This window comes from Gorilla gorilla, chromosome 6, assembly GCF_029281585.2.
Source record: "Gorilla gorilla gorilla isolate KB3781 chromosome 6, NHGRI_mGorGor1-v2.1_pri, whole genome shotgun sequence".
Taxonomy (NCBI): Eukaryota; Metazoa; Chordata; class Mammalia; order Primates; family Hominidae; genus Gorilla; species Gorilla gorilla.
The window spans coordinates 100,446,362-101,578,511 of NC_073230.2; the positions used below are offsets into that span (position 1 = coordinate 100,446,362).

At 37.6% G+C, this 1,132,150-nt stretch overlaps 9 protein-coding genes, 1 long non-coding RNA gene, 1 other non-coding gene and 2 pseudogenes across 53 annotated transcripts; 6 read left to right on the top strand and 7 right to left on the bottom strand.

The window, feature by feature from the left end:
* Positions 1–2,267: 2,267 nt before the first annotated feature.
* LOC109027779 (uncharacterized) lies at positions 2,268–97,109 on the bottom strand. Its single transcript, XR_010134713.1, has 3 exons — positions 96,724–97,109; positions 34,654–34,715; positions 2,268–2,384 (listed from the first exon to the last, which is right to left on the bottom strand). It is a non-coding gene; the product is annotated as an uncharacterized lncRNA (long non-coding RNA).
* On the top strand, positions 61,605–96,725 carry STEAP4 (STEAP4 metalloreductase). Its single transcript, XM_004045697.5, has 5 exons — positions 61,605–61,822; positions 84,329–84,786; positions 85,432–85,959; positions 87,519–87,683; positions 88,966–96,725. The coding sequence occupies exons 2-5, from the start codon at positions 84,331–84,333 to the stop codon at positions 89,194–89,196; spliced, it is 1,380 nt and encodes a 459-aa protein (XP_004045745.1). The 5' UTR covers positions 61,605–61,822; positions 84,329–84,330; the 3' UTR covers positions 89,197–96,725.
* Positions 97,110–145,099: 47,990 nt separating the features above from the next.
* On the top strand, positions 145,100–160,087 carry SRI (sorcin). The gene is made up of 8 exons (XM_004045694.5): positions 145,100–145,234; positions 146,256–146,339; positions 148,012–148,081; positions 154,275–154,318; positions 155,070–155,217; positions 155,750–155,863; positions 156,637–156,695; positions 158,691–160,087. The coding sequence occupies exons 1-8, from the start codon at positions 145,184–145,186 to the stop codon at positions 158,715–158,717; spliced, it is 597 nt and encodes a 198-aa protein (XP_004045742.2). The 5' UTR covers positions 145,100–145,183; the 3' UTR covers positions 158,718–160,087.
* A 2,216-nt stretch (positions 160,088–162,303) lies between these two features.
* Positions 162,304–429,920, bottom strand: ADAM22 (ADAM metallopeptidase domain 22). Of its 23 annotated transcripts, XM_055346834.2 has the most exons (33): positions 429,598–429,920; positions 428,961–429,121; positions 399,445–399,495; positions 385,672–385,748; positions 289,912–289,978; positions 257,356–257,438; positions 250,456–250,519; positions 248,284–248,353; positions 239,451–239,521; positions 236,436–236,510; positions 234,658–234,729; positions 233,682–233,848; positions 232,160–232,244; positions 230,688–230,778; positions 229,091–229,142; positions 221,994–222,093; positions 219,924–219,995; positions 219,613–219,705; positions 216,063–216,143; positions 214,096–214,146; positions 213,807–213,870; positions 211,817–211,922; positions 209,144–209,263; positions 201,984–202,152; positions 199,223–199,337; positions 196,940–197,030; positions 193,606–193,623; positions 183,619–183,719; positions 183,200–183,266; positions 180,801–180,911; positions 178,503–178,589; positions 171,979–172,102; positions 162,304–168,753 (listed from the first exon to the last, which is right to left on the bottom strand). In XM_055346834.2, exons 1-33 carry the CDS (start codon positions 429,680–429,682, stop codon positions 168,733–168,735), a joined length of 2,862 nt encoding a protein of 953 aa, XP_055202809.1. In that variant the 5' UTR covers positions 429,683–429,920; the 3' UTR covers positions 162,304–168,732. The 23 variants fall into 23 exon arrangements, with proteins under 23 accessions (XP_055202809.1, XP_018886764.1, XP_018886766.1 ...); XM_019031219.4 differs by lacking the exons at positions 180,801–180,911; positions 399,445–399,495 and adding an exon at positions 186,041–186,235 and having other exon boundaries at positions 428,961–429,118; XM_019031221.4 differs by lacking the exons at positions 178,503–178,589; positions 399,445–399,495 and adding an exon at positions 186,128–186,235.
* Positions 429,921–430,247: 327 nt separating this feature from the next.
* On the top strand, positions 430,248–529,899 carry SLC25A40 (solute carrier family 25 member 40). Of its 6 annotated transcripts, XM_055346851.2 has the most exons (15): positions 430,248–430,435; positions 437,468–437,590; positions 450,171–450,263; positions 475,816–475,906; positions 503,494–503,562; positions 505,394–505,514; positions 507,794–507,853; positions 509,829–509,935; positions 514,139–514,206; positions 516,119–516,243; positions 516,974–517,147; positions 520,562–520,671; positions 522,711–522,792; positions 527,590–527,670; positions 528,039–529,899. In XM_055346851.2, exons 6-15 carry the CDS (start codon positions 505,418–505,420, stop codon positions 528,149–528,151), a joined length of 1,017 nt encoding a protein of 338 aa, XP_055202826.1. In that variant the 5' UTR covers positions 430,248–430,435; positions 437,468–437,590; positions 450,171–450,263; positions 475,816–475,906; positions 503,494–503,562; positions 505,394–505,417; the 3' UTR covers positions 528,152–529,899. The 6 variants fall into 6 exon arrangements, with proteins under 6 accessions (XP_055202826.1, XP_063564717.1, XP_004045741.1 ...); XM_063708647.1 differs by lacking the exon at positions 437,468–437,590; XM_055346850.2 differs by lacking the exons at positions 430,248–430,435; positions 437,468–437,590; positions 450,171–450,263; positions 475,816–475,906 and adding exons at positions 487,746–487,996; positions 498,051–498,172.
* On the bottom strand, positions 455,795–487,592 carry DBF4 (DBF4-CDC7 kinase regulatory subunit). Of its 4 annotated transcripts, none has more exons than XM_031013220.3 (12): positions 487,314–487,592; positions 485,871–486,043; positions 478,968–479,147; positions 477,242–477,292; positions 476,735–476,804; positions 476,078–476,154; positions 467,636–467,672; positions 466,804–466,849; positions 463,796–463,924; positions 463,267–463,381; positions 459,739–459,863; positions 455,795–456,984 (listed from the first exon to the last, which is right to left on the bottom strand). In XM_031013220.3, the coding sequence occupies exons 1-12, from the start codon at positions 487,357–487,359 to the stop codon at positions 456,009–456,011; spliced, it is 2,025 nt and encodes a 674-aa protein (XP_030869080.1). In that variant the 5' UTR covers positions 487,360–487,592; the 3' UTR covers positions 455,795–456,008. The 4 variants fall into 4 exon arrangements, with proteins under 4 accessions (XP_030869080.1, XP_030869081.1, XP_063564715.1 ...); XM_031013221.3 differs by having other exon boundaries at positions 466,804–466,846; positions 487,314–487,442; XM_063708645.1 differs by lacking the exon at positions 487,314–487,592 and having other exon boundaries at positions 485,963–486,043.
* Positions 529,900–532,075: 2,176 nt separating the features above from the next.
* Positions 532,076–726,805, bottom strand: RUNDC3B (RUN domain containing 3B). 6 transcript variants are annotated; one of them, XM_055346845.2, is made up of 12 exons: positions 726,242–726,784; positions 703,228–703,343; positions 659,938–659,988; positions 653,334–653,467; positions 643,480–643,565; positions 616,518–616,607; positions 614,826–614,906; positions 581,049–581,217; positions 573,858–574,015; positions 556,887–557,027; positions 548,109–548,230; positions 532,076–534,484 (listed from the first exon to the last, which is right to left on the bottom strand). In XM_055346845.2, the coding sequence occupies exons 1-12, from the start codon at positions 726,361–726,363 to the stop codon at positions 534,339–534,341; spliced, it is 1,416 nt and encodes a 471-aa protein (XP_055202820.1). In that variant the 5' UTR covers positions 726,364–726,784; the 3' UTR covers positions 532,076–534,338. The 6 variants fall into 6 exon arrangements, with proteins under 6 accessions (XP_055202820.1, XP_018887176.1, XP_055202821.1 ...); XM_019031631.4 differs by having other exon boundaries at positions 556,881–557,027; positions 726,242–726,783; XM_055346846.1 differs by lacking the exon at positions 659,938–659,988 and having other exon boundaries at positions 726,242–726,793.
* On the top strand, positions 640,799–849,230 carry ABCB1 (ATP binding cassette subfamily B member 1). Of its 2 annotated transcripts, none has more exons than XM_055346829.2 (28): positions 640,799–640,954; positions 753,182–753,255; positions 757,560–757,608; positions 767,692–767,860; positions 782,844–782,895; positions 786,083–786,274; positions 786,818–786,989; positions 791,667–791,791; positions 799,128–799,299; positions 802,226–802,339; positions 802,486–802,596; positions 802,771–802,896; positions 803,014–803,217; positions 803,550–803,720; positions 806,926–807,087; positions 807,969–808,145; positions 808,693–808,839; positions 811,530–811,637; positions 813,635–813,712; positions 816,440–816,523; positions 821,563–821,766; positions 832,199–832,299; positions 833,611–833,751; positions 836,415–836,571; positions 837,640–837,837; positions 843,590–843,796; positions 847,039–847,185; positions 848,639–849,230. In XM_055346829.2, the coding sequence occupies exons 2-28, from the start codon at positions 753,188–753,190 to the stop codon at positions 848,840–848,842; spliced, it is 3,840 nt and encodes a 1,279-aa protein (XP_055202804.1). In that variant the 5' UTR covers positions 640,799–640,954; positions 753,182–753,187; the 3' UTR covers positions 848,843–849,230. The 2 variants fall into 2 exon arrangements, with proteins under 2 accessions (XP_055202804.1, XP_063564712.1); XM_063708642.1 differs by lacking the exon at positions 640,799–640,954 and adding an exon at positions 752,353–752,617.
* Positions 666,341–672,273, top strand: LOC129523701 (tigger transposable element-derived protein 1-like; annotated as a pseudogene).
* On the bottom strand, positions 730,264–730,365 carry LOC115935503 (small nucleolar RNA U13). Its single transcript, XR_004071124.1, has one exon. It is a non-coding gene; the product is annotated as a small nucleolar RNA U13 (small nucleolar RNA).
* Positions 830,328–831,858, bottom strand: LOC109027829 (heterogeneous nuclear ribonucleoprotein A1-like; annotated as a pseudogene).
* A 27,970-nt stretch (positions 849,231–877,200) lies between the features above and the next one.
* ABCB4 (ATP binding cassette subfamily B member 4) lies at positions 877,201–951,021 on the top strand. Of its 6 annotated transcripts, none has more exons than XM_063708648.1 (28): positions 877,201–877,342; positions 877,633–877,718; positions 880,435–880,489; positions 890,162–890,312; positions 898,479–898,536; positions 899,939–900,130; positions 901,275–901,446; positions 902,974–903,098; positions 905,861–906,032; positions 908,094–908,207; positions 909,296–909,406; positions 909,625–909,750; positions 912,664–912,867; positions 913,229–913,399; positions 921,525–921,686; positions 926,168–926,338; positions 929,030–929,176; positions 930,854–930,958; positions 933,002–933,079; positions 934,445–934,528; positions 935,552–935,755; positions 939,350–939,450; positions 941,038–941,178; positions 943,679–943,835; positions 944,835–945,032; positions 946,579–946,785; positions 949,784–949,930; positions 950,763–951,021. In XM_063708648.1, the coding sequence occupies exons 2-28, from the start codon at positions 877,639–877,641 to the stop codon at positions 950,967–950,969; spliced, it is 3,840 nt and encodes a 1,279-aa protein (XP_063564718.1). In that variant the 5' UTR covers positions 877,201–877,342; positions 877,633–877,638; the 3' UTR covers positions 950,970–951,021. The 6 variants fall into 6 exon arrangements, with proteins under 6 accessions (XP_063564718.1, XP_063564721.1, XP_018885846.1 ...); XM_019030301.3 differs by having other exon boundaries at positions 877,238–877,470; XM_063708649.1 differs by lacking the exon at positions 908,094–908,207 and having other exon boundaries at positions 877,244–877,470.
* A 2,250-nt stretch (positions 951,022–953,271) lies between these two features.
* Positions 953,272–1,008,561, bottom strand: CROT (carnitine O-octanoyltransferase). 2 transcript variants are annotated; one of them, XM_004045687.4, is made up of 18 exons: positions 1,006,277–1,008,561; positions 1,005,594–1,005,684; positions 1,002,845–1,002,980; positions 993,790–993,914; positions 991,542–991,723; positions 991,261–991,385; positions 983,635–983,743; positions 977,382–977,475; positions 977,154–977,279; positions 975,659–975,760; positions 971,098–971,181; positions 970,910–971,017; positions 970,548–970,678; positions 961,345–961,468; positions 960,408–960,486; positions 960,229–960,322; positions 959,985–960,104; positions 953,272–954,537 (listed from the first exon to the last, which is right to left on the bottom strand). In XM_004045687.4, the coding sequence occupies exons 3-18, from the start codon at positions 1,002,957–1,002,959 to the stop codon at positions 954,417–954,419; spliced, it is 1,839 nt and encodes a 612-aa protein (XP_004045735.1). In that variant the 5' UTR covers positions 1,002,960–1,002,980; positions 1,005,594–1,005,684; positions 1,006,277–1,008,561; the 3' UTR covers positions 953,272–954,416. The 2 variants fall into 2 exon arrangements, with proteins under 2 accessions (XP_004045735.1, XP_055202832.1); XM_055346857.2 differs by lacking the exon at positions 953,272–954,537 and adding an exon at positions 956,037–957,137 and having other exon boundaries at positions 1,006,277–1,006,400.
* Positions 1,008,562–1,132,150: the final 123,589 nt, after the last annotated feature.

Below are 1,132,150 nucleotides of genomic sequence, written 5' to 3' on the forward strand. Positions count from 1 at the left end.
AGCAGTTTAGAAAATATCTTTAGTTGTAAAGGGAAAACCTTCAAAGCCATCTAGTAAACAGGAAAAACAAGTTTTCAAAAATATTTAGATGTGATAGTTAATGTATTTAAAATGCGTATTCAATTAATCCTGACCTCATTTCAAAAGAACAACTTTTTTGAAATTTTTGTTAGTCTAGTTATTTTTCTGTATGAGCTTTGAAAAAACAAGATATCATTTTCTAAAAAGTCATAATGAAAACTTTCTGCTGATTCAGATTTATTCACTAGCCCTTGACCTAAAAAAAAGGCATTTTCCTTATAATCTGTGTGCTCTGACATTTGATGATTCTATTATTTTTCTAGATCAGTGAGGTCAGTTTTACATTGATTATACATACCTACAATGAGTCTTCATCTTCTGCACAATGATCGCTTTCTCTTTGTCTTTAGCCCCTGTTTGGGGTTGATTTTAGAGATATTTTCTCCTACTCCTTTTCCTCCTCCCTTTTCTCTTCCTTCTTTCTAAATTTGAGATTAGATCTAAAAGTGCATATCCATTTTATTGGTAGTTTTAAAATAAGAATCTACAAGTTTTGAATTCAATACTTTTATTGAATTGATATTGTAATACCAATAGTTATGGGATTAATTCATATTAATAAAAACCACTTTCTTTCAATAGACACATACCTCATATGTCATCACAACAATCCAAAAAGGTAGGTGGTATTCTTATCTCCTCACTCTAACGGTGAGAAATATGAGATTGGCATAGGAAGTTTAAAAAATTTGTTCTAGGCTTTCCAACTAGGAAGTAGAAGAACTGCCATAGGTTACAACAGTCATGTATTTAACCATTAAACCATTCAGCCTCTGGCAGATACAGGACGTGGGCATTAAAGGAATGCCTGACCCCAGTGCTTCATTAACATTCCTCCTACTAAGGAGATCATCATGATTTTATCTCCTCTTAACATATTACTTACAAGGTTGTTTAAATCCTTTAAAATATTAAATATTTAATTAGTCCTATTACAGCATCTCCCTGAGGCAAATAGTTAGACTGTATAATTGTTATGTTGGTTAAAAAGAAGAGCAAAAGGAAGCTTGAGCATAAATTAACAATAATAAAACAGATCATTACATTTCATGCCTGGAGAATAACATGGATAACTCCCTTCAAGTAAAATTGTAAGGAGATCATTAAAATCAGTCTTTACAGATGACCTTAGTCATTACACTTTAACTGGGTGTCCACACAATCAAAATGACCAGTCGATCCATTAAATATAAGGTTACCATTCTCATCCATTATTTCTCAAAGTGTCCACAAAGACTCCTGTATATAAGTCACCTGGAAGTTTTGTTTAAAATAGAGATTTTAGTATTTATATGAATTATTTTCTGTTTTTTAGCAAGCATTGCCAAGTGATTTTGGGGCAAAAGATCAACCAAATTTTTAAGGCTTTGTTCTTATTCATAATGAATATATATAAAACATTATTTCTGCTGAAATAATAGTTCAGAGTTTTATTCCCTGACCATCTGCAAACACATTGAGAGTTGAGACTCCATGCTTTAATCAGTAATTATTCCACTGTCTGGGAAAGAAACAAACAACACTGGGCCTCAAAATCGTTTAATGCCTAATGACCTTGTAGCTATAATCTTTAATCATCCTTAGCAATGCTAGGAAAGATACTTGAGATTTACGTTTTTTTTTTAGAGGGCTTAAGACTAAGTCATGTGCTCTCAAAATCTGGTCTCCTCCATTATCTAATCAGAAGAGGTTTGCAACAGTGAGAGTTCCACTAAGAAGAGAAAAATGCTTTTCACAGTGGGATGTCAACATTCCTGCCAACATCCCTAATATTCTAAGCATCTTTGAACCAATGGCAGAACATTTTATTACTTTAACACTCATCTGAAAATTCAAACTTACGGAGATCTAGCACTAGCCAAAAAAGCCCACTTCAAGTATATCTAATGCAAGAGGGAGGCTCAGCCTAAGCAAAATATTAAATTACACATATAGACAAGACTCTCAAACTCTTTTCACTGTATTTTGTTTTTGAGCATCAAAAAATAATATACTCCATCAAATTATTTTCTTTCCCCCCAAAACCATTACATAAAATCTAAATTCAGTTATGACCTTAGCATTTATGGAAGACTGGCATGAGAAAGGTATATTTTTGTAACACTTTTCATTTTCTTTGCAAAAAAGCACTATATTATGTGTTATGCTACCTTATGAACTTTTAGAAAAAGAGACTTCTAATATACTTCTCTTAGTATTCAGTCACAGGAAAACGTGTTTCTCTCCAGATGAACATGAATGATTCTATTCATCCCACTCTGAGAACTCGGCAGCCTCTTACATTTTCCTTTTGACTTCACAGCCTAGAAGATGAAAATTAAATTCGGTTTTCAACTGCAGCAACTAATTCATTTCATATGCATGATGTAAGTATGTTTCACCTTCTTAAACTTGTTTCTATAATTTTTCTTTTTATCTTGTCTGTTTTAAGTGAGCTTTATCACTGGAAGTCACTTCTAACGTTTTGAAAGAGCAGACAAGGAGAAAGTCAAAAAAAAATTTTAAGAATTAAGCAAGCAAAGGTAAATTTGGAGGAAAATGTGACAAGAAGATTACTCAGATACACGGAGAGATCAAACAGTTAGGACAGAATCAATTTTTCTTGTTTTATAACCACAAGGCTATTTAAACTGACAATAATACCACCAAAACAGATCACTAAGAAATGTCACAGAAGACAGCATCCGATATGACTCTTGTTAGACTAGCTCAAAGCCGATGTGAAAGCAGAACAGCTGAAGGATAATGAAATACAGTCTAGCTTGTAATTAAGTAAAAATCATAAAGGCCCAGAGACCAAAAAGCATCTCAAATGGAATTTTTTCAGTACCTTGTATTTAACTGCCTGAAACTATTTTTTAAGAACCATACTTGCAGTCTTAAACTTTAATGTGCATGTAAGTCACCTGGGGAGCTCCTTAAAATGCAGATTCAATTTGGATCCCATAGTACTGGGGCTTGGGATTCTGCATTTTAGGTGACATGAGGCAGCTAGTTCAGGATAGCACTGTGGAGTGGCACCTTCAGAGCTAGATATGACCAAATCAAATCCCAGCTTTACTACTTAAAAGCTGTATGTCATTGGCCGAGTCCCTTAACATCTCAGACCTGCAGTTACCTTGTGGCAGGCCAGGTCTCACTAACAACTGTTTCAGTACTGACTGAGTGCTTAAGTTAAATATTAAAAGCCAGTGACCTTATACAAAGGCTGAGATGTAACAAAAGCTCATCAAGAGTTTTGCCTAGGCCTTTCCCGGGCCTTATATCATGACAAAATAACAAAAGAATTCTTAACAGGACCCATTTAGGATGAAACAAGTTTTATTGTGAGTCTGAAGAAACTCCCCAGGCTTCCACAAACAGGTTTATTGGGGGTCTGAAGGAACTCCTCAAACCTACATGATTTAGCAAGAGACAAGATAAGGGTAATCACCCCAGCACCTCGACCCATTTAGATTAAATAAATTTACTGAGCCTCCAGAGGAAGGTCTTCAGAAATCAGACCTTAGTTATAGATTAAAAGAAGTTAATCACTTACATCTTTAGATGAACGCACAACTACACGTAGACGTATAGCTTAGAAGGTATATAAGCTCTGGAAAACTGTAATTTTGAGTTGATCTGGTATAATTTCCAGGCCTTCTCCCTATAACAAGTTACAGAAATAAAAACTCTCTTCCTCCCCAGTTCATCTGCATCTCGTTATTGGGCCACAAGAAATAGCAGCCCGACCCTCAGTTTGGTCCAGGAACAACCTCATCATTTGAATGACAATGACAGTATCTACCCTGCACAGTCCTTGGAAGGACTTAAAAACCTCCTAAGGTTTTTGACCATGATGAGAGCATGGTCAAATAATGCCCTACATAAATATTCTTTGTTTTGGCTGTCTTTGTTATAACAGAACATTGCCTTTGGATTTGGAATGTTATAATTTGGATGTAAGTAGAAAAATAAGCGAAATGAAAACCCAGATTATATGAAATGAATTTTAATGTTAAAGTCTGATGTGGATGTTTTTGTTTGTGCACATGTATGCATGTGTAAGTGAAGCTACACTTAAAAGTTTCACACCCTTTGTACTGATTACTATATAACCAAAATCTGGGATATTTTCCCTCATTTTTATCTAATAACCAAGAATCTTTATGTAAGGTAAAATGATCAAGGCCTGGAGAATAAATGAGAAAAAAAGGGGTTCACATTTGAAAGAAAAGACAGGCAGCAGAGGTAAGCAATCAAACAGTATTTTCAAACCTCTGGTTACTTTGCATGGCTGTTGAATCTAAATTCTCATCTTTAGTCTTAAAAAAAAAGAGTAGTGGAAAACTAGCATAAAATGGGGCTTGTCACCTCAAATTCTTTGTAGGATCAGGGAAAGTGTAAACATTATATAAATAAATAAAATTTCTAAAATTCCACAAAAGTATATTAATAGTTTAGGCAACTTAATTAAGAAATTTATTAGTAATAACCAGAAAGCTGTTATGAAAAAAAGCTTTCTCACAGAACTCATGACAAATTTTTACTGGTTTTTCAATTGATTTTTGACATCAGGTTATATTCAGGGTCTAGGAAAACCTTCTTTTCTGTTTTAAAAAAATCAAGCCTTAGCCTAAAGTATAAAGAAACCTTGGAGAGTTTCATTCTAGTATGCAGAAATGGTGGTATTTTGCTATACCTAAACTATGATGAAATCTCTGAAACTGCATAGCCAGAAGCAAAACCTTCAGGAGACTAATAACACTTTAACATTTCCAGTTCACATGTGAATGTTAATTCCACTCTCTGAAGAGTACCACCAAAATGGCATTCATTAAGATTAAAGCCATACTACTATAGAATGGGAAATTTATATGTACGCTTCCTATAAAATGCAAATATTACCAAAGAATGGGTCTCCACTGAGTTCTCTCTATATCTATTCCTTTGCAAAGTTAAATCACACTGGTGAAGCTCTTTCATGAAGGCAATATAAAATTCTTAAGTAGCAGGCACTTGCCGCTCTGGTGCCAAGGTAGCCCCTTAGGTTGTCGACAATTACCTGTACCCCTGATGAATGCCCACTCTTAAAGCAAGAACAAGGCCCTGGTAATAGGGGAAGCCAGGAGATGTTTTAGAATTTCAGAGCCTGGAAAAATGGAAGCGGCTTCTGCAAAACGAAACTTCTGATTGGGGTTGTCTTGCCCTTGGATCAAACGTCTTACCTGGTTAAGTCCCTTGAAGAATGTGATTTGCAATGGCTTTTTTCCATGATTTGAGAGAAAAAAAAAGTGTTACATAAAAACCAGAAAATGATAGAGCTGTATTTTTCTCACTGTTTTTTAAAATAATATTTGTAACCGGTTTTCTGATAAACTACTGTACAAGAAAAATAATTTTTTTTTCCTCTGTACTCTCACAATACTTCTGACACCAAATATGTGGGGTTTTTTTCCACACCAAGCAATTCTCTAACTACCCAAACGTCAGCTGGGTGTCCTGCAATTCAATTCAGTACTGACACTATCTACTTGGAGTTAGCATCAAATCCCACATTAAAGGCTCAGTTGCACAAGACTGCCTCCCACTTCGGATACCAAATGCAAGTTCAGGCCTCTAGCACTTCTGACCAACTGGCTATAAATCAGGGGTTACCATGACCACCCTCCTCAGGTTTGATCATTTGTTAGGACTCACAGAATTCAGAGAAACACTTGTTCATGCTTACTTGTGAGACAGACAGGTGGGAAGGGCTTCCTGGAAAAACTGCAGCTGGCCTGCACACTAGGCTGGAACCACGGAAGTTAGTGCCCTTTTCATAGGGGAGGAGCCTGGCCCCTCCTCTTCCTGTGTGGAATCTGGGATTCAACCTGCGAGGCTGGAAGCCCACAGGCAGGAAGCACACTCTCACTTTGCTAAGAGTCTGTTTTCCTTTTTTGCCCAATAAATCCCATTTTTCTCACTCTTCAAATCATCTGTGAGCCTAAATTTTCGTGGCCGTGTGATAACGACCCCCATCTTTAGCTGAACTAAGGAAAAGCCCTGCAACATTTATTATATAATAAAGGATATGATAAAGGGTACAACCAGCCACATGAATAGTTACATAGGATGAGTTACTACTGCAGGGGTTTCTGTCCCCATGGAGTTGGGGTGCATCCACCTCCCAGCACATGAATGTGTTAATTAACCCAGAGGCTCTCCAAACCTTGTCTTTAAGGGATTGTTATGGAGGCTTGAACACATAGGCACAATCTGTCATTAACTCAATCTCCAGCCCCCATCTCCTTTCTGGAGAATGTGAAAGTGGGGCTGAAAGTTCCCAGCTTCTAATCATAGCTTGGTCTTTCTGGTGACCAACCCCAACCCTGAAGCTATCTAGGAACCCACCAAGAGTCACCTCACTAGAACAAAAGACACTTCTATCACCCAGAAAATTCCACAGGATTTAGGAATTCTGAATCAGGAACTGGGGTCAAAGACCAAATATTAGAACAAAAGATGCTCTTAACACTCCTATCTCTTAGGAAATTACAAGGGTTTCATGAACTCTGTGCCAGGAAATGGGGACAAAGACCAAATTTAAATTTCTTATATCACAATATTGCAACTACAATATTCAAGTTTTACACATGAGGAAACTGAGGCACAAGGTAGCTGAAGAGCCTCCATGAGGCCTTACAATGCAATTTGATTCCAGTCTGACTGCTGAGACACTTCTCTCAAACACTACACTCTACTGCCTCTCATTCACTATAGTATTCCTCAGTGTCTGTCACATATCAGTGCTCAATAAATACAAGTGAAATGAATGAGACATTTCATAACCCCTGTAGCCGTCACCTACTAGAAGTGAGGTCTTTGAGGGGAGAAACTGTCTTATTCATTTTGTCCTAATCCCCAGTACCTAGCATAATGCCATAGGGTGGATGCTCAAAAGTTGTTTGATGGATGAGAAATGAATAAATGTGTAAATACAGACTCAGATAGCTATAGGTAATATAAACCAGAAGTGGACAAATCACACGGTAAAATAGGAAAGAGTGGGTATAGTTCTCCATCTTCTCGCAATTCCATGTAGTGGTCTAGAATAATGAACGCAATGATCAATTGTATTATTTAGTTTCTCTTATCAAGCTGTTAGTAGTATACAGAATAGAATTGTGAATTCTTGTTTGCAAAAAATCCCCCATTTTTATGATGTATGTAATAATGGGTCCCAGAAGAAGAGCTATATTAAAAAACAAAATGAAGACAAGAAAATAACCATATCAAAGATGAATAAAAACTTAGATACACAAGCAGTGCTTCTGTCCAGTAAAGTAGTCTTGGTAGCAGAGGAAAGTAAATACTTTCCCCTGGAGCATAGCAAAAAGCAGCCTGCCACAGCACAAAATTTCATGGAGGTCTCTTTTTTTAATCTTAAAAATTCATCTTTATTTTCATTCTGAGGTATCTCAATTTTTGATTTACCACAAAAATAATGTTTGATTACTTACCATTATGTAAAATGAAAAGACCACCATCTTTTCCTTTAGCATTCAGTACTGTGGAATATGTTAGCCTATTTGAGAAATCAGGGACCATAGCATCTGGCAAAGACTTTCATTTAGAGGCCTAAATATTTAGAATCACATTACAAATTCATTAAGTGAGATATAGAGAACCCAAATAAGCATAATGAAATTAGGTTAATTTGGCATGAGAAATAGTATCTGTGCATTCAGCAAATATACTTCCTTAATAACCATACTGAACAACCATATATAAAGGTAAACAAATACTAAAGCTAGCTATGATAGCTATTACTCAGGCTCAGAAATATTTGTTTCTCCTATGCAACATGGGTAGATTAAACTTCCCTGGGTCCCTGAATCTGGCCATGGTGTGTTATTTGTGAGGTGAATAGAATGTTACTGGAAGTCACCTGTGTCAATTCCATGTGAAAGCATTAGAGTTAACATGCAACTTACCATGTTGTCTTTTCCCCACCACACTGACTAATAAGGCCATCTGTTCCAAAAAGTGCAGTTCCAGGATAATGCCACCTTCCCCAGCTGGATTTCTGAGTTGTCACACAGAGGCAGTTGTATGGGAGAGTTACTCTGAAGAAGAAATAAACTTTTGCTATGTTAAAGCCACTGAGATGTTGTTACTGCAGCAGAACCTAACCTATCCTGGCTAACACCATCCCAGGTGTTAAACTCAAATAGACCAAGCTACATAAACATTAGATATCCCTATCTTATTTGTGCTTTATTAGTCCAGAGCTACAAGCAACATTCTATAGGCAATATGGTTATTTGTACTCTCTGCCTAACAGTTTTGGCTAAATTTATTCATGAACTGTTCTTTAAAAAAATAAATCTGCCAAAGTGGTTATTCAGCAGTATGTAAACAGTCAATTGGTGCTTTTCTTTTAAAACCGCTTTCACTGGTTGTAAAGAGAAAAACCCGTAGCAGACTATAAAGTTCTCTACTGACATAGATAATATTGGTGAATATGCTACATTAAACACTAAAACTATCAGCAAATTACACCATGAAGCAAATACAAACCACCAAAAAATTCACAATAAATTCTTTTAGTTATTAACTTTTAAAATTCTGATGTCGTATTATTTAACATCTCAACCAATTTTGGAAGTTATACAAACTTTTTTTTTTTTTTTTTTTACTAGGCTCTATCCATCTGTGCCAGGGTTTCTTAACCTTTGCACTATTAACATTTCAGACTTGATGGTTTTCACTGTAGTAAGGGACTGTCCTGTGCAACCTTGCCCTCTGTACACTAGATGTCAGTAGCACTTTTGCAATTGTGACAATCAAAAATATATCCAAACATTGACAAATGTCTAGTGGGGAGGGAGGACGTATCACAAAATTACCCCCAATTGAAAACTACTAACCTATTCCAGAGGTCCACAAAAAATAAAATATGAATTTCATCTGACAGCTCTATTGCTGCCTTACTGAAGTGATTTACAATAGTACATAGACATGATATAACAGGACTTTACTTTCATTATTGCACAAAGAAAACAGAGTAAGTATCAAAACTTAGATAATAAAAATTTGCAAAACTAACAAAATAATTACTAGAAATCCCATCTCGATTAGCATGTTTATAGGCATGTCTTTCTGGATTCATTCATTTAACAGCTAGTTATTGAATAACTGCTTCATGTTGGGCACTGTATATATACCAGAGATAAGAGTGTTAAGCCAGACAGACAAGATTTCAGCCTTCCTGGAGCTTACAGCCTCATGGGAGAAACAGATTCAGAGCCTTAAATATCAATTGCAAATGAAGATGTGTCATAAAGAAAAGTGCAGGTGCCTATGATACCACAGCACTGGGACTGGTTTAAGTGTGGCATCTTTGAAGAACTGTCGTCTTAATTGAATAGAAAGCTATGTCTAACTAGTTGGCACTCAAGTAGTACTTACTAACCACCAGGCATTTTTCTCACATTCTATTTTTTAAAACTCATTTAATCCTCTCAACAACTGCATGAGATAACTATAATTATTACTAAAATAATTAATTTAGTAATTATTTCTGAAATAAAATAACTGAAAATGAATACAGAGAGACCAGGTGCCTTTTCCTAGATCACAAAACTAGTGTGTGGAAGAGGCAAAATTTGAACTAGTTCATGTTCCTAAGGACTAACCCATCAGCCTTCCACCCCCAACGTGAGCCAAGCCCAGCAGAAGGAGGCAGTGTTGTCCTGTCCCGTTCACTTTGTCCACAGGCTGGCAGAGACTGTGTTTCTCTGTCTCCCTGGCAAGGAGGAGTGACCTTCCAGTCACCGAAGAGAGAGTACTGAAATCCACCTCATTATATATTTATGGTAGTTTCCTAGTTAAATGCAGCCTCCTTAAATTCTTTCTTGGGAGGAGATGAGGTATGCATTATTTATAAATTATTTAATTATTGTGGGAATTAAGCAACAGAACACTCTGACACTATAATTGAAGAGAGGTAGAAGGTTCCAAAAGGCTGAATTCACAACAGCAAATTGTTCAAATACATATTTTTGATTAGTCAGGAGGTTCGACAGAATTTCCAGGCTAACAAGCTAATATGCTCTCATCTGAAAGGAATACTTTCATTCAGCATCTATATGTTGTACGTGTGTGTTTGCAATGAGCTGGAGTGAAATCTCCTCACGAGAATTATTTCTAATATCCTAAATTATCTAAGTCACACACTAGCTATGGTGATGATGATTAATCATATAAGTCTTACACATAATATAAGTATGATAAAAAAGGATTTCAATACTTCTGAATATGTTCTTTTTATTGCTGTTCTTTTTGTGAGGTACTGTTGGTTTGATTTTTAAGTGACCACATTATATAGAAATTCTAAATGTTTCTAAAGGGAATAATGAAGTGACTTTTGATTTTTAACTCACTTCCTATAAGGATGATGCCTCTTTTCAGAATTTATGATGTATATAATTATCTCAGTTGGTTAGAATGGCTTTGATCCACATGTCACTTTGCCCTGTGGACATAGCTGCTTTGGGTCCCTCAACATAATCTATTATCAAATTTTTAAAAAGACCCAAAGACATTAGGGACTAACAATTTTATCTTCTTATGTGATGCACCTTTCAGACAGCAAAATCACAGGGAGTGGGGTACTCTGATTAATTCCATATTCTAGATAATTGACAATTATCTAGGAAAGCCTTAGCCTCTCATTTCTATAGGTGAAAATATTTGCAACATGTATCTGTACATGTTCGTGTTTTTGTAAGTAATACTTAAATGTCCGTGTGTGATGGTTAATTTTACACATATGTGTCAACTTGACTGGGCCACAGGATGCCAGATATCTGATTAAATATTATCTCTGGATGTATCTGTGAAGGTGTTTCAGAAAGATTCGCATTTGGATAGGTGGACTAAGCAAAGCAGATGACCCTCCCTAACGTGGGAGGGCTTCATCCCATCCATCCAGGTGTTGAGTAGAACAAAAAGGAGGAGAAAGGTTGGATTTGCTCTCTCTGCCTAGCTTTTGAGCTGGGACATCAATCTTCTCCTGCCTTCAACACTCTTGGTTCTCAAACCTTGAGACTGGGAATAATATCTACACCATTGGTTCTCTGGCTCTCAGGTCTTTGAATTACATCACAGGCTTTCTTGGGTCTCCAGTTTGTAGACAGCAGATCTGGAACTACTTGACCTCCATAATTCACAAGAGGCAATACCCTATAATAAATGTCTTTATATGTGGTGTGTGTGTGTGTAAAGGTTCTGGAGAATGGTGACTAATATACCATGTGGGAATGGATGATGGATGTCCCCATGATATGGGGACAAAGGGTCATAGCATGGAAATTTAAGATAATTTTACAATATTGCAAATGGAAGTGTCAGAATAGCACAAGATTGAGTTGAATGTGTACACATCTCAGGATATTCACTGACAATTGCTTTAAAAAATACTAATGTCAATTTATTCTATTATCACTTGCCTCATTAATCAAAAAGTGAACTGCAAAAGAAAATGGGCTTGATTCTGTTCAATGTTATGGCATGATGAACAACTGGGAGGCACAAAAAGAATTTGTTGGATAATTTAATTCCCATGATAGTTTTTTTTTTTATTTCCCCCAACCAGAAAAAAAACTTTACTTTCTATTGCTATTGTTGTAATTATCAGCTGTTTTGAAAATCACACAATAATATCTACTATAATTCTAATATTGTCTAAGTGTATTATTGGTGATTTATCAGCCAATTAAGAAGAAGCAATACATTAGATTAAAAAGTGGTGTATGTGTATGTGTTCGTATTTTTAAACCACCTCACATGTGCTGCTTAAACCTAAGTCTTTTTGAAATTTTTGACAGGATTCTCTCTTGCCTTTATCCTTCTGAGTATTGTTTTCCTTTTTAAAGAAAAGATATTGAGTAATTTTCCTGTAACTAACAAAAAATGTTAGTTCCCTTTTTACTATTGTTTTGTAACCATTTCCTACCTACATATTACAGAAGTGACTTTCCAACTCAAAGGGCATTGTCATGTTTATAATTACCCCCTTAATTCATAAAATACGATGTAGGCATTACATATTCTTTAGCCCAGTGGTTCTTAAAGTCTTGCCCCAGACTGCCAGCATCAGCACCACCTAAGAACTTGTTAAAGTACACATTTTCAGGCCCCATCCCATCCTGCTAATTCAGAAACTCTGGGGATGGAGCCCAGCAATGTGCTACACCAAGTCCTCCAGGTGATTCTGATGCATCCTCAATTTTGAGAACCTCTGCTTTAGACTGAAGAATATTTTGAAAGTAAGGGGACTTACCCAAAGTTTTTCTTAGGTTGAGAGCTACCTTAAGACAGGTGCTCCCCACTTTCAATGTCCAGTTTCTACAGACTAACTGTCTGTTTTCTACTTTTTGAAACAACAGCATTGACCTCCCACCAATAAAATGGTCAGTGATTCCATTTAGTTTTATATTAAAACATTATAAATTCCTTCTAATTTCATACAGAAGGGATACCCAGATATTATCCAGAGTACCTGCTCTTATGGTGTGAATTTTCTCCGATAATCCTGGGATAACTTGGTCATTCCCCCACAGGTATATTCCCCGCAACTAACTCACTGTGGATGCCTCTGCTAGAACCACAGAAGGGTAGTGCTTCTGCCATACCTCAACCTGAGTTTCCTGGTTTAATCAGATTATTTTTAAATACTGCAAACTCATACATGTATTTTTCTCAAAAAGAAATACTAACATTTTACATTGCTTTATGCAAATAATATTGTTATTTCTTGAAAAAGGCAACTGATTTTCCTAACAAAATCGAGAAAGAGCAAAATGCTTTTTTGTATAAAATGAGCTGGAAATTGAGTCAGAAAAGAATTTCTGAAGGTTGCCATTTCAATAAATGTCAAATACTCAGAGTTATAAGCCAGCCGGCTAAGGGTTTTCCTTTCTTAACTGTTCTCCTCTTGCTTGCTAGTTGGAGAGACAGTGGAGGTGGGGAGAAGATGAACAGGCAGGATTCTAGCACTACTGAGAAGGAAAGGCATGAAATCAGGTGGATTTGGGAACTAGAAGGAGATTTATTAATGGCGAAGGGTTCATTATAAGACCAGAAGTAGGCAGGGACTTATCATGAAGGGCAAAGTGAGGATTAGGTCCTAAAAGTGGTCAGACGCCATTAAAAGATTGTTAAGTCACTGAAATGATCACTTCAGCATTATAGAATGATCACTTTGCCAAGAAGTGATAGAAGGTTGGATTCTAGAGAGAAAATGCTGAAAAACAACTGCCACAAGGAGAAAGGCGATAAGGACCAAAACTAAATAGCAGTGCTGGTGGAAACAGAAGAAAATGGATTCAATAGCTACATTGGAGGTAGAATAAACAGATCATCCTTTCTACTACATAGGAGGTAGAATAAACAGATCTTCCATTCTACTATAGAACGCTACTTAAGAAATAACAACCATGTTGCCTTACAGCCTGCTGTCAAGAGTCTCTGCACTAAAAAATTAAAAATGCTTAAATTTTTAATTAAATCACTCCTGAACCACACGCACACACACACACACACACACACACACACACACACACACACAAATATATGCTTGGGAGGAAAGGGTACACTAACCCACTGTCAAACAAAACCAGACTGTGAAACCCAGTTTATACTCAACTAAAGAAGCACCACTCATTGTAGATTCTGGATATTAGCCCTTTGTCAGATGAGTAGGTTGCAAAAATTTTCTCCCATTTTGTAGGTTGCCTGTTCGCTCTGATGGTAGTTTCTTTTGATGTGCAGAAGCTCTTTAGTTTAATTAGATCCCATTTGTCAATTTTGTCTTTTGTTGCCATTGCTTTTGGTGTTTTGGACATGAAGTCCTTGCCCATGCCTATGTCCTGAATGGTAAAGCCTAGGTTTTCTTCTAGGGTTTTTATTGTTTTAGGTCTAACGTTTAAATCTTTAATCCATCTTGAATTGATTTTTGTATAAGGTGTAAGGAAGGGATCCAGTTTCAGCTTCCTACATATGGCTAGCCAGTTTTCCCAGCACCATTTATTAAATAGGGCTAATATCCAGAATCTACAATGAACTCAAACAAATTTACAAGAAAAAAACAAACAACCCCATCAACAAGTGGGCAAAGGACATGAACAGACACTTCTCAAAAGAAGACATTTATGGAGCCAAAAAACACATGAAAAAATGCTCATCATCACTGGCCATCAGAGAAATGCAAATCAAAACCACTATGAGATACCATCTCATGCCAGTTAGAATGGCAATCATTAAAAAGTCAGGAAACAACAGGTGCTGGAGAGGATGTGGAGAAATAGGAACACTTTTACACTGTTGGTCGGACTGTAAACTAGTTCAACCATTGTGGAAGTCAGTGTGGCGATTCCTCAGGGATCTAGAACTAGAAATACCATTTGACCCAGCCATCCCAGTACTGGGTATATACCCAAATGACTATAAATCATGCTGCTATAAAGACACATGCACACGTATGTTTATTGCGGCATTATTCACAATAGCAAAGACTTGGAACCAACCCAAATGTCCAACAATGATAGACTGGATTAAGAAAATGTGGCACATATACACCATGGAATACTATGCAGCCATAAAAAATGATGAGTTCATGTCCTTTGTAGGGACATGGATGAAATTGGAAATCATCATTCTCAGTAAATTATCGCAAGAACAAAAAACCAAACACCGAATATTCTCACTCATAGGTGGGAATTGAACAATGAGATCACATGGACACAGGAAGGGGAATATCACACTCTGGGGACTGTGGTGGGGTGGGGGGAGGGGGGAGGGATAGCATTAGGAGATATACCTAATGCTAGATGACGAGTTAGTGGGTGCAGCGCACCAGCATGGCACATGTATACATATGTAACTAACCTGCACAATGTGCACATGTACCCTAAAACTTACAGTATAATAAAAAAAAAAAGAAAAAAAAAAGAAGCACCACTCTGCACACAAATGCATGTGCATGTGCACACATACACACACACACACATACACATACACGCATACACATACACACACATCATTAGAATGTGGCCTTAAAATTGAGTCTGTGCACACTGTGGTTTTGTCATTCTCTCTCATCCCCCAACCCCTACTTCCAATCTAGTCCATTCTATAGGTGATCTACTAGAATTGCTTTCTAAATTGCCCATGCCACCACAGCAAGCATAGATTTTCCAATTCCTTCCAATTTAACTTGAAAAATTCCATTATTACTTTGAGGCAAAGAACCTTCAGTGGACACCTTGTTTTTTCAATCCCTTTGGCTCTTGTCTCCACCCAAGGTTATGTCCTCCATCTTTCCAACTTTTCCATGTCTCCATTCTTCATCTAGCTGTTTGGAGGTTCCCTAGGTGAGGATGGGGCAGTTTCTCTCTATTTGTATTACTGTTCTACACTCCAATTTCTGAGTACTATTTGGGCAGCACTGATAATTGGTTTCTAAGGCATGGTTACCATAGTAACACCATTAGATAGTATTATTTAAAAAACAGCAACAAATTAAAAGCCTTCTGTAAGAGAAACAGTGAAAAAAATAGGCAGAGTCCAGTCAAGAACCCAGTTTCTTTGCTGAGTAATTCCCCTCTCCTAAGGACACAATATATTTTAAAAAGCAAGCATTTTCCAAGAGAACATTTCACTGGTTTATTTACTTACTTCATTATGTATTTTTTAGCAGGAAAGGTTTCTGATTTTTTCCATCATTAGACTTTGGTGTGGAAGGAATTGTGTCTGCTCCCCATAATGTTGTTGCTAATCTCTCTGAGCATTCCATTGAGGTCAGCATTGAATTTTGCAGTCCTCAAATCTCTCAGAGAAATTTGTTGAGATTTTCACTATTTTACCTACTCTCTCAGGACCTCATGTACAGATATCCCACTGTGGTAAAAATAATGAAACCCATCAGTCCCCTGGTAGCTGATACTAGTAGCCAGGCTTATGCAAAACTAATTTCTTAAGTTGAAATTGTTTTACTATATGAGTTATGGTATTATATAATGTAATATTTCTGTCTGGTTTCGATAAAAAATTGTTCCTATTCTTGGCAATTAAAAAAGTTTTATATTAAATTATGGAATTTTCATGGCTTTCAATTTCCTGCTTGCCAATGTTACAGAAAGCCCAATTTAAAATATAAATAGAGAGTGTTGCATTTTGTACAAGTAGATATTCAGTAATGATCTGAACCTTTTTTCCTTTTAACGTGTATGTCTTTTAAATGCACATGTGATGGATAGCTCCTGCATTTTCATAACATCTAGATTCCGAAGTTCTAAGCAGCAATCAAGGCTGCAGGAGCTGACCTACTGCAATTTTACTACCATGGCAAAATCAGCCCCCTTATTCTAAGCCACACATTTTCAAACGCAGTCTCAGCAGTATACCCTTTTTATGACTCCAGTTTATGCAACTTTTACTTAGGACCTTAGTTCATCCATATATCTGAGATTCCTAAATTCAGCAAGCTATCAAGTAACAGCATTGCTTTCTTTTTCATCAGTAAAGTATGACTATAGAACAGACCATGAGGAATAAATTGGGGTCACAGAGACATGCCAGTCATGTATCCTCTATGACCGCCATTCAGAAGTTGTGAAAATGTGGAAGCAGACACTTGTACATTTAGAGATATGTACATTTAAAATGAAAAGGAAAAAGAACAGTTCAAATCATTGCCAAACTAGGGTTCTTTGTGAGTGAAGGGCAAGTGGCCCTAATGAATGCCACAGACCAGGAGCTCACGTTTCACTGCAGAAATTAATAATGAGCCATTTCTAAACAGCACCTCCAAAGGGAATGATTCAAAAGAAGAAAACAAGACTGTATGCATTCTTTTACTCCTGCCAGAAACCCTGAGTCTTATAAATACACCGAGACTTCCAACGAGAACACAACTGAGATTCTCCCACTTAGAGAAAAATCAAACATGGCTATGTGGAAAGGATGAGAGAGAGCCTCCTAATCAGGAATCATAGCACTAGACAGGACTATTCAGGAGTAGAGACAAAGACTATTTTTCAAAAATGTCTTCCTTTGAGCAATTGTGTATTATCTCGGTTGTTATGTTGCCTGGAGCTATAAAACTAATGCACACCAACAAAAATCCTACATATATTGTGAGACTTTTGCATTTCTATCTTTATCCTTGACTAAACATTCAGCAGCAAGTGTCTGAGTAGAACACTGGGAATATGAGCAGAAGCCCATGATGCATGGTCTAGGGAACAGAAATGTACAGAAGAATTTAATTTAGTCCTTAACGCCAAATAGTTCCCCACCTCCCACATGAAGAACTCTCTGCTAAAATGTGGTTCGTGGGATACCATGGAGGGTTTCAAGGTAAAGGAGTTACTTATCAAACAGACAAGACAAGAATCCATTCAACCCAGTAATGTGAGAGCCTGGCTATTCGCGAGAGCAAGTAACTCAATGTGTCATAATTTTCAAGGAGCTTATAAAATTCAATTCCATCTTTTGTCAAAGTGTAGTTATTAATGCTTGTCACCTAGATGGCCTACAGATGTGTCTTAAGGATTAAAAAGTCACTGAATTTAATTTACATATTTCTCTAAAAACAAGAACTCCTTCTGAAATTAACAGAGAATATAGCTTACTGAAAAAAAGTAAGAGTTTTTCAGATACAGATAAATGTTAATCACATTAGCAAACCAAAGGAATTATTTATCTATTTAAGTTAAAATATCTGCCTTGGCCTCAATTTCATAGCACACATAGATATATAATTGGTTGGAATTTTTGATAGAGTAATTCAAATAATTGCTTCAGTTACCTACTATCTTTTATTGCTCATTTGCCCTAAAGACTGGGAAGAACTTTAAAAATAATATAGCTACCTTTTAATTATTCATGGAAAAAATGTTAACAATGTGACAATCTTTTTTACTTTCAGACTTTTACTGTCATGATTAAATAGAGAAATTAACAGAATAATTTGCCCACTACTCTTCTGCTGTATTTGTATTTGTGTTCTTTTGTTTATCATTTTAAACCAAAATATTGTATTACCCACTCCTACCTGATGAAATCGGTAGAGTTTGCCTTACAAATTTAGAAATTTGTATTTCTCTAAGAAATTACATTATCAAATTCCAGCATGAATTGGGAAGTATCTTAATGCTTGTCATCTAGATGGCCTACACATGTGTTTTATCCTACAGGATAAAAAAGGTACTGAATTTAATTTACATCTTTCTCTGAAAATGAGAGAGATCCTTCTGAAATTAACAGATATTATAGCTGAGTTGGTTTTCAGTTGGATGACCAGATTACTGTGTATAAAGTTTTGAATTCCCACACATTTTGTTAAAGTCACTGATAACCAAATAAACTTCTAAACACACATTAAGATGCCAGAAAAAATACCTGTGGGTTATCCATGCAAATGCTACTTTTCCTCAGGGAAGACAATCCAAAATTGACTTAACTGTGTATGGATTGAATACATACTCTGCATGAAAGTCTAATACACTAAATGCTAAAACTTGTTTCCCATTTGAAATCTTTCTGGAAGAAGTAAATCATTGACTTACTCTGCACGAATAGAAAATTGAGTAGACTAAACGCTTATATTAGTCCCATTACCTTTCTTCAACTAGAAGACTTCTGCTTAATTTCATGAAACTATCCCACCTGACTCAACTATGGTTATAGTTTTGATAAATTGTGTTGTCATATTGCAATGAAAGGTTTATAATCAACAATTTTTTTTACTCTTAAAAAAATGAAGATTTTTATTCCATATTTGTAGTAGCAGGTATGTATGTTTGCATCTGAGAACAAAAACTGAGCCAAATAAATAAATTTCCAGAATTGACAAATTAAATGATACATCTGTCCAGACATGGAAACAAATTGTTGAAAACAGTGTTATTTACTACAAAACCACATGCCTCATTTTGCAATGTCTGTACTTGAAGAAGAAAGAAAAAAATGGATGTATTAATTATACATAATGAATGACCTGACACTTTCTGGGTGTTATGATGAAGATGAAGTTTTGAAAGGTTTTCCTGGAGGTTTGCTTCATGCTTCAGATAAATGTGTATTTCTTCATATTTTAGAATTTTTTTAACTTTTAAGAAGCAGATATAGTTTCCATTATGTGTAACTTGCCCAGGTGCACTGAGAAGGCCTCACTGAGCTGGGCAAGAGTCTGAACTTCTGGTTCTCAGGAAGGGATCCCCAGTTCAGGTCCACAAGGCAGAAATACATTATGGCACATATGAATACATTTTGGCACATATGAATACACACACATGCACATACATACATATAAAGTGTGTATTCCTAACGTGTATTCCTACCTGTGTGTGTGTGTGTGTGTGTGTGTGTGTGTGTGTGTATGCATTTGTGTTGCTTTCAACATCCAAAAGTCAACTTCCGGATTTATGCAAACAAAAACAGATATTCCCCATTTATTCATGTATACCTATGGTAACCTAATGATTCTGTTTCTGCTTATATTCTAGATAGTAGCTTGTGTCTTGTCAGTGTTTGATATTTCATTCAGAATAACATGAATAACACATTGCAATAATGTTAATGTGTACAGTAAAATTTTGACTACCTATGAGAAGGTGGATGGAAAAACCAATAACTTCACATTTGAAAATGGCATTATCCTAAAAGCCCACTTCCAAACATTTTATCAATATTGACCTTTATTTTAAGATGCTTTGGGAATAGCAGCATTAAAAGACAATTACACCTATTTGTACATCTGCTGTTTTCAAGGCTGTAAATTCAAACTATTACAAAGCTTTTTCAATAATCATACATACCAGGTATTTATACAATAAACCAGGCAATCTAAAATCCTTAAATCCTAAGCAATTTCCTTCTTCCTCCTTCTAGTTAAATAGAGAAATGAAAATACTATCTCCTTCCTTGGGGTCTTGTCTCAAATTTCGGTAAGCACATCTTAACTATAGTGATGGGTGTTCCAGACAGAGATACAGCAACTGACAAAGACAAAGTAATCATTCTGAGTTATCATGGATACTGCAGATTGCCCCCAACATCCTGAAAGTAATTCACTAATAAAGTACATTATAATATACAAGACCCAACTCCCCCCCTTTTTTTTGCTGAAGTGGTTGTTCTGTTATATGTAATGCTAAAATAATCTTGATGTAAACTATGAGGTTGAGATTTCTTCCTTTTTCTTCCCTTAACCCAGAACACCACCTGCACAATTAATTTATCACCAATCACTACAGCTCTCAAAGAGAATGGCTCCAGGAAAACAGTAGGCCAATCATATACCAGGTGCGCAGGCAGTATATTAACTTCTTTCTTTTGGCCCATCTCTCTCTCATTAATGTCTGAGAGCAGGAACCATGTCTTTCTTTGTTTTATATCTGTAGTATCCAGCAGGGCAGCTGGCACCAAATTGGCATAAAATAACTGCAATTTCAATGAATGAATTTAAATCACTATTTATAGTAATATCTATTGAAACCTATGTAATATCTCAAGTCTTCAAAACTTAAGGAAACAGATATAGTTTCCATTATGTGTAACTTGCCCAGGTGCACTGAGAAGGCCTCATTGAGCTGGGCAAGAGTCAGAACTTCTGGTTCTCAGGAAGGGGTCCCCAGTTCAGGTCCACAAGACACTGATCCTTTCACCAAGATGGGGAGAGGGCTAGAGGGGGAGGGCAGAAGCCAGTCAGCAGTGTGGCTAATTAGAGAAAAGGAGTCAGGCTGGCAGGACCAAGGGGAAGCAAATAGAAAAAGCAGATAAGCTATAAATCTGCCTTTCTTCATGGTTCAGGACACCTGGCCCTCCTGCACAAATAAGTCAAAATCTACCTGTGCCCAACTTACCACCAGACCCTCAGCTGATAGAAAAATGCATGTTAGCTCACTGCAACCTTAACATTATCAGTACCGCACATAGCCCTCTCCAGCACCAGCACCATCCTATAAATCCCCTTGCTTTTGCCTCCTTGCAGTCAGCTCCTCTCTTGCTGACTGTATCCTTAAAATGTATTTTTGTACTTTCTCCAATAAATCTGCCTTTCTTTACCTACAACTGTCTTGGTAAATTCCTTTACCGCCCACACCACTGGTCCTAGCTAGTTACTATCCACAACTATTGTACAGTGCAAAGAGGAACAGGACATTCCGCCAAGTACAGCTGGCCCAGGAGAGGCTCTTGATCTGGAAAGTCCCACACCTAACCCAAGACGTGCCTATAACTATGTCACTTGGAGACTGAGCAGAGAAGAAAGCCCAGGTTTTTGTTTCTTCACTCCCCTGGGCACAGGGAACAGGGTCCAAGTTATATATTGATTTTTAGATCTGCTGCCCTTTCTGGGTAAGAATCAGAAGTGTATACGTTTTTTCTATTCTTTATCAGGTAAAAAGGTGAGTACCTAGGAAAAATACGTAAAGCTCTACTTTATTTGTCTTCTAACATCACTATCCATGTGTCTCCCAGTTAGTTTATGAGTGAAAGTTCATTGAGAATGAAAAAATTTGCCCAAAATATAAAAAGATGAGGATGGTGGGATTTACAAAAAAGAAAAAATTCACTTCTCAACGCTTACTGCAATTATACTGGTTTAACATGTCATATTGTTCCCAAGAGGCCTGCATTTACATAACTAAAACACACTTCCTTTCAATTTGTTACAAACAAAATACTCAAAATATCACTTTCTTTGACATCTCTATGATTCCTTTGGTAGGTACATGTTTAGGTCACCAATTTTAACCAGAATCTGGTAGCATAAGGCTCTGTCCCAGGCATCAGAAAAAAACACATCTTTTATCTTCTCTTTGAAAATCAACTATTGACAAGATTGTTTATGCTTTTAAAAGCACTAGAATCTGCTGAGGAGCTGTGCCACAAGGGTGTGCATAAATGACACCCCTGAGCTTCCTGCCTGTCACAACTTAGTAATCTCCTCCTCCTGCCCCGCCACTCCCATGCATTTTGCCAGAAAGAGACAGAGAATCAGGTACAGTCTCTCATTTAAACAGCAAGGTATAAAAAGCTCTTAGGAGGCCAGGCACGGTGGCTCACTCCTGTAATCCCAGCACTTTGGGATGCTAAAGCAGGAGGATCACTTGAGGCCAGGAGTTTGAGGCCAGGAGTTTGAGACCAGGGTGGTCAACATAGGGAGACCTTGTCTCTAAAATAAATAAATAAATAAACAAACAAAATGAATTTTTTAAAAAAATTAGCCAGGCATTGTGGTGCCACTTGTGGTCTCAGCTACTTGGGAAGTTGAGGCAGGAGAATCACTGGAGGCTGCAGTAAGCTATGATCAAACCACTGCACCCCAAGCCTGTGCAACAGAGTGAGACCTTGTCTTGAGAAAATAAAAAGCTCTTAGGATGCCTGCTCACTCCCCCGGATTCTAGTGATGTCTCACATTCCCACAACCTATGTTGTTCCACCTGAATAAGACAACCTAATTTGTATTAGTTCCTCATCAGGCTCAAAACCCGCCATTTAGGGGTACTTAGGAGCTCTGTGCCAAATGCTTTACCTAAACTTGATTTTCTAATCTTTACAACCACTTAATGAAGTAGGCGCTGTCGCTGTCGTTATCTCCAGACCATACAAACCTAAACTCAGAGAGCGTGTGCATCTTGCCCAAGGACACACGGTAAGCGAGAGAGCTGGGATTCAAACCCAGAACGTTATGAGCTTTCATCTGGACTGCAACCACTCTGCTCTCAGGCTGCTCCCTGACGCTCTCTCCACCCCCAAATAAAATCATTGCTTCAAAAACGCTGAAAGGCCAATCTCACAAGAATGCTTTTCTTTTTAAAAATTGATTTGCTGTATTACACACTACTACGTGCTCTCTTATATTTAAGCAGTTATGTGTTTTTTTAAAGGGTACACACTGGATTAAAAATATGAGTTAGGCATTTATGTTGAGAGCATAATTAATAACTTCAGTTAATTGGTATTGCAACGCTGACTACTCCGTCTGAGGGCTATTAAATCACCAGAGGTCTGAACTGCATCCTTGGGAAGTCTGCGCCCCTCCCCGCAGCGTTCCTCCGCCATCTAGAGGCGCGGCTCTGAAGCGAAGTGTTCAGCGCTGAGCTCTGAAATGCATCCCCGAGCCACTAACCAGTTCTGAGGTTTTCAGTCTTCTTTTCTCTTCCTTTAAAAACAAAGTTGCTTTCTTCATAAATCTTCAAACAATGCTATCAAAGACCAGTTGTATTAAATAAAATATGATGTTGGCATTTTTATGGTAATAAGTTTGAGAATGGCAATCATGAGAAAAAATAGCTCATTAAAGACCTCTATTGTTGGCATTTTAGGAATACCTGCGTACTGTCTACACACAGCGATCAATCACCAGATTATGAGAGCAGTGATTCATCTCTCCTTGAATTTGTCCAATATTTGAATATTCATCATATAAGTTGTTGATGTTCTCAAACAGCAATAAGAAATAAATATTTCTCAAATACCAGTAAGAAAGTGAAACAGCAAGATCTAATTTCCTAATCTTTGCCTTATAAAAAAAACAGAGGAAAAATTGCTAGTGGCATGTTATGTTATCTGATTGCTCATCATAATAATAATGATAAGACAACTAATGTTTATTGAGTTTCTACTGTGTTTCTATAATCTTATGTATTCATACATTATTTCTAATCTCATAACAATTTAAAAATTATTAAAATCAGTATGTGAGAAATAAACTGAGGCTCGGACAAATGATAAAATGATAAATTGTAAGCGGTAACCGATGAAGCTGGCATTTAAAACAAAAACTTCAAATACCCGTTCTCTTTTCACTATTTCATGTTAGTTTGAAAATAATGAAGAGCTACTTATTTATCCAATGTGGCAAGTAGTAAGTTAATATTCATCTGAATATTTTGCATTACAGATAACCAGTGAAATTATTTAACTGGTTTAAAATCTGTTTGAAAGTCATTGAGGCCGGGTGCAGTGACTCATGCATGTAATCCCAGCATTTTGAGAGACCAAGGCAGGTGGATTACTTGAGGTCAGGAGTTACACACCAGCCTGGCCAATATGGTGAAACCCCCCCTCTACTAAAAATGCGAAGAATTGGCCAGGCACGGTGGCTCATGCCTGTAATCCCAGCACTTTGCGATGCCGAGGCGGGTGGATTGCCTGAAATCAGAAGTTCAAGACCAACCTGGGCAACACGGTGAAACCCCGTCTCTACTAAAAAAATACAAAAAATTAGCCGGTTGTGGCAGTGTGTACCTGTAATCCCAGCTACTCAGGAAGCTGAGGCAGGAGAATTGCTAGAAGCCAGGAGGCAGAGGTTGCAGTGAGCCGAGATCGAGCCACTGCACTCCAGCCTGGGTGATACAGTGAGACTCCATCTCAAAAAATAATAATAATAAAAATAAAAAGGCAAAGAATTAGCTGGGCATGGTGATGCCCATCTGTAATTCCAGCTACTCAGGAGGCTGAGACAGGAGAATCACTCAAGCCCCAAAAGGTGGAGGTTGCAGTGAGCCAAGATGGCACCTCTGCCCTCCAGCCTGGGCAACAGAGCAAGCCTCCATCAAAAAATAAGAAACAAGAGAAGAAAAGAAAAGAGAGTTATTGAAAGAGGATAATTTTAAAACTGAGTTTACAATTTGACCTACTGCTATGACAGATGAAATTATTCAACCTGAAGAATACCCAAGGGTGAAGATAATAGAGAAGGATAATAAAAGAAGGATATGGACAAAGCAGAGGTAAGCATGACTTGATAACATAATTTTGTAGGAGATTCTTAAGCATGTTTCAAAAAAATTCACCACCTCCAAGTTCGTAGGCAGGTAACCTGGTTCTAGATAAAGAGTTAAACCTGCATGCCAGTGGTTATGACCCTTCTTGGAGGAGCTCAATGGTCCTAAACAACATAGGCCAACATTGTAATGTCTTCTTCTAATCCATTCTCTAGCTATTTTTGGCTTCTCCAGAATCTGTCTATTGTTCAGGCTTTCTACTGAGGTTTATATTTGGTGACATTTTATTCACTTAGATATATTTGAACAGAAATATGTCATAAATGTTGAATATTTAATGTCCTGGAAGATTTTTAATGCAAATGCTTACAAATTGTTATAATATATTCCTGTAGAAAATATATATACTGCTACCTCAAGACAGAAAAAGGAATGATTATGAATACTTGGTGGGGTAGGCACAGAAGAGAGAAGACACAGTTGCCTGCCACATGTAAGTGTGGATTCTGGGGTGTTTTTTTAATTGTAAAAGTAGCATATGGGCATTGTGTTCTTAGAATGTTAAAACTAGATGGGATGTAAATATCATCTATTCTAGTCAACATTATATTTTTCACAGATGAGAAAGCTGAGGCCCGTAGAGATGAAAGGATTTGCTCAATACTCACAGCAAGATAATGACAGACCCAAGAATAGAACCACGTGTCCCAATTGCCAGTCTTGATCTTTAGTTGCACGATACGTGCTATACGTGCATATTTCTTCCTACTCACACACAATGTAGGTAAATCTGATGAATATCCAAATATGTGTCTTTGCTGGCTGTAGCAGAAATAGTTAGGTGCCTAGAGCAGTGCCTGGCACATAGTTGACACTCAGTGAATATTGCTTAAATGTTGAATGTCTACATGAACACATTCACTTGTTGACATCTACTCTAGCCATTACTGTAGAAGAGAAGGCAGTGGAGAGAATGATACTCAGAGGACAATTTTTGGCATAAATATCTTCCATTTTTTGTTTTTCATGTGATGGAAATTGAGAGAGAATTTCAGGTGTGCCATATGGAAAAGCATTATCCTTTAGTCATAATTCCAAAGAACTTAACACAGGAAAGAGAAAACATTTGGCACCATAAATAAAGACAAATGATGTAATAAGACAGGTAGTCTTCGAATACGTAAATTATCAAAATACAAATTAGTAGTTTATAAAATTTAGTCATGCAATAGATAATTATTAGGCTCATTCTAAGAGAAATATAATAACATAGGTTAAGTACATTCTCTGAGCTGTGTCAACCTTGACATCTAGAGAGTCAGTAGTAGCTAGAGCGTCTTATGTGGGGTCTTACCTCCTGAACAGCCCCCATATAACTTCATACTGCCTAAAATTATGAATGTTCAAGGAGCACATCTAACAGGAATTCAAAAGGCCCATTCAAAATTCAACCATAAATCTCAGCCTCATCCATAAAAAGAGAAATGTGAATTAAAACCATACCATTTTTCCCCATTACACTGTGAGAATTTAAAATTGTGTTAACACTCTGTTGTCCACGCTGTGGGGAAATAGACATTCTTATATGCTGCTGCTCAGATTACACATATGGACTGTATTTTTTCAATACCTATCAAAATGACAACTGCATCTACCCCTTGACCCTACAGTTTCACTTCTGTGAGTTTATCCTACATACATACTTGCACTCATGTAAAAAATAATAGTTAAATGTTTCTCATTGCTGATTGTTTATGATAATGAAAGAGTGGAAACAACTCAAGTGTCCATCTACAGGGGAATGGTTAAATAAATTATTGTACATTCGTATAATTGAATGTCTATAAAAAAGAATAAGCCAGCTTCCTGTGGGCTACTCTGGAAAGATCCCCCAAGAAAAATTGCTAAGTGAAAAAAAGCCACGTGTCGTACATGATGTACAACGCATTCCCTTTTGTATAGGAAAGAGAAGAAAACAATATATCAGTATTTGTTTGTATATGCACGTTTTTAATTCTGGAAGGGCACATAAAACACTGACAGCAGTGGTTAACTGTGGCTGGAGGAGGATAGGAAATGGGCAGATGCAGGACAAGAATGGGATGCAGGATTTTTCACTATGTAGCTTTTATTTCCACTGAATTTTGAAAAATTTGAATTCTCTTCAGCTTTAAAGGAGGAGGAGGGTGTGGTAACATACTAATAGAGATTTTGCCCGGGTGCTCAGAGTTAACGTGGGGCAGTTCCACAGAGAGTCCTGGGCAGGCAAGTGGCTGTAAGTGTGAATGGGTGTCCTGGAGGCCAGAGCAGCACAAAGAGAGGAGAGGCAGCAGCTATCCAAGTCAGACTGCTGCATTCACGGCTGAACCCGAGATTGACAGGAGAGAGGAAGATGACTGGAAATTGTAATTTTTGGATCCTCTGACTTCTAAAATGCATTTTGATATAGAATCCGGTTCTGGCTGAATTAAAACTCAACAGATCTTGAAAATATTTTTGCTTTTAATGGACTGCATACCTGCCCTAGGCAGATGACATGGTGGGGAGGTGCTTGTAAATACACACAAGAACTAAGGCAAACGGGTGTCTTCCCAAGAGCCAATGCACACATACTTTCATATATGCATAAAAGTTATAAATCCTAAGGCTAATATATTGTGAATTCACTTTTATTTAACTCTCGAGAAATAGAAATAGAAATAACCTTACCAAAAACAAAAAATGAAAAATAAAACAGGATACATGATGATTTGTTGACAGGAGCATATTAACAATAATGATACTCTCAATGCTACACTTGGATACTATAAATAAGAAAATATGTGGACAAAAGGATGAATACATGATTCTCCACTGCAGCATTATTGTGCAGAGGCGTAATTTTACTCCCAAGCTCTTTGGCATAAATATTTAGGTACACCTAGAGATTTCCCAAAGCTATTGACAACCTGTTGCTCTCTAAATCTAAATGTTATTTTCCTGTTTGAGATGAAGTTAGTATGAGAATTACTCAGTTTATACTTTCGTTACTTTAACAATAATTTTAAAGATATGCCATTGAATTCTGTCACCCTGAAAACAGAAAGGCTTTATAATCCCTGCTCCTCTAAATGTATCTGAATCATAGGCCTAGAAAGTTTACAAGAAGACATTTTTTCTGGCCACTATCTATCAGAGAGATGTATAGATATATAATATAGTCCTATTTGGGGGGAAATTTTCCCAGCAAAGAGATTTTTCCTACATTTTCCATAGGTGAATTCTGCCTTTAAAATTTAATAATGAATTAAACTGTGAAACCCAGGAAAGCTAGCCATGCACTGGTTCTCCACTGAGGACAATCTTGCCCCTCCCTTCACACCTGGATGTTTGGCAATGTCTGGGGATATTTTCAGTTATCACAGCTGGTAAAGTATGGAGGTTGGTAGTGCTATAGGCATCTCGTGGACAGAGGTCAAGGATGCTTCTGAACATCCCACAGAGCACAGGACAGCACCCACAACAGAGAGTTATCCAGCCCAAAATGTCAATAATGCCGAGGTTGAGAAGCTTGATCCTGTGTTATAAGATAGATAATTGTATTTACATTTCTCAGATTAAGTTTGGAATTCTGGCTAGAGCACACACATAAAGGATGCTTCTGTTATCAGGTCCATTCCTAAGGTTAACTACTGTTTATATACTTAAGAAAGTGAAAATGAGTTGCATTTTTTTAATGTGCTTGATATAATGTGGTTTGCATTTTACACTAGAAAGCACTTTCATTTGTTTACAATTCTGAGTCAAAGGATAATAATAGTCTTGGGAACAAAAAGGGAAAATAAAAACATGTTCAAAATTCACTAATTATTAATTAGTAAAATTATTAAGATTTATGAATTTTTTCTCTGCTACAAACTACAACCAGAATTGTCTTTAGTTGTGACATGTATATCAGAATTGCTTTACAATTTGATGTATTATGCCAGACCACATCCAAAACGTTAGCCAGGTCTATACATCCAAAGCATAATTAAATGAGTCAGTCATTTACATCCACAGTGGCTCACAGAATGATAAGAATCACAGGCCTAATTGACACATTTTCATACCATGGTTGGAGCCAAGCAGTGAAACTGTGATTAAACAAACTAATCAAATCTTTTGGACTCCAATCTCTCCACAATTACATAGGTAGAAATTTTAGATTCATTTTAACCATCACCAAAATGTTACAGCTCCTTTTCAGATAATTTCTCTTACCAAAAAACCTTGACTTTTTAATCTAGGTCAAGTGGAGATAAAAAGTAAACACACCAGTGACATGAGAATCCATTGACCTCTATTGCAGTGTACACTGGGGAATCTGGAATTTACTAAATGAATCCAGACTGGGGAAATAAATATGGGAAAACCTAGAACTTTAGACCTAATGTTTATGGAGCAATACTTTTGACCAAATAGTACACTCTAATAACAGCATTTGATTATTTTCCAGAAAGAAGAGAAAGTAAAAATTCCATCTCAACATGCAATTTTCTAGCAAGGTAACTATACGATGAGTAAAAGTAGGCTTTCACAATAATGTGGAGACAGCCTATTTCAACTTAAATTTAAATGTGCTGTTGAGTTTGCATTAAGTTTCATGAATATGAATCATTTACAAAGTGACTTAAAATATGTCTGTGATCATGTGTGGGTTCAAAACAACTTTGTGTCCTTTGGATTTTGTGTGTCATATAAAATACTTTCATGCCTTTGGAAAAAGAAACCTTACATATACAGACAGTCTTTTCAAATTGGTAGAGACAACACAGACTCATTATTTTCCATTACTTCTTCAACTTTTAAAAATTGGTCCTGAGGGCCAGGCACAGTGGCTTAGGCCTGTAATCCCAGCACTTTGGGAGGCTGAGGTGGGCGGATCACTAGAGGTCAGGAGTTCGAGAGCAACCTGGCCAACATTGTGAAACCCCATCTCTACTAAAAACACAAAAATTAGCCAGGCATGGTGACAGGTGCCTATAGTCACAGCTACTCAGGAGGCTGAGGCACGAGAATCGCTTGAGTGAGACTGTCTCAAAAAAAAAAAAAAAGATCCTGAGAATCAAAGCACATAAAGTTCAAAAACTAACTGGACATCTGTGCTGTAAGTCAACTGACAATTTAAGCATCGGCCTCCAAGCAATGCTGGTGTTGCAAGGTTCTTGAAATGTCCCTCTCCTTCCAGTATGTGGAGTTCTGTCACTGTCACCAATTGGTATTATTTTTATCCCTGAAAAACAAAATTTCTTTCATGTCCTTCCCCTACAGCACAGACCTCATAAACTGCAGCTCAGAATATGTGAGCTGAATTTTTTAAGCTCTCAAAGAGTGAAGTGGAAGGGTCCAAATGTCAATTAAAGGGTCCAGTTGGAAACAGCATGATGCCCTGTGCCTTTTAGAGGTTGGCTGACAGAGATTTTCCAGGACCCCAGGTAAACTTTCCCTCACCTTTACAAGATTGATTAAACCATACACATTTATTATTGACGGAAAAAAGCAATTTTGAAGAACACTTATATTGACTCACTTTTTTTCCTGCAACTTATAATTTACAAATATCTTTCATTCAATCCTCCTAACAACCATATAAATTAAACATTATTTGTCATTACCAATATTAGTATTACTAATGTTATTTCTGTTGCTGAGAGGAGGCTTTAGCAAATTGACCAAAATAAGGACTTAATTTCAAAAGATCTGGAGCTGCACTTTCTATATGATTTTTTCCATATGAATTCAAGCAAACTGCTTTCACCTCTTTGAGGATCTGCCTCCTTATCCATAAAGTTGGCCTAAAACAGACATGCCACAGAGTTACAGGAAGAACTAAACAATATACCATAAGTGAAAGTGTCCTCAACAGTGCTCACAACACTGTTTATGTAATCCTATTTTTAAAATGAGGTTAGTTGGTTTGGTTTGGTTCATAGTTTTTGAATGAGGCCATGATGACTCACAGAAAGGATTTGCCCAAGGTCTCACAGGCTAGTATGGTACAGCAGAATGGAATCTAAGTTTTTGGAATAGGTGCTATATGAAGACCAACCAGACCCTTCCTATCCCTACCCTGCCCATCATGAGCAAAGCACTCATTCTTTCAGCTGCTGGTGGGATGGGTGACAGACAGCTCACAGATGCAGCCCTCTCTGGGCATTGCCTTAGGCCTCAGGGAGCTGCATCCCCCAGAGTTGTGCATCCTCCCCAGGGTTGGGTGCTATCCCCCAACTAGTCAGTCACTGTAAGATACAGAGGCCTGCCTCCTTGCCTCAACTCTAGGTAATATTGAAAGGCCTTCCTAGTTCCAGAGATCCCTATAGGATCAGCTGAAGCATCTGTTGTAGTTGCATCATAGTTCAGTTTCTCCTTCTGCCCAGTCTTGCTTCCCTTACCTCTTGTAGGTGCCGATCCCCAGACCAATCCCCAGTAAACATCCTGCTCACAAATCTCCATCTCAGGGTTGCCCAGGAACCATACTTAAGACAGTCTCCTGACTCTAAATTCCATGTTCTTGGCACAACAGTACGTGTGAAAGCAGGGAAACATTTCTTGGTAATAAAACTATATCTGCCTGCCGACTTGTCAACCGATCTTTTAAGAATATAAAATAGAACCTTCCATTTTAGATCATTGCAGGACAGCTTCAGGATCATGAAGGATCACAGAGTACAAAGCAAAATTAAACACCAAAAATATGTTCTGCTGTTTATTTTGTGGGAGAAAATACAAAATGGGATAAAACTGCCCCCTGCTATCAAGGAGAGGAAAATCAAAATGCCTAGGATATCAACTCTCTATAGAGAAAGAGAGCAGAGAGACAAGGCAGCTGCATAGACACCGCTGCATTAGGGGTCTTAACTCCATCAAAGTGTACACACAAAGAATATTAGTTATTGGCCACAGAGTAGTCATGAGCCATCCCTAGAAGGTTGTCTGTACGTGATGTGTCTTGTTGTCGGGAACCACACCTCACCCACAGAGGTCTTCTCAGAACAGTCGTGTTTCTACTATCATTGCCTTCTTAAGGATGTTTGGGTTAAACTGAGCCAATCACATTCTTTCTGTCAACAATTTGGACTTTTAAATCAAAAGACCTAGAGATTGCTGGTCTCAATAATGAGAACTGCAGAAAAGGGACCACAACTGGCTGCTGCTGCAGCCCCAGAGCAACCCTGTCTCCCAAGACCTAGAAGCACCTCTTCCTTGGATTCTAAAAGACATACAATTTTCCAAGGAGTTTGGTAAATCAATCTGAATTGGGATTCTCTTACTTGAAGTCCGAAGAAACTTAACTACTCCAAGTTCTCTGTGAAGTTTTGTATAAAGCCCCAGAAATCTTAATTATGCCTTTGGCAGAGAGAGAATGTCTGCCTATGTAAACTGTTTCCCACATGCTAATGTTGCTAAAAGCAAAAGAAAGCTTGAAAAACCAACACCTGTCTCGATGCTGCAGGATAGGATGACAAAGGCAGAAATGGAAAAAAAATCTACTTTAGCAACAGAAGGTTCTTAATAGGTCATGTCATTTCTTTCTTAAAAGCCTCCAATAGCTTCAAATCACATTTTAAATAAAATCTAGTCTTTACATTGGCAGAACCCTATATTACTTACCTTAGCTAACTCTTGGTCATCTCTGACCTCATCTCCTTCTACTCTCCTCTTCATTTACTCCATCCAGACACACTGGTCTCTTTATTCTTCTCAAGCACACTCCCACCTCAGGGCCTTTGCACTTACCGTTTCTTGATCCAGACATCAATATGTCCTACAGATACCTGCACGGCTTATTCTCTCTCGTCCTTCAGGTCTCTCTGCTCAAATGCCATCTTCTCGGAAAGGCCTTCCCTGACCTGTCATCTAGAAAACTAGCCCTGCTCTCTCTCTCTCTTTCACTCTCTCTCTCTCTTTATTCTCATATTCTTCTTAATTTTTCTTCATAGTACTTGTCACTACCTAACGTTACACATTATAACATGGGTTATATGTTACACCTAATATACATAGAAAACTTGCATATTTGCTAATTATCTATTCCTACTAGATTGTAATCTCCATTATGTTCATGAATTGGTATATTTTTGTTCATTGTAAAGTGACTAGCACATAGAAAGTTCTTAAATGATATTTATTAATTAGATGAATAAACAAATGATTAAAATCTAAGCACTTAGATATTTCATTTGGAGGGAGAGTATCAAGAGTGTGTGTTGAGGATTGTGGATGACTTTCTTTCACCCCTCATGTCCCTCAAGTTGAACAATAACAGCAGGCATAGCCCCCCAGGAGAAGAGTCGTGGTAGGCTAAAGCCCACAAAGGGAGCAGCTCTTCCTTCTGATGTCATTTTAGCACGCATGTGCCATAGGACCAGGTAGTGAGCACCTTGAGCCTTTAAGAACAGGGAAAGTCTCTGAAAGATAGAAAGTCAGGTGGTTTTAATGGCTACAACCAGAGTAATGAGTTCTGGCAAGGGCAGTCTCAGGCTGGGGTGCGGGAGGGAGACGAGACTCGGGAAGGAGGGAAAGATAGCAGGCTTGCTAGCTCTATTGAAGCATCTGCCCTGAAAATGCAAATAGGTATGACTTCCTCAAGAGAAAAATATATCAAAAGTCTCAAAAATGTAGTACTTTTTGATGTAGTAATTTTATTTATGGGAATTTAAGACAATAATAATAGATGACTAGAAAGATTTCATTACAAGGATGTCGGCATTGTGTGTAATCATAATCATGAAAATTTGGAAACGACATATACGTCTAGTAATAGGGGCTGAGTAAAACAAGTCATGAACATCCATGCAGGGAGATACAATGAAACCATTAACATGATGTTAAAATATTTAGAGGTTTGAAAAGTAATTACAGTCCAGTTTTAAGTTTAAAATGTATTCTATCTTTTAAATATGGTATAATGCCAGTTAAGTTTAAAATAAATGTACATATTTACTTTAAAAATTTTGGAAGGAAATTTAGTTATTATTTAGTTATTAAGTTGCCCTTAACTATTTGAAATACATATAGTTTTGATTATTGCTGTTATACCTTTACTCCAGAATCAGCTATAATGAATGCATATTATGTTTTAATAAAAATACTATATATTTTGAAACTATATGCCAAAGAAAATGTACTTTGTGTGCCCCAGAAGATTGAAAAGAAAGCAACTATTCATCGCAATGACAGAGAATAATTTGTGTGATACTTCTTAGAGATATTGTCCTATCTTGCCACCTTGAAATGATAATAAATAACAACCACTCTTACAATGAAGCAGTGTCAGAGGGCTACAATGGGAAGCCAAAGTAATATTAATAGTCCCAAAGTCGTACATCAAGCAAATGCGAAAGTTCTCTAGAGAAAGATGCTGGTAGAATAAATAATCAAGAACAGGAGACTGTACCTCTGGTAAATAGTGCTCTTTGTGAAGTGGCATAAACAGAACAGGTTTTAGAAGCATTGATAATTTTAATCCCTACACTAATTTTTTATGTATGGTAATAAATATTTTAAGAGTTACATTATTAGGTTCATATAATCACCACATAGTTTGTGAAAAAAACAAAGATTTGGAAAAATTTGATTCACATAACCACATTTAAAATTATTTTGCTTGTATTAAAGGATTTATAAAATCAATATATCTGCAAGTTAATGAATATATCTGTCCTATAAGTGTATCTTCCTTTCTTTTATTTCTCACTATCCCAAGCTTTCCTGCTCCCCAATACACACACACACACGCACACACACGATGATATCAAAAACAACTAGTATTTCTTTGCAACTTTACCTGGTAAATTTTCTGCTTTCTGGCAATCTAGTTACAATAACTCTGTCTTCTGTTTTGGCTACCTAGAAAAAATCCAAAGGAAATTGTCTTTCATTGATTCATAAAACCACTAAGCTTATAAACTTCTCTTTAAATTTCTCTCTAAATTTCTCTTTTTTTCATTCAAATCACACTGAACATAAATTGGTTAAAGAAGAAGGGAATCATAGTGAAGCTTCATGGGAGTAGCCACCTTTTCCTCATTCATTGCAAATAGGAATGTGATCAAATCTGCACTTTCACTTAAGCCTAGGAAGACAAATTTTCCCAGATCTAATGGCTTATAAAGGATTTTTACTATTGTGCTGGAGAAGAACAAAAGGCATACATTACACTCTGATTTAGGGGAATTAGAGAGTATGACATTCTAGGAGAGAACATTCCAACCTGTGAGCTCGTCAAAGTTGACCACTGCAGAGTTGTTCAAAGAGGAAGCCTGTTTTTGCTCTATTTCTTGTTCAGTGTCTCTTAACAGCTCACAATTTCTACTGAGAATTCTTAAGGAAAAAGACTTCAGTGAGTATAAAAAATAATTAAAGACTATTTTAGCTTTAAGAAACAGATCCTGAGGCAAGGATTTAAGTGAACATTTATTTGGGAGGTTCAGGAAACTCCAGTAGCAGAGTAGGAAAGAGATACAGGGAAAGAAAGGCAACCAATGGGGAGTAAGCTGGCAAGCAAATGTGTTGGTTAGTTTCTGCTGCATAACAAACCACTCCATCACTTACTGACTTTAAAAACAAACATGTATAGTCTCTCTCACTTCTGTGAGTCATCCAGGTGGTTCTTCCTACCTGGACTGTCTCAGCTGATATCTACATTCAGCTGGACACTCTACCAGGTCTACCTGTCTTCAATGGCCAGGAGCATGTCTAATGGTTGGTCTAGGTGGCTTTAGTTGGAATAGCTGGTCTCTCAGTCTCCATCTCTCATCCTCCAACAGGCTAGCTTGGACTCCTTTAGGGGGCATTCTCAGGTTCCAGAAAACTAGCCCCAACATGCAAGCACTTTTCAAGCCTCTGATTGGGTCATGTTTGCTAATCTCCCAATGAACAAAGCAAGTCCATTTGGATTCAAGATTGAGGAAATGGACTCTATGTTTTGATGGGGCATCTGCAATATCATATGACAGGCAAGAGGAGAATTTGTGGTTAGTTTATAATTCACCACAACCACCTGCCATACTGGGTTATTGGAATTTAATCTGGCAGGGAAATTATAAATTATATTTCAGAATTAATCCATCTAATCCTAGGAATGAGGAAACTGAGATATTTATATATGAGTCTTATTAGTGATTGAAGGACGGTTTCAAGATTGTTAACACCTGAGCAATTCTGGCCAACTGCACAGGAGCAGCCAGAGTGGTTCAGGAACAGACCTCAGGCACACCGATGCAGACATTGGCAGTTGGAAGTCTTCTGGAGCAACAAGAAATAACAAGTCCTGAGGATAATAATGAGGCCTTGTTTGCAAATGATACAACATTTACTATTCAAAATAATTCAGCCATCTAAGGCAGATCGCTTCAAATAGTTCATGTTTAATTCTAACTCTACTTTGTTTGATTTTTTAAGTCTTAAGTCAGTAAAATGCCAGAAAAGTGGCATGCAATACCCCTTACCTGTTTTGTGGTTGAAAGAATGGCATAGTCACTCTCTGGACCCCAATATGCAGAGACTTGCCAATAGAAAACATCTAACTGAGACTTCAAACGAAAAATTAGCTTGTTTAATACACACTATTCAATGTTCATGGATACTGTTTCTCTTCACATCCAGGAAAATGAACTATAAGCTAGCCTAACTTTAGACAGTGGTCACACTGCATCTTTTTACCACACTGATGATTAAGGAACAAGGCAAATATTTTCTAAAATGGAATTATCAGAAAAGGACAGTGATAACATTATTTCAATCACTTGAACCAGATGTTACCAAAGACTCAAGTCTATAGTGTGATATTATAAATATAAAATTTTTTTGTTTACAAAATACTTCTGTTTAGTATAGTGAAAGGTGGCGTAGTGTAGTGGTCAAGGTCATGAACTCTGAAGTCAGATGCTTCGGTTGGAATCCCATCTGGCCACTTACCAGTTATGTCAACTTGGATAATTTACTTAAGATCTCAAGGCCTCCATTTTTCCATCTGTAAAATGGGGATGATAATGTTTCCTATCCCAAAGAATTGTAGTAAGGATCAATACATATAATACTCATAGAACAAAACTGGGCAATATGGTAAATACTAGCTATTTTTAGTAGTGAATTACCATTCCCACATACTGGCTCATGCTCTATTATTAGCTTGAGTTAACAAGAATTATTTGTAACCAGAAGTATGCTGAGAAAAAAGTATACAGATATACTTTAATTACATCCAGATGTTAGTTAATACCTTGGGGAAATTAGACTCCGTAAAAATTAGAAGCAAGTGGTTCCTGACCTCAGTGGATTTAAAGTTTTTTCTCAGTGACTCTTGGTAAAAAATAAATGTTCCATTGCACACAAACACCCACTTACAATACCCATATCCACACCCACACATACATACAACTAAGAAAGTTTCATGAAGCAGTACTCATGATATTTTCTACTCTCTTCTATTTCAGTTTGTTAAAATGTTTGCAGTAATCTATTATTAATTTCACCATCATGACCTACAATTTTGAAAATACTATATAACCAATTCTTACAATGAGACAATTACTTGGGGGAAAACATCTGCTCTTCTCATTTCCAGCCAATCTTAAGCTCAGTTCTGCCCTGTAGCACTAGCATCAAACTGTTACTGGATCTCTGGAGTGTCGAGTGTTGATTTTTCTAGCTGGAAACTTCTGTGTAGCCATGGTGCCTTTGCCCAAGTTCTTGTCCTGTGTGCAGGAAGAATGAAGTACACAGACAAGTGAAGGGTGAAGAAGACAGTTTTATTTAGTGTTAGAACAGCTCAGAGGAATGGGTAGCTCCTCTCTGTAGACAGGTTGTCCAGTAGAGTGTTCAGCTCTCTGCAGATAGGTGGCCCTGGAGGGTAGCTCCTCTCTGCAGGCAGGTCGCCTCTGCTAGTCCTCCCATCCTCTCTAGCTATCAGGAGAGAAGGCACTCCTCTCTGCACCTGGTCATCCTGTCCTGTCCTTTCTCTGCCGTCTTCATCCTCTGGCCATCCTCTGCCCTGCTCTGGCTGAGCCCAGTGCTTTTATGGGCCTCAGAGGGGAGGAAGTGGTCGGATTGCTCCATGAGTGGCCACAGGTGGGCCCAGAAGAGGCACCAGGAGTCCCCACTCTAGTCTGCAGGACTGGCAGCCTGGCTCCCAGCCTTCAGGCCCTCCCTAGCCTGAAGGTGGGGCCTTACTAGGGACCTGCCCCCTTCCAGCCAGGAATCAACCTGCCTCCTGCTGTCATTCATGGCCCCTGACATTGGCCCTGACTCCCGCTCCAAGATCGGAGCAGGTGCCTGGGGAGTGGAGAGAGGCCAGGCAGTAGGAGTAGACACCCTCAAGCTTGCAAGAAGTTGAGGGCCCTTCCTGGGGTCCCCGAGGGTGCAGGATGCAGGCTGCAGGCTGCAGCTGCACCCAGGAGCTCCTGCCCAGCCAACTTGGAAGGGGCAGTGCTCCCGAGCTTGTCCCAGACTCCTGCCTGCTTCCTGGAGTGGGAGGCCCAGGTCTGCAGCCACAGGTGAGGCGGCTGCAGCTGCACCAGGGAAGGCAGATCCTGCCTGTTCCCAACTCCCACAAGAGCACAGGGAGGCTCGATCCTCAGCTGCAGTCCCTCCTGGGTGGAGCTACTGCTTGCTCCCTAGAGCAGGAGGCCTGGGTCTGCAGCTGCAGTTTGGGTGGCTGCAGAAGCATGGGGAGCTCCCATCCCAATTCAGAAGGGGCAGGGCTCTCACTGGCTCCATGGAGTGTGCAGCCCCATCCATGATTCCCTGCCGCAGCCCATGGGCATCATGGCAGCAGCCACTGCCATCAAAACTCTGGCTTGGTATGAAGGGAAACAGAGACTCTTCCAGACCTTCTTGCATATTTCCAACTTCATTAGACTACCCTGATCTGTAATCCTGGTGTCAACTATTCACCATTCTCAGCACTTCTCTGACCATGCAGAACATGGGAAAGTAAAGGCCTCTCTATGACCTAAAGTTCTTCTGCCTATTATGGACATGGGAGGCATGAGGTTATAGCAAGAAGGGGTCATTAAACCTCTGGGAGCTAAGAAGAGCCGAGCCCCAGAACAGAAATAACAACCCCTGCCCTTTTATCCAATTTGTGGCCAAAGCAGCACACAGCACAGCATCTGATTTAATCCTTGACAATTAAACATATTCCAAGGTTTTAGGCGTTGACATTTTGTACGGACATCAGATGCCAGGCCAGATTAAGTGTATTTGTATATAAATAGTACTTATAGCATGAAATCACTTGAAATATGGTGGACCTGCCTGTTCATCTTTTTCTACTCATGCCAAATGTATGTCTGTAAGTTCTACCTTTAGTCATGATTCCCATTTCTTATATTCCTTAAGGTAGCTCTACTCTTTGATTTTCATAATTGGTGGGTAGGACTTTCACCTCAAAAAACAGTATTAAATAAGAGTTCTGGAGATGGATGGTGGTGAAGGTTGTACAATAATGTGCGTGAATTTACTGCCATTCATCTGTACACACAAAAACAATTAAAATGGTAAATTTGTTATGTGTATTTTGCCACAATTTAAAAACAAATTTTAAAAAGGTATTAAATAGAAGTTCTTTTGAATTCATACCTTCTCATTCTTCATCTGAACTTTTGGTTCATAAGCAAGTACCATATTTTATAGTTTGTTAAGTCAAGTAAAATTTAGTTAGTTATTTAGATCTTTGAATCTGTTATTCATCACCACTTCCTGATTTTTGTGGTCACAGGGAATAACCAGAGAAAACAGAAATACCCTCTCAATCTCTTACTCAATGAAAGTTTCCATACACCCTATCACCTTACCACTGGTAAAGTTCTCCATAATGAACATGTATCCATAAACAGACTGATATTTTTACTAATTCCAGAGTTGACATATTAAATTTTGTGGCAAAAATCTACCCATCTACTCAAATTGGGTAGTTAAAAGTAATTTTAAAATATCTTTTAGGGGAACAGCAGATACTGGGGCCTACTCGAGGGTGGAGGGCGGAAGGAAGTAGAGGATCAGAAAAAAATATACCTATTGGGTACTATGCTTAATATTAATACCTGGGTGGTAAAATAATCTGTACATCAAACACCCACGACACAAGTTTACCTATATAACAAACCTGAACATGTACCCCTGAACCTAAAATAAAACTTAAAAGAAACAATATATCCCTTAAAATAATTAAATAAATACACTATTCCAGAAAATATGAAAATGAAAGATTTGCTCAACAATTTCTGCTTGGATATTCTGAAAAAACTAAAGAAAACAAGGACATTTGATTTGGGTGCCTCTGTTAAATGAGGCATAGTTTGTAAGCAGGGCCTTGAAGAAAACCAGGAGAGCAGTTCATTTAAAATGTGTCTCACATTGACCTTGTGAGCCATCCCTTCAGCATCTTTAATAAAAGAACACTGTAAATAAGTATGCTCCCGTACCCTTGAGTTTTGATGGCCTTAGAAGCCACTCAAGCTTCACCTTTGAGGCTAATGTGTCATCAGAATCCATTTCCAGTCATGTGTGGATAGTTTTGTTGCAGCTTCCAATTACCATAGTATATATGCTTCTCTCTCATGTTCATCTTATTCCCCAAAGCAAACACTCTACTTACTAAGCACAAAGTTACTTCATGTAAGATTTACTTTAATTTTTTTTTTAACTTTAGGCTTTTTTCCCAGTGCTTGAATAATGCATTTAGCATATCAGTCTTAATTCCAGACTTGAAATCTACTTCATCCAAACATAATCGCATGATAGCCACCCTTGTATTCTACCTCAGCCCTCTTGATTTCCCAAATAATTGATTATATAGGAAACACAGTATTACTTAAGGGATGAGGAAACACACTAAAAATTTAGGCTAACTACGTGAATACCTGTTTTTGTAATGAACTAACCTGGTTAAGCTAAAGGCACTAAAGAGGGCATATTTTGGCACTGTCCTCTTCTAGTAACAAAATGAATTTCTAGAGAAAAATGGCAAAAAAAAAAGTTTCAAGAATTCTGTAGTTCTGGTCTATAGTATACAATGACTGTACTACAAGTAGTTAAAGAGAGACAGTCAAATATACCTAGAATTTCAAGGACAAAGCAATGCAAACAGCCCTGCCTACATCATATTTTATGTAACTACCAATGATCAAATTACAATCAACACAAAGAAGTTAAAATTTTGCCAAAAGAGATTTTAGGATTAACATAAAAATCAAAAGATGAAGAAGATTTATGGCTGCACACCTCGAAGTGTAAACCTTTTTATAAATAAGGGAATCTCAGCTTTGGAGCCCTGGATTCTTTCATCTAGCTTTAGTTGGCTTCCCTTAGCTAAGGAAGTATAGCTTATCCAAAATGTTAGTGGCATTTTATTTGCTTTAAGTAAAGAATGATGAAATAGCCAACAAGGGTAAAAGATATCAAATGTATTTCATCTCTTGGCCAATTCATATTCCTTTAATTTTTGGATACTCCTCCTGAAACCTTTTAGGCCCACATCCAGGAATCCTTTCCAAATGACTCCTATATATCAAAATCTTATTATTACTGTAGTCTACTCTGCTTAATCTAGTGACTTCCAAGAACGATTGCTTTTTCAACTTCCAATTCTGACACTGATTATCACTAACACCTCCTCCCACTCAGTTTAAGAGGAAGAAATAGAACAGGATTAGAAAAGTAAGAAGAGGAAGGGAAAGGTAAAAACGTGAGGAAACTAATGGAAGGAAAAAATAAGTAAAGGCATTCTTAAAATGAGGCAAAATACCTGATTCCATTCTTTTCTTTTTCCCCAATTTACTAAATTCAGTAGCCATGTACTGAAAAGTTCTCTAATAATAATTGCCAACATCTACTGGGAACCTTAAAAATATTATCTCATTTAGTACAACTCTGTGATATATTAATATTCCATTTTACAGTCAAAGAAACTGAGGCACAGAGAAGCTAAGTAACTTACCCCAGTCACACAGCTAGTAAGTAGCAGATCCAGAATTCAATCCAGCTAATGTAGTTCTGGAGCCCATATTTTTACCCACTGTTATGTTGCTTTTCTACATAAGAGGACATACTAATCACACCGCTGTAGGTTCCATTACAATACCACGCACTCATGGGAAAGGGAGCACCTAGGGACTCATTCCTTAAATAAGCACTTATGATGAACAGTCTCAATGCCATGCCCTACTTGTCACCACTGGAAAGGACCACAAAAATGAATAAATCATGGTCCAAGCCTTAGATACATTCACAGTCTGGTGGAGAACATATTATTCCAACACAGTCCTTGTAAAGCTGTGTCTAAAGTGCCATTGAGGATACGGTGGGAGAGGGTGATGACTAGCTTCTTGCAGAATGTCAGGAAGATGTCACACACAAGGTGACAAATGATCTAAGTTTTTAAAGAACAAGTAGGAGTCTTCAGAAAACAGGAAAGGCAAAAGGATTATGTAGGTATCCATGTTTTAGATATTAATAATGAAGATTTATTTGTTAACAATTTTTGTTTTTATAGCTATACACAAGGCTTTATGCTGGGCATATGGAAGATTTAAAAATAAATAAAGTATAATCTCTTCTTTCCATAAATTTATAATCTATGAGGGAAATAGCACACCAATGAATATTACAAGGCTCTATGTTTTTGTTAAAGTGCTTTAAGAATTCTAGGGGAATATCTTTTAGATGGTTTAAGAGTTTCTTAGTGTGAATCCAAAGAATTCTGGGATACTGATGCCTATTCTGCTTCTACAGCCCTGAGTTCAAGAATGTGGTTGGATCAGCTGAATTAGTCTCAAGAGTCTCAGAGTAATGAATGAATGTACTGCCACAATTGTGTTGTTTCATCAAATAATGCTGAGGTTGAAGAGGTATACCTGGACCAAGTGAAAAAGTACCAAGCACATATACAGACTAGACAATGTATAAGACTTCTCTAGCCTTATACATAAGCGTTGGGCATGGAAGGGGACAAGTTACACTTTCAGAAGGACTTGTAATCTGTGCTCACAATTGTGAAACTCCTGGCTAGATAAAGTCATAGGAAGTTTGAATATTTGTCTCAGATGATGCTGCTGATCTTGCTATCATTTATCAAAACATTGTTTTCTACTGCATTCTTACTACGAGTAAAATGCATTTTATGTACTCAAAGGGTATTTATGTCTTGTCTTTCTGTCAATCCAAGCCTGCTAATGACATTTTTTTTAGTATGACAGTTGCACATGGAGTTTAACAAATTACATAGGAGTTCAGAAACAGAGTCTACTGTTGGTTAAATAATCAGAGAGTTCTTGAAGGAAGTAGTATTGGAGTTATGATTGATTGAATCTATCATCAATCAAGATTTCAGTCTGACTCACCCCCTTTCTGATTGGTACATTCACTTATTAGATAAGTTAAAATATTCAAAAATAATAGAGGTCAGTCTTGCTGGCCTAGAAGACTTTCTGCCCTTCACAAGGACTAATTTTACAATTTATCTATAAAGAGAAAATTCTTAATTCCCTCATTCCCATGTTCTTAGAGGTATCTTACCAGACTGACCAAGTATGTCAATAATAACAATAAACATCTATTGCATAGTTCTCTTCCATTTACATAGTATATTTTCATAATATAATCTCATTTGATTCCTCCAGTAATCACGTGAAGTATTAGTCAAGTTTAGTGACTTGCCCCAAGCCACATAGCTAGTAAGTAGGGGAGTCAGTTTTTCTCTGTTACCCCACCATGAAGCCTGTATTCATCTGTTCTCACATTGCTATAAAGAAATACCTGAAACTGGGTAATTTATAAAGAAAAGAGGTTTAAGTGACTCATAGTTCTGTAGGTTGTGCAGCGTGCATAGTGGCTTCTGCTCAACCTCTGGGGAGGCATCAGGAAACTTTCAATCATGGCAGAAGGTGAAGGGGAAGCAGATACATCTTACAGGGCCAGAGCAGGAGCAAGAGAGAGTGGGAGAGGTACCACACACTTTTAAACAACCAGATTTCATGAGAACTCACAAATGTGACAACAGCACCAAGGTGGGATGGTGTTATACCATGAGAAACCATCCCCATAATCCAATCACCTCCCACCAGGCCCCATTTCCAACATTGAGGATTACATTTCAACATGAGATTTAGGTGGAGACACAGATCTAAACCATATCAGAGCCCCAGTTTTGAATGAACCTATTTTGGAAACTCCTCTCAACTCACAAACTACTAGCCTCCTCTCCTTTCACTGAAAATCACCCTCCCCCTTATCTTTCAGGGATGCCCAGCCTGGGAAGCCATGTTGTACCACATAACATCTCCACTCAGGCCTCTGGTAATTGGGCCTCAAGTATACACTGAACCAAGATAAAAGAAAAAAATCAGATTTTCTAAAGGAAGACTTTGGGAATTGGTACTGAGATATGGAGAGTTTGTCTCTCCATATGCCAGGAAATAAAGCTTGTGAATTTAGGAGCTATGGATGGCTACATTGCACCCTAAGAACAAATGTTAGAGAAAGAGTCCACAGAGAGAAGGGTGAAGCAGAAACACAAGAAAATCAAGGAGCAAACACAAGAAGAGTACTCAATGACTTTGCAGTCCCTGTTCCCATCCCTTGATATGTAACTACATTCTTAGCACTGTGTCTCATTTCCTTTCATCTAGCTTTAGTTGGTTTCCCTTAGTTAAAGCCAGGGTCTTAAATACTAATATTTTAGAATCTGTATAGGACCAGTTAATATTAGCCCATTCACTAGGATACAGTGGCCAAAAGGAAAAAAAAAGTGAAAGAGGAAGGGAGGAAGTTAGAGGAGGTTATTTTCTATACCTGTTGCTGTTGTCGATAGCTGCAAACCCTCAAAACTCCTCCCCATTCTGCTCCACTGGAGGAAAGAGAGTAGTTTCAAGGCCTGGGTTTCAAATGAGGTATGCATGTGCTTGGTACAGGAACAGTAGATTTGTTGGAAGTTTTGTTTGTTTGTTTGTTGTTTGTTTTTCTAGACTAGTCTTAACAGTGCTTTTGGAAAATAAACCAGGGAGTAGTGTACAGCATAGAATGGGATTGGAAGGGAACAGGGAGAGGACAGATAAGAGGAATCAGGAATGAGAATGAGGCTTGACAAAGAAAAGGCTGTACAATTAGAAAGAGAAAACAGAATGGAAAATGCTGAGAAGGTAGACTGGATAAACTCAGTGAACAATTATGTGAGATAGTGGGAGAAAGAGTCAAAGATAATTGTCCCAAGTCTGGGGCCTGATGACTAGAAGCATGATAAGACCAGTAACTAAAACCTGAAATTAGGAGGAGGACTGGTATAAATAAGGAGGCATCTGCCTAGCATTGGTGAAAATGTCTATCAGCCCAGGAGGAAAGAACACTGGAAGTACAGATATGGGATTTGTTCAACGGGCTGACAGGTGACATGAGCTTAAGTCTGTACCAAGAGAGGGTAAGAAAGACAAAAACAAACCCTTGAGGAGGGTCCACATTTAGGAATAAATAGATGGGGGAAATACGACTAAAAACCCACACAAAAAGCAGAGGAGATCAGGACAGCACACACTGGTGATGTTAAGGAGTTATACGGAGAGTGTGGTCACTGTTTTAAGCACCTCAGAGAGGTCGGAAAATTAAGTTTGAGAATAGTCACCAAAATTCACAATTGAAAAATGACTGAGCATTTTCAGTGGCTTGATGAGAGAGAATATCAGATTAGAAAGGAGAAGTCTTTCAAGTAAATTAAAAGAAGAAAAGCAGAAAAGAGAGGACTGACCATGAGCTTTTTTGCTTTTTTCTTTTTCCTTTTTTTGGTATTGGAGATCTGATTGTGGCAATAGGGGGTTTCAGGAGAAAGGACCAGTGAACCCAGAATTTGAAAATGCTTAAAAGAGAGTAAAATTGGTAGAAACAGGATTCTGGAACGGGATCTGAGGAGGAAAGTGATCCTGAGGAGAAAAATCTGATTTGGAGAAGAACATAGTTGACAGCACGATGTCTTCCAGCCTCTCTGTAAAGTTACAAAAGGGGTCTATTGAGAAGGCTGATGGTGTTAGCTTGTAAACCAAGTCCACAGCACAGCCCTAGCAGATAGTCAGCACTTAACAAATGTTGTTGAATGAACATGATTCTGCTACTCAAACATTCATATGTAAATATGTACATAGATTTTGTTACTGGTAGTTTTTAAAAACCAGTTCAGAAAAGAAAGAGCATTCTGCAGCCATTAGCCCTAAAGAGAGGCAAAAATAATCAGCTCTGCTTGCCTTGAACATCAGAGGAGTGCAATTACATGACATATCAGAGTTAATCCAGCCACACCTATACACTCAGAAAGCCATTCCATCAGCAGAATCATTTGCCATTATGAAAAGCACAGCAATAGAAATACAGAGCACTTTCATTTCTGTAAAGGAAATTCCATGACACCCTTTCTACATGACCTTCCTTCCTCTATTGCCTCTCTTGTCTTATGAAATGACTTTGTGCCTTCCAGCACTAACATTCTGAGGGTAGCATGCTTCTTTTCATTTCCAGTGACAAATCAAATACAGTAGGTCAATATATGAGAAAGGCAGAGTAAAGATTTTCACACATGCAAAACCAAAATTGAGAGTTGCCAATGATTGATGATTATAACCTAGTGCACCCTTTGGAAGAAAAGCTAATAAGTTTTGTTCAATGTGATAGCAAAAGAGTTGTTACATATAATACAAATAAAATGTAAAGTAATTTAAAAAAAAACAAAAGCTTGGATCATTTTGGAAAATGGAAACATTACTTATTGTCATTCACCTATGCCCTTAAAAGGAAATGTGCTAAATAACCCAGTCTTCTAAAGGAGTAAATGATTTACTGCCCTCAGATCTTAGTTGTCTTTCTAAGAACTAAGGCAAAAGTTCTTAAATTTTTCTGTGCCATAAACCTCTTTGGCAGTCTGGTGAAGCCTATGGAGTCCTCGGAATAATGCTTAGAAATGCATAAAATAGGTTTACAAAAGCAACAAAATAGTTAATTTAAATTGTAATTGAAAAGCAATTTAAATACAGCTATCAGAGTCTTAAAAGAAAGTTTTCTTATATAATAATATGCAAATTATTTGTTAATATATTAAATAACTACTATAATTTCAGTGTGCTAATTAGCATGTATAATATTTCAAGACAACTATACCATGTGAGGAAATTTTAAAAATCAGTAGAGGTTTCTAGTGTGACAGTCACAGGTATATACTAATACAATGTAGTACTCCATGGCTCTGTGGTTTAGAGCCTACTTTTATAGTTGGAAGAAATTCTCATTTTCAGTTTGAGCTTAATAAATATTCCCCTCCCCCCACATCTGAATACACAGAATCCAGATTAAGAACTCTTGGTTGTACCTTTTAGAAAAACTACAACTATAATTACTGTTCACCAACTGTGATTACTGACTACATGAACACAAGCTTTCACTTTTTAGAACTATTAAGACCACCGAGAATTCAGAGAGCACAGAAATAGAACTGTGGCTGCAGCTGACAAGGGGAAGATTAAAGTCCATGAATGTGAAGAATCTCTGATACACTCTGAGAAGTAACATCCAATAAATTCACCATAAAACTGGCTCCCAGAAGGGCCCTGGAGAAGAACGGGTGTAGGGTAGTTCCTTCAGTTATCCCAACACAACATGGTTTTCTCTCTGCGTCCTGAAAACCCATAATGTACAAATGGCAATCTCAGGTCTCTAAGATCATGTTGCTAAGCATGTTTTCTCTCTGCACTATTTTCATTAAAACTTCTCTAGAAGGCTCCAGATTTTCCAAAAAAAAAAAAAAAAAAAAGATTTTAGTTCTACCAAAATCCTAAGTTGGTCACTGTTTATTAAAATATTACTAAACATATGATAACAATAGGAATTTTGTAGTAAGTGTATATGTAAAGCACACATGGAGTATTTAAAAAGCTAAACCACAGAAGTGCAGATTAGTCTTTATTTAGTTAGTTGGTACTGAGTTGTTTTTACTATAAAGGGTGGGAGAAATAATCCTTAACACAGCCAAAGTGTACATTTTGTCATGCATGTCCGTGTGAAGAGAGTCCACCAAACAGGCTTTGTGTGAGCAACAAGGCTGTTTATTTCATCTGGGTGCAGGCGGGCTGAGTCCGAAAAAGGAGTCAGCAAAGGGTGGTGGGATTATCATTAGTTCTTATAGGTTTGGGATAGGCATACAAAGTACATTCTCAAGGGCGGGGAGAATAGTACAAAGTACCTTCTTAAGGGTGGGGGGGCACAGAATATATCATATCAGTTACGGTGGGGCAGGAACAAATCACAATGGTGGAATGTCATCAGTTAAGGCTATTTGCACTTCTTTTGTGGATCTTCAGTTGCTTCAGGCCATCTGGATATATACATGCAGGTTACAGGGGATATGATGGCTTAGCTTGGGCTCAGAGGCCTGACACATTTGATGATATATGACAGAAAATAACCATGAAGGATGCAATGCTCAGTAACAGGAGAGCATCTTCATGGCATTACTCAAGCCGGAGCTTGTTATTTCCTCACCTATAACCAGGTATATTCACTTCCTAAAGCTACTGTAACAAATTACAGTAACAAAATTGGTAACAAAATTGGTAAAATTGTAACAAAATTGGTGGCTTAAAACAACAAAAATTTATTCTCTTACAGTTTTAGAGGCCAGAAGTCCAAAATCAAGATGCCTGCAGGGTTGGTTCCCTCTGGAAGCTTGGAGGGGCAATCTCTCCCATGCCCCACTCCTACCTTCCAGTGTCTGCCAGCAACCCTTGACATTCTTTGCCTTAGGGCTACAAACATCTAACCTCTGACTCTGTCTTCACATGGCCTTTTCTCTATGTCTCTGTATCTCAAATTTCCCTCTCCTTTCTCTTATAAGGACACCACTTATTGGATTTAGGGCCACTTTACATACAGAATTATCTCATCTCAAGATCCTTAACTAGTAACATCTGCAAAGACCCTGTTTCCAAATCAGGTTACATTCACAGGTACCAGGGGTTAGTGCTTAGACATTTCTTTTTGAGGGACACAATTTAACCTACTGTAACAAAGATTCCTAAACTCCCACATATTCTAGCTACAGAAACTTTACTAAAAGATGATCCAACACAAAGCACAAAGCACTTATTTTTCTTACAGCCAGTGTAAAAGGGAAATAAATCTTGGGACCCCAAACTCATTAACCCAAAGGGAAAAGTCAGCTGGGAACTGGGTCATGCAAAACTGCCTCCCCTTTTTGGTTCCCAAATAAGATGGCTACAAGATGAAAAACTACACACCTCCCTCATATTTTGCCCACAAGGAAATTCCTAATGAGCTCCAAGATATTTACCCTGAAGCATTTCTGTTAAAATTCACCAAGGCAATGTAAACTGATAGCTTATCTTTACAAATGCATTTACCCTTCTGCCCACCTGGCACAAATGCATATCTGATTGTTCCCCTGCCCCATTTTTGTTTGTTATCTTACTTAAAAATGCAGATTCCCTGAACCCTGTCCTATCTATGTTATCTTATGTAAAAATGCAGATTCACGGAACCAGACAAAGCCATGAATGACTATTTTTCCCCTACTCATCTCCTACATGAAAAAATGTGTACTTCTTGGCTAGGCACAGTGGCTCATGCCTGTAATCTCAGCACTTTAGGAGACCAAGGCGGGCAGATCATATGAGCCCAGGAGTTAGAGACCAGCCTGGCCAACATGGCAAAACCCTGTCTCTACTAAAAATACAAAAATTAGCCCGGCATGGTGGTGCACATCTGTCATCCCAGCTACTTAGCAGGCTGAGGCATGAGAATCACTTGAACCCGGGAGGTGGAGGTTTCAGTAAGCCAAGATCACACCACTGCACTCTAGGCTGGGCGTCAGAGTAAGACGGAGTAAGACTCTATCTCAAAGAAAAGAAAAAAGAAAATTGTGTACTTCCCAATATCCCTCCCTTACCTCTTTAAATTTAAAGCCCACAAAATCATCTTCGGAGAAAGGCATAGACCTGTCTCCCGGGCGTGTCCTTAACTTTGGCAAATAAATCTCCTAAAATGATTAAGACTTGTCTCATTATTTTTCTCAATTGACCACACTATTAGTAGATAATACTATTTTTAAAAACTGCACATAATCACTGACATTTGTAGATCTGTACAAAAATCATAGGGAACATATGTAGCTACAGAATAAAAATGGAGTTGGTATAATCTGTAGCTAAGACAGAAAGTTAAAGTATTTTAGGGGTTTAACTCTGAGAAATTATAGACACAAACCAGGAGTTCCCAGCAATTACCTCTGAAATCAGATGTGTCTAGACTAGCACCGAAGGGCGTGGGTCACTACAGGGTATAAAAACAAGATAAATACAGACGTCCCCTTAGTCACAACTGCCTAAGGGTGTTGCCAATTCTCTAGTGAAATAGGCTAAGTATCACCCAACCCATACTGGAGATATTACTGAAGGGTTTAAAATATGTTGTCTATATTTATGCTTAAATTAACTCTTTGTGTTTAAAATAATTTATAGTTCATCTACTGGCATGTAGCTAATTCTTCTAAACGAATGTTTTTATGTTTACAATTAACCTAAAATAATTGGAGAAAAGATTTAATGTAACACAAAGGAAAAAATGGCATCTGAACTAGGAATAGCCACTAATACTGGCAGTCACATTCTTCAGAAAGGGCAGACCACATGATGCCCAAATATGGATATTCATTTTTTGATCCAACACTTTTCACATATCTTAAGATTTTTAAAGCTAGGGGCCAATGTATGATAGTGTGGCCTTTATCCACACATCCAACTTCATAAATATTTCCATGTCTTCAAAATAGAAAGCATATTGTCATCTAAAAATCAGAAGTATGCATGCAAAGGTGTAAATATTTTATCAATCTATCTGTTCATTGTATTTAGTGATATTATGCAGTGCTTTATAGATGTATAGTCCTTCTGAGATGTACTATTATACATAGAAGAATACTATGTCTTTCTAGGAAGGATTCTGTTTTAATCTTCTTAGGTAGCTCCCACAATGCCTATCACAGTTCTTGGTAAATCCGCAATCAATGGTAGTGCCCAGATTTCCTAATACTTCCTATAAATAGTGGTTCCTTCTTGTGGAAAGTACCACTTACACATGAGAGGCTGCTGAAGGAATTCCTGTAAGATAAACATGACTCAATATTTTTTGCATTTATAATCATACCTGCTTCACAAGGCTGTTGCTTAAATAAATTAATATTTATAAAGTGTTCAGAAGAGTGTCTGGCATACAGGAAGTTCTATATAAGCACTTTTATTAGTAGTAGTGTTGTATTATAATTATTCACCACCCTTATAGAAATAGGTTTGTCTGAAGGAGTAAATACAATAATTACAATAATACATATTCTATTCAGCATTGTTGGGGAACAAAATCTTCCAAATTATTTTATTTTATTTTATTTTTTATTTTTTTTAGACAGAGTCTCACTCTGTTGCCCAGGCTGGAGTGCAGTGGCACGATCTCAGCTCACTGCAACCTCTGCCTCTCAGGTTCAAGCAATTCTCCTGCCTCAGCCTCCCTAGCAGCTGGGACTATAGGCACCCACCACCATGCTGGGATAATTTTTGTATTTTTAGTAGAGACGGGGTTTCACCATGTTGGCCAGGCTGGTCTTGAACTCCTGACCTCAAGTGATCAGCCCACCTCAGCCTCCCAAAGTGCTGGGATTACAGGTGTGAGCCACCATGCCTAGCCTAAATCTTCCAAATCATTGACATTACTACCTTTAAATAGTCAATCCATCGGTCTATTAATATTTATTAAATATCTATTATTGTATGCCAGGCATGTTCTACAATAATAAAGAAGAGACAGTCCCTACTATCAAGAAGCTTATACTCAAGTGAAAAATGAAACAAAACAAAACATGAACACATCAATAAAAAATAAGATACTTTCATAATATGAAAAAAAAATAAAATTGTGTAATGTGACATATAGGGCCTGCTTGAAAAGTGGTGGAGGAAAGAGCTACTTTGAACTAAGAAGATCAATAAAGGCCACTAGCAGGGAAGTTTAGCTGAAACCAGAACAATGAGGTAGTCACTAGTAGATCTGAGCAAAGAGCTTTCCAAGCAGAAGCAATAGCAACTGCAACAGGCAAACATCCTATGATAGAATGTTCAAGGTTGGTGCATTAAGTCACTGTGGCACAATGTTGGATATGGCCCAGTGGAAAGAAATGAACTGACAACTGAAAAAGTGAGGGAAATTGGAGGAATGAATTGTTGTTGTTGTTGTTGTTGTTGTTGTTGTTGTTGTTGTTGTTGTTTAGACAGAGTCTCTCTCTGTCACCCAGCCTGGAGCAGTGGCACAATCTCCAGTCACTGCAGCCTCCACCTCCCAGGTTCAAGCAATTCTACTGCCTCAGCCTCCCAAGTAGCTGGGATCACAGGTATACGCCACCACGCCCGGCTAATTTTTGTATTTTTAGTGGAGACAAGGTTTCACCATGTTGGCCAGGCTGGTCTAGAAATCCTAACCTCAAGTGACCCACCCACCTCCGTGTCCCAAAGTGCTAGGATCACAAGCATGAGCCACTGCATCTGGCCTGGAGGAGTGAATTCTTTATGATGGTATGGGGTGGGAATCCAAAGCACATCAGGAGGGAATAGCCTTATAGCAATGTGAGTTGGAAGAGGATGTGGGCATGAATATAGTGAGCTGGTAGAACTAGAGGTGGGAAAATTAGATTATGGTGGGATCATAACCTGTGAGTGAGTGAGTGAGTGAGTGAGTGAGTGAGTGAGTGAGTGAGTGAGTGAGTAAAGGAACTAGAAGAGGTTTAAGAAATCATCCTAGAGAGTTAGAAATGGAATATGGCTCCACAGGTATAGTAGGATGCCACTAAGTGTAATATGCCCTGACATTTGTGGTCATGGTTTTGAAATAACTAAAGCTAGCAACAATTATTTTATTTTCTCCAGTAACATTTAGCTGCTTGGGTGAAGATGCAAAGTAGGCAGTCACTTCAATATAACTAGTGTTGAAATTTTGCCAGGCAAGGAAGTGGCAAAGAGATGGCCAAGGTAATCAAGAAACATCTGTAAGAAAATCGTCATAACAGTATGTGAAATCACAGCTGGTAAGAAGGAAGTGAAAGATAGAGAATGTGATGAATATGATGAATATAAAAATAAATAACAAAGGCAGGGGATCAGAAGACTTTATAAGGTTGATAACTTGCAAGAGTGGGATAAGCAGGGTAAGTGAGCTGGATGGATAAGAGAGAATGATCAGAAAATGAGACGTTTGAAATGAAAATGTGGCGGCTGTTAGTAAGGAAAAGGTGGATGCTGTGAGCATATGAGTAGCATCTAGGTAAGAAGGAAGGTGGATAGAAAAGATCAGTATCAAAAACTGACATAAGATTTTTTATTACTTTACAATCATTTGAGATCAAAATGCTATTAAGATTATTTTTACACCATTTCTTATATTATTGATGTAGACTAAACATTTTTGGTTTTTTCTGGTCATAAATGGTGATCAACATAAAAATTAATTCTGGTATGATATATATGGTAATTTCCTCAGTATTTCCTGATTGTTTTGCCCATACAGTAAGTTATCCTAGACAATTGTATTTGGAGTCCTTGAATCTGCTTTTCAGAGTTTACCTGTCTTTTTCCTCTGTTCCTTTCAGGCACAGGAGGCTGAAAACTAGACTTCTTGGAATTCACTAACGCATTTCTTAGTTAGATACTTGAGGGCATACCTAGATTGAAGTCCATGAACTTGACTGAATCTGTTTGGATTTCTCGTGTCCTTTCCTTGGCTTCCTTCCCTCTAGACAAGTGAAGCTTTACTCTTTGAGGAGGAAAAGGGGGTACCAGGGCTGACAGAAGTCAACCACTGACACTAATAATCCTTTATTTCTAGCCAATGGATTTTGACAAGATTTGACAAATTTCTGTATTTAAATTTCTAGTGTTCAATTAAGATACTTCTCTTGCTTATGAACAATCTTCTTGTGGAATAATCATAAAGTTATGAATGGCCCAGGATTTAATTTCAATGTTAAAAGAGTTCTGATTTGGGGTTTTAATTAATTCACATTTGAATAAAAATTTATAACCTACCTCCCCTGCTTCTAAAGATTCTTTCCTGTGTGGCCTTTCTCATATGTAAAATCTATGATATAATCACTGCTATACAAAATGCAAGAAAGCACAAATTAAGACTATTCCCAAACAGCCAACAGCCCAACCAAAGCAGATATCTAAAGAGGACTGGTAGAATAGCCATTTATTTTGTTTTTCTTCACTTCCTTTTTTTACTGTTAAATTTTTTTTTTACTTAACACTAATTGATAGTACATGTCCACATCCTCTTTCCTGTAGTCATTACACACGCAAAATAAGATGACAGGTCTGAGGCATCAAAACTCTTTCGGCAGCTGCTGTACGGTTCTGTTATGTGAAGAGGGAAGCCTCCACTTCCTTCTATACAATGAATGCTGCACATTCTTCCACAGACTGTTTATAACAGCTGACTCCTGGGACCTAGTAAGCAATATCTTACTACAGAGATCCTTTCCAAAAAAAAAAGGGCTTAGGAACTCTATTATATTTTCACAGAATGCTATTACAGACATAGGAGATATGGAGTTGGGAAAGAAGTAATTAAATGAAAACGTTATAGATTAAAAAGGAGTCTGAAAAAAAAAGCAGAACCCTGGGAATAGCAAGAGATAAAGTAGCTGGAGGCATCTGGCCTTTTCTGAGCAAATTTAAGCACAAACTGGCAATCAGTAGAGACAGTTACTTGAGCATTCTGCTTTAGCTAGGGAAGCACTGGTTTAACCTCACCAATACATTTTTGACATGAATGGTTTCATAGATCTTATATATCTGCATACTTATTTTATACATTTCTACCAGTCCATCATTTTCCCTTCAAACCATTCATTCACTCATTCAACATATTTATTGAGACCCTATGTGCCAGTCACCATTGTAAGTGGTACATATACAGTAGGGCGAAAATTACCCCAAAATATCTTCGTGCTCATGGCTCTTGAGTTCCAGAGGAAAGAAAAACACTAAATGTAATAAATAAATAAAGGACAGTATGTCGGAAAGTAATGAGTGCCGTGGAAATAACGGACAGCAGAGTAAAGGGGAGCAAGTGAAGGAGGTGGGCATGGGTGCGTGCAGTTTGATATAGGACTGCCTTGACCACTCTGTTGGGAATGATCTCTAAGTTACAGTGTTCAGTGAAAAGAAGGAAGGTGTAGAAGAATGTGACTAGTAGGCCTCCACTTATATTTTTGTTGCTGTTGTTGTTTTTGAGACTGGGTCTTGCTCTGTCACCCAGGCTTGAGTGCAGTGGCACGAATATGGCTCACTGCAGCCTCGACCTCCCAGACTCAAGTGATCCTCCCACCTCTTCCTCCTGAGTAACTGGGACTACAGGCATGGGCCATCACACCTGGCTAGTTTTTGTGTTTTTTGTAGAGACAGGGTCTCACCATGTTGCCCAGGCTTTTCTCGAACTCTGGGCTAAAGCGATTTGCTCACCTTGGCCTCCCAGAGTGCTAGGATTACAGACATAAGCCACCTTGCCTGGCCACCATTTGTAATTTTTAAGAACAAATATATATGCTTTTATATGCATAGTCTGTCTATGAAAGGAGCCCAATAAATCATCAACGTGGTTGCCTCCAGACAAAGGAGCTCAATGTCTGCAGAAAACAGCTTTTCGACATACCCCATTTATATCTTGAATTTTGCATTAATTCTTTAAATATTTTAGTTAATTATTTAAACTAAAGTGTTATATAATGTAAAACAATCTATAGTAACTAAATAAATTGTTTAGCAAACACTCTGTGAACATAAATCATCTGTATTTGGTACTACAGAATCATCTATAGTTAATACTACCAGCATAAAAATAATATATATAATTATCTTTAAAGAAACCCCAAAAAAGAAAATAACTTTTAGCAAGTAATTGATCTTTACAGTTAGAAAATGAAGAAAAAAAAACAGCCTCATATTTTCAGTATTCTTCTCTTTTGCTTTTCCTCCTGTGATTGGTTTTATACTATTTTCCCTGCTAATTCTATTTGAAAGTGAACAGGACCTCATTCACTCTAATATTTTTAAATTTATTTTTGTCTCCTCTTTAGCATGTGAAAAATCTAACTAACCTTCCTTTACTGGCACTAGGCACAAATTGCCTGGACTGGAATTGCTGTTGCCAATAATACTTCCAGTACTAACAGTAACTACCAATCAACTATTGATTCATAGCTCTGCTAGCAGCTTCATATATCATGGCGTGTACCAGCAGGCTGGGGTGAAAGCAGATGACACATCTTCAGTTTTTGAATTACAGAAAGAACATCTCTATTAATGCCAGCTGCATTTATCAAAAAATTAACTCAAATATTTCTCCATCTCTTCAAACTATTTTGCACATCTTGTTCTTTGGTAACATCGTACTTAAGTGACCTCTTCTGAGGTCAGCAGGTGTGGTCTTGGGCCGCCTCCAGATTCCTATTGGTGATAGTCAGTCCATAGCCCTGCCAGTGCCTTAGAAGCTTCCAAAATTAACACAGACCTTGTGACCCAGGGAATCAGAGACCCAGATAAAGAGAAAAGGGTTTCCTTGCCTATTTTCAATTCCCAGAAGTAGCTGCAACTGTCTGTCACTTCTAGGCTTTGTCAGTGATGTTTTAAAATATTATTATTCACTTAACCCACATACTCAACTCTTCTCTTCAACCTTCTCTTGAACCTAAAGTCAAGTTCTTTAGGTCTTATTTTTAAGTTCTTTATTGTCATTCCTGACATTATCCCTAGTCCAGACTCTAATACTGTCAGTGTCTGACGTATTTTCCCATCAGTACTTTTTTTGGGTGCAGGTGGGCAGTAAAATGTTGTTTGGTTTTGCTTCCTGGTCTGTGTTGGCAGGAGTCCTAGAAATTGGTTAAAACCAGGTCAATGGCCTGGCTTCTTCACTATACCCTTTGCAGTTTCAGGAAAAAGGAGGAGAAGGATTCTATCTGTCCACCCCCACTAGAATAGGAAAGGAGTAGAAAAAAAGTTTTCTGAGACAGGAAAATGATTTCTGAATATAACAGGAAGTATCTGAAAAACTTCAGTCACAGAAATTGATTATGTATCCAAGTCCCAAAGCTACTACAAGAAAACTCAGAAATGCTTTTGTTTTGCTTTTTTTTAACAACACATGCCCTCTTCATTCTGACCACATGTTGTGATGAAGCCACCTCAGTAGGCATTACGGTCACAGAAGTCTGACTGAGCAGGTGCCTTTCTCATCCTACCCAATCCCATTTTATACAAATAACAGACATTCAATTACTGACTCATGTCACTAAAAAGCCCAGAGTATACAGCTTTCTTCAGATATGGCACTCTAACAATTGCAGAAATCTGTCTCTTCTCATCTCTTTGCTCTCTTTTCCCCTGAAGTGGCCTCTTTCTCAGGCTGACTTTCTCCTCACAGTGACCCAGGCTTGCTTTTTAGCAGTTCGACAACCCTCTGTAAAGAGTGTGCTGCTTCCCAGGTTGTTCCAGGAAAGATTCCTATTGGCCCAACTCAGGTCACATGCCATCACTGGACCAATCACTGTGGACAAGGCTTTGTGCTTTGAATGGCCAGGTCTAAGTCAGGTGCCTGATCCTGGAACCCCAGCGCCCTTGGTTCAACTTGAACCACGTGGATCAAGATTGTGCAAGGGCGTTTATCAAACGAAAATGAAGATATAATTAGCAAAGAGAAATGGATGTTGCAGGACCAGGACTAGAGCAGGCAAGGAAGGCACCAAAGGAAAAACATTTAAGAAGTCATTTATTTTCAGGTTCGTGCAGACTGGGTTTTGAGAGTGAGCACCTCCACAGATTTGGTGCCCTAGCCTCCTCATTCACCTCACTTAGTCCTGGTCCTGGATGCTAGGTAAGCAAAAGACAAAATATTCCTTACACCAATATTCAAATATATCTCCCAGAGCGCCTGAAATCCCTGCCATAGAGATTCATTTTTGGGGGTTAGACAGAGACATCTCTAGGAGTCCTTCAAAAAAAAATTTTTTTTTCAAAAACAGCTAGAGGGCAAATCTTTAAGTCAATAAGAGATTCGTATACACATGCTAATTATAGACTATCAATTCAGTCACCTCCTGGTCCAGCACCTGTTGAAAGCTCCACCCCACCCCATAAGAAGGTGTGGAACACTGTAAGGAGAGGACTTGGGGAAGAGGGATAAATGCCCAAGACACAAGATAGTGCAGAGGGGAGCCCCAGAAAAGGAGAAAAATGGCATTGAAAGGGAGATATGAAATGTTAAGGGTAACTTTTATTCAATCACTTAATAACATTTAATGAACACTGGCTCTAGGCCTACTTCATCAGTTTGCCTAAATTCTGCCATTTGGGGCCTTTGACATAGTAGGATGAGGATCTCTCATAGCAGGAAAGACTCAGGGGCACAGTAAATGTGGAAATCCCTAAATAAGAACGCTTTGGTGGTGCACAACATCTGGGAAGGTTTATCTGGAGCTCTGAGTATAAAACTACAGGAAGAAAGATGAATCCTGCCCACAGGAAGTCCTTGGGTACTCAGGTTGCTGGCATCTTTGGGAAGCTTAATTTTCCCCTATGGCAAGGGTTTACGGAAAGACTAGGAGAGTTATGAATTGTGTGTCCCTCCTAGGCCCAAGGGGAAAATCAATCTTTAAACCACAAGATAAATGCATCAAATGCCTCTTAAGTTTTGCACTAATAAAGGCATTTTTTTTCCATCCTTCATATCCCAGTAATTTAATCCTCCTTTTCTAGGACTCCAGTTGCCTTTGGCAAAGAAAAGAACTTACATAACTGAAATATATCTGCCTCTCATAAAAATCACATTTCAAAATTTTTTATCTACCTAATAATAATAAGTTTATAAAGCAATGATTCTGTTATTACTCAGAGGATGCATTTGAGAATATGGTTGCCCATTATGTCAACTCATAATGGATCCAAACACCACCTAGAAACCAGAGTGACCTGGTCCATAGACCCCAGCTTCTGCTTCTAAATGGCATGCATCGATGTAGCTACTTTCTTAACCAGATGTCAGTAAACCTTGGAATTTTATAACTCACTCCTCTGTTTATCCAGCAGCCTTCTGCATATAAAATAGCTTCCACAGGATATGTCTACATGGAGAGAATGTGATGGCCATAATGTCTGGTGCCCTTAGCAACTGTATTTTTACAATAACTATTTGCTTTATATTCCATTAACAACTAACAAGTCACCATTTTCGTTGTTTCAGGCTCAGTGTGCTTATCAAGTTTCTGCGCCCATCAAGGCTTAAAACCAAATGGTAGACAAAGGGAAAGTCTCCAAAACTGTGTTGACCATCTATGAAGACTTTTAGGGACACGCAGCGGACCTTCTTCCATGGGTGCACACCCCTCTCTTGCCTATTAGTCTGCAAACTGGGAAAATCAGATGCTATAAAATCAATGAATATTTTAAGTTCTTCCCTGGCCAAAGAATACTATCGGATCAATTTTTTGCAAAATATAATAATTGGCAGTAGATTTATTAATTAATGAGTGCAATAAATATTCAGTACCAATTACACTCACGCACCACCTAACAATGTTTCGGTCAATAATGGAGCTGAAAAATTCCTCTTGCCTAGGGACACTGTAGCTGTCGTAACATCACAGAGCAATACATTACTCACATTTGTGGTGATGCTGGTGTAAAGAAACCTACTAGGCTGCCAGTCATATAGAAGTATAGCACGTACAATTATGTACAGTATATAATACTTGATAATGATAATAAATAGCTATGTTACTGGCTTATGTATTTATTGTATGTACCTTTTAAATTACTTTTGAGTGTACTCCTTCTACTTGTATTTTTTAAAAAGTTAACTGTAAAACAGCCTCAGGAAGGTCTTTCAGCAGATATTCCAGAAAAAGGCATTGCTATCACAGAAGACAGCTCCATGCATGTTACTGCCCCTGAGGACCTTTCAGTAACAAAAGACATACAGGTGGAAGACAGTGATATCACATATCTTGATTCTGTGTAGGTCTATGCTAATATGTGTGTTTGTGTCTTCATTTTTAGCAAAAAAATTAAAACTTTTAAAAACGGGACAAAAGCTTATCGAATAAGGATATAAAGACAAAAACTATTTGTACACACTGTACAATATGTGTTTTAAGCTGCGTTATTACAAAACAGTCAAAAAGTTTTTTAAAACTTAGAAGTTTAAAAAGTAAAAATGTTACAGAAAGCTAAGGGTAATTTACTATTGAAGAAAGAAAAATATTTCTTATAATAGCATAGCCTAAATGTAGTGTTTATAAAGTCTACAGTAATGTATAGTAATATCCTAGGCCTTCACACTCTCTCACTTACTCACCCAGAGCAACTTCCAGTCCTGCAAGCTCCATTCATGGTAAGTGTTCCATACAGGTATACCATTTTTTATCTTTTATACCACATTTTTACTATACCTTTTCTATGCTTAGATACACAAATACTTACCATTGTGTTACAACTGACTACAGTATTCAGAAAAGTAGCATACTGAACAGGTTTGTAGACTAGGAGCAATCGGCTATATACCATCTAGCCTAGGCCTGTAGTAGGTGATACCATCTAGGTTTGTGTAAGTGCACTCTATGATGTTCACACAATGACGAAATTGCTTGATGAGACATTCCTCAGAATATATTTAATAAATTGCTTAATGAGGCATTCCTCAGAATAAATCCCCATTGTTAAGTAATGCATTTTGCTAGGTGTTATGGAAAATTCCAGACTGAAAAAACTAGGGTGTCATCCCTCGAAGACTGCAGTCCCGGACAAGACACACACACATGATAATAACTCTTTTGAAAGGCAAATTGTCTTAATTGCTGTGCTAAAAGTATAAACTACTGTATAAGAGAAAGAAAATATTAATTGCAACTAATGGCTAAGAAAAGACCTCTTGAAAGACATGGGGTCTGACCAACCCCACAAGAAGCTGTGAGGAGAGTTGCAATCCAGACAAAGGGAAGGTTGACTCAACAACCCCTTTCCATGGGAGGAACAGGCCTCCCATATGACCGGGCCTCTGGAGCTTGGCAAGCGTATGCTGTGGAATTTAAGACCCATGGCTGGGTGGAGATCATTGGGAAGACTCTGGGATTTAGATTACAGAGTTCGGGAGTGTATGGATGCTTTGCCCCATAGTTTATCAGGATTATTTGAATCTTAAACAACCATGGCTGTGGTTTTTGACCTTCTCTGTAGAAAGACACACCAATCCATTTGCATATGTATCATAAGGTATCCCAATCCCTCTTTCATTTGTTTTATTTCTTTAATCTACCTAAATTAAGACCTGAAAACTCAAGATCTTCCCAGTTATGAGCCCCATAAGAACCCATGGCTTCCAGGCGGAGGGGAAAGATACCACCTTTTCTATAAAGTGAGACAAGATGGCAAAAGAATTGCCTAGAAGCCTAGTCCAGGTGCTGTTTTCTCAGCTACTCAAAGAGATCCTTCTTGCTCCTTTAGGAAAGGGGGATTCCTAGACCTCTCCAAACCTCAATCACCCTGGGATGCACAGATGCCAAGGGCTCGGGTGAAACCCTTAAAATCCCCGCTTCCCAGGGGTCAGCGGCACCATCAGCAGCACCGCAGTATAGAAGTTCCGGTCCTTCCAGCTGCTGGGATTCTCAGCTTGAACTCTTCCAGGAAACAAGTTCTTTTCCGCTTCTCTTGCGAAATCTCCAGACCGTCCCGCCCTTCTCTGGCTTCTTATAGCAGCGAGAGCCACAAGCCGCAGCACTGAGCTGCAGGCGCGGCGAAACTTCGCTCTACCCGCCCGGCCCGCGGCGCGCACCGTTTGCGCTGGACGCTTCCTCCTTGGAAGCGCCTCTCCCACAGGTGGGTCACTTTTCGCCACAAGGCTCCCGTCCCTTATCTGCCTCAGCTCACCTCCAGTCCCTGCTGCTAGGACCCCACTCCCCAGCCCACTCGCACTGAAGAACAGGTGCTTGCAAACTCCCCGCCGCGCCCCGGCATCACTTTAGAGGAAAGTTACCTGAGGCTGCTCCGCGATTCAGCAAGCTTCTAACTTCCTGGAGTTTAAGGCTCATCCCTACCCCAGGATGCAGAGAAGCCCAAAGGGGGAAAATTAAGGGGTTAGATTCTTCTCTGCATCTTACTTCTGGATTGGCGCACTCTTGGGGCGCCCATCAAAAAGTAGGCTGGAAGAATGTGGCTTTAGCAGTCTCCAAGGTCTCAGATCCGAGGCTGCCTCTTGACCAGGCACTAAAAATTTGTCCTGATACCTGCAACCACTTCCATTTTTTATCTTGATTTAAATTTCCTCTTGCAATTTAAAGGTTATTTTTCTGGAGGAAGATTGTTCAGAATATAATTTATTGTGAAGAGTAAATAAAGCCTCAGTTCCGTTTGTTTGTCCAGAGACAGAATTTTATTATTCTTTTTCCCACCTCTAGATGGTAATTTAGGAACTTTCTTTAAAAGATTGGTGTACTGAGGCTGGGTACGGTGGCTCAAGCCTGTAATCCCAACACTTTGGGAGGCCAAGGCCGGTGGATCACTTGAGGTCAGGAGTTCGAGACCAGCCTGGCCAACATAGTGCAACCCAGTCTCTACTAAAAATACAAAAATTAGTCAGGCGTGGTGGCAGGTGCCTGTAATCCCAGCTACACAGGAGGCTGAGACAGGAAAATCACTTGAACCTGGGAGGTGGAGGTTGCAGTGAGCTGAGAAAGTGAATTGGATAGAGAATGGGGGAGGGGAGGAAGACTACTATTCCTAGTTCTATAATAACTAGAACCTCATTATCTCAGCCTCAGTTTCCACAGATGTAAAATAAAAGGCTGGCTACTGGGCCAGATGATCCAGAAAGTTCAACTCTAACAAGGTGAAAAGCCGTGACTAAAGATGCCTGCAAGTTTGAAATATATAGAAAATCTCCTTAATGCTACAACTATAATTCAGTGGTTACTTTTTTCATAATAATGCACATTCCATTTTTATAAGGAAACTCTCCAGTTGTGGGGGGAAGAGTCTCTTCCCACAGGAGCATTTTAAAGTTCTGCCACATTTATCATTCAGAGAATACTCTCAGCTTTCAAAACCATTCTTCAGCCTTGCTATGTGAGAATGTCCTATTCCCTACAAATGGCAGTCATATAAATGTCACTCACATGAGAGAACATTTTTCTTTCTGATACAGTAGGCATAATTTTGTAAAATGGCAAATTTATTTGAAGCAGTAACTTTTCTGAGATATGGCCTTTTGCAAGGTCCCAAGTTTTTCAGCATGCTGTGATTTAGCACAATATGAGATTTGACCTGCACGTATATTCTACCTGCATGGCAAACACTGCCAACCCAGAAAACGGGATGAGACACTTCCTATTTATCAGGCTCCAAGGCTGTAAAGTAAATGGTACATGTGTACAGAGAAATTGGGTCATAGCAGTTTTTCTATTTGGTAACGTTTACGGTTCCACTGTGGTTCACGTTGTTCACATCGTTGAAGTTCACATTGTTCAGAAACCAGGTGTACAAGGCCTGGCCCCTAGCTGAAGAACAATTTCCAGACTTCTGCCTTACTAAAGCTTGCTAACTGTTGTTTAGAAGGAACTAAACAGACTTTTTAAGCTTGTTAATAAATTAAAAACCCCAGGCCTTGCACTATGTGTGAACAATTTTAAGAAAAATAAGGTCATTTGTTATGGAATTTTATATTCAAAGAAACTTGGAGTGGTCACTCTGCATTACTTTGTCTCTTGAAGGACTTCCCCTGAATCGCCCTACTATTATTAATACTGTTATTAAAAGGATATAAATTCTCCTTTTAAAGGCTGGGTAGCTGATTCTGTTGTCACTCTCAGGAACACATTCCACTGTTTTAGGATCCTTACCACCTAGTTCTCTTCATAATTAATTTAGACAGTTTATCAAATGCTACTTAAAAATCTTTCTTTTTCGGAAAATCTTAGGAAAACTGATAAGTTGCTAGCACACACACACACACACACACACACACACACACACAACAGCAGCAACACAGTAGTCCTTCAAAACCTGAAGATTGGGCACTTTGCTAGGGCACTTTGTAGCTAGTTTTCTCCAGGTTGTCCTCTGAGAAGGTAATTTGCTAGTGCCTGCAGCTACATCTACCAATAATTCTTACTATAACAATGGAGAATAGGATGGGGATAGTGAAGTTTTCTGGGTGGGATTTTGTTTGTTTGTTTGTTTGTTTGTTGTAAGTTTATGCCAGATAATAATAATGTAAGGTTTACAGAGATAAGATCTCTGAAGTTACCTGTCTCTGTTCTTCACAGATTGTTTTTTTTTGAATTATTATACTTTAAGTTTTAGGGTACATGTGCACAATGTGCAGGTTAGTTACACATGTATACATGTGCCATGCTGGTGCGCTGCACCCACTAACTCGTCATCTAGCATTAGGTATATCTCCCAATGCTATCCCTCCCCCTCCCCCCACCCCACAACAGTCCCCAGAGTGTGATGTTCCCCTTCCTGTGTCCATGTGATCTCATTGTTCAATTCCCACCTATGAGTGAGAATATGCGGTGTTTGGATTTTGTTCTTGCGATAGTTTACTGAGAATGATGATTTCCAATTTCATCCATGTCCCTACAAAGGACATGAAAAGAGACTGGTTTACTAATTAGGAAAACTTCCTGAACAGTTCTATATACTGTGTTAACTCCACTCAAGATATTTCTGATGACTTTTAGTTCATTTCCAAAGTGATTTGAATTAGTATTTGTCCTTTTGTTAAGAAGAAATCAGTCCTGGAAGGAATCAAACTAAATAAATAACTAAAGAATAATTAATGCATAAAACAAGGCATGCTAAGAAAACATACTTGGCCTACATACATTAACAATTTGTTCTTCCCAAATCATTAAGGAATAGAAAACAATGAATCCTTGTGCTGTTTAAAGATCCTCTTTCAGAAACATATCATTGCAAAAGAACACACTATTCTACTAAAGGAAGTATGTACACTCTAATTAACTAGGCAGGACATTGACATCCCAATCTAAATTCTTCTCCACAATGTTCTGTAAGAGTTTATTCAGCCATGTGTGGAGAGGTCTTACTGTACTGTACTTTGGCAGTCACATATTTCTGAAAAGCTATTTTGGGAGGATTTTTTTTTTTTTTTTTTTTTTTTTTTGAGACTGAGTCTCGCTCTGTCACCCAGGCTGGAGTGCAGTGGCAGGATCTTGCCTCACTGCAACCTCCGCTCCTTGGGTTCAAGCAATTCTCCTGCCTCAGCCTCCTGAGTAGCTGGGATTATAGGTGCCCACCACAATGCCCAGCTAATTTTTTTATGTTTAGTAGAGACGGGGTTTCGCCGTGTTGGCCAGGCTCGTCTGGAACTCTGGTCCTCAGGTGATCCATCCGCCCTGGCCTACCAAAGTGCTAGGACTACAGGTGTGAGCCACCGCGCCCGGTCGGACTTTTTTTTTTTTTTTTTAATGCAGATTATATGATCAATCCTAACATCAGGATAAAGTTCCCTTTTCATCTTAAAAGGAAGGAAAATGTGTGCAAAGAGTAATTTTGAAAAGTTAGGAGCTATAATTATAAATAAAAAGGCTAAAAGATAATAAAACTATATAGCACAGCTCTTGGAAGATTATTAGTAGAATACAAGCTAGTCAATTTGGCCTCAGCACCCAATTTTTTTTTTTTTTTTTTAGACAGTCTCACTCCTTCACTCAGGCTGGAGTACAGTAGCGTGATGTCAGCTCACTGCAACCTCCATCTCCTGGGCTCAAGCAATTCTCCTGCCTCAGCCTCCTGAGTAGCTAGAATTAAAGGCATGCACCACCAAGCCCACCTAATTTTTGCATTTTTAGTAGAGATGGGGTTTCGCCATTTTTGCCAGGCTGGTCTTCAACTCCTGACCTCAAGTGATCTGCCTGTCTTGGCCTCCCGAAGTGCTGGGATTACAGGCATGAGTGACCGCGCCTGGCCAGCACCCAATATTAAAGAAAATAAAATGCATTAAGAACAGAGCCAGGGCTCAGAGAGCTGATGGCACCAGCACTGTGGAGCGTAGAAATAGGAAGGGATAATTAATGGTCATCGCTGATTGTTCATCTTTCATCTATACCTGCTCTTTTTACAGGGTGTGAAAACAGTTTTGAGCTCAAGTTAAATTGTGGCTGCAAAACTTTTGCACAGACTTTGGAAAACTTACTTGTTCCGCTTCCTGGCAGATTCAAGTCCCTCCTAGCCTGTAGGCGCCCATCCTCTCTACACATTCGTCTGCTCTGGCCATTACACTATGCATTGCAACAATTTGATTATATGCTTCATCTTTCCCAAGACCAAATCTCCTTGAGGACAGGGTCCATCTCGTTTCTCACTTTATCCCTCTTAGTGTGGCTATTCAATAAATCTCTGTTGAAAGCAAGGCGTTGCTAATAACACTGATTTTTATTTTTGGAAGATACTTACCTTATGGACATAGTACATAATGAGTATGGATGCTGCCTGCACAATATTAGTTAACAGGGTCAAAGTGCAGTGGCAAAGTCCACATTTTAACTTCCTACCATTCAGGGAGAGGCATGAGGTTGCTTTGAACTGTATAGCACATATAAAGTGAACAGTTGAAATTATTATAACATTTTATTTAAAGTAGAAGAAACTGTAGGAACCTTGGTATTTCCTGATTTAGTGTCCCTATTATGTTGCTATACTGTATTGTAGTTACAAATTTATTTGTAATATTTTGTAGTCTAATTCGTTTTAAAGAGTGATATGGGGCCAAACACGGTGGCTCACGCCTGTAATCCCAGCACTGTGGGAGGCTGAGGCGGGCGGCTCGCCTGAGCTCAGGAGTTCAAGTCCAGCCTGGCCAACATGGTGAAACCACATCTCTACCAAAAATACAAAAATTAGCTGGGTGTGGGGGTGCACGCCTGTAGTCCCTGCTACCTGGGAGGCTGAGGTGGGAGAATAGTTTGAACCCAGGAGGCTGAGGTGGGAGAATAATTTGAGCCCAGGAGGTAGAGGATGGCACCACTGCACTCCAGCTGTCTGGAAAAAAAAAAGTGATATGGGGCCAGGTGCAGTGGCTCACACCTATAATCCCAGCACTTTAGGAGGCTGAGGTAGGAGAATCACTTGAGACCAGGAGTTCAAGACTAGCCTGGGCAATGGTAAGACCCCATCTCTACAAAAAATAAAAATTAAAACGTTAGCTAGGTGTAGTAGTGCATACATGTAGTCTCAGCTACTTGGGAGGCGGAAGTGGGAAGATCTCTTGAGCCTGGGAGGTCAAGGCTGCATGAGCCATGATCATGCCACTGCACTCCTGCCTGGGTGACAGAGCAAGACCCTGTCTAAGAATGATATGCTCTTCTCCAGTACCAAAGTACTAAAGTGATTTATTCATCCTATTCAATTCCCTGACATAAGTGGCACAAGAAATGGGAGGAGATTGAGGAGAAAGCAATTAGCTGGTTGGTAAATGGTTCACTGCAGTCAATAATGAAAGTGTGCCAGTTGCCTCTGGTTTTCATAGTTGAGATCCTAAACTGCACTTACCCTAGTTCTGAGGTGTGTCTGAATAACTTTAAAATACGTGCTGGGGATGGTGGTACACAGATGGGTCCCTGTATCTATCTCCCTTAGGGAACCAAGAGTCTAAAGCTATCAGGTTTATAGCTAAAATTGTGTTGATGCCATGTGTGAGGTAGAGAGGGTCTGGAACCTTTGTTGGGGTAGGAAAACCACATGGATTCTGTTTTCGTAAAGAACTTAGGAGCCTTGTAAGAAGGTGAGGCCATAAGAAAATAGATTTATGCTCAGATTCAGCCAGGACTGGGAAAATGGTATTATCCCATCAGCCCAATTATTTTCCCATTTTTGTGGTCACATTCCAGAGTGTTGGGGAAAAGGGTAAAAGAGGCAGGGGAAGAGCCAGTGGTATGTTGGTAAATGCCTCTCTAAGGAAAAAAAAAGTCCTGATTTGTAGCACTTGGTGATTGTCATAAGGTAAAAACTCCTACCGTGACTGATTTCAAGCTCCCAGCTGGCAAGCTGGCCACAGCCACATCACTGAAAGGCTGAGATTAAAAACCTGAAAACTAGGCCAGGCACAGTGGCTCATACCTGTAATTCTAGCGCTTTGAGAGGCCAAAGGTGGGCAAGGTGGCATAGGGGATGTGGAGGGAGGGGCTGATTACTTGAGGCCAGGAGTTTGAAACCAGCCTGGCCAACATGGTGAAACCCAGTCTCTACTAAAAATACAAAAAAAAAAATGAGCTGGACATGGCGGCATGCACCTGTGATCCCAGCTACTCAGGAAGCTGAGGCATGAGAATCGCTTGAACCCAGGAAGCAGAGGTTGCAGTGAGCTGAGATCACACCGCTGCACTCCCGCTTCGGCGACAGAGCAAGAGTATGTCTCAAAAACTAAAATAAAATAAAAACCTTGAAACTAAAAAGAAAGAGCTGTTTATTTTAAAATATTTTTCAACTAGCAATGCTCTCAAGCTTGTATATCAGAATATTACAAAAGGTTAGAGGAGGGAATTTCAAGAGCACTTTCTCCCCTGAGGTCAGAAATGGAGCAACTGCAAGGCCAGATTACACCCAGCAGCTCCATCTGATGGGTCTCAGCAAACATCAGAGGCACTGGGGCCATGGGGAGTCCTTGCCTCTGAGTGCCATACTAGAAGTTACCCAAAAGAAGATGAAGTAGGCTATATTCATAAGCATTGCGGACTGCCCCCAGAGATTTCTAAAAATGATTGGGAGATACCTTAAAGCAGAATGGAGTTCCTCCAACAGCAAGGAATGGGGTGGGGTCAAGATCCACAACAAAACTGCTTTCTCCAAGCTAACTGGCAGTTATTGGTATTTAGATAATTCCTATTGGCCTTAATCTAAAGATAAATGCCCATTCTTAAGAAATTTTATTTGAACAAAGTTAATTCAAAATTGAAATTACAAATTACTTCCCAAATATCTCTGACCACAATAGACCTAGAAAAGCAAAACCCACTAATGAACACTAAATATTAGGGGAGTTGATGCAGATCATCAGATTAAGCAAATGCTTACGTAGTATGTACAAGCCAAATGCCACCAAAGCCATGAGATAGCGCTGTTTTTCTGATAGTGGCAATCCACTGGTCCCAGTCATGACCAGATGCCTAATCTTTGGTGACCCACAGATTTGTAAGAAGTTGTTCAGGATTTAAAATGTAAATGGAAGTCAAGGTAAATTAACCCAGAGACACGACTGAATCCCTGACCTTGTTGTCATGAGTCCTGGGCTTTAATCAGATAAACTAACCAGCTTGGACAGCAGATAATGAACCTACCTGATGAAATTCTTGGCCAGAGAATTATAAAATAATCTTAATTTATCTTGACAGATACTGCTGAGATCGAAATCTGGCAACATGTATTAATGAGATTTTTAATTGAACTAGAATTTCGACAAAGAACCTAAATTTAAGATAAATAAGTTTATCCTAAAATACAATTAAAATAGTTAACATAGATCTCTATTACCTCACTTTCCTCATAATTTATAGAGTGTTAGTAAAATATTACTAACAATCACTTTAGTTGCCACATATGACATAGTTAGTTCATAGCTAGTTGTTAGCAATTCATGTAGGATACATCTCTATAGAACATTAATGTAAAGATTGCCTTTAGTTATGCTCTTGTGACTTGATGAAACTGTGTAAGTTAAGATTACTGTGTTTTTGTGTGCCATTCTATTGTCTAGCATAAAAACTAATCAGCAAATTCAGTTGCTATGGGATACAAAACATTTTCTCACAAAACAATTGAAATAATCAGTTTTTTAGCAACCAACCTGAAGTAGTTTCTTTATGTAGAAAAAGAGCTTTAAATGATATATTTATATTAATCTATAGCAATTAGTAACTTAAGTAGTTACTAGAACTTATTTTGGAAATCACAAGTTGATGATTTATCATGCTACAGGATTGCTCTAGTTTTTACTTAAACTGATAGTAAGAGAATGGGCAGCAATATGAACTTATGAGAAGTGCACATGTCTAAGAAATTAGATGTAGGTTCTGAAAATTAGTTTGGACAAGCTTTTGCTCTCTTTAACTCAAGTTCCTCTCCCCCTGGAGTAAAAGGTGTGTGTGTGTGTGTGTGTGTGTGTGTGTGTGTGTGCGTGCGTGTTTACAAGAACCAGTTTGATGTAATTGGAATTTAAATTTCTAATCAAATTATATTTTAATATCAGAAGAGTTTATCTTAGTTCTGGTTGACATTCAATTAAAAAGCGATAGTAATACACAAGCTTGAAGTTTCTTTCCAGTGGACCCTGTTCCTCTGACCACATTCTCCAATTCTCACTCAGTTAAAAAGAGCTACAAATATATAAAAGCATTTCATAATCTTTCATTTCATATGACCCAGCTATTAAATTATCTTTAAATGTCAGTAATAGGTTCTTTACAATCTAGTTGCAAATTAGGCTATTTTAAATGGAGTACAGATTGTCCCCAACTTATGTAAGTTAATGTTTCAACTTAAGATTTTTTTACTTGACAATGGCACGACAGCAGTATGCACTCAGGAGAAACCATACTTTGAGTACCCAAGCAAACAATCTGTTTTTCACTTTCAATACAGTATTCAATAAATTACCTGAGATAATCAACACTTTCTTATAAAATAGGCTTCATGTTAGATGATTTTGCCCGACTGTAAGCTAATTAAGTATTCTGAACATATTTAAGGTAGGCTTGGCCAAGCTAAAATGTGGGCAGTTTAGGTGTATAAATTGCATTTCTGTCACAATGTTTTCAACTTATTATGAGCTTATTGGGATGTAACCCCATCATAAATTGAGGAGCATCTGTATTTTTGTAAGGGTTGCCCTTTGCTACCACAGTTAGTTCATACATATGCACTCACTTTCCCCGCTGCCTGGAAAACTCACCTGCAAACTCCTTCTTGCCTGTCAGGTCTCAGCTTGATTTAAGGTTGCCAGATAAAATACATGATGCCCACTCAAACTTGAATTTCATATTAAAACACATTTGTGTTTTTAGTACAAATGTGTCCCAAATATTGCAGGGGATATATTTACACTAAAAAAGTATTCATTGTTTATCTGACATGTGAGTTTCATTGGCATTATGTATTTTTATTTGCTAAATCTGGCAACCCTCACTTGACTGGCACCTCCTTGGAGAGATTTATGCTAAACAGTTCTCAAAACTAGTCTCCCTCTCTGTCTCCTCCCAACATTTTCTATTCCATCACTCCGCTCTGAATTCTTGTGAACACTTACTACCATCTGAAATCATCTTATTTTTATGTGTGTGTTGTCCAACTTTCTTATAATAATATACACACACACTGTTTTTGAAGCACACAAATTCGGAGATCAGGCTTAGCACTTTGTAAGGAGATAACATTTCCAAACTCTATATGAGATCTGTATTCTTCACCTCTTTACCCTCAACCTATAGAATAGCATGTCGTACACAATAGGTGATCAATAAATATCTGATGAAGGAATGTGTTAATGTGTATATTAAAAGAAAGAATTTGAAAATTATACATAAATATCACCAGGAAGAAGTTGCCCTTGCAAATAGCACTACTTCTAACTACAAAGCTAAATTTTAAAATATACATTTATATTTTCAAATGACTTATATATGGCTTAAAGATTGAACTGTCCAAAAAATGTTAGAAAAAGCCATTTATTATGGGCATTTTTTTAATAAACTGTAATCAGTGATCTTTTTAAACCAAGTTCTACTGATTTTGCTACAGTAATACATACCTGCCGATAAAAGAATATGTAGTTAGAATGTGAATGTTTGTTATCCCTAGGGAGCCTTGATCTCACTAAATACAGAAATAGCTCAGTGAATAAATTGGATACGTTTGTGTTTTCATGGAAGGTTTTTATTTTTTTAATATTTTTTGCTTTCTAATTGTCCCTGGGATATATTAAAACAAATGCTGTGAATCACAAGAAGACTGATATAGTTGCAGAACCCCCTCCTGCCCTTTTGCCTTGTGATAAAAGGAAACATTTGATTGATGGATTTCGGCTCATTACAAATATGTTATCAAGTCATCAAGGGCTTTTGGGTTGAAATTCAGAAAGAATAATAAAACAGAAGGAAGGACTTAAAAAAAACCCTCTTATTTACAGCTGTTAAATTAAAAAATCCTGTCACATCTTAAACAGTTTGAAGGTGTTATTTGCATTCCAACTCTCTGGAAGGTGCCAAGCCAGATCTCTGATTTGTGTGCTACACTAGTGGTTGTATGTGTCCAGAGGGGATAATGTCTGAGGAATTCAGATGTTTGGATGAATGATTATTTCAGAATTCAAAGCTGAATTCTCAAAAAGAGAAAGAGGCAGAATGATTTTATTAATGGCTTCACCCAACTGATTAGTAACACGTTATCACATTATGCTATACTATGTGATAGTTGCTATTAGGGGTACCGAGTAGATGTATAAGTAGATCTGATCAAATTATAATTTCATGGCTCTTGGAAGACAACTCTTTAAGGTTTCCTTGAGAGAGTTATGGAACAAACCTTACCTACAGTTTGACAAGTCTTGAATCTGGCATACCTTGAACTCTCTCTTTTCCGAGGCCTGCACACTCAAAACATACTCATTTTGCCTCCGGTTCTCAAAAAGAGAGGAATTCTAGCTTCTCAGCCAAAGAAGACTTAGAGGAAAAAATTGTAAGGAAGGTGAAGTTTCTGCAGCTCCTTACAACCTTAACATCCTGTTCTTCCTCTTATCTTTCCTCTCCCTACCACACCTCTCCAAAATAAAAAGGAAAAGAAAAAGATAACTTTACCTTTTTCCACCTCCAGTGGTTCTCCAAAACGGATGCTCTTCAGAATCGCTTAAGTTTGTTTTAGTTTGGTTTTTAAAATACAGATGCCTGGGCTCTACCTCAGATCAATTGATTCAGAATCTCAGGAGGTGGTTCCCTAGCATTTTAACGGCTCCTCAGCTGATTCTAATGTGTTACCAGGAAGAAGAACCGCAGTAGCAGGCCATTAAGTGAAAGCTAACATAAAAGCTGATAAAAGCTTTAAGGCAATGGTTCTCAAGCTTGGCTGTACATTTGAATCACCTGGGGGAGCTTAAAAAAATGCCCAGGCTCTACCCTAGACCAGTTGATTCAGACTCTCCAATAGTCTGGGCCTTCAGGCTCTCTACCTGATTCTCATGTGCACCAGGGTTGAGAACCACTGGTTTCTAGTGTAACCCTTTGCAGAGGTATTTGCATTTTCATAAGCCTTAGTGTAGCCCTTTGCAGAGGTATTTGTATTTTCATAAGCAACTAAGAAGTTGCTTCAATGATTAAAGACAGGAAAGGGTGCTAGGAAAACATCTGTCTGTCTGTACCACCACCATGTCCTCTCTCTTTCTGAACCCTTCCAAACCAATCTTTGTAGATAGGTTCTTCTATGCCTACTTATCTAATGACGGATCCCAGCATGCTATTCTCTGTTACTAAATATTATGTTGTGATGATTGAAACTGATGAAAGACTGTTGTCTTTACACTTGTTTTTATAATGATTACCTCCAAAATTTTCATATAAAACTTTTTTACATTTTAAATTTGTATATTTTTGTAAAATTAGGTGAGCTAAGAAACAAGTTAGACTCCAAATGGTGTGCATAAACAATGGTTGAGTCTTTGCATAAAGAAATCTATCTTCATTTGTATACTTAGTGTGTTTTTTTAAAATAAAAGAAATCAGAGGGATTCATGGAGGCTAATTTTCCCTTCCAGGCCTATCTGTACCAAAGAAAGGGGAAGATTTTCTTGCCTTTTCTTTTTCTACAAATGGCATTATATGCGTAGGTATTTATATATTTTTATCTGTATGAAATTTCAGGGGGAAACAATTGGCCCATTTTCCAAGCGTAAGAAAAGAAAGTACCACCATTTAGAAGAGATATGGTTAGGTTGCTGATCTTTGTTCTTATTACTAAAAGAAATGAGAAACAGGATCTATTCCAGGGAATGGGAGGGACAAAGGGACCATTTGGCCCCAGGCTGCTTACACACAAAGACCTTCAAAATTGATTTTTACTTATTATTTAAATGAGATCTATGCATATAGTCCATCATATAACTTTAAACTTGTGCCCATTTATTAGATACAGGTTGAGTATCCCACAACCGAAATGCTTGGGACCAGAAATGTTTTGGATTTCAGATTTTTTTTTTTCATTTTAAGATACTTGCATATACATAATGAGATATCTTGAGAATGAGACCCAAGTCTAAAGACAAAATTTATGTTTCATATACACCTTATACACATAACCTAAAGGTAATTTTATACAAACCGTTTAATAGGTTTGTGCATAAAACAGAGTTTTGACTGCTTTTGACTGCAACCAGTCACATAAAGTCAGGTGTGGAATTATCCAATGGTGGTATCATGTCTGAAAGTTTTGGATTTTAGAGCATTTCTGATTTTATATTTTTGGGTTAGGGATGCTTAACCTGTATCTACACACTGCTATTATGCTTTTGTATGAATTAATTTTTTAGCACAGTCATCTATATTTTTCTCCTGAAACATGAACTGCTTTGCATTGAAGTTTTGGAATATTTTTAAGCATTTTTTTAATTTAAGCATTTAAAGTACATTTTTTAAAATTTATGACAAGATTATTCTAAAATTTATAGGACTGAAAAGGAACTAGAGTAGCTATAATAGTTTTCAAAAAAAAACATAGTGGGAAGAATCACTGTACCCAATTTTAAGACTTATTATACAGCTACAGCCATCAACATTGTTGATATTGGCAGAGGGATAGACACATAGATCAATGGAACAGAATAGAGAATGCAGAAATAGACCCACACCTCTATGTATAACTGATGTTTGACAAAAATGTGAAAGCAATTCAGCAAAACATAAGGATAGTCTTTTCAACAAATGGTAGAAGAGTAGTTATGTATTCATAGGTCAAAAAATAAACCTTGTCCTAAACCTTACACTATGTATGAAAATTACTTAAAATGGATCATAGACTTATAAGTAAAACTTTTAGAAGAAAACATTCAGGACCTAGGGCTTTGTGAAGAGTTTTTGGGTAAGATACTGAAAGCGCAATCCTTGAAAGAAAAAAAATTAAATAAATTGGACATCATCAAATTAAAAAATGTTTGTTTTATGACTTTGGATGTGTTAAGACATGAAAAAAACTAGCTATAGGCTGGCAGAAAATGCTTGCAAATCACATATCTGACAAAAGACTCATATGTAGAATATATAAAGATTGTCAAACTCAACAGTAAATAAACCCAAACAGTCCAATTAGAAAATAAGCAAAATACATGAAGAGACTTCTCACCAAAGAGGACACACAGAGAGCAAATAAACACATTAAAAGATATGCAACATAATTAACCATTAGACAAATGCAAATTTAAACCACAATGAAATTTCAGAATGGCTAAAATAAAAAATCATGACTCATAAATACCTGGTAAGGGGTAAATTAGTACACATTCGAAGTCAGTATAGCCAAGTCTTAGAATGCTAAACAAACACCATATGACCCAGAATTTGTATCCCGGGGTCTTTATCACAGAGAAATGAAAACTTATTTTCACACAAAAACCTGTAGGTGAATACTCATAGAAGCTTTATTTGTAATAGCCAAAACTGGAAACAACCAAAATGTCCTACCTTAGATGAAGAGTTAAACTTTAGTATATCTATACTGTAGAATACCACTCGGCAATAAAATGGAAGAATTATTGATGGATCTTAAGTATGTTATGCTGAGTGAAAAAATGCTAGTCTCAAAAGGCTTACATTACTGTGTGATTTTATTCATTCTCAAAATGACCAAATTGTAGTGATAAAGAACAGATTAATGACCTCCAGGGGTTAGGGTTGGTAGTTCAGAGGGCAGCATGAGGGATGGTCTAGTCTCTAACCTGATTGAAGTGATGGGTACATGAGCATACACATGAGATAAAATGACATGGAAATATACATGCATGTGGCTCCAATGTCAATGTCCTGGTTTGGATATTGTACTGTAGTGGCATAAAACTGGAGGAAACTGGGTGAAAGATGCACAGGGACCTCCTGTACTATCTTTACAACTTCCTTGGAATCTATAATTATATCAAACAAAAGTTTGATTGGTTTATTTTTTTAATAAGCATTGACTTGTTAAGTATAAGAACTTAAAATAGATTATTTTTGTAATTCTCTTTGGACCTTTTTATGTTTCTACTATGCTGGGATCCTCAAAAGCTGGAAGGGCCTGAGCCTCTCAGACCTCTTACCTCTGAGAGGTGAGAGAAGTAAAATTCACCAGCCAGGCTGGCCCTAACATCCTCATGGGAAGCCTAGTTGGAAACATCCCAGAAGAATACTGCCTCAGGTTTCCAAGGCCTGTGGGGTGAGATCTGCAAAGAGAGGGATGATAAGCAGGACTCCTCCTGACCCACACTTGGTCCCTCATATGACACACACACTCACATACACATACACACACACACGCGCGCGCGCACACACATGGTTTCTCAAAGTCAGCTGCTACCATGGCCTTCATTGTCGTCTTTGCCACCTTTGTATCTGCGTCACTGATTGCTAATTCCTAATCTATGTAAACACCCTTGTGACATCACTTTACCCATCTTGGCTGTCATCTCTGGGAAATGATTCCATAAGAGGCAAAACCAGTCCTGCAGATTTTCCAAACCCAGAAATATTTCTGTTGTATTTCCTGTTACATAACTGAGGTTTGTGGAGAGCCCATGAGACTGAAGGAAGGACAGGAAACCCCTATGTTGTATTTTAACTATTTTAACCCACGTTTCCCTTAATAACTCTTCTTCCTGTTTACTACCTTTTTTATTATTTTCTTTATTACTTCTATCCTGGATATAAGAGTAAAGTAGGACTAAAAAACTTTTTTAAGTCTTTGAACAAGGAACCTCCATGAACGTATATTTACACACAGCTATTTTGAGTTTCAAGATGCCTGAAAAGGGTGTAGCAGCATTCTTTATATAGTACTTAATGCAAAATGCACCCTCAACTTGATCTCCCTTGTGGTTGAGAGTATGCATATATCTATTTCTTTTCTTTTTTTTTTTTCTTTTTTCTTTTTGAGATGGAGTCTTGCTCTGTTGCCCAGGCTGGAGTGCAGCAGTGCGATCTCAGCTCACTAAAGCCTCCACCTCCCAGGTTCAAGCGATCTTTCCCCTTCAGCCTCTCCAATAGCTGGAATTACAAGTGTGTTCCACCACGCCTGGCTAATTTTTTTTGTATTTTTAGTAGAGGCGGGGTGTCACCATGTTGGCCAAGCTGGTCTCGAACTCCTGACCTCAAGTGATCCTCAAACGCCATTTTATATAGAGTTTTATTTATAAGAAATAAGTGGGACAAGTAGGAGATTCTTAAGAATCGTTGCACTCTAGTTCAGATATTTTTTGTGTATTTATAATAATCATAGTTATATAAGCATAATTAACCCTTAATTTGTAAAGTTTATATAAAGGCTACATTAATTAGATACTTGATTCAATAACTAATAGATTACCAATCTATTTAAAATAGCCATTTTCTTAAACACTTATTAGGTCTCAAGAACTGTTTTGAGATGCAGGAATTCATCTAATTTTCACTGCCGGGCGAGGTGTGAGAGCCCTAGCATCTGAAAGTGGTCAACTTGTGAGTTGGTAAGAAGAATTTAATAACAACAGAATAGGTTTGAAAAAGGAAAGTTTTAGTAGAAAGAAAGAACACTGCAGAAGAGTGCAGCAGGGTGCCTTAGCAAGATAGAACTGAGTGGGCCATGGTGGATTCTCCTTGGGAGCATTTATGGACCTTAAGACAGAAGCTTGAGGGTAATTTGGACCATATTAGCCAGACAGGTCATGATAAATGATGACATTTATAGTCATTTTGGTGCCTTTGTGTCAGCAAGGGTTGCACAATGAGTTTCAGCATAGCGTTCTGGAGATGTATAGAAATTTTAGTTACTTAGAAATTTTTTTGAAAGAGGCCTGGAACCAGATGCCTATTTAGATACTAGAGAATTTTAAATACTTCTAAATTCCCTTGATACGGAGTTTTGCCTCTGATGGCCTAGTTGATGGTCACCAGGTGGTCTTTGCTCCCTTCATGATACTTCTAAATTCCTCAGATATGGAGTTTTTTGTCTCCAGTACCTGTTCGTGGTCATTAGCTGATTTTTGCTGTCCTCACTCACAGTATCTTTCAAGTAGGTACTAGCAATCCCTCATTTTACAGATGATGAAACTGAGACACAGAGTTTGAGTAACTTGCTCAAGGTGACATTGCTGGTAAGAGGCAAAGCAAAAAATAGGACCATGCAGTCAATATCTTCATTAAAAAATTTATGAAAGATTATAATAAATGAATGTAGTGACCAAATAGTCAAAATAGTCTGGAATCACTCTCTCTTTGCAATGATCAAGATAATCCAAATGAGAATATTTCAGTTAACAAAATCCGTCTCATTACAGGATACTGGCAACTGCATCAAATCTACATTTTGCTTGCAAATGTTCATCCAGTATGAAAGAGAGAATAAAAATATTAGGATAAAATAATTTTTTTAAGTGAGGAGATAGGCAGTCACACCTTCTTTTGTGACACAAACCAGTTCTACAGTAGAATAATGAAGGCATTGTTCAGCAGTTTGAAGGTTTGATTTATAAAACTAGGTGTTAACTGATTGGCAATCAACCAATAGAAGGTAAATTGCTAAGCTAGTCTGCATGTGCAGATGCTAGTAAGAAATTTTCAAAGGCACAGCTGCACTTTTATACAAAGGTCCCTGATCATCTACAGGTACTTCCCCACATGTGGTCATGACCTTTGATGACACCCATTCAGGATATCAGTCACCAGTTTGTTTATAAAATTATTCAGATGTACTTAATTAGATTATTCAGAGTTTCTGTGGGAGTGCAGGAATGTCCTGTATTTCTTGTCCCTTTCTCCCATAACTTCTACCTCCCTACAAAGACCTAAATGCTCTGCTTTTGATGGAGGCGTGCAACTTCAGATAAGCTCAGGTAAGAATATAGGTGTTTTTGATAGGCTAAAATGGAAAGCACAAATTTCTGAAACCCCAGGAAAAAGGTGCAAACTCTACATACACTGTGCAATCTGCATGAAATCCACCATAGGAGAATTGAGTAGTGATTAAACGGTTTGAAAATTCTGCATCAAATTCACAGAGTTTTACTTTCAACCCGTTTGGGTGAAAGAAATAATGTCCTTACAACATCTCTTCCACTTCTTTCCTTGTTTCTTACTCTTCTCCATTGGTTACTCTTTAATCATTCAGCATCTTCCTTTTTATTTATCTCACACTGTGCCTGGGACACAGAGTAAACTTTTCTACTTCCAGCCCCTTCATCCCACCCTTTTAATATCGTTCAACGAATATTTATAAATTTCCTAGACTGTGGTAGTTAGTGCTTTTCTGAGCACTGAAGATACATCATTGAACAATAGACACACACAAACACACACACATACACACACACACACACACGCATACGTGCATGCATGCACCAAAAAAAATAAAAGATTAACTGAAAGCTTAAACTAAATATTGGAAAAGAAACATTTTTGAGAAAAATTCAGTACTGAAAGAAAAGATATTCTTCAAAAGTATAAAAAGCAACCTAGATTATTGCAGGAGATCATACAAACTGGTTTGTTTTTTATTTAAATTCTACAGTCACATGGTTCATAACAGTATTTCAGTTTAGTTTTAACTTGCATTTTTTTTTTTAGTTTTGGGTAATATTAAGAATATTTTACTGTGTTTAGAAGTCTTTTATATATTTCCTTAGGATAAACTATCAGCTCATATTCTTTGCCCAATTTTCTAATGGGCAATTTTTTTTCTCATTGATTTATATGAGTTGAAAAATATTTTTTCCAGTTTGTTGATTATCTTCATTATGACATTGCTTAGCTTAGCGGTTTTGCATTGCAGAAGTTATTTATTTTTATGCAATCACATTTGTCCAACTATTTGTTAATGGTTTAATGATGCAGGAAAAGGACCTTCCCCTCTAAGATTATAAAAGAATGTTCCGTGGTTTCTTCTAGTTCTGTTCTAGTTTCATTTTTCTAAAAATAAATCTTTAGCTGGGCGCAGTGGCTCATGCCTGTAATCCCAGGACTTTGGGAGGCTGAGGTGGGCGGATCACCTGACGTCAGGAGTTCGAGACCAGCCTGACCAACATGGAGAAACCCCGTCTCTACTAAAAATACAAAATTAGCCAGGCATGGTGGCGCATGCCTATAATCCCAGCTACTCGGGAGGCTGAGGCAGGAGAATCACTTGAACCCGGGAGGCGGAGGTTGCAGTGAGCCAAGATCACAGCATTGCACTCCAGCCTGGGCAACGAGAACGAAACTCTGTCTCACAAAATAAATAAATAAAATAAATCTTTAATTTATTTTGAATTTACCTTGGGGTGGAGTATAAGGTATAAATTTATTTTTTTCTTTCAGGTAACTCTTGAGTTGCCCCAACATTGGAACCACCTTTGCAAAAATTCTAACTGAAGAAATTATGACAGTGAAAGAGATCAGAACTAACTGACTCCATCTGGCTTCTAACGTTTAAGCTGTCCTTGTTCATTCCTGGGTGCAGGCAGAACTAACCTTGGGAAGGAATTTAGTTTATGGTTTGACTCTGAAACAAAATTGATAATGTCCCTTTTCCCAAAAAGACCCACTTCTTGCCTGGGGACCAGTCTGCCTTTGTAGGACTAACAGATTAACTACAGGATTAGATATTACATTTGAGGGGTCATGCAGCCTCTGGCTACAAGAGTCTGACCTTCCCCAGATTGCTCCTATGGATAGCATTACTATTGTAAAACCTAAGATCAGTGCTTGAGATATTTTGCAGACCCTGCACTGGATGGATCAGCTGACACCACCCAGATTGGTAATCTGGCTTAACCACTTCTGCGATCCCCTCTATAATTCTATCTCCAATCTGACCAGTCAGCACTTCCCACTTTCGAGCTCCTACTTTAATTTAAATTATCTTTAAGAACTCTGATCTTCGTGCTCCGGGAAACTGATTTGTGTAATAATAATACTTGTGTCTCCCATACAGCCAGCTCTGCCTGAATTACTCCTTCTCCATTGCAATCCGCCTGTCATGATAAATTGGCTCTGTCTAGGCAGCAGGCAAGGTGAATCCACTGGGCAGTTACAAATTTGGGGGCTCGACCAGGATTGCCTTTGTTGTTACCTGCTCTGTAGCCCACCTCTGGTGATGGATCTGGAGGCCAACCCAAGTGGCCACCTAGTTCTCTTGGACTAGGGGCTGACTCTGGCACTCTCTGCCAGTGGGGTGCTGCTGACCCAATGTGCATGGATTCAATTGCAGTGGAGAAGTAATGCCAGGGAGATATCCCATAACTGTAGCCTCATCACTGGGTGTCTGCAGCTGTAGCCTCAATGCAAGGTGTCTGATTTGGTGAGTATTCCAGGCAGCTACCAACAGCCCCTTCCTTCTCCTGATTTATTGGCCTCTCTGGAGGTGCTGCTGTCTCTTAGTAACCTCCCAGGGTGTCTATCTGTAGCCCTATCACAAGGTATCTGCCTGTAGCTCCATTACAAGGTGTCTGTAGCTGTAGCCCCATTACAGAGTGTCTGTCTGTAGCCCCATTAGGGGGTGTCTAATTGGATGGAGAATAAGGAACTTGTTTGGAGGACTACTCTTGGTTTGAGACTGGGTCTGGAATCTGTGTCTTGAAGGCCTTCTGTTCATCTTACATTGTGTGTGTGTGTGTGTGTGTGTGTGTGTGTGTTTATATGTATAGAGGGCCCTGAAGGAATTGCTCACAGCAATTTTCTGGGGGCAGGGGACAGAGTCTCACTCTGTTGCCCAGGCTGGAGTGCAGTGGTGCAATCTCGGCTCACTGCAACCTCCACCTCCCAAGTTCAAGCAATTCTCATGCCTCAGCCTCAGAGTAGCTGGGACTATAGGCGTGTGCCTCCATGCCCAACCCTGAGTTATCATTTTGAGTAAATGAATGACTTATGGTGACATGGGACTCTATTTTGTGATATCCAGTGTTTTAAATCTTTGATATTTGACAAACCTTCCAAGATCAAATTATAAGTATAAAAAAAATTAGATATCCTGAAGTTCAAAAAGATATATTAGGCTTATTTAATGTATTAAAATCATGCAGGAAACATTGTCAAGTATAAAATGGTGTTTAACTTTCTTTGAGTTATACTCATATAAATATGTTATTAGTATGTGTTATAAAATTGTATAAGATTTCTATAATTCTAATATGCCTCAGTATATGTTATCAGTAATAATTATAATTGTTATGTTGAATTTTTGTGTGCCGCAGAGGTAACAAATTTCCTTGTCAATTTCTTTGACTGCGGCTTCCCTAAAACATTTCTGTCATCTGCAGACAATTGTTGTCTTGATTTGGTCCTCTTTAGGAGATGGTTTTATAATCAGCTATAAAACTTTGACAGGTGCTCTTGAATGCAAGTTTCTGATAACCTTGGAGATTATGACATTAAAATAAAGGAAAAAACCTTTGGGACTCTCATAAAGAGCTGAAATGTTCTTTCATATGAAGAAATCAGCTCTGTCTAGGTAGCAGGCAAGGCAAACCTGTTGGGTCATTACAACATTAGCTATTAAATAATCTGTTTTCTCATTGACCTGAGATGCTATTTTTATCATATGTGTTTGGGTCCATTTCTGAATTTTTTTAAAACTTATTCATTAAAATTTGTCTACTTTTCTTTTTTCTTTTCTTTCTTTTTTTTTTTTTTTTTTTTTTTGAGACAAAGTCTCTCTCTGTCGCCCAGGCTGGAGTGCAGTGGCCTCCTGAGTAGCTGGGATTACAGGCGCATGTCAACACACCCAGCTAATTTTTGTATTTTTAGTAGAGATGGGATTTCACTATGTTGGCCAGGCTGGTTTCAAACTCCTGGCCTCAAGTGATCCACCTGCCTTGGCCTCCCGAAGTGCTGGGATTACAGGCATAAGCCACTGTGCCTGGCCAGAACTTTATCCATTTCTTTGATAGTACCACATTATTTAATTATTTTAGCTTTCTAAAAATTTTAATATTTAATATGACTAGCATCCCATTTATTAACCTACTTTTCAGAATTTATAGATTAAATTAGGGAAAACTGACGTCGTGTGAGCCTTGCCATCCAAGAACATGCTGTACATTTTCATTTATATAAGTTCTCTTCTCCTGATTCTTAAGAGCATTTAAAATATTTTTCATATATATGTTGCACATATCTTGCTATCTTGTTACATATTGTCTTTATTTTGTTGCAGCTATAAGTAGGATCCTTTCATGGATTAAATCTTCTTACTGGTTTCTTTTTTAATATATGAAGAATATTTATTTTAATCGAGTTCCCAGCCTAGATGTTGAATTGTTTTTGTATGTATGATACTTTTTTGGTTGATTTTCCCAGTTTTTAAAGGTTGATCTAGTTCGATCATCTGGAATCCCTTTTGAATTTCTGTACCTCTGATTTCTTTCTCTGATCTAGTTATGTTAGAGCTTTCAGAACAATAACTAAAGTGGTCATAGCAGATGTATTTGTCTGGTTCCTGACTTTGTTGGAAATGTTTCTACTAATGTTTTTAGGCATAATGCTGAATTTTAGGTTAAGATCAACAATTTTTATATGTTAAGGAAATATCTATGTATTTCTCTTTCACTATGAATCAAGAATAAATGTTGAATTTTAACAGATGTCCTTTTAACATACACAGATATGACAGACTTTTTCCTTAAATCTTTTAATATAAAATTAAATTTTAATCTTTTAAGTTATATTAATGAAGTTTCAAAAATTGAATTTATAGAACTAATCTTCACATTTGTAGAATAATCCCCATTTGATCAGCATATACCTTCTATTAACAAGCTGCTGGATTGTGTTTGCTAATGTTTTATTTAGTTTTTTTTTGTATCACTAAACAAGTGAATTTATCTATAATTTATTGGAGCATATTTTTTGTCAGATTTTGCCCTGTATCCTTTTATCAAACAGAAGCTTTTCACCAGTGATTTTGTTAAATAAGACACATATAAAAATATATATGACAATTTTTACTCCTTCCAAATTTGGGGGGAAATATATATGACAATTTTTACTCCTTCCAAATTTGGGGGTAAATATAGTTAAGATAATTAGATTACAACAAGTCAATTACATTACTTCATGAATATAGCTCTCTTTAATTTTCCAGGCACAGAGCATTTATATTTTGTTGGTCATTTGTGTTATTATTTTTCAGTTATGGAGAAAACTTGCATAGATGCACTTCCTCTTACTGTGAATTCTTCAGAAAAGCAAGAGACTGTATGTATTTTTGGAACTGGTGATTTTGGAAGATCACTGGGATTGAAAATGCTCCAGTGTGGTTATTCTGTTGTTTTTGGAAGTCGAAACCCCCAGAAGACCACCCTACTGCCCAGTGGTGCAGAAGTCTTGAGCTATTCAGAAGCAGCCAAGAAGTCTGACATCATAATCATAGCAATCCACAGAGAGCATTATGATTTTCTCACAGAATTAACTGAGGTTCTCAATGGAAAAATATTGGTAGACATCAGCAACAACCTCAAAATCAATCAATATCCAGAATCTAATGCAGAGTACCTTGCTCATTTGGTGCCAGGAGCCCACGTGGTAAAAGCATTTAACACCATCTCAGCCTGGGCTCTCCAGTCAGGAGCACTGGATGCAAGTCGGCAGGTAAGATTAAACAAATTTACACTCAATCTTTAAAACATGAATCATTAAATGTGCACTTGCCTCAAAGATTCCAAAATATAATTCCAAGATGAAATGCCCACTAAATATTACATTTTGCTAATACGTGCTGTGAATAATTTTCTTGAGCTTGACCAAATAAGGTGGTCAACTGTTATATCTCCCATTGTCTGCACCCTCAGATTTTAGTTTGATGGAACCCCATGGTGTCAGCCTCTGGAGGCTTCTTGTCAGTACTAGAAACTAATACTTGGTGAATATCCTTTTCTGCTTCCATTACCTTGTATGAAACTGGTTCCATTTATACACTGAGATTAGAAGCATTCATAAGTGATGCGGCACCACAAACACAGAAGATCAAACTACTCACAGTGTGGAGAACCATGTCTTATATAAGTGTGATGTGCCTAAAACCATCATCAACTAAAAACCCTGGTACTTACCTATCTAAGACACCACATACAAGTTTAAAACATCTTGTTACATATGTTAATTCTACATCCTTATTTTAAAATCGGTTCACTGTTGTATGTCATCATTTGGCATGGTGCTGTTGTAGCCTTTCAAAATAATTATTAAATAAGGAAAAGGAGTAAATACAGAATTAATTAACTGTTTTTAAACTAGGTGTTTGTGTGTGGAAATGACAGCAAAGCCAAGCAAAGAGTGATGGATATTGTTCGTAATCTTGGACTTACTCCAATGGATCAAGGATCACTCATGGCAGCCAAAGAAATTGAAAAGTACCCCCTGCAACTATTTCCAATGTGGAGGTTCCCCTTCTATTTGTCTGCTGTGCTGTGTGTCTTCTTGTTTTTCTATTGTGTTATAAGAGATGTTATCTACCCTTATGTTTATGAAAAGAAAGATAATACATTTCGTATGGCTATTTCCATTCCAAATCGTATCTTTCCAATAACAGCACTTACACTGCTTGCTTTGGTTTACCTCCCTGGTGTTATTGCTGCCATTCTACAACTGTACCGAGGCACAAAATACCGTCGATTCCCAGACTGGCTTGACCACTGGATGCTTTGCCGAAAGCAGCTTGGCTTGGTAGCTCTGGGATTTGCCTTCCTTCATGTCCTCTACACACTTGTGATTCCTATTCGATATTATGTACGATGGAGATTGGGAAACTTAACCGTTACCCAGGTAAATCTCTTCTTATATATTTTCCTCTGCTCCTGAAATCAGAGACTATTGCTACATCATATTCCATTTCATAATTATAGAAAGTCACTCTTCTAAGCATCTTCTTTTTTAAAGTAACTAGAATTAGAAATGTCATGTCAGTTTTTTAAAATGAATCCAGTTTAGATCTCATACAACTATTAAGAATAAAAGTTTGCCGGGGACTGTGGCTCACTCCCATAATCCCAGCACTTTGGGATGCCGAGGCAGGTGAATCATGTGGTCAAGGGATCAAGACCATCCTGGCCAACATAGTGAAACCCCATCTCTACTAAAAATACAAAAATTAGCTGGGCATGGTGGCGGGCACCTCTAATCCCAGCTACCCAGGAGGCTGAGGCAGGAGAATCGCTTGAACCCAGGAGGCAGAGGTGGTTGCAGTGAGCCGAAATCGTGCCACTGCACTCCAGCCTGGGTGACAGAGCAAGACTCCATCTCAAAAAAAAAAAAAAAAAAGAAAAAAGAAAAAAATGATAATACTAGTTTACTTTCCAGGTTCGCTTGGGTCCAGATCTGTATTCCCAGGGCTCGTAGAGATATTGGCAAACTGACAGATTTCATGGCTCAAGAAACCTAAAGACACCTACTTGAATTCCTTTGGTTGGCATTCAAATGTTAACTAATGTGTTTTCAAGCTTCTATTCTTAGGCATGTTACTTCCTTTTGGAAGTCAAAACCAACCGTCTTTTAAGTAAGAGGGCTAACCAAACATGTGCCACACTAAATCAAACAAATTCACAAAAGAGCGCTTATAATTCCCTTAATGTTTGACTTGGGGGAAGTTGACCTCAATAACTAGAAAACCAAATAATTCTGAGCAAATATCAAATATTGTCTTATGCATAATCAAAAGATTCAGTGAGAATCAGCTGAAGGAGTTTTAAGACATTCTCAGAGGAAGTGCTATAAGTCAGTTCTAGTTTAGAAATAGCTAGTTTTGATAGATCTTACTTCAGTCTCAAAAATTATTAGTTAGTCATTAATGATGCTTCTATGGGTTTCTCTACATTATTTTCCCAACAAATACATGTAAGTTTCCTGGGTAAGAGTCACACTACAAGTGTCTGATTCCTCTCAACCTGTGGTGCAAGACTGATGTATTATATTATGACATAATAAACATGAAAGAACCCACTTTGAGAGTGTGAGTAATCCACATATAAAGCAGAAAAACAGAATTCTGATGTAATTGTTTGAGAACATCAAGTTTTGCTTGGGGAACAAAATGCAGATGGTAATGAAGGTTTAAGTGAGTGTTTACTGTCTTTTAGAATTTACAGGGAAAATCAAAACTTTCTACACAACTCCTAGAATCAAGTCCAAACAGAACCAATTACTTTTTTTGCCAAAAATGTAATTTCTAAGTGTATTTTTCACTAAAGTTATTTTAAAATAATTTTTAAGAAATGCCATACAATTTGCTTTCAGCAAATAATTTGTGCCCACTGTCAAAGTGTGGGCAGTTTGTAAAATGTAGTTTGTAAAAATGTAGTTTTGTAATTGCTTATAATTTTTCTTAGGCAATACTCAAGAAGGAGAATCCATTTAGCACCTCCTCAGCCTGGCTCAGTGATTCATATGTGGCTTTGGGAATACTTGGGTTTTTTCTGTTTGTACTCTTGGGAATCACTTCTTTGCCATCTGTTAGCAATGCAGTCAACTGGAGAGAGTTCCGATTTGTCCAGGTAAGAACTTCAAGATCTTTCCTAACTTTTCATTTTGCTCCATCACTTCCCTAGCAATCATATTTAAAAATTCAAATTAGAAAATGTTGAACCCAGGTACAAAAGGCAGAATCCATAATGATTTGATTTCTTAATACTCGCCAAGATTCCTGACTGCCTCCATATCTACAGCTAAGACTATAGGGTGAAAAGTACTAAGAACTATTACAATTTATGTGTGGAGATGTACTAGGTACAAGGCGAAAAGAAACCCCAAGACAAAATTTCACCATCTAGAAATTAACCTTACAACATGGACATATAGATATGGAAAACCAGATGTTGAGATAAAGTTTAAAATCTTCACAGCAAGATTTGATAGATGTCATCACACCGGAAGACTTAATGCTCTTCTGTAAGAGGGAAAATTGTTTTCTTCCACATGTCAAGCACCAACCAACCCCACTTTAAAGGAAGTTAGTAACTACACATTCTTGTAGACCAGTGGTCCTCAAAGTATGGCACCAGGACCAGCAGCATCTGCATCACCTGGAAACTTGTTAGATACATGAAGTCCCAGGCCATGCCCAGGCCTACTGAATCACAAACTCTGAACCTGTGGCCCAGAAATTTAATGAGCCTTCAAGATGATTCTGATGCATGCTTATTATGAGTATAATAGAAAAGAGCATTAGTCTTTAAAATTAGGTTAGAATTTTATAGAACTATTGGAATCTTAAGTCTTGCAATTTCTCCCAGGGACCAAAGGCAGTCAACATGTTCTCTTTAACACTTTTGTTCAAGGTATTAAGGCAGAAATAAACAATAAGCTTTAAAATGTAGGCTGAAACAAGATTGGCTATTGCTCTTTATTGTGATAGAAATGAGCTAGGATCTGGTTTTAGTCAGTAACATATACTAGATGGTGCTTCTTGAGGTCATACTGTGTCATATTCATCTCTGACCTCTAGAAAAGATGATAAATAAAAGAGTTTCACCTTTGGGAACCAAGAGAAGCTACATTGTTTATTCTAACTTGGAAGAGTTTACTCCTGGGAAACTTCCATCCAGCTAGGTTAAGGTGAAGCTACTATGTCATTTGTAAGAAATAATCTTGTTTTAAATGAAGTATTTACCATCCTGAAGAAGGGTTAGTGCTTTTTTTCAGTACTTGGCAAAGTGTCCTAAACATTATAGGTCTCAAATGTTTGTGGTTGTTGACAAATATCTGTCACTGGCTTAGAGTGTTTCACTTTAAGATGTAAATAATGTTAACTTACATATTTTTGTTTCTTGTTTATAGTCCAAACTGGGTTATTTGACCCTGATCTTGTGTACAGCCCACACCCTGGTGTATGGTGGGAAGAGATTCCTCAGCCCTTCAAATCTCAGGTGGTATCTTCCTGCAGCCTACGTGTTAGGGCTTATCATTCCTTGCACAGTGCTGGTGATCAAGTTTGTCCTAATCATGCCATGTGTAGACAACACCCTTACAAGGATCCGCCAGGGTTGGGAAAGGAACTCAAAACACTAGAAAAAGCATTGAATGGAAAATCAGATATTTAAAACAAAGTTCAATTTAGCTGGAGTTCTGAACTATGGTTTTGAATGTTTAAAGAAGAATGATGGGTACAGTTAGGAAAGCTTTTTTCTTACACCGTGACTGAGGGAAACATTGCTTGTCTTTGAGAAATTGACTGACATACTGGAAGAAAACACCATTTTATCTCAGGTTAGTGAAGAATCAGTGCAGGTCCCTGACTCTTATTTTCCCAGAGGCCATGGGGCTGAGATTGAGACTAGCCTTGTGGTTTCACACTAAAGAGTTTCCTTGTTATGGGCAACATGCATGACCTAATATCTTGCAAAATCCAATAGAAGTATTGCAGCTTCCTTCTCTGGCTCAAGGGCTGAGTTAAGTGAAAGGAAAAACAGCACAATGGTGACCACTGATAAAGGCTTTATTAGGTATATCTGAAGAAGTGGGTCACATGAAATGTAAAAAGGGAATGAGTTTTTTTGTTGTTTTTTGGAAGTAAAGGCAAACATAAATATTACCATGATGAATTCTAATGAAATGACCCCTTGACTTTGCTTTTCTCAATACAGATATTTACTGAGAGGAACTATTTTTATAACACAAGAAAAATTTACAATTGATTAAAAGTATCCATGTCTTGGATACATACATATCTATAGAGCTGGCATGTAATTCTTCCTCTATAAAGAATAGGTATAGGAAAGATTGAATAAAAATGGAGGGATATCCCCTTGGATTTCACTTGCATTGTGCAATAAGCAAAGAAGGGTTGATAAAAGATCAAAAAGTTCAAAGAAACCAGAATTTTAGACAGCAAGCTAAATAAATATTGTAAAATTGCACTATATTAGGTTAAGTATTATTTAGGTATTATAATATGCTTTGTAAATTTTATATTCCAAATATTGCTCAATATTTGTCATCTATTAAATTAATTTCTAGTATAAATAAGTAGCTTCTATATCTGTCTTAGTCTATTATAATTGTAAGGAGTAAAATTAAATGAATAGTCTGCAGGTATAAATTTGAACAATGCATAGATGATCGAAAATTACGGAAAGTCATAGGGCAGAGAAGTGTGAAGATTCATCATTATGTGAAATTTGGATCTTTCTCAAATCCTTGCTGAAATTTAGGATGGTTCTCACTGTTTTTCTGTGCTGATGGTACCCTTTCCAAGGTGACCTTCAGGGGGATTAACCTTCCTAGCTCAAGCAAGGAGCTAAAAGGAGCCTTATGCATGATCTTCCCACATATCAAAATAACTAAAAGGCACTGAGTTTGGCATTTTTCTGCCTGCTCTGCTAAGACCTTTTTTTTTTTACTTTCATTATAACATATTATACATGACATTATACAAAAATGATTAAAATATATTAAAACAACATCAACAATCCAGGATATTTTTCTATAAAACTTTTTAAAAATAATTGTATCTACATTATATATTCAATTTTACATCCTTTTTTAAAGGCTTTGTTTTTCTAAAGGCTTTGTTTTCCTTTTTATTTTTTTTTCTTTTTTATTTTTTTGAGACAGTCTTGCTTTGTTGCTCAGGCTGGAGTGCAGTGGCATGATCTCAGCTCACTGCAACCTCCTCCTCCCAGGTTCAAGTGATTCTTGTTCATCAGCCTCCCGAGTAGCTGGGACTACAGGCATGTGCCACTATGCCCAGCTAATTTTTGTACTTTTAGTAGAGACAGGGTTTCGCCACATTGGTCAGGCTGGTCTTGAACTGCTGGCATCAAGTGATCTGCCTGCCTCCGCCTCACAAAGCACTGGGATTACAGGCATGAATCTGGCCTTACGTGATATATTTTCTTAATGGCTGCATAATATCACATCAAATAGGCATTTTTCAAACCTCTTTCCTTATTAAACATGTAGACTATATCCATTTTTTACTAAAATAAATAACATTTCAGATAATATCTTTGCACTGATAATGTTGCCAAGCCATTTCTAAAGTGACCTTATCAATTTAATTACCATTGGATGAGGGTGTTGCTTTCATCGCACCATTGTAGATTGTCTTTTTTATTTCAATTTGCGTTTATTTATAACTGGTTGCAAAGGTACACAGAACACATGCTCCTTCAACTTATCTTTGATAAACCCAAGCAAGGATACAAAAAGTTGGACGACATTGAGTAGAGTCATGGTATATGGTGCTGACCCTACGGTATCAGTGGAAAAGATAAGGAAAATGTCACTACTCACCTATGTTATGCAAAACAGTTAGGTGTGCTGGGGCTGGATACTGCTCTTTTACTTGAGCATTGGTTGATTAAAGTTTAAGTACCATCCAGGCTGGTCTAGAGAAGTCTTTGGAGTTAACCATGCTCTTTTTGTTAAAGAAGGGAGTAATGTGTTTATCCTGGCTCATAGTCCGTCACCGAAAATAGAAAATGCCATCCATAGGTAAAATGCTGACCTATAGAAAAAAATGAACTCTCCTTTCATAGCCTAGTAAAAATGCTCTACCTGAGTAGTTAAAAGCAATTCATGAAGCCTGAAGCTAAAGAGCACTCTGGTGGTTTTGGCATAATAGCTGCATTGCCACACCTGACCTTTGGCCCCAACCACAAGTGCTCCAAGCCCTACCAGCTGACCAAAGAAAGCCCAAGTTCTCCTTCTGTCCTTCCCACAACCTCCCTCCTCCCAAAACTATGAAATTAATTTGACCATATTAACACAGCTGACTCCTCCAGTTTACTTAAGGTAGAAAGAATGAGTTTACAACAGATGAAAATAGGTGCTTTGGGCAAACTGTATTCCTTTTAACAGATCCAAACTATTTTACATTTAAGAAAAAAGTTAAACTAAACTTCTTTACTGCTGATATGTTTCCTGTATTCTACAAAAATTTTTATACTTTCATATTATTTTTGTACACTTTCCCCATGTTAAGGGATGATGGCTTTTATAAATGTGTATTCATTAAATGTTACTTTAAAAATATTTCCTAGTTTTGTTTAATTCTGGTTTTAACTCATCAGCATTCCAAATAAAGTTACTAAAAGGTTTTGAATCACAGTAGTTCCAGCATCTAGGACTAAAAATACTTCCCTTCAGGGATAAGCAAAAGAGAAGGCAGTGCATGGGTTTGAAAGTGCATTAACAGATCTGCAGCTTCTTGCAGTGTAAGCTTGAGCTCAGCGGGGTGGCACAGTCCAGTATGCTGTGTGTGCTTCAGTATTACCCTCAGAGAGGGGAAAGCATCAGATGGCTAAATGGGGAGGACTGCACTATCCCACGCTGGATTTTTGTGAGAATTAGGAGGTAAAAAAGGCTTTCCTTCTCCATGCAGACGCCACAGGGATAAGGCTAATGGCTTGACAAGCAGACTTCAGGTTGGATTCAGACTGCGTGACTGGGCATTAAATGCCTTGCACAACTGGACTGCTGCAGCTCTGATGGGTGTTATCCTGCTTTCAAAAATAGTATTAAAACTTACAAATAAAGAGAGGACTGACAACCTGGAGGAAGCTAGAAGCAAATGGAAAGCCCCTACTGAAAAAGCCATTTCAATTAGAAATTCATTCAGGAGCTCTTCATTCATCTATTGTTCAGGGATCACAAAAGAGCCATGATAATAATAAATGTATATTATGCATTTCACCTCTGAGAGCATAAAAGCTTCTGGAACTCTGTTCCAAAATTAATGTGTAATGGCAGTCATGGTACTGCACACAGTAGTTGCAATTTTCATTCTCCATCATCACAACCATCATCTTCACTACCACTTCTCCAACACACACACACACACACACACACACACCCCACGAGAACCCATAGATAGCCTTACAGGATCCTACTTCAATTTTCTATAATGAATTAGGTTTACATTCTAGAAAAATCCTTCACTCTTCTAAAGGTTTGTTCAGTAGAATTTGGGAAAAGAGTATAAGTTACTCTTCAATGTATCAGAAGCATTTGAACCAGGTGATTCCGTCTTCAATAGAGGCTGAGTAAAATAAGGCTGAGACTGGCCGGGCGCAGTGACTCACACCTGTAATCCCAGCACTTTGGGAGGCCAAGGCAGGTGGATCACCTGAGGTCAGGAGTTTGAGACCAGCCTGGCCAACATGGTGAAACCCCATCTCTACTAAAAATATAAAAAATTAGCCAGCATGGTGGCACATGCCTGTAATCCCAGCTACTCTGGAGGCTGAGGCAGGAGAAGTGCTTGAATCCAGGAAGCAGAGGTTACAATGAGCCAAGATCGCGCCATTGCACTCCAGCCTGGGTGACAAGAGTGAAACTCCGTCTCAAAATAAATAAATAAATAAATAAATAAATAAGACTGAGACCTACTGGGCTGCATTCCCAGGACAGCAGGTGTTCTTAGTCACAGGATGAGATAGGAGTAAGCACAAGGTACAGGTCACAAAGACCTTGCTGATAAAACAGGATGCAATAAAGAAGCCGTCCAAAACCTACCAAAACCAAGATGGCAATGAAAGTGATCTTTGGCTGTCTCAGCTGTTCATTATATGCTGATTATAATATATTAGCAGCCTAAAATACACTCCCACTAGCACCATGACAGTTTACAAATTCCATGGCCACATCCAGAAGTTACCCTATATGTTCTAAAAGCAGGAGGAGCCCTCAGTTCTGGGAATCATCTGCCCCTTTCCTGAACATCTCATGAATAATCCGTCCCTTGTTTAGCATATAATCAAGAAATAACTATAACTATACTCAGCCAGGCAGCCCATGCCACTGCTCTGCCTATGAAATAGCCCTTTTATTCGTTTACAGTCTTAATAAACTTGCTTTCATTTTATGGATTCACCTCAAATTCTTTCTTGTGCAAGATCCAAGAACTCTCTCTTGGGGTCTGGATTGAACTCCCTTTCTAGTAACATATGCATTACCTCTCCTCAAGCTCGAGGCAAAGTCCTAAAGTTTCGGATAAGACCCATATGAGGGAGGTGAAGGATGAAGGGATTGAGAGCAAAGGGACTGAGAAAAGGGGAGTGTGGAAGAGCAAGACAGTGCTCTTGCCATTACCCAGCAAAAGCCAAAGGGATCCAGTACTACTTGCTTTCTGCTGTAAGGGAATTTTGGAAGGCTTTTAATGATACTTACAGCAGAATGCCATGAGTAAAGCCTATGCTAACAATTTCACATGCATTATCTTATTTAATCCTCATAACAGTTCTCTAAGGTTCTCTTCTTATCCTTATTTATCACGAGGAAACTGAGCTTTGAAATCTCAGTACTTTGACTAAGTTCACACAACTAATAAGAGGCAGAGCTGGGATCTAGGCAGTCTGACTCCAGGGCCATCTCCTTTTAACACAACGACATAATAGGGGACACCTATGCTGTCCTCTTAAATGTCCCTTTGAATCCACAAAATAGACTAAGTGAACGAAACCACTGCAACTCTTCTTAAAAACATTTTTAAAGACAAGAAGCTTATTGGCATTTTAAATATTCCTGATTGCCCAGTCCTCAATACTCCAGGTTTATCTATGCTGATTTCAATTCGTCCTCTAAGGTTGTAGAAACATAGGATCTGTGGTTCCCGCATTAAGTTCAATCCCATTGCAATTGCCATTTTAATCTTCCCACTCTAGTCTGGCCACGAGGTTTCCTAAACTCTAAAGGGAGCTTTGTTCTGGTGGAGGTAGGTAAAATCCCCAGACCTGAGGACTCGAAGGGGCAGTCAAGGAGAGGATAGCTCTTCTCCAGAGCTTAAAGGCAAATATTTTCTTTTTCCCTGGTTTCTCACCTTATTGCTTTGTGTACTGAGTGAACTTATTTGTTTTTGAGATCCAGTAACCCATGCAAGAAATTTCATAACACTTCTCATTTAGTAGTTTAATACTAGTTGAAGAATCTAGGGTTACACACACACACACACATACACACACACACCAGGCTTAGTTCCATTACCTATGGCTGTAAAAATGAGATATTTTTCTCAGTTTTGTAAAAATGAAAGGCTGCTGGACTGGAACTCACAGTATTTTATATCAAAAAGTATCAGATTGTGATAAAATAGAAAACCAGAATTAAACTTGGCCTTATGATTTTTAGAAAGTCAACAGATTTTGAAGGAGCCCACCCAGTGTATTCATTTCATTTTTACTAATCCTTCCTTTCATGCTAAGATAGAGATGAAAAAGAATGACAGAGTTCCTGTTCTCATTTCATTACAGCAAAATAAATAAGTTTTAGTGTTCCATAGCTCTGTAGGATGACTATAGTTAACAATAACATATAATTTCAAATAGCCAGGAGGACATTGACTGTTCCCAACACAAAGAAATGATAAATGTTTGCAATGATGGATATGCTAATTACACTGATCTGATCACTATACATTGTACATACATAAACATGACTATGTACCTCATGAATATGTACAACTGTTATTTGTCAGTTTTAGAAAATAAAAAAGTGGAAGAGATCTGCTACCAAATGCAGGAATTTTCTAGAGTCTGTTATAGCTAGCCTTCTACAGGCTTAACTCTTCTCATGATGGAGTATTGACCATCACCAACAGGAAATCTTTTGTTTTAGGCACTCCAGGAAATTATCAGGGAGTTCTCTCTGTAGATAACCAAAGTTTCCCTAGTTGTACTTCTACCCATTTTTCTTAGTGTGATCATTTAAAGCAGTGCCTCACCAACTATCAGAGATGAGGGCCAGTAATTTTTGTTTCATTTTTTTCCAGTTCATTACAAATCAATGCACATGTCTGTAAAACACAAAATCACACCCTTAAATATGATGGCGACATAAAATTGCCATAAAAGTTTCTAAACTTTTCACCCCAATTTCTGAATTTATCACAGACTGGTAAAAAACAGCTCACAAGCCAGCACCACGGGCAGACCACACTTTGCACAGTGTTCAAACATAGGCCTAACAACCTGGCTTAGCTTGGCACTTCTAAAAACCGATCCTGAGGCAAGGCTTCTTGTAAAAGAGTTTATACTGGAAGTTAAAAATCATCAAATTATTAAATACTGGGAATGGAGTAGTAAAGTAGACAGAGCAGGGAAGGAATAAAGGATGAATTTTCAAGCTGGTTACCCATCTGGGCAACTGGAGCTCAATTTTGCTGGGAAAGTCTGGAAGACAGTGTCAGATATAACTAAGAGTTATTCCCATCAAGGGGAAAGGAAACTGTGCTTTTCATGCACCAAATCCTTGCTTAACATTGGAATACAGATGCTTCCAAGACATTAACTTTGTGGCACTTTTGGCTTTTCCTACACACTTATTGTGTATGCCACCATGTCTGGGGGGAAAAAGGCCCACAGGCAAAGAGGTACCAGCATTCATACCACCAGCTTTCAGCTTGTAGAGATGGCTGCCAAGAGGAACTTGTAGTTGGCAGTGCCAACTACAACTGCTACACCATCCAGTTGGAAACTATACAAAGAGTATGAACAAAGTTCACAGGAGAAACAAGGCTCTGCAACATACGAAAATATATTCTACTTCATTCATAATGAGACGTGTGAAAATTGTAACTGTATCAATACCATTTCTCACCTAGTAGATGGGCAAAAATCCAAATGTTTGAGCACACATTCTGTGGGTGAGGCTGTGGAAACGTAGGTTCACATGCATTGCTCTTGGATATGCAGATTAGGACCACTCCTGTGGAGAGCAATTAGGGAATATCTTTCAAAATTAAAAAATGCAGAGTTAAGTTTTGATCCAGGAGTCTCACTCCTGAGAATTTATGCTATAGATATGCCTACAAGCATTTGAGATGAAAAAGAAGCATTGCTATTTGTTTTTCTTGTTTTTCATGAATAACATTGTAAAAGTAGAATATGGGCAGTGACTCAAGCATTCATCTTTGGGACTGGTTAAGGAAACTATGATGCTTTCACAGAATGGAATTGTATGCAGCTGTTTAAAACAAACCAAGACACCTTCTTTCACATATATGGAAAGATGTCCAAAATATACTGTTACGTTTTTAAAAAGGTACAAAATAACATATATAGTATGATTCCTTTTGCATATGTGTATTTGCTTTTAATTGCCTAAAGAAACTCTCAGAAGGATTCAAAAGATCCATACCAAACAAGACAGGAGAACAGAGGAGTAGTGACAGGAGTAGAAGCACTGTAGACCTTTTCATATCATTTTGGTTTTTAAATTACATGAGTAGGTTACCTAATTATTAAAATAAATTTAATTTAAAAGGTAATGGGGGATAGGAAGAAATTTGTTAAAAGATACAAAATTACAGCTAGATAGGAAGATTAAGTTGTAGTGTTCTATAGCTCTGTAGGATGACTATAGTTAACAATAATATATATTTTAAATAGCTAGAAGGAGGATATTGAATGTTCTCAACAGAAAGAAATGATAAATGCTTAAGATGATGGATATGCTAATTACCCTGATCTGATCACTATATATTTTATGTATTGCAATGTCACTATGTACCCCATAAATATGTATAATTATCATGTGTCAATTAAAAGTTTTTAATTAAAAAATTATAAATAAAAAATTTTTTTAAGTAATTGATTGCATATCCCTGCTAAATCTTATCTTACGCTAAACATCTCCAGCACATTCATTGTTTTCTCTTGTATAAAAATTTCTAAATCTTTCATCTTTCTGGTGCCTCTTGTTCAGATCTACAAACATTTCGATGTTCCTTTTAAAACACAGTTCCCTAAACCAAAAACATGATATTTTTCCCTTCTTTCAAATTCTGTAATTAAAATAGTATTTAAATTCCTAGTAGACATTTTAGGAATATTCAACAACAAAAAGTTGTCCATTATTTCATCTGTATTGGCATTTTTCCCCATATGAAAAAGACTTAAAATACTTTAATATGAAATAAATTTTCAATAAAAATAGTTTTTATAAAACTGGCTAAAAATAGCAAGTAGGCATCAAAAATATAACTCCAGATGAGGTGCAGGTTTAGAGTATAACGTGATTGTTGCTTCTGTTATTCTAACTTGTGAGTCTCTATTAATTTAGTGTACATGTTCACTGTAAATTTTTATAGTCGCAAAATTTCAGGATCGCATCAAATAATATGCCTAATTTCTTTTCACATAAAGCATTAATTCCAGTCTCTCCATAGTCTGCCCCTCTAGCCCCATCTCTGCCCCCTTCCACCACCAAACCATCCACCTTACACTGATTACCATTAATATTTTTAAACCTAAGTGCAAAGCAAAAATATCTTGCACTATCTGCACTGTCTTTGCAATAATGCTATAAATCTAAAATTATTTTAAAATACTATGACCCTAAAATTGTTCTAAAATAAAAGGTTTACTTAAAAAAAGCACTCACCATATTCTTATTAAAGTTTATCTCATATAAATTAACCTATCCTTCAGCATAGAAAATTGTTTTAAATATTAATTCTGTTTTCCAAAAGATATGCTCTACACATATTTCCTAAACATGGCCTCCATGTCTTTATTTTAGTTTTTGATAGGAAATACAGAAACGTTATCCATAACCTCCAACTCCAACTATAGTGTTTTTTAGACTACATGAAGCCTAGAGATTATCTAATAGTATACATTCATTTCACAGATGTGGAAACTGAACCCAAGAGGGTGAAGTAATTTCTGCAAGGTCACATAGCTACATTGCAACAAAGCAGAATTAGACCACAGATGACTGATTTTCAGGCTAGGGTTTTTTCTGATCCTTTTGAAATCAGGTGATTAAGTTGAAAACAAGCTGGTTGTAGATCCAAAAAAAAAATGGGGGTCAAAAGGGCTGATCCGAAACAGGTATATCCAGTGACAATTTTGGACTTTTCAGTCTGTGATGAGTACTTTGCCTTTAAAAAACATGACAGAGACTAAAGAAACAGAATTATCTAGTGGTATATTTAGGCTGACTGTGATTATTGGAATTCTAAAGAATGATACACAACATTTTCCCCTTCTTTAACGTTCTCTCATTAAAATAATATTTAAAGTCTTAGTAAACATTTTAGGAATATTCAACAACAAAAAGTTGTCCATTATTTCATCTCTGTTGGAATTCTTCCCCATATGAAGAAGACTGTTAAAACTGCTTTAATATAAAATAATTTTACAATAAAAATAGTTTTTATAAAACTGGCTAAAAATAGCAAGTAGACATCAGTGGCAGTCATGGAAGATGACCTACTCAGATGTTCCTTCAAGAGAACCTGCTGCAAGGAAACATAACAAATAAACAACTTTCAACTGGCCCACATTATTGATAAGCACCACGTTATTCACATGATCCACATTGCCCTTGGGCTGCTCCCAGGCAATGACCATGCATAACAGAGATACTAGAACAAAGCCATCATTGCCTCAAAAGAGCTTCCTCTAATGGATCGTTGCCTCATATGAGCTTCCTCTAATGGATCATTGCCTCATATGAGCTTCCTCTAATGGGCAGCATTTGCTTGGATGTTCCCACTGGGCCAGCCAAGACCTTTTCACATCTGCACTATGATCTGGATCTCCTCCTATCCAATGTTTCCCTTGCCTTCATCTTTTGCACGTGTAAGACCAGCATTGCAATATGAAGGCTCCCTCCTCCTTTATCCTTTAAGTCATTTCTTCCAATAAATCTCCCATCCTATCTTGGTATCTGCTTCTTGGAGAACCTAACTGACAAAGCATCACAGGCAGAAAAGCAGCAAAATAAATAACTTTTGTTAATAACATTAGATAATAATTATGACATTTATTAACCCTTTCACTCAAATATAATCCTCAACAGATAGTTTCGCCAATTGTTATGTCCTAAGATGTTAAGCATAAATAAGTGACAAATGTACATCACAGAGTGTGTTAGGGAAGCATATCTCTTTTTCCAAGTTCCAATCCCCTACCTATGAAAGAGAAGAAAACATGTGATTCTCAAGGTCTAAAAATACATATGAAAGAAAAAAATGTATTTCTGTTTCACTGAACATTATGAAGCTGCTAGTCTCAGAGAAGGGCTAAATGTGGTAAAGAGGTAGTGAAGAAAAGATGCCTGGGGGGCAAAAGTTGAAAATGGCTGAATCTGAGAAAAAGGTGTGGATTTAATCCCTCCACCACCCTGAATCTGAGGCTGAGGAATGAGGATTGCAGAATGAAGTATCCCAAATGCTGAGAGATGACTCACTACTTTAGTAAGACACAAAGCTTTTAGTAAGAATCTTCAGTCAATACAGTAAAGTTCTCTGAGAAACACTTCAAAGGCCATGCAAAGCAAAGTGACTACATCGACCCAACTCTTAACAGCAGTATCATGTGACCAGAAGAGCCAGAATAAAGATGTCAACCACCACAGGCACAGACCAGAACCCTCCCCCACCTTCTAGCCCTAATCAATTTCTGGACCCTGATTTGAGAGAAGGATGAGAGAAAAAAAGACACAAAAATTAACTTAAATTGAATGTGATATTGGCTAGGTGCACAGTGGCTCCACAAAAAGTTATTCTGACTTACAAAATTAAAAAATTGTAGCATTCCTTATACCTAGGAGTTGTGCCACAAGTTTATAGAAGAAAAGAAAATAAGAATTCAGAAATGCCAAGAAAGAATTAGGAGGGTCAAAGAGCAAACAATAAGAAATAAGAACTATACTTAAGGAAACACACAAATAGATGCCACAAGTGCAGAGTAAGGAAAATGGAGAATGGAAGATGGAGAGTAGTAAGTAATGAAGAATGGAAGATGGAGAATAGTAAGTAATGGAAAATGGAGAATAGTAAGGAAAACGGAGAATGGAAGATGGAGAATAGTAAGTAATGGAAAATGGAGAATGGTAAGGAAAATGGAGAACGGAAGATGGAGAATAGTAAGTAATGGAAAATGGAGAGTAGTAAGGAAAATGGAGAATAGTAAGTAATGGAAAACGAAGAATAGTAAGGAAAATGGAGAAGGGAAGAAAAAGGGTACATGAAAAGTAGAATAGATATCAGATATTAGCTTCCCACCTATATCTTTTAAGATAATTGATGAAAAAAATGTAAGCTAAGGATATCACTTGAAGCTGATAAACCAAATAGCATTCTGAGTAGACTTAAGAGTATAAAGATTAAAATGAAGGCAAAACTGTCAGAACTGTTTGAACCAGAGCAACTTCATCTTGATTAGGGGCTGGATAAAATAAGGCTAAGACATGTGGGCTGCATTCCCAGACGGTTAAGGCATTCTAAGTCACAGGATGAGATAGGAGGTTGGCACAAGATACAGGTCATGAAGACCTTGCTGATAAACAGGCAGTAAAGTAAATAAGCCCGCTAAACCCCACCAAAACCAAGATGGCCACAAGAGTGACTTCTGGTCGTCCTCACTGCTACACTCCCACCAGCGCCATGACAGTTTACTAATCCCGTGGCAACATCAGGAAGTTACCCTATACGGTCTAAAAAGGGGAAGCATGAATAACCCACCCCTTGTTTAGCATATCATCAAGAAATAACCATTAAAAAGGGCAACCAGCAACCCTCCAGGGCTACTCTGACTGTGGAGTAGCCATTCTTTTATTCCTTTACTTTCCTAATAAACTTGCCCTGAATTCTTTCTTGCGTGAGATCTAAGAACCCTCTCTTGGGGTCTGAATAGGGACCCCTTCCTTTCCTGTAGCGAAACTACTTAATAAAATTGAATGGTAGGGGAAAAAGAGAAAGCAGTAGGTAGCTATTTTAAGCGTTGATTCTCATAGGAAATCAACAGACAATAAAAAACGAGAAGATTAAGAGTATTATTACAATTTTTTTTTTTTTTTTTTGAGACAGGGTCTCTCCCTGTTGCCCAGGCTGGAGTGCAGTGGCACAATCTTGGCTCACTGCAACCTCCACCCCCCGGGCTCAAGCGATTCTCCTGCCTCAGCCTCCTGAGTAGCTGGGATTACAGGTGTGCACCACCATGCCCAGCTAATTTTTGTGTATTTTGTAGAGATGGGGTTTAGCCATGCTGGCCAGGCTGGTCTCAAACTCCTGAGCTCAACTGATCCACCTACCTCGGCCTCCCAAAGTGCTTGGATTACAGGCGTGAGCCACAGCACCAGACCAGGAGTAACAGTTAGAATAAAAATGGGCTGGATGTGAAGGCTTAGTCTTTGACTCAGCAAAGTCAAAAGACGAATGATAAACTGAGAAAATATATTTGCAATTAAATGGCTAATATTCTTAATATATCAAGATTTCTTACAAATTGAGAAAAAACTAAAATCTGATAGAAAAGTGGCAAAATATATAAGCAGACATTTCAAAGAAGAAATGGCACTAAATGCATGAAATAATGCTCAACCTCACTCTTACTAAGGGAAATGCAAGTAAAAAGTGCAACAAGTTACAATTTCTCATTTATTAGATTGGCAAACATCCAAAAGTCTGACAACATGCTCTATCAGCAAGGTTTTAGAAGACAGCTGATGGGAATACAAAGTGGTACAACTGTTAGGCAAAGAAATTTGATAATGTCTAGGGAAAAAAATGTGCAAGCAATCTGTATAGCAATCTCACTTCTACGAACCTACTCCAAAGTATTCTGGTTAAAAGTACAAAATGATTTATACAAAATACTTTTTTTTCCAATGGCAAGATGCAGAGCAGTATACATAGCATGATACCACTTAGATAAGAAAAGTGATTATTAATATATACATGAATGTGTTTTATTTGTAAAAAGAAAAACTAATAAAAAATGGATTACTAGATCAGTGGTTCTCAAACTTTAGTGTACATAAAAATTATCTTTAGGGCCTGATTCTCAAAGCTTCTGACCTAGAAGAAAATCAAGAACCTGAGAATTTATATTTTTAACAAGTTTTCAGGTGATACTGAAGCAACTGTTTTGGAGATCACACTTTGCTAAACTAAAAACAAATGAAAACAGTTGAAACTATTACTATATCAAATTAATTATATACAGATAATAGATTTGTTTTAAATGACTTTTGAGTATTTCGAGTGTACATCTTAAGTAGAAAGAGTTCCCATTGTAAACAGAGCTTAAGATGAATCTTAAACTTAATTGAGAAACTACTACTAATATTGATATTATTAATTTGAAACTAGTTTGTATGCAAATACATACACACATTTGTGCATGAAGATAAATCAAATAGGTTATATTGTCAATGTTGTTAAGAACCAAAATTGTCAGTATAAGAGAAAAGAGTTTCAAGTTAAGTTAAATGAAAATTCTATAATGTCAAATTTTGATCGGAAATATCAGTATTGTTTCAAGATTTTGCTTTTCTTTCAACATTACGTTCCTTAGCAATATAATTGCAAAAATATGGAGGACAATGACCATCCAAAAACAAGATTGCTCCTATTGCCCATATTTTGCTCTCTGATTAGGATTTCCCACAAAAAGCAACCAGAGTTCTATGGCAGAATTCTGATTCCAGATTCGGGTCAGAAAATACATGAAATGGGTCTGTGACGAATTGTTGTGCCAGAAAGCAAGGAGGGTAATTAACGACTAATGGGAGGCAGAGTATGGTGGCTCACGCCTGTAATTTTAATGCTTTGGGAGGCTGGGGCAGGAGGACTGCTTGAGGCCAGAAGTTCGAAACCAGACTGAGCAACATAGTGAAACCATGTCTCTACAAAAATTAAAATAGTTATGCATGGTGGCATGTGCCTATAGTCATAGCTGCTCAAGTGGCTGAGGTGGGAGGATTGCTTGAGCTCAAGAGTTCAAGGTTACAGTGAGCTATGATTACACCAATGCACTCCAGCCTGGGCAACAGCACAAGACTCCATTCTTAAAAAAATAAAATGAAAAACTAACAGGACATGTCCAAAGGCCATAGGAGCAAATAAATATGCAGGAGGAATCCATTGGCCAAATATAAGAATAATGAAAAGAATAATGGCTGCAATTAATTTGTTTTAATCCATCAGTTCATTTCATCACTAAAAAGCAAAACACACACACACAAATTTAGTTGGTCACCATTATAAGTATTTAAACATTTCCTTACTTTAGACATTGGCAGTAGAAAGAAAAGAATTAAGCATTCATCCGGCATTTTCTGTACTGCAGAGTGACTAAATAGTCCTAGTTGACAGTGAAAAGTTGTCTACAGAAAAATTCCAGTTAATAAAAGTGAAAAGAAAGTGAAAATTAGAAAATTGTCACTTTGCATTTTGTAACAAAATGATACAGGCAGCTTTTATCAGTAGATGAAATTACTACATGAAAAGCTGTTAGGAAATTGTATCCTGTTAGCATCACAAAAGTAGAATGACTGGACAGTAACACTATGTACATTTAATGAAGCACACAGCACCACAAGTGTGTGCCAATAAAGTTGAACCTGAATCTCATCTAACCTTGAATGCTAACTCCAATTATCAGGGATAATTGGGGATATAAGGGATAGAGTAACAAGTTAAATGTAACCAAGAGGAAACATATAGATTGATCCAGAGTTTGTGACATTCTACAGAATAAGTAACCCAATTTTTTTCAATAAGTCAACAACATTGATATAGAAGAGCTCTAGATTAAAAGAGGTTTAACGAAATGCAGTATATGGACCTTGTGTGAGTTCCTTAATTGAACAAACCAAAAGTAAAAAGTTTTTTGAGACATTCAAGAAAGTGTAAGCATTGAATGTATTAGATTATAGCAAGGAATTGTTCATTTTATTAGGGGTGATGATAGTTTCATAATTTTTTTTTTCTTTTTTGAGACGGAGTCTTGCTCTGTCGCCCAGGCTAGAGTGCAGTGGTGCAATCTCAGCTCACTGCAAACTCTGCCTCCCGGGTTCATGCCATTCTCCGGCCTCAGCCTCCCAAGTAGGTGGAACTACAGGCACCTGCCACCACGCCCCGCTTATTTTTTGTATTTTTAGTAGAGACTGGGTTTCACCATGCTAGCCAGGATGGTCTCAATCTCCTGACCTCGTGATCTGCCCACCTCAGCCTCCCAAAGTGCTGGGATAGTTTCACAATTTTTTGAGTCTACTTTTTAGCTTACTGAAACATGTCACAGGAGAATAATACAATGTTTTGGATTTAAAATATTTCAGCAAAAAATGAAGAAGAAAGGAACAGAGGAGATAACAAGTGAGATAAAATGATGATTATTGAATCTGTCATATGAACGTTTATTATACTATCCTTTCTATTTTATGTATATTTAAAATTCAAAACATATTTAAAAGGTAGAAGTTGGCTCAAAGAAAAACTCTGTCAAATCTTTTTAAAAGCATTTCATGTTACTTTTCAAGAAATAGAATGGAAGATTCCAGATTACTGGTAGTTATATTTTTCAATAATTTGAGACTTTAATCTAAACCCCAGAGTAATAGAAAGTGTCCTAGAATACAAATCCAGTAGGAAACCTGGGGCCAGGCCAGGTTTTGGACAAAACCTTTTGAATTTGGGCAAATCATTTAATCTTTTCAGATCTCATCATGTGTAAATTAGAGACTTAGTCCAGATGACTTTATGTCTTATCTTCACCTCTAATCACTAGAAAGTAATATGAATGCACTTTTGCTGGTAAGCAAAGGGCACAGAATTGAGTAACAACAACAAAAAAAGCATGAAAGAGCAGCTTAATCGGAATAACTTCCTTGAGGTTACTCACATATGTGAAATATGTGGATTAGATTAACTTATCTTTAAGATGTTCCCTATCCCTAAAATTCTATGAAATGCAATAGCTGTAGTCATAGGCCAGACAAATAATTGTTTTACATCAAATTCTAATTGCTGATGTTATCTCTCAGTTTCAGCAAGGCTATTGTATCTGTACTCTAGAAAGACAACATACTTATTAAACAATAAGATAGAAAAACCTAGGTAGACCAGGTGTTCTCCAACCTTCTTATCCCTGGATATAATCTATGACCTGTATTAAGAAAGAGCCTATTAATAATGGAGAGGGAGCAAGTTAAGTTTTTTTCAGTGTTGTATTGCAATATCTCAAGAGACACTTAATGCTGTAACCCCAGATGAGTGTCCTTTAGTATAAGCTCTCAGGAAAAAAAAGTTATCATTAAGACAGTAATTGATATTGAGCTGGAGAGTGTAGAGTGTCTACAATTTAAAAGGAAGACAAGGATTTAAAGCAACCTTGGTAAATGACCTTAAAATATTATATTTGATTAGTTGTCATAGTAGGTGGAGGGAAGTAAGGGGAAGCAGCTGACTAGGATCAACAGGTAAAAGTTATAGTGAACCATTTTTCACCAAACATGGACTCCTATGAAACGTACTTCATAAGGGCTACTGCAGTCTGAAGAAGGGATAGAATGAATCATTTTGAGAGTGAGGTCACTACACTGGAGATTATTTCACCAGAGGTTACTGTGCATTTTTTAAAGGGCTTTCAAGCCTTAGGCATGACAAAATTTACACAATTTTAAAATTACAGAATAAAGGAAGTGGGACTCAAATAAGCCACTCCATCAATTTTTTAAATGTATGTTATGATACTGTCACAAAAGTATGATGAAGAGCTCTAAATTACTAGTAATTACTGTTTTCTATTTATCTGAGAAAATTTCAACTCCCAAGTAATGGAATTTATAACTGGAAATTCAAGTTTGGCTATTCTGTATATGAAATAAGGAGAATGGTTATAAATATTTGTTAAATGAACAAGTACATAAGAACTCACAATTGTGAAATTTAGGAAGAAAATGCAATTCATTCATTCATTCACCAAATAGATTTTGAAAGCCATCTCTGTGCCAGAAGTTGGCAAAATTCCTGCATTCATGGTGCTTTTATTCCAGCTGGAGGAGACAGATAATAAACAATAAAAAATAAATAAACATCAGGTGGTAAGCTTTATGAAGTAAATAGTAAAGCAAATTAAGTGAACAGAATGGAGAAGCTACCGTTTAGATTGGGTTTCCAGGAAAGTATCTCTAATATGATAACATTCGAGCAAAGAGGCCTGAAAGAATTAAGAAAGTGGCCAGGCACAGTGGTTCACGCCTGTAATCCCAGCACTTTGGGAAGCCAAGGCAGGTGGATCACCTGAGGTCAGGAGTTCAAGACCAGCCTGGCCAACATGGTGAAACCCTGTCTCAACTAAAAATACAAAAAAATTAGCTGGGTGTGGTGGTGGGCACCTGTAATCCCAGCTACTTCGGGAGGCTGAGACAGGAGAATCACTTGAACCCATGATGTGGAGGTTGCCGTGAGCCAAGATCACACCACTGTACTCCAGCCTAGGTGACAAGAGCGAAACTCCATCTAAAAAATAAAAATAAAAAAAGAAGAAAGTGAACCATATGGATACCTGATGGAAGAGCAAGTGCAACGACCTCCAAGGCAGGATAGAGTCTGGTGCTCAAAATAGAGCCAAGAGGCAAGTATGGCAGGAGTAGAATGAGCATGAAGAAAAACAGGTAGTGACAGATTAGGTAGGTAGCAGGGCCACTCAGCCTTTGAGCCCCGTTAGACTAGGGTAAGGACTTGGGCTTTTGTGTCTCTACAAAGGGAAGTCATTGTAAGATTTTAAATGGTGGAGTAACATGTTTCGTTTCATTTCTTTTCTTTTTTCTATTTTTTTTTTTTGACAAGATCTCACTCTGTCGCCCAAGCTGGAGTACAGTGACACAATCTCAGCTCACTGCAACCTCTGCCTCACGAGTTCAAACAATCCTCACACCTCAGCCTTCCTCGTAGCTGGTACTGCAGGTGCATGCCACCACGCCCAGCTAATTGTGTGTGTGTGTGTGTGTGTGTGTGTGTGTGTTTGACAGAGTCTCACTCTGTCTGCCAGGCTGGAGTGTAGTGGCAAGATCTAGGCTCACTGCAACCTCCACCTCCTGGGCTCAAGCAATTCTCCTGCCTCAGCCTCCCGAGTAGCTGGGATTACAGGCATGTGCCATCACGCTTGGCTAATTTTTGTATTTTTAGTAAAGACAAGGTTTCACCATGTTGGCTAGGCTGGAAGTGACATGTTTCAAAAGGACTGCTCACTTTGCTGAATATAGAATAGACTGTGTAGGGGCAAGAGGAGTAAGAATGGGGAAATTAGAAGACAATGATCCAGGAATGAAAATGCAGTACTTTGGATTGGTGTTTTAGCAGTATAAATCGTAAAACATGATCCAAGGTTTTGAGGAAACAGTTTTGAGGTGAGAAAATTTCATATTGGACAGGTCAAATGTAAGAAGTCTATTAGACATATGGGTGGAAATGTCAAGTACATAGGCAGATATATATGCATGAGAACCAGGCTGGAGATGTAAATTTGGGAGTCCTCAATACACAGATCTGTATTTGAAGCCATGGGATTGAACAAATCATCTGAGACATGAGTATAGATAGAGAATAAATCAGATCTAATGACTGAAACACAGAGCAGCCTAACCTTAAAGAGCAGAAAGATGAGGAAGATCTAGCAAAGGAGATGAGAAGAAGTGACCAGCGAGGAAGTAAGGGAACCTGGAAAGAGTGGTGACCTACAGGTCATATGAAGACAGTCAAGCAGGAAGGAATGAGGGCTTCCAATATGCCCAGTAAGATAAAGGCTGAAAGTTGACCACTGAATTTGGCAACATGGAACACACAGGTGATTCTAATAACACCCCTTTCAGCAGAATAGTGGGGATGAAAGCTTGATTGCTGTGGGTTCAAGACAGAATGAGAGGAGAGAAAATGGTGAGAGTGAGTATGAACAAATTTGAGAAAACTTTTTATGAAGGAAAGAAAACAGCTGAGTAGTACCTGGCAGTGGGGATGTAGATGATTGAAAGAGGAGGGGAGGCAGATATTATGCCTACGCTAAAGCCTAGGAGTGTTAGGAATGGTGAAAGCAAATGGTCTAGAAGTGATAGTGTGGACTGAAGAGGACACCTATCCATCCTCCAGGTTTAGACATGTGGAATATTTCAGAAAAAACAGCCGCCATCCAAAAGTACGGCAGAAAAAGCTGTGGTCTTAGGCGACCATCAAGATACAATGAACAAAAAGATCAAGGGAAAGTACAGAGAACAAATTGCATAGGAGGGGGATAAGATGTAAGTTCTTGAAGGCACAGTGGAAAAGTGGAGTAGAGACAGGTATGAGATAGAATTAGTTTCAGCAAAATGCACAGCCTCATGAAAGATTCTCTTCAGGATCCTGGGATTTCATTGTGAAGTAGTCAAGTAGGATGAAATGCGATTCCTTAAAAGAAAGCCTCAGGGGGAAAGTTTAATAAATGGAAATTATATAGGCATTCTATAGACCAGTCTTTCAGTGATTAAAGTGATTAAAAGAAGGAGCAGAGAGCACAGGAAAAAATGTTTGTGAAGAAACAAACTTTGCAAACCTAATAGGAGAAAATCACCTTCCTGTAAACATCCAAACATAAACTGAGGCTGAGTCATGCCTAGTTGGGGATACTTTTGAGAGGTAGAGAAGTTAGGCAACAAGTAGACCAGTGAACAGAGTTTCTCTTCACTAGATGTAGACACATTTGAACTCTCATACATTGCTGGAATATAAAATGGTGCAGCTGCTTTGGAAAATAGTTTGGCAGTTCCTCAGGTGGTTAAATATAGAGTTTCCATATAATCCAGCAATTCTACTCCTACAGTTGAAAACATATGTCTACACAAAACCTCTTAAATGAATATACATAGCAGCATTATTTATGATAATCAAAAGATGAAAACAACCCAAATGTCTACCTATTGATAAATGGATAAACAAAATGTAGTATATCCACAAAATGGAATACTTTTCTTCCATTAAAGGAAAGAAGTGCTGATATAGGATACAACACGGTTGAACCTTGAAAACATTATGCTAAGTGAAAGAAGCCAGATGTGAAAAGCCAGATATCGTACCATCCCATTTACATGAAATTTCCAAAATAAGCAAATCTATAGAGGGATGGAAAGTGGATTAGTGGTTGCCAGGGACAGAGGTGGGGGGGAAATAGAGAGTGACTGTAATGGGTTTGGTTTCTTTTTTGAGATGATGAAAATGTTTTTAAATCAAGTAGCAGAAATGTTGCATAGATCTGTAAATATGCTAGAAATCAATTAATTGTATACTTTAAGAGGATGCATCTCATGGTCTATGAATTATATCTCAGTAAAGCTGTTACCAAAAACAAAATGAAAGAAAAAGAAGATATATTCTAGGTGTTTAATTACTGAAATAATTAACTTTGTTTTCAATCCAAAAATCAAAAAAAGAAAGTACCAGTAGGCAGAGCAGGATAGCTGACTAGAGGAGCATAATACTAGTACACCCTACAAGACAGGATCAAAGCAATGAATGAAAATTACATTGGACTGGGGTGTTTGAGGGAGAACACTGCAGTACAGCAGGGAAGAGAGAAAACCTGTGGAGCAAGGAGACCTTTAGGGAGGGCCACATACAGAAGAGACAGAAACACCCTGCCTCCACCACGTGATCTTCTCAGCTGGAATTATCTAGGAACAAGAAGGCACTTGTTGGACAAAGGTATGTAGGAGGCCTGTAGCACCCCCCATTAATGTGATGAACACCTGCAGTCTTCGCTTCCAGAGAAATCTTCAGTCCTCACAGTCCTTGAGCCCAGTTTGGGGAGGGGCTTGGTATCCATATAGCTGCACTGCCCCCAGAAAAGAAGCCCACACTGTGTGCCCTCTGACTCACACAACCCAATCTGCAGCTATATAGGACCCATCTTGAAACTGGAACAACAGATAGAGTGCACCTTGCTCCAGGAACTGCATCTTTTCATCTCTGAGGCTAAAATGCCATTATACCACCTTCACACAAAGAAGTGCACCATTCCATCACCAAATTGCTACAGATCCCCACACCCTGGGAACAAGTTGCCTAGGAGCAATCTCTGCCTTTCGCATCTTAGTGACTGTAGCACCCTGACCCCAGCCTGTTGGAACCTAGGTCCAGCAACCTGGCCCCAGAGCCCATGAAGCTTACTGCCCCCAAAGTAATAGATAATTCTGCCCAGCAGAGAAACCTAGTCTGGGTCAGCCATATGCACAGTCAACACAATCACCAGCCAGGCATACTACTTCCAAGAGAGCCCTGCCTCGAGCCAGTGGACTGGTCCTTGCATATCCCAATGCACTCACCAGCCAGATACACCAATTCCAGGGGTGTCCTGCCACAAGCCAGTGAACCAGGCCCCCACAGACCATCTGCACATTCACCAGCCAAGCATGCTGTCTTGAGGGAGGCCCACCCTGAGCTGGCAAATCAGCCCCCATGCACCAGTAGAGTGCTCACCAGAAAAGTGCACTGCTTACAGGGAGGCCCTCCTCTGAGTCAGCAAAGTGTGGTCCCCATGTACCCTGGCATGATCACCAGCTGGGCATGCCACTTCCATAGAAACCCTGTCCAGAGCTGATAAGATGGCCTCTGTGTGCCACTGGCAAGCTCAAAAGCTAGGCATGTTGATTCCAAAGGGGCCCTGCCTCAAGCTGTGAGTCAGGCCCACAATCACCACCCAGGTACTCCACTTCTAAGGGAGAGCCACTATAAGTCAGCAAACCTATCCACACATACTGCCAGCACACTCATCAGGCAGGCATGCTGCTCCTAAGGAAGCTCCACCCCAAACCAGCAGACTGCCCCTCGCATGCCACCAGTCCACTCACCAGCCAAGTACTGTTCTCCCAGAAAGACTCCACCCTGAGTTGATGGACCAAGCCCTTCACTCACCAGGCAGGCATGTTGCTCCCAGAGGAGACCCACCCCTATCTGGCAGCCTAGCCACACAAACTCCTGCAGCCTATGCCACCAAGGCACTCAGGCATTACTAAAGTTGACTACAGCTGAAGAAACTGCATGGAGACCCCTACTGTGCCCACCCAGAACCAAAGCCAATACACATGCTACCCAACTGACACCCTCATACACATCTGTAGGTGAAAGTCTGTCTATAAAATACAAATGCCACTCCATAAAATTGGAAGAGGCAACTATTTTACCAGATGCACATATATCAACACAGGAGCACAAGAAACATGAAAAAGCAAGGAAACTTAACATCACCAAAGGAGCACAATGATGCTCTAGTAACTGACCCTAAAGAAATGGAAACATATAGGTTGCCTAAAAAGGAATTCAAATAATAATTCTAAGGAAACTTAGTGAGATGCAAGGGAATACAGGTAGACAATTCAATGAAATCAGAAAAATAATTCATGGCCTGAATGAGAAATTCAACAAGGAGACAAATATAAAAAAAGAACCAAACAGAAATCTTAGAACTGAAGAACTCAATGAATGAGATAAAAATATAACAGGGAGCTTCAACCTCAGATGAGATCAAACAGAAGAACATTTCTGAACTTGAAGACATCTCTTTTGAAATAACAGAGGAAAAATGGGGAAAGAAGAATGGAAAAGAACCAATAAGGCCTAGAGGATTTATGGGACACAATTAAATGAACAAATATTTACAATAAGAGAGTTAAAGACAGGGAAGAGATAAAGTCACAGAAAAACATTTTAAACAAAATAATAGCTGAAAACTTCTCAAGTATTGGGAGATTTGTGGACATCCAGTTCCATTAAACTCAGAGAATCTCATATAGATTCAACTCAAAGGGGTCTTTTCTGAGGCACATTATAATCTAACGGTCAAAAGTCAAAGACAAAGAGAGATTTCTAAAAGCAGCAAGAGAAAAATGTCAACATATAAGGGAAGCCCCGTTAGACTATCAGCAGATTTCTTAGCAGAAACTGCAGGCTAGGAGAGAGTGTAACGTATGTAATGTTATATTCAAACTCATAAAAGAAAAAATAGTTTCACCAGGAATACTACACCCAGCAAACCACCCTTTCAAAATGAAGAAGAAATAAATTCTTTCTCAGACAAGCAAAAGCTGAGGGAATTTGTCACCACAAGACTGACCTTACAAAAAATGCTTAAAGAAGTGCTTCAAGCAGAAGTGAAAAAGATAATAACTAATAACATGAAAACATATTAAAAAGTGTAAACTTCATTGGAAGAGGTAAATTCATAATAAGTTCAGAATATTACATTAGTGTGCTGGTACTATATAATTTTCAAATCTTCAGTATGAAGGTTAAAAGTCAAAATGGCCAACAATAATTATATCTATAATGAGTTGTTAAGAAAGTTACAATACAAAGATATCTAAATTAAGGCAACAAAAGTATAAATTGTGGTGAGAGGAAAAGTTGGAGTATTTGTATCCAACCAGAGTTAAGCTGTGGCTCAGATCTGTAATGTCAGCACTTTGGAAGACCGAGGCGGGTGGATCACTTGAGCTCAGGGGTTTGAGACCAGCCTGGGCAACATGGCAAAACCCTGTCTCTAAAAATAATACAAAAATTAGCCGGTTACAGTGGTGCACACCTGTAGTCCCAGCTACTCAGGAGGCTGAGGCAGGAGAATTGCTTGAGCTCAGGAGGCAGAAGTCATGGTGAGCTGAGATCACGCCATTGCCCTCCAGCCTGGGCAACAGAGACCCCGTCTCAAAAATAAATATATAAATAACAATTTTTAAAAATGATCTAGAAAACAACAAAATGGCAAGAGTAAGTTGTTATAGATCAGTAATCATCTTGAGCAGGCATGGTGGCTCGTGCCTCTAATCCCAAACGTTTGGGAGGTCAAAGCAGGAGGATTGCTTGAGCCCAGGAGTTTGAGACCAGCCTGGGCAACATAGAAAGACTCTGTCTCTACAAAAAAAAATTTAAAAAGTTACCCAGGCCTGATGGTGTGTATCTGTAGTCCCAGCTACTTGGGAGGCTGTCATAGGAAGATCACTTGAGTCTGAAAGATCAAGACTGTAGTGAGCCAGGATTACACCACTGCACTGCAGTCTGGGTGACAGAATGAGACCCTGTCTCTTAAGTAAATAAATAAACAATCAAAGTTAAAAAATAATAACATTAAATGAGATGGATTAAATTCTTCATTTAAAACATATACAGTGATACTTTTCAACATAATACTGGAAGCCCCAGCTAGAACAATTGGGCAAGAGAAAGAAATAAAGGGCATCCAAATTGGAAAGGAAAACGTCAAATTATACTTGTTTGCAGATGATATAATCTTATATTCAGAAAAACATAAAGACTCTACCTTTGTTTATAAGCTCTAATACCAAAAAACTATTAGATTATATTAGAACTTATAAACAAATTCAGTACATTGCAAGATACAAAATCAATATATAAAAATCTGTAGCATTCTATATGCAAACAGTGAAAAATCTGAAAAAGAAATAAAAGCATAACCCCATTTACAATAGCCACAAATAAAATTAAATACCTAGGAATTAACAACCAAAGAAGTGAACAATCTCTACAATGAAAACGATATAATATTGATTAAAGAAATTGAAGAGGACACCAAAAAAATCCAAAGATATTCCATGTTCATGGATTAGAAAAATCAATATTGTTAAAATGTTCATACTACCCAAAGCAATCTACACATTCAATACAATCCTTATCAAAATACCAATGACATTATTTACAGAAATAGAAAAAAAAATTCTAAAATTTATATGGAAATATAAAAGACACAGAATAGTCAAAGCTGTCCCAAGCAAAAAGAACAAAACTGGAGGAATCATATTACCTGACTTCAGATTATGCCTCAGAGCTACAGTGACCAAAACAGCATAGTACTGGCATGAAAATAGACACATAGGCCAATGGAACAAAATAGAGAATCCAGAAGCAAATTCATACACCTACAGTAAATATACTTTCAACAAAGGTGCCAAAAACATACATTGGAGAAAAGATAGCCTCTTCAATAAATGGTGCTAGGAAAACTGGATATGCATATGCAGAAGAATGAAACTAGACCCCTATCCCTTGCCATATACAAAAATCAAGTCAAACTGGATTAAAGACTTAAATCTAAGACCTCAATTTATTAAACTATTACAAGCAAACACTGGGGGAACTCTCCAGGACATTGGTCTAGGAAAAAATTTCTTACCCCACAAACACAAGCAGAAATGGATAAATGGGATCATGTCAAGTTAAAAAATACTTCAGCACAGCAACAGAAATCATCAGCAAAGGGAAGACACAACCCACAAAATGGGAGAAAGTATTTGCAAACTGCCCATCTGATAAGGCATTAGTAACCAGAATACATAAATAGCTCTAACTTTATAGGAAAAACTCTAATAATGTGATTTAAAAATGGGCAAAAGACTTGAATAGCTATTTCTCAAAATAAGACATGCAAATGGCAAACAGGCATACGAAAATGTGCTCAACATCATTGGTCATCAGAGAAATGTGAATCAAAGCCACAGTGAGGTATCATCTCACCCCAGTTAAAATGGCTTTTATCCAAAAGACAGGCAGTAACAAATGCTGGCAAGGAAGTAGTGAAAAGGAAACCCCCGTACACTGTTGGTGGAAATACAAATTAGTACAACCACTATGGAGAATCATTTGGAGATTCCTCAAAAAACTAAAAATAGAGCTACCATATGATCCAGTAATCTCACTGCTGGGTATACACTCCCAAAAAGGGAAATCAGTATATTGAAGAGATATGTGTACTCCTATGTTTGTTGCAACAATGTTCACAATAACCAAGATTTGGAAGCAACCTCAGTGTCCATCTAAAGATGAATGGATGAATGGATAAGGAAAAGAAAATGTGGTACTTTTACATAATGGGGGACTATGTAGCCATAAAAATGAATGAGATCCTGTCTTTGTTTGTTTGTTTGTTTGTTTGTTTGTTTGAGGGTCTTGTGCTATCACCCAGCCTGGAGTGCAGTGGCATGCTCACGGCTCTCTGCATCCTCCACCTCCTGGGCCCAAGGGATCTTCCCACCTCAGTCTCCCTTGTTGCTGGGGCTACAGTCATGCACCACCACATCCAGATCTTTTGTGGGGGGGAATGGGGAGATGGCGTCTCGCTCTGTCACCAGGCTGGAGTGCAGTAGCGCAATATCGGCTCACTGCAACCTCCGCCTTCCGGATTTAAGAGATTCTCCTGCCTCAGCCTCCTGAGTAGCCAGGACTACAGGCGCATGCCACCTCGTCCAGCTAATTTTTGTACTTTTAGTAGAGACGGCATTTCACCATGTTGATTAGGATGGTCTCGATCTCTTGACCTCATGATCTGCCTGCCTCAGCCTCCCAAAGTGCTGGGATTACAGGTGTGAGCCACTGTGCCTGGCCAATTTTTGTGTTTGTTTGTTTTTTTTATAGAGACAAGGCTTTACCATGTTGCCCAGGCTGGTCTAGAACTCCTGGGCTCTAGCAATCTGCCTAACATGGCCTCCCAAAGTGCTGGGATTTTAGGCATAAGCTACTGTGCCCAGCCTAATCCTGTCATTTTAAACAACGTAGATGGAACTAGAGGTCATTATGTTAAGTGAAATAAGCCAGGCACCAAAAGACAAACATCACTTGTTCCACTTATTTGTGTGAGATAAAAATTAAAGCAATTGGACTCGTGGAGATAGAGAGTAGAAGGATGGTTACCAGAAGCTGAGAAGGGTAGTGGAGGTTGGGGGGTAGAAGAGTAGGGATGGTTAATGGGTTCAAAAAGTACTTAGAAAGAATGAATAAGACCTAGTATTTCATAGCACAACAAGGTAGCCATAGTTGATAATAATTTAATTGTACATTTTAAAATAACTAAAATAGTATAATTGGATTATTTGTAATACAATGGATAAATTCTTGAGGTGATGGATACCCCATTTACCATGATGTGATTATTATGCATTGCATGCCTGTACCAAAGTAGCTCATATACCCCATAAATATATACACCTACTAGTACCCATCAAAAATGTTTTTAAAATTTAAAAAATATATACACCTACTAGTACCCATCAAAATTTTTTATCCATTGTGGCCCAATGGATAAAAAAACAATATCAGACACCAGGGATGTTTTCAACAGGGAAAAATCATGAGAGGACACAGCAAGAAGGCAGCCATCTGCAAACCAAGGAGAGAGGCTTCAGAATGAAGGCAGTCCCAAAGATATCCTGATCTTTGATTTCTAGACTTCAGAATTGTGAGAAAATAAATTTATATTATTCAATCCTCCTTCTCTATCCACACCACAGAGTAAATTAATAAATAACAAGACCCAACTTTACACAGCCTACAGAGAACCCACTTTACCTATAAGGACACACATATACTGAAAGTGAAGGAATGGAAAATGATATTCCATGCAAATGGAAACAAAAGAGAGCAAGAGTAGTTATGCTCATATTAGATTAAATAGACTTTAAGTCAAAACTGCAAAAAGAGACAAAGATGGTCTTTATATAATGAGAAAGATGTCAATTTAACAAGATTAAATAATAATTGTAGATATGTATGCATATAACACTGGAACACCCAAATATATAAAGCAATTGTTTTTTAGATCTAAATGGAGAGATAGACTGCAATGCAATAATAGTAGGAACCTTCAACAGCCCACTCTCACTAATGGACAGATTATCAAGACAAAAAATAAACAAAGAAACATCAGATCTAAACCTCACTTTAGACCAAATGGGCCTAATAGAGATTTACAGAACATTCCCCCCAACAGCTGTGGAATACACATTTTTTCCAATAGCATGTGGAGCGTTCACCAGAATAGATCATGCATTAGGCCACTAAACAACCCTTAGTAAATTTAAGAAGATCACAATAATTTCGAGTGTGTTTTCTGACCACAATGTTATAAAACCAAAAATCAATAACAGGAGCAAATTCAGAAAATTCACAAGTACATGAAAATTAAATAATGTGCTTGTAAACAATCAATGTTTCAGTGGAAAAATTAAAATTTAAAAATTTCTTGAGACAGGGCAGGGCATGGTGGCTCACACCTGTGATACTAGTATTTTAGAAGCCTAAATGAGAGAATTGCTTGAGGCCAAGAATTCAAGACCAGCCTGGGCAACATACTGAAACCCCATCTCAACAAAATAAAAATAATAAATAGATAAATAAATAATTTTTGAGACAAACGGAAATGAAAACAACATATCAGAACCTTTGAGATACAGCAAAAGAAGTTGTAAGTGGGAAGTTTACACCAATAAATTCCTACATCAAAAAAGAAGAAAGATCACAAACAACCTAATGATGTACCTTAAGGAACTAAAAAAAAAAAAAAAAACCAAGAACAAAATAAACCCCAAATTCATAGAAAAAAGGAAATAATAGACCAGAGCAGAAATTATTGAACTAGAGACTTAAAAATACGAAAGATCAATGGAACCAAGAGTTGGTTTTATAGAAAGATAAACCTTGAGCTAGACCAAGGAAAAAAATAGAGAAGACTCAAATAAATAAATTCATAGATGAAAAATGGGGCATAACAACTGATACCACAGAAACACAAAAGATCAATTGCTGGTGAACAATTATACACCAACAAATTGGAGAACATAGATAAATAACGAGATAAGTTTCTGGACACATAGAACCTACCAAGATTGAATAATGAAGAAATAGAAAATCTGAGCAGAATAATAAAAAGTGAGGAAATTGAATAAGTTGTAAAACGTCTTCCATCAAAGAAAAACCCATGAGCTGGATAGCTTTTTTTGTTGCTGAAATCTACCAATCATTTAAGGAGGAACTAATACCAAATTATCGTCAGACTACTCAAGAAAATTGAAGGAGATGACTCAATTCCTAATTCATTCTACAAGGCCAGAATTACCCTGATACCAAAATCAGAGCAAAACACAACACAAAAAGAACACTACAGCTCTGATGAACATAGATGCAAAACTCCTCAACAAAATACTTGCAAACTGAATTTAACAGCACATTAAAAAGATTACCTATGATGGTCAAGTGGGATTTATCCCAGTGATGCAAAGATGGTTCAATATACGCAAGTCAATAAATGTGATATATATCACATCAACAGAATGAAAGACCAAAACCATACGATCATTTCAATAAATGAAGAAAAAGCATTAAATGAAATTAAACATTACTTCTTGATTAAAAAAAATCAACAACTTAGGATTAGAAGGTACCTACTATACAAGGACCATGTATGATAAACCCACAGTTAACATGATACTAAATGAGAAAAAGTTGAAAGTTTTTTCTCTAAGTTCTAGAACAAGACAGGGATGCTGATTTTCACCACTTCTATTCAACATAGTATTGGAAGTCTTAGCCATAGCAATTAGTCAAGAGAAGCAAATAAAGGGTATCCAAATTGGAAAATAAGAATTCAAACTGTCCTCATTTGCAGATGACATGACTGTATATGTAGACAACCCTAAAGACTCCACCAGAAACCATTAGCACTCTTAAACAAATTCAGTGAAGTTGTAGGATACAAAATCAACATACCCAAATTAGTAGCATTTCTATATACCAGTAATAAACTATCTTAAAGAGAAATCAAGAAAACAATACCATTCAAGTAACTATTAATACAAAAAAGTACTTAGAAATAAATTTTAAAAGAAGGTGAAAGATCTCTACACTGAAAACTATAAAACATAAGTAAAAGAAGTTAAACAGAACACAAATAAATGGAAAGATATCCCATGTTCATGGATTGGAGTAGTTAATATTATTAAAATGTCCATACTACCCAAAGGGATCTACAGAGTCAATGTAACTCCTATCAAAATATCAATGACATTCTTCACAGAAATATAAAAAAAATCTTACAATGTGTATAGAACAACAAAATACACCAAATTTTTCTTTAGCAGAAAAAAAATAAAACAAGCTGGTGGCATCATAACAGAACAGCGTATCATAGGGATAACCCTGTCACAACCAAAACACAACACAACCAAAACAGGATGATATAAGGATTAAAAACAGACATACAGACCAATGGAAAGGAATAAAGACCACAGAAATAAATTCATGTAACTGCAGCCAACTGATTTTCAACAAAGATGCCCATATTGGGGAAAAGAGCAGTCTCTTCAATAAATGGTGCTGGGAAAAATTAGATATCCATACACAGAAGATTGAAACTACATCCCTATCATTCACCACGTATAAAAATCACCTCCAAATGGATTAAAGACTTAAACATGAGACCTGACATTATGAAACTACTGGAAGAAAAACTTGGAGAAACATTTCAGGACAATGGCCTGGGAAATAATTTGCTGGATATGACTCCAAAAATTCTGGCAATAATATAAAAAAATGGACAAAGGGAACAATCAAGAGAGAAGAGATAACCTACAGAATGGGAGACAAATGTTTGCAAACTATACCTATGACAAGGGGTTAATATCCAGAATATCTAAAAAACTAGAACAACTCAATAGCAAAACAAACAAATAATATGATTTAAAAATGGGCAAAACACCATAATAGACATTTCTCAAAAGGAGGCATACACATGACCAGAAAGCATAGGAAAAGATGTTCAAATTACTAATCATAAGTGAAATGCAAACTAAAACCACAAGATATCACCTCATGCCTGTTAGAATGGCTATTATCAAAAACAAAAGATAACAAGTATTGGAGAGGATATGGAGAAAAGAGAACCCTTGTAACCTTTGGTGGGAATGTAAATTATTATGGCCATTATGGAAAACAGTATGGAGGTTCCTCAAAAATATAAAAATAGAGCTACCATATTAGGACTAGAAGGTACATAGTACACAACAAAGAGATATCTGCATTTCCACGTTCATTGCAGCACTGTTCACAATAGTCAAGATATAAAATCAATTTATGTGTTAATCCATGGATGAATGGATAAAGAAAATGTGGTATATAAACATAATGGAATACTATTCATCTATAAAAAAGAATAAAATCCTGTCTTATAAGACAACATGAAAGAGATTATGTTACTTGAAATAAACCAGACACTGAAAGACAAATGATCTCACTTATAAGTAGAATCTAAAAAGTTCATCTCATAAAAGCAGTGAATAGACCAGTGGTGACCAGCAAGTGGTGAAAGGAGAAAGTGGAGGGGAAATAGGGAGGATTGGTCAATGGGTATAAAGTTACAATTAGATAGGAAGAATGAGTTCTGTTGTCTTATTCCACAGTAGAGTGAATATAGTTAACAATAATGTATGGAATATTTCAAAATAGCTAGAAAGAACATTTTGAATGTTCTTACTACAAAAAAATGATAAATGTTTGTGATGATGGATATGCTAATTACCCTGATTTGATCATCACACAATGTATATGTGTATCAAAACATCGCATAGTACCAAATATGTACACATATTTATGTACATATTTGTATCTTATGTACACAAATATGTACAATTATTTTGTGTCAATTGTTTTTTTAAAAAACACCAAATGTATATTAATTACATTACTAATGATAGGATGTCTTCATGACAGGAATACAGAAACAAACTACACATGTATGTATAATAGATGGAAATATTTAGAGCTATAAAGGGGCCTAAAGAGTTAAAAGGATACCTAAAAATATATGGAAGAACATACAAAATAAATGAAGGTACACAGTGAACAATAACTTTGTCTTGTCTATCCTATGCCCTCCCTGTACCTCTAAGACTATTCTACACACAGTCCGTGCTTGTAAATATTTGTTGAATAAAGAAATAAATGTAGATATATGCATGTGTGTATATACAAGGGTATACACACATACACATACACAAACACACACATAACATAATTCTGAAGTCTTTATAGAATTCAGTCATTGATCTGCTTTGAAATACAGGATAAAATAAGTTGTTTCTCTGATTTAGGAGGACAAACGTACAAAGGAAATAAAATCTATACTAACAGGTTACCCAAATGTTAGAAATATACAAATGAAATTCTTCACATATGATTTAAAATAATTTTTAATGCTAACTATGTTTATGTAGTTGAATAATTTTTTCCATTAGAAAATAAAAATAAAAAGTCATAAATAGCCTGCGGGAGGAAATTGCATATATGACTAACATAAAAGCATTAGCTTCTGAGAGATAGCTACAGAAAGGCTTTGCTGCTTGCAGGATGTCTAATCAATCAGATATCTCAGGATAGACTTTCCAAGTACCTGCTTGGAAATTTGATTATTTTTTCAGGTCTGTTCCTGTGGTTTTAATTAAGCTAAAGATCATATCAATGTTTATACTTGACATAAATGATTCCATTTCCAACTGCTTTCCAGATTTCTAAATAGCATGTGCATCAAGGATAGAAGACACTAAAGGTTACATATCATTTCACACAGAGACTATCCTTTCCCCATTATACATTCTTGGCATCTTTGTTGAAAATCAACTAACTGTAAATGTGTGGATTTAATTCTAGGTTCTCTATCTCGTTCCATTGGTTCATATGTCTTTTTAATTTTTATGCTTGTATTATGTTGTTTTGATAAATCAAATCTATTTTAACTGGAAAGTTCAATCCATTTAAATTGATTGTGATTACTAATATATTTGGATTTATTTCACATATCTCATTTTATTCATTTTATGTTGCTTTATAATAATAATTTCCCCTTTCTTGCCTTTTCTTGGATTAATGGACTATTTCCCCTCATCCCATTTTTGTTTCCTGTTTCTGCTTTGAAAGTTTATTTTGGTCTTTATAGTAGGTACCCCAGAGACTGTAATATGCATATTTAACTTTTTTGAATTTTAAAGAGAATCAACATTTTTACTCTCCTTCTAAATAATACAAGGATTCCAACCACCATCCCCTTCTACTTACATGGGGTATTGTTGCTTGACATATTTCTGCTGCCTATTTACTTACTATCTCTCAGCTACAATCCTACTCTGTTCTACTCTGCTCTGTGCTGGGACTCTGCGGAATATCTTTCCCAGACTCCCTTGCCCACTAACTGCCTATTGTGTTTTGTTACTAGGGTTACATAATGGGAGTGAAAGGTGAGAAAAGAGGAAAACAACATTCCTTCCAATTGTTCCAGTTCTGGTCAGTGTTGCCCATCAGTAGCTTCATTGGTCCAGCCTTCAGCTTTTTTCAAAACTCCTCTAGCCTTGGCAATTTCCCTCAGAGCAACTAGCATCCTCCAGTGGCACCCACTGTGAAATGTCCAAGTTGAAGCTTACTGTAAATGCGAAAACAAATGAGTGAAAAATGCAAGAAAGGTTTCAAACCAAATATAATGTTATAATGACACCTTGTGGATATGGGCAGTATACCACTGACCAAGCTTCAGTGAAATGCAACATTAGCTGTAAAATCACCAAACATAAAATACTACACATTTTGAAACTAAAAATAAAAAATAAAAAAAGCTACTTAATGTAGAAAAAAATGAATAACAAATAAACATAGAGTAATAGAAACTACAAGTTGGTGATCTCTTTTCCATATTCCTGTGAGACACAGCACTAGATCACTCCTTAAAGACTCGTTTTCTTCCATTCAATTTACTGCCATTTTAATTTTCCTGAGTTTAAGCCCTCCTTTTTCTTTTCTTATAAATCAGTGTTTTTCATCCTTTTCTGAGAATTAAATTTTTTAATGTTCATTATATATATTTTTTCTAGTAGTGTCTTGCAGAAGTCTACATTAAAAATTTCAATTTGTCAAAAAAAAAAAACCCTGAGGTTTTAGCAACCTATCTTTGTAAATTAACTGTTTTTGTGTGAAGTAATGAAATTAGCCCTGATATAATCACAGTGTATTCACGACTTTTTCTAATTTTTCTATATTTTGCCTTTTGCTAATAACTTGTTTTTTAATAACAACCTATTACTTTTTATGATGTTTGTGTCAGTTACCACTTAAGCAGAATCTAATCGCTTTCGTGTTCTATAATTAAATTAATGTGGAAATTTAGTACACTATATAATATTATTAGAAAACAAGAGATTTGGTTTGAGAAGACCTAAATTCAAATCTAACTTGGCTATTTATTAGTGAAACCAGGGGCAAGTTACTTTGACTTAAATTAACCTGGTTATAATCATCTGTAAAACAAAGATTATAAACATGACTAACAAATTTTAAAATATCCAGCAGTAAAATGTATATGAAACATTTATATACTGTAAAGCATTACACAGATACAAGTAGTTAAAATAGCATGTATGCATTACATTCAATATTTTATTCATAAGAGTCTACTTTAGAATTTTATGTGAAATTTAAAGTAGCTCATTCCATGCATCTGGCAAACAAAATCATCCCATGATTTCTGAGGATCTGTTTTTTACAAGATACTGTAAGAGACATAGAGGCAAATGTTACCAGTGACTGCCCTGAAAGTTTTATAATTTTATTGAGGATTCATGTATACTTGATAAGTTGTTGCAAAAAGAGATTTAATTCACCAAGACGTGATAAGAGCTGTAGTCTTGGGTGACATCACAGAAGAAGTATTCAGCTGGGTATGGAATAGAACACAGATGAGGAAGGACATTTAATGATGAAAATACAGCGTGAACAAAGGAATTATTTGGTTTTTCCTTTTCTTAGCACTGCTATAGTATTTCCTGTTAATACAACTCACTTTGTCTCCTAACTATAACTTGTATTGATAGTATTAGTATATGTGTATTACATGTGTAGATGTCATGTTTCTCTGTATAAACTATATGTTTACAAAGTATACAGATGTCTAATATAAGTCACTTATTTTACCAGGTGCTGGAGATTTACCATATATGGGTGATTAACCCATTAACGTGTATGAAAAAGCTGTACCAGAGCATGTACAAAGTACTTCAGGGTCCCAGAGGAGAGGTGATTAATTCTAAGCTTCAGAACAGCACAAACTAATTTTTGCATTTTGTTCATATCACCCCAGAGCACCAAGCTTTACATTAGCTTTATAATAGGTACTCAAAACGTTAATAAACAGATGAACTAATGAACAAACAAAAAATGCAGACAAGAACAAGCTGACAATCCCATGGGAATTACCCAGACTTGTTGGAAGGAAAAAAGTGGGAAAGTAAATTGGTGCCCAATTTTTGGAGACACGGAATCTTGGATGAAAAAGATTAGACTTCGGCCAGGCACAGTGGCTCATGCCTGTAATCCCTGCATTTTGGGAGGCCCAGGAGGGCAGATAACTTGAGGCTAGGAGTTCAAGGCCAGCCTGGACAACATGGCGAAATCCCGTCCCTACTAAAAATACAAAAAAAAAAAAAAAAAAAAATGAGCCAGACATGGTGGTGCGCGCCTGTAATCCCAGCTACTCAGGAAGCTGAAGCATGAGAATTGCTTGAAACCAGGAGGCAGAGGTTGCAGTGAGCCGAGATCACGCCGCTGCAATCCAGCCTGGGCAACAGAGCAGAATCCACCTCAAAAAAAAAAAAAAAAAAAAAAGGATTAGACTTGAAGTTCTTCAAAGTGTATGGTAAACACAACTCACTTTTATGTACTTCAGGGGAAACAAGAAGTGAAAACTGTACATGATTCCAAAGAACTATCCCTTGTGGAATTTAACTTTTTAACAGCCCAACACTCTGTGCCTGCCATGGAAAAGACGGCCAGTGTGTATTCGTTTTAATTAATTAGTGCATGGATGGATGCATGGATGGATGGATGGATGGATGGATGGATGGATGGGAGTAGCTTAGGCAACTAATAATCCCAATTAATAGGTCACTTAACAGAACTTCTGCCTTTGAAAGGAAGACTTCAATTTACCAGGGATGGTGTCACCTGTTTTTTTTTTTTAAATTGGTAACAACTGCTTCATTTTGTAAAAGATCTAAGTATTTGATTCCATGGAGCAATGTTATTTAAGATTAAATGACTGTACTCTTGAAGAAAGGTAACATTCATATAACCAAGACTATGTGCAATTTACATCCTTTTGTTTGTTTGTTTTGTTTTGTTTCGACAGGAAGTCTCGCTCTGTCACCCAGGCTGGAGTGCAATGAGTCAATCTCGGCTCATCGGCTCACTGCAGCCTCTATCTCCCAGGTTCAAGAGATTCTCCTGCCTCAGCCTCCCAAGTAGCTGGAATTACAGGCACCCACCACCACACCTGGCTAATTTTTTGTGTGTTTTTAGTACAGAAAGGGTTCTATGTGATGTATTTTTTTATTTTGGCTGCTATTAGTGATACCTTAGGTTCTAATAATGTGTGTACAGTTTGAAGTGGACTAAGTTGTATTCAGTAGAATTAGAATATAAAGTACATTACAACTTCATAGATATCGTTAACCAAAATAGGTAGAACATCTTATTTTTTGAAATTTCCTGATAATATTATAACTGTTAGAGATGGGGTGCAATTTGTGGTTCATATCTTATGTATTATCTTGACTTCTCTCTTAATAAATGTAAGGTTAGTATTTTTTCACCTGTAAAAATTAATTGTAAGTAGTTTTTCTCCCTATAATTCTTGTAAGGTTTATGGATCTTCTATTCACGTCTCTATGGATTTTTTAAATTATTTTTTGAAATGCAAGCTTATACTGCTACATTATAGTTTATTTAGGAAGTAAAAACAAACACTCTTAATTGCCTGAACTTTACTCAATCATTATCCTTTTGACATATTTCTTTTCAATCTTTTTTCTGCCTATGCATGCATTTTTCACACAAGTGTAATCATAGTATGAATATTATTTTGTATACTGCTTTTTTTGCTTTTAAGTATTGTAACAAGTTCTTATGGTGCTACTTAGGTTTCATAACCATGTACTAGTGGTTGCCTAATATTCCACTAAATAAATGTACAGTGCATTTAATACCATTTATTTAATCATACTCTTAATAGTTAGCATTAGATTGTTTTTGATTTTTGCTTATGTAAACAATACTTTAATGAACGTCTTCCTCTGTGGCTTCTAGGTATGTATGTGATCACCAAACAAGACGTGGGACCTCCCACAAAGTGGACCAGCTAAACAATATTCTTATGGGATTTATATTTCCATGACATATAATTGAGGCCCAGTTTTCCTTCAAGACCTCAGGGCCCCACTAATTATCTTTTCTTCCCCCACCTCCCAGTATAACTTATACTTATCCCAGTATAAACTTACAGACAAACCATTACTTCATGAAGTACACTCATTTTCAGCTTTACCAAATATGGGCAAATTGCTTTACAAAGAGGTTGTAACAAACTATAATCTCACCAGTGTCAAACGGAAGTTGTAGGCCAAGTGCAGTGGCTCACGCCTGTAATTCCAGCACTTTAGGAGGCAAGGCAGGCAGATCACCTGAGGCCAGGATTTCTAGACCAGCCTGGTCAACATGGCGAAAGCACATCTCTACCAAAAATACAAAAATTAGCTGGGTGTGATGGTGGGCACCTGTAATCCCAGCTACTCAGGAGGCTGAAGCAGAAGAATCACTCGAACCCAGGAGGCGGAGGTTGCAGTGAGTCAAGATTATGCCACTGCACTCCAGCCTAGGCGACAGAGTGAGACTCCGTCTCAAAACAAAAATAATAATAATAATTGTTTCCCCACATCTCTCCAACACTTGGTATTACCCAATTGATTATTTTTGACCTATCTGATGGCATAAAATAATTAATTTTTTGAATTAGTGTTTCTTTGATTTCTAATAAGATTAAATATTTTGTATTATTGTCCATTTGTAGTCCCTCTACTGTGAAAATCCCTAGTTAGATGTTGTACACATTTTATTAGGTTAGTTTCTTCTCTGTCAATGGTTTATACAAGTTTTAAAAAATATATTCTAGACACTATTATATATGTTGAAAATATTTTTCACAGTTTGGCATTTTTGTTTAATTTTGTTCATGGCATCATCTACCAGAGAAAAGTGCCATCCTTGCACTTGTCACGGTCGTTCTTTCAGTTCACTGCTGGATTTGATTTGCTACTATTTAGGATTTCTGGGTGTAGGTACCTTAAGCTTGATCAATGATTTTCTTTTCTCTTTCTGTTCTAGTCTGGCATTGCTACCAATGTTATGCTACCTTTTTAAAAAAATGAATTGGATCATTTCTCACCATTTTTCCTGTTCTGTAATTGTTTATATAGGACAAGAATAATCTGTCTTTTTGAAGACATAGTAGAACATGTCATTTGGTGGTGGCAGAACTTGGCATTAATTTTTCTTTTGTGTTAATTTATTTGTTCAGATTTTCTACTTCTTCTTGGGACTATTTTGCCAAAATATTTTTCAGAAAAATTATGTGCATATTCTGTTTTTTCCAGTGTGTTGGTAACATAGTGTGCTAGTCAGCATAGCCACAATAATGCTGTGTAGTAAACCACCCCAAACTAAGTGTAAAGCAACATTTAATCCAGTTTATACATCTGCAAGACAGTTGGGCTTTGGCGGATCTATGCTGGGCTTGGCTGGGCTTGGCTGGCCTTGGTTCCACATCTGAAAATGTCAGATCCTTTTTGGATCAATTGGCTACCAGAGACACATTCTTCTCCTGGGGATGGAAGAAGTACAAGAGGGATAAGTGGACATATGTGATACCCTTAAGGCCTAGATTCAGAACTGGCACTGGCACTTCTGCCAAAGTAAATCACACAGTCCAGCACAATATTATGAATGGAGGTGGATATATTTTACCATTACCAGGAGGAATTGCGAATTTACATAACAAAGGACATGAATACAGGGAGATGCAAAGTATTGTGAACAACTACGCATTCTGCCATAGATTGTATTGTATTAAAACATACTTTTAAATTTACTGTGTCCTTTTCCTTTTGCTCTCTTCTCCTTCATCTATCAGGCCAAAGATGTTTCTATAGTATTAGACATCTTAAAAGAACTAGCTTTGAATTTTGTTAATAAGCTCAAATTGATTTTTTTTTTGTTTTATTTTTCTTCAATATTTATTTCTCAAATCTCTTCATTCTACTTTATTTGGGTTTATTATGTTGTTTATTTCCCCAGCTTCTTTGCTCATTTATACTCAATCTTTCTTTGCTAAAGCAAACATTTAAGAAAAATATAGGCTGGGCATGGTGGCTCATGGCTAATCCCAGCACTTTGGGAGGCTGAGGCGGGTGGATCACCGGAGGTCGGGAGCTCTTGACCAGCCTGGCCAATATGGTGAAACCCTGTCTCTACTAAAAATACAAAAATTAACTGAGCGTGGTGGCACGTGCCTATAATCCCAGCTACCCAGGAGGCTGAGGCAGGAGAATCGCTTGAACCTGGGAGGCGGAGTTTGCACTGAGCCAAGATTGCACCTTTACAGTCCAGCTTGGGCGACAAAAGCGAAACTCCGTCTCAAAAAAAAAAAAAAAGAAAAGAAAAAAGAAAAATGTAAATTTTCCACTGAACACTACTTTGGATGATTAATAATGTACTACTTTCATTATCTTATTTCCAATTTTTTTTTTTCAAGACAGAGTCTTGCTGTCGCCAAGGCTAGAGTACAGTGGCACGATCTCGGCTCACTGCAACCTCTGCCTCTCGGATTCAAGCAATTCTCTCTGCCTCAGCCTTCCAAGTAGCTGGGATTACAGGTGCCCGCCACCATGCCTGGTTAATTTTTGTATATTTAGTAGAGACGGGGTTTCACCATGTTGGCCAGGCTGGTCTCGAACTCCTAACTTCAGGTAATCTGCCTACATTGGCCTCCCAAATTGCTGGGATTAAAGGCGTGAGCCACCACACCCGGTCTATTTCCAAATTTTTATAGTTTAGTTTTATAGGCCTTGTTTAACGAAAAAGTTATTTAAACCCATATTTTAACATTTTCAGCTATCTGTAGAACACTTTAAAATTTTTTTTTGTTGAATCTTTTTCAATTCTATTGTGGAATTCAACAGGTATGTTCAGTGTTCAGTGAACAAGGTGTGTCATGTACGTATGTATTTGTTTTCCAGGATTTGTGAGCAACTTCCTTTGTGGTCTCTTACATGGTAAATTTTCAGAGATATTCTATATGAAAGAACGTGCATTTCCTTTTTGGTTGGGTGCACAGTTGTATGCGTATGTTAGATCCTACTTGCTAATTGTGCTATATTAGTCTTCTGTATTCTTGTTTTCTGCCTAATTGATCTTTTGGTATCTAAAAGAGATGTGTAAAATTCCTCCAGAAAGATTGTAGATTAATCCATTTTTCCTCATATTTCTATCACTTTTCATAAAGTTTGAGACTGTGCTATTTTGGCATAAAAGCTAATGACTATTATGACTTCTTGATAATCTGTTTATTTTCAATATGAAATTTCTTTTATTTTGGGAAATAAGTGCCCATAAGCATTGAATTGAAAGCTCTGCAGGAAGGGTAGGGAGCACTAGGAAATGACAAATAGTGGCCTGGAAAATCAAGTGGAAGAAACCTTTCAAAGCACAGAGAAAAAAAGATGCAATTCATGAGGAAAAAATATTAGAGAATTAGAAGACAAACACATATATCCACACACAATAAACCCCAAAGTAACATTCTAGAAATTCCTGAACTCCAAGGATAAAGAGAAAACCTTATGAGCATTCAGACAAAAGACACAATTTGCCTATTAGTGAGATTGGCAACAAGTGTCTCATCTGCAATAGTAGAAGATAGAGTGGCATCCACAGATTAGCAAGAGAAAAGACCTGTAGCCCAACTCTCCTATAACAACCATAGATTTGTGCATATGCATGAATTCAGAAAATATATCTGATTTAAGGAAAAACTCAAGAAAAGATATCCAACAATAAATGAATGTGAACAGAGTACTCAAAATAAGGGTCTATGAAGAAAAGAGGAGAAGAGTAATGAGCAATTAACTTTGAAAAGTAAATGTATTTACATTTAAATTGATAATGACAAACTGTCTGGGGCTATGGAGAATAAGTAAAAATAAGGAACATCGCAATAGAAGAGACATAATGCCAGAGATACTCTAATAACAGTCCTAAACAAAAAGAACTAAAGGTGCTTAGCAATTCCTAGGAGCAGGGGGTTGAGGATAAGAACAAAGTAAAAACATTTCAAAGGCAATGAGAGGAGGCCAGGAGAGGAGCAGGGATGAAGAAATATTTTAAAGATCTTATCTTATTGGGAATAAAGAGTGAGGAAATTAAGCATTCAGAAGGGAGAAAGATTGGGCACCATATTTTTGAGAAACAGAGGTCTAAGTGCTAAAAATTGAAAAATATTGTGGGACTTACAAATTAATTAGCAGTAAAGAAACTGTGAACAACCAAGTAAAAATGAATAATATAGTACTATGGAAGGAATATCAAGAATATGGTCAGTATATAATACTCCTACAAGTACGTTCATGAAAGACTCACCTTCAGATTCAACTGAAACAAAACCCAGATATATACTGTCTACAAGAAGAACAGGAAAAAGAGCAAAGGAAGGCCAAGAAATGAAAGAATGGACCAAAAAATGCCAGAAAATACAAATGTTATCAAAACAAGAGAAGGAAAAATTAAATCTGAAAAAAGTGACAGAGTGGTGGCAATATGCATGTAGGATAAATACAGATAAGCTTTTACAAATTGTAAGAACAAATTTCTCATAGAAAAATGTCAAAGAGCAGAAGCAAAAAATTTCACAGAGAAGAAAATGGAAATAGGCTACAATCATTAAACAATGTACAGGCTCCACTAGTTGGGGAAATACAAATTAAACCACCAATGAGACACGAATTTACTCTCATCAGACTGGCAAACATTAAATGGAGCAATAACACTTATTTCTATCGGGGATACATAGAAAGGGGTTTTGTGTCATTGTTGTTTTAACAATAATATAAATAGAAATGGAAACCACTATAGTTTTTCCAGAAAACTGTGTGGCAAATCTGTTAGAATTAGAAATATCCTTTGACCCAGTAATCCTGCTTCTTGGAACATCTCCCACAGGAAAGAGAACTCTAGAAGGTAAGGATATATGTGCAGAGATGTTTATTCCAATAAAGCATGTTGAGGCAAAGAAAGATAATAGGGAAATGGCATATAAAATACAGTATATTCACTATATATAACAGGCAATATTACACCGTTATTAAGAAGAACAAATTATAGCTGTACTATTTTGTTGAAGATATTTCCAGGTAGTATTGTTGGCTGAGAAAGGCAAAAACAGAAAAGTGCACAAAATACCATCCCATTAAAACACATGCACATTCAATCCTATAAATGTGTCTTAAGAATATCATCGTATGATATGGCTATATATGTATGGGAGAATTGGAAGTAGCAAACAGAAAAAGAATTTCAAGTCTAGAGAGTTAGACTGGACACAGGTCACAAGGATGGCTTCCCAGAACCTACAAGAAAGATGCACCTAGAATCATTGGTCAGGTCATTTGCAATGTTAAGAAAAAGGGGCAGGGGTGAGGGGTGAAGAAGGGGGATCTCCAAAAAGGGACAGTCTGGAAGCAATTCCTCAGCATTTTAAGTCCTCTGCTATAAAAACAGGAGAATCAACTTGCTTTTGCTTTACAACAGCAACAGAAAATAAGATTATGAATTTCAAATGTGTGAGTTGTGAGGGCACTTACCTCTAGGTCAGATGCCTGATTTTGGTGATTTTGCCCCCTTGAGTGATTTTGCCCCCCAGGGACATTTGACACTATCTGGAGACACTTTTGATTGTGACAACTGGGAGTGGACCCACCTAGTGGGTAGAGGTCACAAATGATGCAATCTTCCTACAATGCACGTAACAGTCCCCCACAACAAAGAATGTCAATAGTTCCTAGGTTGAGAAATGTTGCTAGGGTGACCAACCATCCTGGTTTGCCCAGGACTGCAGAGTTTCCTGGGACTGGAGACTTTCAGCACAAAAACCAGGACAGTTCTGGGTTATTGCAAATAAAAATGATAAACAAAAAAATATGGTTGTGGACAGAGCACTTTCTGGCACTCAAGATACCGATCTAGGCTGTGCACGGTGGCTCACACCTGTAATCCCAGCACTTTGGGAGGCCAAGGTGGGCGGATCACTTGAGGTTAGGAGTTCAAGACCAGCCTTAGGAGTTCAAGACCAGCCTGCCCAACATGGTGAAACCCTGTCTCTACTAAAAATACAAAAATTACCCAGGCGTGGTGGCTGGTGCCTGTAATCCCAGCAACTCTGGAGGCTGAGGCAGGAGCATCACTTGAACCCGGGAGGTGGAGGTAGCAATGAGCCAAGTTCGTACCACTGCACTCCAGCCTGGGCAACAGAGCGAGACTCTGTCTCTAAAAAAAAAAAAATACTGATCTAAATAGAACTCTTATCTCTATGTCTACAGATGTCTTCACAGCTCCTTTAGAAATTAAAGTGGTGCCACCTATTTTAAAAGAGTTTACCCCATTTGGAGAGAACTTTCCTTAAATTAAAACTGCAGTTATGATAGTTTCTTCATAATTATTTACTTGGTAAATGAGCATAAAGACTTATCCATAAAGAAATATGCATTTGCCAAAATCAAACTGTATATTTAAAGGAGGGAGATTGCTGAATATAAATTATACCTCAATAAACCTGACTTTAAATGTTCTCCCTATATTTTTAAAATAAGTAATCCCAATTCATAAATTAATCCTAGGTCTAATGTAGGTTTATTTTTTAAATAGACATATAGTTTAGATCACTTACCAGAATACCTAAAGAATAAAAATTATGCTTTAAAAGTTGTATCTGTTTTTCAGGGAAAGTGTTTCTGTGCTGCAGGTAACAAAACACTCAGCTAGATTAATAAGGAGATCTACGTCTCAGAAGTATTGCAACTTCAGTGCAGCAAGTCAGTAGTCTGGTTTGTTCCTGTGAATCTCTTGTGTGTTCATCCTCGGATTGGTAAGAAAATATATGTAACAGTTCCAGGCAATCATTTCTAAAATCACTTTCTTATGAGCAAGCAAAGATTTCCTAGCCCCCAACTGACTTCCCTTCCAATTTTACTCGTCAGAATTAGGCCAGATGCTCATTCTTTTTTGTTACTGTTATTTAATGTGGTAAAAACACATAACATAACTTTATCTTCTTAACAATTTTTTTTTTTTCTGAGACAGGGTCTTGCTGTTGCCCAGGCTGAAACGCAGTGGCGAGATCATAGCTTACGGTAACCTGGAACTGCTGGGCTCAAGGGATCCTCCCAACTCAGCCTCTCAAGTAGCTGGGACTACAGGCATTTGCCACCATGCCTGGCTATTTTTTATTTATATATTTATTTATTTTTAGTAAAAATGAAGTATTGCTGTGTTGCCCAGGTTGGTCTCCAACTCCTGGGCTCAAGCGATCCTCCCACCTTGGCCCCCCAAAGTGCTGGATTACAGGGGTGAGCCACTGTGCCTGGCCCTCTTAACATTTTTTAGTGTACAGTTCAGTAATGTTAGTGATATGCACATTGTTGTACAACGGATCTCTAGAATGTTTTCCGCACGCATGACTGAAACTCTATACCCATTGAACAACATGGTGTTTTCCCCTCCCCCAGCCCCTGGTAACCACTATTCTACTTTCATTTCCATGAGTTTTATTACTTCAGATACCTCACATAAGTAGGATCATCCAGCACTCATCTTTTTGTGATTGGCTCATTTCACTTACCTTAAGGTCCTCAAGGTTCACCCATGCTGTAGCATATGACAGGAATTCTTTCTTTTTTAGGCTAAGATTCCATTGTATGTACATACCACATTTCTTTATCTATTCATTCACTGATGGACATTTGAATCACCTCTACGTCTTGGCTGTTGTGAATAATGCTGCATGAACATAGGAGAGCAGATACCTTTTCAAGATCCTGCTTTCAATTCTTTTGGATATATATGCAGTAGGAGATGATTGGATCATATGGGAATTCTAATTTCAGTTTTTTTAGGAACCTCCATACTATTTTCCATAGTGGCTGCCCATTTTATAATCCCATCAACAGTGTGCAGGTGTTTCCTTACCAACACTTATTTTCTGTTTTTTTTGAAAGTAGCCATCCTAACATCGTACGGGGTCTGAAATGATATCTCACTGTGCTATTGTGGTTTTGATTTGCATTTCCCTTGATGATTAGCGATGTTGGGCATCTTTTCACATGTGTGGTGGCCATCTTCATTGGAGAAATGTCTATTTAAATTCTGTGTCCATTTTTAGATTGGGGTGTTTTTGTTATCAAGTTGTAGGAATTCTTTATATATTCTGGATATTACTTTCGTCTCTGGTATATGGTTTCATATTTTCTCCCATTCTGAGTAGGTTGCCTTTTCAATCTGTTTGTTGATTGTCATGCTCGTTACTAAGTTAATCACCAGCAAGGGGGATGGGATTATTAGTTCTGGGAAAAAAAATCTTCTGGGTGGAATGGTTGTCAGGAAATCCATCACTTTGGCAATAACGGACCCATGTGCCTCAATCTGGTATTTCACCTCAATTTTATATTAAGAGAAGAGTTCAGGTTGTTTCAAATAGACGTATGTAGACAGCTGTGATGTGAATGACAGAACATTGGACAGAGCTTCAGATACCTGTGTTCTTTTTAGGACTCTTAGAAACAGCTAGCAGTGTGACCTTGTTCAATTATTTAACCTTTTGAAACTTTATCTGTAAAATCAAATAGCAGTTTACTAATTCCAGCCTAAATCATGATGGTTTTTAAAAGTAGGGTTTATGAACCTTTCTAAAGTGTGGCATCAAACCGCTGGTTAGGTAGTTGTGGTCAGGTATGAATATGCGTGGATATAGGTTTGTAGGCGAGGGTGGGTATATATGGGTGAAGGTGTGCATGTATATGCAGGATTGTAGAAGGGGGTAGGTGAGGGTGGGTAGGGCAGAGGTGTCTCTGTGTGCGTGCATGTGTGTGGGACTATAGATAAAGGTTGGTATGGGCGTGTGAGGGTAAGGCTCAGTGTGGGAATGCAGAAGTATAAGAAGAATGAGTACTGAGGGCAGGTTGTACACGTGAATGTGGGTGGATACCAGATTGTAGGTGATGGTGGATGCGGGTAGGGCAAGAGGGAAAGGGTGTGTGTGTGTGTGTGTGTGTGTGTGTGTGTTTTGGGTTATAAGTGAGAGGGTGGTGGGGCAAAGCACAGAGTAGGCCAATGACAGGATTATTCTATCAAAAACACTCTCCATTTTACTGATTTATATTTTACATGTAAGATATAAACCCACTGTTAGAGATGTTGCAAATATTTTTTCTAGTCTGTCATTTATCTTTTAATTGTGTTAAGGGCAGAACTGTGTTAATGTAACAAATCTTATTTATTTGTTTCAATTAATAGTACTCCTCTTTTAATGTTCAATGTAAAAAATACTAGAAATTACACATAAGGAATAATAAAGAAAAATTGCACATAAACTCAAAACCCAGTGATAATCTTAACAACTCAGTCTACAATTCAGGTCTATAGAGGAAGATACATGCAACGATGTCATTGCACATAACTGTGTACCTCTCTATGTATGGACCTAAATGCTCTAATATTCTACTGATGATAGGATAAATCAGTTACTAACTTCCTGGGAGGCGATTTGCAATAGCTATCCATAATTTCTCAAAAACGTTGTCCCAGTAAATCTAGTTTTAAGAATATGTCTAAGAAAGCAATTCAAGATGTGAGCAAAATTTAAACTATGATGTTTTTATTTCAGCATTGTGTGTAATAATAAAAATTTAGTTAAAATCTAAATAATTTGGCATTGATTAACTAAAGTGTAAAAGGCTCATATGATTGAATACTCTGCAGCCATAAAAATAGTATGGGCAAAGAATATATAATGAAATTAAAATATGCTTACATTTTGCAGTATTTATGTTTTAATCAAATTACTTTCAGTAATAAGCAGTCTTCTGCACCCAGTGAATAGGAGTTTTAATGAGGCATGATGGTGATATTAAAGCTCAAGGGCTTTTCAAAGAAAGCTGAACTGGAAACAGGGACTTTGGACAGTCACAGAGGCACAGGAGGAACATTTAAGCACTTGCGATAGCTGCTTCCAGAACCTGGAAGATAGGAGCATGTGAAGGGCCTAAAGATTACCTTTTGAAATTTTTCCTAAATTACCTTTTGAAATATTTCCTAGATGTGCTTGAAAATCTCTATCCACAGCCTGAAGCCAAGATATATTTCCCTAAGTCACTGAGTTCAAATGACACTTTCTTGCCCTTTAGTGGTGTGCTGGTAAATGTTTAACAAGTAGCTTTCCAAGATGGGGCAGGGTGGGACCTTATATGTACGTATATATGTACGTAAGGTTATTGTAAATTTAACTGACATAAAGGGTGTTGTCTTAGTTCAGGCTGCTATAATAAAATGCCATAAACCAGGTGGCTTATACACAACAGAAATTTATTTCTCAAAGTCTGAAAGCTGCAGAATCCAAGATCAAGGCAGATTCAGTGTCAGGTGAAGACCCACTTTCTGGTTCATAGATGGCATCTTCTAGCTGTGTCCTCATATGATGAAAGGACAAGGCTGCTCTCTGGGGCACTAGTCCATTCGTGAGAACTCCACTAATTTACATTTCCCTGATGATTAGTGATGTTGAGCATTTTAAACTATACCCGTTTGGCCATTTGTATGTCTTCTTTCGAGAAGTGTCTATTCATGTCTTTTGCCTACTTTTTAATGAGATTATTTGCTTTTCTCTTGTTGAATAGTTTGAGTTCCTTGTATATTCTGGATATTAGTCCCATGTTGGATGAATAATTTTTGTAAATATTTTCTCCCATTCAACAAGTTGTCTCATTACTCTGTTGATTGTTTCCTTTGCTGAAAGTTTGACTATAACATGTCATGAAGAAGATTTTCTTGAATTGTATCTATTTGGGGATTTCTGAACTTTTTGTATCTGGATATCTAAATCTGTTGCTAGACTTGGGAAGTTTTCAGCTATTATTTCATTAAATAGGTTTTCTATTCCTTTGGTCCTCTCTTCACCTTCTGGAACACTGAAAACTTGAATATTTGATCACTTTATGGTGTCCCTTATGCTTTGTTCATTCTTTTTATTTTTTTATTTATTTTTGTCTGACTGGATTATTTCAAAAGATCTGTTTTCAAGTTCTGAAGGTCTTTTTTCTGCTTGATATAATCCATTGTTGAAGCTCTTGAATGTACTTTTTACTTCATTCAATAAAATAAAATCCAGGATTTCTGTTTGGTTACCATGATATCTCTCTTTGGTAAACTTTTCACTCATATCCCTAATTATTTCTCTGATTTCATTATATTGTTTATTTGTGTCCTCTTATGTCTCACTGAACTTCTCTAGTATCATTATTTTGAATTATTTTTCAGGGATTTTTATAAATTTCTTTCTCATTGAAATCTGTTGCTGGATAATTAGTGTGTTTCTTTGTAGATGTCATATTTCTGGGAGAATATTTCCTTAACTGTTCATGCAATTCACAATGTAAGGGCTGTAGATACAACACACTTTTTTTAATTTTTTATTTTTTGAGATGGAGTCTTGCTCTGCCGCCCGGGCTGGAGTGCAGTGGCGCAATCTTGACTCACTGCAACCTCTGCCTCCCGGGTTCATGCCATTCTCCTGCCTCAGCCTCCCAAGTAGCTGGGACTACAGGCGCCCGCCACCATGCCCAGCTAATTTTTTGTATTTTTAGTAGAGATGGGATTTCACCGTGTTAGCCAGGATGGTCTTGATCTCCTGACCTCGTGATCCGCCCGTCTCAGCTTCCCAAAGTGCTGGGATTACAGGTGTGAGCCACCGCGCCCGGCCACAACACACTTTTAACTTTAAACCTTATTAACATATTCTCCAAAATGCCACCTCCAAATCTAGAGTACACAACTAAAAAATAATAATAAAAAAATAAATAAATAAAAATAAATGAGTCTTTTGTTTGTAGTGCAAACTGATTTCCAGGGTGTAAATATTCCCAACATGGTGGAATAAACTACTAACTTTTCACAAATTCAAACTACTAACATGGTATGACTGAGTCTGGAATTGAGAATTAACATCCAACAGCACAAAATTACATACTACCCATATAGAAAAATCATTAAAAATTGATGCATTTGGAGTATTTATTATCTTGATTTTCAGTAGGTTAAAAAATTTCTAATTATACTATTGGCAGTGTTTAAAAATAGGCTGGAAAAGGCCGGGCACCGTGGCTCACGCTTGTAATCCAAGCACTTTGGGAGGCCGAGGTGGGTGGATCATGAGGTCAGGAGTTCAAGACCAGCCTGGCCAAGATGGTGAAACCCTGTCTCTACTAAAAACACAAAAATTAGCTGGGCGTGGTGGGAGGTGCCTGTAATCCCAGCTACTCAGGAGGCTGAGGCAGAGAATTGCCTGAACTGGGGAGGCAGAGGTCGCAGTGAGCTGAGATTGTGCCATTGCACTCCAGCCTAGGAGACAGGGCGAGACTCTTTCTCAAAAAAAAAAAAAAAAAAAGGCTGGAAAAATGCCTGAAAATAGGCTCACTGGCCAGTATGAGCCAGCTCCCACATATGACTGTTCCAACACAAAGACCTGCAGGTCTTCAGAATTCTCAGACAGAGATAATAACCCTGAAGGAATGTCAAATATTTACCTGTACGTGTGTTTAATACTGTTGTTATTGGTTCCTAGCTGCCTTAGATAGGTCATTCTTTGTAACAATGAAATAAACATATTTCATAGAGGGCCTCTATAGGGCCAATTGGAAATCTGCCTACACTGTTGAGTATGTTTATAGTTGGTTACTGATTTCCAGAGGTCAAGAGGGCAATGTGATTCATCTGCTATTACAGTTCATACTTCTTGATTCTTCTATTTGGCCACTCTGCAAGAAGGCAATCCTCTAAGGATCACCAGCTTCTACCTATAAGACTTCAACTCAAGATGCAGGCAAGTAAATGATATGTATATAATATTAGACTATTCCATGCAGCTCCAATGTTCTAATTCTACTAATCAGGAATAAGAAAGTTCCTAATCTTTGTAGTTCTACTGATCCATGGGATTCCAAGCTGAGAATCAATTAATCCAGGTTCCTTTCTCAGCTTTGCCACTGATTTCCCAGCTATGGAAAAGAGGCAAGTAACTACTGAAAAATAATGATACAAAGTAAGAGATATCTTATTTTAATTAAGAAGCTCCCAATTTACATGTAGCTGACTTATATATAAGCTTCACGGAATTTTGGCATTCTGGAAATATCTACTGTACCTAGGCACCTAGGACTCAAGAACAGTCATTCTTCCTTCCCCAGAGCTGCAATATGAATAATTTGGAATTTTTCTTCCCAAATTCCCTCCTCTCCCATGTTTATTGAACAGATGGAGATTGTATTATCTTCCCCTCCTTTCTCCACAAGTCTGGCTTCTCTATTTATCTCTGGTTCTGTGTAAACTTTGCGACATCAAGATTGGCTGGATAAAGGGACTGAGATGCGAATGGGGATGGGCAATAACCAAGCCCTAGCTGCTCTTGGGTCCCTACCCTGCTCTACCCTGGCTCCAGGACTGCTTCTCTTTCGGAGAACACTGAAGGCTTTAAAGAACTTTCGAGGGCTTGCCTGAGAACCAGTCATAAAGTGACCTTTATGAAAAAATAGACCTAGGTTGCAAAAATTAGCTTTTAGAATTAACACCCCCATAATATACTAGTCCAAAGTTCTTAGGAAGAGTCATCCTAAGAGAACACTGGTGCTGAACACAGGTGATTTTCTACCTGAGCATACAGGTTCAGTATTCAATATTCTGCTTTCTATGTGGTCCCAGACATGGTAATGGTCACAAGTAAAAGATGTAGAGACTTGATAATCAGTACAAGCCTCAGGCAAAAACTAATTACAGCCAGTTCTTGCATTCATTTCTTGACCTCCCTTTAGCTACCCCTTTAGCCATGCATATTTACATCTTGTTCATCAAAAAATAATTATCTGCACTAAAATGAACTCTTATCATTGATAGTAATAGCATTACCTAGATGTACATTATTTTAGACAATTGCTTTACATTTAATATTCTGATTTCTGAAACACATTCTGTTCAGGAAAAGAAAAAACAATGTCTCCAAATTCTTGATCCAATAGAAATTGCATAATCTTAAAAGGAAGAGTCCTGAGAGAATAGCGTGAGGTTGAGAAAAGATCTGAAGTGACAAGATAAGCAATTAATACTGGAATTGCTATTAGTCTGGTAACCTTCAGCAAGTCAGAGTCTCAGTTTCCTCATCTTGTAAAGTAGAAATAATCTAACTGGCATGGCTGCGTAAAGTTTAAGTAGGCCATCAGAAAATACTTTGTAGTCCATAGAGCATTATCTCATCCAGGCCCCTACTCAAAGTACAAAACTGCCCTTTAGCATCACTGACAGCCTCTTCTTGATCACTTCTAGTGATGGGGAACTCATCTTTGGAAGGTCATTTTTGACAGCCCTAATGATAAGAAAGTATATATATAAAGTGTGTGTGTGTTTGTAAAAATACACACATATATTTACATATGTACAATGATATACATACATACACATATATGTATATAGGCATATATATTTAGCCATAATAAATTCCTCCAACATCAGCTTCCTGGTTAATCCTGATCATCAACTCCAGCTCAGAGCTTCATTAAGGGAAGGAACAGGTCAGTGAGAATCTATTCTGTAGGAACAGGAACATGGGAACGTTCGTCACAGAGCTGATGACTGCCCTTGCTGTGTTTTGTTAATAACTGATTTATCTTGCTTATCATGCCTATTCCAGGCAAGTAGAATGAGTTTGCTTTCTCTGAGTTCCAGGGAGGAGGAAGCCAACACAGATGAAAGGGTCCCTGCGCTGTTCAAGAGGGTAGCACTAGCCACACAGCCATTCCATTTTAAATTAAACTAAATTAAAATTTTAGTTCCTCATTTCACAGGCTCAATAGCCATATGTGATTAGTTATTGTGTGGCATAGTTATCAAACATTTCTATTGTAGCAGAAGTTGTTTGAAGAGCTGTGGTTGATGATTCATTACCATCTACAATATGCCAGGGACCAGTTAAACTCTACATGCAAGCACTAAAACATCAATAGTGGAAGTTTTCTATCCCTTGAAAAAATTACATAATAGCATGATTAACTGAGCTCTTACTCCGGACAGTTCAAGAAAAAGGGTGGCTTTTATTCCCAAATGAACATCATAGGCTTCGCACTCTTTCCCAACAATCTTAAGAAAGTGGAGATACTATTAATTGGTTACCTATGTTGTTATCAAATGCTCATTTCCACTTACATTTGGAGATGTGAGCTTCTCTCTAAGGCAGAGGTCTTTAAATCATGAGGAGCCATGCCCAGATCAGAACTAAACAAAAGTTGAAACTTTAAATTGGCAAATGTCATTGCTCATTTCTTCCTAACAAGTGAAGACCTATGGTTAATTCAACTGCAGGTATGGTGAAATAACTACAGTTACTTAGTTACACTATTTCTTTCACCACTTATCTGAGCGAAGAAGTCCAGGTTGGATACTATATGTAGAGCTTTATATTAACTTTTCTCCAGGAATAAGAAAGTGTCCACACTGCCTTTTGTCTTGAAAACATAATTAGGGAAGGTGTACCACAAAAGAATGGGATTCTCTCTGAGAGCATGTTTAGCTACTGTCACAGCTTTAATTGGGAAAGGTGAAATATCTACATCTGGCTAGGTCTGCCCTTCAAGAGCTGGGGCCAGATATTTGCCATCTCTCAGCCTTGGTCTTTTCTTCTGTAAACAGCAGGATTGGAGTATATGATCAGAAAGGTTTCTGTAATTCCAATGACTTCCCAAAATAACCATGACCTGCATCCTATCTATAAACCTCACATAGTTCTCTCCCTAACCCATGCTGTTGTCACAACCCTCCTACAGTCTTTTTTTTAGGACTTAGTAAATCGTTCCGACAAATAACTGTATTCTACCCATAGGCTTTATCTTACAGTCAGCAAATCATTTGCTAAAGTGCTAAACTGCCAGAGTCATAAGCCCGCATTCTGGAGGGGCTTCCAGCAGTGGTTGGTAAACTACTGCCCAAAGGCCAAATCTGACCCACCTCCTATTTCTGTACATCCAAGAGCTCAGAATAATATTTACATTTTTAAATGGTTGGAAAAATAAAATTAAGCATAATATTTCATGTCATATGAAATTCAAATTTCAGTGTCTATAAATAAAGTTGCATTGGAACCCAGCGACATCCATTCATTTATCTATTGTCTATGGATACTTGTGGCCTACACAGCAGAGTTGAGTGGTATTTGGCCATACCACTATGACTACATAGTCTACATACCACTATGTATGTAGACTTTCTCATACAGAGACTGTATGGCCCACAGGCCTAAAATATTTACTACCTGGCCCTTTACCTGCCCCTGGGTGTAGAGCACAGACTCTAGAGTCAGATGGCTTGGCAGCATAGCTCAGCTCTGTTCTGTTCCTTCCCCTTCCTCAACTGTATAATAGGAATGACAATAGTACCTATCCCATGGGTTTTTATTAAGATTAAGCAAATAAGTAAAATGCGATGAGGATCTGGCATATTTTTATTACTATATGTATGTCTGATGGTATTATAAGTTGCCACAATTTTTTCCAGCAAACTAAAGTATTAGCAGCTGACCAATTTGTTAGCAATAATTGTAAGAATTGAATTTGCAACACTCCATTAAAATTCAATTCTTTAGCAGTAAAGCAGTAGGAAGATGTCTAAGGACAACTGATATGCCGATTCGTATAGCCGTTTACCCACGAAGCTAATTCTGCAGTACTTAAAAATATTTTATATGCTTTATACTTCTTTCAAACTTGAGTCTTGAGCTTGTACTCAACATTGAGTTCAGCCCTGACATCTACTCTTTATAGTTGGTTACCTCTTTCTGAAGAAACAGGCTTCCAAAGAGAGACCAGGGGACTCATTAGATGTCTCATCTACCTTGATGATTGCTACCTTGATGATTGAAAACAGTAACCTGCTTCCTGAATCAAACACAAAACAGGCAACATGCAGTGTCTTTGCTATGCCACAACAGGGACTATTAGAATTTTTCTCACAATTCGGACTTTGGTTTTCAAAAGGGCTTGCGAGGGAAGTTACACACAAGATGGAAAACAATGAACCGAATGAGGACAATAGCCCACGAATTTAGAATGGAGGAAGCCCGTCCACCACAGCGAAAAAGCACAGTACCACATTGGCGGGTGCTCCAATATTTGTGAAATGTTGATGACCCTTTAAATGTTTCTGTGCAACCTCCACAACAAATACTGTGAATCTTGCTTATTAATGCGTTTCTCAATATGTTAAAATTCAGGAAATCATTAAGTCTAGTCCTTAACAGTGAAGGGCAAGCAATTTTCTGTCATTGAAATTACACAAAACAAAACAAAAAGCTCACGCCTGAATTGCTTCGGACTATTCAACTGGGAGATAGAAAAATATATGAAGTAAAGAAGAATAACCTACATCGAAGTTCCTATCTCTTATCTTCCTGAATACTTAACAGCACACTATTAGTTTGTTCTAAACTTTTCTTATATAAAAAGTAGCTGAATACTTTTAGGGAAATGGATTGTTTTGTCTGAATCATCCAGATAATTCAAACAATACATTTTCCTAATAACGATATGGGTGAGTCTGTCCTGCCCGGAAAATGCCCTCTGTCCTACTCAGGACACAAGCCACGCTCAGCTTAAACAGGCAAGGAATTGTCCCCTAGGAAGGAAATACGCCGTTGTCGTTCAATGAACTTTGCAACCAACAGCAAGCCAAACTCTCCCTTGCACACAGTTCGTCAAGTTAATTCTTATTTTCCAAAGGCGCTTTCGTATTTCCATCTTTCAACGACTCCTTCACCCACTGGCACCTAAGGCTTGCCCTAATGCATCCAGCCCCTGCCTCGCGATGGTGCGCTCCGCTTATAATAGCTCCGTCCTGTCCAATAAAGTTGTTTAAAATAAGAAATGTGCCAGATAATAGCCAAGTCCGAAGGAAAAAAAAAAAAAAAAGAATTCCTGGGGTGGTGTATTGGTGTTGGAATGTGCCATTAGTTTTGGAGGGAGGAAAGTCCTTGGTGTGAATTGCCTCGCAGGTCGTAGGCCACCACTGGACCTTCAGTCGTGCACTGCATTAGCGCCGTAATGGCAAAAATACGAAGAAGCGCGCAGGCAGGGGAGCCACGGCCGCGCGCACAGGCAAGAGCTGGAGACGGCTGCGGAGCGCGTCCCCCACGCCCGCGTGGTGCGCTCTGGGGCGGCCCCCTAGCGGCAGGTCGGGGCGGGGCAGGCGGCGGAGAGGCCTGGCGCGCAGGGCGAGGGCGGCTGCGGCGCAGTCTGCAGCATGGCGTACCCGGGGCATCCTGGCGCCGGCGGCGGGTACTACCCAGGCGGGGTAAGTGCTGACTGCGCGGGATCGCGGCCCAGGCGGCTCCGGGGCGCTAAGAGGCCACCTTGGAGATGCTGCGGCCAGCGGGGTGAGGCGCTGCTGGGCGGCTGCCCGGGCTCCTTCCGCCCTCGGCTTCTCCCTGCGCTCGCGGCCTCGCCCTAGGCCCCTGGGGTTCGGCCTCTTCCCACGTTTCCCCCGTCCCTTCTCCTGGATGGCTCTGCGGGGCCAAGGTGAGGGTGGATTGGGACCCTAGAAGCCCACCCTGCGGCTTCTCGGATACGCGGCGTGAAATCGTGTTAATTGGGTGTTGGCCGACCCCCACTCCACCGCACCCCCGCCTTCTTGGTTGCCTCCCAGAGCAACAACAGTCATTTTATTCTAGAATGATATACCTTCCTCCCTTTAAAAAACAAACAAACAAACAAACAAAAACGAGTGAGAAGGGGGATGGAAAAAAGGGGAAAACCTGCTGAAGTAAAAGACCTGTAGGAAGGCAGCCTCGCCGGGCGTCTGGGATGCGCGTTGTCTTGGGAACTGTTTCCGAGACAGGCAGTGTTCCCTCGCCACCCACGAGATACAGCCCGGCCAGACACCTTACCCTTCCCTAGGCTACACCCGTCTCAGAATGTTACCAACTCCAGCCTTCCATCGTTCATAAAACGCTCTTAAAATACCATAAATGCTGTAACAACAAAAGGAGAATTCGAAGCCCTGCCATTCATTGGCTTACCTAGTTTGCACTCACCTCAGTGACCTTCAGGTTAATAGGGATTTTAAAAGTTGCTTTACATATGTAGACATCACTTTCACAGCAACTCTTTATGGTCTAAGTCGCCAGTTTTTAAATTACGGGGTGTGAATGGAAGAGAGGGGTGGAGTGTTGGCAGAGTGTGCCCGGTGGTGGGGAGGTGAGCCTTGTGAAGGGCGGGCAGGCGGGCAGTTGTCTGGCCTTGCACAAAAGCCCTCAGTGGTGAAAGAAGAAAACTTCATTCGGCAGAATGACGTGTATGTGTTTCCTGTTTCACAGTATGGAGGGGCTCCCGGAGGGCCTGCGTTTCCCGGACAAACTCAGGATCCGCTGTATGGTTACTTTGCTGCTGTAGCTGGACAGGTTAGCTTTTCCCTTTAATATTAAAGAGCCGTTATTGTCTGCATTTGTGGTAGCTTTTGATATAGTGACACAGAAAAGTGAACTTCCTGTGCTACTGAGTCCCTTTGCTTCTGCAAAAGAAAAAAAAGTTATTTGTTTCTTATTTTAGTTTTTTATTTCTGAATGTTCAGAATAAATGAGGACAAAGTGTTACTCGTATTTATGTGAGTTCAGTTCGAAAGCAAACTTGTGGTTGAATTAAAGGGTCCAGGATGGTTTCAAGCGAAGAAATTCAAGATCTGGTAAATATAAACCCTTGTTTGTACAACTTAAAGACATATATTAGTAATTACATAGCTGGATTCTAATGGGCACTTTCTTTGGGTTGAACTTGATTGCTAATCATTCACCCCCTTAGGAAATATGGTAAAAACCCACCAGCTTCTAAATAAGGAAGTTACTGTTCCCTTCTTAGTATCAGGAAGTTAATCTTGTGAACAATGTAGTTTCTCTTTGATGCAGATGCTGTTACTAGGTCAGCCCCTCCATGTCCTTATTAGGTGTTATGGCCTGTTGACCCAGAGAAGCAATTAAGGTCAGCTCCCCAAGACCTTTCACTTGTCTGCATTCTGAGTTGTATGACAGGTGCTATCTTACATTGACAGGTACTATCTTACATTGAGAGAGGACACTTCCCTAGTTCATGAGGTCACTGTGTGCAGTAAATATACTGTTGGTATAACCCAGACATGTCCAGAGGGGATGTTTGTTCTTATGAATTCAACCTAGTCTTGTTTTGACCAAAAGCTAGAAATAGCAAAATCTTAATGTGAAAACTGTAGAATATTATGGGATAAAAAACCTAAGACCACTTTTTATGGTGGTACTCTAAGAAATACAGCTTAAGAAATTGAATGGAAAATATAGTCTAAAACTGGAAGACCTTCCCCTTAAGTATCTACTTAAACTGTTAATGATCCGTATCTTTGAAACCACAAGACATGGCAAACCTCAAGACTAGCATTCTTAGATTGCCAGTGCCTCCAGCATGTAAGTGACCCCACCTGCTTAGCTTTCAGCAGCCCTGGCCTGTATTCAGCATACCCATTGTCTTTCAAATTGCTAATCTTGCTCCTCATTTATAACTTATAATACCCAGTGACTTGAAGATTTAGGTATTTTATTTTAAAGTCCCTAAAAATCACATATATCTAGTTCTTTCCCAGTTCAGCCAGTGAATGGGCACTGGGAACCTAATGTGAATCTTCCAGATGTATTTGTGCTCTGAAAAAAATGATTCACTGTATCATAAGAAAAAGTGACCAAGGAGGCCTTTTTCTGTTTGAACCAAGCCTTCTATTTATTGATGTCTGCTTTGTACCTTGCTCTCTCCACCCCCCTCAAAAAAAAATATTTTAAAATGTTTAGCTGTAGCAGTTTGCTAGCTCAGATTGAGAGAAGAGTAGTTGCCAAGACAGACTCTTTCTTTCATCATTAAATTACTTTTGGAAGTGGGTTAAGGAAAAGAATGCCCACTTTTGGAAGGCATTCCTTTTAATAAAAAAAAAGGCATTCCTTTTAAATAAAAAAAAGATACTGATTTTCTTTGTTGTTATTGCTTCATTGAATGCTGAAGGTAAACAACTTGAAAGTACAAATCACTATTATGATTCCTCTAATTTTTTTTCAAAAGGATGGGCAGATAGATGCTGATGAATTGCAGAGATGTTTGACACAGTCTGGCATTGCTGGAGGATACAAACGTAAGTTGACAGTCCCAAAGTTTGTCTAAATGTACTCTTGTGTTTCCTATCTTAGCTGTTACTTGTGATTACAGCCTTCAAGAAAACTGAGCTTGTCGGATCTAGCAAAGTTTAGAATTCCGAAAGCTAAAATACAGTACTATTTCAAAATGTTGATTTGAAAACAGTTTGTAAATCACTCCAGGCTGGGCACAGTGGCTCACACCTGTAATCCCAGTACTTCAGAGGCCCAGGCAGGAGGATTGCTTGAAGCCAAGAGTTTTTGGCTGCAGTAATCTATGATTGTACCACTGCACTCCAGCCTGAGCAACAGAGCAAGACCTTGTCTTTAAAATAATAATAATAATAAATTATTCCATCCTACCTGCCAGTTTAGTGGATTTCTCAGATTTGGGTTTTGTGTACCTAGAACCAGTGAGACAGTTTGGGTGGCCTCCTTCACAGAGGACAAGGTAGGGTGCTGAAATGGAATCTGCCAGGTCGGGTCATTAACTGACATTAGGAACTGATATTTACTGTTATTTGCTAAGAGCCTACTCTGCCCTGACCTGGTGGCACTTAGGGCTTTGAGTTGCTGCCCTGCACCCCTGGTCCCTGAGTGGCCTATCCTGCACTCCTGGTCTCTGAGCTTTGGGCATGCTCCTGCTAACATAAGTGGTTGCCATGACATCCCTCAGGTCTTTCCTCTTCCACTTCATAGAATGTATTCAGGCTAAGTGGGACGTGGCCTTTCTACTTACTGGACCTGCTGCTCCATAATTCAGCCCTTACCCTACCCCTGCCTTTTGAACACTCTGCCATGAGCTGAGAGTAGTAAAATACTGCAAAGATGCTCCATCCCTGGCAGGGCACAGTGGCTCACACCTGTAATCCCAGCACTTTAGGAGGCTGAGGTGGGAGGATTGCTTGAGCCCGGGAGTTCAAGACTAGCCTGGGCAACATAGTGAAACCTTGTCTCTGCAAAAAATTTAAAAATTAGCCAGGCATGGTGGCATGCACCTGTGGTCCCAGCTACTCAGGAGGATGAGGTGGAAGGATTATACGAGCCCAGGAGGCGGAGGTTGCAGTGAGCCAAGATTGTGCCACTGCACTCCAGCCTGGGTGACAGCCTGTCTCAAAAAATCCAAAAAATTGCTGCATCCCAACCAGGGGCTTCTCATCATCCAACACATATGAAGTGGTTCCTCTTGAAATTAGATCTTGAACATGATAGATTTCCAGGGTAGAGAATAATGTCTTAGTTCAAATACATTACCTGCCAACTTCTTTGCCAGTTGTTAATTGAGACAAAACATCAAATTGAAGACCCAATTTCATGGTTAGCTGTGGATTAAAATGTTCAAACTAGAATTCACAGCTGTGAATTTATAGTGGCCTTTTTTTAAAAACTATTTGACATGGCATGTATTAGATGGCTGTCTTTGAAGTCTTTGCATTTGTTTTCATTATCCTTTGTTTTATGTGACTTTAGTATCCTATTACTCTTTCCTAATTGGAGGAATAAATACAAACGAAGAACCTTTCAAGTTCCTGTTATTTAATCTAGTCCTAAACAAAATAAGCACTTTTTGGATTAGGGGATGTTTTTCTTTACTGTGTAGGCAGTACATTTAAATTGTTAATTGTTACGCAATTGAGCTGGTAAACAAGGTAGGCCTGCCTATTAGCAGGGTTTATCAAAGTGCAGTGAGATCACAGCATGGCCTGTTATTCTACATCCTTTCAGTAGATGAAGTGTGGCAGATTTTAGAATCTGACTAACAAAATGGGTTGTATATTCTTAGAGAGCAGTCCTTTTAAAATTTCATTGAGAAAGCCACATTTAGTGATGGCCTTAGATCAATGCATTAAAGAGAAAGCATTTCCTGAATCATGGGGCCTATGTGATTGAATCCATTTGCCTACTCTCTGGTGGCTGTACTGAACCACAGAACCATCCTGCCTATGAGGTGTCAGTGTTTTGTAATGCAGATATTATATGGCCATTAGTCTTTTAAACCCAACTTCCAAACCAAAAAGCACAGATCCGAATTGGATGAGCAGGTGGGATACTCCAGCTCAGAGCCTATGGGCCCTTCTTAACCAGTTTAAAAGGAAGCAGTCATACCTAGAGGTGGAGTTGGTGAGAGAAGTTGTGTTCCAGTCAGTAAGATTGTAATTCAGCTTCTCTTTTTTCCCTGAATTTAGTTGTTCGTCTGTGGTAAGGTTGAGAGAAACAGCTGGAGGTAGGGCTTTCCTTCTAGGTCCATTATATTGTATGTTTCTGTGAGAAGAAAAGATGTTTGAGGCATTCTAGTAGAATGAACAGAAGAGAAGAAAAAGAGTAAAGGTAAATTACAGCAGAGATTCTTTGGAAATTATTAAAATTAACATTTAATTTAAATAATTTCAAAATGTTGAATTAATAATTTTAATTATAATTTATAGTTATAATTATATGTAGTTACATTTACGTAACTAATATATAATACTTATAATTTTAATTAATTTTAAATAATTATTTAAGAATCAACACTAATAAAAGCTACATTATTAACAAAATTGAGAAAGAGTTTTCCTTACCAAAACTTATTGGACATCAGCGTTCTAGTTCATTGGAACTGTCTAGAATGGTGTATTTTTTGTTCATTCACTTTTGTTCACTGCCATCTCACTGCCCTTTCAGATCCTTCTCACAAAAGATGACCAGATTCCTGATCTTCCTGATCTGTCCCTCTCCTCCTCAGTCTTTACTAACAGCTTAGAAGGAATTCAAGGTCCTCTGTAATGCACCCTCCCCTGACCAAACATATTTTCTCCCACTCCTTTTGTACTCTTTGAAAGTCATATTGAGCTATTCACTTACGCTTTGCCTGTCCTAGGCCTTCTACTTCTTTGCTTATGCTGGTCCTTAGCTGTCACCAAATGCCCCCATCATTCTTGTCATTCAAGGCTTGGCTTAAATTCTATGTCTTCTACAAAGTCTTTCTTGATTCTCTTACTGGGAAGGAGCCTCTCACTTCTCAATCCCTTCTGGTACTTTCTGGCCCCTCCATTATAATTCAGCACTCTACCATGATTAGGGTTGTATGTGTATGTGACTTATCTTTTCCTTAGACTGTCAGCTAGGACAGTATGCAGTTTCACAACTGTATCTGCAAAGTTCCTGTTACCCTGAGCCCTGAACATAATAAGTACTTAACAGTGGCTGTTGAGTTAATGAATATGGAAAATTTTCTATGTCAGAAAAATTATAGCCCTGTAGCCTCATTGGCTTTTTGATTTAAGATTATACATTAATTTTTGAGCATTAGTAAAGATCAGAAAATTTTATTCAAAAAACATTCCTTCTTAGACGATCTAAGAAAGTTGTACATATAAAGTGCAGGGCTCTACAGCTTCCTGCGTGGGGGTGAGAATTTGGTGCCATCCATCCATACCAGTGCATTTTTAGTGAATACTTCCTATGAGCTAGGTGCTGGCTCTGTAGCCACAATCAATGCCTGGGTGTTGGGAAAAGCACTGGGATAAGTAAAGAGAGAGGCTGTGGAATCACATAGAATGGGCACATAACCCAGACAGGAGTCAGGAAAGTTTTCGTTGCAGAATTGATACCTAAGCTGAGCAGAAATGAGGCTGACCATGAAGTGAGTGGGATGGGGAAGTTGTGTCCTAGGTTGTTAGAACAGCATGTGCAGAAGACCCAGAAATAGCGTGGTTCAGTCAAGAAATTGAGAAATTCTCCATGAAGATAGTGTACGGGGTTGAACAAGAGTAAGAGATGAGCCTGACTCACAAAATAAGTGTGTTACCTTATGTGCCCGTTAAGGTGCTTGGACTTTATCCTGAGAGCAGTAGATCACTAATACTGGGTTTTGCATAGGAGAGCACATACTACCCCTGACTGTAAAGACTAATAAATTGGGGGACATGGAAGTAAAACAAGAGTCAGAGATGCCCATTAGGGAGCTGCTGGAGTCATACAGGTGAGAGAAATGCTAACTAAGGAGACAGTGGGGCTGGAAATGGGCTCTACAGCTGTTTAGAAGGTGATTGATTATTGGTGGAGAGGGAATTGAGGAGGCTCCCAGGTTTCTGGCTTGGGTTACTGCTGAGTGGATGGGGGTGCCATTCATTAACAGAGACAGAGAAGCTGTCTGCCTCATAGCCCCTTCAATACCTTCATGTGAGCCCAACACAGTTGGCTCTGCGCTGTGGTCGTCAGGCCGTCCAGAGCAGTTCTTAAACTTGAGCAGCATTGGCATCACCTGGAAAGCTTACAAAAACCAGATTGCTGGGTCATGCCCTAGAGTTTCTCATTCAGAGGTCTGGAGTGAGTCCTGAGAATTTCACCTCTAACAGGTTTCCATGTGATGCTGGTTCAGGTTGAACCAGCTTCTTTAACATGAATATATATCACCTGCACGTTTGCTAAAATTCAGCTTCTGATTTTATTGGTGTAGGGTAAGGGCTGAGATTCTGCAGTTGTTCAAGCTCCTGGGTGATGCTAATATGGCTGGTCCAGGAATCACACTTTGAGTAGAATGGTGGTCTCAACCTTGGCTGCTCACTAGAATAATCTGAAAAGCTTTTTAAAAATACAAATACCTGGGTCCCACACTCAGAGTTCCTGATTTAATTGTTCTATGGTGCAGCCCAGGTATCAGAATCTTTTAAAGCTTTGATTCTGATAAGCACAAGTGTGGAGAACTACAGCTCCAAATTAGAGGGACTTCATACCTCCACACAACTTAAAAGTCAGAATGAAGAATCTACCAGCTCTTTCCCAAACTGTAAAAAGTGCTTCCTCCTCCTCTCACCTCAGAGAATATTATCTGTGGATCAAATGGAGATTGAAGGACCAAAATAGAAATAGTCACTAGTCTTTTATTTCCAGTAAAGCATATACCAAACACAGGAATCTATTAAATGTGTAAAACCTATAGTTTGCACTGTTGGGAGACATTACAGTAATGAGCGCAGTTGTGTTTTAATTTCAGTTTGGTCTGAGAAAAAATATGAAGCTAGAAAGAGCTGTTAAAAATGTTAGTTCTGTGTGTTAACAAGCTTGCAGAATTTATACCAGCTTTTCCCACGTGACCCTTGTCACTTCTGCCATTTAGCATTATACCTTCTTTGTACCTATACAATTTTTTCAGTCATTGATTCCCATTAATTCAATGTAAGAGGTTGTTTTTAATTTCCTAATGCTTAGATTACCAGTAACCACACCCATTGCATGTGCTCTGGTTTGGTTACATAAGTGAGGTACCAAAATGCCCTCATAATACTCCTAAACTGTAGGTAAATTAAAAAGGCTTCTGAATAGTGGCCACCACTGAATTGGTCATGGGGTCTTATCTAGAGTACTCTTATTTAACACATAATTCTAACAACCATATTTATCTGGTTTCATATATAAGCTAAGAGGTCATAGACTATTTGAGGTAGTCTATGCTCAGTACCTGACATTGAAGGGAAAATAGAAAAACAAGTAATCAGACACAAAATTAGCAAAACCAGCAATTTATAGTCATTTATGAGTAGGAACAAAGCAACCCTGACTTCCCACCCACCATGTTGGATATAATACATTATGATTCGTTATGGTGACTTGAACTCGCTATATTACAGTTTCAAAGCAAGAAAGTATGAACAGTACTATGTAATACTTTTTTTTTTTTGAGATGGAGTCTTGCCCTGTCACCCAGGCTGGAGTGCAGTGGCATGATCTCAGCTCACTGTAACCGCCTCCTCCCAGGTGCAAGCAATTCTCTTGCCTCAACCTCCTGAGTAGCTAAGATTACAGGTGTGTGCCACCAGGCCTGGCTAATTTTTGTATTTTTAGTAGAGACGAGTTTTTGCCATGTTGGCCAGGCTGGTCTCAAACTCCTGACCTCAGGTGATCCGCCTGTCCCGGCACCCCCCAAAAGTGCTGGGATTACAGGCGTGAGCCACCATACCCGGACTATGTAATACTTTTTAAAAGGAATTCTGTCAAAGTTATTTAAATCAAATTTGGGTTCCTAGCAAAAAATCTTCTTTATGGAGAAAAGGCTACTTTGAAGTTCCGTATGATTAGTCACACGTAAATTGATAGCATATAAAAATAAAAGTGTATAATAACCATATTTCTAATTAATTTGAATGTATCCAGTGTAATGTGAATTTTTGGATTTGTGTTAATATATATGTACTTTTCTTGATTTAACAGCTTTTAACCTGGAGACTTGCCGGCTTATGGTTTCAATGCTGGATGTATCCTTTACCTTGATTGTTGTCTAGAATAATTTTTTCTAAAATTCTAAAGGAATTCATCTTAGAAGTAATATCTAGTAAACACAAAGTAATAAATGATCACTAAAAAGCTTTCTGAAATAATTAGCTTCTATTATAGGGTGGAATTTGGTGTGAATAAAGGAAGAAAAGAAATTTAGTAAACAGAATGTTGTTCAGGAATTCAAGGAAACATCAGAGTATTATAGAACAAGTACAGAGTCCAGAGTGTCAGGACAGCTTTTTTTCTTTAACATTGATTCCTCTGCAAGTGTTGGGATTTTTCACATCCCAGTTGTTGGACTGAGTTTAGGTAGTGCTGACTATCCAGTGCATTCCATCCCACCTCATTTGTCTGAGGGGACTAAACAAGGGAATATTAGTACCAGAGATGATGCTAGGACAGAAGGGCAAACAGCATAGCCTGAAGCACCCACAAAGTACAGCCTAGTTCCAGTAACAAGACCGCTTTTTATAAGTGGTTCACAACGGCAACGCTATTTCCTTATAATCAAGTCATGTAAGTTATCTTTTCCCCACAGTAAAAATAGGCACTTGAGCTTTTCCTCCATAGCCCCTTACTATTTTTAAATCATTAATTTTACATCATACCAAGAATAATCTACAATAACTTTTTTAGCCATTGAATATTGAATTCCCCTTATCCTTGATCTTTCATTTAATCCTTAGAAAATATCGCAAAATACAGCTCTAATCCTTGATTACAGTTCAGAGAGATATGTCTGGCACAATGGGTTTCAATGAATTTAAAGAACTCTGGGCTGTACTGAATGGCTGGAGACAACACTTTATCAGTTTTGACACTGACAGGAATGGAACAGTAGATCCACAAGAATTGCAGAAGGCCCTGACAACAATGGGTAGGTATGGCTTACTAGAACTCTCCATTCATTGGTAGAATTAAGTTGATTTTTATTTTTGAAACTAGGCTGGGTACAGTGGCTCACACCTGTAATCCCAGCACTTTGGGAGGCCAAGGAGGGTGGATTGCCTGAGCTCGGGAGTTCGAGACCAGCCTGGGCAACACAGTAAAACCCCGACTCTACTAAAATACAAAAACATTAGCTGGGCGTGGTGGCATGCACCTGCAGTCCCAGCTACTCGGGAGGCTGAGACAGGAGAATCACTTGAACACAGGAGGCAGAGGTTGCTGTGAGCCGAGATCACACCACTGCACTCCAGCCTGGGCGACAGAGTGAGACTCCCTCTCGTAAATAAATAAATAAATAAATAATTGCTACCTGAAGGCAGTTTCTGTTTTCTTAGAAATTGTGTGTGTTCATAATTAATATGAGTCTGCAGTCTTAAAAAATAAAATAGTGCTTGATTATTTTATTTTTTAATGAGCTTCTGCAATCCTTTAACCTTTTTACTGGATGGCTTTTCTTTTAGGATTTAGGTTGAGTCCCCAGGCTGTGAATTCAATTGCAAAACGATACAGCACCAATGGAAAGATCACCTTCGACGACTACATCGCCTGCTGCGTCAAACTGAGGGCTCTTACAGGTGAGTTCTATAAGGTCGTGTCATCACCACAAGCCAAGACACAGTTTTTATTACATTTCATCTCTCAGTGCTTCTCAACTGTTATTCTTCCCAAATTTTTTCTTGCTTTAGTAGTTTTTTTCAGATTACTATTAAGCATATCTGGCAAAATAATTTTTTGGTTTTTTTTCCAGAATTTATTTTAGATTAGTAAGTAATCTGCCATTAAAATAAACAATTAAATTTTACTAAAATGTTCTAAAACACAATCAGCTAACTTGTGCATTTTTGATCAGATAATAATGAATTTTTCCCCAGAATGTGAAATATTTGGAAAGAGTGAAATTAAAATAAAATCCTTTTCTATAGGGCAGAGCTGAAATGGTAGAGAAACTGATTACAGCCCATTTGTTATATTGGGGACTCTTTATCTGTTTCTTAAGCAGTATCTTTGTTATTAAGAAGCTAGAAATTCGGTGCTTTTATCACAATGAGGTAATGGCCATGGAAGTTGCACAGCTTTTACTGACTTTGGGTAAGGTATTTTCTCCAGATGTAAAAAAGCAAAAAAACAAAAAACACAGCTGGCCAACTTCTGCCTGTTACTTTGTTGCATATTAAATCTTTTACTATTCATATAGTTGGCTTCTTTGCTTTGGTCTTTTGTTTATGTTAATTGGTTGCACAATTTAAATGTTACTGCAATGTGAATTCAATGCCAAAATAACTAACTTTTATGATTTTAGAAAAACCATTTAAAGAAAAACCATACATTTTACTGTGTTGTTTTACAGACAGCTTTCGAAGACGGGATACTGCTCAGCAAGGTGTTGTGAATTTCCCATATGATGATGTAAGTCTTAGAAATTAAGAGATATAGTAGATGAAAAGGATGTACACCAGATGGGTATCCCTTTGAAATTAGCTGTTAAGAATATCTTAAGGATGCCAGAGACATAAGGGATTCAAAAGTTAGAAAGAGTTTTCATCCAGAATTTATTATTTTCATGTATTAGTCTTAACTATAGTGAGACCATGGTTTGATTTGCATTCAGAGACCTGGGTTCAAGACCCAGCTTGTTGTATTTATTAGCTGGGTCACTTAAGCAGGTTTCTTAATTGCTGTGACACTATATGAATAAAGAAGATATAGTAGTAATGGCTTTTTCACTGAGCCATTGTAAGATTTCTATTAGAAATGCCCTTGAAAAACACTATGCAGATATACTATCTGCTTTTGTCTTCTGTAAACAAATCATGTCAGTCACTGAGAATAGGTAACAGCTCAATAGCTTTGCATACCTATGTTCTTCATTGAGGGCATAAGGCAGGCACCAACTTAAATCACAATTTTTTTTTTTTGAGACGGAGTCTCGCTCTGTTGCCCAGGTTGGAGTGCAGTGGCGCAATCTCAGCTCACTGCAACCTCCACGTCTCGGGTTCTAGCGATTCTCCTGCCTCAGCCTCCTGAGTAGCTGGGACTATAGGCATGTGCCACCACACCTGGTTAAGTTTTTTTGTATTTTTAGTAGAGACGGGGTTTCACTGTGTTAGCCAGGATGGTCTCGATCTCCTGTCCTTGTGATCTGTCCGCTTAGGCCTCCCAAAGTGCTGGGATTACAGGCGTGAGCCACTGCTCCCGGCCAAATCACAATTTAAAACAAGTTATTTACTAAACAGCCACACTAAACAAGGGTAGGGTAAGGCCATGTAATCAGTGTGAACATAACCTAGTGCCATCTTTGATGGCATTAGCTGGATGTATATAACAAAGCTAGAGAGATTGGTTACTTGTTTCTTCAGTTTTTGCTCAGCCATTGATTTAAAAACAAAAAACAAAACAAAACAAAAACTTGTAGAATTGACTGTAATCACTGAATATTCCATTCTCCATTACAAAATATAAGATGCATGTATTTTTGGTTTAGCAGCTGCTGCAGTTATAAGTACACTTTTAAAAGCTTAGTATGTGTGTGTGAATATGCTTATTTTACCTGCTTAAGGGTAACATGCGTTACCTTTAACATGCGTTAACTTCTTAGTTGACAGTCCCCTTGCTGTTTCCAAAGATCAGAAGGCTGCCTGGGGAATGGAAAGAAAGACCATGGGCTTTGACTTCAGATGGGGCTACTTAAAAGATTTCTAAACATCCTGATCCTTATTTTCCTTTTCTCTAAAATAGGGATAATCACCTTGACCTTGCAATAGAGCTGCAAGGGTTAGCAGTGCACAATACCTTAGTAGTGTAGGGAACACTGATAGAGCAGAATCTATTGCTTTATGTTTAGCGGGGAAGCCAACATTTCACAGCAAATACTGGTATTTCTAATCTCAGGTATCTGAAGGGTTAGCTGTTCTGTTTCTGTGCATACATACGCTTGCATGCTACAATTTATTTTAATAAAGTAGATTTTAAGGCAATAAACTGTTTAAGGTGTTCCATTAGAGTAATGGGGTAATACTGTGCGGTTTGGAAATCCCCACGTGATAACAACAGTATAAACTCCAGTTGTTTGTGTTTGTGGTAAGTGTCTTTGACCACGGCCATTTCTAGTCTTAGATATTATTTGGAATTTAAATAATTATTCAAATAGTTATTTAAATTATCCATTGAAGTTATATCTGCTTTCTCTAAGAAGTTTTGATGTGAGAAACCCTATGGATTTTATATTAGACTGCTTCCCTAAAAAAAGGAAACTTTTCCATCTATCATTTACTCATATCTTAGAAAGTTGTAGGGGTTGTTTTACCCATGTTCAAATTAGAAAACCAAATGTAAGCTGCCAGAAATAGGCTGTGCCGTATAAGTGCTTTGAGGTCTGTCATATAACGCTGCTTTTTCTTTCAGTTCATTCAATGTGTCATGAGTGTTTAAATCAAGAGGAAGCTGCATGAATGTAATCAACATTCCAACTGGAGCTCTCCTTTGCTTGTCCTCTTTGCCTTCCGTAATATGTATAAACTTACATCACGACTTTCTCTCAACAGCTGTTGTAAAGTTTATTACTTTATGTACAACTGAAGTTTTGTTTTAGTTTTGATAATAAATTCTTTGGAACTTTAATAAGATCTAGTCTGTTACACCATTTAGAACTTTCCTGAGCCATTATCAGTCATGCCTTATTTTCTTGCTAAAACTCTATGTAAATTTAAGTATGCAAAATGTTTAAGTCACATTATTTATTTTTCATTGTGAGACACTAAAAACTGTTCATCAGACTACAGCTGTTATCTTTCCTCTCCTACAAAGAATACTCCACACATAAAAACTTAGGTAAATGACATAGACACACTTGGGTGAAATAAAACAACAAAAAAGGTAATCCAGTAATCCATGTCAGGATTCACCTTAGTAGAAGTTTAGCACAGGCCCTTCAAAACCTGTTGAATAATTTGATTGGCAAATACTATCTGTCACCAAGTCCCTTTTTGTCATCTATTTAAACCTTTGTTAACTCTCCTTAAAAATCTTGTACATTATAAGCTTAACTATATAAAAAGAAAATTGATAGAAAAAGACTAAGGGAATATATGAAAATATTAACAATGTTTATTTTGGATTAATGGAATTCTAGATGACTTTAATTTTCTTTATATATTTCAGTATTTTTCAGATTTTCTATATGCTTTCCTTTTAAAATCAGATTTTAGTTTTTAAAATACTGATACATCCATTTTGATATACCATGTATTCACACTTTAAAAAATATACATAGCAGAGTATTGGAAAGTATGTACCAAAACATTGATCTGGCTACCACTGGGAGTCAGGATTATGAGTTCATCTTCTTCCTTCTTACTGCTTTTCCAAACATTCTCCAGTAAGCAGGTACTACATTTCTAATGGAAGGAATTTTTTAAAAAATTTTAAGCTGTACACTTTCAAGTAAGATCTGAATTCTAATGCTGGCTTGTGCCTCTTCCTATGTGGTTTGGTCATTATAGATAATGCCAAGTTTCAGTTTCCCCATCTTTGAAAAGGAGATAATATGTTATCTCTTGGGAGTAGTTCTGAATATGAAGTGTGTTGATACAAGAAGCACTGACAATGTTTCTGTTTCTTAAATTTAAAACTGGCCTGGTTTGCCTTTTTTATCAAGAGAGCTTAACAGATAAAAAATGAAATTAGTCTATTTTCTACTTGCCAGCAGAGTATCTGTCTTATTTTAGGATGCAGTGTGAAACTTACCATTCAACTGAACAACTAGTTGTCAACTAATGAAAATAAAACATTTTCTCTAAGCATCTTTAGCCTCATTTCACTATTAATTTTTTAAAATATTGTTAAAATATATATTATTCAAACCTAACATATAACTATGGCAAGTAAGTTAGCCCAGGTTACATATCAGAATGTGAAGCAGCCTGCTATATATTACACAGTGACTATAGATTGCATCTCCATATATTGTCTGTGAGTCCCTAAAGCTCTGCTTGAGTCTGGGCTATCTAGAAAAGGGCCAAAAAGGGGCTCAGAGGATTAGGAGGCAGGGAGCTCACCTTCAGTGTCCTAGCACCTGCTGTTTGGTTTCAACTCACCAGGGTCCTCTGAGGAAATCATAGTTTAAGGAAATGGTAATTTCCTGGTTGAGGATAAGCAGTAGAGAAGGCCCTTGCTGAAGGATATGGGCCGTATTTGAACAAGTCCCAAGGTGTGCTGCATCAGTTGTGGTTCTGAATTGGCTTTGGGTTGAATACAAAAGCATCCCTCTGACATTATATTAGTTTGTTCGCACACTGCTATAAAGATATTACCCAAGACTGGGTAATTTATGAAGGAAAGAGGTTTGACTCACAGTTCCACATGGCTGGGGAGGCCTCAGGAAACTGATAATTATGGCGGGAGGGGAAGCAGGCACCTTCTTCACAAGGCGGCAGGAGATGGAAATGCAAGCAGGGAAGTGCCAGATGCTTATAAAGTCATCAGATCTCATGAGAACTCACTATCACAAGAACATCATGGGGGAAACCGCCCCCATGATCCAATCCCTTCCCTCCCTCGATGTAAGGCTTACAGGTCCCCTCCCTGGACACATGGGGATTACAATTCGAGATGAGATTTGGGTGGGGACACAGAGCCAAACCATATCAGACATCATTCAGTTAATTCCGTTTTAATTATTGATACCTCAAAACGAATCTCTTTATCTCCTCCCCTTCTACTTTCACCCATTCTTTCCAAAAGCATGGAGCATAGTTTTCAGTATGTCCCTGCAGTTGGAAAAAGTTTCCTTCCCGTTGACAAATTTGATGTATTCATCTCCTTTAATTACAGCCAGTCTTCATTACAAGTGAAATCTCCTGTTGCCTTATTTCTATTTTATGTTGGGTTGTGTTTAATTCATTGTATACTTCTAGTGTAGCCTCACCCACTACTTTAAAATTATTTCCTGGTCTGTTTACTTTTTCTTAAAGAATCTAGTTGGAGCGTGGTAAAGCTGTGAGCTCAAGCTTGAATACTGCAACTATTTGGAGAATTAAGCTCCTCAAATCACCCTCATTAGGATTTAATTTTATTTTGGAGATGTGTGCTTTACTCATGTGTTTCAAGAGATCCATGATTTATGAAGTACTTTTAACACATTGCGTGCACTTCCATAGGAATGTGGCTGCTAGAGACCTGGTGCTTCCTGGGGATAGTTGGCGTAGATTTGCACCACAGCAGTCATATTAAATTAAAGCTCTTGCTTCTACTGAGCCAAATTGGAGTTTAGACTGTCCTTCAGCATGATGTTCCAGGTGGTACCATCAAGTCCGTGAGCTGGCTGCCATCTGTGAACTAGACTTTGCTTTGGCTCAGCCGAGTTACTGTTTCAGTGTTCATCTAAATGACTTATTATATGACTAAAATATTATAAATGCAAGAAATGGAGCTATATGTAATCACCATAAACTTTTAAAATCTCATACTAAATGTACAAACCCTTCATCAGTGACTTCCTTCTCTTTTTCTCACATTAAAACAATACCTTGACTACTTATAACTTATTAACTATGCAGCCTATGAGCAGATGGCAAGAACCCCGCAAATGCCAGAATAATGACGGGTAGGTAAAATGCCTGCCTGGAAGATGAAAAAGCCAGGGTGGAACAGTTTTTAGGCAGTGAACTCATGAGCCCATCCTAGGCTCAGTGCTTTAGAATGCAGCACAGGTGACCTTATTAACTAAGCACCACTGCCTGGTCTATAGGACAGGATATAGGAAATTGATCCTCATTAGGGTGAGAGAGGAAGTGCTTACGAGGAGAGGCAAATAGATAAATAAGTAAACTACCTCTGCCATCCAGATGAGGAAACTGCAAAAATCGAGCACTCAGGCTTTGCTAAAGGGTTGTATTTCTCATCATGTTAGTGACCCCTTCTGGGACACCAGTGAACAGGAAAGAAACAATCCCTTGACTGTACCCCTAACAAAGCTTCTGAAAGAGAAACTAGCTGGGAGAAAAAGAAGAGTCGTGCATCAAAATAACATAAATCTTTTATTGAAAGTCACTTTACTAATGTTACAATGGGAGTAACATAGAAAACCATGGTATCTTATTAGCTTCCGAAGTGAATACTAATAAAACTGTGCCAGAAACTTGAACCTTAAGTTACAGTGACCTTTAAAAACATCAAGATTTTGTTTACCTACAATGTAAGAACAATTTTATAACTTGAACAGCCATAAAACAAATCACACTTGCTCAGGAAAGCAGTTGCCATATACATTTCCATTGGTGTTTGCCATAACCCCAGTAATTATTAAAATAGCTTAACGAACCTGAAGTGCAGAGTAGCAGAGAAATGTTAAAATAATGCGAATCTAAGTATATACACATGATTACCTGATTATCAAAAGTGAAACCATGCTGCTATTAACACCTCCCCATGGGGTGGCTTCCACTATCTATAGATGCACATCACCTGTCAAAGGTGATAACCATGGAAAACACTAGTGCCGACCTACTGCTGGCTAACATGTAAGCTACTATGTTTAGGTAAAACACCCCGTTTCTGAAAGAAGTTGTCTTTTGGGGGTGCTAGTTTGGAGGGGCAAGTCTTCCAGCAAGTTAAAAAAGGAGTACATGCTTATCTATCCTGAATAAGCCTTTTTTTAAAGCACTTTTGCAGTTAGTGTAAAAAAAAAAAAAGTTTTCCATACAAAACAAAGGTGTTGAGTCATTTTTGCCCTTTAAAAAGACTGGTTGTAGAATCAGAGTTTGATTTTGTGCTGGATTAGAAAAGAAAAGTGGGGTTTCTAGTCAGGCAGTGATACACATATATAATTTAGCAGGAACTTTTGTATTATTACTAAGTATTCATATCAGCATTTTCTGTATTGTGTTACTTGTTCAACTTAGCACCGCTATATTTAAAGATTGGGGCTATTTGCATTATTTTAGAGCTTAACCATCCAACACAAATCACAGCCTGAAAATTCATAAAATAAGAGGCTAAGCCCTAAGGTGAATGCAGATCAGCATATTATATATATATATAACATATTTTTTACAAGAAAGGAAAATACCTTTTCTTCATAAACTCTTTGAAACTTTATTGATGATTCTGTATGTGCATTATCTTAAGAATTCGTCTCATTGTATGCCTTTTTGTAAAACAAAACCAAAAACACACATATTGCCTGGTTTTGATTTCAAGGATACGTAGGAACATGGAATGATGATTACTTGATGAAAAGCCTGCCAGCCTTGAAGCTTCCCCATATGATACAGGTTCTATGAACAGTGCAACAGGGATGCATCAGGCAGGAGTGACTGGCCTATTATGGACTGGACCACAAAGTATTCACAGAGTCAACACTCAGTCAATCTGCCAATCACAGAAGTCTGTCTTAGGCATCCAGCACCTCTCTTCCCACCACACCCCTTGTGACAGTGTGTGCTCTCCTGCATATCTGGCCTCAGGAATCTTCCTGTGAATATCCATTCTGTGTCTATGCCAGGACTAAATGCCCCACGGTCTCCCAAAGTTCTCTGCTTCTTATCTCCTCCCCATCCTGAAATTCACGCTTTTAGGACTCATCTCCCAGTGACTTCCTAAGTTGCATAAGCTGCTAATGTGCCAGTGGGCGAAGATGCCTGCCACCTCTACTCCCTAGGGCATCCTAGGGATATAAAGGACAAAAGTACTAATTAGGTTTTTGGTTTTGAATGTTTTGTTTTTCTGCTTACAAACAACCAGAAGTTGCTCCATTTGCGGGACTAACAAAGCAATGAATAAAATGTCAGTAGAAACACTCCTGTTTTCTAAAGTCCTGCTGCATCTTTGCTCTGCATCTGCAGATGTGGGAGAAAAGCTCCTCTTGGAATTAAAAGCACCTCCCCCCCCCCCCCCCCCCCCACAGAGCATAAGCTATGAGCATGTGCCAACAATTCCCAGCAGGTGAACTTTTAACAGCAGGGCTACTCACACACAGCTGGGATGGGCTGCTGCCGCTCAGCCAATTTTCACAAGAGCAGACTGGGCCCCTCGTTATATTATACTATCAATGGGAAACTGTTTATCAAAGTCCTTAGTTCTTCCATGCCAGGAGAAAAGTTGCTGCATCCAAAACCAGAGTAGTCTTATCCATTCAAAAACATCTCAGGAGGAAAAAAACCAAAACATTTGAGCCCCAAATTAAGCCCTATTCCACGGAAGTGTTTACTTCTTATACATCTTAAACTGTAGAGCAAGAATGAGAAATTTATCTTGACTCCATACATTTAACGGAGTGGAAAGGTATTTAGGTGGCAGTTTTAGAAAAAAAAAACCAAAAAAGTGAAAGGAAAAATATAATTAGGTGCATAAAAAGTAGATATGATGCTGCAAATCGGAGTCAAGTGTTTCATGGAAAATTCATGCCAACTTACCAACTGGTAGGGTGATATTTACAACACGCTGCCCATGTGGGCATCCAGTGGCAGCAGCCAGATGTGTCCTATCAGACTGTGCAGGCAGCTGTCTTGTCCCTCCTCGCTCCTGCCAGTTCCTAACTTGGCTCTCCCCTTCCATGTACTCTACAAGCTACTCAATATCCTGCCAATAAATTCTCTTTCCTTTAAGTAAAATAAAGTAAAATAATCTTTTCTTTAGATAAGAATTTATTATTGTGTTAAATAATAACATAAGAAAATATTTAAAGTACTATATATATGGTTAGAACTATACGACAATAGGAAATGAATGGATAAAATGAATAAATGAACAAACCTTATTTTAAAACACTGAAAAAAGTGAATAAAAATACCATATATCTTCTGGTCCAAAGGTAACTGTAAAACATAAAGAACAAAATCCCAAAAAAGGTAACAGGTAAAGTAGCCACAAGAGATCTGGGACAATAGACAGGATTAAATTATGTAGATATGCAAGGGAATCAATAGAAAAGAAATGTAAGCCTGTTATGAAATTCAAACATAAATAGTCCTTCTCTGAAAGTGCAGAGAATATTCAATTTTGTCTTTCTGACAACTTCTTTAGAAACCCTATTAATGTTACTTTCAGAAATTCTATGCCAGACTGACCTTATATACAAACACAATTTTAAAATTCTTTTTAAAGTAACAGGGAAGAGAGAGAGAAACTATGGTATCACTTAATAAAGCACCAATATCAAAGTGAAAAATAAGTTGGCATTTTAAACCCACATTTGCTTTATTCATCAACATTTTTTAAAGGAACAACTCTAATGATAGGTTATTCCTAATCGAAGCTCCAGGTGTCTTGTTAAAAATACAGCAACCACAGCAAATTGAAAGCCCTCACCATGTTGCACTGTCCGATGTATTCCTTTCCACAGATTGCATGTGCCCTGGGGATCATTTCCAGCCTGCAGCATTCAGAGGACCATGCCACTTCCCATCTAAATAAAGAGTGGCTGGAGGACAGTTCATGTGGCCAGTCCACTCCATAAGGACTCTCTGCTATCCCATGCCTTCCTGTTGACACTTACTGGAGAGATTTAAATGTTCCTTTAAATCAGGGTTTACTGCACTGCAACGACTATGAATAAATGGAACTTCTCAGGCAGCAGGGTGCCAATCTGTAGTCTTATCAATGCATAAAACTAGGAAGAGGGGAAAAAGGCATACAATGGAACATAAAGGCCAAATAACTGCTCTCTTCTGCTTAGCAATGATTTTGTAGTGGATTGGGAAATATAAATATTAGTTGCATGATATAAACTGTGATACGGCCTCAAAGTTTCTCTCCAAAATAGATATTTAAAGAGAAATAATGCTGTGCTTGTATATTTAATGCTACCTACCTCGGTGGATGAAAAGTCATAAATATTTAGATGTAATGCCTCTAGAACCCCAACCATGAGTATACATATAGATACTTCTTGAAACTCTCCCTTGAGACTATAAATTTGTCAATGAATCCCACAAATGGCTCTAAGAATGTTTAAACATGGGAGATAGAGTAGATTCCAAGAATAGAACATTAAAGTTACTGTATACCTAAAATCATAATCTCTACAAATAAAACAGAAAAATTTTTATTCAGTTCCACAGGAAGGTTATTACCAAGGAGGGTAATTACAAACTATATACCTCTAGAGCAACCATGTCTCCCAAAAGGCACATGATCATGATTTTCATTTGAAATAATAATTTCATGTAAAAATAACTGAGGTGAGGGAAGAAAGACACACAGACGAATGACAGACAGAGATCTGTTAACTTCTCAGCTAGCCATTTGTGGATTCTTTCAAATTAGAGTTTGTGTACCTGTAACTAGGAAGCATATTTACATGAGGCACCTTATATTCAAATCTATAAACTCTTTTATAGTCAAAATAAACCTTATAGCATTAGCCTTTTGTACACTCAGTACCAGGAAACATTCAGTGCACGTTACAGTGATCTTGGTAAAAAGTCACTTTATTTGCTACATCTTTCAATCTGTCTGCCCTTCTGTTCTTGGCTTGAGCTATGTGGCAACACTGCCCAACACTCACCCAAACCTTGGCCTGATGGATCGCTTTATGGTCATATCAACAATCACATCCCTTCCTGTCATGAAAAATGCTGTTTTACATTATGTAATTTTGGATCATTAAATTGCTTTCCAAACATTTCAAAGACTTTCAAAAGAGAGGTCCATTACAGAAGACATAAACACACAGTATAAAATGCTGCCTTCTAACTCAGCCCTTCAGTTTGGGCATGATATGTAATCAAATTGATTACATATGAAGATGATATGGATTTTGTCCATGGATACTATGGGAGAGGATCAAATTTAGAGAGTATATCTGAAAACCTGTCTGCAGATTCCATTCCTCTTAAGAACACATAGCAAATGAGGAAATCAGAAGTATACTTCAGAGCAGACAATGTGATTGAGCCCATCAATCTCCAGCCTCACTAGGGTAGCTAGCTTTCTTTTGGAATGACAGATCTGCCATTATAACAGCTATCGAACTTTGGTTTTAAAGAAGGGTCTTTTAAAATAGAATCTTATTTTCCTATGGATTAAAAAATATATGTTTCAAAGCATCAGATTCTTTCCCCTGCCAGCTGTTAGTGTAACTTCGCATTTGCTGCATCTCTGTGGTTTAGATCTAACTTAACCCTTTATGAATGGTTGAAGCTGCTCAACTCAAACAGTAGAATCTTCCGTCATCTTGCTTCAGAGTCAGTGCAGAATGACTTGTTGGGATTCACATCCCAGTGATGACAAATATTCTTAATCAACAGTGTCAAAGTTGTTTTTGTTAAAACAAGTCATTCATTTCACAGATAAGGGTGACTAAAAAGTTTTGCCAAGGAACAAAACTTCAGGCCACAAAGGGTTAGAGTATTGGCAAACCAGAAGCTACCAGCTCACTGGCAGTACGTTGTCTCATGTGTCTTTGGTGCACTTGCTTAATCTCAGCAGCACACACTGCTGAGGGGCTGGCTCACTGGGATGAGATGGGATGGATGGATGGGATAGATGATTTCCAGGGAGCAGCCCATCGGCAGCAGAGTGGGCTCCTGCATCAGCAAACTGTGGAGGCCAGAAGTTTTGCTGGGCATTTTGTTCTCTCACTCAATTACTCACTCAATAAAACTGCCTCCAGACTGTGCACAGGTTAAAGGGATATCACATGTTTTGGACAAATACCAATTATGGAGAGACACATTTACAGCATTGACCACTATATTTACATTACCTGCTTATAGTCTTTGAAGATCACTGGATGGATGACGATGATGTGATTGTGATGGAATTTTTAGGCATTTGGCAAAATACACTTGTGTGTAACAGCTGCATTTTTTTAAAATTTTAAAAATGTTACATATATACAATTGTCCTTGTATGCTAATATAAATATGAAAAGTAAAAAACAAAACAAAAATAAAAATACATGTTTAAAGTTAGCCTATGGGATATTGGCCTTTCAAAGCTTTAAAGTCCTGCAGAAAAATCCTATATGCCTTAGCCCTGCATGCTCATTTCTATTATGGGATGTTGTTTCCTTAAATATGGAAAACAATAAACAGAAGCTTCATGCATATAGCATTACTGTTTACAGTGAGGATGTGCCTCAGAACGTCAAGTTCTGAATCCACTATTGTACCTTAGGAAACTTGCTACATTTGGGTCATGTGAGTTAACTTTATGAATATTTCTACGTATTATCTGTCATGCGGATTATCCATTAACATACCAGTAATGTTCCATGTTATAGTGTAACATTTCAGTAGTTCTTTTCATGGTTCAGTTAAATCCTAAGCCAATGACAAAAAGAAAATGGTAACCAGATGTGAAACTCCGCTTCCTCTCCTCTGTAGCATCTCAGAGGGTCTTCGTATTGTCTGAAGAGCAGATAGATTTGCAGTGATTCCATGAGCCTGGGTTTCTATAAAAGTTGAAGTAAAGTTTTCGATGTATCACATGTAAACAGTTGATCTTAAATGGATGTCTCCCATAGCTGCACAACAGAAAAGAGCAAAATTGCACATTGTGAAAGCAGGAAGCAGATGTATTCTGAATAGGAGATGAAAAAGATTCAGTGATTCCATCCATATATATGTGATTGTGGATGCACACTCTTGCAAAGTCTAAAAAGTGGATAGAATAAACACTCCAACTTTTAGCTCTCTGTTTCCTCAAAACCTGTGTCTCAGCCTTTTTAACAACAGCCATCTTTTGATACAAAAACCATCACATCCTCATTTAATGTTACTAAACATTTTGAATAGAGTCAATACTGTGTCTCAAATGAAATAAAAGAATTTAAAATATTATTTTTTAAGCTACACATGCCCTTCCTTTCCCCAGGATTCTGAGACAGCCAGCTAGAGCAGTGGTTCTCAACCTCAGCTGCACATTACATTAACCTGGGGAGGTTTCTACAATTCCACTTCCCAGGCACCACACCAGACCAACTAAATCAAAATCTCTCTGGGTGGGACTCAGGCGTAAGAATATTTTAAAAGCTTTGCAGATGATTCCCTTGTGCAGCCACGACAGAAAACCACTGAAATCAGGGAAGTGTGATTCCATCAATTCCACCATCACCCACTTGAAAATCACTGCCATACACTCCACTTCTATCACTACCTCCTTAAAAAATGGCTCTCTCAGCCGGGCGTGGTGGCTCACGCCTGTAATCCCAGCACTTTGGGAGGCCGAGATGGGCAGATCACGAGGTCAGGAGATCGAGACCATCCTGCATAACACGGTGAAACCCTGTCTCTACTAAAAATACAAAAAAAATTAGCCGGGCGTGGTGGCGGGCGCCTGTAGTCCCAGCTACTCGGGAGGCTGAGGCAGGAGAATGGCGTGAACCCGGGAGGCGGAGCTTGCAGTGAGCCGAGATTGCGACATTGCACTATAGCCTGGGCGACTGAGCGAGACTCCATCTCAAAAAAATAAAATAAAATAAATAAAAGGTTCTCTCTCACAAGCTGAGGTATCACAGTGGAAGGATACATTCAAGGCAGGATGTCCCTTCATTCATTCTGTCCCTCTTACCCTCTCCTTGCTTTTGCCATGAGCTCTTTATATTGGCCCTGTTCCGGTCAAATTTCTACAATGTTCAGCAATCACCTTAATGGACTAATAACAAGTGTGGCATGATCAGATATGAATGCAACTCAGTTCACCAGAAAAGGAAGACCAATTTAAAAAGAAGATCAAGCTGATGAAATATGTTTCCAGGCAATATAATTTAGATATAATTATTATAAACATAAACAAAGCCTATGAACAGAGTGACTTAGGTTGTATCCAATTCCATCCAAATTCCATTTTTACTGGACATTTGGTACATGTCGCTGTATATATAATGAGTTTCTGGGAAAGAAAAAGGAGAAAAAGCCAAGTGAGTAAGTAGATGTTTCTATATAGGTTCCCTTAATATGTTCTCCCAAATCTTCGTGGAAATCTTGTTCTGAATGCCCATGTCTGCCTATTCCACAGGACTGTGGTAAAGCCACCATGCTATCTACCTTAGGTCATTTTATATGCCCTTTTTATTGAAAAGACACCAACCCCTTGTAAACCACAGGAATATCTGAACTGTGAGGATCTTCGTGAATGGGTGACACTGGAGGTGGAGAGGAGTTAAATGGGGCTTGTGGCGGGTCTGGAGCAAAGACGATCTGAATTGATGCTCAGATAATGGTCTGGAGGGCTAAAGGGATTAGACTCTGGCCTCAGAGAGCTGAAGTTTCCTCAATATTGTTTTATAAAGATTAAAAATAATATGTGACAGGAGAAAGAAGGGAGGGACAAATGAATAACACTGGGAAAAACCTGAATGTCATGATTACTCCAGTGAGAAAAAATGAGCAATTGCCAAACATCACTTTCAGCACTAGGCATGCCTTGGCCCACATCTATGTGGTGGTAACAGAGGGGCTGCTGATAGGAAGATATGCTTGTTCCACTCTCCACAGCCCACAGAGACAGCCCAGAGACAGGGGCTGTGTATTTGGTAGGATTCTGCCACATGCTTATGTGGCTGTTCCACAGTGCATAGAACAAATCAGACTTTTCAGGTAACAATCCCAGCAGCCAGAGCCTTTGTGGTCACCTGCTTAGCCCAGGGCCCGTCATTTTTTCTAGGGAGCTATCATTTTTACAGGCTGTTGTGTGGTAACATCTCCAATAACCCAAACTCTGACATGACAACAGCTGAGGGAATGTCCCTAACTTGATGGAACAAAACAGGGATGCAGACAATTTAGCAGAAAGTGGGGTGCTACACTTAGACAATTATTTGAGGAGGGCAGGAATGACATCAGTCTCAGATTTCATTATTACACATGACATCATGAACAACTAGGTATCTATCAAGAAGTCTTTTGTTAATTCAGAAAGCTGAGTGCTGGGAATCTGAATTGTCTTGTTATCTTTTACCATTTCTCATATTAACATATAATGGTAATTTTTTATGATTAACAAAACACTGCTGGTAGTTTTTAAAGACTTTTGGATTATACTGATCTACACAGCTTTTAATTATTTGTGCCTTCTTACTGACTCTGAGTTAAATTAAAATTTGAATGATCCACGTTTACCTTGAATCACATAATTTAGGTTTGGGATCAAAGAGATTCCGAAACATCTCTGAAGACCAAAAAGTCTAACCAGCAGCTAAAGCTGCTGAGGCTTATAAGCTTTATTTTATTTTTTTGCAACATTATTTCTAAGATCAACATTACAGTGTAAATGACCACAACAGAGCCTGGACATCAATAAAGGTAATTATTCTTTGGTTACATCTTTCACTTAAGTCTCTGAGGACCAGTCTGCCTCTCTAAACTCCACTGTATCTCGAATTTCACATACTGATATGTTTCAGGAATGTTGTGAGACAGTGGCAGTGTGATTAAAATGTAAAAGGTGATATAGCAAAATACACTGTTTTGTTTACTGTAGGTTTTAATATATTAGCTACAATAATAAAATATATAAATATATAGCAATTAATTACACAAAATGTACCTAGACTGTATCAATGCAGATTAAACTATTTGCAAATATAAATCTGAAGCCAAAAGTCTCAAGAATCTCCTTATTTTCAAGTTTGATTTTTTCATTTTCTTAGGAACAAGGGAGGAAAAATGGTTCTCTCTTTTAAAATATAAACTCATAGATAAATGATAATGACTGAGCATGTACGCACATGGAAGAGGTTTCCACATACCCTGGCACTTTGTCGGTTCACTTTCTTGTCCTCATCAGGAAGTGGAGGCATTGGGTAAGGGTATTTTCTGCTGGAGGCAATAGACCCAGTTGATGAAGAAGGAGACTTGGCAGGAGATAAAGTCCTGAGATGTTGAGAACATGAATTAAGTATCATGTGATTGCCTAACATTTTTCAAATATCTGAAAAGTGGGTTCAGAACAAACCCTCTGACTTCTAACTTTCATATGCCACTACTGCAAAGATTTAACTACTGGGAAGATATTCTGTCATTCTCAACAGTGAAATGCTGCAATTTTATCTTCCTAATTTCATGACTGCAATGGATTATTTAAATGTTAGAACATAGAATGATACTTTTCAACTACAAGCCACTAAAAATGTATCCTATAGAATAGATAAAAAGCTAAAATGGAGAAGGGATGAAATTATTCTAAGAGCTTATAATGGTAAATTATGTGTATAAAATATTAATATTGTGCCTTATTTTTAACCACTTAATGTAAAAATGTTTAAGTACAATAATTCCAATTTTCTTTTAAGATCTTAAAATCCATTACAATTGATATATTTATTAGTTGCTAAATCACACACCAGTTTACACAACACTCATGCATTCAGAGGCCAGTGTGTTAGTTGTGAAGGAACAAAGGCAAATACAGTGCTTTTAATAAATTAGTAAACATGCAAGCAGTAAGGAGTGCAGAGTTCCAGCCAAACAAAGTCTGATGAGAACACACAAAAATGGTCTAATTAGTCCCTACAATCAGCATTTCTATGTAAGCTGCTGGTGTATTATGCTGTACTTGATTGATTTTGCATGTGTAGTGGCAATTTGTGACTAAGCTGAACATACTAGACGAGCCCCTATCTATTGCTAATTTGTCTTTAAAGTGAAAAAAGAAAACAGCTGAGTAAAAAATGTCTGCTCATAAGATATCAATGAAAAACAGATGTGATAACTGTAGTAGCTATTCCATTCACAAACGTTACCACTACACATCCACTGCTCCTTAATCCATGGTGCAAGGTGGTAAAAACCCACATTGAACTGGTTACACTGCCACCTTATAGCAAAAGTGTTTATTTCAGTAGAATGTACCTCATCTGCTGTGACTGATCCAGCCTGGGAATGTTAGTGGGAGGGGCAGGGGTAGCACTAGGTAGGTCAAGATCTACTGCCTACACTGCATTCAATAGCATAAAGGTGTCTTTTTTCCTTCCTTGTTTTAAATTTTGGTTTGCATGCATATAATATCCTTTGCTCTGGTTCTGCCATAGTTTTCATACTAATTTCCATTTTATGGACACTGAATTCAAGCTAAAGTTTGAAAATAATTTTTCCCACACACCCTAAGATAGTAGTAGTGAACATTCTTGATAGATTTTAAGAATGAAGAATGGTACAATTCACTTTTAATCTGTAACTCCTATTTTTGAAAAATGGCTAGGACCACTCCTTTGCATGAACGTTTAGATCACAGCAGCTGTTTGATTTCTCCTATGTTAATGCTCTTCATTGCCGAGCGGATGGGTGTAACTAATACTAGTACTTCAAATTCTCTAAAGTTCTATTAAAGCAATGTACTTCATATTTTTTTAATTAAGAAATTATTTTATTTTAGAAAAACACTTTAAATAGGACTATGATCTTTAAGAAACAAATTTGGTACATGTAAGATAATGGCAAACTTCTGCATTTAGATATTTAAATGCATCTTTCTAAAATGAGGACTATTAACCTGGCGTCAGCTTTTTAGCCTAATCACTACTGATAAAATATCCAACTTTAGGAAAGCTAGTAAGGTACACAAACAAATAATTAAATCTTGTTTACTTTAGGGGATCATGCAAAACAAGGCATCTTTTTAATCTGCTGCAGCATGTGTGTCCACACCATTAGCTATTAGCTTTTAGCTTCACAGTCATTCCAGCTTTAACTTGGCCATGGGTCCAAATGGCCAGCCTGGTACATGGACAAAGCCATTCCAATGAGGGGTGCTGAAGGTCCAGTCTTCCCCTCAAATATCTTTCTATGGGCAAAGCCAATTAAGTTAGAACAAAAACAGGAGGTTTTCTCCAGAACCCCAAAGAAATTGCACATATACTACTTCTTAAAATAACACGCTAGTTACGCTAGTTAATTGATACCTTGGACCTTGAGGGGAAGAAGAGAAGCTGAGCAGGAAAGTTTTAGCAGGGGCAAGGGTCCTGGAGGCTGGTATAAAACTGATTATCTTGGGGGGATGAGAGCACCAGAGCAGGAGTCAAAATAGAAGTAAAGAATAATAACACGCTTGTTAATTGACATCTTGGACCCTGAGGGGAAGAGAAGCCCAGCAGGAAAGTTTTAGCAGGGGAAAGGGTCCTGGAGGCTGGGTGGTATGTGACAGCATAAAAGTGATTATTTTGGGAGGATGGAGAGCACCAGAGCAGGAGTCAAAATAGGAGTAGAGACCACGGTACGGTAAAACACTTTAGGGAAAATAAACTCAAAATTTCTCACAAATGTCTAAGGAAAACATTTCTTCAAAACCATCTCCAGGCTCTTTTCTGACCTTTATTGACTACTTGCCCGGCAGTTCCAGCCTGGCTTTCACTTAAAGCCAGGCACCAGCCCAGCTCATTCACTTAAAAAGTGAAGTGCATCATTGGATACAAGTCAACCATTATTATTACTGCATTTTATTTTATTTTATTTTTTGAGATGGAGTCTCACTCTGTCACCTAGTCTGAAGTGCATTTGGTGTGATCTCAGCTCACCGCAGCCTCTGCCTCCTGGGTTCAAGCGATTCTCCTGCCTCAGCCTCCCGAGTAGCTGGGACTATAGGAATGCGCCACCACCCCCAGCTAATTTTTCTATTTTCAGGAGAGACAGGGTCTCACCATGATGGCCAGGCTGGTCTCAAACTCCTGACCTCAAATGATCCACCCATCTCGGCCTCCCAAAGTGCTGGAATTACAGGCATGAGGCACCCCACCCAGCCCATTACTGTATTTTTAAAAACTATAATTACCATAATGGATACCCTATTAGAATTACACAATAAAAGGTATGTTTGTGTGCCAATGGATTGTGGTGCCTCTTGGGGCTACATCAAACTTCCTGGGATTACCTTCTGTATATATGCCTGTAAGGCCAACCTCAGTTCAGTTCTGCACCCAAGGACAGGCTAAAAACCAGGCCAGTCACATGGAGAGGGACACAAGTCCACCTCTTATTCACTTGTGTTCATATGTGAGTTTTATAGTAGGTTGATCCAGGAGAATTTGTTATTTTATTTTTATTTATTTTTTTGAGACAGAGTCTCACTCTGTCGCCAGGCTGGAGTACAGTGGTGTGATCTCGGCTCACTACAACCTCCGCCTCCCAGGTTCAAGCGATTCTCCCGCCTCAGCCTCCCAAGTAGCTGGGATTACAAGCGCACACCACCATACCCAGCTAATTTTTGTATTTTTAGTAGAGATGGGGTTTCACCATGTTGGCCAGGATGGTCTTAATCTCCTGACCTCATGATCCGCCCACCTTGGCCTCCCAAAGTGCTGGGATTACAGGCTTGAGCCACTGCGCCTGGCCTAGATCCAGGAGAATTTGTTAAGTGTACTAAGAGAGGATTCAAGTCATCAGTATCCACTCTGCTACTTTTAATTAAGGTGAAATGGAAAAGGTACAGATTTTGGATTCAGAGTCAGGCTCTAGTTCTGGTTCTGACACTTACTAGCTGTGCCACCTTGAATTACTCTTTCTACCTCAGTTTCCTCCATCTACAGAAAGGTAATAAGAATGCTTACACCCTAGGATGTGAGGAATAAAGGTATATCATAGGCACTGGATACATGATAGTTGTAATTTTTCGTTTCTTTTCAGAGTCACCAAAAATTCCATAGAATCATGGAAGTGGACTCGAAAACCCTGATGAAGTGAGGAATCAATGGGATAATACCCGAGAGTAAGGATACCTTCTGAGAGCTTATAACAGAACTGCATCCAGGATCTGGGTGTGGTGAGATAATGCTCTTGTCCTGATCTCACTTGCTCCTTCCTGGTGGCCTGAATTCATGCAGAGCAACCACCATCATATCGAAACTGGATAAGGGGGCACAGCAGAGGCACTCTGATCACTCGATATCTATTTAGGCATTTGCCTTGCTCTCTCTAGCAGTGTGGCCACTATATTTTAAATGCTAGACTATATTTTGAACCAGTTTGCTGCAGATTGCATTTTGATAAGGATGCCACAAAGCCAACACCACAGGGGTGTAATCCCAGCACTCTGGGAGGCTGAGGCAGGTGGATTGCTTGAGCCCAGGAGTTTGAGACCAGCTTGAGCAACATGGTGAGATCCCGTCTCTACAAAAAACAATAAGGTGACCTTTACCCTCACTGGTGGTTTTGACAGGAAGGGTAATCCTGAATGACCTGGCCACAGATGAAGCAGATCTGAGCCTAAGCATAGGGTTGGCAAGGCACAAGCCAAGGTGTGGATGCACTTTGGGTCTCCTATGTGAGGCTTGGCTTGGATAGAGGGTGGATGAAATTCTCCCTTGCATTAGAATCACTGTGTTAAACGATCTGGGCCATCTCAATTATTTACCACCACCACAGAAATTCTGTATTGAATTTCAAATCTTATCACCCTTATTAACTCAAAAATGTCAATTAAATTATAACTGTCCACAGAACTTTGTCTAACCTTTAAACATAAATATGATTTTAACAATTAATTCTTAATTTCACTATCTACTGTAGGAACCAACATCTCATATTAGAAGAGAAAACAAAGGAACCCTCTAAAATTGTCCTTGCAGTTTTGCACGTGCAATCAGGGGTGCTGAAGCATTTCCCCATCCAAATTGCATTTAGTCATGCAGCTTCTGGGCAGACCTGGGTGCTGATTTTAAGAAACATGACCTCTTTCTCTGAGAGCCACATAAACTACTCAGCTCACCCAGGGGAGGTGAATCAACTCTTCCGGGGTACCATTTCACAAATTATTGCTGCAAAAATGCTAAATCCATTTGGGAATAAAAGCCCTAACCCATATAGGATGAAAGTCATTCTGTTTTGGTTCCATGGCTGGTACAAATTACAATCTGCCCACAAGCCTGAGGAAAACAGAAAGGAGAAATAGGACTGCAGGTGAGCCAAGATTCCAAATAACAGTCAAAATCATCTTACCTGTCTTCCTGGTGTTGGCCATCTTGGGAGCTACAGATGAGGGTGGGATGTTTGAATGTGAGTGTATGTGTATGAGGTTCAGTGTGGGAAAGTGTGGGACAAGCAGAGGGACAGGGCAGGAGGGAAAGATGGGGTATAAAAGCAGGATATATTTTTGTGAGCAGGCAGGAGTTACGCTTTCCTTGGGGTATATGCAAATGTTATGGATCAAATTAAAAGGCAGGTAGGTCTAATCATTTTCTCAAACTATACATAACTAAACTAAATGGTACACTGGAAGAGAGAGTCCACCTTATACGGGTGCTGAGAGTTAAAAACACATACATATTTTGATATCTGTTCAATGTTGACCCAAGTCATGGCAATCAGTAACATGAAAGTTTATTGTAAAATTGTGTTCAGAAGAGGTAGTAATTGAGTACATATTTCTCCTTTACCTTAGTTGTCCACAAAGTAGTGAGATATAAAGTGGACATTTACCTCTAGGAAATCACTTTGATATTATAAAGGGTAAAAAATGCCATTACGAACTCTTGGAAATTCTTTCTGACCTGTAATGTTACACAGAGCTGCAGTGAACTGAGTAAATTTGATAGTTTCTAAAATGTAGTGATATTCTTCTATTTTGTGAGTCAAGAATATATTTTCAGCTGCTTCCTGTTCTATTTGAAGTATTAGATAACATTTTTATAAGCATAAAAAATTTCTTACATGCTTTGTTGAGAATCTATATAACACTTCTCAGCACAGCCTTTCTCTGGTAGGAAATGGTTATATTGAACAAATAAAACCTAAACTCATTCCACATACTCCCATGTAGTCAATGTTGTCTCAGTAATTTTCCAGTTAGACCAAATCATTGTTTCTACTCCAAGTAAAATCCCATCACATTTCACTTAGTTTCTTTATACGTTTTTCCTTGAGTTTTTGTACGCACTATGCACTCTTAGGCAGTAAGTAGGAAAAATGCATTATGAAACTGCTAGATTCTAGAAACTAAATTGTTCAGGTTAATAGTGCTTCTTTATTAGTGGAAAGTATGTTTCATGCCCATAGAACACTACATAGCATAAAATGAAGAGAAAGCTACTAAAAAGCTTAAGATGGTGATAGGGACATGCACTAAAAGACAACCCTTTCAAATGGCTTTATTTGAAACATTCAGAAAAGAACCAGACTTGCTCACGAAGCAAAAACAGAGTCAAAAGGCAGCAAATAAACAAGGACCCCTTTCCACCTATAGGAACTTGTATTGGGAGATACAAGATACAGAGCCAGTCACACTACAGTATTTGTATGTGCTGGGAGAGTTTGAGAAGGATATAAAAATTAATTTATAAAATACCTAAAGTATGGTCCTTCAGTGTTTTTATTCACATCTTCTACCCACTTAGCTACATTATAGTCTCTTTTGAACCATGGGTTTAAATACCTGCAGAAAGCAATGGAAGGAACAAAGAAAGCAGAACAAGATAGAAAATCTGAAAATACACAGCACAAGCTTAGCAAGGATGTCTTCACCCTCCAAATGCAAGTGACCATGGCAAATAAACCAGAATGGATGTTGGGTGATTATGAGGCAGTCTATACAATGACATGAGAATAATCTCAGCTACAACAAGGCTCAATCAAGGCATTCTACAATATATTCAACATTTCTGGGAAAGCCTTTTCCAGTGGCTTCCCAAAGTGAATTAGAAGCTCCCTTTCAATCACAGTACAGTCAGCAGTCCCATTCACCCACCTCTAAAGTGGCTTTTTCCAGGCCACCTCTCATTTGGCTCTTTGGTTTTCAAATGATAATGATGCTTTTTGAAAATACTCAGATGGCTGCAATTCCAATCTGGCATTTGGGCATACAACACCCTAAGAACAATTAAAAGGAACAAAGTTCTCTTTCCAATATAAGAAGGCTTTTACGTGACCACTGTCTTACACCCTATAGAGGGTCTCAAGCTGGAGTCAACATGAAAGTATGTTCCAGTTGGCTCTGCAAGGAGCAGATAGGGTCCCACTCTTCTGATCCTGGAGCCTCAATGCACATTGTGTGGTCTAAATAGGCCTCCATGATCTTGAAGCTGGGTTTAGTAATTTAGTTGCAGCTGCAGTGTTCCTTCCTCTTCTTTGTGCACTCCAGAATAAAGTGCTCATGTTTCCATTAGGAACCAACCCTCAGAGGTTGCCTTCCAAGTGTCTGACCATGAATTGTGTGAATGACTGCCAGAGAATAATAATGACCTTAGTTAGCATTTCCCTGATGGATCTGGCGATGTTTCCACCAGAATTACTGTGCAAATTTTAAAGGTAAAAAAATTGGAGGGAGGTCTAAGTTGTTGGTTTTCCCCAGAGTTTCCTTTGATTTTTACCCTGGGAGCCAAGCAAAAATACATCCCCTTCAGAGTTTGCCCTTGTAAAATAATGTAGATTTAACAAATTCCATACTGGAAGAATTTGGAAGTTTTACTTTTCATTTTTTTTTCATTTAAAAAGTAACTTCTAGGGCTACTATAGACAATAAAGATTCAAGCTCTATAAAACATAAGTTATTTGTAAACAAACCAGGGGAAATTATAAAATACATTATTTATTTTTGGTTACATTTTCCTTCTTTCTCCCATATTTAGTTATTGAGCTCTTCATAAACATGGAAGACTACATTTCCAATTATATAAAAATATCAGGTTATTTTTTCCACAGCCCTTTCCCTCATTTTTAGCCATAATCGAGGTACTATACAAAATAACATTGTGAAATTCCCTTCTGAAAGAAGGGTTCAGTTGCTTTTTCTGCTTATAAGACCATTTTTGGTAAGATAGTATCTCCTGACTCAGAAACAACTCACACTAGTTTTGCCTTTAGCCACAATCATTGCCAACTTGTGCTTTCACAGATAGCCAATTAAAACTTGCATAAAGATTTCCACTGAGACTCTCAACAAAAAGAAAAAGTCAAAAAGCCAAGTGCAGCCACAAATGAAGGCTACTGAATGCTCCGGCCTGGGGAAAACCGTAGAAAAAGCCCATGCAGCTGTAATCAGGTGAAACATAGCCACACAGCGAAGTGAGTCACCCACAGGCAGACGGCCACTTCCAGGAGGAGACATTTGTTCCTTTCACTGACAATCTTAGAAACTCAAAGTACTGGTGCCACAGCTATTCCATGAATGCTACAACAACATGGCTTGACTTGCACTTGCTGGACTTTTTCCTCTGTTTCAGGGAGCATTTCAGAAGGCTGTGGTCACTTCACCAGAGAGTTCTTCACTGAAAAGAACTCTCAATTTTTGGTTCTTTCTGGGGATCTGCCCATGAAAATGTCTTCATGGTGAGCTTCCTGATATCTCAAGGTCATGGTGGCTGGAGTGATGGGATTTTATCATATTGCAGTAAATCTACCTATGTGGCTTGACTTGGCATATAGCGCAACATGCAAAAAAAATGGCGTTAGATGGGATAGGGGAGCTCTTTGTGTTTTCCAGGATGGAAAGGCAAAGGAAAATTAGCTGGTGCTGGCTGGACCAGGAGCACCTCTGAGCAAACATGAGGGCTCGCTCAAAGATCAAATGACCCTGTTCTCAGCCAAGGAAAGGACTTGGAAGGAGATTAAGTGGCAGCCCAGAATGAAGGGGCAGGTGGAGACTGACCTGTGATCCAGACTCCCTGTCTGGGGGCTGTCAGAGCCCCCTGGGCTTATGCCTTGGGATGGGACTGTCTGGGCGAGGGAGTGCCCAGGCTCAGGTGCTTGGGGCTCCCTCCTGTAAAAACACAATATATAATACAAAGTCTAAGCCAAAAAATGTTTTTACATCATGTACAACAATGAGGAAGATGCAAAAGTTTTGACTGGAAAAACAATACAATATATGAGGACATTTTATTTTGTTAATTAGCAGAGCATGCCTTTATGGTGCATGTTTTAATTCATGTCCCAATTTTTCATCATCTTTTGGAATAATGAGGTACTAAAGGGAATTTTGAGTAATGGACCTGAAACACCTCTTATTTGAAAAAAATAAAAGATATATTTGTCTGTGGTAATTCTGCTCCTCTTGTAGTCACACAAATGGTATTATACTATCAGAAGCAAATGGGATTACTTAAATATGGAAAGTATTAAAAGTCTGCAAACATAATTCTTGATATGCTACCTATTAGGAATCCTTGTAAGAAAATATATACGTGTGTGTGTGTATGTATAAATATATATATATGTATATATACATATGTATATAGAGAGAGACAGTTCCTATACAAGAAGGTATGTGAGGATTATGGTCAGCTTTACAGACTTGGATCCATTTAATTAACATGAGTCATGTAACCAAAAGCAGAAAAGTCTGAAAAATCTGAGGAAGTCCTTAATACTTCTCCCTCATAAAGATGATCCTATTATAATGTCATATTAAATATTATAATTTAATTATCTCAGGCAAGATTTCTCAAAGGCCACCTGTACTATTACAATTTTAATCATACTATGTGAGTGGAAATTATACATAACATTTAAAAAAATAAGTAACTGCTCTAGAAAACACTGTATGAATATTGTTAAACACCAAATGTGCGTTAGGTCCTAAGCTCATAGCTTTAACATAACACTGATTTTTTTTTAACTTAGGAGTTTTTGAAGTCTTGTTATAGGAAATGCTGTTAGAACACTAAACAGTACACAAGGAAGTTCTAAAGAACATTTTGCAATTTTATCTGTACACCTGTGAGCAACTAAAATAAGTTAAGGAGCTCTTACTAGGTGACCTCATGCAAAACAAATCAAACAACATTCCAAGAAGAGTTTATCAACAATGAGCCCTAAAGCATCCAAGCGCTTTGGGAATGTATAAGATAAACTCTAACACATTAGTTATTTATGATGGAATTCTATGATGCCATTCTGGACCATGCAATGGTATCACTTGAAATTGTCTACTGTATCTATAAAGTATCCATGTTGACAAGCCACTTACAAGACAATACCATTCAGGTGGAAGGTCCAAATTTCAGAGCAATGTTATTATTCCTGGACTGAAAAAGGCAGGGTATATGACGGAAAAGCTAACATAAGTTTTTGACAAGCAGTTAACAAATACCTGCTATTCAGACTTTCCAAATATTAAGGCATGAAGAAGCAATAGAGATCCTGGAAATAATAACTATCACTAGAGTGAGAAATAAGTAAAAAATTTTAGGAAGGATAAAATAGAATGGGTAAAAAAAGTCAGGTGGCAAGTTCAGTCCAAAAGGATACTAAGGATGTGTTTTATTCCATGAAGGGAGATAAAGATTTGAGGAGGTTTTGTTTTGCTTGTACTTTCTTAAGTAGAGAAACAAACAAAACAAATACATTATTTACTTCATTATAAATGACTTTAAATGTGACTTCTAAACCCACCCCCCTTAAAAAAAAAAGTAAATGCATGGCTATCATTTAAAACGGATAATGTTGCATTTAGTGACAATGATTTAGTTAAAGAGCAAGTTTAGGAAAATGCCCTTTTAAATGTTCTCAGATAGAAAATTTAAAAGGGAAACTTATTCCATTAGTCTGAGAGAATGCTTAGATTGCAGACCTCATACTATGCAGACCTCACCACTATGAAGACCTCATAGTGGTGGTTTTAGATCATGAGCAGTATCATGCTCTAGTGCAATGGGAATTTTTCCCCAATGCTTACAAGGCTGTGTGAGTATTGGGGAGAGGAAAGGTGACCCTTTGAAATGGTTGAATCCCAGATGATGAGAAGAAAGGAATGTTATCAAATTCCCTTCATACAGAACCAAGACCCCACAATGGCAGGTGACTGGAGGAAAAAGCCTGCAGGTGAGACCCCCACTATCAATGAATATTGGTATGGGCACAGTTGTGGAGATGCCTATGTAAAAGAGAAAAGCCATGGTTAATTTTTAAAGGGCAAAAAAGAATTTAAAAGACAAAACCAAGACCGGAGACATGGTTTACAGTTCTTTGACTATCTGCTTAATTTACTTTTGACACTATTTGCACAAGACCTTGGAGTGCCTTTTTCCATTAGAGGTTCAGACTTACTCAGTTGAATTAGAACGAGGTCTAAATCTTTTGCCTCTGATTTTCTTTTTGTTGCCTCCCAGGTTACCTGAAAAAGATGGTTTAGAGCTAGATTTCCATGTAAATAAGTGATTGCCCTATGTCTAATTACGAGGCATTTCAAGTGGGTGTAATTGATAAGCAGCACCACTGTGGAACACCGGGTTTTTCACACTGTGCAGCTTTCTCAAATTAAATTTCACAAAGTGTCTAGTGTCCTGGTGCTGCCGAATCCCATCATTTCCCATCCAGAAAAAAACTAGGCTCTCATTCTATATATTATCCTCTCTGTTGGGAGAAGAGCTAAAGAGCTTCCAAGAAATAAAAGTCTTTACAACCAGGGGCCACAGAATATAGAACTTGATTGCGTGGACAGACAGATTCAGAATGCCAGCCTCTACCTTGCCAAGAGTTACTTCGAGGTCGCCCATTTTCACAGATGTCTGAAATATGTTTTGTGTCTGGAATCCTTTCACTCCAAGAATGAGAGAGCCCATTTGACCTGAAATTGAAAATATTGATAAATTGTTCAAAAATGTAACCAAATGAATGTTTTGAGATCAGTAAGCAAAACTAAGCATTACTGTGCATTAAATAAAATAAATCAAGAAAGAAAAAATCTGAAATGAAAGAATGAAGAGAACATGAAAGTCTTCATGAAGAAGGCAGAATTACACAACATCCAATTTAAGAAAAGTCAAATACAATGGAACCCCATTACAATAGTATATAAATGAAAAGTATCAAGACACAATGCAAGCCAATTTACATTCCCCAGGACACAGCAACCACAGAGCAAATTCACTATGTATTTCAGCATCACCCCAGCAGCAGTTATAATGGGGTCCCACCATAGATGTTTCTTAATTGTAAAGCAATGGTTTCCACTCAAATATTATGAGAACATGGACTTCCAAGAGATTACATAAAGATTTGCTCAAGTGAACCTGGTTAACATTTATCAAAGCATTATTTAGATTTTCTTAAGTAATAAAATTATTTTCTAAGAATTGGCATTTTTCTCCACAAATATGGTCCAAAAAAGTGTAGTACATGTTGGCTAACTGTTCAATAACTGAACTGAATCAGATGTTTATCATGACAGTGCCTCTCACAAAGCCCATGTACCATTGAGCCTACCTGCTATTTGTGTCCTACCATCTTTAAATGAATTATCTAAAAGAAGCAAAATTTACACACCTACCTTGTACCACACAAGAATTTTAACAAGCTACATATACTTCAGAGAAATCTTAAGAACTTTTAACTGCTTAAGAATCATAACCCACTGAGATTTTTCTAAAATCTGGGAATTATTCAAATGGATATTTTAAACTCTTTTATAGGAACTTTAGAAAATAGCACTACACTTAAAAATCTTTTCCACATATTATTCTGGTTAATGGTTAATACTTTCTATTTCAAAAAAAGCCTTCTACTGATCAGTGAAAATAAATGGAACTCAGCACAACTACTCCATATGAATTCCCTAGGTTGGAATTTCTCAACATCATTTGCTACTCACGGAATGACTCATATTTTGTACAAAAGAACAACAGAAATTCTGCTGGAAACCATTAATTTCTCCACTAATTTACCATGTTGTTTAATTTAAAATTTAATATTCTATCAAGAAAATATTTGTATCAGAGAATTCAAGTAGAACCCTAGTCTTCTCTTAGCCAACAAGCCCTCCATAAATTAAAAGAATACATTTTTTAAAACATTATTCTGTAGAAACATACTCCTTTGGCAACAACTAGTGTTTCTACTTTTGCTGGAAGCTACGTTATCTAAGTGAAAACTATCCTTCATGCTTAAGAAAGTTCCACATAAAGTAGAGTTCCCAGGTCTCACTAATTCCTTCTATTCTCCTTCCTGATTAACATTTACAAAGACTGAGAGACATTGCAGAATATTTACAGATGATCCACTCTATACAGAACTCCGGAACAGGTCATGTTTCCTCCCAATAAACTAGCAACTTCCCCTTCACTCTGAAAATTAGCTAATGTGCCCAAAGGCATGAGCAGGGCTACCAGACCTTTTTTCCTGTCCATTATACTCTTATCGGCAACTTTAAATAAATAAATTCTCCCACGAGAATATTTTTGCTTCCTTCAATGTGAATATAGGTCTCATTTCCTAAAACATGCCAACTATTTATTTCTTCTTTTTATTTATTTTATTAAGCAGTTACAAAGCATGCAGAATTTTAAATGGTGTCATACACCTTAAGATGCTAGAATAAGAATATAGCATCAGTGTCTAAGACATATAAATAATATATTAATCCCACCTGTACTATTATAAAACTCAGGCAAAATTAAGCACACTTAATTTGTCAACTAAGTTGTAACTTATAAAGTCTAGAAATAATCACCCCCCAAAAAAGGCAAAATCATAATACTCAAATATATGATTCACAGAGAAGCAATCTTTGTTTCATAGCGAGCTTAGCTTTGATATATATAAAATTAAAAAATACTCAATGCAGCACTTATATCACCAATTTATTTAACAGTTGCTTTTATTGAAGCATGACAGTAACCTTTTTCTTTGACTACCAAACATGACATAAAGCTCACCATTTAAATATTATTAAATACTATGTATAGTTTCTTAAGCCATATAAAGCAAGACTGAAAAACCCTGAGGTTTCTATATAGATTCGGAGTTATTGTTTGGTTTGCTTTGTTTTGATTTTGTGGCCTGATTTGTATAATGAGTGGTTCTGAGCATATGGCATTTTGAAGTACAGTAATCAAAGAACAAAGGATACTATTTTTTAACATTCAAGAAAGAAGGAAGAAGTAATCAAACCTGCTGCAAAATAATGAAATGTTCTGACTAATGGAATAATGTGTGATGGAACAGGTAGAAATCTGAAAATGCGACAGAAAAGCAGACCTCTTCTTAGAACTAGATGCTGAGTTTGTGCTGACTCCGGGAGGAATGTCGCTATAAAAAGAGTCACCATCTCCAGGCTTTTTTACATAATCTCCCTGGGGTAACTGTCTAAGGCATAATAAACATTTCAGAGTCAGAAAACAAGACACACACATGAACACAGACATATACAAATATTATTTCAGGAAAAAAGAGAGGTAGGGATAATGATCTACATGAATCAAATCTATCACAACACATAAAATTATCAATAAATGAGACAAGTTAAAGTCATTCTAACTGTAGAGGCCAGAAATGCAATTACAAAAGTCTTTTATCATTTGGATGAATAAAGCCTTGCTTTGGGGAAAAATATGAAAATATGAGTGTTTTCATGGTAACTTCATTATACTTGAAAATGTTAAGTGCATTTTTGTCTTTTTTTAAAAAAAAAAATTATGTCGAAGGTGTGTTAAGACAGATAGTCCCTACCCAGATTAAGCATAGCTTTCTTTTTCTTTGTGGTGAATAAACTATTTATAATTTCTAAACATCACATAATGCAACCTGGATTTGGTCTGAAAAGAACTGATTGACTTTTAAACTATTCTAGAATTTCATCCAAATAAATCACTATTAGAGTTTGATGTTCAATTTAGAGCTTCATTATTCATTTAACAGAAATACGAAGAAATGGAAAGATTCAAAGTTAAATCAAAAAGGTAATTTTGTAACTGTTCAGTGGAATATGTGAAGGAAGATAATTTAGCAAGAGCAAGAAAAGGTTGAAAAAAATAACTGAATTTTTGTTGAAACTATAGAAGTATATTTATAGGTAGTTGGTGGGTGACCTTAGTTCTCTCTCTCTACTGTAGTAGGATTGCCCAAGTGAAAATGTATTTAATCTGCACTGTTATTGACCCAAGTCATCTGATTTTCAATAAATTAAGATTGGAACAGATTTTTATTACTTCTCCTAACATAATCAGACAGAAAATTTTAGATAAGGCCCCCAATTAACCTTCCTGCAATAGCTAATCTGGTCATTTGTCAGTGGTGTAGCCTCCAAATAGCCAACTGCACCTAAAACTTGATTCTTTTCTATTCAGTACTATTGTTGGAGGTGCCACAAACTAGTGCTGGACTCAGAATTTTTAACAAAGCTATGCTTAATTAAATCTCTAGCAAAAGCACAAATTTGCTAACTTTTCTTTTTCTTATTTGGTTTCTCCTTATTTACCATTATAATTTTGATTATTTGCTGATGCTGAATTTAATCCCCCCAAAATGCCATTTTCAGGTGTTTGCTTGTTTAAATTATTGCCATATTGTTGTAAATGTTTAAAATACTTGGTCATTCATTCTCTTGAATGATTGAATGCTCTCATATTATTTTAATGCTATTAGTTACACACGTCTGTGAATCTGAAAAAGATTTTTCAATTAGTATGAAGCACATATTTTAACTTGTGTGATTTAATCTACTCTCTTTTATGTTTACTAAAGAAAGTAGAATTTCTCATGAAATTAGTAATGTAGGATTAATTCCACCTATAACTTTTTGATATGATTCCTCCAAAATATTTTTAATTCTGTAAATGACTTCAGCTCATAATAGTTATTTTCTTTTCCCCAGTATATAAAACATTAATTTTATAGGATAATAATATGAAACTTCATATTTATATTGTTACATGACACCTGCTATATCTTCCCCTGTAAGAGATCTTTATTAATATTTTCTATTTTACTTTGTATCAGTAAAATATTCCATTAATGCTTGAAAAAAAAATGCTGTCAATAAAATCAGAGTTCTAGTTTTTGCCTTGGGGAGAAAATTTCCCTTTTGTATTACATTAATATTTGTAAAAGAATCCCATGAACACATTTCCAATAACAATATCTATGGTTAACAAATCCCATTTATCACTACTATCTTTACTGATAATCTTTATAAACTGATGAGATGTGCCTCACCAAATTGAAGTCAATTAAAGACCAGGCTGGGTGTGGTGGCTCACGCCTGTAATCCCAGCACTATGGGAGGCCGAAGCGGGCAGATCACTTGAGGTCGGGAGTTGGAGACTAGCCTGGCCAACATGGTAAAACTCCATCTCTACAATAAATACAAAAATTAGCTGGGTGTGGTGGCACACACCTGTAATCCCAGCTACTCAGGTGGCTGAGGTACAAGAAGTGCTTGAACTTGGGAGGCAGAGGTTGCAGTGAGCCGAGATCGCACCATTGCACTCCAGCCTGGGCAACACAGCAAGACTCTGTCTCAAAAAATAAATAAAATAAATAAAAAATGAAGACAAGCTATTATACAAGAGCACTGAACTACACTTGACCATTCCCAGTATTCTATCCCACAAATCACCTTCTCTTTAACATTTAAATTTAAACATTAAGTAAGGCCTCACTTAGCTGACACTGAGGATGTAGATGGACTATGTTTCACAATGGATGGGGCCCAGTTTTGTTTTGTGTTTTTAACTGAACACGTTTTATTATCCCTTCAATGTAACTTCTCTGAAGTCCATGGTCATCTTTTACACAGTGCCCAAACACCCTAAATGCTAAATACATCATAAACTGTGGGTTTCAGTCAGTTTCAGTTCAATGTACTTCTGGAGCACCACCTTGTTTTCATTAGGTTGAGCAGATTAGATTCTTATCTATCACACTGCAAAGTCTCCAAAAGATGGAAATTCACTGGCTTTTCCCTAAAATTCCATAAGGAATGCATGTAACTTTCTTCACATGGTAAATGTCAGTGATAGGTTATGCATTTCATTAAAGATCTCTTAAGAATAATGTTTTTGGAAGGCTGAGGTGGGCGGATCACGAGGTCAGGAATTTGAGACCAGCCTGACCAACATGGTGAAACCCCATCTCTACTAAAAATACAAAAAAATTAGCCAGGTGTGGTGGCATGCACTTGTAATGCCAGCTACTCAGGAGGCTGAGGCAGGAGAATTGCCTGAACTTGGGAGGCGGAGTTTGCAGTGCGCCGAGATCGCGCCACTGCACTCCAGCTTGGGTGACAGAGCGAGACTCCATCTCAAAAAAATAATAATAACAATACTACTACTAATAATAATGTTTAACATCCTTCATTGTCTAGAAATTTGTCTTTTTTACAATTATTAATTACATATCATAACAAAGCTAATTATTCTTGCTTTAATAGAGAATATCAAGCCCCCATGGTAAATAAAATAACTTTTCATCATTTGTTGTCATAAATGACTAAGTAAATGATCCTTTTAAAATTTTAAATCAAACTTCTTTTTCCAGTCCTTTATTATCTTTACGGCTTTCTTCCTAAATCCTGAGTGCTTTCTTATTTCATCAAATTTTGGAAACTAAAAGTGATCACCACAGTAGGTGGCCTGATTAGTGCTAAATTTTATAATGGGAAAATTACCTCAAATTTCTCATATTACAAGCAAATATTTTAGACATGTATGATTTTTAGTGAACAATAGCCAAAATATAATAAACACTTATGTAACTAGTTTTCTTCCCCCTCAAAACGTATCTCTCCCCACATTAATTACATGTTGTCTTTTTCTTCTCTGTACAACTTTGGCATTTCATTTTGTGTTTTGAATCGATACATCCCATTAAATAACATTCTTTTGAAGGTACTTCCTATTCTCTAGGTAAGGATCAACCCCTGTAACTTAATGACTCTGGGGGAGCTAATTTATACAATTATTTCTCTCCAGGTCTACAATACTATGCTTATTGCTTGCTTATTCTTATTCCACTTCAGAAGACAACTCTTAATGTGTTCATAATTATAAATCATCTAGTTGTTATGTTAGCATTCTAAATTTAAACATTAAGTAAGACTGTTTCTTGATCACCCCAAAACCTTTAGGCTAATGGTCCTGTTATGAGAGAAGTCTAATCTTTCCTAAAAGCATCAATTGAATTATATTTATCTTAATAATTCTTATACATACTTAAAATGTTGGAGGAAAAACCATTTAACCAACTCTTAACTTTAGTGCTGAAGGAGGCATTTCTCCAATGCTTGGTTGGCATCTGGGCTGTCTCTTATTAAATTGTTACTTTACTGTTTTAAGAAATACTGTATAATGTGTACCAAGTAACACTGACAGATGCAGGAATATCACCGAAATAATAATAATAATATAAAAACAAAGTAAGAAAGGTTTGGAAAAAAGATGAGAAGTTCACAAGTAGAAAATAAAGTGGCTGAAACAGGTGAGAGAGAAAAGAAATGGGGAAGGGGAGGGCATTCTGCTTAACGTGAAACCATAGATCAAAAAGATATAATCGAGTTATTTTTTATATTTCTCATCAATCATAATGGTGTGTGTTCATCTCAGACAAAGGAAGAGAATAAGATTTCAGCTAAATATGAATGTTTTATGTATCTAAGTTCAGTTACTGTTTCTTATTCTATTGCTATTTGCAAACTTACCCTAAAAACTAAAATCCACTTATAATTCTCATTACAAGTCATATAGCTTCTAAGACCTAAAGCAATTGTGCTATAATATAAACAATAATATCAACTGAAAAAATTGGGGAAGTTTTCCTTCCTGAATATTTTAAATGAAAGGATAAATATAACCATCATTCTAATTACCTAATGTCTAAGGCTATGGCTCCTTTGTTCCACAATTCTGCCCATCATAAGACACTGGCAGATTTAAAGTGATGCTGCACATATGTGGAGTTCTGCCTTCACTATGCCCCAGAATGGAGCTTCCGGTTTCTTTCTATTACAAAGTTTGGGAACAAAAAGAAAAAAAAAAATGGGTCTGCTTCACATCTGTTTGTCAAACTTGCAAGAAAACACAGAATATAATCCTTCTCTATACTGAAAACCTTGAGGACTCATTCTCAGAAGAGAAAATTTATCTGGTTATCAAATTCACTCACAGAACTACTTGCCTGTCCTCTCCAGGAATTGGAAAGTTATGCCCAGTTTGGTACTTCTGAGCCATTACAACAGTATTAAGAATCTGATAACAGGCTATTATACTTATTATGTTTTGCATTTAGTGTTAAAGCAAAAGTTTACATTCACCAACATTTCCACCACCTCAACCAGTATGTGTGAGCCTCACTCATGCCAATGAATGCTGCCTTCCTCTTTGAGAACAACTACATTCACCTCTTTCATTCAAAGATCAGAGAAATACAGTCTTCCAAGACCACATGCTAATAACTTCCCATCACCATAATGCTTTACAGATTACAAAGAACTTTACTTGATTTCAGAGTTGAGGAAAGTTTGATTTTCCAATACCACATACTAGTAGATTTCTGATTCCTTGTGGACTGGTCTCCCTACCATGGAACCTCAAAGAAAAACCTAATTTAAAATCAATAACAACTCAAAATCCTTAATTTCACTTCCGGTATATTTTGGAATTGGGAAGATCTTTACTTGAATGTCTATAGATATTTTTATAAGATTGAATATTTTTTAATGCATGCTTTGGTCTGTTGGCCTTACCACTTTGTCTATAATCACTAACATATATTCTCAAAAAGGAAACTCATTTAGAAAACACTTATACATTCACAACTTCCTGATCTAAAGTCTATTCTTTGCCATTTCTCCACTTTGAGACCTACTGTACAAACCTAATATTCATTAGTTATGGGCAAGGACAAAAAAAAGGTTGTGTTGATATATATCAAAATATATAAAATAAATATCCACTGAAGATGTGACAACTCTCAAAATATGATGGACTAGATTCCAAAAGAGTAGCCAGATCAATGAAATGATGACTCAGTAACACCAGGAGACATGAAATTATATCAGGCACATAAAGGAGATTCTTCATGTGAAAATGTTCTTAACAATCTCTCTCTACATATTGAGTTAGAACAAGAAATTTGTGCATACTTTTCAATATTAATCATTTTTTTAAAGTGTGGGCAATTCCCTTATTCTGGATAGAATCCCTAATGAGAACACATCTTAGAGCACTGTGCTAGCTTTGCTTATGTTGCCTATGAGACATTTCACTTTCATTTTCATATATTCAGCAATATTAAATTACATTATAGCCTTAGTTCCTGTGGAAATGAAGCTGAATCATTAACTTTTTAATCTTATTTGCCTAATTCTATTTTCCACTAAAGAAACTCACCAAACTTAGATTTCTAATACGATCAATCAACCTCTACCCAACAGAAAGCCTAAACGGCGGCTCCTGCTCTACTCAAGCGCTTTTGGACACAAGAGTTTAAAACACATCATGAAGAAATCTGGTTGTTCTTAAATTGTAATTTTGTCCCAGTTTTACTTTTTCCATTGATGATGAGTTAGTCACTCTAGAGAAAGGTCAATATTTTCTGTTGTCTACACAAACTGACCAGGATTTCAAATGGTAACCCATGGGCACTATATATTTATACAGATTCTACAGATACCTATGGTTAAAGCCTTATGGGAATTTTAATTTATTTAAAAAAGAGTAAAGTTTAAACTTTTGATTTGTGAAAAAAATGAAAGTTGTGATGGAGCATGACAAATTACCACATTTATACACCTTATTCATAACCTGTCACAAGCATGCAACTCAACAATGGAAAAGGTTAAGTAAATAGGAATCTGCATAAATACCATGAGTATAGAACTAAATACCATTATCATGTGGAAGACCTGGTCTAGGTTATCAGTTTCCAGGATAATATTTTAATATTTTTTATCAATAGCTAACAGCACTAGTAACTTTTTAAGTGGGAAAAGTGAAGAGTGCATTCCAATATTATGTGCTAATTTAGATTCAGATAAAATAGGCAATTGTTATAGAACAACATGAACATTTTGTATCTCTTTTTATGCTGTTGGTTAAACATAGATTTTTACGGTTATGCTATACAGGGTGTCTGACTTTCTCAAGAATATAGGCATTTTTATTATTCCAACTATGCAAATTCTTTCTTTAAATGTGCAGTTACCTAATCAATACAAAAAAATTCCTTATGCAGAGATAAACAGGCTCACGAAATGCTAGAACATTCCCAACAGCAACATTGCCCAAATAAACTTTGTCACTTAGGAATGGATATTATTAATATAAAAACAGTAATAAATAAATTCCCTCAGAAAGTATTAGGCAATAAGAGTGTTACAAACATGAAGAAAAGCTAATATTAATGTAAACAAATGGGACACCTTAACACAGAGGAAGTTTGTTTTAGATGGAAAAAATCAATTTCTATATATATTACTAATAAAAAATAAGCAAGACTCTACTAATTGTAGTATCGTTGGATAAAAGATCCATTAAAATTAAATGACAGATCTATTTTAAATTGCTATATTTCACGGCACCATCATTAAAATTATCTCAAGATAATGAAAAATCGATTAGTGTATGATTATTATACATAAAAACAAAGTGAACTTAATTATAATTGCATGTATGAATTCCAACAATGCTAATATGAGTCAAACCTTTCAGTTTTATCTTCACATTATTTGTATTACATACCTCTGTTCTCGATAGTTTCTTTTCATGGACAAGAAGAGAAAGAGGGAGAAACATAAGAGTTAGTTACCTCTGGAAGGACATCAAGAGGGAGCTCTAAACATAAAAGCTCTAGCTTTCATTGAAAAGTCTTCACTAGAGGATTCTGAATTACAGAATTAAAATGGGAATGCACACACAAAAATGTCACCTCATCATCAGGAGAAGCAACAAAGAGTCAGTGACGATATTGTCAAATAATTGTCCATTTTTAAAAACATAAATATGCTGCAGTCATTAAAGAGTAATTGTTTTCTCAACATCAATCACTGCTCTAAAGTAAATCTTATTTCAAATACAGGTCTTCAAACATACATTGACTTAAATAATGAAATTAATGAATCAAGTTACTTATATAAATAACTTTTTACAGAAATAAAATTATAATTCATTCCTAATGGAATATAAACCCCAAACTATAGTTATTCCTAAGAATTTCAAATAGGGGAATATAAATGAATACCAGAACATTTTATTTCATCAGGTATGATAAATAGGAGTGAGTCAATTCATGACTGTTAAGGATCTCCTAAGTGATTACTACTTACTCGCTGAAGCTTCACATTGGAAATACTTGTTCAATGTTTAGTCTCTGTGTTTATTTAACCATAAGCTAAAATCGACTTAAATGAGTTTCCAACTAAGTGGATCTTATTAAAAAATTGCTCTACAGGGTGTGGTAGTACAGTACCAGTGACTTTTCAAGAGTTCACTGCTAACTTTCTATCTTGACATAATTAAGTGTTAATATTTTGGAGACACGTTAGAAAGGTCATGCAACTGAGTAGTTTTGGGCTGCTTCCTCTAAGATCAAGGATAATGTTTTCATATGGATTTCATTGGTAACATCTTTACTTGCCAGTCTATATCATCCACATTATACATATCACGTTTGATAACGGGCACATGACGGCAAAGGTGCCAATTTGTTATTATTTTTCATCCTGGAAACTATCAGATGGGGGAAAAATAAGCCTGGTATTTTTCTATTCAACATGTTTTACTTTTTATTCCTTCAGTCTGATTTCCTGAGCCATACAGTTCCAAATGAGCATTCTACTTTATTTTTTTTTTTAATTCCTGCTATTCTCCACCCCAAGGCTTGGAGAAGGGGTAGAAAGTTTAACTGGAAAAACTAATGAGAAAATGAGTTCTCAGGTTCTAAATGTGGTTTTAAATTGCAAATAGAATAAGTAAAACATCATATTCATGAATTTAATTCCTCTATTAAAATATCTACATTCCCACTATATTCCTAAACATATTCTGAATAATTTTAGAAACATTAAAACTTTAGCTATTTGGGCTAGTTACTTATAAAGAAGATACTGTAGTATGCACAAGGTTTGTCTTTTTCCTTAAGCTAAAATCAACTTAAATCAGTTTCCAGCTAAGTGGATCTTATTAAAGTTGCAAAGTGTATATATTCAGGAATGAACAGATCTCAAAAGAATGCCATAAAAATAAGAAGTCACCTGCAGAAAAAAAGTGATTTTCATTCTAATCAATAAAGGCAAATAGACACATAATTTAATAAGTAATATGAGCGTTTAGGTTTCTAAAAGGTAGGTTTTTCCAAGATTGTAAAAATGAAATATCCACTTCCATCACTAGGTGGCAGAAAATCACACATTCCAGAAGGAACAATTTTTTCTTTCCATTTTCACACAGCCAAATGAAACAACTGAGCTACTTCAACACAATAATGCTTGTGATGACAATTACTACTTAAATCATGCATTAAGTTGGAGAAATGGTGTGATTCCAATACAGAGCTAATTTGCTTCTGGTGTGAGGAGAAATCAAATGACAAAAAGAAAAGCCTTCCTATCAGATATATGATTTGATAACTCCAAATGTTATGCTGAGGTGAAATACACCCAGTAACCTGCGCACCAAAGAGGCCCATAGGTTTTAAGCATCTGCTATGAACTTATTATTATCACCTAAAATGGTCTTAAACCAACTGCACCAAAGGTAACACCTTTGTAAGTATATATGGCAATTGCTTGTGAGGTCAAAATTATGAAAGAGTTTATTTAGCTGAAAAGGGAGAGCAATTAGTTTACTGCCAGGATAAGTTTTGTATGCTACAAGCATTAATGATACAAGAATTTGTGGAAGACTACATGGTACAGGGCTAGATGCTCATTTAATCAGGGAAAAGCTTACTACTGTGCTGTACTCTCCTTCACTATGACATGCCATGTCAACTATGTTTTGCCAAACTGTAATATGCTCTCTGTGCTACTCATTAATATATAGTCTTCCACAAATGCCTGTATTATTAATGCTTGCAGCATACAAAGCTTATCCTGCCAGTAAACTAACTGCTCTCCCTTTTTAGCCAAAGAAACTCTTTGATGGTTTTGACCTCACAAGCAATTACCATGTACACTATAAAGATGTTTCCTTTGGTGCAATTGGTTTAAGACCATGTTAAGTGATAATAATAATAGCAAACAATTACATAGTGCTTACTGTGGGCCAGGTACTACTTTGAGTGTTTGACATATATTAACTTATGGAACAAAGGCGAGTCCATTAAAAGGCATGGGGTAAAAGTCTAAAATTTTGATTCTAATTCCCAAAACTTTGAGTTACCTAACTTTGATCCATGAGGAAAAATGTGCTATGAAATGAGGTAATGCCCAGAATGCCTAGCACAAGCTGCAGGCCTTCCAAATGGAGAAAAACCCCAGGCCTGTGGACTGGAACATCATCATCAAGGATCAGCAGAATATGATTTTAAGTTGAAATATTAAAGAAAATTTAAGGTTTACTATATTTACATTTTAACTTATTAAACTTAAATTAGTTACTTAAATACAAAGAAATTTTTCACATCATAAGATTAAAGCACTTAAAAAGGAAATTGAATACTCTGGTTTCTTTTCAGATTATATAAATCATGAAAAGAAAATTTGAACACATTAGATAGATAAATAAGTTTACAATGTTTGAAGGCATTTACTGAGCAAAATGTTTAAGGTTATCAAATTCTCTTCAAAAGTTACAACTTACCAGTTTTTACAAATTTAGACTGGCTTCAATTCACTTCAAGGATTTTTAAATAATACTCAGTTCTTTACAATAGAAGGAAGTTGTCTCAAAATCTAAAAAATGATATTATCACTTCTCGCCATGCCAAGAATAAGCATTGACTGGCTGCTGAGCCAAGCTGATTTTCATTGCAAGTATATTCAACCAATGATACAAAACTTTCTAGATGTTTTCATGTAATCAAAATGTTTAGAAGTATATTTCAATAGTAACAAGACTGAGACATTTCACTTACTTATAACCCCACGCAGTTATTCCTAATATGAGGGCCAGCACTAAAATGGTGCCAGCAATTATGCCTATTATGATATTGGTGCCAGCAACACCTGAGAGGAAAAAAAAGAAAGAAGGAAGATCAGTAGTATAAAATCCTTTCAGAAACTTTATTGTTCAGTTTTGTAATCATCACACTAACAACACTGTTTGTTTTCAAAAATGAGTATTTTTCAAAGGAAAGAAAAAATCAACCATAATTCAGCAATCCACATCAGTTGTTTTAAAAATAATGTTTGGTAAATGTCCTTTTTAATTCTTGTCCAAGTGCATTTTGCACAGTTGTATTTTCTAGAAACCATGATGTCATTAAACTAAAAGAGGGAAGAGTAATGAAACTTAGGGAGGAACTTGTAGAAAATCTGTGTTCCTTTTGATCCTTACCTCTTTCTCAGAAATTCTAGAAATGTTATTGTGCATATCACTCCATTTTGACAACTAACACAAGGTCCTTACTGCTCTCGGTTTTGTGTGTGTGTTATATTTTGTCTCTCTCAAAGTGAATACAAGCTTCTTAAGGGAGAAAACATGTCCACAGACTTCTGTGATTACTGCCCAGGTGATGTAGGTGATAGAAACACTGGGCTTGTAATTCCCCGTCTGGGCAACGATGGCTGTGGCATTCTAGAGAAGGAAACCCCAGAGGAAAAAGAGTTGAGTGAGCTGGAGGACTGGAGCTGATGTGGCAGGAGAGGCAGCACCACCCTGGCAGAGAGACAGGCAGGCAGAATCCAGGGCGGGATTGAAGCTCAGAACACAGTGATGGCATTGTTGTGCCAGTATCCATTGTCAGGCAGGCTGAGATATAATCTTTAAGGGGATCATCACAGCAGAATGGCACCATGAATCAAAGGCTTGGTCAATAAGCTCAAATGAGGGCTCAAAGGCAGAAAAGGCTGATCTGAATGAGGCCTGGCTCTGACACCAGAAGGCCTGTTTTGCTGATAATGATTTGTGCCACATGGTTAACTGCAGAGCTTTCATCCAGAGTAGCTTAGATCCATCTTTGCCTGCTCCACTCCTGAGGCATCCTTCTACACATCAGAGGTCAGGAGTCATGGGCTACTTGAGAAGATTTCAATTCTCAATGATAGTAGTGGCAGTCTCTCTGTCTGGGAGCCCTAGAATTCATGTCAGACAGCAGGGCTAGGTCATCTGAGCAGACTAGTGGACTCCAACCTGCCAGGTCCTCTGTGGGATGCACAGATGCAGATGCCAGAGGATTCCTTGGGTCACTAGGATTTTCTTACTCCAAGACCTAGCATGTCTGCCCCCCCTTCCTTTTTTTCCAGGGACTTAGCAGGGATCAGTAAACTTAGATGTTAGTCTTGTTTATTTCTAAGTAATGGTATGGCTTTTGACACGTCATTTAAATCCATCTATCTAAATATTATTGTCTTTGAATTAACTACTGGAACAAGCTCCACACTACCACTGCTAAGACTGGGGACTCTAAAATCTTAATCATACTATGATTTTCTTTATAAAAGTCATATTAGCTAAAACTGTTTACCCTTTCTGGACTATTAGAATGAACATATTCCTTTTTTCTCATCCTTTGAAAGTGAATGAACTTTAGGATTTGAGCATTATCTTGTATAAAAGAATACTCAATAATGAAATGATGAAATATTTTAAAGGGGGACATTTGCCTCCAATGTATAAGTTCTTTCAACTATCTGCATTTGATTTCTATACCCCCATTTGGGCCACCCTAGCTTTTAGGACTGCACCTGTTATTTCTTATCCATGTTCTTAAAGCCCCACCAGGAACCTTGGCCAGGATTACTAACTGTAGCCAGTTCAGGCTACAGAACTGGGGTTGAACAACAATGAGATTCTATAATAAAGAATATTAAAATATTTTAAAACCAATTCTTTAACTGTTTCTTCTTTATTCAGTTCAAAAATATAAAATTCTTCTTCTAAATGCACACAATTAAGACTTATGACTACTTTCTACATTTGAAAGAAATGTTAGGGTTAATTGACAGCCTCAGAAAAATCTCATAATGAAGTAGGACAAGATAAGGCTAAATCAAATAGACTAAGTTATACATAATATTACATATCATTACAATTTAATGGACATAATCAGTTTCATAAAATGGACCCCAGTTGTATAATTCATTATTATGAGAATGTATTTCTGATTATCATAAAAATAACTCAAATAAAAGTTTTCAGAGAGCAGTTTTCTCTTTGTGTATAAAGACTACATAATGTTACCAAATTAAGTACTTACCATTGCCAGACAGAGTGATACCAGTCTTTGCATCATCATTGTGAGGGAAGTAAGTGTTGCAATCAGAACCTATCCAGTGTCTGTTACACACACACTTCAGCTCATTACTGCAAACCTGAGATCCAAAATCAAGCTAGAGTAAATGTCAACTCTCTGGTACAGAAGCATGAAAAATAAACACTAATTTCTTATTATTATATGCTTAGAATTTGGTAATTCCAAAAATTATTAGTATGTTCTTCTTAACACTAATTACATTATTTCTCCCTCCAGTACCTCAAGCAAATGTTTCCTAGAGACCAACAAGTGACCCAAAGGGAACGATGAATTTTAACAGAGAAATTGATCTACATCTAAAAATAAAAAATCAAAGAAATTATTGTTTTGACTTTCATTAACTTAAATTTTATGAGGAAGATTTAAAAAGCTAAGCAGAAATATAATCATCTGTCAATTATCTAATACAAAGGTTTCCTTCCTTCCATAGTAAGGGTCTTCATGCAAAAATGTTATTCATTTTTTAGGAAGCAAAACGAAATAAAAGTCTGATGAAGAGGGGAGACCTGATGTTTTGCAGTGGACTGAGAAGAAAGTTCCACAAGGCTATACAACCTTGGCACTTCAACCCATGCTGTAGATACTAGCTATGTCAGGGTCAGGGGAACTAAGAACTCCCACGAATTGAGTATAGAAAAAAGATTCATATAAAATTGACACCATTTTTTTTATATTATAGGAAAATAATCTCTTTTCATTAGTCCACTCAGGAAACAGAATATACACCTAAATCTAATTCAAAACAACCTTGAATAGAGAAGCAGGAGAGAGTTAAGTTAGGTTGAAGATCAGCAAAGTTCCTCCTGAGACAGGTTTTTACTACAGGGGTTTCTGTCTTGTCTGATCTAATTTTCAGGAACATAACATACATCCACATCTAAATGTAACTAAAACACAGCCTCAATCAGAGCTACAGATTAACAAATATGCAGAACAAAAAAGGTTTAGGCTTAAAATCAAAAGGCCTGGATTTGATTCACCGTATCACTCCTGTCTTACTAAGGGACCTTAATCAGGTCGCCTGGCTTCTTCAAGCATCAGTTGCTATATCATATGTCAGGTATCAGCGATATAGTGACAAGAACAGACAATGATGCCCAGTATACAGTAATCATAATAAATAGCATAGCTTACATTTATTGAACACTTGCCATATCCGTCTTGTTTTAAGTGTTTTACAAGTTAACTCCTTCCTAGCACAATTCTTTAAAGTGGGCACTATTATTATCTCCATTTTACAGAGGAAGAAATTGAGTCACAAAGGCGAAGAAATTTGCCCAATGTTACCCAGCTAATAAAAAGCAGAGTTGGGATTCAAACCCAGGCTATATGATTGCAAGCCCACACTCTTAACTACATGATATATAGTACAAAAATAATATTTACTTGTATTAATTTTTCTCATATTAATTTTTTGACACAAATAGAGTTGCTGTAAGTTAAAATTACCCCAAATATAATTATGCATAATTACTGTGAATACATAATTATATTATGCATAATTATTGTAAATTATCTGGATGTTGATTTGCCATCTTATTTGCATTGATTATTCTTTTACTAATTAATTAAACAAATGTTTACCAAGCACAACTATGTTTGGTCTCTTGTGTTTTGTTTCAGAATCTTAAGATGGATAAGACATGCTTATTCATTAGCATGGATGATCAAGAAAAATTCCATTATTCTTTTCCTCTTATCCCCTAACATCCTCTTAGATTAAGAAAAGAAGACTTGGAAGACTCCTTCATAGGAGCAGAGCTACTTAGTACATGTCTGCTCTACTCTTATATGCCATGAGAATTCCTATGCTTTGGCAAGAAGTAACAATTAGTTACTTCCCTAAATAAATTCTTGGAATATCCCTGAGGACAAGCATGGAAAGACCAGGAATGAAGGCTTACAATTCCAAAACAGGGATCCTTTATCTTAACTGGATAATACAACAGTTCAAGCAAAGAATCTGGAACAAAAATAAAAAGAATGCCATAGCACATGCTGAAAGAAATAGAACAAACTCTTTTTTGGTGGTATAGGAATTCCTAATTGAAACTGACAAAACTTTATCCCTAGTAGAGGATGAATATTTAACCTGTAAACTTACCTGTACAGGATACACATTATCTGATATATAACTGAAAGAATATATAACTGAAAGAATAGAATTAAAAGTCTTTCAAATGTCATTTTTTTTCTACTCATCTGTAAGAAACATTTCCCTAAGTTATTCTCTTTTTATTTCTAGGACTTATCCTCAGCTTGTACACGCTGGTGTGGCTACAGCAGCGTGTGCAATCTGACAAGTCTGTTCAGATTTGTCAGTGCCCAGACCACATTGTTTTTAAATACTGTGGCCATCACATCCAATTCTTATTCTCTTTCTTAAAATCCCATTATAGTTTGTTAAAATTTATCTCCTAGTTCACTTGTAAAAAGTTGGCATTATATTATATGAGATCATAGTAACACAGAAAAGAAGGATGGGAGAATTTGGTTAGAAAGATGATTCATTTCCTTATTCCCAGGCTTTCTCAGATTATACAACAGAAATATTCAAATAACTATAATTGAATTAGTATTTATATACCAAATAGAAATATGAAAAATCATTTTTTTCCATAATTAAGAAAAATAAATAGTTTAGGGTCCTATCTATTTCTGTGATATAAAAGAAATAGATTCTGACAAGGTACTGGATACTTACTCCATTTCCTGAGCAAATAGTGCCTTCTTTACTGCTCAAGCAAGTACTAAAGTTGAAAGAAGCCACAGGAAGACACCTGTGTTCTAAGCACATCATTTGGGGACCACAAGGTGTCCCATCTTCCACATAGCCAAGATCTACGTCTTCTTCAAGCTTAACATGCCCACCACTAAAAACAAATTGAGAGCAAAAAATGAGTCTATTAATTCACCTTCATTTTGAAAATATGCTCAAAAACTTAAAAGCAGGCAATATTGCTTCCTCTATTCTATTTATTACTTACTAAAGACCAGTAGCATAAGCCAGTTCAATCTCAGAGAAAGCTATTGAATCTTTTGATCTAATTCCTTTTGGAGAAATTGATAAAGTTTAGGATTTGAATGTAATTACTATAAATGGGGCCTGAATTAAAACAGGTTTATCATTTCACCTGGGCTACCAAGCAAAAGGTAAGTAAGGCATTATTACTAGTATGTAATTTGATAAGTTGGCTGACCCAAAAAGATTGCATATGTACCAATTACATTTGAGAATGACTAAACTATTGTATATCACTATTCAATATAGCAAACCTGCATATATTATTTAGAAATGTTTTTTAAAACCTCGGTAAGCATTGAAAATATATATTCACAATTTATTCATATGGGGCCATGTCAATGCTACTATAAAAGTCACCATTTTTTAAACTTTTATTTTATGTTCAGGGTTACATGTGCAGGATTGTAATATAGGTAAACTCATGTCATGAGGGTTTGTTGTGCAGAATATTTCATCATCCAGCTACTAAGCCTAGTACTCAATAGTTATTTTTTCTCATCCACTCCCTCCTCCTCATCACATCCCTTAAATAGGTCCCAGTGTCTGTTGCTCCCTTCTTTGTGTCCATGTGTTCTCATCATTTAGCTCCCACTTATATGTGAGAACATGTGGTATTTGGTTTTCTGTTCCTGTGTTAGTTTACTAAGGATGATGGCCTCCAGCTCCATCCATGTCCCTGTGAAGGACATGATCTTGTTCTTTTTTATGGCTGCATAGTATTCCATGGTGTGTGTGTGTGTGTGTGTGTGTGTGTGTGTGTTACACATTTTCTTTATCCAGTCTGCCACTGATGGGCATTTAGGTTGATTCCTTGTCTTTGAGACTGTGAACAGCGCTGCAATGAACATACGTGTGCCTGTGTCTTTATGGTAGAATGATTTATATTCCTTTGGGTTTATACCCAGTAATAGGATTGCTGGGTCGAATAGTATTTGTTTTTAGGTCTTTGAAGAATCGCCACACTGCCTTCCACAATGGTTAAACTAATTTACACTCCCACCAAAGGTGTGTAAATGTTCCCCTTTGTCTGCGACCTTGCCAGCATGTTATTTTTTGACGTTTTAATAATAATCATTCTGACTGGTGTGAGATGGTATCTTATGGTGGTTTTTATTTGAATTTCTCTAATGATCAGTGATATCGATCTTTTTTCACATGCTCTTTGACCAAATGGATGTCTTCTTTTGAAAAGTGTCTGTTCATGTCCTTTGCCCACTTCTTAATGGGGTTGTTTTTTCTCGTAAATTTAAGTTCCTCATAGATGCTGGATATTAGACCTTTGTCAACTGTAGTTTACAAAAGAATTTTCCCATTCTGTAGGTTGTCTGTTTACTCTGTTGATAGTTACTTTTGCTGTGCAGAAGCACTTTAGTTTAATTAGATTCCATTTGTCAATTTTTGCTTGTTATGATTGCTTCTGGTGTCTTCATAATGAAATCTTTGACTATTCTTATGTCCAAAACAGTATTGCCTAAGTTGTCTTCCAGGGTTTTTATACTTTTGAGCTTTATATTTAAGTCTTCAATCTATCTTGAGTTTATTTTTGTATATGGTGTAAGAAAGGGGTCCAGTTTCAATCTTCTGCATATGGCTAGCCAGTTATCCCAGCACCATTTATTGAATAGGGAGTCCTTTCCCCATTACTTGTTTTTTTTCCAAATATGTTGAATTTATTTGAGAATTAGAAATGAAGTGATTTTTTTGGGGGGGGGTTGGTTTTTTATTATATTATTATACTTTAAGTTCTAGGGTACATGTGCACAATGTGCAGGTTTGTTACATATATATATATGCACCATGCTGGTGTGCTGCACCCAGTAACTCGTCATTTACATTAGGTATATCTCCTAATGCTATCCCTCCCCCTTCCCCCTGCCCCATGACAGGCCCCGGTGTGTGATGTTCCCCTTCCTGTGTCCAAGTGTTCTCATTGTTCAATTCCCACCTATGAGTGAGAACACACGGTGTTTGGTTTTTGTCCTTGTGGTAGTTTGCTGAGAATGATGGTTTCCAGCTTCATCCATGTCCCTACAAAGGACATGAGCTCATCATTTTTTATGGCTGCATAGTATTCCATGGTGTATATGTGCCACATTTTCTTAATCCAGTCTATCATTGATGGACATTTGGGTTGGTTCCAAGTCTTTGCTATTGTGAATAGTGCCACAATAAACATACATGGGCATGTGTCTTTATAGCAGCATGATTTATAATCTTTTGGGTACATACCCAGTACTCCATTACTTGTTTTTGTCAGCTTCATCGAAGATCAGATGGTTGCAGGTGTGCGACTTTATTTCTGGGCTCTCTATTCTGCTCCATTGGTCTATGTATCTGTTTTTGTACCAGTACCATGCTGTTTTGGTTACTGTAGCCCTGTACTATAGTTTGAAGTTGAGCAACGTGATACCTCCAGCTTTTTAGTTCCCTGTGAATTTTAAGAGCTTTTTCTAGTTCTGTGAAGAATGTCATCGATAGTTTGATAGCAATAGCATTTAATCTGTAAATTGCTTTGGCAGTATGGCCATTTGAATAATATTTATTCTTCTGATTCACAACCATGGAATGTTTTTCCTTTTGTTTGTGGCATCTCTGACTTCTTTGAGCAGTGTTTTGTAATTCCCATTGCAGAGATTTTTTACCTCCCTGACTAGCTGTATTCCTGGGTACTTTATTATTTTTATGGCAATTGTGAATGGAATTGCATTCCTGATTTGACCCTCAGCTTGGCTATTGTTGGTGCATGAGAATGCTAGTGATTTTTGTATGCTGATTTTGTATCCTAAAACTTTGCTGAAGTTGTTTATCAGCTGAAAGAGCTTTTAGGTCAAGACTATGGAGTTTTCTAGATATAGAATCACGTCATCAGCAAAGAGCAATAGTTTGACTTCCTCTCTTCTTATTTGGATTTCCCTTATTTTTTACTCTTGCCTAATTGCTCTGGCCAGGACTTCCAATACTATGTTGAATAGGAGTGGTGAGAGAGGACATCTCTGTCCTGTGTAAGTTTTCAAGGAGAATGCTTCCAGCTTTTGCCTATTCAGTATGACGTTGGCTGTGGGTTTGTCATAGATGGCTCTTATTTTGAGGTATGTTCCTTTAATACCTAGTTTACTGAGAGTTTTTAACATGAAAGGATGTTGGATTTTATCAAAACCCTTTTTTGCATCTATTGAGATAATCATGTGGTTTTTGTCTTTAGTTCTGTTTATGTGATAAATCACATTTACTAATTTGCGTATGTTGAACCAAACTTGGAACCCGGGAACAAAGCCTACCTGATTATGGTGGATATGATTTTTGATGTGCTACTCAATTTGGTTTGCAAGTATTTTGTTGAGGATTTTTGAATCAATGTTCATCAAGGATATTGGGCTGAAATTTTCTTTTTTTGTAGAGTCTCTGCCATGTTTTTGTATGAGGATGATACTGGCCTCATAGAATGAAATAGGGAGGAGTCACTCCTCCTCAATTTTTTTGAATAGTTTCAGTAGGAATGGTGCCAGCTCTTCTTCGTACATCTGGTAGAATTCGGCTGTGAGTCTGTCTGGTCCTGGCCTTTTTTTTGGTTGGTAGGCTATTTATTACTGGTTCAATTTTGGAGCTTGTTATTGGTCTGTTCAGGAAATCAATTTCTTCCTGATTCAGTCTTGGGAACGTATACACATGTCCAGGCATTTATCCATCTCTTCTAGATTTTCTAGTTTGTGTGCCAGAGGTGTTCATAGTAGTCTCTGATGATTGTTTGTATTTCTGTGGGGTGAGTCGTAACATCCCCTTTGTCGTTTCTGATGTATTAATTTGGATCTTCTCTCTTTTCTTCTTTATTAGTCTATCTAGTGACCTATCTTATTAATTTTTCCAAAAAATAAACTCCTAGATTTGTTGATATTTTACCTGGCTTTTCATGTCTCAGTCTCTTTCAGGTCAGCTCTGATTTTGGTTATTTCTTGTCTTCTGCTAGCTTTGGGGTTGGTTTGTTCTTGCTTCTCTAGTTCTTTTAGTTGTGATGTTAGATTGTTAATTTGAGAGCTTTCTAACTTTTTGATGAGGGCATTTAGGGCTATAAATTGCCCTCTTCACACTGCCTTAGCTGTGTCCCAGAGATTCTTGTATTTTGTATCTTTTTTCTCATTAGTTTCAAAGAACTTCTTGATTTCTGCCTTAATTTCATTATTTACCTAAAAGTCATTTCAGGACCAGGTTGCTTAATTTCCACATAATTGCATGGTTTTGAAAAAAAATGTTAAGTCTCGATTTCTATTTGTATTGTGCTGTGGTCCAAGAGTGGGTTTGGTATGATTTCAGTGCTCTAGCTAGCATTTGCTGAGGATTGTTTTATGTCCAATTGTGTGGTCAATTTTAGAGTATGGGCCATGTGATGATTAGAAGAATATATACTGTGTTGTTTCTAGGTGGAGAGTTCTGTAGAGGTCTATCAGATCCATTTGATCCAATATTGACTTCAGGTCCTGAATATCTTTGTTAATTTTCTGCCTTGATGATCTATCTAATACTATCAGTGAAGTGTTGAAGTCTCCTACTGTTATCGTGAGGGAGTTTAAGTCTCTTTGTAGGTCTCTAAGAACTTGCTTGATGAAGCTGGGTGCTCCTGTGTTGGGTGCATATATATTTAGGGTAGTTAGCTCTTCTTGTTGAATTGAACCCTCTACCATTACATAATGCTCTTCTTTGTCTTTCTGTATCTTTGTTGGCTTAAAGTCTGTTTTGTCTGAAATTAGGATTGCAACCCTGCTTTTTTTCTGATTTCCATTTGCTTGCTAGATTTTCCCACATCCTTTCATTTTGAGTCTATAGATGTCACTGCATATGAGATGGCTCTCTTGAAGACAGCACACCTTGGGGTCTTATTTTTCTCCAACTTGTCACTCTGGTGCCTTTTAAATGGGGTATTTAGGCCATTTACATTCAATCCCCATTCACTTCATTTATTTTTATCAAAATTACATATGCATATAGTTTAAAGAATCAACAGATAAATTGTTTTTAAACACAATAAAGCAGTTCTCTGCCTCTCTAGATATTCTTCCAGATACTCATCCTAGAAGAAAACCATTTTCTACTCTTAATTCATTCTTTTGTTATTTATGAAGGTCTCCTGGAGTTTCTGGCCTGCTGTTGTCTGTGCTGACTGTCCACATGTGCCGGTTTCATAGCACTGTAAATCTTGACTTTCGCCTCACTATCAACTTGGGGATTGCCCGGTCTCTCTTTGTGGTATGTTGTTTCCTATATTCCCTGTCTTTCTCTTTCTTGGTTTACTTTGTTTTGGTGGAGTGCAATTTCTAGTACTTTCCTGAGAAATTTGTAGCATAACTAAACATGTCTTTGTTTTCTACCCTCATACTTGTTTGATATTTTGCCAGAGTACAAAATCCTAGTTTGGAAATAATTTTCTCTATTGTCTTCTGACTCCCAGGGCTCCTGTTGCCAAATTCTAAACCATTTTAATTCTTAAGTCTTTGATTTTTTTCTCCTCTCTGGAAACTTCCAGAATTCTTTGCTTTGTTCTAAGGTTCTAAAATTTCATAATGATATGTTTAGATGTACCTCTAATTCCACTCATTGTATTCAGCACTTGGTGAGCCTGTTAATATGGAAACTCAAGTCCTTTATTTCTAGACAATTCTCTTGAGTTACTCATTGAAAATTTCCTCCCTGCTGTTTCCTCTGTTATTATTGCTATCCTAATGTGTAAGATTTTCTCTATGTTCCATTTCTTTGCCTTTTTACCCTACTTTCTGGAAGATAATTTCAACTACTAAATTTTTTCTTTCTGAATGTTCCCTGTTTAAAAAAACAGCACCCTATTTTCTTGTTTCATGATAGAAGTCTCTTATCTCTCATAAATATTGATAAGTGGTTTTGTTTTTTTCCCCTTCATTGTCTCATTGTTTTTGTCTTTTTTTTTTCACGTTACAGACTTTTTTTCACATCTCTGATAATCTGCTCATATTTGAATTAGGAGACCAAATAGATGACTGGAAATCGGTACCATTGAGGTTGGACTACTTCCATACAACCCTTATACAAATATTGCTTGCTGTCCTCCAGCTTAGAAACCTCCTCTTTTATTCTCTATAGAGTATAAAGCTCCAATCTTCCATGGGAGGTTGGGAAATCCCGTTTAGCTGAGTTGGGGAAGTAATCTGAGTATCTAACTGCTTTTTTAACAGCCTTTCATCTATTTTCTGTATTTCAGCCCCTTCCCTCCACTCCTTCCCTCCCTCTTCCTAAAGTAGATGATGCTGCCAATTTCTGAGCCTGTGGGGAAGTAAGAGTATATCTTGGATTGATTCTCAGTTTTCCTCATTACTGACTTAGGAATTCAGCTTTCTCAGCTTTGATAAGTAATGTGCCACACATCCATTTGCTTTATACATAACAAAATATTGTTGCTATTATCTCTTCTCTCTTTCTATGCCTCCCTGCGGATATATGAACTCTAAAAAAAGATCCATTTGGTATCATTTTAGTGAGATTCCATAAGGGAGCAAAAGTAGATGCATATATTTAATACACTGATTTACCTAGAAGTCCTCATTCATTTTCCAAACTCTGTAAGTTTGGAAACCAAACTCTGTAAGACTTTACTGACCAATCTAAACCTAACTCTAGTAATCACACAATATTCTTCATTCAACTATTTTTTATCTTCTTTTTATCTCTTCTCTGTTAGGATTTACTCAATCGTCTCTATAGACTAGATTATATTTCGACCTACTAACATGTACGTTAATTGAAAACGGAAGGAATCCTAAACTGCATTCCTGAGAAATAAGATGACTCAGATTCTTACAGAATGGTTAGATAATTACCTGCAGTTTAATGTTCTTCCTTGCTGCACAACTAAAGTAGATGTGATTTCACCATCGAGTTCTCCAAGTCTTGGGATATTGCCAATATTGGTACACAAAAGGTAACCACAAAGCACATCCCTGTATCAAAAGATTACCAATTACTTCTTTTCCCAAATATATAGCAAACCATGTACAGTTAGAATAATCTCTCATTTTAGCATTTGGTTTTCATCAAGTATATTATCTACTCATATGCCAAGTGAAATAAAATAAGTCCAAATTAGTGTGCCACCTGCTCTAAAAAGTGTCTTCACTGAAACTCTTACTGATGTACCAAAATCTCAATTGTTTTCTAGCTTTTTCTTTACTGTCCATTAGTTCAGGTATTTAAAGAATCCATCAAATTGGCTTCTTTTATATTGAAATCTCTTTTCCCATAACACAATACTGGATATACTAATCTATTTCTTCTTCTTCTTCTTTTTTTTTTTTTCTTAGAGTCAGGGTCTTACTCTGTTGTCCAAGTTGGAGTGTAGTGGTGTGATCATGGCTCACTGCAGCCTCAAACTCCTGATTCAAGTGGTCCTCCTGCCTCAGCCTCCCAGGTAGCTGGAACTACAGGTGTATGCTACCAGACCCAACTAACTTTTAAATTTTTCACAGAGACAGGGTCTCACTATGTTGCCCAGGCTGGCCTTGAATTCCTGACCCCAAGCAACCTCCCTCCTCACCCTCCCAAAGCACTGGGATTACAAGCGTGAGATGCTGTGCCCAGCCAATTTTTTTTTTTTAATTGGTAATTGAATGATATTTGGATGAGCATTCTTTTGGAATACAGATGTTTTTTTCAACCTGTTGCCCTAGAATTAAAGAAGAAATTATAGGTTGCATTTATTTTACAGACTGCCAACTACAAAGGCTCATTATCCTTTCTTCAATATATTTCACTACTTCCCCAACTATTACATATGATTCTAACTTAACTTATAAAATATCTTTACTGTTGTTAATACTATCTTACATATTATTTATATCCAACACATTTTAATTATTAGTAGAGATAACAATAAACATATTTTTAAAATATCTTGTGAAGAGTAATTAGTAAGTTAGCAAGATTATATACAAAAGTATCAGACTTTACCACATGGAGAAAAAAGAAAAATTAGAACCTGTATTTTTCACCAACATAGAAAAGAATGTATTACTTTATTCTTTAAAAATACTTTTTAAAATTATGTTATCATTTTACTGTATCTATCATAAACAAAAATGCTTTCTCAACAGAGAAGAGATATTCATTCAAAACTTTTTTGAATGTCATTTATGTATATGAACCTATGTAATCAGAATATATAAAGACAATTAGATATGATCTTTATTCACAAGAAAATTATACTCTAAATAAGAAGATAAATCACACACATAAACAACTTATAAAACAAAATTACGGACAAATAAGTAGAAAGGGCTGTGGAAGTTCAAAGAAGAGAGATAATTTATTTCTAGAGTAAATCATAAAGAAATTTATATATAGAAAGTGTTTTCCAAGCTGGGCTTTGAAGAATAGGTATATTTTTGGCTGATGATGGTATGAGTTAAAGGGTGCTTCTGGAGGATTATAGAGCATAAATGTAGGCATGGAGGTAGGGACATATTAGGAATGGTAAGGTTTGCTAGATTTGGAAGAATATAAATGAAATGACAAAAAGTGTAGGTTGGGGACAATTGTTGAATAGGTGCAGTGCCAAGCTAAGGTTCCATTTAATTTGTTAACAAGACTATGACATTCAGCAAAGTGGTGAAGAGAGAGTTCTGAAATCATACTCTCCAAATTCTAATTCTGCTTATTATTACATCCCATATACACGACTTCAGACAAATTAACTGTGTCTCAGTTTCCTCCTCCATATAATGGGAGGACTGCCATGAAGATTAAATGGCATAGCTTATGTAAAGTGTGATACAGTGCTTAGCACACAGTGTTCACTCAATCAGTGCTGGGTACTGTTCTCACTATTAATTAGTCATGTGGAACCAGTGAACTTTCAACAAAGAATTGACAGTAAAAAAGATCCAAAAGATTATTCTGATAGTAGTACACTAGGGAATGCTGGCACAGAAAACTGTTAAAAGAATTTTGTAATAGTTGAAGGATTAATATAGGTCTTAGTTCAGGTAATGGTAATAGGAACGTAAGTGAATACATGAATTAAAGACAAATGGTGGCAAAGCAAAGGGAAGAATGGATGTAATTTGGCATTTGGACAACGTGTAGAGGGAAGGATCACTTTAAGGCTTCTAGACAGAAGGACAGTGAAATATTGAGACCTTTGGCAAAAAGGGGGTGGTTTGGGAAAGCTAGAGCCAGTTAATTCAATTCAATAGCACTCGGTGCATATTCTTGTGGCTTTAAGTTCTTTTGCCTTTGAGATGCTAAAAGGTGTCTTCTAGGTAAGAAAATCCTGAGGTGGGGGCAAGTATGACCTGGGCCTTAGGAGAGAGGCGAGCACACATGTCAAGATTTGGAAGCCCTCTGCATAGGTGATGCTGGAACACTGGGAAGAGATGAGGTTAAGGAGGCAAGAGCACACTTTGTATGATGCAGAAAGCAGAAACTTCCTAGTCACTCAAAAAAGTACACTTGTAATTGACCAAGGGATGAATTCTGGGCTGACGTCTCCACCTCACCGTTTGTTGCACTGTATCCATGTGTCTTTGTCTTTCCCACAGTTACCCTTCTCCGTCCCTTCAATATTCAGTTTCTCATAGCAATATTTGTCTGATGCTGTCACCTCTAAGGCAGAAAAAAATTTTCTATCAGTGAGGGAAGTACGATTTGGCTGCTCAAAAGCTTTGCAGAAAAGAAAAATTGTAATATAAGGACTCTTTATCACTATAGTGTTATCAATTCCAAAACTGTTACCAATGGTTCACAGTTTTACCATGGATCATATATATCCATGACTCAGATAGGTTTTCATTAAAGCTCATTTGAAAACAAATGTATTTAGTTCTCTGTTGGGACTCAGGCTGTAGGCTACAAAAACAAACACTCCTTAGAATTTGGCCAATAATTCGGGCAGATCATGAGGTCAGGAGATCGAGACCACCCTGGCCAACATGGTGAAACCCCGTCTCTACTAAAATACAAAAAAATTAGCCGGGTGTGGTGGTGTGCACCTGTAGTCCCAGCTACTTGGGAGGCTGAGGCAGGGAAATCGCTTGAACCCGGGAGGCAGAGGGTGCAGTGAGCTGAGATCACATCACTGCACTCCAGCCTGGCAACAAAGCAAGACTCCATCTCAACAACAACAACAACAACAAAAAAGAATTTGGCCAATAATTAGGGAAGGCAATAACAAATATTTCCTTGAATATATACTCCATTCTTTAATCTCAGTGCTAAATATAATACATGAATTTCTCATTCAGCATATTTTGTTAATCATAAAGACAAGTTTATTATAATAGTTATATCCTGTAGTTAGATTCAAGAGACAGTGGTACAATTTCTACCTTGCTCACCACTTCTTAGCAGCTATCAAAAGCAATTTCACTTTGCTTTAAGACAAGCTTGAATTCATGCTAAATCTCTGGAAGTCAAATAACATTTTAAGGTACATCAGTATCTTTTTCAGGCTTTTATCTTTTCTAAAACCAGGGAAAGTTGATAGAGTTATCTAAGAATTAGGACAAAATGCAAACTAATCAAAGGATAATTGTTGGTATATTAAAAAAAACAATAGTTATGTCGGTAGTTATGTTTCCTACTTCTTGTTGTCAGCTACTATTTTTGCTCAAGTGGATAAAACAAAAATGATATCTTTTTTCGGAGTACAAACCTGCCTGACTAAATGTTTTCCCATCCCAGTGTTTCCAATTGCTTAAAGAGAGCATACACTTCCCCTCCTAAAAGGACTGTGGCACCTACTTATAACTATTAAGAATTATCATTATTTTTATAGCCTTTTTCCTACTACAAATTGTCTCCTGAAACAGTTTAAAACAAAAACTGCTTCCAAAAGTTTGGGCTAGTAGTACTTCTAGGAAACAATATATTACTCAACATTTAAATAAACATTTAAATAGAGTATAATTTAAATCTAAATATTATATATTTTCCTTTGAAAATCTGACAGACTTTAAAGGCTAAACATTAACATTTCTTTCCGATACAGCAAAGCCACTTCAGCAGAAGTGCATAACTAGGAAAGCCAACTAGAGTTTAAGAAAAATATCCAAGGAGGAAAAAAATGACTCTAGATAAAATGCTGCTGTTCTAAGTTAAGGACGCCCTGTCCAGGGTCCACATCCATCCCATATGGTTGTGAAGGTTTAGCTTCAGGGCACTCAGCTGAGAAGAGTACACATGGAGCTGAAATCCAGGTTTGCTCTATTCTCCAAGCTGTGCACCCTGGCATGGGCTCCATCTGCCTGGCAGCAAAGGCACTTTCTGTCTCGTCCACAGGCACTGCCAACTAGCCAAGATGTGTGGGGCTGTCTTCTCAAAGGGGTGCCTTACTCTAATTTCCAGAAACATGCCCCTGCTAAGACCTGTGGTAGCTTTGAGAATTCCCCAGTCATAAAGTAGTCAAAAATTTACTTCCAGCACACATGTCCTTGAGAAGTCCGCCTGATATCATGCTTTAACAATGATCAAGCCACACTATTTACTTACTTTGCCCCCAAATGTATTTGCATTGTCTATCTCTGGTTTTGCATCTTCCTCCAAAGCAAATTCCCTAAAACGGAAAAGCAAATACCCATTAGCGATGCAATATCTGCTTATGTCAGATAACTGAAAAAGAAACTATGATTGGGAAAAATAATAGACGAATAGTAGAGAGGCCTTTTATCTTCAGAATTGATTACAAACATTTAAATTGATCTTCCTATTTTGATAAGATTTCAGTATTCCTTTCACGCTAGTACATGTGAAAAACATAGGTAAAAATGAAGTGACCTACCTGAACACCATCACATGAATATCCATCCATTTTATGAATGTTAGGGGCACACTAGGAAAAAGAGAACAACTATGAATGAAATGCAGTGCAAAATATAAGGCTGAGCTAAACCCTTTAATGTTTTCACTTTTAAAAACATATTTGTTAATATGGCTAGTCCCTTATACCATCTATAAAACAAAATGCAAAGGAGGTCAAGAGCAAGTGGATGTCCTTGAAGTCTGGGTATTTGGTAAAAAATAAATTAAAAAAATAAAAGGGAAAGCAAGAGGAAAAACAATGGGTACACTTGCCCCTGAAAATATGAATCTACCAGAGGCAAAAACAGTTGATTACATAGCAGCAAATAAAAAGAACTGACTACAATAGGCTCAATTAATGATACATTTAAAAGCATCTTGATTCATACAGATATACTATTTTTCAGAGCAAGAAAGAGAAGGGGACAATAAAAAAATAAAGAGTAAGTCTGCATAAATGGAGCAATAACTAGTTTCCTTTCTTTTGCCATGAGAAGAAACATAGACCTTATACTAAAAATAATGACTTTCAAGCCAAAGTCCACTTTAAGAATGTCAGAAAAGGACACACTTTATAATCCTACTTTTTTCCTTGCAGCAATTATGAAAAATTATAAGGCATTATTGAATGAGTATAAACAGAGAGCAAAGCATGCAATTATGTTGCCTCTTTGTCTTCTGATGATATCATGTGCCATTTTGCAAAAACGGAATACCAAGAGAGGAAACTGGCCAACAGAGATGAAAGTGCAGCAAAGAAAAGTGATGACACCAGAAGTGAAATGCAAATTGAACTTGTAAATGGAGTTACAGAAAAAAATTGCTGACTGTGGGAATGTCAATACTGCTGTTCAAGAGCCTCTAGACATGCAACCAGAGGAACTTGCTGAAGGAGGACTTAATGACATCGGTGAATAAGGTGATTGTGACATATAGGTGACGATGTCCCAGAGGGGGTAATGCCAGCAAGAAACTTCACATTCACATCTTCACATCTCTCAGGGATATCTCATGACATTGAAAGCACAAAGAATAAAATGTTGAAAGCTGATCCAAACTTAGAAAAGGGTGTGACAGTTCAACAAGGCATAGAAAACATGCTCACTCTATATCATAAAGCTTATAAGAAGGCAAGCTCTATTCAAACTACTCCTAAGGTTTTTACAAAGAAATAAAATCCTTTAATTCTCAATGTTTCTCTTTTAATATACAGTATGCTAAATAAATACTATTCTTTCACCTCCCTATCCATTTAAAACCAATAGTAAGAGAGTTTTTAATAATCTGACAGCATTTTTTGAAGACTGCAAAACAAGTGCAATATTTTCCTTTGATTATTAAAATGACTTTGCATGGTCTCAGCTTGCATGGTCATTTTTATGGTTTGGCACTACCCTTCAAAGTGAGGACCATCTGTATGTACAGTGACCATTCTGAAATCTGTGAACTCCCACCAAAGTTTATTCAATTTCTCTAGCTTGTCTATCTATAACTAAGTGCTATAAAATTCAAGAGCAGCTATTAATGGCTGAGGCGATGCAAGCTGTCATAGATAAGAGTCAAGAGAAAGAAAAGGGTCCTTTCTAAGAATCCAGTGTGTTTGTGAGTCCCTGCCTCCACTGACTTCCTGTTCAATCAGCTGAAGAGAGTTTGTTTCTTCCTTTACTAAGTAGATGAAAAGAAAATGCCTTGTACTACCTACTTAATACAAAAACAAAATAGTTAAGGCATGCACGCAGTCTGAGGTTAGTTCAACGTTAAGACAAAATTATGTTTGACATCTGCTCAAGCTTCAATCACTGAAACTTAAATTCCTAAAAAAAATGGAGAAATGATGTGAAAGAGACATGAGCATCTTGTTCATTTATGTTTCTCTTTGAGGGTCAGTGCACTAAAGATACCCCCACTTTTTCCCATAAGTTTTAGAGCAGTTATTTTGTAAATTACCTGGCTTGAATTTCCTGAGCACGTTTCACGAATATCACAATCATTTACTGCTTCTCGGCACACAGTGCCCATAGGCTGAAACTAAAATGAAAAAAAATCAACGTGTGAAAATGTAGGGAGAAAAAAAAATCTTACAATATCATCTAAAAAAAAACAAAATGAAAATTGTTTGGCTAGAAATCCCTTATACTACTGTAAGATGGTAATCTGTCAAAACCACAGTTACTGAAAAAAATTTTATTTTAATAGTTTTAAGAAACAGTTTCTTGTGTATGATGTAATTTCCATAGTCATTACACATAAGCCTTATATTATACTGCTAAATTCCACAAGACAGGCCAGTTAGTCCAGGTTCTAGTAATTTTTCTGTACTAACAGCTTTTGAATTTACCCTTTACTCTTCATTCTCACCGACACTTTTATCACATTATCCTTTTCTGCCTTATCTACCAGGAATTAAAAAATTACATTTTGGGTTGAACCACAAAAATTAGATTTTCTGACAAAGCTATTTCCTCCCATGTTTCTTCTACCCTTCTTTTCCCCTGCCTCATTTTTACATGGATTTAGATCTTGGTCTTTTATTATTTTCTAGTGTTTCTATTATTTAAGTCTTCGTATAGGCGTTTTTGTTTTTCTGTTTTCCATCATCTCAAATACTTCTTGCAAGTGTGAGAGTTATACAAATAAATGTTTAATTTCATTAGGTTAAAAATGTGAATTGCAGGAGTACTCATTAAAATGAAACAGACCTGAGATATATAGTTAAAGTACTTCCCCTTCCCTTCTCAATCCTTCTCTTTTTCTCTCTCCAAAATGCTAGCATTCAGGGCTGTATCCTTACATGCTTTGTGTCTGCTCACACAAAGGCACATGTTATTCTGCTTCCCTCACTTTCTAGATAAGCTTTATCTTCTCTAGCTGCTCAGAACCCTACAGGCATTTGAGTCTCCTGCTGTTCCTAGAACATGCACTGCCCACTATAAACTCCAATCTGGATTTCAACAAGTATTTTTTTTTAGAAGACCCAAACAAAATATGTATTCATTCATCCATTCATCAAATATTTAATAATGTGCCAAGCACTGTTCTAACTACTGGGAACTCAATGGAGAACAAAACACAAGAACCCTGCTCATCAGGAACTTGCATCTTAATGTGGGTTAAAAATAAGGAAATAAGAAAATTTAATTTCACGTTTCTCTTCTTCCTTGGGACTAAGACAAGCCAACATTTTAGAATATCTAGGGTAGAAATATGAGCAAATTTGGGGTAGTTTAGAGGAATGCATAATGTTCAAGAAGTTCCAGGAAACTTCTAAAAGAAAGAATAGGGAGGGAGGATTTGCACTAAGTGCTAGGATACAGCAGTATATAAATCAACCAAAATCCTTGCCCTACTGGAACTTGTATTATAATGGGAGAAAAAAAGTAATAAACAAGTAAACAAGCACTCTTTAACAGCAGTGGTCTGCAAACTGTGGCCCATGGGTCAAACTTCACTGATTGCCTACCTTTATAAATAAAGTTTTATTGGAACACAGCTATGCCCATTTGTTTCTGTATTTTCAATGGCTGCTTTCAAAGGCAGAGCTGAGCTGCAACAGAAACTTTATGATCACAAAGCCTAAACTATTTACTATCTGGCTCTTTATAGAAAAAGCATGCCAATGCTGGCTTATAGATACACTATTATAAATACATGTAGAAAAAAACAGAGATACACACGGTTTCTTATCTTTTTCTTCTATTCTCCCTCCTCCATTCACTGTCCTGCCTCTGGCTGCCCCAGGAGTCTAGGGTGGCAGGTGAGAGTTCGGGAGGATGGTAAAGAAAGTGGCAAAAAAGATCTCACTTGACTCTTGACTGGTACAGCTATAACTTACTTTGAGGGATGGCAGTCATGCCATTTTATTTTATGTATTTTAATAGTATTATTTTCTACTTGTTCCTTGAAATAATTATATCACAGGGAGCCTAGTTGTATAAATCAAAGGGAAAACAGTGTAATTAAATGCATTTTATAGATGGGCAGACTTAAAACATTGAGGATTAAGATAAATGATTCAGGATGTCTTATTACGGCAGTGGAAAAAGCTGACAGAATAAACAGGGGTGGTAGCCAAAATCAAAGAATGTCTTTCACATTTGGTTTAATCTTCTTTTTAACAGAGTGCTTTCAGAGATCTCTGCCAGTGCCTGCTTGTCTTAAAAAGCTGCCAGGAGACACAGTGGTAGAGTGGAAACAACAGAAACTGCTGCCAGCAGATCTGGGGCATAACTGTACATCTATTCCTTACTGGCTAAGTGAGCCTGTATAGAGGTTATTTAACTTCCTTGAGATTGAGTTTGCTTAACTGTAAAAATCAAGATAATAATGCCCATCCCAAAAGTGTGCTTGTGAGCATTATCTCAGAGAGTGGTCTCCACCAGGGGTGATTTTACCCGCAAGGGAACATTTGGCAGTGTCTGGGGACATTTTTGGCTGTCCCATCTAGGAGGGGTGCTGCTGGCACCTAATGGGTGGAATGCAGAGATACTGCTAAATATTCTACAATGCACAAGACATACCCTTACAACAAAGGATTATCCAGCCAAAAATGTCAATAGTGCCAGAGTTGAGAAATTCAGATATAAGATGATACAAAAGTCCTTAGCATAATCTCTGGCACACAGTAGATACTTACTATGATAGTTTCATATCCCATCCTCCTTTAACTCATTAAAGTTACTCAATCAGCAAATTATCACTAAGAGAGTGCATATTTATTCATTAACTCAACAAATACTTACTGAGAATGTATACCAATTACTGTCTAAGTGCCTGGCTCTGCTCCATGAAATGTACAGAGTAAAGTGAGAGACAGATAGAAATAACGTAGACTATTACACCAGATTTTGTATGAGAAAACAAGAATTAGATTTCTTTAGGGGAAGTAAGCCTCAAATGTTAGTCTTGATGTAAAGGCTTAAATATTTGGAGATAGGTATGAGGATGCTGCTGGGAGGATGAAAACATAAAGTGTGTAAAGATGCATTCTAAACTTGCAGGACCAATAACATACGCATGGTATTATCATGTCTCAAAGTACTCCCTTGCTTCCTCAGCAGCTAATGCAAGAGATACACCAAGCTGAGCAACAAGAAAAGATCTACTGAAAGTCTCCTTGGCTTTACCAAGAAAGGTAAACATCATTTAAACATTAGTAACACCTGGTTTCATTTAATGTGCATGCTCCACAGAAAGTATGGAAAGGACAGCCTCTGAAGATTAACAGGGTTCAGGCCCTAGTTCCCCAACTTACTTGGTGTAAGACCTTGGGCAAACTACTTTACCACTACAAGCCTTAGTATTCTCATCTGTTAGATGGGAATAATAATAAGCAACTACACCACACAAGATTTTGTGAAGATCCTATAAAGCACCTGGCACTTACTCATTTAATATATGTTAGATACTATTTTTGCTATTAGATTATATTTACCCAGCCTTAATGATTTAATCAAGTATGTCCTTTTTTTCTGTCAAACGGTCATTAATGTTTATTTACCTTGCACTTTTTACAGCAAAGACCGTCACTGCATTGAGAGTCTTGAGTCAAGGTGCATTTCTTACAACACTCTGCTCCTTCAAGGACACATTCCTAAGGAATATAAACATTTTCAAAACATCAGAAAATGGTGTCACTTTCCTGAAAGTAACAGGATATTTTCTAAAATAAATGTACAAACTCACAATAATTTTTCTTCCACAAATCCTATAAAATTCCAGGCATGACATTTGCTCCATACATCTCAGTGTGTGGACCTGGAATGACCCTGAATTACCTAGAAAATATCATCAAAACAACCAGAGACTTACGGCCGGGGTTCCACAATCACACTCCTCTCCAGTTTCAATGAAGCCATTGCCACACTCAGGAGGATCAAGAAGCTGTGAGGAAAACCAAAAAGTGAACTAAAATATAGAAAAATCAACATCAAAGACTTTGAGAGACCATAAGTGCCATACCCAAATATACCTGCCCTGCCAGTCATTCTAAAATATAGTTTTATTTTCCTAAACTAGAAAGCATGAGCTCAGAACTTGGAACTTTAAAACAGAAGTGTCTACTTCTGTTTCCTTTTCATATTTAATATAGATAGTAAATAGTTTACCTATATATTTATATATATAACATACATACCACATAGGGTCTGGTAAATGTCATCAAAATTAAAGATGATCTAACCATTCACTAAAATCAAGTCAGAGTCTCTCCTGAAAATTCATTTCAAACTGGAAGCAGGGGAATTTGGAGTCAGATGTCTAGATTAAAATCTTGGCTCAAGTACTTACGTTGGGTAAACTATTTAATATCTCAGAGAACTTAATATCTAAAACAGGAATAATAATAATAATAGTTGTCCATCCACATCAGAAAATTGTTGAGGATTAAGTTTAGTCATCTGTGAAAAAACCCTTTTTTACTATATCTCCTTCTGATACAGGAAACTATTTCATAGACAATGAGAAAAGCATCAAAAAATTAGTATACCCATTGATCGACTTAATATAAAATACAGCTCCTCCTATTAAGATAGTTTTGCAGCGAACTAAAATTAAATTTTCTCCAGAGATTGAAGCAAATTTTGGCCTGTCCAAGAGTATGTTTTAGGTCTGTTTTATTGTTTAGCTCTTCATCAACTTTGTTCTCTTTTGAATATAATGTATCCTATGGTGACAGGCAAAATTAGTAAATAATTGTTATATGCCAGATACCTAATATTCATTCAAAAGCTAATCAAAGTTTACGTATTATAGAATGAAAATGTACACACACCAGTAAACAGATGGATACACACGTGCACACATACACTTTCATAACTAATTAGAAGAAAAAAACAACAAAATAAAGAATATATACAACAACAACAAAACCCACTTGATTTTAAATATTCTCTCTTCTACAAATGAGTCAACTTTTGTCTATATTTCACTTTTGGTCGAAACTGATCATAACAAATAAAAAACAGCAAAAATGGAAACTTATCCAAATGATAACCACACTTATTCTCTTACTCTGGGTTTATAATAATCAATTATTTTGGTAAAAAGACTTGAACTGCTTAGTATTTATGGCAGCAGTGATACAGTTCAAATGTTCTTTCCAATCTTTTGAAGAGTCTTAAAATTGTCAATTTGCTTTGCAATTCAGTATGATACATTTTCTAAATTACACTGTAGTGAACAGAACATTAAACCAGGTAAATTAAATGATTACAAAGGCAATGGTGCATATCCCTGTGGTGCACAGAAGCATTTCACAGTTCACATAATTCGCAAGGACAAAGCATTCTTTTTTAACATGCAAAGTCTTCAAAATGCAGGAGGAAGACCTTCTTTCTAGTCAGTAACCAGAGGATGCGCTGCAAGTTGTAAAAGCCTGTGACAAAGTCCAAGACTTTCTCCATTTCTGCTTTAAGAAGACTTGTTTTTCATACTGAGAAATACTTGTAATTTTAACATACTGCTCATTCAGAAAGGCAGTGGTAGGGAGTGATGAGGGTAGATATGCCCCCACCTTCTACCTGTATGAGTTGTGATTAGGTAACCAAAAAAAATAAACATCAAGAAAATAAAAAAGAAAAGTAATAAAACCATTTTTGTAAACTAACTCTGAATCATCACTCGGCTATATAAAAAGAAAGAGGAAAATTTTCAGACAGCAAACACTGTTATTTCTACCTGCTTTCTATTCCCATCAGAATAGCCCAAAATGCCCAACATTAAAGCTGACTTTGAATATGCAGATATATAGCATATCTAGAATATGTACATACAGGGCAAGTTGAAAAGCTCTCTAAGATTCAATAGCTGAAAATGCGTATTTATAATATTTTAGAAAGGTTGATAATTAATATTATAAACCTTATTAACCACACTTATTACCTTAGAAGGTTTGTTGAAAAGGCAGGCACCACCTCCACTATTCAGGAAATCATGATACTCTTCAATATTACACTGGGTGAACTTTTTAGGAAGATAATAGCTATAAAAGAGAAGAAAATCAATAGCTGGGTTCAACTCATCTTTCTCATTTGTGAATGTCTGAAAACTGAACACTTAAAATTGTATATTACTCTTTAAAATGAGGGAATAAAGTCTACTTATCTATGACATTTATATTCAATCTATAAGAGTTTTGTTCAGTCAATATTATTTCTTTTTTTTTTTTTTTTTTTGAGACGGAGTCTAGCTCTGTCGCCCAGGCTGGAGTGCAGTGGCACAATCTTGGCTCACTGCAAGCTCCACCTCCCGGGTTCACGCCATTCTCCTGCCTCAGCCTCCCGAGTAGCTGGGACTACAGGCACCCGCCACCATGCCCAGCTAATTTTTTGTATTTTTAGTAGAGACAGGGTTTCATCATGTTAGCCAGGATGGTCTCGATCTCCTGACTTTGTGATCCGCCCGCCTCGGCCTCCCAAAGTGCTGGGATTACAGGCGTGAGCCACCACACCTGGCCAATCAATATTATTTTTAAATTCCTCATTTGGTGACTAATAGTTACTGTGGGTTTTTCATTATTTGCATGTGCCTTCAAGTTCAATCAAGGAGAGTTGGGAAAAATTTATTTTATAATGAGTCTTCCCTAAATATTAAAACTGAGCTAGAATCCAAACTGCAGAGCATTCCACAAAATAACTGACCTATAATATAAATGTGTCAGGTCTTAAAAGTCAAAGAAAGAGGAACTGTTCCAGACTGAAAGAAGCTAAAGAGACACAAAAACCAAATGTGATTCCTTTTGCTACAAATGACAGTATTGAAACCTGGGACAATCCTGAATGACGGCTAAGAATTAGATAATTTTACTGGTTGTATAGTGGTTATGTAGGAGGATGTACTTCTTTGTAGAAAATGCAAAGTAAGGTATTTAGGAGTAATGGCATACTAAGCAATTTATGATCCACCGGACAAAAAGTTTCTTTGTTATTAATCTTGCAACTCTTCTTCAGGTTTGAGGTTATTTTTTAAAAAATGTATTCTTAAAAAAACTAATAAGGTCAATAGAAAAAAGATCTTGATTAGAGAATAATTTGGCAACATGCATTAAGAATCTTCAAAAAGAGCACACCTTTGGATCTAGTAATTCTACTTTTAGAAATTTTTCTTGAGGAAATGATTGGCTATGTGCACAAAGATGTACGAACAAAGATATTTGTGGTGGCACAATTTATAACAGGATATAACAAAAGCATAACCTAAATGTTCAACAGTAAGAACTGTTAACTAAACTGTGATATATATATAACTAAACTGTGATATATATTAATAAAACAGAATACCATGTAGTTATTAATGATCACAGTGTTGAAGAACAGACTCAGAAAAATGCTGACTATACAGTGTTACATACTGAATTAAAATACAGCAGTATTTTAATATCAACCATGGTTATTACTGGAGAAAAGCCACCAAGATTTTATTTTCTATATTTTTTAAACATTGTTTTACATTGAGCTTTGATAAAAAAGGAAAAAAAAAACAGGTAAGAATGAGTAGTTTTTATAAAGTTTCCCAGTAGCCTGCAAAAACTGTCCATTTATATCCCTACTTCTTCTAAACACAGTAGTTAATACTTTGTTATCAATTAATGGAATTTATAATGATTATTTACCCTAAACTCATTTTTAAAGTGCTTCATGCCAAACTCTCCAAATAAAGCTGTCTTGGGTTTAAGTTGTCTGAACTCCTTTACTTCCTTCACCTCCACTTCCTCTAAGCAGACAAGGAGGGTTTCCAGATACTACAGGAATTTAATCAACTTGAGCAATCAGCCTGTTTTACAGCCTCCTGCCTTGCAGCCTGCTCTTTCCCACACTTTGTGTGGAATGTGGTCACCCAGTCAGCTGGAACCAGCTCCTGACAAACACTGACAATTTATACATGAACCCAAGTAAACTTTCCTCATTACCATGCTAAAGTCTCCACCACGGGAGGAACCATAGCTTCATTACTATAACTTGAAACCTATGTGCTGGCATAATGATTCACTGCATCTGCACCACTGGGATCCCTCCTCTGCATGCAATGACACACCCTCTCCCCCCTCCACCTCCCCATAAAACCCTCCTGTTGCTTTCCCTCAGGAAGACACTCATCTAGAGAATACTCTCAGAGCTCTCTTTACTTGTGACTAGTAATAAAACTCTCACTGATCAAAACCTGCATTTTCTTTTTTCAGGCAGGGGTCTCACTCTGTTGCCCAGGCTGGAGTGCAGTGGTGTGATCTCCGCTCACTGCAGCCTGGACCTCCTGCGGTCAAGTGATTCTCCCACCTCAGCCTCCCGAGGAGCCGGGACTACAGGCATGTGCCACCATGCCCAGCTAATTTTTAAGTTTGTACAAAGTTTCCCCACATTGCCCAGGCTGGTCTCGAACTCCTGGGCTCAAGCGATCCTCCCAAATTTCTGGGATTATAGGCATGAGCCACTGGGCCAGCCAAAACTTGCATTCCTGTGAAGAGTTGTTTGTTCTTGCCAGGCAAAGGAACCAGGTTTTTTTCAAGTAACAAATCCTGACAAGACAAACTTTATTCTTCATTTGAAAGTTTCTTACACACATTGTAGCTGCATCAGACCAATCTGGTTCAACTTTTATGTAATAATGTTATGAATTGTTTTTCAGTTGCCGTGGACCCTTAGGTCACATAGTCTGACCATGCTCAGATGAACCAATGGTGCAACCACAGGAGGAACCTAAGTGCTCAGTTGAGAAGCAGGGACTGAATTAAGCAGCAGATACGATGGTAAAGTTTGGATGTTTGTCCCCTCAAAATCTCATGTTAAAATATGACCCCAATGTTGAGAGTGGGGTCTAATGAGAGAGTCCTCCCGAGAATGGCTTAGTGCCCTCCAAGAGGAAATGGCTGGTAGTAAGTTTACACAAGATTCGGTTGTTAAAAAGAGCCTAGCACCCCCTCCCTTCTCCCCTGCTCCCTCTCTTGCCATGTGACACACCTGCTTCCCCTTGCCTTCTACCATGAGTAAAAGCTTCCTGAGATCTCACCAGAAGCCAAGCAGATGCTGGTGCCATGCTTGTACAGCCTGCAGAACTGTGAGCCAAGTAAGCCTCTTTTCTTTATAAATTACCCAATCTCAGGTGTTCATTTATAACAATGAAAAACAAACTAATATACACTGAATGACAGGATCCAGTATCCAATCAGATTGAGCTCTGGCATCCAGTCCGATCATGCCTCCCGGCACCACCTCATTGCAAGATCCAATCAGATCACACCTCATTACCCTAGGCTTATAAAACCTGACACAGCCTCCAGCTCAGGGATACACTGCTTTGGGAACTATCCATGGTATTCTACTTGCTTGTTAAAAGTAATAAAATCCCTTTCATTTAATATTCCTTGGTTATGATAAAGTTGATACCCAGTAAGTGACCAACCAAGCCATCTGTTTTATGGTAACAATATTACTTCCTTTTTTCCTTGCAATGCTTTTACTCCAGCCAATGTTTTTATCACCTTTTCCTCTAATCTATCCAACATATCTCTGCCAGAGTTATCAAATTTAAATAGGTCTTTTTTCAAAGCCCCTCCTTTTATTTATTTATTTATTTATTTATTTATTTATTTATTTAGAGATGGAGTCTCACTCTTGTCGCCCAGGCTGGAGTGCAGTGGCATGATCTTGGCTCATTGCAACCTCTGCCTCCTGGGTTCAAGCAATTTTCCTGCCTCAGCCTCCTTAATAGCTGGGATTACAGGCACCTGCCATCATATCCGGCTAATTTTTGTACTTTTAGTAGAGACGGGGTTTCGCCATGTTGGCCAGGCTGGTCTCGAACTCCTGACCTCAGAGGATCCGCCCACCTCGGCCTCCCAAAGTGCTGGGATTACAGGCGTGAGCCACCATGCCCAGCCCCAAAGTCCCTCTTTATCCTACTGGTCAAAACCTGAGTTGGATCCATACTGCCAAAGTAAAAAGTCACTAACTCTTAGTGTAGGACTCTTAGAAGTCAAAGTCTAGTTAAGCCTCTTACAAAGAGGCCTCTCTGTAAAAGCACCCTCAGGGGTCACAGCCAAGCCCACCCTCCTGCCCACTGCAGAGCTGGGAGGAACCTCAGTCTGTTCTCCAACACTTGGCAGTGACAGTAAACTCCCCAACAGGGAAGCTTTTAAAATATATGAACAGTTGAAAATTTGTGGATTGTTCTTACCTTTATTTTGCCACATCTGACTTCTAACTTCTGAACAGTTCTGTATTCTTAACTATGTAAAGTCTTATTCCTCTGCCTTAACATAGCCCCTTCAAATATCTGAAGGCAGATATCATGTCTCTCTCCTGCCTCTGTCTCCACAACTTCTGTTTCACAGAATAATATAGCTATTGTATTCAGTGCATTCTTCAAATTTTAATTTTTATACCTTTAAATAGGACTGAAGGTATTCATTTCAACCCTGCTTTCTAATATTTAGCTGTACAGAACTTCAGAAAGTAGAAATGGTAGGGAATGTACCCATGGGAACAAATGTCCATAATTACTGCTGTTTGGTGATATTTGGCGTAATCAAATTATAGCGTCATATCCCATAGTTTTATACAAACGGCTTTTCTCTTGCTTGCATCTCTTTAAGAAGAATTCCAATGTACACAGCTGTACCTATCTGAAGGTAGCCATTTGACTTCACTGTATATTATGCTTAGTGCTATGCAGATTATCTATTAAACATTTTAATAATCAGGATAATCAAATATACTATGTAGGATTTAAAAGACAAGAATCTCTAGTATGAAATTTCGTAATTGTTGAAACTGCAGCTATAGAACTTTTATCATTTCCTCTCATTACTAAACAAAAAGTCCAAAGATTTTTGGAGAAATATTTTACTTTATTATTATTTGAGACAGGATCTCACTCTGTCACCCATGCTGGCATTCAGTGGCACAATCATGGCTCACCGCAGCCTCAACCTCCCTGGAATCAGGCAATCCTCCCACCTCAGCCTCCCGAGTAGCTGGGACTACAGGTGTGTGCCACCACGACTGGTTAATTTTTGTATTTTTTGTAGAGATGTGGTTTCGCCATGTTGCTCAGGTTGGTCTCAAACTCTTGGGCTCAAGTGATCTGCCTGCCTCAGCCTCTCAAAGTGATGGGATTCAGCCATGAGCCACCATGCCTGGCTGGAAAAATATTTTAAACAGATGTTTGCATATATATTCCCTCTTATCATTTATTTTCCTTGTTATACATATCCTGCGAGTTCAAAATTCAAACACAATCAAGAAATATTTGTTGAAAATCAAGTTTGTACAAAGGACTATGATGTGAGGTCTGAAATATGTGTTAGTATAATAAGTAATCCCTCAAAAATTTATAACTAATTTGGGAAAGGAAGCATAAGTACACATGATTAAATTCTAAAGCAGGGGTTAAAATTACAACAAATCTCAGATGGTTAGAAATGTGGTTAGATAGAGAAAAAAGGGAAATGCATTCCAGATAAATAGAATATATTGAGGAAATCAAATGAAGTTGGTAATTAATGTACAATTATGGTGAGCAAGTATTTAAGAAGCTGAAAATCTATGTAGTATTATGGTTAGCAAACTGAAAAAACTAGAAACTCCTGTACAATTATGGTAAGCAAACCAATCATGAATAGTAGGGGAAAAGGAGATTGCAAATGAAAATGAAGAAAGATTATGCGCATCTAAATAATGAAGTTAAGATTATGAACCACATTCTTTAGACATCAGAGACTCACAAAATTTCTCAGCAGGAGAATGGCATTTAATGAACAAGAATTGTATATTAACAGGATGGATAAATCTCGCAAACATCATATTGATAAAAAACAGCAAGTCACAGAAGAATACATACAGCATGATGTATTTCACATAAACTAAAAACATGCAAACCAAATGCTATGTTTTACTCCAACACACATACATACTATACAGTAAAAGTATAAAGAATGACTTGAGAATGATAGGAACCAAACTTAGATGGTGGTTACCTTGGCTGGGGCTGGGAATTAATAATGGAGGAAACAAGGGAGATTTAACCACAAATGCAGTATTTTACTTTTTAAAAGCTGGATAATGGGTGTATAAGTATCCACTGTTTTATTTTTCATACATTTTTAATGATGATGATTCCAAGCTTATCATTATTGTCCTAGTTTAAACTTTTACCATCTTTTGCTGTTATTATTTTAGTAACATTCCAAATTTTTTTATTTCCAAAGATTTTGGGGGAACAGGTGGTATTTGGTTACAAGAGTAAGTTCTTTAGCGGCGTTTTGTCAGATTTTGGTGCGCCCATCACCCAAGCACTGAACCCAATTTATACTCAGTATTTGAAATGTTATTAAAATAATAACAGCAAAAGATGGTCAAAGTTTAAACTAGGGCAGTAATGATAAGCTTGGAATAAAAGGAATAACTGTAAAATTTATTTACAAGAATAAAAGACAAGCATTGATGACTGAGCGTGTGAAAGGGAGGACAGTATAAAAATGAAAACCTTTCTCAGGAGAGCAGATTGTACATTTCTCTTCCCAACTCCCTTTTCAGTGATACCACATTATGAAGCCATCAGTGATGGCTTGAAGTCAGCTATTGTGGGACTATTTACACCTCAGAAATGTGAGAAAGCTACAAATCCAGGCTGTTTTCTAATTTTTTTTTCAAGAGTTAACTTACCAGCACACTACTGTTTATAAACCATTTAATTAGAATTGAAGGAAATAAAAGGAAAGGGAATTAGCAGGTAAGCCATCAAAAACAAAGTTGTCCCTCATTTCTTACGTTTATAGCCTAGATGTAAGGCTAAAGAAAAAAAAATCTCTGAGGTCTACCAACTTAATTGACATCAATTGTTTTTATAAATAAGAGGTTATTTTGCAAAAATATTTTATAAGTGCTAGATTCCATGCACTAAGTTATTGAGTGTCATATTCCTAAGAAGTCAACAGCACAGCAGGGAATGTAAGACTGAGTTATTTTCAAATACAAGTGGCTCACCCAGTGTCTCCCATTATGCACCCGGACCACGTGTCCTCGCATTTACATTCACCTAAGAGAAAATTAATACACATGCCTTGTTATAAAGTGAACACAGTTGCATTAAAGCAGTTTCTGTTTTAAAATAATTATCTCCACTTTATTCCTTAAAATACCTTTTAAAAAGTAGTCACTTCTTTCTAATTCATCTTACAATAATTTTTTTATGTAATATGCAACAAAAATATACTTTGACCCTATCAAGATTATATAATTTTTGCCCCAAAAAAACCCTTGTATTTTAACAAATGGCCATATTTAAACCATTTATTTAAAATGGCTTAAATGAAAGGCAATCAAATACCAACGGAAGAATGAAGAACTTTATGGCACTATTACAGGATCTCAGTTTCACAGGCCTTTATGAGAACTATTATAATTTCTTGACCATTTTTGAAAGTCTCTGCACACACCAAGGTTTCTGGTAGAAGGCAGTGTAATATATTATTGGTTATGCAGAAGGGTTTCAGAATCAGAAATACTAGGGTTCAAAACCTGAGTTTGCCATCTGATATATGTGTAATCTTAGAGACATTATACTTGTAAGATCTAGTCACTTCATCTGTAAAATGGGGCTAAAAATGGGTGTCCTGTAGAATTACCTGGAGAATTAAATGAGTATCTAAATGGAAGTAATACTAGCACTCAATCATCTGGCATATAATAGGTACTCTATACATGGTAATAGCTTTTTTTTTTTTTTTTGAGATGGAGTCTCGCTCTGTGGCCCAGGCTGAAGTGCAATGGTGCGATCTTGGCTCACCGCAACCTCCGCCTCCTGGGTTCAAGTGATTCTCCTGCCTCAGCCTCCCAAGTAGCTGGTACTACAAGAGCCTGCCACCACACCCAGCTAATTTTTCTATTTTTAGTATAGACAGGGTTTCACCATGTTGGCAAAGCTGGTCTCGAACTCCTGACCTCAGGTGATCCACCCGCCTCAGCCTCCCAAAGAGCTGGGATTCCAGATTATAAAAATAATATTTATGATGTTTGTTACTGAAATAAAAATGGAAATAATCAAAATTTTAAGGTAAATACATAGTATTTGACCATTCAGGGTAAAGGGATTTTACCTACTTGAGAAAAGACATTCTTCATAGATACCAAACCTGGCATATTTTACTAGGTCCATATATTAACTAAGCTTTTTATCAGGTCTGATCCTGACAGGGAAACTCTACCTCTGTGGCCATGTTCAGAGATGTTTTAAATAAAACATAAAAAAAAAGTACGTCTGAAACCTATATTCCTAGAATTCTCTACTAAACCATTAATGATGAAAAAACTGGGCTAATTTTGTCCCTTATAAGGTTAAATTCAGCTTGAATTTATTATCACATGGCTTTAAAGTTTATTATAGTCATAGAAATTTCCACCTATAATGTAAATATTTCTTTGTATTACCTTGGAAAACAACAGTTTGTGCGCTGGATGTTTATCTTTTACTATCGTTCAAATTCTTTTCATCAAGCAACTAAATCAAAAAATTTTACTCTCCAAAATATTTCACAAATAGTCTATTTTAAATACAACTAACCATACATGTACTAAAACTTACCACTTGCTAACTTTCTTTTGTCTGAGATAATACCAATATTATGGGCTAATGACTGGGCAAGTGTAACAGCCATTAAATCAGTTTTCCCAAACTGAAAAACAAAAACAAAAATAAAATATATGTAAATCCAAATTGTCACTGACAAAGAACCAGAGAAAAATGTCACAATATCGCTGAAAATAAGTAATTTCTAAGCAATTTCTTTAGAAGAGGCTGAACACACTGTAGCCAGCACTGAATATGCATTTGGGAAAAAGTAGTAAGACACAAAAATCCACGTTTGATTAGGTCTTACAGGAAATACTAGAAGTCAGGAAATAATCACAGCTTTTGGGTTTTGGAAATGTATATCTGAGTCCAAATTTCACCAGTGACATTCTTGAAAAATTCAATATTGGTATATTATTAAATCCGTCTTTTGGATAATACAAAATAAAATTAAATCTGTAAATTTTTTTAGAACTTGTTCATCTTCGTATCCAGTTGTAATCCTGAAATTCCCTTCAAGTGGAATAGAATGTAGCTTCAGAAAACAAATGAAATGAGTAACAGGAGGTAGTGATGATCTTTGGCCAATAGAAACTTAAGAAGAACTGAGGATATATTTTTCAATTTGCAGCCTCTTAAAAATGCAAGTATTTTCTTTTTGATCATCTCTAGTAGGTTTAGTGCCTTAGGAGTAAAAGAAACCCTTTGGAAAACCTACTCTATTTTTCTTATCCCCAAATCTGTTAAATACTAAGGAAAAAATATCCAGTTGGGTTGTTAGGTGACAACCTGATGCTTCAGGGAATTATTCAATTCCCTGGAAAATCATTCAAAGTGATAAATAGGGCCTTATTTTCAATGAAGGTAAAGGTAAAGATTCTCTCAATTTAATCTGTAAGTAGCTTAATCTGGAAATTATTCCAAGTATAACATGAATATATAATAATTATCCCATATTATCTGCCATTATTTCCCCAGTCTGTCCTCTGGTCACTTACAGTAACCATATTAGTTTTTTATATTTTTTATTTTATTTATTTATTTATTTATTTATTTATTTATTTATTTATTTAGAGACACGGTCTCACTCTGTTGCCCAGGCTGGAGTGCAGTGGTGCAATCTGGGCTCAATACAACTTCTGCCTCCCAGGCTTAAGCCATCCTCCCACTTCAGCCTCCCCAGTAGCTGGGGCTACAGGCACACGCTACCACACCCAGCCTATTTTTGTATTTTTGATAAAGACGGGATTTTGCCATGTTACCCAGGCTTGTCTCAAACTCCTCATCTCAAGCAATTTGTCCACCTCAGCCTCCCAAAGTGCTGGAATTACAGAAATAAGCCATTGTGCCAGGCCACCATACTGATTTGTAATATAGCAATCTAACATCTGGAGTATGTGAATACTGAGAAATTATCTCTTAAGTATGAGGAAAACATTTTCAGCCATCATACCACTTTGTATTGTACAGATGTTCACACCTACTTCATTCACGCCTCCTCCTTTCAGCAACGAGCAAATCCCACCAATATAAGCTGCCCCGCTCCGGCTACTCTCAAATTGACTTCCCCTTTTAGAAAAGGAAATGAAAAATGCTTACTGTTCACAGTTCAAACATCATAGCACCTCTCATTATTAGTTTACTACATTTATTTTCTCTATACATAAGATTTCTATACAATATATTCACATTGCAAGGGAAGAATGTGAAAATTGTTTATATATGTAACCAAAGAAAAAGGTTTATGAGGGATGTTTTCTTGCAAGATTAATAAATATCTTAAATTGAAGTATATCTATTAAAAATAATTGGTTGATATGATGTACTCTGAGAAAGACACTAAATCACTTCTCTGGTATTTCTGCCAAAAATACATATCTTAACATCAGGCATTCCCATAATGAGGAACAGTCAATAAAATAATTGGCCTATACTCTTCAAAAGTATTAAACTCAAAATAGACAAAGGAAAGCTGAGGAAATCTTTCAGATTAAAGGAGACTAAAGAGACATGATGATTAAATGCAATGTGTGATCCTGGATTGGATCTGGATGGGGAAAATTAGCTTTAAAAGACATTATTGAGGTAAGTGGTGAAATCTGAATATAGACCATGGGTTACATAAAAGTATTATGTTTGTGTTAAATTTTCTGGTTTTAATAATTTACTGTGGTTATATAAGAGAATGTCTTTTTACTCTTAGAGAATATATACTATTTAATAATAAATCCCCAGTAAGTGTCTTCAACTTACTTTCAAGAGGTTCAGGAAAAAAAAACAAAAACAAACAAACAAAAAACTGAAGGATGGATGAATGGAAAGAAGGGAGGGAGAGTGGAAGAAAATTATGAAACAAATGGGGAAAATGTGAATAACTGATGAATCTGAATAGAGGGCATATGCAATTTCCTTGTAGTATTCTTGCAACTTTTCTCTAAATTTGAAATTATAAAGTTACCCCAAAATACATCTTTTCTTCCTTTTATAACTTTCTTCAACAGCTCTGACTTTAGATGATAGATTTTTAAAATTCTACTATATATAATTTGCTATTACGTCAAATATGCATGCTATTTAAAAAAAGAACATAAGAGTGAGAAAAAATTAAAAATAAATTCCAGAAATACTAAGCTCTCATCTTAGAACCAAAAATAGAGAAAACATTAACATTTAAAAGACAGTAACTTTAAAGAATATAATTTATCTGCAGGTAAGAATATTATATATGAGTATTAGCAGTATTTTTACTCAGTAAATGCTCTATTTAAATATCTTGAAAAATTAAATAAAACAAACATTAAATAATAAAATAACTCAAAATTAAAACTTCTACATTTTCATGGCAATTTTAAGCAATCTATACTTGAAAACTTTTTCCAAATCTATCTGCCATCTGCCATGTCAAATCCTAATTGTGTTATGTAGCAGAAAGGATACATTTCAGTCACAATAAAGCATTTAACATGAAATCAAAAAAAGTAATACATCATTACAGAAGTTACGTACGAAAAAAGGTGAACTGCGTCACTTTTCTCTTTGATAAAATCCCTCCTGTATTTCATAAACTCACGTAGGGTGATCAATGGATTTTCAGATATGGCAAACTTGTTGTCAGTCGCCCAGGTTTCCATAGCAACCAATACTATCCTGGTCTTAAGTTGGTCTTTATATATCTAGTATATTAATAAAATGAACACATCAGCTGTACATGTGGTAAAATCAAATAGTTTATGAACAGGACTACAAAACTCCTTTCATGGAAACTTCTTTGAGTTTTAGTTAAAGGGAGATAACTTTCTAATTTACATGCATTTCCCTTGAGTAACAGAGAATGAAATTGTTGACTAATACCCAAAGAACAGAGCACTTTTTGGAAACAAAAGATCCCTTTTTGACAAATACCTGCACCCTATTCAAGGTTCCACCTGAATCTGTTTTCTGGTATCCTGGAAAAAGAATTCATGCATGCCTGAGTTCCCCTAGCCAAAAATGGAGCAATGAAGACTCTCCAAAGAAATAATTTCTATACAAGCTGACTGGCTCTGATTAGACTTGTGAAGAAGGTACTAGCGCAGCCTCATCAAGGGAAGATTTGGGAAGTATGGAGGTATAGTGGAATTATTTAGTTGCATCACTGCCACAGCACCAGGCACTCTTAAAGGCACAACTGTTGTACTGTTTCTCCATCGTTATAAGTCACTGTGAATACCTTTGTTAGGGGTATGACACAACCTTTGTTTTTACAGTGTGAAAAACATAGGATGGAATTTCAAGCATATCTATGGATAACTTCGACCAGTTCCTCTTCCCAGCCAGACATCAAAGTCAATAAAGTCTATTGCAAGGTCACCCGGGACTTACTAGACACCTTGGCTGAAGTGCAACATAGAGCAGTAAAACTATAAGAATCATATTATCCATTCTATTAGCAATTAGGAAATAAGAATCTTCTAGGGCAATAATGAATGGGGTTGATACTTACTAAATCTGCCATGTTCACCACAGATTTCGCATAGGTATTGGTATGTACAACGGAAAGCCGATGTTTTTTAAACTGAAAGCAAAAGAAAACAAATGAAGGTCTTGCAAAGTGATCAGAAAACAATCATCTCATCAGAGAAAACATGGTGCAATTGAAAGATCCCTAAAAATGTAAAAAAAAAAAAATCTTTTCTGTAAAAATGTGTTGTCTGTAAAACAATGTCAGAGTCAGAGCTGAGATCAAGTTCTTTATCTGCTGTGTTGCCTGAGACAAGTCTCTTAAAGGATTGAGGCCTCAATTTATTCATCTGGGAGATGAAGTAAAAAATACCCAATCCATCCATTTCATAAGTTTATTTTTATTGGGATTATTATTCAAAATGCTAAAACATATGAAAGTTGTCTACAAATTGCAAGACATACAAATCTAAGTAGGGGTATAGACAGTAAAGTGGATGTGAACGCTGCTAAAAGCATACAAATTTAAAAGTTCTGCAAGACTTATTCAGCAAGAAGAAACCTCTAAGATAAAGGTCACAACGAGGTGGCATACAGGGCAGATGTGGATCACATATATCTTTGGTTGGTCTCAATCGTGTTTTAAAAATCAGGAAATATCATGTAAAATCCAATTTCTGGCTTCAGTTAAAATTAGCATTCTCACCTGGTAATAACTGGCAAACACTGAGAGGCAGTTGCTCCCCTTAGACAGGCCATGCACCATTCATTTCACCACAGGCCTTACCCACCTAATACTGTCTTATATCTGGTTAATTTCACATACGTTATATGTCTACTGATGTCTATGGATATCTGAATTTGTGACAATCTAAAATGCACAAAATATATGTTGTTATAACTTATTTTATAAAAATCCTAGGGAACAGAAACATTCACTGGATTCAAATAGGTGGAAAGATAAAACTTAGACCTAGCTTGAACAAGGAAGCAGCACTCAATCCTGTGTTGTTATTATTATTATTAGCAACTGTAATAATTAAGATCTAAATTATGTGTTTAATCATACATAAATAAATGATCATTTTTTCCTCAAATAAGTAGTTCAAAGTAAATTAAAATGCAGTTGTACCTGAACTTAAGTAAAATTCAGCAATATGCATCATTAAACATTTTTAGTTTAAAACTTTGGTTACATAGAACAATTAGCATTATAACTCATTGCTGTGCTATGAATGTAGTCATACTGCCTGCAGTATGCCCATTAACTGAATATAAACACTATGGGTCAAAATAATTTGATTCAACAACATGAAAGTTTTGTCAAGTTCTTATCCTAAGAAACTTCATCCTAAGCTAAATGGTTAGCTATGTAAGCATTTCCATAGGATTTCTGCACAGTAAGACCAAAATAGAAAAGCTGCTTTTCTTTTATTAAGATAAAGGTGTACCCCGCGAACTAAAATGTCTCATAATTGGTGCCTCACTTTTTCAATATATAATGGAATTTCCATTTTTTTAAACCTTGTCATTTTATTAAGTGGAGATTCAAATATTAGTACCTCTACTAATCAAGCAAACTCAAAAGTTGATACTATGAGTCACAAAGTATTTTTGAAAACTCAAAAGTTACTGCTAGTTATTTCTACCTATGAATATTTCCTAATTGCAGGTTGTTGCTAGTTAACAAATATATTTGATTATACAAATACCTTCTCCAGGTTACAACTTGATGGGCTTCTTGTTTTTTCTAAACATATTTTTGCACTCATCAGTTTTACCCTAGGCACAAACAGGCTTAAAAACAACAGCAAATCCTACCATAAGGTGATCATTCACAATCATCAGTTCAATGTATTTGGTTTCTTCTTCTACATTACGAGGATATCGACGAAGCTGTAACACAGGAAAGGAAACAGCACCTAATTCAGCCCTCTAAACTTGGCTGCGAAAAGCTAAAAAATATGGAAGAAACTGACAAAACAATTTTCCCTTTTTATTCCTTCAGCATTTAAAAAAATTTTCATCAATTTGCTTAGTTTCTGACTTGGTAATAAATGTACATGACTCAGAAAATTTAAAAAGTATAAAAGGGCAGAAGATGAATGTCTTCCTCTCACCTCTATTCTCCACCTACTCAGTTCCTAGTCCTTCCCCCACAATGGATATAGCAAGTTACTGGTTCCTTCCAAAAATACTTTTGCACATAAAACTAAATGTGAATATGTCCTTTATTTTGTACTTCCGTTTATTTCACTCCTTTCTGCATCCAGCGATTTTCATTTAACAGTCTATCTTGAAAATAGTAACATATGAAGAGCATTCTTTTGGGTTTAATTTCAGGTCCTCTGAGGATCTCCAAGAGGGTACAGGGTCTGGAGTGATTGGCACTTTTATTATTTAATCTCCAAACTGGGAGTGAGTCATGTGCCTTCATCTAGGATGTTTCAGGGGATCCCCAAATGACATGGGGTCTTTGTTAGAATAGCTTTGAGAACTCCCAGGCAGTCTTGAGTTATCTATTACAGCTAGCTTTCTCTGCTCACCAACAAGTTTTCTCCTCTTTCGAAATAATGACCAATGAAAGTTACAGGGAAAAGCCACTAAGGAAAAGCCACTAAGGCAGCTATTCTCTTTGTTCTCTACAGTTAGCCTATAATATAATCATTAACAAGGTTTGTAAAGCTAGCTTTTTCCTTTATGCCATAGTTCAATATAAACTTTTCCAGAAAACGTTTTGCTCACTTGCCCAAGGTCCATTTTTGCGATAAGGGTATACAATCAAACTTAAATCAATACATATATGTTTGTTTTGAGTGTTGCAGTTAAAACCAACTTTAAAAATGCTCCCACATGGATTCTGTCATTGCTAACTGCATTCCTAAACTTAAAAACTTAAAAAAAAAAACTATTATAACACCAAGGTGATAGGGAATAATAGACACAATTCTGAGGTTGGAAACCAAAGAATAACACTAAAGTGCATCCAATGACGAGAGTCTTTTTTTCTTTTTTAAGGGAGGGGGGTGTTTTTAGGGCAATAGGAGCTGCTTTGCTACTTGTGAGAGACTAGTTAATACAGTAAACTTTTCAACAAATCCCAACATTTTGTTAATGTCAAAGAGTTGCCATATTAGCCACACAGTTTTATAGTACTTCACCTCTATGGGTCCATGGCTTTCTCAGAAAGAGAAATCAAGGTTTTGTCTACTTAGCAAATGATTAGATGTTGAGATGTTTATGAGGAACTTCAGGGTACATGTCAAAAGAATACTGTCCTATTCTTTCAGTCTATAATTCAAAAAAATACTGTTTCACATTAAATCCTGATGGTAATTATTTTATCTAACTGGGCCTCAAGATACGTATGTCTCTGCCTATTCATATATATATATATACACACATATGTTTATATATGAGTATATATATATATAAACATTCACAACACTTACAAAGGTCACAGTAGTAATTCATGGGACACATGGGTCTGAGAGGCAATATATGGCGTATATGCGGTTATAAGCACCTCTCTGAGACCAGGCTTCCTAGGTCCGAATCCCAGCTCCACCACAGAGTTACCTTATGTGGCTTTGGGAAAGTTTCTTGATCCTCTTATGCTCAATGTCCTTATCAGTAAAATGAGGATATTATAGGTTAAGTATCTCTCATCTGAAAATCCAAAATCCCAAATGCTCCAGAATGAAAAACTTTTTGAGCACCAATATGACACTCAAAAGAAATGCTCACTGGAGCATTTCAGATTTCTAATTTTTGAATTAGGGATGCTGAAACACTAAGTATAATGTAAATATTCTGAAATCCTCCCCCTGCCAAAAAATAAATCAAAATGTGCAAAACTTCTGGTCCCAAGCATTTTGGAAAAGGGATACTTAACCTGTGATAATACCTTCCTCTTAAGGTTTTTGAGGGTTAAATGTGTTAATATAGTTAAAATTCTTATAATAGGGTCAGGTACAAGGTAAGTATTCAATAAAATTTAGCAATAATTATTCACAATAAAAATCTGTCTGTAAACATATATTTTATTTCAAGGTAATAAAAAGAAGATACCTGGTTCCTTCAACTTCTTGATCTTACTAGAGATCTATTCCCTTCATCTTGTGTTTTTAATAACCATCTCTCCTGCCCACACCACCACAGTGGTGATATCTTGATTCTGATGGCCACAACTCTTAATTTTGTCTAAACTATTTACCAGCTCTATGATTCGAGTAAGTCATTTTCACATGTCATAGAGTCATCATTTTTCTTTCAGTGAAAGGGGAATAATAGTACTGACTTCATTTGGTTTAAAGCATCATATCAACAGTTATTATTACCCAGTCCAAGATCCAGTCGAACAATCATAAAGTCCATGACCTAATTTTATATCCTGGACTCCAAAGTTTTGCCCAAGTGAGACAAAAGCATTTTGTGGCTTCACAACCTGATTGATTCATTCCTAAGGGGTTATCTTCCAGGGAATAAATACAAGGATATAAACCATACAAGTGGATTCCACGATGTGGTACATATCTGGGCAAGGAAAGAAGCCTATGGTAGAAAGAACCCAAGGTGCCACAAGCAGGAGCCTCATAACCCATAATATGATGAAGAAACATATTATCACCACTATCTTGAATCCTTTTTGCATCTGTGAAACAACATGGCCCCCTTTCTACTGCTTCTTCAGATCCGTCACCCTTACGGTTTATCACACCCTGACAAATTCCCAAACTAATACTCACCCTCTCACACAGACTTAACTGTAGATTCAAATGACTGGCAGTTGACAATTGTTTTAAAATAACACGACACACCACTGTGAATACATACCTGCCGTTTACTCCTTTTTGGTCTTGGCTTCAAAATAAATTTTGGTGGAGTAATGTTTACTTGTTGAAATTCTAAAAGGAAATTAAATTTAATTTAACTTAGTGCATTTGTCAGATTTCTTCAATACAGGGCAAAGTTTTACCTGCCCTTTCTTCTTATGAATTTTATAATACATAATGTTGCACTTAATGATCACACAAAACATTAAGTTACTGTAGCATATTAATACTAAATAAACATATAAAGGATGAATATAATTTGCAAAATCTAGAACATTATTTCTGTTCTAATTTATCTGGAAAAATTTTCATATTTCTCTTATAAATATCATTACTTTATTTACTAGAAATCTTCCAAAAAGCCAACTTGACTTTCACCTCCATTACTAACCTTCTAGAGGCAGCAAAATAAAGAAGAGGAGCAATGAGAAGTAGAATAAATAATCACACATTCCCAAGTTCATAATTTATTAAGAAATTGTTATAGGACACAAAAGTTTTGAGCTAATTTTTTCCAATTAATTTATATTCTTCTTTGCCCATAACCAAATTGATCTCAGGATTTATCTGCTCTTGGTAGCAGATGTGAAAATTATACATCAACTGTTTATGCATATAGATTCATCTCCGAATATAAGATTAGGTTATTTATAAGGGAGGATTTGTCTACAAAGTGAAAGGAAAGCTGCAATCTTTCCACAGGGTACAGATTTCCTAAAACTTTGATGATTGAACAACCTGAAGGGGCTTATCATACGAATAATACTATAAAACACTCAAGGTGAACCATTATCATTATTTTTGGATACTGTTCATAAAGGAGAAATAATCATGGTCAGAGAAATTTGTGACCAAGAAGCTGAATAATAAAATCGGGTAAGGAAATTAGTATTCTCTCTTTATTTCATGTTCAAATATTCTCCCATCATGTCGTTTTTCAGAATGCTATGGCCTGGGCATACAAGGGATTTGTTGAGAAAGGGAATAAGTTCTCTTTTATAATTAACTAATAGGACAAACAGAAAAACAAGATTACAAAAGTTACCCATCTCATATCAATAATTACATTAAATGCAAATAGACTAAATGTTGTGCCTAGAAGGCAAAGATTGCCAGACTGGATTTTTTTTTTTAATGCAAGACTTAACTGCATGCTGTTTAGAAGAGGGGCACTTTAAATTTAAAGTATGGAAGAAGATACACCTTACAAACATTAATCACAAGAGAACTGTGAAGGAAATATTAATATCAGACAATGTAACTTCAGGACAATAAGTATCTGAGAGAAAGGAAACTATTTCCTAATTATAAATGGGATGATTCATCAAAAAGACACAACGCTCCTAAATGTTTATTCACCTAATAACAGAGTTTTAAAATACATAAAGTAAAAAGTGACAGACCTGAAAGGAGAAATAGACAAATTCAAAGTTATAGTTAAGGATTTCAACAATCCTCCCTCAGTAATTGAAAGAAAAAAAAAGTAAACAGAATCATATGGATATAGAAGACTTAACACTATCAACCAATTTAACTAAGTTGGCATTTTTAACACTTTACCCAATAATTGAAGAATACATATCCTTTTCAAGAATACCTGAAACATTCACCAAGACAGACATTATGATAGATCATAAAACAAGTCCCAATAAATTTTATTTAAAGAAAATGAAATGACACAGAGTATTTTCTCTTATTGCAATTCTATTAAATTAAAAAATCTATAATAAAAAGGTGCTTGGAAAAAAATAACCAAGTATTTCGATACTGAGCTCTACATTTCTAAATAATCCATGGTACAAAGAAGAAATCACATGGTAATTTAGAAAATGTTTTGACCTAAAGTAAATAAAAATATGACAAGGCAAAATACAAGGGATGCAGGTAAGGCATTTAGTGCTTGAAGGGAAATGCATAGCTTTAAGTGGTTATGTTAGAAAAGAAAAAAGAAGTTTAAATGATGATCTAATCTTCCACCTTAAAAGCCCAGAAAAATAAGAGCAAACTAAACACAAATCAAATAGAAAAAAGTGAGACTCAAAACTTAAAAACAAAAATCAATAAAATTGATCAGTAGGGCTTGACCAATAAAGAAAGCAAATCACTACAGATTCTATAGATATTAAAAAGATATTACCAGGATATTATGAGGAGCTTTATGCCAATAAATTTGTTAATTTAGATGAAATTCCTTGAACATGTGTATATATAGAAAATCTGAATAATCCTGTATCTATTAAATAACTTTAATTCTTAATTAAACTTTCCAAGAAAACCACAAGGCCAGATGGCTTCACTGATGAATTCTACCAAAGATTTAAGGAAGAAATAATACCACTTCTACACCAACTTAGAAAAAAAAAAGAGTTGGAAACTTTTCCTAACACATCTTATAAGACCAGTAAAACCCTGGTACTAAAACCGGAAAAGAAAACTACAGTCCAATATGCTTTCTGAACCTGTATTTTAAAAATGCTTAACAAAACATAGGCAAATCAAACCCAGTAATACACACAAATATAATCTACCATAACCAATTGGGGCCCATTTAAGAATGCAAATTAGTTTCATATTCAAAACATCAATTTATACAATTCATCACATTAACAGATTAAAGAAGAAAATTATATGATCACCTTAATAGACATAGAAAAGCATTTGACAAAATTCAACACCTATTCTTGATAAAAACTCTTAGCAAACTAGAATAGCAGACTGATAAAACTACTCAGCTGCAAATATGCGCTACCTTTCATGGAAAAGGAAGGATGAGCAGAATTAAGAACTGAGAACACAGAGCCAAGAGTCATGGAGAATTATTTCCAGGCCTTGAAACCCAATCAAGAAAGGGTCAACATTTGCCCAGCAGAATTTCAGAACTGCAATGTCAGTGTCTTTCTTGTTTCTCGAATTTTCCCTCTTTTGTAAGGGAATGTCTATAGCTGGCCCATTACTGGATCCTGGGACTACATAGGGCAGATAACTTGTCTCTTTAGTTTTACACACAGAAGGACTAAGAGAAATTACACCCAAAGACCCTCATCCACACCTGGACCTGATTTACATAATGAGATTCCAGACTTTGAGCAGATGCTATAACGGGATGAAATGCTTAGAGACCTAGGGAGGAAGAGAATGTATTTTGCAGGTAAAAGGGACAGGAATTACTGGGGGCCAAAGAGAAGAATTTGACAGACTTTAAGATGACCTCTAATAGTCTCCACCTCCTGGTACTCACGCCCTTTTGTAATGCCCTCTCTCTGAGTATGAGTAAAACCTGTAACTTGCTTCCAACCAATGGAATACAGCAAAGGTGATGAACTGTCATTTCTCAAGATAACATCATATAAGATTGTAACTCATCTTGCTAGAGACTCTCTTCCTTACTGGCTTTCATTACATGAGCACTAGTGTTGTGAGCTTCCCTATGGAGAGGCCTATGTGAGAAAGAGAGCAACCATCAGCCAAAAGCCAGCAAGAAACCAAGGCCCTTGGTCTAAGAGGCTAAGAAGAACTGAATTCTGCCAACGACAACTGCATATCCTTCCACAGTTGAGCCTTGAGATGAGATGCAGTCCTAGAAAACACCTTGACTGCAGCCTGTAAGGGACTCTGAAACAGAGAACCCATCTAAGCCATCCTTGGACTCCTGATCCACAGAAACTGTGAGATAATAAGTGTGTATTGTCTTAAGAGGTGCATTTTGTGGTAATTTATTACTCAGCTACTTTCTAATTTTTCTGTACATAATAAAAATGAATTCCTCAGCAATAGATAACTAATACAATGACACTGTATAATCTCATTCCCTTGAGAGACGGCTGGACTCTGTGACTCATTTCTAATAAATACTATACAGCAAAAGTGATCAGATGTTACTTTTGAGATCAGGTTAACAAAAAGACTGTGGCTTCCGTCTTAGGCATACTGTCTCATTCTCTCTTCTCTTGGTCTCTCACTGTCTCCTGGAACAAGTTAGCTACCAGGTTGGTGGGGGGCAGCCCTGTGGAGAGGCCCACGTGGTGAGGTACTGAGGCCTGACAACAATTATATGAGTGAGCTCAGAAGCTAATCCTTCCCAGTTGAGCCTTCAAATGAAACTGTAGTCCCAGCTGACAGTTTACGCTACAAACTCATGACACCATGGGCCACAGGCACCCAGCTAAACCACACCCAGGTTCCTGATTCTCAGAAATTATGAGATAATAAATGTTTGTTTATTAAAGCCACTAAGTTTTAGAGTAATTTGTTATACAGCAATAGATAATGCAATATCTACACTAAAAATTACCAAACACTGAAAGAAATTTTAGTCTCACTACTAATAATATGCTGTTTTCCCCCATTAACCCATACTTTTAATACAATTCTAATAAAAATCCCAGAATTATAGAAATTGACAAGCAGGTTCTAAAATCTGTAGGGAAATGTGAAGGGCCCAGAATAGCCAAAAATTTTTGGAAAAAACAGAATTGGAGGATTTACGTTATTTGATTTCAAAACTTATATAAAGCCACAGTAAGCAAAACAAAGTGTGATAAGGGTAGCCAAATAAAATAAGAGTCAAGAAATAGACTCATATTCATACTTTTAATACTTTTTGACAAAGACATCAAAACAATTCATTGATGAAAGGAAACTCTTTTCAACAAATGGTATTAAAATAATTGTGTATCCACATACAAAATAATAAAATAAAACTTAACCCCTACTTTTCACCATGCACAAAAAGTAATTTGAAGAGGATCCTAGATCTAAACATAAAAAATAAAACTATAGAGTTTTTAGAAGAAAACACTAGAGAATATCTTCAAAAGTTGGGAGCTAGCAAAAATTACTTAGCATAGAGAAAGCAATAATGATAAAAACTAATGTTAAACTTCACGAAATTTAAAACATCTGTTCATCACAAGATGCCATTAAGTAAATGAGCAAGCCAAAGACTGGGAAAAATATATTCATAAGGCATATTTGGCAAAGGCCTTCTATCTAGAATATGTAAGTACTCCTACAACTTAACAACAAAAAGACAGAAATTCTGATTAGTGGCGCATAAGTATATACTACACATCATTAATCACAAGAAAAATGCAAATTTCAACCAAAGTGAGATACCACCACATACATTAGAATAGCTAAAATTAAAGAATGACAGAGCAAATGTTGGTCAAGATGTGGAACAATTAAAACTCTCATAGAGTGCTGACACAAATATAAAAGAGTGTACCCACTTTGGAAAAAGGGTTCAGCAATTTCTCATAAAACAGTGGTTCCCACTTGGACACAGGAAGGGGAACATCACACACCAGGGCCTGTTGTGGGGTGGGGGAAGGGGGGAGGGATAGCATTAGGAGATATACCTAATGTAAATGACGAGTTAATGGGTGCAGCACACCAACATGGCACATGTATACATATGTAACAAACCTGCACATTGTACACATGTACCCTAGAACTTAAAGTATAATAAAAAATATATATATATATTAAAACAAAAAAGCAGTGGTTCTCAAAGTGTGATTCCAGCACCAGCAGCATTAGCGTCACCTGGAAAGCACTGGAAATACAAATTCTCCAAACCCACCCAAGATATACTGAATTAAAACTCTCAAGATGGGGCCAGCAATCTGTGGTTACCAGTCCTCCAGATGATTCTGATGCATGCTAAAGTTTGAGGACACTGTCAACACAGTTAAACATGTACCTACCCTATGGCCCAGCAATTTTATTCCTAGGTATTTACTGGAAGAAATGAAAATATGTGCCCACAGAAAAGACTTGTACAATAACGTGCATAGTTGCTTTTCTCATAATAGTCAAAAACCGGAAACAACCCAAATGTCCATCAACTTAATAAGTTAAAAATTGTGGTATAGGCCGGGTGCAGTGGCTCATGCCAGTAATCCCAGCACTCTGGGAGGCCAAGGCGGGTGGATCACTTGAGGTCAGGAATTTGAGACCAGCCTGACCAACATGGTGAAACGCTGTCTCTACTAAAAACACAAAAATTAGCCAGGCATGATAGTGCATGCCTGTAGTCCCAGCTACTCGGGAGCCTGAGGCAGGAGAACTGCTTGAACCCAGGGGGCAGAGGCTGCAGTGAACCGAGATCACACTATTGCACTCCAGCCTGGGCAACACAGCAAGACCCCATCCCCCACCCCCGAAAAAAGTGGTATATTCATAGGACGCAACATATTCAATAATTTAAAAGAATGAACTATTGCTACTCGACAACATAAACCTCACAGGCATGTGCTAAACAAAAGAAGCTGCACATAGTACATGATTCCATCTGTATAAAGTTCCACAACAGACAAAAGGAATGGCAGAGATGGGAGGCACTGACTACAAAGGGTACAAAGGAAGTTATTGGGGTAACGGACATGCTCTATCTCTCAATAAGAGTGTAGGTATGTAAAAATTCATTGAATGGTACACAAGACTTTTATATTTCATTGCATATTTTTTTAACTGGGTGCATAAGTGTCCACAGGAAATAAGATTTTCCCAGAATATGTTCTCAGAAACACTAGTCCTGAGACAGGTACATGCCATGTAAAGCAAATGTTCCACAGTCCAGCAAGTTTGGGGAACAGCTGATCCTATGTCTATCGCTGGGAAATATATAAAACATAACAAGATGATGATGTTGATAATCTATAACCCTGTTAAACTTTATGCAATCTAAAATAATTAAACTTACTTTTGAAATTATTTCACAGAAATTGCAGTTTTGACATTTATTTGTCCATTTCTTGTTTTCTTCTAATTTATCACAGTAAATCATAAGTAATGTTGGGAGACAAACTCTCTCAAAATTGACAGTGCCAACTTCTGATGAGAAAAGGAAACTAGAAACTGATTGAAACAGACCTGAGTTTTTAAAGAATGTGTCTAAAAATCATTTTAATAACAGCAAAACTGCCAAGTCACCATCAAAGTTTCTGCTGGAAAGAAACCCTGAACGATTTTCTCAAAAAAAAAAAAAGATATATATATATATAAGGTTATATCCTAGCAAGCCTACAATCAAGTCTTTAGGGGAAAATCTTTATTTATTACTTTAAATATTAATTAATGTTGACTGCTCCCAGTAATACCCATTAAATTATAGCTTTATTCCCACACAGCTAGCCATGACTTATTTTCTTATCAGAATAGGGATTGTAAAAAGTTTTATAAGATCACTGAAAGAATAGTCTAAAAAGTCTGTGAGAGGTAAGAGCATCTATATTCCCGTTTGAAGATTTTTCAAAATAGTAAATTCTATTAAATCTTCTATCCCTCTGGCAGCAGGAGAGAAGGGGAGAGAATGTTCATTTCTCTTTAGGGAAATCACAGGAGGACAAGGAGTTACAAACTTAATTTAGAGAGAAAGGAACATTAGGAAACACTTATTTTATTTTCTGATGAAGAGACAAGGTAAACTTCTAAGTGATCATCTAAGCATTAGTTTAGGATTACTCCATTTCCCTCTGTGCTTCTCTACCACAGTGTCATAATTCAAAACTCAACTTTAACCCTTGCTAGCTGTGGGACCCTGGAAAAGACAAACTAACTGAGCTCTGTTTCTTCATCTACAAACTGGGAATAACATTAATCTTACAGGGCTGCTGCAAAGATTAAAACGAGATTAAAAATTAAAATAATCAGGCCGGGCACAGTGGCTCACACCTGTAAACCCAGCACTTTCGGAGGCCGAGGCAGGTGGATCACAAGGTCAGGAGTTCGAGACCAGCCTACCCAATATGGCGAAACCCCTGTCTCTACTAAAAATACAAAAATTAGCCAGGCGTAGTGGTGTGTGCCTGTGGTCCCAGCTACTTGGGAGGCTGAGGCAGAAGAATTGCCTGAACCCAGGAGGCGGAGGTTGCAGTGAGCTGAGGTCGCATCACTGCATTCCAGCCTGGGCGATAAAGCAAGACTTTGTCTCAAAAAAAAAAAAAAAAAAATTAAAATAAGGCTCACTAAATAGGGGAGGAAGCATCTCCATACCAGATATCCAGACATCTTCTGAATAAAGATATTCAGAGTGCTGTCTGTCTTCAGAAGAAAATAAATGAGTCCAGCACAGCCAAAGACAAACGCTAACTCACCCTGCATAATCACTGCTCCACTAAGGAGGGCAAAGTATGCACGCACTGCCCTTCCTGTCATGTGAAGACTTGGAAGCAACTCTCAAAGCAACATAGGTTGCTAGGTCCATTTATTCAACCTAAAATAAATTAGCTTACTTTTGAAAATATTTCACTAAATTTGTATTTTTGACATTTGTCTATTTCTTGTTTTCTTCTAACTTATTATAGTAAATCATAAGTAATCTTAGGAGACAAACACTCTTAAAATTAACCTAGATCCATTTAGGTATAGATGAGAAGAAACGACTAATTTCACAAATAGCACATAATGATAATAAAAGTTAACCTATAATAGTTCTTTCTTAAAATGCTAGAGCAAAAAAGAGACAAGGAAAACAATAAATAGGGAAATGATTAAGAGTTCATCCCTATGTTTACAAGACCAGTATTTCACAAAGAGTGAATCTGTATGTACTTTGTCTCACAGACCAATTCTTGCTCTAATCTTGTTTCTCCTTTAGTGCCTTATTTTTAATTTTAAAATTTTTTAAAGTTTTCCTCCACATCTTTCCAAACTCATCTGTGAGGACAGTTTGCATTTTATTCTCCCTCTTGACATGACTTGGCTCTCCCTCTAAAAATGTCAAAAGCAGATGTGGGCTAATGATATTCCAAATATAGATTAGTTCTAAGGCATTAAATAAATTACTGAAGTTGTCTTTTAGATAAAAAGTCACTATATGAACATCATACCAGATGGAAGATCATCCAAGGAAAATTCAAACAGTCTGGATTTGTAAACTGAATGAAAATGGAAATCCTCCTGAAATGACACAAGCAACAGTGATTAAGCATGTACAACAGGATTATCTCCAGCCTTAGGCAAACATAGCTGGAGACCCTTAAAAGAACCACAGCTTGCCTATGCATTCTCCTGGGTTTAGAGAGGTGATGAACCATTGCCCAACCCCTCCTATTCACTCCTGTATTCTCTCAGCACCAGAGCAATATCCAATGATAAGAAAAATGCCTTCACAGAGAAGCCAAAGCCTACAGTAATGGAAAACAAATGAATGAATCTATTCCCCCAAGGACAAATAAGACATTTGGCAAAATGACTTAATGTTTTTTATTACTGATTCCTTTCACGGATCCCTGCACCCTTTTAAAAGTCAGAGAGCTTTGCTAGGCAGACTACAGAGCTAACAATCTTCATAGTACTGGGGAGCAGGATGCCTGGTATAAGTAAATGTCCAAAGTGGACCCTGTTCTGAAATTCAAGTGTCATACAAGCTATATGAAAAAGCAAGAGATAAAAAGTCACATTTTTCTTCTAAAAAGTTAATAAACACTCAAATATAATTTCATCTGGCTTCATCCAATTACTAAAAAAAAAAATTAGAATGTCATAGTCCGGTTTCATATTATCTTAAAAAAATCATACTGTCAAGCAAAGTGACAAGACAGGCAGCAGTGGGTACCCATAAAATAATACACAATACAGAGAATTTCCCAAACAAGATGGTTTATGGGTGACAAAGCCATGTATGTTTCTTGGAAGAATTTGCCTCTCTGCTTAAGTAATGTTGTGTAATACGAGGAAGAACATCTGTATGTACAGAGCTAGAATGAAAGTGTATTATGTTTCTGTGTAGTCTATAATATTAATTCAACTTCTTCTAATTTGTGGGAAATGAATGTTTCAGCTAAAGTGAGAGAGAGGATTAAGATGACTCAGGTTTCTCTAAACTTCATCAGCATAGAGCCTTAAAAGCAATAGACAACAGAGAAAAATCTGGAATCTAGAAAAGAGAGGAGGGGTGAAAAATCACAGATCTGTGGATTTGATTTGTTATGGACTGAATGTGTGTGTGTCCCCAGACTTCTCATATTGAGGCCCTGGCACCCAGGGTAACTTTGTCTGGAGATAAGGCCTGTGAGGAAGTGATAAATGTTAAATGAGGTCATAAGGGTGAGATCCTTATTCAGTATAGCTGGTACCCTTATAACAAGTGGAGACAACCAGAGTTCTCTCTCTCTCTCTCTCTCTCTCTGCCATGTGAGAACACAGTGAGAAGGCAGCCATCTGCAACTCAAGCAAAGAGCCCTCACCAGATGTCAACCCTGATGGCACCTTGGACCTTCAGTGCCCAGAACTGAGATAAAGTTTCTGTTGTTTAAGCAACCCAGTCTACAGTATTTTGTTATGGTAGCCAAGTCAACCTAAGACAGATCATAACACATTAGGGTTGAGATGGAAATAGAGATTTCAGAACACCTCAAAGGGAAAGTATTATATTTCCAACATAAAAGAGAAAGAAACAAAAGAAATTTTTTGTTTGTTTGTTTGTTTGTTTTGGAGACGGAGTCATTCTGTCACCCAGGCTGGAGTGCAGTGGCAGGAGGTTCAAGCAATACTTCTTCCTTAACTTCCCAAGTAGCTGGGATTACAGGCGCATGCCACCACACCTGGCTAATCTTTGTATTTTAGTAGAGACGGGGTTTCACCAAGTTGGCCAGGCTGGTCTCTAACTCCTGACCTCATGCCCGCCTCAGCCTCCAGCAGTGCTGGGATTACAGGCATGAGCCACCACACCTGGCAAGAAACTTTTTAAAAAACACTTGTGGTTTTGACTTACTCAATATTTAGTTTAAAATATACAGACAGTCCCCAACATACATGTTTTTTGACTTTATGATGCATTTATCAGGGTATTAAATACATTTTTTACTTATAATATTTTAACTTACGATAGGTTTATCAGGACATAGACCCATCATAAGTTGAGGAGCATCTGTACATATGTTTACTATCTTAACCCAAAAAAATATGAAAATGAAATAAAGTAGAGATAAAAAAGGAGAGGAAAAAAGCTCTCAGCATAAACATTTCCATTTGCCACAACAAACAGAAGGAGCACTTACTTGAGTAGTGTCATTTTCTTCTGGCTCAATGAGATATGTGTGGTTCCCGTCATAGAACATCCCACTGCCAATGACAAAAAAATAATTAGGCATGGCCATCGACTCTCATCCCAGAACAAGATCATTTTAAAATCAGCAGCAGCCAGAGGGCCCATTTGCTTCTCAATGCCCATTTCCCAGTCCCATCCATCACCTCCAGACACATCACACACACCACTGACAGGGAAGGCCCCTCCTTCTGATTCCTTATAGGTAGAGTCACCTCATCCTCACCTGACCTCATGCTCAGGATTGCCATGCTCTAGCTGTTGCCCATCACTCCTTCCTCTAACATAGAATTCCAAGATTTTCATATGCAAAAAAGTCATCTGGAGAGCTAGTAAAAACGCAGCTCTTTCAGGACTCTTCTCAGATTTCTGGACTGGAACCCAGGAAATTGCATTTTAAATAAGCTCCAGGTGATCCTGATGTAGGTTTTCAGGGACTATACTGAGAACGCCCGACCTACCATAAACATGGAAGATGCTCTAGTAACAAGAGCTAACACATTTGAACAACTTGCCACAAGCTAAATACTTTACATTCATTTAATCTTTTCCACAAATCTACAAGAGAAGTACAATGACTATCCTTATTTTGTAAGTAAGGAAACTGAAACCCAAAGAGATAAAGTAACTTGCCAAATTATTTAACCAGTAAGAGCAGAAATAGGAACAGAGCCCAGACAGATGGGACCACGAACTGCCCATTTGCAACCTGCTACCTACCTCCATTCATGCATTCCTTCATTCAATCAGCGTGTTTACAGAGCACCTACAATGCACTGTTCTAGGTGCTGGGGATACAACAGCAAACAAAACAGACCAATTCTCTGTCCTTGTGGTGCTCATAAGTATTCTAGGACATACTATATATATTATTTATTTATTTATTTATGATATATATTACATATATATACACACATATAGATACATATGACAGTGATAAATTCTAGGGAAGAAAATAATCAGGTGAAGGGCAATAAATGGTGCCAGAGGGTCGTGGGGGCCATACTAGGTGGGCACTTCCTAGGGCCTTGGCTTTTACTCTAAGAGAGATGAAGAGCCACTGCAAAGTTCTAAGCAGATGGGAAATACAATCTTTCTTAAGTTTTATAATGATCATGCCAGATACCATGTTACAATAATTTTTAGCACAGCAAGGATAGAAGCAGGGAAGTTACTGCAATAATCCAGGGGAAAGAAGATGCTGGCTTAGATCAGAGCAGTAATAGTAGAGGTGGTGAGAATTGGTCAAATTCCAGATATATTTTGAAGGTACAACCAGTAGGATTTATTGGTGGATTTGAAACAAAGTACGTAAAACAGAGAAGAGTTAGTGAAGACTCCAAGTTTTGACCTGAGCAACTGGTAAAATGGACATGTCATTTAACAAGATAAAAAAAGATGTAATGGAGTGAGACCCTGTCTCAAAAAAAAAAAAAAAAAAAAGAGGGCAGGCAGGGGGGATGCAGAAAGAACTTTTTGGGATGGGCCTAGGGAAGCAGGAAGCAGAGGGAAGGATGCAAATCCTTTAAGAATTCAGTTTTGAGCTGGGCATGGGGCTCACATCTGGAATCCCAACACTTTGGAAGGCCAAGGCGGGGGGAATCACATGAGGCCAGGAGTTTGAGACCAGCCTGGGCAACGTAGTGAGTGGCAAGACTCTCTCTCTACAAAAAAATTTTAAAAAGTTAGCTGGGCCTGGTGATGCACACACCTGTAGTCCCAGCTACATGGGAGGCTGAGGTGGGAGGATCACCTGAGCCCAAGAGTTCAAGGCTGCAGTGATTGATGATTGTGCCACTGTACTCCAGCCTGGGTGACAGAGCAAGACCCTATATTTCTTTAAAAATAAAAAATTCCATTTTGGACCTCATAGGCTGGGGGTGGCTACCAGCCATCTGAGAAATCCTCTGGAGAGCACTTAAATATACAAATGGCCTCAGCTCCCACTCAGACAGATTCTGATAGCTGCTGCTTTTAGAAGAACATGATCCTTTTACTGAGATCAGGCCCTTTATGACGTTAAAGAAACTTGTCTTATCATTCAGGCATCTGAGGGTAGCAAAGCTATGAGCTGTAGTAATTTTTTAGTTTTTGGTAGAAATGACTATATGACAGCCAAGCTCCTAAACATAAACTAGTATTTGTCTTTCACTGAAGATTTAGTGAAATTGGTGAAATTCCATGAGCTATAATTATAATGGCCTCCAAGTTCTGCCTCTATCCAAATTCTTTCATTCCTGCTATAACATCTTCCAAATGTCCTCAACTTCTATATACTCACAGAATGATTATTCTCACAGCTGCACTGTTTTCAGCCACATGTACTTTCTGTATTTGGATGACATTCTATTTGGAATTTAAAGATAAACAGATGCAGTTTGTAAGACATTACTGACAATATGTGCCCAAGGAGTCAGAGGGGGAGCCTTTCAAAAACGTAGACCAAATATGGCAGGGAGTATCTCTCTACCCTTGCTGAGAACTAGCCATATCCATCCAGAAAGTCATATGAAACCATCATAGTTTGCCAAAATTCACGTGGCAACACCAACAAAGTAGCAAGCAGATTATTTTCTTAAAATAGTACTGAGTGTTATTTATCCTTATACTAGGTTAATGTCCAATGGGAAAGTCATTTCTTTTCATTGGACTTAAACATCATGTAGGCAATATGAAGACAACACATTCTGACACTATCTGTATCTCAGAAGACTCTAGATTGCTATATGATAATATGCCATTATTAATTCCTTAATAATGAAAAAACACATGTGTTTTATATGCTTTGAGAACTGAAATATTTTTGTTTTACTTATATAAATCCTAATTTTTATATTGAGTCCATAACAGTATACTTGATAAAAACCTATAGCTAAGACCAAGTCGTCACAGACCAATTGAGCTAAAATTTCAAAAGGTTGTATCAAAATAAGATTTTGAAACGAAAAAGCCATTCTTACAAATTTCCACAAGAGGGCAATAAACTCAAACTTAACTCCATTCTTTAAGGTTCCCATAGTAACAAGATTTTTGCATTAACACCAAACACCAAGATCAAAACATTGCCTATTAGTCCTTTGACTCCAAACAAATGTGACCTTGCAGGTTCTTTATGGGAAAGATATACGAATCTGATTTTCCCTTATTTATATTATTGAACTGAATTTAATAAATCAAAAATGAAAAAAAACCAATACGCACTTGGTAATTTATAAAGGATGAGTCATGGATGACATAATATATCTCATATCTAAACCACTGTAATTGGGACAACATACATTATTCAATATTTCATAACATCCCCCCAAAATATTTCTTCCAGAAATTTTTGTTCAGAAGGTAAAGTCAAGATGAGAAGCAATAATTACTAAATAACAAGATGATACAAGGGTATATTTATCCTATGTGCTCATAAAAGTCTAAGAAAGCCTAAAATGGTCATACACAATTCTGACAATGTTCCAAGACGCACGATAGGTTTTCTGTTTATTTTTATTTAGTTTTAAATAAAAACATTCTTAAAAGGAGACATAAAATTTACTTAATTAAAATAACCCTATAATCTCAGCACTTTGGGAGGCTGAGGTGGGCGGATCATGAGGTCAGGAGTTCGAGACCAACCTGGCCAACACGGCAAAACCCCGTCTCTACTGAAAATACAAAAATTAGATGGGCATGCTGGCAGCCACCTGTAATCCCAGCTACTCAGGAGGCTGAGGCGCAAGAATGGCTTGAACCTGGGAGGTGGAGGTTGCAGTGAGCTGAGATCGTGCCACTACACTCCAACTTGGCGACAGAACAAGACTCCATCTCAAAAATAAAATACAATAAAAATAAAAATACATAACTAAGGCAGGATTCTGAGTTCTATTCCTGATCCAGTTACTATGCAATCTCCTAAAAGTTATTTTTCCTTGGTGTTTTTTTTTTTTTTTTTTTTTTGACACGGAGTCTTGCTCTGTCGCCCAGGCTGGAGTACAATGGCATGATCTCAGCTCACTGCAACCTCTGCCTCCTGGGCTTAAGTGATTCTCCTGCCTCAGCCTCCCAAGTAGCTGGGATTACAGGCACCCGCCACCACGCCCAGCTAATTTTTGTATTTTTAGTAGAGACAGGGTTTCATCAGGTTGGCCAGGCTGGTCTCAAACTCCAGATCTCAGGTGATCCACCCGCCTCAGCCTCCCAAAGTGAAATACAAAATTAGCCAGCCATGGTGGCAGATGCCTATAATCCCAGCTACTTGGGAGGCTGAGGCAGGAGAATCACTTGAGCCTGGGAGGCGGAGGCTGCAGTGAGCTGAGATCATACCACTGCACTCCAGCCTGTGGGACAGAGTGAGACTCTGACAGAAAAGAATGAACAAAAGAAAGAATGAATGAACGAACGAACAAATGAACGAACGAATGAAAGAACAAAAGAAAAGAAAAAGAAAAAAGAGAAGAGAAAAGAAAAAAAAAGAAAAGAAAAGAAAAGAAAAAAGAAAAGTGGGCATGGTGGCTCATGCCTGGGATTACAGGGGTGAGCCACCGTGCCCGGCCTAAAAGTTATTTTTCAATCCTTCTTTACATGACTATAGTAGGATTAGTAACAGGTATCATTCTTAGGTTCTCAGGTCCATTTATAGCCCTTAGAAGGCACCAATATCTTCTCTCTGATTCTCACAACATTGAGTCCATTTGGAAAACCAGAAGGCAGACTGGAACGAGTACTGAGAAAGATGCTGACACTACGACTTTGGATTGAGATTTTAAGAGAGAGAAAAGGGGAAAAAAAAACTTCATTTTTTACCCTCCAATATACACTTGCTGTCACAAATGTGGACAGGTCTCATTATACTATTCCTAGGTGACAGATGTACTTGTCTTGAGCTCAGATGTAACAATTTTACTGCTGAAAAGGACTTCAATGTTTCTTTTTCCTAATAAGAAAACAGAGACTGTCTGATATTAACCATGGATTCCATGTTTGTAAAAACCTCTTTCTTCAAATAATGTATTTAAAGTAAATAAATGTACACCTTTATTCACAGTAGTCTTTTAGCACAAACAAGGAAATGGAAGGCTTCCATGCTCTCAGACACATGGCCTCCTGTCTCTGGTTATTTAACTTACCCTTATATTCTTTCCTTTCTGCCTAATATGCTTATTCCCAGATCCTGACCAGAGGTGTCACTCAGGAAGACTAGCTAGATTTTCTGGCCGTGTCCATTAGCTCTCTTTCCTAGATTTAAGATCTGTCAGTGTAACCCTCTCCCTTGGATCGGCTATTCCAACCTATTGCACTCCACTGTCTTCAGGTGGCATGTTTCCGGAGCCCTTAGGTGCCACCTGTTCTTTGGTGACAATGCTTAGCTTGCATTTTTCCCAGTTTTGTTTTGTTTTTCTCTCTCTCTCTCTCTCTCAAAAAAAAAGCAAATATACCTATCATGTTCCACATCAGGAAATGGGCTAGATTTGGCCTCCTCATGAGACTGTGAGCTCCCAGGACTTGTGTTTCAATCGCCTTAATATTCCTAGGGCTGGCACACAGGAGACACCCAGTAACTGCTTGTTAGATGAAAAGCCACATCTCTAAGATGGTAACAAAAAGGAATTATTTTAAAGTTTCTCAACGAAAATTTAACAAAATTAAAGTGCTGGATTGTTCTGTGCCAAAAAGTAAAACAAACAAGAAGGAAATGAAACGATTTAGTTAAAAGAGAATGCTGAGGAATGACACGGTAGCTTTATAAGGGGTTACAAAACAAGTAAGAAACAACCACCTGTGCATTATCATTATCGACAGGATGGAAGAAGTGGATGTATTCCCATGTTAAACATCAGCAAACATTATTTGATAGAGAAGGTTATGAGAAAGGAAGCAAGGCCTTGAGGAAGGATGAACTTTGTTCCTTGGAGATCTCTGACAAACGACAGACCCTCCCACAGATTTGCTATGAATTAGGTGGGATTCAGGCTGAAAAAAAGGGGCAAAGACATATGAGCTCTTGAGATCACTAGCAGCCTTTTCTCTTTGTGTAAGGAGTCAAGCGTTTCCATTTACTGAAACTGCTATTATTTTACAAAAATATAAAAACTAATATAAAGAAGGAGTAGGGAAGAATATTAAGGGGCTAAACATCCACAGAAACAGACACCGAAGTTAACCCAAATCACTCCTGTCTGAATTTGGATGAAACTAGAAAAATGCTTCAAATGTCATTTTAAGGTATCATTGTGAAATTCAAAAGCCTCTGTTTTCTGCAGCGCTAATTTTATTTAATTTTTTTGAGATGGAGTCTAGCATCTCCTTAAAGTATGCTTGTCTTTTTTCTTGACAATATATATTTTTTCTTTCTTTTGCAAAATGTAGGACTTTTCTTTCTTTCTTTCTTTATTTTTTTTGAATCAGAGTCTCGCTCTATCCCACAGGCTGGAAGTGCAGTGGCATGGTCTCGGCTCACTGCAACCTTCACCTCGCAGGTTCAAGTGATTCTCCTGCCTCAGCCTTCCGAGTAGCTGGGATTACAGGTACCTGACACCATGCCCAGCTAATTTTTGTATTTTTAGTAGAGACAGGGTTTCACCATGTTGGCTGGGCTGGTCTCGAACTCCTGACCTCAGGTGATCTGCCTGCCTAGACTCCCCCAAAGTGCTGGGATTATAGGCATGAGCCACCACGCCCGACCATTTGCAACCCTAATTTTAAAATCTGCTTGGTTTATAAAATACAAAAGAGAAAAAAAAATCAGATCCATCACCAATTTAAAGTCATTTCTTGACACAAAATAGGGATATCTACTATAGTGCATTCATAATAAAGAAAATAAATTATTGAAAAAACAAACAGTAAAAATAACTTTTTGAACACTTACTGAAGTCCGTGGCATGTTGACAATGCAACAAATGAGTCAGGGTTTCCTCGGATATGGCCCTGGTAGTAACAGTGCTCTCCTCCCTGAAAACAGAAATAAAGAATGTAAGTCTTTGAATCACAAGGAGAATCAGCTGCTTCATTTCACGGGAGGTTTCTACTCACAATGCACCTCCACATCTAGAACTCTGCATGATATTTCATTATTCAGATTAGCATTATCAAATCTTTTCTAACAGAATTATTCATAAACACTCCGAGTGAGCTGACTCCAAATCAAAATTCAGGGAAATAAAAGTTGACTTGACCTTTCTTCTATGTAGGTGATATTAGAGGAACAAAGAAACAGATATTGAAATACACATGGGGAGTCAGGCACAGTGTCTCAAGTCTACAATTTCAATGCTTTCAGAGGCGAGGCAGGAGCATCACTTAAGGCCAGAAGTTCAAGACCAGCCTAAGCAACATAGCAAGACCCTGTCTCTACAAAAAAAAAAAAAAAAAATGAAATTAGCTGGATGTGGTGGCATGCACCTGTATTCCTAGCCTCTTGGGAGGTTAAGGCAGGAGGATCATTTGAACCCAGGAGTTCGAGGCTGCAGCGAGCTGTGATTGTGCTACTGCACTCCAGCCTGGACAAAAAGAGTGAAATTCTGTCTCAAAAGAAAAAATGACAAAAAAAGAAAAGAAAGGAAATACATATGTGACCCTTGCACCAAAGTTTAATCATCTGCTTTCCTAGTTATAAGAAATTCAACCATGGGCCAGGTGCAGTGGCTCATGCCTCTAATCCCAGCACTTTGGGAGACTGAGGTGGGTGGATCCCTTGAGGTCAGGAGTTCCAAACCAGCCCAGCCAATATGGTGAAACCCTGTCTCTTCTAAAAATACAAAAATTAGCTGGATGTGGTAGTGCATGCCTGTAATCCCAGTTACTCGGAAGGCTGAGGCAGGAGAATCGCTTGAACCAGGGAAGTGGAGGTCGCAGTGAGCTGAGATGGCACCACTGTACTCCAGCCTGGGCGATAGAGACCCTGTCTCAAAAAAAAAAAAAAAAAAAAAAGAAACTCAATCATGAGCAGCAGCAAAGCAATACTCTTTTACATAAAACTAAGTAAAAATGAATATAAATCATTTGAGAGTCACTAAATTATATTGATGGAGGAAATGCTTGTTTTTACAGTGTTTATATTGATTACCAGATAAACAGGTTCATACTATTCTTTTCTGAAACCAGCAATGGCTTTAACTGGTAAGCAGTTTATGGGCGGGGTTTTAAATTGTGAAGTTTTTCTTAGCATCCAATTGCATTAATAAAATTCTACTAAGAGAGATTCATTTATTTGGATTCAATGTGCCTGGAAAGGTAAGAAGGTAAATCTTCTGCCATCTTAGGATGTCACCTTTAAATACTTACTACTCAGAGTGCAGTTCAGAGACAAGCAGATTGACATCACTAGGAGGTTGTTAAAAATGCAGAATCTCAGGCCCCACCCCCAACCTACTGTAGAGAATCTGTATTTTAACAAGTCCCTAGATTATTCATATGCACATTAAAGTTCGAGAAGCTCTTCTCTAAATGACCTCTTTCCATTCTGTCACTAATCTTCTATTTCTTCAGTAGCTGAAAGCTTCTAATTAAATTGACTCACTGAGATATGAAAGAGTGAAACAGAAAGGACCGATAGGATGGGTGGTTTAAAGAGGCAAATGTTACCTACTTCACAGTATGACTTAAGGACTGACACTACTTAAAATGTTCAGTGTTTCACAAATGGAGGAGAGAGAACAAGATGACATGGAGATGTAACAGACTGAAGACATTTTCTTCACCGAAATTCCAAGGAAACCAGCCTAGCCTGAGACTACTGCTCCTTGTGAGATAATCCCACAGAAGCTGGTAACTCTCAGCTTTGGGGAGGGGGTGGAGAGCAGGTAAAATGGTACACAATGCAATCCCTGACTTTAAACCACCTCCAAATTCCCGGGGGAGCCACTGACCATCATGAACTGAGGGTTGCGGTTGCATTTAATGGAGAAGATAGGGTGGTACTTCACATCTGGGTTGTACAGGGAATGGAACCCAGAAGGCCACAGAGTCTTGGGGGCTGAAACAAGTCCTAGACACTAGAACATGGGGCACTGACTTCACGTGGAGCACCAGTGTAGTGTAGATGTTAACAACGTGAGCTATTGGCTCCTTCCCTTACCAGCTGTGTAATCTTAAGTAAATTACAGAGACTGCCCATGCCTCCGTTTTCTCATCTGTCAATTGGAGATAATTATCTCATAGGGCTGTTACCAGGATTACATGAGCTAATAGACATAAAGAGTTTAGAGTAATGCTTGGCTCATAGGAAGTACTCAACAAGTGTTTGCTGCTATTATAATTACTGTGTCTGTTACTGTTCTACTCAATTTACATACACAATCACACTAAATCTTCATATCAATCCTACAAAGAAATATTCCTATCCCTCTTCTACATAGGAACCACAATCTCTGAGATTATGGTTGTCTACCTGGGGAGTTGCCAAGTAGGGATGAAAACTTTATGTGGATACAAGGCCTGTGTCCTATCCCCAATGTTGAACCTCGAACCTGTGAGTTATGCAAGGCAAATCTAAACTTTCCCCTAGGCTGGTTTATTCTTTTATTCTGTTGTGTTATATTCTACTTTGTCATCAGGGCTAAGAGTAAATTTAACAAAAGTTACAATAATGTGTGTTGGGCTGTTGGACTGGTGAACAGTCCACAGATCAGATTCTGAGTGTATGAGAGGATGTTATCACTTAGATGCCCGTGATTTCCTGGATACATCTGATTGGATCAGAGATCAAAGTTCTAGCTTTGTGTTGGCTAGGCATAAAAGGTCAACAGTCAACAGATGACCTGATAAAGACAGAACTCTGTCTATAAGTGTTTCTTTATATTGGACAGTGACTAACCAAATCAGACCCTCTTCTCTTAGAAGTCTGAGCCTCATAGTGAACAGTAACACATGAAGATAGTAGAAACAAAGATAAATAAAGAGAAGTAGAAACAAAAAAAATTCTCGAGAATTATGGTATCAGACTAGAAAACAATGGAAATTGATAGTCATGAGAATACATGTCAATGTCAAAGCATACTATTTTATAAATTACTACAGTTTTCTTCAAAAACGCAACTCTGGAAACATGTTATATTAAATCATAAAAAGGACAAATAATTCATTTTTTAAAAGCATTCCTCCATTATATTGGGGAGAGTTATATAGATGATTCAATAATGGAAAACAATATTTCACTAATCTCTGATTTGAAAAAAATAGGAGTCAAGCCAAAAATAGCAGATGATCAGGACGCATCTGCACAAAAGCCTAACGTGGCAAATGAAGCAAAGAGCTCAATATGGTTGAATCATTATTAAATGTTTCCATGACACTTCAGCAGAGGCATAAACACCCGGGGAAAAAAAAGATCTCAATTTGCATTACTACAATTCAAATCTTGAGGTCTCAACTGGTGGTATATGTAATTATTAGCAATAATGGTGAAAGTTCATTTTTGTGCTGTAATATCTTTCAGGGACTATTAATCATAAGTCAATAATTATTTAAACTAAGAAGTAATGAAGCTTTTATTTCCTTTAACATGCCTAGAAATGTTTTTTAGTCCAAGAGTTAGGCTGTTAAAGGGCTTTCTTAATTTACATAAACTGTATTATTAAATATAAATTTAATATTTTATTTTGTAAATAATTATTTGATGTGTTATTTTAAAATAATACACATGTGGTGCAAAAATTCTAAGAATTGAAAGGGTACGTAGTGAAGAATAAAAATACTCCCTTCACATATACTATTCAAGCTGTAGATGCCTTCTAAATGGTAAGCATTTTTGACACATTTTGTGTACCATGCCAAGAATAGTCTATGTACATTCAAGTAGATGCATACATACACACATACACATATATCCATATATCCTTTTCACTTCACAAATAGTTTTATACTATGTACACTGTTCAGCCACTTGACTTTCTTTTTCTTAAGGTAAGCTTGGCATCCTTCTACATCAATACAGTATTTTTTCCAGTGATGGCATACTATTCCACTACGGGGGTGAACTAGAATTCATTTAAACAGTCCTGTACTAATGGACATTTAGATAATCTCCTTTTTTGCTGTCATAATGTTGCAACAAACATCCTTTCATATATTCCTGCGCACTTCTATCAGTATATATGCAGGATAGAGTACTAGACATGGACCTGGGAGGTCAAAGAATAGGTGTATTTTAAATTTTAATAACCAATGGGACAGATATAATTGTATTTTTTGCACTTACATGTTTTAGAATATGCACTGCATTTGAAAATCATAAACTGCATTTTACTTAAAAATTATCTATTTCAGTAAAGACCACTAACAAACCAACTTTCTCAAATCTTATCAATTATAAAGGTTCTCCATGTCTTCATATGACTTTTGAAGAAAAGTCAAAAGTATGCTATATGGAAGTAAGTATTATATACAATAATCTGAGACAGATGTTGCAGGAAAAGAGAAAAGCCTTTTGGGCTTTTCCTAACAGAGTTGGGCTCTTTATCAGACTGCCAGTCATAGCTTTATTCCTTATTGTCTCTTTTGTTCCAGAAATAAATCCATTGTCCTTGAAACTTTCTTCATACTCCTTGATCTAATAACATAGCCATAAAAGTACAAACGTTTATTTTTAGCTAGATAGTTATAGCTAAAAAAAAATCTACCTCTATAAAAATGAAGACGATAGTTTATATGTCTATTATTGGTTTATCTTCCTAACGGGAGAAAAATTTATTGTAATTTTTTATTCTAGGAACATCAAAATAATCATTTATTTATAAAATTCAAAGACATACCACATTTTTATTAAACAGATAGCAAAATCTCAAAGGAAAAATAGAATTTATTATAAATATGACAAGATGATAACACAAAGGAAGTTACACAGCCTGGGCCATAAAATGAGGAAAACCTAATAAAGAGAAACAATTGGAGCACAGCTGTAAGGCCGTAGTCACGTGCCCTCTATCAAGCTCCTCAAAGGAAACTAGACTTTGACAGCTCTAAAATGGGCCAGAACCACCTCCTCCAAATAGCCTTCTCAAATTCCCTTCTCATAAATGACTTCCTGCTAACCCCTCCTTCTCTGAATTTTCATAGTATTTTTCAACCATACTGCAATCTCTTCCTACCTGAATGCCTGTTTCTGTGTTACTTCTCCAATAGACTATTGTCTCCTTTCAGAGAAGCACATTTGCCTGATTTATGTTTATATACCCACACGTGCTACTGGAGAGAAAACCTCCCTGAATATCCAATTCCTCACCAATTAACTAGAGATAACATCTACTCCAGCTATCTCATAAGGATATGCAGGAGATTCCATGAGATAACAATGTAAAGTACACTGTAAAGTGCTATATAAACAGGTGAGGGAGGTGTAGTCAGGCAATATTTAGGGATGCTATAATGTCCCTTGAGCTGTGATTCTCAAACTTTGTTAAGAATAACAATTCAAGACATCAATTTATAATGCAGATACTGTCTCTTGCCCAGAGAGTTTGTGCAGGCAGCTCTGAGGTAAGACCTAAGAATCTGCATTCTAACAAATACTCCGTGTTTTTCTTGTTCCAGGAATACCCTAGAGGGGAGGTTCTCAACCTTGGTTGCACTTCAGAATCACCCGGGAGCTTTTAAATTCCAATGCCCATGACTTACTCCCAACCATCTAAATCACAATCTCTGGGGTCCAGGCATCAGCATCTTTTAAAATCCTCCAAATGACTGAATACAAATTCAGTGCTTGAGAACCCTTGTACAAGAGAAATGCTCCTCAAAATAGCAGTTCCCAGAACTGACTCTCAGAAGTACCATGGTAGGCTTTCTAAACCAACTGATGCCCGGGCCTTCCCTCAGGCCTGCTGAATCAGAATCTCCAAGGAGGTAGGGCCCCAGGTTTCTTATAGTTGTAAAAAGTTCCTCTACATGATTTTGATGATCAAATCTGGAATTGTTAACTCTAAAAATATTCAATACCAAACTGTCCCCGTGCAAAGGATACGGAAAGATCTTTCAGAGAATGGAAGTATCTACCATATCCTGGACATCCTTTTTAGTGAATTATGTGATAGTTCATGATGACTGATGAGGTGAGTATTATTTCCCCCCTTTTACAAGTGAGAAACCATAGACTGAGAGAGATCATCCACACCCAGGTATGCCTGCTACAAAGTCAAGGTTATTTACACCAGTGGTTCTCAAAGAGTGGTTTTCAGACCAACAGCATCAGCTTGTTAGAAATGCAAATTTCTCAAGCCTCGCTATAGACTTCCTCAGAAGCTCGGAGGATGCAGCCTACCCACTTGTGATTCAGCCAAACCTTCAGGTGATTTTACTGCACTCTAAAGTTTGAGAACAACTGCTTTATACTACTCCTGTTTCTGATTCTGAAGCTCCTCACTGCTAAGCTCACTGAAATCTTACACTAGTTCCTGAGCTGACCCTTCCTGATACAGAATGTAGTACTCCACTCTGTTTCTTGTTTCCCAAAAAAGAGTTGGCTTTATCAGAAACATAATGGAAGGTAAGAGGTGAGATAAGAATATCAAGGAAGGGCAGAGCTGTATTTTTGTTGGTGCTGGTCATAGGATATCATGCAGGATGCTTTGGCCTGGATCAAAGGGGCTAGAATAACCAAACTTCCAGTTTGCCTGGGACAAAGGGGTTTCCCAGGATACTGGTATTTCAGTGCTACATCTATGAAAGTCACAGGCAGATAGAAATGGTTTGGTCATGCTAAAAGGGTCAGGGCCAGTGTAGGCACCTCCAGATCCAAACACCCGCCCCTCCAACTCTTGTTCTCCTGCTCTGTTCACTGAATCATAGCCTTCTCCCCCTCCATGGGCACTGGTCCTAGAACCAGCCTTCTGCCATGAAGTTTGGGAAGCTCATGCCAGTCACCCTCTTCCACAAGTGGGACCCTTTCTCACCCCACCCTAGCACAGTAGTTGCCAACCCTGGCAGCATATTGTAACACATGGGAAGCTCTTTTAAAAAATTCACAGCCTCACCCCATACCAACTGCGCCAGAATCTCTAGAGGGTGTGACCTGGGTATTTTAAAAATCTGCCCAGATGATTCCAATATGCTACCATAGTTGGGAACCTCTGCTCTAGCTGATATCACCTTGCAGGAACTAACGGCCTGTCCTTGAACCCTACTGCATCCTAGAATCCCCCCAAGTGTATACACTGTCCTGACACATTGGTGGCTGCATGGCTGCAGTCTGTTCCACCAGGTGCTTTCCTACCAAAACCACATTTCTTGCCTGGTCTCAACTCCTTCTTGACTGGCATCAACATCAGGAACCTGCCCTCCTCCAATCTTTACTCCACCTTCCCAATTGTAAGTCTCCTTGGGAGGCTGGGCATGGTGGCTTACACCTGTAATCCCACCACTTTAGAAGGCCAAGGAGGGAGATCACTTGAGGCCAGGAGTTCAAGACAAGTCTGAGCAACATAGTGAGACTGCATCTCTAATACAAATTAAAATAAGAAAATAAACAAATAACAAAGTAAGTCTCCTTAGGGCCAGCTGCATAATGGAAATTCTTAAAAAAGCTAAATTTTATGTTAAAGATGATCCACCAACCTATCCCGATTAAAACTCATAACCTGTGACTGTACAGAATCAGACTGGATTCACAGAAAGGACACAGGCTAAATACCTGGTCAGGTACAGAGTATAATTGATTCTAAACGTATCTGATTCTAAAGGCTAAGAAAAGTGAAAAGATTATTTCCTCTCATTTACAGTAAATTAAAATTAAGTGAAGCTATCACATGGTTCCCAAATGCCAATAATCCATGAATCTATACTAATGCATCTCAAAATCTTTATCAGTTCCTGTCAAAAAAATAAAAATAAGTATAGTGTACTTAATTTTTCATAAAGCTAAATGTATTTAATTTTTGAAAAACTGTCATTTGTTCTATGTTTACTTCCTTATCTTTATTATTTAAAATATCAACTGTTTTCCTTTTTTAAATAGACTTATTTTGGAATAATTCTGATACACAGAAAAGTTGCAAAGATGGTATAGAGAAGTATAGTATATCACCCAGGTTTTCCCATTGTTAATATCTTATATTTCTTTCGTATATTTGTCAAAACCAAGTAACTGACATTGGTATATTACCATTTACTAGACTCTGAACATTTAGACTTCACCAGTTTTTCCTTTAATTTCTTTTTTCCATTCCAGGATCCAATCCATAGTGCCATATTGCATTAGTGGTTAGGTTCATTTTTTTAAAATTGGTAGCAATAGTAATAGTATTTAGATGTTTTGAGAGGGTTGTTTTCATATATGGCAAAATAGAAGAAATGGCAACCCTATGTTGATCCTCAAAATTCATTTTGTTAGTATATGGATCTATGAAATATAAAAGTATAAGACCAAGAATACAAATGAATACTTCCTAGACTTTAACTTAGCACTATAGGTTTTCAAAAGCCTTAAAAATACAACTACCCTACATCATCAGGCTTAATTTAAATGATTAAAATGTAATATTTAATGTGACGTATGGAAATGAATTCTGAAAGATTACTCAGTAATATTTCACTATAACAAGTATCCAGAACCCCTTAATGTCTGAGATTCTTCTGGACTATCCTTTCAATGATGTTTGCATAGGGAACAGCTTTGGAAGATGGAGACAATCTCCCTTCAAAGCAAAGGGCAGGCATGTTTACTTCCCACTATAAAGGATTCAGGTTTCCTAAATTCAGAATTTCTTTGTTGTAACACAATGCACTGTGTGCTCAGGTTAGCCGGCCCTTTCCTCTGTTACCCTCTGGGAATTAAGGCTCAAGATACCAGGGTAAGAAAATGTTGCTATTCTGGCTATTGCCAATGCCAGAGTAATAAAGTCCTTTGTCTCTGACCCAGGAGTTTCCTGTCTTCTGCCGGCATAGATAAAACTGCAGCAAGCTAATGCCTATTAACTTGTAAGTAGGATAAAATTTCAGACTTTCAGAGTTGTTGAACTTGGATTTTCCATCTTCCCCTAAAAATTAAGAGATCTGTTAAGAGTAAGACTCCATTACCACTTTTCCATTTTCCTGCAAGACAAAAATCAGCTAAAGCTAAATAAGGCACATACTGCCCATCTTATCACAGGTAACTTAACTCTCATATACACTACTGGTTAACACCTTTGGGTATTAATATTTGCCACTCCATTCCAGGGTACAAATGTTCAAACAGCATCTAACAACATAGTCATTAAAAATCTCTGTACTATTTCAACATTCATTGGTGAGCACTAGGATCTTGTAGTATCAATCAAAAACATTTTAAAAACCAAAAGGATTAGGCATATTATGGACTTAAAAAATTAAAAGGAAATAAAACGAGCTGACGAAAAAGAATAATTTCATTTAAAAGATACATGGTTACCACCGGAGAGGAAAAGATGTGTAAGAATATTATTGTAGCAAAAGTTTCCACAAGAAAGGAAAAGAAAGACAGTAGAAAACCACTGGATAGGAATAAAAGTGATGAGGAAGGAGTCAATCTTATTAAAAGATGGTGAACACCATAAAATATAGGGGCCATAACTTTCTGTGTTTGTCTCTGTGTCTCTATGTCCATACCTTTCTCTGGTAAGGACACCAACCATTGGATTAGGGCGCACCCTAATCTAGCATGACTTCCTCTTAACTTGATTACATCTGAAAAGATTCTGTTTCTAAATAAGGTCATACTCATGGGTTCTAGGAGTCATGAATTTTGGGGAACACTATTGAAACCAGTAAAATAATTCATCTCTTTATACATAGCCAAGTAAATTTTTATTCGCAATCCAGGGATTTTCCTTTTAAGAAGCTTGGTTCAGTGGTAGAAACTGGAGGTGTCTACCATGGCATCACTCATCTAATAAAATTAACCTGTATCTTAGTTACCTATAACCAGCATTCTAGTTTCCTATCTCTTTATTTTAAAATACTCATCATTATTTTTACACAATATGGCAAACCTAATATTCCATTTTACTAAGTCAAACACAGCTTCCTAAATTGCTTATTTGTAACAGAATAGTCGAGAGAAATTAATATGCAGCTGTCAAGTAATCATTAGACACCCACTAATATAACAAATATCTTATCAGACTACTAAAAATTTTAGGTTCCCACAAAATGCTCAGCAACAGATTACTGTAATGCAGAGAGGGGACTTATCAGATTCTCTGAGATGTAGTTCTAAATTGGGAGAATGGAAAATCAATGTGGACCACATAATATATGATTACTATATAATTACAAACTCATGAAATTATAACTCTTTCCAGGAAACCACTATATCACTGTACCTTTTTACGAATAATAAAATTTAAATGCATTACTCTATATGGACTTTTTAGCATAAAGACTGTGAATTACCTAAAACCTTATTCTGTAGTTGATGTTTGACTAGTAACAGGAAAAAACATAACTGACTAGATGATTGTTGCACAAAGAGAAAACATATTTGTGCATTCCTAAAATACAGGAGGATTTTTTTTTGTCATATCTGAAAAAAATGTTTGTTGTTGTCTTCTTTTTTTTTTTTTTAGGAAACACAACTATATGAGGGTCTAAGGTAAGGAAAAAAAGGAAATCGTTTTTTCTCCACTTTTACCATAAACATAACCTCCTTTAGTTTCACTTCAATTCTGTCCTCCGTTCCTTTTTTGAAGAAGGAAGGATAAAGAGAAAATTTCTGGCCGCTAAAAGATTCTGTTGCAGCCAGGCACAGAGACTCATGCCTGTAATCCTAGAACTTTGGGAGACTGAGGCAGGTGGGTCGCTTGAAGTCAGGTGTTTGAGACCTGGCTAACATGGTGAAACCCTGTCTCTACTAAAAATACAAAAATTAGCCGGGCATAATGGCGCACACCTGTAATCCCAGCTACTGGGGAGGCTGAGGCACAAGAATCGCTTGAACCTGGGAGGTGGAGGTTGCAGTGAGCCGAGATGGTGCCACTGTACTCCAGCCTGGGTGACAGAGTGAGACTGTCTCAAAAAAAAAAAAAGAAAAGAAAAGAAAAGAAAAGAAAAAAAGATTCTGGTTGCAGCACGTCCAAGAGAGCATGTAAGGCTCTCTTGCACCTTGAGCCTTACATGCTAAGCTCAAGCAGTTAATACTAGCATTCAGTGGTCATTTTTATCTCTGCATAAATGATTTTGGATTAGCCCAGGATTTATTAACAGGTAAAAAGAGTCAGATTACTAAAGAGGTCTCAAACAATATCCTTCATGGAAAGCAAATTAATATTTAAGGTTGTATCTAATGAAAAGTGATGCTAAGCATGAAAAAGTAAAGTGCTTTTTTTCCCAGCAAGTGTTTCTATGAGAATAAGCTGATCATTCACTATTTCTGTTACTTATGTTTCCATAAATCAAGAAGGGAGTTGAACCACCAGAGTCCCTTCTTGTTCCATGATTTGCAAACTGTTTTAAAAAATCACAAGTTACTTTTCTTTTAAATACAAGGCCAACTTCCACAGAATCAATATCTTGTACACTGCACTTACCACAAAGGAATAGAATTTAAAACCAACAACAAAGATGTTCATATGTTTGGAAATTTTTAAAATACCAAATATACAATTTTTAAAAATATTATATTATTTCTAAAAATATAAATAATTTATGAGTCATATAAAGTCATAGTATAAGTTATGGAATATATATATGTGTGTGTGGACAACAGCAAAAAAAACTATGTAGCAGAGCTTTAGGATGCTGCTAAAATGGTACTTGGGTAAATTTTAAATTCTTAGATGCATATAGAAAAGAAGACTGGTAATTAATAAATTAAATATTTAACTAAATGAATTATGAAAAGAAAAGCAGAAATTTCAGAGCAGAAAAAAGGAAATTACAAAAGTAAGAGCAGAAATTACTGAAAAATATATTTTGGTAAAGAAAGTAAAGCTGGTTCTTTGGGAAAAAAAGAAAAAAGTATTTTCAGCCAGGCACAATGACTCATGCCTGTAATCCCAGCACTTTGGGATGCTGAGGTGAGAGGATTGCTTGAGGTCAGGAGTTCGAGACCAGTCTGGGAAACATAGTGAGACCTGGTCTCTACTAAAAGTAAAAATTAAAAAATTAGTGTGGCAGCACATGCCTATAGTCCCAGCTACTCAGGAGACTGAGGGAGAAGTACTGCTAGGAGTTCGAGTTTACCGTGAGCTATGATTGCACCACTGCACTCCAGCCTGAGCAACAGAGTGAGACCCTGTCTTTAAAAAAAGGGGGGGCGGGGGGCGGGTGGGGAGAGATTATTTACAAAAAATTCTAACAAGATTGATCAAGTAAAAGAGTGAAGGCAAGAATAAAAATAAAAACTAACAGGAGACACGCTGATACACAATTAGTAGATTTTAAAACCATGAAAAGATTTAAAAGCTAATATAGCAAAACACTGAACCATGTTAAATCTACACATGGATGTCTGTTGAGGTATTTTGTACAATTTTTAACATGTTTAAAACATTTCACGATTATAGAGATTTTTATCGCAGGCCAATTGTTGATATTTGGTAATTTAAAATTAAAACTGACCAGACGTAGCTCTAAAATACCTTAGAAAGAAAACGCATGAATTCACATTCATGCCTCTGTGTGGAGGATGCGCTTACCATCAGGCAAGCAGATTATAAGGCTATCAGTTTTTATTTTTCCTGTTTATATTCACTGCATATTTTGATAGCAGGGGGAATAATATGCGTTCCCAGACCTGTCCAGGCTGTACTTTCCCCTACACATCTGATATACTGTTGGGTGAACAGGAGAAACCACTCAATTTTCTAATACCTGGATTAATTCATTCACTTATTTTTTTCATTCAGCAGATACTTATTGTCTTCTATGACCAAATATGCTAAATGCTGAGAATATAGTACAAGTTCCCGTGGGTGCTTCTCTTGGAGGAACTTCTTATGGAATTTACAGTCTAGGGGCACAGAAAATTGTCTTATAAAGCAGGAAGTGAAGGACTGCCGCTGGTGATCCTGACATGCTTCCTGTCATAAGCGGAATCAGAAACTAGCAGTAAGAATGGGTAGAAGCCACCAAAGACTTTGCCAGAAATTCTGTACAAATCACCACTTTACCTCAATAATGATATCAGAACTAATATTTATGGAGTATTTCCCACACCCAAAGCTCTGAGCTACATGTTTGTCTTGTTTAACAGAGGAGGAAAATGAAGTATAGGAGGCATAAGTAAATTGTCTAAGGACGTACGTATATTAACTGGCAAAGTCAGGATTTGAGTTTAGGTCCTTCTAGCCCTCACAATATTCATGGTCTCTAAGCTTTACTGTCCTCAAACCACAGATCTGTCCTGGAGTTAAAAATAACAACCAAAAAATGGGTACCATTTGTTAACACAATTCAAGAAGTTTAATTTTTTTTTTATTTAATCAGAAAGACAGCAGGACTTCAAAAACATAGCATTTACTCTGTCCAAAAATCTAATTGCTATGTGGAATACCTATTAACCCCACTCAGAATTACCAAAGCAACCACTCTGCCATCCACAGAGTTAGAAAATCATTTCCAGATTTTCAAGAGAAGAGAAAACGAAGGCAAAAAGTGACCAATGTAGGAAGTCCAAAAACACTGTTAGTCTGATTTCCTTTACATTGTACCTGATTCTTCTGAGTTGAGGCTCTGGTCAAATACCATCCTCCTACTTTCATCCCTTTTCTTCCTGTGCACTTGCTCCACCTCTTATTCTGTCCACCTTCTCTGGTTTCTTTCTGCCCCTTTCACACACCAAGATCCTGCATCAAGGCCTCTGGCCTTTGCACATGCTGATTTGACTACCTGAAAAGTTGTTCTGCTCCCATTTCATTCACCTGTTATTTTTTGAACTTTGGAAATAATATCATTTCCTCAAGAAAGTCTTCCCTGACCAACCAGATGAGGTCAGGTCTCCCAGCAAGTGCCCTCAGAGCAACATGTAATTCTTTTCAACACTTATACCATTTCTCTCATTTACAAAGAGTTCTCAGTAGTTGTCTGCATCATGCCTGTCTCTCCTACTAAAGGACAAGCTTCATGAGGGCAAGAAATGCATCATCTGTTGTTCATAGCTATATCCCTGTCACTGGCCCCTGGCAAGCACTCAACTCATATCTATTGAATAAATGAGGGTTGAGAACACACATTGAGTATCTGAGAATTATGGCTTTTTTCTATTCCACTGTAAATCTCTCATGTCAGCTTTCCAGCCACTTAAACTCCACATGCTTGAGTTTTTATGAGTGGCTATGAGGAAAATCAAGTCCATCTGCTCTTTTTCTACCTCATAGGTGCAAAGAAAATAGTGTTATGATAAAACATCAAATGTGGCCAGATGCAGTGGCTCATGCCTGTAATCTCAACACTTTGGGAGACTGAGGCAGGTAGATCACTTGAATTCGAGACCAGCCTGGGTAACGTGGTGAAACCCCATCTCTACTAAAAATACAAAAATTAGCCGGGCATGGTGACATGCGCCTGTAGTCCCAGCTACTTTTAGGACTCAGGTGGCAAAATCACTTGAGCCTGGGACTCTGAGTCTGCAGCGAGCCAAGACTGCGCCACTGCACTCCAGCCTGGGAGACAGAGTGAGACCCTGTCTCAAAACAAACAAACAACAACAACAAAAAGAAAGAAAAAAAAGAAACAAAACAAAACAAAAAACATCAAATGTAGCACTGATCACTTATCCTCCTTCAAAAAGGCTGTAAACACTCAAACCACTCAATACCAATAATATATATTCTCTGGTCTTTATTACCTTTTCTGATTTTATAGTGGCCACACCTTATTCACTGGAAACTAAGGTATTTTTATTAATGAATAGGAAAATAATTGTAGCTTATGACAACACCAAGGGAATAATTTGTGATTTTTTTTTGCTTCAAACCAGTTTAAAATCAAAAACAGTATTTCTACTACTTTCTGTTCAATTATAATTACTGTAATAGTTCACTCTAGTTTCAAAAAAATTGCAAGAGTAGATTTGGAAAAGACATTCTATAATGAAAATGTTAGTTCTATAATTAGAATTAAAATAGTAAATTCTATTATAAAATAGCTAATTAGTTCCATACGTGGAAATATCATCAGTTAGTGCTACTTTGATTTTTAAAAAAACTTATGGCTGAATATGTCTTTTAAGTTTATAGATAACATCTTGAACATTAACAGATGAAATAACTTTTTAGATAGTTAATTGGGGGAAAAAAATCTTATACCAGAAAGAAAATAAAGGACTTTCTACTCAAATAGGTTACAAACAGAGCTTAGGAACAGAACTCATGCTGACAGCAGCTGTCACTTTTCATTTTTCCTTTCTTCCAGCACTAAGACACCTGACCTGTATAAACTGGCAATGGGCCAACATATTTTCTTCAGGATACAGAGTTAAGACCACTTGCAATCTTAACAATGCCATTAAGGCAGTTGATGCATTATACATGATAATGGACCTAGAGCAACCTTGCTTCAGTCCCAAGAGAAAGCAAAATTTACTTAATCCCCCCAAATTTTTTTCCTATAATGCAAAGAGAATTAAATCATGAAATCTGAGACCTTCCTGAAACCACACTGATTACAAGATGGCAGAGGAGCATATGTCTGCATAAGCCTGCCAGGGGGGAAATGCACACATCATCAAGCTCATCCAGAAGATACTAAATGATGCCTAGTGGCAGATAAAAAGTAAAGTTAGGAAACATACCTGGAATAACTGATGTTACATGTAAAGTTAGGAAACATATCTGGAATAACTGATATTACATGTGAGGAAGAAATAAACACTTTATCAGTTTGTTTGTTAGATTTGTATAGCTCTTTTACTCTCTTCCTGCTTGCGGGCTGTGTATGTTGTGGAACGGAGGGTAAAAGAGGTAGGGGGGATGGGTATTTTGAAGCTCTTTGGCAAAGATACAATCAAATATCTTCTAGTCTCTTGGCAGGATAATGGTATGTTTCAGCTTAGTTACTCTTGCCCATAAAACTTCACATTTACTCCAGATGCAGATAAATTTACACATAGGCAAAAGATGGGCATAAACTGAGCCATGTGTTTGCCATGTGCAAGACAGTAACATATTTCAAACTATAATGATTTGAAGCGATGGTGCTCCCCTGTGCTGAACAATACACAATCCAACTTCTATGAAGAACAAAGAAGGACTAAAAATGAACTCCAAAATGAAATAGTTTTTAAAAAAAGCGGGGGGTGGGGGAGTCTTTAGAAGGCATCAGTCTTTGGAATAAAGAAAATTTTATATTGGAATAATTGGGACTCACCTGAACTAAAACATCTTCAATTCTGGCCTATTAAAACAACTACTAAAAGAGATGGTGAATTACAAATGGTAAACTGTAGAAGGGCTGTAATTAAAATATTTGCATTCTAATTCCTCTGCTATTATGATCATTTATTTCCATAGGGAGGATAAACTATAGTAGATTATAGCACACATTCTGGTGCCAGACTTCCTTGCTTAAAATTCTTGGGCAAGTTAGTTAAACTTTCTGTGCCTTCATTTCCTCATCTGCAAAATGAGGATAACAGTGGTATTACTTGGGGATAAAATGACTTAACATATGTGAAACACTTAGACTGGCATCTAGCACATAGTAAATACCATACAAGTATTTGCTATTACTCCAACTGCTACCAGTACTTTTATTAATCCTAAATCCAGTTACTAGTATTGATCTCATCTGAATATCATAGGATTGAAAGACATACAGATTGCATAATACAGGAAATCCCTGGTGTTAAAGTGAGCACTAATAGGAATATATAATATTTATTTGTAAAAATACAAGACTTTGACAATGATGTAAAACAGAAATACAATAAGTCATTATATTTTTAATTCCATTAAGATGAGTGTCATTAACTAAAAAGAATAATCCATCAGTAGCCTTAAGTAAGCAAAATGAGTTTGGATTTGTAAGGAGAAAAGGCTAACTCTTCCAAATGACTAATAGTAAATTACTGGCGGCAGTTATTTGCCCCTAAGACTGAGTTAGGGAGCCTGAGTTAATAGACAGTATATGAAAGCATAATCTTTCTACAGGACAGCAATATACAGTAATTATTAATCAATGAAACTAGCTCACTATGACTTACATATACTAACCATCAAAACTATAATATTTCCAGATAAACTTTTGTTCAGTATTTAAAATACTTCTGTGAGAATATCACAGTTCTTGAACGAGTAACAGAGAAAATTAATGAGTATTCCTCTGACACAATTCACTATTTAAAAATGAAAGTACTTAAAAATGGGCAACAGCTCAAACCCACAGGAACCAAGGGACACAGTTTCCTGTGTTGGCCCTATCTGCAATTACAGAATCATCTCTAAATCAGAAGATCCTAATATTGTTTCCCACAAGCACCATGAAATTCAATTCAATAATTTCTCATTAAATTACCGTATGGTGAACCCTACTTATGGAATCACTTTTAGAAAGTTGAGCTCTTATTCTTGTAGGATCTTTATATCCTGAGGTTTTAAAAAAATCATTTTATTTCAGTAATTAGGGGAGAATGGAGTCATTAAAATATAATAGTGTTTAAAGCTAGCCTACCTACAGCTAACAACTAAATATTCATGTATGAAGATGTATTGATAAATATTTTTAAAGTCATTTTAGTTTCATTACTAGTCAAACTGACATTAAGTCGTGGCTAAACTGTTTTTCAGAGAATGGTCTTGAAAATAAATTTTTGCAAGTCACCTAATTTTAAAATCTGTGTATTTGTGGTTAACTTGGTTCTGATCAGCATAGAAAGACACCATGTTCATAGCTATACCATCCAAAATTTCCTCTCCTGTCTGAGAGAACCTATGTGAGGTACCTGCATGCTCATGCCACAACCTGTAACACCTGCACCTGAGGGTTCTCTTTGTTCCACACCAAAAGTTCTGCTCTCAGAGTTTAAGCTTAACAGCGAGAGTCCTTAACCTAAATCTCCCAGCAAGTGCAGCAAGGAAAACATAAAAACAGATTTTAACATACAGGTAGTCACATCTTCCAAACAACCCTATCATTGCTTCATTAATTGTTTGTGATCATTTTAATCAACTGTATTTACACACACACTGTTAAAGAATCTATGTTCCCTAGCAGACAAAATGGAGACCAAAACTCACCTCAGTTTATGGTATGTGAACTATACCTCAATATAGCTGTTCTTTTTAGAAAAAAAAAATTCCATTTACCATGGCAGCAGGAGACCCTCCAATGACTGAAGGCCCTCAGTTGACACTCTGCCCATCAGCCGGCCCTTAAAATGCACATCACTGAGCTTGTTTACTTGGAAAGAAGCCTCCCCACCTCCACAGAGCCAAGGAAAATGCCTGAAACTTGGATTTGAAATTTGGTGATAAAATTAGGAGCTTAAGTGACAACTTCTATAAATAGATACGTTTCAAAAAGAAAAACATCATTTCTAAAGCCATCTTCCTAAATCATGTGACTTAATTACTGTCTAGGTGACTAAGTATTATCCAAGAGCCTTATCCAAGAGTTTCTGGAGAAGCTACTGAAGTGAGAATTCAAGACAGAAAGCATGTTTCTCATATGCAAGGGAAAGCTGTAAATAAGGAAGGCACTTTGGAAGAGAAATGCTGTTGCTGAGTTGCTCTATTGGAAAAGAAAAACGAAAATGAGAGTAAAGGAAAAAGCCTTAGTATAGATTACTTGGTAACAGTGGCTGTTGCTACATTTTATCTCAAAGACTGCATCCAAAACAAAAGATAACCTAAAAACCTACTTGAAAAAACACACAAGTCTCTACTTCAGAAGATTCATCATTGATGCAAGGGTATGGATAGCTCTGTACTAATAATGCATGCAGCAAAATTTACTGCACACCAAGGTCTGTTTTTTCTTTTTTTATATATATATTTAATTGCTTACTCTTCTTACTCTTATAGAAAGAGCCAAGATTCTGTATGGTAATGCAGTTTTAAGAATCAATAAGGAAATTTTATACCCAGGGTAAGCAAAAGCAGATTAACCCCTTGTTCATCTTTTCTGTTGCAATAAATATGAGCCACTTTGACAGTTTAATAGCTACTTTTGTGCTTCCCATGGCCAAAAAAGAAACAATTCAAGCAATTCTTTACTATTCAATTTGCACTGGAGTCGGAAAAAAAATCTATGTCCCATAACAGAATATGTTAAGTACTGTCATTAAAAAAAAAAGAAATGGAATGCAGTCACTAAACTATAACTTATATCGTATATAAACTAAACTCTGTCACTAATGACAAACTGAGAATATATTTCACTTACAAAAGGAGTCCATGGTGTTATACTGCACATATAATTTTGGATTGTTGTTGTTTTTACAAACAATACATTTTAAAAGATATCTTAAGAAACATTATTTCTCTAACACGTTGTGTACCTTTCGAGTTATTCAAGTATTGAGAAGTACGGTCCTTGCGGGGAAATCTAGAAGAGGTGACATGAGAAATCCTGAATACAATTTGAGATCGCAAGAAATTTTCTATCACTGCTGTTCAAGTTCACAGGAATTACAAAGTTAGCCAGGGAGGCATCTGTTGTCCTGACAGTCACTATATTTAAAATTTTCTAAGTGATTTCTTACAGCTGTCCTCTACTAGTGTTTTTTTTTTTCCTGTCATTGACACATTCACTGGGGAAAACTAAACGATTAAGGCAGGACGTTTAAAAGGTATCCCTTTTTTAAGAAAGAAGAAATGGAAATCTGACTTAGAAAAATGAGCACAAAAGGAATCTAGAGACTCTGCTAGCAGCATAGGTGCCTGCTGGGAGATGGTATTGTGCTAAGTTAGAAATCTATCATGGGGCTCCCACCCCAGGGAGGGAAGACAGATGTGAACAGAAGCAGAAAACTATTCTGGATAAAAACTCAGGCTTCCTCCTTGCTACTAACTCAAATTCCTTGTTACTTTGTTTCCACAGATGATAGTGGCCATTTTCAGTTTTCCTAAATAAATATAACTTTTATGTAATTGAATGTAACTATACTACCACCAGAGTAAAAGGTTCCCTAGAGTCATAATAACCTCTCCCACCCTTATTTATTCCTTTCTCCTCTGACAACTGCCCTTCAACGCACAGCACTCTCTCCAATTCCTTTACTCATTTCCAGACTTCAATGGTGGCCCACACTCCTTTGCTTACTTATTCATCTTTTTACTGCAACTATGAATACAATTAAGATTTTGATGCAGTGATTCTTGAGTGCACTCAATTCAATCAAATGATGAGTCGTAAACAGTTAATTACCAGTCAAAAGTCAATATTGTGTAATGGATGTCTCTGTACAAACTCATCATTAAGGATTAGGAATCTAATCCAAAGACAAGTTGGGAATGCTCATATACAGTAGTTTAGAAATAACTTGAGCTAATACACATAGATATTCACTGACGATTACTTTTTACTATAATCATATGAGATTAAATAATTTCACCAAGAAATATTATCAGAACAATGCTAATAGTCAGAATATGCCTGACTGTCATGATCTTTCATTGGTGATATAATAAATCATATCTCTACAAAGATGTCTACTTTTACTTTTTGGCCACAAGAAAATCTGTTCCCTGCCCCATCTACACACATTCCTGACCTATATAAAGGATTTGACATTCCTCTCTTAGTTTTCTAAAATTCATACTATGGTTATTTTCCTCATACGTTCATTCAAACAAAAATAAAACAAGCTTTGGCCTGGAGTGTGTCTTTTACCATTCTTGCCCAAGGCAACTGATATTACAGAAAAACTACCTAAATGCATAACTGAATTTGAGAGAAATGCCTAAAGGGTCTTTATGTAGATCACCATTTCAGTTTAAGGATTAAAGACCATAAAGGAGAAATTGTTAGATACCAAAAATGAATTAGATATGTATACCATGAGTATAAATAAAATACATTTCAATTTTTATGCCTCTTATTTTACATATTATAGAATGTACACCGAATGTATGGTGTACATTCTATAGTATGTAAAATATTATACATGTAAGAGTCAGCTCTGGAGTCAGAGAATCTAGATTCAAACTGCAGCTTTATTACTCCTTACTACGTTACTTTCGCAAGTTGTATATCTTCTCTGTGTCTCGTTTCTGTAAATTAGGATAATAGTTGTATTTACAGGTTGTCTTGAGGATTGAATGGTACATACAAATTTATGTGACTATCACATCATACAATAAAAGTTATTACTGTAATAAATAGTTATTACTGTTAGCATTATAATACTGATTAACTAAAGCCTATATAACTGTTCATTTCAATTAGCCCCATATATTAGCAGCTTTCTGTTTCAAGACAAAACAAGCTATAAAGCAGCAAACTGCATGGCTGAGACTCTGCTGCCACTACTCATCAATTCCAATGTCCTTTGTCTTATGAATCCAGAACGATGGTTCTCCATAATCAGAATCAAAGTTGTATTCCCAAGGTATTCTGATTAGTTGAGGCTTTACTTTAAAATTCTTTTAGAAGTCCGTGTCAATCATATAAAAGTTCTCCCTGAACAGATGAGTAAATTAAGAATTTAATTTTTAAATGGATTGAAAATAAACGTAAGTGAAAGATTAATATGTCCCATTAAAGGAATAAAAAGTATCTTTATTTTCTTGCATAAAGACTTTATTTTTGTAACCTTTGAAAAAATTCTTTTTAAGTTTTAATATAACTTTTATATCAGAATTATGCACAGCTACATGAACAAGATAAACTGATTTCAATGAGGCTGATGATGTCCCTGCAGATAACACAAATCATTATGTTAAGGAACAATCACCAAAATGTGTTTGTTTTTACACTAAATACAAAATTGCAATCAACATCAAAATCCAGATTGTAGGAAATTACATAGGATAAACAATCTGGTTTCTTCAACAAATAAATTGCAAGGGGGGACAAAAGAGAAAGATAATTTTTAAAACATTATTATTTTATTTTATTTTTGAGACAGAGTCTTGCTCTGTCGCCCAGGCTGGAGTGCAGTGGCACGATCTCAGCTCACTGCAACCTCCGACTCCTGAGTTCAAGCGATTCTCCTGCCTCAGCCTCCTGAGTAGCTGGGATTACAGGTGCATGCCACCACGCCCAGCTAATTTTTTGTATTTTTAGTAGAGACGGGGTTTCACCGTGTTAGCCATGATGGTCTCGATCTCCTGACGTCGTGATCCCCCTGCTTCGGCCTCCCAAAGTGGTGGAATTACAGGCGTGAGCCACTGCGCCCAGCCAAAAATTATTTTTAAAACCTACACAGCCAAAATTAAACTGTAGGGGTACATGCTTTGGTGATAAAACTATAAACAAAAGCAAGGAAGGGGTTATGATAAAAGTCAGGATAGTGTTTACAAATCTTACAAGAGGAGGATGAAAAGGGCTTGGGATGCAGCAAATAAACAGCTGGCCGAGCTTTATTTCTTGAACTGAATGGTCATTATAAAATTGTTTGCCTTTAGTATTTCATCAACCCATACATTGTTTTATGTGAATTTCTGTGTCAGTTGTATATTTTACCATATAGGTTTTTAAAAACAAAATTGCAATCTAAAAGATTTATCATGATTTTTTTGTTGTTGTTCAAGACAGTCTCTTGTTGTGTTACCCAGGCTGGCTTTGAACTCTTGAACTCAAGTGATCCTCCCACCTCAGCCTCCTTGGTAGCTGCAAACAGGCATGACACGGCATCCAGCTCTTTTTTAAAAATGTTTTTTCCTGAAAAATGTATTCCTTTACCAAAAGTTCAAAGACACCTGAGGACAGCCATTTATCAACTGGTTTCTAGCCATTGTTAAATTTGGAATAACACTTTAATTTTAAATTTGCATCCTTAGGATACATATGGCCATGCTTGTGCAAACTGACACAAGAAGCTCTTAGAGTTTAGCTTTGATTTCATATTTCCTTTCATTTACTTCAGTCCCAAGAGAAAAGCCAACTTTAAGAAAAAACAAAAAAAACTTACAGGGCTCTTAAGGAAGGTGTTATAGGTGGATTGTGTTTCCCCAAAATGCATATGTGAAAGTCCTAACCCCTAATACCTCAGAATATAACTGTATGTAGAGACAGGGTCTCCAAAGAGGTAACGCAGTTAAAACAGGGTTATTAGGTTGGGTCCTAGTTCAATAGGAATGATGTTCTCACAAGAAGAGATTAGGATGCAGATATACACAGAGGGAAAGCCATGTGAAGACACAGGAAGAAAACCATGCACAAACCAAGGAGAGAGGCCTCGGAAGAAACCAACCCTGTCAACATCTTGATCTTGGACTTCTAGCTTCCAGAATTGAGAGAACATACATTTCTATTGTTTAAGCCACCCAGTCTGTGGTACTTTGTTATGGTAGCTTTAGCAAACTAACATGGAAGGTAAAGAAGTAAAAGTTTTAAGAGTTGCTTTTTAAAAAGGTACTGCAGGGAAGGAAAAAAATATAAAACATTACAACTTTGATTTATAATGTATTAATGAGTCATTAATAAAGAAAATAGACTTCTATCAGATTTCATGTAAAAAGAAACATCCCAAAGAGCTAAGCACAGAAGTCGAGACGGGAGGGAACCAGCAGAGAAATAATTGGCTACTGACTTTGGATTGATGGGCAGAATTCAGCATTTTCAATGTGGTTCCTGAAAAAACCCAGAGGAGAATTTTGAGTTAGATTTTTAAATGGAGTGGAAACAAATGGAGGTGACAGGTGAGATCAAAGCGGTTTTCTTAAAGGGAAAAATAAACAACCACTGGCCCTTCAGTCTGGACAAAGTTTGTATTTATCATTTCCCTGGTATGACAGGCTTAGGGGTTAGAAAAACCATCAACAAAGAAACTGCAAATCTCAGGTTGGAAAATCAGCAAAGATTGTGCAGCAAAGTCAGCGCTTCATGAGTTATGTATACCCAAGGAGCCTTAAGATCCCAGAGTGGAGTGCACTTTGCTGATTAGGTACAATTTTTCTGAAAAAGGATATTACTGTAGAGACAGCAGAGAGCTGTCTGCTGGGTCCACCCTCCACGCTCCTATTTGCATTTCATCATTCCACTGACAGACACAGATAGAAATAGATAGTGAATGGCCTGTTTCCTTTCCTCTTTAATTTAACAAGGGAATAAGAGATACTCTACATCAGAAAAACATTATCATACAAAATAGAGAAGTGAGGCCAAATGAAAAGGGATGGGAATAAAAGGACCTGGAGATTCTAGCCCCAGGTAATTTTGTTTTCCCAACTATAAACAAAATGGCTCCATTCTCCCATGTTGTATCTAGATGAATCCTGTCCTTTCTGTAGGGAGGCAGTAATATAAATTAATCCACCATTCAATTCACCAATCTTCAGTTCTGAATAACTTTCTGGAGAGACAGGCATAATTATTACATCTAGGTCGCTTACAAGAATTACCAGATTTTAAGTCATTATGAATTAGAAATGTATAGGTATACAGGATGTATTTACTGACAAAATGTCCTAATGTCTGGAATTTGCTTTAAAATACTACACATACACACACACACACACACACATACACACAAAAACACAAAGTAAAAAGAGAAAAAAAAGATACTCAAAGTGTTGATAACTATTGATGCTGCATGATGGGAATGAGGGGTTTCATTATAGCATTCTTTTTTTTATATACTTTAAGTTTTAGGGTACATGTGAACAACGTGCAGGTTTGTTACGTATGTATACATGTGCCATGTTGGTGTGCTGCACCCATCAACTCCTCATTTAGCATTAGGTATATCTCCTAATGCTATCCCTCCCCCAGTCCCCCACCCCACAACAGTCCCCAGTATGTGAAGGTCCCCTTCCTGTGTCCATGTGTTCTCACTGTTCAGTTCTCACCTATGTGTGAGAACATGCGGTGTTTGGTTTTTTGTCCTCGCGATAGTTTGCTGAGAATGATGGTTTCCAGCTTCATCCATGTTCCTACAAAGGACATGAGCTCATCATTTTTCATGGCTGCATAGTATTCCATGATGTATATGTGCCACATTTTCTTAATCCAGTCTATCGTTGTTGGACATTTGGGTTGGTTCCAACTCTTTGCTATTGTGAATAGTGCCACAATAAACATACATGTGCATGTGTCTTTATAGCAGCATGATTTATAATCCTTTGGGTATATACCCAGTAATGGGATGGCTGGGTCAAATGGTATTTCTAGTTCTAGATCCCTGAGGAATCGCCACACTGGCTTCCACAATGGTTGCACTAGTTTACAGTCCCACCAATAGTGTAAAAGTGTTCCTATTTCTCCACATCCTCTCCAGCACCTGTTGTTTCCTGACTTTTTAATGATCGCCATTCTAACTGGTGTGAGATGGTATCTCATTGTGGTTTTGATTCGCATTTCTCTGATGGCCAGTGACGGTGAGCATTTTTTCATGTGTTTTTTGGCTGCATAAATGTCTTCTTTTGAGAAGTGTCTGTTCATATCCTTTGCCCACTTTTTGTTGGGGTTGTTTTTTTCTTGTAAATTTGTTTGAGTACATTGTAGATTCTGGATATTAGCCCTTTGTCAGATGAGTAGGCTGCAAAAATTTTCTCCCATTTTGTAGGTTGCCTGTTTACTCTGATGGTAGTTTCTTTTGCTGTGCAGAAGCTCTTTAGTTTAATTAGATCCCATTTGTCAATTTTGGCTTTTGTTGCCATTGCTTTTGGTGTTTTAGACATGAAGTCCTTGCCCATGCCTATGTCCTGAATGGTATTGCCTAGGTTTTCTTCTAGGGTTTTTATGGTTTTAGGTCTAACATTTAAGTCTTTAATCCATCTTGAATTAATTTTTGTATAAGGTGTAAGGAAGGGATCCAGTTTCAGCTTTCTACATATGGCTAGCCAGTTTTCCCAGCACCATTTACTAAATAGGGAATCCTTTCCCCATTGCTTGTTTTTCTCAGGTTTGTCAAAGATCAGATAGTTGTAGATATGTGGCATTATTTCTGAGGGCTCTGTTCTGTTCCATTGGTCTATATGTCTGTTTTGGTACCAGTACCATGCTGTTTTGGTTACTGTAGCCTTGTAGTATAGTTTGAAGTCAGGTAGCACGATGCCTCCAGTTTTGTTCTTTTGGGTTAGGATTCACTTGGCAATGTGGGTTCTTTTTGGTTCCATATGAACTTTAAAGTAGTTTTTTCCAGTTCTGTGAAGAAAGTCATTGGTAGCTTGATGGGGATGGCACTGAATCTGTAAATTACCTTGGGCAGTATGGCCATTTTCACGATATTGATTCTTCCTATCCATGAGCATGGAATGTTCTTCTATTTGTTTGTATCCTCTTTTATTTCATTGAGCAGTGGTTTGTAGTTCTCCTTGAAGAGGTCCTTCACATCCCTTGTAAGTTGGATTCCTAGGTATTTTATTCTCTTTGAAGCAATTGTGAATGGGAGTTCTCTCATGATTTAGCTCTCTGTTTGTCTGTTATTGGTGTATAAGAATGCTCGTGATTTTTGCACATTGATTTTGTATCCTGAGACTTTGCTGAAGTTGCTTATCAGCTTAAGGAGATTTTGGGCTGAGACAATGGGGTTTTCTAGATATACAATCATGTCATCTGCAAACAGGGACAATTTGACTTCCTCTTTTCCTAATTGAATGCCCTTTATTTCCTTCTCCTGCCTGATTGCCCTGGCCAGAACTTCCAACACTATGTTGAATAGGAGTGGTGAGAGAGGGCATCCCTGTCTTGTGACAGTTTTCAAAGGGAATGCTTCCAGTTTCTGCCCATTCAGTATGATATTCGCTGTGGGTTTGTTATAGATAGCTCTTATTATTTTGAGATATGTCCCATCAATACCTAATTTATTGAGAGTTTTTAGCATGAAGGGTTGTTGAATTTTGTCAAAGGCCTTTTCTGCATCTATTGAGATAATCATGTGGTTTTTGTCTTTGGTTCTGTCTATATGCTGGATTACGTTTATTGATTTTCATATGTTGAACCAGCCTTGCATCCCAGGGATGAAGCCCACTTGATCACAGTGGATAAGTTTTTTGATGTGTTGCTGGATTCGGTTTGCCAGTATTTTATTGAGGATTTTTGCATCAATGTTCATCAAGTTATTGATCTAAAATTCTCTTTTTTTGTGTGTCTCTGCCAGGCTTTGGTATCAGGATGATGCTGGCCTCATAAAATGAGTTAGGGAGGATTCCCTCTTTTTCTATTGATTGGAATAGTTTCAGAAGGAATGGTACCAGTTCCTCCTTGTACCTCTGGTAGAACTCAGCTGTGAATCCATCTGGTCCTGGACTTTTTTTGGTTGGTAAGCTATTAATTATTGCCTCAATTTCAATATTGGTCTATTCAGAGATTCAACTTCTTCCTGGTTTAGTCTTGGGAGAGTGTATGTGTCAAGGAATTTATCCATTTCTTCTAGATTTTCTAGTTTATTTGTGTAGAGGTGTTTATAGTATTCTCTGATGGTAGTTTGTATTTCTGTGGGATCGGTGGTGATACCCCCTTTGTCATTTTTTATTGCGTCTATTTGATTCTTCACTCTTTTCTTCTTTATTAGTCTTGCTAACAGTCTACCAATTTTGTTGATCTTTTAAAAAAACCAGCTCCTGGATTCATTTATTTTTTGAAGGGCTTTTTGTGTCTCTATTTCCTTCAGTTCTGCTCTGATTTTAGTTATTTCTTGCCTTCTGCTAGCTTTTGAATGTGTTTGCTCTTGCTTTTCTAGTTCTTTTAATTGTGATGTTAGGGTGTCAATTTTACACCTTTCCTGCTTTCTCTTGTGGGCATTTAGTGCTATAAATTTCCCTCTACACACTGCTTTGAATGTGTCCCAGGGATTCTGGTATGTTGTATCTGTGTTCTCGTTGGTTTCAAAGAACCTCTTTATTTCTGCCTTCATTTCATTATGTACCCAGTAGTCATTCAGGAGCAGGTTGTTCAGTTTCCATGTAGTTGAGCGGTTTTGAGTGAGTTTCTTAATCCTGAGTTCTGGTTTGATTGCACTGTGGTCTGAGAGACAGTTTGTTATAATTTCTGTTCTTTTACATTTGCTGAGGAGTGCTTTAATTCCAACTATGTGGTCAATTTTGGAATAGGTGTGGTGTGGTGCTGAAAAGAATGCATATTCTGTTGATTTGGGATGGAGAGTTCTGTAGATGTCTATTAGGTCTGCTTGGTGCAGAGCTGAATTCAATTCCTGGATATCCTTCTTAACTTTCTGTCTCATTAATCGGTCTGATGTTGACAGTGGGGTGTTAAAGTCTCCCATTATTATTGTGTGGGAGTCTAAGTCTCTTTGTAGGTCACTAAGGACTTGCTTTATGAATCTGGGTGCTCCTGTATTGAGTGCATATATATTTAGGATAGTTAGTTGTTCTTGTTGAATTGATCCCTTTACCATTATGTAATAGTCTTCTTTGTCTCTTTTGATCTTTGTTGGTTTAAACTCTGTTTTATCCAAGAGTAGGATTGCAACCCCTGCCATTTTTTGTTTTCCATTTGCTTGGTAGATCTTCCTCCATCCCTTTATTTTGAGCCTATGTGTGTCTCTGCATGTGAGATGGGTTTCTTGAATACAGCACACTGATGGGTCTTGACTCTTTATCCAATTTGCCAGTCTGTGCCTTTTAATTGGAGCATTTAGTCCATTTACATTTAAGGTTAGTATTGTTATGTGTGAATTTGATCCTGTCATTATGATGTTAGCTGGTTATTTTGCTCATTAGTTGATGCAGTTTCTTCCTAGCCTCGATGGTCTTTACAATTTGGCATGTTTTTGCAGTGGCTGGTACCGGTTGTTCCTTTCCATGTTTAGTGCTTCCTTCAGGAGCTCTTTTAGGGCAGGCCTGGTGGTGACAAAATCTCTCAGCATTTGCTTGTCTATAAAGTATTTTATTTCTCCTTCACTTATGAAGCTTAGTTTGGCTGGTTATGAAATTCTGGGTTGAAAATTCTTTTCTTTAAGAATGTTGAATATTGGCCCCCACTCTCTTCTGGCTTGTAGAGTTTCTGCCGAGAGATCTGCTGTTAGTCTGATGGGCTTCCCTTTGTGGGTAACCCGACCTTTCTCTCTGGCTGCCCTTAACATTTTTTCCTTCATTTCAACTTTGGTAAATCTGACAATTATGTGTCTTGGAGTTGCTCTTCTCGAGGAGTATCTTTGTGGCATTCTCTGTATTTCCTGAATTTGAATGTTGGCCTGTCTTGCTAGATTGGGGAAGTTCTCCTGGATAATATCCTGCAGAGTGTTTTGCAACTTGGTTCCATTCTCCCCGTCACTTTCAGGTACACCAATTAGATGTAGATTTGGTCTTTTCACATAGTCCCATATTTCTTGGAGGCTTTGCTCGTTTCTTTTTATTCTTTTTTCTCTGAACTTCTCTTCACGCTTCATTTCATTCATTTTGTCTTCCATCACTGATACCCTTTCTTCCAGTTGATCACATCGGTTACTGAGGCTTGTGCATTCGTCATGCAGTTCTCGTGCCATGGTTTTCAGCTCCATCAGGTCCTTTAAGGACTTCTCTGCATTGGTTATTCTAGTTATCCATTTGTCTAATTTTTTTTCAAAGTTTTTAACTTCTTTGCCATTGGTTCAAACTTCCTCCTTTAGCTCGGAGTAGTTTGATCTCCTGAAGCCTTCTTCTCTCAGCTCGTCAAATCATTCTCCATCCAGCTTTGTTCCGTTGCTGGCGAGGAGCTGCGTTTCTTTGGAGGAAGAGAGGCACTCTGATTTTTAGAGTTTCTGGTTTTTCTGCTCTGTTTTTTCCCCATCTTTGTGGTTTTATCTATCTTTGGTCTTTGATGATGGTGACGTACAGATGGGTTTTTGGGGTGGGTGTCCTTTCTGTTAGTTTTCCTTCTAATAGTCAGGACCCTCAGCTGCAGGTCTGTTGGAGTTTACTGGAGGTCCACTCCAGACCCTGTTTGCCTGGGTATCAGCAGCGGTGGCTGCAGAAAAGTGGATATTGGGGAACCTCAAATGCTGCTGCCTGATCGTTCCTCTAGAAGTTTTGTCTCAGAGGAGTACCCAGCTGTGTGAGGTGTCAGTCCGTCAGTCCGACCCTACTGGGGGATGCCTCCCAGTTAGGCTACTCGGGGGTCACAGACCCACTTGAGGAGGCATTCTGCCTGTTCTCAGATCTTAAGCTGTGTGCTAGGAGAACCACTACTGTCTTCAAAGCCGTCAGACAGGGACATTTAAGTCTGCAGAGGTTATTGCTGTCTTTTGTTTGTCTGTGCCCTGCCCCCAGAGGTGGAGCCTACAGAGGCAGGCAGGCCTCCTTGAGCTGTGGTGGGCTCCACCCAGTTCGAGCTTCTGGGCTGCTTTGTTTACCTACTGAAGCCTAGGCAATGGCGAGTGCCCCTCCCCCAGCCTAGCTGCCGCCTTGCAGTTTGATCTCAGACTGCTGTGCTAGCAATCAGCGAGACTCCATGGGTGTAGGACCCTCTGAGCCAGGTGTGGGATATAATCTCCTGGTGTGCCGTTTGTTAAGCCCGTTGGAAAAGCGCAGTATTAGGGTGGGAGTGACCCGATTTTCCAGGTGCCGTCTGTCAACCCTTTCTTTGACTAGGAAAGGGAATTCCCTGACCCCTTGTGCTTCCCGGGTGAGGCGATGCCTCGCCCTGCTTTGGCTCACGCACGGTGCACTGCACCCATTGTCCTGCACCCACTGTCCGGCACTCCCCAGTGAGATGAACCCGGTACCTCAGTTGGAAATGCAGAAGTCACCCGTCTTCTGCATCGCTCACGCTGGGAGCTGTAGACTGGAGCTGTTCTATTCAGCCATCTTGGCTCCCGACCCTCATTATAGCATTCTTTTCACTTCAAAGTATGTTTAAACTTTTCCATAATGAAAAGTTTTCTTTTAGTTTACATATATATGTAATGGAAAAACTCAATTATCTTCAGATTGTCATTTGAATAGGGCAGTATAATTTATTTTGGTTACTGATAACAGTTTAAATAAAAAGCTTTACTACAGTAATAAATGTACATAAAAAACTGAACAAAGGCTTTATGGGAAAATAACTTGGCAAATGTTTACAAAATGATACAGAAGCAAGCAGATACAATATTGTAGCTACATATGATACTATATAAATATGTATGTATATATACAAATGTGTGCATATGACAAAAAAACACTCAAATAACAAAATGAAAACATTTATCTCTCAGTTATGAGTTTAAGGATAAAGTTTTCCTTTTTCGTTCTACTTTTCTCTGTTTACAAGTTTTCTAAAATGAGCATTTATCTAATTTGTAATTAGAAAAAGGAAATGAATATGAACAAGTGGGATTATAATTCAGATAAAGTAGAATAGATAGTCTGAACCCTATTCAGAAGAAAATAAACACCTGGCCAAAAGTCACTATACTAAACACTGAGCAGAAGGAAGCCCTACACTTGGGTGGCTTTTGTTTTCATATGCTCTCAGATTATACCATCTGCAGATCTGGGGGAAAACCCCCACATTCTTATGCCTCTAGCTGGTGGAGGCTTTTATTTTTGTGTTAATATTTTCACAGTTTACCTGTCATAACCAGTATGCTGAGATTTCCATCTCCAGGTATTTTTAACTCCTTGATCTCCTGTAGATCTAACAATTTTACATTTTACCAGTGGAGGTGTGGGGTGGGGCAGGGTGGAGGGGCGGCAGGGCTGGGAATCTTACACAGCTGAATGCAAAGGCAAACACCTACCCTGGACCCAAGTTTTCACCTCTTGGTTCTCAGTGGTAACATTAAAGGCAAATTTCAAAAACTACTTTCAGTGACATAATCTAAGAAAGAACTAAAGGTTGGTGTAAAAGTCACTGGGGTTTCCCAGGCGCGTTGGCTCATGCCTGTAATCCCAGCACTTTGGGAGGCCGGAGCGGGTGGATCGCCTGAGGTCTGAAGTTCGAGACCAGCCTGACCAATATGGTGAAACCCCCTGTCCACTAAAAATACAAAAATCAGCCGGGTGTGGTGGCAGGCGCCTGTAATCCCAGCTACTCGGGAGACTGAGGCAGGAGAATCACTTGAACCCAGGAGGCGGAGCTTGCAGTGAGCCGAGATCGCGCTGTTGCAGTGAGCTGAGATCGCGCCATTGCACTCCAGCTGGGCGACAACAGCGAGACTTTGTCTCAAAAAAATAAAATAAAATAAAATAAAATAAAATAATTGGGGTTTTTGCCATTAAAAGTAACGACAAAAACCACAAGGACTTTTGCACCAACCTAGTACTTGCAGCTATAGCAATCCTACAAAACATTAAGTCTAGCAATTCCTACAGTACCCTAAAAATTCTTTTTCTGATAACTAAAAGTAAAGTTTCTTTTTTCCAAAGTGGGTGATAAAACTTCAAATTATAAAGTATTTTTAAAACCCTCAAAACTGTACATTAGAAATATCATTGAAAATTAAAATAATAATCAGTAGTATTAAAAGATTCTCAATAAATTTCCCCACTAGTAGGAAAATTTCACTTACTTTAACTTCCACAGTCTTGCCTCCATGTTCAATGTGTCTCTCTATGTATTCAGAGGACAGCAAATCACTGCAACAACAAAAATAAATGATGACTAAAGAGGATCCCAAAAACGTAAAACACGAAAATCAGGATCTAGTTTACACATATCTGCTTTAACAATTCTTTAAGCCCCCCAAATCAACACTTTATAGGTCTCTCTCTCTCTCTCACACTCACACAGACACACAGACACACACACACCCAGTATTTCTAAAAGGACATGAGGTTGAACTGCCTACACCACCTGTCACTCCATTGCTGAGCACAGCTGATTCTGCTGAACCAGCCAATAATTCCAGGAAACTACCGTAAGCACATCATTGTTTTAAAGACATATTGTCCTTAATTTTTTACTTTAACTTTTTATCAAACAGTTTTAATTGTATATTATGCCTTACCATTTCTTTAATGTGTTATATGTGATATTTTCATCTGACAAAATGTTAGTTTTCATCACAAAATAAAAAAAGGCAAAGAAAGTTAAAAGAAATGAAATGGAATATATACCATCAACATCTGAAAATTATTCTTTTTTGAAATCAATCCTAAACAACATTTACATGTTTCTATAATCTTAAATATGCTTCTCTTTAATTTCATATATATGAAAAACTTTCCCTTTTAATGGAGGGGTCTCAAGACACAACTTCCATAAAATATTTTTAATCTTTTAAAGCACTAAAATATAAATAAAACTATCATTAATAAATTTTTAAAAATGCATGAAGCTATAAATTTCTAGTGTTGCTCTATTAATAGACATTGAGCCAACTAAAAACTCCTTAAGTGAACTGAAGGTCATCAAACTAAAACTGTTCCAATCATCTAAAAATGTGCATTTTTGAGCACAGAGGTTCATCATGAAAAGCACCATGCCTACAATTGCTTGAAATGTAAACAGAACGATCAAACCAGCATTACATTAATGCAGGCACCATAATCCTGTATTATCTGGCACTTATATTACTATTTAGAAAACTTGTAATTATAGTCTAAGTCAATGCTTCATTTATCTTTAGAATAGAAGTTCTTATTGACTTTATGTTAGAATCAGCTAGCACGCTCTCAGCTGCAAGCTGTAGAAAACACAACAAAAAGTATATTAAACAATCAGGACATTTATCATCTTATTTCTTCTTTGAAATTCCAGGGCTAGCATAATATAAATTTGCTTTTGAAGATATTCAGTTCTACTTGATAAATAAATTTGAGGTTTATAAAATATAGGCAAACCCTTTTAAGATATTTTCAGTATATATTTTGCTAGTAAGACATGAACAGAATTCACAGATGTATAAAGTATAAAAAGAAGATTGTATATGTGTTACACACTGACAGAAAGGGCTGCAAGATCAAGAAATGTCAATTACTCTTGAAGCATATGAGTAATAAATGTTCATGATATATTAAATATATAAGAGGCACTAAATATCCAGGATACACTAAATATACATATGTACTTAATATTCATGAGGGGGTTTTTCAGCTTCAACACAATTGATACTTTAGGCCAGATAATTCTTTGTCTTGGGAGGCTGTCTTGTTCACTGTAGCACACTTAGCATCCCTAGATTCTACCTAATAGATGCCAGTAGCATCTCTTACATACACCAGTCATGACAATCAAAAATGTCTCCAGACATTGCTAAATGTACACTGGGGTACAAAATTACCCTGATTAACAACAACTGCTGATACTCTTTCCTGCCCCATTTGTTATCTGTCCAATAAACACAACAGAACTCATGACTGTTTGTGAGGCTAACTGGCAAGCCACAGCCACTGACTAGGCATACTTGTCCCAGTATCTCTCAGACACTTGAGCAGGTGTTATTAGCTTGGGACAACTGCTATCTTTGGGGCTTGCCCAAACCTCAACTCTGGTCCTTGTAACCACACCATCAGTGGGGAAGGCATATGCAGATGTATGAACATGAACACTGTGTATCCCAGGATTAGCTGGCATGGCCCCTCTACCCTACTTGCCCCTAACCCAGGTATACCAACCTAATAATCTTTCCTCTTGCCTCTCACTGTGCACTTTAAACTAATTTAGTGAATTATGTGATTTGAGGATTGGAATTTAGTCTGTGGGAGCTTTTGGTTCCCTCACCTTTAGGATAGCTCACCTAAGCATACTTGGAGGCTACCATTGCATCAAAGTAATCTTCCCATCTGACATCAGGGCAGTTCCAGGGTTGGCTCACGTGGTGGCTCAGTGCCATTAATGAGATGAGGGGTGTTTACAACTTTCTGCTCTGCCCTCAGCATGGTAGCCGGGGCTCTCTTAACTGGCTCCTCTCATGACCGTGATATGATGGCTGCAATTCTCAGCATCTTATAAAAAATACATTATTCCAAGATTAAAAAAAGAAAAAAGCCTTGTATTTATTTTTAAAAGTGAACAAGCCCTTTCAAAAATAGCTCTTAGCATTCATCTTCTCAAGTATCTTCTGCCAGAATTACACTATATGGCCACTCCAAAACCAATCCTTTGACAAGAACATTTGTCTTTGAACAATCAAGATTCTCCTGCCGGGCCTCCCTTGACCATCATGATTCTTTACAGAGAACTGAACAATATTGTTGGAAAGGAGAGTGGTGAAGAAAGTACCTGTTGTACATCCAATTGAAAATTGTCTTCTTTTTTGTCTTCATCATGAGTATATTATATATTTCACAAATTTCCAAGGGCTTATAACAAAAACGTGAAATTATATGGAAAGACCTGCCTCAGGCAAAACTGATAATTGCTCCAGCATCCGCATCACACCCTGTTTACCCAAAACAGGAGAGATACTAGCCAGGTGTTTGCAAAGGACTGTCCTCCAACCTTGCTATCAGTCTTAAAAACTTCCCCAGATGTAGGAGAGAAACATCATCATACAGAGGCATGTTTATCAGCAGAGCCAGCCAGGTTCCCTCTCCTGGGAATCTGAACTTGTAAATTCAGAAAAAAATCATTCAGCTGATGAAGGAAAGAGAAACAGAAAGTCAAAAGTAAGCTGACACTTAAAAGAAACTGAGCTGTACGGTGGTGAATACCAGAGTGAAAGCCCCACATCTTCACTGCTGAAGTCCCTGAATGCAGAACACCCTATCCCTGTGCTAGACATCTTTGGTACCCTTGCTCTCTCACTGTCACATGAGTCAAACCCCACTACTGCAGCCAGCATGAGTGAAATCAAAATCACCTAAGTCAAATACTCCTCAGAGGAATACTAGCTGTGGTGTAGGAATAGCAGTAGTAATAATAATAATAAAATCTAAAAACAACTTTTGAGTCCTCCAGGTTTTCAAATTTCAAGGGAACATTTCCCTTTGAATTATAAAATCTAGGCATTAAGAGAATATGAGTCACTGCACGAATGTAATTATAGCAAAGAAAAGCCCTCTGCTCAGGAATTATGCAGCTATTTCAATCAAGCCTCTATACACAAGTATTGCTGGAAAGCGCTCCATGTAATTTTAAACCAAAAACAGCTCATGCAATTTGGTTTTGTTTGTTTGCATATTGTGAAAGTCTGCAAAGTATTGTTATTTTAATGATTAGGGTGAGAATCCTTAAATTTAAACTTTCACTTTTCCCTCTACTAAACCATAAAATCTTTACTATCATCAAGTTAGAACCTAAGTTAATTTTCTTGAAGCTTCCTGAAGTAGAGACAATCAAATTATCTTGTTATTTTCTTTAGAACTTCATTGTTAATCATTATATAGGGATCTACTTAAATCATTTTAAGTGCAGGAAAATGGAAGACCTCCTTAACATAAAGGAAATTTTATATTAATGTAAATGGGTCAGGTAGAATTCACTCCATACTAATAGCTTAATAATGATGTGTGAATGCTTGTTTGTGAACTTTGAAATATAAAAGTAAAAATCATTTTCAACCAATTTCTAAAGGCCACTCATTCTCTAAAGGAAGTAAGATGTTTATAAAATTAGAAATGTTTTCTGAGACCTTTTTTCATTTGCATAACAAGCCTAAAAAAGCAAAACAAATATAATGTAAACATTTTCAGTCATAATAATGATTATCCTTTGTGTAGTGGGCAACTGTCATGAATCAGAGACAGCTCGTATAGTATTATACAAAGGTTTGGGAGTTAAAAACAAAAACAAATATTTTAATTTTCCATCCAAGCTCTGCCATTTACTAATTGTGTACCCTTGGCCAAGGTGCTTAATCTTGATCAACATAATTTGCTTCTGTTTAAAATGGAGACAGTAAAAAAAAAAAAAATCACTTCATAAAGCTGGTATGGTATTAAACCAGAACATAGATGAAATGCATCCCAAATCCTGATTTCAATCATTCACATACCCTATTCACCATCTCATATCTATTCATCTTTCTCTAGAACTCTCTCTCACTGTTTTGGAACTTAAAACCATTGAGCCTATCTACCACTTTTTCACTCTCCTCACCTCCTTCTTGTCTACTTAATCCAGTTTATCTTCCATGATCTGTCCTGATAAATCACCTCCCTGAACACACTCTAAACTAATTTACCCCTCTTTCCACTGTACTTGCTTGACCAAACCTCAATCACAGTAAAACTCCTTCTACTAATCAAAGTCTGACTCCAAGAAATAGAACATCTTGAATGGTCATAGGCTGGTTTAGGATCACAGTTGTCAAATGGTCCCTCATCACAACACTGCCCTTAAGTCCCCTACGCTTTTCCAGTCAATTTACTCTGAGAAGATCCTTCTAAATCTCTCTCCTCACATCTCTACTGTGCTCCCTCATTATCACACCCTTCAGATAATCTCACTTCTGTATTCACTGGAAAAATGAAAACAAGACTACCTCATCTTTCCAATCTACCAGCACCCCTGTTTCTGAACCAGTCTCTACTAGGATGTCAAATAGGCATCTCAAATTCAACATGTCTAATGCATAACTCTCTCAGTCAAATCCAAACATTCAATTCTACCTTCAAAATGTATCCTAGTAACAACTTCACAGTGAAAAAAAAACTGGAGACATCACCTTAACCAAGTGATCACAGTTAACATAACCAATAATAGAAAAAAAAAAATCATGTGCTTCTGAAGTGATGCTTGCATAAGAAGCAAACAAATGAACAAAGCAACTTGAATGTGCAATAGATTTTCAAAGAAACAGCCTCAGAGCAAAGATCTAATCCAAGGTGCTGCCAGTAAGATGTAACCTCAAGGTCAAGAGTAAGTCAAGGGTGTAGTTTTAAAACCCTTTGTTATAACTCAGAAAGACTAAAGGCTGTTTCGCCTTTACCAAATCATCTATGTAAAAGAGTTCCGAAAACTATTAAGGGCCTCAGCTAGACAAAAGAGTTTCTAAGAATCTTGTAGGTTCTCATAGACATTCTCACCTAAACAAAAAGGCTAGTATGAATCTTCAGGGCATTGTCCCATAGCATCTTAACTCACAGTAGAGAGGGACCTATCTCAAAAAGATCTGTGGATGTGGATTTGTCTAATGGGGTAAATGCCAAGGAGATTCACATGAAACCTGTGAAGTTCTTAAGAGAATTATATCACTGGAACCACACCAGCTTGGACCAAAATGGACAGTCAGTTCAAACTTTTTATAGTCAGGAAACAGACCAGAAAGATAGCTAGCTTAAAGCCTGGCACATTTCTTTAAAAAAAAATATAAATGTTGACTCAGAGGATGAACCCAAGAACCACAAAAGGACTGCTCCCAGGAAGCAAAGCAGAGCCTTAATCAACATATATTCCCTTCTGCCAAAGCAGGAGAAACCAGTGACATACCTGATTCAGCATCAGAAATTCAATGGACCAGTGACTGCTGAGTAGCTATTTCCCACTTTTTGAACAGGAGTGTCTACTGCAGTCATCCTGCCCCTATCTACCCTGTATTTCAGGTTATCTTTTTGGTTCAAGGGTCTACACCTGGGCTACCTCATCTAAGACGTCTTATCTACACCTGGACCTAATTCAGATGATGAGAACCTGAACCTTGCATTTGAGCCTGATACTATAATGGAATAAGATTTTTCAGGGGTCTCTGGAGGAATTCAATGCATTCTGCATATGTGATAAATACAAATAATTTGTGGCCAAAGGACAAACTGTGGTTGATTAAAGAAGGCAACAAATTGTAACTCTTCTAATGGCAAAGTGGAAATCATTTCTTCTCTCCTTGAATCTGAGCTGGCCCTGTGAAAAATATGAGACAGAAGTGATATTGTGTGTCTTAGTCTGTTTTGTGCTGCTGTAACAGAATATCACAGACTAGGTAATGTAGAATGAACAGAAATATGTTGGCTCACAGTTCCAGAGGCTGGGAATTCCAATATCAAGGTGCCAGCAACTTGTGAGGGCCTTTTTGCTGTGTCATCATATGGTAGAAGGAGAGAAGGAGAGAAGGAAAGCAGAAGGAGAGAGGGAGAGAGAAGGAAAGGGAGAGAAGGAGAAACATAGGGAGGAAGGAGACAGGGAGAAGAGAGGGAAAGAGGTAGGGAGAGGGAGGAAGAGGGAGGGAAGGTCAGGGAAGACAAGAGAGGGTGAGAGCGAGCCAGAGAGAGAGGGGGAGAGCACACACAGAAGCAAGAGGGAATCAAACTTGCCCTTTAATAAGGCACCAATCCCAGGCCTGTGAGTGCAGCCAGCCCTCATGGCCTAATCACCCTTAAAAGGTCCCACCTCTTCATACTGTTACAATGGCAATTAAATTTCAACATGATATTTAGAGGTGACAAACATTCAAACTACAGCTCTGTGTAACATCTGAGATCTGCAGATTCCATTTTCATGCATGTAGAATTCTCCTTTGAATCCAGCCACCATGCTGTCAGGAAGCCCAAGCAATCACATAAAAAGACCATGTGGAGGAGAATCATATCCCTAGCTGACAGACCCAGTGAATTCCAAGCCAACACTGACACCAATTTCCAACCACGTGATTGAGGCAAGTTTGCATCTTCCAGATATAATAGATCCCAGCTGACACTACATAAAGCATATCTGCCCAGCTGACCTACAGAATTGTGCAAAACAATATACACTGTAAAGATTATAATATACTGTAACAAGCTACGCCTTCTTATTCTAACATTCAGTGATTGTTATGCTGCCCCAAATTACTATGTTTTCCTTAGAGCAGTCACCAAATATTAAATGTAACTTTCTTTGGACAATATAAAAGAATCACAAGACTTCAAATATGATTATAATCCAACCAGTGAAAATAAAAGAAGCCCACAGATCATAGGTCACAATCGAAAATCAAAGATTTCATAAGGTCTTTAAACTATGAAAAGCTCTCCAGAAGAAGAGAACTGGAAAAAATGGAAGCTTTAAGGATCCAAATTTCATTATTTCATTTAACAGGAATAACAAATTATGAGCTTAGAAAGGTTTTTTAAAGAAAACACTCTTCCCATTCTCTCCATTCTATGAATCCCTCCCCAACACCGCCATTTCATCTTCTTTATTTTCTTACTTTCTCTAGCCATGCACCAACCCTCCAGATCCTTTCGATATACTAGAGAATCCTCACTATAGAAAATGAATAAATATCACTGAGAATTAACCATCCATTCCTCAGCTTTTTTTAAAGTGCCAAAACTGTTATCTATACCCTCAGCATGTAATGAGCGGTATTTAAAATGTTTATGTTGTTTAAACTAAATTAAAAGGAAACTACAAAAGGGAATTAAAAGTTTATTAAATATCTGATTTTTGGATGAAAGTTTCACTTAATTACTTTTCCAATTTGTAAATATAATTTCTCTCTTGCTTATGCACATAAAAGAAATTTTCTGTGTACCCCTGTGTCTAAAGGTGAGGCTATTTTTGTTACTTCTATTGAGGAAGTCACAATCTGATGAAAATTATCAGGGAGCTTTAAATGTGTATGCTAGGACTAGGGCACTTACAATAAATGTGATCAAGTAAAAGCTGAGCCTGCCACTATCATGAATGTTAGCTCTTATTTATAGAATCCTGTTCCTAGTAAAGCAAAGTTTTCCAAGCCTGGCTTTGCAGCAGAATCAGATTTTTAAAAAAAATGCCTAGACACCCTCAGGCCTACCAAATCAGAATCTCCTACGTTTATTCTGCTATAAAGAAAAGTTACCAAGACATGAAAGTTTAATCAAATTAACAGTCTACAAATATGCTAGTAAAATTCTATTAACATATAATGGCCTGTTGGCATATCTGATCACTGTGGCTCAATACCACTTTAAAAGCCAAGGTACTCGGGGACTGTTGTGGGGTGGGGGGAGGGGGGAGGGTTAGCATTAGGAGATATACCTAATGCTGAATGACGAGTTAATGGGTGCAGCACACCAGCATGGCACATGTATACATATGTAACTAACCTGCACATTGTGCACATGTACCCTAAAACTTAAAGTATAATTAAAAAAAAAAAAAGCCAAGGTACCAGGGAACACACTACACCAAGGCAATTAAAATGAGTCCCTGGTGAATCTTATTGCAAATAATCAACAGAGGGAGACATGTTCCTCCCCATTACAGTCAAGTAAAGGACTAATGTTTTGTAGTTTTTTAAGGGTAAAATTGCCAGACTTACCTCAAAATTTACTTAGACTTCTTATGAGTACCCTAGAAATGGAGATTTTGGGCACTTAAAGTTGAATTATTGGGCATTTTTATAATATTAATCACTTGAAAAATCAGATCCCATCTAATCTGGTTTTCACCACACCGCTTCACCAAAACTGTATTTTCATGGTCACTATTTAGCTACCTCTATATCGTTAAATCTAACAGTTAATTATTAGTCTTAATCTTACTTGATGTATAAGCAGCATTTGACATAGCTGATCACCCCTCCTCTTGGAAATAGTTCCTTCAATTTCCTACCAGGAACCACACAGTCCTGGTTTTTCTCCTTTCTCTTGCTGCTGCTTCTGTCTCCTTTGTAGGTTTCTTCTCATCGCTACAGTTCCTAAACATTGGAGTACCCCCAGTCCTCCTCTTTTCTTTTGACACTCTCTTCCTCGATGATTTCATCTAATGTTTTCTCTTAATTAATTATATAGGATATAATTGTACTCAATTATATGCTGATGTCTCTTAGATTTATATCCCCAGCTTAGAATTCTCCTCTAAACACCAGAATCATATATCCAACCATGTACTCAACATCTCTTACTTATTAAATAAGCATCACACTTAACATGTCCAAACTTGGGCTCCTGATCTTGCTTGACAAACATGATTCTCCTATAATCTTCCCAGCTTCTTAAATGGCTACTTCAATTTTCCAGTTACCCTGGCCAAAAATCATAGAGTGATCATTGACTCTTTAATCTCTCTTACAAATCATATATGCAACTGATCAGAAAATTCTGTCAATAGTGTTTTCAAAAAAAATTTCGAGAATATGAACATTTCCATTGCCACCACCCTGGTCTGAGCCACCATGCTATCTTGCCTGGAGTACTGTAAGGCTTAAGATCTACTCTGTTAACCTGTCAACATTTCGCTTATCATACACGTGAAGAATATAACAATCCCATCATTAGTGAGAAGACAGAGTAGCAGACATTATTATCCACTGTTAATGACAGTCAAATACTGTCCTCTTTTGATAAAGCAATTTTTCAAAACAGTAAATGTCTTAAACTTCTAATATTCTTTGTACCTAAGAATCTAATGAAAAAAAATTAAATATAGGAGACATTTTATGGAATTAAAAAGATAATATCAGAAAACCTAGTGTTGACAAGGCTGTGAGCACAGAGTTTTGTAGAATTTTCATGGAGGGAAATTTGACAATACATATTAAATGTATACCTTTTGAACCTGCAATTCTGTTTCTAAGAATTTAAGGAATAATTTTGAATAATTTTAAAATAGATGTGTAGCTGTAAAGATTTTCAATACACTATCATTGTGAAACACTGAAAAATTTTTAAGCAATTTAAAAAATAAGATCCCAAAATTTACAATTAAACACTCTGCTGACACTAACATGCCATAGAAGATATCAAAAGGTGGTCATACCATCTACAAGAAAAGTTCTACGTTTTGCAAAAGAAATAAAAAATACATATTGTCAAGAAAAAAGACAACAGGCATACATTATGAAGATGCTAGCAGTGCTTCACATCTCTAGGTAGTTAGATTACTGTTACATTAATTTTACCAATCTTATTTTGGCACCTTAAAATGTCTATAATAAACATGTATTATATTTCTAATAATAAAATTAAATTTTGAAATGTATTTTAGAAAAGCATCACCCAATGTTATTCACAAAGCAAACCAAATATATAAAAATAGATACTTGGTTAAACGAAATATTTTCCATACATTTAGTGGAAAATAATGAAGTCAACAAAAACTCTTTAATTAGAGTTTGCATTAACAGGTAATATGGTTCTTTTATGCTAAAAAACAAAAGCAGAACACAAAATTATATAGAGAGAATGTAACAATTATATAAACAAAACAATGCACAGGGAAAAAATACACCTACATGTTTAAAAATTTCACCTTTGAGTGGTGGCACTATAGGTCATTAAAAATGTTTTGTTTTGGGTTTATTATTTTAAACAGTTTCTTCTGGGTGCTTATCACAAAATTTCTCAAGAAAAGTATTAAACATCTTAATTATTTTTCAATTTTAAAAATAATAGCAATAATAGAAATAATAGTTAACAATTTTGAGCACCTACTACTATTACCACTGCTACCACTACTACTACTATTACTATGATTACTAGTATTATTTCTACTAGTAATGATGTACCATTACTAGATGTAATGGTTTTGCATGTATTAGCTCATCTGATCCACATAACAACATGCTAAGTAGGTGCTGCGGTTTGAATGGATGCATCCTTCCAAAGTTTTTACATTGGAACTTAACCCTCAAGGGGATGATATTAAGAGGTGAGGCCTTTGGGAGGTTATTGGGTCATGAAAGCTCTGCCCTCATTGAACAGATTAGTGCCTTTATAAAATCTTTAGAAAGTTAGTCCCCTTTGCCCTTCTATCCTGTCTGCCATGTGAAGACAAAGCATTTGTCACCTCTGGAAGACACAGCACAAAGGCACCATCTTGGAAGCAGTGAATGACCCCTTACCAGACACTGCATCTGCCAGTGCCTTGATCTTGAACTTCCCAGGCTCCAGAACTGTGAGGAAAAAAAATTCTATGATTTATAAATTACTCAGTCTGTGGTACTTTGTTATAGAAGCAGGAGTAGACTAAAGTGGTATGTATGATTAGTATCTCCATATAGATGAGGAAACTGAAGGACAGAAAGGTAATTTACTCAAGAGTATGCGGTTAGTAGTAGTAAGTGTTATAGACAGCATTCAAATTCAGATAGCCTAACTACAAAGCTCATTCTCTGGACCACTAAACCCAACCTCCCTGTATCTTTACTCCTCCCATAATTTTCTTCTCTTTTCATTTGTCTAGTTTTCTACATATGTAGCTACATCAGCATTAAATTTTTCTACATAACTATAAAGGTTTCGATATGGGCAAATATATTAGGTAATATATTAATTCCAATATTTTCTTGGCTACATCCCTCCTGTGGCCTTCCATCCTCCTGCTCACATCTGGACTAACTGCACCCTAGGCCTGTTGTACAGCCATAATCCTAGAACCTATGATCCTGGGAATTCCCTTGGCTTCTAACTTCATTGTAAACTGTTTCCTATATCTCACATTTTCTTGATCTTCTCCCTCTTATTTTGGTGGAGCTCAGTCTCCAATGCCTTCCAAATAAAGAATGCATGATGTTAATTTATTTTAAATCTTGCACATATATTTTCTGAGAACTCATCTTTGATTGATGGTTTGGATTTGTAAGTACAGAAATCCTGCAGAACTTACACAGCATTGCTCCATTGTCTCCTAGTATGGCTACTAAGAAGACTGTCTAATGCTATTCTGATTCTGATCTTTCCCATGTGACCTGTTTTTTCCTCTATGGAAGCCTGTGATCTTCTCTTTTATCTCCACCATTCTAAAACATCAAAATTGTATGTCTTTATGTGGGTCTTCTTTCATTCACTGTCCTGGGCATTCAATGGGCACTTTCAATCTAGAAATTCCTCTCCTTAAGTTATGAAAAATTTTCTTAAAATATTTCTTTGATAATTTACTCTCTGTCCTTTCTCTAGTGTCTTTCTGGGACTCCTACCAGTCAGATGTTTAATCTCCTGAATGATCCTCTAAATTTTCTTTTCTTAATATTACTACCATGGTGAATGATCCTCTAAGTTTTTATCTTGTCTCTCCTATATTCCACTTCTTCATCTTTTGTCCTGTTTTCTGGGAGAACTTTTATTTTCAACCATAGTATTCAAACGTCTACTGCTTTGTTACGGTTTCTACTGTTTTTTCTAGGTGTTTTTCTCTGAATTTTTAAGTATGATTTTCTTTTTTCATAGATGCAGTAGTTATCTCTTTGAATACAGGCATACCTTGTTTTATTGTGCTTTGCTTTATTGTGCTTCACAGATACTGTGTTTTTGTTCTTGTTATTGCTATTGTTGTTTTACAAATTGAAGGTTTGTAACAATCCGGCACCAAGCAAGTCTATCAGCGCCATTTTCCAACAGCATATGCTCACTTTGTGTCTGTGTCATATTTTGGTAATTCTCACAATATTTAAAACTTTTCATTAATTTACCTGTTATGGTGATCTGTAATCAGTGACCTTTGATGTTACTATTATAATTGTTTGAGGGCACAATGAATCAAACCCATATAAGAGAGCGAGCTTAATAAATGTTGTGTGTGCTCTTACTGCTCAACTGATTGGCCATTCCCCCATCTCCCTCCCTCTCCACAGGCATCCCTATTCCCTGAGACAAAACAATATGGAAATTAGGTCAATTAATAACCCTACATTGGCTTCTAACTGTCCAAGAAAATGAGGAGTTGCATGTCTCTTACTTTAAATCAAAAGCTAGACACAATTAAGCTTAGTGAGGAAGGCATGTTGAAAGCCAAGATAAGTCAAAAACTAAACCTCTTAATGCCAAACAGTTAGCCAAGTTGTGAATGCAAAGGAAAAGTTCCTGAAGGAAATTAAAAGTGCTGCTATACTGAACACATGAATGATAAAAAAGCAAAACAGCCTTATTGCTGATATGAAGAAAGTTTTAGTGGTCTAGATAGAAGATCAAACCAGCCACATATTCCCTTAAGCCAAAACCTAACCCAGAATAAGGCCCTAACTCTCTTTAACTATATGCAGGCTGAGAGACATGACGAAGTTGCAGAAGAAATGTTTGAAGCTAGCAGAGGCTGCTTGATGAGGTTTAAAGAAGGAAGCAGTCTCCACAATATAAAAGTACAAGGTAAAGCAGCAAGTGCTGATGGAGAAGCTGCCACAATTTATCTAGAAGATCTAGATAAGACAATTGATGAAGGTGGCTATAGCACACAACAGATTTTCAACACAGACAAAACAGACTTTAATTGGAAGAAGATGTCATCTAGGACTTTCCTAGCCAGAGAGGAGAAGTCAGCACCTGGTTTCAACGCTTCAAAAGAAGGGGTCAGGTGCAGTGGCTCATACCTGTAATTCTAGCACTTCAGGAGACCGAGGCAAGAGGATGGCTTGAGCTCAGGCGTTTGAGACTAGCCTGGGCAACACAGCAGGACCCTGTCTCTACAAAAAATTTTAAAAAGCACCCAGGTGTGGTGGTACACACCTGTAGTCCAAGCTATTTGGAAGGCTAGGCGGGTTGATTGCTTCAGCCCAGGAAGTTTAGGCTGCAGTGAGCTGTGATTGTGTCACTGTACTCCAGCCTGGGCCACAAACTGAGACTCTGCCTCAAAAAAAAAAATAAATAAATAAATAAATAAATAAAGAGAGAGAGAGAAAGAAAAAGGCTGACTCTTTTGTTTAGGGCTAATGCAGCTGGTGACTTTAAGCCAACACTCACTCACCATTCTGAGAATCCTAAGGCCCTTAGGAATTATCCTAAATCTACTCTGCCTGTGCTCCGTAAATGCAACAACAAAGCCTGGATGACAGCATATCTTTTGACAATGTGGTTTACTGAATATTTTCAGCCCGTCATTGAGATCTACTGCTCAGGAAAAAAATATTTCTTTCAAAATATTGCTATTCATTGACAATGCAACTAGTCACCTAAGAGCTCTGATGGAGATGTATAAGGAGATTAATGTTGTTTTCATACTTTCTAACACCACATCCATTTTGCAGCCCATAGACCAAGAAGTAATTTCAACTTCAAGTCTTATTATTTAAGAAATACATTTTGTAAGGCTATTGCTGCCATAGATAGCGATTCCTCTGATGGATCTGGGCAAAGTAAATTGAAAACCTTCGCCCCATCTAGATGCCATTAAGAACATCCGTATTCATAAGAGGAAGTCAAAATATCAACACAAATATGAGTTTGGAAGTTGATTTTGACCATCATGGATGGCTTAGGGTTAAAGACTTCAGTGGAGGAAGTCCTGCAGATGTGGTAGAAATAGCAAGATAACTAGAATTAGAAATGTAGTCTGAAGATGTGACTGAATGCTACATCTCATGATCAAATCTGGAGGGAGGAGGACTCTTTTTTTTGTTTGAGACAGAGTATTGCTCTGTCACCCAGACTGGAGTGCAGTGGTGCAATCTCGGCTCACTGCAACCTTTGTCTCCTGGGTTCAAGTGATTCTCTTGCCTCAGCCTCCTGAGTAGATGGGACTACAGGTGCCTGCCACCACACCAGGCTAAGTTTTGTATTTTTAGTAGAGACAGGGTTTCACCATGTTGGCCAGGCTGGTCACGAATTCCTGACCTCAAGTGATTCGCCCTCCTCAGCCTCCCAAAGTGCTGGGATTACAGGCATGAGCCACTGCACCTGGCCGAGTCACTTCTTATGGATGAGCGCGAAAAAAAGTGTTTTTTGGTTTTTTTTCTTTTTTGAGATGGAGTCTCACTCTGTCACCCAGGGTGGAGTGCAGTGGCACAATCTCGGCTCACTGCAAGGTCTGCCTCCCAGGTTCATGCCATTCTCCTGCCTCAGCTTCCTGAGTAGCCTGAGACTACAGGCACCCGCCACCACGCCCGGCTAATTTTTTTATTTTTAGTAGAGACGGGTTTCACCATTAGCCAGGATGGTCTCGATCTCCTGACCTCGTAATCCACCCACCTCGGCCTCCCAAAGTGCTAGGATTACAGGCGTGAGCCACTGCGCCCAGCCAAAAACAGTATATTTTTAAGGCAGAATCTACTCCTGGTGAAAATGTTGTGAACACTGTTGAAATAACAACAAAGATTTAAAATAATATAAACTTAGCTGATAAAGCAGTGGTAGAGTTCTAGAGGATTAAGTCCAAATCTGAAAGAAGTTCTGCTATGGGTAAATTGCTATCAAACAGCATCTCATGCTATGGAGAAATCTTTTGTGAAAGTAATCAATGCAGCAAACTTAATTGTTATTTTAAGAAATTGCCACAAATACCCCAACCTTCAGCAACCACAATTCTGATCAGTCAGCAGCCATCAACACTGAGGCAAGACCCCCCAGTGGCAAAAAGATTATAATTTGCTGAAATCTAAGATGATCATTAGCATTTTTAGCAGTAAAGTATTTTTTAATTAGAGTATATACTTTTTTTAGACATAATGCTGTTGCACACTTACTAGACTACAATATAGTGTAAACACAGTATTGGGGTTTTTTTTTAGATTCAGGGGGTGCATGTTTATGTGTATATATTGTATAATTAAGAGGTTTGGCTTTTACTGAACCCCTCAACCAAATAGTAAATATAGTACCCAGTAAGTAGTTTTTCAACGTTTGTCCCCATCCCTTTCTCCCCTTTTCGAGTCCCTAGTGTCTATTGTTTCTATCATTATGCCCACCATGTGTACCCAATGTTTAGCTTTCACTTATAAGTAAGAACATGCAGTATTTGTTTTTGTTTCTGCACTAATTCACTTAGGACAATGGTCTTCAGCTGTATTCACGTTCCTGCAAAAGACATGATTTCATTCTTTTATGACTGCATATTATTCCACGGTGTATATATGCCACATTTTTAAATCCAATCCACCATCGATCAGCGCCTAGGTTGAGTCCATGTTTTCGCTATTATGAGCAGTGCTTCATTGAACATATGAGTACACGTGTCTGAACATAACTTTTATATGAACTGGGAAACCATAAAATGTATGTGACTTGCTTTGTTGTGATATCTGCTGTATTGAGGCAGTTTGGAATTGAACTCTCAGTCTCTCCAAGGTAGGCCTATATATTATTATAGCTTTGAGCTTTAAAGATTTTCTTCTGTTCCCAAATTTTTCATTGTTTCAACTGAATTCATTTGTTTCTCTGCTCTCTTTCTTTTTGGTTAAACAGCTGATTGTCCTCGGCTCTCCATTGTTGTTGACAGTGAAGCATTACGACATTCCTGGAAGCTCTGTGAAGAACAGCAGGGTTGTGGATGGGTGGGCGTCTCCAGAGGGAGGCAGAAATTTCATTAGAAGGATCCTAAATGTCAGCATCCACAGATTCTTTACCATGGATTGATCACTTTGCCCAGAGAGTGAGCCTCCAATCTCCTGGTTGGACAGCATAAGCTTGGTGTCAATGTTCAGAGAGCAACCTGGGGATGGGAACTAAGGATCTCTGATTCAACATATAGAAATCAGTACACCCTCCTGTTTTCAGTATATCACTTGCCCTCAGCTGACTATGCCCACAATCCAGAAACGTGGGTTGTTTCTCCAGAAAGAGAACCTCCTACTTCTGTCAGGAAAGGAAGAAGCATATCCCTGGTTACTGAAACTTAGCTGGGCTTCTAACTGCTCCTTAGGAAAATTCAAACACTAGAGGCAACACACTATATGTTCTATATTCCATTGATTAAAATTCTCTTTCTGACATTTTCATTTCACATTATAAGCTTTATGCTTTTCAGGCCTGCTTTTTTTCTACCTAGTGGAAGTGCAATAGTTAGCTTTAACACTACAGGCCCTTCCAACTACTGGTGAAAGGAAGGCCATCAAGATGAAAAGAAAACATCCTTTCTTTTAGATCATCAGGAAAGCAAGTACTAATCCATGTAACAGAACAGTCTTTGTGAACATTATTTCCAACAGTAGACCCTTTCCCATAATTCAGACATGAAAATATGTTGTTATGTCCTATGAAGGTAAGTATAACTTCTAAAAAGTCTGTAATTCTGTTTGTTTCCTTAATAATCTGTTATCCTATTAAGAATATTTAAACAGACATCTCTGTTTGCTATAAAGCATAAATAACCATTAAGCCAAAAAAGTAGACTCGGCACTTCGCTTTTCTTCCATATGTTTATAGATGTGAAACAAAATAAAACAAAACTATGACTGTCAGGTTTTCCATTTTAAAACAAAGTTTTAGAGTTTAATATCTTACAAAACTAAGATAACCTTCTCTTCTCAGACCTACACCACCCAGTTTTCTGAGGTATCTCATCACCTCTATTTCTAGAACTTTTCCCAAGTGCTACTTCTTGTTGAAATCAGAAGTCAGCTTTTTCCACTCTGGTAAGTCAGTTACCACTTGTCCATTGTTCTTGTATCTTCCAAAATTTTATTGATGTCTCCCATCTGTTTTATTCTTGTTAGTTTATTATACCCTCACTATCATTATAATGGAGCAAAGATATATGCAAGAGTTCACTCTGCTATACCTAGCCAGAAAATGTGGGTCATTTTTAAATGTTTGTTTTTCTATCATGAGCATATAATCGTTATGATGGAAAATTACTGGATTAAACCTGAGCCAGGGAAATTTAAGTAATGGGGGCATGAAACAGGCACCAAAGAGTAGAAAATCATGTCTCACCATTTATCTCAAGACTCCAGCAGTAAGTCCTTAAAAGGTGACCTTTCCACTCTCTCACATTTCAGTCTATTCCATTAGCTGTCATTTCCTGACCTAGCTTTCCATTCCAAGGGCCATTTCCAGCAAATATCAGCCAACTTACAATTATTTCTGATGAGCTAATAGTAATCACACCTAGACAAACTATTTTGTTTTGATTCCACTAAAATGTCTTTGTGTTTTCACAATACCAGAATGCTACAATAAATAATGGAATGGGCTTTTTTCCTTATTATAACAGAACTAAATAGTCAGATGAGAGTTGTCATTTTTAAAACTGTCATCTTGAGATCTTCTTCATTTATGTCAATGATGCTGCCATAGTTCAAAACTTAATTAAAGCTTATCTTTTGGAATTAGCTTCAGAGACAATGTATGTGACATACAAGAAAAACCAGTCTCCTTAATTCCTAACCATATTTTTGTGATTAACAAATAATTAGTCAGGCTAAACACTTAAACTAGTGAAAAGATGACCCTGAAGAGCTGTTGGCTACTTCTAAAACTCAAATATACCCTATTGATGTTATTCCATCATTAAAAAGATTCAAAAATGTGGCCAGGCATGGTGGCTCATGCCTGTAATCCCAGAACTTCGGGAGGCCAATACAGGAGGATTGCTTGAGCCCAGGAGTTCAAAACCAGCCTGGACAACATAGCGAGACACTGTCTTAAGAAAAAAAAAAAAGATTCAATAATGTGCTGTAGACATTAAAAGCAAATCCTACCTGCCCTACCCCCAATCTAACATTGGTTTGAGCAATACAGCTTTTATTGTAATAAATGCAATGTCCTCCTAGGGTAATAACTTTAAAGGGATAACTCACTTGGCTGTATAAGTTTTGAAAGACCTGTTAAAAATTCCCACTGCCTCATAATCACTCCTAAAACTGGCTTAAATAAATAATAAATGGAAAGAAAACAAATCAAGACCTTGACACGATGACCTAACTTGAGTTAGTTTCTATATTTTCAGAGCTAATAATCATATCAAAACTACAAACATAAAAGTTAAATATACTTTGCTCTCCCGCCAGATTTTACAAAACTGTTTCTAGGACAACCTTTTAGGAGTGAATTTTCTTGTGGAAAATTACTAAATTTTTTGCAACATCTGAAAACATGCAAAAGAAGATAAGATGGAAAAGGAGAAAACATCATATATATTATCAATTGTGAATGTCTATATGCCAGACACAGAGGATTGATTATCTAAGGCCTTTGGATGTGGCACCTCTTTTCACAATTATCTGATGAACCATTGTATTCCTCAATCTAAATTCAGCCAACAGCCCAGCAAAAGGAAAAACAGTGTCTTCATTGCTGCTCTTCAGCCACAAATTTCAAATTATGTTTTTATAAAAGAGAAATCAACGCATAATGGTAAGGCTTCATGTTAAGCTACTGAGGAACAGAAGAGATCCTGAAACAAAATAATCTCTATAGATGCATCCAAGTGAAAAGAATCCAAGATATATCTACATCACTGACATATTCTTCTCATGGCTCTCTCAACTTTTTGCTCTAATTTTAGATTTCAGTATTAAATGAATTAGGCATCTGTGGGGAATATTTTAATAAAAATTAAGCATTGTCCTTTTCTATGAAGTAAAGAGGATGGAGAAGAAAAAAAGAACCTATAAATATTCTATGCAGATGTACCAAGAAGTCCAAAACTATGAGTTAATAGGGACTCCATAAACATTTTTAAAATTGAATGAAATTAAATGGAAGCAGGAACTAGGTATTGCACAGGACTAACAGAATATTTCCCAAAATGCCTGAGAATAATCTGAGGTTTTTCTTTTGTGCAGACTCCTGAGCCATGAATAATGGTATCACAGCTGTAAAAGTCTTGGGTGGTGATTGGCAATCCAAAATAACAAGCAAAACATTTGTCATGATAGGGGTTGAAGATAAGAAAACTTGGTTACCCACAATTCAAGGAGAGATAGCCAAAAGATGTCGAGATGAACACCAAAACACACAGAAGAGGTATGTACAATTAAAAGGGCACATAAATAAATAAACGAAAAGCGTTATGAAAGGTGTGTTAGGGAGCCTCTCCCTCGAGTGACTGGATTTCAGGTAGGGAAACTGGCACTGGCATAACTTTTCTGGATTCTTACCCTCCCTATGGAGAAGGACTGAGTTATCTTCGCACCATGGTCCACATTCCTCAACTAGGTGCAGTTAATATTTTTAAAGTTTGTAAACAGTGAAGACTCTCTCTTTTCTTTTCCTCTCTGCCCCAGATCAATGTGAATAGAGATTATGAGAATCTGTCTGCTCTACAGACCGAGATCATTCCTAAATATCAATGTCTAGACTGTAAAAAAGGAAACGGGGATGGGAGCACTAAGAGCATTATTTGGCCTTCACAGTCAAGGCACAATGCTTTTCACAGGTCCACCAGCAAAAAAAAAGAGAAAAAAAGCGATTTTTTTTTTTTTTTTGAGATGAGTTCTAGTTTCGTGACCCAGGCTGATCTCTACTTCCTGACCCCAAGAAACCCTGTCACCTTGGTCTCCTGAAATGCTGGGATTACAGACATGAGCCACTGCATCCAGCCAGAACAGTGATTCTTTGCTTTCAGCTTCCTTCCCTCTCAGTCTTTTCCAAACTTGGGCAGGTCTAGGGAGCAAGGTCCTGAGAACAAAGGATAGTTGAGCAAGAAGGAAAATGGGAAGAAACAAAAGATATATATATATATATATATATCTGATATTTGTTGAGTTTGAAGAAACAGCAGCATGTTCCACTATAAAAACCCTGTACATTAAGGACCGTAATACTGGGGTATTGATTTGAACCCAGGGAGAAAAAAGTCACAGGCAAGTAAAAAACTACTGACTTTAATTAGTTTGTTTTTTTCTTAAGGAAGTTTAAAACAACGAATTGTTGAATTTTGAATTTAAAACATTAAAATTTAAAAGTCTACTTTTCACTAATAAAGTAAACATATAAAATGATCACTAAGGCCCTATCTAATTCTAAAATTCTGACTGGATTTAAGTTATCTTATCCAAAAACATATTTACTGAGCCTCTACTACATGTTGACATAGGAAAAGTGTTTTGGACAAAGAGATGAAAATGGCAAAAGAAGGTACAAAGAACCCATGAACACAATTCACAGTGATGAGCACCATAATAGAAGCGTGCAGGAGAAACCAACCATGTGTGCAGAGGAATCACACACACACACACACACACACACACACACACACACACAGGAGGGCACCTAATCAGGCCTGGAAAGTTCTGGGGGAAGGGAACAGAATGGTGATTATGGAGCAAGGATGTTTCTAAGATGAATGTATGATAGATCTGAGTCTTGAAGGAAAACAGACTGGTGGGATGGAGGGAGCTGTGGTGGAACAGGCACATAATAGGCAGAGCTTTCTAATAATATAATAACAACAGAAAAACTGAGAGAAGTATGGGAGAACATCACCTCAGGACCCTACGGGGAAGCCAAAAACAGCGAGAGCAATGTTGCATGTGATGGAAACAGGGTATGAGAAAGGAATTTTCATATGTTTCTGGTGAGAATATAAATTATGTATTCCCTTTGACTCAGCAATTTCATTTCTGGAATTTATCCTACAGATATAATCCTATATGTGTAATATAATACACATATAAAAACATATGTGTACATGACATCACAGCACCACTTGTTTTTGTTTTTGAGATGGAGTCTCGCTCTGTCGCTCAGGCTGAAGTGCAGTAGCATGATCTTGGCTCACTGCAACCTTCACCTCCCGGGTTCAAGTGATTCTCCTGCCTCAGCCTCCCGAGTAGCTGGAATTACAGGCGCATGCTACCACGCCTGGCTAATTTTTTGTATTTTTAATAGAGATCAGGTTTCGCCATGTTGGCCAGGCTGATCTTGAACTCCTGACCTCAGGTGATCTGCCCGCCTCAGCCTCCCAAAGTGCTGGGATTACAGGCATAAACCACCATGCCCAGCCCACAGCACCATTTGTAATAATAAAAAACTGTAAACAAATTTAATGAGCCTTAACAGAGGAATATTTAGTAAATTATGGTAAATCCATCAAATGGTATATACTATGTAGCCCTTAAAAAGAATGAAACATTTCTACATGTATTAGTATGGAATTAGCTCTAAGATATTTTGCTAAGTGAAGATATCTTTTTTACTTGGTTTCTTTCTTTCCTTCCTTCCTTCCTTTCTTCCTTCCTTCTTTCTTTCTTTTTTGAGTTATCCTGAAATCTCTAAGAATGCCTCTGAGCATTTCCTCTTCTCTTTAAGTCTTTTTATTATTATTATTTTGAGAGAGAGACACTTGCTCTGTTCCCCTGGCTAGAGTGCAGTGGTGCAATCATGGCTTGCTGCAGCCTCAAACTCCCAGGCTCAAGTGACCCTCCCACCTTGGCCTCCCAAGTAGCTGGGACTACAGGCATGCATACTATGATGCCCAGCTAAATTTTTTTTTTTTTAGCGGAGAGGGTGTCTTGCTATGTTGCCCAAGCTGGTCTCCAACTCTTGGCTTTTGCTAAGAGATATCAGAAGGATGTACCTAATATGCCAACATCTGCATACAAAAAATACAATTATGTGTGTGTCTGTAAGTATGTGTGTCTGTGTGTCTGTGTATATTCACATATACATGCATACATGAATACATGGGCTCCCTCAGGAAGGACACTGACAATAAATGCAATAATAGATATTGCTCAAAGGGGGAACTGGATAACTGGAGGACAGAGATGTAAAGGAAACTTCTTAAAATTCTGTACCTAGACCCATATAATATTTTCAAAAAAATAAATACATTTAACCCATAATATACATTTAACAATGAAGTAAAACATAAAAGTCCACACTGAACTTTTTTAACTGAAGAAAGATTCAACATGAATGATGGCAGCTGAGAAGGTATTTGAAGAGAGACAGCGTTTAGTGAAAAAGGCCTGAAAGTACCAACACAAGTGAAGAGCAATAGAATTTAAGGCAAACAGGATAGCTGACCGGGGAAGGACATGGGAAAGTTAACTTTTTTTCTCAGTCAACCACAAAGAAAATAAATGTCACATGGGTGTGTGGAAGGAACAGTAGAGATAAACAAGGAAACTATCACATGCAGCTTCAATCTGTTTGGAAAAACAGCCAAAAATTATCACAAATTTTGTGATATGTGTACTGTGTACTTTGATTTTAGGTTATGCTTGCTAAAGATTCCAAAAGTATGCAAAATATGATAATCTAATCAAATAGCAGCATCTGGGAAATTTTTTTTTTTTCAGACACAGTTTCGCTCTGTCACCCAGGCGGGAGTGCAGTGGCGTGATCTCCGCTGACTGCAAGTTACGCCTCCCGGGTTCTCCTGCCTCTGCCTCCCTGGTAGCTGGGACTACAGGTGCCCGCCCCCACACCAGGCTAATTTTTTTTTTTTTTTGCATTTTTAGTAGAGACGGGGTTTCACCTTGTTAGCCAGGATGGATGGTCTCGATCTCCTGACCTCATGATCTGCCCGACTCGGCCTCCCAAAGTGCTGGGATTACAGGCGTGAGCCACCGCATCCGGCCGGGAATTTTTTTTTTTTATGTGCTAAAGCCCGAGGTCTTTGTTTTCTTCAAGGTACTCAACTATCTTCCAATGTTGACAAAGTGAAGTGGATAGCAGGGACACCCCAAGTGGTGGGCAGTAAACGGCCCATGGTGGATGAGTGAAACAAACACATCAAAGTTGCAACAAATGATATATTTGGATAAATTCAATTAGCAAACAGCTTTAAGCAGTCTGGCAAGTTAAACCCAGCCTAAACCCATATTCTGAATTTGGAGGGATATTTAATGATGTCCTGTTGAAAGGCAAAGGTAAAAATACAAAAAATAATTTTACCAAAATAAAAAGAACAAAATAACTTCATCTCATAACTCCTACTCAGTGGGCACAATGGGTCTAGTATAAGACCCTTTCAATAGTCAATATGAAATGATAATATAAAAAGGCTAAGTCAAAGGCCAAGACTCTATAAACCTTGTTAAGAAATAGCAAAAAACAGACTACTGAAAAACCACATTCTTTTTTTTTTATTTATTATTATACTTTAAGTTCTGGGGAACATGTGCACAATGTGCAGGTTTGTTACATATGTATACGTGTGCCATGTTGGTGTGCTGCACCCACTAACTCGTCATTTACATTAGGTATATCTCCTAATGCTATCCCTCCCTCCTCCCCCCCACCCCACAACAGGCCCCGGTGTGTGATGTTCCCCACCCTGTGTCCAGATGTTCTCATTGTTCAATTCCCACCCATGAGTGAGAACATGCGGTGTCTGGTTTTCTGTCCTTGCGATAGTTTGCTCAGAATGATGGTTTCCAGCTTCATCCATGTCCCTACAAATGACATGAACTCATCATTTTTTATGGCTGCATAGTATTCCATGGTGTATATGTGCCACATTTTCTTAATCCAGTCTATCACTGATGGACATTTAGGTTGGTTCCAAGTCTTTGCTATTGTGAATAGTGCTGCAATAAACATACATGTGCATGTGTCTTTATAGTAGCATGATTTATAATCCTTTGGGTATATATCCAGTAATGGGATGGCTGGGTCAAATGGTATTTCTAGTTCTAGATCCTTGAGGAATTGCCACACTGTCTTCCACAATGGTTGAACTAGTTTACAATCCCACCAACAGTGTAAAAGTGTTCCTATTTCTCCACATCCTCTCCATCACCTGTTGTTTCCTGACTTTTTAATGATCGCCGTTCAAGATGGATTAAAGACTTAAATGTCAGACCTAAAACCATAAAAACCCTAGAAGAAAACCTAGGCAATACCATTCAGGACATAGGCATGGGCAAGAACTTTATGTCTAAAACACCAAAAGCAATGGCAACAAAAGCCAAAATTGACAAATGGAATCTAATTAAACTAAAGAGCTTCTGCACAGCAAAAGAAATTACCATCAGAGTGAACAGGCAACCTACAGAATGGGAGAAAATTTTTGCAATCTACCCATCTGATAAAGGGCTAATATCCAGAATCTACAAAGAACTTAAACAAATTTACAAGAAAAAAACAAACAACCCCATCAAAAAGTGGGTGAAGGATATGAACTGACACTTCTCAAAAGAAGACATTTATGCAGCCAACAGACGCATGAAAAAATGCTCATCATCACTGGCCATCAGAGAATGCAAATCAAAGAAAAATCAGGTAAGTTAAGGTCTTTTCTAGCTCTGACTTCAGTAATAATCTTTTTTAATTTCTTTCTTTCTTTTTTTTTTTTTGAGTTATCCTGAAATCGCTAAGACTGACTCTGGGCATTTTCTCATTTTCTCTGGTATAATTCTTTTAATTCCTTTTTTTGTTTTTTTGAGACAGGGTCTTACTCTGACACCCGGGCTGGAGTGCAGTGCAGTAGCACAATCATGGCTCACTGCAGCCTCAAACTCCTGGGCTCAAGTGATCCTACTGCCTCAGTTTTCTGAGGAGCTGAGACTACAGGCATGCACCTTATGATGCCCAGCTTTTTTTTTTTTTTTTTTTTAGTAGAGATGGAGTCTTGCTATGCTGCCCAAGCTGTTCTCGAACTCTTGGCTTCAAGTTATCTTCCTGCCTTGGCCTCCCAACGTGCTTGGATTACATGTGTGAGCCACTGCACCTGGCCTTCCTGTTTAATTCTTTATAAATCTTCCAAAAATTTACATTATATTTATTAAACAAGAAAGCATCTTGAGGTTAGAGTTTTTAAACAAAATCAAAATAAAAACCATGTTCTGTATCTGTACTTTGATTTCTGAGTTGACATTTTCTTGTATTTTTTACAAAGTAACATTACTAATTCTTCTGAGAGCACTTCATATTTCAAAGTTTCTGTTATGAAAAGTATTTTATATAAAATAATGTCATATTTCATCAATTTAAAATAACATCTGCTGACCAAAAATAAAAAAGAATCTATATACCATTCACTAACTCTAACCTTAGATTTCTCAATTTATGATCAAGGTAAAAATCATCCCTTTCACCCCAAACTATAGTTATCCAAATGACACATGAAATAATGTACACGGTAGGCCGGGTGCACTTGCTCACGTCTTTAATCCCAGCACTTTGGGAGGCCGAGGCGGGCAGATACCTGAGGTTGGGAGTTCGAGACCAGCCTGACCAACATGGAAAAACCCTGTCTCTACTAAAAATGCAAAATTAGCTGGGCGTGGTGGTGCATGCCTGTAATCCCAGCTACTCGGGAGGCTGAGGCAGGAGAATTGCTTGAATCCGGGAAGCGGAGGTTACAGTGAGCTGAGATTGTGCCATTGCACTCCAGCCTGGGCAACAAGAGTAAAAGAGTGAAACTCCATCTCAAAAACAAACAAACAAACAAACAAAAAAACAGAAAAGAAAAAAAAAGAAATAGTGTACAGGGTAAAGTTCTATTCCAAATGAGAAAAGATGTTAGACTCTGGACAAGTTATTTACCCTACATGGACTTCAATTTGAGATAAGAAATATTCTAACTCCCCATTTTACAAGTGAGAAAACTGAGACTCAGAGATGTTAGGGATTTCCCAAGAGCTTGAAATCTGCTAGTTAGCAGTCATTAAAGCCTCAGGTGGAGGCCTCTTCTGAGAACAACCAGCAGGCCATTCTGAAAAATAAAGATAGAGCCTTACTTCACACTAACACCTATATAAATTCTAAGTGGGTTAAATGATCAATTATTTAAAATAAAGTAATAAAAGTCATGGGAGAAAATTTGGGTGACTAATTCCTCAATGAGAAGGGCCTTTCTAAAACCAAAGCCAAAACTGAAAATAAAACATCCCTATAAATTTGGCCACATTTTTAGATAAAAATCTAAATAATCCCTCTGACAAAACACACTAAACTCAGTTAATGATAAATTACATACTGGGAGGTAGGGAGAGAAAAGGGAATTATTTGTAGAATGTAGAGGGTAGCCATAAAATCTGGAAACAGATATTATTTGATCATGAATTATAATATCTATAAACCATTTATTATATATGTTCCTGTGTTTCTAGACTTAACGACCACCCTGTATATAAAAAATAGTTGATACTGTTAATGTATAAACTAATAAGAAAAGGTGAACATTCTAGTAGAAAATGGAAATGGTATATTAGGAAGCAATTCATAAAATGCCTACAAATGGCCAATATACATTTCAAAATATATGTTCAATCTTTCCAGAATCAAAGAATATTGAAAGATGAAATTTTTTACCTAACGTAAACAAGTATTTTAAAAGATTAATAAAAATTTAGGAACACAGGTTAATCTTGAGTTAATACATTGGTATAGACTTTATAGAAGGCAGTTTGACAATATGCAGTATAAATAGAGGATATATTTCTAGTCACCAAAATGCCTCTCCTAAGAAAAGGTCCAAAGAAAATAATTGGCCCAGAACACTAAAATATGTGAAGGATATTCATATAATAACAGCAAAATACTAGAAACAATCTAACTATCCACTAAGAAGTTAATTGTTAAATAAATTACAAAACAATCATACACTGGCATACTATGTAACTATTAAAAATACCATAGGGATCTACTTATAAAATGTAAAAATTTTTATAAAATAAACTTAGTGAAAAAAGTAGGCTGCCGATCAGCACAAATATTATCAGTTTCAATAATATAACAGGGAAAATATTTATTTCAAAAGTTGTGGAAGTCTAGCAACAAGCAGGACATAAGAAGAAAACATGGCCAGAGAGGTATTCCAGTGGCAGAGAAGTTCAAGAAACTTCCATTTTTACTTTTATTTCACTTCTTTTTTATTGCTAATTTTATATTTTCATCTTTTTAAAAAATGTATTTCACTTTTCTTATATATATGTATATGTGAATAATTTTATTTAAATGTATATACATCTGATGCATTTATTTATTTGATCCATTTACTTATAAATTCAGTGCCCTGCATATGTGTAATCTAATCATGGCACTTTAAAAATAAATTTTTGTGAAAGATCCTGCTAAAATAAATAATAAAGGAAATTTGAATGTATCTGAGTGTATTACAAACTCATACAACTTAATAAAATTGTTAACAATTAAAATAATTAGTAGTATATTCAATGTTCAGAATACATACAGTTCATGGTACATAACAAAAAATCATTTTTTAATAAAAGACAAAAAAATCCAAAACATGCCTGTGTGCTAAATTTTTAGAAATATGTAAAAATTTAGAGAGCACTTGACTGCATGGAATTTTGAGTCTTATTAACAAAACAAGAAAATACAAAAATCAAATCCCAATGTATCATTGAGAGTCACAATAAACAGAACTGACAGTAGACACACATACTCCATGAAAAGAAAAGATCTTGGTGAATTAGAACAGTCAAATCAGGATTCATGAAGACTTAATTGCTGGAAGATAGATTAAATGTCCATGGTTTGTAAAGAGGCATAGAGGAACATTTCAAATGAAAAGAATAACAACAGCAAAGCTGTGGCAGGGAAAAAACTACAGAGGTAGAGAAAAAAGTACAGAGGTAGAGAAAAGATAAGCCTGCCTGAGAGTTTAAGTTGAGGAAATAATACCACCAGCTAGCATTTATGGTGTGCCAGGAACTGTACTAGGTATTTTAAATGCATCCATAGATCACAGAAATAAACAGCCAATTGGGAAGGTAGTTATAAATATGATCTCATTTGGTAGGCTAGGAAATAGATGCCTGAAGACAAATGGCAAGCCCAAAGAGGTACACAAGTGGCTAATGAAAGGAACAAGCACCAAGTTCCACAGCTGGTGAATGATTACACCAAGATGTATTCCCACGTAAGTCTAATTCCTGAGTCTACCATCTGAACAACCACATTCCACTATTAATGAAAAAGAGTAAAACTAAGTTGCCAATGATTTTATATTGTATCAACAAGGTGGCCAGTGCACATTAAAGAACTATTCGAGATGAAAGTCCTATAAAAATTAACCTAACTGTAATAGTGTTGGAAAACTGGATATCCACATGCAAAAGAATAAAATCAGACTCTGAAATCATGACATATATAAAAAACACTCAAAATAGGCTAAAGACTTAAACACAGACCTGAAGCTATAAAACTTTTGGAAGAAAACATAGGGTAAAAGCTTCCTGATATTGCTCTGGGCAATAATTGTTTTGGCTATAACCCCCAAAACATAGGCAACAGAAGCAAAAATAAACAAATAGCATAATACCAAACTACAAAGCTTCTGCACAGGAACAATCAACAGAATGAAGAGAAAACCTACACAATGGGAGGAAATATTTCTGAAACAAACATCTGATAAGGGGTTAACATCCAAAATGTATGAGGAACTCAAAAAACTCAATAGCAAGAAAACAAATAATATGATGGAAAAAATAGGCAAAGGACCTGAATAGACATTTTTACAAAGAAGATATACAAATGGACAACAGGTAAACGAAAAAATACTCAACATCATTAATAATCAGGGAAATGCAAAGTGAAACCACAATGAGATATCACCTCACACAAGTAAGAATGGCTTTTATCAAAAAATAACAGAAAGATAGCAAGGGCTGGTGAGGATGTAGAGAAAAAGGAACTTTCACACACTGTTGATGGGAATATAAATTAGTACAGCCATTAGGAAAAACAATCTGGAGATTTCTCCAAGAATTAAAAATAGAACTATGATATGATCCAGCACTCCCCCTTCTGGGTATGCATCCAAAGAAGATGAAATCAGTATGTCAAAGAGATATCTGCACTCCCATGTTTATTACAGCACAATTCGCAATACCTAAGATATGGGATCAAACTAAGTATCTATGGATGAATGAATGGATAAAGAAAACAAGGTGACATATATATATATATATATATACACACACACACACACACACACACACACACACACACACACACACACAATAGAATACGAGTCGGCCTTAAAATGAAGGAAATCCTGTCATTTGCAACAACACGAATGAACCTGGAGGACATTATAAATGAAATAAGCCAGGCACAGAAAGACAAATACTACATGATCTCATTTACATGTGGAATCTAAAAAAGTTGAACTCACGAAAGAGAAAGTATAATGATGGTGCCAGACTCTGGAGGAAGTGAGGAGGGTGTACAGAGAGACACTGGTTAAAAGGTACAAAAGTCCAATTATACTGGGGCAATAAGTTCTGGAGATCTATTGCACACTGTGGTAACTACAGTTAGTAATGTATTATATACTTGGAAATGGTGAAATGTTCTCACCATAAAAACATGAAAAGTATGTGAGGTGACAGATAAAGTAATTCACTTGATGTAATCATTTCACAGTATGTACATACATCAAAACATCATGCATACCATAAATATACACAATTTTTTTCAATCATATCTTAATAAAGCTGGGTGGGAAAGCAACAAGAAAAAAAAAATAACCTAACTGCAAGACATAGAAAGGATTAACAAAGGAGATTCATGGTTGAAATGTCTCTATTAGGCCTGGTGTGGTGGCTCAAGCCTATAATCCCAGCATTTTGGGAGACTGAGGTGGACAGATTGCCTGAAGTCAGGCTTTTGAGACCAGCCTGGCCAACATGGTGAAACCCTGTCTCTACTAAAAATACAAAAATTAGCCCGGTGTGGTGGCAGGTGCCTGTAATCCCAGGTACTCCGGAGGCTGAGGCAGGAGAGTCGCCTGAACCCGGGAGGCGGAGGTTGCAGTGAACTGAGATCACGCCATTGTACTCCAGCCTGGGCGACAAGAGCGAGAGTTTGTCTCAAGAAAAAAGGCCGGGTGCAGTGGCTCACACCTGTAATCCCAGCACTTTGGGAGGCCGAGGTGGGCGGATCGCCTGAGGTCAAGAGTTCCAGACCAGCCTGGCCAACATGGTGAAACCCCGTCTCTACTAAAAATACAAAAATTAGCCAGGTGTGGTGGCAGGTGCCTCAATCCCAGGTACTTGGGAGGCTGAGGCAGGAGAATCACTTGAACTCAGGAGGCAGAGGTTGCAGTGAGCCAAGATCGCGCCACTGCACTCTAGCCTAACTGACAAGAGCAAGACTTCCTCTCAAAAGAAAAGGCCAGGCACCTGTAATCCCAGCACTTTGGGAGACCGAGGCGGGTGGATCATGAGGTCAGGAGATCGAGACCATCCTGGCTAACACAATGAAACCCTGTCTCTACTAAATATACAAAAAATTAGCCAGGCGTGGTGGCACACACCTGTAGTCCCGGCTACTCAGGAGGCTGAGGCAGGAGAATTGCTTGAACCCGGGAAGGGGAGGTTGCAGTGAGCCAAGACCGCGCCACTGCACTCCAGCCTGGGAGACAGAGTGAGACTCCATCTCAAAAACAAACAAAAAGTCTCCATTATATGAATTTAATAAATTTCTCCAAATCGAGGAGCTTTTAGTTGAAAATTCCACGTATACATCCATCTGCATGTTATCATTATGGAACCACATAACAGAGCAGATAACATAGCAGTTCCTGAGCACTCTAAAGACATCATCATCATAATTATAGATGATATGATGCAGAATCTATTATCCAAAAGGGAAGAGTAACTTTTAAGTTAATTTTAAATCACTTTCTTCAAATAATTGAATTATCAATAGCTTAGCTAAGAGTGGAACTGCAATGTAATATTTGAGAGCAGTCAAGGGCTATTATTTGACTACTACTAAATTTTGAAAATCATTTTAAAAATCTACTTTTTAATAACTGACATATTGTTTAGCTTCCCTATTTTAATTTCAAGAACAAGTACTTCTCTTTGGATTTAATGTATGCCATATTGTAGCAATGAGAAGAATAGTTGATTTGATTTATATAACACACATTTATAAAAACAGATGAAGTATCTTTGATGCTAAAAATGGAAATTATTTTCCCTAGGACCTCTTGTATTTTTAAATGGCATGCACACTGATTAAAAACTCTCCACAATTTACATCCACATATGGACTTGTGTGGATTTGCATGGATGTATCTGAAATAAATAATGTAAATGCTCTTTATTTTGTCTATACCTTTACTCAGCTTTTTCACTGATTCAAATTGGAAATAAATATAAATTTTTAAGTATACATTTTCTTCTCTTTTTTTCTAAGAGATGGAGTCTCACTATCCAGGCTTGCCCATGTTGGAGGGCACTCCACAATCGTAACATACTAGAACCTCTAACTCCTGGGCTTAAGTGATCCCCCAGCTTCCCAACTAGCTGGGACTACATGCGCATGCCACTGAGACTGGCTAGCACACATTTTCTATAATATGGAATGGGATAAATCTTACCCTGAAAAGTAGAATATTCTTTTTTTTTTTTTTTTTTTTGATACTGAGCCTCGCTCTGTCACCCAGGCTGGAGTGCAGTGGCGCGTGCAAGCTCCGCCACCCAGGTTTACACCATTCTCCTGCCTCAGCCTCCCGAGTAGCTGGGACTACAGGCGCCCGCCACCACGCCGGGCTGATTTTTTGTATTTTTAGTAGAGACGGGGTTTCATCATGTTAGCCAGGATGGTCTCGATCTCCTGACCTCATGATCTGCCCGTCTCGGCCTCCCAAAGTATAGAATATTCTTTATCTATATGTTCATTTATCTGTACTAATATATACAGTTAATAAAATAATAAACAGAATCATTATTATTACTTTTCCAACAGTCACTTCCCTGAGATCTATGTTTCAAAGAAGAAACGGCAATATTGTTTGAAGCTGCAGATTTGAAATGGGCAGCTAGCATCAAACCCTCAAAGAACAGAGAAAATAGGTAAGCTAATTGAAAAGTCACCATTGCGCAAGGAAGTTTGTGTCATCCACCTTCTTGCTACCAGAAGCAACTTTTTTTTCTTTTACAGCTATGGTGTATTTCTTTCCTTAGAAGGCTATTAATATATTCAAATTTTGATCTGGTATGCCAAAGAAATAGGAAGAAATATCAATGAATGAACAAGACAATCAGGACACCTTGAGATTAGGTTAGAAGCACATTAAGTCACACTCAAGAACAAGATATTATATTGTGGATTCCTAGCTATCATCGAGTCTCCCTTAATCAAGTGCAAAATGCCAGCCTGACCTGAACAAGTTCAGGAAAGACTTGAATTGGAGGATGAACACAATTACTAACTGAGCCACAAATCTATTTTTTTTCCTAAATGAAGAGAAATGCTAAGTCAATGGAGAGAAATGAAGACTGAATGTGCATGTGGGTAAAGGTAAAAATATTAATTTCCAATTTCATTTCAAACTTCAAATCAAGTATAAAGCTAAAGGCCGTATAGCAATCTATGAATAAATATACAAAAGATTGTTGCATGTAATGATCTCAATAGCTATAAGCAGCTCCAAATTAAACAGGCAAACAAAACAGTTAAGTCTTTAAGTGTCAGTATTTAGTTTCATACCAGCTATATACCAGATCAACATAATCCACCAATTTGAAAATGAAACCAAAGTTCACTTCTCACATTTTTCCTCCCTACAAGATGCTCTAGCTAACACACCATATTTGGAAAATTTATAAATTTTCAAACCCTCGCAAAATGGAAGTAAACTTGAATCTTTCTTATGGCCTACTAAATAACCAATCAAAAACTGGCAATAGATTCTGATGTATTCAAAATCAATGGAAAACAGTGAGAAAGCCCTCCCCTGAAGATAAACTTTCTTCTTAGATTGGAGAAATGATTTAGACAGTAAACAATACAATATAGATATGACTCAAAGAAAAGCTCTATCACCAATTTTAGCAATACCAGCAGAGAATAATTAACAACAAATCTCTATATTTACATAGAAACAGGTGCTATTTATAAATACATTTTAAGAAACCAGAGAAAAACACTTTTCTCTCTATTCAAATAAGAAATCTACATTTTTATTTTGTTTCTCAACAGATCTGTTTCTAAGAAAAATTGCATTTCAAAATGTGGCTTGGCTCACACACATACACACAAAGTCAACTTAAAATAAAGGGAATGCTATTCCTTCAAAGGTCAGAGGATGAAAGCCATAATTTGATTATTCACCAGAAGCAATTATCCTTATCTGGGAAGACAGAGGAAGGCAGTCACTTTACATTACACTTTACCTGGGCTAGGGAAAAAAGCATGTTAAATTGTCCAGAATTTTATAACAAAGGATAAGGGCAAAAGTACTGGCGTGTATCTCTCATTAAAAACATGACATTTGCAAAATTAATCTTAAATTTCACATTCAAATATGGTTGAGTTGTGGGAAATGTTTACAAAGAGGTAACAAAGACAGATTTAAGATAAAATGAATGTATAGATATAGATGAGTATATTAAAACATTTTTAGGTATTTTTATATATATAAAATATATATAGATGTGTAATTAGTATAGCTTTCCACAAACATGCACATACTAATGTAAAACTCCAAGCTAGCATTCCATTGGCACCATCTATGTTAGTATAACTATTTTAACTTCCGCAAATAATTAATGATGGCACTCACTACGATTCTTGATTCCATCTGTCCTGTGGTAAGTAGAATTCTAAGATAGCCCCCAAGATTCCCACCCCAAGGTGTATACCCCCTGCATAATTCCTTCCCCTTGAATATTGGTGGGACTGTAAATACGACGGGTTACCATCCATATAATGTTACATGGCAAAGGGGTTTTCACAGATGTAATTAAGGTCCTTTATCAGCTGACTTTGTGTTAATGAAAAGGGAGACAACTTTGAGTGGCCTAATTTAATATTGTGAGCCCTTAATCAGGTCAGAAGCCATAGCAAAAGCTCTCCTGCTAGCCTGGAAAAAGCAGTTGCCATATTATAAACTGCCTATGGAAGGGGCCATTGGACAAGATCTGAGAGTGACCTTTTGGGGCTAAGAGAGGTTTTGATCCAACTCTTAGCAAGAAAACAGGGACCTTAGTCATCGAGCCACAAGGAATGCTGAATTCCGCCAACAACCTTGAATGACTCTGAGAAAACCCCCAAACCTCAGATGTAAGCCAACACCTTTATTTCACCCTGAGCAGAGACCCAGCTCATCTGAACAAGCAAACAGGCCAACACCTTTACTTCACCCTAAGCAGAGACCCAGCTCATCTGAAAACAAAATCCTGAACCACATAAAGTGTGAGATAATAAATTTGTGTTATTTTAAGCCACTAAGTTTGTGTTAATTTGTTACACAGCAATAGAAAAATAAAACAAAACAAAAAACTAAATAAAATTTTAATTTTCTCTTTACCACATCATCTGCAACAGATATTTAATAAACTTGGATGACAGGGGAAGTATAGACAGAACCACTTACAGATGTGTGAAAATCTAGAAGACCTGATGGTGATGGGGAGTAAGTTGATGAGTTTAACAATGGATGTGTTGGCTAGGCTCAGTGGCTCACGCCTGTAATCCCAGCACTTTGGGAGGCTGACGCGGGTGGATCACCTAAGGTCAGGAGTTCGAGACCAGCCTGGCCAACATGGTGAAACCTCGTCTCTACTAAAAATGCAAAAAGTAGCTGGGTATGGTGGCGGGTTCCTGTAATCCCAGCTACTCAGGAGGCTGAGGCAGGAGAATAGCTTGAACCTAAGAGATGGAGGTTGTAGTGAGCCAAGATTGTACCACTGTACTTCAGCCTGGGTGACAGAGCAAGACTCCAACTCAAAAAATAAAATTAAAAAAAAAATGGAAGTGTTGATCTTGAAGTGATAACTGAAATCCTGACCCTTTGAGAAAGATGCAATAGGAACTGGTGGTGTGGGGAGAACAGTCATGAAAGAGGTCAGGCTTAGCAAATATCTACAGAAATAGGGTTGAACTGTGATGAGTGGGAGAGTGAAAAGGACACTGACTCAGGCTTGGATATGTCTACATTTAGAGAGGGAAGATGTGCTAAAAAGAAGCTGGAGAAAAGGAAGGAAGAATTACTATTAAGAGTGTTGAGGATGAGAGAAACAGCCTTTTCAAGTACCTACAGAGAATCCAAGGACAAAAACGGTCATTAAGTTTGAAGACTAGTATGTTACTGGTAAAGTGGCGAGAGTATATTCAGTAGAATAACACAGATAGAAACAAGATAGTGAGAAAAAGAAAAGTGGCTCATTCTTTCTCTTTTTAGATAGGTAATAAATGCCAAACAGTAATCACTGTTTACTGTTTGGCATACTGGTCATACTAAACACAGACACACAGACACACACAGACACACAGACACAGACACAGACACAGACACACACACACACACACACACACGCAAACATGAATGAAAAACATTTCAACCATAATTATATTATCTGTCCCTGTCCTTGGAATCCTTAATATTTGGAAAGATATAGAAACAAAATCAGGTTCAGATTATAGCCACCGTACATGAAATGTATACATATATATATATATTTTTTTTTTTTTTTTTTGAGACAGAATCTCGCTCTGTTGCCCAGGCTGGAGTGCAGTGGTGCAATCTCGGCTCACTGCAACCGCCGCCTCCCGGTTCAAGTGATTCTCCTGCCTCAGCCTCCCAAGTAGCTGGGACTACAGGCGTGTGCCACCATGCCTGGCTAATTTTTTGTATTTTTAGTAGAGATGGGGTTTCACCGTGTTAGCCAGGATGGTCTCGATCTCCTGACCTCGTGATCCACCTGCCTTGGCCTCCAAAGTGCTGGGATTACAGGTGTGAGACACCACGCCCGGCCCATGAAATTGTTTTCTAATGTAAAACTCCTTCTCATAAACTTGATGATTATGACTACCATCCTTTGCAGATCCATAGTCTTGGAAAAATCTGGAGCTCTTCAGTTGGGTTAAGAAATGTATTATGAGGCTAAGACAGGAGGATCGCTTGAGCCCAGAAGTCTGAGACCAGCCTGGGCAACATAGTGAAAACCAATCTCTACAAAAAACTAAAAAATTAGCCAGGCATGGCCTCACATGCCTATAGTCCCAGCTACTCAAGAGGCTAAGGTGGGAGGATTGCTTGAGCCCAGAAGGTCGAGGCTACATTAAGCAGTGATGGCACCACTGTGCTCCCGCCTGAGCAACAGAGCGAGACTCTGTCTAAAAAAAAAAAGAAGAAGAAGAAGGAATATCTACTATTCAGTTACTATGTAGAATAGCAGAGATGTATCATTCTGTTTATGTGACTTTTTTTTTAGAGCGTGCTTATTTATATTTGGACGCTCCAGTCTAAGTTTAAATCCAGGGATTTTGTAGTTCATAAGGCAGTGAATATGTCTGACAACCATAAGCCAAAACATTCTAAAATTTACACTATATGTAATAAATTTAGCTCATTGCTAATTTTTAATACCTTTCTATCCTAAGTCAAAATAAGCCAATTATTCCTGAAACTTATCACTTCATAGTCTACATTCTCTCCCATAGAATAGATGGAGTATACTTATCTATCCACAGGACATGGAGAATGCTAAAAGTCACACTTGTCAGGAACTGAGCTAGGTCCTAGAGACACACAAAAAATTACAAGATGTTGTCTGGTTTCCCAACACTTATAATCAAGTAGCTTATAACTCCTGAATATTTCTATGCTGGCTGAGATATATCACTATGTCCATGGGGTACAAAAAACTGCTTATGAGATACAAGTTCAGAATTAAACCCATTATCTTTGGTTTATCAAGCTGTACAACAGGCATTTAAGACTCTCTGAATATTGGCACAAAGTTTCCCACTGAAAGTCTTAAAGAGATAGTACATATGGCTATATTATCACAGAAAATGAAAGTGATCTAGTTCTATGAAAAACTCCCAGGAGAGAAAGTGAGTGTGTGTATAAGGTATAGAAAGCCGGTATAATTGTCCAAAATCTTCTTGTGAAGGGAAAGATGGTGAGGATATCAAACATCATTCTTCATTGACCACAGCAGGGTTTAAAGGTTAACATACAGATACAGTTATGAAATAAGCTCTTACCCACAGGCAAAAAAAATAAAAATAAAAATAAAAAAATAAAACACATCAAGGCAGACCTAATGGAAATTAGGTAGCAGGCCAACCTATGGGAAACTGGACAGCAGGCAGACTTAATGAAAATTAGACAACAGGGTGAAAAAATCAATATATGTCCTCTCATCTTTCCCTTTTATTTCTTGCATATGTAAATCTAGGCTTTAGATTTTCATTTTTTTCTCTATCATGTGAAACAGAAAAAACAGAGATAATTTTGTAGAACGCATAGGATAGGTCCAATAAAGAATAAGAACTAAAATTACATTAAGAAAAAATTGAATTAAGAGCTTTAATTTAAAATAAACTATCAAAACATCATCGTTAAATATTTCCAGATGTCAAAAACGTCTCAAATCCACTAGAAAACTGGGCTATAAAAAATGTATCTACCCTTTGATCTACTAATTCCATTACTTAGAATTTTTCTCAAAGAAAGAATCCCAGAAGAGAGGCTCTACTGCGCAAATATGTTCATAATAGCATCATTTATAAAGTTCAAGACTGAAAATAACATAAATGTCCAATGAAATTTTCAATTCTTTTGCATATTATGGAACATCAGCAAATATGTAGCCATAAATGAATGTGGAATACATGGAAATGTTTATGACAGATGTTAAATGGAGAGGGCAGACTACAAATTCTACCTAAGTATGATCACAATGACATGACATAAAATATATATACATTCTCACTGGGAAAGGAAAAGAAAGAAAAGAAGGAAAAGCCAACTGTTTTCTTCAGATGGTAAGATTATATAGGAGGAGGCTCTCTTTTTCTTTTTATTTCTGTTTTTGTTATAAATTGCAGTCACTGTACAAAATAACACTCAAAAATTGGTGAATGAATCAGAAGAGTTTTCATTTTATTCTAATTCACAACTTTCTCACAGACTGGGCAGCAAGGAAGGATAAGGGAGAACAGTTAATTAAAATAAAAATAAACTAAGTATGGGCTCAATTTATCCAGAGGTTTTATATCAAAGAGGAAACAGATATAGTACTGTATTCCAGTGAAGTGCTAAAGTAAGGAAACTTCCTTATATCTGTGCTGTTATACTGTTAACATATTATTAATGATTGCCAAACATTACAAATGGTAATAAATGTGGTGATAAAATGGGTTGCTATATTAAAAATACGATTGTGAAAAATATTTTACATCTTTACTCCCTTTCATGTCCATTCCCAGCCCTCATTAGAACGCTGCAACAGAAGAAAGATATTATTTTTTTCCATCAAAAGAATTAAGCAAATAAAAACATTCACACTAGAGGATTTCTGAACTTTGGGAGGGGCAATAAACCTTGCATCAATTACAACTCTGGGTTATTTTCTTTCTTTAGTGAAGGTTTTGGTAATTTCCAAAAGAAAAGTGAAGGATTATATAGAAAAATAAGCAGTGAAAGCCTATTGTGTTTTAAATACCCATGCAGAGATTATTTCCAAATGTGTGAGTAGCATAAAAAGTACTGTGATACTTATTTTTCATTTGCATTTATATTTAATTTTGCCAGCTAGTCAGCGACTTAAAAGCTTTCTGCAACAATAAAGATTATGTGATGATTAAATGTAAGTATTATCTACTTGACTTTCTTCTACACAAAGACCAAGAACATGTGGAAATTAAACAGATCCATATTTTTCCTGACTTTGCCTGTGCTTTTACTGCTAGAAAAAGAAGTTTAATCCATAGCTTATGAAACTCAGAAGACAGCACTCTAGTTACTAATTTGGTAGCAGTATTTTCTGACACGACTACAATCATCCCTTGGTATCCTTGGGGAATTGGTTCCAGGACCCTGAGCAGATACCAAAATCCATGGATACTCAAGTCTGTTATATAAAATGGTGTGGTATTTGCATATAGCCTATGCATTACTCTGGTCATCTCTAGATTACTTATAATATCTAATACAACATGAATGCTCTGTAAATTGTTGTAATACTGTATTGTTTAGAGAATAATAACAAGAACAAAGTCAATACATGTTCAGAACAGATGCAACCATCCAATTTTTAAAAAAATATTTTTGATCCATGGTTGGTTGAATCTATGAATATGGAGCCCACAGATGTGGAGGTCCAACTGTATACATAATACATTGTGCTGGAAATCTGCTGTCTACACCAGCCCAGCAACCTTACCTGCTTACCCTGATAATACTATCCCCACCCCTTCCCTTGGGGGAAGGCTCCACTGTTCCATAAATGGACTGCTAAATGTGGGATAAGCTGTTGGTATAGCAATTGACACAACAACTGGATCTAGGGCCCAAGCCAAGGCAACAAACTCCTTTCTCTTGGATTTGTATATATTAATAAGTGAAAAGAAAGTTTTCTTTCCTACAGTGTTTGCTGCCTAGAGTATAACAAGTCTTGACCTTTCAGTGACCATAATCTGTTTCTCGGCATGAAGAAAAACCATATTAGGAGAATGAGGCAAACACAAACACAAGTAGAATCAAGAAATAAAGGAGCAAGAGAATGAGGCAGAGCAAGATGGCCAAATAGAAGCTTCCACAGGTCATCCTCTCTGCAGGAACACCAAATTTACCAGCTATCTACATAGAAAAACACTTACATAAGAACCAAGAATCAGGTGAGAGATCAGTAAATCGTTTAAACTTCTAATCACTGAAACAGGCACTGAAGACAGTAGGAAAGACAGTCTTCAATTGCCAACAGCAACCCTTCCCCACGCCCCAGCAGCAGCCTCATGGCACAGAGAGAGAAACTGTGCACTTAGGCAAGGGAGAGCACAGCAATTGTGGGACTTTGCATTGGAATTCAGTGCTGCAACACCAGACAGAACACAGCTGATGCCCACAGAAGGAGCATTTAAATGAGCCCTACCCAAAGGGGAATTGACCATCCTAGTGGTCAGAACTTGAGTTTGGCAAGCCTCACTACCTGAGGCTAAAGTGCTTCGGTGCCCTAAATAAACCTGAAAGACAGTCTAAGCCATAAGGACTGCAACTCCTAAGCAAGTCCTAGTGCTGTGCTGGGCTTAGGGGACTTGGGGGCACTCAAGTTACTGAGACACGAGCTGAGGTATCTAAGGGAGTGCCTGTACCACACCTCCCCCAGTCCCTGGCAGCACAGCTTGCAGCTCCAAAAAAGACTTCTTCCTTCTGCTTCAAGAGAGGACAGGGAAGAGTAATGAAGACATCGTTTTGCAACTTGGATACCAGCTCAGCCACAGCAGAATATGGCACTGGGAAGAGTCGTGAGGCCCTCATTCCAGGGCCCAGCTCCCAGGCATTTCTAGACACACGCTATCCCAAAAAGGAACCCACTACCTTAAAGGGAAGGACCAAGTCCTGGCAGGATTCATCACCTGCTAAATATAGAGCCTTTGGGCCCTGAATAATCGGCAGCAGTAGCCAAGCAGTACATGCCGTGGGCCTGGGGTGAGACTCTGAGATGTGCTGACTTCACTAGCACATTCCCAGCTATGGTGGCCACAAGGAGGGACTCCATCTGCTTGAGAAAAGCAGAGGGAAGAGTAAAGGGGGCTTTGTCTTGCACCTTAGGTACCAGTTTGGCCACACTGGGGTGGAGCACCAAGCAGGTTCTTGAAGTACTAGGTACCAGGCTTTGGCTCCTGGAAGGCATTTCTGGACCTGCTCTGGGCCAGAGGAGAGCTCACTGCCCTTAACAGTGAGCTCCAGGCCTAGAAGCATTCACTACAAACTGACTGAAGAGCCCCTGGGCCTTAAGTAAACATTAGTGGTAGCCTGGCAGTACTCCACATGGGCCTGTGGGGTGGTGGACACGGGGAGAGAATCCTCTGCCTGTGGAAAGGGAAGAGTAGAAAGGATTTTGTCTTGTGGCTTGGATGCCAGCTCAGCTACAGAAGAATGGAGCACCAGGTAGATTTCTAAGGTTTCTGACTCCAGGTCCTGATCTCCAGATGGTATCTCTGGACCCACCCAAAGACTGGGGAATCCCATTGCCCTGTAGGGAAGAACAACGGCCTGGCTGGCTTTGCCACCAGCTGATTGTAGACCCTTAGGGCCTTGAGCAAACATAGATGGTAGCAAGGCAGTGGTCACCACTGGCCTTGGGCAAGATGCAGTGCTATGTTGGCTCTGGGTCTGAACCACCACTGTGGTCCCAGTGATGGTGGCCACATGGGTGATTGTGTCACCCCGACACTCAGCCCCAGGCAGCCCAGCACAGAATGAGAGACTCTGTTTGATTGCCAGAAAGTAAGGGAAAAGAACAAGAGTCTCTGCCTGGATAAACAGAATTCTTCAGGATCTTATCCAAGACCACCAAGGTTACACCTCTACAAGTCTGCAAGAGCCATAGCATTACTGGGCTTGGGGTGCCCCCTAATGCAGATACAGCTGCAGCAACCAAAAATGTATATCACAACACCCAAGCTTCATACACCTGGAAAGCCTTACCAAAGACAGGTACAAAGAAGCCCAGACTATGAAGACTACAGTAAATACCTAACTCTTCCACACCCAGAAACCAATGAACATCCACAAGCATCAAGACCAGCAAGACCAGAAAAACATGACTTAACCAAATGTATTAGTCCATTCTCACACTGCTATAAAGAACTACCTGAGAATGGGTAATTTATATAGAAAAAAGGTTTGATCGGCTCACAGTTCTGCAGGGTGTACAGGCTTCTACTTCTGGGAAGGCCTCAGAAAATTTACAATCATGATGAAAAGCAAAAGAGAAATAAGCACATCTTCATATGGCTAGCAAGAGAGAGACAGGGAGCAAAGGGGGTGGTGCTACACACTTTCAAACAACCAGATTTTGTGAGAACTGTATCATGAGACAGCTCTAAAGGGATGGTGTTAAACCATTAGGATCCAATCACCTCCCACCAGACCACACCTCCAACACTGGGAATTATAATTCAACATGAGATTTGGGTGAAAATACAGAGCCAAGCCATACCGTTCTGCCCCTGCCTCCCCCGCCCAACCCCGAATCTCATGTCCTTTTCACATTTCAAAACACAATAATGACTTCCTAACAGTCTCCCAAAGTCTTAACTCATTCCAGCATTAACTCAAAAGTCCAAGTCCAAAGTCACATCTGAGACAAGGCAGGTCCTTTCCACCTATGAGCCTGTAAAATCAAAAACAAAGATAGTCACTTCCAAAACACAATGGAGGTATAGGCATTGGGTAAATGCTCCCTTTCCAAAAAGGAGAAATTGGCCAAAACCAAGGGGCTACAAGCCCCATGCAAGTCCAAAACCCAGCAGGGCAATCATTTAATCTCCTTTGACTCCATGTTTCATATCCAGGCCACACTGATGCAAAAAGTGGGCTCCCAAGTCCCTGAGCAGCTCCACCCCAGTTTTGCAGAATACAGACCCAATGGCCGCTTTCACAGGCTGGTGTTGAGTACCTGCAGCTTTTCCAGGTGCATGGTGCAAGCTGTCAGTGGATCTATCATTCTGGGGATTGGAGAATGGTGGCCTTCTTCTCAGAGCTCCACCAGGAGTGCCCCAATGTGTGGGGTTCTAACCTCACATTTCCCCTCTGGACTGCCCTAGTAGAGGTTCTCCCTGAGGGCTCTGTCCCTGCAGTAGACTTCTGCCTGGACATCCAGGTATTTCTGTACATCCTCTGAAATCTAGGCAGAGGCACCCAAGCCTCAACTCTTGCTCTCTGTGCACCCACAGGCCTAACACCATCTGGAAGGCTTGGCAGCTCCAGCTTGCACCCTCTGGAGCAGCAGCCTGGGATGTATCTGGGGCCCTTTTAGCCACAGCTGGAGCTGGAGGGGCTGGGACAGAGGGAGCAGTGTCCTGAGGTTGTGCAGGGCAGTGGGACCCTGGGCCTGGCCCATAAAATCATTCTTCCCTTCCAGGCCTCCAGGCCTATGATGGGAGGGGCTGCCATGAAGGTCTCTGAAACACCTTCCAGGCATGCTCTGCTTCCCTTTTAAATATAAGTTCCAGGTTCAGATAATCTCTTTGTTGACACATCTGAGCATACATGGTAAGAAGAAGCCACATCTTGAATGCTTTGCTACTTAGAAATTTTGTCCACCAGATACCCTAAATCATCTCTTTCAAGTTCAAAGTTCAACTGATCCCTAGAGCAGGGGCATAGTGCCACCAGTCTCTGCTAAAGCAAAGCAAGAGTGACCTTTACTCCAGTCCCCAATAAGTTTCTCAACTCCATCTGAGACCACTTAAACCTGAACTTCATTGTCCATATCACTATCAGCATTTTGGTCACAACAATTTAACAAGTCTCTGGGAATTTCCAAACTTTCTCTCATCTTCCTCTCTTCTTCTGAACCTTCAAACTGCTCCATCCTCTGCCCACTACCCAGTTTTAAAGCTGCTTCCACATTTTCAGGTATCCTTATAGCAATACCCCACTCCTGGTACCAATTTTCTGTATTAGTCCATTCTCACATTACTATAAAGAACTGAGACTAGGTAATTTATACAGAAAAGAAGTTGGTTTTTTGTTTGTTTGTTTGTTTGTTTTTGAGATGGAGTCTTGCTCTGTCACCCAGGCTGAAGTGCAGTGGCGTGATCTCGGCTCACTGCAAGCTCCACCTCCCAGGTTCATACCATTCTCCTGCCTCAGCCTCCTGAGTAGCTGGGACTACAGGTGCCCGCCACCATGCCCGGCTAATTTTTTGTATTTTTAGTAGAGACGGGGTTTCACTGTGTTAGCCAGGATGGTCTCGATCTCCTGACCTTGTGATCCGCCCACCCTGGCCTCCCAAAGTGCTGGGATTATAGGCAGGAGCCACCGTGCCCGGCTGAGAAAAGAAGTTTAATCAGTTCACGGTTCTGCAGGCTGCACAGGCTTCTGCTTCTGGGGAGGCCTGAGGAAATTTACAATCATGGCGGAAGGCAAAGGGGAAACAAGCACATTTTCACTTGGCTGGCATGAGAGAGAGAGAGCAAAGAGGAAGGTGCTACACACTTTCAAACAACGAGATCTCATGAGACCTCTATCACGAGACAGCACTAGGTGGATGATGCTAACCATTAGAAACCAGCCACACAATCCAATAACCTCCCACCATGCACCACCTCCAAAATTAGGAATTACAATTCAACATGAGATTTGGGTGGAGACACAGAGCCAAGCCATATCACCAAATAATAAAATAAGGCATGAGGGACTTATCCCAGAGAGAGATATGTGATTTTTCAGACAGATTTCAAAAGGGCTGTTTTGAGTAAACTCAAAGAAATTAAGGATAACATAGAGAAAGAATTCAAAATTCTATCAGATACATTTAACAAAGACACTGAAATAATTTTAAAAATCAAGCAGAAATTCTGGAGTTGAAAATGCAATTAACACACTGAAGAATACATCAGAGTCTCTCAACAGCAGAATTAATCAAGCAGAAGAAATAAGTAGTGAGCTTGAAGATGGCTGTTTGTAAACATAATCAGAGGAGACAAATTTTTTAAAAAGGATAAAAAAGAATGAATCACACCTAGAAGATCTAGAAAACAACCTCAAAGGGGCAAATTAAATTAAAGAGTTTTTGGCATTAGATAGGAGGTAGAGATGAGGGCAGGTAGAAAGTTTATTCAAAGGGATAATAACAGAACTTCCCAATCCTAGAGAAAGATATCAATACTTAACTACAAGAAGGTTACAGAACACCAAGAGGCTTTAGCTCAAACAAGGCTACCTCAAGGTTTTTAATAATCAGACTCCCAAAGGTCAAGAAAAAAGAAACGATCCTAAAAGTAGCAGGAGAAAAAAAAATACAATGAAGTTCCAATATGCCTGGCAGCAGATTTTTCCATGGAAATCTTATAGGCTAGAAGAGAGTGGCATGACATATTTAAAACTCTGAAAGAAAAAAAAAAACTTTTACCCCAGAATAGTATATCCAGCAAAAATATCATTCATGTATGAAGGAGAAATAAAGACATTCCCAGACAAACAAAAGTTGAGTGATTTCATCAACACCAGACCTGTCCTATAAGAAACACTAAAGAAAGTTATTCAATCTGAAAGAAAAGGACATTAATGAGCAGCAGAAAATCATCTGAAGGTACAAAACTTATTGATAATAGTAAGTACACAGAAAAACACAGACTATTATAAGACTAATTTTGGTGTATAAACTACTCATATCTTACACAGAAAGACAAAAAGATGAACTGATTAAAAGTAATAATTACAATAACTTTTCAAGATACAGACAGTACAATAAAAAATAGAAACAACAAAAGTTAAAAAGGGTGGACAAAATTAAAGTGCAGAGTTTCTATTAGCTTTCTTTTGTGTATTTATGCAATCAGCGTTAAGTTGGCATCAGTTTAAAATAGTGGATTATATTATTTACAAGCCTAGTGGTAACCTCAAATTGAAAAACATATAACAAATACACAAAAAATAAAAAGCAAGAAATCAAAGCCTACTACCAGAGAAAATCACAGTGATTAAAAAGAAGACAGAAAGGAAGAAAAGACCATAAAACAACCAGAAAACAAATTTTAAAATAACAGAAATAAGCCCTTATTTATCAATAATAACATTGAATTTAAATGGACTGAACCCTCCAATCAAGACAGAGAATGAAACATCTCATATACCCAACAAATATATATACTGACTATGTATCCACAAAAAAAAAAATTAAAAAAAGTAAAATGGCATAGAGTGGCTTAATGGATAAAAAAACAAGACTCCATGTTCTATTGTCTATAAGACATATACTTCACCTATAAGGACACACATAGACTGAAAATAAAAGGATGGAAAAAGATATTCCATGCAAATACAAACTACAAGTGAGCAGGAGTAGCTATAATTATGTCAGACAAAATAGATTTCAAGACAAACACTACAAAAGAGACAAAGAAGGTCATTATATAATGAGAAAAGGGTCAATTCAGCAAGAATACGTAACAATTAAAATATATACATATGTGTATATATATATACACACACACTCAATATTGGTGCACCCAGATATATTAAGAAATATATATTAGAGCTAAAGACAGAAACAGACCCCAATACAATAATAGCTGGAGATTTCAACACTCCACTTTCAGCATTAGACAGATCATCCAGACAGAAAATCAACAAGGAAACATCAGACTTAATCTGCATTATAGAACAAATGGACTTAATAGATATTTACAGAACATTTCATCCAATAGCTACAGAATACACATTCTTCTCCTCAGCACATGGATGATTCTCAAGAATAGACCATATATTAGGCCACAAAACAAGTCTTTAAAACATTCAAAAAAATGAAATTATACCAAATCTCTTCTCTGATCACAATGAAATCAAACTAGAAATCAATAACGAGGAATTTTGGAAACTATACAAACACATGGAAATTAAACAACATGCTCCTGAATGACGAGTAGGTCAATGAAGACGTAAAGAAGGAAATTTTAAAATTTCTTAAAATAAGTGACAATGGCAAGACAATACACCAAAACCTATGAGATACAGCAAAAGCAGTACTAAGAGGGAAGCTCTTAGCTATAACTGCTTACATCAAAAAAGTAGAAAAAAGGCTGGACACAGTGGCTCATGCCTGTAATCCCACCACTTTGGGAAGCTGTGGCAGGCAGATCATCTGAGGTCAGGAGTTCGAGGCCAGCCAACATGGTGAAACCCTGCTTCTACTAAAAATACAAAATTAGCCGGATGTGGTGGCACATGCCTGTAACCCCAGCTACTCAGAAGGCCAAGGCAGGAGAATCACTTGAACCTGGGAGGTAGGGTTGCAGTGAGCCAAGATAATGCCGCTGGGCAACAGAGCAAGACTCTGTCTCAGAAAAAAAAAAAAAAGGTAGAAAAGCTCAAATAAACAACCTAATGAAGCATCTTCACAACTAGAAAAGCAACAGCAAACCAAATCCAAAGTTAGTACAAGAAAAGAAATAATAAAGATCAGAGCAGAAATAAATGAAATTGAAACAATACAAATAGTCATCAAAACAAAAGGTGTTTTTTTCTGAAAAGATAAACAAAATTGACAAATCTTTAGCCAGCCTAATGGAGGGAAAAAAAGAGAAAAGAGCCAATTGATCCTGCAGAAATTCAAAGGATAATTAGAGGCTACTATTTGCAACTATATGCCAAGAAATTGGAAAAGCTAGAAGAAATGGATAAATTCCTATACACATACAACCTACTAAGATTGAACCATGAGGAAATCCAAAACCTGAACAGAGTAATAACAAGTAAAGAGATCAAAACTGTAATTAAAAAGTCTCTCAGCAAAAACAAAGCCTGCAAGCTTAAGGCTTCACTGCTGAATTTTACTAAACATTTAAAGAAGTACTAACACCAGTCTTACTGAAACTATTCCAAATAATGGTGGAGGAGGGAATGCTTCCAAACTCATTCTACAAAGCCAGTATTATCCTGATACTAAAACCAGACAAAAATGTGTCAAAAAAAAGAAAAATACAGGCCAACGTCCCTGATGAACATTGAGGCAGAATTCAACAAAATACTAGCAAACCAAATTCAACGATACATTAAAAAGGTCATTCATCACAACCAAGTAGGATTCATCCCAGGGATGCAAGGATGGCTCAACATACACAAATCAATCAATGCGATGCATCATATTAACAGAATGTTGAAGAAAATTCATATGATCATTTCATTTGATGCTGAAAAGCATTTCCTAAAATTCAACACCCTTTCATGACAAAAAGCCCTCAAAAAACTGGCTATAGAAGAAACAAACCACAACATGATAGAAGCCATAACAACAGACCCACAGTTAGTACCATACTGAATGGAAAAAAACTGAAAGACCTTTCTCTAAGATTGGGAACACAACACAATGGATGCCCAATTTCATCACTATTATTCAACATAGTACTGGAAGACCTAGCTAGAGCAATCAGACAAGAGAAATTAAAAACAGCAACCAAATTGGAAAGTGAGAAGTCAAATTATCCTTGTGTGCAGATTATATAATCTTGTATTTGGAAAAACCTGAAGATTCCACCAAAAAATATTAGAACTAATAAATTCAGTCATATTGCAGGATATAAAAACAACATACAAAAATCAGTAGCATTTCTACATGCTAATATGGTTTGCATCTGTGTCTCCACTCAAATCTCATGTCAATTTGTAATTCCTAGTTTTGAAGGTGGGGTCTAGTGGGAAGTGACTGTATCATCCGGGTGGAATTCTCATGAATGGGTTAGCACCGCCCCTTCAGTCCTGTTTTCATGATAGTGGGTAAATAAGTTATTGTGACATCTCGTTGTTAAAAGTATGTGGCACCTCTCCCTTCTCTGTTGGTCCTGCTCCTGCCATGTCAAATGCCTGCTCCCACTTTGCCTTCTGCCATGAGTGAAAGTTCCCTTAGGTCTCCCCAGAAGCAGATGATGCCATGCTTCTGTACAGTCTGTGGAACCATGAGCCAATGAACCCTCTTTTCTTTATAAATTATCCAGTCTGTGCTAACACACATGCTAAAAGCAATTACTGAAAAAGGAATCAGAAAGTAATCCAATTTATAGTAGATACTTATAAAATTAAATAGCTAGGAATTAACCAAAGAAACTAAAGATCTCTACAATAAAAAGTATAAAACATTTGTAACAGAAATTGAAGAGGACACACACACAAAAAATGAAAAGATATTGTTAAAATGACCATAATACCCAAAGCAATATACAGATTCAATGCAATCCTTACTAAATACCAATGACATTCTTCACAGAAATAGTAAAAACAATCCTAAAATTTATGTGGAACCACAAAAGACCCTGAATAGCCAAAATTATGTTGAGTAAAAAGAACAAAATTGAAGAAATCATATTACCTGTCTTCAAAATATGCTTCAGAGCTATAGTAACCAAAACAGCATGGTACTGGCATAAAAACAAATAGACCAATGTAAAAGAATAGAGAACCAAGAAACAAATCCATACATCTACAACGAACTTATTTTCAACAAAGGTGCCAAGAATATACATTGGGGAAAAGATAGTTTCTTCGATAAATGGTGCTGGGAAAACTGGATATCCATATACAGAGGAATGAAACGAGACCCCTATCTCTTGCCATATACAAAAATCAAATCAAAATGCATTGAAGACTCAAATCTAAGACCTTAAACTCTGAAACTACTAAAAGAAAATATTAGAGAATCTCTCCAGGATATCAGAGTGAGCAATACCAGTAATACCCCACACGCACAGGCAACCAAAGCAAAAATGGACAAATGGGATCACATTAAGTTAAAAAGCTTCTGCACAGCAAAGAAAACAATCACAAAGTGAAGAGGTAATGCATAGAATGGGAAAAAATACTTGCAAATTAACCATCTGACAAAGGATTAATAATCAGAATATACAAGGAGCTCAAACAACTCTATAAGAAAAATCCTCAGGGAACAACAGGTGCTGGAGAGGATGTGGAGAAATAGGAACACTTTTACACTGTTGGTGGGACTGTAAACTAGTTCAACTATTGTGGAAGTCAGTGTGGCGATTCCTCAGCGATCTAGAACTAGAAATACCATTTGACCCAGCCATCCCATTACTGGGTATATACCCAAAAGATTATAAATCATGCTGCTATAAAGACACATGCACACGTATGTTTATTGCGGCACTATTCACAATAGCAAAGAATTGGAACCAACCCAAATGTCCAACAATGATAGACTGGATTAACAAAATATGGCACATATACACCATGGAATACTATGTAGCCATAAAAAATGATGAGTTCATGTCCTTTGTAGGGACATGGATGAAGGTGGAAACCATCATTCTCAGCAAACTATCGTAAGGACAAAAAACCAAACACTGCATGTTCTCGCTCATAGGTGGGAATTGAACAATGAGAACACATGGACACAGGAAGGGGAACATCATGCACTGGGGTCTGTTGTGAGGTGGGGGGAGGGGGGAGGGATAGCATTAGGAGATTTACCTAATGTTAAATGATGAGTTAATGGGTGCAGCACACCAACATGGTGTATGTATACATATGTAACAAACCTGCACGTTGTGCACATGTACCCTAAAACTTAAAGTATAATTTAAAAAAAAGAAAGAAAAATCCAATAATTTAATTAAAATATTGGCAAAAATATCTGAATACACATTTATCCAAAGAAGACATACAAATGGCAAACAGGCATATGAAAAAGTGTTCAGCATCATTAATCATGAGAGAAATGAAAGTCAAAACTACAATGAGGTATCATCTCACCCCAGTTAAAATGGCTTATATCCAAAAGTTAGGCAATAACAAATGCTGGTGAGGATGTGGAGAAAAGGCAACCTGCATACAATGTTGGTGGGAATGTAAATTAGTATGACCACTATGGAGAACAGTTTGGAGGTTCCTCAAAACACTAAAAATAGAGCTACCATATGATCCAGAAATCCCATTGTTAGGTATATAGTCAAAAGAAAGGAAGTCGGTATAACAGATATCTGTACTTCCATGTTTATGGAAGCAGTATTCACAATAGCCAAGATTTGGAAGCAATCTAAGTGTCCAACCACAGATGAATGGATAAAGAAAATATGGTACATATATAGCAAGGAGTACTATTCAGCCATAAAAAGGAATGATATTTTTTCATTTGCAATAACGTGGATGAAAATGGAGATCATTATGTTAAGAGAAATAAGCCAGACACAGGAAGAGAAACTTCACATGTTCTCACTTATTTGTGGGATTTAAAAATTAAAACAATTTAACTCATAGAGATAGAGAGCAGAATAATGGTTACCAGAAGCTGGGAAGGGTAACAGGAGGGTAGGGGGGAAGTGGGGGTAGCTAAGGAGTACCAAAAAATGGTTAGAAAAATCAATAAAATCTAATATTTGATAGCACAACAGGGTTACTATAGTCAATAACAATTTCATTGTATATCTTAAAATTAACTAAGCCGGGGGCAGTGGCTCATGCCTGTCATCCCAGCACTTTGGGAGGCTGAGGTAGGCGGGGTGTTTGAGACCAGCCTGATCCGCATGGCAAAACCCAGTCTCTACTAAAAATGCAAAAATTAGCCAGGTGTGGTGGCTCATGCCTGTAATCCCAGCTACTCAGGAGATTGAGGCAGGAGAATCACTTGAACCTGGGAGATGGAGGTTGCAATGAGCTGAGATCACGCCATTGCATTCCAGCCTGGGCAACGGAGCAAGACTCCATCTCTAAATAAATAAATAAAAGACTATAATTGGATTGTTTGTAACACAAAGGATATATGCTTGAGGTGACAGATATCCCATTTACCCTGATATGGTTATTACACATTGTATGCCTGTATCAAAGTATTTCATATAATCCTTGAATATATACACCTACTATGTACCCAGAAATTAAAAACAATATCAATAAATAAATATAAAGAGATCTGATATAACTGAGATCCTAGATTCAGGCATACCTGAGGCCAGTTCCACCTCCATTGTTCTAAATATAACCCATCTAAACAATCTTTCATTAAAATGAAGGAAGAAAAGAATGAAGAGAAGACCACGAAACAACCAGAAAACAAAAATCAGTAAATTCATTATTTTGGTTAAGTCAGGTTTCAGATACTTATAAACAAAGAGTCCTAAGCAAAAGAAAAGTGAAATAAGTAAAAGTAATGAATCGATGTATCTAATCTAGTCTAGCAATGTTTTACAAAGTGCAGCAAGAGTTATATTGCTCCACTAATAGTTTCAATAGTTTGTGTGTGCCTTTTGAAAGAGAAAAGAAAAATCTTTTAAATGCTGCTACAATATCATTTATTGAACTTACCTAGTGATGGTTAATATAAAGTTATAATTTTTTTCTCAGAAAAATATTTGGCCAGAAGACAGAGTATATAAATATAAAGCAGGAATAAAAACTATGGCAAACATTTAAAATCATCCTATGTAAAAGAATAATTTTATGATGAAATCAGAGGAAGTCTTAAATATGAGTGTAGTAGTTTAATTCACGAACTCTACTTACTGGTATGAAAAAAATTAAATTTCATATACCAAAACAGATCATAAAATTTCCAGACAATTTTCTCTAGAAAAACAAAATGGTATGCACCTTTTTTCATTAACCCAAATCCTCTTTCCTATTACTTAAACTAAACACTGTTCTCTTGGTAAAATCCAATTGAAACAATCTGATTGAATATAAATCATCTTATTAACTGGTCATAGTGGAATTTCTTGACCAAAATCTCACTGTTTTATATGATAAGAATCATTTAGCACATATTAGTCCACCACAACATTGAATTTTAGTTTGCAAGTTACTGAGAACATTTGAATTGCAATGTCATGAACCATCCAGTATCATTCCCTCTGTCTGGCCTACTGAACTCTAAGAAAGCAGAGGTCACATTAATAGTTAAGTGATGGTTAAGTAATAGCTAATTAATAGTTAAGTAATAATTAAGTGTAATGAGGCCAAGAGTGGTGGTTCACGCCTGTAATCCTAGCACTTTGGGAGGCTGAGGCAGGAGGATCACTTGAGGTTAGGGGTTTGAGACCAGTCTGAGCAACAGAGTGAGACTCCATCTCTACAAAAAAAAATAAAAATAAAAATAAAAAATTTTTTAATTAGCCAGGCATGGTGGTACATGTCTGTAGTCCTCAACATTCGGGAGGCGGAAATGGGAGGATCACTTGAGCCCAGGAGTTCAAGGCTGCAGTGAGCTTTGGTCATACCACTGCACCCCAGCCTGAGCGACAGTGAGAGACCCTGTCTCAAAAAGAAAAAAGAAAAATGTAATGAGAGAAGCAAGAAATTCCAAATGAATTAAACTTTATACCATTGTCTCTGAGTCTTTTATGACTCGAAAACCTCTATCAGAATTTCCTGAAAGTCATGGCTCCACTCTCCTGAAAAATGCACAAGTACACATACATAACATTTTGAATACAATTTCAGTCATTCCTGAAATTCAGCATCCATTCATGATCAGTGGGTCTGGAAACTGTGCTTTAGAACCACTGAAAAGTCCATTGAAGAAAAAATGCTATAATTACTTGTCTGAAAACAGCCAATATATTTTTACGTTTTATTTCTGAGCCAGATCGCTAATAGAAAACATAAGGCAATAACACAAAAACTTAACCTATTTATTATTTTTAAGGACAAAATGGAGTATACAAAGTGTCCAGAATTCAGAAACAGGATATGTGTCATATTGTCTTTTGTGACCCTCAGCAAACCTTTGGCACATACCAGGGGTTTCTTCCCAGCAAAAAGGTTTGCTTTAGGCAAATTTAAAACTCTGTAAAAATAATCCCCACTCCTCAGTTTACTTACAAAATAACAAGAGTGGATTAAGGTCTCTGGAAGGCTCTGGTGAAATGGTTGCTTTTGCAGAGGAGAACTAGGTGCCAAGGTAGGAAAGAGCCTCACATACTTCTTTTATGCTAGGAATTTCCATTTCCTTGTGATTCACTTGCCACACTGCCCTGTGCCCCAAGAGGCTGACCTTTATTGTTCATAGCAAAGAGTTCCCTGCCTTCTGGTTTCTGGTAAGACTGGATGATGGAAGGCAGGACAGAAGATAAGAGGAGAAAAATTAGTGAAGACAAAGTATTTACTTCCTGGCTCTCTTGACCATGGTCCCCTGGAGTTGGCTGTCTCTCCAAAGAAGATTGTGGTTCCTCTCAGGGGTTTCTGACTCTAGAGTAAAATTCACTCCCTAAATTCCAGAACTCACCCCTTAAGTTCCAGTACCCACTCCCTCTCCTCATCCCCAACTAGGGTACTAAAAGCCAGGTTTCTGCATTATCCATTGGGGTTCTCTTACCCCCATGCTTTTGTAAATGGTCTCACTGCAAATAAACTTTCCTGGAATAATCCTATTTTGAATTACATAGTATGTGAATACAAAATACATAAAATTTAAAATTCTAAAAATATATGTTATCCTGGCACAAATAATCTGCTGATCTCAGGGACTGCCTGGGCCTATTCCACTGCGATGCAGTGGAAGAGGTCAAAAGTTTAACGAGCATTCACCTGGTGGAATTTCAGAAGTGGTACTGTCAGGGTGGCTTGGAATAGTGAAGGAAGAAGTACAGCCAAAGTCGATACACATTGGAGGAAACAAACCAAGACAAAAGTTGCCTCTGCTCTCCCAGTGAAAGCCCAGAAGTACAAATCACAAAACCCATCCCCTGGGCAAATATGCATCCTCCTCCAAGCATGGAGAACCCCCTGTGGAGTATTGTCACATGATTGTGGCACCAGCCCTCCCTTCTCAACAAACCACAGGTAAAGTGACTTAAAAACCCATTTTGTTAGGCCTTAGCTAACCAATCCCAAATTACAATGGAAAGAGATGGTGGTTCTGGCCTGAATGAGGTCCCACGAAAAAAATATACTAATGAGCTTGTCATTGTCATTGTCAGTTTCTTTTACATTTGCAGTTAGAGAACACATATTTGTCCCTTGCCATGACTAATACTCAATGCCTGCACATTAACACCACAATACCAATACTCATGAGAATGCAGTAGGTCACAGGTATGTCAGCAAAGCCCATTCTGTTTAATCATTGCTATTACCCAGAAAAAAAATGCTATCCACCTAAGAGATGGCTTTCACTATTTTTGTGAGCTCCCATAAAGGTTCAGGAACTTGACCATTTTCATCTATATTATGGAAGATGACAGAACACTAACGTAGTTTTTTATCATTTGAGGTTTAATCTTTTTATTTTTAAGAAATACATCTACACACACACACACACACACACACACACACACACACACATATTTTTTGAGATAGAGTCATGCTCTGTCGCCCAGGCTGAAGTGAAATGGCACAACCTCGGGTCACCGCAACCTCCGCCTCCCGGGTTCAGGCGATTCTCCTGCCTCAGCCTCCTGAGTAACTGGGATTACAGGTGTGCACCACAACTCCCAAAGTGCTGGGATTACAGGCATGAGCCACCACACCCGGCCAGAACAAAATATATTTTGAAGTAAGTTTATACCATTATAAATTTCAAAGTCAGTATGCTAAACTTTGTGTATTTATTTATTTCTTTGTTTAGAGACAGCATTTCACTCTGTTGCCCAGGCAAGAGTGCAGTGGCATGATCTCGGCTCACTGCAACCTCCACCTCCCAGATTCAAGCAATTCTCCTGCCTCAGCCTCCCAAGTACCTGGGATTATAGGCACCCACCACCATGACCAACTAATTTTTTGTATTTTTAATAGAGATAGAGTTTCACCATGTTGGCCAGGCTGATCTCAAACTCCTGGCCTCAAGTGATCCACCCACCTTGGCCTCCCAAAATGCTGAGATTACAGGTGTGAGCCATGACACCTGGCCTAGCATGCTAAATTTTCAGAAGGGCTAATGGATATTCTTTCTGGGTTAGTGCTAAATTGCTTGCAAGTTTATTTCGCCAAATCAAAAAGGAATAGTTTTGAAGCTAAACTTTTTTTTTTTGGTTTAGTAGTTCACACATTTTTATAGATGGCAAAAAATAAAACCACTATGTATAATACGTCATGAGATAAATACTCTTACGTTATACTAAAACTTTTTATACAAAAAAGCTATAGAGCTCATAAGCTATCTATGAAAAGCAATGTGTGCTGATATTACCTTTGTCCAAAGCTTTATGTAAACATTACTATATTCAGTTATTTCTCGGAAATTAAGTATGCAATTTGCCTCCTATAGATTGCCATGTAAAATGCACATATTTATTCCTAAGGAGCCATTATTCACTGCTAAGAAACAATTTAAACAACATTTGACCTCCAGGGATTTTCATGTTCTCACTTTTGTGTGCCATAAGCAGTAAAATAGGAAGCGAACATACCATTGGGAATCTTAAAGAGTGAGTTCAATTGCAAAATCTTCTTTGGAAAGATTGGTTTCTTTCTTCACAATGTGCCTTATTGTCAACAAATGTTGCAAATAAGGAATAAAGCAGATGCTTTATATTTCTACCCAAATTCCAATTCCATCATCTATTTTATTAGATTTGGCTTCTTTGTTTTTTATACACCTACTATGTTTTCCTGCTCTACTCAGTGTGAAATGCTACTTTGGTAGAACAGTAATGGGGGAAAAAAAATCTAGATTTTCTCATATTATTTACTTACAAAATAAAAGGTTCCTCACAGAAGAGTCCAATAATGACACTCCTTTTTAATTGTTTTTAACAAAGTTTTAAGAAAGAAAAAAAGAAAAAGACACTGTGGCATCTCAAACAACATGAAACAACAAAGAGAACGGTGGTTTCTGGGTGCTACATCTGGACCTTTTATTTTCAAAGGACAAAAAAGGAAGGCAAAACCACTTCTTTCTTGGCCACTTGATATCAATATTGTTTAGATAATCTACAAATGAATTAGCCCACAAACAGGATACACTATGTGATTTCTCAGGTCATTTTCATTAACATGGGATAATTAATACTGACCTTGAACAACAGATCTTTCTTAAAGGGTCTGGTTTAGACCTGAAACAAGAGAGGACCTAAGAACAAGATGAACTAGTAACTCAATGGGACCATCACAGAGTCTTTGGGGAGTCGAGAAGAATGTGGTACTTTGTGAAGGTTTTCCTTCATTTCCCATATCTGTATGTGGAGAAAAAAATGTAAAACAAATTTTTTTTATTCTTTGTGAAAAACTGAAGAGAAACAGGAATATATATATGTATATATATATATATATATGTATGTATTTATACACACACACACACACACACACACACATATATATATATACACACACACATTTGCTTGCATTTTTTACAAAGAAATAGTGAAAGGAAAACCTAGAAATTAATAAAAATGGTTACCTATACAGGAAATGGACGCAGAAACTAGGTGGAAGGAATAGAAGTAAATAAAACTTCTGAGTACATACTTTATATATTTATATCATTTTGGACATGCATATGCCTCATATATTTCAAGAATTAAATTTAATCAAAAAGAAAAAGTGCCAGCCCTAGGTGAAAACAAACTAAAATGAATAAACCTACATATATAGCAAATTGATAATAAAACTATTCAGAGAGAGTAAGTATTTAAGGTAACTTATTTTAAGTATTTTAAGTTACTGACACAGCATAGTACTTTTGTCCTTTTATTTTTAGTTGACGCATAATAATTATACGTATTTATGGGATGCAGTGACATTCTGATATGTATACAATGTGTAATGATCAAATCAGGTAATTAACATATCCATCACCTTAAACATTTGCCATTTCTTTGTGTTGGGAACATTCAAAATCCTCTTCTTTGGATTTTTCAAAATATACAATAAATTATTGTTAAATATATTCACCCTATGGTGCTATAAAGCACTAGAACTTATTCCTCTTATCTAGCTGTAAATTTGTATTTTTTAATTTTTAATTTTTATTTTTAGAGACAGGGTCTCACTCTGTTACCTAGACCTGTCACCCAGGCTGGAGTACAGTGGTGCGTTCATAGCTCACTTCAGCCTCAAGCTCCTGGACTGAAGCAATCCTCCTGCCTCAGCCTTCACAAGAAGCTGGGACTACAGGTGCCTACCACCATGCCTGGCTAATATCTTAGTTTTCTGTAGAGACAAGGTCTCAGTATAACGCCCAGGCTGGTGTTGAACTCCTGGCTTCAAACAATACTCCTGCCTCAGCTTCCCAAAGTGTTGGGATTACAGACATGAACCACTATGCTGGCCTAGCTGTAATTTTGTATCCATTTACCAACCTCTCCTTATCCTTCCCTTCCCACTGCCTTTCTCAGTCTCTATCAACCACAATTATCCTCTCTACTTTTATGAGCTCAACTTTTTTTAGCTCCCACATATGAGTGAGAACACAGAGCATACTACTTTGACTACAGTTCCTTAGTGGGAAATATTCTAAGATCCAAAGGAGATGCAAGGTAATCTTAAACATCATACAGTGGTTTTACAATTAGCACAAAATCATTATGTTACTGTTTTTAGGAAGTATAAATTTTCACATAAGAAAAAAGACATATATAAAGTTTAATAAATTAAAAGGTACACATTAATAATTCTAATTCAAAAACAACATAATTTTCAAATTTGTCCATTAAAAGGACCTAGAAGCATTAACTCAATAGCACTAAGCACATCTAGGACTCAGATTTCAGTCTCTAGGGACATTTCCCATTGTTCTAGAAAGGGTAAACTTACTACTTTGCCTTGTTTGTACTAACATCATTGGTAAAAGTTAAACATTTGTTAGATAGGACCCTAACCAAATGACAATGGATATGAAAACAGAAATACAATTAGAAAATGTTACATTCCTAGAAAAAAATCAAGAAGCTTTAGCGAAGTGACTTTCAAACTTTAATTTGCATGAAGATTACTCAGAAGTTGTTTAAAATACAAATGCCTAGAACTCATACACTAGCAAGTCTGACTTATTAGGTCTGGAATGGGACCCAGGACTCCTCATTTGTAATAATCATATCAGCCAATTCCAGTGAAAGCAATCAGAAAATATACCTTGAGAAACACAGCTTTAGGGAAAAGGAAAATAATATTTTCTAGTTCAGTCATTCATATATACATTTGTTATATGAAGAAAAAGTAAAAAAAAGAAATATTTGAAAGCAGTTGTCTCATGGGAAAAGTGTACCACAAATTAATTCACTAAAAAATGTAAATACATAACTTTAATCAAAAACAAAAACTCAAAGAGAAAACACAATAATGCCTCTGCTCCCCACAAATTTCACTATGCAAAATGAAATGTAGGAAATTAGTAATAAAAGAACAATATATGAGAATATTAAACTTCATCATTTGTTGGAACATAGGGCATCCAAGAAAAATCCAAGCTGCCTGGCTTCTGAATACTGAAGCCAAGCTTTTAGTATTTTCTGGGCTTTGCTTGGCTTTGGTAAAAAGACATTTAACGTACTAAGATAAAATGTGATGTTTGGAGGTCTGTTTCCATTTCCTCCTCCAGTTTCATGAATGCAGCTTTTTTATTTGATCAAACCATATTCCTTTTACCACTTAGCTTTTCTGAACCTCTTTCCTGAAACCACATGCTTGCAGCTATGCATGCCTGTGATGATTGATTCCAAATGTACAACTAAGGGCAGCAGGGATGGTGAATACAGCCTGGTTACATGAGCAGAGACAGAATCCACAGTTGCTTTATTTTGCTATAATATGGCATGAAGTGGGGTAGTTATTTAGGCATTTTACTATTCTCTTTCCACCTCTGGAAGAGCAAGGTAAAATTTATTTACTTCATAATTAATATTTATTAAGTGCTCTCCAATCAACCGATAACACTTATTAGGGTTCAAATCAACTCAATCATCTTTAACCCCTAACTGCTTCTTAAATGGTTGTTAAAGTTCTTTTCATTGTCTTCTTCAGAACAAAGGTATTATTTAATATCCACAATCCATTTCTTTTTCTCTTTATTAAACCTTTGTTACTTTATTCAAGATGAGAAGAAATGTCAGTGTATGTTGAACTCTTAAAGTTCTACCCTGTATCAATGATCACTGCATAGACTAGAGCATACGGTGTCATGGCTCTGTAGCAGAATCACCTGGAGAGTTCTACAAACCTGTGGATTCCCAGGCTTCCTCCACCAGATCTACTCAGAATCTCTGTGGGTGGGACTTAGCTTAGGAATCATTTCTTCGAAAGTTATCCAAGTGATTCTGCTGCAGCCAATCTGAGGATCAGCATTTGGGAATTACTAGAATACCACATATCTCAATGGAATGATGACTTGGTAAATGTGACCTCTGCAAAAGCTCCTTCTGCCAGAAAGCTCTCAAAGCAACTTCTCAGTTTGATGTGGCAAATTCTTAGAGGGCCCAGTGTTGCCAGAAAGTATATAACTTTTTTTTCTTTTTTACCTCCTGCTTCAGCCTCCTGAGTAGCTGGGATTACAGGTGTCTGCCACCACCCCTGGCTAATTTTTGTATTTTTAGTAGAGACGGGTTTTTGCCATGTTGGCTAGGTTAGTGTCAAATTCCTGACCTCAGGTGCTCTACTCGCCTCAGCCTCCCAAAGTGCTGGGATTACAGGCATGAGCCACTTCACCCACTCAAAAGTATATAACTTCTTGACAATGTGCCTGCTGAAAAAACTTCCTCACCTGCCTTTCAGATTTAAAGAGTGGTGCAATAAAATATGAAAAAGTTTATGATAGGGAGTTGGGAGAAAGTTGAACCTTCCTAGAATAGAAGCAGCATCGGGCCCATTATATTGTCACGCCTACGCAGAATCAGAGAGACTCTGTCCTGCCCTACTTGGGACAATGTGTTTTTGTTTAACAGCTAATTTTTGACAGAACTCATAAAAATCAGTATACAGCTACATGTTATTCATCAGCTTAGAGGAGTGTTTTCCATCATGGGTACACATGCCACTAGATAGATACGGGATGATTTTAGGAAACTTTTATTCTAATCTTTGGGAAATCATACTAACATATATCAGAAAAAAATAGACAATTAGCATATCAAACCTATGATTTCATAGATGTTACTCCTTAGAAGGAGAGGGCAGTAGGTATTTAAGATTTTAAAAGGGAATTAATTTCAAGAAAAAAGATAGTGGTACTCAGATACAACTAATATTTATCCTTTCCATGAATATTTTTGAGTACCTATAATTCACGTCATTTGGGTAAAGAATCGAGACAAATCGCTCTCATCATCAACCTTACACTCTAGTAAAGTTGAAACATGAGTGTGGGAAACACTTTTCCTATGAGTATGAACATAGTAACATCAGTGAAAATCACTCATTTCCATATAACATTCAGAAGGTTCAAGAAATGGCCAGGCATGGTGGCTCATGCCTGTAATCCCAACACTTTGGGAGGCAAGGCATGGATCACTTGAGGCCAAGAGTTCGAGACCAGCTTGAGCAACAGAGCAAGACCCTGACTACATAAAATAAAAATAAAAAATTTAGCCAGGCATGGTGCTGTGTACCTGTAATCCTAGCTACTCAGGAGGCTGATGTGGGAAGATCCCTTGAGCCCAGGAGTTTGAGGCTGCAGTTAGCTATGACTGTACCACTGCACTCCAGCCTGGGTGACACAGCAAGACTCTGTGACAAAAAATGAAAATTAATAAGAAAGTTCAGAAAAAATATAATCTATTGAAAATATAAAGATTTCCAGTTTCTGTTCCAGCATGTAAGGAGCTTAGAAGTCATTACCCTCATTTTCACAAGGAAAAAAACTGAACAAACAAAAATCAATGACTTTTCTTGAACCTATCAGAGAACAGAGTCACAGGGCAAACTACCACCCCAAAATCTGGAAAAACAGGTGAACATAGAGAATAATAGCTAAGATCAGTTTATCTGGAGCAGAAGCTACTGGATGCTATAAATTGGTGGAAGACTTGGGTAATGGCTTTGATGCTTTGCTGGAGGCTGACTGTGGACTAACATAAGCATGAGAGACATCTGGGGATTCCAGTCTTAGCGGGCATTCCCATACTTTTGAGAGTTTTGCCTCCGGGAACCTTACCATGTTCTCATGGTGAAGATTTCCCTGGTCCCCCGAGTCCTTGGCTCTAGAGGCAAAGAGGAAAAGTAACCAATATGAATTACATGAAATACACCTGGAACATTCCCCAGAACAAACGGCTACTCTCCACGGGGAAGGACTTTACCAGCACTTTATCCTACCTAACAGAAGAGCATTTCCCCAACTACAGACTCCTCTAGCCTTCTAGTCTCAGCAAAGGGAGTGAGGGGGATAGTTCAGAAACACTGTGAAGGTCACAGCAGAGGGATGAGCCTACTTAAAAGACTGAGATTTAATCATGAAATTATAGAACACTTGCTGTTCCTCCATACCTTACCAGCACATGAACAGGGCTCTAGGGCTCTAGTATAATATTCACGGGTTACAGCTGAAAGGGCTGCAAGGTGTAGACTCTAAGAAGAAGGTCTTAGGTTTTCACAAACTCAACAAGGAAAATTAAAACAAGAACATTAGAAGTACCTGAAACTGCTGGCACCTACAGCTAAAGCAATCATTAAAACTGCACAACTAGCCAGATTAACATCAAATCAAACATTTCAAGACCTATATACCTTTGCTCCTATTATCTGATATATCATGTCCAGCTTTGAACAAAAAATTACAAGTCATGTTAAAAGGCAAGAAAAAAAACAGTCTGAAGAGACAAAGCAAGCATCAAAAGCAGACTCCGACATGACATAGATTTTGGAACTATCAGGGAATTTATGATTACTAGGTTAGAGGCTTTAGTGGAAAAAGTAGACAACATCCAAGAGCTGATGAATAATGTAAGCAGAGAGAGAAAAATTCTAAGAAAGAATCAAAAGGAAAAGTTAGCAGTCAAAAACACTGTTAACAGAAATGAAGAATGCCTTTGATAGGCTCATCAGTAGACTGGACACAACTGAGGAAAGAATCAGTGAGTTTGAAGCTATGTCCACAAAAACTTCTCAGATTAAAATGCAAGGACAAAAAAAAAAAAGACAAAAAAGAAAAAAAAAACAGAACACAATACTCTACTAAGAACTATGGGACAATCTCCAAAGGGGTGACTTATGCATAATTAGAATAGCATAAAAACAAGCAAGAGAAAACAAAGAAGAAATATTTGAAATCATAACAGTCAAGAAATTTCCAAAGTTAATGACTAAACCACAGATCCGGGAAGCTCAGAGAACACCAAACAGAATAAACACCAAAATATCTACACCTAGGTGTATCATTCAAACTGCAGCAAACCAAAGACAAAGAGAAAATCTTGAAAGAAGCTAGAGAGAAAGGTGGGGGGGTGGGGGGCGGAGAGAGAGAGAGAAAGAGAAAGAAACACCTTACAGAGTGAGATGAAGGGTTACTTTTAGGGTTCACCGCTCATCTTCCCTCTAAAGACACATATTGCCAACTATTAATATTCTCCAACAAGTTGACTTAGGAAGAACAAAAATGCAGGAAGAACAAAAACGCAGTGTTTTTCTTTTTTTTTTTTTTTGAGATTGAGTCTTGCTCTGTCACCCAGGCTGGAGTGCAGTGGTGCGATCTCGGCTCACTGCAAGCTCTGCCTGCCGGGTTCACGCCATTCTCCTGCCTCAGCCTCTGAAGTAGCTGGGACTACACGTGCCTGCCACCACGCCTGGCTAATTTTTTGTATTTTTAGTAGAGACGGGTTTCACCCTGTTAGCCAGGATGGTCTCGATCTCCTGACCTTGTGATCCGCCCGCCTCGGCCTCCCAAAGTGCTGGGATTACAGGCAGTGTTTGTAATTTCAATGTTCAATATCAATTGTCTTAATGAGTTTAAATCAATAATAGTTTTAGATTTAAACATTGCCTTTTTTACCATTTTAGTGTAAACATTAACAATGTTGCTTCTGAAAGTTTCTGAGTCCTCTGATCCCTTTCTCAACTACTAGCTTTCCTAATTATATTCCAAGTTAAATGGGTCAGAGCCCTGAATGCTTTTTAGAACTAATTCAGTCCCATTTTACTGACACTTTAATGAAGGACTGTGTGAATTAACTCTTAATATGCCATCACATACTTTAAAAAGCACACCACATTTACTAATCACAAAAAATTACACTTTCTGAGACTTAGAGTGAATTTTGTGCCTAAATTATCTTCAAAATGGGGATAAGTTACTGTATACACGAGGACTGGCACCCCACACGGTAGGTTTCATCAGTTGATGACTTCCATGCCACCTCCACACCAAGCCTTGGCCTCAGCTACTACAGTGGACAATTATGGTTTTGACTTACCAAAATGACACCCTGCTTTTCTGGGGGACCTGCTCTTCTATTCCAACCCACCACATGCCAATCACAATGTTCTATCGCTTGCTAGACTCACGGAGAGACACAGAAAAGTTGAGGTGGGCACATCACCCAAGCTGGCCAGAGTCATTCCAAGGGTGTTCCCACTAGGAGATGGAAAAGAAGTTCCTTTAGGCCTTTCAGACTATAGAACCCCACACTGCCTGCAATCATTTTTTAAGAAAAAGGCCTTTTTCAGGAGTAGAGAATAAAACTAACATAGAAAAAGAGAGATGGGAAAAGAAAGAAACAGATTAACAGATATGATTCTGTTCGAATACATAAATCCAGGTGACCTTTAGGCTATTTCCAACCTGCTTACCTTCCAGTGGTTTGTTACCTGCGCCAGTAAATTCTTTCTACCAAAGCCATAACTAGTTAAAAGCGGGTGTCCATCACCTGCAGAAAAAGTCTTACAGCAAATTCATAAACAACCATTTCAGATGAAAAACCTGTGATAATTTTATCAGACACATTTGAAATTTAGGTCAGTTCTGGCACCTTATAGCCAGTGTCCCATGGCCTGTCCTTTCACGGTTCTTTAGGTGATTTGTTCCAAGTGAAACATAGCCAGAAGTAGGCTCACCATGAACCTAAGAGCCTCTTCCAAGCACAGTTCCCTTACAAGTTCTATAGAGAGACCCTAGCAATATGTTCACATGGTTCTATTTATATTTGAAAAAAAAAAGAGAGAAATTCAACCATAACGGGTTGGAATGGTTGTAGACATTTTTGGCATTCAGACAAATGAAAAGTAGAGTTAGGGAAACACTTACGTGGTTCACATCACTATTGTGCACAGTAAAGTTACTGCTGGCCTTAGCAGTGTAGAAATGACATCCAGATACATTCTTAGAGCCCACTGTGCTGACTCAATCAACAAAACAAGGTGCAGGGCCAAACACCTCTTACCACAGGGATGTGCCCCATGATGCCTCCAACTGAAGGATAGGGTAGTAGGGATAAAAGGTTTAAAATAAAAGCTAGTCTATGGAAAATTTTTCCAGTCACCAGATGTCTAAAATAATAAGCAGAGAATTCCATTATCACAGACACCTAATCAAAATTCAAAGTGCACTCCTGTCAAAAATAAACTCAATATAAATGCACACTTTTTTTTATTAGAATAGCATATTTGGTGAAGTTTGAATACACTATTTTAACTATGATTTTAAAAGGCATTTAAAAAAAATAGTGAAAAATTATAATGCCTGATTTCTATATATAGCAAAGACTACTTCTTTGGTCATTTTGGAAAAAATTCATTAAACAACTAAAATAAAATAATTCAGATAAAAAATTAATGAACTATGAAACAAAAGTGACAAAAAACGGCCACATAACCAACTGAAATTAATGAATAAGCTCTTGGGTTGTTTAACAATCTAATTATGAAGAGAAGTTAATCATACGAGCATACCAGAAAATTTAAATTTCTGACTGATTTGTCGTGAAATACTGACATCAATGAAGCTAATGCAAAACTCTTGGTATCCTAATGAATGAGGACAGTGATGACAAACTGTGTCATGAGGGTCATTAATTCAGAGTATTTAAGATCATTCACTGTCCCCTCAAAACTTGAAATGCCATAAAATCTTAGACTGCATTATGACAGAGGTTTTCCCAAATTTCACTAAAATCCACAAAATCTGCATTACTAATAACAAGGTGAAAAGCTGAAATAAATTTTCCTGAACTATCAATAACTGACAATAAATCTGAAACAACCATGCTAACTGGAAAGTTTGGATCTCTATATTCTCAGTATAGACAGTGATATTTCTTTTTTTTTCTTTTTTTTCTTTTTATTATTATTATTATTATACTTTAAGTTTTAGGGTACATGTGCACAATGTGCAGGTTAGTTACATATGTATACATGTGCCATTCTGGTGTGCTGCACCCATTAACTTGTCATTTAGCATTAGGTATATCTCCTAATGCTATACCCCCTACCCCCACCCCACAACAGTCCCCAGAGTGTGATGTTCCCCTTCCTGTGTCCATGTGTTCTCATTGTTCAATTCCCACCTATGAGTGAGAATATGTGGTGTTTGGTTTTTTGTCCTTGCAATAGTTTACTGAGAATGATGATTTCCAATTTCATCCATGTCCCTACAAAGGACATGAACTCATCATTTTTTATGGCTACATAGTATTCCATGGTGTATATGTGCCACATTTTCTTAATCCAGTCTATCATTGTTGGACATTTGCCTTGGTTCCAAGTCTTTGCTATTGTGAATAGTGCCGCAATAAACATACGTGTGCATGTGACTTTATAGCAGCACGATATATAGTCCTTTGGGTATATACCCAGTAATGGGATGGCTGGGTCAAATGGTATTTCTAGTTCTAGATCCCTGAGGAATCACCACACTGACTTCCACGATGGTTGAACTAGTTTACAGTCCCACCAACAGTGTAAAAGTGTTCCTATTTCTCCACATCCTCTCCAGCACCTGTTGTTTCCTGACTTTTTAATGATCGCCATTCTAACTGGTGTGAGATGGTATCTCATTGTGGTTTTGATTTGCATTTCTCTGATGGCCAGTGATGATGAGCATTTTTTCATGTGTTTTTTGGCTGCATAAATGTCTTCTTTTGAGAAGTGTCTGTTCATATCCTTCACCCACTTTTTGATGGGGCTGTTTGTTTTTTTCTTGTAAATTTATTTGAGTTCGTTGTAGATTCTGGATATTAGCCCTTTGTCAGATGAGTAGGTTGCAAAAATTTTCTCCCATTTTGTAGGTTGCCTGTTCACTCTGATGATAGTTTCTTTTGCTGTGCAGAAGCTCTTTAGTTTAATTAGATCCCATTTGTCAATTTTGGCTTTTGTTGCCATTGCTTTTGGTGTTTTAGACATGAAGTCCTTGCCCATGCCTATGTCCAGAATGGTAATGCCTAGGTTTTCTTCTAGGATTTTTATGGTTTTAGGTCTAAGGTTTAAGTCTTTAATCCATCTTGAATTAATTTTTGTATAAGGTGTAAGGAAGGGATCCAGTTTCAGCTTTCTACATATGGTTAGCCAGTTTTCCCAGTACCGTTTATTAAATAGGGAATCCTTTCCCCATTGCTGGTTTTTGTCAGGTTTGTCAAAGATCAGATAGTTGTAGATATGTGGCGTTATTTCTGAGGGCTCTGTTCTGTTCCACTGATCTATATCTGTGTTTTGGTACCAGTACCATGCTGTTTTGGTTACTGTAGCCTTGTAGTATAGTTTGAGGTCAGGTAGCTTGATGCCTCCAGCTTTGTTCTTTTGGCTTAAGATTGACTTGGCAATGCGGACTCTTTTTTGGTTCCATATGAACTTTAAAGTAGTTTTTTCCAATTCTGTGAAGAAAGTCATTGGTAGCTTGATGGGGATGGCATTGAATCTATAAATTACCTTGGGCAGTATGGCCATTTTCACTATATTGATTCTTCCTACCCATGAGCATGGAATGTTCTTCCATTTGTTTGTATCCTCTTTTATTTCATTGAGCAGTGGTTTGTAGTTCTCCTTGAAGAACTCCTTCACATCCCTTGTAAGTTGGATTCCTAAGTATTTCATTCTCTTTGAAGCAATTGTGAATGGGAGTTCACTCATGATTTCGCTCTCTGTTTGTCTGTTATTGGTGTATAAGAATGCTTGTGAGTTTTGTACACTGATTTTGTATCCTGAGACTTTGCTGAAGTTGCTTAACAACTTAAGGATATTTTGGGCTGAGGCGATGGGGTTTTCTAGATATACAATCATGTCGTCTGCAAACAGGGACAATTCAACTTCCTCTTTTCCTAATTGAATACCCTTCATTTCCTTCTCCTGCCTAATTGCGCTGGCCAGAACTTCCAACACTATGTTGAATAGGAGTGGTGAGAGAGGGCATCCCTGTCTTGTGCCAGTTTTCAAAGGGAATACTTTCAGTTTTTGCCCATTCAGTATGATATTGGCTGTGGGTTTGTCATAGATAGCTCTTATTATTTTGAGATATGTCCCATCAATACCTAATTTATTGAGAGTTTTTAGCATGAAGGGCTGTTGAATTTTGTCAAAGGCCTTTTCTGCATCTATTGAGATAATCATGTGGTTTTTGTCTTTGTTTCTGTTTATATGCTGGATTACATTTATTCATTTGCATATATTGAACCAGCCTTGCATCCCAGGGATGAAGCCCACTTGATCATGGTGGATAAGCTTTTTGATGTGCTGCTGGATTCGGTTTGCCAGTATTTTATTGAGGATTTTTGCATCAATGTTCATCAAGGATATTGGTCTAAAATTCTCTTTTTTCGTTGTGTCTCTGCCCGGCTTCGGTATCAGGATGATGCTGGCCTCATAAAATGAGTTACGGAGGATTCCCTCTTTTTCTATTGATTGGAATAGTTTCAGAAGGAATGGTACCAGTTCCTCCTTGCACCTCTGGTAGAATTCAGCTGTGAATCCATCTGGTCCTGGACACTTTTTGGTTGGTAAGCTATTGATTATTGCCACAATTTCAGATCCTGTTATTGGTCTATTCAGAGATTCAACTTCTTCCTGGTTTAGTCTTGGGAGAGTGTATGTGTCGAGAAAAAAATATAAAATTATAATTACAAAGTTAAGCATGGATATATTTATAACTAATGAAAAAAGAAGTGATTAAAAGAACTAGAAAAGCAAGAGCAAACACATTCAAAACCTAGACAGTGATATTTCAAAATGACTATTACCTTAAGAGAAATGATTAGAAAGTATGCAGCCACAGCATATAAATTATAATGAAATATTACAGTAGTGTATCAAGCAATTCATTTTTAAATGTTATATTTCTAGGTTTTTGTGGTATTTATGTTATATATGTAGGTTTTTGTGGTACTTGTCAGCTTTTAAAAATGTTATCACTTCTTTTTTCATTAGTTATAAATATATCCATACTTAACTTTGTAATTATAATTTTATATTTTTTTCTTAAAAGTATCCCTTAAAATTAAATGATTTTCAGGCCTATTGAACCTGGATTCAACCCTGGACCTAGCCTTGTATCATATTAGTAAAATTCCAAGTTAAGCCTACATTAGTGAAATACGGTTAATGTGACAGATTTAGCATCTCTCTCTGCCCAGTCCCTTCATCCACCCACCTTAAGCATCTGTGTATAATAGGTGCTCACTGGTCTCTGTGAGCTCACATCCATCTTGTCATAGGATCAAGATCTGAGCCTGTCAATATACTGATACAAACCTCCACAAGAACTACTTGGGTATGGAAAGAACATTTTGCTGCTGCCTTAAAGCTAAAATTGTTTGAAGGTAGTAGATCCCACTGTGATGGTGATAGCATTGGGCCTGCAGCCTCCAAAATCTGCCTACTCCATAGGAACCATCTGCTTATCCAGATAGCTTCCACTACCCCTGCAATGCCCAGAATGCTCCCCACCTCCCCTGGCCCTGACATCCAGATCACAGTCTTAAATTGTTTTCTAGTAAGTTAAAGAGTTGCACCTGTTCCAAATCTCTTTCCTGGCAACCAGCTCAGGCAATCTCCTATCCCTATAATATACAAATTTAATGGGGAGTGAGTGGGTGAACACAGGGCACAATTATTTGTTTGTGGGTGTGTGTTTTGTTTGGAGATAGGGTCTCCCTATATTGCCCAGGTTGGCCTTGAACTCCTAGGCTTAAGCGATCCTCCCATCTCAGTCCCCCAAACAGCTGGGACTACTACAAGAATGCACCTCTATGCCCAGCACACTTGGTGTTTTATAATAATATAGCATTAAATTCTCACATTTAGTGCTGGATTATCCAAAGTCAAACTACACTGACAATTAGGGCTCTGGAAAATCAAGACCCTCTCCATCAAGAAAATGAGAAAAAAAATTATTTGGAAAAAATGTCATTTTCTTCAGAAGCATCAAAATCATTAATCTGAGAGGCAAAATATATATTGTTTAAGAGTATTTAAGATCATTCACTGTCCCCTCAAAACTTGAAATGCCATAAAATCTTAGAGTGCATTATGACAGAGGTTTTCCCAAATTTGACTAAAATCCACAAAATTTACATTACTAATAATGTGAAAAGCTGAAATAAATTTTTCAGTTTTCTGGCCTCAAACTGTCTCTTTCTGAATCTCAGTTCTAGCACATATTCCAGGGGTGGCCTTACACAATTTACTTAAGCTCTTTGTGAGTTCTGAACACATTTATATATTGGAAGTTCTTGGAACAGTGCCTGGCATGGTAAATGCTAAGTGCTTTCATCATTTAGAAAATTAGAACCTTGTGAGACTTCTTTAACTTAGTTTATAATGTAGTGTTCTATTATTTTGAGTTACATTTGGTAAAGCCACCATTCTCTCTTCAGTACTTTGGCCCTCGAAGGTAATAATCTGACCCTGGTCATATCTTGAGCCTTATTCCCCTAACTATGGTCCAAAAGATGTTAAAAAAAATGACCAAGGAAGTTTATGAAATGCTGCATTAAGCAAGTTTCTTCATCTTAGGAGTTCTCAGAGCTTTTAACATGTGGGCATTTGTCACTGAGCTGATAGACTAACAGGTACCAAGTTACAGGAAAATGGTTACAGGTCTCCACTGCCTGAAGAAGCCTCTTAGTGCAGGCAATGCAGCAGTACTCCCAAGAAAGGAAGTCAGCTTCCCAGGACTTCAAATCCCCAAGAAGGCTCCAGCTACTGATGCTTCTGCTTACATGGTTAAAGATCCATTTAGATTTTCAGGTCTTTTTAAATATCTTTCTTTTGAGATCCTCCTAACTGGTCTGCAGAGTCAGGCCTTGACTGTACTTTTCCACCAGGTGCAAGTAACCAGTAACAAGCCAGTTCATTCCTGAGTGCTCACTTGAGACTCGGTAGAGCAAGGGCAATTTCCCTGGTTCCATATGTTCATCTGTATATGAGTCCAAGAGGCAGATATAATGCAGAGCTTTTCCCAAACTTTTCTGGCCTTAGAAACTTTTTTTTAGGAACATTTAAAATCATCTCAAGAAATACCAGTTGCCATTCAACAGTGACAAGTTTTTTTAAGGTTTCTGAAAATACTCGTCTTTTGACTCAGAGTTTCCTTTTCTTAAAGAACAAGATTCCCTGCCCTCCATTTGGAGATTGAAATCTGTCTTCTCTTTGCTTCCCAAATTTGAAATAGCTAAATATTTCACAATATCTTTCTTAATTCTGGCACGTAATTCTGTCTTTTGAAAAAAAATTCAAAAAGTGATTCTCTCAGGATACATCAAATTTGGGGGGAGAACCTAAATGTATAAAATTCACTCTATTTTCTAATAAGTTTCAGGGAATACCTGAGTTGCAGCAGCAGCAGCACCACCGAGCCTCTTGATTCCCAGTTAAAGCCCCACTTCTTATATTAAGCAATTGTAGAACCCTGAGCAAGTTATTTAACTCCTCTAAGCCTGAGTTTCCTCATTTGTAAAATAGAATTATCATGAGGTTTAAATGAGATAATGAATATAAAGTTTCTGGAACAAAGAGGGCAATTTTAAATTGACAACTTATTTCCTGAGTTTCAGCGTTTAACTTTCTTCCTTTTAAGTTTTTTTATTCCAGATCTCCTATGATTCCCTGCTCTCCTCAGGGGCAGCAACAACATGCCTCCTGCAGCTGTCTGCCTTTCCCAGATAAAATTTTATTAGCGTTTTCATAATTTTCCCTGCTTCAACTCTTTTTATTCTGATCCCAGTTAGTCACTGAAAAACAGAATTCATTTCACAATTTGTGTAGCTACTTTTCTGACAATAACATATACATTTCTGACAAAGAATTGCCAGTTTTTACTAAGGTTCTAACACTTCACAAATTACACCCTCTTACTTCATCTAAGGATGAAGTTTTCCTAATCCCATTCCTTTGGACTGAGGCCAGCCTTCTTAAAAATGAATTATGTCTTGGGTCAGGATCAAGGAGGAAGTGAAAACAGTCTTATAAAATGGTCACCCAATACAGTGGAGGTTAGTATCACTAACTAAGATGATTCTCCTCCAAGGTGCATAAAGGAAAAGGTTCTTCTTCACCCAGATCCTTGTACTGATCTGTCCTCATTAAATTTCTGGTCTTTTTCCTCTCTGGCTTATTAAATATAATCTCCCTTTGAAATATGATTCTTTCTTTACTTTTATGAATGCCCACCAACTATTATTTATTCTTTCCTTTTAAGCCATTAAACATTTTCGTCACAGAGAAAGAAATAACAGTATCTTGTTTAGTGATCAGCTGTTCTTGTGGCATCATATTCCCTGATGCCGGTAAAGGGGAAATCACCCCTCCCTCACATTCAGCTCACATGGTTTGGGAGGGATGGATTCCACACCCAGCTCCCAGCGTGCGTGCACCCAGTCTCAGCCAAGGGCCATGCCATATTTCCTGGTTAGGATGCCACAGGAATGGGCCTGTGATTCACTCGAAGCTGGTTCCAGACAGTGAGACTCAGTGATACACTAGGACAGAGGCGGGCAGTCTTCCCTACTGAAATGATGCTTGAAGGTATCCTAGCCAGACACATTGAGCTAGAAACTAAAGATAGAGAGCAACAGAGTCCTAGAGACCGAAAACCAGAACTACGCTGGATTTCCGTCACAAGTCAATAAATTCCTTTTTCTTTTGCAAATTTGAGTTAAATTTTTGTTATTTGCAACTGAAAGATTCCCAAATGATATGCATCATATTTGACTACTTGGCAAAGTTGATAACATTAGGCTTTTGCAACAACTCTGCCAGGTCAAGCAGAACAAGAACATTTGCCATTTTAAAGTAAAAAAAAACCCTGACCTCCAGAGAGATGACACAGCATGGCCAAGGTTATGTAACTAGTAAGTTACAGAGCTGCAACTCAAGCCTGGGTCTTTTATATCCCTACTCAATCATAAGTTTTACTTTTCTATAAACATATTATAGAAACTTCCAGTATGCTTGCTCCTGCTTGTCTCACCTTGCTAGTTCTCACCTGCTAGTAACAGGAGAATTATAGGCATTATTAGGCCACCATGCCAAGGAGGAAATAATCACTATCCCAAAAACAAAGTTATGAAGTGGCAGCACACAGTGGGCCACAATCAGTTCTGACCTTAAACCTCAAAATGCCATCCTCTCATTTTGGAATAAGCACACTCCCCAGATATAAACACAGGCCTATAAAATTAGGGAGCCTTGATCCCATTCTCAAGAGACAATGATATACCAGATCTCTAAGTAAGAGATAATTACTTATTCCCCAATATTAGCTTTTGAGTTTCTACCGCTTTTCATACTGTCTTGGCCAAAAGCTTATGCAGATTGAGCATTCCTAACCCTAAAATCCAAAATTCAAAACTTTTTGAGTGCCAACATGATACTACAAGTGTAAAGTTCCACATGAAAATGCTTAACACAAACTTTGTTCCATGCACAAAACTATCAAAATGATTGTATAAAATTACCTTCAGGTTATGTTTGTAAGGTACATATAAATGAATTTCATGTTTAGAATTGGGTGCTATTTCCAAGATATCTCATTATATATATGCAAATCTTCCAAAATCTGAAAAAATTTAAAATCCAAACACTTCTGTCCCCAAGCATTTTGGATAAGAACTATTTAACCTGTATACTATTTTCCTGCATGTGTTTCTATACCTTTTGTCTGAAAGATAGATGTACCAGAGTATGAGGTAACTTTTTGGGAGGATATCACATAAAATCTAACCAATCTCAATTCTTCTTAGCCCCAAAAGATACAAACAATTGCATGATAATGCAATCACAGTGCCTGAGCTGGAATTTGTCTATAAAACAAAAGCAAACCATAAACAGCAAACAAAAGAAATGGACAGAAACCTTCCTCAAGGCCAAGGTGAAAACAAAGCCTAGTTCTCTCCTCTTAGTCATTCCACTTCTTTACTTCCTAGCATATAAGTTAATAAAACTGTATTCATTCCTGCTGAAAAAAACATGAATTTTCCTAAGCTTCAGTCTAAATGGAAAAATATTCATATTCTCATCATCAGTACTGGTATCCATCTCAGAGCTTCATTTGTAATGTTATTTTTGTTAAGGAATTAATGTTATATAAGCTGTAATTTATTTTATTGAACCATAAAGTTGGTCCTGAAAAACCAAGATTTTAAAAAATTTATTATAATAAATAATGCAAAACTAGAATATTGTCTTTGTGGCTATAAAAACAGAATAAAGAAACAGAATGAAGACATTAGTAAAATAACTGGTCTTTACTTGATATTTATTTTTCAAAATGATGCACAATCCTGAATATGCATGCCTATTCCAGTTTTTTTAATCCACTAGGACAATCATAAAATAAAAAACAATGAAATACAATTTTAGCAACAATTCAAAAGAAATTCCTATTGAGACACTTATTACAGCTGTGTTTCTCATGCCATAACTAAAATACTTAGCTTCTATACTGTGATTTGCTGCTCTAATTGATGTATATTTTTATCTCTCTGTACTGTTGCTGTCAACACTTTACTACATGGAGAAAACAGAGACCAAAACAGTGAGGAGGAGTTTAAACATAAAACAGCAGGGGAGCTGTTTATTTTTCAAAAGAGAATATTTTATATAGAAGGAATAACAAACTAGATATCTAAAGAATAATGAGAGATTACTTAACACTGAATGTAGACATATTCCATTATTGGAAAATATATTATTTCCAGCATTTAATAATGAATGTCATATTGGTAAACTCTGTCATTTTGAGAGATGGAATTTTATGGCAAATAATTTTTTTTTTTTTTTTAGAGATGTGCTCTCACTATATTGCCCAGGCTGGAGCACAATGTCTAACTCACAGGTGCAATTATGGAACACTACAGCCTGGAGCTCCTGGTCTCAAGTCTCCTTCCACCTCAGCCTCCCAAATAGCTGGAACTACAAGTATGTGCCACTGCACCAAGCTGGCAAATAATTTTTAATAAAGAATTTATCCAAGGATAAAATATTCAATTGAGAATCTAATCTTAAGGTTTAAATAATTTTTTAAAAGATCCTGAAATAATGGAAAATTTTAATCCCATATAACTGATATCATAAATCCAAATCAATTCTGATAACAGAATAAGCATCGTAAGTTTCCCCTCTAAGTTTTAAAATGTTGTAAATATTTCAAAAGGTACTTGTAAATCTGTAATTATGTATTAAAAACAACTATCTGGGTGTTTTTAGGGTGACACAGAAGATTGGAGTTGAAATCCCAGATCTGCCACCATTCTTCGATGAATAGAGAAAGCAGATTTTTAAAGTCAGAACAAAGTTCAAATTCCAGTTCCACATGCTAACTAGCCATGTGACCCTTGGCAAATGAGTCTCCCTGATTCTTGATTCCAGCACATGTAAAATGGGGAAAATAACACCCCACATAGATCATAAGGATTAAATGACACATACACCCACACACAGCTATGTTGTGTGATTGTGTATAAGGTGAATAGTATACTGTTTCATAAATGTTATCTTCCATCTTTTTCCCTTCTTATCTGTAATATTGATACCTTTTTCTGAATCTTTAAAATAATGAGTCTGTCTCCCATATCTCTTTTAGTTCTCTAAATTTAAATCTGGAGAGCACATTAACATCCTTTCTCTCAAGTAGTGGGTGCTACACATGTACCACTTCACAGTATTTTAAAATATAAATATAAATGCTTTCAAAAATATCTTTCACCAGTAACTTTTTATAATGTGTCCACAATCTCTTCAACAACCCCTGGGGCCAGATGTGTTTTGGAGTTGAGAAATTGTTTAATTTTAGAAAGGTAATGATATGCACACATATTACATAATGCTCCCAGCAGAATGAAGGATAACAACTTTTAATCAAACATATTAATATTTCTGTACCAAATGATGTTCATGCTAAGTGGGATAAGTAAAGACTATAAATAGTCTAATGTATTACAGTAGGCAGAATTCTCAAGATGTCCCCCAAGATTCCTATTCCCTATTCAATCAAACACTAATTTGGGTGCTGCACGAAGAGACTTTGCAGATGGAATCAGGGGTACTAACCAGCTGACTTTAAAATAGGGAGACTCTCGGCAGGGCGTGGTGGCTCACACCTGTAATCCCAGCACTTTGGGAGGCCAAGGTGGGCAGATTACAAGGTCAAGAGTTCGAGACCAGCCTGGCCAACATAGTGAAACCCGGCCTCTACTAAAAACACAAAAATTAGCCAGGCATTGTGGCGTGAACCTGTAGTCGCAGCTACTCAGGAGGCTGAGGCAGGAGAATCACCTGCACCTGGGAGGCGGAGGTTGCAGTGAGCTGAGATTGTTCCACTGCACTCTACCTTGAGCAACAGAGCAAGACCCTGTCTCAAAAAAATAAATAGATAAATCGGGATATTCTCCTGCATTGTCTGAAGGGGTCTAATGTAATCCCATGAGCCCTGTGATGGTTAATATTGAGTGTCAACTTGATTGGATTGAAGGATGCAAAGTGTTGTTCCTGGGTGTGTCTGTAAGGGTGTTGCCAAAGGATATTAACATTTGAGTCAGTGGACCGGGAGAGGCAGACCCACCCTCAATCTGGGTGGGCACCATCTAATCAGCTGCAAGTGTGCCTAGGATAAAAGCAAGCAGTGGAACCTGAAAGGACTAGACTGGCTAAGTCTTCCGGCCTCTATCTTCCTCCTGTGCTGGATGCTTCCTGCCTTCAAACATCAAACTCTAAGTTCTTCAGCTTTCGGACCCTTGGACATACACCAGTGGTTTGCCAGGGGCTCTCAGGCCTTCAGCCATAGACTGACGGCTGCATTGTCAGCTTCCCTACTTTTGAGGTTTTGGGACTGGCACTGGCTTCCTTGCTCCTCAGCTTGCAGATGGCCTACTATGGGACTTCACCTTATGATTGTGTGAGTCAATACTCCTTAATAAACTCTCTTTCATATATACATCTATCCTATTAGTCCTGTCCCTGACTAATACAAGCCCTTAGAAGCAGAAGAGGAAGGCAGAAGACTTGGTGGGAAAGATATGGTGGAATAAGAGCAGAAGAGAGATGAGGCAAAATGGGAGGTTTGAGAGATTCAAAGCCTGTGAAGGACCTGACTGACCACTGTTGCCTTTGAAAGTGGAGGAAGGGGATCACCACCCAGGGAATGCAGGCAGCCCCTGCAACAATCCAGGGCCAACAGCCAGCAAGGGAGTGGGAGCCTCAGCTATAATCTCAAGGAACTGAATTGTGCCAACAACCTAAAAAGGCTTGGAAGTAGATTCTTCTCCAGAGCCTCTACAAAGAAGCGTAGACCAGATGACTTAGGCCTGTGAGACTCTATGCAGAGAATCCACCTGAGCTTCACTGTACCCAGACTTCTGACCCATGGAAACTATGAGATAATAAATGTGTATTGGTTTAAGCAGCTAAAGTTAACAGCAGCAATACAAAACTAATTCATGCGTATTAAGTGAGGCTTTTATTGCCAAATAAGGCGCTCCAAGTTTACAAAATGTTACTGCTTTCAGAGCTTTGGGGGTTTTAAAATTGCACTGAAGAGATTCAGAACTATTTATTTCTGTTTTTTAAATATGGTCAGTAGGTTTACCACGTTAATAAACATGAATACGGCTTTGAAACTTTTAGTAAAACCTTATTAGATATGCTTTTAACGAACAAACTCCAATAGTAATCTCACTGCCTAACTCCCTTTTAGTCCTAAAGTTTTCAGAGTTAAACAGTTCCTTCAAGACAGTTGACCTCATGGCAACCCTTTAAAGGAAAGGGCCTCTGTTAGCTAATAATAACTAAACACACTGAGCACCTCCACATGCCAAGCACTGTTTTGGGTGTTTCATATGCATTAACTCATTAAACCTGCCAACCACCCAATAAAACAGGCACTGTTGCCACTCCTATTTTACAAGTGGATAAATCTAGGCAATGAGCAGTTAACTGACTTGCCCAAGATCACACAGTTAGTAAATAGTATAGAGCCAGGCACCCTGGCTACAAAGACTATGCTGCGAACCAATTTGGTAACACTGCCTCTCATGTTGATAGATACCATCTAACAAATATCTATAATTGGCACAACAAATACAAGGTATCGTGATCCCAGAATTTATGGGGTAAACCTTTTTCTATATGAACTATTGCACTGATCACTTCGGCAGGCTGCATGTCCCAATAATATTCCCTTCAGTGTTATGAACTGAATGCTTGTCTCCCCCTCAAATTCAGATGTGGAAATCCTAACCTCCAATGTGATTATATGAGGAGCTGGGGACTTTGGGAGGTGACTAGGTCATGAGAGTAGATTAGAATTCATGCTCTTATAAGAAGAGACATGAAAAACTATTTTTCTCGCTGTCATCCGAGGGTACAGCAAGAAGGTAGCTATCTGCAAACTAGGAGAAGGCCCTCAATAAGACAGAATCAGCCTTGATCTTGGACTCCTCAGCCTTTGGATCTGTAAGGAATACATTTCTGTTTTTAAGCTACCCAGTCCTTATGGTATTTTTGTTATGGCAGCCTGAACTAAGACATCACAAAGTACACAGTACATTAACCAGCCAACCAGCACAATCTACTGCCAGAGGTTTCCTGTTGAGCTGCCTTTCCTGCCCCCATGATTACAAACTTCTAGAAAGTTGTGCCTCCTACTGGATCTAAAATCCCAATAACCTGGTGCCACGGCCGTGTCCCTATTACTGCAAAATAAACCTACAGTGACTGACTGAGTAGCTAATTAACAAATTTCCAGATCAAGAGTGCAATATCTCAGGTCACAGAAAGTTACAGAGGGCTCAGCAGGAATCTTCTTTGATGTAATTCATAATGGCCAAACATGTTTAGAACAAACAAACATCTGGTCATGGTTTTCAATGGGATTTATCCAGAAGATACTATCTTTATTAGAATATGAGTGAGAACAGTTTTTAATTATTGAAATTTAAAAACATTCCTATTCAAATATCTGTAAGGGAATGAGTGACATATCGGTGCAGGGTTGAGGTTTGGACTACATCAAGATAGTGAGAAAAAACCATAGCAGGTGAATGTCATGCAGAAAAACATTAGATCAGTGGTTCTCAAATTTGAACCAAATAACCCAGAGAGCTTCTAAAAGCACAGTTTTTTAGGTCTCATCCATCAGCGATTCTGATTTAGTAGGTCTGGGTGAGAACCTTGAATGTGCATTTCTAACAAGTTTCCCACGATGATGCCGCTGGTCCCAGGGACCACTCTGGAAAACCACTGCACCATTTGGTCTATGGGAGTAGGAAGGGACCCAGGTATTGGTAGTTTTTAAAATTCCCCAGGTTATTATAATGTGTAGCCAGGATTGAAACCACTGGGCTAGGAAAACAGTTAAATGAGGAAGACATGGTGGAAACTAACTTTGCATGGCTGGGATAACCTGTCACAAAAGGTAAGATGTCCTTGGGTTTGCAGGCTAATTTATGGCCTGTGTTAGCTTTGGAAAAGGATATCAAAAGGAAAGTCCTTCTAGACACTGCCCAGCAGCAATCAATGGTGTTCATGAAAGAAAATCCTATGCCACTCCATCCAGGCACTGAGATTCCCAATATCATTTTTGCAGAGGGAAGGATAGATTAACATCTGTTATTTCTCTAAATCCTTTGGTATTCATATCCATAGCTATGTGTTACCAGTTAACGCGGTGGCTCACGCCTGTAATCCCAGCACTTTGGGAGGCCGAGGCGAGTGGATCACGAGGTCAGGAGATCGAGACCACGGTGAAACCCCGTCTCTACTAAAAATACAAAAAAAATTAGCTGGGCGCGGTGGCAGGCGCCTGTATTCCCAGCTACTTAGGAGGCTGAGGCAGGAGAATGGCGTGAACCAGGAGGCGGAGCTTGAAGTGAGCCGAGATCACACCATTGCACTCCAGCCTGGGCGACAGAGCGAGACTCCGTCTCAAAAAAAAGAAAAAAAAAAAAGGAATGACAGTAACTATTTTCACAATGTGAAAGAGACTTCAATTAACACAAAGCCACAATATAATTTTTGTAAAAAGAGGGATTTTTAGTGTATTCTTTATATCAGGAAATTCAGACACTTTCATGATTATCATTATTGATTATAAACAATTTTATTATTTATTAATAAGCTGATTTTGCTTTTTCTCTAAATGATTGTTGCTTGAATATGTGGAATCTCTCTGAGAAGTCTAGTGTAAATATGAATTCATGGGCTCAAATAACTCTTTGAGTAGGGCTAGTTCTGTGTATATATTGCTTTTTCAACAGTGAAGTTTAAGAGATATCACAGTGCTCAAAATCCTGCCCTGTCCTAAAATACCACCTATTGGAGTCAATCCTTTGAGGTACCCCAAAGAGGCAAGAAGATCTCTAAAAAGTCACATACACGGACTGAGAAGGGGGACAGAACCAGCCAATTTATCTTCATGGATTGATTTATCAAAGAAGAGGTTATCAACAGAACCAAGATATCAGGGTGACCACACTGCACAGCAGAGGGAAGAAGAGAATGCACATGACAGGTAAGGTGCTGGAACGACCTTTAGAATGGCCTGAGGCATACTGACTTTCCGACAGAAGGAAGCTATAAGTTCAGGTGGTGTCCAGAGTTAAGTCAGCTGAAGAAATGAATTTCACAGTGTGCCCAGGGCTATTATTGTGCAATCTGACATTCAATACCTCTAATTGAATTATTCTTCTATTTACAGCATAAATTACTAAAATGAAAAAAATTTAAAGCAATTTATTACAGATATCATTAGGGTTGAATAATAAGATGTATAAAGATTACCATTGAATAAAATTCAATAAAAATTCCCAGGTTTTACTGTTACATGCCTCATTATTTTTGATAAAGGGAGCACCTGTTGGATCAAGTGTAAAGGGGTGTACATTTAGTAGTTAGAGGGTTCTCTTTTCAGCAAGGCTGTGGAATGAACTCAGCAGCAGTATCACAGTAGCACTCAAGTCTATTTATTTCTCAAGGTTACCTTTACCAAAATTCTCTTTGGCAGACCCTCTAGCTATCTCTCCAATATCCATCCCATACGCCACTAGCCAATAGATTCCTTGTTTGGTCAGTGATCCTCTCTTCTCCTATATGATACGGGCAAAGGTGAATTCACCTCAGTTCTGCGGTGATCCTGACTAGTATCAACTAATCACAGAGGTACCTTTTACTTTACCAAGGTTTAAGAGGAGTTTTGACCCAGTTCTAGCCAACGAGACCTCTGAAGTTTTGGTGAAAAGGTTCCGTTTCCCTACAATGAGTCAGAGGAAGAGGTGGTCTTTTTGTCTTTTCTAGACCCAAGAATGACAAAGCAGCATGGCTAGAGTCACACTTGGGGCTGCACAACCTTTGGATTTACAGTTATACGAGATCATGAATCTCCTTTTAAGATACCTGAGTCAGACTTTTTTGTTACTTTCAGTCCAAAGCATTATCAAAATGTGCTATAGAAAAAAAATTTATGAATAAGTAAGCAATATCTCCACTTACAGTAGACCTAAAAACGAATACTACCCATGGAAATCAGGAATTATTTTGATAATCAAAACCACTAATCAAAGTAGGCTTCTTATTCAATATTTCAAAACATATCAAGTATCTATTTTCATGATTAATCAAACTTCCATACTGCTATCAAAGTTATCTTTATGAAAAACGTACTAACGTTAACATTCACTTAAAAACCTTGACAGTCCTCCATTACCAACGAAATGAAGTCCCCCTTTGTTAGTGGAGTCATTAACACCTTTGTTAGTGGAGTCATCAACACCTTCCCTAGGCCCCAACCAAACAAAGCATCTTAGTCTCCCAGCCCTCCCCAGCCCCATGAACTTCATATAATTCTCTGGGGGCACTTTCATATCGCTATATCCTTGTTCCATCTCTTTCCTCTGCTTTAGATAACCTGCTGTAGGAAAATCTTACACAGATTTGAAACCCACAAAAAACACCAATTTTTCTATGAAGCTTTATCAGAAGCCCTTTAACCAGGCAAGATTGTTCATTCTTTCCCTGGGTGGATACCATCTTGCACTACAGATCACCAGATAAATATTTGTTTCCTCTACATGGTCAAGAGTGGCTTGAACACAGAGATCATTTCTCTGATCTAAGCTGAATCTGATTAAGGTTCACTTATCTCTGATCAAATGTCTTTCAGTTGTGAGAGAAAAACAGATTAAGTATTTCACTAGTGAGTTTTAAGAGTGTTTCAATCTTGGGAAGAGTAAGAACTTATCCCTTTAGAATTCTAATGTTTCTTTAAAATTCTGATTATCACCTCAAACTTACTATGGTTAACTACCATGGCATTCTAAAAATAGCTATTTCTGAGATCTTATATTTCACTCAATTTAATTAATATGTGCAAAGCAATCCTCCCAAAAGTCAAAGAATTGAAATGCTTGTCACTGATTTGTGTGTTGGTTCAATACTTGATTAAAAATAAGGCTAGTGATAGCTGTCAGTCTTTGGCATTTTTTAATATAATAAGTTAAGATGATAATAAACAACTGAAATAGGGAAATGAAGACAAAGATTAGTCTATAAACTAGTCACCATAAAAAACTAGAAATCAATTCTAAGATATAATAAAAAGTCAATCTGATTGTCCCAGAAAGCAAAAGGCTCTCTTCCTGTCCCAGAATACAAAGAAGCACTTAAAGATTAATAGGGTCATGTCAAAAAAACACAGAAATCAAAAGGGCTTCTATAAACCAACTTTAGAAAGATTTGAATATCACAAAGAAAAATGATTGAAATTGAGTGTGAATATCACATAAATAAAAATCCACAAGTCCATTCTACATTCAATTATTTTAAAAGAGGGAGAAAGGCTGGGCGCAGTGGCTCACATCTGTAATCCCAGCACTTTGGGAGGCCAAGGCAAATGGATCACTTGAGGTCAGGATTTTGAGACCAGCCTGACAACATGGCAAAACTCCGTCTCTACTAAAAATACAAAAAAATTAGTTGGATGTGGTGGCAGGCGCCTGTAATCCCAGCTACTCGGGAGACTGAGGCATGAGAATCAATTGAACCCGGGAGGCAGAGGTTGCAGTGAGCTGAGATGGCACCACTGCCCTCCAGCCTGGGCTACAGAGCAAGACTCTGTCTCAAAAAAAAAAGAAGAAAAGGGGAGAAATAAATGTACCTTTTGTTTAGGGATAGATATATAAGTGATAAAACTATAATGAAAAATCACCGAACTGATTATCACAGAAGTCAGGGTGATTGTTTCCAATAGTGGGGAGGGAAAGTGTACATTGGAGGATTGTGGGATACTGGTAATGTTCTATACCTGGGTAGAGTTATCTTAATAATTATTCTGGTTCTCCTAATAATTATTTAAAAATGTTCATGTATGTTACTTATTTGGTATGTATGTTAGACTTCAATATTTTAAAAGTATTTGAAATAAATGATTTTTCATCAGTTACAATGTAAAAACATAAAATGAGCAAAGGTTAGTGTCTGTAGAAAAATGATCTACAATTATCTCCAGCAGATAGTATACTTCTGTTCAATAAAGCTCCATTGCACTCCCAGTGCCACTGGCCATACCTCTTTTATGCTCCTTTACACACTGTATCACTGTTTGCTTTTCTACTCAGACCACGTTGTCATGTCCTTGAAGATAGGGTCTTTATCTTTTTGTATCTATCACCCCAAAACCTGTATACAGAGTACATCAAGTGTACTCTATATACACTTGATGGATGGATAGATGAGTGAATGAATGAATAAATGAGTAAATAAATCAACAAATAAGCAAGTAGTATGAAACAAATTCTCTTCTGATACTTTGAAGCTTCAAGTTACTCAAGTAACAATCAGCAATAATACATTGAATTGGAATATAAATAATTCTTTTTTTTTTTTTCTTTGAGATGGAGTCTCACTCTGTCACCCAGGCTGGATGGAGTGCAGTGGTGTGATCTCTGCTCACTGCAAACTCCACCTCCCAGGTTCAAGCGATTCTCCTGCCTCAACCTCTTGAGTAGCTGGGATTACGGGTGTGTGCCACCACCCCTGGAAAATTTTGGTGATTTTAGCAGAGACGAGGTTTCACCATGTTGGCCAGGCAGGTCTCAAACTCCTGGCCTCAAGCGATCTGGCCGCCTTGGCCTCCCAAAGTGCTGGGATTATAGGCGTGAGCCACCATGCCCAGTCAAGAATTCACTTTTTAAACTACATATCTCTGACAACAGTGTTAATAATAGCAGCAAAGAAAAACAAATATAATTAGTTTTCTACTAACCAGGCTATAGCATGAGTATGAATACTATACAGGGGAGAATCACTTGAGCACAAGAGTTCAAGGCTGGAGTGCGCTATAATCATGCCTGTGAATAGCCACTGCATTCCAGCCTGAACAACATAGCAAGACCCCATCTCTAAATAAATAAATAAATAATATACAATAATATAGCCTGAAAAATTTAAATACCTAAAAAATACTAAATATGAATAAAAATAATCACTTGACAAAAATGAGTCAGGATAAAAATCAACTCTTTAAACTTTCCATCTGTTTCTATTCTATGTACCTGGAAACTTACCATAGCTTGTTTATATCCAAGAAATAATGTTTTAATTAAAGAACCTATTCATAAATGATAGCGTGATGGCATAAGGTCATTCAAATATCCTATATGTTATATTTCACCTTCAAAAACCAAACCTAAACTTTCATGTGGAAACATCTCTGATTAAGGCATAAAGCTTGACTATTTTAACTTTTGACTCTGGAAACAAAGCATACACAAACAGTAGAATTAATCATTCATTTGCTAATTCTTGCCTGGGGACATTAACAGAGAAAGCACAATAAACCAATTTTTTAGGGAAAATCTTCCATTTTTCTTCCTGCAACTACAATTTCTCTTTTAAAAGAATACAGTGAAAAAGCTACTTCTCCAGACTAAGACTAAAGGGAAGTTGCCTGTAACAGAGTTATTTTACCATGTCTACTAGAGAGGGTTAGGGATATGTGTGTTTGTGAATTTAAGAGGCCTACTCGCTACTTCTATCATTGCTAAAAAGCACACCTGAACCCCTGAGAACCAGAGAAAGTAAAAAGGGCAAAGGCAGCACAAAAAATAATCTTAAGGCCTCTACAGGCCCCATCTCTCCAATAATTTTGAATTGGATAAAACTGAAGTTAAGAAGAAATAATTATCAGTAAGTCAGTAAGTCATAAGATTTTCTTAAAATAAAATACGCAAATATGACTTGCTTTAAAATATCCAATTAATATGGAAATACCTTCCGATAAAACACTAACTTAATATATATCCTACTATAAGACAAGTTTCTGATTTTTTATCCCTGAGGGCCAAGTATGTGCTCTGGCAAAGGGGTGTGCTAAATGAATGAAACCCACATGTGGTTGTTACAGCACAGTCCTCACAGAGGTGCATCACAGTGCCTTTCTCTGGCAAAATCCCATAGTGTTATATTAGTACCTAGCTATAGTTCCTCCCAGGTACCATTCATATAACAGTGACCAAGATGCCATTCTGCAATAATGTGTATGACATCCTTCATAACATCAAACCATGATGCTATGCCTTGCTGCTTGTAGATTCTTATCCAGTGCTTTCCGGACCATTTCCTCAAAGAAAGTTCAAGCTAAATTTCTATACTCTACCAGTTTCCAAGAAGAGACTTCAGCTTCTCTAAAATTTTCATTTAAATAGTCACTGTTAATCTTTCTTTGTTTCTTTGCAGTATATCTAGTATTATCACTTCTGCACCATTATAGGTCAAAACTGTTTAATTTTATTATGGACAAAATAATAAAGGAGTCAACTGAGAATAAGGTAGCTAGCTAGAGTCCCTGTCTGAGAATGGTTATAGTTAACACTCACAGGACAAGGGTATACAGTACAATCTGCCACACACTCATTAGCTAAGAAGATATGCCAACAGGTGAAACACAGGAAAATATACATATATTCAGAGTGTGAAGTAACAGATTGATATACAGACATACTGAGATAAATATTTCAGAGACAAAGCAATTAAGCCAGCTCTGTGCAGATGGTATCACCAGGAGTAAGCACGCACCTTATACCTCACTCTGAAACATAGTCCTTACTGTAAAACAAATATAACCATTAGAGAACAAGTTTCCAGTTATTCAAATGGAATCTTTTATCTTGCAAAGATTTTGTTCATCCAATAGTTTAACAGCCATATCATAAACAAATTACATTAAATATGTCTGGGAACCCAATGTGTCAAACCTGGCAAAGTTCCCTGTGGTTGGGCTGTACCACTATCACTGCTAGATAATTTAACAAAGTTCAATGATTTGACACCTGGGGCCAGGCATGGTGGCTCATGCCTGTAATCCCAGCACTTTGGGAGGCAGAGGCGGGCAGATTACCTGAGGTTAGGAGTTCGAGACCAGCCTGGCCAACATGGTGAAACTCTGTCTCTATTAAAAATACAAAAATTAGCCAGGCATGGTGGCACACACCTGTAATCCCAGCTACTTGGGAGGCTGAGGCAGGAGAATTGCTTGAGCCCGGGAGACGGAGGTTGCAGTGTGCTGAGATTGTGCCACTGCACTCCAGCCTGGCCAACAGAGTGAGACTGTCCAAAAAAAAATAATTAAAATAATAATAGTAATTTGACACCTGGGAGAAAAATAGCAGTGAGCTCTGATGATTTAATCTTTAACACATCTAATCACTGTAAAAATCTCAAAAGAACTTCTAGGGATTTATGCAAAAACATTTAATTACATTAAAGATTTCATTGTTGCACACTGTAAGTGTTGACTATATCTAGCAAATTACATTTTTCACTCGCCTGTTAAATCTGTTGCACAAAAATATACAGCAATCATTTCAAATATAAAAATTGTATGAAAAACTAAAAAACACAAATTGTCTAAGTTATATTAAATAATTCTGCAATTATTTTATTTACAATTTAAATAATAGGCTCATAAGTATGCTAAAATCTCCAGATTCCCCTATTAAAAAAACAGGTAATACTAAAAATATCTAAAAGTCATATTAAACAATCATATGAAAGATAATGTGTCGGTGCTAAGGCTGTACTTTTTAAAAACAAACAAGAAAGCAGAAAGCTTAAATAAACCAGTAACATGAAGGTGTTACTGGAGCCTGATGCTACTCTAGTAAGCTCGGATCCATCCTTATAATAGAGCTAACTCAAGCCTAGCACAGTATCCTCCTCACCCATGAGTTTGGCCTTTTGAATCCTGTAAGTCTCTAGTCCCTGGGGTCCTGTTGCCTCTAGGATTCCTTCCAAATACCCCTTCAGAAACAATTTCCTAGGTCTTAGCTTTAGTACTGGTCTCTTCCTTGGATCATACTCTAGCTCTTTGCCAGACACATCCATGGATCTTCCAGCACCTTCCAATACAGTTCCCCTTTGCTCTGGACTTTGCAGCCAAAAGCTGCCCCTCTAACAACAAGGCCACCCTGGGCTGAGCACAAGAGACTTTGTGTCTGTGAGAAGAAGTTATAACTAGCTTTCCAAAAGTCTAGTTGTGGGATTCACAACTTTACCACTTACTCAACTTAGAACAAACAAGAAAAAGTGAATTATGCTTCAGCTAAAGAACAAGAAATGTAAGGTCTATATAAAGTTCCTCAAGGTATTCTACCAATAGTAGAATCCCAACCCTTAAAAAGTTTCAAAAGTTCAACGTAGATTTCAAAGGTAGAGTTTTACTATAAATCAAAAACATAAGATCATAGCCATGAGAAGTATGGAACTCTTTCCAGACTTGCAGGAGACATGAAACTGAAAACCTGAAGCCTTAGTAACTATTTATACTTGACATCATCCCTCCTGCAAAATAGAATTTATAGAAAAACAGCTGTTATAGCACCATTTTAAAAAATCAAAAGCCCACTTTGGAAAATAGCTTAGCATTTCTCAAAGCATGAAACTACCATATGATCCAACCATTCCACTTCTAGGTATCTATCCAAGAGAAATGAAAACATATAGGCACGCAAAGACTTTACAGACAGATTGTTCATAGTAACATTATTTATAATAGCCAAACACTAGAAAAAACCCAAATGTCCACCATCGGATGAATGGATAGTCACAATGTGATATATCAATACAATGCAATAATATTTAGTAATAAAAGGAATGAACTGACACATATAGCATAGATGAACTTCAAAAACATGTCAAGAAGCCACATACAAGAATACATACTGTATGATTCCCTTTATAAGAAATGTCCAGAAAACACAAATTTATAAAGACAGAAAGTAGATTAGTGATTGCATTGGGCTGGGACCAGGAATGAGGTTTACATGTAAATGGCAATAAACAATCTTGTTGAAAAATGAAAAGCATTTAAAAATTGAATTTTGGTGATTGCTGCACCACTCAGTAAAGGTACTGAAAATCACTGAATTGTACACTTGAAATGGGTGACTTTTATGAAATATAAAATAAATTCTTTTTTTTTTTTTGAGATGGAGTCTCACTCTGTCGCCCAGGATGGAGTGCAGTGGTGCGATCTCGGCTCACTGCAAGCTCTGCCTCCTGGGTTCACGCCATTCTCTTGCCTCAGCCTCCCGAGTAGCTGGGACTACAGGCGCCCGCCACCATGCCTGGCTAATTTTTTGTATTTTTAGTAGAGACGGGGTTTCACCATGTTAGCCAGGATAGTCTCAATCTTCTGACCTCGTGATCCGCCCGCCTCAGCCTCCCAAAGTACTGGGATTACACGCGTGAGCCACCGTACCTAGCCAATAAAATTCTTTAAAAAAAAAAAAAAAAAAGACTTTCATTGTATGCAACAAATATGTTCCTAAGCTAGGTGTGGTAGCTCATGTCTGTAATCTCAACATTTTGGGAGACTGAGGCAGGCGATCACTTGAGCTCGAGACCAGCCTGTGCAACATGGTGAAACCCTGTTTCCACTAAAAATACAAAAATTAGCCGGGCGTGGTGGTGCAGACCTGTAGTCCCAGCTACTCAGGAGGCTGAGATGAGACGATTGCTTGAGCCCAGGGGGTTGAGGCTGTAGTAAGCCGAAATCACGCCATTGCACTCCAGACTGGGCAACAGAGCAAGAACCTGTCTCAAAAAAAAGTCCCTAGAAGTTTATATATTTGATAAGATAACCACAAATAAAAATAGGACTGAGAAAGAGGATTTAAGAACAGGAACGGGGAAATTTTAGAATTTTCTGAGAAGCACACATAGATATATATGGATAAAGGTAAAACAACCCATGGTGTGGACAATTCCTTGCAAAACTATAATTTCTCAAAGTTGGCCTCAAAAACAAGTAGAAAACCTGAATACATCAATAGACATCAAAAAATTATTTATCAAAGATTTCTCTCTTAAAAAGCTTCCAGGACTAGTCAGCTTTCCCATTGGTGACACCAACCCTCCACAACAAGGCCTATAGATAGGTTTGGGCTTGTGGGTTCTTCAAGAAACCACTCTGGCAGATGTTAGCGGGCATCACTAGTGAAGGGAAACTGCCCGGCAGAGCAGCTGTCTGCAGGTCACTGCAGGGGGATCTATCAGTGGCAGGAATGTAATTATAAGATTAAAAGCTAGAGACTAATCTCAGAAATAGTTAAAGGAAACACTTGGGGATAGAGTTAATTTACACCAAGAATGTCAGCAGGGGCTTGTGTCATAATAATTAAGATAAAAAATAGGAATTGTAATTCTACTTTATAGTCACAACCAGAGAAGCCAGCAACATATGGGACAAAACAATGAATTATCCAACATGACAAAGTCAAGTTTATTATCAGCATCGAGAATAATTTTATATCCCATTAATATAATAAATCATAATAACAGGTCAAATAAGAAAATCCAAACCTATCTACAGGCCTTGTTGTGGAGGGTTGGTGTCACCAATGGGAAAGCTGACTAGTCCTGGAAGCTTTAACTGACTAGAAAAACATTCAATAAAATCTAATACCTATTACTTAAAATATAAGGCAAAAGATATTGCTTTAACACAATAAAGACTAGCTCTCACAAATCAATAATCAACACTCTACTTACTTAACAATGAACATTAGTTATTTTTATTACAAAAAAAGATAAAAATGCTATTATCACCAAATTATACAGTTCAGAAACTTCTAGAAAAAGGATTAAGGTAGGAAATGGTAATAAGTAACATTTTGAAAAGAAAAACTCTAATTATTTGCCATTCATGTTATTGTCAAACTAGAACGTACATTCAAACCTAAGAGAAACAATAAAAAGCCATTAGCAAAAATAAGAAAGTTCAATAAGGTGCAACACAAATCAGTGCCTTTCCTGTATAACACTAATAAATAATTATAAAATATGATGGAAAAATATTACACCCACAGTAGCAACAAAAACAAATACAAGTCCTAGGAAAATACTCTACATGATATGTTCAGGGCCTATAAAAACAAAAATACTGAATTTTACTGACATATAAGAGAATGCTTAACATTTTAAAAAATACACTGTGATGTTGGATGGGAAGACTCAGCACTGTAAAAATGTCTATTTTTTCCAAATTAAAATATAAGTTTAGCGACAGTACAATAAATTCCAAAAGAAGAATGACAAAATTATTCTGAATTTCTATTTTAAAAGAGGCAAAAATATCTAAGAAAATTTTGCAAAAGAAAACTAATAATGGAACATATTTCCATACTAGCTATTAAAACACATTATAAAGCTACAATAAATAGTATGATGGTACTAAGCCCTAAAATCAATGAAAAGATCTTCAGAAGAGATTGTTTTCAAAAAATATTAAAATATGTAATAACTGGGCCAGGCATGGTGGCTCATACTTGTAATCCCAGCACATATATATTACATATATATGTGTAATAACTGAATCTGATGAATAAATGTTCATAAGCCAGTAGGGGAAGCAGTGAATAATGCAACAAATAGTGTGGGGGAAAAATCAATAACCTCTGTTTAGACTTTCACCCAAAGTCTTTCTGTTGTCTACAAGACCCTAGATATTCTGGTTCCTTCTACTTTTCCAACCGCATTTAATAACTTGGCTATCCCTATGCCAACCTCCTTAGCCACATTTCTGTCTCTCAAGCATGCTAAGCTTGTTCCTGCCTCAGGGCCCAGACCCTTGCTGTTCCCTCTGCATGGGGGCCCCTTACTTTCAAATGTCACCTCCTTAGAGATGGCCTGTCCCTGACAACCAATTCTCGAACGTGCTATTTTCATCCTCACACCAGACACTCTCTATAAATGGCACTGTCACTCTCTGAAATTACCTTATTTAACATGTTCATTGTTTGTTTCTCTGGCTAGATGCAAATTCCCTAAGAGTAAAGTCTTTGTTTCCTTTCTTCTCAAGTCTAAGTCTTCAGGGTCTAGAGAAGCTTTTAGCATTACTAGAGGCTTAGAAAACTTGTGTGTGTGTGTGTGTGTGTGTGTGTGTATGTGTGTGCGCGCGTGCATACGTATATCTATATGTATATATGTTTATATGTATATGTATATTCCTATATATGGGGTGTGTGTGCATGTGTGTGTGTATGTGTGTGTGTGTGTGTGTGTATATATATATATATACATATATATATATGAAATAAACATAAGGATTCCAAACTACTCCAAACACAGATTTGTCTTATACACAATAACTTTGTATTAAATGTACATGGGAACAAATATTCACCATAATGAATTTAGTGGAACAGCAAGGCATTCAGTTACAGACTTATTAATAACAGTGAGATATCTATTGTTATTCATTATTATCACATAACATCATCATTTAATTATGTTATCCTCATCATTTATTTTTATCATCATCATCAGCCACACTATAAATATAGCATGATGAGACTCTTCCAGAGCTAACTTTCAATTCCAATTGAATTCAGATCCTGTTTTTTATCCATGGTGATTTTTACTTTCCCTACAAATTCAAGGGCCACAGTATAAAGCAAGCAAGAGGTAACTAATTGGAAATGCTTTCTCTAAATGAGAGAAGGCAAGACTGAATGTTCTCTTTTGAACAGAATTTGGGTGTTCCTTGTCTAACCCTGCTTCTGCTTCTCTCTCTCTCCCTCTCCCCTATCCCCACACCACCTCCCATTCTTCATGGGCAAACCCATCTGCTGACATCTGTCATGCTTCAGTTCCTAGTTGTCCTCCCACCACTTACTGTAAAACTGGGGGAAAAGAAGACTGCTATAAGGATCATACAGTGAGAAAACCCATTTCGTTGTTATTGAAATAAGAAGACAAGAAGCTGAGAATCTGTAAAATACACTCAAAATTTAGGCACTGGATCATCCAAGATCTGACAGCTGCACAACAGAATCCCTTCCAAAAAAAGCAGGCTATAAAAGATATTTTTCCTAATTGTTATATATTTCACATCATAAACAACCAACCACAGTCCACAGACAGTGCTTGCTTCTTTGTTGGGGGACTATGCATGGTTTTTGTCAGGTCCTCTGTTGTAAAGGATCAAAGAATTCTGCTGAAAGGAAACATTTTTCAACATCTTGCATTGTTTGGAGCAGTTTAATTATCCACTTCTTCAAGAACAAGAGATGTACAAGAAAAAAAAATTGGACTGAATCGCTCAGATAATAGAGTTACATGTCTTTATTGAGCTTTCTTCTTTCTGAAGAATGTTTCACAATAAAATATGACTCATTGCTGACCTCTGGAAAGGTCCAATGCAGCCTAGGACTAGTGTGGCCAGACCAGGCCATATGTTTCGTTTTGTTAATACATCTGTCCTAAAGAGTGAAATTTCACAACTACGACCCCATGAAGAAAAACTGCTCCCCACCCTTTTCTTGATAATTTTGACAAAAGAGAAACTGGCTGTGCTTTTCATTTTTAACCTTTCCATATTTTTATCAGCCTCCTGTGGAAGTTACTACTCAAAGGTTAAACTCTACTTATAGATATAATCTACTTATAGATAATTTTATTTACTGAACATTAAGAAGAAACATTATGTAATGATACTTTTCCATCCATTCCAATCAAAAAATATGTATTATTGGATCCATTCTGCAACCAGAAGCTAGCTACATGGACTTATTTAATTTTCCTCCAGTTAAAAAAATTTTCTATATGTTCCACAGCCCCAGAATTGCTTCATAAGAAAAAAAAAGTTTAAAGAACATATTGTTCTTCACGTTCCTGCTCCTTAAGCAACTTAAGACAATACACAAACTGAAACCATGAAAAAAAAAATTCTACATTAAAAATAAGATAAACATTTTTGTATCACATCATGATTTTTATAGTATAAAGATAACAGCTACCTGCTACCTATGTTTAACATCGATCCCAGGCAAAAAAAAAAAAAAAAAGAGCACAGTGCATGTTTCTCAGCCCAGGCTACCTCCATTTATGCTCTTATTTAATCCTTTATATGTCTTGTAATTGCAAATTTGCATTGAAATAGAAAGAAAAATGCCCAATAGAGGTTTCTGCCAATATCTCAAAAGAAATTCTGCTTCAACCCCAGTATTCTAAACTTCACGCTTTGATAAGTATGACCATATGTGTGTCTCCTTCAGGAACAGAAAGTCTCTGGACTTGGATATCTCCAAAGTAAGTGAGGCAGTTTGGCCAGAATGGACATGAATAAACATCCCTTCTTTGTTTGAGTATTAAAAGTCAAGGAATTACAGACATCAGGAAGCAGAAAACACAGATTACCAACAGTGACAATGATTTCAAAGAGGGATGGAAGGGAGTTATTAAAATAGAGACCTAAGAACCTGACTTTCCAAATCACACCTAGTATCTACATGCAGCTTTCAGAAGCTAGTCTCAAACATTTATCTTCTTTTTTGCTGTTTCACTCTTCCTCTCCTAGTCATCTTACCTCTGTCTCCTGGCTAATCCTATCCTCTGGTTTCTGAGTCAATATGACTCCCAGCCTGGAGTTTAACCCCTATATTAAGGATACATCAGTGAAGCAAAGAAAATCTCTGCCCTCAAAGAGCTTACATTGTAGGGGTAGGAAAAAGACTATAGACCAAATAAATAATCAAAATATCAAATATTAGATGGCCATACATCAATAATGGTAGTCAAACTTTTTTGACCTATAAAAATGGCAATGTCGTAAGACTTCACCTATATATTAAATGCTGATAAGTATTATTTTTAAAATGAAACAGAGAAGGAGACTATTAAGTAGATGAGGAAGTGAAGGCAGAGAGGGTTATTGAGCATTTAAAATGTGGCTAATGCAACTGAAGAATAGAATTTTTAATTTTATTTGAATGAATTAATTTAAATTTAAACAGCCACAAGTGGCTAATGGCTACCTATCCAGATAACATGGTCCTAAGTCTTGCCTCTTACATGCCTTTTTAAATTAACTTCCATCTAGCTGGTTCCCCATTGCAGACAACTCAGGCTCTAATTCTCACTCTTAGTCTATTTGTCTGAATTTCTGGCCTCAGACTTTCTTCCTGTTGTAGAAATGCTTCCAGAAAACTATAGCCCAATGCTGCCCAGCTCAGAAGCATAGGCCTGGCAGAACCCTGGTCTCTGCCCACTTGCCCATGATCAGAAGTAGGATAGAAACCCTTTTTTAAAAAAGTGAACAGTAACTAACCAGATTTATTAAACACTACACTTAGACCAAATGCAAGAGATTAAATCCAGCAACAAATCAAAAGCACCTTCCAAACCTAAAATTCTAGATAGACAACTATTTCTAAAATTATATTGTATTCACAGGATAATCCCAGTACCAGAAACCTCACAGAAATCCACCACCACATCAAAGCATCTAATGAACACCAGGTACTATTTAACATCACATATCATGCAGCCAGTCCTCTGAATCATTAATCAAAAAGTGCAACCTTCTCTTCCCTGCTGTTCTCAAGGAAGATACTTCAATACCCAAAGTATTATTTTCATAATTTACTGTCATTCATAGGAAACTTAAGTTATAGATATTCTTACAAAAAATATTGGGGTAACTCTTGCCTTTCATTTTACATTCTTAACTCTATTATAGGTGCTCAATTTCAAATGAATATATATTTCTTGTTATCTGCCAGACTTTATAACCTACAGTAAATAAGTATAGTTTCAAATGTAGTATTTAACCGGTATAGGAAGACAAAGTAAAATATAGTAAGAAAAAACTTTACAAGTGGAAAATAAAGTGGATTCAATGTGTATCTGACAAAAGCAAGTGCAACTCAACACTTACTGATTTAGCACGACATCAAGAATGAATGACGTTCCAAAGGCATCAACCTGGAAGCTTGCTTGGTCAACATGAGTCAACTACAATATCAAAAAGAAAAAAGGTTATTTATTACTCAGCCATACTAATCAGACAATTAGTCTTTCTTATGATTATTTCAAAACACTTACAATATCATAAGAAAATAATTCAACATGGAGAATAAGTGAAAACATATTAAAGTAAAATTTACACCTTCTTAGAAGCCAACCATTCAGCAATGTGAAGTAAATTACCACCCAATCAAAGAGGACAAGTGCCCTACTTTTCTAGTTTACCTCAAGTGGTTAAGCATTTCATTTCTAAGATGACTGCACTTCATTCATCTTATCTGATTTTAAGTGACTAGCTCCTTTAAAATAAAGTTTTGTACATTTGGAAAGAAAATAAGTAAAATATGCTCAATTCAAGAATAAAATAATATGGTGAATATGATCTATTTAGAAAGAAGATATCTAAACCTCTAAAAAAATCCTTTTTCGCTTATAACAAAGATATACTTTAAAAATAGTATTTCCTTTATAATTTACCAGACATAATTTCATCAAGGTTTCCACATCTTCCTAAAAGCAAAATTGAACCTCTGCACATCTACTGCCAATATCACCTATCAAAACGTTCTTGTGTTAGAAAAAAAAAATTCACTATTTCCTATGCTATCCTAGGAACTCCCAGAGAAAACCACAAGAGACTCTAAACTAAAAAATATAGTGTTTCCCATAGCACTAATATTTGCATACTGAATAATCATGTGAATTAACTGAAAAGAAAGGAGGAAGCAAAACTGTGTGTTCCATTCGACTCACCAAATATGAACAGTAGCTATATCCAAACAGTAGGACTCCAAATTATTGGAATTTTTTGTGTTTATGTTTCTACAGTATCCAAACCTCTAAAATCAATATGTATAATCACTAAAATGAGAAACGTGACAAACATTATTTTAGAGATTAAAAGCCACATGAGCAACTGCACATAGTATGTGAGGCCAACAGTGCTGCTGCTCCCTGAGAACCAGTGCATCCCAGAACGGACATCTTAGGATTCTGTGGGGCCACAGGTGACCTCAACCATCCCTGGGATTTCACACACAGTAAACTATGAGATTAGGTGAAAGGAGAGAGTCTGATTAATAATAATAAGACTTTTTGGAAAGAAAGGATAATTCTTCTGTTTTAAAGTCTATCCTCCTAAAGAAATAGGTATGGGAGAATCTTGTACTTCTGTTGCTAACACATTCTAATCCTCATAAAACTTCAAAAATTAAGAACTACCTGGGTACCTCTCAGCCTCATGAACCATTCAACTATAACTCTTAACTCTTCTCAACTAATACCCAGCCCCAACTAAATCTGTTTCCTTTTTTTATGGTAGTTCTTGGAGCCACACCTTACTCTTCATTTCCACCTCTGCCATACATCATATCCCCTGATCTTTCTAAAGTTGACTCCTTATCAAAACCCCAAATGTAAGCCCTAGATTTTCTACTGTATCAAAAAAAAAAAAAAGGAAAAAAAAAACCCTTCTCCTTGGATTTCAGGATCTTCCATAATCACCTTCCCCACCCCAGGCATAATGGTACATAAGCACCTACCCATAGCCCACCTACACTCAGTTCTCTCTTCTGCTCTTTAGTTCAAAAGCTATGTTCATTCCAACATTTTCTGTGGCTTTTTCATTCATTAATTTTGCCGAGCCCTTTCCTGAACTAGACACTTCCCCAAAGCTGTTTCCCAGAAACGGCCCTACTCATCCTTCAAGATTTAGATCAAGTTCCACCTATAGTCGTCTAGGACTGCCAAAACAAAATACCACAGACTGGGTGGCCTAAATAGAAATTTATTTTCTTGCAGTTCTGGAGGCTGGAAGTCCAAGGTTAAGGTGTTGGTAGATTTGGTTTCTCCTGAGGCCTGTCTCCTCGGCCTGCAGATGGCCATTTTCTCTCTGTGTCCTCACATAGCCTTTTCTTTGTAAGTGCACATGCCTGGTGTCTCTTTCTCTTCTTATAAGGACACCAGTCATATTGGATTAGGGTCCCACCCTTACGACCTCATGTAATCTTAATCACCTCTTAAAGGTCTCCCATCTCCAAACACAGTCATGTTGGGGGTTAGAGTTTCAACATTTAAATTTGGGGAGGGCATAATTCAGTGCATAGCACCCCTCTTCCATGAAGCCTTTCCAACCTCGTCTAGCCTCCTCATCTCCTCCTCACTACAGGTCAATATCACATCAAGACCTCAGTACTTGACAAGCACCAGGTACTTAGTTGATCTTCTGATTGCCTGATTCATTCGAAGGTTGTTATCAATTCCCTGGATGTATAAATGAACAACAACTGAACAGCTATAAGTTAACTGCTTATAGAAAGACACTCTTTCCATCAGAGTTGCTTTTAATGTGATGTCAATGGATAACATCACTCCCTCTACCTAAAGCTCTTTGAGTTTCCTAGAGTGCTAACAACTGTGTTTTGGGAAGAGCCTCTGCTTACCAGAAATGATGTTTCAGTTAAAATGAACCTCTCCCTCCTCCATCCTTATTGTAGGACTATTAAAGCTCTTACCTCAATTTCCTTTGAATCAGAAATATTAATGTTGCAAATTTGTAGTGAAAAACACAAGGGCCACATGTTATTCACCTTGGTATCATGATTACAGCTTGGATTGAGGTAATGTTAAAATTCTTCTTGGCAAGGTATTTACTGTCTGCATTAATTATAATTCTTTTTCCTGCAGCTCCATTTTACATCTGGTATCTTATTTTATTGATCTCAGTCATGTCCCAATGAGAAACTCATGTACTTAAATTCAAAAGAAAATCCATTGACAGAATGCTTAACTACTGCTTAGTAAGAATGTTTGCATTATTGATAGTAATAGGAACAGGAGTATGTTAACATAGTTTTAATATAAGGCAAGCTTTCTTAGACTATATACAGATTGATTCATTCAATAACCTTCTTCTGAGAGCCTACCAAGTGCTGGGAGCTATTTAGATTTGGGGGACAAAGTAGTGAAGAAAACTGATCATGTTTCTGCTCCTGTGGAGTTTATCTGATAGTAGAGGAGACAGAAAATGAACAATTAAATTAAAAATAAGTTTAGAAAATAAACATAGTATTCTCAGACTTAATAAAACACAGAAATGCTGTCGAGAATGACCAGGGAAGATGGAGGTCTAAGGGTGTCTCAAAAGGCCTCCAGAAGGAGGTAACATCCAGGTAACAACATTAATAACTAGAAGGAATCTGTGGTAGGGAAAATAATGACCCCTAAATATGCCTACACCCTAATATCCAGAACCTACGAACATGTTATCTCACATGGAAAAAGGGACTGTGCAGATATTGTTAAGGACCGTGACTTGGGGAGATTATCCTGGATTATCTGGATGGGCTCAATCTAATGACATGAGTCCTTATAAGTGGAAGGCAACAGGGTTAAAACCAGAGAAGAAGGTATGATGGTGGAAGTAGAGATCAGAGTGCTAAGAGGAAGAGGGCAGGAACCAAGGAATGCAGGCAGCCTCCAGAAACTAGAAAAGGCAAGGAATGAATCTCCCTTAGGGCCTCCAAAAGGAGCAAAGCACTGCCAATACTTCATCTTATCCTTGTAAGACCTATTTCAGGCTTCTGACCTCCACAGTTGTAAGACAGTAAGTTGTTGTTATTTCAGGCAACTAAGTTTCTGCTAATGTGTTATAGAAGCACCAGGAAACTAATACAGCATCACTGACACTGTCCCTGAACATTTTGAAAAGCAGCTCCAATGAGTTCATTGCGCCAGTATTCAATGTCACTTTCCTCCACAGTTTGGCTAAAACCAAGACACTTTCAGCAGCAGGGCTGAAACTCATGAGGCCTCAAGGATCAAACCCAAAACACAGGACTTCTCACCCAAACCAAACTTGCAGTGGTGGTCACTAAAATAAATGTGAGCCTGGTTTCTTTGCATTTTCTGTGGTGTTCCAATATTCAGGAACCTACCTTCCCCATGTTTCTGGCTGATAAATAGGCCAAAGAGAAGAAATATGGTGCTTTTTTTTTTTTTTTTTTTTTTTTCTGAGACAGAGTCTCGCTCTGTCACCCAGGCTGGAGTGCAGTGGCACGATCTCGGCTCACTGCAAGCTCCGCCTCCCAGGTTCACACCATTCTCCTGCCTCAGCCTCCCGAGCAGCTGGGACTACAGACACCCGCCACCACGGCTGGCTAATTTTTTTGTATTTTTTTCTTTTTAGTAGAGACAGGGTTTCTCTTTTTTTTTTTAATTTTATTATTATTATACTTTAAGTTTTAGGGTACATGTGCACAACGTGCAGGTTTGTTACATATGTATACATGTGCCATGTTGGTGTGCTGCACCCATTAACTCGTCATTTAGCATTAGGTATATCTCCTAATGCTATCCCTCCCCCCTCCCCCCACCCCACAACAGTCCCCGGTGTGTGATGTTCCCCTTCTTGTGTCCATGTGTTCTCATTGTTCAATTCCCACCTATGAGTGAGAACATGCGTTGTTTGGTTTTTTGTCCTTGCGATAGTTTACTGAGAATGATGGTTTCCAGCTTCATCCATGTCCCTACAAAGGACATGAGCTCATCATTTTTTATGGCTGCATAGTATTCCATGGTGTATATGTGCCACATTTTCTTAATCCAGTCTATCATTGTTGGATATTTGGGTTGGTTCCAAGTCTTTGCTATTGTGAATAGTGCTGCAATAAACATACGTGTGCATGTGTCTTTATAGCAGCATGATTTATAATCCTTTGGGTATATACCCAGTAATGGGATGTCTGGGTCAAATGGTATTTCTAGTTCTAGATCCCTGAGGAATCGCCACACTGACTTCCACAATGGTTGAACTAGTTTACAGTCCCACCAACAGTGTAAAAGTGTTCCTATTTCTCCACATCCTCTCCAGCACCTGTTGTTTCCTGACTTTTTAATGATTGCCATTCTAACTGGTGTCAGATGGTATCTCATTGTGGTTTTGATTTGCATTTCTCTGATGGCCAGTGATGATGAGCACATTTCCATGTGTTTTTTGGCTGCATAAATGTCTCTTTTGAGAAGTGTCTGTTCATATCCTTTGCCCACTTTTTGATGGGGTTGTTTGTTTTTTTCTTGTAAATTTGTTTGAGTTCATTGTAGATTCTGGATATCAGCCCTTTGTCAGATGAGTAGGTTGCAAAAATTTTCTCCCATTTTGTAGGTTGCCTGTTCACTCTGATGGTGGTTTATTTTGCTGTGCAGAAGCTCTTTAGCTTAATTAGATCTGATTTGTCAATTTTGGCTTTTGTTGCCATTGCTTTTGGTGTTTTAGACATGAAGTCTGCCCATGCCTATGTCCTGAATGGTATTGCCTAGGTTTTCTTCCAGGGATTTTATGGTTTTAGGTTTAACATTTAAGTCTTTAATCCATCTTGAATTAAGTTTTGTATAAGGTGTAAGGAAGGGATCCAGTTTCAGCTTTCTACATATGGCTAGCCAGTTTTCCCAGCACCATTTATTAAATAGGGAATCCTTTCCCCATTGCTGGTTTTTGTCAGGTTTGTCAAAGATCAGATAGTTGTAGATATGCAGCATTATTTCTGAGGGCTCTGTTCTGTTCCATTGATCTATATCTGTGTTTTGGTACCAGTACCATGCTGTTTTGGTTACTGTAGCCTTGTAGATATAGTTTGAAGTCAGGTAGCATGATGCCTCTGGCTTTGTTCTTTTGGCTTAGGATTGACTTGGCGATGCGGGCTCTTTTTTGGTTCCATATGAACTTTAAAGTAGTTTTTCTCAATTCTGTGAAGAAAGTCATTGGTAGCTTGATGGGGGATGGCATTGAATCTATAAATTACCTTGGGCAGTATGGCCATTTTGACAATATTGATTCTTCCTACCCATGAGCATGGAACGTTCTTCCATTTGTTTGTATCCTCTTTTATTTCATTGAGCAGTGGTTTGTAGTTCTCCTTGAAGAGGTCCTTCACATCCCTTGTAAGTTGGATTCCTAGGTATTTTATTCTCTTTGAAGCAATTGTGAATGGGAATTCACTCATGATTTGGCTCTCTGTTTCTCTGTTATTGGTGTATAAGAATGCTTGTGAGTTTTGTACATTGATTTTGTATCCTGAGACTTTGCTGAAGTTGCTTATCAGCTTAAGGAGATTTTGGGCTGAGGCGATGGGGTTTTCTAGATATACAATCATGTCATCTGCAAAGACAGACAATTTGACTTCCTCTTTTCCTAATTGAATACCCTTTATTTCCTTCTCCTGCCTGATTGCCCTGGCCAGAACTTCCAACACTATGTTGAATAGGAGTGGTGAGAGAGGGCATCCCTGAGTAGAGACAGGGTTTCACTGTGTTAGCCAGGATGGTCTCGATCTCCTGACCTCGTGATCTGCCCACCTCGGCCTCCCAAAGTGCTGGGATTACAGGCGTGAGCCACCGCACCCAGCCAATATGGTTGCTTCTTAAGGTTATCTTGGAGAAGGAATAAAGTAAATGAATTACACTGAGTTGCTACATTATCAGGCTTATTATTCAACACCACTGAAGTGAGCCAGGATGGCTCTCAGAAAGTTACTCTTAGACCCTGCCTTTTTAGTTTAAGGAAAAAGGTATGTTTGAGAAGAGAGAATCAGTATAATACCAAGATTTTCCTTTGGTGGGGGGAACAGGCTAAGGTACTGTCAAGGAAAAATTCCAATATTTATTAACTTTAAATTGAAGATTACAAAGTAGTAATACCTCTCAGAGATACTGGAAAAACGTAATTTTGCAGAAATGCCATCTTTCAAATTACTACATAAGAATGAATTGTGATTTTAAAAACTATTAAACAGGTACTTCAGGTATTACAGAATAATATTGAGAGATTCCTAGAGGTCACATAATACAAGATCCTTAGTATATAACTAGGGACACTGAGGCCAGTGTGGGCAAAAGTCACTTCCAAAGTCACATATTTGGTGGCAGAGTAGGCATCTCATCTCCTGGTAGGCCTTTTTCATCATATTTCAACTCCTTGCTTTCATTCTACAGCTTGGAGGTACTTGCAGGTTTTACTGGGTTCTAATGAATAAATATTATAATAGAAGTTATTTCAGTATCATGAAAATACTCTAAAGAGCATTTTTAGAAGATATGACAAGAAAATCAAAACATAAAAAACAATCTTTAGAATTCCATTTCCATCTAAAAGTTAATAACATGACCATAGCTGACACACAGCACATGTCCTAAGGCCAATTTGATAACAACCTTACAAACTCAGAGTTATAGTTAAACATATATATATATATATATATATATATATATGTCTGTCATTTAAGGAAAAGAAATTACATGGATATGGTAAAGTATGTGCTTGCAGTATGTATGTGCTTTAGGGATTGAGGCAAGCAGTGAGGCTGACATTTATAGAAGCTGTGAAACAAAAGATTCAAGGGAAAAATGCAAAAATATAAAATAACTCTCCAAATGGTAGGAACTCTTAATAAATCAATATAATTACATAAAGATAATTCTGAATTCTAAATTCAAAAATGAATCATAGAATTTTAGGACCATAAGAACATGATACAATCCCCAGATTGGAGCCTATTTATTATTCATGGGCAATAGCTGAAATTAAAATGCGGAATTAATATAACACTCATGTTCCTCATGCATTTTGCTTCGTGGCAGCCTGTCCTCTTCTCCTCATATCTTCTAGAGTCAATGAACCAGGGCCAACCTACCTATCCCAGACATCAAACACAAAGGAACTTTTTAAGACTGCCTTACTGATAACCAATTTTTAAAGCAAAGTTAGCAGTACAACATTCATAGTAGAATCAGAACTCTGACACAAGGAGAAAGATGAGGTACTTTAGGTTTTTAATTAAGTCCAACCTGAATAACGAATTGATGTTTACCAATGGGGTGGGAATATTACCAATCAAATGGTAGTATACAATAAGATAACTGTGAAAGTAATTAATATTATTAAAAATAAGAGTTAATGCATGTAACAGTACTTTAGGTACTGCGTCCTAAACACATATTTGCCATTTGACTGTTTCAGCTCAGTTTAAAAAAACTACAAGTATAATTCTTGGAAGTCTAACATCTTCAGTTTAATAAATATATATATATATATATATATATATATGGCTTGTATATATGATCCCTCTTTTCTACATCGGAAAAGGCAACTGAAAAATCACCATAGCCTTATGAGAACTTCTGGCAAAAGAGCTGCAAAGGATTGATACTATATCTCTATTCAGATGAAGGTTTCTCATTCTAGAATTTGTTGTGGCCACATCAAGATATGGGATTAATTTTGTGAAGCAGAACTGTATTACAATGGCATCTGTTAACAGAGAGTTCTACCCAACAGGTCTACCTATATGTAAATTGGTATGATAAATGTAAGAACATTAGTGTTTTCTGTCTGTATTTCTATACTTATGACTCCATGTTACTCTCCCTTTTCCATCTCAGTAACACCCATAGTTTTCATAAGCTGATTATATATTGTATCTAATTTACACATTATCTTTAAACCAAACTGTTCTTGAAATCCAACCATCTGCATTTAGTATTACAAGAAGTAGAACAGTGCCTGGCAACAGGACATTTTAAAACAAAATGAAACAAAACAAAATAGCACAATTTTTAAAGAACAAACTTTAAAGAGCTGAGGTACATTTGAATTCTAGGTCTTCCATTTACCAGTGGAATAAACTAGAGCAGGTTGTTTCATGTTTCTGAACTCAAAGTCCTCATCTCTTAAAGAGCAAAAATAATAATACACACTTTGTAGATTTGCTGTAATAAATAAGTGATAGTCCATTCGACACTTTTAGAGTGCTGATCATACCAGGCTCTGGGAAAGAAAGATGAGTTGGATATGGCTCTTGCACTCAGGAAACTCACAGACACAAGAGGAAGGTACTAAACAAATTATTACAAAATGAGTGTAAGTCTAACAGTAGGTATATGTATAAAATACAACAGCAGTCCTTCAATTGCAGGGATACCGAGGAATGCATTGGTGCTCCTCAGATTGACAATGTAAGGGAAAGCACTCCAGGAAAAAGGAACAACAAAGGCACAAAAATGGCAAACAGCTCAGCACAATCAGGAAATTACAAGGCACGCTATATATTACAAGGCACACTATATGTTACCGATCTATTATGGAAGATCAAGATGGAACTAAAGACACCAAAGAACTTCTAAACTGGTTATTCTCAATCCTGGTTCCACATTAGACTTCTTTGGTGATATGGTTAGGATTTGCATCCCCACCCAAATCACATGTAGAATTGTAATCCCCAGTGTTGGAGGAGAGGCCTGGTGCGCAGTGACTACATCATGGAGGTGGACTTTCCTCCTTGCAGTTCTTGTGATAGTGAGTGAGTTCTCAGGAGCTCTGGTTGTTTAAAAGTGTGTAGCATCTCCCCCTTCTCTCTCTCTCTTCCTCCTGCTCTGACCATGTAAGACATGCCAGCTTCCCCTTCACCTTCTGCCATGATTTTAAGTTTCCTGAGGTCTCCCCAGAAGCAAAAGCCTGTACAGCCTGCAGAACCATAAGCCAACTAACCCTCTTTTCTTAAAAATTACCCAGTTTCAGGTATTTCGTTATAGCAGTGTAAGAACAGACTAATACACTTGGGAAGCTTTTATTTTCCCCCCTTAGAGATAGGGTCATGCTCTTTTTCTCAGTCTGGAGTGCAGTTGCACAGTCACAGCTCACTGTAACCTCAAATTCCTGGGCTCAAGTGATCCTGCCACCTCAGCCCCCCTGAGTAGCTGGGACTACAGGCATGTGCCACCATACTCAGCTATTTCTATTTTTTAAATTTTTTGTAGAGACAGAATCTCGCTGTGTTGCCCAGGCTGGAGTGCAGTGGCTATTCAGAGATGCGATCATAGCTCACTGCAGCCTCAAACTCCTGGACTCAAGCAATTCTCCTACCTCAGTCTCCTGATTCATTGGGATTACAAGCATGAGCCACCACACCCAGAATACCTTGGGAAACTTTTTAAAAAATACTAATGCCTGTGCCTCAAATTCAGCGATTCTGATACACTTGGTCTGTAGTGGATCCCAGGCATCAACATTTTTTAAAGAGCTATCAATGTCATTCTAAGGTATAGCCAACAGTTGAAAAGCGATGTTCTAAACCAACCTAAGAAATGCCCTCCTTATCTTGAAAGCCATAAAAATGGATTAAAGACCTTTGTGATAATAGATGTCCAATAAAAATAGCTCTCTCCCTTTGCCTTCACTATTTTATGACAAAATATGTTTAACTTTCAAAACTGAATATTTACTTACTAAATTCCTGCATTATTTCTTAAAAGTAAAATGTATGTTCTTATGACAATTTACTACCTACATTTTGGTGTTGAGTTCAACCAAAATAATAAAAGTTTTAAAAGTTTTTTCCAAAAGGAGGGAATGAGTAAGAGAAAGACAACAGGAAGAAAAAGAAATTCAATCAGATAGTCTTTCCAGCTAAATTGAGGGCCAGTATCTCTTTAAGCACCTTGGCACACTTTGTCACAAAGTAGAACCTCAATATACTTTTTTTTTTTTTTTTTTTTTTTGAGACAGAGTCTCACTCTGTCGCTCAGGCTGGAGTGCAGTGGTGCGATCTTAGCTCACTGCAACCTCTGCCTCTAGGGCTCAAGCAATTCTCCTGCCTCAGCCTCCTGAGTAGCTGGGATTACAGGCACGCGCCACCATACCTGGCCAATTCTTTGTATTTTTAGTAGAGACGGGTTTCACCATCTGGCAAGGCTGGTCTCGAACTCCTGACCTCATGATCTGACTGCCTCGGCCTCCCAAAGTGCTGGGATTACAGGCATGAGCCACCATGCCCAGCCTATACTGTTTTTTTAAATGAGGCATGAAAAGGAGAAAAATATTGGAATTCCCATGGTATTTTTATTCTTTTTGAGACAGGACCTTACTACATTGCCCAGGCTGGTCTCAAAGTCCTGAGCTCAAGCAGTCTTTCTACTTTGGCCTCCAAGCCCATATTTTTTAAAGAGCTACTTCATGTGAGTCTAAAGTATGGCCAATTCTCATGGAATTCTTATCTACTTATACTTGCTTTCCAAGTCAAATTTCCATTCTTGCTGTTGATTTTATTTTACATGAAAAAATTTATAACTTGTATTAGTCTGTTCTCATGCTGGTATGAAGAAATACCTGAGACTGGGTAATTTATAAAGGAAAGAGGTTTAATTGACTCAGTTCACAGGGGTGGGGAGGCCTCAGGAAACTTACAGTCATGGCAGAAGGGGAAGCAAACACATCCTTCTTCACATGGCAGCAGCAAGAAGTACAGAGTGAAGTGAGGGAAAAGCCCCTTATAAAACCATCAGATCTCATGAGAACTCACTCACTATCATGAAAATAGCATGGAGGTAACCATCCCCATCATTCAATTACCTCCAACCAGGTCCCTCCCATGACATGCTGGGATTACGGGAACTACAATTCAAGATGAGATGTGGGCGGGGACACAGCCAAACCATATCACAACTGATGTAAACAATTTCTTGCCCTTGTTTTAGGATGCATTTTCCTAGGACAGAGATTACATCATGTAGATCTCACTACCCAGGAATTCCTAGATGAAGGCTACACATGCCACAAAAAAAAAAAAAAAAAAAAAAAAAGGCTGTCCTTGGATAAGATGAACTCTTGAGAGGCATTCCCCGAATTTACCTTGCTACATTTCCAGTTCTGAAGGCACTAAAAGCCCTGAACTCTTGTGATTCCCTGGCTGCCAAGGTGGTCCCTGCTCCAACAAACCAGAGGCAAAGACAAAAAGACAGACTATGCTGACACTGGCACCAGCTCCTATTTTCTCATCTCCATTCAGGAAGTCAGGCAGCCTCATTACCTATTTATGCTTCAGCTATCTTCTGATAAATCAGTCTCTCCATCATCTTGGCCATTAACTGCCCATTACTAGGCCTTCAATTTAAGGCCTGAACAAGAAAATGCTTACTCACATAATCCTGAAAGTCAAAGCAGACCTTTAAGATACTTAGTAGTCTGAGAACAACACAATATAGTATAGTTGTATCGAGCTATAATTAAATCTGAGTGCAAGGAACCCTAACATTTCGATGCAACAAAATCAGCAGACAAAAATCCCTCCGACAAATCAGCCCTGGGAAATGGATACTCTTTTCTGGTACAGAAAAGGCCTGGGAGAAATGAGACGAGAGCTCTTCCCAGCCCCACTATTGGCTTGATATTTCATTTAGAGTAGAGTTAGGAAAACTTTCATCTTCATCTTGTTTTTCCCCATATGCGAGCTGAAAATAGTCACAATTACAGAACGCTGTGAGAAAAACACTTAACATTTTTGTTTATGGTGAAGAGAGTATATAAAAGCTCATTGCAGAGACTAATGTAACTATCAAAAGCTAAATAAAAGGTAAAAAGCAAAGAAGAGGAAAAATGAGTAAATGGCTGTCAAGCCACTACACTCTCACATGAATAACTAGTCAGTTTAGCTCTAAATCAGGTAATTTCAAAAACAGAATTAGAAATAAGAATTGTCTCTGCCAGCTGGGTCACAATCTCTCCTGGAGGCAACTTCAGAAGTAGGCCATGTCCAAATAATAAACCTAAGAATGGTGAGTTCTTCACATCAAGGTTTACTTCACCCAGTTCTGTAATATCAATGGATTTTTCTTTCCCTGATTTTATTTGCTTATATAGACATTAGATATATCTGAGAGTAAAGGCTCACTTTTACTAAAGGGCTAGCTCCAAGTGTCTGAAGAAAGAAAAATAGGAAATAATGTTGTACAAAATCCCATAATAAATAGCTAGCACAAATAAATTCCATAGCATTTCCTTTGGGAAACAATTTCACATGGTGTATAAAGGCCTTTTCTCCTAGGACTAAGGAATGAAACTATATAATTCTAAAGGATGTTCTGCTCACACATTTACATATAATAAACTATGGAACTATGTTTCAAACTTTAAACATAGGACCATATGCCTTCTTTACTAACATATCTCACTCGTCTAAAAGTTTTCCAAGGACATAGTCAAGAAATACTCTAAGAGCAAAGTACCTGCTAAAAAAGAAGAGAAAAATAAAAGCAGTTAAGTCCCTAATGTTAAGGATATGCAAACGACAGGTTTTCACCTATGACTTTACTGTCAAACACCAGAGACTTTCTTCCTTTCTTTCTTTTAACCAAAGGCTTCCTTTATTGGGACACCAAACAAGAGAATTCTAGCGACAAGAACCACCGCAAAAATATTTCATTTTTTTTGTTTGCCAGTGGGCTAGAATGAAGACTGGTAGGAAGAACACACTACCTATAGCTATCTTAATTACCACAGTAAAGAAAGAAGATGGGATTGTGCTGTGTGTCTGTAAGAGAAAGAAAGAAAGAGAGAAAACAGACTACCAGCCCTCTCTGAGAAAACCATGTCTTAAAACCATGTAGTCTTGCAATGCACACATAGGTAAGAAAATAGCAAGAATCTATAACAGTGATTCAGTATGACATAAATCTGCCCCCAAATTCTTAAACTCAGAGGCTTCCACATACTACCAGCTGGTGGTGTCTCCAAGCTGCTTTGAAGAGTAACTCCTTGCCCTTGAGTTCCAGGAAGGTTGAAAGAATCCATCCACAATTCATGTTTGAGAGAAAATACTAACATCCAAAATGAAAATTTTTGTTATAGGTACTGCATTACCTGTATCTGGTATATGGTCTTCTGGGATTCTGACTTCAAAAACATCTGAATCTAAAAAAAAATTAAATGAGTACAATTTTTCAAACATGTTCTAATAAAAAACCTAAGAGGTTGAAAAATAATCAAATTATTCTGTTAGACAAAGGTAATAAAAGAGACTCTAGAAATTAATTTTATTTATACTTGTATTATTTATTGGAGCTAGTCACTATTAGCCCCTGTGATAAAAAAAGATCAATCTTGTCACCTAATCCTTAGCATTAAACTTTCCCTAGAAAAGTGAAATGCCTTTTTAAAATACACTGACTCCAAATCATCTTTGAAAGCAGGAAATCCTAAGAGATACCATTATTAGGAGACATAGAAAAACTGCACAAATCAAGTCACATTATCCATTATACATCCAACAGTGCTTGTGTGTGCACGTGTATACATTATGGCAGGAAAAGCTTGTAGCCAACTGTAACCTGGAAGATAATTACCACTTAAAGCAAGCAAACTTTCTAGTGCTGAGCCCAGCTCAGAAGAGCTGGAAATAGGAGAAACAACTGCACTCTAAATGAGGGAGACAGGATATAGATCACCACTGCAGGGTCTTACAGACTTAAGACATAGTAACAGTGTCTAGTGATGTAAAGTCAGAATCACATGAAGACTACCCTTAGCTCTGAAATATATCTTATTACAAGAAAAAATATATATTAATATAACCTTGGTGATATCTAATTAGTTTTACAGCCTCACATCTGAATATTTAAAAGAAATAAAACCCTTACTCTCAAAACTCTTTCTTCACTGGCATGAACTCAGCTCTTAATAGAAATAATTTCATATCAAAGGCTCATTGAACTTGACCCCAACAGTATCAGAAACATAAAAGATGAATAAAATTACAAGGAGCCATCACAGGATGGTGGAGCTCTGGAGCCAGTAGCTAGAGGAGAGCCATTCATTCCTTCCCTCTGATTAGCTGCTCAGCCTTAACAAAACTGAGCATACAGGGGCTCAGATACTGTTTTCTTTATGTTCCATACGTGACTCAGGTCTCTGTGCTGTTGATGTATTTGGATACAATGCTGAATAAATTGGACTCTGTAATTCTTGCCTCTACTGGAGACAAATCAGTGCAGTTTAATAAGGATTCCGTACATTTGACATGCTGGGTTAAAGAAAGGTTTCCTACAAGATATCTTGATTCTTTTTTACAAAGGAAAAAGGTCAGGCACAGTCATTCTTTCTATATTTTATAATAGTTTTTTTTTTAACTTCTTGTTGCTCTGAGGCAAATGAATACTTTCAAAGTAACATGGAGGTCACTTTTTATTTAATTTATCAAATGATACCCTAGGAGAACTTATTCACTTCTGAAAACTGGGTGGGTTGTCACTCCGAACTTCCCCCACTGGGTTTCTGGGAAGCTGCCTCCTGGCAAAGACTCATGACTGAAACTTTCCCTGAAGGGCCATCCTTAGCAAACTGCTTTCAGGCTATCCTTTTTGTCCTTCCCTGGCATTCCCTGCATGCCTCACCGTCTCCACCACCACCACCAAGTCCTGAACCCCTACTGTGTACACAGGTACCTCCAGGAGAACCAAAAGGGACTCTGAGGAAGATATGGCCCTACCAACAGATTTTTATTATCTGGAAAGACATGTTATTATCTTACAAGACAATAATATAATGCCATGCTCAATTGCTTTGTCCAAGAGTTTTCCCTCTGTTTTAAAACTGTGAGCAGTTGCTTATGAAAAGTTGCATAGGATAGTGGTTAAAACTCCAGATCTTCGAGACGTATTTCCTATGTTCAAATCCTAGCTCCACCCCTTCCTAAACTGAATGATCCTGGGCATTATTTAAGCTCTCTGTGCCTCAGTTTCACTATTTATTAACTGCGAAAAACAGTATCAACCTCTGAGGATTGCTGTGAAGACTGAATACATGTAAGATGCACACAACGAGCTGGTGCAGTGGCTGGTGCTTGTTGTTGTAGCTACTGGGGAGGCTAAGGTGGGAGGAACACTTGAGCCCAGGAGTTTGACCCAGACTAAGCAACAAAGCAAGATTCCATCTTCAAAAAAAAAAAAAAGTCCACAGAATGTTCTAGCTCCATAAACGTTAGGCATATTATTCTGCCACATGATTAAAAAAAAGTGTAAGCAGTGTGAACAGAATTTCGTGTTGTATTCAGGAATCAGAATTGTTCTTGCTTCCCTTGTCACTTCCAGATGACAATTCCTCTATCCCTCTCTCATTGAGGTGCATGGCTTATAGCTATACCATCTTCCACTCTCAACGCTATACCAAGTGCCTCTGTAGTCCCAATGTTTGGCACCTTGCTTAGCACAAAGAATGTGCTCACTTACAAATTGAAAATAAACCTGACAACTGTTAATCTGACAATAACATGAACAAAAGTTATTTTGCAAACTGTAATTAGCCAAAAGTGAAAAGTAGTTGTCAGGACTCACATAATAAAGGTTGCTTTCACATAGTTTAACTACTTTACTGTTTCCTTGTGAGTTCTCTAGTAATTACAAGCACTATCATTGTTTTATAGAGTGTAACTCTCAACAGTATATGCATTACACTAATTCTCCTGAAATACTTTTGACCTGTGTTCCTGTGTTAATTATATTCATCTGACATTTGTTAGTGAGTTTGGTGGTCATTTGGCTACATGACTTGCATGAGCATTATCTATAAGGCAGGCAGAGAAGAATGGAACTTTGAGCTTTAGGGAACCTCGATGAGTTATATGATTCATTCCCTCACTTGTAAGGAAACAAACCTACACAAAACCATTTTGAAAAATGATTGTTGAACCTGTTTTATAAGTTCTTGAGACAGTTCCTCAACCCCCATTTATAGTCTGTTCCAATGCTGAATCATCTTACTTTTCCTTTTAAATCACTAACAAAACTCTGTCTTAATGCAATTTAGCCCTATTTCTCCCATTTGTGAAACTAGATATTAACATGTTCAAAGACAGCTTGGAAGTGTGCTGCTCATCTCTTAGGCACAGTAGAAGTATCTGCTACTTAGTAAGCTTTACGGCAGGCTAGTTCTAAAAATATCTGCCAACCGCACCAGATAAAACATCCTGCAAAAGGAGTAATTCATAACCATGCATGTACTAAACATAAAATACAACTACATTTAAGTGCATGGAAGTAATACTGTCTTGCAAAGAAGAATCCAAATGCATTACATTGTGGGATTATAGGAAGAGGAGGGGAATAGATTACATTTAGACACCATACTGAAAATCTATATGGTCTTCCTTGGTGGGATAATCCAATACTGGGAGACTGCAGGATGAAACCAAAAATACCACAAGAAATGTAGATGATTCCAAATATTTCCTCCCAGAACAGTTTCCAATAAGATCTTCCATCACCAATCTTCTTTGGAGCAGTCATCTTGTTATTCATATTTGACCAATATACTCTGGCCTTGGGGTCATTATACTGGTTATTCTCTCTATATATAATGCTCTTCCTAAGATACCTGTATGACTCACTCCTCACATCCTTCAAGTCTTTTCCTAATGTCATTTCTCTGAGGCCTAACGGACTACCCTACTAGAAATTAAAACGTATGCCCCCTACACTCCCCTGCACTACCAGTCTCTATTACCATGCTATATTTTTTATTTTCCATAGTACTTATCACCTTTGAACGTACCACATAATGTATTATTGCATCATTTACTATATTTTTGTCTATGTGCTAGAACATAAGCCCAGAAGAAAGAATTTTTTTTTTATTATTCACTGATGTATCCCAAAGGCACAGAACAGTGCCACATAGTAGGACCTCAATAAATGTTTGTGGAGTGAGTTAAAAGGATGTCAGTTCACAAATCAAATCACAGGAAATTGCAACACACACACAAACTGCATTAGTGTTACTCAAAACAGCTACTGAGCCTTAACCTGAAATAGAACCAATGGAAAAATTTTAATTGCAGAGCTGGCAAGTTTAAACTTTGTAAGAAAAGGAACAAGAACCAAAGTCTATTAAATATTTGCCAATCCCCTCAGTTCCCTCATTATTCAAAGATAGGATGATAAAAAGAGAAATCAAGAATCTCTAGTTCTAGTGAAAACATACTGCAGAGAACAGGAGCTATAAAAAGGCATGATTAATAGCTCTAACATAACTGAAATACCCAACTGCACAAGGGCCAGAAGGTTCAGAGAAAAGTATAACTGTTTCTCTTCTTGTCAAGTGAAATATAAGGACGAAGAGTGACCCAATGGCCTTATGGAGATGAGATGCAGAATACTCTACACACACACACACACACACACATACACACACACACACACACACCCCACTACCACCAGCAGCAACAATACTATCTGCACTTGGAGCTCTCTTCTTCCTGAACACTGAACACTTTCATCAGTGAACATATGATGCTTAAAATGAAAGCATATGGACTTCTTCTAACCTAATTATTTCTTGAAAAAGAGAAATAACACAAACAATTAACTTCAGAATAACAGATTTTGGAAAGACTGTTTAAAACTGTTAGAAATTCAGAAACACATGGTTGATTGATAAGTATTAAAATATTTATTAAATATGGGAATCCACTGCAAGAACATGGAAGTTCTTCAGTTCTTTCCATTGATCTGAAGGCTACATCTAATGCTGGGCCCAGATTAATAAGAAGCTGAAAATTTTAAGATCACAACTACTCTACAATGGTACCAAAAACAGCACAATAATTAGAAGAGTCCAAACAGAAAGGAAAAAACAATGAATTCAGAATGACAAACTTTTATTTAAAACTATATTAAAAACCACTGAATTGTATATTCTAAAAGAGTGAATTTTATGGTATATGAAAATGTCAATAAACCTATTGTTTAAAAAACTATATTAAAAATCAGTATTGTTGCCATACATATATTTCAAATGCAAAGCAATCTTAATTTTCACAGAAGACTCAACTTTTTTTATAATAAATGCTACCATCTATAAAATTTTAGAAGCCCTTTCTTCTAGATCACCTGTCTGTTCCTTTTGATTTGCATATTGAAGTATTTCAGGCAAAACATGTTTTTTAAAAAGGAAATTAAAACAGACTATTAAAACGTAGCATCTTGTCCTCTAATCTGGTAGCTATGTTTTTGGAAACACCTGCAGTGAGACCAAAGCTAGATCCAAAACTAGCACCAGAGAGCAAATTGTTCTACCATCCTGGAGCATTTGATACAAATCACAGCTCTTATGAAAACAGAGAAATCCAGCGATTTGCATATATGACACCGAGTATCAGTTTTATACCAAGAAATGATAATTATAGGAGCTTTAAAAAAAAGGAGCTAACATTTATTGAGCTCTTACTATATGCCAAACGCCCAGCTACAGCTTTATGTATACTATCTTTTTTAATCCTCACAACATATGAACTGGGTACTATTCTTATTCACATTGTATTGGTGTAAAAACCCAAGATTAAAGAAGTTAAGTGTTTGCCAAGTTCACACAGTGAGCTAGTGGCAGAGGTGAGCTTTAAATCCATGGAGTCTAATTCTAGGTCCTTTAACATTTAATCACTTTTCTATAACGCTTTTTTTAAAAAGAAAACTACATTTGAGATTTATTTTGTGAAAAATTAAGATATTCTAAAACTATAGTAAATTCCACAGTGATAAAGTAATACACAGACAGACCAAGAATCATTAAGGATCTAAATAGGATAACATAAAAAAATTAAATCTGCTAAACCAAAGATACCATGAGAATGAAAAATAAGCCATAAACTGAAAAATAAATAAATATTTGCTATATAGATAATAAAGAATAATCCAGAATATTTTTAAATGCCAAAAATCGACAAGAAAAAGACAAAAATTTCAATTGAAAAATGGGGAACGTACAATAGGCCAGTCAGAAGAGGAAATACAGATCACCAAAGGTGCTCTACCTCATCAGTTATCAGGAAAATGGAAAGTAAAATAACTAGATACCATTTCATACCCACAATATTGTTAAAAACTTTAAAGTCGGCCGGGCACGGTGGTTCACCCCTGTAATCCCAGCACTTTGGGAGGCCGAGGAGGGCAGATCACAAGGTCAAGAGATTGAGACCATCCTGGCCAACATGGTGAAACCCCATCTCTACTAAAAATACAAAAATTAGCTGGGCGTGATGGTGCGTGCCTGTAATCCCAGCTACTCAGGAGGCTGAGGTAGGAGAATCAATTGAACCCGGGAGGCAGAGTTTGCAGTGAGCCAAGATCACGCCATTGCACTCCAGCCTGGGAAACAAGAGCGAAACTCCATCTCAAAAAAAAATAAAAAATAAAAAAAATTTTTAAAAACTTTAAAGTCTTATGGTTCCAGATAATGATGAAAAGGAGACTATACATAAATTCGCATACAGTGCTAGTGGAGTGTAAATTGCTGTATCACTATTTGATTTGGCAATATACAGGGAAATTGACAGTGTACAAGCCCTAGGAATCAACAATTTCACTTCCAAATATATACTCCATAGAAACTCATGCAAATGTCAAATGTGTATGTCAAATGGTATATATTGCTTATAACAGCAAAACATAATAAATATGCTATAAATACTATTAATGGGAAAATGAATAAATGATAAGTTTATAAAATGGGAAGGCAGGCAGCAATAAAAAGAAATGAATTTAATTCTTTTACCTATATCACCATAAGAGATCAAAAAATTTAATTTTGAGGAGGGGTAAAAGAATATATATGCTATCAAAGATAGACATTTAAATACACACAAAACAGTAATACATTGTTACGGATATATATGTATGTATGAAAGTATGAAAACAGACCAGACAGGGTGGCTCATGCCTGTAATCCCAGCCCTTTGGGAGGCCGAGGTGGGCGGATCACCTGAGGTCAGGAGTTTGAGACCACCTGGCTAACATGGTGAAACCCCGTTTCTACTAAAAATACAAAAAATTAGCCAGGCATGGTAGTGCGCGCCTGTAATCCCAGCTACTCTGGAGGCTGAGAAGCAGGAGAATTGCTTGAACCCTGGAGGCAGAGGCTGCAGTGAATCGAGATGGCACCAATGCACTCCAGCTTGGGCAACAAGAGCGAAACTCCATCTCAAGAAAAAAAAAAAGAAGAAGAAAAGAAAACAAAGACGGAAAGGATGCACACCAGTTGCAAGACAATGATCTCCTCTGAGAAGGAAGGGGAAAACAGAAGGGCAAGAGAGCATCAACTGAATCTATAACGTTAGTTTCTTGCAAAAGAAATAAACCACACTAAATTTTGTTCATTCTGGGTGGTGAGTACAAGGGTGTCCATTACATTATTCTATCTACCATTTTGTATGTTTGAATTATTTCAAAACTTAAGCTTTTTATATTAAACAAACTGAAGAAATTTTTACAAGCACCCTCACATGGTCAATTTCACTGATACCATATAACAGCTAAGGGATAAGTAACACAACCATCCAGATGTCCCTAATATTATTGCCAGGAAAACTACAAGAAACAAAAAGTAACAGACAAAACATACAAGGAGGCACATGTTGATTCAACTTTCTAAAATCTTTTTAGCCAGAGATGTCTAAACAAATGGCTGCCTCACAGGTACTGAGCTTACCTGTGAGGAATCCTGTAGGGTAGTTTTTAAAGTTGTAGGTAAGATCATAGAAAGGACTCTGAAATCACTTAAGTGCACCATAGGCAGGGTTTTAAAGAAAATGAAATAGAACAGAACAGAATGAAACATATACCACTGCATGTAATAAGAATAAGTAATTTTTATGATACTTTCGTGTGTGTGTTTCCGCATGTCCACACAAAAATTTTTTACACACATGTTCACAGCACCCTTATTTTAAATAGCCAAAGAATGGAAACAACTCAAATGTCCATCAAAATGAATGGATTGATAATGAAACATTATTCAGGAATGAAATATTGATACATGCTACAACATGAATGAAACTGGAAAACATTATGATAAGTGAAAAAAGCCAGTCACAAAAGACGGGATAGTGTATGATTCCATTTATATGAAAGCTCAAGAGTAAGTAAATCTGTAGAGACAGAAAGTAGATCAGTGGGTGCCCAGGCTGAGGGTGGGAGGCAGTTAGGGAAAATGGGCATAAGGTTTCTTTTTGAAGTGATGAAAAGGTTTCAAAATTGACAGTGGTGATCGCTGCACAGTTCTCTAAATACACCAAAAACTCAATTGTATACCATTTTTAAATGGGTTAATTCTATACTGTGTGAATTATATCTCAATAAACCTCTTATAAAAATACATGTAAGTAAGATAGGAACTATTTTGTTCCTGGGATTACATTAGATTAGCTGAAGTCACAACAGCTGTATTTGATCTTTATTTTTTAATGTAGGGCCTCCTCTCCACCACAAGTCCTCACTTTCTCATCTGGTCTTAAAGCTACTATTGGAGGAGGAGCCAAGATGGCTGAATAGGAACAGCTCAGGTCTACAGCTCCCAGCGTGAGCGACGCAGAAGACGGGCGATTTCTGCATTTCCATCTGAGGTACCGTGTTCATCTCACTAGGGAGTGCCAGACAGTGGGCGCAGGACAGTGGGGGCAGCACACTGTGCACCAGCTGAAGCAGGGCAAGGCATTGCCTCACTTGGGAAGCGCAAGGGGTCAGGGAGTTCCCTTTCCTGGTCAAGGAAAGGGGTGACAGACGGCACCTAGAAAATCGGGCCACTCCCACCCGAATACTGCGCTTTTATGATGGGCTTAGGAAACAGCGCACCAGGAGATTATATCCCGCACATGGCTCACAGGGTCCTACGCCCACGGAGTCTCCCTGATTGCTAGCACAGCAGTCTGACATCAAACTGCAAGGTGGCAGCGAGGCTGGGGGAGGAGCGCCCGCCATTACCCAGGTGCACTTAGGTAAAGGAAGCAGCCGGGAAGCTTGAACTGGGTGGACCCCACCACAGCTCAAGGAGGCCTGCCTGCCTCTGTAGGCTACACCTCTGGGGGCAGGGCACAGACAAAAAAAAAGATAGCAGTAACCTCTGCAGACTTAAATGTCCCTGTCTGACAACTTTGAGGAGAGCAGTGGTTCTCCCAGCACACAGCTGGAGATCTGAGAACGGGCAGACTGCCTCCTCAAGTGGGTCCCTGACTCCTGACCCCCCGAGCAGCCTAACTGGGAGGCACTCCCCAGCAGGGGCAGAGTGACACCTCACATGGCCGGGTACGCCTCTGAGACAAAACTTCCAGAGGAACGATCACACAGCAGCACTCGCGGATCACAAAAATCCGCGGTTCCGCAGACACCGCTGCTGATATCCAGGCAAACAGGGTCTGGAGTGGACCACTAGCAAACGCCAACAGACCTGCAGCTGAGGGTCCTGTCTGTTAGAAGGAAAACTAACAAACAGAAAGGACATCCACACCAAAAACCCATCTGTACATCACCATCATCAAAGACCAAAAGTAGATAAAACCACAAAAATGGGGCAAAAACAGAGCAGAAAAACTGGAAACTCTAAAAAGCAGAGCGCCTCTCCTCCTCCAAAGGAACGCAGCTCCTCACCAGCAACGGAACAAAGCTGGACGGAGAATGACTTTGACGAGTTGAGAGAAGAAGGCTTCAGACGATCAAACTACTCCAAGCTACAGGAGGAAATTCAAACCAAAGACAAAGAAGTTGAAAACTTTGAAAAAAATTTAGAAGAATGTATAACTAGAATAACCAATACAGAGAAGTGCTTAAAGGAGCTGATGGAGCTGAAAGCCAAGGCTCGAGAACTACATGAAGAATGCAGAAGCCTCAGGAGCCAATGCAATCAACTGGAAGAAAGGGTATCAGTGATGGAAGATGAAATGAATGAAATGAAACAAGAAGAGAAGTTTAGAAAAAAAAGAATAAAAAGAAACGAGCAAAGCCTCCAAGAAATATGGGACTATGTGAGAAGACCAAATCTGCGTCTGATTGGTGTACCTGAAAGTGATGGGGAGAATGGAACCAAGTTGGAAAACACTCTGCAGGATATTATCCAGGAGAACTTCCCCAATCTAGCAAGGCAAGCCAACATTCAGATTCAGGAAATACAGAGAACGCCACAAAGATACTCCTCGAGAAGAGCAACACCAAGACACATAATTGTCAGATTCACCAAAGTTGAAATGAAGGAAAAAATGTTAAGGGCAGCCAGAGAGAAAGGTCGGGTTACCCACAAAGGGAAGCCCATCAGACTAACAGCAGATCTCTCAGCAGAAACTCTACAAGCCAGAAGAGAGTGGGGACCAATATTCAACATTCTTAAAGAAAAGAATTTTCAACCCAGAGTTTCATATCCAGCCAAACTAAGCTTCATAAGTGAAGGAGAAATAAAATACTTTACAGACAAGCAAATGCTGAGAGATTTTGTCACCACCAGGCCTGCCCTAAAAGAGCTCCTAAAGGAAGCACTAAACATGGAAAAGAAGAACTGGTACAAGCCACTCCAAAATCATGCCAAAATATAAAGACCATCGAGACTAGGAAGAAACTGCATCAACTAACGAGCAAAATAACCAGCTAACATCACAATGAAAGGATCAAATTCACACATAACAATATTAACTTTAAATGTAAATGGACTAAACGCTTCAATTAAAAGACACAGACTGACAAATTGGATAAAGAGTCAAGACCCATCAGTATGCTGTATTCAGGAAACCCATCTCACGGGCAGAGACACATATAGGCTCAAAATAAAAGGTTGGAGGAAGATCTACCAAGCAAATGGAAAACCAAAAAAGGCAGGGGTTGCAATCCTAGTCTCTGATAAAACAGACTTTAAACCAACCAAGTTCAAAAGAGACAAAGAAGGCCATTACATAATGGTAAAGGGATCAATTCAACAAGAAGAGCTAACTATCCTAAATATATATGCACCCAATACAGGAGCACCCAGATTCATAAAGCAAGTCCTTAGTGACCTACAAAAGACTTAGACTCCCACACAATAATAATGGGAGACTTTAACACCCCACTATCAACATTAGACAGATCAACGAGACAGAAAGTTAACAAGGATACCCAGGAATTGAACTCAGCTCTGCACCAAGCGGACCTAATAGACATCTACAGAACTCTCCACCCCAAATCAACAGAATATACATTCTTTTCAGCACCACATCACACCTATTCCAAAATTGACCACATAATTGGAAGTAAAGCACTCCTCAGCAAATGTAAAAGAACAGAAATTATAACAAACTGTCTCTCAGACCACAGTGCAATCAAACTAGAACTCAGGACTAAGAAACTCACTCAAAACCGCTCAACTACATGGAAACTGAACAACCTGCTCCTGAGTGACTACTGAGTACATAACGAAATGAAGGCAGAAATAAAGATGTTCTTTGAAACCAACGAGAACAAAGACCCAACATACCAGAATCTCTGGGACACATTCAAAGCAGTGTGTAGAGGGAAATTTACAGCACTAAATGCCCACAAGAGAAAGCAGGAAAGATCCAAAATTGACACCCTAACATCACAATTAAAAGAACTAGAAAAGCAAGAGCAAACACATTCAAAAGCTAGCAGAAGGCAAGAAATAACTAAAATCAGAGCAGAACTGAAGGAAATAGAGACACAAAAAACCCTTCAAAAAATTAATGAATCCAGGAACTGGTTTTTTGAAAAGATCAACAAAATCGTTAGACCGCTAGCAAGAATAATAAAGAAGAAAAGAGAGAAGAATCAAATAGATGCAATAAAAAATGATAAAGGGGATATCACCACCGATCTCATAGAAATACAAACTACCATCAGAGAATACTACAAATACCTCTATGCAAATAAACTAGAAAATCTAGAAGAAATGGATAAATTCCTCGACACATACACCCTCCCAAGACTAAGCCAGGAAGAAGTTGAATCTCTGAATAGACCAATAACAGGAACTGAAATTGTGGCAATAATCAACAGCTTACCAATGAAAGAGTTCAGGACCAGATGGATTTACAGCCGAATTCTACCAGAGGTACAAGGAGGAACTGGTACCATTCCTTCTGAAACTATTCCAATCAATTGAAAAAGAGGGAATCCTCCCTAACTCATTTTATGAGGCCAACATCATCCTGATACCAAAGCCGGGCAGAGACACAACCAAAAAAGAGAATTTTAGACCAATATCCTTGATGAACATTGATGCAAAAATCCTCAATAAAATACTGGCAAACCAAATCCAGCAGCACATCAAAAAGCTTATCCACCATGATCAAGTGGGCTTCATCCCTGGGATGCAAGGCTGGTTCAATATACGCAAATCCATAAACGTAATCCAGCATATAAACAGAAACAAAGACAAAAACCACATGATTATCTCAATAGATGCAGAAAAGGCCTTTGACAAAATTCAACAGCCCTTCATGCTAAAAACTCTCAATAAATTAGGTATTGATGGGACATATCTCAAAATAATAAGAGCTATCTATGACAAGCCCACAGCCAATATCATACTGAATGGGCAAAAGCTGGAAGCATTCCCTTTGAAAACTGGCACAAGACAGGGATGCCCTCTCTCACCACTCCTATTCAACATAGTGTTGGAAGTTCTGGCCAGCGCAATTAGGCAGGAGAAGGAAATAAAGGGTATTCAATTAGGAAAAGAGGAAGTCAAATTGTCCCTGTTTGCAGATGACATGATTGTATATCTAGAAAACCCCATCGCCTCAGCCCAAAATCTCCTTAAGCTGATAAGCAACTTCAGCAAAGTCTCAGGATACAAAATCAATGTACAAAAATCACAAGCATTCTTATACACCAATAACAGACAAACAGAGAGCCAAATCATGAGTGAACTCCCATTCACAATTGCTTCAAAGAGAATAAAATACTTAGGAATCCAACTTACAAGGGATGTGAAGGACCTCTTCAAGGAGAACTACAAACCACTACTCAACGAAATAAAAGAGGATACAAACAAATGGAAGAACGTTCCATGCTCATGGGTAGGAAGAATCAATATTGTCAAAATGGCCATACTGCCCAAGGTAATTTATAGATTCAATGCCATCCCCATCAAGCTACCAATGACTTTCTTCACAGAATTGGAAAAAACTACTTTAAAGTTCATATGGAACCAAAAAAGAGCCCGCATTGCCAAGTCAATCCTAAGCCAAAAGAACAAAGCTGGAGGCATCATGCTACCTGACTTCAAACTATATCTACAAGGCTACAGTAACCAAAACAGCATGGTACTGGTACCAAAACACAGATATAGATCAATGGAACAGAACAGAGCCCTCAGAAATAACGCCACATATCTACAACTATCTGATCTTTGACAAACCTGACAAAAACCAGCAATGGGGAAAGGATTCCCTATTTAATAAATGGTGCTGGGAAAACTGGCTAGCCATATGTAGAAAGCTGAAACTGGATCCCTTCCTTACACCTTATACAAAACTTAATTCAAGATGGATTAAAGACTTAAACGTTAGACCTAAAACCATAAAAACCCTAGAAGAAAACCTAGGCATTACCATTCAGGACATAGGCATGGGCAAGGACTTCATGTCTAAAACACCAAAAGCAATGGCAACAAAAGCCAAAATTAACAAATGGGATCTAATTAAACTAAAGAGCTTCTGCACAGCAAAAGAAACTACCATCAGAGTGAACAGGCAACCTACAAAATGGGAGAAAATTTTTGCAACCTACTCATCTGACAAAGGGCCAATATCCACAATCTACAATGAACTCAAACAAATTTACAAGAAAAAAACAAACAACCCCATCAAAAAGTGGGCAAAGGATATGAACAGATACTTCTCAAAAGAAGACATTTATGCAGCCAAAAGACACATGAAAAAATGCTCATCATCACTGGCCATCAGAGAAATGCAAATCAAAACCACAATGAGATACCATCTCACACCAGTTAGAATGGCAATCATTAAAAAGTCAGGAAACAACAGGTGCTGGGGAGGATGTGAAGAAATAGGAACACTTTTACACTGTTGGTGGGACTGTAAACTAGTTCAACCATTGTGGAAGTCAGTGTGGCGATTCCTCAGGGATCTAGAACTAGAAATACCATTTGACCCAGACATCCCATTACTGGGTATATACCCAAAGGACTCTAAATCATGCTGCTATAAAGACGCATGCACATGTATGTTTATTGCGGCATTATTCACAATAGCAAAGACTTGGAACCAACCCAAATGTCCAACAATGATAGACTGGATTAAGAAAATGTGGCACATATACACCATAGAATACTATGCAGCCATAAAAAATGATGAGTTCATGTCCTTTGTAGGGACATGGATGAAATTGGAAATCATCATTCTCAGCAAACTATCGCAAGAACAAAAAACCAAACACCGCATGTTCTCACTCATAGATGGGAATTGAACAATGAGAACACATGGACACAGGAAGGGGAACACCACACTCTGGGGACTGTTGTGGGGTGGGGGCAGGGGGGAGGGATAGCATTAGGAGATATACCTAATGCTAAATGACGTGTTAATGGGTGCAGCACACCAGCATGGCACATGTATACATATGTAACTAACCTGCACATTGTGCACATGTACCCTAAAACTTAAAGTATAATAATAAAAAAAAAAAGAAACATTACAAAGCTACTTTCACAGCCTCCTTTTACACTGAGATATAAATTCTTGAAGCTAATTATACTAATGTGCCTGTTCTCTACTGGTATATTTTTCTGATTTAAACCAGTATATGAAGATCTTTTAGAGCCATGAAGATTTCATGGAGTATGGGTAACATCCACCTCCTAAGAAATAAAAAAGTTATAAAAGAATATAAATATTTTATATTAACATATTAATATAAATTATTAGTAGATATATAGATATAAATATATAAATAGATAATAATATTTTATTATCTATATATTTACATATAAATTTATATTAACATAATTAATCCATATTAAATAATATGAATATTTTAGATTAGGTTGTTAGTCCATAAAAGTAAGATAAAAACTAGAAATTTATTTTTAATTTTTAGACAAAATATCTGGGGCTTAGCTATAGGAAGAAAAAGAGGATGTTGTCCTTAGTTCGAAACCATAGTTTAAAAAAATCAAACCCTAAAAATAAATAGTAAGGGAAATCCTTGGCTGAATATGCCATATGAATTCAAATCCATCAGAAATACTAGATGTCACTCTCTCAGAAGACATACATCGTCTTAAAGAAAATGCAGCTCCAGGCAGCGAATGACAAAGTCTGGTGAATAAAGTCACACAAAAAGGTTAAATAGCTTGAATTTATTTTTGTTGGAAAAGACAGGGCTATAAAGTGACATGAATGATTTTGTCACAGTGATTATAGTGGCCTCAAGACAGCAAGGAGACTTTATGTGGTAGAATGTCAGTATGCCAATCATTGTCCAAGTTCCTGTCATTTTATTTGGCTGTCTCCCTCCCCTCGTCACCAAGGCCCTGCCTTTACTAATAGGCTTTGCCTTTCCTAATAAATCCTGACTCGGATTTGAAGCAAGAGGGACAGCTACTTCAATTCAAACACTCACCATGAGAGCCCGGCCATACCAACACAGGCCCTGGCTCTGCTGGGCCAGGAGGGGTATAAGTGCAGGAAGAGGAAGAAAGAATTTAGGGCTTTAGCCATAAAAGTAGAATGAGGTCCACTATCCTCTCCATTGCCATCCCAACCAAAGCAATACATAATCCAGAGAAAATAAATATTGTAACTCTTGGAACTATCTCAAAAGTACGTACAATCACTAACAAATGGTCACAGAACTTTTTTCCTGCATTTTTGGTGAAAGAAAATTGAAACAAAAGTAGACCATAAATATTTACTGAGCACCAACTGTGTGTCAGGCACAGTGCTAAGCAGTGCACAAACAATAGTGAATATGAATAACCAATTGTGAGCCCAACACTACAATCTGTTTCATAAGAACACCTTCTACTAACACCCAAGTTATCGGCACCCCAATCCCCTCCTTAATGGACACATCAGCATGCACAACTTTATGCCAAGCCTATGAGGCAAGTTTTACTTTTAGAATACCTATAAAAATGCCTGGTCATTCCTTTATACTGAATACGAATCCTGTAGCAATGTAGCAATGGATCCCTATCCTGTAGCAATGGATTACTGTCAAAGACTTTGAGAAATGACATGATCAGCATATGTAGAGGGTAAACTAAGCATATAATTTAAAGCTTAAATCCAGGGGATTATGAGCAGTGAGAACTAGGAAAATGATTTTAGGAAGGAGATTATTCCTGCAATAAAGGGCAGAAGTGACATTAAAATCCACATCCACAGAGGAGAATGAATGAGGAGCAATTCAAGGGGCACAACAGAAACAAACGAATGGAAAAAAAGAAAAACCTCACAAAATACAGGTTTACAAGTAAGTAGTAAAATGGAAAGCGTGTTGAATTATAACACATTTTCTAAATCCCAAAATAAGTTAAGTCCAGCAATGTGCTACAGGGATGGTTCCCAACACTGAATGTAAATAACCTTTCAGAGACTTGTTTTTACTTTAGCTGCTTAGAGAAAGAGACGCTTGACAGAAATAGAGTGGGGGGAAATACAAGATAAACCAAGGGTCATACCAAATGAGAAAAGAGCAAAGCTATGTTCACAGGAAAATGGAAAGAGGCTGCAGGAAAGTGACAGAGCCTATACTGAGGGATGATGAAAGAAAGAGAAGAAGAAAAAAGAGAAGAAACAATTGTCCAGGGAAAACCTGATGTAATGTTGGGGGTATGGGAGCATTAATGAAGAAACAGGGCCCTCTATAAGTCATGGCATCAACAATTTCATTCAGTCAACATTTGCTTGTTGAGCACCTGTTATGTACAAGGCTCTGTCTGTGCTCAACGATGGAAAGAAATACAAATGAAGATGAGGGTCCATGCCTTCATTCCATGTTATTGCGTGTAATTAAATTAAAATAATTTTTATTCCATAACCCTACAATAACTGCAAAGTTCATCATTTCATAATCAGAACACTTAAGAAAACACCCAAAACACTCATCAAAGACCACAAGTAGATTTCATATTAAATTGATTATGAATAAATAGTACTTTTCCCTCGTTAACTATGAGAGAACATTGTCTATTCAAGATTATTAAGAACTATAAGAACATCATGCTAAACTTGTCTCAGAAATTAAATTAAGTGAAAATTCTTAGTATCTCGGCACCAATATCCTCTCCCCACCACTTTTTTTTTTTCTTTAGAGGATTCTGAGAGTCAATGAAAACTGTTACACACTGTGGTTTGAAATAGTTTTACCTCTAGTCACTTACCTAGCCAGAATGGCTTCACCTTTGGTGACAGCAATGAACACTTCTTGAATTTCCCCTACCTTCTTATCACTCAATATCTGTCCAAGTTAGAAGGTACTTTCACGAGGAAATAATTCAGAAAAAAAGCTATGTACTATTTATAGCTAAACCAGCTATACAGCATCATAAAAAGTGAGAACATTTTTGTAGTCCTGAATCAAAGCTTTCATAATCTTTTTTTTATAATTTCAACTTTTATTTTAGATTCAAGGGATACATGTGCAGGTTTGTTACACTGGTATATTGAGTGATGCTGAGATTTGGGATATGAATGATCCTATCACGCAGATGCTGAGCATAGTACCCAGCAGTTAGTTTTTCAACCCTTGCCCCTCTCCTTCCCTTCCTCTCTCTTAGTCCCCAGTACCTACCATTGCCATTTTGATGTCCATGAGTATCCAATGTTTAGCTCCCACTTATACGTTAGAATATACAGTATTTGGTTTTCTGTTCCTGTATTAATTCACTTAATATAATGGCCTCCCGCCACATCTGTGTGGCTGCAAAGGTTATAATATCATTATTTTTAAGGCTGCATAGTATTCCATGGTATATATGTACCACATTTTCTTTATCCAGTCCATCATGAATGAGCACCTAGGTTGATTCCCTGACTTTGCTGTTGTGAATAAATAGTGCAATGAACATGAGTGCATGTGTCTTTTTGGTAGAATGGTTTTCTTTTGGCTATACATAGACCAGTGGAACACAATAGAGAGCCCAGAAACAAAGCTGCATACCTCCAGCCATCTGATCTTTAACAAAGTGGACAAAAATAAGCCATGGGGAAAGAACTCCCTCTTCAATAAACAATGCTGGGATAGCTGGCTAGTTATATGCAGAAGAATGAAACTGGACCCCTAACTTTCACCATATATAAAAATTAACTCAAGATGCTTCAAACTATAAGAATCTTAGAAGAATACCCAGAGAACACCATTCTGGAAATCGGCCTTGAGAAAGAATTTATGACCAAGTCCTCAAAGCAATTGCAACAAAAACAAAATTGTCAAGTAGCACATAATTAAACTCAAGAGCTTCTGCACAGCAAAAGAAACTATCAACAGAGTAAACAGATAACTTACAGAATTCAACAAAATATTAGCAAACTATGCATCCAACGAAAGTGTAATATCCAGAATCTATAAGGAACTTAATTCAACAAGCAAAAAATAAATAATCCCAATAAAACATATGCAAAAGACATAGACACCCCTCAAAAGCAGATATACAAGCAGCCAACAAACAAGTAAAAAAAAATGCTCAACATCACTAATCATCAGAGAAATGCAAATCAAAACCACAATGAGATACCATCTCACATCAGTCAGAATGGCTATTATTAAAAAGTCAAAAAAACAGACGCTGATAAGGGTAAGGAGAAAAGGGAACACTTACTCTAGGTGGGAATGAACTTAGCCACTGTGGAAAGCAATTTGGAAATTTCTCAAAGAACTTACAACAGAACTACCATTCAATCCAGCAGTCTATTACTGGATATACATCCAAAACTTTCATCATCTTTGATGATGTTAAGGTTTCTACCAAAGTCAATAAAGTTCTTCCTAAGAAATAATGGCTTCAGCCGGGTGTGGTGGTTCACACCTGTCATCCTAGCACTTTGGAGGCCGAGGCGGGTGGATCACGAGGTCAGGAGTTCAAGACCAGCCTGGCCAAGAAGGTGAAACCCCGTCTCTACTAAAAATACAAAAAATTAGCTGGGTGCGGTGGCAGGTGCCTGTAATCCCAGCTACTCGGGAGGCTGAGGCAGGAGAATCGCTTGAACTCGGAGGGTGGAGGTTGCAGTGAGCTGAGATGGCACCACTGCACTCCAGCCTGGCGACAGAGTGAGACTCCATCTCAAAAAAAAAAAAAAAAAAGAAAAGAAAGAAAGAAAAGAAAAGAAATAATTGGCTTCATTCTTCAGCATACTGGCAAATTTGTAAATATATCTGTTTTCCAAAATCCCATCCTTATTAAACACTTAAAGTTTTTCTGGAAGGCACATGAAAGCATTCCTAACTATTTGTAAGCTGCAGCTAATACCAACCTTGAAAATTCACAATCTATGGCAAACCATGACTGACACCAAAATTATCCATCTCAGTAAGAACGAATTTTCCAAATTCTAACTTAGGGACTCTTCATTTACACAACATACATTTATTTAACACATACCACATGCTATTCAAAATAAGATGTTGCTCATTTTGTACAAACTGATTTTTTAGAGTATGAAAAACTCCTGCATAAATTAGGAAATCAATATTTAATGGTCTCATCTCCTGATCCATGCAAGGCACAGTGTCTAAAGTCTAAACTGTAAAATGGGGAGAAGTGTGAAGCCCCTTAAAGCATTCTCTCACTAGCCTGCAGACCTTTACAAAGACCAAGAAGAAGAAAGAGGTGAAAGACAAGAAGGTAAAGAAAGAGGAGGAAGAAATAATAAAAAGAAAAAGAAAAAAACACACACACATAGAGTAGGAAGGAAGAAGAAGGAAGGAGGAACCAAATACTTAAAGCTCATGTGTGGATGAGAACAAGACTGACTAAAAAAAAAAAACAAACAAAAAAACACAAGTTTCCCTTTAAAGACCTAAAACCCAGATCAAGGGTGGAGCCAGAAACTCAGAAAGTGCTTCAGACTCTTTCAGGTAGCTCTTTCTAGTTGAGCCAGAAGGATACTGACCTGACCAGCCTAGTATCTTCTCTTGATCATTTGCTCTCTGATTTCCCTGAGCCTCACCTGCCACCACCCTTTTACCTACAGCCTGTTCCTGACCATATCTGATGATCCTAGATCATTCCTCAGGTAACTGCTTGCCTCGCTCCCTCTCCAGCCTACTTTAGATTAATACCACCAAGCTATGTGTAGCCTCAACTGCCACTTATGCCTGCTGAGGAGCCACAGCTGAGTTCCTCAACAGACCACTAACAGGATATCTCAAAGGCATTAAAAATCCACTAGGGAAATCAAAGAAATCTGCAGAACCAGGTTCTGTCAAGTGGTAGCTCTTCCTGTAGCATCATGCTGTTTAATCCAAAGAAAGAAAAACCACATAGAGAAAAAAGCTTGAGCAATGACCAAATTGTGTGTACCAGCAAATTGTGTGTACCAGCCTGACCCCCAACATCCTAACCTCATCCTAACCTTGAAGTGCCTAGGTTCAAATCTCCTAACCTCACTAGTGGAGGAAATGAAGGCAATTCCTCCTAAACAAACCTACTTAAAAGGCAAATTGAAAAAAAAAAAAAAGCAGAATAGAAATTGACCAACTAGAGGTAAAAGCTAGAGACATGGGGCAGTGTGAAGCAGAATAAGTGGTCTCACAAAACTCAACCAGGAGTTCTGCCTCAGCTAGAAAATTTTAAAATCACTTGCAAAATGTGAGCTCTCAAGGCCTATCTGCAGAAAAGCACCATCGATTTCTCATCTTCAAAGAGTTATCTAACAATCTTTACTTGAGACAAAAAATGCAACAAAAGGGCAATTATTGCTAAGTGCTAAAATCCCCTAGTACTAAATTAAATTTTAAAAAGGAGAAGAAAAATGTTCATTTAACCTTGCTGATACATGATTCTGAAAATCTCTTCAACACAAATAACAAGCATATTTAGGGGTAGGGGAGAATGATTTACGTTCTTTATTCCTTCTCTTTCCAGTTAGAACTGCTGATATTTCTGGATCATGGTACAAAATTTTCAATTTTATTTTCAAAATCAAGTTACAGAGAACAGTCTGTCCTGGGGGAAACAAAACAAACTTCTATTTTAAAACAAACTCTAATGATAAAATCAAAAGTAAAGGATAGCCAGAAGTCAAAAATCATTTTTATATAAAATATTTCTATTTTAAAAAATACAGCATGTTGTACTCTATTTTAATTATATGTAAAATAACTGCAAGTTAGCTAGGGAGGAGACCTGGGCCAGACCAAGAAATAATGTTAGGTATGTTCCAACACAGAGATAAATGGGAAACCACATGTCAAATAAGTAGTAAAGATTATAAAAGATTATTTTATGTTGATGTCTAACATTTTGAGAATCCTATTCCCACTTCTACCACTTATTACCTGTATAACCTTAGGCAGGTTAATTAACTTCAGTTTCCTCATCTTCAAATGGGTATAACAGTATCTACCTCATAATGAGAGATAATGCATGTAAATCACTCAATACAATGCCTGGTACATGACAAAAAAAGTTATATATTATTTATATTTTGTATATATTATATATTTATACTTATATATTATAAATGTTTATATTTATTTGTTAATACTAATCCTTATTTTTTCAACTATTTCCCCCAATGTTTGCTTGCAAGTTCTTTTATTATCAAAGTAAACACATTCAACTACATGTTCTCAGAAGCTACCATTTTTTGTTATTATTGATTACATATCTCTTTTACCTGAATGATATCACGTTTGGGACTCTGGTACTGCTAGTTCTATGAAGGCATAAAAGATACTTTGTATTTTTTCTGTTGGAGAAAAATATATGAATATGGATCCCTGCTTAGCAATTAATGTTTCTACCTATGAAACTTTGACCACAAAAAAGCATATACAATTTTGGTGTTGATTGCTGAATACTAATATGTGACTTACGATGAACGAGTGTAACAGAGAGTGTACATATCTACAAACAAATAGGACACGTGTCCTTCAAGAGGTGTTTTTCACCATTTAAATGTCAGATATCCTCACAAATTCCATTTTCATTTTCAAGATAATAAAAATGAAACATTCCTGTTGTGCTCTGCAAGCTTCTTCACTATTGTCTAACTTCAAAATGTATATATTTTTCAGGCACTAAAAGTCATATATAGTTCCAATGGGGTAAATGTAAGAAATCTGACTCCAGCAACATTTAATGGCATCTAAAGAATCATTGGTGGCCCCCTTCCATAAGACCAGTCTAGCATAGTAGTTAAGCACATAGGCAGTGCGGTGGAGCTGAAGTGCCTAGGTTCAAATCCCCTATCAGCTTTGTGACTTTACAGATAAGTATTACCTGTCACACATGATTTTTTTGAGGACGCAATGAATTAATGTACATCAAGTATTCAGAAGACCATTTGGCACATAAAAGGTAGCCATGTAAGTTACCATATATTTAGCTATTTTAGTATATAACATATATAGTGACACTATTAAAAGTATTTTTCTCTTTTTATCATTTCCTTTTCCTTCCACCTTCTCACCATTCCCCTCAAGGACTCTACCTTTTCTTCTGCTCCATCCCCCAGCCCCACTTTTATGAACATCTATCTTCTTTCCCTTTGGGGCTTATCCATGCTACTTAATGATAAATATGGCCCTATCTAATTAGCCCCACTGGAGTTAGGGAATACTACCGACCTTACAGATTCCTGTTCTCAGTGTGTTGTGAGAAAAAAGCAGGCCTCTCTCCACGTTCTTCTAAGGGACTCTACTTGTTAAAAACAACAGGAGAACTCTTGGCATTCTTTGCAATATGAGAAAGCAAATAAAAATAGGAACATTTTTTATCAACCTATAAGCTCTTGAGTCATTCATAGTTAGTTTCCTATGTGTAGCTATACAGAAGTGATGAAAGACTGATTCCTTCTGTGCACCATAACCTCATTAGGTAGAATTTTAAAGATACGAAAAATACATATATATACAAATTGGGATTTCATAGCATAAAAACAAGACTAAGGGAAACTCCTACGATTCTGAATTTTACTTTTTTTTACAATTTAATTGGAAAAGAAGATGGTTGGTAGGAGAATAAAAATTCATTGTGAAATGTCTCCTATTTATAGCAGTAGAACAAAGTTCTGATTGGTGGCAAAAGGTTATCAATATTGAGCCACGTACTTTAACAAATGCACAGTATAAAAAAAAAAGTTTGTGCTACCCTCGCAAAATACTTCCAAAGTTGTAATTCCTAAGAGCCATTTTCCACCAGGGAAGCAGTACTGCAGACAATTTACTATCAAGCTGACTCAGTGCTCCTCAGTGAAACAGGACAATGTAAAGTACAGCTCATCCATGCACAGAAATATGTATAAGTACATCAATAAAAATGGAGCACACCTACTGCTTGCCATCTTGCTGCCATTTGGCATTTTTCCCATTTGTTACTGGTTATCGAAACTATGACAAACTGTAGATCTATGTCCTTGGCACTTTAGTACTTGGGAAGCTATAACACTTCCTAGGGAAAGAGCCAGAGGAAAAAAAGTAGCCCGTCTATTCACTGACAACAAAGGCTTCCAACAAAAAGAAATTTTGCTCCTTGTAGAAATATATAATCACTGGGTAAAAAACAAAGTATTAAAAATGTATGGGGTGAAAACACAACAAAATAAACCACAAAATAACATCCTGGATGTAAATCTGTGATGCTTAGTTGACAAAAAAGAATCATTAAGGTGCTTATTCAAAAAATAGCAATTATGTGTATCAAACAATGAGTAGTATCAAACCATCAGTAAGACTCAGTAGGTGATATCTTGCCTACACAGAAGTCCAGGTAAAAGTATAAGTTTTATCCTTTTACCTGCAAACATACAATTCTTTCAGCACAAATAATTTCAAGACAGAAGAAAGGCTCTCAATATTTTGAATATTCTAGGCCTGAATGCTATTTTCCAGGAATGAAATTACTTTAGACTAGGTAAACAACTTTGAAGATAGCAAGGCTACCCACAATCAAATATAATTACTTTGACTACCATTTCTAGGACTTTGTGGCATAATAAGCTTTCAGTAGTGGGCTGATCCTCCCACTTGTGATAAAAATAAAGTATATGCATTCAAGTAACCATACAGTAAAGAAATCATTTACAATATGTACTTATATCAACAGAATTACTATTTAAAACCAATCAAATTGTCAACATTTAAAAGAACTACAATGAAAATTTCTTCTAAAATTTTTCTGTCCCAATTTGGGGATGAAAACTGAAACAAGGACACATTAAGAGTAAAATTAATGTGGTTTATATCATTGTAGTTCTTGGAAGCTTTCTGAAACATTAAGTAATACATTGCTGATTTCCATACTCTTTTTAACCTTTTAAAAAATTAACATATAATAACTATACATATTTATGGGGTACATAGTGATGTTTTGATGCATACAATGCATACTGATCAGATCAGGGTAATCAGCATATCCATCTTGGTGAATGGCTTGATTTTTTTTTTTTTTTTTGAGATAAAGACTTGCTCTGTCGCCCAGGCTGGAGTGCAGTGGCACCATCTCTGCTCACTGCAACCTCCGCCTCCCAGGTTCAAGTGATTCTCATGCCTCAGCCTCAGGACTACAGGTGCCCACCACCACACCAGGCTAATTTTTGTACCCTTCATAGAGGCGGGTTTCACCATATTGGCCAGGCTGGTCTTGAATCCTGACCTCAAATGATCCACCTACCTCGGCCTCCCAAAGTGCTGGGATTACAGGTGTGGGCCACCGTGCCCAGCCAATGGCCTGCTCTTAACAAGTGAAAAGTAATTCCCGAATTAAGTTAGATAACCTATAAGGTCTCTTCTATCTCTAGGACTATTTGATTCCACTTAGTTAAATATAAATTTGAGTAATTTCTAACATACTTCTGGGACTATGTTAAACTCAGGCAATTAAGGCACCATTTTGCATTCAAGTGATGTCATAAAATATCTAAATAGTACTCAAGCAGCCTGAAGGAGTTAATGTTATTTAACAAAGACTCATATAGTGCTTACTCTATGCCCAGCATTGTTGTAAGTGCATTATAAATATTAACTCATTTATAGTTATTTTCAGTATATTTACTAAGTTCTTATGAATCTTAAAGATTATGTGAACATTTACTAGTGAACTAAAGTACACAGCTACAGTCACGTGCTCTTTGAAATTAAAATTATTCATTCTAACAATTAGGATTATCTGACAATAACATGAATCTGGTCAGTTAACTCTCCTAACTGAAATCCTTTGACTGCCTTCAGGACAAATTCCAAATTCCTCAGCAAGTCATGAAAGTGCCACAGCATCTACTCTTTGCTTTCCTGTTTTATCTTATCTGTCCCTGAAATCTTTACTATTTGCAATTAACAAAAACATACCCTGATTCCCATGTACCTACGTACTTACTGCCTCTTTGGTTGGATATGCTCACCCTTCCTTTTAATGTAGCAATTCCAAACTCACCCTTGAAACACCGCTTCCCCAGAGATCCCACCCTGACTGCTCACCTGGGTTAAGTACTAGCCTTCTCTGCCTCCACCGGCCTCTGTGATCACCTCCAGAAAATCACAAGGCAAAGTATAACTGTTTATTCACCCACTCATCTTCCACGTCTTTAAGAATTCCTTAAAAGAAAACTGTGTCTTTTATCTCTAAATGCCCACGGTCTCGCATAAAAATTGGTACAGAGTAGGAGCACAAGTAAATAAATGCCTTTTAGGCCAGCCGCGGTGGTTCACGCCTGTAATCCCAGCACTTTGGGATGCCAAGGTGGGCGGATCACAAGGTCAGGAGATCGAGACCATCCTAGCTAACATGGTGAAAGCCTGTCTCTACTAAAAATACAAAAAATTAGCCAGCTGTGGTGGCACGCGCCTGTAGTCCCAGCTACTCGGGAGGCTGAGGCAGGAGAATCGCTTGAACCAGGGAGGTGGACCTTGCAATGAGCCGAGATTGTGCCGCTGCACTCCATCCAGCCTGGGCAAGAGAGTGAGACTCCATCTCAAAAGAAAAAAATAAATAAAATAAATAAATAAATGCCTTTTAAAGAAACAAATCAACAAATCTATATAAGCTTTTTGAGTTCACAGAAAATCACCCTGATTTTATTTATGAAGTAGAAAGGAAGTTGATAAACATATCTATGGGTGGCTAGGCATGGTGGCTCATGTCTGTAATCCCAGCACTTTGGATGGCCGAGGTGGGAGGATCACCTGAGGTCAGGAGTTCTAGACCAGCCTGGCCAAAATGGTGAAACCCCGTCTCTACTAACAATACAAAAATTAGCTGGGCATGGTGGTGGGTGCCTGTAATCCCAGTTATTCAGGTGGCTGAGACAGGAATATCGCTTGAACCCAGGAGGTGGAGGTTGCAATAAGCTAAGATCATGCCATTGCACTCCAGCCTGGGTGACAGAGCAAGACTCCATCTCACGAAAAAAAAAAAAAAAAAAAATCTATGAGTATCTAAAATTAAAATGCCATAAATTAGATCTATTTAAGTATTAGAGAAATAACAAGGGCCATAAAAAATCAACTTATGTTTTTCAATCCAATGATTGCTCTTAGGGAAACTAGAAATGCCAATAGTGCAAGAAAACTCCTCTGTTTCCTAACTGTAGGAAAAGTTGGCCTAAGATAAACAGGTCTTTAAAATTTTGTCAGATTTGGTCCTAGTTGTCAATGATTTCCACCTGTAGTTTAAGCAGCATGGTAAAGTGCAGTGGCTCCCAAGTGATACAGACATCAACATGTACTATGGGTACCTTACTATGTACACATATCCCAGGCACTGGGATAACGTTTTGTAATAATTACTATAAGATGGTATCATTGCTTTCATTTCTGACTTGAATTAATAATCTATTCATACTGTTAAACCTAAATCCTACCAATTCATTCATACTTCACCAAAAACCAGTCATTCTTCTCTATTGTGACGTTTATTGCTATAGGGAGTAGAAGCTCTATGAACCCAAAATAGCTTTCCACCCAAGTCAAGAGTCCTGTGAATCAAAAATCTGCACAAGTGGTGCTCCATAAACGGGGAGAAAAGGAGGACTGACCTCCTCCACTTTTCAAAAGTGGTGGTCTCTCACCAACACAGAAAAGGCAAGAGGTACCCAAAGACATTTCCAGCATGAGTCAGAGATTCTGTGAGTTTCCAGGTTCAATCCTGTCATTTTCTTTTTCTGTATCTCTACTTCCCTCAGTCTCTCTTCCTCTCCTAGAAAGTCTTTGTGAATTGTTTTAAAGCACTGGCTACAACAGCAAAATCTTGACTCTGAGCAACTCTACAAGATGAAAGACTCCATGTCTTCACTGAAAAAATTGCAAGGGGAAAAAAAAGAAATTGAGCGGAAAGAACCACACATTAAAAGACCTTTTAGAAAACAAAAAAACAGGCTAGGCCCCACAACTCACACCTGTAATCCCAGCATTTTGGGAGGCCGAGGCCGGCAGATGATTTGAGCCCAGGAGTTCAAGGCCAGCCTGCGCAACATGGTGAAATCCCATCTTTACAAAAACAAATTTTTAATTAGCCAGATAAGGCGGCACATGCCTGTAATCCAAGCTACTCAGGAAGCTGAGGTGGAAGGATCACTGGGGCCCAAGAGGTCAAGGCTGCTGTGAGCCATAATCGTGCTACTGCACTCCCATCTGGGTGACAGAGTGAGACCCTGTCACAAAAAATAAATAAATAAACTAATTGCAATCTACAGACATTATCTGGGTCCTGGTCCAGACAAACTTACTTAAATACATACTCTAAATATACTCTCTCTCTCTCTCTCTCTCTATATATATATAATATATATACACACACATATAAACATTCACTAACATACATATACATATATACATACATATTTACGAGAACTGGAAATTTGAAAAACAGGATATTTGATAGTAGTAAGAAATTACTCCTAATTTTTGAAAATACACTAACATGGTTGCATTTTTAAAAGAATCCTTACCATGTAGTGGTAAATTCCTATACTTTTTATGAATGAAATGATACGATTTGCTTCAATACAATATAGAGAGAGAAAGGAAATAGAAAAAGAAATACGTAGGGTATAGACAAAACAAGATAGGCCATGAGTTGCTAATTGTTGGAGCTGGGGGTTCATTAACTTATCCTACTCTTTTGTGTTTGAAATTTTTTATAATAAAAGGTTGCAGATGGGTGTGAAAATATCCTTCCACAGAAATAATCTTAATTAATTGAAAAATACGATGACATAGGGAAACTATGGCCCCTACTTCTTCAGTTTTACCATTGAAACGAGTCAAAATGGAAAAGGAAAATAGGCATTTACCAAACATTAATTCACATAAAAGAATCCTTCATTGAAAGCTTAACATATTGGGATTTTCTACTAAAATAATCTTTGATGGATATTATGTAGCCCTTTAAGCTAATTTCCCACCTTCTATTAACAAAATGTTAACAGTACCAACTTGGCTACAAATACAGATTTAAGTAATATTTTCTATTTTTACATATTTCACACATACAGATAAGTTAGTATAATTATCACATCAACAAGATATATCTTAAAGCACTGATGAATATATTTATACATGTGAAAAGGTTTGGCTTGCCATTGCTTCAGTCAAGTTTACAAAAATTTTCAAGTACATGAACAAGTCCTATCTTAATATGGACTTACAGGTGGGTGAACTGCCTGATCAGCTAATGTGTAGAAATAAAAAAATACACAGCCCCAGAAGTATTTACTTAAATTTGTCAATAAATTCACAGTAATTTTCAGGCATATCTGTGAATGTGTGATCTTGATTTAAATACAGATACAGTGATAAAAACTAGATTTTTAAAAACATAATTTATAAATGCTCAACAAACAGCACAGCCCTAATTAAACCAAGAGAACTGCTACCAATAAAGAAAGTGGGAGGAGGATACCTTTTCTAGAAGGTAGGGGTGAATGGGCATATCTCTGGTGTCCACAAATGTGTGTGAATAGAACCTTAAAGTTCAGCTTGTTTTTACAGTTGGGTTTCTTAAGAACGTCTAGCCTTGTTTTTTTCCAATTTTTTCTTACAGTGTCAACCTTGGGTTAAATCACTTATGAAGTCTCTTTGAGGAGTAAAACAACAACAATGATGATTCACACCCTGCCCAAATACTACCTCCCTTCTCCCTGTGCATGCCTGGCTTTTGCTTGACAGATGTCAGAGGGCTGTCCGCCTGTTCTCTCAGCTCACCGCACTGCTGAAGGCACCCCGCACAAACTCCCCTCGGGCAAAGCCCTCGGCCTGTGGTTATTTTGGTTCTTTTTTGTACCCTTTTCCCCTTCTTTTTTGCACAGGGAGCGCCATGCATGACTCGCATCGGGACCGAACTCATTTCACCCAAGAAGACATGGGATCTCCAGGGCAACCGAGCGCAATCGTGGGGTCTCGGGTGGGCCGGAAGGCGCGGAGGACCACCTCCCGGACCGAGCCTCTCACCTGCCGGCCACCGGGGTCGCCCCGCACCCGCGTGTCGAGCGCGTCGTGCCGACTTTCGTCTTCGCCGCCCGAGCGGTAGATGAGGCGCAGCGGCACGATGCTCTGGCGCTCCAGGAAGCGGTTTTCCTTCCTCTTCTCTAGCTCCATCAATGAGGCGTCTCCTCCAGGCAGGAACCGGGAAACGAGGGAGTGGAGAGAAAAGGCGAAAATAATGACCCTGACCCGCACTCCTCCATCCTGCAGTCCTACGTCTCCCCTACGAAAATCCCCACCGCCCCCTCCCTCTCGGAACCCAACTGGGAAGGACGCAGAGACACCAGTCGGAGAGCCTTGGACCAGCTCATCCGAGAGCAACCAGGAGCGGGGCCCAGAAGCAGGGCACCCCTTTCCCATTCTCCCCATTCCTCTTCAGGAGAAAAACAGGCTTTGACCGAAGGCTTCTAGTGCATCTGCGCGCCTCCACACATATATTTTTGCTCCACTTCTCACCACCCTCCCGAATTTAAAAAAAAAAGAAAAGAAAAAAATCTCCCCGCGCACTCGGGAAATGGGGATGCCCCCTTTTCAATACGCCTGAGGGCTCCAAAGATTCCCGGGAAATGGTATGGCGCAAAGGCATAGAGGACGGCTAACTTACCTGCCTGGCCGCAGCGCGCCGGAGGGCAAGTCCCCAGGACACAGAGCAGCAAGAAGGGCACGGACACAGCCACCGCCGCCTGCATGGTGCTGCCGTCAGCCCGCCTCGCCCGAGACGCTCAGCTCCTCATGCCGGCGCCGCCGAGTCCGTTTCCCTCGCTCCGCGCCCCCGGGGTCCCCCCGGCCACCTCCACCCAGCCCCGGCCGGTGCTGCGGCGGCCGTGGCGCTGCAACCTCCACCGCGGCTCAGTGCTGCATTGTGCTCCGCGGGCGCTTCCGCTGGCGGGGGGAGCGAGCGAGTGCTGCATTGGGCGGTTGGCTATAGCTAAGTGGTTTCTAGCGCCTCCCACCTCATCCCCTGGCAAAGGCTCGGGCGGGCGACAAGAGCTCGGCAGGGAGCGAGCGCCCGGTGCACTCGCCCCCCGCGCGCAGGCAGGGGCGCGCGCAGGAGAGTCAGCCGGGAAATGTAGTTCTCTCTCCGTGTCCCGCTTGTCTCCACGACGGCACGGACCGTCGCGACCTCGTGACTGTGAGGTCCTCTATATCCCGCAGACTGGAGGGGCAGGAGGGAAGGGCAAAAGAAAGAGATCAGCACTGGACCGCCTCCTGGCATCCGAGATGCACCAACTGGGCCGTTACAGCAGCCGGTATTCATCTGCATCGTCCTTAAAGAGCTGTTCTGTTTCCCACAGATTAGTAGTTACTTAAGTTATCAGGAGAACCATACCCTCACGAATACAGTGCTAGTGAATTATTCAACAAATACAGATTGAGGATATACTGTGTACCCAGCGGTTGACAACCGGAAGGACACGGGGATCAGAGGCACCTGTTCTTGGGTAAAGTTGAGCAGACAGATCACTTTTTTTTACAATACAGTGTGAAAAGTGTCATGGTTATACCTAGAGGACCATTAATTCAGTCCAGGGAGTCAAAGAGGACCTCCCAGGGAAGGTCTCTGCAGGTAATTGAGGGATGATTTAGCTTAACTCTCCAGGATATTTTGTTCTTTATTGCCAGACAGCCTCAAAACTCTACCAGATATGGGGAACTCAGTTTTCTCAGGCTGCTTATTCCATTTTCCTCTGATTCAAAATGATAGAAATTCTTGAGTATAAAACAATAATAAAATAGTTATCTACGTAAAGTAATACTTGTATTTTTTAGTTTTTCAAAGTTCACATGTATTATCTGATCCTTTGGTCAAGAATTTGATTATAACTATTACTCTGATTTTATATTTATGTATGTACGTATGTATGTACGTATTTATTTTTGAGATAGGGTCTTGCTCTGTCGCCCCAGCTGGAGTGCAAGTGGTGAGAACACGGCTCACTGCAGCTCAAGCTCCTGGGCTCAAGCCATCCTCCTGCCTCAGCCTCCCAAATAGCTGGGACCACAGACATGTGAAACCACACCTGGCTATTTTTTGTTATTATTATTACTGTTTGTAGAGACTAGAGTCTCCCCGTGATGATCAGGATGCTCTTGAACTCTTGGGCTCCACCTTGGCCTCACAAAGTGCTGGGACTGCAGATGTGAGCCACTGCACATGCCTACTCCCATTTTAGAAAGGAAAAAAATTAAGATTTAGAGGTGTGCCTTTCAAATACTGTAGCCAGTAGTTGCTTGAGGCTATTTTTTTTCCGAGTGTTTATTATTTATTTATTTTTGTATTTCAGTCGCTTTTGGGGAACAGGTTGTGTTTGTTTACATGAATAAGTTCTTTAGTGGTGATTTCTGAGATTTTGGTGTACCCATCACCCGAGCAGTGTACACTGTACCCAATGTGTAGTCTGTTATCCCTCACCATCCCCCACCCTTTCCCCTGAGTCCCCAAGTCCAATGTATCATTCTTATGCCTTTGTGTCCTCATAGCTTAGCTCCCACATATGAGTGAGAACATGCAAAGTTTGGTTTTTCATTCTTGAGTTACTTTACTTAGAATAATAGTCCCCAATTCCATCCAGGCTGCTGTGAATGCCATTATTTTGTTCCTTTTTATGCCTGAATAGTATTCCATGGTATATATATGCCACATTTTCTTCATCCACTCGTTGATTGATGGGCATTTTGACTGGTGCCATATTTTTGCTATTGTAAATTGTGCTGCTATAAACATGCATGTGCAAGTTTCTTTTTTGTATAATGACTTATTTTCCTCTGGGTAGATACCGAGTAGTGGGATTGCTGGATCAAACAGTAGATCTCCTTTTAGTTCTTTAAGGAATCTCCATATTGTTTTCCATAGTGGTTATACTAGTTTACGTTCCCACAAACAGTGTAAAAGTGTTCCCTTTTCATTGCATCCATGCCAACATCTATTTTTTTTTATTATGGCCATTCTTGCAGGAGTAAGGTGGTATCGCATTGTGGTTTTGATTTGCATTTCCCTGATAATTAGTGATGTTGAGCATTTTTCCATGTTTGTTGATTTGTATATCTTCTTTTGAGAATTGTCTATTCATGTCCTTAGCCTGCTTTTTTAATGGGATTGTTTGTTGTTGTTTTTTTCTTGCTGATTTGGTTGAGTTCTTTGTAGATTCTGGATATTATTAGTCCTTTGTCAGATGCATAGTTTATGAAAATTTTCTCCCACTCTGTGGGTTATCTGTTTACTCTGCTGATTATTTCTTTTGTTGTGCTGAAGCTTTTTCATTTAATTAGGTCCCATCTATTTATCTTTCTTTTGTTGCATTTGCTTTTGGGTTCTTGCTCATGGAGTCTTTGCCTAAGCCAATGTCTGGAAGGGTTTTTCTGATGTTATCTTCCAGAATCTTTATGGTTTCAGGTCTTAGATTTAAGTCTTGATCCATCTTGAGTTGATTTTTGTGTAAGATGAAAAACGAAGATTCAGTTTCATTCTTCTGTGTGTGGGTTGCCAATTATTCCAGCACCATTCGTTGAATAGGATGTGCTTTCCCCACTCTGTGTTTTTGTTTGCTTTATGGAAGATCAGTTGGCTGTATTTTGCTTTCTTTCTGGGTTTTCTATTCTGTTCCATTGGACTATGTGCCTGTTTTTATACCAGTACCATGCTACTTTGGTGACTATGGCCTTATAGTATAGTTTGGAGTCGGATAATGTGATGCCTCCAGATTTGTTCTTTTTGCTTCGTCTTGCTTTGGCTCTGTGGGTTTTGGTTCCATATGAATTTTAAGATTGTTTTTTCTAGCTCTGTGAAGGATAATGGTGGTATTTTGATGGGAATTGCATTGAATCTGTAGATTGTTTTTGGCGGTTTGTTCATTTTCACAATATTGATCGGACCCATCCATGAGCAAGGGATGTGTTTGTTTTTTTTGCATGTGTCGCTTATGATTTCTTTCAGCAGTGTTTTGTAGTTTTCCTTGTAGAGGTCTTTCACATCCTTGGTTAGGTATATTCCTAAGTATTTAATTTTTTTGCAGGTGTTGTAAAGGGGACTGAGTTCTTGATTTGATTCTCAGCTTGGTCATTGTTGGTGTACAGTAGAGCTACTGATTTGTGTACATTAATTTTGTATCCTGAAACCCTGCTGAATTCATTTACCAGTTCTAGGAGCTTTTTGGATGAATCTTTAGGGATTTCTAGATATACGATCATATCATCAAAAACAGTGACAATTTGACTTCCTCTTTACTGATTTGGGTGCCCTTTATTTCTCTCTCTTGTCTGATTGCTCTGGCTAGGACTTCCAGTACTATGTTGAGTAGAAGTGGTGAAAGTGAGCATCCTTGTCTTGTTCCAGTTCTCACTGGGAATGCTTTCAACTTTTCCCTGTTCAGTATAATGTTGACTGTCAGTTTGTCATAGATGGCTTTTATTACCTTAAGGTATGTCCCTTCTATGCCAATTTTGCTGCGGATGTTGATGCTGGTTTTGTCAGATGCTTTTTCTGCATCTACTGAGATGACCGTGTGATTTTTGTTTTTAATTCTGTTTGTGTGGTGTATCACATTTATTGATTTATGTATGTTAAACCATCCCTGCATCTCTGGTATGAAAACTACTTGATCATGGTGGATTATCTTTTTAATATCCTGTTGGATTGAGGTAGCTAGTATTTTGTTGAAGATATTTGCATCTGTATTCATCAGGGATATCAGTCCGTAGTTTTCTTTTTTTGTTATGTCCTTCCCTGGTTTTGGTATTCAGGTGATACTGGCTTCATAGAATAATTTAGGGAGGATTCTCTCTATCTTTTGGAATAGTGTCAATAGGATTGGTACCATTTCTTCTTTGAATGTCTGATAGAATTAAGTTGTGAATCCATCTGTTCCTGGACTTTTTTTTGCTGGTTATTTTTCTATTACCATTTCAATCTCATTGTTTGTTATTGGTCTGTTCAGAGATTCTATGTCTTCCTGGTTTAATCCTGAACGACTGTATATTTCCACAAATTTATCCATCCATCTCCTCTTGGTTTTCTAGTTTATGCACGTAAAGGTGTTTATAGCAGCCTCAATAATCCTTTGTATTTCTGTGTTATCAGTTGTAATATCTCCCATTTCGTTTCCAGTTGAGCTTATTTGGATCTTCTCTCTTCTTTTCTTGGTTAATCTCACTAATGGTCTATCAATTTTATTTATCTTTCCAAAGAACCAGCTTTTTGTTTCATTAATCTTTTGTACTTTTGTTTGTTTGTTTTAATTTCATTTAGTTCTGCTCTGATCTTGGTTATTTCTTTTCTTCTGCTGGGTTTGGGTTTAGATTGTTCTTGTTTCTCCAGCTCCATGAGGTGTGACCTTAGATTGTCTATTTGTACTCTTTCGGACTTTTTGATATAGGCATTTAACGCTATGACCTTTCCTCTTAGCACTGCCTCTGCTGTATCTTAGAGGTTTTGATAGGTTGTGTCACTGTTATTGCTCAGTTCAAAGAATTTTTAAATTTCCATCTTGATTTCATTGTTGACCCAATGATCATTCAGGAGCAGGTTACTGAATTTTCATGTTATTGCATGGTTTTGAGGGTTCCTTTTGGATTGATTTCCAATTTTATTCCACTGTGGTCTGAGAGAGTACTTGATATAATTTCAGTTTTCTTAAATTTACTGAGACTTATTTTGTGGCCTATCATAAGGTCTATCTTGGAGAATGTTCTATGTAATGATGAATAGAATGTATATTCTGCAGTTGTTGGGTAGAATGTTCTGTAAAAATCTGTTAAGTCCATTTGTTGTAGGGTATACTTTTAGTCTATTGTTTCTTTTTTGACTTTCTGTCTTAATGACCTGTCTAGTGCTGTCAATGGAGTATTAAATTCTCCCACTATTATTGTGTTGCCGTCCATCTCGTTTCTTAGGTCTAGTAGTAATTGTTTTATAAATTTGGAAGTGCCAGTGTTAGGTGCGTGCATATTTAGAATTGTGATATTTTCCTGTTGGACTAGTCCTTTTATCATTGTATAGTGTTCCTCTTTGTCTTTTTTAACTGCTGTTCCTTTAAAGTTTGTTTTGTCCAATGTAAGAATAGCTATTCCTGCTTGCTTTTGGTGTCCATTTGCATGGAATATCTTTTTCTACCCCTTTACCTTAAGTTTATGTGAGTCCCTATGTGTTAGGTGAGTCTCTCGAAGACGGCAGAAACTTGGTGAATTATTATCCATTCTGCCATTCTGTATCATTTAAGTGGAGCATTTAGGCCATTTATATTCAATGTTAGTATTGAGATGTGAGGTACTATTCTATTCATTGTGTTATTTGTTGTTTGAATACCTTCGGTTATTTTTCATTGTGTTATTGTTATATAGGTCCTGTGAGATTTATTCTTTAAGGAGGTTCTATTTTGGTGTATTTTGAGGATTTGTTTCAAGATTTTAGTTCCTTTTAGCAGTTCTTGTAGTGCTGTCTTGGTAGTAGCGAATTCTCTCAGCATTTGTTTATCTGGAAAAGACTGTATCTTTCCTTCATTTATGAAGCCTTACTTTCACTGCATACAAAATTCTTGGCTGATAATTTTTTTTTTTGAGATGGAGTCTCACTCTGTTGCCCCAGCTGGAGTGCAATGGCATGATCTCGGCTCCTGCAACCTCTGCCTCCCGGGTTCAAGCGATTATCCTGTCTCAGCCTCCCAAGTAGCTGGGATTACAGGCTTATGCCACCAGGCCTGGCTAATTTTTGTATTTTTAGTAGAGACGGGGTTTCATCATGTTGGTCAGGCCGGTCTCGAACTCCTGACCTCATGACCCACCCACCTCAGCCTCCCAAAGTGCTGGGATTACAGGCGTGAGCCACCATGCCTGGCTGATAATTTTTTTTAAGAAGGCTAAAAATGGGACCCCAGCTTGTAAGGTTACAAGCTTCTAGCTTGTAAGGTTTCTGATGAGAAATGTGCTGTTAATCTGATAGGTTTTCCTTTATATTACCTGATGCTTTTGCCTCAGTTCTTAAGATTCTTTCCTTCATCTTGACTTTAGATAAACTGGTGACCATGTGCCTAGGTAATTATCTTTTTGTGATGAGTTTCCCAGGTGTTCTTTGGGCTTCTTGTATTTGGATGTCGAGATCTCTAGCAAGGCCAGGGACACTTTTATTGATTATTCCCTCAAATATATTTTCTGAGCTTTTAGATTTCTCTTCTTCCTTGTGAACACCAATTATTCTTAAGTTTGGACATTTAACATAGTCCCAAACTTCTTGGAGTCTTTGCTCATTTTTTTAAATTCTTTTTTCTTTGTCTTTGATGGATTGGGTTAATTTGAAAGCCTTATCTTCAAGCTCTGAAGTTCTTTCTTCTGCTTGTTTGATTCTATTGCTGAGACATTCCAGTGCATTTTGCATTTCTCTAAGTGTGTCCTTGATTTCCAAAAGTTGTGATCATTTTTTATTTATGCTATTTCACTGAAGAATTTTCCTTTATATCCTGTATCATGTTTTTTTTTTCTTTAAGTGGGACTTCAACTTTCTCAGATGCCTCCTTGATTAGCTTAATAATCATCCTTCTAAACTCTTTCTGTCAATTCAGAGATTTCATCTCATTTTGGATCCATTGCTGGTGAGCTGGTATGATTTTCTGGGAATGTTAAAGAACCTGGTTTTGTCATATTACCAGAATTGTTTTTCTGGTCCTTCTCATTTGGGCAGACTATGTCAGAGGGAAGCTCTTAGATTCAAGGGCTGCTGTTCAGAATATTTTGTCCCACAGTGTGCTCCCTTGATGTGGTGTTCTCCCCCTTCCCCTAGGAATGGGGCTTCCTGAGAGCTGAACTGTAGTGATTGTTTTTGTCCGTCTGGGTCTAGCCACCCTGCAGAGCTCCCAGGCTCCAGGCTGGTACTGGGGAGTGTCTGCAAAGAGTCCTGTGATGTGATCCAGCTTCAGGTCTTGCAGCCATGGATACCAGCACTTGCTTTGGTGGAGGTAGCAGGGGAGTGAAGTGGACCCTGTGAGGGTCCTTGGTTGTGTTTTTGTTTAGTGTACTGGTTTTGTGTTGGTTGGCCTCCAGCCAGGAGGTGGCGCTTTCAAGAGCACATCAGCTGCAGTCCTATAGGGAAGATGCAAACTTTGCCCTAGGGACACCTGGTTAAGTATTCAGGTTTCACAGGCAGTGGGCAGGGCCGTCATGCTCTCAAGAGATTATGACCTTTGTCTTTAGCTACCAGGGAGGGTAGAGAAAGACCACCAGGTAGGGGCAAGGATAGGCATGTCTGAGCTCAGTCTCTTCTTGGTTGGGGCTTTCTGTGGCTGCTGTGGGGTATTGGGGGTGTGGTTCCCAGTCCATAAAGTTATATTACCAGGGGGATTCTGGCTGCCTCTGCTGAGTCATACAGGTCACCGGGGAAGTAGGGGAAAACCAGCAATCACAGACCTCACCCTGCTCCCACACAGCCTGCAGTCCTAAAGGCTGGTTTCACTCCCACCAGGCCCCACAACAGCACTGTCTATTTCCAGGCCGCCAGTGACCAGGGCTGACAACTTGCCCAGACCACAAGCCTCCCTGTTGAGAAAGCAAGCGGACTCACAGTTTTTCAGTGTCTCAGGGAGCCTGCGGCAGTGATCCAGTTCCTTCAAAAGGTCTGTGGATTCTCTTGGCTTTCCTGGTATGTTCCTGTGGTAGTTCTTGGAGCAAAAGTTCACAATGTGAGTCTCCACACACTGCTGTGTCCATCTGAGCAGGAGCTACACGCTAGTCCTGTCTCCTATCCACCATACTAATCTCTCAGAATTCTACTTGTGGCTATTTTAATTTAATTTAATTTAATTTAAAATTCAGATCCTCAACCAAACTAGCTGCATTTCAAGTGCCGAACCTGTAGCTAGTAACTACTATATTGGACAGCTAAGATGTAGAACATTTCTGTCATGCAGAAAAGTTCTATTGGACAGACAGCACTGGGTTCCAGAGTTTAAACGACTTGCCCCCAGACCCCATGGCGAGTAATAAAGTACCCTAGGACCTAAATCTCCTGCTTTCAGGTCTGAGCTTCTTTCCACAATATCTCCCTGGTTGAAATCTGGGTTTGTGTAACCTTCACCTTGATCCTGATTCTGGTTTGGTAAAACATAACAAAAAATTTTCTACATGATGCTCTTTGGAGGCGTTTTACTCATTCCCTATTTTCTTTTTAACCCCTGCCTCACGTGACATGGCTTCAGGTTCCTTCATCATCATGATCTCAAAATATACTGTAGTGTGTCAATGTCCCAGCTAAAGTGTGGTGTCCAGAATTAATGACGTAGCTTAGATATTGTTTCACAAGCAAACAATAGAGAGGAACTTTTTTCTTCCTTGTCCCAAATTCTTGCCTAAGAGGACATTCTATCATATTTTTGGTAAATAAATTTCATTGAACTTACTGTCATTACAAAAAAAATTCCCCAAATCTTCAAAATGAGCGAAACAGTTAAGAATTTTTCAGGAAATTGTAGCCTGAACAAGATTTCAGTAGTATACAATAGACTTTAATGCAGTACGTTCTGTGATAGTTACAGTCAAAGAGAATTAGAACCCTAGGACCTGTAAAAGTTCTTCACTTTCCTTCACTATATGATGGAGCCAAATTCTTTACTCAGTTCTCTTCGTTGGAAAATGAACTTGATCAGATTTTATAACGATCGTGCTGCTATACATATACTCTTTAATTTTTAATTTTTTAAGATGTTTGAAATGTTTAAAATAATTTCATAGGCCAAACAGATCATCTTGATGTAATAAAAATTAAAATAGGTTTTTTTTTTTTTATTTAGGAGGCTGTCTTAGCTCAGGCTACCATGTCAAAAATATCATAGACTCAGTTACTTAAACAATAAACATTGTTTCTTATAGTTCTGGAGGCTGGGAAGTACAAATTGAAGGCCGTGGCAAATCTAGTATCTGGTGAGGACCAACTCCTAGCTTGTGGACAGCAGCCTTCTTGCTGTATTCTCACATGGCCCAGAGTGCTAGTTCTCTCCCTATTTTTATAAAGACACTAATTCCCTCATAGAGGCTAGACCCTCATGACCTAATTACTTTCCAAAGGCCCTACCTTCAAATACCACCACATTAGGGCCTCAACATAGGAATTTGGAGGCAGGGGGACAAAAACATTCACATGTTAGTAGAGGTTAAGAAGATATCTTTTGTCAAATTTGTAAGTCTAACTTGTTAGGTGCTTGATATGTCTGAGAAAACAAGTATAAATTGTAAAGTTTTTTCCTCGGTTATATATAGAGTGTTTAATGTTGGGTAAAATTATTCTGTCAAATTTATGAATTAACTGAATATTAATCAAAGAACAGTGAAAGTGATGATCTTATTTTTATTTTAACAAAAAGTAAGATTGTAAACTAAGCCTAAAGACTTAAGGAAAACTACATTTTAAATTTTATGAGTTATCAAAATAGAATATCAATGAAATAAAAGAACGGCAAGTATTTCTTTTGTGAATTACTGCTTTCCTCTCTGTCTGTAATTTTCTTTTTTTGGTATGTCTGGTCTGTAGTTTTCTTTTTTTATTATGTCCTTCCCTGGTTTTGGTATTAGGGTGATACTGGCATAAAGAATGATGTAGGGAGGATTCCCTCTTTCTTTCTTTTTTGAAATTGTTTCAGTAAGATTGGTACCATTTCTTTTTTTATTTTAGATATTTTTTTTGAGACAGTCTTGCTCTGTCGCCCAAACTGGAGTGTAGTGGTGTGATCTCAGCTTCCTGCAACCTCCGCCTACCGGATTCAAGCAATTCTCCTGCCTCAGCCTCTCGAGTAGGCAGGACCACAGGGATGTGCCACCACGCCCAGCTAAGTTTTTGTATTTTAGAGACGGACTTTCACCATGTTGGCTGCCCACCTCAGCCTCCCAAAGTGCTGGGATTACAGGCGTGAGCCACCATGTCCTGCCTAATTTTTTTGTATTTTTAGTAGAGATGGGGTTTCACCATGCTGGCTAGGCTAGTCTCAAACTCCTGACCTCGTGATCTGCTCGCCTCGGCCTCTCAAAATGTTGGGATTACAGGCGTGAGCCACTGCAGCCAGCCGATTGGTACCATTTCTTCTTTGAATGTCTGATAGAATTCAGCTGTGAATCCACCTGGTCCTGGATCTTTTTTCGTTGGCTATTTTTAAAAATTACTGTTTCAATCTCACTACTTGTTATTGGTCTGTTCAGAGTTTCTATTTCTTCCTGATTTAATCTAGTAAGGTTGTATATTTCCAGGACTATCCATCTCCTCTAGATTTTCCAGTTTGTGCATGTGAAGGTATTCATAGCAGCCTTGAATGATCTTTTGTATTTCTGTGATATCAGTTGTAATATCTCCCATTTCATTTCTAATTGAGCTTATTTGGATCTTCTCTCTTCTTGGTTAATCTCGCTAATGGTCTATCCGTTTTGTTTATCTTTTCAAAGAACAAGCTTTTTGTTTCATTTATCTTTTGTATTTTTTGTTTAATTTCATTTAGCTGTGCTCTGATCTTGGTTATTTCTTTTTTCTGCTGGGTTTGAGTTTAGTTTTTTCTTATTTCTCTAGTTCTTTGAGATGTGACCTTAGATTGTCAATTTGTGCTCTTTCAGACTTTTTGATGTAGGCATTTAATGCTGTGAACTTTCCTCTTAGCACCACTTTTTGCTGCATCCCAGAGGTTTTGATAAGTTATGTCACTATTATTGTTTAGTTCAAATAATTTTTTATTTCCATCTTGATCTCATTGTTGACTCAAAGATCATTCAAGAGCAGATTATTTAATTTTCTTTTATTTGTATAGTTTTGAGGGTTCCTTTTGTAGTTGATTTACAGTTTTATTCTACTGTGATCTGAGAGGATAATTGTTGTAATTTCAATTTTCTTAAATTTACTGAGACTTGTTTTGTGACCTATTTGTGGTCTCTCCATATGTTCTGTCTTGGAGAATGTTCCATGTGCTGATGAATAGAAAGTATATTCTTGGCTGGGTGTGGTGGCTCATGCCTGTAATCCCAGCCAAAGCGGGAGGTTCACCTGAGGTCAGGAGTCTCTACTAAAAATACAAAAATAGCCAGGTGTAGTGGCACATGCCTGTAGTCCCAGTTACTCAGGAGGCTAAGGCAAGAGAATCGCTTGAACCCAGGAGGCAGAGGTTGCAGTGAGCTGAGCTTGTGCCACTACAGTCCAGCTTAAGCAACAGAGTGAGACGCCGTCTCAAAAAAAAAAAAAGAAAAAATAGAACGTATATTCTGCAGTTGTTGGGTAGAATGTTCTGTAAATATCTGTTAAGTCCATTTGTTTTAGGGTGTAGTTTAAGTCTATTGTTTCTTTGTTGACTTTCTGTCTTGATGAACTGTCTAGTACTGTCAGTGGCATATTGAAGTACCCACCATTATTGTGTTGCTATCTCATTCGTAGGTCTAGTAATAATTGTCTTATGAATTTGAGATCTCCAGTGTTAGGTGCATATATATTTAGGATTGTGCTAATTTTCTGTTGGAATAATCCTTTCATCATTATATAATGTCCCTCTTTGTCTTTTTTTTTTTTAACTGTTGTTTTAAAGTCTGTTTTGACTGATACCAGAATAGCTATTCCTGCTTGCTTTTGGTTTCCATTTGCATGGAATATCTTTTTCTGTCCCTTTCCCTTAAGTTTATGTGAGTCTTTATGTGTCAGTTGAGTCTCTTGAAGACAGTACTTACTTGGTTAGTGAATTTTTATCCATTCTGCCATTCTGTATTATTTAAGTGGAACATTTAGGCCATTTACATTTAACATTAGTATTGTGAGGTGAGGTATTGTTCTGTTTATCATGCTAGTTGTTGCCTAAATACCTGGTTATTTTTCACTGTGGTATTGTTTTACAGGCCCTGTGAGATTTATGCTTTCAGAAGGTTCTATTTTGGTGTATTTCAAAGATTTGTTTCAAGATTTAGAGTTCCTTTTAGCATTTCTTGTAGTGCTGGCTTGGAAATGGCAGATTCTCTCATCATTTGTTTGTCTGAAAAAGACTTTATCTCTCCTGCATTTATGAAGATTAGTTTTGTTGGATACAAAATTCTTTCTTTTTTTTTTTTTTTTTTTGCCTTTGAGACGGAGTCTGGTGGCTCTGTTGCCCAGGCTGGAGTGCAGTGGCATGATCTCAGCTCACTGCAACCTCCACCTCCTGGGTTCAAGTGATTCTCCTGTCTCAGCCTCCTGAGTAGCTGGGATTACAGGTGTGCACAACACCCGGCTAATTTTTTTTTTTTTTTTTGTATTTTTAATGGAGACAGGGTTTCACCATGTTGCCCAGGCTGGTCTTGAACTCCTGAATTCAGGTGATCTGCCTGCCTCGGCCTCCCAAAGTGCTGGGATTACAGGGGTGAGCCACCGCACCCCACCAGATACAAAATTCTTGACTGACAATTATTTTGTTTAAAGAGGCTAAAGATAAGACCCAAATCCCTTCTGGCTTGTAAGATTTCAGCTGTTAATCTGATAGGTTTTCCTTTGTAGGTTACCTGATGCTTTTGCCTCATAGCTCTTAAGATTCTTTCCTTTAGCTTGACTTCAGATAACCTGACGGTATGTGCCTAGGCAATGATCTTTTTGTGATGAATTTCCCAGGTGTTCTTTGAGCTTCTTTATTTGGATGTTTAGATCTCTAGTGAGGCCAGGGAAGTTTTCCCTGATTATTCCCTCAAATAAATTTTCCAAACATTTAGATTTCTATTCTTCCTCAGGAACACCAATTATTCTTGGTCATTTAACATAATCCCAAATTTCTTGGCGGCTTTGTTAATTTTTTAAATTCTTTTTTTTTGTCTTTGTCTGATTTGATTAATTCAAAAGCCTTGTCTTCAAGCTGTGAAGTTTTTTCTTCTACTTGTTCTAGTCTATTGTTGAAACTTTCCAGTGTATTTTGTAAGTGTGTCTTTCATTTCCAGAAGTTGTGGTTGTTTTTTCTTTATGATATCTATTTCTCTGGAGCATTTTTCATCCATATCTTGTATTGTTTTTAAATTTCTTTAAGTTGGTTTTCACCTTTCTCTGGTGTCTCCTTGAGTAGCTTAATGATCAACCTTCTGAATTCTTTATCTGACAATTCAGAGATTTCTTCTTGGTTTGGATCCATTACTGGGGAGCAAGTGTGATATTTTAGGGGTTTGATATAGAACCCTGTTTTGTCATATTACCAGAATTACTTTTCTGGTTCCCTCTCATTTGGGTATACTATTTCAGTGGAAAACTCTGGAACTCAAGGGCTGCTGTTCAGATTCTTTTGTCTCATGGAATGATCCCTTGACGTAGTGCTCTCCCCCTTCCCCTTGGGATGAGGTTTCCTGAGAGCTAAACTGCGGTGATTGTTATTGCTCTTCTGGGTCTAGCCACTCGGCGGGGCTACCAGGCTCTGAGCTGCTGCTGTGGAATGTCTGCAAAGACTCCTGTGATGTCATCCATCTTTGGCTCTCCCAGCTGTGGATATCAGCACCTACTCTGGTGGAGGTGGCGGAGAGTGAAAGTGACTCTGTGAGAATCTTTGGCTGTAGGTATGTTTAGTGTGCTGGCTTTCTTGAATGCTGGTTATTCTAGTAGTAAAGTTGTCACGTGGATAGACTCAGGACCTCTGGTTAGCCAGGATGTTTCAGGCAGTGGTATTAGCTGTTGTGTTCTCCTTCTTGGGAGCAGGGTTATTTTGTCATGAGTTGCTGTAATGGCCTGAGTTGATTGGCCTCCAACCAAGAGGTGATGCTTTCAAGAGAGCACCAGCTGCGGTAGTTGTAGGGGAATATAAGCTTGCCGTAAGTTGACCAGGGTAAGTGTTCTGGTTTCTCTGGCAATGGGCAGGGCCATAAAGCTTCCACAAGTTTTTGTCTTTTGTGTGTGGCTACCAGGGCAGGTAGAGAAATATCATCAGGTGGAGGCAGGGTTAGGCGGGTCTGAGCTCAGACTCTCCTTAGGTTGTGCTTGCCATGGCCACTGTGGGGATGGGGGTGTGGTTCTCAGACCGATGGGGTTATGTTCCAGAGGGGATTATGGCTGCCTCGGCTGTGTCATATGGTTCACCAGGGAAGTAGGGGATAGCCAGTAGCAAAAGACCTCACCCAACTCTCACGTAGTTGGCAAGGCTGGTCTTGCCTCTGCGGTGTCCTGCTAACAGGGCCAAGTTTAGTTAGATCCAGGAAGCCTGTGCATGGAACTCAGCCCTTTCCCCATGCTGTAAGCTTCCCAGGTGAGAAAGCAAACTTGACTTTTAGGCCTTGCTCCTCTCCGTCTGCTCACAATGTTGGTGAAGCCTCCTGCACTTGTATCTGCAGCAGTTCCCCATTCACCCCCAGGATTCTGTTCAAGATAGTTCATACCCATTTGAAATTATTACAGAATTTTACTGGAAGCATCTTTCACTCTGTGACCCCTCCCTAATTTTGCTGTCTTCCTTGCCTGAGGGCCCCTGCAAAATCCAGTCAGGGATAGTTTCCGTGGGCTCAAGCTGGAGACTGGGTGTGCCTACAAGGCTCTTGCTGCTGCTTCTACTTTTATATTTTACACAGCTCTCTAAATGTGTTTCAGCTCTAGATAAGGTTAAATCTTTCTTCCGTAATCTGGATTTTCATATTCGCCAGTAGGGATATGTGTTCGGAGGCAGGTTTTCCCCTCTCACACTTTGGGAACTCAGTTTTTTGCCTGTCTCGCAGAATTTGCAGTGGCATCAGTTGGGCAATTCAAAAATGAAATTGCAATATAAGAGGCTGAGGGTTAATGTTCTTCCCTAATTAATGTCACTGAGTCTCTTCCTTCTCCTGAAAGTATGAAGTTTTCATTGTTTAAAAAATGTTCTTAGAAACTTAAAAAAATCCTATTTGAAATATGAATGTATATTCTGGCCAGAAAGAATGAATGCATATAAATGTGTTTGTATAAAAAGCTAAAATGTTATGGCCTTTATAATTTCTAAGCCAGCAAAACAAATTAAATTATGTTTGTAACAAATAAGTTTTTAAGTATAATCTTGCACATAAAAGATACTTTTTATTTTCTGTATTGCTAAGAACTAGCAGCAATCCATAAATATACTAAGATATGATAATGGTAAAAAGCAAAGATGCTGAAAAGATAACATGTTTAAAGGAAATACAGTTTCTCCGAGATGTGTGTGGGGGTGGGGGTTGAGAATAGGGAAATAGTTTCCTTGGAGTATGTTTGAAGTAGTGTCCTATAGGCCACGTCTTGCCTATTTCATGTATAGATCTGTATCTCTTGTCATGCATTGCTTAATGATGGGGATACATTCTGAGGAATATACCCTTAGGCAACATCATTAATGTAACAATATCATAGAGTGTACTTACACAAACCTAGATGGTATAGCCTACTACACACCTAGGCTACATGGTATAGCCTATTGCTCCTAGGCTGTAAACCTGTTTATCATGTTATTGTACTGAATACTGTAAGCAGTTATAATACATTGGTAAATATTTGTGTAACTAAACATAGAAATGGTACAGTAAAAATACAATGTGAAAGATAAAAAATGGTACACCTATATAGGGTACTTACTATGAATGGAGGTTACAGGACTCAAAGTTGCTCTGGGTGAGTCAGTGAGTGAGTGGTGAGTGAATGTGAAGGCCTAGGACATTACTGTGTACTACTGTAGACTTTATAAACACTGTACACTTAGGCTGCACTAAACATTAAAAATTTAAGTAATTGTGCTACAAAATTATGGCAGCTATGATGTCAGTAGGTGATAGGAATTTTTCAGCTCTATTATAATTTTATGGGATTACCATCATATAATGTGGTTCATCATTGAGTGAAACATCATTATGCGGCACATGGCTGTATTTCTATACAATTGAATTAAACTACAAATCAATAACAGAATGATAGCTGGAAAACCTCAAAAATACTTGGATATTTTCAACACACTTTTAATTAACATATGGGTTAGAGAAGAAATCTCAAGAGAAATGTTAAAATATTTTGAACTAAATCAAAATGAAAATACAACTTACCAGAATTTTGGAGGTGCAGTGAGTACTTAGAGGGAAATGTATAGCATTGAATGCATATATTAGAAAACAATAAATATTTAAAATCAATAATATGTGTTTACCTTAGGGAACTAGAAAAAGAAGGGCAAATTAAATTCCAAGTAAGCAGCAGAAAAAAATAACCAAAATTAGAACAGAAATCAATTAAATTGAAAATAGGAAATCAAAAGAGAAAATCAATAAAACCAACAACTAGTTTTGGAAAATATCAATAAAATTGCCAAACTTCCAGCCATGTCAACAAAGAAAAGAAAGAGAAGACACAAATTATTAATATCAGAAATGAAAGACAAGCTATGACTATTGATCCCATTGACTTTAAAAGGATAATAAAGAACTATCATAAACAATATTAAGTCTCCAAATTTGATAATCTAGCTGAAATGGACCGATTCCTTGAAAGACATACTATACCAAAGCTTACACAAGGAGAAATAGATAATCGAAATAGGCCTATGTCTATTAAATAAATTGAATCAGGCCGGGCACAGTGGTTCATGCCTGTAATACCAGCACTTTGGGAGGCTGAAACAGGAAGATCACTTGAGGTCAGGAGTTTGAGATCAGCCTGGCCAATATGGTGAAACCCTGTCTCTACTAAAAATACAAAAATTAGCCATGCATGGCGATGGGCGCCTGTAATCCCAGCTACTTGGGAGGCTGAGGCAGGAGAATCACTTGAACCCAGGAGACGGAGGTTGCAGTGAGCCGAGATCATGCCACTGGACTCCAGCCTGGGCGACAAGAGTGAAACTCCATCTCAAAAAGTAAATAAATAAATAAATAATTTATAACTTTCCAAAACGAAAAGCACCAGGCCCAGGTTGTTTCACTAGTGAATTCTACCAATATTTTTAAGAATAAATTATACCAAATTCTTTGTAACCTCTTCCAGGAAATAGAAGCCAAGAGAATATATCCTAACTCATTCTATGTGACCAGCATTACCCTAACACCAAAAACAGAGGAAAACTACAGACAATATGTCTCATCAACATAGATGCGAACTCTTCAATGACATATTAGCAAATTGTACCCAAAAATGTAAGGAAAGAGTGTTAGTCACATGTACCAAGAGGGATTTATTCTAGGTATGGAAAGCTGGTACAACATTTTAATTCCCATTAATATAATCCATCACATCAACAGGCTAAAGAAGAAAGATAATATGATCATATCAATCAGAAAAAGCATTTGACAAAATCCAACCACAATTCATGATAAAAAAAAAAAACCCTCAGCAACTAGAAATGAAGGAGAGATTCCTCAACTTGAAAAAGAACATCTACAAAATGCTGTAGCTGTAAGCTAACATCATACTTAATGGTGAGATGCTAGATAATTTTATGTTAAGATCAGGAACAAGCCAAGGGTGTCTACTCGCACCCTCCTATTCAAGATTGTAAGAAAGGATAGTCTTTTCAGCAAGGGGTGCTGGAACAACTGGACCTCTTCATGCAAAAAAATTAATATAGACATAGACCTTACATCTTCCACAAACTTTAACTCAAAATGGACCATGGACCTAAGTGTAAACACAAAACTATAAAACTCCTAGACAATAACATAGAAGAAAATCTAGGTGGCCTTGAGTTTGGTGGTGATTTTTTAGACACAATACCAAGAACATGATCCACAAAAGAAAATACTGATGTTTGACTTCATTAAAATTAAAAACTTCTGCCATGCGAAAGACATCGTTAAAAGAATGAAAAGACAAGCCATAGACTGGAAGAAAACATTTGCATCTGAAAAAGGTCTGGTATCCAAAATATACAAAGAACTCCTCAAACTCAACAATAAGAAAACAATACAATTTTTAAAATGGACAAAAAATCTGAACAGACACGTCACCAAATAAGGTATACACGCAGCAAATAAACATGAAAAGATGTTCAACATCATATGTCATTAGGGAATGCAAATTAAAACAACAATCAGATACCACTACACACATTAGAATGGCTAAAATCCGAAACAGCACAACCAAATTCTGGTAAGAATGTGAAGTAACAGGAACTCCAACTCATTGCTAGTGGGAATATAAAACAGTACAACAACTTTGGAAGACAGTTTGGCAGTTTCTTGCAAAACTAAACATACTTTAACCATATGATACAACAATCATGCCCCTTGGTATTTACTCTGATGAGTCAAAAACTTATGTCCATTCAAAGACCTTCATCTTATATTTAGATCTTTCTTCTTTTCTAATATAGGCATATAGTCCAGGCATGGTGGCTCATGCCTGTAATCCTAGCAGTTTGAGAGGCTGAGGCAGGTGGATTGCTTGAGCCCAGGAGCTCAAGACCAGCCTGGACAATATGCTGAAACCCCATCTCTACAAAAAATACAAAAATTAGCCGTGTGTGGTGGTGGGCACCTGTAGTCCTAGCTAGTTAGGAGGCTGAGGTGAGATGATCACCTGAGACCAGTAGGTCAAGGCTGTGGTGAGCCATGATTGTACCACTGCACTCAGCCTGGGTGACAGAGTGAGACCCTGTCTCAAATAAATAACATTAAAGAGGCGGGCATGGTGGTTCACGCCTGTAGTCCCAGCATTTTGGAAGGCCAAGGCAGGTGGATCATCTGGGGTCAGGAGTTCGAGACCAGTCTGACCAACATGGTGAAACCCCATCTCTACTAAAAATACAAAATTAGCCAGGTGTGGTGGTGCATGCCTGTAATCCCAGCTACTTGGGAGGCTGAGGCAAGAGAATCGCTTGAATCCAGGAGGTGGAGGTTGCAGTGAGCTAAGATCACGCCATTGCACTCCAATCTGGGCAACAAGAGTGAAACTCCATCTCAAAAAAAAAAAATTAAAAAGATAAAAGATAAAAAATAAAGTAAGCATATAATGCTATACATTTCCTTCAAACTTTGCTTTAGCTACATTCCACAAATTTTGTTATGTATTTACTGCAAATTATTTTTAATTTTTCTTGAGACTATGTCTTTGACTCGTGTTATTTAGAAGTGTGTCATTTTATTTATAACTACCTGGGGCTTTCTAGATATCTATCACTTGTTTCTAGTTTAATTCCACTGTGGTCTGAGAATATATTTTTTAATATTTCTATTCTTTTAAGTGTTGTAAACTTCCTTTTATGACTCAGAATATATCTACTTTGGTGAATGTGGTACTAAATTTTGAGGATACTTGATCAAGGGGATTTGCACACAAGTTAGATAAAGGAAAGTAACTGATTTGGGAGGACTACAAAGACACAGGATTTAACACCCTGAGAAGAATCTCAGGATATACTGTGAACGTGTTGACAGTATATTAGAATTGATGGCTCATGCTCAGAGAAATAAAACTGCCACATTTCCATGACAGATGGTGGAGAAAGAGTGATGGACATATTTGAGTGAATATACTGTATTAAGACTGGGGACTGGACGCGGTGGCTCACACCTGTAATCCCAGCATTTTGGAAGGCCAAGGCAGGCAGATCACTTGAAGTCAGGAGTTCCAGACTAGCCTGGCCAACATGGCGAAATCCATGTCTACTAAAATACAAAAATTAGCCAAGTATGGTGGTCGGTGCCTGTAATCCCAGCTACTCGGGAGGCTGAGGCAGGAGAATCGCTTGAACCCGGGAGGCAGAGGTTGCAGTGAGCCAAGGTTGCACCACAGCACTCCAGTCCAGGTGACAGCACAAAACTCCATCTCCAAAAAAAAAAAAAAAAAGACCCAAAAACCCACCAGGTCAGTATATTCCATGGAAAGTTCCTGATGGTATGCTACTTACCAAGGCCATAAAGAATGCCCTAGAAGGAAGGCCAACAATAGTACTAAAATATGCAGTTGTGGCTCTCCTCGGTGTGCCAGAACCAATGGCAGGTAAGGCCATTATAGAACTAGGCTCACTAATAGCAGTGAGGTTGATAAGACCTGAAACAATAAAGACCAGATGGTGCCATTCAAGTATCAGAAGGTAAGTGCACATAATTATCATAATAAGTGGCAATGTCGAAGGGGCAGCCAGAGGAGGCCTGAATCCTCTGAAGGTTATGGAGTTGGTTATTAGAACTTAGCATCTTTAGGAGCAAAACGGATGGATAGCCAATAAGGTCATCATTCAATATGTACCATGAGTCAGCCTCAGGAGGCTAAGGGCAATTGCTCCAGTAAAAAGTCATGATCTCTTGTTCTGTTTCCAGATTTAAGTTAATTTTTCAACGTTGAAACCACTGACTAGAGAACAGGCCATGACCCCAGGAGAAAGACCCTGCAACACATTTTAACTGCACATGGTAATTATTTCCTAATCCTTTCCAAAATGTACCAATCTCCATTTACTTGGGTAACTGTGCACTGGGAAAAGGGGACTACTCAGATATTTGTTAGACACAAGGTCTGAATTGACATTGATACCTGGGACCCAAAGCACCTATTGTAGAGGGGGCATATGAAAGCCATGTAATAAATGGAGTCCTGGCTAAGGTTTGGCTGATAGTGAGTTATTTGTCTGATAATGTGTCATTTGTCCAGTCCCTAAATATATTATTAGAAGAGAAATACTTATTACTTCATACACTCCCTCATACTGTGCCCCGGTCTACAAAGTAAGACCTATATATTGGAAAAGACCAAGTGGGAACCTTGAAACTGCTTCTACCCTCTAGCCAGAATAATAAATCAAAAACAATATCTTAACTGGGTGGTGTTGGTGGAGGAAATTAGTGCCACTGTTAAATGTTTAAAAGATACAGGAATGGTTGATTCCCACTATATGCATATGGATTATAAAAAATGAGTAGACCACCAGAAGCTGCACTAAGTAGTAGTCTCAAATTCAGTTGCAGTGCCAGATACAATATATTTTCTGTTGCAAATGAATATGGCACCAGGTGCATGATGTGCAGCCATTGGTTGTGCAGATGCATAATTTTCCATCCCTAACAGAAAAAAGAGGGATCAGAAACAGTTCGTATTCACAGGGAAAAGATTACAGTATACACTTATAGTCTTACCACAGGGCTATTTAAACTTTCTTGTCCTTTGTTATAATTTGAACAATCTAGACCATCTGGATGCCATGGAGATTATCACATTAACCCTTTATATTGATGATATATTTATCAAATCAGATGAGGAAGAAGTTGCTAGTACACTGGAAACTTTGATAAGACACATGTTCTCCATAGGGTGAGAAATTCAGGAACCTGTTATATCAGTAACATTTTCAGAGTTCCACTGGTCAGGGACATGCTGGGAAATCCTATCCAAAGTAAAAGACAAATTATTGCCTGCTGAACCTTCCAAACATGAAGGAAGCATAATGTCTACTAGGCCTCTTCAGGTTCTGAAGGCAGTCAGTTCCAACTGGGAATACTGCTTCAACCCAGTGGCAGGAAAGGCTTCCAACTGTGAGTGGAGCTTCCAAGCAGAAAAGTGCTCTGCAGCCATATGATCAGGCAGGTTCAAAGGTTCTGGATTTAGCGGTAGGAAAAGATGCTGTGAGGAATTTATGGCAACTTCCCTGCCCACAGTAAAGGAATCACAGCCCAGAAATAAGGGATTTTAGAGTAAGGCCAGTCCCTCTTTAATGAAGAGTCACACACTTTTTGAAAAGCAAAAATACTTTGTTGTATGAGATGATGATGTATGAGATGGAACACCTGACCATGAGGCGAAACCTACCATGTGGTCAACACTACCCATCATGAACTGGGGTTTTATAAGACCCACCAAGTCATAGCACCAGGCAGATGCAGCAACAATCCATTGTAAAATAGAATTGGTTTATTTAGGATTGAGCAAGAGCAGGACCAGAGAGCTCAAGGAAGTTGCATAAACAGGCGGCTGAGATCCCCACGTCATTCATTGTTATATTAATGCCTCTCCCTCAGGTCGCACCTACAGATGTATGGGTCATCCCTTAAGACCAGCTGAAAAATGAGGAAAGCCCAAATTTAGTTAATGGATGGGTTGCTTCCATGGCTTCAAGATGAAAATAGATGGCAACTGCCATATGGCTACTCAGTGGTGGCATTGAAAGCCAGTCACAAGGGAAAAATCTTGCCAATGGGCAGAATTTCAAGTGGGGTACCTGGTCATTGCTTTTGTGTGAAAAGAGAAGTAGGCTGAGCTTAGCATATATGTACAGTCTTGGGGAGTGAGAAATAATTTGCACTGGCTACTAAGGGGCCTGGAAAGAGAAAGATTGGAAGACTCAGTAGAAAGTATAGAGGCATGTGGCATATGGGAGTGGGCATGAAGTGTGGGCATCCTCATATTGCATGTTAATACTACCCTGATGCTGGCACAATGGACATATGAGTAAAGCGGTCATGGTGGGCAGTAATGGAAGTTATTTCTGGGCTCCATAGCATAGGTTCCTATTCGCCAAAGCCGAGCTAGTGTTTTTGTCACTGCCAGATGCCCAAACTGCCAGAAACTAGGCATGAAGTGGCTAGTCGATTATACTGGATACAGTAATAGACATGCCAGGTCTGAGTTTTGTTGTTGTTGTTGTTCACATTGCATTTTTAAGACTTACAGAGTTTCACTGGCGTGGCATCATATATAACTTCATATCAGACCAGGGGATGTCCTTTACAGCAAAGGAGGCATGGGGGTAGGCCCATGATCATGCAATCCACAAACCTTATTATATATTGAATCAACCAGAAGCTTCCTGATAGAGTATTGGAAGGGCCTGTTAAGTAGCATCAGCATGGAGGTGATATTCTTGAGAATAGGCTGTCATTTAAGATGCAGTATACAGTTGGAGTTCAAGATGTTTTATGGTGCTATGCCCCCGACAAAATAAGTCTGGCAACCCATGAGTAGAACAGGAGGAGACCTGCTTGCCGTCACTTATTTGACCCTCTTGAATGTGTTTCCTACCTCAGTGACTCCTGTTGAATTATAAGCTGCGACCACCACCCGGCCGTTTTGAGTTCCTTGTGCCAATAACCCAACAGGCAGAATCACTATGTGGGGTAATTGATCCTGATCCCTCTTCAGTAACTTGTTGCCCCAGCTTCTGGGAGTACTGACAGTAAACAGCTTTCAACTTCTACTGTCAGCTCCTTCAGGGATTGTGTCAGCTGAGGAGCCTCGTTGCCCACAGTCATGCTCCTTCCTAGAGTGACCCATACTCAAATGACTTATTGGTCATCTTCACCTAGCAACTCTGAAAAGCTGCCTGTGGGGTCAACTGGTGTCCAAAGGCACCCCTTAGAAAACATCTGCATACCAAATTCCATCTCAGTCTGCCTCCTGTGGGAACCCAAAAGTCATACCATGAGGGCCTCGTGGTATGACTTTTTATAGACTTTTGTCTATATATGTATAGACAAATATATATGTTATATATATTATATATAGACATATATATACATATATATGTATATGTATGTATATATAGACATATATATACATATATGTATATGTATGTGTATATATATATTTTTGTAAAAACAAAGTTTAGCTGTGCTGCCCAGGCTGACCTTGAACTCCTGATCACAAGTGATCCTCCTATCTCAGCTTCCCAAAGTACTGGGATTACAGGTATGAGCCAGTGCCCAGCTAAGCCCAGGAGTCTGAGGCCACAATGAACTGATTGCACCATGGTAACCAGGCCTGGACAAGAGAGACCTAGTATCAAAACAACAACAATAAAAAAAAAAAGAAAGAAAGAAAAACCACACACACACACAACAAACAAAAACAAAAAGGCAAAGCACCTTCTGGGTAAACACTACCTTGGCTGTGCCTTGGTAAAAAATAGGAAAAACTACCCCTACCTCTAGGTAGATGCACCTCATTGCCAGGACACACTACTTGCTGCAAATAACCTGCCTTCATCTCACTGGCTGGGTGCCCATCTGCATAGCTGCACAGCACAATCCAAACTGTATGTGGTGGCCCAAGTAAACTGAAATTATTCCAAGTAAACTGAAATTTAAGCACTTGAAAAAAGCTGAATACTCATTATGAAGACCGTGTGGTGTTCCAAAAGTCCAATATTCAGTGTCAAATAGTTTTAACAACTTTTACTGAAGGGTTCAGACTTTTTCTCCTTAGTAAGTATAACTTAATGTAAAATGATGCCCAGAGTACCACTGTAAATTGAAGACACTTTTTTTTTTTTTTTTTTTTGAGACGCAGTCTCGCTCTGTCGCCAGGCTGGAGTGCAATGGCACAATCTCGGCTCACTGCAATTTCTGCCTCCGGGGTTCAAGCGATTCTCCTGCCTCAGCCTCCCAAGCAGCTGGGATTACAGGAGTGCACCACCATGCCCAGCGAATTTTTTGTAGTTTAGTAGAGACAGGGTTTCATCATGTTGGCCAGGATGGTCTCGATCTCCTGACCTCGTGATCCGCCCGCCTTGGCCTCTCAAAGTGCTGGGATTACAGGCGTGAGCCACCGCGCCCAGCCAGACACTGTTACTCTTGAAGTCAAAGGATCATACAGTGACTTTACATACCTTTCAGTTATTTGGAAAATTTGGGGAACACTGATATCTAAAGGCAAATAAACCTGCAAATAATTTTCCAAGTTCCATTTAGATTTTTCAAAGGTTGTCTATGAAACCTTACGTATGTTTACACATACATACATGTATTTGTAATAGAAAATGGAACAATAATTTACAATGGAAACAGGGTTTGAGTGTATGCACTGAAAAGACTCTTTTATTGAGCCTACTTCAGGTACTGGTATGAAAAACAAAGGTGTTAAAAAGCCAGTGTTCACTGATATTATGCAAATGATCAAAATAATGTATGCAGGAAAAGCATATGAATTAGTCCTGTACTGAGAATCATATATTTCAAAAGAATTAAGACTAGTAACCTAATTTTTAGTGACAATAGATTCATGTACTATGCAATAGAACCAATTGAATGTCACTGGTGGTAGTCTTACTCCTACAACAACATACTCAAAGGCAAATGCCTTATATCCACAGATTCAAATTGAAATCTTATATTTGAATTTTCTCTTCTCCAAATGATTGTATCAATAAGTGCCAGATCAAGGCAATCCTTGTATATATCCCAAAAGTGTATCTATAATTCAATGCCATCCTTTTTCATCTCCTACCAAATTACGGGGTAGAGTCAACTTTTTTTTTGAGATGGAGTCTCACTCTGTCACCCAGTCTGGAATACAGTGGCACAATCTTGGCTCACTGCAACCTGCACTTCCCAGGTTCAAGCAATTCTCAGCCTCTGGAGGGAGTAGCTGGGACTACAGGCACATGCCACCATGCCCAGCTAATTTTTTATATTTTTAGTAGACAAGGTTTCACCATGTTGGCCAGGATGGTCTTGATTTTCTGACCTCGTGATCAGCCTGCCTCGGCCTCCCAAAGTGCTGGGATTACAGGCGTGAGCCACAGGAGAGTCAACTTTTGAATATTATCAAAGTTATTTACAAAGGTAAATAATTAAAAATAGCAGATAAATTATATTCCACTTGGTAGCCTGGTTAAGTCTTTCCTTCATGGCTTCCAGTTACCCCTATACACAATCTAATTACTCAGCACCAAAATACTAGCATGGTCCACCAGTGACCCTCAAGTGTCAATATTTCTGATGATTTCCAGAATTCAAGCATAGAAATGTATTTTTCCTTTCTGTATGAAATTTAGGTTTTTCAAGGCAAGGTGATGTCATCCTGATAATCTTTTAAAATTTACAATACAACTAGAATATCCAAATGTATAATGCTAAGTTTGATATTCCCCAAACTGCACTTCACTGGTGGTTTTCAGTGACAAAGCAAATTATTATTCATTGTAATTCTCAGGAAACAATTATGAACATATATATAATGTAAAATAAGACCAGTCACAAGTTTATTCTGTAATTTTTCTATAACAGGTATTCAATTCTGTAGAAAATTGCAAATATTTATTTTTAATATTTACATTTGGGTCTGTAAACAAAGCTGGTAAAGAAAATCCTAAGAATTTCCATACATATTTATAAAAATTTCAAGAATATGATCCTTATCACTTCTGAAAAGTATGCATTTTTTAAATTCTAAAAGCCAGTAAATGTAGAAGTTGAAGGGGACGAGAAAAACGCTGTTAACAGATTATCTGAATTTTCCTCTTCCCAAATATCTAAAACATTGCATATACCACTCTTTTCTGTGTAGCTTGTGAAACCCAAAAATTCTGATTTCTCTTCACTAGTCTGAAACAAGTCTAGTAAAGACTGTACCGGTGAACTACAAATTCTGTTTTCTTCTTGTGTAATAAATTCAGTTCTTTTATCAAATTCAGCATTTGGTTTCAGATTTTCTTTTCTATTTCGTCCTAATATTATTTTCACTTTTCGATGTATTTTACCAGAAGGTAAACTATCCATATTCTTGATGTCACATTCATTGGGTTCCTCAGGAGGAGTATGGAATGGAGCCTTTGCCTGAACAGTTAGGTGCTCTTGTGAACTGTTTATTGTTATCAGACCAGAATCATGAGTAAATATTGAATGAAGGTCCTTTTCCTTGAGATCCTTTGCTGGAAAAAGCACAGTATCTGACTTCTGTTTTGGTTGAGATCCACTATTATCTGTACTGAAATCAGAAACATGTACAGATGCCTGTATGTTACATTTATAGTGATCTACCCTTAGTTCTTCTAAGTCATTTTCACTTAATGTGTGTTCGGAAATATCAAGAATGCATTCCTGTTTGTTTTTATGTAGAGGTAGCTGTGTAAAATTCTGTCTTATGTCATCTTCAGCTGTACTTAACATGGAACATTTATTACTCATTTTCTCATTAAGCCCTCTCAATTCATTTGAAGGGTGGGGGATGGGCTCTGAAATAAACAGGAGCTTTTTTTCAGTTTCCTGGGTCTCTTTATACAGGAAATTCTGCTCCTTCACTGTTATATCATCTTCCTGGCAATCTTTCTGAGAAATATGTTGCAATTCCACTTTTTCCTTTTGTTCAGTCTTTTTCAGGACACTTGCAGAAACAGGAGAAAGGGATCCAACACTGTATTTTATTCTTTGTAGGAAAAATAAAAGAAAAATATTAAAATAATTGCTATCAAAACAAATTCCTGAGTAGTTAGAAATTAAATTAGTAAAAACATTATATAATCTTTAAGAAACCTATTTAACTTAGGAAATTTTACAAAAATACAAACATCTTAACATTTTGCCAAATTTACTTGAGCTGTTTTTAAAGTAATACAACTTTTCAGATATAGCTGAAAACCCTAGTGTACCTCTCTTCTCTACATTCCCTGCCTCCCTCCCAGATAACCAATATCCTGAATTTTGATATTTAAAATTACTTTAATCATGTAAATGAAAGAAAGATGATAGTAAACGGATTTGAGTCTGCCCCTAATTTTGCTTTCATTATTCTGAACAATTTCTTAACTTCTGTGCTTTGATTTACATTAATGCACATTTTACTCTTCATTTTACTTAGCAATGTGGAGAATAAGTATTTATTGAGAAACCTATGGCAAAAACATATATTTTAAATTTACATTTAAGAATATTTAATATCAAAGTGAGCTAAAAACTTAGTATCTTTATACTTTCAAAGGTGACAAAGTTGTAACTTTTAAGCTTCAAACATATTTGACCTAAAATTATTTTCTTCATGGAGCATCTTGATATCCCTGAAATGCCAGTTTGTATTAGACAAACCTAAATAATATACAATTAGAGAAAAAGTTAATAGCTCACCAATTACATTTTATGTTCCGCATGTCACAGATTAACTGTGAGAAATAATACAATTTTTCCTGCCCCTTCAACCAGAATGTTCTTTTTTATTTATCTTGTTCATACATTTACTTACAAACAATTCTCTCTGAACAAATGGGCAATAAAAAAATGTAAAAAAAAACTAGTCTAACATGGCTTTTAAGTCCAAGATGTTTAGGACACCTGCCCACAGAAGTGACAATTAAGGAACAACCAGTACTAGCTCAGAATTTTGCTGCAGACTGAGTTTTTAGGAAATTATAAGTTCTTAGAGTAGCCCACATAGTTTTTTTGTGTTTTTTTTTGAGACAGAGTCTCTCTGTCAACCAGGCTGGAGTGCAGTGGCCTGATCTCAGCTCACTGCAACCTCTGCTTCTCGGGTTCAAGTGATTCTTGTGCCTCAGCCTCCTAAGTAGTTGGGACTACAGGCATGCGCCACCACCTAATTTTTTTTTTTTTTCAGTGGAGATGGGCTTTCACCACGTTGGCTAGGCTGGTCTGGAACTCCTGGCCTCAAGTGATCTGCCCGCCTCGGCCTTTCGAAGTGCTGGGACCACAGGTGTGAGACACCCTGCCCGGCCACAGTAGCCCACATAGTTTTAATAGTTGGAAATATGCCTTCTCTTCAAATCCATATTAAGTCAGTCATGAAACCATTCTGAATGTCACAGAAATATGGGATTTAAGAACTGTTTACCTGAAGTAAAAAAACTTTCTGGTTAATTTTCAGAAGCTGTATCTTGTTATCACATTTCTAATCTTCTTTATGTCTTAAGTAAGATTAGTCTAAGAATAAAGACTAACTTAATGAGTTATCACCACCTCTAGGGTATATCCATATGAAACCATCCCTTTAAGTTTATAGGAATAATCTAATCAGGACAATTTTTGTCTATGTGCAGTTGGTGTACATTGAGCAGTACTGTATTCACACTTAAAAGTCCTGTCAGTACCTTTAGTAAACATACCCATCATAAGGTTTAGGCAAAGATATTTAGTGAAATATAAAGACCTAAGGGGCAAGTGGAGGAAGGTTTCTTAAAACTCCTTAATATTACCTAAAAGTTCAATAAAACGTTTTAGTCTGAGTAAATGGTAAACTTTATGGTTCTACAACAGGAGCTGATACACTATATAGACTGTGGGCAAAATCTAGCCATCAGTCTATTTTTCCAAATAAAATTGCATCAAAATACAGTCATATCCATTGTACAAAAAAGCTAATTAGTTGCAACAGAGATCTTACGGCTCACAAAACCTAAAATATCAACTATCTGGCTCTTTACAGGAAAAGTCAGCCAACTCCTTATAAACTACAATGTCAAGAATGAGACTAATTAGTGGGGTGTAGTGGCACACGCCTGTAATCCCAACTACTCAGGAGGCTGAGGCATGAGAATCTTTTGTACCTGGGAGGCAGAGGTTGCAGTGAGCCAAGATTACGCAACTGCACTCCGGCCTGGGTGATAGGGCGAGACTGTCTCAAAATAAAACAAAAAATTTAAAAAAGGAAAAGTTTTACATAAAAAGAAAATTTAAAAAGAATGGAACTAAAAGTAGTCTAAGGTAAGGATCTTTGATAGTAGGGAAGAAGTTACTGGTTTTTAACCATATTTACATCCTGAAAATACATATTCCTTCTAAGAACAGGCAAACTGTGTTTATTTTTAGTTTAATAGTTTAATATTCTAGTATAATTTATTTATTTATTTTTGAGACGGAGTCTCACTGTCACCCAGGCTGGAGTGCAGTGGTGCAATCTTGGCTCACTGCAACCTCTGCCTCCTGGGTTTCAAGTGATTCTTCTGCCTCATCCTCCCGAGTAGCTGGGATTACAGGCGTGCAACCACCACACCCGGCTAATTTTTTATTTTTTTAGTAGAGACGGGGTTTTGCCATGTTGGCTAGGCTGGTCTCGAACTCCTGACCTCAGGTGATCCACCTGCCTCAGCCTCCCAAAGTGCTGGGATTACAGGCATGAGCCACCACCCCTGGCCTTCTAGTAGAATTTAAAACTTAGGTTGATAAAACTAATTACCTTTTCTTTTTAGGTGTGTCCTTTTCATATTCCACAAAGTCAAAAACTAACTTAGATACAATATCATCAACAACTTGATACTGGTTACTCTGTGCAAAGTTTCTGTGTTGCTCACTTAGAAGGTGCTAAAACAAAATTAAAAACATGTATCAAAAAATTGTATTTTAAAATCAAGAGATGCCTTTTTAATTAAGGTTTTCTAACATTCTCATGCCCCTAAAATTAGTTTTCCAATAACTACTCCAAAGATAATACCCTTTACTAGACTTCAAAAGACATTTAAAATAAAATAAAAGTCACTTTTGAGAAGCCAGTAAAACTACTTTGGTTTTTAGTCTTCAGTGAGAAAAGACAAGTACTAATTTGTAGTTACAATGGAACTGAAAAGAATGAGCTATGTCAGAAAACGAAGACACAGATCGGGTGCAGTGGCTCATGCCTGTAATCCCAGCACTCTGGGAGGCCGAGGTGGGCAGATCACCTGAGGTCAGGAGTTTGAGACCAGCTTGGCCAACATGGTGAAACCGTCTCTACTAAAAATACAAAAAATCGGCTGGGCGTGGTGGCACATGCCTGTAGTCCCAGATACTTGGGAGGCTGAGGCAGAAGAATCACTTGAACCCAGGAGGTGGAGGCTGCAGTGAGCGGAGATGGCACCACTGTACTCAAGCCTGGGCAACAGAGCAAGACTTCGTCTCAAAAAAAAAAAAAAAAAAAAGGATACAGAGAGAGAGACAACAGTAACATTTTGGAAAACACATTTCCCTCTATTACTTTGTCTTTATGCAATTATCACTAAATAAGGCAGAGTTTATAGAATAATAAATGAATGAAATATAAGTTAACATAAAAGAATCCAGAAAGTAGATTAAACACATGAACCACATTAAATGCTGTGAAGTACTAAAAAAGCCAAGATTCATAACTGAAGAACACATTTGGGAATGAACAAAACAAATGATCTCAATTACCCAGTGCTCATAACAGAGTATACAGAAGTTATTCTCATTCTTAAGAGCAGTCAAAACCACTGGGCGCAGTGGCTTATGCCTGTAGTCCTAGCACTTTGGGGAGCCAAGGAGGGCGGATCACCTGAGGTCAGGAGTTCGAGACCTCCTGGCCAACACGGTGAAATCCCGTCTCTACTAAAAGTACAACAATTAGCCAGGCGTGGTGGCGCATGCCTGTAGTCCCAACTACCAGAGAGGCTGAGGCAGTAGAATCTCTGGAACTCGGGAGATGGAGGTTACAGTGAGCTGAGATTGCACCACTGCACTCCAGCATGGGTGACAGAGCGAGACTCCATCTCAAATAAAAAAAACAAAAAACAAAAGAAAAAGAGTGGTCAAAACCAAAAGTAAACAAGTTCACAACAAAGTGAGATAAAATTCACAGGAAACAAAGTTCCTTGTGAATAGGTGGAATCTTCAGCCTAACTTTATTATTTGTCTGTCAGCTGATCAGGGAGGGAATTGTACTTAGAAGCTTCCTCTAGATGACCATTAAAGAACCTAATTTCTATTTCCCTAGTTTCATGCAATTACATTTTGATGATTTTATTACATTTCTAAAAACTAGCATCCTGGAATATACATGTATTCCTTCATTACTTGCAAACTTTACCATATACAAATTATATATGCCCAGTAATAAAAATAAGAATTATCAAAATTTAAAAGGAAACATCAAATCTTGTAAGCTCAGATTCACTCTGTTAATGTCCTGGGAAGGAAAAATTTCTAACTTTTATTTAGTTCCCCTCTAATTTCCATTAAGTTCTTCTTACTCATCCTTATAAGTCTTAATTTAAAGCGTCACTTGTGTTCAGTTGGGCCTTTTGAGACCCTCATTCTAGGTTAAATAACCTCATTATTTATTCCCATTGCACTTCATACTTTACTTTTGTGAAACTCATCACACTTGCAAATACATATTTTGTATCTATCTACACTGCCAGACCATAAGGTGCATAAGGGTAGGGATGTCCGCCTTATCTGTTGCTTTCTCCCCAGTACTCAAAAATATTTGTTAATTAATCCCTTGATACAAGTGGAATTGAATCATTATGAAACCTAACATTCAAAAAAAAATTTCTTTACTTAGCAACTAAGAAACATATAAATGAAAACTGTAAAAACATGACCTTAAATTTCAATCCCAACCTCTAATCTCAACATCTGCTTTCACTAATTTTCTTCTTTGTGGCAACCACTGAACAATTTTTTCATTTTTTAGCCTCGACATTTTCTGAGAACCAAATTAAGCATCCATTCCAGATTATTTTGTTGCTACACCAGCAAAGTAAAACTTCAGGACCAATCTGTAATTTTAATTTTCAAAATTATTTTCAGGAAGGGGAAATATTTCTGAGATACTTTAGCTTCTGATTAAAAGCAATTTTAGACTAATCATAGTTTTCTTGTTTATTACATAAAAACAAAAAAACTGACACAAAACACTAATATATTTTGGTTTATAAAACAAACTTCAATTCAGAGTCTGAAGACAGATATGTTCCAGTATTATTCTTTCCCCTTAACTTTCCCACCATCTTCTACCAAAACCGAACCAAACACCAAAACAAACCTATCTATTACGTAAAAAATTATTCAAATAACAGCTAACAATAAGCACTTACTATGTGCCAAACACTGTCCAAGCTCACACAGCCAGGGAGCCAGGATTCAAACCTGGCAGCCTGAATCCATAGCTCTTGCTCATCAGTTTACAAACTATAATAGTTCCCCCATTTTCATCCTATATACCCTTTGCAACTCTCCCATTTCTTTCTGCTACCTCAATGGTCTTTACTTCTTTCAACTCTTCTCTTCCCGTTATAAATAATAAGCCCACTTTTTAACTGCTAAGGTTCAAAATACTATAGTAACCCTTGACTACCATTTTCCCTCACTTGCAACATCCAATCCATTGGCAAATCCTCTTGGTCCCCCCTTTAAAACAAATCCACAATCTGACCATGTTTCAGCACTTCTACTACCACTTAGTCCTGACTACCAATATCTATTCCTTGGTCCCATCAATCATTTTAAATTGGGACCTTTGCACTTACTTATCTCAATATCCAGGTCTCATTACTTCATTTCTCTCAGGTCTCTACTCAAATGTCACCTTATCAGTTATGTGTTCCTTGTCTAGGCTAAATAGCAACATCCCCATTCCTATGTTCTATTTTTTCATAGCACTGATCTAATATTCTCTCCATATATTTTTATTCTTCTTTTATCCTGTGGTTACCTATCTCCACCCCATCCCACCCCTACCCTACAGAATATAATCTTCACAACGGTAAAAAATTAAGTCTGTTTTGTTCAATGCTGTTTGCCCAGAGTAGTGATCAGTATGTAGTAGACGCTCAGTATTTGCTGAATAAAAATTCATTTTCAATACTCATTTCCTCCCTTGAGTTCTTAAAATGTAAAATATCTGCATCAGAATAACAAGCTAAAATTTAAAACACAAGTATTACAGTTTTCGAAACAAGCCCCCAAAATATAAAATCACATTTACAGTTTCTAGATCTTCATATTTCTGCAAGCAACATTCACAATATCCTTTTTTCTTCTTCTCTTTCAACTGGAGTTGAATTGAGGTTCCACCATACTTATCGCCATCTGTTTGGATTCTGATGACAGACATACATGGTAAAGAATTAACTGCTGAACCTAAGGAATAACTTTTAATATTTATTGTCCTAAACTATCACACACAATCTGCATAATTTGCAGAGACTTGTATCAGCAAGTACTTTTAATCATATTTCTTTATACTATATTGAGAAGCAAACTAAAGATTTAATGAATATTCTGGAGAATATTTCAGATCATTCAAGATAAACTACTCATTTTCATTATTTACAAATATTTTAAGGCCCTCTCCACCTCCATCTAAACAGATTCAGACTTATAAAAGTAATCAGAATAGTAATTACAAACACAAATAACCATTATGGCATAAACGAAACTATTTCAAATCTTTACAAAGAAAAATTGAGATGAAATTCTGAATATTCCTTCTAAAAGTAAAGATTCAAACCAACCTTAGTTTAACCTGAGTTTGCTTTTGCATACTAGATGGCTTGTCTACATCAAATGGACTGCAGGGCTTCTGAATAGAATAATTTATAAAAGGCATATTGGTCAGCTGAAGATAAAATGGCCTATAAAGTCTAGAAGAATAAAAAGACAAATACATGAGCTTCTTTATGATTAAAGAAAAAAGGTTTAAAGTTTTGTATTTCAAAATCATATAATTAAGCTGGAATCTGAAATAACAAATTTAGGCTTTCCTTCAAAAAATCAATTTCAGGCCTAACAATTTTTAACATTTAAACATTTTTTAAATTGTGGTAAAATACACATAAAATTTATTACCTTAACCATTTTAAGTGTACAATTCAGTCGCATTAAGTATTCACAATGCTGTGGTACCATCACTGCTACCGTCCATCTTTTGTAAGATGACGTATTTTCATCTTGCAAAAACTGAAACTCTATACCCATCAAACAGTAACTTCCCAAATATCCTTTCTCCATATCCCCTGACAACCACCATTCTACTTCTTGTTATCAGTTTGACTAACGTAGGTGCTTCAGGAGTGGAATCATGCAGTATTTTTTGTCTTATTTCACTTAGCATAACGTCTTAAAGGTTTATCCATGTTGCATGTGTCAGAATTTCATTCCTTTTAAAGGCTGAGTAATATTCCATTGAGTGTGTGTACACACATCTTGCATATTGTTTATCCATTAATTTGCTGATGGACTTGGATTACTTTCACTTTTTGGCTGCTTAATAGTAGCCATCCTAAATAATGTAAAGTGGTATCTCACTGTGGTTTAGATTTGCAATTCCCTCATGATTAGTAATGTTGAGCATCTTTTCATATGCTTATTGGCTATTTGTGTATCACCTCTGGAAAAATGTCTGTTCAGTGCTTTGCCCATTTTTAAAATTGGGTTGTTTTGTTGTTGACTTGTAATTCTTTATATATTCTGGATATTAACACTTACTAGATATATGACTTGTTCAACCTGAGAAAGCTGAAAAAAAGAAATAGATACATGACTTGCAGTATCTTCTTCCATCCTTTGGGTTGCCTTTTTACTGTTATATCCCTTTAGGCACAGAAATTTATATTTTTGATATGGTCCAATTTAATTATTTTATCTTTTGTAATCTGTGTTTTTGGTGTCATGTCCAGGAAAGCACTGCAAATCCAATGTCATGAAGCTTTTCTCCTGTGTTCTCTCCAAGAGTTTTACCATTTTAGGTCTTTGGTCCATTTTGAGTTAATTTTTGAACATGATGTGAGGTAGGAGTCTAATGCCATTCTTTTGCATGTGTATATCTAGTTTTCTCAACACTGTTAAAAAAGACTGTCCTTTCTCCATTAAATTATCTTCATACCCTTGTTGAAAATCATTTGGCCATATGTGTGATGGTTTATTTCTAGGCTCTCTATTCTATTCCATTGGTTTATATGTCTTTATTCCAATGCCAAATTGTTCTGATTTCTGTAGCATTACAGTAAGTTTTGAAATCAGAAAGTGTGAGACCTCTTACTTTGTTGTTCTTTTTTTTTTTTTTTTTTTTTGAGACGGAGTCTTGCTCTGTCCCCCAGGCTGAAGTGTAGTGGTGTGATCTCGGCTCACTGCAAGCTCTGCCTCCCGGGTTCACGCCATTCTCCTGCCTCAGCCTGAGTAGCTGGGACTACAGGTGCCTGCCACCAGGCCTGGCTAATTTTTTGTATTTTTAGTAGAGACAGGGTTTCACCGTATTAGCCAGGATGGTCTCCATCTCCTGAACTCGTGATCTGCCTGCCTCGGCCTCCCAAAGTGCTAGGATTACAGGAGTGAGCCACCGCGCCTGGCCTTTGTTGTTATTTTTAATGATTGTCTTGGGTTTCCTGCATCTGTTACAATTCTGTATGAATTCTAGGATACGTTTTTACTATTTCTGCAAAAAACATCATTGGGATTTTGATAGGGATTGCACTGAATCTGTAGATCACTTTGGGTGGTATTAACATTTTAACAATATTATGTCTTCCAATTCATGAACATGGGATGTCCTTTCGTATACTAGTGTCTTTTCTAGGCCTCCTTTTGAATTGCACTTTTTTCTTCACAGCAACACATTTCATAAAAAGCAGTTTTCAATACACTTTTGTCGCCTCAGTGTGAGTACCCAAGAGAATTAACCACAGATGTCTAAATGAATAAGTGGAAAGAAAAAAGAAAGTAATCTAATTCTCTCATGGCAGGCCTATTTATATCTGTGGTCTTCATTAAGATTATCCCACATGGCTGGGCGCAGTGGCTCACGCCTGTAATCCCCACACTTTGGGAGGCTGAGGCAGGCAGATCACTTGAGGTTAAGAGTTACAGACTAGCCTGGCCAACATGGTGAAACCCCATCTCTACTAAAAATACAAACATCAGCTGGGCATGGTGGCGTAGACCCATAATCCCAGCTACTTGGGAGGCTGAGGCAGGAGAATTGCTTGAACCGGGGGTGGGGTGGACATTGCAGTGAGCCGAGATCGTGCCACTGCACTCTAGCCTGGGTAACAGAGCAAGACTCCATCTCAAAAAATCAAAACAAACAACAACAACAACAACAAGACTATCCCACAATACTTCAGAATTTTGGAAATCAACCATGTTAGATGTTATACTTAGATTTTCTGTTTCTAAATAGCATCTAATAATTTCTTTTTCGCAAATGAAGGCATAATCTTTCAGTAGTTCTAAATCATTTGGTACTGCATTTAGCCAGAGAATAATTTAAACACTAAAAAAACGGTGTCATCATTTTTCTAAACCAGCTATTTCAGGAATATCTACAACATACTGAAACTAAATTCAGTCCTTGAGCACAAATGAATTAATGCTACTTTCGTTAACTTGTGCCGCATGCACATTAGTATAATATAAATCAAACACAAAGGAACCTAACAGTACTAATCGAGCTAGCCTAATCAGTTAGGTGATTTTCCTCTTTAGTATTGCACTTAAATCATACAGATTGGACTTAAATACTTACTGGCTCATATCTTCCACCTTTACAAAAGGCTTTTTGAGTCTTCCTGCTTGAGAACATAGAAAACATATTAGATACTTGCAAATCCAGGATTCTTTTTTTTTTTTTTAATAAAACTACTGTGGCAAAACAAAACCCTCCAAACAAAAAACTATGTATCCACTTTAAAGTTTTAAGCCTCAGATGAGGTACTTCCATTATCACCTCATTTCCAAAAATAACAGAAGCTCTCTCCTATATTCTGAGATTCTTAAACTAAATGGAACCCTCAAATTAACAGGATTCAGGAAGGTCATAAATTAGAACAGGAGAAAAACTACACTATTGTCTTCACTAACCTCAAACTGAAATTTAGCATTTCCTTCAATTATAAATGTAACAAATCACAGTATTCGCAGTACCTGCGACTTTGATGCTAATAGAAACAGCACATATTTTCATCAGTTATGAACTGCTTGAGCAGATATCTCAAAGCATTGTTTACGCTTATCAATTCAAAATGACAGTGGCAATTAGATTCACTGCTAGAATCTGTTCTGTGTAATAAAAAGCAAGTTATCACTATTTCATAATTAAAAACTATTTTGGTAACTACATTTTAATATAATTCATTTTCTTGGTAGACTAATGATTTTTAAAGGAAACGTTTTAAAAAAAACATCATTCTGAAAATGCGGTCCACAGGCTTCACCAAACTTCACCAAGGATCTATGTTCTATAAAGACGAAGAAAGCCTTGAATAAATCATTTAGAGGGTGGGTTATATGATTTTAGAAGATCTTTTATGATTTTTCAAATGCAAACCAAATACACTTAAAGATCACAAAATACTTACTTCTTGTTTTTTGTGCACCACTACCAACTCTTTTGCCCTAAAAAAAAAATATATAGTGAAAAGATTGGCTTTGAAAGTACAGTTAAAACAGCAACTGCAATTGCTCAGTATCTTCAAGATAAAAAAAATCATGCAGAAAAGTGCTATATCAAAGAAGGATTATTCTTTGTTAAAAAAAACTATTGTTTTTAAATGTTTTACAATACACTCAGCAAGTACCTTGCATTCTAGCTATAATTGATTTTGACCTCATAAAAAGAAAACCAATAATGAAAAGGTATTTAATGAAATTTTTTTAAAAGTCATGTTATTTTTATGCCCTTATTCAGCAAAATCTTTGTATTAAATTGAATAAAGAAATTAGTCAACATTTATTAGTCCGTCAATTTAGGCAAAGATTCAATATGTTAAAGATGGATAATCAACTCCACTGATTACAACTAGAAACTCTGGACAACACTGAATAAGCAACTACCTGAAGAATGAAAAGTAAAATAAGCAGGCAGATTGTGGAAGGAAGTCAAAACTGGAACCTTCAGTCATGGAGTTAGCAGCAGTGGCAGAGCCAGCAGCTAAAACTCCTATCTTTCTGGCAGGAAGAACCAGGAATGAGGTTCAAGTGGCCAAAAATACCAAGAGAATCCCTGTATTATTTTCTTTTCTCCCACAGTTCTGCCCTGAGGGTGGGTCCCAATTAGGAGGCTGAGATTGTAAAGGTAGTACAAGCTTAAGCTAACATTGAGAAACCCTCACTTTCTGACTAGAAGACCTGGGAAAGAGGCCACTGCAAGCTGGAGATTGATCCATGAAAAGAGCAAGTTAGAGAAAGGGATCCCTAATTCCCTATATAAATCCATGCAAGTGCAGGGCTTACCTCCAAGTTGCACATGCTAAGGACAGACCCAACGCAGCATAGCAAGGGCTTTGAAAATTGAAACTGAGATTAGATCCACCCCACCCACAACAACCAAGACAGAACAGTCTGAACAAAACTGGGATGACTGTCTGCTAAAACAATGGCAGAAACAAAATCAGCATTCTACAGACTATCAGGATATAGGGCCTACACAACATTTAGAATGTCCAGTATACAGTCAAAACTTAAATTTCACATGTAAACCACCAGAAAAACATTATCAATTTTTGAGAGAAAAGGACAATCAGATGCCAACCCCAACATGTTCCTGATATTGTAATTATTAGAAAAAGTAAAGGTAAACACACTTAAGATGAATGGAAAGAGACAAATTCTCAGCAGAAAAACTACAAATAAGAACCAAACAAAAATAATAGGACTGAAAAATATACTATCTGAGTGATAGTATTCACTGGATAGGCTCAATAGCAGAACATGGATGACACAATTAAGTATTAGTGAACTTCAAGACAAATGAATAGAAATCTCCAATTGGAAGAAAAGAGGAAACAAAAAAGACTAAGAAAAAAAGGAAAAGAGCCACAGCGATCTGTGGAATAACATCAAGATGTCTAACTTTATTGTCAACTGGAATGGTGGAAAAAGAGGGGAGAGACTAGTGAAGAAAAAAAATTAACAAAATAATAGCTGAAAACTTTCCAAACATAAATTTACACAAATCAATAAGCTCAGTAAACCAAGTGTAGGCACAATCGAACTTCTGAAACCAAAGATAAAGAAAAAAATCTTAAAAGCAGCCAGAGAAAAATGATACAGTAGATATAAATGAATACCAATTTGAGTAACTGCAGATTTCTTGTCAGAATCCATGGAGACCAGAAGACAGTTTTAGGACAAGAGTAAGGTGCTGAGACAAAGAACTCTCAATTCATGATTCTTTTTCCAGTAAAGATATGATCACATGAAGGATATCTAAGAGAATTCCTTGTGCCACCAGATTTGCTCTAAAACATGCTAAAGTAAGTCCTTCAGGCTAAAGGGATATATCCGAAGAAAACCTGTAATTTCAGGAAGGAAGAGTAATGGAAAGGTTAACATCTGGGTTAATAGGACTATTTTCCTCCTGTCGCTTTCTTTAAAACGCAACTTTTTTTTTTCTTTTTTTTCCCCGAGACAGGGTCTTGCTCTGTCGCAAGCAGTGGCATGATCTTGCCTCTCTGCAACCTCCGCCTCTTGGGCTAAGGCCATCATGCCACCTCAGCCTCCTAAGCAGGTGGGACTACAGGCGCATGCCACCATGCCTGGCTAATTTATATATATATTTTTTGTAGAGATGGGGTTTCACCATGTTGCCCAGGCTGGTCTCGAACTTCTGAGCTAAAGTGATCCACCCACCTTGGCCTCCCAAAGTGCTGGGATGACAGGTGTGAGCCACCAGGCCCAGCCCTAAAATACGACTTTTTCAAGCAAAAAGTTTAACATTGTCTGGTGACATTTTCATTATAAGAAGATGTACTAAACATTATGGCATAAAGGTTGGTGGGGAAGGTAAAAGGGCTTGAATATTTTAAGGCTTCTACATTTTATTTGAAGAAGATAAATATTAATTCAAGATAGATTGCGAAAGGTCACACATGTATATCGTAAATCCTATAGCAACCACTAAAATAAAACAACAAAAATGAAGAGAGTTAAAAAGCTGGCAGATCAATCTGAAAGAAGGCAGTAAAGGGGGAAACAGAAAATACAGAGGGCATCAGCAGAAAACTAACAGTAAGATGGTAGACCTAAATACAAGATCAATAATTACATTAAGTATAAATCACTTAAACTACCAATTAAAAGACAGATTGCCAAATTTGATGAAAAAGACAACATCTGCAAGAAGTCCATTTTAAATATATAGATATGTTAAATGCAAAAGACTGCAAAAAGTACTATGTAAATACTAATAAAAATAAAGCCAGAATGGTCTACATCAGAGAGCAGACTTCGGAATAAGAATTAACAGGGACAGAAGAGAGAGCATTACAGAGGCTAGAAGGGTCAATTCACCAGGAAGACATAAGAATATTAAATGTGTACATATCCAACAACAGGCTTCAAAATGACTCAAAACTGTACTAGAACTAAAAGGAAAACTAGACAAATCCACAATTTTACTTGGTAATTTCAATATCCCTCTCTCTCAGTAGTGGACAGAACAAGGCCTGAGCAACATTTCTATATCCTGGATACAGAAAACATGAGCAACGCTATCGCTCAAGTTGATCTAACTGACTTGTAAACAATACTGTACCCAACCACAGCAGAATATACATTTTCTTCAACTGCACATGGAATGTTACCAAGATAGACTATATTCTGGGTAACTCTGATAAATTTTTTAAAACTAAAATAATAAAAAGCATGTTATATGGCCATAACAGAATTAAAATAGAAATCAGTAAACAGAAAGATAGCTGAAAAATTCCTATTTGAAAACAAATGATAAAAATAACCCCACAGGACAATGAGTAAGTCACAAGAGAAATTTAAAAATACTTTTAATTGAATAAAGATGAAAATCCAACCTATCAGCAACAGGAACTCTCATTCATTGCTGGTGGGAATACGAAATGGCACAACTACTTTGGAAGACAGTTTGGCATATTATAACAAAACTAAACCTAGTCTTACTATGTGAAGCAGCAATCATACTCTTTGGTTATTTAACCAAATGAGTTGACAATATGTCCACAAAAAACCCCTGCACGTGGATATTTACATTAGCTTTATGCATAACTGCCAGAACTTGGAAGCAACCAAGATGTCCTTTAGTAGGTAAATGGATAAACTGTGGTGCATATAGAAAATGAAATATTACTCAGATTTTAAAAAGAGCTGTCAAGCCATGAAAAGACATGGAGGAACCATAAATAAGCATTACCAAGTGAAAGAAGCCAATCAAAAAAGGAAACACACTGTATGATTCCAACTATATGACACTGTGGAAAAGGCAAAACCATGGTGAATGTAAAAGCATCAGGAGTTATCTGGGGTTTAAGGGAATGGGGGGATAAACATGGAAGATTTGGCCGGGCGCGGTGGCTCACGCCTGTAATCCCAGCACTTTGGGAGGCCGAGGTGGGCGGATCACGAGGTCAGGAGATCGAGACCACGGTGAAACCCCATCTCTACTAAAAATACAAAAAAATTAGCCGGGCGCAGTGGCGGGCGCCTGTAGTCCCAGTTACTCGGCAGGCTGAGGCAGGAGAATGGCGTGAACCCGGGAGGCGGAGCTTGCAGTGAGCCGAGATTGCACCACTGCACTCCAGCCTGGGCAACAGAGTGAGACTCCGTCTCAAAAAAAAAAAAAAAAAAAAAAAACACGGAAGATTTTTAGGGCAGTGGAACCATTCTGTACGATACTATAATGATGGACACACGTCATAATCATACTTGCCAAAACTCATAGAATGTACAACACTAACAGTGAGCCAAAATGTGAACTATGAACTTTGGATGATAATGATGTGTCAATGTTAAGTTCATCGATTACAACAAATGTACCACTCTGGTGTGGGATGTTAGGACAAGGAGTATGTAAAACATCTCTGTACCTTTCATTCGATTTTACTGGGAACCAAAAACTTCTCTAAAAAAATAAAGTCTATTGATAAAATATCCAGTGTAAAATGTGTGGGATGCAGCTAAAGGAAAGCTTAAAGAAAATTTATAGCATTAAAATAAAAGAAAGGTCTCAAATCAATGATTCAAGCTTTTTACCTAAGAAACTACAAATAGAAATATAAACCCAAAATAGGCAGAAGAAAAGAAATAAGAGCAGAAATCAATAAAACTGAAAACAGAAAACCACACACACACAAAATCAATGCCACTAAAGGCAGTTTCCTTGAAAATATTAATAACTGGTAAAACTCTAGCCAGATTGACTAAGAAAAAAAGAAATAGACACAAAATAGCATTATCAGGAATGGAAGAGGGGACATTATTACAGTTCCCATAGACATTACAAAGTTAATAAGGGAGTATTAGAAACAACTCTTTGCCCATCAATTTGACAACCAAGACACAATGGACAAATTCCTTGAAAAACAGACTACCAACATGCACTGAAGAGAAAATAACCTGAATTATCCGATATCTAATGAATAAACTGAATTCATAGTTAAGAATCTTCTAACAAAGAAAAATGTCAGGGCTAGATAGCCTTGCTAGTAAATTCTACCAAACATTTAAAGAAATAAAAACAATTCTATAAAAACTTCTCTGGAAAATAGAAACAGGAACACATATCAGTGTGTTCTGAAAATAGGATTAAACATTCCACTAAAACCAGACAAAGACATCAAAGAAAAAGACCAATATTCCTCCTGCACATGTATGTAAAAAATTCGACAAAATAAGTTTTGAGTAAACTGGAAAAAAAAAAAAAAAAAGAAAAGCCCAAACCTCAAAGCACTTTAAATAAAGCAATGAGTAAAATACATTTATCCAATTACCATATTTTAAATAAGATACATACTAACAAGAACATTTATGAGAACCTAATAAACATTTTGAAATTTATACATGTCCATTCAAGACTCTTAAATGTAATTTCACTAATTTTGTTTTAGTACTTGGCAAACTAAAAATTTTCCAGAAACATTCCTTTCTTATATACCAAAATAAAAATTTCCAGTATGAGTATCAATTCAACCAGATATAGATTCTGGACTATCACGATATTTGGTATTATTATCATTTTTATTTTAGAAGAAAGATTAAGATCTGTTTCATAGCTATTTTTTCTTCGTTTTATGAGGGCTCCTACTGCATGGCACATAGCAGGCATTTAATATTTGTTACTACTGAAGGAATGATGAGGACTAAACTTGGTCTTTATGATGTTAATAATCTAGTAAATACTAGACTCAAGACACTGACTAGGCACTGAAACCAATTAAGTATCTTTCAAATCTTCCCCTCCCCTTTGTTATTGCCTTAAGCCAGGCCTTGAACATTTCTCAGGATCACTGACATAACATCCCAGAATGCTATCTATCCATCCATCCATTTATTTATTTATTTTGAGATGGAGTCTCACTCTGTCACCCAGGCTGGACTGCAGTGGGGGTGATCCCGGCTCACTGCTACCTCTGCCTGCCAGCTTCAAGTGATTCTCCTCTATCAGCCTTCCAAGTAGCTGGGATTACAGGCATGCACCACCACACCGGGCATTTTTGTATTTTTAGTAGAGATGGGGGTTTCACCATGTTGGTCATGCTGGTATCCTGACCTCGTGTGATCTGTCCACCTTGGCCTCCCAAAGTGCTGGGATTAGAGGCATAAGCCACCATGCTTAGCCCCCAGAATGCTTTTTAAACTGCAAACTGTGACCTATCAGTAGGCTATAAAGTCAATTCAGAGTTGTGATCAATATTTTTAAGAAATGAAAATACCATAGAAATATTAATATCCACCACATTAAGGAAGGTAACTATTGTTCTATGAAACTTATTTCAGATATATATACACATATACATGAAGACAGACATAATTTGTGTATTCAGAGTCCATAAATGTCCTTATGAGTTTACATTTTTTTAAACATTTACTTCTATATACAATCCAAACAATCTGCTAAGTGTGGTAGAGGTAATTTATATGCCATTTAGCAAAGTCCAATACAGGAATATCCACTTATATTTTGTGAAAATTTGGAAATAGTCATTTAAATTTTTAACCCATACCTATTATCTAATCCTTGTAATTCCTCATCCAAAGTTCTCAGATCTCTACTTTTATATTTCCCATTCACTTTCAACCTACAAGGTATAAAACTTCTGACCAGTTTTCCAAATCATTTTTACACTTTGATTGATAGTTTTATTTAAATACTACTTTGTTGCTTTCTGCAAATTATTCTTATATAAATGTGAATTTATTAAAAATGAGAAATGCATAAAAAGTTTATGCAGCCTTATATACGGCATGTATATACCAAGTGGTCATCCTATAAAATGCATTCAGTAAAAAATGAGGGCTGGGTGTGGTTGCTTACGGCTGTAATCTCAGCACTTTGGGAGGCTGAGGCGGGTGGATAGCTTGAGCTCAGGAGTTCGAGACCAGCCTGGGCAACATGGCGAAACCCCGTCTCTACAAAAAATACAAAAACTAGCCAGGTACTGTGGCTCATGCCTGTAGTCCCAGCTACTTGGGAGGCTGAGGCGGGAGGATCGCTTGAGCCCGGGAGGAGGAGGTTGCAGTGAGCTGAGATGGCACCATTGTACTCCAGCCTGGGTGACAGAGGGGGAGGTCCTGCCTCAAAAAAAAAAAAAAAAAAAAAAAAAAAAAAAAATTGTTCAAGAGTTCAAAAGCCATTTTTCAGTCTTGCCAAATAATTCATTCTTTATTGTCAACCAGAAGATCTTTCCAAAATGACTATCCAATCAGGTTACTCTATTTATAATCTTTCCATAATTTTCCAAACTCTCCAAGATAAAATCTAACTCCTTTATATAGTGCAAGGTACTTTATAATCTTAACATGCTGGTTTTTCCAGCTTTATCTTTTGTCACTGGCACACTCAAAGATCAGGCTGTATTATGCTACACAAGATTTCTAAAATATGCCATCCTACTATGGCTTCATGTCTTTATATACACTCTTATCAGTTTATTATTTTTAGATCCCTGTCATTTAAATATGGAACAAAGGAAAAGTAGGCCACAAAAGAATGGTCTGAGAAATATGAAGAGACCAGTAGAAAGCTAAGAGATGAAATTTCAGAAGAGAATAGAAAAGTTTAAGGAAGAAATGGACAACAGCTGAGAGAACCAATATGACTGGGTTTAAAAAGTATCAAAATGATTTGGAAAACTGGTCAGAAGTTTTATACCTTGTAGGTTGAAAAGTGAATGGGAAGTATAAAAGTAGAGATCTGAGAACTTTGGATGAGGAATTACAAGGATTAGATAATAGGTAGGTAGGGATGTGGGATCAAGGGAGATTTTACTGTATTTGTTTTAAAGGATGGAAAAAGCCTGAAACTGTATAGATGCTTCAAAGAAGCAACAAGGAAAAGGAAAGGGACTGAAGATAATGTGAACATTAGGTTTAACAGAACGTTAACAACCAATGTGGTTGTTTAACAAGTATGTCAAGGTCAGGCCAGTTAGCTATGCTAAAACGAGATTTTGTTATACCATTTAGAGCAGTTGAAAAGGATAGTACATATTTATATTCCAAAAAGAAGTACATTACTTACATTAGGAACGTTTATACAACAGGCTGATTTTAGTGTTTTTTTCTACAGAATAAATAAAAGTACCTGTTACAAAACAGCAGTAACAAAAGGGGGCTGAGGAAGCGACCTATGCCACTATTCCAGAAACAACTTTTACCTGGTGAGTACAACCCTAAAGTTAAATGACACTCGATTTATTTGAATAACAGAAACAGGCACATCATACACAGGCTTGCCCCTAGGATATTTTCTGCTTGGGAGGAAAACTTTGCAAATACATAAATAAAAAAACCAAGCTTGGTCACTTTAAAAATTGAAAAAGAAAACATACCCCATCTCTTACTGAAGTACTTGATTTCTTGAGTAAATACAACTCTTTTTTCTTTTGTTCAATGTAGTATCTAATGTCTTTATTAAAAGAAAGAAGGTTTTAAGATTAGCAATTTTACTCTTGGAGTTAAACAGTGATATTTTCTTGTAGTTAAATTAGATAAAGAATTTACCATTATAGGTATCTCTTATGCTATGGTCTGAATGTTTGTCTCCTCTAAAACTCCTGTTGAAATTTAATCCCCAGTGTGACAGTACTTACTGAGAGATGGGACCTTTAAGAGGGAATTCATGGATTAATGGGTTATCATGGGAGTGGACCTGATATCTTTATAAAAAGAGAGAGACCTGAGCTAGCACACTCAGCCCCTCACCATGTGATACTCTGTGCTGCCTCAAGACTCTGCAGAGTCTCCACCAACAAGAAGGCCCTCACCAGATGCAGCCCTTTGACCCAGGACTTCTTCGTCTCCATAACTGTAAGAAATAAATTCCTTTTCTTTGTACATTACCCAGTTTCAGGTATTCTGTTATAAGCAATAGGAAACAGATTAAGACATCCCTGCTATCAAAATTTCACTATGTAAAGTCAGGAACCAAAGGACAGACATGGACACTTAAAACAAATATTGTCAAAAAACAATTATAAAATCCTTACCATCAATATGAAGAATTTTTACTCCCCATGACAAGGCATTTGATAATATACTATTTGAAGGAATAAAATCCTGTAAAAAAAAAAAAAGTTTTATGGTTGTTCTAGGAAATTATTTAAGATGAGCTAAATTTTAATAAAAATTCAATTATTTGAAGCTTAATGTCACTAAGGCAGTTATTTGTAACAGACCCTATAGAGTTACAATAGCTAGAACATCAAGATTTTCTATAGAATTCCTAAAATCAATCCCACTTTATACCCACGTGCTCGGTAATTTAATGAAAACTATAAGGCAAGTTTTAACTTTCCAGTACTATTTTAAAAGGCCACAAGATGGGGATGTTTCTACATGAAAAGTAAGTTCTTTACTTTGTAAAATAAAATATATGCTGAGATTCAGGCTTTTGCCTAAAAATGTGGAAAGGAAAATTTCAAGAATATCTGTAATTTCCAGTTGAGTTTTTAATAACAAAATGTACAATGTGAATCTTTATAGTTCCTACTTACATGGTCCTTGATAGCTTTTTCAACTAATAATTTTCCTCTGCTTAAACACACCTATAAAAAGACCAGAAAAATTTAAAACATAGTGCTTAACTGGAGAACAGGTTAAAAAGGTAAAGCAGCTAAGAAAAGAGAACTTTTGGGTCTCATATTAAAAAGTTTCTCTTTTTTGGGTGACCTCTTTGGTTTTGTAGTAAATTCTATTCAACATGAAAAATAAAATAGCTAGGTTTCACTGGAATTCTTTATAATTAATTGGCTTACATTTTAGTTCCTATTAAATCAGAGATTTAAGAAAAATAATAAATTTTATATACTGTTTTCACATGTTATTTCACCTTTTTTTTTTTTTTGGAGACAAAGTCTCGCTGTGTCGCCCAAGCTAGAGTGCAGTGGTGTGATCTCAGCTCACTGCAACCTCTGCCTCCCGGGTTCAAGCGATTCTCCTGCCCCAGCCTCCCAAGTAGCTGGGACTACAGGCACGCACCATCATGCCTGGCTAATTTTTGTGTTTTTTTTAAGTGGAGATGGGGTTTCACTATGATGGCCAGGCTGGTCTTGAACTCCTGACCTCGTGATTCGCCCACCTCAGCCTCCCAAAGTGCTGGGATTACAGGCGTGAGCCACCGCACCCAGCTGTTACTTCACTTTTTAAATAAAGTACTAGGAAAACTCGTTGAAATGCCATAACCAACAATTATTTTGGAATCGCTGGTGTATTGTCTCCTTGCTCCAAAAAAGCGTTAACTCAGAGAATGCATGGTCCTTTCTTGATCTCTTTTCCATTCTTTCTTCTATGTATTGTATATCTTTTTTCAAGTGATAGCTCCTTTCTGACTCATTTCTTCTGTTTTCTCCTCATTTTCCTTAATTTTCAAATGGCTATAATAGGTAAGTCGAGGAGAATATTGTAAAATAATAACTTAATTACACTTCAACCTAAAAACTGAGATAAACATTTTATCTCTCATTTGATCCTATCCCATCTCACACCCAATTAAATCAATTTAATTTGTCTTTCCTTGCATCTTTCAATTTACTGGCCATGGAGTGGTAGGGATGTGATTTCAATAATTCTAGAATAGGGGCTGGCAACCTTTTTATGCAAAGGACCAGACAGTACACATTTTAAGCTTTGTTGGCCATATGGTCTCTACAGCAACTATTCAATTCTGCCTAAAACACAACAACTACAGATTATACCTAAACAAACAGGTATGGCTGTGTTCCAATAAAACATTATGACAATGAAATCTGAATGTCATAAAATTTCTACTTGTCACAAAATATTCTTTTGATATTTTTACACAACTATTTGAAAATGTAAAAACCATGCTTAACCTGCAGGTTGTACAAAAAAGACAACAGACTGGATTTGGCCCATGGGCCAGAGTTTGCTGACCCCTGCTCTGAAAATTAAAAACGTTTCTATTTCTTCTTCAAAGAATGATCTGCTGTTAACTTTTTAGTTGTAAATTATTCTAAAAACTACATGCCATCCCTAAATACAAGGGTATACCTAAGCAATCAGAGTATGATTACACAAGAACTATTAGGAAAAACCACCTTCCTAAAAGACAGCAACCTTATTGAGGACTAGAGAGCCACACATAATGTGGCTTTGCAAATGTTCTACATAAGTAAACTCTACTGCCACCTTGCTATTAAAAACCAGGAGATCTTCAGGATATAGCCCTTCTGAGTCTCAAAGCATATTTAAGAGACTTACTGTGTCTGGTGACTTAAATGAACTTCCATCATGGCTGGGATGAGGTGAAGTGGTTTCTGCAGTATATGCAGATTCTGGACTTGGTACAGGAGAAATTCGACCCAAGGTTTGTGCAAATTTAGCTTCCTTCTTATTTGAAATAAGATAACTGATATCTTTGCTGAGAAATTCTTCAACTCGCTAGAAGAGAACAAAGTATTTTTATTTATAAATTTGTTTTAAGAAACACGGTCTCACTGTGTTATCCAGGCTAGAGTGCAGTGGCACAATCATAGCTCACTGCAGCCTCAACCCCCTGTTCTCAAGTGATCCTCCCGCCTTGGCCTTCTGAACAGCTGGGACTATAGGCACATGCCACCAAGGTATTTTCAACTAGGTCATAAAAACCATAAACTGTTTCATATGCCAAGCACAGTAAAAAATTTCAATTTGATGCAATTATTTCGTAAATTGGTGGTTTTTATACTGTATTTTTCTGAACCTAGAACTCTGAGGAAGTATAAGAGCTCCTATAACAGCACAACAGCAGCATGTGCTGGATCCTATTCTTAAATACTTTATATATGTTAATTAACTTAATCTATGGAACAGCCTCATGATACTATCTACATTTTCTGCAGGATAAAAAGTGAAGAGAGGTGACTTGCTTAATGTTACCCAGTAGCAAATAATATAATTTGAACATAGGCATTCTGACTCAAGCCCATGATCTAAAGCAGCAGTGTCCAATACAACTTACCAAAGCATTTGAAATGGCCTTGGTAGTGTGATTAAGCCACTGAATTTTTTGTTTCTTAAGAGATGGGGTCTTGTTATGTTGCCCAGGTTGGCCCTGAACTCCTGGGCTCAAGAGAGCCTCCTACCTCAACCTCCCAAGTACCTGAGAGTACAGGCACACACTACTGAGCCTAGCTCAAGCCACTGATTTTTAAATTTGATTTTAAAGACTTTAAATTTAATAGCCACATATCACCAATGGTTACCATAGCAGACAATACAAGTCTAAATCAATCATTATTACACCTTCCCTTGAGGCTTCAACTTACAGGATGCAGGGAACCTTTAGGCTTAAGAGTGTAAGACTGAAAAGAATTTCTTTACTAAAATGTTTGAAAACCACCGCCTAAGTATCTGAATTTACTTATAAAGACATGTACCAAAGTGAAGGTTATTAAGGATCGCCAGGGTCAGGAAAATAAAAATAGGGAGAAGTAAATACTAAGTAGAATACTAATATTATTAGAAAAATATATAGTATAAATATGTATACTATAAATACCCACTAAGCAGAAGTAAATTGTGAATCATTAATAAGCAGTAACAATTTACATCCATGAAAGACTTCTCAGAATATTTTAAATAGCTGTATCTATTTTCTATAGGATCCCACACTATAAATGACAATAAAAATGAAGTGTGTAACCGATAAGTTAACTTCATCTAAGCATTAAGCAGCATTTGCTACTGAGACCAGTGGCCTCCTTGGTTAAGTGCAAATCATTTCTTTTCTGACCAACATTCATTTTCATTGACCAGTAAACAATGTACCTACATTTATTTATTCCAGGGATTAGACTCAAATGCCTATAAGGGCCAGGCAATAATACAAACAATTCACACATCAAACACTGCCTTCATTTTCATAAATATGAGGCCCTAGTAATGTCAGAGGTTCTAATTTTTCATAAGAAACCCAATCTCCTACACACTTTGTGACAAATATAAAATTCGCCATTTTAACCATTTTTAAGTGTACAATTTAACGGCAGTAAGTACATTCACATTATGCAACCATCACTACTAAAACATTTCTATAACTTTTCCATGATCCCAAACTGAAAGTCTGTACCCATTAAACAATAACTCCTCATTCCTCATTTTTCTCAGCCCCTCATAACCTTTATTCTACTTTCCATCTCTGAAATTGGCTATTCTAGATAACTCATATAATGGAATCCTACATTTGTTCTTTTGTAACTGGCTTCCTTCACTTAGCACGTTTTTTGTGGTTCACTCATGTTGTAGCATGTATTAGAATTTCATTCCTTTTTAAAGCTGAATGATATTCTATTGTATGTATATACAACCTCTTCTTTATCTATTTACTTGTTGGACATTAAGGCTGTTCACACTTTTTAGCTATTGTGAATAATAAATATCTTTGAGACCCTGCTTTCAATTATTTTGGATGTATAGCCAGAAATGGAATTGCAAAATCATATAGTAATTCAATTTTTTACTTTTTTCAGAAACTACCCATACTATTTTGTATGGTGGCTATATCGTGTTACACTACCACTCAGAGTGCACAAGGGTTCTACTTCTTCAAATCTTTGTTAACACTTGTTATTTTTCTGGTTAACAGTAACCATCCTAACAGGTGTTAAGTGATTACTGATTGACATTTCCCTAATGATTAGTGATGTTGAACATTTTTTCATGTACTTATCTGCCATTAGTATATCTTTTCTGAGTAAATGTCTTTTCAGTTCCTCTGTCCATTTTTAAATTGGGCCATTTGTCCTTTTGTTCTTGGGTCACAGAAGTTCTTTATATAAGTATTCTGGATATTAATCCCTTAGCAGATGTACAATTTGCAAAGATTTCCTGCAATTCTGTGCGTTCTTTCACTCCTGAAAATGTCCTTTGAGGCACAAAAGTTCTTAATCCTGATGAAGTCCAATTTCATACTTTTCATTTGTTGCACATGATTTTGGTATCATATCCAAGAAATCACTGCCAAATCCAATGTCATGAAGATCTCTCCCTATATTTTCCACTAAGAGTTTCAGTTCTTACAAATAAATCTTAGATCCATTTTGAGCTCATTTACGCATATGACAGTAAAGGTCCAACTTCATTTTTCTGCATGTAGATATCCAGTTTTCCCAGCACCAGCTGTTGAAAAGATCATCTTTTCCCCCAATGAATGGTCTTGGCACCCTTCTTGAAAATCCATTAGCCATATATGCAAGGGTTTATTTCTGGGTTCTCTGTTCTACTCTATTGGTCTGTATGTCTGTTCTTATGTTAGTACCACTTATTTCCTTTGGTTTTTAATTTCTTACAGAGTTAAAACTCCTTAGAGTGAATAAAACACCCTTTGCAATCTAGCCCTAATATAATTTTGCTTGCTGCCACTTCCCCCACCTATATCCTAAGTTCAAATCCCACTGCAACATTAGTAGTTGTACAAACTGCATTGACATATATTTTAAATATGCTTTCCTCTATTTAGTATGTCTATTTGCCTTGCTAACTAAGACTTCAAGATCCAGCTCAAACTTTCTCTCTGTTGATTCCGAATGGCAGAGTTAATCATTCCTATCTCTGTGTTCTAATAGCAATTTCTACATATTTCTGTCAAAGCATTGACAACACTCTAACATAAATTATTCAGTTGTCTGAGGTTTCCACTAGACAAAGAATACCTAGAAGGTTATATTTTACTTATTTTTGTATCTCTAGGATCTAAAATAGTGCTGATATACTGGAGACAGTGGTGGAATAATTTTTGAATGAATTCCCACATGCCCAAATCTTTATCATTCTTCAAAGCCGTGTTCCAATTGTGTGTGAACAAAACCCACAATTCCTCAGCTGGAACTAATCTCTCCTTTCTCTTGACATTCTATGTTGTATTATTAACACAATTACTTGTACCAATGTCATCTCTACCTAGGTTAGAACATGAGGATGGGACGGACATAAGGATTCATTTTTTATTTTATTTTTCTTTTGAGACACAGTCTCGCTCTGTTGCCCAGGTGGAGTGCAGTGGCACAATCTTGGCTTACTGCAACCTCCACCTCCCAGGTTCAAGAGATTCTCCTGCCTCAGCCTCCCCAGTAGCTGGGATTACAAGTGTGCGCCACCATGCCCAGCTAAATTTTTGTATTTTTAGTAGAGATGGTTTTTCACCATGTTGGCCAGGCTGGTCTCAAACTCCTGACCTCAAGTGATCCGCCTAACTCAGCCTCCCAAAGTGCTAGGATTACAGGCGTGAGCCTCCGAGCCCGGCTGGATTCATTTTTGAATCTACCAAAACACAGAGTGCAGTGCACATCATACTCAAACATTTGTTGAATCAATTTTACCAGGGTCTTCAATGTATTAGATATTGTTGAATCTGTGCCATTTAAAGAGTAAACTCAAAATGTATTTTCTGATGACTCAAGGTGATCATGACGAACATCAAACCTTTTACTGTTGAAGCTAATACGCCAAGGTATCGGCCTACATTTCTGTTCCTCTCCAATTGCCTTATTTTAGCCAAAACTATTTAGACATGGACCTAACTGTGGCTGATCCCATGTCCTCCTTAGATGGTTGTGTAACACCTACTTTTCTTGCACTATTAAAGGTATTTCCCCTTTATATCAGAATCTGGGTGCTGTGCTCTCAGTGGTTAAATTTGTCAGAAGCATACTCTGCAGATAAAATGGGATATTAAGATGTTTTCACCGAGATTATAGAAACCAAAGTACGTGAAATGGTGAATTAAAAAGGCACCTAAAGTAATGATGTGAAGATAAATTAACTCATGTAGGAGATCTTTATGACAAAATCTTTTTTAGTGATAGAAACAGTAAATGTGCTGAAGACAGAAACCAGGACCTGAGGATTAAATATCATTAATTATAGAAAAGATAGTATGGGGAGATCAGAATTCAATAAATAAGACATTTTTTAGGAGAAAGTTAATAAATCAAATTCCGTTGAAAATCCACAGCTTTGGATTTTTGGGAAATCCAAAGGAAAATTTGGGAACTTACACCCTTAATATGCTCCTAACTTCACTGGTCTACTTCAATCACTTCAGGGGTAAAGACTCAGTATGTAAAACCAAAAGGTCCCTCAACTATTATGTATGGCAGAAGTAATTCAAAATTTGTTTCTTGCAATTACCTCAGGAACTGCTGTGGAGATAGAAGAAAGAAGGTGACGGGGCAAGTGGTTCTTGCTTTAGCCTCTGTACTGCTGTTTTAGCCCAAGGAGTTCCCTTTTTACAGGCTTTACACATTGGACTTCTGAATATTATTTTGTTTAAAGGGTTCTACTGATAAAAACACAAATCTAAGTATCACTGATTTAGACCATTAGACCTAGAGTTAATGGGTTGTTCATCATATTTGAGAAAGTTGTCATCAAACTGTATCAGATAGCTACTTTGAGCTACTTTTTTTTTTTTTTTTTGGAGATAAGGTCTCACTGTCACTCAGACTGGGGTACAGTGGCACAATCTTGGCTCACTGCAACCTCCGCCTCCCAGGTTCAAGCGATACTCATGCCTCGGCCTCCCGAATAGCTGGGACTACAGGCATGCACCACCATGCTTGGCTAATTTTTGTATTTTTCAGTAGACATGGAGTTTTGCCATGTTGCCCAGGCTGGTCTTGAACTCCTGGCCTCAAGTCATCTACCTGCCTTGGCCTCCCAAAGTGCTAGGATTACAGGTGTGAATTACCAGCCAGATAGCCATTTGTAGCCATTGATTGCTAGAGGAACAGAATGGTGCAGGTATTATGTTGCTGTGGGAATTAAGAAGCTAATACTGCTCTAATTGGGCCATTTACTTTCTCTGGACCTCAAGTACTTTGTTTCTAAGATGAAGGGGTATTTTTTACTCAATGTCTAAGGTCCTTAACACATTAAGATACTCTTAATAGGTGTACAGTCAATAGGGTGGCAGGCCTAGAAAACATGACCTTTAAGAATGCTGTCATATGATCATTACAATAAATACAACTATTAGAAGCATGTGACAGTGTTTTAGTTTAACAAAATGAATAGTAAAAAAGTAGAATAACTTTTATATTAACAGTTCCAGGCAACCTGTTAGCACATGTTCTTCTGATAAGTTTCTAGTCTGGGAATCGGCTGGGCCTGGAGGGCTCATGCTTGCAATCCCAGCGCTTTAGAAGGCTGAGGTGGGCAAATCACCTGAGGTCAGAAGTCTGAGACCAGCCTGGGCAACATGGTGAAACCCTGACTCTACTAAAAATACAAAAATTACCCAGGAGTGGTGGCACATGCCTGTAATCGTAGCTACTCAGGAGACAGAGGCTGAGGCACAAGAATCACTTGAACCTGGGAGGAGGAGGTTGCAGTGAGCTGAGATCGCACCACTGCACTCCAACCTAGGCCATATAGAATGAGACTCCGTCTCAAAATAAAAATAAAAATAAATTGAAAGTTACTAGTCTGGGAATGAAAGGATCAGTTTAGACATTCAAAGACGCAGACCTTCAGAAAGTCAAAGTCCAGCATGAACCTTTTAAACAGAAAAAAATCTTAATTACCTCATTTGCCAAAATTCAGCGAATATCAACCTTAATCCTATTAAGGTCCTAGAATTTTGCCTGAGTTTTCTAATTTCCGAATCATCTAATCAGTGTATAAGGTAGGAAAGAAGGTATTCCAGATTCTTAATGTAAATTTCTTTTCCTTTAATAACATTCATTCTGTTGAAACAACATCTGTATCACTCAGGAACAATTTTAACTGTGTGGTTTGCATGGGTGTTCTGTAGTAACATTCTTAACTGTTACACTAGTCCAGACAAACTTATGTAGCTCCCCAAGATTCATAATCAAGAAATTGCTGTTATCTGGAGGACATTCCAACATTACAGTAAGCAGTCAATGAGCAGTTCCACTAGGACAGGGGAGTCTTACACTCTAAGAACTTTATACTAGACTGCTAATCAGAGAAACCTGAAAGGTCTGTCAGTCCACAAAAGGTTAAAACAAATGGTTTTTCGTTAACGATAAACAGCTGATAAAAATGTTAAGCTTGGTGGTAATAGAAGGGTTTTCCAAAATGAACAATTTAAATGATTACATAGTAGAAAGTACTAGTTACAAATTTTTCCTTCTATGCCAGTGTAGGGTTTTCACTTACCCCTCCCAGATCCTTAATGTCCTTTTGAAGTTTTTCAGATATGGTGACAGAAGGTAAGTCAAGGTAAAATACTTTTCCCCAAAGTGGCTTACATTTGGATTTTTCTGGCCTGTTATCAGTTTTCAGAGATTTCAAAGATGGTCTGTTTTTTTCATTTTTGACTTGGATTCCACCTATTAAAGATGTTTAGAATCAGATGTTTTACACAGACACTTTTACTATTTTTAAAATATTTCATTATACAATATTACAGAATAAAAATCCTTACAACCCTACCAGTTTAAGTTATTAGCATTGAAATGTATTTCTTTGTAGTACTACTTAGGATAGAGGCAAAATGCCCTATATACTTTCACAGACCGCATATTGTAAAATAATAGTTGACTCAGCAAGAAATATTCGTGTGTTTATTCCTGAGGCACGGAACTATATAAAACTCTTTTGAAAGATTTTCTTCTTTTAGGATGTAAACTCCATGGGGGTATTTAATACTCAACTATTTATTGAGCATCTGCCATTCTGCTGAACATTCAAAACTGGTGTTTAAACTTCATTTAGCGATGAAAGAATCCTCTGTTACGCAGAATACCTAGTCCTCAAGGGTTTCAGACTGCTCAAGTTTTAGTTTCATATAAAGTTTGTCTGCATATTAACAACTAAACGGTCCATTTCACATACAATTTGTCTACGTATTAAGAACTTAACGGTCCATTACGAAGAACTAAACCTTTCATTATTTTCATTAAAAACAGATCTGAGATCCAAGCAACTGCTTTAAAAATTAATTTTTCAAACGCAATCTGTTCTTAAATTGGTAGTTACTACACACACAAACACCGGTACAAAAAACTTAGGTGCTGGAATGTTTCACCAAATAAAGTGACTGAAAATGGAAATTTGCTTTTGTTTCCCTGTTTGTAATGTTGAAACCAGCAATGGGGTGTTTGAAATACAATGCTTTCCCCCAACTTATGAGGAAAGGAAAATAAACTTTCAAGGGTAAGACCAAAAATCCACCCACAATCACTCAATCTAATCCTGAAGCGAAAAGCCACGAGCGCGTCTGACTTTAAATTGAGGATGCAGTCCGTCGCCTCCAAGGGCCCGGGCGGAGGCTTAGCATATGCGAGAGCCCGGGAGCAGACAGCGCCGCAGTCCCGGCGAGGTCCCGGATCTGCACATTGTTTGCTAGTTTTCAACCGAAGGCACGACCGGGAATGAATCTGGGACCGCCGCTGTAAACGGCAGAGCGCTCGAGGGGCCGGGTCAGGATCCGTTCCTTCTTAGGCAAAACACTGAACGGGGCTCCTTCCTTCAGACCCTAGAGGCCGGTCAGAAGAAAAGAAGCTGAGGACCCGGCGGGAGAAGTCTGAAGAATCAATGGTGGAACCACGAGGGCAGGAAAGGATTAAAGGGACTGCAGGCGGAGGAGGGGCTTCTTACCCTGGAAATGTCCTTTACTGTGGATCCTCATGGCTCCGGAGTTCATGGCAGTCGCCCGGCACCTACATGCTGGGTCCGGAGAAAGTGTCGCAGCGGGCAGCCGCGAAAGCACGGCTTCCCCAGGCCTGTTGACAGGACGGCCGCCTCTCTCCTTCCGCCAGCTACGGCCTCTACGCAGTAGAGGTACCGCGTCTGCAGGTCGGGTTTCCGGGGCCGGATCCGGCTCCAAGGCGCGGAGGAGGAAGGCGCAAAGCACAAACGAGTGGGCTGCGGCGGTTGAAGATTTGAAAACGCGTCACGCGGCCGCGGCGCCGATACGCGCGCCCCGCCCCGTCTCACGCCACGCGCCGTGCCCCGCCTCGCGCTCGCCCCTCGTGCCCGCCTTCTCGCGCTGCGCGCCCCGCCCCCTCACGCCGCCGTCTTTCTCGCGCCTCGCTCTGTCCCCGCAGGTTGTGTCTCCGCCTCTGCCCCGCCTCCATTCTGATGCTCTCTCAGTCTCAGACCCGGGCTCTCGGTCCGCCGCTTCAGGTCTTGGCGCAGCCTCAGAGAGTTGGCGCGGCTCTGTGTTGACCAAACCTAGTGGATGCAGTTAGCGCCGGAGCCCGGCCCCGCCAGTCACCAGGGTTATTCCCGCCTTCTAGGTTTGCCAGGACTGCCGGCCCTGCAGCTGCCTTCTCCCCCAGGTATGCTAATTTTCCACTGGTCGGACGTCTGGGAAGCTGAAGGCGAGGGGCTTTGGCTGAGTCCGGACTCAGCTCTGGCCGGGGCCGGGGCCGGAACCGGAACCGGAGCCGGAGCCGGGGCCGGGGCCGGACAGCGGCGGCAGCCGCAGCCCCTGCTCAGCGCGCCCTGGGTCGCACAGCAAGCGGGGTTTTCCCGCGGTCACTGCCGACCCCACCGGCTGAGGACAGCTGCAGAGGGACTTGCGGGAGTGAGAGCGGCCCCGGGGGGCGTCTGAGGGAGGGTCTGGCCAGGCGGCCCCCGGCCTTGACGGCAGCGCCACCGCAGAACGCCTCCAGGTCACTTTGTGTCCTTGGGTAGTTGGCTATTTGCGCTGTCCTGTTGACTTTTATTGTATTCAGACCTGTTTTCTTTTAGTTGAGTGTAAGTTTATTTCAACAGTGAAGGAGTGGAAAGTAACATCTCATTTTTTTTTCCTGTAAAACAGAGATTAAAGATCAAATTAAAATGCTTGTGAATATATTTTAATTTTATAAGTTGGAACATGCCTCTCCAAAAAAAAAAAAAAATCTGTTTCTTCAGGAGGAAGAGGATATTTTGAACTATTTTGCATTCCTCTACTCCAGGCCATAATAGGCATTCCTGTAATGGTTGATTTTTTTACCTGGTAGCTCAAGGAAGTCAGAGAGTGTCAGCGTTACGGTTTTGCAGGTAGCTACCTTAAAGAATAGACAAGGGTGGGTTGTGACGAGATTAGCTGGAGAACGCAGAGAACAGGTTTGCTAAGGGAAATGAGAGTTTGGTTTTAGACAGGTTTATGTTGAAGGGCCTGGGGCGACAGTCATGGAACTATGCTTATTAGACAATTAAAGATGTTTATGACTCGAGAGAAATGTCTAGCAGAAGTGGACATGGGAAGAGGAAATAGAGATTGATTTGATATCTGTCCAATAAAATATTTCTGCATCAAGGTCTATTGATGTCAATCATGGGGCAATTCATTAGAGGTTAACAGATCTTGAGTGGTGGAAGGAAGTGTAGTTTGAACAAACATATTCAATATTGTAATTTCTATGGGAAAAAACTTATTTTCAAAATATAAGCTACAGAGAGCACAAAATGTTTATATTTACAGAAAGATTTAAAAAGTTGGGAAGCACTAATATAGAATGTAGTTAAAGCTTTGGGAGGAAATGAAATTGCCAAGGAGAGCATGTGAAATAAGAGAATTGATTATAAGCGTCGTTGATGAAATAGTGAAAGAGATGGAGAAAATGCCACAGAACTGGGAAGAGACTGCAAACATTGGAATCATATGGGCTTCACTAACTACTTGGCCTCTGGGTAATTTTGAGCCCCAATTTTAATCTATTAAAAGGGGGTAGTACTTCTCAGTGATGTTGTGAGGATTAAATGAACATTTTTGAATGCTTAGTACAGTGCCTGGCACAGAGTAGAGCTCCTTAAGAGCTCCGTAATTACTATCATTCTAGTGAACACTGCACCAGTTCCTTCATCCCCAGGACAGATAAGGTTAAGACTTGAAAAATAAGCATTTGATTTTGGCGTTTCAGGTATCCTAGGTTTCCTTAAGGGTAATTTGAGTAGGTGGCAGAGATAAGTACAGTACTAGATAAAAATTATAATCTTGAAGTTCAGACAGGTTGAGTGTACTCTTTCAAAAAAATTTGTTATTGTAGGAAAGTATAATGAAGGGAAGACTGGATCTTTGGAAGGTTTAAAGGATGTGGGAAAGATTTAAGCATGCTTCTATTGAGGAACTTTTTTTTAAAAAAGGAAGTCCCATTTTATGGTCTTGTGAAAGATGAATTGTGTGTCTTATTTGCCGTGAAGAGGAAGGACAGTAACATAGTTGCACCCTATGCTGTTAGACTCACCCTCGACTGCACTGAAGATGGTAATTCCAAGCAATAAATAAGCAGGAAGTCCGCTTTATGCAATAGTTAGTAATTTTCTGATCTATTATCCGAGGTTAGTTTTTAAAATATTACTGGAACCTAAATCTGTTAGTAGCCACAGAAAGGACATGGCTGTAGTCAGTAAGGACAGAAACCTCCTTTTTATTGTCCAGTAATCAGGTCTGTTGGTAAGAGGGTAGGGTTTGTCTTAAAGTAGATCTTGAAAATATGCTTGAAAACATTTCTTCAGAGGAAGGGTAGACATTTAAGAAGAAGTGAATGGGGGCAGGGTTATTTATGGTGAGAAACTTTGTTCAAGAGTTATATTAGGCAAAATTGGAGAACATTGAGCAGAATCATGATCTAATTAAATGAATATGTGGCTGTGAATCAAGAGAAATGAATTTTATTCATTGCTGGCCCTGTCCCTAACTAGTTTTGTGACCATGGGCAAATGTTAACCTTTCTGGCTGGGCACGGTGGCTCAAGCCTGTAATCCCAGCACTTTGGGAGGCCGAGGTGGCGGATCACGAGGTCAGAAGTTGGAGACCAGCCGGGTCAACATGGTGAAACTCTGGCTGTACTAACAATACAAAAATTAGCTGGGCATGGTGGTCCCCGCCTGTAACCCCAGCTACTGGGGTTACTGTAACCCCCAGGAGGCTGAGGCAGGAGAATCACTTAAACCCGGAAGGCGGAGGTTGCAGTGAGCGGAAATTGCGCCACTGCACTCCAGCGTGGGCGACAGAGCGAGACTCCCTCTCAAAAAAAAAAAAAAAAAAAAGTTAACCTTTCTATGCTAGAATTTACTTATCTATAAATGAAGATAATATTGTTCAGTCCACTCCACAACTTTTTGTGATTATCGGAGACCTAATCTGATCTTTCAGATTACCTCACACATACCCAAATATAAATTTTTTGTTCTAGAATCTAGACAAATTAATTTTGTAATACTTATCACTTTTTTTTTCTTTCTTTTGCCTAAGCCTCTTCACCTGGCTCAGCAATTATTTTTTCCTGTCCATAGCAAACCTAGCTTAGATTCAACCTTTATCTTCTGCTCATTTGGGTATAATCACTCCTGTTTGATTCATTTGCCAACTATTGATATGTTGTCTTCTGAAATGTGTTCTGATCTATTTTTATTATTTAATTTTCACATTTCATAGTCTCACTATCCTGGTGAACTGGAGGGCTTAAGGTTATATGTAAGGTTAAATTCTTAGTTTTGCAGGCTAAGTACATGAAAGGATAGGATTGGTTAGTGGCTGTGGAACTGTAGTTAATGTCTCAGGTGACTGTGGGCTGGGAAACCAGGGTAAATTCAGCATTATCAGGCCCTTGAACACATCCTAAGTGTGTTCACTTTAAATTACAGGCGCCTGCCACCATGCCCAGCTAATTTTTGTATTTTTAGTAGAGACAGGGTTTCACTGTGTTGGCCAGGCTGGTCTTGAACTCCTGACCTCAGATGATCCGCCCGCCTCGACCTCCCAAAGTGCTAGGATTACAAGCGTGAGCCACTGCACCCAGCCTGCATTTAATTTCTTTATCTTGCTTTATTGTACTGGCTAAATTCTTCAGTACTTTGTTGAATAGAAATGATGAGAGTAGTAAATGGTTCTTATCAAACCGAGGAATTTCCCTTTCATTGAAAAGGATTGAAAGGCTTGCTCAAGCCTTTCAGTCATGGTGGGTGTGGGATGTTGTCAAAGGTTTTCTTCTTCCTCTATCATCTGACTGGACGTTTATTTATTTTTTATTCTTTTGCCTCAAGGGACCAGCTTTTATTGTTTTTTTGTATTGTTTTTCAGCTTTCAATTTTATTGATTTTTATTTTCATTTCTTTCTTCTTCTTTTGGTTCTAATTTGCTCTTTTTTTTAGCTTAGATCGTTAATTTTAGGCCTTCTCTAATACAAGCATGTAATGCTATAAATTTCATTGTAAATGCTGCTTTAGCTGCATCTCAAAACTTTAGGTAGTTCTTGCCATTTTCTACTTCCATGTAAGTTTTGGAAAAGAGTTTGTCAAACCCACAAAAGTAAGAAGATTATGTAAGAAGATTAAGAGGTTATGATTCCTGTGAATCTATAGATAAATTTGGAAGAATTTATATCTTTATAGCATTTATTCTTCCAGTCTATGAAATGGTAATATTTCTTGATTTATTAAGATCTTTAATAAATTAGTGAAAGGTACACAACTACAGAACCGATGGATGTTAAAATGACAACAAAGTAATACTATGAACAACCTTATGCTGATAAATTCAACAACTTAAATGAAATGGACAAATTACTTGAAATACACTGTCAAAGCTTATAGGAGAAGAAATAACCTAAATATTCTTATATCTACTAAAGAAAACTCCAGGTCTGGATAGCTTCACTGGTGAATTCTCTCACATGTGCATTTTAAGAAAGGCAAAGATGATACAAAAAATTATGGATCAGCATCCCTAATAAACATAGATGGTTAAATTCTTAGCAAAAATTTAACAAATGAAAACCAATTCTATATACAAAGGATAAAACATCATGAGTAAATGGAGGTTTATTCCAGGAATCAAGCAGTGTAAATCACCATGTAACCAGACCAAAAAGGAAAAACCATATGTATCATCTCAATAGATACTATCTGTTTCTGTATAACAAATTATTCCAAAACGTAGTTATCTTAAAATAACTAATCTTTATTATCTCACAGTTTTTGTGTGTCAGGAATCTGGATGCAGCTTAGTTAAGTAAGCTCAGGATCTCTCAGGACAGTGCAGTGAAGGTGTTGGCTGAGGTTGCATTTATCTCAAGGCTCAACCAGGGAGGGATCTAATTTAAAGCTCACTAGGGGTTGTTGGCAAGATTCACTTTCCTTTGGCTTGTTGGTCTGAAGGGCCTCAGTTCAATGCTATTATCTGGAGGCTGTTTTTGTTGCCCGAATGGGCCTCCACATAGGGCAGTTCACAGCATGGCAGCCTGTATCATTGAATCACGGTATTTCCCTGACGCCTTCATGCATGGGAACTGGAGTGCATGAGCACTGGCAGGGGCAAACTCTACTCACTCGCTGTTCCACCCCTCACATGATGGGGAGTGCGGGTGAGTGGATGCAGAAGCTGGGGCGAGTGCTTTTGGACACCAGCAAGAGCAAACTCTGTACCGGCCCTGTGGCAGCATCTAGGAGAGGGGTGCCTGTGACCCCTGAAGCCCCAGAGGAAATGATACAGTGCCCTTTCAGTTTTGCCATCCATGGACAGCTTAAGGGTTAGCAGCTTATGAGGGTCAGTGTGATGGCCTTTTACACATTCATGTGTGGCACCTGAGTTCTTGTCGGGCATCCAGGAGGAATGAGGTCACACGAACAACTTCAATATGGTAAATGCAGGGAGTTTTATTGCTGATGAAAGTGGCTCTCAGCAAGAAGGGGAGCTGAAAAGGGGTTGGAGCAGGAAGCTAATCTTACCCTAAGGTCCGGCCGTCCCCAGCCAGACCCATCTCCAAAGTTACACCATCAAGCCATCACTCTGAAGTAAGCTGCTTCTCTCAGACATTCAGCTGCTGCTTCTCTTCCCTGTGCTGGCTGAGCCTGTGGTTTTTATGGGCACAGGATGAGGGTGGGGCAGGCCATAGGTAGTTTTGGAAAAGGCAACATACAAGTGGGAAAACAGGGATCTAAGTTCTCACTTTGGGCTGCAGTTCCAGGCTTGAGGGTGGGGTCCTCACTGGGGATCCGCCCTCTCATGCCCAGAATTTATCTGCCTCTTGTCCCTATCATCATCAGATAAAGCTAGTGAAGAAAGCAGAGTCTGCTTTAGTGGACATCACAGTCTTTTATAAGTTAATCTTGAAAGTGACGTTTTATCATTTTTGTCCTTTGCTTCAGAAGGCCAACAACAGAAAAAATAGGCAAATTGAGCTTTGTTTAGACTTAAAACTTTTGTATGTTGAAGAACACTATGAAGAAAGTGAAAAGACAGCCCACAAAATAAGCTATTTTGCATCTAATATATCTGGTAAGGATCTAGTATCCAAAAAATATGAAGAATTATTATAACTCAATAAGAAGATGACCCAATTTAAAAATGACCAAAGGATCTAAATAGCTATTTCTCCAAAGAAGATATATTTCTCCAAAGAAGATATAATTGTTATGCATAACATAACAATTCCTTAGAAAAATGCAAAGTAATACCACAATGAGATTTCACGATTCATATATTGAAAGGAATAAAATGTTAAAACTGACCATACCAAGTGTTGTTAAGGATGTGAAGCAACTGGAACTTGCATATAGTGCTGGTGGGTGTGTAAAATGGTTCAACTGCTTCGGAAAACATTTTCTGAATTTCTTTAAACATTAAACATACATTTACCATTTGATCCAGCTATTCTGCTTGTGTATTTACTCAAGATTTAAACAGATAATCATAGTTGCTTTATTTGTAATAGGCCCCAACTTGAAACAACCCAGATTTTCATCAACAGATAAATGGATAAATTGTAGTATATTTATGAAACGGAATAGTATTCAGAAGTGGAAAGGAACCAAGTATCAATGCATGTAATAAAATGAATGAATTTCAGAATAATTAGTGAGTAAAAGAAACCAGAAAAAAAGGGGGTACGAACTGGAATAGAATTAAGGGAAGAGGTTTTTTTTTGGATTTTTTTTTTTTTTTTTTTTTGGAACAGGATCTCACTTTGTCACTTTGACACCCAGGCTGGCATGCAGTAGCATGATATAGGCTCACTGCAGCCTTGACCTCCTGGGCTCAAGTGATCCTCCCATCTCAGCACCCCCATGTAGCTGGGACTAGAGGTGCACACCACTACACCTAGCTCATTTTTTGTATTTTTTTTCTAGAGATGGAGTTTCACTACATTGCCCAGGTTGGTCTGAAACTCCTGAGGTCAAGCAGTTTGCCTCACTCGGCCCCCCAAAGTGCTAGGAATACAGGCATGAGCCACCACACCCAGCCAGAGGGGAGAGTTTTCAATTCCAAAATGGTGGTGTAGAAGCAAGTTGGCTTCATTCTCTTTAACGGAAAACTGAAAACAAATATACAGTGCCAAGATTACCACCAGCAATATCCCAGAACTCAAATAGGATGAGGCAGCTTTCAGAGCCACAGATAAATGAAAAAAACTCTAAGCAGATGGTCTGATATTGTGAAATATATATTTGGCTTTCATTTCCATTTCCTGATGTACAGCTCCTAAAATCCTTAGAATCTCCAAAGTCCTATTTTTTTTATGCTAATACTGACTGATAGCTTTAGGGTAGGATTGGTCACCAGAAAAATGAAGGCATGATTAGAAGTTTGGGACTTACAGCTGTACCCTGAAACCTTCGGGGAGAGGAGAGGAGCTGAAGGTCAAGTTGATCACTAATGACCAGTGGTTTAATTAAGTAGGCCTACATCATGAAGCCTTCATAAAAACCCGAGAGGACAGGGTTCAGAGAGCTTCTGGATAGCTGAATATGTTGAGGTTCCTGCAGGGTGGCATGCCCAGGAAGGGAATGGAAACACCACCTCCTTCCCCTATACCTTGCCCTGTACATTTCTTCACCCGTTTCCTTTGCGATATCATTTATAAGGAACCAGAAAAGCTGTTTTGCTGAGTTCTGTGAGCCACTGTAGCAAATTGTTCAAACCCAAAGAGGGAGTTGTGGGAACCCCAACTCGAATCTGATTAGTAAGAAGTTCTGGAGGCATGGACTTCTGACTGAAGGTGGGGAGGAATCTTGGAGACAGCCCTCAACCTGTGGGGTCAGATTCTTATTTCCAGGTAGGTAGTGTCAGAATTAAATTGAAGGATATCAAGGTGGCAGGGTCCACTGCATATAGGTAGGGGGAACTCCTCACCCCCAAACATTTGGTCAGATAATTTGTTGATTCTTCTGGTGTGAGAGCAGAGGAAAAACACGGTTTGAGAGTATCACAGATACTTTTCCTCCGAGTCTTCTGGCACCAAGTGCGCAGAATAGTTCCCTTTAATTCATGGTTTCTGTACTGGAAGTTGTGAGATTGAGGTGGACAGCCAGCTTCCCTATCATCTCGGGTTCCCTTTAAGGAGAATTCTTCCTCCCTCGACTCATTGGAAGCATTGGCAGTGCCTGAAGGTAGAAATATTGCTCAGGGCAGGCAGAGTAAAAGGTGGGGAGGTGGTACCACCATCCCTGACCTTGCAAACTCTGCTCTATAACTCAACCAAAGGAGATGCCAAATCATAGTGGCTGTTCAGCAACACCACAATGTAAGAGGTATGTTCCACAGGTCCCCTAGGTAGAAATGCCTAACCATCCTTCTCACACTGCTGTGATACATTCTTTGTGATTTCCCCTGTTCAGGACAGGCAGCATTTAGATTGCTTACTAAAGCTGAGGCAATCCTGTGCTTAAGGTGCCACCTAGTACCAAAAAAGAGGCAGTGACCTAGTGGGAAACAATATTCAACAGATAAATTACAAAGAGTGTCTAAGCAAACATGCCCAGTCAACACCAAAACAATCCAGACCAAAAAGACTGGAATAAATGAATTATTCATTGCAAAGATATGGACATAAATCTATAGGAAATAACAAATAGGGAACAGTGACTTCCCCAAAAAGACACAGCAAAACTCCAGTGACTGATCCTAAAGAGACACGGTACATGAGCTCTCCGACCAAGGATTTAAAATAGCAGTTTTAAGTAAACTTAGTGATCTCCAAGATAAAACAAAAAAAATTCCAGAAATTTATCAAATAAATTAAACAGATTGAAATTGTTTTTAAAAATGAAATCTGGAACTCAGCAATACATTTGTCAACTAAAAATTTGATTAGATACTGTGAACAGCAGAATGGATCAAGCAGAGAAAACAGTCAGTGAGCTAAAGTACAGGCTATTTGAAAACACACAGAGGAGAATAAAAAGAATGAAAAGGAATGAAGATTACCTACAAGATACAGAAAATTACTTCAAAAGACCAAATCTTAAGAATTATTGGTGTTCAAGAGGGAGTTGAGGTAGAAAACTTATTCAAAGAAATAATAACAGAAAACTTTCCCAAACTTGAGAAAGATATAACTATCCAGTTATAGGAAGGTCTGAGAACAACAAACAGATTTGATCCAAATAAGATTTCCCTAAGGCATATGCTGGGAAAACCAGCCCCACACCACCCAGTGGGTACCCCGAGTCTAGCGGAGACAAAGGAGTTAGAAAAAGACAGAATAAGCGCTTAAAAGGCACGTCCAGGGGACCAGAGCGCTGGAGGCTTGCTCACGGCCCAGAGCTCTTGGGCTCCACCCAATTTATTGGTTTACAAGCTCTTTGTTCTTAGGGCAGATGGGAGGGATAGGAAGGGATGAGGAAAAGGATTAGTCAGTGAAGGAACTCGTGAGTAGCAGTGGTGGTTTCTGTGAATTTCCTTGAGCAAAGGCATGTGTCTAAACTATTTAAGATCTTTAACTTATCGGGATTGAAACAGGTGGGAGTGGGTTTCAGGAGGAGCCAAGATGTTTGATTATATTCCACTGCTTCAAGGAGTGTTATCTCCCTGAGCAACCTGTGGAATGCCGCTGAGCGGTTATGCTCTCAGGGCATAAAGACATGAAGGCAATAAGGAGACATTTCTCCTCAGAGGACGCCCATGGCTTCCCATGAATGTCTCATGCAGGGGAAACCAACTCAACTGGCACCCCAGAAACTGTCTTTCCCACAGCATATAATAATCAAACTCTAAAAGGGCAAGGATAAAGAAAGGATTCTAAAAGCAGCAGAAGAAAAGAATCAAATAACGTGTAAACAAACTCCAATTCATCTGGCAACAGACTTCTCAACAGAAGCCATACAGGCCAGGAAGGAGTTAGATGACATTTTTAAAGGGCTGAATGAAAAAAAAAATCTGCCATCCAAGAATACTGTATCCAGCAAATATACCCTTGAAATGTGAAGGCCAGATAAAGTCTTTCCTAGACAAAAGCTAGGAGGATTCACCACTACCATACCCATTTTACAAGAAACGCTAACGGGAATTCTTCAACCTGGAGGAAAAAAACGTGCGAAAAGAAAACATTTGAAGGTGCAAAACTGGCCAGTTAAAGTAAGTACACAGACCATTAATATTCATTCATTTTTTTTTTTTCCTAGAGAGGGTTTTGCTCTATCGCCTCGGCTGGAGTACAGTGGCATGATCTCAGCTCACTGAAACCTCTGCTTTGTGGGCTCAAGCGATCCTCCCACCTCTGCTTCCCAAGTAGCTGGAATTACAGGTGTGTGCCACCACACCTGGCTAATTTCTGTATTTTTTTGTAGAGATGGGGTTTCACCATGTTGCCCATGCTGGTCTTCAACTCCTGGGCTCAAGCGATCCACCTGCCTTGGCATTCCAAACTGCTGGGATTACAGGCATGGACCACTGTGCACAGTCCCCAAGAATATTCTTTTTTTTTACCCCCCGAGACGGAGTCTCACTGTGTCACCCAAACTGGAGTGCAATGGTGTGATCTTGGGTCACTGCAACCTCTGCCTCCTGGGTTCAAGCAATTCTCCTGCCTCAGCCTCCTGAGTAGCTGGAACTACAGGCATGCACCACTGCACCTGGCTAATTTTTATTTTTATTAACGGAGTTGGGGTTTCGCCCTCTTGGCCAGGCAGATCTCAAACTTGTGGCCTTAAGTGATCCGCCTGCCTTGGTCTCCCAAAGTGCTGGGATTACAGGCCTCAGCCACTGCACCTGGCCTCCCAAGAATATTCTAATGCTGTAATTGTGGTGTGCAATTCACTCATAACTCTAGTATGAAGCATAAGAGAAAAATCTATTAAAAACTGTAATAGCTACTGCAGCCTGTTGAGAGATAAGGAATATAAAAATAGGTAAGACAAAGTCGAAATGTGTGGAGGATGTAATTAAAGTGTAGAGCTTTTTTTTTAGTTTTCTCTTGGTTTCTGTTCTTTGTTATCTAAAATAAGTTTTCATCTTTTAAAAATAATTTGTTGTATTTACAAGATGATTTTTAAAATTCATGCTAACCACAATGGAAAAACTTATTGTAGATACACTAAAAATAACAAGCAATGCGTTAGACCAGTAGTGGTGGCTCGTGCCTGTAGTCCTAGGTCTTCAAGAGGCTAAGGCAATAGGATTGCCGGAGCCCAGCAGCTTGAGGTTGCAATTAGCTATGATCCTGCCATTGCACTCCAGTTTGGGCACCAGAGCAGGACCTTGTCTCAAAAAAAAAAAAAAGAAAAGAAAAGAAAAGAACAAAATCAACAAATCAAAACATGCTAACAAAGAAAATCACTTAGCCACAAAGGAAAACAGTAAGAATGGAAGAAAAGAGGAGACAAGTTAGAAAACAGCCATTAAAGAAACAACAAAAGGGCAGTGGTAAGTTATTATTAGTACTAACACAGAATAAAAATAGATTCAGTTCTCAGCTTAAAGACACAGAATGGCTAAATGGATTAAGAAAACCGAGACCCAACCATATGCTGTCCACAAGAAACCTACTCAATCTATAAAGACACAATTTGAAAATGAAGGGATGGGGAAAGGTATTTCATTTATGCGAGTGGAAACCAAAAAGGATCTGGACTAGCTATGCATATGTAAAATAGGCTACTAGTCAAAGACTGTAAAAAGAGACAAAGTCACTATAAAATGATAAAGGGGTCAATTCAGCAAGATGATATGACAATTATAAATATTTAACCAATGCGGGAACACCCCGATATATAAAGCAAACATTAATAGATCTAAAGGGAACAGTTTGGTAAAATAAATAAGACCACGTTTTTTTGATAGATCAGCATGGTGGATATAGTTTACACTAATCCGTTGAGTATTTCAAAATAGCTAGTAGAGAATAATTCACATGTTTCTAACATAAATAAATATTTAAGGTGCTGGATATCCCAAGTACACTGATTTGACTTTATAAATTATATGATTGTATTAAATTATCACATCCACCCTGAATATAGTGCACCTAATACATATCAATTAAATTTTTAAAATAGTCCTAAAGGGAGAGAGACTGCAATTCAGTATTAGTGGGGAGCTTCAGTAACACACTCTCAGTAATGGACAGATCATTCAGACATAATACCAACAAGGAAACACTGGAGTTAAACTACACAGCCCTAACTGACATTTACAGAACATTTGTAAAATGAGAATGAAATTCTGTCACTTGTGACAACATGGATGAACCTAGAAGTCCTAGAAGTCCTTACGTTAATTGAAATAAGCCAGACAGAGAAAGACAAACATCACATGTTCTCAGTCATATGTGGAGCTAAAAAAGTGGATCTCATGAAGATAGTAGATTGGTAATTACCAGAGGCCAGGAAGGTTTTGGGGAAGGAAACTGGGAAGAGAGGTTGATGAATGAGTACAACTTTCAGTTAGAAGAAATAAGACCTAGTGTTTGATCGTTGAGTAAGCATACTTAATAATCTGTTGTACATTTCAAAATAACTGGAAGATAATAATTCGAATGTTCCTAACATAAATAAAAGATAAATGGTTAAAATGATGTATATCCCAATTACCCTGATTTGATCTTGACACACTATATTAATGTATCAGATTATCACATGTACCCCCAAAACATGTACATCTAGTATGTATCAATAAAAATAAATAAATGTCTTAGTCCGTTCTCACACTGCTAATAAAGACATACCTGAGACTGGGTTATTTATAAAGGAAAATTGTTCAGTTGACTCACAGTTCGTTGTGGCTGGGGAGGCCTCAGGAAACTGGCAATCACAGTGGAAGAGGAAGCACACATGTCCTTCACATGGTGGCAGCAAGGAGAAGTGCCAAGCAAAAGGGGGACAAGCCCCTTATAAAACCATCAGATCTTGTGAGAACTCACTATCACAAGAACATCATGTGGGTAACCATCCCCATGATTAAATTACCTCTCACTGGGTCCCTCTCATGACACATGGGGATTATGGGAACTACAATTTAAGATGCAATTTGGGTGGGGAGACAACCAAACCATATCATGCATTCCTAAGTATTTTTTTAAAAAATGGAATAAAGGATTTCTCAAACCAGTAAGGAAAGTATACATGCCTTAACATCAAAGTAGGTAAAAGATGTAAATGGACATACTACAGAAGAGGCAATATATACTACTGATAAAAATATGCAGAGATGTTAAGCATCTTTATTGGCCAGGGGAAGGTGATACAGTTTGGCTGTATCCCCACCAAGATCTCATCTTGAATTGTAGCTTCCACAGTCCCCACATATTGTGGGAGAGACCTGGTGGGAGGTAATTGAATCACGAGGGTGAGTCTTTCCCATCCTATTCTTGTGATAGTGAATACCTCTCACGAAATCTGATAGTTCTATTAAGGGGAGTTTCCCTGCACAAATTCTCTCCTCTGCTGCCGTGTGAAACTTGCCTTTTACCTTCTGCCATGATTGTGAGGCCTCCCCAGGCATGTGGAACTGTGAGTTCATTAAAACTCTTTTATTTGTTAATTGCCCAGTCTTGGGTATGTCTTTATCAGTAGCGTGAAAACAGACTAATACAGAAGGTAAATCAAGATTATAATAAGATTGCATTTAACACATATTTGTTTTGAAAAAATTGAAAATTCTGATGATACTGAGGAGATAGTGTTCTGTCTTCTGGCTTAAATGTAAGTTACTTTAATCCTTTTATTAAAGATTCTTCATTAATCTGGTTAAGTGAATTTTGTTATTAAGTAACTTTTGTTTCTCAAGAAGGGTTCATGGGTTTTTCATGTTGGAGAATGCTTCCCATTTACATTTGAAGACCACCTTGGCTAGTTAGAGTAAATTATTAATGGTTACTTCAGTAGCATACAGAAGCAGAAAAGGTATAGAAAAGAGGAATTTTGCAGGGAGTTGAGGGAGGAAAGCTGTTCTTGCAGAAGAACGTTTCTTCATGAGATGTTCTACTATTACAGGAAAGCCAAGAGATACTTTGTTAGAGTGAGTTCTCCCAGTAGAATGTGTCCTCCCTAAAAAGGGACAGTGTCTGCACACAGGAGAATAGAAAGCGGGACAGAAAAAAGATAAGTAGGTTGGTAAAACTGTAGGGAGTTTAAAGCAGTGTTGAATACATTATGAGTTCTAGGCAGTTCACTGATAATCACTTCTCAAATTTTCTACCTGTACTCCCAAGTCTCTGGGAGTAGAGTTTTGCCTTTTTTCATTATTTTTGTAATAAATTGAAAAGGAGACTTATTTTTCATTTCTCATTATAATTAGATAACATGATTTTAGGAGATAATTGATATAACTTATTTTTCTAAAATAGTATATATGTTATGAAACAATTTCATTAACTATTCTAAAAAGTTATATCTAAATTTCTGACTTGTTTCCTTACATTCTGATGGCTAGAAATATAATAAAGTTTTCTGGATTTAATTTCATGTGCGCATATTCAACTTGTCAACCTTGCTGGCATCAATGTCGACAATAAAGTATTGTGGGCTGTTTTACCATTCTGGAGGAGAAGTATACCTATATTCTAGCATACATATATTATTTTTCCACTTAAAGGAGCTCATTTAAATGAATGTTACAAATATGTTCCCTAGACTTGAAGATTCTACATAAGTTTCAGGAACTAAAATATTTTTATTGTACATATTTTCACATATACAGAAAAATACAGAACAATGAAATATTTATGGTATATGTTTACATAGGTTTACCAAATCATAACATTTTAGTATATTTATGTTTTCAAAGTATTGTAAACTACAGTTATTAGAACATTATGGTCCTTAATAATTTAGAATGAATCTCTTAAAAGATACTTTCTGTATACAAAATGAACAAGATTTCTGAAATATTATCTAATACCAAATTAGTATTATCTAATACCAGACCATGGTCACATATCACTAGTTACCCTCAAACTGGAAAAATTTGTTTGTTTGAACCAGGGTTCTTTTGGTGGTTGACTCTTAAGATTCCTTTAATCTAGAACAGTTTACTCTCCCTTGCCACGTTTTTTTCCCACGTTTGACTCAAAGAAATCAAGACAATAGTCTTGTAGGCTAAAAGAGTACAACTTCTACTGTTATGTGGCATCCATTACCTTGTTACACTAGTTGCTGAATTTCCTGTGACTTGGAAGTTAGACCTAAAGCTTGTTGTTTCAGATTCAGATTAAAGATTGTTTCGATTCAGATTAAAGGTTCACCCTCTTACACTCCCCTCCCAAAAAAAAAAAAAAAAAAACCGTCGTAGATGATGCTGGCCCTTTAATTTTGTGTTACAAAATCTGGTTGTTCTACTGTAAATGATGCTAAGATTAATCACTGTGTTTGGGCTCTAGAGTCGTTTGCTTATTTGTTTTTAAAGCAGAGTATATTAACTAGAATAACATGAGGTTTTTGTGAAAATGCTTCTATAACTAATGCTTGCATTTATGGAGTGCTCTTTATATTCTTCAAAGCAATTAGTAGAAAGCATTTAATGAGTATTTGTTGATTTTTGTATTAAAGTTTTTATGTACTCCTTTCTTTTAGATTTATTATCCTTTTCCTGTGTGGAAAGATAAGACAATTACTTTCTTTTTAATTACAGGTTTTTGGCTACTGATGTTACAAACAATAAAATATTGGAGCATAGAGTTGAAGAACAGACTCAAACCAGGTAGGTAGATAATAAAAGTCTAAAGAAACAATAAGATTACTATTTATTTTTATAAAGGACATTATTGATATTATTGACAGAATTGGAATATGAACTGTAGAGTACGGTTCAAAATTAAGTTTCCTGAATTTGATAATTGTATTGTGATTATATAAGATAATATTCTGACGTATTTATGGTGAAGGGACATGATGTATGCAGCCTACTTTTGAATGGTTCAGAAAAAAATTATATGTAATTTGACAGAGAATTTGATAAGTCATGGATAAGTAGGAACTCTCATATTGCCAGTAGAAGTATAGATTGATCCAAGCTTTCTGGAAAGCATCATGGCAATTTGTATGAAGTTTTTTTTGTTGTTGTTGTTTTGTTTTTGACATGTAGTCTTCTCTGTCACCTAGGCTGGAGTGCAGTAATGCGATCTTGGCTCATTGCAACTTCTGCCTCCTGGGTTAAAGGGATTCTCATGCCTCAGTCCCCCACGAAACTGGGACTACAGGTTTGCGCCACCATGCCCTGCTAATTTTTTGTATTTTTAGTAGAGACTGGATTTCACCATGTTGGCCAGGCTGGTCTCAAACTCCTGACCTCAGGTAATCCACCTGCCTTGGCCTCCCAAAGTGCTAGGATTACAGGTGTGAGCCACCACACCTGGCCCTGTATCAAGTTTTAAAATAGCTTATCCCATCAATCTTACTATCTTTCCTACAGTAATTGTAGGAAGGTTACAAAAATATATATATGTATGTATAAGAATATTATAGCAGAATATTTTATAGTTTGGAAATTGGCAACAACCTGATATCTAACAATCTGAAACTGATTAAATAAATATAATTAACTACTGTGCAAGCAATAAAAATGTAAATCTGTTTTTTTTGACACAATGTCTATAATGTGTTTTTAAGTGTTAAAGCAGGCTACTAAACAAGCAAAATACTATTGACCTGTTTTTCAGAAAAGCTGTATGTACACGGACACATAAGTGTACATGTGTTTGATTAATATACAATATTTGGTTAGATGTAATGTGTGTGTATAGACATATACATATGTATGTGTGTATGTTCATAGACATTTGGAAAGATGACACTCCTGTTGCTGGTGATTATTATTATTATTATTATTATTTTTTTTTTTTTATGAGACAGAGTCTCGCTCTGTTGCCCAGGCTGGAGTGCAGTGGTGCGATCTCGGCTCACTGCAAGCTCCGCCTCCTGGGTTCACGCCATTCTCCTGCCTCAGCCTCCTGAGTAGCTGGGACTACAGACACCTGGCTAATTTTTTGTATTTTTAGTTGAGACAGGATTTCACCATGTTAGCCAGGTTGGTCTCGATCTCCCGACCTCATGATGCGCCCGCCTCGGCCTCCAAAAGTGCTGGGGTTACAGGTGTGAGCCACCGCGCCTGGCCGGTGATTATTTTTGAATAGTAAGTTCATAAGTTATTTTTATACTGTTCTGTATTATCTGACTTTTTAAAACTTTTTTATGTTTTTATGCTGCTTTTCTCATCAAATTTTTGTAAGATAAAACTTATTAAGGTTATGTGTTTTTATTTTACATCTGTACAACAACTACTGGTATACAATAAAGGGCTGTATTTGCTGATACCTCTGTACTCTATTGGGGAGGTTTGCTTAGTAGTGTTTATGAGGCTGAGTTCACAGACTCAGACTTATTGGTCACCTGCTTTCATTCTGTCAGTATCTGTTTGGTTAATTCTCTCTTAGTTGTCTTAACGTGATGCTGCTCACCCAGCTTAGCTGAAGGATGTTATCATTTTGAAAGATCAGAGGATGTGCTGTAATTTTATGTTTTCTTTTTAACAGGTTTTTATTTAATTAGTTAAAAATATGGATGCTGAGACAAGGGGACAAGAGATTATCAAAGTGACACCTCTTCAACAAATGCTTGCCTCATGTACTGGAGCTATACTGACATCAGTAATAGGTAAAATTATATTACTGATGTAGATTATGTAACTTTGAATGAATCAGTGCTTCCATTTGAGTTTTAGTATCAGTATTTCAACGTAGGTTCTTTCTATTTTCCGTAAGTGTTGGCTGGCTGAGAAATAAAGAGTACAAAGAGAGGAATTTTACAGCTGGGCCTCCGGGGGTGACATCACATATTGGTAGGACTGTGATTGCCCACCTGAGCTGCAAAACCAGCAAGTTTTATTAAGGATTTCAAAAGGGGAGGGGGTGCAAGAACAGGGAGTAAGGTCACAAGATCACATGCTTCAAAGGGTAAAAAGGAGAACAAAGATCACATGCTTCTGAGAAAACAGGACAAGGGCAAAATCACAGACTCCTGATAAGGGTCCAGCAAAGATCACAAGGCAAAGGGCAAAAGCAGAATTACTGATAAGGGTCTGTGTTCAGCGGTGCACATTTTGTCTTGATAAACATCTTAAACAACAGAAAAGAGGGTTTGAGAGCAGAGATCCAGTCTGACCTCAAATTTACCAGGGTGGAGTTGCCCAATCCTAGTAAGCCTGAGGGTACTGCAGGAGACCAGGGCGTATTTCAGTCTTTATCTCAACGGCATAAGACAGACACTCCCAGAGCGGCCATGTATAGACCTCCCACCAGGAATGCATTCCTTCCCCAGGGTATGAATTATTAATATTCCTTGCTAGGAAAATAATTTAGCAATATCTTCCCTACTTGCATGTCCGTTTATAGGCTATCTGCAAGAAGAAAAATATGGCTCTATTTTGCCCGACCCTGCAGGCAGTCAGACGTTATGGTTGTCTTCCCTTGTTCCCTAAAATCGCTGTTATTCTGTTATTTTTCAAGGTGCACTTATTTCATATTGTTCAAACATACATGTTTTACAATCAATTTGTACAGTTATCACAATTATCATAGTGGCCCTGACGTGATGTACATCCTTAGCTTACAAAAATAACAGGATTAAGAGATTAAAGTAAGACAGGGGTAAGAAATTATGAAAGTATTATTTGGGAACTGGTAAATGTCCATGAAATCTTCAGAATTTATGTTCCTCTGCCGTGGCTCCACCTGGTCCCTCCATTCAGGATCCCTGACTTCCTGCAACACATACTATCATTTATGATCCATGAATGTTTCATCATATTATTATATGAAAACAACCCTGGACAGAGATTCAAGAGACTTGAGTCCTTGCTTTGCCATTCTCACGGCAAATACACTTGGGAACAGCATCTAACTTTTATTTGAACTTCATTATTTCATCTGTAAATTAGGGGCTTATAACTGGGATTTCTTTTGGGTCCCTATCAACATTAAACTTTTCTGATTCCCCATGTCTATAATAGAAAGCAAGAAGATGGAATAAAATATTAGCATAATGAATAATACAGAATATTCACAATTTATGTTCGTAACAATTACAAATAATCTTTACTTTGCATTAACGGAATTTCTTAAATTTCTCTGGTTCACAGTTTTCTGTTTCTTACAGTCAGCTTCTTGTAGATGTAGCCAAATGACACAGTTAGGTGATAGTTTAGCATTTTAATGATTTTTAAGTTGGCTAGTTTATGTAAATAACAAATGATTAGAACAAATAAATTAATTGCTTATGATGTATTTTCAGGTCAGAATTTGAGTTATAAAGGTCATAGAGATCATCTAATATAATTATCATCATTCTCAAGATGAGGAAAAGTTTTCTTAGAACCATTATTTGGCATTTGTTTCTACTTGGATAAAATATAGCATGCATATTAAAACTATTTTCCTTTGCTGTGCTATGCCCAAATGGAATAACATAACTTAGTGCTAAAGATGTTTTATGGCTAGTTTACTCAAATTTTTATTATCTGTACCTCTTATTTGATACAGGTAAATTTAACAGATTAGGAAGACTAATATCATTTGGCTATTGATTACTTATAGAAAGTTATTCTCAAAGTCTTTTGGAACTTTTACTTCTTATATTAGAAATCATATTTTCTTATAAATACTAACTTTAATGCTAATGTAATGATAGTTGTAGGAATATTACGAATAACAGTTTAGTACTCATGAGAGAAGTAATTCGTCTGTCTTTCACTGATTAACAAAATTTAAGGGCAAAAAAATTAGAATGTTACATTCAAGACTACTTTAAGATAAATAAGCTTACCAATTATATAGCCATGAGGAAAAGTATGAATCAATGTATTTTGTGTTCTGTGTAAAACATCTATCCAATTTACAGATACCACTCGCTAATTGAAACTTAACATATCTTCATAGTGACACCCCTGGATGTTGTTAAAATTAGACTCCAAGCCCAAAACAACCCACTCCCCAAAGGTATGTGTACTAATTGCCCTAAAAATGTTATGTTTGATTTTTAAATGTTCCTGTGTTTTTTTTTTTGCATAACATTCATTTGCTAATTTATTAAAATTGATGCCTCTTTATCCTCATGAAAAACTTTTTTTTTCACCATTTAGTTGTACGTGATGAGGTGTCGGTAAAAAGCAAATAAATACATGATATTTATATGGACCTACTAATTAAAGCAAAGGATGGTTATGTATTTGTATTTGTGCCTCAGCGGTAAGAACAGAATTATATTTGTGAGGGACCTTAGAATCCAGCTTACTCCTGTGTCCAAAAGTTGTGCCCTTGTTAGAGCATTCATGACCATCATACAACTATTGCTTGAATATAGTGATTGGAAATTTATTACTTTATCAGACAGCTTGGTTAATTTCTGGATAGTAGTTTATGTAGAATTTGAGACAAATAATGATGTATTTTTATAAGATAGGCAAAATTCGCAATTCCTTAGATTTTATAGGTTTATAAAGATAATGGCATTGCAACCATATTTTGAGTGGCAGAAAACACGTGTTTGGACTGTGAGAAAATTGGCTCAGATATAAAGCCACTGTGTTGAATTCAGAGCGGTGAGATGGAATGAACAGCCCTCGTATTTTAGATGAATGAAAGGATAGATTGATCGTAGGAAGACGCTGAAAAGGTAATTTCCTATACATTAAAGAAAGCCATAAAAGCAGAAGGAAACACTCAGACTTAAGTATTACAAAATTCACAGCTTTCTGTTTTTACATACTGTTGGGCAGAGAAGACAATTTTGGCAACAGTTAGTCCAGTAAGTGGGAAGAAGTTGGTATTAGAGAAAGTTGTACTACATTAGGTGGAATGTGACAAATGGTTAGACTGAGCAGTACAGTACAGATACAGAAAAAGAGACAAAGCGTAGCATTATGTACATTGAGAACGACATTTAAAAAAAAAATTCTAGTTTTGTCTGAATTTCCCTTGCATACCACAGATTTTTCTTCTGGTCAAATAGAGAAGATATGCGTCCATGTTCTCTTCTCTAAATGGGTTTTAGTCTTTTATCTTCCTTCTTCATTCCCTCAGATAACTTAAAAGAAGTTATTTTTGTGTCCTTTTTTTTTTTGAGACTGGGTCTTACTCTGTCACCCAGGCTGGAGTGTAGTAGTGTGATCATAGCTCACTGCAGCCTTGACCTCCTGGGCTCAGGTGATCTTCCCACTTCAGCCTCCTGAGTAGCTGGGACTACAGGCATGTGCCATCACACCCAGCTGATTTTTAAAATTTTTTTGTAGAGATGGAGGCTCACTGTGTAGCCCAGGCTGAAATCAAACTCCTGGCCTCAAGTGGTCCCCTGGCCTTGGCCTCCCAAAGTGCTGGGATTACAGGCATGAGCCACTATGCCCAGCCATTTTCTTATTGCAGTTCTTAAAACATAAATCCACTAATTTACAGTTACTTTTTTTTTTTTTTTTTTTGGAGACAGTCTTGCTCTGTTGCCCAGGCTGGAGTGCAGTGGCGCAATCTTGGCTCACTGCAAGCTCCGCCTCTCGGGTTCACGCCATTCTCCTGCCTCAGCTTCCCGAGTAGCTGGGACTACAGGCGCCCGCCACCACGCCCGGCTAATTTTTTGTATTTTTAGTAGAAACGGGGTTTCACTGTGTTAGCCAGGATGGTCTCGATCTCCTGACCTCATGATCCGCCCGCCTCGGCCTCCCAAAGTGCTGGGATTACACCGGCCTAATATACAGTTACTTTTAACAACTCTGAGTTTAGAATGCATTGCAGTAGCATTAAGCAAATCAAATTAATTTTGTCTGTTTCATCCCAAAAAGTAGAGATGTTTATTTATCTTTTTCAAGATTGTTTCTCTTTTCGTAATTTTCTAGTTTCCTCATTGTGATGTCAATTTGTTCATCTGTAAAAATAATAACAGTTATGTGAGGTAATTGTTGGCTGTTGGAATCTTCTTTGTTAGGAAAATGTTTTGTATATAGTAATGGACTCATGGATCATCTATGTGTCTGTGAAGAGGGAGGCAACAAACTATGGTATAAGAAGCCAGGAAATTTCCAGGGAACATTGGTAAGGTGATTATATTCCTTAGAATCACAGTATATTTTCTATTTAGTCTTATATGTGAAAGATTTGCTAATTGCAAGAGGGTTAAGAATCATGTTAAACTGAGAACAGGGAACTACTTCTTTGCTTTTAACCCTTTGTTAACCTTTTCATAGGTTCATGGTTTTGTATAAAAAAGGGGGAGGTAACTTTTTAAAAAACTAAACGTTTTTATTTTGAGATAATATAAAATGAAAAAAATATATACAGACAGATTTCATGTACCCTTTTCTCAGTTTCCCCCAGTGGTACCATCTTACAAAACTAATAGTGTCACCACTAGGATTTTGACATTGATTGATACAATTAAAATAAAGAATAATTTCATTATCACAAGGATTCTTTCTGTTTCCTTTTTTAGAGCCACACCCATTTCCCTTGTGTTCTCACCAACTCCTTAAGCCCTCGCAACTACTAATCTGTTCTTCATTTATATAATTTTGTCATTTCAAGAGTGTTATATAAATGGAATCATGACATATATAACCTTTTGGGGTTGGCATTTTTTACATAGCATAATTACCTGGTGATTCATCCAGGTTGTTGCATGTGTCAATCATTTGTTCCTTTTTATTGCTCATGATATAGATTATTTCATGGTGTAGATATAATACAGTTTATTTTCAGAGTTTTTTCCAGATTTTGGCTATTATGAATAAAGCTGCTACAAACATTCACTTACTCTGGGAAAAATGCCTTAGGGAATACAGTTGCTGAGTCATATGGTAGTTACATGTTTATAGTTTAAGCAACTCCTAACCTGTTTTCTACACTGGTTCTACCATTTTACATTTTCATTAGCACTGTGTGACTGATCCAGTTTCTCCACATTTTCACTAGTGTTTCGGTGTTGTCACTACTTTTATTTTACCAATTATGATATATGTGTAGAGATATCTCACTGTGGTTTTAATTTGCATTTCCCTAGTGGCTAATGATGTTGAACATCTTTTAATATGCTTATTTCCCTCTTCAGTAAAAAGGCTTTCATGTCTTTTGCCCATTTTCTAATTAAATTGTTTGTAGTTTTACTGTTGAATTTTGATAATTCTTTGTATATTCTAGGTACTAGTATTTTGTTGAATGTGTGGTTTGCAAATATTTTTTTCCACTTCTAGTTTGTCTTTTCATCCTCTTAAACATGGTCTTTCACAGGGTAAAACTTTTTAATTTTTACAAAATTCAATTTATTAATATCTTTTATAGGTCATGCTTTTCGTATCAAGGCTAAGAGCTTTTTATCTACTGTTACACTCTGAAGACTTTTTCATAAAAATTTTATTTAAGTCCTTGATCCATTTTGAGTTAGTTTTATGTAGGGCATGAGACTGTGGTTGAGGTTTGTTTGTTGTTGCTGCCTATGGGTGTCCACATGCATTTGTGGAAATGGCTGTATTTCCTCCATTGAGTTGCTTTTTGCACCTTTGTTAAAAATCAGTGGGGCATATTGGGTCTGTCTATTTCTGAGTTTTCTATTCTGTTCCATTTATCTCTGTGTCTGTCACTCTGTCAATACCACAGTCCTAATTATTGCACCTGTAAGTCTTGAAATTAGATACATTGATTCCTCTCACTTTATTTTTATATTTCTTTTTCTTTTTTTGAGACAAGGCCTTGCTCTATCACCTAGGCTGGAGTGCGGTGGAGCAATCATGACTCACTGCTTCCTCAATCTGTACGCCTCAAGAGATTCTCCCGCCTCCATCTCCCAAATAGCTGGGACTATAGGCATATGCCACTGTGATTTATTTTTTGTAGAGACAGGGTCTCACTATGTTGCCCAGGCTAGTCTCACACTCCTGGGCTCAAGCAGTCCTCCTGCTGTGGCCTCCCAAAGTGCTGAGATACCGGCGTGAGACACAGCATCTGGTCCTTATTTATTTATTTTTTTCAAAGTTGTTTTCGCTATTCCCAAAGTTCCTTTGTCTTTCCACATAAATCTTAGCATAATCCTGTTTATATTTACAAAAAAAATATTGCTAGGGTATTTATTGGAATGGCATTCAACTTGTATGTTAATTTGGAGGGTAATAACATCTTTGATGTGTTGAGTCTTTCAATCCATTTTCAACCTGCTTATGACATTATAATTGAAGTGAATTTCTTTCAGACAGCATAAAATTGGGTCATGTTTTAATTTCACTCTGTCAGTTTTTACCTTTTAATTAGTATACTTAGTTTAACTGTTATAATGCAATTAGAGATTAGGACTTAAGCCTATCTTTTTTAAAAAATTTTCTCTTTGTTGTGTTTTCTATTTCTGTTTTGCCTTTCCTGCCTTCCTTTGTAAGTTACTTGAACATTTTTTAGCATTCCATTAAACTCTTTAATCTCACTTAAAACATTCTATTTTAGCTGTCTTTTTCTGTCATTCCTTCCATGGGGAAGAAAGGATGTCATCTTGTTACTGCCGGGTAGCGTTAGAAGTCCAGGTTCCCCACCCAGCCTCTATTGACACACAGTGTGAGGGAAGACCTCTTTTGCTCTTGAGCATGTGTGGGAGTTCTGGCTTTCTATATGGTTTCCACTGACGGTGTAGTGGGGTAGCCTCATTGCTGGGTGATCATGAAAGTAGTGACTCTCCACTATTCCTCCTGTGACACCACCCTAGCAGAGGGATGAAGGAGCCTTATTGCTGACCTGGTAGGGGTAAAAATCTTGGTTCCTTATTGACCTTCTGTCAGCCTTACATTGGTGGAAGTCTAGGCTACCTAGTTGGCCTTTGCTGATATGGGTCTGGGTGGTGCCACAAGTTTCACTTTGGTGTTTAGCTAGAGCAGAGTGGTTATTGTCTAAAAGTTTTCTGTCTTACTAGGGTTCCGGTTGCTGGGAAAATATGCAGTCCTTTGTGACTAATGTCTATTACTTAGCACAGTGTTTATTGCCAAGTAATATTATGTGAATATATTACATTTAATTTATTCATTCATCATTTGATAGACATTTGGGTTGTTTCTACTTTTTGGAATAATTAATTCTATGGACATTCATGTTTCTGTGTGAACACGTGTTTTAATTTCTCTTGGATATAACCTTATGTGAATATGTGTTTTAATTTCTCTCAGAATGTAACTGGAGTTGAAATTACTGAGTCGTGTGATGACTATGTTTAACCTTCTGAGAAACTGCTAGGCTATTTTCTAAAGTAGCTACACCATTCTGTATTCTCACCAGTAGTATCTAAGGGTTCCAATTTCTTCACATTTTCACCAGAATTTATTATTGTCTGTCTCTATAATTTTAGCTTATTTAGTAGGTATGAAGTCACATCTCATTTGTAGTTTTGCTTTGCATTTTCATAATAATTGATGAACATTTTTCCTTTTTCTATTTTTCTTTTCTTTTTTTTTGAGACAGGGTCTCACTCTGTTGCCCAGGCCTGGAGTGCAGTGGTGTGATCTCAGCTCAGTGCAGCCTCTCCCTGCTGGGCTGAAGCAGTCCTCCCACCTCAGACTCCCAAGTAGCTGGGACCACAGGAGTGCGTCACCATGCCCAGCAAATTTTTTAGCTTTTTGTAGAGATAAGTTCTAACTATATTGCCCAGGCTGATGTGGAACTCCTGGGCTCAAGGGGTCTCCTGCCTTCCAAAGTGCTGGGATTACAGGCCTGAGCCACTGCATGCAGCCAAACAGTTTTTTGTGTGCTTATTGGCCATTTGTATGTATTCTTTGGAGAAATATATATTCAAATCCTTAGCCAATTTTTAATTACTTTATCTTTTTGTTATCAAATTGTAAGAGTCTGTCTGTTAGTAGAAGACTTCTCTTCAGCTCTGCCTACTTTTGGTTCCTCTCCAAAGATTTCACATAGCACATTTTAATATTTTCTCTAATTTCATACTTAAGCAAATTTAACCAATTCTCTGCTTTTGCTCTACTTCCTTTCTTATAATCTTTTCTAAAGCTTTTTTTCTAAGCTCTTAGTAGAACAATCTAGAGCTGAGTAATATAGACTTCATTCTGTAAGAAGTTAGTATCATCCAGAAATGCTTCATTTTAATTGTGTTAAAATTCCCTTTTTAAAAAGAATGGACATACATAAATCCAAAAAGCTTATTTTTTTAGATATAAATACCTGAAAGAATGAAATTACCAATCATCAGTATAAATTTTTGTATAAAAGGTTTAAAGATATATTTTGATTACTTTTTTTCTATTATAACTTTAGGATGCATTTTTTAAAATCATTCGAAATGAGGGCATTAAATCTCTATGGAGTGGCCTTCCTCCTACCCTGTAAGTTGAAATCTAATGTTTTTTCTACTAAATAATGATTGTTATTTTATCCTGTAATCAGCATGGTTGGACAAAGTCTTGCATTTTTAATATTAGAATGCTTTCATTTTCTGAGGTATTGTTTTTTAAGCCTCACAGCCACCCACATGTTTGATGATGTACTAGAAGGACTTGCAGGACCTGAAGAGGTTACATTCACAGATACGGTTTATTACAGCAAAAGGATAGAAAACAGAATCGGTAAGGGAAAAAGGCACATCAGGAGTTGTCCAGAAATAGGCTTCCAAAGTCCTCCCTTATGGCATTGCACAGGATGTGCTTATCCTTCTATCAGTGAGCTGTGAAGTATACAAAGTGCTTCTGCCTTGGGAAACCCATTTAAGTTTTGAGTGTAGGGCTTTTATTGAGCATGGGTTATATGGATACATTCTGTCTTTTAGGCCAGTTGTGATGAGCAAAACTTCAAACCCACAGAAGGAAAGAAGTGTACTATAAATCGCAGTGTACAGATCAACCTGCACAAGTTGGTTTAGTGCTTCAGACATACAAAAAACCTTCTAATGGGGAATACTCCTGGGGATACATTCTCACGAGTTGTCCAGAGGTCAGGCATGCACATAGGCCCTCCTGAAGTTATACAAGGTTTGAGCAACCAAGCCTGCTGTGTTGTCTTTGCTACACAAGCATATGGTAATTTTTTTCATGTTCAGAAATAAAGACTTTGGTGTTTATTTGTTCATTTTACTAAAGCTGTATGATATATTGCAAAATGTATACTTTCCTTTCTCCAGGTAATTCTAATTGTCTACTGCCTGGCGATTACATGAATTAATATGATAAACTGTTAATATTGAATGTAAAAATGTAAAATAATAACTTGGCTTTTGCTGTCTCATTTATTCCCAAGAACTTTGTACTTTTAATGGAGGAAATTAGTCAATTTGAGGCATTTATTTTAAACAATGTTTAAGGTTTAAAGTTAGTGGCAGATCCAATACCCCACCAGTCAGTCCTGCTCCTAAATTCTCAGCAGCAAAGTCCACCGTATAACATTAGGCATTCCAATTTATGGTCTGTGAATGTCCTTTAGTTACGTCATAAACACGGACTAGTTTCTTGTTGCATTAATATTTATTGACATAGCAGTACCTGCAACTTTGTGTTTGAATTTAATAATTCCCTTTTAATAATTTCTTTTAAAATAGTATGTCATTAGAATTCCCTTAAAATTAGTGTATGTAATTCTGATGATGTTAATTATAATTTATGTCTAGTTATAAGCAGGAGTGATATATGGTCCACAGTACAAAAATGTTTTACAATTTCTCATGTACTTTTTATTTCGCTGATTCTGATGTTATAGTAATTATGAATGAGAAAGAAGATCTGGGAGACCAGAAACAGAGATGGAGATGAAGTGTCTGTCTTAATTTGTCTTTTCCTATTTGTTTTATTTTTATTTTATTTATTTATTTATTTATTTATTTATTTAGAGACAGAGTCTTGCTCTGTCCCTAAATAGGCTGGAGTGCAGTGGCACGATCTCGGCTCATTGCAACCTCTGCCTCCCAGGTTCAAGTGATTCTTGTTCCTCAGCTACCTGAGTAGCTGGGATTACAGGCATGTGCCACCATGCTAGCGCTTACTTAATGCTATTTATTGTAACTGTGTTTACAACTGGAATGAAAACTTTTGGATGGCAAATGCCTACTTTATATCTTTTTACTGCCTACTAAGTACTAATCATTTTTAAACTAAAAGAAAAATTGATCTCATAGGCTGATTTATTGTGGTTTTTAGCTTACACAAAATATAAGACTTTTTTAGCTTATATAATAATATTTGAATTTAAGTTAAGACTATGTGGGATCTTTTGATAATTTTGAACAAATCTTTTTGTGTGATCTAACAGAGTGATGGCAGTTCCTGCCACAGTTATTTATTTTACCTGCTATGATCAATTAAGTGCTCTTCTGAGATCTAAGTTAGGAGAAAATGAAACCTACATACCAATTGTTGCTGGAATTGTAGCCAGATGTGAGTAATAAATCTTTATTTTCATTTTGATTTCTGTTTAGAGCTTCTGTTTAAGTTGTGACATTCACAGATAATTTGTATAATATATAGAGTATTAGTATGATATATTTTGCGTTATAGTTTATATTAATTTGTTAATATAGTATAGGTACTCCAGAAGTCATATGGAATGGTGATTACCATCAGAATGAGATGGGCTCAGCCTATCTTGGTCAAATCATGGACAGAGTTTTTAGAGTGACATCAGAGTTGGTTCTGATTTACCTGAACTTCTGAGGTGTCATCTGGGATCATGCGTGATTCAGGCCAAAGTCCTGAATCACTTTCCTTATAAACTTTGGGATTCAGAGTTTTATCATAAGGAACGTTGACTCTATACAGAAGAACGTTTACTCTGCTAAATGGGAGTGGGATTTATTGGGGCAGTAACTGGAATGGGCTTTGGTTTTCATAGTTCTGGTTGATTATAACATTTCTGGAACTGCCCTTGAGAGAGTTGAAACCAGAAAAAGTAAAGTATATGAAAATCGATTTTTAAGAAATACTTTGTCAAGGGAAAAATCTGTGGCAATTATGTTGACATCATTACACATTTAATTTTAAGGTTTTCAGACATTATAGACTAAAAGTTTAAAATATAAAATCTGTGAATATTAATTTTTACAGTATATGTGTTTGCATAGTACATGGCTTTATTTTTGTTTTCTTTTTTTTAACTTGTTTGTATTAGTTGGTGCAGTAACTGTGATAAGTCCACTAGAATTGATTAGAACCAAGATGCAGTCCAAGAAGTTTTCTTACGTGGAACTGCATCGATTTGTCAGCAAGAAAGTATCTGAAGATGGTTGGATTTCCCTTTGGAGGGGCTGGGCTCCTACTGTTCTTAGAGATGTACCTTTCTCAGGTAGGATTTATCTTATTTGTAGCTACTAAATTTTACATGGCTTTGTCTCATTCAAATATTACTGTCACTAGATTTTTAACTATTTACCATTAAAGGTAAGTTATTTTCTATAGTGACCACAAACTCCTTTTTCATTGTTGGGCTGTCAGATCTTTCCAGGCTTTTATTGAATGAATAGTTTTTATTCAAGCTTGTTTTTTTTTCCTTGTGATTAATTTGCTTTTCTACATTAATTAGTGGGTATTCATATTCAGAGAATGCAAACTACCTTTAACATTCTAAATAAGTCATTTAATATTATTCTAAGCAATTAGTAAGATAAGTAAAACTACTGCAAATCAAAGGATAGAATCCATTTAAGACCACTTGGGAATTATATGGGCTCCTACTTTTTCAGTTATTAAAAATAAACATCTCCCCATTAAATGAGTATCCTGTAAAAGACTATTACAAATCAAGTAGGGAATTGTACTGATTACTCAGTTATGAAAAGGGAGAAAATTTTGAAAAGTGAGAAGTGTAAATCTACCAGTAACTTACAGAATGTGCCTACTTTAGTGGCATTTCCCTTGTGGATCATAGAAGTTTTTAAAACCCAAAAGAAATACTTATCTAGAGAGAAACTCTCAATAAGAATATAAATATCTTTTAAAAATCATGAAACCACAAATATGTTCTTTCACTGTCACAACCCCAGTGGTAACCACTATATTGAATGCCATTCATTTGATTAAAAGAATTAATTTTCCCACATATGTATTATTGCCAAACATTATATTGTTTAGTTTAGCCTATTTTTGAAAATCCCCTTTTACTAAAAAATTTTCCTAAGAGTCATTCTTGTGTTATATGTAACTGTTTTCTTCATTTTTACTCGTTTATATGTGAGTAAACAAGTAAGACAGTGCTGCTATGAAAATTTTTAATCAGTTTCTTGGTGTACCTTTGAAAGTTTATCCAGTATTGGATTTGTTGATTCATAGATATACATACATTTCAAATTTTACTAGGTAATATAGAACTCTTTTCCAAAGTGATTGTATGATCTACATACCTACCAGCAATGTAAGAGATTTTCTGCTGCTTCACACCCTTTCCAACTTTTTTATTGTCAAAGTTCTTAATTTTTGTTTAATAATTTAAAGTGGTATCTCATTTTAATTTGCATTTCCCTGGTTATTAATAAGATTGGACACTGTTTCATTGGCATTCATTTATTCATAATTGATTTGGGGTTTTGGACTGAAATAGGTTTTCAATTTCATTTTTCTCCCACATGGATAGCTGGTTGTCCCAACATCACCTATTGCAGTGATCTCCAACCTTTTGGGCACCAGGGACTGGTTTTGTGGAAGACAATTTTTCCATGATTGGAAAAATTGTGCCTGTGTGTGTGTGTGCATGAGCGCGTGTGTGATTGGTTTCAGAACGAAACTATTCCACCTCAGATCACCAGGCGTTAAATTTTCATAAGGACCACGCAACCCAGATCCCTCACATGCGCAGTTAACAATAGAGTTCTATGAGAATATATTGCTACTGCTGATCTGACAGGAGGTGGAGCTCAGGCGGTAATGCTCACTCACCCGCCGCTCACCTCCTGCTGTGTAGCCCAGTTCCTAACAGGACACAGACCAGTACCAATCCTCAGCCCTGGGGTCGTGGACCCCTGATCTATTGAATAACCATAATTGCTCCAGGGATCTGCAGTGTCGTCTCTGTCATATAACATTTTCATGTATGCATGGATCTGTTTCGCTGGTTAATGTTTCTGACTTCAGGCCAGTACCAAACTGAATTATTAGTGCTCTATGAAAAATCTTTTTTTTTTTGGTCAGGGTCTCACTCTGTTGCCCAGGCTGGAGTGCAGGGGCACAATCACGGCTCACTGTAGCCTTGATCTATCTACAGGGCTCTAGTAATCCTCCCACATCAACCTCCTGAGTAGCTGGGACCAAAGCCGTGTGCCACCATGCTTGGCTACGAAAAATCTTGATGTCACCTTATTTTTCTTCCCTAGGAATGTCATCTCTTTATGTTAATAATAAATCTTTAAGAAGTTGTTTTAGGAGAGATTCAAGTTTTTCTTCATCAAGGTTGTATTCTTCTCTTTTTTTTTTTGACATTTAGTTATAGGTATACCCCACTGCCCCCCAGCTTTTAGTAGCTATTTTTAAAGCTCTATTTTAATTTTTTAAAATTAAATCTTTGTAGCTTGTGCAGTTGCAATTGATTTTTTTCTATTAGCTTGTATCCAGCTATGTTTTAACATTCTGTTATAAATTCTGCTTTGTCTTACTATTTTTTTGGTTTGGATATATATAAAAATATATGTAAATTGAACTGTTTTATATCATCATTTGTAATCATAACTTTTCTTACTTGCTGCCCAGTGAATTTTTGAATTATAGTGACAATAATGAACATCCCCATCATTTTTCCCATTTTAAAGAAAATAGATCTCATTTAACCATTAATAATTATTTTTTGGTATAGGTTTTTGATGCATCTTCTTTATCAAATTAAAGAAGTTTCCTTTTACTTCTAGGTTTCCAAGAAATTTGTTTCTTTTAAATGAGAGAGTGTCGCATTTTATCAGATGCTTTTTCATTATCATTACATGATCCCATGGTTTTGTTAACATGGTAATATGACATTTAAAGATTTGTATTATATACCTTTGCATTTCTGGGGTAACCCAACTTAATCATAGTATATGATGTTTTATGGAAATATTTCTGACTTCAGTTTGTTTTTTATTATTATTTTTAGGAAGTCTGTACCTATGATCATCAATAGATTGGCCTTTACTTTTTTCCTTTGTCCCGTTGTCCTTGTCAGGTTTTGGAATTATAGTCCTACTTTATTGATGCATAGTTGTTGTTTTTTTTGTTTGTTTGTTTGTTTGTTTGTTTTTGAGACGGAGTCTTGCTTTGTCGCCCAGGCTGGAGTGCAGTGGCGCGATCTCGGCTCACTGCAAGCTCCACCTCCCGGGTTCACGCCATTCTCCTGCCTCAGCCTCCCGAGTAGCTGGGACTACAGGCGCCCACTACCACACCCGGCTAATTTTTTGTATTTTTAGTAGAGACGGGGTTTCACCGTGTTAGCCAGGATGGTCTCGATCTCCTGACCTCGTGATCCGCCCGCCTCGGCCTCCCAAAGTGCTGGGATTACAGGCGTGAGCCACCGCGCCCGGCCTGATGCATAGTTTTTTTTGTTTATAGGACTACTAGAATATTACTGAGAATTTTGCATTAAAAAAAGAAATCCCACCCTAGTGGGTGTCTAAGTAGAAAGCAAGGTATGTCAAGGTTAGAATTTGTCTATCCCCTGAATATATAACCTCATAACTCTTTTATTAAAGTCCACATTTTATTTCTAAATATGTGTTCATTTCATTCTCTGTTTTTATAGCAATGTACTGGTATAACTATGAAATTTTAAAGAAGTGGTTATGTGAGAAATCTGGTTTATATGAGCCAACATTTATGATCAACTTTACTTCAGGGGCATTGTCTGGTTCTGTAAGTTTATTCTTTTGTTGTTAATATTCCAGAATAATAATTGTTGTATTAAAACAAAACAAAATATAGCATCTCATGTATATTGAGATCCACTTTGGCTGCACTGCTTGAACATTTTTCTAAGTATTTTCCATCTATTTTAAGGAAACAAATTATTAGCAAATAAAATAATTTAAATATACTGTATTTGTTTTTATGTTACAAAAACATTTTTCTGAGAAACTTTTGGATTTGTTAGATCATTACAGTTATAATATTTTAGAGCTTTATTATTTAGAGCATTTTGTAATACATTAATTCAATAAATGCTCTGATTAGGTAATATTTCATGCAATGTCATCTCATATGCATTAAGCACTTCTAGCCTCTGCTGCTGATTTCTGTTTCTTTGGAAACATTTTGTCCTACTAAAGTACTTTTTAAAATAATTTGAACAAAAATTACAGTTGGAAGGAAAGAATATTGTTACCATTTTTGGGTAATAGGGAGTTTATCTTTTTCCACACCTTCCTGTAGAATGATATCAAAGTCCTGTAGTAGACTTTCATTATGCAGATTTATATCACCGTGACGTTGGCAGTTTTTTTTATACCCACATACTTCCAAAAATGAATCTGTAATAACTTGTAGTGAGACAATAACACACTGGAACCACATAAAAACAATAGCGAAGGAGCAGAGTGAAGTGATGCGGACTTGCAGAAAAATATTGTAATAATATCTCAGAAAATCTAGGCCAAGGAAGCCACAGCAGTTGACTTTAAAACTTAGATATAAATATTCTCAGGTCTAAGATCTTTCAAATTAATCCTAGTGGATTATAAGTCTATTGAACAAAAAAAGCAATTAGTATTGTTGAATAATGGCTTTAGGATATTTACCAGTTTTGCAGAAATATGAAGGAAAGTCCTCTATTGTACTATTTCTATTTAACCTAGAAAATTTATTTTTTTAAATGATTTTTTAAATGATCTAGAAAATTGCTGCATTTTGACAGCTTTCAAATAAAGGTTTGTGTCTGCAACAGAAAAAACACCTGAATGTGAGTGTCCAGACTTTCTGTCAGAAAACAGAACAGCCTAAACCACCTCATTTTAGAAAGAGTTTCAAAAATGGCTTACATAACATTGTAGCTACTACATGATAGATAATGAAGATGGAGAAACAGTCCTTGATTTTACCTTACCTGAAATCTTTGAAGCTGATTTCAAGAACGTACATCAACAAATTGTTGGGGTGAAATAAAATATAAGTGATTTTGAGGGGCATTTTATGACCATATTGGCCAAATGTGAGTTGGGAAGCAAAAATGCATACCAGTTTTAACCTTGCGTGGCTGTTGTATCAAATATTGCAACAACATATCTAAAAGAATTAAATTATTTAAAAAAAAACTCCCTTAATTAAGGCGTTGTGGAAATAAATGTAAATTATTTTGAGAAAAGTTATTTAAAATGTGATTTACATCCAGCTTTTATCATTAATAGGAAAAAATGTGATTTGTGAACCATTGTAAGTATATTTTAATATGTAAACATTTACATAACTATTTTAAAAGGCTTATAGAGTTAAAAGTTCAAAATTCATTTTCTTTATTCAAATTTAATTTTTTATTCTATTTTAAAAGCGTTTGCTGGAAAGTTTTAAATGCTCACTAGATACTTGAGAATTTCTGCTTTGACATATGTGTTGTGTCTTCTTGTGATGTAAAGGAATAATAGAACACAAAGGAGCGTGAGAAATTGGGAATGCTGGTAGTGGAGTCAGAGAGGCTTGGTTGGAATTGTGGCTCTGCAACTAGTAGCTGTGTGACCTCAGGAAAGTAAGGGAATTTTTCTGAGGCTTTTTACTTTTGAGTGTAGTGAGAAATACATATCTATTTGCTTTAATGAAAACTTAAAAATATATATATTATTTCATTTTAAAGTTCGGTTATTATTTTCATTATCCTTAAATAATATACTAATTTGAAGAATGTAAAAATATTTTAGGAAAAATTAACAGGTTGATTGAAATTAATCAATTTTACTTTCTGATAGTTTGCAGCTGTTGCAACTTTACCATTTGATGTAGTAAAAACACAAAAGCAGACACAACTTTGGACATATGAAAGTCATAAAAGTAAGTTTAATTAATTTAAAATATTTTTAAGATGCCATTTTTGTTTTTCCTTCCAGATATTGTAGGGATATCTAAAATAAGGAAAACAAGATTTTTTCTTCTGCATTATTCTTTGTGTATTTTACTGAAAGTAATATACTGTTAGAATGGAATACCCAGAAATACTAAACAAAAACAAAAATTTAAGAAAATGTAAAGTCTAATGTTTCTTGAATGCCATCAGTTAAGTCTCATACCTGCGATAAAGAAGAAATAATCTTCGTCATTTAAAAGCTAAGTTGTTTTATGATTTTTTTCCTAAAGTTTGTTTTCAGATCTATTTCAAATTATTATTTTTATTGTCCTTTTAAGTCTTCTTTCAAGTAAACCAATAAAATAAATTTAGACAAATCAGGATAAAGGATAGGAAATTACTGGAAACCTTTTTTCTCTTATTTTTTGATAATATGTATATGTGTATATATATATATATATATACACACACACACATTTTGTTTTTAAGCTTTCTTGTAATTTTTTCTACCTATTATCCCATCTATTTTTATTTCTTCATAACCTGTAATTTCTTCTAGAACAAAAGTATACTCCTATTTGCTTCTACTAGGATCCCTCTGTCATCATTTATTCCCTTTAGAAAGTGTAGCAAACCAATGGGAAATTATCTATTACAAAATTATGTAAGTCTTGTGATAAGACTATTATAATGTAAATAAAAATTCTTCTACCCATGATTATAATAGTTTGCATAAAAAGTAAAATAGGTATAATGTTAAAAGAAGCTGGTTACAAACCTCTACAAATGAATCTGATGGATATTGGTGACATCCTTGTCTTTGACCTATCAAATACCTATTCTCCTCTTATATTAGAAGCTAATGAAAACCTGGGAGGTAATCAAAATTTTATTATATTAGGGTTCTCCCACTTCCCTGTTTTAGTCATGAGCCTTCTAGAAACCTAAGCCCTATCTGTCCTCCTTTGACAGTTCAAAATTATTTTGTTTCGTTCTTCTTTTCTTCTCATCAGAATTTCTATTTCCCCTCTTAAGTATAATATTTAACATAGTAGGATTTCACCAATTTCTTTTTGGTGTAATTTAGCATAAATGATTAATGACTGTGGCATTGAGGTAGTGGTGGTCATGGTGGTTGATAAGGGAAAACATGGGAATCTGTACAGGTAGATTCTAATGCACACTAAAGTTTGGGAGCCACTTAACGTTGGTAACTAATCATTGGAGTCACCTGAGGTGCTTATTCAATAGACCTACAGCTGGACATCACCCTCAGTAGACTCTCATTTAATGAATCTGAGGTGGAACTCTATATATTTTGAAGATGATCCGTAAGTGATGGTGATATATATCTTCATTGAGACTGGCACCAGGGAGCCATCTTTCTTTATTAGATTTAACTCTTACCTATCACTGGTTTTTTTCTAATTAATGTTTCCTCATTTAAACCTAAAAGGAAAAATCTTAAATAAGAGCTGGGTTTTGATTTTCCATGATTATCATTGGTAAATTTTAATCTGTTAGCCTACTTCAGCTATGAACCAGTTACTTAAAGGTTTACTAAGATATATTTCAGTTGAAATTGCACTTGTAATTTGAGTGATAATCAGCCCATACTTACTATTTTGGTTTACATTATTTATCCAAGAAGTAACTCAGCTCCATTTAGAAGTGACTTCCTTTGTTCCACAGCTCAACTATACCAAATCCCTTCTCTCTAAGCAAAAAAGAAAATATGAAGTGTTGCATCTGTCATACTATAGAATGATAGTTCCATGCAAGTATATGATCTGTCAGCCTACTTCGACCACTTCTTCTGTTCTTCATTCATTAGTCAATTACTGAGTACCTATACTGTGTCAGGCACCATGCTGGTATATACAGATAAATGAGACAATTACCCAAATCCTCAAAGAGCTCATAATCTACTGGAAGAGAGGCTGCATTCATAAGCACGTTAGCATGTAGTAAATGCCATATCCTATAACAGAAATAACTTTTACCTAATTTATGAGTGTGTCATATATTATTAATTTTTAAAAATTTAATATCTGGTTTTAGCTTTTTAAACCTGGCCCAAATTTACTTGTTTTCCAGAGGTTAAACTTCTTTTTTTCTGAACACATTTAATATTTTTGAAACACTATTCTTAACTGGACAATTGAACTATAGAAAAAAAAACACTACTCAAGCAATATTTAATTTTTAAACATTTTAAAATTTAAATATTTAATAGATTTAATAAATAGTACGTTGGTTTTAATATTTAAGGCAATATTTTTCTGTATTTCAATATTTCTATATTTCTATTTTAAAATAGAAATAAAAGCATCATGAAATGGTTATACTTGCCAAATAAACTTATTAAAAATGTTCAATTTTAGTAATACCAAGGAACAGCAGTGAGAGAACATTTTATATAAATTACACTGTTGGGGAGGATGTAGCTCACTGGGAACCTTATGCCATGATGGTAAGAGTATTATTTTGGAACAGCTACTTTGGAAAACAATCTGGTAGTAGCAAGGAGTCCATTCTGAGTTATCAGTTCTACTCCTAGATATGTGCCCTAGAGAAACTTTTGCACATGTACCAGGCTATCCATGGCAAGATTGTTAAAAACAGCAAAAAGTTAGAAATCACCTAAATGTCCCTTTACAGGAAAATGGATAAATCATTATAATCCATATAATGCAATACCATGCAGCAGTTAAAATGAATAAAATATAGCTACACTTGCCAACCTAGATAATTCTGAAAGCACATTGCAGAAGTAAGTGTGCAGTGTGATATCATTTATATAAAGTTTAAAAGGAGGACAAAGAAAAGTATACATTGTTCTGTACATTCCAGATGTATACAAAGAAGAGTATACATCTGGATATGTTTAGATGTAAACATTAAACAAATGCATGAGAAAGATGAAAAAAGAAAGATGAGAGGGATTACCTTTGAGAAGGAGGAAAAATAAAATTGGGGAGGAATATATAGAGGGCTTTAACTGGATCTGAAAAATAGAGGTATTATGATATAATAAATTTGGATATTCAGTAAATGAGCATTTATTTTCTCTGTGCTTGAAATATTTAATAATAAAAGTGTTTCTTTACAATGTAAGAATTTGCTTATTACCTGTAGGAGTAGCTCTTTAATGTTGAAAAGTTAGGCAGGAGACACTTCTGAGGTTCCACTAGAACTTGGCTTACCTTCAGTTGATACTCTTTTTATCATTCTCTTAATTTCACCTTCCTGTTAAAATAGAAACTAGTTTGGGGCATGAGTTCTACAAGATTAGAAACACCTGCTGCTTGATCACCATTCTTTGACCTGTTTTTAAAATTTAAATGAAATAATTTAAACATGAAGTAAAAATTGCCAACTTAGTTCTTGTCATTGACTTTCTTTAGAAAGTTAAATTTCATTCATATTTTGTAATCAGTGTTGAGCTGCTGTAGTTAGTATGTTTATGCTTATGCTATTGCTAGTATAGCTTCTTAAATCATAAGGCTTCATTTATCTTAGTCTTCATTTATTCATAGTCAGATTCTGATATTTTATATAAATGAAATTTGGAGATAATCACACTCCATTAAGTGGCAAAATTCTAGAAAGTCATTTTTGAAAGATACCATTTTATCTTAACTTTTCTCTCCCAGGCTTCTTTAGTGGTACATACTTTAATCTTGTTTAATGATTCAGGGTTGTCTTCTATGTAAACATTGATTTTTGTAGAGTAGCCACTCTAAAAAGCTAGAGAGGGCAGTATAGGATTGTTTGCCCATCATCCAGCTGGTCTCAAAACAAGACATTGAAATCTTCATCCTGTTAGCTGTCATGGTGTTTACATGGTAGTGTGCCTGGTTCTTAGAATTTTTTTTTTTTAATCTTATTGCATCTAGTAGTCTGTGGGCCAAGGCAGCTTTTTAGAATAGTGTGTAAATGAAAATAAACAAATTTTGTTTATAAACATTATATTCATAAGCTTTATGTTGATACTTCAGTGACATCTACTTTTGCTAAGTTTTTAAAAAATTAGTTTTTTATTCATTTTCTTCCAGATATTTGAGTGGTTGCAAATAAGCGAGATGTTATTGTTAGCTAAAATAAACCCTTTGAAGGAGACAGCACTGGTCTAATTTATTTCAAGACTAGCGTATCCATTCAGAAAGGTAGTAATAACTCAGGACACTGCTAGGGAGAATGAGCTGTTTTCCTCAGAAACTCCTTTTAGAAAAAAAAAGTTTTAAAACTATTTACAATAAAATGTGAATGAAAAAATGGTTGTGAGGACTTTTCTTAGGCATTGGATACCCCATGAAGGTTTCTATACACTTTTTAAGAGATGGGGGTCTCACTTAAGAGTTCAAGACCAGGCTGGTCTTGAACTCTTAAGCTCAAGAGATCGATCTTCCCACCTCAGCCTCCCAAGTAGCTGTCTTTTAAAAATTTCATTATGAAAAATTTTTAAGACCTAGAAAAAGTTTAAAAAATAACTACCATCAAGTTTAAGAAATAAGCATTATCAAGTCAGGAGAAACCTTCAGTACATTCCTCCTTAATTGCATCCAGTCCTATACATCTTTAAGCATACAGCCTTTTTCTGTTTATTATTTTTAATGAATCTAACTATTAAAAATAAAACAAAGTAACTTTTTAGGTAAACAAACCTCTTCTTATGGTAAAGAAATGATATATCCACAAGGGCCATGGACACTATGTTATCTGTAGTAGGAATTATTAAATTGTTATTTATAATAGCATTATTTCTTTATTTTAACATTTAGTTTCTATGCCTTTGCATATGTCAACCTGGATTATAATGAAGAACATTGTTGCTAAAAATGGATTTTCCGGATTATTTTCAGGTAAAAATACTTGCTTTACCGAATCATTGAATAGAATGATTACTTTTAAAATATTACCTTCTAAAATTAACTTATAGGAGGAAGTTATAGGTAACATACTACATTTATTTTCTCCTAAATATCTTTATTATAAGTTAAAATAAATGTTAAATAAAAGATTTACTATCAATAAGATAAAAATTTCTCTATAATGTAATATGGATTGAAGTGAGGATGTTGGAGGTGAGCAGTCTTTTCTACCAGTTTATGGATTTGAACATATTACTTCATTTAATTTGATAATTATCAGAATAAAGCCAAAAAATAATATTTTTAAAAATAAGGTAAGAAAAAAATATTTGTTTTGATTATTCCTATTCTTTTTTCAGGCCTAATTCCTCGCTTAATTAAAATTGCTCCTGCTTGTGCCATTATGATCAGTACATATGAATTTGGAAAGGCTTTTTTCCAGAAACAAAATGTTCGAAGGCAGCAATACTAGTGATGCTGTTTCAACTTGAAACAACAACTATAGCCAAAGAAGATGGAGACTCTTAGGCAAGAATGTTTTTCACCATTATTCTCTCACAATGATTTTATGTCTTTCTATCCTATAATTTAAATAAATAATTTCAGCTCTACCTCTAAATCATAATTTTAAAATAAATTTTATCTTATTTTTGGTGATATTGAAAAAGATAGTCTAGAAATCACCACCATTGAGCATTCTTGTAAAAATAAGACAGATTACTCCTTAGCATCAAAAGCAGTCTCTTGAAAGTTTAATAATATATGTTTCAGTGTAACATAATCTTACTGGGAGTGTGTCGAATACACCAGAACTTTTTGAATTGTGTGCTGAATGATGTACATAGTCTGGAAGAAAAAAGCCCAAGTCTTGTGCACATTTAAATCGTGTACATAAGTATTTCCGTATTTCAGTAAAGTAGATAAAGCACTCGTTAAATAGCATTGTTCACATTGACCAAATATTGCCTGTTTCCTTTAATTCAAATGCATTAAGTTCCCGCCTCCCTCTCCTTCCCTGCCATGTTGCTGTTTTAAGGCTTCATATGTATTAACATTTCTCTGATCAAAATTGTGGCTGTTTTCCTTATGAACCATAATATAATCATTTGTGTGATGTACATTGTGCCATTTTTGATGACTAAATGTCTATATTTCTGCCATTCCTGTAAGAGAGGGAGTTTTTTACTGATAGCAGCAAATGTTCACTTCAGTCAAACTTGGGTGTTCAGTGGTAAACCATATAGTATTTAGACTGGTAAAAATAGTTTGCACACAGGAATAGCCTCTGATTTTTAGCTCTCTTGTAATCCAAGTATCATTGTTCATGGAATTCTCTAGGTCATTTTTATTGTGTTGTTCTAACAAGACAGATTATTGCTACAACAATAGTTATAAGATATTTCTAAAATATCCTTTGATTTTTACTCTAAGTATGGTAGAGTAAGAGGCTAAACAAGAAGCTGTTTCCTTGAAGACATTGCTTTCAGTAACCATACATGTCTAAATAATTTAGCTTATCATTCATTCTATGTAGGAATGAGATAAGAAAGGATATGATGGCAGGAAAAGAAATGCTTTTCATTTTTTATACTTTAGTTTTATTTTCTTAGGATCTATATCCTATATATATATTTTTTAAAGCACTAATTTATTGCAGTCTTTATTTTAGGAAAATGTGAAGCATTTTTTTCTCCCCTAAAATGAATATATTTAGATGACAAGTCTTTAGTGCCGGTAGAACTAATTGATTTTGTACTATAGTAGGAAAGTGTTTATGTTTCACCAGAAATAAAATATGTAGGGTTTGTATGTAATCTTCTGTGTTTATCCTATGTTGATTTACCTTAAATTTGCAACATACATATCCATATAAATATTCATGACTTTCTTATATTTCATTAAAATGTTTTATGATTTCTTAAAATCATCACTGTGCTTCTAAATATTTTTACGTAAAATCATTGTATAATGCTATACTGTGATATACATGAAAGTTTATCTTGAACAGTGCTCTTTAACAAAAATTTAAATTTATCTTGGTTTTGCTATGCTTATGGGTAATTCATAGAAAAAAAGCAGAAAAAATACTGTTCCCAAAAGGCAGTTATATATTTCAGTTTAATATCACCTGTAAGTATGAGAAAGGTTTCCATGTCTCCTACCCCTCACTGCACTTAGGAAAATTCTTATTTATGAATAAAGGAAGATAAGTAAATCTAATTGCCTAGTAGTTTTTTTAACACATATACATGCGATGTATCTGGATGAAAAGAAGGCTGAATTGAAGCTTTCTTTATATTTAAGAGGTAAAGAAATATTAATACTTTTAAAATATACTAACAAACAACCAAAAAGTGTTCAGAGTTTTGCTATAATAATAATTTGTATTAAAATAGTACCTAGAAAAATTCAGTCCATGGAATAGCTAAAATTTTAAAATTTTAATTTGCTCCCAGAGTTCTGTCTGATAAAATAATTGAACTATAATTGGCATGATGAATATTCCCAGGTTTTACTTCAGTATATAAATTTAACTCTCAGCCACATGGGCTTTCCAGACTTTTCAATACATATGTTGCAGGAATTGCAATATTTGCAAACATGTGCCACAACAGTGTTCTTGGTGATGTTTCTAAAACAGTTTTTATTCTATTAATGTTAAATTTTCTAACATAAACATTTAATTGATTAATGTAAAATTTTAGGAAGGAACATCTTTAATTTTCAATATGAGATGGTTGCAACCTTTAAAGTAGTACATATTTGATTTTTCTTAAAAGGCAATTTTTTTTTCTAGGAAAACTATTCATTATGGTTATTTAACTGCATATTTTTTTTAAATTTTTCCCTCTTGGAACAACATGTACTGGGGCCTATTAAAGGGTGGAGGGTGGGAGGAGGGAGAGGAACAGGAAAAATAACTAATGGGTACTAGGCTTAATACCTGGGTGATGAAATAATCTGTATAATAAATCCCCATGACACAAAAGTTTACCTGTGTAACAAACCTGCATATGTACCCCTAAACTTAAAATTAAAAATAAATTCTTCCCTCTTTTTGTCTTGGGCACAAGTTTTTGGGATGTGGAAAAGTTTATTGTATCCCTTTTGAATTTTCTTCTAAGATGAACTTTTTAAATAAAAGAGTCAACATTGGGACATTTTATGTAGTAGGCAGTATATAAAAAGCACTGGAGATGATAAGACATTTCAGATATTGTTACTGGCCACAGGAGGTTTCAGAGCTATGATTGATTGATGATTGATAGAAACATACAAAGTGAGTCATGGGAAGTATGGGGAGTTGTTGTTCACTCAGCCTGGGGGCAGAGAAGGGGAGTGGTCAGGAAACCTGAGTTGGACTGACTGACAGGCAATCCAATAAGTAAACATGCAGGGAAGTGGGAGTCTCAATAAGGCAATAGAATTTAGTCCATATGGCTTGAACAAAGTGTATACATGGGAAAGTGTAAACATGGAAATGTAATCAAAGGCCTTGTGCGCTAAAGGAGGAACAAGAAGGCTGTGAGAAACCTAGGAAAAACTTTTTGGCACAGTTGTAACAGTTGTTAGACTTGGGTTTTGGAAGATACCCAGCAGTATGGAAAATGGGGCTTATGATAAGGTGATCTATGTTAAAATCTAAAAGTTTTGGTTTGTATTAAAATATACTTTTTAAATGTACCATAATGAAAAAGAGGTAATTTTATCTTCCCTTTCCTATCAGTTAAAATGACAAATGCTGAAACTAAATCGAAGCTGCTTTCCTTTCAGAAGAGCAGAATGAACAACAGTCTTGTGACACTTAAGTGGTAATCCAATATGTTAGTTTAGCAAAATCTGCACATTTCATCTAATGATAGGAACTTTAACAAAGCAGTTTTCTAAGTTGTAAATTTGGGACACATTGATAACCACTTAAAAACTGTATGTAAATCTAATGATTTAACAACTAACTTATGATCTACTTTTTCTGCCAATCATAATTAGTAGTAGCTTGCATTTGGCATTTATCTCTTTAGAACTTTTATATATGATTTTATTTAATGCTTACATCATCCTGATGCCATCTCATAGGTGCCAAGAAGATAGTGATGATTCTTACAGGTGAGAAAACAAACATGACTATTATTTTATAATTAAATCAGTAACACTGCCAGAACCACTACTAAACTGTACTTATTCAATAGATGTTGTGTATTCTAAAGCATATCATGTTACTTTTTAAAAATAGGATATTTAACTTGATGTGAGTTGAAATAAGGATTTCTCCCATTCCATTTTCATGTTAGTATTTTAGGTGTGAAATAATATATATTTACCACATTTGCTGAAACAAAAGTTAAGTGTACTTAAATCAGGTAACTTTTTGTCAAGCAAAATAAGACCACCAATGCATAGTACAAAATTTTTAATATACATGCAACAAGTATAGTACGCATCAAGGCAACAGAATACACATGGAAATATTGGCGTATAATTCAGCATTCTTTTGGAGGCAAGAGGGAGGGTGAACAATAAACACTACCACCTAAAATTAAAGATTGAGACATACATGGTTTCCTCATGCAAACAGTAACAAACTACCTTTAGTGTGAAATGAACTCTGTAGAAACCTGATTTTATAACAGCAGATGAATTTTATACCAAGATCTCCAAGAAAGGAGGAAAAGTCATGATCCTCAGATGTAATGTTTAAATCTGCATTTAGCAGCATGTGAAGATGCACAAATTACACATTAGACAAATCTGAAAAATTTTACGATTATGGAATCTTGAATTTCCTTCTACATTATAAAAATGTATGTAAAACCATCGTTTAATTACTAAAGGATAATAAATGTTGGTTGAGAGTGGACCATGAATGATAAAGCATTTAAACATTCTGATAGTTCATAGGAAAGCAGCAATAGTGCTCAAGTCCAGCCTAAAATTTTCAAATTTCTCTTTATCCATTTCCTCACTCCCTTCTCCCAAAGTTTCCATTGTCCTCATATTATACCTACCTTCCATCCCCCATGCTGATGAAAACCTGCTTTGGATACTTCACTCATAATCAGGTATGTAGAATTGAGAAATTGAGAACAAAAATGTATCATTTCTAAAGAATATTTGCATTTCTGCAAGTATTGAAGCCTTAAGCTTAAAGGAATAAAGCTCTGAATATGTTCTGGCACATCTAAGATAACTTATTTTAAGGGCTTCCAGGCCTTTGTCCCTGAAGTGACACTGTTTGACTGTCTTACATAAAAGACTTGCCTTGTTACTACTTATTATCTTAAATTCCAAATTATGAGACTAAGCTCTAAATATTGCAGAAAACCACCACACTCCTACATTTCTAACACAAAGAATGAATGTGGTAACCTCAGCTCTTAACTCTTCTCAATAATAATAAACAAAACATATGAAGTCCTCAGTAAGTACTGTGGCCTCATCATGTAAACAATGTATAAAATTTCTTTGGCACAGCTAATCATGTTTTCCTCATATTACTTACTATAGAAAATACACGCCATACATTTTCAGTATGGTGGGATTTTTAGGGATTAATGTAGCTGTTTCAAAAATTGCAAAAAAAAAAAAAGTACAGATTACAACTTTAAAAAAAAAAAACTAATTTTACCTGTGTATAACTGTGGGGATGTTTTAACATTAAAATGTTTTAAAATGAGATTGTGGTGTGATTAATGATAGAGGCTATAAAACACACATGACACAATTCATTGTTGCACAAACATGAAAAAGAACCAGCACTGAGTATCAGACATATATTAAGTAAATATGATAACTATCCTACTGATCCTTGTTTAAAAGCCTCTCAAATCCTTAACTGAACTTGAACTCTTTCCTGGCAAAACAATTTTTCAACGTTTGTTCTACATTTTGAAATGTTTCTAGTTTTTGAGGCATACTTGATCATACTTTTAAATTGATAATCTTTTAAGAAAATCTTGGAAAACAGTTTATTCATTTTACCTAAATGGCATAAAATACTGTAAAATATTTTCCTTGTGGCACTAACAAATTAAGTCAGTAACTACCAAAACAGGCATATTCCTATGGAATTTATAAAATGTTAAGTGGAATGCTGAGTTGATACCAAATGGTAAATATTAAAGAAAAACTGAATAAACCACTGTGAAAATGCAGCTGAGAACTTTCCCGTTATTAAAAACAAGGCATTTAAAGCATAGAACTTAGCAAGACATTAATGAAAAAATGAAATTAACTTTTTTTTTTTTTTTTTGAAAATCTAAAAGAATGAAAAAATTACTTAGCTTAAGTCTCTGGAGTCTCTGGAATAAAACCTTGAAGTCAGTCTCTGGCCACTAAGGTATATTTAAATATATAAAAATCAGCTGAACAATATGTACAATTTGCTATGAATGATTTGGTGGATGTTTGAAAGTTTTTTTTTTTAAAGCCTATTCCATTTTGAACTTTCTCAATGACAAATGTAAGAATTTTAAAAATGAAAAATGGCAGGATCATTATGTTTTTCACTCAAAATCTCTTATCTGGAGGGGATTCTCTCCAAGCAATAGAATTTCAGATATGTACCAGAACAATATAAAATTTCAAAGGTCTTCCCAGCAGTCAAACATGTAAATTAAACATTTACAACATAAAAAGTTTTGGCTTTTACACAAAAATCTTCAGGATGGAGTTAGGCCTGGACTTGTCATCTCTGTTGTAGGACTTGCAAGGTAGTCATTAGATTTTAAGCTTGTTAGAGACTTGTAACTTGCCACTGACGTTAGAGATCCACAGAGGCCAAGTAATGAGGGAGTATCTTCTTTACCTGAAAATTAGAATTAAATAGCAAATAATTAATTGCCCTTCAAGAATGATACAAATAAGATCCTAAAACCATTAGAAACTGGAAGAATCAATACTGTGAAAATGACCATACTGCCCAAAGAAACCTACAGAATAAATTGCATGATTGACTGCTATCCCCATTAAAGTACCAACATCATTTTTCACAGAATTAGAAAAAAAATCCTACAGTTCATATGGAACCAAAAAGCACAAATACCAAAGCAATCCTAATAAAAAAGAACAAAGCTAGAAGCATCACATTAACTAACTTCGAGCTGTAACCAAAATAGAAAAGTGCTGTTATACAGACACAAAGACCAATGGAACAGAATAGAGAACCCAGAAATAAAGCTGCACATGTATAGCCATCTGATGTTTGACAAAGTTGACAAAAGTAAGCAATGGGAAAAAGACTCTCTATTCAATAAATGGTGCTGGGATAGCTGTCTAGCCATATGCAGAAAAATAAAACATAAGGAAAAGAATTTATGATGTAAGTCCTTAAAAGCAATTGCAACAAAACCAAAAATTGACAAGAGGGACCTAATTAAACTAAAGAGCTTCTGCACAGCAAAAGAAACTATCAACAGGGTAAACAGACAACCTACAGAATGGGAGAAAATATTTGTAAACTCTGCATCCAACAAATGTCTGATATGCAGAATCTATAAGGAACTTAAACATTAAACAAGCAAAAAATAACCCCATTAAGAGGTGAGCAAAAGACACGAAGACACTTCTCAAAAGAAGACACAGAAGTGGTCAACAATCATGAATATATGCTCATCATCAGTAATCATCAGAGAAACGCAAATCAAAACCACAATGAGATACCATCTCACACCAGTCACAATGGCTATTATTTTAAAAGTCAAAAAAGAACAGATGTTGGCAAAGTGACTGAGAACAGGGAATGCATTTTGGTTTAAAATCTGATATTTTAAACCAAATGACATGATATAAGGGTTGCTACGCTGCTTTCTTTGTGTTTCTATTTGCCTGTTACACATTTGTTAATCCCTTTATATTTACTGGCAAATTAGTTCAGCCACTGTGGAAAGCAATTTGAAGATTTCTCAAAGAACTTAAAACAGAATTACCATTCGACCCAGCAACCCCATTACTGGGTATATATCCAGAAGAAAATAAATCGTTCTGCCAAAAAGACATATGCACTCATATGTTCATCATAGCACTATTCACAATGGCAAAGACATGGAATCAACCTAGAAGCCCATCAGCAGTGGACTGGATAAAGAAAATGTGGTACATCTACACCATGGACTACTATGCAGCCATAAAAAAGGAATGACATCATGTCCTTTGCAGCAACATGGATGAAACTAGAGGCCATTATCTTAAGTGAATTAACATAGGAATAGAAAACCAAATACCACATATAATCTCTTATAAGTGAGAGCTAAACATTGAATACTCATGGATATAAAGATGGCAGTGGTAGACAGTGGGGTCAACTAGAAGGGGAGGTGTGGTGGGGGGCAAGGGTGGAAAAACTACCTGGTGGGTACTATGCTCACTACTTGGGTGATGGGATCAATTGTACCCTAAACCTCAGCATCACACAATATACCCATGTAACAAACCTGCAAATACACCCCTTTGAATCTAAAATAAAAGTTGATATTAAAAAAAGACAGAGTATAATAATTACTGAACATAATAATTTTGAAAAAGAAAATTTAATTTCAGCTTATATTTATTTCCCTGTTACCCACAAGTTGTTTGATGGGTTTATACCCAGGTGGAGGGACCCTTTTGAACAACAAAAAAAAGTTATCAATAATTTCTAGGGTTCTTTTGCACTGTGATTAGAGAATACCGTTTGTAATATTTTACTTTATAAATTTATTGCTTTCTTTTTTTTCTTGAGATAGGGTCTAACTGTGTTGCCCAGAATGGTCAGGAACTCCTGGGCTCAAACAATCCACCCAGGTATCTGGGGGATTACAGGCATGCACCACTGCACCCAGCTTATGTTTTCTTTATGAGCTAACTTCTGAACATTTTTGAGACTGTTCTATCTGTACTTAAGAGGAAGTTATATTATCTATTTTCAGGTTATAAAGTTCCATACAGCGTAAGATATACCCTAGTAATTATGTTGTTTAGGTGTATTATATTCTTTTTTGTCTATTTGATTTGTCTTATACTGAGAATAGTACGTCTTCAACTGTCACTGGATTTCTGTTTCCTTATATAAAGGGGGATATCATTATTTGTTGTATAATCCTGTTATATCTTAATTTTTTTTAGCATTAAAACATATCTTTCCTTGTAATGCTTAATGCATTTTGGTTTAAAATCTACCCATCTGATATAAGGGTTGCTACCCTGCTTTGTGTTTTTTGGTTTTGTTTGTTTGTTTTTGAGACAGAGTCTCACTCTAGCACGCAGGCTTGAGTGCAGTGGCGCAGTCTCAGCTCACTGCAATTTCGGCCTCCCAGATTCAAGCAATTCACCTGCCTCAGGCTCCCCAGTAGTTGGGATTACAGGGGCACAACACCGCACCTGGCTAATTTTGTATTTTTAATAGAGACAGTGTTTCACCATGTTGGTCAGGCTGGTCTCGAACTCCTGACCTCAAGTGATCTGCCCGCCTCAGCCTCCCAAAGTGCTGGGATTACAGGCATGACCCACCATGCCTGGCCCCTTGTTTGTATTTTTATTTGCCTGTTACATATTTGTCTATTCCTTTATATTTAGCCATTCAGAATAAATCATAATTTTGTTGTAATTTTATGTATATAGTTATATTTACTGTTTCTCTCGGTATATGTTGTTTGCCATTTCATTAATTTCTTTTGATAGGCTCTCTGCTGTGACAAATTATTTTGCTTTGTTAAATTTGCTATGCTTCCTTTCTAGATGACACATTTGCTTTAAAAAAATTATTTAGGAAGGTTTGTATTTTAGTTCTAGTTGTTACCTTTATACAACTAGACAAATCTAATGCCAACTTCATTCTTTTCTCCCTTTCTAGTTTGTTTCATCTTTTTGCCTGGAAGTCACCAGTATGTTTTCATTATTGTTACTATGTAATAATTTTAGTAGAATTTGTCTTGTAGGTGATTACTTCAGGCAAATTTTCTTTAGTACTTGGTTAGATCTTTCAATTTGTATATTATGTCTTCATTTACTTCCAAACGTTTTTCTTGAATGATAGATTTTGGTATTAGTTCTGTTCCACTATTTTATCTTCTCCAGTGACTCTATAAACATGTAAATTTGATATTCTTGCCTTTCCAATTCAACCACTTCCTAACTCATTTTACTTCTTTCTTTATCTCATTTTCATTCTCTTGGTTGTTTCCCCATTTTTCTTCAGTGTTTTAGATTAAGTTTTCTTTCAAATCCATTCTTCTTTAGATACCTTGTATTAGTCCATTTTCACGCTGCTGATAAGGCATACTTGATACTTGGAAATTTATGAAATAAAGAGGTTTAATGGATTCACACTTCCACGTGACTGGGGAAGCCTCATGATCATGGTGGAAGGTGAAAGGCACATCTGACATGGCAGCAGACAAGAGAAGAGAGCTTATGCAGGGAAACTCCCCTTTTTAAAACCATCAGATTTCGTGAGACTCATTCACTATCATGAGAACAGCACACTAAAGATCTGCCCCCGTAATTAAATCACCTCCCACCAGGTTCCTCCCATGACGTGGGAATTGTGAGAGTTACAATTCAAGATAAGATTTCGGTGGGGACAGCCAAACCATATCATTCTTCCCCTGGCCCCTCCCAAGTCTCATGTCCTAACATTTCAAAACCAATCATGCCTTCCCAACAGTCCCTCAAAGTCTTAACTCATTTCAGCATCAATTCAAAAGTCCACAGTCCAATGTCATCTGAGACAAGGCAAGTTCCTTCTACCTATGAGCCTATAAATCAAAAGCAAGTTAGTTACTTCCTAGATACAATGAGGGTACAGGCACTGGGTAGATACAGCTGTTCCAAATTGGAGAAATTGGCCAAAACAAAGGGGCTACATACCCCAAGAAAGTCCAAAATTCAGCAGGGCAGACAAATCTTAAGGTTCCAAAATGATCTCCTTTGACTCCCTGTCTCACATCCAGGTCATGCTGATGCAAGGGATGGGTTCCCATGGTCTTGGGCAGCTCCACGCCTGTGGTTTTGCAGAGTACAGCCTCGCTTCTGGCTGCCTTCACAGGCTGGTGCTAAGTGTCTGTGGCTTTTCTGGGTGGATGATGCAAGATGTCAGTGGTTCTACAATTCTGGGATCTGGAGGACAGTGGTCCTTTTCTCACAGCTCCACTAGGTGGTGCCCCAGTAGGGACTCTGTGTGGGGGTTCTGACCCCACATTTCCCTTCTGCACTGCCCTAGTAGAAGTTCTTCATGAGGGCCCCACCCCTGCAGCAAACTTCTGCCTGGGCATCCAGGTATTTCCTTACATCTTCTGAAATCTAGGCAAAGGTTCCCAAACCCCAATTCTTGACTTGTGTGTACTTGCAGGCTCAACACCACGTGGAAGCTGCCAAGGCTTGGGGCTTAGACATTTCTCCCATTGTCTTGGGGATTAATATTTGGCTCCTTGTTACTTATGCAAATCTCTGCTGGCTTGAGTTTCTCCTCAGAAAATGGTATTTTCTTTTTCTTTCTTTCTTTTTTTTTGAGATGGAGTCTCACTCTGTCACCCAGGCTGGAGTGTGGTGCGATTTCGGCTCACTGTAAGCTCCACCTCCCAGGTTCACGCCTTTCTTCTGCCTCAGCCTCCCAAGTGGCTGGGACTACAGGCACCCGCCACCATGCCCAGCTAATTTTTTTTGTATTTTTAGTAGTGACAGGGTTTCACCATGTGAAGGATGTATTTTCTTTTCTATCACATTGTCAGGCTGCAAATTTTCTGAACTTTTATGCTCTCCTTCCCTTATAAATTGAATGCCTTTAACAGCACCCAATCACTCTTGAATGCTTTGTTGCTTAGAAATTTCTTCCACCAGATACCCTAAATCATCTCTTTCAAGTTCAAAGTTCCACAAGTCTCTATGGCAGGGGCAAAATGCTGCCAGTCTCTTTGCTAAAATATAACAAGAGTCACCTTTGCTCCAGTTCCCAACAAGTTCTTCATCTCCATCTGAGACCACCTCAGCCTGGATTTCATTGTCCATATCATTATCAGCATTTTGGTCAAAGATATTCAACAAGTCTCTAGGAAGTTCCAAACTTTCCCACATTTTCCTGTCTTCTTCTGAGCTCTCCAAACTGTTCCAACCTCTGCTTGTTAACCCAGTTCCAAAGTCCCTTCCACATTTTTGGGTATCTTTTCAGCAGTGCCCCACTCTACTGGTACCAATTTACTATATTAGTCCACTTTCACACTGCTGATAAGACGTACCCAAGACTAGGCAATTTGTGAAAAAAAGAGGTTTAATGGACTCACAGTTCCATGTGGCTGGGGATGCCTCACAATCATGGTGGAAGGTGAAAGGCACATCTCACATGGTGGCAGACAAGAGAGCTTGTGCAGGGAAACTCCCCTTTTAAAACCATCAGATCTTGTGAGACTCATTCACTATCATGAGAACAACCTGGGAAAGACCCGCCCCAATAATGCAATCACCTCCCACTGGGTTCCTCACATGACACATCATTTCTTCTTCTTTATTAGACATTGATGTTCTTAGGTTTTGATTTCCAATTTGAAATGTTTCTGTCTTATGACTAATTGCTTGTTGGAGGATATTTAATAAAATTATATGATTTTATTTTATGAAAGTATCAAATTATCACATGTACCCCCAAAATATGTATATCCATTATGTATCAATTTTTAAAGTTACTTTAATAGGATACAGAAATTATATGGCTTTATAACATTTTTTTTCCTGCTTCACTATTGTTTTCCTGGGTGGTGAAGTTCATTGGCTTAATTATTTTTCTCAATTTATGTGATTTTTAAAAATTAGTTTTGCAAGGTATAACGAACTCAAATGCCCATCAATCAACAAGCGGATACATAAACTGGTATGTATGTATGTATGTAGGTGAGTGTGTATATATATGTGTGTGTGTGTGTGTGTGTGTGTGTGTGTATATATATATGAAATGGAATACTACTCATTCATAAAAACGAATGAATTAATGGCATTTACAGCAACCTGGATGAGATTAGAGATTATTATTCTAACTGAAGTAACTCAGGAATGGAAAACCAAACATCGTATTTTCTTACTCATAAGTGGCAGCTGAGCTATGAGGATGCAAAAGCATAAGAAAGAGACAAAGGAGTTTGGGGACTGAGAGGAAAGGGGTGGGAAGGGGATGTGGGATAAAAGACTACAGTTGGGTGCAGTGTATACTGCTCAGGTGATGGGTGCACCAAAATCTCATAAGTCACCACTAAAGAACTTACTCATGTAACCAAACATCCCCTGTTTCCCAATAACTTATGGAAATAAAAAAATTAAAAAAAAATAAAAATAAAAAATAAAGATACTCAATTTTAAAGAAAGAAAAAAAAATAGTTTTGCATAGACAGTGTGTTTGCTCCTCAGGATTTCTATGGAAAGGGCTATGTGATTTGGATGGTTTATGAAATTTCAAAAAGAGTACCTGTTGGGGTTCAATCAGGCTTGTGGAAAAAATATTAGAGATAGTTATAGAAATGGACATAAATCTTCTTGGAAGGCCAGAGGTTTGCATAACTTTGGTAATAGATCCGGCTAAAGGTGGCCTGATCCCTTTACCTTTAGTTAAACAAATTAAAATAGTAATAAAGAAAGGCAGAGTAGTTTAGCTAGCTAGCTTGTTTATTCATGTGATCTTTTTTTTAAATTTTATTTTATTATTATTATACTTTAAGTTTTAGGGTACATGTGTACAATGTGCAAGTTTGTTACATATGTATACATGTGCCATGTTGGTGTGCTGCACCAATTAACTCATCATTTAGCATTAGGTATATCTCCTAATGCTATCCCTCCCCACTACCCCTACCCCACAACAGTCCCTGGAGTGTGATGTTCCCCTTCTTGTGTCCATGTGTTCTCATTGTTCAATTCCCACCTATGAGTGAGAACATGCAGTGTTTGGTTTTTTGTCCTTGCGATAGTTTCCTGAGAATGATGGTTTCCAGTTTCATCCATGTCCCTATAAAGGACATGAACTCTCCATTTTTTATGGCTGCATAGTATTCCATGGTGTATATGTGCCACATTTTCTTAATCCAGTCTATTGTTGTTGGACATCTGGCTTGGTTCCAAGTCTTTGCTATTGTGAATAGTGCCGCAATAAACATATGTGTGCATGTGTCTTTATAGCAGCATGATTTATAGTCCTTTGGGTATATACCCAGTAATGGGATGGCTGGGTCAAATGGTATTTCTAGTTCTAGATCCCTGAGGAATTCCCACACTGACTTGCACAATGGTTGAACTAGTTTACAGTTCCACCAACAGTGTAAAAGTGCTCCTATTTTTCCACATCCTCTCCAGCACCTGTTGTTTCCTGACTTTTTAATGATCGCCATTCTAACTGATGTGAGATGGTATCTCATTGTGGTTTTGACTTGCATTTCTCTGATGGCCAGTGATGATGAGCATGTTTTCATGAGTTTTTTGGCTGCATAAATGTCTTCTTTTGAGAAGTGTCTGTTCATGTCCTTCGCCCACTTTTTGATGGGGTTGTTTGTTTTTTTCTTGTAAATTTGTTTGAGTTCATTTTAGATTCTGGATATTAGCCCTTTGTCAGATGAGTAGGTTGCAGAAATTTTCTCCCATTTTGTAGGTTGCCTGTTCACTCTGATGGTAGTTTCTTTTGCTGTGCAGAAGCTCTTTAGTTTACTTAGATCCCATTTGTCAATTTTGGCTTTTGTTGCCATTGCTTTTGGTGTTTTAGACATGAAGTCCTTGCCCATGCCTATGTCCTGAATGGTATTGCCTAGGTTTTCTTCTAGGGTTTTTATGGTTTCAGGTCTAACATTTAAGTCTTTAATCCATCTTGAATTAATTTTTGTATAAGGTGTAAGGAAGAGATCCAGTTTCAGCTTTCTACATATGGCTAGCCAGTTTTCCCAGCACCATTTATTAAATAGGGAATCCTTTCCCCATTGCTGGTTTTTGTCAGGTTTGTCAAAGATCAGATGGTTGTAGATATGCGGCATTATTTCTGAGGGCTCTGTTCTGTTCCATTGGTCTATATCTCTGTTTTGGTACCAATACCATGCTGTTTTGGTTACTGTAGCATTGTAGTATAGTTTGAAGTCAGGTAGCGTGATGCCTCTGGCTTTGTTCTTTTGGCTTAGGATTGACTTGGCAATGTGGGCTCTTTTTTGGTTCCATATGAACTTTAAAGTAGTTTTTTCCAATTCTGTGAAGAAAGTCATTGGTAGCTTGATGGGGATGGCATTGAATCTGTAAATTACCTTGGGCAGTATGGCCATTTTCACAATATTGATTCTTCCTACCCATGAGCATGGAGTGTTCTTCCATTTGTTTGTATCCTCTTTTATTTCATTGAGCAGTGGTTTGTAGTTCTGCTTGAAAAGGTCCTTCACATCCCTTGTAAGTTGGATTCCTAAGTATTTTATTCTCTTTGAGGCAATTGTGAATGGGAGTTCACTCATGATTTTGCTCTCTGTTTGTCTGTTATTGGTGTATAAGAATGCTTGTGAGTTTTGTACATTGATTTTGTATCCTGAGACTTTGCTGAAGTTGCTTATCAGCTTAAGGAGATCTTGGGCTGAGACAATGGGGTTTTCTAGATATACAATCATGTCATCTGCAAACAGGGACAATTTGACTTCCTCTTTTCCTAATTGAATACCCTTTATTTCCTTCTCCTGCCTAATTGCCCTGGCCAGAACTTCCAACACTATGTTGAATAGGAGTGGTGAGAGAGGGCATCCCTGTCTTGTGCCAGTTTTCAAAGGGAATGCTTCCAGTTTTTGCCCATTCAGTATGATATTGGCTGTGGGTTTGTCATAGATAGCTCTTATTATTTTGAGATATGTCCCATCAATACCTAATTTATTGAGATTTTTTAGCATGAAGGGTTGTTGAATTTTGTCAAAGGCCTTTTCTGCATCTATTGAGATAATCATGTGGTTTTTGTCTTTGGTTCTGTTTACATGCTAGATTACATTTATTGATTTGCGTATGTTGAACCAGCCTTGCATCCCAGGGATGAAGCCCACTTGATCATGGTGGATAAGCTTTTTGATGTGCTGCTGGATTCGGTTTGCTAGTATTTTACTGAGGATTTTTGCATCAATGTTCATCAAGGATATTGGTCTAGAATTCTCTTTTTTGGTTGTGTCTCTGCCCGGCTTTGGTATCAGGATGATGCTGGCCTCATAAAATGAGTTAGGGAGGATTCCCTCTTTTTCTATTGATTGGAATAGTTTCAGAAGGAATGGTACTAGTTCCTCCTTGCACCTCTGGTAGAATTCAGCTGTGAATCCATCTGGTCCTGGACTCTTTTTGGTTGGTAAGCTATTGATTATTGCCACAATTTCAGAGCCTGTTATTGGTCTATTCAGAGATTCAACTTCTTCCTGGTTTAGTCCTGGGATGGTGTATGTGTCGAGGAATTTATCCATTTCTTCTAGATTTTCTAGTTTATTTGCATAGAGGTGTTTCTAGTATTCTCTGATGGTAGTTTGTATTTCTGTGAGATCGGTGGTGATATCCCGTTTATCATTTTTTATTGCATCTATTTGATTCTTCTCTCTTTTCTTCTTTATTATTCTTGCTAGCGGTCTAACGATTTTGTTGATCTTTTCAAAAAACCAGTTCCTGGATTCATTAATTTTTTGAAGGGTTTTTTGTGTCTCTATTTCCTTCAGTTCTGCTCTGATTTTAGTTATTTCTTGCCTTCTGCTAGCTTTTGAATGTGTTTGCTCTTGCTTTTCTAGTTCTTTTAATTGTGATGTTAGGGTGTCAATTTTGGATCTTTCCTGCTTTCTCTTGTGGGCATTTAGTGCTATAAATTTCCCTCTACACACTGCTTTGAATGTGTCCCAGAGATTCTGGTATGTTGGGTCTTTGTTCTCGTTGGTTTCAAAGAACATCTTTATTTCTGCCTTCATTTCGTTATGTACCCAGTAGTCATTCAGGAGCAGGTTGTTCAGTTTCCATGTAGTTGAGCGGTTTTGAGTGAGTTTCTTAGTCCTGAGTTCTAGTTTGATTGCACTGTGGTCTGAGAGACAGTTTGTTATAATTTCTGTTCTTTTACATTTGCTGAGGAGTGCTTTACTTCCAACTATGTGGTCAATTTTGGAATAGGTGTGGTGTGCTGAAAAGAATGTATATTCTGTTGATTTGGGGTGGAGAGTTCTGTAGATGTCTATTAGGTCCGCTTGGTGCAGAGCTGAGTTCAATTCCTGGGTATCCTTGTTAACTTTCTGTCTCGTTGATCTGTCTAATGTTGATAGTGGGATGTTAAAGTCTCCCATTATTATTGTGTGGGAGTCTAAGTCTCTTTGTAGGTCACTAAGGACTTGCTTTATGAATCTGGGTGCTCCTGTATTGGGTGCATATATATTTAGGATAGTTAGCTCTTCTTGTTGAATTGATCCCTTTACCATTATGTAATGGCCTTCTAAGACTAACCTTTGGTGTACCCTGGGTGCTTAAGTACCTTCTACTCAGGAAGCCCACAATGTCAATTACCCTTTAATGGTGTTGACTCAAGCTTTTGTTAATCTTACTGAATAATCAGTCTGACCAGCTGATCAGGGCCGAGTCACAACTGTTTACAGGACTCAGCAGAGAGCCTGTAAGCAGCTCGGACCTTCGGCTGGACTGGCATAGCAGAGTATCTGTGTGTCTGTGTACTTTATGCATCTGTCGCTGGGTCAGGGGTCTGCAAGGGACAGACTCCCCACAGCTCGTTCCCCCTTGAGAGGAGTGCTGCCACAAGTACCTTCTTCTATCAGTGTGCCAAAGTATGTTGTTGTTGTTTGTTTTTACTGTATGGCTTTTCTGGCTTTAAATTTACCTTCTTAACACTGCTTCTCGGCATCCCACATGTACTTTACCAGAATGCTGTTTTCATATGTTCACACTTAGGGTTGACTTTATCTTTCTAGAGGTGATTTTTGATCAATCTAGGGCCTGCCACAAACATCCCAATTCCTTCTTTTGCACAGTTTAATTTTTCCTCCACCGCTGTGCTCACAGCTTGTTACAGGAGCATGAGAGCCTGCTTGTATTTGGTATTTATTTTTCTACTCCCAGGCAATTTGAAGTTTATTTAATGTCTGCTGTTTATGCTGAAAGCTTGGGTTTTGTGTGGTTTTATTTGTTCTCTTTTTTTATTATATTTGTATAGGATATCCTGATTCAAACCTGCATCACTCCATTGCCTCAACTGTCCAAAATTCCTCAGTTTTTTAAAATCAGATTTGAGAATTCTAGAAGTCTTACTAACTCATCATGAGAACATGTTTCCTTCCTGATCACCAGTTTTTTGTAGTCTATTATATCATGCAGCGTCCTTTCGTGTTGGGTGGCAGTTGGTAGATTTTTGGTTAATTTTTACTCATTTTATTAAATAATTGGGTATGGAAACTCTGTAAGTAACTTTTAATCTGCTATTAAACCTTGAATTATTGAAGACAATACAGTTGTTTTTATAGTGTCAAAATGCTCATTATTACTCTTGTCCTGTTGATATCAAAATACCTATAATTAAAAATTAGAATAAAATCCTAAATGTCTTTTAGATGAAGAATCATCATAAATAAATTCATTCATAGTATGAATTAGCTTTTAAAATATACTCATTATAGATTATGACAGTGAATCCAAGTTACTATTGGATTTATAAAAAAAGTACTAAAATATTAAAATATTAAGATTAAGGCCCTTTGAGAACATTTCAACAACCAACTTAAAGAAAGCAGAAAATTCAGTTTGACACAATATTTACACTGCCTAAGCCTGCTAGTTAAATGAATTTCTACTTTATTCCTCACATCCTATGTCATTATATGGTTACTTGATCAATAAATGTTTAATAAGTTGCCTATTTTGTGTCGAGACTCTAGTCATACACTGGTAAAAATGATGGATAAGATTTTTACCCTCATGAACCTTATAGTTCAGAGAGGGTTTACAGACAAGAATCATAATAAAATGCATGGCAGTATGATAGAGCATGCCTGGGATGGGCTGGGAACAGAGATGGGGATGGGGGTGGCTATTTATAGTATGGCAGTCAGTGAAAGCTTCTTTAGAAAGATGACATTTGAAAAGAATCTACCATGCAAAGGCCTTAAGAAGGAAGCTTTGGGGCAGTGGAAAAAGCAAGTGCAAAGACAGTCAAGGTAGGAACCAGCCTGAAGAAATAGCTAGGTCACTTTGCTATGGTACACAGAACAAGGAAAAGAATGGTATGAAATGAGGCAGATGCTGGCAAGAACAAGGTCAAGTAGGAGCCTAGGAAAAGCAGTTTGGATTTTATTCTAATTGCCATTGAAAGCCATTGGAGAGTCTGAAGCAGGCTTATAATATTTTCTGATCTAAGTTTTTAAAGGTCACTGATTGCTATGTGGAGAATGGACTGTGAGGGGGCAAGCAGCTTGCTCCAAGTGACAGAGACTAAGGTTGCAGTAATAGAGAAGATTATGAGTAAATGTATATAGCATGTTTTATATGGGAGCTGACAGGACTTGTTTATAAATTGACTGTAATTGTAAGGAGAAAGAATAGAATCTAGGATAATGGCTATAGTGCCAATATTTATTGCAAGAGAGAAGGCAGGGTAAAAATTGGAGGCTTAAGGGAATGCAGGTTCCCCTGAGGTAGGGGATTATCTTTCTTCCCCTAGCTCTCATATATACCCAAAGTCGTAAACTGGGAGGAAAGAAAGAAAGATAAAAGATTGAGAACCAGATCATACCAGTGAACTCATGCAATCCAAAGTGCTGGAGTAACAGCTTTAACCTATGCTGAAGGAGAGAAAGAAAAGAGCTTTGAACCGAATAGATGACTGGTTTTAAAACCAATAGGTTGAGTCTTAGAAACTGAAATGGGACCATATAATTCAAACTAGCCTGAAAAGTTAGGGAATTGGACCAAATGATGTTGGGAAGATGCAACCCAATGGGAAGAGAGGCTGATATTGCACATCTGAAAGCAGTAATAGGAAAAAATAAAACACTTTTATGTTTGTTCCTGAAGATTTTTAAAATACTCAATAAACCAGGTACCATGAGTGATTCAAGAATGAGGAAGTGGTCAGTTGTGTCAAAAGCTGCTGAGAAGTTTAATGGAATAAGATAGAACTGACATTAGCAGTTCTCTGCAATATGTTAATAGCTGATTACCTTGATGAGTCCTTTTATTAAAGTGACACAAAAGCTAGATTGGCAGGGGTAAAAAAAGTACAGGAAGTGAGTAAATGAAGGTAACAAAGACAAGTGTTTTGAGAAGGTTAGCCCCCCCCCCACACACACGAGAAAGACACAAACGCAGACCATTTTTAATCATAATGGCTGCTTAATTTCTAGCATGATTAACAGAGATGTCACTATTATTCTCTGGCAATCATCGGCAACCAAAATATAGATGGTACAGGAAAAGAGTAATTTTCAAATAGTTCTTTGTTTTCTTACCTTCACTCATTACATTTAATGTGTCTTGTTTTCCATCTCCTTCTTGTGACTGGCCTGGATCTAGTGAAGTCTGAGAAAGGCTAACTTCTGCTGATAACTGGTCAAGACTTTGATAACTTTTCCTGTAAAGCAAGGATGAAATACTACTTGAATTTCTTTTCACAAAAAAATAATTTCTTGAGTGGTTATTTAATGGTTTTCAATATGTTAAATTTGTGGTTAAAATTTTCCCCAGCATTTCTCCTAAATTTTGCTTCATATTCTTGGCTTCAGTATGATCTCCATTATACTTTCCCTCTATCCTCTTTCAAGGCATATCTGTTTAATCCATTGGAAAACAGGAAAAAAAAAGACAGTTTGTCAGACATAATCTTCATACCAATTTTTGATTACATAGATGGTTAAGAAATGGGAACTTCTGGTTATTACCAATTTTCAAAGAACAGAAAATCTTCAGATTACTCTTAATGAAGATATAAAATTGGCATAACAATAATGACCTAGTGTCTTTTAAGCACTTCAGAATTCTTCAGTGCCTGGACATTATTACAGATGGCCTTGACATTATTACAGATTATATAGCAACAAAAACAAATTATTATTACAAATTCCTGTAATTAAGAAGTTTAAAAACTGCTGGGTAATAAAATACCTGTTTGTATTAATATACATCAAGACGATTAAACTCCTCTCATCTAGTTGCTATTTTGAGGCCCATTTTCTATTAAGCTAATAAAAAGTTAATTATATTAGATGATAAATTCAGTTACAAATGGAAAGTTAATGAAAGCTTATTATTAACCTTTCCTCATATTTGGTTCTTCAGGATAATCCCAACTCAAAAGATAATTGCAGCTTTGGTGTTACATTTTACATAACAGGACAAAATTATTATTTCCATATATAAGTGGTCTAGGGAAAGAATATGTTTTTCAGCCTCAATATCTATTTCCTAAGGTAGCCAAACACCATCTAATTTCCTAGAAATATATTTTACAATAATTTTTATAGGAATGCACATGTAATTTAAATTATCTATTTCACAGTTATCTCTAGTCACATACACAAAAGTAGACTTAGTTACATGTTTTCAAAAATATGTATATTAAATGTGATTTGAATGCTTATATGTAGTCTCCATTTTATGTTAATTCACGACTCCATTCAAAATGGGGAGGAAGGGGGGGAAAGAATTTACTTTAGTAACTGAATAACAAACTAGATTGACAGTTTAAAAAAAAGGCAAAGCCCAATAGGTTTTACCAAAACAAGTTATTTTTAATTGCTTTTGTACATATTCTCCATCAATTTTATTAAGATTTTATAGGATTTCATAACGAATGGACAACATATATTCATAACGAATATACAACAGGTAGATATTTGTTTTTGCCTCTAAGAAATGAAGAATAAGGTGACAGAATCACTTTACCAGCTTATAATACAGTGTTCTCACTTTATAATTTGGTGACTTTTAAATGCTTATAGTATTAAAGTCCTTATTTAAAATAATTTTTAACTACCAGGAAATTCTACTATTGCAGGAAACTTATGATGATTACAACAAATAACATTTATATGAGCTATGTAACGTGCAATAAAAACGATATCTAATATTTATATAGCACTTACTATATGTTGGGCACTTGTCTACATATATTATATATATGAACTTATTTCATCCTCACAACTACCATAAGAAGCTAGAATTATTACTATCTGCACTTTATGGCAGAATAAACTGGGTCACAAAGAGATTAGATTTAAACCTGTTAGTCTGGCTCTAATTCTCTCTCCTTAAATACTATGCTATCTACTCCCTAGTATAGGAAGAAAAGATTTGGCTTCCTATTTTATTAGAAATAATTCTCCGGCCGGGCGTGGTGGCTCGTGCCTGTAATCCCAGCACTTTGGGAGGCCAAGGCGGGCGGATCACCTGAGGTCGGGAGTTCAAGACCAGCCTGACCAACATGGAGAAACCCCATCTCTACTAAAAATACAAAATTAGCTGGGCGTGGTGGCAGATGCCTGTAATCCCAGCTACTTGGGAGGCTGAGGCAGGAGAATCGCTTGAACCTGATAGTCAGAGATTGAAGTGAGCCAAGATCGCGCCACTGCACTCCAGTCTGAGCAACAAGTGTGAAACTCCATCTCAAAAAAAAAGGAAAGAAAGAAATCATTCTCCAAGAATATCCTTGTTTAATGAGATAGATCATGTAAACTATATTTAATCGTATCACAGAAAATTTCACTTGATTTTCATTAAAATCTTTTTTTTTTTTTTTTGAGACGGAGTCTCGCTCTGTCACCCAGGCTGGAGTGCAGTGGCGCGATCTCCGCTCACTGCAAGCTCCGCCTCCTGGGTTCATGCCATTCTCGTGCCTCAGCCTCCTGAGTAGCTGGGATTACAGGCGCCTGCCACCACGCCCGGCTATTTTTTTTTTTTTTTTTTTTTTTTTGTATTTTTAGTAGAGACGGGGTTTCACCGTGTTAGCCAGGATGGTCTCAATCTCCTGACCTCACTATCCTCCCGCCTCGGCCTCTCAAAGTGCTGGGGTTACAGGTGTGAGCCACTGCGCCCGGCCAAAATCTTACCTCTTTAGCTAGAAAGGAAAGCAGGAACATAGGAATTTAAAAAGTAGTTATAAATACATTTCCTTTCCAAATTATTTTTTTGTGCCCAATAGGTAGGAGGCTTACTTTTTAAGTTGAATGATAGCTCAAGATGAGTTTCTGACACTGATTTTTCATCATAAGAAAACTTGTTAGTATTTCTAAATTTAAAAAAATTATATATAGAAATAGTTACAAACAGTATAAAATATCCATAAGCAAAAAGACACAGAATTCATCTGAATATTGTAAGGACTGAAAAAGTCTGACAGTACACATTTACAATAATCTCCAACACTACAACCCACTGCAGGGAAAAAACTCTGTAAAAGCAGCTTCTGACAATAGTAACATGAAATGAGCTTTCTGCGTGACCTACTGAGGTTCTTTTTAGAACATCACTTTCTGAATCCAAAGTGGTGTTAGAGCCTTTCTCCCCTTTTAATTTGTCACAGTTAGTGAACAATTACTGAGTTTATAACTTTGCTTAACCAAATGCCAATGAATATGGAAATAGAATTTGGTAGATGATGTTCTGAAGCAATAATAAACATTACAACCCAAAATTAAGTACCTCATTAATAAAATATTAAGAACTGTACCTTACAATATCTTCTTTGCATGAAAATGACTACAAATCCACTATCTAGGAGGAAACAAATTCAGTTGTTTCAGTAATGGCTAAGAATGGGTTTGGTTTCCTCATTTTTACCTGATTTCCAATGTGACTGACAGCTCCATCTGACAAACATTTTGTAGTCATGTGGTAACGGTAACTGATCTGTAAGAGTTCTGTCTTTATAAGGCCATAACTAAGCCCTATCTTAGAATCCTAGACTCATTAACATCACACAGTAAGATTGAAAGTAACTCAGCAGATACATTAATCCAATTAACAGCTATTACTTTCTCAGAAGATAATTTTTTACATACAAGTAGTTTAATCAAAATAAGAACCCAAGACAGTAAGAGTCATTCATTCTAATTATACAAAAATCTGTAGTTTAATCTTTACCTTTCCATTGTTAAATATAATATTTATTTATTTACTTATTTATTTGAGATGGAGTCTCACTCTGTTGCCCAGGCTAGAGTGCAATGGCACGATCTTGGTTCACTGCAACCTCTGCCTCCCAGGTTCAAGTGATTCTCCTGCCTCAGCCTCCCAAGTAGCTGAGATTATAGGTGTCAGCCACCATGCCTGGCTAATTTTTGTAGTTTTAGTGGAGATGCGGTTTCACCATGTTGGCCAGGCTGGTCTCGAACTCCTGACCTCAAGTGATCCGCCCGCTGTGGCCTCCCAAAGTGCTAGGATTACAAATGTGAGCCACTGTGCCCAGCCATTGTTAAACATAATTTAAATTAAACTTGTAGGAATTATGTCATGGGCATTTGGGAAAATCTACTAAATTCAACATCTAACTATTTGAACATTTTTAAACCTTAAATATAAACATCTATACATGAGATTGGATATCAAGTAAAGGCAAATCAAAAGGAAATTCAGAAATAATCCTGAATTTGTTAATCAATTTTCTACAATCTTATATTTTATATCAATAATCAGAAGTAATAAATGATTAATCTATGTATTTGCCCAGTATTGTGTTAAGGTTAATAATAATTTATCCAGTAGTCATTGGGCAACAGACAGTGTGATACATAGAAGGAGATGAGCATTATCCAAAAACAAATATATGTATGTTGTATATACAGAAGCAAATGAATGTACATCGAGACAGATACATACTTTTTGTTCTTTGTTTTCACAGAAATATGTCTAAGGAACAAAATAATCATTTGCTACAGGAGAATATCTATATTCTCTTAATTTATTAAAATCAACAGAAGGATGCAAAGAAAGCCTAACAGGGAAGGGCATATATGAGTTATGTCAATGCCCAGTTTACAAGTTGTAAAAGATTTCTGCAGTTAGGGTCTCCTACTCCAAAAATATTTGAAAGACATGAATGGGAAAGAGAACTGTGAATACATATGAAGTGAAAGTCATTATAAAAAATTAAAAGCCAGCCGGGCACGGTGGCTCATGCCTGTAATCCCAGCACTTTGGGAGGCCAAAGACCCACTTTGAGTGGGTCATGAGGTCAAGAGATCGAGGCCATCCTGGCCAACATGGTGAAACTCCATCTCTACTAAAAAATACAAAAAAAATTAGCTGGGTGTGGTGGCAGGCGCCTGCAGTCCCAGCTACTTGGGAGGCTGAGGCAGGAGAATCACTTCAACCCGGGAGGCAAAGGTTGCGGTGAGCCGAGGTCGTGCCACCGCACTCTAGCCTGGCGACAGAGTGAGACTCCATTAAAAAAAAAAAAAAAATTAAAAGCCTAAATAGTAGATCATGAAAGCATATAAGAGCTCATGATTCTCAATAATTTTGCAATGTGAATTATGGCCAAATTGGGAAATGATAATTTGAAAAGACTAAAAAAGCTTAAGTAGAAAATATAAATATGATGACAACGAATCTGATCTTTTGGGATAAGAATGGGTGAGTTAGGCAATAATCTAATAAGATTATGAAGATTATGTAACAGATAACCTACCAGGATTATTTAACAAACTCATGTGACCTAGACTTTACATATATATATAAAGATATTAAAACAGAACTTACTGGAAACAAATAAGTAAATAATTATTCTATGTGTGTGTTAAGGGAACATGTTTTATACACTTATTTATTGTTCGGTTTTTACAGTAAGCCTGTCATGCTTTAAATATTTAATATATCATGTTACATTGTTAAAGCATGACAGGCTTTTAAAGTATTACAGGCTTTTACATGGTATCATGTTAAATTGTTAAAGCATGTTAGGCTTACTATAAAAGCATACATTTCAAACATGTATATCATGTTTGAAATATAGGAAAAGATATAAAATCCAGCATAGCTTGCCGGGTCTAACTAATCTTGCCAGGTCTAAGTGATCAATAAATAAATGAAATTATATTTTTAATATTTTATAAACAGCATAGTAAAGAGAAATAAATTTAAGATCTTCAATTATGAGAGGGATCCATTTCCATGAGTAGGTGACAATATGACCAAATTATTCAATGGCTTAATTTAAGACTAACAAATTCATTAACTCAAACAACACACTGTTCTTAAACAAACAGGAGGCCATTAGCCTAAGGCTGTCCCCCTACTCTGAGTTCCTAGTAACAAACTGCTACCTAACTTAGTAAACAAACCAAAGCCTAATTCAGGAGAGTTTTTGTAACAAACAGCCAGGTTTCAGCTAGTCACAAACAGCTGAGATTCAGCTAATCCTAGGCAGCAAACTAATCACACCATGCTAAATAAGGTATCTGCTTAGCTGTAGCCAATCAGATGATTTCTCTACTTTGCTTTTGTTTGGCCTATAAAAGCTGCCTACATCCACTGCTGCACAGAGCTCTCTGAACCTTTTCTGGTTATGAACGTTGCCTGATTCATGAATCCTTTGCTCAGATAAACTCTGTATAACTTAATTTGTCTAAAGTTTTTCTTTTAACACTCTCTTCTTAAATTGTCTTTGGCTAGCTGGTTGAATGAAGTTACAGAGTTCCTAGAGAAATAGCTATAGACATCCCATATCTTTACCAGGAAAAATCATCTACTATCATTAAAACTGTAATGAGTTATAGGGTCAGTTTCTTTCTCCAGATTGTCAAGAGAGCTAATGTTCCTTATTAAAAAGGTTTTAGCCACCTCCTTCATAATTTGTAGTTTCTCAATAAATGTCTGTTGAACTTACTTAAGGTATTGGTCAAATCAAAAGGAGCCAGTGATCAGGTAGTTCAAGAGCCTTGGCTTATATTAAAAGTTTGAAGAGAGAAAAAACTGGATCCTGATGAAAAGCTGTGATTGGTTTCAAACGTGATTTTTATGGTGAACTCCTCTATTCTGAAAAACCAAAGCCTCCATTTTATATGAGACAGTTGGATTTATTTATTCAGAACAACTGGGGATGAGTTGTTCACTTTAATTTTACATAAGGTTCAGAAAGTTTAGAAGTTAGGTGGGTATACACTCTCCAAACATTGAAGATACAGGATTACATTAGAGTAGAAACATAAGACTTTATAGAGTATAGATATTTACTGAGAAGCTAGCTATTAAATGCTAGCAATTTATTACCTCACTTGATCCTTATAATTCTGTTAGACAGGTATTATCCCCAGTATTACATGTGCAGAAAGAAAAGGGCAAGGAGAGGAAGTATTGCTCAATGTTACACAGTAAGTAAGCAGCAGAGATTACTTACCAGTCCTGACTTTAAACTCTAGATAAAGTGATCTCTGTACAACACCCTAGCTGCATACTTTTTTGTTTGGGGATAGCAGTTTTGAGATAGGGCCATACTAAAACAATACCAACATCTGAGGACAGGCCAGATTAAAGAATGATGCTAGGATGCCCCTTCTTAAGCTGGTGGAATAACTGAGTCAAGAAGTATAAAATCTAGATCCATGCTAAACAGATGAACAGGAAGTTTCCTTGCCTTCTTTTCTGAGACCACAATTACCTTATCTGCTGCTATAATACTTTGTAAAAATCAGCCATTATTGCAGATGCAGAAGTAAATTAAAAATAAATCTTCCACTTTAGACTTCTTACTGGCTCCTCAATAGATAACTCTGTAGATTGGGAAGTGTACACATCTTCTGGCTAAAATATTTTACCTCTATCTAATGTGACAATGTGGATATTAAAATAAAAAGGCATAGTCTTTTAACTTACCAGGATTTAATGTTATACTATTTTTGCAGTTAAAAAACAGGAGCATCTTATGTGTCATATATAGATAAGGTAAGTGTACCAAGTATTGCAACAAATTTAATTTTTCAATCATAAATTAAAAATAGAAATAAAATAAATTCTTCATTAACTAAACCCACAGGAAGGTAAAATTATATACCAGGATGAGATATATTCTAGTTATTCATAACTTTCATAAGGGCATATAAGGGAACTAGATCCCAATTTATGAAATATCAAAAGTCAGTACCTTGAATCATACTAAGAAGTATGGTTTAGTAGATGTTGAAGAGATTCTACTGATTTATTCTGCAAATAATGTGTTCATCTTTTCCTACTCATCTCTAATAATCAATGAAACAAGAAAAAGCATTGAAGTCTCCAGTACTTATTTTTAATAACAAATAGTCAAATTTACTTTGAACTCTGCCTTTGATAGACAAAACACATCACAGAGTAAAGCAGGTGGAAATTGTTTGTACTAAAATATTCCTTGTAGAAATATCTGGCTACTAATAACCTAGTGAAAGGTACCAAAACAAGCACACATAGATATGTGACTCTAACAGGGAAATTTACAAGCAAGGACTCTAAAAGAGTAGAGAAAGAAACAAAAAGAGATAGGAAAAAGGGAGGAAAGACAAACTAGAGAAAATACGAGAAAAGAGAGAAAGAGGGGGAAGGGAAAAAATCAAACAGAAGGGGATGAGAGGGAGGGATATCAGGAAAAACAGAAAATTAGCTTAAGATAGAAAAATAAAAATAGTGAAAAAATGATTAAGGTGGAAAAGTGGCTAAAAGCCAAAAGAGGGTAATACAACTTACAAGTTTCAAGATGAAGATTACCTAAAGGAAAACAACCTAGGACTCTGCAGCTCTCTCAACATTAGGATACTGTAACTAAATGAAATAGTCCTGAACATCGGGACAAAGAAATAAGAAAAAGATCTTGTGGCCCATAGGTGAAGTGATTATATCTTCTACGGTTTCTAAAAATCAGATTTATTGAAAATGAATAGAATTCTTCAGACCCACCAGGAACAAGTAAGTATCTTTCTATTCCTTCAAATTGTGTTTTATGACAAGTGGGAAAATTAGTCCTAAGGCAAATACCACACCAATGATAGAATTCAAAAATAGATGGCTCATTAAACACAAGCTCATAGATTTAACTGAAGGACTGGCTGAAGATTCAGCTAAAGGAAAAGTAGACAGCTGGTACAATATGGCATAAGAATTTCTCAGATAATCTAACCTTACCAAAGTAGTCCTAAATCTTGTCTTTGCTCTAAGATAATAATAAGTTCAGAAAGAATAACTGAGAAACCAAAGCAGATAGCCATATGTTTTGGTACAACTAACTATTAATTAGTTGGAAAAAAAAGTATTACACTTACTCATACCACTGTTTATTGTGTTTTCGGTAAAGCAACGTATCCAAGGCAACAGCATTGACATCCAGAGCTCCTGGGGAAGGCCACTGGTTGGTGAGATGGGCAGTTAACTCTTGTCTCGATCTTAAATCATTATTCTTTAGCACAGTCCTGTGAATATTAAGATGGTGAGTGCTTTTGTCTTCACTGTTCTACAATGGCAGAGGAACCTAATGGTATCAATTTAGGCCCCAAAGTTTATCTTATAAAATTGGTTTGTTAATAGATTGTGAACAGAACTACAGCAAGGATGGTTGGGACAATGATTGTTCTTTCTCCTGCAATATGTGTTCTTCATTTTTTTTCCACTGGTTACAACAAATCACTACTTGTGAAATTTAGACTTACTATCTTTTCACATTATTACTAAAGTACTAAAAGACCCAAGTAGCATTTTATATCTTAATTAAAAGGAAGTGATATCTTAAAGATACAGGTTATCAAGCCAATTAAAATATTTAATAAGTAAAGATTCCATGTGTATGATTTCCTAGCTTCAAAACTCAGACACAATCTATGAAAGTATTTTAATTCAAGTAAAGGAAAAGTGATTAAAATGAAAAAAAACTGGCTGCAAAAAAATATAAAATAAAAAAATCCATGAGATTCTCATAACTATTTTTTCTTTTCTTTTTAACACACTGTTGCTGGCTTGAATCCCATAACTGTTTTTGATGGAAGTGACTACTGATAAATCTTCATGAAAATGATTAAATCAATGACAACTATACTGAGCAGTATAATCCACTGTAAATGTTTTAACTACAGAATGAAGCCATTATAACATCCATGGTTTTAATTTTTATAGAACTGTTACTTGCTAATATCAACTTAGAAAAGAATTTGCTTTCTGCCAAAATTTCAGACTTCAAAAACCAACTGATCATTGTCACAGGATTAATTCAACATTTAAGTTGATGGTTAAAAAAGAATTTAAAAGCAAAGGTCTTACTCTACCTCTAAAAGGCCTTAAAGTACCATTTAGGTAACCTGCATCCTCCAACAGGAGTCCATGGCTTTAGTGTGCCAATGTTCTGAGCCATCAATTCAGAAGCAGGGAAGTAATATGTGCCTGCCACTAACTTCCACAGATAAAAGTCCTGTTGTGGGTAACAGAGAGGTGAGTCAGTGAGGTAAGGGCAGCACAATACTGCACTAAAGAAAATCAGCCTGCATGCCACCCCTGGCTGTTTACAATGATACTAATGGAGTTACTATATTTCATATGTCTCTAACAGGCTACAGATGGATACTTCTGATTTTATGGGGTATCTGTGTGCACTGAAAAATACTTGTTCCACTATGTCCACAAGGAAACATTATCTGATGTAAACACTAGATTGTGTCTCAGGATGGAATACTAAAATAGGCCAAAGTTAGTGAGAATGTATCCCAGTAAGATATGATTTTAGCCTAGTGGCCACAATTTCATTTCAGTGGAAAAGAAAATTTTAAAAGGACTTTTAAAGTACTTAAACATTTTTTAAAAAATGAAAACAGTAAAGCTTTACAAAGAGAGTGGCTGGGAAAATTTTAAGACTGACAGGAAAATCATGCAAAACAAAAATAGGAATTATTGGCCAGAGAATCTATTATGATAAACCACCATTATTTTGGATTCTCTTAGGTTTTTCTCTATCATGTATTCCATTTCTTGAGGGAATCTAGTGAACATTACTGGAAAACTCAATTTCAATGTCATAATTGGCTTACAGGAAATATTCAGGCAGAATGTGAGAAAAGCAAAGGTGCATCTGTGAGGAAATGGCACTGGTAGAACACAGTTAATAATAGTAATTGAACAACGTCCAATTTAGAATATATTCTTTCTGGAAAGTGAAAAGTTTTATACCTCATTAAATGGAAAAAGAGAACTGAAGTTCCACAACAGTTTTTATATAACTATTGTCCACGGAGATTTTTGCCTAATGACAAATTAAGGTACTGTCTTTAGACCTTTGTCCTTAGAAATCCTAATGATGTTTTCTATGAGCAGCTGCCTGGTCCTCTGAAACAGGAGATAAAAGATCTCAGCTAATGGAATAGGCGTAGTTTTCCTCCCACACAGCATCTATTTCCCATCTTTTGTGAGGAATGTGGAGACAACAAATCCTGGCACTTGCTCTGCCACTATGAAGAGGAAAGGTTCCTGGAGAATCCTTGTGTAAGGCCTTTTCTTTCATCACTCAAGTACACTATGGGACAGGCAAGTGAATTAAGTTAAGTTGAGAACCTCATCCTTGTATTTTTGAATCTTGACTAGAGTCTGTTTAGAGTAATAAATAAACAGAGCAGTTTATTCACTTTAGTGGTGGGTCCCTGAACAGAATCTACCAGCAAAGAGACATTACTGCAGTTCCTGCTTCCAGCCCTCTGGGGTAGCTCAGTCTCCTTCTTTCTAAGCCTATTTATCCAGTCTTTCTATCCATTCTGTGAGTTGCTGATCTCTTTATAATGAATTCTATTTGTGCACAAGAATTGATTGTGGTTGTTTGCAACCAAAGAATCCTATCACTTACCCTAGAACAAGTGAAATATACCCAGTTAATATCAAAACCTACTCAAAGGTAATCCAATTAATGTTAATATGAAGAATAATGATATTTTTCTTAATTGGCCAAGCTTAAAAATGGTTTCAACTTAAGTTACTCAATAATTGCTATTATTTAATGGTATTAAATCAGTGATAAAGGTTAAAATATGTGACATTTAACTTTAATTAAAATGCTAACCATTGCTGAAATTAGTCTGCTATCTTAAAACTGAATTATTTTATATGTGATAGATTCTATTTATCACTTACCTATAAGTCAATTTCTCATTCCCTCATTAAGACAATGATTCTATAGAAGGCACACTGAAGGAAAACTGTTTAATTTATTATGAAAGTAGCAAGAGTAGAATTATCGCAGCTAATTTTCAGAACTTCCCCGTGGTATCTACCTCTAAATTTCTAGATAGATAATTTCTCTTTAGATTCTCAATAGGAATTATTTAGGCATTTGGCTTCTCAAAATAACACAATTTAATTTTATTACTGCAATGACTCAAAACCATTAAAGAAAGGATCTCTTTATATGGATTTTAAGCTACATATAATCCAATCAAGCCTAACTATGAGGCAGGTTCTGACACTTGTAAAGCTTAAATACAGCTACTGAGACAGCAAGTTGCAAGGCTACTCTATTAGGGAAAAATATTTAAAACTCAAGTTTACTTATACACTGAAAGTATCATCTCCTTGTGTTTGCTCTCCCAGCATTAACTATATCCTTATTATTATTCAAAAGATCCAAATTCCATCCATCTTCCAAGGTTCTTTTGGTTTTCTACCTCATTCAAAAAGATCTTCAGACTACTTCTGTTCACAATGATACAACTTGTATTGCTTTGTGGTGAGTCTCATACAGTTTAATAATCAATTATTTAAATATTTTAATGTTTTATGGATCTTCTACTTTGATTATAAGCTACTTGGGAACGGTAGCTTTGTTTCATATTTATTCACTGTAAATGGTTATCATAATATTGGACATATTGCTGAATCTCCTCAACATACAATTCACATGACCACTAAATGAAAACTTTTCCAACTTGAGGCCTTATATGGATTCTTGCTGATTTCCCATATACTACCTCATAACAAAAAGTAAAGTTGTAAACTAAAAATTTAGATTAAATCTGCAAAATATTCACGGACAGCATTTTCATGACAATCGAAAAAAATATATTCACAACGAATATCAAGTAAATGTATTAGGTAGGCAGTGGAGGACACACTTAAAATACGTGAAGAAGCAATTATCTAAAAGTCTTTGTGATTGTTGTATTTTTCATGAGAAACATCCTCATAGAAGAGGGAGTATAGAAAGTACAATTTAAATTCTCCTTCCTTATTATACTCTACTGCTTCTAATAGGCTTCTAGATCCTTGAGGAATCCCTCTATCTTGCTTTTGCATAAAGATCTTTTACTCTGCAGATAAAAATCTGTCATTCGAAAGTAAAGTTTTGTTTCTTATATGTAATTATGTTGAAGTATGTGTCAGTTTATCAATTGGCTATTTCATGTGATCTATAAATATATCCTCAATTTTTTGACCTGAATGTGTCTTTGATGGATATATGTAAATTCAAAATACTGTGGATTTATAAACCCAAAACTTCTCAAGTGAAAAATGGAGTCTAGCTCTCCTGCAAAATTGTTAGAAACAAAACTATAGTTTTCAGTTAAGGTTCAAAGAGCTGTTTTATTTTTCAAAGGAAAAATAGTTCCACATCTTAAGCAAGTCCTTCTGGGAATGACAGAAAAAGTCAATAAATACAATTTACTCTGTGGAACCTAGCTAACCCCTGAAAAGTTCCTATATCTTCTAAATATATAATTCATGACTATGTATAAATATATATTTTGCCACAGATGCTTTATTCTTTTTAGATTTATAATTTTTCTTATGTTTTTTAAACATTTTTATTTTATTTTATTCATTATTTATTTTGAGTAGGGTCTCAATCTGTCACCCAGGGTGAAGTGCAGTGATACAATCATGGCTCTCTGCAAACTCGAACTCCCAGGGTCAAGTGATCCTCCCACCTCCATCTCCCAATAGCTGGGACCACAGGTGTGCACCATCACTCTTTGCTGAGGCAGGGTCTCCCTATGTTGCCCAGGCTGGTCTCAAACTCCTGGGCTCAGGTGGAGCGCCTACCTAGGCCTCCTAAAGTGCTGGGATTACAGGCGTGAGCCACTATGCCTTGCCTTAATTTGTATTTTTAATTTTTGTGGGTACATAATAGGTGTGTATATTTATGAGTTACATGAGATATTTTGACACAGGCATGTAATAATCATACCAGGGTAAATGGGGAATCCATCACCTCAAGCATTTAACCTTTGTGTTACAAACAATCTGATAATACTCTTTTGGTTATTTTTAAATGTATAATTAAATTACTTTTGACTATAGTCACTCTGTTGTGCTAGCAAACACTAGGTCTTATTCTTTCTAATTTTTTTTGTGTCCATTTACCCACTCTCCCTCCCTCATAAGACTCCTATGATTATTGTTAATTTATCTTTTATTTTTTTTTGAGACAGGGTGTTGCTCTGTCGCCCAGGCTGGAGTGCAGTAGCACAATCACGGCTCGCTGCAGCCTCAACCTCTGAGTCTCAAGTGATCCTTCCACCTCTCAGCCTCCCAGTAGCTGGGACTACAAGCATGCAACCACCATGACCAGCTAAGTTTTGTATCTTTTATAGAGACCCAGGTTTTGCCCTGTTGTCCAGGCTGGTCTCAAACTCCTGGGCTCAAGTGATCCGCCAACCTTGGCCTCCCAAAGTGCTGGGATTACAGGTGTGAGCCACTGCAGCCGGTCTATTAGTTTATCTTGACTAAGTACAGAGCAATACAATGCAATACAATAAGACTCTGGATTAATTATAAACACCAAGGACTTTTCACTATGGACGCTTTATATTGTTTCAGGAGGAAATTATTTTCTCATTGTTTTTGAAAAAACAAATTCAGCAAAAATGCAGTTATTTACTGTCTCTTTCAAAAACAGCTTTCCATATCTCACTTGTTCATTATGTAATTTGCTAAAATTCAATTTGTGAAGATTTATCACATGACTTTGAGTCATCAAGAAGGGTATATTTACCTCTCTCCTCTAATAATGAAGGGTGTTTTACAGAAATATTAATTTTTTTTTGAAACAGAGTCTTGCTCTTTCGCCCAGAAGGAGTGCACTGGCACAATCTCAGTTCACTGCAACCTCCGCCTCCTGGGTTCAAGCAATTCTCCTGCCTCAGCCTCCCAAGTAGCTGGGACTACAGGTATGTGCCACAATGCCCAGCTAATTTTTTTTTCTTTTTGTATTTTTACTAGAGACAGGGTTTCACCATGTTGGCCAGGCTGGTCTCAAACTTCTGGTCTCAAGTGATCCACCCGCCTCAGCCACCCAAAGTGTTGAGATTACAGTTGTGAGCCACCACGCCCAACCGGGATATTAATTTTTAAATAGAGGCTCATCCCAGGTAAAAATGGAACAGTCCCAATAAAAGTTATTTCAGTTTTCCCAGAAAAATGATTTGCTTCGAATAGTACTTGACTTAAAATTTTATCTCACTGGTCTTCCTCACATGATGTTTTGCGTCCATGTTTCTGTATGTGCTATTCTCTGTACCCAGAATACCCTTTCTTTCTTTCTATTCCTTGGTCACGTGGGGAACTCCTGAAAAACCCTGCTCAAATATCAACTTCTTAATGATGGTTTCCCTGGATCATCATTACTGTGCTAATTCTATAATGTATATACAAGTTGAGCATTCCTAATTTGAAAATCCAAAATGCTCCAGAATCCACAACTTTCTCAGAAGCAACATGACACCACAGTGAAAAATTCCACACCTGACCTCATGTGAAGTGTTGCAATTAAAACACACTCAAAATTTTGTATCATGCACAAAATTATTAAAGATATTGTATAAATTATCTTCAGACTTATGTGTATAAGGTGTACATAAAATATAAATGAATTTTGGCTGGGTACAGTGGCTCACACCTGTAATCTCAGCACTTTGGGAGGATCACTTGAGCCCAGAAGTTCAAGACCAGCCTGGACAACACAGTGAGACCCTATCTATACAAAAAAGTTTTAAAAATTAGCTGGGCAAGGTGGTACATGCTTGTAGTCCTAGAAAGGCTGAGGTGGTAGGATCACTTAAGCCTGGAGGTCAAGGCTGCAGTGAGCCGTGATTGTGCCACTGCACTCCAGCCTGGATGACAGAGGCCCTGTCTCAAAAAAAACAAAAAAAGAAAAGATGAGTGGAGAAATGAGGATGTTTGTACACTGTTGGTGGGAATGTAAATTAGTACATTCATTATGGAAAACTGCATGGTGGTTCCTCAAAAAACTGAAAATAGAATTACCATACGATCCACCCATTCCACTTCTGGGTACCTGAATGATTTGAAATCAGTATGTTGAAGAGATTCTGCACAATTATGTCCACTGTAGCACTATTCACAACAGCCAAGTTATGGAATAAACTTAAGTGCCCATCAATAGTGAGTGAACAAAGAAAATGTGGTACGAGGTCTTCTAAAAGATCTAGAAATCCATATTCTAGACTTTGATAGTAATACTTAGCCAATTCAAAGTTATTCTCTTGTTCGTTTATTTGATTCTTTTTCTTGTGGCTCCAGGCTTGAAGGTTATCCTCTCCCCTCTATTTTGCTTCTTCCTCACCCCAGATGCTGTGCCAATGCTCATGATGTGGTTATACTTTCAGCTGTTGAACATGTATAAGGATCTAACCCCTGAAATCTAAGGATGTAACATCTGTGGTTCCAAGTATTCCAATGCAACTCCAAAGGTCCATGACCTGAAGTAATTTTTAATTTTGATAAGACAATATATTTAAAGCCCTTGGGCTATGAGGAAAGTTTTGAAAGTGTGAGTGAGCAATTCTGATGCTAGAAAAATTACTAGCATCAGCAATATAGCAAATTGTTGTAATTTTCCACTTACCACTTACTGTCTGATTTGTGTAATTCTTTTTTTTTGTCTTTTTTTTTTTTTTTTTTGAGACGGAGTCTCGCTCTGTCACCCAGGCTGGAGTGCAGTGGCACGATCTTGGCTCACTGCAACCTCCGCCTTCCAGGTTCAAGTGATTCTCTTGCCTCAGCCTCCTGAGTAGCTGGGACTACAGGCACACGCCACCATGCCCAGCTAATTTTTGTACTTTTAGTAGAGACGGGCTTTCACCATGTTGGCCAGGATGGTCTTGATCTCTTGACCTCGTGATCCACCCACCTCAGCCTCCCAAAGTGCTGGGATTACAGGCATGAACCACCGCGCCTGGCCTTGTGTAATTCTTAAGATGTACTCCAGTATTGCTTGTGAGTACTTAAATGTGCTCCAGTACTATTTGTGACACGGCACACTGAGAAAATCACAGGCTATCAATCTTCATGAAAATAACTATAGTAATATAGAATTTTATGTTAATGGAAAGAATACCTAGGTAGCAATTACTGAAGGTCAAAGAAAGGGAAAGTCACCAAAGATAAAGGTGTTACATATACTCTAACCCCTGACTCCCTTAGGAAAAGCAGGAAAACAGAACTGCCTACCTCCAGCTTCTCTTTACTACTTTGGAAGAGGTATCTGACAGATGCTATCTGTTTATCGTTGGTCCTTGCCCTCTACTCAGCATAAACTCTATAAGGGTAGGAACTATATGTTTAATTCATTCTTGAATCACCAGCACCTAGAACTGGGCCTGACTCACCATACTTTCTCAATAAATATCTGTTAATAAAACAATATCAGAGAAGTTACAAAAGCAATTTAATACCAAGAGGAGTAATGAGAATTTCTTCTTCTTTATTCATTTAAAGCTTCCTGGAATTGGAAAATGTGTATATGGCTTGTGAATATCCTAACTTCTTCATAAATTAATATTACAATGTTCTTCATTCCTGTTATTTTCTTTTTTAACTTTAGACATAGTCATGGGATAAAGATTTACTTTATATAACTTTACAATTATTTCCCTTTAAAGAAAACATACTGAAAGAAGCAACCTTAAAAGGAGACAGATGTCCAAAAATTATAAGTTATTTACCTATTTACCAATGAAATATTCTTGCCCAAAAAGTTAAACCTAAATCTAAACAAGTCTCTGAAAGCGGCAATGGTTTTCAACCCTGGCTGCTATTTAGAACTTGACACTATCCTTTAAGAAGAAAGAGACATTAATGAGTAATTTAGAACTTAAAAAAAATCAAGTGACTCATTATTAGCCCCATTTTAAAATGTAAAATAAACCCTGGCTCCTTAGAGGAGTGAATGATGCAGGCGTGGGGCACTAAATATACAAGATGAGCTTGGGATATCTTGTGCTAGAAAGTAAGAGTTATCAAAAACAAATGGTTCATATTAGAAGGACACAAGATTCAACATGAAGGAGCCTCAGTTAGACAAAAATGGGGCAATTTGAGCATCAAAAATAAAAAGAAATGTAAGTGATAGAAGCACAATAAAAACATTTCTACTATAATGCAGGAACAAACAAAACAAACAAGAAGTGTTTTGCAATATCATACAGAAAATGGGTGACCTATGGGGAGGTCAGGATCAGAAGATGACAATTCGAAACCTAATCATCTTTCTAACTAGAACACAGAGGAAAACAATAAGAATGCTAATAAAATTACAAACTCAATTTTAAAGGTTTGTTAAATTTCTATACAGAAAAGAAATATTGCAATAAATCTGGATTTTAACAACAACAAACTGAAAGCCTTTGACAGAAGAGTAAGGAAGGGTTGAGGATGCTGGGGTTGAGGCTTGCCATGAAGGCAAGGGAAAAACGCACAAAGATGGAGTAAATACAGAGCAAGCACCTCCAAGTCTTAGTTAAATGAAACCAGTGGAATGCAAGGTGATAATGTACAATGAGAGAATGCCATCTGTTGGTGGCTTGCAGTATTTGACTGTATTTGTGTATTTTGATTCAGCTGCTGTCACTTGTTGAGACACATTAACCTATGAATCAAGGGATTTCCTTGCTACATTGACATCATCCCTTTATTTATAAATCTTGTGTAAGTTAATTCGCATTGTAAAAGAATTCTAACTGTAACAAGTTCAAAATAATAAAAGGAGGAAAAATAAGAAACAAAAATCATCATCTCATTAGAAACTATTAAAAAGAGGCAGGACATCAGTGTCTTACTCTAAAACTTAACAATATTCCATAAGAACTGAATTTCAGGGCAACCACCAAAAAACCCTAACTGACGAGGGAAAGTTCTTCTTTATAGTTAATTCCAGACAATAAGTATGAAATGACTAACAGCTGGGAAATCACCCTTTACAAACCCTAATTAATCAACTACTTTAGGCAATGCTCACCCAATTAAGCCATTAAATGAAAGGCTGACAGGAACTTTTCCATAGGAGAAACTAGGCTGTCACCACCTGAATCCACTGCCTGATCTTATAATCACTAAAAGTGGGACAACCAGTGTGCTTCAAATATGATACAATGTGAAGTCCACAGCATCATCTATAAAATACTCCTGCTAAAAAAATGTAAACTTAAATTTAACCCAGCCCCATAGAGCAGCAGTTCTCAGCCCTGACTGCCCATCAGAAACACCCAGAAACCCATCAGAAATGACTTTAAAAGTTTAATTTTCTAGTACCCACATTAAAGAGAAACAGAAATTTTAATAATGTACTTATTTAACCAAATCTATTCAGGATATTATTTTATGATGCAGTCTATATATAAAGTTATTCATATTTTATATTCTTTAAACTCTGCTCCTTTACAGCTATGTCCCCAAACTTTTCCATTACTGTCACAAAATTACATCTTTATACACTTCGTGCCCCCAAACATAAACTAATATTACTTTTAAACACATTAGTCCCATAAATTATGTAGAAAACAAAATGTGGAGTTACAAACCAAATTAGCTTTTAGACTAATAATTGTTTTCATTAAATGTATTAGTCTCTTAAGAGAAAGCAAAAGTTGAGTTACGAACCATTGTCACAATACAAGATTTTATAATTATCCATGGTATATCCTTACTGATACATTTATTTCTTCATACAGCTTTAAATTACTGTCTGGTGTTCTTTAATTTTACCTTGCAGGACTCCCTCTTGCAAGGCAGGTCTAGTAGTAATGAATTTCTTCAGCTTATATTTATCCGGGAACACCTTAACGTCTCTCTTATTTTTGAAGGGCAGTTTTGCTGGCTATATGAAACATGGTTGACAGTTTTTTTCTTTTAGCACATTGAAAAATTTGCCCACTGCCTTCTGGCCTCCAGAATTTCTTTCTTTTTAAAGTTTTTGTTGGTACAGAGTAGATGTTATGTTTTTATGTCGTACATGAGACATTTTGATACAAGCACACATTGTGTAATAATCACATCATGAAGAGTAGGGCCAGCCCCTTAAACTTTTATCCTTTATGTTACCAGCAATCCGATTTTACTTTTAGTTATATTTAAATATAAAATAAGATTATTATTGACTATAATCTGTTGTACTATCAAATACTAGGTCTTATTCATTCTAATTAGTTTTGTTGTACCCATTAACCATCCCTACTTCCATCCCCAACTCCCCTCAGTACTCTTCCCAGGCTCTGATAAACATCTTCCTACTCTCTATGTCCATTAGTTCAATTGTTTTGATTTTTATATACCAAAAATATGTGATAACATGGAATATTTTTCTTTCTCTGCCTGGCTTATTTCACTTAACACAGTGACCTCCAATTCCATCCAAGTTGTTGCAAATAACAGGATCTCATTCTTCTTTATGGCGGAATAGTACTCCATTATGTATAAGTACCACATTTTCTTTATCCATTCATCTGTGTATGGGCACTTAGGTTGCTTCCAAATCTTGGCTATTGTAAATCATGACGCAAAAACTTGGGAGTGTAGATATTTCTTCAATATACTGACTGCCTTTCTTTTGGGTATATACCAAGGGGTGGGATTGCTGGATCACATGGGGTAACATTATTTATTTTTATTTATTTATTGTTTTGGAGACAAAGTCTCACTCTTGACGCTCAGGCTGGAGTGCAGTGGCATGATCTTGGCTCACTGCAACCTCTACCTCCCAAGTTCAAGCAATTCTCCCTACCTCAGCCTCCCGAGTAGCTGGGACTACAGGCGTCCGCCACCATGCCTATTTTTTTTTTTTTTTGTATGTTTAGTAGAGACGGGGTATCCCCGTGTTGGCCAGGCTGGTCTCAAACTCCTGACCTCAGGTGATCCACTTGCCTTGGACTCCTAAAGTGTTGGGATTACAGGCTTGAGCCACCATGCCCAGCCATTATTTTTAATTTCTTGAGGAACCTCCAAACTGTTCTTCATAGTGGTTGTACTAATTTACATTCCCACCAACAGTGTACAAGGGTTTAGTTTACTCCACATCTTTGCCAGCATTTGTTATTGCCTATTTGGATAGAAGCCATTTTAACTGGGGTGAGATGATATCTCATTGTAATTTTGATTTGCATTTCTCTGATGATCAGTGATGTTGAGCACCTTTTCATATGCCTGTTTGCCATTTGTATGTCTTCTTTTGAGAAATATCAATTCAAATCTTTTGCCCACTTTTTAATCAGATAATTTGATTTTTTTCCTATTGAGTTGTTTGAATTCCTTATATTCTGATTATTAATCCCTTGTCAGATGGATAGTTTGCAAATATTTTCTCCCACTATGTGGGGTTGTGTCTTTGTTGATTGTTTTCTTTGCTATGCAGAAGCTTTTTAACTTGATGTGATCTCATTTGTCCATTTTTGCTTTGGTTGCCTATGCTTGTGGGACACTATTATTCAAGAAGTTTTTGCCCAGACCAATGTCCTGGAGAGTGTCTTCAAAGTTTTCCTGTAGTAGCTTCATAGTTTGAGGTCTTAGTTATTTAAGTCTTTGACTGATTTTGATTTGATTTTTGTATATGGTGAGAGATACAGGTCTAGTTTCATTCTTCAGTATACGGATATCTGGTTTATTTATAGAAAACACTGTCTTTTTCCCCAGTGTATTTATTTGGCAACTTTGTCAAAAATAGATCACTGTAGGTATGTGGATTTGTTTCCTGGTTGTCTATTATATTCCACTGGTCTACACTTTTTTAATGTCAATACCATGCTTTTTTGGTTATGATAGCTCTGTAGTATAATCTGGTCAGGTAATGTGATTCTTTCAGTGTTCTTTTTGTTCAAGATAGCTTTAGCTATTCTGGGTCTTTTGTGGTTCCATAAAAATGTTAGGATTTTTTTTTCTATTTCTATAAAGACTCTCATTGGTATTTTGATAGGAATTGCATTGAATCTGTAGATTTCTTTGGGTACTATGGACATTTTAATAATATTAATTATCCTAATCCATGAACATGGAATATCTTTCTATTTTTTGGTGTCCTCTTCAATTTCTTTCATTAGTGTTTTACAGGTTTTTTTGTTTTGTTTTGTTTTGTTTTGTTTTTAGACAGAGTCTGGCTCTGTCATCAGGCTGGAGTGCAGTGGCATGATCTTAGCTCACTGAAACCTCCGCCTCCTGGGTTCAAGCAATTCTCCTGCTTCAGCCTCCTGAGTAGCTAGGACTACAGGCATGTGCCACCACACCCAGCTAATTTTTGTATTTTTAGTAGAGATGGGGTTTCACCATGTTGGCCAGGATGATCTTGATCTCTTGACCTCGTGATCCACCCACCTCAGCCTCCCAAAGTGCTGGGATTACAGGCGTGAGCCACTGCGCCTGGCCTGTTTTACAGTTTTTATTGTAGAGAACTTTCACTTCCTTGAGTAATTCCTAGGTATTTAATTTATGGCTATTGTAAATGGGATTACATTTCTTTATTTCATTTTTAGATAATTCATTGTTGGCATATAGAAATGCTCCTAATTTTTGTATGTTGATTTTGTATCCCGCAACTTTACTGAATTTATCAGTTTTAATAGTTTTTTGGTGGAGTCTTTAGTTTTTCCAAATATAAGATCATATCATCTGCAAACAAGGATAATTGGACCTTTTTCTTTCCAACTTGGATGACCTTTGTTTCTTTCCCTTCTCTGATTGCTCTAGCTAGGACTTCCAGTACTATTATTGAATGACAGCAGTGAAAGTAAATATTCATGTGTGCTCCAGATCTTACAGGAAAGGTTTTCACTTTTTCCCCATTCAGTATGATACTAGCTGTGGATCTGTTGTATATAGCTTTTATTATTTTGAGGTATGTTCCTTCTCAAAAAAAACTCAGTTTTTTGAGTGTTTTTTTAAATCATGAAGGAATGTTGAATGTTATCAAATGCTTTTTCAGCAATGATTGAAATGATCATATGGTTTTTAATCCTTCATTCTATTGATATGATGTATCACACTGATTGCTTTGCATATGTTGAACCATCCTTATATCCCTGAGATAAATCCCACTTGGTCATGATGAATGATATTTTTAGTGTATTGTTGAATTTGGTTTGCTAGTATACTTTTGAGGATTTCTGCATCAATATTCTTCAGAGACATTGGCCTGTAGTTTACTTTTTTTGATATATCTTTGTCTGGTTCTGGTATCATAGAGTGAATTTTGAAGTATTCATTCCTCCTCTATATTTTTAGTTGAGTAGGATTGGTATTAGTTCTTCTTTAAATGTTTGGTGGAATTTAGCAGTGAAGCCATTGGGTCCTTGGGTTTTCCTTACTATGACACTTTTTATTATGGTTTAAATCTCATTACTAGTTATTGATCTGTTCAGGTTTTGGATTTCTTCATGGTTCAGTAATGGTAGGTTGTATGTGACTAGGAATTTATCCATTTCCTCTAGATTTTCCAATTTATTGATGTAGAGTTGTTAATAGTAGCCACTAATGATCCTTTGAATTTCTGCAGAATCAGTTGTAATGTCTTCTCTTTTTAATCTCTGATTTTATTTATTTGGGTCTTCTCCCTTTTTTCTTCATTAGTCCGGCAAGGGTTTGTCCATTTTGTTTATCTTTTCAAAACAACTTTTTCTTTCATCAATCTTTTGTATAGTTTTCATTTCATTTCAATTTCATTTATTCTGCACTTTATTATTTCTTTTCTTCCATCAATTTTGGTTTGCTTTTGCCTTTCTAGTTCTTTAAGATGCATCATTAGGTTATTTATTTGAAGTTTTTCTTCTTTTTTGATATAGGAACTTATAGGTATGAAGTTCCCTCGTAGGACTGCTTTCAATGTATCCCATAGGTTTTGATATGTTGTGCTTCCATTAACATTTGTTTCAATAAACTTTTTCATTTCCTTCTTAATTACTTCCTGACCCACTGGTCTTTCAGGAGTATATCAATTTCCATGTGTTTGTACAGTTTGCAAAAATTTCTCATTATTGATTTCTAGTTATATTGCATTATGGTTAGAGAAGATGCCTGATACTATTTCAATTTTTTTGAATGTTTTAAGACTTGTTTTGTGACTTAACATAGGGTGTATCCTTGAGAATCATCCATGTGCTAAGGAAAAGAATATGTATTCTCTAGCCATTGGATGAAATGTTCTGTAAATATCTATGAGATCCATTTGGTCTATAGTGCAGATTACATCCAATGTTTCTTTGTTGATTTTGTATCTGAAAGATCTGTCCAATGCTGAAGGTGGGGTGTTAAAGTCTCCAGCTATTATTGTATTCAGATCTATCTCTCTGTTTAGCTCTAATAATATTTGCTTTACATATCTGAGTGCTCCAGTGTTGGCTGCATGTATATTTACAAATATTATAGCCCCCTACTGAATTGGTCCCTTTATCATTAAGGACTTTCTTTCTCTCTTCTTATAGTTTGGATTGGAGTCTATTTTGTCTGATATAAGTATAGCTACTCCTGCTCTTTTTTCAGTTTCCATTTGCATGGACTATCTCTTTCCATCCCTTAATTTTCATTCTGTGTGTATCTTTATAGGTAAAGTGTGTTTCTTATAGATAACAGATCTTTGGGTCTTGTTTTTTCATCCATTAAGTGACTCTATGTCTTTTCGTTGGAGAGTTTAGTCTCTTTACATTCAATGTTGTTATCTATAAGAAGGGGATTACTCCTATCATTTTGTTGTTTTCTGGTTGCTTTGTGGTCTTTTCTTTCTTCTTTCCATCCTTCCTGTATTCCTTTTTGTGAAAGTGATTTTCTCTGGTGTTAAGGTTTGATTTCTTGCATTTTATTTTTTGTGTATCTGTTTTATGTTTTTCAATTTGTAGTTACCATCAGGCTTCCAAATTCTGTCTTATAACCCATTATTTTAAACTGATGACATTCATTACATAAACACTCTACACTTTAACTTTATCCCCCTGCTTTTTATATTTTTGTTTCTCTTTATGTCTTACTGTACTATGTCTTGAAAAATTCTTGTAGTTATTTTTTATTGGTTCATCATTTAGTCTTTTTACTTAAGAGTGGTTTGCATACCACAGTTATAGTACTATAATAGTCTGTGTTTTTCTGTGGCTATTACCAGTGAGTTTTATACCTTCTGATAATTTCTTCTTACTCATTAACATCCTTTTCATGAAGATTGAAGATCTCCCTCCAGCATTTGTGGTAGGACAGGTCTGGTGTTGATGAAATCCCTCAGCTTTTGTGTGTCTGGGAAAGTCTATTTCTCCTTCACGTTTGAAGGATATTTTCATTGGATATACTATTTAAGCATAATTTTTTTCTTTCAGTACTTTAAATATGTGATGCCACTCTCTTCGGACCTGTAAGATTTCCACTGAGAAGTCTGCTGCCAGACATATTGGAGCTCTTTGGATGTTATTTGTTCCTTTTCTCTTGCTGCTTTTAGGACCCTTTCTTTATCCTTGACCTTTGCAAGTTTATTCTCTTCTTGTATTTTCTTATTCTTATTCCTTTTTTTTTTTTTTTTTTTTGACAGAGTCTTGCTCTGTCAGCCAGAGTGGAGTGCTGTGCCCACTGCAGCCTTGACCTCCTGGACTCAAGTGATCCTCTTGCCTCAGCCTCCTGAGTAGCTGGGACCACAGACATATGCCACCATGCCTAGCTAATATTTTGTATTTTTAGTAGAGATGGGGTTTTGCCATGTCACCCAGGCTGGTCTCTAACTCCTGGGCTCATCTCTAACTCCTGGGCTCAAGCAATCTGCCCAACTCAGCCTCCCCAGTGGGGGGATTACAGATATAAGCCACTGCACCAGGCCTCTTCTTGTATTTTTTTAAGTTTCTGCAATTAACATGGATTACTTTTGTAATAACAAGAACATAAGTAAACTTTCAAAAAAGTGTAGGTGAAAAAGAATTTAACAGGCAATAAGATTTGTTGGAATTTGCCTCCTGTATCAAAACACGACATTTTGTCTTAATGTTTACATACTACCAACATTTTTCTAAAAGTCTTGTACTTACAGCTGATCTTGAAGCTCCACAATTATATATTCTAATTGTTCCTTCTCCAGTTTATGAGCCAGATCAGAATCTTCAATCCTTTGAAGTAGTATTTTATTCTGGGAGACAGATTCAGATAGTTGGTTCTCTCGAAGTCGTAAGAGTTCTTCAAGGTAACCCTGGAAATCCAGTATCATCAAGATATAGCAACTGCAAAATTCTAATACATATCCTGAAGATAAATGCTGAGTAGCTTAAATGCTATTCCTATTTATATTGTAATGAAACAATTTCAAAGCATTACTGATAAATTAGTAAAAAATTTGTCTTAATTGAATATAAAAATTTAACATATATTCTCCATTATTTAAAACTCTAAAGTTTGAGAAACTGTAATTTGAGGCAAAACTTAGTTAAAACATTGTAATTTCTAAGCTTCACAACAATTGCATAACTCCTAGCTTCAAAATAAAGCCCTAAAAACAGAATGACCAATTAGAAAGTTGCTTCTTTGTGATTATTTTTCAAAAACACATAGACATTAACATTTTAGCATTAATACGTTAGTGAGAGGTAGTATAATTTTGATTAGGCCGGCTGGCCTAGTGTCATATTCCAGTTTTACCACTTATCAGCTATGTGTCCTTGGGCAAGTTACTTAAGCTCTCTGTGCCACAGTTTCACCATCTAAAAAAGCAGGACCCATCAGAGTATCCTAGTTGGTAGGATTAAATGAATCAATACAGATAAATTGCTTAGAACGGTGTCTGGTACACTGCATGCAATGTATAATTACTAGCTATTATTATTAGTAAACACGTAATAGATATAAGACTTCTTGGAATAATCTCTTAACCTTTTACTCTTTACTTTCTCTTTGTCCTTCTGCCCTGCTTTCTGGAAAAACTTATTGAATTTATCCTCAAACCCTTTGTACTGAATTTCTGAATTCAGGAAATCATATATTTAATTTTCAAAATCTCTTTCCTGTTTTCTGATTGTTCTCTTCCCATGGCATTCTATTCTTTTTAGTTGCAATGTACTTTCAAATTCCTCTAAGGATTATTAATTAGAATCTTTTAAAGTATTCTTCTATTACATGTTACCCTATTCATGTGTCATTAATCAACTTTCACCTATTTTAGATTTATGATACATGTTAAGAGTAGGTAATACTATTCTTCAAGAGCTTATTTTTTATATTTTTTTCCTGATAATTCTCAAATGTTTGTTATTCTATAATAAAATCTCAGAAGTTAAAGTTAATTTTTATAAATGAATATTTCATATATATGCAGCTTAATATAAATAATATATATTCATAAACATTAGTAATTAAAGAATACTCACATATCCACCACCTAGATTAATCACCAATACTTTAAAAGTCAATATAATGCCTTCCTTGATTGTCTCCTCTTCAAAGGTAACAATACCCTAGATTTGTGTTTATTATCTCTTTACTTTTCTTTCCAGTTTTACTACAAATATGTGTCATCTTAAACAATACGTTGTTTAGTTTTGCTTGGTTTTGTCAATATCCTTTTGAAAATGTTTTGTCTATATTGATGAGCCTAGCTATAGTTCATTTGCTCTAAAAACTGTATAGTATTCCATTGTATGAATATTGCAGTTTATTCACTCTTCTGTCACTGTTCTCTCAATGACCATTTGGATCACTTTGGGTTTTCCTTAATATAAACAATATTGCTGTGAACACACTCTGTTATGTCTCCTGGTGTGCACATCCAAGAGTTTCGAGGAGATATATCTAGGAGTAGAATTCCTAGGATATAGGCCATGCATATCTTCACATTTACTAGATACTGCTATTGATATTGCCATTGTAGTAATTGTTCTTACTATTGGTTTTATACTAATCACATTCCCACTTGATATTATATTCACATGATCTTATGTTAGTATAAGAGTTATACTGGGGTTCATTAAATTCATTGAAAACTATTCCTTCTTTTTCTATTCTCAGGAACAGTCCATATAAAATAGGGATCACTCCTACAGTTGTGTGCCACTTAATGATGGGGATATGTTCTGAGAAATGTGCTGCTAAGCAATTTTGCCATTCTATGAACATTACAGAGTGTACTTACATCAACCTATGAACATTACAGAGTCTACTACACAACTAGGCTAGATGGTACAGCCTATTGTTCCTAGGCTACAAACCTGTACAGCATGTTACTATACTGGGTACTGTAGGCAATTGTAATACAATAGCAAGTATTTATATATCTAAACATAGAAAAGGGACAGTAAAAATATGGTATAAAATATTTTTTTTAAAAAAGGCACAACTATGTAGGCCATTACTGTGAAATGGAACTTGCAGGACTGGAAATTGCTCAAAGTGAGTCAGTGAGTGGGTAGTTAGTGAATGTAAAGGCCTACAACTACTGTACACTACTGTAGACTTTATAAACACTGTACACCTAGGCTACACTAAATTTATTTTTATAAGTTTCCTTTCTTCAGTAATAAAATTAACCTTAGCTTACTATAACATTTTTACTTTACAAATTTTTAAAAATCTTTTTGACTCTTTTGTAATAACAGTTTAAAACATACATTGTACAGCTATACAAAAACATTTTCTTTTTAACATCCTTATTCTATAAGCTTTTTTTCTATTGAAACATTTTTAAAATTTTTTAACTTTTTAAACTTTTCTGTTAAAAACGAAGTCACAAACACACACATTAGCCTAGGCCTACAACACAGGGTCAGGATCATCAATATCACTGTCTTCCACCTCCACCTCTTGTCCAACTGCAAGGACTTGAGGAGCATTAACACATGGAGCTGTCATCTCCCATGATAACAATGCCTACTGCTGGACTACCTCCTAAAAGACCTGCCCGAAGCTGTTTAACATTTAACTTTTTTGTTTTTTAAGTAGAAGGAGTACATTTAAAAATAATGACTAAAAAGTATTGTATAGTAAATACGTAAACCAGTAACATAGTATTTTCTTATCATTATCAAGTATTATATACTTTCCATAATTGTATATGCTAGTTTTAAATGACTGGCAGGGCAATAGGTTTATTTACACCAGCGTCACCACAAACACATGAGTAATGCATTGTGTTACAACATCACCACGGCTACATCACTAAGTGATAGGAATTTTTCATCTCCATTATAATCTTATGAGACCACCTCATATACATGGCCCATTGTTGGCCAAAACATTATTATGTAGTGCATGACTGTATTTGGTAGAGTCACCAAAACAATACATAATAGTTTTTTTTGGCAGGGGACTGGAAAGATTTTAAACTATTTTTTCAATTTGTTAAATGGCTATATATGAGTTTTGATAAGTAGTATTTATAAAAATTCTTTGTTTTGCAAGGTATTATCATAAAATTATTAAAATATTCTCTAATAATTATTGGGAGAGTTTCTCCCACATTTATGTCGTGCTGTCTATTCTTCCATTCTTAAGATTCTCTGTGTCTTAATTTTTTAAAAAAATTATTCTTGCTAGAATTTATTTCATTAATTTTTGCAAATAATTATCTCTTGGTTTTGTTAATTCTGTTTCTTTTTTACTTCACCAATATCTATTATTTTATTACTTTCCTTCTTTTTGAACTGGTTTGGTTGTTCTTTGACTACTTCTTGGATACTTATCTCTTTAATTTTCATTGTTTCTTTTCTAAATATCTAAGTATTTCTACAAGTACTATACAAGTTGTGTGGCAACTTACAACGTTAATATGCATTATTTTCATTCTCATTCATTTTAAAGTATTCTATTTCCTCAATTTTTTTGACCTATAATTCAGACAATTTTTTCTTTAATTTCATGAGTGGCATGTGGGTGGTGCTAAACTTTTTGTATTGATATCTAACTTTACTGCACTATTCACATGACCTTACATTAGTATAAAAGTTATACTAAAATGATAATATTGTATCATTTCTTTGGTATTTGTGGACATTTGTTTTGTGACCTAGTGTGCTCCATAAAAAGATTGGCCGGGTGCGGTGGCTCATGCCTATAATACCAGCACTTTGGGAGGCCGAGGTGGGCAGATCACTTGAGGTCAGGAGTTAGAGACCAGCCTAGCCAACGTCGTGAAACTCCGTCTCTACTAAAAATACAAAAATTAGCCAGGTGTGGTGTCACATGCCTGTAGTCCTACGTACTCGGAAGGCTGAGGCAGGAGAATCACTTGAACCCAGGAGGTGGAGGTTTCAGCGAGCCAAGATCGCGCCACTGCACTCCAGCCTGGGTGACAAAGCGAGACTCCATCTCAAAACAAAACAAAACAAAACAAGACAAAAACAAAACAAACCAAACAAAAAAAACTCCACTATAGCTGTTCCATATATGCTTGAAAAGGTTATATGTTCTAATTGTTAATATTTAATATATTTTAGATCAGGTTTATTAATTGTGTTAATCGAAGTTCACTATATCCGTTCAATCTATAAATTACTCTGAAAGACATTAAAATTTCTCATTATAATTATGGAATTACCAATTTATTCTGGACATTTAATTAATTTTTGCTCCATATTTTTCATGGATATATTGTTAAATATATGTAAGTCCAGCACTGATATATATACTTTGTGAATGCTTACTTTTTTTTTTTTTTTTTTTTGAGACGGAGTCTTGCTCTGTTGCCCAGGCTGGAGTGCAGTGGTGCGATCTCCGCTCACTGCAAGCTCCGCCTCGCGGGTTCATGCCATTCTCCTGCCTCAGCCTCCCAAGTAGCTGGGACTACAGGTGCCCGCCACCATGCCTGGCTAATTTTTTGTATTTTTAGTAGAGATAGAGTTTCACTGTGTTATCCAGGATGGTCTCCAACTCCTGACCTCGTGATCCGCCCGCCTCAGCCTCCCAAAGTGCTGGGATTACAGACGTGAGTCACCGGGCCCAGCTGGTGAATGCTTACTTTTTAAAAAAGGCAATGTCTTTCTTTAGTCTTAATAATGCTTTCTGCCTTAATGTCTATGTTTAATGATATTGACACAAAATTCTTTTAGTTAGTATCTATCTAGTATATTTATCCCCCTAGTTTCAACTTTTTATGTCATGTGTTATGTGTCTCTCTTATCAATAGCATACAGCTAAATTTTATAATTATTTTTCAATAAATCTAAGAGTTTATCTTAACTGGCAAGTTTCTGCCATTTACTTTTATGGTGGTGTTGACTCTTCTGGTTATATGTAATTTGCATTTTGTGTTCTCTTTTCACTATCCTTATTTTTTCTAATGTGCTCCCTTCTATTATATCGATCAAGCTTTCCTTTTTTCTTTTCTTTCCCTCTACTGGTTTGAAAATTAAACATTCTACTTCTATTCTCTTAATTGCAACTTCTAAATGTTAATTTTGGAAACAGGCACACACATTAAAAAATGTCTCTAACCACCTTCACTATATTACAAAGACCTCAAAAGACTAGCTCAAAAGACTACTCAAAATTCATCACTTTCTAATTATTTCACCATATTTTAACTATTATCTATGTTCTTATGGTCATTTACATCTATTTCATCTATCTTAGTAGAAATACTATGTAATGGTGTTCTACTGTGCATCTCTGACTCTTTCTGATATTTTTAGTCAGTGTTTTAGTTCTGCTCTGCTTTCATACTCTCAGTGGTGGCCTGTAGCTGGCTTGTATAGGCTCTCGAGAACTGATTGTTAAATTTCAGAAATTTAAGTCAGTTGTTAAACATTGCTGTTATTAAACATTAAATTATATAAATTTACAACTAAGTAAATTATATTAAACACAAAGGTAATAACTTCTCAAAATTCATCACTTTCTAATTATTTCACCGTATTTTAACTATTATCTATGTTCTGACAGCCATTTACATCTATTTCATCTATCTTAGTAGAAATACTATGGAATGCTGTTCTACTGTGCATCTCTTCCCAATTTTGCATTCAGTGATGTCATATTGGTTGCTTTAAATTGGCCATGATGGCAGTATTTATCCCAGAAAAATTGGCAAACACTACAAATGAGGGCTTCTGCCTCCATCTCCTCTAAAAGAGCCAGTTAAACATATTTCAGTGTACCAATGTCACCCCATATTGGTCATTATTTTTGCTATTTCATGTAATCAAGCTTTCTCTACAAATTTATTTGTTTACTCTGCCATTTTGCACCTCACTCCTACATTCTAGGTTCAATTTCCACCTTGAATGACAGGGACCTATACCTGCTGTTTCACTGTTGGTGTTAAAATGCAAGTTTCTAGGTTAAGGAATTATGCCTTCACCCCCATCCCTGGGGCCTACAGTTCTCTAACATATGCACATATTCTTCTTGTGTTAGGTCTATGTTTCTGATCCCTAGTGAGTTCCTTTTCTTGAGAGAGTAGCTCTGAATGAATCTTTTAAAAAATTGTATTCTACTCAGCATTTTCATATTTTTGCAATGTAGATACTTTCAGATTATCTTAGTCTGAATTCTTGCTGGTACCACAAGTCTCCTTTAATAGTGCATGAAAAGTTTTCTTCATATGCATTATGCAAATGTTTATAGCTATGTAATTTGGATTTAAAAATATTTTCTAACCAAATAGCTATCTGTATAGATAAAATTATTTATATTTAAAAAATTATGACAATTTCCCCACTGCATTTTTAATTTTTTGAATATTTCTATCACTAATTCCATTGGGCTTTCCTTATATATATATATCATCTATGAATAATGATATTAAAAGAAGACGAAAAGAGAAAAATAGAAAATACAGTAAAAAAAGTAATGGTTACAAACTCCTTAAAATAATAGAGTTTGTTTTCTTTCTGTTATATACTCCACTTTGCCTACTACAGTGCTTAACACACAAGAGCTGCTAAAATATCTAATTTTCAAAAAAACAGATGTACTTGCTTAGGCAATCACTGCATTTTCACAAACCAATCATCTTTTATAAAATTTATCATAGAAACTAAAATCTCAAATACATAAATTAAGCTGCTTATTAAAATAATGGCTTGTTTTTATGTTAAAACATAAAATTGGAAAAAGTTCAACAAACAAAAGTATCTTCTACAGTTGCCTGATTTTTCATTAAGAGGAGGACAATTCAAAAACAGAAGAGAAGCAGCAATGGATAAATAATTTTATTCAGTTAAAAAATATTTTGGCAGTCACAGTTCAAAGGCAATAACTAGAATAAAATTAAGTATGTTTTGATAATTTTAAAATACCTTCTGTTCCAGGGTAAGCTGATATTTTTGTTTAACTCGCTTACACTTGTTGAACCAACTGTTCTCATCCATGAGGAAAGGAGGTCCGACATTCTCTGGAGTACTGCTTTCACTACCACTGCTTCCCAAAGTCCTTAGCTCCTCCTCATCACTGCTGATACTATCAGAACTGGGAAGATCAAAATTTAAAAAAAAAGTTAAAAATATGTTCCAACTTGATTCTTAAACACTTTTACATTTGCAAGCTACGGTGAACAAATTTGAAAATATTTAGTACTAAATACAGAATTATAATGATATTATAAAGATTTAAGCTTCCTGAAAAAAAAATGGCAAGTTAGCATGGGCTGCTGACTCCCTCTCGGAAACCAACCCTAGAGATACTACAGAAGTTCAAGTGGGTTTACAGATATAAGGTATTAAGATATAAACCAAGAATGCCCAAAAGAGAGAGAAAAGATTCCCAGAGAAGAGAAACAGAAACTCTAGATGGGCTGGAAACAGCCTTCTAACTGGGTTCTTTTCACTGCCCGAAGTGGATTGCTGCCTGCTCAATCTTCAATACAAGGCAGACAACAGCAGTTCCAGCTAATAACAGTGGGGTATAATACAGGGTAGTGTGTCAAGATCAGCTCAGCTTTAGCAAAGAGAAGATAACAACAGGTTCAGAAGATCCAGTTACTCCTAAGCATTTCCTACTGAGGGGAACAAGGACAAGCAGAGGTAGAGCAGAGAGAACATCTATCACAATCCATATCTAAAATTCCTCAGGATATGACTATAGAACAGAAGCAGAGCATAAGGTGAAAAAAATGGTAGAAGAGAAACTCAATAGAGATAAAAATGTGCTAAGATGATGGTCCAATTTAGAAGAAAAATATTGGTGTTAATTCATGGACACAGGGAGGGGAACATCACACACCGGGGCCTGTCGGCGGTGGGGAGCAAGGGAAGGGAGAGCATTAGGACAAATGCCTAATGCATGCAGGGCTTAAAACCTAGATAATGGGTTGATGGATGCAGCAAACCACCATGGCACATGTATAACTATGTAAGAAACCTGCACGTTCTGCACATATATCCCAGAACTTAAAGTATAATTTAAAAAAAGAAGAAAAATACTGGTGTTAATATACTTAAAAATAAACATGGAAAAATAAAATTTTAAATATGAGCAATTATATTAACAAATAAGTAGAAGCATAAAAATAGTCTGTATTACCTTGAGAGTATTCAAATAAACTACAATCTGTCAAATGAAGGAGCAAACAAAACAAAACAAAACAAAAAACAACCAAACCTGCCAAAGAAAATTCAAAACAAAAAAGGAGATGGCAGAAATAAACCCTAGTACAAAAGTAATCACACACAATTTAAATGAGTTAAACTCAATAGCCAAACACCAGATGTTCAGGTCCAGTTAAGACAATTATATAAGGGGCTGGGCATATTGGCTCATTCCTGTAATACCAGCCCTTCGGGAGGCCAAGGTGGGCAGATCACTTGAGGCCATAAGTTCAAGACCAGCTTGGGCAACATGGTGAAAACCTGTCTCTACTAAAAATACAAAAAAAAAAAAAAAATAGCTGGGCGTGGTGGCACATGCCTGTAATCCCAACTACATGGGAGGCTGAGGCATAAGAATCATTTGAACCCAGGAGGTAGAGGTTGCAGTAAGCTGAGATTGTGCCACTGCACTCCAGCCTGGGTGACAGAAAGACTCTGTCTCAAAAAAAGGAGTGGTGGTGGTTGGACAATAATGAGTGATCTATAAAATACATATGGTTTTTCTAAATATTTGGGATTTCTGATTCTATCATAATTGAAAAAAAAAGAGTTCATTCAAGTTTTTTCCCAAGATAGCTGACTAGATACATCAGAAAGCAGATCAAATTTATAGATGAATAATCACAGCCTGAGTGGAAAGTTGAGATAAGAGTGTTGAAACCTGTTGGAGACCATGCAGGAAACAGCTGGGAGGCAGAAAAGGAAGGCAGCAAGAGCCTGGGAGAGACTGACCATTAAGGAACTTGGAGTCCCATAGAAAGGGTAAGTAGGGGCATTTCTTTGCACCCCTCACCAATGTGACAAACTGCTGAGAAGTGAATTGTCAGAGAGCCCCTCTGCCCCTGCAAACCTGGGCAATTCTGCCAATAGTAATCTGGAGACATCCTGTGGGCAGAGCACCAGGTGGTCAGCTTGTGCAGCTGGGCTCACATTGCCCCCAAACCTGAGCTGAAGCAGTAGGTGCGATACTCGTTGTGCAACCACTGTGGGCTACTACCCTGCTCAGGGAATCTCAGCCCTTGTGTCACTTCATCACCAGATTCCCCACAAACATTTCTCAGAGCCTTCTCTGAATCTGCAACCAGAGGGGACCATCAGGACCCTGGGGAGCTGCAGGATCCCTGGAGATCTAGTCCTCGGTGTGGGCCACTCCTAGGGGAGGGAGAGGTGCAGCCCACCAAAACACTCACTGGGACAAAGGAACCAGATTGCAACTTCTCTCCTGCCTGAGAACCCCACATTTGTGACAAGATGGGTGACTGTGCCCTTCTCCTGTGCCCTGACCTACTACTGCAGATGCAGCGAAGGCTTTTCTTACTAGAGGTTGACACAGGCACACTTGGAGACAGTACTATTCTCCACTAAAAGTGTGCCTATCACCTGGGCTTAAATAAAGGGTAGGACTCACCTCCCTGTCCCTACACAGAGTGGCAGCATTCCTGCAATAGAGTACAGATCGCCAGCAGAGTTGTTTGTTTTCGGCTGGGTGAAAAGTTTTCTCCCTTGGGTTATTTTGTTGGTAGTAGACAGACAGGCATTTTCCACAAACCTCAGTTGCACTGTGGCCTAGAGATAAAGATAGTGTCTATCTAAACTGAAAGTTGCAAGCCCTGTGACAAGGGTGTGACAGGGAAGCTGATTGCATTCCTACCTGCCTAGGACAAGGAGCTGATGCAGTCCTCTCAACTCCCATCCCCAGAGACCTCAGTGCAACCTATCATGAACTACCCCCGCCATATGTTGGGGCTGGTGCTACCACTTGTCATCAGCATACCCCAGGGAAAGCTGGCTCTTACTCTGAAGTGCAACTTACTGAACTGGAGATTGAACTGCATCACCAAATAAAGAAATCTGAGGATAGAAGGGCATAGTGCTAAGTTATGAGATAAGTGCCCTGGGACCTACACACTCTCAGCCTTGCAGAAGATAGTGAGTTGGATCATATGACCAATACATTGCTACGACAAGTAACATTTGAGAAAGCCACTGCAAAAAAAGCTATCTATAACCATGGACTCATACAGAGTCTTGGCTTCCTGAAAGCAACTAGAAATGAAGCCAAATGATCTTAGACAATATACCTAACAGTCACATCCTTAAGGGAGCTTCCTCAGATTAGAAGGAATTAGTGTAAGAACTCTGGCAGCACAAAAGGATAGAGTGTTTTGACATCTCCAAAGGATTACACTAGTTCTCTAGGAATAGATCCTAACCAAAATGAAAATTCTGTTATGACAAATAAAGAATTCAAAATGTAGATTATAAGGAAGTTAAATGAGATCTAAGAGAAGGTTGGGAAACAACACAAAGAGATCAGAAAAACAATTCAGGATCTGAAAGATGAGTTAGGTAGATATTTTTAAAAACCAAACAGAAGTTGAGGAAATGAAAAATTCACTGAAGGAATTTCAAAATACATTTGAAAGCTTCACCAGTAGAAAAGACCAAGCAAAAGAAAGAATTTCAGAGCTTGAAGATTGATTTTTCTAATTAACACAGTCAGAAAAAAAAGAAAAAAATTAAAAATCAACAAAGCCTTCAAGAAACATTAGATTATGTAAAGCAACCAAACCTACAACTTTTGGGTATTCTTGAGAGAGAAGACGAAAAAGTAAAATGTTTGGAAAAAATATTTGAGGGAATAATTCAGGAAAATTTTCCTGATCTTGCTAGAAATATAGCCATTCAGATACAAGAAATTCAGAGAACACCTGAAAGATACTATACAAAATCAACACCACCAAGGCATATGATCATCAGACTATCCAAGGTCAACGTGAAAGAAAAGAAATTTCCTAAAGGAAAAGAAAGAAAAGAATTTCCTATAAAGAAAATTCTATCAGATTAACAACAGACTTCTCAGAAGAAACCTTATGAGCCAGAAGAGACTGGGGGTCTTTTTTCAGTCTTCTTAGAGGAAAAAACACTAGCCAAGAATTTTATATACTGCCAAACTAAGCTTCATCAACGAAGAAGAAATAAAGTCCTTCCCCAGACAAGCAAGCACTAAGGGAATTAATCACGATTAGACCAGTCCTACAAGAAATGATCAAAGGAGCTCTAAACATAAAAAAGGATGATACTCACCATCATAAATGCGTACATACGTCCAAAGCTCAGTCAGCCGATAAAGCAATTACACAATTGAGATTACAAAGCAACTAGTTATCAACACTATGACAGGAACAGAACCTCACATGGCCTCACAAAGATATAGGCTGACAAGCTGGATTAAAAACAAGACCCAACCATCTTCAAAGACCCACCTAACAGGTAAATACACTTACAGACTCAAAATGAAGAGTTTGAAAAAGATGTATCATGCAACAGGAAAACAAAACGATCAAGAGTAGCTATTCTTATATCATACAAAACAGACTTTAAATCAACAACAGTGAAAAAGACAAGGAACGTCATCATATAATGATAAAGGGTTTGATTCAACAAGAAGATTTAACTGTTCTAAATATATATGCATCCAACACTGGAGCACCCAGATTCATGAAACAAATACTACTAGACATAAGAAATGATATAGGGTAATACAATAATAGTGAGGGAATTCAACACCCTACTAATAGCACTAGACAGATTACTGAGGCAGAAAATCGAAAAAAAAATACTCTAGACTCTAGAGCAAATTAAATTAGACTCTAGAGCAAATGGACCTAATAGATATTTACAGAACATGCTACCCAATAACCACAGAATATATATTTTTCTCATCTGTGCAGAGAATATTCTCCAAAACTGACCATATGGTTGGTCATAAAGCAAGTCTCAATAAATTTTTAAAAACTGAAATCATATCAAATATCTTCTCAGACCACAGTGGAATAAAATTAGAAATCAATACCATGAAGAACCATCGAAATTACACAAGTATGTAGAAACTAAACAACTTGCTCCTGGAAGACATTTGGGTAAACAAAATAAGGCAGAAATCCAACATTCTTTTTGAAACAAATGAAGAGACATAATATATCAAAACCTCTGGGATATGGCAGAAACAGGGCTAAGAGGAAAGTTTATAGCACTAAATGCCAACATCAAAAAGATAGAAAGATCTCAAATTAGCAACCAAATGTTACACTTCAAGGAACTAGAAAAATGAGGACAAACCATACTCAAAGGTAGCAGAAGACAGAAATAACAAACATCAGAGCAGAACTGAATGAAACTGAGACAAAAAAAAATCAACCCAAAGGATCAATTAAATGAAAAGTTGGTTTTTTGAAAGGTTAAAAAAATTAATAGACCACTAGCTATATTAACAATGGAAAAAACAAGAGAAAATTAAAATAAGCACAATCAGAAATAACGGTTACATTACAGCTGATACTGCAGAAATACAAAAGATTATCAAAGATTTTTATGAGCCTCTTTATGTGCACAAACTAGAAAACCTAGAAAAAAAATTTCTGAATCCTACACTTCCCAAGATTGAACCAGGAAGAAACAGAAATCCTGAACAGACCAATATAAAGTCATCAAAATGAATCAGTAATTAAAAAAACATCTCCCAACAAAAAAGAGCATAGGACCAGATGAATTGGGATTTCCTACTCAAAGGAAAATAAATCATTGTATCAAAAAGACACTCTCCCTTGTATGTTTATCACAGCACTATTCACAATAGCAAATGTATTGAATCAACCTAAGTATTCATCAATAAAATACTGAATAAAGAAAATGTGGTTTATATATACATGGTGGAATACTATTTAGCCAGAAAGAAGAATGAAATTAATTGTGTCCTGTTTCAGCAACATGAATGGACCTGGAGGCCAATTATCCTAAGTGAGATAGCTCAGAAACAGAAAATCAAATACTACATATTCTCACATGGGTAAACATGGACATAAAGATGGAAATAATAAACACTAGGGACTCTAAAAGTGGGGAGACTGAGGAGGGGATAAAGGTCATATAATTACCTATTGGGTACAATGTTCATTATTTGAGATGGTTACACTAGAAGCCCAAAGCTCACCATTAAGCAATATATCCAAGTAACAAACCTGTACATGTACCTGCCTCAGTCTAATATTTTTTCAAAAGAGCTCATTCAAGAATAAAGATATTTATTTGAGACTTAAAGTTAATTAATAGCTAATAAAGCTATTGATTTGATACTTTAAATTAAATAAGCATGTTAAATTACCAAAATAGTAAAAGACTAGACCCAGTATAACTGTCAACTCAGAAGACTGAAAATGAATGTAAGGAGCAAGTCTTATATGTGTCTTACCACAGATACTATGAAGTCCTTCAAAAAATATCAATTTGGTCTTTAAATTTACATAATCTTTGACTATTGTCTTTGTTGAATGTTGCTTAAATTAAATGTGCTAATACAATTTTTTACACTTAAAAAGGACACAAATAAATACCAAACAGGTAAAACTGAAGAGAGAGAAAATACCAGAAAGACATGAACTAAAGAAATCAAGGCCAGAAATTATAATTTCATAGATGTAATGTTGAAAAATAACATAAACACAGAGACAGACATTATATATTTCATCCTCTGTGATCTGTGTGTTCATCTGTTGGGCTCCTGAGTATGGCATCTACGCATGTTGCAAATTTGAAACAGATACCTCTGCCAAAAGAAAAGTCTGACCAACAAGATGTTCTTAGTCAGTGATCTAGAAAACAAACCAATAAACAAACAAATACCAAAGAATATTTGCCTGTCACACCATGGCTTTGGGTAAAACAGAAAAAAATTAATGGCTGATAATAAAGTTCCAGCTTTGAAAACAGCCAAACAGAACTTTAAAAATTAAATGTATTTGACAGTAAAAATAAATGGATTGCCTAAAAATCAGATACAATTGAAGAAAGAACTTGTAAAATGGAAGATAGACAGAAAAAAGTGTAATATTTATTAAATATTTTCAAAATACTAAAAAATCCCTGTCATACAAGGACACATATCCAGCAAAATTATCTTCCTAAAAAGAGGATGAGATAAGCATATTTTCAGAAAACTAAAACTTTAGAGATGTGCCAACAAATCCCCACTAAAACAACTTCTGATGGTTATAATATAAGAAAAAGTAAAATGACCTAGTAAGGAAGGTTGTTTTGCAAGAAGGTACACAAAGAAAATGGTAAACTTATGGGTAAACCTAAACAAATATTGAGAGTATAAAACAGTAACAATTATGCCTACTTCAGAAATTTTTAAATAAATCAATGACAAATGTAAAATTCAGGACATCAAAAGCATATGTCAAAAAGGAAAAATTTAGAGGCAAAGCAATGCAAGATTCTCATTTACTTGGATGGATGGTAAAGACATTAACCTTCAACTTTGTTAAATTTTAAATGTGCATATTAAAATTAATGGGGTATCGTAGAAGAAGTTATGTGCATAACTTTTAAACTGGTAGAGGAATAAAATGAGGGAAAAGAGAAATTTGTAAAAGGCAAGAAAGAATAAAGGATATAAAAAGAAATGCAAAGTCATAGGATAAGTAGAAGGCAAAAAATGCAATAGTAGATATCATTCCAAATATATCAGTAAATATCTTAAGCACTTCAGTTAAAAGACAAAGCCTGCCAGAGTAGTTTTTTTTAATTCCAGTTAAGTAACATTTTTAAACACATACTTAAAGAAAGGTTGAAAACAATGTATTTCATAAATTCTTGGTGTATATTTTTTAATATATTGACATATCTGGAATCATAGTACAGCTTGTAATTGATGACATCTTACTATTGCTGTCATGACATTTTCTTACATAATGTCTCTGAATTGAAATGCATTTACAATGGAAGGCATAATAGATTAGATGAAATACAGTTTTAAAAAGATAAGAATATACTAGAAAAATATTAAACAAAAGAAAACTGGTGGGAATCTTCGTATCATACAAAATGGACTTACAGTTTACAAGGAGAAAATTATCCCCAAATTCTTGGGGAGAGGATGATGTCACCAATATACCATTGATTTTTCAAGCAGACAGTACAAGAAAGGAAAATAAAGTCTATCTCATAGACTTTACTGAAATTCATACACATATAGATGTAAAATTCATACACATATGGATATAAAAACTGTAAACAAAGCATTTAAAATGGAATACAACAAGGGATTAAGATAATATACTATTGTTCACAATAGGTTTATTCCAGAAAGACAAGGAGATGTAAGGGCCATTAAACATTTCTATTAATTTACCACATGAACATATTAAAGGAGAAAAACTATACGAATAATTTTAATAGATGCAGAAAAAGCATGTGATACATTTACAAGACTCATTAATGATTTAAAAACAAACAAGAAACCAATTATAAAAAGTACCCCATAGCACATTAGGAATAGAAGAAAACATTCTTAACCAGAGTATTCATAACTAAAAACAAAAACAAAATACCCCAGTAAAACCCAGAGCAAATACAATATTCAACGGTGAAACATCAAAAATATATTTTAAGATCAAGCCCCAAAACAAGAATGCCTAGAATTATCTTATTTATTCATTTGTATACTTATATACACCTTTATGTCTGTTTCATAAATTGTTTATGTATAGTTAAAGAACTGGGAAATATATCATGTTAACAAAGAATGGTGGGAGAAATTCTGGTCTTCTTATAGTGATAAATCGCCATGCCCCCTTTTCCCCCAGGGCATAATCTGAAAACCAAAAAGAGAACAAGAAACAAAAACACAAAGTGTAGTTTTGGGGAACTGAATCACAAAATATGTGGCTTTTGTGTTTGACGTCTTTCACCTATAATGTTTTCAAAGTTTATCCATGTTGTGGTAGGTATCAACGCTTCATCCCATTTTAAGGCTGAGTAATACTCCATTGTATGGATACATCACATTTTAAATTTATTCACCAACTGGTGAACACTTGCATTGTGTCCACTTTTGGCTATTAAGAATAATGAACATTCATGTACAAGTTTCTGTTTGACCGCATGTTTTCAGTTCTCTTGGGTGGAAAGAGAATTGATATCTAGGAGAAGAATTTCAGAATCACGTGGTAATTCTGTATTTAACTTAGAGAAATTATCAAACTTATTTCCACAGCAACTGCATCATTTTACATTTCCCCACCAGAAATGCAACTTCTCCACATCCTCACCAATACTTATTATGTTTTGTTGATTTTGGATATAGCTATCCTTGTGAGTATAAAGTGGTGTCTTACTGTGGTTTGAATTTGCATTTCCCTAATAACTAATGATGTTGAGTATCATTTCATGTGCTTCTGGGCCACTGTACATCTTCTTTGGAGAAATGTTTATTTAAGTCCTTTGCCCATTTTAAAATTGGGTTGTTTATATTTGTGTTGCCAAGTTGTAGCAGTTCTTTATGTATTCTAAATACTAGACCCTGATTTTGTGTATGATTTGCAAAAATTTTCTCCCAGTCTTTGGGTCACTCTTTCATTTTTTGATGGTATCCTTTGATAATGCAAGTTTTAAATTTTGATGAAGTCCAATTTATCTATTTTTTCTTTTGTTATTTACATTTTTGGTGTCATATTAAAAAACAATTGCCTAACTCAGGGTTATGAAAAATTTACACCTATGTTTCCTTATAAGATTTTATTGTGTTAGCTCTTACATTTGGGTCTTAGATCCATTTTTGAATTAATTTTTGCATTTCATATGAAGTTAAGGTCTAAATTCACTCATTTGCATGTGGATAGTCAGTTGTCCCAGCATCATTTAGTGAAAACACTATTCTTTATCCATTGAATGGTTTTGGTACCCTTTTCAAAACTCCACTGACCATAAACGTATGGGTTTATTTCCAGAATTTTAATTTAATTCTGTTGATTTGTATGTATATCCTTGTGCTAGCAGCATATTGTTTTGATTACTAGAGCTTTGTAGCAAATTCTGAAGTTAGGATGTATGAGTCCTCTGATTTTGTATTTCAAGATTGTTTTGGCTATTTAGAGTCCCTTGCAATTCCATACAAATTTTGGGATTAGCTTGTCCATTTCTACAAACAAAAAAGGATGTTGGAATATTGATAGCAACTGAATTGAATCTGCAGATCAATTCAGAAGTATTGCCATCTTAAGAATATGAAGTGTTTCAATTCATTAACAAGTATATCTTTTTATTTACTTACATCTTCTTCAATTTCCCTAAACAATGTAGCATCAATTTTTAAGTTTAAATTAATTAAAATTAAATTTAAACGAAAAATTCAGTTCCTCAGTCACATTAGTTACATCTGAAGTACTGAATGCCACAGGTGGCTAAAGGCTACTGTATTGGATAACATCAACTAAAGAACTAGGTATGTGTGGGCATTGTAGTTATAGTTATGGTAATTGATGTTATGAATCAGTAAGTGTGAATAGGCTAAAATCACCCATTAAGAAAAAAAAAACCTGTATCACAGAACAAAACCCAACTATAAACTGCACAAATGAAATACATCTAAAACCAAATTATTTATTTATAGTTTCTTTCAGAGCTTTGATATAAAAAATTCAGCGATTTGAACTTTTAAATTTTTTTTAAAATTTTTAATGGTTATGGGTACATAACAGGTGGGGTATATATTTATGGGGTACATATGATGTTTTGATACAGGCATTTAATATGTAATAATCACATAAGGGTAACTGAGGGTATCTATCACCTCAAGGACTTTTTTTTTTTTTGATACAGGATCTCACTCTGTTTCCCAGGCTAGAAAGCAAAGGCATGACCACAGCTCACTGTAGCCTCAAACTCCTGAGCTTAAGCAATCCCCTCCCCTTAGTCTCCCAAGTAGCTAGGACTACAGGAAAGCACCACTACATCTGGCTAATTTTTAATTTTTTTTGTAGTGACAAGAGTCTCACTATATTACTCAAGCTCGTCTTGAACTCCTGGCCTCAAGTGATCCCCCTGCCTCAGGCTCCCAAAGTACTGGGATTATAGGCATGAGCCACCATGCCCAACCACATGTGTCATTTCTTTGTGTTAGGAACATTCCAATTCCACTCTTTTGGTAATTTTAAAATATACAATAAATTATTGTTGACTACAGTCATCCCGTTGGGCTATCAAATACTAGATCTTATTCATTCTAACTATGTTTTTATACCCATTAATCATCCCGACTTTTCTCCCTTCCCTTGCTACCCTTTCCAGGCTGTGCTAACCATCATTCTATTCTCTATCTTCATGAGCTTAACTATTTTAATTTTTAGCTCCCTCATATGAGAATATGGGAAATTTGTCTTTCTATGCCTGGCTTATTTCACATAATATAATCTCCAGGCCCATCTATGTTGTTGCAGATGACAGGATTTCATTCTTTTTTGTGGCTGAATAATATTCCATTGTGTATATATACCACATTTTATTTAGCCATTCATCCATCCATGGATACTTAGTATGATCCCACATCTTAGCTATTCTGAATAGTACTGCAATAAACATGAGAGTGCAGACATCTCTTTCATATACTTACTGATTTCCTTTCTTTTAGATATATACCTAGCAGTGGGATTGCTGGATCATATGGTAGTTCTTTTTTAAGTGTTTTGAGAAACCTTCATACTGTTCTCCATAGTGGTTATACTAATTTACATTCCCACCAGCAGTGTAAAAGGGTTCCCCTTTCTCCATACCCTTGCCAGCATTCATTATTGCCTGTCTTTTGAATAAAGGACATTTTAACTAGAGTGAGATGATATCTCATTGTAGTTTTGATTTGCATTTCTCTGTTGACTAATGACGTTGTACACTTTTTCACGTACCTGTTAACCATTTGTATGTCTCTTGAGAAATGTCCATTTAGATCTTTTGCACATTTTTTAACTGGATTATTTGATATTTTTTTCCTATTGAGTTGTTTGAACTCTTTACATATTCTGGTTATTAATCCCTTGTCAGATGAATAGCTTGCAAATATATTCTCCCACTCTGTGTGTTGTCTCTTCACTTTGTTGACTGCTTCCTTTGCTGTGCAGAAGCTTTTCAACTTGATGGAATCCCATTTGTCCATTTTTGCTTTGGTTGCCTGTACTTTTGAGGTATTACTCAGGAAATCTTTGCTCAGGCCAATCAATGACCCACAGTTTTTGGTAGCATTTTCAAAGTTCCAGGTGTTCGGGTTTTTTTTGTTTGTTTGTTTTCTTTTGTTTTTTTTGAGTCTGGGTTTTGCTTTGTTGCTCAGGCTGGAGTGCAGTGGCACAATCATGTCTCACTGCAGCCTTGAACTCCTGGGCTCAAGTGATTCTCCCACCTTGGCCTTCCAAGTAGCTGGGACTACAGGTGTGCAACACCATGTCCAGCTAAGTTTTTGAAAGATTTTTGTACAGACAGCATCTCACTGTGTTGCCTAGGCTGGTCTCAAACTCCTGACTTCAAAAGATCCTCCTGCCTTGGCTTCCAGAGTGCTGAGATTAAAGGCATAAGCCACTGCAACTGGCCTCAAGTCTTACATTTAAGTCTTTAATGCATTTTGATTTGGTTTTTGTATACGGTGAGAGATTGAGGTCTACTTTCATCCTTTTGCATACGAATATCCAGTTTTCCCAGCACCATTTATTGAAGAGAGTGTCCTTTCCCCAGTGCATATTCTTGACCTTTCTAGAAAATGAGTCTACTATAGATGCAAGGATTTATTTCTGGATTTCTATTCTGTTCCATTGGTCTGTATGTCTATTTTTATGCTGGTGTCATGCCGCTTTGGTTACTATAGCTCTATAGTATTTGCAGGTGATTTGATTCTTCCAGTTTTGTTTCTTTTTGTTCATGATAGCTTTGGCTATTCTGGGTCTTTTGTGGTTCCACATAATTTTGTATAATTTTTTTCTATTTCTGTGAAGAATGTCATTGGTATTTTGACAGCAAATACATTGGATCTATAGATTGCTTGGTGTGATGGGACACTGAATTTTCCAATTAATGAAAATGAAATATCCTTCCTTTTTTTGGTATTTTCTTCAATTTCTTTCATCAGTATTTTATAATTTTCATTGTAGAGATCTCTTAACTTCTTTGGTTAATTCTTAGGTATTTAATTTTATTTGTGGCTATTATAAATGGAATTACTTTCCTTGTTTCTTTTTCATATTGTTCACTGTTGGCATATAGAAATGCTACTGATTTTTGTATGTTGATTTTGTATCCTGCAACTTTACTGAACTTGTTTATCAGTTCTAATAGTTTATTGGTGGATCTATTATTCCATTTATAGAAAGTAAAAATCAAGCATAACTTTAGTATATAGGAGGTAAGGTACATTCTTAGAGTAAAATAAGCAATGAAGTCACTACCAAAAATGTATTATTACAGTAACTATGTCTCAGGAGCTCGTGGGGGGTTGTGATTTTGAAGTGATAAAAGCAGGCCTTTCACAGTGCTGACTATGTTTGCTTTATCTATACTTAGAGTGGTGATTACTCAGTATACACTTCATACATTTTTTATGCTATACATTTATGTTTTATCTATTTTTCTTTGTGAGTTGTACTTCACAATAATAATAGGTTTAAAAGATCTAAACAGGACATCCAGTTAGAATTTTTGACAAAGCTCAATGTCATGGTCTGGGGATTGGAGGTGAGGCCACGAGGAGGGAGAGGGTATTATCTAATTATTATGATTTCTTCAAACAGTGCATATTCCACATAACATATATAACATATTTCATCAATTCCAGGACAAAATCAAATAAAAGATGCACAATTACTTTATGCACCAAGAAAGGAAAAACAATGCTGACAAACTATGGCACAACATTATTTGTCAGAAATATTGAAATGTAAAACAAAGAAGTATATCTTAAAATTGATGGAATATGGTATATAGAAAATAATTATTATACTTCTCACTTATTCAAACTACTACTTTTTGAATATAAAAATTTTTCATATTTTAAGGGAGTATATATAAGTAAAATAAGCCATAACCTACCAATCTGGTTTAAATGTAGTCCAAAGGCCTATAATAATCTAAACGAATTTAGGTACCTTTTATCATTGAAATTATAAATATTTTGCTATATTGGACATGAAAAAATATTAGTAAGGTAAAAAACCTGACATCATCTTTATAGATAATGATTCACTTAGATTAATAAAAACTCAAATATATTCTAACTTTTTGGCCTTTTTTCCAATATTAAATTTATATAAATAAAAATATCTTAACAGGACTTTCTATGAATAAAGAAAGATTAAAGCAATTGTTCTACATGATTCCCTAAAAACAATGCCCTAAATACTAGAAAGTGAGAGCTCAGTAGAAAACCAAGAAAGAAGTAAAAGGATATCATAAAATCAAGGACTTAATACTTAAATTGGTAAAACTTACAAATACCAAAATTCTCATTAAAAAAGAAATACATCTCAGGTGTTTAATATGTATGTAACTGACTAAATCTTTACAAGTTATAATCCTGCCCTGCCCTGCCCCCCATCCCAAAAAGGACTGTAAGTCTTAAAATGAAAAATAAGTCTCCTATCTCACTCTACCCTCCTCCAATTCCATTCTTAAAGGACAATATTTTTTAAATTTTTTATTCTTCTTGTAAATTATCTCCATACCCTATCTTCCTATTTAGATGCCCTTTATTTCTTTCTCTTGCCTGATTGTTCTGGCTAGGACTTCCAATATGACTTTGAATAGAAGTGGTGAGAGAGAGCAACCTTGTCTTATGCCAGTTTTCAAGGGGAATATTTCCAGATTTTGCCCATTCAGTATAATGTTGGCTGTAGGTTTGTCATAGACGGCTCTTATTATTTTGAAGAATGTTCTTTCAATATGTAGTTTTTTGAGAGTTTTTAATGCAAAGGGGTGTTGAATTTTATCAAAAGCTTTTTCTGTGTTTAGATAATCATTGGTTTTTGTCTTTATTTATGTTTATGTGATGAATCACATTTATTGATTACGTATGTTGAACCAACCTTGCATTGATCATGGTGGATTAGCTTTTTGACGTGCTGCTGGATTCAATTTTCCAGTATTTTGTTGAGGATTTTTGTATTAATCTTCATCAAGGATACTGGCCTGAAGCTTTCCTTTTTTGTTCTATCTCTGCCAGGTTTTGGTATCAGGATGATGCTGGCCTCATAGAATAAGTTGGGGAGGAGTCTTTCCTCCTCAATATTTTGGAATAGTTTCATCAGAAATGGTATCAGCTGGCCAGGCATGATGGCTCACACCTGTAATCCCAGGACTCTGGGAGGCCAAGGCAGGTGGATCACGAGGTCAGGAGTTTGAGACCAGCCTGGCCAACATGATGAAACCCCGTATCTACTAATAATACAAAAATTAGCCAGGTGTGGTGGTGTGCACTTGTAGTCCCAGCTACTCGGGAGGCTGAGGCAGGAGAATCGCTTGAACCCGGGAGGCAGAAGTTGCAGTGAGCCGAGATCATTGCACTGCACTCCAGCCTGGGTGACAGAGTGAGACTCTGTCTCAAAAAAAAAAAAAAAAAAAAAGAAATGGTATCAGCTATTCCTTGTATATCTGGTATAATTTGGCTGTGAATCCATCAGGTTCTGGGCTTTTTTTTTTTTTTGGTTGGTAGGCTATTTATTACTGATTCAATTTCAGAGCTCATTATTGGTCTGTTCAGGTAAGCAATTTCTTCCTGCTTCAGTCTTGGGAAAGGGTGTGTGTCAAATAATTTATCTATCTCCTGTAGGTTTTCTAGTTTGCCTGCATAGAGGTATTCATAGTTATTTTTGTTTCTGTGGGGTCTATGGTAACATCCCCTTTGTCATTTCTAATTGTGTTTATTGGAATCTTCTCTCTTTTCTTCTTTATTAGTCTAGCTTGGAACCTAACTATCTTATTTTTTCAAAAAACCAACTCCTGGATTCGTTGATGTTTTGAATTTTTTTGTGTGTGTCTTGATTTCCTTCGGTTTAGCTCTGATTTTGGTTATTGTCTTTTGCTAGCTTTGGGGTGCATTTGTTCTTGCTTCTTTAATTCTTTCCATTGTGATATTAGGTTGTTAATTTGAGATCTTTCCTACATTTTCATGTGGACATTTAGTGGCATGAATTTCCCTCTTAACAGTGCCTTAGCTCTGTCCCACAGATTCTGGTATGTTGTATCTTTGTTCTCATTGGTTTCAAAGAACTTCATGATTTCCATCTTAATTTCATTATTTACCCAAAAGTCAATCAGGAGCATATTGTTTAATTCCTACATAATTTCATGGTTTTGAGTGATTTTCAGAGTCTTGACTTCTATTTTGGTTGTGATGTGGTCCAAGAGTGTGTTTGGTATGATTTTGGTTCTTTTGCATTTGTTGAGGATTGTTTTATGTCCAATTATGTGGTCAGTTTCAGAGTATGTGCCATGTGGCGATGAGAAGAATGTATATTCTGTTATTTGGAGGTGGAAAGTTCAGTATCAGTACTGCACAAAGCCCTTTTCAGCACAAGCACCATTCTATAAAATCCCCAGCAAGACTCTTCTTCTTGCAGTCAGCTCCCCTCCCGCTGACCTGCCTTTTGCTTTCTTGGAATGTACTTTTATACCTTCTTTAATAAATGTGCCTTTATATACATATAACTGTCTTGGTAAATTCTTCTTACTGACTGCATGATACTAGCCCCAGATAGTCGCTACCTGTGACAAAAATGATCTTACATTCCAGAAGGATCACTCTGGCTCCTCTATGTAGAATAAGTTACAGGAGTAAGAGGTACACCTATGGAGACCAGCATACATTTCCAGGTTTAAATTGAGGTGGAGTTGACAAAGAATTTGCGATGGATCCTATTTGAGTTATAGCAGAGAATTTAAGGATGACTCCAAAGTTTTCAGTATAAGCAACTATAAAGATACAACTACTATTGTTGGACTGGGAAAGACTAAAGGAAGAAATGTTTGTAAGGGAGAATTTAGGAGTTTAATTTTGTACATGTTACAGTCGAGGTGTTTATTACACATCCAAATGAAAATGTTAATTTGGAGGCCAGATGGAGGAGTCCTAGAGTTTACAGTGGTGTCCTAGGTGCACACTTGGAAAAGTGTAGCATATAGACAGTATTTAAAGTAATGAAACACTGAGTGGGAAACTACCTAGAGAGTGAGTGTAGATAGAGAAGATGGTTCAGGACCGATCCCTGAAATATTCTACATTTAAAGTTTGGGGAGATACAGAGAAATCAGGGAAGGAGAAAAATTAGAAGAGCTCTGAAGAGAGAAGTCATGTGTATCATTGCCAAATCCAGTGGTGAGTCTCCTCGTCTTACTTGGATTTGGCAATGAGACATCACTGATGACTTTGACATGAGCAGTTTCAGGGGTGGGGATAAAAGCTTAATGAATAGTTCAAGAGAGAATGGAGGCAAAGAAAAAAAAAACCTAAAGGCACAGTTTTGTAATAAAAGGAGTGGGAACAAAGAAACAGTGAATGTGGGGTTAGAAAAGTTTTGGGTTTTGTTTTTATGGTGGGGAAAAATAACAACATGCTTATATGCTGTTATATGTGGGAAGATTTAGAAAAGAGGGATAATTAATGGGAAGAGACAATTGCTAGAGCAAAGACCTTACTAAAAGATAAGGGATGGGATATAATGCACAGGTCCAAGGACTGGCCTTACGTAAAAAATGATTAATTTATTTCTCCTAAGACCAGGGAGACAGAGTAAGGGCAATTTAACAGCATACTTGGTCATGTCCAGTCTGTTTAAGTCAGTGATTTTTGTTTGTAGAGATTAGCCTTTTTAGGAAATAATCTGTTTAAATAAAAGACTTAGCTATATGAATGGTGATAATACCATTAAGCTTAAAAGTGAAAAGTTGAAGGTATCTCAAAGACCCACAATCATTAGCTACTGGACTTGTCAGGCTTAAAATGTATTACAGAAACAATGTTTCAGAATGTTTAAAGTTATATCAAACAGTAACTCAGAGAAAAGCAACTGTTTCTCACTGGTACACATCCTGAAACTTGAACCAATATTAAATATAAAATATGTTTTAAGATGTTTTGTAAGTATATTTTATATACTTAGTTTTAGAAGAATAAACCCGCATTAAAAAAAGACATTTTGATAAACATTTTTAAAAAGTTTGACTTTGCCAGTAATCAAGTAAATGCAAATTAAAATAATAGAATATCATTTTCACTTATAAAAATTACAAAATTGGCCATAACTTACACACTTTGTTGGAAAGAGTGGGAAGTAGGCATTCTCACTTACCATTAATACAAACTGAATTGGTATGATTTTGCTGGAAGACAATCATAGTATATATCAAAAGCTTTAATAATATATATGTTATTTATCCCATAAATTCCACTTCTAGGATTTTTATTTAAAGAAATATTAGGAATGCTTTTACATTGTTGGTGGGAGTGTAAATTAGTTCAACCATTGTGGAAGACAGTGTGGCAATTCCTCAAGGATCTAGAACTAGAAATACCATTCGACCCAGCAATCCCATTACAGGGCATATACCCAAAAGATTATAAACCATTCTACAATAAAGACACATGCACTATTCACAATAGCAAAGACTTGGAACAGACCCAAATGTCCATCAACGATAGAGTGAATTAAGAAAAGGTGGCACATATACACCATGGAATACTATGCAGCCACAAAAAAGGATGAGCTCATGTCCTTTGCAGGGACATGGATGAAGCTGGAAACTATCATTCTTAGCAAACTATCACAAGATCAGAAAACCAAATATTGCATGTTCTCACTCATAAGTGGGAGTTGAACAATGAGAACACATGGACAGAGGGAGGGGAACATCACACACTGGGGCCTGTAGAGGGGTAGGAGGCTAGGGGAGGGATAACATTAGGAGAAATACCTAATGTAGGTGACAGGTTGATGGGTGCAGCAAATCACCACAGCACGTGTATACCTATGTAACAAAACTGCACATTCTGCATATGTAATCCAGAACTTAAAGTATAATAAATAAATAAATCTGAAAAAAAGAAATATTCATTGTTTTGTATAAAAAGATGTAGTTAGAAGGATATTAGCTACAACACTGTATGTAACAGTGAATAATTAAATGTATCCTAAAGTTTCACCATAACTGTGTAAACATACTATACAGACAATGAAATTTTAGGACATGATACTGTAGAAACATTGTTAATGACATGTAAAAGGGACTTTATATAGCAGTAAGGGAAATAAACAGCTACATGTACATTATGATTCCATTCTCATTAAAGAAAATAATGTGGGGGAAGAGCCAAGATGGCCGAATGGAAACAGCTCCAGTCTACAGCTCCCAGCGTGAGCGACGCAGAAGATGGGTGATTTCTGCATTTCCATCTGAGGTACCGGGTTCATCTCACTAGGGAGTGCCAGACAGTGGGCGCAGGTCAGTGGGTGCAAGCACCGTGCGCGAGCCGAAGCAGTGCGAGGCATTGCCTCACTCGGGAAGCGCAAGGGGTCAGGGAGTTCCCTTTCCTAGTCAAAGAAAGGGGTGACAGACGGCACCTGGAAAATCGGGTCACTCCCACTCGAATACTGAGCTTTTCCGACGGGCTTAAACAACGGCGCACCAGGAGATTATATCCCGCACCTGGATCAGAAGGTCCTATGCCCACGGAGTCTCGCTGATTGCTAGCACAGCAGTCTGAGATCAAACAGCAAAGCGGCAGCGAGGCAGGGGGAGGGGCGCCTGCCATTGCCCAGGCTTGCTTAGGTAAACAAAGCAGCCCGGAAGCTCGAACTGGGTGGAGCCCACCACAGCTCAAGGAGGCCTGCCTGCCTCTGTAGGCTCCACCTCTGGGGGCAGGGCACAGACAAACAAAGAGACAGCAGTAACCTCTGCAGACTTAAATGTCCGTGTCTGACAGCTTTGAAGAGAGCAGTGGTTCTCCCAGCACGCAGCTGGAGATCTGAGAACGGGCAGACTGCCTCCTCAAGTGGGTCCCTGACCCCTGACCCCTGAGCAGCCTAACTGGGAGACACCCCCCAGCAGGGGCACACTGACACCTCACACGGCCGGGTACTCCAACAGACCTGCAGCTGAGGGTCCTATCTGTTAGAAGGAAAACTAACAAACAGAAAGGACATCCACACCAAAAACCCATCTGTACATCACCATCATCAAAGACCAAAAGCAGATAAAACCACAAAGATCGGGAAAAAACAGAACAGAAAAACTGGAAACTCTAAAAAGCAGAGCGCCTCTCCTCCTCCAAAGGAACACAGTTCCTCACCAGCAATGGAACAAAGCTGGACGGAGAATGACTTTGACGAGCTGAGAGAAGAAGGCTTCAGACGATCAAATTACTCCGAGCTATGGGAAGACATTCAAACCAAAGGCAAAGAAGTTGAAAACTTTGAAAAAAATTTAGAAGAATGTATAACTAGAATAACCAATACAGAGAAGTGCTTAAAGGAGCTGATGGAGCTGAAAACCAAGGCTCGAGAACTACGTGAAGAATGCAGAAGCCTCAGGAGCTGATGCGATCAACTGGAAGAAAGGGTATCAGCAATGGAAGATGAAATGAATGAAATGAAGCCAGAAGGGAAGTTTAGAGAAAAAAGAATAAAAAGAAATGAGCAAAGCCTCCAAGAAATATGGGACTATGTCAAAAGACCAAATCTACGTCTGATTGGTGTACCTGAAAGTGACGGGGAGAATGGAACCAAGTTGGAAAACACTCTGCAGGATATTATCCAGGAGAACTTCCCCAATCTAGCAAGGCAGGCCAACATTCAGATTCAGGAAATACAGAGAATGCCACAAAGATACTCCACGAGAAGAGCAACTCCAAGACACATAATTGTCAGATTCACCAAAGTTGAAATGAAGGAAAAAATGTTAAGGGCAGCCAGAGAGAAAGGTCGGGTTACCCTCAAAGGGAAGCCCATCAGACTAACAGCTGATCTCTCAGCAGAAACTCTATAAGCCAGAAGAGAGTGGGGGCCAATATTCAACATTCTTAAAGAAAACAATTTTCAACCCAGAATTTCATATCCAGCCAAACTAAGCTTCATAAGTGAGGGAGAAATAAAATACTTTACAGACAAGCAAATGCTGAGAGATTTTGTCACCACCAGGCCTGCCCTACAAGAGCTCCTGAAGGAAGCACTAAACATGGAACGGAACAACCGGTACCAGCCGCTGCAAAAACATGCCAAATTGTAAAGACCATCGAGGATAGGAAGAAACTGCATCAACTAACGAGCAAAATAACCAGCTAACATCATAATGACAGGATCAAATTCACACATAACAATATTAACTTTAAATGTAAATGGACTAAATGCTCCAATTAAAAGACACAGACTGGCAAATTGGATAAAGAGTCAAGACCCATCAGTGTGCTGTATTCAGGAAACCCATCTCACGGGCAGAGATACACATAGGCTCAAAATAAAAGGATGGAGGAAGATCTACCAAGCAAATGGAAAACAAAAAAAGGCAGGGGTTGCAATCCTAGTCTCTGATAAAACAGACTTTAAAGCAACAAAGATCAAAAGAGACAAAGAAGGCCATTACATAATGGTAAAGGGATCAATTCAACAAGAAGAGCTAACTATCCTAAATATATATGCACCCAATACAGGAGCACCCAGATTCATGAAGCAAGTCCTTAGTGACCTACAAAGAGACTTAGACTCCCACACATTAATAATGGGAGACTTTAACACCCCACTGTCAACATTAGACAGATCAATGAGACAGAAAGTCAACAAGGATACCCAGGAATTGAACTCAGCTCTGCACCAAGTGGACCTAATAGACATCTACAGAACTCTCCACCCCAAAGCAACAGAATATACATCTTTTTCAGCACCATACCACACCTATTCCAGAATTGACCACATACTTGGAAGTAAAGCTCTCCTCAGCAAATGTAAAAGAAGAGAAATTATAACAAACTATCTCTCAGACCACAGTGCAATGAGACTAGAACTCAGGATTAAGAATCTCACTCAAAACCACTCAACTACATGGAAACTGAACAACCTGCTCCTGAATGACTACTGGGTACATAATGAAATGAAGGCAGAAATAAAGATGTTCTTTGAAACCAATGAGAACAAAGACACAACATACCAGAATCTCTGGGACGCATTCAAAGCAGTGTGTAGAGGGAAATTTATAGCACTAAATGCCCACAAGAGAAAGCAGGAAAGATCCAAAATTGACACCCTAACATCACAATTAAAAGAACTAGAAAAGCAAGAGCAAACACATTCAAAAGCTAGCAGAAGGCAAGAAATAACTAAAATCAGAGCAGAACTGAAGGAAATAGAGACAGAAAAAACTCTTCAAAAAATTAATGAATCCAGGAGCTGGTTTTTTGAAAGGATCAACAAAATTGATAAACCACTAGCAAGACTAATAAAGAAAAAAAGAGAGAAGAATCAAATAGACGCAATAAAAAATGATAAAGGGGATATCACTACCAATCCCATAGAAATACAAACTACCACCAGAGAATACTACAAACACCTCTACGCAAATATACTAGAAAATCTAGAAGAAATGGATAAATTCCTCGACACATGCACTCTCCCAAGACTAAACCAGGAAGAAGCTGAATCTCTGAATAGACCAATAACAGGAGCTGAAATTGTGGCAATAATCAATAGCTTACCAACCAAAAAGAGTCCAGGACCAGATGGATTCACAGCTGAATTCTACCAGAGGTACAAGGAGGAACTGGTATCATTCCTTCTGAAACTATTCCAATCAATAGAAAAAGAGGGAATCCTCCCTAACTCATTTTATGAGGCCAGCATCATCCTGATACCAAAGCCGGGCAGAGACACAACCAAAAAAGAGAATTTTAGACCAATATCCTTGATGAACATTGATGCAAAAATCCTCAATAAAATACTGGCAAACCAAATCCAGCAGCACATCAAAAAGCTTATCCACCATGATCAAGTGGGCTTCATTCCTGGGATGCAAGGCTGGTTCAATATACGCAAATCAATGAATGTAATCCAGCATATAAACAGAACCGAAGACAAAAACCATATAATTATCTCAATAGATGCAGAAAAGGCCTTTGACAAAATTCAACAACGCTTCATGCTAAAAACTCTCAATAAATTAGGTATTGATGGGACGTATTTCAAAATAATAAGAGCTATCTATGACAAACCCACAGCCAATATCACACTGAATGGGCAAAAACTGGAAGCATTCCCTTTGAAAACTGGCACAAGATAGGAATGCCCTCTCTCACCACTCCTATTCAACATAGTGTTGGAAGTTCTGGCCAGGGCAATTAGGCAGGAGAAGGAAATAAAGGGTATTCAATTAGGAAAAGAGGAAGTCAAATTGTCCCTGTTTGCAGATGACATGATTGTATATCTAGAAAACCCCATTGTCTCAGCCCAAAATCTCCTTAAGCTGATAAGCAACTTCAGCAAAGTCTCAGGATACAAAATCAATGTGCAAAAATCACAAGCATTCTTATACACCAACAACAAACAGAGAGCCAAATCATGAGTGAACTCCCATTCACAATTGCTTCAAAGAGAATAAAATACCTAGGAATCCAACTTACAAGAGATGTGAAAGACCTCTTCAAGGAGAAGTACAAACCACTGCTCAAGGAAATAAAAGAGGATACAAACAAATGGAAGAACATTCCATGCTCATGGGTTGGAAGAATCAATATCGTGAAAATGGCCATACTGCCCAAGGTAATTTACAGATTCAATACCATCCCCATCAAGCTACCAATGACTTTCTTCACAGAATTGGAAAAAACTACTTTAAAGTTCATATGGAATAAAAAAAGAGCCCGCATCGCCAAGTCAATCCTAAGCCAAAAGAACAAAGCTGGATGCATCACACTACCTGACTTCAAACTATACTACAAGGCTACAGTAACCAAAACAGCTTGGTACTGTTACCAAAACAGAGATATAGATCAATGGAACAGAACAGAGCCCTCAGAAATAATGCCGCATATCTACAACTATCTGATCTTTGACAAACCTGAGAAAAACAAGCAATGGGGAAAGGATTCCCTATTGAATAAATAGTGCTGGGAAAACTGGCTAGCCATATGTAGAAAGTTGAAACTGGATGCCTTCCTTACACCTTATACAAAAATCAATTCAAGAGGGATTAAAGACTTAAACGTTAGACCTAAAACCATAAAAACCCTAGAAGAAAACCTAGGCTTTACCATTCAGGATATACGCATGGGCAAGGACTTCATGTCTAAAACACCAAAAGCAATGGCAACAAAAGCCAAAATTGACAAATGGGATCTAATTAAACTGAAGAGCTTCTGCACAGCAAAACAAACTACCATCAGAGTGAACAGGCAACCTACAAAATGGGAGAAAATTTTCACAACCTACTCATCTGACAAAGGGCTAATATCCAGAATCTACAAAGAACTCAAACAAATTTACAAGAAAAAAGCAAACAACCCCATCAAAAAGTGGGCGAAGGACATGAACAGACACTTCTCAAAAGAAGACATTTATGCAGCCAAAAAACACATGAAAAAATGCTCACCATCACTGGCCATCAGAGAAATGCAAATCAAAACCACTATGAGATACCATCTCACACCAGTTAGAATGGCAATCATTAAAAAGTCAGGAAACAACAGGTGCTGGAGAGGATGTGGAGATATAGGAACACTTTTACACTGTTGGTGGGACTGTAAACTAGTTCAACCATTGTGCAAGTCAGTGTGGTGATTCCTCAGGGATCTAGAAGTAGAAACACCATTTGACCCAGCCATCCCATTACTGGGTATATACCCAAAGGACTATAAATCATGCTGCTATAAAGACACATGCACACGTATGTTTATTGCGGCATTATTCACAATAGCAGACTTGGAACCAACCCAAATGTCCAACAATGATAGACTGGATTAAGAAAATGTGGCACATATACACCATGGAATACTATACAGCCATAAAAAATGATGAGTTCATGTCCTTTGTAGGGACATGGATGAAATTGGAAATCATCATTCTCAGTAAACTATCGCAAGAACAAAAAACCAAATACCACATATTCTCACTCATAGGTGGGAACTGAACAATGAGAACACATGGACACAGGAAGGGGAACATCACACTCTGGGGCCCGTTGTGGGGTGGGGGGAGGGGGGAGGGATAGCATTGGGAGATATAGCTAATGCTAGATGACGAGTTAGTGGGTGCAGCGCACCAGCATGGCACATGTATACATATGTAAGTAACCTGCACATTGTGCACATGTACCCTAAAACTTAAAGTATAATAATAAAAATAAATAAATAAATTTAAAAAAAAGAAAGAAAATAATGTATCTATGCATAGAAAAAGCTGGAATGCCATCCATCAAAATGTTAAGAATGTTTCTAGCAGCTTTTCTTGAAGGTAAAATAAGGACCGACTTAAACTTTCTGCTATCTTTATTTATTTTATAATTTTTCTACCATGAATATGTATTACTTCCTAAATAAATTAAAAGCAGCAATGTGGGGGGAGGGACTGATGGTTTCTTAAAATTAGAAATCTAGTAGATTTTTAAAAACTGTGTCTAATACAGGTATATTTCTGTGGATGCAATTTGATTTGTAAAGTATTCGTTCTTTATGACAATTAAGATAGTTTAAATTTTTCTAAAAATAAAAACTCCATGACTAGTGATGCTAACTGGCTTATGACTAGGTTGAATTGGTATTTCTATCCTCATTTTAGCATCCTTTGTACAAGATGTTAGAAATTCTTCACTTTATAAAGAAGGTATAGATACATGTTTGGATTAGTGCATCACAAAGTTGTATCAAAAAATTCAGACAAAAAGTGGCTATGCAGGATCTATATTACTAAATTAATTATGATGGTACATCATGAGAAAGTTCCATTATTGTACCTTTCAAAAACACTGTAATAATTACTTCAGTATCTTACATGTAAGTAGGAGAGGAAAATTAGTGTGTGTGTATACATATCTCTTTATATTTTAAGTCATTTCCTAAATCACTGAATATAGCCTTTCTACCTACATATTGATTACTAAACTCTATCTCCAGATGACATCTTGCTCTTTAATTCCAGACTTGTATTTTACCCACTCTGCCTTAAACTAGTTGTGTGACTAAGGACAAGTTATTTAACCTGTCCGCATTTCACTTTTCTCATTTGTAAAATACAGACAGTGGTGCCTATTAATCCAACATATCTCAAAACAGTATAATTTTATGCCTGCTCAAAACATCATCCTGCTGCATTTCTTTTCTAGACATTGTACTACAATTATCCCTTTTCCCAAGGAATCCACTTACCCAAATTAGAAATCACGGTGTCATTACACTCTATTCTTCTTTTTCCCTCACCATCCAAAATACCTTCCCCCCTCAGCTTTGAAATATTAGTGACTTCTCTTACTAGATGGTAATTATCTTGAGAATGGGGACTGTGTTCTTTTTAAGAAATTCATAAAGTTCCTATACTCTTGACATCTAAGTATCCCTGGCATCTAGGAAAATTTTTGTCCTATGGTTAGGCACTCAATAAATGCATTTTGAATGTGTGTGTGTGTATGTGTGACATATATACATATTTTATACACATACAGAATACCTTATAGCTTTGCCATGATTATAAGATTTTAGAAGTATATAAAGATTGTAGATCATCATGGAGGACAGAAGGCAGGACTAGATGGCAGCTCTAGACAGAGCAGCCTGCGGAGGCTTGCATTGTGAATTTTAGCTCCAGATCGACTGTAAGAAAAAGCCTACCAATCCGGAGAGGACCCACAGACCCTCTGAAGGAGTGGACTGCTCCTGCAGGACCTGGAAGACCCCCTGCCAAATACTGTGGGTGCCCCAACTGCGGACGTGGGAAAGGGAGAACCCCGCCTCTCCCAAACACACACCCCCACTGGAGAAGCTGAAGGTCTGTTTGTGGGAGAAGTTTCTGACTCTACCAGGAGTGAGTCCATCTGGAGAGCCGAGCAAAATACAGGGGTAGGGGAAGCAGCAGAAAGGCCCTGGGAGCTCGCTGGGTGCCCAAGCAGGCCATTCCTGCCTGTACCACAGGGATCCAAAGGGAGGGCAGCCAGAGGAGCAGGGGCTAAAACTCCACAGGGAAAAGGAAATCTCTAGCTGAACTCTGCAACAATTTGAACGAGGTGAGAAGCCTCCTGGCCAGAACTCGGGGAAGAGCGCAAGTCCAGCGTGCAGACTCCACAGGCAGGGGAGAACCAAGCTCTTTTCTTTTGCACCTGGGAGGCAGGTAGCCTGTGGCAGGTTTTCAAGCCTGTCTCACCCTCTGCCTGGAAACAGACTCGGGCTGTTGGCAGGGGCATGGTGGGAGTGAGACTGGCCTTTTGGTTTGCATGGGAGCTGGGTGAAGCCTGTGACTGCCTGCTTTCCCCCACTTCCCTGACAATCTGCAGGTCTCAGCAGAGGCAGCCATAATCCTCCTAGGTACACAACTCCAGTGACCTGGGAATCTCACTCCTATCCCCAACAGCAGCCACAGCAAGACCCGCCCAAGGAGAGTCTGAGCTCAGACACGCCTAGCCCTGCCCCCACCTGATGGTCCTTCCCTACCCACCCTGGCAGCAGAAGACAAAGGGCATATAATCTTGGGAGTTCTAGGGTCCCGCCCACCACTGGTTCCTCCCCATACTACCACAGTTGATGCTCTCTCAAATGCGCCACCTCCTGGCAAGAGGCCAATCAGCACAAAAATAGAGCATTAAACCACCAAAGCTAACAACCCTCACAGAGTCCATTGCAACCCCTCACCCGCCTGCTACCTCCGCCAGAACAGGCGCTGGTATCCACGGCTGAGAGACCCATAGATGGCTCACATTACAGGACTCTGTGCACACACCCACCCAGTAGCAGCCAAGAGCCAAGTAGACTCACTGAGTGGCTAGACCCAGAAGAGAGACAACAATCACTACAGCTAGGCTCACAGGAAGACACACCCATAGGAAAAGGGGGAGAGTACTACATCAAGGGAACACCCCGTGGGACAAAAGAATCTGAACAACAGCCATCAGCCCTAGACCTTCCCTCTGACAGAGGCTACCCAAATGAGAAGGAACCAGAAAACCAACCCTGGTAATATAACAAAGCAAGGCTCTTCAACACACCCAAAAAATCATACTAGCTCATGAGCAATGGATCCAAACCAAGAAGAAATCCCTGATTTACCTGAAAAAGAATTCAGGAGGTTAGTCATTATGCTAATCATGGAGGGACCAGAGAAAATTACAAGTTAAAAAGCAAAAATAAAAAACAAACAAATAACCAAAGTACACAGGCAACAAAGAGCACAATGAATGCAAGGGTACCTCATATTTCAATACTGACATTGAATGTAAATGGCCTAAAAGCTCCACTTAAATGATACAGAACTGCACAACGGATAAGAACTCACCAACCATCTTCTGCCTTCAGGAGACTCACCTAACACATAAGGACTCACATAAACTTAAAGTAAAGGGATAGAAAAAGGCATTTCATGCAAATGGACACCAAAAGTGAGCAGGAGTAGCTATTCTTATATCAGACAAAACAAACTTTAAAGCAACAGCAGGTAAAAGAGACAAAGTAGTACATTATACAATAGTAAAAGGCCTTGTCCAACAGGAAAATATCACAATCCTAAATGTATAAGCACCAAACACTAGAGCTCCCAACTGTATAAAACAATTACTAATAGCCATAAGAAATGAGATAGACAGCAACACAATAATAGTTGCGGTGGCGGTGGGGCTTCAGTACTCCACTGACAGCACTAGAGAGGTCATCAAGACAGAAAGTCAACAAAGAAACAATGGATTTAAACTATACCTTGGAGCAAATGGGCTTAACAAATATATACAGAACATTTCATTCAACATCTGCAGGATACACATTCTATCCCACAGCACATGGAACTTTCTCCAAGATAGACCATGTGATAGGCCATAAAATGAACCTCAATAAATTTAAGAAAATTGAAATTATATCAAGCACTCTCTCAGACTACATTGGAATAAAACTGGAAGTCAATTGCAAAAGGAATCTTCAAAACCATGCAAATACATGGAAATTAAATAACCTGCTCCTTAATGAGCATTGAGTCAAAAACAAAATGATGGAAATAAAAAATTTTTCAAACTGAACAACAATAATGACACAACCTATCAAAACCTCTCGGATACAGCAAAGGCGGTGCTAAAAGGAAAGTTCATAGCCCTAAATACCTATATCAAAAAGACTGAAAGAGTACAAACTGACGTTCTAAGGTCATGCCTCAAGGCACTAGAGAAACAAGAACAAATCAAACCCAGACCTAGCAGAAGAAAGAAAATCACTAAGATCAGAGCAGAATTAAATGAAATTGAAACAAAAAAAAATACAAAAGATAAATGAAACAAAAAGCTGGTTCTTTGAAAAAATAAATAAAATTGATAGACCATCAGCAAGATTAACCAAGAAAAGAAGATAGAAAATAACCTCACTAAGAAACAAAACGAGATATTACAACTGACACCACTGAAAACAAAAGATCGTTCAAGGCTACTATGAACACCTTTATGCATATAAACTAGAAAACCTAGATGAGATGGATAAATTCATGGAAAAATACAACCCTCCTAGCTTAAATCAGGAAGAATTAGATATGCTGAACAGACCAATAACAAGCAGCAATATTGAAATGATAATTTAAAAATTACCAACAAAAAAGAAGTTGAGGACCAGATGGATTCACAGAATTTTACCAGACATTCAAAGAATTGGTACCAATCCTTTTGACATTATTCCATAAGATAGAGAAAGAAGGAACCTTCCCTAATACATTCTATGAAGCCAGCATCACCCTCATACCAAAACCAGGAAAGGACATAATCAAAAAAGAAAACCACAGACCTATATTCTTGATGAACATAGATGCTAAAATCCTTAACAAAATACTAGCTAACTGAATCCAACAACATATCAAAAAGATAATCTATCATGATCAAGTGGGTTTCATACCAGGGATACAGGGATGCTTTAACATATGCAAGTCAATAAATGTGATACACCACATAAACAGAATTAAAAACACAAATCACATGATCATCTCAATAGATGCAGAAAAAGCATTCCACAAAATCCAGCACATCCCTTTATGATTAAAACTCTCAGCAAAATCGGCATACAAGGGACCTACCTTGATATAATAAAAGCCATCTATGACAAACCCACAGCCGACATAGTACTGAATGGGAAAAACTTAAAAGCATTCCCTCTGAGAACTGGAACAGGACAAAGATGTCCACTCTCACCACTCCTCTTCAACATAGTACTGGAAGTCCTAGCTACAGCAATAAGGAGAAAGAAATAAAGAGCATCCAAATCGGTAAAGGGAAAGTCAAACTGTCACTGTCTGCTGATGATATGATTGTTTACCTTGAAAACCCTGAGGAATCCTCCAGAAAGTTCCTATGATTGATAAAAGAATTCAGCAAAGGTTCTAGATACAACATTAATGTACACAAATCAGTAACTCTTCTATACACCAACAGCAACCAAGTGGAGAATCAAATCAAGAACTCAATCCCTTTTACAATAGCTGAAAAACAAAATAAAAATAAGTACTTAGGAATATACTCAACCAAGGAGTTGAAAGACCTTTACAAGGAAAACTACAAAACACTGCTGAAAGAAATCACAGATTACATGAACAAATGGAAACACATCCCATGCTCATGGATGGATAGAATCAATATTGTGAATAATGACCATACTACCAAAAGCAATCTACAAACTCAATGCAGTTCCCATCAAAATACCACCACCATTCTTCACAGAATTAGAAAAAAAATTCTAAAATTCATATGGAACCAAAAAAGAACCTGCATAGCCAAAGTAAGACTAAGCAAAAAGAACAAATTTGGAGACATCACCCTATCTGATTCCAAACTATACTATATGGCCCTAGTCACCAAAACAGTGTGGTACTGGTATTAAAATAGGCACACAGACCAGTGGAACAGAATAGAGAACCCAGAAATAAACCCAAACACTTACAGCCAACTGATCTACGACAAAGCAAACAAAAATATAAAGTGGGGAAAGGACACCCTTTTCAACAAATGATGCTGGGATAACTGGCTAGCCACAAGAAGGAGAATGAAATTGGATCCTCATCTCTCACCTTATACAAAAATCACTCAAGATGGATTAAGGACTAAAACCTAAGACCTGAAACTATAAAAACTCTGCAAGATACCTTTGGAAAAACCCTTCTAGATATTGGCTTAGGCAAGGATTTCATGACCATGAACTCAAAAGCAAATGCAACAAAAACAAAGATAAATAGCTGGGACCTAATTAAACTAAAGAGCTTTTGCACAGCAAAAGGAACAGTCAGCAGAGTAAAAAGACAACCCACAGAGGAGGAGAAAATCTTCACAACCTATATATCTGACAAAGGACTAATATCCAGAATCTACAAACAACTCAAACAAATCAGTATGAAAAAAACCAAACAATCCCATCAAAAAGTGGGCTACGGATACGAATAGACCATTCTCAAAAGAAGATATACAAATGGCAACAAACATATGAAAATGCGCAACATCACTAATGATCAGCAAAATGCAAATCAAATAACGATGTGATACCACCTTACTCCTGCGAGAATGGCCATAATAAAAAAATCAAAAAACAGTAGATGTTGGCGTGGATGCAGCAAACAGGGAACACTTCTACACTGCTGGTGGTAATATAAACTAGTACAGCCACTATGGAAAACAGCATGGAGATTCCTTAAGGAACTAAAAGTAGAACTACCATTTGATCCATCAATCCCACCACTGGGTATCTGCCCAGAGGAAAATAAGTTATTATTTGAAAAAGATACTTGCACACGCATGTTTATAGCAGCACAATTCACAACTGCAAAATCGTGGAACCAACCCAAATGCTCATCAATCAAGTGGATAAAGAAACTGTGTTATACAAGGAAGATTTGTTTTGAAGACACCTTGAGAACTGTCAGTATGTAACTACCTTAGTTCCCCCTTTTTTTTTTTTGAGACGGAATCTTGCTCTGTCACCCAGGCTGGGGTGCAGTGGCATGATCTCAGCTCACTGCAACCTCTGCCTCCCAGGTTCACGCCATTCTCCTGCCTCAGCCTCCTGAGTAGCGGGGACTACAGGCGCGTGCTACCATGCCTGGCTAATTTTTTTGTATTTTTAGGAGAGACGGGGTTTCACCGTGTTAGCCAGGATGGTCTCGATCTCCTGACCTCGTGATCCGCCCACCTCGGCCTCCCAAAGTGCTAGGATTACAGGTGTGAGCCACTGTGCCCGGCCTTAGTTCGCTAAATTTTCATCTTATATTCCACCCTGGGGATGAGAGGGAAAGGTGAAAAATTTGAATTCTTAACACTATCTGTAGTTTTTAGATTTAATAATCATCCCAGATTTTTTACTTTCAGCTAATCCCTTGCTTATATTTTCCAAGAATGCATGATAAGTTAGAGACAAATAAAAGCTCATTTTCTCAATTAAAAAAAACCGTGATATCTATCTATCTATCTATCTATCTATCTATCTATCTATCTATCTATCTATCTATGATGGAATACTACGCAGCCATAAAAAGGAATGCATTAACAGCATTTGTGATGACCTGGATGAGGCTGGAGACTATTATTCTAAGTGAAGTAACTCAGGAATGGAAAACCAAACATCATATATTCTCACTTATATGTGGGAGCTAAGCCATGAGGACGCAAAGGCATAAGAATGATACTGTGGACTTTGGGGACTTGTGGGGAAGAGTAGGAGGGGGTGAGGGATAACAGACAACAATATGGTGCAGTGTACACTGCTCAGGTGATGGGTGCTCCAAAATCTCACAAATCACCACTGAAGAACTTACTCATGTAATCAAATACCACCTGTACCCCAATAATTTATGGAAAAATAAAGAAGTATATAAAGATCATCATTCTAGTCAGGAAATAATCTTTCAAGCAGACCTTAGAAACATACATAGATGTCATTAATTATTATTTAATGCTGATGAGATTGTGGGAAATCCAGAATTCTCACACAGTATTGGTAACAGGATAAATTGTTACAACTCTTTAAAAGACATATTTTAAGAGTCATCAGATTTTTCAGATAATTTATTTGGATATCTCTGACAATTTACAATGAAAACGAAAGGAAAATTGATATGCATAAAATGTTATTTATCCTTTTTTATGAGAAAAAATGGAAAACAATCTAAATACTGAATTATAGTTTCAAAATCTCAGTAGACTATTTCAGACCTATTAAAGTTATTATAATGACTACAGCAATATGAATAAATGCTTTTGTTATTTTAAAAAACTAGATGCTAGGATTACAATTATGTTAAAAAGTGTATATTTACATAAAAGGTGTGTGTTTTTAAAATAATAAATACGAAAAATGCAACTGAAGCTTGTACCCTTTAATGATTTCTGATACTGGAACGAATATTTAGTACAAAGTAGTTTTGATCAGACAAACATTGCACAAGACATTCAATTTTAAATAAGATTTTAAAAAACATATCTCAAAATGTCACATACCTTTGGATATACTTCAAATATGGTGTATAGTCTATTACAGCAGGAAAACTGCCATCCAGCCCCTCTCCCTTTAGGCAGAAACTAAGACAATAGAAAATAAATATTTCCTATTAATATATAAAATTTTAAATGAAAGTTAAGTTTCATGAAAAATCTCTTGCCAGAGACGTTTCTCTCATCAAATGGCAAGTGAATTTTTTCGTTTGCAATTTAATTGTTACTTGTCAGAAATAAACGCCTGAATAAAATATTCTACCTTCAATACCAACAACAAGGCATTGTACAAATTAATACACTGTCAATGGGTTACATTAAACCAACAGTTAACATTCTTAATCCCAGTTTTTTTGTTTGTTTGTTTTTTCTTTTTTTTGAGAGGGAGTCTTGCTCTGTCACCCAGGCTGGAGTGCTGTGGCATGATCTTGGCTCACTGCAGCCTCTGCCTCCCGGGTTCCAGCGATTCTCCGCCTCAGCCTCCTGGGTAGCTGGGATTACAGGCACCCACTACCATGCCTGGGTAATTTTTGTATTTTTAGTAGAGACAGGGTTTCACCACGTTGGCCAGGCTGGTCTTGAACTCCTGACCTCAGGTGATCTGCCCGCCTCAGCCTCCTAAAGTGTTGGGATTACAGGTGAAAGCCACCGCGCCTGGCCTTGTTTTTTTAAAACAATAAAACAACAAACAAACAAAACAAGACTGTAACAAATTTAGACAGAGCTAGTGACGTGATTTAAAAAGTTAACATCCATAGAGGGATCAAAAAGACAACGTTCACATTCCATCTATCATGTTCATCCTCCACAATTAAGCTAATTAACCTAATACTAGCTTATTAAATTTTAATAAAGTTAGACTTGTCAAGTGACAAATATTTAGAAAAGTGCTTTACTATAAAAGATAACTTCAGTGAAAACGAACAGCATTATTTTTATCAAGACTCAAAAGTAGAATTTCATTTGTCTTATACTTATTTTGTTAATATTCCTGAATTTTCACATGTTATATTTCAATAAAAATATAATATTTCCTTCATTTCTTGTGTTTGAGTTTTCTTATAGACAAACCTTTTACTTTCAATATAATGTAAAATCTGGGATCGATTAAAGAAATGCAAAAAAAGTGTCTATAAATCTAAAAAGAACTTGTATTGCCCATTTTTAGCACTTGTTATTTTAGTGTAGAACCAGTTCATCTTGTTGATAATAAAAGTAAATTTTAACAATTTTTTTTAATATTCTCCATACATAACATAAGAGACATAAGATACCCAAGATAGCCTCTCAGGATCTTATCTCAACACGTGAGATAATGAGAATCTTTCTGGCTTTGAAACTACTTTAAGTCTATTTCTTTTCATTTTAAAGCAGTAGCTGAAAAATACTAAGAGATAAGATTCAAAGCCTTCCTTCATTAGGGAGGGGGCTGTTGGGGAATGGGACATAGTCTAAGTTTTCTTTTTATCCAAGCTACAGAGCAAGCCTATCAATTCATTAAGTTTCAGGCAGTCTCTTTTCTGAGAGCAAACTCATTTGGAAAACAAACTGATGTCATTTGAAAGAGAACAACATGAATCAAATAACAATATCCAACTGTGTGCTTTACTTAGAAAACTGAAAGAAAAAAATCATAACTAGAAACTATTAAGATATAGAATAATTTAAAAACTGAATGCATTTGGTTATATTAAGTACCTGAAATCAATAGCATTGAGTCCTAGAAGCATGCCAGCAAGCATATTTGCTTCTTCACCCAAGACAATTGCTCCATCTTCATAAAATCTCCTAAAAAATGAAATGGGTGAATATATAAAATATTAAAAATAAATGGAAGTTTGATCGAGAGAACTCATTTAGAGCCCAAACTATTGTAGGAAGAGCTAAATTTTATTTAATTTGTATTTTTTAAAAAAACATATTTCCATCACTGAAGTTTTGAAGATATTTAGACCAAAATAAAGAAACAAAACAACAACAAATCCCTGAAGAAACTAAAACCTGCCAATATAACAAAAAGAATTCTCTGTTTCCAGCTCTCCTAAAAAGAATCCCCCAAGTGAAGTCTTTCAATGGGTCTAGAGTGCCAGCATTTTTCTTTAATAGTGAAGCAATATAAATGTAAAGTGAAAGGTGGCAAATTCAGAGTCATCTGTATTTATCTATTTTCAAAATGAAGTAGACTTGAGTTCTAATAAATAAGATAAAAATAAGTTCTGTTTTTCTATAATTGCAAAGATTACTGAGTAAGTTAAGAATTTGGGAGGCATACTTGTTAGTAATTTATGGTAACCTTAATAGTGCAATCCTAATAAAGCAGATGGGCTACCAAGGTGGCTGCATATGAAAAAGAAAGTATTCAATATCTCCTTGACAAAAATGGGAATGTGAATGTATCTTTGTTAATTCCTGTAAAGTTTTCCATTTTAGTTATCATTAGTTTTTAAAATATTTTTGAAAGAAAAATCATAATGTGGCCCTAAGGCATTTTTCCAAAAATGAATGTAAAATCATTTAATTTACTTCTTTTAAAACGTAGTACTATGTAAAATCTAGTTTATATCAGTAACCAGGGATGATCACACTGCTATAAGTATTTATATTACATATAAGAGAGTGAACACCACTCTATACCACCCCATTAACTAAAATGAAACATTTTAGTAAATCAAAGGTCTTGCTCTTTTCAGTATTTCTGAGTTTATAAATTCTGCAAAAAATTTCAATATGCTCATAATCCTACCATCAATTTTGAATTGTTGTTCACAGCTTACTAAGTATTTTTACAAACATATTATTTGATACTTGCAAAAAAAACCCATAAATTAAAGGCAGAAGGAATCATTAGTTTCAAATTTACCATCAGGAAAAGTTTAAAACAATTTGCACGAGCTCATGTTAGATGAATTGCTTAAGAAGGCTGCCCAATTCTTCTTTAAGTCCTATATCTTCTATTAAATCTATGTTTCATAAAACAAAAATATTTTAAAAGAACTTAATGTATGGTATGGTTCATAAGGAATGTTAAATGAATAAAAAGTACAAAATGGAAAAAATAGACAACTATTTACTCTCTGACAGATGCAAGGCTGCAAACAAATACAGTGGGGAGACTGGTTGGAATAAATGTTTTTTATTTTCTTGGATCTACTGAAATTGCTTTTACTGATTTATATAAAAGGAGAAAAATGAAAACTTCTGGCCTAACAAAATTAGTAAAATAAATGGAAGGATTTTTTTACATATTCTACTGAGGTGTCCTGCAGAAAGGTAAAATATTTAGACAAATACGTATGTTTGAGACTTTGTCCCTGGTCCAATAACTAAGTTGGCTATTGGCAGAATATATTATTAACCCCTGGAAGAACTATGCTTCTAATGGTTTCAGACCACTAAATTCTATGAGACATATGAATTTGGAAAAGAATCTCGTTTTTTTGATACTGGCAATAACCCATTATTCCTAGTACTTCTTATATAAGAAAAGATCTACTTTTTTTATTCCTCATCTTGAACCTACCATTGTTTAAAAAATACTAAAATTCTAAAAATTCTAAAAATCAGCTCAAAACTATTCTTGCTTGCTTTCTAATGGCACCTTTGTACTAGGGAGTGTTGAAGAACACCATGGCAAAAAATTAACTGGTTTGAGAAACTTTTTAAAATCTAAAGGTCTTTTATGTGTGTGCATATAATAATGTTTTAATGAGTTTTTCACTTTAGTTTTACTCATTAGTAAACAAGTAAATTTTCTAAGCGAATGATTTAAGATAAGTAAAATGGTTGTTATATGTAAAATCAATAATTCCACTGAAAAAAATCATATCTTAAGTGTAAGATATTATTTAATATAACAGCAAAAGAGGAAAGGAAAAATGGAAGAGGAAGGGCTAGTTAAGAGGATTGCCCATTATATGCTGAACTTTTAAATTATTAGTGCTGGTTAAGAAAAACATTATTTTTCAGAAGATGTACTTCTGAGCTTAAGATAAGCTCTGTGGCTTTGCAGGCCACAGAACATTAACAATAATAATAACACTTATTGAGTGGCAGGCATAGTAATAACTTTACATGAGTCATCTTCTTAACTTTGCCGCTACATATTATTCTCCAGAGAGATTAAGCAACTTGTCCAAGAAAGACACAGCTAGAGTAGGGAAACCAGGATCTGACTCCAGGAAATGTGACAGCCACAGAGCCTTCTGGCTAATGTAATAAGAAATCATTTCAATGTTTTAAGTAGGAGCTGACATAATCTCTTTTACTTTTAAGATCAGCTGGAAGCTAGATGGCTACTGAAAGGGGGCAAACTGGAAGGTCAGGAGGCCAATAGGTGAGCCTTAGGCAACAGATAAAAGAGGTCTAGATGACTGTAAGAGCCATGGAGATAAAGGTAAATAAATAGATTCAAAATAGATTTGGAGGTAGGATCAATAAGACTTGCTTATGGATTAATTACAAGGAATGAGGGAGAAAGAGGAATCAGGCATGACTTTTAGATTCTCGCTTAATCAACTATGTAGGTGGGCAGTGATAACATTTGCTAAGAAAGGGTGAACAGAGTTACAGGGGAAAAAATTAGTATATCTGAACTATCTAGCTAGTTAAACGTGGTATCATGGTCATATGGATGGTATTTCAAGCCAGGGGAATGGACGAAACTCCAGGAAGAGAGAATACAGAGAAAAATGAACAGAGGAAAAAAAGCAGAAAATGCAGGACTGAGCCCAGAGAATATGAACAGTCAGATGTTGTTAAGTGGAAAAGATGACAGAAAAAGAGACAGAGCAATTAAGGAAAAGCCATGGAATGTTGTATAACTTCAACGTGAAGAGATTTTTTCAAGAACGATGAAGTAGTCAACTTCTACTGGAAGTAGCTGGGAGATGGAGTACAGTGTGGACAGAGAAATATCCATTACATTGGGTAGCTTGTAGATTATTGGTATTCTTTTAAAAATTCTTGGTGGACTGATGAGGGGCAGAAGCCAGACGAGTGGGTAAGAGAGTGACTCTAAAGTAAGAAAATGATGACAGTGTGAAGAAGTGCTTTGGAGAAGTCTGGTGATGAAGTGTAATCATGAAATTAGCATTGGTAGAGGGGAATTATAGGTTCAATGGAGAATCTTTTTTTTTAAGGTAGGAGGTACCGGTATATGTTCTATAAGAGTAGGATTGATCCAGCAGTAGTAAAGAGACTGAGGATGAGGAGACAGAAAGTTGGTAACTAAAGGAAGAGGGGAATCATATGCTACCTGGTCTTTTGTGACTGGCTTCTTTGCTAAGCTTAGCAGGTTTTCAAGGTTCATCCATGTGGCAGCATGGATCAGTACTACATTTCTTTTTATGCCTGAATAACATTCCGCTGTATGGATATAGACACACATGCATCTAGGAGTCATGTGCTGGGTCATATGGTAACTCTATGTTTAACCTTTTGAAAAATTGCCAGACTGTTTTTCAAAGTGACTGCACAATTTTCTTTTCCCACCAGCAATGTATGAAAGATTCAGTTTTTCAAAATCCTCACCAAGATTTGTTATTAAGTGATCTTTTGAACATATCCATCCTAGTTAGTATGCAGTGTTATTTCATTGTGGTTTTGCATTTCCCTGATGGCTAATGATGTCAAACAACATTTTAGTGTTTATTAGGCATCTGTATACCCACCTTGGAGAAGTGTCTATTCAGATTCATTGCCCATTTTTAAATGAGTTGTCTTTTTATTACTGAGTTGTAAAAGTTCTTCATATACATTGTAGATACAAAACCCTTATCGCAGGGGTCCCCACACACTGGGCCATGAACCAGAACCTGTCCATGGCCTGTTAGGAACTGGAGCTGCAGGACAGGAGGTGAGTGGTGGGCCAGTGAACATTATCAACTAAGCTCCGACTCCTTCACTCAGGCATTAGATTCTCACAGGAGTAAGAACCCTACTGTGAACTGCACATGTTAAAGATCTAGGTTGCATGCTCCTTATGATACTCTAACTAATGCCTGATGATCTGAGGTGGAACAGTTTCATCCTGAAACCATTCCCTGCCACCACGGTCCGTGGAAACACTGTCTTCCACAAAACCAGTCCCTGTTGCCAAAAAGGTTGGGGACCGCTGCCTTATCAGATTATGATCTGTAAAAATTGTCTCCTGTTTGTCATCTTTTCACCTTCTTTATGGTGTCCTCTGAAACACAAAGTTTTAATTTTTATTATGTTCAATTTATCTTCTATCTTAATAGTGTAAAACTTCAATACATACTTGCAGGGAGACCCCTTGAAACTATTGCTACAGAATAAAAGATGAAATGCTCCTAATTATTGTAAATACAAAATTCCATGCAGGATTGTGTAAAGACAATGCCAGGGTGGACTGCCAGAATGAGCCAACGGCACATGATGTGCTTCCCCCTGCAGAGAGCCTATGAATGGACATACAGTCAGGGAGGTTTCACATCATCAAGATTCCCATCCCAGAAAAGCAGATGTTCATAGCTCTAGGAATGGAATGTGACCTTTGTGGAGAGCCTATAAACAGACGCATGGGGGGCGCCTGTCCATATGGATAAGATAGGGCTATAAACGCCCTCATCTTGCCATGGCTCTTCTACGCCTCTTTAGGGTTAAGGCATACTCCTTTCTGAGAATTTCTGGTCTAACTGGTTGTCTAGCTTCACATCCTGTTTCCATGGATAGTTTGTAACCAGCTTTTGTTGCAATTGTTACTGCTGATTAATATCTTGTTAATCATAGGTTATGGAAAGATTGTGTTTCTGTTTTAAGGCTCTGTTAGAAATTATATGCACATTATACTGTAAATTCTTATCTCTGTATACTGTACTTCTCCATACAAATGTACTGTACTTCTACATACAAATGTTATGTTAAAGAATTACTTCATCCCCATGTGACCATCTCACCTCATAATCAAATGACCCTAAATCCCTCACTAACCTACCCCCGCCCTCACTAAACGTAATAATAAATGCTGGTATATCTAGTGCATTGTTGGCACCACGGGACCAGAAGGCAGTGACCCCCCTGGACCCAGCTTTCACTATCTTGTGTGTGTCTGTTATTTCTCAACCTGCTGATCCGCCTAACAACAGAGAGCCCCGTTGCATTGCAGGCTGCTGGCCAGATCCCGCAATATCTGGCGCCCAACATGGCCTTCTTTGTTCCTTGGCTCAGTGCACTCCAAGTGCCGTTCGTGACAACTAGTCTTCAGTCTCGAAGGTAAGGTCTCCAAGTACGCTTTTTCCAACTCTCCCCTCTTTTCAGGTTTTATTATTTCTTTTCCTTTACTGATTTTGGGTTTACTTTGCTATTTCTTTTCTAGTTCTTTAAGATGTATCATTAAGTAGTTTTTTCAAGTTTTTCTACTTTTTTGATTGAAGCACTTCTTGCTATAAACATTCTAAGTACTGCTTTTGATGAATACCACAGGTTTTGATATGTTGTGTTTCCATGTGCGTTTGTTTTTCTTTGTTTTTTTTTATTTTCTTCTTAAATTTTGCACTGACCCACTAGTTATTTGAGAGAATATTATTTAATTTCCATGTGTTTGCATAGTTTCCAAAATTTCTCTGTTATTGATTTCTAGTTTTACCGCCTTGTAGTCAGAAAAGTTATTTAATATAATTTCAATAATTTTGGAATTTTTAAGGCTAGCTTTGTGACATAACATACCCTTCAAAATGATCCATGGGCTGAGGAGAAGAATGTGAATTCTGCAGTCATTGGATAAAATATTCTGTGCAACATCTATTAGGTCCATTTGGTCTATAGTCCACCTTCAACCCGATGTTTCATTGTTGATTTTCTGTCTGTATGATCTTTCCAATGCTGAAATGTGGTGTTGAAATCCCCAGCTATTATTTTATTGAGGTCTAGCTCTCTCTTTAGCTCTAATAATATTTGCTTTATATAATCTGTGTGCTCCATTGTTGGGTGCACATGTATTTACAATTGTTATATTCTCTTGCTGAGCTGACCCCTTTATCATTATATTCTGACATTTGCCTCTTTTAACAGTTTTTGTCTTAAAATCTGTTTTGTCTGATATAAATATAGACAACTTTTTTTCTATGTTTGGTTCCATTGGCATGGAATATCTTTTTCCATCCTTCTATTTTTAGTGGATGTATGTCTTTATAGCTGAAATATGTTTCTTGTAGGCAACATAATTTTGGGGCCTTGGTTTTCTTCATCCATTTCTCCTCTTTATGTCTTTTGATTGGAGAGTTTAGTCCATTTTCATTCAATGTTATTATTGATAAATAGGAATTGACTCCTGCCACTTTTTAATTTGTTTTCTGGTTGTTTTGTGATGTTTTCTTCCTTCTTGTCTTTATTTTAATGAAGGATATTTTTATTGTGATAAACCTTAATTTTTTGTTTTATATTTTGTGTATATCTCTGTCTGTCTGGAATTGGTCACTGACATCTTATATAGTTCATTTGGTGAGATCATATTTTCCTGGATGGTCTTGATGCCTGTGGATGTCCATTGTTTTTTTTTTCTTGGCATTGAAGAGTTAGATATTGATTGTAATTTTTGCAGTCTTGGATTGTTTATACATGTCCTTGGCAAGTTTTTCCAAGTATTAAAAAGGACCTGGGTGTTGGGACCTTAGTCTTTGGTCACTGTAGCCACGTAGGCATTAGGAAGCACCCCATGCACAAAAATACTGTGGCTCTTTCAGACTTATACAGGTACTGTCTTAGTGCTCTTAGGTAAGATATGGGAAAATGTCCTGGGATATCAGGTGGAAACGCTTGTTCTTTTCCTTTACTTCCCCCCAACCAAACAAAGTGTCTGTCTCTCTGTGCTGAGCTGCCTGGACCTGGGGTATGGGTGACACATGCACCCCTGTGAGCACCAGTATTGGGACTGTGCTGAGTCAGATCCAAAGCCAGCACAACACTTGGTCTTGCCCAAGGCTTAAGGTGGCTACTGCCTGGCTACCACTTACGTTTTCTCAAGGCCCAAGGGCTCTACAATCAGCAGATGGCAAATTCCACCAGGTCTGTGTCCTTCCCTTCAGGGACATGAATTGTCTTCAGCCCTGGTTGGGTCCAGAGATGCCATCTGATAGACAGAACCTCATGAAAGGAAGCATGGGAATCTACCTGGTGCTCTATTCTACTGTGGCTGAGCTGGCATGCACGCTGTAAGACAAAGTCCTTTCCACTCTTCCTCCCTTTTTCCTCAAGCAGAAGAGTCTCTTCCCATGGCCACCACCATCCCAGGTCTGTGGCAATTACTGCCTGGTTACTGCCAATGTTCACTAAGGGGCCACTGAATCCTGCCTGGTCTGATTCTCTCTCTTCAGGTCAGCAGGCTCTCCTCTCACCTAGGGCAGGCCCAGAAATGCTGTCCAAGAGCCAGGGCCTAGAATTGGGGACCCCATGAACCTACTTGTTTCTCTACATCACTGTGGCTGAGCTAGGAACTAATCTCTAAGACAAAGTCCCCTGCATTCATTCTCTGTTTTTCAACCAGAAGGAGTCTCTCCCCATGGTTCCCACAGATGAGAATGTGCAGGGTCACTCCTGAAGCCAGCATGGCCCTGGGTCTCACTCAAGGCCTGTGGTGAGAACTGCCTGGGTACCACTGATGTTTACTGAAGGCCCAAGGGCTCTTAAGTCTGCAAATGATAAATCTTGCTGGGACTGGATCTTTCCTTTCAAGGCAATGGGTACCCTTCTGGCCCAGGCTGTCTAGAAATGTCAACCAGGAGCTAGGGCCTGGAATGGGGGCCTCAAAGACTGTTCCTGATACCCTATTCTTCTGTAGCTATGCTGACGTCCAAGTTTCAATACAAAGTCCTCTTTACTCTCCCCTCTCCTCTCCTTAGGTGGAGGGAAGGAGTCTCTTCCAGAACTGCAAACTGTGCTGCCTGTGTTTGGGGCAGCGATGATGCAAGCACTCTCTTGGCTACACTAGCTGGTGTTTCAATAGGTCATCTCCACCCAATATCCACTAACTTCAAGCCCAGCACATCACCAGGACTTGTCCAGGAATTGAAGTCTCTTTGGCCTAGACTGCTTTTTAAATTTATTTAAGACCCCCGAGAACTTTAGCCCATACTGGTAGGTCTTGCCTGAACTCAGGCTCCTACCACTGAAATGGAGAATTTGCCTCTGGCTAGAGAAGTTCCCTCTGTAGGCACTGGCTGAGTTATGCCCTGTGTTGCTTTCTGCTGTGACAGGGCAGTACTGAGTTCCAACGTCAAGTCGCACAATTACTGTTTGCTGCCTCCCCTGAATGTACAGATTTTCTTTCCATACCACTCAGCCATTGCTGGGGGATGAAGGAGGGCTGGTGTAGGTGATTCAAGATTGTCTTTCCCTCTTCAGTGCCTCTTTCCTTAATATAATGTTAAAACCACACACTGCGATTGCATTCCTGATTTTTGGTTCTTCTGGAGGTGCTTTTTTTTGTGCGGATAGTTCTTCAATTTGGTGTTCCTATAGGGAGGACAATTGTTGGAGCCTTCTTTTCATCCATCTTGCCCCACTTTCCTCAGTTATTACATATTATTGGCCTTCCTCAAATAGTAAGTATTAAAATAGCATATTTTAATACATGGAAGTTATTATATTGAAAAATAGCAAACTTTAATAAGATAGACAGATTTTAAAAAAGGAAAAATGTCTTTGTGGATAGACAAGATGGACAAATTAATGAAAATAAAATTGGTGAAAAACAGCCTTCATGAATAGAAAAATTAAAGGGGTCAAAAGTAAAGAAGGCAAGTTTATTAGTCATTAGAGTCCCTGAAGAAAGAGAAGGAAGACCACATCACCTCCATCTGGAGATACGCGAAAATCTCATGAGGGGGTGACATTTGAACTTGCAACAGGAGGAACGACTACCAATTTTTTAGGTAGAAAAGATGTAGTAGGTAGCATAATGCCTTCTAAAATATATCCATGTCCTGACTTGTAAATATGCTACTGAAAATGAAAAAGGGACTTTGCAAATGGCATTAAATTAAATATCTAAAATGGATATTATCCCACCATATGGGTCTGATGTAATCAAGAACCCCAGAGAGAAGTGAGAGGATCAGCCTCAGAGAAGAAGATGTGACAAAAGAGGCAGAGGTTGAATTGTTGCAGGGCCACGAGCCAAGTAACGCATACATCTTCTAGAAACTGGAAGAGGCAAGAAATTAATTATCCCCTAGAATCTCAAGAGGAACTGCTGTCCTGCTGACCCATCTTAGACTTCTTCAGAATTGTAAAATAATAATTGGTATTGTTTTTAAGCCACTAAGTTTGTGATAGTTTGTTACAGGTAACAATAGGAAACTAACACAGATGGAGAAAGACATCCTAAGAATCTGAAAAATGCAAAACTTGATGTACAGCCTATTCAGAGAATGAGAGAAAGTTTGAAGTGTTTTGACTCTATGGTATTGCAGAAGAAGGTCTGGAGAAGAGATTTGTATAAATCAAAACAGGAAATGTTACTTAAAGCCAGACAAAGGATCTTGTATGAATTTTGTAGCAGATTTCTATCAAAGAAAATAATTCTAGCAGTAATCAGCTGCAAACACTGGAGTTATAAGACTAAGAAGATTTTTATATTCTATATAATTTTATTGTAATCTGGTCATATAAGCCCTTCACAAATGCTTAAATTAGATGAATAGAAGATAGGTTTAGTTAACTTTAATAATATTCTCTGCTATACTTTTTCCTTTGCTCATAACGATTCCTCATTTCCTCTTCTTTTATATAAAAATGAGCATAATGAATCATTATAATAAGAGTAGAAGTGTACTGTAATTTTTCCTAGGAAGCTTACCATATGGTATTTGTCTCTTTGTTACTTAATTTAACTTAATCTGTCAAATATCAGACTTGTAAGAGCTCATGTGTCTTACTCATTACAGGGTCATATTCTTTTAAGGATCTAATCCCAAAGAGACATGCATCCTCTTGATAAGATAAAGAATATTTTTATATGCCACAACTAAGAAATAAAAACTCAATACATGCTCAAGGAATAAAAGGTATTTTAAAATACTATTGCAGATTTTTTTTTCGTACTCTATCTTTGTTTTAGAAATTCATCTGGGAAAAAATGTAGCTAATCACAGATGCATGCAATTAGGTATTTAATTTCCCTACTCATAAGAATGAATAACTTAACAATTTCTCCAATGTAATTTACAAAAGTAAATAACATTGATACAAACATAAATAATCAAAGAAATACAAATAAGCACAATTGGATTACTAAAGTGAACTATTTAAAAAAGTATCTAATTTTAAAAATATCACATTAAAGGCCTTTTCTGCATCCATGAGATAATCATGTGGTTTTCGTCTTTGTTTCTGCTTATGTGCTAGATTACGTTTATTGATTTGCGTATGTTGAACCAGCCTTGCATCCCAGGGAGGTATTGATGGGACGTAACTCAAAATAATAAGAGATATTTATGACAAACCCATAGCCAATATCACACTGAACGGGCAAAAACTGGAAGCATTCCCTTTGAAAACTGGCACAAGACAGGGATGCCCTCTCTCACGACTCCTATTCAACATAGTGTCGGAATTTCTGGCCAGGGCAACCAGGCAAATGAAAAATAAAGGGTATTCAATCAGGAAAAGAGGAAGTCAAATTGTCCCTGTTTGCAGATGACATGATTGTATATTTAGAAAACCCTATCATCTCAGCCCAAAATCTCCTTAAGCTGATAAGCAACTTCAGCAAAGTCTCAGGATACAAAATCAATGTGCAAAAATCACAAGCATTCTTATACACCAATAACAGACAAACAGAGAGCCAAATCATGAGTGAACTCCCATTCACAATTGCTTCAAAGAGAATAAAATACCTAGGAATCCAACTTACAAGGGATGTGAAGGACCTCTTCAAGGAGAGGTCAACTGCTCAAGAAAATAAAAGAGGATACAAACAAATGGAAGAACATTCCATGCTCATGGATAGGAAGAATCAATATCCTGAAAATGGCCATACTGCCCAAGGTAATCTACAGATTCAATGCCATCCCCATCAAGCTACCAATGACTTTCTTCACAGAATTGGAAAAAACTACTTTAAAGTTCATATGGAATCAAAAAAGAGCCTGCATTGCCAAGACAATCCTAAGCCTAAAGAACAAAGCTGGAGGCCTCACACTACCTGACTTCAAACTATACTACAATGCTACAGTAACCAAAACAGCATGGTACTGGTACCAAAACAGATATATAGACCAATGGAACAGAACAGAGCCCTCAGAAATAATACCGCACATCTACAACCATCTGATCTTTGACAAACCTGACAAAAACCAGCAATGGGGAAAGGATTCCCTATTTAATAAATGGTGCTGGGAAAACTGGCTAGCCATATGTAGAAAGCTGAAACTGGATCTCTTCCTTACACCTTGTACAAAAATTAATTCAAGATGGATTAAAGACTTAAATGTTAGACCTAAAACCATAAAAACCCTAGAAGAAAACCTAGGCAGTACCATTCAGGACACAGGCATGGGCAAAGACTTCATGTCTAAACCACCAAAAGCAATGGCAACAAAAGCCAAAATTGACAAATGGGATCTAAGTAAACTAAAGAGCTTCTGCACAGCAAAAGAAACTACCATCAGAGTGAACAGGCAACCTACAGAATGGGAGAACATTTTTGCAATCTACTCATCTGACAAAGGGCTAACATCCAGAATCTACAAAGAACTCAAACCAATTTACAAGAAAAAAACAAACAACCCCAACAAAAAGTGGGCAAAGGATATGAACAGACACTTCTCAAAAGAAGACATTTATGCAGCCAACAGACACATGAAAAAATGCTCATTATCACTGGCCATCAGAGAAATGCAAATCAAAACCACAATGAGATACCATCTCACACCAGTTAGAATGGCGATTATTAAAAGGTCAGGAAACAACAGGTGCTGGAGAGGATGTGGAGAAATAGGAACACTTTTACACTGTTGGTGGGACTGTAAACTAGTTCAACCATTGTGGAAGTCAGTGTGGCGATTCCTCAAGGATCTAGAACTAGAAATACCATTTGACCCAGCCATCCCATTACTGGGTATATACCCAAAGGATTATAAATCATGCTGCTATAAAGACACATGCACACGTATGTTTATTGTGGCACTATTCACAATAGCAAAGACTTGGAACCAACCCAAATGTCCAACAATGATAGACTGGATTAAGAAAATGTGGCACATATACACCATAGAATACTATGCAGCCACAAAAAAGGATGAGTTCATGTCCTTTGTAGGGACATGGATGAAGCTGGAAACCATCATTCTCACCAAACTATCGCAAGGACATAAAACGAAACACCGCATGTTCTCACTTATAGGTGCGAATTGAACAATGAGAACACTTGGACACAGGAAGGAGAACGTCACACACCGGGGCCTGTTGTGAGGTGCGGGGAGTGGGGAGGGAAAGCATTAGGAGATATACCTAATGTAAATGACGAGTTAATGGGTGCAGCACACCAACATGCCACAAGTATACATATGTAACAAACCTGCACGTTGTGCACATGTACCCTAGAACTTAAAGTATAATAAAAAACAATCACATTAAAATTAGTATAAATATTTACTTCAAGGGCTTATAAAATGCACAGTTCTGTTAAATAAAATGGCTTTGACTAGCAAGAGTCATAAGCCTTTGTTTTTTATTGATATGAAAATTAATTTATTATTGTAATATTAATAATTCAAATGAATAATCATTTCTTTTCTATATTTTCAAAAAATCACTCAAAAACAAAAGTAAATTATCACAAAAATATTACTGAATAATATGTATTAAGTAAAATTTGAAAATTCGAAGTAATCTAATGTTAAGAGTGTTAAATCATAATCCACAAATACTATGAACTATTATACATGTAATTAAAATAATGATTATGAAGATCAGGTATAAAAAATAGAAGTGTCCTACTGTAGTGAAATGAAAATGGCAGATTATTTTGATTACTATGACAAGAAACCTGGCTGTATGTATGGATTTTAGGATGCCAAAATGAAATTCATTCAAGGTGGTAGAATTTTTTTTATTATTATTATTTTCTATTACAGATTCAGAAATAAAATTTTTTAACTAATGAAATTTCATTTAAATCACAAGTGATTATTTTTTTCACTGTGAAATTGAGATTTATCTTGAAAATTCTGGTTTGTAAAACTAAATATTAGTCATTTAAATATACAGAATATTGAAATAAACTTCCATCTTTAATAATCTAAATATATTTTAGACTTAGCTTTAAATTTAGAAACAATCCAAAATATTGAAATAATATCCTGAAATGTTTTTCTATAAAATACACAACTATCCCTGCTTTTAGGCATAGCATTATCCTGGTCTTATAACCTGCTTCCCTGAAATCTAGCAAAGAGTTCTTGGTATCCCCACGGCAGATGACATGGTTTCAGGGGACTCAGAGAGACAGGGTCTCACTCTGTCACCTAGGCTGGAGTAAAATGGTGTGATCAAGGCTCACTGTAGCCTTGACCTTCCAATCTCAAGCAATCCTCCCACTTCAGTCTCTTGAGTAGCTGAGAGTAGAGGCAGGCACTACCACACCCAGGTGGTTTTTAAATTTTTTTTTTTACAAATGGGATCCCACTATGTTGCCCAGGCTGGTCTCCAACTCCTGGGCTCAAATGGTTCTCCTGCTTCAGCCTCCCAAAGTGCTGGAATTACAGGCGTGAGCCACTATGCCTGGCCTTGAATTTAATGTTTTACTTTTATTATGATGTGTATGATTAAATGTTGGCAAAGATGCTTTATCATATTTGGACATTTTTCCTATATTCCAATTTCACTTTTTTTAAAATATTGGCTGATTTTTGTCAAATATTTTCAGCCCTTAACTATGTGTTTATAACATAACTGATTAATTTGGGTTAACAAGGCACCTGAAATAGGAAATATTTTTATATGAAATGCACAATCCTAGTCTTGTATTTATATCAGCTAAACCTTAGTTGAATATGGTGAATTACATTATTTAAACTCTCAATTCAGTGTAATTTTACTCATTTTTAATAATTAAACTAATAACTAAAATGTATTTATACAGCATATATATTATATTTGTCAACCTGTGACATTAGCCTAATGATGGATTGGTATTTTTCTGTAGGCTGTGAACATTTGCATAGCATTGGACATTTCTGTTCTTTGAAACTTAACTAAAATTCTCAAAAGAATCATATGGTAGTTATAACTTATTTACTAATGGGCATTTCTAAACAACCTCCTGATGGAGGATATTGTTATTACTGTATGTCTTGGTATTCTACATTTTTAAAAATTAACTATTTTTTGAATATTACCCATTTTCTCTAAATTTCCAAATATTTTAGTCTCTATTCTATTGTGATTATATATCCCTTCTTCTGACAGACATTTCTTTATTTTGGTTGAATTATTCTGTACTTATTAGGTATTTGTCTATTTTATTTATCTATTCAGGTCACTTTTAACTTCAATAGTTAAAAATCCATTAATTTTACTGTTTAGCTGAATTAATTGCATTCTCCTACTTTTATGTTTCATATTTTTGTGCTTAATTTGTTTCAATCTTTTATTTTTCTTGTTAAAAGGAATCCATTACTATTCGCATTATCATTGACAACTGTGAGAATCTGCAGAAAAAAACAATATGGAACTACAACTTCACGTTCTTGAGAAAAGCTTGCAGTGTAAGATGCGTTTGTTTGTGGTGCCTGAGGAAGAGAGGTTGGTGAAATTGGAGTTGGACTCAGTGAATCAGAAATAGTTTTAACTCTCCAGTGGAACACACAGTGAAGTTGTCAAGTCCCTTGATTTCTCAACGATACCAACTAGTTCAATAAGCAAAGAGAATATGCTTGTGCCTACTTGTTGCCCAATGAAAGAATCAAATAATTTCACTGATTCCAGCAGCAGAAAAAGAGAGTTGGTAGTGCTGAGCTGCTGAAGGTTCATTACTGCTTAGCCTTAAGAATGGAGGCCCCACTTGGTACTCTTCATAAGAGATGCCCCAACTTGTCAAAGGAGTTACGGTAATCTCCTTATTTTCTGTTGCACATTCTTCCCTCTGCTAATCTCAGTACACTCATATACTAACTTTCTTGCCTGTTAAGTGATCTCACATGTTTTGAAACCAAGTTCAGATAAACTCACAAGTGTGTTAAGGGGCCAGAATAGTTTAAAAGAAATACAATTACTTCATTATCTCACTTACATGTGAACTTTAAAATGTTGACCTTATAAAAGTAGAGACCAGAATAGTGGTTACCAGAGGCTGGGGGGTAGGGGCATGGGAGGTGTTGATCAAAGGTACAAAATTTCAGTTAGGGAAGAGGAATAAGATTTTGAGATCTACTGTACAGAATGGTGACAATAGTTAATAATAATATATTGTATATTTCAAAATTACTGAAAAAGTAGATTTTAAATGTCCTCAGTACAAAAAATGATAAGTATAAGAGGTGATAGATATGTTACTTAGCTTGATATAATCATTAAATGATAAATATATATCAAAACATCAAGTACAATTATTAATCAGGTAATTTTAAAAAAATTAAAAGGAAAGACAGGCAGAAGGAATTATTATTGCTGTGTTGAAGAAACAGAATGAACAAAAGATAAATTTTGTTTCTGGAATTTAAAAATGAGAGTTTCTTAATTTAAAAAATGTGATTATGTAAGACAAGACTTGGAAAGGCAAATAAAGGTAACATTTTACAGAAATAATAAAAAATGCAACGCTATAAAATAACTAATAATATCCCATGAAATACATAGAAAATATTCCAAAAGTTCAAACAGAACTCAAAGAAACACATGAGATGAGATCAGAGAGAGAGAGAGAGAGAGACAGAGAGACAGAGAGAGAGAGAGAGAATGTTAGAATAGGAGCATAACAGTGAGAAATAAGATCTAATTATTCATGTTATATTTAACTGCTTGCTCAATCTTAGAAAGGGCAATAAAAAATTTCAGAAATGCTAACCTAAATTCTGCAAAAATCTTCCTAACTAGACTTTAATATTTGTTTAAAAGTGTGTTTGTTTTGAGCTTGAGGGTATATAGTCCAAATGTAGTCCTCATGCTTTAGCTGGGTTAGTTTATTAGCCATTTCAGGGTGATCATATTATTTATTTGAATTTAGTTTGGTTCATCTATTTCTGTTTGAATTTTATTTATAGTATCTTTGCCATAATTATTGATTATTTTTGTTCTCTCACACTCTCTCATAAGTGAAATATTTACATGGTTCCAATTATCAGAAGCATACCATAATGATATTCAGAGAACTGACATGTTACCCCCTTCATTCTATTATTTTCACTATGTTCCCATCCACCTCTGCTTTCTGGCTTAGTATTCCCATTTTTGATTTTAGAGGAGCCACCAGAATGTTTTATTATCTCCTCCCATTTTTAAACACAACATATAGTTTTTTTATACTTTTATTTTACCTAAAAATAGCCTGTTACATATTATAATTATATATACAATTATAATGTAATCATACCATATTAACTTAAAATTTTCTTTTTTTTACAGTTATGTAGTACTCTGTGTCTGCATACATTTCTGATTTAGTCACTCTCCTTTGTTTTGACATTTAGCTAATTTTAAGTATTTAAAATATTATAGTTAAAATTAGCTATTTTAACTATTTAAAATATTATAGTTAAAATTAGCTAAATGTCCAAACACGAGGGCTCACGCCTGTAATCCTAGCACTTTGGGAGGCCAAGGCAGGTGGATCACGAGGTTAGGAGATCGAGACCATCCTGACTAACATGGTGAAACCCTGTCTCTACTAAAAATACAAAAAATTAGCAGGGCGTGGTGGCACGCGTCTGTAGTCCCAGCTACTCAGGAGGCTGAGTCAGGAGAATCATTTGAACCCAGGAGGTGGAGGCTGCAGTGAGCCAGAGCTCACCACTGCACTCTGGCCTGGGTGACAGAGTGAGATTCTGTCTAAAAAAAAAAGAAAAGAAAAAAAAAAGAAAATTATAATTATTGCACACACACACACACACACACACACACATATATATCCTATCTTCTGCTTAAATTTGTGATATCCTATCTTTTGCTTAGATTTGTGGAAGTGAAATTGCTTAGCCGTAAGACACTATGTAGATTTTTTGGATAAAACCAAAAATCCTTCTTTAGGAATGTGCAAACTGGCATTTCCTCAGAAGTTCATGGGAGTGCATTTTCTACATATCCTCACCACAGAGTGCTGTAATTCCTCCATCAGCCTGTCTCTCTCTCTCTCTCTCATCTTTCTATCTAAACTTGGCTAAAATGACATAAAAGAAATAATATCTCAGTTTATATTGATAGTTCCCTTATAATAAGAAAAGTTAAATAAATGTTCATATGTCTAAGAGCTTTTGACATATTCTTGTGAGTTGTCAGTTTACATCTCTGCCCTTATGTTTCTATCAAATTTTTAGTCTTTTCCTCTCAATTTGCATTAATTAAAAAAGTCTTTTATTGTTAAAATAAAGTTGCAAATATTTTCTCCCAGTTTTTCAATTGTATTTTGATGTTCCTATATGGTGTGTTTTTGCTTTGCAAAGTTTTTCTTTCTCTTTTCTTTCTTTTTTTTTGTTGGATGTAGTCAAACGTTCCACTAATTTTTTTCATTGCCTCTGAAATTTTATTCAGACTTAGAAGACTTTTACTTACATAGGGTTATATAGGAATTAATCTCTGTTTTATCTCATCCTGGAATGTTTTGATTTCTTTAAAAAAGTAAATACATTTATTTTAATTATTATTTTATATAATGTGAGAAGGGATTTAATTATATCTTTTTCAAAATGGCAAACTGATTGATTGATTGATCCCAGAGCCATGCATTACAAATCTCCTCATCACCTCAGTGTTTTAAGATTCTACCTTTATCATAAACTAAAGTTTATTTTTTACTTGCATTTATTTCTATTATATAACTACTTCTTTATCCTATTTCACTGTATGTCTGCATGCACCAATGCACAGTTTTAATTGTAAGGTTTTTATATAGTATGTTTAGTATTGGGTAAGGCTAATTTCTTCCCCTATACTACAGCTTTCTTTTTAGTATTTCCAAGTTAATTTTGTATATTTACTTGTGTATTTTTGTACATTTTGTATACTTTTATATGTTTATATTTCTTTTGTATATTTTATATATTTATTTTGTATGTTTATTTTTACATGTAATTTCAGTATCAATTTGTCTAATTATGTAAAGAAACTTATTAACATAGAGATTGCAGTCAAATTATAAATTAACTTATAGGGAGCTAAGCTGTATTCTATAAAGTTTAAGCATCTTACACAAAAGTAAAAGACTTCTTCCCATTTTAATAATTTTAATTTTATATTTTTCAGGCCTTTTAAATTTTTTTCATGTAGATTTTACACATTTCTTCTTACACTTATCTCTTAGTATTTTATAGTTATTGTTGAATATTGACTTTATGTGTTATTATGTTACCTGTGTTATGTTACCTGTGTAACTATGTTACCTGTGTTACTTATGTATATGTATTAGATATGCTATTTTAATGTTCGCTGTACTGTTGAATTGTTTTATTTTAATTTAGTTTTATTACTGAATCTCTAGGGTTTTCTAGTTACAAAACCTTATCATCTACAAATATAAATAGCTTTCCTTTTTGTTTCTGATTCTTACGTCTCTAAATGATTCATTTTGTCTAATTGAATTGGCTAACCTCTACTATTAAGTTGAACATTAGTAAGAAGAGTGCAATACATTCTTTAAAATCTTATTGGAAATACAAGTAGTGTTTCTGAATTAAGTAAAATACTGATTCTAGGACTAAGATTATATAAAATTCCCATATCATGTTAAGAAAGTAAACATCAATTACCAATTTTGTACTTTTTTTCATCTCTCAGGAATAAATCATACATTTTGCAAAGGACTTTCCATCTTCTGTAGAGGAAAAATACCTGGTTTTTACTTTTAGATGTATGAATATGGTGTGCAGAAAGAGTTAACATATAGCAGACCTGATTTCTATCCTTCGAAAGGCCTGATTAAAAGATTAGGCTTGGCTGATGCTGAGAACTTAGATTTTGGAAAGATTACCATCACTCTGATGGGTAAGAATGGCTCACTGTGCCTAAACTGCTTGTACAAACAATGTAGTTTATGCTAACCTTTTTCTTTCCTTCTAGGAGTCTGGAATTTTGATAGGTGCTAGGCGGAAGGTGCCTCATGACTATCCGCTAATAGAAACCCTAGGCACTAAATCCCTAATGAGCTTCCCTGGTGGACAGCATTTCATGTATGTTGTCAAAAGTTGTTGCTGAGGGAATTAAGCACAGCCCATATGATTCCACAGGGAAAGGACTCCTAGAAACTTTCATACCTGGTTTTCACTGGACATTGCCGCATATGCCTTTTCCCTTTACTTCTATGCTTTGCATCCTTTTACTGTAATATATGATAGCCATGAATAAGACTATGAGTCCTCCTAGCAAATCATCAAACCAGAAGATTCATATGGTTTTTGTATCCATGGATTTCCTAATATTGTATCAATATCATATTCCCAGAATAAATCACACTTGATCAAAATGTATCAGTTTCTTAATGATGTGTTGTATTCTGTTACTAATATTTTTACATTTCAATCAATATTAATAACTGATATTTGTCCATAATTTTATTTTGTAACTGTATTAGGATTAGGTATAAATGTCATACTTACTTTACAAAAAGTATTAGATTTTCCTTAATTTTTTGAAATTTTCTATTTTATAAGGTGCAAAAAATTTCAAAATAATTGGGACTATGCAGGCTTTGAAATTTTGATATAAGTCTTCCTTGAAATCATCTGGACTTAATGATTGATTTTGAGGAAGTGTCTTGATAAATTTTTCTTTTCCTAATAGAGAAATTAGCTTATTTAAATTTTTTACATATAGTAGGGCCTATTTGGGCAAATTATATTTCTGTACGAAATTATCATTATATCTTTCAAATATATAACAGGGAGATTGTAGGATTTTTTAAATGCATCATATGTCATGTCAATGGTTACTTCCTCCTTGTCCTTTTATTATACATATACCTCAGTTAAGGTAGCTAGTAATTGGTCTCTCTTGAAAATTTTTTACCAAAAAATATTATTTTTATTTAGTAATTATATATTTTGTTTCTCAATTCAGATAAATTGATAAAGCAAATATTGTTTATTTTTTGCTTTATCTTTCCTTTATTTTTTCTGTTTGTTTTTCTTATCTTGTTTAACATGAAAATTTCATTCACTTATAATTTTTATTTTTATTAATAAAAGGGTTTAGGGCTATAAAACTTTTTCTGGCTACATTCTTGAATGTATTACAGGTGTTCTGATATAGAATATCTCCATTATCCATGATTTTTATTAAAAAATACTTTTGGATTGTATTTTACCTTTAACCCAAGAGTTTAATTTAAAAAGGGAAAGAAAAATGATAGAAGTAGGCCAGGCACAGTGGCTCACACCTGGAATTCCAGCACTTTGGAAGCTGAGGCAAGAGGATACTTGAGCACAGGAGTTACAAACTGCCCTGGGCAACATAGTGAGACTCCGTTTCCACAAGCCAGTTTTAAAAGTTAGCCAACTAATTTGGAAAGATGGCTTGAGCCTGAGAGGTCAAGGCTATAGTGAGCCATGACTGTGCCACTGCACTGCAGCCTAGAAGACAGAGTGAGACCCTATCTTAAAAAATCATAGAAGTAATAATATCATAATTATACACAATTAAACTACATTGCAAATACCAAAAATTTTACTTGTTTTAAATTTCTACACTAATCATGTACAGCTGTAACAGTTGTACAGTAAACAGCTGTATATAGCCTTCACTTCTCACTAGACATCTTATCAAAAAAGAACTTAAAATTTATGGGAAAGCCTTGCACTTTGTGTTAGAAACTTAGTTTCTTGGCTTTCTCATTTCTATCTGATGGAGGGCAAAGAACTTCACTAGTTCGCAGGCTATGCTGAGACAAATTAGAAAAGAATCATAAAGCAGAAATATTTTGTGTACAGCACATGGCCCAAAGATGAGATAAATTGGTCTTTCTAAAAATGATATGGTGCAATGGAGACATTTAAGAGCTTGTCAGCAATTCCTACAGGTCCCAAGAGGTTCAAACAGTTCAGAAACAGAACAGAACATGATTTAGTATATTTTCAGAGAATTCAAAAGTTTTTGTAAAACTCACTCAGGAAATCTTCAGGGAAAAGCAAACTTTGCTACTCTTTTTATTTGGTAACTTTCTATATTCTCAGAATAAGCTTGAAAACCATTTTATGTTGGCCCCAATATCCCACAAATCTGGCAACAGTGACAGGAGTCATGTCATTCTGACAGTTGGACCTGACTAAACTAAGTTAGTGGCCACCAGTGTCTGTCAATTTTAATGATGGTAGGCAGATTTCCCAAAGTGGTAATCACTCTGAACGTGGTTTATTTTTTATTTTTTTAAAAATTAATTAATCAATCAATTAATTTTTGCCTGTTTTTGACACTTCTAGCAAGTATTCTCTTAGTATTCTTTGTATTCCTACTCTTCCTTTTTGCAAATTGCCTATGTGCAATCATCAAGTATTTTAATGATAATTCCTGTCTTTATTTCCATTACTCTATTCTCTCCTTGTCAATGACTTTCCTTCTAATATCACGCACTTACTCCATACAGACCGTTTCAAAACTTTTCCATTCTCCATTCCCTCCAGCTTCCCTTCAGTAATTGATCAGTTAATAAGCCTTTCTGATCAAGTCACCATCTCTCACTGGAATTGTTGCAATAGCCTCTTGACTGGCCTTTCTGATTTTTGCCCTTGCCCTCTACAGTTTATTCCTAACAAGACAACTAGTGTGACAAAGCAATCAATCAATCAGTCAATATTGTCCTTCCTATGATGAAATGCTTCTATTCCAATGGCTTCTGTTGTCTCTAAGAGTTAAAGAGAAATTATTAAAATAGCTATTAATGCCCACATTCTAGTCCTTTAATATATGCTATATATTAAATGTTATATATTTATAATATTATATATATAATATTTATATTTCCCTCATCCTTTATAGCATTTCACACTACCTGTGGCTTCACTGGAGTTATTGCACTGAATTTGCTGCCTTTTACTTAAGTCAAACTTTTTGCTCACAGTGAAAGGAATAGAGAAAGATGTAGGGAGACCCCCTGAAACTACTGCTACGGAATAAAAGATGAAATGATCCTTATTATTGTAAATACAAAATTGCAAGCAGGATTGTGTAAAGACAATGCCAGGGTGGACTGCCAGAATGAGCCAACAGAGCGTGACGTGCTTCCCCCTGCAGAGAGCCTATGAATGGACGTGAGGTCAGGGAGGTTTCACATCACCAAGATTCCTATCCCAGAAAAGCAGATGTTCACAGCTCTAGGAATGGAATGTGACCCTTGTGGAGAGCCTATAAACGGATGCATGGGAGACGGGGTGCCTGTCCATATGGATAAGATAGGGCTATAAACGTCCTCATCTTGCCATGGCTCTTCTACGCCTCTTTAGGGTTAAGGCATACTCCTTTCTGAGAATTTCTGGTCTAACTGGTTGTCTAGCTTCACGTCCTGTTTCCATGGATTGTTTGTAACCAGCTTTTGTTGCAATTGTTACTGCTGATTAATATCTTGTTAATCATAGGTTATGGAAAGATTGTGTTTCTGTTTTAAGGCTCTGTTAGAAATTACTGACACACACTATATTGTAAATTCTTATCTCTGTACACTGTACTTCTCCATACAAATGTACTGTACTTCTATATACAAATGTTATGTTAAAGAATTACTTCATCCCCATGTGACCATCTCACCTCATAATCAAATGACCCTAAATCCCTCACTAACCTACCCCCGCCCTCACTAAACTTAATAATAAATGCTGGTATATCTAGTGCATTGTTGGCACCGTGGGACCAGAAGGCAGTGACCCCCCTGGACCCAGCTTTCACTATCTTGTGTGTGTCTATTATTTCTCAACCTGCCGATCCGCCTAAGAACAAAGAGTGAGCCCCGTTGCATTGCAGGCTGCTGGCCAGATCCCGCAATACATACACAGATTCCAGAATGCATTCTTAACTCTTAAAAGATTTTGGTTACTTATCACTATTCTGTCTACTTTTCTGTAATTGAGAAAAGTATTTGTCAACTCATTTTTTCTCTTTGTGACAGCTCAGTCATTTACAAAGTTTTATTTTATACTTTACTCCTTCCTTCAATTTGTGCTAAAACATTGTGAAAATTAACATTTCTTTGGAATACAAATTTTTCATTATAAATTAAATACCGATATAATTGCAAAGTAAACAAATGAATTTCCATAAAGCTAATTTATCTTTACTCTATATTTTCCATATATATTACTTCAAATTCTTGTTACATTTTCAATTTTGTTTGAAATATCATATGGTATTTTAAATTTAAATTTACTAATTATTTTTTAGCCAGTGGGTAAAGAGAAATTAAAAATTTGAACAAGTTAATTCAATTTTTACTTCACTTCTCATTTGAAGGTCTTCCCAGTAACCTACCAAAAGAAGTCTCTCTCTTTTTTTTTTTCAGCTTAGATTCTAATCTTCACTCTGCCTATTCTGGCTAAACTTCTCAACTCTGGCTATTTTTCAATTATACCCCAATCCCTAAGCCATGTAACTCTTCGAGGTTTTTGTTTGTTTTTTCAACTGCTCATTAAGACGTCCTACACCTTAGCAAAAAGATCACACATATTTCTTCAATGCTTTGGAGCCATAGTCATGTACTCAAAATTTATTTTATCTCTACTCCCACCCTTCCTCCACCCAAACTTATCCTTGGGTTTTCACTGATTAGTGCTTTCAAGCCTGCCTGCCTTAGTTCATGTAGCTCCTCCTCTGGTACTGGGATAAACACTTGTATTACCATTTTAAAGGCTATCATTACTCTTTACCTGTGAAGAGTAGAACATGAAGAAATCTACTTTATTCAGATATTCTCCAGATTCCTAAAGATTAGAGATCATTTCTCATTCTCCTAGGAGTACTCACTTCAGGAAGCAACCAGATAAAAGGTAAGGTACAAACACTCTTTCTAATTGTTTGTATTTTACAAATCTAATCTTATGGATATATTTGTCTTGACTAGAAGTTTGCAATCAAATTTAATTAGAATTAAGAATTTCTTTGGTTTCATCTCAGTAAAAAAAAATTTGTGTAAATAGGGGGGAGAAAAATAAGATTTTTTTTCCGCAGTTTTTAGTTAACTTCTAACATAAAAACTTTGAAATAACTCCCTACTTACTTCCTTTCTTGAGAGTTACAAAGCCATTATATTCACATTTAAATCCTATTATTCGATAAATGTATATGTGTAAATATTATACGTATGTGTGCATATATCTATGTATTAGATACATATATATGAACATTGTACGCTAAGCCATGTTTCTGTTTGAAGACTGTATGTTTATGTATGGTTACAGGAATATTTTTGCTTCATGTACTTTTTTAGAGCTGAATCATTTCCTTTCTATGAAAAAGCATGGTTAACACTTAAGAACAAGGCAGAAAGCATTTCCTTTAAATATTTAAACTACTTGTTCTAAAAATAATCTATTGAAGAATTATTTCTACCCCACCCAATCATTTAAACTAAGAAACAAGACTAACAATTTAGAGAGATTATTAATTATTTAATTTCTATTTGGAAAAGACTATCATAACTTTGATTCAATATTCTACTTGCATAGGAAATGATTACTATGCAAACTTGATTTTGATTTAATTAATGTAGGATTTTTAGATTTGAGCTACTCGATTCTGATACTATTCTTTGTTTTCATTTTCAAAGCCTTAGTATCCTCAATGCTTATTAAGTTTCATAATGAAACTTAGTAATGATAAATGTTTCATTTTATAAAGTTCATTTCAAATGTCTAAGGTTTTATCATCATCTCACTGTTTATCTTTAGAAATATCTCGAGTGTCATGTTGCTTGAAAAGAAGTTAAATAAGTATATATCAGATTTACTTTATGCAAATATTTCTTTCAGCCAAAAGTCTTTCTATCCTGGTCAAACTTATAATCGTGACAATTATTTTCTTTGTATCACAAAATTAAAAGTTTACTATTATATTACCAATAAAGATAGAGGCAACTAAATAAAGATACTTAATTAGTACCAGCTAGTTAGTTGAAAGAATGTGTCATAATAAATGCCCAGATTTTCACAAAATCCAGAATGTCAAACCCTGCATTAGGATATGGAAGTTAAGATCTCAGAGATATGATTTCTTTATGCTTATTTTTTTCTATCAAAACTAGTTTATAGTTGTAATTATTTTCTTTTCTTTCAGAAATATGATTAATGAGGTAGAAAAAAGAACAGTAATTTGGAAATATCTCAGGCAGCTCCGCCCAATAGAACCTTCTGTGATGAGGAAAACACTCTAAATCTGTCCAATTGGGTTACCATTAGCTACATGTGGCAATGGGACATCTGAAATGTGATACAGCACTTGAGAAACTAAATTTGTAATTTTATGTAATATTAATTAATTTAAATTTATACATGGCATGTGTTAGTGGCTACATTAAACAGTTTATGTCTAAGTTATTAAAATTATTAAATCTTTTCATTTACAAATACTTTTGACATGAAGAAAAGTGGCTTTACAAATAAAGATCAGCAGATGAGTGCTAATTAGGAATGACTCTTGTCCTAACATGTACCCTTTCCTACCATCATAAAAAATTAACAAAGTCCTATTTTTCACATGGCACAGGATGTCATCTTTATACAATCCAAGAAAAACAATGGTTTAAATTGTTCTAAAAAGATAAGCAATAATTAATTATACATATGAATTAAATAAGTAAATTATTAACTATATATATGTATATATATATATATATTTTTTTTTTTGAGACAGAGTTTCTCTCTTGTTGCCCAGGCTGCGGTGCAATGGCTCGATCTCGGCTCTCCACAACCTCTGCCTCCTGGGTTCAAACTATTCTCCTGCCTCAGCCTCCTGAGTAGCTGGGATTACAGGCATGCACCACCATGCCTGGCTAATGTTGTATTTTTAGTAGAGACGGGGTTTCTCCATGTTGGTCAGGCTGGTCTTGAACTCCAGACCTCAGGTGATCTGCCAGCCTCGGCCTCCCAAAGTGCTGGGATTATAGGTGTGAGCCACCGCGCCCGGCCAATGTATATTCTTTACAAGCAAAAAAATAAGGAAATACTGAGGTGAAAAGAAAAAAGATGCTATTGAAATTTCATACTTAAATTCAAATCCATCAGGGAATAGTCTATGGGGAGAATGAAGCTTCAAGAGTTGAAAGAGTATGAATCAGAAATGATTTAGAAAAAGGATATTCCAGGCATAATGTGTATCTTTTTACAGAAAGGTAGATGTATGTTTAGTTGACAAATTACATTTTCCTAAGAAGACAGTGGATTTATCTGAGTAGTAACAAAAGGAGGAAATAAAACAGTTGAGGATTTTAGAAATTGATTCTTCATCCTATTCTGATTTCTGAGTCTTTAGGTGATTCTTTCAAATATATATGAGAAAATTAAAAGGACTTTTAAACCTGGTTGTTTTGAAGTCTCTCAGAGCTGTAGAGATGTATTCAGATAAATGTTTTTCCATGAGTGCTACTCTGATCCAGGCTCTACCCTAAAAGGAAGAAGAAAGAATCAAATATAAAAAAAATTAAAAAAATATTTTGCCACTGTGCCATCAAAAATATAAGTATTTTAATATGTAAAGAACAGCCATTCCAAATATACATTTGATAACGACTAAGAAAAATGTTTAAGTAGATAAAATAGGTAAATTTTGATTATCTAGAGTATATATTTTGTTTCTCTGAATATGTAGGGTAGGTACAGCATGTCAAACTAACTTTCTATCCTCTGAAGGGACAGAACGTTAATACTGAGTTACTTGGGTTAGAGACTTCTTTTGAATTACATGATGTAATTATATAAGATATAACTCTCTACTTCAATACCACAAATCAACAAACTAATTAAAATAAGCCCTCTCATAAATCATGAAAAACAGAGTTCTCTCTCATTAATACAAATAATCAGTTTAACATCACTTATTTAAGAAAATTTTCAATCCTATCCTTCCAGTGGGAGGTTTTATACAACCAGTAATAAAATCCAAATTTCATGATATATCATGAATCCAAATCATGAGCTATTGAATTTGGTGTCCCCAGAGAATTCTAAAAGATATTACCAAATATTTAAACTAGAAAAACAAACAACAACAACAAAAAACAGAAGCCAGCATATTCTAGCACAGAATCACAGAAACAGACAATTCTTACTAAAAGTAATTAATTTTCTTACGGACTTTCTATTTAGAACTAAAGAATATAAGAGATCATATTTGTAGTAAGAACTTCATAATTCAATTATTTTCATTTTCACTCAACTCTTTCACAAATCTCTAAAAAACTTCATGAAGACTAAATACATAGAAAATTGAAACACTGCAATGGCAGTATAAAGGTGACACTAATCAATACATATGATTGTCAACTGCCAGGAAGGGAAAAAAACATACTCTAGAAATGTCTGCAAGTCTAGTGAATTCACCAAACAATGGGATAGGAAAGGTCACAAAGGAGTCAATATAGGCGGTAGTTAAAACCTGTCAGGCTAGAAGCAGCAGTACTACTGGGAAGAAAATGAATGATAAGGGTATGGTTGGCATGCGAGTCAATTTACCTACCAAGCTCATCATCCCTTTTAGCTTGCCCTGTGCTCAGTCCATTGTTCCTTCTGAGTAAGCCTAGGGGAACCTGCAGTTAGCTGTAGCTGATTGGAACAGAGGAAGGAAGAGGTAAGCTACTGGCTGGCCAGTAGTCTCAAAATTCTCTCTTGAAATTTCATCTAAAAGACACAGAAACTAGTAGCGGTGTCTTGAATCAAAAGGCTACAATTTCACCAATGAAGTCAGGAAAGTTGCTCTCCAGAGACAATTCAGCACAGGAGACTATGGTGTTACTAGATAAGAAATGTAGGGAAAATCTTGCTTCCTGATTTATTAATTTCAATCCATACAAAACTGGGCTGCATTTAGTTTCCTGCATTTGAATGTGTATGGAATCCTGTTATATTGTAAGGATAGGTTGTGCTAATTTTAATGGTTTCTTTTCTTTAACAAAGGAACTTTTAATAGAACAGAAGACAAACAGACTTATAAAGATTGTTTGGGCCAAGAAGTAGAACAACTTAAAAACTAGATTAAGGAATTTAGACGTTTTCAGTTGATAAGGGTGATCCATAAAATGAAGGTTTATGAAAAAATAAGTAAAAGTAATCAAGATTTAAAAATGTAATTAATATGTGCTAGGCCCTGTTTTAGAGTTTTATATACATTAAGAAGATAAGTAATCCTCCCAATAATTGTGTGAGTTAGGTTACAATACTATCCCTACTTTATGCACAAATGAAAAACAGACACAATTAGAAGAGAAGAAATTCATTTTACCACCACCAAACTGACCAGCCTAATTATGTTAATACGTATACACTCCACCTTCTTTCCTGTTTCAGGGAATGAGCTGTCAGCATTTAAGAGAGTTTAAAAAAAGAAAAAAAAGCACAGAGTGGGAAAATTAAAATTAAATTATAAATATCTGACAGACAACTCTTATCCATAAAATACAATGAATTCTTAAAAACCCATCAGAAGAAAACAATTTAAAAATGGGCTTGCAATGGGATGATTTTTAACTATAGATTACATTTCTTTAGCAAAAATATCACACATTCAGATATTTCCATCCTTTTTGTGTCAGTTTTGGTGAGTAATTTTTTAAAAGAAATTTCCCATTTCTTCTAAATTTTCAAATTTATATAATAGATGTGAAGTTATTCATAATATCCTCTTTTAGGATTTTTAATGTCCATGAGATATACACACTTGGCCTCTTCTTCATTCCTCATATCGGTAATTTATATTATCTTTTGATCTTCTTGAACAGTCTTGCTAGAAGCTTATCAACTGCATTAATCTTTTTAAAAACACTTTTGGTTTGGTTGATTTTCTTATATATTTGTTTCAATTTTATTGAATTTTTACTGTTATTTATTTCCTTCTACTTTGACTTTAATGTATTTCTTTTTTCATAGCTTCTTGAGATAAAAGTTTTGGTAACCAATTTCCAGCCTCTATTCTTTTTTAAAATACACAAAAGCCTATTTAAGCCTATTCCTCTAAGCACAAGTTTTTATATGTTATATTTTCATTATCAGTACTTTCCAAATATTTTTCAATTTCAATTGTGATTTATTTTTTCATCCATGGGTTATTTAGAAGTTCTCCTCAGTTTCACTCATATAAACATTTTCTAGTAATTTTTCCATATTTTTGATTCTAGCTTAATTCCACTGTGGTTAGAGAACATACTTTACACAATTTCAGTCCTCTGCAATTCACTGAGATAAACTATGGCTCAGAAAATGGTCAATTTAATATAACTCCTCTGGGTGTATGATAAGAATGTATATTTTGCAGTATTTATTTTATTTTATTTTATTTTATTTTATTTTATTTTATTTTATTTTATTTTATTTATTTTATTTTATTTTATGACAGGGTCTTGCGCTGTCACCCAGGCTGGAGTGCAGTGGTGTGATCTAAGCTCACTGCAACCTCTGCCTCACAGGCTCAAGTGATCCTCCCACCTCAGCCTCCTGAGTAGCTGGGGCTACAGGTGCGTGCCACCACACCTGGCTAATTTTTGTATTTTTTGTGGAGACTGGGTTTCGCCATGTTGCCCAGAATGGTCTTGAAATCCTGAGCTCAAGTGATCTGCTCACCTTGTCTCCCAAAGTGCTGGGATTACAGGTGTGAGCCATCACACCCAGCCTTTGAATTTTAACATATTCCAATAATCTAGTAATTTTATGTATTTCAGTTCTCTAGTAATATTCATATTTATTTCCATTTTCTTGAACCTATTAAAATTGCTTAAAAGTCCAAAGTCTCTATCACCCATAGGTTTGTTTCAATTGTCTTTTTCATTTTTCTTGATTTCAGTCATTCAATCTTGTTTCCTGATGTGCCTGATGATTTTTTACTGTATACTAGACATTCTGTATGAAAATTTATAGCAACTCTGAGACTACCTTTCTCCAGAGTAGATTCTTCTTTTGGCAGTCAGTCAGAGTACTAGAAAATCACCTCACACAATTTAGGGGACTACTTTTAGGCCTTTTTTTGTATTAATCTTCTGAATTTCCCTTACTCCAAAGATATTGTCTTTCAGGGGTCTCAAGTAAAAACCTGGAGTGTTTACAGTTCCCCTTCACCTTGCTTGCCCTTGAACTCTAACCTCTATCTCTCCAGAACTAGACTGTGAAATCGTCAATCAGCTGTTTTACCTCTTCCCTGCTGCTTTCAGCTTTGTTTATGGGACTTTGCTTTGAGCTACAGATGACTTAGAGTTGGCAACAACCCCATAGGAAAACTGCATGCACAACTCCAGGCACATTTGTCTGTTGTTCAGTGGCAGTTCCAAGCTCCAACTTCTGTTTGTCTGCCCAAGGAAATAAAAATCCCCACCTCCACAACTTTCTGCTTAGTCTCTATACCTAGGATGTGAATAGACAAACAACTTTAGGCTAAAGCAAAGATGGATGTGCGGCTCAGCTCGTGTAATATCCATCTCTCCAGGACTGTGGCCACTCAAGTTCTCATGCCTTGGTTGCTCCCTTATATCTTAAATTTGTTACTTCACATATTTTATTCAACTTTTATAGTTGTTCTCAGCAGTAGGTCCCTCTGATACAAGATATTCTGTTATTACTGGAACCTGATTGTTTTCTTACCTTTGGGATCGACTCTGTTTCAGATTCCAATTACACCCTTCTAAATAAATTCTCTGCTTCTACTCCTCCGTTCAATTTATTATCCCTACAGCACCAAGTTGATCTTATAAAATGGAAATCAGATTACAGTATTCTATCACTTTAAAGAAAAACTCTCAAGTAGCTCCCCCACTGCACTGAGAATAATATCTGACTTTTAATCATGGCCATATCTTGTATTCTTTAGCTTGCTTAGCCTCGTCAATATTTGCACAGCAAATTTATTGGATGGAAGGATGCATGGATATGTGGATGGCTGATGTAACTAGCATATTCTGAAACTGGTCTAATTCAACAACGAAGGAATGTACAGGATAAGCAACCAGAAACCTAAGAAAGCCAAATCTAGCTAAAAACAAGAACTGCTATTAAAAACAAAGAAAATGGGGGGACAATCCCTCACAAAATATGCAAGAAGACAGGAAGAACTCAGGAACAGTACAAGGCTCATATTTTGGGGCCAAGAAAATGAAAAAGCAAGAAGGAGAAGGGATTTCTTGAACTTGAAATCAGTTGGAATATCATGAAAACCCAATGTAAATATCTGCAAGGTTAGTAACAGTGGTAACTAAAGACTCAATTGGGAGTGGTTTTTTTCAGGGATCATATAATATGTTTATAAGAGCATATGACCCAAGAGCAGATGCGGAAGATGGGTGAGTTCAGAAAAGAATGAGATAAGTCAGTGCCTGCTGAGATAAAGTCATTTTTCTAAGAGTGCTGATTCTAGTGTGAAACCTAAGTAATTTATGTAATAAAAGTCTCATGTTCCATAACACCTGCATATGACAGAAATAATAGCTGCAAATGTACTGAAGACACAAAGATTACAAACATGATCCTCAACTCAAATATTTTACTCTATTGTTAGGCTATGTTTAAGTCTTATGGCTAAACTAGTCACAGACAGCAGAGAAAGGGAATGGTTAGCATTTCACTGTTTTTTTTTTGTTGTTGTTTTGTTTGTTTGTTTTCTTAGATGGAGTCTCGCTCTGTTGCCCAGGCTGCAGTGCAATGGCATGATCTCGGCTCACTGCAACCTCTGCCTCCTGGGTTCAAGCGATTCTCCTGCCTCAGCCTCCCGAGTAGCTAGGATTACAGGCATGCGCTACCACTCCTGGCTAATTTTTCATATTTTAAGTAGAGACAGGGTTTTGCCATGTTAGCCAGGCTAGTCTCGAACTGCTGACCTCAGGTGATCCACCTGCCTCAGCCTCCCAAAGTGTTGGGATTACAGGCGTGAGCCACCACGCCTGGCCCATTGATCTTAACCTAGACAAAAGTATGAGATTGTCCATGGTGACAAGCTTCTACAATATGAATCTAAGTGGTACCAGGACAGATAATAGTGATACAATTGTGATAAAAGTGTACTTGTATACTGTATACTGTTCACCAGGCAAATGTAGTGCTTCAGTTCTGAAATATCTTTTCACATGTGTCAAGGCAAAATGACACTATACTAGTAGTCATTCAAGATTGCAGCTCTAAGCCTCAATAAACCTACCATCTGAGGCATTTGTTTAATCCTTCAATCCAGAGACGTGAGATGTGACTTACTGAGTAGATTAAGTAAACTGCTCTTTTCACTGCAATGAATAAAGAGAGGTAATCTTTCTCCACAGACTCTTCCCAGCATAACTAGGCAACTCAAATAATTCTCTTTCCCCACTAAATGGAATCTGTTTGAGGCCTGAGCAAAACAAAGATATAAATGCAGGATTTGGAACATGATTGTTCTGTGGTGTTTTGATACTCAATACCAGTACTTCACATAATAAATATTAACTCTCTGCTAGATAACATATTGCTGTGCAAGGATTAGTTCCAAGAGCCTTGTTAAGAGAGTTGGTCAGCTAGGGTTTGGGTTTCTTTGGTCCACCCAGGTCCAAATGCTACATTTCTAATGTTTGTTAACTTCTTAATTACTTTTTGTATTTTGGGATATGCTAGTTTTATAAATATATCCTCCCCTCTATCGAAAGGGTTTAGAATATACTGTTATGTTCCTCTCTCCTACTTTTGATTTGAAAATGAGAATGTTTATGTAGCATCTAGAATACTTTTTATAGACTTGATTCATTCAAATTACAGCTAATCTTTAACCTTAGCCTAAACCTTAGCCAAAAGAAATGTAGATATAATTCTTAAGCCATAAAGAAAACATAAAAGGAAAACTGAGGCTGGGTGCTGTGGCTCACGCCTATAATCCCAGCACTTTGCGAGGCTGAGGCGGGCGGATCACTTGAACTCGGGAGTTCGAGACCAGCCTGGCCAATATGGTGAAACCCTGTATCTACTAAAAATACAAAAATTAGCCAGGTGTGGTGGCACATGCCTGTAGTCCCAGCTACTCAGGAGGTTGAGGCAGGAGAATTGCTTGAGCCTGGGAGGTGGAGGTTGCAGTGAGCTGAGATCGTGCCATTGCACTCCAGCCTGGGCAACAGAACTAGACTGTCTCAAAAAAAAAAAAAAAAAAAAAAAAAAACGGAAAACTGATAAAACTCACCTAAGATGCAAAGGGGAATTCACATTGCATATTTTAAAAATCTGTAGTTCAAAAATTAAAAAGTAAGTAAATGAATTAAAAATTCAGTAGTTTGAGGAAACAGAGGTCAAAGGACAATAGTTGGGACAAAAAAGACATCTGTTAATATGTAATAAAAATAGGATTTAAATATCTGACGGAAAAATTTAATTAAAAAAAGAAAATCTATAATTAATTTACAAATGAAGAAATTTACTGGTTTAAAAACGTGAGACAGAGAAGAAAACTGATCCAACCTGAGAGAGTTGAAAGATATTGAAGCAGGAAGTTCCTTGTTGCTACAACCCCTTGGTTGAAGATTGGCAGGAGGGAGCAGTGGCTTTAACAAGTGAACTTTATAGTTATAGTCTCGAAAAGGTGACAAAAATCATAGCTATTAACTGTATCCAAAAGTATACTTTCATATTAAGGAGTTAAAAATGTTTTACCTGTGTTTCTAATTATGTCACTACATTTAAACATTATAGATTTTGGTTTTTAAAACATATACTCAGTTCGTGCTTACAAAATATTTAATTTGAACATATCTTCATCAGTTTTGCTGATCAAAAATTTTCCAAAAGAAAAAAAAATCCTAAATAAAAAGGATGCAAGAACAAAAAACTTGGAAATTATAATTTGGAAAGATAATTGTTATACTTTCGGTTATTACATAGACACATAATTTATAATTCTATAATTGTGAGATAATGAATTATGTCTTTATCTTAAAACTGTAAATATCAATTTTCAATCTTTATTTTCTACTTAATGTTTCATTCTGTAATTTCTAAATGTCAAAATAATAAATCTACTCTGACAATTCAATAAAAATAAATACAACTACTACATTAAAGCTGATACCTGAGTTGAGTTAGTTATTTGACACCTGAGTTAAGTTAGTTAGTTGAGTTAGTTAGGTATACTCAACCTTCTGTTGAGTATACCTTTTCCAAAATGCTTGGGACAAGAGTATTTCAGATTTTGAGTATTTTCTGATTTTGGAATATTTGCATTAAATGGTCCATTTAGCATTTTCTTTGAACATCATGGTGGTGCTCAAAAAGTTTTAGTTTTGAGATCATTTGAGATTTCATATTTTTGGTTTTGGGATGTTCGATCCATTTGACTTAATAGTTCAGACATTTTATAATCCTAAAAATTACTGAGGACCCCAAGGAAGTTTTATGTAGGCTATATCTACCAAATTTACTGTATCACAAGTCAAAACTGGAAACTTAAATATTAGGTAATTCAAAAATAACAAGTTGGTCATGGTGACTCAACGCCTGTAATCCAGCACTTTGGGAGGCTGCAGCAGAAAGACTGCTCGAAGCCAGGATTTCTAGACTAGCCTGGGCAACAAAGAGAGATACTGTCTCTACAAAAAATTTAAAAAATTTGCCAGGCATGGTGGCATGCACCTGTAGTCCCAGCTACTCAGGAAGCTGAGGTCGGAGGATCACTTGAGCCTAGGGGTTCTAGCCTGCAGTGAGCTATGATAGTATCACTGTACTCCAACCTGGGCAACACAGCAAGACCCTGTCCCTAAAAAATAAAATAAAATAAAATAAAATAAAATAAAATAAAATAAAATAAAATAAAATAAAATAAAATAAAACAAAACAATAAACCCATTACCTGTTAACATAAATAACACATTTTTATGAAAAATAACTATTTTTCCTAAACAAAAATATTAGTGAGAAAAGTATCTCTGTTTTACATTTTTTTCTAATCTCTTTAGTGTCTTTACAAGATAATTAGATATCTGCTTCTGCATTCCATCTGTTACAATGTGTTGTTTTGGTTGAAGTATATGAAGAAAATCTAGCTTCACACAGATATATGGTTGGAAAGGGAATCTTTTAATAGTCTTTTCAGATAAGTGTAGATATTTTCTTTTGTTCTAGATCAAAACTCACTAAATGGTAAGTTTCTGTAATCATATTAATGACTTTTTCATACTATAGTACATTAAATCTACTGACCTACCTTGCACTTTGAATTGATCTTTTTACCCATACATGATTTTGTAATTCCACGAATTGATCATTTGGAAAATACAAGTTATGCAGTTCCATCAAATGTTGACACATTTCATTAAATAATTTAAAAATACATTTGTTGATATCAACATCAATGTTTTAAAAAAGCTTTTCTATATTGGGAAGCTATGAAGCTTAAGATGGTGAACACAAGTTTCTAAAATTCTAGTTTTTACTTAAAAGCTTTAATTTCACCATTGGCAACAAATACTGTCAGCTGTTTCCTTGAAGTAATAGGCTCACTTCTTTCTTCTTCTTCTTTTTTTGAGAAAATATCTGTCAAATGCCTAAGTCCAAAAAATTATGATTTACAAGTTTTTCTTTTCAGTAAAATCATATTACATTAAAAAGCATCTAGTTCAGCTCACAATTCAAAGAATTGTACAAGTGTTTTTCTTGAAGCAACCATCATATTTCGGTATGTTGCAGACATGCTTTATGCATACTTCCCATTTTATTACTCAGGATATTAAAAAGACAGATCCTCAAAGTTGAGATTTAATAAGAATTAATGTTTCCCGCACCATCATGGTCATTCTTAAGTTGAAACTGCCTTTAAAAGAAAATACTGAGTGCATGGTGGGGAAGAACTCAAGACTGCTTGCACAGTTTGATGTCACTGCATTAGTTCGTGCTAAGGTTCCAACAGTTTTATCCACCATTGTGTCTGCATTGGCAGTGCAAATATCAACACAGCGAAAAGGCAAATAACAGGTTGATATTATATAAAAATATTTTTGACATTATGTACCCATTAAAGAAAGGGTCTTGGACATCTTCAGGGTTCTGCTGAACATTATTTGAGAGCCACTAGTTTAGACAATTCAAGAAATGTAGAAACATCACAGAACAGGAAGTATTTTATTATGCTTCTTAAGAAAAGGAAATTCATAGTAAGTAGCTTCACACCTTCCTGCTATTCCAAATACATGCAATGAAAAAAAAAATAGAAACGAGTCTCTAACCAATGTCTTACCTTAGCTCTAGAAGAACTGACATTTTCCATATTTTCAATGCTGCAGATACAATTCTGTGAAACTTTCCGGCAAGCCACTCTGATATAGTCCCAGAAGCTACGAGGACTTTCATAACCAAACCAGGTTACTTGACCTTCAGGAGACAAATTGTGATATAAGATTTTAAAAAGTAAAATAAAACTAGACTTGAAAATGCAAGAACAATAAAATTCTGAAAAATAAAGGTAATATAGTGAACTATAATGGCAAGGGCACCACCAATCTAGGTGTCAAAAAGCCTCAAATCTAGTCCTATTCTATCTTTAACTAGTGGTGTTACTTTGGAAAATTTACTTAATTTACCTAATGAGTCTGGATCATAGTCTTAACAATAAAATCAAACTAAATGAAAGGGACTAGACACTAGAAATATCTTGCCATTTAACATCCTATTTGTCTAATACAGTCGCTTAAACAGCACACAGGAACCTTCCTGCGCTTCTAGTTAAGCATTAATAAATGTCACCAATTGAATTCTAAACCTTTCTCTATTTAAAAAAACAGAAAAAAAAACCCCACCACCATAATTCTTTTCTTCTCTTCATAAGGATACTTCAAAAAAGGTATACAATGTGTGGTTTACTTTATAAATAAATAAAATCAATTAGCATCCTATATTCACTAATAATGCATAACCACCTACCCAATCATTCTCATCTATAAAGCTCCCCTTTAACTGTCATTTGTTTGCTCTCTTCCAGTTAAGAACTCATGAAAAACTTGTAATCTTTCAGATTTGGCTAACTATGTATCCTTTCATGACCAAATGTTCTATTGTGCATAGGTTATATTAGTATTAATATTTCTATGGTTGGGCATGGTAGCTCATGCTTGTAATCTCAGCACTTTGGAAGGCCAAGGTGGGTGGATCACCTGAGGCCAGGAGTTCGAGGCCAGCCTGGCCTACATGGTGAAACCCCATCTCTACTAAAAATACAAAAACTAGCTGGGCATGGTGGTGTATGCCCGTAATCCCAGCTACTTGAGAGAGGCTGAGGCAGGAGGATCACTTGAACACAAGAGGTGAAGGTTGCAGTGAGCTGAGGTTGAGCCACTGCACCCCAGCCTGGGTGACAGAGCAGGACTCTGTAAAAAAAAAATTCTATACAGGACTCTGAATATTAGTCTCACAGGAAACATTTTCTACACTCAGTATTTTTAAGTGGAATATGAGAGACATCTTAATACTTTCTTTAGTTGTCTAGTATGACTAGTCTTCCCTAGGAAAGTTGTTTAATCTTCATGTAGAAAGATTTGCTTTCATATTTTGAAATAAGTGCTTTTTTCATCATGATTTAATTATTTACTTTAAATCCTCCCTTCCTCAGTAATTACTTCTCTACAGCAACATCAAGAAGTGTTCTTGTCAGCAAGCACCATTTTAGGACCAATGTCTGAGATAATATCTGAGTGGTTCCAAACCATGGCAGAACATTAGTGTAACTGGACTGCTTTTAAAAAATACTCATGTCTAGCCTCCCCACAAACTGAATAATCAAAATCTTTAGGGGAAGATGTAAGCATTTGAATTTTTAAAAATCACCCCCTAGTATTTCTAGTGATGTACTTATTATTAATCAACCAACAGAAATCCTACAAGTCATGATAGGTAACTTCTATTCATTATTCAGGGTGTTTTAAAGGCCTCTTCCAGAAACCCATGTATGATCCCAACAGCTAGTCCCTCTGTTGGCGCAGGACCCTGTGCTTACTTCTCCTCAAAAGTATTTCTTTACTTGATTATTTCACATATTAGGTGGTAAGATCACTAAGGCAGGAATTTTGTCTTATTTTAGATCAATCTCTAACACTTGACACAGTGCTTGCTTGGCTCACAGTAGGCACTCAATAAATATTTGTTGAAAAATTAAATTTATAAATCAGCACAACACAGATAACCTTAAATGCAATGAACACAAAAACTTAAATTTAAAAAAATCCAATTAGTATCTTTTTATAGCAATAGTTTTGATAACATTCTGCTAGTGTTTGCATGACAGATTACAAACATCAAATATTTTGCACAAATATATTTTTCTTTATATAAATAAAAACAAATGCATCTATAAATCTTTATGCTAATAACTACATAATTCAATGTCTCTTTAAAAATAAAATTTTGCAGCCGGGTGCGGTGGCTCACACCTGTAATCCCAGCACTTTGGGAGGCCGAGGTGGGAGGATCATGTGGTCAGGAGACCATCCTGGCTAACACGGTGAAACCCCCTCTCTATTAAAAGTGCAAAGAAACTAGCCAGGCATGGTGGCAGGCACCTGTAGTCCCAGCTACTCGGGAGGCTGAGGCAGGAGAATGGCGTGAACCCGGGAGGTGGAGCTTGCAGTGAGCCGAGATCGTGTCACTGCACTCCAGCCTGGGTGACAGACTGAGACTTCGTCTCAAAAAAAAAATCAATAAAAAATTAAAAATAAAATAAAATTTTGCTACTTACAAATAGAAATCTACAGACTTCTCCCTCTTAATCTCTCTCCATCACTTTCTTCTGCTCCCTCTCTTCTTTTAACTAAAAATTTCCTGATATAATGCCTCAATATAGTTTGTCTCTAGGGCACTTTTCATGTCATCAATTTGTTAGCCATTTGGAGGGGAAGCAGGGTGACTGGTGGTTAAGAACATGGGCTTTGAGTCCGGTGGACCTGAACTAGATCACTTTCTAGCTATGGGATCTTGAAAAAATGACTTAGGTTCACTCTATGAGTCTGGGCCTCTTCTGTAAATTGAAAATAATGATAGTACCTACTGGATAGTACTGTTGTAAGGATTAGATGTGATCATGTATGTGCAGCAAGTAGCAAAGAGTCTAGTGAATACTAAATTCAAAATAAGTGTTAATTATTACTACTGTTATTACTGTAATCATACAAGTAGTTACAGGGACCAAGCTCTCCTTGCATCACAAAATGAAGTAGGAATGAGATGCAAAGTTAAATTCTTCACATTACTTGCTTTGGAATCTAGAGAAATCTTCCAAACTTACTCCCTAATCCAACTTTACTCCCATCATCAACCATTCTAAAGTTACTTCCTCAAATGTTTCTAACTTCAACTCATTTTCCTTGACTTCTATTATTTGGGATCATTCTATAATTTCAAAATGAGAGCTACAGCTGCCAGACTTCCCTCAAGAAATGAAGTACTACACACTGGAAAGAATCTTAAGGAAAGAGTATCACCAAGATTCTGTGGTGAGTTTAAGTCTCTCTAAAAAGACAATATGGGAAACAGAAGTCAGAGAAATAGGCAAGGGAAAATACAACATTGTATTAGCCAATGGCAACCACGTATAGTGGTAATCCAAATAGGTAACCACAGAGAAAGATAAAGCATAGGTTGTCCATGAACAAGAAGATTTTCCGTTTTAAGGAAATGTACAAGGGTCCAGGACTTTGGCATAGGACATGGTTTGCTTTCCTGTAATGTTATTTTAAATCTTCTCCTTAGTTTCAGATGGCTGAAGAAAATAACTTGTAGGATGTTTCAAAGTAGAGCTGTTGAAAACCAAAGAGTATTAAAAAAGCCCTGTTTTGGAGGAGAGAAAACAGAGACAGAAAAACTAGAAAACTAGAGTTAGGTTAAGCAGAGAGGTGTGGGCACTAAATCCTTGGAACTCCTGCTATAGGTAGGGCACACTATCTACAAGGACTTTTACCCAAAAGATAATGAAAAGATTTCCCAGATTACAAACTGAGAAACTAAGCAATTGACAGGATGGCATATCATCATGACTTTCAGGGCCATAAATCAACCACCAAGATCTTCATAACACATTTATCTGCTCTACAAATTAGATGTGAGGATGACTTGGCTTGATTCTGGCTTCCTTCCTTTTCCATGTGCATCACTTCCAAAGTGAAGCTCTTAATTCAAGACACTGAATTTTTCACATTCAGAAAGATATTCTTCAAGAGAAGGTAGATTCTCTTGCTAGAACCTCCAAACAAGCTTTCATGTAAATTGCCTGTATATCCTAGGATTTCATCTAAATAATTAATTTCTGCATCTAAAGAAAGGTTTAATTTAGTTCAATATAATAGATGTGTTCAATGAGTTATCTGCGATATTATTCGAACATCACTTTTATGTAAATACAGATTAACTGCTAGTAAAAGTCTACAACCTGTATTTAACAGGAAAATTTAAAAACAAAGTTACAAGCTACTCATGCCTTTAAAAATAAATATTGAAGTAATAAATAACCACTCCTCAAATACTTTGACTTCCTTTAAAAATAACCACAAAAGACAATCATATAGCAAGAAACTGACTACTCCATATCTTGAAGAAATGTTATTCCAAAGATGAGATATGCTGTCATTAACGGAATTCCCTTTTTAAAGTTCTCAATGAATACAGGTATACAATATGCTTTCAATTATAAGTATTCTTGGAAGTTAACATTTTCCCAATGAGAAAGTTAAACGAGCTTTTAAAAACATATTCCCATCCCATCAATCCAACTCTATTCATCTTTAGGCACAGAAACAAATGGTGAAAAGTTTGCTAGACTAAAAGACAATCTGTTACTGACCAGCTATGTGATTATCTTTCCAACTAAATTGCCTCATCTTTAGGACCTAAAAATTGCCTGTGATCTCCAGGGTCCAATGTTACTCTAAAATTACTCTTCTATACTCTTTAAGTGAGATATCTATTTACACTTTGCAATATGTCTGTGTTTTGTTTGTATCTTATTTCATGGCCAGAATAAGACCTTCTAAGAACAGAAATTAATTTTTCTAAAGTGGTTCTCTACTAAGCAGTAGCTGACACAAGATCTTTTCATAATACAAGAAAAATATAAATGAATCTGTTAAGTGACTTAATTCCCCATCTTTAGTAATAGTGCTTACCTATGTAAAAAGTGAATGATAAACTGATTTCGCAAATGAAAGTTCTGTTAGTTAAAATATATCACCTACTTGACAATATTAAAGACTATTACCTTTGAGCTATTATTCATCTAGACAATCAACAAAAGACAAGATAGTCCTACCACATTTTAATAAACCACTCTGATGTCACTGCAAAAGCTTTCAGATACTTAAAGAAAATTGGTTCCTTTAAAAAACTTGTGGAGTTCTCACTTTAAACTTTGTAGCAGCAATCCCAAGTTTCTTACTGCTAATTTATAAAAGCCAGTTTAATATTATCCAGTATTTTATCAAACAGAAAATTTCCATTTCTGTAAAAGGTCAGAAACTTTTCCTTTAAAAAGGTACTATTATTAGTTGAGGTTTATATTTATTAGACCATCCAGCTTTGAAGGTAAAATTATGACACTGATCCATTTTCTAACTAAAATCTCAAATTAATGTTCTAAAAAATAGAACAAGTATAAACACTTAAAAATAATTAGTTACACTTTAAATTGAATCTGAGGAAGTCAGAATCTACATTAGATACTCAATTGTACTTACATTGCTAGTTCTACATGCTACTTATAGGACACTTCAAGTATATCATTTAGGCACTAAGAATCAGTTACTCATCTATAAAATGTAACTATTATCCTTTGGTATTGACAATGTAATGTCTAGTTCACTAGTAAGGAATTTATCACAAACATATACAAATATCTAAAGTATGTGTCTATACCATAACAATTAGTCAACTCTTAATTTTCCAAAACAAAAAGATTAAGATGAACAGGTTCAGCAAGAATCTGAATATTGAATCAATTTAATAGGCTTTTTTATCCCAGCAATTTTACTCTCTCTGAAATGGAGAACAAACGTTTTGTTTTTTTTCCTTCCACCAGCATTATTAACATAAGGCTTAAAGTACTGGTGGAATGAAATCGTACATGACGGCTGAAGTCCACACAGAGAGCTACATATAAATGCGTACTCCTGAAGAAATCAAGTATAATGTGTGTCAGTAGTGATTAAGACTAAGGTACAGAACATAAAACAGATAAAATTGCTTGAAAGGATTAATTGTGGGAATTAGAATTAAGGAAATGACATTTGTTTTTTACTTTTTCTCTTTTGTTCTACTATTTAAAAATAATGACTATATTGCTTTTCTAAGCAAAAGATACAGAAAGCTAGATCATTAAGTACAAGGGTCCAGCAGTGTTTTGCATATAGCAGAAACTCAATTTAAAAAAACGTTTGAATAAGTAAATAAAGGCATGCATTCTACCTGGGAGAAAGGAAACTAAGAAGTACATTCCCACTAATGGTTCAAGAATGAAAAAGCAGTTATTGTTTACAGTGCCACATCTATGTTTTACTGAGACTGGAATATTCATACAGCTTCCCTGAGCTGCTACTTCACACGTAATATTTATTATTATACAGCACTTAAAAAGTAAATAGGTTATCATATTGTGTGGATTTAAAAGATTTTAATTTTAAAATTAGCATAAGCATACTTGTGCTCTCTGGATTAAAAACAAAAACAAAAACACACAAAAAAGAAGGCTTTACAAAACCCATGCAATGTACTAAAAAAGATCACTTAACTGATACAGCCCTCCCCCGAAAGTCAATTCCATGCTCCCGTGCAGCTCAGTGGCGGGAGACATCACCAGCATAGAGTACCTTGAAGAGGTATTTGGAGATGAGCCAGCCATCTGCAACTTTGGGAAATCTCTTTAAAAAAAAAATAACAACAACAACACACAGATATTTAAGAAACCTGCCATCATGTTTACAGTTCCAAACTGAATAGCCCAACTAAGATGGCTACATATAATTTTGAAGCAGTAAACACTATTTTACCTACTAAACAAATGAACTCTGTTAAGATAAATATGAGCTACACTTGGTAAGTAAATGAAGCTAGTTCCTTGTAGCTTATTGTATTGGAGAGGCTAAGGTGTCTGTAAGTCATAGAAATACGTGAGCAGAAATTGTTTCCTGTTTACTTTTACCTCCATCATTCTTTCTCAGATATAATAAACTGATGAGTATAATAGACCTCAAAGAAGAGCAACAGCTTGACTGAACTTGCTGGCCATGCACCTCAGAACTTACACGATTGGTTAGGAAAAAAATTACTCACTTTGGAACTATATGGCTCAGAAAATTTCCAAGTTTAAAAATAAATACACATTTTTTAATGTTAACTTTTCTAAAAGTTATAAACAAATATATTTTGAAATGTAGCCATTCATTTTTTGCCTAAGAATTGTTAAAACTTTTATGTTTTCTTCCCTGTAGAGAGCAGCACTTAGATATTATATAAAATGTTGGTCAGTTTAACCAATGTTGACTAAATGCCTACTCTATCAAAAACACTGTTTTATTTGTTACAGCTTCTAACTCTTATTTAACAATCACCAACTGGAAAAGTACTAGAAATTTCTGCTATATTTTTCAGAAATTGCTAGTATAACAATGTGGGAAAACTCCAAAGCCAAATTTCTGAAATAACATTCCCAAAAAATAACATTTCTTTCTCTCATAGTCAAACACTGAAATCTCCAATAGTACATAGTCCCACACCTTTCCAAACACTTAGATCCTTTATAAAACCAATAAAAGACAAACACATACAGCTAGTAATGTGACATGAAAAATGAAAGGAAGGAGATACATACAGTTGTGCCACATCTACACATCTGCCATTCACTCTATCCTCTTACTTCCATAACATTTTAAACAAATATTAAATTTGGAAAAACATATCCAAAAGGATCTATAACTTGGTACGACAGTTAAAGCTCATATTAGAACATAATGTTCTTGCTATAACTACAACAAACAAAAATGAAATTTCTCAACATTGAAATGTAAATCAGAATAGAATGCTTTCCATTGCAAATAACATTAATTCCTAATATTTAAACCACATTTACTATCTCTGTCCTAAAACAAAGTTCTCTATATTATTTGTGATTTATAGATCTAAAAGCTTATCAAAGTAAAAACAATTTCCCTGAAAATCTGACTTAAAGAAATTTTACTACAAAAATGTACCAAATAAGCATATCATGACCAGATTTATGGCACTTCTTAACCAATCCCTCATATAAGGTGGGAAACAATTACTGAAAATATCGCAAAACTCAATTTATAGGGGTTTTGTGTTTGATTGTTTAAGAGACAGGTTCTCACTTTGTCACCCTGGCTGGAGCTCAGTGATGCATTCATAGCTCGCTGCAACCTCAAATTCTTGGACTCAAGCGATCCTCCTGCCTTCGCCTTGTGAGTAGCTAAGACTACAGGTGCATGTCCCCAGGCTCAACTAATGTTTTTATGGTTTTTTTTTGTAGAGACCAGATCTTGCTATGTTGCTCAGGCTGGTCTCAAACTCCTGGGCTCAATGGATTATCCTGCCGTGGTCTCCCAAAGCATTGAGATTACAGTTGCGAGCCACCATGCCTGGCCTAGATTATGTTTGTTATTTTTTTAAAAAGCTGTTAGTATGCTAGCCTCTGTGCCCTGATTTTCATTTTGGCTGTGAAAGACCATGGGAAAATTTTCTTAAATTTTTCACTTATTTGTAGGATGTAATTGCTTTAATTATAATTTAATGCGATTAAACCATTCTAGACAAGTTAAAAGCAACCAGAAATATCTGGACCAAACAACAATCCACTATATTCCAAGTTATCTGTAGTCAAATTTCAACAACTCTCATTTTACAGATGAGAAAAGGCAGGCCCAGAGACAAGGCTGCCAAGACCCAGCAATTGGTTTTCTCTGTCACTTCAAGCTGACCTACTCCTTAGGAGATAGGCAGGACCTGACTGATGGAGGATAATTAGTCAGTTGGTTTTCCTGGTTGGTTAGAGTTCTCACTGACAACCCCAGAAAGACGGGGGAAAAACATGAGGTAGTGAAACATGTAATGGGAAGGAATATAAATATTTTTTATATAAAATGTAAATCCTTAGGAAGTAGAAGTGCTGCTCTTTAAATAAACAAGTGTATGACAAAGCTCACATTATTTCAAAGTGGCCCAGGGCTTGTTTGTAGAAGGGGTTCTTATTTGAGATGGAAACAAAACCTTTTGTTATAAAATATATAATGTTAAAAGAAAGTGAAACAGTATTTAACACTATGTAGCTTAGAAAAATAATTGACACAATACCAAAGAAACCAGGTTCAGAAAGCATTTTGCTCAAGAACAAAATGCATTCAAATACAACAGTATAATTATGCCATATAGTTATTTCAGGAGTAAGTTTCTGAAATTTCAGGCAAAGGCAGAATCAACTCAGAGATGGATATGCAATAGAAGAATGCTTCTATACTGAATACTGAAGACAGACAGCATTTCCTGACCCAAGAAGTATGTACTTTTCAATATCAAATAATTGATTCATAATTTTATTAATATTGAAATTAGCCCTCACAAAGAAAAGACTATTGGCCACTGTTTTAAACAAATAAATTTTCCTTGATAAGACTGAATATGTTTCTAATTCATGAATATGATATTTATTCTTCTATATTTTTCATGTCAGCCATGTTCCAACTTTGTTTTCTATTCATTTCCATTTCTTTGATCATTGAATCACTATCATGATTGATATAATCGATGAATTTTAACACTTATGCAAAAAGTAAACCTTTAGCTTTCGCTATATTTATTCTATTTTTTTTCTCTCTCTCTGCATATATATTTTTTTCTAATAAAGTTGCAGGTAGATACCTTTATATAAATGTACCAAGATGGAATATGGAAAGACTTCTAGATAAAATGGTCTGTAAATGGATTACCATTTGTAAAACAAATAAAACTAATTATAAGTGATCAGATAATAATTCAGATTTTTCACAAGTCTTGTCTATAAATTGGCAGTATCATATAGAACATATTCTATTACTAATACTGTTAAGGCAAGTTGCTTAAAATCTTTCACTTTGTATTTACATACGAGGAAAATTTTTCAGTGAAGCAACAGTTAAAAATGCTACAGTACTGTAATTCAGCTAACAATGAGACTATCTTTTATACAGCATTTTTCATCTTTTAACAGGTTCTGAAGTTAAAAGGTAGTACTATATATAACTTTTCTTAAGCTTTAAAAATACTGCTTTAAAATGCCATTTACAGGTAGGTGGTAGGTATTAACATCTTAGAAACAAAGTATTTGTTCATTGATTAAATAATTTTTAAAATACTGAGTACCTAAATTGTGCTAATCTTTTGAAGTTTATCAAGTGCAAATCTTTTGAAGTTTAAAAGTCATAACTTTAAAGAAAAGAAAATGTAAAAAAAGTTTAATAAAATAAAAATATAGATCACATGAACAATGGCAATCAACTAAACAGTGACAACTATTAATGAAAATACCCTTCATCAAATTAAAGTATTTGAATTTATGGATAATAAGAGTAATAAAAATATTTTAAATTATATCAAATATATCTGTACTATGGGTTCATCTCAGGTTCTTATACCAAGAAATCTAAGCCCCAGGCTTAGTGGCTTACACCTGTATTCCCGGCCCTTTAGGAGGTGGAAGCAGAAGGATCATTTGAGCTCAGCGGTTCGAGATCAGACTGGGCAACACAGTGAGACTCTGTCTCTATAAAAAATTTAAAATTTAAAAAAAAAAAAATCTATGACAGCTATTTAAACATTCAAAGATTTAAAGTAAAAATATAGTGTATATGCAAACACATAAACATTTGGCATTCAAAATTCTAACATACTTCAGTCAACTCTTAATTAGGCTATATATTAGAACAAATAATACATCAGGATGGGAATTTATCATTAGACGTCTAGCAAAGCAGCTTGCAGCGATATTGTTCACCTTAAGGAAAAGAGGTAACAATACCATAAAATGATTCTGAAAAGGACAACTCATTGAAATTAGAACATCAGAAAGATGTAGGAACTGGGATTATTATTATGATACCCTTCTAAAATGAACAAAGTCCACTAAATTGTGCAATCTTTCCCCTCTTCTATAAAATGAGAAATATTTACTTTCTTTAGATGATTAGCACAGTAAAGTAATATTAGCAATATTAGCTAATTAATAATTAGCTAATTAGTAATTTAGCAATATTAGCTAAAGTAATATTAGTGCAATAAAGTAAATATTAGCACAATAAAGTAAGCAAAATTGTTGAATTATGTAGCAAAATTAATAAGAAAGCAATTTTCCATGATTAAAAATAAAGTATGACTTGCTCATTACAAGTACTGCAAATTGCTCTATGCTAATTTGCAAAAATCACAAGGTCAAACTGGAAATGTCTCATTAATTTTCTGACAGAAACTCAAAGGGCTACAAACAGATAAATGAACATAAACATGAACTACCATCAGAGATCATCAATTTCTGTTAAAGACATGAAATTGGATTATATTGTAGACTAAAACATTTCTTTAACTCTCTTATTATAAAGAAGACATTCAAAAAAATCTCAGATAATTTTATCAATAGTAGAATTTATTTAACTCTTTTCATAGTATCATCTTCTTTGTGATAATCCCCCTTCCCCAGAAGCCAAATGTAAATTTTGAATCATTTTATTTGAAGAGATTTTGAAAGTGATGTTCATGTAAAATAAACCTGAAAAATTCCCCAGTGTACCAAAGTTTAGAACCATTAATAAATCTCTCATTCTGTAAATAAGTAAATATTTAAATTGGTGAATGAAAATGATTCCTTGAAAATTCTAGTTTGGTTATAAAATATAAAGATCATTTTGTCTATATTTCCTTATAAATAAATACAAATACATAAGATTTTGTTCACCCAGAAATACCTATAACAAACACAGTAATTAAGAATGCTACAATAATATGACTCAAACAGAAGCAAGTAACCAAGTATATGAGAATTGTGTTATAAAATTTTAGACATTCAAAACAATATAAAACATTACAGAACTAAGGAAAATATTTCATAAGTTTTAAAACAGAAATCATAAAGTCTCAAATGAAAAATAAGTATAAAATAACAAACTACCAACAGTAATCACGTATGAAGACTAATCAACGGAGAAAAAAGGTCACTACTGATCAAAATGGGTTTATATAAAAATTAGTTCCACATGATAATAAATAGTTTTTTTCCTATTTTAGGGTAATTAAAAACTCTCTCCACAAAAGAAATACGCAAAAGTCATGAACAGAAAATGAAAAAAACAACATGAAAATATATTCAATTTCATTTCTAAATACGTATAAATTAACATAACAAGATTATGTGTATATATGTATATATTACATTATATAAAATGTGTAGCTCTCTGTTTTTAGAAACTATGTAGTGATTATTTTCTCCCAAATCTTAAATGTATTATAAAACATTAATATAAGATTCATTTTATTCCATATGCAATTTAAAACATTGAATCAAATTTACTAAGGTATACATAACCCCGGATGCTTCGAGAATTACATGAATACGATGATTTTTCTGAGATACAATATCTGCTTCAGCTTTCCTGAATTTCCAAGTACATAACTTAAAAGGGTGTTTCTCAGAGTGGCCTCTCCCATTGTCTAAAAGCCAAACTCTGGTGACCTTAAGAGCCAATTTCTTATCTCTGGTATCATGTTTTGGCCTGAGTATACGGGATTTTATTGGATGAATTGTGTTCATATGTTACTACAGAAACAATTTAAGTCTCATTTTCCAACAAAAGTTGGAAAATCTTCAAAAATGAACAAAGAAAACTCAAAAGCCAAATGAACAGGTTTATGATTATCCATTGTTTCTAACAGTGTTTACATTGAACTTCAAAAGATGGCCTCATGGGGAGGTAACTGTTTATCATCTAAGTCAGGAAGAGCTTTGAGGTTCAAGCCAGAGTTCCTGAGCAATGCTTAGGTATCATAACAGTTCAATTGGATTAGAGAAATTCTAAAATGTCAAGTCACAGGAGTTCTAACTCATTTTAAGAGTCCAAATCCAAGCCCTATCAGAAAAAAATAAAGAAAATATTACTCTTACATCAATTTTTCAACAAATATTGACTGAGTTTCTGCCATATCGTAGGCACTGCTCTAGAGATTTGGGATACACCAATGAACAAAACAGATGAAGATCTTAGCCCTGGTAAAGCTTACATTTTAGTGGAGGTGAAGAAAGATAATAAACAATAATCATAATAAGTACACAACATAATATGCTAGAAGTTAAGACTTAATGTAACTCAGGGGAAAGAGGTCAGGAGTGCTTGAGGTTGAAAGGAGGGGAGGTGATTTATTATTTAAAATATAGTGGAAGGGTTAAACCTCATGGAGTAGTTTTCAAATGGATGAGGGTGTTAACCATTCAGATACTAGAAGAAGTGTGCTCCTTACACAGTAAACAGCCAGTGCAATGGTGCCCTGTGGTAGAATGTGCCTGATATAGTCAAGAAAAATCAAAAGACTGATAAGGGTAGAGAACAGTAACTTGTGGGGGAAAAATTAGCTGTACACAAATATAACTGAAAAAATATTAAGAATCAATATAAAATCTAAACTGAATGTGAGTCAGCAAGCCAAATGTTAATAAGTATAATTAGCAGATTAAATTATAGGCAATTTAACAGTGTCTTACATTTAATCATTTTTTCTTTAATAAGTGCTACATTTCTAATTGACAGTCTATACTTGTCTGGTATACTCAGCTTTTTCTTTTTTTTTTTTTTTCTTTTGGAGATAGAGTCTCACTCTGTTGTCCAGGCTGGAGCGGAGTGGCACAATCATGGCTCACTGCAGCCTTGGTCTCCTTGGGCTCAGGTGATCCTCCCACCTTAGCCTCCCAAGTAGCTGGGACTACAGATGCACGCCTACATGCTCAGTTAATTCTTTTTTTTTTTTTTTTTCTAGAGGCGGGGTTTCACCATGTTGCCCAGGTGGGTCTCAAACTCCTGGGGCTCAAGTGATCTGCCTGCCTTGGCTCCCAAAGTGCTGGGATTACAGGCATGAGCCACTGCACCTGGCTAACTTTTTCATTTTAATCAGTTATTTTCCATATACACTTTACAAAAATCACTAATACATCCCATCCTCATGTCACCAAGCTGAAGTTTACAACGTTGTCTCTGATGACTTTACTGCTAAATTTCTATTTTTCTTAATCTATGTGGCCTACCAGTCAGTCCATAAATAATCAGAGTCACAGATGACATTTTAAAGAACTGTAATTTTCATTTGAGGTACTTCTATGCCTCTTTCTTGTGTAAAGCCTTCCCTCGCCCATCCAAGAAAAACAGATTTACTTCTTTGTGTTACACCATGCTCGTTAATATACTTCTATTATGACTTGATGACATTAGTACACACAATTATTTGTTAATGCGTCCTTATTCTACCTTTCAAGACTGAGTTTCATGTGAAAGCATACCTTATTAATCTCATATCCTGGGCCCCCAGCACAGGGCCTAAATTTGTTGTTGAATAAGAGAATGAATGAGGTAAAGAGAATAGAAAAATTGTAAGAAAAAAAATTGTGGGTGGAGGGAAGCCAAAAAAAGCAGAAAGTACACATTAAGTGTAAATTTAAGGCATCTGTTTCAGAAAAAGAACAGGGAACTCAGGTTATGATTCATTTCCAAAGCAGAGAAAAAGTAGAAGTAATACTTGGCCAAGAAAAATATGGAGGGGTGATGGTAAAGGAGTATTCCTTGGGACTTCTTTTTACTGTGCTCTGTGACAAACTGTCCAGCTTTCTAAAATAAGTGAGGATCAAGGAGTTAGAATCTTACATATTATAATCGAAAGTGGGATCCTCCCCATTTTAAAATGTTTTAATGGGAAGCAATAGAATTTGGGGGAGTTATACGTTTATTCTTTGTAGTAAATTTGCTGTTGCTATGAGTTTTGAAAAATAGAGAGAGTCATGTAACCATGATTATGAGACACATAACAGTTTCATCATGCAAAGAAACTCCTTCATCATGATGCTTGTCAACCCCCACCCTGCAACCTTTAATCCCTAGTACCACTTATCTATTCTCTGATACTACAGTTTGGTCTTTCCTAGAATGTCAAATAAATGGAATCATACGTAATCTTTAGGGTTTTGCTTCTTTCATTTAGCCATAATATATCTGACATTTATACATGTTGTTGTGTGTGGAAATTTTTTTTCCTTTTTATTACTGAGTTTGTCCAGTGTATGAACATACAACAGTTTATCCAGGCATCACATGAAAGATACTTGGGTTGTTTCCAGTTTTTGACAAAAGAGCTTGATAAAGGTGTGTAGTGCTACCTAATATGGTTTGAATTTGCATTTTCCTAATTACTAATGATGTTGAACATCTTTTCATTCGTTTACTTGCCATATGTGTATCTTCTTTGATGAAATATCTGTTCAGCTCTTTGCATATTTTAAAATTGGATTGGTTTTCATATTATTAAGGTTTTTATAGCAATTCTTCGTATATTATGCATACAATCCCTTTGTCAAACATGTGATTTGCAAATATTTTTTCCTGGTCTATGCCTTGTCTTATCATTAACAGTGTCTTTCAGGGAGTAAAAGCTTTTAATTTTGATGAAGTCCACTTTATCAATTTTTTTTGTTTTATGGATTGTACTTTTGTTGTTATATCTAAAATCTGTTTGCCTATAAACAAAGATATTCTACATTTTTAAGAGTTTTATACTTTTACATTTTGTGTTTACGTCTATAACCCACCTTGAGCTAAATATGAGGTAAGGAACAAGGTTCACTTTTTTTTTTGCACACAGGTATTCAATTAATCCTAGCCTATTATTCTTAAAGGTTATCACTTTTCCATTAAATTATCTTTGCATTAGCAAAATGAATCAAGCACATTTATGTGTATCTTTTTCCAAACTCTCTATTCTATTCTTTTTTTTTTTTTTTTTGAGACGGAGTCTCACTTCGTCACCAGGCTGGAGTGCAGTGGCACGATCTCGACTCACTGCAATCTCTGCCTCCTGGATTCAAGCAGTCCTCCTGCCTCAGCCTCCTGCGTAGCTGGGGCTACAGGCACGTGCCACCATGCCCAACTAATTTTTTGTATTTTTAGTAGAGACGGGATTTCACCATGTTGGCCAGGATGGTCTCGATCTCTTGACCTCATGATCCGCCTGCCTCGGCCTCCCAAAGTGCCGGGTCTATTCTATTTATCTATATGTATAAGCTTTTACCAATGACACACTGATTACTGCATCTTAACAGTAAGTCTTAAAATCAGATAATTTGAATTTCCAACTTAGTTCTTCCTTCATGAAATTGTTTTGCCTATTCTAGTTACTTTGCCTAGCCATATAAATTTTAGAGTAAGTTTTATATCTACAAAAAAAGCCTTCTAAAACTTTGAGATTGCATTGAATCTATAGAATATGAAAAGAACTGACATCTTAACAACGAGTTTTCCAATCTGTAATGAAGAATTACCCATCCAAAATATCAACAGTATCAATGTTGACAAACCCTGTTGTAAACTTCTGTAGATGCCCTTTAAGGAAGTTTTCTTCTAATACCTAGCTGTAAAGATTTTTTTAACATGAATTAAAGTTGAATTTTGTCAAATGCTTTTCTATGCACCTATTAGTAGGATCCTATGATTTTTATTCTTTAGTCTGCTAATAAAATGAAATACATCCATTTTCAAGTACTGAAGCATTCTTGCATTCCAGTTTGATCTGTCAATATTTATTGAAGATTCTGATGTCTGTGTCCATGAGGTGTACTGGTATGTACAGTCATTTCTTGTTTTAATGTATTTCACTTTATTGTGCTTTGTAGATATTGTATTTTTTACACGTTGAAGGTTTGTGTCAACCTTGCATCCAGCAAGTCTTTCGGTGCAATTTTTCCAATAGCATGTGCTTACTTTGTGTCTCCCTGTCATGTTTTGGTAATTCTCACAGTATTTCAAACTTTTTCATTATTATTGTATCTGTTATGGTGAACTGTGATCAGTGATCTTTGATGTTACTATTGTAATAATTTTGGGGCGCCATGAACCACACCTGTATAAAACGGCAAGCTTAATTGATAAATATGTGTGTTCTGAATGCTCCAGCTACTGGCCATTTCCCATCTCTCTCTTTCTCCTCAGGTCTCCCTATTCCCTTGAGACACAACAATATTGAAATTAGGCCAGTTAATAATCCTATAATGGCCTCTAAGTGAAGAGTGGCATATATCTCACTTTAAATCAAAAGCTGTACACGATTAATCTTATTGAGGAAGGCATGTCAAAAACTGAGATAGCCAAAACCTAGGTCTCTTGTGCCAGTTAGCCAAGTGGTGAATACAAAGAAAAAGTTCAAAGGAAATTAAAAGTACTATTCCAGTGAACACATGAAGGAAGTGAAAGAGCCTTATTGCTGATATGAAGAAAGTTTGAGCAGTCTGAATAGAAGACCAAACCAGCCACAACATTCTCTTAAGCCAAAGCCTAATCCACAGTAAGGTCCTCTCTTTAATGCTATGAAGGATGAGAGAGGCAAAGACACTGCAGAAGAAAAGTTTGAAGCTAGCAGAGGTTGGTTCATGAAGTTTCAGAAAAAAAGCCATCTCTGTACATAAAAAAAATAATAAAACAAAAAGGTGAAGCAGCAAGTGCTGATGGAGAAGTTGTGGTAACTTATCCAGAAGACTGAATGAAGATAACTGATGAAGGTGGCTACACTAAACAACAGATTTTCAATGTAGACCTAACAGCTTTATATTGGAAGAAGATGCCATCTAAACCTTTCATAGTAAAAGAAGAGAAGTTAATGCCTGGCTTTAACGCTTCAAAGGACAGGCTGACTCTCTTATTAGGGGCTAACGCAGCTGGTGGCTTTAAGTTGAAGCCAATGCTTATTTACCATTCCAAAAAATCCTAGGGTACTTAAGAATTATGCTAAATCTACTCTGCCTGAGCTCTATAAATGGAGCAACAAAGCCTGGATGACAGCTCCTCTGTTTACAGTTTGGCTTACTAAATATTCAAAGCCCATTGTTTTGATCCACTACTCAGAAAAAAGATTCCTTTCAAAGTATTACTGCTCACTGACAATGCACCTAGTCACCCAAGAACTATGACAGAGATGTACCAGGAGATTAATGTTGTTTTCATGGCTTCTAACACAACATCCAATCTGTAGCCCAGGGATCAGGAAGTAATTTAGACTCAAGTCTTACTATTGAAAAAGTATATTTCTTAAGGCTCTAGCCTCCATAGACAATGAGTCTTCTGATGGATCTGGGCAAAGTAAATTGAAAATCTTCTGGAAAAGATTCATCAAGAACATTCGAGATTTATGAGAAGAGGTTAAAATATCAACATTAACAGAATATCAACATTAACAGGAATTTGGAAAAAGTTGATTCCAACTCTCATGGATGACTTAGAGGGGTTCAAGACTTTGGTGGAAGGAGTCACTGCAGATAACATGGAAATAGCAAGAGAACTAGAAGTAGAACTTGAAGATGTGACTGAATTATTGCAATCTTATGATCAAACTTGAACAGATGAGGAGTTCCTTCTTATGGATGAGCAAAGAAAGTGGTTTCTTGAAATGGAATGTACTCCTGGTGAAGACACTGTGAACATTATTGAAATGACAACAACAGAAGATTTAAGATATTAAATGAACTTAGTTGATAAAGCAGTGGCAGGGTTTGAGAGTATTGACTCCAATTTTGAAAGAAGTTCTACCGTGGGTAGAACGCTACCAAATAACACTGCATGCTACAGAGAAACCTTTCATGAAAGGAAGAGTCCATGGATGCAGCAAAATTCACTGCTGTCTCTTTGCTGTTGTTGACATGGGGTCTTGCTATATTGCCCAGACTGGTCTGGAACTCAAGTGATCCTCCTGCCTTGGCTCCCAAGTGCTGGGATTATAGCTGTAAGCCACTGTGCCCAGCCCATTGTTGTCTTAAGACATTGTCATATCCACCCCATCCTTCAGCAACTAGCACATCAATCAGTCAGCAGCCATCAATATTGAGGCAAGACCCTCCACCAGCAAAAAGGTAATGACTTGCTGAAGGCTCAGACGATTGTTAGCATTTTTAGCAGTAAAGTAGTTTAATTAAGGTATGTACATTTTTTAGACATAATGCTATTACACACTTAATAGATTACAGTGTAGTGTAAATACAACTTTAAATACGCACTGGGGAAACCAAAAATTTTGTGTGACTTGCTTTATAGCAACATTTACTTTATTGAATTAGTCTTGAACTGAACAAGCAATATACCTCAGTATGAGCAGAGTTTCCTTTTCTTGTAATATTTTGTCTAATTTTGTATCAGGCTAATAGTTTCCTTATAAAATGAGTTGGGAAATGTTATCTCCTATTTTCTGAGATGGATTGAATAGGATTACTATTATTACCTTAATGGCTGGTTGCAATCAACAGCAAAAATATCTAGGCCTGGAGTTTTCATTGTTGGAAGGTTTTAAATACTGATTCAACTTTAATATATAGGACTATTTGTGTTATCTATTTCTTTATGAGTTTTGTTAGGATTTGTCTTTCAAGAAATTGGCCCATTTCCTCCACAATTAACTTATTATCCTTTGAATGTAGGGTCTGTAGTCATATGCCCTCTTTCATTCCTGATATTGGAAATTTGTATCCTCTCTCATTTTCTTGATCAGTCTAACCAGAAGTTTATGAATTTTATTAATGATTTCAAGCAATCATCCTTTCATATCACCAATTATTGTTTTTGCTTTTAATTTCATTGATTTCTGCTTTTATCTATTATTTCCTTCATTTTGCTTGTTTTGGGTTTAATTTTCCCTTCTTTATTTAGTTTCTTTTTCTTTTTTCTTTTCTTTTGTTTTTTTTTTGAGATGGAGTTTCACTCCTTGCCCAAGCTGGAGTGCAGTGGCGCGATCTCGGCTCACTGCATCCTCCGCCTCCCGGGTTCAAGTGATTCTCCTGCCTCAGCCTCCTAAGTAGCTGGGATTACAGGCACACACCACCATGCCTGGCTAATTTTTTGTATTTTTGGTAGAAACGGGGTTTCACCATGTTAGTCAGGCTGGCCTTAAACTCCTGACCTAAGGTGATCCACTAGCCTTGGCCTAAGTGCTGGGATTACAGGCGTGAGCCACCGTGCCCGGCCCCTTTTTTAGTTTCTTAAGGTGAAAGCTTAGGTTACTGATTTCAGACCATTCTTTCTAAGTAAGTTTTTAATGTTTTAAATATCCTTCTAAGTGCTGCTTTAATTGCATGCTACACATTTTGATACGACGCATTCTAGCTTTTCATTCAGTTCAAAAGACTAATTTTCCTAAAGAATCCCTCTTTGATGCAAGAGTTATTAGCAAAGACTTGGAACCAACCCAAATGTCTATCAATGATAGACTGGATTAAGAAAATGTGGCACATACACACCATTGAATACTATGCAGCCACAAAAAGGGATGAGGTCATGTCCTTTGCAGGGACATGGATGAAGCTGGAAACCATCACTCTCAGCAAACTATTACAAGATCAGAAAACCAAACACTTCATGTTCTCACTCATAAGTGGAAGTTGAACAATGAGAACACATGGACACAGGGTGGGGAATGTCATATACTGGGGCCTGTCTGGGGGTGGGTGGCTAGGGTAGGGATAACATTAGGAGAAATACCTAATGTAGGTGACAGGTGGATGGGTGCAGCAAACCACCATGGCACATGTAAAGTATAATTTCTTTAAAAAAGTGTATTTTTACATTTTCAAACATTTGGTGATTTTTCAGATATCTTCTGCTCTTGACATCTAGTTTCATTCCATTACAGAGAACATACTTTATATGATTTCAATTCTTTTAAATTTGCTAAGGTTTCTTTAATGGCTCAGAATAAGATCTTTTTTAATGTTCCACTTGCCCTCGAAAAGAATATATATTCTGCCACTGAGGAGTATTTTATAAATATTAATTATAAATGTTGGGGTGGCCAGGCACAGTGGTTCACACTTGTAATCTCAGCACTTTGAAAGTCTGAAGTGAGAAGACCGCTTGAGCCCAGTAGTTCGAGACCAGCCAGGGCAACATAGTGAGACCTAGCCTCTACAAAAAATCAAAAAATTAGCTGGGTGTAGTGGTGTGTTCCTGTAGTCCCAACTACTCAGGAACCTGAGGTGGGAGAATCATTTGAGCTTGGGGATGTGGAGGCTGCGGTGAGCCATGATTGTGCCATTGCACTCCAACCTGGGTGACAGGGTGAGATCCTGTCTTAAAAAAAAGTTGGGGGCCAGGCACGGTGGCTCACACTTGTAATCCCAGCACTTTGGGAGGCCGAGGCGGGTGGATCACGAGGTCAGGAGATGGAGACCATCCTGGCTAACACTGTGAAACTCCGTCTCTACTAAAAATACAAAAAAATTAGCCGGGCGTGGTGGCGGGCAACTGTAGTCCCAGCTTCTTGGGAGGCTGAGGCAGAAGAATGGTGTGAACCCAGGAGGCAGAGCTTGCAGTGAGCTAAGATCGCGCCACTGCACTCCAGCCTGGGGGAAAGAGCGGGACTCTGTCTCAAAAAAAAAAAAAAAAAAAGTTGGGGTGTTTTATAAATGTCAGTTGGCTGATAATATTGCCAAGATCTTTTGTACCCTTACTAGTCTTCTGTTTACTTGATCTACTACTATGAGAGGAGTGTTGACATTGCTAAGTATAATGTAGATTTTTCTATTTTCTCCTCTCAGTTCTGTTACTTTTTGCTTTTTAGACTCTGTTATCAGCTGCATACATACTTTGGTTTTGTTCTGTCTTCTTGGCAAATTAATCTGCTTTTTAATATGTAAATGTCCAACTTCATCCCTGTCAGTTTTCTTTGTTCTGAAATCTACTTTGATATATAATTAAATCTACTCCAACTTTCTTTCAATTACTTTCTGCATGGAATAACTTTTTCTATCCTTTTAACCTATCTTTATCACTATAATTAAAATGGGTTTCTGTATATATTGAGTCCTTTTTTTACCCAGTCAAAAAATCTCTTTTAATTGGTGTGCTTAGGCCATTTATATTTAACATATCTATTAATAAGGTTTGATTTAGGTCTACCATTTTATTGTTTGTTTTCTGTTTATCCCTTTTTTCACCACCTTCTTTTTCGATAACTTTAATGTTTTAATGTTCCATTTTAATTTATTTATTGGCTTTTTTGGCTAAAAACTCTTAGTATCTTTATAGTCACTACTTTATGAAATAGAATACCTAATATTTAATAGTTTACAGTTAACATTTTAGCATTTCAACTAAATATATATAACCACATAGTTCCCTTTACTCTGTAGCCTTTGCTTTAAAAGTCACTTGTACTATACATGCAAACCTGGAAACCTTCCCCAGCAATGCCATAATTTTGCTTTCAAGAGTAGAGTCAGGGCCAGGCATGGTGGCTCACACCTGTAATCCCAGAACTTTGGGAGGCTGCAATGGGAGGATTGCTTGAGTAGTCACATTGAAAGACCTTAATAGAAGAGAAAAACTCTGCTGTATTTATTTAGATATTCACAGTTTCTGTTGCTCTTTCTTCATTCATGAAGTTCCAAGTTTTCTTCTGATACCATCTCCCTTTAGCCTGAAGAACTTTTGTTAGCATTTCTTTTAGACCAGATTTGCTAGTAATAATTCTTAGTTTTCCTTTATCTGGGAATTTCTTTATTTTGTCCTCATCTCTGAAGTACATTTTCACTGAATACAGAATTCTGGGTTAGCAGTGCTTTTCTTTTAGAACTCTAAAGATGCTATTTCACTGTCATCTGTCCTCCATGGTTCCTGTTGAAAACCCTGCATTCACTTGAACGGTTGTTCCCTATATGTAATAAATTATATTTCTCTGGCTGGTTTCAAGATTTTTTGCTGTAATCTTTTATGTTTAGAAGTTTGATTATCATGTGTTTAGGAGCAGTTAACTTTAAGTTTATCCCTTTTGAGGTTTTGTTGGGTTTTTTGTTTTGTTCTGTTTTGGATTTTTGTGTGTGTATGTATGGTGAGAACACTTGAGATCTACTATCATAGCAATTTTCAAGTACACAATATAGGTCTCCAGCACTTAATCATCTTATAACTGAAGGCTTGTACCCTTTGACCAATATCTCCCCTTTTCTCCTATCCCCCAGCCTCTGGTAATCAACATTTTACTCTCTGTTACTATAAGTTTGACTCTTTTTAGGTTCCATATCTAATACATGAGATCACGTGGTATTTGTCTTTCCGTGTCTTGCATATTTCATGTAGTTTAGTGTCCTCCAGGTTCATCTGTTACTGCAAATCGCAGGATTTCCTTTTTTTTTTTTTTTAAATCTGAAATGGTATTCCATTGTGGGGTGTGTGTGTGTGTGTGTGTGTGTGTGTCTGTGTATGTGTGTGTGTTATATACACTGTAGTTTATTAATCCATCCTTCTGTTGACAGCTACTTAGGTTGTCTTAATATCTTGGCTACTGTTAAAAATCCTGCAATAAACATAGAAGTGCAAATATCTCTTCCAAATACTGATTTTATCTTCTTTCAATAAATAACCCAGAAGTAGAACTGCTGGATCATATGGCAGTTCTACTTGTAATTTTTTGAGGAACCTCCATACTGTTTTCCATAATGGCTGTCCTAATCTACATTCCCACCAATAGAGTAGGAAGGTTCCCTTTTCTCCACATCCTTGCCAACACTTGTTATCTTTTGATTGTTTTTTATACTGGCCATCTAGACAGATGTAAGGCATTATTAAATTTTGTGGTTTAGATTTGCATTTCTCTGATGAGTAGTGATATCGAGTGTCCTTTCATATATCAGTTGGCCATCTGTATGCTTTCTGATCCTCTGCCCATTTTTATTATTTAGTGGAAGGGAATATGAGTGATTTTAAGATAAGGCAAGGAGTTGTGATCCAGGTAATGGAATATGGTAAAGGCATTTATCTTTTTTTTTTTTTTTTTTTGAGACAGGGTCTTGCTCTGTTGCCCAGGCTGGAGTGCAATGGCATGATCTCGGCTCACTGCAACCTCTACCTCCTAGGTTCAAGCAATTCTCGGGCCTCAGCCTCCTGAGTAGCTGGGACTACAGGCGTACACCACTACACCTGGCTAATTATTGTGTTTTCAGTAGAGATGGGGTTTCACCATGTTGGCCAGGCTGGTTGTCTTGAACTCCTGACCTCAAGCAATCCACCTGCCTTGGCCTCCCAAAGTGATGGAATTATAGGTGTGAGCCACTGTGCCTGGCCTCTTTGCCCATTTTTTAATGTTGTTGTTGTTGTTTTCTACTGAGTTTCTTAAATATTCTGGATATTAACACCTTATTGGATACATGGTTTACACGTTATCTTTCATTCTGTAAGTTGCCTTTTCATTTTGTGGATTGTTTCCTTTGCTTTGCAGAAACTTCATTTGTTTGTTTGTTTGTTTGTTTAGACAGGGTCTTGTTCTATCACCCAGCCTGGAATATAGTGATGAGGTCATAGCTCACTGAAGCCTCAAACTCCTGGGTTCAACCAACCCTCCTGCCTCAGCCTTATGAGTAGCTGGGACTACAAGTGCATGCCACCACATCTGGCTAATTTTTTAACTTTTTGTAGAGATGGGAATCTCACTATGTTGCCCAGGTAGATTTCAAAGTCCTGGCACTCCTGACCTCAAGCAATCCTCCAGTGTCAGTGTCGCAAAGCACTGGGATTACAGGTATGAGCCACTACACTTGGCTTGAAACTTCTCAGTTTAATGTCGTTCCACTTATTTATCTTTTCTTTGTTGCCTGTACTTTGGGTGTTAAGTCCAAAAATATCTTTGCCAAGAGCAATGTCAATTAGTTTTGCCCCTATATTTTCTTTTAGTAATTTTACAGTTTCAGGTCTTATGTTAAATTATTTAATTTGTTTTGAGTTGATTTTTGTGTATGATATAAGAGAAAGGTCCAATTTCTCTCCCTCTTTCTTTGTTTTCTTTCTTTCCTTCTTTGTTTTTCTTTTTTTTTTTGCATGTGAATATTCAGTTTTCTGAACACTATTTACTGAAGAGATTATCCTTTCCCTATTGTGTACTCTTGGTGTCTTGTCAAAAATTAGTTGACCATAATATGCATACATTAATCTCTGGGTTCTCTACTTTGTTCCATTGGTCTATGTATCTGTTTTTGTTTTAGTACCAAGTTGTTTCAATTACTATAGCATTGTAACATAGTTTGAAGTCAGGAAGCATAATGCCTTCAGCTTTGTTTCTTTTGCTCAGGGTTGCTTTGGCTACTCAAGACTGGAGGTTTGATATAAATTTTAGGAAACTTTTCCATTTTCTATGAAAAATGTCATTAAAATTTTGAAAAAGATTGTATCGATAAGAGACGTGGACATCAGGAAGACTGGCAGACTCTGAACAGATCTTTGGAGGGAAGGCATTTAGAGTGGATGGAGGGAGGAAGCAGACACTGGGTGGAAGAGGGAGGAAGCCGGGAACCCAGCATGAGGAGGCTAAGCACAGGGACTTGTTCCTAGCCCCCAGCATCTTCTGGGGAAAAGGCAAGTTGAACAAGTGAGGAGCGGCCCGCTCTCACCACAGACTGCCAGGATCCTAGCAGCAGGAGATCATTTCCCCAACAGACACTTAAGCTGGCAGGGAGAGATGCCTGAAAAGGCTGTAGGTACAGGGCTCCAGCCTGTGCAAAACCAAGAGGGCTTGGCACAGGAAGAGCTGCACTGGAGCACATCCAAGGATGCCCCTCCCCCAAGGCTTACCATGCTCATGTGGGAGCCTTTAGCCTTAGGGTGACCGTCAGACCTGGACAGAGAAGGCGCTCTTGCCTGTAGGACAAAGCCAGTCTGATCCAAGCACCCTCCTGTCAGCTAGCCTCTCCTTGGGCTCCAGCCTACCATGCCCACTTGCAATGCAGCCTCAGATGCCCAACCAGGGTGCTTCCTGGGGGCCCTATCATGCCTCCTTTGCTGGCAGACAATTCTTGACCATCACAGAGTTCCAACAGACCAGCCCCTGCCAATACATGCTAGCCCACCCACAGCTTACCCCCAAGGGAGACTTGCCTCACTTACTTTACTGGCATATACTACTTGCCCATGTCCTGACTCCCCACTGCTTTGCTGGCACATGTCACCCTCTTCTCCCATCCCATGCTGGTGCATGTATGTGTGTGCACCCTGATACCCTAGAACTGCCAGCATGAGTGTACCCTGCCATTATTCCCCCACTGATGTGTGGGCACAGAGATACACTGCCACTGACGTGAAGGCACACAATGATACCAGCAACCACACCCCTGCCAGCACCCTGCTCCTGCCATGATAGCAGCAAGAGAGCATGCATGGATGCCAGTACCCCCACCCCTGCCACAACTGCATAAGTACCTGCATGTACATCACTGCCTCGCTTCCACTGGTACCCTGCCCCAGCCAATGAGGGTGTACCTCGCTATACTTCTGCAGATGCTGGCACACATGAAGGAGCATGAATCCCACTGCCACCACCTCAATGAAGTGCTTTGGCCGGTACCACCCATAGGAGTATTGTGACCAGTGGACTGAAAACACTTTGGCCCTTCCAGTGCAGCAGCTTCCTAACCTTGAGGGGCCAGAGAACAAAGCCAGGGGCCAGGTACCAGTTCCCCAGAGTTATAGCACACAGCTGAGGAGTGCTGAGCTAAGCCTTGGCCCACTAAAATCTTCCAGGAATGAAGCCAGTTGAGTGAACCTACCTTATATCATAATCAAACACCCAAGGGCATCAAAGAATATAAAAGCAAAAAAACCCATCCAAGGACAGCAACATCAAAGGTTGAAGGAACATCAGCCCACACATGAGAAAGAACCAGCACAAGACCTCTGGCAACTCAAACAGCCAGAGTGTCTTATTACCTCCAAACAACTACCTAGTTTCCCAGCAATGGTTCTTAACCATGCTGAATTGGCTGAAATGAGTGACATAGAATTCAGAACATGTATAGGAATGAAGATCATCAAGATTCAACAGAATGTCAAAACTCAATCCAAGGAATCTAAGGAATATGACAAACTGATACAGAAGCCGAAATATCGAAGGGCCATTTTAAGAAAGAAGCAAACTGATCTGATAGAGATGCACACTTCGAGAATTTCATAATATAATCACAAGTATTAATAGCAGATTCGACCAAACTGAGGAAAGAATCTCAGTGCTTGAAGACTGGTTCTTGAAATTAGCTCAGTCAGAAAAAGAAAAAAGAATAAAAAGGAATGAACAAAACCTCTGAGAAATATGGGATTATGTAAAGAGACAAAATATATGATTCATTGCCATCCCTGAAAGAGAGGGAGACAAAGCAAGGAAATTGGGAAACATATTTGAGGATAACAACCATGAAAATGTCCCCAACCTCTCTAGAGAAGTCAACATTCAAATTCAAGATATGCATAGAATCCTGCAAAATACTATACAAGACGACCATTCCCTAAGACATATATAGTCATTAGATTTGCCAAAGTCAAAATGAAAGAAAAAATGTTAAAGGCAGCAAAACAAAAGGGGAAGGTCACCTACAAAGGGAACCCCATCAGGCAAACAGCAAACCTTTCAGCAGAAAGCCTACAAACCAGAAGAGTTTGGGGTCCTAAATGCAGCATTCTTATAGAAAAGGAATTCCAGGGGAGTAGTCAGGATGGCCGACCAGAAGCAGCCAGTGTGCATGGCTCTCATAGAGAAAGACAAGTTAATATAGCACCTTCAATTGAAACATCCAGGTACTCACATTGGGATTAATCAAGGAAACAACTTGACCCATGGAGAATGAAGAAAAGCAAGACAGGACAACAGCCCACCCAGGAGCAACGCAGAGCCAGGGGAACCTCCCCTGCCCAGGGAAGCAGTGAGTCAATGCGTGACCTCAGGAAACCACACTTCTCCCATGAATCTTTGCAAACCTTGGGTCAGGAGATCTCCTTGTGAACCCACTCCACCAGGGCCTTCGGTCTCACAGACAGAGCTACACGGAGTCTTGGCAGAGATGCTGCTCAGACATGCATGGAAACCCTGGAGGCTTAGATACTGGGCTTTCCAGCAAAAGAAGCTGCAGCTCTGGCAAAGTGGAAGGCTGGACCCCTGTACATACCCCTTGGAAAGAGGCTGAATCTAGAGGGCTAAGCAGCCAAAACCTACAGGCCCCACTTCCACGGCACCCCACAAGATAAGACCCACTGGCTTGGAATTCTACCCAGCCACCGGTAGCAGCACTGCACCTCCCTAGGGAGGAGCGTCCAGGGGAGGGGTGGGCCACCATCTATGCTGTTTGGGCACCTTAGCCATTCCAGCCTCTGGGCTTTGGAGAGTCCGAGCTGACCAGAGGTGGAAAGGATCCCCCAGGATAGCACAACTGCTCTACCAAAATGTGGCTAGACTGCTACTTTAAGCAGGTACCTGATCCTGTTCCTCCTATGGGTGGAACCTCCCAAGTGGGGCCTCTAGCCATCCCTGCCTGTGTTCTCCAGACAACACAGATTTGAATTCTCCCTGGGATGATGCTCCCAGAGGGAGAGGCAGGTCACCATCTCTGCTGTCTGGGTGACTCAGTCATTCCTACCTTTGGGATTTGGAGAGTCTGAGCTGACCAGGGGCAGAAAAGACTCCCCAGAAAGCACAGCTGCTCTACCAAAATGTGGCCAAACTGCTTAAGTGGGTCCCCAGTCCCACTTCTCCTCACTGGGCAGGACCTCCCAACCAGGGCCTCCAGCACTCGTGCCTGTGTTTTCCAGCCAACAGAGAGCTGAATTCTCCCAGCACAGCACTCCCGGGGGGAGTGGCAGGCACCATCTTTGCTGTTTGCATGACTTAGCTGTTCCAGCCTTCAGGTTTCAGAGTGTCTGAGGCAACCGGGGGCTGAAGTGGACCTCCAGCACAACACGGCACAGCTGCTCTACCAACACATGGCAAGACTGCATTTTTAAGTGGGTCCTCAATCTTGCTCCTTCTTACTGGGTGGGACCTCCCAGGTCTCCACCCACCTCTTACAGGTGCCTTTGGGCCAGCAACAGGCCTGTACCTCCCAGGGACAAAGCTCCCAGAGGGAGGGACAGGCTCTCATCTTTGCTGTTTTGCAGCCTTCACTGGTGATACCTCCAGGTACTAGAAAATCCGAGGCAACTAGGTACTGGAGCAAACATACCACAGCAGCCCTATGGAAAATTGGCCAGAGTGTTAAGTAGATGCCCATTCTCATATCTCCTCACCAGACAGGTCTTCCAGGCTTGGGTCTCCAGCCACCCTCTACCAGAGCTACTGAGCAAGTAGCAACTTGGCAACTCCCTGGACAGGGCCTCTAGGGGAAACTAAAAGCCTCTCTGAGATTGCCTCTGCAGTGGATCTGCCCTTGCCGGACCAATAAGAGAGTAAAAACCCTAAGTGTCGTATCCACACCTCCAACCAGCTGTAATCAGCCCAAGGAGAGGAGGCCAGTACGTCTCCCACAGGTCCCACACACCCCACAGTGCTTGTGACTAGACAGGGAACCCTTGGCCTGGGGCCACAGTACAGACCCTCCATCCTGGTCTGATTGCCCTGAGGGGCTGCTGACCTATATCTCTCTGGGTTGGAGCCCCCAGGAAACAAGCAAATGACCCTCAGTCACAACTACTAATAAGATCCCTTTCTCTGCTGCCTCCAACTTGAGAAAGAAACATAAACACTGAGATCGCCCCAAAGCTGCAGTGGGCAGCCCAGAAGTACCAAATCACAATCTATAGCCAGCATTCAAGGGGGAGAGAAACTCACACTTTCACAACATTGACACAGAACACAGCTGCAATTGTGAGGAAACATAGGGGAGCCACACAACCAAACAAGAGTCTACCAACTGACCAAAAAGCCTAAGCCACCTGCTGGATCACACCCCAAGGCTTTAACGTCAAAAATACCTCACTAATGTACCCACCTCTGAAACCAGAGTCAAGAAGTCAGCTTCAAATAAAGACACTGCACAAAGCCTTGGCCTGGTGAAAACATCCAAAAGAGAAGTCTGTTGACTATACTTAATCTACAATGCAGATAAAGGAACACCCACACACAGAGATGACAAAGAACCAATGCAAGAGCTCCAGTAACTCAAATGGTCAGAGTATTGTATGCCATCCAAATGACCACACCCATTCCCCAACAAGAGTTTTTAATCAGGCTGTGCTGGCTGAAATAACAGAAATACAATCCAGACTATGGATAGGTACAAAGATCACTGAGACTCAGGAAGATGGCAAAACCCAATCCAAGGAAAATGAGAATCACAATAAAATGGTACAGGAGCTGAAGGATGAAATAGCTGGTATAAAAACAGAACCCAATGGGTCTGACAGAGCTGAATAACATAATACAATAATTTCACAATGCAATTACAAGTATTGACAGAAGAAACCAAGCTAACAAAAGAATCTCAGTACCTGAAGACTGGTTCTCTGAAATAAGAAAGTCAGATGAAAATAATGAAAGAGGAATAAAAAGGAATAAACAAAACCTGTGAGAAGTATTGGATCATGTAAAGAGGTCAAATCTACAAATCACTGGCATTCCTGAAAGGGATGGGGAGAAAGCAAACAACTTGGAAAACATATTTCAGGAAATTGTCCATGAAAACTTCCCCAACCAAGGTACAGGGCCTAACAGTTAAATTCAGAAAATACAGAGAACTCCTGCAAGATTCTATACAAGAAGATCACCCCCAAAACACATATCATCAGCTATTCCAAGGTTAAAATGAAAGAAAGACTTTTAAAGGCAGCTAGAGAGAAAGGGCACATGACCTACAAAAGGAACCCCATTAGGCTAACAGTGGACCTCTCAGCTGAAACCCTACAAGCCAGAAGAGATTGGGGGCCCATATTCAACATTCTTAAAAAAAATCTTCAACCAAGAATTTCATATACAGCCAAAGTGAGCTTCCCAAGTGAAGGAGAAATAAGATCCTTTTCAGATAAACAACTCTTGAGGGAATCCATTACCACCAGACTTGCCTTACAAGAGATTTTGAGAGGAGCACTATATAGAAAGGGAAGACCAATACCAGCTAATACAAAAACATGCTTAAATACACAGACCAGTGTCACTGCAAAACAACCACAGAAAAAGCCAACATAATAATCAGTTAATAACACAAAGACAGGATCAAATCCACACAAATCAATACTAACCTTGAAAGTAAATGGGCTAAATGACCCACTTAAAAGGCACAGTGACAAGCTGGATAAAAAAGCAAGACCCAATGGTATGCTGTGTTCAAGAGACCCATCTCACATGTAATGACACTCATAGGCTCGAAATAAAGGGATAAAGAAAAATCTACTAAGCAAATGGAAAACAGAAAAAAGAAGGGATTGCAATCTGAATTCAGACAAAAGAGATTTCAAATAAACAAACATCAAAAAAGCCAAAGAGGGCATTACTTAATGGTAAAGGGTTCAATTCAACAAAAAAACCTAAATACCCTAAATATATATGTACCCAACACACAAGCACCCAGATTCATAAAGCAAGTTCTTAGAGACCTACAAAGAGGCACAAACTCCCATGGAAAAAATAGTGGGAGACTTCAACACTCCACAGACAGTATTAAACAGATCATTGAGGCAGACAATTAACAAAGATATTCAGGATCCACACTCAACATTAAACCAAATGGCTCGGATACACCTCTGTAGAACTCTCCACCCAAAAACACCAGAATATTCATTCTTCTCTTCACCACATGGCACATACTCTAAAACTGACCAAATAATTGGAATAAAACAATCCTCAACAAATGTAAAAGAACTGAAATCATACCAAACACACTCTTGGATCACAGAGCAATAAAAATAGAAGTCAAGACTATGAAAATCACTCAGAACCATGCAATCACACAGAAATTAAACATCATGCGCTTGAGTGGCTTTGGGGTAAATAATGAAATTAAGACAGAAATCAAGAAGTTCTTTGAAAATAATGAGAACAAAAATACAACATACCAGAATCTCTGAGACACAGCTAAGGCAGTGTTAAGAGAGAACTTCATTGCACTAAATGCCCACATCAAAAAGTTAGAGAGATCTCAAATTAACAACCTACCTTCACAACTGAAAGAATTAGGCAAGAACAAATCAACCCCAATACTAGCGGAAGACAAGAAATAAAAATCAGAGCTGAACTGAAGGAAATTGAGACACAAAAAAAAACAATCAAAATATCAATTAATCCAAGGGCTGTTGTTTCGAAAAAACTAATAAAATAGGCTACTAGTTAGACTAATAAAGAAGAAGGAAGAAAAGCTCCAAATAAACACAATGAGAAATGACAAAGGGAATGTTACTACTGACCCCACAGAAACAAAAACAACGAAGAGAAACTACTATGAACACCTCTACACACACAAACTAGAAAACCTAGAAGAGATAAGTAAATTCCTGGACGTATACACTCTCCCAAGACAGAGCCAGGAAGAAATTGATTCCCTGAGCAGACCAATAATGAGCTCTGAAATCAAATCAGTAATAAGTAGCCTACCAAAAAAAAAAAAAGCCAAGGGCCTGATGGATTCACAACTGAATTCTACCAGACATACAAATGAGAGCTGGTACCATTTCTACTGAAATAATTCCAAAAAAATGAGGAGGGACTCCTCCCCAACTTATTCTCTAAGGCCAACATCATCTTAATACCCAAACCTGGAAGAGACACAACAAAAAAAGAAAATTTCAGGCTGATATCCTTGATGAACATCAATACAAAAATCCTCAACAAAATACTGGGAAACCAAATCTGGCAGCACATCAAAAAGCTAATCCATCAAGATTGAGTAGGCTTCAACCCCAGGATGCAAGGTTGGCTCAACATACTCAAATCAATAAACATGATTCATCACATAAACAGAACTAAAGACAAAAACTATATGATTATCTCAATAGACACAGAAAAGCCCTTTGATAAAATTCAACACCGCTTCATGTTAAAAACTCTCAATGAACTAGGTATTGAAGGAACATACTTCAAAATAATAAGAGCCATCTATGACAAACCCACAGCCAACTTTATGCTGAATGGGCAAAAGCCAGACGCATGTCCCCTTGAAAACTGAGAAGGATGCCCTCTCTCACCACTACTATTAAAAATAGTAATGGAAGTCCTAGCCAGAGCCATCAGGCAAGAGAAGGAAATAAAGGGCATCCAAATAGGAAAAGAGAAAGTTAAACTATCCCTGTTTGCAGATGACATGATTCTATATCTAGAAAAAAAAAAAAACATAGTCTTGGCCCAGAAGTTCCTCCATCTGATAAACAACTCCAGCAAAGTTGCCGGATACAAAATAAATGTACAAAAATCACTAGCATTCCTATACACCAACAACAGCCAAACTTACAGCCAAATCAGAACGGCAATCCCACTCACAACTGCCAGAAAAAGAATAAACTTCATAGCAATACAGGTACCCAGGGAGGTGAAAAATCTCTACAATGAGAATTTCAAAACCCTGCTCAAAGAAATCAGAGAAGACACAAATGGATAAACATCCCATGTTCATGAATAGGAAGAATCAATATCACTAAAATGGCTATACTGCCCAAAGCAATTTATAGATTCAATGCTATTCCTATCAAACTACCAGTGACATTCTTCACAGAACTAGATAAAAACCATTTTAAAATTCATATTGAACCAAAATATAACCCAAATAACCAGAAGCAATCCTAAGCAAAAATAGCAAAGGTAGAGGCATCACATTACCTGACTTCAAACTATACCACAAGGCTACAGTGACCAAAACAGCATGGTACTGGTACAAAAACAGGCACATAGACCAATGGAACAGAATAGAGAGCCCAGAAATAAGGCTACACACCTATGACCATCTGATATTTGACAAAGCTGACAAAAACAAGCAATGGGGAAAATACCCCTAATCAATAAATGGTGCTGGGAAAACTGGATAGCCATATGTGGAAGATTGAAGCTGGACCCCTTCCTTACACTATACACAAAAATAAACTCAAGATGGATTAAAGACCTAAATGTAAAACCTCAAACTATCAAAGCCATGGAAGTTTACATAGGAAATACCATCCTGGACATAGGAATGGGCAGAGATTTCATGAAAAAGAAACCAAAAGCAATTGCAACAAAATTAAAAATTGACAAATGGATCTAATTAAACTTAAGAGCTTCTGTGCAGCAAAGGAAACTATCCATAGAGTAAAGAGACAACCTACAGAATGGGAAAAAAATATTTACAAACTATGCATCTGGTATGGTCTAATATCCAGCATCTATAAGGAACTTAAGCAAATTTACAAGGAAAAAACAAACCACTCCATAAAAATGTGGGCAAAAGACATGAACAGACACTTTTCAAAGGAAGCATACACACGGCCCACAAGCATATGAAAAGAAAGCTCAGTATCACTGATCATTAGAAAAATGCAAATCAAAACCACAATGAGATACCATCTCACACCAGTCAGAATGGCTATTACTAAAAAGTCAAAAATAACAGGTGCTGGAGATGTTGCAGAGAAAAGGGGATGCTTATACACTGCTGTTAGAAATGTAAATTAGGTCAGTCATCAGTCATTGTGGAAGACAGTATGGCAATTCCTCAGAGAGCTAAAAGAACTACCATTCGACCCAGCAATCCCATTACTGGGTATATACCCAGAGGAATATAAGTCATTCTACCATAAAGACACATGTACACGTATGTTCACTGCAGCACTAAAGAAAATGTGATACATATATGCTATGGAGTACTATACAGCTATAAAAAAGAATGAGATCATTTCTATTGCAGCAACATGGATCAAGCTGGAGATCATCATTCCTAAGTGAAATAATGCAGGAACAGAAAACCAAATATCACACGTTATCACTTGTAAGTGGGAGCTAAACACTGACTACACATGGAAAGAAGGATGAGAACAACAAACTCTGAGGTCTACTTGAGAGTGAAGGGTGAGAGGAAAGAGAGGATCAAAAACTACCTTTCACGTACTATGCTCATTACCTGGGTAATAAAATTAATTGTACACCAAACCCCATGAAATGCAATTTACCTAGATGGCAAACCTGCACATGTACCCTTGAACCTAAAAGTTTAAAAAAGGAAATATTGCATTGAATCTATAGGTCACTTTGGGTAGTATGGACATTTAACAATAAAAATTCTTCCAACCCATGAGCATGAGATATATTTCTATTTATTTGTGTCTTCTTCAATTTATTTAATCAATGTTTAGTAATTTTCAGTGTACAGAGGTTTCACTTCCTTGGCTGAATTTCCTCCTAAGTATATTATTCTTTTCTGATGGAAATGGAACTGTTTTCTTAATTTCTATTTTTGGATAGTTCATTTTTAGTATATAAAAAATGTAACTTATTTTTGTATGTTGATTTTGTATCATACAACTTCACTGAATTTATTAATTCTAACCATTTTTTGGTATTTAGGGTCTTATACATGTAAGATAATTTAATCTGCAAACAGAGATCATTGAACTTCTTATGTTCTAACTTGGATAACTTTTATTTTTCTTGCATAATTGCTCTAGCTAGGAGATCCAGAATGATGTTGAGTAGAAGTGGTAGGAATGGACTCCTTTGTCATGTTCTTGATCTTAGAGAGCTTTCAGCTTTTTACCACTGAATATGAGGCTTACTGTGTGCTTGTTATATATGACCTTTATTATGTTGAGGTACATTACTTCTATACTTTAATTGTTGAGAATTTTTATTAAGAAAGGATGTTAAATTTTGTGAAATGCTTTGCTAAGCTTCTTGAATCTATAAATTTGTCTTCCCCAAATCTAGGAACTTATAGCTATTATTCTGTCAAATGTATTTTCTGTATTAATCTCTTCCTCCTCTCCTTCTAAGACTCCAATGACACAAACTTATATATTTTGCTATAAATTTTTAAATTTCTTCCTGTTCTGTTCTTCAGATTGGATCATTTCTATTGATTTACTTTGAAATTCATATATGCACCTCTATCATCTCCATTCTGCTTTAGAGGCTCATCTGGTTAATGTTTTATTTCAGACATCATACTTTTAAATTTCCATGGTTCTCCCTGAAGATTTTATTTCTCTACTCAGAATTTCCATTTTTCTATTCAAGAGTTACACCTTACATCATGGAACAGGGTTATAATGGCTGCTTTGATGTCTTTGCCTGATTATTCCAACATCTGGGTCATCTCACAATAAGCATCTTTATTCCTTTGAGAATTGATCACATTTTCCTGCTTCCTTGTAAGTAAAGTAATTTTGGTTTTACCCTAGATTTTATATTTTATTTTTTTAGAGATGGTATCTTGCTGTGTTGCCCAGGCTTGAGTGCAGCTGCTATCTCCAGGTACAATAATAGTGTACTACAGCCTTGAACTCCTGGCCTCAAGTGACCCTCCTGCCTCAGCTTCCTGGGTAGCTTGGCCTACAGAAGCGTGCCACCATGCCTGGCTATCCTGTATATTTTTAATTTAATATTATTTTAAAAGTGAATGACAGAGTCTTTCCTCAAAGTGCACAGAGACTAGAAGATATAAACATGTAAGCCAATAGCTACAACACATTGATAAATGCTGTATGAAATGAATCGCATGCCTCCAAAATTCACATGTTTAAGTCCTATCCCCAATATATCTGTATTTCAAGATAGGCACTATAAGGAGTTAATTAAGGTGAAATGAGGTATAAGGGTGGGGCCTTCATCCAGTAGGATCATACAAAGAGACACCAGAGAGCTCTCATTCTCTGTCTCCACCAAGTGAGGACACAGTGAGAAGACGACCAACCACCTACAAGCCAGAAGGATAATGCTTGCCAGAAAGCAAATCAGCCAATATCTTGATCTTGGACTTCTCATCCTCCAGAACTGAGAAATAAATTTCTGTTACTGAAGCCTCTCAGTATGTAGTATTTTGTTATAGTACTCTAAGAACACTCAGAGAGTTAGGTTATTATTGGACTTACTCTACCTTGTCTAACATCCTAAGTTCAGTAAGATTTTTCAACAGTAGCTTTTAAAGGCAATAATGTGGAAAAGTATACAGTATTTTAAAAGATTAAAGACAAAATCTATGCTGTAACAGAAAGATGGAGTAGAAAAATAATGGAAGTTTTCTTGAGAAATTTACTGAAAATAAAAATGTATACAAAGAACACAGAATTCAATAATACATAGTAGCGGTAGAAGAAAAGCCAACTGTAGGGAAAGCTTAATAAGTATTGACTAGATAGATGGAAATAGAGAGAAAACAGGGGAAGAATGCAGCTGAACTGGACAACGAGATGGTTAGTTAACAGCGTCAATGGGTAATAAACACAAGGAATAGATCTCATCATGCTTAAGTAGAAAAGAACCTTGTATTTACAATAAAATAAGAGGGATTAACAGACAAGAGAAAGAAATAAAGGGCATCAAACTGAAAAGGAAAAAGTCAAATTATTCTTGTTTTCAGATGATATGATCTTATATTTGGGATAACCTAAAGAATTCACCAAAAAGCCATTAGAACTGATAAACAAATTCAGTAAAGTTGCAGGATACAAAATCAACGTTCAAAAAGTCAGCAGCTTTCCTATATGCCAACAGTGAACAATCTGAAAAAGAAATCAAGTACTATTATTTATAATTGCTATAAGTAAAATACCTAGAAATAAACTTTACCAAAGAAGTGAAAGATCTCTACAATGAAAACTATAAAACACTGATGCCAGAAATTTAAGAGGACACAAAAAAACTGAAAGATATTCCATGTTAGTGAATTGGAAGACTATTGTTAAGATGCCCATACTACTCAAAGCAGTATACATATTCAATGCAATCCCTATCAAAATACCAATGACATTTTTCACAGAAATAGAAAAACCAATCCTAAAATTCATATGGAACCACAAAGACCCAGAATAGACAAAGCTATCCTGAGCAAAAGAAACAAAACTGGAGGAATCACATTCCCTGACTTCAAAGTATACTACAGAGCTATTGTAATCAAAACACCATGGTACTGGCATAAAAAGAGATACATAGACCAATGGAACAGAATAGAGAATGCAGACATAAATCCATAAAACTACAGTTAACTCATTTTTTACAAAGATTCTGAAAATGTATATTGGGGAAAGGACAGTCTCTTCAATAAATGGTGCTGGGAAAACTGGTTATCCATATGCAGAAGAATGAAACTAGACCCCTCTCTCTCACTGTATACAAAAAAATCAAATCAAAATGGATTAAATACTTAAATCTAAAACCTGAAAGTGTGAAATTATTAAAAGAAAACATTGTGGAAAGTCTCCAGGACATTGGACTGGGCAAGGATTTCTTGACTGACACCCCATAAGAACAGGGAACCAAAGCAAAAATGGACAAGTGATATCACATCAAGTTAAAAAGCTTCTGCACTGCAAAGTAAACAATCAACAAAGTGAAGAGATAACCCACAGTATGGGAGAAAATATTTGCAGACTACTCATCTGACAAGGGATTAATAAGCAGAATATATAAGGAGCTCAAACAACTCTACAGGAGAAAACTAATAATTAAACTTAAAATGGGCAAAAGATCAGAATAGATGTTTCCCAAAAGAAGACCTATAAATGGCAAACAGGTATATGAAATGGTGCTCAACACCATTGATCATCAGATAAATGCAAATCAAAAGTACAATGATATATTATTTCACTCCAGTTAAAATGGCTTTTATCCAAAAGACAAGCAATAATGAATACTGGTGAGGGTGTGGAGAAAAGGGAACTCTTATACACTGTTGGTGGGAATGTAAATTCGTACAGCCACTATGGAGAAAAGTATAGAGGTTTCTCATAAAACTTAAAATTAAACTACCATATGATCCAGCTATCCCAGTGCTACATATATACCCAAAAGAAAGGAAACCAGTATACTGAAGAGATAGCTGCACTCCAATGTTTATTGCAGCACTATTCACAATAGCCAAGACTTGGAAGAAACAGACAAATGAATAAAGAAAATGTGGTAAATATACACAAGGGAGTACTATTCAGCCATAAAAAATGAGAGCCTATCATTTGCAAAAACACGGATGGAACTGGAGGACATTATGTTAAGTGACAAAAGACAGACACAGAAAGACAAACTTTGCTCATTTTCACTTATTTGTGGGAACTAAAAATTAAAAACAGTTAAACTTATAGAGATAGAGTGTAAAATAATGGTTACCAGAGGCTGGGGAGGGTAGTGAAGATGGGGGGCAGTTAGTGGGGATGGTTAATGGGTACAAAAATGTCGTTAGATAGAACTAATAAGATCTAGTATTTGATCACACAACAGGGTGACTACAGTTAATAATAATTTATTGCACATTTAAAAATAACTAAAAGAGTATAATTGAATTGTTTGTAATGCAAAAAAATGAATGCTTGAAGTGGTGGATACCCTATTTATGCTGATGTGATTATTACACATTGTGTGCCTGTAAAAAAATCTCATGTACCCCATAATATATACACCTACTATGTACCCATACAATTAAAAATTTTGAAAATGTAATCCATCAGAATAAAATCATTTAAAATACCTAATATCAATAAATAACGCCAAAAAATGTAAATAACATTTGAAAAAAGATAATCAACAATTAAGAATACATCTTCTTCTCAAGATGGGAGATTTATTAAAGTAACTATAAACTAGGCCCTTAAGTAAGTCTACAAATTTCAACAAAATCTACCATACAAACCAAATTCTGACTATAACTCAATTAACATAGAAGTAAATATGAAAAGTTAAAATCTCCTATTTTCAGAAACATAAAAAGACTTCCAAATTACTCATAAGACAAAGAAATGATCAGAACAAGTAGAAATTACTTAAAAATGAGTATTAATGAAAATATTACATTACTCAAACATAAATTTAGCCAAAGCAGTAGTTGGAGAAAAACTTGAAAATTAATCTGCTAAGAGTCCAACATAAACATAATAGAGCCAAAGAAGATATAACAGAGGAAACAATAATGCCATTAATATACATAAATGATCAGCAAAGCCATAAATTAGTTATTTGAAAGACTAATAAAACAGACAAATCTCGGGCAATACTGTTTAAGAAAAAAAGAAAAAGGAACTAATGATCATAAAATAAAAACAAAGAACTAAAAACGTTTTAGACTTTACATCTCTTTAGAGAGCTTTAATTTTTAAAAACCATTCAGCTGAATTCATCTACTTTAAGTGTCACATTAAAGGAAATACTACAACTAACTAGAGATTTAAAAATTGAGAGTATATGGGATAGAAGACATTGACAACTTTAAGGAGAATACAAAATAGAATAACATCAAAGAAATCAACAACCTGAATAGAGTTGAAAGCATAAAGTGAATTAGTAGTTGAAGCGCATGTACACACACAAATACACTCACTCACACTCACCATTTGACCCAGAGAGTTTTTACTGGTAACTTCTACCTAATAGACCATGATTCCAAACTTATGCAAAATTCTCCCAAAGAACGAAAAAAAGACAAAACACCTGCAATGCATCTTTTGAGGCTAGGATAACCTTGACAACAAAACCCAAAAAAGCACAAAACAGACTAATTTTACTCATAAACACAGAACCTAAACCTCTAAAATGTTATCAAACTGAAATCCTAAATCTGGCAAAGTAGATTAAAACAATATATGAGGCTCAAGTTGGATTTATCCTAAGAATATTTAGGTGATTTAACATGAGAAAAACAATTGATGTAATTCTTCACATTAAAAAATAAAGGCAACTTCTGGGATAGAACAAAATTAAGTAGATGTATTTTCCTCCTGCTAAATACAACTAAAAACTCTGGCTATTTTATGAAAACAAACATTAAAAGATTCTGAAGGTGGAGATAAAAAGGAAGACTGGCTAGAAACCTCAGAACCCAGAGAATGACACAGCAGTAAGTTCCCTGGGTTTCTTTTTACCTCTTATACCCCAGACTGTGTGCTAGACAAATTAGCAAACTGTATCTACACTATGAATACAGGAACAACAAACTTGCTTTATCCTTCTCCTCTTGAGTGTTCTAAATTATCTTTGGTGGTGGAGAAAAAAAATTATAACACTGTCTAATGTGGTCCTATATGTATGTAGAGGAAATATTTAAAACAACTATGCTATACACACAGGGTAGAATAAAGGGACATAAAGGTAAGATTTTTAAACTTCACACTGGAAAATGATACCAGTAGACTGGTATAATATAATACTGCAACCACTGAAAAATCTATACAAAGAGATACACTAAAAAACAATATAAATAAAAATAAAAATGGAATTCTAAAAAGTATTCAAACAGCCCCCTAGAAGACAGAAAAAAGAAAACAGAGAAACCAAGAACAGGGGGAACAAACAGAAAACTAAAAGTAAAATGGAAAGCCTAATGTATTTATCCATATTCTTGTTTACTGTATCCTTTCTTCCTGTTATTCCAAAGTTTTGTTGTTGTTGTTTGTTTTGAGACAGGGTCTCATTCTATTGCCCAGGCTGGATTGCAGTGGCATGATGGCACGATCACAACTCACTGCAGCCTCAACTTCCTGGGCTTAAGTGATCCTCCCACCTCAGCCGCCCAAATAGGTGGGACCCACAGACGCATATCACCATGTCTGGTTAATTTTTTGTATTTTTTGTAGAGACAGGGTTTTGCCATGTTGCCCAGGCTGGTCTTGAACTACTGAGCTCAAGTGATCCGCTTGCTTTGGCCTCCCAGCCTAAAGTTCTTTCTTTTATCATTTCCTTTCTGCTTAACGAATGTTCTTCAACCATTATTTGAGGGTAAGTCTGCCGGCAACACATTTCCTTAGTTGTCTTTCCTGTGAGAAGGTCTTAATGTTTCCTTCATTGCTGAAGAATAATTCTGCTGTGTTGACAGTTATCTTTCAGCACTTGAAATATGTTTTACCACTTCCTCCTGGCCTCCATGGTTTCTGATCAGAAATCTACTGTCATTCAATTGTTTACTTGTAGGCAAGTTGTCATTTTTCTCTATTTGCAACATTTTTTCTTTGTCTTTATTTATTGGTTTAATTATCGTGCCTTTGGCATGAATTTCTTTGAATTTTTCCTATTTGTGGTTTGCTCTGTTTCTTGAATCTGTTTGCTTATGTCTCTTGCTAACTTTGGGAAATTTTCAGCTGTTGAGTACTTTTTCAGTCCCACCTTCTTTCTTCTCTCCTTCAAGAATTCTGACAGGTGTCATCTTTTGTTATTGTCCCACAGGTCCCTGAGGCTCTGTTCATTTTTTAACAAGTCTAATTTCTCTCTGTTGTTCAGATTAGGAAATTTCTATTGTTTTGTCTTTCAGTTCACCGGTTCTTTCCCCTGTAACTCCCATTTTCCTGTCGGGTCCATCCACTGAACTTTTTCAGTTTCATATTTTTTCAGCACCAAATTTCCATTTTGGTCTTCTTTGTATCTTCCATTTCTTTGCTGTGGATTTCTACTTTTTCATTTGTTTCTCACATGTATTGCTCAAAGCATTTTAATCATGGATGCTTTAAAATCTTTGTCAGTGATTCTAACACCTCTGTCATCTCAGTGTTGACATCTATTGACTATCTTTTGTTATGCAATCTGAGATCTCCCTGGTTCTTGGTATGACAAATGGTTTCAATGGAAAGCTGGACATATTTATATTATGTTATGAAACTCTGGATCTTATTTAAACCTTCTGTTTTAACTAGCTTTTAGTGACACTGCTCCCACAGGGGAAGGTGGGAGGGGGGCATTGCTTCATTACTGCCAAGTGGAGGATGAAGTTCAAGTTTCCCAACTGGCTTCCACTGACACCCAATAAGGGCATCCTCATTACTACTGTGTGGGACTTGGAGTCCAGGCTTCCCACATGGTTTCCACTGGCATGGTACTTGGGGTGGCCTCCTTACCACTGGGTGACAGTGTAAGACATAACTCTCTAACAGGCCTCTTCTGACCCCACCCCAGTATGGCCAGGAACCAGCACATTACTTTTGGATGAAGATGGCAGCCTAGGCTCCACAGTGTGGTGTTCCGTCAACATTGTAGGAAGGGGGGTGTTGAGGAAGAAAGAGAGAGTTTTTGACCAGCCAAGAGGGAAGAAATCTTATCTCTCTGGCCTTCTCTGATACAACCCTAATGGTGGTACTGGGACACTTTGTTATAGCCTCAGGAGGGCGGAATTCTAAGCTTCCCATTCAGCCTTTTTTAAGAGTAGGTGGTACTACGGTTTTTTTGTGTGATGTTTAAAGTAGAGCAGATACTGCTGAAAAGTTTTCTGTCTTGCTAGGCTGTTCTTTCTCTGGTCCTTTCGCTAGAGAGAATAGTATCTTGTGGAGAGGTTTTCATTGTTGTTGTTTTTTTCCCTTTGCCTGTTGAAATTTGCAGATTCCTGACTTATCCAACACCCAGTCTGGGATATATGAGGTAAAAAGTAAATCCAGGCAACCCACTACTGTGTCATTCCTAAGGTTCTAGTGTCCTTAACCAGTCTTTCTTCTACTCGCTACCTTTCAGAGTCTTCTTATGTTTGTTTTATGTATAATGCCCAGGGTTTATTATTGTACTTAGTGAGAGAAATAGGGGAAAGTATGTCACGTTCATCTTTCCAGAGGTAGAAGTCTTCCTAAATTGCATTTGCCTCCCACCATTTGATATGATAGAAGCTATGAATGAGGGCAGGGATTTTTGTTTAATTCCCTACTGTATGCCCAGCACTTACAACAGTGCTAGGCATATAGTAGATACTCAATAAATATAGTTGAATAAATAAATGAAAAAAATGCATTTATAGTGACCCATTACATTATGTTTTTGGATGAGTAACTTGAAATTTAAGTAGCTTAGTGATGGATAAATAAGTTCAGAAGAAAAATAGTGGTGAACTATAATACAACTAACAAGTTAAAAAACAAACCAATTGATTTTCCTCTATAAATGAAATTAAATAATTAGGTTTTTTTTAAACTATCAATTAAGTCTATCAACTTAGACTAAATCTAACTCTGTTTTGGAAAATGAGTATCCTCTAACTTCTTTCTCTTCTTTATTCTATTTTCCTCCTCCCCCTTTCTCTTCCCTTGCTTTCTCTTTCTTCTCCTATCATTTTTTCTCAACTGTCCAAAACAAACCTTGATATTTTTTCTTTTCCTAAACATGTTCTTCTTTTTCAGTCACCCTGGGTAATGACCACATCCAGATTGGAATCTCTGCATCGTTCCAGTCCTCAGCTTTCTCCTACCCACAACCAAGCAATTCCTAAGATTTCTTAATACTACTAATGCATACCATATTTTCTAGCTTCACTGGTTAGTCTCTTCTTTCTTCTTTTTTCTTTGAATAAACTTATAACTGTATTAATTTTTTCTTTTTAAAAATTATTTAAAAATTTTTAAATTGACAAATACAAATTGTATATATGATATACATGTTTTGAAATTTGTATATATCGTGGAATAGCTAAATTGTACTAATTAACAAATTAACATACACATTACCTCACTTTCTTAGTCCATTTTTGTATTGCTATAACAATACCTGAAACTGGGTCATTTATAGATAACTCAAATTTATTTCTTATAGTTCTAGAGGCTGGGAAGTCCAAGATCAAAGCACCATCAGATTTGGGGTCTAGTGAGGGTCCTGTCTCTGCTTCCAAGGTGGTACCTTGAACACTACATCCTCTAGAGTGAAGGAATGTTGTGTCTCCAAATGGCAGAAAGCAAAATGGCAAAAAAGGACAAACTCCCTCTGTCAAGCCCTTTTATAGAGGTATTAATCCACTCATGAGGGCTCTGCCCTTATGAGCTAAGAACACCTCCCAAAAAGCCCCACTTCCCAACACTGTTGGACAGGGGGTTAAGTTTCCAGCATATGAATTTGAGGGGACACATTTAAACCATAGCCCTCACATACTTATCATTTTTTGGTGAGAACACTGAAAATATACTCTTTTAGGAATTTTCAAATATCCAATACACTTTAACTATAGTCAACATTTTGTACAATAGATCTCTTGAACTTATTTCCTTTTAACTGAATTTTTATATCCTTTAACCAACATCTCTCTGATCCCTCTCCTTCCAGCACATGGTAACCACCATTCTACTCTCTACTTCTACGAGTTCAACTTTTTTAGATGCCATGTATAAGGAAGTCATGCAGTATTTGTCTTTAAGTGTCTGGTTTATTTCACTCAACATAATGTCTCTTGGGTCATCCATGTTGTCACAAATGACAGGATTTTCTTCCTCTTAAAGGCTGAATAGCATTCCATTGTTTATATATGCAACTTTTTTTTTATCGACTCATCAGTAGATGGACAATTAGGTTGAGTCCTTATCTTGGCTAGTGTGAATAATCCTGCAATGAACATGAGAGTAGGGATAACTCTTCGAGACACTGACTTCATTTCCTTGGCTGTGTACCTACAAGTGGGATTGCTGGTTTACATGGCGGTTCTATTTTTATTTTTATTTAATCACATAGAAGACTAATGGCAGTTCTATTTTTAATTTTTTGAGGAACCTCCATAATGTTTTCTGTAATGGCTGTTCTAAATTTACATTCCTACTGCAAGGGTTCCCTTTTCTCCACATCTTCTCCAGCACTTGTTATCCTTCGGCTGTTTGATAATATGCATTCTAACGAGGGGATATCTCACTATGGTTTTAATTTTCATTTATTTGCTGTATAGTGATTTTGAGCACCTTTTTATATACCTGTTGGCCATTTGAATGTCTTATTTGAGAATGTCTATTCAGGTTCTTTGCCTAAATCAGGCTATTTATTTTCTTACTATTGAGTTCCTCATATATTTTGGAAATTAGCCCCTTATCCGATGTGTGGTTTTTAAATATTTCTTCCCTTTTTGTAAATTGTCTCTTTACTCTGATGATGTAATTTAGTTTGATGTAATTCCACTTGTTTATTTTCCTTTAGTTGCCTGTGCTTGTGGTGTCAAATCCAAAAATGTCATCACCCAGACCAATGTCATGGAGCTTTTTCCCTATGTTTTCTTCTAGTAATTTTACAGTTGTAGTAGATAGATCTTACATTTAATGCATTTTGAGTTGATTTTCTTCTGTAGTGTGAAGGGTCTAATTTCATTCTTCTACATGTGGCTAACCAGTTGTCTCAACACCCTTTATTAAACAGACTGTCCTTTCCCTACTGTGTGTTTTGGCACTTCCGTTGAAAATTAATAGACCAGAAATGCATGGATTTATGTGTGGGTTCTCTATTCTATTCTATTAGTTTATTTGTCTGTTTTTATGCTAGTAACATCCTGTTTTTTGTTTTTTTTTTTTTTTTTTTTTTGAGACGGAGTCTGGCTCTGTCGCCCAGGCTGGAGTGCAGTGGCGCAATCTCAGCTCACTGCAAGCTCCGCCTCCCGGGTTCACGCCATTCTCCTGCCTCAGCCTCCTGAGTAGCTGGGACTACAGGCGCCCGCCACCACGCCCGGCTAATTTTTTTTGTATTTTTAGTAGAGACGGGGTTTCACCATGTTAGCCAGGATGGTCTCGATCTCCTGACCTCGTGATCCGCCCGCCTCGGCCTCCCAAAGTGCTGGGATTACAGGCGTGAGCCACCGCGCCCGGCCCCCATCCTGTTTTAACTAATACAGCTTTGCAGTATATTTTGAAGTCAAGTATTTTGATGCCTCCAGCTTTGTTCTTTTTGCTCAAGATTGCTTTGGTCAGGGTCTTTTGTGGTTCCATATTAATTTTCAGGATTGTCTTTTCTATTTCTGTGAAAAATGACCCTGAAATTTTGGTGGAGATTTCAGTGAACCTGTAGATTACGTTGGGTAGATTGTTAATATAAACATTTAAACAATATTAATTTTTCAATCTATGAACACATATATCTTTCCACTTATTTGTGTTTTTATCTCTGAAGTGGATAAAGAAGAAAAAAAATACTGCATTTATCCCTATCAAACTTCAGCTCAGGCAAACTAATTTAGAGAAATAAAATATAAGCTATAGTTCAGTTTTTTAAAAGCCTTGGGATTTTACTCAGCCTCAATTTCAATGTGAACCAAAAGTCTATGTAATCTTAAATTCTGACTAATACAGAGTTTAGCCTATCTGAAGCACTTTACTCAGCTCTGAGAACCAGATTTTTAAGAGCAATACTAACAAATCAGTGGTAAGCCAGAAGACTAAGTAAGACTGTGGTGGTTCCCGAAGATTAAAGAAACTAGGGATACCTTACCTGGGAGAAAGAAAAGAGGGAACTTGGGAAAAGGATTATAAAATAGCTATATTTTAATATTTATTGGTATTAGGCTCGCATTTGAAAAAAAAGTAGCAGAAAAAAGACCAAAGCACAATTTGATAGGTTGGTTTCATATACATAAGAATTTTCAAATAATCTAACCTGTCCAATAACGTGATGGACTGCTTTATTTAGTTCTCAGAGATCAGAAGTGTTAAGGCAAAGGTTATATGTCCCCCTGTTAGAAATACTGTTGAGTAGATTGCTTCAGCAGGAAAGAGGCTAGAAAACAGTAGTGCTTCTCAATCTGTGATCCTTTGTGCTACCTGAAGTGGTACTATGGAGTTTTGAATAGGTTGCAATTGTTGCTGAGCAGGCAAAATGCCTAACTTCTCCATCCTGGCTTCAACAAAATGTTCTACATATTTATCCAGCTTCTGCAGTGGCTTTTATTAGGAGTGGTAGGGTTAGGGTGGAGAGAAGTATTATGCTTTAAATAAATAAACAAAAGTTCAAAAATTACTGAAAGACCTGAACAAAGATCTCTTTCAATTCTAATATTGTTATTAATTCCTATTTCTCAGCTATATCCTAGGAAAGTAAGATCAACATCTTATTGAGAGATTACTGCAAATAATATTAATATATATGATTTTAAAAGCCTCCTTTTCTTCAATAATGGGGCTTTTAGAGTAAAGTAACTGTCTCAGCTCTTCACTTTGCCTGTATCAGCACAGCCTATACTGTGTCTGGGGGAGATTTTATCTCTCTCTGGAAAAGTTTAATGTTGAAAACAAATGTCCTTTTACTTCAAAAATAACCAGTAGTTGTAGAAAAGTAGATCTTAGAAACACACAAAGTTATAAAATTTTAATTTGTACTTCTGTAAAGGAAAACACTGGAAAAATTAGTTGCTATGTAACTAAATCATAAGTGAAGAGTGTACTATCAAAATAATCATGACTTCTCCAAAAGTAAAAGCAATTTGTTATATATTAAAATACCAAAACATAGGAAATAATATATGAAAGTCCCAGATGCTTGCATCTTTAAAATACCTCATCTCAAAAGTTACAGATTATTTCATACTTCCTACTATATATATATATATAAATCAGTGACCACAAGAGTCAATTGACAGAAATTTTAAAATTAACTTACCTAGCTTAAAAAATTAACACAATTCTTACTGTATCAGCTTTCTTACTATATCTTAGTCACACAAGTAGAATTCTTATCCATAAATCAACTGGGGATTCTATTTTCATTATAGTATTTTTCAGAAATAACATTAATGGATTTGATTGTTTAGAAATAATTCTGAAGGGGTGTGATCTATATTTTGCTGAAGCACAACTCAGAAGATGGCAGATTGGTGTGCAGGAGGCATCCACTTACATAGTAGTGAGTCTGCCCAACCACTTGGCATGGGAGTCTCAACACAGCCTTACTGTTCATTTGCTATTGATAGTTTTCTATCGATAGTTTTTGTGAGAGAATCATATACTAAATGGTATACCAGATCAAGGGAATTAGGTTTTAAGGTAAAATTCTCATGAACATCAAGGTACATCAGAGTCTATTCTATTCCATATGCTTTTTAGTCAGGCATTGTTTATAAATTTATGCATAAAATTTAAAAATACGATCATCACACAATATAGTATCTAATAATATCTCAAAATACTTCCATATCCTTTGCTTTTATAAAAATTTTATTTTCTTATAAAAGGTAACATTAATGGCAGAAAATTTAGGAAACACAGAACAGCAAAAAGGACAAAAAAAACCCTTTTAAAATGCAAAACAACCAAATTTAACAGAAAAAAGCATTAGCAATTTTACAAACCCTGTTTTAAATTGCAGAGGGATAAATGAATTCATATTTTTTCTCCCATGTAGTTTAAATTCAATCCTTTGCTCTGGGCCCACAGTACTGCTCAACTCATTTAAACACTTATATTAAAACCTGGATGCTTTCAGCATCAAAAAGTACAGAATAGAATTAATCTTCACAGTACGCCTGAGATGCTCATAAGTTATGTTACCAAAGCAAGTTACTACTACTGATGTGAAACTGTATCATCAAGATTATAAAGATAATAAAAAACTTAAGTGAAAATATCTGATGATCAAGTTTGCTTTAGGAAGACCAGATAATGGGATTAATGTGATAAAGTTAGTACTTATTGTTACTAAGATTTATACTATATAATACTTCTTGAATTTTAGCAACTATATTTTATAGATCTTCTTAATTTAAAAAATCTAAAATTCAGAGAGAGTATAGCTTCCATGTTCCCCTTTAAATTGTTGAGAATTATATTTCTAATGTAAGTATCCTTTTTGATTTAAGAAAATCAAAGACAAGCATGTCTCTTACATACCTCTTTTTTAACCTACTACCTGCTAAAACATTTACAAAGATACCTAAGTTTAAGAAAGTAGATGCTAAACAAATAAACATAATGCCTGGAATGCTTCTCTGTAAATTGATTAAAACACCATCTAGTAACCTTTGGGATGCGCTTCCTTTCAATTTAAGCTTTTATTTTAATTAGTTATGGAAAGTCACTTTTCTCCTTGTATGTGGCAATTAACACGACATTTTCAATGCATCCCAGAAATAGGTGTAAATCTGAGAACAGAGGCTCTTCCGTAGTCACACAGGCCAAAAGATTTGACATTTCACATTATAGAATGTTGGCTATCTAAGTCACACAGACTGTATGATTTCTAAAATTTCAAGCTTATTATAAAGACAGCTGGTGGGAAAATAAATAGTACATTAGTGCTTTTACCTTTTAGCCGGTGGCTTAAAATCTGTTCCAAAATAGCTGCAAAATTGTTAAATTCAGGAGAAGAATCATCAATTGTCTCAAAGCAAGACCGATCAATCAGGGTCTTCACAGAAAACCTATGAAAAAAAGATTATTGTTGCTTTTAGGCAGAGTTGATTCATTTCCTAAGTATGAAAAAAATGGGAGGAAGGCAATTTGGGGAAGAATTGGAAAAATATTTTATAAGAGTATAAAATCTGAAAAACCCCGTTTATTCAAATATACTCTGTAAATGGAAACTTTTACAGAAAGGAGTCTTTTTATTGATATATTTCCTATTTCCTCTGGTCAGAATGTTTGTGTACTCCCAAAATTCATATGTTGATACCTAATCTCCAAAGCAATAGTATTAAGGGTTAGTGCCTTTGGGAGGTGATTAGATAATGAGGGCAGAGCTTTCATGTACAGAATTAGTACTCTTATAAAAGAGGCCTGAGGGAGCTTGTTTGCCTCTTCTGCCATGTAAAGACACACAGAAGGTGTCATCTATGAGGAATGGGCTCTCACCAGACACCCAATCTGATGGTGCCCTGATCTCAGCCTTCCCAGCCTGCAGAACTGTGAGCAATAAATTTCTGTTGTTTATAAATTACCTGGTTTAAGACAATTTGTTAAAGCAGTCTGAAAGGACTAAGAAAGTATCTACTGAAAAAACTAAGACTCAAAAATAGCTAATTGTCCCCATTAAAATCAAAATGTGACCTAACTAAATTAACTCCAAAATACTCAAAAACAATACTACTACTTGTAAGAAATTTGAGCTGCAGACTCAAATGTTTTTAAGAGTTTCTGAGCACAAAATAGAATAAAATAGGATGTGAGCATTAATGAGAAGAATACATCTGTATTAGTCTATTTTCACACTGCTAATAAAGACTTACCCGTGACTGAGTAATTTATAAAGGAAAGAGATTTAATTGACTCACAGTTCTACATGGCTGGGAAGGCCTCACAATTATGGCAGAAGATGAAGGAAGAGTAAAGGGTTGTCTTACATGGCAGCACGCAAGAGAGCATGTGTAGGGGAACTCTCCTTTATAAAACTATCAAATCTTGTGAGACTTATTCACTACTACAAGAACAGCATGGCAAAGGCCCCCTGCCATGATTCAATTACCTACCACTGAGTCCCTCCCACAACACATAGGAATTATGGGAGCTACAATTCAAGATGAGATTTGGATGGGGTCACAGACAAACCATTTCAACATCCAAAATTTTTATGAGCTTATAAATAGCAAAACCTGCAAATCTGTAAAGTGTACTATATTTTTCCTTATCAGAATGTCCTTTGTCTCTATTTTTGACTGTCAAAAATCAACGTATTTTCCAAGTCTCAACTCAAATGTCATCTTCTCAATGGATAATTATCCACCTGCATATTCCTAGCACAAACAAACATTTTATTTGTATTTATTTCCCTTAAGAGACAATTACAATTTATCTTACTGCTATCATTTGTGTTTTCAATCTTTATCTTATTAGAACACAGTTCCTTCAGGCAGAACCACGCTTTCTGAACTATGTATCTCCCTCAGCACCTAGGACAATGCTTTGAACGTTGTACCCAGTAGGTACCTGTTGATTTATTTGTAAGCTCTATTTTGAAAGAATGGTAAATAAATGTTTAAACGTCCTATCATGGCAAGACCCAACATATAGTTTATGGGTTTTAACATGTGTAGATTCATATAACCACCATCAAAATCAGGATACAAAACAGTCCTGTCACCTCAAACAACTCCCTCATGCTCTTTATAGTAATATCCTATAAAGGATGGTATATGAGCGCCTAAGACAGTGGGGAATCAAGAAGATAAGGGGAGCTGTTAAAGAATTAGAAATAAAAACTATAAAGGAGATAAAAGAGTACAAGCTTTTTTTTAGGTTTTACTCTTGATAGTTATGCTATTCAATCAGGACAGAAAATACAGGAGACAGGCATAAAGGGAAACATAGAAAGATTTGTTTATATAGGTTATATCTAGTATTCACCATATTAGAAATTGAACTAAAAGATTTTAAATGTAGGCAGTCCTCACTTAGCACAGCAGTACAGGACCATAACAGTAACTCTGCAAGTTGAAACCATGCAAAATAATCTTTATAATTAAGTAAAAATTATAATTTTCCTGTGAACTTTATAAATTTTTGTCAAAACATTAAAAACTTTCTTACAACCAGTTATATCGGGAAATAAAAAATACTAAAACATTTATTTAGTACACTTTAAAACATTAGAAACACTGAGAATTCAAGTGTTTTACTTCTCTGTAAGAAACTTACGAGAGTAATCTGAAGAGTGCTTGCCTCACTCTTCTCATTTAATACAACTTAAGATATAGTGTAAGCCTCTTTTTTTTTTGTCTTTTGGCAAACTGCCATATTTCTTGAACTAGCTTCCAATATGTTTTTCCTTTACACTTTCAATGCTGTGAAATACCTCTGAGAAGCCCTTTAATGTGAAGTGTTCTGTCAGTGTCACTTCCTCTGGGACATTTTCATCCTTTCTGTTGCAACCACTTTCCTCATTTTTATATCAACATTTGCCGCCACTAAGTTCCTTTGGCTGCATATCTAGATTCTCTTAAACAGGAGAAATGTGCACATTCCCATGATCAACGATTTCTTCTGTAACTTCCTTTATATTCATGCAAATCTCACTTTGAGCATTATCATTTTCCATTTCTTTCTTTTCTTTTTTTTTTTTTTTTTTTGAGACAGAGTCTTGCTCTGTCACCCAGGCTGGAGTGCAACGGTGCGATCTTGGCTCACTGTAAGCTATGCCTCCCCGGTTCACGCCATTCTCCTGCCTCAGCCTCCTGAGTAGCTGGGACTACAGGCGCCCACCACCAAGCCCGGCTAATTTTTTGTATTTTTTAGTAGAGACGGGGTTTCACCATGTTAGCCAGGATGGTCTCGATTTCTTGACCTCATGATCCACCTGACTTGGCCTCCCAAAGTGTTGGGATTACAGGCGTGAGCCACCGCGCCTGGCCTATCATTTTCCATTTCTTTTCTGTACTTTCATCTCTGCAAATTGGCCAATTTACTCTTTTTGATTATCCATTTTCAGATGCATAGGGACAAATCCTAGACAGACTTTGAAAGAAGTGATATTATTGGTGTCTGATCATGATGTGTATTTGTTAGTTATGTAATGGTTTGTGGACTAAAGAGCTAGTGGCAAAATGTGTATTTTATGCAACTACTCACAACTGAATTACAATGGTAATTCAAATTGAAACCACGTTACTGTAGGACTGATGTTACTTAACTAAATTATGAAATACTGGAACCATGAAAAGTAAGAACTGCCTGCATTTATTTACTAATTATAAACAAAATAAATTCATTACATGTTGCATAAAAATATATTTTTATGAAACTTGTATTTTCCAAAAGAAAAATGTAGCAATGTTTACATGTTTGCAAATATCTTTAATGTGTTTAATAGAAGACAATTAGATTATATTACTGCTTTTGCATTCAAGCTATTATAATAGCACACATTATGTAGCTTCTGGAAAACTCCAGCATACACTTCTTAGAAAATGGGAATTTTTAATAAAAAAGACAAAGAAAACGACAATAACAACAACAAAAGAGAATGGAAATTTTAAAAGGCAAATAATGTCTTAGAATACTTAAGAAAATAATTTTGACTTTGTGGACCTCTGAAAGCATCTGGGTCCAGAAGTACACTTTCAGAAATGCCACCCTATGGCATTCTTGTTGTGTAATGAAATAACTCTCCTATGAAATGAGAATGATACAAATTACATACCATTATATATATATGGGATAATGGAAAATATAATCAGTCAAATAATTTTCAGTCTTCTTTGGTTCAGATGAACCCTGATTGAGAAATGCTGAGACAGATTAATGTTCAACTACATAGTATTATCTACAACAGCAACTGGAGCTCAATGGAGTAAATTATCATGCAATAACGGGAAATAACATATAGGAAGTAACACTGATAAAGTTAGTTTCTTGTACCTAACGGATAGTCAAGTTAGACAAATGCCAGATGTAATGCATAGTAAATGGATAGAAACAAAAAGATAAAGAGAAAACAGATTTAAAAGGGACTTGAAAACTTTTATTTCCTACGTCCATCTCAGTGACAATACACAAGAATAATGCTGCCAATCCCTGGCAAACTTTTAATAAGAAATAATAAGTACAATGTGTAGGAAAAGGAAATGAGAAATGTTTCTAAAATGAATAAATAAAAAGCACACAATCTCCACCTCCACCTTTGACCTGAATAGAAGGAAATTTCTGAATGTATTTCTCTAATCTTCATTCAGTAGAATGGAATAAGAAAGCTAACTCTGCAACCACACTGCTCAAGGAAGGAATAATCTACTGCTTGTAAAAAATATGCCATTTAAGATAGTAATGCATCTCCATAAAATAAACCAAAACTTATATTTGAAAACAAAATTAACAAAGTGCTTAATTCATCAAAAATAAAAATCTAGGTTAGAACTCAATTTCCACCTTTAACAGTCTGATAAGATTTTAGTCACTATGTTCTCCAGGAATAACACTAAATTACCTAACAAACTATTTACTTTGTAAATGTAGTGGGAAGAAAAAGCCATGGCTATTAGTGCATATATTTTCATATCATCAAGAGACCTATATGGATCAATCAGTAGTCAACAAAATGCACAAATATTTTTCTACATTACTCATAGGTTACGTTCCTACAGAAGATACTATCTGTGTCATAAAACATAAAATGTCAAATATCAGAGCACTAAATTACTTTAAACTCAACAGCTAACTAAAAACTAAAACAAAAGCAAAATCCAAATATCCCAAAGCATATCCTTAGACACAATTTCTATGATTTTCAAGCATAAAGACATTTAAGGGTGAGAAAGCATTACAAAAATTTCTATTATATCAAAGTCAGTAATGAAGAAAAATAATGTTCTCCAGCTTTGCTTCATCATTCATATCCTGCTCTCCTCCTCCAACACAACCCAAAATTTCAGAAGGCAAATCAATCCCTTAGAGTCTATGCTTCACTTTCAGCTAACCAATTCTTCCCACTCAATACTCACTTCTCTAAAATCATATAGCTAGTCATGAGTATATGCCAGAGTAATGAGAATCTGTCCTCCATAACACAGTAACTAAGATGTGCTATAAAAATCAAACCTGTAGAAAGAATTTTAATATATCTAAGAAATATCATACAGATGCTAAGCTATTTCCTGATAATGATGACATTAATATTAGTCATCTGTTTCCTAAAAAGGAATGATTTTTAAATAATGAAATGACAATTTGATGAATGTCTAAAAATATCAAATCAAGTCTAAGTAACAGCTTTTACATAAAAATTAAAAATCAAAGTTTATATAAAAGAGACTTATAATTAAGATTTTGAAATGCAGTTTTTGAAATGTCTCTATTTAAAAAGATTCTCTTTCCCACCTTCAAAGTCCAAGGAAATTTTTGTTAGCTTAGAAATGAGAAACAATGGGCCGGCTGTGGTGGCTCAAGCCTGTAATCCCTGCACTTTGGGAGGCTGAGGCAAGTGGACAACCTGAGGTCAGGAGTTCAAGACCTGCCTGGCCAACATGATGAAACCCCATCTCTACTAAAAATACAAAAAATTAGCTGGTTTTGGTGGCGCATGCCTGTAATCCCAGCTACTCAAGAGGCTGAGGTAGGAGAATCGCTTGAACCCAGGAGGTCGAGGTTGCAGTGATCCGAGATCGTGCCACTGCACTCCGGCCTAAGCAACAAGAGCAAAACTCTGTCTCAAAAAAAAAAAAAAAAAGAAAGAAAGAAAGCATGATTGTGACTAAAACCTTAAAACTTAAGAAAGCGTGGACTACCTTTTTCCCTTTGTCATCATAGCAAGAGAAATGAGATGGTTACGAAAACTGTTTAAAACATATTAATTACATCCATATTACATTAATTCCTGCCATAGTTCATAGATTTGTAACATAATTATAATTAAAAATAATTTAAAAATTTTAAATGTGAGGGCAAATCAAAAATAATTTTCTTTAATGTTTATAGTTTTTATTAGAAATTATTTTTATAGTGAAAATTCATCTTTAATAATGTTCTGCATTAATAATATACATATATCCATATATACACAGAGAGAATAAGTAGTAAAAAAAATTATATTCCTACCCCTTTACAACAAGCATATATTATTTGGCCATTTATCCAATGTGCTTCAGGAAAAAAAATGTTCAAATAAAATAGATCTTCTTATCTATACCATGTTATATCCCTTTATATGGAATGATATCTGAAGATAACTAATGTACATGAAAACATCTAGAATCATCACATTTCAAAACTTAAAAGGGCTCACAAAGGTTAAAGTCATTAATAAGAGTGATGTTTTTAATAGAACGTAAGTATCCAAAATATGAGACAGAGAACTCTCCACTATTTCAAACCAAATTTACAATATTCCTTATTATATGTCATTGCTGTTAGTAGTCTCTAACACAGAGGTGAGGTAATTATCCTCTGCCATTAAAATAACAGTCAGCATCAATGATCAACAAGGAGATGGCTTCCAAGAGACATGACACAATCCACACCAAACATAATATAAGCAGTGACTATAGGTGATAATAAGCACAATACCCAGAGATATCTGTTCACTGGAAGGCCTATTTTCTCTCTTATATTTTACATCAGAAACACAAGAGAATTTTTCAGAACCAACAATTTGCAGGTCTGGGCACGGTGGCTCATGCCTGTAATCCCAACACTTTGGGAGGCCAAGGCGGGTGGATCACCTGAGGTCAGCAGTTTGAGACCAGCCTGGCCAACATGGTGAAACTCCATCTCTACTAAAAATATAAAAATTAGCCAGGTGTGGTGGCACACACTTGTAGTCCCAGCTACTCAGGAGGCTGAGGCAGGCGAATCACTTGAACCTGGGAGGAACAGGTTGCAGTGAGCCGAGATAGTGCCAGTGCACTCCAGCCTGGGTGAAAGAGCGGAAACAAACAAACAAAAAAAGTAATTTCCCTTCTTTCTTCAAATATTATGCAACTTACGAATTTTTGGCCGGGCGTGGTGGCTCACGCCTGTAATCCTAGCACTTTGGGAGGCTGAGGCAGGCAGATTGCCTGAGCTCAGGAGTTCGAGACTAGCCTGGGCAACATGGTGAAACCCTGTCTCTACTAAAACACACACACAAAAAAAAATCAGCTGAGCATGGCGGCATGCACCTGCAGTCCCAGCTACTCAGGAGGCTGAGGCAGGAAAATTGCTTGAACCTGGGAGGCAGAAGTTGCAGTAAGCCTAGATCATGCCACTGCACTCCAGCCTGGCAACAGAGCGAGACTCCCTGCCCCGCACCCACACACCCAAAAAAGAATTCTCAAACATCACGTGTATTTTCCTCTTTCTTTTCTAATATAATTTTAATCTATTTAAAATATTTTATAATGAGAAAAAATACCTTTCACATATCCTTTAAGCAGGGGTCTACAGACTGTTGTCCACAGGCCTAATCCAACTAGTTAAATGTTTTTGTAAATAACCTTTTATTGGAACCAAAAAAAGTCCCAACCATCTTCCCTGAAATTTGTACCCTGAAACATGAAACTCTCTTTGTGATATTTCATTATCTCAAAAAATTTTACGCAATGTAAAAATCAACTTAAAAATAAAGGAAGAAAGCAGGGCCAGGTGTGGTGGCTCACACCTGTAATCCCAACACTTTGCAAAGCTGAAGCCACAGGATGGCTTGAGGTCAGGAGTTTGAGCAACATAGCAAGACCCCATCTCTATAAGGAAATGTAAAAATTAGTCAGGCATGGTGGAAAGAGGCTGTTATTTTAAGCAACTCAGAAGGCTGAGGCAAGAGGACAACTTGAGCCCAGGAATTCAAGGTTACAGTGGGCTATGGTCATGCGTCTGCACTCCAGCCTGTGTAACAGAGCAAGACCCTGTCTCTAAAAAGGAAAATTTTAAAAATTAAATAAAGAGACAGATGTGTATTTAAAATATTTTCTCAATCTGTACTGTCAAAATTTATTTTAAAAGAGAATTGTTAATCTAGACACTTAAGAATGGAAATACTATATTATTAACATCTTGTATTGCTATATAAGCAGACTGATGACAGCAGATTGCCAAACATAAAAAATGTTAGAAGCACACTCTTAAAATAAAAAAGACAGTTTGCTGAGAATGATGGTTTCCAGCTTCATGCACATGTACCCTAGAACTTCAAGTATAATAAAATATATATATATGTTAAATAAATAAATAAATAAAAAAGACAAAACTTTCCAAAAAGATTAATCTAAAATTAGTAAGCCATCAAACCAAGAAAACTTCCTATCTTAAAATAAATTGGTTTAATCTCATATGAAAGAACTCCCAATTAAAATTATTTTAATAAAGAACACTTTATATACTTGGATCACATATCCCTTGGGAATCCAATTGTTCTTTATCCAAAAACAAATGAAAATATTCAAATAGAATACTTTAACATAGTGAGCTTCCTAGTAAGCTAGACATTAAAAGCAGCAATAGAACAATATGAAGAACAGAAAAAAACCATAACATATAGTCTTCATGGTTTATCAACACTAGAATGCTACGAAAATGAAAGTTCCCAGTTTCTGTCTATGCAAACACACACATCAGCTGACTTGTATCACAGACAATCAAGACAGCACAGTATTAAAAAAATATATATATGTTTTGAAACCAGATATATTTGGGTTTGAATTCTGGCAATGTTAGCCTTAACCATAAAATAAATCTAATTTAAATAAAAATTATTATAATTAAAATTTCCATTATTAGTGATAAAGGCTAAATCTAATATTTTTCCTGCAAAAAGCATATTGTCCACGTATAAATTAAATATATTTTCTTATCATGTTAAGATACAGATGTTTTGTGGTTGATTTATTAAAATTTTAAATTGTTATTAATATTAATTTTGAGATTAGACCTGAAATATAACAGAAGATTTGGTTTTGTAAATACTAAGATTTAAAAATCGCAAAATCTAATGTTAAATATGAATCTTTGGAGGATATTGTTTTCCTAACCTCTTCTAAAGACAATCACCATCACTGGAGATAACAGACAATAAATCATTTTACTTAGCTAAAACAACAAAATGTGGGCATCATATCCACTTTCTTTCTTTCATAAAATATTTTCAAAACAATATGTATTTTGGAGGATTTGTTTTTGAATATACAATCTAGTGTCAGAGTAAAAGAGGAAGGCAGGGAAGAAGAGCTCTTTCATTTAGTGCACATTCATAGCTGTCATCCAGCTTTTGGTAAACAGTAGTTACTGTGATTGTTTACTGTCGCCCCCAAATCAGTGCATTTTGTTGTTTTGGCTTGCTGGAGGAAGGGTGCTAGAAAATATACCAAATCTAAGTTGAAAACCCTGAAAGGCCAGGAGCAAACTGTAGGTTGTTCAAGACTAACCATGGTTAAAACCTAGTCTGGATTCAGCACAGTCCCTGATTGGATGAAAGCAATCAGCTACTACTCTATCTTATGGAGGAAGATGAACACTAGTAAAGCAAAGTGGTCATTAACCTACACTATTGGCCATGGGTACTAGTAAACTGTTGGCGATATCTTTCTAAAATTAAGTGGTGCATTCCATCTGTTTACTCCACTGTGGTCTATTTCTATTGTATACTATGTTCTTATGAATACTTTGACACATAATGGTTGACAAAAGGGTAAACATGATAGTACTAAAAGAACAACAAAAGTATTAAAGAAATAATAAACATTGTGTGGCATTCAATAACATTCTAGATGTGACAAAAGATAGGACTACATGACAAAGAAAGGAGTAAGAGAGAGAAAAAGCAGACCATAAAAGTAGATATAAAGATAATTCAACATTCTAAATTAATAAGAACTTTAAGATAAATGTGAGTAATACGTTCAAGAGACGAGAAGAAATGAAGTACACAGGTAAAAAGACAGGTTTTTAAAATCAGAGGGTTCGAGTCTATTTTAAAAAATCAAATAAAAATTCTGGAACTACCTGAAATTAAAAACTCATTCAATGGATTAAACAGTAGAATAGACAAAGCATAAGACATAATTAATGAACTAGAAAAGGAGTCAATAGAAAACATACAAGCTGAAGCATAAAGAGAAAGAAGAATAGAAACCATGGGAAACAATATGAATCAAGTGAGGCCTGGTAAAGTTTAACATAATGTAATTGGAGTGTAAAAAGATAATGGAGACACACGTGGTGGCTCATGCCTGTCATTCCAACACTTTTGGAGGCTCAGGCAGGAGGAATGCCTGAGGCCAGCAGTTTGAGACCAGCCTGGGCAACATAGCCAGATCCTATATCTACAAATTAAAAAAAAAAATTAGCTGGGTGTGGTGGTGCATGTCTGTAGTCCTAGCTACTCAGGAGGCTGAGGATCACTGGAACCCAGGAGTTCAGGGTTGCAGTGAGCTATGATCGCACTACTGCACTCCAGCCTGGGCAACACAGCAAGACTCAACCTCTAAAAAATAAAAATAAAAAGTAAAAAGAAGATAATAACCAAAATTTTTCCAAAACTGAGGAAGGGAAAATGGAAAGGGTAAATATGTGGATAAATATAAATGTGTATTTCCTAAATATCTACTGTAAAAAATATGGTAATAAAATAATGTTGTAAGATTTAATATATATATATATATACACATATATATGTAAGTATGTTTTAGGATGTGGGGGAATAAATGGTTCTAACACTATTGGAGAAGTAGTAAAAGTTACAATTTGCATTAAGCTGTAATAAACCAAAGGTAACTGCCAAAAGAATAGAAATATATATAAACATATATAAAGAAATGGAATACATGACTTACAAGTTCACAAAGTAAAAAACTGGAATCATGGAATAAATGGAATTATAAAAATATTAATATTTAAGAAGGCAAGAAAAGAGAAAAAAGCAAACACAATGAATAGTAAGATAGCTATAAATCCAAATATAATAGTAATAACGTTAAATAAAATGGGCTAAATAATTAAAAGACTAAGATTATCAGACTACATAAAATGCAAAATTCAATCCTATCTTACCTACAAGGACACTCTAAATATAAGAGCCCAGAAAGAGCAAAAGTAAAAGTAAAAGATGGAAAAAGAGACATCATATTAACATTAGCTAAAACAAAGCTATTATAACTGTATTAATAGCAGATAAAACAGACTTTAAGGCACTAGCATTATTAGAGATAATGAGGGACATTTCATGATGACAATGAATCAAACTACTAGGAAGAGACCACAATTCTAAATCTCCGTAGAACTAGTAATAAAACAAAATATTTATAGTAAAAATCACAAAACTAAAAGGAGAAACAGACAAATCTACAGTCATACAGATAGACTTTAACACATCTCTCTCAATACTAAATAGTATACAAATAACAACTAAGAATACAGAGGACATGAACAAGGCAATTAAAACACTAGACTTAACTGACATATATAAATCATGCAATCAACAATGACAGAATACACATTATTTCCAAATGCATATTAAATATATGTTGAAATTAACCATATACTGCATCATAAAGCAAGCATCAACAAATTTCAAAAGCTCAAAATCTTTCAGAATATGTTCTCTGCACAACAGAATTCGTTCGAAATCAACAAATAAAAGGTAACTTAAAAACCTTCAACTGTTTGAAAGTTAGACAATAGATTTTTTTTTTTTTTGAGACGGAGTCTCGCTCTGTCGCCCAGGCTGGAGTGCAGTGGTGTGCTGTCTCTTCTCACTGCAAGCTCCGCCTCCTGGGTTCACGCCATTCTCCTGCCTCAGCCTCCCGAGTAGCTGGGACTACAGGCGACTGCCATCACGCCTGGCTAATTTTTTGTATTTTTAGTAGAGACGGGGTTTCACCGTGTTAGCCAGGATAGTCTCGATCTCCTGACCTCGTGATCCACCCACCTTGGCCTCCCAAAGTGCTGGGATTACAGGTGTGAGCCACCATGCCCGGCTGACAATAGATTTCTAAATAAACAGGAGTCGACAGAGAAAATTAACAAAGTCATAACACGAGTCGACAGAGAAACTCAACAAAGTCAAACGCTGGTTCTTTGAAAAAGTTGGTAAAATTAATAAATGCCTAGCAAAATAAATGGGGAAAATGGAGATTATAATATCAGGAAAGAAAAATGGGAAATCACTACAGATCTTTCAAACAATAAAAAGACATTAAGAGGATATTAAGAAAAGTCTTAGCAAAAAAAAAAAAAAATTGACAATATAAATGAAATAGGTATGTTCCTTGAAAAACCTACTGAAACTCATACCAGAAGACACAGGAAATCTGAATTGTTCAGTATTTATTAAATGAATTGATTCCGTTACTAAATGATTTCCCACAAAGACAATTTGCGGTTCACATTGCTTCCCTGGTGAATTCTTCCAAATGTTTAAGAAAGAAATATCAGTCTTACACAAACTTTTCTACAGAACAGGGGAGGAAACACACACACACACACATGCACACACAAACACATACTTCCTAACTTGTTTTATAAAGCCAAATAATCTTAATGACAAAACCAGACAAGAACATTATAAGAAAGGACAATTACATACCAATCTCTACCATGAATAAACATGCAAAAATCCCAAACAAAATATTAACACCCTAAATGCAAAGATATGTCAAAAAGACAATACATCACAACTGATTGTTTTTTTATTCCAGAGTGGTTTAACATGCAAAAGTCAACATAATTCACTATGAAAACAACAAAAGAGAGAAAAATCATGTTTACTTGAAAGACAAAAAAAATTTAATAATACAATAATCAGCATCCATTTATGATACAAATTCTCAGCAATTTAGAAATAGAAGGGAACTAAGAAAAACCTACTGCAAACATCCTATTTAATAATAAAATTTTGAACGTTTTCTGTGACACTGCATGAGTGGTCCTAGCCAGTGCAATAAGACAAAAAAGAAAAGCCATAAAGATTGAAAAAGGAAGAAATAAAATAAGCAAATGACATGACTGTGCACTCAGAAAAAAAATTTTTAACTGCAAAAAATCTGTTAGAATTAATAAAGAAATCTGGTAAGACTGTTAGATATAAGACCCGTATTTTAAAAGGTCAAATTTATATCGATATACCAACAACCACAAGAAAATGAAAAGTTTTCAATGGTTTCAGTTACCATAATATAAAAATATATCAAATATGCAAGAATAAATATAATAAGAGATTTAAAATATCTATATATGCAAAACTACATTATTGAGAAAAATTCTAGAATATTTAAACATATAAAGAAATAGGTTATGTTCATGGGTTGCACGTAAGTCTTAATATCATAAAGATGGCAGTTTTCCCAAAACTGATTTATAGTACCAGTGCAAGCTTAATAAAAATCCCAGAAAAATATTTTAACAGAAATTGACAAGTTGATTCTAAAATCTAGTTTGTAAAAGGCCAAGAATAGCCAAGATAACCTTGAAAAATAAAGCTAGATAACTTATATTACCACACATCAAGACATAATATAAAGTTATAGGTATTAATTTAGTACGATATTAGCTCAGGATAGACAAATAGACTATTGGAAAAAAGAAAGTCTAGAAATAGACCACAAATTATCCAGTCACCTAAGATAAATGTGATGCATGAGTGTAGTGGAGAAAGTATGGTTGATATAGTTTGGCTGTGTCCCCACCCAAATCTCATCGTGAATTGTAGTTCCCATAATCCCCACATATCATGGGAAGGAGCAGATGGGAGGTAATTGAATCATGGGGATGGTTTCCCCCATGCTAGTCTCATGATAGTGAGTAAGAGCTCACGAGAGCTGATGGTTTTATAAGGGGCTTCCCCCTTTGCTTGGTTCTCATGTTCTCATTTTTCTCTCTCCTGCTACCTTGTGAAGAAGGACATGTTTACTTCCCCTTCCACCATGCTTGTAAGTTTCCTGAGGCCTCCCCAGCCCTGCAGACCAATGAATCAATTAAACCTCTTTCCTTCATAAATTACCCAGTCTCAGGTATGTCCTCATAGCAGCATGAGAACGGACTAATACAATGGTCTTTCCAATAAATGGTACTAGGTCAGTTGATTTTCCTTAAGGGAAATATTTAATCTTGACTCCTGTACTTCACACCATAAATAAACTACAGATGGATTGTTGATATAAATATAAAAATAAAACAATAAAGCTTTAGAAGAAAAAAGAATATTTTCATTACTTTGGAGTAGGCTGGCTTCTTAAAGACATTACAGTAAGCGTTAACCATGAAGGAAATTTATGGGCCATTTTACAATCAGAAATTTCTATTCATCAAAACATACTACAGAGTGAAAAATGAAGCCACCAAATGGAAGACATTTGCATTACATGTATCCAACAAAAGATTCCCATACAGAATGTACAAAGAACTGCACATCTAAAAAATAAACAAAAAGCAGAGATTCCAGTTGCTAAGTGACTTGAATTGACATTTTATGAAAGAAAATCTCCAAATGGCCTATAGACTTATGGAAAGGTGCTTGACTTCATTAAACATCAAGAAAATGCAAACTAAAACCACCATGTGACACCCCAACAAACATACAAGATTGGCTAAAATGAAAGAAAATGTCAAGCATTAGTTAGGATACAGAACAACTGGAACTCCTACACACACTGCTCACTAGTATGAGTGTTGATACAACTCCTTTTGAAAACTTTCACATCTACTGAAACCGAATATCTGCATGCCATATGACTCATCAATTCCACTCCAAGCTAATATCAGACAGAAAAATGTACATATCACCACAAAAATAAATATGAATGAATATTTAGTTAGTAGTAGTCAAAAAGTGGAAACAACTCAAATGACAGTGACAGAATGGAAATATTGTGGTATATTCATCCAATGGAATAAGATACAGCAATGAAAATGAACAAACTACAGCAACATGCAACAAAATGGATGAACCTCACAAACATAATGTTGAACAAAATAAGCTAAACACAAAAGGGTCTATACTGTATTATTCCATTCATTTAAAATATTTAAAAAGGCAAAACAAACCATGGTGTTAAAAACCAGGGTATTAACTACAAGAAAGCAAGGATGAGGTCTTGATATTTGAACAGTTCTTTCTCTTGACTTGGGTGCTAGTTATAACATTGTGCCCTACCACAAAAATGAATTGAGCTGCATAGTTATGCTACGTATACTTTTCTATATGGAAAGTATAAGTCAATAAAAATTTATATTAAAAGAATAGTGGCATAGTAGAGCTAGAAATAAGGCTAAAAGCATTATCACAATGTCCTACATATCTCGTAGAGGTTGACTACAGACTTGACACTAAGATTTCTTTTTTTTTTTTTAGGTTAAAATATATTTTATGTAATGACCATCATTTGTCTTGTATCTTTTGTATTTTAAAACAACAGCAATATTAACTCCTCTGTCTACATATAGAAGACATTAGTTTACAGGGCAGGAATTTTCCCTCCAATAGTCACCAGTTGCTTAGACTTCTTCAGCCTATTCCAGGAAGAGACTAGGTTAAGTAATTGTATTGGATTATTTATCCATGCATTACACTATAAAATACACTCAATTCTTGCTCATTTATGCTATAGGTTTGGTTTTCTTTCAAATATAGTTGAGTATCCCAGATATTTTTAGGTAATTGACCCTGTATTTTAAATAATGACCATGTAATTGAAGATTGGAGATAACTCAGCATTTGAATAACTAAATGACTTTTTATGTATTCTATTATATTGCATGCTCATTAAATTAAAAAAAAACCTGGGTAAACTTTCCATACTACACATCATATCAGTATAAGTGTAGTAATTTTACTTTCTTTTCCTGATATATACAGGCATACTTAACAAAATATCTATTTTACTTTATATTTTTATTATTTTCATGTTTTCCTTTATTATTATTATTTTTCTCTTCTCTTCCTTTTTTTTTTATTATACTTTAAGTTTTAGGGTACATGTGCACATTGTGCAGGTTAGTTACATATGTATACATGTGCCATTCTGGTGCGCTGCACCCACTAACTCGTCATCTAGCATTAGGTATATCTCCCAATGCTATCCCTCCCCCCTCCCCCCACCCCACAACAGTCCCCAGAGTGTGATATTCCCCTTCCTGTGTCCATGTGATCTCACTGTTCAATTCCCACCTATGAGTGAGAATATGCGGAGAAAATTTTCGCAACCTACTCATCTGACAAAGGGCTAATATCCAGAATCTACAATGAACTCAAACAAATTTACAAGAAAAAAACAAACAACCCCATCAAAAAGTGGGCAAAGGACATGAACAGACACTTCTCAAAAGAAGACATTTATGCAGCCAAAAAACACATGAAAAAATGCTCATCGACACTAAGATTTCTAACAGCTGCATGAGAAAAAGATAAAGTTGGCAGTTATACATTAGTGTCCAGTAGATACAAATAAATCAATTGCTTGAAAATACAAATTGCTGGCACTAAACACAGAGATTTCTCACAGAAGTCTTCACAAAAAAGAAGCCCCTTTTGACATAATAATGTCCTTGACAATAACTTCAAGACCCTCTGTGACTGCTTCTTATGATGACCTTCAATGCAGACTGATGGAATCTTTCCAATATACAACTGGGTAAAAGCAGTTGGGGATAGAAGAGTGTGGAGCAATGCAGTCTACATACCCAATTCTCTCTGATGCTTTGGACTGACCCAGGGATATATTTTATAAACCTGTAAGAGGGAATAGAAGAGTGGGTAAGCTTCAAACATTCCCCCTTGAATATCATCTCTCAACTGAAATTTTGACAATTATCAAGCAGCAACAGCAAAGTTAAAATAAATACCCCCTAGTAAAGGACTGGGGGATAGCTAGTCTCTGTTGTCAATTAATATGAATGCAGTTTGGTTGGGGGAAGAGAAAATGACCTTTTGTGAATGCTGAAATGTCTACTATAGGACTAGTCGTTGAAAAGAGGATCATCCTACCTCCATTGTGTGCATCTACTAATTAGAGCATGAAGAATCCTTAGAAATGTTTAATAATACTGAACCTGCTTCCAAGGTATATAACTAACGTTGAATCCAAACTCAAACTCAAAGTTCTACTACATATAAAATGACTGAAAGAGTTTTAGCCAAAAATATTATAATCACTATAGCCAAGGTATGAATAGTCTTATGAGGCATACTCAAGCATATTCAAGCAAATAGTAACAAAAAAAGTAAATCACTGGATTTAAAGTTTTTTTTTTTTTTTCTTTTTTTTTTTTGAGACAAGAGTCTCACTCTTTCTCCCAGGCTGGGGTGAAGTAGTGAATCTCAGCTCACTGCAACCTCCGCCCCAGGGTTCAAGCGATTCTCCTGTCTCAGCCTCCCGCTGGAATTACAGGTGCCCCCCCCCCACCACCACGCCCGACTGCTTGTATTTTTAGTAGAGAGGGGGTTTCACCATGTTGGCCAGGCTGGTCTTGAACTCTTGACCTCAGGTGATCCATCTGCCTCAGCCTCCCAAAGTCCTAGGATTACAGGCATGAGCCACCACACCCAGCCAACAAATTTAAAGTTCTTTAAAGGATTATGCTGCAATCTGTATATGGTTGGTCTGCCCCCATCAAATGACATGTTGAAATTTGATCTCCAATGTGATGGTGTTGGGAGGTGGGGCCTAGCGGGAAGTATTTGGGTAATCATGGGGGTGGATACTTCATGAATGGCTTGGTACTTATCACCCAGTAGTGAGCCAGTTCTCACTCTAGCAAGGCTGGATTGGTCTCAAGGAAGAATGGATCAGTTCCTAGAAGAGTAGGTTGATATAAAACCAGAATGCCCTTTGGGTTTGGTCTCTCTTCACACCTGCCTGCTTCCCCTTTGACTCTCTCCACCATGTTTTGATGAAGCACAAAAGCCCTCACCAGAAGCCCAGCAGATGCCGGGGCCATGGTTTTTGTACAACCTACAGAACTGTTAGCTAAATAAACCTCTTTTCTTTATAAACTACCCCACCTCAGTTATTCCTTTATAGCAACACAAAACACGATAAGACAGATTATACTGTCGTTAATATTCAATAACATTTCACATATCTGCATTTCTCCCACCAAGTTCAAGCATAGACTAGACAGTTTTTCTGATTAGTTAGCACCAGAATGTTAAGAAGTTCAGAGTTCTAAAGCTCACTAAACTTAACTCAGGCCTCTGGGTGCTTTTTAAAAAAAAAAAAATTAAACACCTGATAAGTTTAGTTATATACTTTCCCAGGTCACAACCAATTATAATCTGCAAGTCAGAATGGGAAGTACAAAGAAAAGAACTGCTAGAAATAAAAAGAGTTGTGAGAAATAACAAATAACTTGGTAGGAAGAAACAGAAGGATGCAAAAGCTCAAAGAACTCCAAACACATAATCTTCCGGGGCCACTTAGGCAAAAGCTCTACATGCCCCAAGAGTCTCCAAGGGCAACCACTGCACAGTGGGCATATTCACAGAGGCAGATTCAGAGTAAAGTCATCAATAAGGATTACATTATTCTATGTATAGTCTTTGTCAAGAAGGTAGGGAAACGTGTAATCATTTTTTAAAGCAATCCATCCAAAATATTGTAAATATTATGTGTTGTGGATTAAATTTGCACGCTTAAATTTCAGTTATACAAATCCTGCACTCCAAAATAAATGCTGAGTAAAGCACTACAGTTGATGAAGGATTTTAAGCTTAACTCAAATATTAGTTATGTATAAAACTATAAGCTTCTCATTCCTTGACTATAATGGAAAAACTGAGGTGCTAATGTAATTTGAAATAATATTCAAGTTCTGAAATAATATCATGACCTATAGAAAACTAAGACTATGCATATGTTATTAAAAACACTTGAATTGTGAAATTATCACTTGTCTCCACCGTGCTTATCACACTACTCCTTATATTCCTCTTATTAGTCCTTCCTAGCTACAAAACAGGAAAACTATGACTTTGCATGGGAAGTTTCTCTTAAAAGTTTGACAAGTGTTATTCTGAAATGTTTATATGTGTATATTTTAATAATTTGCTCATAAGACATTGTTAAGCCATAGAAAGAGAATTTAGATTTTAATACTCTGCCACCAAAACCAAAATCAAAGGACTATATAAGGTTTTCTGTAAACAATGAAGCTTATAAAGGACAGAAAAAATGACTAATATCTGATTATCTATGGATAAAAATGCAAGTTAAAAAAATCTGAAGGGCGTTAACAACTTAATTTTCTGAAGTTCTAAACGATAGAGAATATACAGGGAAAATACTAGTTGGTTCTCAGAGCCAAAGTCAAGTGTATGAATATTTTGAAGTTGAGTGTGTAAGATTTAGAGTCCTCAAATGACCTACTATCTCTTCACCAAAATCTGTGAAAAATATGAAAAAACAGTACTTATCTGATGAAATAAGGACCATGCAAATGTTTTTAGTCTACGACATGTAAATGTTCACTAAAAAAACTAATGAATTACATACACATATACAATCACAATGAGCCAAAATTCAATTCAGCTCTTTATCTGATTATCTTACCTATCCAAACAACCCACTTTCAAAGCTCAAAACTATATATTGCACTTGAATAAAGCTTTAAACATAAAGAATTGTGTACTCACATAAGAAGACTTTAAACCTAAACTGAGAATACGCCTAAATTGTTTAAGGGGTAAGGAAAAACATTACTGTGTAAGTATAAGTGGATACACTAGAATGATATATGCTGGTGACTTTTTTTTTTTTGGTTTTGTAAATGGTTCAATTTTTTCCAGAACATCAGCAGAGAATTACAAAATCAAAGGCACAGTCCAAAATATTTTTGTTTATAGAGAAAAATGCACATACCTAATTTAGCTATTATAAACATTTATCTTATCATTATTACCCTGCTCATATTTGGAAAAATTCAAAACTAAATATAAACATTTTTTGCTTGGAGGCTATTATTAATTTTAAGCCTATAATTGAAGGTTAACAATGATCTAGTCCAATATTATTTTACAGACAACAAAAATGAACAAATGGAAATGGAAAGGTTGCATGGCTTGTAAAAGTGCACACTAGTTAATGATAAAGTCAACCTAGAACCCAGTTATATTTCCACCAGATCAACTTCTTTCCAACTTAAATATCAAATCATCTCTGATTTGAGATATAAAAATAAAGAGACCAGGCGCAAGGTGGCTCCAGCCTGTAATCCCACCACTTTGGGAGGCCGAGGGGGGCGGATCACGAGGTCAGCAGATCGAGACCATCCTGGCTAATACGGTGAAACCCAGTCTCTACTAAACAAAACACAAAAAATTAGCCGGGCGTGGTGGCGGGCGCCTGTAGTCCCAGCTACTCAGGAGGCTGAGGCAGGAGAATGGCGTGAACCCGGGAGGCGGAGCTTGCAGTGAGCCGAGATCGCGCCACTGCTCTCCAGCCTGGGAGACAGAGCGAGACTCCGTCTCAAAAATAAATAAATAAAAAATTAAAAAAAGAATTCATAAGAGACATGAGTGAAATACCCAGGGTTTGGTGACTCTGGAAAGTAAACTAGCAATAAATGCATAAATGCTGCTTTATTCATTTTTCTTAATTTGTCATGGGGATACTTAAAATGTACAAATGGCCTATAGTGACCTTCTTTCAAAAAGTAAAAGTCATTCAGACAAAGCCTATCATATAGACCCCATTACTACACATGGATAATTTACATGCACCATCAACTATTTGGATCTGAAAAACAGCCTTAATATTATCCATATAAATAACAATACAAATGAAATCCAGAGCAGAAACCACAACTTATTTTAGCTATTACACTAAATCTATGTGTAAACTGTAACTAAAGTTAGCACATATTCATTTCACAGTAGAAAATAATAATTATGTAAATTACAGTCCTGAAAATACAACTAATACAGAGAGCTGTCCCCAGAAATCAGTGTGACGTTCCTAAAATTTCTTAAAGATAATTTAAAATTTAGTTTAAATAAGGTTGAAATACAAATCCTTTTCTTTTCAACTGTCTCTGATAAGGGCACACATGATCATTACATGACCTAAAGCCAGCCAAGACAAAAATGGAGAAGCAAAAGGAACAGTACCCATCACTGAAATTATTCATTCAATAAATATTTGTTGAGTGTTAGATGCTATACTGAGAATTTGAAAAAAAAAAGACTAAGCAAAAAGCAGATAGAATCACTGCCCTTGTGAAGTTTAACAAAAGCTGATAGAGCTTTTATTAAATATGTTACCCCCCAAGAAGCACTGTATATGTTGAAACTACCCTTATTTTTAAAGCAATTTTTAATGTCTGTATATTACGGTTAAGAAAATCAGCCTTGCTTATTGTTCCATTTACCTACTTTAAAGATATTTACCCATATTTTAAAACACCTAACAGCCTATTTGTCTCAAAAAGTTACATCCTAGACAGCACAAACGGCAAATTAAACGGATACCATATTACTTTACCATTTACAACTCAAAGTGCTGTAATAATTACATACACATATACAATTACAGTCAATGAAGAAGGTCTTCTTGCTAGATAAACATTTGTAATAATTCAAGTATTTTTTAAAAAGTCACTGTGAGTTATTGCATTTAAGTCCTGGAATAATTATCTGTATTCCACTTAAGATGCTAGACACATTTTTACACAAGAAAAATAACAGAAAAATACAGAGAAATTGCAAAGGAAGAAAAAGTTTCATCATCATCTGATTCTTAAGAGGAATATCACTAGGTGATGATTAGGAGTCTGATGGAAGAAAGTAATTTTAAAACAACTTAATGGTTCAGAGAAGTTCCTAAGAAATTGATGCTTAGGGTTTCAATTTTTCTTAATACTCAGATATAAGACTTAAAGAAAATATATCAGCATGTTAAAAACCAGTTATCTCTGAATACTAGGCTTACTATAAATAGTTCTTTTTTTTTTTTTTTTTTTGACGAAGTCTCCCACTGTGGTCCCAGCTGGAGTGCAATGACGTTATCTCAGCTCATTGCAAACGCCTCCCAGGTTCAATCGATTCTCCTGCCTCACCCTCCCGAGTAGCTGGGATTACAGGAGCCCGCCACCACGCCCGGCTAATTTTTTGTATTTTTAGTAGAGACGAGGTTTCACTATGTTGCCCAGGCTGGTCTCGAACTCCTGACCTCGTGATCCGCCCGCCTCAGCCTCCCAAAGTGCTAGGATTACAGGTGTAAGCCACCGCGCCCGGCCCAATAGTAGTTATTCTTTTATTGTTTCTATATTTTTCTGAAGGAAATACTACATTTACAGTTATAAAGCATTAAGGAAAGGCAGGCCTTAAAATAAATCATTGACATAAAGACTAGGTATCCTCCACAGTCCCACTCTTAATAACAACTGCAGAACCAGCACTAGCACTGTAGCTGAAAAGTGGATAGTACACACACGCTCACATACACAATGGCTGGCATGTAGTAGGCACTCAACTAACGTGTGAAATGAAATGGCTGAAGATAATGTAAACAAGCCAAAACAACGAAATGCACTCTGATTTGGGGGCAACACAGTAAACAATCACAGTAACTACCACTTTATCCAAAGCTCGCTGACAGCTGAATGGGCATTAAATGAAAGAGCTCTTCTTCCTTGCCCTCCTCTTTCACTCTGACGCTAGATTGCACATTCAAAACAAATCCTCCCCCAGCCCCGCCCCAAGCTCTACCCTCCAGTACCTTCAGCACTGGAACTGACACAAAGTCCAGGGCTGCGACGGTGTCCAGACCCGGGCCCCTGTCCAAGGAGCTGCGCGCTCACAGATTTGGCTGGCGCAACATAGGCGGGGGCACTGGGCGGCAGCCCATCATGCCCGGGACCCCCAGGGACTCGCGCGGAAGCCCAGAGCTCTCAGCCCCGGCGGGAGGCTGGTTCCCCTCGCCCTGCGCTGCCGTACCTGCACACGGTGATCAGGTTCCTCCTCTCCACCGCAGCATTGCGGGCGCTCAGGCTTTTCTTGCCGCCTCCGCCGCCACCGCCGCGGATCCCGCTCAGGCCCCCCAGGCTCCGGGAGGCCATGGCGGGCTTACCCCCGTGCCCCTTTTGTCTCGTGCCACCCCGCACGCCCCCCACACCTGCTTAAGGGGGTTCTCGCTCGGTCCGCAACCGTGGGGGCGCGGGAAGGATGTAGGAAAGGAGCCTGGAGGGAGGAAGGGTGTGGAAGACAGCAGGGACTCGCACCCGGGGACTGACGGCTCGCCCTTGGCACCCGAGCTCCACACACACACACACACACACACACACACGCACCACCTCCGCCCTCGGCGCGCCGCCGACTGCCGGGCTGCGCGTGCGGGTCGGCGTCAGGCGCTCTCCTCCTTCCCGAGGGACCTCAGCAGACGGCGCGCGCGCGAGCCCGTCGGCCCCTCACGCCCAACCACCCGCACTCCGCAGCCACTCGTGCCCCAGCCCGGGAGGCAGCGGCAAGGCCCCCGGCCTCGCGTGCGCAGCCCCACCCTCTCTGCGCCTATCAAATCAACGCTACCCCCGCCGGATCCAATCGCGGCACCAGAGGGGCGGGGCCGGCCGCGCAAACCTTTTAAAGCAGCGGGCTCAAGCCCCGCCCCGACGCGTGGGCTGCTGTCAAGACGCCGGGCTCGCTTTTGCAGCCCGCTAGCTGCCGCCAGTAGCCACGCAGGCTAGCCGCGGGGATTGTGGGATGCGGGGCCCCACAGCGCCAGGGGCCGATTGCCACCCCTTGCCTGTAGCCAAGCTTTAACGGCTGATACCTATTTGCGTGGCTGCCGTAGCTTCAGTGCTTGCCTAGAAAGCAGCGCGCCGGCTCCCACACCCGACCTTGGGCCTAAGTACTAAGAAGGGAGGAGGGTTCCTTTTGTCCTGACGCCCTCCCAGGGGCTAATAAACAGCAACACAATGGCCCGAGGAGGGAATTGCTCGTAGAATCTCCTTCTTGGCGCGTCTAGTGCCGACATTTCTTGCCCCTCCACACCATGTCGCTCCCACCTCAGCCTCCAGCGCAGCCCGCACCCAGGACTGACCGCCCGCCTAAGGAGGAGCGTGGTGCCAGTGTAGAGTCTTTTCGCGTCTTGGGCCGTGACTCCGGACTCGGGAGTCCAGGTCTGGGAATAGTAAGCCCAGGAACGACGCGGCCTCGGTCCAGCCGGGCTGCTCCCTGAGTCCTGGAACGCCCTCCTCGACGCGCGTGTTCGGAAGCACCCCCTTCCTAGAGCTTCTCACTACCCACCGTTTTACCTGCAGGAGGGTCCCAGCTTGGGCCAGGTCCTCTGACACTCACCTACGCCTGCTGTTCACCTCTCTTTGCACCAATATGCCCAGATTTTAGAGTGCAATCCTAAATGACTTACTCTCCCTGTGGGACCTAGCACAGTGCTGTACATAGAACAGGTTCTCAATAAATGTTTCTCGAATTTAATTTGAAGTCACATTTGACATAATTTTTACTGAAATTTCACGGCTTCAGTGGCTCCAAAATCCATGTATCTTTCACCTCTATTTTTGAAGTTTCTGTCAAAGAATGTCATAGAATATATAGTTTTGTGTGGCTATCTCTATTTTTCTTATATATTATCCCTGTTAATGCAGGACATACTGTTACTCTTGAATGTTCTAACAACGCACGTTTGTGTAATAAAGTTGTAAATTCCTAATTTCTGAGGTTTTTAAAGTTTAAAAATCTCTATTTAAAATAGTCAAAAAATCATCCTTTTCAGCGACCATGTCTAATTTTATTCTACTATTCTGTTTAGTAGAATAAAAATATATGGGCTGGGCGCGGTGGCTGACGCCTGTAATCCCAGCACTTTGGGAGGCTGAGGCGGGCGGATCACGAGGTCAGGAGTTCGAGACCAGCCTGACCAAAATAGTGAAACCCCATCTCTACTAAAAATACAAAAATTAGCCGGGTGTGGTGGCACGCGCCTGTAGTGGCAGCTACTCGGTAGGCTGAGGCAGGAGAATCGTTTGAACCCGGGAGGCGGAGGTTGCAGTGAGCGGAGACTGCACCAGTGCACTCCAGCCTGGGCGACAGAGTGAGACTCCATCTCTCTCTCTCTCTGTCTGACATATATATGACACATATATATGAGATATATATATATATATATGTCTCAGCCCGGGCGACAGAATGAGACTCCATCTCTCTCTCTCTCTCTCTCTCTCTCTCTCTCTCTATATATATATATATATATATATTCCTCTCTCTCTAGCCATACGTATATAGTGTCGGTCTTAACTAATGTGCTATGATAAATATTCATTCATACATTAAAATTTTAAGAAAACAATTTAGTCAGACTTTACACTTTATCTTTCAAGTTAATAAAAGCAGGCGAATTTTCTATATATGGATGTTTGTGACTAGTCAGTGCACTTCTTCCAGAACATTACGTGTCTGCTCTCCTGTGACACGGAAGCTTATAGAGTCTTCTTTTCCTAGGAGCTACAACTTAACTTGTCTCTTCTTGCTAGTTCAACAGTTTGGATTCAGAAGTAGCCATCAGGAAACAGATGCACCGGTTATGCAGGCAGTCTCAGCAAAATATTTGCGCTGGCAATGACAAATACTACTCAAATTGATGTTATTATTTAACCACAGATAAAACTGCAGAAAGAAAAGAGTGGAAAACCATCAGTTATCAATAAAATTTCTAAAAACCGATGCTTGGGTGTGTCGTGAGTGAGGGAGAGAACACACATGCCTCTGAAGCATTTATCAAGAAGATAAAAGTGAGTGGTCATGACAGAACGAGAAAAGTGAGATGTTAATATCCTCAAAATTGGCTTCCTAGCCTCCAGTATATTTTCATGTTATTTTCACTGTGAACTATGACTGAAAAGTTAGTAAAACTCCATCTTAAATGATGAGGTGATCGTGTTATTTTTCTTTTTTCTTTTTTTTCTTTTTTTTTTTTTTTTTTTTTTTTTTTTATTGAGACGCAGTCTCGCTCAGTCGCCCAGGCTGGAGTGCAGTGGCAGGATCTCCGCTTACTGCAAGTTCCGCCACCCGGGTTCATGCCATTCTCCTGCCTCAGCCTCCCGAGTCGCTGGGACTACAGGCGCCTGCCACCACGCCCGGCTAATTTTTTTGTATTTTTAGTAGAGACGGGGTTTCACCGTGTTAGCCAGGATGGTCGCGATCTCCTGACCTCGTGATCCGCCCTTCTCGGCCTCCCAGAGTGCTGGGATTACAGGCGTGAGCCGCCGCGCCCAGCCATAATGTTATTTTTCAAATGTTACTCTTAGAAGGATTTAGTTGACATGTTAGTACTTGCTTACCAAGACTTTGCCATAAACAAGCTGTGTTTTTCTGTTTTGTTTTGTTTTGTTTTGTTTTGTTTTGCATGTATGGAGTGTCATTACACTGCCACATGGGGGCCTTATTTGATAAGGCTTTTCTCACTTATCCTAAGTAGTATGTCCTGGGTCTCTTTCTCCCTCTAGATTACTAATCTGGATATTGTCAATCAATTTATTCAGTACACAGCATAATACTATTATAGAACTCCATGAGTCCACGTTACTTTTTGGACTTCTTTTGGCACCTATTTCAATTATTTTTATTTATTTAAGCATTGCACAAAGGTATTCAAAGATTTTACAAAGAGTCACAGTAAAAATTATGAAAACAGTAGATACCTAAATTAACTTATAGGAATTCTGTAGAACCAAATGGGCAGAAGATACCCATTCACCGTTTTCCCAACTTCCTTCTTCTCATCGAAACAGACAAAATTACAAGTGCAACATATAAAATGTCCTCAAATATAAAATACTATAAAATGTAAATATAAAGTGCTATAAACCAGAGAGATTACCAAACCATAGTTTATTCTAGTCTCAGAGAAGTGGACTTTTTAAATATGCCATAAACCCAGCATCTGTACAGAAGAAACTAGAAACATTGAAGATGTAAATTTTTTAAATTTTTATTTACTTTGACGTCAGATGGGTAATATGCTGACATCATAACAAGGACTGAGTGAGGCACATCTCACATGTGTGTGAAAGCTCAATCATCACGCTTATGAACCACAAATGGATAGATACAAATTTTTTCAAATTCACAAATCAAGTATCATCATAAGCAAAATCAAAAGTAAATGAGACCGAGAAAATATTTTTAAAACTCAAATCATAGACAAAGAGCTAATTTCCTCTATAAAATATTCCTGCAGATCAATAAGCACTGTTTCCGTGGCACAATGAATGTGAAAGCCAAATTCCAGTGAGTAAAAAAGTCAGTGGGAAGTGAGTATCACACAATCTTAAAAAGTTATGAAAGGGGAGAAAAAAAGAGTGGTGGTGTAGGGGAATACTGAACAGAGGGACGTTGGTGTTTTATTGCTATCATGTCATTATTTTTCACAGAAGTGACTTGAGCATATTTTGAAGCTGATGCAAAGAATCTACTGGGAGGGAAAGGTTAGTAATGCAAGAGAGAAAAATAAACTATCAGAAGTTAGCATGAAGAAAATGTATGAAAATTGCTTTAAAAAAAAAGTCCATTTGAGAGTAAGTCAAGAGAAGCAGAACACTCAGGGGAGGTATGGGTTTCCGTTGAGAAGAGGAAGCAGAAAGACCATTCCAAAGAATTGGAGAATGCAAGGTAGTATTGGTCATAGAGCAAAAGTTCCAGAGAGCATCATGGAAGGGAGTGCAGACAGAGTCATGGGCCAGGAAGCGCAAAGCGTGCTCATTAATAGGGTATGGATAGTGAGGTCGGTATTACAGGCTATGACAGACACATAATGAAGAGTACCTTGATGGGTCTCACAAACTGTTCTCTGTAAAAAGTCATTGGGTAAAGGCTGATTGAAACAAAGTGGATTTGGTCCTACAGTTTCTTTGAGGAGGGCAAATACTGACCCTCTCAGTTCGAACAGAGGATATTTTTCTTTTTAAAATTTTTTATCACGTAGAAGGGCATTAACAAACCAGAAATTATAGACTCCAGACATTGTATGGATTGCATCAATTAATCATCAGAACCGTTCTCTAAAGTAAGTATTATTATATTCTCCCATTTACAAACAAGGAAACAGAGACTTGGAGACATTAAGTAACATATAGAAAGTCACATAGTAAATGGCAGAGCCGGGATTGAAATCTAAATCATTAGCTAGAAAATCTATTATTTTTTTAAATTTATTATTTTAAAGACAGGGTCTTACTCTGTGGCCCAAGATGGAGCAGTGGGTAATCATGGCTTACCTCGGCCTTGAACTCCTGGGCTCAAGGGATACTCAAAGGGCTTAGCCTCCTAAGTAGCTGGGACTACAGGCATGCACCACCACAGCTGCCTAGTTTTTTTTATTTTCAAAAATGTTTTACTGAGACAAGGTCTCACTATGTTGCCCAGATTGCTCATGAACTCCCCGTCTCATGTGATCCTCCCTTCTTGGCCCCCTCAAGTGTGGGGATTACAGGCATGCACCACCATGACTGGCCCATAATTTATTGTTTTTTCTAACATGTTTCACTGACTTTTTGAGAAAGTAACTCCAGATAAGGCTTAAACACAAAACTCCCATACTGTACACATAGTTCTTAAGAATCAAGAAGGATTTTACACACTGGCCAACTGTATCACTCATGGAATATAGTCTCTAGATAATTCTGGAGCTCAGGCTTTCATTTTTTATTCAGAAAGTGTATTCTGAATCAAAAGATATGCATAATTTTAACCACAAATTAAATTTTTTTCCTAGAGATGTTTTACCAATTTACATCCTACTAACAGTACATAAGTTTTCTTAACACTCTTGCTCACTCTAGGGACTATTGTTCTTTTTATTTTTCTGCATAACAAGCAAAGAGCAATATCTTTTTGATATTTTAACTTGTTTTTCATTAGTAATGAAAATGCACATTTATTTTGTGCACTTATTGCTCATTTATGTTTTGATCGTTCATGCCCTTTACCCATATTTTCCAAAAAATATTAGTCTTCATTATAGTGGCTCATGATCATATTTGTTTATTGTATGTATGGCAAATACTTTTCCCAGTTCGTTGTTTGCCTTACCTACGGTGTGAGTTATTTATAAAGAGATGTTTAAAATATTTTATATAAATGAAATTCATCAATATTTTCCTTTATTGGTTTTTCCTTTGATCATTTTAGAATAGCCTTTGCCACCTCCAAGATTATATACTTTATGGTTACTTTTTTATATCAAAAATAGTTAACCTATTTGCACTATGTGAAGGTATGAAATTAGAATATAACTTCATTGTTCCAATGATTAACCACTGTCCCAATTCTATTTATTAAATGATCTGTCTTTGCCTTACTGCCAATATTAAATTTATCATGAAATAATTAAATAACAAGGTTGCATTTTAATAAAGAATTGTGCCCATGATAATAAATCCATAGAAACAGCTAACATTAATGTTTCACAACAACTTTTTTTGGATAGGTCTCCAGACATACAAAAGAGAAATATATACTTAATTTTACCTAAATCAGTTTATTCTACACACAGTCAATATATTTTCTCACCAATCTGTTACTATGTGTTTGTATTTGTTTATGATTTGTTTCCCATAGAAATTTTGAGTTTTTATGCAATCAAATTTTCATTTTTTTAATAATTTCTGGTTTTCACACAATGCTTAGAAAAGCTTCTGTATGGTAAGATAATAAAAGTGTTTACCAATTTTTCTGTAGTGTTTTTCTTTTTGCATTCGCATATTTGATATTTATAGAGTTATCTTTGTGTAAGAGTCAATTGGTAAAAGAGCCTAATTTTTCCAAACAGTCAATACTTATCTAATGCTAGTATTAAATAATGCATCCTTTCCCACTGATATAAAATGCTACCTTTGTCAGGTACTAAATGTATACAATTTTAGTCTACTGCTGGATTTTCTATTTTCATCCATTGATTTATCATTTATGAGCTAGTGGTACCAAAATCTAATAAGTGGCAAAGCCTGGTAATTATTTTTAACATCTCGTAAGGTTAGTATTCCCTAATTATTCTCTTTCAGAATGTTCTTAGGTAATTCTGGAATGTCTGTTCCTCCATAGAACTGTAAGAATCATTTTGACACATCTCTCTCACCAAGAAAAGCCTATAGGGATTCTGATTAGAATTGCATGATATTTATAGGTTGGGTAAAATTAACATCTTCCCAATATTTGCAATGATCTAAGATGACAGTATGTCTATTTCTTCACATTTTTTTTTATTTCACTTGGTGGCATTTCATAGTTTTATCATGGAGTTTCGGACTGGTATTATGAGTAAGGTTTTTTGTATGAGTAGGGTTCTTTTTTTCCACTACACTTCCTAAATAGTTGCAATATTTACACAGGAAAGCTATACATTTTTGCACAATCACCTTTTAACATGTATTTATTGTTTTTAATAGATTTTCAGATTCTGTTGGTTTGATTTTTATGCAGTCAAATATTTGTATTTTTACTTTTATAATTTTTGGTTTTCACATGAATCTTAGAAAAGATTTTCTGTGCTTAGATTATAAAAGTGTTTACCCATTTTTTGTTATGATTCTGTTGGTTTTCTAGGCACTAGCTCAGAAAAATAAAGATTAATGGTGAAGTTAGTGGAACAACACATAAATCTCTTTAACATTAAGAATTTGCTTTCAAAACTAAAATATTGGAATACCAATTCCACAAAGTAATTTTCTGTAAATTATCTCATGCAACGGATTCAAATGTAAACTCTTTAGAAAAAAAAACCCTATTGAAGATATTTTGGCAAAGACTAAACATCAGTTAGAAACGAGTTACTCGCCTGTAATCCCAGCACTTTGTGAGGCCGAAGTGGGTGGATCATGAGGTCAGGAGTTCGAGATGAGCTTGACCACCATGGTGAAACACCGTCTCTACTAAAAATACAAAAATTAGCTGGGTGTGGTGGCACGTGCCTGTAGTCCCAGCTACTCAGGAGGCTGAGCAGAAGAATTACTTGAACCCGCAAGGTGGAGGTTGCAGTGAGCTAAGATCGTGCCATTGCAGTCTAGCCTGGGCAACAGAGCGAGACTCTGTCTAAAAAAAAGAAAGAAAGAAAAAAAAAGAAAAGAAAAAAATGAGTTACTCACAAACGTCTAAACAGGATTTTCAGCTATGATGTCAAGAAAAATCTTGTTTTGATTTTTCCTATGGATAGACTAAATGAGACTTTTTCTCATAAAATAATTTTTAAGAAAATGTTCCCTCAAAAATCCACAAGCAATCTCTCAGTAATCCACAAGTAATCTTTAAGAGGATTAAAAGACATTTTAGTACCAATTTACTATATCCACGGCTGAATTCTGCTTATGCAAGGTTAAAATACAACAAAATGACAATGATATTAATGATCGCCCCTTGAACTTTCAGGATCAAAATATGTCAAAATGACAATGGCATTAATGATTCCCCTTGAAATCTCAAGGTCCATTTATTCATAGATATATATATACACACACACACACACACACACACACACGTGTTTGTGTGTGTGTATATATAAAAATAAGTTCACAGTCACTACGATTTCTGCTTAGTGTTCAAAAATTGGACAGCAGCAATCTTCAACTCATAAATTTGGCCAAGTATATTTACCTGTGTCAACCAATAAAACTTAGTAAGAAAAAGAAGAATGTTGTGGTTATCATTCAGATATTTGTCAAGTTTACTTTTTTTGTTGTTGAGATGGAGTTTTGCTCTATCACCCAGGCTGGAGTACAGTGGCACAATCTTGGCTCACTGCAACCTCTGCCTCCTGGGTTCAAGTGATTCTCCTGCCTCAGCCTCCTGAGTATCTGGGATTACAAGCATGTGCCACCATACCCAGCCAATTTTTGTATTTTTTGTAGAGACGGGGTTTCGGCATGTTGGCCAGGCTGGTCTCAAACTCATGACCTCAAGTGATCTGCCCACTTGGCCTCCCAAAGTGCTGAGATTATGGGTGTGAGCCACTGTGCCCAGCCAAGCTTACATTTCATTCATTGTGGTTTATATAATTGACCTTGATAGTGAGGTTAATATCTTCTCAAATATTTACTGACAAATTTGGAAGCCAATGTTTAACAGTTATATTAGTTTTCTATTGTTGTATAACAAATTACACAAACAGATGGTTTAAAAACACCCATTTATTAGCTGAAAGTTCTGTAGGTCAGAAGTCTGGCACAGCACAGGTGGGTTTTCTGCTCAGGGGTTCCTAAGGCTGAAATCAAGGTTTCAGTTAAGCTATGTCCTCAACTGGAGACTCTGGGAAAGAATCTACTTCCAAGCTCATTCAAGTTGTTGGTAGAATCCCATTGTAGTTGTAAGAGTGGGGTCCCTGATTTCCGGCTGGCTCTTGACTGAGTGTTGCTGTGAAGCCCATTGCATATGGCTTCCTCCATCTATCAAATTTCATGATTCAAATTTCTGACTTCTTCTACCCCTAACTAAAGAATTCTCTCTGCTTTTAAAGGGATCGTGTGATTAGATTTCGCCTACCTAGAGAATCTCCCTATCTCAAGGTCAACTGATTAGTAGCCTTAATTACATCTGCAAGATCCCTTTGCTGTGCAAAGTAATGTAATCACAGGAGTAATACCAGGGAGCCAAGATCATAAGGACCATTTTAGAAATCTGTGAACCACAGTGGTGAAAGAAGGAACACATTCTCTACAGAGATGTATTTTAAGTGTCTGTAGACACTTAAATTGTCCTCCCCAACCAAAACTATTTCTATTGATAGGCTTATAGGAATTTGGATACAGCTAAATTCAAAGAGACTATTAACCTCCTGGTAGTCTCCAAGACTATCAGCCTACTGATAGTCCCCAAACATTTGTTGTATTTATTTATTCAATAAATATTTTTTAGTTGCCCATTAAGTGACAGACACTATGCTATACTGTGGGTGTACAATGGTGAGCAAAAATTCCTGCTCTCATAGAGCTTAAGATTTAGATGGGAGAGAGAGGTATCAAAACCTAAAGAAATCAACACATACATATTTATACCGTATGATAAATGTTCCAAAGGAGAGAAGAACATATAAAAGAAGTTGGGGCAGGACTCCAGGCGGCACTATTCCTGCAGAAGATAATGTCAACAGGGCCCCTGGAATTAGACAACACTGTTGCCCTGCAAGGGTGCCAGGGAAGGAAGTAATAACTGAACTCTGGTATGAAGGAAGAATAGGAGTGAACTAGGTAAAGCAGCTCGAGGTAGGAGAAACTATCCAGGCAGAGGAAGGGTATGTACAAATGGCCTGTGGCTGGAGGAAATACATTGTGCCTGAAGTTAATGTGGCTGGAGCTCAGAGAGTAAGGAGGATCAGGAGGGTATGGCTAGACAGAAGGCCAGAGAGGAAGATAGGATTTGTTTTATTCACAGGCTCACTGATCACATTAAACATTTTCATCTTTATCCTAAGAATGTTGAGAAGCCCTTGGAACAGTTTGAAACCAAAGGCTTACAAGATCAGATCTGAGTTTTGAAATGCTCATTCTGGCTGCCATGTGGAGAATGGTGGAGAACATTAAGTACAAACTGCTGCCCCAAAATGACTTGACAGCACTCCAAATGCAAGATTTCTTTAGTTTCCCTAAAGACTTAGGACTACAGTCTTTGTGATTGGAAGCTCTAGTTCTTGTTTTAAAACTTTAGTAAGTTCCTGATAATAGGTGGCAGTAGTGTGCAGTCTCATGTACTAAGCCTAGTTGTACTCTACAGAAGAAGACAAACAATAATCACTCTGCTCCTTTTTCAACAATGTGCTGTGTTTTGCCTCAGATGAGAAGGACACATGTTGTCATTGTTAAATGTTTTCTAAACTTTAACACAGTGAGGTTCTCAGAAAACATCTCCTTTATAATATATGGGGATCCTTGACATACACATTACCAAAGTTTTGGTTTTCTGGGACTTTGTTATCTTCTATCAAAAAGAAAAATACATTGGAGAACAGATAAGAATTTTTTGGACAACTGACAATGTTTAAAGGGAATATCTGAGTATAAGATTGCCTGGTTATGCATGAGTTCTCTCTTCCTTTAAGTGAAATTTAGCAAACAGATCCATGTCTTCAACCACTTAAAGGTATCCAAGTCAACAGATCTAGATAATCTCATTTTACTAATTTTGTGATTCCCAGATTGCAGGCTCAGGAAGAACTCTAATTTCATGGGCTACATAGAATATATAACCCAAATCAACTTATATCCCACTTCCATGAGCTCATCTCCCCTCCCCTAGTCACACAAACCCATTCCCTACTAGGCCTCACCAATAATTTGTGCAAGTTTGCTTGCTATCTCTTAGATGAAGAGACAGACCAATTCTAGCTGCCCTTATCATAAGGGAAGAGACCAATTGGTTTCTTATCACAAGAGAAGAGACCAGTTGGTCTCTAGACCAATTCTAGCTGCCCTTATCACAAGGGAAGAGCATATACAAATGGCTCTTAGCTTTGCTCTTCATGAATTATATGACCTTGGGAAAACTGTATAATTTCTATGTACTTTGGTTTTCTGATCTCTAAGGTTGGGATAATAATGACAGTACATATGGTAATTTCACAGGAGCTGGGACAAGATAAATGAGTAACTAATGAAACTCTGATATTTACCTGGTGGGGAGATACCATGATCATAAACGAAACTCTTAGGGCATGATGTGTAGCAAGTGCTGCAGAGTTGTTAGCTGTTATCATTAGTTGTCCTTCCTTAAGATATTCCGGTGAGTATCAAGTCTGATGGCTTGGCAAGAGCTCCATGATTTTGACCTTAACATTGTTTCTGCTTAAAACAAAACCAAGAAATTGTGTCAGCTCCAGATTGCACAAAACATATTTCCCCTTCTTCATAGTCTTATAACAAACGCTTTATAGTCTTTCAGGTTTGACGAAAAAGGTTTCTTGGATTATCTTCGTCCTTTTCTTATATATATTCACTATGCACAAGATGTCCAATGCCTCACAATGCAGAAATCACAACAAACTAACAATAGCCCAGAATACTGATATTTAAGATATCTTATTATTCCGAGTAATAGACAATACCATTTTGGATATAAATAACACTCAGGTACATAATTTTAGAAGGTAGATGCTTATTATTTTATACCACTACTATAAAATATAACTTTATGTTAAAATCTACCTTAAAGCATCTTATACTAGGCAATAGCTATAAAGGTATAAATTGTACCTTCTATTTACTATGAACTTAAGTATTAGCAAAGCCACGCATGAGCTTGTTATGCTCTCCTCAATGCTTGCTTTCTCAATCTTCTGAGTATCTCACCATCCCCATCAGGAAAAAATATTTGGTAGATTTTTACTCTCTGTAGTTTGTGTTCAAAAATCATTTTTTTCTAATAGAAAATCAGATTAAATGCACCTTTCAAACTTAAACCCTAGAGATTCTGATATGGCTTCTTACCCTTCTTTTCCTTTCTCCTTTGATCACTTCTTATTAATAGGCTATTTTAACAACTGTATCACAAAGTCTACAAATTATATTATCATGGCATGTAAGACCTTTTGCAGTCTTGTTGGTGCTACCCTCAAAATATATCCAGAGTCTAAGCACTTTTCATTATTCCCACTATTACACTCCCCTGGGCTCACCTGGATCATTGGAACAGCTTCCCAGCTTCCAGCTGTTTCTGCCCTTGGCTCCCTACAGTCTGATTTCAATTTAGTAGCCAGAGTGATGAGATTATGTTACTTCTCTGCTCCAAACTCTTCAATGGTTTTCTCTCTCACTCAGAGTGACGAAGTCTTCAAGATAGCCTACACACCCTGCAGGATCTAACCATATGTCACTTCTCTGACATCATCTCCTACTGCTCTTTTCCTTTGGTTACACCACTCCAGCCACACTGGCCTCTTATTAACTCTCAGTGGACTAAACACACAGCACAACCTTATTTATCCATTAATTGAACCAATATTGATGAAGCCCTTACTCTGTGCAGAGGCTTTTGGGGATTATAGAAGTGGACAAGATCGACAGAGCTCCTTCCTTTGTGAATATATAGTGTAGCAGGAGAGATAAGAAACAATGCAATAAGAATAAAAGGCAAGGCTGGGCGCAGGGGCTCACACCTGTAATTCCATCACTTTGGGAGGCCGAGGCGGGCGGGTCAGGAGATCAAGACCATCCTGGCTAACACGGTGAAACCCCGTCTCTACTAAAAATACAAAAAATTTAGCAGGGCATGGTGGCGGGCACCTCTAGTCCAGCTACTCGGGAGGCTGAGGCAGGAGAACGGCATGAACCTGGGAGGCAGAGCTTGCAGTGAGCTGAGATGGTGCCACCACACTCCAGCCTGGGCAGCAGAGCATGACTCCGTTCCCTGGCGCCCCCCCCCCAAAAAAAACCCACACACACAAAAACAAACAAACAAACAAACAAAAAGAATAAAAGGCAGAACCATTAGTAATTATTATAAGTACCTAAACATGCTATTAAACTGGATATTAGCAGGAGAGACAGGAAACAATGTAACAAGAATAAAAGCCAAAGCCAATAGTAATTCTAAATATCTAAACAGGCTGTCTATTAACACATCTCAGTTTGCTTTATTTTAGATCGCAACACTCTTGTTACACAAGATTCATCTTGAAAAATATCTTTATTTAATCTGATGCTTTGTGATGCAAGGTCATGAACTGAAATGCCATAAACTAGAAGATGCTGTAATCTATCACACATAAATATTAGCCAAGCTTGTTTCTTTCCCTTTCTTTCTTTCTCTTTCTCTCTTTCTTTCTCTTTCTCTCTTTCTTCTTTCTTTCTTTCCCTTTTTCTTTCTTTTCTGAGATAGAGTCTTGCTCTGTTGCTCGGCTGTACTGCAGTGGCATGATTGCTCACTGTAACCTCAAATTTCTGGGCTTAAGTAATCTTCCTGCCTCAGCATCCCTAGTAGCTAAGAATACAGGTGCATGCCACCACATCTAGCTAATTTGTTAATTTTTCTTTAGAGACAGGGTCTCACTATGTTGCCCAGGCTTATCTTGAACTCCTGGCCTCAAGCAATCTTCCTGCTTTGGCCTCTCAAAGCACTGGGATTACAGGCATGAGATTCCTCACTCATCATATTATAATTATTTTGGTTTATAGTTGAGAACTAACTTCATAAAGTAAAAGTAAATAAATAAAAGATTTAAAATTGTTTGTCCAAAAAGAGGATATTAAATATTATCATAAAACTAAAGGATAATTTAACACAAACCAAGTTTGTCTAGATTAATAAATAAGAATAAACTTTCCAAAACTGGTAATTTCTTTTTATAGATCCATTTTTGACTAAAGGAACATAGGTTTTATGGCTAAGGGAAGTATTTTAAAAATAATCTCAACTTTTATTTTAGATACAGAAGGTATATGTGCAGGTTTGTTACTTGGGTATATTGTATAATGCTGAGGTTAAGGTTATGAAAGATCCCATCGCCCAGGTAGTGAGCATAGTTCCCAATAGATCAACTCTTGCTCCCCTCCCTCTCTCCCTCTTTAGTAGACTCCAGTATCTATTGTTGACATCTTTATGTCTATGAGTACCCAATATTTGGCTCCCATTTGTAAATGAAAGCGTGTGGTATTTAGTTTTCTGTTTCTGTGTTAATTCACTTAGGATAATGGCCTTGTTGCAGCAAAAGACATGATTTTGTTCTTTTTTTATGGCTCTGTAGTATTCCATGGTGTATATGTGTCACATTTTCTTTATTCAGTCCACCATTGATGGGCATCTTGGTTGATCCTATGTATTTGTTATTGTGAATAGCACTACAATGAACATATAAGCACATATGTCTTTTTGGTAGAACAATTTATTCTCCTTTGGGTATATACCTGGTAATGGGATTGCTGGGCCAATTGGTAGTTCTCTTTTAAATTTTGAGAAATCGAAAGGCCTTGCCAGAGCAATCAGGCAAAAAAAAAAAAAAAAAAAGAAAGAAATAAAGGACATTCAAATTGGAAAAGAGGAAGCCAAATTATCTCATCAATGATATGGTCTTATGCCTAGAAAACCCTAAAGCCTCCTCCAAAATACTTCTACATCTGATAAATAAGTTTAGTAAAGTCTCAGTTTACAAAATCCGTGTACATAAATCAGTAGCACTGCTATGCACCAATGACCAAGCTAAGAATCAAATCAAGAACCCAATCCCCCTTACAATAGATACAAAAAAAAAAAAACAACCCACCAAAACCTAGGAATATTCTTAACCAAGGAGGTGAAAGATCTCTAAAGGAACAACTATGAAACACTGCTGAAAGAAATCATAGATGGCACAAACAAATGGAAATACATCCCATGCTCACAGATTAGAAAAATCAATACTGTGAAAATGACCATACTGCCCAAAGTAATCTAAAAGTTCAGGACAATTCCTATCAAAATACCAACATCACTTTTCACAGAATTAGAAAAAATGATCCTAAAATTTATATGAAACCAAAAAGGAACACAAATAGCCAAAACAATCCTAAGCAAAAAGAACAAATCTGGAAGCATCACATTACCCAACTTCAAATTATACTATACGATTATAGTAACCAAAACAGCATGGTACTGGTATAAAAGTAGATATATAGACCAATAGAACAGAATAGAGACCCCAGAAATAAAGGCAAATACTTACAGCCAACTGATCTTTGACAAAGCACACAAAATCGTGATTGGGGAAAGGACACCCTATTCAATAAACAGTGCTGAGAAAATTGGATAGTCACACGCACAAGAATGAAACTGGATCCCTATCTCTCATCACATATAAAAATTAACTCAACATGGATTAAATACTTATGTCTAGGACCTGAAACCATAAAAATTCTAGAAGGAAACCTAGGAAAAACTCTTCTGGACATTGGCCTAGGCAAAGAATTTATGACTAAGACCCTAAAGCAAATTCAACTAAAATGAAAATAAATAAATGGTACCTAATTAAACTAAAAAGCTTCTGCACAGCAAAAGAAACAATCATCAGAATAAACAGACAACCTACAGAATGGGAGAAAATATTTGTAAATTATGCATTCAACAAAGGACTAATATCCAGAATCTATAAGGAGCTCAAACAAATCAGTTCTGCCACTCACTTTGTAACTCATTGAATCTTAGTTCCCTCTTCTTTAAAATGAAGATAATCATAATACTACCTGTGCCAAGATTCAGTGGGAAAACCTGACTTTAGAGCTCAATAAAAATTAGTTGTTTTATTTTCTCTCCTCAAGTGTATTAGAAGCTCCTTTAAGGTCAATAATTAAATTTATCTCTATATCTAGCATGCTCAATGCAATTGCTCTATAAATATTTATTAAATTTAGTTGTTATAAAATTCTTAGAACTGGAGGGCAGAAGCCATCTGCAGCATGCTATGAAAATCTAAAATAAAATAATGTAATAAAAAACAATTCCTTTGAGAAACTTCATACCCTGATTATTTTATTTGCAACAGATGCATAAAACTAAAACTCAAATCTGCATAAATCAAGTAATTCAGACTTGCTGTAAGCATTTAAAAATATATTTTTAAAATACATGCTATTTTCTAGCAAAGACATGTAATCAACCTAGGTGCTTATTAACAGTGGATTGGATAAAGAAAATGTGGTACATCTACACCACAGAATTCTACACAGCCCTAAAAAAAAATCATGCCCTTTGCAGCAATGTGGATGCAGCTGGAGGCCATTATCCTAAACAAATTAATGCAGAAAAAGAAAATCAAATATCACATGTTCTTATTTGTAAGTTGGAGCTAAACCCTGGGTCTTCATAGACATAAAGATGAAAACAATAGAGACTTGGAACCTAAAAAGGAGGGAAGAAGGGAGGAGAGCAAGGGCTGAAAAACATCCTAATGGGCACTCTGGGTGATAGGATCAATAGAAGCCCAAACCTCAGCATTATGCAATATAAAGCCTAGAAAAGCTCCAAGGAGCTGACAGAAGACTGGTATGGATGGATCGTGAAGGAATAAGGGGAGAAGTGGCCTGAGGCTATAGAGGTAAGCAGAAGACAGATTATTGAGGACCTTTGGAATTGAACCTGAGAGCAGTGGGAAACCCTTGCAGGCCTTACCCATGGATATGTTATGGTCCTATGTAGATTTTACAAATACTTTGGCTGTTACAAAGGGAGTGAATTAGAAGAAGACCAGAGTAAATGTGGAGAAACTAGTTAAAGTAGCCCAAGTAAGAGAAAATGGATGGTGGATATAGTGGTTTGGACAAAGTTATTGTCATTGTTGAGAAGACGCTGGATTCAAATTGGATATAGAGAGTAAGGGAAAAGGGGATGCTAGCAATAACCTCTCCCCTTCCTCCAGGTTTCTGACACAAAGTAAATAGTGGTGTTATGTACTTAGATATGCATGCTGAATGAGAAGCCAATGTGGGGGCAGGATTAAGAGTTCTGTCTGGGCAGTTCTCAAATATGAGATGCATAGAGCCACCCAAGTGGCAATTTCTGCGACATAATTTTTACAATTATTTGTCTTAAACAGTAACAAAGATGATGGAGAATAAGGAAAACTTGACTATAGTAGAGTAAGAAGGTTTGCCTTTGCCACATGATGCAATGGTAATAAGGATAAATCCGGCCTGCGTGACTACTTTGGTTGTAATGCATAGTATTCGAGTAAAACAAAAAGAACAGGCCAGATGCAGTGGCTGACTCCTGTAATCCCAGCACTTTGGGAGCCTGAAGCAGGATGAACACTTGAAAGAGGATTGCCAGAATGTCAAGACCAGCCTGGGCTACACAGGAAGACTCTATCTCTGAAAAAAAAAAAAAAAAAAGGCCAGGTGTGGTAGTATGTAGTCCCAGCTACTCTGGAGGCCGAGATGGGAGGATCACTTAAGCTCAACAGTTGGAGGCTGCAGAGAGCAATGACTGCACCATTGCAATACAGCCTGGGTGACCAAGCAAGACCCTGGCTGAGAAAAAAAAAAAAAAAAAAGAAAGAAAAAGCCAGTTCGTACATAAGAACACTGCAGTATGACTTGTTGCCAATTAGAAGAAACACAACTACAAGGTCAGGGCATATTATTCAAACAGTAGAGACAATACAGTCAAATATTTGGCAGAATTACAAAATATCTCACTGGAAAAGACACGCAAGGGAAATCAACAAAAAGATATGAATCAGAATTCATCTGTGTCTCAAGAAAAGGTCATGCGATAAATTAAGTTCTGCTAGTGTTTCTACACTACCGTTAGCCTCATTACCTTATTTTTTAAGTGTTAATATGATTTTAGGTATTTTACATACATTTTTATTATTAATTACAATCAAAGTGCAACTTGTAATAGCAATTCCTTCACATTTTTTTTTTTTTTCAAATCTTGCACCTTAAAATCCACCTCGGGCCTCAGTTGGCCAGCTTTGGTATCTGATACTTGGACTACAGATACCACTAAGGCAAGTAGATAAAATGTGCTCTAGGACCTACAGCCCTTCTGCTGGATCCTGAAGAATGATCATTAAAACAAGTTGGTCTGGCTGGTCAAGAGCAAAAATAAAATCAAGATGACAGAAAATTGATGCAAAAGTGAAGTAAAATAGCTAGAGAATATGATTGCGCCTGTCCCCTTAGCATGGATTCCCATGCTAGCCAATCTAAAATCCTCACTGTTAGAATCCTCCTGTCAGTATGATAGAATGAACAGCAAGCTCAGTGTCAGAAAACCTGTGTTGTTAACTTGACCCTCTTTCTAGCTGAATGTGTGGCTTTGATCAAGTTATCTGGCATTTCAGAGACTCAGAGTAGTGAAGGAAGTGGATAAGATGACCTCTACATTCTCTTGCAAGCTCAAACATCTATGAATCCAGAGAGAAAAACTAGAGCATGAAATTACCCTATGCTAGAAATCATTTTAAAGAAATAATCTTAAAATTATTAGTATTCGAGGATCTCCAATATATTAATGGCACCACTCAAAACTTTCCTTCAGCTCTATCCCGTCTTGGCTCAAAGTTATCTCCTCAATGAGGTCTGCCCTGACTATCCTACTTAAAACTGTAAACTTTGCCCACCTGGTACTTCCACTGTCTTTCCCCTGCTCTGTTTTTCACCGTAATACTTTACTCTTTTTAACATACAAAATCACTTATTTACTGTGTTGTTATCTATCTGCCTACTCTTACCATTAAATATAAGTTCTACCTAGGCAGGGATTTTTGTATGTTTTGCTCATGGATATATACCAAGCACTTAGAGTAATACGTGACATATACAGGGTACTTGATTAATACTGTTGAGTGAATGAATGAGTTTCCAATACAAATTTAAAATAAAATATTTCCTAACTTAAAATTGTAAAGTCAGATCTAACCAACTGTTCATTGGTCTGCTAGCAGTGTTTCTTGTATATGGAAATATATTTTAAATAGATATGTCCTGTGAAATAATACTAAGTGTTCTAAAGAAATAAGTGAGTGAACATTACCTCATTGAACTAATTTGACCTTGCTCCTGGGAGAGAGTTCATTTGAGATTAAACAAGTTCAAAGTCTATGAATCATAAAACAATGAAAAAAACTAAAAGGGAAATGGTGTTTTTATAAGCTCTGCAATTCAAAAGCCATTTCGGGTAATATTGTTATTTTTATGTTATGTCAGGAATTCCTCAGTGCTGATATCTTAGGGCAAAGGGTTTGGTTATAAATTTAGAGAATGAGGAAATAGGTACATAGTAGGATTGTTCCAACCAAATATGTGTTGAATGTCAAAGGAATTTCCCTGAGGAATAATCTTCAGAATAATTTACTAAGCACAGGAGAAAATTTGGCTCATTACTTTATAGCCAGATTTCATTTTTAATTGAAACTTCTTTTAAGCAAATCACTTGCTAGTCTATTAACAATAACAACATAAACAGAAGTAAACATTCGGAATATAGACATCCAGGTACTAAGCTGATTGCTTTACATTCACTGTCTTATTTTACAAGTGAGGAGTTTTAGTTGCAGCAAAATATATAAATTTTCCAATGTCAAATGACCAGAACTTAAACCCAATCTGTTTGATGCTAAAGCCAATGTTCTTTACTGCAATGTTGGGTTATCTTGTTTCTAAAACTTAAATTTATCAGTAAAAGGCAAAATTTGCGATTATTGAGGATATTAAAATCACATTTCTGTAGACTCTGAAGACAAATCCAACAAAAAAGTTCCAACTATTTCTTGGCAGGCATCATTGAAATTGGTATATAGCTTCCTTGGGTATTGACTTTGAAAAGGAAGTTGATCACTTTAGATATATAAGTTCAGTCTGTTTGTAAAAATGAAATGAAAACAAAACAGTTGCCTTATATGCTAAAATTATCCTAATCGTTTTCACCTCTAACAACATACACACACAGAACTTGAGGAACTTTACACGGCTCATCTTCATATTGTCAGCATCTAGCAAAGTACTTGCCACATAGTGATCAATGAAAGTTTTAGCCAGCCTGGGCAACATAGTGACAGCCTATCTCTACAAAAAAAAAAAAAAAAAAAAAAAAATTAGCCAGGCATGGTGGCGCACATCTTTGGTCCCAGCTACTTGAGAGGAGGATGTGGGGAGATCCTTTGAATGCAGGAGGTTGAGGCTGCAGTGAGCTGTGATTGCGCCACTGCGCTTCATCCTTGGTGACAGAGCAAGACCCTGTCTCACACACACACACAAATTAAGTAAAGAAAAAAAAAAGAATCAAAGAAAAAAATAATTCCCCAGCTTAAGTCCATCTTTATTTGTTTGGATAAGCTATAAAGTGTCAAATAATGCTGTTAATGGACATTTCTCTAAGTCTCCCAAAGGAGGAATTGAGCACATAGTATGTGCTGCATTTTGTATACAGAATAAAAATAGAGACAAGATTTCTACCCTCACAGAACTTAAATTCTTCAGGAGAATGACACTGAAGTCCTTAATTGGACTTCTCTCTTCTGTATTATCTTCCTCAAGTGGAGGTATATGGTGCTTAGTTATGAAAAATACCTCCAGGGCTTTGATCTTCTCAATAACTCTTTGAGGCTGATATGAAAACAGTAATTAGAAAAAAAACATGTATCCAACTTATATAGACAGTTGATGACCAAAGCTAGAATCCAGTTATTTCAGCCTCCCATGTATTTTCTTATTACTTAAGGAGAATCTCTATCTGTACCTCTTTCTCTCTTCTTCCTCTCTCACTTTTCTTAGAAACATGGGTAAGATTTTCAGAAATATGAGAAACTTATTAATAAATGAAAAATACTGTGAATTCTCAATGTTTCTTGTTTTAGCCAGTTAATTTTGGCCTTCATTCAATGTGAGTGTCCCTTAATAAGCAGCAAACTCCACTGAGAGATAGATACTAATAACCAGGATTCTGAAAATGCATTCTCATCCCCATCTCCAAACTTTTATAAAAATTATTATAAAATAATACACTTTTAATATAGGAAATTTCTCAAATACAGAAAAATTTAAAGTAAAAAACTCAGACCTAACCTTCATCACTAAAAGATAATCACTCTTGACACTTTGATATCTTTATCTCTAATATTATACCAATTAATTTGCTTGATATAGTGAATATTATGCTGTTGTAATTTTCCCCTGCCTTTTGTCCTTGCATATTAGCATAGGTATTTTCTGAGGTTATCACAAACTCTGTAAGCACATTTTATATTACTACTTTTTTAAAGAGGATGTATAATAATTAATTCATCCATATATATGTGGTTAAGTATTCAGGTCACTGCTCATTTTTCACTGTCATAAAATAAAGCAGCAATGAATACCTTTGGCTGATATTTTTTTCTGTACTTGGAATTATTTCTTTAAGATAGATTTCCTAAAATTGAATTACTGAGTCAAACAGACTTGTTTTCCTTATGTATGTTTCCTTATTCATTTGAATAATTTTCAACTCCCACTTGTTTATTTAACTCTTGTGAGCATGTGATAGTCTCATTTTTCAAAATATCTTTGCTGTTGTAATTTGCATTTCTTTGTAGTTAGCATGAATATTTCAGTATGTCTTCTTCTGCGTACCAGTATACTACATACTTTTTTGTATGAGTTGCCTATTTGCATCTTTTGCTCAGTTCTATTAGACCTTTGATTTTTTTCTTATCCATTTATATAAGCTCTTTATATATTAAGAATATTAACCTATCGAGATATTTGCAATAAATAGCTATATGGTTTGTTGTTGGTTTTAAATGTGAATTTATTCAATTTTCTTCATAATTTTGTTGTTTTTATAGATTTCCTTAAGAGTAATACTTACAATTATTTCCATATTATTATTTATTTTCAATGTCTATTACTAGCCCTTTCCAGTCATCACTTTTACTCTCATGTTCTTAATTTTTATTCATATCTTGGCTCCATTGACCATCTTTATTAGGATATTTGGGAAATAATACAATTTATACCAAACACACATCAAATCTTACCTTACTTTCTTCTTACAAAAACTCTAGGAAGATGCTGTTTTTGTCTTTATTTGAATGACACAGAAATCAAGGTTTTTGAGCAGTGGAGTATTTCTTCAAATGACACAGAAATCAAGGTTTTTGAGCAGTGGAGTATTTCTTCAAAGCCACACAGCTAGTAAGTCATGAAGCTGGAATTCCAAGAGTTGCCACTTCATTTTCTTCTTTCCCTTTATCTTACTCGGTTGTCTTCTCTCCTCTTAATTTTGTCATTCATTTATTCTTGTGCTATTATGGTAGATTTATTTTAATAGGGGGCAGTGACTTACTCAGAGAGATGATTCTCTAATGGAGTTTTAAAGATCTTAGAAGTTGATAGAAGAGGCCGGGCGTGGTGGCTCATGCCTATAATCCCAGCACTTTGGGAGGCTGAGGTGGGTGGATCACTTGAGGCCAGAAGTTCAAGATCAGCCTAGCCAATGTGGTGAAACCCCATTTCTACTAAAATTACAAAAATTAGCCTGGTGTGCTGGTGCACTCCTGTAATCCCAGCTACTCAGGAGGCTGAGGCATGAGAACTGCTGGAACCCAGGAGGCGGAGGTTGCAGTGCGCCTGGATTATTAACACTACACTCCAGCCTGGGCGACAGAGTAATACTCCATCTCAATAAAAAGAAGTTGATAAGGGAGATAGTTCATGGCAACGGATCTTTCAAGGCACACTAATGATAACTTAGGCATTTAGCCTACTAGTGTAATTTCCATAAATCTGCCTCTGATGTCATACTCTCAGCACTTAATATTTTCTACAAACATTTATTGAAACTTTATTTTGTATAAGTCTCTGTCCAGTTTGAATATTTAAAAAATTCATAATCATATGAAACCTTAATAATAAATACAAAGTGAGAGATGCCGATACTGAAAAGTAGGATTGCGGAGTGGTAGAAAATATTTCTGGCTGTAGTAGATGGGGAAGTGTTCGAAGAGGAGTATAATTCAGGTTTCTATTTGCCATCGACTTATCACACGGCTAACTCACTAAGCGACTTAATTAAAATTAAATTAATTTATCATCATCTGATCACCATTTCACACAACTCATGTCTGTTGCTGTATTGGCTAAATGATGGCAAGACAAACAACCTCTGAAAATGATCATATTGACCTTCGGAATCTGGATTTTTTTTTCAATGCAGGTGTCCATAGAAGCAATCTGATGTAATCCAGCATGAGTTCAAGCACAGTCATTTAATATCCCCTATCAAGTACAGTCATTTAATATCCCCTATCATCACATGTCCTTCATACATAAAAATCACTACACATGAAAGGGTGGAGAGTGTGTGGATCCCTTATTATTGTTAACACAAGTGAGTCATATGTCTTGCTCTTTCGACTGGGTGGAAACTTGTATTCTTTCTATGCCTCAGGTCAATTAAGTTCATTGAGGTGAGTTGCATTCCTTCTTTAAGCATGTTGAACCTTCAATTTGGACTCAGATGGGCTAAATAGAGGAGCTAGGAAAAATGGAGAAAATAAATTATTAGATCAGAGAAAGATACATAAGATTTACAATAAAAGAATTATGAGAAAAACATCCAAAAGAATTAAAAACCATAGGAGAAGGAAAAATAGGTGAACAGCTTTTTAATTTCTATAAATGTGTTGTTAATACTCATAATAAAGGACTCAGAGAGCTGGGATATGAGAATAATAGGTCAAACATATATGGATAAATAGATGTGACTACATACATGAGTTGCAAAGAGTGCTAAGGAGGGCAAAAAGAGATTGAGAAGAGGGCATTATTACTAATATATAGCAATGTTGAATGTTTAGGTCCATCATGTTTTATATTCACACTTTCATGTCAGTGGAGCAAAGAAATTGAATACAATATAATCGAATGGTAGAATCTTATTTTTAAAATCTGTGTTATTCTGATCTTTAACTTACTTATATCCTTGATAGAGATCTTTACCTGATGCTCAAGATTGTAGAAATAGTATAATCAACATAACAATATAGCACTGTATTTATATCCTGCACTGTTTAGGGAGGGTTTAAGGCCATTCAAAAGGATACATAAAATACAACAAGATTACATAAATGAAAGGTGAGATAAAGCAACAGAGCAAAACAAAAGTGAAAACAGAGATCATAGGCACAAATAAGATTAAAAACGCATGTGATGAAGATGAAAGCTTATACATTTACCCCAGATGGACCACAGGGTTGTTGTTAAGCCTTTAAACAGTGAACAATGCTGTACACATGCATATGCAATTAGAACATGTGGAAAAAATAGTGGCCTGTTAGAAGCCTAATTAACAATTTGTGAAAAAAAAAAAAAAAGAGGCCGGGCTTGGTAGCTCACGCCTGTAATCCCAGCACTTTGGGAGGCCGAGGGGGGCGGATCACGAGGTCAGGAGATCAAGACCATCCTGGCTAACACAGTGAAACCCAGTCTCTACTAAAAATACAAAAAATTAGCCGGGCGTGGTGGCGGGAGCCTGTAGTCCCAGCTTTCTGAGAGGCTGAGGCAGGAGAATGGCGTGAACCCGGGAGGCGGAGCTTGCAGTGAGCCGAGATCCTGCCACTGCACTCCAGCCTGGGCGACAAAGCAAGACTCCGTCTCAAAAAAAAAAAGAAAGAAAAAAGAAAGAAAAACAAAAGAAAACTTCATTGTATTGTAAGGCCAAGAACAAAATATATCAAGGTAAGGAAAATTTGTAGTCAGGAATAGAAAAAAATTATGGCTTTGAAGTATGAGTTATTTAAAGAAAGTGGAAACATCCTCAGACTATGCAGTAAAAAACAAAGTGATTTTCTTCTTCTAAACGTATGCAATAAACTGATAGGTAATATGTGAAAGTCATAGAATGTAGACTAGAGGATACAACAAACCTATTTCCTCTTATGTTCATAAGAAGTAAGAAAAGCTCTGATGTGAGTTAGCATTGCTTTACAATTTTGAATTGTGCAGATTGCACGTACTTTTCCTCAGTTTGAAGCAAATAGTGGACAGGAAAAAATATTAAATGTTGGCAGTAAATATGGAAGGAAATTACAACTAATGTAATATGCTAAAACATGCTATGTTTATTTTACTAATTTGAATTAAAACGTAAGAATTTAAAATGCCCTGGAAAAACACGGGCATTGATCTGACATCTGAAGTTTTAAAATATTACACACTTTGAAATAGCATTTGTACCTTGAAATACCTGTCTCTATATATTTTTTAAAACTTCCTTTTTCTTTCATTCCATTTATCATCAAATAAAGGATGAACAGATGTAACTCAGAAACTGTCAAGCATGCTGAAGAAAGACCACTGCAGAAAAATGTCTCCTAGCCTTTTCAAAGGTGTTAGGAAGCAGAAAGGTGATACAGAATTGGAGAGGTCGGAGTTTTTGTATTAACTGTATCAAATGCGAATCCGGAGAAAATTTCCCTTAACTACGTCCTGTAGTTATATGGATATGAAGACTTATGTGAACTTTGAAAGACGTGTCTACATAAGTTGAAATGTCCCCAATCATTCAGCTGATGCGCGTTTCTCTACTTGCCCTTTCTAGAGAGGTGCAACGGAAGCCAGAACATTCCTCCTGGAAATTCAACCTGTTTCGCAATTTCTCGAGGAATCAGCATTCAGTCAATCCGGGCCGGGAGCAGTCATCTGTAGTGAGGCTGATTGGCTGGGCAGGAACAGCGCCGGGGCGTGGGCTGAGCACAGCCGCTTCGCTCTCTTTGCCCCAGGAAGCCTGAGCTCATTCGAGCAGCGGCTCTTCCAAGCTCAAAGAAGCAGAGGCCGCTGTTCGTTTCCTTTAGGTCTTTCCACTAAAGTCGGGGTATCTTCTTCCAAAATTTCACGTCTTGGTGGCCGTTCCAAGGAGCGCGAGGTAGGGACACGCAAAGCTGGGAGCTACTATGGGACAGTTCCCAAGTGTCAGGCTTTCAGATTTTCTGAACTTAGTCTTCACGGGAGAAGGGCTTCTTGAGGCGTGGATAGTGTGAAGTCCTCTGGCAAGTCCATGGGGACCAAGTGGGGTTAGATCTAGACTCAGGAGCTCCTGGAGCAGCGCCCAAACCGTAGTGGCACTGGACCATTTTGCCCGGAGCGCGCACAGCCCGCGCGGTGCGGAGACCTGGTCTCTGAGCCCGCGGGCGGTGGGTGGGAGGAAGCATCGTCCGCGGCGACTGGAACCGGGAGGGAGAATCGCACTGGCGGCGGGCAAAGTCCAGAACGCGCTGCCAGACCCGGAACTCTGCCTTCGTGGAGATGCTGGAGACCTCGCGCACAGGAAAGCCCCTGCAGTGCCCATCGCGGCCAGAGCAGCTGGGGCATCAACGGCGGGCGCTCCCTCTTACTGCTCTCTGGCTTCGACGGGGGACTAGAGCTTAGTCTCACCTCCAGCGCGCCTGAGGCTCATGCATTTGGCTAATGAGCTGCGGTTTCTCTTCAGGTCGGGATGGATCTTGAAGGGGACCGCAATGGAGGAGCACAGAAGAAGAACTTTTTTAAACTGAACAATAAAAGGTAACTAGTTTGTTTCATTTTCATAGTTTACATAGTTGCGAGATTTGAGTAATTTATTTCTAGCCTCCAGCTCTGAAGTAAATGACATGTTGTTGTTTTTAATTATTTTTATTTTAAAAAACGCAAGCCAGCCTTTGGAATCAATATCCCTGCTTAGAGCAGAAGTTTGTTGGCTGCGTGGAGCACAGCATATGCATTTTCCCTGTCTTTTTTGTTCTTTCTTTTAATGATACATAATATTTTACATATTTATGAAATGGGGTACATGGAAGCGTTTTTTACATGCACGGAATGTGTAATGATCAAGTCCGGGTATTTGAAGGATACATCACCTTAGGTATATTTCATTTCTATGTGTTGATAACATTTTAAGTCTTCTAGCTACTTTGAAATATACAATATATTGCTAACTATAGTCACCCTCGTCTGCTATCGAACATTGGAACTTATTTGTCCTATCCAACCGTTCTTAGTCATTCACCAACCTCTTTTCATTTCACCTTTTTACCCTTCCGGGCCTCTTTCCCTTAGTCTTGGTGTGCCTCTTTCTCAGCTTTCCTGCCCCAGACAGGCGGATGCTCATATGTGTTTCTGTCTTATGAACTTCTGCTTTTCAAGTGGTGTTGGTCGCCCACACGTGAGCCATATGCTGCTGGTGATCTGCTCTGTGGTCCAGGCTCTTGCTTCCGGTAAATGGCTATGTAAACATCGCGTGTTTGTGGCCTGGCTGATGAGACAGAAGGTCAAAAGTACATTTAGGTTGTTAACTGGCAATAAATATCTGTATATAATATTGGTAATGTAATCATATAGGGAAAATAATTATTTAAAGTAAATTTTGATCATGGTGCTCTGCCTTTATAGAAAATTTAAAATTTCACTAAATAGATTCATTGTTAGTAGTAAATTGTAAAATAAACTAGTAAGTTTAATAATATTAGAAACTGTAATGTAAATTATAAGATAAATTAGTAAACACATTAATATTATAAGAAACCAAGCTTTTCAGTGTAAGAGAAAAAATACAAATGTGGAAATCAAATACATTTTTAAAAATAATGTTAAGTTTGAATTAGAAATTTCAATATGAATTCATAATGTTTTAATAGTTCATTTTCAGTCCACTGAAAGGGACAGTAACAATGAGCACTGTTAGTACCAGATCTGGGTTTCTAAATACCATTCCTCCCTAAAAGAAATGAACCCCTCAGTAGCTAATTTCAGCCAGGTCTGGGACAGGAAAAATAGAAAGTGAGCCTGGAATATCTTGTGGTACCTGAAAATAAGGAAGTGGAGTTTAATGGAGTAGTTGAAAGCACGCTGAAGCTGTCTGGAAGATGCTTCCAATGGCCAGCTCTGGAACAATTTGAGCATCAAAGAACATCATAACTGTAACTGATTTTGAGATACTGAATGCTACTGCTGAATGCTTAATATTCTGAGAGAAGGGAAACTGAAAGAAAGTGTGAGAGGTAGAGAAAATAAAGCAATGATCTTTAGAGAAAAATTCCAGCTATCATTTTGGAACTTCCATTGTTATAATAGATTCAGGCAAGGATTGTCAATGAACTCTAAACTATCAGAAAAATGTTGTATCTAAGAATTTTCTTCAGAATGTTTACTAATTGGAAGGAGAATGTGCTTTTCCAGTTAAAGATTTTGCAGTTAGCACCTTAACCGAGTGATCAGACCTGGTATCTCTCACGGTAGAATGGACTGTAGTAAATGACTCATCTCTTGGATTTTGAGTAAACAACATCACCTAGCAAATATTAATATATCTGCAAAAACATTTAGTCTGTATACAATTAAACTTGTAGACTGGGGCTGTCCAATGGATATATCATGTGAGCCACATTTGTAATTTAAAATTTTCTAGTAGCAACAGTAAAAAATGAAAATAAAAAGATAAACTAATTTCGTAAATATATTTTATAGAACTCAATATGTCCAAAAGATTGGATTTTCTACATGTAATCAAAATGATTAATAAGATAGTTTACATTCTCTTTTATGCTAAATCTCCTGTTTGATGTGTATTTTACATTTATTGCACCTCCCATTTGTATTCAGTTTGATACAGGTATACCCAAGATGTGGCACATTCTATAAGACAGCTGTTCTTGTTCCTTTACAAAAGTCAATGTTAAAAAAATAAAAGGAGGACTTCTAGATTAAGAGAGACTAAAGAGATATAGCTACCAAACGTAGTGTGTGAACAATACAAAACAAAACAAAAACAACCTAAAAGTTCAACGAGGAAAAAATCCTATGGAAAACATTCTTGGGAGATTTTAATGTGCATTAGATATTAGCCAATATCAGAATTGTAATCACTTTTCTTAGATGTGATAATGGTAGGAGAACATGTAATTGCAATTGAAAATTTTTGTAACAAAAATGTTCATATAAACCATGAAAAAGGCTCCATAGAGTGGAGGGTAGGTGTTCCACTTTTTGTTTTTAACTTTGTATTTTTGAAAACTTGATAGCTTAAAGAATTATGTACTTATGATACAAACATTTAGGTAGATTTAACTAAGAAATATTGAGGGTATGTGAAGAGAAACAGTAAAGAAAATTGTATGATCTTTCACATATTTCTATTATTGGTTCTACCATGGCCTATAGACTTTTTTTTCAAATTAGAGATTATATTTTAGATAAGTAGTTCTTATTAAATTGTGTTCATTGCCATTGATTTAAACCTATTTTAACATGGGATTGTAAAGAAGCATATGGCTTTGGTAATAGATAATGCTGGGATAATAGTCCTATTTGGAATATGACTATTAGCAAAGATTCTTTATTAAAATGATGTTTGATGAATGACTTGTCTTTCTAAGCACTGTTTTTTTGTGCTAATGGGGATAAGTAAGTTATCTAGTAGGGGTGAGAGTTTGTGTGAAAGTGCATTTTAGTGTGATGCAGTATCTCAGAAATCTGAGGTTGCACCTTATAGTTTGGTGGTCAGGGAACAGACTTGGCATTTAAATATTGGCTTAGTTATAGCTGTGGACCTTGGACAAGTTAACTCTTCTCTTCTACGTCTCTAAAAGAACAAAAATGTGTCTTCCTCATAGAATTGTTTATGAATTGTGTGTGGGAAGTGCTTACTTAGCCAGTGCCTGGAACATTATAACTTCTCCAGAGTAGCAGCTGTTTTAGAGAACAAAAAAATAAATAAAAGGCTTAGAGCTAAAACTCAACTATTTATGGCTATTTTTCTCCTTTCATCCTGGTTCCAGGGATACTGAAACCATGCCTTTACTGGGAATTGGGTGGGACCAAACCTGAAGAGTTGTGTTTGTGTATTTTATGTCTGTCTAACATTACTCCAAAGCCAAATGGGTAAACTCTGGATTTTTTTTCTTTAGAAGTCTCCTCACCTCTTTTGACCTCACTTAGTGTACAGAACAAAGACAAAGATGAATTTACCTTATGAACTTAAAAACCGTGTAAAAAATAACACAAATCTTTTCTAAAATAGTTTTTCTTTTATACCTACAAAAATACAGATGAGGCAGATTTGTTACGGTTGGTTTGCTTTCACATCCTAGGTGGCAGTTACACAGAGTAGAAAATGGGCTACAGAGTTAGATTCATTTGTATCTGGGCTCAAAATAGTAGTTGACCTTATGCCTGAGGAGAACTTTTTGACAATTTATAGAACATCGTTTCTGACCATAGCTTTCTAGTGTGCATTTATTTCATAATGGTCCATTTAGGACTCCAGACATTTTTTTCACAATTAGATTTGCTTATAAAGAGTAATTTAATTTTCTTCTGAGGCTAGTTATGCCCAGCATCTAATTGCCACTTCTCTTCCCTAGAAAGGGAATGATTAAGAATAATATCTGGGTAGTAGATGGATAAAATATCTACTGCCATCATTACTCAAATGACAATTAAGGGGATTCATAATTAAGGGGAAGCATGAATGATTTTCTAATTAGAATAAAAACGGGGAACTCTTTTCAGTATGTATATTTTTCTAATTGCAAAGGGTGTATGTATGTATTCATCATAGCAAATCAGGAAATATCAAAGGCACAAGGAAGAAAATATTTTTAGAGAGATTCCAGCACTCAGTGATAACCATGTATGTAGATTTCTAAGATATATGTAAACATATTTAAACATTATAAATGGGGTCATACTATTATCATCCTGTTTTTTAACTGTATAATATAGACATATTTCTTCTTCCTATTTGTCATTAAATATACATTCTATGTTAATTTAGGTAATTTAAAAAATATGTAATTTTTAAACTTTTATGTAATTCCATTGCTGTTTTGCAGTGAAAAAGATAAGAAGGAAAAGAAACCAACTGTCAGTGTATTTTCAATGGTGAGTTTTGAATTTATTAACTATTCAAAATACTTTGGAAATTTGACATCTCCTTACATGGAAAAGAGATATTTCATCTGATGTAAGATTTTCTTATAGGGTATGTTAATGGAGATGCAAAATAAATTGGTTTGATTTAGCTTATTTTCAGGAGAATGCTGATCATAACTTGCTATGTATATTACTAATCTACAGCCACCATTCCTGACTTAGATTTCAATTCTTCTAATGAATTATATTGCCAGTGATCCATTACCTACACAAGCACCTCTTCCATCTGCATAGAGGAAACCAATCACATAGAATGCTGTCTTTAATGGCTCTGAAATTTGGCAGGTTTTTTAGGTCAAAGTCCGTTGCTATCAATAAAAGTTAGCAATGGATTATTTATTACTATGCAAATTTTAGGTCATTTAGGTTAGTCCATTGCACATTTTAGTTCAAAATCCATTACTAACAATAAAAGGTAGCAATGGATTATTTATTACTGTGATTTCAAATATGTCATATGCCATTATTCCCCTGTGTTAAATAGATGAAAATCTAGAATTCGAAAACCTTATTGTAACTCTTTATTTCATTTTCTGGCTGCACAGTGGTTTTTTAGAAGCTTTTCTTTAATCACACTTGGAATCAGACATGTATCATATACGTGTGGTTGGTTGATGACCTCAGTGCTGTGATCTTGGCTCACTGCAATCTCTGCCTAGTTAATGACCTTTTATTTACCTGGATTCTTACTTCCTTTTTTCTAAGAGCACAAATTTAGGTGAACTGTTAGGTGAAAGATTCCAGAGATTAGAACCTGGAAGACTACTAAACCAATTAAGTCTAACAGCACATGCTTTATAATTCAGTCATAACACAGCAATTTTTTTTTAAGGTAAGGGAGTGGATAGATTGTCTTGCAAAATGGATTTTAATAAATTGACTATAAAAGTAGTTGTAGGTAGGGAAAAAACAGTCATGTGACTTTTACACTGAGGACTCTATGGTTCCCTTATGTGATCTTCGTTTCTCTGTGCTACCATTGCTCTTGCCATGACTCCTGCTTTTATTCTATCTCTACGCCCTTTGGAATTTTGGTGAGATGAGACTATGTACTTGAGTCATTCTTAGACTACTTGAGTAACCAAGTGACAGTTTTCATTGTTACTTTCTTGTATGGAAAGAAGCGTTTAGGTTAAAGTTGTATTTATCCCCAGGATTTCAGTGCTGTCACTTTGAGACTTTCAGTTTTTATTATTTGTAGTTAAATTTTTTTAAACCTTAGGAGTCTTATATTTTAGAAAATTTAACAGACCTACTATATAGAGGCAATGTTATCAATAATTCATTTCAAGGCACAAAAGAATAAAAATATGGAGCTTTAATATAAGGTAGTAGTAATAGCACACATAAAGCACTATGTGTCAAGCATTGTCCTAAGTATTTCATATTTAATCTCATTTAATCCTTATAACTCCTTTTGAGAAAGATACTATTATTATTCCAATTTTACACATGAGGAAACTGGAGCCAGACATGTTCACTTGTCTGAGGATGTACAGTGGGGCCAGGATAGAGAGAATATATTCTAAGCCTCTTGATGAAGTACTCTACTACTTAGATAGATTTTCCTCACATCTTTTTCCTGAAAAGTCAACATAGAAAACATTGAATGTAACTTCAATATAAAACTTATAAACACAAGAACATAATAAAAGCTTAACAATATATTGGTGATGTCACTGGCATTGCTTATTAATAATAGTTTTCAGTGAAGACAAAAAACATTGTGTGTTCAGGGTTTCCAAGAAGCCCAGCTTCAGTGATTCACACTAGGAGGACCCAGAGGATTTATGGCTAAGGTTTATTACAACAAAAGGATACAAGGCAAAATCAGCCATGGCAAAAGGCGAGTGGGGAGAAGTCCAGAAGAAACCAGGTGCAAGCTCCTAGAGTTCTCTCCTAATGGAGTCACGGGGCACACTGAATTTCCCCAAGCAATGAGTTAAGACAGCACTTGTAGAATGCTGTTTATCAGAGGAGCTCATTAGAGACTCAGTGCCCAAGGATTTTATTAGGAACTGATCATGTAGGCACCTACCCAGCATGCACCAAAATTTCAGACTCATAGAAGGAAGGCAGAACTGCAGAAGGAAGAATCATATTGTTTGTACAGATAGTTTGGCCATACTTATCAGTTAGAATGGTGGTAATCCTCCCCAAATCCAAGTTCCAGCCAAGGGCCAACCTTTGTATACAGGCCTTTCTAAACATAGCGGCCTCAGAGCTGCTGTGTTAGCTCTTGTCTGCACACAATGTCTGTTAATTTATTTCCACTATGAGACTTTTTAGCAATCTTAAAAAAGTGATGAAAGAAGTAAGGAATAGATTCAAAATTCTATACTAGCCTTTTAAATTTATATCAGACCTTGTTTCAACATTTAAGAAACACAAAAGTAGAATAAAATCTAAAGCAAGTGAGGAAATGTGACACATAGAGCTGGGCTGTAGTTTCTGCACAAAATGAACTTCTTAGAGATTATACACTCTTGGTCAGGTGCTGTGGCTCACGCCTGTAATCCCACCACTTTGGAAGGCTAAGGTGGGTGGATCACTTGAGCCCTGAAGTTCAAGACCAGCCTGGGCAACATGACAAAACCCTGTCTATGTGAAAAGTACAAAAATTAGCTGGGCATGGTGGCACATGCCTGTAATCTCAGCTACTCGGGAGGCTGAGGTGGGAGGATCACTTGAACCCAGGAGGTGGAGATGCAGTGAGCCACGATTGTGCCACTGCACTCTAGCCTGGGTGACAGAGTGAGACACTGTCTCAAAAAAAAAAAGATTATATATTCTTGCAAAAATTGTGCACTGTAGATTGAACTCTGAGGTTTCTATTATGTGTGTCTTATGGAAACATTAATTTTTTTTCTAAATAGATAATACCTAACAATGTTAAGTGTTTCCCTTGTACCAGGCATTTGTTAAATACCGTATGTTTATTGTGTGACATAATCTTCATATAGGGACATAAGTACCTGCAATTTAGGAACTTGTGTTATTCTTGTGTTCCAGATGAAGAAATTGACTTAGAGAAGTTAAGTAATGCATTCAAAATCACAGGGTCACATAGCTAGTAAGCAGGGTAGACTCAGATATGCCCAGTTGCTTTTAACAACTGTAATCATTTATGATTGGTTAAACTGTTATCTCTCTGGAATTGAAGAGTTCTTTATCGCTGCTATCTTTTGATCTTATGACCATCTCATCATCAAAGACTACGCCACCTGGCTCAGTATCCTCCCTTTCCACTTTGGTGCTCCAACCAACTTGGGTGACTTTTATAGTTATTGGGATAATCACTCCTTGAGCTTCACAGCTGCAATAATCATAAAAACCTACCTGTGTCTGAATCTGTTTCCTCCTCCTCCTTTCCAGTTATGACAGAGTTTTAGTCTTAAGACTAATCATTCATACTTTGGCTCCTATCTCCTCTGCCTTCTCAGGGACCTTACATCATTATTACCACTCATTCTCTTCTGTATCTTCCATCTTTCCCTCTCAACTGGATCTGTCCCATTGGCATTGACACATCAAGGCACTGATGCCCTTCATGGAGCCACCCCTGCCAGCTCCCTTCACACACAAAAGTGGCCTTTGCGTGCTGTCTTGATTTCGCCATTGACTTAGTTCTCAACCTATTGAAGTTTGGCTCCTGTTCCTGCCTCTCTCTACATTCAGTGGACATTTTAAAATTCTGTCTTGATCTCTCAGCAGCACTTAGACTTTCTCCTATATTTTTTGTATTTGCTTCTGTTATGTCACGGTTTGCTGATTTTCCTCCAGCTCTTTGGCTTTTTCTTGTGCTGCCCTCGCCTGTAAAGTTAAGTTCCTCAACCCCTTATCACAGGAGTCAGAGATGATGTGGATGTTCCTATAGTTCCACAAAGCCATTTTCAAATTTTTTTTATTCTCATGCAAACTCCTTTGTCATTTGAGTTTCATTCTGCATAATTATACTATCTTCTATCTATTTTCAGTGGTATCCTCGAATTATACCCCCACCCCCATTCCTTGAGGACTTTGGCATTTGATTGCTTCTACTTCATTCACCTTATGTTCCTGTTAATCTTCTGAGTATTTTGGTGACCTTACAAATAAGTCTCAACATTCTCTGACTTCTTCAGTTCCAACAACGACGCCCCATAAATTACATGAGTACCTTAGTAAATTGCACGTGTGGACAGGATCTTGGGCTTATTGTCTGGGTGAGCTTTCCTCTGTGAAGGTATAAACACACACACACATGTATCAGTCTTTGACCACAACCTGTGATTCCTTCCAGCTCTGCCCTGCCTCTTTATCATCCCTCTTTTGACATTGTGTATTCATTTCCTATTGTTGCTGTAGGAAAATAGCACTCACTTAGTGGCTTAAAACAACACAAGTTTATTACCTTACTGTTCTGGAATCGAAGTTTTACTGGGCTAAAGTCAAGGTATCAGCAGGATTGCATTTCTTCTGGAGGCTCTGTTTCCTTCCCTTTTTCAGCTTCTAGAGGACACTTGCATTTCTAGACTCACAGGCCCTTCCTTGCATCACTCCAACCTCTTACTTCAATCATCACATCTCCTACTGACTCCAGGCCTCCTCCTCCCTCTTATAAGCACCCTTGTAATTACATTTGCTCTCCTAGATAATCCAGGGTAATCCCATATCTGGAGATCTTTTAAATCTGCAAAGTCCCTTTTATCATGTAAATAAATATATTCACAGGTTCCTGGGATTAGGATTTGGACAGGCTGTGGGGGGAGAATTATTCTGTCCACCACACCTGGTTAAGACTTTACTCTCTCAACTGCTCTTTCATCTCCTAGTATCCCTCCTTCCTTTTTGCTCTTCTAAAAATTTACCCATAGCAGCCACATCATATCACCTTGGTCCCTACCTTAAAACCATTAAATGCTTTCCTTTCTGCTTATACAGGAAGTTCAGTGTAAAACCCAGACTCCTTCCTGTCATCACAAAATGCCCTACATATCCGACCTCTGTTATTTCTGACTTAACTGCAGACAAATATTCTCCCTCACTCTGCTCTTGCCACAGTGTTCATTCTATTTGGTCCTTGGGATACAGCAAGCTGGTTTTTACCTAAGTACCTTTGCATTGGCTCTTCCTGCCTGGAATGCACTGTCCCCAGATCATCACAGGATGAACTGTATCCTGCCTGTCACTGAAGTCTCATCATGGATGTTACCTCCTGAGAAAGACATTCTCTGACCAGCCAATCTAAACCAGGTGACCCTGCCTGTCTCTGTGTCATACCATGTATGGCTTTTCTTCTGAATATTTATCACTGTCTGATTTCTTTTTTATGTGTTTGTCTTCTCTCTGAAGGTAGGCTCGGTGGAGGCAGGAGATTTTTTGTGTATTTTGTTCTCTACTATAACCCAAATGCCCTAGAATGGTGCCTGGAACTTTCATAGGAACTTAAATATTGAACGAATGTTGAATACATCTATTCCCCCTTTTAGTGTATGCACTAGAGTGTATGCTTTGTGAGGATAGGTAGCTTTTCTTACTCACTGTTGTTACCAGTACCTAGAACCAAGCCTGACCTTATTAGGTTCTTTCAAATATTTGAAAGATATTTTAAAATATTCACATATCCCTTGAATGTTAAATGAATAAATGAATGAATTAATTCTCTCTCAAATCCAAGTCATGTTTGCCATCTAATCTGATGAATGTTACCTAAACCTCTCTCCTGTCAGTACCTTCTACTTCTTTGCCCTGGGAAGCCCAGTCTTTGGCATTAGGCACTGATCAACATGCCTTTTATGTGGTTCTGGTTCACCGTCTCTCTCTTTCCTTTTAGCATCTAATCAAACTTTCTTTCTTTCTTTCTTTCTTTCTTTCTTTCTTTCTTTCTTTCTTTCTCTCTCTCTCTCTCCTCTCTCTCTCTCTCTCTCTCTCTCTCTCTCTCTTTCTTTTTTTAGGTCTTAACTCTGTCACCCAGGCTGGAGTACAGTGGCATGATCACAGCTCACTGCAGGTTCAACCACCCAGGCTTAAGTGATCCTCCCACCCCAGCCTCTGGAGTAGCGAGGACCCCAGGCACATGCCATCACACCCAAACAATTTTTAAATTTTTTTGTAGAGAGAGGGTCTCCTATGTTGCCCAGGCTGTACCAAACTCCTAGGCTCAAGCGATCCTCCTGCCCTCAGCCTCCCAAAGTGTTGGGATTACAGGCGTGAGCCATCATGCCCAGTGCATTTCCTTTTTTAAAAGCTCCAATTACAATTAGTTTATACTTCTATTTTACATTTCACCTGTGTTACAACGTTTTTTGGTCTGCCTGCTCTTTGACTTTATGAGAGTGAAAAGTCTTGTTAATTATTATATTTTCAAAACCAGTAACATTATCTGCTTATATCATATATTTGCATATTGTATGCTCAATAAGTTTCTTGTATTCTCATTTTTACCCTCATAACAGCTATGTAAGGTTTTCTGTGTGTATGAATATTTTCCTTATTTTGTAAATTCAGAAACTGAGACTCAAGGTTATTAAGATTTTTTTCCCCTAAAGTCTCCTTCCTAATAAACTACAGAGCGAGGGCATTTGACTGAGGCTTTTGTCCTACTCAGCATTATGTTACCACTTTCTTCAAATCTTCTCACCCCCTTCTCTCTAGAAATCAATCTTGCTTCATGTCATTAAGAAATATGAGGTTCTAGCATCTATAAGGAACCTAAACAAATTTACAAAGAAAAAACAAACAACCCAATAAAAAGGTGGGCAAAGGACATGAATAGAGACTTCTTAAAAGACATGTGGCCAACAATTATATAAAAAAAGCTCAACATCACTGATCATTAGAGAAATGCAAATCAAAACCACTGTGAGAAACCATTTAACAGCAGTCAGAATGGCTATTATTACAAAGTAAAAAAATAACAGATGCTGTCAAGGTTGTGGAGAAAAAGGAACATTTATACACTGTTCAGCCATTGTGGAAGACAGTGTGGTGATACCTCAAAGACCTAAAGACAGAAATACCATTTGACTATTACTGGGTGTATACCCAAAGGAATATAAATCATTGTATTATAAAGACACATGCATTGTATGTTCATTGCAGCACTATTCACAATAGCAAAGACATGGAATCAACCTAAATGGCCATCAATTATAGACTGGATAAAGAAAATGTGGTATATATAGAGCATTGAACACCATGCAGCCATAAAAAGAAACGAGATAACGTCCTTTGCAGGGCATGGCTGGAGCTGGAGGCCATTATCCTTAGCAAACTAATACAGGAACAGAAAACCAAACACCACATGTTCTCACTTAAAAGTGGGAGCTAAATGATGAGAACACATGGACACCTAGAGGGGAACAACACACACTGGGGCCTTTCGGAGGGTGGAGTGTGGGAGGAGGGAGAGGATCAGGAAAAATAACTAACGAGTATTAGGCTTAATAGCTGGGTGATGAAATAATCTGTACAACAACCCCCCATGAAACAAGTTTACATATGTAACAAACCTGCATTTGTACCCATGAACTTAAAAGTTAAAATAAAGAAATAAAAAATAATAAAAAAATACAAAAGGAAATATGAGGTTCTGAACTCTTTCAATTTTCTGTCTTTATTGCTGGAAAATTAGTACTCACTTTAATCTCCTTCCTTCTAGTCTAAGATTAAGAGATGTAATTCCAATTTTCCCAGCTCAGTGAGGGGTGTCTTTTGATCAGTCAGCTATTTCTGTTTCCACACTTTACACCCCAAACTTGAGGGTCCCCAGTCTTTTTTAAGCACATTGTTCTCTTTTCTGTCTCAGTTTACTTTTCTTTTTGGCTTAAATGCGTTTTTTTTTTTTTTTTTTTTGAGACGGAGTCTCACTCTGTCGCCCAGGCTGGAGTGCAGTGGTGCGATCTTGGCTCACCGCAAGCTCCGCCTCCCAGGTTCACACCATTCTCCTGCCTCAGCCTCCCGAGTAGCTGGGATTACAGGTGCCTGCCACCACGTCCGGCTAATTTCTTTTTTTGTATTTTTAATAGAGACGGGGTTTCACTGTGTTAGCCAGGATGGTATTGATCTCCTGACCTCGTGATCCGCCTGCCTTGGCCTCCCAAAGTGCTGGGATTACAGGTGTGAGCCACCACACCCAGCTACACTTGGTAAACTTTCAAAGCTGGAAGGAAGCATCACCTCTTTTATCATATGAAACCTTTTCACAAAGGAGGGAATGATGGTTGACTCAGTTTTATGTCTATTCTATACACTGTGCTGTCAAAGCATGCAGAGCATGTATTGCATATACATTTTTCTTTAATCTCTCTGAAGGCAGGGTTATATCTTTGGCATTTATCTCTGGATTTTATCTGTCATTGAATAGGCATTCAGTAAATGTCTACTTTCATGATCCACTTATTTTTATTATGGCCAGTGACAGTTCTGGAGGTAAAATGTCCTGTGTTGGTGGTGATGGGAGAAATTTTTTCATATCAACTATCTTCTCTTCCTGTACTAAGGAGTTTGATATTTTGTCTACTTTAATATAATCTCTAAAAGAAGACCTCTTCCCTTTCATTTTTGTTTAACGAAGCAGATGAATTCTTATCTAAGACAAAGTACATAGTGCAAAATTTAGCCAGTGTTTCAATGAAATGTGAAAAAATATGCCAAAACATGTTGTCCCATTAATGTTTTAATCTGTAAATATGATGATGTTTTTAGATCATCAACCCATAAATAACATGGAAAGTTATGCCATGAACCCAAACTTAAGCTCATTTGATAACACTTCTAAGAGCTAGAAAAAGGGTAAATGCAAATACTTAAGTATCTATTAGATACTCTTTTTTACACACCATATCTTAATTTTCATTAATTATTTCATAATTTGGCTTTACTTTTTATCTCCTGCTTTATGGACTGCCATTCATTACTGGTAATAACCATTCTTTATTTCTCCACTCAGCAGTCCAGTACCAAATCCCCCAGTTGCTACTGTAAGATTCATGTAAGCTAACTCTAGGATTGGTTTCTATCCCCTTGTGAAGTATATGTAAGTTGTAAAATCTTGCTGTCTGTGGCTATGTCTTTTTTGCTGCCTAATCTTTGTTTTGGTTTATATTTCCTGCCTAGGCCTATGATTTTTTTACACAGTTTCCTCCCTGCATTACAAACCTGTTGCCTACAGCTGCACCTTGCATCCACATGTTAACCTTCTGCCCTGGGATTTATCCATGGACTCCCACAGCTGGCTTTACCCCATTTCTGTTTTTTTTCCCTTTGGTTTTCTTCCAATCCTTAGCTAGTTCCTTGAGTTATAGGGAAGCAGTATTAATCACTTCCCAAGGGGGCCCTGAGCCCATTCCTCTTAACTGTGTCCTTTTCCTGTAACTTTTTGGGTTAAGAGAAGCTTTTCTTTCCTTCCTGTGACCTGCCTACATTTAAAGAGATTATGCAGATCTCCAATGTGGGTCATTCATTATTGCCATATTCTGTCTTCTCAGAAAAAATGTTCCTTGACAAGCATGCATCAGACTCATTCCTTTCTTTTTTCTGCTCATTCTTGAGGCCTAATTATCTTCAAATCATTTTACCTTTATACCAGTTCCATTGTGTGGCAGGTCTTTAACCCAAACCACTTTCTTAAAGCAACACAACGTTTCCTCCATGGTATCCTCAGAGGGGCCTTTGGCATTCAAGTTTTTGCCCATGAGATGATAAGTGGCTTCTATTCTTAGAAACTAGAGCAACAAATACTATATTATAGTACCATTAAATACTTTTACAGTTTCCCAGAATGTCCCATCCTTCTCATTAGACTTCATATAAGAAGACAGACCAAGTCCAATATGAAGAATTAGGCCAGAACTCAATGGAAGAATCAAATGTCCATTTCTAATTAGACTATTGCAATAATTTAGCAAAGGTAGAGGGTGTCTTGGACTAGGGTGGTATCAGTAGTAGTCTGAAAAATGTTTGGATTTTGGATATATTTTGAAGGAAAAGCAAATCTTCCATGAAACTGTACTAATTTTTCCTCTGCTATTCTTTTTTCTCTCTTTTTAGTTTCGCTATTCAAATTGGCTTGACAAGTTGTATATGGTGGTGGGAACTTTGGCTGCCATCATCCATGGGGCTGGACTTCCTCTCATGATGCTGGTGTTTGGAGAAATGACAGATATCTTTGCAAAAGCAGGAAATTTAGAAGATCTGATGTCAAACATCACTAATAGAAGTAAGTATTGTTTGTGTACCAATTTTATTGGAAACTTGCAGCAAAAACAAGCACTTAGAGTGATGTTTATGGATTCTTTACTAAATACACATTAGTGTGTTTAGTCCTGTAGGAGGCAGACAGTCTGAGTTATAATTCATATTTGTAGTGAGTTAGAAAAGATAATATTTACAAGCATTACAGCACACAACTGAAGTGCCAGCAGAGATATGTAGAAAAAGAGAGAGCCCTGTGAAGTCAGAAATATTCTGGAAAGCTTCAGGAAGAAATATAGGAACTTAATTAGAACCTTGAATGATAAGTAGGAATCAGTTGTGAGATTTCCTAACAGATTGAACATGGATGTAAGACGAAAAGTCGGGGATGATTCTAAAGTTTTTAGCCCTAGAAACTGGGAGGATGCAGTTACTATCAACAGAAATGAGAGATGGAGAAGGAGAGTGGATTTGAGCAATAAATCCCAGAAATTTAGTTTTGGACATTGTTATATGTTGGGCTTTCTGGAAGTAGATGCAGGAATGGAAAAGTGGGGCAAAATTGTGTGTGTGTGTGTGTGGCGGGGGGGGGGGTATTTTAGGATAGGATAAATAATAGCTTGTAGCTTGTTTTGTGTGTTAATGGAAATGATCCAAAAGAAAGGAGAAAGTGATGTTTGAATGAAAGATGGAAGAGATTTGCTAGAGTGATATCCTTGAGAAAGAATGGAATCCAGTGCTGAGGAGGAAAACAGTAACAGGTGGGAAAAGTGAATTTGAGTGTCAGTACCCAGTGGTGGGTAGATGAGAAGGTGAGAATCTGTGGAATTTTTCTCCTGATAACTTTAGTTTTCTCAGTGAAGTAGGAAGCAGGAGAATTGGCTGATAGAGACAGAGAAAACAGATGTAACACAGCTCTCAAGGAAAGTGGGAAAGTGAATATACTACAGAAATAATCTGGGTGTAACATACATATTCTTTCCTCTCTCTCCCTCTCTCTCTCTCTTTCTCGACTGGGGAGGAATGGGTTGATATCTCTGAGTTTCCTAGGTTACCTCTGGTCAAGCCTAGATTGATTTAAACTAAGCTACTCAAAAACTTACAATCCAGTTTGCACTCAGGTGGTCAAATGTTGAAAATGCCTGTTTGAGAACGTACTTGAAAATGTAGTGATACCACTTAGCTTACAAGGACCTTTCAACTTTTGAACTTTCAAGTTTCTGATGAATGCAATGAATTGCTTCCCCAGAAACATGCACATGAATATTCATACCAATCTCGGGTATATACGGATCTTTTGATATTTGTCAGTGGGTCCTCAGAACCACTTCGTGATCCTAAAAAGTACATTGTTTACCCTGAGGTAGAACTACTTCAATTCTGTGGATGCAGGTAATGAGCTGGGCCAGAAAAATTTTTGTATGTTTGAGCTATGTAAAATTCTTATGCTTTATTACATCCTTTCACGGCATTCAAAGGGACCTGCAGAAAGATGCTGCACCACCTCTGAACTGGTACCTTTCTTTTACACCATTCACCAGAGGAAGTCCTCAATGCTTTCTGAATTCATTAGTTCCTATACTTGCTATATTGGCCAATATTCTGTGGCATTAGCTCTCTTACTGCTTCATAGTGGAAGAATCAAATACTTCATCACTCTCCGGGGGCTCAGCAGACCTAATGGGTACATCTCTGTCCATCCAGATCTTGCTCACTTTTTAATGACTTCCCAGCCTTCAGAACTGTGGGAAATAAATTTCTATTGTTTGTATGTTAATACATACAGTTTATGTATTTTGTTATATCATCCCAAATGGACTAAGACACACAGTAAACTCACTTACTTAATAGCATGCATGAGTTCCCAAACAGATGATGATCTAGTTGTGAAGACTAGCTCCTTTCTGGATAGGCCCATGTGTCTGTATGCCTATCAGAATCTCCTAGGTTAAACAGGGGCCACATCACCACAGCTTGCCAGCTGGTAATTTAGATTTCCATCTTCATAGATATCTAGTTTCTAGGTGAGGTTGTAATTCACATTGCAGTCCTTGCCAGTCATTCCCATTCAGCTCACTCTTCTAGTCTTGAGAACGGGAAAGAGAAAGCTTAGAGAAATATTTGAAAGTTTACTTTTGTTATTCTCTTAAGAGGTGGTATATTTAGTGGTTAGCGAACATGCTCTGGAGTTGGACTGCCTGGCTCAAAAACCACACCCTTACCAATTTTTAATTTTGAGGTTTAGGGAATTTATTCATACTTTAGTTATTAAGTTGGATAACAATAGAACCTACTTCTCAGGATGGTTGTGATATTTAAGTGGATTCATTCATTGAAGAATCACAGAACAAAGTCTAGTCATAAGAAGTACTCAACAAATATTAGTTACTGTTATTATCAACATGCTTTCATGTTCCTCACAAATGAAATTACATAACTTGCAATGATGATATGGTTCCTTATATAATTTCTTCTTTACAAAATTCTGTGATACTACCTCAATTTTCATAGTTGTTGAAAGTTTGGGACATACCCAAAGTTACTCAGGACCTATTATATGATGTGAATAATCATCCCTTTAAGTAGAATTTCCTTGGTTACCAGCCATGCCTTTCAGGGAAGGTAGGTATCCTCCAACTATGACCCCTGGGCTAATTTGGCCTGCTGCCTCTTTTTGTACAGGGTGTGAACTAAGAATGGATTTTACATTTTGAAATCATTGAAAAAAAATCAAAAGAAGAAATTATATTTTGTGACCCGTGGAAATTATGTGAAATTTAAATTTCAGTACCTGTAAATAAAGTTTAATGAAATGTAGCTACACCTATTCATTTACATTTTATGAATGTAAGCAGCCTATGGCTGCTTCTATGCCACAATGACACAGTAGAGTAGTTGTACAAACCGTATGGTCTGCAGAGCCTAAGATATTTACTATCTGGCCCTTTATAGGAAAAGGTTGCCAATCTCTGAAGTAGGGTATTGAGTGAGGGGTTGTTATCCTCAGTCAATCCGTCAATTAATTTGTATTAGAGCATTCTGTGTGCCAGTCACAGTACATGCCCTCATCATTCCCAACTCTTGAGGAGCTTAGTGTAGTGGGAGGGATGGACAAGGGTGAACCAATAAATACAGTCGAATATGATTAGTGTTATAATACAGAGATAAATAAAATGCACTGGAAAAAGAGAGAAAGGACACCTGACTCCATATAGAGGAACCATGGGAGGCTTCCAAGAGGAGGTGATAACCAAATATGGTCAGCATCTATCTCCTACACAAAGTGTACATATTCTGTGTAACAGATGAAACCATTTCAAAATAAAGATTAAATAAGTAAGATTAATATCCTTCCCTCACTGCCACTCCTTATTTCCACTCCCCTCACCATTGTCTATCCTTCCATGCCTTTCCAAAGACAGCATGCTATCTTTACTGTGATTTTCACTTTAGGACGCTTACTACACTATCAGTAATCTGCTTGTCTGCAGATTCAGACTGCCAGATACCCTCAAGTCTGCCTGGAAAGGGGGGAATAGCATCAAAGGTTTTGATGCTTGTCCCAGAGATGAGGGCAAACATGCTCTGTCATGCCTGTGGAGGGAGAACCAGCCTACTAAATTCTTGGGGCCCGAGATACTGTCAGATCATTCTTCTTTTTGCCCTTCCCTAGGCAGAACCTCATTATCTCTCCATGGGGGTGGGCTAGATACCAGAGCCTCCTTATTGGAGAAGTAGTCCTTGCTTAAGGGGACTTGGATTTGCGGAGGCTCTTGAAAGCCTAGGGGTTTTTACAATAAACATAGGATCTAATTAGACAGCTCTAAAACCTTCTTCAGTAAGCAGATCCTTCTCTGTTGCTGCAATAGAACCCTTGTAAGTTTTCTCGTCCCAATACTTTGCCTTAATTAACAGACATCAGCTTTTGTTCTGCTGTTTTACTGTGGACCAGATTTCCTGACAGCCACTCCCATCTATCTCTGGTTTAATTATAGAATATGTGTAGCCTTTGCCTTAAAATCTCTGATGACTGGAGCCTAGGGAACTCTCTGATTCTGTCATATCACTTTTTTTTTTTTGTAAACAAAGCTTAATCACTGATGAATTTCTGTAGTATTCTGTGAATTCTCATCTTCCTTATGAGACTGGCCACTATCTGGAAATGATCCTAGATAAAGGCGATTGTGGTTTTAAATGTGTTGTGGTGAAGACGGCAGGTGGGGTGCATGTAAAATGACATCCAGGCAGTTGAAGAAATGACACTAAATCTTGGCATAAAGAACAGGACTAGAAGCTGGGTGTGGTGGTGTGTGCCTGCAGTCCCAGCTATTGGAGAGGCTGAGGTGGGAGGATCACTTGAGGTCAGAAGTTCAAGGCTAGCCTGGGCAAGATAGTGAGAGTTTGTCTCTAATAAAACTTAAAAGATTAAAAAATGATAAAATGTAAGGAGGAGGTGGAACAAGGTAGCCAAACAAAAGCCTCCAGAAAACATCACCCCCGCCCCCATCCCTACAGGAACACCAAATTGAACAACTATTCACAAAACAAAGCACCTTCCTAAGAACTAAAAACCAGGTGAGCGACCACACTATTTGGTTTTAACATCATATTAAGGAAAGAGGCACTGAAGAAGGTAGGAAAGAGAGTCTTGAATTGCCTGCACCACTCTTCCCCTCCCTCACCAGCAGCACATACTGAAGAATGAATCACAGTCTCTTAATAGCAAAATTGATCAAGCAGAAGGAAGAATTAGTGAGCTTGAAGACAGGCTATTTGAAATACACACACTCAGAGGAGACAAAAGAAAAAAGAATAAAAAAGAATGAAGCATGCCCACAAGACCTACAAAATAGCCTTAAAAGGGTAAATCCAAGAGTTATTGGCCTTAAAGAGGAGGTAGACAGAGAGATTAGAGTAGAAAGTTTATTTAAAAAGGTAATAACACAGAATTTCCCAAGCCTAAAGAAAGATATCAGTATTCAAGTACGAGAATGTTGTGGGACACCAAGCATATTTAACTCAAATAAGACTACCTCAAGATATTTAACAATCAAATTCCCAAAAGTCAAGGATAAAGAAAGGATCCTAAAAGGAGCAAGAGAAAAGGAACAAATAACATACAAAGGAGCTCCAATATGTCTGGAAGCAGACTTCTCAGTGGAAACCTTACAGGTCTGAAGAGAGTAGCGTGACATATTTAAAGTGCTGAAAGAAAAACACTTTTTATCCTAAAATAGTATATCCAATGAAAATATCCTTCAAACATGAAGGAGAAATAAAGACTTTCCCAGATGAACAAAAGCTGAGGGATTCAACACCAGACCTGTCTAGACAAGAAATGCTAAAGGGAGTTCTTTAATAAGAAAGAAAATGATGTTAATGAACAATAAGAAATCATCTGAAGGTACAAAACTCACTGGTAATAATAAGTACTCAGAAAAACACAGAATATTACAACACTGTAATTGCGGTGTATAACTTACTCATATCTTGAGTAGAAAGGCTAAAAAATGAACCTATCAAAAATAATAACTACAATAACTGTTCAAGACACAGTCTAATAAGATATAAACAGATACAGATATAAAAAGTAGGGAGATGAAGTTAAAGTGTAGAGTTTGTATTAGTTTTCCCTTTGCTTGTTTGTGTATGTAATCAGCATTAAGTTGCCATCAGTTTAAAAATGGGTTATATGATATCATTTGCACACCTGATGGTAACCTCAAATAAAATAACATACAGCAGATACATAAAAAATTAAAAGCAAGACATTAAAACATACCACCAGAGAAGATCACCTTCACTAAAAGGAAGACAAGAAAGAAGGAAAGAAGGAAGAGAAGATCACAAAAAACAACAAACAAAATGGCAGGAATAAGTCTTTACTTATCAATAATAACATTGAATCTAAATGGACTAAATTCTCCAATCAAAAGACATAGAGTGGCTGAATGGATTAAAAAAAACACATTAAAATATTATTCAAGACCAAATGGGGTTTATCCCAGGGATGCAAGGATTGTTCATCGTATGCAAACTAATCAATGTGATATGTCATATCAACAGAATGAAGGATATAAAATATATGATAATTTCAGTTGATGATGAAAAGGCCTTTGATAAAATTCACCACCCTTCATGATAAAAACTGGGTATAGAAGGAACATTCATAAACAAAATAAAAGCCACATACAACAGACCCACAGCTAGTATCACACCAAATGAGGAAAAACTGAAAGCCTTTCCTTCAAGATCTGGAACAAGACAAGGATGCTCACTTTCACTAGTTATTCAACATAATACTGAAAGTCCTAGCGAGGGCAATCAGACAAGAGAAAGAAAAAAAAAGGCATCTGAATTGGAAAGGAAGAAGTCAAATTATCCCTGTTGGCAGATGATACAATCTTATATTTGGAAAAACCTAAAGACTCCAACAAATAACTATTAGGAGTGATAAATGAATTCAGTTAAGTTGCAAGATACAAAATCAACATACAACAACCAGTAGCATTTCTACATGGCGACAGCAAACAATCTGAAAAGGTAATCAAGAAAGTAATCTCATTTACTATTGCTACAAACGAAATAAATACCTAGGAATAACTTTTACTCAATAAATGAGAGATCTCTACAATGAAAACTGTAAAACATTGATGTAAAAAATTGAAGAGGACACAAAAAATGGAAAGATACTCCATGTTCATTGATTGGAAGAATGGATATTTTTAAAATGTCCATACTACCAAAGCAATCTACAGACAGTGCAATCGCTATCAAAATACCAGTGACATTCTTCACAGAAATAGAAAAAAGAATCCTAAAATTTACATGGAACCACGAAAAAACCAGAATAGCCAAAGCTATCCTCAGCAAAAAGAACAAAACTGGAGAAATCACATTACCTGACTTCAAATTATACTACAGAGCTAGTAACCAAAACACCATGGTACAAAGAAAAGAGACACATAGACCAATGGAACAGAATAGAGAATGCAGACATAAATCCGTAAATCTACAGTGAACTCATTTTCGACGAAGTTTCTAAGAATGTATATTGGGGAAAAGACCGTCTCTTCAAAAAATGGTGGTGGGAAAACTGGATATCCATATGCATAAAAATGAAACTAAATCCCTTTCTCTCACCATATACAAAAATAAAATCAATATGGTTCAAAGACTTAAATCTATGACCTGAAACTATGAAACTACTAAAAGAAGACACTGGAGAAACTCTCTAGGACATTAGATTGGGCAAAGATTTCTTGAGTAATACCCCTACAAGCACAGGGAACCAAAACAAAAATGGACAAATGGATCACATCAAGTTAAAAACCTTCTGGACTGCAGAGGAAACAATCAGCAAAGTGAAGAGACAACCTGCAAAATGGGAGAAAGTATTTGCAAGTTATCCATCTGACATCAGATTAATAACCAGAATATATGAGGAACTCAAACAACTCAATAGGAAAAACCTCCAATTAACAAATGGGCAAAAGATCTGAATAGACATTTCTCAAAAGAAGCTATACAAATGGCAAACAGGTATATGAAAATACGCTCAACATCATTGATCATCAGAGAAATGCAAGTCAAAACTACAATGCGATATCATTTCACCCCAGTTAAAATGGCTTTTAGCCAAAGATAGGCAATAACAAATGCTGGAGAGGATGTGGAGAAAAGAAAACCCTTGTACACTGTTGTACAACTTGTACATTTTTGAGAATGTAAATTAGTACAACCATGATGGAGAACAGTATGGGGGGTTCCTCAAAAAATGGAAAATTAAACTACCATATGATCCAGTTATCCCTCTGCTGGGGAAATACTCAAAAGAAAGGAAACCAGTATATCGAACCTGCACTCCCATGTTTCTTGCATCACTATTCACAATAGCCAGGATTTGGGAGCAACCTAAGTGTCCATCAGCAAGTAAATGGATGAAGAAATTATGATACATTCACACAATGGAGTACATCCTTAAAAAAATGAGATCCTGTCATTTGCAACAACAAAAATGGAACCGGAGGAGATTATATTAAGTGAAATAAGCCAGGCACAGAAAGACGAACTTCACATTTCTCACTTATTTGTGGGAGCTAAAAAATTAAAACAATTGGACTTATAGAGATAGTAGAATGACATTTACCAGAGGCCGGGAAGTGTAGTGGGGTGGCAGAGGTAGAAGTGGAGATGGTTAAAGGATACAAAAATATATAGTTAGCTAGAATGAATATCATCTAGTATTTGATCACACAACAGGGTGACTACAGTCAACAACAATTTATTGCACATTTAAAAATAACTAAAAGGGTATAACTGGATTTTTTGTAACGCAAAGAAAGGATAAATTTTTGAGGTGATAGATACCCCATTCACCCTAATGTGATTGTTATCCATTGTATGCCTATGTCAAAATATCTCATACACCCTGTAAATATATACATCTACTATGTACCACCCAAATTAAAAATAAAGTTAAAATTAAATATATTTAAAAATAAAACTAAAAAAACCAGGACTATCAACTTGGCTTTATTTAAGTTGAATGCGATGTTAAATCCTCTGGGATAGAATATGGAGAAAAGTAGAAAGAATGGGAGCCCCAAGCCTTGAGGAAGAACTCAACTGTTAGCAATAACTGAAGCCAACCCTCATTGAACATTTACTATGTGCTGGGTCTTGTTCTTTGAGCTTTACATGCAGTAACTCTTTTAATTCTTAAATACACATGAGATTAATACTATTATATATGTGTGTAAAAGTATCTATATATACTTACATATAATTATATTTTATATATAATATATACTTACCCACACACTTATATATAGTGTGTGGATATATGTATAGCTCTGTGAAACCATTTGCAAATTTTTTGAATAGGCTAAGTTATAGCAGATACAACAGGTTGGGCACTGGATATATAAAGATAAACAAAATATAGTACAGTTTTATAAGACCATAATAATATATGGTATAATAATATTTTTGGTTAAGGATTTTCAAGCCAAAAAGTAAAATTAGTTACAATGTAATCTCTGCAATATATTAGAAAAACAGCCAAAAAAAAAAGATCAATATACAGATAGTACCTAACCCATTCTAGGTGCTTAAGAAATTGGATGAATAAATAAAAGACTGAATAATAGAATTTTGTAGGTGAAAAGGGGCTTAGATGTTATCTAGCCTGAACCCATAATTTATAGACATACATGCCCAGGAGGTTGAATTAATGTGGCCATAATGGAATTGCTTGCGGGTTGACAGAGCTGAATTCCTGGGCCAGGAATCCTACTTTTTAGTCTGGTATCTTTTCCACTCTGCTAGTGGTTTTCACACTCTGCCTAAATTGGAAGCAAATGCCAGCACCTGGTCTTTTAAATCTCTTGGATGCTGCCCTGTAAGTTTGATTTTTAGTGTGTCAGGAAGGTCAGGCAAGAGGCACAGCTCTTCAGGCCAGAGGTATATAAACAGCTCACATAAAAAGACTGTAGTTCCTGGAATCATCTCTGTCACCTGCAGTAAGCCCAACTACACTGAGTCACAGGCTTCAGTTTGGGCCAATGCCATAGGGATTTATCATTTAGGCAAAAGATCCAAACTCCCCTTCCCTGTGGTTGATGGAGCTTTCTGCACAAGAAGAGTAGTTTATTGGTTCATTAGAGCTTCTTAAATGGGTAGAAAAGCTAAATGAAAAAAAAACGGAAGTTCCTGGGAAAAATTGTGCTAAATAGGTCAGCAGTGTTACCCTGTCACCTGAAGTTTGAGGCCTAAAAGTGAAAGGATTTCTTGCTTGAACAGAAATCCCATGATATTAGATAAAGTGGCTCTCATTCTGGGTTTTATCTTCAGTGTCTGGAATGATGCCTGGCATGAAGTCTCTGTGGAAGACAGTTTGAAAACCACCTTTTCAATATAATTTCAGTTTACCAATTAGGGAATTATCAATGCATCATCAAAGGATAAGACTATACTAATGTATCCATGTTATATATTTTTTATTCATACTGTTCTTAAGTGTTCAGTTATTAAAGTTACTAAATGTACTGAAGTATTTAGGTCAAATAAAAAAATCCCTAAATGGTACAGTCTTATCCTTTAAAGTCTTGCTTGGGTTTAGAAAAGGCTTTTCTTGCCAGGTAGAAAGGTCTAATGTATCTCTCTTTAATCTTAAAATATGTGAGACACTTGTATACAAAGTAGGAGAATGGTTGGATGGAATATTTTGATAAATGGTCTGGCTTGTGTAGTAGCTCTGTGAAACCACTCGTAAATTTTTTGAATATGCTAAGTTATAGCAGATACAACAGGTTGGGCACTGGATATATAAAGATAAACTAGATATAGTTCAGTTTTCTATGACTTCACACCAGTGGGAGTGGGAGGAGGAGATAGGTGTAAATAGTCATACTTCTATTTTTGTATGACTTAGTAAGTTGAATCATCTGTCAATTACTACGGAGTTCTATTGCAAGATGAGTCACTCTGCTAGGGGTAAGATGATGTAATACTTTAGTTTATTCATGGAGGAAGAGTATATTCCAGGAGAAAAATTTTGATAAAGGGCATTCCAGTTAGAAAAAGCAGAATGGATAAAGCCTTGAAGGAAGCAAATAGGATAGTTAGGGAACAGTAAACTCTTCAGTGTGCTTACAGCCAGGGCTACACAGAAGTGAGGAAAGCTGGTGAAGATGGGGATGGGGGAGTGAAGTGAGTTGACGCTAGAAAGGGATGTAGCAAATGTAACTATTATTCCAGAATCCAAGTGTGCAAAAATCATAACTTTTATTTTGTATAACATAATTTCTATTTTGAGTCCCTCTTCAGTAAATGTGGCAAAAACCCAATCTCAGTTATTTTGGGGTAGCCCTCACCTTTCCCTGGGGTGTGTCTTGGAGGCCAACGTAGTTTCAGATGAGTGAGAAGGCCAAGTGTTGTTCAGCATCATCATCTACACAGGCATTCCGTCAAGCTCTCTCGTCCTCCTCTCTTAGAAGCTTTGATGTCATTCTGTTCCTTCCGTGTCTCTCTAGGTCCAAGGAGATTCTTGGAAGCTGTTCTAAAGCCGTCCCTTCAACTCACTACGTATTTCCTTTTCTGAGGTCTTGCTCTAGGGTCTGCTTAGGTGGAAGGAGGCAGGCTTCTTTTACCTGGACCCTCCAGTGCCTATGTAGTCAGCAATTCTCAACTACTTATTTTCTACTCAGCATGTGGAAAATATTTTTTCAGTCTAAAGGGTGGAGCTTAATCTCATGAAATTTAAACAAAATATTCTGTCATGCTCAGTTTCCTCTCCAACCCTCAAAGGCATAGGCTTTGGGGACATTTTATATATGTATATCGTGTAGGTTTCTTCTTGGCTTTTATTATATATAAATTTTTTTAATGCAGCAGCAGCCCTCTCTGAAGACAGTGACTGCACAGTGCTCTAGCTACTGAAATGAGGAGATAGGTGTGGAGGTAAAGAAAATATCTGGTAAATCATTGTTGGTACTTCAAACATATTTTCTTTCATGTGTATATTGTGGCAAGATTGCAAAAGAACTAATATGATGTATCATGGATCTTGATCTTTATCCTTTATGCAGTGGACTGTCATTGAAGGTTATCAATGGAAGCACTATGATTATACTTTTGCTTTCAAATATAAAATCTGGGGACAATATGAAGACCTAACTGGGGTAGAAAGATTAGTTACAGTAGTCTTGTTACAGGAGAGGTAAGAAATGATGGGGACTTGAACCAGAGCATTAACTGTGAAGAGGGAGAGGATTTGAATAGCTCTAGATATATTTTGGAGTCACTGAAGCTGTGGAAGTGGCTGAGGTCAGCCTGGAGCCTGCATAGAGTTCTGGGAAACATCAGTGTGTAGGAAAGAGGGAGAGCATAAGGGGTCAGTAACTGAGACTAAGGGAGAAGCATCAGAGTGGTAGAAGTAGGAGAACCAGGATAATGAGGTCCTACAAACTGGTGATAACCTTCAATGACAGTCCACTGCATGAAGGATGATGGTTTTATTAATGGGAGTTCCCCTGCATGTGCCCTCTTGACTGTCGTCATGTAAGACATGCCTTTGCCCCTCCTTTGCCTTCTGCCATGATTGTGAGGCCTCCCCAGCCATGTGGAACTGTGAGTGCATTAAACCTCTTTTTCTTTATAAATTACCCAGTCTCAGGTATGTTTTTATCAGCAGCATACGAACAGACTAATACAGTTACATAGGTAAATGTGTGTCATGGGGTTTTTTTGTAGAGATTATTTAATCACCCAGGTATTAAGCCTAGTACCCACTAGTTATTTTTCCTGATTCTCTCCCTCCCCCACCCTCCACACTCCAAAAGTCTCCAGTGTGTGTTGTTTCCCTCTGTGTGTCCATGTGTTCTCATCATTTAGATCCTACTTATAAGTGAAAACGTGGTATTTGTTTTTCTCTTCCTGTGTTAGTTTGCTAAGGATAATGGCCTCCAGCCCCCTCCCTGTCCCTGCAAAGGACATGATCTCATTCTTTTTTATGGCTGCATAGTATTCCATGGCATCTATGTACCACATTTTCTTTTTCCAGTCTGTCATTGATTGGCATTTAGGTTTATTGCTTTTGTGAATAGTGCTACAATGAACATATGCATGCATGTGTCTTTATAATAGAATTATTTATACTTCTTTGTTGGATGCCCAATTTTTATTTTGACTGGTACACTTTGAAAGGTGAAGCACAAATAAAAGGAACTTGTTGCTAGACTTGTTTTCTATGTATTTTGATGGCTGAAGCTATAGGTATGGTGTAATTGGACATACAAACATAAAGGAGGCAATTTTGACCTTGAACAAAATTTTTTACTTTTTGAGCTATTTAGAAATGACTGTAGACTTAGAAGACATTGCTGAAGAACATTTATTTAAATTATCTTGGTTTCTTATCTTAAGAATTGAGAAAACTGGTAGAAACAATGAGTAGAAAACAGATATTTAGTTAGACTTGAAAACTGGTCTTCATTTGGTAGTGACATACTGGCAACAATTAATACTATATAGAGACATTTCCTGGTAAATACAGAAGATAGATAATGTAAGGTTTCCCAAGATTGATTTGGAGAGAAATCCTCACCTGACTATTCAATGTCCTGTTTCATTTTTGAAAACGTGGAGCAGAAGAAATCTCACAACTGATTTAAATAAAAATTCAATCTGAAAAAGTTTATTGTTATATTGACATAAGGCAAAGCAGTCAAGAATCCCTCTTGCATGTTTTTCTAAGCTTCTGCATCTCTTTGTTTCTTCCTTACCTTCTGTCTTACCCTTTAATGGGGTTTTCTCCAGGATTCTGTGCTTGGCCTGCTGTTTTCTCCCTATCTGCTGACCTGTCCTTATGGGTAAGGAGAGATGGATTTAGCTATGGCCTCTAGCACATGAATCCTAAATCTTTAGATCTGAACTCTCTCTAAAACTGGAAAGTTACAGTCTGAATACTTATTGGACTTCTTCAATTGAATGTGCCAGGCACTGCAAAACAAAAATGTTCAAGACCAAACTAATAATCTCTCCTCTGACCAGGGTAGCTCTTTTTTGCTGACTTCTTATTTCCCACCATGACACTAGCATTCTCCAAATGCTTAGGCATGATGTTTTGATCATTTTGAAAATTTTTACTCTCTCTACTTCTATTCTATCAGTTGCTAAGTCCTGTAACTTCTTCCTCTATAAATCTCGTAAGTACTTGCTTTCTTTTCTATTCTCATTTAGACTCTCTTTCCCTACATAGTTATAGTAGCTCAAGTCCCTTCGTCTCTCCACATTCCAGTTAATCGTATACATTGCTGGTGGCTAAACTCTCATAGAACACACTTCTAATTATATCCTATTTTGCTCAAAACTGTCGAACAACTGCTGGTCTGTTTTCTTGCACCATACCTGCAGGACCCAGATTATCTTTCCAGCTACATAACCACCTCCCTCCATCCACACAACACACTTCCTACCCCTGTCAAAAACAGGCTTACCCATTCTTCAAACTTGCCGTTGACTTTTGTCCATATTGTTCACTTTGCTAGAAATAGTTTTTCCCCTCTTTTCCATACCTGTCGAAATCAGACTCAACTGAAACAGGCCCTTTCATTTTAACATAACTTTTTGCAGTCTCGATTGTGATAATTTATCCTAGAATATATTTACTCTTTGTACATTTATAATGTATGTGTATAAGTATGTTTAACACAGCATTGCTTGTAACAGTAAAATATTGGAAACAAGTGAAATAGTTGCAACATTGAAAAAATACACACATATATATACTGACAGGAAAAAATTTGGCCACTAAATGTAAACTATGACTCCATTGTTAAAAAATAAGTGTGTGCGCTTATGTGTATATACATGTGTACATAAAAGAAAATCTGAAAATGTACACACCAAAATGTTGAACAGTGCTCGTGTGTGTGTATGTGTCTGAGTGTGTGTGTGTGTCTGTGTGTTAGGGGTAAAGTTATGAAATACTTTTATAATGTACTTTTTGTCCAAAAATGTTAGCATTTGCTAATATTGGGTGATGAGCTCACTGGTGTTTATTACACTGTTCTTTGTATTTGATATTTTTAAATAAGAATAAAACTGGAAAAATGCTTAGATTTTAAATATATACCTTAGTACCAAGTACTCAATGGCATTTATCAGGACAAAAGATTTTTCTTTAGTGGGATCTTGGAGTGATATTCCAAAAAATATTTTAATTCAAGGACACTGATATTTCTGCTGACAGACTACCTCTTACCAAATGTGGGTTTCTTCTTGCAAATAAACATCATTGAGTTAGTGTATATGTGGTTGCACACAGTCAGCAGAGAAGTATTTGAATGAATGCCATAATGCTTACACACAATTAAAATTGAGTCAGTTCGACCTATTTTTATGTAAATCATTAAGTGAAATGAGTTCGATTCATCTTTACATGTTTATTTTTAATGGAGACTAAAGAGACATAAATGGTGTATGTTTGTTTTGTGGTGGTCTAGGTGATATCAATGATACAGGGTTCTCCATGAATCTGGAGGAAAACATGACCAGGTAATTAGACATTCTCCTTACTATTGTTAAGTTTTTCTATATTCATCAAGTTGTAGAAATGTTTAAAACTTTGCATTATCATCACAGAAATTTTAAGGAGAACAATACTCTTGATAGTTTCTAGAAGAGTATGTGTAGACTTTTTAAGAAAAGAATTGGCTGCATAAAGTATACAAAAGTTAGAGTTAAGCTTAAAATGGACATATATGCATTGATCAATGTAGAATATCATATTAATATATAAGGAAATTAGAGGAGTTTAAGGTAGTCTTTTAAAATGCAGTTGAATTAAGAATCATTATTTTCTATAATATATATGTGCCAGGTGTGGTGGCACATAGCTACAGTCCTAGCTACTTGGGAGGCTGATGTGAGAGGATTGCTTGAGCCCAGGAGTTCAAAGCTGCAGTGAGCTATGATCACATCACTGCACTCCAGCCTGGGGGAAAGAGCAGGACCCTGTCCCCCACACCCCCCCCAAAAAAAGAGAGAGACAGAATAATTATTTTCAATGGCTTATAATTATTAATTTGTTTCCTGGATGTTTTCATACGACATGACAATGAAAGCAGCAAAAGAAATTTTTTTTAAACTCAACATCTGATTCCGAACAATAAAATAAAACATCCCAGAAAAAATATAGTCTCTCTATTCTTAACTCACACTGGGGAAGCTTTTGGTTAATGATTTACATATCTTGAAGTTTATTCCCCAGAACAGCTTATAACAGATGTCCAAAGGTACGTGTAGGTGAATCAGAAGAAAATGATTTTACATTACTGTGTAAATGATCTGGGTACATTTGAAAAAAACAGAATTTTTTTTTGAGACACAGTCTCACTCTGTCCCCCAGGCTGGAGTGCAGTGGTGTGATCTCGGCTCACTGCGACCTTCGATTCCTGGCTTCAAGCGATTCTCGTGTCTCAGCTTCCCAAGTGGCTGGGATTACAGGCGTGTGTCACTACACCCAGCTAATTTTTGTATTTTTAGTAGAGATGGGGTTTCACCATGTTACCCAGGCTGGCCTTGAACTTCTGACCTCAGGTGATCCACCCGCCTTGGCCTTCCAAAGTGCTGGGATTACGGGTGTGAGCCGCCATGCCCTGCCGAAAATGGAGACACTTTATCATATTTTGAAAGCTGAGGAGAAAATACCTCCAAATATTCCTGTGGAGAGGCATTGTTTTTTACATTGGGGAAAATGAAACAGAATGTCTTTTAATCATCATGTACATGCTTTTGAGTAAACATACACTGACAGTTTAAAATACATTAACTTATTCTCAAAGCATGAGTTCTCCTTGTGATGTGGGGTTTCTATTAGCTATCTCTTGCTATATAATGAATACTTAGATAGAATACTATCTCTTGTTGTATCATGAACACTTAGATAGTAAGTAGTTATTGAGTTATCTGTTAACTAAAACTTAGTGTTCTAATTACATCTTCCTTGATAAATGCATTGTAAGTTACAAGGTAGAGTTTGGGGAAAACTTGTTTCCCAAGATTCCTGATGGGCTGAGTGCTGAATTGTGAACAGCAATGTCAGAGACTGTCTGCTTGTTACCTAGCCATCTTTATAGCTTCTGCATGATTCAAACACACAGTTTAATTTGAAGATGGTAAGTAGTGAAGGTTAAAAAGTGGGAATATTGGAATACTGTATTTTATTTTAGAATGTTTGCCTTTAACCTAAAAATTAATTGTTTAGTGAAGCCCAAGAATTGTTTGCATTTTTCTTTTTTTGAGATGGAGTTTTGCTGTGTCACCCAGGTTGGAGTGTAGTGGCACGATCTCTGTGCACTGCAACTTCTGCCTTCAAGCGATTCTCCTGCCTCAGACTCCTGAGTAGCTGGGATTACAGGTGTGCACCACCACACCCGGCTAATTTTATTATTATTATTATTATTATTATTATTGTCGTATTTTTAGTAGAGACGGGATTTCACCACGTTGGTCGGGCTGGTCTTGAACTCCTGACTTCGTGATCCGCCCACCTTGGCCTCCCGAAGTGCTGGGATTACAGGCGTGAATTGTTTGCTTTTTTTTTTTTTTTTTTTTGAGATGGAGTCTAGCTCTATTGCCCAGGCTGGAGTGCAGTGGCACGATCTCGGCTCCCGGCAACCTCCGCCTCCTGGGCTCAAGCGATTCTTCTGCCTCAGCCTCCCAAGTAACCAAGTAGCTGGGACTACAGTCGCACGCCACCACGCTTGGCTAATTTTTTTGTATTTTTTGTAGAGACAGGGTTTCATCATATTGGCCAGGCTGGTCTCCAACTCCTGACCTTGTGATCTGTCTGCCTCGGCCTCCCAAAGTGCTGGGATTATAGGCGTGAGCCACCACGCCTGGCCTGTTTGCTTTTTTAAATATGAAAACTCAGAGCAAGGAAACATTAATTCAGGATTTCTAGATTGATTCAGGGTCTGTTTTTCAAGACAATACTCGTGTTTTTTAATGCTAGAATTTACATTGGAAGGGCCACTATTTGATTCGTTAAGAATTTTAGGATAAATCACGATGGCCAGTTGGGCAAATGAAATAAAACTACTTTTTAAAAATTTCAGTTGTCTCTTGGCATCTAAACTCTACTAGATTAATAGCCCAAGGGATAATCCCTAGCCCAAAAGGCCAAGGGATTATTTCCATTTCTTGATCCCACTTTCTGACAAGTTCTGTCACTTCTTTTCATCCCCAATGTACAGAGACCAACCCAATGCACTTATCAACTGATGCTGATGTAATAAAAATATTACAGTGGTGGGTCTTACCTGATGCTGTGATTCCCCAATATACCACACCATCTTTCACAGTAACTGGCATTCTCTGAGTGCTTACTATGTGCTGGGCACTGGTCCAAGTATATTTCATGCATGAGTATTTTTATCTCTGTTTTACTAATTAGAAAACTGAGGCTTAGAAAAGTTAAGCAGCTTGCCTAAGATTACATAACAGTGAAGTGAAGAGCTGGGATTTGAGCCAAAGCAGAAATCATTCTTAACCATTCCACCATATTGGTGCAAACATAGTTGGATGGTGACTATCAACTCTGCTTGTTACAACCCCTTCTTATTTGTTAAGGATGGCGAGATACCCAGATAAGTGAAAAAATAGGAATGAGTGGTCTCTTTGGAAAAGGTACATTGATTAGGAAACAGAGAGCATGTGCAGTGTTCTTGTTGTTTTTCAGGTATGCCTATTATTACAGTGGAATTGGTGCTGGGGTGCTGGTTGCTGCTTACATTCAGGTTTCATTTTGGTGCCTGGCAGCTGGAAGACAAATACACAAAATTAGAAAACAGTTTTTTCATGCTATAATGCGACAGGAGATAGGCTGGTTTGATGTGCACGATGTTGGGGAGCTTAACACCCGACTTACAGAGTAAGTATTTAGTTTAATGTTGAACTTGGATGTGGTTCTTATTCTTAGTAAAATGAAATAGATGTCATCACATCTGTTAGGAGGTGTTAGTGTATCATTCAAAGGTACTTATGAGACAAAATTCCTTCTAAGCAGCAACAATGTCGTGTGCATCATTTTGTTCCCAGTGCCTTGACAGGGTATGGGGGGACCTGCATGACTAGCATTAAATGAAGGACTGGGCTTTGCCAGAATGAAGAAATCCTCTGAGAATGTGCAGTAGAGCAAAACAAGATACTTTCTGAGGAAATTTCTGAGCAATTTGAAATTCCTAGGTTGAATACTTCTTGTGTACATGATGTCCATTTCCTGGGGCCATGTGGGCTATGGATTTTTGTTGTTAATGACAAATATCCTAGTAGAAACTTCTACCCTGCTAAATAAAACAAAGCATAGGCACAAAATACTCTAGCCATAAACTACCCTACACTCAAAACAGGCTTCACGAGAAAAGTTGATGTTTACAATTCTGACAATTATTTCTAACACTATCTGTTCTTTTAGTGATGTCTCCAAGATTAATGAAGGAATTGGTGACAAAATTGGAATGTTCTTTCAGTCAATGGCAACATTTTTCACTGGGTTTATAGTAGGATTTACACGTGGTTGGAAGCTAACCCTTGTGATTTTGGCCATCAGTCCTGTTCTTGGACTGTCAGCTGCTGTCTGGGCAAAGGTAGGTGAAGCCTGTGAATCCAGATTTTGAACTGCACCTTCTCCCTTCCTGCTCTCACCCTACGGAAAGATCTTTTTACTACATGATGACTCTGATTCTGTACTTGTTACTTTTACGTTTTCTGTTCAAAATCAGCTGGATAAGCATATCCAGCCTCACTGAGTACTACCCCTGCCAAGACTCCATGCTGTTCTTGACCATGTGATTATTTGGGGAAGGGATGAAAAAGAAGAATGTAGCTCTCGTATCTACCTTCTGCCTTTGTAAGAAAATGAGCAAATAAACAAACAAAAACAAAAACAAAACAAAACAAAAAAAAAACTTGAACTCCAAAGAACCATGCTCTCTAGTGGATGATGCCCCATTCACACGGCAAGTAGAGACTCAAGTTTAGTGAACAACAGATGTCCCATTCAATTAACATTTTTTTTTTACTTTAATGTTTTTGGCTTTCTAGATTTTTGTTTAAGTTTTAAATTGATTTTACAGTTTTGTCAGCATTCAAACACAGTTAAATTTTTGGTTATAAAATAATTTAAGAAAATAGATACTTTCTAGTCCCTAAGGATGCATATAAATCCTTGGCCTTCAGCTCTCTCTCCTGTCATGAAGGCAGAGAGGTAGAAGTGGCCCTCTCTACCCCAGCACACGTTTCCAGTGATCTTTTAAAACTTATTTTCCATTTCAAGGTGAACATGGTGTTAATTTTAAACTGATTTGATATGAGTGTATTTTCAGTAGAGAAATTGGCCCAGTATGTAATTTTGGTGGAGTTCAGCACAACTTAGAGAAGGCAATATAAATTCATGTAGCAAAAGTAATGAATGGACAACCAAAACCAAGCATCACACAAAATAAGTCAGGCAGTAAGTATTAAGAAACTTTAGAAATTTTAACCTGTATAATGGATATTATTTTGTTTCTGCAAATAATAATTATCATTTATTGAGCATTTATTGTCATGCAAATACCTGTGTTATCTTTCTGAAGTACAGGTATTATCTCACTTTACAGAGAAAGAAACTGAAGTTCTCAGGTCTCTGTTAATTTTTTGCTCAGAGTAACATAGAGTTCAAATAATGTTTCTGGGGATTATCAGTTAACTAAAATATTTGGCAAAAGCTTCTTGTCAATTGATTTTTCTGTATACTAGAATGTTAAGCAAGTTAGGTGGCAAACTCGTCACATCAGTATTTGTTGAAAAATTACTTAAAATGTTTTGATGTCTGTTTTAAGATTAAAAACAGACCATGAGTTAATCTTTTAATGATTAATTATGCATTGCTTCACATGCCATTTATTTAGTAAAAGGAGCCCCAGGCTGGCTGCTAGAGACCTAAGCTTTAATCCTCACTCAGCATTACACTTTTGGTATCATTTCAAACAAATTTCTTAAATTCTTTGGATGTCAATCATATTAAAAAAGAAATGTAGTTCACTCTGTGTCTGGGAAGCCTCTTTGTGTCTGTGAGCCTGAGGCTCTACCTTCAAACCTAGAGACACAGAAGCAAATAGATATAGCAGAAAGGGACCCAATCACAGCAAGTGACCTGGCCCAGGAAGCCTCTTTTGTATTTTGTGCCCAAGACTGTCTTCCCAGCACCCAGAGACACTGGGCCACTAGAGGGCATTGGTACAGGAAACCACCACACTCTTCCCGACCTGGCAGTCTGATCTTGAAAAACCACTTTCACTCCCTCAAGCAGCAGAAGCAGGGGCCAGTGGGAGCCCCAGAAGCTTCACATAAGTCAAGCCGACCAAAATAATACTACAAACACTCTGAATATTAAACCGCTCCTGGAACCACAGCTCACAAAAGTAGGCCAATACTACCATGCTAAACTTCAATGGAACAACTGCCGGCTAGAGTAAGGCAGGTTTATTTTATTTTAACTTTTTAAAACTTTTATTTTAAGTTCAGGGGTGTAAGTGCAGGTTTGTTCCATAGGAAACTTGTGTCATGGGCGTTTGTTATACAGATTATTTCATTACCCAAGTATTAAGCCTAGTACCCATTAGTTATTTTTAATGACTGTCTCCCTCCTCCCACTCTCCACCCTCTAATAGGCCCCAGTGTGTGTTGTTCCGCTCTATGTATCCATGTGTTCTCATCATTAGCTCCCACTTATAAGTGAGAACATGCAGTATTTAGTTTTCTGTTCCTGAGTTAGTTTGCTAAGGATAATGGCCTCCAGCTCCATCCATGTCCCTGCAAAGGACATGATCTCTTTTTTTTATGGCTGCATATTATTCCGTGGTATCTATATACCACATTCTTTTTTTATCCAGTCTATCACTGATGGGCATTTAGGTTGATTCCATCCTTGTTTTGTGCCAGTTTTCAAGGGGAATGCTTCCAGCTTTTGCCCATTCAGTATAATGTTAGCTGTAAGTTTGTCATAGATGGCTTTTATTATTTTGAGGTGTGTTCCTTTAATACCTTGTTTGTTGAGAGTTTTGATCATGAGTGGATGTTGCATTTTATTGAAAGACTTTTTGCATCTATTGAGATAAGCATGTGCTTTTGTTTATGTGATGAATCACATTTATTGATTTACATCTGTTGAGCCAAACTTGCATCCTGAGGATAAAGCCTACTTGATCATGGTAGATAAGCTTTTTGATGTGCTGCTGAATTCAGTTTGCCAGGATTTTGTTGAGGATATTTGTATCCATGTTCATCAAGGATACTGGCCCAAAGTTTTTTTGTTGTTGTATCTCTGCCAGGTTTTGGCATCAGAATTATGCTGGCCTCATAGAATGGGTCAGAGAGGAGTCCTTCCACCTAAATTTTTTGGAACGTTTTCAGTAGGAATGGTATCAGCTCTTCTTTTTACATTTGGCAGAATTCAGCCATGAATTCTTCTGGTCCTGGGCTTTTTTAGGGGGTGGTAAGCTATTATTACTGCCTTAACTTCAGAACCCTTTATTGGTCTGTTCAGGGATTCTATTTCTTCCTGGTTCAGTCTTGGGGGGATGTATGTGTTCAGTAATTTATCCATTTATTCTAGATTTTCTAGTTTATGTGCACAGAAGCATTCATAATATTCTCTGATGGGATCCCTGTGACTGAATTGTTCTGCATCATGACTGTGTTGTGTACTACCATGTCCAGCTAGTTTTTAATTTTTTTGTAGAGATGGAGTTTCTATGTGTTGCCCAGGCTGGTCGTGAACTCTTGGCCTCAAGTGATTCTCCCACTTGTCACCCCAAAGTCCTGGGACTATAGGTGTGAGTCATCACACCTGGCCTTTTCATATCCTTGATAATAGGATGGGTTAGAGGGTCTTTTTTTTTTTTTCTTTTCACAGACATGATCTCCTGAAAAACACAACACTTAATGAAGATTCAACCATACTTTTGTCTGCTTATAATGATGGAAGGTCATAGAAGGAAAAGGGAGCTAGATTTGTAGAATTCATTGTGGTGTTTGATATATTAATAATAAATTAAAATAACATTTTTAAAAACTCCTAACTTTAAAGTATTTCTTTAAAGTATCACTTTGAAGTGATCTTCCTATTTTTGGTTGCCTCCATTGTGGCAATTGTTGTGGCACCATGAGGTTTCAGAAGGAGCAGAAAAACATTCCTAAAGCATGTTGTATGAGCCTCCTCTATTTTACAGATGTTTGTTAAGGGATGGCGCTGGCCACCCTATCTCAGACCTCCTACCGTGAATGGTTCTGCAAATATGGTGGGACAGCCCCAGGAAGATTGCTTTGAGAAGTCAGGAATGTCTAGTGAATCAATGGAGTATTATTTTGGGTACTAAAGAGGCTAGGTACGTGCAGCACAATGTCTGCACTTAGAACATAACTAATCAATGTTCATTTGCCTTCATCCACCCATTCCTCTAGCTGTCATAGCTCCTTTTACTTTCACACACAGGAAAGGGAGAAATCCACTGTCAAAACCCAAGCAACTTTGAGCTTTTTATGCCAAGAAGGGATAGATCAATGTTACTTACATAAATGAGTCCACAAGTGCCTACGAATTTTTTATTGAAAGAATATAGTTCTATTTAATCAGAATTTTTAAAATAAATTGGTTTTGTGTAATTTTGGGGGAGGGCTGGGGAGGACAGGGTCTCACTCTGTTGCCCAGGCTGGACTGCAGTGGCACAACCACTGCTCACGGCAGCCTCGTCCTCCTAGGCTCAAACGATCCTCCCACCTCAGCCTCCTGAGTAGCTGAGACAATAGGCATGTGCCACCACACTTAGCTAATTTTTAAATTTTTTGTAGAGGCGGGGTCTTGCCATGTTGCCCAGGCTGGTCTAGAATTCCTGGGCTCAAGCAATTATTCATCTTTGGCATCCTAAAATGTTAGGATTACAAGTGTGAGCCACCACACCTGGCCTGTCATGTGTAATCTTTATTTAGGTAGTTGACCACTTCAGCATTCTAGGTACAATAACGTTAGTCCTTTTCCTATTGCAATTGATCCAGCTTTCATAATAGGACCCTCTGGGACCCAAGTTCATGCATCAGTGGCTGGTTTCAGGGAGAGGTTTACTTCAGTGGCTGTTAATACAGACCAAAGGCAAGTAAAAGACAGATTTTGCTCTACACATGCATTAATGTATAAGCAGCATTTATGTATACATTTATTTTTACTTTACAAAAGATAAAATTAACGTGTTTTTTTCATGATCCAAAATTGTATTTTTAAACAGATACTATCTTCATTTACTGATAAAGAACTCTTAGCTTATGCAAAAGCTGGAGCAGTAGCTGAAGAGGTCTTGGCAGCGATTAGAACTGTGATTGCATTTGGAGGACAAAAGAAAGAACTTGAAAGGTTTGAGTTTCTTTTTTAAATGGATAGATATGTTAAATTCTGTCTTCTCAAATGCCCTTCAGATTGATAGTGTTAATTATAAGCATTTTCTGCCATATATATGTTTTCTTAAATAGCTTAATGGATATATTACAGCATAACTAATATTTTGGAGAAGTTGCAATTCTAATTGTACTTTTCTTTTATCTGCTAATTCAAAGAGTTTTCTAGATGGGCAATAACATAAAAATAGTTTCCTAAGACTGAAATGTATTTTTTACCTCTGATTTTTTTCCTCTATCAAGTTAATTAGTGATTCTCTAAGATTGACTGAGTATTTTGTGTAAGATCTATGGGGACATTTTAATCTGTGGTTCGTTTTCCTTTCTGCCCCTATTCAGCTGACATATGCTACATGATTTGGAAGATAAAAATATAACCAAAAAGCACTTATGTGTACAAAAGTTCAAAATCTGTTATATTATGTGTTGTTTAGTATTATGCTTACAACTGTTCTCTTTTATTAGATTTCTGAAAGCATAGATGGTAATTTATTGAAATTTAGAATATAAATCAGATTACTGATTTCTAAGCAGCAACAGATTTTATGTAAAATTGAATATAAATTATAATATTCTGATGCTATAACACTTGAATCTTATGAATATACATATCTTTGAAAGTATGAAAAAGTAAACTGTATTGGTTAAGGGGGTTATACATTGTTTGGTACAGCCATAAAGAAAACCAAGGGAATTTTCAGAAATCAGAATAATGGTTAGCTCTGGGGAAGATGAGAAGTTGTGTGAGGAGAGCCGAACACACAGCAGGGGATTCTGTGGTTCTGGCAGTGTTCTGTTTCTTGATCTCAGGTATACTTACATGAGTATTCATTGCATAATTTTTTTAACTGTGCATATGTGTTTGGAGTACTTTTGTTCTATGGTATATTCACACATATAAATATATGTCTTCTGAGAATAATTTATAATGGTTAAGTGCCATAGTTCAAAGGAAAGCAATATCTATGTTCCATTTTGATTTTTGCTAAAGTCTTTGCTTTTGCTTTAAAAGATGTCTGGCTAATAAAATGAGGAGTCCTGCTTAATGACTGAGCAAATATTCAATGAAATAAATCCCCAGCTCTCATGGAGCTTAAATTCTAATGGGAGTGGTAAGGTTACAGACAATCACAAATAATCAAATAGGTAATACACCAGTTGGGGTAAATATTATTTGGGGAAATAAAATAAGAGAATCATGAGGATACTATTTAGATAAGTTATTCAGAAAAATATTTTCTGATTAGTTGATATTTGAGCAGAGACATAATGAAGTTTTGAGTTTGGAATTCTTTTCCAGTTTTCCTCAGAGAAAAGGTGGACCAGAAAAATAATATGCCCAACAGCCCAACAGCATTGGAAGACAGACAAAACTTAACAGCTTCTTCCTGGTTTCTCAGCTGGAGGAAAACATCTCCCCATAGAAGTTAGATTCTCAGGCCTGACTGCTGTCTGCAATTGGGGTCTGAATTTATACTACTCTGTGAACTAGGAAACAATCTCTCTCCAAAGCTGAGGATTTCACATTAAAAATGAGTCCTAATCCAGTGATACCAGAGTATCTGGTAGAAGAAATACAAAATTATTGAAAATTAAAGAACTAAACATCTAAATCAAGAAGTTAGAGAAAGAAAAATAAAATATTAGAAGGAAATAATAAGGGTAAGAGCAAAAATTAATTTAATAGAAAATAAAGGCAAAAGAGTGGAAGATTGACAAATCCATACACTAATTCTTTAAAAAGACTTATAAATAACTATTTTATATGTTTAATCAGGAACAAAAAAAGAATGAATAGGGAAAACTTGTAACAGATTAAAAAATCTATTTTTAAATTGCAGCTTTATACCAATAAATTTAAAAACCCTCATGATATAGATAATATGCTAGAAAAATGTAGGTTAAAACTCTCACTTAAGAAGGAGAAAATCTGAGTAAACCCATAATCATTAAAAGAATTGAATTCAAAGTTAAAAATCTCCATTTTCCACTGCTTCTCTCCCACAAGCAGAAATCACAAAACAAGTCTGGATAATTTTGTAGGCAAGTTCTACCACAACTTCAAGAAAGAGATAACCCTATCTTACATAAATTGTTGCAGAAAATGGAAAAAAAAAAAGTTGTGAGTTCATTTTATGGGGCTAGTGTAACTTTGATACTATACTACCAGGCAGATATAATATGAGAAAGGAAAACTAAAGGACAGTTTCACCTAAAACATAGATGCAGAAATTATAAATAAATAAATAATTAGCTAAATAAATCCATGTGAAAAATACCAAATTGAAAACATCCTGAACATGTGGGCTTTATCCTATGAATGGAAAGATGGTTTTAACATTAGGAAATCTGTTAATATAATTAACCATATTAATAGACTAAAAGAAAAAATTTGTTGTGATGTAAGGGGAAAAGCATGAATTATATATGATTCATGACAAAAACTCGTAAAACTAGGAATAAGAAACAACCTTCTTAATATATTAGAGACCCACAGGAAACATTTAGTGGTGAAACATTAAAAACATTTTAACACTTAAAATAATGAATGAAATAAATACATACTATGTTGTCTGTCAATTTAAAAAATAAAAAACAAATAATGAACGAGGCAAATGTGTTTACTATCGTTTCTATGTACTGTTGTACTAGTACTAGATAATAAGACCAATAAAACAAGTAAGAGTAAGAATAAAAAAAAGAAAACAAAAAAGAAAAACAGTAAGGATTGGAAAACAGGAAGAAAACTGTCGTTATTCACAGACGATAAGATTGTCTACACAGAAATTCCAGTAGGTTTTATAAGCTAACAAAATACAATAAGATCTCTGGGTACCTATCATTATTCAGAATAAATGGCATTCCTGTAAACCAGGAATGAACAATTAGAAAATATATAGTATTTCATCCATTCAGAATGAATCCATCATCTCTGAAATTGAAATAAACCTAACAGTCAGTGCCATCTTAAATTTGCTATGGATCTGGATTGAAGTCCAATTCTATCAGGCAGGATTTATGTTTGCTTCTGCTATTCACCAAGGGCACTGCTAACCTGAGACCACCTTACATTAAATTATGTGTCTAGTTGTTTTTGGACAACACTGGTAGTGTGAATTCATGCTCAGACCTGCATGAGTCCTACTTTGTGGTCCAGATTCTCAGGGAGATTGTTTTTTCCTTCCTTCACCTGGTTGGTGCCAAGATTGAGACATGCAAGTTTTGCTGTGTGTTGCTTAATATACTGAGGTATAGCCCTTTGAGTCCTAGCTGCATATGGAATGTCCTATTAAACTCATTTCTTAATGCTTTATAAAATGACAGAATACCAGTACTTGCTACAATTAAAGACATCTTAAATTTGAGGAACTGACAATATTTTTAAGGACATTATTAGCAACAAAAACTATAATGATGGATGGAATAAAACCTGAGAAGGAGGAAATGGACATTGTGGGAGTGAAGCCCAACATTTATAACTTAGATAAATCTGATAATTTTAGTTCACTGAAAGTTTAAAGGAATTCAGATTTAATGGAGTGCTTTAATTAGTTAGATATGAAAATATTTTTCCTAGAGAAAATGATCAAATTTTAATTATAAGAATAAACAAATGGACTTACACAGCTATATCCAGAGATTCCTATATTTGCTCTAAGTAGTATTTTACATGTGGAATCATTTCTTCAGAAAATATAAGCTACTTGAATGTATCTTTGAAAGGACAGTCTCCTTCAGAGAACTGAAACTAATTTTGCTTGGAGATCAAGAATTGACGTAAGACTACAAACTGATGGCCTAATGTCCTTCCCAAGTTGGCCATTTCTTAAAAGTTTAGTTTATTTGACAAATTTATTCAGCACCTACAACATGCCAGGCACTGTGCTAGGTTCTAGGTTTTCCTTTTCTTTTCTCTTTTATTTTATAAAGGTCTAAACAAAGCTAGGGCTCTAGGTTTTCAGCTGTGAATCAGAAACAGAGGATATTTTGTGATCTTCAGTCAAAATAGTAAAATGGATAAAAATGGAAGGAATGGAGAAAGGGAGGAAGAAATATAAGGAATCGTCAAAGAAAAAAATAAAAATATTGATTTAAAAATGTGATCTGAAAGAATCAAAGAGTGTGAGGATGATGAATGGTCAAGTTAACTTTAAATACAGTGGTTGGGGCAGGCCTCTTTGAGGAGGTTTCATCTCAGCAGAGACCTGAGGGATGAGAAAAAGCAAGCCATGGTGGGGACAGAGATGGGATGGGTTTGAAGAAGAGTCTTCCAAATTTCCTGGGGTGGCCAAGACTTTAGTATGTTCTAGAAAACGTCATAAGGCTTGCATGACTGAAGCTCAGTTGAATGAGGGGAGATTGGGGTGGGCAGGGGCCAGAATGTGGGGATGGTGGGCCATGATGAAGAGTTAGGATTGTATTCTAAGGGCACAGGGGAGTGGTTGAGGGTGTTAAAAAGAGTAATGACTATCCACGTTATGTTTTCAGATTGTTTGTCTGTAATGGGCCTCATGAATGGATGTGAAAAGCCAAAGGGTGGAAGCAGGGAGACCAGTGGGGAGGCTGGCAGAATGGTCCAGGCCAGAGCATCTCCCTGATCTGGAGCAGAGGCAGGAGAGGGGTGACAGGTACCTAGATTTGGGATATAACTTGGAAGTAGAATTGATGACTATTCTTAGACCAGACATAATCAGTTTTCTTTCCTGTTCTTCTCCTTCCCTTCTCTGCTTCTACATAAAGTAATTGAGGTCTTAATCTGGCTTTGTCTTCAAATTAGCAGTGCAGGAGGGAAGCTGGCTCTCTTTGAATGGAAATTTAACCAGAAGTTAAAATAAATTCCATTCAATCATATAGAATAGTTTTGTTCCTTTTCACTTAAAAATATTTTTCTCTCTTTTATGTGCCTTGAAAATATATTTATCTATTAATATTTATTTCTGTTTGCTTAACCAAAATTGTTCTTTATTCTTAAAGTAGTTACTTGCATTATTGATAAACATTTTCATAATATTTAAGAAGAGTCATATTTCCTACATACCAATGGTTTTGTTATATAACTTCAGTCTCTTTTAGTCATTCCTGCTTTCGTGACCATTTCTGTACTAAAGCCTTTGACGAATGGATGATTTTAATATCTAGTTTTATGTATGGCATTTGTATGGAAAAACAACAAAGAGCTTATGGAAAAGGAGTATTGTTTATATCTCATTTCCCTTTACCCCCTTCTTTCCTTTATTTCTCCTTTCTGATGTCTAAATGATTTTCTTCCTTGTGCTTCTGTGCAAATGTTTCCTCTGGCTGCATAGGACAACATCAGACTGGTTTCTACATTAGTCTTGGTAAGCGAGAACTGAAATAAAGGAGATAACAGAGTATAGTACATATGTATTAAATGTCCTTAAATATATTCTTATGTAAGTTATACCCAGTGGTAGCTTTCACCTCAGATCAACTCATAAAGTGAGAGATATGTATGTGTCTGTGTGTTGTGTGTGTGTGCATGTGTGTATATAAATCGTTGAAACGTTTCTCAAAAATAATTTTTCTGTTCAGAAGATAACTGGCAAGTTGAGGATTTACATTTTGGGAGGTAGAAACTAATGATGTGTTGATATGTTGTCACTATGAAGTTCTGTTTAAATTTCATCTTTAGTGAACACGGTAGTGATGTAAATTTCACTTGGCATGCTTTTGTAACTCTGTAATGTACCTAGTTAAAGTAGTCATGAAAGCAAGAAACAGTGCATGTTCATATCTGGACAGTGCTTGAGCTCTGCTGTACATGCTAATGGAACAAATTCTCCAAAGGAAATTAATATAATACTATATAATATTTATATAGTTGTGAATTTATGGATCAAAGACCTTAAAGTATGACTTTTATATGGAAGTAAGTTCATGAATTTCAACAATTATTAGCTCCTCCTCTATCCAAGGCAATGCTCTAGGTTCTGCAGGGAGTTGCGATTAAGAAAATACAGACAGATTTAAGGCAATCTGTCCTGTTTCTCTAATCCTTTTACCTTGGTTCTATATTTGCAAAATTCCTTATTTTCCTTTAACTCTGGGCTCCATTAGCTTATCTCCACAGCTATCCCCTTAAACAGAGTGGTCTTCTCTTTTCCTTTCAAATGAAGGTCGAGTTATAGACATCATCTCCTTTAACTTTACCGTCAAAAATTGACCACCCTCTGAGGGTTTAAAAAATATTTGAATTATCAGTTGGGAATAACCTGTAAGTCATTAGAACCGCAGAAATAAAATCTGTCAGTGACTCCAACATTGTTTTTCGATGTTTTTTCATTTGCTCATTTTTGCCCCTTTTGTACAATTTCCTATATTTGCTCTAAGAAGTATTAATGGGTCCTCACCAGGTTTGGTTAATGTAGGGTAGGCCTTTGTGCTATGAATGGGTTCAGGGCTATAGATATGCTAATAATTTAATTTTTCTCAGCCGTTGAGTTAGCCAGAAGCCGTGGATGGCCCAAGCCACCAGGTCAGATCCTGTTAGTTCAGCAGCTGGCAGCTATGGCATGACAAGTGTTGGGAGCATTAATAGAGGGAAGGACACATAGTCAATATGTAGAAAGGAGAAGGAAGAGAGGGAATGCTGATGAATAATGATGTGCTTTTATAAACCTGTAAGCCAAATAATTTTTGTAGGTCAGTGATTTTTAAAATAATGTCTACGGAAATAAGATAAATTGTACAGCTTATTTAAATGTAAAAAGTATTACATGGCAATTCAGAACTCTCAAAATGCTCTCACACATGTAACCTCTCAGTTGGTCATTCCGACAGTCCTAGAGGAAGGCAGGACAGAGAGCAAACTGTCTCCAAACTTCCTTAATGTTCAGAGATTTAAATGACCATCCCTTTTTTTTTTTTTTAGTACTTTCTAACATTATCTCTCCATTTTATTAATTAAAGAGGCATGCAGATTTTGAAGGAAAGACACAGGTTTTTTCCATGGCTTTTACTTTGTCTTGTGTATGAAACAATGTAAGTTTTAGAAGTTTGCTAAATATTGCTTCACTTATTTTGCTATTGCTAAAGCCAGAGAAGGAAATTTTAGAAGACTCCCCCACAAATAAGTTAATCTCTGTAAATTTCAGTTTCTTCTTCTGCAAAAAGGGAGTAAAACAGTACTACTATATAGGGTCAATGTATGAGCAGCAGGACAAAATGCATGTATATCACAGGACTGAACACATCCTAGCCACTCTGTAACTATCATGCTATATTGACATATTTTCATAAAATGTATATGCGATCATTTTTGTTGTTTTTCTCAGGTACAACAAAAATTTAGAAGAAGCTAAAAGAATTGGGATAAAGAAAGCTATTACAGCCAATATTTCTATAGGTGCTGCTTTCCTGCTGATCTATGCATCTTATGCTCTGGCCTTCTGGTATGGGACCACCTTGGTCCTCTCAGGGGAATATTCTATTGGACAAGTACTCACTGTAAGTGGTTTACATTGAGAAATGAACCATTATTATAAAATGCCAATGAAATCCAGTAATGTTGGCTTGACTTTAGAAGAATATATTTTGAACAACTGTTGAATACTACAGACATATGCACTACTAGGTTAAAAAGTGGAAGGCCAGGCACGGTGGCTCACACCCGTAATCCCAGCACTTTGGGAGGCCGAGGCGGGCAGATCATGAGGTCAGGAGATCGAGACCATCCTGGCTAACATGGTGAAACCTCATCTCTACAAAAAATACAAAAAATTAGCCGGGCATGGTGGCGGGCGCCTGTAGTCCCAGCTACTCAGGAGGCTGAGGCAAGAGAATGGCGTTAACCCAGGAGGCGGAGCTTGCAGTGACCCGAGATTGCGCCACTGCACCGCAGCCTGGGCGACACAGCAAGACTCTGTCTCAAAAAAAAAAAAAAAAAAAAAGTGGAAAAAAATTAGATGCATCCAACAACCAGTTTTTCGTTTATTTGCTTGTTTGTTTTTGCAGATATCTTGCACAATTTATCCTGTTGCCTAAATAATATTAACATTAGCAATCTCAATAGCATGAACTTTTATTTGTTGAGATTATTTGTGCCAAACTTGTTGCTAAACACTTCACTTTTATTTTCTGATTTACTATTCACAAAAATGGCAAAATACACATTTTGACTTCTTTTCAAATTATTTCGAGTGGCAGCTAATCCACCTCACAAATTATGGAAGTATAAATTGTTCCCCTTCCTAAAAGATTGTTTGGAAGTTTTCTGCATTATAGACCTTTGTGCAAGCACAGAAGTCTTGCCATTTAATGTTATCCTCTTTTATTTTAAAGATAATGAAATAATTTGCAAACCAAACTCAATTCATATCTGGATCTAATAAAATACACTGTTAGAAGAGTCACTTAGTTCCTTTTTCATAGGCCAAGCAGAAATAGATTGAGGCAGTGAGAGATGATATTTTGTAGAATCCCTTAAAACAATTCCCTTTTTCAGGAGCCAGATTGGTAATATGGATTCAATAATCACTTCTTTTTTTTTTTTTTTTTCAAATTTGCCTTATCCAACATTGCTCAGTGGGGAATGGCTTTTCCCATGAAGTTTTTTTTTTTTTAGTATAGTGATGCTGTGGATGATCCTTGGTTGTCATAACAGATGTTTTCTGTTTAACTGTGATTGAGATAAGCAGTTTAAATCCAGTGTTCACTGGGCATGAATATACTTCACAAACTGGAGGCATCCAAAATAGGGAGTGTGGGGTTTGATATCGGACCAACTTGATTCAAATGGCAGCTTTGTCACTTATTAGCTGTATGATTTAGGGCAGCCAGCTAAACTTTTCAAGCCTCTGCTACCTCTTCTGCCAAATGATATGACAGGAATGAACCCTAACTTTCAGCGTGTTTTGATGACTAACTGAGATAATGAATATAGAATCACTTAGCAAAGTTCCTTCTGTGTAAATTATTGAGCAATATAATTCCATGTGATTTAGAAAAAATGAATAATGACATTAATTCTCATCAACCCCAAAGAGAAACACAGTTAAGTCTTTACCAATAAGAAACTGATTTGCACAAAACAAAAAAACAAAAGGCCTAAAGAGAACACGGCCTTGTGGCAAAAAAGACAACCTGATAAAGGATCAGTGCCTTAGGTGTGTGTGCTTTATAATTAACAAAAAATGTTCATATACGCTGTTTTATCATGATACAACATCTCTATGATTGCTGGGTAGGGAGAACAGATAGAATCTTGCCTGTTTTTGCCAATGAAGAAATTGAAGCCAAAGATTCTAAGAGAATGGCCTAACAACATATAACTAGTTATTACTAATTTAGGATTCAGAACTGGGTCTTCTGACTCCTCTGCTAACATTTATTTCCACTTTACCTTACTGATGATCTAAATAAAAAAAAAACTAGACATTGAAGAAATATAAAAATATTCTATTATAATATTCTAGCCCTGTGAAATTTAAATCATTGTTTATTGAGCAAGTAAGACTAATTCTGCATTCTAAATTGAAAAGTATTTATATTTCTAAAATATTTTTAGTATGGGCAACATAGTGAGATCTCATCTCTATAATTTTTTTTTTTTAATTAGTCGGATATGGTGGCACTTGTCTGTAGTCCCAGCTACTTCGGAGGCTGAGGTGAGAGGGTTGTCTGAACCCAGAGGTTGAAGTTGCAGTGAGCCAAGATTGCACCACTGCAGTCCAGCCTGGGCAACAAAGCAAGACTTTGTCTTAAAATTTTTTTAAAAAAATTTTATGCTATTTTTAATTGACAAATCATAATTGCATTACACTTACGGAATACAATGTGATGTTTATGTATACACACACATACACACAAAATGTAGAGTGATCAGATCCAGCTAATTAACATATCTATCACCTCACTTGACACCTTTTGAGGTGACGCATTTGAAATTTACTCTTGGCTGGGTGTGGTGGCCCATGCCTGTGATCCCAGCACTTTTGCAGGCTGAGGCAGGAGGATTGCTTGAGGCCAGGAGACCAGGCTGGGACACGTAGCGAGACCCTGTCTCTAGAAAAAATAAAAAAAATTAGTCAGGTGTGATGGTGCATGCTTGTAGTCCTAGCTACTTGGGAGACTGAGGCAGGAGGATTGCTTGAGCCCAGGAGGTAGAGGTTATGACGAGCTATGATTGCACCACTGCACTCCATCCTGGGTGACAGAATGAGACCCTGTCTCTTAAAAAGGAAAAAGAATGAAAAAAGGAATTAAATGTACTGTTAGTTACAAACTTTTAAAATATTTTTAACACCTAGTATTTATATGTTGCCTTGCCATTTTAAATTTTAATTACCTATGTTAGAAAAAGACAGAAGAAGTATGAAAAAAAAATTGCTATCACTATCTCAGTAGCCTGATGGTTTTTCTTCACATTCCTCAGGTATTCTTTTCTGTATTAATTGGGGCTTTTAGTGTTGGACAGGCATCTCCAAGCATTGAAGCATTTGCAAATGCAAGAGGAGCAGCTTATGAAATCTTCAAGATAATTGATAATGTAAGTCTGAGTTGGCCATCTATCCACCTATCTAAAAGATTGTCCAGTTAAGTCAATTTCTTTTTCACTTTATCCAGCTCTCCACAAAATATCACTGAAAGTAGTTATTGTAACCTAGTAATCTCTTAAAATTTGATTCTGTTTAGAAGCCAAGTATTGACAGCTATTCGAAGAGTGGGCACAAACCAGATAATATTAAGGGAAATTTGGAATTCAGAAATGTTCACTTCAGTTACCCATCTCGAAAAGAAGTTAAGGTACAGTGATAAAGGATTAATCAACAATTAATCTATTGAATGAAGAGTTTCTGATGTTTTCTTGTAGAGATTATAAAAAAGTGCATGTATATTTAAACCTAGTATTGAACAGTCAGTTCCTATATCCTGTGTCTGTGAATTGCCTTGAAGTTTTTTTCTCACTCGTCCTGGTAGATCTTGAAGGGCCTGAACCTGAAGGTGCAGAGTGGGCAGACGGTGGCCCTGGTTGGAAACAGTGGCTGTGGGAAGAGCACAACAGTCCAGCTGATGCAGAGGCTCTATGACCCCACAGAGGGGATGGTGAGATGACCCATGCTGAGCTAGACCCTGCGGTGATCAGCAGTCACATTGCACATCTTTCTGATGTTGCCCTTTCAATTACAAATGTATGAAAGTCACACTTACTTTTTATTCCAGGTCAGTGTTGATGGACAGGATATTAGGACCATAAACGTAAGGTTTCTACGGGAAATCATTGGTGTGGTGAGTCAGGAACCTGTATTGTTTGCCACCACGATAGCTGAAAACATTCGCTATGGCCGTGAAAATGTCACCATGGATGAGATTGAGAAAGCTGTCAAGGAAGCCAATGCCTATGACTTTATCATGAAACTGCCTCATGTAAGTTGTCCTTGCCCTTTGCCTTTCTAGAGGTGCAAAAAATAAAATGCAGGCCTACTATGCAGGAAGTTAGGAAACTACTATAAATCGGAGGAAGGGAAATCCTAAGAAGGGAAAGTAAGATTACTTCAGATTTGAAAGCTCTAGCAGTATCAACTGGTCATAGATACATTTTTAAAAACTGAGGTTGGTTATTGTGTTAAGTAAGATTTAAAGAACTGGACCTGTATTACTTGTGAGACTTGGGCTGTGTATAGGATTCCTTACCAATTTAAAATATGAGCTGAGATAGCTTGTCTTTATGCTAAATCATTCTGGGTTTTCTGTGGTAGAAATTTGACACCCTGGTTGGAGAGAGAGGGGCCCAGCTGAGTGGTGGGCAGAAGCAGAGGATCGCCATTGCACGTGCCCTGGTTCGCAACCCCAAGATCCTCCTGCTGGATGAGGCCACGTCAGCCTTGGACACAGAAAGCGAAGCAGTGGTTCAGGTGGCTCTGGATAAGGTCAGTGATGCTTAGGTCAAACCAACCTGATTTATAAGCATAAGAACATTCTACTACTAATTCTTGTTAATATTGGTTAGAAAAGGAAATTTCTGATAGCTTCTAGGTGATTCCTTCAGCTATTAAAATAAAAGCATTGGGCCTCTTTGAAATCTTTTTCTATTTGTTTGTTTTATTGTTCAACTTCTATTTATTTCTCTGATCTTATTTTAAGTGTTGGTGAATACATTTTCATTTAAAGACACTTGCTAATCTTTTAAATTAAAAAATAGAAATATAGACACAAGTGAAATTTCATCTTCATTGTGATCTTCAAAACTTGACTATGTGGATAACCCTGTTATTTAGGTTTTGAGAGTTTGTAATATTGCCAAGAAGAGAAAAATACAACCTGAAGGTCCATATATAATTTTCAAGGTGTTGAATGCCACTTGAAGACTCTATGGGAAATAAGAAACCTCTTATTTCCAGGAAAGGGGAAGATAGCCTGTGATACTGAAAACCTACCTAAGCCATGACAGGTTATTGACTATCAACAGAGTTTGACTGTCCTGCAATTCTGGAGTCCATATGACTCATTCACCAAATAGCATTTGAGTGTTTGCCCTGTGCCGGGCACTGTGCATTTGATCTCCAGCACGTGATAGTAACGGGGATAATTCTGTGAGGACCGAGAATGTGGAGATGGAGACATTATAACCAAAGGTGTTCCAAGTTGAGATGTCACAGTAGAATTCAAAGATGAACTCATATTTGTTTCAACTCTCCCTGTCTCTAATAAAACAACACTTGAATGTTCCTTAACATCCTGTCAATGTGCTTAATAAATTTTTGAGAGAGAAAAAAAGCAGCTTACTAAACATTCTGTGAACCAAAATAGAGGCAGACAGGATTCTGGTTACTATTTTTCCCCTCAATTTGCCTAATCTGTGATTTCACCTCTGTGTTTTTCTTTTTCTTTCTTTATTTCCTTCCTTCCTTCCTTCCTTCCCTCCCTCCCTCAATCCCTCCCTCTCTTGCTCTTCCTCTTCCTTTCCTTTCTTTCCTTTCCTTTCCTTTCCTGACCTTCCCTTCCTTTCATTTCCTTTCCCTTCCCTCTCCTTCCCTCCCCTCCCCTCCCCTCCCTTTTATTTTCTTTTTTCTCTTCTCTTCTCTTCTCTTCCTCTCCTCTCCTCTCCTGTCTTTTCTTTTCTTATCTTTTCTTTTCTTGTTTCTTCTCTCACTCTGTCACCAGGCTGAAGTGCAGTTGTGCCATCACGGCCCCTGCAACCTCTGCTGCCCAGTCTCAAGTGATCCTTCCACCTCAGCCTCACAAGTAGCTGGGACCACAGGTGTGTGCCACCATGCCAAGGTTTTTTTTTTTTTTTTTTTTTTTTTTTTTGAGATGGAGTCTCGCTCTGTCGCCCAGGCTGGAGTGCAGTGGGACAATCTTGGCTCACTGCAACCTCTGCCTCCTGCCTCAGCCTCCTGAGTAGCTGGGATTACAGGCATGCACCGCCACACCTGGCTAATTTTTGTATTTTTAGTAAAGACAGGGTTTCGTCATGTGGCCCACGCTGGTCTTGAACTCCTGACCTCAGGTGATCCACCTGCCTCAGCCTCCCAAAGTGCTGGGATTACACGCGTGAGCTACCGTGCCCAGCCCCCAGCTATTTTTTGATATATTTGTAGAGATTAGGTCTCACTATCTTGCCCCGACTGGTCTCAGACTCCTGGGCTCAAGCAATCCTCCCGCCTCAGCCTCCCAAAGTGCTGGAATTACAGGAGTGAGCCACCGCTTACTGGTTTGCTTATCTGTGTTTCCTTATTAATCTATAGTGAAACTATGTATTAAATTATAAATAAAAACAATTTTAAAAGGTTATATTTTAAAATACTTTAGGGTGTAAATTTTGAGGGGAAATTCCACATACCGCTTTTTTCTTAAAAAGATACAAAAATTGATCTATTTTCTTCTGTATTTTCTAGTTTCTACCACCTAATTTTTCCTTGTGTATTTTTTCTTTTTGAAGTTTTCCACTTCTACTTATCCTATGGATCCTGAAAATGTTGTATGTTGGTTTTGAGAATTGTATTGCTAGTTACTAGAGAGAAATATAGAGTAACAAAAATTATGAGCATTGGGAAAGTTACAAAGGTTGGAGAAGTCTCAGACAAGGCCTGGATATCTGGCTCTGTTCCTTTATGAAAATAAAAGAGACTTATGTGACTCTTCAATTTTTCCATAATTCTTCAACCTAGGAATAAGTATCACTAACTATGGATAAGGCACAGTGTTGAGTACTTTATGTGCTTTATTTTATTTAGTCATCACAACTACTCTAAGAAGTAAATACTATTATTATCCCCATTTTACATATGAGTAAATTGAGTCTCACACAGTTTCCTTGGATAAAATATTTTATTGGATAAAATAAATTCATAAATTTATTTCAGGTCAGTGTGACACTGAGGTCTGGACTTCGCTGCCTCACATTTATTGTCTGTCTTGTTCATCCAGGGGGTCATGCGGGATAGGATATTATAATTCCTAGGGCTGATTACTAGCTGGTGTGTATCAGTACAGCACAATAGCCTGTGTTAGTTTTGATTGGCCAACGCCTGGGCTGTAGGAATTTGTTGGTTTGTACAAGCCCCTGATTATTATTATTTTTTTATTTTTTATTTTTTTTTTGAGATGGAGTCTCACTCTGTCACCCAGGCTGGAGTGCAGTGGTGCGATCTTGGCTCACTGCAAGCTCCACCTCCCAAGTAGCGGGGACTACAGGCACCCGCCACCATGCCCAGCTAATTTTTTGTATTTTTAGTAGAGATAGGGTTTCACTGTGTTAGCCAGGATGGTCTTGATCTCCTGACTTCGTGATCCACCCGCCTTGGCCTCCCAAAGTACTGGGATTACAGGCGTGAGCCACCATGCCCGGCCCAAGCCCCTGATTATTACTGCAAATTTAGGTTAAATAAAATATTTGGGGGCTTACATAATATTAATATGTCACTGTTATATTTGTGTTTGTATTTATTACAAGGAAACATCATTTTTAACTATTATCAATTGTCTATACATTTATTGAAGTCAGAGGCTATCTTATATAGATTTGATGGTTTTACAATGCCCACAGCATTGGTTCAGTAAATATATGTTGAATGGTTAAGTTTCTTCAGGTAATTGTTAATGTATTCAAAAACCAAATTTCTCTCTCTTTAGGCCAGAAAAGGTCGGACCACCATTGTGATAGCTCATCGTTTGTCTACAGTTCGTAATGCTGACGTCATCGCTGGTTTCGATGATGGAGTCATTGTGGAGAAAGGAAATCATGATGAACTCATGAAAGAGAAAGGCATTTACTTCAAACTTGTCACAATGCAGGTATAGTTTAACTTCAGAATTTTCCTAAGTCATCTCAGTGATAAACTGATTTTGCATTTAATGCTAAAAATAAATATTATTTGATTTGATTATCTTACAAAGTAGGAAACAACACCTGGGGGATTCAGGGTGAGACCAGTGTTTAAGATTTTTTTTCTCTCTTGAAAGAGGGGAAAATAAAGAAGGATAAACAGATAAAAAAATTAAAAGATTTCAAGGTGAGTTATCCGTTATAGTAGTCAGTAGCCACATGTGCCTGTATAGCATTTAAACGGTAGTGAATCTGAATTGGAATGTTTTAAGTAGAGTGTGCACATCTTGTTCTGAAGACTTAGTACAAAAAATGCAAAATATCTCAATTTTTATATTGATTACATGTTGAAATGATATCATGGGCTATCAATAATATATTGGATATATTAGGTGAAATAAAATATATAATTAAAATTAATTTCACTTCTTTCTTTTTACATTTGTTAACATGGCTTCTAGAAAATTTAAAATAACATGGCTCATAGCATGGCTTGCGCCATATTTCTGTTGAAAGCACTGATCCAGAGTAAACTTGACTGAGTCAAAACACCCACAAAAAATGGCGTGAGAAGATAAGATACATGGAATGAATGCCAGATTATTTCAGTATATGCAGTGGGAATTCTTCTTTGGTGGTTTTTGTTTTCAAATATCACACACACACACAGACACACACAGACACACTCACACACACAGACACACATAAAACAACACAGCAGATTAGCTTTATCCTTTTCTGCAGTTACTAAACAAATTACTGTTTTCCTTGATAGCTGACATTCAGTGATTAGCTTTCATTGGTTAACACACAGCCTAATGAGCTTTTGCATATTTCTTATTTATTTTAGACAGCAGGAAATGAAGTTGAATTAGAAAATGCAGCTGATGAATCCAAAAGTGAAATTGATGCCTTGGAAATGTCTTCAAATGATTCAGGATCCAGTCTAATAAGAAAAAGATCAACTCGTAGGAGTGTCCGTGGATCACAAGCCCAAGACAGAAAGCTTAGTACCAAAGAGGCTCTGGTATGAAGGGAGATGCGGAGTTTGTTTTAATCTCACCAACAGTGGTTCCCTAGTTTGGTGGGCTAGGGCTACGGTAGTAGTGGGAACAAGAAAGGTTATCCAGAATCCTCCTGTCCTATCCCCCAGAATGTCAACATTTTAGAATCAGGTTAGAATTTAAGAGTGTTAATTTACACAGCAGAATTTTTAGAATTAAAATTTATAGTGTAAAGAGACTATAGCGGGTCTTCAAATATCAAAATTTCTATTCTGTTTACTCCTGCTTATAAATACTCTTGTCAGGTTCTGAGTACCAAATAAAAGTTAAGTGTTTGTGGAAACATCATTTACTTTTTAAAAAATAAAGGAGTATTGTAGCAAAATTTGTCAGCATTTTTTTGAAGCTAAATAATAATCACTATGACTTTTTTAAAGCAAAATTGTCATCACTTATTCGTTGATAAGGAATAAGGATAGGATATATTCCTTTACAAATTTTTGTGCGTATGTAAGAATTGTACATATAAAAGTTTTTAACTAGCCTGTTGTAATAATTTGTGTTTTCTAGGATGAAAGTATACCTCCAGTTTCCTTTTGGAGGATTATGAAGCTAAATTTAACTGAATGGCCTTATTTTGTTGTTGGTGTATTTTGTGCCATTATAAATGGAGGCCTGCAACCAGCATTTGCAATAATATTTTCAAAGATTATAGGGGTAAGTGTGATGCCCATTTGTGTGATTTACTTGTGAATCCTGACGGAAGAATGAACGAATAAAGTGCTTGTGTCTGAACTGGGATACAAAAGCAACAAAATCCATGTATCTCCATATGAAACTAATTGGCTTGAAGATGTAAGAATAGAAGTCTGGTTTGTGATAGGAGAGCTAACTTTGTGAACCTTCCTTTGTCATCACAGTTGGTTTCTAACCTGGGCAACTAAAGACCAGCTTCCTGAAATAGCCAATGAAAGTGATGAGATGACTTTCTCATACCTGCCAACATTTGGCTCTGAACAAACCTTGTGAACTTTCATTTCACCAGTGTGCAAAGAGAGTTCCTCAAATGTTTGTCAGGCTGGCTTGAGAATGCACTGTTCTCTAACATACATACTTTCCAGGACATGAGTAAGCCTAGCATGCTTCTTTTGTAAGATGTAATTTTCATCCCACTTGCTAAGATTAAAACAAATAGGAACGGCTTCCTAAAGATTGAGGTTGACATGTGTTAGTTCCACCTCATCTTAATGGTGGCATTTTCAACAATAAAGTTACAATCTGAAAGGAATGCTCTCTGTTTAGTGACATATGTCCAAACATCAAGCTGAGGACACCCTTGTCATAACTGCTGAAAACATTGTGGAGAAAGAGATTGATCACCACAAGAAGCATAAGCTAAACACTGACTTTTGATTCTACAAAATATATATGACTATTCAGGTCTACTCATGCCTGGTTAGCTTATTTCAGTTTAATATATTCATTCATGAATTCATGTTTAATGACATTCATGCTTAATATTAAATATATTTATTCAAGAATTATTATTATTTTTTGAGTCTCGCTCACTCTCGCCCAGGCTAGAGTGCAGTGGTGCGAACTCGGCTCACTGCAGCCTCTGCCTCCTGGGTTCAAGCGATTCTCCTGCCTCAGCCTCCTGTGTAGCTGGGATTATAGGCCTGCACCACCACGCCTGGCTAATTTTTGTATTTTTAGTAGAGATAGGACTTCACCATGTTGGCCAGGGTGGTCTCGAACTCCTAACCTCAAGTGATCCACCTGCCTCGGCCTCCCAAAGTGCTGGATTACTGGCATGAGCTGCCATGCCTGGCCTCTAGAATTATTTTTTGTGTCTGCTCTGTGCCAGATATTTTTCTTGTTGTTGAAAAAATTCTGAGAATGTGATCAAATGTCTGATTCTGTAGAGTATATGGTCCAGGGCAGGAGTCAGCAAACTTTTTCTATTAACAGTAAGATGGTAAATATTTTAGTCTTTGCATGCCACATGATTTCTGTTGCAGATACTCAACTCTGACCTAGTAGTACACAAGGGCAATGTGGAAATGAATGAACATGACTGTGTTCCATTAAAACTTTATATAAACATTTGGCCAGTGGCCCGTAGTTTGCTGATCCTTGCACTAACATGTGTCTTGCAGGTTTTGGAGGTTGGCGGGGGTAGACTGTGGTGTCATCAGAGAAAAAAAAAAAAAGGAAATGGTTAAGTTAGGAATGGGTTTGGTTGTAACAAAACCTCAACTTATGATTTTATACTTTTCTCATTCTTCATATAACAATAAGTCTGGAGGTAAGTGACCCAGGGCTGGAATATTAGCTCTTAGATATTGAGTAGGCAACCAGACATCGGCCTCATTGAAGATAGTGGGCTCTGCATCGGATTGCCTGGATTTATATCCTTGAGTCATCCCTTGCTGGCTGTGTTAACTTTAGGAAATTAATTACCTTCTCTGTACTTCAGTTTCCATCTGTGTAAAACCGTGATGATAATAAATCATACTTCTGGAGATGGTTGCCAGGATTAGAGGAATAGTATATATGAATTTGCTTAGAATAATGCCTGGCATAGAGTAAGAATTTGGTAATTGTTATGATTTTTGTTGGACTGACTAGTCAAAAAAAATTATTTAATCTCTTCAAAAATCCTTGTTGTTGTTGTTATTTGTTTGTTTTTTTATGAAGGATAAAGTTGTCTGTCCTGGGCTAGGAATGTGACTATCTTACAAGACTGATTTTGGTCCACTGTGAAGGGAGATACGTGTTTTCTTTCCCTGAGGAATGGTTATTCTCTGTGTTCCTTGAGTCCAAAACATCCTATTAGCCCTTATAACTATCTCTGGAAAAAATTTCATGTATGGTGCTAGGTCAGGTAGCTGTTGTTTCCAACTGGCTCTCTTAACTGGCCATCCTACCAAGAAGGCAGGCTCAAGGAAATTCCTTTCTTTTTGAAAGGCCTGGGCTGAGTGAATGACCACCACTCTGTGGTTCACCAAAAAACCACATCAGGTTTTCCCCAGACACCTTGGGACAGTTTGAAATGTCCAAATAGTAAAGCAATGAACTGCCATAAATGTAGTTCCCCACCAAGGGAAGAGGAGAGTATTTGTTCTGATTTCAACTTTACACAGTTGAGGTGGCACTCATGACTCCAAGAGGGAATCCGAACAGAAAAAATACTGGATCAATTTATGAATGATAGACCTATCCTTGGTCTCCACAGAAGGGAGAATGCAGACACCTTTAAGGCTGGCAATAGGAAAGCCAACCCCAATTTCCAGCGTACTAAGGCTCTCCTAACCCCTGAATACTGGGCCGGATGGGAAATGGGTCAGGTCCAGGATGGGTTCTTCACTGATTGAACTAAAAATCCTTTAAATGTTTTCTCACAGGTTTTTACAAGAATTGATGATCCTGAAACACAACGACAGAATAGTAACTTGTTTTCACTATTGTTTCTAGTCCTTGGAATTATTTCTTTTATTACATTTTTCCTTCAGGTAAATGTTTCCATTTTCACTATATTCATTTTGAGAAATGCATCATTATTCAACTGGGGGGACTTATAAACATCAGTGTAATTGGCCTTTTAGTAGAACTTCTCTATTAACATGGCTACTAACAGCCAAGTTTTTCTGACATAGTGAAAAAAGATGTTTGCCTCCTCTGGCTCCCTTGCTTACCTTCTCCTCTCCACCCTTACCTCCCGCAATGAAACCAGGGGGAACAGAGTGTTTGGCCTGATATGATGATTGGAGGTGAAAGGCAGGGACTTAAAAATGGGGTGTGAGGGAGCCCTGGATGTAAGTTTGGATATAAGTATTGCCAGTAAATGTAAATACTCAAAGAAATGTCTTCCTGTGTTCTAAAAGCAACAAAAAACAAACAAAACCCCATAAGTGGGTCACATGGGTTTAAAAAGGGTTTGAAGAGTTTATCATTCAACTTTTGTTCAAGGAGAAAGAATCATTTCAGTGATGGAAGAATGTCAATCCTCCAACGAAAAATGTAGGAAACATTTGTAAAGAGTCAGATTTTTACAGCTTGCAAATCATTTGGCTGAAATGAAATGGCAAGGAATTAAGTACTCTAAAAGTTTAGTATGAGGGCCAGGTGTCGTGGCTTATGCCTGTAATCCCAGCACTTTGGGAGGCCGAGGTGAGTGGATCACCTGAGGTCAGGAGTTTGAGACCAGACTGGCCAACATGGCGGAACTCTGTCTCCGCTAAAAATACAAAAATTAACAGGGCGTGGTGGTCCACACCTGTAGTCTCAGCTACTCAGGAGGCTGAAGCAGGAAATGTCTCAGGAACCCAGGAGGCCAGGAGGAGGAGGTTGCTGTGAGCCATGATCGTGCCACTGCACTCCAGCCTGGGCAACAGAGTGAGTCCCTGTCTCTAAATAAATAAATAAATAAATACTGTTTGGTATGGCAAGACAGTATTGGTTTTGGTTCAAGTGCTCCTTGTACCTGTTTCTGATTTTGTGTCCTTGGGCACATAAGTAAACTGTCTAAGCCTCTGTTTCCTTAGCTGTAAACTAGGGATACAGGTACCTGCCTCTTGATGATTAAAAGGATCATGTGACCAAGTGCTCAGGCCTGCATGAGGCAGTAGTAGGTAATCACTTATTAATTGAATGATTAGCCACCTGTAATTTTTAAAGATAAAACTGTGACTAGATCTCTTTATTTAACATGTAAGCACGTATTACATTTTTAAAAAATAGAATATTGTTCTGGACATTATAAGAGGTGCAAAAGAAAAAACAGACTGAATTCTTTCTTTACTGAGTACTTGCAGTCTCACTGGGGAATTTGACCTTACTAGAATAAATGTGACACTCTAACTACTTATAGGATTGCCATACCAACTATTAATACCACAGGTGTTTGGAGGAGGTAAAAATTGCTCAATGTAAATTTGGTTAAGAAAGTTGGAGTGAGGTGGGCTTTGAGCTGGTCCCTTAAATGTTGACGATTTGAATTGGTGAAGCAAAAGAAGTTAGAGGACTACCTTCATAACATCATGGTGCTTGGGGGGACTGGAACCTAGCTTGCCTAGAAAACAGGTGAGAACAAAGTCTATGAGTTATAGGACCTTAGAAGTCTAGAGATAGCAAAATGCCTAAAGATGTTAGACCACCCAACTCCTCATCTTAGTAACATGGGGAGGGAGTCCAGTGGGTAATTAAAAGCTCAGGCTCTGGATTCCCATTCTGGTTAGGATTCTCATGGATCTGGATTGAGATTCCAACTCTGTGACCTTATAACTGTGGCCTATGGATCTTATCAGGCTCTCTAAGCCTCAGTTTCTTCTGTAAAGTGGGCTTTTCTGTACAGCCTTGTGCCATGGCACACAGTCACAGAAACATAGCAAGCCCTTGAAATCAGGCTTTCTGACTCAGTCTAATCTCCTGCTTTAGCAAAGACATCAATTCTCCCTCCTTTTATTTAACTGGTGGCTGGGTCCCTGACAAGGTATGTTCCTGCCCACAGGGTTTCACATTTGGCAAAGCTGGAGAGATCCTCACCAAGCGGCTCCGATACATGGTTTTCCGATCCATGCTCAGACAGGTATGTCTATTGAGGGCTGTGCCCTGGGATGTGTAGAACTCCCCATGTGTGCCCCTTGGACTCAGACAGTGGGAGCTCTGTCATGTTTCCCAGGCCTAGCTCCTATATTGGTTGCCCCTCAGTCTCACGTCAGAGATGCGGTTGAACCGCCCACTAGGCACAGGCGAGGCTCTACTGTCTGTCAGGTCTGGGTGGGCACAAGGAACTGGACCAGTTTGAGACAGAGCCTCCAGAGTGGATTCACCTCCAGCCTGTGTCTCAGCAGTGGTGGGCAGTGCAGGCAGAAGGCATCTTTGATACCCCTCATCCCTTTCCTCTCTTTCCTTCTTTCTCCTGGCAAACCCAGGGCACGAGTGTTTCTTCCCACCAAGAGATGCCCTCTGTACTCTTTCTTTCCGCAAATCAAAACTCATCCCTGTGTCCTATTCCTCACTGCCCATTTTCTTTTCTGAGGCTAGTCTGAAATACTAGTTCAAGCTGCAGTGTTACTGGCTGATAATGGGTTTAATGGAATGCTTCTCACATTTTGCAGCTTCAAAACCCTAACCATTGACACATGTGAATGTTTTCCTGGGGAAATGGGGAAGGAAATTAGAGGAATGTAACTCAGAGCAGCCCGGTTCAAAGGGGAAAGTTCCTTTAACAATCATGAAAATTTTGTATGTGACCTAATAACTTTCCATTTTAAAAATCACTAATCACTTGCCATTGAGTAAAATGATGCTTTAGAAGTCTGCCCCAGATGTGCCAGGGGCACTCGAACCCTGGCTAAGAGGCATCAGTTTGGTGTGTTAGGCTTTCTAGAGGGCATTCACATTTTTCCAGCTGTCTCTGGTTCCTCAGTTCTTCCCCATTCCTCCCATCACCATTTAGAAAGAAAATGTACTTATGGGAATTGCTAGCTAGTGACTGACAGAGCCAGGACTGAATCTGAGTGAGAGAGCACAGTTTGATGGGAAACCCTGTCCTTGGACTCTCAGGTCGAACTGTATTTATAAGTCAGATTCCACTTAGGTCTACACTGACCTTGCTCCAGGGCCAAATTTCCCATTACCCAAGCAGCCTCCAGGCCAACTGCTATGTCCATTATACTTTGGCAGCTGAGCTGATGGTTTGTGGAATGTCTCCTCCATAAATTGTTAAGTAGGGCAAGCGTTTATTAAGGGCCTTCTGCTTACAAGGTCTAGTACTTAGTATTGTAAGGCATTCAAACCTGAATGGTCCCTGTGTTCAAGGAAGTTACATTCCTGTGTGGAGACACTTTTAACCACTTAAGAATATTGAAAAGCAAGTTGATACATACTATAATAAATTATAGCACTATTTTTTCTTAAATATTTTTGGGAAAAATGATAGATACTTCTTTAATGTAAATAACCAGTTTAGATAACTTCTTAGGGACCACAGTTATTTGTAAAACACATAAATTCATACTTCAAATTCACAATCATGTTAGTATCTGTGTATTTAAAAATATAAATGGTTTTACAAAGAAAATCTTATTTTATGTTGAATGTTATATTTTAATCTGGATTACTTTTGCTGATTTGTTTTTGACTCAAATCATTTATACTGCCCTGAGCTACATTTATCTAACTGCTTATTCAACCTCTCTATTGGATGTCTAATAAGAGTTTCACTGTTTAACATTTCCAAAATTGAGTTTTTGACTCTTCCCCTCCCCACCAGCCTTATTCCTTACCCACTCTTTCCCCCTATCAGTAAGCGACAGCTCCGTTCTACTAGTTGTTTGGGCTAAAAACCTTGAAGCCATCTTTGACTCTTCTCTTTCTGTTAACATTGCAAAAGCTTCCTAACTGATCTCCCTACCTCCATTTTTATCCCAATCCTGTAGGTTCACCTAAAAACAGCCACAGTCATTTTTCTAAAATAGAAATCAAATCATATCCCACTGCCCAAACCTGCTGAAGGCTGCCTGTAGCTCACAGGGTAAAGTCTGGAATCTTGACAGTTGCCTGTAAGACCATACACTATGTGGCCCCCACTCTCTCTCAAATCTCATCTCCTATAACCGCCTTTTTCCAACACACCGTCTACTCCATAAACAGTGGCTCACTGCCCAAGAGTAGGGGAGGGGAGGATCAGAGGAGCCAAATCAGAACACAAATCTGTCCAGAGGAAGGGGGCAGCTTTTACAAATTCACACAAAGGTTCTTTTTAGGCTGCTGGCAGCCTTTAAGGCTTTCTTGCTGGTGTATGAACAGATTAGGTATGCCTTTGCTTCAGGGTCTTTGCACATGCTGTTTCTGCTTTTCCTGAGGTATTCTCATCCTTTCCTTCATTCAGACCTCTGTTCAGATGTCCCCTTAGAAAGGCCTTCTGTTTCCCCTCCCCAGTCTCTAAAATAGCACCTCCCCTCACTTTTCTGTTCTTCTTACCCTGCTCAATTTTTCTTTTATTTGTACCTTCCATCTCTAGAATCTAAACTTCATGAAAGCAGCTACTTTGTCTTTTTTGTTCGTACAGGTCCAACACTTAGAAATCATGCGTAGGACAAAGTAGGCACTCAGAAATTTTTCTGACAAATGAAATGATCTATTTATGTGTTTTTATATTAAGTTTCTTTCTTGTGTATTGAATGTCACATCCTGAGTACTAAATGCAGGGGGGTATAAGTATAAACAAAACTGACCCCGTCGCTGCCCTCTTGGAGCTGAGAGTCTCATAAACAGCTTTAAGGTAATAAAATCATTTTCTGTGCCACAGGATGTGAGTTGGTTTGATGACCCTAAAAACACCACTGGAGCATTGACTACCAGGCTCGCCAATGATGCTGCTCAAGTTAAAGGGGTACGTGCCTCCTTTCTACTGATGTTTGTCTTAATTGGCCATTTTGGACCCCAGCATGAAACTAATATTCTCCTTACGGGTGTTAGTTATCATCATTAAGAAAATGTTGAATAAATATCTAACCTACGAATATATCACATGCTTTTTGTAGCAACATGTTAACTATTTAAACATTATATACTGTAGAGCATATAGATAACTTCTAAACCATTTGCTATTGCTGTTATTCATGCTATTAACAAGATGCATGTAGAATAGTTATTTAGAAAAGAGAGTATAAAGTGCTCAATCAACACAAAACAGTAATTGCTACTGAAGAAAGGATGTATTTAATGCTGTAAGAAAGTTTAGAGTCACTATGGTTACAGAAGGGAGGGAAGACAATCCTCTAAAATATAGGTTGAAGGAAATGAAAAGCACGTTAAAAAATTAAGGCAAGGATAGAATAACTTCAGTCTTTATCTTTAATAACTTTAAACTTTAATAATTTTAATAACTTAAATTTTGCTACTGTATGAATCTCTTGATATAACTAGATACTATTGAACCAGCAGGTTTTGATTTTTGGCTGAAGTGACAATTTCTTCTACAACTGTTTATGGCAAAAGTCCACAAAATGATGTAGAATTTGAAAAAATTCATGTAATCTCTGGTGTGTCTTTTCCCCTCTTGAACCTTATCCATCTTTATCTTTAAATCTTTCTGTAAGATAGTACTATACTAACATTTCTTCTATCTAATATATGGGGCTTCTTTAAGAATAAATTAAGCTATAAATGAGGAAACACATAGAATTATAAAGTTGAAATATAAACCTTAGGAGTCCCTCTTTTTCTATTGTTTGGAATAGTTTCAGAAGGCATGGTACCAGCTCCTCTTTGTAATTGTTGTTTTAATATAAACTTCTTTGCCTAAAGCAAACAAAACAATAAAAATCAAGGTTTAGATCAAGTTGTATAAAATGTAATTACAGGTGCACGCCTGTAATCCCAGCTACTCGGGAGGCTGAGGTACAAGAATTACTTGAACTCAGGAGGTGGAGGTTGCAGAGCTGAGATTGCACCACTGCACTCCAGCCTGGGTGACAAAGCAAGACTGTGTCTCAAAAAAAAAAAATGCAAAGAAGACAGAGTGGCTGGAATAAAGTGAGTGAAAAGAAGAGTCATAAGTGTGTTAAGGTCAGCATTATATCCAGAAGTAGATGGAAAACCACTGTAGGGTTTTGAACACAGAAGTGACATGATCTGAAATTTTGAAAGGATCACTATAGAAACTGTGTGAATAGGCCGAAGGGGGCAAGCATAGAAGGAGTCTGTTGCAGTAATCCAGGAGGAGATGATAGTGTTTTAGACTAATTTGGTTATACAAAAGGCTATAAGATATAATTAATTCTGGATATATTTTAGATGTACAGCCAACAATGTGTTGGTTGGATTAGATGATGGATATGAGAGAAAGGGTATTTAAAGATGACTCCAAATTCTTTCACCTGCACAGTGGAAAAAAAATGGATTTTTTTTTTTTTTAAAGAGACAGGGTCTCTCTTTGTAGCCCAGGCCAGACTGCAGTGGCATGATTACAGCTCACTATAACCTAGAACTCATGGGCTCAAGCAATCCTCGCTTCTCAGCCTTCCTGGTAGCTGGGACCACAGGTGTGCACCACCATGTCGAGCTAATTTTTAAATTTTTTGTAGAGAAAGGGTCTCCCTATGCTGCCCAGTCTGGTCTTGAACTCCTGGGCTCAAGTGATCCTCCCTGCCTCAGCCTCCCAAAGTGTTGAGATTACAGGTGTGAGCTGCCATGCCCAGCTGGAGTTGATCTTTATGAAATTCAGAAGCCTGTTGGAGAAGCAGGCTTGGGGGAGAATGGAGAGTTCTGTATGAGACATGGTAAGTTTGTGACGTCTGTATTAGACATCCATATGTAGATGTCAAGAAGGCTGAAATTTGCACTGCTAACTTTAGTAAACCTTTTATATAATTGGTTTACTAAATAAGTTTTACTATGCTTCTCCATTCATTTTGGTCCTCACAACTCTATAGACTCCTACTCTGTAGGAGGAATATACATGAGACAGTGAGCATTAGTCTTTGGAATAAAGGAACAGTAACCAGTGCAATGTGACATTGCACAATATGACACAGACCCTGTGGTATGGGCTCATGTGCTTTGATGGACAAATATCCCGCATCACATTTGACGTGGAAGACACAATCTTGGAGGCAACTCAGTCTTTTGCAACAGAACCCAGAGCAGATGTATTCAGGGCATTCTGTATTGCAGTTTTTCTTCCTGCCTCTCAAATTCCTCTGGTGTTATGACCTGCCTTAGGCCACAGGGAGTTCCTATATTTGTAAAATTGGTGGTCACTTTTTCCCTCCATAGTGCTGTTTGCGAGGCCCTTTGCCATATTCACTGTCTCTAATTGCCTGCTGGGGTCAACCTTCTGCTTTTCACTTGTTTCCCTCCATAGTGCTGTTTGCGAGGCCCTTTGCCATATTCACTGTCTCTAATTGCCTGCTGGGGTCAACCTTCTGCTTTTCACTTGTTTCCTCAAAGACACCTCGAACTTGGCCCTGCCAAGATGGCTGCACTCACCTTGTATGAGCCACTCAAGCAAAACTGTTTTCCAGAACTTAAAACAGTGGCTAAAAAGGAAAGACCAGGGAAGAGGAAATGAGCAGGTTGGCAAACATTGTCAACCTAGGAAAGCCCAATGTAGCTGTTATCACAGATTGGCTGAGAGAGGACTGTTGGATCTACTTTACACCACTAGCTGACTTGTTTTTGGCTGACAGGTTTTAGCTCCTCCCCTCAACCCTAGTCTTTACAATGAAAATTTTCTGGCTACTAATCTGTGCTCTTCCATTCATCTTAGTCCTCATATTTCTATAGACTCCCACCCTGTAGAAATAGATGTAGGACAGTGAGTGTTAATCTTCAGAATAAAGGAATAGTAATCAGTGTAATGTCTGAAGTGCTAAATCAAATGAAGCCGAGGGATTAAATCTCCTTGCAGTTTAAGGTCTTAGACTTCTTAGTTACTCTTTTTGGTACATTAAAGAATTTGCCATCTTTGATCCATCTTATTTATTTCTGTGGCCCTTCACTACTATCCAAAGCTGCACAATTTATATGTCCGAAAGGTTAAATAGCCAGGTAATTCCTCTGCCATGAACTCACACCTAGAAGTGATTCTAGGTGATATTCTAAGAGCTTCTCTCACAAGCCCATAAGTCAGTAACTGCAGTGGGAAATGAGCTCTGAGTAGAACTTGTAGATACTGAGAACAGGAGCAACTTATATCATCCCTGCGCCACAGCCATTCTCCAGCTTGCATCCTTTGACCTTCAAACTAAAGATGTGAAATGCAGAGAGCTGGCTTTGAAAACCATTCCAGTCTGATTTATCCCAAATTTGGCAAATCATCCCTTTAATATAAGCTCAATGATTATTGCATCAACAAAATATACAGGTGTTCTATTATTTATGATACCTCTTTCAGCCCTGGTGCAGCTCCATGGTATGGAATTTAATGTATTTAAAGGCTACTGATAGTCATAGTACTCTTTTCCTAAGTACTAGTCTGGTGTTTATATCAGACAGGTGTTAAATGATTTTGTAGGGATTAATGTAGGGAATTATAAAGGATTCTATTGTTACTAGAAAGGGGCCCCGATGCAGACCTTGAAAGAGGGTTCTTGGATCTTGTACAAGAAAGAATTCAAGGCGAATCCACAGAGTAAAGTGAAAGCAAGTTTATTAAGAAAGTGAAAAAATAAAGAATGGCTACTTCATAGGCAGAACAGCAGCATGGGATGCTCAGCTGCTTATACTTATTGTTACTTCTTGATTACATGCTAAACAAGGGGTGGATTATTCATGAGTTTCCTAGGAAAAAGGGGTGGGCTCTTCTCAGAACTGAGGGTTCCTCCCATTTTTAGACAATATAGGGTAACGTTGCCATGGCATTTGTAAATTGTCATGGCGCTGGTGTGTCTTTGAGCATGGTAATACATTATAATTAGCATATAATGAGCAGTGAGAACAACCAGAGGTCACTTTTGTCACCATCTTGATTTTGGTAGGATTTGGCTGGCTTCTTTACCACAGCTTGTTTTATCAGCAAGGTCTTAGCGACCTGTATCTTGTGCTGACCTCCTGTCACATCCTGTGACTTAGAATGCCTAACCTCCTGGGAATGTAGTCCAGTAGATCTCAGCCTTATTTTACCCAGCCCCTTTTCAGAAAAAGCAGGTCTGTGGCCAGGGCAGGCATTTGGAATGGCTTGAGGGCACAGAATATTTCCAGGGTAGAGGAGATGTGCTGGACTAAATTATAGAGTGATGGACTAAACTGACTTTGTAGCTTGACTTTTGGTTTCAGAGTTGGAAATCTGGTTTACAGTTGGACATTATACAGTGGTGGATTAAATTCACTTTGTAGTTTGACTTCTGGCTTTAGAGCTGGAACTCAGTGCACACTAGTGAAAGTCATGCTTCAGACTCCCTCTGGAATTCAAGGGGAAGATAATAATGCGCGCTTACTATCTTAAATTAAATTCCATAATTTTCAGCTCTGTATTTTTTCCAAATTAAACATTATATCTCAAACAGACCCAGATATATTTGAATATTATTAATGACAAACGTTAGGCTAAAATTACAAATAATAATATACCTAACATTGGAAATTTCCATCATTCCTAGTTTGTCAGACTCCTTTATCTTGCTAATTTGCAGATATTACTTTAGTAATGTTGCCGTGATTAATGAAGGTTTTCTTGGTATTAAAAGATCCAAAGAGATAGGAATATGTAATTGAACTCTAGATTGTTGATATTCTACTTTCAGCATTCTGAAGTCATGGAAATTCTTACCGTAGAAACTCAATAAACTTATAAGTAGACCTTTACTTTTTAGTTCATTACTGAGAAAATAATGAATATAGTCTCATGAAGGTGAGTTTTCAGAAAATAGAAACATGAGTTGTGAAGATAATATTTTTAAAATTTCTCTAATTTGTTTTGTTTTGCAGGCTATAGGTTCCAGGCTTGCTGTAATTACCCAGAATATAGCAAATCTTGGGACAGGAATAATTATATCCTTCATCTATGGTTGGCAACTAACACTGTTACTCTTAGCAATTGTACCCATCATTGCAATAGCAGGAGTTGTTGAAATGAAAATGTTGTCTGGACAAGCACTGAAAGATAAGAAAGAACTAGAAGGTGCTGGGAAGGTGAGTCAAACTAAATATGATTGATTAATTAAGTAAAGTATTCTAATCAGTGTTATTTTGTTACTCCCTACTGCTTACTATGCTCTAAGAATGTGTTTACAACCATTCCTCAAAGCAATCTTTTTCATGCTTATTCAGTAAATTAGAAACTTACAGAAAGTAGCAAAGCCAGTTCTTGGACTCAAAAACTGATAATTAACTTTAACAGACTTTTTCAGTTTTCAGGCCATTGTCTTCACACTCTTCTTCCTTCCTCCCCACTTTCCTCCTTCCCTTAGTTATTTTCTTCTTTCTTTTCTCTCACTTTCACTCTCTCTCCACTCCTTCCTTCCTTCTTTCCTTCCTTCCTTCTTTCCTTCTTTTCTTTCCTTTTTTCCTTCCTTCCCTTCTTCCTTCTTTTCTTTCTTTTCTTTCTTTCTTTCTTTCTTTCTTTCTTTTCTTTCTTTCTTTCTTTCCTTCTTTCTTTCTTTCTTTCTTTCTTTCTTTCTTTCTTTCTTTCTTTCTTTCTTTCTTTCTTTCTTTCTTTTCTTTCAAGCTTAAATCCATTCCTTTATTGAGGAAAGTAAGCCCATTTTATTTGTACATGTGAGGGGGGAGATTAAATATGGAAAAATGCTAGGGGTATTTATTATATCTGTTTTAAATTACTACCACTCTTTCTTTTTTTTTATCATGCTCCTCCCTTCATCCTATTTCTGTTTATCTTTACCCTTTTTTTACTTCTTTTTTTTCCCCTGCATGCTTGTCTATTTTTTCCCATTTTTTAACAAATGCTTATGTGGCATTTACTGTGTTTCCTGGCAAATGTCTTATTCCTTATAGCAACCATATGGGATCTATTATCTCATTTTTCTAGTGGGGCTGAGGCACAGGCAGGTCATGGCTCTGGACTTTAGAGCTGATAAGTCTTGGAGCTGGGATTCAAACTCAGACAGTTGTGCTCCAAAGTTGTTTCTCTTTCTGTTATAAAACAAAGAGTTCCTCTGATGGCAGAATGCAGTCTGATATCACATGATCTGTATCATAGTGGAAATGAGAGGTCAGAGCAGGGCTGACTGCCATAACTAACATTTAGGACAGGGATATATGTGTGATGAACATTCTGAGATTCCCAGGAGTTAGGGCAGGGACTCACACAGATCAGAGTGGCTCTGGTTGTCAGTAGGCCCAGCTACCTCACCAAGTGAATGATGAAGAAGGCCCCAGATGTTGGTCATTGCCACTAATGCTTTGTCCTTTACCTCTCTGCTATCTCTTCAGACTCTTTATCCCATTTTTGGGGGGTTCCCTCTGGAAAATCTTTTTGGCCAGCTGTAGTACCTCCCCAGCCAGTGTCTGTAGGGGACAAACCTCATGCGAGGCATCCTGTCAGGCTCCCGGAGGCCTATTTCTGGGGGTACATCAGGATGGTGCTGACCCACAGGGGTTTATTGTGGTCTGGCTCAAGTAACGTTGGCCCCTGCCAGGGAATACATTCTGTGCCAATGACTTCCTTTAATATTGTACTTTGGGGGTCTCCCCCATGGTGTTGACTCTTCACCTGAGAAGATGGAAAAATCTAGGACAAAATATAAAAAAAGGAGAAAGCATTCTAGTTAACAGTGTCATTATTTAATGAGGTATTTGAAATGTCCCAGAAGGGAGTCTTAGATTGCTTTTAGGAAGAAGATGATACAATCTGATCCTAAGCTAATTCATGCAAACCACAGGTTAGCACCTTTGAAATGACACATGAGATTTAAGACTCTTGGAGTTCTGTCAGAGGGGCCAAAGGAAGGGGAGCAGATGGAAATGAACTATGTGTGGATATGGCAGATTTTCTGAGTAAAGGTCAGGGATGTGATACATTTTCTAATTCAGGGGTGGGTCATGAGAGGGACAGAAGTAGGTAGGGAAAGTAGTGGATCTGCACATAATATTGAAAATCAACTTCCACCTGATCACAATTCTCAAGCTGCTATTTAGTACTTCTTATATAACAAGTATCATACTAACAGCTCTAAATACTTGATCTAATTTAATGCTGTCAATAACCCTGTTGAATTATCCCTGTTGGATAGATAATGAAACCCAAGATTCAGAGAGATCAAGTAACTTGCTCACAGTCACACAGCAACAGCCTCCTAACCAATCTCCCTGCTTCAACTTCTTCCATTCTTGTCCAACTATAGTCTACATTCTTACAGAAGTCATTCTGACCTCTCATAAATAAAAATCTAATAATGCCAACCCTTACTTAAAACTCCCAAATGGCTTCTGATCATACTTGGAACAAAATCTAATCTTTTATCATGGATTATCAAACTCTGTATGATCTAACTCCTGATGACCTTTATGGCCTTATCTGGCATCACAGTCTCTTATGCCTGTGTGCCCTGGCCCAGTGGGCATTCTTGCAATTCCTGGAATGTTTTAAGCTGATTGCCTCTGATCTTCTCTTGGCTGACTTTATGTTATTCATATCCCAAAATTATTACCTCTTCAGAGAGGCCATTCCTGACACCTGAATTAATTCATGATACTTTGCAGCCCTTGATGTTTCTTTCCTATTTCTTTGTTTATTGGTTAATGGTGTACCATTTGTTTATTGATTAATGGTGTATGTGACATTAGAGCCCACACTTATTCTGACTGCATGATGTCAAAATCTGCTCATAACCTCTACCCTGCCTGTGATCTGTGCTCTGCAGTTTTTCAGCACATTATTGTGGACTAGTGAGCATTTTTATAAAATACAGGTGACCCTTGAACAGCACGGGTTTGAACTGAGTGGGTCCACTTATATGTAGGTTTTTTTCAATAAATGTATTGGAAAATTTTTTGAAGACTTGCAACAATTTGAAAAAACTCGCAAGCCATGTAGCCTAGAAATATCAAAAAATTAAGAAAAAGTTAAGTATGTTATAAATGCATAAAATATATGTAGTTACTAGTCTTACTATTTACTACCATAAGATATACACAAACCTATTATAAAAAAAAGTTAAAAGTGATCAAATTTTATGCACACAAACACTTACAGACCATATAAGGCACCATTCACAGTCAAGACACATGTCAACAACTGTAAAGATACAGTGTTACATGTTTTGGCTCTGTGTCCTCATCCAAATCTCACCTTGAATGGTAATAATCTTCACATGTTATGGGAGGGTCCCAGTGGGAGGTAAATGAATCCTGGGAGTGGGTTTTTCCCATGCTATTCTCATGATAATGAATAAGTCTCATGAGATGTGATGATTTTATAAAGGGGAGTTCCCCCGCATGTGCTGTCTTGCCTGCTGCCATGTGAGATGTCCCTCTGCTCTTCCTTCATCTTCCGCCATGATTGTGAGGCCTCCCCAGCTATGTGGAACTGTGAGTCCATTAAACCTCTTTCCTTTATAAATTACCCAGTCTTGGGCATGTCTTTATTAGCAGCTTGAGAACAGACTAATACATAGTGTTAAATCATAAAATAAAACCATAGTATGTACTGTACTACCCCAGTAATTTTGTAGCCACTTCCTGTTGCTACTGCAGTGAGTTCAAGTGTTGTATCTGCTTAAAATGCAGTGACACTAATAATCTCAGCAGGAGCAGTTCATGTCTCCAGTAAATTGCATATTGCAATAAAAAGTGATCTCTCATGATTCTTGCGTATTTTAAAAATCATGTTTAGTGCAATATCATAAACATTAAATAACACCAGGGAACCCATATCAAGTGACACTAGTGTTGCTGGAAGTGCTCCCAACAAGCAGAGAAAAGTCATGACATTACAGGAAAAAGTTGAACTGCTTGATACATACTATAGATGTGAGGTCTGCAGCTGCAGTTAGTTGCCTGCCATTTCAAGATAAATGAATCTAGCATAAGAACCATTGTAAAAGAAAACAAAACAAAACAAAAACAAAATTCGTAAAAGCCATCACTGCAGCTACAACAGCAGGTGCAAAAACCTTGCACTTTTTGTACAATACATTTATCTCATATTGAAAATGCAGCTTTCACATGGGTGCAGGATTGCTGTAAGAAAGGCATACCTATAGACTCTAATATGATTAGAGGAAAAGCAAAGTCAATTCAAATTAAAAGTAAGATGAAGGATCAGAGCTGGATCATTTAATGCCAGCAAAGGATGGTTTGATAATTTTAGAAAGATATTTGGCTTTAAAAAAATGTCAAGATAGCAGGAGAAGCAGCTTCTGCCAATCAAGAGGCAGCAGCAATGTTCCTAGATGCTATTAAAAAAAATCATTGAGAAGAAAGGATATCTGCCTGAAAAGGTTTTTAATGCAGTCGAAAGTGCCCTATTTTAGAAAAAAAAAATGCCACAAAGGACTTTTATTAATAAGGAAGAGAAGCAAGTCCAAGGATTTATGTCAGAAAGGGGTAGGCTAACTCTACTGTTTTGTATAAATGCAATCCGGTTTAGGATGAGTCCATATCTATAGATATGCTCTTATGTGTAAAGCTGCTCATCCCTGATCCTTGAAGGGAAAAGATAAGCCTCAGCTGCCAGTATTTTGGTTGTACAACAAGAAGGCGTGGACAATGAGAGCACTTTTTCCGGATTGGTTCCATTGATGCTTTCTTTGTTCTTGAAGTCAGAAAGTACTTAGACAGTAACGGACTGCCTTTTAAAGTTCTTTTGATATTAGACAATGCTCCTGGCCACCCAGAACCCATGAGTTTAACATCAAAGGTATTGAAGTGGTCTGCTTGCCTCCTAAACGTGTCTCTAATTCAGCCTTTAGATGAGGGGGTTATAAGAATCTTTTTTTTTTTAATAAATTTTTTGTGGACATGAGGTCTCACTGTGTTGCCTGGGCTGGTCTCGAACTCCTGAGCTCAAGCGATCCTCCTGCCTTAGTCTCCCAAAGTGCTAGGATTACAGGTGGGAGCCACTGTGCCTCGCCACTCATAAGGATTTTTAAGGCTCATCACAAAGCACATGGTACTCTACAGAAAGGATTGTTAATGCTATGGTAGAGAGCCATCAGAGAGAAGAGCATCATGCAAGTCTGTAATCCTAAAACGATAAATTTCTGCTGGAGAAAACTGTGTCTAGATGTACATGATTTCACAGGATTTATGACAGAGCCAATCAAGGAAACCACAAAAAGAAATAGGAGATATGAAAAAAAAAAAAAAAAAGGTGGTGGGTGAAGGCTTTCAAGGTATAGATTTTGGAGAACTTCAAGAGCAAATAAACATCACACCAGAGGAAATAACAGAAGATGACTTGATAAAGATGAGTGTTTCCAAACCACTGCCAAACAATGCAGAAGAAGATATAGGAGAAGCAGTGCCAGAAAACTAACTTTACACAATCTGGCAAAAGAGTTTCGGTTATTCAGGACTGCTTTTAACTTCTTTTATGACATGGACCCTTCTGTGATACAGGCACTGAAACTGAAGCAAATAGTGGAGGAAGGATTGGTACCATATTGAAACATTTTTAGAGAAATGAAAAAGGAAAAAGTCAGACAGAGACCACAATGCATGTCAGTCACACCAGGTGTGCCTGCCTTTCCCGCCTCCCCTTCCACTTCCTCTGCCTCTTCCCCTCTGCCACCCCTGAGACAGCAAGACCAATCCCTCTTCTTCCTCCTTTTCCTTAGCCTATTCAATATAAAGATGATGAAGATAAAGACCTTTAAATGATCCACTTCCGCTTAATGAATAGTAAATATATTTTCTCTTCCTTGTGATTTTCTTAATAACATTTTCTTCCCTCTAGCTTACTTTATTATAAAAATACAAATATATATTACATATAACATGCAAAATACATGTTAATTGACTGTTTATGTTATTGGTAAGACTTCTGGTTGACAGCAGGCTATTAGTAGTTAAGTTTCTGGGGAGTCAGAAGTTATATGTGAATTTTCAACTGCACGAGGGGTCAGTCTCCCTAACCCCCATGTTGTCCAAGGCTCCATTGTAGATGCTTTTTTACTTTTCAGAAATAAAAGCCATAAAATTGTTTATTTGAGGGTAGGAAGAGTAATGTCAGGAGGCTGTTTTTTCTTTCTAGAAACATACATTTTTATTTCTTCAAAATTATTTAGTACCCAACAGTTTCCGAGGGAAACTCGATGCTATTTGTTCTTGGATTAGAAATTCTCTCTCCTGATGGTGATTACTGAGTCTCCATTTAAAACTCTTGGAATAAACGAAGCTGTGAGGATGCGGGGTGCTAATTAAGCCTTTTCCTAATTGCTTCATTGTGCGTCAAGATGAAGACAGTCCTGAAGTTATTATACTGTTTTACTCACCACTTTTAGGTCTGTGACTCAAACTCCCACTTTTATTGGGCTATATACAGACTAAAAAGCAATGACATTTACAAACCAATCTCAGACAAGACACCCCTGCCTTAGAAAATGGTGCACAGAAAATATTTCTTAAAACGATTACACTGAAATATACAGTAAAATCTGTTTTTCAGCAGACATTGTTACAGTCTGTTGAATTTTCTTACTAATCTAGAAAACCTGTTTGTTAGAATTCTGATAATTAGAAATATTTCTTTTTTTTTTTGCTTGTGAAACTTCAGCTTTTATTTTATTTTATTTTTTTATTTTTATTATACTTTAAGTTTTAGGATACATGTGCACAACGTGCAGGTTAGTTACATATGTATACATGTGCCATGTTGGTGTGCTGTACCCACCAACTCGTCATTTAACATTAGGTATATCTCCTAATGCTATCCCTCACCACTCCCTCTACCCCAGAACAGGCCCCAGTGTGTGATGTTCCGCTTCCTGTGTCCATGTGTTCTCATTGTTTAGTTCCCACCTATGAATGAGAACATGCAGTGTTCGGTTTTTTGTCCTTGCGATAGTTTGCTGAGAATGATGGTTCTAATGTGTCTGACAAAAGGATTGTCTTTGGGAATTTGAAGGTGAATTTTTTCTCCTCACCTTTTGCTTTCTGCACTTTTACGATTTTCTAAAGTGACTATATATCATTTTTATAATGTGTAAAAGAAGTTTATACAATATTTTAAAATAAACCTGCCATTTTCCTAATTTTCTAAGTATCTTGTGGTAAACATAATTCAATCTTCTTGGCCTGTCAGTGTAAGAATAATATTTTAAATTTTATTTTTAAATAAGTTTTTGTTTCTAAGAATGTTACTAATTTTTTTTTTACTTCTAATAGATTTTGATATTAGTCTTCAAAACTGACTTAATGTCTTATGAAATGCTTGCTATTATGTTTGAAGTTAGGTCATTTATGTAAGATTCAATGAAGAATAAGTGGAATTTCATGTTTATGATTTTAAGCTATAAAACACTCTAAATTAAATGTGTCTTTATTAGAATCTGTTCTGACCAGTGCAGAGGCCAAAGAGAGGAAGAACATCTTAAACAATAAAGAGTCATTTCTCTTGGTGACTTATAATTCTGGAAATTATTTCTCTTAAAATCATAGCATTAAAAGGGACTTTAGAGACCCTCTAGTCCATCGTCCTCATTTTGCAAATGAGGAAAATGAGACAGCATGTTGGTTCAAGGTGGTGCGGCTGATGTAGGCTGAAATCTCATCTTGTACACTGGTGTTCTTTGCTTTTTCCATATCCCTTTATTCAGACTCCAGAGGTGGTGAAGGATGTATGTTTCCTAATCAAATTGCCTTGTTGGAAGTAACATTTGATTACAACATAATTGAATGATGGAAACTTTCTTTTTAAGATGGAGTCTCACTCTGTTGCCCAGGCTAGAGTGCAGTGACGCCATCTTGACTCACTGCAACCTCTGTCTCGCCAGTTCAAGCGCTTCCTCTGCCTCCCAGTAGTGTGGGATTAAGGCATATGCCACCATACCCAGCTAATTTTTGTATTTTTAGTAGAGATGGGGTTTCACCATGTTGATGGTGGCTGGTCTCAAACTCCTTACTTCAAATGATCCACCTGCCTCCATCTCCCAAACTGCTGGGATTACAGGCATGAGCCACCATACCCAGCCCAAAACTTTCTGGAAAACAGATTGATAGTATGTGCCACATTCCTTAAAAAATTAAAAAATTTAATTTAAGCCAGGTGTAGTGCCATGTGCTTGTAGTCCTAGCTACTTGGCAGACTGAGGCAGGAGGATTGCTTACCCAGGTGTGTGAGGATGCAGTGAGCTATGGTGATCACACCTGTGAATTGCCACTGCACTCCAGCCTGAGCAACAGAGCAAGACCCCGTTTCTAAAAAAAAAAAGTTAGTTTTCTTTGACCTATTAATTTCACCTTAAGAAATTTTCCTAATAAACCAATTCAATATGGACAAATGTTTAGGTACAAAGATGTTTATCTCACCACTATTTTTAATAAAAAAGGAATTGAAAACCTGGCTCAACAATAAAGGAATACTTAATTGGTTATGATATTAAAGGACTCATTACACATCTCATTATTAATGTGTATTTAATGAACTTGGAAAATCCTTTTGATATGAAGGTAAAAAATAATGATATAGAGCTAAATATAGAGTTTCATTCCAATCTTGTTAAATATATTTATGCACTTAGGAAAAAAACAATATGGAAATGTGTAAAATATGCTTTTTTTTCAAAAAGAAAGGACACATTTATTCAGCATCATGATCAGACTATTACATTTAACAATCAACAGCATGGGTGCCAAAAAAAAATCTACATTAAAACCCTTTGTTGTAATGCTTTACACTTTCCACAGAACAGAAACTAAAATAACCTGTTATACAATTAGTCACAAATATAGTCCTTGAGTTTTTTACCCATACACGTGAGTATTTGTCTAAAACATGTCTTCTTGTAGCAGTTAGGCCCTGCCACCACTGTGCTTGTCTGAGTTCACAAATCTGTTGTAAACTGTAGCTTCCCTGTCACTTCTCTGGCTCTTATCTCCTGCTAAGCTTTGTTTCCAGGCAGTAATTTAAAATCTTCTGCCACTGCTGTAGCTACTGCTGCTACTGGAACTGCCATAGCCACCTTGGTTTCATGGTTTGGCAAAGTACTGGCCTGTACCAGCATAGGGGCCAGAGCTTCTGCCTCCAAAGTTTCCTCCCTTCATGGGTCCAAAATGTAAAACTAATTGTTGTAATTGCCAAAATCATTACACCACCTCCAAAATTGCTTCCATCATTACTAAATCCATTATAGCCATCCCCACTGCCACTATATCCACCACCACCACAGCTGCCACCAAAGCCACCATGACCACTGAAGTTTCCTCCACGACCAAAGTTGTCATTCCCACCGAAACTACCTCCACGACCACCACCAAAGTTCCCAGAGCTGCTTTGCCTCTTTGGCTGGATGAAGCACTCACCATCTCTTGCTTTGACAGGGCTTTCCTAACTTCACAATTGTGGCCATTCACAGTATGGGTATTTCTCAGTGACAGTCTTACCCATGGAGTCATGGTCGTCAAAAGTTACTAAAGCAAAGCCCCTTTTCTTATCACTGCCTTGGTCAGTCATGATTTCAATCACTTCAATTTTTCCATACTATTCAAAATAATCTCCTAGGTGATGTTCTTCAGTGTCTTTAATGCCACCAACAAATATCTTTTTTGCAGTTGGGTGGGCATCTGGTCTTTGAGAATCTTCTCTTGAGACAGCTCTCTTTGGTTCCACAACTCTTCCATCCACCTTGTATGGCCTTGCATTCATGGCTGCATCCACCTCCTCCACAGTGGCATATGTGACAAACCCAAAGTCCCTTGAGTGCTTGGTATTTGGATCTCTCATTACCACGCAATCCATGAGCATTCCCCATTGCTCAAAATGGCTCCTCAGGCTCTCATTGGTCAACCAATGAAGAGCTCAACCTCCAATGAAGAACTTCCTCAGCTGTTTGGGCTCATTAGGAGACTCTGACTTAGACATGACGGCAGGGGAAAGAGAGACTTTAAGGATGCTTCCTTGGCGGCGTCCATGGGCAGAAAGGAGTAAGCATCCACAGGCAGAGGAGTAAGCCTTCGAATGTATCTAAAATTTACTTTTTATTGCCTGCATTCTTTCACTATTTTCCAAGCATTCTTCAATTGTCACAAATGGCAATGATAAAGAGAAAAATATAAACATCACATTTTAAAAATAAGTGTAAAATAACTGTGAACTTAAAATGTGATCATCATAGAAGAAAGAGCATTGCAATAGAAGTACTGTGAGTTCTCTGGTTAATTTTGCGAAGCCACATAAAGTTGTGTGGCTTTAAGCAATGCCTTAATCCATTTAAGTCTTAGCTTCTATTTCTGCAAAGGAGAAGTTTGAATTAGTCAATCTTCCTTCCAGATCCATAACTCAGCTTGATAAATTACTTAGTATCTTTTTCTACAGAGAAAATGCTCATACATAATAATAAATATGTAATCATAAAATCATTTTCATTAGTCTGTTTTATAGAATTCAAATTAATCACCACTGTTTACCCTTGTGCCTCTTGGTGATCGGTGCTGTCTGTTACAGATCGCTACTGAAGCAATAGAAAACTTCCGAACCGTTGTTTCTTTGACTCAGGAACAGAAGTTTGAACATACGTATGCTCAGAGTTTGCAGGTACCATACAGGTAATAACTGCTGAAGAGTGGGAGGAGAGTGTGAATAATTTTTCCATCATCATATTTGTTTTCAGAGGGATTACTTTGGCTAGAAGGTAGGGAGCAAGTGGAGAAAGTGCTCGAAGGTAACCCATTGAGAAACAGTTGTAATTATGCAGGAGAGAAATTACAAGACCCTGAACTAAGGCAGGGACATCTCTGAGGTAGAACCTGTAAGAATGGGTCACTGATGAGAAGGGAGGGAGACATGATGCTGAGAATGACTATCTGATGTCCAGGTAGGATATGACCCTATAATTTGCTCTAGTTGAAAATGAGTTATTTATGGAACCTGAAATTTGAGGTACCTGTGGGACACAGAGAGGATGGTGCTTCCTGGGTTTACCTGTCTTTCTGCTTTTTACCCCTTCTCCAGTGCACACCTTCTTCCTTTAACACAGTCATCCCAGTGAGGGCTCTAATAAGTGGTGTGAACATAAGCAAGCCCAACCTTTCTGAGTCTGTTTCTTATAATAAAAAGAGAGAGCTGGACCTTATTGATGGATTTTTAAGCTTTTATTTTAAAAAAATGATGGTAGAGTCTTTTTGTCTAAAAAAAAATTATTTGAAATCTTCATATGTGATGAAGGTAAAAGCAGAGTCGATCTGGTAGCAGGAGGGGTTGGAAGCCCAGGGCTGCCCACTTGCTAACCTGCCCCCACCCACACCTCCATATCACTGAGCTGGATCCATATCATGATTCTAGAATGTCAACCCCTTTTTAAAGCCTTCTCTAAGACCCCCGAAGAATTTAGTGCTTCTCCTTTCTTCCTATAACAGATTATTCATAAGGCACCTCTAATGCATAAATAGTAATTCAACTCAAGTCAGGTCTCCTAAGTCAAGAACATGGCTGTTTCCTCTATGTCAACCCATCATGGCCCCTGCACCTTGTAGGTGTTGGGTAACTGTGTGCGGAATGAATATTTACGTAGAGTACTTCCATACTGTGTGTCCAAAAGTGGGGAGAAAGGGAGATAACTTTTACTTATTGATCCCTAACTGGCTCTTTACAGTCATTGGATTATTTTCTCTTTACATCAACACTTTGAGGTGTAGTTAATTCTACATTAAAGATAAAGACACTGAGTCTCAGAGGTTAGGCATTTTCCCAAATTTGCACAACTGTTAAGTGTAAAGTGAGGACCAAACTTAGTTCTTTGGAAACGAAACCCATTTTTGTTGGTCATGCCTCTGTGCCCTACTGCCAACCTATCAAAAGTTACATTTTAAGGACTGAGAAATCAAAGTGGAATGAGTTTTCAAATGTCTTCTTTTCAGAAACTCTTTGAGGAAAGCACACATCTTTGGAATTACATTTTCCTTCACCCAGGCAATGATGTATTTTTCCTATGCTGGATGTTTCCGGTTTGGAGCCTACTTGGTGGCACATAAACTCATGAGCTTTGAGGATGTTCTGTTGTAAGTATTGGGCTATTATTTAGTTAAACTCTAAAAATAAAGCTGGGATGAACATGCTTCATGTCTAGATAGGAAACCCTACTGTGAAGCCTCATGAAGAGATTCTGGTGATTCCTAAATTGGCATTTTTGCCTCTGAGTCTTCATGTGCCACCATTGAAGCACCCCCTTTCATTTGGAGGAGCAGTAACTTCTTTCCTCATTGCTGGCTCACACATAGCTGACCTTTCCAAATCTGTGACTGAGTGGAGTGATTCCATTCGGAGATTTTGAGAAGGCCTTGGCATTTGGGAAGAAGCCTAGCCCTGAGCAAGGAGTCTGACAGGCTCTTTTTAAAGGACTTTCTTACAGAGCAAGTAAAATACAGATGTGTTGTACTAAGTTCTGCAAGCCTTTGGCAATTCCAGGATAGGTTTACTTTCCCTTGATAAGAGAGGAGTTGGAAGGTAAGAGCCAAATGAATTCAGAAATGACAAAGGAAAAGTTATATTGGGATTTTTCTGCTACATTGTTCTGAATGTAGATAATTGTACCTCGGTCAGAGGAAGATAAGCGTGAAGCAATTATACTACAAAAGTACCCAAATATGCAATTTGGTGGTCAAAAGTATGTGTAATCTTTCTGAGCTTCTAGATTTGGAGGTGGGTAAGATTCTGCCTCTTGATAGCATAACATAATTAGTAGCGATATAATTTTATATTTAAACCAGAATCATATAAGCCTGGCAGTATAATGTGTTAGTATAGTATTTCTGTCCTTTTTAAACATTGAGTTGTTCATGCATTACAGTTTGCTCAGGATGACCCCCAAAAAGACATCTAAATTTCCATTAAAGATGTACATTGGACAAATGATATGCAGGTGCTATTTGTGATTATGGCCTAGAGATCAAAACCAAGTATCACTGGCATTGGGGCTTTGATTAGATAATTATTTGATATATTGCTTTACTCCAAAAAATTGAATTGATGAAAGTTGCTGACATTGGGGCATTTAGGTTTGCAAAATCAACCTTCCAAGTTAAGGAAAAGGAAGACCTGTCTGAAGAACAGTGCATTAGAAAAAGGTCCCACAGGTTTAAATGATCACAAGTCCAAGATTAACTATCGGTATTTTATTTAGTGCTAGTTAAACAAACAAACAAACAAAAACTAATGACACAATATGCTACACAAACATAGGCATAGAGTCCAGAGGAAAGAAAGTGATGAATTCCCTGTATTCTGGGAGGGTTCCCAAGTATTATGTCTGTTCCAGGCTTGCTGTTTAAAAAAAGCATATTAATAAATGTGTCTAGAGAAGGGCAGTGAAAGGAGTTATCAAAGAAGCAAAGGAGTTTTTAGCAATATTTCAAGACTTGTAGGCCCATCTTATATAAAAGGAAGTAAATTTTTTCTTCAGTTTGAAAAAGAACTGTTTAACAATAGACAATCAAACATGCTACTTCCTAAAACAGAGGATGGAAGCCAGTTTAGGGGAGGTGTCCAGGCACCAACATGGAGAGCTGGACTTGATACCTGTAAGGTCCTTCCCAACTTTAAGTTGCTGTGATTCCCATGTCATAGATAAGAACGTCAATGCATCTTAAGAGCAACATGATATCTGGGTCTGTAAGAAACTTTCTTTTTGTTGCACAATTCATAGGTTTTTAAGAATCTGATGTCATTCCAACATCACTGACTGTATCCGTTGTTGATTGCCACAATAATGCTGTGTAACAACCAGCCACTAAACCTCAGAGACATACATATTTTTGCCCACAAACCTGTGGGTTAGCTGTGAAGTTCTACTGATCTGGATTAGGCATAGTGGATCTCAGCTGGACTTACTCATGTGTCTGTAGTGGGTTGTGTCTGTAGCTGGTTGGTTGGGATTCAGACAGCTCTCCTCCATGTGTGCCTCATCCTCCAGCAGGCTATCCTGGGTTTGAGACAGTGGCAGAACTCTGAGAGAGAGAGAGAGAAAGAGAGAAAGAACACATGCATGCATGCTCACAAAGCATATAAGGCCCCCTGAGTCATAGGCTTGGAACTGGCAAAAGTGATTTCCACCATATCCTGTTGGCCAAAGCAAGTCACAAGGCCAGCGCAGATTCAAAGGGTGCTGCAAAGGTCACAGTGAAAGAAGATGAGGATACAGAGAGAGGTATACAGAAGGAAAAAAATGGGCCATTTTGCAATCAATCTATCACATTGACATGAACTTATAAGGAAATGTGTTTGTTTTATTTTTAACATCTGTTTTATAACTATTAGAGGCAAAGCTCTCTGGTTATAGAAGTGTCAACTTTTGGCCAGGCATGGTGGCTCACACCTATAATCCCAGCACTTTTGGAGGCTGAAGCAGGAGGTTTACTTCAGCCCGGTAGTTCGAGACTAGCCTGGGCAATATAGGGAGACCCCCATCTCTACAAAAAATAAAACAATTAGCTGGTGTGGTCATGCACAGTTGTAGACCCAGCTACTACAGAGGCTGAGGTGGGAAGATCGCTTAAGCCCTGGAGATCATATCTTTAGTGAGCTCTGATTGCACTACTGCACTCCAGCCTGGGCAACACAGGAAGACCCCACATCAAAAAAAAAAAAAAAGAAAAAAAAAGGAGTGTCAGCTTTCTAGCATTGTGATGGTAATGCTGTGCACATGTTTTGTGTTTGTGCTTTCCAGAGTATTTTCAGCTGTTGTCTTTGGTGCCATGGCCGTGGGGCAAGTCAGTTCATTTGCTCCTGACTATGCCAAAGCCAAAATATCAGCAGCCCACATCATCATGATCATTGAAAAAACCCCTTTGATTGACAGCTACAGCACGGAAGGCCTAACGCTGGTGAGTTTGATGTTTCAATTGTTTGATCTACTCCTGACTCCTGAATGACAGTATTTTAAGTGGAAACTTAATAAAATTTGTACTTTCAAATATGCTGATGATAAAATAAAACTTCCTAGATCATAGATTCCTTTCAATAACTGCTAATAATATACATCAACATTCAGTACTTTTACATAGCAAAGGTTATAGGGAAATAGGAATACTGCTCATTTTATAAGCAAAACCTATTAATCAGATTTTTTAAAAACAATTTTTTTTAGAGACAGAGTCTTACTCTGTCATCCAGGCTGGAGTGCAGTAGTATGATCATAGCTCACTACAGCCTTGACCTTCTGGGCTCAAGCGATCCTCCTGCCTCAGCCTCCCAAGTAACTGGGACTACAAGCGCATGCCATCATGCCCAGCTAATTTTTTAATTATTTGTAGAGACAGGGTCTCGTTATGTTGCCCAGGCTGGTTATCAGATTTTATTGTATGTAAGTTACTGTATTCCTGAGGAACAGATTTGAGTTATTGTAGCTGTATTGCATATTCATATTGTCTTAACAATACATGCTATGAAAGCTTTTACTCTTTTAGATCTCATTTATTAAATTCTAGCAGTCTGAGGTCAAGCACAGTGGCTCATGCCTGTAATCCCAACACTTTGGGAGGCCAAGGTGGGTGGATCACTTGAGGTCAGGAGTTCGAGACCAGCCTGGCAACTCCATCTCAAATAAAAATAAAAATAAAAAGATTAGCTGGGTGTGGTGGCACACGCCTGTAATCCCAGCTACTTGGGAGGCTGAGGTACGAGAATTGCTTGAACCTGGGGGGTGGAGGTTGCAGTGAGCTGAGATCATGCCACTGCACTCCAGCCTGGGTGACAGAGTGAGACTCTGTCTCAAAAAAATAAAAAATAAATAAATAATAAAATTAAAATAAAATAAATTCTAGCAGTTTGAAGTGAAGCCAATTGTAACACAAATTAATTATCTTCTGACTCCTGGTAATCGAGAGAGTTAGCTATACACTTTATTTTCAGTATTGCAGCATTCAAATTTACTGTTATTCTTCTCATTGCAGAACACATTGGAAGGAAATGTCACATTTAGTGAAGTTGTGTTCAACTATCCCACCCGACCGGACATCCCAGTGCTTCAGGGACTGAGCCTGGAGGTGAAGAAGGGCCAGACGCTGGCTCTGGTGGGCAGCAGTGGCTGTGGGAAGAGCACGGTGGTCCAGCTCCTGGAGCGGTTCTACGACCCCTTGGCAGGGAAAGTGGTGAGCACACTTTCACATTTAGCTCAGTTCAGGTTTTCATCATCCAAATGTCTGAATGTATTTAATTCTCAACTATAAGCCATGTTTTTTCAAACCTTTAAACAACAGTCCCACTTGGATAAAGTCCGACAGCCTAAATATGGTCTCCAAGTGGTGTCATCTGTCCCAGCCAACTTCTCCAGGCTCCCCTCAACACTACCCCTCTACCCTCCTTTGCAAGCACCCTTTGTACCACCTGTCTCTCTTGCTGTACTTAGGTTTCAGCTGACTTGAGAAGAACCAACAAAAATGGAAGTAGCCAGAAAGATACAGGACAGGTGCTAGGAGTGAGATGAAAGCCAAGGATGGAGACTGTTTCAAAGATGGTGGTCAGCAATGACAGATGGTATAGAGAGATTGGGTAAGGAGGAGACTGAGAAGACATGATAGAATCTAGCAATGAATGGGCTATTTCTGACATTTTAAAATATTCTTAGTGAAGTAGTGATGGTAGGAAACAGTTAAGGGTGGCTGAAGTATGGTTAGGGGAAGAAATGGAGATGTAAGTGAGCATAGATTATCAAGAAGATGGAAAGTAAAAGAAAGGCAAATAAGGACAGCACTTGAGTGGGGAGGCAGAGTCCAGGGAAAATGTTTAGGGGGTGAACTCTTGAGCATTTTTATGACTGGGGATGAGACAAAATCATTGATGGAGAGAGGGCATTGAAAAATCATCTGAGGAAAAAAAAGTAGAATCAACAAATTTTGGAAATGTATAAAGAACATGGAAGTATGCCCTTTTGTCTTAGTTGCTGGGGATGAGAGAGGTGTCTGGCAGGGAGTAGTGAGTTTAAACGACTATGATGGGGGATAGGAAAGAAGACAAACTAGGAAGGAATAGAATTAAGAGCAAGACATTTTCATTATGTAGGCATGTAATTAGTTGTACTGAGAAGTGATATTTAAAATTCTTAACAATGGGAACAGCATGGACACTGACCAATCAGAATGGATGCCTGCTAGTACAAGTCAGATGGATGCCCACCCGCTGTGTATGGATGCTAGTAGCGTTTAATGACTCAAATGAAAAGAGAGTTTTCAATCTTTAGTCTAGGACTCTTTTTACTTCCTCACAGCAGTCACTCTTACTCATAAATGTTTGTTATTGTATTCAAAGACAGTTATGCCTTTATTCAGTTTACTCTTAAATCATTACAAGCTTGTTCCCTACTTTTACTCTCTTGCTTTATATTTTCTGTGAACTCTAATTGTGTCCTTCAATTTTGTGGTGAGCTTAAAAACAGGACTCTAAATAAAGATGTCGCTGACAGCCAAAGCAATTAGAGGAGGAAATGTTAGCTCTCAGACACTAATTATGGCCCTCAACAGACAGTTATTAAGTGGTGTGTTAAAAATCGTGCTATAATGAATTGTAGGGCATGATATCTGCCCTCAAATACTTTAACTGAGGAGATGGGGCATATACTTTTGTGAGTTAAAGGAGATAGGCCTAGAGCTAGTTCTTAAGAGATAAGGATTTGCATATGGGTGAACAGTAGGGATGACATTCAATGTAAGAGAAAATACAAGCTGCGATCAGTGATTTGTTCCCAATGCAGCAAATAGGACACTTTGGCTGAAATGGGAGTTTAGTTTGAGTAGTGGTTCTCAAACTTCTCTGATGAGAACTCATGTAGGAAAGATTTAAAAATGTCACCATCCACTAATGTACTCATAGTCACTTTCCAGTGGGAAAAACACTTGGTGATAACAAAATGTTGGAGTTGAAAACAACAATACAATACAGCACAATAATGATACAATAAGGAATAATTAATGATTATTCTGCAAGTATATAAACACAAGCAGAACATAATAAAACATAGACAACATCAGTTACAGTTCAGAGTAGGAAACAGAAACTGCCCTAGGTATTTCAAGTAGATAAGTGTTTAATAAAGGGAATTACATGCTTACAAAATCTTTGGAAGGGCTGGAAGAGTGAAAGAAAAGGAGGCTATTTGCTCCCAGACTTCCAAATCACAGCACTGCAGCTGTGATTCTGTAACCAAGAAGCTGCAGAAAATTATGCCGATATCACAGCTGTTCCAAATTTAAAGACACGAGACTAGAATCTGGCTGTTGCAGAAATTCTTGTCTGCCAAAGATGAGTTAAGCCGTTAGCTTACCACAGCTGCTGAAGGAGAGCTGGTGTCTACCTCCCAGATTTTACACTGTGCATCTCCCTGGTAGACCCTGACTTACTTCCAGAACCAAGGGAAACTGGGAAATCGTTTTTAGCCTTCTAGTCCCTTGATGTATAAAAGGTCAGACACAGAAGTGTATGAAAATGAATGCTGAGTGCATAGGACAGTAAGCATCCCAAGACATTATTGATAATGCACTGAAAACAAAGTGTCCTCATTTATTGCAAGAATATCCATTATCTTCTCCTGTGCATTTGCACTAGGGCTTGGAAATACTGCCAGATGGTGCACTGCAGCCAGACTTCTCAGCAGAAAGTATCCACAATAAACTCTAGTAAATGTACAAAGTTTTGTTTATGGACATCAATGAGTAGCCTTGAATAACTCAGTGGATTACTACTAGTTAGTTTTTATTGCCATGTAAAAACGAGTCTGTGGATTTCAGCATAAGAATTAAAGAAAGGATTGGACCCTAAGGACCCCCTGAAGTCAGGAAATTCTCGTGACCATCAGTGGACCTTGAATCCCACGTTGAAAAACATTGACCTGAAGTGGTGGTTCTAAAGCTTCAGTGAATATTAGAATGGCCTAAAGAGTTAGTAAAAAACACAGCCGGCCTGGATTATTCAAGTAGGCTAGGGTTTGGCCTTTTATTTTTATAATATTCCGAGGTGATTCTGATGCCAACCATCATTCGAGAGCCACTGAACTGGTAAATTTGAAGAAAGATTTAGGTTAAATTGTGGAGAGTCTTGAATAATTAAGCTATGAAATTGTGAAGATGGGAGGATCCTCCAAGTTTTGAGGGACCTGAAGGTTATACAATTGTAGGGATTCAACTTAAAGTAAAAAAAAATTTTTTTTTTGAATGCAAAATTAGGTACAAAAGTGGATATTTACTTCAAATGAAAAAAAAATCATAACCAAATACTGGAAGCTTAAAGATTCTGGTCCCTTTTCATTTTTAGGCAATTTATCATCAACACTTACAGGGAAGAGCTTCCTGACTACAGCCTTGCCTCCCTCCCACCCAGAAAACTGTTCCACTTCCCAGAATTTACATGTAATTGAGGGCTCTTGAAGCTTAACCTTCATCAGCGTCACTGTTAAATCACCCCTGCTTTGAGTCTTCCCCTTACCTTTCCTTTCTCCCCTTTCCAGTCTCTCCCATATACAACAGTCAGAGCCCCCTTTGGGATACAGTTAGAAGCTGCTTGTCATTGTCTGATTATAACCCAAGAAGTGCCTGGGCCAAGATGGGGGCATTCCCCTTTCAAGGGGGGACACAAAATATCTTTCAGTTGTGAGGTATTAGTGTTACCAAAACCCAACCTATAGTGTTTAGATCCAGTCTTGGTTTTCCCCCAATTACTAATTGTGTGACCTTGTATAAGTTACTTAACTTTGCTCATTTCCTTATCAGTAAAATGGGAATTAACATCACAGTGACCTTATAAGTGTTGCTATGAAGGTTAAACAAGAGACTGTATGAGACATGCTTATCACAGAACCTGCAACGTTGTCAGTGCTTGATTTTTAAAAATCAATTATTATTTCACAGTAAATATGCATAGAAGAATACACATTTAACATTTACATTTTTGCGCTAATGAAAGCAAGCAATAAACTTAACAATCTACAATAGAGATAGCCAATCATTTTAATCTGGCCTTTCATTATTTCTTACCAATAGGTTTACTTTCCTAGTTATATTTTTATTTAGGCCAGGATTTTTTGAGTACTTCTCATAGATTCCCCAGAGTTCCTTGGTCTTTCCTCAGACCAACACCATTCCTCAGCCAAAGAAGCTCTGCTTCTTTGATCTGTTTTACATTCTAGGCATCTAAACTTGTTTTACTTAAAGAAAGAATTCTTCAGTCAACACAGGTTTTAAATAGTTTGCAATTCTAGGGTATTATGTGGGGACGAGGAGGCCCAAGAGTGTATTCAGTGTAATGAAGAAACTCATTATAACTTGCTGAGATCATTCAGATTTGCCTATGATTATATTAGTTAGGCAGTGTCTGTTTTCCTCCCAGGGGTATAAGCCTGGAAAATTACAACAAAAACAAAAGCAAAGACCAAACTCCTCCTTTCCTTAAATTTCCACTTCTCAAGTACAGTGTTTTATCTAACAAGATCTGCTGCTTAGCCACATCCTTGTTTGGCTTTTACTGTCTCTCTCCACCCTCTACTTTCCACCTTCATTTATTAACATTGTAAGGAAGCCTGGAGCATACATGTGTGGAATAGTCTCCATGGCAACTCAGCTTGGAACTAATAAGGTTATGGGAGAGCTTCCATCCCTGCACCTGCCAGTGTCACAAGCAGAAGCCATGTTCCTGTAGCAAAGATTGTACCCTACTGCCAGCCAGCAGTCCCCTTGAGCCACCCAGCCAGGCACATGGGATAAAGAGAGTATATGGCTCAGCACGCACTAGTCACTACTATTAGAAAAGCTCAAAGCTGAGTCACTGGTGCCTTCTTCAGAAGGGATGAACAGCTCTCTCACTTGAATGCCAGAAAATTATCTTGCAAAGCAGACCTATCTGGTAGACACATTTGCATCAGAGTAGGGCTTGTTATCAGCAAGGCTGTAAGGTGCCCTCCCCAGTCTTCTGCAGGATAATCCAGGGAGCCAGATTATAGAGAAAGGGCAGCCCTCTGTTCCTACTCATCTGGCTCAGTATCGAGGATCTCCATTCACCCTTTCCTACCCCTGTTCACCTATCCATCCCCTGTAGCTCCTGACCTGCAAAGCTATTATGTGGTCATAGTTGTTATTTATTTCCATGCTAATCCTGGGCACTGTGTCTCTGAAAAATGGAGATTTAAGAATAAGGCTGTCAGGATACATCTCAGAAGTATTAGGCATTGTATTAGTGTGGCTGCTATAACCACTTGCCACAAATTCAGTGGCTTAAAACAACACCAATTTATGACTTTACACTTCTGGAGGTCAGAAGTCTAAAATAGGTCTCAGTGGGCTCATATCAAGTGTCAGGAGGGCTGTGTTCCTTCCAGAGGCTGCAAAGGATGATCTGTTTTCTTGCTTGTGGCCCCTTCCTCCATTTTCAAAACCAGCAGTGGCTGGTTGAGTCTTTCTCACACTGCATTTGCTGATACTCTCCTCCCTCCTTCTTCTTCAGTTAAGAGCCCTTATGATTACATTAGGTTCACCAAGATAATTCAGGATAATCTTATTTTACAGTCAGCTGATTAGCAACCTTACATCTACTACTTTAGTTTCTTTTTGCCATGTAACATAACACATTCACAGGATCCAGGGATTAGGACACAGATGTCTTGTGGGAGAGGGAACATTATTCTGCCTACCACATGCATACATCAGAAACCATGGTTGAAACACAGGAAACATGACAGTTCCTCAAGGCATACAATTATGACCTTGTTGCGTTAACCTTAACTATCCAAATTTTAATCACACAAACTTTTCCTTAATCTCACAGTAACTTGGCAGTTTCAGTGTAAGAAATAATGATGTTAATTGTGCTATATTCAAAGTGTGCTGGTCCTGAAGTTGATCTGTGAACTCTTGTTTTCAGCTGCTTGATGGCAAAGAAATAAAGCGACTGAATGTTCAGTGGCTCCGAGCACACCTGGGCATCGTGTCGCAGGAGCCCATCCTGTTTGACTGCAGCATTGCTGAGAACATTGCCTATGGAGACAACAGCCGGGTGGTGTCACAGGAAGAGATCGTGAGGGCAGCCAAGGAGGCCAACATACATGCCTTCATCGAGTCACTGCCTAATGTAAGTCTCTCTTCAAATAAACAGCCTGGGAGCATGTGGCAGCCTCTCTGGCCTATAGTTTGATTTATAAGGGGCTGGTTTCCCAGAAGTGAAGAGAAATTAGCAACCAAATCACACCCTTACCTGTATACAAGCATCTGGCCACACTTCCTGTTTGGGTTAGATGTTACCTTTACCTGATCACCTGACCCTCCTTGTGAGGAAGGGATGAAAGTGTTCGACCACTTCAGGTTTAGGAGAGAGGAACATTTCTCGGATAGGAGAACTGGAACAATTGTCTCAATCCAAAGCTATAGGCTTGAGGCTCCACCTTTTTCAGCCTTAGGGGTAAGTACAATATCTGGAAAGCCTTTCACTTTAAGTCCAAGTACAGAGTCTGGGTCCCCACCTGCACATGCTGCTTCTGGCCTGCTGAGGAAGTAGGCATGACTGTCTCTCCCCATGTCTCTCCCCTATTTCTATTCCTTCTTCCTTCCTGCAGCTCTCTCCCAAGCCTCAAAACTCACTGTGGAGTCAGTCCAGTCCAGAGGGCTGAACCCATGCCAGAAAGAGTGCTCTCTCTGAATAAGGGTTGAGCCATTAAGGTGACCATGGTATCATGTAATCTCTCATCATCATACATTTCATGGGCCCCAAACTTTGTTTACAGTGAATGGTTGAAATCTTTTCTAGGGCTCCCTGGGCTGTGGTCCTATGGGTGTCCTCTGAATTCCTCCTAGGAAGTTGGATAAATGGAACCTCTCACCCTCTCTCAAGCCCTCTTAGGTCCTGTGTATTAGTTTTTGTGTTTTGTTTTGTTTTGGAATACAAGTTGAATATTCCTTGTCCAAAATACTTGGGACCAGAAGTGTTTTGGATTTTGGAATATTTGCATATACATAATTCACTTATATTTCATGTATACCTTATACACATAGCCAGAAGGCAATTTTATACAAATTTTTAATAACTTTGAGCATGAAACAAAGTTTTGACTGTGTTTTGACTGTGACCTGTCACATGAGATCATGTGTGAAATTTTCCACTTGTGGCATCATGTTGGTGCTCAAAAAGATTCAGAATTTCAGATTTTGAATTTTTTGGATTATGGATGCTCAACCTGTATTAAAAGTCCAAAATTCGATTTTTTCCAACCTTTATTTCAGACTTAGGGGGTACATGTACAGGTTTATTATACCTGGGTATATTGCATGATGCTGAGGTTTCAGGGTACAAATGATCCTGTCACCTAGGTACTGAGCACAGAACCCAATAGGTAGTTTTTCAACACTTACCCCCCCTTCCCTCCCTACACTAATAGTCCTCAGTTTCTATTGTTGCCACTTTCCATCTATGAGTACCTGATGTTTAGCTGCCACTTATAAGTGAGAACATGCAGTATTTGGCTTTCTGTTCCTGCATTACTTTGCTTGGGATAATGGCCTCCAGCTGCATCCATGTTGCTGCAAAAGTTAGGTCCTATATTTTGAAGTGCTTCTCAACCTAGGTAATCTACCTCACCCATTATCACCAGTTATGCTCTTTATTCTAAGGAAGTGCCCCCTAAAACAAAGCTCAGGAGCCTCAACCCGGCAGGGAAGACAGTTTCCTCATGAGGCAGGCAAGCAACACCAGGTGGCTCTCTTTCCCAAGATTCCCTTCTTCCATAGGCTCTTCTTTGGATAACTGCAGACACCAATCTCATTAAGTCCCAGGGAGGTGGCCTTGTCTCCCACTCTCCTTTCACAGTCTAGCCCAACTAGATAATTGACCCTTCTCCAGGCTCAAACATTTAAAACAGAAAGCTCCAATCCCCTTTACTGATGAGAGGATAGTGGTTCTCAAGTATAGACATGGATCAGCATCACCTGGGAACCTGTTAGGACTGCAGATCCAGGAATCCACGTTTTAAGAGCCCAGGTAATACTGTTGCAGGCTCAAGTTGGGGAACCACTGGGCTAGGGGTTAATAAAACACAAACACAGAGAGTAACTATTATCTATCTTTTTAAATATACTTTGCCCCTCTGGCATTTGTCTACCACAGGACAAATCCTGGTCTCTAATCTGTCACACAGAACACACCTGTAGACACCATAATTCTCTTCCTCAGTGTCTAGACCAGGAGAGAAAAGGTAAAACCCCTAAGTCCTATTACCTAAGGATCCACTTCTCCTAAGTGATTAATACTGGGATTTACCTCACCCTGTAGGTGGCTGGTTTAGTTACCTCCTTGTAAGACTGCCACACTGCCTTTATCTGCCTCAACAGGATCAGTACTATATCAAGAGTGCAACTAGTAAACCCTCCACTCACATGAGACACACTTCAGTGCTCCTGCCTTCTGAGACAGCCACAGCTCTGGGATAGAGCCAGTCCCAGGCATCTGCCAAAAACTCATCTGGCGTCTTCTCCCTCTATTTACAGGGGGAAACCCAGGGCTGAGTGCCACAAAACTAGGGTTGCCAGATATAGCAAATAAAAATAGGCAACCCTGTACTAAAATTTCAGCCTGGCAAGGGCCTAGAAATAATAAGATAGTATTGTTTTCTAGGTTACAAGTGCAGTCACATCCTGTTTCTGCTCTCTCCTGAGTAACCTTTAACTGCTGTCCCTATCATCATAGTGAATAGTTGGTGACAATTATCCATTGTGGGAAACAACATGGGAAGAATTTTGGGAGCACTCTAACAACAAAAATGTTTAAAAAGGAGATGTTCATTTTCAAAGTTAGATATCAAAATGGAATCCTTTAAGTAGCATCCATTAAAATTGTTTAAGTGTTGGAGATACTTTCATAAAAACAGACACTAAAAGGCTGATATCCCAAGAATGTCTTTCCTCAATTTAAAATCATGCAGAGAGTGTCACCTGCTGGTTACAAGTAAGATGAGCTTCAATTATTTTATTATGAATACTTTGTTCAAATCAAATTTCCTTTCTCCTGCCAATCTTTGTCCCAAATATAATGAAACCAGAAGATGGAAGATACTAACATTGCAACAATATTCTTCTTCATTAAAATGCTGACCTGTTTACACTAAAACATATCATCTTAAGGCCCAAACATTTATTTTCAAATGGATAGTAAACCTGCCATTTTCGGCTTTTTTACTGTTCTTTCCTTAATTATTCATGAACCATTCTTAGCTTCTGAACCTAAATTTTTGGAGTATATAGAATCGTCTATCCTACTTTCTATAAGCAAGCTGTTAGAACTTTACTTTCAGTTCTACTTTCATAACAACAAAACCTTATTTACAGAAATACAGCACTAGAGTAGGAGACAAAGGAACTCAGCTCTCTGGTGGCCAGAAACAACGCATTGCCATAGCTCGTGCCCTTGTTAGACAGCCTCATATTTTGCTTTTGGATGAAGCCACATCAGCTCTGGATACAGAAAGTGAAAAGGTAAGAATTTAAATTGGGTTCATCCATACTTGAATCAGTCATCCTTAAAAATGCTGTATTCTCCATAGTAAAGAAGAAAATGCAGCCAGATTATTGACTGTTACTTACGTCACCTTTCAGTAAAATGTAAACACTTTCTGTAGCTGTTATTCGGGAGAGTAAAGATGACACAAGGCAGATTAGTCTTAGAGCACATATGCTTCACAAACCATCACTAGATCACTTTGCGTTGACCTAAGAAGCTGCTTTCAGGAGCCGTATTTCCTACTTCTACTGGCAGCATCTCTTCAGCAACCATCAGGAAAAGTGGTAGTGTAAGACAATGTTAAAATCTGGCTGTACCTTTTAAGATAAATATTAGCAATCATTTCTAGTCAGAGAAAACGTTAAAAATTCAGATTATCTGAAAGACGAACTCAGTATGAGGTATTCTCTACTTTACAATAAAAAAATTCGGGAGTCTGTATTTGGCCTTTGCTCAGGCTTCTTGAATTTACTGTGAGCTGGATTTGAGGTCTGTTTCCAAGGATGTTGTAACATCCTTGAAACTAAGGTAAACACATTAGTAAATGTTTTTAAATGAGTCAGTGAACTGTATTTACTGCCTTAACTTTAAGAGTAGATGACTGCTGGCCGGCACCTACTGCCGTGGCTCACACCTGTAACCCCAACACTTTGGAAGGCTGAGGTGGGAGGATCACTTGAGCCCAGGAGTTTTGAGACCAGCCTGGGTAACACAGAGAGACATTGTCTTTACAAAAAATAAAATAATTAGCTAGGCATGGTGGTGGGAACTTGTAGTCCCAGCTACTCAGGAGGCTGAGGTGGAAGAATCGCTTGAGCCCAGGAGGTTGAGGCTGCAGTAAGCCAGATTGTACCACTACACTCCACCCTGGTGACAGAGTGAGGCCCTGTTTCAAATAAAAAAAAAAAAGTTAGGGGTAGATAACTGCTGCCTTGGAACTAACCCAAATTAGGGTTCAGTCATCTGATATGACAAATCCTTTGTTTTCAAAAACCTGTTCTATTTCACTGACACCTTGTTAAGAAGGATCTATTGTTGTATTGTTGTGGAGCTTTTTTTTTTTTTTTTTTCTTGAGATGGAGTCTCGCTCTGTCACCCAGGCTGGAGCACAGTGGTGCAGTCTTGGCTCCCTGCAAGCTCTGCCTCCTGGGTTCACACCATTCTCCTGCCTCAGCCTCCCGACTAGCTGGGACTACAGGCACCCACCACCAAGCCCGGCTCATTTTTTGTATTTTTGATAGAGACGGGGTTTCACCGTGTTAGCCAGGATGGTCTCGATCTGACCTTGTGATCTGCCCGCCTTGGCCTCCCAAAGTGCTGGGATTACAGGCGTGAGCCACCGTGCCCGTCCTACTGTGGAGCTTTTTATGGAAGAGGAATTAGGGAAAAGAACTATTATGAGAATTAATCTATGTGATTATGGAATAGGTTGTCCAAGAAGCCCTGGACAAAGCCAGAGAAGGCCGCACCTGCATTGTGATTGCTCACCGCCTGTCCACCATCCAGAATGCAGACTTAATAGTGGTGTTTCAGAATGGCAGAGTCAAGGAGCATGGCACGCATCAGCAGCTGCTGGCACAGAAAGGCATCTATTTTTCAATGGTCAGTGTCCAGGCTGGAACAAAGCGCTAGTGAACTCTGACTGTATGAGATGTTAAATACTTTTTAATATTTGTTTTGATATGGCATTTATTCAAAGTTAAAAGCAAACACTTACAGAATTATGAAGAGGTATCTGTTTAACATTTCCTCAATCAAGTTCAGAGTCTTCAGAGACTTCGTAATTAAAGGAACAGAGTGAGAGACATCATCAAGTGGAGAGAAATCATAGTTTAAACTGCATTATAAATTTTATAACAGAATTAAAGTAGATTTTAAAAGATAAAATATTTAATTTTGTTTATATTTTCCCATTTGGACTGTAACTGACTGCCTTGCTAAAAGATTATAGAAGTAGCAAAAAGTATTGAAATGTTTGCATAAAGTGTCTATAATAAAACTAAACTTTCATATGACCGGAGTCATCTTGTCCAAACTGCCTGTGAATATATCTTCTCTCAATTGGAATATTGTAGATAACTTCTGCTTTAAAAAAGTTTTCTTTAAATATACCTACTCATTTTTGTGGGAATGGTTAAGCAGTTTAAATAATTCCTGTTGTATATGTCTATTCACATTGGGTCTTACAGAACCATCTGGCTTCATTCTTCTTGGACTTGATCCTGCTGATTCTTGCATTTCCACATTAAGGTGGCTCTCAAACCCAAAACACAGATCAATATAAGATTTTAGGAGGTGGGGTGAGGCACAATTATGAAGTGCATATTATTCAGATGCATAGTAAATACTGCATTGCTTTTATAAAGGGTTCTTTAAGGATTTTTTAAGATTTTTACACTTCCAAAGTACATTTACTTTTTGTCTTGATAATGAATCACTTTTCCAAAAGTGATCCTTCTGACTTACAGATGTTTAAAATGTGCCATGAGTTTAACTACATCTTGATACAAACATGATAAAAAAAGAAAAAAATATATTCCAAAGGTTGGGACTCTGGACGACAAATTTTTTAAAATTAGCCAAAAAGCATTATTAACATTATGAACTATATTTACTATAAACAATTGCTATCTTAAAGAAGCAACTTCTAAAAATAAAAAAAAGAAGCCATCACCTCCAGGAAAAAAAAATAGGAAAGGATATAATCAGGTAATTCTCAAAGAAGAAATGCATGAGAAAAATGTATACAGTTTCAACAACCAAATAAATGCAAATTAAAACAATATCATTTTTTTGCCTTGTAATTTAATGATGAATAAAAAAATCTAATGTGATATTCCTTATTAGTTGAATTGGTCATTGATATAAACTTCTTTGTTATTTGATAATGTAAGTAAAAAATGTAAATGTATATCCTTCAAGACAGCAATTGTAATTATAAGGATTTAAGAGATATGTAAAAGGATACTTTTAGTAGCATTACTTATAATATTGAAAATTGGAAAGATCTAAATATTTAACAGTAAGAAATTATACATTAAGTTTTGGTGCATTCACAAAATGGAATACCATATAATAATTAGAAAATTAAGTTGAAGAATATTACAAAATATAATTTGTATAAAGAAAAAATGGTTGCCAAATGGCTTGAACAATATGGTGGCTTTTTTAATATTATATATATAATATAAATCTATATTTATGAACCTATAGTTATCTATCTATATTTATGTATCTGTAACTACAGATACAGTTTATATATAATATATCTAATTTTATATATAATATATATTATATATTATAATAATTATATATAATATATATTATAATATATAATTAATATAATATATATATATATATAAATATATATAATATATAAATATAAATATATATTATATATATTTATATTAATATATATTATATATATTATATAATATATATAAATATATATTATATATATTTATATATATTATATAATATATATAAATATATATATTTAAACTTCTGAGAGACAGTCCAAAATAAACCAGAATTAGAAACAATTTTATCTCCTAAGTTTTCAGCTTTTGTTTTAAAATTTTAAGGCTTTAAAAAGTGTGCTTAGTTTAGGAAATTTCGATAAATTTATGTGAATAGAAGCATAAAACCATGACACTTGGTTTGACTTCTTAAAGATTTTTCCCTCAACTCTTTGTATGTCTGCTGTAAGGACACTTTCTTTTTTTTTTTTTTTTTCTGAAGCGGAGTCTTGCTGTGTTGACCAGGCTAGACTAGAGTGCAGTGGTGATCTCGGCTCACTGCAACCTCCACCTCTGGGTTCAAGTGATTCTCCTGCCTCAGCCCCCTGAGTAGCTGGGATAAAAATTCTTAGATGTCTATAAAAAGAAAAATAAAAGTATTTTTTACTGTCGTTTGCACAGTCTAGTTGCTGTAGTCGGTGACACTCGCTGGCTCTCTCTGAACCATGTATCCCTATTCACTGTTTTGCCCTGGCTGGAGTTGCATGGAGGTGGAGCCCCTCCCAGGGCCTCCAGCTTTTTCTGCTTGAGTATATTGCTGCCCCTTTAGCATTAAAGGCTGTCAGAGAGGGGGTGCTCTTTTTCACACCATTTATTTTCTCCAAATTTACCTCACAGGGTCAATTACCACATTCAACCAGTGATCTCAGATGCAACAAATGATTTTAGTACAAGCAAAGTCTCACACAAAGACATGTACGCCATTATTTGTAACACTCTTATAATAACTCTGGTAAAAAGTAAGAGAAGCAGAAGTTCTTATGTTTAAGAAACATTTTCTTGAGTGACACAAAAGGTGATTACAGTAGTGAAGCTGTAGGACTATGTGATTAAGTACCAAACTGTGTCACACATCATGGATAATAGTTAAAAGCATGTGATGTGGTTTGGCTCTGTGCCTCCACCCAAATCTCATGTTGAATTGTAATCCCCAGCGTTGGGGAATGGACATGGTGGGAGGCGATTGGATTGTGGCAGCAGAACAGCAAGTTCTCATGATAGTGAGTGAGTTCTCGCAAGATCTGATTGTTTAAAAGTGTGTAGCACTTCCTGCTTCCCTCTCTCTCTCTCCTGCCACCATGGGAAGATGTTCTTGCTTCCCCTTCACCCTTCTGCCATGATTATAAGCTTCCTGAGGCCTCCCCACCCATGCCTGCTGTACAGCCTGTGGAATTGTGAGTCAATTAAACCTCTTTTCTTTATAAATGACCAAGTATTGGTCTTCATAGCAGTGTGAGAATGGATGAATGCAGCAGAGTAGCGGGAGTGTGCATAGTGCAGAGGCTGCCTGGTGGGAAGGGACTGTGTTGTTTGTTGTGTTGTGTTTCATAGTCAGCTGTGTAAATTTGTCTCCTCAGCAGGGCCACATGCTCTGTGAAGGCTGGGTGACACTGTATTTATCTTGGTGTCCCCAAAAGCCTAGAAACAGTGTCTTAGGCATACTAGACACTCACTAAATGTCTGGTGAAGTAAATTATGGGACGTTGGTGGGGTACCAAATTTAGGTGGGGCCAAATTGTGGTAAGCCTAGAATGCCAGGCAGAGGAATTCAGATTTGAAGAGAGAGAAAATGAAAAACCATTGATGACTCTGAATAGGAGCATAATGTGGTGAAAATACTGGTACCCACCCAGAGGGATTGGACAGGAAAAGCCCTGCAGTGAGTTGAATGGTGGCCTCCAAAAAGGCATCTCTGCATCCTAATCCTCAGAAACTATGAATGTGACTTTACTTGTAGAAAAGGTCTTTACAGATATAAAGATCTTGAGGAGATCATCCTGGATTATTCTGGTGGGCCCTAAATCCAAGGTCCAGTGTCCTTATAAAAGTGAGGCACAAGAAGGTTTGACACAGAAGAGAAGGTGATGTAACCATGGGAGCAGAAATCGGAGTGATGCAGCCACAGGTCAAGAAATGCCAGCAGCCACCAAAAGCTGGAAGAGACAAAAAAAAAATGGATTATCCCCTAGAGTCCATGAAGGAATTGTAGTCCTGCTGGATTTTGGATTTCTGGCTTCCAGAACTAGGAGAGGAGAATCTTCTGTTGTTTTAACCCACCATGCTTGTGGTAATTTGTCACAGTAGTCTCAGGAAACTAATACATGCCTCAAATCAATGAAGCTAAATAAGATGCTTTTATTTAAGAGAAAACATGCAAGCGATGAGGGTAATGTGGCTCTGAGTTGGGCTGGTAAAAGCAGAGAACAGGTAACTATGAGAAACACTCACAGCCTAGTAAGAGGGGGAGGGAGAATAGAGGCCGGCTGGGAAATGCTGTGACAGTGAGGGAGATGAGAACTCTTTAGAAGGAGGAGGATTTGTTTGTACGGCTTGAAGATGACATCAAAGTAATAGATGTTTGAGGTGTGGCCCTCAAGATATAGGCAAAACACAGATGGATCCCAGCATGTGCGACTTGTTTGAGTTCAATCCTTTTCTAGCCCAGGCTTCTTTATTTTCTTAGTTCCACCCCAGATTATCCAGTTATACCCAACTTTAACAATGGTGGTTCTTCTGTTTGGTTCACCAGAATCAACTCCTGATGTTGGGACAAAATGTGCTTCAGTCTCTTTCCTGACACATAATGCAGCCATTTGTCCCCAGGTCTCAATAAGAAGTCTTTTTTAGAAACGCGTTTTTCTTATATCTCAGCTTAAGGCTCATGCTCTGATGTGTGAACCGTTTGAGAGAGGACTGTCTTTGCGTCACTGTGTTCCGGTGTTTCGCAAAGTCCTTGGCATATAGCAGAGGCTCAATAAGTGTCTGTTCTTTTGCCAATTTTTTTTTGTGTGTGTGAAAAAGTGTGTACTTTTTCTGGGTCAGTTTCATTTTATCACAAATTAATATCTAAAAAGGCTTTTGTTAACATAAAATATATAAAGAAGATTCCTATCTAAAGCCATGTAATTGTACATGAAAAATAGGGGAGCCCATCATTACAGTAACACCTGAGGACTGAGCCTTACCCACTATACAGAATGAAAGAGAAAAGACTTATGCAAATTGTGTGCTCTTAATTTTAGAAAAGAAAATATACATATATGAAAGTTGTAGTAGTACAGTAACAGTATTGTACCAATTTCAGTGTTCTGGATTTGATTTTGAACTACAGTCACTACATGTCATCATTGAAGAAAGTTGGGTGACAGGTACACAGGATGCTATGTAGGAGCCCCTTTCTCACCTCACCTCCCAGAAAGAAGAAGTAAAGAACAAGCCTAGCGATGGGAGGAGGGGGAGGGGTAAGACATGGAGGAAGAGACATAACAGGGGGTGGGCAGGAGGGGAGGGAGTTTTTACTTCACTACCCTTGTTCAAAAAGCACAGCCATCAACAGCAGATGTCTGACACCCTTTAAGTCTGAACAATCAGATGATGTATATGAAAGTCATTTGTAAAAGTTTTAAGAGTTACATAATACAAGGAATGTTATACAGCAGAGATATTTATTGAATCTCCCCTGCACAAAGAGAAGAGAGCACTTTCCAAGACAGCGTTTTCTTCCTGAATCTGTTCCAAAAGGAGCCTCAGTGACATTCCTCGAGGCCACTTAACACTTGCTCCAAGGTCAGAACTGGATGCAAGACCCTTCAAAGAAGCCTCCAAAACAAAGGCCTTCAAAGGCATCAACCGATTTTTACAACTTCTTTCCAAGGGTGATCTTGGCCCTGCTGATTCACATGTAATGGAAAAGCCAGTGGCTGCTGGGCATACATCTGCTGATGCCCAGTTCAAAGTCGCCCTCCACTCTCCCAGGGCGCCAGGCTGTTCCATTCCTTGCCACCTCAAGATCCACTTCAGCCTGGGAAAAACCACAGCCTCAGGTCCAAGTGTACCTGCTCACTTGCTCCAGCTTTCAAGGGACAACCAGCTTCTTTGCAGCCCCCACCTGAGGGCCCCGAGCTGGATGCATGGGTCACAGGACCAGGGGGGATCCTCCCGGTGAAGGTTCTGCTGCTCTTGTCCTGTGCCCACCATCTCCAGGGTCTCCCTCTGAGACCCCTGCTTGACAAAATAGGTTTCAGGGTATTTTAAGCCAAGGACCGGATCCTGAACTGTGATGATCCTGCACTGTCAGAATCCAGTCACTATTCTATGAAAAGCCCATGTTACATGGGGTGACTATGTAACCTGACCTAGCCCACTGCCAGCATCAAGTGCCAGCCCCCAAGATGGACCCAATAAGCATCTGACCACAACCTCATGAGATGAGAAGCCTCAGCAGAGCCCAGTCAATCTATACAACTAGAAGATATCATAAAAACCATTTGTTTTAAGCCAATTCATAACCAGAACAAGTAATAACCCTCCTAGTTCCAGAGCCTATCAAGGACTTTCAGTGACCTTAACTCTCTCGATCTTCAAAAAAATCCCTCTTAGCTGCAATATCATGGTGGGCACCTGGTTTATCATTGTATACATCAATACCTCTATCAATACTTGGCATATCAAAAGTCTTCAATAAAAATATTTGTTAAATGAAAAAAAATAACAGATTTGTTGCTCCTGGGAAAAAACAAAGATTAAACACAAGATTTTCAGAGAGCACTTCCTGCAACTGTAGTCCTTTGTCCCAGCTGGAACTTCCGACACTGAGGTGAAAGACCTCTGCCCTTGCAGTTTGGAGAAATCAGAATAGCAAAGAGAAAAGCAGGAATGCTTACAGATATGTGCAAGGGCAAAGATATATGATGAAATATTTTTACCTGGGCTCTTTCAAAAGAGTCAGTTTGGGTCAAAAGGAAAAGTGACCTTTGAGTTGAAACCCAGTTTTCGCTTTCTCAACTGGGTGGCTAAATTTAAATGATTTCCTTCTCTACACAAGACGCTATGTAAGAGTTTGATTATGCTTGGTGTATAGCCAAGCTCCTAAGCTCTCCAGTCAGAGAAACCTGGGCTTCTGTTCTGGCTGCCAGTTTGCTAACATGTGTGGCTTCTTGGGCAAGTTACTTACTTTTTTTAAGCCCCTATTTCTGCATTGGAAAAAATGGAATTTCAATGTCTACCTCATTGAATTAGTTGAGCACTAAATACTGTAACGAAGTATTTAAGACAATACCCAATACATAAGATATAAGAAAAAAAAAGCTGATTGCCTTCATTTCATATTTTTCTTGCCCTTCAAAGCTACCACTTCTCTTGCATGAAAAGGAATTTTTGTATTTATCCATTTAGCAATTATTTTAAGTGCCTACTGGCCTAGATATTGGGAGCACAATGATTAGACAAGGAGCTTACAGCTTAGGAGACAGGACATAAGTTTAGAAATGTGCATTGATGCCATGATGCAAGATGGTGGGGTGTGGTAGTGGGGACCAAGAAAAGAGCAGTTACCTCTCTGGAGAGTGGTTTAAGGGCTAAAAAATATTCCAGGGCAACGAAGATGTCCTTTGGAAGGTAAATAGATGAAAAACTGTGGTACATCAAGACAATGAAATATCACGCAGTGCTAAAGAGAAATGAGCCATGAAAAGCCACAGAGGAAAATTAAATGTGTATTACTAAGTGAAAGAACCCAATCTGAAAAGGTTCAAACTGTATAATTCCAACTACATCATATTCTAGAAAAGGCAAGACTATGGAGATAGTAAAAAATCAGTGGTTGCTAGAGATTGGGGGAGTGAGGGATGAAGCACAGATAAATTTTAGGGCAGTAAAACTACTCTATAAGATACTACAGTGGTAGACACATATCATTATGCATTTGTTCAAACCCACTGAATGTACAATACCAAGAGTGAACCCTAAAATAAACTATTTGGACTTTGGGTGATGATGTGTCAGTGTAGAGGAATCATTGCAATAAATGTGCCACTCTGGTGGGAAGGCAATCAATGTGTAGAAATAGGAGGTACATGGGAAGTCTCTCTACCTTCCACTCAATTTTGCTGTGAATCTAAAAAATGCTCGAAAAAAGAAAGTCTATTAAATAAAAAGCTTCCTGGATAATGGAATAGATGCATGTCAGATGGACAATAGAGGAGGAGTGTGGATGTGGAGAGCAGTATAGAACAGTTTAGAAGGCTGGAACCAGAAGTGAGTCAGTGCGGTCAGAGTTTTAGATGTTGGGTGTGAGGAAGAGTGGGTAGAGGCCCCAAGGAATGGGGCAGGGCCAGGCAGGACCTTAGCCTGAAGGATATTGTGTGCCAGAATAGCTTTTATTACTTTTATTTTTGTTGTGATTCTTTTGAAATAATGTGAGTGTTGAGATATGCCTCACTTTAGAGTGGCCTTATTCTTTCAAATGTACCTGTGCAGTGAAATTTTGTAAAATAAATCACATTTTACTTTTTCCATTTCCATTATAAAGATGAAAATATAACACTTTACAAATTCCATAAGTAAAGGGAAAAAAGGACCAACTTCAGACACCTGCCTTGTGACTCCTGAATGTGTGGGTAGACTGCAAGAGAGCTTTTGTATCTGTAGAATTTCAACCACAAGCATGGGGGTTGGTGCACACAGCATTCTAATATCATAGGCAGGGAATCACATTATTCTATTTGGGGATGGGGGGAAAGGCAAGGTGAGGGAAGGAATATATATGTATGTTTGTGTGTGTAAATATATATATTATATATATATTATTTTAAATCAAGAATAGAAAGACAAAACTAAACAATATTATCTAAGTCACAAATATAATATTTTAGTTATATATTCAAGCCAGTTTGCAGTTGAGGCTTTCTATTTCCATCAAGATTTTAGTACAAATTATTTTTTAATTTCCGAAAGAGTTCATTGTCCCTTGTCAACTCTCTCTTGTGCAAAACGTCTCGATCAGCATGGGCAATGACACCGTTATCCCAATTCTTCAGTTTAAACAGATGACTCATGCAGGACTTATCAATGATTTTCCATGTTATTTTGGGATAGTGCCAGGTCTAGCCAAAATATGGCTGAGACTTCCCGAATTATTTGAAAAACCCCATGGCCACAATATTCTACCTCTTTTAATTAAAGAATGGTACAAAGTTCTTTGGATTCAGAGAGCCCAGGTCAAGAACATATGCATATAGACAAAGCCTGGAGAGAAATATGCCAAAAAGGAAATAGGTTAAAGTTTATTTAAAACAATACTAAGGGTTTCCTTTACGAGAACAAATATTTTTAGGACTGTTTAAAAGTGTCAGAGACTAAACACAAAATGCTGGTGTTTCACAAAAAATTAGCATTTATGAATTTGTGTTTATCATATACTTTACTTCAGAAAGCAACTTTTTTGAGTAGCTAAAATTTTGATTATGGATTATTTTTTGTTATAATAATGAAATTAAATTCATTCATTGATAGCTGAAATTAGATTTAAATACTTCTTTTAAAATTCTTGATATTTGCATTTATGCTAGAAAGGCTACCTTAGCCAACAATTTTATTGCATTGCCCATCAAGGCTAAAGTCATAAGTTAGCTATGAAAATTCTCTGCACTGAACTCCCTTATGCTTTCTGTATTTCTTTATGTTTCACTCTATATTTTAATTATTTCCTATTTTCACTCTGTTTATAGCTATTTTACATACCTAAGGGCTAGTCTCTATCTTACTATCTTTGTGTCTTCACTGTCTCAACACAATGTCTTGACACAATGGGTGCTGTCTTTCAAAGTGTTGCATAAAACACTAGTCACTATAGCAAAGAAATGGAATCAATGGAGATGCCCATCAATGTTGGATCGGATAACAAAAATTTGGTAAATATATACTACGGAATACCATGCAGCCATAAAAAATGAAGTCATTTCCTTTGCAGCAACATGGATGCAGGTGGAAGCCCTTATCCTAAGCAAACTAACACAGGAACAGAAAACCAAACAAATACCGCATATTCTCACTTATAATTTGTAGCTAAGCATTGAATATACATGAACACAAAGATGGGAACAATAGACACTGGGGCCTACTTGAGAGGGAAAGGTGGGGGCATGTGTGCTTTGGAAGACTACCTATTGTGTACTATGCTCACTAGCTAGATGACAGGATCATTTGTACAGCAAGCCTCAGCAACACACAATTTACCCATGTAGGATATCTGCACATGTACCCCTGGATCCTAAAGTAAAAGTAGAGGAAGAAGGAAGGACAAAACAAATAAAAGTGTTGCATGAATCATGAACAGACATAGCTAGTCAGGAAATGGTAGAGTTAAAATACCTGCTGGCAGTTTCCAGATTCTTCAGCTTCAGACATGTGCCAGGTATCTTCCTTTTGCCATTCCATATCTATTCTCCACCCTCCCCTCCACACTGCTGTTTACTTTAGGAAGTTGACTTCTGTGGGTTCAGCTGAAGGGGGGGCCTGGAGACAGTTGGGGTGGATCACTGCTCTTCTTGAAGCAGTTCTATCTACATGATGCTCAATATGGCTTCTGGGAACTGCTCCTTTCCCTCATCCATGCTGGCCTAGGGAAGGCCATACACCTCCCCAATGTTTGTGGCCCCAGGATATTTTGCTATCTATTATGGTATATCCACTATGCCCTACGTTCTACTCCTACCTTTCTAAATAGTTCCTTCATTACATCCTCCTTGAATATCCTAATTTGAATATGCCATTTGTTTCATGCTGAGACCTTGACTGATACATGACAATTCAAATTATGGCAAAAGAATCCACCATTCTTGACCAGTATAATCATTGCTTTCTCAAAATCCTCTCAATAAACTCTGAAAGTCTAAATTCCTCCTAGTTTTTAGCCTCTACTGTATCAAATCTTTTATATTCCACCATATCCTTATCTACTTTTTGACTCAGTCAAATTAACATCACACCTTCTTTATTCCATGTCTCCATTCTTCACCTGCATCTGTCTTTGGCATTGTTTCCCTGCTCTTGGAATTGTTAGGATTATTTCTCTTAGGAGTAGCTTTATGAATAAGTTTAAAGAAATTATTAATATTGTGCTTTCAGTGAGTATTTTGCAGTGTCAGGAAAGGGGGAAACACTGGAAACAAAGTTAAAAGACTTTTTTTTAACTATAGAGCTTCTCAGAATCTGTGATGTGCATTGTGATCTTCTGAGTGTGGTAAGCAGCATTTCTCAAACTTACTTCATCATGGAACACTCGTTATCACTAAGCACCTGTTGGCATTCCTCAGGTCACAGTTTGGAAAACCTTGCCTGTGGGTATGCTTTTCACTCCATCCTGCTCTTTCTCCATAAGTATTTATTGTACAAATGAATAAATATTGACCAAATTGGCCAGAACTCTAAAAGAGGGAAGTGGAAGACAGGGTACCGCAACCCTTCCTTCCAATCAGGTGTCTGCATAAATCAGGATCTCCAAAGATGTATGGGGTCAGGTGAAAGGTGGCCAGCACCTCCTGCAAGATCCAGCTTGAGGGACTGATGGAGACCTACCTGGTTATTCATTCAGAGGTCTTCTTCAAGCCTTCAAGCCTAGATTAGTTGTGGATGTTTCTCCCCTGGTCTTTCTGCCTTAATTCCTGAACTAGCTGGTGGTGGAAAAGGGAGTGGGCAAGAAGAGAAAGAAGAGCATTTATCAGGGGCTTGCAATGTTCCAGATAACCGATTTGGTTCATCGTCTTCCCTGAAGGAGCTCATTGTCAAATAGAAGAGTAAAGATGCAAAATAGGTATAACGAATGTGGTATAATATAATGTAACATCATATAATTAATGCAATTAGTGTAGTTAGTATATAAATTATGGCTACACAAATGAAGAGCACATCCTCTCATTTTTTAACATTGCCTATTTTCCTGCTATGGCGAGGTCTATAATTATTGGCATCTGATTTCATGTTTTACTGTGGAGTAAGCATGAGGCCAGACTAAGACAATGTCCACCCACCTTCATGTCTTATCTAGAAAAATACACAGATTTGTGTAAGTAGCTGAAATAGATAGGATGTTACTGAGAGGGTAAGAGAGTGAGAAGGAGGAAAATGAGCAGATGACTTAGATAAATCTTGTTATCTAATACTTTGCAGCCCTTCTTCTATTGATGAACAAACGCAAAGATCGGCTAATTTGATTTTAGAATATTCATCCTTTGCCTCTGTACCCTGTTAGAGAAATGTGGATTTAAAAAATTAGGCAGCAACTTCTGGGAAAGTGGAGTAGACATACTTTTTCCTATTTGTCCTACTAAGTACAATTAAAAACACTGAACATTATAAATAAAACAAACATAAGACAACGGAAATGTGGAGAGAATAAGACAGACTAGCTAAGGATCCTGGGATCTGAGGAATGACACATGGTGGTGAGTTTCTGGTTTGTTTGTTTGCCTCCTATATCTCAGACTTGGAGCAAAAGAAGGCAAAAATCCAAAAATGCCAATGTACACAGACAAAAAAGTCCTGCCCTTCCTAGTAAAAGGACCCAGAAAGGGACAGCCTAGCAAGAGAGAACACGTTGAAACAGCAGTCACTCTACTCTAGCCAAACATTGTAGAAAAAACTGTGACACCACCCAGACCCACTCCAGCAAAAGCAAAGTAGGGAGACTTGACTTCCTCCCTTGCCAGGCATGTCAACCTCACTCTCTGTCTACCCCCACCCCAGGGTAGTGTCAGACAAGGCCAAGTAGAGAGCAGATGTTTCATTCCCACCTTGTAGTAATGAGGCACCCCACCCACTTCCCTCTGGGGTAATGGAAGAGGAAGCCTAGTGGAGACTTAGGACTTACCACACTACCTAATGGTAACAGGATCATCTCCCCAACACCATAGAGGCCACGTGGGGGGACTAACAGTGCACTTCTACTCCTTCCAGCCAGAAAGACATCAGTAGAGGGCCAGTGGGGAATCAGAACTGTCACTTCTGCCCAGCAATAACAAGGATCACCTCCCTCAACCCCAAGTGTCATTGGAGATCATGCGAGAAACCTGAACTTCTACCCCGATCTGTGGAAATGAGGCAGTACACTTCTTTCACTGCTGAAGCAGTGTAAAAAAATCCATTTTGATTTATCTGTGGTGTTCGTTTTTTTATTTTTTAATTTTGTGTGTACACAGTGGGGGTATAAATATATTATTTTTTGATACAGACATGCAATATGTAATAATCCCATCAGGGTGAATGGGGAATCCATTCCCTCAAGCATTTATCTTTTGTGTTACAATAAAATTATACTCTTTTGTTATTTTAAAATGTACAATTAAATTATTTTGACTATAATCACCCTATTGTGCTATCAAATACTAGGTTTTATTTATTCTTTCTAACTCTCTTTATATATCCATTAACTGCCCTAGTTTCCCGTAATACTGTCTTCCACTACCCTTCATAGCCTCTGGTAGTCATCCTTCTACTTCCTACCTCCATGAGTTCAACTGTTACATTTTTTAGCTTCATCAAATATGTGAGAACATGCGAAGCTTGTCTTTCTGTGCCTGGCTTATTTCATTCAATATAACAACCTCTAGTTCCATCTATGTTGTTACAAATGACAGAATCTCATTTTTTATGATTGAATAGTACTCCATTTTGTATATGTACCACAATTTCTTTATCCATTCATCTGCTGATGGACACTTAGATTGCTGCCAAATCTTCGCTATTGTGAATTGTGCTGCAGTAAACTTGAAAGTGCAAATATCTGTTTGATATACTGATTTCCTTTCTTTTGGGTATATTCCTAGGAGTGGGATTGCTGGATCATATATTAGTTCTAATTTTAGTTTTCAGAGACACCTCCATACTGTTTTCCATAGTGGGTGTACTAATTCCCACCAACAGCATACAAGAGTTCCCTTTTCTCCACATCCTCACCAGCATTCATTATTACCTGTCATCTGGATAAAAGTCATTTTAACTGGGGTAAGATGATATCACATTGTAGTTCTTATTTGCTTTTCTCTGATGATCAATGATGCTCATATGTCTCTTTGCCATTTGTGTGCCTTCTTTTGAGAAATGTCTATTCAGATCTGTTGCCCATTTTTAAATCAGATTATGAGTTTTTTTTCTATGGGTTTGTTTGAACTTCTTATATATTCTGGTTATTAATCCCTTGTCAGATGGATAGTTTGCAGATATTTTCTACCATTCTGTGGGTGTCTCATCACTTTTTAGATTGTTTCCTATGCTCTGGAGAAGCTTTTTAACTTGATGTGATCCCATTTATACATTTTTGCTTTGGTTGACTGTGCTTATGGAATATTACTAAAAAAAAATCTTTGCCCAGTCCAGTGTCCTGGACAGTTTCCCGAATGCTTTCTTTTGGCAGTTTCTTAGTTTCATTCCTTAGATTTAAGTCTTTAGTCCACTTTGATTTGATTTTTGCATAAGGTGAGAGATAGAGGCCTTTATTCATTCTTCTGCATATGGATATCCAGTTTTCCCAGACCATTTATTGAAAAGACTGTCCTTTCTCCAGTGTATATTCTTGGCATCTTTGCTGAAAATGAGTTCCCTGTAGATGTATGGATTTATTTTGGGGTTCTTTATTCTGTTCCAGTGCTGTATGGGGCCAGTTTTTATGACAGTACCATGTTGGTGTGGTTACTTTAGCTCTGTAGCATAACTTGAAGTCAGGTAATGTGATTCCTCCAGTTTTGTTCTTTTTGCTCAGGATAGCTTTGGCTATTCTAGGTCTTGTGTTTCCATATGAATTTTAGGATTTTTTTTTCTGCAAAGAATTTCACTGGTGTTTTGATAGAGATTGAATTAAATCTGTAGATCACTTTAGATAGTATGGACATTTTAATAACATTGATTCTTCCAATTCATAAACATGGGGTATCTTTTCATTTTTTGGTGTCCTTTTCAATTTCTTGCATTGATGATTTATAACACTTATTTTAGAGATCTTTCCCTTCTTAAGTTACTTTTCAGGTGTTTGATTTTATTTGTAGCTATCGTAAATGGGATTGCTTTCTTGATTTCTTTTTCAGATTGTTTGCAGTTGGCATGTAGAAATGTTACTGATTTTTGTGTGTTGATTTTGTATGCTGCAACTTTACTGAATTTATTTATCAGTTTGAATAGTTTTTTGATGGACCCTTTAGGTTTTCCCAAATATAAAATCATACCATCTGCAAACAAGGATAATCTGACTTCTTCCTTTCCAATTTGGATGTCCTTTCTTTTCCTTGTCTGATTGCTCTAGCTAGGACTTACAGTCCTATGTTGAATAACAGTGGTGAAAGTGGGCATCCTTGTCTTGTTCCACATTTTAGAGGAAAGATTTTCAGTTTTTCACCATTCACTATGATACTAGCCATGCATCTGTCACATATGGCTTTTTTGTGTGTGTTGAGGTATGTTTCTTCTGTACTCAGTGTTTTGATGGTTTTTGTCATGAAGGGATGTTGAAATTTGTCAAATGCTTTTTCTGTATCAATCAAAATGATCATATAGCTTCTCTTCATTCTGTTGATATGATGTATCACATTGATTGATTTGTGTATGTTGAACCTTCTTTCTTCCCTGGGAAAAATACCACTTGGTCATGATGAATGATCTTTTTAATGTGTTGTTAAAATAAGTTTGCTAGTATTTTGTTGAGGATTTTTTTCATCAATACTCATCAGTGATATTGGCTTGTAGTTTTTTCTTTTTTATGTGTCTTTGGTTTTGGTAGCAGGATAACACTGGCCTTGTAGAATGAGTATGGAAGTATTCCCTCCTCCTTATTTTTCAGGATAGTTTAAATAGAATTGGTATTAGTTATTCTTTAAATGCTTGGCAGAATTGAGCAGTGAAGTCATTGGGTCCCAAGATTTTCTTTGCTGAGAGACTTTTTATTACAGCTTTGATCTTGTTACTTATTATTGGTCTGTTCAGGTTTTGGATTTCTTTATGGTTCAGTCTTGGTAGGTTCTGTCTAGGAACTTATCTATTTTTTTTTTTTTTAGATTTTCCAATTTATTGGCATGTAGTTTCTCCTAGTAGCCAGTAATGATCCTTTGAATTTCTATGGTATAGTTGTAATATTGCGCTTTTCATCTCTGATTTTGTTTGCTTGGATCTTCTTTTTTCTTAGTCTGGCTAAATGTTTGTCAATTTTGTTTATCTTTTCAAAAAGCTAATTTTTGTGTTTCATTGATCTTTTTTCATTGTTTTCTTCATCTCTGTTTCATTTATTTTTGCTCTCATCTTTATTATCTCTTTTCTTCTACTAATTTTTGGTTTGGTGTGCTCTTGTTTCTCTAGTTCTTTAAGATGCACCATTAGGTTACTTATTTGAAGTTTTTCCTTTTTATGATATGGGTACTTACAGCTTCAAACTTCCCTCTTAGTACTACTTTTGCTGTATCCCATAGGTTTTGGTATGTTGTGTTTCCATTTTCATTTGTTTAATACATTTTTCAATTTTCTTCTTAATTTCTTCATTGATCCATTAGTCTTTCAAGAGCATATTGTTTAATTTCTATGTGTTTGCACAGTTTCCAAAATTCCTGTTGTTATTGATTTCTAGTTTTATTCCATCATGGTCAGAGAAGATGCTTAATATTATTTCAATGTTTTTGAATGTTTTAAGACTTATTCTGTGATCTAACATATGGTCTATCCTTGAATGATCCATGTGCTGAGAAGAAGAATGTGTATTCTGCACCTGTTGGATGAAATGTTCTGTAACTATCTATCAGGTCCATTTGGTCTATAGTGCAGATTAAGTCCAATGTTTCTTTGTTAATTTTCTGTCTGGAAGTTCTGTTCAATGCTGAAAGTGGGAAGTTGAAGTCTTCAAGTATTATTGTATTAGGATCTATCTCTCTCTTCAGTTCTAAAGATATGTGCTTTATATATCTGGATGCTCCAGTGTTGGGTGCATATATATTTAAAATTGTTATATCCTCTTGCTGAATCAACCCCTTTATCATTATATAGTAACCTTGTTTCTTCTTACAGTTTTCGTCTTGAAATCTATTTTGTCTGATACATGTATAGCTACTCCTCCTCTTTTTTTTTTGTTTCCATTGGCATGGAATATCTTTTTCCATCCCTTAATTTTCAGTCTATGTGTATCTTTATGGATTAAGTGTGTTTCTTGTGGGCAACAGATCATTAGTTCTTGTTTTGTGTTGTTTTGTTTTGTTTTAATCCATTCAGTGACTCTATGACTTTTGATTGGAGAGTCTAGGCCATTTATATTCAATGTTATTATTGATAAGTAAGGACTTACTCCTGCCATTTTATTATTTGTTTTCTGGTTGTTTTGTGATCTTCTCTTTTTTCTTTCCTGTCTTCCTTTTAGTGAAGGTAGTTTCTCTGAAGGTATGTTTTAATTTCTTACTTTATATCTTTTGTGTACCTGTTGTAGGTTTGTTGATTTGAGGTTACTCTGGGGCTTGTAAATACTATCTTATCACTGATTATTTTAAGCTGATAACAACTTAACACTGTTTGCACAAACAAACAAGCAAAAAGAAAACTGAAAAAACCTTTACACCTTAAACTCATTCTCTGCTTTTTAATTTTTTATTGTTTCTATTTATACATTATTGCACTGCCTATGTCTTGAAAAAAGATTGGTTCACCTTTTAGTCTTTCTACTTAAGATAAGAGTAGTTTACACACCACAGTTACATTGTTAAAATAGTCTGTGTTCCATGTGCTTATTATTACCATGAGTTTTGTAGCTTCAGATGATCTTGTTGCTCATTAACATGCCTTTCTTTCTGATTGTAGTACTCCCTTCAGCATTTCTTGTGGGACAGATCCAGTGTTGATGAAATCCCTCTTATGATTCCTTTGAATAAACTTTCTACCCCATCACTCTACCTCCTTTTTAAGGCCAATAACTATTAGATTTGCCCTTTTGATGCTATTTTCTAGATCTTATAGTTGTGTTTCATTTTTTTAATTCTTTTTGTGTGTGTAGTTTTGTGTATTCACTGTGTATTTTCAAATAACTCACTAATTCTTTCTTCTGCTTGATCAATTCTGCCATTAAAAGACCTCGATGCATTTTCAGTAAGTCAATTGCATTTTTCAACTCCAGAATTTCTGCTTGACTGTTTTAAATTATTTCAATCTCTTTGTTAACTTTATCTGATAGAAATCTGAATTCCTTCTCTGTGTTATCTTGAATTTCTTTGAGTTTTCTCAAAATAGCTATTTTATTTATTTGTTTTTTACTTTAAGTTCTGGGAGATAAGTACAGAATGTGTAGGTTTGTTACACAGGTGTACGTATGACATGGTGGTTTGCTGCACCTATCAATCCATCATTCTAGGTTTTAAGCCCTGCATGCATTAGCTATTTGTCCTAATACACTCCCTCTTCTCGCCCCCCCACCCCCAATTGGCTCTAGTGTGTGTTGTTCCCCTTCCTATGTCCATGTGTTCTCATTGTTCAACTCCAACTTATGAGTGAGAATATGCAGTGTTTAGTTTTCTGTTCCTATGTTAGTTTGCTGAGAATGTTGGCTTCCAGCTTCATCCATGTCCCTGCAAAGGACATGATCTCATTCCTTTTTATGGTTGCATAGTGTTCCATGGTGCATATGTTCCACATTTTCTTTATCCAGTCTATTATTGATGGGCATTTGGGTTGGTTCTATGTCTTTGCTATCGTAAATAGTGCTGCAATAAACATACGTATGTGCGTGTCTTTATAGTAGAATGATTTATATTCCTTTGGGTGTATACCTAGTAATGGGATTGCTGGGTCAAAAGGTATTTCTGGTTCTAGATCCTTGAGGAATCACCACACTGTCTTCCACAATGATTGAACTAACTTACATTCTCACCAACGGTGTAAAAGTGTTCCTATTTCTCCACAGCCTCACTAGCATCTACTGTCTCTTGACTTTTTAATGATCACTATTCAGACTGGCATGAGATGGTATCTCATTGTGGTTTTGATTTGCATTTCTCTAATGATCAGTGATGTTGAGCTTCTTTTTATGTGTTTGTTGGCTGCATAAATGTCTTCTTTGGATAAGTGTCTGTTCATATCCTTTGCCAACTTTTTTATGGGGTTATTTGTTTTTTTCTTGTAAATTTGTTTAAGTTCCTTGTAGATTCTGGATATTTGACCTTTGTCAGATTCTATAGGTTGCCTGTTAACTCTGATGATAGTTTCTTTTGCTGTGCAGAGCTCTTTAGTTTAATTAGATCCCATTGGTCAGTTTTGGCTTTTGTTGCAATTCCTTTTGGCATTTTCATCATGAACTCTTTGCCCATTCCTATGTCCTGAATGGTATTGCCTAGGTTTTCTTCTAGTGTTTTATGGTTTTGGGTTTTAAGTCTTTAATCCATCTTGAGTTAACTTTTGTATAAGTTGTAAGGAAGGAGTCCACTTTCAGTTTTCTGCATACGGCTAGCCAGTTTTCCCAGCACCATTTATTGAATAGGAGATCCTTTTCCCCATTGCTTGTTTTTGTCAGGTTTGTCAAAGATCAGATGGTTGTAGACGTGCGATATTATTTCTGAGGTCTCTGTTCTGTTTCATTGGTCTATATGTCAAAACAGCTATTTTGAATTCTCTGCCTGACAGGTCACATATCTCTTTCTTCAGTATTGTTCCCTGGTGACTTATTTAGTTCATTTGGTGAGGTCATGTTTTCCTGGATGGTATTGATACTTGCAGGTATCTGTCAGTATATGGGCATTGATGTGTTAGGTATTTATTTTGGTCTTTGCAGCCTGAGCTTTTTTGTACCCATCTTTCTTGAGAAGGCTTTTCTAGGTGTTTGAAAGTACTTGGGTATTTTGATCTAAGCTGTATCTGCATTAGGGAGCACCCTAAGCCCAGTAACACTGTGGTTTCTTACAGACTTATAGAGGTACTGCCTTGATGGTCTTGGATAAGATCCAGAAAATTTCTTACCAGGCAGAGACTCTTGTTCTCTTCTTTTACTTTCTCCCAAACAAACAAATTCTCTCTCTCTCTCTCTCCCTCTCTGTTTTTCTGTGCTGGACATCCTGGAGCTTGGGGTGGGATGACACAAGTTCCTCTGTGGCTACACCACTGGGGCTGCACTAGGACAGACCTGAAATCAGCACAGTACTGCGTCTTGCTCAAGGCCTGATGCAACCACTACCTGGCTACCAATGTGTACTCAAGACCTTGGGGCTCTATAATCAGCTGGTAGTAAATCTAGCCAGGTCTGTGTCCTTCCCTTCAGGGTGGTGAGTTCCCCCAGGCCCTGGGTAGGTTGAGAGGTATAGTCTGAGAGCCAGAGACTGGAGTCAGAATCCTTAGAAATCTACTTGGTGTGCAGCTTAGTTGGCACTCAAACCATGAGACACATTCTTCCCTCCCCTTTCCACAGGCAGGAGAGTCTCGCCCCCCTGGCCTTCACCACCACAGGCCCAGGGGAGTACTTCCAGGCTACTGCCACGGTTCACTTAAGGCCCAAAGGCTTTTCAATCAGCTTGTGGTGAATGCTGCCCGGCCTGGAACTCATTCTTTAGGGCAGTGGGCACCCTCTGCTCATGGTGGGTCCAGAAATGCCATAAAAGAGCCAAGGCCTGGATTCCAAGAGCCTGCTTGGTGCTTTGACCCTGTGGCTGAATTGGTACCTAAGGTGCAATACAAAGTCTCCTTTACTTTTCCACCTGCTTTTCTCAAGCAAAGAGTCTCTCACCACTGCCACCATAGCGGGTAATGTGCTGGATCTTACCTAAAGCCAGCACATCTCAGAGTCCTACCCAAGGTCCATGTCCATGGCGTACTATCTGGGCATCAGTGATGGTTATTCAGGGCCAAAAGGTCAGCAAGTAATGAGTCCTGCTAGGACTGGTTCCTTCCCTTCAAAGCAGTAGGTTCCCTTCTTGTCCAGCGTATGTCTAGAAATGTCCAGGAGCTAGGGCCTGGGATGTGAGTCTCATAACTCTGACCAGTCCCTATCCTACTGTGGCTAAGCTGGTAACCAAGATGCAAAATAAAGTCCTCTTTACTCTTCCCTTTCCTCTCCTCAAGCAGAAGGAAGGAATCTCCTTTGGAGCCATGAGCTATGCTGCCTGGGGTTGGGGGAACGGTGGTGCAAGCCATTTCCTTAGCTGCCCCAGCTGGTGTCTCCGTAGGTCATGTGTCTCCCCAAGTCCACTGGCTCTGAGCCCAGCTTAGCACTAGAAATCACCTAGGAGTTGCAGTCCTTGTGGCCTACACTGACTGTCAAGTTTATTTAGAGCCCCAAGGCATTTTAGCCCACAGTGATGAAGCTTGATGGAACTCAAGTTCCGACAGCTGGGATGGGTGATTCCCCTCTGGCTAGGACTGATCTAAATGCTCCCTCTGTGGGCAGGTGTCAACTGAGTTCAGCCCAGCTTTGCTTTATACTGTGACAGGGAAGCACTGAGTTCAATGCACAGTCTCACAATCTCTGCGCTCTCCCTCTCCCAAACACATAGCTTTTCTCTCCGCACAATGTGGCCACTGCTGGGAGGATGAAGGGTGGCATCAGCAATTCAAGACTGTCTTTCCTACCCTCTTCAATGCCTCTTTCAGCGATATGAAGTTAAAACTAGGAACTATGAGTGCTCATCTGATTTTTGGCTTTTATAAAGTTGCTTTTTGTGTATAGATAGTTGTTTAAATTTAGTGTTCTTGCAGAGGGGGACAATCAGTAGATCCTTCTATTCAGCCATCTTGCCCTGCCCTTCTTCTCTACCTGTGGTAGTCTTGACTATATCTATTTGTGTAGATTTTTTAGTGGTCCTCTGAGTATTGCATTATATATAAATAACTTATCATACTTTACTGTTTCATCATTTTACCTGTTTGAGTGAAGTGTAGAAATCCTATCTCCCTTATATCCCTTTACTCTCTCTCATTCACTTATAATTGTCTTATGTATTTCCCTTACTTATATTTAGAACCACATCAGACAGTGATATAATTTTTGCTTCGCCCATAAAAAATAATTTAGAAAACTCAATAGGAAGAGGAAAGTTTCTTGTATTTACCAATATTTTTCTTGACCATGTTCTTTGTTCTAGATAAGTTTCTCCAGTTTATAATTTTCTATTTAGAGAACTTCCTTTAGTCATTCTTCTATTTTGAAAAGTGTTAGCTTTAGAATAACTTTAAGAGTTAGTAAATGTCAATAACCTTAAGCCTAGTGACCCTACTGTTGCTTATCCATTTCATCGTTGGCCTTGGCACCTTGCAGCCCTCCCTGTCCACCCAGTGGTTCTCATTACTCTCACAGAACACAAGAATTTCATTAGGCAATGTGACCTTGGAACTCTCAATGCGCCCATTAATCCACGTTGGCAGAAATGATATAACATAGTGATTAATAGCAAATTCTTCTAACTACTTCTTGTCATGGTACCTTTGCAAGTCCACCCTACTTTATGAAGGTATAAGGAAGAGTTTAGTGGAAAACAGAGAGAGAGAGAGCTGAATCAGTATTACCCTTGTCTTCAACATCTTTATGAGTGCCTTTGGGTGTGCTGGGCCGAATTAGATGAATTTTATAATGAACAAAAGAAGAATGAAACCAAAAGGAAATAATATTTTTAAGAGAAAGGTCAAAGGCAAAGCAAAAAATTTCTGAGTCAAGCAATGAGAAGGGTTTTTTAAAAAAGAAAAAAAAACTTTGGGAGAAGTATAAGATGTAACATGGGTTGAAGGAAGTAAAGGCAGGAAAAATTAAGATCTATAAACTCTGAGAAGGTAGTTTGAACAGAAGTAAAAAACATTAGTGACAGAAAGTTTGGAAATGATTCAAGAGTAGTTAAGTGCAGCCAAGTGCAAACAGAATAGTCAAATTTTCACTATCTTCAGACGTGAAAATTTGGAGAATTGTTAGATAGCCACAAATACAATATAATGGGGGAAAAGACCACAGAGCATATTTGTCAAGATATAAGCCAACAGGACAGAGAATAGAGTCCATCATAGCACCCTCTTCAGGAAAAATTGTTGCTAATTAATTTATATTTGAATATAATTTGAAAATACTTTGGTAGATGGAATTTGTTATTCTCTGTTGACTCTTACTTATAGGAAATTATTTTTTTACAAACCCTTTTATGCTATAGTTCAAAAATATTGATCTATTCAATACACATTTACTGAGCCCACTGGTGCTGTGGGCACTAGAAATACAACAGGTAAGGCTTCTGTCTAACAGTGGTCTTCAATAGGAATACAGAATGAGAAGCTGAAGTCACATAGCCAGAGCTGGAAGCCTAATTCCATTGTTTACTAGCTGTGTAAAATTCACTTTGAAATCCCCACCTCTAAACTGAGAATAATAGTTCCTCACTTGTTTACCTTGAACATGCTCCTTGTTTTGAGAATCAAATGAGATGATATATATGTGTGATAGGCTCTGTAAATTCATAAAATACTATATAATCTGAGTAATTTTTGCATTAGCCTTGTTTAAATCCTTCTTTATATGTCTACAACTTTTTATCCTAAAACCTTAGCCCAGGTCCTTGCACATAGTAAGCGTGGGCAGCAATTATTGGGTATTCCAGCGAATGAAATGAAAACATATTAATATTTTTACTCTCACGGCTCTTACGTGCTACTAAGATGACAAGAGACAATAAGCATAATAAATTCTTTAATTATATAGTATACTAGAAGGTGATAAATGCTGTGGAAAAGAAAATCAAAGTAGGATAAGAGGAACTGAGAGTCCTGAGGGTACAAGATCCAACTTCTAATTGAGAAGAGATTTTTAGGAGGTGAGAGTGTCCTCCATGTCAGTATTTTGGGGAGGATAATTTTGGACGGGGGGAACAACTAGTACAAACACCCTGAGGTGGAGTGCTGCCTCTCTTGTTTGAGTAATATCCAAGAGGCCAGTGTGGCTGGAGTGGAGTTAGGCAAAAACAAAACAAATAAAAATGAGATCGGAGAGGTCACGGAGAGGGCACAGCATTGTAGGCCATGACTGAGTGAATTGGGGGCCACCACAGAAATGTGAAGAGAAGAGTGACGTGATGTGGCTCACATTTCAAAAGAATCATCCAGGCCATGCTTTTGACAATGGACAAAGGCAGAAGAGGAGGAAAGGACAGAGGCAGAGAGACGATTAACAAGCTATTGTAGAAAATCAGGTGAGAGATGATAGTGGCTTGCATGATGGTGGTAGAGCTGGAGGTGCAGGGCAAAGGTCAGATTCTGAATATATTTTGAAAGTAAAGGCAACAAGATTTCCTGACAGACTGATTATGGTGTGTCAAAGAAAGAGAGGAATGCAGGATGATTTCAGTGTTTTTGTTGACAACTGTAAGTCTGGAGCTGCCAACTGGATGCAGAAGTTCACTGGAGGGCCCAGCCTGGGGAAAGGATCAGGAGCAGGTTAGGCATGTTAAGCTTGAGATGTCTGTTAAACATCCAGATAGGAATGTCAAAGATGCACTTGTGTTTAAGAGTCAGGAATGCAAGAGGGAATTTTAGGCTAGAAACGAAAAGTTAGAAACTATTCGATACAGATGGTATTTAAAGCTGTGTGACTGACTGACATGACAGAAGTGGCGAGAATAGACTGAGAAGTCCAAGGAATGAGCCTTGGACCACTCCAGTGTTAGGTAAGTAGTTGAAAAAAAAAGAGAGAGAGAGAGAAGGCATCAAAGGCGACTGAGGAAGAGTGATCAGGAAAGCACAGGAAAATCCGAGAAACATATGGTGTCCTGGAATCTACATGAAAAAGGTATATTCAGAAAGACAGAGTGATAAGTCTGTCAAATTATTGAATTTGTCAGGTAAAATAAGAACAGAGAATTGATCTTTGGACTAAGCAAAGCAGAGGTTATCAGTGACTTTTATAAAAATAGTTTCGGTAGTGTGGAAAGATCAAACTTCTGTTTAGAGTGGGTTTCAGAGAGAACAACAGGAATTGAAGAAAGTAATAAACTTTGTCAAGCAGTTTAGTTCCAAAGGAAAAGAGGGAAATATGGTGGTAGCTGGCAGGGGAAGTGTGGTCAAGAGAGGTTTTTTGTTTGTTTTTCAAGATGGAAGAAATAACAGTATGTATGTAAGCTCACAGGAGGGATCCAGCAGGGATGGGGAAATTGATGATATAGGACAGAAAGGGAAGAATGGCTCCTTGTGAAAGTGAAAGGGGATGGGATCTACAGGATGAACGTGCAAACAAAGACTGGCTGCAAAGAGAGGCATGAATAGTTCATTTACAGAAACAGCAAAGGCAGAGTGTTGGTACAGATGCTGGTAAGTGGAAAAATATCATGGTAGGAGGTTATGGAGTTCCATTTTAAACACTTCAATTTCATCAGTGAAATAAGCACGGTAATTTAGCAGAATGTGAAGATGTAAAAGAACAGAATTTGAGAAAACAGACGATATGAAATAATTATTAGAAAAGCAGGTGAGTGAATGAACTAAGAAAACATCTTATGACTATTGGGCAGTAAACGTTGGGATACATAGTGAATTTTACAAAATCTTTGCCCTCATAAGTCTTGCATCCCACAGAGTGGGCAATAAATAATAAACATAATAAGTACATTATGTATACAGTATAGGGCCATTTAAGTTCATGGCGAGGCAAGTCAGATGACTTTGTATTTTTCTTCAGACATGTTCTGCTTCATGGTGTAGGTTCACAGTAGCTCAGTAACTTGAATTATCCAGGATTGTGGTTTTACTAAGCAAGCCTGATAAAGAGAGAGGGCTAGAGGGTTGTGGGTGTTTTCAGGCTGAGTTAAGAGAGAAGACATGAAGGAGGTGAGGAACAGTAAAAAGGTGGTAAGATCAGTGGACTGAAGGATGCATTAAAGAATGACTGTGTTTAACTCTCTGATACATCTGACATATGTTCTCCATCTCCACTTCCCTGCTAGTCATAGTGGATAAGGATACTCCCTGGATTCGAATTCTAGTTCCATCAGTTATAAGATATTGATTCTGTTTTACTTTGTCTGTCTCATTCCAAAACACATGTCCCTAATTGCTATAGTTTGATAATGAGTTTTGATATTTATTTAGTAAGGCAAACCCATAAATAACTGATAATTTTTCAAGATAAAAGTGAAATAAATTTTCACGAAAAAAAAGCTGAGAAAATTTGTCACAAACTAAAGAAAACAAGAAAGAGACAGTAGATGAAAGAGTGCTCATTAGGTGAAAGGAAAATGATCCAAGAGGGTAGCTTTGAGATGTAGGAAGAAACGAAAAGCAAGAAAATGATAAATGTCTTGATAAAGCTAAATAAGTATCAACTCATAAAGAAATAATATTCCCAGAAGAGTCATGAATATACAGAGAAAATTAAAGTACATGACCATGACAATGTAAAAGTTAGGGGTGAATAAAAAAGAGACTTAAGAGTTCTAAAATCCTTGCATTGTCCTGGAAGAGGAAAAAGTACAATGATTAGTCAAAGATACATGTCATAATCCCTGGAAAGGAGATAATTATTAAATAGAAAATAAAAGAATACATCTTATAGAAAGGAAATCTAAATGATAATATTAAACAGATCTAAAATAAGGCAAAAGTGAGGATAAAAAAGAAAGATGGAACCAATGGGGCAAATAGAAAAAGTAAGATAGTGTGGTAGGGCATTAATTCCAGTCTTACATCAATGCATAAGTATCTCAATATTCTACTGTAAAGGGAAAGTAAAGATTTCTTACAGCCTGAGTGTAATTGAGAAATCCAGTTTATCATAGTGCTTTCAATATTGTAAGTCTTCAACTTCTAGTTGATGAATAAATGATGGAATTCTCAGTGATACTGCATTGTTATCAAATAAATATAAAAGGAGCTCCTGGAATTGGCTGTAATACAGGTAAAGAAGTAAACACAGCCATATAGGCATGGCTTCTTGCAGGGACAACTTTGTGAATCGGCTCAGACAGACAGACAGGCAAATACACCTCATTGCCTCATACATGTTATTTGCTTTAGTTTTTGTTCTGAACCTTCCTACTCCTTCAAGTATCTGCATTTACTTTATCAAATTCTCTTTATTAGAGACTGAAGAAACTGTCATCTCCTTATGTGCTAATGAGTTTAATAATGTCCTCCAGTCACCACAAGCCTTCTTTCAAACTACACAATTCCAACTGCTTCAGTCTCAGGGTATTTTGAAATAATGATCTGACCGCCTGTTAGACCAGTGAAGGGAAGGAATTTGGGTTGATTTAAGAAGAGAATCCTCATGGTCATGGTAGACTGATATGGAGAGAAAACATTTTGAGGAAAAATACTCAACTAAATTCATTTCTACTCCAGCATGCAGTTTCAAGTCAAGTTCCACCTTAGCTCCAGGTGGCAGGCAGAGCAGGATGCAGAGGCACAGCACAAGTAAGGGGTGAGTGCCGAAGCTGCTGGCTCCTGTTCCAGTCTTTCTTCCTTGGCCTCGCCTGAACTTTTACTATAATAATAGTCACCATTTATTAGGTGTCTCCTATGTGCAGGACACTTTACACACAGTATCCCTAATCCTAATAACACCCTTATTTTATAGATTCAATGACTGAGTCAAGAATTACATAACCTGGCCAGACAGCTGGTACATGGGAAAGGTGAGATTCACACCAGGGTCCACCCAGCATCTCTGCTTATACCATGCTCTGCTTTAAGGTTCTCTGAGAACTCAGACAAGCCTTGGGCTAACAATTGTGTTAACAGGACATAGCAGGTGCAAGGACCCACTGGTCATCCTGCTACCTGATCAGAAGGAAGGAAAGTTGTATTTGTTGATCACCTACTATGTTTTAGGCATAGTACTCGGTGCTTTTACCTCGTACTTAATTCACTTATCCTCAACTCATTTATTCCTCGCAATAACCTGATAAGGGAGATGTTTTTATCCTCATTTTACATATAAGGAAACAGGCCTAGAGAAATGAGCACAGTGTCCAAAGTCACATAGTTAATAAGATGTGAAGCTCTGAGTTTGAAAGTCTCTGGTTTCAAAGCCGTGAAACTTATGGCTCGCCGTTTTAGACACTTCCTTTTGGGAAGAGTGTGGAGGAATTAATCAGAAAGAAGAAAGTCATACTCAAATAGGTGGCAGGAGTAGAGACAATTCAATACAGACAGAAGTCTTAGATGACAGCAGTGAGCCAGGGCACTGGACTGGGACTCAGGAGGCTTCCCCTAGACTCTGGTTCCACCGATGCAGCCTCAGGCAGGACTTCACCTCTCTGGGCATCCGTTTCTTCATATGTTAAACATACGGGGTTTTAATTAGATGATCGCTGAAGACCCCTCTAGCCCTAAGTCTCTGTGTCTCTTAAGTGCTAAGAGGGCACCAACAGCGTTCCTCCTCCCCAAGGAGCATAATGTGATGGTTCCTGCCGGCCCTGGCTGACTCTCGCCGTCCTTGGAGATAATTGGGTTCAGTGCCACCTGGACCAGAACTGGGGATGCGGAAGCAAGAGGCGAGTCTATTGCTCTCTCTCGGTCCTGGGCCGCCCTGTGATTGTTGGGCGTCCGGAAACTGTCTCCCCTATGGGTTTAAAAACAAAACTGAGCGCCCAGGGGGTGTGACAGTCATCTGCAGGGGCTTGGGTGGCCCATCAGGCGAGGCTTTCTCGGCACCCGAGGCTTCAGGCTGATCTCGGTCTTATCCTGCGGCCGGGCTGGTGCTGGCGGCCGGGCTGGTGCTGGCGGGTCGCCAGGGTGGGCGGCGGCCCCAGCCGGGCGCCCCGGCGGCAACAGCGGCAGGCTGGGCCCCTGGCCCGCGCCTAGCCTGGGGAGAGAGCTGGGCGGGCGGCGGGAGCTGCTCTTGCGGGCCGCGGCCCTCGCCCTGGCTGCAACGGTAGGCGTTCCCCAGGCGGGACGCGAGTGGGGGGCGGGGGCGGGGCCGCGGCGAGCAGCAAAGTCCAGGCCCCTCTGCTGCAGCGCCCGCGCGTCCAGAGGCCCTGCCAGACACGCGCGAGGTTCGAGGTGAGAGAGGCCCGGGCGCGTCTGGCCTCGAAGGGAGACCCGGGACGTGGGGCGCGGGGCGGGAGTGGCCGGACCTCCACCCAGTGCCCCCGGGCCCCGCGACTCGTGCGCCGGGCCGCCGGAGAGGGTGCACTTGGTTCTGAGGCTGTGGTTTCTCCTCAGGCTGAGATGGATCTTGAGGCGGCAAAGAACGGAACAGCCTGGCGCCCCACGAGCGCGGAGGGCGACTTTGAACTGGGCATCAGCAGGTACATCCCCAGCAGCCACTGCCTTTTCCGTTACACGCCAATCAGCAGGGCCAAGTTCACCCTTGGAAAGAAGTTGTAAAAATCGGTTGACGCCTTTGAAGACCTTTGTTTTGGAGGCTTCTTTGAAGGGTCTTGCATCCGGTTCTGACCTTGGAGCAAACGTGTTTTGTGGCCTCAAAGAATGTCACTGAGGCTCCTTTTGGAACAGATTCAGGAAGAAAAGGCTGTCTTGAAAAGTGCTCCCTTCCCTTTGTGCAGGGGGGATTCAATGAATATCTGCATTGTATAACATTCATTGTATTACGTAACTCTTGAAACTTTTACAAATGACTTTCATATACATCATCTGATTGTTCAGACTTAAAGGGTGTCAGACGTCTGCTATTGATGGCTGTGCTTTTTGAACAAGGGCAGTGAAGCAAAAACTCCCTCCCCTCCTGCCCATCCCTTGTTATGTCTCTTCCTCCTTGTCTTACCCCTCCCCCTCCTCTCATCGCCAGGCTTGTTTGTATTTCTCCTTTCTGGGAGGATAGGTGGGGAGGGGGAACTTCTGTACATCCGAATCAGTTTTGTTCAAGTGGTAGGGGGAAACAGCGCTTCCTTTGCCTTCGCGTCTTTCTCGGTTCCCCTGGCCCTTGTTAAACTCACTTCACAGGCTTTATGAGCGGGGCAGAAGTTCCCAGTCAATGGCGTGTGTCTTTGTTTCCTCTTTCACTGTGGGAATAGTGAATCATTTTCGCCTTTAGCCTGAAATAGTTTATGAGGCTATTACGGTCTCTGAGTTCATACCAGGCTACCCAGAAAAAATTGACCTGTGTCAAGTGATCACCCAGAGGGACAAATTTATCAGTTTCTGTAGTTTGTCCTCAAGCTGCTAGGGGCTTGATTAGCTAACTGAAAACATGCCTACCTGATGCTTAAACTGAAGCATTATTTTAATTATTTTAATTATTTAATGCTAAAGGTTGTGCAGTAACCTTGCTGTATTTCTTCTAAGCACCATTGTATTTTTTCATAGAAAATTTAGTTTTGCCATATAGAATTGAAAAAGTGATAGATGGTGTTACTTCCACTGGAAGTACTTATACACGCAATAGAAAAATATGGTTTTCATCAGCTGGCTGTTTAGGCAGGGATTGACTGTGAGTCTATTAATAGATGGCATTTTTATGAAGAAGTCTATTTATGTATTGCACTGGCTTAACATTTGATGCGTGTGCAAAGGAGCTATTCCTACAAAAGGTGTAGTAACACTTCAGAACCCAGGAAAGTCCTCAGAGGGGAAGCCCACAGCTTCTGCTGGAAAGAACAAAGCAGCTCAAAAGAGAAATACAGAAAGTTAACAATAAGTTAAGACCACATGATTATGAAATCAAATGTAGTGAAACTAATTTTTATAAAAGCAGGCCAAAGATAATATATTTAAAGGAAGTTAAGCCTGCTTCAATCAAGTTAGTTATATTCTTGTTCTAATTATGTTGCTATTGCCCATGGCACATTCTTTTGAACATAGTGGCAGATGTCTGTCCAGTGATTTTAGTCAATACTTTACATAATTTGGAATCATCTTATGAGTAAAACTTTATCATTTACCTGGATAAATGCATCATATATATGTAAAAATCATCATATATATAAAAATCATCATACACACACACACACACACACACTCCCTCATAGAGTTTATATTATAGTACGGAGGACAGACATAAATAATGCACATACTAAATAAGTAAACCACAGCCAATGTTAGAAGGTAATTAATGCCATGGAAAAAAGCATTAATCCAGGTTAAGGGGATCAGGAGTACAAAAGGGGAGTACTTTGTAATTTTAAGTAGGGTGGTTAGGGTAGCTCTTATTTTAAAGGTAATATTTGAGCAAAGACTTGAAAGAAATGAGAGGAGACAGCTGTGTGGGTATCTAAGGGGAGAGCATTCCTGGAAAAGGTAACTGGCAATGCAAAGACCCTGAGTCAGGTACATGTTTGGTGAGTTCATGCAACAGCAGAGAGTCCAGGCTGGTTGGAGCAGAGTAAGCAGCTTTGGGAGTAGAGATGTGGTCAGAAAGGAAATAAGCAAACAGATCGTGTAGGACCTCAGAGGTTAATGCAAGGATTTTGGCTTTTATTGTAAGAAAAAGGAAAGCCATTGTAGGTTTTTGAGCAAAGAAGTAGTGTATGGCTTGGCGTTTTGAAATAATTACTCTGACTGCTAGTTGAAGATAGACTGAAGCGGCATAGGTGGAAGTGGAGAGACTAGGCAGGAGGCTGCCCTACTGGTGACAGCAATGAAACTGGTGATAAGTGGTTAAATTCTAGATGTACTTTGAATGTATCACCAACAAGATTGCCTGACACCACTCTCCACAATCCTTCAGAAGAATGGACATTCCTAATTTTAAATCATGATTTTTTTTAATTTTAGAAAACAAATAATTGACTTAGCGACGCTGTTAACATACTTATCTTTCCTGTGTATGTGAGCTCTGTAAGGCAGGCGACCATTTCTTATGTATCCATGTATCTTTGTAGTACCTTCGACAGTTACTTTTGTGCTTGCTATGTTTGTTGAACTGAATAATTTTGACATTTTGTGAACATCACTCTTATATTTGAAAATATAATAGTTGAATATTGTAACTAAACATATTTATGTTCAATTGATTGTAAAACATTTTGTAACAGTCTTAAATTGAAGCAATTCTATTTTTTACAGCAAACAAAAAAGGAAAAAAACGAAGACAGTGAAAATGATTGGAGTATTAACATTGGTAAGCTGTGAAATGTTAAATGTGAATAATCCTACCTTTTATTCAAATTTGAGGTATTGAATCAATTACCTTTAAAGCAAATACTTTAAGATTGTCTAGCTAGGCGAGCTGACTCATACTTGTAATCCCAGCACTTTGGGAGACTGAGGTGGGAGGGTTGCTTGAGCACAAGAGTTTGAGACCAGCCTGGACAACATAGTGAGATCTCATCTCTACAAAATAATAAAAATAAAAATCTTAAAAAATAGCCATATGTCATGGCATGAACCTGTAGTCCCAGCTACTTGGGAGGCTGAGGCAGGAGGGTCTTAGGAGTCTGAGGCTGCAGTGAGCTAAGATCACACCACTGCACTGCAGCCTGGGTGGCAGAGCAAGACCCTGTCTCAAAAACAACAACAAAAAACTGTCTGCAGGCAGCAATAAATTGTCCTTGCTGCACCTGTGCTGTCTAAGTTTGGCTTATTATAGTCAATGACCCACATTCTCAAGATGGATGATTTTTTAAAAAGTAGAGACAGGCTGGCGATGACACCAGACAGAGCTAACTGGTGTGCAAGGAAAGTGAAAATGGGAACTGTGTTAGTAGCACAATGCAAACTCAACAATTTCAGGAAAATGCATTTCTGCATTTGCTTCACAGACCCCACCCCAAATTTAGCTTAAAATAAGCTTGCATTTCAAGAAAGTAATTGTTAAGTACATAAATTTTAATTTAAGGAATCTACATTCACATTTAGTTTCCAAACAATTGGCTAAATAGGGGGTAACTATTAGGGATTCTGATTATGCTTAAAACAGTTTTCAGTCCTTTTCTGTTGGTACAAGACAAGACAATATTTTTGGAAGAAGTCTCCTCATCTGGTTTTCATTTGAAATATGTCTTACAGAGGCAGCTCAAGAAAGCATTTGCCCATTTTTGGTAAATATGACGTGTTTCAAACTGTGACAGCCATTATTTGATAGCAAAGAAGTTAGAATTAAGTGTCATGTCAGCTGAAATCCAACTTAGTAATTAAATGGATAAAAAGACACCAAAATATCCACACTCTCAAACACTGCTGCATACTTCTCACGTAACCACAAAGCCCCTATTCATTGTCTTCTCTCCTCTTTTTTTATTTGTTTAAAAAGCCTCAGTAAGGGCAATTTAAAAAAAAAATTAGCACTTTGGAGAATAAATTGTTTATCAAATGAAAGCTGGTTTTATTTATTTTTTTAGAAGTTTTTTTTTCTTTATTTTTTTTAATTTGTTTAAATTATACTTTAAGTTCTAGGGTACATGTGCACAACGTGCAGGTTTGTTACATATGTATACATGTGCCATGTTGGTGTGCTGCACCCATTAACTTGTCATTTACATTAGGTATATCTCCTAATGCTATCCCTCCCCCGTCCCCCCACCCCACAATAGGCCCCGGTGTGTGATGTTCCCCTTCCTGTGTCCAAGTGTTCTCATTGTTCAGTTCCCACCTATGAGTGAGAACATGAGGTGTTTGGTTTTTTGTCCTTGCGATAGTTTGCTGAGAATGATGGTTTCCAGCTTCATCCATGTCCCTACAAAGGACATGAACTCATCATTTTTTATGGCTGCATAGTATTCCATGGTGTATATGTGCCACATTTTCTTAATCCAGTCTATCATTGTTGGACATTTGGGTTGGTTCCAAGTCTTTGCTATTGTGAGTAGTGCTGTAATCAACATACGTGTGCATGTGTCTTTATAGCAGCATGATTTATATTCCTTTGGGTATATACCCAGTAATGGGATGGCTGGGTCAAATGATATTTCTAGTTCTAGATCCTTGAGGAATCACCACACTGACTTCCACAATGGTTGAACTAGTTTACAGTCCCATCAATAGTGTAAAAGTGTTCCTATTTCTCTACATCCTCTCCAGCACCTGTTGTTTCCTGACTTTTTAATGATCGCCATTCTAACTGGTGTGAGATGGTATCTCATTGTGGTTTTGATTTGCATTTCTCTGATGGCCAGTGATGATGAGCATTTTTTCATGAGTCTGTTGGCTGCATAAATGTCTTCTTTTGAGAAGTGTCTGTTCATATCCTTCACCCACTTGTTGGTGGGGTTGTTTTTTTCTTGTAAATTTGTTTGAGTTCTTTGTAGATTCTGGATACTAGCCCTTTGTCAGATGAGTAGATTGCAAAAATTTTCTCCCATTCTGTAGGTTGCCAGTTCACTCTAATGATAGTTTCTTTTGCTGTGCAGAAGCTCTTTAGTTTAATTAGATCCTGTTTTTGTCAATTTTGGCTTTTGTTGCCTTTGCTTTTGGTGTTTTAGACATGAACTCCTTGCCCATGCCTATGTCCTGAATGGTATTGCCTAGGTTTTCCTCTAGGGTTTTTATGGTTTTAGGTCTAACATGTAAGTCTTTAATCCATCTTGAATCAATGTTTGTATAAGGTGTAAGGAAGGGATCCAGTTTCAGCTTTCTACATATGGCTAGCCAGTTTTCCCAGCACCATTTATTAAATAGGGAATCCTTTTCCCATTTCTTGTTTTTGTCAGGTTTGTCAAAGATCAGATAGTTGTAGATGTGTGGTATTATTTCTGAGGGCACTGTTCTGTTCCATTGGTCTATATCTCTGTTTTGGTTACTGTAGCCTTGTAGTATAGTTTGAAGTCAGGTAGCATGATGCCTCCAGCTTTGTTCTTTTGGCTTAGGATTGACTTGCCAATGCAGGCTCTTTTTTGGTTCCATATGAACTTTAAAGTATTTTTTTCCAATTCTGTGAAGAAAGTCATTGGTAGCTTGATGGGGATGGCATTGAATCTGTAAATTACCTTGGGCAGTATGGCCATTTTCACGATATTGATTCTTCCTATCCATGAGCATGGAACGTTCTTCCATTTGTTTGTGTCCTCTTTTATTTCGTTGAGCAGTGGTTTGTAGTTCTCCTTGAAGAGGTCCTTCACATCCCTTGTAAGTTGGATTCCTAGGTATTTTATTCTCTTTGAAGCAATTGTGAATGGGAGTTCACTCATGATTTGGCTCTCTGTTTGTCTGTTATTGATGTATAAGAAGGCTTGTGATTTTTGCACATTGATTTTGTATCCTGAGACTTTGCTGAATTTGCTTATCAGCTTAAGGAGGTTTTGGGCTGAGACGATGGGGTTTTCTAGATATACAATCATGTCATCTGCAAACAGGGACAATTTGACTTCCTCTTTTCCTAATTGAATACCCTTTATTTCTTTCTCCTGCCTGATTGCCCTGGCCAGAACTTCCAACACTATGTTGAATAGGAGTGGTGAGAGAGGGCATCCTGTCTTGTGCCAATTTTCAAAGGGAACGCTTCCAGTTTTTCCCATTCAGTATGATATTGGCTATGGGTTTGTCATAAATAGCTCTTATTATGTTTAGATACCTCCCATCAGTACGTAATTTATTGAGAGTTTTTAGCATGAAGGGCTGTTGAATTTTGTCAAAGGCCTTTTCTGCATCTATTGAGATAATAATGTGGTTTTTTTCTTTGGTTCTCTTTATATGCTGTATTACGTTTATTGATTTGTGTATGTTGAACCAGCCTTGCATCCCAGGGGTGAAGCCCACTTGATCATGGTGGATAAGCTTTTTGATGTGCTGCTGGATTCGGTTTGCCAGTATTTTATTTTATTTCATTTTATTTTATTTTATTTTATTTTGTTTTATTTATTTATTTTTTGAGACGGAGTCGCGCTCTTTCGCCCAGGCCCGACTGTAGTGGCGCTATCTGGGCTCACTGCACACTGCGCCTCCCGGGTTCACGCCATTCTCCTGCCTCAGCCTCTCGAGTAGCTGAGAATACAGGTGCCCACCACTGCACCCAGCTAATTTTTGTATTTTTAGTAGAGACAGGGTTTCACCATGTTAGCCAGGATGGTCTTGATCTCCTGACCTTGTGATCTGCCCGCCTCAGCCTCCCAAAGTGCTGCGATTACAGGCGTGAGCCACCGCGCCCACGTTTTGCCAGTATTTTATTGAGGATTTTTGCATCGATGTTCGTCAGGGATATTGGTCTAAAATTCTCTTTTTTTGTTGTGTCTCTGCCAGGCTTTGGTATCAGGATGATGCTGGCCTCATAAAATGAGTTAGGGAGGATTCCCTCTTTTTCTATTGATTGGAATAGTTTCAGAAGGAATGGTACCAGTTCCTCCTTGTGGTAGAATTTGGCTGTGATTGTCTGGTCCTGGACTTTTTTTGGTTGGTAAGCTATTAATTATTGCCTCAATTTCAGAGCCCCTTATTGGTCTATTCAGAGATTCAACTTCTTCCTGGTTTAGTCTTGGGAGGGTGTATGTGTTGAGGAATTTATCCATTTCTTCTAGATTTTCTAGTTTATTTATGTAGGGGTGTTTATAGTATTCTCTGATGGTAGTTTGTATTTCTGTGATATCGGTGGTGATATCCCCTTTATCATTTTTTATTGCGTCTATTTGATTCTTCTCTCTTTTCTTCTTTATTGGTCTTGCTAGCAGTCTATCAATTTTGTTGATGTTTTCAAAAAACCAGCTCCTGGATTCATTGACTTTTTGAAGGGTTTTTGTGTCTCTATCTCCTTCAGTTCTGCTCTGATCTTAGTTATTTCTTGCCTTCTGCTAGCTTTTGAATGTGTTTGCTCATGCTTCTCTAGTTCTTTCAATTGTGATGTTAGGGTGTCAATTTTACACCTTTCCTGCTTTCTCTTGTGGGCGTTTTGTGCTATTAATTTCCCTCTACCCACTGCTTTAAATGTGTCCCAGAGATTCTGGTATGTTGTGTCTTTGCTCTCGTTGGTTTCAAAGAACATCTTTATTTCTGCCTTCATTTCGTTATGTACCCAGTAGTCGTTCAGGAGCAGGTTGTTCAGTTTCCATGTAGTTGAGTGGTTCTGAGTGAGTTTCTTAATCCTGAATTCTAGTTTGATTGCACTGTGGTCTGAGAGACAGTTTGTTATAATTTCTGTTCTTTTACATTTGCCGAGGAGTGCTTTACTTCCAACTATGTGGTCAATTTTGGAGTAAGTGCAGTGTGGTGCTGAGAAGAATGTATATTCTGTTGATTTGGGGTGGAGAGTTCTGTAGATGTCTCTTAGGTCCACTTGGTGCAGAGCTGAGTTCAATTCCTGGATATCCTTGTTAACTTTCTGTCTCGTTGATCTGTCTAATGTTGACAGTGGGGTCTTAAAGTCTCCCATTATTATTGTGTGGGAGTCTCTTTGTAGGTATCTAAGGACTTGCTTTATGAATCTGGGTGCTCCTGTATTGGGTGCATATATATTTAGGATAGTTAGTTCTTCTTGTTGAATTGATCTCTTTACCATTATGTAATGGCCTTCTTTGTCTCTTTTGATCTTTGCTGGTTTAAATTCTGTTTTATCAGAGACTAGGATTGTAATCCCTGCCTTTTTTTGTTTTCCATTTGCTTGGTAGATCTTCCTCCATCCCTTTCTTTTGAGCCTATGTGTGTCTCTGCACGTGAGATGGGTTTCCTGAATACAGCACACTGATGGGTCTTGACTCTTTATCCAGTTTGCCAGTCTGTGTCTTTCAATTGGAGCATTTAGCCCATTTACATTTAAGGTTAATGCAGTTATATGTGGATTTGATCCTGTCATTATGATTTTAGCTGGTTATTTTGCTCATTAGTTGATGCAGTTTCTTTCTAGCCTTCATGGTCTTTACAATTTGGTATGTTTTTGCAGTGACTGGTACTGGCTGTTCCTTTCCACGTTTAGTGCTTCCTTCAGGACCTCTTTTAGGGCAGGCCTGGTGGTAACAAAATCTCTCAGCATTTGCTTGTCTGTAAAGTATTTTATTTCTCCTTCACTTATGAAGCTTAGTTTGGCTGGATGTGAAATTCTGGGTTGAAAATTCTTTTCTTTAAGAATGTTGAATATTGGCTCCCTCTCTCTTCTGGCTTGTAGAGTTTCTGCCGAGAGATCAACTGTTAGTCTGATGGGCTTCCCTTTGTGGGTAACCTGACCTTTCTCTCTGCATGCTCTTAACATTTTTTCCTTCATTTCAACTTTGGCGAATCTGACAATTATGTTTCTTGGAGTTGCTGTTCTCGAGGAGTATCTTTGTGGTGTTCTCTGTATTTCCTGAATTTAAATGTTGGCCTGTCTTGCTAGGTTGGGGAAGTTCTCCTGGATAATATCCTGCAGAATGTTTTCCAACTTGGTTCCATTAATCCTGTCACTTTCAGGTACACCAATCACACATAGATTTGGTCTTTTCACATAGTCCCATATTTCTTGGAGGCTTGGCTTGTTTCTTTTTATTCTTTTTTCTCTAAACTCCTCTTCTTGTTTCATTTCATTCATTTGATCTTCAATCACTGATACCCTTTCTTCCAGTTGATCGAATTGGCTACTGAAGCTTGTGCTTTCGTCATGTAGTTCTCGTGCCATGGTTTTTAGCTCCATCAGGTCCTTTAAGGACTTCTCTGCATCAGTTATTCTAGTTAGCCATTCATCTATTCTTTTTTCTAGGTTTTTAACTTCTTTGCCATGGGTTCGAACTTCCTTCTTTAGCTCAGAGAAGTTTGATCATCTGTAGCCTTCTTCTCTCAACTCATCAAAGTCATTATCCATCCCGCTTTGTTCCATTGCTGGTGAGGAGCTGCATTCGTTTGGAGGAGCAGAGGCGCTCTGATTTTTAGAGTTTCCAGTTTTTCTGCTCTGTTTTTTCCCCATTTTTGTGGTTTTATCTACCTTTGGTCTTTGATGATGATGATGTACAGATGGGGTTTTGGCGTGGGTGTCCTTTCTGTTTGTTAGTTTTCCTTCTAACAGTCAGGACCCTCAGCTGCAGGTCTGTTGGAGTTTGCTGGAGGTCCACTCCAGACCCTGTTTTCCTGGGTATCAGCAGCGGAGGCTGCAGAACAGCGAATATTGATGATCAGCGAATGTTGCTGCCTGATCGTTCCTCTGGAAGTTTCGTCTCAGAGGGCTGCCCGGCCATGTGAGATGTCAGTCTGCCCCTACTGGGTGGTGCCTCCCAGTTAGGCTACCTGGGGGTCAGGGACCCACTTGAGGAGGCAGTCTGTCCATTCTCAGATCTCAAATGCCATGCTGGGAGAACCACTACTCTCTTCAAACCTGTCAGACAGGGACATTTAAGTCTGCAGAGGTTTCTGCTGCCTTTTGTTCAGCTATGCCCTACCCCTAGAGGCGGAGTCTACGGAGGCAGGCAGGTCTCCTTGAGCTGCAGTGGGCTCCACCCAGTTCCTGGCCACTTTGTTTACCTACTCAAGAGCTTCCTGGCCGCTTTGTTTACCTACTCAAGCCTCAGCTATGGAGGCCGCCCTTCCCCCAGCCTCACTGCCACCTTGCAGATTGATCTCAGACTGCTGTGCTAGCAATGAGCAAGGCTCCGTGGGTGTGGGACCCTCTGAGCCAGGCGTGGGATATAATCTCCTGATGTGCCGTTTGCTAAGACCATTGGAAAAGCGCAGTGTTAGGGTGAGAGTGACCCGATTTTCCAGGTGCCGTCTGTCACAGCTTTGCTTGGCTAGGAAAGGGAATTCCTTGACCCCTTGTGCTTCCTGGGTGAGGCGATGCTTCGCCCTGCTTTGGCTCATGCTCGGTGCGCTGCACCTACTGTCCTGCACCCACTGTCCGACAAGCCGCAGTGAGATGAACCTGGTACCTCAGTAGGAAATGCAGAAATCACCTGTTATCTGTGTCGCTTGCACTGGGAGCTGTAGACTGGAGCTGTTCCTAATCGGCTATCTTGGAACCGCCTCTGAAAGCTGGTTTTAATGCATAGGTTTTAAATCTGCCTCCTACAGAAAATACAATCCTACAAACCTTAATGTAGGAACAGAAATTTTCATTTGAATTTAAAAGTTTTAGCTTAAGTTAAACTTAAATTTAATTTTTATTTTCACCTCTTACTAGATATCTTAATAGAAATTTTTTGTCCTGAAAGAAGTTGAGGATAAAACTGTGCTCTAACAGGAGTTAGAAATATATTATTTTCTGGAAAATCACTGAAAACAAACCTAGGTTTACTTAGGATGTTGCTGTGAAATTCACCTCGTTTTAAATTTATGCTTAGAGGCTGTAAAATTGTATTCAATTAATATGAAAACATTTAAAATGCTTTTTAATGTTAACAACCTGACCCTGTGCTTTTAACTATAGCTGACAGACTCAAGTGTTCTGTTTTCCTTTTCCCAGAAACACTAAAAATGAACCTTTGGGACACTGGTCCCTTTGTGACAATTTTAGGGACCCAGCTCCATTGGCTCTTGACTTTACCTGCTCCCATTGTTTTATCCAAGCTCTGCCTGGCTTCTGACCCTTTGTCTCTTTCAGTTCTCTTGCTTGCCCTGTGTGTTTGATGATGGAGTTTGTCCCTGTCCCTGAAACCTTGCCTGAACTCCTGGAAATCTTTGAGAATGGTGTACACACATATCCACTTCCCACCATGTGCCTCTAACCTCAGCCTCACCCGGGTTATTGACCCAGTCTGACCTAGCTTCAGCCCTCAAAGGCTCCACTGTGCCAAGCCTGGCTCATCACCCTCTCTCCCAATAACTGTTCCTTGTCCCCAAAAGGGGCTGAGGTGGGGGGAATGGGCAGAGTAAAGCATTTTAAAAGAGAGGAGAGAAAAAAAAGATAGGAAGCTATAGAAATGGAAATGTAAGAGGAGGAAAATGTAGTCTAGAAGGCAGAGGAGGAAAGAAGAACAAAGAGAAAGAGAGCCATAAATGGGTCAATCAAAAACAGAAAGAAAAGGTGAGAAATGGAAGAGGACTAATAAGACAGTAACAATGTCCTTTGAAGTGTTAGAACACTGATCTGCTGGTTAGTTCTTGAGGGTTGTGCACTTCACTGTGACAACTGGTGTCACTCTTCCCCTCTGTAGGTAGTACTGTGTCCAAGATTCTTGGTGTGGCCCACCAGCGCAGGCCTTCTATCTCTCTCCAACATCCTCTCCCACACTTTGTACTGTGCCCTTCAGGAATTCCACTGCCAGGGGTTACTTAAGCATTCCATGTAGTTTCTAGTTACCTTCTTATTCTAAGCCTAAATTCTTCCTACTTCTTCTACACTCGCTGATTCTTCTCCAGCGAACTCCCTCTTACCCTTCAAGGTTCTGCATACTTGGCAGGTGACACTGGTGAAAACTAAATTTTTAAAAAAGGTTCTGCATAAGGATCTCCATAGGCAAGACTTCCCTAAGGTGCATATATAGACACACTGTAATGTTTATTGTGCTTCACTACTGAGTTGCCTTTTTAAAGCTAACTTAACCTTCTAAAGCATCTATTTTCCTCTATTTTAAATTCTCCCTCTGAAAATTCTGAATGCTTTTTTAAAGGATGTGGTGTGTGTGTGTGTGTGTTTAAACTTAATGTCTTTCCCTAGCCGTTCTTTATTACCACAGGAGCTCTGGGAGATCAAATAATATTTCTTAAACCTTTATCCCTTTTGATTGTATAGTAATTATTTATTCAAATCAGATACCAATTAAACATAATTAGATTGATTTCTTCACAGAATACAAAATAAACAGAATCATGAAATTAAGCTGTTAATGATTTGAAGGCCTCCTTTTCTAAGACATTCATTTACAACTCTTAAAAAAGTACTGACTTTAAATAAAAATCCAAAGAATATATAATTATGGAAGAGGAGAAATTCCATTCCACAGCTAAGTATTATTTTATTTCCTTTTTTTAGTTTCGATACTCCGATTGGCAGGATAAATTGTTTATGTCGCTGGGTACCATCATGGCCATAGCTCACGGATCAGGTCTCCCCCTCATGATGATAGTATTTGGAGAGATGACTGACAAATTTGTTGATACTGCAGGAAACTTCTCCTTTCCAGGTAAGCATTTCTTTACCTTTTAAAAAAATCCATAGCATTTCTTTAACTGGGTAAAAATTTGGGAGTTGATTTTGCTATTCATTACCATCTTATTTAATGATTTGGATATCTGGTTGACTCCGGATATCATAGAAGGAGTTGTAAAATTCTCAGAAAATTGTTCAAATTCTCATTTAAATTTAAAGAAATACATGTATTGTTGTTTGACTTTTAATACAGGTGAAGGAAATACACAGGAAGCTTATAATAAAGTAAGGAAGTCACTCTACTTGAGAACAGTGGAAATGTAATGAGAGTATCTCTATGCAGTATCCATCCCATTAGTAATTGCTGATGAGTTTCAAAGCACATCAGTTAAACATGGCAGTACTTCTTAGCTGTGTTTAGCTTGTAGATCTGTTTCTGGGTTTTCTTTTCTTCTCTCCCCTTCACCTTAAAAAAAATTATACCCATTTTCTGTCTCTAATTTTGGATCAACCAGATTGACTGGAACTTGAGATGGCATTTCACTAAAGAGTTAATGGATTCAATACGTCCCTTGGAATTCACCCAAAGGACTATGATTACTGAAGAGCCAAAAGTGTCCCATAAGTTAATGTTATCAATACAAGAGGCCCTGACAATAGCATTAGAGTGGGGTTCCAATAGACATGGTTATTTTCATAGTAACCAAATTCAACATAGAAAGGAAAATTTTCATGCTTTCTACTAAGCCTGAAGCCTCTTTTTTCTAAGAGACCTCGTGGGCACTGGGCTGGAGAAGACTGAGTGAAGCTTTACTGTTGCACAGATGGTAGAATATTTTCAAAACACTGGTAAAGGAAAGGCAGCTTTCTTAGCAAAGATATGTAAGAAAAATTACTCTATCATTTAGACAGCATTGAATAAGAATTTACAGTGTTCACTGACTGAGAACTACATATTTAGTTACTATTGCAGGCCTTACGTGTAATTTCCTAAGAGAATAGGATTGTTTAATTAATACAACAGAATATGTTTACATAAATATTGATAAATATTAATGCCTTTTAAAAATCCAGTAAAAGCGTCCTTTGAATATTTAAAGTAAACTCCTATAAAAGTTTATTTATTTATTCTCAAGTAATATTGTTTCTGAAAAAAACCTCTTTATAATAAAAATAACAATAATGATGATTTTTCATTGTGCTTACTATGTGCTAGGTCCTATGCTGAGCACTTTACATACATTATTCCACTTTACCCTCACAAGAACAATACTACACAGTAGGTAATGTTATCTTCTGTGATAGATGACAAAACCAAGGCTTGGAGAGGGCAAATAACTTGTCCATAGTTACAGTGCTGGTCTTTCTGCCATCCAAACCATGCTTATTATCATATATAGTATAGTGTCAATATAGATGATTAGGAAAAAATTGCTTGGGAAAGTTTTAAATGGATTGCTTATTTGTGACTAGTGACCAAAACTTTAACATAAACACTGTTAAGTTGTGGTAGGACAGATAGTTTAAAAAGTCTTTAAAGAGGCGAGGTGTTGGTGGTTCACACCTGTAATCCCAGCACTTTGGGAGGCCAAGGTGGCGGCAATTAAGTTTTGAGTTTGGGAGTTTGAGACCAGCCTGACCATTGTGGAGAAACCCCATCTCTACTAAAAATACAAAATTAGCCAGGCATGGTGGCTCATGCCTGTAATCCCAGCTACTCTGGAGGCTGAGGCAGGGGAATCGCTTGAACCCAGGGGGCGGAGGTTGCCATTGCACTCCGGCCTGGGCAACAACAGCAAAACTCTGTCTCAAGAAAAAAAAGTCTTTAAAGAAATGGGAGAGGTAGGAATTTTCTATTGTCTATTTGTTTTCCTAGAAAATCTACAGATCTACAACATATTAATTTTGTATACATATAGAGCAGGATGATGCCCATATTAAGACACCTCAGTTAAAAATCTATTTCTTATGGAATACTACACACCTATAAAAAATACGAAATCACCAGCTACTTGGGAAGCTGAGGCTGGAGAGTTGCTTGAACCCAGGAGGTGGAGATTGTAGTGAGCCGAGATGGCGCCACTGCACTCCAGCCTGGGCGACAGTGCAAGACCTTGTCTCAAAATTAAATAAATAAATAAATAAATAAATAAATAAATAAATAAATACAAAATTGTGTCCTTTCCAGCAACATGGATACAGCTGGAGGCAATTATCCTAAGCAAATTAACACAAGAATAGAAAACCAAATACTGCATATTCTCACTTATAAGTGGGAGCTAAGCATTGGGTAACACATTGACATAAAGATGAGAACAATAGACACTGAGATCTACTAGAGACTAGAGAGGGGAGGGAGGGCAGCAAGTGTTGAAAAACCAAATACTAGGTATTATGCTCACTACCTGGGTGACAGGATCATTCATATCCCAAACCTCAGCATCACACAGTATCCCCATGTAACAGAACTGCACATATACCCCCGAATCTAAAATAAAAATGGAAATTATTTTAAAAAGAAAAGAAAAAAGAAATGCAGACTCCCAGGCCACATCCTGGACCCACTGAATTAGCAATGGTATTTTAGCAAGACATTTCCTTCCCCACAGTGAATCAGAGATGCATTTATGCACATTAATGCTCAAGGGTCATTAAATGGTCTGACCTTCCAGATGCGGAGCTGGGTTTCTCACCCATCCCTTTAGTAGCAGGACAATGACTGTATAGGAACTTATACCAGCTGCCTTTGATTTCCATCTTATTTCATCTGGAAAAAAAAAATCAAAGAAACTACAAAGACGCTTCTCCAACTCCTGAATTGTCAGCACCATATCTCCACTGCCCCTACTTTGAAATTATCTTTGGGTTTCACATTTCCTGATCTTCAAACCATAAAGCACCATTTATCAGAGCACCAATGGAATATTTTTGTGGAATAAGACCCAACTTTATCTGTTCATGTATGGTCTAGCACCTCTTTTCAAGTGTCGCAGATATTATCTCTTGGTGACTCACATTAGCCTTCCAGCGAAGCACTTATATGTCCATAAAATATCTGTGAAATAATGTAGAGAAACTGATGATTACTTCTAGGGAGAGAAAGTGAGTGGCTTTGAAAATGGGTGGGTGTGATGTCTCCCTGTATTCTCACTTGTAACTGTTGATGTATACACCTTTACCAAGAAAAAATAAATTTAAAGTAAAAAAAAAAATTTTAAATGGCTTCTACACAGGGTTAAAAAAATCAGATTAACAGATGAATGGAAACATAAGATATGGTAGATACATACAATGGAATATTATTCAGCCTTTTGAAGGGAAATAACTTCTGACACATGCTACGTCATAGATGAACCTTGAGGACATGACGCTAAATGAAATGAGCCACTCAAAAAAAGATAAATACTGTTCGATTCTACTTTTATGAGGTATCTAGAGTAAAATTCATAAGAACGCAAGTGGAATGGTGGTTAATAGGGGTTGTGGGGAGGAGCAGTGGGGAGCTGTTGTTTAACGGGTATAGAATTTCAATTTTGCAAGATGAAAAAGTTCTGGAGGTTGGCTGGACAACAGTGTGAATATACTTAACAGTACTGAACTGTACACTTAAAAATAGTTAACATGGTAAACTTTATGTAAGGTATTTTATCACAATTAAAATTTTTAAAGTCAGATTAAAGCAATGCAATTCACTTATCACACATCATTTCTCTTTTGGACCAATTTTATTAGTTCTGTTTTTGTTTTTACTAATACCAGAATAATTCCCAACTTTCTTATTTGGAGCAGTTTGCTTTTTTTTTTTTTTTTTTAAACTTGTGCCTAATTATGAAACTGAATGGCTTTAAGCTGGACATGGCAGAGAGGTGCCAAATTCAAGGTCTCTCCGGGGAATGGCACAAGCAAGTCACTTACAGAACTGTGGTTGACACAGAGATAAACTCGTGAGAGTTGCCAACTTTGTTTTGGTAGCCTCCAAATTATAAACACTCCTGTTATGACGCTTGGTACCCTGTAGCCATGTTTCTCATTAGGCTTACTGGATGCTGTGGAGTATTTAGAATGGAAAGTTCCTCAAATGTTATGAATTTCCAGCATCCACTCTTTGGTCATTTGTAAAAATAATATTCTCATACCTCTTAGAAGACAATGAAATCTTTAAAGGATACTCAGTCTAAATCCAGACTGCTTATTGATGTGTTGAGAGTTGTAGAGTTTAACAAAAATCATGGGGGGTTGGGAACAGATAGAGTGAGGTACTTAGCTGAGGTTCCAGCTTATAGAGATGTTTACTTAGTCTATTCTTTAGAATTGTTGGATGCTTGGACAACCAGACTTAATAGGAGCCAAATGAGAAAGGCATGTTAGAAGAAAAAAAGGTTTATATTACAAGAGGGTCTGACAATGACTTATTGTGAGCAAAGCTCGTCCTTGTCAACAGAATAAAGCCACTCCATGACAGGGTTGTTCCCTCACAATGAGTCAGTTGTGCAGAAAGTATGCACACAACATTCTGCATCCAAAACATTAAGGACAGAGTTGGAGAAAACAGTTTTTCTGCAGAGTATCAAGGACTTGATATCTTTTATGCTGTCTCTGTGACTATAATAGTCTAGAAAATTCTGCGGGGAAATAGCTGCACCCTGATTGTCCTTGCATTGCCTCTTGGTTGAGGGGAAAAATGCCATTTTGAGCCCCCAAGATATCTTCATAACTGTCCATAGTGCCTAGGGTGCCTGAACAAACACCAGCTCTTTATTTTATAATGAATAGTTCTATGTGTTAAAAGAAGTCCTAGGCAACATTTAAAAATAACTAAAAGCATATAATTGGATTGTTTGTAACACAAAGAAAGGAGAGATGCTTGAGGTGATGGATACCTCTCTTTCTTCCCCTTTGAAAAAAAAAAGAAGTCTTGGGCAGAATCAGGCAAGGCAGACATTGATTTACTTTGAGACTCAAAAGTGAAAATGAAGACTATGTTTCCCTATCTAATCCTTAATGTATACACTGCTTATTCAGACCCTTCACCCATAAGCTGTGTGACCATGAGCAAGTCTCTTAACCTCTATAATCCTTACTGTTCTCACCTTTGAGAGGTAAGCATCAGTTTACTGATAGAATTAAGTGAGATGATTTGTGTAAAGTGTCTGGAACATAGTAAATGATCAATAAATATTGGGAGAAACTAGCTATAAGAACTTGGAAAGGAAACAACCCACTCTGTCTCTTCATCTGTAAAATGGATAGGTTATATAGGTTCTCTCTAAAATGAACAGGCAGCTTCAGGAGTTCCCCAGTTCCTTACTACAGGAGGCATTCAGGTGGACTGGGGTGTAAGTTCTCCATCCTGGCATATTAGAATCAACCAGGGTACTTTTTCTTTTTTGAGACAGGGTCTTGCTCTGTTGCCCAGGCTAGAGTGCAGTGAAGTGATCATAGCTCACTCCAGCCTTGAGCTCCTGGGCTCAAGTAATCCTCCTGCTTCAGTCTCCTGAGTAGCTGGGACTACAGGCACCTGCCACCATGCCCGGCCAACTTTTTGTAAAGGTGGATTTCACCACGTTGCCCAGGCTGGTCTCAAACTCCTGGCCTCAAGTGATCCTCCCGCCTCAGCCTCCCAAAGTGCTGTAATTATAGGTGTGAGCCACCGGGCCTGGCAGGGGGCACTTTATAAAAATGTGATGCTCTGGACTCAACCAGAGATTCTGGCTGCATTGGGCTTGAGTGGAGCCTGACCATCTGTAATTCTTAAGCTCCCCATGTAATTCTAATGCACAGACAGCATTAAGTACCACCAAGCCAAATGACCATGTAGATATCGTTTATGAGACTGAAGCAGAATAGGTAGCATCTGACAAGACCAGGAGTAGGCTCTTTTCAGATCTAGCAGGCCGTGACTTTTCAGGCAACACACCAACATACATTTAGTTCACCTTTGTCCCAGGCAGCAGAAACTCTGAGTTTCCCCGGGGACTCTGGAGCTCCTCAGGTTACTAACCCAGCACTAGATTTCCATTCTTGGGACTCTGAGAAAGGAGCGGGTCCAATCTGGAACGCTCATAGATTCTTTCCTAGGAGGGAGAGTCAATTTGAGTTGGTATCTGTGTTAGTCCATTTTGTGTTGCTAGGAAGGAATACCTGAGACTGGGTAATTTATGAAGAAAATATGTTTATTTGGCTCATGGTTCAGCAGGCTGTAAAAGTATGGTACCCACATCTGTTTGGGGCTTCTGGCGAAGCCTCAGGAAGCTTTTACTCAGTGAGGGAAGGTGAATGGGGAGCAGATGTGTCACATGGAGAGAGAGGGAGCAGGAGGGAGAGGCCAGGCTCTCTTTAACAACCAGCTGTCACATGAACTGAGTGAGAACTCGCTCATTATCTCAGGGAGGGCACCAAGCCATTCATGTGGGATCTGTCCCCTTGACCCAAACACCTCCCATCAGGCCCCACCTCCAACACTGAGGATCACATTTCAACGTGAGATTTGGAGGGAACAAACATCCAAACCATATCAGTATCCTTACTGAGAGAATTTAAAAGTTTGAGGTAGGTGTTGAAAGAGAGGAAAAACTTATTTAAGATTTCACCCAATTTTTCAGTTCAGGGAAATGAAAAAACCACAATGATTTTTACAAATGCCACAGCTTTAGAATAGCTTGCCTGCCTCTAGTTCCAAATACTCTTCCAATTTGCCCTATTTAAAACTTCAGGATGGAAATGAACACACAGAAATGAACTGATAAGATGAAAAGTAAAATAGGGTATGAATCTTCAAGGTTCTGATAGCTTATAAAGAGCTAGATTAATAATCGGAAATTTGACTGTGAACATCAGTAGAAATTATAATCCTGGGGGAAAGATGATGCTGCAGTTGGGGCCAGATGCCTGGTAATTGATCCTGACAGTAGTTTGAGTTTTAAATAAGTTTCGACCTTATCTTTCTTTGGAAAAAGATAAGGAGGATACACAGCACCACGAAAACATGACCCCTGGGCTATTTACACATGGCAAAGGAACAAAGAGACCAATTTCTCTCCTAGGACCATGGAAAATGAGAAATATGTACCCTGATGTGTTTTCTCAACAATGCTGTGGTGATATTTTATCCTATTATTTTGTGAATGCAGTAGATGTAGGCTGTTTCTTATTTTTTCATTTGTGTTTTCTAAAAAGTAAAAATAAGTCATTGTCACATGAATAAATCAGTATAGTATAGTGTTACGAGCATAGGCCAAATTGCCTGGGCTGACTTTCAGCTCTGCCACTTACTAGCTGTATGACATTGAGTAAGTTACTTTATTTATCTGTGCCTGCATTTCCTATTCTATAAAATGGGGTTTGTAAAATAGTCTCACCTCATAAGATAATTAAATGAATTAACACACCTAAAGTATTCAGAGCAGTGCCTGGTATTTAATAAATGCTCAATAAACATTAGCTATTATTAAAACATGGAAATCAGGAAAGATACATTGACATTTTATCAAATTAGCTCAAATTAATAGACAATAGATTTCTTTCCAATTAATACTGCTTCAAAAAATACTAGAATACAGCAGTGCTGGTAAACAAGAGGTGGAATGCAGGATGTTCACTAATTGCCAGTGATCACTGACATGCCTTTGAGCAACTAAGTTATCTTCCCTGTCTAGTTTTTCCTCCTTTGCGATGGATGTAACTTAGCCTTTCCCTTACTTATGTCATATGAGACATGTAAAGAAAAAACACACAGATATAAAAATAAAATTTATTGAAGTATCTATAAAGTACTTTGAGCCACCAAAAAAAAAAAAATGCCTCTTAAATCCTGTGTTTTCTGTTTTAAATATTTCTTATTCCCTCCTCTGTCTTCTGTGTGTTTTGTGGCTTCCTTGTCTCTTCAGTGGCTCTTCTGTGCCTCCTTAGAAGGCTGCTTTGCTAAAGGCTGAGACCACCAGGATGGGGGAAAGACCTGGGAGGGCTTATCTTCCCCTTTCTTGGCCCTTAATGTCCAGTGCCTAAACCCTTGGGCTCTTTACTTGAGTAAAGTGAAAAGAATGCACTTAAGTGTGCAAAGAAAAGTGTTTTTTAAAGAGAAACTTAACAATAGCATCTTCTAGCTTTCGTACATTTAAATTATTAACAGATTTTTTAAAACCTGGCAATGCCTATTAATAGTTTGATCTTTTAACATGTTTTATTTTATTTTTTAATTTAGTGAACTTTTCCATGTCGCTGCTAAATCCAGGCAAAATTCTGGAAGAAGAAATGACTAGGTAACTCATATATATGGTCTACTTTTTAAAAGTTTCATTTGAAGATAATTTCCAGTTACAGAGTTATAAGAATATACAAATAACGTGTACTCTTTACCCAGATTCACCTACTGTTATCATTTTTGCTCCCAAAGCCCAATTTAAAGTAAGATGCACACATCATGGCCCTGTACTGCAGTGTGACTCCTAAGAATAACGATATTTTCTTACATAATCACAGTACAGCTATTAGCTTCAGTAAATTTCAGTACTTTTATCTAATATAACATCTATATTCCAATTTTGTCATTTGATCCAATAATGTCATTTATGGCATTTTCTCCTCCTTCTAGTTTCTCAATAGAAATCTCTAAAGCCTGTAAGCATGATGTTTGTATGTCTGCATAGCAGTGTTGCTGATTGTAACGAGTGCTGTCTGTATGCTAAAAGGCCTGAAAGGTGTCTATCTGGAAGCAGTTTGTAAAATTAGATAATAAAAATGTGAAAGTATTGACATGTACTTATTATTTTTAAAAATACTAACTTTCTACTAATTTGGTAAACCCTTCATTCCAAATTCGTTTGAATTCATGACATTTTATCATATCTTTTTTTAAAATATTTCAAATTCTGACAAATAGGAACAAAGTTTTTTGGTTCTTTTTATAAAGAATGCAGAAAAATCAATATGGAAAGGGCGATTTCACATGTTCAATCTGCTTATTACTATATTTGCAATATGTAAATAGTGTGAAGTTTTCAGTACAATAAGATATACAAGTCTAGAATATAATTATTAAAGAGGAGTTAAATTGTATCCACAAGTTATCAATATCAGTTAAAAACAAATCATTAACTTTTTTGCAGTTAACAACAAAAATTTATCCATTTTCTTTGGCTAACAGTTCAAGTAAATAGATTTGCCATCATGGAGCTCATCACTTTATAATTTAAAAAAAGAAAAATGTAATGTCTGTTTGTTATAATGTCCTATACAGTTTTTGTTATAAGTTTAGTAAATTGATTAATTTCCAGTTCTGAAAATTTCTCCTGAAAGAGATGAATAAAGGATGGTAGGGTGGGGGCGGTGGCTCATGCTATAATCCCAGCACTTTGGGAGGCAGAGGTGAGCAGATCACCTGAGGTCAGGAGTTCGAGACCAGCCTGGCCAACATGGTGAAACCCCATCTCCACTAAAAATACGAAAATTAGCCGGGTATGGTGGTGCATGCCTGTAATCCCAGCTACTCAGGAGGCTGAGGCAGGAGAATCACTTGAATCCAGGAGGCGGAGGTTGCAGTGAGCTGAGATGGTGCCACTGCACTCCAGCCTGGGTGACAGAGTGAGACTCAGTCTCAGAAAAGAAAAGAAAAGAAAAAAGAAAAGAGAAGGTATTTAATAGAACCTTTCCCTTTTTTTTCAGATATGCATATTACTACTCAGGATTGGGTGCTGGAGTTCTTGTTGCTGCCTATATACAAGTTTCATTTTGGACTTTGGCAGCTGGTCGACAGATCAGGAAAATTAGGCAGAAGTTTTTTCATGCTATTCTACGACAGGAAATAGGATGGTTTGACATCAACGACACCACTGAACTCAATACGCGGCTAACAGAGTAGGTACATTGTTAATGTCACACTTTCATATAGAAATTAATTACTGTGTGAAAATATGTCAAGGAAAGATTTTAAATGACAAATGTTACTAGATTGAGCATCTGATCTATATTAGAAATCGATCATCTGGCAGCCATGTCTAGCAGCATCTATAGCCTATGCCATTGCATGTTGGCTTTCCCCCAAGGTGCATAGTAGGTTTATTTGAGGACTGAACTCACATCTTATACCTGTTTATTTCTCATGGAACTTTCTACTGCAGGACCTGACAGGTGCTAGACTGTCAGTAAAGATGGTTGAATCAATGAATAGATGATTGAATTAATTTACAAAGAGACTTGCTTTAGTAATTGTCGACTCTTCACTTATTCAACAAATATTTGAGGGTGTTTCATGTGCGAAGTACCATTCTGTGTGTTCGTAATGTATCAGTGAACAAAGCACAGATCTCTGTCCTTTTGGTGCTTACATTCCAGTAGAGGGAGATAGATGATAAACTTTCCTGACTGAGAGTCCTGGCAAGGGCATCCTGAGCAAATAAGTCCAAAAATAAATAAATAAATAAAAGGGAAGAGCAAGACATTTAGGGCCTTGTAAACCTCCACAAAGACTTCAGCTTTCACCCAGTGAAATGGCAGCCGCTGGAAGTTTCTGAGCTGAGGAGTAGCATGGTCAGACTTGCATTTTCAAAGCATCCCACTGGCTGCTGTGTTGAGAATAGACTTGGTTGAGAATAGGGACAAGAGTAGAAGCAAAGATCTCTTCCCTATTACTTCCCTATAAGAAGAAATGCAGTAATACTTCCCTATTACTGTTGCTTATTATTGTTGCAATGTTCTTCTTAATTCTTGCTTTTAAACAGATAAATTTGTATGCTCAAAATGTTAATGCTTCTCTCATAGGATTGACTCATTTAATCGTATCAACTTAATGATACTAACTTATTAGAAGCATTGATTAATCCTGAATTTCTTCCTTTGTGCGGTGTTTAGGTGGGGAAGATGTTATTCAAGAGGCTAAGACTCTGAAAGAGGCTTGCAGTCAGTGAACAAATTTTACTTGTCTATGTGTTTGTTGGATGTCTACTTCATCTTTCTAACTGAAACCTCCTGCCTGTAACCACTTAGGTGTGATCTTTTTTAGTGACATCTCCAAAATCAGTGAAGGAATTGGTGACAAGGTTGGAATGTTCTTTCAAGCAGTAGCCACGTTTTTTGCAGGATTCATAGTGGGATTCATCAGAGGATGGAAGCTCACCCTTGTGATAATGGCCATCAGCCCTATTCTGGGACTCTCTGCAGCCGTTTGGGCAAAGGTATGTGAAAGCTGGGCCTTTTTATGTGTGTTAACCCCTGCACACAGTAATCTTTAATATGTAGAAGTCTCGTACTTGTACCTGTGCAGGTCTACATTAAATGTCAGTTGAAACTACATCCAGTAACATGGTGTTAATATGATGCTTTCGTAAGGAAATTAATTTTTAACATAATTCAAAATGTCACAGGCTGGGTGTGGTGACTCATTCCTGTATCCCAGCACTTTGGGAGGCCAAGGTGCATAAATCACTTGAGGTCAGGAGTTCCAGACCAGCCTGGACAACATGGCAAAACTCTGTCTCTACTAAAAATATGAAAAACTAGCCTTGCGTGGTGGTGCATGACTGTAATCCCAGCTACTCGGGAGGCTGAGACAGGAGGATTGCTGAACTCAGGAGGTGGAGGTCGCAGTGAGCCCAGATCATGCCACTTCACTCCAGCTTGGGTGACAGAGTGAGACTTCATCTCAAAAAAAAAAAAAATTCACAGTTCTTACTTCGATTACCCTTAGTTAAGGAAGTGCAACTTTAAAATATAACATTTCCCTCAAATTATTGCATGAACATAAAAATTTTAAATAAGAGTTTGGATTTGTTCTATTTATTTTAATCATTACCTGTGATGGTTAAGTGGCACTCTGCCAGTTTTGCCTGGCAATAAAATACACAAAATGTATTCTGCTTTAGCCAACCCTTCAGAGTTGAGAAATTTTACTGGCAATTTTTGCTCATCCTGGCATTGATGATTTACACAGTGAACTACGTGTATCTCTTTTGTTTTGATTCTTCCTTTGCTTTTCTCCTGAAACATCTTGTTTGGCTATCTTATTATTCAGCAGAATGCCCATGAGGAGGTCTGGAAGTATTGTTTTTATAGTAATTAAAAATTGTGACACAAGTCCAAAGTGGGTGGATCACGAGGTCAGGAGATTGAGACCATCCTGGCTAACACAGTGAAACCCTGTCTCTACTAAAAATACAAATAATTAGCCAGGCGTGGTGGCGTGCACTTGTAGTCCCAGCTACTCGGGAGGCTGAGGCAGAAGAATCGCTTGAAACCGGGAGGCGGAGGTTACAGTGAGCCAAGATCGTGCCACTGCACTCCAGTCTGGGCAACAGAGTGAGACTCCGTCTCAAAAAAAAAAAAAAAATTGTGACACAATAAAGTTAAGAATGGTAAATTCTTTCAAAGCAGTAAAGTTTTATTTTATTTTACCTTACAACTAACAAAGAAAAACAGTAGATGTGGAACTTGACAGTGTTCCCAAGAGTGCTATTTAGAGAATTATGTGTGGTTTTTCTTTTTTCCTGAGTACTCTTGGGGAGCCTATCACCAGGGTGGGTCAGATATAGCCTTTGAGGGATGTGGACGCAGCCATTGGATCCAGAACACTGGCATTTGCTACGTGACTTTAATATTTGTTAAAGGAGAGGGTTTGGGAAGAAAAAGTAGGTTAAAGAGTTGACCAGAGTGCCTTTAAACTTTTCTCCCTATACAAAAGTGATCACTGTTTCTTTTCTGTCCAGATACTCTCGGCATTTAGTGACAAAGAACTAGCTGCTTATGCAAAAGCAGGTGCCGTGGCAGAAGAGGCTCTGGGGGCCATCAGGACTGTGATAGCTTTCGGGGGCCAGAACAAAGAGCTGGAAAGGTCAGGAAGGTTCTTTAGCCACTGGTTTAAGGAATGTGTTTTTACATTTTGTTGCTTCTTCTTTTGTGGTATGTGTTTTTTACCTTCCCTTTCCTAATATTAACGCTTCTCGCATAAATTATAAGCACCCTTTACTGATGGCTATAGTTGAATGTCAGACTCTAAAGCAAGATTCTTAATCTTTTATGCTCCGTGGACTCTTTTGGCTATGTGATAATACAAATGGACTCCCTTGTTTTTAAATGCATAAACCAAAATATGCTAGCCCTTTGGGAAGCCAAGGCAGGAGGGTAGCTGGAATCCAGGAGTTCAAGACCAGCCTGGGCAATGTAGTAAGACCCTGGCTCTACAATTTTTTCTTTTTAATAAGCTGAGTGTGGTGGTGTGCACCTGTGGTCCCAGCTACTCAGGAGGCTGAGGCAGGAGAATCCCTTGAGCCCAGAATGTCAAGGGTGCAGTGAGCTGAACTCCAGCCTGGATGATAGAGTGAGCCTCTGTCACAAAAAAAGAGTAAAAATTTTTTAAAAACCAAAAAATAAATAAATAAAACCTCCAAAAAACAAAATAAGTAGGTTTACAAAGGAAAATAATTATATTAAAAATACTTATCAAAATATTTTTTATTTTATTTTACTCCCTTAATGACTATGAACTGGAATATAGAAGAGAAAAACCTGAGAAAATATTGACTTCCTAGTTATAGCCCAGAATTCTTTGTAGGGCCTTGTGGGTCCTCCATAACAATGAGGCAGGGCTTCCCACCCAGGCCTCTGGCTTTCAACTTTAATGATCCAGGATAAGCCTGGAAAATTGACCAGTATCTGGAGGCATGTTGCAAACTCTTCTCTGAAAAAATTATCAAGGCATGATTGACATATGAAAAGCTGTGTATACATCTTTAGTGTGTATATCTCAATGAGTTTGGGGATAAGAATACACCTATGAAAAAGGCTATTCTGCTCTACTTAAATGAAAATAATTACTTAGGGTTTTATTTAAATAACAATATCCCCTACTGTAGTTGAAGTATGATTCCATATAAAGTATTTTCTTTGACTATTCTATGGGACTCTTGATACTCACAACTCTTGGATATAAAAATTCTCTGGAAATTCTCTAGCATTAAAAACAAAGTTTCCCTTATTCCCCCCATTTAATTTTCTACTTTTCTATTCCTTAATCCCTCTTCAAAGCCAACATGTTTCTGGTCCTCTAACCTCTTCCTTTTTTCTCTCTCACTGCTGCTTCCTGTACACACTAGTCCACACAGACCACACTAACCCTCAGTTGGACCTCAGGATGTCAGTGTAATCTGTGCCACTCCATTAGCCCCGGTAAGCGAGCCACCTAAGCAAAGGTAATTACAGTGTGTCCGCTGCTGTCACTGGAGCTGTGTGTCACACTGGGCAGACGCAAGTCTTCCTGCCACGCCTTGAGGCTCAGCCACACAGGAGAAATCACAGCGCTAGCTGTGGCCTGCTGGCTACCCCCAGAGATGCAGCTGTGCTCTATGAATGCAGCCCCCAACCAGAGGAAAGCACCCTGAAGACCTGGGTGCTTTACGCAATAAAAAAGACAAACCTTCTGATGGCAGAATATGTTTTTTAAAAGACTAATGAATTCTCATGTTTTATTTGGTTCAACACTAAAACTGGTGTTGCTGTGTTTTGTTTTTTGTCTTTTTTTTGTCACAAAGAAAAATATCCTAGTTTGTGTGATATTTTCCCCTCGAAGTGTCATTGCATACCCATTGGATTTTTCTTTAAATTTCAGGAAGCCCAAATTAAATTTTACATACCCTCTGGGTCTAGTATGGAAAAGTAGATTTGATTTAACTTGATGAAAAAAATTGTAATTTAACAGAATCATTCTAGATATTTTAAACTTTATATAAAATGCCAGCAGCCAGTAATAATGCATTTGAATTATGATTCAAAGATATGATAGTAATAGAATGAGCAAAACTCAGGAAGAGATAAAAGTTGAACACAATGATACTAATATAATAGTAAGAGAAATGATCAGGCTTGCTAACTATGAACCAGCTACTGTACTACTTTCTACAATTATCTACCAACCTCACAATTATCTTGCAAATTAGGCATTATTAAATCCATTTTTCATATATGAAACTAAAGTCTGGAAAAATTGAATAAGAACTCATATTCCATAAGTAGTGACTACCTTATAACCTGTATCTAGCTTGACAGATGAAGGTCAGCCTGATTTTTAAAAAAGTCAAAGAGAGAAGCCTATGTTTATGTACAACAACATGTAAAATTTTCATCCCTCACCCAGTGGACAATAGAGGGACGATTTTCTTTTCTCCAGAGAAGAGACATTGACCAGAGTTAAGAATCTAACTGTTTATGAGTTCCAGTGGCATTTACAATCAATTCTGGTTTGGCTTGGTTTCTCTCATTCCCTCTTAACCCTGACTTGTGATATTGCCGTGAAGGTGATGGAGAAGCTCTTCCATATCCCAGGGTGAGCCCTCAATTCTGGAATAACCACAGGAATGTTGGTTGGCTTGGAACGGATGAAGGGAAATGGAACCGGGCCAGTAAAGAGAAGGCTTGGATCTGTTCTAGGCCTGGCTGATCCTGAATTAGTTCAATTCCCAAAGAGCTGGGTCTCACCATGGGTTCATTACCTTGACTGACTTTGTTACTTAAACCTCCAACTATATAGGAGCCGAGTGTGACTCGGAGTATGGATTGTTATTCTTAATTATAACATTTTCCCTCTCATTTTTCTGGTAGGTATCAGAAACATTTAGAAAATGCCAAAGAGATTGGAATTAAAAAAGCTATTTCAGCAAACATTTCCATGGGTATTGCCTTCCTGTTAATATATGCATCATATGCACTGGCCTTCTGGTATGGATCCACTCTAGTCATATCAAAAGAATATACTATTGGAAATGCAATGACAGTAAGTAGTTCTCCTAACATTTATGAAGAATATGAAAATCTTATTTCTCCATCTACCTTCTCTTTTCTTTGATATCGCTCCTTTTTGAAAGATGAACATGATTATAGGTTTTTGTTTTTGGTGAACCTTTCCACTGTCCAGTGGGCAGAGCTGACTTTCTAGTATATACAAGTCATAATTATGAGTGTGGATAAGAAAATAGCATGTGGTTAGACCATTTGTGAAACATATACAATGTATAAAAGGAAATAAAAATGGGATGAATTTAGGAATAAACAAATATGGATGGGAGCCATCCTCCCTCTGCCGTTGAGTTTTATTGTATAAGAAAGTAAGCATCATTATTACCGAATAGGTCATTGCACAAGAAAATGTTACATTTATATCACTTAAAACAATCAGCTCTCTGAAATACAAGAAGAGATGTTATGTTAGTTTGTTTTTATTTATCAAAATGAAGATAGCTTCATTTTATGATTGTTAAAATAATATATACTAATTTTACAAAGGATTAGGATACAGAATTTTTAAAATTAAAATTACTTACAATCTAATAATTTATATTCTCTTGATGATAATTTTTGGCATATATCTTCCAGGTCATTTTCTATATATATATACACATTGTTTTCTTTCAAAACTGGGATCATACTATGTATATCTTTTTGTAACCACATTTATGAACTACCAATATTTTGTGACCATCTTTTCATGTCAGAGACTCAGAACAATATGTAACTATTTAAATAGAAATCTTTTAACATCTGTACTTCCCTATCTTGCTAAAATGAGGATACTGAGCATAATTTGGCCCTTTGATGATGACTTGGGGTCATTATGAAAGTGAATATTTTCAGAATGCTTTATGCAGTGGTATCTTCAGACTTCATTGAGAGGTCGTGGGTGTTCAACTTGGTGAGCCCTCATTAATGCTGAGTCTAATTTTTCTCACTTCCATCTTCTCTCTGGCAGTCAGTTTGGAAGCTTGCCACCCTTTCTTCACTTCCTCATTTACTATTGATGTTTTATCAAGAAGGGAGGTTGAATCCTGACAACCGTTCACCTTTGGTGATGAGTTTGTCCTCTCTGGCCTTAATTTCCTCATTTGTAGTATGTGGATAATGACACCTATCCGGTACGGCTGAGAGTGCTATCCCCAGAGGGAGCCCAAGCAAAGCCCTCTGCATAAAGGGCAGGGACTCTATTGCATTAACCTTATGGCAACTATTTTGGTCAACATTATTTTTCTTTCTTACTGGTCCTTATCTGTATTGCAGATGGGGGATAGATATTTAACTGATATTTGAGTTATGGGTAACATGAAGTGTTGCTGTGTTTTGAGAAAAGCCAAATTATATGTAGAAGTTTTACCATGCCCTGAGAGAAAAAAATAATTTATCTTCACTTATGTTTTTCTCAGTTAAGTTATGCTAATAATCTGGATTCCTGAAGCTGTATTCTGAGCTTCTTTATATCAATTCATTTTCCTAGTGAAAAAATACTGTGAAGGGAAATGTGTTAAGTGTTGTATGCTACAGTACAGAATAACTGTGTAAAGGAATTGCTAACCAGTGCACACTGGAGTGATTTTATGTTTTATGATGTGCAAACTGTTACTTTTTATTTTAAAAATCTTTAAAAATGTATGTGACATGGTGCTTTTTAGGAGCATTACATGGGGCCAAAATCTGCCATGTTTTATATTGAACCATCTATGTAATTCCATGCATAGTTAGAGAAAATCATATAGGATGGAATAATAATACTGATTGAAAATGTTTCTTTCTGGTGGCATTTGTGAGTGAGTCAATGAAATAGGTTTGAAAAATCTTTTTAACTCTGTATGTATTCAGGAGAACAACAGGTAGTTTGAGAAAATAGACCCACTCAGGCAATAAAATGCTATATTAGCCTTGCAAATGTTGCTCTTCTGCAAAAAAAAAAAGGAAAGGATAAACCTAAACTTAATCCTTTATGTAGTATGTTACATATAAATCACATTTTAGATAATAATGAATGCCAGAATGTGACTTAAAGTTTTCCTCATGTTATTTTGCTCAGGTTTTTTTTTCAATCCTAATTGGAGCTTTCAGTGTTGGTCAGGCTGCCCCATGTATTGATGCTTTTGCCAATGCAAGAGGAGCAGCATATGTGATCTTTGATATTATTGATAATGTAAGTCATTTATTATTTTAGTGCCAAAAGAAGTCTTTGAGCTTGTATAATTAAATCTGGCTTTAGTTTGCATATTTTTGAATCAACTACATTGAATAAGTTGTACTGACTAAAGTGACATTTAATTATATGAAATGAATGACCTGTTAGTAATAAATGAAAGAAAATACCTCTTATTATTATTTTTTAAATGTATCTTTAGATAATATAATAATACTGATTTCATTTTGGAAAAGGACATCTGCACTAGTGCAGAGCAAAGACGTTTCTCTTCCTAGTTTTTATCTTTTTCACTTTCATGTTGTAGCCAGACTGAGAATCTTATGATTTCTATATGGGATGGGGGGTAGATAAATTATCGGTGGGACCAAAATTGACAGTATATTTTGCTGTGGGTTCCCCCTCTCCAAAAAATTATCACTGCATGTTTGGTATGATTTTAAATAAACTACATTAAATAAACTGACTACAGTGAAAAAGAAAAAGTTTTGACGTAAAAAAGTAAGTCACTGCATTCAAATATTGCAAGGTAGCTAAGTGAAATTTGATCATTTAATCTAAGCAATTTCCTTTTTCATTGATCCAAGTCGTGAGAAAAATGCTCAGTTTCTGATTGTATTAAAAGTTTACATTATTTCTAAATAACTGCTATAATCAACCATTCAATCTTCTCAATTCAATCTATTACATTTATTATTTAGGAATGAGCTAATTTTCACTAAATGCTGAAATACTTGGCTATAATATATATCAATTATAGCATATTTTTGTTATTGCACTTGTATAAATATGCATATCTGACCATTTAGAAAATTTATGAGGATATGCCAAAAGCTTAAAGGGAAATATTATATGAAATGAGATGAATATCTCTTATGTACTTTTCAGGAAAACACTATTTTCTGAAAAGGAATATTTATTTAAACAGCACACATACATATACACACAATCTTCATCTTGGGTTTTTCTTATGTAAAGGTGATTGTGACATTCCAGGTCCTATTTTTGGAATTTGCTGAATCATATTCCTTAAAAATGCAACTTGTTTGTGCTATGATGGAATAGTCATTACATTTTGTTTTATTTAGAATCCTAAAATTGACAGTTTTTCAGAGAGAGGACACAAACCAGACAGCATCAAAGGGAATTTGGAGTTCAATGATGTTCACTTTTCTTACCCTTCTCGAGCTAACGTCAAGGTACTGTAAGTAATATTTATAGGAATTCCTAGCTGAGGTTGATTGTTGAATCATTTTAAAGAATAAAGTCTCTATTATTTTGATACTTATGTGCCTTTTCCTTTGGGGGTTATATTCCCTTATTTGATACTTTTTTTTCAAATTTCAAACTGAATCGAATTATTCCCATTTTAGGGCTTTGTTGTGAAGTGTGTTCCTTTTTCTCATTTTCCTTACAGATCTTGAAGGGCCTCAACCTGAAGGTGCAGAGTGGGCAGACGGTGGCCCTGGTTGGAAGTAGTGGCTGTGGGAAGAGCACAACGGTCCAGCTGATACAGAGGCTCTATGACCCTGATGAGGGCACAGTAAGTGGGAAGAACCAAGCTTTCCAGAGTGGGAAGCTGGATACAAATTGGCCCTTTGAAATTGGTTTTTCAGTAACAAATTTGCATGTGAATCCAGTTTTGGTAAAAAGCCTACAAAATGGCAATGCCTATGGATAATGCCTTCACACTCTTGGGCTGGTTTCACAAATGCATTAAATAAGTCATAAAAGCTGTGGAAGCTGGACAAAGCTCTCCTCTGTTCTGACTAAGCTTTCATAACACATTAAATTACTGCAAAGCAGTCTACAAACCACTGAGAGGATTACTTTCAATCAGTTAGAGTTTGGTCAAACATATTCCATATAGCAATTGTTGGCAACAATTGATGACAATTAGGGTCACCAGATATTTTAGGACAGCAATTAAATTCATCCAAGACAGTTGAGTTTTCTTGAACTTTGGAATATCTAAGGGGGAAAGTGGGATGGTCTCTTAAGAAACTAGTCTCTTGAGAAAATTCTAGAAACACAGGGACAGTAATAGCCTAGGGTATGTTTTTTTGCCATTTAAAAGTTTTGTTATAAATTTGAATTTACAGAAAATTGTAACTAGAGAACTCACAGATCCTTCACCCAGATTTAGATTGTTTATATTTTGACCCACTTGCTTTATCATCTTCTCTTTCTCCGTGTGTGTGTGTGTGTTTATGTGTGTGTGTGTGTATTATGTATACCCTTATACTTCAGAATACATTCCTAAAAAGGACATTCTCTTAGATTACCACAAAACAATGATAAAAATCAGTAAATTTAACATTAATGCAATATACAAGTCCACGAGCTATATTCAGAATTTCCTCAGTTGTCCCAATTTTAGAGCACTGAGTTTATCTGATATTAAAATGGATTATAATTCAATAATTGTGAAAACAGAAGATTATAAGGTAAAAAGTAAAAATAATGGCATGCCAAAACCAAAAATCATAAAAAGGCATTGGGACAGAACAGAGATCTCCAGAATTAATATATAATTTTCTACAATACATGGAACTATTTATTTAATTTAATAAAATTAATATTATTGGAAAAATCTGATATTACTATGGGGGAACATAGGCCCATTCTCATTTACTAAAGTAAACTCTGGGTTGGTTCAAGTGTAAATATTTTCTTTATTTTTAAAAAAGAACCTGGCAAAATACCAACCATTGAGAATTAAATTATTATTGAAACAACTGACATTTTTAAAGAAAGCATATGTTAACAGAAAAAAAGATCTTCAGAAATTCTATAACTCAGAGATATTCACTGTTAACATCATGATTTAACAATTTTCTTACCACTGAAATAATAGAAAAAAATGCCCAGTGGTATAATTGATTAATTCAGTTGTTCCTTAAGCCTCTTTCCAATAAAAACCAATAAAACTATGATGAAAGAAAGCAATAAAGGCCTGACATGGTGGCTAATGCTTGTGATCTCAGCACTTTGGGAGATTGAGGTGGGAGGTTCACTTGAGGCCAGGAGTTTGAGATCATCCTGGGCAACTAATGAGAATCTGTCTCTACAAAATATTTTTTAAAATAGCCAGGCCTGGTGGTGTGCACCCATAGTCCTAGCTACTTGGGAGGCTGAGGCAGGAGGATCACTTGAGCCCAGGAGTTCAAGGCTGCAGTGAGCTATTGTTGCACCAATGGTTGCACCACTATGCTCCTCCAAAGCCTGGGTGACAGAATGAAACTCTGTCTTTAAATTAAAAAAAAAAAAGGACAAAAATAAAGTAATGAATTGGAACAAAAGATTTATTATATATGGAAAAAGTATTATATTTATTATTAGAGAAGTTAATATGAATATATGAAGGTAACCCTGCTCATTATGAACATGCGACTCTCTGGAATATATAAAGATTTGTAAAAAGTTTCAAGAAATGGTCAACTTTATTTATAAATGTATACAAATGAAAACAGATATAAGCTATCACCTCATACCTATTAATTGGAAGAAAACAGATTAAAATGATAAAACCCAGTGCTAGTAAATTACAATGAAACAGATATATTTATATGTTCCTGTTGACAATGTAAGTTATTAAAATGTTTTAAGATAATTATTTAGCCTTTCATTAACAAGCAACAAATGCCCAGCAAATCCAGTCATTGTACATGTAAGCAATTGTTGTCAAGGGAGAAAAAATAAATCATAATCTTCAACTTAGTAATTCTCTACTCTTGCAATAAATATTGAAGTAAGTCAAATATTTAAGAAGAAATGAAGTAAATTAAAGCATGTAAAAAATAGCAAAACATGGGCCGGGCGCAGTGGCTCACGCCTGTAATCCTGTAATCCCAGCACTTTGGGAGGCCAAGGCGGGCGGTCACGAGGTCAGGAGATCAAGATCATCCTGGCTAACATGGTGAAACACTGTCTCTACTAAAAATACAGAAAATTAGCCGGGCATGGTGGTGGGCGCCTGTAGTCCCAGCTACTCTTGAGGCTGAGGCAGGAGAACGATGTGAACCCCGGAGGCGGAGCTTGCAGTGAGTGGAGATGGCGCCACTGCACTCCAGCCTGGGCAACAGAGCGAGACTCCATTTCAAAAAAAAAGCAAAACACCATAATGCTATCAAAATTATATGTAGACCAGGAAGATAAGTGTGCATTTTTATTTAAATTTAATATTGGAACATAAAAATAACGGTATGCCAAAACCATAAAACCCAAAATAGTTTATGGCAAATAATCCTTCCATGAAAAAACTGTATATATGAAAATAAATATCAGGAGAGAGCGTAAGCTTTTTATTTTTGTTCTTGCATATTGCTGTTTATTTCTAATTATTTCTAAACACTGAACTAAGTTAAATATTAGGTAGGATGTTTTTCATAAATGGTCCTGATACTTCAGCTATTAGATGGTTGAATACTTAATAGGAAATATTTCTTTCTTTCAGATTAACATTGATGGGCAGGATATTAGGAACTTTAATGTAAACTATCTGAGGGAAATCATTGGTGTGGTGAGTCAGGAGCCGGTGCTGTTTTCCACCACAATTGCTGAAAATATTCGTTATGGCCGTGGAAATGTAACCATGGATGAGATAAAGAAAGCTGTAAAAGAGGCCAATGCCTATGAGTTTATCATGAAATTACCACAGGTAAAGCCTCTGATAAAGTAGTTGTCCTTGAAATTAGAATTTCACCTCATAGGACTGAGTTTATTCTTCAAAGGTTTAGCTAATAATGTTTGAGATGCAAGATTGTCCAACTTTGCTAGATAAGTCCCCTGAATGACTCAGTTAGGGGTTAAAGGATTATAGCCTGGTAGATGATTAATATAAAATTTTATACAGCATGTGTCAGTTTTTTATAATTCAGAATTCATTTATCTTATCATACTTTATGATACATTAAAATAGTTAAGACAAAGCTGCATGTTGTCTTTATGTAGTTCTATAGAATTCCTAGCCTTTTAAAATTTAAGTTACTTCAAGAGCTGATCCATGTTTTCCGTGTTAGAAATTTGACACCCTGGTTGGAGAGAGAGGGGCCCAGCTGAGTGGTGGGCAGAAGCAGAGGATCGCCATTGCACGTGCCCTGGTTCGCAACCCCAAGATCCTCTTGCTGGATGAGGCCACGTCAGCATTGGACACAGAAAGTGAAGCTGAGGTACAGGCAGCTCTGGATAAGGTCAGTAGACCTTAAGAAGCTGAAGGACCACCACATTGAAACCTATTGAAAATTCCTGCCAGTGCTTCCAGAGTCTGGACTGAGAAACAGAAACATAGCAAATGAAGCTACCTCATGGAGCTGTATTGATTTCTCCTTTCTGTCAGGTTACATTGTCTTCAGAGAGAGGTGAAGGGTACTGACTTGTTTTGACCATGGTGCAGTGAGCCCAGATCCAGGTCTTTACAACAAGCCATTTAGCTTTGTTTATTTCTTGCACATGGGCTATTGCAAGACTACTTTTCACCAAAAGTAGTCATGTTAAAATATATATATTTTTAAATCCAGTTATCCAGACACTGGTCCAGCTGAAAACTAATTCAGAATACTCACCCTATTTTGTAGGCAGTGACATCATCTTTATCTATTCATGTAGGTGACCAGGTGCTTTTCTGGAAATAAAGTTCAACTCTGTACTTGTCTAAGCATATAAATAAGCAATTCATTTTAAGGGTGCTGAGTTCATCTGTCCAGCTCAGATATTTCTAAGTCTCTCATTAGCATTTTTACTAAGCTGAAGTGTCACAGGAAAGACCTTATCTTGGTACACTTTTGGGGGTAATGCTGATGTCATCTGTATTAACAACACAATGTAAATACCAGAGTCAGATGACACCATAGAAATTAGTTTCAAACACATAAATATCATAAATATATTTGATTTAAGACAGTTCAGTAATAACATGTGCAAGTTCCTTAAGGAATTCTATCTGAACCACCTCTTACAATTTAAGAGACAAGCTGCACGAACCTTATTTTCTCAGGAAAATTTATATCTGAATCCTAAGTTAACATAACTCCCTTTTATGCTGTAAACTGTAGTTAATTAATGCCTCATGGTTTATCAGCTTAATATCTTGACTCTTTTTGTTGTTTTTTAAGACAGGGTCTTGCTCTGTCACCCAGGGTGGAGTGAAGTTGTGTGATCATGGCTCCCTGCAGCCTCCACCTCCTGGGCTCAAGCCATCCTTCCACCTCAGCCTTCTGAGTAGCTTGGGACTGCAGGTGTGTGCCATCACACCTACCTAATTTTTGTATTTTTGGTAGAGATGGGTTTTTGCCATGTTGCCCAGGCTGGTCTCAAACTGCTGAGTTCAAGTGATCATCCTGCCTCAACCTCCCAAAGTGCTGGGATTATAGATGTGAGCCACTGCACCCAACCAATATCTTGACTTATTTTATATAATTTAATAATGATCAATAAGACAATAATAATTATTCCTTACAAATTCTTGCACTGAATTATACTGCTTTTGTGTATATTAAATCATGATATTAAGGAGTCAAAATATAATGCATATGAGACTGGTATATGGTTGGTTATTCTGAAGTTACTTAAAGCAGTACATCATAAAGTAATACATGCATAAGTTAAACTATTCTAACTTAAAAATATAATTAGACATTCATGTATTGGCATAGACTTTTTAGAGTAAAGTCGGGTAGAATGAGAGATATATTTACCAAAAAATCAAAAACAAAAAAGAGTCCTATTCAGCCCTGGAGTCTAGGTTACAATCATTTCCAGGATACAGATATTCAATATACAATATAGTTCTTGCTGTGCTAAAAGAATAGAATTATTGGAGAGGACCAGTATGTATTGTTTTTCATAATATGACCTCTGCCAGAAAAACTGTGACCTTGCAAGTTTTAGTACGTATTTGGACAAGTCAATTCATTCAATTTTAGCTGTTTCTTCGTGTTCTATAGGATCATAGCACACTCCTCAGTTGATAACCTTTTTTATATTTACTTTAAAAATAGCTGATGAACTACTCATAATTTTTTAAAGTCTCCAGGAAAAGCCATTAGCAGCTTAGGGTGATGGTTAACAGCACAGGCTTTGATGCTAGGCTGGGATTGGAGTCCTGGCTCTGTTCTTTTCTAGCTGTGTCCTTGGGCACATTAACTAACCTCTCTAAGCCTGAGACATCTCTGAAGTAATAGGGGAAGAGGGGACAGAAATAGTATCATAGGATTATTTAAAGAATAACCAAGATACTGCATGTAAAGTTATTAGCACATGCCTAGCACATAGGAAACACTTGATATTGTTGGCTGCTGCTATTATTATGGTGATTATCATTACCAGGATTATTGTTATTATTATTATTATTATTATTTTTTGGTTGCTAAATTAGTTACCTAGTGCTATGTAAGAAACTATCCTGAGTCCACGCTTAAAACAATTCAGTGTATTGGCTGAGTAGATCCTCTGTTCTTTCCACCTGAGCACATGGCTGCATTTACCTGGAGGGATGGCTTCATTAAAATGGTCCATGGTGGCCTCACTCCCACGCTGGCTGTTGGCTGGCCATCTCAATTCTCCATGTGACTTCTCACACTCGTACAATAGGCTAACCTGGCTTCCTTATATGAAAGTTTCAGGGCAGTGTACCCAGAGAGCAAAGACTAATGTGTGAAGTGTCCAGAGGATTAGACTCCAGAACTCATCTTGTTGGTCACAGCAAGTCATAGGCTAGCCCAGATTTGAGGAGATAACAGACTGTGCCTCTTAATGGGTGAGCAGTAAAAAATCTGTGACCATATTGAATCTTCTAAAGCATGCCCTCTGTCACAATTATTTACATTTCTTCCACATGCAAAAGAAGGTCACCTCTTCCTCAGACCCTCAAAATTTTCATACAGTGATAGCATCTGGCTCAAAGACCAGTATCTGAAGATCTGCATGTGGTCTAATACAGATGAGGGTCTTCATTTTCAGCTCATCTTGACCCACAGACCTATGAAAAAGACAAGTTATCATCAACACATACTCTCAACATAGAGTGGTGGTGCAGGGACAGGATAATCATAGCAGATACTCATTCAAAAAGGATGAGAACAGAAAGCTTATAGCAGTCCTTGGCCATAGTGATTCTGACATGCAGCCAATTACCCCACTACTGCAGGGAAATGGGATGTTTCTTGATTAAGGCCTGATTCTGCTCCCCAGGAGTGGGTTCCCTAGTCCATTGTTCTCTTTAGTTCCAGGGTCTTTTACCTTCCCTCTAAGAGGGCTTTCCTTTTTCATAAGAAATGATCTGTATCTGCAGCTGAGTGGATTTCTTTGCATGTTTCTGCCCATAGAAATTTGGGGCCCTTTTCATTTTGTATTTTTTTCAGTCTCTTTTAGACTAAGCTGAAGGACTGTCTTAAAGACTTTGTGAGTTTACTTAGAATCTAGCTGTCATTTACTCAAGCCCCAGAAGTTATGCCTATATGTTTTATTTTGAGACAGGCTCCTCTCTTCTTTGGGCTGCAAGTGAACCTGCCATCAGAAAACTCTTAAATAGTTTTTAAGGCTTTTTTTTTTTTTTTTTTTTTGTAGCTGAAAGTGTCCACTAGGCTCTGCCTAAAATCTTTCAGAGATTTTTGCTAAAAATCTTACACCTACACACTCTGATTTTTGCCCTAATTTTTTGGATGACTAACAACTTCATTTGCCAACTGAGTACTGGGGTCTGCTTTATTGTCTTAAATTCTCCTTGTAACCAAGTAGCTCATTCTTTAGCTGATCATTCTCTTCCCAAACATCATTGTACACAGCTAGGGGAATCCACTTGTCTCTCCTATAGTCTGTCTAGAGATGTCTGAAATCTCCTCAGCCAGATGTACAGGTTCATTAAGTAAAATGTCTTTCTTCCAAGTCACTGCAGGAAATATTTTTGTCAAATTTTCCAAGGTTACATAATGAAGGTACTCCTTTTCTATCCTCTAATAGCAATTTCTTTACTCTTGTTTCAGTCTCCACTAACAATATTATCACCTTCCTTTCAACCACCACCTACCACTCAATCCCAAAGCCAATGTCACATGTTTTAGGTTTTTGGTTACAGCAGCATCCCAATCTAATTACTAATTTCCGTATCAGTTGTTTTAAGCCAAGAATTTAGTGACTTAAAATACAACTTTTATTGCCCACAAATTTATGGGTTGGTAAAGTGGTTTTTCTGTTGGTTTTGCCTAGTCTTATTTCAGCTCTGGGTCACCTGGGCTGGAATATTCAAAGTGGCCTCACTCATGTGCCTGGCAGTTGGGGATGGCTATTGCCTAAGGCAGGTTGCTTTTCCTCCCTGAAGCCAGTTATCCTTCAGGAGGCTAGAGAAACTTCCTTTCACTGCGGTTCCAGGGTAACATCTGAAGATGGCAAACAGACGAGCTGTGTGAGATCCCTTGAGTCCTGGGCTCCAGAAGTTGTAGAAATCAATTTCTTTACATTTTCTTTGTCAAAACAAGTTACAGGGCCTGCCCAGATATGAGGAGGCAGAGAAATTGGCTCCACTTCTGTATAGGAGAAGCTGCAGTGTTTGTGGCCATATTAATCTGCCATAGTTGCTATGAAAACAGTTTATAATCTGCACTAATTGGCTCCACATTGCAAGGTAACTATGCTAATATTTTTACAGGCAATAAACCATACCTTTAAAGATAAACCCTTTATTACTATCTCCCCAAAGATGATACCAATCAATCAGTTAGCCAGTCACTCTAACTTACAATCCAACTCTCTTTTTAATGATGAAAAGTTGAATTTCATAAATTGTAGTCTTGCCTCTGAGGACCATAAGGATGTATCACTATTATATCTACTGTTATTTCTACCCAATTACCCATCCTGGAAGAATAATATTTTTATTTTGTGGATCCTTTATACATTGATCAGGACTTCCTTGTGTGGCAACAGCTTACTGTAGTTACCTACTTATTTTTATGCCTTCTCTTTCCTAGGAAGAATAAACCACCCCAGGAGGCAGAATTAATAAAAAGACTCATATTTGAATCTCTACAACAGCCCAGTGCCTTGCACATAGTAGAGGCTAAATAAATATTTACTAAATTGAATATGATGGCCCAGCTCATTGAGAAAATATGTCTACATTAAAATAATTTTTTTTTTTGAGACGGAGTCTCGCTCTGTCTCCAGGCTGGAATGCAGTGGTGTGATCTTGGCTCACTGCAACCTCCGCTTCCCGGGTTCAGGCAATTCTCCTGCCTAAGCCTCCTGAGTATCTGGGACTACAGTCACATGCAACCACGCCCAGCTAATTTCTGTATTTTTAGTAGAGATGGGGTTTCCCCATGTTGGCCAGGATGGTCTCAGTATCTTGATCTTGTGATTCGCCTGCCTCGGCCTCCCAAAGTGGTGGGATTACAGGCGTGAATCACCGCGCCCAGCCCTAAAATAAATTTTAATAGTGATGACCATATTAGCTTTTCACTCTACAGATAGCAACTATTTGTCAAAATAAATAAAATGCTATTAAATATAAGATCTTGAAGAAAGATAAAACAGCAGATTTTGTATTTTGACTCTTTTAAAGAAAGGCAATACAGTTTCATACCTACATGCACACTCCTGATCATGGTGTTATCATAGAAGAACAGGAAAAGAAACAAAATGGTGGCCAGGTGTGGTGGCTCACGCCTGTAATCCCACAACTTTGGGATGCTGAGGCTGGCGGATCACGAGGTCAGGAGATTGAGACCATCCTGGCCAACATGGTGAAACCCTGTCTCTACTAAAATACAAAAAAAAAAAAAAAAATTAGCCAGGTGTGGTGGTGGGCACTTGTAGTCCCAGCTACTGGGGAGGCTGAGGCAGGGTAATTGCTTGAACCCAGGAGGTGGAGGTTGCATAAGCCAAGATCATGCCACTGCATTCCAGCCTGGCGACAGAGCAAGACTCCATCTCAAAAAAAAAAAAAAAAAAAAAAAGAATGAAAACGGTGATTCTATGGTGATTTTTATAAAAAGATTCCAAAAGGTTTCATTTTGATGCTGTTTTACCAAAGTTCCAGAAAGGCTAGTAGATTAGTCCTCCCTTTGTTTAGGTCTGCCTTTCATCCCTGAACATCCCAAATTAGTCAAAGGTCTAAATTTCATAATAGCTGGTGTCCCTAAATCTAGGATATTTATTTATCAATGTCCTGTCACCATCAGGGTGTCTGGGAGCTCTGAAAAACAAAACAAAACAAAACAATTTTTTGTGTCAAAGCTCTACTTTGGCCAACTTCTCTTGGTCAAAGGTGACAGTTGCTTACTTCTAAATTGATGAACACATACTTTATTTCTTTTACATAGCAATCATTCACTCATACATCTGATTCCAATTCCTTTGTGTATATATGTTGACATATCATCAACCTATTATCATCATCATGATAATATAGTCATTGTTAGCAATTTATTCATCACTGTTAGCATCATGAATATAATTACAGTAATCAAATTATTTTGTATATGCCTTATTACATATGGACTAAACCCAGCTTCCATGTAAGTAAATATTTGTGAGTGCTTCTTTGGGGCTTATATACTAAAAATCAAAGAATAGTCTTAAATGTTGTCCAAGAGAGCTGTGTTCTAGCCTCTCTCTCTTTCCAGTGATGTTTCTCTTTTATATTTACTTAAAAACAATTGATTCATCTGGATTTATTTTAATGTAAGGACTAAAGTAGAAATACCACATTACTTTATTAAGTGGCTGCACAATTGTCCCAATACCATTTATTGTATAATTCACCTTTTCTTTACCAATAGGTAGTACCATATTAATTGTAATTAAATTCTTAGATGGTTTATGTCTATTTCTGGACTCTCCATTTGGTTCTATTGATCAAATTACCCATTCACGTGCTGGTTTTTCCTAGGTTTTACTATTTTAATTGCTGTAGCTTTTTATGTGCTAATATCTGTTAGAGATATTTCCTTCTCATTACTCCTCTCATTAACTTCTTTTTCAGAATTTTCATGGCTATTTTTTTAAAATTGAGATACAAACACATGCCATAAAATTCACCCTTTAAAAATATACAATTCCGGGGTTTTTAGAATATTCACAAGGTTGTGCAACCATCACTGCTATCGAATTCCAGAACATTTTCACCACCTCATTAAGAAACCAGTCATCTGCATTCCACCCTCACTCTAGCCCTTGGCAACCATGAATCTACCTTCTGTCTCTGTGAATTTGCCTACTCTTAGATATCTCATATAAATAAAATCATACCATGTGTCATCTTTTGTGACTGGCTTCTTTCACTTAGCACAGTGTTTTCAAAGTTCATCTATGTTGTGATGTGAATCAAAATGCATTCTATTTTATGGCCTAACAATATTCCATTGTATGGATATACCACATTTTAAATCTGTTTGCCAATTGATGAATATTTGGATTGTTTCCACTCTTTGCCTATTATGAATCTAGCCTCTCATTTTTAATTTATATGTTAACCACTTAGGTGAATTAGACTATTCTCTAATAACCATCCTAATGATGTGGTTTGATTGTCTCAGAGTAGGAGTGATCTTAAGCTATTGGGTAAAAGGGCTAATGAGTGTCAGAAAGAGTAGCCATTATTAATGACATAATATCAATACTTTTATTGGCATTATCCAGGGTTTAAATGCCCATTTATAAATACACCAAGCAAACATATGAGGCCACTAAACTAGTTAGACAGGTGATTTGTAGATTTTAGCATGCATAAAAATCACCTAGGGCACTTGTTAAAGAGCAGATTTACTTGCCTTACCCTAGAGATTATGCTTTGGATGGCTTTTGAACCATAATTTTAATAGTCCTGATTCCAAGGTACATTTTCACCTAAACTGCCTGCTTTCAGTTCATCAGAATTAGTTAAGATCAGGCTCTTAAAAAGAGATCCTACAGCAGTGCTCTGGAAAAGGCCGTCACTTGGCAACAACTTCCCTAAAATATTTCTGGTGATGTCTCTAGCATTCCATATAACTTAGAGCTAGGGCTTCTCAGACAAGTGTGAAAACACTGAAGAAGGATCAAACCCTTATTTTTCTTAAGTAAACACTGACACTACCATAGGTTTCTGGAGAAATCACCCATCCTCCTACTGAAGGGGTTAGCCACTTGTCTGGTCCCAAACTCGTCTGACTTTAATTTTTCATAAAGAGTGATGCCTTTGCCATAATCACACAGAGATCTGGAGTATAAACTACTCTCTAATCATCTACAAACAGGATTCATCCAAGTGCTTAACTGTGCATGTTAATTGACAGTGTGCCAATACTGTAACCCTGATGCACCACATTTTTGTTCTTTTAGGCCAGAGAAGGCCGGACCACCATTGTGATAGCACACCGACTGTCTACGGTCCGAAATGCAGATGTCATCGCTGGGTTTGAGGATGGAGTAATTGTGGAGCAAGGAAGCCACGGCGAACTGATGAAGAAGGAAGGGGTGTACTTCAAACTTGTCAACATGCAGGTACTTGCTTTTCAGGAATTTTTTCTGCTATTTGCTCCTCAATATAGTGTTCTTTAAATATTAAAATATGATCCAGTGAATGCTATACTGAGCAAGAAGAAACTTCAACAAGATGCCTAAAAGTGTATATCTGAGACTTTAAATCAGAATCTGTAAAGAGGTGGCAGGTGAGAAAATAGGGGAAAGTGCCAAAAACATCATGGATGTATTCCTTAGGACAGATTCCTAATTGCCTGGGGAATGTGGTCAAACTAAAAGGTCCTTTCTACCATAATGGAATGGTCAGAGTTTTGGGAGTCAGAGGACGAGAAAAGTGTTTCGCACTTGTCCGAGGAGCCCCGGCTCTGAGTTATATGGAATGCCAGAGACTTTACCAGAAACATTTTAGGGAAGTCATTGACAAGTGACAGCCTTTTCCAGAGCACTGCTTGTAGGGTTCCTTTTGACCAGCCAGGATCTCTAGTGGTTGAGGGAGGTCTCATGTGATCTAAAATTGTTTCCCAGATGATCCTAATAAGATCATCATCAAGATTTGTGGCTCTAGGAAGTGAATAGTTTGTCTTTTAAAAGGAAAAAGCAGGCCAGGTGCAGTGGCGCATGCCTGTAATCCCAGCACTTTGGGAGGCTGAGGTGGGCAGACCACCTGAGGTCAGGAGCTCGAGACGAGCCTGGCCAACATTGTGAAACCCCATCTCTACTAAAAATACAAAAATTAGCTGGGCGTGGTGGTGCACACCTGTAGTCCCAGCTACTTTGGAGGCTGAGGCAGGAGAATCACTTGAATCCGGGAGGTGGAGATTGCAATGAGCTGATACTACACCACTGCACTCCAGCCTGAGTGACAGAGCGAGACTCTGTCTCAGAGAAAAAAGAAAGAAAAGAACACTCATTCATTCTAGTTCCTAAAACAGATTATATTGATAACGATTGGTTTTTCATATTATTAAGACATGTTATTATACTCAGTCACTTGAGCAACATTGCAGAATAAATAACCTAAGAATATTTTATTCTATGAATGATTCTATTTGTGAAAGTATATACATTTGCTTTGATACAACTGTAATTAGCATGTACACACATATTTTTGTTCTTCTTAACATTTCAGATATACGTCATCCACATACTATTATTTTAATGGGTGCTCAGAAGTTCATTTTATTAATGTGTGAAATTAGTCATTTTTCTAAAGTTAGATATTTGGTCTGTTTCCAGTATTTCTCTATTCTAAATATTGCCACTGTGAGCACAAGTAGATCAAAAAAGGTTGTCAAAATTTTGCCTTGCTTTCTGACAAGTAACTTAACTCTTCTGAGCCTTCGTTTCTACATTTGGAATACAAAACCTACCATGAGAGGTTGCTATAAGTTTAGAAAAATAAACATCTGAATACTTGTGTACTGAAATGTTTACAAGGGTGGATTTTGTGATATGTTAATTATATTTTAAAAAAGCTGTTTTTCTTTTTTTTTTTTTTTTTAAAAAAAAGACCTGACACAAATTAGATGATGATAAATGGTGGTTACTAAAATTTGCAAATTCCCCCAAATGAAAATACCAAATGACATGACGAAAAGTTTTATAACTCAGGCTTGCATTTGCCAGAGGGTGTTCTCCAGTGGAGGGAATCAATGATAGTGTCTTTGCCGAATGCTACCATATGGCCTAGCCACCATAAAGGGTCTTTGTCATTTCACTAGTTAGGAATGCATAAAATGTTACTTTAAATCCATTTTAGTTTTCATTTCATGAGTGGCTACCAAGGGTCTGTGATTTTGCCCATAATGACATGTTGAATCCTCAAGTGAAATAACCACTTGGCTGTCAGGCTGTCATATTGCCATAAGCTCTTGTAAGAATGACCTCTGCTTCCATCAGGACTTGGATTGGGAGACTGCTAAAGAGATACAGACAGCTCTGACCTTTCTATATCAAATTCCCAAGCTTACTTTCTTAGGAAAAGTTGTACATTTGAAGACTGAACAGTCAGTGGTCTGGCATGATAGAAATCTGTCACCAACTAGGCAATAGCTTTGAGCAAGTCATTTAACCAAATTGGGTTTTGTTATCCTCACTGGCTAAATGAGCAGGGGCTTGAGGTAAGATGACCTCTGATATGTCTACCAGCTCTGGCATTCTGTGATTCTCAGCCCCTTTGAATGGTTCCACCTGGGTACCCCCACATTTCCCATTTCTGATTTGAGTTTTGCCCTCCCACTTACTTGGTGAGGCTGAAGAGATGAGGGAAAGACCCATTATGAGCCTGAGAGTCAGCAGATGCTCAAGCTAATGCAGTACTCTTTTCTCAAGTCTCAAAGACCAACCTGGTTTTCATTCAACCTTGTTTTGGTATTGTTTCTAACAAGTATCACTGCTTTTCCATTAGGTAGACTGTTGGCTCTTAGTTGTTTCTTTTAAGTGTATCTTAACTTTTTTCTGATTATAAAGGTAATGCATTCTTTTTAAAAATCAAGCATTTTTTTTAAAAATCCAAACATTTACATTCTAGAAACTTGAAAGTCATCATAAGCCAAATCCCTACAAACAGCCACTGATAGCTATTTCATATTTATTTTTCATCTTTGCCAGCTTAAAGAGTTAAACAGTATCTTCAAATTTAACTATTTATAAGATTGAGCTTATTTCCACATTTTTATTGGCCATTTATATTTTTCTTCCTCTGTGAAAGTATTTGTTCCTGTATTAGGATATTTTTCTGTTGTGTTGTTCATAATATTCTCATTGATTTGTGAGAACTCTTTACATAAAAAGAAAATACACTCTTCTCTTGCATGTATTGGAGAGATTTTTTTTTCCTGCTTTGTTCCTTTCAATTTCACTTTGTTGTATTTGGCTGCCATAAAGAAGCTTTAAAATGTATATAATTAGTTTGTCAGTTTTTTCCTCCATGTCTTCAGGATTTGAGGTTGTTCTCTGAAAGGATATTCACCCCGTTTCCTTTCAGCATTTTTTGTTCTGCTTTTTTACAATTAAATCTTTGAGACAACTGAAGTATATCTGGGTGGAAGAAATGAGGGCTATTGGTTTTAAATAGATACTTTTTAACACCTGGTGGAAAAGTGGCTATCTTGGCTTGGAGCTCAATGACCTTTCAGCTGAAGCACCCGACACCAACTGAGTGTTTTAGGTAAGGCACAGAAAAAATATTATGAAAGAGACAGGTAATGTTCATTTGGTCATAGAAGGAAGCTAAAATCTGAATGGGCTTATTGGAAGAACTGTGCATTGAGATGGACCTCTTGATAGCATGGATGAGATTACAAAAAGAGGAAAAGTTCTGGGGAGGTATTCATGAGAGGTGGTCTGGTTTGACTTGCCATGAGCAAGATTTTTGGGGATCCAGGCTTGGGCAGGTAGTGGGAAGCTGGGAATGATTTTGAGCTGCCCTTTAGGAAAATAAATCTGGTAGCAGTGTGGGAACAGATGGCAGTGAGAATGCAAGGGATCAATTACAAAGTCTGTAGCCTAGGTTGGTTTTTGTTGAGAGATGGTATAAAATTGATTCAGTAATGAGCAAATAAGGAAATCCACCAAGCAGAACATATCACTGCAATGTGGTTCAAGGCAATATATAAGCACATGGGCAGTGTTCTCTCAGATGTTGAATGAGCAACTGGAAAACTAAGAGATCATGATTGGCTATTGTATGTACAGTAAGGCACTAGCCAAAGATTGGGTTCAGGGCAGGTCTTGAAGGGAGGAGCAAGAACAAGACACTACTACAAGGACTAAGACCCTGAGCAAACTATTAAGATGTGTAGTTGGACATGGAGGAAGCAAATAGGGAACCAGTCCAAAGTCCAACTCCAGCAGGGCTTGATGTTCCCTCACCCTTACTAGGCGGTGAACTAGAAGTCCTTAGATCACCACCCCCACCCCCATTCCCATTAAAAAGAGAACTGATCTCACAGCCAGCAATGAGGCTGAGCCTGCATGTTGGGTCTCATGGGCCGAGGTGTGCATGAGAGCAGGACTGTGAGGAAGGAAGATGACCATACCCAGCCAGTCGAGGAAGACAGTTTTACCTCCCGTGGGTAGTTACCAGGCCCTTTGATTCAGCTTTTCTTGTTTGTAGCTTTAAAAACAAGCCCTTGTTAGTGTTTCCATGTAGTCTTCCTCCCTTTCTTGGTGGCCATGACTTGTTCCCTGGATTATTGCATATTAAGTAAATTCCTATATACCTTCTGGATTACGAAAAATGTGTCTTTAAATTTTTAGAAAATATTCTTATATTCCAATTTTCTTATTGTTCAAATTGAATTTAACCTTTCTATACTTTATAGTTTTCTAGCTATCCTTGATTGAGAAGCAGTTAGGAAATCTGAAAAGCTTGATACATGTAATATTCCAAATTGCTTTATGATTCTAAACTTGGAGGTTACATCCATTTGGAGACACACACACACACACACACACACACACACACACACACACACTTTAATGTCTTGATATTCTTTCAGACATCAGGAAGCCAGATCCAGTCAGAAGAATTTGAACTAAATGATGAAAAGACTGCCACTGGAATGGCCCCAAATCGCTGGAAATCTCGCCTATTTAGGCATTCTACTCAGAAAAACCTTAAAAATTCACAAATGTGTCAGAATAGCCTTGATGTGGAAACCAATGGACTTGTAAGTTGTTTTTCACTTAAATTAACTCTTTTACTTTGTAGTTTTGCTACAATTGTTGAAATTCTTAGCCTTGCAAATATTTTTCAGGCACAGATGACTGCTACTGTGAGCCATACTCTTTGTAAAGAAAAAATTTTTCAAATTTTAAATGTATTTGACAATGAATTGAAATCAGTTCCAATTATAAATGGATTTTCAAGGGAAAAAAATCCAGAAATGTAGTCTTTACGCTGAGATGCTTAGTATTAAAATTAAATTTGACATTCATCTTTGAGGTCCAGAGGTAATAAGACTGGTCCAAAACGAGAGGCCCTGATATTTGCATACTCTATTGGGTAGGATTACGTTTGATTATCTATATTAGGAAACCCAGAATAGCATCTGTTTAAGCAAATTAAGAGTTTTTATTTCTGTTTCACATGCCAAAATCTTAGAGGTGAAAAACCCAGGGCTAGAACAGTAGCTCCACAGTCCCCATAGACACAAGCTCCCTTCATCTTTATCTGCACTACCCTGGCATCAGGTTTCCATCCTCAGGGTCACTTATGATCTAAGGTGGCTCCTGAAGCCCTACCTATCACATCTGTGGTCCAAGCAACAGGAAGAAACAAAGAGGTTTTCCAGAATTCCCACACAATACTGTTACTTATAAGTCATTTGTCATAATTCGATCACATGGCCATACTTAGCAATGAGTATGGAAAATTCATTTTTTTTTTGCTGTATGCATTGACATTCTAAATTAGATTGGAATTCTCTTACTTAGAAAAAGAGGAGAATGGTGAGAAATAGCAACGTTGGATTTAGGAGATTATTAATTCCAGTTAACAAATAATTTTATTTATTTATTTATTTTTAATTTTATTTTTTGAGACAGGGTCTTGCTGTGTTGCCCAGGCTGAAGTGCAGTGGTGCAACCTTGGCTCACTGCAACCTCCACTTCCCGGGCTCAACTGATTGTCCCACTTCAGCCTCCTGAGTAGCCGGGACTACAGGTGTGTGCCACCACACCTGGCTAATTTTTTTGTGCTTTTTGTAGAGACGAGGTTTTACCATGTTGCCCAGGCTGGAACAAATAATTTTATTATACAGAGGGAATCCATTCCAAAAAAAGATTTCCTTATTTCAAGATATAGTTCTGATATATTTTGATGTTATTTGTTGATGAAGACTGAGTTTATTTTTACTCTTGTGTTGGCCTGAGAAAACTAATTCTACCAATAATTCATTGCATCTGTTTTTATCTATGCACGCTATTACTGCAGAAATTACAAGGACTCTCTTAGAGGGCTTAATCTTGGTATATTTATAGAAAGAAGAATAACAATTGTACCATTTTGGAGCGTCATTATTATAAGTAAGATAAGCAATTTCCCCTCTTTTGGCTATGAAATTATCCACTTTTCATTTCCTCATTTATTTTGAGAGTTATTTTGCTATCTCTTTAAACTCCAGTATTTTATAGGAGCACGTCTCTTGAAGAAATGTACAGAGAAGAGGGGGAGGCAGGAAATGCTGCAATCAACAAGATTGTCCCAAGTACCATCATAGGGAGAAAACAACATGCCAAAGGAGAGGGAGAGATTAAGTCTGATTAGAGGGACCTGTTTGTGTGCTGAAGAGCAGTAAACAAAGAAAAAGATTCATTCATTATGCTGGAGATAGGGACTTAAAGATAATGTTAACTAGGGAGGAAAAAAAAACCCTGAAATACAGAAAAAATGGGTAATTTGAAAGAAGGCTCAGTAGAACCTACTTCTATATTCTCTGTTTTATAGAGATATAAATATAACCTTTCTCAGTGACCTCAAGCTTTTGGGATTCCATAGTCACCTCTGTCTGAAGTTTAATGTTAAACTGCTTCTATCATCAAAACATTCTTTATGAGACCTAAATCCTGCATGCTTGGCCAGACGTTTAATTAAACATTTGCTGAGAATCTTATATGTGCCAGGAATTGGACTACTTTCTAGGAATATAAAGATATAATCTTTACCTTAAAAAAAGTTACATACTAGAAATGGAAATATGTAAACAAAAAAATCACAAACAAGCTAAGCTATGAAATAAGAGAAGTCTGCACAGGGAAAAGTGTGATAAGAGAAAAGGAATGTAATTAATTTGGTTTTGTGAGTTGGAAATATGGCACAGAAAAGGCAAGGTTTTGGGGTGAGGAGGCCAAGCCCATGTTCTCCAGTTAGTAATGGTTTCCTACATTTGCAAAGATGTTTATCCATCTACTCAGGTGTATTGTCTCATTTGACCCAGATATCATCCCTGTTAGAGAGGCAGGACTGTATCATAATATATGAGAAAACTGCAGCTCGGCTTATGTGGTCCAGCCATGACTGTCACACCAACACAGTGTTGTGTAACTCCAGAGCTGGATGCCAAGGTATTTGTGGCCAGATCCTGCGACCTCGCAGTCTGCTGAGGCCAGAATAGGGATGGGCTAAGCACCCCATGAAGGTTATTTCTTGGCCGAACAACCCATACTCAGCTTATGATGTGTAATCAGTAAACATTGTTAACATGTTATAATATACTGTCCTACTCTCTAGTAGTTTGCTTGTCATTCTCTGCACCTAGTTTGCGAGTCCCTTGAGGGCAATGGCCATGCCTTTTCTATGTCTACAGACTCTGGTAACTGTTGTGTCATCACCAGTTTGCCCTGATGTTTATATGTTCTAGGAAGCAAATGTGGCACCAGTGTCCTTTCTGAAGGTCCTGAAACTGAATAAAACAGAATGGCCCTACTTTGTCGTGGGAACAGTATGTGCCATTGCCAATGGGGGGCTTCAGCCGGCATTTTCAGTCATATTCTCAGAGATCATAGCGGTAAGTTTGCAAACATCACATAACAGCCTGAATTAGATCAATTCATCAGCTGCTGCTTCTCCCAACCTCACTGACTGGCTCCATTCTGGGATTAAGCAGCCTTACATTAAACTAAGCCAAAGTCCTTAAATCCCTTTTGAGAAAAGCTGTGAGGGAAAAGATAAGTAGCCTTTGAATCACTCTAAGTTATGATATTAATGAAATTATAAAATGTAAAATCAATGAAGAAGGCATTCTAATGAGCTCTCTTCATTTGGTGAAACTGGTGTCAGACAATGATCCCCAGTCTGTTTGTGTAGAGAAGCTGGTACAAGTCGCACAGTGAGGTGGAGAGAGAGTGGAGCAGGGAGGGGTTAAAGTCATAGTTTAATAAGAGTCCAGGCACTGGGTATAGACTGGCCTCACCACTCATAGCTCTCGGTACCTCAGTTTCTTCATCTATACAATAAATCTACCTCATAACATGGCTGAGGATTAAGAGATTATATAGGTAACTATCTGGAAAGCATTTAAGAGTGTGTGCCTTGTAGTAAGTATTCAAAAAGCGATAGCCACCCCATTTTAGCAATCCTTCCAAGGCTTGGGGAGTCCAAGACTAAGAAAGAAAACATACTAGCCAATCATTCAATTAATTGGGGGATATTTAAAGGAAGTTATCACAAATATAAAGCCTCCATCAATTCCATGAAATCCAGAATTCATATTCTATAATTTTAGTCAAGCTCTAATGTTATTGGAGAGACTTTGTTGTTGAGGATAAATAATTCTCCATCATGTTACGAGTTTATTATTTTTGTGATGTTGGACATCGATCCACAATTAAGACCACAAGCCAAAAAATAAAAAAATTAGAAAAGATCCTCCTCCAAATCTTTTAAAGTTTCAAAACAAAGCAAGCTCTGGCTTTCTTGTAATTCAAGGCAATGTGGACTATATATTTTGGGGCATCTATCTGCCTAGTGCTGCTCCAGGCACTGGAGATACAGTGGTACACAAATAAACCAAGTTGTGCCCTCAAACAGCGGTTTCTGTCGGGGAAGACATGCAATGGACAAACAAAAAAATAATCCCACAAACGTGTAACTTGTTGAGGGATAACAAGTGTTTTAAAAGATGGGTAGGGTAATAGAGAGGTGTTAGCTGGGGGTGCTGTTTCAGATAGGATGCTCAGGAAAGGCCCCTCTGGGTGGAAGCCTGATGGAATGAGAAGTGGAGGGCTGGGACAGGGAGGAGTCACAGGGAGCAAGGGACATATAGGAAGAGGAACAAATGCTAAAATGTGCAACCACTCACAGTCCATATGCAGTATGTCAACCTATGTTAACAACCATGCAGTCAGAAAGTAGAATAGAGATTACCAGGAGCTGGGAGGAGGAGGGAATGGGGAGTCAGTGTAATGGTATCAAGTTTGGGAAGTTTGGCAAGGCAAAAAGTTCTGTAGATGGATACTGGTGAAGGTTGCACAACAATGTGACTGTACTTAACGCCACTGAATTATACACTTAAAAATGGTTAAAATGGTAAATTTTGTGTTATGTATATTTTACCACAATTACCAAAACCCTACATATTTGAAGCCTAGTTTTAAACATGTGACACTCAAGCCACTATTTATGAGAGGAATGAAGAAGAATCAGTTATGTAATCCAAGTGGGCGTTTTAAATATTCTTTTGTAGATTTTTGGACCAGGCGATGATGCAGTGAAGCAGCAGAAGTGCAACATATTCTCTTTGATTTTCTTATTTCTGGGAATTATATCTTTTTTTACTTTCTTCCTTCAGGTAGGTACCCATGATTTGCCTTTCTCATCAAGTTTATAATTTAATTAGAGAAATTAAATTAAACCTAATGGAGCTTCCAAATTCTTACAGTGAAATAAATTGCAAACATGATTGGCATAAGGCTCTGCTGGAGGGTAGACTCCTTATCGGGGGAAGTGTGACTTCCCTGTTTCCTAACTTATATTACATTACAAGTTTGCCCTCAGCAGACATTCATTACCAAGGACAAGAGACCTCAGTTTACTGCAGAACATAAGAGTAACTTAAATTCAACAGGTTGGGAACTGGGAAAGTATAGTCCAACAGCATTCTCTTTTCTGTTGTTACTCTTTATAGAATATCAAGTAACTTCTCTGATCTTTTCCTACTTAATTGATGAACTGTTTGAAAGAACATAATATTTTGCATTCTAACGTTGTAGACCTGGCCAAAATAAACTAGTCAAACTCTCTAATTGTACTTTTCTACCCAGTTAGACTTCTCTGTAATTTCTTTTGTCTCTTTAACCCAGTGGGCACCACATAGGCCTTTCGAATGTAATACAATCCATCAAGTCAGCAAAATAGTGTTTCCTAGTCATGCCAGCATGCTTCTTTTTATTATTGTTGAACCAATGGCAAAGTAAACCAAGTTTTTTATTTAGAAATCATTGCCCTACTAGACGCAACTCAATGATCTGATCCAGCCCCAATCCCTGGCATGCTAGGGAGTGCAGCTAGAAAATGTGTTTCAAGGGCCGCAGGAACAGTGGGCTGATGCATAGAACCTGTAGCAATCCTCCAGCAAATGGAGGGGGAGGGCAGTCTTGTCCTGGACAAGGAACACCTGGGTCTGATTCACCGGGTGCACTGATCATCCATCCCCCTGGCTTAGTAAACAGTTCTGATGTGCACTCCCCCGTGTGCCCTCGGCACGGCTACCCCAATACTCACACTGTGGCTGGAGACTCACACGTCCCAGAAGTAAGCCCACTTCTGGACATCTGGACTCCTCTCCAGTTTGGATGTGGTAATTAGAAAGTAGGAAATTGTCCCAAAGAGGCTGGGGAAGGAAGAGTACCCTGATTGTTCCCCAATCTGAGTGCAGGTGGAGCTGTGACCAGGAACCAGCATACTCATTTGGATCTTGTTTCTAAGGTCATCCTTCCTTTACACTGCATGAGCCAAAATGAATTCGTGTGTAGGACTTTGTTACTTCTGTATTTAACTGGTTTATTGGAAGTAGTAGGAACACACTGAATTTTGTAGTTAAACACAGTATCTTTGTCACTGAGATGTTGTCCTTCAAAGTTTTGAAAAATAAACCTATTTAGAATGGTTTAGAAGCCAGAACTGGACACCTTTAAGATTTTTGGCCTTTGATTCTAATGCATACTGATGATTTTGCAGTACATGAATTTGACGTGGGGGCTTTGAATTTGTATTTGGTCCTGGACTTTTGTTATTTAAATAGTTAACATACAAATAATGTAAAATCAATGTGAATATATGCACCTGTGTCAGAATACTAGCAACTGTTACCCACACAACGGGCAGGTTTGGTCACTTGGTGGGTTTCAACCCAATGACCACATCAAGGAGGATTTAGCAAAGGAATTTTATAACTTGTCACAAGTGAGAAGCTCACAGGGCTTAGTTCCCAAAGCAGTATCTCCCCAAGCTGGAGGCTGGGTCAGGTTTCATAAGCGTATGGTAATGAAGTGTGATCTGATTGGATCTTGCAATGAAGTGATGCCGGGAAGCACCATCTGACTGGATCCTGCCATGGGGTGGTGTCAGAGCTCAATCTGATTGAATCCTGCATCCTACCACGTGGTGTCTGCCTCTTAATTCAGTCCCTGATTCTTGTTTCGGAGCACTTAGGTTCCTGCTATGGTTGCATGCTTGATTCATCTGGGGCTACTCAGGTTATTAACATGACTTGAGGAGCCGTGGCAACTGTAAAACAACTCATAATTTTGCTACATAAAAGTTGAACATGATTGGTCTGGTGCAATTACATACATAAAGATCAAAAGAGACCATAGCCTTTTTTCTCAACCAGGGTTTCACGTTTGGGAAAGCTGGCGAGATCCTCACCAGGAGACTGCGGTCAATGGCTTTTAAAGCAATGCTAAGACAGGTAGGAGTGTGCGCTGGAGAATGCCTTCTGATCTTTCACATTTCTTCCATATTAAGCTTCTTACTGTTCTTATTGTTATGTCGATATGCATGTTTCCCCCCCAGGGTATTCACGCAAGGATGGGGCAGAGTCCTGCAAATTGTCCTGGTCCTTCAAGAGCTAAAGACTTCTCATGTTTTTTTTGTTTTGTTTTTTTTCATAGAAGTAGGCTTCATTTGGGTAGCTTTGGCTTATTCTGTAAATATCTCTCTCCATGTAGACACTATCATTTCGAAGACCTGTATCTCTTTTCTGGATCCTGTGCAGGCCCTGGTGAGTCCATTGAGACTCCAGGATGTCTTTAAACCAAGAAAAAGCTAGTTGATAGCATTTAATCTCATGTACCATAATCTACCATACTAACTGTAGGTATCCTCAAATGTTAATAATTGAGTTTTGTTTATTTCTTATTTGAGGTCTATTTTCACATTAATTCACTTGTTTGTTTATTCAAACATTACTTATCATGTACCAGACACTGTGCTGGTGGCTGGTACCGTACAATCCATTATTTGCTCTCCTCGTAAGTTCACATTCTAGTGCCTGACATAGGAAAATATGCAAACATGAATTATCTATTTTTATAGAAAATGCCTAAGAGAGGGCCAGAATATTATCCATTCAATTGACAGGAACTGATTACATTTCTGTTCACAAATGGGCACAGAGTAGGTAGTATATTCTGATTAAATCTGTTTACAAATCCTATTTCAGTATCTCCTAAACTCTTGCTATGCAGGAAAAATTATTTTATGTGAAGGTAAAAGATGCCATGGATGAGTAGCTTACAATTAAAATTAAGTCTCAGACATGCTTCTTTTTTTATCCCTGTGGCTAACTGGAGATCAGACACACTTTTAATCAGTGTTTAACAAAAAATCAAACAAAAGCTTGGTGAGAAACCAGTGCTTATTTTCTCCTGCCTAGAATCTATCAGAACAACATGTCCAAGACAGCTCCACCACCCTTTATGAGAGACAACACCATAACAGGGCAGAAGTGTCCATAGTGAAAGACCTGATGATTGGGTGAATGGAATGCCTACCAGCCTCCCAGCCTTGGGCGGAGCTGGCAAAGAGCATGGCAGCCATCTGGGTGAGCCCTGCCCCCCTAGACCAGAGATGCCCTCCCTGCTACCACAGAGCAGTCAGGAAGCTGGGTTCTGCTAGATTCTGGGGGTGTGTGCTCAGAGCAAGGCCAGGGACTCTACACTGCATATGAGGTCTCCCCTAAATTTCCTCAGCATTGGAGCTTTGGGAGGCTTTGTCTGGTTTTCTTTGCTTGTTTTAATTTTGAACTAACATAAAGGTGTATTTTATGCCATAGGACATGAGCTGGTTTGATGACCATAAAAACAGTACTGGTGCACTTTCTACAAGACTTGCCACAGATGCTGCCCAAGTCCAAGGAGTAGGTAGACTGCACTCTACTTGTATTTTTTTACATAACAGGGTTTTAGATAAGCATGTAGCATACCCACACTTGTTAAGATGCTTCCAGCTAGAAATAGCAGAAAGCTCAAATCAAAACTGCTGTAAACAACAAGCAGAAGATTAAACTTCAAGGTTGATTGACCCACTGCCCCCTCCAGATTTAATCCAGAATCCAGGTTCCCATCATTGGCTTTGGCTTTATCCCAAGGCTGATTCCCTGCAGTCACAGGATGGCTGCTAATAGTAATTAGAACTACAGGCTTCCTTATTTCCCATCCAGTGAAAGAGAGCACACACCTCTACCTCAACCACCAAACAAAAACCCTTTGCTGAAATCTAATTTGGGTTAATTTGGGTCACATGCCCCACCCTGAACCACTGTCTCCAGGGGATGGTGGTGTTCTGAGTGGCGTACGTCCCCCACCCCTTTAGCTGAGGTGGGTTACTTTGCAGCTCACTGCTTCCACACAACAGGAGAAGGAGGAATGGATGCAGAGAGCCGACTGCAATGTCGCTACAGCCACCTTTGTTTTCTGAGTGGTACAACACTAATTCATCCTTATATGTGCTTTGTGGTAGATTGTCTCTTAGGACACGTACCCTTTGTAACAACAGATGGTCTCTTTCCCTTTTACACTTTTGAATTAAATGGTCTTTAAAATTACCCAGGTACATCGGAGTTAGTTTCCTCTTTGAACATTGCATCTATGAAAAAATACATGCACCCCCAGTGCCCATCCACAAAACAGAGAAGTTGATTACTTGGTTCTAGAATGTTGGTTCAGGTGGGCAGGAGAGGAATGAGAGTGTAAAGGCACAATGAAGAAAAGTCTGCAGAGCCTCATGAGTTAAGCACAGGTGTTGTGGGTTTATTGTAATGAAAGTAAGCCAATGTAGCTCAGGCACAGAACCCACTCATCATTCTGACCAAGAGGCTAAGGCTGGAGCGCATGCATTTGGAGCTTAAAACTACAGTTGCTTTGTGCTTTTTCTCTCCCAGGCCACAGGAACCAGGTTGGCTTTAATTGCACAGAATATAGCTAACCTTGGAACTGGTATTATCATATCATTTATCTACGGTTGGCAGTTAACCCTGTTGCTATTAGCAGTTGTTCCAATTATTGCTGTGTCAGGAATTGTTGAAATGAAATTGTTGGCTGGAAATGCCAAAAGAGATAAAAAAGAACTGGAAGCTGCTGGAAAGGTAGGTCAAATAAGGTTTCAATTGGTGTTAAGTGTTGTTTTTAGACATGTGTTTTATTTGAATTATTTATCATGATATGAAGGCTTTAATAATTAAATGTGCCCACTACAACTAATAATTGTCAATTGTGTATGAAATATTTTACTGTATTAATGTCTAGAACTTAAATATAAGGTGATTAACATAAAACGTTTAGCCTATAGAAAGCACTTAACATAGTTATGATAAAGAACTTCTGAACATTCAAAGTGCATTTCATTTTACGTCATGTCCCAATGCTACTGTTTGGACAAATGTCATCCCTGTTTCACAAACCTTCATGCAGAAGACTGTAAGTGAATTGTTCAGGGTCGGACATGTGCTGGCATTTAAGAGATCCTCTTCTTCTTGGCTGTGATTTCTATAATTAAGATGGCAGCCACCAGATGGCAGTAATGCCTCAATTTTGTGGTTCTCACTACAATGGCAATTGGGCTTAACATTTATTTGAGCCTTACTACGTGCCAGTTATTGTGCTACATATTTATATGCACCGATTTATTACATCTTCACAATAATCCTATGAGGCAGGCACTTTTGTTATCCCAATTTCAGAAATGCAGAACCTGAGATTCAAACAGAAGTTAGAGATTTGGCTGGGATTTAAGTTCAGGTCTAGTTTCAAAGCTCTTACCTCTACTATATGGTCTCTTTATATGTCTTTAAGTGTCTAAATCTACACATAAACATTTTATTTACACGTACATGCACTGAAATGTTCACATGTAGATTATAACCATGAACATTTTTAATCTTATTTATGTAATTATTATCCTTTATTGAAACATGAGGAAGTGAAGCAGATAATAAATATAAATTGTGATACAGGTTTTATAGCATTGCACTTTACAAAGCCCTTTTACAAGCATTACTGCAACTGACCTTAACTAGTTATGAGAAGTGGAACAGACAGTATCTCTATAGGGAAGAAGGCGTCAGAGACTGGGTGAGTGACTAGCTTCAGAGGCACCATATTAAGGGGGAAGATTAACATTTGGACCAACCATGTTTCCACTAAACCAATTATGTCTGGTGAAATCCTTTCTTGTCCTCTTGTAATCAGCATCAGCTGCCGCTGCATGCAGCATTAGGTATAATAGTATCTCCAGGTTTCCATCAGAATTCACTCTCCTCATTTTCAGGCTGCATCCTCTCCAGGACTTGGAGCTTGCTAGGACAATATGTGGTTCCCAGGACTTGGGAACCCCTGGGTGTCTAGAGTTCTTGAAGATTCTCTTGGCTGCTGGCTGTGGGTACTTTAGGGCATCATTTCCTTGACTTCTGAGTGTCTCAACTAACTGCTGAAGAAACACTGTGTAGCTCTGTTTCCTCCCCTGCCCCTCAATCCTGCTTTCCACATTTCATATGGGAGAATGGTCAGTTGGATGGAATGAAAATAAACTTTTCTTAGACAAGTTACATGATAGAAAACATCTTGAATCTAGTTAATAGTCTTAGCTCCATTAATTGTTAGAATTTTGTCAGAGTAGAGCAGGTAGAATTGAGCAGTATTGAAACAAAACAAAATCTTGGGTTATTAGCTTTGGTCTTGCTACTCACAGTGTGTGAGGCTGGAGAAGATCCCCAACTTCTCTGGTCCTCACGTTCTACCTTAGTAAAATGAAAAATTGTACCAGATACTGCCCCAAGTTCCTTCCAGCTAAAACCCTGTTATTCTAAGCATCAGAGATTGAATAACAGACTGGCCAGTTTAATTTTTTTTAGTAGCTACTTTAACCTAATAGGGTTATGAAATATGAAAGATTAAATATGAAATATGAAAGATTTTAAACATGAAAGATTAAACATTTTTTAAATGTTAATATCAGCAGTTCAATCATAGTTCAATATTGTTTACTCAGTCAGCACTTGATTGAGAATAAGAGTCGGAAAGAAGGTTCTAGAAAAACCCCAAATCACTGTTTATTTAAAAAGAAACGCTCTCATTTACCTGGGTACAGTTTCATCATCGTTAAAGTACAACAGGGTTTGAGGTATTCCCATCCCAATTTTCCAAAAAGGGCTTGGTAGTGACGGTGTTGGTTACTGGGCAGGGAGTGGGGAGGGAAGACTGCCTCATAACCATCTTGACCCAGGGCTTGTCTGGTCACTGAGATTAAGGGCCCTCTGTGCCACAGCTAACCCGCAAGGGAGTTGACCCATGACTAGAATGTCAAGAGGAGTGTCAAGTCATTACTAGTTTCTCCTTGTGTAAATTACACAGCAGGGGTAGCAGAATAGCATTATGGCTTAGGAACATGGACTCCACATCAGATAGCCTCAGGTGGAATTCTTGCTTTGCTACTTATTAACTTTAGAACTTAAGGCAATTCAGTTAACTTCTCTGTGCCTCGGTTCTCTCATCTGTGTAAATAGGAATATTATTTCCCTTTCAAGGTTGTGAGGCTAAATGAGATCATATCGGTGAATGAGGTAATACTTGGACATAGTAAAAGCTCAGTAATTTTTCTCTATTCTTGTAATTGCTATCTGTTATATCTTTATTAGAAATGAAAAATCTATGGTTATTCAGTCTCAAGCATCACATATCTTCCTTTCAGCTCATTGCAGAAGCTAAGAACTGAGGTAAAAAAAAAGTCTTAAAGCTGTTAAAAACCTAAAATTAAGATCTTATGCTCCATGTGCTGTTGGTTTAGATGACTCAACTACAGAGCTAAGATTTAGACTAAATAGCTAAGTCACAGACAATGAACATTTGTCAAGGGTGGTTTGGCTATAAGAATCAGAAAACTGCTCTGGCTGGTTTGGGTAAAAGCAATTTGATATAAGGACACTCCAAAGTGCAAGAAATACAGGCAGTTTGTGTGTAACTGGCTCTTACAGCCACAGGCTCTAATATCTGAGTCTTCCTATACATCTATTCCATTCCTCGGATGCTGTATATTCAGACCAGCTTCTTACACATACCCAATGTGACATCAGCCTCTGAAGCCACAGGGCCTCACGGTTCAAACTTGTGTCCAGGGCCAGGAAACCAAATCTGATTGACCCAGATTAGTCAGATGTCTGCCTCTGATTTAATCACGGATTTAAAGCATGCTCATGTTGTTGACAATTGGGATCTCCTTCCCATTGTGGGTGGACAGCTTTTATAAGAAGTTATACTCAGGGAGGAAATAGTTGGCAGCTCCAATACGCCCTTAGAAATCACAGCCTAATCCTTTCTTTTAGGACTTTGCCTTGTGAAGAACGCCAGGCCACAAAGGGGTTGTGACTAAGGCCAGTCATGTAACTGCCTGGTGGCAGGCTGGGAATAGAACCAGGCCCTTGGTTCCCAGGCCACAGTTCTTGCCCTTAGCTGATCAGCCTTCCTGAGCATACAAAGACTTGCCTACCATACTTAGCACAGCCAGAAGTACCAGTTTTGTCATAAAGCTAGTCTTGAACAGATTATGCCTTTGGTTTTTAATTTAAAGGAAATTAAAGCCTATCAACGTAACCTTCAGGATACTTTTGACAGAGCCCTAGGGCTTATTTTTCATTATTTCAGAAGTGAAAACACCACTTCTAATGAAGGTCTATTCTGTGTTACAGATTGCAACAGAGGCAATAGAAAATATTAGGACAGTTGTGTCTTTGACCCAGGAAAGAAAATTTGAATCAATGTATGTTGAAAAATTGTATGGACCTTACAGGTAATGAACCATATGATTCCTGCTAAGAACCTAGTGCTTTCCTAAGGCTGAATTATTGTCCCAAAAAGATAATAAAAGCTCTGCTGCTCCAAACAATGATATGACTATAAGGGTGGCCTTTTTTCAATAATTCTGTCACTGAAAATAAGTAGCTTTTTGATGTGACTAGGACACAGAACTATATTTTTTACATCTTATGCAAACAACAAGAATAGGTCTCCAAGAGGTAAAAGATATAGAGAATTGCACAGTCTTTGGTTATCAGTGCAGGCAACATAAATAACCTATCTGGGTGACTTAAGACAAACATTCCTTTAAGGAATTGCTCAAACCTTTCTTTGCAGTGTGTAGACTGAACCAAAAGTGAGACTTGCTATTGGGTATGTTCCAGAGGAAAGTATTTCATTTGTTCTCTGAATGAGGACCAGATCCAACCTACTCTGAAGATAAAGAAACACAGACGATTTCAGTGGTTTATAGTTGAGCAATTCAAGAAACTCCTAATGGCACCATTTGCCACTCATTTCCACTGCAGCCTGATTGTATAAATGAGTATGTTTTAACACAAAGTTGAACACAACTTAGATTACAATTTTGCAGACTGGAACAGTAGTTTTGAACACTTGCAAATTTGAACAGATACCTTTGAAAGTCTCAATTTATGCCATCTCCTCAGTTATGCACACTTCATATGATACGAAATAACATGCAGCTACATCTTTGTGTCCATTTGATGTTTGACATATAAACATGTATGCACCATTAATGATGACCTATTTTTAACTTCAAGGAGGGTTAAGGAAGAATAGAAAGGTGAAGCTAATTATGAACTTGGTTATAATTTAAAGATTCAACAGCATCACAGAATGCTCAAGTTTTGTAACACCATGTTCACAGCACATAAGTTAAACCATCCAAATTAGTAATACTTTGAATTTTTCCTTTTGCCAAAAATGCCCTCATCTTTGAGAGTAACTCAATTATAGTTCTTTTGGAGGATTCAGAAGCCAATAAAGTATAGCGTGAGGTCAAATTAGAAACTGTACAAAATAAATTATATACAGGGGCGGCTGGCAGGATCTAGCTTGGGAAAGGACTTCTGGTGTATATCTATGTAAACTTCAGGGACTCAACTTTTATGAATCTGAAACATGAATTTTAACTAACAGAGTACAATTAGTTACAGGAAACAACATAATAGTAGTAAATCACATTCAGATAATTCAAACTTAAATTCAGATCCTGACATTTTAGGTATTTTTGAAACAACAACTATGCTTAATAGGAGTTGAACATTGGAGTCGTCAGATATTAATATGTAATAATAGCAGTTATCATTTGAGGAACCACTATGAACTAGACACTGTGCTAGACATTTATATGGTTTTTAATTGTCAAAACAATTCTGCATTACAGTGATTATTTCCATGGTATAAATGTTTAGAGAAGTTATCATTTACCCAAACTAGTATAACTGGAGGTGGAACTTAATCCCACTCAGCCAGACTTAGAAGCCGTGCTCTTTCCACTACACAGCGCTAAGGGAGGCTGAAGAGATGGTTACAAGTATACTGATTTGCTTTTCAGGAATTCTGTGCAGAAGGCACACATCTATGGAATTACTTTTAGTATCTCACAAGCATTTATGTATTTTTCCTATGCCGGTTGTTTTCGATTTGGTGCGTATCTCATTGTGAATGGACATATGCGCTTCAGAGATGTTATTCTGTAAGTAGCTTTAGAAATATTAAGATTATTCTATAATAAGGTTTTAGTAGGTTTATGCAAAAGTTTAGAGTAGGAAAAAAATGACTCCTGTGTCCAAAGATGAGGTCAGGGATTTAAATTTACCACAGTTTCCATCCTGGCAGGCACAGAGATCTGATCTTGTTAATACTCCAAGTGCAGTTTCATTTTGCGGGCTACAATTAAGCTTATGAAAATGATCAGAAAGCACAGTTTTAGTTGTACATATAATCCTAGTCAGGATGATGCAAATTTTCTTATTATAGAATATAGGCAGAAAAAATCATAATTAGAAAGTTGCTGGTGACCATGGACTCAAAACAGGGTTATATAGCTTACTATTATCTACAACCAAAACATGGCCTGGAAAACGAGATGGGAATACTTGATGGAAGTCTGGCAAAGGCACTCTCTCCCTAACCAGGCCTGAGATGAGACAGCCCTGCGAACATTTGCCTCTCAGCCTCTCCTTTTTCCTTGGTTTCCAAGGTGAACTACTGGTCTTTCTGTTTGATGCCTTCTTTCGTAATGCGCTCAGCACATTCCATTAGGTTGCAATCTAGGCTTGAAAGAGGGAAGCCACTCTTTTTAAGATCATTTGGTATGTTTCTGCTCTGGTGGGATGATTTTAAAGCAGTGGTGAACAGCCATTTTTGAAACAGGGTCAAGACAAAAAAGCGAAAGTGTGTAAGAGCTGGGTTTTTTTTTTTTATCCAAAATTAAAATTACCATGAAAAAATGTATCTATATAATCTTTGTATCAGGATCCCAGCAGGAAACAAATGGCACAGCAAATGGGTTAATTGATGAGTTTGCTAAAGGGTCTATTTACAAAGGCCTGGGAAGTGTTAAGGTAAGCAGTACCCAAGAAGGAAGTTAACACCCCAGCAATACCCAGCTAGAAACTGCTACCACCCTAAGCCTAAAGGCAAGAGAAGGGAAAGATAGCCAGAACTCAGCATAGGTGCTTTCTGTGGTCTTTGATGGAGGGACAGCAACTGCACAAGCAATCTGACAAGAAAGAAGCCAAAGAAACAAATACCCTGGCCTCACTCCCTTCCAGCCTCCCTATCCTCTGCTGTGCCTTCCATTGGCCAAATCCTATGAAACCAGAGGACAAGAAAACCTTTTGATTCAGTTCATGATAGTTGGAATCCCCAGACATGGAGTAGGGGGATAGAAGGTAGAGATGGGTAAAAAGTGAGGAGTGATTTTGGGGGACAAATGGAACCAGCAGCTGGGGATTACAACTTAGAGTACAACTATTTATTGTATAAAAAATATTGAGAACATTTCTGAAAGTGAAAACCGTTGGAAAGTTACATTAATCCTGCTTCCTTTCTTTTTTAAAATCATTGAAATGTTAAATTATGGAAACCTAGAAGACAGCTTTAGGCAGTACAGGGAAGCTATGCAGCCACATGTGGGTTTTTCATCACTATTTTAAAACTTAGTTTTTGGCAACTCACCTTTTCATCAAGTATTTAAAGGAAAGTTTTACTATACCTCTCATCCCAGCCCCTAGGTATTAAAACCCATTTTTAATATCTTAGCTTTAGAAGTTTGGAGGTGAAAACTTAAAGTTCTCCATTATTACTAGAGAACTCCCACTCCTTTCTCTGGGGTAGCGCTGGTATCAGAAGTAAATTGCTTTGTGAAGTTGTAGATCTCAGGATCTTTAGCCCTTCCTAAAAGTTGTCATAATCAATATCCATCTTTAAAGAGCATATAATTAGAAAATAGAACTTTAGTTTAAGGTGACTTTTTTTTCCAGAGTGCTGTCAATAGTTATTTTAACTTTTATTTTAGGTTCAGGGGTACATATGCAGGTTTGTTAATACAGGCAAACTCATGTCATGGGGGTTTGGTGTACAGACCATGTCATCACCCAGGTACTAAGCATAATAACTGATAGCATAGTTATTTTAATTGTAAATAAAAAGCTATTTCTAGTAAAGGCTTATTTTCCCTAATAAAAATTCTTTACAGTGATGATGATTATCATTTGTGTGGTAGTATAGAAGAAACCACAAACTGGAAGTCAGGGCCGGAGCTTTATCAGAAAAAGCTTACTTGGAACCGATCAAGGCCCTTACACACTTTGTGCTTCAATTCCCTCAACTCTAAAAAGAGTATAACCAGCAACTAAAATTAGCTGAGCTCACAGATCAGATTCAGTTATAAGCCTCTTCTTGAAAGTAAAAACCTTTGGGAAGTCACAGTAGTCCTAAGAAATTAGGGGCTACTATGCAAAGGGAAGTCAGAAAGCAAGTTGAGAAAAGGCAAACCCTCAGAAAGTGGATCTTGCCCCTCTCCTAGATTTCTCTTGTTACTAGAATTTTATGAAAATGTATGTCGGGGAGAAAGGGGATGATTAAGGAGTAAAGGGAAAAAATACTGGTAAGCACTATACCTTTAGACTTTCAAACATCATGGAGTTAATTATAAAAGCTAATTTTTGAATTCCTCTACTTCTGTCTAGGGTGTTTTCTGCAATTGTATTTGGTGCAGTGGCTCTAGGACATGCCAGTTCATTTGCTCCAGACTATGCTAAAGCTAAGCTGTCTGCAGCCCACTTATTCATGCTGTTTGAAAGACAACCTCTGATTGACAGCTACAGTGAAGAGGGGCTGAAGCCTGTAAGTTCTCTGATGCCTGATGATGCTTGATCAATTTTTCCCTAAGGTTTGCTGTCTGCTAGATTATAGCTACAGGATAAGTTTGTGATGATTACACCAACATGTGTTTCATTTAATTTGTAATATTTATATAGCTAATATTTGGGCAACTTGACTGGCATTTAAAAATTTTATAGGTGGTTTCAAGGATCCTGAAGTTTAGCACATCAAAATTAAAAAAAAGGAAAACCAGATATATTAGAACTGAATAGTTTCCACAAAAATTTAGTCATTTCTACATAAAGGTATAATTCTGCCATGTTAATGCAATTAGTAATTTGACTTTAATCACTTTTTATAATAGTTAAGATGTAATTGGTAAGAAGAGCAGTTGGTTCACAATGAGAGTAATAATCCTGTGCTTTATTATCTATAAAGGTAACTTAAACTCACATCTGAGTGTTCTTTGTATGACACAAGATGCTACACATTGTAATATACAAGCAGCTGTGTAGGTAAAGAGGCTAGGACTTAACACAGTCTTTCCAGGACTTTCCCAGATATTTCATGTTCTGATAAAATTGCTGTGCCCAGTGAGTGAGATAAAGAAAGTGAAATTAAGAAACTGCCAGGGTTTGCCATCAGGGCTGCCCACTGAAACTTTAGGTAGAAACTGTTGCTAAATTTCCAAGCCTTTAGAGTCTTTTGGACACTGGCTTGATTCCAGCTTCAGAATAAGCAGTTGGGAAAGCTAAATGAATATCTTAAAGAAATCAGAAACTAAGTTAGATAACAACTCATGGTAATGACTTTTTGTCTAATCTCACCTATACCTCTATCTCTCACCTTCATTTCACACCATAATAACTTGCTATCAATATTAACTGGCACCAGAACTATACCAAATATGAATTTTATGTTTCTCTACTACAGTCTTTGGTAAAGTTTCCTTGAAATAATATTTCTTATTCCAATAATTATCAGGCCAATTATAATAGCAACATTTAAACATTTATTCAGGATAAATTTGAAGGAAATATAACATTTAATGAAGTCGTGTTCAACTATCCCACCCGAGCAAACGTGCCAGTGCTTCAGGGGCTGAGCCTGGAGGTGAAGAAAGGCCAGACACTAGCCCTGGTGGGCAGCAGTGGCTGTGGGAAGAGCACGGTGGTCCAGCTCCTGGAGCGGTTCTACGACCCCTTGGCGGGGACAGTGGTGAGCACATTTCCTTATAACTTGATTGAAGGCTATATTTTAATTGGCCCAACCAATATTGTCATAATGGAAAATATTGGACAAATGTAGACCTAGAATCCTGTTTGATACAATGACCACATTCTGTAAACCCCAACTGGCACCATATCTGGGAAATATATGGGGACAATAGGACAGAATGTCTGGAATTCAGTCTAGCTCAGAAAATACTGAATATAAGTTTAATTTTTAACCTGTCATGAGCCTTTCCAGTCAGTCTGATTGTTCTAAGCAAATACTGACTTACTGGCTTATAAAGGTGAACTACAGACTCCTGCCCAAATTCAAAGCTGACTTCCAAAACAGGGTGCTACCTGCTTATTGCCTCCCCACTGCTTTCAGTTTTGCTGCCTTCTCTTACCTTGAATTCTACGCTCTCGAACTTTGACTTTGATCCTCAACCTCCAGCCCTTTCATATTTGGCTTTTGTCATTGATTTTCTAGCATGTAGCCCCGTGGCTCTCTTCCTTGAGTGAAGACCAACTCTTGATAATGCTTGTATCTGCCATAACCTTGGGACAGCACCCGTGACAGAGCCCTGGGAGCCTGTCCCCATTAGACAGTCACCAAAGTGTTAAGCCTTGTTTGTTTTATTAATAGTTGTTAAGCCTAAATCAGCCTTGTTAAGCCTAATTTAGTTGTTTCTCTCTGGAAATCTTCTGCTTTGCTATTATAACTATTCTGCAGGTAACATAGGCAAACCAGCTCACCAAAACTCTGTAAATATGGTGTGCTGATACTATGGTGGGAATTTTTTTCTTTATTGAGATCAAGACTAGCTGGACTTGTGTCTATTCCTTTGCCTGTAACCTTTACCTTACAGAAGGCTGTATTTTCAAGTACATATTACAACACTTCCCTAGGAGCACCATGCCTCCTGCCTATAGCAAGTAAAACAAAAACAAAACCATCACTGCCAGCAAAAATAATCCTCCCAAAGACACTGCCCTTTGTAACTTGTTCCTTTTCCATGGGATTCTTGTCCTTAGTGCTATCAGAGAGGTGAGGGAAAGTTAAGGCTAGTAGTTTTCAGGGAAAAGAGAGGTAGAGGTAGGACCACAGTCAACCAGCTTTTGGAATCTGGGGGCCCTGCTTCTGATCAGCTTTTTCACTGCTGTGCATGGGGGAAGGGGAAATCAAGTCAAGGTGAAGGGTTAGGATTATTCTGGGGACAGCAGACCTGAGTGGGACACCTTGATGGAGGCTTAAGGCAGAGTAGGACACAGATGGCTGGAGGAGGGCAGACAAGGACAAAGAGAAGTGTGAAAAAAGAGGGTCAAATGTGCTACCATTTTGCCAGTTAGACCAAGATAGGGATGGCTTAATCACCATAAAAATCATCATGTCGGCCATGCTGGCCTCAATGCTATAAGTCTTGGAGGGTTGTTGTTTTGCAGCTTCTCATACCCTCATGCAACAATCCTCCAAATGGACAATCTAGTAACTTTTTAGTTTTTTTTTTTTCTTTTTTATACCGTTCTTATAGTTTGTGGACTTTGGTTTTCAGCTTCTCGATGGTCAAGAAGCAAAGAAACTCAATGTCCAGTGGCTCAGAGCTCAACTCGGAATCGTGTCTCAGGAGCCTATCCTATTTGACTGCAGCATTGCCGAGAATATTGCCTATGGAGACAACAGCCGGGTTGTATCACAGGATGAAATTGTGAGTGCAGCCAAAGCTGCCAACATACATACTTTCATCGAGACGTTACCCCACGTAAGTTAACGAGTAGCTGAAATCAGAAGAGACTATTTTTTATCCCCCAAACAATTACCAAAGTTATGCCAACAAAATCTTGTAACAAAATATGTTGATTTACTAACATTAACAACTTGGACAAGGTACTTCAGGATACCAAGCTTTCTTATTTGTAAATGGGAATACATTATGCCTACCTCATACAAATGTAGTGAGAAGCTCAAAACCACCATACTTCAGGTTACAGACTGGTGGTTGAGGGCTGCATTTAGACTGCAGTGATGTTTGGTTTAGCCCTATGGTACTTTTAAAACAATTATAGTTTTTATTTTGAGATAATTATGGATTTACATGTAGTTGTAAGGAATACAGAGATCTTATGTACCCTTTACCTAGTTTCTGCCAATGACAATATCTTGCAAAACTAGTATACAGTATCACAAGCAGGATACTGATATTGATACATTCCACTCATCTTATTCAGACTTCCCTTGTTTTACTTGCATTCATTTGCATATGGATTTAGTTCTGTGCAGTTGTATTGCAGATGAGGATTCATAGATCCACTAATTAAGAACACTGGCCAGGCACGGTGGCTCACACCTGTAATCTCAGCACTTTGGGAGGCCAAGGTGGGTGGATCACGAGGTCAGGAGATCGAGACCATCCTGGCCAACATGGTGAAACCCTGTCTCTACTAAAAACACAAACATTAACCAGGCCTGGTGGTGGGCACCTGTAGTTGCAGCTACTCAGGAGGCTGAGGCGGGAGAATCGCTTGAACCTGAGAAACGGAGGTTAAAGTGATCCAAGATCGCACCATTGCACTCCAGCCTGGGCGACAGAGTGAGACTCCGTCTCAAAAAAAAAAAAAAAAAGATACAGAACATTCTCATCTCCATAAAGATCGCTCATATTGCCCTTTTAGAGCCATGCATATATCCCTTCCTCTCACCCTCATTCCTCTCAAACTCTGGCAAACGTGAATCTGTTCTCCATTTGTATAATTTTATATTTAAAAAATGTTTTATAAAAATATATACAGTATGTAAACTTTTGGGATTAACTTTTGTCTTTCAGCTAATTCCCTGAAGTTGTGTGTATTCATAGGCATTGCTTTTTATTACTGAGTGATATTCCACAGTGTGGATGTACCACAGTTTAACCATTCACCTGTTGAAAGATAGCTGGGTTATTTCCTGTTTCTGGCTATTGCAAATAAAGCTGCTGTAAATACTTGTATACAGGTTTCTGTATGAATTCAAGTTTTTATTTCTTTGGGATAAACACCCAGGAGTAGAATTGTGGAGCAGTATGGCAATTTCATGTTTAGTTTATAAGCCACTGCTAAACTGTTTTCCAGAGTGGCCATCCCATTTTACATTCCTACCAGCAATGTGTAAGTGATGTAGTTTCTCTGAATCTTTGCCAGCATTTACTGTTGTCATTAGTTTTTATTTTTACCACTCTGATAAGAGTGTAGTGATACATCACTGTGGCTTTAATATGCATTTCCCAATGGCAAATGATGTTGAACATAGTTTTTTATATGCTTATTTACCATCTATATATCCTCTTGGTGAAATGTCTCCATGTTGTTTGCCCATATTCTAATTGGATTTTTATCTTTTACTGCTGAGTTTTCAGAAGTTTTTTTGTTTGTTTAACATATTGTAATTACTGTTGGATATGTAGTTTGTAAATGTTTTCTCCCAGTCTGTAGCTTGTTTATTCATCCTATAAGAAGGTCTTTGCAGAGCAAAAGTTTTACTTTTGATGAGGTCCAATTTACCAATTCTTCCTTTTATGGATTATGCTTTCAGTGTCAAGTCTAAGAACTCGTTGCCTAGCCCTAGGCCCAAAATATTTTCTCCATGTTTTTTTCTAAAAGTTTTATAGCTTTACATTTTAAATTTCAGTCCATGATCCATTTTGAGTCCACTTTAAACATGTGTAGCCCTGGAAGAATGGCTTGAGGTCCCTAAAAGTGATGGTAGGGACAATTCACTTTATGGCATTCTTCCAGCATTCGGGGTTCCACTGGGTTACACTGACGTAGAGCTTAATTATTTTTGCTTTTATTTTCTGCTATAGTTAGAAATCACTCCCACCCACAAATAAAATTTTAAAAACCTTTCATTTTGGTTAGCCTTACCAACCTTTAATGCACATTGACCTGAATCAAATATTGGATTTGACTGTGAATAGAAAAATTTACAGCTTCAGCTCTTAATATAAGTGACCACTGGACCTTAGGAAATTAATTCACATGATATACATCACTGCATAAGCCCTGCAAACTGAACTGACTCAATTTACATCTCTCTTCATATGCTCTTTCTCAGCCTAGAATGCTCTCTCAAAATCTAGCTCCCCAAACTTCTCTAAAAAGATTTCTTTCATTTATTTCCCCTTTTTTCTCCTTCTACCCTGTCTCCACAACAACTTCTGTCTCCTTCTGATCTTTCATAGTGTGCTGTGTATACTGCTACAGTCATGTGTTACATAACAACATTTTGGTCAATGACAGACTGCGTATACCACAGTGGTTCCCATAAGATTATAATGGAACTGAAAAATTCCTATTGCCTAGTGACATAGCTGTCATAATATCATAGTGCAACACAAAATTCATGTATTTGTGGTGATGCTGGCATAACAAAGCGACTGCACTGCCAGTTGTATAAGAGTATAGCACATACTACTATGTACAGTGCATAATACTTGATAATGACAATAAATGACTTATTGATTCATATATCTGTTATAGCATTTGTTATTTTAGAGTATACTCCTCCTATTTTAAAGAAAGTTAATTATAAGATAGCCTATTGTAGAATAGCATTGAGAATTAAAGTCACTAGTTTTCTAGTTTGATTTTGAAAATAAACACTCTGTTAAGTTGAAACAACATTATAGAAACTGTTATTGACTGTAAATGTTTTTCTTGTAAATAGAACTGTCAACTGTTAAGCAACAGTTCATTCAACATATTTATAACTTGGTTAACTTGCAGAAATATGAAACAAGAGTGGGAGATAAGGGGACTCAGCTCTCAGGAGGTCAAAAACAGAGGATTGCTATTGCCCGAGCCCTCATCAGACAACCTCAAATCCTCCTGTTGGATGAAGCTACATCAGCTCTGGATACTGAAAGTGAAAAGGTGTGTGTGGCCTCCCAACTTATGTCTTATTTAATTTATGAAATAGAAGGGATTTTGCTGTCAACCATGAAAAAAACACACACAAGCACAGGGGGAAAAACACAGAACGTTAGATAGTGGTTTTTATTTTTATTTTTTTGAGACGGGGTCTCGTTGTTGCCTAGGCTGTAGTGCAGTGGCGCAATCCAGCTCACTGCAACGTCTGCCTCCAGGGTTCAAGCACTTCTCTTGCCTCAACCTCCTGAGTAGCTGGGACTACAGGTGCCTGCCACTATGCCCAGCTAATTTTTGTATTTTTACTAGAGACAGGGTTTCATTATGTTGGCCAGGCTGGTCTCGAATCCTGACCTTGTGATCCGCCTGCCTCGGCCTCCCAAAGTGCTGGGATTACAGGCGTGAGCCACCTTGCCCGGCCGATAGTGGTTATTTTGAAGTAATGGAATATTTTATTCTAAATTTTCTAAAATGATTATATATTTTATAAAGTAAAGCATTCAAAAGAAAAAAGCTGCACAAATTACATTTTTAGCACATTAGGAATGAAAAACTGGAAAATACTCAAAAGGGAACTAGTTAAACAGAAGATTAGAAAATTTAAATACTTATGAATTTTTTTACAGCATGGGAACCCATTTGTGTTATATTTAAAAAGCAGAACATAACTATGTAGATTAAACGTTGATTATACAAAATACACATGCATAAATTTCAAAGATTCTAAGATACTAGAAATTAAAAGTTGATTAGAAAGGTAACATTTTCAAATTTACTTGAATGTTAAAACTAATTTATACAATTTTTGGGATAAGGTGTCTGTCTGATTTATCAATAGGTTGTCCAAGAAGCCCTGGACAAAGCCAGAGAAGGCCGCACCTGCATTGTGATTGCTCACCACCTGTCCACCATCCAGAATGCAGACTTAATAGTGGTGTTTCAGAATGGCAGAGTCAAGGAGCATGGCACGCATCAGCAGCTGCTGTCACAGAAAGGCATCTATTTTTCAATGGTCAGTGTCCAGGCTGGGACACAGAACTTATGAACTTTTGCTACAGTATATTTTACAAATAAATTCAAATTATTCTACCATTTTATCTGACTTGTAAAATAAGTTTCTGGTTTGTCATCATAAAACATAGGTATATCTATCTCATTCTAGATCAATTTAGAAGACCCAATTTGGGGTTTATTACGGCATTTGAAATTTGAGAGTTAGAAGTGACACCTGTCTTGATGAAGTATTGAAACGACAGGCTAGCTCTCCCTAAGTTATTAGAAACATCCAGAAAAAGAACAAAATTCAAGGTAAGTACAGGTGTAGAAATATAGAAGCCACAGACATAGGGCAATGGTCTTATGGTCCTGAATGGGTTGGGTAGACAGGAAAGTTTGGGAATAATTTTCCCAAGTACAAAAGAAAAATGAATTGTTCAATAGCCTCATCTCTCTTGGTAATTTTCTAAATCATTCTATTGTGGAATCAAAGTTTTTTTAAATGAATGAATTTCCAGCTTTATCATCCAACATCAAGAGTAAATGAAATTGCCCTACCTAGCTAACTCTGAAAGCACATATCGGTTCCATAAAGCAAGAAAGAGCCCTATCATTAAGTATTTTTTTAAAGTTTTAAACTCATTAATTTAAAATGTACAATTATCAGTATAATTTCAAACATCAAACATCAATGATACATGCTGAGTTTCTATAGCAACTGCGTTCTCTTTTATAAATAGACTACTTTTCCCAGAAAATCCGTTTTTCCTACAAGGAAAGGTATGTTTAGATGGAAAGCAAAAAATATAGACAACCCCTAGAAGCTAACCACACTGAAATGTTTCAATAATTTTCCCTTTGTTTTCTCCACAATTTTCTGCAACAAATTAGTTCTTAGCGCTCTATCAGGTTGTTAAATTCAGTAAATCATCCAAAGTTCTTCTAACTGTAATAAGCCATATTACCAAAGAATTTTTCAAACGTGACCACTGTGTGAGTGGATCAAATTTCAGATTAACCAAGATAAAAGTGGGGCAAAAAGTACGTTACTGCAGTGACCCAAAGTAGTGTTTGACCTATTCCTGTATAATGATAACCAAACTTGCCTGATCAGAATCATGGGGCATCTATTCCTAAACAAAATAATTGATTCAGTAGGTCTGGGTTGAGGCCCAGGAATCTGTTTTTTAAAATACACTCTAGGTGATTATTCACATCAGGCAAGTTAGGAAAAGTGGTGAAGTGTGAGTGAGAGCAGGTTTCTGTGCAGGTGATGCAGTTTCCAAAATACGCAGCTCATTACACATTATAGGTTGAGTATTCTTATCTAAAATGCTTGGGATCAGAAGTGTTTCATATTTCAGAATATTTGCATTATATTCACTGGCTGAGCATCCCAAGTCCAGAAATCCTAAATGTTCCAATGAGCATTTCCTTATGTCAGCACCCAAAATGTTTTGGATTTTGGAGCATTTCTGGTGTTCAGATTTGGGATGTTCAACCTGTATTTATTATAAACCAACCAAATGATTCTAAGTGCCCTCGCTATCTAGTTTAAAACCCTGCACTAGAATGAGGGGAAAAGGTTCTTAGTTCAGATCTCATCTTCCTTTTCTATACCAACTGTGAAGAAATGTATCAAATGCCACTGAAGCCAACTCTGAATGTTTTCACAGAGAAATAGTACTGATGCTTTTCAGGACAGAGGCTGGCACAGTGTAAAGGGCTTAACTGTTAGTAATAAACCAGTCTTATCAAATTCAGAGCGTACATGTTTTTTAAAAGGGATGTATAGAATCAGTACCCTGAGTATGATGTAATCTTTACATATATTAAAATGTCTGGCAGATTGCTATAGTACCCATAATCATGCCCTCTGCGCCCACTCTTTTACAAAGTGACTTTCTCTTATCAAGATATTACTTTTTCCCCACTCCTTGAATCTGGACTTCTCTTGTGACTTGGTTTAATGAACAAAATGCAGCCAAGTGATGGCATGTGACTTCAGGGCCTAGGCCTCAAGGGACCTTCACCTCTCAGAACACTCTCACTACCAAGTAAGGAAGCTCAATTCTGAATACTAGATGATCAGAGACCATGTCAGGAGAGACAGTCCCAGCCACCAAATTTACAGATAGTTGGTGAGGTGATCTTAAACTTTCCAGCCTCAGTCCTGGCTGCCTGATGATTATAGCTGTACAAATAAACACAGGCAAGATGAGCAGAACTGTCTAGCTGTTATCAATCAACTGACAAAGTAATGAGAAACAATAAACGGATTCAAGACACTAAGTTTTGGATGGTTAATTACACAGCAATATATAACTGAGGTCAAAAAGCACCAGAAAAGCAAACAGGAATGAATCATTTATTCAAACCTAAAACAAAAAGCTATATAATTTTGAGAATTTCATTTTTTGAGAGTAAAAACTACAAAACTGAACAGCGAGGAGGAAAAAATTCTGACAATGTGATTCAACATTAATCCTTTAAAAGTCACTGTAACAAATTTAAGTGCTTTATTTTTCTATTCACAAAACTAATTATAATACACCACAATGAATTTTGTTACCGTTTTATGTGTGTGTGATAGAGGGTATACATCTCCATACTACTAGCTAATTTGTCTGTTTGTTCAAAAGAGTTATTTTTCTCTTTTTTTCTTCGAGACAGGGTCTCACGCTCTTGCCCAGGCTATAGCATAAGGGCACATCACAGCTCACTGCAGCCACAACCTCCTGGGCTCAACCGATCCTCCTGTCTCAGCCTTCAAGTAGCTTGGACTACAGGCACACATGCACCACCATACCCAGCTAAGTTTTTGATCTTGTAGAGACAGGACCTTACCCTGTTGCCCAGGCTGGTCTCAAACTCCTAGCTTCAAGCAATCCTCCTACCTTGGCCTCCCAAAGTGTTAAGATTATAGGCATGAGCCACTGCACCCAGCCCAAAAAAGTTATTTTAGATCACCATTAAATTGTAGTGGTCTTTCCCATCAAATATAACAGGCTTGTATCCCTGTGGTGAACATAGAAGGCATTGATTTCAGGGAAATTAGCATACAATAATGTAATTCATACCCTTTGGCAGCTAAAAAAATTAAAGTGCTTGAAAGATGGACTCTACATTGATGTCCAGAGAGAGGATTTATAACCCATGTAAGTACCAACAAAAATACTTAAAAATTAGAGTAAGACTTGCATTGTTAAAGTTGGTAGATTTGGATTGTTGAGGCTTAAATACTGCATAGTTCTATATTCACTATGTCATAATTTGCATTGCTGCTGCATCAGAGGAGTTTAAAAATATTTCTACCTTCTATGGCAGAATAAATTTAGAGAACATGATTCTACTAATTTCTACATTTAACAAGTTTTCTTAACTTGTTAAAGGAATGTTAGCAAGTCAACATTCCTTCCCATCTCATATTACCAACTCACTCCCAGCACTCAGTTTAATGATATGTTTTGGTAAGTGCTTAATAGATGATTCATCTCTAAAGATGAGCAGAGTTCATCAGCTGTATCATATCATGAAAAGCACAAAAAGTCAGCTGAACTAGCTTTTCCGCATCAGTCTCGGGACAGGATTTCCAGGCTGAACAGGCCACAACAAACCTGTGAAGCATAAATAATGATTAATGATTACACAAAAGGCTCCAAATAGTGATGGTGAATACAACCAGGGCTTTATTTCATCTGGATATTCATACATGAAATGTGAAGTCTTGCTGACATTAGGTAAATGTAACCTGACACAATTGAAGGTAAAGCCATATCTGTAGATAATGCTAAGGAACACCTCATTCATTAGATGACTAGCGCCTAGGGACAAAGGGGAACAAATTAGCTAGAGCCCTAGAGTGCTCTGAAGCTAGGTCTTACTACGTTTAAAACAGAACAAAAAACCTCCTTCCTAGAAAAGTCCTTCCTAAAGTGCTACTGGAATGAGTTGGAATATGAATTCATGCTACAGTTTTTAATGAAATTTAAACTGTTTTTAAAGAGTACTTGAAGAAAGTTTGAAAAAAAAAAAGGCAGAGAAGGATGATAGGTGAGAAAGGCTATTTCTAGGAGTCAAAAAGAGAAACTCTTGGGATCAAGTCATGCCTTCCACCATCTTTCTCGAGATACTCCTAATAAGAAATCCCAGATCTGGCAAGTGAGAAAAGTGGCCCTGGGAAGCTGAAATAAATAGGAGAGAAGCCTGACTTAGAGCTAGTCTTCCACTTTACAGACAGAAGTCTCTATAGCGAAATATGAATTAGGCTCAAAATTAAAATGTGCAATGTAATGCTTCTGGAAAACCATGCAATTTTCACATCACTTAAAAAAAAGAGTAAATTATGTCTTCAACATGTGCTTTAAGTTAAATAAAAATAAGAACATGCTCTAGCCCAGTATATAATGATGAAACCAATGTCTGAGTGGATTATATTTGCAGAAAAGTAATACAGAAACCTTTAGGAAGTCCTGCCTTGTTTTCACCTAGTGATTCATGATCACGAATCATTCTCCAGCTACACTGGGCATGGAATTCCCAGATATTTAGCAGCATCTAAACATGTTTCTCTCCACAGATTAACCATTCTTATTCAAGTGTCAATTTTTAAAAAAAATTTCAGTTATCTTTCTAAAGAACAGCCTTTCCTACATGTACAGACAATTCATGAAAGAAACACAATGCCAAAAGAATGAAAACATGTTTTACTTCATAGGTAAACAAGTAATTTATGTTATTTTTTGCCTGTCAAATGGGTAAAGACTTTTTTTTTTTTTTTTGAGAAAGAGTCTCACTCTGTTGCCCAGACTGGAGTGCAGTGGCATGATCTCAGCTCACTGCAACCTCCATCTCCCAGCGTGAAGCAATTCTCGTGCCTCAGGTTCCCAAGTAACTCAGACTACAGGTGTGTGCCACCACACCAGCTAATTTTTGTATTTTTAGTAGAAATGGGGTTTCACCATGTTGGCCAGACTGGTCTTGAACTCCTGGCCTCAAGTGATCTAGTGTAATCCCTCCCAAAGTGCTGGGATTACAGGCGTGAGCCAACATGCCTAGCCTACAGAATTTTTATAACTAGAGTTGGCAATGGTGTGATGAAATGAGAAAGGATACATTTATAACCTTATACATTATTTGTAATGATGGAAAAACAAAATAGTAGAGAAGCAGTTAGATAAATCATAGGAATCCTAAGACTGGAAATTATACAACCATCAAAATTTCTCAAAGCATACTTAATGGTATTGTAAACTGCTTGAAATAATAAGCAAGAATGAAATTCACAAAAAAGGACACAAATATTTACAGTGTAAATATACAGTCTACATACATTATAGGTTGGGAGCATCATATAATTATAGTCTTATGCCATGTAATGGAAATGTAGATAACTTTGTTCTTATGTAGTTTTTATATTTAACAACTTTTTTTTTTTTTTACAATCAGCATGTAATACATTTAAAATGCAGTGGTCTAGTCTTGGGGTAGAAGAGATGAAAGAAGAGGCAGGGGAGGCTGGCACACTCAGTGTAACTTTATGTAAATAGATTGTAATTTCTATCTTTTTGCTTTTTCATTTCTCTAAAAATGTTTCTATACTGTACCAACCCTTGCCCCACTTGCTTTAGTTTCAATGCTCCTATTATAGAAGGGTCCAGTGCATGTCATAAAAGCCATCAAAAACAGTCTTGAATAATCAGAACGCTTCTGTGAGGTTATCTAACATCAGTTCTGGCACTGCTTCTACTATGTCTTCCTCCTCGTCATTTGGCTCTGGTTCAGAAGCACTCATCTCCTTCAAGTCACCTTCTGTTAATTCCTCTGGTGTGGTGACTATTAGTGCTTGATTTTTCAAATTTTTTAATAGAGATGAGGTCTTACTATATTGCTCAGGATGGTCTCAAACTCCTGGCCTCAAGCAATCTTCCCACCTTGGCCTTCCAAACTGCTGGAAACACAGGCATGAGCCACTGAAACTGGCCCAACATCCATACCTTGAAATCCTTCACCCTCCACTCTTTTTTTTGCCATATCGACAATCTCTTTCATGATTTCCTAGACTGGCTCTGTCGTAAATCCTGTGAAATCATGTACATCTGGACATAGTTTTCTCTAGTAGAAATTTATTGTTTTGGGCTTGACTGCTTTCATGACTTCTTCTTAACAACAATGGCATCTTCAATGGTGTAATCCTTCCAGACTTTCATGATGTTCTCTTCCATTGGGGTAAAAGACAATCCTTGGTGACAATCCTTTCTATTGAGTCCTGCATGTAATGAGCCTTAAAGGTCCTTATAACCCCCGATCTAGAGCCTGAATTAGAGACATGTCTGGGGCAAGTAGACCATTTTGACACCTTGGGTGTTTAAATCATGGGGTTCTGGGTGGCCAGGGTCACTGTCCAAAATCAAAACAACTTTAAAAGGCTAGGTACTTCCTGACTTCAGTGACAAAACATCAAAGAAACCAGTCCAGAAAAAAAGGTTATCATTGTCCAGGCCTTCTTGTAAACTAGCAGCTGATGTTTATCTTTTCCCTTCAAGGCTCAAAGTTAACAGCTTTACAGACAAAGCAGTCCTGATCATAAACCCTACTGCATTTGCACAAAACAGTAGTGTTGGCCTATCCCTTTCTGCCTTAAAGCCTGATGCTTGCTTCTTGTGATGGTTAATACTGAGTGTCAACTTGGTTTGATTGAAGGATGCAAAGTATTGATCCTGGGTGTGTCTGAGACAGTGTTGCCAAAGGAGATTAACATTTGAGTCAGTGGGCTGGGAAAGTCAGACCCACCGTTAATCTGGGAGGGCACCATCTAATCAGCTGCCAGCACAGCCAGAATATAAAGCAGGCAGAAAAACATGAAAAGACTAGACTGGCTTAGCCTCCCAGCCTACATCTTTCTCCTGTGCTAGATGCTTCCTGGCCTTGAACGTTGGACTCTAACTTCTTCAGCTGTGGGACTCAAACTGGCTTTCTTGCTCCTCAGCTTGCAGCTGGCCTATTGTGGGACCTTGTGATCATGTGAGTTAATGCTTCTTATATACTTCTTAAATATCCTATTAGTTCTGTCCCTGTAGAGAAACCTGACTAATACACTTCTCTTCCTTACTAACAAATGTCCTTTGTGGCATTTTTTTTTTTCAGAATAGGGCACATTTGTCTGCATTAAAAACCTGTTCAGGCAGATATCCTTTGTCCTCAGTGATTTTCTTGATGGTGTCTGGGAACTTGTCTGCTGCCTCTACTTCTCCTGTTATCTTGACATTTTTAAAGCCAAACCTCTTTCTAAAATTATCAAACTATCCTTTGCTGGCATTAAATTCTCCAGATTTAGATCCTTCACCTTCCTGTAAAGTTGTCATATAATAACTTCGCTTTTTCTAGAATCATAGTAGAGTCTATAGGTATGCCTTTTTATAGCAAGAAAGGCATTTTTTTGCTATAAAAAATATAGCACCCACAAAAAGCTGCATTTTTAATTGGAGATCAAAAGGCATTTTGCAAAAGGCAAAGTTTTAATGCCTGCCAGTGTAGCTGCAGCAATAGCTTCACAAATTTCCTTTTTTTTTTTTAAATAGTACTTATACTAGATTTATTTATGTTGAAATGATGGGCAAATGCAGCTACAGATCTCAATCTATGATACTTATCAAGCAAATCAACTCTTTCTTGTAATGTCATGACTTTTCTCTACTTCTTGGGAGCACTTGCAGTATCACTAGAAGCACTACATATGGGTCCCATGGTATTATTCAATGTTTACAATACTGTACTACCCACAATGAAAAATACATGAGAATAGAACCACGAAAGATCACTTTTTGTGATCTGCTAAAGAGACAAACTGCTTCTGCAGAGATGATTAGCATTATATGACATCTTAAGGAGATACGTGCAACTCTTTAGCTCACCACAGTAGCAACATGAGGTAGCTATAAAATTATTATAGTAGTACAGTGTGTACCACAGTTAATTTAATGCCATTATGATTGAAAACTGCATCTTTACATTTGTTTACATTTCTCTTGACTACAAATGGCACCATATAAAGTCTGTGAGGGCTTATGTTTGTACGTTTTGATAAATTTCAACTTTGTATAGTAGATTTGTGTATATTTTATGGTAGTAAATGATGAAATAGACTAGTATCTGTATATATTTTATGCATTCATGAATACTTTAGTTTTTGAATATTTCTACGCTACACAGTTTTGAGTTTTTTCAAATTGTCTCAATCTCCAAAAAATTTTCTCATTTATTTAAAATCTGCATGTAAGTGTGCCCATGCAGTTCAAACCCATGTTGTTCGAGGGTCAATTGTATTAGAAACTGAAATATGTCATGCATATTACTATTCCAATTTTTCACATTCTATCTGAAGTGCCTCCAAGCCTGCCCTCTTCTTATTCACATAGTGCTAAATGTAGTCACGTAATTTTTACGAAGCTGACTATGCTTTGAAAGGCCCCTGTAAAGAGATCGCCAGGCTGTAAATAAGGACCTTACAAGCCTTGCTATCACTTTCATTTTATCTTGTTCTCCACCACTCTTTTTTATACCAGGTTTTGATCTTTTCTTTCTCATTCTTTCCATAAACATAAGTCAAACCCCACACAGCCCAAGTGAACTGCATCTGAATTGGTAAAACATGTTTTAAAAAGTATAATTTACCCAATCTCTTTTCTCTATCTCATTAATATTGTCTATGACTACATGAACCACCATATATTTAAACATTTTATCTGAGCTTATTATAAAATACCTTGTACAAACCAAATATGTTCATGGGCGTACTGATTTTGAGGATGATGATATGATTGCCGAATCGACTTGAAACAGTGTTCTGCATAAAGACACCTAAGGGACGAATCTGACAAGTGTCTCAAAAGCAGGACAGAGAAACATGAATATGCATTAAATGCCTAAGTGGAAAAAATAGTTACTTATGTAGCAAGTGACAGTAGGCAATATAAGAATCACAGTGTAGGAAAGGCATTTAAATAACAAAAGTAATACCTTTCCTACTCTATAGCACAGAAAGAATAAAAAAGAGAAGCCTCACCTGTCATCTCTGATATGGTAGAAAAATCCATAACCATTGTGTACCATGGGAACTACCACTCCCTGGACTCGTAAATAGCCAACCAGACTTGTTGAGAGAACAAAATTTCCACCTCCTCCGCTGTGTGGCACAATAAAAGAACATTTTACTAGGCCTACAGATGCTTATATTGTTTCCAAAAAGCATTTAATATACAAAAAGAAGAAGCCAATTGATGAAGTTGTAAAACACTACACTACATTACCTTTTGGAAAAAAGTGGGTCCGTAAAGAGTTCTGGAACAGGAAGACCTTCCTCTTTTGCTATGAGTAAGAGACCTAAAAGGTGACGATCAAATCCTGCAATGAAACCCCAAATCTGAGGTTAGAAAAAAATTTTTCACCATGAGAGATTTTTAAGTCAGAAAAATTTTAACATAAGTACCTTTTCCAGCTGAACAATCTTTCATCATTTTATTATGCTTTGCAAAAGCTTGTAACATCTTTTGCTGCCGCTCACGAAGCTGTATTAAAAATTGAGAGACACTTCAATAACACACTGTGCAAAACCCAACTAGAAAAAAATCCTAAGCTCATTGTAATTAGGATTGGGGTAATTTGGGAGAGGAAAGAAGATTTCTAGGAAGATCTATAACACATACTCCTATATCTTTCCCTCAGTTATTCTATCGCCTATTCTTCCCTGTATGTCCTGCTTCTTATTTCTTTCCTGGAATAGGAAACTATGAACTTGTGGGCAGCACTGAAGTGACATTAACAAGTATAAAGATAAAAGCAACCAATATTTCAAAAATGAAAGCATAACTAAACAAATGACAATAAAGCAGTTCTATAAAATTAAGATACAGGCACTCATATATAACCACATCTAGCAAAACTAAAGAAACAAATATAATACTAAAATAACAGTGAGAAGGAAATTTGTTGTTGTCTAAATGCTTCAAAAAAAAGAGTATGAAACAAAGCATACAACTGTCCTGGTTCCAGTATATGAAACAAGAATCTGTGACTTCAAAAACATTCAACCACATCAAGAAAACCTTCCTTTTAAAGGCACCTTGGGATTTCTGCACTTTGTTGGTGTTGTTCTAAAGGTAGATTAGAAGTCCTGAAATACCTAAAGTACTGAAGACCCTTTGCCTAGAAAATAACACAAACGGGATCCTTTTCCCGCCTTCCCTGTTTCCAATTACATATTTCACTGGTGAATGAACAAATGCTTTAAAAACCTCAGAAAAGATGTCTCAAAGTATTTTAATGATCCAGGAAAACTGAAGCAAAGAAGTTAGTTACTCAAAGACCACGGTTCCTTTAGAACAATTAAACAAATCTTGTGAGTTTTTTTCCTTTCCAATACTCACATTGACAGAAGGATCCTGCATGGACTGGCACCACCTGACTGCTTCAACTGTGCATGATCGCACAGTCTCTGTACGGCCATGATAAAAATATCTTGTCATAGCTGTTTCATAGCAACAACCAGGGCTACAAGAAAAAAATTAAAAGAGTGTATCATAAGAAAAAAATGCTCTAATATCATTACAGATATAGTTGCCTAATAAAGCTAGCTTTGTTCAGAGACTAAGCCCTTTAACACAGATAGGTTGGAGACTTTCAACAAAAAAGAGCCTATTTCCAATACCAAAGAGCAAAAAATACTCTGATAATGTGGGCTGTTTCAAAGGCGTGGCTGCTGTCAGGTCATATACATTACAGCCTCTAAGATGGCCCCCGTGATTCCTGCCTCCTGCTATTTATGCTCTGCTGTAACCCCTTCCTTTTGAGCGCAGGCTAGACAGTGACTTGCATCTAATGGGGAGAGTACAGCACAAGTGTTGGGATATCACATCTGAAATTAGGTTACAAAGAGAGCTCTCTTGTTCTCTTATTTCTCATCTGAAGAAAGCCAGCTGCCATGCTGAGGGCTGCCCGATGGAGAGGCCCTAGCGGCAGAAAACTGAGGGTGGCCCTCTGGACAATAGCTAGGGAGGAACTGAATGCTACTAGTTCCCGTGGGTGAGCTGAGAAGTGGACCTACCCTCAGGAGAGCAGATGAAAACAGCCTTGGCTGATACTGACTACAACCTCATGAAAAACCTTTATTAAGTCAGAGTTACTCAACTAAGCTGCATCACAAAAAATGACCCACAAAATTGTGTTATAAAATTACTGACCCACAAAATATGTGATATAAAATTACTGACCCACAAAATGTGTGATATAAAAAAGTATGTGTTTTAAGCCACTATGTTTTGGGGTAATTTATTACACAGAAATAGGTAATACAGAGTTCTTGACCTTTAGTGCAGGTAATACAGAGTTCTTGACCTTTAGTGCCTCCATATAGAACATGAAGGACTAGAATAAAGTGGAAGTATAATTTAAGAAGTTCCCCAGAGTGATATCTGTTTTCCTGGGTTGGAGAATGATATAGCAATTTTAGGTATAAAACTCTCTTACTTTCTTATTGGTTAGCATTTGGAGTCAAAGAGATCAAATAAAGTAAGAGTGAAAAGTCTCTGAATGTGGGTACTAGGAGGGCTCAAACAGTTTTCAAGCCTCTTCTGTTCAGTGTTTCTGTCTCTCTGGAGTGAAATGGTATCCCTTCAAAGTGTGAAGGAGAAAGTGTGAATAATATTTTTAAATAGCACTAAAATAACATTCTTTCAGGGAAACAAATTAAAAATAAAAGCAGTAAAAATGAGTAATAAAATATTACCACTGTAACCTCAAATGAAATAATGAATCTTAGCAATGATCTTCATTGACTACTGAAACGTTAGGTAAAAAATTCAGGGAGTAAACTTTTTATAATAGATGCTGGCTGACAAGTAAACACACTCTTAATCTTAAAAGATGGAGTAGAAAGCAAAGAGCATTAACTATTGGATTTATTATTGTAAAACATAACCAAAATAGGAACTGATGCATATTATCAATCCTCTAGCTCTAACTACCAGTTTACAAGACATACAGGACACTGAGCAACATGTTAAATATCACCATGGGAATACAATCAGGAAAATTCAGAAAACTCTACAGGATAAATGACCCAGTTTCTTCATCAAATCAAATACAATAAGAGAAAGGTAGGAAAAAGATTCTCATATTTAAAAAAGACTTATGAGGTATATCAATCAAATGCAATGTGTAAAATTTATTTGGAACCTGATTTGAACATATCTTCTGTATAAAAAAAAATACCGCGTGAAATTTCCAATGCCAGCTATGATGAGCTAGCTTCTGGCAAGCCAGTCTTAATGCTAGGAACAACAACAAAAACTGGATTTAAAAAACATCTATTTGAAGGCTTTGCAAAATTTTTTTATTATACTTTAAAGTTCTGGGATACATGTGCAGAATGTGCAGGTTTATTACATAGGTATACATGTGCCATGATGGTTTGCTGCACCCATCAACCAGTCATCTACATTAGGCATTTCTCCTAATGTTATCCCTCCCCTAGCCCCCCACCCCATGACAGCCCCCGGTGTGTGATGTTCCCTTCCTGTGTCCATGTATTCTCATTGTTCAACTCCCACTTATGAGTGAGAACATGTGGTGTTTGGTTTTCTGTTCCTGTGTTAGTTAGTTGAGAATGATGGTTTCCAGCTTCATCCATGTCCCTGCAAAGGACATGAACTCATCCTCTTTTATGGCTGCATAGTATTCCATGGTGTATATGTGCCACATTTTCTTTATCTAGTCTATCATTGATGGGCACTTAGGTTGGTTCCAAGTCTTTGCTATTGTGAACAGTGCTGCAATATACATATGTGTGCATGTATCTTTATAGTAGAATGATTTATAATCCTTTGGGTATATATCTAGCAGTGGGATCGCTGGATCAAATGGTATTTCTGGTTCTAGATCCTTGAGGAATCGCCACACTCTCTTCTGCAATGGTTGAACTAATTTACACTCCCACCAACAGTGTAAAAGCATTCCTATTTCTCCACATCCTCTCCAGCATCTGTTGTTTCCTGACTTTTTAATGATCACCATTCTAACTGGCATAAGATGGTATCTCATTGTGATTTTGATTTGCATTTCTCTAATGACTAGTGATGATGAGCTTTTTTTCATTTGTTTGTTGGCCACATAAATGTCTTCTTTTGAGAAGTGTCTGTTCACATCTTTTGCCCACTTTTTTATGGGGTTGTTTTTTTCTTGTAAATTTGTTTAAGTTCCTTGTAGATTCTGGATATTAGCCCTTTGTCAGGTGGTTAGATTGCAAAAATTTTCTCCCATTCTGTAGGTTGCCTGTTCACTCTGATGATAGTTTCCTTTGCTGTGCAGAAGCTCTTTAGTTTAATTAGATCCCATTTGTCGATTTTGGCTTTTGTTGCCATTGATTTTGTTGTTTTAGTCATGAAGTCTTTGCCCATGCCCATGTCCTGAATGATATTGCCTAGGTTTTCTTCTAGAGTTTTTATGGGTTTAGGTCTTATGTTTAAGTCTTTAATCCATCTTGAGTTAATTTTTGTATAAGGTATAAGGAAGGGGTCCAGTTTCAGTTTTCTGCAAATGGCTAGCCAATTTTCCCAACATCATTTATTAAATAGGGAATCCTTTCCCCATTGCTTGTTTTTCTCAGGTTTGTTACAGATCAGATGGTTGTAGATGTGTGGTGTTATTTCTAAGGCCTCTGTTCTGTTCCATTGGTCTATATATCTGTGTTGGTACCAGTACCATGCTGTTCTGGTTACTGTAGCCTTGTAGTATAGTTTGAAGTCAGGTAGCATGATACCTCCAGTTTTTTTCTTTTTGCTTAGGATTGTTTTGGCTATACAGGTTCTTTTTTGGTTCCATATGAAATTTAAAGTAGTTTTCTTTTAATTTTGTGAAGAAAGTCAGTAGTAGCTTGATGGAGATAGCATTGAATCTATAAATTACTTTGGGCAACTGTTAGAGCAGCCAGGATATGAGGGTCAAGATCTGGAGAGAAGAGCAGCTCTTTGAAGTGAGGTACCTTGGAGTCTTGGCTCCAGGCCTGTTTCTCTGTGCAGTCTTGGAGGAAGTCCCATCTGTCTAGGGACCTGGAAGGTATCACACCCACCTGCTCCCCAGTAATAGACCCACCAAAACTGTGCATTTGACTGTGGACACAGAAGCAGCCCTTTAACCCAGCTCCAGTCCTACTCAATGATGCCAAAGTCTTGCTCTGTTGGGCAGGCTGGAGTGCAGTGGCATGATCTTGGGTCACTGCAACCTCTACCTCCTGGGTTCAAGCAATTCTCCTATCTCAGCCTCCTGAGTAGCTGGAATTACAGGCATGCACCACAATATCCAGCTAATTTTTGTATTTTCCATAGAGATGGGGTTTTACCATGTTGGCCAGGCTAGTCTCAAACTCCTGACCTCAAGTGATCTGCCTGCCTCAGCCTCCCAAAGTGCTGGGTTTACAGGTGTGAGCCACCATGCCCAGCCTCCTTATGATTTTTCTTAACAAAATTTTCCTTTCTCTAGTTTACTTTATTGTAAGAATACAATATATAATACATATACAAAATGTGTGTTAATTGTTTATGTTATTGGTAAGACTTCTGGTCACACACTTGGATTTTCTAATGCACTGGGGGCTTGGGGACCCCTAACCTCCATGATGTTGAAGGGTCAACTGTACAAAAAAAAAAGTATAGCTCATGTTGGAAATAAAATGAAGCAATTTTTTTAAAGCTCTAAAAATTCAAAAGAAAAAGAAAAAAGTACAGATGGGATAACTAGAAAATAAAGAGCAAGATGGTAGACTTAAACACAAATTTACTGATAATTATACTGAATTTAATTATCTAAATAACATATTTAAAGACAGATATTCTCAGACTGGATAAAAAAGCAAAACTGAGAGGAGTCATGTTACCACAATGGCAGAGTAGAAGCAATCTGGCTTCACTCTTCCCCACAGAAAACCAAAACAACTATCTAGTACCAATTATCCTCATGAGTATCCCAGAAACCAAAATGGAGGCTGTGATGATCCCAGGGGCCAGAGAGAAGCAAAAAACTTCAAGCAGAAGGTAAGAGAAACAGACCACTCTATCCACAACACCCCGCCCTCAAGCTGCCGGGCTGCATGTGGAAAAACTCCCATGGACTCACAATACTACCCTGAAAGAAGTGAGATCAAGGCAGACAGACACCCTTATCTCCATGCTGGGTTCCTTCACAGAAAAATCATTCCTGCTTCAACCTAAGGGAAGCATCTTTGCCTATAGGGTAAAAAAATCCTAAAGGCAGCCAGAGACAATGGGTAGAGATGGGGTTAGCAATCCCCAATGAACAAAACTCAGTGATCACTCTTCATCTCAGCCAAAAAAGACACCAAATCAAAGAGGTTGTTCAGCAGTATTACGTTGTAGGAAGCACGCTCCATGAGTCCATGAGGCTATGAAGCCCTAGCCAGCCTTCCCACACAGCCACGGTATCCTTTCGTTGTAGACACTCCCAGTCCACAACAGTAAGCATTCTGAACTTTTACAAGAGCTCCAAAAGTTAATTTTTTGACAAGATAAACAATATTGACAAACCTGTAGGTAGAATAAGGAAAAAGGAAAAGACTCAAATAAATAAATTCAGAGATGAAAGGAGATATGGTAACCAATACCACAGAAATATAAACGATCATTAGACACTATTATGAGTAACTATATGCCAACAAATTGGAAAACCTAGAAGGAATGGATAAATTCCTGGACACATACAACCTGAGATTGAAACATAAAGACATAGAAAACCCAAACAGACCAATAACAAGTAATATGATTGAAGCAATAAAAAGTCTCCCATTAAGCAAAAGCTTAGGACCTGATGGCTTCACTGCTGAATTCTAATAAACCTTTAAAAAAAGAACTAGTACCAATTATACTCAAACTATTCCAAAAAATTGAAGAGGGCAGAATATTTTCAATCTCATTCTATGAAGACAGCATTATCCTAATACCAAAACCAGAAAAGGACACAACTAAAGAAGTAAACTACAGAGCAGTATCCCAGATGAACACAGATGCAGAAATCCTCAACAAAATACTAGCAAACTGAACTCAATAGCACATTAAAAAGATCACTCACCATGATTAAGTGGGATTCAGATGGTTCAACATATGCAAATTAATAAGCATGATACATCACATCAACAGAATAAAGGACAAAAACCCTATAATCATTTCAATAGATGCTGAAAAGCATTTGATAAAATTAAACATACCTTCATGATAAAAAAAATTTCAACAAACTCAGTAAAGAAGAAATATACATCAAAACAATAAAAGCCACATATGACAAATCCAGAGCTAACATCATACTGAACATGGAAAAATTGCAAGACTTTCCTCTAAGATCTAGAACATGACAAAGATGCCTACTTTCACCACTTTTATGCAACATAGTATTGGAAGTCCTAGCCAAAGCAATTAGAAAAGAGAATGAAATAAAGAGCACTCAAATTGCAAAGGAAAAAGTCAAATTGTCCTGTCTGCAGATGACATGATCTAATACTTAAGACACCAACAAACAGCCATTAGATTGATAAACAAATTCAGTAAAGTTGCAAGATATAAAATCAACATATTAAAATCAGTAGCATTTCTATATGCAAAAAGCAAACAATCTGAAAAACAAATCAAGAAAGCAATCCCATTTACAATAGCTACAAAGAATATAAAATACCTAGGAATCAACTGAACCAAAAAAGTAAAAAAATCTATACAAGGAAGACTATAAGACACTGATGAAAGTGAGAGGACACCAAAAAATGGAAAGACAGCCCATGTTCATTAATTAGAAGAATTAATATTGTTAAAATGTCCATCCTACCCAAAGCAATCTACAGATTCAATGCAATTCCTATCAAAATACCAACAATATTCTTCACAAAAATAGGAAAAAAAATCCAAAAATTCATATGGAACCACAAAAGACCCAGAATAGCCAATGTAATATCAGGAAAAAAAAAATGCTTGAGGTATCACATTACCAAACTTCAAAATATACCACAAAACTATAGTAACCAAAACAGCATGTTACTGGCATAAAAACAGACATACAGACCAATGGAACAGAATAGAGAACCCAGAAATAAATCCGTGTATTTACAGGCATCTCCTTTTCAGCAAAGGAAAGGACAGGCTCTTCAATAAATGGCTCCATGAAAACTGGATATCCATATACAGAAGAATGAAACTGGACCACTATCTCTTACCATGTACAAAATTCAAATCAAAATGGATTAAAGGCTTAAATATAAGACCTGAAACTATAAAACTACTAAAAGAAAACATTGAGGAAGCTCTGTAAGACACTGAACTGGGCAAATATTTCTTGAGTAATACCCTACAAGCATGGAAGCCAAAGCAGAAATGGACAAATGGGATCATATGAAGTTAAAAAGCTTCTGCACTGCAGAGGAAACAATCAGCAAAGTGAAGAGGCAGCCCACAGAATGGGAGAAAATATCTGCAAACTATCCATCTCCCAAGAAATTAATAATCAGAATATATAAGGAACTTAAAAACTCAATAGCAACACACAAATTTATCTGATCTAAAATGGACAAATAATCTTTTTTGTTGTTGTTAGACAGTGTCTTGCTCTGTCGCCAAGGCTGGAGTGCAGTGGCACGATCTCAGCTCACAGCAACCTCTGCCTCCCAGGTTCAAGGGATTCTCGTGCCTCAGCCTCCTGAGTAGGTAGAGGTACAGATATGTGCCCCCACATCAGGCTAATTTTTGTATTTTTAGTAGAGACAGGGTTTCGCTATGTTGGCCAGGCTGGTCTCAAACTCCTGACCTCAGGTGATCTGCCCACCTCGGCCTCCCAAATTGCTGGGACTACAGGTGTGAGCCATGCGCCCGGTGACAAATGATCTTAATAGACATTTCTCAAAAGAAGACATACAAACAGCCAACAAGTATATGAAAAATGCTCAACATCACTGATCATCGGGAAATGCAAATTAAAACTACAATGAGACATCACCTCACCCTAGTTAAAAATCACTTTTATCAAAAAGATAGGCAATAACAGATGCTAGCAAAGATGTGGAGAAAAGGGAACCCTCATACATTGTTGGTGGAAATGTAAATTAGTACAGCCACTATGGCGAACAGTCTGAAAGTGCCTCACAAAACTTAAAAAAAAAGAACTACTCTACAATCTGATGATCCCACTGCTAGGTATATATCCAAGAGAAAGGAAATCAATATATCAAAGACATATCCACACTCCAATGTTTATTGCAGCACTATTTACAATAGTCAAGATATAGAATCAACCTAAGTGTCCAGCAGATGTATGGATAAAGAAAATGTGGGCCGGGCGTGGTGGCTCACACCTCTAATCCCAGCACTTTGGGAGGCCAAGGCACGCAGATCACCTGAGCTCAGGAGTTAGAGACCAGCCTGGCCAACACGACGAAACCCCATCTCTACTAAAACTATAAAAATTAGCCAGGCATGGTGGCAGGCACCTGTAATCCCAGCTACTCAGGAGGCTGAGGCAGGGAGAATTGCTTGAACCCAGGAGGTGGAGGTTGCAGGGAACCAAGACCATGCCACTGCACTCCAACCTGGGCGACAGAGCAAGACTCTGACTCAAAAAAAAAAAAAAAATGTGATATACATACACAATGGAATATTACTCAGCCAAAATAAAAAAAAAAAAGAATGAAATCCCTTCATTTGCAGCAACATGGGTAAGGCTGGATAACTTTTTGTTAAGTGAAATAAGCCAGAAATAGAAAGACAAATACTGCAGGTTCTCACCTATATATGGGAGTTAAGAAAAATTGATCTCGTGGAAGTAGACAGTAAAATGGTGGTTAACAGAGATTGGGATGAGTAGGGGAGAGAGGAGAATGAAGAGAAGTTAGCTAATGGGTATAATGGTACAGTTAGATGGAATAACTTCTAGTGTTCGATAGCACAGTAGGTTGACTATAGTTAACAATAATTTGTTGTATATTTCAAAATACCAAGAAGAGAAGACTTGGAACATTCCCCACATGAAGACATAATAAATGGTTGAGGCAGTGGACATCCCAATTACCGTGATTTGACCATTACACATTTTATGCATGTATCAAAAAAATCACATGTACCTGATAAATATGTTCAATTATAACTTATTTATCAATGAAAAAGCAACATTGAGGGACTTCTACTTCTTCTTAGGATGTATTAAGTCACAAAATTAATGTCGCTCCTATTCTAAAAATGAGTAAAGGCTGGATAATTTATAAAATCACAACTTTTCATGAACCCATCAGAAAACTGACGTTGCAAGAAAACCAAGCGATCTGAATGCCAAAGATGACCAGTCCTCTTTCAGATGAGAATAGGCACGTCAAAAGTTATCAAGTGGATACTGTGATAAAGTAACAAGGAAAAACTGTGAAACCACCACAGATCAGAAATCTAATACTCTATTGATGGAAGTACAAATAGGACACAGTACCAGCTGGGAAAAAAGTGAGCAAAAATACTGAGGAGTTAGGATGAAATAGCTACAAAAAAAGATATACCCTTGGACTTCAAGACTGTGAAAATAGAAACTGAATGGTCCTTACTGTCCATGAAGTCTGTAATAGGCCAGCTGAAGTGCAAGCTGAATAAACGTATCCGGGTGAAGCATCTTGTTCTTGGTTAGCTTTTTGCCAAAAGATGTAAAGGCATAAGCCGCAATCTGTAGATCAGATGCCTAACAAGAAGAATTAAATGAGAACGGTGAAAAATCACCTAAGGAGAATACACCAAAGAGAACCAAATTATCACCTGCATTAAAGTAATCACCAGACATAAAGAATTAAAGGTGTTAAAGGCATAATTTTAAAATGTTTTGTGCAGACATGCTTGGATGACAGCCAAATTTTTACATATGGTTGTTAAAAGAAAAAATCATTATTATTTAAGAGAAAAGTGAAAAATATACCTCCCTGAGATACTGGGCTTTAGCTTGGTTGATGTCATTTAAAACTTTCTCATCCACAATGAAAATGAGCTCTTCTGGAAGTGGTATATCTCGTACCTTCTCTGAACCCTGAAAATAGGGAAGACTTAAAAATATTTTATCTATAAAATTATTAGGAGAAAAAAGATGAAATATTTATTCAAACATACCTTCCATCTTCCTTCATTTTGAAAAATTTTCTCATCCACATAATAACTGATGTTCACCATAATCATTGCATCAAAAGGAGCATGCTAAAATGAGAACACACAAGATTTCTGAATACTTTATGTCAACTTAAAACTTGACCCAATATTTTATTTTCACTTTGTGTCCATTCTTAACAGATAATAAAGCATAGAGTCTTCAAATGCCTCACCTCCTGATGATTAGATAAGATATAAGATTCCCTACAGTTCAGTAACTGCTGTATTTTATTTTTTGGGGAAAAAAATTGTTTAAATTTGGAAGCAACTAGTAGGGCTTCTGGTGGGGCTTGGGGTCATGAGGGTGTATAAAATAACATATAAACAATCTAGATAAATTAATTGCTATTTTTACTAGAAGTCAAAGCAAGTGTATATATGCAACCCTAAGATGTTCTGGAATTGTAAGAACAGGGTGGAAAAGCAGATGGGGATGGCAACCTATCTGAAAGCATTTGGGATGGGCATGAACTTCTTTAGGTAAGGACTTAGGCCACTTAGTGAATATTAGACAGCATAACCATTTTGTGTTTTTTATACATATAAGTGTCCCAATGTGATAATTCTCAGTTTAAGAAATGTGGGAAAGATAGGCTGGGTGTTACGGGGCTGTTTCAGGTTTGCCAGGCATATTTAGAGAAAGAAATTGCAGTTAGTGAATTTTCCCATCATCTATTTTGAAGAACAAAGTTTTTGCCTGCATTTTCCCCATGTTCCTTAGATAAGAGTTACATCAGACGGTTCCTTGTGACTGTCACCACTTTACATTAGACACAGATATCATTCATGATCTGAACGTGACACTGAGAGCTTGGGAGGGAAAGAAGGGAAGTATCAAGATATGGGCCCAGTTTCAGAGGAGTAATTAGGGTCTTAAATGTCACCCTAACACTATAGCTCTGTAGCCTGTATCATGGCCCAGTGGAGCCCATAAACAGGATTTATTGTTACCAACCAGGCAACAACTACATCAGGAAAGGCTCTTGAGGGAGGTCAGTATAAGATGCCTGAGCAGTTTATCTGCCAACAACAGCACACATGACAAGACTCACAGGTCGCTGACAAACCCATTTTCTAACAGTATCTCACAACTGTGTGGTACTTTACAATTTTACAAAGAATTTTCAGATATTATCAAATATATTGTTTCATTTAAGACAAACAGCATCAGTTTCCAACTATTTTACTGGAGCCAGTAGGAAATAGCAAGAGTGAAGGATGTCTCTTTGAGCTATAATTCTAAGCACCCATCTCCTAATAGAAAGCTAATAATCTCAAAGAAGGTAGAAAATATATAAAATTCCAGTGCTATCCTGATGCTTTATTTGTTCACATAATTTTTACCTTTCATTTCTTGCACTTGCACAGAGGCAATATGTATTTACATAGTGTTTAAGAATGTAGGCTTTGGTTCTGAGTTCAAACTACTTCCTAGCTGGGCAATAGTAAAAAAGTTACTTTGCTTTCTAATTAAACTGCCTCATTTCCCTGTAGAGATAATGCATACATACATACAGATGCTGTGAAAAATGATTTTTATACCACTTACACAGTACTTACCAAGGATCTGGCTCACAGCAATAATTAGTAACTATTGTTATTATTAACTAAAGTTTTTACATGCTTCCTATGCACCCTCTGCAAAGCCTTACAATAAAGCCTACAATATAGAGAAGACAATATAGTTGACTTCAGGTTTATAAAATAGGAGGGAAATGGAATTAATATAATCACAAAAGAACATATTCAAACAATTATAATTATGGACCAGCAACATGGCTTTAGGGTAAAATAAGCTTTATTTTACAGTACATATGCTTATTTTTCTTCTTATTATTATATTTGGGACAGGGTCTTGTTCTGTTGCCTGGGTGGGAGTGCAGTGGTACAACCATGGCTCACTGCAACCTGGACCTCCTAGGCTCAAGTGATCCTCCCACCTCAGCCTCCCAAGTAGTTCGGAGTATAGGTATGCATTACCATGCCCAACTAATTTTTTATTTTTTGTAGAGATGAGGGTCTCACTATGTTGCCCAAGCTGGTGCTGAACTGCTGGAATCAAATCCTCCCACCTTCGTCTCCCAAAGTGCTGGGATTATAGGCATGAGCTCCCATGTTTGGCCTACAGCATATGTATTTCACTAACGATGATTTACAAAGGTTAAACTGCACTCTCTATAATCATCTTAGGTTAGAAGGGAAACCTCCATGGAATTTAATGCAAATTATCAGGTGGAGATAATCAGATCAATTTTATGAATATATGCATGTTAATGTACACACATAAAACATGTCCACACACTATAAAAAAGCAGCTCAGTTATGCTGAGAGATATGCTCATTATGAGCCCAATATTCTTTATTCAGAGACAGACAAGATTATCAAAATTATTTTCATCTTGAATTTGTGTGAACAGCAGCATACTGGCGCTATTAGTAAAAATCAGTTTAGCAAAAGGTGTTTTTTGATGGTCTTGGGGATGAGGGACGGAAAGCAAGATGAGTTATTCTTGATGAGATTGACTTACTCTTATATAACAATATAACATCCAATTTGAACAATTTAACATATAATGAAACACAACTCTCAAATGAGAATAATAGGTAAAAGCTAGAAAAGTATAGCTGCAAGTTACATATATAACAATAGGTCAATAAAACTATTTAAATCAGGGAAGAAAGTGGTCAGAGGAGGAAAAGTGTGATGAATATTAAGGTCAGTTTCAGAATCAGTAGAGAGGAAAATACTGTTAAGAGGAAAGAGGCAGTGTCAAAATATGTATGAAGAGGGTAACCAACTGCAGCAGACAGGTCAAAGAGAAATCAAGGGAAGAAGCCGGGGGCAGTTAACCACCTTACAGAAGGTAGTTTGCAAGGAATGGTAAGGACATAAACCAGACTGAGGAAGGTCAAGGAGAATCAAATGAGGAGCTGAAGAGAAGAAAACTGAGGCAATTAACAAGAACTATTCTGTCAACAGTAGACTCAAAGGAAGAGTAAAGAGAACATCTTCAAAATGACTTGTGGCAACCTTTCACTGTAGCTCTGATGAGATACTCCAATAGACATTTACTTTCAGTGCCTATTAACCAATCCACCTTGTTCTGAAATAACAGCTACTTTACTGTTCTTTAGGCAACCAAGCACCACTTCGTAGTGGTTTGAATGAGACTGATTCTACCCACTAGATTCCAACGTTGGGCATGTGACCCAGGCCAAGCTCATCCAAGCACCTGATTCCCCAGGATGGGGACATGAATCACACAGGCCAATCACAATGGATGAGGATTATTCCAGGACTTTTGCTGTAACCATTGGAAACAAAGAAGCTGGCTATTTCCTTTGGGAGTCTATGAAGAAAGCTATGAAGACATGAGACTGTTGGTACAACAATCACATTGGGCAGTCTACCTAAATATGAGGCCAAACAAAGGAAAGGAGTACCAAAAAATGGGGAGAGATTTCTAATGAAAGCATTTGAACATTGAAGTCAGCTTTACCCAAATTTAGCTAACTCCTTGCCAACAAATATCTTCTTATGCTAATGCTAGTTTGATTTAGGTTTCTATCACCTAAACCTGAATACGGATTAATACAACTACTGAACCCTTTTTTTTTTTTTTTTGGAGTCAGAGTCTCAGTCTGTTTCCCAGGCTGAAGTGCACTGGCCCAAACACCGTTCACTGCACCCTCAACCTCCCAGGTTCAAGCGATCCTCCTAGACCTCAGCCTCCCAAGTAGCTGGGATCACAGGCGCACAACACCACGTGAGGCTAATTTTTGTATTTTTTGTAGAGACGGGGTTTCATGCCATTGCCCAGACCAGTCTCCATCTCCTGGGCTCAAGTGATTCACCTGCCTTGGCCTCCCAAAGTGCTGGGATTACAGGTATCAGCCATCATACCCAGCCCTAAACCCCTTTATAAAAAATTTTCTTGGTTCATAGACCTCCTGAATGCCTATCAGACAGTTAGTAGACAGCTAGTGAAGATGTCCATGGGAGGGGAACAGAGGAGAAGCAAGAAAAGTTGTTCATTTTTTATGAAAATGGTCAAAATGGTAGTAACTGCCATTTTAATATCCACAGCCTAAATAGTGTTCCAAAGATCATGTGTCATTTTAGGAAAATAGTTACCTAGTTACTAGGTGAATCTTGAACTCTATAAATATATCCATATGCATTGCTCTGTGCATAGAACACATACATAATGCCATATAATACCTTTTGAAATAGGTATTCTCAGCAAGCAGATAATACTGGGTTTTAAGAGCTTATATTACATAAATATTATATGCAAATCCCATTTTGCAGATATAGTACACAACAAACTGTTGGCCTTACTACAGAAGAAAATAACTTGTCCTATACTTTCAATGAGAATTCAAAACTAAACTTTTCACCACAGTGCCATAAAACTAAATTACTATTCACTTACACTGTTCCCCAGCACAAGTATTTATGGTTTATTGTCATTAATTTAACCTAAAAGATCAAAAGAGAAAAAAAATGCAGTAGTTTACTTACATCACAATTACAGCCAAATACTCCATTAGAAAAGGAAATCAAGTTATAGGATTTGTCACCCCAGCGTACTGTTGGATCTCCAATAAGGATGGCTGCAATAATCTAAAATAAATTTAATTTTTCCAAATTAAAAGGGTTTAATATTGGTTTGTAAGAATTTACATCTTAAACACGTATATCATCTCACCATTCCTCCTCAGGTCAACCAAATTTAATAAAATCATAATATAGTTATACTCAAGAGAGAGTAATTCTGGCCCTGACTTTAGGGGCTTCTCAAAATCTCAAGTTAAGAAAATCCTACCAGAAAAGAAAATGCTGGTACAATATTCATGAATGTTTACAGAACATAGAATTGAGAGGATAAGGGTTTTGTAACTTGAATAGGATAAAAGATCTTGATAAAAGTTTAGTCATTAAAGTCTAGTTAGGAGGAAATATTTTAAGAATTCGTTTCCTACTAAACCTGTTTTTCAAACTGTATACTTTGGCCTACTAATGGATCATGAAATCAACTCAGTGCATCATAATCAATATTCCTTACAAAAAAGGAGAATAAAATAGACTGGAAATATCAGTGTACCTCACAGACAATAAAAGTAATTAGTGCTCTGTGAAACTCCTATTTTATATATGTGTTTGCATGCATATACACATGTATATATAGTGGGCTGCAATCTAAATGTATTTGTAACTAAAAATTGTGGTCAAAAAACTTTGAACAACACTGCATTAAAATACCTTCTTCCTTAAAAAGAAGTCTGGTGATTCTCAAAAAAAAAAAACAAAAAAAACAAAAAAAACAAAAAAAATCTCTCTCCTTGCTACAAGGTTTTTCAATCCTTGATATTTTTTCCTATTATTTAATACCGATTAACTCATTATAAAATAATTAAGTATTTTCAAAAGACTATGAGATTTCTAATACAATTACTATCTTTTATTATTTCCTGGGAAACTGAAATGTCACCCTGGGGGTGGCAGGGGAGCATAAAATAAGGCCATATTTACCCTTAACGTCACTGACTTCAATGTGTTCAGCAATTAACCAAATGATAAAATAAATGACTTACAAGGGTGACATAATTATTAGGAGAGACAGTCCCAACTATGGTGTCAAGATACACTAGTGCAGGTTAAGATTAGGTTCTCATTTCACCTTTGGCAAGAAAAGTTCATTAACCTAGTGCTCTGTGTAAATTTTCTGAGTAGGCAAGCAATGAAAAGGTTGAGCAACACTGATATGTAATATGCAAAGTCATACTTCTTTAAACAAAGTATAATATATAGCTAAACAAACTTAAACAATGTGGCAAGGATTTACCAATTTACTATCTACTTTATAAGCTTCAATTTGGCACAAGTATATTGTATAACTAAGAAAAAGTTTCAAGAGCCTAAATGTAGAAAAAGAAAAAAAACTTCCATGTTCAATAAATATGAGTCTTCCAGAAAAATCTGCAATAAAAAAAAAAAAGAGAAGGTAGTTAAGTACCTCAGAATAATCCTCTGGTGTTACATGCGGACTGCTATCCTCCATGGAATATACCAGTAAACTACTCTGAATTTTTTCTAACAAAGCCAAGTTCTCTGGATTAAGACCAATCAGATATTCTCGTGCCTAAAGGGCAAGGAGATGATGATCAAATATTACAACTGAAATACAATACATCAAAAGAGTTTGTTAGAGAAAAGCTTCGTTAAGAAAAGTGTAAATCAGAACCTTAGCCCATCGAGTTCGCTCCTCACTAGTTAATGCTGCAATCCCAGGTCCATCAGGTTCACTATGGCACTTCTTGTGGATATATGTCAGTTGTCTTATGGAAGATGAAAAGAAGATTCAAAAAGAGTACAGGCAGAAAGTAACTACTTTGGCCTTTAAAAGGTCATAACATTGATCAATATTTAAGTGTTTGGATATATTACCCAAATAAACCACTTATGATGCGAATAGATTTCCTACATCACATATTTTTTAAGTGATTGTGTTCTATTAACACCAAAAGCATATTTGACAATAATTTAATTTCAGTAAATAAATTTAGTTATTGGCTAAATTTAGTTTGGCTGATATATACTTTGGAAATGTGCATGCACTTCTAGGTTACAAGTAAATATCCTTTTTACTGTAAATATCCTTACAATGGAGAACTTGAAAAATATCCTGGTAATCAATTTCACAAATATAATGTACATCTTATCTAACTAAAATCTATGTGCGTATATATTTAACCAGAGGACTTACTGTATACTCAATTAATATTTGTGTTTTACCAAAAAAAATAGAAATACCATATAATCAGTTTTAAGTATTTTCATATGTGCCACTTTGTTACTTCTAATCATTATATTTTTAAAGACTCTATTAGCTAAGGATAAACTACTCCCCCTCCACAGTATTTTATGCTCCTAGATTGGTGAGTTTCATGTATCTTTAAACATACAGCAGATAAATAACTGGGTTCTCCCATAAAGAAATTTTCATCAGTCAAAAATCCACAGAGCTTTAATTTAGCTCAATTTCATGGCACATGTTAAGAAATTACTTCAATTTAAAAGCTTTCAAGTATTTCTCAGGAAGTGAGCTAATGTAGCTTAATAAATGGTCAAAAAATGCTACTAGTAGCCATCAGTTCTGACTTCATCATTCAAAATTGGAATTCATCATTTATCTACTGATTTGCATACTCTCCTCTGTTTGTTCATTATATCTGTAACACTGATAAAGAAATACATTTCTTGCTGAAAAATTCCACCCTTTTTATTTGCAAATTAATGGTGTCCTGAGGAACAGAATAAGGGTTTCTTCACCAATCTGCATCTATAGCGAGAGCAACTTGCCTTGCCTCTCTTCCTGCTTACTTTCTTTAGTAACTACTGATTTTGCTCCAATTATAAGTAAAGCTTTTGCAGTTGTGGTTACTAGCATAAACTCTGAATTTCTAAATAAAATCAACCTGTTTCTCTCCATATGGTACTTGTTGCTACCTTTCCCTTACCAACTACCTCAAAGCACGAGTTTTGACTATGAAACTTTTACTTCCTCCCTGAAATGATCATTTTCATGTTCGTTTTACAAGATGGTCATTATTAGGGAGAAATTACAAAGGAAAGTGTGTTAAACCTGAAATGACATTTTAAGTTTGATAATAAAAGGTCACATAACTGCCCAAATCGCCACCATTAAGAGATACAGATTTGGTAACAAGATAATCCCTCTTTTCCTTTAACTTGGCTAACTATGCACCTGTTTTTCAGCTACACATCTAATTTTTTATATTTCAAAGCACAAAGATTTGTATTAAAAATATCTGCTTACAGAATCATATATTTTTTAAAATATTCTATACTCCACACAGTCTGGCTTCTGCTTCATCGCTTTCCATTCACTCTTTAATTTACTGTCCTCGATTTTTGTTCTCCAGTGATCATCTTGAAAGTCACCAATAATGTCCCATTAAGGAAACCTAGTAGCTTTATTTAAGTCTAATTTTCCTCATTATAGAATATTTGACACTCAGATATGAATGTTAAAATTATCTTCTTACTTGATTTTTTCACATGGTCCCATTGTCGTCTCCGTATCTCACTGAAGTCTTTTTCATTGACCACTTGTTCTCCTTACACTGCTGAATGTGTCTTTTCCCAAATTTCTGTCACTGGCCTTTCCAAGCTCCTCTTATAAGTTTCTCCCTTGGTAATCTCGTCTACTTCTTTAATAGTTTCAATTGTCACCTTTATGTAAGAGGCAACCAACTCTCTAACTTCAACACCATTTTTTCTCTCAATCTCTGTTACCAAAGTTCCAAAAGCTTGTTGGATATCTCTACTTCGATTCCTGCCAACATTTCCAACTAAATGTATATTTAAACATTATCTCCCCCTTCCCACAATTTTTTTAAAAAGATCTTAAAAGATAATATATGTGTAAATCTTCATGTCCTCAGATTAGGCAATGGTTTCTTAGATACAATTCCAAAAGCACATGTAACAACAAAAAAAGAGATAAAATTGGATTTTGTCAAAATGAAAAATATTGTGCATCAAAAGAGGCCATCAAGAAAGTGAAAAGCCAAGCCTAGGAGATATAATTTGCAAATTATATATCTGTAAAAAGACTTATATCTAAAGAACGATTACAATTCAATAATAAAAAAACAAACTAATTTAAAAATTGGCCAAGTATCTGATTAGACATCTCTCCAAGGAAGATATATACAAATAGCCAAAAGGCATGTGAAAAAATCTTTAACATCATTATCAAATATAAACTACAACGAGATCCCACTTTACCCTTACTAGCATCGCTACAATAAAAAAGGCAGACAATAAGTGTTGGTGAAGATGTGGAGAAACTGGAACCCTAATATACTGTGCCATTTTGGAAAATTCTCTGGTAGTTTCTCAATAGTTAAACATAGAATTACCATATGACCTGGCAATTCTACTCCTAAAATATACCCAAGAGAAATGAAAACATATGTTTACATGAAAACCTATATACAATATTCATGGCAGCATTATGAATAATTTGCTATTTGTCTATTATTCATAATAGACAAAAAGTAGAAACAACTCAAATGTCCATCAACTGATGAATAGTTAATAAAATGTGGCATATCTGTAAAATAGAATGTTATTCAGCAATAAAAAGGAATAAAGTATTCATACATGCTAAAACACGGATGAACCTTGAAAACATTATGCTAAGTGAAAGAAGCTACACACAAAAGGCTACATGTTGTAAGATGCCATTCCTATATTAATAAAATGTATAAAATAGGCACATTTGTAGAGGCAGAAAGTAGATTGGTAGTTGTCAGAACTTCTGGGTTTTTTTCAAGGCAAAAACAGAAATCCAGATGTTTATGTAAATTTTCCTGATTTTTAAATAGTGATTCAAATTCTGCTATCCAAGCAAAATAGGTCACAGGCTGAATGCAGCCCATGAAGCACATGTGTTTAATTTCTGGAAGAGTGGCTTTGAATAATCCAATTAATAAGCCTGATCTAATAATTATATGTCAAATTTAAAACACACTAACTAAAACATGTAATGGGAAGACACACAAATATTATCCAAGATACAAAAGCAAATGATTAAAAAGATAAATTTGCCTAAATCAAAATTAAGATTGGACAATTTCCAAAATTTGTTTCAAGTTAACTGGAAGAAAATGTTTGCAACACACATAATGTATAAAAGGTTAATGTAGAGACTATATAAATAATTGCTATAAATCAATAAGGATAAAGTAAAATAGCCAACAGAAAAATAGGCAAAAGTAACTCACAGAAAACACAAATAAATGGCGTATAAAACATATAAAAATGCTCAACCTCACTTGTAATGAGGGATATGCCAATTCGAACAACAATGAAAACCATTTTTCACCTGTCAGTTGACTAGATATAGCTTTTTGTTTGTTTGTTTGTTTGTTTGTTTGTTTGTTTTGAGACAGCATCTTGCTCTGTCACCCAGGCTGGAGTGCAGTGGCATAATCACGGCTCACTGCAGCCTCGACCTCCTGGGCTCAAGTGATCCTCCCACCCCAGCCTTCCAAGTAGCTGGGAGCACTCCCAAGTAGCACTATCATGTCCAGCTAATTTTTTAACTTTTTATAGAGACAGGGTCCCCCTATGTTGCCCAGGCTGGTCTTCAACTCTTGGCCTTAAGTGATCCTCCAGCCTCAGCCTCCCAAAATGTTGCAATTACAGGCATGAGCCACTGTGTCCCCCACTCACCAGATATGTTTTAAGTTTAATAGTACCATGTCAACAATGATTAGGAGAAGTGGGTGTCCTCACATAATACTGGCAGAAAAAACAATGCCACTGTGGATGACAATTTGACTTAGTCAAAAATTTTAAATGTATACATCAGATGATGTGAACATTTCACTTCTAATATCAAACCATAGATATTTTATCCAAATACACAAAGAGGCATGTTTGAAAATGTTAATTATTTGTTATAGCAACAAATGGAAACAACTTTAATGTCATATCATAAAGAAATGGTCACATCAACTATAATATATCCATTTGATGGAATTCTATGTAATAGTTTAAAAGAATAAGGTAGATGTATTTGTACTAATATGGAAAGATTACATTTATTGTTGATTAAAAGAAGCTAACTAGAAAAATAACACTATTTTTTAAATACGCAACTACCCCGTGCCTCATGTCAAACAAAAAAATCAATTAACTCTAGGAAGACTATAAATACAAACGTAAAAGTCAACACAAAATTCTAGAACATAGGAAATTATCTTCTTGGCACTGAGTTAGGGAAAAATTTTTTAAAACAGAACACAAAATGTATAATCTGTATGGTAAAGATTAAAAGATTAATAAACTGGAGTACATTCAATTAAGAACTTCTGTTCATCAGGAAGATGTGTTTAATAGAACAAAAGATCAATTATAAACATCTTCTCTTCTACTCTGTGTATTGCAACACACACAACCAAGTAAGAACTCTTACCCAGAATGGATAAGGAACTCCTACAACACTCACACACTAGTAGACATAACTTCTTTGGAAAACTGGCATTATCTATTGAAGCTGAACATACACATATCCTATGACTCAGCAAATTCTCTCCTGGGTGTGTTCCAGACAGAAATACATGCATGTGTACACCAAAAGACTTACACAAGGATTTTCACAGCAGCCTTTTTCAAATAATAATGCAAACTATAAACAACCTAAATGACTGCCCCTGGGAAGGAGTGAAAGTCTGGAAGAGGGATGACGGGAATCTTCTGGAGTATTAGAAATGTTCTAATTTTTGACCTGGGTGCAGGTTACATGAATATTTAGTTGTACATTTCTGTGTGCAGTTTTGTACATGTTTGCAATATTTAATAAAACTAATTTAAGTTATAAATAGATATATATACCCAACAATTAGAAGACAATTAGAACAACTGATTCTCTGTTAATGATATTAAAACACTGTTTATTTGGCTGGGTGTGGTGGCTCACGCCTGTAATCCCAGCACTTTGGGAGGCCAAGGCAGGTGGATTATTTAAGGCCAGGAGTTCAAGACCAGCTTGGCCAACATGGCAAAACCTCATCCCTACTAAAAATACAATAATTAGCTGGCCATGGTGGTGCGCACCTGTAATCCTAGCTACTTGGGAGGCTGAGGCAGAAGAATCACTTGAACCTGGAATGTGGAGGGTGCAGTGAGCCGAGATTGTGCCTCTGCACTCCAGCCTGGACACAAAGCAAGACTCTGTCTCAAAAAAAAAATTATTTTTTAGAAGTCATTAGGTATGATAATGGTACTAAATGTGTATTTTAAGAGTTCTTCTATTTTAGAGATGTATACTGAAATATCTATAGTGAAAGGATATTATGTCAGATTATCTTCAAAATAATCCATGGGAAAGTGAGGGAAAAGGCAAAAGAGGTATAGTTGAAACAGCATTGACTATGAGTTTATAACTGTTGATGCTAGGAGTTGGTAACTGTTGAAGTTAGGAGATGGGTACACAGGAGTTATCATTATATAATCCCCTATACATTTTGAAATTTTCCATAATATACTTTAAAACATATACATAGAAAATGTATACCATATATATGTATATACATATATAATACATATTATATATTATATATATATATTTTAAGCTAGGTATGCATGTAAATTCATTGCAACAGGTATGGAACAATGGAACACACTAAACTAGGAAGAGTGATTAATTCTGGGGCAGGGAATGGAATTGGTAATATATGTAATGTTTTCCTTTTCTCCAAGTGAACATATTTATATATGTCTAGTAAAATTTAAAAATAATTTAAATAAAAAATACAAATAGATTTTTTTTAAAAAAAAAGCATGCATAAAATTCTTATTTTTCAGCTTACTATCACCTTGAAAGGCAATTCTAAACATGTATATTTTAATTCAAGCAACACCATAAGACCTAATGAAACTCAAGAAAGTAGTCTGAAAACCTGAGAAGCTCTGGCGGGGTGACCAAACATCCTTCATGTATTACATCAAAGACAAAAGCTCGGCCTCGACACAGCACTACAATGTGGTTTGGGGAACGCCCTTCACTCTCTGGAAACAGAAACAGAAAACACAAGACTCAAATCTAAGGTTAAACAGGAGTAAAGATGCATATATCCAATAGAAGAAAAGTAGGCATTCTTCCAGTATTTTATTTATCATATAGTCATCAAATATATCACATAACAAAAATAATGTATTAATGGAATTGCAGTTACTATGATATAAATACATACTCCTGACACTTGTTCCATGTGAGACATCTAGAAATCCATGAGTTTCAAATACCCTGAAAACCACATAAATCCCAAACTACTACAGACCTTTCTAATTTTACTTAGGAACAGTAATGGGAAGGGGAGAAGGAAACCAGTGGAATCTTGGAGGACAGCCATTTGAATTAACAGGTTTCTCTTTTGGATTATTTTAATGTTAACTACTCATCAGGTAATTTAATTGCAGTAATATCTAGCTATGATAACTCAATAAAATAATTTTCAGTAGAAAAGGATACAGTATGCCAGTGGCAAAGGAAAAGAATTTTGTCCAGTCTGGTAACACCTGGTAAGCCACTGACAATGGATTATCTCTGATTTCTTTGGCATACCTTAACTCCCCAAGAACTGTTTGTTTGCTGTAAACCTCAGACTGTTCTGACATAACCCCATCTTTAGGTACTTGTCCTTTTGCCAAGGATCTTCTTATATGATCCCTGCCCCTACCTTCTAAGAAAAGAAAATGGAAAAAGAGGAAGAAAGAGAAGACATACACTGCCGCTTGAAGGAAATATAGTGGTGGGTATTATTTACGGGTCAGCATTAAGTGCTTTATATACATTATCTTATGAAATCTTTTCATCAACTATGAGGAAGAACAGTCTCCTGATAACATTACTCTTTTTTCTCTTATACCTTATTTCCTCAAGACCTAAGGGATGAGATATGTATTTTCCTTGTTCCCCATGGCTACCTCCAAACCATTTCTTCTTTCTTCCCCTTCAAAAACCTCCAGATCCTTTTACCTCTACCACCACTACTCTTTTATTGCTGTCATCTCCTGACCACACTCCTTTCAAAGTTTAGGGCTGGAAAAGAAAAAAGAAAATACACCTGATGCCAAATTAATCAATAAGTGGTTGGAAAGGGTGAGGGTGGCAGAAGGGTGCTACCTCACAATAAACCTGGGGGATATTTGAGCAGAAAACTGAATGGAGTGAGAAAGTACGCCATGTAAATACCCGCAGAAGTGTTTCAGGCAGAGGAAACAGCAAGCACAAAGGCATTAGAATAAACATGAGTTGATCTGCTTAAAGGAAAACAAGGTCAGTGCAGCTGCGGCAGAGAGAAAAGGGTAGAGTGGTAGATAAGGTTGAGACCTGATTATACTGGCCTCAGAAAGTGGCTTCCAGTATGATGGGAAGGAAACCAATGGACGGTTTTAAGCAAGGGAGTGATAATGTGGTCTAACTAAAAAGATCCCTCCGGCTGTTACATGGAGAACAGATTACAAGGGTGAAGAGAAGGTATGCCAAGTCAGGAGGTGACTAAAGTGGTCCAGGTGAGAACAATCGAAGAGAGATGGGATGATGGCTTCGACTGGGGCCTGATACTTGAAGGAGACAAGAGGTGAATTGTTTTCCTTTTAAGATGGACGATATTACAGACTGGAACAATCAAGTAAAGAAAAACACCTGATAAGCAGCAGAGAGAGAGGATAATGCAAAAGCAAGTTTCTTGACTAAGCAAGAGGAAGCGGGACTCAGCACAGATATAGAAGAGTTGTCCTTAGGAGTCAGAGGAGTTCATCTATATTTTAAAAAGAAAAGAAAAGTATATGAATTTGCAGTAACATATTGCAAGGGGGTAGAGAATGGGCAAATATTTGAATCAGTATATTTTCACTGGCTGCAAAAACAAATTACTACTGACTTGGTAGCTTAAAACAACACAAATTTATTATCTTACAGGTCTAAGGACCAGAAATCTGAAATGTGTCTTACTGGGCTAAAACGAAGGTGCTATCAGGGCTGTGTTCCTTCTAGAGGCTCTAGAAGAAAATTGGTTTCCTTCCTTTTTCCAGCTTTTAGAGGCTATCCACATTCCTTGGGCTCATGAACCCCTTCTTCCATCTTCAAAGCCATCAAGGGAAGATCATAACCTTCTCATACTGCCATCTCTTTGGTTCTCTCCTTTGCCTCCCTCTTCCATGAATAAGGACCCTTGTGATTATATACTTTGGGCACATGTGAATAATCCAAGATAACGTCCCCATTTCAAGGTCAACTGACTAGCAACCTTAATTCCTCTTTACCATGTAACCTAACATATTAACAATTTCAGGGATTAGAAAGTAGACATCTATGGGGGACCATTATTCTGCCCATCACTGAAAGGCTGGTAAATGTCATGATGGGAAGATTGCTCATATCTGTTGTGAAAAACAAGAGTTTGTTAGCTAACAAGAAGGATAGCGAAAGGCATAAAACAGTCTTCTCTGGAAGTGAAAGAATAAGCTAACCAAGGAAGATAGCACCGCAGTGCTGGGGGCCAACTTGAGATTTAACTGAGATCATTAAGTAAGTTTTATGGTTTTCTCTGGCCAAGTAAATTGCTAGAGTAGGTATCTTTGATATGTAGAGAAAAGACAAATTAAATTTTAAACGATGTTTAGGTTTTACCACATCAGTACTGGGGAGAGGTAGCAAAGATTTCAATGTGTATGCCTGGGAGTAATGATGGTGAAGAACCAGAAAGAAGTGAAGACGGGGAAGTAGGAATGGAGCCATGAAGAGAGCAGTAGCATCATTAAACTGTAAATCACAATGTGGTCAAAGGAACAGCTGAGTTGGAGTACTGAAAGATGTAGTTTCCTAGAGCTATAAACTGAAGGAAATGAGAGCCTATGGATCGTCTACAATTGAAAGCTAAAATCATCAAGAATATGACTGAGGTAGTAATGGAAAGAAAGACAGGCACTGGGGCTAAAGCAATCAATAGATGAAGGGGAATGGGCAGGAGGAAAGTCACTACAACAATGTAGTGGCGATATAACCTGAAGGCATTTTCTTTCCCCAAAAAGGCTAAAATTGTTAAGGAAGAAGGGTAAACAGAAAGGGCAAAGGGAAACAAAAAGGATACCAACACCTCCCACAGGCCCTGTAGTGCTATATGAAAGAAAAAAAAAACTTCCCCCTTGAGAGGGTACAGGGGAAGTAGTAAGCTTAATGAATAATCAAGCTTTAGTAACATCTTTTAGAGAAAAGGTTGAGGATATAAAGGATTTTGCTGATCGTGAGCTCCAGCAAGTACAGCAGAAGGGTTTGGGGAAGTCGTGAGGGTAGATCAGAGCAATGGGAAATTTGGATCAAATTAGACCATGCACAAATCCGTGAATCCAGCTGACAAGGGATAACATGAGCAGTCTGGGCTTTTTGTGTAAATGTGGTAAACAGGGATGAAAGGTATGACTGAATTAGTCTTAATGGTCTCCTAGGGGGTAGGTAAAAACAAATAAATAAACAACAGGCTGGGTGCTGTGGCTCACACGTGTAATCCCAACACTTTGGGGGCTGAGGCGGGCAGATTGCTTGAGCTCAGGAGTTCGAGACCAGCCTGGGCAACATGGCAAAACTCAGTCTCTATAAAAAATACAAAAATTAGCCAGGTGTGGTGGCATGTGCCTGGTCCCAGCTACTCAGGAGGCTGAAGTGGGAGGACTGCTAGAGCCCAGGAGGTCGAGGTTGCAGTGAGCTGTGATCACACCACAGCATTCCACCCTAGGTGACAGACCAAAAAAAAAAAAAAGACAAACAAAAAACAAAAAACTAGTTCTAATTATAGCCTCCTTATTGAGACTAACCTCAGTGGCTTAAATTCTGCCCATCCCGTCAACACACATCATTTTTTCAGTTTTCTCTCTCTTTTTTTTTTTTTTTTTTTGAGATGGAGTCTCACTCTGTCGCCCAGGCCGGAGTGCAGTGGCATGATCTCGGCTCACTGCAACCTCCCACTCAAGAGCTCAAGTGATTCTCTTGCCTCAGCTTCCCGCGTAGCTGGGATTACAGGCGCGAGCCACTGTGCCCAGCTAAATTTTTGTATTTTTAGTAGAGATGGGGTTTCACCATGTTGGCCAGGCTGGTCTCAAATTCCTGACCTCAGGTGATCTGCCCACCTAGGCCTCCCAAAGTGCTGGGATTACAGGCATGAGCCACCAGGCCTGGCCCAATTTTCACTTTACGCATGATAGATTCAATGGCCCCAAATTATTTCTCCCTTACAAAAAGCTTTAATCCTTCAGCCCCTCTTCCTTTGCACCTGCCCCTCCTGCCCCTCACTGATGCTGAAGAAAAAAACACAGCATGTCATCTCGTCTAATTTTAAATGCATGAACACACATCTCAAATGGGCACTCAGCAGTGTTCAGTAACTCCATTATTTCCACAGCATGTTTGTTTTTCCCACTTTCCAAAAAGACTATTTCAAACCTCCTTTCTCCTCAAATCATCCACCCCAGTGGATGACCTCAGTTCTTATTTCACTAAAAACATAAGCAATAAAAAGTACCTCCTCATCTTCCTACAACAAAACTGGCCAATCTGTTTGCTTCTAGATTCACACTTTCTGCATTCCCTTCTAATTGCCTCTCTTCTTTGATCCTGTCAAAGACCAACCCCTCCACCTTTCTGCTCTTGATCCTCTTGGCTTTTACCTTCTCAATGACTTTGGCTCCTTGTCTTCTCCCCTGCAAGATTATTTTTCCTCCTCTCCTGTAGCAATGCCTATGATGTAATATCACAATCTTTAAAAAATTATTTTTGATCTCCCAGTGCACATCAAAACTTTTCTTGCAATCATTATTTCCAAATGTTACCACCACTTCATCAGTCTGCTTTCATCTCTTCCAGCTGGGGTTCCCTCTTCAACTTTCATTAAAACTGCTCTTGTCAAGGGCAACCTCTGTCCACATCATGTTTACATATCCAATGGTCACATTTTTACCTCATTTGACTTCTCAGAAGCATTATACACTTCCTTCTCTTGGCCTCTGGGAGACCACTGTCCTTGTTTTCTTCCTACTTCCCTTGGTCTCCTTTGCTGGCTCCTCCTCCTCTGATTGGAAAATACAGTATTGAACCTGTGATAAGGATCAGCACTGATCATCTTTACATATGTCCCAAAAGTAACCTTGGCTACTCTTATGGATTTACAATTGCTTTCTATGCCTGGTAGTGATGACTCCTAAGTCTGTAATTTGCAGTCCTGAGCTATTCCCAAAACTACAAATCTTGAATCCAACTGCCTATGTACATTTCCACTTAGATGTCTAAAAGGCATCTTAAATTCAAGACGGTTTAAAGACCACTTGCTTCTCCTCCCTAAATCATCTCCTCCCAATATTTCCCACCTCATGAATCTACCTACGTACCCACCTACCCTGTTAGCTGCTCAAGCCAAATATGTTGAAGTAATCTGATTCCTATTTTTCTCCTATATCTTACAACCAATATATGAATATTCCTGCTAACCCAAAATCCAAAATACATCCAGAGTATAACTTCTCACCACTCCAATGCCATAATCCTAGTACAAGCCATTATCATGACTTACTTGGAATACAAGAACAACTTTCTAATTGACCTCCCTGCTTATAAACTTGTCTCACCTCTAAAAGTCTATTCTTCAAACAGTAGGTAGAATGATCTTTTTTAAAGCATAAATCTGGTCACATCATTCTTTTTATCAAAACTCACTAATAGTTTCTGTTCACATTTTAAATGCAAGCCAAAAACCTTACCTTGTTTTATAAAGTACTATGTGATCTACCTTCTAGTCACCTTTCCAATCTGGCCATCCAGCTCCCTCCTGTGTACTCTGCTCCATCCATACTGCCCTTTGAACCTGCCAAGTTTATTCCTGCCCAGGGCATTCTGCCCTCAACACGCACAAAAACTAACAACAACAACAAAAGTGAACTAAACAAAAGAAAGCCAAAACACTCTGCAGGTTCATCTTATCATTCAGATCCTTGGAGAGGCCTTCCCTGACTATCTAATATAAAATAGCCATGTAGTTACTAATCTTATTTGAACTCTCTGTATATTATTTGCCATGAATTCTGATTTTTTCATGTCTACCTCACACTTTATCCCTATCTCTACATGTCTTCACATGTAAGCCCCAAAATATAATAACTATGTCAGCTTCAATCACCATATCAAGAGGTGCATTATTAATGAATCCCCATTTTACAAACTATAACCCAAAAGAGTTACCTTATCTAAGGATATACCTACTAAGCGATAAAGACAATTCAAAAGCAGGTCTATTGATATTAGTTCTTAACTGATATGCATATTTTCTCTTTTTGCTATTGCTCTTCTTACATTAATTTTATCTTGTTCATTTTTTCCATTCATATTTGCACATTAAACTTTATACCATGAATAACTCAGTTTCCCTAATCTTTTAATTGTTTCACTGGTAACATCAAGGTAAATATATGTGGGCTTGAGGACATTAAATATCTCAAGCATGTAAAGAAGTTTACAAAGAAGAGTTGAGTTCTACATGAAAGTAAGCTCATACCCCTCATACTATGAGCATGATTGGCTATAAATATTTTACTTTTAAATAACATTTTATGTAAGAAAAAAATCCATTCACAATTATACTCTTCAGTAAGTGTAAACTGTGAAAAAAACAGTTACCACAGCAGAATTTTCCATTTCAAGATAAGCTAGGACACCAAGCAGAAACTGCCATTAAACTGCCAGTTTAAAAAAAAAATTGATGAGTCAATCTGAACTCATGTGTCTCTAAGAAGAGTGACTCCAAGCCGGGCATGGTGGCCCATGCCTGTAATCTCAGCACTTCTGGAGGCTGAGGCGGACAGACTGCTTGAGCCCAGGAGTTTGAGACTAGCCTGGGCATCATGGTGAAACTCCATCTCTACAAAAAATACACAATTAGCCAGGTATGGCAGTGCCTGCCTATAGTCCCAGCCACTCAGGAGGCTGAGGCAGGAGGACCACTTGTGCCCAGGAGGTGGAGGTTGCAGTGAGCTGAGATCGCAACCTGGGCAACAGAGTGAGACCCTGTCTCAAACAAAATGAAAAAAAAAAAAAGGAAGAGTGACTCCAGGCTTTTACCTCATATAAGGTGGAGGGACAAGCAGACTCACAGGGAGACTGTGGCATGATAAGCACATATAAGCAAACACTCAAAAAGACAATTCAGGTAACAAAAAATGAGGGTAGAAAGAGAAGCATCCAGATCATATGTTTCAGGATTTTCTTAATACTCTGATTCTACTCTTCAAGTAAACTTTAAACTTTCAAATGATGAAATATAAGCATCAGGTTTGTGTTGAACCATGTAAGATACATTTAGAAAATCCGTTCCCATAAATTACATCTAATCAGAATGATTCAAATATAAGGCTCACAGAAAACCTTTCTTTGTCAAAGTCCCAACAGTAATATTCTTCAAAAGTGTATGTTCCATCACGTCATAGTAGGCTACCCAAATTCCAGTGCCTTTACTAAAAACGATATCTGCATTTTTACTTACCAGTCCTAAAATAATTCATAATGGAGTCTCTAGTAATTCCTGGAACCTTGCAGGTAGAAAATAGCATTCGGAATTGATTCATATCTAGAGGAGTATTTCCAACTTTATGAACAGGCACTTTTTCTCTATTAAAAAAAGGATTTTGATCAAAAAGTCATTATAAAATTTAAAAACCAGCCACAACTGAAGTGTTCATCCCCAAATAAGTAAATTAAGCTTCTCAACATTTTGCTACCTGAGACTTCAGGTAAGCCTGTTACTAAATTCACATGTGTCCTTACTTTCTTAATAGCTGCCAGTAGTTCAAGTTATGCCAAAGAGTTATACTTCCTCTTTCTAATTGAGTCCCTTCCTTTGGAGGCCAGTAGTGTTCAAAATGAGCTGCAGGACCCGCAAAGTTGACATTCAATTGTGATGGTATACGAACATCCAGATAGGCAACATTCAGCCACCACTCTTCCAGCTAAAAGAAATTGATAACATCAGCTTAATGTTCTTCATAATACATGAATGTGTAACTACTGAGAATTTTAAAAAGCAAGCTACATTTGTTCTTTAATTATTCTTCAACATTTAAAAACATGTTTTTTGGCTGGGTGAGGTGACTCACACCTATAATCCCAGCACTTTGGGAGGCCAAGGTGGGAGGATCACTTGAGTCCAGGACCTAGAGGCCAGCCTGGGCAACATAGAAAGACCCTGTCTCTACAAAAAAAAAAAAAAAAAAAATTAATTAGCTGGGCCTGCATGTAGTCTTAGCTACTCAAGAGGCTGAGGCAGGAGGATCATCTGAGCCCAGGAGTTCAAGGCTGCAGTGAGCTATGATTGCACCACTGCACTCCAGCCTTGGTGACAGAGAAAGACCCTGTCTCAAAAATAAATAAATAAAAACATGTTTTCTTGTTTTAAATCATCATAGATATTGAGAAATGTTATTGTGATAATTTCTTTTCAGCGGGGAGCTATAGGATCTTAGGTATTATTTGTTTTAACTACACTATCAAAAACGAGTAGCAAGAAAGCACCAAAAGATACCTTCAGAAATATCATTGTATTGTAGTCACAAGTATGTAACAAAGTACACAGGTGTTTCTTCAGAGTACTTGCGGCATAATAGATAATCAATAAATCCTTACCTAATAATAACAGTTATTAAGGCATTAACAATTTTCCTTTTCCAAACAAAAACTGCAATACTAAATCAGAAACATAAAAACTGGCTGGGCATAGTGGCTCACACCTGTAATCCCAGCACTTTGGGAGGCGGAGGCAGGCAGATCACTTGAGCCCAGGAATTTGAGACCAGCCTGGCCAACATGGCAAAACCCTATCTCTACAAAAAATACAAAAATCAGTTGGGTGTGGTGGTGCGCACCTGCAATTCCAGGTGCATGGGAGACTGAGGCATGAGAATAGCTTGAACCCAGGAGGCAGAGGTTGCAGTGAGCCGAGACTGCACCACTGCACTTAAGCCTGGGCCACAGAGCAAGACTCTGTCTCCAAAAAATAAATAAATAAAACAAATAAATAAAAGTTTTCAGTAGGCTTCAAAGTAATTTAGATTTTTCACAGACACTGTTTTCTATGTGTCCCTCTTTCATAATATGCAATTGAATTCCATGCATAAGTAAGCACATCTTATCAAATTACCTGGAGTCTTGTTTGAAGAAAGTGATGTTATAAACTATAATTAGTAATTCAGAAAGAGACATAAACAAAAAAGATACAGATAAAACAACAACTTCTTTACCTTTACCCCTCTTTAATTAAAATAACTCAAGGCTCAAAATTGAGAACAAAGGAATCCGGAAGTGTGAAATTTTATTATTCCATCACAGATATAAATGGTTCATCAAAAAAAATCAGCTTGCTTTTTATTTCTAAAACTAAATGATAGGTACAATAATTATTTCTAGACTAAGGCAATGCTTTTGAATTATACAACCTCATCCTCTGATTCATAGTAGAGAAGTACAGAAATGGTTGAGCTGAAGAAGTTAAGGAATTTTGTGGAAAATTATTGAGACCTTCAATAATTATTATACTAGCTTCCTCAATTTATCTAACTGAAATATACAATATACATAACCATTCTCCACTGTGATTTTTAATGATTCCCTTTCTCCATTGTACTACGAAAATATTTCTATGCCACCTATGTGACATGTCTATTTTAGTGTTTCTGATTTTTCAAGCTAGTCACCTGGACAAAATGTTTTCCTTCAGCATGGTCTACAGATTACCTGCAGCCAAACCACATGAAGTGATTGTTAAAATAAGAATCTCTGGGCCTCATTCCAGCCATGTGAATCAGAATCACTTATCCCAGCAAATCTGCATTTTAACAAGTTCCCGAACCCACCCACTGAAAACTCCCAAAGTTAAGTGATTCATTCCTTCTTTTGGATTATGAAAATAACAATAATAACTGTAAAAATTTTTACAGCAATAATTTAAAAATAAAAACTATGTACTTTTTATTTATCATTCTTTAAACATCATCAATTATTCAATTATAACAACAAATACCCAATTTCTTTTTCCTTTTGCTCTTTCAAGCAATTTCTGGTGCAATTTTTCTCCAATCCCACTTTGAAATTTTTGAACTATTTCTTCAGTTTTCTTATATTCTTCTTGATTTGCAAATGGTTTCACTAGAAAGGAAAAATATGTATTAAGGTATTTAGACCAAGTACCACCAACTCACCTCTATTATTACTAACTTATGCAAATCTTAAGACTCAGATATGTAAAACACAGTACTGTATTAAATATCAGAGCAGAACAATAAAATTAAGAGTTGACAACATGAAAGTGGCGGAAAAGAAACAAAAGATTTGGAAATCCTTGCTTGAGAGAATGGGATTAGCAAGTCGGGAGGGAGCCAGGGAGATGGGCAAAGGACTGCATTTTTCATCACAAGCCTATTTACACTATCTGGCTTTTCAAACTCTGGAAAAATTAACATAAAGAGAGAAAAAAAGTTGGATATTTTAAGGACATGGTTGACTTGAACAACACGAGTTTGAACTGCACAGGTCCATTTATACCTAATAAAAGTTGATAATGAGTGTGCTTGCCTCTCCTGTCCCTACTTCCACCTCCTCTACCACCTCTGAGACAGCAAGACCAGTCCCTCCTCTTCCTCCACCTACTCAACATGAAAACCATCAGGATGAAGATTTTTATGATGATCTACTTCCACTTAATGGATAATAAACATATTTTTCTCTTTCTTATCATTTTTTAATAACATTTGCTTTACTCTAACTTAAATAATTCAGAAAATAATACATATAAAAATATCTGTTAATCAACTGTTTACGTTATAAAGTTGTACTTCAATTTCTTTTCTTTTTTTTTTTTTTTTGAGATGGAGTCTCGCTCTGTCGCCCAGGCTGGAGTGCAGTGGTGTAATCTCAGCTCACTGCAAGCTCCGCCTCCTGGGTTCACACCATTCTCCTGCCTCAGCCTCCCGAGTAGCTGGGAATACAGGCGCCCGCCACCACTCCCGGCTCTTTTTTTTTTGTATTTTTAGTAGAGACGGGGTTTCACTGTGTTAGCCAGGATGGTCTCGATCTCCTGACCTTGTGATCTGCCTGCCTCAGCCTCCCAAAGTGCTAGGATTACAGGCGTGAGGCACTGCACACGGCCTGTACTTGGATTTTCTAATACACATGGGTCAGCACCACCAGCCCTGCATTGTTCTAGAGTCACCTATACTTTATTACAAGTCTAGATAAAGAAGCAATTAAACCTTCAACTTCTAACAGTGTTGTTAAGGAAGCAGGAGCTTAGGAGAGCCAGAGTAATGCCGTTTTAATTTCAGCTCCATCTGGAGACTAACAAGGCACAATTCCTTGCTGGTCATGACCCACATTAAGAAGATATTTACAGTTGAGTGAACAGCCTATAGATACCTACAAGGACACACTCCTAAACAGCAGAAAGTCCAGGTGTCCCAATACCCATAACAATATATGTTTTCAAGATAATTACAGTTATGTTTGGATGTATTTACACACTAAAATGTCAAGGATACTTTTATTTAAATCAATAGAATAATAAATTGTGTCATGTTGTCTGCTCACCCACATGTAGACGTAGCTTAGTTTAGTCTTTACATAGATAAAGGCTCTATATAAGAAAAACTTAAAATAAGGATGGTGCCTTCCTTTGCTTGCCCTCTGAGGATGCTCTACTCCGCAATGGAGTAGCTTTCAATAAGCTGTCTCTTCTCACTGCACTCTGCACCTTGAATTCCTTCCCGCGTGAGATCCAAGAACCCTCTCTTAGCGTCTGGATCAAGACCCCTTATCTGGTAGCATGTTCTGGTGACTACAAAGGGACATTAGGATGAGATCCCATGCTGAGGAGATTCAGCCTGCACAGCACTAATTGGCCACCTCTGATAAGTGGGGTCTGTCTTGGCATCCTATCAAGGATAATATTTCTAGCCCAGTGGGGTTAGAGTCTCTAGGGTATAATATTTGGGTTAGAGTCCCAGCCCAATGGGGTGAGAGTCCCTGGGGTATAATAAAAATTAAAGTAGCCTTGCAAGATGTACGCCAGTATATGCTTTGGACTAATCCACTTTGTCCCCTTTGCCAGATATGGGAAAGCTATACTTCTCATCATTTCCCAACTTGTTGCCTTTGCTTTACTGCAGCTTTACAGTGGCCCCTATGGCCAGCCCAGAGGTTTACTGCATTCACTTTCCACACTTGCCTTCTGACTGTCACCTTTTCATTTGCTTTGTCATGTCTCAGGATAGCATGGGGAACCTGAGGACTTACAAGATTTGTTCTTGATATATATTTTTTGAGACAGAGTCTCACTCTATTGCCCAGGCTGGAGTGCAATGGTGCAATCTTGGCTCACAGCAACCTCCGCCTCCCAGGTTCAGGCGATTCTCCTGCCTCAGCCTCCCAAGTAGCTAGAATTACAGGCGCCCACCACCACGCCCAGCTAATTTTTGTATTTTTAGTAGAGACAAGGTTTCACCATCTTGGCCAAGCTGGTCTTGAATCCTGACCTCAGGTGATCTGCCCACTTTGGCCTCCCAAAGTACTGGGATTACAGACGTGAGCTACTGTGCCCAGCCTGTTCTTGCTATATCTTAAACATTGCAGGACTCAGATGCTTTTACACCCCACGTTAAAACAGGCAGAAATCTTTATCTGCTTGCCCGCTGTGGAAACCTGGAGTCTCATTCTCTTATCTGAAGTTTCAGCCTGTTATCATTCTGGTGGTTACTTTTGCCCTGCAACTATGAAATTAAATAGAGTCTTCTAAAGCTCTCTATTTTTCTCTTCTTTTCTGCCTGATTTGAATCTGTTATTATTAGACTACTAGTATTGAAATAAAACTTGATGTTTAGGTTACTTAGAGATTTTGTTTTTCTTGTACAGTTCAACCAGAACTGTAAAAGAAATGTACATGTTAGAAACTCATTTGAAACTGAAAAACAAAATGTGAAAAGGCAAAACAAACAAACAAAAACAAAAATAAAAAACCCTCAAACTTTCATGAAGACTACTTTACCCAAACATTTGGTCTATGGCTTTCCTGGCATGACTCACTGGATGTCTGGGTCATTTCCAATTAAGAAATGTTTATAATATGGGAAACATGTTTCTAAAATGTTGGCAGCCTGGGCAACATGGTGAAACCCCATCTCTACAAAAGATACAAAAATTAGCAGGGCATGGTGGCACCTGCCTGCAGTCCCAGCTACTCAGGAGGCTGAGGTTGGAGGATCACCTGAACTGGGGAGGTCAAGGCTGCAGTGACCTGTGACTACACCACTGCACTCCAGCCTGGGTAACAGTGAGATCTCATCTCAGAAAAATAAAATAAAATAAAATTGTGGAATGATTTTATCTATAAAATGCTAACATCTGACAAATAGTTCTAGGTTTCTTGCTTCCTAAGTTTTTGGATTCATGTATAGGTGAGTGCTCTTTGTTGTCTCTTCCTTTCCCTTTGTTGTCCCTTTTCCTTTCTGCAATATACTTTGCAATATACTCAGCCTTCTAAGCCCCAGGAGACACAGGAATACTCATATTCCCCAGGTTGAGGTTAGAGGCCCCACCCAGAGTTGGATAACCTATTTGAGTCTCAGAGTTGTATTTGTCAGTACCTACTGTTTCTTAATCGGCTGTTATTTGTTGTCTGTGTCTCGCTAGTGACACATGTCGCCCTGTGCTTGCATGCCCTGAAGTTTACACCTGTCATTTTTTTCTGGTCTTGATGATTTTCATTCTTTGGGTTATTTAATTCAGCATCTCTCAATTGAGGGAAGTGAACATTCTCCAAGTTGAAAAATAATAATAATTTTATATAATTTAGAGCTTATTTAAAATTTACCTATGAAAGAAGATAAAAAGGAACAAGTAGGGAGAGAGAGATGTGAAGAAAGTTATGAATATAAACATGTATTTTTGGCTGGGCCCAGTGGCTCATGTCTGTAACACCAGCACGTTGGGAGGCCAAGGCAGGTGGACTGCTTCAGGGCAGGAGTTCAAGACCAGCCTGGGCAACATGGCAAAGCTCCATTTCTACAAAAAATACAAAAATTAGCCTGGTGTGGTGGTACATGTCTATAATCCCAACTACTTGGGAGGCTGAGGTGGGAGGATCACTTAAGCCTGGGCTGTCAAGGCTGCAATGAGCTGTGAATTTGCCACTGCACTCTAGCCTGGGCAAGAGAGCGAGGCCCTATCTCAAAAAAAAAAAAATACATATTTTTGGTAAGAAAGGTTATACAGAAGGGAATACTTTTGTATGAAAAAGTATCTTGTATGGTAAATTTTTGTCCTAAAGTAAAATGACTGATTATTTAGGAAAGAGAGAAGTTTAGAACAAGTCAGAAAGTCCAAGCATGTCATAGATGGTTTGTGTAAGTCATGATAAGATTTGTGAAGGGGAATTCATGAAAGGAATTTTGTATGTGATTAAATTGGTTACAGTGAAAAAAAAATCATTTATAAATAAGTCTTTCTAAATTTTGGTCCCCGATGTTAAAACAAGATTTTCTTATGGTATTAATCTGCTCTTAATAAAATTACAAGAAATTTTACTTTTACTTTTATAAACTGTTTCTTTTAAAAAGTCTCAGAATCATATCCCAGAAGTTCAACTTTTACTGTGTCTCACTGCTTTTTGCTTTTTTGAGGTCTGAGATAATTCTTTCCTTCAACTTTCTCATCAACTTTTTTTTCTCCAGTTCTAATTTTACTGTTGTTATGAGCTAATGCTAAAATATTTTATCTTGAAGGTCTAGAAAAGCAATGTTTACCTCTAGTATAACTTGATTCTGTACTTTTGGCTTTTAAAATACATCTAAATTGTCAATGTAATCAAAAAACTAATGCTGTTCCTAAGAGTGAGGTAATCCTATGCTATACTCATTACCTTGAATATACTCTTCCTAGGTCCAGTTAAATCCAAGCACCTTTTTCATCAGGTTTGATGTCCAGGTTATCTAAATGGGCTTCCCATAAGGAGAAGTAGTCACACTGCAGAATTTTTCTTTGCCTTTTTGGTAACTGTCTTAAGAAACAAGATTGTATAATTCCTATGCTGTCTTTATTAGGTTTTTTTGGTTGTCAAAACGACTAAGATTTAAAAGGCTTAAGGTTTTTACATCATGTAACCTTCTGTATTGCTTCTAAAGCATTTTCATTATCACTTTGGCTAAATGAGTAACTATTATTTTACAATGACCTCTGCTTCTGTTTTGATCAAATGTTTTCAGCCTTTTAACATGTTTAATAAACAGCCTCAAAATCAAAATCCTAAATTAAGTCTCTGACTTAGTCTTATTGCTGGGATTTATTAAAGTTATAAAAATTAATCACTACAAGACTGTAGAATCTTTTTACAGCTTTTAGTCAGACCATGAACTCCATTATCACCATAATATAGTTTGGATGTCCCCTCCAAATCTCATGTTGAAATGTAACGCCCAGTGTTGGAGGTGGGGCCTGGTGGGAGGTGGCTGGATCATGGGAGCAGAGCCCTCAAGAATGGCTTGGGCTGTCTCCTTGGTGACAAGTGAGCCCTCACTCTGATTTCACACCAGATCTGGTTGTTTAGAAGTGTGTGGCACCTCTTCCTCACTGTCACTCTCTCTTTCTTGCTCTTGTTTTCACCATGTGAAGTGCCTGCTCCTGCTTCACCTTCTGCCATGATTGTAAGGTTCCTGAGGACTATCCAGAAGCAGATACCAGCACTATGCTTCCTGTATAGCCTGCAGAACTGTGAGCCAATTAAACTTCTTTTTTGAAAATAAATTACCCAGTCTCAGGTATTTCTTTATATCAATGCAAAAATGGCCTAACACATACCACCTCCACCCTGATAATTATATATACTAGAAAAGAATCAGTTAAAGGGCCAGGCATAGTGGCTTACACCTGTAATCCCGGCATGTTGGGAACTGGAGGCAGGCAGATCACTTGAGGTCAGGAGTTTGAGACTAGCCTGGCCAACTTGACAAAACCCCATCTCTACTAAAACTACAAAAAGTTAGCTGGGCATGGTGGTGCATGACTGTAATCCCAGCTACTCAGGATGCTAAGTTGGGAGAATTGCTTAAACCCAGGGAGCAGAGGTTGCAGTGAGCTGAGATTGCACCAATGCACTCCAGCCTGGGCAACGGAACGAGACCATGTTTAAAAAAAAAATAAAAATAAAAGAAAAAAAATCCGTTAAAGGACTCCCTCTAGTTCCTTAAAAGGGTCCTTATCAAGTGCTATTAACTAATCCTTGTGCCTTACAGTTACAGGGCTTTGACTCCTGAGTACATATAGCTCATCTAAAGAAGGCACTGACTCCTGCCAGTATCTGATAGCAAACTGAAGCTAATCAAAGCCTTGTCTTTAGACCTGGACAATCAAAGTAAACTATTTTCATGAGACCTACAGACAGAGACATAGGGACAGGCCTGTATTCAAAACATTAAGATTCATTTAATAATTTTGCCTATATCTGAATATAATTTTCTATGCCTTGATATTAAATAATTTAAGTATTTGGCTACATATGGGCTTCTTTTCATGTCATTCTCATAACTAGGTAGGGCTTACGACATTTTTGTTTAAAACATTAATTCCTTATGTTTTGTTTTCCTCCATAATTTGAAACTATTTAGTCCTTCCAGGCCCAGAGACTACCACATGAGATTGTAAGGGCTTGTTGTGGGGAATAAAATCAATTCAGACCCTCCAAATCAAGGTAAGGCAAACTGCCTCTATAGCTGAACAAAATGTTGTATTTTATATGGCTAATTGCTACAAGTCAAGATTAAAATAGCTTAATGTATAGAATTTATAAATAAGTAAATTTTATAACCCTGCCATTTGGCTTTTGGCTCTTATGTTGCTTAAAAGGGGTTTTAAGGTTAAGGAGTGCCTGCCCACCTCCATTCCCATCTGGCCTAGAAAGTTTTTTTTTTGAGATGGAGTCTTGCTCTGTTGTCCAGGCTGGAATGCAATGGCACAATCGTGGCTCACTGCAAGCTCTGCCTCCCAGGTTCACGCCATTCTCCTCTCAGGCTCCTGAGTAGCTGGGACTACAAGGGCCCGCCACCACGCCTGGCTAATTTTTTTGCATTTTTAGTAGAGACGGGGTTTCACCATGTTAGCCAGGATGGTCTCGATCTCCTGATCCCGTGATCAACCTGCCTCAGTCTCCCAAAGTGCTGGGATTACAGTGTGAGCTACCACGCCTAGCCAATACTTTCCTTTTCTAATATATCAAAAAGACACCAGCCACTATCCTTCCCTTCCTCTAATGAAACAAAAAAAAAAAAAACACCTTTTTCAATTATTCTGTAGATAACTAAATAACATCACCACTTTAGGCTATACCATTTTTGATGGGCTTAGTTGATTAATGGCTACCCAAATTCAGGTGACAGGTAAAGTACTCTTATGCCTTGAGAGACATGACACCAGCCACTTCCAGGCTGAAACCTACAACATGGGGTGGTTGCCACCCAACAATGCAATCAGACCCTGGTCTTAACTAATCAAAGTGGACAGAATGGCAAAATAAATCTCCAAGATTGCATGCTCATCCTTCTCCTTGGGGATGGTTATGGGCACATGGGTCTCACAATTGGCTATACCTACCTTACAACTGGACTGGACAATGTACTAGGGGTCATCATTACCTTCTACAACATATTGTTATACATCTAAATTCCTTCCTCACCAACTGAAAAATAGTCAAGGCCCACCATAGTTGATGACAAAACAGGCTTCTTGGTGGTTTTATCCTATGGCCATATTCTCTCCTCAAGCAGCAGCTATAGACACTGAATTACAAATAAAAGCTCTAGCAAAACATACTGGTGCAGCTTTCAATGACACTCATCAGGCTATTACACTTCTGACAGGAGAAACTTCCCAAATAAGACCAGTGGGCTTGCAAAACCATATGGCTTTATACATTTTTTAACTGCAGCCAAGGGAGGAACTTGTGTCTTGAACAAAACTGAATATTATGTTCCTGATTACTGCCATAATATATCCCAGGACATGAGTTCTCTAGAAACTTGTATTTTGGCGATGGATTCCCGGTCTTATGACCCCATAACAGCATAGTTTCATGAGCTTTCCAGCACTTGGAAAGCATTTCTTTTCAGTATGCTTGGTATTATAATATTCATTGTTATTAGTTATTGTGCTTTTATTTCTGCTGTGCTTATTGTATAGGGTTGCAAGATAAAATAGCTTAGCAGCTGTTTCACCTTTCTATTTACTAACCTAGTATATTAACTTTCTAGAAACAACTGGGACATCATGCAAGCAAGGAGCTCCCTTACTCCCTGAAGATGCTCACTGCACACTATTATGAGAAGACCCTGTCCCAACAATCAACATCTACTGCCTCCAGGAAGGAGTTAAAAAGAACAACCTTCACCCTTTATCTCCCCTTAAGGTTAAGGGTTCTCTCATAAGTAGAGGGGAAAATGTTGGGGAAGCAGGAGCTCAGGAGAGCCAGAGTAACACCATTTTAAATTCAGCTCCATCTTGAGACTAGCAAGGCACATTCCTTGCCAGTCATGACCCAGTCATAAGATATTTACAGTTGAGGAAACAACCTAAAGATTCTTACAATGACACACTCCTACAACAGTGGAAAGTCCAGATGTCTCAATACCCATAACAATATCTGTTTTTGAGATGATTAACATAATTCTTTGATGTATTCATGCACTAAAATGTCAAGCATTGTTTTCTTTAAATCAACAGAATAATAAATTTTGTCATGCTGTCTGCTCACCCTCACATAGACACAGCTTAGTCTTTACATTGATAAGACCCCTATGTAAGAAAAACTTAAAGACAGTCTGCTTGCTTTCTGAGGATGTCCTACTCTATAACGGAGAAGCTTTCAATAAACTGTCTCTTCTCACTGCACTCTGCGACTCACCTTGAATTCCTTCCTGCAAGAGATCCAAGAACTCTAACTCTCTCTTAGAGTCTGGATCGAGACCCCTTCTCCAGCAACAGTATCACAGTTTTCTAAGTTACTAATAATATTAATATATACTAAAAGATTATTAACATACCTGATTCAAGGTATTTTTTTAATGATTCTTCAAGTGAAGGAACGGGCAGTGATGGAAGAGAATCCTGGTACTGAAATGTTCGTTCTTCAGTTGATTTAGCCAATTGATTTTCCATGATAAAATCACAATAGGAAACCTAAAGAAAAGAGAGACAGCCCTCACAACTTCAATCTCATAGATAGTCTTATGTATCCTAGGTACAATTCACAATTCACTAAACCAGCATTTAGGGACCATAGCATATCTAGGACTTGGTACCAGCTTTTATGAAATTTATAAATCTGTCAGATAGAGAAAACCAACTTAAAAAGAAGGTGTAGACACAAAGTGCTAGAAGTAAAGAGTGATCAATGGGACTGGTATAATTAGTTACCATTTATTGAACACCTAGCATTTGCCAAGTACTCCAGTTTGCATTACAGAAAACATGTGTTAGCTCTCTAACTTTTATGTTATCTCTGAAAGGTGGCATTCTTTGCCATTTTACATACGAATATATCAAAACTCAGAAATTTAGTAACTTACCTAATGTCAAACACAGGACCCAAACCCAGATCTGTTAAGACTAGAATCTTTCCCCTATACAAAACAACATGATAGAAGGTGAGGGAACCTGCAGTAAATCCTAGTGGGTAGACAGTATTTGATGTATAGAAAAGGATTATGCGTTGATATTGCATTGATATAGAAAACTTTGGAGCACAAGGTACAAAGAGGTGTGGAAGTGTCCAACTGTAGAATTAAAGATTATTACAGAATACATAAATGATATGACAAGCTGCTTTGATTGTACAGGTGGTATGAGGCCTACACACTATGGTCTCAAGTGTTCCAAAGCAATCTTGAACATATTTACACGTGTACTAATTGCTATCAAAGAAATCTAACCCAAAATGTGAATAAGGTATACAAATGCTAAATAAAAAATGAGATTTCTCAAAGCCTTTGTAAATTATCACATATTAATTATACTAAATAATGTAATATATTAAATATAATTATATACTAAAATAGCAACTGAGAAATCAAAGAACGTTAATATTGAATTTGAACTTCCTATTCTTTCAAAAACTACTTTTTAAAACTGATAGCAATGCTAAACAAAATATTCCACTCATAGTTTACAGAATCGAACACTATCAAAAACACGGACACAGAAGAGACTGTTTTCAGCTAATACTTGTTTTCCTCTGCTTTAACAGAATCCTGAGTTGTAGCTGTGCATACAGCCCCCAGTTTTATCTTTCCTACCCTCTCTTGGAGCTCAGTGTGGCTTTGTGATGACCTTGTGTGTGTCACTTCCAGGTCATGCTCCCAAAAAGGAATGCATGTGTTCTCCCTGCACTTTCCCTCCTTTTTACTACCTGCTAGGTAGTGACGAACTAAACAGCACCATGGCCTCATTTATGGAAGTCATATATGCAGGACTGCAGAATCTCCCTACTAGTCCTGGACTCCTACCTCTAGATGTATGGAAAAAAAAAACTTCTATTTTATTCATACCATTGTATTTTGGGCTTTCTATTGTAGGGAGAAGAGCTTAGCCTGTACCACTAATATAAAGAGATAATTTGAAAATGAGAAATAATAATTAACTCAAAGTTCTTTAGCTTCTATCTATTGACTTTGGCTGCACACCATTTTGACCATCCATAAAAATGGGTTTGTACCTAATGGAAATGTAGATCTGGATCCAAGTATAGACTCTGCCACTTTCTAGCCATGTGCCCCTAGGGCAACTAACTTTAAGTGAATTTCCTTATCTTAGAGTGGTTAATCATACAATTCAATAAAGTCAGAATTTGTTTTCAATGCCCGTGAAAGCACATTATAAAAACAAAATAATCCTGCCTGAAACCACCATATTGTGGTAGGCACAATTACTATGAATGGCCCCCAAGATTCCACCCCTGCTAATCCCCAGAACCTGCGAATATGGTGAGATCATTACTCCTGTGATTGTGATATGCTCTACAGAATTGACCTTAAAATAGGGATATTATCGAATTGGAACTAATCTAATCACTTGAGTCCATAAGAGCAAAGAGCTTTCTCTGGCCAGTGGCAGACAAGTAAGACTGCTTTAATGCTTGAGAAGGATTTGTGGTGTCTCTGAAGATGCAGATGGCCTTAAAGAACTGAAAGAGGCTCAGGCTGACAAACAGTAAGGATATAGAAATGTCAGTGTGAATTCTGCCAACAATCTGAAATAGCCTGGAGGTGGATTCTCCCCTAGAGCCTCCAGAAAAGAATCCAAATCTACAGAAACCTTGGTTTCGGTTTTGTGAAGTTCTAAGCCAAGTACTCAGCTAAGCCCACCCAAACTTCACATTTACAGAAGCTATGAGATAATACATTTGTGTTGTTTTAATTGTTGCATTTGTGTTAATTGGTTAAGGCAGCAATAGAAGACTAGTACACACATACAGAGAAGATAAGCTATTCTGTTTACCTCTGTGCCACTTAATAGACTCTAGAAAACTGGAAGCAAGAGTATTAGTTACATACCCACTATAGTGCTTAACCCACCAACCGGTACACATTAAAAATATAAATTATTGGATTCTTTCTTGAAGAGTTTTCTTGAATTATCAACCACAAAGATTAAGTTAAATAAGATGGTTCCAATAGCACTAAGAAATTGATTATGCTAGATTTAATTAGAATTGACTTTCTGGGGGCAATTAGATATGAATTCACAGAAAGTGGAAAAGAACCACGAACAATACGTGAAGGAATTGTCACATACCAGTACACCAAGAAGATGAACTGCTTAGGACTGCCAGGAGCCTGCTGCAACAATTGTTTTGAGATCACAGGGAACTGGACTAAGTCGGTGACTGTGGGAAGAAAGAAACAAGCTTAACAAACATTTAAGAGGGAAAAAGAAATGAACAAGCTAGTGAAAGAAGGTGGAATGCAGACAATCTAGGAGTTGGGAGTTCCCAAGACAAACTTTTCGTGAATCACTGCAAACACACGCAAATAGTCCACCTGCTAGAGAGCAGGAGTAAATGATCATACAATTAAGTAGGTTTCAGACAAGTACACCTTCCATTAGACGGGTTCAAAGGGTAGAGGATACGTTTTCAGTGGCTGGGTAACAGGTTCGTCGCAGAGTGGCAAGGGGTGGAAGCAGGAGCAGAGGGCAATGAGAGCTCGGAGGCTCCTCCCACCAACCCAAGAGCAACTCTGCACTCAAGAGGCCATCAAGTGAGAGAAATCTAAGCACTACAACGGAGCAGCCCCGCGGCCCAACCTTGGGGGTACCCCTCAGACCCCAGCAGGCGAGATGCTTGATGACACTACTCCCCCACCAAATCCAGGCACCTTTGCGGTTCTGCACGACTTATCTCTGTTCTGCACGACTTAACTTTCCCCCGCCCCCGAGTTGAAGGATTAGGGGAGGGAGGGAATGCTGCTTCAACGGACCTGTCCGTCCTCACCGCCCGCGCCTCGCCGCCTCTGCCGCAGCCTCAGCCTGCAGCAGCACCGGCTCGCTCTCCCTTGGGCCTCAAAGGTGCGGGAATTGGACTGAAGGCCGCTGGGGTCCCGCCCCGCCTTCGCCGGGGAACAGGATTGGATAGAAAGCTGCGAGGGTCCCGCCCCGCACTTTCCGGGGAACGGGACTGGACGGACAGCTGCAAGGGGCGAGCCGGGCCTGCGCGGTAGTGGGACCCGACCCTCTCTCCAGTGGGCGTCTTGGGCCCCGGCTCTATTCTGGGCTGCGGGCCTGGGAAGGGCTCGCCGGGTGCCAAATGAGCTGTCTTAACTCTGCGGGGCTGCAGCTTCCTGCATGATGCTGGGGAGCTTGGCGCCTGACCCAGGATCTAGAAGGCACTCTGGGCAGGCAGCGCTCCGCCCACGAAGGTACCCAGCCCTCTGGGATAGATGCAGGAAGCGATGGTTAAGACCCATTTTCACCCAACTTCTCGCCGCAGGTCTGGCTTACCACACGCTCCTCCCCATTCCCAGTGAGCCGCTTTTTGCAGCACCAGGCAAACACTTACACCAGTGCTTTGTAAAGGAATCTTATTGTCCACCCCGTGTCTTGGCAAAAGAACAGTGATCACACAGATTCCTACTTGGGCTCTTTCCTTTAATCTTCGGAGGCTGAGTTTGCCCAACTCAGGTATGCTGCAGCACTCTACATCATCTCGGGTCTCCTTGCTCTTCTGCAGCTCTTCATTGCTACCCAAGTTATTTGAATACCCCAGGGATGCTTACCCTGCAAGCTGGGGGGCCTATCTGATGTCTTTTACTGTTGTGCCAAGAAATGGAATCTTTAACCAGAGTGGAGCTACCCAAGTTCTAGAAGATCATAATGTGATTGACTTAGTTTCACAGATTAATTCATTTTGCTTTTACCTTCTGAAATAAAATATACTGAGTTTCATTTTTAATTTTAAATACACTGTTTCTTTTTTTGTGGAAGGAAAGACCAAATGTTTACACTGACTCTGAACTAGTTATCAAACATAAAGATTTAGATTTCAAATTAACATGTCATGACAGGCCCCATTCCTTTGTCTGTCGTTTCTAACTCCTTTAGCAGTAAAGTTTGACCTGAAGGGAAGTGAGGCTATGTGTAACTGAATGTTCCCTTTGTGTAAATATTCATAAGTTTTCTACAGAAATATTGTGTTTACAGTACAGCTTGCTGGAAGTGTTTCATAATATATGGCAGACGTACTATTCTAAGAAAAGTTCTGAATTTTGAAACATATCTAGCCAAAAAGATTTTAAATAAGGGATTAGGAATTTGTAGTTGTAATTTCTGAAGGTGTGATAAAGAACTTTTTCTTTCATATATAAGTGCGATGCTCTGGATGATGTTAAAGTTTGCTTACAAGATAAAGTTTTTAAATTGAGTAACTAAAAACTACTCAGAAACCTTCGTTGTACTTTTTTTCTCCTTTTTAGTGAGTCTTGGCATCTCTTTAAAAGTTTATGCATGTTTAATGCCTGTTGGTGCATAGAATTTAGAACCATTTCGCTTCACTCTTTTTCCTACTCTTGTTGTTTATTTCAATGGAAACAAGATGTTTCTGTAAAGATTCCTGAATTATTGGATAGACAAAAAGGTGTGGGAGTGAAAAAATGAATGGAACACAGATTTGAGTATGTAGAAAAAAATCTTTTAAAATATGTTATACTGATAAGCATGTGTACCCCAAATCACCAAAAACAGGTATTTTAAAATATGTTTGGCTTCAAAATGTGTGATATATATTTTAATGAAAGATTCCAAATTATGTTGCATTCAGGTTAAACTTGAACGAGTTTGCATTTCTTAGAGTGGAGCGGGAGATACTGGCTGGTAAGGAAGATGTTTTAGGCACTTGAAGTATTTCTGATAGCAAGAAGTTGTTCCAAGATTAAAAATTGACTATGAGTCAAAGTAACTTTTTGGAGGAAAATTTGTAAGTAGTACAAGTGGTGATAATTTTTTAAGTTGCCATTAAAAAAATCTTTTATTTTTGTTCTTCTGTAGTTCTTACTCAGCATACCACAAATTGCAAAAGACTTTATAGATAAGTCTAGATAAATTTCACCATTAAAAAGTATTAAAATGCTAGACTAAGAAGTTCGTGTTTCAATCTGCATAACTGGCTTCCTGCTAAGATTTGTGACTCTAATAAGTAAGGAGATATGGTAAATAGCCCTAATCTATGGGAGATCTGTAACCTCCTTTCATCCTGATGTATAAAATGAACATGTTGAAGAAATAATTTTGTGATGTTTCTTCTTTTTAATGGGGGGGCAGTAGAAATATGGTCATTTTGGGAAGCAGCCAACAGCAAATTAAAGTACACTGGACGCAAAGAGGGCAATGTAGCATTAAAAATGAACTCCACTGCCAACAGCAGATGAACAGTGTTTGATACAAAAGATCTCTTTTTAGTACTAATCATTGATTTGGGGTTGCTTTTGATGATATTTACAGTATATGAAAAGTTGCCACCAAAATCTGAGGGGAAGAGTTAAGATAACTATGATGTTTTTGCATCTCAGAAAAAAATGCCTTCTTACTAAACAAAATATAACATTTAAAAATTTTGTTAACATCTTTGTTGAAATATAATTTACATACCATAAAGTTCGGCCATTTAAAGTCCACAAATCAATGGTTTTACTATATTCACAGGGTTATGCAGTCACCATAATCTAATTTTAGAACATTTGTTTCAAATATTTAAAAAGATTATTTTCTACATACTCAAATCTCTGTTCCACTCATTTTTTTCAGTCCCACAACTTTTTCTATATCCAAAAATCCAGGCATCTTTACAGGAACATTTTGTTTCCATTGAAATAAATAACAAGACTGGGAAAAGAGTGAAGCAAAGTGGCTCTAAATTCTGTGCTACCAACAGGCATTAAACATGATTCATCAACTGACTGATGAATGTATGAACCACTTTTTGTTTGTCCATTCATCAGTTCATGGACATTTAGGTTGTTTCTACCTTTTGTCTATTTAAATAATGGTACTATAAACATTTGTGTACAAGCTTTGTGTGAACAGGCTTTCAATTAGTATTTTAGGAGTGGAGTTGTTGGGTCATATGTTAACTCTATGTTTAACATTTTCAAAAACCGTCAAACTGATTTCCAAAGGAACTGTACCGTTTTTACATATCTGCCAGCAATATGAGTTTCAATTTCTCTGTGCCTTTAGTTACAATAACAATATAACAGCCCTTGCTATTGTCTTTTAAAAAAAATACAGCCACTCTAATGAATGTGAAGTGGTGTCTTGTGGTTTTGATTTACATTTTTTTGTGAAGACTAAGAGTGTTGAGTATTTTTTCATGTGCTTTTTGGCCATTTATAGATCCTCTTTGGAGAAATGTTTATTAAGATCCTTTTCCCATTTTTTAATTAATGCACACATTTTAAAATTATATTAAAATTAGGCAATGGTCTGACCATAAAAAGGCTGCTTATGGAATACTGTTATGTTAAACTTCACTTACAGGATGTTAAATCCTTAGAACTGAGGTTTTCCCCAGAAAAAGATTCATGGAAACATCAGTTGCCTTTCAGACTTGATTCTGCTTCAAAAGATGGTTTTACACAAATAATTTTAAAAAACTTTAGTACACAACGAATCACTTTTAGTTTGGTATGCATCCACATTTCAGCATTTAGTAGTGGTCCTGAACAGAAAGTGAAAAACACAGCAATTTTCCAGGAGGTCAAGGCTGCCAATTTCAGGGATCTGCTGTGTACCCCAATTTCTTTCTTAATCCCTGCTGAGGATCTTGAGAAGCAGGAGCAGCACCAAAACCAAGGCATGCACTGGATCCAAGGTTCTTTTTGTTCCAGTTGTGAGATTCCAAACTAGACCCCAGTGGATTGCAAGGATGACCAAATGAGAGCCCTGCTTAAAACTTCTTCAATTTTTAAAAGCGAAAGCAATTATAAGAAAATGAAACAGTGCAGAGGGATCATATGTGCTTTCAAGTGTCTTCATGTGCTCTTTCTCCACGTTTAACCACCAAGGACTCTCAGAGCTGGCAGGTCTGTGTAACCCTGGTAACAATTCTCTTCACCTTATCAAAACCTGAGCTAAAACCAATGCATCAGCTGATGATGACAGCAGAGAGTGGCAGGGCTGAGGACCCAATATTCATTTCCCAGGCTGGTGGAGAGTGAGTAAATGAGATTCTAAAACTAAACAAGGGAGGTCAGAGACTCTTTCCAACCTTACCCGATGGCTTCTGGCCAAAGCAAGGAAGTGTCTTGGAAGGTGTTGGTTGGTGATGGTGCGAAAAGACACTTGAGAAGGAGGGAAGAAAAAGCAGCACCCCTTGATAAAGGTGGGGGAGAGAAGATATGGGGAAAGCCCTGAATTCCTCATCAAAGGCCAATCTCACAGAGTAGCAGAGGGGTTACAATCTATGCTTTGGCCAAGGGCGGGAGTGGAGGAGTGGGGGTTAGGATGATGGCTTGGAGCGGGCATCATTTAAGACTTAAAGAAACCAGGGGTGCAGGCAAAGCACCCCACACACTAAGCAGTAGTCCCACAGGCTGCGACCTGAAACCTTCACATCTACTCTTAACAAGCCCCCATGGCTAGAGGGCTATTGCAAGGGGAGAAGGCAGAGACCCCAGACCATGTAATCAACAGCAAGGTGATTGTGTGATGTGTCTTTTCCCATATTTAGGAGGGTGAGTTTTATGAATGACTTTAAATATTATGCACTTAATCGTTATGTTTATTACTTCGTACAAAATATTTCTGAGGGCCAGGCACAGTGGCTTATGCCTGTAATCCCAGCACTTTGGGAGCCCAAGGTGGGTGGATTGCTTGAGCCCAGGAATTCGAGACCAGCCTGGGCAACATGGCAAAACCTTGTCTCTGCAAAAATTTTTTTAAAAATTAGCCTGGTATGGTGGTGCACACCAGTAGCCCAGCTATTTGGAAGGCTGATGTGGGAGGGTCACTTGAGCCTAGGAGGTCAAGGCTGCAGCAAGCCATGATCATGCCACTGCACTCCCACCTGGATGACAGAGTGAAACTCAGTCTCAAAAATAATAATAATGTTTGAGGAACCATTCAATTTAAGCAGGTACTAAAGAAGAAATTAAGGGCTCTTCCTTACTGAAAGTTTTTCCCTGAGAAATAGGAACTTGGGCAACTTTATGCAAAACTTCAAATGACTTATTATTAATTAATAAGTCATTAATGACTTATTATTAATTAATAATTTAATTAATAATTAAATAATGTTGAAGCGCTAAGATTGTTAAAGAAGCTTAAAGATATTGTTATCATATTAGTGTTTACACAATAATGTGTCAACTTTTATTCAACATTATCTCCTTGCTTTTTGAGGCAAATATATTTTGTATAAAGTTTTGAGAATGAGGTGTTTCCTGTCCCTCTTCTGGGCTCTCAGTCTTATCTTGGTATATAAAACCATTCAGGCTTTAGGGGCGTCATTTTTTTCCAGATAGAATTTTCCAGATGAGCCTATAATATTCTGGAATAAATAACAAACCATTGTTTATAAAATGTAGAACAACCTTGATAAGCCTCAAGATTCCATAGCAGGACCATTGCAATTCAGATAATTGGATGAGGCACGGTAACATACAGTGCTGAAGGGGAGGTCTAGAAACTTAATTCTGTTGCTAAAAGACATGTGGTCTTGCGCTAATCATTTAAACCCTACTAGTTAGACCTCAGCATTCTCTTGGAAATAAAATTATTGCTCTCTGTTCTCCAGAATCCCTACCTATTTTATAGCTCTCAGAAACTCCCAGTGAGCTTCACAAGGTATCTCCAAGCAGAGTTCAGTGTGGCATTGTCTCCTGCAGGGCAGAAATCCCATGAGAAAGTGGAGTAGTCATGACAAGTGTGTGATTTACAATCCACCACAGGAAACTTGTAGGATTCCTTAGAAAACAAAGTGGGTTCCACCATCTCTTGGGTCTGTTATTCCCTCTTAAGAAACCTTTCTTATTATTCTCCCTTTTTTCCTCTTCTTGGCCCTTCACTAGCAACCCAGGCCAACTACACAACCTGTTTCCTCAAAGATCGTTTCCACTGCCTGTCTTTTTCACAACCATTATGACCTCTTCACAGCTGCAGTTTCACCCTGAGGCCTTGTGCAACTGAAGTTGTCTAACCAGGACAGTTAACTGTGCCTGGGCAACTTGATACACTTAGCACAGGCTGCCTAATATTGTTTTCTTTTTAGCATTTTAACTACTTTGGACTCTGCTTTGGATTGCACAAGGTTCACTTCTTTTTCTTTTTGTTTAATAGAAGCTGTTGTGTGATTAGTTAAAGAGGTAAAAGGCTATACAAATAAGTATTTATTGAACACTGTTCCTTGCCCAGCATTATGTTAAATACAGATACAGATCAATAAGACAATTCTGAATTTTCCAGTTTTCTGTTTCCGTGGATATGACAACTCATAGAAGGTGAGAGTCCTTAGGTATACTTCATTGTATTTTATGGTGAAGCAAGGATACTGTGAAAAATAATCATAAACTGTCCAAGTATGTAACTTCTATACACAGTGCATTTGACATTCTGCTTGTATAAATATAAGTACTGCACTTATGTATCTTTTCATTACTTACACTGTTCTCAATGCTATCCCTTGCATTAATATTTGCTTTTGAATAAAAATCCAACATATGGCACATATCATTTTATTAGACATACATTGTGTGTCTCTAAGACAATGCCAAGCCAAAATGGATGCAGCTTGAATTTTTATGTGTTAAAAAAGCACACTGGATAAGAGCTTTTACCTCTGAGTTATAAGAATATAGGATATCTTTCTTTATACTCGCCTGCATTTTCCAATGGCCTAACATGAATAATAATAATTTTATATAAATATATATGTATCTATGTATACATATAATTGTATGTTTGTGAATATGTATATCCATATATCTAATGGACCTCAGGATATCATAAATTTCTGCATCCTGCCTTCAAAAGTGTTAGTGCCATTATCTCTATAAGAGGTCAATCATCAGAAGCCCAGTAATATTAAATGACTTATCAAGAATTATTTAAGCAGGAAGTGATGGAAGAGATCAGAACCAAGATTTATCTAACTACTAGTCTTGTACTTTTCCTGTTTAAATGCAAATGACAGGTGGAATTTGGGACTACCCTTTCCTCCAGCATTATAGATGTGTGCTGCTTACTTTAGGTTAAAACTAGCATTCCAGAACTTAAAGTGTGTAATCCAAGTTTGTGTGTTTGTGTGTCTACTGTCCTTAGTCAATTTAAACATTTTTATCTTTTTTTGTATACCGAAGAATGTCTTACAGAGTAAAATGCTTATATTAGACTCAGTAATAATACCTTAAAGAAAATTATAACAAAAAAACATTAGCAATGGTTGCTTCTGGGTTATTGGGTAATATTTGTCTTCTCATTTACACTTTTGTATGTTTTTTCTTATTTTCTATAATGACTACTTCATAGTTTACCAAGTCATCAAAATTGATTTATTTATAAAAAGGATATTGATATTTCTGAGTTCATGCTTTTTTCTTTTTCTTTAAGTAAGGAAAAAGTTTTATTCAACAAAGCCAAATATATATATTTATGGTAAATATTTAACATTATATAGTGTTGCTTTTAAAAAAATTCTATCACAGACTCCTTTAATAATCTGTTGGAAGTTATGAAACCTTTCCTTAGAAAAATACAAATATATGTAAAGCTACAAAATGTTTTGAAGAATTTCTGGAGGTTCACAGACCCCTGAAGCTCATTCATTTAAACCTCCAATATTGCTGAAAGGATGGGCTATGATTTTTATCAGAATACTCGGGATGTTTGTATTAAATGCAGATTTCCAGCATTGCCCCTGACTGCCTGAATTGGATGGGAGGAGTGGGGCCCAGGAATCTGCCCCCTTAATAAGATAGTCCTTCCCTACCCTCTAAGCAAATGGAATGCAAAGCAAGTGAGAAAATCTCAGGACCTACATGTCTAGAGAGCTCGTATTAAGAATCCTAAGTAAGAATAACACAAACTAAAATAATAGAGAATGTCCAGTGCCAGTCCTTGAAATTAGGATTCTGAGCAGGAGTTTGTTAGGTAGAGAATGGGAAAAGAGTGTGTCCAGCTGAGGAAAGGGCAGAGTTGAACAGGTGGAAGCATGGGCACAGTAGGAAGTATGGACTAATAACAAGTTTGCCTGGGAACCAGGAATAATTAAATAAAGGCAGCTGGAAAGGCTCATGCTTAATCACGATCTGACAGGAATGGCATATAATAGTCATGAGGCCAAAAATAGTGATACCAGACTCAGGTTTGTATTGTCTTGGGAAAATAATACTTAAAGCAGTCTCAATAACATGTAGCTCTGGTAAGTTTCTCATTGTGAGAGTGGAATGGGATCCCATGGACAAGTATAGAAATAGTATTTACCTGGAGAAAAGATAGAGGCACTCATGAGAACTTCGGACTATTCCAGAATTATAAAATGTTAAAAATAGAAGAGACTTTATTTATTATCTCTTTCAACTTTCTCAATTAAAAAAGTAAAATTCTTTGGAGTTTATCAAATCTTATTACTATTTGAGTTGTTAATTCTGTAAAGTAAGATAACAATACAGCCACCAAAAAGAACAAGATCATGTCCTTTGCAGGGACATGGATAGAGCTGGAGGCCATTATCCTTAGCAAACTAACACAGGAACAGAAAACCAAATACCGCATGTTCTCACTTACAAGTGGGAGCTAAATGATGAGAACATATGGACACATAGAGGGGAACAACACATACTGGGGCCTTTTGGAGAATGGCGGGGGGTGGCAGGGGGAGGATCAGGAATAATAACTAATGATATTAGGCTTAATACCTGTGTGATAAAGTAATCTCTACAACAAACCCACATGACACAAGTTTACCCATGTAACATACCTGAACATGTACCCCTGAACTTAAAATAAAAGCATAAAAATGTTATTGTAATGCATATTTCCTTTTTTATGGTTGAAATGGCAAATAATGATGTGATTTCCCTCCAGGTCACACACTGGCAGAGCCGAGTTTGGAAACAGTTTTATTACTTAATTGCTTCTTTTCAAAAACATTTTAGAGACAGGGCCTTGCTCTGTCACCAGGCTAGAATGCAATGGCACAAACATAGCTCACTGCAGCCTTGAACTTCTGGCTCAAGTGATCCTCTCACCTCAGCCTCTTGAGTAGCTAGGACTATAGGCATGTGCCACCATACCTAGTTAATTTAAAAAAAAAACTGTAGAGACGTGGTCTATGTCATCCACACTGTTCTTGAATCCCTAGACTTAAGCAATCCTCCCACCTCAACCTCCCAAGGAGCTGAGATTACTAGCATGAGCCACTATGTCTGGCTAGACTACTTCTTAAATTACACAATGCCCAACCCAGAACAGCAATAATTGTGTGTTTGTACATTGTACTATGTATCCGTAAGCAATCTTTGTTCAGATGTATGACAGTGAGAATGAGCGTTGGGAAAGCTATAACAGGCGGAAGCCTAGTACCTGGCACCAGGAACCAGATAAACACCATGGTAGTGCTTTGGAACACCGAAATTTGGTAGCTCGTGAGGAAAAAAGGAGTAATAGTATACAGAACCGTAAGTGTTTTCAGAAAATATGAAATCAATGAGTTGTATCATATTTGTGGTAAGTGAAACCTAGACTTTGGAAATGACATTCAGGCATTAGGAATATTAGTAGTTCTAGATAAATGTCACAGGCCCATAAGCAAGTGAAAGTTTTTGTCCTGGTTAAATACCCTAATATAGTACATTTTAATTTTCTTGTTTGTTCATCCATTCAACAATAATTACTGTTGCCATCATGGTACTAAGTGCAGGAAATAAATTAAGAGAATAAGACTGATATGCTTTCTAGTCTCATGGAACTCACAGGCTAGACAGGGAGATAGCCATTAAAAAATGAAATACACTAATTTAAAATCAAAATGTTTAACATGCTCTTCCATCTATTTCAAGAACACTTCCCACCATCTCCACCTGGCAACACTTATTTATCCTTCAGATCTCAGCTTATATATTATCTCTTTAGTCTTCCTTTACCACCAAATATAAATTAATATTTTATTTCACCTAACAAACATTTTTAAATGACTTTGACCCAAAAGAAAGGCAATAACCAATGCTGGCAAGGATGTGGAGAAAATGGAACTCTTGTACCTTGTTGGTGGGAATGTCAATTAGTACAGCCACAATGGAGAATAGTATGGAGGTTCCTCAAATTAAAAACAGAAATACCATATGATCCAGCAATCTCACTGCTAGGTATATACTCAAAAGAAAGGAAATCAGTATATCAAAGAGATGTCTGCATCCAATGTTTATTGCAGCACTATTCACAATAGCTAAGATTTGGAAGCAACTTAAATTGCTTCCTAAGTGCCCATCAACAGATGAATGGATTGAAAAATGTGGTACACAATGAAGTACTATTTAGCCATAAAAAAGAATAGGATCCCATCATCTGCAACAACACGGATGGAATTGGAATTGGAGGTCATTATGTTAAGGGAAATAAGCCTGGCACAGAAAGACAAACTTCCCATATTTTCACCTATTCATGGGAGCTGAAAATTATAACAGTTCAACTTATGGAGATAGAAAGTAGAAGGATGGTTATCAGAGGCTGGGAAGGGTAGTAGGGGTGAGGGGGTAGTGGGGATGGTTGATGGGTACAAACACAGATAGGATGAATAATATCTAGTATTTGATAACATAACAAGGTTACTACAGTCAACAAATAATATATCGTACATTAAAAAATAACTAAGAGTATAATTGGAATGTTTGTAACACAACAAAATGATAAATGCTTGAGGTGATGGATATCCCAGTTACCCCGATGTAATTTTTAGGTGTTGAATGCCTGTATCAAAATTTCTCATGTATGCTATAAATTATATGCACCTACCCACAAAAATTAAAAATAAAAAAAACCTACACAGTGGGAAAATATATATTTTCTAATGATATATAAAATAAGACAGGGGTCTCCAACCCCAAAGCCATGGACCAGTATCTGTCCATGGCCCATTAGGACCCTGGCCACACTGCAGGAGGTAAGCAGTGGAGCAAGTATTACTGCCTGAGCTCTGCCTTGTGGCAGAACAGTGGTTGTTTTAGATTCTCATAGGAGTGCAAACCCTATTGTGAACTGTGCGTGCCAGGGGTCTAGGTTGTGCACTCCTTATGAGAGAGAATCTAATGCCTGATGATCTGAGGTGGAGCAGTTTCATCCTGAAACCATCCTCCCCAGCCCCCACCCATGAAAAAATTGTCTTCCACGAAACCAGTTCTTGGTTCCCACAAGGTTGAGGACCACTGAAATAAGGCTCTAATATCTAGAATATATGAAAAGAAACTCTTACAAATCAACAGCAAAAATACAAATAACCTGATTATAAAAATTGGCAAAGGGCTTGAAAAGACATTTCTCTAAAGAAGATAGACAAATGTCCAACAAGCAGATGACAGATGAGCAATGTCATTTGTCACTAAGGGACTGCAAATCCAAACCACAATGAGATACTGCTTCATACCTAGGGTGAGTATTAGAAAAAGTAAAGTAAGTGTTAGAGAGGATGGTCTAGTTATAGATGTGAAGAAATTGGAATCCTTATATATTGCTGGTGGGAAGTAAAATGGTGCAGCTTCTATGGAAAAAATGGGCAATTCCTCAAAATGTTAATGTAGAATGTATGGCCCAGCAATTCCACTCCTAGGTCTGTACACTCAAGGAATTCAACAGGCACTCATACAAATACTTGTACAGAAATATCCATTGCAGTACTAGTCACAATAGGCAACAGGTAGAAACAACCCAAGTGATCATAAACAGATAGATAAACAAATTTTGGTATATCCATACAATGGAACATTAGTCAGTCACAAAAGGGAGCAAAGTATTGATACATGCTACAACACGCATTTACCTTGTAAATAATACAATAAGTAAAAGAAGCCAAACCCAAAAAGTCACATATTGTAAGATTCCATTTCTATGAAACATCTAAAGTAAGTAAATCCATAGGAACAGAAAACTGAGAGGAGAGTGGAATGGTGAGTATGCCTAATGAGTATGCTGTTTCTTTCTGGATTAATTAAAATATTCCAGAATTAGATATTAGTCACTATTGGCCAAATTTGTGAATACATTTTTAAAACTACTGAATGTATAACCAAAAGGGTAAATGCTATGATGTGTAAATTATATCTCAATTTCATAATGAAAAAATATTAAATATAGGCATCTGCAAAATTTTTGTTTCTGTTTCTCACAACATTCTTATTTTTTAGTTTTAAAAATACAAGATAAAATAATTTCAAATTTAAACTGGCTAATTTCCAAACCCATATTTATAAACAATCTGAATTTATAGAAGGATGCAATTTCAACAGTAAATTTAATCTTATGGAAAAGAGAAAACTTTTAGGAGAATAAAAGGATGTTCAAAAAATACCAAAAAAGCAGCCTATATATCTTAAAGAAAAAAGATAAGCCACATTTTACAGATTTTGAATCTGTAAAATACAGGTTTTGAATATTCTTGATTCGAGAGTTAACTAATTAATAAAAATTTTTTTGTTAATTTTTTTTGAGACAGTCTTGTTCTATTGCCCAGGCTCAAGTGCAGTGGCACCGCATACCTCACTGTAGCCTCAAACTCCGTGGCCCCACCTGGGACCATACATATGCAAAACCACACACAGCTAATTTTATAAATTCATTTTTTTTTCTAAAACTTGCTTGCAGGACAAAATAAAAATTTTAAAAATATATTTTTTGTAGAAACCAGGTTCCCCTATGTTGCCCAGGCTTGTCTCAAACTCCTGGGCCCACGTGATCCTCCTGCCTCAGCTTCCCAGTGCTGGGATTATAGGTGTGAGCCACAGTGCCTGGCCTTAACAGAAATTTCTAAAACATCAAAAGATGCTTCTAAAACCAGTCATTCATGAGCAGTTTTGCTGAACCTTTAGAATCCATGTTGGAACAAATTTTCATTTCAAAAGGAAGTTTAAATATAGAAGCAGCCAAGTCATTTTACCAAATATTCGTCTGAAAGAGTATAGAAATCCTATTTCTAGGGAAACAGAATACTGAACTTAAATAAACATTTGTGTTCCAAAGGGCAGTCATAACTTAATGATTCTCCTTAAATGATTAACAAGAACATTTAATTTAAAGTCAACGTGTTTACAACAGAGCCTTGAAATACATGGTTTTTTTTAACAGAACATGGAAAAAATGTTCACATAAATACTAACCTGAGCTGCCATTACTGTCTGGTGATAGAACAGAATTCAAATGAGTTACCATTGGTAGCCTAGTGAATTATGTGAGAGAAAAAGTCCTCCCACATCTCCTGAAGAAGGGGAGCTTCAACAAACTTCACTAATTTGAATGAGAAAGACTAGAGAGATTTGCATCATTTATCTCCGTATATAACATTAATAGAAAAACACTAGCAACATATAGTCAGTTACTTGAAATAGCCTATTTCTGTAACCATCCAACAGGTTCTTTCTGCCCACCGCACAAACAAAATCAACTCCCAGAGACCATGGCATTACAGTAAAGAAAGACTTTGATGCTGGTGATGCCATGTCGGAGACAGAGTTATTACTCAAATCAATCTTTCAAGGCTTTTAGGTGAGGGCTTTTCAAAGGTAGTTTGGTGGGCAGGGGGCTAGGGCATAGGGAGTGCTGATTAGTTGGGTTGGAGATGAAATCATAGGGAGCAGAAGCTGTCCTCTTGCTCTGTGTCCCTTCTGAGTGGGGCCACAGGAGTAGTTGGCCGATCCAGGTGGAGCCACTTGTCGGTAGACTTGCCAAAAATCCTGGAAAAAAAATCTCAAAAGGCCAAACTTAGGTTCTACAATAGTGATGTTCTCTGCAGGAATAATTGGGGAAGTTGCATATTTTGTGACCTCCAGAATAATGGCTGGTTTATGTCTACACCTTAGCAGAATTCAGGCACCTCTGTCCTCCTAGTCTGGTGTTCTCTCATTAGCTTTAAGGCAGTTGTATTTTGGAGAAGGGCTATTATCATTTAAACTATAAACTGAATGTCTCTCAAAGTCATCTTGACCTAAGCCCAGTAATAATTAAGGGCAGCTAAAAGTAAGTTGGGGGTTGGTTAAATCAGATCTCTTTCACTGCCATAATTTTCTCACTGCTATAATTTTTGCAAAAGTGGTTCATTTTGACTTTCATCTAATTATTGAGCCTTATATCATAAATATATTAAACATTAGTGATTTCTGACAGCATGATGATCATCAACATCTTGGTCCTCAAATGTCAGTGAGACTAAATAATGCTTCAATCCTGTTGGTGTCACTGAGATTGAAGAAAGGAAGAAACCAGTCAGACAGGCAGTTAGGGCGGGTCCTTGGTTGAATTCTTTCACACAAAAGAACAGCCTGCAGGCTCAGATAAGGGAACTTACACAGGGGGGGCTTGCCTAAGACGTGCCCACAGCTGCACAGATAAGAAAGGCTAAACAGGTGACTTGCCCAGACAAGCCCACAATGGAAAATTCCATCCCCTAACACAGGCACAGTAAGGGGAACAAAGCAATATGGAGTAACTCAAGCTAAGGGCCCGCATGTGCACTAGGAGGACAGGGTGGAGCTACCAGAAATTCATGCCTTATGCAGATGAGATGTCCAGCTATCATCAGTTTCTTATAAAAGCCTTTGCATTCAACTGTAAAAACAGCAACCCTCTTCCAGGCCCCCTCTTGGTGGTGGAGAGCTTTCTTCTTTTGCTTATTAAACTTTTGCTCCAACCTCACTCTTTGTGTCCGTGCTCGTTAATTCTCTTGATCCTGAGACAAAGAGTTCTGGGTGATACCTCACAGTGAGAGACTTCTACATTGTGGTGCATTGGCAAGACTAACATTTTGGTGCATTGGCTGGGAAAGGAAAGATCAGAAGAATGAGTAGGAGTGGACCTCCAACTCTACTTTCATTTCTGAGGCTTTTCACCCTCATTTTAAAAGGTTAAACAAAACAATGGGCCCCTGTCAGCCAGTTAAAAGCTTTTAGAGTGGCTGCCAGCCTTACAAGACTCAGGGGACAGGCTTGCTTTAGAGGACTTTGTCAATCCCTGATTCCCCCATGTGGTGGGAATGTTGGCTCTGTTCTAATCCAGTTTCCTTTCACAGAGGACCTAGCCATCTATGGGATTGGAAGTGAGAGACAGGACTAGCTGGATTTCCTAGGCTGACTAAGAATTCCTAAGTGTAGCTGGGGAAGGTGACCACACCCACCTTTAAACACGGGTCTTGTAACTCAGCTCACACCCAACCAATCAGGTAGTAAAGAGAGCTCACTAAAATATCAATTAGGCTAAAAGCAGGAGGTAAAGAAATAATCAAATCATCTACCACCTGAGAGCATAGGGGAAAGGACAATGATCAGGATATAAACCCAGGCATTCAAGCCGGATTGGGCAACCCCCTTTACGTCCCCTCCCGTTGTATCAGAGCTCTCTCTGTTTTCACTCTATTAAATCTTGCAACTGCACATTCTTCTCATCTGTGTTTGTTCCAGCTCAAGCTAAGCTATTGCTCACCATCACAGGCTAGCCGCTGACTTCCACCCCTCTGGATCCAGCAGGGTGTCTGCTGCACTTCTGATCCAGTGAGGCGCCCATTGCCATTCCCAATTGGGCTAGAGGCTCGCCATTGTTCCTGCACGGCTAAGTGCCCAGGTTTGTCCTAACACTAGTCGCTGGGTTCCATAGTTCTCTTCCGTGACCCATGGCTTCTAATAGAGCTATAACACTCACCACATGGCCCAAGGTTCCATTCTTTGGAATCTATGAGGCCAAGAACCCCAGGACAGAGAACAAAAGGCTTGCTGCCATCTTGGGAGTGCCCCCCTCCATCTTGGGAGCTGCCCACCACCATTTTGGGAGCTCTAAGAACAAAGACCCCCCCAAGTAACAGAAGGAGACCCTGGGGCAACTGAAGACATCTGGTTGGGGCTACACCTTGGTGTTACCTGAAGACCCCTGGATTAACTCTGGCCCCCAACAGCCCATCAGGGTATCGGCATCAGGACTTCCAGACTTTTCTATCGCATTTCCTTCCTTTCTTTTCATGGCTATCATATCTGCTATCCCTTCTTCGCATGCTGTGTTAAGGGACTTTTTAAAGCCTGGGGAGATAATCTTGTTGGGTAAAGTTAGCAAGTGCCTTAGTAACCAGGAATGTAACAAAAAAATTGCTGCTTCTGTGATTTCCTTGAGATGGGGGAATTTCAATATTTCAGTCTAGACTTTCACCTATTAAAGGCTTTCTTGTCCCCTAATAATAAGCATTCATGGCACTGTGTGGGAGGATATTTTACCCTGAGTGAATACCCTCCTCTCCATTTGGGTTGTTTTTTCTCAGTGTAAGAGCTCAGAACCGTCCAGTGAGTTTAAGCAGTTCCTTTATAAGACAAGTTAAGTTTTTCTTGCTAGGAGGCATATTATGGGGACAGCCTATTAAGCCCCAAATCTCTCTTTCTAACCTCTGCTTGGAAAGTCAGTTTTTCCCTAACATTTCAAACCCTATGGCGCCACCTAGTAGGATGGGATTTTTCTCTGTGGGAAGCCTTGTCAGCCCTTTGCCCCAAAACTCTAGTCCCCTGATTCCTTTCCCTCTTACATCCCTCTCCCAGTAATCAGTCCCTATGGCCTATTTGTAATCAGAAAAACTCCCCTTTCAGCAGCCAGGAGAAAGCTACTCTAGCAAGACAGATTTTAGCCTCAGTGCTAAAATCATCAGAGGGAGGATGGCCAGTCAATTCTTACGTTATTTTGAGGCATCTATTCTGCATCCAGCTATATTGGCATCTAAGTGAGAAAGGGATCTTATGTTTAGAAGTCACTTGGTCCCATTCTCTAGGAATTTATAACTTTGCCTGGGTGGTAGTAAGAGGATGTAAGGGATAGATTTAAGACACTCCCCCCTTTAAAGGGCCTTGCCCAAATTCAACTACCATACAGTCTCTTCTGAGCCCCTGGGGTACCCTCGGAGCCTTATGGGCCAACTGGATCTAGGAAATTAGCAGGGCAGAGAGCTAGGGTATCACACAGGTAAACATGGCTACTCCTGCTGACTAGCTCCTCCAGATCCATGGGTGAAGGTCATGCTTGCATCCATGCGTGGCACCTATGATGGTTGCCAGGACCCAGAGGAGACAGGAGGGAAGAGGAGAATGGGGATGTCCTTTTTGTCTTTCTCGCCACTCTGGGTCACTCCGAAAGGAGGAAGGAGACTTCTTCTCCCCTCTTTCCTAGATAGGTAACAACCCATCTTCAAGCCTGCACTCCCCTCGAGTGCAGCCTGGATCTTCTTTAAACCTTAGACCCTAAAGTTCACTCTGGGAAAGCCCCAACATCACTCACATATAGAGGCCTTCCAGGATTTATCCCAAGTATTTAAAGTCTCCTGGAAGGATGTGATGTACTCTTAAATCAAACCCTAACTGCTGCTGAGAAACAGGCAGCCCTACAGGTAGCAGAGAAATTCAGAGACAAACAGCATGTCTCCTATAGCCAGTCAAAAAGGAAAGCCAGTCAAAAAGGGAAAGGTTGAGAAAGAGACAGAATCCCCATTCCTAGTAGGAAGAGAGGCAGTGTCTCTTAAACAACCTAATTGAGACCCCAGTGATACCTTAGATGAGTGCAAATTAAAACATTTTCAAATGTGCATATTAGAAGGCTTATAGAGGACCAGAGCCAAGCCTCTTAATTACTCCAAACTTTCCATGATAGATCAAAAACTAGATGAAAATCCCTTAGCCTTTTTGGAAAGGCTGAGAGAGTCTTTAGTGAAACATACCTCCCTGTCTCCTGATTCAATTGAGGGAAAAGGTAGAGAGAGGGGTATCTTAGAATGGAATGCAGGCTTGGGACTCCATAAGCTTTCATTCAATCTAGCCTGGTAAACTGGTCAGTTAACAAGCTTTGCTGCAGGACTCCATCTTGTTTTACGTTTTGACCTATAACCACATGGCAGTACTTTGTTTTAGACTCTGCCATTTTACAATGGCAGCTCAGGTGCAATCCTGGCTTGGGGAATGAATACTTGCAAGTTAATAGCTGAGTGACTTTTGCCATTTGCTGATTCTCTTCCCCTCCATGAACAACTTCTAGTTCCTTTCTTAAATCTTCCTTCTCTGAGTTTCCTTTAAAGGTTCTAGATTTTGTAAAAGTGTAACCACACAATGGGTTCACCCTGCCCACTGCCTAGACAGAGCTGATTTATCAGGATGGGGAAATTGCAGTGGAGAGGGGGCGATTCATGTGGGACTGGCTGTGCAGGAGATGGAGTTCTGTTATTGCTTGGGTCTCTGTCCCTGAGAATTTGTGGAGCAGAGTTTTTGAGGATGGCTGGTTGATAGAGGGAGGCCAGTGAGCTGGGAGTGCTGATAGGTCAAATCAGAGATAAAATCACAGGGAGTTGAGGCTACCTTCTTGTGCTGAGTCAGTTCCTGGTTTGGGGTCACAAGATCAGATGAGCCAGTTTATCATTCTGAGTGGTGCCAGCTGATCCATCAAGTGCAGGGTCTGCAGAATATCTGAAATGCTGATCTTAGGAGCAGTTTAGGGAGGGTCAGAATCTGTGGCCTCCAGCTACATGACTCCTAACCCATAGTTTCTAATCTTGTGGCTGGTTTCTTGGTCCTACAAAAGCATTCTGGTCCCCCAGGCAAGAAGGAGGTTTGTTTTGGGAAAGGGCTATTATTGTTTTTGTTTTGGACTATAAACTATAGGTTCCTCCCAGAGTTGGTTCAGCCTATGCCCAGGAATGAACAAAGACAGCTTGGAGGCTAGAAGCAAGATGGAGTTGGTTAGGTCAGATTTCTTTTACTGTCTCAGTTACAATTTTGCAATGGTGGTTTCAAAAGCTGCTTACCACCCCTTTGAAAGTACCTTGTACACTCATGGTTAAATCATAACCTTAATTGAGTCTTCTTGATTTCACCTGTTAGGTTACTTTCGGTAAAGTTCAAAAACCAGAAATGTTAATTATTTGATGTGGCTAAAGTTAGGTAACATGAGATTTAAAAGGATTTTCTTAAAGAGTGCTCAGCTTAATTAAAACTGGATATCCAATCTACAGGTATATGTACAAGGCCTTTATGTTTTTCTCTTCTTGGATCTTGTTTTTCTGGAACAGGTTTTTTTCTCAGTCAACTGAATTCTTTTTCTCCACTTTGTTTTGCCACTCTTAATGCATGCATGAGAGGCCCTAAGATAATTTCTGATGGCCTGGGACTCCTTGGGAAAAAAATGAAAAGGCACCACAGGTTCCATTTTGGGAGAAACCTCCATTTTCCTCATGAAACCGCAGGAATTAGAGGCAGGTAGATCCCTCTCAAAATCTGTTTTTGTCCTCCAGCATACCTGTTTATTAGACCCTGGAAACTGCATGCTTTCCTAGCCCTGCTCTTAAACAGCACCACCCAGAGGCCAATAATTCAATTAGGAGATTGATGAACAAAAATATCTGATAAATACTGGATCTGCTTCTGTTTGCTTGTGTAGTTATATATGTATTGTGTGTGATGCCTATAAAAAGAGCTCTAATTGATTGGCTTAAAGAAAAATAAGTGCTTAAATCAAATTTTTTAAAGGAAATATAAAAGCTGTAATGCCTTTTAGTTCACATAACTTTAATCTTTAAGAAATAAAAATAGTTTTAAAAATAATTGGTAAAATGCAGATGTCAAAATGTAAATAGGTGGCCTAAATCATGTAAGTCAGATACTAGGTTTGCTAAATGTTTCAAGGTTGTAAACTGCCTGCTTTACAAGTTGGTAAGGCCTGGGTACATACAAGATTAACCCCACCCCTAACTATGCTGGAAAAAGTCAGACGTTATCTGGGCCTAGTACATAATTAAAACAATGTACCAGTTTTACATTAAAGTTAAAAATTGCCAAGAGTTACCATTATAACATGTAAATGAGACTACGGAAAATAGATTTACATGAAAGGTGTGTAAGAACAGTAAAATGTGTTTGTGGTAAAAGATTGTAAAAAGACATAGAAATGTAAATCTTGCCTAGGGATAAAGGATTGTTTTAAAACCAACGTAAGAGTAAAATTTGGCTTTCTCTCCCTTGTACAAGATTTTCATGTAATAGTGAAGGATAATGAAAATTTTTTATTTGCCTTGCAGATAAACTGCCAGGGAGAAGAATGAGAAGACAGGAGACAAACTGTTTGGAAAGCTAAATCTTCCCTCTTAATGAGTAAAGGTTTTTGCCTTGTCTTAAAGTTTCTGAGTCCTAATTTTGGCAAAATAAATAACTTATGGTAATCTGGAATTGTATTTTGTAATATTAAGTGTTTTGAACCTCTAACATTTACTTCCCAAAATCAAACTTCAGTTTCAAAATTGTCTCTCTTGACCCCTAGCTTTTGGATGCTACAGAAGGCCCCTGAAGCATCCAGAAGAGAGGTAAACAGGATTATTTAACATGTTTAGGTACATGGGATTGGCCAAATGGTGTTTAATGATCTTCAGGTTATATTTTAGTGAATAATATTAATATATTTTCCAAAATTGTATGGGATTTCTAAAATTCTAATGTCTGAGTATATGCTAGAAATCATAATTAAGGTTATTATGTTAAGTTATTGTAAAACACAGAAATAATAAAATTTGTCAGTCATGTTCTTGACTAACTACCTTGGACATTTCACCATTCAAAATCATCTTGTTTTAATCCTCTTTAAAGGATGGTTTATAATCAGCTATAGGACTTTGACACATGCTCTCAAATGCAAGTTTCTGCTAACTTTGGAGATTATGACATTGGAATAAAGGAAAAATGTACAGGACTCATGAAGAGCTAAAATATTCATGAATATCAAGCAAAACAAGAGTTAACAAAATGGACTTTTTAACCTTTTTGCTTAAAATGTTGCTGATCCATATTTTGTTTTTCAGAGTCAAGGAAACTTATTTTAAGCTATTTATAGCCTCTAATAATTATGTAAGGTATACTTCTGTAAACAAAATTCAGAGCATATTTATTTGTTTCTCTCTGGTTCCTCTAGAACTTGGAAAGTATTTGTGAGTATTCTTAACTCATGGCAATATAATTATTTGCATCAGCACAATGAGAATCATTTTCTTTTACAAGAGGACACAATTGGAGAAACTGGTTGTTTTCTCAAGGTTTTGACTAAAGGCTGTGCTTCCCTTTAAGGAATCAAGCTTGACTTGCAGAGCCAATAAAAGCCCCTTGGGAAAACTGCCTCATACTTTGTCTACACAGCCCCCGAACAGGGTTCCTAACCTGTGGTGAGTAAAGAATATCACTTTCTACAGGCCCAGGAACACTATGTTCTTAGGACCTCAAGGAGAGAGGAATTCACCCAACTCATAGGTATTTGAGGGTACAAACCCATGGCTGGGCTCAGCTTTAAAAAGTTCTGAGATTCCTGTGGAACAGTTTAATCAAAGATAATATAAAAACCTATGTAAAAATAATTATTCTTGCTGTACTTTGTACAAATAATCAGGCCAAGTATAAAACTAAAGTTGATTTTGCAAACAACTCAGTCCTATCATGATTTGTTTTTTAACAAAAATGAGTAGAGAGAGAAAAATTATGTTTCAAAACATATCATATGCTTGTCATTAATTCTAATCTCATTGAATGTTTTTAAGTTTTTGCCTACATTTTAAACTAATCCTGCTTATTCCTATAAGCCAACCAGCAATCTCTGGCTGCAGCTCAGAAAGTGCAAAAAGGGATGGGTGATGTAGAAATCTGAATATTCTAGTTCTTGGCAATTATCCTACAAATCCTGTCAGGTGATGGGAGTAAATAGGGTACCCATAACCCAGAGGTTTCTTTGGGAAAATAAAACCAAGGAAGTTAACCAAAGCCAAGCCCCTTGCACTCAAATCTTAGTGGGCATAACTGTGGCCACCAGTTATCTGTACATGTCAGCAGCCTTGGGATTTTTAAGCTGTGCTTATCCCCTGCTTGTTTCCTCTAATAACCCAAATTGTTTCTTCTTGCCTAAAGAATATCAAACTCCAAATGCTAATGCAAATGAAACAATACATGGATATGCCTTTCTTCCAGGAATCCTTAGACCAGCCCCAGGAGAAACCGTAGCTGCTGTTCTCCACACCGTGCCCCTTTCCAGTAAGAAGTAGCTAGAAGAATCATCACCCCATTCCCCCTAAGAGCAGTTAGGGTCTCCACCCTTGAGGAGGGAAATAAGATAGGAGAAAGGAAGAAACAGGTCAGGCAGGCAGTTAAAGTGGGTCATTGGTTGAATTCTTTCAAACAAAAGAACAGCCTGAAGGCAGATATAAGGGAACTTGCACAGGGCGGCTTGCCTAAGACATGGCCACAGCCACACAGATAAGAAAGGCTTCACAGGTGACTTGTCCAGACATGCTCAGCAAAATTCTGCCCCCCTGACACACACTTTGGGGAACAAAGCAATTTGGAGTACCTCAAGCTAAGGGCCCACATGTACACTAGGAGGACAGGGTGGAGCTAGCAGAAATTCATGCTTTATGCAGATGAAATGCCCAGCTATCATCAGTTTCTTATAAAAGCTTTTGCATTCAACTGTAAAAATGGCAACTCTCTTCCAGGCCCCTTCTCAGTGGTGCAGAGCTTTCTTCTTTGCTTCTTAAACTTTATTAAACTTTTGCTCCAACCTCACCCTTTGTGTCCATGCTTCTTAATTTTCTTAGTCCTGAGACAAAGAGCTCTGGGTGATACCTCAAAACGAGAGATTGCTACATTGTGGTGCACTGGCAAGACTGTAACATCCCTTAAAGGCAAAAAGAAAAAAAAATAAAGAAAAGAATGCAATTTTTCAAGAGACAGCGATAAGAAAGAAGGATATGGAAGAAATGAAAATGAGTGGATGGAATGCCAGCAGCACTTTTCTTAAATGCCACTGAAGGGAAAATGCACACAGAACCCCCACCTAGCAACTTTTAAGTATCCCCATTAAACCACTTTATGAAAAAACACCTCAAAAAACATACTTCAGAATATTAACAATGATGATTACTGAGTGGTAAAACCATGTGTGATTTCTTTCTTTCTACATTTTCATATTCTCCATGTTTTCAATAATAAGACATTTTATAAGTTAAAGCTATCAACAGATTGGGTAATTTTTTTCTTTTTTTTATTTTGAGACAGAGTCTCACTCTGCTGCCCAGGCTGGAGTGCAGTGGTGCAATCTTGGATCACTGCAAGCTCCACCTCCTTGGTTCACGCCATTATCCTGCCTCAGACTCCCGAGTAGCTGGGACTACAGGCGCCTGCCACCATGCCCAGCTAATTTTTTTGTATTTTTTAGTAGAGAGAGGGTTTCACTGTGTTAGCCAGGATGGTCTTGATCTCCTGACCTCGTGATCCACCCATCTCGTCTTTTTTTAAATTATACATTAAGTTCTGGGGTACATGTGCAGGACGTGCAGGTTTGTTACATAGCTATACACATGCCATGGTGGTTTGCTGTACCCATCAACCCATCATCTACATTAGGTATTTCTCCTAATGCTATCCCTACCCTAGCCCCCCATCCACCAACAGGCCCCAGTGTGTGATGTTCCCCTCCCTGTATCCATGTGTTCTCATTGTTCAACACCCACTTATGAGTGAGAACATGAGGTGTTTGGTTTTCTGTTCCTGTGTTAGTTTTCTGAGAATGATGGTTTCCAACTTCATCCATGTCCCTGCAAAGGACATGAACTCATCTGTTTTTATGGCTGCATAGTATTCCATGGTGTATATGTGCCACATTTTCTTTATCCGGTCTATCATTAATGGGCATTTGGGTTGGTTCCAAGTATTTGCTGTTATAAACAGTGCTGCAATAAACATACATGTGCATATGTCTTTATAGTAGAATGATTTATAATCCTTTGCATATAAACCCAGTAATGGGATTGCTGGGTCAAATGGTATTTCTGGTTCTACATCCTTGAGGAATCGCCACACTGTCTTCCACAATGGATTAACTAATTTACACTCCCACCAACAGTGTAAATGCATTCCTATTTCTCTATATCCTCTCCAGCATCTGTTGTTTCCTGACTTTTTAATGATTGCCATTCTAACTGGAGTGAGATGATATCTCATTGTGGTTTTGATTTACATTTCTCTAATGATCAGTGATGATGAGCTTCTTTTTATATGTTTGTTGGCTGCATAAAAGTCTTATTTTGAGAAGCATCTGTTCATATCCTTCACCCATTTTTTGATGTTTTTTTTTTCTTGTAAATTTGTTTAAGTTCTTTGTAGATTCTGGATATTAGCCCTTTGTCAGATAAATAGATTGCAAACATTTTCTTCCATTCTGTAGGTTGCCTATTCACTCTGGTGATAGCTTCTTTTGCTGTGCAGAAGCTCTTTAGTTTAATTAGATCTCTTTTGTAAATTTTAGCTTTTGTTGCCATTGGTTTTAGTGTTTTAGTCATGAAGTCTTTGTCCCTGCCTATGTCCTGAATGGTATTGCCTAGGTTTTCTCCTAGGGTTTTTTATGGTTTTAGGTCTTATATTTAATTCTTTAATCCATCTTGAGTTAATTTGTATGTAAGGTGTAAGGAAAAGGTCCAGTTTCAGTTTTCTGAATATGACTAGCCAGTTTTCCCAGCACAATTTATTAAATAGGGAATCCTTTCCCCATTGCTTGTTTCTGTCAAGTTTGTCAAAGATCAGATGGTTGAAGATGTGTGGTGTTATTTCTGAGGCCTCTGTTCTGTTCTATTAATATATATATTTGTTTTGGTACCAGTACCATGCTGTGTTGGTTACTGTAGCCTTGTAGTATAGTTTGCAGTCAGGTAGCATGATGCCTCCAACTTTGTTCTTTTTGCTTAGGATTGTCTTGGCTCTGTGGGCTCTTTTTCAGTTCCATATGAAATTTAAAGTAGTTTTTTGTAATTCTGTGAAGAAAGTCAAGGTAGCTTGATGGGGATAGCACTGAATCTATAAATTGCTTTGGGCAGTATGGCCATTTTCACGATATTGATTCTTCCTATCCATGAGCATGGAATGTTTTTCTATTTGTTTGTGTCCTCTCTTATTTCCTTGAACACTGGTTTGTAGTTCTGCTTGAATAGGTCCTTCACATCCCTTGAAAGTTGTATTCCTAGCTATTTTATTTTCTTTATAGCAATTGTGAATGGGAGTTCACTCATGATTTGGCTCTCTGTTGGTCTATTATTTGTGTATAGGAATGCTTGTGATTTTTGCACATTGATTTTGTATCCTGAGACTTTGCTGAAGTTGTTTATCAGCTTAAGGAGATTTTGGACTGAGACGATGGGGTTTTGTAAATAAATATACAATCATGTCATCTGCAAACAGAAAATTTGACTTCCTCTTTTCCTATTTGAATACCGTTTATTTCTTTCTCTTGCCTGATTGCTCTGGCCAGAACTTTCAATACTATATGGAATATAAGTTGTGAGAGAGGGCATCCTTATCTTGTGGCAGTTTTCAAAGGGAATGCTTCCAGCTTTTGCCCATTCAGTATGATATTGGCTGTGGGTTTGTCATAAATAGCTCTTCTATTTTGAGATACGTTCCCTCAATACCTAGTTTATTGAGAGTTTTTAGTGTGAAGGGGTGTTGAATTTTATTGAAGGCCTTTTCTGCATCTATTGAGATAATCATGTGGTTTTTGTCATTGGTTCTGTTTATGTGATGGATTACGTTTATTGATCTGTGTATGTTGAACCAGCCTTTCATCCCAGGGATGAAGCTGACTTGATCATGGTGGATAAGATATTGATGTGCTGCTGGAATTGGTTTGCCAGTATTTTATTGAGGATTTTCACATCAATATTTATCAGGGACATTGGCTTGAAGTTTTCTTTTTTTGTTGTGTCTCTGCCAGGTTTTGGTATCAGGATGATGCTGGCCTCATAAAATGCATTAGGGAGGAGTCCCTTTTTTTCTATTGTTTGAAATAGTTTCAGAAGGAACAGTACCGGCTCCTCTTTGTACCTCTGGTAGAATTCAGCTGTGAATACGTCTGGTCCTGCTAGCTGCAGGAGTTTTTTTCATACCCCAGTGGCACCTAGAACACCAGCAAGACAGAACCATTCACTCCCCTGGAAAGGGGGCTGAAGCCAGGGAGTCAAGCGGCCTAGCTAAGCAGATCCCACCCCCATGGAGCCCAGCAAGCTAAGACCCACTGGCTTGAAATTCTCACCGCAAGCACAGCAGTCTGGGGTCGACCTGGGACATTGGAGCTTTGTGGCAGGAGAAGCGTCCACCATTACTGAAGCTTGAGTAGGCGGTTTTCTCCTCACAGTGTAAACAAAGCCGCCAGGAAGTTTGAACTGGGTGGAGCCCACCGCAGCTTGGCAAAGCCGCTGTGGCCAGACTGCCTCTCTAGATTCCTCCTCTCTGGGCAGGGCATCTCCGAAAACAAGGCAGCAGCCTCAGTCAGGGGCTTATAGATCAAACTCCCATCTCCCTAGGACAGAGCACCTGGGGGAAGGGGCAGCTGTGGGTACAGCTTCATTAGATTTAAATGTCCCTGCATGCTAGCTCTGTGCAGCAGATCTCCCAGAACATTGCTCCACCTCTGCTAAGGGTCAGACTGCTTCCTCAAGTGGATGCCTGACCCCGTGTCTCCTGACTGGGAGACACTTCACAGCAGGGGCCAACAGACACCTCATACAGGAGAGCTCCAGATGGCATCTGATGAATGCCACTCTGGGATAAAGCTTCCAGAGGAAGAAACAGGCAGCAATTTTTTTGCTGTTGTGCAGCCTCTGCTGGTGATACAAGCAAACAGGGTCTGGAGTGGACCTCCAGCAAACTCCAGCAGACCTGCAGCAGAGGAGCCTGGCTGTTAGAAGAAAAACTAACAAACAGAAAGGAATAGCATCAACATCAACAAAAAGGACGTCCACTCAGAAACCCCATCCAAAGATCACCAACATCAAAGACCAAAGGTCACCAACATCAAAGACCAAAGGTAGATAAATCCACAAAGATGGGGAGAAACCGGTGCAAAAAGGCTGAAAATTCCAAAAACCAGAACGCCTCTTCTCCTCCAAAGGATCACAACACCTCACCAGCAAGGAAAAAACTGGATGGAGAATAAATTGGACAAATTGACAGAAGTAGGCTTCAGAAGGTGAGTAACAATAAAAAGCAAAAAGCATGCTAAAGGAGCATGTTCTAACCCAATGCAAGAAAGCTAATAACCTTGAAAAAAGGTTAGAGGAATTGCTAACTAGAATAACCAAAAAATAAATTTGTACTAAAAATAATTTGTTGGTTATATCTGAAATTCAGATTTAACTATGTGTCCTATAGTTTTGTTGTCAAAATCTTGCAATTCTAGTTATGAACAACATTGAAGTGTAGGTGAATAATCCTAATTTCACAGTTGATGAAACCAAATGAAACAAAGAGATAAATTCCCCAAAGTCACATAATTGAAAAAGGGGCAGAGACATGATCTGAACCCAGATTTGATTCATTGTCACCTCTTCAGTCTCAGCAACCATGAGCAATGTTGAGAAAATGATAGCAAGGAGATGGAGGCATAATTTGTGGACCTGAGGATGGCACTAGCCACCCCCATATTACATCTACAAATATAAGTGGGCACTACAGAGGCAACCTGCTCACCCCTGCCCAGGCTTCCCCAACACATCTGTGAGTCTCCTCTGCATGAAAAAACCAGCTCCACACTTGACTTCATGTTTGTGTTGGTTTTTGAACTTGCTGAGACCTGTCTGACACATCACTTGCCTTACATTGTGGCTGTGTTCTCTGAGGTCTTAAATCCAGCCTGCCCTTTAGATCTCAATACCTGGCAGGTCACCTCCACCCAGGCTTCTTGATAGCGTAGGAAGAGGGAGGTAAATGAGAGACCCCCAAGACTGGGCTAGCTGGCTGCTGGCTGTTGAGACATTCCCAGCAGAGATTAATAGTATGAATACTAATACAAAGAATAGCTACCATTCATTAATACTTGATAGTATTAATACAATCAGCAGCTTCCCCATCCTTGCACTGCTGAATCTTTTATGTGCATTATCACAAGTAATCCTCTCAGTAGTCCTAGCAGATGATACTATTATCCCCATTGTACAGGTTTAGGAAAGTGAGCAACTTGCCCCAAATCATCCATCAGAGCTAAAATTCCTGTCTAATTTGGCCTGCCCCCAAGTCTCTGCTCCTACCTTTGATGTACAGCTTTGTCAGCTGTCCCAGAATGTCAGGAAAAAACCCAGAGGCCGTGGCTGCTGCTGCTTGCAGCTACTCCAGCTTCCTTGTACTTCAGAGAGCACAAGGAAGGTCAGGAATTTAAATGAGCTCCTCTCTGCCTGGGCTTGCCATCCCTGCATGTGAAGAGGTTGTGGAAGAGAAGCCATCCTCACTCGTGTCATTGCAATTTTTTCTTTCTTTTCTAATTAACCATAGGTGCCATGAGTAGAAAGGTACCTCTTTTTAAAAACCATCCACCAGTTTCCAAAGTATCCTGTCCTCTAGGATAGGCTTTGTGCCTCTTGCTGCCCCCAGGGTGAATGAATAGGATCTTATTATTTGGATTTTTACTTAGTGAGTAAAGTAAATACAATTTACTTATAAACAAGTGCTGCAGCTAACTCTTTGGCAATCAAAGCACAAGATGAAACTTGAGTTCTGTCATGCCAAGGACTCCAGGATGAGTCACTCTAACTCCATATCAAATCAGGAAATAAGCATAAACATTGTATTAAGAATACAAAAAGAATTTAATTAGATTCATCCTCTTATTTAAGAAGTTGGAAACTTTTCATCAGAAGAGCGCCATGGAAAGGAAAGTCCAAGGAATAAAGGATAGTGTTCAAAGATAGTTACTGATACGGACATAAGACTTCCTAGAATTTATAGCTGTATTTTGAGGGAGTGTTTAGGAATAAATCTTTCCATTTATGAATGTTTGTTGTCATGGTTAAATTTATAAAGTGTCAAAAACCCATTTTAGAAAATGCTGGTCCAGACCCTTGCTACTCACTGTGGTCCAGGAACAAGTAGTATTGATGTCACCTGGGAACTTATTAGACTCTAGGGCCTCACCCCAGAACTACTGAATCAGAATCTTCAGTTTCACAAAATCCCCAGGTGATTTCTATGTAGTGGTCTAGACTGGCAAATAATAGCAGCTGGGAGTTTTGGTGGTCAGTGGAACCTAAAGTGATACTGAGGCCCATCCTGAAAGAAGTTACTGGGCAGGCAAGGGGAGAAGGTGGACTTTCCGTGGAGTGAATGGCCTGCAGCAAAAGGGTAGGTGGCACTTCCAGCTGGGCAGGGGACTCATATCTGTGACAGCAACGCTTCCTTTCATTGAGTCCATTATGCCTAGTGAGGGAAGCCTGGTGAAATAATTTAACCAACTTCTGCAGATTCACTGCCCCATATGGTCCACTAACAAAACCTTTCTATATTTTTCAGAACTGCTACAGATTTTGTGTGTGTATGTGTGTATACATGTACATACATGTGTATGCGTGTGTGCATATATATGTAAAATAATTGCAATATTATGGTTGTGAGAAAGGTGCCGATTTGCCTTTTTAAAGCCACACTTTCAGCCAATAAAACAAAAACTTCCCTGAAACATTTCAACCCAAAATTTCGTTTTCAGAAGCCAGATACCTATCTAAGTTATAGAACTGACATTTAGAAGTGCTTATAAATGAGCTTCTAAATGAAAAATAATGTTGAGTAATGGAAAATCTGGAATCCTTTATTTAAATTCAGCATCTTCTTCTGGGAAATAGGGATAATGATACTTACTGGTGGGTTGTAGTAAGATGCATAGTGAGATACATGGTATGTTGTTGTTGTTTTGGAGATGGAGTCTCGCTCTATCACCCAGACTGCAGTGCAGTGGCACAATCTTGGCTCACTGCAACCTCCACCTCCCGGGTTCAAGCAATTCTCCTGCCTCAGCCTCCCGAGTAGCTGGGACTATAGGCATCCACCATCATGCCCAGCTAATTTTTGTATTTTAGTAGAGACAGGGTTTCACTGTGTTGCCCAGGCTGGTCTCGAACTCCTGAGCTCAGGCAATCCACCCACCTTAGCCTCCCAAAGTGCTGGGATTACAGGCATGAGCCACCACACCTGGCCAATACAAGTTATGTTTTCTAAACTGATAAAATTATTAGAATCAGCATTCATTTACACCAGTGTAAACGCAGCATTAGCCTCACTGACTATCTACATACGAAACCAGTGAGAATCGAGGTTCCAGGCAAGGTACATCTGACTCTTGAAAGCAGCAGAGCTTGACTCAACGTTACATTCTCAATTGTAAGAACTTCAAAGCTTATTTGTGACCATATATGATAAGGAGAGTTAAAAATGAATGACTATAGAGGAGATAAGTGAGAGACCCCTTTTATAAAAGGGACAGTTGTCACCCATCTTGCCAGGAATGATGACAAGGAAGGATGGAAATTGTCATGATCCTAACAATTCACTGGACCCAGGGTCAACCCAAGCCAATAATACCAGAATTTCTTCCTATTGTCCTGCCAAAGAGGATATTTTAGATGAATATAGGGCAGGCCCAGCGCAGACCTATTGCTCTTCATAACAAGCTTTATATAGCCCAAGAGCTGTCTCCTCAGCTCCCCACCGTGGCCCCCTCCCAAACTGTTTAGTTACCTTTTGCTGCATAACAAACTACCCTACACTTAGTGGCTTACCAGAGCAAGTCATTATTTCTCATGAATCTATGGTTTGAGTGGGCCCTTCCAGACAATCCCATTACCCAGGTTGTCTTTTCTTTTCTTTACTTCCTCCCTTTATTTATTTATTTATTTATTTATTTATTTTATTTTATTTTATTTTATGATGTAGTCTCACTCTGTTGCCCAGGCTTGAGCGTAGTGGCACGATCTGGACTCACTGTAACCTTGACCTCCTGGGTTCAAGCAACTCTCCTGCCTCAGCCTCCCAAGTAGCTGGGATTATAGGTGCCTGCCACCATGCCCGGGTAATTTTTGTATTTTTAGTAGAGGCAGAGTTTCACCATGTTGGCCAGGCTGGTATCGAACTCCTGGCCTCAGGAATTTATATATATATATGCCTTGGCCTCTTAAAGTGCTGGGATTACAGGTGTGAGCCACCGTGCCCAGCCTCAAGGTCAGTTTTTGTTTTTGTTTTTTGAGATGGAGTTTCACCCTTGTTGCCTAGTCTGGAATGCAATGGCACGATCTTGGCTCACTGCAACCTCCCCCTCCTGGGTTCAAGTGATTCTCCTGCCTCAGCCTCCCAAGTGGCTGGGATTACAGGCGTGAGCCACCACTCCTGTCTAATTTTGTATTTTTGGTAGAGATGGGGTTTTTCCATGTTGGTCAGGCTGGTCTCGAACTCCCAACCTCAAGTGATCCACCCGCCTCAGCCTCTCAAAGTGCTGGGATTACAGGCATGAGCCACCACACCTGGCCTGGGTCAGTTTTTTAGTACTAGAGCTGCTATCTGATCTCCACTTGTCCTTTTATAGTGCTTCATTTCTGGGGTGGTCAGAATTTCAGAGGCAATGATAATATAACCAACAAAAGACTGTTTGTGTAATCTGTAACTAACTTTACTAAAGAGCCATGAGTGACTAGAGGAAATGTCAATATAGGGGGAAATAAACTTAAGTTGTATATTAATTATAAATGTTCCCATTATAGATATTTAAAAAATAGTTAAGGCTTTCCCTGGACACAATCCATCTCCCTTCAGCAAAAGGCTGGTGGCACTTACTACCTTCTTCAGAAAGGTCTTGGTGTCCACTCTCTTCAGAAAGAGAATAAATGGAGTTTCTTCAGTATCGCACAGTAGAAATCAAACCCTATCCTTCAGGAAACCCCTTAACAGAGATAAATGCATTTCCCATCCTTTCTCCAGAAGAGGCATCTTAAGACAATAACTTGCCATAAACAATTTCCCAAATCTTAACATAGAGCGAGGAGGGGAGCTTTGCCAGATTGGCCCCACTGGGACTTTGACACTCCAAGTCTCCTGGTATCCTTTGAGAAATCTCTACAGGTATGAAATGAGGATGTGTCTCTTCCTCATTCTTCCTGCAAGCTCCTAATGGATGTCTTCTCCCAGCCCCACATATACACCCTTTAAGGATAAACAATCAGAGATGGAAGAGTCTAAGTTCATATGAGGAATGAGAACCATTTCTCTAAGTTCAACCTCTCCAGCATATTTCTCTTCCCTCAACTGAGAGAGTGCTTCACTTTGCAGATCAAGATCCATTCTTCTTTGTTGATTTTCTGTTTCCAGGCCTTACCCAGAAACCTATTGTTTATATACATATATATATATTTAAAATCAGACCCATTAGAGTGTCTTTCCAACAATAGGTAGTATAAATCTGATGGCTGCTTTTTAGCAACATAAACTCCAAGCAGAAGCACTGATTGTCAGTTTGCCTTTACTTTGAACAAAATGAAATTCTTGGAGATTAGTCTTTATAAGCAGTAGATGAGCAGTTTAAAGAATTAATTTCTGTCTGTCCAGAGCACACCCCAGAAGGGCTGGGTTGAGGAGGTGTGTTTTTCTTTCTGCACGTATAACTCTGTATTTATGAAGGCCATTCATTATGATCATTTTCCCCCAGTGGAAGAGACTAATCTAAGGAAAGGTGTGCCATATACCTAGAGAGCAGTCAAATATACCTTTAGAGCCTGTTTCCTGCCTACCTCTGTGCACTATTGTCCTCCCCCATCAGATCACCTAGTGAAGGCAGTCAATCTCCATGGCTCCAGTCTCTGAAGCAGTCCTTTAAATGCCAAGTGTTGGCTTTACTTTTTCAAAACATTTTGACAGATTTCTTCTTGGAGACTAGATGTCTAGAACAACTTTATCCTGAAAGAAAGCAAGACATACATTGCCCCCCACTCCCACTTTGAAAAAAGTTCCTAGCATATACACACACTTTACTAAGAATCTTAAAATACCTGACTGTAAGATAAATTAATTTTAAAACGACCTCAATAATTTCATCATAATTTGAATAGCGGATCATATCTTCTGTGGGTAATGACATGAGGAAAATACGCAATTGGCCACAGCTGGCTAACTACTTGGTCTTAGATTTAAAAGAAATGGATTTAGTGAGGAGCAGGGCTTTCTTTCCAGTACCAGCTGTGATGGAGCGACACCTTCTGGCACACATGGAGTACTGCATGCTAGCGGGCTCCTCTGCTAGGAGGCCCTCTTCAAGAGATCTCAATCAACTCCACTGATCCAAGTTCGGTTCCATCAAAAGGGTCAAAGATAGGTGACAGTGTTGGCTAGACAGTTAATAATTTCCATTGCTGTCTTTACACATCATTCCTGGCTGGCCATTGGCCTTTTAGAAAAAAAACAAAGCAGCCTAAAGTACCAAGATCATCTAACATTATTAGAAATATTGGCCACATCCTCCCCACTCTTCACTCCATGTCCCACCCAAAAGGAAACTTCATATGACCAAAAAGTCAACGGAATCTTTGCAACAATGATCAGTCCAGAGCTCATTTTGGGTGATACAGGTAACAAACCAGTTGTTAAAAGGCATTTCATCTCATGTTATTCTGGTGGGCCCCAAGGCAATGGTGGCTGGGGGTGGAATGGACGGGCATGGAGAACACAAACACAATAATGGAATTCCTAATTTCAGAGGAGAAAAGCAGTGTATGGACACTTAAGTGTGTTAGTTTTCTAGGGCTGCCATTACAAAGTACCACAAACTAGGTGGCTTAAACAGTAGAAATGTCTTGTCTGACAGTCCTGGAGGCTAGAAGCCCCAGATTAAGGTGTCGATAGGGTTTTTCCCTCAGAGGGCTGTGCAGAAGAACCTGTTCTATGTCTCTTTGCCAATTTCTAGTGGTTTTCTGGAAATCTTTGGTGTTTCTTGCCTTGTACAGATTTTTGCCTTCATCCTCCCTGTGTGTGTCTGTCTCAGTCATGGCATTCTTTTATAAAGACACCAGTCATATTGGATTAAGGGCCCACCCTACTCTAGTATGACCTCATCTCATCTAAGTATATCTGCAATGACAGATATATTCCAAATAAAGTAACATTTGGAGGTACTGGGGGTTAGGACTTTCATATATGAGTTTTGCGGGAGACACAATTCAACTCATAAATTTAAAGAAATATTTTCTTGTTTAATCTCTTCTCCAAAAAGTACAATAACTGTCTATGAGAAATATGCATGTGCTTATTCTAATAGGTCTCGTGCTTAAGCAACATGATGATAAGCCAACAGGTTATACTGGAGATAATATTGAGAAGCAAATCAGGACACAAGACCATAGTAGTCCTCAATACCAAGAGCAGCAGTGATAGTTGCCTGCTCCTGCAGTACAAGCTGAGTACAGCATTGCTAAAAGCCTAGCCGCATCCCTGGGACCCCTCCAGACTGAATGACGCAGACTTGGGTGAAGTACACAGTTGGAATGAGAATGGATTCAGGACTTATGACTGTTCCCTGTGGGTAGGGGCTGGCTGCTTGAGGGAGATGGTTGGGATTGATCTGGAAAGACCATGGACCAGGCTCTTTGGGATGGGGAATACATAAGAGAAGGGCCTTCCAGGCTCTGATGCTGTACCTGCAGGACTCTGGCAAAGTCCCAGTTAGAAAGGACTTTGTCCCTGTTTCCATGGTGTTAATCCCTTTGAAAATTTCCCTAACCTTTCAAAGAAAACATGCCTCAATGAGACGGAAGGAATCAGAAGGTCAGGGAAGGAGAGGCTGGAATTCCTCATTTTATCCCTAGCTCTAACAGAGAAGGGATATTAGCTGGTTAAGAGGACTATTTAATGCATGGTGAGAAGTGCAGCCAGCAGTGACCCAGTAAGAGCAGTGGGGAAAACCATCTGATCCCGCAGTGTGCTCAAGCCAAGAGGGACTGTGACACTATAATGTAGATCTGCTTATGCATACACATTAGAGAAAACTGGGAAAAAGGGTAGACATCTGAGTTATAATTACAAGGAGAGTCTAGCTTGGAATAAATTACTGCCTTTTCCTGGAAACCTTATTTTGTAAAAGGTAGAGGGCGGCTTTCTTTTTTTTCTTTTTTTTTTTTTATTATTATACTTTAAGTTCCAAGATACATATCTAGAACGTGCAGTTTTGTTACATAGGTATACACGTGCCATGGTGGTTTGCTGAACCCATCAACCCATCGTCTACATTAGGTATTTATCCTAATGCTATCCCTCCCCTGGCCTCCACCCCCTGACGGGCCCTGGTGTGTGATGTTCCCCTCCCTGTGTCCATGTTTTCTCATTGTTCAACTCCCACTTACGAGTGAGAACATGAGATATTTGGTTTTCTGTTCCTGTGTTAGTTTGCTGAGAATGATGGTTTCCAGCTTCATCCATGTCCCTGCAAAGGACATGAACTCATCCTTCTCTATAGCTGCGTAGTATTCCATAGTGTATATGTGCCACATTTTCTTTATCCAGTCGATCATTGACGGGCATTTGAGTTGGTTCCAAGTCTTTGCTATTGTGAACAGTGCTGCAGTAAACATACGTGTGCATGTGTCTTTATAGTAGAATGATTTATAATCCTTTGGATATATACCCAGTTATGGAATTGCTGGGTCAAATTTATTTCTGGTTCTGGATCCTTGATCTAAATCCCTGTCTTCCACAATAGTTGAACTAATTTACAATCCCAGCATGAGTGTAAAAGCATTCCTATTTCTCCACATCCTCTGCAGCATATGTTGTTTCCTGACTTTTTAATGATTGCCATTCTAACTGGCATGAGATAGTATCTCATTGTGGTATGATTGGCATTTGTCTAATGACCAGTGATGATGAGTTTTTTTCATGTTTGCTGGCTGCATAAATGTCTTATTTTGAGAAGTGTCTCTTCATATCCTTCGCCCAGTTTTTGATGGGGTTGTTTGTTTTCTTGTAAATTTGTTTAAGTTTCTTGCAGATTCTGGATATTAGCCCTTTGTTAGATGGATAGATTACAAACATTTTCTTCCATTCTGTAGGTTGCCTGTTCACTCTGATGATAGTTTCTTTTGCTGTGTAGAAACTCTTTAGTATAATTAGGTCCCATTTGTCAATTTTGGCTTTTGTTGCTATTGCTTTTGGTGTTTTAGTCATGAAGTCTTTGCCCATGCCTATGTCCTGAATGGTATTGCCTACGTTTTCTTCTACGGTTTTTATGGTTTTACATCTTACGTTTTATTCTTTAATCCATCTTGAGTTAATTTTTGTATAAGGTGTAAGGAAAAGGTCCAGTTTCAGTTTTCTGCATATGGCTAGCCAGTTTTCTCCACACCATTTATTAAATAGGGAATCCTTTCCCCATTGCTTTTGTCAGGTTTGTTAAAGATTGGATGGTTGTAGCTGTGTGGCATTATTTCTGAGGGCTCTGTTCTGTTCCATTGATCTATATGTCTGTTTTGGTACCAGTACCATGCTGTTTTTGTTACTTTAGCCTTGTAGTATAGTTGGAAGTCAGGTGGCATAATGCCTCCAGCTTTGTTCTTTTTGCTTAGGATGGTCTTGGTTATGCGGGCTCTTTTTTGGTTCCATATGAAGTTTAAAGTAGTTTTTTCCAATTTTGTGAAGAAAGTCAGTGGTAGCTTAATGGGGATAGCATTGAATCTATAAATTACTGTGGGCAGTATGGCCATTTTCACGATATTGATTCTTCCTATCCATAAGCATGGAATGTTTTTCTATTTGTTTGTGTCCTCTCTTATTTCCTTGAGCAATGGTTTGTAGTTCTCCCTGAAGAGGTCCTTCACATCCTTTGAAAGTTGTAATCCTAACTATTTTATTCTCTTTGTAGCAATTGTAAATGGGAGTTCACCCATGATTTGGCTCTCTGTTTGTGTGTTATTGGTGTATAGGAATGCTTGTGATTTTTGCACATTGATTTTGTATCCTGAGACTTTGCTGAAGTTGTTTATCAGCTTAAGGAGATTTTGGACTGAGACGATGGGGTTTTGTAAATATACAATCATGTCATCTGCAAACAGAGAAAATTTGACTTCCTCTCTTCTTATTTGAATATGCTTTATTTCTTTCTCTTGCCTGATTGCCCTGTCCAGAACTTCCAATACTATGTTGAATAGGAGTAGTGAGAGAGGGCATCCTTGCCTTGTGCTGGTTTTCAAAGGGACTGCTTCCAACAGTTGCCCATTCAGTATGATATTGGCTGTGAGTTTGTCATAAATAGCTCTTATTATTTTGAGATACGTTCCCTCAATACCTAGTCTATTGAGAGTTTTCAGCGTGAAGGGTGTTGAATTTTATTGAAGGCCTTTTCTGCATCTATTGAGATAATCATGTGGTTTTTGTCATTGGTTCTGCTTATGTGATGGATTATGTTTGTTGATTTGTGTATGTTGAACCAGCCTTTCATCCCAGGGATGAAGCCTACTTGATCTTTGTGGATAAGCTTTTTGATGTGCTGCTGGAATTGGTTTACCAGTATTTTATTGAGGATTTTCGCATCAATGTTAACCAGGTATATTGGCCTGAAATTTTCTTTTTTGTTGTGTCTCTGCCAGGTTTTAGTATCAAATGATACTGGCCTCATAAAATGAGTTAGGAAGGAGTCCCTCTTTTTCTATTGTTTGGAGTAGTTTCAGAAGGAATGATACCAGCTCCTCTTTGTACCTCTGGTAGAATTCAGCTGTGAATACATCTGGTCCTGGGTTTCTTTGGTTAGTAGGCTATTAATTACTGCCTCAATTTCAGAACTTGTTATTGGTCTATTCAGGGATTCGACTTCTTCCTGGTTTAGTCTTGGGAGGGTGTATGTGTCCAGGAATTTATCTGTTTCTTCTAGATTTTCTAGTTTATTCGTGTGGAGGTGTTTATAGCATTCTGTGATGGTAGTTTGTATTTCTGTGGGATCAGTGGTGGTATCCCCTTTATCATTTTTATTGAGTCAATTTGATTCTTCTCTCTTTTCTTCTTTATTAGTCTGGCTAGCAATCTATCTATTCTGTTGATCTTTAAAAACAAACAAACAAATAAACAAAAAAAACAGCTCCTGGATTCATTGATTTTTGTAAAGGTTTTTTTTGTGTCTTTACCTCCTTCAGGTCTGCTCTGATCTTAGTTATTGCTTGTCTTCTGCTAGCTTTTGAATTTGTTTGCTCTTGCTTCTCTAGTTCTTTTCATTGAGATGTTAGGATGTCGATTTTAGATCTTTCCTGCCTTCTCTTGTGGGCATTTAGTGCTATAAATTTCCCTCTAGACACTGCTTTAAATGTGTCCCAGAGATTCTGGTACGTTGCGTCTTTGTTCTCATTGGTTTCAAAGACCTTACTTATTTCGTTATTCATTTCGTTATTTACCCAGTAGTCACTCATGAGCAAGTTGTTCAGTTTCCATGTAGCTGTGCAGTTTTGAGTGAGTTTCTTAATCCTGAGTACTAATTTGATTACACTGTGGTCCGAGAGACAGTTTGTTGTGATTTCTGTTCTTTTACATTTGCTGAGGAGTGTTTTACTTGCAATTATGGGGTCAATTTTAGAATAAGTGTGACATGGTGCTGAGAAGAATGTATATTCTGTTGATTTGGGGTGGAGAGTTCTGTAGATGTCTATTAGGTCCACTTGGTCAAGAGCTGAGTTCAAGTCCTGAATATCCTTGTGAATTTTCTGTCTCATTGATCTGTTTAATGTTGACAGTGGGGTGTTAAAGTCTCCCACTATTATTGTGTGGGAGTTTAAGTCTCTTTGTAGGTCTCTAAGAACTTACTTTATGAATCTGGGTGCTCCTGTATTGGGTGCATATATATTTAGGATAGTTAGCTCTTCTTGTTGCATTGATCCCCCTACCATTATGTAATGCCCTTCCTTGTCTCTTTTGATCTTTGTTGGTTTAAAGTCTGTTTTATCAGAGATTAGGATTGCAACCCCTGCTTTTATTTTTATTTATTTATTTATTTATTTTTTTGCTTTCCATTTGCTTGGTAAATATTCCTCCATCCCTTTATTTTGAGCCTACGTGTGTCTTTGCACGTGAGATGGAGCTCCTTAATACAGCATACTGATGGGTCTTGACTGTTTATCCAATTTGCCAGTCTGTGTCTTTTAACTGGGGCATTTAGCCCTTTTACATTTAAGGTTAATATTGTTATGTGTGAATTTAATCTTGTCATTATGATGCTAGCTGGTTGTTTTGCCCATTAGTTAATGCGGTTTCTTCATAGTGTTGATATTCTTTGCAATTTGGTATGTTTTTGCAGTGGCTGGTACTGGCTGTTCCTTTCCATGTTTAGTACTTCCTTCAAGAGCTCTTGTAAGGCAGGTCTGGTGGTGCGAAAATCTCTCAGCATTTGCTTGTCTGTAAAGGATTTTATTTCTCCTTCGCTTATGAAGCTTAGTTTGGCTGGATATGAAATTCTGGGTTGAAAATTCTTTTAAGAATGTCGAATATTGGCCCCCACTCTTTTCTGGCTTATAGGGTTTCTGCAGAGAGATCAGCTGTTAGTCTGATGGGCTTTCCTTTGTGGGTAACTCAACCTTTCTCTTTGGCTGCCCTTAACATTTCTTCCTTCACTTTAACCTTGGTGAATCTGATGATTATGTGTCTTGGGGTTGCTCTTCTCGAGGAGTATCTTTGTGGTGTTCTCTGTATTTCCTCAATTTGAATGTTGGCCTGTCTTGCTAGATTGGGGAAGTTCTCCTGGATAATATCGTGAAGAGTGTTTTCCAGCTTGGTTCCATTCTCCCCATCACTTTCAGGTACACCAATCAAACATAGGTTTGGTCTTTTCACATAGTCCCATATTTTTTGGAGCCTTCGTTCATTTCTTTTTATTCTTTTATCTCAAAACTTGTCTTCACACTTTATTTCATCAAATTGATCTTCAATCTCTGATATCCTTTCTTCCACTTGATCGATTCGGCTATTGATACTCGTGTATGTTTCATAATGTTCTCATGCTGTGTTTTTCAGTTCCATCAGGTCATTTATGTTCTTCTCTAAACTGGTTATTCTAGTTAGCAATTCCTCTAACCTTTTTTCAAGGTTTTTACCTTCCTTGCATTGGGTTAGAACATGCTCCTTTAGCTCAGAGGAGTTTGTTATTACCCACCTTCTGAAGCCTACTTCTGTCAATTCATCAAACTCATTCTCCATCCAGTTTTGCTCCCTTGCTGGCGAGGAGTTGTGATCCTTTGGAGAAGAGGCATTCTGGTTTTTGGAATTTTCAGCCTTTTTGCGCTGGTTTTTCCTCATCTTTGTGGATTTATCTACCTTTGGTCTTTGATGTTGGTGAGGTTCAGATGGAGTTTCTGTGTGGATGTCCTTTTGGTTGATGTTGATGCTATTACTTTCTGTTTGTTAGTTTTTCTTCTAACAGTCAGGCCCCTCTGCTGCAGGTCTGCTGGAGTTTGCTGGAGGTCCACTCCAGACCCTGTTGGTCTGTGTCACCAGCAGAGGCTGCACAACAGCAAAGATTGTTGCCTGTTCCTTCCTCTGGAAGCTTCGTCCCAGAGGGGCACCCACAGATGCCATCTGGAGCTCTCCTGTATGAGGTGTCTGTTGGCCCCTGCTGTGAGGTGTCTCCCAGTCAGTAGGCACAGGGGTCAGGGACCCACTTGAGGAGGCAGTCTGTCCCTTAGCAGAGGTTGAAAGCTGTGCCGGGAAATCCACTGCTCTTTTCAGAGCTGGCAGGCAGGAACGTTTAAGTCTGCTGAAGCTGCGCCCACAGCCACCCCTTCCCCCAGGTGCTCTGTCCCAGGGAGATGGGAGTTTGATCTATAAGCCCCTGACTGGGGCTGCTGCCTTTTTTTCAGAGATGCCCTGCTCAGAGAGGAGGAATCTAGAGAGGCAGTCTGGCCACCGTGGCTTTGCCCAGCTGCAGTGGGCTCCATCCATTTCGAACTTCCTGGCAGCTTTTTTCACACTGTGAGGGGAAAACCTCCTACTCAAGCCTCGGTAATGGTGGACACTTGTCCCCCACCCAAGCTCAAATGTCCCAGGTAGACTGCAGACTGCTGTACTGGCATTGAGAATTTCAAGCCAGTGAGTCTTAGCTTGCTGGGCCCCATGGGGGTGGGATCCGCTGAGCTAGACCACTTGGCTCCCTGGCTTCAGCCCCCTTTCCAGGGGAGTGAATGGTTCTGTCTTGCTGGTGTTCCAGGTGCCACTGGGTTATGAAAAAAACTCCTGCAGCTAGCGCAGTGTCTGCCCAAATGGCCGTTCAGTTTTGTGCTTGAAACCCAGGGCCATGTTGGCATAGGCACCGGAGGGAATCTCCTGGTCTAGAGGTTGTGAAGACTGTGGGAGAAGCGTAGTATCCAGGCCAGAGTACACTGTTCCTCACAGCACAGTTCCTCATGGCTTCCCTTGGCTAGAAGAGGGATTTCCCTGACCCCTTGTGCTTCCTGGGTGAGGCAACACTCCAGCCTGCACTCACCCTCCATGCTCTGCAACCACTGTCTAACCATTCCCAATGAGATGACCCGTGTACCTCAGCTGGAAATACAGAAATCACTTGCCTTCTGCATTGATCTTGCTGGGAGCTACAGACTGGAGTTGTTCCTATTTGGCCATCTTGCCAGCCACCAAGACTGAGGGTAGCTTCCTAAATAGGAGATATATGCCTTTCTGTTTATAAAAGGAAATAAGGCTTCTTCTGCATATTTTGTGGATGCCTCTTTCTAACTCGAATTTCTTTGTAATTTTAAAGTTAGAAAATGATTTCAGAAGGAAAAGAGTCACTGACTTTTGCAAAAATGTTTTCAAGTTCATCTTTGACAAAGGATTCCTCAAATTAGCACCTTTCTCATTAAAGAACAATAGTAAAAAAAGTCATAGAAATCATTTCTGGCAATTTAGTCTTGTTTTTGTACAGGGGCATTAAGTTCATAATTGTTGGTTTCAGTAAAGGAGTTAATGGAAGACAAACACTTTTTTTTTAGAGGAAAACCTTTTTATGATATAATAAAACAAGGCCAAACAAACAGACAAACCAAAAGCTCAACAAGTATGGAGCTCCACAGGTAAAACATGCGGATAGATGCAGCTGCCTCAACTGGCTCGGGTTCTAAGAGTGGGGCATTAGGACACCTCACCCTCCACAATAACAAGTGGTTTCATTTGAAAAGATCCCCAGATGAAAGCTGGAGGATTCTGAGGAAGGATGAGATGAAAGAACAAGTCCCATGACCTGAACCAACTCTATACAGCACCTTAAATTATGGAGACGTCATCTTCTAGTCCCAGTCTTCCAGGTCTGACCCTTCAGTGTCCAAATAACAACCAACACCTGCCTGGCAGGGACATGTGGGCAGCAATATGGAGTGATAGTGCACAAGCACGCTGGACACTGGAGAGCAGACACCAGGCGGTAGTCTTTAGGCTCAGCCTGTCACACATGTGCATTCTCAGAGCTCCCCAGACAGCACCCTGCTGCTTTAAGACAAACACATCTTAGCAGTTCTGGGTAATGGATGGAAGGTAATGTAGAGCGTATTTGAAATTGAACATCTAGAAAATGTCAATAAAAGCATTACTGCCTCAACCATTCTCTTAATATATCCTTTCAAATCAAATGTTACATTTCCAAATCAAATTTCACACAATTACAAAATTTGACTCTTGGAAGTGTCTTTAGCAAACATTTCTGGTCTCCTTATTTTGCAGATGAGGAAAAAGGCTCAAAGAGAAGGGTTTGGCCTACATTCTGCCTCTAATTACTGGCTGCTTTAGTTAATGTCTCTAGAGCAGTGGTTCCTAAATATTAAGTGCATGAGAATCACCTGTAGGGCTTGTTAAAAATGCAGACTGCTAGGTCTCAACCCCAGAGTTTCTGGTTTAGTAGGTTTTGTGTAAGAATGAAGAATTTACATCCCAGGCAATGCTGATGCTGCAGGTCTGGGGTGCCCAGTTTAAGAACTGCTGGCCCAGAAATTGCAAGCATGAAGAAAAAGAAAATGGAAATTAAAGCTTTAGATTTTTTATTGTGTTGGATAGTCTCTTTGGGTTATAAGGACAGAAACTGGAAAGTTAACTTAGTTAATAAAAGCCTCTTGTGAAGCTGTAGAATATTGTATGAACTTAAGATATTTTGAGGCTATAAGTAGACATTTCCTTTTTTTTTTTTAAGACAGAGTCTCACCATGTTGCCCAGGCTAGTCTTGAACTCCTAGGCTCAAGCAGTCTTCTCATCTCAGCCAGGGAGATATTTTTAAAAGGCAGAGGATGTGAACACAAAGACAGCCCTGGAAAAACAAGTACTGCAGTTCAGCTAGGCTTCAAAATGTACTGTAGTTTAGAGCATAAAGTTTAATCATTCAGAATCAAATGAATGATTTAGTTGACACTTTGCTCCCAGTGGATGAATAAAGTGTGTTTGCCATAATGAAATGGAAACTTTGACTACACAGTGAAGCCACCTGGGAAACTTGAACAAACAAACAAAGAAAAACAACCTGAAGCCTGGATCCTACGCCAGTGGTTCTGAAACAATTGATTTGTTGTATGGCCTGGACATTGGTATTTTTTAAAGCTCCCCAGGTGATTTTAATGTGCTTCACCATTGAAGTGACTCATCGCCTCTCTCTCATTCTGTGACACCCCAAAAGAATATAATAATTCTCCAGTAACAGAGTCCAATGAAAAAGAAATTCATGAAGTGCCTGAAAAAGAATCCAAAATAATGATATTAAAGAAGCTCAGTGAGATATAAGAGAACACAAATAAATAATACAAAGAAATCAGAAAAACAGGTCAGGATATAAATAAGAAACTAACCAGAGAGATAGATATATAATAAGAAAGAACCAAACAGAGATTCTGAAACTAAATAATTTAATGAAAGAAATAAAAAATACATTTATTTGATTCAGAAATGTAATCTCTGATTTGAAAGGATATATTAAGAGAATGAGGCAGTAATGCTTTTATTGACTTTTTTAGATGTTCTTAATAAAGAACTTCAATAATAGACTCGCTCAAACCAGAAAAAATTTCAGAATTTGAAGACAGTTCTTTTGAAATAACCCAGTCAGACAGATAAAAAAGAAATAAAGAATAAAAGAGAGAGGGTGGGAGAGAGGTGAAGGTTGAAAAATTACCTATTGGGTACAATGTTCACTATTTGGGTGATGGGTACACCAGAAGCCTGGTCCCCACCATTATGCAATATATCCATGTTACAAAGGTGCACGTGTATCTCTTGAATCTATAAAAATTTTAAAAATTAAAAAAAGCATGCTTACATTTGCCTTTTGTAGCTGCGTATGTAAAACCATGTTATATGAAGAAATATAGACAGAAACATGTTCTAATAACATCCTCTTTTTAAATACTTTTAAAATTTTATTTTAGTTTCAGGGGTACACGTGCAGGTTTGTTATATAGGTAAACTGCATATCACAGGGCTTTGGTGTACAGATAATTACATCACTCAGGTAATAAGCATAGTACCCAATAGGTATTTTTTTCTGATCCTCTCCTTCCTCCTTCCCTCTACACTCAAGTGGCCCCAGTGTCTATTGTTCCCTCCTAGCATACGTGTGTTCTCATTGTTTAGCTCCCACTTATAAATGAGAACATGTGGCATTTGTTTTTTCTGCTTCTGTTTTAGTTTGCTTAGGATAATGGCCTCCAGCTCCATCCATGTTACTGCAAAGGACATGATCTCATTCAATCTCATTCTTTTTTATGGCTGCATAGTATTCCATGGTGTATATGTACCATATTTACTTTATGCAGTATACTGTTGATGGGCATTTAGGTTGATTTTTGTCTTTGCTATTGTGAACAGGGCTGTAATAAACATACACATGCATGTGTCTTTATGGTGGAACAATTTATATTCCTTTGAGTGTATACCCAATAATGGGATTGCTGGGTCGAATGGTAATTATGTTTTTAGCACTTTGAGGAATTGCCACACTGCTTTCCACAAAGGCTGAACTAATTTACACACTCACCAGCAGTCTAAGCTTTTCGTTTTTTTCCACAACCTTGCAAGCATCTGTTATTTTTTGACTTTTTAATAATAGTCATTCTGACTGGTGTGAGATAGTTATCTCATTGTGGTTTTGATTTGCGTTTCTGTAATGATTAGTGATGTTGAACATTCTTTCATATGCTTGTTGGCCACATGTATGTCTTCTTTTGAAAAGTGTCTGTTCATGTTCTTTACCTAGTTTTTAATGGAGTTGGATTTTTTTTTTGCTTATAAATCTCTTTAACTTCCTTATAAATTCTGAATATTAGCCTTTTATCAAATGCCTAGGTTGCAAATATTTTCTCCCATTCTGTAGGTTGTCTGTTTACTCTGTCGATAGTTTATTTTGCTGTGCAGAAGCTTTTTCATTTAATGGGCTCACATTTGTCAATTCCTGTTTTTGTTGCAATTGCTTTTGTTTCCTTCATTATGAAATCTTCGCCAAGTTCTATGTCCAGAATGGTATTTCCTAGGTGATTGATATGATTTGGCTCTGTGTTTCCACCCAAATCTCATCTTGAATTGTACTTCCATATTCCCAGGTATTGTGGGATGGACCTGGTGAGAGATAATTGAGTCATGGGAGTGGTTTCTCCCATACTGTTCTCATGGTAGTGAATAAGTCTTATGAGAACTAATGGTTTTATAAGGAGAAACCCCTTTCACTTGGCTCTCATTCTCTCTCTTGCTGCCACCATGTCAGAAGTATCTTTTGCCTTCCACCATGATTGTGAGGCCTTCCCAGCTACATGGAACTGTAAGTCCATTAAAGCTCTTTCTTTTGTAAATTGCCCAGTCTCAGGTATGTCTTTATCAGCAGCATGAAAATGGACTAATACAGTAAATTGGTACCAGGAGTGGGGCACTGCTGAAAAGATACCTGAAAATGTGGAAGCGACTTTGGAACTGGGTAACAGGCTGAGGTTGGAACAGTTTGAAGGACTCAGAAGAAGGCAGGAAAATGTGGGAAAGTTTGGAACTTTCCAGGGACTTATTGAATGGCTTTGCCCAAAATGCTGATAGTGATATGGACAATAAGATCCAGGCTGAGGTGGTCTCAGGTGGAGATGAGGAACTTGTTGGGAACTGGAGCAAAGGTGACTCTTGTTATGTTTTAGCAAAGAGACTGGCAACATTTTGCCCCTGCCCTAGAGATTTATGGAACTTAGAACTTGGGAGAGATGATTTAGGGTGTCTGGCAGAAGAAATTTCTAAGCAGCAAAACATTCAAGAGGTGACTTGGCTACTCTTAAAGGCACTCAGTTTTAAAAAGGAAATGGAGTGTAAAAGTTTGGAAAATTCGTAGCCTCAAAATGTGATGGAAAAGAAAATCCCATTTTCTGGGGAGAAATTCAAGATGGCTGCAGAAATTTGCAAAAGTAATGAGGAGCCTAACATTAATCCCCAAGACAATGGGAGACATGTCTCCAGGGCATGTCAGAGGTCTTCACAGCAGCCACTCGCATCTCAGGCCCGGAGACCTAGGAGGAAAAGATGGTTTCATGGGTCGAACCCAGGACTCCCTGCTTTGTGCAGCCTAGGGACTTGGTACCCTGTGTTCCAGCAACTCCAACCATGGCTAAAAGGGGCCAAAGTATGGCTCAGGCTGCTGCTTCAGAGGGTGGAAGCCACAAGCCTTGGCAGCTTTCGTGTGGTGTTGAGCCGGTAAGTGCACAGAAGTCAAGAATTGAGGTTTGGGAACCTCTGCCTAGATTTCAGAGGATGTATGGAAACACCTGGATGCCTAGACAGAAGTTTGCTGCAGGGCTGGGGCCCTCATGTAGAAGCTCTGCTAGGGCAGTGCAGAAGGAAAATGTGAGGTTGAAGTCCCCAGACAGAGTTCCTACTGGGGCACCACCTAGTGGAGCTGTGAGAAGAGGGCCACCTTCTTCCAGGGCCCAGAATGGTAGATCCACCAACAGCTTGCACCATTTGCCTGGAAAAGCCACAGACATCCAATGCCAGCTTGTAAAAGCAGCCAGGAGCAGGGCTCTAACCTGCAAAGCCACAGGGCTGGAGCTGCCCAAGACCATGGGAGTCCACCTCTTGCATCAGCATGACCTGGATGTGAGACATGGACTCAAAGGACATCATTTTGGAGCTTTAAGATTTGACTGCCCTGCTGGATTTCAGACTTGCATGGGGCCTGTAGCCTCTTTGTTTTGGTCAATTTCTCCCATTTGGAACAGCTGTATTAACCAGATGTCTGTACCTTCATTGTATCTCGGAAGTAACTAACTTGCTTTTGATTTTACAGGCTCATAGGTGGAAGGAACATGCTTTGTCTCAGATGAGACTGTGGACTGTGGACTTTTGAGTTAATACTGAAATGAGTTAAGACTCCGGGGGACTGTAGGGAAGGCATGATTGGTTTTGAAATGTGAGGACATGAGATTTGGGAGGAGCCAGGTGTGGAATGATATGGTTTGGCTCTGTATACCCACCCAAATATCATCTTGAATTCCCATCTATAATTCCCACGTGTTGTGGGAGGGACCCAGTGGGAGATAATTGAATCATGGGAGTAGTTTCTCATATACTGTTCTCATGGTAATGAATAAGTCTCAAGAGATCTAATGGTTTTATAAAGGGAAACCCCTTTTTCTTGGCTCTCATTCTGTGTTGCTGCTGCCATGTAAGGAGTGCCTTTTGCCTTCTGCCATAACTTTGAGGCCTTCCCAGCCACGTGGAACTATAAGTCTATTTAAGCTCTTTCTTTTGTAAATTGCCCGGTCTTGGGGATGCCTTTATCAGCAGCATGAAAATGGACTAATATAGTTATCTTCTAGGGTATTTTTTAAAATGGTTTTAGCTTTTATATTTAAGTCTTAAATCCATCTTGAGCTGATTTTTATATGCGGTTTAAGGTAGGGGTCCAATTTCAATCTTCTGCATATGGCCAGTCAGTGATCCCAGCACCATTTATTGAATGAGATGTCTTTTCCCTATGGCTTGTTTTTGTCAACTTTGTCAAAGATCAGATGATTTTAGGTGTGTGGCATTATTTCTGAGATCTCTATTCTGTTCCATTGGTCTATGTATCTGTTTTTACATCAGTACTATGCTGTTTAGGTTACTGTACCTCTGTAGTATAGTTTGAAGTTGGGTAATGTAACACTTCCTGCTTTTTTCTTTTTATTTAGAATTGCCTTGGGTATTTGGGCTCTTTTTACGTTCCATGTAAAATTTAAAATCTTTTTTTCTAATTCTTTGAATAATGTCATTGGTAGTTTAAAAGGAATAGCATTGAATTTGTAAATCACTTTGGGCACTATGGCTATTTTAACAATGTTGATTCTTTCTAACCATGAGCATGGAATGTTTTTTCATTTGTTTGTGTTGTCTCTGGTTTCTTTGAGCAGTGTTTTGTAATTACTGTTGTAGAGATCATTCACTCTCCTGGTTAGCTGTATTAGGTTTTTTTTTTTTTTTTCATGGCAGTTGTGAATGGAATTGCAATCCTGATTTGGCTCTCAGCTTGGATGTTGTTTGTGTACAGGAATGTTACTGATATTTGAATGTTGATTTTGCTTCCTGAAACTTTGCTAAAGTTGTTTTTCAGATCAAGGAGCTTTTGGGAAGAGACTGAAATCATCTTTGCAAAATTTTGGCAGTGATATGTATGGCTCTGTGTCCCCACCCAAATCTCATCTTGAATTGTAACTCCCAAAGTTCCCACATGTAATGAGAAGAGCCTGGTGGGAGGTGATTGAATTATAGGGTTGTGTCTTTCCTGCACTGCCCTCATGATAGTGACTGAGTCTCAAAGATCTAATGGTTTTAAAAAAAGAAAGTTTGCCTGCAGAAGCTCTCTCTTTGCCTGCCACCATCCATGTAAGATGTGACTTGCTCCTCCTTGTCTTCCACCATGATTGTGAGGCTTCCCCAGCCACGTGGAACTGTGAGTTATCCATTAAACCTTTTTCCTTAATAAATTGCCCAGTATCGGGTATGTCTTTATCAGCAGCATGTAAATGAACTAATACAGATAGTAAGAGAAATCTGACATGGCTGACTTCAACTTGCTTAAAATCTCACAGGTTGGCTGTCTTTGCTTATTCCTAGGTGTGGACCAAGCTAGCTTTGGTAGAAATTTAGTTTATAGTTTAAATGATAATAATAGCCCTTCCCCAAAACTAAGCTATTCTTGTATAGCAAATGAAAGGCCACCTAGTTAGGGAGGATAAGAGAGGCTTGAATTCTAAATAATTGCCAACCATTATTCCAGAGGTCATAAGATTCACAATTTCCCAATTATTCTTGTAGATAACACCACCATTATGGTACTTAAAATTGGTAGTTTAAGATGTCTTTTGAGGTTTTTGCGTGTCTGACAACTGGATAGTCTCATCTGGACCCACCAACCAGTTCTATGGCCCCCACCCAGAAACTGACTCAGCACAAGGTGACAGCTTTGATTCCCTATGATTTCATCTCCAACCCAACCAATCAGCATGCTCCCTACCTTAGACCCCTGCCCACCAAACTGTATTTGAAAAACCCCTAACTTCCAAGCCTTTGGAAAGATTGATTCGAGTAATAACTGTATCTCCCATGTGGCACGTGTGGCTTTGTGTTTATTAAACTCTCTGTTTACTGCAATGTCATAGTCTCATTCATCAATTTCATTTGTGCAGCCAAAAGGAAGGACTCATTGGGTGGTTATAAGACTCTGGGGTTTTCTAGCTATAGAATCAAGTTGTCTGCAAACAGGGGTAGTTTGACTTCCTCTCTTCCTATTTGGATGCTTTTTATTTCTTTCTCTTGCCTGATTGCTCTGGCCAGGAATTCCAATACTATGTTGAATAAGAGTGGTGAGACAGGACATTTTTGTCTTGTGCTTGCTGGTTTTCAAGGGGAATGCTTTCAGCTTTTGCCCATGCAATACTATGTTGGCTGTGGTTTTATCACAGATGGTTCTTATTATAAGACATATTCTTTCAATGCCTAGTTTTTTGAGGTTCTTTTTTTTAACACGAAGGAATGTTGAGTTTTATCAAAAGGCTTTTCTGTATCGAGATAATCATGTGGTTTTTGTTTTTAGTTCTGTTTATGTGATGAATCACATTTATTGATTTTTGTGTATTAAACCAACTTTGCATTCCAGAAATAAAGCCTACTTGATAGTGTGGATTAGCTTTTTGATGTTCTGTTGAATTAGGTTTGCTTGACTTTTCTTGAGGATTTTTGCACCTATGTTCACTAAGGATATTGGCCTGAAGTTTTCTTTTTTTGCTGTGTATCCATTAGGTTTTAGAATCAAGATAATGCTGGTCTCACAGAAAGAGTTGGGGAGGAGTCCCTCACTCTCAATTTTTAAAATAGTTTCAGTAGGAATAACACCAGTTCTTCTTTATACATCTGGTAGAATTTGGCTATGAATCTGTCTGGTCCTGGGCATTTTTTTTTTTTTTTTGGTTGCTCTGTCCAGGAATTCAATTTATTCCTGTTCAGTCTTGACAGGGTGTATGTGTCCAGGAATTTATCCATTTCTTCTAGGTTTTCTAGTTTGTGTACATACAGGTGTTCATAATATTTCCTGATGGTTATTTGTATTTCTGTGGGGTAAGTGGTAATATCCCCTTTTTCATTTCTAATGTGTTTATTTGGATTTTCTCTCTTCTTTTTTATTAGTCTAGCTAGTGGTCTATTTTATTATTTTTTTCAAAAAATCTCCTGGATTTATTGATCTTTTAAATTTTTAAAAAAATTGTTAATGTCCTTCAGTTCAGCTCTAATTTTGGTCATTTCTTGTCTTCTGCTAGCTTTGGGGTTGATTTGCTCTTGCTTCTCTAGTTCGTCTACTTGTGATGTTAGGTTGTTAATTTGAGATCTTTTTGACTTTCTGATGTGGGCATTTAGTGCTATAAACTTCCCTCTTAACATTGCCTTATCAGTGTCCCAGAGGTTTTGGTATGTTGTATCTTTGTTCTCGTCAGTTTCATTTTTTTTTATTTCCACCTTAATTTTATTGTTCACCTAAAAGTCATTAAAGAGCAGGTGGTTTAATTCCCATGTTATTGTATGGTTTTGAGTGATTTTCTTACTATTAATTTCTATTTTTATTGTGTTGTGCCCCGAGAGTGTAATTCAGTTTTTGTTTTTTTGTTTTTTTTTTTGAGACGGTATCTCGCTCTGTCAACCAGGCTGGAGTGCAGTGGTGTGATCTCAGCTCACTGCAAGCTCTGCCTCCTGGGTTCACGCCATTCTCCTGCCTCAGCCTCCTGAGTAGCTGGGACTATAGGCACCGGCCACCACACCCGGCTAATTTTTTGTATTTTTAGTAGAGACGGAGTTTCACCATGTTAGCCAGGATGGTCTTGATCCCCTGATCTCGTGATCCATGCTCCCTAAGTGCCTTGGCCTCCCAGAGTGCTGGGATTTCAGGCTTGAGCCACCACACCCGGCCAATTTTGATTTTTTTGACTTTGCCAAGTATTGCTTTATGTACTGTTGTGTGGCCAATTCTGGAGTATGTTCCATGTGGCAATGAGAAGAATGTATGTTCTGTTGTTTTGGGGTGGAAAATTCTGTAGATGCCTATTAAGTCCATTTGTTCAAGTGTTGAGTACAGGTCCTGAATATCTTTGTTAATTTTCTCCCTCAATAATCTATCTAATACGGTCAGTGGGGTGTTGAAGTCTCACACTATTATTGTGTGGAAATTTAAGTCTCTTTGTAGGTCTCTAAGAACTTGCTTTATGAATCTGTGTGCTCCTGTGTTGGGTGTGTATATATTTGGGATAGTTTGGTCTTCTTATTGAATTGAACCCTTTACTATTATATAATGAACGCCTTTCTTTTATGTTTTAATCTTTGTTGGTTTAAAGTCTGTTTTGTCTGAAATTAAGATTGCAACCCATGCTTTTTTCTGTTTTCTGTCATTGCATGTGAAATGGGTCTCTCTCTTTCTCTCTGTCTCTTTTTTTTTTTTTTTTTGAGACAGAACCCCACTCTTTGCCCAGGTTGGAGTGCAGTGGCAGATCTCAGCTCACTGCAGCCTCCACCTCCAAGATCCAAGGAATTCTCCCACCTCAGCCTCCTGAGTAGCTGGGATTAGAGGTGTGTGCCACCATGCCTGGCTAATTTTTGTATTTTTAGTAGAGATGGAGTCTTGCCATGTTGGCCAAGCTGGGCTCAAACTCCCGACCTCAGGTGATCCATCCACCTTGTACTCCCAAAGTGCTGGGATTACAGGTGTGAGCCACCACACCCAGCCCCCAAGATGGGTCTCTGGAAGACAGTGTAACACTGGGTCTTTCTTTATCCAGCTTGCCATTCTGTGCTTTTTAATTGGGGCATTTAGCCCATTTACATTCAAGGTTAATATTCATCTGTGCAAATTTGATTCTGTCATCATGTTGTTAGCTAGTTATGCAGATCTGTTTGTGTGGTTGCTTTGTAGTGTCACTGGTCTGTGTATTTAAGTGTGTTTTTGTAGCAGCTGGTAATGGTCTTTCCTATTTAGCGCTCCTTTCAGGAGCACTTGTAGGGCAGGTCTGGTGGTAATGAATTTCCTCAGCGTTTGCTTGTCTGATAAGGATTGTATTTCTCTTTCACTTTTGAAACTTAGTTTGGCCAGATATGAAATTCTTGGTTTGAGACTTTTTTTCCTTAAAAATGTTGAATATAGGACCCCAATCTCTTTTGGCTTGTAGGGTTTCTGCTGAAAGGTCTACTTTTAGCCTCATAGGATTCCCTTTGTAGATGATCTGCCCTTTTTCTCTAGCTGCCTTTAACATTTTTTCTTTTATTTCAACCTTAGAGAATATGATGAGTATGTTTCTTGGGGATGGTCTTCTTGCGTAGTATCTTTCAGGGGTTCTCTGCATTTCCTGAATTTGAATGTTGACCTTTCTAGTGAGGTTGGGAAAGTTTTCATGTTATATCCTGAAATATGTTTCCTAAGTTGCTTAGTTTCTCCCCTTCTCTTTCTGGAACACTAATGAGTCATGGATTTGGTCTCTTTACATAATACCATATTTCTCAGGGGTTCTGTTCATTCCTTTCTTTTCTGTTTTTTAAAAAAATTTGTCTGACTGTCTTATTTCAGAAAGCCAGTCTTTAAGTTCTGAGATTATTTCCTCAGCTTTGTCCGTTCTGCTGCTAATACTTCCATTCTTGTGCTGATTCCTTCTCATCTGTGTAGGCTGATATTCCTTCTATTTTGAAGTTGCCATCTTTGGATGGATTTTTTTTCTTCTTTCTTCTTTGATGCCCTTGGGGGTTAGATTATGGTATATGGTAGGCTTGGTTGATTGGTTTTGATTCTAGTCTGCTCTTGGATTTTGGAGGAGTCCCATCCAATTACTGTCTGTGCCAACATTTCTTCTTTTGAGTGTTCTGGTCTATGGGGCTCCATCAGGCAGGGGCCACAGTTGGCATACAATATGTATCCTTGCCAGTTTGGCCTTAATCTGCTGTCTGTGTGCTTCCCAGAGAAAGACAGGGTTGCACCCCCTACAGAGTTCTGGCAAAAGTGGGACTGCTGGGTTGGAAGCTCTCGCAGGTGTGGCCTGTCTGGCTGTGGGAGGTAGGGGTGGGTGAAATTGCCTACCCTGTGATCACAGGGTGTCCAGGGCAACAGGGGGACTGTACCTCTCTGCAATTTCAGGCAGAAGTAGGACTGCTGGGCCAGAAGTTCTAGCAGGCATGGCTCACCTGGCTACCAGCAGTGGCAGTGGGTGCAAACACCTGTCCTGCCATCTAGGTGCTTCCTGGGACAACAGGAGGCTGCATCCGCCAGCTGAATTCCCATAGAAGTGAGGCCACTGAGCCGGAAGCTCTAGCAGGTGTTCCCTGCCTGGCTACCAGTGGCAGATGTGTGGGGTCACGTGTGCTGCTGTCCAGGTGTTTACTGGGACAACAGGAAGCTGTGCCCTATAGCTGAACTCACACAGAGGTGGGGCCACTGATCCAAAAACTCCATCAGGTGTTGCCTTCCTGGCTACCAGTGGCAGGGGTGGGTGGGGTCACATGCTCTGCCATATACATGTTTCCCAGGACAGCAAGAAGCTGCTCCCTCTAGTTGAGCTCACATAGAAGTGGGGCTGCTGGGCTCAATGTTCTAGAAGGCATTGCCTGCCTGGCTATCAATGGTGGTGTAGGTGGGGTCACGTGCTCTGCCATCTGGATATTTCGTCTGACAATTGGCAGCTGCACCCTCCAGTTGAGTTCACACAGAAACAAAGCCACTGGACCAGAATCTCTAGCAAGAGTTGTCTGCCTGGCTATCAATAGTGTGGTTGGGTGGGGTAATGTGCCCTGCCATGTAGGTGTTTCCTGGAACAGCAGGAATCTATGCCCTCCAGCAGAGTTCACACAGAAGTGGCCTACTGAGCCAGAAGCTCTAGCAAGCATCACCTACCTGGCTATCAATAACAGAGGTGGGTAGGATCACATGCCCAGCTATCCAGGTGCTTCCCAGGACAGCAGGAAGCTGTGCTCTCTGGCTGGTTCACACAAAAGTAGGTATATTAGTCCATTTTCATGTTCCTGATAAAGACATACCCAAGACTGGGAAGAAAAAGAGGTTTTATTGGACTTAAAGTTCCACATGGCTGGGAAGCCCTCAGAATCATGGCAGGAGGTGAAAGGCACTTCTTACATGGTGATGGCAAGAGAAAATGAGGAAGAAGCAAAAGCAGAAACCCCTAATAAACCCATCAGATCTCATGAGACTTATTCACTATCATGAGAATAGCATGAGAAAGACTAGTTCCCATGATTCAATTGCCTCCCCCTGGCTCCCTCCCACAACATGTGGAAATTATGGGAGATACAGTTCAAGTTGAGATTTGGGTGGGAAAACAGCCAAACCATATAATTCTGCTCCTGGCCCCTCCAAATTTCATGTCATCAGTTTTCAAAACCAATCACGCTTTCCCAACAGTCTCCCAAAGTCTTAACTCATTTCAGCATTAACCCAAAAGTCCACATTTGATGGTCTCTTCTGAGACAAAGCAAGTCCCTTTTGCCTATGAGCCTGTAAAATCAAAAGCAAGCTAGTTACTTCCTAATATGATGGGAGTAGAGGTATTGGGTAAATACACCATTCCAATGGAAGAAATTGGCCAAAACAAAGGGCTTACAGGGTCCATGCAAGTCTGAAATCCAGCAGGGCCATCAAATTTTAAAGCTCAAAAGTAGGCCGGGTCTGGTGGCTCACTCCTGTAATCCCAGCATTTTGGGAGACTGAGGTGGGCAGATCACCTCATGTCAGAAGTTCAAGACCAGCCTGGCCAACATGGTGAAACCCCATCTCTACAAAAATAGAAAGATTAGCCGGGCATGATGGTGGGTGCCTGTAATCCCAGCTATTCAGGAGGCTGAGGTGGGAGATTCACTTGAACGCAGGAGGCAGAAGTTGCAGTGAGCCGATATTGCACCACTGCTCTTCAGCCTGGGTAACAGAGGGAGACACCATCTAAAAAAAAAAAAAGGATCACCTGTTTTTTGGGGGCTGGCAAAACGGCTAAATAGGGACAGTTCAGGTTTGCAGCTTGCAGCAAGATCAGTGCAGAAGGTGGGTGATTTCTGCATTTCCAACTGAGGTACCCAGCTCATCTCACTGGTTAGACAGTGGGTGCAGCCCACAGAGGGTGAGCCAAAGCAGGGTGGGGTGTCACCTCACCTGGGAAGCAAAAAGGTTCAGAGAACTCCATCCCCTAGCCAAGGGAAGCTGTAAGGGACTGTGCCATGAGGAATGGCGCACTACAGTCCAGATACTACACTGTTCCCATGGTCTCCACAACCCACAGACCAGGAAATTCCCTCCAGTGCCTATGTTTCCAGAATTGGTGGGTCCCTGGTCTCACTGACTTCAAGAATGAAGCCGTGGACCCTCGCAGTGAGTGTTACAGTTCTTAAAGGTGGCGTGTCTGGAGTTTATTCCTTCTGATGTTCGGATGTGTTCAGAGTTTCTTCCTTCTGGTGGGTTCGTGGTCTCGCTGGCTTTAGGAGTGAAGCTGCAGACCTTTGTGATTGAGTGTTACAGCTCATAAAGGCAGTGTGGACCCAAAGAGTGAGCAGCAGCAAGATTTCTTGCAAAGAGCAAAAGAACAAAGCTTCCACAATATGGAAGGGGACCCTAGCGGGTTGCCACTGCTGGCTTGGGCAGCCTGCTTTTATTCTCTTATCTGGCCCCACCCACATCCTGCTGATTGGTAGAGCCAAGTGGTCTGTTTTGACAGGGCACTGATTGGTGCGTTTACAATCCCTGAGCTAGACACAAAGGTTCTCCACGTCCCCACCAGATTAGCTACATACAGAGGGTCCACACAAAGATTCTCCAAGTCCACACCAGAGTAGCTAGATACAGTGTAGATTGGTGCATTCACAAACCCTGAGCTAGACACAGGATGCTGATTAGTGTGTTTACAAACCTTGAGCTAGTTACAGAGTGCCGATTGGTGTATTTACAATCCCTGAGCTAGATATAAAGGTTCTCCAAGTCCCTACCAGTCAGGAGCCCAGCTGGCTTCACACAGTGGATCCTGCACACGGGCCGCAGGTGGAGCTGCCTGCCAGTCCCACGCCATGTGCCTGCACTCCTCAGCCCTTGGGTGGTCGATAGGACTGGGCACCATGGAGCAGGGGGCAGCACTCATTGGGGAGGCTCGGGCTGCACAGGAGCCCACGGAGAGTGGGGGAGGCTCAGGCATGGTGGGCTGCAGGTCCCGAGCCCTGCCCCGTGGGAAGGCAGCTAAGGCCCGGTGAGAAATCGAGCGCAGCGCCAGTGGGCCGGCACTGCTGGGGGACCCAGCACACCCTCTGCAGCTGCTGGCCTGGGTGCTAAGCTCCTCATTGCCTGGGGCCAGCAGGGCCAGCCTGCCGCTCCCAGTGCAGGGCCCGCCAAGCCCACGCCCACCCGGAACTCCAGCTGGCCCGCAAGCACTGTGCGCAGCCCAGGTTCTCGCTCACACCTCTCCCTCCACACCTCTCTGCAAGCTGAGGGAGCCAGCTCTGGCCTTGGCCAGCCCAGAAAGGGGCTCCCACAGTGCAGCGGTGGGCTGAAGGGCTCCTCAAGTGCCGCCAAAGTGGGAGCCCAGGGAGAGGAGGCGCCAAGAGGGAGTGAGAGCTGTGAAGGCTGCCAGCACGCTGTCACCTCTCACCTATGCCACAAGGGCCCTGGGTTTCAAGCACAAAACTGGGAGGCCTTTTGGGCAGACACCGAGCTAGCTGCAGGAGTTTTTGTCATACCCCAGTGGCACCTGGAAAGCCAGTGAGATAGAACTGTTTCACTCCCCTGGAAAGGGGGCTGGAGCCAGGGACCCAAGTGGTCTAGCTCAGCAGATCCCACCCACATGGATCCCAGCAAGTTAAGACCCACTGGCTTGAAATTCTTCCTGCCAGCACAGCAGTCTGAAGTCAACCTGGGATGCTCAAGCTTGATGGGGGTAGGGACATCTGCCATTACTGAGGCTTGAGTAGGCAGTTTTCCCCTGACAGTGTAAACAAAGCCACTGGGGAGTTTGAACTTGGCGGAGCCCGCTGCAGCTCCATGAAGCCACTGTAGCCAGACTGCCTCTCTAGATTACTCCTCTCTGGGCAGGGCATCTCTGAAAGAAAGGCAGCATCCCCAGTCTGGAGCTTATAGATCAAACTCCTATCTCCCAGGGACAGCACCTAGGGGAAGGAGTGGCTGTGGGTGCAGCTTCAGCAGACTTAAACACTCCTGCCTGCCAGCACTGAAGAGAGCAGCAGATCCTGCAGCACAGCACTCGAGCTCTGCTAAGGGACAGACTGCCTCCTCAAGTGGATCACTGACCCCTGTGCCTCCTGACTGGGAGACACCTTCCAGCAGGGGTCAACAGACACCTCATAGAGAAGAGCTACAACTGGCACGTGGCAGGTGCCCCCTGGGATTAAGCTTCCAGAAACAGGAACAGGCAGCAATCTCTGCTTTCTGCAGCCTCCACTGGTGAAACCTACACAAACAGAGTCTAGAGTACACCTCCAGTGAACTCCAGCAGACCTGCAGCAGAGGGGCCTGACTGTTAGAAGCAAAACTAACAAACAGAAAGGAATAGCATCAACATCAACCAAAAGGATTTCCACACAGAAACTCCATCTGAACCTCACCAACATCAAAGACCAAAGACCACAGAGATAAGGAAAAACCAGTGCAAAAAGGCCGAAAATTCCAAAATCCAGAAGACCTCTTCTCCTCCAAAGGATCACAACTACTCGCCAGCAAGGGAACAAAACTGGATGGAGAATGAGTTTGACGAATTGATAGCAGTAGGCCTCAGAAGATGGGTAACAAACTCCTCTGAGCTAAAAGAGCATGTTCTAACCCAAGGCAAGGAAGCTGAGAACCTTGAAAAAAGGTTAGAGGAAATGTTAACTAGAATAGCCAGTTTAGAAAAGAACATAAATGACCTGACCAAGTTGGAAAACACTCTTCAGGATATTATCCAGGAGAACTTCCCCAATCTAGCAAGACAGGCCAACATTCAAATTCAGGAAATACAGAGAACACCACAAAGATACTCCTCGAGAAGAGCAACCCCAAGACATATAATCGTCAGATTCACTAAGGTTGAAATGGAGAAAAAAAATGTTAAGGACAGCCAGAGAGAAAGGTCAAGTTACCCACAAAGGGAAGCCCATCAGACTAACAGCAGATCTCTCTGCAGAAACCCTACAAACCAAAGAGAGTGGAGGCCAATACTCAACATTCTTAAAGACAAGGATTTTCAACCCAGAATTTCAACCCAGCCGAACTAAACTTCTTAAGTGAAGGAGAAATAAAATCCTTTACAGACAAGCAAATGCTGAGAGATTTTGGCACCACTAGGCCCGCCTTACAAGAGATACTGAAGGAAGCACTAAACAAGGAAAGGAAAAATCAGTACCAACCACTGCAAAAACATACCAAATTGTAAAGACCATCAACACTATGAAAAAAACTTCAATAATTAACTGGCAGAATAACCAGCTAGATCATAATGACAGGATAAAATTCACACGTAACAATATTAACCCTAAATGTAAACGGGCTAAATGCCCCAATTAAAAGACACAGACTGGCAAATTGGATAAACAGTCAAGGCCCATCTGTATGCTATATTCAAGAGAGCCATCTCAAGTGCAAAGACACACATAGGCTCAAAATAAAGGGATGGAGGAATATTTGCCAAGCAAATGAAAAGCAAAAAAAAAAAAAAAAAAAAAAAAAAAAGCAGAGGTTGCAATCCTAGCCTCTGATAAAACAGACTTTAAACCAACAAAGATCAAAAACGACAAAAAGGGCATTACATAATGGTAGAAGGATCAATGCAACAAGAAGAGCTAACTATCCTAAATATATATGCACCCAGTACAGGAGCAACCATATTCATAAAGCAAGTTTTTAGAGACCTACAAAGAGACTTAGATTCCCACACAATAATAGTGGGAGGCTTTAACACCCCACTGTCAATATTAGACAGGTCAATGAGACAGAAAATTAATAAGGATATTCAGGACTTGAACCCAGCTGTTGACCAAGCAGACCTAATAGACATCTACCAAACTCTCCACCCCAAATTGACAGAAAATACATTCTTTTCAGCCCCAAATCGCACTTATTCTAAAATTGACCACATAATTGGATGTAAAACATTCCTCAGCAAACCCAAAAGAATGGAAATCATAACAGTCTCTCAGACCACAGTGCAATGAAATTAGAACTCAAGATTAAGAAACTCACTCAAAACTGCACAACTACATGGAAACTGAACAAATTTCTCCTGAATGACTACTAAGTAAATAACAAAATGAAGGCAGAAATAAATAAGTTATTTGAAACCAATGTGAACACGGACACAACATACCAGAATATCTGGAACACAGCCACAGCAGTGTTTAGAGGGAAATTTATAGCATGAAATGCCCAGAGGAGAAAGCAGGAAAGATCTAAAATTGACACCCTAACATCACAATTAAAAGAACAAAGAAGCAAGAACAAGCAAATTCAAAAGCTAGCAGAAGATAAGAAATAACTAAGATCAGAGCAGAACAGAGATAGAGATATGAAAAACCCTTCAAAAAAATCAATGAATCCAGGAGCTGATTTTTTCAAAAGATCAACAAAATAGGTAGACCACTAGCCAGACTAATAAAAAAGAAAAGAGAGAAGAATGAGCAGCTTCTAGTCTGCCATCTTGGCCTCTCCACATATTCTCACATTTACTTACAAAGGTGTTTCTCTGTGAAACCCTTCCATTCACTGAGAGAAAACAGTTTACAATGCATCTTAATAAAAGCATGCTTACATTTGTTTATTTTTGCTGGATTCCTTTACTTTGCCTTCTAGGGTCCAATGGAGACATGAACATGTTCTAATAACTGTTCTAAAAGTTAGATTTCAAAAGTATTTATTTGTCAGTCATTTTCATTCACCTAAAGAAAACGGTTTATGATAAATCCTTAGGAAACCATGCTTATATTTTCCTTTTGTAGCTGCATATGTAATCTGTGTAATATAAACCAATGGAGAAAGAAACATGTTCTGTTAACATATTCTCAATGGTTAACAGGCATTTCTCTGTCAAACTCTGCCATTCATTGAAAGAAAACAGTTTATGATGCATCTTAAAGAAAGCATGCTTACCTTTGCCTATTAGTGCTGGATTTCTCTACTTGACCTGTTAGCACCCAATGGAGAAAGAAACATGTTCTAATAACATATTTTCAATGTTTTCTTATAAAGGTGTTTCTTTGTCAAACTCTGCCATTCACTGAAAGAAAAGAGTTTATGATGCATCTTAAATAAGGCATGGTTACATTTGCCATTTACTGCTGGATTTTGCTACTTGGCCTACGTATTAGTCTAGGTTCTCTAGAAGGACAGAACTATATATATATATATATATATATATATATATATATATATATATATATATATATATATATGAGTTTAATAAGTATTAACTCATGCAATCACAAGGTATCTGCAGGCTGAGGAGCAAACAAAGCCTGTCTGCATTCCAAAACTGAAGAACTTGGAGTTTGATGTTTGAGGGCAGTAAGCATCTAGCAAGGGAGAAAGATGTAGGCTGGGAGGCTAGGCCAGTCTCTCTTTTCACATTTTTCTGCTTGCTTATATTCTAGCTGTGCTGGCAGTTGATTAGATTGTACCCACCCAGATTAAGGGTAGGTCTGCCTTTCCCAACCCACTGACTCAAATATTAATCTCCTTTGGCAACACCTTCACAGACACACCCAGGATCGATACTTTGTATGCTTCAATCCAATCAAGCTGAAACTCAGTATTAATCATCACAAGTCCATCCCTTGTCAATGTGAACTCATACATATCTCCTGAGATTATACATAATCTTCAAAGACAATGATAAGATCATAATTACACCTAACATAGTACAACTATCCTTTGTATAACTAGAAACACACCAATCCCCAACCAAAATACTATTACATAAAGTTAATAATACTTAAATGCTGATGTGAAGTCAATAAATCTTATATCACATGACAATTGAGATGGAAATAAAATGAAGATCTTTTCTTAGTACAAATGTATATGTGCACAAACATGTTTTTAACAGTAGAAAGAGGAAATACTAATGACAATTACAGAACTCATTTCTGCAGCTAGTCACGTGGTCCTAGCTGGTATTAATGACTACCTTCTTCTACTACCCATTCTGTATTTCCTTTACTTTCAGCAAGCAACTCAGGAGGTCCAGTTTTTTTTCCTGGTGGAATGACCCAAACCTTCATTCCTGAAGGGTCTGTGTCGTTTGTAGTCCTTCCTGGATTGAGCTGTTGTAGTTTCCCATTGACCTTAATCACAGGGCATGGTAATACTAAAAGACACCCTAACGGATCTCCTGTATTCCACTCATACTCTTCCTTACTTCCGTTGTGAAGTAGTAGACTGCTTTCATCTTGATAGTCTGGGTTAATCACCCCAGCCAACACTGTAACTCCCTTCTTAGTCTGTTGACTTAAAGGTAGGAGGAGCCCAAAGTGTCAAGGTGGCAATCTTAACTTCCAGTTTAGTGGAATTATTATTGTGTCTCCTGGCAGCAGCATTCCTCCCTGTGGAACTAAGACCTCTAGGCCAGCAGAATGTAATTTTGTGGGAAGAGGGAGCAAAAATTTTGCTAGTGATCACTAGGGTTGATGGTGAGTGGTGCCACTTCCACTTCCACCCCTTGATTCCTGGACCCGTGAACCCATATATTAGACGCTGATTCAGAGCATACACAGCCTTCTGGAGAATTTTGAACTCTCATCAGATTAACAGTTGATTTCTCAGCAAAAACCTTACAGGCTCAGGAAGAATGAGATGATGTATTCAAAGTGCTGAAAGAAAACAACACTATCAGTCAAGAATACTACAACCAGCAAAATTATCATTCAAAAATGAAGAAGCAATAAAGTCTTTCATAGATTAGCAAAAACTGAGGGAATTCTTCACTAGACTGGTCCTGTAAGAAATGCTTAAGGTACTCCTATATCTGGGAGCCAAAGAAAAATATATATGATCATAATAACACACAAAAGTATGAAACTCATGGGTACAGGAGGCATGCAAATGTGGAAGCAAAAGGACTCAGCTCAATCAATCAGTTGATTGATCAGATCAATCAATTCAGTTGATTGATCAGATCAGTCAACTCAGATCAATCAGTATATTTTATATTATGATCAAATATATATGATCATAATAACACACAAAAGTATAAAACTCACTGGTAGAGCAGGCATGCAAATGAGGAAGAAAAAGGACATCAGTTGTTACCACTACAGAAAATCACACACCACAATGATAAACAATAAGAGAGAAAGAAGGTAGCAAAGGATATACAAAACAAACAGAAAACAATGAACAAAACAATAGGAAAAAGTTCTCACATATTAATAAGAGCCTTGACTATAAACATATTAGAATTTCAACTTAAAAGACAGAAAACTGGCTGAATGGATTAAAAAATTAAATTTAATCCATTAAATCAAATGGATTTTTAAAAAGTGACCCAACTATATGCTGCCCACAAGAAACTCACTTTACTTGTAAAGACATGCGGACTGAAAATAAAGGGATGGAAAAAGATATTTCACACAAATGAAAACCAAAAGTGATCAGGAGTAGCCATAATTGTATCAAATAAAACAGACTTTAAGTCAAAAACAGTAGAAAGAGTCAAAAATGTCACTACATAATGATAAAATAATCAAATCAGCAGGAGATAACAATTGTAAGTATATATGCACTCAACAACTGGGCACCCCTTATATGTATAGCAAATATTAGATTTAAATAAAGAGATTGGCTACAATGCAATAATAGTTGGGAACTTCAGCAACACACTCTCCATACTAGACAAATTATCTAGCCTAAAAATTAACAAGAAACATTGGATTTAAACTGCACTTTAGAGCACAAGGGCCTAACAGACATATACAAAACATATTACTCAAGAGCTGCAAAATATATATGATTCTTATCAGCATATGGAGCATTCACCAGGATAGACCCTATTTTAGGCCACAAAACAAGTCTCAACAAATTTTAAAAATTGAAGTCATATCAAGTATCTTCTCAGATCTCAATGGAATAAAATTAAAAATCAATAACAAGAGGAACTTTGAAAACTGTACAAATTCATGGAAATTAAACAGCATGCTCCTGAATGACTATTGAGTCAATGAAAATATTAAGAAGGACATAAAAAAAGCTTCCGTGTAAAAAATGAAAATGGACATACAACATATCAAAACCTATGGAATATAGCAAAACCAGTGCTGACAGGGAAATTTATAGCAGTAAACACCTTTCACAACTAAGAAGATTTCAAATAAATGATCTAACAATGCACCTCAAGGAAACAGAGAAGGAAGAACAAACCAAACCTAAAGTTAGTAAAAGGAAAGAAATAAAGATAACATAGAATTAAACAAAATAGGGGCTAAAAAAAAAAAAGCAATATAAATGATCAATAAAATGAAAAGTTGGCTTTTTGAAAAGGTAAAGTCAATAAGTGATATTGTTTGGCTGTGCCCTTACTGAAATCTCATGTTGAATTGTAATCCTTAATGTTGGAGGAGGGGCCTGGTGGGAGGTGATTGAATCATACAGGCAGACTTCCCCCTTGCTGTTCTTGTGATAGAGTTCTCCCAAGAACTGCTTGTTTAAAAGTATGTAGCACCTTGCCCTGCCTCCCTCCTGTAGTCATGTGAAGATGTGCCTGCTTCCCCTTCCCCTTCTGCCTCCTGAGGCCTCCCCAGCCATGAGGAACTGTGAGTCAATTAAACCTATTTTCTTCATACATTACCCAGTCTCATGTATGTCTTTATAGCAGTGTGAGAATGGACTAATATAGAAAAGTGGTACTGAGAAAATTGGGGCATTGCTATAAAGGTACCTGAAAATGTGGAAGTGACTTTGGAACTGGGTAACAGGCAGAGGTTGGAACAATTTAGAGGGCTCAGAAGAAGATAAGAAGATGAGGGAAAATTTGGAGCTTCCTAGACACTTGTTAAATTGTTGTAACCAAAATGTTGATAGTAATATGGGTAATGAGGTTCAAGCTGAGGTGGTCTCAGAGGGAGATGAGGAACTTATTGGGAACTGGAGTAAAGGTCACTCTTGCTATGCTTTAGCAAAGAGACTGGTGGCATTGTGCCCCTGCTCTAGAGATCTGTTGAACTTTGATCTTCAGAGAGGTGATTTAGGGTACCTGGGAGAAGAAATTTTTTTTTTTTTTTTGAGACAGAGTTTCACTCTTATCACCCAGGCTGGAGTGCAATGGTGTGACCTCAGCTCATTGCAACCTCCACCTCCCAGGTTCAAGTGATTCTCCTGCCTCAGCCTCCCAAGTCACTGGGATTACAGGTGGCCACCACCACACCTAGCTAATTTTTGTATTGTTAGTAGAGAATGGGTTTCGCCATGTTGGCCAGGTTGGTTTCAAACTCCTGACCTCAGGTGATCCACCTGCCTCAGCCTCCCAAAGTGCTGGGATTATAGGCATGAGCCACAACACCCAGCCTGGCTGAAGAAATTTCTAAGCAGCAAAGCATTCAAGATGTGGCCTGGCTGCTTCTGAAGCCTAATCTCATTTACACAAACAAAGAAATGACCTGAAACTATAATTTATATTTGAAACAGAAGCAGAGCATAAAAGTTTGGAAAATGTGCAGCCAGACAATGTGGTAGCAAAGAAAAACCCATTTTCTGGGGAGGAATTCAAGCTGGCTATAGAAATTTGCATAAGTAAAGAGGAGCCCAATGTTAATAGCCAAGACATTGGGGAAAATGCTTTCAAGGCATTTCAGAGGCATTTGCAGCAGGCCCTCCCATCACAGGCCTGGAGGTCCAAGGGAGGAAAAAATGGTTTCATCACCTGTCCCAGGGCCCCACTGCTCTGTGCAGCTTTACGACATGGCACCCTGCATTGTGGTCACTCCAGCTCCAGCTGTGTCTAAAAGGGGTCAAGGTACTGCTCAGGATATTGCTTCAGAGGGTGCAAACCCCAAGCCTTGGTGGCTTCCACATGCTGTTAAGCCTGCAGTTGGGTGCCGAGAAGGCAAGGGAGCCTCCACCTAGATTTCAGAGGATGTATGGAAATGCCTGGATGTCCAGGTAGCAGTCTGCTGCAGGGGAACAGCCCTCATGGAGAACCTCTACTAGGGCAGTGCGGAGGGAAAATGTGAAGTTGGAGCACCCACACAGGGTCCCCACTGGGGCACTGCCTAGTGGAGCTGTGAGAAGAGGGTCACCATCCTCCAGACCTCAGAATGGTAGATCCACCTACTGCTTGCACTGTAAACCTGGAAAAGCCACAGGCACTCAATGCCAGTCCATGAAAGCAGCCATGGGAGATATACCCTGCAGAGCCACCGGGAAGGAGATGCCCAAAGCCTTGGTAGCCCACCCCTTACATCACTGTGGCCTGGATATAAGAATGGAGTCAAAAGAGATTATTCTGGAGCTTTAAGATTTAATGACTGCCTTACTTTGTGTTGGACTTGCATGGGGCCTGTAGCCCCTTCGTTTTGGTCAATTTCTCCCTTTTGGAAAGGGAGTATTTACGCAATGCCTGTACTTCCATTGTATCTTGGAAGTAACTAACTTGTTTTGATTTTACAGTCTCACAGGCAGAAGGGACTGGCCTTGTCTCAGATGAGAGTTTGGACTGTGGTCTGGATTTTTGAGTTAATGCTGGAATGAGTTAAGACTTCAGGGGACTCTTGGGAAGGCATACTTGTATTTTGAAATGTGGGAAGGACATGAGATTTTGGATGGGCTGAGGGTGGAATGATATGGTTGGCTGTGTCCCCACCCAAATCTCATGTTGAATTGTAATCCTCAGTGTTGGAGGAGGGGCCTGATAGGAAGTGACTAAATAATAAATGTGGACTTCCCCCTTGCTGTGATAGAGTTCTCCCGAGAACTGCTTGTTTAACAGTGTGTAGCACCTCTCCCTTCTCTCTCTATCTCTCTCCTCCAGCCATGTGAATATGTGTCTGCTTCCCCTTCACCTTCTGCCATGATTGTAAGTTTCCTGAGGGCTCCCTGGCCACACAAAACTGTGAGTCAATTAAACCTCTTTTCTTCATAATCTCAGGTATGTATTTATAGCAGTTTGAGAATGGACTAATACAATAAGGCACTAGCTAGACTGACCAAAAAAAAGAAGAGAGAAGACCAAAATAAACAAAATTAGAAATGAAAAAGAAGACATTACAACTTATATCACAGAAATACAAAAGATCATCAGAGACTATTATGAACACTAACAAACTGAAAAACCTGGAAGACATGGATAAGTTCCTGGTTGTATACAACCTACCAAGATTGAATCAGAAATAAATAGGAAACCTAATCAGACCAATAATGAGTAACAATATTGAATCAGTAACTTAAAAGTTTTACAAAAAAGGAAAGTCCCAGACCAAATGGCTTCACTGCCAAAATTTTACCAAACTTACAAAGAAGACCTAACACCATTCTCCTCAAACTATTCAAAAAAATTGAAGAGTAGAGAATTCTTCCTTTACTCTTCTACAAGGCCAGCATTAGTCTGATATCAAAACCAAAGACACAAAAAAGGAAAACTACAAGCCAATATCCCTGATAAACATAGACACAAAAAATCCCCCAAATAATCCTAGCAATCTGAATCCAACAGCACATCAAAACAATAATGCACCATGATCAAGTGGGATTTCTTCCAGGGATGCAAGGATAGTTCAACATATGCAAATCAATAAATGTGATCCATCACATTAACAGAATTAAGGACTAAAACCTTATGGTCATTTCAATAGACACAGAAAAAGCATCTGATAAAATTCAACATCACTTCATGATAAAACAAACTCCCAACAAACCAGATGTAGAAGGAAAATACCTCAACATAATGCAGACCAAATATGACAGACCCACAGCTAACATCATACTGAATGGGGAAAGGCTGAAAGTTTTTCCTTTAAGAACTGGAACAAGACAAGAATGCCCATCCCATTTTCACCACTCCTATTCAACATAGTACTAGAAGTATAGCCAGAGCAATTAGTCAAGATAAATAAATAAAAGACACCCCAATTGGAAAAGAGAAAGTTAAACTATCCCTCGTTGCAGATGACATAATCTTATATTTAGAAAAACCCAAAGACTCCACCGAGAAACTCTTAGATTTGATAAATAACTTAAATAAAATTTCAATATACAAAATCAACATACAATAGTCATAGCATTTCTATAGACTAATAATGAACTAAAAGAAAAAGAAATCAAGAAAGCAATCCTATTTGCAATAGCTACAAAAAAACCCTAGGAATAAATTTAACCAAGAAAGTAAAAGGATTCTACAAGGAAAACTACAAAATGCTGATGAAAGAAATTGAATAGAACACCAAGCAATAGAAAGATATTTCATGCTCATGGATTGGAAAAAAAAATATTGTTAAAATGACCTTCCTATCAAAAGCAATCCACAGATTCAATATAATCTCTATCAAAATACTGATGACATTCTTCACATATAGAAAAAACAATCTTAAAATTCATATGGAACTAAAAAAGAGCCCAAATAGCCAAAGGAATTCTGAGCAAAATGAACAAAGCTGGAAGCATTGCATGCCCTGACTTTAAAATATATCACAAGGTTATAGTGGCCAATACCAAGTAGCATAGTATTGGTATAAAAACAGGCACATAGACTAACGGAAGAGATTAGAGAACCCAGAAATAAATCCATGTATTTATAGCCAACGGATTTTTGATAATGGTGCCAAGAACATACATTAGGGAAAGACACTATCTTCAGTAAATGGTGCTGGAAAAACTGGATATTCTTATGCAGAAGCATGAAACTAGGCCCCTATCTCCCACCACATACAAAAATCAATTCAGAATGGATTAAAGACTTAACTATAAGACCTGAAACTAACTACTAGAGGAAAACATAGAGGAGACACTTCAGGACATTGGTCTAAGCAAAGATTTTATAGCTAAGACCTCAAAACCCCAGGCAATGAAAACAAAAATGGATAAATGAGACTATATTAAATTAAATGCTTCTTCACAGCAAAGGAAGCAATCAACATAGTGAAGAAACATCCTGTTGAATGGAACAAAATATTTGCAAATTATCTACCTAACAAGGGACTAATATACAGAATATACAAGGAGGTAAAACAACTCAATAGCAAAAAATCAAACAATCCCATTAAAAAATAGGCAAAAGATCTGAATAGACATTTTTAAAAAAAGACATACAAATGGCCAACAGTTATTTGAAAAACTGCACATCACTATTCATCAAGGAAATGCAGTAATCAAAACCACAATGAGATATCATCCTACCCCAGTTAGAATGGCTGTTATCAAAAAAATAAAATAAAACAAAACAAAACAGATGCTGACAAGGATGTGGAGAAGAGGGAACTCTTATATCCTGTTGGTAGGAACATAAATTAATACAGTCATTATGGAAACAGTATGCAGACTTGTCAAAAACTAAAAAATAGAGCTACCATATGATCCAGCAATTCTGTCCTGGGTATTTATCCAAAGGAAAGGAAATCAGTATATTAAAGTGATACCTGCACCCCCATTTTTATTGCAGCACTGTTCACAATAGCAAAGATATGGAATCAACCCAAGTGTCTATCAATGGTTGAATAGATAAAGAAAATATGGCGAGAGATGATTGGAGGAGGAGCCAAGATGGCCGAATAGGAACAGCTCCAGTCTACAGCTCCCAGCGTGAGCGACGCAGAAGACGGGTGATTTCTGCATTTCCATCGAGGTACCGGGTTCATCTCACTAGGGAGTGCCAGACAGTGGGCGCAGGCCAGTGGGTGCACGCACCGTGCACAAGCCGAAGCAGGGCGAGGCATTGCCTCACCTGGGAAGCGCAAGGGGTCAGGGAGCTCCGTTTCTAACTCAAAGAAAGGGGTGACGGACGCACCTGGAAAATCGGGTCACTCCCACCTGAATATCGTGCTTTTCTGACAGGCTTAAAAAATGGCGCACCACGAGATTATATCCCACACCTGGCTCGGAGGGTCCTACGCCCACGGAGTCTCGCTGATTGCTAGCACAGCAGTCTGAGATCAAACTGCAAGGCGGCAGCAAGGCTGGGGGAGGGGCGCCCGCCATTGCCCAGGCTTGCTTAGGTAAACAAAGCAGCCAGGAAGCTCGAACTGGGGGGAGCCCACCACAGCTCCAGGAGGCCTGCCTGCCACTGTAGGCTCCACCTCTGGGAGCAGGGCACAGACAAACAAAAAGACAGCAGTAACCTCTGCAGACTTAAATGTCCCTGCCTGACAGCTTTGAAGAGAGCAGTGGTTCTCCCAGCACGCAGCTGGAGATCTGAGAACGGGCAGACTGCCTCCTCAAGTGGGTCCCTGACCCCTGACCCCCGACCCCCAAGCAGCCTAACTGGGAGGCACCCCCCAGCAGGGGCACACTGACACCTCACACGGCAGGGTATTCCAACAGACCTGCAGCTGAGGGTCCTGTCTGTTAGAAGGAAAACTAACAAACAGAAAGGACATCCACACCAAAAACCCATCTGTACATCACCATCATCAAAGACCAAAAGTAGATAAAACCACAAAGATGGGGAAAAAACAGAACAGAAAAACTGGAAACTCTAAAACTCAGAGCGTCTCTCCTCCTCCAAAGGAACGCAGTTCCTCACCAGCAACGGAACAAAGCTGGATGGAGAATGACTTTGACGAGCTGAGAGAAGAAGGCTTCAGATGATCAAATTACTCTGAGCTACGGGAGGACATTCAAACCAAAGGCAAAGAAGTTGAAAACTTTGAAAAAAATTTAGAAGAATGTATAACTAGAATAACCAATACAGAGAAGTGCTTAAAGGAGCTGATGGAGCTGAAAACCAAGGCTCGAGAACTACGTGAAGAATGCAGAAGCCTCAGGAGCCGATGCGATCAACTGGAAGAAAGGGTATCAGCAATGGAAGATGAAATGAATGAAATGAAGCGAGAAGGGAAGTTTAGAGAAAAAAGAATAAAAAGAAATGAGCAAAGCCTCCAAGAAATATGGGACTATGTGAAAAGAACAAATCTACGTCTGATTGGTGTACTTGAAAGTGACGGGGAGAATGGAACCAAGTTGGAAAACACTCTGCAGGATATTATCCAGGAGAACTTCCCCAATCTAGCAAGGCAGGCCAACATTCAGATTCAGGAAATACAGAGAACGCCACAAAGATACTCCTCGAGAAGAGCAACTCCAAGACACATAATTGTCAGATTCACCAAAGTTGAAATGAAGGAAAAAATGTTAAGGGCAGCCAGAGAGAAAGGTCGGGTTACCCTCAAAGGGAAGCCCATCAGACTAACAGCGGATCTCTCGGCAGAAACGCTACAAGCCAGAAGAGAGTGGGGGCCAATATTCAACATTCTTAAAGAAAAGAATTTTCAACCCAGAATTTCATATCCAGCCAAACTAAGCTTCATAAGTGAAGGAGAAATAAAATACTTTACAGACAAGCAAATGCTGAGAGATTTTGTCACCATCAGGCCTGCCCTAAAAGAGCTCCTGAAGGAAGCGCTAAACATGGAAAGGAACAACCAGTACCAGCCGCTGCAAAATCATGCCAAAATGTAAAGACCGTCGAGACTAGGAAGAAACTGCATCAACTAACGAGCAAAATCACCAGCTAACATCATAATGACAGGATCAAATTCACACATAACAATATTAACTTTAAATGTAAATGGACTAAATTCTCCAATTAAAAGACACAGACTGGCTAGCTGGATAAAGAGTCAAGACCCATCAGTGTGCTGTATTCAGGAAACCCATCTCATGTGCAGAGACACACATAGGCTCAAAATAAAAGGATGGAGGAAGATCTACCAAGCGAATGGAAAACAAAAAAAGACAGGGGTTGCAATCCTAGTCTCTGATAAAACAGACTTTAAAGCAACAAAGATCAAAAGAGACAAAGAAGGCCATTACATAATGGTAAAGGGATCAATTCAACAAGAAGAGCTAACTATCCTAAATATATATGCACCCAATACAGAAGCACCCAGATTCATAAAGCAAGTCCTGAGTGACCTGCAAAGAGACTTAGACTCCCACACATTAATAATGGGAGACTTTAACACCACACTGTCAACATTAGACAGATCAACGAGACAGAAAGTCAACACGGATACCCAGGAATTGAACTCAGCTCTGCACCAAGCGGACCTAATAGACATCTGCAGAACTCTCCACCCCAAATCAACAGAATATACCTTTTTTTCAGCACCACACCACACCTATTCCAAAATTGACCACATAGTTGGAAGTAAAGCTCTCCTCAGCAAATGTAAAAGAACAGAAATTATAACAAACTATCTCTCAGACTACAGTGCAATCAAACTAGAACTCAGGATTAAGAATCTCACTCAAAGCCGCTCAACTACATGGAAACTGAGCAACCTGCTCCTGAATGACTACTGGGTACATAACGAAATGAAGGCAGAAATAAAGATGTTCTTTGAAACCAACGAGAACAAAGACACAACTTACCAGAATCTCTGGGACGCATTCAAAGCAGTGTGTAGAGGGAAATTTATAGCACTAAATGCCCACAAGAGAAAGCAGGAAAGATCCAAAATTGACACCCTAACATCACAATTAAAAGAACTAGAAAAGCAAGAGCAAACACATTCAAAAGCTAGCAGAAGGCAAGAAATAACTAAAATCAGAGCAGAACTGAAGGAAATAGAGACACAAAAAACCCTTCAAAAAATCAATGAATCCAGGAGCTGGATTTTTGAAAGGATCAACAAAATTGATAGACTGCTAGCAAGACTAATAAAGAAAAAAAAGAGAGAAGAATCAAATAGACACAATAAAAAATGATAAAGGGGATATCACCACCGATCCCACAGAAATACAAACTACCATCAGAGAATATTACAAACACCTCTATGCAAATAAACTAGAAAATCTAGAAGAAATGGATAAATTCCTTGACACATACACTCTCCCAACACTAAACCAGGAAGAAGTTGAATCTCTGAATAGACCAATAACGGGAGCTGAAATTGTGGCAATAATCAATAGTTTACCAACCAAAAAGAGTCCAGGACCAGATGGATTCACAGCCGAATTCTACCAGAGGTACAAGGAGGAACTGGTACCATTGCTTCTGAAACTATTCCAATCAATAGAAAAAGAGGGAATCCTCCCTAACTCATTTTATGAGGCCAGCATCATTCTGATACCAAAGCCGGGCAGAGACACAACCAAAAAAGAGAATTTTAGACCAATATCCTTGATGAACATTGATGCAAAAATCCTCAATAAAATACTGGCAAACTGAATCCAGCAGCACATCAAAAAGCTTATCCACCATGATCAAGTGGGCTTCATCCCTGGGATGCAAGGCTGGTTCAATATACGCAAATCAATAAATGTAATCCAGCATATAAACAGAGCCAAAGACAGAAACCACATGATTATCTCAATAGATGCAGAAAAAGCCTTTGACAAAATTCAACAACCCTTCATGATAAAAACTCTCAATAAATTAGGTATTGATGGGATGTATTTCAAAATAATAAGAGCTATCTATGACAAACCCACAGCCAATATCATACTGAATGGGCAAAAACTGGAAGCATTACCTTTGAAAACTGGCACAAGACAGGGATGCCCTCTCTCACCACTCCTATTCAACATAGTGTTGGAAGTTCTGGCCAGGGCAATTAGGCAAGAGAAGGAAATAAAGGGTATTCAATTAGGAAAAGAGGAAGTCAAATTGTCCCTCTTTGCAGACGACATGATTGTATATCTAGAAAACCCCATTGTCTCAGCCCAAAATCTCCTTAAGCTGATAAGCAACTTCAGCAAAGTCTCAGGATACAAAATCAATGTACAAAAATCACAAGCATTCTTATACACCAACAACAGACAAACAGAGAGCCAAATCATGAGTGAACTCCCATTCACAATTGCTTCAAAGAGAATAAAATACCTAGGAATCCAACTTACAAGGGATGTAAAGGACCTCTTCAAGGAGAACTACAAACCACTGCTCAAGGAAATAAAAGAGGATACAAACAAATGGAAGAACATTCCATGCTCATGGGTAGGAAGAATCAATATCGTGAAAATGGCCATACTGCCCAAGGTAATTTACAGATTCAATGCCATCCCCATCAAGCTACCAATGACTTTCTTCACAGAATTGGAAAAAACTACTTTAAAGTTTATATGGAACCAAAAAAGAGCCCGCATCGCCAAGTCAATCCTGAGCCAAAAGAACAAAGCTGGAGGCATCACACTACCTGACTTCAAACTATACTACAAGGCTACAGTAACCAAAACAGCATGGTACTGGTACCAAAACAGAGATATAGATCAATGGAACAGAACAGAGCCCTCAGAAATAATGCCGCATACCTACAACTATCTGATCTTTGACAAACCTGAGAAAAACAAGCAATGGTGAAAGGATTCCCTATTTAATAAATGGTGCTGGGAAAACTGGCTAGCCATATGTAGAAAGCTGAAACTGGATCCCTTCCTTACACCTTATACAAAAATCAATTCAAGATGGATTAAAGATTTAAACGTTAGACCTAAAACCATAAAAACCCTAGAAGAAAACCTAGGCATTACCATTCAGGACATAGGCATGGGCAAGGACTTCATGTCCAAAACACCAAAAGCAATGGCAACAAAAGACAAAATTGACAAATGGGATCTAATTAAACTAAAGAGCTTCTGCACAGCAAAAGAAACTACCATCAGAGTGAACAGGCAACCTACAAAATGGGAGAAAATTTTCACAACCTACTCATCTGAAAAAGGGCCAATATCCAGAATCTACAATGAACTCAAACAAATTTACAAGAAAAAAACAAACAACCCCATCAAAAAGTGGGCAAAGGACATGAACAGACACTTCTCAAAAGAAGACATTTATGCAGCCAAAAAACACATGAAAAAATGCTCATCATCACTGGCCACCAGAGAAATGCAAATCAAAACCACTATGAGATGCCATCTCACACCAGTTAGAATGGCAATCATTAAAAAGTCAGGAAACAACAGGTGCTGGAGAGGATGTGGAGAAATAGGAACACTTTTACACTGTTGGTGGGACTGTAAACTAGTTCAACCATTGTGGAAGTCAGTGTGGCGATTCCTCAGGGATCTAGAACTAGAAATACCATTTGACCCAGCCATCCCATTACTGGGTATATACCCAAAGGGCTATAAATCATGCTGCTATAAAGACACATGCAGACGTATGTTTATTGTGGCATTATTCACAATAGCAAAGATTTGGAACCAACCCAAATGTCCAACAATGATAGACTGGATTAAGAAAATGTGGCACATATACACCATGGAATACTATGCAGCCATAAAAAATGATGAGTTCATGTCCTTTGTAGGGACATGGATGAAATTGGAAATCATCATTCTCAGCAAACTATCGCAAGAACAAAAAACCAAACACCGCATATTCTCACTCATATGTGGGAATTGAACAATGAGATCACATGGACACAGGAAGGGGAATATTGCACTCTGGGGACTGTGGTGGGGTGGGGGGAGGGGGGAGGGATAGCATCGGGAGATATACCTAATGCTAGATGACGAGTTAGTGGGTGCAGCGCACCAGCATGGCACATGTATACATATGTAACTAACCTGCACAATGTGCACATGTACCCTAAAACTTAAAGTATAATAAAAAAAAAGAAAATATGGCATATATACACAATGGAATATTATTCAGCTGTGAAAAAAGAATGAAATTCTGTCATGTGCAGCAACATGGATGGAACTGGAGGTCATTATGTTAAGTGAAATTAACCAGGCATGGAAAGACAAATATTACATGTTCTCACTCATATGTGGGAGCTAAAAACGTTTATCTCATGGAGGTAGAAAGTAGAATATAGTTACTGGAGGCTGGGAAGATTATGTGTAGGGGTAGGGAGATGAAGAAGAGATGGTTAATGGGTACAAACATAGAGTTAGATAGAAGGAATAAGTTCTAATGTTCAATAGCAGACTAGGATGATTATAGTTAACAATAATGCATTATATATTACACAACAGCAAGAGAGGAGGGCTTGAAATGTTCCCAACACATGGTAATGATCAGTGCTCAAGGTGATGAATATCCTATATACCCTGACTTGATCATTACACATTCTATGGATGTAATAGGATATCACATGTACTCCATAAATGTGTATAATTATTATGTATTAATAAAAATATGTAACTTATCTAATTGTAAATTGTTGTACTTTAATGTTTAATAATGGCTAGTTTAATCAACTGGCTCGTGGAATTCCTGAAAAATTAACAACTGGCTCTCATAAGTTGGTAGGAGCTAACTGAAAATCATCACTAAAAGTGTGAGAATATTTCAGGAAGAAAATGGCTTCCTAAGGTCAAACACTGCTTCAGGGAGCAGAAGGGAAATTACAGTGGATAAAAAGAAAAGTACCTTATGTATTTTATAGTATTTTATGTCTTTATTTGAACTGTCATAAATGTGAGATGGTTAGGATTCATATTAATGCAGAATCCCTAATGTAGTAAAATTGATTTTAAGTACACTACAAAGTCTTGAGGATTCAAGAGAAAAATAGCTCTACCTCTAAAGTGGTTTGGCAGAAATGACTAACAGTTGAATAAGTCCAGTATATCTTGATACACTTTAACAAACTTTCTGTCATATCTATCAGTAACAATGCCATTTATTGTCAGCAACAATACATTTTATTGTCAGTAGCAATACTTTTATTGTCAAGTGCTACATGTTCTAAGCATAATTTCTATGGCCATTGATTTCCCAGAACTACTAAAATCTTTTGCCACACAAAAGTAACATAGGTTATGTAGTTTATTATCATTGAATATTTTGAACAAATTTAGAAGAATTATAAAACTAAAAATGCAGTACTTGGCACCACCACTTTACTGTGGAGATATAAAGCACCAGGAGCTCTATTATAGTGAAAATTGTTCCTGTGACATTTGGAAAACGATTTAGCACTAGACAGAATATGAGTAATTTTGAAGTGGTCAGTTCTTAGTACCATGATCTGCAATTCTTAAAGCATGCTGGTTTCCTAACTAGCCTTAAAACTCTTCCTTTGTTATAACCTTTCTAACCTAGCATATCTTTTTTTCCTATATTTTTGAAACATATGAAATGAGGAGGAAGGAACCCTAAGCTCACATAATTGTTGGACCTGACATTGGTGTCACCAGGGAAATACACAAGCAAAATTAAAATATATCTAGGTCTTCATTAGTTGAATTTTCTAAAATTCAAAAAGGACTTTTGTGTGCTGAAAAACTGCTTATCATTGCTTGTATTTAAATTAATATTAAATTTATTAAAGTCAAAAATGTTAAAACCTAGTTTTTTAAGGCATTGGGTTCAACTAAAAAAATCGTGATTTTCCATTTATAAATAAAATAATTTTAAATCTCTTAAGAAAAATCAAACACTTTTTTTTTTGAGACAGAGTCTCACTCTGTTGTCCAGGCTGGAGTGCAGTGGCACAGTCTCCACTCACTGCAACCTCCACCTCGCAGGTTCAAGCTATTCTCCTGCCTCAGCCTCCCAAGTAGCTGGGATTACAGGCACATGCCACCATGCCCAGGTAATTTTTTGTAATTTTTTAGTATAGATGGGGTTTCACCCTGCTGGCCAGTGCGGTCTCAAACTCCTGACCTCGTGATCTGCCTGCCTTGGCCTCCCAAAGTGCTGGGATGACAGGTGTCAGCCAAAGCGCCTGGCCTCAAATACTCTTTAACTAATGTTCCCCTAACAGTTTAAATTCCCCTGAACAAATAACCTATTTATAAACTTATTTAATGAAGTTACCTTAAGCCAGTGGTTCTCAAAAGTCTAGAGAGTTTATTAAAACACAAACTGCTGGACTCCATCCCTACAGTTTCTGATATAGTAAGTCTGAGGTTAAATATGCACATTTAACACTTTTCCAGATGATGCTGATGCTACTGATGTGGGAACCACACTTGGAGAATTACAACCTTTATCATTTAAAGCAACAAGTACAGATATAATGTATCTGACCTTCTTGAACACTTCAAACATAGATTGAGGTAGCCAAACAAAACACATCAGCAAGATCATTCTTAGTACTTAACTCTTGTAAATCAAATTCTCTTAAACATTCAGAATCAGTTTACAGATTTAATAAAATTCTACACATGCTAATCCAAATCACAAATGTAACATAAATTACACATTTCAGATAAAAAATCACATGTTCGGAATATCAGATGCTCTAACAAGTTAGCTGTTGCAAACACCTTAAATAACAAAATATGCAGGGCTCATCCCAATGAATACAAACTTTATCATCAGAGTTAACATCTAAGATGGGCTGAGGTTACTAGATAGAATATTTTGGACCGTGAAATAATTACTTATGTTAAGGAAATACTCAGAAACAAAAGCATTGAGAAAATAAAATGACTCTTACTTTCAAACTTCAGATTTAAAAAGAATTAGTTCACCAAATCAAAAATACAACAATACTCTAAAAGTTACCAAAGTTAATCTGTTCATGGCAGGAAAGCAAAATTTTTTTCCCTTCATTTGATTAGTATTTCCTAGAATCATCACTATCTGTAGAAGTCAGCTATGCAAATTTCATGGCCACATTTACTTTTGTAAGAGAATCAGTTTCACCTATTGCTAAAGATAGTACCTTTTTAAAGTTTTTATTTTAAATAGCGAAGAACTTTTGTTTTTTTCTGACTGTGGTATATGATGTTGCAGCAGGACAAGGGGTAAGTTCATCTTCTTCACTTAGTGAGCAGCAGTTGGATACCAGGACATGAAACATGGGCACTACATATTTCCTGGGTAAATTTACCTGAGCTAGAAGTGAACATGCCAAGCCCTTTCCTACAGTTAGGAATGGCCAGCCAGGTAAATGGGGGACCCTAAGGCTGCGTTTAATCTAGGTCTCAGCTATGCAAGTCTGCAATGTCATAGATCTCTGAGCATCTTCCAGTTTCAATCATGTTAAGGTTTTATCTGATTCTTACTCTTCTTTTATCTTCTGATTTAATTTCATAGATTCTATACGCCATCCCTTTCAGATTGCTGCTAATTTCCTTCACCAAGGATTCAACTAATCTCTTTACTACCTGATTGCTTTTACATTCTTTTCTTATTTAAAAAATAACTGGGTCTAGACTATTTATTCGTAGTTTTTTACTATATAAATCAATAATCAAAACTCCATGGATTTACTAAACAAAATGAAACCATAAAATAGTTCAACATAGCAACAGCGAAACAATAATTAATCTTATTTTACCTCTTGGAAAAAAATACTTCATTTGTAATATGATTTAGAAATATTAATAAATCTATGTAAAATACAAGATTAAAATTTGAAAGTGTTTCTATTGCCTTAGTTGGCACTCTAATGTTCACTTGGCATTTTTTCTTAAAAGCTTTTTACATTCTAGGGGTCATTACATTAAAAGGATTACAACAGCATTTCCCAGTATACTGGAAAAGTTTGGTGTTTAGGCATACCAGGTAGGGTGCTCAGCAGTGAAGATGGTAACTGTGATCTTGTTTTAATGGTAAAGATTAAATAAATATATACATGCAGCTATTAATAAGCAAAAAATGAAAACATCAATTGAAATATATATCAAATAAAAATACACCAATTGAAACACAAATTTGTTTCTTATTAAAAAGAGCAAGAGCTATTAGATAAACTTGGTAGGGAGATTGAAGTTGTGTATCTTTTGAATCAAAGGCTGAAAATATTGAAAAAAGATATATATTAATAACATTTGCAATAAAGCTGAATTATATCAGGCATAATCAGCTCATGAAATCTATTCCTGTTTCTTTTTCTTATAGTTTCTTTCTTTTTTATTATAATTTAAGTTCTGGGGTCCATGTGCAGAATATGCACTTTTGTTACATAGGTATAAACGTGCCATGGTGGTTTGCTACACCCATCAACCTATCACCTACATTAGGTATTTCTCCTAATGTTATCCCTCACCTAAGCCCCCACCCCCAACAGACCCCAGTGTGCGATGATCTCCTCCCTCTGTCCATGTGTTCTCATTGTTCAACTCCCACTTATGAGTGAGAACATTCAGTGTCTGGTTTTCTACTCTTGTGATAGTTGGCTGAGAACGATGGTTTCCAGCTTCATCCATGTCCCTGCAAAGGACATGAACTCATCCTTTTTTATAGCTGCATAATATTCTATGGTGTATATGTGCTACATTTTCTGAATCCAGCCTATCATTGATGGACATTTGGGTTGGTTCCAAGTCTTTGTTGCTGTGAATAGTGCCGCAATAAACATACATGTGCATGTGTCTTTGTAGTAGAATGATTTATAATCCTTTGGGTAAATACCCAGTAATGGGATCACTGGGTCAAATGGTATTTCTAGTTCTAGATCCTTGAGGAATCACAACACTGTCTTCCACAATGGATGAACTAATTTACACTCCCACCACCACTGTAAAAGCATTCCTATTTCTCCACATCCTCTGCAGCATCTGTTGTTTCCTGACTTTTTAATGATCACCATTCTGACTGATGTGATATGGTATCTCATTGCGGTTTTGATTTGCATTTCTCTAATGACCAGTGATGATTAGCATTTTTTCATATGTCTGTTGGCTGCATAAATGTCTTCTTTTGAGGAGTGTCTATTCATATACTTTGTCCAGTATTTGATGGGGTTGTTTGTTTTTTTCTTGTAAATTTGTTTAAGTTCCTTGCAGATTCTGGATATTAGCCCTTTGTCAGAGGAGTAGATTGCAAAAATTTTCTCCCTTTCTGTAGGGTGCCTGTTCACTCTGATGATAGTTTCTTTTGCTGTGCAGAAGCTGTTTAGTTTAATTAGATCCCATTTGTCAATTTTGGCTTTTGTTGCCATTGCTTTTTGTGTTTTAGACATGAAGTCTTTGCCCATGCCTATGTCCTGAATGGTATTGCCCAGGTCATCTTCTAGTATTTTTACAGTCCTGGGTCTTAATGTTTAAGTCTTTGATCCATCTTGAGTTGATTTTGTATAAGGTGTAAGGAAGGGATCCAGTTTCAGTTTTCTGCATATGGCTAGCCAATTTTCTCAACACCATTTATTAAATAGGGAATCCTTTCCCCATTGCTTGTGTCTGGTTTGTCAAAGATCAGAAGGTTGTAGATGTGTGGTGTTATTTCTGAGGCCTCTGTTCCGTTCCATTTGTCTATATATCTGTTTTGGTACCAGTACCATGCTGTTTTGGTTACTGTAGCCTTGTAGTATAGCTTGAAGTCAGGTAGCATGATGCCTCCAGCTTTGTTCTTCTTGCCCAGGATTGTCCTGGCTATGCAGGCTCTTTTTTGGTTCCATATAAATTTTAAAGTAGTTTTTTCCAATTCTGTGAAGAAAGTCATTGGTAGCTTGATGGGGATAGCACTGAATCTATAAATTACTTTGGGCAATATGGCCATTTTCATGATATCGATTCTTCCTACCCATGAGCATGAAATGTTTTTCCATTTGTTTATGTCCTCTCTTATTTTCTTGAGCAATGGTTTGTAGTTCTCTTTGAAGAGGTCCTTCACATCCCTTGTAAGTTGTATTCCTAGGCATTTTATTCCTTTTGTAGCAATTGTGAATGGGAGTTCACTTGTGATTTGGCTCTCTGTTTGTCTCTTATTAGTGTATAGGAATGCTTCTGATTTTTGCACATTGATTTTGTATCCTGAGACTTTGCTGAAGTTGCTTGTTAGCATAAGGAGATTTTGGGCTGAGACGATAGGGTTTTCTAAATATACAATCATGTCATCTGCAAACAGGAACAATTTGACTTCCTTACTTCCTATTTGAGTACCCTTAATTTCTTTGTCTTGCCTGATTTCCCTGACGAGAACTTCCAATACTATGTTTCATAGGAGTGGTGAGAGGGGGCATCCTTGTCTCGTGATGGTTTTCAAAGGGAATGCTTCCAGTTTTTGCCTATTCAATATGCTATTGGCTGTGAGTTTGTCATAAATAGCTCTTATTATTTTGAGATACATTCCACTGATATCTAGTTTATTGAGAGTTTTTAGCATGAACGGCTGTTTAATTTTGTAGAAGGCCTTTTCTGCATCTATTGAGATAATCATGTGGTTTTTGTCATTGGTTCTGTTTACGTGGATTATGTTTATTGATTTGTGTATGTTGAACCACCCTTGCATCCCAGGGATGAAGCTGACTTGATCATGGTGGATAAGCTTTATGATGTGCTGCTGGATTTGCTTTGCCAGTATTTTATTGAGGATTTTTGCATCGATGTTCATCAGGCATATTGGCCTGAAATTCTCTTTTTTTGTTGTGTCTCTGCCAGACTTTGGTATCAGGATGATGCTATCCTCATAAAATGGGTTGGGGGGTCGCTTCCAAGATGGCAAAATCCGAACAGCTCCAGTCTGCAGCTCCCAGCGAGATCGACACAGAAGATGGAAGATTTCTGCATTTCCAACTGAGGTACATGGTTTATCTCATTGTGACTGGTTGGAGAGTGGTTGCCGCCCACTTAGGGTGAGCTGAAGCAGGGTGGGGCGTCGCCTCACCCCGGAAGCACAAGGGGTCAGGGTATTTCCCTTTTCTGGCCAAGGGAAGCCATGACAGTCTGTACCTAGGGGAACGGTATATTTCTGTCCAAATACTGGACTTTTCCCACAGTCTTAGCAACCGGCAGACCAGGAGATTCCCTCCTATGCCTGGCTTGGGGGTCCCACGCCCACGGAGCCTTGCTCACTGCTAGTGCAGCAGTCTGAGATCGACCTGTGACACTGCAGCCTGGCAAGGGGAGGGGCGTCCGCCATTGCTGAGGCTTGAGTAGGTAAACAAAGTGGCCGGGAAGCTTGAACTGGGCGGAGCCCACTGCAGCTCAGCAATGCCTACCGACTCTCTAGACTCCACCTCTGTGGGCAGGACATAGCTGAACAAAAGGCAGCAGACAACCTCTGTGGACTTAAACATCCCTGTCTGACAGCTCTGAAGAGAGCAGTGGTTCTCCCAGCACAGCGTTCGAGCTCTGAGAATGGGCAGACTGCCTTCTCCAGTGGGTCCCTGACCCGCATGTAACCTGACTGGGAGACACCTCCCAGTAGGGGCCGACAGAAATCTCATACAGGCAAGTGTCCCTCTGGGATGAAGCAACCAGAGGAAGGATCAGGCAGCAATATTTGCTGTTCTGAAATATTTGCTGTTCTGCAGCCTCCACTGGTGATGCCCAGGCAAACAGGGTCTGGAGTGGACCTACAAGAAACTCCAACAGACCTGCAGCTGAGACACCTGAACTTTAGAAGGAAAACTAAAAAACAGAAAGGAATAGCATCAAAATTAACAAAAAGGACATCCACACCAAAACCCCATCTGTAGGTAACCAACATCAAAGACCAAAGGTAGATAAAATCACAAAGATGGGAAGAAACCAGAGCAGAAAAGCTGACAATTCCAAAAACCAGAGCACCTCTTCTCTTCCAAAGGATCACAGCTCCTCACCATCGATGGATCAAAACTGGATGGAGAAGGAGTTTATGAGTTTACAGAAGTAGGCTTCAGAAGGTTGGTAATAACAAACTTCTCTGAGCTAAGGAGCATGTTTTAACCCATTGCAAGGAAGCTAAAAACCTTGAAAAAAGGTTAGACAAATTGCTAGCTAGAATAAAGAGTGTAAAGAAGACCTTAAATGACCTGATGGAGCTGAAAACCACAGCACGAGAACTTTGTGATGCATGCACAAGCTTCAATAGCTGATTTGATTAAGTGTAAGAAAAGATCTCAGTGATTGAAGATCAAATTAATGAAGTAAAGTGAGAAGACAAGATTAGAGAAAAAAGAGTGAAAAGAAAAGAAGAAAGCCTCCAAGAAATATGCGACTATGTGAAAAGACCAAATCGACATTTGACTGGTGTACCTGAAAGTGACGGAGAAAATGGGACCCAGTTGGAAAACACTCTTCAGGATATTATCCAGGAGAACTTCCCCAACCTAGTAAGGCAGGCCAACGTTCAAATTCAGGAAATACAGAGAACGCCACAAAGATACTCCTCAAGAAGAGCAACCCCAAGACACATAATTCTCAGATTCACCAAGGCTGAAATGAGGGGAAAACATATTAAGGGCAGCCACAGAGAAAGGTCAGGTTACCCACAAAGGGAAGTCCATCAAACTAACAGCACACCTCTCAGCAGAAACCCTACAAGCCAGAAGAGAGTGGGGGCCAATATTCAACGTTCTTAAATAAAAGAATTTGCAGCCCCGAATTTCATATCCAGCCAAACTAAGCTTCATAAGCAAAGGAGAAAAAAATCCTTTACAGACAAGCAAATGCTGGGAGATTATGTCACCAAGAGGCCTGCCTTACAAGAGCTCTTGAAGGAAGCACTAAACATGGAAAGGAACAACTGGTACCAGCCACTGCAAAAACATACCAAATTGTAAACTCATCAATGCTATTAAGAAACTGCATCAATTAATGGGCAAAATAACTAGCTAACATCATAATGACAGGATCAAATTCACACATAACAATATTAAGCTTAAATGTAAATGGGCTAAATGTTTCAATTAAGAGACACAGACTGCCACGTTCGATAAAGAGTCAAGACCCATCAGTGTGCTGCATTCAGGAGACACATCTCACATGCAGAGGCACACATAGGCTCAAAATAAAGGGATGGAGGAATATTTACCAAGAAAATGGAAAGCAAAAAAAAAGCAGGGGTTGCAATCCTAGTCTTTGATAAAACAGACTTTAAACCAACAAAGATCAAAAGAGACAAAGAAAGCCACTACATAATGGTAAAGGGATTAAGATGGCAAGAAGAGCTAACTATCCTAAATATATATGCACCCAATACAGGAGCACCTAGATTCATAAAGCAAGTCCTTAGAGACCTACAAAGAGACTTAAACTCCCACACAATAATAGTGGGAGACTTTAACACCCCACTGTCAATATTAAACAGATCAACAAGACAAGAGGTTAACAAAGATATCCAGGACTTGAACTCAGCTCTGCATCAAGCAGACCTAATAGACATCTACAGAACTCTCCACCCCAAATCAACAGTATATACATTCTTCTCAGCACCACATCACATTTATTCTAAAATTGACCACATAATTGGAAGCAAAACATTCTTCAGCAAATGTGAAAGAACAGAAATCACAACAAACTGTCTCTCAGACCACAGTGCAATCAAATTAGTACTCAGGATTAAGAAACTCACTCAAAACCACACAGCTACATGGAAACTGAACAACCTGCTCCTGAATGACTACTGGGTAAATAATGAAATGAATGCAGAAATAAAGATGTTCTTTGAAACCAATCAGAATGAAGACACAGTGTACCAGAATCTCTGGGACACATTTAAAGCAGTGTGTAGAAGGAAATTTATAGCACTAAATGCCCACAAGAGAAAGCAAGAAAGATCTAAAATTGTCACCCTAACATCACACTTAAAAGAACTAGAGAAGCAAGAGCAAACACATTCAAAACCTAGCAGAAGGCAAGAAATAACTAAGATCAGAGAAGAACTGAAGGAGACAGAGACACGAAAAACCCTTCAAAAAAATCAGTGCAACCAAGAGCTGTTTTTCAGAAAAGGTCAACAAAATAGATACACCACTAGCAAGACTAATAAAGAAGAAAAGACAGAAGAATAAATAGACACAATAAAAAATGATAAAAGGGATATCACCGTCGATCCCACAGAAATACAAACTACCATCAGAGAATACTATAAACACCTCTACATGAATAAACTGGAAAATCTAGAAGAAATGGATATTTCCTGGACACATACCCCCTCCCAAGACTAAACCAGGAAGAAGTTGAATCTCTCAATAGACCAATAACAGGTTCTGAAATTGAGGTAATAATTAATAGCCTACCAACCAAAAAAAGTCCAGGAACAGACGGAATCACAGCTGAATTTTACCAGAGGTACAAACAGGAGCTGGTATCATTCCTTCTGAAACTATTTCAAACAATAGACAAAGAGGGAATCCTCCCTAACTCATTTTATGAGGCCAGCATCATCCTGATATCAAAGCCTGGTAGAGACACAACAAAAAAAGAGAATTTTAGACCAATATCCCTGATGAACGTCGATGCAAAAATCCACAATAAAATACTGGCAAAGTGAATCCAGCAGCACATCAAAAAACTTAACCACCACGATCAAGTTGGCTTCATCCCTGGGATGCAAGCCTGGTTCAACATACACAAATCAATAAACATAATCCATCACATAAACAGAACCAATGACAAAAACCACATGATTATCTCAATAGATGCAGAAAAGGCAAAATTCAACAGCCCTTCATGCTAAAAACTCTCAATAAACTAGGTATTGATGGAACGTATCTCAAAATAATAAGAGCTATTTATGGCAAACCCATAGCTAATATCATACTGAACAGGCAAAAACTGGAAGCATTCCCTTTGAAAACTGGTACAAGGCAAGGTGGCCCTCTCTCACCACTCCTATTCAACATAGTATTGGAAGTTCTGGCCAGGGCAATCAGGCAAGAGAAAGAAATGAAGAGTATTCAATTAGGAAAAGAGAAAGTCAAATTGTTCCTGTTTGCAGATGACATGATTGTATATTTAGAAAACCCAATCATCTCAGTCCAAAATCTCCTTATGTTGATAAGCAAAGTCTCACGATGCAAAATCAATGTGCAAAAATCAGAAGCATTCCTACACACCAATAACAGACAAACAGAGAGCCAAATCACGAGTGAACTCTCATTCACAATTGCTACAAAAGGAATAAAATACCTAGGAATACAACTCACAAGGGATGTGAAGGACCTCTTTAAGGAGAACTACAAACTGTTGCTCAATGACACAAAAGAGGACATAAACAAATGGAAAAACATTTCATGCTCAAGGATAGGAAGAATCAATATCATGAAAATGGCCATACTGCCCAAGGTAATGTATAGATTCAATGCCATCCCCATCAAGCTACCAATGACTTTCTTCACAGAATTGGAAAAAACTACTTTAAAGTTTATATGGAACCAAAAAAGAGCCTGCATAGCCTAGACAATCCTAAGCAAAAAGAACAAAGCTGGAGGCATCACGCTGCCTGACTTCAAGCTATACTACAAGGCTACAGTAACCAAAACAGCATGGTATTGGTACCAAAACAGATACATAGGCCAATGGAACAAAATGGAGGCCTCAGAAATAACACCACACATCTACAACCTTCTGATCTTTGACAAACCTGACAAAAACAAGACATGGGGGAAAGGATTCCCTATTTAATAAATGGTGCTGGGAAAACTGGCTAGCCGTATGTAGAAAGCTGAAACTGGATCCCTTCCTTACACCTTATACACAAATTAATTCAAGATGGATTAAGGACTTAAATGTAAGACCTAAAACTATAAAAACCCTAGAAGAAAACGTAGGCAGGACATGGGAATGGGAAAGGACTTCATGACTAAAACACCAAAAGCAATAGCAACAAAAGCCAAAATTGACAAATGAGATCTAATTAAACTAAACAGCTTCTGCACAGCAAAAGAAACTATCATCAGAGTGAACAGGCACCCTACTGAATGGGAGAAAGTTTTTTGCAATCTACCCATCTGACAAAGGGTTAATATCCAGAATCTACAAAGAACTTAAATAAATTTACAAGAAAAAAACAAACAACCTCATCAAAAATTGAGCAAAGTATATGAACAGACACTTCTCAAAAGAAGACATTTATGCAGCCAACAGACACATAAAAAAATGCTCATCATCACTGGCCATCAGAGAAATGCAAATCAAAACCACAATGAGATACCATCTCACACCAATTAGAATGGCAATCATTAAAAAGTCAGGAAACAACAGATGCTGCAGAGGATGTGGAGAAGTAGGAACGCTTTTACAGTGTTGGTGGGAGTGTAAATTAGTTCAACCATTGTGGAAGACAGTGTGGCAATTCCTCTAGGAATTAGAACTAGAAATACCATTTGACCCAGCGATCCCATTACTGGGTATTTACCCAAAGGATTATAAATCATTCTACTACAAAGACACTTGCACATGTATGTTTATTGTGGCACTATTCACAATACCAAAGACTTGGAACCAGCCCAAATGTCCATCAACGATAGACTGGATTAAGAAAATGTGTCACGTATTCACCATGGAATACTATGCAACCATAAAAAATGATGAGTTCATGTCCTTTGCAGGGACATGGATGAAGCTGGAAACCATCATTCTCAGCAAATTATCGCAAGGATAGAAAACCAAACACTGCATGTTCTCAGTCATAGGTGGGAGTTGAACAATGAAAACACATGGACACAGGGCAGGGAACATCACACACTGGGGCCTGTTGGGGAGGGGGAGGGATAGTATTAGGAGAAATGCCTAATGTAAATGTCGAGTTGATGGGTGCAGCAAACCAACATGGCACATGTATACCTATGTAACAAACCTGCATGTTGTGGACATGTACCCTAGAACTTAAAGTATAATAAAAAAATTTTAAAAATAACAAATAAAAATAAATAAAATGGGTTAGGGAGGATTCCCTCTTTTTCTATGGTTAGGAATAGTTTCAGAAGGAATGATACCAGCTCCTTTTTTTACCTCTGATAGAATTCGGCTGTGAATCTGTCTGGTGCTGGACTTTTTTTGGTTGGTAGTCTGTTCATTACTGCCTCAATTTCAGAACTTGTTATTGGTTTATTCAGGGATTTTATTTCTTCCTGGTTTAGACATGGGAGAGTGTATGTGTCCAGGAATTTATCCGTTTCTTCTAGGTTTTCTAGTTTATTCGCATAGAGGTGTTTATAATATTCTCTGATGGTAGTTTTTATTTCTGTGGGATCAGTGGTGATATCCTCTATATCTTTTTTTGCATCTATTTGATTCTTCTCTATTTTCTTATTTGTCTGGCTAGAGGTCTATATATTTTATTGATCTTTTCAAAAACCCAGCTCCTGGATTGATTGATTTTTTTGAAGGGTTTTTTTGTGTCTGTATCTCCTTCAGTTTTCATTTGATCTTAGTTATTTCTTGCCTTCTGCTAGGTTTTGAATTTGTTTGCTCTTGCTTCTCTAGTTCTTTTAAGTGTGATGTTAGGGTGACAATTTTAGATCATTCCTGCTTTCTCTTGTGGACATTTAGCACTATAAATTTCCCCCTACACACTGCTTTAAATGTGTCCCAGAGATTCTGATAAGGTTGTGTCTTCGTTCTGATTGGTTTCAAAGAACATCTTTATTTCTGCCTCCATTTCGTTATTTACCCAGTAGTCATTCAGGAGCAGGTTGTTCAGTTTCCATGTCGTTGTGTGGTTTTGAGTGAGTTTCTTAATCCTGAGTACTAATTTGATTGCACTGTGGTCTGAGAGACTGTTTGTTATAATTTCCATTCTTTTGCATTTGCTGAGGAGTGTTTTACTTCCAATTACATGGTCAATTTAGAATAAGTGCAATGAGGTGCTAAGAAGAATATTTATTCTGTTGATTTGGGGTACAGAATTCTGTACATGTCTATTATGTCTGCTTGGTCTAGAGCTGAGTTCAAGTCCTAAATATCCTTGTTAATTTTCTGCCTCGTTGCTCTGTCTAATATTGACAATGAGGTGTTAAAGTCTTCCACCATTATTGTGTGGGAGTCAAAGTCTCTTTGTAGGTCTCCAAGAGCTTTCTTTATGAATCTGGGTCGTCCTGTATTGGGTGCGTATATATTTAGGATAGGTAGCTCTTCTTGCTGCATTGATCCCTTTACCATTAGGTAGTGGCCTTCTTTGTCTCTTTTGATCTTTGTTGGTTTACAGTCTGTTTTATCAGAGATTAGGATTGCAACTCATGCTTTTTTAAATTTCCATTTACTTGGTAAATTCTCCTCATCCCTTTATTTTGAGCCTATGTGTGTCTTTGTACATGATATGTGTCTACTGAATACAGCACACTGATGGGTCTTGACTATCCAATTTGGCAGTCTTGTGTCTTTTACTTGGGACATTATCCCATTTATATTCAAGGTTAATATTGTTATATGTGAGTTTGATCCTGTCATTATGATGCTAGCTGGTTATTTTGCCTGTTAGTTGATGCAAAGAAAAAGATATATATGAATAACATTTGCAATAATACTGAATTATATCAGGCATAAACTGCTCATGAAATCCATTCCTGTTTTAAAAAACAGGCACTGTTTTTAGATTATGTGAATAACATAATTACCTATCAAGTATTACTTTTTTAGGGAACTTAGAACAGAAGAAAATGCAAAGTAACATTTTTTGTTGATTAGATTTAAAGAAATCAGATGGCTCATGTTATCTAAGACAAAAATTCCTACCTTAGGTCACCGGTGAAGAATGAACCAAACCTTTAGATTTGAAGTTCCCATTCATTCAAACATATTTCTCTGCATGAGTTTTAACAATAGTTGCATAAATGTATGATTTAAATCACTAATTTCATGAGAAAAAAATGTGTTCTACTTTTCTGCAATGAAGTTGGCTCCCAGATATTAAAGTGATGTTCTAGGCAGCTACACTCCTAAAATTGTGGAGTTGGAAAATAGATTTCAGGAAAGGCTCTCTGTCTTAAAACTTAGAGAAAATTAATTAACATTGTCCTGTTCTCTTTGTTCAATGAATATTGACAGTATGAGTGAAGAACTAAAAATGGAAGCTATAGATCAGTGATGCAATATAATACTGAAAATGAAACATCAGACTCTTAGAAAATCAAATTCATTACAAATATCTCTAAAATCCTTTTCTTGGGGCCAGGCATGGTGGCTCACACAATTCCACTACTTTGAGAGCCTGAGGTAGGAGGATTGGTTGAGGCCAGCAGTTCAGCCTGGGCAACGAAGTGAGACACCCATCTCTTCAAAAATAAAAATAAGAAATTACCTGGGCTTGATGGCAGGTGCCCGTAGTCCTAGCTACTTGGGAGGCTGATGTGGGAGGATCAATTAAGCCCAGGAATTTGAGGTTGCATTGAGCTATGATGGTACCACTGCACTCCAGCCTGGGTGACAGAGTGAGACCCTGTCTCTAAAAAGTAAAATAAAATAAAATAAACTATTTTTAAACAAAAAATTATGGTATCTTTTCATATTTAGAAGAACATATCTTTGTGAATCACTCTTTTCCATTTTAAATAAAACTAACTTTTGCCTCCAATTAAAGAATCCAAGGCAAAAATTTTATAATAGGTACCATACCTAATACTGGCAGCTAGAAACAGAAGAAAAGGTATCAGATTTCCACTTCCAAATTTGAGTCATGAATTATAAAGGAATGCAATAACTAAGATATTTATATTTTTCACAACCATATTTAAAATGTCTTCAACATAATACATGTATGCTGGGTCCATGTCTATAAGGATGTAAGCTTGTTTTCTCTTCCTGATGCTCTTTCTAATCTCTGCTTTTTCCTTCTCCTACCCCCAAAATCAATGAAGCTAACTTACTTATTTTAGAAGCCAGCTTGTAAAGCAAAATTCTCCATATCCAAAAACCAGAGGCAACTCAGACTGCGGAAGAGGATGGAAGAGTGAAAAGAGAGACTAGCATAAGAGGGAGAGGAAAGAGTGGAGTGCCTGAGTTCTAGAAAGGGAGGGAAGAAGATGGTCCAACACAGGGCCCAGGGAACAGCATGGAAGGGGCCCTGTGCCCAGCTGGAGTAGAGTGAGTCCCATCAGTTGCCAGCCCATCAGACCACCATCCAATGTACCTGAGGGCAAAGCAAGCTGCCAGAACAAGGGCTGGACACTTGACTATCTTGTGGGGAGGAAGGGAGAATCTCACTTCTTCTTATTTATTTATTTATTTATTTTTGAGATGGAGCCTCACTCTGTCACCCAGGCTGGAGTGCAGTGGCGTGATCTGGGCTCACTGCAAACTCCACCTCCTGGGTTCACACCATTCTCCTGCCTCAGCCTCCCGAGTAGGTGGGACTACAGGCACCCACCACCATGCCTGGCTAATTTTTTGTATTTTTAGTAGAGACGGGGTTTCACCATGTTTGCCAGGATGGTCTTGATCTTCTGACCTCGTGATCTGCCTGCCTCGGCCTCCCAAAGTGCTGGGATTACAGGCATGTGCCTCTGCGCCCGGCCTCTCACTTCTTAATAAGAACTACACAGAACCCATTTGAAATTTCCCTAGTAGCCCAGCAGGGAGAGATATATTATTTCTACTTCAATACATGACTGTGATATGGTGCAGGCTTTCACTACAGTCTGGTAAAAATAAATAAAATGTGAGTATAATTTTGGCAGTCAATAATTTTTCTTGTAAGCATACGTAAGTTGCCATACCCTGGACCATTTTTGTTGATTTGAACTACTTGACTATTTAGAGTCATGTATTGCCAATTAAGTTATACCATATGATATGGTTTGGCTTTGTCCTACTCAAATCTTATCTTGAATTCCCACATGTTGTGGGAGGGAGCTGGTAGGAGATAATTAAATCATCAAGGCAGGTCTTTCCCTTGCTGTGCTCGTGATAGTGAGTAAGTCTCACGAGTTCTGATGATCATTATAAGGGGGAGTTTTTCTGCACAAGCTCTTTTTGCTTGCTGCCATCCATGTAAAATGTGATTTGCTCCTCCTTGTCTTCCACCATGATTGTGAGGCTTCCCCAGCCATGTGGAACTGTAAGTCCAGTTAAACCTCTTTCTTTTGTAAATTGCGCAGTCTTGGGTATGTCTTTATCAGCAGTGTGAAAACGGACTAATACACATATGTTTAAAGAGAACTTGTTTAATATAGATACATGCTCTTCAGAAGCTGAGTACACTTTAAATGATCTTGAGTTAGGTTTTTAAATTAGTTATTGCTATGTGATTATTTTGTTTGAGCTTTTCAATGACAAGAATTTTAAAAAATAGTATGAGAAAGTGTAATATATACTTTCTGTTATAATCTTTCTGTTGATAATGCCAGAAAGACAGAAAACAAATGATTAATAGTGGTTGTCTGTGGAGGTGAGAAACAAACTAGGAAGAAGTAGGGCAGGGGATTATTGCATTTTTATTGTGAGTCTTTCTCTACTATTTTAAAAAATTTTTGATAACATGATAATTGGGTAGTTCATCATGCCATATTTCTAAATGTTCATTTTATTTAGTAAGAAAATAAAAAATTTTCTACTCTTTCAAAGTTTCAACAAAAAATATCAACATCTTTCTAAATTTGGGAATTCAGCATTAAAAATTAATCTACAAATATTATAGACACTTTACTTGATTTTAATAAATTATATAATATATAATATAATATATAACTTCATGTATTTTATTAAATTATATATTTAACCCAAATGACTAATATTCAATAATACATGTATTTAATATGTTTTCTAAAAGTTGTTTTATTCTTAAAAGTTTCTTTTAAATAGCTGACTTTTAAAACTGTTCTTGTTTAATATTAGTTGAATACATTTGAATAAAGAAAATATCTTCAGTTGTTGGGAGTGTGGTAGAGAGTAATGGGAAGACATACAGGAAGGCTTACTTTGAAATTTGTTTAAATAAAGGAACACTCTCAGGCAGACGAAGGATTCTAAAAATTTTTACTCAAGTAATTATTTTTATACAAAGCTGTAAACTCACTTGGTCAGAATTTAGTGTCATTTTTTCTTAGCTTCTTAATGATTGCTACCACTCACGTATTATTGCCCAACACAGTGCTATGCCCATTACGTGCATTAAATAATTACATGCGATCATGTGCATTTTATGTAAACACTCATGTCATTGCTTGTGTTTTATTTCCATCTTACAGATGATGAAAAGGAAGATAAGAGACATCAGAAATTTGATTAAGGGTAAAGCTGTAAGTGGTGAATTAGGATGTAACACTGGGTCTGTTTGGCTCCAAAGTCTCTTCTCTCCACTGTGCTGTCTCCTTGCCAGGGTCACCAGGATTTATTCTTGTGCAGAAGCCCAGAAGATCTGAAGTCCACCCTAGTTCTTTGGCCCTTTGCCAATCTTCTCTAAGAAGAGAAGTTGCCCTGCTTTCCAAGTGTAACTCCTCCATCTGAGCTCTTGATTGGAATTTCTTGTCACTTCACTGGAAGCTTTCTGCATGATGTTCTGATTCTCCTAGATTTTGTTATTCTCTCTTCCTGGATTCCTTCCCCTCAGTCTACACACATGCTTAAATTTCACTTATTATACAAAAGCAAACATCCCACTCCTTTCCATGTCTGCTTCTCCCTCCTGAAGCCCTTACTACCCCACCCCAACCACCCTTTTAAATGTACTTGGATAAGAACCTTGTCTTATTATTCTCTGGTTTGTAAGTAACTGGCACATAAAAACAATAATTACAATGATAAACTTCAGCTTAATATGCTTCTACTAGATGCCAGGTGTTGTATAAAACACAGACATTATCATTTTACAGATTTTCAATAAGCATGTTGAATTGGCAGGTCTCCTTCCCACATCCTTAGCTGTATGCCTCTCTCCTGATGCTCAGTGTCTGACAGTCACTCTGATGTGATTTTGCCAAATGAAGTGGAGCCTTCTGCCCTCGGTGCCTGGCTCTTGGTAATCAAATAGAGGAAACAAAACTATTTCCCAGAATGTTTCTGCCAGTATTTACAGCTTTTGCTATGGGAACTATACGTTCCAGCATGTGTTGTGTGACTGAAAATAGCTTTCTGTCTAATTGTTTTCTGAAGATCGCAATCCCTGGATGGATATATGAAGAAAGGGACTGATTCTTTTAAGATATTTATGCAAAAAACATTTACTCGAAAGTATGAGTTAAATAGTGTAAATGGCACTTGGGGATACAAAAGTGAATAAGATATATATTGTGAGAAGGAATTTTAACAAGAGTAAATTGATGGGGTTGGCAGTTGGAAAAATGGGAAAAGCACAATGGCTGCCTCAAAAGACAGTGCCTATGACTGGCCAATAGACTTTGACTTTCTGAAATACAGTGGCAAAAAAACTAAAGACATTCCCTCTATTGAAAGCAGGCCGGTTTGCTCAGTTTCCGAAGCATAGAACAGATTGTCTGCCAATTATGTGTTCAGTTCAGTTCTAGTGGACTTAATAAACATTTCTGCCACATTCTGATAAATGTCCTGGTTCTTAGTGAGTTTCTGAATCATCGTCTTCCTTGTCTTCATTGACATTATATTACTAAATTAACTGGGAAAGGACGGGTTCTTGGTTACCTACACAGCACACAGTAAAATTACGTTCCTATTTCACATCAAACACATACATGGATTCCAGATGGATTAAAGATCTAAATGTGGAAAGCAGAATTAAAACATCTAGCATGAAGTATAGAAGAGTATATTTATAACCTTGAATAGAGTAATGCTTTTTAAATAAGACATGCAAAGAACAAATCATAAAGGGAAAGATTAATAAATTGTGTCCAAATTAAAACTTTTGTACATCAAAATATGCTTTTTAAAAATGAAAAGACAAACCATGGATAGGGAAAAGATATTCACTAATAGATTCACTGGCATCTATTACCAGTGAAAAATTGGTATCCAGAATATATAATAGGACTTCTACAAATCAGCAAGAAAAATGGCAAAGAAGTCAATAGCAAAATGGGCAAAGGATTTGAATAGGTAAGTCACTAACGAGAAAACCCAAAAGCCAATAAATATCTGAAACGATGCTTAGTCTCCCTAGTAATCAGGAAAATGCAAATTAATACAATGAGATAGAATTTCATACCTGTAATATTAGCAAAAATAAAAACATCTCACAATACTGAGTATTGTTAAGAATGTGGAGCTGAAGTAACTTGGATGCATCGCTAGTGGGAACAGAAAACTGTGCAACTTTGCGGTGAGCCGAGATCGTGCCACTGCACTCCAGCCTGGGCAACAGAGTGAAACTCTGTCTCAAAATAATTATAATAATAACTGTGCAACTTTGGAAATCCATCTGGCTATATCTAATAAGTTAAAGATGCTCATCTCTTCCTGCCGTCTGTATATAACAAAGAAACCCCAAAGTGCGGTACAAAATTGAAAACCTAAATTTCCATTATTGTAAAAGTGAGTAAATGAGTCTTTGTATATTTTCAAATAATAGAGAATTATACAATATTAAAATAAATGAACTAGATGAGCTCTAAGTATCAACATAGATGAAACTCAAAAATGCAGTGGTAAGGGGAAAAGCAAGTTGCAGAAGAATGATAAAAGCATGCAAAGGTATTATAAACTTCTAGGGTATGTGGGATGGAAATGGTATGGGGCAGAGATGCAAATGGGGTTTCAATTTTATATATTAAATATATTTTATTTCTTTACAAAAATATGAAGCAAACATGATAAAGCATTGGCAAAGCTGTGGGAGGTATATACTTAATGCATTAAGTATTCCCTTTAAAAGAAAAAATAAAAAGCTTTAGCATCGGACAGACCTGATTTCAGACCGTGGCTGAAGACTTTGGCTGTCACTTACAGCTCGCCAAACTTAGGCAGGTTACCTACTTCTCTTAGTGTTAATTGCTTTACCTACACATGTATGTTCTGATACTTGTCTGATGATTCTTATATGTGAAGGATATGTGGTTCTGATTCTAGTGTCTGGTGCCTGTTTTCTTGTTAGCTCTCATTCATGTTTGTTTGTGAGTATTGTGGTTTTTGACAGTGGGTTACATTTTCTTGGAACTTTATGGAAATTCTTGGAAGCCCATATTTAAGGTGTTTTCTTCCACGGAGAACATATGTTTGTGTCTGCCAGATGCCTGAGGCCACTGCTAACTCAGGGCCACTTTAAATTCTTGCCCTAAGGGTTTTTCTTTTTCCAAAGTACTCTGGTAGGGCTGTTTTGGGGCTGAGAACCTATTGAGAGAGTATTTTGTGGTTATAAATTCTCATAGATGTTTTTCTACGTCACTCAGTATCAAGGTTTGAGGCAATCGGTTTTTCTTGTGGCTCCCTGGGAAGCTGGTTATTTCTAGCTTACATTACCACTGAGGATGTGGCCCCAGGGGAGCCCAGCTTAAATGTGGAAGAGTGGTGATCTCTCATCCTGCCATCTTGTGTGGATTTGGGTTTTAGGTCCTCTCTGGTGCATCCATAGAAACCATTAAGAATAGAAGCTCAAGTTCATTTGGGTTAAATTAAAATCCTCAAAGTGAAACCTGGTTTCATTTCTCTGCTTAATTCTCTGATTCTTATTTTCAGTTATTCTGCCTCTGAAAATTCCTTTTTCTTGCCAACTCTTCATTGTATTTTTAACAGTTTTCTTCCCCTTTAGTTTAATCCAGCAATTTTTCTTTTTAAATTTTAGTCGTGTGTTTTCTAAAAATATTCTCATGGGAGAATTGAAGTAAAACTTTATGACTAAAAAATCATTCTGTCTGGCTGCAAAACTCATGCCCCCAGCCATGCCAATAGATTACTTCCCACTGTACCATACATTGAAAAGAAAGAAAAAGACAAAGGTATGAGCTTCCTTTCCTCCACCTGGAACTTTTCAATGTCTTGTCTTCCTTACAGCTCAGAAGAGGAGTTAGTGCTCCTTTCCCCTTCTGTATTCTGCATTTCCACTGCCTGCAGTTTCCCAGGACTTCTCCTCACCTCTCCCACCTTCTAGGCCTGCATAATCACTTCCTTTTAGGAATTTTCTATTGGCCATTCCAGCAACCATCTTTGGCCATAGCTTTTTCATGCCCATGGCCAGTACCCAAAGCCAGGCATGGGGACTTGAGTACTATGATAACCTCCTAACCAGTTTCCTTCCTCTAATCTCTTCTTTCTCCAGCGTAATCTGTGTTTCACACAGGTGAGTTACCCTAAAACACTGCATTGTGTTGACCTTGTTCAAAAACTTTGATTCATCCTGGAACCTATGACTGGAATGACAAACTCGTGTCACAGAGGAGCCCCTCCTTGCTGCACACCTGACTCTTATTCCAGTGCATAGCACTAACAGACCACAGCGCTCTCCTCTCACATTTAGTGTTCCTGAAAATCTCATCTGGCACAGGTGCACATGAAGCCTTGAAGCTAAACTATGCTGTATAGTCAAGGCCTTCCCCATAAATCATTTCATTATTAGGGTGAAATCTCATTGGAAATTTACAAGAACCTTCTGTTCTAGCTAAACTGCTCTATTCAGGGTCCCAAGAGCATGTGTGGCACTTTCTTACCTTGGCATCTACCCTTTGTTCATGCCATTTCTCTAACTTCATTTTTCACACCATCTTCTCTACCTACTGAACCCTCTCCCAACAAGGTCCAGCGAGACTTCACCCTCTACAAATCCCCCTCCATTGCCTCAACTGGACATGCCCTTTCTCTCCTTTAAGCCCTTCCCTGTTGTGTGGTTCCCATCTTGCTGTCTGGCAGTGACCACTTAGTAATCTGACTGTCTGTCTTTCTTACTCCATCTTTTTATTTCTTAAACCCTGTAGCTCATAGAATGATGCAGTTGGGAGGATGGTATAAACATAATCTCATGTTCTTAACTTCCCAGGTAAGAAAATGAAAGCGCAGAGAGGTTAAGGGATTTATCCATGGTTACCCAGTAAGTTAGATCTGGCCTGGGCATAGAACATCAATTCCCAATGCCCCTTCCATAGCATTCTCCCCTCACTATGCTTTTTCCCTCACCAGCTAAGGGCTAACTTACTCGTGGGAATGAAATGGGTATCCTCTTTGTACATACTCCTTCCCCCACACCATCCCCATGTCTGATATGCAGTAGGTGCTTTATAAATGTTTGCTGCTGATGAGAAGGCAGTCCCATTTGGAATTACAATGTCTCAAATATGAAAATGATTTTTTTCTTTGACGAGGGGAACATTTTAACATATAACCACCAGAGAGAAGCAGTAATAATAAAGAAATGCATTTAAATGTTCTTATGTAATTACCTAATTCCCAGAAGTGCAAAGGAAGGATACCTTAAGGCCATTTTGAGACAGTAGAAGAGATTAATCTGATGTCTTCCTTTTCCTGACTGCCAGATAATTCTGCTCAAAAATTCATTGCAGAAATCAGATGTGGAAACTGGAATACTCAATTCAACTAAATGTATCTGGATCAGTGATGTGCAGGACTTTGCACTTGGCCAGGGTATAAGATTATCAAATGAGAGCCTCACGGGTTAGTTGGGAAATTGTCACATTGTAAAAGTTACTCTACATCAAGACACATCCTCAAGGGGGCCTACTGGTGGGTCAAACATAGATGACAAATATATTAGTCTGTTTTCACGCTACTGATAAAGACATACCCAAGACTGGGAAGAAAAAGAGGTTTGGCCGGGCACGGTGGCTCACGCTTGTAATCCCAGCACTTTGGGAGGCTGAGGAGGGTGGATCATGAGGTCAGGAGATCGGGACCATGGTGAAACCCCATCTCTACTAAAAATACAAAAAATTAGCTGGGCACGGTGGCAGGCGCCTGTAGTACCAGCTACTCCAGAGGCTGAGGCAGGAGAATGGCCTGAACCTGGGAGGTGGAGCTTTCAGTAAGCCGAGATCGCACCACTGCACTCCAGCCTGGGCGACAGAGCGAGACTCCGTCTCAAAAAAAAAAAAAAGAAAAAGAGGTTTAATTGGATTTACAGTTCCACATGGCTGGTGAGGCCTCAGAATCATGGTGGGAGGCAAAAGGCACCTCTTACATGGTGGTGGCAAGAGAAAATGAGGAAGAAGCAAAAGTGGAAACCCCTAATAAACTCATCAGATCTCATGAGACTTATTCACTATCACGAGAATAGCATGGGAAAGGCCAGCCCCCGTGATCCAATTACCTCACCCTGGGTCCCTCCCACAACCCATGGAAATTCTGGGAGATACAATTAAGTTGAGATTTGGGTAGGGACACAGAGCCAAACCATATCATTCCACCCTTGGTTCCTCCAAACTTATGTTCACGCATTTCAAAACCTATCATGCCTTCCCAATAGTCCCCAAAAGTCTTAACTCATTTCAGCATTAACCCAAAGTCGACAGTCCAAAGTCTCATCTAAGACAAGGTGAGTCCCTTTGGACTATGAGCCTGTAAAATCAAAAGCAAGTTAGTTACTTCCTAGATACAATGAGGGTATAGGTATTGGGTAAAAACAGCCAAATGGGAGAAATTGGCCAAAACAAAGGGGTTATAGGGCCCATGCAAGTCCAAAATCCAGCAGGGCCATCAAATTTTAAAGCTCCAAAATGAATGATCTCCTTTAACTCCAGGTCTCAACATCCAGGTCACGCTGATGTAACAGGTAGGTTCCTATGGTCTTGGGCAGCTCTGCCCCTGTGGCTTTGCAGGGTACAGCCTCCCTCCCAGTGGCTTTCATGAGCTGGCATTGAGTGTCTGTGGCTTTTCCAGGTGAACAGTACAAGCTGTCGGTGGATCTAATATTCTGGGGTCTCAAGGATGGCAGCCCTCTTCTCACAGGTCCACTAGGCAGTGCCCCAGTAGGGACTCTGTGGAGGCTCCGACCCCACATTTCCCTTCTGCAGTGCCCTAGCACAGGTTCTCCATGAGGGCCCCATCCCTGCAGCAAACTTCTGCCTGGGCATCCAGATGTTTCCATATATCTTCTGAAATCTAGGCGGAGGTTCCCAAACCTCAATTCTTGACTTCTGTGCACCCACAGACCCAACACCATGTGGGAGCTGCCAAAGCTTGGGTCTTGCACCCTCTGAAGTCACAGCCCGAGCAGTATGTTGGCCCCTTTCTGCCATGGCTGGAGTGACTGGGACACAGGGCACCAAGTCCCTAGGCTGCATATAACATGGAGACCTGGGCCTGGCCCATGAAACCACTTTTTCCCCCTGAGCCTCTGGCCCTGTGATGGGAGGGGCTGCCATGAAGATCTCTGACATGGCCTGGAGACATTTTCTCCATGGTCTTGGGGATTAACATAGGCTCCTTGCTGCTTATGCAAATTTCTGCAGCCAGCCTGAATTTCTCCCCAGAAAGTATGCTTTTCTTTTCTATCACATTTTCAGGCTGCAAATTTTCCAAACTTTTATGCTCTACTTCCCTTATAAAACAGAATTCCCTTAACAGTACCCAAGTCACCTCTTAAATGCTTTGCTGCTTAGAAATTTCTTCTGCCAGATACCCTAAATCATCTCTTTCAAGTTCAAAGTTCCACAAATCTCTAGGGTGGGAAAAATGCTAAATATAACAAGAGTCACCTTTGCTCCAGTTTGCAAAAATTCCTCATCTCCATCTGTGACCACCTCAGCCAGGACTTTATCATCCATATCACTATGAGCATTTTGGGCAAAGCTGTTCAACAAGTCTCTAGAAAGTTCCAAACTTTCTCACATTTTCTTGTCTTCTTTTGAGCCCTCCAAACTGTCTAACCTCTACCTGTTATTCAGTTCCAAAGTTGCTTCCACATTTTTGGGTATCTTTTCAGCAACACCACACTCTACTGGTACCAATTTCCTGTATTAGTCCATTTTCCTGACTGGGAAGAAAAAGAGGTTTAACTGGACTTACAGTTCTACATGGCTGGGGAAGTCTCAGAATGATGGCGTGAGGTGAAAGGCATTTCTTACATGGTGGCAGCAAGAGAAAATGAGGAAGAAGCAAAAGTGGAAACCCCTAATAAACTCATCAGATCTGGTGAGACTTACTATCATGAGAATAGGACAGGAAAGACCAGCCCCCATGATTCAATTACCTCCCCCTGGATCTCTCCCATAACACGTGGGAATTCTGGGAGATATAATTCAAGTTGAAATTTGAGTAGGGACACAGCCAAACCATATCAACAAATAAGCCTGAAAAATGTGAAAAATTGTTTTACATCACTAGTAAACAAAGACAAACAAAATATAAATAACATCATTCCCTGATGAAATTAGCAAAGCTTTTTTTGTTTTAAATCTTAAGATCCAGGGTTGACTACAGTTTGGCCTTTCTTTTTTTTTTTTTAATTTATTTATTATTATTATACTTTAAGTTTTAGGGTACATGTGCACAATGTACAGGTTAGTTACATATGTATACATGTGCCATGCTGGTGCGCTGCACCCACTAACTCGTCATCTAGCATTAGGTATATCTCCCAATGCTATCCCTCCCCCCTCCCCCCACCCCACCACAGTCCCCAGAGTGCGATGTTCCCCTTCCTGTGTCCATGTGTTCTCATTGTTCAATTCCCACCTATGAGTGAGAATATGCGGTGTTTGGTTTTTTGTTCTTGCAATAGTTTATTGAGAATGATGATTTCCAATTTCATCCATGTCCCTACAAAGGACATGAACTCATCATTTTTTATGGCTGCATAGTATTCCATGGTGTATATGTGCCACATTTTCTTAATCCAGTCTATCATTGTTGGACATTTGGGTTGGTTCCAAGTCTTTGCTATTGTGAATAATGCCGCAATAAACATATGTGTGCATGTGTCTTTATAGCAGCATGATTTATAGTCCTTTGGGTATATACCCAGTAATGGGATGGCTGGGTCAAATGGTATTTCTAGTTCTAGATCCCTGAGGAATTGCCACACTGACTTCCACAATGGTTGAACTAGTTTACAGTCCCACCAACAGTGTAAAAGTGTTCCTATTTCTCCACATCCTCTCCAGCACCTGTTGTTTCCTGACTTTTTAATGATTGCCATTCTAACTGGTGGGAAATGGTATCTCATAGTGGTTTTGATTTGCATTTCTCTGATGGCCAGTGATGGTGAGCATTTTTTCATGTGTCTTTTGGCTGCATAAATGTCTTCTTTTGAGAAGTGTCTGTTCATGTCCTTTGCCCACTTTTTGATGGGGTTGTTTGTTTTTATCTTGTAAATTTGTTTGAGTTCATTGTAGATTCTGGATATTAGCCCTTTGTCAGATAAGTAGGTTGTGAAAATTTTCTCCCATTTTGTAGGCTGCCTGTTCACTCTGATGGTAGTTTCTTTTGCTGTGCAGAAGCTCTTTAGTTTAATTAGATCCCATTTGTCAATTTTGTCTTTTGTTGCCATTGCTTTTGGTGTTTTAGACATGAAGTCCTTGCCCATGCCTATGTCCTGAATGGTAATGCCTAGGTTTTCTTCTAGGGTTTTTATGGTGTTAGGTCTAACGTTTAAGTCTTTAATCTATCTTGAATTGATTTTTGTATAAGGTGTAAGGAAGGGATCCAGTTTCAGCTTTCTACATATGGCTAGCCAATTTTCCCAGCACCATTTATTAAATAGGGAATCCTTTCCCCATTGCTTGTTTTTGTCAGGTTTGTCAAAGATCAGATAGTTGTAGATATGCAGCGTTATTTCTGAGGGCTCTGTTCTGTTCCATTGATCTGTATGTCTGTTTTGGTAGCAGTACCATGCTGTTTTGGTTACTGTAGCCTTGTAGTATAGTTTGAAGTCAGGTAGTGTGATGCCTCCAGCTTTGTTCTTTTGGCTCAGGATTGACTTGGTGGTGCGGGCTCTTTTTTTGGTTCCATATGAACTTTAAAGTAGTTTTTTCCAATTCTGTGAAGAAAGTCGTTGGTAGCTTGATGGGGATGGCATTGAATCTGTAAATTACCTTGGGCAGTATGGCCATTTTCATGATATTGATTCTTTCTACCCATGAGCATGGAATGTTCTTCCATTTGTTTGTATCCTCTTTTATTTCCTTGAGCAGTGGTTTGTAGTTCTCCTTGAAGAGGTCCTTCACATCCCTTGTAAGTTGGATTCCTAGGTATTTTATTCTCTTTGAAGCAATTGTGAATGGGAGTTCACTCATGATTTGGCTCTCTGTTTGTCTGTTATTGGTGTGTAAGAATGCTTGTGATTTTTGTACATTGATTTTGTATCCTGAGACTTTGCTGAAGTTGCTTATCAGCTTAAGGAGATTTTGGGCTGAGACAGTGGGGTTTTCTAGATATACAATCATGTCGTCTGCAAACAGGGATAATTTGACTTCCTCTTTTCCCAATTGAATACCCTTTATTTCCTTCTCCTGCCTAATTGCCCTGGCCAGAACTTCCAACACTATGTTGAATAGGAGTGGTGAGAGAGGACATCCCTGTCTTGTGCCAGTTTTCAAAGGGAATACTTCCAGTTTTTGCCCATTCAGTATGATATTGGCTGTGGGTTTGTCATAGATAGCTCTTATTATTTTGAAATACGTCCCATCAATACCTAATTTATTGAGAGTTTTTAGCATGAAGGGTTGTTGAATTTTCTCAAAGGCCTCTTCTGCATCTATTGAGATGATCATGTGGGTTTTGTCTTTGGTTCTGTTTATATGCTGGATTACATTTATTGATTTGCATATATTGAACCAGCCTTGCATCCCAGGGATGAAGCCCACTTGATCATGGTGGATAAGCTTTTTGATGTGCTGCTGGATTCAGTTTGCCAGTATTTTATTGAGGATTTTTGCATCAATGTTCATCAAGGATATTGGTCTAAAATTCTCTTTTTTGGTTGTGTCTCTGGCTGGCTTTGGTATCAGGATGATGCTGGCCTCATAAAATGAGTTAGGGAGGATTCCCTCTTTTTCTATTGATGGGAATAGTTTCAGAAGGAATGGTACCAGTTCCTCCTCATACCTCTCGTAGAATTCGGCTGTGACTCCATCTGGTCCTGGAAACTTTTTCGTTGGTAAGCTATTGATTATTGCCACAATTTCAGCTCCCGTTATTGGTCTATTCAGAGATTCAACTTATTCCTGGTTTAGTGTTGGGAGAGTGTATGTGTCAAGGAATTTATCCATTTCTTCTAGATTTTCTAGTTTATTTGCATAGAGGTGTTTGTAATATTCTCTGATGATAGTCTGTATTTCTGTGGGATCGGTGGTGATATGCCCTTTATCATTTTTTATTGTGTCTATTTGATTCTTCTCTCTCTTTTTCTTTATTAGTCTTGCTAGCAGTCTATCAATTTTGTTGATCCTTTCAAAAAACCAGCTCCTGGATTCGTTAATTTTTTGAAGGGTTTTTTGTGTCTCTATTTCCTTCAGTTCTGCTCTGATTTTAGTTATTTCTTGCCTTCTGCTAGCTTTTGAATGTGTTTGCTCTTGCTTTTCTAGTTCTTTTAATTGTGATGTTAGGGTGTCAATTTTGGATCTTTCCTGCTTTCTCTTGTGGGCATTTAGTGCTATAAATTTCCCTGTACACACTGCTTTGAATGCGTCCCAGAGATTCTGGTAGGTTGTATCTTTGTTCTCGTTGGTTTCAAAGAACATCTTTATTTCTGCCTTCATTTCTTTATGTACCCAGTAGTCATTCAGGAGCAGGTTGTTCAGTTTCCATGTAGTTGAGCAGTTTTGAGTGAGATTCTTAATCCTGAGTTCTAGTTTGATTGCACTGTGGTCTGAGAGATAGTTTGTTATAATTTCTGTTCTTTTGCATTTGCTGAGGAGAGCTTTACTTCCAAGTATGTGGTCAATTATGGAATAGGTGTGGTGTGGTGCTGAAAATAATGTATATTCTGTTGATTTGGGGTGGAGAGTTCTGTAGATGTCTATTAGGTCCGCTTGGTGCAGAGCTGAGTTCAATTCCTGGGTATCCTTGTTGACTTTCTGTCTTGTTCATCTGTCTAATGTTGACAGTGGGGTAAAGTCTCCCATTATTAATGTGTGGGAGTCTAAGTCTCTTTGTAGGTCACTCAGGACTTGCTTTATGAATCTTGGTGCTCCTGGATTGGGTGCTCATATATTTAGGATAGTTAGCTCTTCTTGTTGAATTGATCCCTTTACCATTATGTAATGGCCTTCTTTGTCTCTTTTGATCTTTGTTGCTTTAAAGTCTGTTTTATCAGAGACTAGGATTGCAATCCCTGCCTTTTTTTGTTTTCCATTTGCTTGGTAGATCTTCCTCCATCCCTTTATTTTGAGCCTATGTGTGTCTCTGCCCGTGAGATGGGTTTCCTGAATACAGCACACTGATGGGTCTTGACTCTTTATCCAATTTGCCAGTCTGTGTCTTTTAATTGAAGCATTTAGTCCATTTACATTTAAAGTTAATATTGTTATGTGTGAATTTGATCCTGTCATTATGATGTTAGCTGGTTATTTTGCTCATTAGTTGATGCAGTTTCTTCCTAGTCTTGATGGTCTTACATTTTGGCATGATTTTTCAGTGGCTGGTACCGCTTCTTCCTTTCCATGTTTAGCGCTTCCTTCAGGAGCTCTTTTAGGGCAGGCCTGGTGGTGACAAAATCTCTCAGCATTTGCTTGTCTGTAAAGTATTTTATTTCTCCTTCACTTATGAAGCTTAGTTTGGCTGGATATGAAATTCTGGGTTGAAAATTCTTTCCTTTAAGAATGTTGAATATTGGCCCCCACTCTCTTCTGGCTTATAGAGTTTCTACTGAGAGATCTGCTGTTAGTCTGATGGGCTTCCCTTTGAGGGTAACCCGATCTTTCTTTCTGGCTGCCCTTAACATTTTTTCCTTCATTTCAACTTTGGTGAATCTGACAATTATGTGTCTTGGAGTTGCTCCTCTCGAGGAGTATCTTTGTGGCATTCTCTGTATTTCCTGAATCTGAATGTTGGCCTGCCTTGCTAGATTGGGGAAGTTCTCCTGGGTAATATCCTGCAGAGTGTTTTCCAACTTGGTTCCATTCTCCCCGTCACTTTCAAGTACACCAATCAGACGTAGATTTGGTCTTTCCACACAGTCCCATATTTCTTGGAGGCTTTGCTCATTTTTTTATTCTTTTTTCTCTAAACTTCCCTTCTCGCTTCATTTCATTCATTTCATCTTCCATTGCTGATACCCTTTCTTCCAGTTGATCGCATCGGCTCCTGAGGCTTCTGCATTCTTCACGTAGTTCTCGAGCCTTGATTTTCAGCTCCATCAGCTCCTTTAAGCACTTCTCTGTATTGGTTATTCTAGTTATACATTCTTCTAAATTTTTTTCAAAGTTTTCAACTTCTTTGCCTTTGGTTTGAATGTCCTCCCGTAGCTCAGAGTAATTTGATCGTCTGAAGCCTTCTTCTCTCAGCTCGTCAAAGTCATTCTCCATCCAGCTTTGTTCCGTTGCAGGCAAGGAACTGCGTTCCTTTGGAGGAGGAGAGGCGCTCTGCTTTTTAGAGTTTCCAGTTTTTCTGCTCTGTTTTTTCCCCATTTTTGTGGTTTTATCTACTTTTGGTCTTTGATGATGATGATGTACAGATGGGTTTTTGGTGTGGATGTCCTTTCTGTTTGTTAGTTTTCCTTCTAACAGACAGGACCCTCAGCTGCAGGTCTGTTGGAGTACCCGGGCCGTGTGAGGTGTCAGTCTGCCCCTGCTGGGGGGTGCCTCCCAGTTAGGCTGCTCGGGGGTCAGGGGTCAGGGACCCACTTGAGGAGGCAGTCTGCCCGTTCTCAGATCTCCAGCTGTGTGCTGGGAGAACCACTGCTCTCTTCAAAGCTCAGATGGAAATGCAGAAATCACTCGTCTTCTGCGTCGCTCACCCTGGGAGCTGTAGACCGGAGCTGTTCCTATTCGGCCATCTTGGCTCCTCCTCCGAGTTTGGCCTTTCAATCACTGGTGGTAAAGGGTCCTTCCAGGTGGATAATTTAGCAAGATTTTTAAAACCCCTTAAAAATATACTTATCATTATACCTAGCAATTCTATTTTCACAAGTAGACTTAACAAAGTCTGCTTTCCAAAGATTTTGCTACAGAGATATTCATTGCATCAATATTTTTACTTACAATAGTGAAAAACTGGATACAACCTAAATAGTGATAATACCTAACATTTAATTGAGTATTTACCATATATTGATCTGAGCACTTTAGATAAGTTAATTCATTCAAACCTCATAGACAACCCTATGAGGGAGGTACTGTTGAGGCTATTACCATCCCCATTTGACAGATGAAGTAACCTGGTCACACGCCCAGTAAATGGAAGAGTTCAACCCAGCAGTCTAGCTTTAGAGCCTACATTCTTAACCATTCATTCTATTCCCTCTCCAAACTTTCTAATCTAAATAGCCAATGATAGGAAAATTGTTAAAATTAGTAATGCTCAACGTGTGTGTGTGTGTGTCAGTGAGAGAGAGAGAGAGAGAAAGAGAGAATGTGGGTGTCAGATGGGAGACAGAAGTGTCATGAGAGTGTTTCCAAATTACCTAGAGCCTCACTTACTGGTAGGAATGTGTTATACAAGGAGAGAGAACCACTGGGTTACCTAAATTATAGTAAATTATACAAATACTATGTAATTATTAAAATGTATGATATATAGCTATATTGAGTTGTATTCTAGAACAGTATCTTTCAAATTCTTTTGACATGACCTATATTAAAAAATAAACATTTTACATCTCAATCTTGGCCATCCATTAAAGGCTGAATAGCTAGCTCCCTCTAATATAGCTGTGTTAGTTGTTTACAATGGGTGTCTATGCCTATGTTATTTGACCCACATTAGATTAGATTAGGCATAACATATGCCTATGTTATGCCTATGTTATGATATTTTAATATCACATATTTAGGTTGGTCCAAAAGCAGCTGTGGTTTTTGACATTTTTTAAACCGCAATTGCTTTTGCACCAAATACATTTATACGCACACACTCGCGCACACACACACATACATACTCACATCTAAAACAAAATTTCATGAAACAATACTCAATCTTTGTTGTTGTTTTTTTTTTTTTTTTTGAGACGGAGTCTCGCTCTGTTGCCCAGGCTGGAGTGCAGTGGCGTGATCTCGGCTCACTGCAAGCTCCGCCTCTGGGGTTCACGCCATTCTCCTGCCTCAGCCTTCCGAGTAGCAGGACTACAGGCGCCCGCCACCACGCCCGGCTATTTTTTTTTTTTTTTTTTTTTTTTTTAGAAAAGACGGGGTTTCACCGTGTTAGCCAAGATAGTCTCGATCTCTCGACTTCGTGACCGGCCCGCTTCGGCATCCCAAAGTGCTGGGATTACAGGCGTGAGCCACCGCGCCCGGCCAAAACAATACTCAATCTTAATAAATGAGATGCACTCTTATATTTTTCCATTTCATTATTACAATTCTGGACCAAATGTATTGTTGTCAACTGCTCGTTGATTTCATCATCCTAAGTTAACGTACCCATAGTTTGAAAACAATCCTAGAAGAAAATTATGGCTCTTGTAATACTGAAAATGTCCACGAGAGGGCACCACAATTCTAGCCAGACACATAATATACCAAGGGAGCTCCACTGGGAAGGGCAGGAATGTTGACCCTTGCAGGGCACAGTCCAACCAGGGTAGCCAGTCTCTATCTTGACCAATCACCTATCAAAACGCCTGATGCAAAAAACGTTGCTGATAAAGAGGCTGTCAGGGTCCATCAGAGTCTCTGTGTCATGAATCTGAAATCGAACATGCAGAAAGATTTTATGTGGTTGACAGAGTAGGCAAAAGGTAAAAGTCCTTGAGATAAGGAGAGGCTAGAATGGTAATAATGGGTCATTTATAAGCTAAAGGTTTCAATAAGTTGAGGTTATGGGAAAATAGAAGCTATGAATAAGCAAGAGATATAAGTGGGGGAAAGACACAGGGCTGGAAAGCCTGTTGACAGGAAGAGATAGGCATTACTGTGTAATCACATTAATGGCAAAACCCTAGAGTCAGGCCCCAGACTCCTGCTGCCAGCATTCCAAGAGCTTCCAAGCTCTGTAAGGCCGGGTCAGACAGGTTCTCTTTCTAGATTTCGTGTGGATCCCTGTATTTCTTAGTGCGTTGGTAACATTAGAGTAAACTCTTGCTACCTTTGCTGACCTAGCGGCAGTTGAGTCTCTTCTGTTTATTCCTACAAAGAAGTCTAATTGGAAAGAAAAAAAAAGAAAAATGTACTGGAACAGTATATTAATTTTAAAAGGCATATTAATATCACCTCTTTAAAATCTAATTTTGTTTTAAAATGTATAATATAGTATGAAATCTGGAAGGATAGACATTATTAACAGAGATTATAGCTGAATAATGTAATGTGAGTGTGATATTATGATATAAATATGTTGGTTTTCATCCACAATTCCTGGCTCAGAGCTCCCATAGCCCTTGTTGCAGTCTTCTGTTATAATGTTGGGGCACTTTAGGCATCAGAAGCAGGCCTCACGTATCTCTTTCAGACCTTTCCCTGCCCTCCTTTCACCTGCCCAAGGCAGGACTCTAATCTAATGTGGGTCAAAGACCATCATTCCAGAGTAGTCCTGCCCCATACCCTGGAGGAAAGCATGCTTCACAGAGAGGCCACAAAGAATCTGAGCAGGCCTTGCTGGGTTTCCCCACTGTCCCTTAGTATTAGATCATACTCTTTTTGTTCAATCGTGTTTTGGTTGTCCATGCTTCAATCATGTCTATCCAGTGATGTCTTCATATAAGGCTCAAGAGGACAGGGTTCGGAGAGCTTCCACATAGCTGAACATGGCTAGGCTGACAGGAAGGGCAACAAGAACTCCTCCGTGCGCTGGGAGAGTGGCACACCCCAGCACCACGGGAGCAGAAACTCCTGCACTTGGGATTCTTTCAGACCTCACCCTGTGTATCTCTTCATCTGGTTGTTTATTTGTATTCTTTAAAATATCCTTTGTAATAAACTGGTAAACATAAGCGTTTCCCTGAGTTCTGTGAGCTGCTTTAGCAAATTAACCAAACCCAAAGAGGAATTGTGGGAATCGCAATTTGAAGCCGTTTGGTTAGAAGTTCCCAAGGCCCAGACTTGTCACTGGTGGGAAGGAGGGGTGGTCTCCTCCTGCGGTTTCTGAGGCTATCTACAGATAGAGAGCGTTAGAACTAAAATGAATTGGAGGACACTCCACTGCAGAACTGATTGCTTGCTTAGTGTGTGGACACAAACATCAATCTTTGTGGTCACAGAAGTCTTCTGTGTTGATTGTTGTGGTAGTGTGACAGCAGAAGAAAAAACAGTTTGAATTTTTTTCTACTCACAGTGGGCATGCTTTAACCTTTATTCACAAGTTTTTTTTAACAAAATAAGCATACAGTAATTGTTTTATGTTTTACAAGTTTTAAAAAGTTTCATTAAATAGAAAGAAAATTCTAAAACCCAAGATCTCTTTAAAGATAACAGCACAGTTACTGAATGTTTCCAGAAGGATCATGTGATTTGTGGTGGGATCAAGAGGACTTGCGAGGCAGAGGTGTCCTGTAGGGAACTTTCTCCAAAGGGGCCACCTTGGGCAAAGTCAGAGAGGCCAGTGCCTCTCTAGAGGGAGGCTGACTGAAGCTGAAGCAGAGAGCACTCCGTTAAAGGACACAAACCTCTGAATATATTTGGTGGAGATTGTTTTATTTCTTTGGCTTCTAAAAATTATGTGATAGTGATATGTTAAAGGAAATAATTTATATGTAAGTTATGAAACATAATAAAACAAAAAAAATCCATTGCCCAAGCTTAAAACATAGAACACAACTAATACTCTTGAGACCCTCATATGCACCTCCCTGAACCTATCATTCTCCCTTCTTTCCATAATTAATTGTTACCACAATTCCGAATTTTGTGTTAACCTTTATGGTTTTATTGAAAATGTATGTGTCTTTAATAACAGCAACAGTTAATGTTATTTGAGTGCTTGCTTTTGGTTAGACACTATTCTAAATCCTTTACCTATTCACATGATTTGGGTATTTGTCCCTTCGAAACCTCATGTTGAAATGTGATTCCCAATGTTGGAGATAGGACTTGGTGGGAGGTGATTGGATCATAGGGGTGGATCCCTCACGAATGGTTTAGCACCATCCCCTCAGTGATGAGTGAGTTTTCACTCAGTTCACAGGATATCTGGTTATTTAAAAGAGTCTGGGACCTCCCACTTTTCTCTCTCTTGCTCCTACTCTCACCGTATGATACTCCAGCTCCCCGATGCCTTCCACCATGATTGGAAGCTTCCTCAAGCCTCACCAGAAGCAGATGGTGGCACCATGTTTTGTGTACAGCCTGCAGAAACATGAGCCAATTAAACTTCTTTTCTCTATAAAATTACCCAGTCTTGGCTGGGCGTGTTGGCTCATGGCTGTAATCCCAGCACTTTGGGAGGCCAAGGCAGGTGGATCACCTGAGGTCGGGAGTTCGAGACCAGCCTGACCAACATGGAGAAACCCAATGTCTACTAAAAGTACAGAAAGCCAGGTGTGGTGGTGCATGCCTGTAATCCCAGCTAGTTGGGAGGCTGAGGCAGGAGAATCGCTTGAACCTGGGAGGCAGAGGTTGCAGTGAGCCAAGATTGCACCAATGCACTCCAGCCTGGGCAACAAGAGTGAAACTCCATCTCAAAAAAATAAATAAATAAATAAAATTACCCAGTCTCAGGTATTCCTTTATAGAAATGCAAAAACGGACTAATACACCTGTGTTAACTCTAATCCTCACAACGACCATATGAGGTAAATGCTGTTATTAGCATCCCCCATTCAGTACATAGGGAAACTGAGGCACAGAGAAGTTAAGTGGCTTTCTCAGAATCACATAGTTCGTAAGTGGCAGACCCTGGTTTCAAACCCAGGCAGTCCAGCTAATGCCCTTAGCCATTAGCTATCTACCTCCTCTAAAGAACATATAGGCACACTTCATTGTGCTTTACAGATACTGCATTTTTTACAAATTGAAGGTTTGTAGCCACCCTCCATCGAGCAAATCTATTGGTACAAGTTTTCTCATTGTGTGTGCTCACTTCATGTCTCTGTACCACATTTTGGTATTTCTCACAATATCTCAAACTTTTTCACTTTTATTATATCTATTATGGTGATCTGTGATCAATGATTTTGGTGTTGCTATTATAATTGCTTTAGGGTGCCACAAACAGCACTCATATAAGACAGTGAACTTAATCTATAAATGTGTGTGTTCTGACTGTTCCATCGACCAGCACTTTGCCCATGTCTCTCCATCTCCTCAGATTCTCTGAGACACAACGATGTTGAAATTAGGCCAGTTACTCCCCCTACAATGGCCTCTAAGTGTTCAAGTAGAAAGGAAGAGTCACATGTCTCTTTCTTCAGGGCAAAAGCTAGAAATGATTGAGCTTGGTGTGGTAGGCATGTCAGAAGTTGAGACTGGGTGAAAGCTGGGCTTCTTGGAACAATTATCCAAATTGTGAATGCAAAGGAAAAGTTCTTGAAGGAGATTAAAAGTGGTACTCCAGTGTATACATGAATGATAAGAAAGCCTTATTGCAGATATGGAGAAAGTTTCAGTGGTCTGGATAGAAGATCAAACCAGCCACATTCCCTTAAGCCACAGCTTTATCCAGAGCCAGGCTCCAATTCTCTTCAATTCTATGAAGGATGAGAGAGGTGAGGAAGCTGCTGAAGAAAAGTTTGAAGCTATCAGAGGTTGGTTTATGAGGCTTACATTCTCTGTACCATAAAAGTGCAAGGTAAAGGAGCAAGTGCTGATGTAGAAGCTGCAGCAAGTTATCCAGAAGATCTAGCTAAGATCATTGGTAGCTACACTAAAAAGCAGATTTTCAGTGTAGACGAAATAACTTTCTATTTGAAGAAAGTGTCATCTAGAACTTCCATAGCCAGAGAGAAGAAACAAATGCCTGGCATTAAAGCTTCAGTCTATAAAGGACAGGCCGACTCCCTTTTTAATGCAACTGGTGATTTTATAATAAGTTCACTTTGATGCTCATTTACCATTCTGAAAACCCCAGGGCCCTTAAGAATTATGCAAAATCTACTTTGCCTTTGCTCTATAAATGGAACAACAAAGCCAGAGTGACAGTAAATCTGTTTACAGCATCGTTTCCTGAATATTTTAAGCCCACTGTTGAGATCTACAGCTTAGAAAAAGAGACTCCTGTCCAAATATTAATGTTCATTGACAATGAACCTGGTCAAACAGACTTCTGGTGAGATATACAAGGATATGAATGTTATTTTCATTAAAATACACCTCAATCCATGGGCTGCAGGATGGATGCTGCTAACACAACATCCATTCTGCAGCCCATGGATTAAGGGATAGTTTTGACTTTCAAGTATTATTATTTAAGAAATACATTTTATAAGGCTACAGCTGCCATAAACAGTGATCCCTCTGGTGGATCTGGGCAAAGTCAGTGAAAACCCTGCTGGAAAGGACTCATCATTTTATTCTATTTTATTATTTTTTTCTCACGCAGAAACACAGCATGGATTTATCATTTTAAATGCCATTAAGAATATTTGTGATTCACTGGGAGGAGGTCCAAAAATCAACGTTAACAGGAGTTTGGAAGAAGTGGATTCCAACCTTCATGAATGATTTGGAGGGGTTCAAGACTTCAGTGGAGGAAATAACTGCAGATATGGTAGAAATAGCAAGAGAACTAGAACTAGAAGGGGATCTGAAGATGTGACTGAATTAATGCAATATCATGATCAATAAATGGGAGTTGCTTCTTATGGATGAGCAAAGTGGTTTCTTGAGATAGAATCTACTTCTGGTGAAGATGCTATAAACATTGTTGAAATGACAACAAAGGATTTAAAATATTACGTAAACTTAGTTGATAAAGCATTGGCAGAGTTTGAGAGGTTTGACTCCAGTTTTGAAAGACATTCTACTATTGGTAAAATGCTATCAGAGAGCATCACATGCTTCAGAGAAATCTTTTGTAAAAGGGAGAGTCAATTGATGTGGCAAACTTCATTATTGTTTCAGTTTTAGAAAGTGCTAAACGTTAGTACTGCCCTAACCTTTAGTACCGCCACCCTGATCAGTCAGGAGCCATCAACATCGAGGCATAACAAGCAAAAAGATTACTGAAGATCACTACCGGCTCAAATGATAGCATATTTTAGCAATACAGTAATTTAAAATCAAGGTATGTGCATTGTATTTGTAGATATAATGCTATGGCACATTTAACAGACTACTGTATAGTGTAACATAACTTTTATATGCATTAGGAAACCAAAATGTTTGTGTGACTCATTTTACTGCAATATTCATGAACTGAATCTTCAGTATCTCTGAGGTATGCCTGCAATGCCATTCTACTAACCACATACAAATAGAATCATAGTGTCTTAATTTTGTTTGTCAGAAGCACACCCTCAGATATGGACTATAATGCAAGTGGTTGATTTGGGAAATGGGCCACAAAAACCCAGTAGGGGAGCTGGGAACTGAGATGGGGGAGGAAAGGAGGCCAGCTTAGGGTTGCTATCAAAGAAGTTACCACTGTGGGCGACTATATCTTAATCACATGGAGGAGCTCTGGAACCAGAACATATACCTTAGAGTTATCCCATCCATGGGGCAAAGGAGCTGGGGTATTTACACACATTACCTGTGATTCCCTGGCACTTCTGGCCTTCCATGCATGCAGGCAGAGTGATTTCAGCAAAGGGAAGCCCCTGGGCAAGGAGCTGCAGTTACTGGCGGTTGGAGGGTGGATTGGCCTGCACTGAAATGGTAGTGTCCAATGGGATACAAGCAAGGCATTGCCAGTGTCTGCTACAAACTCCATGAGATTCTGCAACTTCCTTTTTTGGTTGTTGTTCACCATTACGGTTGTGTGATTTACCCTTGCTGGTATGTTGATATATATAACTGTGGTTTACTTATTTTTATTGCTATATTCTATTGTATTAGTATGTTTCATCTATTTATTTGTTCTATCTGTTTATGGGCATTTGGGCTGTTTCCACCTTTTTGTTGTTACAAACAATGTTCCCTTGCAGCTTCTTGCACAAGTCTCTTGGTATATTTGTGCAAAAGTTTCTTCTATACACCTAGGTTTAGAATTGTTGGAGGAAGAGATAATGCATTTTAAACTTTACTATATGATGATTAAAGTAGTGTTCCAGTTACACCCACACCACCAGCAAAGTATGAGATTTTCTAATATTTTATATCTTTGCCAAAACATGCTGTTGTTAGGCTTTTAATTTTCTCTAGTTTGGTGGGTGTAAAAACAATAAATAAAGAAAGTTTTGGCCTGGTATAGCGGCTCGTGCCTGTAATCCCAGCACTTTGGGAGGACAAGACAAGTAGATCGCTTGAGCCCGGAAGTTTGAGACCAGCCTGGGCAACATGGCAAAACCCTGTTTCTAAAAAAAAAAAAGAAAAAATTAGCCAGGCATGGTGGCACATGCCTGTAATCCCAGCTAATTGAGAGGCTGAGGTGGGAGTATCAGCTGAGCCTGGAAGGTCGAGGCCTGTTGTGATCTCACCACTGCACTGCAGCCTGGGCAACAGAGTGAGACCCTGTCTCAAAAAGAAAACAACAAAGTTCTCCATCTTTTGGGAATATACATATATTTTAAATTTAAAATGGGGTCCAGTTCAATATTTGTTTCTGCCACTGCAACTTAAATTTTCTAAGAGTAAAGATTGGATAATAATTCTTGGAGTTGTAACTATAAATGAATGAAATTGTTTTGCTCATGTAACTTGCCAACAGGTTCTAAGGTGAATACAAAAGAAGACTTTCAAGAGGGTGAGTGAGTGAATGAATGTAGCAATTTGATTTAGGTGTATAGTCTAAGGATGGCATTGAAGTATGACACTAATGTTCTGGGGTCTATTAAAAATTCAGTGTTCTTATTTTATAGGTAGGTTTCGTACTATACAGATGATAGGTTTCCTATTCTGTATGCAATTGTTCTCTTAGAACAATTTCACTTTTGAACAAGTGGTTTTTCTAGGGGCTGTGCACAGGAGAAAACTTTGTCAACATTAACAAATTCTTGAAACATTTTTAATGAAGGGAAAAGCAATTCCCAGTAGAACAGTTGCAGTTTCCTAGGGCTGCTGAAACAAATTACCACAAACTAGTGGCTTCAAATAACAGACATTTATTTATTCTCTCACAGTTCTGCAGGTCAGAAGTCTGAAATCAAAGTGTAGTCATGGTTGGTTTCTTCAGGAAGTTCTGAGGGATAATCCTTTCCATGCTCCAATCTCAACCCCATTTTCACATGACCTTCTCTGTGTGTCTCTATATGGTCACCTACTCTTAAAAGGGCACTAATCATTGGACTTAGGGACCACCCCAATCCAAGATGATTTCCTCTCGAGATCGTTAACTGCACCTGCAAAGAGCCTTCTCTCCAAATACGTTCACTGTCTTACTCAGGTCAGGCTGGTATAACAAATAACATAAATCAGGTGGCTTAAACAATGAACATTTATTCCTCACAGTTCTGGGAGCTGTAAGTCCAAGATCAGGGTACCAGTATGGTTGGGTTCTGGTGAGGGACTTATTCCTGGCTTGCAGATTGCTGCCTTCTGGCTGTATCATCATGTGGGAGAGAGACCGAGATAATATCTTTCATGTATTTTCTTATAAGGGTACTAATCCCATTCAAGAAGGTTCTACCCTCATGATCTAATTACCTCCTAAAGGCTCCACCTTCAAATACCATCACACTGGGGATAGGGCTTCAACTTATAAATTTGGGAAGGACATAAACATTCAATCCAGAGCAGTTGACAAAGATTCTCTGCTTGGCCAAACTTTAGTCAGGCTCCTGACACTTCTCCTAGGCTCATCTGTGCACTTCCTTGTAAAATCCAGTTGTAGAAAAGAACCCTGCTAGGTCAGGATAGCTAAAAGCCCCTACCTTCAATATCTGATCATGCTCTGTAGCTGATCGGTTTCCTCATCCTCCATCATTCCCCAGGTGAGGTCTGATCACCCTGCTGTGTCTTCAACAAGGACACCGGTTTAACCAGAATGCCCATCTTACTCCTGATGTTTCCTTTTAGTAATTTTCCATGCACTGAGTCCCACCTTACTCCTTGGCTATAAATTCCCACTTGCCTATTCTGTATTCAGAGTTGAGCCAAATCTCTCTCCGCTACTGCAAGACCCCATTGTAGCAGTCCCTATACCAATCATGATGTTTCCGGATAAAGTTTTCCTTGCTGTGCCTTAACAAGTGTCATTGATTTTTTTTAACACAATTACAGCCACAGGTTTTAGGTGGACATATCTTTTGGGAGGCCACAATTCAACCCATTACAGGAGGCAACAGAAGACATGTAGGCAGGAGAAGTTAATTACATTAGATATTCAGAGTTTCTGGTTATCTCTTTCTTTAGAGTCTGAGGTGGAAAAACACCATGTTGGGTGGTAGAGATGAAATTTCTTCCTTTGTATATTCTGAGACTTAATATCTTTTCCCTAATCTATTTATTTTCCTAATCTATTTCAGTAACAGATGTCTTCAGTGCAGGGATTGTCAAGGAACTCAGCCGAGGGATAGTAGTGCCAATGTTTTCACTGGGGAGAATGCAAATGACTCTCTAAGAAGGAAAAATGTGTACTGTTGGAAGGGCAGATTGCAAGACAATTTCTTTGTCCTGGTTGCTGTTTATTTGCTTTTTCCTTCTCAATCTTGATGTTTTTCTTTAGGAAAAAATAAAGCCTCTCAAAAGTTCTTCCTTGGAGAGAGAAACAAATTAGACAAACTTATTCTGTGATGTTCTGTTTATTTTATCTAAAATGTCAGAAGTCATGATGACAAAATGTTTTCATTCTTGTTTTTGTTTGATTAATTTTTCTGTATTATTTATTTGTTTATTTTTAAAGAAAATGTCACAGGATCCTTGAGTTGTCGCTTTGCCAACTGGAAACCCCTGTGGCCAGCGGCGCCTTCTGCCTGAGTATTGCTGGCACTGCTGGGCTTGTTCTGCCCCCTTGGTCTGGCAGGCTGCTCTTGGCTGGCACTACTGGCCCACATCCCACAACTGCCAAAGGCGAGCCAGGTGCGGAGCAGTGAGTGGTATGTGGGTGAGCAAGCATGGGGTCTGGCCACCATGCACAGCCAGACACGCTGGCTGCTGCAGTTGGCTGGTGGCTCCATGAGAGGTTGTGGCTGGACCAGATGTACAATATACAGCTTCCACTGTGGGCACCTGTGTCTGGACAAGGGGAATGCTGTGGCACCCAGAAGCTTGGAGACACTAGGAACTGGAGAGCCCCAAAGAGGGTGTCACAGCCTTGGCTCAGGGAGCACCCTAGGTCTGGGGTCCCCGAAGGGCCACAGCTCCCCACGTGAGTGGGGACGGGGGCGTGTTTCAGCCCTGTTTGTGTTACAGCTCTTTCAGTCCCGCCATTCAGTCCCTCTCGAGTTCTTGTCCCATGTACAGGAAGAATGAGGTGCACAGACAATTGGAGGGTGAGCAAGGCGGAGAGGAGCTTCTTGAGCAACAGAACAGGTCTCAGGAGACCTGAAGTGGGTAGCAGCTCCTTTCTGCAGGCAGGTTGTCTGGACATCTGTCCAGCTCTCAGTGGAGAGAAGACCCAGAGTGGCTAGCTCCTTTCTGCTGGCAGGTTGTCCTGACATCTGTGTAGGCCTCCGCAGAGAGGAGATCTAGACTGGGTAGCTCCTATCCACAGGCAGGTCATCCTGATGTCTGTTCAGCTCTCAGCAGAGAGGAGATCCACAGTGGGTAGCTCCATTCCTCTGGCAGGTCACCCCAAGGTGTGTCCAGCTCTCACTCCAGTTGGCTGACTCCACTGGAACTGACAGTCCAGCCCTCATGCTTCAGGCCATCCTTGACTTGAAGGTGGGGCTTCACTGGGGATCACCCCTTTCCACACAGGAGCCTGTCTGCCTCCTGCCTCCATCAATCATGTTGTCCACAGCACCCAGTCTGTTTGTGAGGAGGGCAGCCTCCAGGCCTCTTCCGAGCTTCCCTTAGTGGCCCCCATCAGCCTCCCTCCCGTGCTGGTAGGCACCCAAAGTCTAGAGGGGGCCAAGGTGGCAGGGGGCTGGCATGTTAGCACCATCCTGAGTGCACACACACCTGGTTGGGTCATGACAGTGCCTGGGCTGGGCCTCAACTTTGCTCCAAAATCAGCAGGGTGCCAGGAGGAGGGTGAGGCCAGGCAGCGGGAGCAGGCACTTCCCAGCCTGTGGAGGAAGGGGTCTTCCTTGGTCCCCAAGAGTTCAGAGATGCCCAGGTCCACAGCTGTGGCTGGGCAGCTGCAGCTGCACCCAGGAGGGCAGGGCTCCTGCCCCACCAATTCAGAAAGGGGCTGGGCTCCCACTAGTTACCTGCAGCCTGATAACCTTCCCTGCTGCAGTAGACATCTTTGCAGTGGGTGCTCCAGATTGGCTGCCTCTGCCATCAACAAGGTCTTACTCTGTTACCCAGGCTAGAATGAAGTGGTGTGATCATAGCTCACTTGAACTCATGGGTTCAAGTGATTCTCCCACCTTAGCCTCCCAAGTAGCCAAGGCTTTAGGTGCGCATCACCATGCCTAGTTAATGGGGTCTCCCTGTGTTGCCCAGGTGGTCTCAAGCACTTGGGCTCAAGGTGGGGTCTCCCTATGTTGTCCAGGCTGGTCTCAAACACTTGGGCTCAAGTGATCCTCCTGCCTTGGCCTTCCAAAGCACTGGGATTATAGGCATGCACCACCACACCCTGCCCATATTTGTACACTTGAAACGTTAAATTGATATATTGCCCATTATTAGAAAAAGATGTCATAGATATGTTAAGCAATATTATTAACTTCTTCAGATATTTATTTTTCACTGTGAAGCTGGATGTTTAAGCAATAAGATTGTATTTCTGTCTAGTCTTCCTTAAAAAATTAGAGTGGCATTATTCTCAGAAAAGAAGTGTTACTACCCCCACTGTTATGTCTATTTAGAGAACAACTTAAATAGTATGGGAAAGTCACCTACATCAAGGCTGGCAGGTTTAAGCTTGAGTGTGTACAGTGTTTGTGTCATGCTGTGTTTAAAATTATCACAGAGAAAATACCTTTGTGAAAAAGACTTTAAACCACCACTCCGTCCAAAACATAAAGGCCAATAATATCATTATATGAAAAACGGCTATGACTGTCCTGCATCTGTGAACTACATTTACATTTATTTTGTTTTTTCTTTCTCCCCTTTAATGTTAGGCCTCTCTCTTGTGGTGAAACAGTCACATGATGTCAGTCTCAGAGAGGTTTGAAAAACTATTCCATTGTGCCCATTTTACAATGAAGAAATGGAAACTCCTAAGGCTAAAGGAATAACTGAAAAAAAAAAAAAAACAGCCAGGGTATGGTACACACATTTCCTAAAGGTATGCCTGAATTTTAAATAATTTACTCAAAATTATTATCAGTAATGTTCTAGATTTTGAATGAAATAACGAAATAACAACTGGTATTAGTTCCATTACTTTTTCCTAAGTTTTCTTAAGAAATACAGTTCAAAACCTGAAAAATTATTTACCTGTCCTTAAATATTTTCAAATTCCTGACTCATGAAATTAATTAGTTAAAAATAATACACATGTGAAAAATCCAAAAGTTATTGTAGGAACTTTAGGAAATTGTTTATCTGCTCAAGAATCTATTTGCTCATATTTGAGAGGACTGACTTAATGAATGTATTTCTCTAATTTCTCTGGGCAAATTTTACACTTTCAAATTGAGAACAGTGTTTCAGCAATGTATGCTGCTAGACCAGTGCTGCAGATTTTATCTGCTTCAGTAGCACTGCCAAGTCAATTATTAAAACATCTAAAAATTACCTCTTATCCACTGTGGCTTATTCCAGTGAATAGCAGTTTAGAGTAAAAATCTATTTCACGGCTAGGCACAGTGGCTCAAGCCTGTAATCCCAGCTCTTAAGGAGGCAGAGGCAGGAGGATAGCTTGAGCCCAGAAGTTCAAGACCTGCCTGGGCAATATAGTGAGACCCCGTTCTCCACAAAAAGAAAAAAAAAGAGGCAAAAAAAAATCTATTTCACCTATTACATCTCATTTAATTCCTACAACACCTCTATGAGAGAGGAAATTTTTGTTTATTAGTGGACATAAGAGACAGCCTCTGAGATTTGCTCAAGGACACAGGTCTCACTACATAGCAGCCTTATTTAAAAATAGAGAACTCTCAATAATATCTATAGTTTAGATCAAGCTTGTCCAACCCATGGCCCATGGGCCACATGCAGTCCAAGATGGCTTTGAATGTGGCCCAATGCAAATTCATAAACTTTCTTAAAACATTATTAGATTTTTTGGTGATTTTTTTTTAGCTCATCAGGTATCATCAATGTTAGTGTATTTTATGTGCGGCCAAAGATAATTCTTCTTCTTCCAATATGGCCTATGGAAGCCAAAAGATTGGACACCCCTAGTTAGATAATAGTATTGTACCAATGCTATTTTTTTTAGTTTTGTTAAATGTACCATGGTTTTATATTGATAAGATGTTAATGTTAGGGAAGCTGGGTGAAGGGTATACCCTGTACTATATCTCTCTTCAACTTTTACGTAAATCTAGAAATACTTTCTTCCTTCCTTTTCTTTTCTTTTTTCTTTTCTTGTCTTTTCTTTCTTTCTTTCTTTTTCTTTTTTCTTTCTTTCTCTCTCCTCCCTCCCTCTTCTTTGTTTCTCCTTCTTTGCTTCCTTCCTTCCTTCTTTCGACAAGTTGCTGCTCTGTCACCCAGGCTGAGTGCAGAGTGTGATCACAGCACACTGCAACCTTGAATTCCTGGTCTCAAGCCATCCTCCCACCTCAGCCTCCCCAGTACGGTGACTACAAGCATGTGCCATCAAGCCTGCCCTCGCTATGTTGCCAGGGCTGGTCTTGAACTCCTGGCTTCAAGCAATCCTCCCGCCTCAGCCTCCCAAAGTGCTGGGATTACAGGCATGAGCCACCATGCCTGGTGCAAAAGTATAAAAATTAAAAAATAGATCTTCTAATTATTTCACAGTGTATTAGCATTTTATTTTATTATGTTATTTTACAGGGGCAGGGTCTCACTCTGTCACCCAAGTTGGAGTGTAGTGGTGCAATCACGGCTCACTGCAGCCTTGACATCCCAGGCTCAAGTGATCCACTTTGGGCTCAAGTGATCCTCCCACCTCAGCCTACCGAATAGCTGGGACTACATTCACCTGCCACCATGCCCAGCTAATGTATTAGCATTTTAGATCAGTCAGAGTAGAATATAATCTTTCCTTTTACAGATGAGGAAATTGGTACTGACACTGACTTTCCCCAGCTCAGACCAGGCTCGAGTCTCCCAGTTGTGGAAGTGGTTGGTCCATAGCACCTGCCTGATATGCAAGGGGTATGTAGAAATCTCATCCTTCTATTCAAAAAGTTTTATCAGTAGGCCCACAGATCCTACCTACACTTAGGAGCACATACAGATTGATGTGTGCAATTTGTTGCAATGCCTAAGTTCCTTATATCTGTGAATCAATTTTCCCATTACATGACTATTCAGACTATGTGCACCCCCAGCAGTTACTCCCATCTGGCTCCTGTGCTGCTGAAAGACATTTTCTCCCTTAATCTCCTTCTGTTACTTTTCTTTGGAACTGCAGCCTTCCTCCCATCTTGATTTGGTTTTTCCCTTTGCCTTTTTTTCTTGAAGTCCACTGAGTGAGGCTGTGAGGGTCACACTCAAAGCAGAAGTTTGAAGATGTGTGTTTCTCCCCACTTCCTGCCCTTTAAGAGACATCTCAGTTCAGCAAGACTCAGGCACAGCTTACCTGGTCTACTCTCCTGTCATTCGTGAACACTGGGAAGAGAGAGAAAGCACAAGTCTTCCAACTTCTGCTTTGAGAGAAGCACACATCTTCCAACTTCTGCTTACCTGATCTACTCTCCTCTCATTTGTGAGTGAAAGCACACATCTTCCAACTTCTCCACTGAGTGTGACCCTCCCTACATCCAGCTATTTGACATAATTCTATACACCAGCAAGGATTGCATGTAGATAATTACATTGCTCCTATTATAACCCTGACAGGAATTGGATTCTGATTTTTTCCTTTAATTCAGTTCTCACCTTCCTGGACTGACTTTGAACATTGCTTCCTCCCTCACCTTCTCCTGGCTTTACTTTCAGCTTCTGAATACTTTTGCACTTGGCTATTGAAAAAAATCCTACGATGCCACTCTTGTTACTGAGTGTATTTTAAGGGGGGAAAAAGATAAAGGGGCACAAATGCATCATTGCCAGTTTTGTTGTCTTCTCACAAAGGTACAGAACTTCAAAAGAGAGAAAGACTAGTAAAAAGAATACCCATTTTTGTATTTTTCACGCTCCCTTTCAGTTTTGTTTCATATGTAAAAGAAAAAACACAATATTTTTTTCTACTCACTCTCATCTCAACTTTTGGCACTAACTAAAGAGGAAAAACAATTTTTCTCCATTCAGTACTTTACTTCTGACACTACCTGGGGTTAGCACACACCCCGCAGGTTAAGGGCTCAGTCTCAAAAGACTGCCCCCACTTCAGGCACCAATTCCAAGTACTGCATCCCCACTGACTCACCCTTCTGCCTGCGTTAGCTACAAATCAGGGATTCCTATAGTGCCTTCCTCAAGTTTGATGATTTGCTATGATGACTCATAGAACTCAGGGAAACACTTACATTTACTAGTTTATTATTAAGGATATTATAAAAGATAGAGGTGAACAGCCAGATGAAGAAGTACATAGGGCAAAGTCTGAAAGGGTCTTGAGTACAGGAGCTTCTGTCCCTGTGGGATTGGGGTGTGCTACCCACTGGTATGTGGATGTGTTCACTAACCCAGAAACTCTCTGAACTCCATCTTTTAGGGATTTTTTTTTTACGGAGGTTTCATCATATAGGCGTGGTCAATTTTTAATTCAATCTCTAGCCCCTCTTTCTCCCTGGAAGATCTGGGAATGGGGCAATGGGGCTGAAAGTTCCAAGCTTCGAATCATGGCTTTCTGGTGACCAGTCCCCATCCTCAAGCCATTTAGGGGCTCACCAAGAGTTGTCTCATTAAAACAAAAGATGTTTCCATCACCCAGGACATTCTAAGGAATTTTGGAGCTCTGTGCTATGATCTGGGAGTGGAGATCAAATACATATTTCTTGTTATGTCACAATATGCATAGGTATCTTACACAATTATACTATATAAATTCTACTTTATATTTACTTTTTCCCTTTAACATTAAATTATATGCATTTTTCCATTTTGCTGCAATTGTTGTGATGTTCACTTTAGTAGATGCATAATATGCATAATTTACAGTGTTAACTGTGTCAGGTGTTTACAATACCTTATTTGATTTAATTCTCACAAAAACCTATAGGACAAGTATTGTTTTATTTATTTCACAAAAGTAAAAACTGAGGCTGATAGGGGTTAAGTAACTTGCTCAAATGTATGCATCTAGTGAGGGTTAAGCCAGGATTCAAACTAATGTCTGTTGACTCAAAAGTCCATGTTAATACTTGTCAGATAATAGAGTGAGGATCCACAGAAGAACTTCAGGCTCATCCAGGGGTTCAATACCCCAGAGATTCTGGTAGCTGCACACCAGAGCCACCTAGAAAATAAAAAAAATACTTATGCTGGAGTCTCATCTCCAGAAACTCTGATTTCATTCGTCTGGGTATAGTCTGAGACTATTATATAACTCCTCAAGTATTTTAATGTCCAACCAGAATTGAGAACCACTTCTTTCCAGTGTGACAGCTTTACTGTAGCGACAATAAAACAGAGAAACACAGTTAATTTGCATCTAAAATGAATAGAGTTATTTAAGTTAATTGTAAAAGTGGCCTTATAAATTACACGCCTCCTGCTAAATTGTGGATGTCTATTCATATACATTTGGGAAGTTAGCATAGAGGTGTATTAATGGTCGCCATGGATGTAGATAACTAACTCTTGCAAAGCACGTCATGAGAAGAGAAAAAGGCCAAGAACAAGGCCCTGGGAGATAATATTTAAGAGATGTGGAGAGGAAGAGCAGAAGAGCTACAGTGAAGGCTATTTCCAGGAATTTTCAATGCTAAATGCTGCAGAAAGGCCATGTGGGAGAAGGCCTGAAAAATATCCATTAGATTCAGCTATAAGTCCTCACTGGAACTTTCATGGGAGAATACTCATGGACTAGTACACGTAAACCAGACTTTCAGTGAGTTGAGGCAAATGTGGGAGGTAAGGAAGTGGATACAATCTGTATTGACTTTTCTACAGAAATTTTGACTTTAAAAATGTTATCAATATGTTCTCAGCTATAAGCATGAGAATATCCAAATTAAAAGTGACTTATACAATAGAAATCTCCACTCAAAATACACACACACACACACACACACACACACCCCACATAAGAAGAAGCCAGAGGTGGGTGGTTCACAGGTTTAGACTCTGGTTGGCTTCTTTGGGATACTTTTGGTCACCCTTAATAATCATAAGATGTTGGAAACTTCTCCAAATACCATGTCCTCAACACAAAAATGTCTAAGAAGGTAACTCTCCTCATAGGCCTCTCTCTTACCAGGGAGGAAACCTTCTTGAAAGCCTCCAGTGGACTTGCCCTAATGACTCATTAGCCTAAACACTCATATCCCTTCCCACAGCTGCAAGGGAGTCTCAGAAAGTGACTATATGGTGTA

Coding starts and splice junctions, on each gene's coding strand:
- ADAM22 (XM_019031216.4), bottom strand. CDS start 429,362: ATGGGGAGAATGGGAAAGGGGTGCCCTGCTTCTGGGCCCCGCTCCTGG. Junction 232,245..233,681: donor GACGCAGTTCACCTTTTTTC/GTACGTAACTTC, acceptor CTTTTCTAAAAG/GGGAAGTCAATTTGAGAGTA. Junction 222,094..229,090: donor TGCATAATGGGAGACACTGG/GTGAGCCACTTG, acceptor TCTCTTTTATAG/CTATTATCTTCCTAAAAAGT.
- RUNDC3B (XM_019031631.4), bottom strand. CDS start 726,363: ATGGCCTCCCGGAGCCTGGGGGGCCTGAGCGGGATCCGCGGCGGTGGC. Junction 703,344..726,241: donor AACCTGATCACCGTGTGCAG/GTACGGCAGCGC, acceptor TTTTTTTCATAG/GTTTTCTGTGAAGACCCTGA. Junction 534,485..548,108: donor ATTAAATGTAATGAGTGAAG/GTAAGAAAACAA, acceptor TCTAATTTTCAG/GTAAAGAAGATACTCCCTCA.
- ABCB1 (XM_055346829.2), top strand. CDS start 753,188: ATGGATCTTGAAGGGGACCGCAATGGAGGAGCACAGAAGAAGAACTTT. Junction 753,256..757,559: donor TTTAAACTGAACAATAAAAG/GTAACTAGTTTG, acceptor GCTGTTTTGCAG/TGAAAAAGATAAGAAGGAAA. Junction 808,146..808,692: donor TTAGTACCAAAGAGGCTCTG/GTATGAAGGGAG, acceptor TGTGTTTTCTAG/GATGAAAGTATACCTCCAGT.
- SLC25A40 (XM_055346851.2), top strand. CDS start 505,418: ATGGATGCTGAGACAAGGGGACAAGAGATTATCAAAGTGACACCTCTT. Junction 507,854..509,828: donor AAACAACCCACTCCCCAAAG/GTATGTGTACTA, acceptor CTTCTTTGTTAG/GAAAATGTTTTGTATATAGT. Junction 527,671..528,038: donor ATTTTCCGGATTATTTTCAG/GTAAAAATACTT, acceptor TTCTTTTTTCAG/GCCTAATTCCTCGCTTAATT.
- STEAP4 (XM_004045697.5), top strand. CDS start 84,331: ATGGAGAAAACTTGCATAGATGCACTTCCTCTTACTGTGAATTCTTCA. Junction 85,960..87,518: donor GAAACTTAACCGTTACCCAG/GTAAATCTCTTC, acceptor AATTTTTCTTAG/GCAATACTCAAGAAGGAGAA. Junction 87,684..88,965: donor GAGAGTTCCGATTTGTCCAG/GTAAGAACTTCA, acceptor TCTTGTTTATAG/TCCAAACTGGGTTATTTGAC.
- CROT (XM_004045687.4), bottom strand. CDS start 1,002,959: ATGGAAAATCAATTGGCTAAATCAACTGAAGAACGAACATTTCAGTAC. Junction 970,679..970,909: donor AAGCCCAGTATCTCAGGGAG/GTATATTTTTCA, acceptor TCTTCTTGTTAG/GCATCTGATCTACAGATTGC. Junction 960,323..960,407: donor AGATTGTTCAGCTGGAAAAG/GTACTTATGTTA, acceptor GTTTCATTGCAG/GATTTGATCGTCACCTTTTA.
- DBF4 (XM_031013220.3), bottom strand. CDS start 487,359: ATGAACTCCGGAGCCATGAGGATCCACAGTAAAGGACATTTCCAGG. Junction 486,044..487,313: donor CAGTAAAGGACATTTCCAGG/GTAAGAAGCCCC, acceptor CATCTTTAATAG/GTGGAATCCAAGTCAAAAAT. Junction 463,382..463,795: donor CAAACTCAGGTTAAACTAAG/GTTGGTTTGAAT, acceptor GTCTGTCATCAG/AATCCAAACAGATGGCGATA.
- SRI (XM_004045694.5), top strand. CDS start 145,184: ATGGCGTACCCGGGGCATCCTGGCGCCGGCGGCGGGTACTACCCAGGC. Junction 146,340..148,011: donor TTGCTGCTGTAGCTGGACAG/GTTAGCTTTTCC, acceptor TTTTTTCAAAAG/GATGGGCAGATAGATGCTGA. Junction 155,218..155,749: donor GAAGGCCCTGACAACAATGG/GTAGGTATGGCT, acceptor CTTTTCTTTTAG/GATTTAGGTTGAGTCCCCAG.
- ABCB4 (XM_063708648.1), top strand. CDS start 877,639: ATGGATCTTGAGGCGGCAAAGAACGGAACAGCCTGGCGCCCCACGAGC. Junction 912,868..913,228: donor TTATCATGAAATTACCACAG/GTAAAGCCTCTG, acceptor TTTCCGTGTTAG/AAATTTGACACCCTGGTTGG. Junction 934,529..935,551: donor ATGCTGCCCAAGTCCAAGGA/GTAGGTAGACTG, acceptor TTTCTCTCCCAG/GCCACAGGAACCAGGTTGGC.